Source organism: Zootermopsis nevadensis, unplaced genomic scaffold (genome assembly GCF_977971745.1).
Source record: "Zootermopsis nevadensis isolate Lab colony 2312 unplaced genomic scaffold, Znev_1.0 Znev_ptg000002l, whole genome shotgun sequence".
Lineage (NCBI taxonomy): Eukaryota > Metazoa > Arthropoda > Insecta > Blattodea > Termopsidae > Zootermopsis > Zootermopsis nevadensis.
In genome coordinates this window covers 10042479-10989438 of record NW_028259134.1, presented here as the reverse complement: position 1 = coordinate 10989438, position 946960 = coordinate 10042479, and the positions used below count along the sequence as shown (strand labels likewise).

Sequence of the window (946960 nt, the reverse complement as noted above, 5' to 3'; positions counted from 1 at the left end):
AGTTATTGTAATGAGTTAAGTACTACCAAATGCAGAGACATTCTGGAAGATTTGCTTGCTGTATTGCCTACAATGAAATAAAATTACTTCAGAATTTATTTTTTGTTTACTTTAAATGCTGAAATTCCCGTAGTGTTTACTGACGAAGTGGTTAGCCGGGTTAGTCAGTATAATGCCGAACCACGGACTGTACGACTGGGGCAGAAAATATTAGCTGAATGAATGGAATTCCGACTGCACTTGTCAATATCTCGGATGAAATGATGAGGATTGAACTCTGTAGTCGAACTAAATTTACGGACATTGAATCTGCCTTTCTCGGCATACGTATCAAAAGTCTGATTCTGCCATGTGAAGAATATGAGGATTCAAATTGGTTCTGTGATTTCTTCCGGCACTTTTGTGTTGTAAAATGTGTGTGTGTCACGCACAGGAATGCCTTTATGTTTACCGAAGCGTTGTTTTAAAGGCACAGTGCAGATTTACGAAGTTCAGAACACATCCTACATATGTGTACCTTGTTTACTGTAACAAAGCTAATTGTGTTGTGTTGCTTACTTTTGTTTTGTTTTGAAAAGCGTAATACGGGATCTCCCTGTTACTGTCACAACGAAAGCTGCTCTCTCTCGGACGTCTGTGAATTTTATTTGCGTGAACGATGTGTTGTATCAAAGGAGCATTCTTCTTTATTCAATTTATTTTAATCTCCTCTTCATATTTTCCTCGTGTAAGAAGGTCACATTGCATCTAAATTACTGTACAGAAATATGAAAAAGGGCACAACTCTCGCTGGAATACATAACACTTGTATTGATCGCCAGGACGCTTGAGCCAATCAGCGGGAAGTCCTTGCTTCTTCTCCGTTCATATAGACTGATCCATAGTTTGGTTCTCCATGCGCGTACTCAAGTTTTCCCTTGAAAATATCAATATCAGTTTAAATAATGATTAATCCGTAATTAAGTTCTTTATTCGTATACGGAAGTTGTAGCTAGAAAATATGCTTTAGTCCACATAAAACCCATTTTTATGTTGGTTTGTTTTCATGCGTGTTAAGTCACACTTATAGAGTCCTAACGATTCTCAATAATGACTTACGTGGGAATAAAGTTTTGTTTTAGAAGTGAATCTAATATGCATGACGAGAACATATGCTATAAATTGTTTTCCGTAGAATTTCAATGTACAGTTTCCATTAGTGCTGTAAAGGGTCATTGACGACCATAATTGCGTTTTATATGCTTGCATGCAAAGTGGTCTTGAAACCATTAGTAACTAATCTGTAATCAGCCTACTTTCTGTGTGCATCACAAATTGTTCAACATCTGATTACTGTATTTCCTCGATTTTAAGAGGCACATTTTCACATTTTAAATTTTCTGAAATCGGTTTGCGTCTTACAGTTGATGGCGTCTTAAAATTCAGGAAATACGGAATATACTAATACACAATTGCATTACACATTTTTAAAATCGTAAATGTGTGCTTTTTTTCTTTAGAGAGGCATCCAGATTTTCATTCCAGTTGTGAAAGGCTATAAATACTAATTACGTCTTATACTTGTGTAATCGAGATGAGAGTTTTGGACGTGGGACCAACCTATAATGCTTCTCGCTCAGATCAGTGTCCCCACCATTCTCTACATGCGAGACAAAACCATAAGATTAAAATATCGCTTTCTGCAGCATCTGATACGAATGGTTTCATGTATCAACATTAATCTTTACTTGTGATACTGGCCTGATTTAAACCTTTATGTTTCGAGCAGGTTTAGCTCAGATTGTAGGTACTCCAAAGTTATAAGGGTCGAATATCGGCTAGAAGTTACGTGAAATTTGCCTCAGTTACTCAATTCGAGATTTCTTCCTACTCACCTTTTCTGGTCACCATTTTCCTTTTGACATCACATAACGGCCACGGTTAATAAAGCCTCGTTACATAGCTTATGAGAGCCTCAGTTAGTGAGATAATGAAAAAACTAATCAATCAGTAGGTTATATACATCGTATAGGACTCATAACAATTTTACAGGGTGTCACAATTTCTTCAGTTTGGAGGCTATCCGTTTTGAATCTGCAAGTTTGCAGACGTTTGTGGCTTTCTTCAGTCTCTCTTTCTAGAATATGAGATAGTGTCTTGAAATATGTGATGACAGTCCTCTTTTAAACAAATTCGAACTCATGGATCAGCGTAATTTAGCACATCACGTAGTCCTATACTGGCTTCATGTCTGAAATTAAACAGCATTAATTTGCCTAAGAATTAATTGGCCAGTAATTCCGGAACTGACTATCCACACAAGTTTCTGAGGTCTTCTCTGCCCTCTCGCACGAGTGTCAATGCACTTTGAGTCTGGAAAATACGTCCTTATTTTTACTTTAATACAACACTTGAAAGAAATCTAAGAAAAGCACTGCTGCTTACTAATTGTAATTTCAGCACTTTACTTTTATTTATAAGAGAGCGATGGCTAATTTCTCCTCGATCCCATCCTCAAACTTATTATGGTGAGGGCGGGGGGGGGGGGGGGGGGTTGTGAGTACCGAAGACCTCAAGGGTTATGTCGCCGGTAGCGTAGTAACGGTTAAGATTGACCTAGTCGGACTGGCGAAGAATTGGACGCAAAATGACTGCGAGCTTCAGCGACGTCACTGAAAGAGGTGAATGGAAGATGGAAAGGTCGGGGGGGGGGGGGGAACAAGACGTCAGAGAGACTGCCTGAGCATGTTTAGTGTAACTGAAAACATTTTTCCCCTTTTAATTTCGACACAGTCGGTGGCATTTTCATACGCTGGCTTTAACACTGCATTTTATTTTTTTGAACTGAAGGAACTACATAGTCTTTCACTCAGTCTACTTAATATTTATTTTGGCGGCCTCCTGAGGTGCTGGGAAAAGTCTGAATTGGTCCAGAAATTAGAACGAGAGACAAGGACAGCACTTAAATACGTTACTCTTCGCGAATAATCAGATTTTAATAAAGCAAAGTTACCTGTTCAGTTTATATTTTAGGTAGTACTGGTAGAATGTGTATTTTGATAATTTCAACTCAGTAAGGAAATGTTAAAATGCAGTTTACGGCCAGAAGTAAAGACGCTGTTGTTAGTAGCATGGAGTTAGTTTACTTCGTAATTAGTGCAGATGCTCCATTTCATTTATCTGGGAAGTAACATAACATAATTTTGTTATGCTAAGAATAACCTTCAAGACTGAAATAAGAAAAGGAAAGAAAAGCAGATAGGTGTAATTTTATATAGTGGTAGCACTGCTGTGTTTGTTGTACGGAAGTGTTGGACTTATATCAAGGAACGTGAATAAAATTATCTATGATAACAGGTGATGCACTTTAAAACAATTAAAGGCTCTACTGTACTGAACCATATTAAGAATAACAATATTAGGAAAACTATAAAATAAAATCAGTACGAAATAAAATATATTGACATATACAGTGTTGGATAATGTTGAACAAAATGACATGACAGAATGCTCAAATTCTGCGGTATGAAGCGAAAGGACGCTGAAATCAAGGAAAACCTTGGAACATGTAATGATTGGGCTGTGGGAAGTCGAAACGGTCTTGTGCGGTGCCTATACCATGAAGTGAATATGAAAGAGAAGGAAAATAAGAATATCTATCCCTGTCAGTATTCAGAAACATGCGCAATTTCCAGCTCGATACGAAATGCGTCATTCTGTTATCGAAGTTAAAAATAGTGGCGAGTTTCTGATGGAAGACCTTCAATAACTTGACTTCAGAACAATTGAAAATTGTCGTGAGAAATTGACTACAAAATAGTCGAAGACAAGAATAAGAGACTCCTTCAACATCACCGATAGACGGCAGTGTTATATCTGAAGATTTCCGTCTTCTGGGTTGTTGCGCTGTGTAGCGATCGCCCTGATGACGGAGGCAGTATGACCTCAGAAACGTTGGTTAACATCGACCAGACTACACAGCGCAACAACCCAGGAGACAGAAATCTGAGTTTGTTGATCATCGCCCTGATGATGGAGGCAGTATGACCTCTGAAACGTTGGTAAACATCGACCAGACTACACAGCGCAACAAGCCAGAAGACGGAAATCTTCATACTCACCGCTGTGAGAACCTCAAGTCTTACACAGTGTTATATCTGTTCGGTGCATGTCAAGAGACATTGAAACGTCGCCTTGCACAGTCCATCGGTCTATATTGTGCTGAAAAACGAATTTCACCGCCGTCCATTCAAACATCGCATCCAGCAGTTGTATACAGAAGACTGCGTCAGACAGTGAAGTTACTGGAGATGTGCTATTATGAAAGGTTGGTAACCATAATCTGTTCAACATCATTCTTTAGTCAGACGATCTGACTTTCATGTTGGAATAACACACCTTAACAAAGTCTAAGAATAGTTCTTTCCAAATCAGCTCCTTCACATTTTTATGACCCCCCTGTGAACTGTTGCTATCCTCCCTTTGAACCTTATAAAACTTCTGCAACTGACATAATGTGACTGCTATTGAAAGTCGATTCTGTAAGACATTCTGCTTCTAGCTTTTACGAAGTAGGGCATATGATGGCCTCTTCCAGTTCAATATGGCGTCTGAAGTTGCGAATCCTTCTAGACACTTATTAGGACTCCCTGGACGGAGGATCAGCCTGTTGTAACAAACACTCTGCAAGAGATTCTTTTGGTTCATCGAACAGAAAGAAAATATTTTGTAGAAAATACAGATTTATACAGACGTATATACTGCTATAAACATGTATTATCTACATGATTTGTAATCGAATATCAGGCAGTATTTATTCGGTCAATAAATCTATATAGATTTACGTTCTTATAAATGCACACAAAAGTTTTAAAACTGTTTTTCCTTTCGCATGGCATCTGTTCTCGTTTTGGTTGGCCTTCATTAAACTTAAGTGTTCTACATTAGAACGGTAAATTCTGAGACATACTCACTTCTGTGCCGTATACAGAGATGTAATCATAAACTGAAATCTGTATTGAAAACAACACATACCTGTCTTCTAATGTAAATTTCTCTGGAAGAATCAAGGTGTTTGTGTGCGTTGCAGAATATATTCCCATAAATCACGTGAGACTCGCCTGCGGGATCTTTTTACCTTTGTGAATCAAGGTGTAGCCGGACAAATATAGTTAATAAATGTATTTATAGTAACTGATTCTAATAGAAATTGTATTGGAATTTATTAATGCGTGCCATGCGCATTAACAAATGCAAAACTGCTGCCCCTTACACAGCCCTGATTAATTAGCACTCACGACGGGGCGCGAAAGTCGCTGTATATACCCCACATAATTACTTGCTGTACTTTTGACTGCTAAGTAGACTTGGTGTAAAATATGGAGGCCATTTGGTGTGGATACTGCAATTGGAGGAGGCCACGCCTCACTGACAAATTGAATCTCGATAAATCGTTATTTTATGGAGCTTGAGAAAACTGTCAGAATGTAAAACAAATCGTTGTTTTCCCTTCTTGCGTAATTGGGTATTTTTTATACATAGAGGTGATCGTTTCAATTCCATTTATTTGAATCTTTGCGTTAGTTGAGTTTAAGTCGGTGATTTAACAGCAAAAGTTTTGAAGGAAATACATTCAATTCAGCCCTTTGGGTGCATGACAAACAAGGTGTTTACTGAAGATTTCTGTCTTCTGGGTTGTTGCGCTGTGTAGTATGGTCGATGTTAACCAACGTTTCAGAGGTCATACTGCCTCCGTCATCAGGGCGATGAGTATGAAGATTTCTGTCTTCTGGGTTGTTGCGCTGTGTACTCTGGTCGATGTTAACCAACGTTTCAGAGGTCATACTGCCTCCTACATCAGGGCGATGAGTATGAAGATTTCTGTCTTCTGGGTTGTTGCGCTGTGTAGTCTGGTCGATGTTTACCAACGTTTCAGAGGTCATACTGCCTCCTACATCAGGGCGATGAGTATGAAGATTTCTGTCTTCTGGGTTGTTGCGCTGTGTAGTATGGGCGATGTTAACCAACGTTTCTGAGGTCTTACTGCCTCCGTCATCAGGGCGATTCATTCCGTATCGCAAGTTAACAGCAACTTGTGTCAGAAGTCTTAGGTCTCTGATGAAAGGGTATTTTTTGTTTCTCAGATATCGCTAGCGGATAATGGAATTACTTTATTCATTTTCTTCTCTTGGAAAATTAAATTGCAAACCGACAGTGAAATTGCATTTAGTAGAAGAAGAGTTATTAATTCAATTAGTTAATATCTGATGTTGAGCCAGGAAGTTGATATATTCGTGGATCCGGGTTTTGGGTGTTGTGGGATTCTGCGAAACATGTTCTGTCGCTGGGGTCAGGGTATGTAGAGTACAGTATACAAGTCTGTAGGGGCCAGTGTGTGTGTGTGGATTGTGGTAGTAGCGACGTGTAGACAGGCCTGGATTCGTTCCATTCACACGGAGTCGCTGCCGAGGCTCGTTATGGGAGGGGGGGGGGGGGAGAGGGAGAGAGAGAGGCGTCGGTCGAGCTTGTGAATGGACTGTGTATCCTTTAGGAATCGCATTAGCGTACAGCGCCGCCAGGCATTCTGCAACATTGACACGGCGTTTTCAACATATCTGTATCTCACGTTAGACCATTGCTCGTTCTGATATCTTTTCCAAAGAAATATTAGTGACACGCTTTTGTCACATCTAATACCGACAAAATTTGAAATAATGTCCTCCGTAATTGTGTAGGTAAATGAATTCTGCGAAACGTTTGATTTTAACTCGATATTTCACTGCCAGTCACTCCATAATACTTAATTCCATAAAACACAAAAGGACCAAACGAATCTGATGACAATCTTGGTGAAAATGTGATAGAATGTGAATGAAGCGATGCCCTGATCATCATGTGTTTCCACCTTTGTACCTTCTTTATTCACTGTTTAAAGGAGAAAGGGGAATTATTTTAATTCAGTAAGAAAATTTCCTCTATACGTGGAAAAGAGGTACATGTAGCGACTCTGAATATATGTGAAGTGTAGACTAGTATAAGGGGAATATCAGTTTGGTTTGATAAAATGATATGCAACTTGTGTGTGAAACATCCCGTAAAAACTAATCGTCACTCAGTTAGTCAAATATTTCATCTTTTATTAAACCAAAAGTTTCAGTACCATGCTCACAAGAGGTCGCCACTAGACAGTATCCCAAACCAGATTAATCGAACTCACTCTTTCTAACCTAATTTCCTTAAGTTTCATTTTAATATTATCTCCCTTCTACGCTTAAGTCTTAGACTTAGAATCAATATTTTTGTTGAAGCTGGGTTTCCCTAGATCGGTACAAACTAGTTTTGTCTGCTAATGGTGTCACGTCCTGGCTTATGTAAAATACTATCTTTCTTGAATCTGCCCTCCAGGTAACGATATATTAGCGTCACACATTCATCCGGTGGTTTCATCCGGTTGTATTGTGTGTCTGTGAGATTGTGTGAGACGTGTGGAACATGGTAGGTAGGCGAATAGGAGGTAGTACTTTTATAGAAGTTTAGGCGTGTATGTACCTTAAAGATGTCGACTGAATGGATCTAGACTCGTGTCGAACTGGTAATCCCTATCTACAGTTTATATCGAAAGCGGCACGAGGTACTGTGACGTCTACATTAAATTATAAAATAAAAATATGCGTTTGGGTCATTAATTACAAAACGCTTCCTTCCTGTCATGCAAGCGTCTGATAATGTGTTGGCTTAAACAGTGTGCTAGCAGAAACCGAAGTGTGAATCGCTTTTATTTCTCGGAGTTAATAGCAGGGCCATTCCGGCCTAGACATCTTTCAAGATAAAATAGTGCAAAAAAGCGCAGTTAAACTGGACCACGAACTTTCCAGACGTTATGACATGTTTTCGTGCGGTAGAGGACGGTCAGACGTAATCAATATTGCCTGGCCATACGACGCTTTTAAATTATTACTGGTTCAAGTGAAAGTTGATTTTCAGTGCATGGCATCACAACTACATAGACCTAGTAGCTATGCTCGAAATCAATTCCTTATCGCAAGGCCAAATCAAAAAGGATAGCGTAGTGGAAAACCTCATATAACTTACGTATGAGAATCAATATATTGTGTTCAGTACGTATTTAATTGGCTGAACCGTTTTAAATCGTGTTCTGCTTAAGTTTTTCATACGCTGGATGTTGTATTATAATGCCACCTGAAATAAAGCGAAAACTTACATTAGCACGGAATGGCTTATCGTAATATATTATTATTATTAGTGTTCTGTCTGACGACAGGTCCATATGAACAGGATCCTTCCATCCTTTTCTCTTCTCGGACTGGGACCTGTTCATATACGTTCTTGGCAGATGATCCAGAAGTGGTTTGCCATTGCCTTCTTCTGTGTGTGAATGGAGTAATTGTTGGGATGCCACGGAGAAACCGGGGAAGCCCACGGAGGAAAACTCAGTGATGCCTAGACCACGGCCTTGCCCAACACAAGTTATAAATCTGAGCACCACCGGGAATTGAACCCGGGACCCCAGGCTAGCGTTCTGACCGCTAGACCACCGTGGCGGCCATCGTAGTATATAGATTAGAGTTTTGAATTTAATTAGTACATCAAGATGTTTCTTTTTTCTCTCTCTCTTTAGTTCTTCTTTGTTTTATTTGTTTCGTAAATCCTATTTGTTGACGCTCCGATTAAGCTAGCCTCAAACCAGGCCTCCATGCTTTGGCCTCTTTGCCTAAAAGATAGGCTTCTCTCTCTCTCTCTCTCTCTCTCTCTCTCTCTCCCCTTATTTTACCAGAAGACTGAAGCAGAATTCAACTTATAAAACTTTGTAGTTTTATAATTCTATATTTAGATGATGGGCAAGTCCAAAGGAACAATGTTATATGTTATAACGCACCATCGCAAGAGACGGATTTCGACCATACTTCTGTTTGAATGATCTATTGTAGTTTCTCGATTACTCTGAAGCCAAAACCGAAGTCACTTTCTGTGCTGGTTGGTATATTTAGCAGAGAGTAAATAAAAGATGAGGCATAGTCTTCCCGTTTGGTGTGCTGTTCATTGTATCGTCTGAAATGCCCTTTCGTTAAGAATAATAGATCCAAGTTTACCTGTCATGTCATCTGAAATTTTAGATTCACTTAAATACGGGTCGTTGGACGAACCCGTTCCGGAATTACACTGCCATCTGAAAATTTTTGTTTGCGCGTTTTGTGAATAGTGAAACGAGGGCGGAAGAGGTAAACAGACGCGTTCTCTGGAACAGAACAGAGTTCGTGTCTGTATTAGGCTCTGTAACACGCGATTCATATTCTAGGCAAGAAGGAAGAAGGGAGTTACAGGTAACATCGTTATACTGCGGTATTAGGTAGCTGGAGGCTGTCACTGTGTTGTGACACTATCGGGTGGAGGGTTTGGACTGAATGTGAGATTAGTTCAGTAAGATTTTCCGAGCGAGAGGGCAGTAACCGCATGAGGAAGTTCATTTGCGGAGGAAAGTACGACGGTTGCACTGACTGTAACTGTGTATAGTGTCCCAGTAGGCATTTAATAAAGTGGCTGCTTTTCATGAAACTATAGAATTGTGAGAATTAGTGGATATTTTCTTAAACCAGATCACATGGTTTTGTAAATATGTATTTATAATCGCTTAACCATGCCTTTGATTGCTTTTGCATGTGAAATGTCCAATATAATCAGGAAATGATGAAATTTAATGCACTGAAAATAACTCATGGTTTATTTTGAATAGTAGCAAATTATTTTAGAAATAGTCAAAGCATAGATAAACCGAGTTACAGGAGCATGTTACAAAAACCTCGAAAAATCTTCTAATATAATAAATGTAATAGGCAGTTATCTGGGTTTCGGACTGCGTAGAATGGTCGATGCGAAAACACAGCAAAATGTCGTCACCGCCGTGAAAACCTCAGCTCTTATTTGAGACAGTTGAAAGTGTGAAATATAAACATCTGTTAACAGTCATTTTCCAAACGTGTTCTGAGAAAATCGACAAATTTCTGTTCGAGCTTCTTATAAAGTAGGTTTTAGTTACCACTGATAACAGCCAAAATTAAATTTGACAACATTTTATGTAAGCCCCACCCCCCACCCACACTCAACCAGTAATACCGTATAAATTCTTTCGATAGTTCTTTATAGAAAATACGCGAACAGGTAGTTGCGCACTCATTTTATGAACTTAATTCAGAGAACTACCAAATTGTAAAACTGGTGTTTCAATGTTTTGGAGAGTGGGGCGTGCAAAACGTGAACGAACACGGGCGTTGCATGTCCCGTCCATACATCTACTAGTCAGTGCAACAGCGAATGGCGCTGTACTTTCGACGTCTCTTCCTAGAATGCTGATGTAATGAATATCCTACAGGCGCTACGTGATGCTAATTTCGCTAATCTCTTTCCAGGAATATCAACATATTACTCGCTTACACCGTATATTATTTGTTGTGTTTTCTGTCTGCCCTTCAGCACGTCACAAGCCAACGTAGAATATATTAGAAACATACGGAGGCACAGTATTAATTATGAATTGTGGCTATGTGAGACAAATATTATCAGTGGCCTGTTATAAGTACTATACATGACTATGACATTTCCCTACCGAATTTTATTGTCGAGTGGTTTGTACTGCTTAGTATTTGGGAGGCCACGTGTTCGAATTTCGGCCTGGATATACGATACCCTGAATGAGGGTTTTCTCGTCATTCAGGAAAAAGATATGCAGGGGTGTTAAATTAAATTAGTCTATGACCAGTTCCCTCAACGTTCTTTCCAATTCATCTTTCATTAATCGTCTCACTTGTGGCTAAAATGTTTGATATACTGGTGGCGTCGTTAAATAATACAATGTATTCAGTTTGTAAAATACAGTTTACTGTGTAAGATTCAAAATGAGTAGGAAATTCATGCGTGTACCCACTCAGTTGATGTGCCTGTAACACGTTTACGTTATCCATGAATTGAATAAGTGTGATCCCCTGGCACACTGATAAAAGTAGATGTGGGGAACTGCGAAACGTTAGCACGCAGGGTTTTTAGACTAATACGTAGATCACCGAAAAGCTACTACAACTCGGCGAAATTATCTGCGTGGCCGACAGAAATAAACAGAGATATGGCACAATCAGCAGAATACAGCGTCCTTGGCCTAAAGGGATTCTAGTGGGAACGATGTCTCAGACCTTTCAGCATAAACTCTCCGTCAAATTTAAAGCTTAATCTCCACCAAACAACCAATCAAGTAAAATGAACAGCGTTTTTGCGCCACAAAATGCTCTTGTTCTAACATAAATCGCAGCGGCGTATTAAATAAACGTGATGGTTACAGATTTAGGTTTGTTATCTGTATGGAAATTAATGGTGATTACGGCATGGGATGAACTAACTATTGACGAGAACAGCGATCCGTGAAATTTTATTTTGAGATGATTCGGTTCCCTAAATATTTTAAATAATTAACTGAAGGAAACGTGCAGAATTCTTTTTCTCATCATTGTTGAAAGAAAAAATTACAAGGAAATGATGTTAGTAGCTCTACTTTTTTGTGATTTATACAAGCGCCTCCTGTTTGCGTCATGTAACGCCGGTTTGAAGATATACAGAATAAATTAAAGCTTTAGTACACCAATTAAGGAGTTTAATGGGAACATCATTTGGAGCAAAAAATGTAAAGTTTTTTTTGAGATTCGCCACCGTTTCCGAGTGACATGTTTTTGCTTTTATGTCACTATTATTCTGATAATTTGACGGACGATTTAAAATGCTGCAGAGGGTAGAATTTTCTTACTTTCTTTCATCGAAAATAAGAAAATCAGTGAAAATTTTATATGAAAACGATTTGTTTTTCACTTTGTAAAAATAATTAATAATAATAAAAGCGACAACAACGTGAGTATGTCGTAACTCCGAAGCTTTGGCGGATCTGAAAAATAAAAACTTTATATATTTTTTCTGCTCCGAACGATCTCCTTGACAACTTCCTTAAGTTCTGCACTAAAGCTTATATCCATTCTGTATATAACCACAACATGATACAGCACCGTTGAGTAAACTGGCATCCAACGAAGTGTTTAAACCTGTATAAACATGTATTTTACATGAAAAGTGAAAGCAAACGACGTACGGGGACCCATTAATAAGAATAACTGCTGTTTAAAATCTACGATAGGGCTGGTTTATGTACCATGAAGGCCTAGGAGAGGTTGGAGTGACGGCAGGGTAGGTTTACATCTGGTTACGTGTATCAGAACTTGCGTCTGATATATGCTTATTTACAAATCCTGTACCTTGGTTGGATGATCTGAGAAAAACCACGATATTACATCTGTATAATTAAGATAGCTGAGGTCATACGTTGATACTCCCGGATATGGAGCAGGTAATTGTTCGTTTAAGAAACGACACTGTTAGTATCTCAGCGAAACAGGTGTTCTTAAACACTGTGACTCTTTCCTGATGCTAGAGGAAGCGAAGTATTCTGTGTCGTTGCAGAAGATGCTAAACAGACGATACAGGAAAATCAATAGAAACTGGAATCATTAAACTTACCGAAGCTTGCAAACGAGAGAACTTTCGTATCTAAAATAACAAAATATGCCTTGACAGAAGAAAAAGAATATATTGTGTTAAACAAGATGTGAGCCAAGGGGAAGAAAGTACAGTAACACAAATTTGAGGATGTCTGTGCTCACGATAATTCCATTTGCATACCTGGAAATCTGGTTAGGAAAAAAAATGTTATTGTTGTTTCGTCGTTCGTGACGCATATGCAGCGGTTGTTCGCAGTTGTTAATGCAGTGAATTTTAGTTTGGCTTGAATTTCTGATAGTCGCATGTTTTCTGCTTTGTATGTAATAGTTAAGCCATCAGGACTTGTTTACTTGAATTGAAATACTGTCTGCCTGAGAGGAGAATTGACTCAACCATGAAACCAAACATATTGATAATGTTCCCAGTGTTGGAGCAGTCTGCATATTTGTTATTATGTATGTGCTGCTCTCGCGAAACAATATTCTGGGCATCGTGCCATATATTGTAATCCCACAATTGATAGGGGCAGTCGTGTGTCTGTGTTTCAAGTATCCATCTCGTATTATGATCACAATTTCACATAACCAGTCGTCTGTATTTATTGTGGTCGCATGAATCTGCAACGCGTCGAATCTGCTTTATAGACCTATTTGCCACTGTTCACAAAGTCTACCACCCATTCACCATTTGATCAATAACCCAGTTTAATGCGTATAAAGGCACGTGTCATTTTCCTCCATGTGAAACCTTTTAATATTTTTGCTTTTAATGAATTTGAGAATGAATGACATAAGTAATGAAAATACCTGCGTATTTATGTTCCTTCGTATTGTTTGAACATAGATGAAGGATCGCTCTCGAAAGACTGTGCGTTCGAACTCTGTACATGTGACTTAGGGTCGTTGCTTCAGTCCATTGTACTATGCAGAACCATGGTTACTTTGTCCAGGAAGTAGTTAATTTAAACTCGCTGCGAAATTTTGACACCAACGACACTGATTAAGATTTTATTAGCACTTCGTGCCTATTAGGAGGGACGGAGAGAGAGAGAAGGGTAGGCGGAGCAGTGTTTGATGTGACGTCATAGGCGTTACAAAGGACGCGAGCTTGGGGGGTAAAAGATGGAAATTAAGTTCAAGTTGATACAGTTCGCCCCAAGACTCTCTCGTTAAATTAATGACTGCTACTTGTATTGTCTGCTGTAAAAGTGTTCTGCTGCTTATCATAGACTTGAAGTTGTTTTATTTCGTATTATAAAATCTCTTTTAAAAATAATACTAAACACTTTAAATGGTAATTTGTAGTTAACTTTCATATAGATTTCTTTTCAAATGTAACAGTCCTGTTAACAATTTTAATTTTAGGTAATACGAAATGTTCCTGCTCCAATTTAAGCTTGTCATCTCTTTCTTGTGCGGTCAGCGTGTCTTCTTGATATGAAATTGAAGATTTGTTTTGTCATTATTGCATCATCCATTCGTTATAGATGTTCTAACCACTGGGTCCTTGTTAATGTTATATTTATAAATTTTAAAATGTTGTAAAGAATAACATAACTGTGAAACTACAGAAACCGCCGCCCGTAAGTATAAAACGGGCCCCACCTGAAAGCGAAGTAAAGCTTGGAGCTTGAGCCTACGTGTTACAGGCAGGAGTTTCCGTATACAGTGGCCTATATTCTTTGCCCCTTGAAACAGGTGTTAGAAACTAAATTTTCTTATCAGCTAACAAAATCCCTCCTGCACGGGTGTACTGAGATTCACCACACAATTTCCGCAATGGGATTTGTGCAGGCCTGTTCCTCTAACCGAACGTGACACTATCCTACATATTATCAAAATTAAAATGAAATAGCGTCTTTAAAAACACTAAGGTTTACCACTGAAGTATGTTTTGGCAACACGCCAGTCTTAAAGTTCATGTGTGGAATGGCGACTGCATGTGTCTTCATGCTTCCGTAGTTTGACTAAATCACTTAAGAAGAATAAGGAAACACCAAACTGGGTGTGTGCGTTAGAAGTAGTAGCTTACGACCCTGTGCTATCAGTTTGATTCGTCTGACGTTTGTGGTCACATCATTGCAACCAAAGCGAAAAAAATGCTGCAGTTCTTCAGTACAAGCGATGATTTTACTTGTGCCTTAAATTTGAAAAGCAGTTCCATTCCACTATTTTCAGGAGAGGTCCCCTTTTGTGGCAGGTTTTATTTTTAAAGTCTTATAATGGACTTCCTTCACGAACTAAACTAAGTTTTTCGTTGTCAGTATCGTGGACTAGGTTATAATTTTCAATAATAACTTCAAATACGGTTAATAAACAATGAGAGGCTCGTCGGGAGACCCACTGCTGTAGCTTGCGGATTTCACTGGACAAAAGAAGATTATTTGTGTGTTTCCGTGCTCGTCTGTGTTCGGCAGAACGAGACGACGGATGTAGGGTGACCGCTTCTGTTTAATCTCCGTGGTGTTGTCTTTAACTCGTTGTGCGCTGACGTCCATGGCAGAACGCTAATTCTTCCTTACGTAGTCTAACTACAGCCTATGTTATCGGCATTGAGCAAGTCGGCTCAAGAGAAGTTCTCCTGATGTGTATTTGGGAGGCACCTGATTGGAACACAGAACATCCTGAGGCATTGAAGTTAACTAAATCCCTTTAGACAAAGTCCATAAAACTACAAAGGCATACGCTATGATTATTTCGCCTGCAGTCGTTAATAATCGTCGAATTTGATCATAGTCTCGCAATTTTTGACACTAAATGGCGTATATTGTTAACGCACATCGTTAAATAACCTACACCCATCTATCAGAGTTAGCGAGATAATAAGGAATTACAAACAAACAGGTTTAACCTACATAACATCCTGCTATGACATTATACGTGCGATATGACGGAAAGCAGCCTTTTATACGTAATATATTACTTGTTTCTGTACTGACTGGTGAACACAGTAAATACCTTCAGATTATCAAGTCTCACGGCCTAAATCCAAAGCGGATACCGCAGTGTCAAGGTACTCATCCTGCTAGACCGTTAATAGGTGTATGCCTTCAACTTGTTAAAAAGAAGAGAAACATTTAATAAAAGGAGGAACAACAAACACAGGATCGATTGAAATGAGTAGAAGGCAGGTAAGAAGATAATGAAAACACTGTTCCATTTGAATGGGCCGTCCTAAAATACCGTGGTCTAAGATCGCGTCGTGCTTGATGTGTTCAAACAGTTATGTGCTGGATTCGTAGAACCTACAGAAGATGAAAACAGGCAATGTAACAAGATACTTAGGCAGGACTTAAGAAGAGATCCCTCATCACAGCTAAAACCTGCCGGCTTTCACCCCTAATTAGGTTAGACCTTCTTGTAATAGAAGATTACAGAGTCTGACTGCAAAGCAAATAGTGGCTGCAGCGCTCGGGTATGCCGAGGTTTTGATCACTGGGCCTTTATAATTTGAAATCAGTTTATTAAGATTTTAAATTTTGATAAAAATTAGAGATAAAATGTTTGTATTGAAACATAAATGAATGATTTCGTATTCAGAACAACTAATTGTTTAAAATAACGAGCCTTGTTTCCCAGAGATTATTTGAAATCAGCCATCTTGACCATAAATTTTAATTTATAAATATGTATTTGACAATTGACATTGAATAACTGTCTGTTCATTTAGTAAAGGAACTGGATACAGACTGCATGGTAGTTCACATATGGTTATCTTCTGCGTTGCTTTCATGTTTTCTCCTATTGAAATGATGTGGAAGTACCTTAGACTAGGCCACAACTGCTTCCTTGCATATCTTTTCCAGTTTCCTATCAATCATCCTCTTATCGCTACGAACAGCGTCATTAAAAAACCTCAAACAGTATCAACTGATAAAAAAACAAAGGAACGCTATATTCACTGAATAAACAAACGAAGTAATTTAATCCAAATTAGGCAAAACATGAAGGTTATGTGAGTTTGTGGTTCTCGTGGAAGTGAAGTTGTTGATGTGGTACTTCCGAGTTGTAATGCCTTATGAATCCCTGAAGATAGAGGCGGAAAGGTTCTCCGAAACTATGGTATATGCCTGCTAGTTCACGCGGAATTACAGCTCGGAAAACCAACATCGAAAACAAGGGTGGTGTTAGTTATTAAATTCAGTTCATTTATTTAAGTGCTTGACAACAGCCAAATAAGGCCAATAACAGCCAAGAACTGACAACAATACAGGAATGTCACTGAACATAAGAACAAACGTACAAAATTTATTCCAACGCCACACTTAAATTCTTATGAGGCTTGTGTATTCAGATGGACCAAGCTTTTCCACATTAAAACAGTAACACTATCCTAATCAATTATCTTTACCGGTAAATATTTTCCCTTGCTGAAAGTAGTTACAGCTACGAAAAGTAAGTAATATTGGGACTGCTGTAAAAAATTCTCATAGTCTAATGAAAATTTTCTGTTCCTTTTATTGAACTGTGTTACGAAGTATTGAGAATAAATTTTAAACATTTATCGCATTTTCCCCCATGTTTTGGGGTACGTAGAAGACAATTAAATAAAGTGTGGCGATATGTATTGGTGATTGTATTATAACTAAATTATTCTGAAACATTTTTATATCCACATTCGAAGTTAGCGAACCATTTCTCAGAGAAATGTATGCACATAAATATTTCTCCTATTCACTGAAGACTATTTTACAAAGAATCCGTTCAGCATGGTAGCTGTGTCATAAATTTTAGGTGCTTAAATGTTCACTACAAGAAAAGAGAAGTGTTTTTTCTTGTCCACGTGTGTGGAATGCGGTTGAATTTCTGGGTACTAGTGAAACTTGAAAAGACTCTCTATTATTAAATTGCATTTCATGACCTTGGTTGGGGTGGCGTAATGGCCCGGGGATTAAAAGGTTAGGGGATGGATCTACGCTAAGAAATCAATATTGACGTAATGGTGCCAGCTGCCTCTTTCGCACTGTACATAAATGTCAGTCGTAGACTCACTTCTATAAACGTTCTAGACTAAGTAGGTTCTTGCCGCACGCTCCTTAAACACACAGGAAGGTCAAACTAGCCCACAGAACTGGAAAAGATGCGGTTTCTATCTCAGAAGTGTCAAGATTCCGACTATCGTCAAGAGAACGATTCGTTTTCGTAATTATTTTCCTTATTTTGTATACATTACGTCTCACTCTTCTTATCTTCACGAATTCTGACACTTCATACCTGTATGGGCTCTGATATACTTTATACAGCGCTTCTTATTCTTCCTCTTCCTTTTCCCCTCTGGGTTCATAATTACTGTCTTCGGTTACGTTTTTCCAGAATCATGCTTCTCACTTTTACTAAACTATCTTTTCTTGTCTAATCAGGTACATCAATTTAATAATCTTAAACATTCTAATTTTTGTAGCGTTTTTCAAAATAACATTTTTTGTATAATTAAGGTGCAGTATTCAGAAAATGTGTACTCGATATGTAGATAACTCGAGTATTATTTGCATCATCTCTCATTACAGAAAGTATTTGAGTCAGATGCCAGACTGGAACTGCACCCTTATTCCAACGGTTTATAAAACGAAAGGAAATGAGACACATGTATATCCTTGAACTATTTTATTAACTTCTTTCCTATTTCTGTTATGCTCTACATTCCATGAAACATAACTTTGGCTGGCTTGGGTATCATATTAAATTTCAGTGTACAGACTACCAAAAAGTGTGCTGCAATGCATTTGCATTGGAGATATGTCTTCTTTCGATTGTAACAGCAGTACCTTCAGCGTACTTGTCGCCGGTCCAAGTCGGCAACTTCTCTGGCACGTCTGTGTAACGGGTTGTTCTGGAAGACTAGAATGTGTTAATCGTCGAATTACGTGTCACGAGGGCTCAGATGCAGAGAGATAGCCTTCATGTTTGAAATAACACAACGGTAGTGATTTCAGACGATTAATTAGAGGTTCTGAAACCTGGCGAAATCCACACTTTGGAGAAAACAGGCCTATGTCCTAAAGAAGAGGGGAGAACAACCACTCAGTTGTTCAATATGTGGTTGATATGTCTGCTTATTTAAAAAACAAGCGACAAGCGCTTAACTTAAGGTCTATGATGTTATTCTGTATGATCCGCGTAAAGTTACAAACAAAACGTGTAAGGTGTTATCTCATTGGGATAAATTTAGGAAGAATAGAAATAATTGTAAAAGTTTGAATATGTTTTCAACATAGACAATATATTCTTGTTATTACCCCGCCCGTCATTCACAAACGTCTCTCTAAAATAGCTCAAAATAACGACGATTGTGACGATAACAATAATGAAGTTTTTTCCATTAATAAGTTTGTTAACGGTTGAGCAATTTTAACAAGTCAGCAAGCTAGAACTAGTTACGTATCATAAAATCGCCGAAATCGACCAATAGCAACACATTATGGTTTCATACTTTTTAATGTGTTTTATTCCTGAACTTAATTTCGAAAAGAGAGTTAAATGGAGTTATTCAGTTATGAACACTAGTGAATTCTATGCTACCAATAATGTGTCAAAATAAAAGAAACAAGGAAGGGGATTATATTTATGAAAGTTCTGGCTGATATTTCATGTAGTTTTATCAGAACCCTGCGTTTCATATAATATGTATTGCCTGTTACAACGATGGAAAAAGATTGATATTTCTAACAGGCAATGGATGCAGTATGGAATATAAAAGTTGTTAAAATGGAACCTCTATCCGTGACTATGCATGATATAAATCTCCTTTCTGCGCTACTCATGTGGCAGGGGAGATGAATACGCCGATTTGAGATGGAAGCTCTGAACACCTCTGTGGACCAGCGTATTCTGTGCATGCACAGTCTGGATGGAGCGTGTTTCCTGTCTCCGTGAGAAGAAAATGTGGTCTCCAGAACCAATCACTCCATATATGAGCATTTTTTCTTTCGATGTTTAAATGGGACCAGTAGAAAAGAGTGCTATCAACACGAACTGATCGATAATTTTACAAACGGCATAAATCGAGGATCGCAGATCTTCCAATAGTCGAAAAAATTATTTTTGAGTGATTTGCTGTCGTTATCAAAACTTCTTATTACATTAATATACAGAATATATTTTCATAAATTGCGAGCAGTGCCAGTAATTTCCCTTTGAATTGTTAATAATATAGTTTTAATTTGGCATATGTTGTTTTTTGCACTAATTGACTTACTGTGCGAGTTCTAATTCTTATTTATATCTTAGTTAGTGTATTTTATATGCGTTTCTAGTACTGTAGGTTTCATTAACACACAAATTCTGTGTTAAACACATAATTTACAATGGCATTTTAATGAGAGACTTCTTACAGAGTGTGGAAACAAGAAGAATGTGCATACAAAACATGAGATTAAAATCTGAAATGAAAGGAAAAACAATGACGAGTTAACAAATTGTTTACCCCTCTCGCATTGGGCCATCTTAAGTTGACCACTGTGATAAGGAGCCTATTAAAAAGTTAAGAAGTCGGTAGAAATGTACCCTTTCAACTTCTTTATGCATTTCCGTTTTCAAAATTAATTAGGGACTCTCCCCTGAGGATTTACGATGTCCGCAGAAAAACTCGTAGGCTTACACTAATCAAAAGATACGTTTTGACAAATGTTTGTTTTCATGTCGAACTTAAAAAGAAACTTGAACATGACCTCCTGCTTGCCAGGTCGCCAACCCACATTGAATGCAAAGTCAATGACTTTCATATAAAACAATGGGACTTGTATGATTTTTGCATACAAAGCGTTTCAGTAAATAACCTGATTTTCAGAAAAATGTGACGTGTTGTTATTAAAGTTATCTGTTGTTACGGCAGTCGTGTTGGTATTGTTGATGTAGTAAGTAAATAATTTTGGTTACTTTGTGACTTCTAATGTATTTACATAATACTTAGTCCATGAAAACACGTTATTTTGTTCAAAACTATTTGGGACCTGAAACACGTATATTCGAACACAGAAAGTAAGTTAACTGCGCTCAAAATTAAAGTAGATTGTTACTTTTTTGCATAAATCTAAACTTCCGTAACGTGACATAACTTTTCCAACCCTAAAGTCGGCGGCACTAGCTGGGTGGATGATAAACCGTGCCACATTCAACTGATGCCTGACTGACTTCGAACCGAATGAGGTTCGAATGGGTCGATATTCGACAAGGTCTTTTCTGAAGAAAGAAGGCGGCAGTTGGCCTTGGACCTACGAGTTCCACTTGAGCGAGAGTGAGTGTCTATCCAGGGGTGATTAGAACGGCGACTGCGATGTTGTCGATATGCGAAATTGGAAATTGTTTTGTCCACTTGCTTCTTTCATATTTTGAATTTCGTAAATTGACGTAAATTTCTCTAGGCTTATATTCCTTGTGATAATCTACTCACGTTCCTGATAATGCCAACAAGATCGAAAACCTTGAATTAATTCTCCCGTGGTGGAACGTTTAAAAACTTCCACATTTAATCATAACGTGTTACGAAATCGGTTTTTTAAACCAAGACTCGAGACTAAACTGGTAGTAGCGATATTATGTTATAAATCCGTTCTTTTTTTTCATTTTATATCCCACCAAGTGCAGTTTATTTGGATTTCAGATCGTTGTTTTGTCGAAATCCGACGTTGGCAGGATTGGATATGATTTCGGTGGATGTCGGAGTGAATCCCGAGGATCCAAAATTGCTGAAATTACATTTCGTTGGTGTAGAATATTCTACGGTTTCGAACAATTATGTTTTAAGAGTATACAGTTTATTGTTCTGTTAATTTTTCTTTTATTACGAATAGCTGTGCGACGGCTCCCCCAAAATCGAATCTGTACCGGTTATTTATGTTAATGTTTGTGCAGGAACTGCATGGGACACAAGTTAATTTGCTAACACAGTGTTCCTTAGCATTTTTTCATTCGCGTTTCTCCATTATTTGTCAAAGACATATGGCGACTCGCCACAAAATTTCACCACACGGACAGGGGTACGAAACTTTACATAGCCATAAATGTGTATCTACGTATAAATCCTTGCTCTATAAGTGGGCAGGTTAGTTAATATACATCATGTAGTTAAATGTATAAAATTAAACATGTTTATCATAATAAGACATTTGATATAATGATCCAGTGTGATGCAAAACGAGTCCTATTTTAAGAAATGTGTAACATCAGATTTAAGTTTTTTGTAGTGTAGCGTGTATTTTAAACCGATATGGACGAAAGTTAAATTTGTTCTACAAATTTAAATGCAAACCTACAGTACTAAATTACCTTGAAATCGTAGGGCGTATGACAGACACATCTGAAAGTAACACGTAATAAGAGGGGAAAAGAAAGTATTACGAATAGCCGGTCTCCGCCAGACCTAAGAGATCGGTCACGGCAGTTCAGTATGAGAACTGGCCATTTAAATAACCTTCGTGTTATAGTCTTAGCTTGTAAGTGGACATTATTGAAGTTTGTATGACGATGTATTGGGTGTCTACGTTCAAGACAACACATTACATCTCCATTACAATTATCGGTCGCCCAGAAACCACAGGGGATATAGTGGTAAAACATAATTATAGTTTTGAAAAATGTGTACCTTTTTTTTAAATTTTAGACACGAGTTTTGAATACTGGATCTCTCTCTGTTATCAGACAACAGGTTGAATAAAATATTACTACTCCGTCGGACTCCTTTGAACTCTACTTCCCTGCGTTTGACCTGGATTTTATTTTTTATCTTATATATTATACCATTTTTATTATTTTATCATTGTTTTAAGTTAATTTCGGACAATCTGAAATGTTGTCTTATTTATTATATTCAGTTACATAGTGTGATTTTTTCTTGTAGTTTAAAACTGGCACAATATTATTCTTTTGGTGAGAGAAACGCCTCGTGGTTACAGGTTTTTGCTGGTAACTTTTACATTTTAGGCATGGTCTAACGTGAGCACTGTGGTAAACATTCTGGTTCCATAAAGGCCTGCCACCATCATCAGGACGATAAATATTGATTGTCAGGCTGCACCGTTAAACGTGCCAGAAGACGTCCATTTTCACACTCGTCGCCGTGAAAGCCTAAAATGTCAAAAAGTATGTCACGTGTTTTCTGTCATTGCTTCTGTTCTCTATTGAGCTATAAGCCCGACAGCAAACAAATACGAATGACGAGTGTCCTCATCCTCTGCCTCAGAGTATGGCGTCTTTCAGGAAATCGAAAGTAGGTAGACGATCTTCGGCTTCTTTCATTTCTCTTTTCTTTCAGTTAAGTGGCAACTTGTGTTGGCTGCGTGCTGGAAAGGTCAAAGGATCTAATCCTGTGGTGACTGGTCGTCACACATCTTTGTGGCAGTGGGTGTGGTGTAACATTTCAAAATCATATCCTATTAAAGTTTGTTTAATTTAACTTTTGTCAGGTTCAAGGAGACAGCGATTATACAGTGTGTACCATGTAAAACGCAACACAGAAACAATCACGTAGTACGTCACAAAGAATTAGGAGCAGTTCCTCCCCTGTGTAATGTACTCTCCCAATGTCCCACGTGACATTGTTTGCTAGGCCACTGATCACGCCAATTGTTCGAGGACTGTCGATGAGAACACTAGCAGAATATGTGTCCATTCTCTCAAACTAATTTGTTTACTGCTGTCTGTAATGAATTTAGCAATGCATATTCTGGTAACGAAGCACCCAATAAGACTACAATGCACAGACAGTCTTATATAATTTTGGGATACAGGAAATGTTTGCAACAGAGAAAATGTCGAGCGTCGGACAGTTTTTGACAGGTGATATTGCTGGTTCCAACATGTTGGCTCGAAGGCCCACACTATGAACACAACAGCTTTACAGCAAAAATTAATTTATGAGCGTATTGTTGGGTGTGGCCTTTAGCTACCGCAATCTCCAGGTCATACCCCGCCAGACTTCTTTCTATAAAGATAACGTTTATTCCAATAAGATTAAAGGAACTGGAACAACGCTGAACAGACTTGTCAACACTGACCCAGAAACGCAATGTCACACTAGAAAGGGCTGATGCTTGTCTTCGAGTAGGTAATGGACATTTTCAGAATCTGCTATAAAGCAGTTCTGTACGTTCTTTATAATTAATATAAACTAAAAACAACTCGTTTGTCTTGTTGTATTGAAGTACCAAAGCTTACAAAATTTCTTGTATTTAGGGCTCTGTTCTGATGGAACATCTGTATTGTGTTGAATTAAAAATAAGCAAACAATGGCAAGTTCGTACTTTAAAGCACTTCCGGATAATAGACATGGAAAAACCATGAAAGTGTCAGTCTTGGTATCAATGTTTTGGATTCAACTCCTGAACCTTCCAATTACAATCATGATGAATATCCACTATAATTTATCGTATGATAAATATATATTTATTAAGAGTGGGAATATGCATCATTAATTTCCTGTTCTTGATATCTGTATGTATTAACAAAACCATTTTATGTACAAAACGCTAATGTAATTCGGATCAATTTTGCTCTGTGAGCTTTTATTTTAACTACGGAGACTCAAACGAGTATGTAATCATTACACTTACATTCAGCGAACCGGTTTTGGCTTAGACGTAACGCGTTTAATGCTCTTTGCAGCTCAGAGTACCAGTTTACAGATACTAAGATATTAATTATAAGCTCTTATCCTGGTTGGAACAAGCTCTTTATCGATTTGTGGAAATAACTGAGGAAAACCACAACTAACATCAGATAGCCAGATACGGGCTCAGATTCATTACGGAAACTAGATCAGCCTGGTTACCACTGCGTTGAAACTTCGTGGTATATTTGTTCTGGTTGCCAAGTGCTGCCGCTATGTTTTTCGATATCACACGCAAATACGTTGTAATTAATTATGAGCATTATCATGTTCTCCAATTTGAAATATTGGTACAGACTACACTGGGTGTCCGATGGCTTGACGTCAGTACTTCAGAATCTTATTTCTGAGGTCAATCCCAGCCAAAACGTCGCATGAACACAAGTCCGATTTCCAACGGTTATGGCGCTACGGATATTTGAAATGTAAGGTAATTTGAACCATAACGTAATACATCAGGGTCATTCGCCTTGTAGCATCGAAAATTTTGTTCTGTGTACGTTTTGTTTATGCATCCTGTTTCTCATGTATCCATAGGAAATCTACCGGAGTAAGGTCCAGAGACCGTAGTGGCTAATTCTTCGGACCTCCACGAGAGATGCTCATTGAGTTGCCATGTCATGTGAAGTATTGCGCTGTCTGTCATGTTCAAAGTACATCTGTGCCGTATTTCGTGTCGTTCAGATTTTCTTTAATTTCTGTCCGTGGTTCCATTCTTGTTGAGAATCGAACCTGTATTTGTATAACATTTATGACTTTGTTTCACGTAAGGTATAAGATACTGAAGTATTAACATAAACAAAGTCCCCAGAAATTTTGTACAAATATAAGATATAAATATTTACGTTCTTATATTGAAACGAGGTAGCTCAGTCAATTAAATTACTTAGTATCACCAGAATTTGATTTTCTACAGGTTCTTTGATTTTTCTACAAGCCACGAGGCCCATACCCTCTCTCCGACATGTACAGGAGGTTTAAAGCGCCTGAATAGTCAAGTGGACAGCTTATTTTCGTGTTGTGCGAAGGTTAAACCAACTGAGCTGCAACTCCATTCACCTATTCGCCTTTATGGCATGATGTTAGACATAGAGGTAGCTTTGACATTGCATTTGTACCTCCTAGCAATTCTTAGGAACTCTTTAATCGGTTATGTAGAGGAGTTAATGGTTTTCCATTTTGTATTCAGCATTTCATTCATCCATTTTTAGGAAGTCGCATTTGTTTTCCTGAACAGATAGTTGATTGAAGTTTGGAAGCCCATGCTGTTTGCACTGGCACTGGAAAGCGTGTATTATGTTATGGCAGAACTATTCATCCATCTCTATACACATGCTACGGGTTTGCCTTCCGATTCATTTGCATATTCACATCGTTCTTGATACATATTTCAACTGCGTTCTTTTTCTGATTGTTCCATGCGAAGAGAGACTTGGGTTAGAATTGCAAGACCACCGCGGCGTGTGGGAGCATCTGGTACTAGCTGTTGTTAATGGCGCTGCAAGTCCGGAGAGAAGACTAAACCTATCAGTCTTTGGTTCCCAGCGGGGATCTTGCCAGGGCTGCTACATCATCATCTTCAGGTTGCTTGTCCTCTTCAACGGTTCATAGAAAATTAAGAATAGGCCTACAGTAGCAGTTGAAACAGCACTTCCGCAATATGGCTACTGTACTGGTTGTTATTTAGACTGCTACAAATGTTTGGTAAGATTAAAGAATTTTAAGTTCTCGGGGCGGGTAAGATGTCGATGTTGGTCTTCTGGGTTGTTGCGCCGTGTAGTCTGGTAGAAGTTTACCGACGTTTCAGAGGTACATGATGCCTCCATTATAAGAGTGATGAGTTAGCAAGGACTTCTGAAACGTCGGTAAAATTCTGCCAGACTACACGGCGCAACAACCCAGAAGACAGCCATCTTCAGACTTTTCGCTGTGAAAACCTCAAATCCTACTTGACATAACGGACTGTTTATTACAGATAAACCTGTTTCTTTTCTCGCAGAAATCGGTGCGGACTGAACGACCGTGTAGTTGCCGTCACTCTAATCGAATAGAATGCCACAGCTGTAAGCTAATTAAGGGATGACGAATTCCAGCGCGTTGTTCGAACCGCCAGGCTTCTGTGCCTTTTATTGAAGTGTGATGTTTTATGGTATTGACGCTACTGTACTGTCTGAAATTTTAGGTTACCTATAAGCAACAGGGCATTAGTGGGCGAATGTAAGAAGCCTTATATTTTCCCGCTTTGCTCCTTAATGCTGAATCTGTCCTCGAGAAAATTACGTTAACATTTCCCGGTCTTTCTTCGCTCGTATTTATTGGATTTGCTCGGTTGGTTCTTTCAGTATTGAGAATAATTTTTTAAATTATAAATTGTTGTTTTAACATCACAATTAATTGCCTGTTGTTAACATGTTTTTCTCTCGACATGTTTCGGTTCAAATTTATCATCATCAGGTGGTTAACACGCATTATGTTTAAATAATTGCTTACTATCTGCATGTTTTATAAACGGCAATATTATGTTAAATTATACACGTATAAAACTAAATTGTAATTCAGTAAGCAGTAATTTTTACATTATGTGAGTTATCACCCTATGATGGTGAACTTCGATTGAAACATTTTGTTAAAGTAATATTCTTTATAATTGAAAAGTAAATGCTTCTGTGGCTGCTAAAATAAATATAGCCTATTTTGCACATAAGCAAAAAAAGTATGGTGTATCGTTGTAAGATTGTGAAATTATTTAGTGTCGAGTCATATATAAAACTTCCTCGAATTATTTCGCAATGTTCTTATGTATAATGTGTAAGACATGTTTCGTAAAGAGTTCGTATGTCGAGGACGTTCCAAAACGCAGCCAGAAAGCGTCTGCTTACGTCGGGCGGCCGGGAGAATGACCCTGTAAATTCAACTCCATTCGGAGCAGACGTCTTGGAAGTTACTTCCACGATCCATGTACGAGGTGCGATCGGAAAGTTTCAAGACTGTGTCAATAGAGGGCGAACCGGATGTAGTACGAGCTTCTGCCGCTAGGGGGGGCGGCCTACATTCATAGTGAATCAGTGTACCAGCCGGCATTATCGAATTAGCATTTGTTTCTTAGTTACGGGCGTTTTGGTAGTGCATTACGCCGACCCTCCTGCGATTTCGGAATGGCGTGTGCATCAAATTTTGCCAAAGACTCGCAAAAACGGTTACAGAAACCTATGAAATGCTAAAGCAAGCATTTGGGGGAGTCCGCAATGGGTCGTGCACAAACTTTTGTGTGGCATTCACGTTTTAAAAATGGCCGAACCTCTGTCGATGATGACGAGCGTTCTGGACGACCATCTTCGAGCACAACGCCCGAAAATGTTACGAAGATTCGGCAGGCCATTCACGAAGATCGACGTCGTACCATCAACGACTTGTGCGACATTGTTGGGATAGGCTATGGGACCTGTCAGCTGATTCTAAAGGAAGAACTCCACATGCGACGCATCCTGTCTGAGGACCAGAAGCAGAATCGACTTCTCGTTTGTCAGGAGCTCAAAGATCTTGCAAGAACCGACCCCAACTTCCTTTCTAAGCTCCGTGTGACTTCTTCCTCTTCCCAAAGATGAAAATTCAGCTAAAGGGAAGGAGATTTGAGACGATAGAAGAGATTCAGGCAGAATCGCAGATGGTGCTTGACAGGCTGACAAAGAAGGTTTCCAGGGATGCTTCCAGGCTTGGCAGCGGCGCTGGGATCGTTGTGTTCACTCCCAGGGGAACTACTTCGAGGGTGATGGATGAATTTAATACCTGAGATAAGTGTACGGGTTTTTATACGCGCAGTCTTGAAACCTTTCGATCGCACCTCGTACGCCTTCATGGCGTGGTGCCCAGCACAAAACTTGTTATACGTTTAATAAGAGCTTTGTAATGGATCGAAGACAAACACCTGAATGTAATATTTAACCATCAGACAGGAGTAAGTTCGTCGAGCCGTACACGAAAAACACAGGAACCGGGAAATTCAACATTTGTTAATTACCATCATTTCCTTACATCTGACTGAACTATCCAAATTCAAAACCTTCGTATTGTTAATTTGATGACCTTCCATTATTAGTTGTCTAATTCTCTGAACAACAATATCGTCGATAATATTAACATTAGCGCTGTTCCAAATGCGATCATGGAACAACGCGCATTATATAAATATTTAAAAATTTAAAGGCTATGTCAACTCCATGTTTTTATAAAGTAAAAAACAGCTCGTGTGTAATTCGAAATATAGATTGCTGGTCCATTTCATGACAAAATTGTAATCAAATTATGTATTTCATTGTGTAGTTTGAAAATATGTTTCTGTAGTAAAAATTACGAACATGATGAAATGACATTTTTGTTATGTCGGATTTAGACATCAGTGAAAGTTGGCGTCATTAGTTCAGTTTAATTAGATACTGTTGCGTATAATTGACATTGCAGTTTCGTACTCAAGTTTCCACCTAATTCGACATCTGGAAAGGGAAGTCTGACATCCCGTAATAAACTGTCGTCAGACTGGATATCTCCAGTTGTTTTCAAGGCTGGTGGTTCTGAAAGCCATATTCCTAGCATTTTGTATAATTCACTCGACATCGCCCCAGCTGTGACATTCGAGATGGGTTTTAATTATCAGAGCCAAGCTGGGTCTGTATAGTCCGACTAATTTAGAACTACGTGACGATGACGTAAATTGACATCACATTTGTCTGGAGTCATGTTGTCTGTGTTTAATTGCAAATAACAGAAACTCGATGTTTTAATAGAATTTGAATGTTTATGTGAGCCGTATGATTACGCATGTATCATTACATTGCCACTCATTCTGTTTCAAATCATATTGGGGATCTGTGACTTAGACCAAAGATGACTATACTTAATGAATATGGCAGTCGTTGAGGACAGCACGCGTATTATATGAGAGATAATTTTGTCTAAAGTAGATGCGGTAAAACTGTGCTAAATGCCAAGCAAATCTTGACCACCAATCAGTTACCTTCACTATTCACTTTTTCTAGGTCGGTATTAAAGTTCCTTTAAATAAGTCATAAAATCCTCCTTCTAAACCTTTTCTTACACACCACTCATAATCATTTAACATTGAGTAACCTCTGAAGGTAAAACAATGTCGTTAAACAAAGTTAGGAACAGCCAGCCAAGAATGTGTTTTCGAATCTTCACACTTCATATGATTTATGAGTACATTAATGAGACAAAGCTTTGAAGTGCTTTAATTCGTTAATATGTTGTTTTGCATAAAGAGACCGATGGAGGTGGTTACTGTAGCGGTAATAATTGTATTCCGGAGATACCCAGGTCAAATCTTTGCGTTAATACTAAATGTCGAAACTAAAGTTTCTCTTGTTTTCGTAAGGTCTCCAGGTGAATGCCGGGTTACTAGTTTAAAATATCGCTTACTTTCAAGTCCTTACCTCGTCGCCTATCATGACCATTTTTCCATCTCATTAGTGCCTTATAAACATTGCATTTGAAACATTGTCGTTAAGTAAAACAAGAATCAGTAAAGACCATTGATAACTGGAAGTTGTGTTATTTTTGTGCTAAGCTTTAGAATTTTCCGCAACTAAGGCAGATACTACGTGGTCATCACGTAGACACCGTGCATTTATTATGAACGTGAAGAAGGACTGAAGTTCGTTCGCAAGTATATCCTTATTTGTTAGCAAATCGTTGTGACAAGATCTGATGTGGCTGATTTCCATTCGTTTAAACTTCTACATGATATGTTCGCTCCTTTGCCGCATTGGTATGTTTTAACGTACAAAGGAGTTTCACGAATGTTTGCAACCACACATTAAATTGTGCGTCTCATTGTACATATGGGATCTTGTTGGTTATTAACTCGTTATCGTTGTTGCTTTCAAATAATGTTTGAATTTTTTAAGCAGCCGACATTGGCCTCACCTTGAAATAATTAGTAACTGTTTTAATTATTTTCTGAGTCGCGTTTCATACCAAGCTGAACGCGCATTTGATGGAAAGTTCGTAGTTCCGGTTCATCAGACAAATGCGACTGGTGTTTTCGTGATTTTTGTCATATACCGAAACAGGACAACGCTTGCATGTAAGACGCAGTAACTCCATAATACTCATTCATAAGAAACAACTAATTTTATGGTTGTTTCTGTTACGTTGTTATTTAAACAGTATCATTCAATGGCCTATTTGTGTGTTGTACGAGGTCTTACCAGAAGTTACTATGCGTGCAAGGGGTTTAATCTTTTCTGGAATGTGTAGTGTTTTCTTAGGCCTGCTCTAGTTTGGTCGCTGATGACAATGCGATGCACTGATGATAATCTTACCTGCTGTTCAGTGACTAAAGGTGGGGGTGGGGTGGGGGGGGGGGGGGGAACAACGCTTGCGCCGTCTATCTCGTTGAGGCACCGAGGGCGCGGCGCAGCGCGAGTGACAGGGCGGTTTCAGTTGGTTATCAGCTGGTCGAACGGACGTGGCAACGGTGTGTACGACTAACCACCCAGACCTCGTAGGGTCTGTCAGCCTGTGATGGCGACTTTCCACTTGGCACAACTTCAACCGTGGCGACTACAACCACCATTTCGATAGCCAACAAACAAGCCGTCGGTCTCCATTCATTCCACATAAAACAACGCTACAACTCCAATACATGAATGAGAAGTCTTTCTTTTGTTTCTTCAAACCATATACGAGTAGTGGATTACCATGGTGATTTGTTGCCAGTCGTCTTTTATATGCACAGAGAAGTTTTGTAGTTTCGTAAAATATGTTCATTCTGTTTCAACTCTAGGTTACAGGCTTGTATATAACAGGATTTTCGTCAATAATAGCATACATTAATTGTTTTTGAAGTCCAAAATATACAAATGGAACATTTTGCAGGAGTTTTGTAGACACTACACAACAACAGCAGATGGTTTGTAATAGGAACAAAACTGTTCTTTTGTTTTAAACACGACTAATTGGATAGATTTTCAGTCAAAAAATTGTGTGAATTTGATGCAAAGTGTTTTGTTTTGAACCTACACTGTGAGGTAAAGTATCTCATGTGTGGAAATGACATTACCTTGCGAATCGAGTGACGTACATGCTACCGGAAATGCCTTTTTCGTTGGGGTGTGTGGTAACTTCCTGTCGTTGATTCATCAGTCAGCATTATTACCTATCTTATGTTGGTTTTATTTTGGCATATTTTGAGGTATATGTCTTATTTCATAGGCGTGGTTCTATCCTAGCCTCTGATCTGATTCTTGTAGCAAAGTTTGAACACATCAAGAATCATTTTGTTTCTTTAGAAAGTATTTCGTTTCGGTCTCAGCTGAACATCATCAATTTTAGAACTAAATATGGAAGAAAAAAAATAGTTTTACGGCCTTGTCATCAGTAATGCTCATTAGTTTATGCATCTGTGCCTTATTTCATCAGTCATAAGATATACAGTGCATGCTGACTACTATTACTTTGCTTCATTCTGTTCAGATAATTGAATGTCGTCTTAGGCCCACATCCGAACAGTCACATCATACATAGGTCAAAGCTTCTACTAATATCGTCATAGTTTTCCATTAACAGCAACTGTGATATCCTCTGCATTGCTTCTTCATTTCACAGGCCGAGGTGGAAATTATTCCGCCATTGTCTCCAAAGATATCCATTCTCATGTGAAACAAATTGTAGATTATTATTTGGAAGTGATTTGTCAGTCTTCAGTTCGATGACAACATTTAATATTTGCTAGACGCCGGTGCGAAGTGTTAGTTTGTTTCTGAAAGTTGCCCATACAATCGGGTCAGTTATGAACTGCGTTTCGTTTGACGTGGTACCGGAGACACTTTGACTCAGACAGACGTGAAGGTCCTTGCAGCAGAAGCGTGTCTTCCGGTTGGATTTGACCATGAGGAGCAGTAGCTCGGAGCTGCTCCTGGACCAACAACAGGAAATCAGGAAGAGGAAACTGCTGGAACTGGCTCAACCGAAGAAGAAGAAGGCACCGAAAAGGACATGTCGGGAAAGGGTGTGGTTCTACACAACATCCTTCCTAGCCATGACTGCAGTGGGAGGAGGATCTGCACTGCTCTTCCTTGTGCCGTTGTATGTGGACCCTGCCATATCCACTCTGGCGGCAGACTTTGTTTCCGAACCTGTAAAGTGCGTGACCACAAGGAGGGAAGATCTGTGTGGCATTTTCAATTGTACTTGGAGTTCCTGTCGGGAAGGTTGCACCAGCGATATGTACAGTTGCACTCACATATATGTCATGTATTCCACCGCGCCCTACTATACGAAAAACGCAACATTGATACCACAGAGTGACGACGACGACGACGACGGCAACTCCTCTTCAACCGTCTCGCCTTCCTCCGTACCGACCTCAACGACGCAATCTGGAGAGAACTTCACTGAAGAAGCAGTTCTGCTTGTGAACATCAAGGGGTGCGGTTATCCTCCTGAGGTTGACTGCGAGAATTTTACCACGATATACGGCAGAGAAAACGCTGAGTTTCCCTGTTTTTACTCCCGTGGGAACAGAACCGTGGTTCTTATCCATTACAACCGGGAGGAACACGTGCAGGTGATAATCCACTATTTTGCTGTGCCGTTCATCGTGACCTTGGTAACGTCGGTAGTGCTCTGCGTCATGTATTGCGACTGTCGGTGTGGCACCGAGCGATCTCACAGGAGAAGACGCACGAGGCGGTGTGCAGTCGAAGACGCCAGGTAAGTTGTTAAACGGTTCTCTGCTTCATGTTCATACTGCAATCTTCATGTGCGACAAATAATCTATCTTTTGCTGCTAGAATAAAGGATTTATTTAGTTTGTTTAACGATATTTTTCAACAGAAAAAATTGCTTAGCACCAAACAGCAGATGAACCAAGAAGGGCGTAGAATGAGCTGGTAGCGAACAATAACACGGTACTATCCCAGGATTTTCCTGGAGAGTCTGAGGAAAGTGAAACCTCAGAATATCCGACTTCCGGGCCGAGAATAGAATCCGACACCAGCAGTGGTAAACTCACGTCAAGTTGCGACGTTTCGTAATTAAAAAGTTAGTCGGAAAGAACATGGGGTGTTTACTTTGAAATAGAATCTTCAAATTGACCTCTTCGAACTATTAAAAAAAATGCATCTTTTTAAGGCCTCGGGAGGATTTTACCTCTCTTACCGCGCGGATCCAAGTCATCAGCACAGTATTGCTTGCTTGCTACCTCCTAAGCTCTGATTATTTAGCTGTCTTCACGCGCCAGGGCTCCGCTGTTCGTGTTGCAACGATTTACGAGTGTACGCTGACCTTGAAGCATGCAATTTAGTGAAAGCTAATGTGCAGGACGTAAATTGTTCACAGTAAAGTGTCGGTTCAGAGACAATCAGAATGGAATTCGATATCATTTACGAAAGAAACACAATATTTATGCAAGAGCATTATCGGACGATACAGGCCTACTACTTCTGTGGAATCAATTGTGGTGTGTAAACTTATGTTAAAACCTAGAAGATTTCGACATATTCACCGCTGTGACAACCTGAAATGTTTTCTTTCAATTAAACAGATATGAGGTTGTAACCCTTGATTTGCTGTTATAAATAACCGGATTTGTAGCCATAGTCTCATAATGGAAATAAGCAAGTCCTCTGCTAGAGTATCCCTCTAAAACCTTATTGTAAGTGCACATTCCAATTGATTTAACAGTCAGTAAATCTGTATTTTGTATTTATGGGTTTCATACTATTGTCACTCTAACAGCGATCATATTTTCCAAACAGTATTAACAAGTTTATTGTGTAGCGGAAAATTACTGTTTTACATGAGGTAGGGGTTGAATTCTTCGGCGTCAAGCGTTTGAACCTCTCGTCAAAATTTACGGACGTAGGAGTGAGATTTTTGTGAGCGACCTGTGTTTATTGCCAACGTCTCTTGATTAATGCAACAAACACAGTTCAGTCGATTTTAAACCCATTGACACTCAATTTAAAACTCCTGATGTTGGTGTTACAGTGTTAATTTAGTTTAAATTGAATCGTTTTTAAAGACAGCTCCCAGTTATAAAACACATTCGGCTGTGAATGCGGTTTTTTAGTGTCACTTCAGATTTAGGTATACTCTAATTTGCGTCGTAGTTGCTTTGCTGACACACAGAATACTACCATACACTCATTAAAGTGAGGGTTGTGTTCCCGAGTGGATATTTAACATTAAACTTCGATAATTGTGTCGAAGTCTAAAGGTTTTTGACAGTGGTGCGTTAAAACATGTAAAAAAAATTCTCTCGGAGTTTGTCCATCATCTTAAATTAAAACGAAGTGTTGGAAGCAGAATGCAGTTTCCAAGACGCTGTTTTATTGTTTTATAACTTAAGATAATGGTCATAGTCCAAAAGAACAACTTTACACATTGGTGATTATGATCTTTATTCTTAATCCGAAATGGAAATAAAATTGTAATAATAAAAACAGTTTTCTGATGAGCGATAAATCGATCCTCGAGTCTAATTGGTTTAGTAGAACCGAATGGTACAGTGATTGATAATGATGAGTTTGAAAAGATGTGGAAGAGATATTTCGTGATTTATTTCAAGGTAGCCTTTTATCTTAGCACTCGTATGTCTCATGAAAGCCATGATGAATTTCATCAGTATATCTGGTCTGCGAACCGTGATTGAACCCAGTGAGTCCTGAGCAGGAGTTATAACATCACAGATACGGCGTTCAGTCTGTGGTGGTTGATTTGTCATTAGTGTAGTTTTCTCTAGTCACTTCGGAAGAAATTAACTATATATCTTTAGTTAGATGTGCAGTTATTCCTTGGTTCATATGATGGACCAGTGAAGTCGTGTTGGGTAGGAGAAACAAGACCATTTTTCTGGGAAGTCACTCAGTTTCTTAGGGTGACTGGCATCATTATCGAGAAGCAGCGTATCCACCGAAACAGTCACGTGCGGGCAACCTCGAAACTGAATGCTTGTGTGCTGATACCCGTCGCTTAAAAAGGATGTGTCGCTAAGAACGAATGTAGCTCAGACCGAAGACTTGTGAACTGGAGTTTATCTTTATTAAAGAATCACATTGATTTTAATTAAACTTCATATTTGTGGCAATATTACAAATTGTAAACAAATCATTTTGTGCAAAGTCATAACTGTATGTACCACCTTATTTAAATTTAGTAAATCTGCATTTTTTTCAGAGTGTGATTATAATTTTCATGTGATTCTCAGTATAAACAGCTATTATATTCTTATGCACCATCCATATAAAGTAAGTAAAGTAAAGTTTGTCCCACTATACGCCATGTAGGCGTTTGGGGTAAGTGGAGGTATAGCTCCTCTCTTCCTTGACCTCGGCACTAGATGGGAGGTGAGTGGTCAGCATCACGCCCCGGCCGGCTTTACCCCCGGGGAAAGGATCCCGGTACCCATTGTAGAGGAGGCTGGGTGGGCCCCAGAGCCGGTCTGGACGCAGAGGCTAGAGGAAAAATTCTCTGCCTCCGTCGGGGTATCCATATATTTATCCTTATAATGGAAATGCATTATTTCCTTTAAGCTACAAACTGAATTTACATATATTATTTAGATTAACTTTGTACCTCAAAGAGTTACTAAATCTACAGAAGCTTCCGGTTGAGTTAGCGTGTGTTCCAGACACTTCATTCTGCAAATAGTCTTTCGTTCTACACAGGTTTTGTGGTTGGAGGCTCGGCGTCCTGCATCCTTTACTTACACGAATTCCTTCAGCATTCCGCACTTTTTACGCGAAAGTTAAATTGTTCGGAGCATCGTTGTACAGTTAGACCGCAGTGACGTCATCTTGTATTATTCGCACCGACAGAGGGCACCGTGTCTGACAGCGGCCATTAACAAACAAATTGAATTGTGTGTGGCAGAACATCAGAATGCTGTCTAAATTTACTGGCATAGGGAAACGGACGTAATTACCATCTGGCTTCTATTAAACATATGAGAGAAAAAATTCGTCTAGGGAGATAAGGGCATGGGCAGAATATGTTCCCAAAATTATTGAAAGAAGCAAGTTCCTACGTCGAAATAGGTGTTCTTCACCGGGCCATGAGTTGAATTGTAACAGTTTTTTTATAACTTTGTTTTTAGTACGAAGGATACTTTAGAGCAGGGTGCTGCTGGATGTATAACGTGGGTGAGACTGGAAATGCATGCAGAATTTTAGCCGGAAAACCTGAAGGGAAGTGACAACATTAAAGATGAATATGAAAATATTCGACAATTTCCCAAGAAGAGCTTCGTCGCGTATTTCGAAACATGTTAACGAGATGTGAAACTTGCTTGCAAGCACAAGGAAGTCACTTTGAACATCTTTTGTGATTTAAGGTAAGAACATTTAATGTAATAACATGTATTAGTGACGAGAAATATTCGTAGTTCTCTGTTACTAGCGGCACCGAAACTGACTCGCCCGTGACTCACGCGTACAAGTCCCGCCCACGTCAACAGCGCCGTCCGACAACGCAATGCAAGCACGACCGCAGGCTCATAAATTGTAGACCCAGTAGTTTCCGAATATGACTGAGAATGACCGAATCTGACAATGTAGAACCACTGCTTTTTCCGACTGATTCCCGTATCTCAAACAAATTCCTCGCTTCTTATTGCCCTGATGACTATTTTTGAAATGTGGTGTTTCTCTGAAACAAAATTCTGATTTAGCACAATCCCACAATTCTAAATGAGATACGTTTCACAAAAGAATGAGTGCTATTTGTAGTATACAGAGAGGAGCTGGTGACGATATCTTTTAGGGTTTTGACTGTGATGCTTGAACTCGCGAAAAGTTTAATTGCTGAAGTCCGACTGTCTTCTTAGAAGCAAATGCTAATGACTGGATTTTAACTGTTCGTTAATTCTACAGAAACTTGATAAACCCACGCAATAGATTTTATAAGCTAACCTTTGGAATCCCAGAAGTTTATCTAAATATTATTTAAACATTCAGTTCTTGCATCAAAGAAAACACAGCACCTATGGGTGAGATCAGAGGTTCTCACGGCTACGAGTATGATTATAACCAGAGTGATGACCACTCTGAAGACGAATATATTATGTTTTTCAGAAATTGCGGTCAATATCTGCTAGGATACACTACATTCAAAGGGCAGACATCTTCACAACACCTGCCCATTACAAGGTTCGGTCGGTTAATGTTGTTCGTACTGAGAACAATTTTAAACCCACAAATACACTCTGTGGACAAAATGCATAGTTAGATTGTATTAAAGCGCGTGTAGAAGGTGGGTGGTGGAGCGTCGTTCATTCTGCTACGTGGCGAGTTTACAGTTGATAAAATGGAGCGTTCCGGCACGGCACGTCGGATGAAACGGTATGTCGTACAAACGAAGGTCGGATAATCGGGACTGTGCTGTACCTACAATAAATGATGCAAGTAGGTATGTTTATCTTGGCTTACCTAGTACCTCCCTATGCTGGAGATGCGGCTTCGAGGCATGATCTTTGTTTGAGCTTTATGAAGGACTGTCGTTTCGTTCCGAAGTTAATGGGTGACACTTGCAGAATTGGTTGTGACGGAGAAGTGACATGATAAAGTGAGGAAACAAGTTACAAGGTTGTGAGGAGTGAGAAAACAAAAGGTAATATGCAACGAGAAAGTTTCATTCACTTATGTAATCGTTTTTCCCTTTTTGTTACACGTGTCAAGTGCCACTTCATTAACCCAGTACTGAAGAAGGGCATATTTCCGGGGAGACGAGTAGATTTAATATTCAGCACATGTTATGACCTAGACGTAGTAAAAACAAATGGTCGTGATTTGTAGGAGACAGGAAAGAGAAAATTGTTTAGAAACGTGATTGTGGCATGATTAAGGTTTGACCCAGTTCGTATTATTTATCCAAAATTATCAACACACTTTCCTCATCGCGTGTCTATAGAGTGCATGTCGTCATCTGTCAACAGTTTACGTGTTTTGTTTCTCTGAGCTTGTAAATTTTAGTACCTTCTCTTTATAAATCTAGTTTTAAAAATCATATTTTCAGCTGTTCTTAGACTTTTTAAGAAAGATGCTGCCCCGTGGAGTCAGTGAGTTAGCTTTTGTTGTTACAGGGTTTCGTGTCTTTTTGCAATTTTTGTATATCAACACACGCAGAATTTTATAATTTCTGTTTTCAGGAATGGGCATTATCGAATGTTATAGGTTTATTAAACTTTCTGCAAATATTTTTAATTGCCATCTTGAAAGTGAATGTTAATGCGCGAAGTAGCATATGTTTCATCCCAATCAAAATTTTATTTTAAGCTATGAAGTTTAAATACAATCATTAACTAAATATTTATGTCGATTTTGGTCTTCTGGGAATTAATGGAACCCTGAAGAAGGAAATAGCGTATTTCTCCTAAACATCAGTATCACCTACAAGTCCACATGGCGTTACTACCCAGAAGACCAACATCGAAATCTTTACCAGCATGAGAACCTGACGGCTCAGTCAGTCCCATCTATTCAAAACTATTTCTGTAGTTTTCCTCCGGTTAGCGTGTGTCTAGGATAATTTGCCATTTCAAATTACATTATTTAAACAATATTTGTAAGCATCTTTTTTCTGTGTCTGCTGTGTTTTCGGTTTATCCAGGCTTCCTGATTCTAACTATATCAGTTTTAGATGAAGACATATGAGTCTCAGTTTAACAATTTTCATCTGGATTTGTTCCCGAAAGTGTCCGCACAGTATCAGAGACCTGGGGGCATTTGCTGTAGCCGTAAAGGCAGTACGCAGCATACAGCTGGACAAGATCAACTGACCTTTCGCATGCGGGGATGTCATACGCCACCCACAAAAGAAGCAAGCAGTTTAATTGTCTCTTCCTGTAGAAACACGATGTGGGCATATATTGAGGTCACAGAATTCAATGGCGCACCAGCTGGTTGCTTAGAAACGCAACGAACGTGACCCGAGGGAGAAATACTCACATTTCATGTTCTAATGCGAATTCGTGTAATGGTGGTATCCCGTGGGTTACGTAGGTTTCATAAAGTACTCATTTCTTGCACTTGAAATTTTTATGTTTTGATCTTTTAATGTATCTGATGTTACATATAAGACAGTTAAGTCAAGACAAGACATGGTTGCATCCTGTAAACCGGTCTGTGAACAGATCTGTAATAGCTCGGTCCACCGGTGTGAGGTGATTGTTTTAGTACAATTTTCGTCTAGAATAAAATAAATTGATTTGAAATGCTTTCCCATTCGTCTTGCCACATGCCATGTGGACAGCAGTTTTCCATAGGGGTGAACGTGCTCCTGTGGCCTAAAATGTCGCCAAATTTGAAAGCTAAGACATACCAAATTTCAAATGACCATTGATTCATTAATTGTGGCCAACAAACCAGAAGCAAAACACATGCTTCGTCTTGCTGCCGTTCTGCAAAAATATAAGTTCCTCATCGTCACGTCATTCGACATTAAGTGGCGCTAGTGTCGCTTTCACTTAAAAAAGTCACATTTTTACCATATTGGTGTAAAAACATACTACGTTTGCACTTTCTGTAATAGCATGAAGTACATACGACACTTTATGAAACTCCATCTGATGGTTCCACGTTATGATGAATACGTAAGCGGAAACGTTGATACCACAAAATTCGGTAAGAATACAAATAAATTATTTACAGGGAATTTAATGCTCGTACGTTATCGATTTAAATGACGTCATAGCTCAATGCATCATCGTCAGTTAAGTTATTACTCGAGCAACGAATGTTGTAAAAAGTTGTTGACAGATTTAACACAATTTATGAAATCTTCTTACTTTATAGGCAATAAATAAATGTAATTCTGACGATGACCGTCGTCTGGTTTGTTGCGCCGTTTATTCTGATAAAGTTTACCGACGGATCAGATTTGCTTGCTGCCTCCATCACCAGGGCGATGATGGAAGCAAGAATAATATCTGAGACGTCGTTAAACATCTACCTGAAAGCACTACGCAACATCCCAGAAGATAGTCATTTTAATAATCAACGCCGTCAGAACCTGAAATCTCACCAGTTCTATCGGATATGCTGTGTATATTAGGCGTCGTAGTTCATAACGTTGACAGGGTGACATTCTGATGGAAAAGAGTTTTTAACGATGTTAGCCTCAAGAAGGTTGAGTTTCCTGCAACTAAACGACGTGGACCTCCACAATCCAAATTTTATCACGTGATTAAACCGTGTTCATGGAGTAGAATCAGACGTCCGTCGCATGATCGGGGAGAAGACGGAATGCTTTTGTAACTGCAACTGTTAGCGCTTGACAATTGTTTGTTTAGGCCATTCAGCTGTCAGACATGCTTGCTTTGTCAGTTCCTCGTTTCGGTTTTGTTGACATCACAGAACTGGGAGAAGGTACACAATTTGCATGTCATGGAAGCTGTCCAGAATATACCGTGCTTAACCCTAGATAAAGAGAGTTACGCTGTTTTAATGACGTTATTTCTGTGTTAGCACGATTTCGGTAATGAAAAAGTTCCTTTTTGCGTTTCTCAGTTAATTTCGGTAATCACTCGTACTTGTACTTTGATTTTCTTTGTTTATCGTCAGTCAGTATCAGGTGTGTTAAAATTGTGCTCAGCTAAAATATAATATATGTCGTGCTCGGTACTGTGTTCAGACATCGTAATAACTCGTTCCTGGGCCAATATTTTATTTTGTAAGACAAATGTAGATTAGTACTATATTTTGAATAAATAAACAATCAAATATACAAAATTCTGAGAAAATGGCTGATTAAGGTGATTTTTAAGGTTCTTACGGTGCCGAGTATAAAAATGGTGGTATTCTGGAATGTTGAGCTGTGTAGCACGTTAGAAATTTACCGACGTTTCAGAATCTTTGCCCTAATGAAGCAGACATCAAGCATCTCTAAAAGTCAGTAAAGGTCTACGATACCACACGGCGCAAAATGATAGAGGACAGTCATTTTCAAAAACATGAAAGTTTTATGTACCCAAATGCACATATTTGTTACTCTTATATTAATTTACTTTACCTACAGGGTGTAAGGATATGGATTGGGCACAGACTGGTTGTTTATACGTATATTAAAACGTACATTATATCGATCAGTGTAGAGAATTCTGAGGTTCCTAGGTTATTTATTGATATTGTTCATCAGCAGATGTTGCGAGGATATTAGTCGCGAATAAGATAATGCAGATAAGTTAAAGGCGGCTCGTTGTGTGTTGTTCCTTGGCTCTACAACTGATTTGTGGGTCTTCGCCGCCTCCTATTTGGAGGTTTTTTAGACTTGGTTCTTATGTATTTCAGGGCAAATCTTACGTTCTCCTTGGAGGTAATGGGAAAATCCACGGAGGTGTCCCTGCCGAGATTCTCACAAACTCCCTCCCAAATGCCGAGAGCGTTATTACTACAGCAACGTGCTTAGTAATTATTACTGATGTGTTTGTCTACACATTTCCAAGCTAGGAGCTGTGCACGCATTACTCAGGAACAGTGTATGCCCATGATCCTGTTTCGACCAGGAAATTGTGCTTCCGGAACTCAGATAAGCCGACGCCTTGGCAGATCTATCCGTGATCATGTCGGCCCTTTCAAGGGAGGGATTAAATTTTCAAGTTTCTACTAAACCACTGTAATTGTTTAGACGCTGTTGTACGTTTAGAATGTGTGAACTGGTAAAGTCATTCTCGTTACAAAGAGATCTTGGCAGGGCATAACGGCTCGGACGGGTTCCGTTATGAAGATCACGAGTAGGGAAAAATGCTGTCATAATGATAAATTTTGGTGTGTCATAAGAGTCCATTCTCGATTATCTACATGAGCAGCAGAAAAATGTTGATTATGCAAGTAAAATATCGGTTAAAACGGCAAACTGAGAAGTACGACATGCTGTACGACCTACGTAAATTATTCAGCTTTGAACCAAATGATACATATCAGTTGGTTTGTAAACATTTTCAACGTACTTTTATAGACTTATTTCGAAATTAAACGAATAATGTCTTCCAAGTGCCGGTCATAGTGGTCGCGCGGGCTTTGTGAGCTTTGACACTGGAACTGCGGGTTCGAATCTCACTCAATGCATGGATATTTGTCCACGTCTTTCTGTGTCGTGTTGTCCTGTATAGGTACAGGCCTAGAAAATGCCTACATAGATTAAGAAGGCCAAGGTCCTTCAAGGACTGTAAAGCCAGGAAAAGAAATAAATAAAAGTTTATTTATTACACATCAGTTGTGTTGGACATGTCTGAGGGAAACTTGATGTACACGACGTTTCGGAAATGGGCTTTACTGTCGTCTTTAAATGACTGGATTTTATAACATTGGCAGCTGTTTCTTGTATGTATCTTTATTTCAGAGCTTAGTGGTAGCTCTCTGGATAGAACTCGACACTATGCTTAGTAACCTTCGTGTTTGCTGTTTAAATTTTATTGGGTCATTATAGTGCTTCATGCAAATTTGTCATTTGAGTAGCTTCTTCATCAGATTTTAACGTCGAGGCTTGAAATGCATTTCAGGAATCCTTCCTCAACGTACCGAGCCTAGCGCATTTACACTTCCTTTGTGTTGCTGTAATTATTTTACTCTGGGATCTGCATTTATTAAACACACGGTAAAACTAGGAGATGTCAGATAATTTTTCTCCAGCCGCGTAATCTGTCAAATGTTTATGCAGCTCTGAGTTTAAAATCTTGCTCGTTACCTTCAAAAGTGCCTATAAAGAGAGAGAGAGAAAGACATGCACAAACTCAGGTTAACTAAAATTAGTTCTCAAAAGTAGAGGGCGGGTTCATTAAATCCTTGCGCTTAGAAACGAAATGAAGGGCGGCAACAGTGGAGATGGTACGAGTAGGAGGGGGTGTAAAACGAGGAGTACAAAAGGAAGTTTTACGGAGGGAATTAAAGAGGCAAAATGTAGACCGAAAACTGAAATTACACTCTTCATATTAAACACAAAATGCGGCCTTTAATATTTGTTTTACTTGAAGTCTTCCTGCAATAAACCGCGAGGTGTAAACTGTGAAATGCTGTCATAAATAGTGAAAACAGTCTGAGAGAAGAAGTGAATGCTGACATACTTTATATAAAATAAAAAAGCATCGTTTCTCATCACGTGAGCGTCGTCTCTTTAAACTTCTGGGCGTTGTCTCCTTAAACTTTCGGAAACTGTTCGTGTTGAGAAGTTATTTCGCCAAATGTCTTCTTCAGCTTTCACGGATTAGGCTGTATGACCACTTTCAATTCTAAGTTAACTTCTGAAACTATAAAAAAAAGTAAAGGTAAAGTTTGTCCCACTATACGCCATGTAGGCGTTTGGGGTGAGTGGAGGTATAGCTCCTACTCATTCTTGACCTCGGCACTAGATGGGGGTGAGTGGTCAGCATCACGCCCCGGCCGGCTTTTCCCCCGGGAAAGGACCCCGGTACCCATTGTAGAGGAGGCTGGGTGGGCCCCAGAGCCGGTCTGGACGCAGAGGCCAGAGGAAAAATCCTCTGGCCCCGTCGGGGTTCGAACCCCGGTCGTCCAGCCCGTAGCCAGTCACTATACTGACTGAGCTATCCCGGCTCAGCTTCTGAAACTGTATAACACTGAATAAAGGGGACAAGAGACGGATTCGAACTTACAATCGAGCGGTTCGAGACTGGGCGATGCCAGTGATCGATACTCAGATTGTTTCTGATTTAATTTATTTGGCACGCATTTAATTGTTATTCAGTAATTCTCGCATGGGTTTGCACTATTAATCCACTTCAAGACATAATTAATGCGTTTAACTCCACTGAGTAGACAACATTTTTCCAAGTCGATTAAATTTTTGTCAAAGTGGGAATTAAACAGCAGAATTGGCTGATACGTAACTTGACATTTTGTTTCCAGGTTCATGAACCACGGAACTGTTGTGTCCTAATCCTATTTTTATACTTCCTCAGCATTTACATTGAGACTTCTGGGAAGAGTGATATACAGTATGATCCAAAATTCTTCGAACAGAATAAATTTGTATTTAAATATAAACAGCAAACGCTCCCCATGCTTCGCCTAACGGTAATCTAGCGGCAGTGGCAAAATTCATCACACTCTTTTGCCATGCATTATTATTTTTAATTACATCATTAATTTTCTGAAAGGCTTTTGTGTGTGTGTGAGTCGGGATCATTAATTCTTGGACTATGTCCATTGTCTGTATTTTTAAAATGAACACAACGTTTCTGAAGCTAGATCTACTTTCGTCCTCAGGTTAAAAACGGGGAGAGTGGCGCATACTCAGATGGGTCTCGTAGAAAGAGCTAACCTCAATCGAAACATAGTGTTCATTTTAAAAGCACAGACGATGGACATAGTCCAAGAATTTATTTATCCCGATTGTAACACACCATCGTCACTACCCTTTAATGTGTTTGTGTGGCTTGGTAACGCTGATAAATAAAGAACGAAAGGAAATAAGGCGTAATTTCCTCTGTTTAACCCATTTTATGAGCGGAGTCCTTCTTGAAAAACCGATAATCTCCCAAGTGGTCAAATTACCATCGTGTGTGTGGGCGTGGGCATAGTGGACAAGTAAATTGAGATCTGTGGGGATTACAGTTTCAGCTTCATTAGAATTGTGTTGATTTTCAAAAATAAACAACTGTCAGAAAGTAAATTAATGTAATAACATACTTCTTTTTCCTGTCTTTTATACTTTGTTGGTCTGAATTAATGCAAATTTCCGGGTAGATAGATTTATATGCTTGAATGAAGACGCTGTAATTAAATCTGCAGCGTTTAATTAAAACCTGATTTCACAGAGACTACTTACAGGAAGTATGGATGATCGGGCGAATGATTAGTTTTCGGGCAAGACAGATTAATAAGAAGAAACGTTTCTCGATTATCTCCGAAGAGTACTGAGGGAACTCTGTTGTTACTTTAATAATTCAGTCCGTACCGCAAAGAAAACGTAACATTGCACCAGTACGAAGGGTAGTCTTTTGAATCTGTTAAGGAAAATAATCGTTTTTTACCCTGAGAATTATACGAAACAAAAAATGCAGACTTATAGATTGTCATGAACGTGGGACAGCGCTGTTGTTTAAAGGGTTAGTGAACAAGTTCAGCTTAAAACCTTTAAAAAGAAGCTGAGGATGAGGGAAGAAAAATTGTCCTCGCCGGTCTACTTAATACTTGGAGATACACGTCGTTTGGGTTGAGCTCCATGTAGGCTGTTTAAAATTTACCGGCGTTTCAGGGATCCTTGCTGCCTTCATACTTATGATGGAGGCAACAAGGATCTCTTGAATGTTTGTAAAATCTTACCATACTACACGGCGCTACAACCCAGAGGACAGCGATCTTCATACTCACCGCTCTTAGAACCTCACACATCTTACTCCTTAATATTTACTATTATCACGTAATGATGTGAGAATCTTGCAGGTTTCTGGTTATGCCATCTGGATTTCGACTATCTCCTTATTTTGTTTCACTTTCTTCTGTCTATTCTGTTTTCTTTCTTTCTTTCCTGTTGTCTCTGTCTTATAATATTCCATTTCCCTCCAGTCTCTGTTTTTTCTCCTGTGCCTTGTACGCCTGAGTTCAGTTGAGCGGAATTGTTGGGACCACTCCACGCCACTGTTTACCATCCTGTGTATTCCCGAAGGGAAGCCTGCATTGCCGACTGGTGTTTGTGCTTGAGAAAATCCTGCTTGTCTGATTGTCCTGATTGTGCCGACCCGGGCCTTCGATCACAGACAGTCGACCTCAATATTTTGTTCAGATAGCTACGACCTAGATTAACATGGAACCTGAACCACGGCAGAGGGCTAGTTTGTCTTTATCAGAAGTGATACAAAGCCGTACGAAAAAATTCTGAAGCACAAAGTTTTGAATTAGGTATTTTCAGCCTGTTTCAGCAAGTCTTAAAATACCATGCTGTGTATTCAACTAAGTCGCTAACATTTATAAAATTTTATATTTATTTTAATTATTAACTGAAACTGATAAATAAATACATTTATTCAATTTAATGGACTTATTTTATTTTTTTAGTGTTGCTTATATGCCGAGCTATTAGTGTTCTGAAGAATCTTTAAGGGTTGAACCTCATGTGATCTCCCTGCCCTTTCAGGGATCTCTCGATCAAGAGTATACAAATCGTTGTGTTTCGGGAATTGATCACTTGGTACGGACCGCAGTGAAAACACTAAATATAGTAGTTACAGTATACCGTAGGACTCCGTAGATTACGTATTGTTTGATACTCAAGCATGTGTAATCTTGCTGCCAGCCCTTCTCAGTGCATGATTCATAACGCGAGCAATTCAGTATCCAAATGATTCTCGATTACTGTGGTTTATTAATGTCGTTTGAACTTAAATTTACACATAATGACAGAGAATTAATAGTTTAGTCAGTTAATGGGTTTGATATATGATCAGCTGTACTGGTTGATCCCAGTTGTTAACGTGTTAAAAATCAATCAAAACTACAGGTAGTTTTAAAGTAACGTAAATAGTCAATGTTATAGGTGTCAATTCTTCTCATCAGGAGTAGAGCCCAGTATTTATGCCGCAGTTATTATGTCATCAGAGCCTTATCCATGAAAACGTCTTTCATTACGACAAGGACACAATTATCATTGGGTAGGACAGGTTTTGCGTTAGCCACCCAACGAATGGCGTTCTAACTGGTTCGTTACAACACTTTTAGAGAGTCATGCCATTCATAACTTGGGTTAGGCAAGCGACACTTTTCATTAACGTTTCTCTTATTTTTTCTCAGTCTCACAATGTGGATATAGGTTCTTGTTCTAGGCTACAATCGCCCCGTTTAAAATAATTTTTCACTAAAAATCAATGATCACAGGTGACTCGAAGATATGGAATAACATTATCTTAAACAGGAACAGTTTACGAAATGTACGCACAGTGCAACTATTCTGGCGCGCTCGCATACAGGTCGTCTTATGAACTGCCGGATGCTGTTCTCCGCTTTGAAATCAAATTGGAAATTGTCCCTTCCGCCAGGAGACCAGATTCCGAAACCATTTCCCTAACTTTCACATTATCAATGCTGTGCATCTTCCTGGCACTTTCGTATGCCCTACTATTACTATTATTATATGTTCTTTAAGCTTTAGCGTAAGCGGAAAACATCTCATGGGCAACTCCATGTCTTGTCTTTCGGCACACTCTTACAACTGCATGAATTACATTATTGTAAAAATGGTCTTGGATTCCACTATTGTCTTTGATATTGTTGTATTTGTATTTCCCTCGATATAAATTTCATGTGAATTTTATTTTATTTGTAGTGTTCTGTCTAACGACAGGTCCATATATTATGAACAGGATCCTTCCATCCTCTTCAGGTTGTCAGGGACCTGTTCATATATATACGTTCTTGGCAGATGATCCAGAAGTGGTTTGCCATTGCCTTCTTCTGCGTGAGTGTGAGTGGAGTAATTGTTGGGATGTCACGGAGAAACCGGGAAGCCCCCGGAGGAAAACTCCGTGTTGCCTAGACCACGGCCTTGCCCAACACAAGTTATAAATTCGGGCACCGCCGGGAATAGAACCCGGGACCCCAGGATTACAAGGCTAGTGTTCTGACCGCTAGACCACCGTGGCGGCTCGTGAATTTTATACAGTTCTTTTAATGTGTAATATCTTGAAACCTTACTTAACTATACGTTTAATATCCGTGTCTCCATTATGCTTCTTCAAACGTGAATCTCAACAGAATATCAGCACGTTTGGATTTCAAGACGCCATTGAAGCCCGTCTGATGTCAATAGACACCGGTGACAACAGAAGTTCCTCCTCTCCGCTCCCCAAAGTCATATTCTTCCTTAGGGGCAACATCTAGGATATGGCATATACTGCGCGTGCGTGGATGCAGAAAGAAGATTAAACTCTTTAAATCCGAGTGTGATCAGCAGCCAGAAGCGATTCGAGAAGACTAACGGCTCCCCAGCTGAGAAGCTGTGTTGCATAGACTCTGTCCGATTTAATAATGGCAAAGACGCTGTTCTCATGAAGCGGAACCTCTTGAACTCATTGGTAATGCATCGAATTCTGCAAAGGAACGGAACGGAACGGAACATGTTTCTGTAGTAAGGTCTAAAACGGAAATCGATAGGACACGACACTTATTAACTTATTAATGTAAAGGCACAAAAGTGATCGTGTGGGTCAGAGTAGCACGAAGGGGATCACCTTACCAATTTATGGATATAGTTTTTTTTGGAAGCTAATCTGTCACTAGGCTTATATGATATGAACACCATTATAAAACACCACTGTTTTCTGGAATGCCTGTAGGAATTTGTTCTCTGTGCAAATTTGCGTATTATTTAAAATATTCTAAAGCTGCGGTCCGAGGCAATTGTTCTTCTGAGTTTGTGCTATCGGATATGCAAAGTAGAAAACTCTTGATCTTATTTCCCAAACAGCGTGCAAACCCATAGTTAACAGCAAGCATGAACTTAAATCTGTAAGTTTCTACCAACATTTTAAGTATTACGCATCCTAAGATTCAACTTACGATGCTAGTTGTAACATTTCATTTATAATTAAAACACACTTGACGTTTAGCTATGTGTGATGTAGGTAATATTATCACGTGGTCAAAACTATGCAGACGGTAGGTATTTAGGCACATACATGGCCCATGTTAATAACGGAAATCATAATTTTTAAGTATTTTGTTGTCAGAAGTGGGTATTTCTGATACTTTTATAATTGTCGGGCGAATTAATTTCCTTGTTTCTAATTTAATTATAGAACTATGAAGACCGAGATGGAATTGGGAGGATAATATGTAAATAGCTTTTGGAAAGGTGGGTTATGAAGATGGGACTGGATTGAACTGGCTTGAGACAAAATTCCATGACTGTCTTCAATATAAGCGCACTTGCACATTCTTGTTTCCATAGCAGACAATTAATTGTATAGCCTTAATAATATGTCACTGTAGTGCGGAAAACTTATTGACAGTTTTTCTGTCTTTTTTTTCCGGACAGACGTTTGATTCATCTTTCACACAATGATTCCACGCCATTTCCTGGCATTTATACGAATGCTTTTGCTGTAATGGCTTCAGGAGTACAAGCTCGCTAGCTTTACAGGTTGTCTGTTTTCGCTTGCGCCCTGCCACTCAAGCAGAGTAGAACAAACAAGCAAACCTTATATAGGTCGGCGTGTGGAACACCAACGCGGAAGTACGGCGTTTCCTTCTGCAGGTTGATTACCTCTTGACCTATTGCACGGAGACGATTTGAACAATATGGCCACTGCATGAGCGCACGCTCTTTTCTATTTTCTTCCGTAACTTCCGGCACAAATTTTTACATGAAATACATTTTCACAAGATAAATTGTATTATATTTTTAGAATAATCTGCAGTTTCATAATCTTTCGGATGGACATTAAGAACGCATGTTTTGTTTTCTTCAGATGATAGATAGTATCACACTTAATATAAACGAAGTCTAGAAAAACTAGATATTGCACTGTACCGTAATGAGTATAGTTTTTATTTGTAGAGATTTATGTTTACTTTACGTTATCAGCTTCAATACATTACGTGTAATTATAAACAATTTCACATCACTACATTTAAGGAATATGAGATGGGCTGGGCTTATAGTATATAAGGGAGAAATGAGAAAGTCACGTTATATTTTATTTGAACAAAAGTGGAGGAACGAAACAGCTTTGGAGACAGGCTTCGATGAGGGCTTAATATTAAGATGGATCTTAAAGAAATTGGGTTTGGTGGTTGGAAGTGGATTGAGAGGGCTCTGGAAAGAGGCTAGTGGTGGAATTTCGTGAACATGACAGTAAACCTTCGAAATTTCTTGACTAGCTGGGCGACTAATAGCTTCATGAAAGCTCCGCTGAGTAGGTACCCCTGTTCCCCACAACTAAGGACGTGAATAGATCCAGTTTTCGAAACGTCGTTTTTCTTTTATTTATCAGATGATGGACAGTCACAGAGTCCGAAAACTCATTAATCCAGATTGTAATAAACCATCGCTGGAACCCACTAGAATCCACTAATACCTCTAACATTAACTTTGTTGGTACTTCAACGCCTAAAATAAACTATATATAAAATTTGTATGTACGGCTCTCACCACTCTGCGAGAAACCAAAATGGCCTTGCAAGTGTTAACAGCAGTTTTCTTAATATCTGTAACATATAAATGATTTGCGTGGCGATCACCTCTTTTTAGTTTATATGAAACTGATCTTTAAAAGTAAAGTTTGTCCCACTATACGCCATGTAGGCGTTTGGGGTGAGTGGAGGTATAGCTCCTCTCTTCCTTGACCTCGGCACTAGATGGGGGTGAGTGGTCAGCATCACGCCCCGGCCGGCTTTACCCCCGGGAAAGGACCCCGGTACCCATTGTAGAGGAGGCTGGGTGGGCCCCAGAGCCGGTCTGGACGCAGAGACCAGAGGAAAAATCCTCTGCCCCCGTCGGGGAGCGAACCCCGGTCGTCCAGCCCGTAGCCAGTCACTATACCGACTGAGCTATACCGGCTCATAATAACAACCTTTAGAACAGTAAATTAAATAAGACCAGTTTCCCCCATTTCATCCCGTTGCAAGTCCACAATGTTGTTAAATATTGTAATAATGGGTAGGTTATATGTCAGTGTGAGAAATATGGTACAAGTTCCACAAGCACATCGGAAGGCTCACACACACGTACAGTGATTATGATTAGTGATGTATGTTGGGTGTGAGGAAAATAGATCCTGGCTCATTTGCTTGATTACCCCGGAATTGGTTTGGATGTAAACCACAAAATCTCAATTTTGTATCTTGGCAATACGGTATTCGGCTGATGACACAAAGAGGAGATCTCTCAGTTACGAAAATATTTTGTTCAGTACCACTGTGTTTGTCGATTGCCATTATCTGAGTAGTCTATTCGTATGATGATATATGTATGGTGCACAAGTATTAAAAGAACCTGTCGTCTGCAGGTTCAAACGATGTAGGTTTCACAACTGTTCGTACTACTGGAAAATGCGTTTGTAACATTCATAATTAAAATGTCAAAATTCAAGCTCCGGTTTTGGACCTCTGCCAGCCAGTCGGTTATTCTGAGAAGTTTAGTGGCTTTATTAAATGTTTCCTGCCGAGTGACGGCAGCCTACCTTAAAGAAAAGCACTACCATCTCCTCTAAAACATCTTCCATAATCATCTTTCTAATATCATTCTATGTTACATTAATTCTGCATTTGAAATAGTGTCGTTGAATAACCTAACACCTGGCGAGATAAGGACCAAGGAAACCTCAGTGTAAGGCAGAGTAGTGTCGGGACCAATATTCTAACGAGATTTCTCTCGATTATGAGTCGGAGTGGTTACAGCTGATGAGTGTTTGAGGGATGCGACACGTTCTGCTTCACGCAGTTTCTCTAACGCCACCTACGGCGATATTTACCATGCTGTCGCGCACAAAGGAGCCGTCCCTTAGAGCTTACAAGGAATCGATTTCCACATTCTCCTACAGAACTTTAGCTTTGACCCAATTTGCTCCCTTGGTTTATAAACTTGTATGTTTGCCTTAGCTTAGCGTCTTGTTCTCGTCGTCAGGAATCAGAAATTATTGGCCTGGGATCTTCTCACTTCTGATTTCCATATAATCTCTTCTACTCCACCTGAAACAGAACGACCTAAGTGCGTAACATGTAGCCTTATTTCTTCCACAGTTAGTCTGTTTAATGGACGCACTGGCCACAGATCCTTCTAAAAACCTACCTCGTCATATGTCTGCATCCCGTATGTAATTTCTCACAATCTTTGGCTACCTGTCTGCGCCTAAACTGTCTGAAATGGTCTTTATGTGTATTGTTTTTTCTCTTGAACATTATTATGAATTCTAACTACATTGAATATATTTTTATTCTTTCTTCTTTATCTTCATCTATGTCTTCTGTTTCATCTATTTGAGTTTAAGAATATGAGGGTTTCAGTTTTCTCATTTCTCCTGCTTCTATTTTACGTTTGCCCCTGTAACATTTTGTACTTTTTGTTTATATTACTATGATTTTATCGAAGTAATATTCAATGATTCTCCAAAGGTTTGTGAGTGATTGATCATCCCACTAGCATTAGATGAACTTGTGGATTGTAGCTTCCTAGGTTATGGCACAGTGCTGTCTTGTAGCCACATACCGACGTTTCGGAAGAACGTATAACTTCTATCTCCAGGTTCTTGTCCAATATCTGAAGACCATTTTATGTAAACTGCACTTGATCTAAGAAGACGGAGGCGGTATGTTTCTCCGAAACGTCGGTGTCTACCTACGGGTCATCACGGAGTTACAACTCAGAAACCATTATCGACAGAAACATCGGTATTAGACCCACGAACCTTGTGAATGTAAGCAGACTCAGTGCATTTTGTCATCCTTATGGCACTGCACTGTAGTTTATTGCATCATTGATTATTCTGCTTCGAGAAGCACTGGGATAAGGTGGGACCTAAGGACATGCTGTACGGAGTCTCCACTATCCCACCAATTGGACGTGTGGGTGTAATATATTATCTCCCCCCTCCAATTAATGGAGACAGCCCTGGCCTTATCAATACTGTAAACAAAATAGCGCCATAGACGGACTTAAAAATAACCTCGTGTTATTGAGTTGGCTGTCGCTTTAGTTTCTAAGCGCGCTTAAATTATTTGTGAATAAACAATTCCAGAATTGGTGTCTTAATAGTCCATTTTATTTGCTAACCTTTCGCTTGTGCGTACATGACAGCGTCTTTCCAAATCGGCCATTAATTGCATTGCTTGTGATGCGGATCTTTCCCGTGCACGATTTATGGAGGCGTACCCGATTAAATTTACTGCTGTTTAACTAATGGTGATTATATGTACCACCCGCATGTTTGTAACTACGAAGTTTCTATTTATGGGTTTTGCTTGAATCTCTATATAGAAAGGGATTATTTCCATAAACAGCATAAACTAAATGGTCTTTATAATGGTGGTGGCTTTTTTGCGCTATAAACTAAATTCTAACGAACTTCAGCTTCAAAGAGTTTATTTAATCTTCTTTTCGACGGAAAATGCTTGCTACCAAATTTGTATCTTTTCTTATTCTGCCTAAAACCTACAATAAAAAACTTATTTTTTGTGAGTGATAAATTTGATAAAAGCTATCCCGTTACATGCCAATGTTGGCATTTAGAGGAGGGGAGGTATAGCTCCTACGTATTCTCAGCCTCGACATTAAAAGGGGTGAGTGGTCAGCTTTACCCCCGGGAAAGGACCGCGGTACCCATTGTAAAAAAGGTTTGGTGGGTTCCAGAACCTGGTCTGGCGTAGAGATCAGAAGGTAATCCTCTGCCTGTGTCGGGGATCGGACTCCTATCACCCAGCCCCTAGCCAGTCACTACACTGACTAAGGTATCCAGCTGACGTTAAATTTGGTATTTTACCATAAAGGAAGAATACCTATAGATAATAACTAGCAATATGGTACTGAGGCAAATATGTAAATTCAAGAGAGAGAAATCAGACCTAACAAGAAGATGTTGGAAAATGGCATGATGTTGAAAATCAAGGATAATTAGATGGGCAGGCAAATAACATGCATGGATGAGATGAAAAATGCGTAAGATTGAACTACTTTAGACAGAAGTCATGGGACGTAATATTTAAATTAATTTTAAAAGAAGTAGGAAGTGGGAGTGTAGATTGGATTAAAGTGGATCAGGATAGAGTCCAGTATCACATGGTAATGACCGTTTGAGTTTCATACAGTTCGGGAAACATTTCGACAGCTGAGATATTTTAAGCATGTCAAGTGGGATTCTTTTTTAGTTTAGTTACTGCTCTTCACTTAATATTGTTAAGAATATTAATTAGTTAATTTATAATGGATTAATTATGTAGAATGTTACGTATGCGTAAAGATGGTAAAGGTGAAATTGATCCAGTCATACCGATATTAAAGTCAAACACCCATCTCCATAAAAATGCTTTGAATGATGTCGGACCAGATATAAGGATGGGCGGACAAGCAATATGATTCCCATTACTCATTCATTCTTTACGCATTGTGTATAAACTCGTAAAAAACAATTATGAACCCCCTTCTGAAAGATATAAATTTAATATTAGCTACGGAAATAAACGCACGCAATGGAAAGAATGCTTTTGTAATTAAATTCACGAATGTACATTCGTTTCAACAACGTCGGTGTGCCTTCAGCTACAAAAATTAGAACCCAATGGATGCCGCCTCAACTGCCAATCTTATCAGAGGCGATTAATATTGCAGCTCTGACTCAGTTCTCTTTGCGGAGGATTCGAGTTTCCTCCGAGATCGATACGAATATTATGACGAGACTCGCGTTCAGCAAGGACAGCTTTTGCATTGCCTGCAGACATTTTGACTGAATCATGTCAACTTTAATAAAACACTTCATACAACTTCAGAGTACTTCAAAGTGACAAATTTTGCGGTATTCAGAAAATCGTATACCAGAACGATTACTTTACAAAATGTAATGTAGAAGGCCAAACATTTTTAAAATATGTTTTTAAAGATACGAGGTGCGATCGGAAAGTTTCTAGACTGCGCCTATAAAAACCCGTACACTTATCTCAGGTATTAAATTTATCCATCACCCTCGAAGTAGTTTCCCTGGGAGTGAACACAACGATCCCAGCGCCGCTGCCAAGCCTGGAAGCATCCCTGGAAATCTTTCTTTGTCAGCCTGTCAAGCATCATCTGCGATTCTGCCTGAATCTCTTCTATCGTCTCAAATCTCCTTCCCTTTAGCTGAATTTTCATCTTTGGGAAGAGGAAGAAGTCACACGGAGCTTAGAAAGGAAGTTGGGGTCGGTTCTTGCAAGATCTTTGAGCTCCTGACAAACGAGAAGTCGATTCTGCTTCTGGTCCTCAGACAGGATGCGTCGCATGTGGAGTTCTTCCTTTAGAATCAGCTGACAGGTCCCATAGCCTATCCCAACAATGTCGCACAAGTCGTTGATGGTACGACGTCGATCTTCGTGAATGGCCTGCCGAATCTTCGTAACATTTTCGGGCGTTGTGCTCGAAGATGGTCGTCCAGAACGCTCGTCATCATCGGCAGAGGTTCGGCCATTTTTAAAACGTGAATGCCACACAAAAGTTTGTGCACGACCTATTGCGGACTCCCCAAATGCTTGCTTTAGCATTTCATAGGTTTCCGTAGCCGTTTTGTCGAGTCTTTGGCAAAATTTGATGCACACGCCATTCCGAAATCGCAGGAGGGTCGGTGTAATGCACTACCAAAACGCCCGTAACTAAGAAACAAATGCTAATTCGATGATGCCGGCTGGCACACTGATTTACTATGAATGTAGGCCGCACCCCCTAAAGGCAGAAGCTCGTACTACATCCGGTTCGCCCGCTATTGACACAGTCTGGAAACGTTCCGATCGCACCTCGTATGATGTTTGTTTCTGCTGTTACCACAATTTTAAAAATTCCAGGTTATCTGTCAACTAGAAGTGTTTCTGCTGCCAATGCTATTTTCAACGACATTGATATTTTTAACGACAATTATATTTTGTTTTTTTTGCTATCGGGCGTTTTTAACATTGCTTGTACTTCGATTTTCCTTACTTTACTTTGTTCATATTCTGTTTGGTTCAGATAGTATAGATTTTACCATAATTCTTTTATCTTAGTGTCATTTCTTTGTATTTTACGAAATATTTGTATAGATCTGTTATAATATTGTTTCTAGTGCTGTTCTAATTCTTGGTTAAATTGGTCGTTGCGCCCTTGTTAAGCACAAAATTAATCAATTAATTGCTTTTATTAGTATTATTGACTTCATGGGTTAGTAATTAATGCATTTCCCCGCCCCAAAAGTTAGTTCACATCTTTGCCGTTCTCCCATGGTTTATTTCTTCTTTCGTTCCCTGACGTAAGACAATATTTTGCGCTGAGTGCATAGTGTTATAGCGTGTCGGTTAATTGCTACAGCGAAGTACGTGGGAAGTGTACCACGTGCGCAGAACTGTGAAGATTTCTCTGAAGAGTCGCGTAGAAGATGTGTTAATTTTGTTTTATAAATATATTCTGAAGTTCAGGCTTTTAACGTTACGTGTCAAAGAAGGCTGTCTTCTGAATGTTGCGACGTGTAGTGTGGTAGAAGTTTTCCGACGTTTCAGACGTACTTGCAGAGTCATACTTCATACTTACCACCTCAAATTGTTATATACAGAGTGAGTCAAAAGTATGTTTACAAACTTTGTGTGCATGTTCCTGGATCAAAAATAAGAAAAAATGTTCCTATGAGCATATGGTCGCAAATGCTTCTTTTTTAAAAATAATAGCAGTACAGGTGTGAACTCTGTGAGTAAAGAATTCGGAAAACTTTCGAGATGTAAAATATTCTTCGACACTTTACTGCCAGTTTTTATGTTTCCGTGAATGAGGTTCTTCTTAGCGTGGACTGCTTTCTCTCGTTGAACAATTAAACCAGTGGTATTCCACCTTTTTTGTTCGCGTACCCCTAGATATAATTTCTCTTCAAATTTGTACCCCAAAAGTTGTTGGTGTATAATTCAAGTTATACATAGTATATAATCTACATCTAAAATAAATTAAATAAATTACATCCAAAATAATGTATTAAATCTGGCCCTGATTATTCAGTGCTTATCATAAAATAATACTTTTTTTTTTAAATTTCACGTATCCCAGGTTGAATACCATTGGGACGATAGCGGAATCCCACATGTTTGGTCTTCGGTATTGGATACATTTAGGGCAGATATAAATGAATTGTATGCAGTTTACCATCCTGCACAGAGGACAAATCTTATTTCTGTTACAAATTCAGGCGTTGAGACAGTTTTGTTTTGCTATAGTCTGGATACAGACAGTTAATCTCGCTTCTTATTCTTTTGTGAAAAATATATAGTGGTCGAAAAGTCACCTAATCCATATTAAAATATTTATTGATGGTTGTAATTCAGGGACGCTGAAAGCGTGCAGGACAGGGACCGTTCTGGCCGAACTTCAGTGTTAAGCGACGATGGTTTGGGCTATATCAGTCAACTTTGTTAAGCACCGAACATTTCCAGCACTTAATAAAACATTGTTATTTGTTTTCTGATTTTAATTCTTTTAGCGAATAAAAGTGTCAGGAATGGGATACGTGACGTTTCGATCATCCTGTATAATGCGTCTTGGAGTAATTTATCAAAACGTGTATGTGGGCAGATTATGAAATTATGACGTCATCGTAACATAACATACCGCAAAGTAATATTAACATAATGCAAAGGTATGTTTGCGTGGACCTTGATCTCAATGTCTGTTGTGTGTACGTGGTTGGTTCAAAAATAAGACTCAAGTTTCCTTCAAACCACTGCTCTCCACTCTGCCAGTGCCCGTACATTCCTGGAAGTTAGACCTCCGCTGTTTCCTCGAAGGGACAGTCCTTCTGCCGATGCTTCACAAACGGAACGGAAGGAGGTGCAAGTAGTTAACGGGCAACACACCAGCGTGATGCTTCGAGATCTGTTTCTCCACAAGGAGCGTGGCAATGTCGCCAGGAGCACCAAGGCTGGCCACCCACATTTCGGGACGTTCAAAGCAAAGTGCAGAACGAAGACAGGCGACCATCTCCTTGTATCTCTGATGTGCCACCCTAAGAAATGTTCTTGTGGCTAACGATGCCCTGAAAACCAAAAAGAGTTTTTGCATCACTTTCAGTTTTGAAAGATCGCGCTGAAAGTTGTCGTTATCGGGGCCGATGGAGGATTGGTGTTCACTATTATTATTGTGCATTAAATATCGTCCTTATTTTGGTGCATCTTCTGACATTTTAATAATCAGCCGTGTATCAAAGAATAACAATATCGATTTTGAGTGTAGGTAGATTTCATCCGAGTTGTTCCTCCAGCTTCATATTAACGACTGCGTTCGTAGTTATTTATGCCTTGATGGTTTTTTAGTGATTTATGAAGATGCTCTTGTAACCGAAGAGATTATGCAGCATAATATAAGAAAATAATCGGTTTTATTTGCATATTCTGCACGTCGTACTTATTGAAGGTCTAGGGAGAATTACGCGTTATGGTTAAAATACGAGTTGGAGAGAATGGAATGCATTAAGCAACACTGTCTTCTTTTTCTCCAGGGATACAAGGGAGAGGGGATAAAAAAAACAGTCCCGTGTGTATCAACGTGTAATATGCAGACTAGTGAAGGACCAATCCGACGACTTCAGAAAGTTTCGTCTTCAGTTTTATGTGGCAGGTGTGCTGGTGCCGAGAAAGTTTGCTCACGAGTGACGCTAGGGCTGGACTCGAGAATTATCTGGAGCCATCTGTCGTGACAGATATTAGTACTTTGTCTGAGCCCTGGTCTGACCGAATTGTTGGAAATTGTCTTACAAATAGAGGATAGGGTTCACTGCAAACGAATTCTTTTTTGTAATCATTCCTAAACTTGTTTATGCCGGTCTGATATTTGTGGTCTATGAAATACTCGTGGAGACCGTCCTCATATTTAAATTGTTCACCTGTTCAGCTTCAGTATTCTGACACCAAAGATTAATACTTATGATTTGTACACGAGAGGGGCCCAGATCGAGTCCGGTCAAGGAATTTGCATTCCTGACTCATTTCCTTAGAAATTTTAGAGGAATTCTGGCTTAGTAAGTTCCCTTGGAATACGTCACAAACTATTTTTACAATTAACTGACCTTAATAACCCAGTAATTTATCACAAAATTTTGTAGAGAGCCTAATCATAAAATTGGTAGCATACGAATCGTCGCGTTCTGCGCAAAAATTCATTACCACCTTATTGCGTACCAGATACATCTGTGTAATATAGAGCTAATATAAATTACTTTTGCCGAATTTTCCGTGCGTTTAACGACTACCTTTATATTTCGTTTCAAATATAGGTTTCAGTTGAGACGGGGTGTTCTGGACAAATATTCTGTTAGGTCAGAGTGTGGTGAATGAACATTTTTGAGCCACTGCTGTTACTAAATTATCAGTATATCTTTCAAAGACGAAACTCGCCCTTTTTGAATATCAATAGATTATTCTATGGCTCAAATTTGGAGAATTGTAAACCTGATCATCCAATGTGACGTACAAGCACAAAGAAGAGCGATTAACATGAAGAGAAAATATAGCTCTACCGTTTGAGGAACGGAAATATTTATGAGATCTGGACTGTACTAACTTCAGCTTATTCCAGCTGCAGCATAGAGGTCAACTTTTTTATTTATTGTTTTCGTGTATGTTTCTAGGGCAAAACCAGCGACAGATAAAATAATTCGGATCTTTTGTGGTAATAATTAAGCCAGTGATAACAGCTACTGTCGTATATTAGCTTATTTTCTGTTTAATAGAGATAAATAAAATATGTAGAATTTACAGTGGAGATCACTGCTGTGTGAAAGAGTCAGCAGCATCTCCAGAGTTTCCAGATCTGATACGGAAATCCACTCCATTTATTCAGTAGCAGATAATGTCAAGAGAGTAGTGAACACTTGCTCCTGGGTCATGTGGTTCCCCCAGGCTTGCTTGTGGCAGGGATATCTGGGAAATTTATGGAGGCTGTTGGTTCGTTTAGACCGCCTGAGAGTATCTGCTGGTTACCGACCCAGCTTCCCAGCTTCTTGTCATAAACTCTCTTGAGTCCAAATATTCTCTCTAGTACTCTGTACTTGAACACTCACAGAATTTGTTCTTCCCTTAATGTGACAGTCCAAGTTTCACACAAATACAAAACAGCAGGTAAATTTAATTCCAGGTTAAATTGAACTTTGTAATTATTTTCAAACGTAATTTTGGTTAGGCCAGAAAAAATAGTATTGATATATCTATTTCATATGCACAACCTTTAATGGAACATTTTTTCGTTATGACGAATATTTAACGAATTGAAGGAAACATTTCTCCGGAGTGCAGCTTTGCAAAAGCAGTAGACGAATATGTAGGACATACCATATACAAGTTCGTAAAGAACGCCTCTGGGAAATATGTGTATTGCAATTTGGCATAAACCTTTTCTCTCTTTTAACATCAGAATGTATTCACCTTATTGTAGATTTTAGATCAGTTTGCGGTGCCTCCTAAATTTACATCACAATGTACTAAATTACGATGGCAGTCAAAATTTGGTTCTTGATGGTCCAACTAGTGTTCATATTACAAATCGCAGTACTTGTTCCTGGTTCCTGTCTATATTGTCCGTGCTTACATAAAACAGCTGAGTTTTATGTTTTGAATTCACCGTCCGCATGACAGTGTAATTTTGTAGAAGAGAAAGTAATTTATTGTAATATATCCTCTTTTCTAAACGAATTTATATGCAAAATATTCCAACGGTAAAACAATAACTCTATACAAACCACAGGCTTGGTTGCTATCTTGTAAGAAATTTTATAGCAGGTTTTATTAAGTTTTAGAAATTTTATTCAGCCTAAGAAACATTGTTCCTTTCTTAAATGAATCTTCCTTCACCTCACACTGTTCTTTCTGTTACTACAGTAATAACATTAAAATAGTAATATAGTTTTATATGACGTCACTGTGATGGCGATGATGATGGAGTCAGCAAGAACCTCTGAAACGTTGGTAAAGTTATACCAAGCTTTACGGCGCACTTTTTCAGAAGATAGTCATATTTTATAATGGTGTTTATATCATATAGGCCTAGTGACAGATTAGCTTCTAAAAGAAACAAAGCTATATCCATAAATTGGTAAGGTGTAAACCGTGGTATCCAGTAAATTGATTACTTGTTTCTTGACTGTCCGGGGTTCGACTACCGGTAGGGGCAGAATCTCTTGTTCTTGGTCACTGCGTCCGGTGCGGCTATTGATACACCCAACCCCTATCCAAAAGATACCCGAGGGGTCTGCCCGCAGCACGTGATCTCCTTCGTGCTACTCTGACCCACACGATCACTTTTGTGCCTTTACATTAATAAGTTAATAAGTGTCGTGTCCTATCGATTTCCGTTTTAGACCTTACTACAGAAACATGTTCCGTTCCGTTCCGTTCCGTTCCTTTGCAGAATTCGATGCATTACCAATGAGTTCAAGAGGTTCCGCTTCATGAGAACAGCGTCTTTGCCATTATTAAATCGGACAGAGTCTATGCAACACAGCTTCTCAGCTGGGGAGCCGTTAGTCTTCTCGAATCGCTTCTGGCTGCTGATCACACTCGGATTTAAAGAGTTTAATCTTCTTTCTGCATCCACGCACGCGCAGTATATGCCATATCCTAGATGTTGCCCCTAAGGAAGAATATGACTTTGGGGAGCGGAGAGGAGGAACTTCTGTTGTCACCGGTGTCTATTGACATCAGACGGGCTTCAATGGCGTCTTGAAATCCAAACGTGCTGATATTCTGTTGAGATTCACGTTTGAAGAAGCATAATGGAGACACGGATATTAAACGTATAGTTAAGTGAGGTTTCAAGATATTACACATTAAATAAAATGCACATGAAATTTATATCCAGGGAAGTATTATAATCTTCATGAAATCCACTGATCCCGCAGGTGCTTTGAGCTGCCTCCTCTTTGCTTGTATGCCTGAAATACAGCAACCCGTCGCCCTGTTTGGCAAAACCGCGGTTAGCAAGCCTGCGGTTTTATGGGAAGCTCAGTGTTGATGTTGTCGCAGGCGCTGTTAACACGTGTCGAAACGTAATTTTCCTGTGTTTCAAAGAACATGAACATTATGTAACAGACATGATGAAAGACTCTCGGGTTACAAGCCGCGTCAGGTTGCTGAATGGTGAAAGTTCCAACACGGCACATTGCATAAACGAAATGTTAGATTACAGTAGGATGGAGAATTGGGAGTCTACTGTACCAATATGTTTCAAAACAATCCACGCTGAATGAAATTATATGATATTATTATCTCAGGAGTAATCTTACTAATACTGATTTTTATTTGTTCGTGGGGAACTCATTGCCCCGTTTCCATAGGAAATTATAGGCCACAAAGGTTTCGTAAACTTTATCCATTGGAATAGGGTTTGAGAACAAGTACCTAATATAATCAATATGGCTGTACTCAGTCCAGAATTACCCATTTCGAAACCCGGCTTTCTCTCAAGCTTTATTGATAGACAATCTTCGTGATTGTTCTGAAAATATCTGAGAAAAGTCTGTCACAGCATCTTAAAATGTTACAACTGGTTCTTCGTTTATTTTCATTTTAAAATCTTATACAAAAATCCTATAGAGTGATCTAGTGTATTTTAATAACCAACAACTCACTAGCCACCTTTACGTCTAGACCAACCGGCCTTGTGTTTATGGTGCTGTGTTCCGGTTATGGTTCTCCAGAGGTTATCTGTAATCTAAAATCTGAAGGAGCATTGGTTTGAGCAACCATCCGAAATGTAATTGCTTTTTCTCTCCTTTATTCTACCTTGGTAATTGCAAACTCTTTTCCACTTAGGTTCTTAGCTTTCTTATTTTTTGCAGTCTGTAATTTGTTGTGTTCTGTGTCAGCATGGTTTAAATCTTTTTCTGTGTTACGAAATAAAAATCAGTGGGTTCGTAATAAATTTAACTTCAGTTATGCTGCACTTGCTGGTAATTCTTTTATAAATTATAAATATTCCAGAAGAGTGCATCTTAATGTGAACATACACTGTTATTTCCATTTACGTCGACATTTGAAAGTGACACAAATTAACTGCGAGTTCGTTTTTTCTGGATTTTATCAGGAAACTAGAAAATACGCCAGACTTTATTTTTTACTGAAATACTAGCCGAAACCAGGACGATGAACCCTGATACTGGTTTACGTCAGCAGGACAGAACCGTCACATTTACAGTTTATTTATAAATAAACTCTAGTTTGGTATGTAGTCTAAGTGGTTCCAAATATGTGGTTGATGAAAGTTATGCTACAGTTGAGATCTGAGGTTCTCACGGCAGCAAGTATGAAGATGGCTGTCGTGTGTGTTGTTGAGGCTGCAGTTGCCTCTGAAACTTCGGTAAACTTCTACCAGACTACTCAGCACAACAGTCCATACGACATCTGTATTATGCCATACTTTCTTCTAAAACAACATAACAATAATAGTTTTACAAATGCAGTGTGAAATGATTTCCAAAATTAGTGTATTTTTCTGTGTAAATTTGGTTACTGTCAACAGAACAGAAATTTTAATCGCTTATCAAATGTACGTTCTTCTTGCCTGTCTCTACGTATTGTGTACCAACTTTATAAACAGTTTAGGAAGTCCGTGGTCGTGCTTTTTTCTCTCCGTTGGTTTATTACTGTTCTCAGCGCAGTTCTTAGTTTATTGATAGTTTTCTCCTCTAAGTGAATATTTCATCTCTGGGAACAGACAAGTTAGACGTTTCTGTTACAGGTGCGTCGTGCGGGTCGGAAATACTTTAATGACGATCTGAATGAAGAATTTCGTCAAGAATAGAGTTAGTAACAAAGATATATCAGTTTTACATACTTTTAACTGACTGACGGTTTAGATGACTTGATCTTTGCATTGGGAACAGTGAAATCGCAGAGGAAGCATGTGGCTGACTTGGCAGATTCTAACAGCAAAACGCAAAAATTAACTTCTAGAATGCAGATCGTAATTAAATCCTCGTCCTTTTAAATGACTCCTTTGCTATGACTCAGATAACGATTAGTTATTGTGTTGTAATTGATTCAATTTAAAAATGAGTTTTAACTTTTTATGTGGAAATTTCTGAAGGGGAGAGGTCATTAGTGAGATCTACGCGTATATTGTAGAGTGATACTGAAAGACTCATTAAATACGTGTAGTGTGAAGACGGAAACTAGATTCATCTGGCTCAGGATAGAGTCCAGAGACATGATCTTGTAAACACGGTAATAAATCTAATGCGAGAAATGTATTGACTAAGCGACCGACTGTCAGCATCTCGTGAAAGAGAGCTTTTTCGAATGTTAACTTGATTTTAATATTTAATTAGATGAAATTGAAAATGCGATATGGTAGTCTTGAATCAATATTGAATATTTACACCACTCGACATTCATGAACATCTTTTCGTCCCATTCTATGCTTTACATTTAAAAGATCATAGTTAATCTCTAAGAATAATCTGTAAACCTCACAGGATTCATCTCAAGATTAGTGTTGAGCATTCTGGTGAAATGTAAAGGTTGGTTGCTGGCAAACAGTGACGAAATTGAATTTCCAGTGATCATGAACTCCTGATTCTAAGTGAATTGTATCTTCCTTCTTTGTTTCATCCTACGTTTCCATGATTTCCACATATCTTTGATGAGAGGTTGGAACTGATTCTTCTACGCCCACAAAAATTATTTTACACGATATCAGTTTTGGTGTAGCTCTTTACCACGTGGCTTTCCCTCCCAGACATTCCTCTCTGCTATTTCGTTTGTGGCTCAAGGGAGCGGTAACACTTCTCTTTATCTTACGTCACAATTTATTTATTTTAATTCGTGTCTTTTCTGCCGCTAATCTGTTTAATATTTCTCATTACTCTCTTTTATATCTCCTTTGTAGAATGGCTGGAAACTTCCATCTCGTACACATATAACTTAACCAATATTTCCTTTAAAATTATATAATGTAGTTATTAAACATACTGTTCATCACGAAATAAGTTTATTAGGATAGAATTTAAGTATTGCTGTGTATACATGAAGACGGAGCCACGATAAACTAATGCTGTATGCAAATCTCATAAACATCTTGTATCTTTTACAAACACTGGCTTATTTGACAAATGAAATTTTATGTGAAGTAGAGTTCTGCCATATAAAATTTCCTATAGAATTTAATCAGCAAATAAAATCGGTTTGGAAAGCAAAATTGTAAAGAAACAATGGATCTAAGAGGATAAAGACAATTACCTAATAAAGACAACATATCTGATGAGGAGCTTCTTAATGCATAATTTTTAGTTAGAACATTGCTAGGACATTTTCAATCGAAGTTGGTATAAGTCGGCTATTTAACACCAACAGAGGTTTAAAATTTCATGCAAATTACTAATTGTCACACCTCAGGAACAAACGCGGCTTGGCAAATAAAGGCATTACTGTGAGGATCATGGCAAGATAGATCTCTAAGAAATTTATTGTGATATAAGTGGCTTTATCTTAGGTACTCACAGTTTCTAAATCTATGATTTACTAAACGTATTTGCACTTGGGTCCGATCCTGCTTCTGTCGTGTCGTTAAATGTAAGGGAATCAAAACGATCTCACAGCCGATTGCTGAAGATGTGTTTGGTCCAGTTATACAGTCAATCACCGAAAGTACTGAGTTATTCCATGCGCTGGATGCCTTTCTCGTAAAATTCCGTAGTCTATTTACGTATCCAATCCAACTCGTTCAACTTCAGCGCCCGTCTGAAATCTACGTCTCTCGAGTGCCTTCTTGGGAGTTTCGGTAACACGGAAATTGGACGTGAAGCGTTCTGAGCTGCACGGGGGCTGTTACGACGAAACTCCGATGTTTAAACGACGCTGTAAGGCCTGTATTATGTGCATATAATGTAAATAAAGTAGTCTTCTTACATTTGTTTGACTGAAAGCCCCTTTCTCAGTTATTCTGCAAGAACTACTTAACAGTATAAGTTCATTCTCCTTCGCACTTTCCCTTTTGTAAAGTAAATTGTTTATTTGAATTAATTTAATATGAATTCGTTTCACTCTTTACCTCTTATTAATTGCAAATTATTTAGTATCCGTCGTATTTTCCACTGAATTTCACACAGTTAAGTAGCAATCCAAAATATTTAGTTGAGTTACACTGTACCTAAACATGTTAGATTATTGATTCCAGCTTTTTCTTTCAGATTATACACTTATCCTCTGTTCGCCTTACCCGGAAATGTTATTTTGAGTTTTATATTGATTCTGAAAGTAGTCTGAAAATAATTCCCTTGGAATACAAAAATGTAAGGGGATAATAGAAAAGTTTTATAAAATATTGCTAGCTATTAATCTAAATTTGTCTTTATAAGTTAATAGCAGAAGTTGCGCAAATAAAATTTTATGAGGTGACCACTTTCAAGTGTTTGTAGAATGTGACGCCTAATGCTTTTCGGCTTATTACACTTTTATCCTTGCCCTCTTCACAAGAGTTATACTACATGTATTGTGGGTGTTCTGTCTCTCTGAATCTTTTCACCAGGGAGAACGGTGTTCTCCGCAGGCTCGATAGTGATAGCTCTGTCGAAACTGGTAGATATTAAAAGGCATGTTGTAACGCGTAGTTCTAGGGAACTTTTATTACGGCAAACTTCTACTTACATTTACTGAAAAGTGTAACTTGAAGATTTGCTGGAAAGACTGCATCTGAGCATAGATTAACGATGTTGTTTAACGTGAGATGAAGTGTGTAAAAAATATGTGAGATGTCTTACTGAATGTCTTTTGGGAAATTATTTGAATGGTGCCGTATCTTGGAGTGGTCTTTTCCAGGGGTGTGATGTAGATGTATTTTGTAATGATATGTATGAAACAGAAGTAGCCTAATATAAGATACTCCGTAATTTTCATTGATGGGCTTCGTAAAATCATGAAAACTTTGTCAAGATGGCCGATCTCCGGGTCAAACTTGTAGAGGAAAGAATAAATAAGACAAATTACTGTAGTAAAGTTATATAGACGGATTCATATTTATTTTATACCAAGAGGCAGATTTAAATTTTCTACGAAATTTGTAGGAGCAAAGAACATTTTCATTACATTCCTTTTTAATTTGGCCTTCTAATGGAAGATAGAATAAATCATTTTTACAATTACCTTTTTTGGTATTCCAGCGTAGACATATTCGAAAAGCTTTACGAGCATTTTAACAGATGTGGACCTCACTGAGTCTCTTAATGCAGTGAAGGTTAAGCCGAATTGGACATCTCTCAGACTTTCATCTGATTAGCGACTCGATTAAAAGTCAGGACCAATGTTGTTTCCAGCTCAGACGCCAGCACATGTCAAGCCACAGTTGTACTATTGATTTTAAGGCAGAGCTCAGGAATTTTGCCTAAAATTAGATTATATTTGAAATCGATGGCATAGGCTTTCCTCGCACATAATGAGATCCAACACGGGAATACGAAACGTTTTTCTCGCTAGGGAAATGACAGCCAGTTCCGTTTGTGCATCCATTTCTTTTCTTAATTGTAGATTTGAGAACATTCCGAAATTATATTGCAGTTTTGGCGCATGCGTATTTTAATGCGTTCCTTACGTTCCTGAATATCTCATTGCCATCAGTGTCCATTTATTGTATATAGGCTACCCATTGCAGAGTTTAGCAGTGTAAATGTGCCGCCGAATAATATGAGTAAGATCAACATTTAAAGTTCACTGGTATCTATATGAAACATCTGCTATAAGATTTGATAACTCAGCATTTGACCCAAAATATATTATGGACTCATGATTATCTGAATAAACAACTATTGCAATATTAAAAACTTTTAACCTACTTATCTTGTTTTGAGACTCGTAGCCTTTTTTTTGCCATAGGAGCTGGAATTTAAAATTTCGATAATGAGCTTTGGCTTCGAACGTCTAACCTGGCTACTTCATTTCCCCTGTTTATTAGGTCACATTAATGAATAATAATTATTATTATTGTATTTGTTTAGCCTGTAGGGATTATACTTTCTGGTCTGTTCCAGTTCATAATTAACTTAAGAAACAGTGACTTTCATGCACTGCACTTTTTGTGGACTCCTTTAACCGGAAGGGGGGGGGGTGTTGCCAGTCTTCCTTAAGGCCCCTAACTACGCAGAACTGTAGAAAACAGAAAAAAATATGACGAACGTCTATGCCTCGAGTGGGATTCCACTCACAATTTCATTTTTTTTCCAGATATTTGACAACTGTTCGTGTAAAGATTTCAGTTACTATACGCCGGGAGGCTTCCTCGGAGGTAATCTCCGCGAAGTAGGACTCTGGTCACTGAGCCAGTCCTGTGCTGTTTGAGTGAAATCGTCGAAGATTTACATCGGCCTGCTCGCAGTTCTGGTTCTTCTAATGGTCATGTTTCTTACTTTTAAATTACAGTTTTCCGAATTCCTTTTAACCGTTTTAGGCAATGATTCTGAACAGTGTTTGCTTCCGTCTCAGCTTTACGATTGGTTGAATTCCAGAAGATGAGAACTTTTACTCTGCGCGAACTAAAACATTCTTTTCGAGAAAAGTTTTGCTTCTGTTTCCAAATCACTGCAATATGCAGTGAACTGTGAAGGACAGCAGTTTTTGGTACCTTCTACTAGGTTATGACTAAAGATGCTTTGGTCAATTGGTTAGATTTATAATTTTGATTTCACACTTCTTTACAGTTTTGAAATATTAGGAAAAATAAATGCTAGCCTCTTTTTATGTAAATGTAAACATTTAACGCTCTTAATTTCTGTCCACATCTACTTGATTATTTGTAGGAGTTGATCTACACTCATCGTTCATCACATCTTGTTACTTTAAATTAAATGAAAAGCATTTATTTTGTTGGAATAAACGTCTTTGTTTCTTCTTCATTTTAAAACTATATTACCGCATGAAAAACATTTAAAATCTTACGTAACGTCTCTTCTTTCACCGGCGCCCGCCAGCCTGGGATCGTCAGTAGAACATTTTACTACAGCGATATCACAAAATTTGTGACGCTGGAGTCCAGTGTATTAGTGATAATATCAAGTGTATTAGAGCCCATCTGACAAGAGCCGAGTGTGCTTGGTTCTTCTGCTAATCCTTGTTATGAGAACCAATGGCTGTAATGAAATTATAAAAATGAAAACTCTGAAGCCTTGGAATTTAAATAACACGAAAATAATATAGTATATTGCAGAGAGAAAAGTTCAGTTGCAAGTGGAATAGAAATGACATAGTTAATGTGCGGTTTCTTTTGTTTCAGTGATGGCTCTATCAGCACGAGAGTGGACATGCTGGCCTCGCAAGCTGAGGTCACGAAACCTCTCTGACAGAGGGAGGAAACAGTTGAAAGTCAACTGATGACCACGTCTCAGTCCAGTGATATTTAAGTATCAATACATTTACTAAACCGTGTTGAGTGGAATCAACACTGCCGAATGACTACATAAGCGTCTCTTCCCACGTGTTTCAAATACTACGTGCTGATATATTAAATTATGCGAACTTATTATAAACATTGTAATCTTTCTTAAATGAACATTATTTTGGTTTCTTTGGTGACTGCTGGGAACTTTTCAATCTTCCACTTTTATAATTTTAGGCCCGATTGTTAATTGTTTTCATGTTTAGGTAGAGATGGCATTGGATAATATAGATGATTTTCGAATCTAATATTTGAAAGGTAGACTGGCATTTACAGTGCATGATATCGTTTATTGCATGACACAAACTAGACAAAGATGTGAAAAAATGTTCTGTGTTGTTATAACACTGATAATAATTTTACCAGTACAGATTTGTATATCATTTCTAAGCAGTGGGGTGCATTACATCACTCAATATTTCTTGGAAATATTCAAATGGCAGGAAACATAAATTTATCAGGAAGGGGCGATTTATTATGGCCCTTTACTGTGTCATATTGTCATAATCTACTTTTACGGCGTACATTATTTGAGCTTTATTTGGTTCTCAGAATAAAGAAAAAAATATTCGTACAGGTGTTAAAATGCTTTCATTTGTAATCATACAGCTGTTTGTTTTATTTGAGGTAAGGACCACATATTTAATTGAGTTTGGGCCTTTAAAACGAGTTAAATTCGCTGATTAGTTTCGCTATCTGACAAGTTAGCTGCTGCAAATGTTCTTCATACCCTCCGTTTTAGTACGTTAGACGCGACAGCTTGCACAGTTTTAATGCTTTGGGTACTGCAGAGGAAGAGGGCAAATTTTGTTTTAACTGCGTAATAGTAACAATTACCACAATCTCTGATATTATTTCTGTAAGTACGAATTCTTAAAGAGTGCTTAACAGTGCATTTTAATGATCAGTTTTTTTGTGTACTTTTTAAACATAAATTATGCAATTTCTTATACTCACTACTGACAGTATTGGAAGGGCATCATGCTCTAAGTAGGCAAGAATGTGATTTTCATGACTGATTAAGTTGAAAATTAATGAGCTTTCAGCAAGCAAACTTTGTGTCTTATAAACAAATTATGAAGACATGCAGCTTCTTCCAGTGTCGTTATTTAAGTATATCGACGTACAAGAAACAAAACTGACACTAATAATTTTTCAGACCTTATTTGTAGAACACCATATGATGCCGATAATACCACGGTATGAGCAGCCATGGTTCAATAAATCTATCGGGTGACGGCTTATCCGGATTTTCATATCCCATCACCCACACCGTTACAAGCCTAGTTCAGTGCCTTGAACCAGCTTGCAGGCGCTCAAAGTGAGAATCAAAACTTCATTACGTAATAGGTCACCATAAAATCCGCCCTTTTATCTTTTAGAGTGACTCAGTGTGATAAAAAATTTAAGCTGGTTGTTTTAAAACTTTTTGGCTCATTCCTTTTTTCTTGGTGGTAATTTGGTTTCGTATTTTTTGCACCACAGATGTGACGTAATATAGTGCTTCATATTATGGAAGATAATTCCATTACTATGCCACGTTCAGCCGATAGAGACGGGGCATATTAAGAAATTCACACAACATTCTGGCTAATATATGAAGGGAATATATTTATCTTACCAGTTCCGTTTCCGGTCTGCTATAGAGGAAAAGTACTCTCAATTTCAGAGAACAAGGAATCTTAAATAATACAATTAGTTAATGAAGTAAAGTAAGGTTTTTGAAAGATGTCTCTGACCTCCATTGACAATTACAAATATACAAGTTTTCCGGCCAGCCAACTGCGGTACGGGGAGGGAGGGGAAGAGATAACACAAAGGCAACAAAATGAACAGACTTGAAGGACTTCCTTTAAAGTTAATTGTACACATTGTCATTGCCTAAGATTGGTCTACCGTATTGTATTGGCGCTTCCTTAACCATCTCTCATTGGGCCTAAATTACCGTAAATGCACGTGTGATGCGTCTGAAATATGTAGAGTTAGCAAGTGGAAAGTTGGAGGACTGGACTCTTAAAACCCACCGATGGTATCTCACGTGCGAAAAAATTCAGAACCACAAGCACTTTTGTATACGACTAAGTAATCGGCCTCTGTTGACAATTAACAAATCAGTAAACTGGTGACACAAGCGCTTATGCTTTCAGTTTATGTATTGTTTACAAACCAAAATCTGATTATTCTAACGATCAGAAATTGACTCCTTAAGAAGCGGCCTAATTCAGCATTGTTTATTGCTTCATCTTAATGCTTGAGCAGCATAGGTTATGTCCGTGTAGCTTCGATTGTAAGGTTGGTTGTGAATGCGAATTTCAAATTTGTGTGGGAGGAAGTAATGGTGACAAGCATGAAGATAATATCGTATAATTAATCGTATGAAGCCGAAAAATAGAGAGGGAGAGAAGAGAAAGTGGTGGGAGTAGCGACGGGCATTATTATTTTAAAGGGCAGGGGGACATTAATTTTGATATGCGGCTAAAAATGCCCCCAGGTACTGCCCGCTCGTTCTTCTGGTAGAGATAGGTAAGGATTTTGGAAGTAGAAAATTCGAAACATTTTAGCTTTACGTTTTAGAAGATATGTTAGAATCGTTCTTGAAGTACTCCTAATAGGTGGGAGTTATTGTTCAGAACATTCCAGAATTCGAATAAAAACTTGCACACATCTCACTGCTGAGGACACCATCATAAATACAAACCGCAGAATCGTGTGTAGGAGGAAATTGGATGGTGGTATTATTTAAACCCGCAACAAGTAACCTACTGCTGCCAAATTGAAATGGACGTTACTAGTTTCAAAGTAGTTATGTTCCATTCTCCAGCAGCACTTAACTTACTCAGGCGTACTGATATTTAGAGGGAGAACGTAGATGAAGTGGATATATCCATCTCCTTCACATAGCTTATTCATTTAGCAGTAATTAATGCTGATTTAAGTGCTTGAACATATGCTCTAGAACAAAGGCTCATACAGCGTTTATCCAGCTCCAGTGTTTTGTAGTTCTACGTAACTCGAAACCCACTTACTACATGCGTCGGCGATGTTCTGTGTTGTGACCCAGCTCATTTCCTTCTAGTTCGCTCGCTTCTATTGCCTCATGCTGACGTAGCTGGTTGCACCTTGCGTGGGACACTGTATAAGAAACTATACGGTAATATTATGATTTTGATTCGTTGTAGGGAAAGATAAACTGGAGCAGATGCTAGCAGTCATTCGGATAATAAAGAAATTTCCCGCCTTAGATGAAACTCTAAGTTTTATTACCCTATTCACAAGGACATTCCACGAGGATACTATCGTGGAACAGATTATTCTAGTCCATATCCTAAGACGTTACTTTGTAAAAATCCATTTTTTACTCCCATCTAACATAAGTTTCTTAGAAAGATACACAGAAATTTCTAACTTGTACAGTAGATTCATGAAGTTTGTGAATATGATCAAATTTATCATACGGTAAACCTGACTAGAACCAACAAAAATTATTTATTTAGCGGTAGTGCAGTTTAATATGTTTGAGAATATTTGTTTACGGATCATATACGAGCACGTATAGAAAATAAACCAACAGAACAAGTCTCAACATTCAAATACCTGTGATACACTCTTAGCTACATATTAGATTATGATATAGAAGAAAAAGTGTCACTATTTCAAAGAATGTGCAGTACTATCAGACGAACAATAAACAATAAAATATACCCAAATGAAATTATACAAAATTATAGCAGTCCCAATACTCCTGTGTGGATCAGGAACTTGGGCCATGAAAAGAGCAGATTTTCAAAAACATTCCGTCAGAAATTAATTTTTTGAGATCAGTAGGAGGCTATAAATTACTAGACAAAAAAAATTGAAGAAACAAGGAAAGAACTTTTGGTGAACCAATCCAATAGCATAGACTACAGTGGGCACAGCACGTTCTTAGAATGAGTGCTAACAGACTACAAAAGATTACTGTACAATATAAACCGGAAGGCAAAAGGCAGCTAGGATGACCGAAGAAAAGATGGACATACCAATTACACATTTAATTGAAGTCGGAACGGATTCCTATAGAACCAATAGTTGATTATGTTGATGATGTTGAGAATATTTGACACAAACGTTGGAGTTTAAGTAAATTGTGTCGACAGAGGAAGAAGTGTTTTCGGCCAAGAAGCGATTTTCGACTCGTATCTTTAGGAAATTCTTGTTTTATGTGACATTTCCGATCGCGCAGTCCGGTTTATACCGTACGTTTTATGAACATTTTCGTACACTTTACGATAATCACCACACTGGATATTGCAGAAATATGGTGTACGGATTCATTTACCTCAGGTTAGTGTCCAGTAACGGCCTTTATGAAAACGGTAGTTACAAAATACAATTAAACTGAGGTTTCATAAATACGAGGCATTTCTTGACTATTGCACTTGATATTAGCTTCTCAAAACGTAATCAGGCGTTAACTACACACATCACTTCCCATGTCTTGAGTGCCGTATATTTAATTGTCCCCATATTTAGAAAAATATACACAAATTGATAGCAACAAGACATGATTTTGGGTCAGAAATTTATAAATTAAAATCCAATATGATTCAATACATAGGCCATTTAACAAACAGAGTGATACCACTTGAACCGCGTTATCAGCTACCGTTAATATTAAATATAATATTAAATAAGACTCAATATTAATTTTTTACAAAAGTATTGTGTTTTCAGTTTGTGTTCAATAAGTGTGAGACATCAGAACAGCGATGGATAATTATAAGTGGTATGTAGAATAATCGAAACAACTCGCACACACCGCCTTCGGCTCTGACGTCCTAGAAACACGTTTCAGATACCTTCCATAACATCGTCTATGTTTTTGTGGGCATTACTTCAAGAAACCTGGCGTCATGTAGAATAATTTCCCCCAAGGAGCCACCTTTCTTATCACGCTCGTTCCAGCGAAACGCGAGAGATGCCGAAATTAATGTCTGAACAATCGTTCAGACGCTTCATTGTTACCGCACTGAGGCAGTCGCTTCCAGCTTCAGAACCACAGAAGCATTCCACATAAATTTGAAGGCACACAGACCCCAATACATTAAATAAATCCACCTCAACTCCCTGCCCACTGCTTTCCCGCCTTTTGCTAAAATTCACTGACACGGAGAAAACAGAAAAATGCGTAGATACTCCATATAAATTGGACTAGCTCTAACTTTCACTGTAAGAGAAAATTTTTACTTCAACGAGACTCGAAACCGAGACAGATTTAAGTTTGCGAGCTTCGTTCCTGTAATATTCTCACCGGCACAAACAGCTTTGTTCTTGGCATCGTTCTTGTGCTTTTCTTGAGTTTCGAACTACAGAAACCATCTTTACCGGGACTCGAATCCAGGATAGTTTTTCCCGGTTGTGGCCTTTGTTCTATAATGCCCGTTTAGAAACAAACAACTTTGGTCTTGGCGCCGTTCTTATATCATGTTTAGTTTCTGAACTCAGGAATTACCCCCTTGGGACTCGAACTCAAGAACATTTTTAGGAGTGTTGACCTTTCTAAACTAACGTCCTGGTCACAAGAAATAAGTATGCCACTCTTGGTGCAAATTTATTTATCCATTGTCGAGCTACGAGTGAACACAGACCCACCCATAGTTTCAGTTTTGTATATGAGATTATAGGCCTATCGTGTCTTAATATTATAGGCAATTTACAATTTACGTAGGCCTGTCGCATATAAGCAACAAATAATAGGCATACACTCGAGTTCCATACAGGCCTATCAAGTATTAAATTTGAGAATAAAGTGATGTAAAGAATATTGGAAGATAAATTACACACCAACGTTCATTTCATATTTAGCCTACAAGCATGATACAATTTTTTTTTCGGAAATCTCCTTAGAAGAAAATCTTGGACAATGAAGACGCTAATGAGAGAATAACAAATGAGGTACAGCGTACAAAGGCGGCATTGAAATGCCTCAGAGCGGGATCTGATGCCCAGCTTTGGATCTCGTAACAACACTAAAGTTCTTGAACAATTGAGTAATTATCAGTTGGTCAGTGAAGATTGTACCTGGAGTTACTTATTTAAAGTTATTGGAATTAGAATGTGAGCAAGAGGTAAATAGAATTTTGAAGTCCAAGAGGAAGTAGGAGAAATCTATTTTATGTGTAATTTGTACTGGATTAGGGACAGAATAGCGCGGTTGTCCGTTCTGTCATAATTTATCCGAGTATTGTGAAGAGATAACAACTTACAATCTAGATATAAAATGTAATATAACCTAGCCCAATGACATTTACCTTGCGACAGTATACTACTATTAATATTAAAGCGATTTCAGATTACAGGGTTATTTCAAAAGTGTAGTCTGATATTTTAATTTTAGAAAAGCTGTACTATTCGTCATTTTCTCTTCCATTACAAAAGACACTGTACCCTGAATGCTTGTAACTCTGCGTCTTTGTTTAGTGAAGAGTTTTAAAATGACTATAAATAATTTTCTCAGCGTTTTCATATAAGATTCTTGGTATGTTATTATAAAGTGGATTAAATTGACTAAATTTTTGTTTCTCGTGTTTGTCTTCAGCCGTGTCGTCCTCACAGACGATAGCTAAGTGTACATGTCTACTGCAGTTATATTTCAGTGTTGCAGAACATTAATCTCCTGTGTCTTAGAAGAAGCTTGCTAGAAAATGTAACCGACGCCCCACCGTTTCTGAGGTGAAGACGTGTTTCACTATGTCCATAGATAAACGTGTGCCGTGTAACTGTGCCAAGTACAGGGGAATTCTGAACGAAAAAGAACAGCTGTCTGGAGCTGCCAGCCTTGAACTGAGCTTTGCTGGAATATTTTAAGGCCAGACGGCGACTCCGTTGTTTGTGACTCTCTAATAAAGATTGGCGTTTAGAGTTTAAACGAGACACATTGCTTTGAAAGTAAAAGGGACGAGCTTTGAATTGCATTAAAGTGAACGAAACTACGCTTTTTCTATGTTTCTGTGTGAAAACGAAGAAAATTACTTGTTTCGTGGTTTTAAAAAGTAATATCGTCCTGGCTCGGCCTGGCAAGAAAGAGAATTTGTAGCCAAAGTGTTACTCATATGTCGAAAAATAAGTGGATCGTGACTGAAATTGAAACAAAAATCAAAACGGATATAGGCCCATAGAAACTTCTTCGTTTTAAATCGTGATCCTTGTACAATGTTTCGAATGACTGCAGAGGAGATTTTTTTGCAAATATCTTTTTCATGAACCCACTGCCTATTATGAAAAGAATACAAATCAGTGCCAACATTATCATTAAATATGGTGCAGGTTTTGTATGAATCAGTTCTTGAGTCCCAGGAGTATTATGCATCTTTTTGCAAATATTTCAACAAGAAACAGGCTGATCTCAATGGCAATAAAAATGTTATTTCTGTGTGATACAGGAATATGCAGTAAGTCAATTGTGACGTTGATTAATTCTATATTCTACTATAGATGGACTGCTGTCTATGTGCTTTATGATAGATTTCGAATAAAGGTACGTTAAGGTTTTCTGCAACAGATTATATCCAGACATTACATGTGCTGAGGTCGTGAAAATTAATCACACAGCCGTGTAATATAATCCGACCATTACTTAGAACCCTTGTCAACCACAGATTTTTATTTATTTTGTTTTATTTTTGTATATAAAAATCCTAAGTACAACTATACTTTCGGACAAAGCAATGTGCTTCAAATCGTTTTGTAATCTGGTAACAGAAGAACACACAAGTATGCCATAATTTCTTGAGCTCAAGTTATTAGTTTAAGTATAGGCCTGTAACATGTACATATTTACTTAATTAAAATAAAGAAATTGGTTTTAAATTTAAATGATGTTCCAGGAGCTACAAAATCAAAAGGCTTTCGTTATTATGTATTTTTGTCTTGCTAACATACAAAAAAACGTAGTTTTGTGAACTAATGAAGTCCTCATGATGGCATCACAAGTTACATACTATCTTCTTGTAACCATTCATAATATCAGTCTTCATTGACATAATTAGAATTTGAGGTTTTCAAGAAGATGGCTGTCTTCTTGGTTGTAGCACCGTGCAGTCTGGTAGACGTTTACCAAAGTTTCAGACCTCATCTTCTTCATCAGGGCGATGACTCATCAGCAAGGACCTCTGAATCGTTGGTAAACTTCTTCTAGACTGCACGGTGCTACAACCAAGAAGACAGCCTCGTTCATTGACACAGTGTCTTAGTTAATGTCCACTGGCTTTGCAAGTTTGAACCCATTCAGGAAAGGCATTGTAGAAAGACACGTAAACGCCTCTGCTTGTCATAAATAATTTTAAATTGCTCACAGAAATAAAATGTATTTTGGGTAAAAATAAAATAACGCTAATGAAATTTGATATTTTCACGGTGCTGAAAATTCAGATTGTGTGTTTCTGGGTTGAAACACCGTGTAATCTTGTAAGTGACGATTCACTTTATTTAAAAAGGGGGGCAGGAGTTTCCCTCGAAACGACAGTAGCTATACGCAATTCCACATGTGTCGAAACCTAGAAGATCAACGTCCAAAGAAAGTGAGTTTCAGTGCCTCATTTGTAAATGATCTTGATCAAACTCTACTGGCCAGCTAGTAATAACAAATTGTGCGACTGACTGAACCTTTGTTTATATCTCCAGAGGTATCTTTGTCATTAAATTAGGCCTCTGTATGCTGCTTACTGTAATTTTGCCCTTACCGACGAAATATATGCAGCTCAGATATGTGTTATTCTAAATATGCGTATTTGTATTCTGAGGCACTACTATAGTTTCTCGGTAAAGTTTCGAATATTTTTTAATTCATGTTTTGTAGTATTTATTTGTATATATAAACTGGTATTGGTGACAAGTTGGGCTGACAAAATCATCTAAAGTAAAAAAATTGGAATTAATTAAATTTTACCTTATTAGAGAAACATTATCGTCGTCATTCATACTTGATCCATATTTATTAACTAAGATTACAAATCTTCAGAATTTTAGTTGTGTCAAGACTTTTAAAAGACAACGTGTGGATTTTGAAAATGTTGATATAAAGAAAATGTTTAATGTTTCACATATCTTAGAATATGTTCTTCCGTTATTTGTAACTTTGTTACAAAATTATTATTTGAAAACTGCCTTTGTAATGTCCAGGGAATACACAATTCCGATTCTCTAAAGATATATATAAGTGATTTCTTATCGTTTACAGATCTTTTACATCGTGTTCAGAATTACCTACCACCGACTTTGAACACAGAATAACGTGTTATAGCAGTATGTCTGACATCTGAAGCCTGTATTGTAACCACACTTTCATTGCATGACTTCGGCTTAAATTACTAAAAACTTAAAGTCCTACTATTAGCGTCACACACAGTGTTCTGAACTTAGGACAATACTACTACACATTGTCTAAACAAATTACACACAGGCCTTTCGAAAACCAATTAAATAAAATTTTAGAACGTAATCTCATTCTTCGAATTAGACTAATTCTAGTGTCCTCACTAGGTTTACTAGTCCATTTGAAGCGAACACATTTGTATTTATGCGTATATTTTGTAATCATTTGTTGTTATAAATCTCCTTATTTCCATGTTTCATAATATTGTAGATGATTTTAAAAAGTGCAGATATCTGTCTGGTATAAACTGAGTTACTCACTGTGAATGTTAGTGCTTATATCAAAGTTTTCATTGGCGATGAACAAATATTATGATACGAAGTTCAGTATAACTTACATCTTTGGGCAATTCATACGTCACTGTGCCATTCTTGATAGTGGGATTTATATTGAATGAATTGTTGTTTGAAAATTATATTTAGGTTTCGCGGTATTGTTTTAAAATCACAAAGAATGATGTACTTAATTTAATTTTATTTCTAAAACTAATTAAACATTAGAGTGAACACAGACTCATATACTTTATGTTTATCATATATCCGAAGACAAATGATACATTTTCAGCATCAGATTTAAACATTAATAAGAGATAATTGACTTAAAAATGTAATGTTTATAAAGCGATAATACACGTGAAATATTGCATGTAAAACCAGTCGTAGTCAAGTCAGCTGGTACGGTATTTTCTTTTATAGCATGTACCACATGAATATCTTTCAGATATCTCAGTTTGCTAGTTCTATACTGCGATAGGTTGTAAAATATATATAGTTTGTCATAAAGTGTTACAAATATTGATGTCCAGTTACATCAGTATTTTATTCTCAGATGTATTCAATGCAAGAATCTGATCATGACAACATAATGTTCTTGTAGATTTATAGATATTGCTGGCTGGCCCTGCAAGTGTATAATCTTACATGTTAGAACAGTTGAATTTTAGGGCGAGTGATGGTTGCATCTTACAAATCTGCTCTTGTCCATCAGTTTTGCTTGACAAATTTGTATATCGTTTCCTGTAAGGTGTTTTTCTCTCCTCGCGTAACGAATAGAGTAAAATTATTTCATTATATATATTAACATAAAAATTATGTCAAGAGTTTTGATTAAATCTGTGGCGTTGTCAGTTGAATAATAACCAGGAAATTATTTTAATCCTTCAAGTTCAAGATAGTCTATAAAGGTGCATTGAAATACTTATTTCATGCTTTTCAATGAATCATGGCAAATTGAGTACGTTAGAAGAATTTTTCAAATGCTTAATATGAGATTAATGGTTTCATTTACATGGGAATCTGTTGTTATAAGACTTCGGCTAATTTTTACATTCTAAAAAGGTTTAACTTGTATATTTACAAATTCATCAACTATCATTACTTTATTTTAACACAAGCAGGTTGTTTCTTACTCTCATTTCTTACAAATAAATGCTCATGCGCGTTATTTAATGTTTATTTGGATTTGATTTTTTTTAATATTCTGTTATCAATTACAATCACATCTGCATCGTGAATGGTGTAACATACTTCCAAATACCTTGCACTATATTAACTAATTCTAGATCACTTAAACCGGAATAAATGGTTAGCTGTGTCTATTGCGACTGTAAAACAATTTTTAAATACCCATTGATACGTTTTCACAGTTGAATATATTTTTGAAACTGGAGAAGGAACGAAGTGAAAGAAATCTCGCAATTATAATATAGCAGATGTCGATTATTATCTGCATTTGAGATATATTAATATTTACACTGTTAATTTACACGTGTTCATATTATTTGTTGAAAGATACGTTGAATTATTGCAGAAAATTCGTAAATATTTACCTAATCTCTGTGTAATATGTAAATTCTCTTCAGTTTTTATCTAACTAGTTGCCTGTGAATTCATATTACATCATATATCACGGTTGTTACAAGATAAGACATCGTTTATGTTGATTACCGATATTCCCAATACAACAATGTTCTCGTAAAATGTGCCTGACTATTCCAACTTTAGATATGGCACACATTTCAACCTCCGATATTTGTAACAAATTTACTCATCTTGACTTTAACAAACGTAAATTAACAGTAAACCACAATTTTAGAAATCGAATTCCTGCAATAATTTTTGGCATTACGTGCAACGTAATACTTCAGACTGTGTAATGTGCTGTCTCTGATATTGTTACATATTCTTAATATTTATACGACACCGAATTATGATTTATTGAAGCTGTATTTCAGAACTTAATCAGGACTCTTGTGTATGTGTTTCAAAATAACCTACTTAGTATTTTAAAGCTGGTTTGAATGGGAAATATTTAAGCTTCTGTGATAGAGCAATAGTCTGCATGATGTGGATGACTTTTTATCAGCTTAGTTTAGAGTTTAAAGCATTCGTTATTTTGTACGTTATATATAAGAAATAAATGAATTTGTATTACTTTAAGTATTAGTAAACGAGCATAAAACAGTAAAACGATCTTGTCGTATTCAAATGAACTAAGAATATAGTGCACATGACAATATTTAATAGTCGATACATATGTACCCATATAGTCACCGCAAATTGAAACATTTTTATATATGCTGTTTGCTTGTCTAAAACATGCCTAGTGCATTAGTTGCACAGATATTTAGCGTATTTGTTGTAATACAGGATATTAGTAAGTGTGTGAATATAGCGTAATTCTGTAGTTTTTGCATAGTAAAATTAGCTGTACATGCTATTGGATTGTGAGATATAATTGATATAGTAAGTAAGCATGTAAAGCTATTACAAACCATTGAATATTATGAATGTGAGGGAATATATAAGTTATTTATGAATAATGAATGCGAAAGTGGTGGAATGTCAACAATATTTTAAAAGAGGATAATATGAAACTATCTAAGAAGGTTAAAATATGTTCTTCTTTAAAACGACAGTCTGATTATGTACCTGTGAAAATCAAAACCAGCGGGCTGGAATGATTCACATTTTGAAGTTATTGTTGTTAATATGGAGTAATTGAAAAGTGCCAAAATGTGAATTAGTAGGTTATATTTCATCTGTTTTGAAACTTTTATCTATAATTTTTAATATCAGAGAATAATTTAATAGCATTAGTACGCCTTGTTTTGCCTTTTAATGACCATAAATCAAAATTACTAACGCACAATTTAATCACAGAACATTTCCTGGAACAAAAACAATAATTATTTTACAATTTTTCGTTATTTTTGTGGACTCTAAAAGAAACGAACTTTGCATAGGGTTTCTTTCAGCATAGGTTAATTATTCAACATGTGCAATTTTTAAAAAAAAAATCGGTGTTATTTGTTAGTTGTATTATGTGAGTTGTTTGTTTCTCGAAAATATTGTTCTATTAAAATGTCTATAAGTTCAATTATCCTCTTTCAAGGTAACAGCAATTTGTATAATTATCAGGTGACTCCACTTTAGTGTAATCATGACTGTTCTTCCTTTTCTTAGCTCAGTTGTTAGTTGAGAAGGCATAATTCGGGGGTAAATACTTTAAATTTCACCTCAAAATATTTTACATGCTTCAACACAGTTTCTGTATTATTATACGGAAATCGACCGTGCTGATTGTTCACGTCTCCATACAATCATTGGCCACAAAAAATTTTATTCCCTGCCCACATTTTAGGTTGATTATGAATAATTTTCTTTGTATGTATCACTACATAAAAAAATTAATTGTAATTCTGAACAAAATATCGCATACATTCGGAGAAGAGTTAAACCGTGTTTCAGTGTACTTGTACTTCATTTGGTAAATTATCATAATGCTTCAGAGTACAGATATCCCCCGCGAAACTCCGCATGTCTCAGTTTCATAGCAGTAGTGGTAATTGTTCACTTGAATGGTCAGAAATTTATGCAGCTTCCAGAACTGAAATAGATTGAAGGAAACATATTTATGCAAGAATAAAAGTGAGATTGTGATATATGTAAAGAGCACCAAATTTATTACAAGGAAACGCACAGTAATTACATGATCTATCAGATGAAAACTTTTTTAAACTTTGGCACTATTACATAAAATGTAATTATCAATAATTAATTTCACTGCGTTACCTTTTGTTACTACGTATCAGCATAACATGACATTATTAAGACATATATTTATGGAAATTTTGAATTAAATATGAAGCTTTTGGTGTAGAATGATTTTGAGTTTTATTGACAAACTTGATCATATCGGGAAAAGGCTTTCTACTAATTAGTACATACCATAGTAATTTGCGTTTCTGTAAATTGTAGTAGCGCCTCGAACATATGACTTATTTCCTATTCTTAAGTATTTTGAACAACTGTGGTCGTGTTTTGACAAGTGGAATCATCTACACCATTGTACTTCATGTTATTTGACTCTGTGGTATAAGATGTTTTAGTGGTTAGAAGACAGTTGAAGAAGAAATGAGCTTTTAAGTGGCACTGGATACATTCTAATGTTGTATAAATTTATTTGGTCTGTACTAGTAGTTATTTTGTGAAATATGTACCTAAATACTTCACTTGGCATTGGACACTTGCTTAAAATGTTTGCGAGCGTAATGTGCTAACCCTGTTTCAGAGGTGTAACACTGCCAGAGAACTGAAACATCTTGTATGTTCCACTGTACGGGTCGTAAGAACCTAGAGTGTTATACTTGTAAATGTGTTGTTAAATGATGGGTTATTGCTGGATGAATGTATGTTGAAAAATTCAATGAATTTTTCTTTATTTTATAAACAAGGATATAATAAAGATATGTCCTAACGCACAACGAACATTTTTTAATATAAATATTAATACTGATACGTATAGCGGACGTTCAGAATGTAATGAGAAATTGTATTCGCATGCATTTCTTTATTAAAATATGTAGCAAATTTGCTCGTGAGCTTTGTTTCCTGTAAGAATATATTAATTTATCCCTGCATGGTCTGTTATATTTGTAGTAAGTTAGTTTTGTACAAGTTTACATCCTTTAAACTTATTTTCCTTCTTTATATTAGTATCTAGGAAGTTATTTGTGCCAAAAATTGATCCCTTTTCCCTGTCTTTGCAGATGGCGATGCTCATACCACGTCTTCGGTAACAGTTTCGGTTTTCATAGTCAATTCCAGACTACAGTTTTAGAAAGTCTGCAAAAAGTAACAATTTTTTCCAAAAATTACAACCGAATATGATTACTGTCTTACGGCTTATATTTCATATTGCCTGTAATGTAGCAAAATCATAATTTAAGCGTTAATATCTTGAAAAAAAATTGTTATACATCTGTATACATTTCGTTAATATCAGTAACCCTGATTTATAGGTACTGCCTTTCTTTCGTATTTGGAAATTTGGAAACCTTCATCCAGGCACCGATGTATTGTCGATTTTGCATATCTATTTATCGTTAACAGTAGCGATTGGTTTCATGACGTCTGCAGCTGCATTATGGTGCGGGCATAAACGAAGGCCTGTTACCTGTAACAGAAATCCTAATTTGATCCCTGGAGTGACCATCCTCAGTGCAGAGCTAACCTCCAGACGCCGTGACGTTGCTTAGGTAAGCCTGCAGGTCACGCACTGTTCTACGTATCCCTGCTATACCTTTTATCTTACTCCATGAAGCTTACTCCGTCTTTACAAGCTCAAGCTCATAGCAGCTCATCTGGTCAAGATATTTTTGTACTTTCTGGAACCCGAAGTTTTGCTACTGTGTTCACAAGAACCCAGAATTTACTGCCTGAAACATAATTAAATAAACACTTAACATGTAGGTATTATTGACGTTAGCATCATAATGACTCACAGCCTGTGTAAGTAGTCTGCAGATAAAATTTGAAAATATCTTGAATGTCAAGGTTCCAGCTTACAGCTACATAATAACAGACTTACTAAGGTTCAAGAAATAAGGACTGTATATTGCAGTATGATTGGAGAATATTGCAATAAATTAATTGTCTAGAAAGTTCTCTGTAGAAATTGTAGGAAACGCCTTTCGGTTTTAAATCTGCTACGCACCGAGTTTTTATTTCCTGATCCATTTAGTCGAATTCATTTTGTCTCCATACTGTTTTTATACCAACGTTTCAAAAATGAAGAAGATGTTTTAAGGTTTATATATATATATATATATATATAATGTTCGAATATTACTTTATACGAGTTCTATGTAACAAGATTTTGCACCGACTTTCAAGGACTATAAGATTAATTGGATATTTAACACGCATGGGAGAAATGAGAAGTGCATAGTTAAAATTTTAGTTAGATGGGAGGTTGGCATTAAAAAGGATCTTGGATGGAAATAAATAAAGCTTTGAAGATATGGATTGGATTTAAATAACTCAGGAATTATCTTGTTTAGTGGTGGGTTGTGGCAATGGACTTTCGGGTTCCCATGAAAGGCGATTTCTTTCTGCCAGCTGTGCGACTATCACGTTTCAAGGACCCAGCTCCCTGGAGTTTGTAAAAATCAGCTACGAGAAGGAAGGAATTCATGGTCCAGTGTCATCTTGAGTCTGCGTAAAAGCCCCTCTGCACTGTAACTGTTTACTTCAAAGTAAAGCCCTTCTCTATAAATTGGGTTTCAAGTCTGTCTTCGACTTGTAAGACTATGCTGCAAGCATACTCCATGTTTTCTGGTTTGAAACATGTTTTAGCCAGTTTGAATTGATTTAGTCATGTAACGATTTTAATTTTAAAGAAGTCGTTGTTTCCTGACGGTTGATTTGAACGTTTTTAAGAAGGGCCCGTGCGACGCTGGCGACCTCTAGGGAGCATTGGGTGTAGGAGATCGATCAGTTGGTTCCAAGGCCAGTCAAGCCACCCACACGACCGACAAGTTAATGCCTTGCTGCTGTCAGCAATACGAACTCTGTCTTTTTAATAAGTTACGAAGGAAGGCTGGACTGCTTGTCTGCCAGATGAAGACAGTTAGCTCTATAATTTCAGTGTGGAACAAAGCGAAGTCAGTGTGCCGTTAATGAACACAATCAGAAGACAAAAAGGTATATAAATAAAACCACCACCGTTTAAATTATTTTACGTTTTTAACCTGTTTTCATTATTCAAATATGAAAATGCCCCCTGGTTTACCTACAGTACATCTGATTCTGTTTATTTATAACAATACTGTACTCAGCTGCCTTTAATAAAACCAATTCTGAAAACAAAATGGTGACCATGAGTAAATATGTGACAGAGATCACATTTTGGAATTCCATGTGATGTCCCAAATATTTTATGACAAATGTTCTTTGAACATTAACTGTTGTAAAACACTCTCTTGACGGGGCTGAAAATATTGAAACAATAGAGATGCAATGGGAAATGTATTATACGTGCTGGTTTGACAGATTTACCGATAAACTATTGTATACCGATATTTTGGATAGGAAGCTGTGTGATCTCAAGTGTGGGTTTGGACGCGATGGCAAACTTAAAAGTCACTTTCTTCTGTTAGATATCACCCCCCCCCCCCCCCCCCCGTAGTTATTCATTTCATTGATTTATTTATGTTGCTGTTTACATAATGCTGCTGTAAACTAATTTCACCACGAAGAAATGAAGAAGTCTCTCAGGATATCACACCATAGTTGGTAAATTGAAGTGTAATTTATTAACTGTTTCTTTTTTTCGGAGCCATGGCAGACGAGAAATTGCTGCAGCGGCCTACGGTCTATTGGTGTGTGTTATACCACTGGTTCTGCCGTGATGATGTTATCAGACAAACTGCTAACGTTGTCAGTTATAAAATCACCGCTGTAATTGGCCCATCACTCGAACATCTGACGCGAACTTTTGGCCAAGAAACTTCCCGTCTTGTCCTTACTGAAACGGAAGTTGAAACGGAGTGCGGAAACTCAAGCAAGTTGCGGGAGCAGTAATGCAGTTTACCGATAACTGAGAAACTACTCCACAATCCACTTAAACAGACGGGCCACCGGAGAGTTGAGAACTTTTTCTTACTGCTCAGCGCGTGGAGTGTTAATTACTGTCTGAAAAGCCACAAGCCGGTAATTATTGGCAGCAATCACGGGTCGATAGGACACACCGTGTTACACGATGCCTTCGGAACGACCAGAACCGGTTGGCAAGTGGCTTATTTAACAGCGTTGTATCAAATAAATAGATAATTTATCATCAAGTAAAATGAGAGGGAGAAGTGGATTAAGGGAAGAGGAGCCAATTGTGGTCGGTGTCAAGGAATCAATCAGAATTCGACTGAGAGTAGGAACTGAGGAAAATAAAGACGCAATCCAGTAAGTATAGTCTGTGTGAGAATTAAAGTTTTCGTGGCGGTGATGATGATAATAATGTTGTTCTGGGTTTCGGCGCCGAGTAGATTCGTCTGTAGATACCTTGGCATCAACCGACGAGTCTCCTAGGCGCCAAAACCCAGAAGAACATCAGCAGTCTCTTTTTTCTGTGTCCCTGTCGAAATTCGAGACGGATGCCCCATAAATACAGTTCAGACGCCTTCAGCTTTTCCTCTGCATAACGTGTCTGATCTTTATTGGAAATAAACCCAGATCATGTTTCTGTCTGGGAAAAAGCTGGGGAAGGATTTGATTATAGACTACCTGAAATCGATTGTACACTACAGCTTAAATATTTATTTCTATTAACATGAACATGACAGTCGACAGTATTTCTAATCAGAAAGTTACCATTCATATTTAAAAATAGTTATATTCCACTGTGTAAATCCAGTGTGTTTATTTTTCACACCATTCTTTGTGAAACAAACAGAAAAATTTAAGATGTCTTGTCTGTTTTTGTGTTAGTCTGTCACCCTTGTATCTTTAGAAGGATTTCCATTAAATTTGGTATGAATGTAGGAATATCGTGATAGCCCGAATTAATCTGTAGTCCGAAATATCGGTGACAGAAATATTTAAGGCGACACATGTAATTGCAGGACAATAAATATTATATTCGTAAACTCGTGTGATTTGATCTTAACGTGGATCTAATTTAAATATTCATTTCAATATGAAACCAAATCAATCTGGAAGACTGAAGATTTTGTAAGAATGTCAGCCATATGAACCACGAGAAGCGTAACAGAAGTGCACGCGAAAATATAGGAAGGAAGGAATTTCGAATCTGTCAGACAAAAGACCGAGAATATTTTAAGAGTAACATGATATATTCCAATAAATTGTATAAAACAACAACAGAAAGACAATTTTACTCGAAATATGTAATATTAAATTGAAACGAAGAATAATATGTGAAAAAAGTGAAGTAGAATGGAAGAATTAATAGTATAACGAAACCGACATTGCATTTATAGAAATTCACCAGAACGAGATAGTGAGGTGGGAGGATGCATTTTGTGCAGAAGATGAAAGCACGGGGTTGTGAGTTTTAATGTGAGGATGTAGGAAAATCGATGGGAGATCGGTGCAAGGAATGGATAACACGATACGATGCGAGGAATATGAAGAAATGTTTACAAAGCTGGAAAGGAAATCTGCTATACGTTTTAGAATATGCATTATCTCAAATGACACAGTCATTACTGTGGAGATTTGAACACCAGTATGAACGTTTATCAATTCCGAGCGACTGTTAATCTCACATGTGCTGATGAATTCCTATACTAGACCAGCGACTTTGCAATTCGTCAGTGTAATATCATAAATGCTGTACTGATTAGCTTCGTGAGAAAGAATTACGAGACAGTAAAAGCATTTGCCGGTCGAAGATACACACATAGAATCTTTATAGTGAGCAATGCAATGGCTTCTCCCGCATTGTTTTTGTCATAATGGAGACGTAAACAGTAAAATTCATAGGCCAGAACAAGAATCAGTATGAAGAAATATAAAAGAAAATTTACGGGGTAAAACATGAAAGGATGCCTGAACTCAATATTAAGTGTTGTTTTAAATTGCTACGGAAATTTACAAAAGTCAAAGTTGAGTTTTTAACAAAGGAAGACAAAAGCTGAAGTGAAGTATCTCTGGAGTGTCAAATTATAGAATCGTTTGTACTGTACAGGATGAAGAATGAAGATATATGGTAACCTGCACACAGGCTGTTTGTCACGAGAGACAAAGTAAATTCGTACAGAGAGACGTGAGAAGAAAATCAACATGAGATAGCGGAAGAAAAATTATCAGACTACATTCTCAGTTCCCATAGGCCTACACAAAGAACAGATTATAATAAGCGGACCGCTTGAAGTTGCGACTGGAGCCACAATAGACTTGAAGCCTGCCCTTGAAAGGAAGAAGAAGAGTGAAATCTCCTCAATTAACCAACTAAGTAACTCTTTAGTAGTGAACCCCGAGCCTTGATACATCTAATAAGAACTGATATTGGGCTCGATCCTGAGCCACTGCCATCCTTATCTCATCTTCACAACCTATTCCCACGAAATTCATCTTCATGTTAACCTTCATCTTCCCTCCGTTTTCAGAGTGACTACTTTATAAGGGCTTTCCCAGCCAAATTTCTGTATCCATTTCTTTTTTTCCCATTCTTGCTTCACTCCCAGCTCATTGTATCTTGAATTTTTCATCTACATTAAACAAGAAAATACTCGTTATATTATTAAAAAGTTTCGCTTCATCTGTCTGAGGACTGCGTATTGTCATAAGGACTCTTTATCAACTGTATTTCATATTCTCCGCTCATAGTAGATCATGACCCACAACCTTACACAACATCTGACAACATTATTTTATTACATACCCATATCATGATATCCATTGACACGTAGGCCGGGCGATAACAGTTTCTAGCTGACTAATGACATTTCCGAAATGTATTGCTGTCCTAATTGACTGTGAGGTTATTTTATGACGTTACATGAACTACTAAGTTCAAGAATTGGATGCGTGATGGATGGGGAAGAATATAAGAAGTAATTATCTGTTTAGAACTAAACTGGTGGACTTCCCTTGGAGACACGGAAAAATCATGAAAAAAACCATACGTTTGCGGTATTTGACTACGATTCAAACCGAGTAGTTGCTGTGTATCAGGAGTATTGTCGATTTCCTAACCCTCTTGAAACTCTGTTCAGTTTGTTTTGTATCTTAGCTAAATAATTTTCTACTAACTATACGTGTTATTTTGGGCTACCGTGTAGTTCTCTTACACCAGAAGCGCACAAGCCCATTTCTGCCACAGGAAGAGAGAGTGAAATGTCATTTTCTGTTTCTTCGCAGCTTGAAGGAAATGTCAGAAGTACTACACGTACCGAACGTCAAGCCTGCCAGACAATCTTACAGAAAATTGTTCATCTAGGAGAAATCAAAATTTGTAAAGAATGCATGCATGTTTTCCGATACCGGTTACAATTTTCCAGTTTCTTAAAGTATTTAGAGTGGTCATAACTTGAATTTGGGCCTACTTATCTTATATTGCATTATGATGTTAAAGCCACAATAAGAACAGAAAGTATCGGACTGGTTTTGTGCTCTGTTACATAAAGTATGTTATTTAGTATAAACTACGTAAACGATCGTTAGTGTAATCTTTGTTAAAGCAGGAAATAGGCAACGAAGGAAAGCGTTCTTGTGTGCCACAAGTCCCTCACTTCAGTGGAAGGACAAGTTGAAGATGACGACGATAATAACAATAGCCTAATTATTAATAGTAAGTAAGTAATGATATTAATAAAGTTGGTAGTTGCCTTTGTTGCTGATGATAGTGAGTAGTACTAATAGTGGTAGTGGCGGTGGGAATAGCAGTACGTGAAAAAGCTGGACACAATGTTAAGAAATTTCATGAAGCAGATGTTACAGTTTATGTAGGACGATTCATTTATAGAAAGGTAAGTCTAATTTAACTGTCAGTTGCTTCCTCAGAACTTGATAAATACTATGTTGATTTATTTTATGTGTCAGGCGCTACAATTTCAATTTTGTTAACTGAGTCATCAATTTTTATTGTAATATGTATCGCATAGAGACCACAACCTCTTTTGTGTAAAATAATTAAAAAGAACTCGGTTCCGTAAAAGCAATGAAAATATTTCTTACAAAGGGATGGATGCTATATAATGCATCCATTTCGGATTTTGTTAAGTGTGTTTCATTAGGCAGTTAGATCGGAAATCGACCCTTAGCAATTGGGTCCTTTCCAAAACCCTTACAATTAGTGAGCCAAAAGACAAATTACAGTCAAACCTCGGTTTACGAACTTAATTCGTTCCTGAAGGTCGTTCGTAAACCGAAATGTTCATAAATCGAAACTATTTTCTCCATAGGAATTAATGTAAAATGGATTAATCCGTTCCTGGACCCCAGATGATTGCTTATTTAAAATTTTACAACAGTACTTTGTGCACAAGTTCTTAACACAAAATCAATGGAAACCATTAAATCTATCACAAAAAAGGTAAACACAACACTAAGCAGATTAAATATAAACGAAAACTTTTTTAATTTTACCTTACCTGTATGGAGGAGAGTTGACGGCGTAAGTGGAAGGTGGTGAGGAAGTGAAATGTTATTGTTTGGAAGGGGATTCTTTTTCTTTTTTCTGTCTCTTGGCACCACTCGACTCTGCATCCGACTCACTGGGCCTCTGTCTCACTAAAACGTTGTCCAGTGTGATTTGTTTTTGTCTAAGTTTTAAAATGTTTCTAAAGTGACACCTGGCATTATCATTGAAAATGTTTATGCTGCGGCTTGCTACTGCTTTATCGGGGTGATATCGTTCCACGAAATTTTGCACCTCACCCCATTTTGCACAAATTTCACGGATCAAAGAAGTAGGAACATCCTCCTTCCTTTGTAGCTGCTTCTGTAGTTGTTCCAGTTCTTCCGTGCTGAGTTCATCTTTGTGGTCCTCTAGTAACTCCTCCACATCTTCATTGTTAACTTCCAAGCCCATGTTTTTGCCTAGAGACACAATATCATCGATAACAGCAGAATCTTCATTGTCAAAGCCCACAAAGTCTCTGCCTGCAACACATTCTGGCCACAGTTTCCTCCAGGCTGAATTCATGGTCCTGTAAGTCACTTGCTGCCAGACTTTGTCAACGAGAGTTAAGCAATGAAGAATATTAAAATGGTGTTTCCAAAAGTCTCTGAGTGTTAATTCTGTGACTCGGGTATTTTCTTCTTCTTCTTCTTCTACGAATACTGACGACGCTGATACTCCCAGCTTATCGCTCCACGATGTTGACGGCTTGCGTGTTCGTAACTCGAGACACGGTACGTAATCCGAGACGCTTTGTGTTCGGAAAATTTGTTCGTAAACTAAATTGTTCGTGATCCGGGGCGTTCGTGAACCGAGGTTTGACTGTATTGTCATAGACCACAATGGGAGGACGGATATTTACTTGCGTTGCAAAAGAAGCTGTCTTGAAATTTGCGCTAGCGTTTGGTGGCTCACTGAAATCTCCGAGAAGATAGCTTCATTCTGATATATAACTTACGAGATTTTTACTGACCAGCCATCGCCACCTTCGTGTTAGAATCAGCGTCTCCCAAACTTCACCTCACAACATCCTCAATTCTTATCTGTCGCCATCCATGATAATTTTGCTATCTCACATGACATTATGTAACGTTTACGCCTGAAATGTCGCCGTTAAATAATTCTGGGTAATATTCTGTCAAGAAACCTTGTTTCATAAACGTACAAAAATTAGACAATTGAAGTGCTTCAGAAGTAATGCCAGCTTTACGTCACACTGTATGATGCCATTTATGTTTATGCTTTGGAATATTTATAAACTCCAAAAACAAAAATTTCTCAGCATTAAAATACTTATTTAATATAAATTTAACAAAAACATGCATTACACGTTTCTCACACGTGTTTAAATGGATTGCAATCATTGTTTACTAAGTCTCGAACATTTCTCCATTCTTAGACGTGAAAGTACGTATAAAATGTACAGGAGCTGTGAGCGAGACTTTCTTTATTTACAGTACGTCACTGATCTGGGTATCACTGTTGTTTTCAGAAGTAACGCAACCTCCAGTACTCCTGCGTAACCTGGCGGCCATGACTAAATAATCGGACTGTGACATTCTGTTTCGTTTAATCAAACGTATTTTTTGCGATATCGTCGTACCTACTGTAAGTAGGACACGTACTGCAGCAATCTGTCAACTTGTTGCGTGTCTGCCCTACTGGCACATTGTACCCGTGTGTTATTTAGAAACGCGCTGCAAGATTTAATCGCCAATGTACGTTTACGTTCCGCAGTAACTTATATCTTGATTTTCTTAAATAAAGATTGCGCTTGAAGTAAAAACGCAAGAACGCTATTTCAGTTGAGATTCTTAATATAGCAACACCACATGACACGTCAGGTTCATGACGATATGACGTTAAACTCTAAATTCGCATGCACTTGAATTTACTTTTTATGCACGGCTGGGTCATAATCTTGATCTTTACAAACCTCTAACAAAATAATAATGAGGTTAAAGTGAGTTGTAAGATTTGAGGTTTTCACAGCCGTGAGTATGAAGATTTCTGTATTCTGGGTTGTTGCGCTGTGTAGTGAATCGCCCTGATGACGGAGGCAGTATGACCTCTGAAACGTTGGATAACATCGACCAGAGTACACAGCGCAACAACCCAGAAGACAGAAATCTTCAAACTCATCGCCCTGATGACGGAGGCAGCATGACCTCCGAAACGTTGGTTAACATCGACCAGACTACACGGCGCAACAACCCAGAAGACAGAAATCTTCATACTAAGAATCGCCCTGATGACGGAGGCAGTATGACCTCTGAAACGTTGGATAACATCGACCAGAGTACACAGCGCAACAACCCAGAAGACAGAAATCTTCAAACTCATCGCCATGATGACGGAGGCAGTATGACCTCTGAAACGTTGGTTAACATCGACCAGAGTACACAGCGCAACAACCCAGAAGACAGAAATCTTCATACTCATCGCCCTGATGACGGAGGCAGCATGACCTCCGAAACGTTGGTTAACATCGACCAGACTACAAATCGCAACAACACAGAAGACAGAAATCTGAGTTTGTTGATCATCGCCCTGATGACGGAGGCAGTATGACCTCTGAAACGTTGGTTGACATCGACCAGACTACACAGCGCAACAACCCAGAAGACAGAAATCTTCATACTCATCGCCCTGATGACGGAGGCAGTATGACCTCTGAAACGTTGGTTAACATCGACCAGACTACACGGCGCAACAACCCAGAAGACAGAAATCTTCATACTAAGAATCGCCCTGATGACGGAGGCAGTATGACCTCTGAAACGTTGGTTAACATCGACCAGAGTACACAGCGCAACAACCCAGAAGACAGAAATCTTCATACTCATCGCCCTGATGACGGAGGCAGTATGACCTCTGAAACGTTGGTTAACATCGACCAGACTACACGGCGCAACAACCCAGAAGACAGAAATCTTCATACTAAGAATCGCCCTGATGACGGAGGCAGCATGACCTCCGAAACGTTGGTTGACATCGACCAGACTACACAGCGCAACAACCCAGAAGACAGAAATCTTCAGACTCATCGCCCTGATGATGGAGGCAGTATGACCTCTGAAACGTTGGTTAACATCGACCAGACTACACAGCGCAACAACCCAGAAGACAGAAATCTTCTTAAAGTGAGTGGTTTGGATTATTTTGTGACACAGTGTACTGTTTCTGTTTAAAACACAGTGTGGATTTAAACTTAACATCTGAGCATATATAACTCGAAATGTCAAAATCTTAGACTACCTCTCTCGTATTCGACAAATTCTAATAATTACATTTATCGGGCTTTCGAAGTCGTCCCTGAAATTCGCGTAGCCACATGTCAAAAGTCTAGTAAATGAGCTCTGTGATAAGAGTATTTGACTAAAATAAGGAAGATTGTATTTTCCTCACCTCATCTGTACGTTTTTTTCTCATTCCCTCCAGGGAAGTGTGATGGCTACAACTGGTGCAGGCTTTATACTGTCCGGTGATTAACCGAGGTTTGGAATAAGTGATCATGGCCCACACGTCAGACAACGCGGTCACTGTACCGGCCAATTTTTAAATGCCAGTTAGGTATATTAATTAATCTGGGATTAACCTGTCATTTGGCCAGCAATAATGTAATGAACGCTGCCACAAGACAGTCTTCAATGGCCACTGCCACATCGCGTTGAATGCAACAAGTTGAGTGTATCAGACATGCAGTCAGCAGTTGCTCGGCAACAGTTGCTATGGAAATCACGCCTCCACACATACTCTGTGCGCGGTGCACAGGATCGGAAGCTTTAATAATGTTTAGCAGTTACATAGCTCGGTTAATAGAGATGGCTGATGTGGATGGAAACGTCTTTTATAAAATTTTATCGGCCTTTGTTCCATACGCCTATTCATACCTACAAATTTGTTTTTTGAAATGTTATTACTTTAGATCAAAGAGAAATTAAGGGTTTGATGTATTAACAAATACTGTGGCGTTATAGTATTTTTATGTATTTAAATTAATTTGAGTACGAAGTGTCTGGAGAAGGTACGTTTGATGCATTCTTACAGATGTGTTAAACGTTGGTAAGTCGTGTTATCATCATCATTATCTGCGTAATAAATGATATTAACGGTTTAATAGTATCTCTATGTCTGAACTAATCAACTATAATATTTACAGTTGGAACGGAAAGCGAAGTCTATACATTATTAATCTCAACACCAGATGGAGGAGAATTGTTAGCTACACAGTTTTGCCGCCTTACCGCTGAAAAAAGTAACTTAGTTATCCATTAGATATAAGAATGTATGGGATTCAGAACCGGTCTGGATGCAGTGACAAAGAGAAAATGCCCTTTCTCTCTTTAAAATTAAAATACTGGTTTCGTGTTGACGTCGATTAACACATGCCCTATTCTTATTTAGCTTTACTAGTTGGCATTGATCCATAGATGCAAATAACGCTGTTAGAGCAACGAGAAAAGGGAAATAGGCAGGTCGTGTGACGGGGTACCATGTCCCTGTCAGACTGGTTAATGAAATGGCTTTCGATATTTGGACAGCACCACGGTCTGTAATATTAATGCAATCCGCTCCGTGTTGCACGGCGATTTGCCCCACGAAAGCTGCAGCTGTCTACAGCCTTTCATCATTCTGAATCTCAGGTGAGTCAGTTTTCTGACAGCAATACCCCAAACGTCGTCGTCTCTGATTTCCTCCACAATTACGCATTAAGCAATAACAAATGGTATGAGTTAAAATATATAAATTGCCCTTTACCTTACTAATTAATGCCCTACTCCATCAGTATCTGTTTGTGGTTTTATTATTTTATTATTATATAATAGTAACAGATACAAATGATAACAGCATTTTTACACATGAGATAAATATTAGTTTTCCGAAGGATTACAACTAATAGATTTGAAATAACTTTGTATTGTGTTGATTTCTTTTGTGTGGGTAGCTAAATTAACAAATGGCCTGACCATCTTGAATAGAATATATTTATCTTATTTTTGCAAGGGTTTTAACGGTTAATAATACTGATAAAAACAACGTTTAAGAGACTTGATCCATTTTGTTCGCTGAGACCAATAATATAATAGGCCCTACACGTTACAGCTAAATCACTGTATCATGTTAAATTTTAAGTAAAAATTCTGAAAATCATGTATCAGTGTTACAGTCAGTGGACTTCAAATATAGAAGCAGGTTTTTCCGCATTAATATAAAGATCGAATTGCAAGAACCGCTTACTACTTTAATTTCTTTTAATTTTAAATATGTTTTATAACTTAAGAATATGAACGCTAAAGGAATTCCAATCAGTCTTGGGCACATAGCTTCGTGCTAAACTCGAGATCAGATTAAAGGACCCCTGCTCAAATATGATAAACGTAGAATACAGAATAAAATTACCACTCGGTTTCTTTTGTTGCACGACTGCAAAGTAAAAGAAACGCCTTACACTAAATAATTAAAATCTAAGACCCTTAGCCGATTGATCGGTTCATAGTGGGTTTAACGATGTTTCTTCAGCTACAAGGATAATAATGGCGATTGAGATGAGGTAAAAATAAATGGAAATTTGATAAGAATTTTCATGAAGGTGGTTGAATTCTACATACAGTCTTTAGATCAGAAGTTACCTGAAGAGACTCAGGAACAATCCAGAAGCCCTTAATCAAGATGATTATTGCCTGGCTCATTCTATAACCTTGAGTCTCCCGAAAGCGTTTTTAGATCTTTGCCCCTACACGAAACCTGTTTCTTTAGGCCAGAATTCCTATTGACTTGCACACATTTAAGGCTTCAAACTTCATTACCATTTTACAAATTCATTCTATGGGAATAACAGATATTGAATGTTAATATTTTTTATTTTAAACAGACTTAGGTTAGAATTAAATATCTAAGTCATAGTCGGATACTATTTATTACGTTACAGGGATTAAAGACGGTACAAGACAGCTTTAACATTGTTTTTATTTGAAAATCTCATATATATATATATATATATATATATATATATATATATGTGTAAATGTAACGTAATGTTGCATATATTGGATTGCCCAAGGGACGATGTGTTGACAAAAGCTTTTTACGCGAAATGATCAAAGGCAAAATGAACTGACGTTCCTCTCTGTAGGCTGCATAGTTATCTACTTTGGTGTGCTCGGTGCAATATGGTTGCGAGTTTTAGGGAGTTTGTGATGGAAGGGATGGCGCGGCGGAACTGCAGCTTATGGCTTTCAAGAACATACGATAATGGAAATACGACGGAGAGGGGTTTAAACACTGGTTTACTGACAATTTTGCATTTTATGAATCTGTTAATTTAAGTGCCCTAAGTGAGGTTTCAGGCTCTCACGTCGTCTAGAAAGTTGATGAATGTCTTTTAGGATGATGGGCCGTGTAGTATGGTAGAAGCGGTACTTACTCCATCATCAGGGCGCGAAACTTGCATTAAACAAAATGTGTGTGTGTGTTTTTTTAAGTCTTTTCTCTTGCTCCTGTTCCAAACATGTTTTCTTTCCGAAAAATATTTAGTGATTTACACTCGAGATGCACGCAATAAGATCTTAGTGTTAAATATTGCTTTGCAATTTTATGGAAACCGACACCAAATTTAATTAAAATCTGCTCTGCCATTCTTCGATTGTTGCACGTGGACAGACGACTGGCACTTTAAAACATTTCCAGATTAGGGGAAGATTGCGGGGTTTGGAGAACAGACTAATGAACGATCACACTCCATAAACGATGAAGAATTCCTTGACTGGCTAAGCGTGCTGTTAGCTTCTGAAGACGGACTCCGTTCCGTAGAGTTAGTTTCGTTGTTAGCTGCAGTGTTTCCATTGCGAACGCGTCAAAACCCCTTAAAATTACCTGCTAATGAAACAGCACAAATCGCACGTGGTAGGTCTCTTTACTTCTTTTCTTCTGTTGTTCCCGTTTCTCACAAAAACATGTTCTTCATCCACCTTTAACACACTTGAATAAGTGAGTTTTAGAGGCGCGAATATGATTTGACTTAGCCAGGTGTCAGTGGCTACTTCGGTTCTATCAAGTGTATTCATGTCGGCTGATAGTACCAGCTACAGCATCGTCTTTTCGCGATAATAAACTCCAATGTGCACTGACAGTTTCTAATTCCCACAAAGCAAATCTAACTAATGTCTTGTCAGAGTTTGACCACCTTGCTGCATTCAGGCGGTACTTAACTTGCTAAAGGATTTGCATAAAATCAATTTCACTATGACAACTTTGTATAGAATTACTGAAGTAAAGCGTCACAAAACGGACACATCATTCTCTCTCTCTGTCCGTCTTCACTCACTTTCTACATAGAAGATACCCTACTGACACAGTTATAATATCATCAAAATCAGTATCTGTAGAAGCCACAGTCTACCGGCTTGATCTTAGATTTTACAGCGTCGAATTGGAGAATGACAGTGAGATGTGGACTGGGAAGGAAGCCGCTGAGGCTTGTGTGAATTTACTGTCTCAACAATCGTCTGGATGTACTGAGGAACTTCCTTCAAGTCAGCTGGTCAAGAAATTCTCTTCTGCTAAGGAACACGAAGGTTATGTACCATGTTCACTACATGCCCACATTCAGGCCCTTTTTCGAGCTAATTTAATTTTGTTCCTACCTTCACACCCCATTTGTTTGATCCCTCTTCTGTTATTTAGGCCGTCCTGAAGAATCCAATTTGGGTATCTTTGCAGTGATCAGCTGATTGACGATTGGCTCTTCAAAGATAACCCTGTGCCGTGAATTTAGTTTGGGGAACTAGCAGACAAGAGACAATTGTGTGTATAAATATTTCAATGCTATTGTTTTTGTTAAAATTGTGCACGTTGTCAAAGAAACGATTTTAAAAGCAGCTTAGTTTCCGCAGTGAAGTAACTCATTTAATCCTTCTATATTTTGCGAATGACAATCATAATTAATAGCAGCAACTAATACATCATAATTACTGATTACCTGTCTATATACCAGATTGGCGTTCACACATTTGTCCTTATAAGTTCTGCATCAGTAAAATATTTTAAACGAAACTGGTTACTAATCCTTTAAGGCCGAAGCTCATTTAAGTAATGTTTAAACATTTATTTTCCTATTGTAAGTAAAACACAATGGGTCTCCATTCTAAAGATCAGTTAGAAAATGTTGGCTAAGGAAATAATCGATGTTAATCCGCGAAACAGACTAAATCCATAAATACAAAGTGGACAAATGCAGATTCATTGAATATTAGATTGGATAATACATATAGTTACTACCAGGCTTTAAATTGCTAATTAAGTCTTTAAATGTTGACATGCTTACAGATTACTCATTCTTTATCTTTCAACTTTCAGCCTGAAAGTTAGGGAAACAACGCAGTTTACCTCAAAATTTTGTATAAGTTTTGTGTGTAAATGTTCCTCCTACTAATTATTTTTGTAGGTCTCGAGATGAAACACAAACGTATTTGTCAACTGTGTTGAGATGTGTAAAACGGTTTTCTGTTTGTCTCTAGTTATTAAAGCAAGATGAATGTTTTCTGAGTTCGTATATTGTAATGTAGACTCAAGCGTTTGGCCTTTGGGCATGTTTCCTGTGCAGAAAACAAATATTCCAGTTTTAAAGTGACAGTTACTGGAAGGTTTCAGCACAACGTATGAATGATTAACGAGACGAGAGATCGAGTGACGACAGCAGATTTATATGTCCGTGTTCCATCTATTGAATTCAGCTCAATTTCCTAGCAAGTTCAGATAGCTTGTCAGGTGCCATGTGTGTCACAGAAGCAAAAATGATAAAGTTAGTTGCGTCCATTTTATATCTTGATGTCATTTATTTCAAAAGTGAGCCCATTTTGTTACAAATTCACAGGATATATTAATCCCTCTAGAATTATTAATTAGCACGGAGGTCGCATGGGAAGATAAAAAATGTGTACAAAATTATAGTCGTAAAATCTGAATGAAAGAAATCTCGTCGGAAACAGAAGCTTGGGTGGATAAAAGCATTACAATATGTCGCCAGGAAACAATGTGAGGATGTGGGCTGGATCATAGATGGGCTGAACTTATCTGTCTCCGGATAGGGTCCAGAAGCCGGCTATAGTTGGCTATTGTGAATACGATAATAGACCTGTGGGTCGGGGTACCGGCATCATGGACTGACTTTGTTTAACGGGCCCGGCTAGTAGCTGCCTTATCTCTCACGTTCTTGCTAGAAGACGGTAGACTAAACTAGGCCCCGAAATGGTTTAGATGTATTCCCGACAAAGGACAATGTCCAGGGAAAGTTCTCACAGCGTGATTCAGAAACCTTTCGAATTACAAGAGGAAGTTCTTGTGAAAGATAGATTCCAGTACCAGTACTAGAAGCAGAATTATCTGACAATCTTAATCCATGAATATGATGAATCTGAACGGTTTATACACAGTTGCATATAGACTTATTACCTGAAATCGAACTATAAATGTGCCACGACAGGCACTGAGTTGAGGCACTTAGTGCAATTTCCATATGACGAGCCGTTAGCGACTTGCATGTACTGGAGTACCAATGGGAATCATATCTGTTATCACAACCGAGTTAACGGTGGTAACAGAATGAGGAGAAGATACTGGCGGGCTGAAACAGCAGCTAGTCACGCCATCACTGCAGATTTCCAGCAGCAATCGGACATGCATAGCAGCTCATTCAACGCTGTTTCAAATCCCTTTGTGCACCAGCAATATTAACAATTTACAGTGTCCAACGAAATGCGCTATTGATGCGGAGTAACGAGATATTAACAACTGAAACCCTACATTCGAAGGAAGGCAGAAAAAAAAGTCTAGGGATCGATAGCGAGCCTCATTTCTAATCCCTTATAACAGACATTCTTTGTTTTATTTATCTTCCTGTCCATGTTAATTCACTTTGTAATTCCCAGTTCTATAAGCTTTTAAGTGGATGAACCATTTGATTCGGTAGATAATTTTGCTTGCTTCTTAGAATCCTGCAATCTATACAGAATTTCATTTCACAGAGAGTGTACTGTATTTTGAAAATGCCAAAATAAACTGTGGCCTACTTTATAACGTATAATCTCAGACTAACTTCACTGCTGCTATAAATTTGGTTGCATCAATGCCAAATCTATTTTTTCTGCTTACAATTGTCTAAATACTTGCTTATTCATAGTTTTTAGTCGTATTCACAAATACGTCGACGTTACATAACTTCTGCATTTAAATCAGGATTCTTAAATAACGTAAGAATCATTCATAAAACCACTTTGTTACAGAATCTTTCTAAAGTAACTAAATTTTCAGAAAATAATATTTCGTCTTGTAGTTCCAAATGTTTGAAACAGATATTGAATTCAAAAACGCCGTTCTGATCTGTTTATGAACTAGAGACGTATTTACAACACAGTCATCCATAATGGTGCTTTAATAATGGAGGAATCGGGGAAGTTAAAAGTATTAGAATTCGTAGCTTTTTGCCTTTGCGATTTTATATTTTGTAGTATGAAAATATTTTCCTTTGATTCAGTTTATTTTGACGGACAATGAAAGGTTATAGACTACATTCACATGTTTTTTCAAGTATTGTTACATTACGCACAACATTAGAAGTGTTTTACCGTCTCTTATGCTAGGATGTTTCAGTTTATGGTAATAACAGTAAAAATGTCATATAAGGTTCATAACAGTATATTGCTTAGTATTTTGTGACGTTGGAGCTTTTATAGCAGCAAAGCCTCAAAACAAGTAGGCCTAATATTCCTTCACGTATTTTTACACGACTTTTCAAGGGAAGATACCGTGTTAAAAATATTTCTAGAAAAAATGTCACGATCAATTTACCAAACATTTTAATTTATTGGCAGTGCTGCTTTTATTATAGTAGTGGATTAACGTTATCATATATTTCAGTCCAAGGATGTAGAAACAACGTATTTGCATATCGGGCGATCTGTATGAGTGTAAGCGGGTAAGAAACGAGTAAGTAGATGTTCGCTGTATAAAAACGCTGATAATGTAACGGCTCGTCCTGGAGGTAAAATTCGTCTACTTGAAGTTGTAACACTTTATTTGCAACATCTCCCACTTCACATATTTCCTATTTTGCGAAGTAACCGGTTACTCCTGCGGTTCTGGAGTTACGGGAATCGAGTACATGAAAACGGACAATTTGTAGATATATTTGTTTCTTCACATTTCTGAAGGTTTGACATAAAGTACGGAAGCTAAATCCTTGATTATTTGTGTGTGACATGTGAGAGGCTTTGGAAGCAGCTCGTACTTCTTCATCAGGTACTTTGTGTCTCATTCGAGACATTTTAAATTCTTATCATGATCTGACAAAGCCCCGTCGTAAAGCATAAGAGTCCCTTTGGGGTGCGTCGCCCTTGCCCTAAAAGCAAATTGCAGGAGTAAATAAGCTATGAATATTTACAGGTTCTGTATGACCTGCATTGCAACATGCACGGTAATTGAATTTTCTGCCGAACTACGTTTACCGTCACTTTTTCTGGCATATATTTTGTCTTCACATATTGGCTAAGAAAATTTCTTACGAAGATTTCTGTCTCTTGGGCTGTTGCGCCGTATATTATGGTAGATGTTTACCAACATTTCAGAGGTCATACTGTCTCCGTCATCAGGGCGATCAAGTTGGATTATCGTCTCGATATCTGCCATGTCAGTCGCGGAACACATCGACTCTCTGTGAGGTGTGTACAAAACTTTTACAGTTTTTCTATTGACTAGTGAGTGTTAGAAGTCCTAAGTACGCCGTATTCGTTTCTTGTGTCATTGAAAGTGTAAAGATTTTTATACTCACTCTGTATACTGAAACTTGGTCTCTCACAATGAGAATATAATTGTGAACAGGATGCTGAGTAGAATATTGAACTTAAAAGTAGCTGGAATCGGAGAAAATTGCGTAATGAGGAACTTAATAATTTGTATTGTTCACTTGATAATTAAAGGGTGATGAACTCAAGGATGATGAGATATGAAATGCGTGTAGCACGAATGGAAGTGATAAAAATACATTTAGTCCTGAAGGAAACAAATTCTTGGCGAAGCAATCCTCGGGAGGGGATTAATATTAAAATGGATAATAAATAAATGTGGTGTGAGGTTATTTTTAGGAGTAGTTTAATACTATATTCTTGCGAACATCATGCTGAATTTCGAGATATAATAAAAGATGAACTTCTTGTATAGCTGAGCAACTATAAACATTTGAAGAAGGGTCTCTATTATTCAAGGAGATGGTTATTAAATAGTAATTAGTTAATGGATCTAACTTAGCTGAACTTGTAATTTGTGACTCTCAACCCATTAATCAAAATGATTATGAACTAAACTAATTTTCATAATGGCATTTTCTCCGCAATAGAAGAGTACGTATATCGGCATGACTTGGTTCTGTTAAAATTAGACGGGGACATTTCCTGTCTTGGCAACGTCCATTCAGTGAAGAAAACAAAGAGACATGTTGACCTGTGAAGTATATATCTGACAGCTATATTCCAACAGATGAGTCAGTCGATAAAGAAGAAGGCCAGTGTCGGAAAGACTTTTATTCTCTGAGACAAATAGCTGTTAACACAAAATTTCCATGCCTGGGAAAGCTGAATTATACAGAAGCTCACATATGATATTAACACAATGAATTAAAAGTCTCGAGTTGTATCTTTTTCTGAATCTGAAAGGAATGTTAGTATCTGGAATAGGTTCTTGCGATTAATAAATAGATTGGATTTTCACGGTAGAATTTCTTTTTGCAGTGCATTTCTTCTATCTGTAAGTGGCGAAGCATTGTTACGTCTCTGTCCACTGGTGGATAAACAGTTAATTACAGTATTCAGAGAGCTCCAAATTACGCATTCCTTCCGAAGATCATTGGTTGTTGCTAAAAACCTTGAACATTTGACCAAATTCAGAGATACAGTTGCAGCTATAAAAAATAACCAAAACAATCGATTCCCTAATTTGAAATAATTTTCAAAACGAGGATACTGACGTTTGTCCACTGCTCGGTCAATAATCGTTCCTTTTCATAACGTCATCGAAACGTCACGGTTTCACATATGCACGACATAAGACATAACGCAATTATAATGTGATTTCTGTACAGGAGCTGTGATAGATCAATGAATATTATGAAAATTATCACTGTGAATTTTTTTCTAGATTCATATTACTTTTAAAACTAATTTGTAGTCCGCTGCTATTAATTACAGTTCGTCATTTACGGAATACAGTTTAATAGTCCAACAAAGAGGATAATTCAGGAAATAAAGGCCAAAAATACACTGTAAATTGTGTCTTACTGTGAATTATAGGTTCAATTAGGTGACATAAATAAAAACTGTATTTCTTCTTCCCAAATTAAGGATAAAAGGGCCATATGCCACAAATGGAAGAGATGAGGAAAGCTTGCGTGCTTTTAGTCGGTAAACGTAAAAGCGTTACTTTACTTTAATAATTGGGAGACCAAGTTGCATATGGGAAGATAATATTAAAGTCGCGCTTGCAGAAATACGTTGTGATAATGTGAGTTGGACTAATCTCGTTCAGTAATGGTTCAGTGATGGAATTTTGTGAGAACGGCAATGAGCGTTTGCGTTCCTTAAAAGGTGGGGATATTTTTGCCTTTCGGAGCGACTGCACTGTGCCGAAAACGAAGCTTCTAGTATGAAACTGGTATTTGTGCAGCTCGCTGGAATTAATGTGGGATGTTTGTGCACAGCAAAGACATTACAAGCTTCCAGTACTCATTAATCACGCTGCCATCACCATTTGGTCTGTTCCGAGGAAGATGAATTTCGCATTGGACTACCTAATTACACGGTGTAGGAGCTGGAAAAAAATATAAACGAAAGATATTACGTCGTGCACAAAATTCAGAATGATTTTTTATTGACACATCATTATGTTTCAAGTACTAATATTTTTTGCATAAGTGAAACCGTGATCAAGCGATATTAAAGGTTCTAAAATAGATTCAAAATGGGCACGTAGTTACCACTAGGCTTTAAAGTGTTTAGAAAAGCACGCATGTTCTTGTCATTGCAAAGTGGAAATATCAGTAAAACTGAATACGGAATAGGGTTTTAAGTTTTGTTGTAAAGGACATTGGTTATGAGCAGACTTAAATATGAATATAAGTTCATGATTGTTTGTGGATACCTCGTCTTACATTTTGTTGAAGGTAACTGTCGTTTTAAGGAAGTATATTTTACTAAGACAAAATAATATTAGCCTTTTCTTCAAATTTCGGTAGCAGCAGATCGTGGAGAATCATTGTCTTATTCTAGTGTGAGGTTTTGAAACCGATTTACACAGTCGGTAAGGAAAGGAAACCACCGAAAGACGAGGATATACGAGGTGCGATCGAAAGGTTTCCAGACTGCGCGTATAAAAACCCGTACACTTATCTCAGGTATTAAATTCATCTATCACCCTCGAAGTAGTTCCCCTGAGAGTGAACACAACGATCCCAGCGCCGCTGCCAAGCCTGGAAGCATCCCTGGAAATCTTTCTTTGTCAGCCTGTCAAGCACCATCTGCGATTCTGCCTGAATCTCTTCTATCGTCTCAAATCTCCTTCCCTTTAGCTGAATTTTCATCTTTGGGAAGAGGAAGAAGTCACACGGAGCTTAGAAAGGAAGTTGGGGTCGGTTCTTGCAAGATCTTTGAGCTCCTGACAAACGAGAAGTCGATTCTGCTTCTGGTCCTCAGACAGGATGCGTCGCATGTGGAGTTCTTCCTTTAGAATCAGCTGACAGGTCCCATAGTCTATCCCAACAATGTCGCACAAGTCGTTGATGGTACGACGTCGATCTTCGTGAATGGCCTGCCGAATCTTCGTAACATTTTCGGGCGTTGTGCTCGAAGATGGTCGTCCAGAACGCTCGTCATCATCGACAGAGGTTCGGCCATTTTTAAAACGTGAATGCCACACAAAAGTTTGTGCACGACCCATTGCGGACTCCCCCAAATGCTTGCTTTAGCATTTCATAGGTTTCTGTAGCCGTTTTTGCGAGTCTTTGGCAAAATTTGATGCACACGCCATTCCGAAATCGCAGGAGGGTCGGTGTAATGCACTACCAAAACGCCCGTAACTAAGAAACAAATGCTAATTCGATGATGCCGGCTGGCACATTGATTCACTATGAATGTAGGCCGCACCCCCTAGCGGCAGAAGCTCGTACTACATCCGGTTCGCCCTCTATTGACACAGTCTTGAAACTTTCCGATCGCACCTCGTATAGCTGTCCGTGTCATGATTGTCTCTAACAGAACCCTTCTTCTGGATCTATTGCAATTTTCAAAAACTGAAATGTATGGTTTGCTAGTTGGTGAAAATAATGTGCATACACAAAATTTTTCAGAAAATGTTTTTAATATGTAAAGTAATTTCCCAAAATTATTGTCCTTTCGCTCATACACATATATGAATATCATTGCAAATTTGTTAGTTTCAGTATTTCACTCCTACATTGAACACGTAGTATACTTACTGATCCTGTTCAGCATTGCCACCTGACATAATCTGGCTGTCGTGTTGTTACTGCATATTTAATTAACGTGTATGTTCGATATTGAAACAGGTAAATGTCAAGTGTTGTGGATGCGTTTACATCGTATGAATGCACATGATCACCATATTGAACTAACAAGAGATTGCCACATTGGCTTCCAGCCCTTTCTAAAACAAATGCAGCAGAATTATTTAGTTGATTGGAGGCGAAGATAACATTCAAATCAATTTTTGCCATTCAAATTAAAACATTCAATTAGATAATAAAACTGCTATAGTAACGTTTTATACTGATATTCGAGAGATTCTAAATTCGAATACCAACCAGAGTAAGTCGAATTAACTATTATTACTGTTATTATATATGACTTTAAATCATTACGTGCCATTTTGTATATTTTCTTATTCAGTTACATAGTAACTTAATGCTAATGATATCAGGGTTGGATCTTATTTGCAGTGATTCTTACCAAGAGGAACTGAAGAAAACAACTAACAAAGTTTTTAATTTCACAGCTCGCAATTCTGAAGGGCGAAATGTAAACCAAGGCCATGAAACCCTTCAGCCGATGTCTTCCTGAACATAGTACAGAAACAAACTTTGCAGTTCAACAGCTCTTCCTAAAATGAGATGTATAAATATTATACGCCATTTCAAAGACATTTTAATTGGTGCGTATAGTAATCTACGTCTCATGATGTCTGCTTTGGGCCTTGGTAAACAAGATTTTCGTCTGGGTATATTGGGAGATTCATTGGAGAAACTCTGTGAATTTAGCAAGCCGAGATTTTGAACAGACAAATCCCAGAAATGGGCCAAATTCCAACAACCATATTATACTCTAATCGCGAAGGTATACATACGGAAACAAAGATGTTAGTAAACATGGCAGGCATCAGACTAGATTTAAACAAATTTGTACCCTAAAGTGAACCAGTGAGGAGAAAGCTGCGCGTTTTAGAATATCGAATGCACAGAGGAATTAACTGTGCGTCCGTTCTGCAAAAAATCGTAAAAGTGCAACCTTAACATTTTCATAGTTATTTTTTCAAGTAATCGGAGCTGGAATTCCGTATTTCTAACATATGAAAGACTAATTAATTATTTTAAAGAAGCCGCGAAAACACTTGTTTTTATACTAGAATAAACTCGGTTTGGTTAGAATAAATGTGCATCAATTTCCGCTTCGAATGGTTCAGTAACAGTACTCATCAACACCAAAAAATCTAACTTCATCGTTTTCATGGCTACTAATATACTCTCCCCCCCCCCCCCCTCACTCCTACGCGCCGGGGCCTTGATCTCTTTGTACTACTTCCGACAGTCCAATACTTACCTAACCACTATGTGCAACATGTAGCTGATGTCATGGAGAGTAAAAAATCAAGTGTTGTTTATGACATTTCATCATTCATAAACACAATGCTGTTGGAAGTTATTTAATACGTATATACTGGGGATACTGGGAACGACCTGAGCACTGCGGTCCCAACATTGTTGGCTTGATCTATGGACATTCGGTAGGACTCCTTGGATGAGGGATCGGCCCGTCGCAAGGTTTCTACCTGTACACAGGACAGCACAACACAGAAAAACGCGGACAAACATCCATGAACTGAGTGGGATTCGAGCCCACGGTCCCAACGACCAAGCGGCACAAGGCCCACACCTCAGACCGCGCGGACACTGCGGGCCCCTATTTAATATATCCAGAAGAAACAAACAGAAAACAGCAAGTCGAATTTTGTCCAGTGGTGGGCTTAGATGCTGTATTGAACAGAATCTTCAAGAAGCAGGATACGAGAATGCAAGGTTACGACAAGGATCTTAGAGACCAGTTGCAGGCTTTAGCAAGTGTGACTAACCACCGTGCTTTCCTCGATCAGCACGCGGTCCGGCTGAACAGGGATATTCTTCTATGCTCTCAGGGTTCAGTGGAGGGATTGGTCAAGGAGATCACGCGATTTAACAAGGGAACCTTTTCGGTAGAGTGGCGAATACACAGTGACAGAATATCACTACAAGCAGGACGCTCGATATATTTTAAGCCGTCTTCTTTTATTCTTGTTTGTACGCATTTCTTCAGACCACTCTCTTCCCTGGCCATCGGCCGACTTGTGTTTGATCGGCCCTTAACAGTCGAATTTTAAACTACTTACGTGCTCATAACGTACTCCGACAACATTGCATTGAGGATGTACCAGTTTAACAACGGTAATAAATTGCGGGGAAATTCGTGACAGTGACAAAACTCTGCCTGTCCGCGGAGTTAGTTATTTGCGTGAGCCTTGATGTCAACAACGTCGAATTTCTGGTGTTACAACCAAATCGGCATTATTTTTAAGATACGGCATATGCAGTATTTTTTTATCACAGAAAAGCGAATTAACTGTCAAATTAACAGACGATCGAGTTGAGTTTAGTGGCAAGCGTCATGGGTTATCGATCATGTCGATAATGTAAAATTGCAAATGTCTTCTGCCGCTACTTGTTCTGTCGATCTTTCTCCTCCTATCAGCGTCTGTCTCGTTCTGCTAAGTAACAGAATTTTTGAACATTTCATATGTCTCATGAAACAATTGCATGGATAATAACTTCAGTAGCAGAACAGTGTGATAGATTGAAATTATTGCAGATAGTTTTGTATTGTTTCCCAAACTGAGGTACCTACTGCCCTCTCGCGTTAAACTCACTTTTATTCGTAATGGGAAGATAACACCTGTCTGTCTGTCTGTCCTACCGCGCCTTTTATTTATGATACTACAAAGTATCCGGATCGAATCTGATATTACGTTCTGCACTGAAATTTTTTTGCCGATCCAATGTAACTTCTAGTTCATATAAGACGCACCAAACCTCATAATTTAGCACCAGAAATGATTTTTCGTTAAAATATTTATACTTGACATAAAATAAGTTCCTCTTAAGATCTGTATATTTTATATTTTTAAAGTATTTTTGTGGTAGTAAAGTGATTAATGGCAGCAAGTTTATACAGCAGACGGACATCGTTTCTTTATATGAGCTTTCCTAATTTTGGAAAAGTCGACTAAACCAACAAAATGCAATTTTCTTCCATAAATACAAGACATCATAGTTCGGGTCTTATTGGTGCTTCGCGGTTTTAGTGTTGGTAGGTTGGCAGTTAGTAAGGAGCGTAATAGCATTGTTCATTCTTTTTCCAAGGGTTGGTGAAGATTTCGGAGTCTTGTGCTTCTTTTTCAGGAGGTCTCGAGTTCAGATCTCGGCGTTTTTGAAGAGGTTAACCGTGCTTTTCGTCAGTCTCTTCTGGCAGATGCCGGGATAGTACCTGAAGTTAGGCCACGACGGCTTCCTTTCATATTATTTTCAACTCAGTTATTAATCATCGTATCATTCGACGCTGTGTAGTTTGAAATACTGACAGCGTCGTTAAATAACCACAAATAAGTAATACGGACCTTATAACCGTGCGATTACAACAGAACGCGATAGCGACTTCGCAAATTCAAAACTGACGGATTGACGACTCTAAAACAAATGTTTATCACGGTCCTAAATTTCCATAGATGTTTTCAGAACCACAGAAAGAAAATAAAAACGAGTTTATAACTAGAAGATATAGGGTTGGTGTAATTCAGCATCCAGCAGTTAACCTTCTTTTTCCGGTGCAAAACTTTTCTAAGAGCATCACTTGGAGTGAAAGACATAAATTTAAATCTCATTGAGGACATTAACACTTTTACACAGAAGTGAGTATGAGGTTTTGAAGGAAAAAAGTACTACCTGGCACTGAATGTTTCTATTGTATGCGACTTCCAGGAAGAAGAAGCGCTCCAGGAATTGGATTTTCAGTGTCCTCAGGGAGAAAGGCGAAAGGAAGAAAATAAAATACGAAAACTAGAGGACAAGAAACGCATTACAGTTCTTGTGACAAAACTTCGCGGATCAGTGACTCTTTGCTCGATAACTTTTGTGAAGGGAAAATATTACATATTTGTTTAAAAGAAAAGAATTCGTTTGATCTCAGAATATGTCCTTTATGAGGAAAGTTTATGCCTTGTTTTATCATCGTAATACATTCATCTGTCCCGTAATAATCTCTGAACTAATAGAAATTTTTAATTCATGCCATTGTAGGTAACTCCAACTTTTTTTCATTTCCTGTCATCAATAATACCATAATTTAAGACATTTTAACTTTTAAAGTGGGAGCCACAATAGCCCTGGTACGAATTCATCCTGACATTTCTGTGATTATGGAGTATACATATTTAAAAAAATATGTAGGATGTAAACCAACAGGGCCACTACATGAAATCTTGTGTATCTTTCGGTTTGATGGTGGTATCTAATGAGTGCTTTGTGGTATGGTATGTAATATCCCTTACACAACATTAACCGTTGAATAAAATTAAATCTTGAATAACGTTGCATGTTCCGATCGTTACATCACCACGTGATGCAATTGAACTAGATGGAAGAATAAAACTTTTATATATATATTCTGCTCGTACAATTAATAAGGACTATTTGTTAATTGAAAGTTGTAAGCAAAATATATTCTCAGGCAAAAGAGAGGTTACAGCTGTATCTATTAAAGCGTAGAAGTACAGAATGACTTAAAAGTCACGCAGCCTATTCCTAGCACATGTTCTATTTGACAAATAAAAAAAATAACTCCGAAATCAGAAAACATCGCTGTTACATAAAGCAATGTAAATGTCCACCGCGTTCAGCGATGCATGCATTTGCTTTTTCCTCTTGTCTGGTGAAACCTGGTGAAGAATTCCTGGCATGGACACTGTTCACCAGACGAGATATTATCGATTTCTTTGGCACAAGAATATCGAGAAATGGATCCGGAAACTCTTTCTGGCGAGTTAACTAAGAACGAGACGCCAGGTAGTTTTCGACAATTAACACTCGCTGCACTTGTAAAAAAAAGACATCCCTGCACTTCGAATGTTTGAAGACAACTGACGGACTGACTATCGCACGTTACAACACGACGTGACTGCGTGGACTATTGTATGGCCACGACGATATTCTATGTGGTGTGGGTTCCGTGACTTTTCGATTATCCTCTAGAAGAGTGTTAAATTTTGACAGGATACGCTTTGAATCTTAAAGTTTGTGAATGTACAGTATTTGGGTACGAATATAGATGGCTGGGTTTGAGTTATGAAAGTTGCAACATTTGGTGTCGAGCGCTATTCTTCATTTAAAATATGCTTCAAACAGTTGGTTGTGTTATGGTGGAGGTATATTGTGCACATTTTGAAATCAATATTAGTTTGGGGCGAAATTAAATATAATTTGATTTAAATATACAATTTTTAATGAAAGTAAATGAATATAAAATAAAATTTGTCTCACAGCGTTTAATGATCGTCTTCCCCCAGTACTAAATTGTATCTGTCTCCTTTAATGAGTTTCGCAGTAACATGTTGATGGATGTACAGACAAAATATTGCCTTCTCATTAGGCAAAATTTATGTGTATTTTGTTAAAAGAATTAACACAAATGTTGGATTGTAATATATACCGTTTCTTAGTGTTGCACTTCATCTGAAAGTAAAACTTACAGTTATTTAAAATGTATATAGCAATTAAGTGGTCGAATATTTACATTTCTATGACAACTCTATAATCGGAAAAGCGAGATAACGCAAAATAAAGATTAACGCAACTAGAATGTTGTTATGTGTACCATAGAGTTACGTACTTAATCAGTTATTCAATCATTAGTGAGTAAATATCGGTTTTAGCACTAGTACTGTAGAAAGCAAAATTATATATTGTTTTCTTTGTATAAAATTTATTTACTTTTACCAGGTGGTTAGACTTCCAGACTTTAAATGTTATATACTAATGCGTAACATTTTTCACGATATTTTTCTGACTTTGAAGTTAAAAAAATTCCGATAAATTCTCGTAAAGCACTTCATAGAAGCAACGCAGAATGAATGTATAGCTGTCGCTAGGTAAAAGTGACAGGCACTTCATGGTATCCGTACCTTAAGAATAACGAACACAAATGTCTAGTATGTATCCCTGTCCCCAGACATGTGACATTTTTATAAATGCTTCCTACACCTTTGCTACACAAAAGTGACACGGATCTCTGACTTCTGACTCCTGATAAGTTGCTCTTGACAGAATTCCATGGTAACACGTTTTAACGAAGTAGTGTAGAGGTCACGCACACACGAGTTTCCTGGAATATCGTAACAGAGAACTTTACGCAGAAAGCCTCTGGTAAATACATTCTAAATAATCTATAAAACGGTATTCTTGGACTTTGTCCGTCGTCTAAATCATAAATAAAGTTCTGGAAGCTGGATTCTGGTTCTGTCTTCAGGTAAAAAGGAAGGGGATAAAAATCCTATTTGAAACGCATCATCGTCATAAACCTTCTGACTTTGTCTATATTTTTTTTTTGAGTCTTCAGGGCAGTATATTCCTCCGAAACGTTGGTATATAAAAATCAGATTGCGCAACAATCCAAGAAACTCGCTACTTCGCAAAAACCTCACCCCCTACATGTAACTAGTAGAATAATGAACTTGTATTCTGAGAAGAGGAAGAATTAGAGAAGTAATGTCGAAAAAATTCTGAAAGAGACGAACAGTTCTCAGAACTCATTACAAAAGTTTCTCTTTGCTTCTTTGTGACACTCTTCTCTTCTCAAAACAGGGCTAATCTTAAATATGATTTTGCTTTGCATGGGTTTTGTAACCAAAATTCGCCCAAACTAAGCTGCATGTTAATAAAATGTCGTCTCATTTTGTCTTATTATCGTCATAAACGTATTTTGTCTTTGTCTTTCTATAACTGATTGAAATTTCTTTGCTTCCACTGCTCAAAGCTGTATGAATTACAAAGTAACATTACCATAACCATAGTGATATACTATTTTATCCCAAATGTACTAACAAAGACTGATAATTTCATTGAAATAACTAAACAGTATAATATAAAGAATGGTGATGTCACAAAATAGCCCCAGGTTAAACAGGCAAACAGTGTAGGAATAATTGGTAACGAAAAGTAATATACAATTTTGAGAGTTATATTTAATTATGTTCTTAGTCGACCTCCCCTTAATACTGAATTATAGATTTTCATGAAACTCAATTTACTACACAGGCTGTATCATCGGACATTAGACTTTGCATCTCTGCTGTTAAAAGTATCAGCTGTGGGCCGGCTCAAGCGGGTGCCGCCTCTCACTAGTATTCTGGAGGTGGTCGTTTCGAATCCTCACTTCTAGGCGAATGCCGGGATAGTAGGCTACAACTACTTTCCTGTCCTTTCAAGTTTGCTAAAGGTAATCATTCGATTCTGAATAACCACTGCAGTTGATACAGCGTCATAAGTTACCTTCGCTCAAAACCTCCATCCAAAATTTTCAACGAAGTGGGCTTGCGAAGTTCTTTGATGGGAACAACTCAGCGCTGCTCAAAGTCCTGAGATAGTGTACTCCGTCTGGGTTTTACACAATATTAGTGGAGTTTTAGTTGTAAGTGAAAATCTGTACGTCTTTTCTCAAATATCTGGTGGCTATAAACCTTGCAGGTGATTTGGTAAGCGAAGTTAGTTAAGATGATTGTTACAACAATGTCAGTAATGAAGATGGCTGTCTTCTGGGCTGTTGCGCCGTGTAATCTGGTAGATGTTTACCGACGTTTCAGATGTCCTTGCTGCCTCTATCATCAGTGCGTTCACTCATCCCTGAGCGTAACAACCCAAAAGACAGCCATCTTCAAACTTATCGCCGTGCAAACCTCAAATCCTACCTTGTCAATAATGTTTATGTCGAACGACGACATGACACACCTTTCAGATCATTTCTTGAAACTCCGAATATTTTCATTGTCTGTGCCAGAATCTCGCCAGTCCGTACCAGATACTGTTAAATAGTCACATTTCATGCGAGGCATATTTTAAATGTAGTGGTGTCTTGTGAAAACTGAGGCATAATTAATGTTCCCTGCTTATAAATAATGTTACCTGATGGCAGCTGAACCATTTTTCATGCGTACAGAAAGCAGGCGGATCTGTGGAAATAATGTTCTAAATTACCTGTCAGTTCATGCCACATGATATGTGTCAGATACAAAAGTTTCTGTAACAATATTAATTCTCGTCTGAATCGATTACAGTGTTTCACATCTCCTTGACACCCGACACCCCCACACACACCCCGGCCCCAAGGCTGTGTCCGACAGTTGTCTTGCAACATTAAGAAATTGCCGATGATCGTTCGAGCCTGTGAGAGTTTATAGCGGTTAGCTAAAAATTTATGATTCTTCCAAACGTTAAGGATGAGAAAATAGTGTATGGAGAAAATTTTGTAACTAAATTTCACCCTGAATACATGCTATGTAAACACATGCATATCATTATGCTGTTCTTGGAGCAGAGTTCTTCCTGAAATGCTGGCGGTCTCGTGGCTGCTCGAGAAATCCTCCCTTCCCCCATGGAACCTACGATTTATTAGCGTGTTTAAAAGAACCAACTCTTATACCTGCTATGGACAAGATGAATCTAATTCACATTCTCATACATGCTATTAATTAAGATAATTTTAATATAATTCTGTCATATAAGCGTATGCCTTGTACTGACTGATGACGTTTTAGATGTCACTTCTCATGTCTTTCTTTTATTACTTTTGTTGTTGCCATGTTTGTTATTATTGTTATTTATTTTGTGGTTTGAAAAAAATTGCACTAATTGTATATGTACAAAACTGTTTGATTTTATTATCTAATAGCATTTGGTGAAGAGCGCAAATTAGAAAGTTCCTCATATCATGCACTTTTCTTCAGCCTCCGGTTCTTCAAACCCCAAATGTCCAAATATTCTCATAAGCACCCTGTTCTCAAAAGCCCCCAATCTGTGTTTTCTTTTTGACGTGAGAGACTAGGTTTCACGCCCATACAGAAAGCAGATGTAACTATAATTTTATATTATGTGATTAGCAGAGATGATGAAGTGATACAGAAACATCCATTAAATGGATAGAATTTGAACTCTTGTACAGTCGAGGATTTACCGAAACCACTGGGTTCAACCGTCATTCTAGCGTAAACTTTGTTTAATGCCAGTAAAGGATACGAAGTATCAGCCATCCATTCTTTAGAGCAGGGCAGTGCCGTGGCCAGAGAGCGGGGAGAGTACGCAACGCAGAGATCTGCTGGTTGATGCTCAGAAACTCGAACCGTAGCCAAGAGTTTAGTCACGTTCGAGTTTTCAGACCCAAAAGTTGCAAAGGGGTCAGTGCCCCTCTTTTTCTTCCTATGTCGGTACAGTAATAAACGGGAACGTCAAATGCTTCTGGAGGTTTCATATAAATGATGTCTAGAAGATTCTTTCTGGGACTGAGGGCTATTGGTTAATACGCGAAATTAAATGCTGACTTTTTAAGTCGATTTGTATGTAATAAAATAATCAGGCGGAATGCGTCTGTAGAAGGGTGTGGCATGTTGTATCCTACGCCGGATTTATCAGGAAGAATTCTCTAGTCGGGAAAACGTTAATACAATTTTGAAAGTTGTGGATAATATGATCAGTGGTAAGTGTATTTATGCGGATCCTTTTTCCATATTTCAGTGTAAAGAAAATTCATATCTGCACGAAAAAATCCACTATCTGGGTACTGGATTTACACATTGTTTTGTTAATTTCATAATGATAAAATGTTTCGCTCTACATAGACTATCTTTCAGTACACTTCATTCCTATTTTGTTTGTGGTCTAGCTGGATGAGTAGTAGCAAAACTATTATAGCAGTACTAAAATTACTAAAATATTTCTGTAATTGAGGAAGTGTGATATGGGACAAATTACAATTATTTTGGGGTATCAGAAACGTTGAGAAGCACTGTTGTAAAGTACTAATACGGTAACAAAATGAAATTTTGTTTTGTGTTTAAAATAACAAAAAGCGTCATATTTTTATTGTCTCACTCCTAATCTGCCTCTTTTCAAAACTAATTTTATTTTGCGTCCATTTAAGAATATCAGTTTTATTTCTCGATGCTGTCCCTGTGTCATCTCATATAAATGCAAACCATGGCTGACGCATGCTACTCGTATATCTACACGTTCTTGAAATTCTGTCCCCTGGTTCCTTTCGCAGAATCAAAGTTTCCTACTACATGTACGTTAGTCTAATCTTGTATGAATTCAGATGTGGATTTAGATTGGACTCTGTTACATGCATTAAACATAGAAATCGATGCTGTACTAAAATTTTCAGCATACAAAAACGGAGTCCCAAGCAATGAGGTACAGCAGGATAAGATATATAAAATGCATCATAAACCGCCACAATAAGATTAATTCGTTTATTTGAAATTTATTATTGGATATGGATTTTACTTCTTAGCAAACTCTTAAGTGATTTTTTGTAGTGTCGGAGCCGATTAGTTAAATACTTCAAGGCTTTTGAGATTTTGAAATGCGTGCAACCGAACTGAAACTTAGGGATATCTTCAGCAACTCCGAGAACTGTGCTTAAACTCTCAACGACTAAGCAGGTCGCTAAAACGTATTTCCTGGTTTATGTTTTATGAGTAACTGTGTATTAAGTACTAATAGGGCGGTGAATTAAACTGCATAATAAAGAATGTCGTACAGTCTTCACCAGATATTATTACACTGACCAAAACAGGAAGAACGATCCTGGAAGGATGCATACCACATATAGGTAAGATGAAAAATACATTCAAAATTTGTTATCTGGATACTTAAAGGGAAGAAACGACGTCGATTACCTAGTCGTAGACACTAGGGTAATATAAAAATGCATGTTAAATGATACGTAAGATGCATTAATTTGTCTCATATTATGATCCAGTAGCGGGCTATAATGGACAGTATAATGAAACTACGGTTCCATAAATGACAGGGAATTTTTTAGTGTCTTAAAGGCTGTGAGCTTTTACATAAGAAGCAGAATATCGAATTTTCAACTTATGTATTGTGTAACTGGTTTCGGAATTGGAGGAAATTAAAGTTGGATTCTTGACGATGGAAGCTGCAAAGACTGTGAAAGTATTATAAACAAAGTTTCTTGGTTTATCTTGCTGCAAAACGTCCTGAAGAACCGCATATAATTGGTGAAAACTCCAACCAAGGGGTGTAGAAAAGTCGCGGCTGTTAGTTGTCGGCTTCTTACCACAGAGGTTTAGGTTAGCTCTCCTTTCAGTCCGTGTGGGATTAGCGGTGAACAAAGTGGCACTATAACAGGTTTTTCTCCGAGTCCCTCGGTTATAATCTCTCAGTATATTCACTAATCACCTAATAGATAGACAAAGGACTCATTAGGGACCTAAATCCAAAAATGTATAGTCTCACCCCATAACAGCAATAGGCCTGACAGTAAAGCTAGGTCGTCATGGAAGGGATCTACTGAGCGTGTGGTGAAGCGGATGTTATTTTGACTTTGTTTTCAAATCGCTGTCGAAGACTGAAGTGTTTTGTAATTTTCTTCACATTCTTCTCAAACCAAATTTACAGGACTACAGTAAATTGAATCTTAAATAGGCTGAAGTATGCAGATTGAATTAATCCGGTTCAGATAGGGACTAAATATGGGCACCTTGTAAATATTATGGTTTTATAAAAGGCACAGAATTTATTGAGGCTAAGAGACTGTAAATTCTACGTTGTTTCAAATCAGGTTCAAATAATCAACGGTAGCGTTCTGCCCCTCTAGCTACCCAGCAACTCCTCTCTCATAAACCGGTTAACGTAAGTTGCTACATTTGACGTTCATGTTTTGAGTAATTAGATTATAGAAGTTTGCCTAAAATAATTGTGGCTTCTTACAGTCTACGACTGTAATCTTGAGACTTGTGGGGAAAGGAGGTGGGGTGAAGGAGGAAGGAGGAAAGATAGCGTCTGCCTTTAACTCTACGGACTTACTGCATTCCTTGCAAGTCTCAAGATTACAGTTGTGGACTGTACTTTGTCTTGCTTGTAATAATCTGATACATTTGTTCGGTAGTTCACACAATGTCGTTTGTGTAGCACGCATTGATTAAAGCAAGTCGGGCTTCAAACGGCTATGTATCTCCTAATATATTAACGTATAGAGCGCCTAACACAGAACCGCAGATAGACGACATGACCTGCCTCTCTACTGAATCTTCAGTTTCCGTTGTAAGCGTGGCCAGAAGTGATGTACATAGTTCGCTTCTAGCGTCAAACCTTGTATGGCCTGACAGTAACAGAACTTAGCACTGCTTCAAACCGGTGTGAACCAACCCACGACCTCGACCTCAGCCTGGAATGACTTGATATAATGCGGTAGTTCGTGATGTACTGCACGTAAATGAAAAGGGAATTTAACTGCTGTCAGGTTCAATATCGAATAGAATCTAAGTAAGGCAATTAAACCATCCCTGAAAGTGCCAATGAGGAAATTATTGTAAAAGTCTGTTAGATTATTTCTAGTCAAGAAAGTGGCATCTAAGTACTAAATAATAATACTATCCCTTGCAATCGGGATGTCCCTGCATCGAATACCATACCCATTTCGTCTCCTACTAACTACAGTAGCCGTCATTAAACTGCATGCTTCAAGGTCGCATAAACATAAAACGGTTCATCACGAACATCGGAGTAGGGGCAAGTTGAACGTTTCGAGGAACTTTCTGCTCAAAATGCTGTGACATTTTAATTTGTTAATATAGCAATACATTTGTATGCCATGGCATTGAACTATGCAATTTGGTGACGGCTGTTACAGGTATATATAGCTTACATGGAGCAGATTCCCATTTGAGAACCTACTAGTCTTTATCTGTCCAAGAAATTACCCCCATGCTAAGAAACAGAAATGTTCGCAAGAGCCCGTAACTGAGTCAGACGAATCCAGTCCACCCCATACCCTATTTATTTTTTCGTACCAGTACCACCAACAGTTAGTTACTGGACTGGACATAACTATCCGAGCCATCGACCGGTAACATACAGCGTGTTTTCTCAGGGGCGGGTTCCCTGATAGTTTTATATTGTGCACGAGAAATAACATTCTGTATATCCAGGCTAATTATTGCTGCGGTGTGTAAACATACCGATTTACAGTACAAAGATTAGCTTCCTTCTTCTTCCTCTTCTTTTATTCTTTTCTTCTTCTTCTTCTTCTTCTGTTTTAGCTTTCATTGATTGCATCTTCTGGCCTGTTCAGATTAAAATTAATTTCTCATCTTCTTTCATTGATTATTTCCTATGGACTGTTATGATTTAGAATTAAATCTTAACATGTGAATGTTTTATATTTTCGGTAGCATTCCGTATGAGAGATCGACCTATCGCAAGGACTCTACATACAAAGGACAACCCTTGTTGATGAAGGCAGTAAGCTGTTACGAAACGTCGGTTAATATTAGCCTGAGTCCTCCATGATACATCTCAGAAGACAGCCATCTTGGGAACATGTAATTGAATTTATGTCACTCAGAATGCGGACAGATAGATGCCATTTTGTAGACACGGTATTTGAACATCCCATATAGGACAGGAATTTCGTGACCACCTTAACGACTGTCATCTTCTAAAGGACACTACTCCGTGAAGTTTGGTAATCTCATTCAAGAGCTACTTTAGACTGCAAGGCCAATAAACAGACATCTGCCAGACTACACGGCGCAACAACCCAGAAGAGAGCAATCTCCATCTAGAAAGAAATCTTAGTTGTTACAGTGCATCGAAAAAGAGGATCTGGAAGTCCAGCAGTAGGTCGTGCATTGTTTTCGACCATCTCTTCTAAGAACCTTGATCCCCAGAATAATATATTGATCCTACATGCACCGTCAGCAGAGGCGTTGTGTAGAATTTAAATAAAGCCTGCTGCCAGCAGAGGGCATGCAGGCTCTGTTGCTGTGTGAACCCTTGCTTCCTTCAGTACTGAAGAACGTAGGACGTATTGGAAGCTTAATTACAGCCTCCGACAACAAAATACGACCAGGGTCAACGATGGGATTAAACGTAATGGAACACAAATTAATGGGATCATTATCTACGATTCGATATGAAGAAGAGTGTAGGTGTTTTCCAATGAAGGACATTTTTCCCAAACAAATTGAGACACTTCCGCGACCTGGCGGGCAGCCTGTTTAATCGCATCGTCCACCTGTTTATATGTATGCAACAACTCCAGAACTGTTGGTTAGATTTTAATGAAATTGTTTGTTGAGAAATTATACGAATAATTGTCGAGGCATTTCAGTTTTCTAGAGATCGGACAGTTTTTGTTCGTTATTTCGAGTAGACTATCTGGTTGTCGCTGGCGTTTATTCTTCCGCTCACACATATACATTAGCACTATTAGCAAATGTCCTACACTGCATGGAATCAAACGTCATGGAACCAGAAAGCTCACCGCCAATTCTGGACTGAATGATTTTCTTTCGAGTCTCCATAATCTAGTTCTTCCATCTCCACTTAATTATGATCTCACATACGTCTATTTCTTTAAAATTGTCTCCAACAGAATATGTATTTGTATGTATGTATATATATATATATATATATATATATATATATATATACGCATTTCTTATTTTCTCCTCATTCTTAATGTTTCCAGATCTTTCCAAGGCGAAGAGTAACAATTACAAGCGCCTATGGCCTGGAGCTGCCGGAACGCTGAGGTCGCGGTTTCGAATCCCGCGCACATATTTATGGGCTGTACAATAGGGGCAGAGCTCTTACGATGTGCCTATCCTCCGTCAAACTGCCAAACGGCAGAGAACGTTTCTCCGAAACGTTGACATCTGCTGATCAGCCTACACGGCACCAGAACTCAGAAATCGTCATTAATATTTCTGTCGTGAAAACCTCAGTTCTCACATACCGAAGGATTGCCTCAAAATTCTGAACCGGAATACGCCAGAGATCTTCATCTGTAATAGGTGAAGAGGATATAAAACAAATATTACACGTTGCGAAGCTTCTCATTATGTAATTTTCGCTAATATTTTCCCACTTTACCTCAAATACAGATGTTTTCAGTACTTTATTGACGGATATCCTCAATCTTTTTCGAACGTCATGTAGTAATCATACGAACGTCCAGCTTTTCATTACAGACGTCGTCGTCCGCAAAACCTATAGTAATTACAACCGTAATAACGCATGTCGACGCGTCGAAAACAGAATTACGTCACGCGGACAGGGAACATTGCGCATTCCATTCCTTAACACGATTAAGGTAGATCTCTCCAACTACAATAGTGTCTGTGGACAGAGTCGCTACTGTAATTAAGCAAGTGTATAGAACTGTAGAGTTGTGTGGTGCATGAGGTGTTGAGCTTGCACCACCCTGGCGGGTGAGGCGCTGAAGCGAGTCTTCACTGGGGTAATCAATCATGATTTCTCATGACGTATTGTGCACAACAACCAAAACATCTGCTCAGCTGACTACCACCACACTTGTTAAACGAAAATAAAAAAGCTAAAGCCAACGAATTTAAAGGCAAATAAATACTCGTTCGTTTGTGTGAAGCGTAGTGCTTCAAACGCTGGGCAGAATGTGTTTATGCTCGCGTGAAGATGAAAGTATGCATACGATCTGAGCGTACACTAGAATTCATATTCCTTGTGAAGTACGTCTGGCTTTTTGCACAATCTGTTAATCTTTGTTTATTTTGTCCGTTTATTCTTTATAATTTTCTTTCCTGTTACTCCTGGATGGAAATTGGAGCAGGTCCTCGATAATTATAAGCAATACCTCGGTGCCTTGAAATTGTTGGTAATGAAAATCATGCAGTTAGAGACCTTTGGTACTTTCCGTTTTCATCAACAACATCTTGGCCGTTCAAGTAAACTTGGGTGTGTGATATTATGTAAGTAATTAGAGCTCTTAAAAGGATGCAAGTATTAGGAAGGCGTTCTTTAGAAACATTTTATAATAAGTATGATTTGAGGTTTTCACAGCCGTGAGTATGACCTCTGAAACGTTGGTAAACATCGACCAGACTACACAGCGCAACAACCCAGAAGACAGAAATCTTCATTTTATAATAACGCTGTGTCATGAAGTGTTCAGGTGTTGTGGTGATACATGATATACTTCACACGTGACATACATATTATTATAAAATCACCCAATAACGGATCTAATTATTGGTTGTTATTAATTGGTATGAAATTGCAAAAGGCAGACGACGTAGGCCTGAGAAAATGATTTATTCGGTGTCTGAAGTCAAATGACTGTTTATCAAATAAGTATTTTCTGCCTTGGCAAAGGAATAGGCAAAAGTGGTCTTTGAAAGTGTTATTAATACAAAGAAAGTGGAGGGAGACAACGTGGAAGACTCCATAAAAGATGGAAATTCTAATTTCGAACATAGTAGTTCCAGCTGAAACAGTGTTTATTAGCCGCTGTTGCGAGTCTTAAGAATGTCATTCACTTTGACTACGACGTGTCTTATTTCTCATCAACGGTCCAGATATTCACGAATCACCCGGAAATGCTGGCTGACTCATTCATTATGTGCTGTTAAAGTACGCACAACTGCATACATGTGATATATACAATTTATATTTACAGAAGTTGTACAAATTCTGTGTCAGTACGTGCTAAGCGTAATGCTGTATTGTTTTCATTTGCATTTTCAGTCACGAAATTCTTGACAGAGCTCTGTTAGGAATTATTCATGAAGCAATGACCGGAGATACGTGCTATGATTTAGGGCCTATTTTATATTCTTATTATATCGGTGCCTTATTTTGTGGATATGTAAATAAATTGTGGCATGATAAGACATGCATGTATTGAGTCTTAATAAATTCTTTATGAAGCTATGAAAAATTACATTTAATGGAAATGCAATTACGCCTTGTACGCTGAAGATTCATAGGCCGAACTCCGGAAACATGAAATACAGGAAATGTGCATTCGTATAAATTACTCATAGTAACGTGTCGAATAGTGTTTGAACAAAAATGCTCTAGACCTGCATTTCGAAAGGTAAATCATATCAGAGCCAAAGAAGAGGGAAAATAGAAATAATCACAAATGGAATGTTAGAAATTTTACAGGATACCCCGGAAAAACTTCGTGTAGCCTCTGCAGTTAATAGCTTATTTGAATAAACTAGTAGTCAAATCAGGCGAGATACTGGCGATAAGCTCAAAAAAATACCATATTTTAAGTTCTCGCGGCGGTGAAGATGTCGATGTTGGTCTTCTGGGTTATCACGTGTACTTGTAAGTAGATACCAGCATTTCCGAGGAACATACATGTTCCATTCTGGAAACTGAAATGCAGCTCTGAAGCAAAAGTCAGTATATTCTTATAAAATGTTGGTAACTAACTACAAGTCCATGTGGTGTTACAGCCACGAAGACGAGCATCGACAGGTAGCCTACCGTGACTGTTTCTCCATTGTCCTTTCTGTTTCACCTTACGTAATATCATTCTTACCGCTGTAGTTTTATCAGCATCCTCAAATAACCTACGAACCAACAATCCAATTATATCTCTATTAAACACCCAGATTTATAGGTTTCGAAGTCGATGCCTTTTACACTGTTTGCTAACGACGAGATTCTGTAATAGTCGTCAACATATTGCGTAATTAAATGTCACGGTAAAATCGCACAACGCTGTAACACAGACAGAGGAAGCCAGAAGAGTAACTAATTCAGAAATCGAAGTCGATTAAACGACACATTGTCCATTCGGCACATCGCTTTATCATAACTGAGACTGGCGGTAGGAGCGCAGATTTGGCAGCAGTTCAAGTGAATCTCGTCGAGTGCGGTGCATGTAAACTGCTGAATTGTCCGACAGCGCTGCGTGCGTTGTGTTTGAACAGGCTTCTCGTCGCTTTGAGCACGCACAGGACGGTCTGCCGACAGACATGCCCCACCCCACGTATGTTTATTTACTAATTATGGCTCGCTTTGCTCGACCTATGACACTGTACATAGAGCAACATGTAACTTGCACATTACATTGAATTATAGAATACCACAACTGAACCCACTGACTGGCCTTCTGACATCAATGTAAGTCTACTCCTTGGCCGCATTTTAATTACTTTTGTCGGTATCTTTCTGGTTTAGAGTCTTATATTTTAATAAGGCTCAGAGGGAAATAGCCGTAACAAAAAATATCCGCATTAGTAATAAATGTTGGCATTGGGCACAATAATTTAGTACACTTCGTATTTTCATAAGTATTTTTTCCGCATTTTAATTTCATATCTCTTATCTCCTTTTAGATCTTCTAAATGGCCGCTTCCCAAAAGGTTTGCTCCAACAAAATTCTGTTTGTATTTATTTTCTCCATCCTAACTATATGTCTTGACAGTCGTCACATCTTGATTATCTGTGCTTTACTAACAGTGCTATGTGACTTTATTTAAGGAAAGAAGTTCCTTGTCACATAATTTACTGCACTCCACAAGCCTAGCTCTCTTATACATCAGATATTTTCCTAAAGACTTCGTTTCCAAAATAGCATACACAGTAGCTAACTAGGATTCAGTTTTGAAGGATGTTTCGAAAAGAAATTTAACAAAAAAATGAACCTTTTACATAGACTCTCATACAAACCAGTATTGACAAATGTTCGTAACATTTCTTCTTAGTTTTTTCTTTATTACCTTTTGTAATAGCTTTGTGTCAATAACGGATAAATAATTTGGCAAGGAAGTGGGAAGAAATGCGCGTGGGAAACCACCATTTCTGTGATTTCATCATGCTGATACCAGATGAAGAACAATATAGTGGAATTTGCTATTGTGTAATTTACTCCATTGCCCCCTTACCTTCTGTGCCTACCTCTTTCTCTTACATCCACATTTTTCAGCAATTCATATTAAAAATCTACATATTAAAAAGCCGCGATTCGCCACGTGATGTAACAAGTATTTAATATTATCCACCAGGTATATTTAATGGTTCCTACTAGTGGTGACTTTAAGAAAACCGTCTGACCCTTTGAAGAGAAGCGATCATCTGGGTAATACTTACAATCTGTCTATGGACTGTTCATGCAGGCGAATTCAACGGACATGTCACTCAGAAACGGGAACCACTTGTAACATTTATTCGATTCCAACCTCAAGGAAACACGCTGTATCTGTATAACAAAGATCTCTCTTCCAATGATGTTTATGGAAATAATAGTTATTTATTATGAGTGGAAGGAACGCATAGGAACCTGAAAATAGTCCAGTTGCTAGACGTGTAAACACTCATTTTTGATAGGATTAGTTACCACCACGGTTAGTTAATTCGAGAGTAATGGAGCATTAATTGAATAGAACTGGAATAGTTCAGTCAATAAAGTGAATGACATCAGCTGGACGAGTGGAATTCGATCTCCGATAACTGCAGAGATATTTGTCTTTGCAACCACATCCAGAAGAGCTTACGGGTTCACCAAACCTCATGTTTAATGGTTACTGAGGGTTCTCACGCCTGTGATAAAACGGCTGGAGCGTAAAATTGTTTGATCACCTATGCCAAGTGCCAAAGTTTACCTCAGCTCAGCAGTCGCTCTGTCTGTCCGTCTATCAATCCGCCTATGCGTTCAACAACTCGATATAATATGAAGATCTGTTTTAATGTTGGCTTTCCCTTAATATCTCTTAAAAGTCTTAAAAGTCATTCTCTTGAAGGGATGCCATGGGCTTTTGAATTCTTCACACAAATATTGACCGGTGGGTAATCTTCTCAAAAGTTCAACACAGCTGTCTGAGTGGATGCAATGGGTGTGGCTTCCTTAGTCGGTTTTCAGCAGTGATTTTGTTTGCCTCCATCTCAGTCGCTTCCGTCGATGTGGCAGCAAACCTAAGATCTTTATTACCTCTGAGTGGTTATTTCAGTCCAACTTCTAATAGGTAATTAGTTAATGCCTCCAATTGAGTATGCTAAGAGTCGGAGTAGAATTCATGTTCTGTATTAGGAAGGTCCGGAATTCTAATCTCGTCCAAAAGGCTATCTTGATAGAATTTCCATGATTTCCCTCATTGCCCCATAACCGCGAGCGAGCAAGAATATTGTTCAAGTCTTAATGATGATGGTGATCATAATGATGATGACAGTAAAAATGTGTTGGGAGAAGTAAACGTGCTAGGAAGGGCAATATCAAAACTCATTTTTAAAAGGCAGGGCGTGAATATGTAAACTGGATTTGCGTGGAATGTATTTACTCAGGAGGGAATCAGTGGTAGCAGATGGCTGTCTTCTGGATTGTAGTTCCGAGTAGTCTGTTAGGAGTGTAACGTCGTTTCAGAGGTCCTTACCCTAATGATGGAGACAGCAAGGACCTCTGAAAGTATGATTTGAGGTTTTCACAACGGTGAGTATGAAGATTTCTGTCTTCTGGGTTGTTGCGCTGTGTAGTATGGTAGATGTTTACCAACATTTCAGAGGTCATACTGCCTAACTCACTCACTCTCTCTCTCTCCGATTTCAAATAGTTAATACTTCAGGACATTGTACAGAATGGCCTAGTATCAGTTTCTAACATGTAAAATTATTGAAGGTGTGTATATTTAAGTACGCAGTCAGGGTGACCTCCATTTATGTGTTTATACCAATGTTTACAAAATAATTTAATCTAGTTCACATATTATTACTAGAAGACACACGTAGGAGCCTTCGTAAACAGACATAATTTACCAGAAAGTTTATTTTATTTTGGAGACAGATCTGTATAGGAAGAATTATGGCAGAAGCAGATGTGTAATATAATAACACTGACTCATTCAACACGAGGTCCTTGAATACAATAATTTTAACATTGTGCACGTTGATTTCGCATGTGAAACGCATTCCATCTCGAGTGAGCTTATTCTGAGCGGCGTAGTGATACAATTGGATTTCTCGTTGTAGAGCTTAATGGACCGTGTTAATCCAGTGTATCCTTATCAACATGAACGCTATTCACTTGACTCTCGACGCGCAGATTCTGATATATGTATATATCACGGTTCATAGAGTGTGACGCAGTTGATGGGGTTAGCGACTTCAAAATGCGGAGTACACAGAGCTCAATTTCAATATTTTATAAACCAAAATGTAATGTCTCTGCATGATGGGAAGAGGCCTTAAACCTTGGACCTCTTCCGTTGGTGCACGTCCGTAACGAGACTGTCTATGGTCGTTGACAAAATGCTGCATGTGTTTTAGTTTGTTTTCTTAATTAAAAGGAAGGACAAGCTTATAGTATTATCATGTGATATGTCTGTCCCACCGTGTATTTTGTAGACCCAGTATATAGATTCTCATGAAATCTAATATAAACAGAATGCTATTGCTGGCCCTACTTTACAAATGGCGTTCGTAAAGACGTCAGAGATGGGAGTGACACTCGCAATTATTTTATTATTATTATTATTATTATTACCATCACAATCATCAAGTGTTGTATGGGCCTATTTGTAAAATTTCGAAAATTATGTAACTGTTGGTTAGTCATTTTTGTGGTATTTGTGAAATAATAACATGTCGATCACTCGCGATTTCTTTGAATGACAATAGTTAGCCTTGTCATTGAAAGAATCATGTAACCTCCGCCGGACGCGTCCTCTGGGCGAATCCCATCAGAATGTTGAGATGGTGGAACGGTTGGTGGATCAAGATGGAACCAAATTCCCGGGGTTTTGAATACTGGGATACCTTTCAGGAGTATGTAAATATAGAGGCACGCCAGGGATAACAGAGGCTAAGATCTCAAGGAACTTTTACAAGACATAATAGACAGTCCTTTCTGTTAGGTTAATGCATTGGAGAATTTATCTGGATGTTCAGAGGAGGCGGACCCTAAACTCGGCTACTCACCACTAGAATGGATTCATGGCTTGGGGACTTTCAGATTAACTTGACAAGCAGACTCGTGGTAAAATGTTCAAAATTATGAGAAGATAGGAAGTTCTACAATGCAGCTACTACACCAGTAGCGTGCTGTTAAATGGTAATAAATACTGGACACTGAGTAAAGCAGATGAAAGACGAATTTAAGTGGCACAAATTAGATTTTACTGTTATGTGGAATAGTAATAACAGATCATATTCTGAATGAAACTTGTATTTTTGCAATCTTTGGTAGCAATCGCATATAATTCAGTGCTACATTCTTTTTGTTGCTCTTTTTTCTCCTCAGCTCATCTTAGTGGATTCAGAATATTGTCTGCCAACAGCCATGTTCATTATATATTCACTCCAAGTGACTGTATCGATTCCTTACATGTTATAAAATGTTTCCATACGTGACTTTATGTGAGTTCCGATCTCATGTTAGCTACTGCAGATGTCAATGTACACACACACACACACACACACACATAAACATAAACGTACACACATGCATATTCGTCTGTTTTCAAAAGCAAATTACATAGAAATCTAATTGAATTGCTAATTTAAATAGGTGCTCACTGTACGTTAAATTTACGTTGCCCCACATCATTCCTTCCAATCAGTTATAATTATTTTAATCTATACTTTGTTAATTGGCAACGTAGTTAATTTTAAATTAAATAGTCAATTACATAAACTCTGTATTGAAGTGGAATAAAGTGCTCTGTGCAACTTTCAATGTGGTCGTCAGGTATTAGTAATTGTCACTAATAGATATTCGTCATAAATGCATGATGGCAATACAAATATAGATTAACAGCGTGTTTAGGGGACGGTAATTTTATGAGATGGGTGGTAAAATGACTGTCGTCATTGATGCATTAAACATAGTAACGTCCTACATCATCTTTGTCAGGGTATGCAGGAATTACAAAATTATCAGCTCGGAAGTGTGAGTAATTTTAATCGCATTTGCAAAATTAACACCTGATTATTTATGTTCTTCTAACTTCAATCGTAAGTTAATAATAATTACATCTGCAAAATATTGAATTTGCAAAAAATGATCTCAGATATGTGCACCCATTTAATAATATTATATAGTTAACTCAGTCCCTGGTGTAACAAACCCTAAGACGTTTGTTGGTACAAAAGTGTTCTGTATAATTCCACATTTTTCCTAAATCCCTTTTTCTTCACATTTCTTCTTCAATCACATTGAGCTTTGTGTTTTTAAGTTTTTGTTTGTTTGTACAAATTTAAGTTGAAAGCCTATATTCGTGTATTTTTTATGTAATTTGTCTATTATGTTCGCGTTACTAACTAGTGCCTGCAATGCAAAACACATTACACACCCCTCATTGCACAGCAGTGGGCAGGCTAAACACGGACGGTGTGCTGATCTAGTTTGAAATCCGAATCAATAGCCCATGAGGGCATTCGTGTTTACATGCTGATATTCTGGGAATCTGGTTAGCAGCAGCTCACTCCACACCGGACTCCGATGTGTAGTGGTAACTGCCCCTCACCTCGCTCCAAGTTTCGGGAGTCCTCTGCACCACAAATTATCATACAAACCATGATTTGTAGAAAGCTACATTTACTGTTTACTTCATAAACGTGGACTTACAAATGTTCTTTCTTGATTTAATGTTAGTGCTGCTTTCTGAAAGAAAGAAATACGTAGCATTAATCTTTTATGTTTTATCCGACATATTTAAACCCCTTGTGCAACTAAAATTGAATTTATTATATGAATAATTATATTCTAAATAACCATTTGAGCTCTCTCTCTCTCTCTCTCTCTCTCTCCTTGCTTCTTTTCCCCATTGCATTTTTCTTCACTCCCAATCGCATTAATTTTCTCGTGTCTATCAACCTATTTCCTATTGAAAGTATTTCCCTCCTGTCGCGGCAGTGATAATGAGAGAAGTGTTCGGCTCGACCCGAGGCTGTTCTGCCTAATATTTTGCAGTTTTTCTCAGCCTCTTCAAGCGAATTTCGGAATATTATTCTGCGTTTCAACAGGCCGGGACAACATCCTTTAAAATTCTCACGGACTCACAATTTTTGTTAACTTCCCATCTCATTTTTATGTTATACAGAGTGATTAAAAATGTAAGGGCCAAACTGAAGGAGCGTATAGAGGGACTCAGAGAGAACAACTTTCGAATAGGAATCCATGTCCTCCGAAGTTATCCTGAGTCTGTCGAGGTTGTTGAAGCTAGGGAAGTCCCTCTGAGTCTATAAGCTCCTTCAGTTTGGCCCTAACCTTTTGAATCACTCTGTATAATTTGCATAGTGGAAAGAACGTCGTTAAATAATCGAGATCATTCAGGATTCTGACAGTGCTTGTATTTAAATTTCACTCGTGGAACACTGTCACTAATATGATATCCACTGTTACGAAGTACAGAGGTTAAAGTCACAAAGATAATTAATCCGTCTTTCCTGCCTGCTTGATTGTTACATGCTATAGGATTGTTTTGTGTTGTGGTAAGTAATGCGAAAATAGGAATATGCTTGAAAGATGGATCACTGATTACTTTAGAATATCGAGATGTTACACAACCCATTCCTGTCATATGTTCTGTTTGTCACAAATTTAAATAAATCAGAAAAAATGGTGTTCGGTGTTGAAAATGTCCGCCTCTTTCACTCTTTTCCTTGTGTTTGATTAAGCCCGGCGAAGATTTGCTGCAGTGACGTTTGAAATACACAGCTCAGTATCTTGTTTCAGTTCTTCTGATTTGTGCGGGTTGCTTTGTTCTCCTGTAAAAACCTCCAAAGATCTGGTGGCGATAAATCCTAGGATCGAGGAGGCTACAATTTTCGAGAAATAATGCGACCACCATAGAACTCTCTTCAACTTATACATTGTTAAATTTGCTGTACGCGCCGTAGCCCCGTCTTGTTTCAAGCAGCAGTATTATTGTTCAACTTTCAAAACGGAAATAAAATTCATAATCAGTCCCTGGTAAAACTTAGCTGTTATCGTTTCACTGAAGAAAATGGCACCCATTATCATCGTCGAGAGACAGTAGGCCATGCCCCCGAACTGTCAGTAGTATAGCGGTCTTTTGTGGAAGGTACGCGGTCTTTTAGCACTCCATATTCCGTTCTTTTGGCTATTAACGTATGCAGTTAGGTGTAATCATGTTTTATCACTTATCTAAAATGTCTGTCTCTCGTATGAAGTGTGTAAATTATCTGCATTACTGAACGCTTCCTGTGTTACGGAAACGGTTTACCAGACGAGATAATGCCTATTTACTGCCGAAGGAGGCCTCGAAAATGCATCGCTAAACTCAATGTGGCAAGTTAAGTAAAAGCAGGACAAACGTCGTGGTCGAGTGGTTCTCACTCCTGTTTCGTATTCAGGAGGTCCCGGGTTCACCTCTCGGTCCTGAGACCGGCTTTCTTGACTGGGTTTTTGGTGATTTTCCTCAGTCCCTCCAGAAAATTCCGGTATAGCACTTTAAATTATACCACGACCGCTTCCTTCCACGTGTTTTCCAATTCATTATTCACTATCACTATATAGTCTGAGCTACTGAAAAAGCGTCGTTAAATAAACAGTGAATAAATAAGTAAAAGCGAGATGCCAGGTAGAATTCGACAACAAACTCTCGTTGCTGCTGATAGACAACTGACGGACCAGCGCCAGCAGGTTATAACATGACGTGATCTGCTTGGGCTCTTGTACAGTCATGGCGTTGTTGTGTCTATTAATCCGTTCGAAATTTACTGAATTTCAGCCATCATTAATTATTTTAATACGGGTTGCGTAACTTTTCGATCGCTTAACTACTGCCCTGCAATAGACCAGGTACTTAGACACTGACTTCTTACTCGTGGAGATTCGGGTTAAATCCACTGGCATTGAGTGAGATTCGTGGTTAACAAAGTGGCACTGGGTCATACCTTCTCCGAGTTCTTGGCTTATCGCCTGCTAATTGCCACTCCACCCTTGCCTCTTACTGCCCATGAGGTGTGTGTTAGGTTGTCCAAATATCACATTGTCATGTTCTCTAAGTCTTGGGCTAATCGGGAGTTTGCTGTACAGTATTAAAAAATACGAGAGCTGCCCAACTAAATGTGAGTACTTTGTAATGATCATCAGCTTTTAAAAAGTTAAATATTCACTTGTGTGCAGAGACACCAACACAGGTTATTGTCTTTAAGGTTGTCAATGACTGTTAGCGCCTGCCAGATGAGTTTAGACAACCCATTCACATGAGAGGCGGAGAAGATGCCTGTACAGCAAGGCGCTGCTGTACCAGGTTCCTGCGACTAACAATATGATGCCGTGCAGTGAACTTGCTCCTGATAAAAGTTCTTTCAACAATGAATAAAAAGTGTCCTATAATGAATTAGAATCATTTTTATTATTGCTACAACAGACCTCGACGTAAGTTCCGCTTTCAACGTCAATATACAACGATTCCTGGTCAGATATTCTTGTGATATCTAGAGTAAAACCCATTCAAAAGCTGTTGGCCATTGAATGTATAAATGAAATAATTGAAATGTAGTGGCAACCGTTTGGAAATGTAATTGAATACCTCTATCGTGTTTGCGTGATGAGCCACGCTACCATCGCTAAAAGAGCGTGACCGATCCTTTGCTCTTGGGATCTGACCCTACAACCTGCTTAAGGGAAGACTCAGTTATATGATATCTGAACCCGTTGTAATGTATATTGATCCCACCAGGGAACCAAAATATTGCATCAGCATTTGCCATGGTGATATTCTGTGTTGTTACGCTGTGTGAAATTTTAGATGGTTACTAACGTTTCGGAAGAACATATTGCTTCCATCTTCATGGCTGAAGGTAAAGGAACTGCGTTCTCCAAAACATATGGACCCACCTACAAATCCACACGCCATCAAAACCCAGAATACCGTGGTCCACATCTTTATCGCCATATGAAACTCGAATCTCACGTTTGTTATGTACTTGCTGCCTCCATCTACCCTGATGATGGATGCAGCAAGCTGCATCCCAGAAGACAGTCATCTTTATGCTTTCCACCGTGAGACACCGAATTCTCAACCACGTTCAGACTCCTACGTATCTCATACGTGTATAGTGTTCCGAAAGATTAATCTGTGAAAGACAAAGGTAATGTTTTCCCTATGTTTCGTTAATCACCCAGCCGTGAAGCATATGTCGGAGTGCAGATAGTTTTTCGACACATTGTGAACCTCGTCATTGGATGGAGGTGAATGATAAGCTTTACCCCGCGGCCAGTTTACCCCCGGTAAACAGCAGCCAGTACCCTGGGGAGGAGGCAGGGTGGAACCCAGAGCTGGCAAAAACAGACTTTTGCTTATGCCAGCGGCCAAGCCCAGAATCCCAGTCATTTTAGCCCGTAGACAGTCATCATAATGGCCAAGATATTCCGGTCGATAAGTCGTTGTATGCATTTTCTAATTAATATTTGTATTTAAACAAATTTGTGTGCGCAATAATATTATTTAAACACAGACAATTTTAAGATGGCTGTCTTCTGGGTTGTAGGCCTGATGATGGAGGCAGCAAGGACCTCTGAAACATCGGTAAACTTCTAACAGACTGCAAGGTGCAATATCCCAGAAGACCACCCAGAAAGGGGCTGTTGGGTCTTGTGAAAGGCCAGCAGTATTTAATTATTTGATGCTACAACTCTGAAGACAGCCATCTTCATACTCAGCGCCATGAGAACCACATCCTACACATAAAGTAAATATTTGCTTTGCCATTTTATACTTTTGTTTTGGACCATTTGTGCTTGCATCGCAATACGAATAGTGGAGTGAGAGCTCCGCCTTGGTACCTGTTAGAGATAAGCCAGTTTGATCGAGTCTGCATTCCCACACCACATCAGAGTTACATTCTGCTAACTATGTCCTGATGTCCCTTGACATTTTCCAAGCAACATCCCTACATACTTGTCATTTATTCCATGCATGATATATTATCCTCCTGCCTAATCCTCCTTTATTAGTTTAATCATTGTAACAATATTAGGTTATGCGAAAAAATTATGAAATTTCACGCTATCTAATTTTCTCATGTAGTTTGTTACATCACCCTTCTTAGTTCGAAATTTCTTCCATAGCATTTTGTCCCCAGCTACACTCAAACCAAATTCTGCCCCCAGAGTGTGTTATATAGCAGTGAATAGTGCCACATGTGATGTTACTTAATATGTCATTTTGCAATAGTAATGGGGATGATGAATGTGAAATAATGATCGTGACTATCAAATTAGCACAATGTTAAAGTATGAAAGGCTTTATTGCTGGTTGGTAGATGGTCTAAGAAACATTACGATTCCAGTTACTATGTTTGAGAAGTTTATTGTAGCTTATTCATGCTAAATACCAACATCACATGTGGTATCTCTCTACACAGAGATGTTATCAGAAAAGCACAGCCTGTATTTGGCCCATGCAATATCTTCTTATTCTTATTCTTTAGCATTTGTCCCACTTTGGCAGGATCTGCTTTCTTTCCTCTCTTTTTGGAGGTTGCATAATCTATTTAGATATTTGGTAGGACTCCTTGGATGAGTGATCAGCCAGTCGCAAGGCCTCTACCTGTACACAGGACAGCACAACACAGAAAGACGCGGACAAACATCCATGGCGTGAGTGGGATTCGAACCCACGGTCCCAATGCCCAAACAAAGGTTTCACCTAAGGTAGTAATAAGTTACAAATAAATCTACACATTACATATAGATGATAAATTATCACTGACTTGCAAACAATAGAAATTCATCGACAGAGTAAAAGGAGTGTGTAATTAAGTATCTTTTCAATGCTGGTTTAAATTGTGCCTTTTTATTTACAAGACTTGTGAGATTTGATGGTTGACTTTTGAAAAGTTTTGATCCCTGCATAATATGCACTCTTCTGAAAACATGAGAGGTTGGCAATTGGTCTATGAAGCTGATTTTTATTCCTTGTGTTGACTGGGTGTATAGCAGAATTAGTTTGAAAGAGTTCTTGGTTATTTACAATAAAGTTCATTAATGAGAATATATATTGACGAGGAAGAGTTAAGATTTCTAATCTCTTAAACAGACTTCTACATGAATTCCTAGGTTTTACACCAGCCATTAATCTAACAATTTTATTTTGTAAAGTGAATATCTTTTTGATGTTTGATGAATTACCCCCCAAAATTATTCCATATTTCATTAAAGAGTGAAAATAAGCAAAATATACTGATCTGAGTGTGTCAGTGTTGCTGACATGCAACATAGATCAAATTGCATAACCACTTAACTTAGGTATCAGTTTATCAATATGATTTGTCCAATTCAGGTGCTCATCAATTTGCAAACCCAGGAATTTTGTATTTATTGGCTCTTGTATATACTTCCATTATAACCAATACTTAAAGCATATTTGTTATAAATTGTGTTATATTTGTTTTATCTACATTTAGGACCAGCTGAGCCATTTACTTATATGAAACAGAACTATGTTTGATGTTGAACAGAAATCATCAAAATTTTTATTATAAATTATGACACTTGTGTCATCAGCAAATATTATGGGTTCTGTTAAAGTATTTATTGTTTTATTGTTGGAGGAAGGTCATTTATGTATATTATAAAAAGCAAGGGCACTAAAATTGGCCCTTGGGGAACTCCATGTTTTATTGTTCCCCAGTTTGAGAAAATATTCTGTTTGTTTTTGGTGCTTTTACTTCGACCTTTTGTTAAGTAGGATCTGAACCATTGTGCTGCTATTCTGTAAATGCCATAAAAATGTAATTTATCCAACATAATTTCATGATTTACACATATAACTTTACGAATTTTTTATTAATAATTATTCACATCTGAGGTGTATTCTTTTCAAGATCTTCGTCTAGTTTTATATTCAATATTTATTGTATTTTACCTTTAGCCATGACATTTCCAACATTGGTGTATGTTGTTTTACTAGAAAAATAAATGAATGAGTAACATTTGTCCACGGAGTCGTTGAGATGGTGGCATGGATAAGGATAAAACTATTTCATTTAACCATTGTGTGTTCCGCGCATGATATCAGCATCTGTTAGCAAAGTACGGAACTATAAATTCGCTTGGTTCAAATTATTCTCTTTGCCGGAACTGGTTATGGTTTCGTTTCGTTGTCCAGTCGGAACACGTGATTTGAACATTCAATGACAATGTAGATTTAACTGAATTTTTTTTTTATTATTTTTATGTACCTATATCTGCACTTTATATACATTTGTAATTGATTCACAGCTGAGGTATATTAATCTTTTCAAGGTTTTCGTCATTATTTTTAATTCAATATTTATTGTATTTTACGTTTATTCATGACATGTCCAATATCAGTGTATATTGATATACTGGACAAATAAATAAATGGACGTATGAGTAAAATTTTCACTTAACCATTGTGCGTTCCACACTTGGTATCAACATCTGTCGCCAGGGTTCGAACTATGAATCAGCACGTAACAATTTATTCTTTTGCCGAAGTTGGCCATGGTTTCGTTTCATTGCCTAGTCGGAACTCGTGATTCGAACATCCAATGACAATATAGAGTCTAAATATTGACCAATAGGAGCCGAGATATGGCTAGAGACGAACGTTCTACCCACAAATCCGCGCACCCAAGCGTTCTCTTGAAGAGGAAACGCCATTTTGTGAAGTTGAGTGGTGCGTTGTCTTGTCCTGAAGTTGTAGATACATACATTTCTGGAGCAATAAGTATTAAATACGGGACTACAGCTCGATATGTCAGTTGTTAAAGTAGAAATGAACGCAGAAAATGTTGATGGGCAACAAGAAAATCAAAGTGGACATAATCATTCGATGGGTGGTAGGGGCGGAGGACGTGGCGGAGGGCGGCAAAGATTTGGTGGGCCAGGAGGTCGACAGAGAGATGACATGAGAGGCGGAATGCGTCAAGATGTAAGTAAAAATAATTTGCTGCATGTGTTTTGCAGAAATGTGCGGATTATTAAAATATTTTGCCTTCCCCATCCACTTCATAAAATTTGCATTGTCTAGTAAGTGATGATCAGCATGGCTGTTCCACACAGTTAATATACCTTGTATTTTTAAAGGAACGTGTCCTTCAAGGGCATAAGAATGTAGTTACACGGTATGTTTTTATTTCCTTCGTGTAAAGTCGAAGTGATGTACAAAATGGTCCCAGAACATGTTCTTTGTGTGCCTGTAGCATTAAATATGTACAGAAACTTAGTATGGTGGAAATAGTTCCATGCATGTTAATGTTGAACGCAAGGAAGTTGGAAAACCAGAAGTGTAGGCTATGTGAAAGACCAGTGGTTCTGCTGCAGCATGCTTTTTTCAAAGCTAATGTGTTACAGCTAATACTCTGTAAACTCAGACCAGTTTAATCTTATTCTATAGTGTTCCAAAGACAAGAGTAAAGCACTTCTGGCTGCAGCATTGCAATATTTGTTAAACATGCACAGTGTTCGTTGGGCAAAAGGAAAATTATCCAATCTGTTGAAAAACACAAACTTGAAGAAATCACAGTTAAAACACTGACACCTGTTAACTTTTCTTTGGATGGCACAGTACTGCACTGCATATCATGTGCACAAGCCATGCAACTGTGATAGTGGCTGTTCCTTCTACCATACACTATCCTGCTAATTATAAATAAAAATACATTATGTTGGATGAATGTAAACATTTAAATAAACTGTTCCCACTAGTAATGTACTACAAATTGCTTAGTACATTCTTATGAAACAGTCGTACTGCATCTCTCAGTTTTGTAAATGAAAACATATCAATAGAGGGTGACAGAAATGGAAGTAAAAGCTTGTAAGGTCCTATGCTTCACTCTTATATCTGGATTATTTATAGTAATTGAATGAGAAAATTCCTTTGCAATTTCCCCACCTTTTGTAGAATTTGAAGCTTCATTACCATGTAAGATTTGAGGTTTTCACAGCGGTGAGTATGAAGATTTCTGGGTTGTTGCGCCCTGATGACGGAGGCAGTATGACCTCTGAAACGTTGGTTAACATCGACCAGACTACACAGCACAACAACCCAGAAGACAGAAATCTTCATTACCGTGTTTTCAATTGCTTGCCACTGGTCCCTGTCCTCAGCCCTCGGACTAGTGGTTAGCATGCTTGCCACTGGACCCAAGGTCCGCGGGTTCAATCCCAGCCGAGGTCAATGGACTTTTAAGGGGGATAAAAATCGGTAGCACAGCTTCCTTCGGAGGGGAAGCAAAGCCAGAGGTCCCATGTCGTAGATGTATGGCATGTGAAAGAATCTTACGAGCATGATACGAGATGTTTTGTAAGCAAAATTCAGTGGCCATCTTTCTCACCCAAGTCTCCAGATTAACTGCTAGATGATTCTGGCAGTCAAATCTGGTTTGAGTAGAAATTGTGCAGTCAGTGGGCTGGTCACTCACTACTTCACAACCAAGACCAAGAAGCCACCAAAAAGGAGGCAGCGAAAACCCACAACGGGGTTGTAGAGCCGAGAAACAACAACAGTACAGCTGCTTCAATCCATAACTTTTCCTATTCCGTTATTGAATATTTATAATCTGAATTACTGTCAGCTATAAGTAGGATTTAAGGTTTTAACACCATACTACACGGTGCAACAAACCAGAAGACCGAAATCTCCAGCTTTAAGTAAGCCGTAAAGTCATAAAATAAATATTAATTCTCTAGTGTGTTGCTTATAGTTGCCACTGTCAGTTTTTTTTACCACATACCAGTTTCCACAGTTTTATGGATGTTAGTTTTACTGTCAACTGTATGGTTATCAGGTTCATGTGTGCTATAGCTACCTGGTGTTTTTATAGTAAGTAACTCTCTGTTTTCATAGTGTTTTTGAACTTAGCCATTATGAACTTCAATACTGCTACAAAAACCAAGGACAAAATATTTATATGGTAGTTCTTCTACATTTTATTGTTATTTAATGTCACTGTTTCTACAGCATAGGTTATCTTACATCAAATATGGTGTGAAGGTGATAAATGGTAAGTAGGTAAGAATTTGGAAATATATGGGTTATTTAAAATGGCCATACGGGCAGTCATCGAACATGTGCAACAAAACATCAACATTTGAATATTGGTGATATCTCTACTGTGTCTCAGGAAACAAAATAAGAGTGAATGTGAATGAATAAATGAGTCTGCTTCAGCAGATAATAATAGTCCTGTCTGGTGAGTTAAAATCACAACTTGTGGGTAGTGCAACTTTCGGGCCAATCTTTATATACTGCAATCATTTCAGTTTTTCTGGTTTATGTATTTTCCAAAAACATGATCCCAGTAAGGGAAAACATGTAAGCATGTTCTTTATGAAGATGTATGGGAGTGAACCTTTTTTTTTTGGCTTTGCAGAAACTCCCATAAAACAATTTTTTGTGCTTATGCTGAATGATTAGATGACAACATATAAGTATAGACCATGTGATGTTTCCAAAAATATTTTGTTACATACACTATCTAAATTTGACCTCAGAATGTCAAATCATTTTTTGTTCTTATTTGTATCTCTTCTGTGACATGTCATGAGGAGTTCTTTTTGTGTTGGAAATAGTTCATTGCATTTTAGGTGAATGCAGAAAAAAATGTCGAGGGTGAGGATGCAGATGGTCAGGGTGGTGTAGGCCGAGGGGCAGCTGGTAGTGGCCGAGGCAGAGGGAACCGCTTTCGTGGTGGAGCTGGGGCACGTGAAGACTGGGGCATGCGCAACCAGGATGTAAGCACCCAAATTTCGTGTCTTGTGTGTGTAGTGTAGCATTTTTTAAGCTGTTATCCAATGGTTTGTTGAAATTGGCAGTATTTAAGAAATTACCATTCATTAAGAAATGAAAATTTTATGATTCTGAAACATTATGGGCCTTGTTCTGTTTTCAAATTGTTGACATAGCATGCTTTCAAGCTGCTGTGTATTTTATCCTTATTGACTATGCATCAAGACTTGCAGTTCGGCTGGCTGTGTCTCGCACTACCTTACCACTAAACCGTAACCTCATAGTTGTATTGCGGCCAGGTAGTACAGCAGGATTTAATTCCCTGCTGTTCCCATAAGATTAAAGATTAGCATTTTGTTGGAGAGATTTAATGATGCATGTAATTTCTGCAGTCTTGTACCCTTTCAAGATACTTTATTCTTGTCTGCTTCAAGTAATCCCAGCTAATGAAAGTATCAAGGTAACGAATAATTAAGATTGCAACGATAGGTGTGTGTGTGTGTGTGTGCATGTTTGAGGGTGTTTTGGGTGGGGGCAATAGAGAGGTAGGTCATATTAGATATCTACCCATTATTGAGATGAGATTTCTGGGTAGTGTAATTAGTATAAATAGGAGTGAGAAGAAGGAATGAGACAGTGACATGAATGGAGTAATATGTTTTGACCAAAACTGCAGTTGTCGAGTAGATTGGATTAAACATGCTTTGTACACAGAATGGGAATTGTATGTCTTGAAATTATGAAAATAGCATGTTACAAAATTATGATGAACTGTGGTTCTAGCCAAGCACTTGATTTGTGCTGAATGGTGTCCGAAGGACAGTGCGCTTTACTAAAGGGAGTTTCTGCTGTCGAAGCAATGTGTGTGTTACCAGTCATTCAACGAGTGTATTTAGTTCTGTATAAACTACAGAATACTAAAAATACAAGAATCAGACAAAACACTGAAAACTTAGGAAATTGATGGAGAACTGAGGATCAGCTGGTGTTTCTGTGCCATGTATTGGAATGGCTCTGCACCTGCTCAGATGGGTACTTGTGTTTGAAGGTTGAGTCATTTCTCCACTCTGACATGCAGTACTGGAGTAAAGGGAACATGAAAGAAAAAATTAATGTTGAAGCATTTGAAGCAGGGGTGTAGAGTCAGAAGCAATTTTAGGTGGAGTCAGTAAAAATGTACTGACTCTGACCTCGATATACCGTGTGAGCCCCTGGCAGTCTAACACTTGGGAAGAATCGACGGCGCGTTGAGCCACATTGTGTGGGAATAATGCTTTGTAACTTTTGCTCCGGTATCTTAAGAATACAGACTGTCTACAAATCATCCGATTTCTGCAATAACCATTAGACGTATGTTTAAATATAGGTTATAAGTCTAAAAGGTAGCCTGATGATTCACGTGGTGGTGATGAAATCTCTTATGGTGCCATTTACCATTTTAGTAGGTTTACCCCTATTAATACATATTGGAACGAATGTCTGAAGACAGACTTCCTAAGGCTGGGCTCAGCTACAAACCTACTCGGAAATGAGATCGAGGTCGGCCAAGAAGAAGATGGGAAGATCAATTTGAAGCTGGAACAGGCATTAGTGCCTGATGATGATGAATACATATTGAGCTTTTATGAATGCGTTGGAGATTTTAGTACCGACTCCACAGCCCTGATTTGAAGGATGTGGAAATGGATTTTAAGTGTCCATTGATGATTGATCTTGGTTTTAATCCCCGAAACTAAAAGTAATATAAGGTATTTAAGCCTAAAAGATCTTTTATGGCCTACCTTGAACCTAAAATGCTCTGCTGGAGGTTTCTCAGCCGGTATTCACTAATATTTCACATGCAGTAACATTAATATGGACTCAACAGCCTCAGTTCTGTTGCATTTGTATGTTTGTGAAGTTATTATGTGCCCTGACATTGTGTCAAATTTTTGTTCATCCATAACCAATAACAAAGTTGTCATATACTGCTTGTAATATCCTCCACTGCCCATGTGTTGTGCCCTCCGATGTTTACTCCCTCCTCAAGCACTACTTCTGTGATGCCATCATGTCCATAGATCTAGGCCAGGACCTTCCATTAACCTTCCTAAGGCCCAGTGGTGGAAATATGTATCACTTGTTTTAACTGTCATAATTTTGCATTTTTACCTACAGAGCATATGAATTTGTTTCATATGATTCTTGGAGCAAACTTGATTTTCTTAATCAGCAGAAAACAAGTTGATCTTTATCTTAGAGATTGGTTTTTCTTTCAGGTAAAAACTTATTTTTTAATATTTGTATGAGCTTGTTCTTCAAAATATGTGATGAATAGACATCTGAGTCTAGGGTCTGTATCCTGAGCAGTTGAGTGCTGATTGTTATAATTCATATTTCTTCAGCAAATGACCAAATGTGGGTACCTGTAGGGTGGTAAAGGCAAAGAGGTAACTAATATTGGGACTGTGGTTCCAAGCATTAAGTGGACAGCATTTTGTTCTGATATGGTATGACATCTGATTGTAAGCTGTGTATTTACTTTTAAAAAAAGAGTAATAGTTTTTGCTGGTGGTTGTATGTTTTGAGTCTGCTTTGGCAGAGAAGACCTTTTTCTTTAGTAGTATACAACAGTATGAAGAGTTTAGTGGTTTTCAAGCTCTAGGTACATAGAAATGACACTATTAAGAATTTAGGAGAGAGCTACCATTCAAGGTCAGTCTATCTGGTTCATTAAAATAATTCAGATGGAAAATAAAATTGTTTTATTGTTGATTCATACAGAAGTGTTCTCTTTGTATCCATTTACTATTATTAAAATTACTCTCCCAAAAAACAAACATTCTCTGAAATCATTTTTATCCCCATAACTTGAAGTTGTGAAGTGAATATGGATGTGGCAGTGTGTACGCATGTCACATGTCACTACTATGTGTTGAATTTATTCATTCAAAAATTTATTTGATTGTGTCGTGAACAGTGTTCCTGTGTTTGTGATTTGGTTTTGTATACTGCATACCTGTTTCATTTAACAGGATCGTTTGAACGAGAGATTGGCAGGCCTTTCAGCACCAACACATGACCTTGCACCTCAAGATATTCGTGAGAAGAAGTTTACTGGTCGATGTCGCTTATATATTGGTAATCTGACTAGTGATGTAACAGAAGATGAGATAACACAACTATTCCAGCCTTTTGGAGAAACTGCTGAACTTTTTGTCAATAAAGAGAAGAATTTTGCTTTTATTAGATTGGTAAGTGATAATAACATGAATTCATTGTTTATTTTACTGGTATTTGCTGTTTTACTAAACCAGTTCTTATCTTTTCTCTCACATTCTCTTGAGTACAAGCTGTGAAGAAAAAAATTGGAATTACCGTATGATATTTGTGATTAAACCATGCGGCTATATATATCTGAGCTTGTTTCAAGAAAAGTGGTTAATACATTTCTGAGTGTATTTTATCATTTCATGGTATTTTTAAAGAAACTGGGAACTTTTGGGGGGCACATTAGGCATTGGGTAAACTGCTATATATCAGACTTACTACCATTCTCCATCTACATAGCAGCTTCTGTTGCTGGTATGTGATACCATCCTTTTGACCATTTTAGGATTACCGGGCTAATGCAGAAAAAGCAAAGAGAGAGTTGGATGGTCAAATGAGAAAAGGCAGAGCACTGAAAGTTCGCTTTGCTCCTCACAGTGCAGCAGTGAAAGTGAAGAATTTGACTCCATGGGTGAGCAATGAGCTCCTTGAGAAGGCTTTCTCAGTGTTTGGGGAGGTGAGTTCAATTGCAGTTAAGAGCTTTTTGTTCCTAATCCTGTAGCAGCATCTCTGAAACATTATATTGTTCCTCTTTACACTTTTAAGTGGCTTTAGTTATGTATTGGCCTCAGGAATACTGTTTCCTGTATGCCATGGAGTTTCTAGTCACCTTGGTTTACCTCTATTAATGAATTTAAAATTATCATAATATGCAGTCTTTTACAATGAAGAATTCTGCATACCAAGAGTGTCTTGCTTCCAGATGGTCTCACATTGTCATTAGATAGCAAAGTTTTGTAGAATCATATTTTCATCAAGTCCCATATTTTTGAATGAAAGTAGATGCAGTAATGTTGCAGATGTAACCTGATCTAGAAGTGTGGAATGCAAGGAAGTTCTATTAAGTATAAGTTGATTCTCAACTGGGGTACTAAATATCATGGCCAAGTTGTTGGCTTTATATTTAAGTGGGCTTCAGTGAGAGAGCTGCAATCCTATCAGTTTTTTTTTGTAATTTTCTCTGTCTCCAAACAGTTAACGGGTTGTTACCTTAAATTAGGCCACAATGTCTTTCTTGTACGATTTATCAGTGCTGTATAGTTCATGTTGATGGCATCTTTAAATTAACTGTGAAGAACATATTTTAAATTGCAGTGGCTCTGTAGTATGTTTTAAAAGTAAAATTTAATGCTTAAACTGTCTGTACTTCCAGATTGAACGAGCCGTTATTATTGTTGATGAACGTGGAAAGTCGATGGGGGAAGGCATTATTGAATTTGCTAGAAAACCAGGAGCACAAATGGCATTGCGACGATGTACTGAAGGATGCTTTTTCCTTACTGCGTAAGTATGTGTATAAAGTTTGTATTCTGGTACAATATATGGAACTGAGAATACCAGAAATCCCTGTCACTATGTAGCATTTTCCATCTAAGGTGAGTATCAAGGGTTTGTAGAGCCATGTAGCCTGGTAGACGTTTACCATTGTTTCATCAGGTCGATGAGTAAGCTGTGTAGGTGGTATATGAATTGATTTTATGATTGGTGTCCATACACAATTTTGTCACCTACCTGAACTGTTTGTATCTGGTCCCATGTACACTTGATCTATTTATTCAGTTTTGACTTTGGGTCATAATTACACTTGTATAGGATTGAGTGGATAGTTCCCATGTGTCATCTATCCTTTGTTCAGTATATTATCTTTAGTACAGCTTTAAATAGGCAATTAATAGATGTCAATAACATCGTGATCTGGTTAATTTAGTCCCTCTTACTGTTTATTAACTTGCTTTTAACGGCTTTAGCTTATATGGTTGCAAAAACTGTCGGTTAAGGCTGGAGCCACACGACTGTACAAAGTATGTCTGTTGTAACGCACATCGTGACGTCCGTCATAGAATTATGATTTGTAAGTACAGACAGTACTTCCCCCCCCCCCCAATCCTTTCAAGCTGCCGCGGTAAATGGCGCTCGTGTGGTGTCCTTACCTACGTCCATACAAAAGTGTCTGTTGCAACGGATGTACTTTGTACGGTCGTGTGGCCCCAGCCTAACATGCTATGGGTTCAAAGGGGTTCCATGTCAGCTCAACCTTCAGAGTATTGTTATGAGCTAAACTTCAAGATGTGCATTTGGTTTCCAGGCATATTATAGAATGACTATTCTGGACATAAATTCTGGAGTATTTAATTTTGTGTTACAATTTTCAGTTCCCTTCGTCCAGTTGTGTTGGAACCATTTGAACAATTAGATGATGTAGATGGTTACGCCGAAAAGAACTTGCCAAAGAAGAATCCTGAATACTACAAGGCACGAGAGGTAAATATTAAACTAGTAAGCATAGTGTTTGACTTAAAATGTCTGATTATTTCTTGTTATATTACTTAAATTTATAATACATGTTTCTTATAGGTTGGTCCTCGGTTTGCATCCCCTGGGAGTTTTGAATATGAGTATGGAACTCGCTGGAAACAGCTTCATGAATTATACAAACAAAAGGAAGAAGCATTAGCACGTGAAATGAAGATGGAGGAAGAGAAACTTGAGGCTCAAATGGAATATGCTCGCTATGAACATGAAACAGAGATTCTCAGGGAACGTAAGTTTTGTCGAATTGTGTGCACATGTAGGTCAATGTTTTATTATTATTGAGGTTTAGTTTAGAGTTTTCAAAGTCCAAAAGAAGAAAAATTTCTTAATCTGCTTTGGAATATTGTGTTATATACATGAAGTATGGTGCAGTGAATGTAATATTTTATTTGGACCATATAAATTCTATACTTATAAAATGATCATAGGAAGAGAAGTTTACATCAGCTGCAAATTCCTCATACTGGATGACTGCACTATGCTGACCAAAAGGAATGCATTTGTTTTCTTAGAAGGTAAAGTCATATGTTGCAGAGAAAAGATATTTTTCTTTGAAGTAGACTAAAGTTGAATTTTACTACCTTGTACTTTTAAAGAGGTTATTACTGTTTTAATATACATTTATCTGTATACACACATATTAATTTTAAATTTTCCCAGCTTGTAATTAGTTGCATATTTATTAATGTATTTGCATCAGTGCATTGTTTGGCAATTTGTTGTGTGACCATATTATATTGTGAAATGGTGCATTGTGCAAATAAGTTACAAGTTTTAATAAGAGATCTTCACTAAAATGTTTTATTGATACATATACACACACATGCCTTTTGTTTTGTATGTGTGCACACGCGCAGTGTGACAGTTAAATCCCCAGACTGCTTACTGTTGCATTGAGTTGTGAGTGAGTAATAACTAAACAGGGCATTGTTCTCCTTGAGCTTGTTGAACGAGGTTAAACAATGAACCAGAATTGTTGTTTGGAAATATTGGTAGTTACGTGAGGCTGTTCATCAGAGAAGACCTGAACTTCAGCCCGATGCTTGGATCGTGCATCATGACAACGTGGTGTTGAACTGTTAGTACAACACCTGTTGTGTGGGGTACCAGTATAATTTTGAAATATGTGTCTTCAACGTCATTGTCAAAGTGAACTTGATTGGGGGGTTTGTTTCTGTAGTGGCAACCATGATGATCTAATGTAGGAATTACCGTATGATAATGCTGATTTGAATTTTGCGGCTGATTTAATCTGAGCTTGCCACTTTTACTGTGCCATAAACTGCAGCAACTTGTAATTTTTTGCCTTGTTTTTCCTTTAAAATGTCGTCTTATTGTAGAACTGCGTCAGCGTGAACTTGATCGGGAGCGTCAGAAACGGGAATGGGAAATGAAGGAACGTCAGGCTGAAGAACAGCGGTTGGCTGATGAAGAACGTATGCGTCGGCAGCAGGAGGAAATGCAACTGAGAATGCACCACCAGGAGGAAGAAATGCGTCGGCGTCAGCAAGAAAACACACTTTTTATGCAGGTAGGTCCTACATTTTTGTCACTGTGTATTTATGGTTCTGTGGGTTGCTGATTGCACCAGAACTTTGGTTGAAATTCTGTATGGTGTAGTGTAGTGAAAGTCATTCATGAAATGGTTTAAGAAATGTTGAATGGTGCATGCTGCATAAAGTGAGATTTTTTCCACCGCCTTTGCCATTGTGTGAATTTTCTGACAAGCTATCCCCCCAACTTTTTTCCCTGCTTGCAATTTTGCTTCTGAAGCTATATGTAGCTGATGATCTGTAAACATGCCATTAACCACCCCTCTGTGCCTCTCTTTGGTTAAAGTGAAGAAACTTAGATTGTTACCATCTGGATGGAAAGTGCATCTCTTCCAATAATAATGCCAGACACTGTTACAACCTGCCATCTGGTGCTTTGCCTTTTAGCACACTAGGAGAATATATGTGGAAGTGTTTGCTCCATTTATTGTTTTCTGTGTTGAAATGTTTGCTCCTTTCATTATGTACTTTGCTTCTTGACTAGTAGACAGTAGTTGAAGGTATATGTGTTCTTTGTACTGTTCAAGTGAAAAGTGTTGGTTTCTAATTATGACAATGAAACAAAAGTGGTTAGATTTAATTTAATATGTCTTAGCAATTAGCTAAAGAGCTGTCAGATTGACCTTTTCAACATTGTTCAGCATTATTGCTAGCCGTGCTAGGAGATTGTTAATTTTGAAGGATGAAGACAAAATATGTGATGGCATATAAGCATTTACACATGTACGTGAATGTTGGTGGGACTTGAACTGTAGTGCAGAAGATCGTGGGTAAAATATGGGTATTATTCCATGCTTACAGCAAATTGTTGGGACTTTACTTATAAGTGACAGTTCCTAATTTTCAGTCACAGTGCAAGATGTTTCATTACTGTGAGAAAGTCTCGGATAGAGTTAAATGTTTAATTCTGCGTTGTTTTCTTACCTGCCTGATTACTACTGTATAGAAGAATAAACTTCAACTAAGTACCTGTTGCAATGAGTATATACAGTGAAACCTCGATGCATCGTTTTTGGCGGGGGTGGGAAATAACGATGAATACGGGAAAATGATAGTTGCGGGAAAGCATTAGAAATTTAAAAAAACTGAATGTTTCAGTACCTTCACAATGTTTGGTTTTCTGTATATTTCTATTTCAGGATCATCTTTTTATTTCCTTTTCTAATTAATTTTGCAAACTATTGTTTTAAAAGTTGAATGCTTTATGTGTTAATTTAAATTTAAGGTACACATTTCCTCTTTAACCTGCTTTCATGAATCCACAATCTTGTGCAATACAGGATGTCATGCAGACTGCTTGACATTCACAAAGAGATAAGTCGAGCAACCATATCGATTGATATTCTGAATTTTGTTTGTTGCCTTTTTCTTTTTCAAAGGCTCATCAGTTAAGCAGTTTGTTGGATCAGCAAGAGCAGGCATTACGACAGACTCCGGCTGGTTATGACTCACCTGGTGCTGACCCAGTCATTCGAGATTATGATGCTGTTGGAGGTTAGTCAGTATACCATTCTTTACAGCACTTTTGATGGTGGAGATTGGGTTGTTTAGTCAAATTTGTAGAAACTATAGTGCCTGTAGCAATTTGTTAAGCATTAGAAAGTTGATTTTCTACGGTTTGAGGATTTCAGTGGAAATACCTTGTTCAATCACATTTACGATAAAATTGATATTATAATTACCCATTGATTCTTAGCAATAATGTGGCTGAACTAATGAGCAGAATTTGATGCGATATAAATATATTGTTAAGACTGGTTTTCTGTTTGACAAAGGCATGTTTCTCTTCTGCAGGTGCTGGACCTGGAGCCATTCCACCGGTAATGTACTAAATATTTCTTTATTTTAAAATTAAGGCTTTTCTTTCCAGATCTTTTACCTTAGCATTTATGGCTTGGCTTCATTTTTATTATCCTTCAAGGCACGTGAATCTTGCCTTCAGTTTGAGAAACAAAGTGACTAGAAATGTTTCCAAGGATCAATATTTGGATCAATTGCCTTGTATTCAGAAAGGGTATAGATTTGTAGAGACTTTCCATGTGCCTGGGTATTTGAAAGGGCCTTCATCTGTTTGTACTTGAGGTGGTTAGTGTTTCATTGTCAAAAAATGGCAAATTAAAAATTCTTAGCAGTTATATAAAAGTTACCAAAGCTTTATGATCCATACAAAATATTAATATAATAGTCTCAATGCTTCCATGTCTCATTCCTTATTCTTCTGGACATTCACATTTCTTTTTTAAAATAAAAATTTCTGTATTCCAAAATTAGGACACGTGATGTAGTAGCATCTGTGACAGAGCAGAACTGTGTATCCAAGTCTTTGGCTGCAGTTTTTCCAACTCTTAATGCATGCTATTTGGTACTTCATAACCAGAACTGGAAAAATTGTTTGGAGATATGTGTGATCTCTTGATCATGGATTTACAAGTCTGCTCTTCATGTACCTCCTTATGACATTTTTCCAGGTGTGGTTGTAATCTTAAGTAAATGGAAGAATGCATTGAAGTCTTTATGGTATAACTGAATGAATTGCTAGTTGCTGGAGGAGCAGTTGATGGGTAGTTTTACAAATGTCATCATCTAAGTTATTCCATGCCATTTGATACTTTCTGAAGGTACATTACCACTCACAATTTTTAAGTGCTTTGATGTTTTTGTGTGACACGGTCAAGTAAATTGTACAGTTTAGTATCATTTGGTGTTGTATTGTACTTTGACTTTCAGAGATCTTTCATCAGTGCCAAATGATCATACAAAATGCATGTGATGGAGATGTACATGCATGATACATATTTGGACAACATTATGCTGAATCATTTGTTTCAGCCCAGTCCATTTTTAATTTGATTGCAATAACATCTAAAAATCTATATGCATACAAATTGCATTTGTTCTTATCTCATTAAGTTATTTCTGATATGTTTTTGGCATGTTCATAAATATGGGCCTTGGTAACTGGTTGCTGAGACATTCTGTTAGTTACATTAAGTATTACCTCCTCAGTCATCTGCTCCGACCTCTTTGCATTGTTAGGAAATTTGAGTTAATCGTGTTAAAAATCAGTTCCATATTCTTTCAGTCTTGTTATTGTTGGATCCAGGTTGTCACATTGTGGGGGTGACTGCTGTTGGTTACTGTGAACTGGCGACATTACATGATACTTTGATGTTTTCATATTGAAAATATATAGCTTCTTACTGGTGGGTGGGAGGTTCTGTTCAGTATTATGCAACCATATTTATAGTACCTGTTCACATATACATGAGATAAGCAAAAAGAATGTAGAGGATTTTGTGCTTCGACGAGCCATTCCACCTTGTGTTTTGCTTTCGGGGGGTTTATATATTAGGCTACTTGTTGTATTAAATAGGAAAGATATGTTGATGGTTTCTGTCAACCAATAGTATTTGTTTTATACACATACACTGGTTAAGATTATCTGTGCAGTTTTTGTATAATGTGCCCCAGTCGGTTGTGCAGATGTTTTTGCTAAGAGCACTGGACACAACTCAAAATGTGGAACATTAGCTGCTGCTTGTTTTTCTAGTCTTCCTTTGCAGAGGGAGGTCATAATTTTTAGTTTCCTTAATTTATGACAAGGTTTGAAAATGTTTTGATTTCTGGGAGAAATAGTTCTTTGATTTGTATGCTGAAACTTCAACTCATATTCTACAATACCAAATTCTTCATAAATTTTTGTGAGTTTGTTATTAATTCTCTGACATTTGTTATATTGATATATCTGATGATGACCTGTTAAATGAAAAATGTTTTTACATTTATGATTGGCTGTGAATTGCTTGAAGGGATAGCTAGCTACATTGTCTGTCTTGTGTGTGTGTGCAATCACAAAGCCCAGCTTCAACTTCTGTTGATACTGGTATAGTTTCTCTTTCTACATTGCACATACAGGTCTTTGGGGTCCAGTTGAAACTTTTCTTGAGCTCGGTGCTTCTCCCATGCGTTTCTTTGCTAATACCTCCATCAAAGTAAGCCTGCGAACGCTAACTAATTTCTTTTCTTTTCAAGGAAACATTGTAATTGCTTTCTCAGCTACCATAAAAATATGTAGCTGTCATGTATATTTAATTCTAAAGGCCATCTTATTTTTCAACCAATATCCTATCCTAAATTCTGTAATAATAATGATTAATGGAATTCCTTAACATGTGATTATATTAAAGTTATTTGGGTGGGTTAGGTAAAGTGTGTTATGGTAATATAATACTTGGATATAAAGTTTGATAGCATATCCAAGTTGTAAAATGAGTTGCTAGTGTTTCAGGTATATATAAAGCACTGTGGTGCATTTTGCAAACAACTTACACAGTGGTTAGGAAAGTGTGTGAGTCTTATTTTCTTGAGTGTTTTATTTTAATTTATTGTGGAATTTTTGTAAGGTTTATAAAACCACACATTGTAACATACAGGTATTTCTGAATCAAGCTTTTATGTTTCTCACACATTTTTATATGCATCTTGACCTGTCTGTTTTATGGCATTTGTTTTAAAAACTGTTGTCAGGAAATGTTGCAGATTAGAAAGTAATGACGTGTTTCTCAGCCATTGCATTTTGCTGTGCTACTATTGTGGTCATTGTACTGTGATGAGTAACACATGATTTGTCAAGTGTGTGTGAGTTAAAATTGGATGATGTTGAATTATCCCAGATTTTACGTGACAGTTTATAAATGCAGAAAGTCTAGTTTTCTACGTGCACATGTTGTCTCATAACTTTTCTCCAAATCCTCATGTGGGGAACACCACACATGCATGACATGGTTGCTTAGCCTGGATTTGGAGTTTTGCGCAGTGTATCTCCATATTCTATACACATTAAATGGAATATAGTGTAACCTCAATATAATAGGAATATAAAGGTAATGAAAGTGCTTATAATGGATATTCATATATGAAAATTATTGAAACGCAAGCCTGTCTTCTAAGTATTAATTATGACTTAATATTGTACCGAGTTTAAAACATACTGTGGGCAGGGCAGTGTTTATTCTTTTTTAAAGTGGTTTTAACACTTGATTGCTTATTAGAGCCATCTTTTGCAAGCAAAAGTCTGGCCTACTAAGTCTCTTCCATAATTTACTGTGCTTGAATGCATTACCATTGCATTTGTACAGCCATGGCTCTTGGAGGAAGGGTAGGGATTATTATTTGAATCAGCTCTCAGCTATTCGAGGTCAAGCTGTTGGAACTGGAATGTTTAGTTTAGGGGAGGAACAGAAGGTTGCAACCTTCCAGCCATAAGTGGCTATGAAAGCAAAATTGCTAATACAGTTCAGTAGCAGAAAATGCCATCAATGTTCTGAATACTAGGATACCAGGCCAAAAATGGTAAATGTAAATTCAGTAAATGTGTTTGTATGTCTTTTTAGTATAGAAATCAGAACATGTAAAACAAATTAATTATTGGACTGTGTAGAAACACAGGATACATGTTTTAACATCTTATGTGTTCCTCAAGGGAATGTTAAGAGTTCAGATGTTCCTTACCCTGTGAATCATTTTCCACGTGTGCAATGTTAATGGTGGTGGTAATGAATGTGGTTGATGTAATGTAGTCATCATTGTAAGCTGTACTCATTGTGATTACACTATGAAATTTATTCAGAAGGATTACAGAATCGGTTGTGTCATTTTGTAGCAAAACAAATCAAGTTTTACCTCAAACAGTCATTTTGGTTCGATGTGATTGCCATTGGTGATACTGCAGACATCCCACCTGAAATCAATGTCTTGCCAAACACGATCAAGCATATCCGGTGTCACTTCTGCAACTGCGGCGGTGATTCAAGCTTTGAGCTCAGTGAGATTGGCAGGTAAGGGTGGAACATGCACACGATCTTTAATGAAACCCAGTAAGAAAAAATCGAGAGGTGGCCATGCTATCGACCCTGTTTGACCAATCCACCGACCTGGGAAACGGTTATTGAGGAAATCCCGGACTTCTGTGAGGTGGTGCGCCATCTTGCTGGAAGTGAATGCATCCTTTTTGGTCATCTTCGTCTAACTGTGGTATGAGAAAATTTTCAAGCATATCCAGATACACGATACCGTTGATGGTTCTCTCGTGGAAAAAGAACGGGCTGTACACTTTAACTTTGCTAAGGGCACAAAACATTCACCTTTGGGCTGTCACGAAAGTGTTCCAGAAATGCACGTGGATTTTCGCTGCCCCAAATCCTGCAGTTCCAGGTGTTCACCTTACCAGTGACATGAAATGTCGATTCATCACTAAAGATTATGTAGTCCAGTAATGTTTCGTCTTCCCCTATCCGATGCAACATTTCTGCGCAGAATTCCTGACGAGCCACTTTATCTTCGTCAGTAATTTTTTGCACAATGGTAAATCTGTATGGTTTTAAGTGCAAACATTTTCGTAACACGCGCCAAACGGTCGGTTGTGGAATGCCAGTCTCACGAGACGCACTTCGCGTTGATTTCGCTGGACTACGGACAAAGCACTCCCTCACTCGTTCCACAACAGCACTAGAAACATGTGGGCGACCTGGAGATTTGTCATGGCGAACAGAACAACCAGTCTCAACAAAATTCTTGTGTCAAGAGTAAATTGTAGGTCTACTGGGAGGATTCTTGCCATATTGGGTGTGAAAATTTCGTTAAACCATTGTCGCAGATTTTATTTCTTCAAACCACAGCACACAGCGAGCGTGCTCCGCATCTGTAAAAGTAGCCATTTTCAAATGCACTTGTGCTTGCGGTGACGGAAATCGATACTACAGCACAATGTGAGTCAAACTTGATTTGTTTTGCTACAAAATGACACCTAACCGATTCTGTAAGCTTTCTGTTTAAATTTCTATACACCTTCAAAGTTGTAAAGTCCTTTTTGAATCACCTGGTATATAGTAGAACTTGGTTGTAGTGACCTCAGTATAGTGGCATCTTGGCTATAGTGTCTAATACTGAGTGGTACTAATTGAATCTCCATACAACATGCTTTTCTGCCTCTCTTACAAGGACATACATGGAATAACCAATTTGTTTATAATGGCATCTGGCAATCTGTTCTCACCCCAATTCTTTGCATGGATACACCTCTGGACAGCGAAAAGTTTAATGGGACTTTCTTCTACCCTGTGTCAACAACCATTTTTAACAATGACCTTAAGTGCTTAACTTCTCAGTGGCCTCAGAAAATGTATGAAAAAACTACAGTAGCTTGAGTAATAAATAGGCTTAAAAATGCAGAATGGCTGAAGTTGAAAAGGAAAGGGATAAAGGTGATGTGAAAAACAAATTGACAGTAGAAAGAAGGCTGTTTGCCAGGAATTTGGTTTACATAATTCAAACCATATGGAAAATAAGATCTAGTTTACATTTAAAGTGAATTTTAGTGCTGTACAAAATGATCCTATATATTTCTTCTTGAAATATGATTTTATTTTCATCGGTTAATGTGACTCATATGTAACATAATTTCTCCAGTCCCTTGGATGACATAACCGATTGTGATTGTAAATGAACATACAAGGAAGCTAAATATTGATAGTAACTGTATAGTTACACTCATATTTTACGTTCCAAAAGTAGTCACTGGTCTAAGGTTAAAACATTTTGAGGTATGTTGTATCTACACATATCTGATGTAGTTGTAAATATTATGTTAAGGATGAAGCAGTTTGCCTTGTAATAAAAGAGCTGAAGTACATACAGTCTTGTTAAATAACTAGACTGGTGTTTTTGTGAAGCAGCTGTCAGTGCTGATTAGCGTTGGTGTGTGTTACATCCTATGACTCCGCTATTTATCGGTTGTGTCAGAATCATTGATATGAGGTTGCAGTAGGCATTTATTGGTGTGGTGTTTGCTAAGAGTGGGCAATAAATTTTTAGAACAGAGAATTGTGCATTAAATTTGTTGTGAGATTGCAGAAGAATGGCATTGTCATTACAGAAAGTTTATGGCCACAAAACAGTTCATTGATCTGGGGGAGGGGTAATGATACCAACATGGACAGGACAGTGTTTCAGATGATAATTCAGCTGCAAACTTAGAATTGATCCAGATTCATGAAAAGTTATCTCATTTGGTGAGGAGTGGTCTTTGAAGTTGTGACGGGTACTGTGAATAACAGGTTCAACGTTCAGAAAGTGTATTAAAATGGTGCCAAAAAAATCTAAACAGTAAACAAAAGACATGAGAAAATAAATATACTTATATCTTTAAGCATGGCTATTAGAACAGCCTGACCATTGCAAGATGTAATGAATGGCTGGTGGTGATAGATTGGAATTTCTGGTAATATCCAGAAACAAAGCACCTCCAGTGGGAAAATACATTCAAAGTCTGATACTGTTGAAGTATTACTTTTAAAACTATTTGATCTAATGTTTCACATTAATACAATTATTCTCTCGTGTTCCTTTAAAGCCACTTATTCATTTAGCATTCTACCTTTTGGAATGCAACATGAAAGTAAGTCTGATAGCTACCCTAATAGTTGTCCCGTGTTAAGTCTATTGGCAAAACAGTTATTTTAATCTATTATTCATTTGTTGATAAATATGTTTCTTGAAATATGAAAGTAACAATGTTTTGATGTTATATGCGTAATGTTATAACAAGGTATTGGCAATTTTCTCATTTCATTTGGAAGTATAGAACAGCTGTGGAAGATTAATGGAAAATAGGTTGGATTTTTAACCAATGGTGTTCATGTTACGTAACTTGTGCCAAATTTGGATATTTTCCAGATTTTTAGTCCTCCATTATAATGAATGATACACTTTTGGTCTGGTCATTTGAAGTCTTTGTTCCTCATAGTGTAGTAGATGTAAAATTAAATGGGGTGTTTCCCATTTGTCATGGAGCAAGTTCTTGCTTGAAATTAAATGTCTAGGAAAGAACAAGCGTCGCAGCATCATATACTAGTGTTTGAACTGAAGTGTTCATGATGTTAAACTTTAACCTGTTGTGAAGGGTTTTTACTTTTCAAATATTTGTGTAGGGGTTTTACTGCATTTCAGCAGCAGTCTGTACAGCTTACCTCTTGAATAATGTGTGGCCTTGCATCAACATATTTTGCATTTTTGTGACAGATTTACATTTTATCGGCCATGTTTAGACTAATTTACGTGCAATGGGTGCTGATGAATTATCAAAACAACTTCCATGAAGAATTATTTGTTTTACTTCTCACAGCTGACTTCCGAGGGAAGAACTGCCGGCATATTCTTGGTGGAAGATAAATCTTTATTCCTTTGATGTGGGTTTGGTGGTAATGGCTCCTCGATAGCAGTGGTTGCATAGCTGACAGCTACTTATTGCTTGAATTAGAAGTACAAAGAACGAGGTTATGTGTTGGAAGTTTTAGAGTTTGGGTTTACAGGGCTTATGAGGAGAATACATTGTGCATATTGTTGGATTGTCTAGGTTTTGATGTAGGTGGCGTAAAACTAATGTTCACAGATGTCACCCTCTCAGACTTTTTGAACAATACACATAACATTTGTACTCGTAGTAATTTTTGGAGACTGGTGTGTACTGTATTGAGGGTTAATGACAGGATTATTTTTTCAGTGAAAGAGACATCTGTATTTCTTCTTGTATTATATTAAACTGTTTTAGTTTTATACATGCTATAAAAAAGATAATTGAAGTGTTACTGATACACATCACATCATTACCTGCTATATTTTGTTTCTTTCATTGAAGGTGTTCGTTATGCTGCTTTGTTTTTGATGAATATCTTTTGATGTGCCACTCCTATCTGTGGTGCGTTATGTTATGGACCATGAAATGCCAAACTAGAGAATGTCACATGTTAATATGACAGTATGCTATACCTAATTTCTTATCCAAAGCAATAATTGTGTGTGTTTTCTATTACACTTTCAATTTCTCAATATATAGTTGCAATCTAATACTGAAATTTCTAAATATTGTTAGGGGGGATTTTGTGTTTTGGGGGGGGGGGGTTGATACATGAATGTGCAGGAATCAGCTTTTTATATATATAACATATTGTGATTATCCTTTGTATTTGTTTTGGGAAGAGTAACAGCTAATCCATAACAGTTGATTTCTAACTGCAAAACTTCTGTATTTATATGTTCATATTCAGCCTACTAAGGTATAATATAGTGTGGGCTTTAAAGTTGTTTTTGTATTTATGTATTTTATTATAGTAACTTCACTCTTCCGAAGCTATATTTGTATCCTGAAATACTACAACATGGATGTTAGTAAGAGAATGTGAGCTGCGTTGTAACAAGCAGTCTTGTTATTTTAACATGAAGATAGGCTTGTTAAAGACAAGTACAAGATATTTCTCAATTTTGCCTTGCCGTCTAAGTTTCCTCTGAGGTACACCGTGGATTTAATTGGTAACTCAGTTTACAATGCCTTGTCCTGCATGTTATTCTCTTTGGAAGATGATTTGAAGATTGTGCAACAGTTGCATGCCAATTACAGGATGCCAACGGGTTACTGCCATTTATGGTGTGTGATGAAATAGCATAGAAGAGTAATGCAGTGGACATGTGAACAGATTGCAACAGAATTAACTAACAAGATGTTGATTAAACAACATTAATTGTTATCCTTTACAGTGCACTTCCCTTTCATGAAAGTGGTGAACAGAATTACACAATAAGGATCAGCATGGTGCCTAGTAACACATTTCACATTTTCTGATTTTGTGACCATGCATAGCTCCAGTTACATGAATATATGTTCAGTTCTGGTGTAAACTATTTAATGGGTGTCAACATTAAAATATTCTTGTCATCTTGGTGGAAGTCTGGGATTCAGTCTGACATGATTTGCATCTTGAGTAAAGGAGGGTTTGCAGTTGTTATTCCACAGCAAGTGGTTTATGAGGTGTTTCTTGCATTGAGGTAACTTTGTTTTTATGTAAAGTTGGGGATTTTCATGTTAATGATTTGTGGATGAGATAGGTCCTTCATTCATGCAATGAGAATATGAAGGAGAGGGAAATAGAAATAGTTTGTTTTGAAGTTTTTTTCCTGTTTTTCTAGGACTTGGGAACATGTTTGGTGCATTCTCTTCTGAACAAAAGTATGGTAGAAAAGTTCTGTAACACATCAGTCAGTTTATTTGCCATTACCTAGAGGAATGGAGAATATTACTCAGTTATATTGTCATACGTTTCATAATAAATATTTAGTAACCAAAAGCCGTGAATGTGAACATAACATTTGATGAACTGACTTGGTTCTGATAGTGATCTTGGGCATGTCTTTTACTAACATAGTTTGCTAATATCTTGATGACTTTTACATCCGTGTAAATCCCAGATGAAAAGTAAATGGCTGTGTATGGAAATTCTATAATGTATGTATAATGTGCTGATTGTCAGTGTAATAGTTGTATCTGAGTAGATTTGCATTAAGACGAAGAAACAAGGCTTTGCATCTATCTGATATAAAATGTTAGTTTTCTAAGGGCGGGGGCTTGTGTCAGAATTGTCTTTTCTGTGTTATTAAAAATAAAATGACTGCCTTTTAGTTTTACTATTGTTTGGGTGTTTAGAGCCAATAAATTATGCACCTTAATTTGTTTTTAAACTACATTATATGTTTCACTATGTGACTGGTTTTCCCCACTGTTACTTGCTATGTTGGCTTGTAAATCTGCTTACAGTTTTTAACAATTTTCCTTTTTATTGAAAAACTATAAAACATTGCAGCCTCTATTGCAAACAGTAATAGTAGGCCTGGATATAGTTTCTGGGTGGGTACGTGGGTAGTAAAACTTATCTTTTACAAGGTGCTTGCAAATAAGCGTGAAAGGTGCATATGGTATAGGCTGTTTGCTGGGACATGAGCTATGGCCTTGAGATGTGCAGTGCATTTCCACCCCGAACAGTGGATGGGGTGAACTCAGAGCTCAGTTACAAGGCAGACTCGACCGAATTCACTTCGTGTGGTAAATTCCATTTCAAAAACATTGACCCATTTTTAATAGGCATTTCATATTCATCGCTCTTTCTACTCAGCACGAACAGAATGCAAAGCGTGGGCAGAGGTGTAAAGAAAATAGGGGGACGTAAAGTAATACACAGCCAAAGTAGAGAAATGGTGATAAGTGTTTACAGTTTTATGAAGAAAGAAGCGGACAGCTGCAATGTGATTAACGTTAATCAAATACAAAATCGTGTTTCTGAAGCTACTGGTGTGTCCATAAGTACTCTGAAATGCATTCTGAAAGAGTACGAACATAATAAACGAGTGGGGAAAGAATTCAGCACACCTCACAAGAAACGGCCAAGAAGGAAAATTAAAACAGATGTAGAGGATTTTGACAAGTGTGTAATTCGAAGAACGATTAACGAATTTCACACTACACAAGGCGAGCGTCCTACTTTAAAATCGTTGTTGGCAGTAATTAAGAAAAAGATTAACTTCAGTGGCGGGAAGTGGGCTCTTTGGAAAATAATTAGAAATTTAGGCTTCAGGTGGAGGAAATCGGAAAGCAATAGGTAAGTTCTCATCGAAAAGGATGATATTCGTGCAGCAAGACTGTCTTATTTGAGAAATATAAGTCGTTACAGAAATGAGGGGCGACCTATTATCTACATGGACGAAACGTACATTCACTCCTCACACACGAAAGGACATGCCTGGGGTGATGGTACAAATGCAGGTCTACTTGCACCTGTCTCCAAAGGACAGCGAGTCATCATCGTACACGCTGGCAATGAAAATGGCTTCATTCCAAATGCTTTGTTAATGTTTAAATCGGGGACAAAATCTGGAGATTATTATCATGATATGAATTTTGACAACTATGAAAGATGGCTCAAAACGAAGTTAATTTCAAACCTTCCACCAAATTCGGTATTAGTAGTGGACAATGCAGCTTACCATAACGTACAACTTAATCCGGCTCCAACTTCTTCGTCTCGAAAAAGTGCTATGATCGACTGGCTATGATCGTAGCATTCCTTTCAGTGACGGAATGTGTAAGCCCGAATTGTATTCTCTAATTAAACTGCGTAAGCCACGATTCAAAACTTTCAAAATTGACGCTCTACTGTCTGAACATGGCCACTCTGTCCTTCGCTTGCCGCCATATCATCCAGATCTGAATTCGATTGAACTGATATGGGGATTTGTCAAAGAATATGTCGCCAGAAAGAATGTCAGTTTCCGTCTAGATGATGCTATGAAACTAGCTGAGGAAAAGTTTAGTAGCATCACAAAGGAAGAATGGACCTCGAGGTGCAACAAATCCCGTCAGTGCGAACAGAATTACTTGCGGTTGGAACCTGTTCTTGACGACATTTCGGAACAAATTACAGTTAATTAACAAGATGGCAGTGTTACCAACAGTTGTAGCAGTAGTGAGGAAAACGAGAGGGAGGAAGAAGATGCAGAAGAAGATGATGGGGAATTAAGTGGAATAGAAGCTTTGTAAAATATCTTCAGCCGCTGTAAGTAATTCAGTCTGCATTGATGTTTTTGTGTTCAGTAGTACAGAGAAAGCTGTTCTCCGTTCCCCACTATCACTAGGAGACAGCATCAGTACCCTCCCTCCAGTACCCTCCCTCACGCGCATTTCCACAGCTCATGTCTGAGCGAACGACTAATATTTATCGAAGAGTGTTCCAATATTTTTGCAATACCAGTTCTGTAGGAGATAGTGAACCAAGAGAGGCAGATATCAGTCTTTAAACTTGATGCCTAAAACTTTGATTCTGAACCCATGCCTTTTTCACAAGCTCTCCATATATAAAAGTTTTCTTCTTAATTTATCAAGTTATGTTAAGTGTGTTTATTTTTATCACTGACATGATTTCATTATAATCATGACAGTTTCTCAATGTCTCAGAGAGTGGTATATCAGTACTGAATATACCAGTGGTTACATTTCAACTAAACAAGGGCCCCTTTACCCACTTTCTCACCTATGGTCAGAAAGCTTTCTTTGCCTAAACTGAGAGAAACTATTCATCTAACATAGCTTTGATTGATGCTTGTCTGCCTGTGATAATTGCAGGTAAGAAAGGATTTAGAAGCAAAAATTGCCCCCTGCAAAGGCAAGGAGTCAAAATACGTTTTTGACTCGAGCAAAGTTTTTTTATACATAACCTCATAATGCTTGTGTGTCATTGGAAAAATACAAGTGTTCTTTCATGCTTGATTAATTAAATATACGTCATGGAAAATTAGATGTACAGGTAGCCCTCGATTTACGTCGGGGATGCATTCCTGGACGAATCGGTGCAAATTGAAACTCTTTGTAAATAAATGGGAAGTCAATGACATGCGTTCCTGGCACCCAAACATTGACGAGTAATATAATGGCATTACATTTAAAGTTCTGAAATAACGTAAATATAATAAAGAGAATTTAAAAAATATATTTAATGCATTTACAATCGGCAATTCGTTGGTCCCCGCGATTGACTGCGATTCTTTCATGTGATTGATGTGTACAGTCATCTCTGCTGCTATGTGATAGTTGCATTCATGTAAGATGCCGGCCTATAGAAAATCGCATAGTAAAAGTAACCCTGGTACCCCCGCAGAGATTAAATTAGTTGTAAGACTTGAGGTTCTCACAGCGGTGAGTATGAAGATTTCTGTCTTCTGGGTTATTGCGCTGTGTAGTCTGGTCGATGTTAACCAACGTTTCATCGCCCTGATGACGGAGGCAGTATGACCTCTGAAACGTTGGTTAACATTGACCAGACTACACAGCGCAATAACCCAGAAGACAGAAATCTTCATTAAATTAGTCCTTTGAAAGTTTAAAGCGCCAGGAATGAAATTGCATAAGAGCAAACTCGCATATGCAAAAGTTTGCATTTCACATACAGCTTTTACAGATTCATCGATCTCATTGGAGTAAATTCACGTTAATGAAACATACATAATTGCAGAGATGACTGTATTTGTAATTTTTATTAAAAATCAGTGATGTAAGAATTACGATTTAGTATAAGAATCAGTACGAGATACAATGTAAAACGTTATAAATAATAGTAAAATGCATTTATTTCACTTTTTGACTTCGTTTCAAAATTGGCGTTTTTCTGAATCGGCGCAAATCGAGGGCTACCTGTAGATTTTGTAGCCATTGTTTTATTTGACATTTACAAGAAAAGTTATGTTAAAATAGTTGCATCATCATCAGGAAAATTCACAAAATTTAAGAAAATTCTAACAAAACCATTATTTTAAGGTAGCCCTGGTCAGTCTAGTTTCAAGAGTTTTTCATCCCTGTTACATGTTCGCATTGGTAATCTTAACAACCAGTATAGGAAGGGGAACTTGAAAAGTTAATGTGCTGTTCAAGATAAGCTGTAGTTTCTCCAGAATACATTTTTATAATTTAAGCCTGGTTCACATATGTCCACATTATGTAAAACATTGCCCATAGGTAATCCACATGAAAGTAATTAAGAGGTTACTGTACTTTATACAATGGAAATGGTCACTCATATAGCATCACATATTTCAAGATGTGATTATCAGATGTTAAATGTGTATAATATGAACTCCCAAAAACAATTCCATACATTGTGCTGTCTGGTAACATGAGTTTTGAGTTAGTCTCACAGTCTTTGGTATCATCTTCTAAATATGATGTAATTTCTATGAAAATTTGTGTTGTTAAATTATTCATATTTTCAAACCTTCCTCCCCTAATCACATGCACCCTAGTTTCATTTAGGAGCATTCTTGTAGTATTTGATAATGAAGATTGTCAAGAAATATCTTTAAGGAGATTAATGTTGTGGGATGTTGGGGTAAAAATAGTGTGGTAGTTTATGTACTGTGTTAATTTGATTTATAGTGTGAGTGAATAGAGCTAGGCTAGAAGGAAATTTAATTTTCCTTGAGAAATGACTTGTCTGTAGATGTAATTCCTGTGAAGAATTTCTGATTTTTCTGAAATCACACAATTTTAATGGATTGTAATTTGTAAAGCCTTATTTGAATATAAAAGTAGTTTCATCATAAACTGTGAGTCAAACTATGTTTATAGTGATATTGCAACTGAAATATACAAAGGCTTTCATCATACAGATGTCAGGAATCATTCCATAGTCCTACCATCATCGTTAATATTTGAATTATATTTTTGTTGATGTTAAGGCATTCAGAATTTTTTACAGCATTCTGAAGAGTCTTGCTGAAGTTTTGTGGAGGTATATTTGGTTTGAAGTCCATATATGTTTTAATTGTAGTCTTTTGAAGGTGGAGGAAGCATGCTCTGAAATGTCATGATGACCATGAGTCACTGCACAGAAGACAATCTGGACTTTCACCACAAATTGATTTCTATTTTAGAATGTCAACCAATGAAATTAGTAAATTGCGTTGATGGCCATGACTGTGTTTGATATAAAGTTTAGTAGACCTGGGTAATCTTGAATTACATAATTATTACTTCCACAAGGTTGGAGATTATATTTATTTGGAAGAATTGCACAATGTTAATGGCCTTTTCAACACTTCTAGTTTATGCATTCTGTGTGTGAAAGTGGTGATGGTATTTAGGTGATTATATTACGTGTGGCATTCAAGTGTTTGGATATTTCTTGGTCCTTATTTGTTGGAGGAGCTAAAGGCTCGTGTTTTAGCTATAGATGTGAGTGCGTAGTCTATGGCTGTAACATGAGCCTACATTTCCACTTTTTATATGAAATGGGCAATTACAGCTGGAAAGTTAATCTGAGGATTGTTGGTGGTGATGGAAACATCTAACAGTATTTTTTTCCCATTTCTTTCTATGTGATAATGATGATGCTGCTGGACTCGCCACTGTTGCAATTCCTTATTGCACAAACTGTTCTGTGGGACATTGTACACTATGTGCTTGGTTGGTAAATGTTAGGATCCAAAATCATTCTTGGATGCTTACGACCGTGGCACAGGGCGATATGAAGCTGCCGGACGTGGCGACATGCGGGAAGATCTGGGGGGACCTAATAGTGGTGGGCCCCGGGGCTCACTAGGTGGAAATCCTCGTGGGCGTTGGGGCCAAGCTGACCGCAGAGGTGCTGATGATTACCCCTCCAAGAGAAGGCGTTATTAAGTACATTGAATGAACTGCTTTCTGTGAGGGTTGGATATCTTGGGAAAATACATTGTAAAGTGTTTACAGTCATCTTTTGAAGTATGTCATTCTACGTGTTACAATGGGATATGACCCATATATCAAGAAACAAACCCTCTTTTGGGTTCCTTGATTAATTTGTGCTGAAAGTTACTGAGAAGAAGAAATGTAGTTTTGCAATGATGAGCTGTAGTATATTTGATGTTTCCCCGAATATGACACATTTGTACTTTTATTTAACTGAGGATGGATTATCACATTGTGAGGGAAATTACAGGTGATAAAACTGCTTTATGGATTTCATACATCTGCAGATTGTGAGATGCAGATGATTTAAGATTTACATTTATGAATTTGTATGTCATCTGATTGTAGCAAAATTCGCATTGAAGAGATGTGTACAAGTTTTGTGGAACATTTGACTAAGTAGAATATTCAATTCTTTGTATGATGTAAGGACAATATAACTTTTTGTTTGTCCTGTGTGAGTAATTAGGCTTATGTATTAGCGTACGTGTTGTATGTTTTATTCCTTATAACCACTGAGAATATAATTTTGTTTAAGTAAATACTTGTGCATCAGTAGATTTACCTACACAATGTTTCTGTACCACAAATTTGTCCAATTATTTTTTAATCAATAAATGTAATATGAAATATTAGTCATGGAAAAAATTGCCCGCCCGCCCCAACTTCCATTACCATTTCTGAAAATGGTTATGCATTGCCTTTCCCCATGCATAAATCCTGCAAGAAGGTACATTTATTTTAGAATCCCTAAAAATATTAGCATTGGCTACATTCAGAAGTTGCAGTTCCTCAGTATTCCCTGTAACTGTTTTGATTCTCCAAAACAATTGTTAACTCATCTTCTGTTTTCTTAATGTTTCCTGTTGTTGCTAATAAAATATCTTAGGATATTTCTGTATTGTAGGATGGGTTGTTTCTTTTTAATGTTGAAGGCATTTGAATTGCTATAAGAAAATTTAATACTTGTAATAACATTTTATTGTGTAACAGAAGGGGAACTTTTCAGACCTGTATGGAGTATGGTTTGAAATGTCAAGAGTGTAGTTCCTGATTTACTGATTTACAAAGTTTTTGTGTTTGTTTGCAGAACAGGCCCATTAATTAGGTAGATGCTTACCAAGCCATTGTTTAAAAGGGGTCCATAATTTGGTAACGTGGCCAGAACATGAACCTGTCCATTTAATCTATAAAATTAAAATTAAATCCGTGGCGTAACGGCTCCAGAGAGCCAAAGCTGACTAGCTTGACTGCTGGTCTCACGTTCACGTGCCTAAGCAGAGGTGAACAATCATTCAACCAGATATAGGGTGATGTGTGGTCAGCACGACGAACCCCCAGCCATTGCTAGCTTTCCTGACCTGATTACGCTACTCATTTCCTCACAATGCTGGGTTGGCACCTGTCCCATACACTGGTCGAAAGCTCATGAGAAAATTTCTTCTCCCCCGAGACTTGAACCAGCGCGCATTCCATATCACCGGTCCGAAGCATGATGCCTCAGACCGCGCGGCTACGGCGTGGGACCCATTTAATCTATATGGATCTGAAATTAAGAATGTTCGAGCTTTACCTCCACTCAATATGTTATCATGCCATGGTGTATGGCATAAGGACAATTCTACTTTTCATGGAGAAAACCACCATGTTTTTATGCTTTAGTGATGATTGTGTCAGTTATATAACCATAATTTTACTTTACTTAGAAACATATTTCTGAGAGTATTTCTAGTGATATATCATCAGAATAGCTAGTGGGAAATAAGATGTTGATGATTCGAGGCGGGAGAAAGGAGGAAATGGGGACGGTTTTGGTTAGTTCACTAACTACCAGCCTTTTATAATCGGAATGAAATTAAGAGGTTTCATGTTCACTAAAAACAAACAAGATAACAAAACTACAATTTTTGTACTGAAAGTTGTAAGTCTTGCAAGGAATAAGTTATTCTTACATAGTGACTACCGTGAATTGCTTTGTGATGCATAGCCATTCAAAATTGTATAGGAAAGTGGTGGAATATTTAGTGTTTTGCTGTCAACCAATGATTTTTCTGAGGCAGGCCCAATATTCTGGAAGTAAAAAAATCATTCATGGTAGTTTTATGTTAAATTCAAAACTCTTCATTTGTTCTGGATTGTGAATGTTTAGCCTTGTCAGTGTTTTATTTTGAATTTTACATTTTTGTAATGAACAATTTATACATTAATACAGGTTATTTGCACAGTAAATTTTTTTATTTTGCTTCTCCATTTCCTTTCTAGTGGACATAATTGTAATATTGTAACCCTTCGTAATGTTGGTTTTGTGAAAGAGGCCTGATGAAATTCAACATGGAATTATTTATTTTATAATGTATTGCCATACTGCATATTATGGCATTTCACGTTTTTGTTTTCCATGTTACAAGCACATTTAATAGCTCTCTAATAGTAGCAGCACTTATAAAATTAACTTTTTGCCATTTAGTGTAAAACAGAACTTTTGGCCTTTGAATGCAATCAAAGATGCATCAAACTGTTATCATTTGCAGCTAAATTAATTTTTGGAACTGACCTTTTTTTACTTGAATTTGCTAGCTGCCATTCCATTGAAGTCTTAACATTTTGTTCAGAACTTAAAAACTAAACTGCATAATGATGGCAAATCTGTACTGGTCCTTTTAAATTTATGACATCTAAATTGTTCACCTGAATTATTGCTTATTAAAGAACCTCTTCATATGGGTTCTCAGTTACTTCTTGTAACAAGGTGTGCAGTACAAAAAGTTCTTAATTAACATTTTTGACGAAAATTGCTACAGTTTTCAAGTTATTCCAGGACCTTCTTTTCCAAATATTTAAAAATCGTAAAACAACTTTATCTGTGAAACACAGTTCCTTTCCAGCATCTGGAAGTTGTAAATGCTGTTGCCATTGTGTTGTAAGGGAATTGTTAGAAAGTATTTTGTGGACCAGAGGGAACAGAATGAATAGAAATGCAAATATACTGACACATTGTACACTTCGTTAATTATTTGTCTCTTGTTAAAAACAGTTTTCTAGTATAAGAGCAGTCTTTGAAGGTAGATACGGGGTAGAATTTATCCTGTTTGACCCTTAAACTGTGGTTACTAGCCCAGCCTTGCCCTGCCACATCTATGCAGCAGTAGCAGTTAGTGATAACACACTACAGCTATGAATCATAGCATTTTTCTGCTGCTGGTGATGTTTTTCTCGGTCAACCATTCAGTAATGTACCCCCTGGTTGGAATGAGAGTTTGCCAAAAAATGTTGCAGAAAATGTCAGCACATTTTTCCAAGAGAACAGTGTATACTACCTGTTTTCTAAGCTGAAAGCAACAGTATCTTTGCTAGACACAGGGCTGGATAGGAAACGAGCTGTGCTGACAGAAGGGATATTAGATAACATTAGTACTAAACTTGAAGCTTTGATGAATTCTTTTAAAAAAACCTAGTGCAGGCAACTGGTGTTTCCAGAACATCTGCATGAATGGCGGCTTAAGTGTTGAACTGCAATCTTGCAACGGTAGTTCTTGCTTTGATGAAATGTGAAGGGGCTGTGAGAATATATTTGGTGTCTTTAGTCTACATGATGGAGAAGTTGATCTATAATTAATTGTCCCACTAATTAGGCCTGGTTTACCTTTGGAGAGATGAATTCTCAGAACAGCCAGTAATGAGGTGCAGAAAATCCTAGACTTAGTAGGATTTGAGTTTCTCACAGCAGTGAGAGCAAAGATGGCTGTTGCGAGGTTTGTAGGACCATGTAGTTAGGTAGAAGTTTACCTACAGGTTGGGTGGGAAGTAAGTAGACATTAAATAATCGCTATACATTGGAAATATAGAGGTTATAACCATTTCTCAATGCCTACTTACTTCCCACCCACCATGTATATTTTGGAGGTGCTTCCTGCCTCCCATTATCAGGGCAATGAGTAAGCCCCACACATGGGATTAGTTTGAGATATAGGAACCAGTCATTCAAGGCAAGACCTTTATTTCACCAGTAGTGAGTAGGTTCAGTATTGGGTGAAGACCTGGGAGTCAATATCACAGCCTAACTATCAGGAGGGGGAAGGACATGCAAAGAGAGGTTAAAGGAAAACAGTCCTTATGGGGGTCCAGTGAGTGGATCACTGGACATAAGGAAGTTTAGGTGTACATAATGAGGACAGGGAAGGAAATGGATATAATAACATGAGGGATCAGAGAGGGGAAAGAAGGAATGGGCTGGGGTCGGGTGGCCTGATGGCAATTTTAAGACTAGCAATGCTGTACTGAATGCTTCCTACATCCTTTAAGAGAGTGGATGAGAGGTTTCCATCACCACCTCGGGCAAAGGCAGTCCTCCATTGTCAGATGTAGCTTCATTTCAGTGGCCTCCCTGATCATCCAGTCCATGTATCTAGACTTGATGGAGAGGATAGTGGTATCCTGGAATAACCACCCATGCAGGACATGCTGTACACACCTGGAGTCTAGTCACAGGCCAAAGGAAGGAGACAGGATCTTATTCATAGGTAGGCCCACAGACTTGATATGCCTGGACAGCAGCCTGCTAATTTGGTTCAATGTGATGCTCATGTAGAGCAAGGTGACCAAGTCAGTTTCCTAGCCAGAAAGGGGCCTGTCCTTGTGTACCAGTAGAGAGTACAGCCTGTTGGAAGGATGGTGGTTAGTGGAGTTGAAGTAGATATTGGTGTGCATGGGTTTATGATGAACCTTATGGCCCAGTGAGCTATCAGGTTTATGGTAGATGTTGGTATCAAGGAAAGGAAGATGACTGTCCCTTTGTGTCCATAGTGAACTGAATGTTCCCATGGTCAGGGAACTCCTGACAGCTTCTGGACCATGGTGTCTGATGACGAATGTGTCATCTACATAGCAAAACCAGCAGAGGTGCCAGCTCAGAAGGCACAGGGCTTGTCCAATGATCACCATGGTCAATAGCAAGATGACATGAAAGCTGGAGATGTTTTCAGGACCGGCACAGAGGAACTTAATGGTGTTGAACTCCAAGAAGTTTTTCACATGGCATTCCCCATATATTCTCTGAGCTGCCTAGCCAAGTACTGGGCCAGGCAGTAGATAAGGACACTGATGGAACTGAGGTGCCCTCCTTGTGGATCTCTGGGAGTCTGTACAATCTAGGTCAGTGGTCTGCAGGGCCTGGGAACCTCCTGTCTCTGCTCTGCACTACTTTGAGACTGGCTGGTTCCTTTACCTCAACCTATTCCACATGTGCAGCTTACTCATCGCTCTGATGATGGAGGCAGCAAGAACATCTGAAACATTGGTAAACTTCTACCAGACTACATGGCACTGCATCCAAGAAGATAGCCAGCTTTGTAATGCAAGTTTCTCTTCATTACAAAAAATAGGTGTTTTGTGTGTGATAAGTTCACACAGGAGAATTGGACCTATCTTACAACGATACAGTTACTGGCGGATGGTATGTGAATAACATCCTCCCCTCCTCCCTTTATTATTAACTGAACTGGCAGAAGAAATGCTGTGCAGTGTTTTCCATCAAGATTCTGCAACAGTTATACAGCACTGCAGGAGGTCTTTGGTGACCACATATCTTCCCCTGATTTAACACCTTGTGGCTTTTAGATCTGAAGAAGTTCAAAAGATAAAGGGTATAAAATAAATCCCCAAGCACTGGAAGAACTCAGAAACATCATTTGATCCCTTTTCAGGGAAGAACTCCAGAAAGTTTACAGCAAGAATTTCAGCATCTACTGTAGCTCTGGTGAGTTTTGTTTTCAAAGGTCGTTCAAACCACAGGAGCATGTGGTCAAGATTTACAGTATCTGGATGAAGGTAGCATCATGTACCTACACATACTGCTACTCCTTCAGGCACAGCCTTGGGTAGCCACTGTTCCACACAAACTGGAAGAAATCTGTCTTGTGCTTTAATGCCATTTGTTGTTACATTACTGTGTTTAGGAGATATCTAATGACTGCCTGTTCTTAGCTCAATAGTCTACTGTTTATCCCTTACTGCATTTCTGGAAGTTGTCTGTTATGTAGTTCAGAATTGCCTCATTCTGATTTTTTTACTTGGTATATTTGCACAGCTGATTCATGTTGCATTCCTGACTGCATAATTTATGCGGCATTTCAGAATAAATTAAAGGGTATTATATAGTTTTGTGCATCCTAAAGTCATAAATTTTCTTCAGAATTCAAGAATGTAGATAGCTATTCTTTATTTAAGTGAGGGAAACAGACTATAATCTTTGGTTTTTGCTCTTTCATTAAGTGTGCTGTTACTATATATATAACTCTAAATGGTAGTGTGGCTTTGAATTATACAAGCCACTTCAAAGAATATGTATTTATACAAAATTGTAAACAATTGTAAGATTAGGTGTTTCAAGCCCCTACCTCAGTATTGCCCAGTTATATGCCTGTTTGGACTTTTCAAGGGGCATGTTTATGCAACTCCAGATGAAGCCTTGTACTTGTGATGGTTTATGCCTGATAGTAATTTACATGCAACAGTGTAATAATGAAGAAGCTGAAGTAAAAGAATGATAACGTTGTCTTTGGAGATGCTGTTGGGAGTGGTAGTCAAGACAGTGCTACAAAATTATCAACTGTGATTTTTTCAACGCAACTACGGCTATTATTCTGGATGATGCTAAGGCAGCAGCTTCTGTTTTGTGACTGTTGGCTTATGAAACATGCAGGATTTCTTGTAATAGAATTTGGACAAGCTGGACTGGAGCAGGCAGTATTGCGCTCTCAGGATCAAGAGTTGGATCATACAGTGCAGGAAGGCACTTTGAATGATGATAACTGACTTCCTCCATTCAGGGAAGGTATAGAATTTGGTAAGACTAAAGTTTTCATGTAAGTTACTGTTTTATTTCATATTTCATCTGATGCACGCTGCCAGTAATCTGCATTTAAAAGATGAATGTAAAAACAATATTTGCTTTATAAAGTGCACAGAATTTACATATATATATATTGTATATTTTTTAACATTTATTGCCTTGGTTATAATTGCCCAATATTAAATATTTGTGATTCTGTTTTATGTATTGGTTTATAATCAGATTAGTCAACAGTGATCTCATTATTGGTTCATGTGAATTGAGATCTACAAGCATTGGGATAGAGTGAGAAAACTGTTCTGTTACTTTTGCTTGTAAAAGGTAAATTTGCCAGGTTTTCACCAGTTATTATGGTGAGTGGAGCAACGATTTGCTACAGAGGGAATTTTAGATATAAAATTATACCATAATTTGGATTCCATCTTCAGAGTAATCTGTAATTGTAAAGATTAACAACTGGGTTTTGAAGTTTTGGTTGGTAGCGTTGATTGTTAAAATCACGCAATGTGGCTTAATTTTGTTATTCCATTAAAGTAATTTAAATCATCGTAGTTCTTCTATCTTTAGTGTGTTGTATTATTGGGGTGATTGTTTTGTTTAATTATGCAGCAGTTTATTATTCAATTTTCTTAAACTCTGAATTGTTATGCAGATGGAAATAAAAACTTCACTTTTGCAGTACTGGATAGGTAATGTAATGGGATGTTATATACTTGGTTAACGTGTTTGCATGTACAGCGCACATGCATAATTTTATAGAACAAATTCTGAGAGATTAACCTCTAAAATACTGATTCTGGTATTCTTTATGGAGGCTTGTACTAATCATGTAAAATAATATTTATATCAATTACCATTTACTAGCATGAGAGCAGTGTTCCATGTGTTGATGTTTATATTAAAAAATCACAATCATTGCTTTTACCAGTACTTATGACAGTGGTTCTTAATGTTTTTAACCACAGCCCAGAGTTTGGTTTTGGTGATACAAGCACCAAATAAAAATAAGTATAATTTATTATGAAAAAGAGAACACTGATTAAATGTAAAATAGTAAATGTTTTAAAAGTAAGCAGTTGCTTAACCATGACTGACAGCTTTGATGAACCTGCTGAATAAGTAAATAGGTCTTAAAATCCTAAAAAAATTAAAAATATAAAGTTGTTTAAATAGGCAACAAACTTTATGTGAACCTAGCTTTATATTTGATTTTAAAGGTCTTCAAAGCATGGCTTCATTAAAGTCAAGATGCATTGTAGGTCATGTTTTTGTGGAAACCAATTTCGGAATTTCTACTGTGGAACACTAAAAGTCCAGCTTTGCACAGGTAGGTGGCTGCATATGGAATACTTTGATGGTTTAATTTCTCAGTTCATAGTGTTTGTAGTATCTTCCAGCAGGTCTTCTTTGTCTACATTAATGCTTTTCTCTCATCTTTACATGGACACATTCTCAGGAACATGCTGTGTGATGAACTATGAGGTGGACATTTTCTTTTGTTGCATGTTGATGACCCGTATTGTTAGGCGGTAGAATGGTCATCTCCTAAATGATTAGTGTTGGAAAGAATCAGTTTTTTGTTGTTTCGGCTTCTGAGTCCACAGCTTTAGCTTTCCTACATCGATGTATTCAGATCATTGATTTTATAGAACATATTGCAAGGTTACCAACTTCTAACACCTGCTTGGAATCAGAAAATTTTGAAGTAAGATTATTCTTTTCCTGCAGTAAATGTACTCCACTTTGTTACTCAGTTCTGCTAATCTTTAAGTACCTTTCATTGTGAAAACCTCCAAGTGGTATGGCAAATGAATGCACACTTTCAGTCCAGAATCAGAACAGCTTGAGAATTCTGCAATTAAGGGAAAATACTGCCTGGATTAATTTCTTTATCATCACATCCAACTCAGGTGACAGCCTTTTAGCAGTTGCATTCTTCCTGTGAAGGAGGCAGAAGTTAAAGTGTACTGATGACTTCCTATGGTTTGGCATCATTTAATGTCATTCGACATATTGTAGAAGTACACATTATCATATGATAATGGAATCTGTGCTGTCTTCTTAATGACATCTCCACTCATAGTTCACACAGCTGCTCATTTCACTGGTTTGTGTATGTGGTTTTCTAGTAATTTACCAAGCTACATAGTATGAAACTAAAGGTATGCTGTTACGGAGAATACATTGTTTTATTTGAAGTGGCTAATTGCTGCTACTTTATCTATTCCTGAAAATATTTTCTGTGGTTGCCCTTGAAATGTTGCTTGAGTTTATTTGTCTTTGGCTCATTATAACTTTTTTGCAAGTTACAAGTTGCTTGCCCTCTTCATTCTTGTGATACATGTGAATCCTAAATCAAGGAGTATATGTTGCTGTTCAGTCATGTTATTTGGGGTTCTACACAATCTACACCTCAGCTTGCAAAAAAATTATTGATACAAGTAACAGAGGTCTTGAATATTCCCTGGCTGTCACTCATTAGTGAATATTATAGACTGAAATGGCAGGATTAATTGGTCAGGCAAAACTTTGCACTGTACCACATTCACAGCAAGCATAGACAGTACTCACACTCCAAATGAGGGGGGCAATTGGACAGACATGTGAAAATGTGTTTCACTCACTAATAGGCCTGCTGGCTATAAGTAAACAATCCCACAGGCCAAGAACCACTATGCTTCCTGTAAATGTTATTTTGAGCTCATTTTGGAGTGGCCATCATCACTCTGGTTGTAAGAGTTGTAATTTTAATTTTGGAGGTAGGAGTTGAAAAGTGTTTTCTGATTACTGCAACTCTACAAATGAGGATTACAGATGCATTATTAAAAATGTACTCATTACTCAAGTATTAATATTGTTGCCTAAAAATAACATATACTGAATCTGTTTCAGTATATTTTTTTTTCTTTTAAGTCTTCCCATTTGTAAAGTTTTTCATGCCCTAATTAATAGTATGCTAAAGATGCACAAAGTAGTTCTTCAGTGGTTTCCACCTCTTTATGAAACATTCTAATCCTGTTTACTTGTAATTGCATGTGCAGGGGTAATTACTTTTCATTGTTATCCAACATTGTTAATTTGTGGGTGTTCTGCATTCAGTTCTTTCATATCACATTTCATGTAACTTGTTGACCTTGAGGGTTGAAATCTGGCCATTGGAACTTGCGTTTTGTAATACTTTATTATAAAGTAAATAAAGCAGTTGTGTTATGCCAGTTTCGCATATTCACATTCAAAATATTGAATATTCATATTATGGAAGCAATGCAATGAAACGAGTTTGTTCATACAATATGCTAAAACAGTTTTATGTATTAGCAGCTAATAATCCAAAATAGTGTAATTTTGCAGTATTCATAGATCAGATCGCAATACTTTTATTTTTATAAACATCAGTGGGATATTAATATATGGAAGTTTATCTTGAACTTAGAACTTGTGTTTATTTTGAGGCCATCCTAGAGTATTGTTAATTATCTGCATTTGGTTTTTTTTATTATTATTGTTTTCTTCTGGGGTGCATATTTCAGTTCATACAGGTAGTGTCAGTTGGCTATGATTTATGCTATATTTGTATATATTAGTTTTGCAGGAGACGTGCTATTTATTATGTTACGGATGATGCAGATTTTAACACGGAAGAAGTGCAGAATGCGTTCACCACCATGTTCATCACCAGGCTTCAAGACTTCCACGTAATTGTCATTATGTTTCTTTTTCTTTCAATATCCACAGTGGAAAGATGTTATATGTGCTGGGACTTCCTGTGATGCACAGCATGTTGGGGAAGTTTCTGCATCTGGTTTGGTTTTTTGGCTTGACATGCCCCAGTTGTAAGCTTAATAGGTTCTCTGTTTGGGACCTGGGCATTTATAATCTGAGAAGTCATATAAAGTCAGTGATGTGTTAACTAGTTTATTTTGGTAAGGTCTGCTGAAAATTCTGCATAAGCTTTAATCTTTGGCATTCAGGGTTTCAAGTATATAGGCTTACATTTCTTTTCATTGATGTGCAAGTTAAATTTTGGTCAACATAATTTACTTGCACATTTTCAATAAAACAAGGTATGTAGATACTGAAGATGGCTTTTAAAATAGGAAACCATCTTGAGTAAGTGAATCAAAAATCTGTTTACCACTCAACATATTGTGTTTTTCTGCACTGCCATTTGTGGCTGAAGTATGAAGCAATCTACACTTCTGGTTTAATGTGTATTAAACCTGTCTTCTTCAGTGGTTCCAAAAGGAAGAAATTTGCTTTCATTTTTTAAAACCAGTTATATCTTTAATTTGTGGTGTAACAGTTTCTTCACAGGTGCTGCTTAGATTGTCATTAGGGTTTTCATTATGCATATGGCATAGTGCAGACCAACGTTTTTTGCTGGATCTGAGCAGAATGCTGACCAATCTGGTGACATAATTTCATATGAAGTCTGTACTAAATGAATGTATAAGGGCTGCAGGTTGGGCATTCCTGATCTAAATGTTCTGCAGACCTTTTGATTACTCCCCTTCACTTACTCCATTTACCACTTTTTATTTATACTTGGGATAAAATAATGAATCCATATTTCCCTATATTTTGCCTTTTGTATGGCATGTGCAGGTTGAAGCACTTTCAGACTCAAGGATACTTGTATGATTTGTCACATTTTCATTCTCTTTCCTGTAATAACAACTACTTGGGTTAACTGTCCTTTTTGTACCAAGTGTCTAAGGAAATGGTCATGTAGCAAAACTAGGTGGTGGAAGGGGTATATTAACATCGGAAACTTTTTAGTATTATCAGTGTCGACTTGCCTGTAAGATGCCCTTTACTCTCAGGATTTTCATTTCTTAAGCACCTGTGAAAGGAATTTCACATTGTGTGTTTCTTCTAAACCCTCCTGTCTTCCCAATTCTGATTTCTTCTGTCTTGATAAAGGTACCTCTCTGTGTCTCATCTGTACTTGGTCTTTCAGAGCTGTACTCCTCTATTATTCTTATCGCTTTCACTAGGTACATTAGCAGTAACCATTAAAGTTATACATTTCTAGAGCATTTTAAGGAATTTTTGCAACTTATTGTGTTTCAGTATAGTCTCATGGTGTTTTTCTGTCATTTGGAATGGACCCCGACATTTCTTGTTGGTGGTGTCTGTTGCAAATTGCCTGGTAGTATGCTGACATTAGTTTCCTGTATCCTGTTGGACCCTGTGTACGCAAACATTTTTATGAGACTTGAAAGTCTCTGAGTTTGTGCAGAAACTTTTGTTAGCATCCCTCTTCAGGCCATTGTATAGCAACTGGCATATTTGTTTGCCTGGAAAGGTTTGCAAGAACTTCGGGTGTAGCCGTCAATAGGAGACTGGCTTAGCCTGAGCAAAGTCTCCATGAAAGGTTCTTACTATCTCAGCTTTAAAACAAATAAAACTGTCATCAAATCGGTTGATGCTGTTTTAAGGAGTTTGTTAATGCAGAGGACATGGTTTAAGACACATTCTTAGACTCATGTAAAGTAGGACATAAATGTACATTAACACAAGTTGATTGATACTTTCGAGCCAGTGTTTGTGTTAACCATTCAGTCAGTATTGGTACCGTTATACCTAGATGTGAATTTGATTTTATCTTGGTGTCTGTTGGAATTTTAAATATTGTACTTAGTTGGGTGAACAGATTGAATGATGGACACATTTTAGTTTTTATTTGTTAATATTAATGTTCTTATGATCATTCAGAATTTTGCATCTTGTGATTTTTAAGACACTCCAAATATTTGGGTGGTTGGTGCGTATTATAAGTTCGGATGAAGTTATAAGGAACCAAAGTCATCATTAAGTAAGTAAACTTACTTCTGCCAGAGTTTTATTTTAGGGAAGAATATCTTTGGAATTTGTGAAATGCACTAGTATCTAATCAATACCATATTCAAACATCCACCTTTGTATGTGTATGCATGTTAGCATTCATACAGGGTTGCCCAAACGTGTACACAAATTTGACGAATTAAATAAGTACATTTTAACGAACTAAATCATTACATATATCAGTATTGACATTTATTGAAGTAGTGAATATAGTGTTGGTGTTCAAAGTTACCACAACTAATTTTTGTGGGACAGTTGATAGCAGTCAGCAACTGGCTTACAAGCAGCCACCAAAGTTGCTGCTGGGTTTAGTACTGTATATGTCTTTTTGGGACATCTGCATTATTACATTAAGTAAACCCCCCCCCCCAGCATATTAAAATTATTTTTATAATTTATGGAGTACGTATTGGTAAAACCAGAGAAGTGTATAGGATTTGAGGTTTTCATGGCAGTGAGTCTGAAGATTGCTGTCTTCTCGGATGTTGCACCATGTAGTCTGGTACATGTCCACCAATGTTTCACAGGTCCGTCATTGCCCTGATGATGGAGGCAGCATGGACCTCTGAAGTGTTGGTGGACATCTACCAGACTACATGGCACAACAGCCCAGAAGACAGCAATCTTCAGAAAAGTGTAGCTTGCAAATGTTATACATGTGTTTAGGAATGCAAGAGATGTTACTTACTGGTATCTTAAATTGGAATTTAATTAGTTGGTGGGCAGAAGAAAAAACATGAGCAGAGTATTGAATATTTTTGGGCATATAAAACCCTGTTTATTTCATTAGTGAATGTCAACATTGGAAAACTGAGTTGCAGACAGTAATAAGGATGTTCTGCAGCAGTGGATCTGTATCTTGGGGTGTGCCATAGCTCAGGCAGCTAGCTGTCAGCTTCTGACTGAGGAGGCTAGGTTCATGCCCATGCAGTCCATGTGGGATTTGTGGTAGAAAAAGGTGGCATTGTAACAGGTTTTTGTCAGAGTTTTCCATGGTCATCACATTGTAAGTGGCATGTTGGCTGCATTTTAATTTGATTGTGTATTGTGCTGCATATCATTGATTACAGGCATCACTTAGAACTCTTTTTAATTTGTCAAAAGGAAGACGATAAAACTTCAAGCTCCATAAAGAAGAAATCTTGTTCTTTATTCAAACAAGAATGGTATTCCAAAATCAATCCCATCATTAGAGCATAGGCGGAAGGAAACTAAGGTGCCATTTGAAGCAAAAAGTGCACATAGGTCCCATCCATTAAGTTACAAAACGTAGAAACTGATGGAATTTGTATGAAATCTTTCAGTGGGTTGAAGTTTACAATTGTTAGTTCCGCAGAACTGGGAAAACATGTTCTTTTAATGTGCTACTTAAGAATCTAATTCTAAACTCTTGTCAGCAGCCAGATGGACAAAGATCTTTGGGGATATGAAATAGAAGCATGAAAGTATAAAAGCAGACCGCACAACCAGGAAACAAAAGGCACTTACCACTGAACATGAAGCAAGAGGAGTGTGAAGCCTGAAATATGTTTCGTGGCTTGCACTGACTGACAAAGTAGCAAGTGTATGTTGTATCAATGTCATGGGCCGACACAGGTCTCACAGCTTTGATACTAACATTAACAGTGAAAGGGAGGTGTGGAGTTCAGAGGTGTGTACAGTCCCGGTAACACAACTTTCGGATTTGGTCTGGGGCGAAATGATAGCAATCGTTGTAGAATATTTCATGCCATTTGTCTTTTGTAAAGAAAAAGTTATTCATAGTTGCGCCCATCTTATGCTTGTGACATCATTAGGCATTTTAAATTATTGCTCTGTGCTAATAAAATTTTCCTCTTTCCCACCTCTCCCCCTTCCACCTAATAAGATATGAGTTCCAGTTGAAAGCCTTGGATGTTTTTCTTCTGCACAGAATAAGGAAATTATTGTTGACAGTGTTCCCTTAATGCATTTTGTTCTCTGTAAGGCTCTTCTATTTCCATTGCCGCCCATTCCTGTGTCACTCATCACTGATTAGTTTTTATGTTAATAGGCCTCAAAAGTATTAGTAACATTTGAAATAAGATAAAATAAATTTCTTCATTCGATAAATTCTTTCTGAGAACATAACCCATGTTGCAGTGGAAACAGTTTCCGTCTTCTTTGCCTGGTTAAAGAAGTGATTTCATAAACTCCAGCTCTTTTTACAGAAACCTGACATGGTTTATCACCAGCAAAGAATTTGTTGAATTGTGATCTTTGAAATGATTGCAAAATTTCTTAGATAGGTATTGTGGGAACATTCTTTAGTTAATGTTGGATATTAAATATATTTTTGCTGTGGATAATATTGGCCCACTTGGCTGATAACTATCTAAGAGTCTACTGTTATCTAGATTACATCTCACACAGAACTGAGTATGGGATTCTAGTTTGTAATCCCTGGTGTTATGATGGAGGAAACTCGGTTGTAGGAAAAATTGTTTTGCTTATTTCGTTGATTGGCTGTTTAATTTCAGTGCCAGCTTCATTTCATGTTTGATTGAAAGATAAGTTTCAACAAGTGTGTGTGTGCACATGTTCATCTATACTTCAGTTGGTTTATCTAAACAGATCTGGGACATTTAGATAGTGTTCTCAGATCAGGAGACTGATTTACAGCGAGAGCCATGGGGTGTTACGTAGAGATAGCATGTTCCACCAGAATTTTTCTGTATAACCATAAGATTACATGGCAAAAGAACCCAAATGACTTCTATCTAAACCAGGAGTTCTCAGATTTTGGGGCATGGCCACATCCAACCTTATTTATTTGTGGGCTGCAAGGTTATAAATGGAAACAGTTTATAGATACAAATTCAACTGAAATGGTCTTACTATGCAGTAACTTTGTTTAACAGAAGTAATTATTTGTCAGTTATCAGATTGCTTTTACTTGAGTATTAAGTTCAGTTTATATTGCAATGTGCATATGAATTTAAGACAGGTAACAGATGGTTGGGGGGGGGGGTTGATTGATGTTGCGTTGAATTTGCAAAGAGCAGTAATTATACATAATTGACTCATCCTTGCATTTATTTACTTTCAGTTCTTGACATGATTGTGCTTCATTTCTAAAGTTATGTATAATTTTCCAGATGTTGGTTACTGCTGGAGTCACCTAAATAGGAATCTTCTACCTGCCATTTTCGTAAGTTTTTAGAAGATAAATGTAACATTTCATTATACATAGTGGAGTGGAAATATTATGATTCATTTCAATTCTTTCTTTCAGTAACACGTTTTGTTACATTTTATATTTTTCTCTTTGTTTACCTTCCCTCACACTGAGGATTTGAGAAGGATTTGCATGTTTCTAAATGATTGGTTCCTTGAGCCACAGTGATATTTCAGCCTTATTTTCTTCAAATGGAGATAATTTGAAGTTGAATTGATTTCTAACTCGAGCCATTTTATCCTTTGGAGAGGAAACCTGATTGTTTACGAAATGTAAAATGTGACATACAGTACTTTGAAATGGGAAGATGTGGATAATTCAGAAGTGGATTAATTTCTGACTGAAAGTAGTACATTCTTGTTAATTACAAATTGTATACAGAAAGCTACACACATGTAAAGAGAATGAAATTAACCTTTATTAAAGCTTTAAAGTGTGTTTTTGCACGCATGTTACTGCAGAGGCTGTAAATTGTAAAGGTATCTTTTGATTACTGTTGTGTTACTATGGATTATTTTTGTCATACTATAAATGTCAACTCTCTATAGCAGTAGTATTCAACATTTTTTGTTTGCGTACCCCCAGATATAATTTCTCTTCAACTTTGTACCCCCAAAGTTAGTGTATAATTCAAGTTATACTTAGTATTAAAAAAAAATCCGTGGCGTAACAGCTCCAGAGAGCCAAAGCCGACTAGCTTGACTGCTGGCCTCACGTTCACATGCCTAAGCAGAGGTGAACGATCATCCAACCAGATATAGGGTGACGTGTGATCAGCACGACAAACCCCCAGCCATTGGTAGCTTTCCTAACCGGATTACGCTACTCATTGTAGCTCCCCAATTTCCTCACGATGCTGGGTTGGCACCGGTCCCATACACTGGTCGAAAGCTCATGAGAAAATTTCTTCTCCCCCGAGACTAGAACCAGCGTGCATTTTGTATCGCTGGTCCGAAGCATGATGCCTCAGACCGCACGGCTACGGGGCGGGGACATAGTATATAATCTACATCTAAAATAAATTTAATAAATTATATTACTGATTATTCAGTGTTTATCATAAAATAATATTTTTTTTAAAATTTCACATACCCCCTAAGATGTCTTCGCGTACCCGAGGTTGAATACCACTGCTCTATAGCACATTACTTATCATCAGAGGGTGAGAATTTTGGATAGAGGTTTCTCTTTGTTACAAGCATCCAAAGTTGAAGGGTGGAAGCATCAGAGTCAGTTTTATGTTACAAGAGGCAACAGATGAGTATATATCATCAAGGGCTTAAGCATGGGTTTTATCATGCCCATCTGAGTTAGAAACCAGTAAACTAGATTGTTTTCATCTGAGTTTCATTGTCACAGGAAGCTGGTAATCTGGCTGCATGTACTGGGTGTCTTCACCTGTAGCCATACATCAGAGGAAGCTGCCTGGACGAAGTGTGCCTGCATGCCAGGTGTGGGTGATACCACCCATCTGATCCTGTACAGGAGTAAGTGAATAAAGAAATAAAATAATGAATACTTTGACTGGTAAGTATGATCATATTTGAAGGAGGGGGGGGGCATAAGTATGTTTGTCACTAGGAGTAAATGAGGATGTTATGCTGTATGTTTTTGTGAAGTGTTACCTCAGTTCAAAAGCCACTGATTCCAAGCACAGAGAACCTGAGTTGTGTGTCGTGTTCCATCAGCACATATACTACTTTGTTGATAAGTCATGTTGGCATGCAACCCTCTTTTCCTTGCACACACATTGTTCATCACCTGGCTTCCTTCTAGGGACATGTAAGTCACACACAGTACATAAGTAGGATTAGTCATTATTCACATGCAATAAGGTTTCTGTCTAGTAATGCATCAGTTCATGGAGTATTTGTAGTATTGGTTCCTGTCAATGAGTGTTTTTTTCCTTTTACTGGATTTAATTTGGTTCTTGGCCACACTCACTGATACCTGCCAGGAATGGTATCGTATGCAATATTAGATACATATGAAAGCATTCATAAGCACTATTTCTAAAACTACAAAGTGTGCTCCTGTTTTACCACTTTGATTTCTTACTACAGTTGTACTGTGACAGATTTGGCTGTCAACAATTTGATAGTTGCAATCCTTGATAATGGTGGGTACCTGCACTTCCAACTTTCTGAGTTCATATGAAAGTAAGGCCTCTTACAGGTGTTACACTTCTTTCTTCACATTGTCATTCTACTACTCATGAGATACTGTGGTTTAAATAGAAGCTGTCAGAGAGTGCACTGCCAGTTAAAGCAACATCGAGCAACACAAAAACCTCTCGCACTGCCTGATTGAGCTTGAGACATCATCATATGAATGACTGGTGGTTGTTGTTTTGTTTTTGTCCGCCCCCCAATTGACTATAATTACACATTATTTTCTTTGTATTGAAACTTGTTAGCACTATAATAATTCACATAATTTTATTAAAATCAAATTATTATTGTTGTATTTATTGGTAACATTACTTTTAAATTACACATGCCAACTTAAAATCTGATACAAAGCATTTTCATTAGTTTATCTCACTCCAGCACATTAGAAATAGTCTGTAAGTGTATCACAGATGGCATTAGGTTTATTTGCATTGTTGTGTTGCATTGTAGATCTTCTAACCCTTCAATACTCGGTATCCTGAAATTAGAAATAATCCCACTCACACAAAATTATGCACTATTACACATGGCCGTGTCAGTGGCCGCACAGTCTGAGGCGTGGACCTTGTGCCACTTGGTCACTGGGACCGTGGGTTCAAATCCCACTCAAGGCATGGATGTTTGTCTGCATTTTTATGTGTTGTGCTGTCCTGTGTACAAAGTAGAGGCCATGCAACGGGCCAATCCTTCCTCCAAGGAGTCCTACCAAATGTCTAGATCAAAACCAACAAAAAAGTTGGAACCCGCAGTGCTCAGGCACTTGAAGAACGGGTCGTCAAAGTATCAAAGTAAAGTATTGCGTATGACTCCACAGTATATTCTGCAAATTCCAAAGACATGTAATGGTCATTGGAAAACTTTCCATTTGTACATTAGTATTCTGAATGAACATTCAGGATTGCATCAAGCCCTCCAAATAAAATTAATATTGTTTGCCTCATTAGGTTTTTTGCTCTGCATGGCTGCATTATGTGGTGTGTTGGACTAGATGTTTTATCAGCAATGATAACGTCATATAACTTGGGTGCTGTGTCAGGTAACTGTACTGAGTCATGAATGTAAAGCTTGTTTGAGGTAGCGTTGCCCACAAGGTTGAATTTCTTGACATTGATGAATTGAAACTTTTTCTGACTGTGCCAGTGTTGACTGCAGTTAAGTGGTAATTAGCATTTGATAGTGCTAACACCACAGCAAAGAAACGTTTGTAATGTAGTGATCCACTGTTCCTCCATAATTAGCATGTTTCCTGCCTAATGCTTTGTGCAGTTGGAAAAATTTGCATGCTTGTTCAATTCATCTGCAATATATCATTTTCTTTGCTTGGTGTGGGAATTCAGCCCTCTTTCAGGAGGTTTCAGACTTTTGTGTGCATCTTGAATAATTTCACATAAAGTGGAAACTCCTTTTCTATAATTATATTCCAATTCTGATGATGAACAACCCAAAGCAAGGTACCTGGGAAAAAATTGAAGTTCATTTGTTGGTCATTTAACAATAATAATTTCAGGGTTTAAGTTTCAGTGAAGGTGGAAGGGAATCAGGAGTTCTTTTTCTAAAGAACTACAAAAGAGGAAATCTGTTTGGTCGAGATTAACAACAAGGAAAATATATGTGTACATGATCAGCCTTTCTTCTTATTAACTGTTGTTACTACTGAAAGGTAAGCCTGTAATAAATACTATTACTGCTACATGTGCGTGTGCACATGTGTGTAATATAGGGCCTGTGTATTTATATATTTCTATGTTCGTGACTTTTTCTTAAAAAAAGCTATTCCAGTACAACCCTCAATATAAAGGAGGATCAAGATGCAGCACCAGAAGTTTATGATGCATTGACAACTTTTGAAGGACAGAACAATGCACACTTTCCCACCGGTGATGCCCATTAGTCCTCAGTATCAAAATGACAGACCAAAAATGTGCAGTCCTCTTTGAGATGGTGTTATGTCCTTACCCAGAGCATCCAACAAAGAACAACCTTGGCTGATGAAGATGGTGAAGTTAGTACCCACAGAATACAAGTTGGATGCCAAAATGAAGACAATTTCTGCCTTGAAAGAATATTATTATAGGCCTCTACACTCCAGCCCTTTCCATATCCTGCTTCTGCTAACTACCTTCCATTCCATAGACATCCCAAATTTGAACTTACTCATTCTATACACCATAGAGATGCAAAATATATAAATCATTCAGATGATGGAGTGTATACTCTATACATATGGTCCACAGTGATCGTTCTGATTATTGTCAGTTCAAAAATACAAATCCAGCATTTGCGTGGTTTAAATATACTCATTCGTAATTTTATTTCTATGTTTTTCTTCATCGCTTATTGGTATTTGCCTAAAAATTTTGTGAAATGTGTATGTTTTGTATGATAATTCACGTTCAGTTGTGTAAATTGTGTATTCCAGCTCGTGCCTACATCCAAAAAGAGGTTTTGCTCATTTTGTGATTTTCTCAGGTGTAACTGATATATGTTTATTCATTTTATGATTTCCATGTTGGTGAAGATGATTTTCTAACTTGCTGTTTAATTTGTTTAATGACCTAGATGGAATTCTGCAATAATTGAAGAATTAACCTCTTCTAAGAAATCATCAAAGTGTTCTCAAGTACTGAGCATCAGGTGCACCCACATGCTTCGGTTTTGTTTTCTTATTTTATCTTTTGCAAATAGGCCACCAAACAGCAAATAGTTCCTCTGGTTCCAGCTTTGCAGTTACAATGCACTTCCTGCAAGTGAAAACTCCTGTCCATAAAATAGAGTGGCCAGTGGATGGGTCCAAGGTGCACATGTCTATTATTGTGTCCCAGGTTGTAAGAGTTGAGCTGTCCTTGGTGGAGTAGTGGCTACTAGAAGAATAAGCTTGAACAGTGAGTCACAGAATGTTACAAAATATATGGCATAAGATAGCTTGAAATTTTATGAACTAATCATAAGATTGATAACACCTAATGGTAATGATCCTTTGTAATAAATTGTATCAACCACAACCCTGATTCTAGTGACATAAGAAAACCACATACAACATATGATACAGATCTTTGGTAAAAAAGGGGTCTGTTTAAATTTTAATTAGTAAGGTTATGTATTATAAATTGAAAATAAAATTCTAATTTGTATATGCCTTTGTAGAGTGTAGAACAATGTACATTCAACACCATATTCATTTCTGAAAATTTGTAGGTATTGGGGCATAAAACTGAAGGTCACCTAGGGCACCAAATGCTCTTATGTGTGCTTAGTCTTACATTCAAAACTATGCAATCTCCAGCCAGTGTACGTGATATTGTAATATAAGTCCAATTTTTAATTTATTTTAAAGAGATTGTATTGATGTTTGAGTGGAGCGGGTGGTAATGTAAAATGTAGAGAATACAATAAAGCTTTTAATTAAGTAATTATAATATATTTCAGGTTTGTTATAGAAGCATAACCCATTTGTTACAAAAGTGGTGTGTGGCCGGCCTTGAATTTAATATCCGTTTGACCTGCCTGTGAATGTGTTTTTGGTTCATGCTGTAGACGAAAAATTGGTTGGATGTTGTGGGTAGATGGCAGCGCTGACAGCAATCTTATGGTCATGATGTCACCCCAGGAAAAGTTTTTATTTGTTGCTGTTTTACATGGAATTTTTCCGGATAGTTCCAAGGGACGACAAGTACATGCAAAGGATTATCCATTTGACATTGGTACCAACAGTTCCAAAAAGCTTGCATTATTCAACAGGATGGTCAGAAGTGTTTCGGTTCATTATCTAAACCAGTGGTATTCAACCTGCGGTACATGAAATTTAAAAAAAAAAAAATTTATGATAAACACTGAATAATCAGTGATGTAATTTATTTCAGATGTAGATTATATACTATGTATAACTTGAATTATACACCAACAACTTTGGGGTACGCGAACAAAAAATGGTTGAATACCACTGATCTAAACCAAAGATAAACTACAACCCACACATCAACTAGGTTAACGATAAGTCAAATGGGTAAATTTAGTGACCGGTTAAGTCGATGTAGACAAACATGGTCGACGAGGTTACTGCACAAGTGATGAAAGCCGTCAAATCTGCAGACTTAAGGGTATTGAACCCACATGACAGCATGTTAGCGGCAGCACTAGGGTAAACCGAATGTTATAGAATGGCTATTCATCGGTTTTTTGTGCCACGGTATGCACTGTTGTAGGTCAATTGGTAGGATCGCTCACGTGGCTTCCACAGAGTCCTGATTTTACACCCATTGAATTCTTTTTATTTCTGGGGACTTTTGAAAGACGTCTAGTCAGGTAACGTGCAGTTTCTTGCCCACTTACGATAACGGATTTCAGGGCCTATTGCTCTTGTACCTCTGATTATGCTGGAGTGGAATAGCATTATGCCGTTTTTGCAGGTCAGTCAGCGGTGCTACATACATACATCTTTATTACATTCCAAGGATCCATAAGTTAGTCAGATGACAATAGGATGTAGAATAAGTCATAATAATACAATACATGTTATACAAATACAAGTCATACTAGGTTCCATGACAAAACCGCACAGAAAGAAGCTCACTGTCATGAATGCTCACACGAAAATTACTCACACAGACAAATGCTCACATGGACGAATGTCCATATTCACAATATTATAAGTAATCGGAAGCGTTAACTGGTTACCGTAGTAAACCGACGTTTATGAAGCTGATTTTTATTCCTTGTGTTGACTGGGTGTATAGCAGAATTAGTTTGAAAGAGTTCTTGGTTATTTACAATAAAGTTCATTAATGAGAATATGTATTCACATGGAAGAGGTAAGATTTCTAATCTCTTAAATAGACTTCTACATGAATTCCTAGGTTTTACACCAGCCAATAGTCTAACAATTTTCTTTTGTAAAGTGAATATCTTTTTGATGTTTGATGAATTTCCCCCAAAAATTATTCCATATTTCATTAAAGAGTGAAAATAGGCAAAATATACTGATCTGAGTGTGTCAGTGTTGCTGACATGCAACAGAGATCTAACTGCGTAACATGCGCCACTTAACTTAGGTATCAGTTTATCAATATGATTAGTCCAATTTAGGTGATTATCAATTTGCAAACCCAAGAATTTTGTGTTTATTGACTCTTGTATATACTTCCCATCATAACCAATACTTAAAGCACATTGTGGAGAGTTATTTGTTATAAATTTTATTATATTCGTTTTATCTAGATTTAGGGCCAGCTTGTTAGCAGTAAACCATTTACTCATATGAGACAGAACTATGTTTGATGTTGAACAGAAATCATCAAAAATTTTATTTGAAATTATGACGCTTGTGTCATCAGCAAATATTATGGGTTCTATTAAAGTACGAGGCTCGTCCTTAAAGTAAGTTTCCCTGGGGCCGTTTACAGAAACAAAACAATTTCATGGAAATATTTATTGCAACAGATACAGCAAGTGTCCAGCTATTTTTCAACATATTCGCCACCGGAATTGAGACATTTGTCATACCGTGGGACCAACTTTTGAATACCTGTGTCGTAGAAGTCTGCCGCCTGGGATTGGAACCACTGTGTGACAACCATCTCCGCCTCTCTGTCATTCTCAAAACGCTGACGCTGACCGGACAGGAATTTCTTGAGGTGTAGGAAAAGATGGAAATCACTGGGAGCGAGGTCCGGGCTGTAGGGTGGATGATTAAACACCTCCCAGCTGAACTCCTGCAGGAGACTTGCTGTCCGTCGAGCCGTGTGCGGCCTAGCGTTATCGTGCAGGAAGACAATACCGGCACTAAGCATCCCGCGCCGCTTGTTCTGAATGGCCCGTCGCAATTTCTGCAGTGTTTCGCAGTAACGCTCAGCATTCACCGTGCACATCACTTTCCGCGCCGACAACGTCTGCTTGAATTTCGTCTTACAGGGAGATCCACTGTGACGCCAATGCATTGACTGCTGCTTGGTTTCTGGGGTAATGTGTGCAATCCACGTTTCATCACCTGTGATGATCCGGTCCAGAAACTCGTCGCCGCCATCATGGTACCGCTGCAGAAATGTCAATGCTGACTCCATGCGCTTTGTTTTGTGTTCTGGTGTCAGTTGCTTCGGCACCCACCTGGCGCACAATTTCTTGAACAACAGGTGCTCCGTGACAATTTTGTGCAACAAGGAGCGGGAAATGACTGCTGAGTTCCGTAATTGTGAAGCGACGATTATCCATAATGCGTTCCCGCACAAGCTCCACAAGGTCGTCTGTAATGATGGATGGCCTCCCACTGCGCTTCTCATCATGCACACTTTGTCGACCTGCTGAAAATTGTCTGCACCAGCGACGCACCATCTGCTTGCTCATGACGTTAGGCCCATAGACCCGGCACAGCTGACGATGAATTTCGATCGGCGCTATGCTCTGTGCATTCAAAAACTTTATCACTGACCGCACTTCACAGTCGGCGGGAGCTGGAATAAGAACCCCCATCTTCAACAGCTGCAACGATGCTACTGTGAGAACGCGGGAAATACCGTTAGTGCATGCGCCATGCTACGTCATTGCTCTATCACGTACGCACAGTCGCTTCGCTCAATATAAGGTTTGCTAGCTGTGGGACGAGTGGGAAACTTACTTTTGGGACGCGCCTCGTATTTATTGTTGGAGGAAGGTCATTTACATATATTATAAAAAGCAAAGGCCCTAAAATTGACCCTTGGGGAACTCCATGTTTTATTGTTCCCCAGTTTGAGAAAAAAATTCGTTTGTTTTTAGGTGCTTTTACTTCGACCTTTTGCTTTCTATCTGTTAAATAGGATCTGAACCATTGCGCTGCTATTCCTTGAATGCCATAAAAATGCAATTTATCCAACAAAATTTCATGAATTACACAGTCAAAAGCTTTTGCTAAATCACAGAAAATTCCTCCAACGTGCATTTTTTGGTTAATAGATTTAAGCACATTGTCTGTTAGCTTGAAGGCTGCATCTTCAGTGGATACACCTTTCCTGAAGCCAAATTGTTCCTGGACTAATATGTTGTTAGCATGCATATGATGACTTAATCTATTGTACATAATCTTCTCAAGCACTTTAGAAAAGGTAGTTAAAAGTGAAATTGGTCTGTAATTTGTCATATTGGTTTTGTCCCCTTTCTTCTACAGTGGTCGTACTACTGATATTTTAAGGCGGTCCGGGAAAATGCCTGTGTATAATGAGTGATTACAAATGTGGGTTAATGGACGACTAATTAAAGCTGAACAAGCTTTCAAAATTTTACTTGTTATTTCATCATAACCTGATGAGTTTTTTGATTTGAGGGAATTTATTACACTTTTCACCTCAGTTTCAGTGGTTGGAATGATATTAAGGCCAGAAAATTTTACAGGAAATGCAGCTTTTAAAATGGAAACAGCATCTTCTGTCCCTGTTTGATTTAAATTTAAGCTTTCAGTAATTGTTAGAAAAAACTTATTGAAGGCATTAGCCACTGTTCCAGGATCATTTACTTTTTCATTGTTTATTAGAAGAGATGGCATCTGTTCTGATAAATATATTTTTCCTGTCTCCCTTTTTATTATGTTCCATGTTGTTTTTATTTTATTGTCTGATTTTGCAATAAGTCTACTGTAATGCTGCTTTTTAGCATCTTTTATAACATTATTCAGAATTTTACAATACTTAACATAAAATGCTCTTCCATTTGGGTCTTTACTGTTCCTACTGTAGATAACCAGATTCCTTTTATTCTTGCAAGATACTTTTATTCCTTGCGTAATCCAGTCATTCTTTATTTTGCCTATAGTTTCATATGTAATAGGGAAACTAGCTTCAAAAATATTTATAAAAGTACACAAAAATGAGTTAAACTTTTTGTTGGTATCATTGACTTCATACACAGATTGCCATGTTTCATTCTTCAGAAGAAGCTGAAACTGCATGATGGTTTCATTATTTTTTTTTCTTCTGCTTCAAAGGTATTAAGTTGGTATCTGCAGCAATATTATTAATCATAAGGTACTGGGCATCATGGTCTGATTGTCCATTTATTATGGGAGAAGTAGAAGTTGAGCTAAGTCTTATACTATCCACAAAAATGTTATCAATTGCTGTTCTTGAGTCATTTTGAATTCTTGTTGCAAATTTTACAGTATGTATTAAATTATATGTTGCTAGTAGTGAGTGTAAATGTTTTTTCCGGCAGTTTTCATTTAGATAGTCTACATTCATGTTGCCACAGATTAAAAATTCAGTTTTTGGATTATACAGATACTTTAGAGTAACATCTAGTCCCCTTAGAAATTGTTGAAAATTACCTGATGGAGCTCTATACAGGCTTAATATAACTAAGTTAGCTGTTTTTGTCTCTAGCCGAATTGCACAAATTTCTAAATCCTGTTATTTACAGTGTTGTGAAATATCAATTTTGTTGAAACATTGGTCTTTCTTAACAAAAATACATACTCCTCCCCTCTGCAGGTTTTGTCTACAGAAACTGGAACCTAATGAATAACCATCTAATGTGAGGTGCAGCAAATCCTGTTCAACCATGTGATGTTCGCTTAGGCACAATATATGGGGATTTATGCTGTCTATTTCCAAAGAATGTTTCAACTCATCACTTTTATTTTTTAGTCCTCTGATGTTCTGATGAAAGATATTTAATGAATTTATTGGGTTAACATTTTTACTGCGAACTTTATGACCAAGGAAATTGCAATCAATATATGTCAAGCACCTCTGTGCTCTTGACTTTAAGCTAAAAAAGGCTCACATAGAATTGCACGGTATGGCGCTAAAACATTGGATTTCCCTGGTATTTTTCTTCACGTGCAACAATCTGTCTGAACGCAGTTAGTATAATGTTTTCAATTGAATCCCGGAGTTCTTACGCTCTTGTGAATCAGTTGTGAGTTGTTCTAGTGTGCTCTGGTGCTGTCAGATGGCAGCAGTTACAAACGGGTTTCTAGCTGATTGTTTTGTAATCTGTGTTAATGATATCCACAGAGATGTAGTAACTGTTTCTGTGGTGTGTGAGAAGCAAAAGTCGGAAATAATATTTTAATCAAAATAATATAATTCCATGTAAATGCGTTAATATATGACTTTTAATAAATAGTTCATACTATCGTAATTATTTATTTTTAGTTTTATTTCTGATAATAATAAAATGTTGCAGAAATTCGGATCAATCAAATTGTATTATTGGTTAGCAGGAATTGTGTGCAGAAGGGATATTAATACGTATCAAATTTAGCTTTGTCACTAGTTAGGTCTAAATGATGAACAATGCAGTGCAATAGGATATAATGCAATGTTACATTGTTTAATTTATACGTAATGATTTTTTTATAGATTGTCTTGCACTTGAATTTACCGGCAGCCGGTCGCCCATCCAGTCAATTTTGTTCTCAAGTCAGCTGATTTAAACACGTTTGGTGCACTTTGCTGTTCAACTTCGACGATCACTGACAACTGCAAATCTTTCCGTTTGAGCGTTTTATTTGTATTATGAGACATTCATTTTTTTATTTGCACAAGGCTTTGCATGGTAAGGAGCTGCCATAAATATACAATAGAAACATTTTAGTTGTGGACGTGTAACTAGACTATTTAGGTCGAAGTAATGAACAGTGCAATGCATTTAGGATATAGCGCAATGTTACATTATTTAAAATTATACGTAGTGCTTTTTGTAGATCGGCATGCTCTAAAATTTACCGACAGCTAGTCGCCGATCCAACCAGTTTTGTTCTTGTCACATGTTAGCTGCACTTTGCTGTTCAAGTTGCTTAGAGTACAAGCACCCATCACTTTTGCCGTTTGAGCGTTGTATTTATATTATGAGACATTCACTTCTTTATTTTCACAAAGCATTGCATGGTAAGGAGCTACCACAAATGTTTATGTACAATAAAAACATTTTAGCTGTGGATGTGTACCTAGAATGGAAGGGCTTGTTACAATGCAGTGAGCATTTTTTATGGCCATAAGAATATTGTACATACTATGATTTAAAGAATTGAAGCGTACTTGCACTAATTGTAATGAAAAGATGCCAGTGTTGACATCATGGTCTCTGGTTCTTTAAAAAATAAGAATTTAGTATCTTGCTTCAAAACCTCAATGATTTATAATTCTAATTTTTACAATTATTGAATGGGAGCATTTTAAATTAATGCACAAAAATCAAAGTAGACTAAGATTGTTATAAAACTTTACCAACAGGCACTGATTGTGAACATGTTGAAAGTGCATGTACCTGTATGAAGAAATCTTACAAGTATTCTCATGGCATCTGTGTACATAATCCACAAAGAGTTCAGTCAAATAAGAAAGTGTGTTTGTGCAGTGGCTGTGCAGGTTAAGGATTTGAATGAAATTGATATTTTCTTGTTTACTGTTTTGGTTGACTTATCTGTTTGAAGGATAATGCCTCTTGATTGGCCCAGTAATTACCTTACTAGAGAATCTCTGCAGAAGTCACACTGTTATGCCCATAACAATGATCCATTATCCAGGCGGTGCATCTGCTTGTAATGTCTAAGCAATGAGAAATCTTTGAGTTCATGATATAAATTTGTAGCTTAAGTGCATCATGTTTGTGTTGAAACCAAATATATATTTATTATCACAGTCTATACACAAACGTATTTAAAATGTTGTTGTTAAAATTTATATAACACTATAACATCTGTAGTATAAAATATTACAATAAGTTATATTATGGCGCTTTTATCGTAGTATGGTGTTACATTTATTAATAATAAGCGCCATAATAAATGTAACACCATACTACGATAAAAGCGCCATAATATAACATAATATAACTTATTGTAATATTTTATACTACAGATGTTATAGTGTTATATAAATTTTAACAACATTTTAAATACGTTTGTGTGTAGACTGTGATAATAAATATATATCATGATATAAAGTTCATACAACACTGGCTATGAAAGTATGTGACTTTACTCATTAAATTATTTTCATATTGTTTTGTTTCTTGGTTCATTGTGTAATAATGTTTTATCAGCTGCATGGGAAATGTAGTGTCAGATAGGATGATTGCTTTTCTTCTTGTTTTGTTTGTGCTGAACAGATAAGTGGCATTTGTTGGCTTTGCATAAAAGTGAATTGGTCATTGCAGTAAGGTCAAAAGTCATGGAAAGTGAACTTTTTGGAAGTTAAAAACATGTATATTATTCATGCTAGTGCATTTCATGTAGCTTCATTGACTATTATAAAAAAAATTGAATATTCAGACTCATTACCTTTCTCCAATGAGTGAGTTTGAAACTATATATTATGTATTGAAATGCAGCTGATACACTTGTGCTTCATTACATTGCTTATAGTTTCATTGGAAACACTCTTTATGTTCAGACATATCAACATACAGCATTCACAAATTTTACAAGTAACACATCACAGAACAGCACACTTGCACTGAAATAAAGCTCTAATAAGTATGTTTTGTTTGCTTCTGTTCTTGCCAGTGACATTGTATAATGGAACTTTATGTTGACACTAGGTTGTTCCAGTGTAGACATCTCCCTTGAGTAACAAGTTTTGTTGCAAGTATACAAGGATTGTTAAAAGTTGAAATCTTTTATTATTAATTAGCTTGCAGTTCTGCACAAAATATTGAAATTGTATTAGTGGTTTACTTTTATATATAGTAATTATAAATATTAAGTAACAAACTTTTAAGTTAAGTACAGAAACTAAGGCATTTATTATGAGATAAGGTCTTCAGGCAAGTTACTTCTGTTATTTTACTTAAAAACATAATGTATGGCAGCTTTGTTACAAGTTAATTCCAACTGGAATAATGTAATGCACTTTTTTTTTTTCCCCCCCCCAGAGAAATCACTTTGATTTTTGCCACCACTGTGCAATGTTCGAGTGGGCATACAGCGGAGTGAATGCATCAATGCCTAACAATGGTGGTCCAGAATGTACTGCTTTTCTCTCTCCATCAAGAAGATTAATTGAAACAGGCATAACATTGGCCTTTGCTGTGATATGTATTCTGTGGGGCTACAGGAATCTGTCTCTCATACCACAAATCTGCATTTGTAGCCAGAAAGCTGATACTGGCAAAAGGGTGCTATTGGTTATCATATCCCTGATGTGGGGAATGGAAATAGGTTTTAAATGTGCATCAAGAACTGTGATATATTTACTCAATCCATGTCATATTACAACAGCTTTGCAGGCAAGTATCAGCAATATTTTCCATCTTACCATGTACTTGCCTTCCAGCAGCATGTAGCAGTACAGAAGGAAGAACAAATATTTTATTTTCTTCTTGACACATCTTCATCAGATTAAAAATGATGTGTTACATCTGTTTTGATAAAATGAGAAATATGCTGTGTAGGATTTGAGGTTTTCACAGCGGTGAGTCTGAAGATTACTGTCTTGTGGGTTATTGCGCTGTGTAGTCTGGTGAAAATCTACCAGACTACAAGGCACAATTACCCAGAAAACAGCAATCTTGAGAAATATTCTGTTTACAGGAAGGAGACTAGCTGTTTTATTAAAAATTTCATGTACCAACAAATTTAAAGCCACCAGTTTTAAATGTTCTTAACCATCAAGTGTAATAACTGTTATTAAGCAAACAAATTTTTCTTCATACACTTAGACTAATAAATGCATATACAGTTGCATTAAACATTTTCCTTTAATAGCTATGATTTTTCTTTGTACAGATAGATTTGTTTGAAAACATATCTTATTTTTTGTTTATTACATAATTTGCTTTATGTAAATGTTCTACATGATTAGGTCTCCCATAAAGGAACAGAGCTTGAATAATTCATATATAAACAATGTGAAATGAGTGCATGTAGTATTAAAATCCATACAGACTATTCTGTAAAATAATAGATAGAGGGTTGTAACTGTTTTGACAAATAGCGCTTGAAAGTGAAATTTTTCATCCTCTTTTTGCCTTTTCCTGACAGTTGGTAGGAAAGACCAAGATGATATAGTTTTATTCTATGGTGTTGCAAGTTTAGATCGTGGTCTCCTGGGGTGCTGCACCAGATAGTCTTCTAGACTGAGTTCAAATAGCTCATTCTTCTACAACATTGATATACAATCAGAAGACTACATGGTGCAGTCCTCTATAATACTACTATTTAATGTGTCAAAAGTCTATTCTGTATGTAACATTTATTATGATTATCATAATTTCCAAAAACATTTATGTAATGATGGTCATCATGTACTGAAAGAGGATTTTAATAGGTACACATTAATTATTATTTAAATAATATGAGGAGAATGTGAGAGAAATGTGACATTAGCATGCTGGAGTTCACATCACACATATGTGCATCCCAACATCAAATAGTACTGATGTTTACACAGTTATCCTCATAAACAACTTTCATTCACAAATGAATATGAGTTGGTCATATGTCAAAGTCAAAGTCAAAGTCAAAGACTCTGACTGCACGCTCTTTACGCAGCAATGACATCATCTCCTTACACTGCACCATTTTAATGTCTGTAATTCAGAGACCTCTGGAGGCAGAACTGTCAAATTTTTCATATAAATGTAGTAAAGTGTAACTGAATGAGTGCAATTTAGTTTACACTGCTGCTTGGGTCTGTTTCTAAGAAAATATTGGAGGCATTTCTTTTCAGCATGTCCTTATAATAAAGATGAATCCATGTAGGTAGTAACCTACATGGATTCATCTTTGCTTTAGCATATTCCCCCTCATAATATCTGTGGCATAACAGCCCTCTGAGAGCCAAAGCCGACTAGCTGGCTGCTGGCCTCACGTTCACATTCCTAAGCAGAGGTGAATGATCATCCAACCAGATAAAGGGTGATGTGTGGTCAGCACAATGAACCCCCAGCCATTGCTAGCTTTCATGACCGGATTATGCTACCCATTGTAGCTCCCCAATTTCCTCACGATGCTGGGTTGGCACCGGTCGAAAAATCTCATGAGAAATTTCTTTCTTCCCCTCATAGTGTTCATAATTTAAAGGAAAGTTCATAGACTTATACATGTATGTGTTTTAATGACACAGTGATATGAAACTTCAGTAGTCGTACAATTTTGACCCACAGTCTCTCATCAAACCACATAAATTTGTTTTTCTTGCAGCAGTGATATTTATTTATTGTGAACACATTTGCCAAGTGTGTATTTTTATTACAGATATATTTATTGGCTGCACAACCAAGCAGACTAGTTACAATAATATATAGACTTCAGTTGAACTTCTTGAATGGTGCAGTCTTGGCATGCGCCTTTCCTTGGACAGAAACTCGACTGGTAAATGCAACTGTTTGAGTATAAAGAATCTGACCATATTTATGGTAGTAGTAGTAATAGTAGTCAAAAGCAGCAAGGGGGAAACATAATGGATGTGCCTTATAAATTTGACTTGTTAATACCTACTTGCATATTTAGACTCATTTATGTGTCTAATTTCTTTTGAGAACTGTCGGTGATCTTTTATGTTTTTGATAAACAAAATATTTTGCTCAATATCGTTGAACATATGCTTTTCTTCTTCATAAAGTTGCAGTTGTCATGCTGTCCTATCAGTATTTGTAATGGCTGCATTAACAAAAGTTACATCAAAGAAGTATCATGTAATATACAAATTTGATGCTAGGGACTAATGATATAACCTAGTGTGCAACATATCTTATACACAGCTGTGACTAAGTGTGTTACAAGTATCTCTGTTGAGCTATTCTTATGGTTGTGAAATCCTGAAAAGAACTTCAGGTGAGCCTATCTGTTTTCCATACAAACTTTGCACAGAATGTTTTTTTAAAAATTACTATTTTTAAATTTGACTGTCAGTAGTATGAGTCATTTTGAGTATGCTGAAGTATGTTATCAGCCCTTAGAGCCATAGTATGTATTTTGACAACTTCCCATTAGCTAAGATATTTTGCGTTATCTCAAGAGATTTAGGATACAAAGTAACTGATACTGTGAGGGAAGGCTGCTAAGTTATATTATACTGAAGAATTAATATTGTTTCTGGATGGATAACATCTGATATATAAGAGTGTAGACAGTCTGTTATGGATCCAAATTTAAAACCCTTTCCTGCAATGTTAAATAGGATGTATAGTTACTGAGAAATGACAGGTGTCATCAGGTAATGATGAATGTGGTCATGTTTAACAATGTCCTTTCATAGTACCTGATTTTGTTTAAATTTCCACATCAGAATTATTACATTACAGATGTTGAAAATATCTTGGTCCACAATGCATCATACTTCCAGAAACTTTCTATTTCAGTGTTATGAATTTTATTATTATCCCTGTTGGTTATATTGAGTAATTTGATTTAGACTTGACATAACTCAAATGTTGTAGGGGAACATAGCCAATATTGTACTGGCATCCAGATCGTACCGTTAGTAATTTAAGAAAACTATTATTTGAATCTTCCATCTGGCAAGTGTAAGTTGAGCTAGAACATACTCGCCTGATTTGTAATTGTTTTAGTGAAGGTGAATGTAATAAAAAGAGCTCTATGGAAAGAAAACATACTCATTGTATGTCAGCTTGTTGACTGCTTGGGTAATCATGAGACTCTAGTTTCTTTTAGTATTTTAACGAAGTGTATATCTTAATGCATACAATAGGTATGTTCAGTTCCATCCTGAGGTTAGAAGTATAGTATTTCCTGCAAAGATCAAGTTGCCCAATTGTACTAATAAGAGGCTGTATAAATGATACCAGTACATGTTACATAACTTCAATAACTGAGGTTAGGTTTCTTTGTTTATTTGCAGTATTAGGGTAAATATGGCAAAAGAGAGTGTGGAAAGGGAGATCAAGCTCGTGTGGCGAACACTCTGGATAAAAATGAAGTTTAGTAGTTAGGCATAGTACTGTTTTATTCTTGAAACAGGTGTATGTAAGCAGTAGTGAGAATTAAAATAAAATCAAGGTAACCTATGAAAATAACTGTCTCCAAAATGTATTTCTTCATTACTTTATGAGTATGACTAAAGCAGCCAATGATACAATTTTGAAAACTTGTTATGGAAATCATACCACCTGCTAAGGTTCTGAAAAATGCATAAAACCAAATAATTTGTGGATGAAAATGTGAAAGGAACATATTTCTTGCCCAAGATGTCTAACCGTATGGCATGACATTCACATTGGCAAAAATTCAGAACATTTTATTATAACAAAATAAAAACTGAAAAGTGGTACAATATAGGCTGTGTTCCCTTAAATACCCCTAGAACTTTGAATTCTGATTCTTATGAACTTTTTTATACAATTTCAGTTTCCATTTGAAAAATCAATATATTGGATTCAACACAGTATGATGGTGATCGTGCCTTACTATTTACTACAATTGGGAGGTAAGAAAACTCGATATCACCTCCATGTTTTTCCATGACATGTCCATCCATGCAGTACAAAGTTTATTTGAAATGTCAGTGAACTTATTTTGTAAGGACTATATCAATATTACCACCATGATAGTGGCCATGTAAATTTGACATAAGAGCAGTACTAATATGGGGTCATGAAATATTTGTGTGGTAACAAGTAAAAAAAATATGCAACTTTTTAATGTAAAATAACTAGAGATCTTGCAAAATCTTTATTTAGCTGTCTGTATGATGGCAATAACTAGTGATCTGTTAGGGTGAAGCTTGTGAAATGTTGTATGCATATGGGTCATGCACTGTCAGTCTGTTTTTTTTTCCTGTAACATGATAGACTGAGTTTCATACCCACACAAAACAACTAGTAAAATTATAGCTCTATATATTTTTATTTTCACGTTTTGAGATAGCATACAGGAAGACTGGTTTCATAACTACATGATAGGAGGCATTCATCTAATTTAATGTGCTTTAATTTCTTTATGAATGCAATTTGGATTTCATACCAATGTTCCCAACTATTTAAACTTGTATATTTTTGTGGGGCTATATTAACTGTGTTTATATTATGATTCTGTCCTGCAGTCTGGTCTTGAACATGAACATCAGGACTAGCCTTAGGGGTGGGCAGTCACCCAGACAGTGGGCTGAATGGGGCATCAAACCAATTTTGGCATTTTGCAAGAAGTTATTAGTAGTTTTTTCAAGCAATGAAAAATGTTAAAGTGATGCTGTGTGTTTAATTTTATGGTCATCTTTGCTATGTCTGTTCCTGACATTTAGCACAGACTGTGCTTTGAGAATTGTTTGTTAAGCATGACATTTTAATTTGCTCTTCCATGCATGTGGAGTTGTGAGATTACATTGTTGACATATTACTGACTCATTCTTAACTGTGTGATAGAAAATGTTGCAGTGGTTAGCAATTGGCAGGAGAGTTTCAGCTGACTCATGATGCAGTGAAACTCTGCACTTGTCAACATTTTAAAGAAATTTTATGTTGAGGTGAAATGTAATTGCTAAAGAAGAAAGGAAATGGTCAACAGCCAAGACCAGAAGCATGTAGAGTGAGGTCAAGTAGTGTTACAGCTCAAGAACATTTCTAAGGGACAATATATTTGGTAAAGACAATGAGAGCTGTAATCTTCAGGTGGTGAAACAAACTTGTATAGTACATTTGAAACACATCATATTCACTTTTATTTTTAACCATTTATTTTAGTGTACAACATGGCCACCAACCATCACTTACATGTAGGCGCCTGTATCAAATTGATTTTTATCATGATGCAATCCAATTTCAACAAGTATGTATGGTCTGAAACTTTCATGGTAACATAAAAAATCTCACTCTGCAGGGGCATATAATGTGGAAAAGTATTCAGACTTCAGCTGGTGCCTGGTGGCCTATGGGATGAATCTTGTTTACCACTTTGCTTTTCTACAAGCTGTTGCCATTGTAAGTACATGTATTGTTCACTGCCCTATCTTCTTGCTTGAGTGCTACAGTTTGTTACTAATGAAAAAGATAATTAGTTTTTTTTTATTTTTCCTTTGTTGTTCAGTGAATATTGTATGAGGGCTGTTCAATAATGACAGAATGATTTTTTTGTACAATATTCGAAAGTCTGGAGGGAACTTTCATTGATGATGGTTGGTAGCACTGACAGGTGAGAGTCAGCATCTGCAATTACAGGTTACTGTGTGTTTAGTTGTGCTTTGCTATGACCTTGATAACAAACTTGCCTGTCTCACCTCAGAAGTCACATCTGACGTGATTCACGTTCCTTTAAAAGGTCAGAATGAATGATTTACATGCACACAGTACCACCTGAAACAACTGTCACTGGACCACATCACAAGAAAATGACTGGAATGTGTTGGACACTGGATACTTCATCATGATAATGCCAGACAAAGTGTTGCAAACAATGTTATTCAGTTTTTGACAAGTGAAGGTGTTCCAGTTTATTACCCACCCACCCTCCCTACAACCCAGAACTAGTGCCTTGTAACTTTTTTTGTTCCCTACACTAAAAAGGCAGCACTACCATACTACAGATGCTGCAGTCAGAGCTACAGAAGTGATTTTAAAGATGTCCAAAAAGGGTTTCAGCCATATCTATGATGAGTGGCAAAAACGCCGGGACAAGTGTATTGATTTCAGGGAAGCCTATTTTGAAAAGGAATGCACTTGTAATGATTCATAATAAAGGAGGTATGTTTCTAAAAATCATTCTCTCTCTTTATTTAACAGCCATTTTTTTTATTTTTAATGTTGATACAGCATTGTTTCCATTGAACTTCAGTAATTAGGACGGTTTAAAATCTGTTGAATTATGTATGTTCATACAGTATAACTTACCTAAAATGGAATCTGAATTAAACTGTACCTGTTTAACCTGAAAATGGAAAGGAAGAACAGAAATTAATGGAATAGAATTCGCATAAACATTGTTCTTCATTTGATGTAGTTTTATTTAGAACTACACTTCCTGGAATTTATCACGGGAACATTGTCATAAACTGAAAATAGTTCAGCCCACTCAGTTACAAATAATGCATTAAATATTTTAGTAGGCTGCTGGAAAAGAAAATATGAAGAGAGAAGGAATGAAGAAGGAAAAAGTGGGAAAGGAAAGAAGAAATCAGAGGTATATAAGGATATATGAAAAAGTTGACAGTTGTGAATTAGCATTTGATAGGACATTCATAAAGTTGTGAGCAGTACCATTCACAGCATTTCATGACTAAGAAAATTAATGTTATCTGACTTTCATGAGAATCATTGGTCAGAGTTTGGCTACAATACTCTTAGCCCTTAGTACCACCACCATCATCACCATTACTGTAATATATTAATGGATAACTCTTTTTTATCTACAATATTCGTAAAATTATTTTTTGTTATGTGCTCTTTACCACTTGTTTTGTTCTTCATCACCAAGCAGTGAGAATGTCAATGGTTCATTGCCAGTACTCTATAATGAAATCCAGATGCTTGCAGTACAGATGACATCTGGGCAGTTGTTCATTGTAAGTTCATTTACATTAAAAACATTCATATTGGATTGTCTGAATTTTAAGGATGTAGTCCTTGATTCAAATAGGGTTTCTGTGTCTAACACAATTTGCTGTGCATCATTTGCTTTAGCTTCACTAATTAAATTTCCAGCTTAATTTGTAACTCCACAGATATGTATGATTTTAATTTTAAATGAATGAATTCATTGGTACCCAAGTTAGGCATAAAACCTTCAACTTCCAGTTTCATAATCCAATACACAACCAAACAGTTCTTTCCAGCACAGACATACATTTTTTATGTATTGTCCTTGTTTGGCCATGAGCCTCCTGCATGGTAGCCTAAAACAAAAGTAAGTTCCATTATACATACAAAATCCACTAGTTCATAGTTGTGTACTGGCAATATATATTTATATAATCTAAGGGAAACATGTCAGGAGTTACGGTTAAGAAATATTTGCCCATTGCACCAGTTATCAGTTAAATTTCTGACCTGAGTGATAATTTTTCAATCATTTAAAATGAAAAGTGTGTGTTTATTTGAAGTGAGAAGGTTCTGTGATGTAAGGAACTGAACCCTGTCTCATAATTTATATTGCAACATCTTGCATGGTGCATTTTCTGATGTCTTTGTTTGCATAAAACTGTGTTTGGTTTACAGTTTAAGTACAAGCAGTTGTACAGAGCAGAGAAGTGTGCATTAGTGCATGTGTGTTCAGTATACTTTTCAGGCGCTTGTCGTCGACATAGTCTTACATAAATAGTAGTACATGTTATATTGGGCCTCAAGTGGTATTTTTGCTTTAAGAAAGCATTTACCAGGTTTCCATTATATCAGAATGCAATATTGTATGTTGATAATTCATGGAGTTATTATCTTCTGTCCTGTGTATTCCTTAAAGGTCTGTTCCTGTAACAGTCAAGTCAGAATATTAATACATTCCAACTCAAGTAGCAAGATTGGTGTGACATCTTTTTGTAAGTTGCCATACTTTCTCCCCTCAATTGTAAATTGTCACAGCCATATACCATTCGTGACACAAGCAAATACCAACCCCTGTGCAACATCAGGAATTTTCAGTAGCAAACATTTAACAGAGGAAAGTTGCATTGCTCCAGCTATGGGTGTGTGTCTACAGAAAACTCAGAAATGAAGTGCAGATCATAATCACATAGAGCCAGGTAACATTTGGATGGGTGCTGAAATGGGATAGACACTCCAATAATAACTTCCCCACTTGTATGGTTTTTCTGTTCCCACATGTTACTTCTGATGGGAGCTGCAGTGTAATTTACAAGAACTCTGAAATCATGTATGTCTGTGTGCACCTGCACGGTGCAGAGTGGGTATTTATTCCCATGTTAGGCTTACACAGCTCTGCAGACTCTGTTAGGCTTCTAATTGTCAGTGGTGTCTTGAAGAGTAACTCCTCTTCAAGGCAAAGGAGTAGGATCTTCAAAACATTGGCAGTACTGCCATAATTGAGAAACATCAAGAATACTGTCCATCCATAGAAATGATGTTTGTGAAACATGCAAACAGGAAGTACTCCTAGCATGGTTAAGAATAAGTCATTACGATCTCACCCATGGATATTTATTATGTGGCAGACTCCTGCCATTTTGTGATGCTTGCAAAACAGCTGTGTCAATAAAACACATTTTAGTTCATTGTCTGAAGTACACAACCAAACAGTGACATAGTGGCATGCATTATTCAGAACCATGTCTGTAGTATTAGGGGATGGTTTCAAGTGCACATGTGCTCTTCTGTTTTGAATATTCTAACAGTTCTCCTAAAGTACTTTTAACTGGTGCTTTACCAATAGCATTTTCTGATCAACATATTGTCAGTGAAGGCCTTAGTTATGACCTAAAAATACAATTAAAAATTAAACTTACATTCATATAATCCAACCTATCAATGTTATTTTTCACTAGCATTCACAGTTATGCAAGGGTAAGAAGGCTAATTGTGTTAAATTTCTTAACACTAGAGCAGAACGCGCCTTTCGGAGCTCCTCGGGGGGGGGGGGGGGGGTCAATTTTTTAAAACGCAACCAACCTTGTGTAAGAAACTAAACAAACCCACCCACCGAATGGTGGCTTAAAACAATTGACCAACCCCCCTTCGGTGGGGTTAGTTTAGTGTCTCATTAAGTGTTTTAAACCTTGAGTAAGAAACTAAACTACCCCCCAAATTGGGGTTAAAACAACTGACTAACCCCCCAAAGGGGGGTTGGTCAAGTGTTTGAAACGCCAACAGTTCTTGTTCAGTCAACTTTTTATGTCCGGCCCCACCCTTGCAAATCTTCGTCTTAAAATCGATCATAAAGTCAGTTTTCATAATAGTAATCGTAATATATCGAATGATTATCAGTTTACCTTGTTGGAGTTGGTACGTCAAATACTTGATAACGTCTTCTTTCACTTTTATTCATTTCTTAAATAGTTTTATGTCGCTGTTTGGAGGCAATGTGCTGCTTCTGGAGCAGTGATAATGCGACTGGCTTGGTAGTGAAGCGTTATTTGTTGACATTGTTGATGACGTCATTTCTTGGCTATGACGACGACTAATAAGGTGATATTGTTGATGACGTCATTTCTTGGCTACGACGACGGGGAATCAGAAATTTTTATAGTAGATTATAAAATAACATGTATTCTTGTATGATCTGAAGCTTTCTCAGCGGCTAAGTATGTATATTGAATTCTTCTTGGGCTGCCAGCCATGTCAGATGGTTTTATGAAGAAAACACCAACATTTAGAGAATCATCTTTGTCCTCAGGGTACTAAAGAATTCATTAAACACATATTCTTTTATGTGTAAGCTACAGTGAAATTTGGTGTAGCTATTTATTATTTAATGGGGATACTGCTGATAAGACATTCATAAAAACTCTACCACCATGTATTTGACTATAAAACATACTGAGTTGAGAAAGTGACATTGCATAAAGTAAGAAACAATTTCTCCAGCCATTCTACTTGTTGCTGCTTATGGTAACATTACTGTGCTTTGTTGCATTCTAAATGAAGTCTATTTGTCAGATTTCCGTATGGTTACAGAAGACACATGCTGCTCTTTTATTCTTGTACCAAAAACCATCAAGCCATCAACCAAATATCAGATTAAAGCAGTTCACAGATACATGTAAAATAACATTGTTTTAGAAATGCTAAATATTTCATGTTTCAGCTGGTTACAAATGATTGGAAAACAGAAAACGCTTTAGATATATCAATTAAACTGTAAATAATATTTAAATTTGCTGCTAGATAAGTTGAAATAGTTAATGTCTAGTATCCCTGGGAATCACTTCCAAAAGCTGAGGTTTTGGGAATTGCTGTTTTAATCCTTTGTGGTTGGGTATTGATGAATTTCTAGAATAACAAATCATCCACTGTGAATGTCATTCAGACATGCAAATAAATGTTATCTAGAGACTGTTACTGAAATTTGATCTGTTATGTTCTTTTCCAGCCTTTACAGGTAAATCTGAACCTCATGTTATGTCCAATGGAACTAGATCCATTTTATGGTCCATATTATCGCATTATTGCTGTGGCACATCAGGCCATACTTTGCCCCTTAACATGCAAAGTCTTCTGTGCCATCTCTTCTCTCTTCACAACTCCAAAGCAACATCTGTGTGACTCCTCATGTGAATGCAACTTGGTACAGTGCAGCTGTCAGAATAGACATCTGCACAAGGACTAGGGTTATGTTGTGTTACCCAAGGGTTTCCAGCTTTGAACTTTGTTTATTCACATAATAAAAATTACAAAGGATGCAGTAGGACAACTTTGGTAGCTGTGTGGTAAATGATCCCCCATGTGAAATTAAATATAAAGTAATATACCAGTATTTGTATTGAATGATGCAGCCAAGTGGGTAGCTCTCCTGCCTCATGTTCAGGAAATCTTACATTCAAATCTCAGCCAAGAGGTTGGATGTTATGACTGAGCTTTTCTGTCACTTTCCTTAGCCCTTCCAGGCAATTGCTGGGATAGTACCCTAAATTAGGTCATTATAATTTCCTTTCATATCCTTTGCAATCCATCATTTATGAATCATTCCATCTGATGCTACAGTCTGAGCTACGGATAGTGTTATTAAATGAACCATAAATAAAAATGCATTAATAAAATAGTATTCCATTAAAATAATTGGCATGCTGTATCATTCTTTGTTACTGGTGAGATTTGATGTTCTCATGGCAACAAATGTGAAGGTGACAGTCATCTGGGATGATACACTCTGTAGTCTGATAGGTATTGGCCATTTCAAAAAAAAAAAAAATTAAAACCATGAACATAACTATATGATATATTACAGAATGCTATATAGATAGCTTTCAGCCATAATCAGGCATTTCTTTAAATATACAGAAATGTCAGACTATATACTAAATGCAATTTAAAGGACACTGAATTATAGATCCATACTTGTGATCTGTTTAGCTTGTCAATAAAATAGTTGAAATGTTGTGGTTAGCCCAGTTAAAATGAGAGCAAGAGATAAACAGTTATTATCTGACTTTGTATTAATTTAAAATAGAGGTATAAAATTCTGAACAGATCTTTATCTGAGCATTTAGTAAATTCCTTGTGGCAAATTGGTCTTGCAGATGGAATCCTTGTGTATGTGATGCTGTTTTGTTCATTGGGGGCTTGCTGCAGTGTTACTGTTATTATATTGGTATATTCTTTCCTCTCATTTATACTAAAACGTATGTATGTTTTAGTATCAAAAGTGTTATAAAATGGATGTATGTGATTTATATTAATAATTACTTACTGGTATATATCCTGTATCCTTTTATACTACTTGTGGACTTGGATCTTGAAATGGGATACATTTGTTTGTATCTGTATAGAACAGGGTATATTTCTGAGTAATTGTATGCATTTAGTGGTTGTGATAGTTTGTATGGAGGAGTGTGGCTCTGACTTGTTTGTTCAGATGCACATGCTTCTTGCCAGTTCACTAACATAAGATAGTCATATTGTTACCAACTTGAATTGAGTCATATTTGTGTATTTATTCTTATTCTTTTTTTCACATAATGAAATTGACTATCTTAGGCTTTGTCTTACATGCTTCTGGAATTTGTCAGATACACCATGGATAATTCAAATTACTATAAATTCTTCTATTTTATTGTGGTATTAATTCTATTTTATTATGATTATGGTGTTGCTGATTTTGTTGTAATCAATTAATTCTATTAGCTGTTACATTATACATATAATTTTGTTTGTTTATATTGAGCATACTGATTCTAGGGCTAATCTGTTGATCCAGGTTTTAACTGAATACAAGAAGTTAGATAATAGCCTGTAATATTGTTTACTTTCATTATAACTGGGCTAAACACAATTTTAACTATTTTATTGACTACCTAAACAAATCACAAGTGTGGATCCATACCTGTGTCATTAAATTACATATAGTCTGAAATTTCAATATACTCAAAGAAACAGCTTAAGATGCCTGAAAGCCAGAACAGGTATGTTTTTTAATATATAATATAGTTGTGTTGACAGTTCTGCTGTCTGTTTTTTAGTTGCCTATATACCAGGATGCAAGTGTCTAGTTATTAACATTCGTAATGAGAACTGGGGAAAACTTATAATTCTTTATTTAAGTACAGTTATTTTGCTAAAAGTTATAACTGCAGTTTATCTTCTTGTAATATGATACCCATAATTAATAGCTGGAAACCCTGTACAACTACAAATGTAAGCCTCTCACTGGCAGGATAATGTGATGAAAATATTATGTGAAAGGATTTTTCAGTATATCAGAGAACATTGTTTTAATTTATTGTTGCATAATGTAATTGCACAGTACTATATTGCAAATAATAAATATATGCTAATAATTATATAGTTGCTATTGAATATTAAATAGCCCCATTAAATTAAAAATAAGTAAAAGTAAATTCTAATCTGTAAAATATTTCTGAAATTTAATTCTATGATTCTAAGATGCAAGTTATAACCAAACAGTAACAGTACTTTCTAAGTCATACTAAGTTTTATAAGCTAGTCAGTCATTTTAAAATACAGTAGTACTGATCTCAGAAATTATGATGAAGTGATCAACTATTAAATAGTATTAAGAGTTAGGTTTGTAGATGAGGCTGTGACTTGGACAGGACCAACTGAAAACAGTTGGCAGACTGTTTCAACCAGAACTATGTGTTTAAATGTCCTATGTTTAAAGTGTGTCAGTATGTAGAAGATTGATGTAATCATTTTGTACCTTAAACATGGGTCATGGCACCATAAGTGTGTATGTTGAAATACGGTATATGTTCAGTTTGATACTATATTTATTTATGCTTCTTTGTTGTGTTTTGTGTAATAACAGACAGGTTCTTTTATACACATTACGTGTATCTTAAACATTCACAGATGATTTTCACTCATATAATTGTCTAGTTTGTAATAAGGAAGTGCATCATAATTAAAAAGGTGAAGAAATATGTGTGATTATAGGTTCAACAGAATTAGATGAAAATTAATATTTCATTGTAAGGATCTCACAGATGATGCTCAGAATAATTTTTCAGGGATGTGATGCAACAACAAAAACTGATTCATTTGTTCAGATCTAACTTGAGTTGGTATGACCTATGCTCCTTTTAAATGTGGCCTGACTATTAAGTTTCAAAAAATTAATAAAATCTCATCTCAGTGATGAAACAAAGAGCAAGCTGATTTACAGCAGTTCATTCATAGTGTGAGATGGGTATGGAGTTACAACTGATTGCCTGGATGCAGGGCTGTAGAAATATGCTTGCCCACTCACAACATGTAAGTTAATAAATGCCAGTGGGAAGTACATTTTAACCTCAGTATATATATATATATGTATGTGGGAGAGTGAATTTTGCTGAATGACTAGTAAATGCAAGTAGTATTTCTGGAGCCCTGTCTCTATACTGTGGCACTTTATCTTTTTTAAGTGGCCCTCATTGTTATAGCCATTGCTCTTCCTCAAAAGAACATTGTCTCTGAATAAAGAAATTTCGTTTGATTTCTGTAGCATCTCACATTTAATTTCACTGAAATAACTATATGTTTCATGAGCATATAATTGCACAGGATATTTCTCAAATTTCAGACACTTGTAAAGCTTAGAGCATCTTCAACTTTACAGAATTAAAGTGTGGTTGACCTCGTCTATATATAGGATTTGAGGTTGTTATGGTGGTGAGTACAAAGACTGCTGTCTTTTGAGTTGTAGCACCATATAGTTTGGTAGACATTTACTAACATTTCAGAGATCCTTACTGATGGAGGCAGCAAATACATCTGAAATGTTGGTAAACTTCTACTAGACCTCACGACACTACAACTCAGAAGACAGCCATCTTCAACTGTGTCTATGTTGAATACCATGATTAAAAATTGTGACTCATAAATGAAAAAAGGATCATGTGGAATGTGAGTCATTACTTTATGGTCCTGTTTTTGCTTACAGCAAACATAGTTCCACAATTTTTTTAGGTAGTGGAGTTGTAACAACCGACTGTACAATGAAAGTCAACTAAAAGATATTCTTTTACAGCCAGAACTCTATATTCTCTAGGTCCAAAAGGCGTCACTTTTCTATCTTACTTGATGCTGCAAGTAGGTGTTTTTAAAACTGCTGTGTGCTAGGTAATGTAAATGTCGCATCAAAAGCCGTTATGCTGGGGACAAAGGTGCTTTGTCAATACCAAATTCAGGCACAGGATTCTTGTAGGTAGTTCACAACAGTTTTATCACCGTGCAAATAGTATTTTTCACTGACAGTCTTGCATTATCCCAGTGGTTATATAGGTGCTTTTGATTGTAGTCTGTTTAGTACTCATATAAAAAGTAGCATTTCACAAATGAAAATGTAAATGTACACACTTCATTGTCTCTTGTTAAAAATGACTTGTCTTTTCCTTAGCATGATGTCAAGAAGGGCAGACCCAAATTTTGTCAAAATCATGGGAGTTTACAAATTGTTCCTAATGTTGTATGGTACTTTAGAATGTAAAATGAAGGTAAAGAGCAACATGCAGAGAAAGGCATTTTTCATCCTGTGTACATTTGAGTGTATTGATTTGTTAGAAAATTATATGATCCTCCTACGAGAATACCTGGTAAGATTCATTAAGTATGTTTTACTAAGACAATGCTGATCCAGGTTCATTAATGAAATGTATCATATTCCTGTTGGTATGTATGTGTTTTCCTTATTCAGTGCTTGTATTACTCTTATTACCACTAACTTTTGAACAGTTATTTCCTAATATCCTTAAGCAGGAAACCATTGTTGTATCTGATAATCTTTTTGTAAATAATTTTTTCATGAAAATCTTAAATGGATGCATCCTGTTGTGTAGGTTGTAAAACAACAAAAGTTTGAGTACCATCAACAGAGCTAAAATATTATGTTTCACATATGAAAAACATGTGTTGGCATGTTATTATCAGGTGTGCTGAAGATATATTAAGCATCAAACACTGTTTACTAAAATACATAATTAATAGAAGAGTATGGATCCATACTTACAACTTGTAGAATTTAAAATGCTAAACTATGGTAACAGTTTAAATGACTTTATAAAATATTCAAGGTGATTAAAATGAAGATGAAAACAATGATAAATATGGTGTGGTGAACTTGGCTTAGATATTGTGTTAGAAATCTGTCAACTCAAATATAGAAGTGGATATTATTCATTGTGAGATTCCCAAGTTTGTAAATACCTTGTCTGAAGGTAGCAATGAAGGCTTCTATGATGAACATAGGGGAATTATTATGGGAGACTTAGGATCAGGGATGTTGTCATCCAAAGCTTACTGAAAATATGAATGAATTAGAACCAAAAGTTAAAGAAGGGGAAGGGATTATGTGGTAAGAAATTTCGGTACTTGTTGATTATCGGGACACAAAACGGGAGAGTCGAATATCTGGACTTGGATTGGACGTAAAACTGTGCATGCGTATCAGTATACCTGTATACTCGGTAATAACTTTCAAGTATGTCATTTATCCACACACATTAACCTAACCTAACCTAACCTCTTTTTAAAGCGATGTGCCCCGATAACCCACAAGTACCGAAATTTCTTACTGCTGTGTAACTGTAGAAGGTACTGGTGGAGCAGCCTAGAAATAGAGAGTAATATTGAGTAAAATTGGGTAGGTGAATTGTACAGCTTCATGTGGATTAAATTACATTTCTATACTTCACTGAACAGGTGTATGTTGAATGTAGAAACACATTGTAGAGGGTAAGTGACATTCAGTTGTAGACCTTGTTTGGTGATTTTATGGATGTAGAATTTTTCAAGTGTTTTTTTAACCTCCTATCTTTGTGACTTGTAGTTTTGTGTAGCTGACCATATGAGTGGTGTTCAGTATATGTTGGACATTTAATTGCTTTTATTGTTTTATGGCCTGTATATGTTCTTTTAATTGGTTTTTGAAGGGTCACTCTGTTTGTCCAGTATATTTTAGTTGGCAAATTTGGTACTTCAGTTGATACACTATTACTATATTTGTCAGTGGATGGTTTTAATTGATGCTGAATGGTATTAACAGCCTTAGAGCTAGTTTTTAAATATGTGTGTTTGAATAATTTACTTACAGTCATGGTTTAATTCCCTGTAAGGTAAAAATGGCCCATCTTTGTTTATTTGGTATGTCTTGTTGGGTTCAGTTCTATTGTTTGTTTCTTTGAAAAAAGGTTTGAGAATGTGGGTATGGTACTTATTATTTGTGATCATTTTAAGATCTTTTTGTTTTCCTTGATCTGATATTGAAAACCTAATCATTTTTTATTTATTATTTATCATTTTGATTTATTCTCATATTTTTCTTGAAAGCGCATATTCGTGCTTCACTGTAGCCCGTCTGGCTGTTCTTTCAGAGTTCTAGTCAGTCCTTATCAGCTCTTCCTTGTCTAACCGAAGAACAGTCCTGAAGTAAACAAAGAGGAAAGACAGTGGCCTTCCACCCACCGCACAATTGGATGGAGACCAGTGTGCATCTATCGACCTGGTGCACATTGAGAAGAAGTAATACTATTATTTAATAATTGCTTCTGTCATGTATTGATCAGGGACTTACACAGACCATTGTATTGTTTGATGTACTTTTTATGAATTTATTGATCTCTCCCATGAATTGATTTTAAGTGTGTTGGACAACACACACATCAGTTGACAATGAGCATTCCAGTGGGTACTGTCTGTATATCATTTTAGTCATATTTCAACTGCAGAAATGGTCTTGGTTTTATCCATTGATAAGAGTGCAAAACTCATAAGACCTTTGTTTTGTATTGATGAGCTCATGGAGATATTGCATGTAGTTGCAAAACACTTCACAGTGATTTTTCTCTACTTCCATAGCTTTGTTGGAAGACCAGGTTGGTAAATTTGCCAAAGCATAAAAGAGGGAAACTGTTGAAAAATAGTAAGAAACAGATAATACTGCACAGTTTTAATTCATATTATCATAAGACTAGTAAAATAGGCTGATGTTATTAGGGTTTAAATTTGTGGATTTTGACAAGTCTCCAGAAACAGAGCTGTCTCAATAGATGTGTGATAACTCTATGACAGTGAACATTCTGTTGGCTGTTGACCAATATTATTAATCAATTCTGTTCTGACTTTTCATTACAGAAAAAATTAACATTATTGTTGTGTAGGCCAGACCATAAATGGAGGGATTTACCCATTTCCTGAATGTGAATTGTTCTTTGTCAGTGGGTTAAAACTGAGATGCCATAAAGAGTGATGTGATCAGTAAAGAAGTCTGTTTAATAGTAGGTCATATTTATGGGCATAATGGAGATTTTAATTGGTAGCTCTGTATGTGTGCTGCATTACACTGCAATAGAGTTCATGTAAAATTGTGACATCTGGTTTGCCTGCTTTCCTCCTGTCTTTCAATTTGCAGAGTATTGTATTCACTGGGCAATCCAATATATTGTTCATATAATGAATCAACCATTGTAACAAACCTTTAGAAAATCATTATTCAACTAAGATATAATAGATTATGGCTGTCTCTGACCATTCTTTATTCAGAGAATAATGGGTAATGCCACATACAGCAAAGGTAAATTTGAGTTCTTTGACAGACCCCCTGGTAAAACCTAGTGACCACCTAATTTGAGAACTTTACAAGAGAAGTGCATCACCCACCCACAATAATACTTCAAGGTTTGTTCCCAACATTGTGGAAGAACACATCACCTCCATTTTCAAAGTAGAAGTGTGGCTGGTTATACTGAAGATGGAAGTGGTATGTTCTTTAAAAATACTGGCAGCTACATACAAGACTGCATGATGTCACAACTTAGATCACAATCTACAATTTTACCACTCTGAAAAATCTTAAATCTCTACATAATGTATCAATGGTATCAGTGAAAGCTATCTCTGGGAGAGAGGAATCATTCTAAAATGTTTGCTGCTTTTTATAACTGCAAGCCTGGAAACAAACTACAGGCAAGAAAAACAATCATTGCTTGTTCTTATGAAAATCACTTTAAAGATACATACATACACACTTTAAAATGCTGTGATGTTAGTATAAGGCAATTGTTTTGTATAGTTATGCCGTAGTGATTCTTAATTTTAAATGTTACCACTAGGGCAAAATGAGGTATTGCTTCATAATGTCAAGTATATCTTTTCTGGGTTATTAATCAAATTATTTATATTTTAGATGGTGTGAATGGTAAAGAACTGCCAGCTGGTTGGCAGTCTTGGTCCCCTGAGTCAATGAATAGTACAGTTGAGGCTGTCTTCAGTTTCTTATGACTTTTAAGCAGTTTTGAGTGCCACAAACAACAATGGAGCATCCATCCATGGAACCACCCTACTAGCACAATATCAAACCAGATGAGCAGTTGTAAGCATGTTTTCACTCATGAAGACAAAGTAGATATGGTGAGTCACATTAAAAATATGCAGCAATGATATTTTGTGATATCTGGGGTTCTCATGGTGGTGAGTATGAAGATGGCTGTCTACTGGATTGTTGTGCCATGTAGTCTGGTAGAAGTTTACTAATGTTTCAGAGGTACTTACTGCAACCATCATGAGGTTGATGAGAAGTCATTGTCCCCTGACCTTTCAAAGGTACTGATATGGCAGTTACTAATTGGCTTTAAAGCTTTTTAAGCTGATATCCAACTATTTCTTTAAGAAATCCAGGTTGTTAAATTTAATCAGTAAAATAATTTGTTTTTTCTAGCATTTTGTTGATGCATATTTTGTGACCACATAGTCCTTCCACTTCTTAAATAGTGGAATGTCTGTCTGTGTCAATAAAAGAAAAACGTGTGGCCAGATAGTTTCTTAATACAGTTATTGAAAATGAGGAAGGCCATGGGAAAAAGTTTCTATGCCAGTTAAGAGGGAATCGGTTATGGGAGACTACACTATACATACTTTATGTTTTGCCTTTTGGTTTAGCTTGCAATAGTACAAAACTGCTGCAAGGTGCACCAATTATTAAAAATGTCACAGCTTACAGTTGGCCATCCTTACTTTCAATGTCGCACTTTATCATGAAACAAATATAATGTAAATGTTGTTTGAAAGTGATGCCATATTTACTGCTTTCATTGTAAGATAGCTTTTCTGCATATTCAATGTGGAAATGAACAAAAGCATAATTTAAAGGTGATGCCTGTGCACCATTTGCTTCTGCTCAGTACCATTATTAGAATAGCAGTAATATTCCTTGCACATTCTGCAATATTAAAAAGCAGGAAATAAATGTGTAATGACCACATCTGGAAACTATTAACCTCTGTACTGAAAATTCTGAATACACAGCTTCATCAAAGCATCTCAAGTTATGTTAACTGCAGATAAAATATGGCATTCATATCCAACACAAAATTGGTCTCAAAGTTAAAATGCCTACTTCAGGATGTACTGGACATGAGTTTATCAATTTCATATTCCAGAATCCTACTGTAGGAGTAGCAGAACTACCAGCAGGCCCAATGGGTAGTTAATTCTCTCTTTCAGAACCTGAACACAATTGTGGCCAGGAAATAAACACATGTATTTTTCAGTATCATAAAAAACAGGCATTTGTATCTCATAATGCAGAAACATGCAGGTCTTGTTGGGTTTTTTTTCTCCTGTTACAATAATGCATCATATATTTTTATGACATCTCCAAATTATTATTATTATTATTATTACTCTGTAAAAATGTACTTCCTTCATTAACTTGATTTGAACATGAGGGAAGAGAGACATATCTGTAGGAACAGAAGAAGTACTCCATCTGGACTTATAGATTTTTAATGTATTTAAGCTTACTACAATTTAGAGACTTTAACCATATGGTTGTTTAATGCACATAATTTAAAAAGGCGTATTTTTTATGTAATCGTGTATTTCGTAGTAGGTACATAGTAGTAGTAGTAATCAAAGTACACAATTATTTTAAATACCATATTGTTTGAGAATACTGATCCATGGTAAAAATATAAATATATATTATGCTTCTGTTATGATGTACAGAATGTTTGTCAGTTCATTCAGTGTGATTACCATAATATATGTATTTTAAAATTGACAACATGCAGGAAGATACCCATAACAACAAGTAAAGAACATTCTTTGATGGAGTTTGTAGTATTTAAGTTTCACAATTTTACTAATACTCTTTTTGTTTGAGCTGGAGATTAGCCACCACTACTCTACACTATATGAAGACATTTCAGTTCTGACAACTTTGAATGGTAGACCAAAGTGAAGCCATTTTAACAAACTAGTTGCACCAGCAAGTAAGATCTCTAATGTTTCTTCCATATCCCCATACATGATTACACAGTTCACTAGCAATAATTTTAATTCACCTTGGATTTGCATTTCTGCAGTATGCAGTGGAATGTTAAATACAAGTTTCATAACAAAATAAATGGAAAGTTCACAGTCTCATAACTAATTCCATGAAGCAAAGTCCTTCTTGAGAAGCTAATAGGATGCTCAATTAGTCAAGAAATTCACACCCTCGAGCCCCATTTCTATAAGAACCATTTTAACATTATCCTCCCATCTATGCCTAGGTGTTCGGAGTGTTCTCTACATTTCCGGCTTACCATCCAAAATTGTGTATGTATTGCTTATCTCCCCCATGTACCCTGCATGCTTTCCCCATCTCATCCTTGTGATTTTATCCTCCTAGTACTATTTGGGGAAAATTAGGCCTACGAATTATGGTTCTCATTGTACAGTTTTCTCGTCTCCTGTCATTTCAGCTGTCTTAGTTCAAAATATTTTCCTATTCTCAGACACCATCAGCATTCTCTCTGTTTCACACCCATACAAAATGATAGGCTAAAATTACAGTTTCGTTTATTTCAATCTTTATATTTTTAATTAGCAAACTGGAAGACAGATGACTCTGAACTCCATGACAGCAAACAATCCCCAAATTTGTAGTCAAATAATGCAACATAAAAAGTGCAAAATGCTCTAAATTCTCCTGTGTTTATAAAATGCTGATATTTTGCATTTCCAATTACTGGAATAAAAAGATGTCAGCTCCTTATCTCTTGAGGACTGCATCCATTCAAACATCCCATATGTAGTGTGGAAATGCAGTCATCCTTAAATTCTTCTAAAATATTATGTAATAAGCAGTGGTGAAGCATGACTTTTTCAAAAGTGTTAGCCAAATCCCAAGGTGGGGGGGGAAAGAGATGGTCATGAAAATCTTCACAATTGAGTATAGGTCTATAACTCATACAAGATAACTGTGCAAATATGAACCAAAAATTAGTGAAGTAATAAAAGAGGAAGTACATGTAAAAAATGGTTAGCAACTGCTGAGCTTACCTTATTTATTGCATCTTATATATTAGTTCCATTAAATGATTTTTATCAGTGAAAATATCAATTGTGGAGTCACAGAAGTTCAAACTGTCTTCAGAGACTTCAGTTTTGTACCAAGAATCAGAAAAATGGCATAACCTATTCTTTGATTTGTCACCATCTTTGTGTGAAAAGGGGGTGGTCTGCCTATTTCCATTATTTTCTTCTCACAAAACAAAGTCCCTACAAGAAAATTACCATTTTGAAAGGTCCTATGCAACAATCACAAACCTTATTTTCCATGATGCACAATCACAGCACAGAAACATACAACAAAGGTTACACAGTTGAAATCAAGATAAATGTGATGCAGTGCAGTATGTCAAAAGCCAGCATGCAAGCATGTAGTATGTTAGCAGTCGAGGTTTGGGTTAACATCTTAGCTTGAAAAGTCATGCAGTACCCTGCAACTCTACACTATATTGTCTCCCCTTTAAATGTAAACAGTAGGCCCACATTGAGCCAGGTCTAGGTGGCTAATAGCAACTTACTGGTTGGAGCTGTTAAAGATGCATTTTACTTGATTGATTCTTTATGTTCCAGTGTATGGAGTACCATTGTACTACGAAAGTAAGACTTTTTGTTTTCTGTTTTTCAAAGTGTTGGCTCGGCTAACACAGCTAACATAAATGCTCCATCCCTGGTAGGAAGATTCAGAGTTGTTTTATTTTATATGCATACTAATTGCCTTTCCTGAATACTGTGTTATTGATCTGAAGACTGAAACAACTCATTGCAAGATTGTTGTAATTTCTGTCCACACCCTGTAGCCACTAGCAGATTCTGGCTGGCACCTTATACTCACTGCAGCTTGTATGCATGGTTATATATTTCTGTAGGTATATGCACCTGTACTTCAAGAAGATGGTGTCTCCTTGCTACCTGACTTGTTAATTAATAGGTCAAAATCAGGCATGTGCCACTATTACATCAGTCTCAGCAGAAACCACCATTTCTTCCGTATGGATTCAGGTGCTCAATTTCAAAAAACTGCTTCAGAACTGTTTGCCAGTTTAGACAATTTTAGACAGTGGACTCAGAAAACAAAAATAGTATTAATATTATGAGGATATAAAACGTAATACCAGAAACATTTTAAGCTTTAAAGACCTTGACTACACTCACTTGATGAATATACAGGTGATCTCTGCTTAAAGTAAAGTTCACATCAAATTAAAAATAAGTATGTCGCGCCAACCCCAGAATTCTCCTTGAGTAGTTGGCAGAAATTTTAGCTGGCAGATTTGGTGTATGGTGAATGCTCTGGTCTGGCTACTAGTCCACTGCCAGACTACTAAAATTAGAGGAATTTAACACACATTTTTCACTACAGAACACAACAGCGGAATAATAACAACAAACCTTGTTATTTTGGTGTGATTGGGAGATTTAGCAATATTCCATTTCCACATAACCTAACTTCTACACCAGCATTTGCCACAGAATTCTACTATGGAACATGAATCTTAATCATAATTGGACCTAGTAATTTTTTTCTTGTGTGTTGCAGGGTTTTTTATAGATAAGAAAGTGGCAGACCAAAATAATGAATACACAGTTTAAGGAAGAATGAGAATGCAGGTTCATGAAAGATACACAGGGAAGACTGTGCCTGAAATTTATCATAACTGTCTAGCAAGGTTTATAAGATGCTCTTCCCAAGGACATGGTATTGAGGTTGGAATGCAGGTTGTTTGAATGTCAAAGATAAGCCAAGAAGTGTGAGGCTGTCAATAAGTTGAGCAGGTGCAGAAATTGCTGCATCTATCCTGAGGTTACAGCATCTGAATGCAGAATTCTAGAAACAACAATGCAAAAAGCATGTGAAAATGACCTTGGACTGAAAGCATGTTTGTCAGTGAAGTGGGTGATGGAGATGTGTAACACAGCTCACACGTCAGATATGGGTCATGAAATTTCTTGAGTGCACAGTGCAGATTATTTTAATTGGAAAGTTTTTTCCTTAGACAAAAAAATTCTGAATAAGTCTTGGGAAAACAATAGACCAGTGAAGTTTTAATCTGTCATGTAATTCGTGGCCTTTTCAACTACCTGTTTGCATGATCTTTGCAGTGTAGGTTCTCAGACAGCTGTTTTTTTGAAATGTATGCTTTTGTAGATGTGATTGGTGCCACCTACTATAAAAGGGGCATGATATCACCTTATAGGTAGCTACACATCTGTTGCTTATTAAGTCATTCTGTGATGCTGGTGACCACTGAATTTAGTGAGGAAATGTTCAGTTAGTGGCACTGCAGGACTGCACTATCCACATCATTCCATAATGTCTTTTGAAATTAATCAATATGGAGGAGGAGGAAAGTGAACAGCTGAAAATCAGTGGGTGGATAAGTACTTGTAGTACTGTGTCTGCCAAAATGTATTTTCAGACAAAGCATGTGAATGTGCTGGGAAGCATAGGTCTGGTGAGATAAAGACTGGAGTTAAAAAAGAGCCTTTCAGTAGAACAAAGTGTATTCAAGAAATTCAAATACTGCTAACAAGGCTGCTGCAAGAGCATATTTCTGCATAGACAGGAGAATGTGCCTTTTTAATGTTTGAAAAGAAATGTGTTTAGAAAAATGTCTGTGTATGAGAACATACAGAATACTAAAGATGACTGTTGAACATAGAATGAGTGATATATCTAACTCCATTCAGAAGATACCTTCTGGGTAAGGTAATTCACTCAGTCAATCCTGCCTCTCACCAAGCCCGAAGGTTCATTACTTTGTTCACAAGGGCCTGCCGCTGATCCTTGTCCAATGCCCTTAATGATACATCATTAAATTTACTGACCAAGTCAGAAGTTTAGTCTTACTCCACTGTAGTATGTGAGTTGTGACATAAGGCCACTGCTTAGTTACTGTTGTTTATGCAATTAAAGACAGGGAAGTTATGGAAGACTTAGATATGTGATCTGTACATGGAAAATCTACATGCAAAAAAGTTATTGTTTTGGAAGATCCACAGCTGGACAGGAAATGATTAGCTGGCTTTTGTCAATGCACCACATAGAAGGATGCAGCAAGTCTGCTGAGTGAAAAGAGGATTTTATATCACTGTATTATACATCATAAACCACTGAGTAGCAATGTAATTAAATTTAATGTCATGACTGTTTTGCCTATGAATTTAGTTTGTAGTAGAGACTGGAAAGTTTCAGGAATACATATGCAAGAGACTGGTTCTAAATATTGTGATATTGTGTAATACATAGCAGTGCACTGGCTAAGCTGTATTAGTGTCTTGTAGCATTTTATGGAAATTACATCTGAAATTAAAGAATTTTTGGAGGGTAAAAGAAAAAAACACAAATAGAGAATGAATGATTGATGAAGAACTTCATGGTGAAGACAGTTTAATTACCGTCTTTCCTGATGTGAATGGTATTAGAAGTAAAATGTAACTGTTTACTACACAACTGAACAAAAACATGTCACATTTCTGAACATATGCTGCATTGTTTCCCTTCAGCAATTCTCAGAGTCTGTGTTCCCATATAGAAAAATTGTAGATAGAATTCAGTTACATATTTACAGGCAACTGAGTGTATGTTTGAGCTATTTATGGGCCCCTTTTCAGTTTCAAGTGAAAACTACAAGCCTGATATTCAGCTTGAATTAATGGCATGCAGAACTTTACAATTCTGAAAACCAAACACTGAGAATGTCCTATGGTTTTTTTTGACAACTTATAATTCAAAGGAATTAGAAAAGAAGCCTGAAAATGTCACTGTTTTGCATAAACATTTTCATTACAGTCTATACCAATGTATCAACATTTGCAGGACATTCTCAAAATGGCAACAACGTAGTTTGACCCAGGCATCAATAAAATGGCAAGTGAAGAAAGATACAATATCTCATACTGATTAAGTACAGTAACAGGCATGCATGATCAGTGCTTTTTATTGAATGTTTGCTGATAAATTCATGCGAGGGGAGAAAAGTGAATGTTTATAATGTGCTTCACCACAAAGAATACATATTTTGTTGATATATAAATTTATTTTTCTGTGCATTGTCCACTAGTTGATTTTTTTAATAACGATGATGGTCTGTTATAATCTTCTAAACTCTTGTTCATTAATAACAAACATTTCAATTACCAACTTACATGTCCAAACTGTAATATTCCATTTTAAGTCTAATTTAGTATGTTAAATATCTGGCGCTACTAGGAGTTCACTACCATTTTGTATGTATAATGTTCACTAACAAATGCATTACTGCATATACACAAAAATTTAATAAAAAATGTTGCAATGTATATGGTTTAAGTTTCCTCAAAAATTAAAAATAGTAGTGTAGTGGGCTCAACACTGATTCAACCACTAACCTACCTGTACTTAGGGAAAAACAAGCTATTATGCTGAAGACCCAAGGAGACATGATACTTATTAGCTACAACTAATGTAGAACTATAATGAATGTAAAAACTGGTCATCCACTGCATTAATCACATTTTTGTTTCAAATATATTTTGTCAGACCAAGAAAGTTTTCCAGTAAACACAGATTCAGAAAACATATTGAAATAGACAGAAAGGAATATAATTAAAACTGCAGTCCACTACTTTGATAAATACAAAGTCTATGGAAAACAAATACCATGTATTTTTAACTTTGTCCAATTATGACCACTGCATGTATCAACAATGTGCATCTGCACATCTGTATAAACAAATCCATGTGAAGACCAAAATAAGGATTCTGGAAATTATGTACTGTGACCTCAAGCTTTACACCACAAAATAGTGGTAATATAAAAGAAAAACACTTCAATGATGTGATGGCTGTTCAAATGAAACCCATTCATGGCACTGCTAGTGAATACCCCAGTCACATTTGACCACGTGGCTGTGTGCATGACACATATGCAGCTGATTACAAGGTGTACAATAGAATGGTCAAATCAGAACAAGTGGGAACATTATGACAGTTAAATGCCAATGTTCCAGGTGCACATCCATCCAAACAGGATCAACATGCTGTCATTCAGTTCTTTGGTGCTGAGGGTTGTCAAGTAGGTGACATTCATGGAAGAATGTGTACTGTGTATGGAAATATGTATCACCATCAACAGAGAGCATCCTGGCATGCTCATGAGGGGTGTCATGTTGCAAGACAGTGCCCATCCCCCATGTGGCCTGCACTGTTCAAGACAAGCTGTACTCCATGAGTTGGAAGGTAGGACAATCCCTCACATCGCTCATACCTGTCACCATCCGACTTCCATGGGTTTGGCTCCCTTAAGAAAGCAATAAGGGGCCACAGATTTTGGTCATATAGAGCTGTCTAGGCCATGGTGGTACATCAGTGGGATGATTGCCTCAATGCCCTTGGTGTCTATTCTTAGCCTCTACTCCTTCACCCATAACACTTACTGAACAGGTCTCATTTGAATTTGCCTCGTGCAATCATGACATGTCATTTTAATTTCATTAAACCTCCATTTTATTCTACATGACACACTGTTAGCATTGGTTTCACTCTGCATATAAAAAAGAATCTGTACAGATAAAAACATAACAACATAAAAATAACACATTATCACAGTAAAAATATTCATGGTAAAAAAAGGTGGAACTGCTGTTATCTCCAGTATACCCTAAAGTAAATAAATTAAAAATATGTGTTCATACAACATGTGATAGCAGTGAACAAAAGCCACTTTCAGAATAATAAATAAACAACGAAACTTGCACGGCTCTGACATCAACAATGTTGTTACAAGGACTGGTTAAAAATGAAGACTAATGAAACTTGAAAATGGTACAGTAACAAGAAATCCTGGCATTGCTATAAAAAATGTTGAGTCTGCAATGCCACATAGTTACATTCTTTCATCTATACAGATAAATATACATTTTATTACAAAAAACGTTATGCCAACGATACAAGGCATTAGCGGCATTATGACGATCCACACCAGTGGGGATTTTTTGCTATAAATATGTGGTCTCTCCCTCTCGAAGAATTTAAGAAAGAGAACACCCAGTCACAATAAGATTATGAATGATACAAATGCATCCGTTGGCACCCAATGAGATGAGAATGATTCAAGCTGTCTCTACATCATTATTAACCATGTAAAAATTAGTTGATTTACAAATATCAAGAAAATTGTCTCTCACTACACGAGCCTGGTTTGCACTTTAACTTTATACCCCATCATGACCTTCATTGCACACTAGAATAATATGTCATATTAAAATTCTCTATTCCATGTGCAAGAGTAAAACCGTAAACATTTTTCTAAACTTTGTGACAATAATATACACAATAAAATATCACTTTAAGACATGATCATTCCCTTGCTGAATGTGATAAACAGTGGACAATGTCCAACAGTTCATAAACAAAACTGCAGGGATATTATTCAGTGTGCAATGAAAATACAGAACAGTGTCATGGAATAGGGAACCCAAGACTGGTTGATGCACAATTAGTATGGAGCACCCACAGCCTTCAATTGGAGGCAGTATAATTTTAATATTAATAATCAGAGAAGTCTCACATTGGCATCCCAACAAATTCTGAAGCAGTGCAGTAAGTCATCACATCCAGGAGTTGTACTCACTTCACTGCTGTCCAGAAACGTAACTGTCATTATCTTCTAACCAACTTTGTTGTTACCCATCAAGTGGGGGTCCGAGATACACCATGGAGACTTCTGTGTTACCATACACTGCTGACACAGACGGATACAGTCTCTTGTCTGGCAGGCCTGATGATAGCATCAATAACACATTTAGAAAAACTGTTCAGGATCCTTGTAAACTTTACTAACAATATCGCTGACAGCACTGCAGTGTTATGAATGTTTAATGCCACTTAAATGTCTGAACACGTTCAATAATTTAGAAAATAATAGCAGACTCTCTATAAACTACCAATATAAATAAGAACAAAAGTATTTATTTTCCTTAACTGTTTGAATATAGTGAGGCTATTAGGAACTGGAAATTAATTAATAATTATGAAATCTAATAAACCATTTCTATGCACACTTTCCACTAGGAACAGATTTTTACTGTGTTACATAAAATTAAATTTGCTGGAAATTGGTGAACCTGATCAATTTCCGTAAAAAAAAATTATAATAAACCGAACATGTAATCGGGTGCAGTAAGAGAAACATCAGGTGAATACTGAAGTGATTGGATGTAACTACAGCTACAAATGTACTTGCAAAGACAAAGGCTTTCTTACCTCTAAATGCAACACCAAGGAACTCATAGTTTTTCTCAAAGGATAGTGTATTATCATCACAATCCAGGATAACTCGTATTCTTTCACCAACCTATAACATTTGAAGTTTTAACTTAAAAACAACCAACTACTAAGCTCATAACATAATCCAACACACACACACACACACAGATAAGGTCTTAACTTTTACCATCCATTCTCTGCAGCTTATGTGCAGTTAGCTGACTGCATCACAATAGCATACTGCTAAAAGGTTAACCAATGAGTTGAAACTCTGCCCTGCTACCCTGTAGTATAGGCATTTAGATCCCCTATTCCCATATGATAAACATTACAGAACATCAATAACTGGAAGTCATTAGGGCTTTTGGAATAACTTGATGATGTAGTAATAATGTATACCTGTTACAGAATGTGAGATTTATTAATTACTAGAACATCAACTTAACCTTTCCAATCCTCCTAACTTACTCAACACTACTAACCCTAACATAAACCATCCTAATGTAACTGGTTGCACATTGTAAATATTGTGTATCTTGTACATTTTCCCTCATCAATTAAATTTAAAAAAAAAATTAAAAACGCATGCATATACAATCAGGTGAAATCATACAACTTATAAAATTGTGTTTTTAAAGTTGGTAAACTTATAGGAGGAAAATGCCCAAGTACATGCCAGTTAATGACACCTATATCAAAAACCTTTCTTTTGTTTATTCTTTGCCTCATTACACTGCCTGAATGTTCTTGGACCTCCTTCCCATTCTGTCACTAAGATTACATTAGCTCAGCATACTTTAGATGGTGGAGAGATGCAAAATCTCCAAAATGGCCATTTTTCACTAGTATTACTCATTTATATGTACATATAAGCTATAGTACTAGCATACAACTTAAACACACCGTTACTCTTATATCATGATAGTATTAATGTAATGCACTCACTTTGAAATAATGTGATAAACAGTAGTCAATAAGAGGTTATGTAGTTAAGTTATTTTCAACTGATGATTAAAATTCAAGTTTACTTCCTTCTGAAATATATGTCCCTCTGGAAACGCTGTGATTTATAAACAATGCGGAACACAATGTACAAACCTGGTACTTCGGTGCATTATTAAGAAGTGGATAATTTCCCTGGGAATCTCCATTATGGAGAAGATGGTTATCAACCAAATTCCAACCCCAACTTTGATCGTCGGAACCTAACAAAGCAACATAACCATGACACTGTAAAGGTGCTTCTTTTGTTGCTATACCAATAACAGCAACTGTTCCAAGTGGTCCTTCCCATATCACTTCCCATGCATGCCTACCATGCCGAAACCCAATTTTCCCTCGCGAAGCGTCTGTACTTTGGGCCACAGGATTACGATGCAACGTGAAGCCATTGGGCTTTATATAAACGTTCCTTGAGCAGTCATTCGGATTCCACGCATGATAGAAGGCTCGTAATTTCGCTTTATACGTTGGCACAGATGACAGCAGGTCTGACTTGAGGGCTTCTTCTGCCAGCTTACGGATACAGTGTAACCTCCACACATCATTATTTTCATCATTTAAAAACCTGTACCAGTTTTTACACACGAGAGAACAGTTCCTGAGATCATGAAGGTCAAGATACGAAAATATGACTTCTAAAACATTATCAGGTAGCGTCGCTGCTATTTCTTCTACCATTTTGCCGGTTTCAACTGAAATAAGGAACAAAATAAGGAACGTCAGAAGGAACCAGTTTGTGATTGGTTTATTGGCGATGTGATTTCCGGTTCACAGTCAATCTTTCCTTAGTCAAGTTTTGAGTGGAAACCACGTGACAATACCTAACCAATCAGCTGTTTGGCTTTGTGCCTGCCGCCAAGCTCATCTCAGGTGTATTTGCACGAAACAGCTATATTTTCTAGATAGATTTTCGCGTCACTATAAAGGTTATTTTGCTTTTATATGAACTGTGTAAAAGAATAGATATTGATTTACCCTTTAACATTGTCCAGTATCGTTTCATTAGCGAATCTGAGGCTGAAATCGTTAGAAGAAATGTTGTGGTATTGCAGTCGCCATTTTGGTCTTTCGTCGATGTTTGCCCAGATCGTTGGTTCTATGAACTGTTGATTTAAAATATATTCAACGAAAAGTATTAAAAACGTTAGTACAGTCAAGACTGGGAGGATTAAAAATGACACAGCAAAGTAACACAGTAAATTTCTTGATTCAAGATGTCAATGGTGAGTAGTAGAATTTTTTGCATGCAATCAGTGCACTGGGGCGAAAACGTTGAAGAAGAATTAGATTCAGTTTTTCATTGTTACTTATTTCATTCTTAATCAGATGCATTGCATTCAGTTCTGTGAATGTTGAAGCAATATAACATTGATTCTTGTAACAGATGAGATGTTTGTTAATCAAGAGTTATCCAAATTAATAGTAGTAACACTATTTAAACGACCTGGTAATGCCAAAAGAATATGACCTACATTTTGAATTCTTTCAAGAAGTTACTTACCTCATAGTCTTCAAGTATATGTTTAGGATTTCTGTTATAGAAATTGGTATCTGCTAATTTTGACACTGCTATAATATTGTAGTAGTAGTAGTAGTGTCAAGTTCAAACGTGTCCTCATGTGTTGTCACCCGATTTTCAAGGATTGATCCTTGCAGTTCTGTGTCAGATTACTATCTTTAATTACAATTAAAGTATGTTGTAAATAAGCCTTAGGTTTAAAAGTTTTATGGTGATACAGCTTTCTTGATATAGGATTAAGCATAAAGATACCACCAGCATAAGTTTCTTCATATATATTTTGTTGATGCACTTTAAGGCATATGTTTTCTTTCAAGGAAATGGAGTGATCCTCGTGCTAGAGGCTCCAGATGTTCAGCAATAAATCCATTAGTTATTCACCAAGGGTGATCAGATGTTGGAGGTACATGCCTCACATTTTTCAAAACTACATCCCACTACATAAAGTATTGGCAGTATCCATACACAACTGCAGATGATGCTGCAAACTGGCAAATGCACATAACATGACTGCACAAATGAATACTATCCTTTGGAAAATGATTTATTTGAGGTCATCATTGGTATGAGGCTTGTTCATGTAGACCTTTTCCTTCAGTAGGCCTAAGTCAAGTCTTGGCCAGAGATCTTTTTAGAATACCCATTCTCCAAAAAATATAGGAGCTTCACATCTAGTTGTACATGGATCCTGGGAATGACCACTTTTAGCACCATACATGACAAGATGCAGTTTCACAAGGACTGATGTAAGGATATTGTACAACATTTGATCACCATCTATGCATAAATAGTGGTTTTACTGCTGAAAATCTGGGTTTCTTGCAGGATCACACATGACCTATATTTTTTTGTGAATTGAGGATGATTAGTGTCATGTTTTGTATTTTAGAATTTGTAACAAATGTATTGTTTCCAGTACATGATTTATTTGTTTTATAAAAACTAAAGCTTAGAAAAATGTGTGATAGTAAGAATTTTGAACAACATCTAAGGTTCATAATAAATATTTTTTATAAATGGGTGGCTAAAAACTAAAACTTCTGAGATAATTAGAAGTTTTCTCTGCTTTATTATCTGTGATGGTCACTGCTTAAGTATAATTGTAGTTTTTCTTTGAGAAATGTCTTGAATCCAATAATAATGTACAGACAGGAAGTAGTTCATTATTGGCTATATCAACTAGATGATTTTTTTTCTTTCATGATGATATAACTGCACTACTTCTGAATTGGCAGAAATGTGTAAAACAATGCAGACGACTATAAAAAGTGTTCAGCTCTTTTTAATGTGATTTAACTTAATACTGTATTCTTACTTTTAACTGCAATACTGCAAGACATTGTTCTCATTAGCATCCTTTACTCATCAGATTAATACATAGCAATGTGTGGATTATGCATAGAATTATGAAGGATAGCCTGTCCCATCATTGCAATGGCTTCCAGTGTTTGATTATTTTCAATATATGTGTGTGTGTAATCTCTTTGGAGTGTTTCTTTGCTATTCAGAGTGACTATAACAGGTGAATATTCTGCTTACAATTTGAGGGGTTTAAGCTCACATCTTGATCCAGAGACCAGCAAATAATCAAGTATTGAACCTTGAGAATCTCCATGTTTTATAATGCCCGAATTTGAATAGGTGTAATTATTTGAATCTGGAGATTTCATTTCTACATGTTTCCTTCTGTTAAGAAGGTACAGTTTAAACCACTAACCAGCTATATTTCAAATTCATAAAAATGTTGTTTTTACAGTAATAATTCATGATTTATACAATGAAATGCTTTAGAAAGATTACAAGATAATCCACTAACATGCATTTTATTCTTAAGAGCACTTAAGATTTCATATATAAAACTGAAAAGGGCTGTATCAGTTGAGAGACTTTTCCTAAATGCAGATTGTTCGGTTGCTTTAACATTGAATTTAAAGAGTTACTCTTTTATATATGTCAAAAACTGACTTTGCATTGTCTGGTTGAGTAATATTTTTCTTCTTGCATTCAGTCATAGCTAGTCATTATGAGGAGACAGCATCACTTTCGAACCTTTTAACTTCCTTCACAGTCCAAAATTCAATTATAGCTCCCTGCCATAAAACATCAGTGACTTATCTGCAATTTTGAAATGTTGCTTATAGCTGCCTCTTTATGGTAGAAACAAGAAAGCTATACAAGTGGTGAGGAGAAATATAAACATTTCATACCTCAAAGTTAGAAAACACTTTCAAGATTAAGTACAGTTACATCAGGACTGAGAAAAAAGTTACAGTGGAACCACGGTTCCGGAGAATTTGACGTAAATACGTCTATACGGTAAGGAGTTTATATAGTAGCTATTTTATGACTCAAAATAAATCTCTTACAATCATCAATAGGTGTGTGATTACAAATATACAGGGTTACAATTAAAACTTTTTCGCCATTGACCATACACTCTGGAGTTCATTATTTAATACTTCTATTTTTCAACGTTTTCTGTACACTCTCATATATTCTGCGTTATGGAGTCTTTTAGCTTCATGTCATCCATCTTGTACATAGTATGACGCAACAATAGATTTCTTAATAATTCTTATATAAAATAAGTACCTGTGATATTGTAAAACGTTTTTACCAGCACAAAATTATTTAGTGTACGACGCACTTCTTCTACAAGCGTTTCACAGCTCAGCTCTATCCGCAATAACGAAAGCGGAAAGCGAAAGTTTCCTAGGTAACATAACAATGCATACAAGCTGACCATTGTTGTCAGTCCATATTACAAATTGTTGATATTTCCTAGGTAACCATGTTACACATTTTCCTGTCACTTTTTCGTAACACTTTTTTGCGGAATGACCCTTCAATATAGACGTATTTACGTCAAAAGTGTTTATCTCATCTGTAGGTCTTCACCATGTCCTAGATTGACTTGTCAGTTTTTCAGCTAGTTTGACCATTGTGACCTTTCTTTCATTGTGAGTTTCAAACATGTAAAATGTGTAGATCAACTGTTTGTGACTAGTCAAATAAAAATTACCATTGCTCTATCATTATAACTGGTAAATTAACTTAGTAAGTTTGGAGGGGGGGGGCAGTCAAAGGAGCCCTAGCACGGCAATTATATGATCTGTTGTGTGCCTCCATACTATTTATTCTCCTAGTAGTCCCATACCATTTACAAAGTATAGTTCTCAGCAGAATATCCTCATAGTCACTTGTTTCCTTAAAGTATTTACCTAAGTGATAAAATTTCTATAAATTAACTTAATATTGTAATTGGTGACACATCACAGAAACATCACATTTCATGTTAGTGGGTAGTGCCTGGTCACAAGAATCTCTATCAATTAGCATCAGATCACAGAAAGTTCCACTGTTTATTAATGTTTAGTAGAAGCAGGAATATCCATTAGTTGGTGTTATATATCAGTGAAACTTTATGTTGTGTCATTTATGAATGGTGTCAAAACATTAATTCCCATTAATTGGTGTCAGATCACTGAAACACAATTTTTGTTAACTGATGTCAGATCACTTAACTTCCATGATATATTGTATTAGTTCACATGAATTTCTGTTAATTGATGATTGACACATTGTGATGTGCCATGTGAGTGGATGGTTTCAGGTTGCTGAAACTTCCATTAAATTGTGTGAGATCACAGAAATTTTTATTTTGGATGGTTGCATATTGCTGAAATTTCCATTTTCCATGTATTTTGGAGCTTTGTGCTATGTAGGTCATCTTTGTTATTATGAAGAGTAGAGTCTTATTTGCTTTTATCACCATATTCACTGGCCATGTCAAACTCACAAATAAATTAGTGCACAGCTTGAATACTTAAGTTTTATTTGTTCATATTGTATTTCTGTTGCTTTATTGTTGCAAAAGGATATATATCTTCTTTTTCTTTTTTCATACTTTCATTATTAGGAAGTCCATGGTAGCAAGAGGATCAAGAATTGAATTGAGTTGTGTATTAGTGTCAGTTAGGCAAAAGAAAACTTCTGTTGTTGATTAGTAGTACAAAATATCATTATCATTACTTTGTATTTTATAAACGTTTTTAGTCTTCCTCTTCATCTTTGTGTGTTGCTATAGCAGAAGTAAGTGGTGTAAATTGGTAAGTCTGTTATTCAAGGTTGCATAATGTTTCAATTTCAATCTGTTATATATCCACCAACTAACTAACTAGATGGCTTACCAAACCCAAAGGTTCATCACCGGACCCTGTCCTGGGCCAACAAAATCCAATTTCCTTCAACTCCTATTTCCCATAGATCCCGCCTGAGATTATCCTCCCATCTACGTCTAGGTCTCCCCAGCGGTCTCTTCCCTTCAGATTTCCCAACTAGTACCCGGTGCACACCTCTTGTCCCATCCACGCGCGCTACATGCCCAGCCCATCTCATTCTTCTCGACTTAATCACCCTGACAATACTGGGGGAGGAGTACAGATTTTTAAGCTCATCATTATGCAGTTTTCTCCACGCCCCATCGTCTTCCCTCTTAGGCCCAAATATCCTTCTCAACACCTGATTCTCAAACACCTACAATCTGTGTTCCTCCCTCTGAGTGAGAGACCATGTTTCGCACCCATACAAAACAACAGGTAAGATTATTGTTTTGTATACTTTAATTTTCAAGTTCTTAGAAATCAGACGGGAAGACAATATTTTGAACTGAGAAGTAGCAAGCATTTCCAGAATTTAATCTCCTCCTAACTTCCTCATGAGTGTCATTTTCATTTGTTATTGTTGTTCCCAGATATTTGAACTTTGTAACCCTTTCAAAGGACTTATTAGCTACCCTAAGATAATTTTGCCCGCCTGTCTTCTGATGACGAGATCCTAACATGTACTTAGTTTTTTCTGAATTTACTTCTAGCCCCACCTGTCTACTAGCCTCTAGTAAAACTTCTGCGTTCCTCTTTATTGTATTCATATCGTCCCCCAATAAATTAACATCATTAGCATATGCCAATAGCTGATGTGTCCCGTTCAATTGCAAACCCTCCTGCCTATCTTGGACTTTCCTGATAGCATATTCTAGCGCAAAGTTAAAGAGCAAGGGAGACAAAGCATCTCCTTGTTTTAGACCGTTCTTGATGAAGAATGTCTCAGATACATATTTACCTACTCGGATTTTGCTACAGGTTTCATTTAAGCACATTTTTATTAGACTCACTAGCTTCTTTGGTATACCAAATTCAATAAGAATATTATATAACACTTCTCTCTTCACAGAGTCATAGGCTTTTTTAAATCTATAAATAATTGAAGTACGGTCCCACCGAACTCCCATTTTTTCTCTAGTATCTGACGAATGCAAAAGATCTGATCAATCGTTGATCTGTTTCGTCTGAACCCACACTGATGATCCCCAATAATTTCATTCGCATATGGGGTTAATCTTGCCAAAAGAATGTTTGATAGAATTTTGTATGAGGTTGACAGCAGCGAAATTCCTCGGTAATTACCACACTCAGTCTTGTCCCCCTTCTTATGAATAGGAATAATTATGGATTCCTTCCATTGCTGTGGCATCTCTTCCTTATCCCAAATTAACTGAATAAGCTTATGGATCCTCATATGCAACCCTTTGCCACCTGCTTTAATTAATTCGGCTGGAATCTGATCAATTCCTGGAGATTTATAACTTTTCAACTTCCCAATGGCTAGTTCAACTCCATCTAAGCTAGGTTTTGGCACCAACACATCAGCTGTATGCATTTTAATCTGTCTAATATCACCAGTCTCATGAACATTTAAGAGCTCGCTAAAGAAATTTTTCCACCTATTCACAATTTTTATTGGATCTGCAAGCAAATTGCCATTATCATCCTTTACCAAATTGGTCTGGGGTTGATATCCATTCTTAAAGTTATTAATGCCTCTGTACAGGTCTCTGATATTTTTTCCTTATTATTTGTCTCAAGTTCAGCAATTTTGCCCTTCAGGTATTCCCTTTTCTTATTCCTAAAGGTTCTACTAGCCTCACGCCTCACCTTACATAGATTATCTGCATTTGTTTTGTTTGGGTCCTGCAACCATTGAAATTTTGTTTGCTTCCTTCGATCTATTAGCTTGGAACATTCTTCATCAAACCACGGTTTATTTTGCTTTCTCCTGTAGTATCCTAGTTTCTCTTTCGCTGAAATTTTGATGCAGTTTCTGACATTTTCCCACTCCCTGTTGATGTCCACACTTTCATTATCCTCATTTGTCTCTAAAATTTGAAACCTATTCGAAATTTCAACTTGATATTGTTCCTTTGCCTCTCCCTCACTTAATTTTTTCAAATCAAATCTTTCTGTGTCAAAATTTTGTTTAGTTCGTCTACTTACTGAAAGCCGCTCCCTCACCAGATAATGATCAGTGTCACAATCTGCTCCTCTGAATGATCTCACATCAATTACATTTGTCTGCCTTCTCTTATCTACTAAAACATGATCTATTTGATTGTGTGTTCTGCCATCTGGGGAAGTCCAAGAGTATTTATGAACATCACGGTGTGGAAATTTTGTACTTTTTACAATTAAATCTTTTGACGTAGCAAAGGTTACTGCTCTAACACCGTTATCATTACTAAGTGCATGGAGACTCTCCCTGCCTATTGTGGGTTTGAAGATATCCTCCCTCCCAATTTTTGCATTGAAATCTCCTAGCAGAATTTTCATGTGATACTTGCCAAATATATCAAATACTGATTCCAATTCTTCATAAAAGCTATCCTTGATATCATCGCTTTTGTCCTCAGTTGGGGCATGAACATTAAGGATAATGATGTCGCACCAGCGTCCTTCCAAAATTACGTAAAACAACCGGTCACTAACAAATTCTACTCTCTTAACTGCAGCCCTAATTCTGCTATGAACAAAAAAACCCGTCCCTAGCTGATGATTGTCATTCCCCTTTCCATAGAAAAATGTAAAATTGTCCACTGGGATCGTGCCCTCCCCCTCCCATCGCACTTCCTGTACTGCCACTAAGTCTAACTTATAATTCTCTAATTCCCTACACACTGATTTCAGTGCCCCAGCCCTATAGAGGCTCCTAATGTTCCAAGTACCAAATCTCATGTTCTTTTTCAATTGCCGTATATATCCACCATACCAAGAGAATTTTCAAATGAACACTGTAGATGTCAGTGAGATTTATGTTTATGTTGCCATCTGTATTTTTTTGAAGTGATGTATTTTTGAGGAAATTAGTAGCGAGTTTGATATGGTCTAAAATCAAATTTACCTCACAACCTTTATTGCAGCCCCATAACATCATATTTAATTGAAACTGGTGAAGTAGTTTTGAAGCTGAAACATGTAGTTGGATATACACGGCCTCTTTCCTCGTGCATCTTTTAAAATACTTTAAAACATTTGCATTGATTTTGAATCTGAATGATAATACAAAAAAACTTTAACTTGTTTTTAGGACAAGTCCTCAAAGTTGTTCAGACAACACCAACAAAGCCACAGCTGGTTACCTCAGCTATCAACAACCAAGGAGCAGTAAAAGCTATATTTAAAGCTCCATCCCAAGATGGAAGCCAGGTACGTTGTTTTCTATGCTATGAATTGTGGCGATGGCTGTCTTCTGGGTTGTAGCACTGTGGTCTGGTAGAAGTTTACCAATGTTTAAGAGGTTCTTGCTGCTCTGATGATGGAGGCAGCAGGGACCTCTGAAATGGTGGTAAACTTCTACCAGACTACATGTTGCTACAACCCAGAAAACAGACATCTTCTTACTTACTACCAAGCGAACCTCAAATACTACTTAGTTACGAACTTTGTTTGTAGTAAACATAGGGATCAGTATTTTATCCAAAGGGGTGGAGCAGTCTGTGTGAAGTTTAACACTGATTTCCCAAAGTTGAGAATTATAATGAATGGAGCTTCATCTCTGATCTCTAAGACACCCTCCCAAGAATCTGGGCAGTTATACCATTAAACTAATATTCTTTAATGGTTATGTGTGTACACATTTTGTTGATGTTTGTCTGAAGATCAGATCAACATCTCGTTTTGGAGATATGTTTCCATTTTTAAAGATGATACATTTCATAGAAATTAATTTTAATCTTACACTTATTTTAGCCATTCTGTATTGAATAAGGTTATTTGTAGGCAGGTGATGAAATGTTTTGATATCGACCTTAACAGCATGTTTACATTCAGAAAGAGGGAACTCAGTCCTTCATACTTGTGCTTCATCATTATAAATATTTTTATAAACCTAATACATAGTAAAATTCACTCACATGCCCAGCAAACTATCCTGAATTTGTAATTGAAGAGTTAATAAACTCAGTTAGAAGGACCTTTGTTGAAATGCCCTCATATTGAGTGATATGAAAAGTTATCATTTGACTCAGATATTTCTAGGGATCAGACAGCATCATCTTGTATTTCTGGTACATTCCAAATGTGTACTTACAGAAAACATCATCTCATTCAGAATTACGTATAGATCTTGAAGCAATTTGTTGTGCATTGACTGTAAGTCTCAATTAATTGGAATTTACTTAACAGGTAACTGTTAAAACCTCATTACTTTCTTGTGCATTGTAATGGATAGCTATAAAATTAAGTTTCTCAAATAGCATGCTGTTTAATCTCATGGGGTCTTAATATGCTGGTCAGTCACTTTTCTCTTGTTTGTCTTGTAAGCATTGATTCCAAAACTGTGGCTACATTTTGAGAACTGGATGCATTGAACGAGTGATATTCACATGTCTGAGGATTGCTGGCATTGAAAAAGCATTTTTTATAGCCTTTGTACTACATTCTGCCCCTCAAGCATCTAGAGGATGGGACCTTTCGTTCTTTCTTTCTTTTTCCAAATTTTATATAATTGAGTGTTCACATAGTGTGTGTGCTGTAATATATGCTATGTAACCACTGAAGGTTCACTGAAGATGGATTTATTTGGCACTGATACTGTTGCAACAACAAATACAATAACAGCCATTTATCCTTGTTGCTTTGCTGAGAAATGCAGATACTATGTCTTGTAATATTTGTCCTTGTGACCCTTCCTGTCTATCTTGGAGGCTCACGCAATCACTTCATAGGTGTCGAATTCTGTGCCTGCTAAGTGCGCTAAAAACTAGATACAGTCAATGGAGAACTGTTACAAAGGTTCATCAGTACCATCAATCACCATACCTTCTGACAAAGTCAGGCTTCACTCAAGCATGCAGATGACTGTATACATGAACTAGGGTCTTCAATTTATGCGGCAGCGGTCGTGACTTGCATTGCGTAGTCGGCCGACGCACTGTTGATGTCGGCGGGAGTTGTGCCCGTTCTTCCGGTGGGTGACCGGCGAATCAGTTTCAGTGCCTCTAGTAACAGCGAACTACAAATATTTCTCGTCACTGATACATGTTATTACATTAATTGTTTTACCTTAAACCACAAAAGATGTTCAAAGTGACTTCCTTGTGCTTGCAGGCAACTTCACATCTCGTTAACATGTTTCGAAATACTCAACGAAGCTCTTCTTGGGAAATTGTCGAATATTTTCTTTAATTGCTTCTGCAGTGTGCGGATTGTTTACATACACTTTTTTCTTCAGCATGCCCCACAGGTAAAACTCGCATGCAGACAATTTCCCAAGAAGAGCTTCGTCGAGTATTTTGAAACATGTTAACGAGATGTGAAGTTGTCTGCAAGCACAAGGAAGTCACTTTGAACATCTTTTGTGGTTTAAGGTAAAACAATTAATGTAATAACATGTATCAGTGACGAGAAATATTTGTAGTTCGCAGTTACTAGCAGCACTGAAACTGATTCGCCGTTCACCCACCGAAAGAACGGGCACGACTCCCGCTGACATCAACAGTGCATCGGCCGACTACGCAATGCAAGTCACGACCGCTGCCGCATAAATTGGAGACCCGGTACCTTGGTTTCACTGTCATGGAGCACCCACCATGCAGGCCCAGAATTGTTTCTGACTTCTTCTCTTCTTAAAGCTGCAGTAACATCTGAGAGGACATTACTTCAAGTGAGATGATGAAATTGAAACAGTGCTGAAGAAGTGGCTCTTTACCCAAGATGCAAAGACTCATATAACTACCTAAACATTTATGGAAGTGTGTGGATGACAGAGGTGTTGGAAAATATTTTTGTAAATTTACAGAATAATTTTGAAGTAAAGTACCTGTTTTTGTTTCAGTGAAGTATATATTCCTGGTGTCAGAAAAGAAAATCAGGAGACATTGCTTTTCAGCACACTTTTGTGGGTGTTGTGCATACACACACTTTCTGCAATGTAGTGAACTATTTCTTCTTATATAGGGCTTAACATTTTACCTGTTTCTTTACAGGGTGCCACAGTTCTTACTTCTGGTGCTCAAGTTCTTCGAACACTTAGCCTCCAGAGCCCGAAAACAACAGCACAGAGTATGTTCTTAAGTGATATTTTTTTAAACTAATTTAGTAACTGCATGGGTGCACTTTTGTGCATGTTAATTTACACTTTTTATTCTTTACATTATGAAACTTAGTTTTTTATCATGCAGTATTGAAGTAAAGTTGGCATGACAGTGCTGTTGCCAAAATAAATAAGTTTCACAATAGCTAAGGAATAAAAAATAAACTTTTTATAATTTTGCTTAATATTCACATCATTTCAGACTATATTCTGAATACATTGCTTATTATTACGTACTAATTTATTAAAGTACAAGAGTACAGATTCTGAAATGCAGCATCCCAGTGTGAATTCTTTATTTCATTATCAGGGCGATAAATGCCTTATGGTGGATGCATCAAACACTTGATGTTTGCTCACTTATCTCTTTTTACACATTCTTTCTAAGTGTTTATTGTTTCATACACTTGTCCTTCTTCAGGTTACATGTGTCTATGTAGTCATTGCATTCATGTTTTAAACCAAGTATTCTGATCATTCATGTTAGTCAGTTGATATAAAATATTTGTTCATTCTGAGATATTTACTTCTCTTTTACGTTATACTTTCAATCTAGGAGTTTTTCCTCATTATGGAAACAGGCAATAGCACTATTCAATCTTTGAGAATAATTTCTCTCTTATTAATTATTATTATTATTAAAAAAGTGTATTATACATGTTAAATCACACCAATTTTACATAGGGATCTTTTAGTTTACTTTCATGCCACATTCAAATTCTATTATGTGGTTTCAAAAGTAAGGAGGGATAACTTTTCAAAGCAAATATTTCGGAATGAAATCATGCTTCAAATTAGTAACATTCCTAGGGTTGAAGTTTTGTCACATCAGGAACTCAAAAAAAAGTATCGGGGTATATTTCCCATACCGAAATGTATGTAAATACAAATGGACTTCACCTGAAGAGATGAGACAGAACCAAATTCATCACAATTTAATGTATAGAAAAAGACACTTGGGTAAATGTCTTATCTTTTGGAGGAGTAACTATTTTGAACTGTGTCAAGGATGTCGTTCTGTATCATCTTTCTATTTGATAGGCTGCTGTCTTCAGAAAGCATATTAGTTAATTGTTGTATACAGGTCTAAGCTCCCATGTTGTTGACATGCTTTGGGCTAAACACTTCATGTAACACTGAACACAGTCTCAGAAACTTTTGACTTATGATAACAAGAATGCTTGGTCAAATTGCAAAATGGTGCTGTATTTGTGTTTAGTGAACATCACATCTCATTGGCAGCTAGAAAATTTACAGTACTCCACACACAACGTGAGATGCTAATTGCTTACCTGCAGGTTTGCAAGTTTGGAGGCTTAGCAGGGATTTTTTTCAGGCTGGGTTAAAATGTAGCTGCTGGAAGTGAAACACAAGTACAGTTTATGGAAGATATTTAAAAAAAATTAGAAGTGTTTGGAAGTGTTGTTGTGAAGTTAATAAAACCTGTTTTATGCATTACTTTCTGTCTATATGACATTAAGAAATTCAGCGGCTTTGTGTTTATGTATTTTACTAAGGTTTCTGTAAATGCTTTAATCTTCTGTTTCAGCTTTACTGTAATTGACTTTGCAGTTGAAGAGTTCATAAATACGAGGCAAGGAAAAATTAATGAAGTTGTGGATGTGTGTGAGGATTGGGTAGGGTAGGTGGGGCTTGCAAATGAACATAGAAAGATACATTGGTGAGGGAATAATTGATCAACTATGGACATTATATAATATGTGGATGGCAGAGGAAATGGTTATGGCCTGTTTTAAATATTATATCCTGATATTTACTTGGGAGAACTGAAATGGCAGTCCTAAGATAGGAACAAGGTATCATGCAAGGGTTCAGATGGAGTTTTTAAGACCCCACATTATCATGAAAGGTTGGGAATTTTATGTATGTGGTTATTAATCTCTTGAACAGGGGCTCCACATGTTGTGACAATACCAATTCAGTCGGCTAGTCCCATGAAGGTATCAACACTGAAGGGGTCAGAGCCAACATTGTTACCAAAGACAATACACTTAGCATCCAATCCAATGGTAAGTGTAATAAGCTGCTTCATATTTCTTAAACCATTGACATAGGATTATTTCTGGTCCATGAGCACCCACTGTTGGCATATATTTTGATCATTTTTTGTGCTTATAAACTTGAATCTATTACAGCTATTAAATGCTTAAAGTTTTGAGGTCAGTTGGCTGTGTCAGTATTGAAATTCGTTCCATACTGAGATTGTGGATCACTGGAGAAAACATAATTATGTTCCATGTCATTAATAATGATGGTACAATTGTCAGGTGTTAAGTGCATCACAGAGGCTAGCAGCTCAACATATTCTGCCATCGAATCCACCAAAGAATTATATTTCTCCTATCTTGGATCACAGTGGGTCACGTAAAAGACAGGAAATGGAGAATGACTTCATGCCTGAGTAGTAAGTAATTTAATCAACATTTTTATGTACCTTTAGATAATAAAATGTTGATAACACAGTGTATACTTGTATGAGGTATACAAGTAGGTTGCACATATGAAAGAACGTCATTTCTGTTTGTGTTGTCCATAGCAAAAGAAGAAAAACTGAAAAAGTTGGGAAAGGTCTCCGGCATTTTTCAATGAAAGTATGTGAGAAGGTCCGCAAGAAGGGCACAACATCTTACAATGAAGTTGCTGATGAGTTGGTTGCAGAGTTTACAAACCCTTCACTTATGACAACGCCAACAGATCAGGTAAATATTACAAATGTAATCATTGCTCTGAATTGATAAGATTAGGAAATAATTGTATGTCAAGTTAAGATTTCAACATAAATATCAGCAAAGTATTTCTCACATTGACTCATTTTACATATACTTTGCATGCAGTTATGTTTATCTAGTTATGTATACTTGCCTACTGTATCACAAATGACAAATCATCAAAATGCCTTGTGATACATATGTCTTCATTCATTAAGAATTTTTATTTTATGTCCATTGGCTTCTGGACAGTTCCCTGGTGGTAGAATTTGCATGGCGTAAGATTTTGGGAGTAGGCAGGCCAGGAAAGTTTATGCTGATTAACAATACATCCATAAATTTTCTGTGTGATGAATGCAATGGAGATTATAGTTTCAAACCACCATTCTTCTGTATTGTCAAGGATTGAGCCTGCAGGATCTGTTCAGAGACTGGACATCTTGCTGTGCCCTTTCAGAATTCTTCTCCTTTAGGTCTATAATAATGCTATCTTGGGAAATCATCTGTTATCCATACTCATTGAACTTTCTCTCCATTGTAGTTTGTATCTTTCATGATGCTGCTTTCCCCAAGTGTGCTTCATAATGTTTGTATTGGCTCAATAATTTACCATATGTTACAATCTTTGATCATAATAACTTATTCCCGTTTCGTTGCCATGGATTTCATCATAGCAATTGAGGTGGTCGTACTGTATTTTGAGCTAATTTTAAAAATGCTGAGTTGCCTGTCTGAAAGACTCTGGGTAACCATTCTTCATAGTGTATAATATTGGCTTTCATGTTTGAGCCACGTTTGTTTAAGTCTGTCCAGTTTCTATAAATGTTGCATTTGCCATCTTTAGGGTGAATATCTTGCATAAGAAAAGAGGCGACAGTATACATAGGTCTGGGGAAGGAAAGTAGTAAAAGGAGAATGTACGTGAGAGGATAATATGCTCTTTCTGCCCTGCTTTAATGTAAACTTTGTAGCCATGTCTGTCAAGTGAAGCTGATTAATTTATTACCCATGCAATTCCTGAATGAAAAGACACTATATTTATTATATGCATAGTATTCATTCTCTATAAAGTAGCAAAAGAATTTGAAAATTGCATAAAAGTGTGTATGCCTATATTATAAGTATGCCAGCTGTGTGAAGGAAGAAGGCATGGTTTTGTTTTGGTTAAAATTATTTCAGCCATAACAAAACCATGCTTTTGATTTATATAAAGCCTACAGAGTCAGTATGATTGTATTGAAATTGTTCTTCCATGTTACTGACTTTGTTATTTTGAGTTATTCTAACTTGAAATATATGAATTCTGTTACAACTGTTCATAGAAGGATTGCTTACTTGAAAATTGTTTAACTTGATAAATTATTATTCTGATCTGGAATATATTACTTTTCTTGCAAATCTTTAGAGAAAGAGCATATACATGTAGATTTTTACCATTTTTGTTCAGAGGAAAAACAACAATAATTGTCTTGTGTTTTCAACGTGTTTGTAACTCACAGAAGGTCTACTGGTACTTCTACATTACAGACACAATCATTGTAATCAGAATACTTGTACCAACCAAGAATCATTGGTTTGCTTGGTGGATCCCTCTTAAATGTGCCCTGAGTACTAAAAGATTGGAATTGTAAAGACAATTTGCAGACACTTTGTGTATGCATGCATGGTCATGTGAATGTATGTGTGTGTACACACAAAATATTTAAGTTGCTGTGAGTTTTAATTGTAGTTCAAAGCACTAGACATTTTAATATGGAATAAGATACATATTTACTCTGAAGACATTTTTTCTTTACATTATGAACATATTCTGTTTTCAGCAATATGATCAGAAGAACATCCGGAGACGTGTGTATGATGCACTTAATGTTCTCATGGCAATGAACATTATCTCTAAAGAAAAGAAAGAAATTCGGTGGTTGGGTCTACCAACCAACTCTCTGCAGGAATGCATCAACCTAGACAAAGATAAACAGCATAGAATTGAACGCATAAAACTAAAAACACAGCAACTTCATGACCTCATATTACAGGTTGGTTACATATTCTATGAGGTAGTTGGGAAGCTAAATGCTTAATTTAGTTAAAGTTCATATAGTTGTATATAAACTTGATGTGAAATTTTGTGGAGTACAGTGAAATTACTGAGAAGAAATGTGGAGGAAAATATTTTAGTTCAAGAGAGGTGAAGTACCGAGTGAAGGAAAGAAAGTATGTAACAAGGAGCTTGACAGTTTTTACTTCTCCTAATGGAGCCACGAATGTTGACTTTGACAGGACATAATATGTTACATGCAACATTTTGGTAGGGAAATGTCAGTGATGAGACTGCATAGAACGCTCCGATATTAATGTGTGTATTACCATGTTTTCTTAACCCTTTTAACCCTGAAGCCTATTTGCAAAATCCTGTTGAAAACACCCAGGCTAATTTTCACGTATTTACAGCTTTAAATTTAAAAATTCACCAAGATGAGAATTTTGCACGCATGCATATGAAAAAAATCACACTTATACACTAAATACTGTAGATTAGGAAAACAGATATATCATATATCCTAATGTTATAGTTAGCATACAAAAAATTTTTGAAATATTGAAAAATAATATTTACAAAAAAAAATCATTTTCAGGAGGTAATATCATAAATTGTGTTTTATCTTGTTTCTTCATCACTCATCCTGCAAGAAAGAATACTTCGTTCTGCATAATTTGATATGAGTTTGGTGTCTGTACTGTTATCTGTTCCTGAACTACAATGCTTTTTGTAAAACAATGCACACAGAAATTCAATGCCGGTGTGCCTTTTGTTTCTGCAGCACAGTCATCATCACTTTCAGTACATTCAGACACAGTTTTAGAAATAATGTCACTATCACTATCTATAGTATCCAAATAATCCAAAATATCGGCTCCATCCATTCTTGAACTTGCATCAGCCATTGCCGAAGTGAGAAATCTAAAAAAACTAAACCTATATACAATAAACTAAGGAAAATAACGAAACGATATCATAAGCACTATATAAACGTCAACTAAAAACACAATTACAAGGCTAAACACTTATCTTAGCAAACATTACAGTGAAATCCACAAGCAATCATTGTAAGCACGCCATGAGGTCCACTTCCGAGCTCAACGAATTTCGTTTGTTCAAAGAAAATATTTTTTGTTGGCCTAGAGCAGGGGTCGTCAACCTGGTCCCTACTGCACACTAGTGGGCGATTCAAGCTTTCATGGTGGGCAGTGGGGGGTTTTGTCCATCGTTACAAATTTTGTTCTACCTGCATATATCGAATACATTGCTAACAACTTCGCGAGTTTGACTTTTTAAAATATGCTTTTGCAATTTACTTTTGAATTCCATCCCTAAACTTTGAATATAGATAATAATTCACCAGACAATTCTTGTAGTATACTCGTAGACGAGGGAGCAATGAATGAGCTCCGTATCAAAGGCACGAATTTAGTGGGCATAACGAGGGCGGGGCTTACCACTGGCCATCACTCAGTCTTCGAGCTGTACCTCTTTCATGGTGGTGGGCAGTACGTGCGGCACCAGTGGGTGGTAAGGAAATTTTACCATCAACAAAGATACAAAAGTGGGCGGTAGGTATAAAAAGGTTGACGACCCCTGGCCTAGAGGATCGATCTGTACAGTAAAACATGAACTAAGGTATAAGCTATTTGTTGCAGCCTTGTGTTGCCATCTGGGAGCATTGTATGAAATCGAAACATCAGATACGAGGTGCGATCGGAAATTTTCAAGACTGTGTCAATAGAGGGCGAACCGGATGTAGTACGAGCTTCTGCCGCTAGGGGGTGCGGCCTACATTCATAGTGAATCAGTGTGCCAGCCGGCATCATCGAATTAGCATTTGTTTCTTAGTTACGGGCGTTTTGGTAGTGCATTACACCGACCCTCCTGCGATTTCGGAATGGCGGATTTTCATGAAGAAATCAAATTTTGCCAAAGACTCGCCAAAACGGCTACGGAAACCTATGAAATGCTAAAGCAAGCATTTGGGGAGTCCGCAATGGGTCTTGCACAAACTTTTGTGTGGCATTCATGTTTTAAAAATGGCCGAACCTCTGTCGATGATGACGAGTGTTCTGGACGACCATCTTCGAGCACAACGCCCGAAAATGTTACGAAGATTCGGCATGCCATTCACAAAGATCAATGTTGTACCATCAACAACTTGTGCGACATTGTTGGGATAGGCTATGGGACCTGTCAGCTGATTCTAAAGGAAGAACTCCACATGCGACACATCATGACAACGTGCCAGCGCACACCGCCCTCAAAGTTCGACAGTTTTTGGCCTCAAACACCATGGCCGTCATCCCGCACCCTCCTTATTCGTCGGATTTAGCTCCATGTGACTTCTTCCTCTTCCCAAAGATGAAAATTCAGCTAAAGGGAAGGAGATTTGAGACGATAGAAGAGATTCAGGCAGAATCGCAGATGGTGCTTGACAGGCTGACAAAGTAAGATTTCCAGGGATGCTTCCAGGCTTGGCAGCGGCGCTGGGATCGTTGTGTTCACTCCCAGGGGAACTACTTCGAGGGTGATAGATGAATTTAACCTGTTGACGCGGAAAGTTTAAATACCCAGCATATACCGCTGTTGTGCTGTTCCGGCGGTAGTATTTTTTAAATGCCCGTTTAAATTTTGCTGTAAAATACGTTTTTTTCCATAACTTTTGAAGTATATGAGATATAATTATGAATTTTTCACTGAAATCCTCTTAAACGATGGTTGTGTAATCTTACCTTATAAGATGAGCACTCTGTGTGTGACCAATGGGAGCAAGTGGATCAGAAGTTGAGTTTTGTGTGGTAGTCCTTGAAACAGCCATCCATACATAACCCTGCCTCACACTTACTACAATGCCCATCAACATAAATAGAGCCAAAACCACGTAAATTTCGTCTACTGTGACATCTTGCCACTTCCTAATCCTAGATCGAAATGTGAGAGGATGGGCACTTTTAGAAAATTCTTGCATAGCATATCTGTTGGTTCCATCTGTATCGAAAATGTTTTCGAATGAACTCACGACATCTAATCTAGCCGTGTCGAACCGAGGGCCATATACATTACAAAATGCTTCTCTTGAAGCAGTAAATGATTCTATATTTTCCCACATATACTTGCCGGAAACAATACCTGAATCTGCTTCTACAATTTCTACCTGGCTTTCGCCACCACCATTGTCACTCTCAATATCACTAATCGCTAACGTTCCCGGTGTCACCAACTGTGTATAGTCAAAGTCTACACTCTCAGTGTCCGAGCTACTATAATTGTCACTTCCAATAATTCGTCTAGAAGTGCCCTTTGTTCAGCATCAAATAACACGCCTGCTTGAAGGGGTCTCCATTGCAACACTGAGGCCAGTCGTTTATTTTTAGACTCCCAGGTAGTCGCTGAAGGGATATTCAACAGGGTTGCTGGATCTTCACACACAGAAAACTTTCCACAACAGAGTACTACAAACCTCATTGCGCTGGCATTATTCGTTACAAAGTTATGAGCGGAAGAAATTAGGCTTAAAGCCGGACGTAATATTACGCCCGGCCGCAACCTGGAGAATTTAAATGCCGAACGTAATACTACGCCACTCCCCGGTGAGGAGTTAATACCTGAGATAAGTGTACGGGTTTTTATAGGCGCAGTCTTGAAACTTTCCGATCGCACCTCGTATAGTAGTTAACGACGGATCGGCCGAATTCGTGGCTTAACAGCTACTAAGTTCTAAAATGTACATATTAATATAAGTATATGTAATATCTAAAGTTTTTAAATTCAAACATGACATTTTTCCCTTAATTCCAGTGTGGCCATGTACTATCTCAGATCTGATTTCCTGCGATATGAAAATGGTGCATGTTAATATCCCAACTATTACTCTTTTCTTTCAATTGAGATACTTCCTCAGATAAAAATTATAACTATGTAAAATTTTATAATTACACACACTTATCCACTGCTTTTCATCATTTGAAATTGCATGGCCAGGATCACTGTCCCATAAGTAATCCTCCATATTAGCAAAGGTTTTATACACACAAAGTTGCTCAGTTTCTGGTTGTTTTATTTTCTCTCTTGGTGTGGACTTCCACACCTGTATAGCCATCTGTTGCAGCTCTTCTTTCTGTAGTCTCATAAAGAACATTCACTGATGTTGTGATTACCATTCACCAAATTTCATGTTCCTTCTGTGAATTGAATTATTTTCACTAATTTGAAAGATGGTAAACGCATGCCTTTAGTATGTTTATTAGCAAAACATGCACACAATATCTCACAGATTACTTCTGAATTTTCCCCCCTTCTTTTTAATCTGTTTTATATTGTAACACTATATTATTGTTAATTTCTTCTTTGTTTAATGTTTCAGCAAATATCATTCAAAAACCTTGTTGAAAGAAATCGATGTATGGAAAATAAGTGTGGTCCACCAACTGCAAATTCTGCAATCCAACTGCCATTCATCATTGTTAATACAAGTAGTAAAACTGTCATCGATTGTAGTATTTCCAATGACAAGTAAGCAAATAATATAATATAATTGTGGAGGTTTTTTCTCTGGATTCCATTAATTACAATTGTTTTAGCCATACATTTGTTGAGCAAAGATACCACCTAATTTGGTAACTCATAAAGACAGAGTTATGTTAATATTACTTGCTGTAGTGGAGGATTGGAAAATACCAGGTCTTCAATTTATGCGATAACGGCCATGCTTGCATTGCGTGCTCGGCCGGGTGCACTGTTGGTGTGGGAGAGAGATAGCGTGTTCTTCCCGTGAGTCACAGGCAAATCAGTTTCAGTGCCGCTAGTAACAGCGAACTACGAATATTTCTCTTTATTACATTAATTGTTCTTACCTTAAATCACAAAAGATGTTCAAAGTGACTTCCTTGTGCTTGCAGGCAAACTTCACATCTCGTTAACATATTTCTAAATGCTCAACGAAGCTCTTCTTGGGATATTACCGAAATGAATTGTCGTTTCCTGTTCTCCTTTTTATCCAAAACTGATCCCGTACTACTCTCTATCATGGGCTTGCTAGGAACACTTTCACCAGGAAAATGTCTGCAATATTTACAGCGGCATCTTCCGTAGGATGAATATTTGGGATATGTTTCGACTAAGAACACACGTTGCTTAATACTATACACCATATTATCAACGTCAATCCGTGACGAGAGACGCAATGAAACTGATTTGCCTGTCACTCACGGGAAGAACACGCTATCTCTCTCCCGCACCAACAGTGCACCCGGCCGAGCACGCAATGCAAGCATGGCCGTTACAGCATAAATTGAAGACCCGGTAGATCCTGATATACTGTGACATGAACAAAGGTGCTTATATGTAGTAAATCAGGCAATGTTATGGAAGTCTGTCATAATTTTGAGTAGAGGAATTCATACCAGTTTGTTTTGTTTCAGAATGGAATACCTATTCAATTTTGATGACAAATTTGAAATTCATGATGATATTGAGGTTCTCAAGAGAATGGGTATGGTACTGGGTGAGTAATAACCATAAAATACAATCTAAGATCGCATCTGAAACGTAGAAAGTACATATAACTTATGTAGCACTTGTTTGTGTTCAAACTTTTTCTCTCAATGCTAAAATCTCTTGACTCCTTCATAAAAGCTCAATATGTATTAATAATGGTAAACCCACCACGTGGTCTGAGGCGTGGGCCTTGTGCCGCTCGTTCACTGGAACCATGGGTTCGAATCCCACTCATGGCATGGATATTAGTCTGCGTCTTTCTGTGTTGTGATGTCCTGTGTACAGGTAGAGGCCTTGCGACGAGCTGGTCACTCAACCAAGAAGTCCTACCAACTGTCTGATAGATCAAGCAAACCTCCAAAGAGAGGCAAAAAGCAGACCCTGCTAAAGCGGGACAAATGCTAAAGAGGAAAAAAATGGTAAACCTACTAAATGGTACCATAAGAGATTTTATCACCACCATGTGAATCATCAGGCTACTTTTTAGACTTATAACCTATATTTAAACATACGTCCAATGGTTACCGCAAAAATCTGTTGATTTGTAGACAGTTTGTATTCTTAAGGTACCAGAACCAAAGTTACAAAGCATTATTCCCACACCATGTGGCTCAATCCATCAATGAATCTCTCTAAGTGTGAGGCCACCGGCAGCTCGCACGGTAGTGAAAATGTTAAAATAGTATTCTCTTAAGATTTTATATCGGAGTCGGTACATTTTTACCGACTCCACAGCCCTACAGAAAACATCAGTGCACTGTCTTCGTTGCAAGTACATATTTGTATTTGAGCACTACACAGTGAAGATGTATGGTGGAGTGGAGGCATAACTCCACATATTCTAAACCTCAGCACTAAATGGAGGTGAGAGTGATCAGCTTCACACCCTCCCAGAGAAGGGGCCTTGGGTGCTCACTAGATATGTGGCTGGGTTGGACAAAGAGCAAAATCTATGCCCCTGCCCAGCATCAAACCTTGTTGTCTAGTATGTAGGTAGTCATAGTGTGTACTCGGCTACCCTGGCTCATACACAGAAATAATCTATTGTGAAATGGTATAAATTTATACATTTATATTCAGTGGAATTATTATATCTTCATATTAGTTGTCCCAATGGTATGTTGTTTTGTCATTTGCTGTTAACAGGCCTAGACAAAGGTGAATGTTCTGAAGCTGATCTACAAAAAGCAAAAGGAATGGTGCCGAAATCTTTGGAAAGCTATGTTGTGCGTAAGTATGCATAATAGCATAATAATAACTACCTTTAAAATTGTATGGTTCAAGTTATATGACATGCATTTAACCTGCCTCTACCATCTACTTTTATTATATGTATATATCACTCAACTGCATTAGTATGATTATTGCTCCTCAGTCAGTGTGAAACAAGAATACAGGTAGCCCTCAATTTGCGCCGATTCAGAATAATGCTGATTTTGAAACCAGCAAGTCATAAAATGAAAAAAATATATTTTACTATTATTTATAACGTTTTACAATGTATCTCGTACTGATTCTGATTACATTGTAATTCTTACATCACTGATTTTTAATAAAAATTATAAATACAGTCATCTCTGCAATTATGTATGTTTCATTAACGTGAATTTACTCCAATGAGATCGATGAATCTGTAAAAGCTGTATGTGAAATGCAAACTTTTGCATATGCGAGTTTGCTCTTATGCAATTTCATTCCTGGCACTTTAAACTTTCAAAGGACTAATTTAATCTCTGCTGAGGTACCGGGGTTATTTTTACTATGCGGTTTTCTATAGGTCAGCATCTTACATGAATGCAACTATCACATAGCAGCAGAGATGACTGTACACATCAATCACATGAGAGAATCGCAGTAAATCACGGGGACCAACGAATTGCCGATTGTAAGCATATAAAATATATTTTTTAAATTCCCTTTATTTTATTTACGTTATTTCAGAGCTTTAAATGTAAATGCCATTATATTACTCGTCAGTGTTTGGGTGCTGGTAACGCATGTCATTGACTTCCCATTGATTTACATTATAAAAGAGTTTCAATTTACGCCGGTTTGTCCAGGAAGGCATCCCCGGTGTAAATCGAGGGCTACCTGTATGCTCAAAATTGGAGTACATATATTTTCCAAATTTATTCTTTGCAGTTTTGCATATCTTATTGCTACAGACATAATTCTGAGCTGGCACAACACACGCTACACTGCATAGCTGTAATAATGTTTTCATACATTTCATTGATTATACATGCCAAAAAGTATTTGAAATTTGTGTAGAATGGTGGCACATTTTATTCCAAGTTTTTAGTACAAAATTAGGGATGCTACCTATCCATGCATCAGATTGTTCTTGTTCATGAAATGGTGTAAACTGTGGCATGAAAATTTTGAGAGTGTAATTGGATTAATATATAACCCATTATTGTGTTTTCCCATTACAATATTATAAGTATTAACATATGGAGTGTATAAATATAAATTTAATTTCAAGGCTGCTTTCTTGAAACACCAGATTAATTCAACTAAAACAAATTCATTGTAATTGCTTATTACTTGTTCATGCTGTAGTTGTTTGTATACATGCTGTGTTTATAAAACTTTGATTTGCAAACAGTAGGGCTAAAAATGAAGATTTAACCTGTATATTTATCTTCAGGTGCTATCACTTGCTCCATTGAGTGATAACCACCATCTCAGGATAGCCACAAACAATAATAGGATGATGGAAACTATAAAAGTCCTACCAAAAGTAGCAATTTGGATTTGAACAGGTGCATGTGGGTGGATATTGGGACACATGCTTATCAAACAGCTGTTTAGCTCTTCTCCCTGTGCCAGAGTAGTGATAAACATAACAGTAATACTGTATTCAACCAAATACCATGTCTCCCACCATATCAATAAGATGAGCCCCTGTTTCTTTGTTTGTTGTTTGTTTCCCCCCCCCCCCCCCCCCCCATTTAAGGAAAAATTATTACTTGAAGGTAACCACTGCTAAAGAGTGAGAATTATTAAATTCTTTTATTGTTATACTCTAGAAATTTACACATGCGTGCGCACACACAGAAGGTTTGAAACTTATATAGTTAAATAATAAAACGAGTGCACAATTCTAATGCGTAGGTCTATTTGTGCGATTGAAACACACACATTAAAAACGTATATTTAGACATTGGGATTTGAACTTGAAAATGTGATCTTCGCATCAACACGAGTCCCCTACTGGTCCACAAGAGAACTTGGCCGAACCAGCCCAAGTATAGCTTTCACTTCTGTTTTGCTTTTGAACTCAGAAATGTTATTAAGTGATGTTTTTCTTCAAATTAGGCAATCATATTGGTGTCTTTGTTTAACAGACATCTGGCATAAGTCATATGTGATTAATAGAAGGTACAGAAAAGCCAAATGCAGACAAATACAAGAAGATTGTGACTGACTGGAGTTACGATGCCAGCTATACACTTCCAGTTTGGAACTTAGAAACTTTCAAGTGCTTAGTTTTTGTTATACAACTGATAATTTTTGAGATTCAACTTTTGATTTCTGCTCTCTAGTTAGTATAGACACATGGACCAGGTCAGTTGCTTGTCATCTTAAATTTGTTGGCTTTGTCAGTATCTTTGAACCGACTTGATTGACCTGGTTTGTACAAGGTGACATAACATTTTTGTTCTAGAATTGGCGAGTGGTCAGGTTGATCCATTGCTACCTGAACTAGGAGCAGGGCCAAGCTCATCATCTTCCCTGTCTGTGGAGGAACTGGAAGCAAATTTGGGTGTTGGTGAGCTGTCCCGTCAGTCATCTCACACCTCCCTGTCTGATCCGTTATCACCCTCCATACATGACTTCTCTGATGAAGAGTCTGATATTTCCAGTGACCTGGAAGTGAACTAGCCATTCATTGAAATTAAGACCATGGTTGAAGAAGAAAGTGAAATCATCATTAGAAGGTTAAGGAGCTTAACTGAGCACCAAATTGTCAGTTTGATCTATTCTTCCTGAAGAACAGGAAAGCTTGCAGGAGGCTGTAGGAGAAGGTTTCACATTACATTTGCTATAATGCTTTAGCATTGAATGATGAACTTCCTCAGCAGATAGGTTGAATGTAAGTACAGAAAGAGAAAGTTTGGGAGGTGCTTGTTCACTCAGCAGTCATGTTTTTACAGTTACAAATCAAAGAGTACAACTCATCTCTTATCCTTCAGTTGGTATGGCTTTAAAGGGACTTATAAATTATGGAAACAGTGTTCAGAATTGTGTTTTGTGCCCAGTTGTGTTACGATGTTTGAATCATTGCTCAGTTTATGGATATCCTCAGCAATGTTGTGGTTCACTAATGTCTGTAGAGTACTTGTATGTGGATGGACTACAGTGGCCATTCTCCTGAACCAAATTTCAGCAAGTTGAGGCCGTCCTAATCCAATTACCAATTGAGCTAAGGCATGTGTGCAGTACCTTTTCTTCACCGAATTACTTTTACTTGAAGCCATAGTGTTGTCACAAAGCAAGTGAGCCCATGCCGCGGAGATAGGGACCACTGTCTAGTGTATAAGAAACTATGTGGTAGAAAACCACAGTTGTGATTGGAGAATATTAGTACAACCGTCATTAAGAATTCACTGGGATCTGGTGGAACATTTGTTAAAAAATTTATCTTTCTGTAATATCTGTCATACCCTTCTTTAAAGGGCAACATTACATTTCAGTCCAGAGTAACAGCACAGAAGAACTTAAGAGATATTTTTTTTAATTAATGTTTTTAAAAGGAGTAATGTAGAAAATAGAATTTTCCTATAACCTGTCATGTGTAAAGTTACTGTTTTGCACCAAGCAATTTTACATTGCTTAGATATTTGTCTTATAGACATTATGGAGAATCCACACCCATACTTAATTCGTCACCATGCACAGAGTTGTCATTGGATGGGAGAGTTGAATTTCTGTGGTAGCATTGGGGTATAGTTTCACATGCTCTGGTACATCTTTATTAATACTTCCTTCAGAATGAAAACAAAGTATATGCCATTTCATGCACTCTACATGAAGTCTGGTTAGAAAACAGTTTAACACAGATCTCTTTATTTCATAAATAATATTTCACTTTTTTAAATTAAGCTAAATATTAGGATTCATATCCAAAGAAATATTTGTCTTTGGTTTTGTTGGTTCATCCAGTTTAAAATAGAATAATTCCAGTGTAACTACAGTCACTGAAAGCAATTATCAAGGTGTACAAATAACACTGTTTTATACTACATTATCTTAGTACACTTCATAATGCACATAATTGATCATGTACAAATGTAGGGAGAGATGCTACCGACCATAAATGTTAATATAAATACAATTTTGAAAATTGTATGCTTAAACCTTACAAAATCTATGTGTAGGAGTTATTGGACCAAACACTGCATGGCAAATATACAAATCCAAACAGTATGAAATATGTGGGGTCTGTGATTTCGTTTGAGACAAAGATGTCGCAGAAAGTGGACAGGTTAGTGTAGAAATGTATATATTCTGTTTCTTTGAGTGAGGGATGCCTCTGTTAGTTTTCACTCTGAGGCTGTCATGTTGGAACTCAGGATATCATGTGCCCAATGATTTGGATAAAACATCTTTTAGATTGCACACCTGTGTAGTAGAGGATCTCATTGCCTTTGCCTAGTTTTTTCTGAATGAAGCGAATGTAAAGAAGTTTATTTGGTAGATGGCAATGCCTTGTTTGTATTTTTTTAAATTTTCCAAAGTATTGCAACTTCATCAGTGGAAAAATACAACTTTTGTATTGTATAATACAGGATAAAGAATGTACAGCAAGTGTTTTACAAAAATTTCATTTTGTTATATAAAGGATTGTTTCCTTTTGTATTTGGAATGGAAAGACAGTGTCTGATTTGTGTTAACAAGTCCTTTTCCTGATTACAGTAAACGGTTTTAGTATGAGGTAGACTAATCATTGTTAACTATGATTTGCAAGTATTGAAAATTATAAACCATGTGTATATTTTTACTGGCACTGTAGTGTTAACAGTGGTGATTATTGGTTGCCTACAGTGAGTAATGAACAGTCAACACAAGTGAAGTGGTCTTTCTGAAAGCTATCAGTATAGTAATGTCAGGACTGAGATGATTTCATAGTTTTTGTAGTAACATCATAAAGAAATAAACAGAAAAATAAAAATTCTTTGACCTGTAAATGGCAACAGGGCATTTCTAATCATAGTTTACATTTGCTAGATTATTTTGGAGTCACAAGGTCCTTTTCTGAAGTTGAAATTAATCTTCTTCTTTTTTATTCTTTAATTACAACAAAAGTGGTAATAGAAAAACTTTTTAATCGTAACTTTTCCTTGCATGCTTATTTTTATCCTTTGAGCTTTAGAAAATGTACTGTCATGGCAAAGCACAAATCATTTGTTTCATATTTTTGCCACTAAAGGAATGTGGAAATTCGTATAAGGAAGTTCGTATTAAATTAATCATAAATGAAACACTGCGTAACAGTGAATCTGAAAAGAGTTTTCAAACTAAAATACCCTGTCTTGATTTATCTTATGATGTAGTTGTGCTTCTAAGAGAAATTCATTTTTGTACTCTTAAGACTTCATTTTAGCTGAGTTCCTTTGTACTTTTCTTCCAAGTCCAGGGTTAATTCTCACCTCCAATGTTCATTTGGGTTTGGGGTTAGGTATTTTTGCTGATTGTAAAGTTTTGTAAGTGCTGCCAATACTAAATTTCATGGATTATTTTAGTCAGGGTAGATGTTTTATATAGACAGGACAACAATTTGGTGCTTTTGTTCAGACCTGAAGCCTAGAATTGAACAACCACATGGACATGAAATTCGTAAACAGCTAAAAAATTTACTGATTTCATCTGTAACTGAAGACTGATATATTACCAAAATTGGAAGCAAACTTGTAGGAAGGTATGGGTTATTAATATGGTATATCTGGCATTTATAAGATTATTGCAGTCAAATTTTGGGATAGTATTTTTCACCAGAGTACAACTCTTTCATACAGTAACTAATGAACAAACTAACTAGATGGCTTAGGGAACCCGAAGGTTCATCACCGAACTAACCAAAGTCCTCTACCAGTCCCTGTCCTGGGCCAGCAAAATCCTAGTGCCCTTCCATACAGGTCCCCTTCAAAATCATGATAGTCTGAACACATCATACATCACATCACTGTTGGAAAGAACATTTTATAAATCAAATTGATTAATAAAATATATTTATTCTTCTGCCAAGATGTCACTATATTTTGGTTAACTTGACTATTCCACATTTTCTGCTAACTCTATTTATGCTGGCTAGGGATGAATTATTAAGGGTTTGGGAGGAAGGTTCTGAGGCCCATTTTATACACCTTGTATGTGTCAGCACTTGGTTGCAGGGACTATGGAAAACCCATGATAAAAATTTGTTAACTGCTTCATTATGCTTTTGTTGTGTCAGTGAACTTCATTCTTTAAGAAATCCCTGGATCCTGGTGTTTTTTACATAGGCTATTCACTTCTGTAAAGACCTCACCTTAGAGAGTACCTTAAATTGGGCCGTGTCATCATTTATCATTAATCACTTGACAGTATATATAATCTGTGGTACTGAGAGCATTGTCAAAAAAGAATGCACACAATAATAATTTAGCACAGGTAACTGTTTAATCAGAACTCCTGTGTAGTGAATGACCCCTACCACAAAATATAACCCCTCCTTATGCACTGTTTGCATGATGTGCACAAAATTAATTAAAACAGGGCTGACCATGTCTGTCTGCATGATTCAGCTCAAGAACTGCTGGCTATATTTGGATTAAATTTGTTGTGGAATTTATACCAATATTTCTTAATTTCCTACTCTCTGTAATACCAACATGGCAGATGAACAAACTCAAAGTCCTCTATACTGATCTCTCAACAGCAAGTTTCTGATAAAGAATCAGTAGAGAAGAAAGGGAAAGAGCATTTTAAATGTGATGTTTGTGCATTTTCATAAATATTGTGTAAAGTATATACATTACCTACAACTTGCTCATTTTGTTTGTTTATAAGATGTAGGTAAGTCGGTGAAAAATCTTGTTTTAAGAGGCAAACTTATGTTTTCATATTGCCTTAAATCTGTTGCAATGGTTATGTGGACAATACTGGTGGTAATGCTTCCCAAGTACATATATTTAAGCAAGGTGCATTCAGAAATTTGCAAAGAACACATGTAAACTATTCAAGTCTTGTTTGAAATGCTACCAGTTTGGCAGGTATATTCTGAAGATGAAGTTCTCTGGCAATGTTAATGCCATTTTTGACCATGTTTTGTGATTATTTAATTTTATTAACCCATTTATCCAGCTGCTTTAGGAAATACCATAAATACAGTAAGACTCCTCACTTGTGAGTTGAAATTCCATAGATGGGTGAATTTCTTAGTCAGACAAGGAATCATGAATGCCACAAAATATATACTGTTTCAGAATATTCTACATACATACTGAAAGATAGCATTTACTAAAAGGCAACAATCAGAAATAAAATTTATTTCAGCAAAATACTGGAACATACATATTACCCTCATCTAAGCTGCATTATGATATACATGTAAACTTGTCAAAATCATGTCATAAACCATACCTTCAATTACTGCACCATGCATATTGCCAGTGCTCACTTAATGCAGGATAGCTGTTACTTTCATGATACTGTACATGATTCTTCTGAGAACCCTTATCTTTAAAAGAAGAATGCCAGCTTCAGTGCCTACTTTATATGCTTTCATCTGTACTCCTTAAATAATTCTTAGATTACTTAACAGTTCTCTTCCTCAACTTTGTAGGTTCTGTAAAATTGGAAGAGATGGATCTTGAATGGTAAATAGGTAAGCATGTGCAATGTAGTGATCATATATTTGAGGATACACCGAGGGAAATGATGGCTGCACCAAGATTTTAATCTACTACTTCCTTAAGTATGAGTATAATCGGTAAGCACTGCAATAAAAACCTGCTTCATAGAATCATGCAAAATATTTAATCTTGGCCTGCAGTTCATTCCAATTATATCTTTACATCTGCTGCTACTTGATTTTGTTTAAGTATATTAAACTACTGGGAATGCAAAAACAAACTTAACAGAAAAGATGTTTATTCATTACAGAAAATCTCATAAAATTGTGGCCACTTATTCATGTGCTTCCAGAAGATGTAATATACAAATCCTGAACTTCGTGTTATAATTGTGATTCACAGACAGTATAAGGGCATCAGTTCTGGTAGGTAATAAAAATTCTGGAACTGATTATTTTTGTACTGTTGTAAAACCTATACATTCTGCACAGCATGTACTTGGCATCCAATGGTTTCCTACCAACAGGTACATTAACTGTTACTTGTACCTATTTAAGAAATCAAATTCAATCAGCTCTCTCAAAGAGAAAATAAGCACAGTGCAGGGAATAAAATATTAGGAATATGTGATTTCAATATAATATGGAACTATATAATAGAACTTCAATATAAAGTCTTTATTTCTGATGTCAAGTCCTGTTCAAGAAATATGTAGATGCATAGTTCTGCAATAACAGGTACCATGGTATGTGTACAAATGATACTGTATCATTGCAGGTCGTCGTCATCATAAAGATCATCAAAATCTGAAAATAACAAATTTAATTAGCATATGGGAAAAAATGCTGGCCTTGTGCCCACTATACCAACTGTCACTGTATTTGTGACAGTTCTGCTTTTCTTCTAATAAAAAGAGCCCTTCCATTGCCTTGAGAAATGTAACACATATTGTGTACCTTATTTAATATCAATGTTCTGCAAATTACAACAAAACTATTTTAGTAATAAGCTGTTTATCAAACCTAAACCATATACATTTGATGGGCAATTAGAAAACTGACATCTTCTAAAGCAGTCAGTTGATGAAATTAGCTACAATGTATTATAACAACAAATTCAATTGGTTTACCATTGAAGAATTCGGCATGGACTGCCTTTTCATTAGCTGCCAAATCCATCAACAATCCACTGGATCCACCCACCTATAAAAGTAGTGAGGTTCAATGGAAAATATAAATGCTAAATGTGACTGGTACAAGCTGTGTGCATAACTGTTTCATAATTAACACCTCACATTAACTGTAAGTACATAAGAGGTGACAACTGTAAAGGAATCTTCATAATGGTAAACATACCATTTGCGGAGAACACAATTTTTGATCCGCAGAAACGTGTTTCAAGTTGAAAATGATAGGGAAATCAATAAATAACAATGTTGATTAATATTATCCCAAAACCAGATGGAATAATGTTGTTTAACAACCCTGTCTTAATGCAACTATTAGCTCTTCCAGTGTTCTCTCACAGCTTCTGCGTAAACCCACTATTGTCATTTCCAGATATCTAAACATGTTACCTCTTCTAAATCCATGTACGGGCCGGCACCTTCTGGAAACATTTCATCAGCAACTACTGTGGGTTTCATAATTACAACTTATTGGTATTTACAGTATATTTCCTCAACAGTTTCGAAACCTTATTGCCACTATTGGACAAACTACAGTACATATTTTCTCAATTGTAAACAAATAATTTATAATCTATGAGCCTTGGTATTACGAACTAAACACAGTACACCACATAAAAAAACAATCCACAGAACAAAAGCAACGACAGCCATATCTGTATTTCTGTGGCAGCAGCAATCAGGTTACCTATGATAGCAGTAGCCTACCTTTTGCTACAGTGAGGCATTAGTTGTTATGAAGACCGATAATACCAATACTTTTACATCTGGCATTAATTTAATATCTGTGCAAATTTCTGATATGGTTCCTGCATAAACATGAATTACATGAGATATGTTGTCTCCGATGGAAACCCAAACAAGCACAAGTAGGATTTAAGGTTTTCACGGCGAAATCTGAAGATTGCTGTTTTCTGGGTTGCTATACCGTGCAAAAATCTACCAGACTACACGGCGCTAGAACCCAGAAAACATTCATCTTCTGATAAACAGTGATATGAATTGGGGAAGGAAAAAAATTGACAGTGGAACCACGGTTCCGGAGAATCTGACGTAAATACGTCTTTGTATTTAAATTATATTTAGACAATAAATACAATGAAAGGAAGTTTATATATTAGCTTTATTCTAAATTTCGTTTGTTGCCATCATGAATGTTGCTACCTTGTGGTCTTCTTTAAATTGCCTCGATCTTCCCAAGTAGATGATATGACAACTCTTCTGCATGTTCATCGTATATGATGGACAAGGGTGTGTTCTTTTGAGCAGGAGCAATTTCCAAGTACTTATCTTCATTCCACAGGAGAGTTTGCTGTTGAGCTAGCAGCAATTCTACATCACTTGACAATTCTGTCTTCTACCCATTTTATATTTTCTTCCTCGGCAGTTTGTTGTTTTTTGGAAAAATCCATCGTTAACTGTAATGTTGTAATGTTTGTACAATGGAGTATTAATGAAATAAGTAGCCAACGTTTTATTGTATCTTTCTTCACAATTCCTATCAGATAAGTAGATTTGTGAATCAAGTTTCTCTTTATATGGACGTTGAAACTGTAATCATCGTCAAATTCTCTAGGTAATAGCGTTACCACATTATTAACATCTACTGGAACATTGATTACTTATCCCGCTATCCCAAATCCACCCATTTGATGTCTTAACATCCTAATTTGCATAAATGGAAGTCTAGGGGATATTAATCTTTCGCTTACGCAATTTAGAGTAGGCAAATCAGTGGGGTATAGTGGATACACAAATCCATTACTCCTAGACAATATAGGTATTTGCTGCTTATTTAAAGATAGCCAGCATGTTGTGCATACCTTATATTGAGATACAGTTTCATTTACAAACTCCGTACCCAATATATCTAAATGGCTATCAGTAACTTGTTTCAATTCTTTTAAAACCATAACCGATCACATACATTGCAAGCGTATCCAAATCTATTTTCATTAAAATGCTTATGAAAATATTCGGTTGCTTTGTCATACCTTGGTTGTGCGATTGTTGTAAAAACGCTTGTACTTGCTAATGATGTGGAAGCATTAACTTGCAATAATTGCTTCTTGCGATTTCTATATTCCCTCATACGCTCAGCATTAGTGTTTGGTATTTTTTTGGAAACTTCAGGTTCATTATTCAATACTTATATTTTTTTACGTTTTCTGTACTGTCTCATATATTCTGCATTACGGACTCTTTTATCTTCAATGTCATCCATCTTGTTATCTCTACATAGTATGACGCAACGCACAAACGCAGCAGTAGCGTGAAGTGCGATGCGCCTTTATCCCTTACCCCAAACTTTGTTCAATTGTAAGAGACCACGATGTCCACCCACAATGACCAATTTAATCAAAACTAAAATGGAGAGGGTGAAGGGCAGTATCACAGATTTCTTAAAAATTCTTATATAAGATAAGCACAATATTATCTACTCTACGACGCACTTCTTCTACAAGCGATTCATAGCTCAGTTCTTTCCGCAATAACGATTGTTGACTGCAGTAATGAAACACAACAATGCCGAATAAACAGATGACATAATTAGTTTCTTAGGTAAAGGAGTGGATTGCAATACGGTTTATTCAGGCAATTATACAGCATGCATAATAAATGAGAAAAGAGCCTTATGGCATGCTCAGCCAATATTGTTGTAGGCGTGTGTTAGAAATTCGAATTCTTTTTCTTGCATTGTTATGCACGCAGGAGTTCATATAAAAGCTGACCATTGTCGGTCCATATTTACACATTCTTGGTATGGATCTTACACATCTTCGTAACGATGTTTTTTGCAGAATGACCCTTCCGTATAGACGTATTTACGTCAAAAGATATCAATTAATATTTTCGTATTCATAAGACAGTTCCATTTTAAATCTGCGTCATATGTACATGAATACATCAACAGCCATGTACGAATGTCTCTGGTGGTAAGGGAAGGAACTAAATGATAAGCATGGATAAACCCATGTTGGTTATTTGTGTTTTATATGAACCGTGATGTGTACCACAAGTGACTCAAACGCATTAATTGTCGACGGTCTCGCATACTCATTGAGATATTGGGCCTTGCGTACGTATGGGGGTTTGAAGATGCAACGGAAATTATCTCGACATTTTGGTGTTGAAGTTTTTCTTTGTAGTTTTTAAATTTTTAAAATGGATACAGTAGATGACTATTCTGAAGTACAAATGTCGCCAGTAGTAAAATTAACTGATGGCATTGACATGAGGTAAAACTGACATGATTTGAGTTTTGTTTCTTTGAAGGTGGAGGCGATCTCCATTGTGTCATCATTGGCGCCATAATAGTGTCCTGTGTTTACTGTGTGATGTGCATATCCTGTTGTGTCTTTATTGTTTCTCACACAAATTCCTTATGTCTTTCATGAGATGTTCTTCTGGTCGGACCTATATAAAATTTCACATGCTTATTATTACAAACGTGTGAAAGAAATTAAATGTTCTTGATTTTATCCATTTTTGGCTTTGACATGAATTAGAAGATAAATTTCCATCATGTGTTTATTAATTTATTTCTTCTGTAACATGTTGGTAGATACAAATATATTTGTTTTTTGCATTTTTTCTGCAGCTTACTATTCAGGATTTATGTAACGCAGAGCAATATGTAAAGGATTATTGTGAGATTTTCAGTGCTTCTTGGTCCAAACACTCTATCTTCTGTGTATGTACTGAGTTTTATGTTATAATTCCATTTACAGATATGGGAAAAGATGAGTTATGGATGTGTATACATTTGTAAATTTGATCATTATTGAACTATTGATACACTAATTTTTCACCCTTAAAAAGTGAAGTTAATATTTGTTATGTTCATTGTTGCAGGAAATTAATAGATGATTCTTTTACAACATTTAAAGTGGATGTCAGTGACAATGTTGAAAACAATGTCTCCTACTTTGATAAAGATGAGTTACTGCAGTGTGTTAATTTTGATTGTATTAATGCTGACTCAGATGAAGACAGTAGTAGTGTAGAGCCAGAAGAAACTCCTTTTCAAAAAATTGCTTCAAAAATGACAAATTTAACACAGGATGGAAAGGTTAAGAAACGGGTATGTTGCTTAAAGTTGTTATATCAGTTTGTTTTTTGTTGAAAGCGTTCTTATCTTCCTCAAACATTTCCTCTTTTAGTTTGCCTGCTGACACCAGGACCTCTGTGTCTTCCCATAACTTTTTGTCCTAAGTTTATTCCATGTCTTTCTTTCCTTCTGTCTTGCATATTTTGCAAACTATTCCTATAATTGATTTCAGTCTCCATATTGGGTATTTTGCTTTTGTTTTCATGTTTAGAGCCTGCTTTGGAATTGTCATTACTAATTCTTAAAATTCATCCATACCATCTCATCCACCAGAATAACTTCCTCCATGTTCCAAAAAAGGTCACCATGATGTTACTTGCTGAAGGTGCAGCATTGAACCTTTTTCCACAGAGAATTTGCCTGATACCACTTCACTGACTGTCTTTGTTTCTGGTTCAGAGTGGTGCAACTATGTTTCACTCCCATCACAATGTGTGCCCACTATTTCTCCATGTTATCAAACCACTCCAAACGTTATGCAAGGCTGGTCTTCTTTTTCCTGTGTGATGTCTGTCAATTGTTGCAGGACCCACATATTGAAGATCTTTGAAAAGTACAACTTGTTCAGTATTCTTCATACAGCTGCTTTCCCTATATCTAGTAGAAGCAACAGTTTTTTTTAACAATTACATATCTGTATGTCAAAATGATGCTGTTCACCTTCTTAGTAATGGCTTCTGTCTGTGCTGACTGTGGCCTGCCACTGTGATGGTGACAATTGATATGTGCAGTTTCTGAAAATATTCTCTTGGCCCAGCTACCAACTTTGCTGTGATTGACAGCATGATTCCCTTACATCTTTTGTAGTCACTTATGGATATTTCAAGTAGTTTTCTCACATACCAAGAAATCAGTTATAGCACATTGCTTTTGACAGATATCACTGAGAGCCTCCTTGTTTCAGAATTGCTACAGTAGCATCACTTATAGGCAGAAGATGTATGAAGGATAAAAATAGGCTGGAGGAATGTGTCCATACCCAGTAGAAGTGACAATGCTGCAGAATAAATTTTGATCTGTAAAAGGAAATGTGACACTGCTTTTGGAGAGAGACTTGCACAAAGTAAATTTGCATAGCAGCTTTATGAATAAAATCACGAGTAACACACATTTATATGTGATTCCTTCAGTCTGATTGTGATTAATTGGGTTAAAATTATTCAAAGACAATTTTGCCATTTTTCTATCTTGTAGGAAATTCAACCAGGTTCTGGGTGTATAGTCCCTGAGAGAGCTCTTGTAACAGTCCACTACAATGCTTATGTCGAATATGGTGATGAACCATATGACTCAACTTGGTTGCGTGGATACCCCAAAATGGGTCACCTTGGGCAGAGTTTCATCATAGGGCTTGATATTGGCATTGCTTCCATGAAGAAGGGAGAGACTTCAAGGTTTCTTTTGCATCCTGATGTTGCTTATGGAAAATTGGGCTGTCCACCAAGAATTCCACAAAGTATGTTACAATTGACTGATTGATTTTAGGTATACAGTATTGCCTTTAGGTTTATATAGCAATGAATGTGTTGTTGATTATAAATGGTGAAATGGTTATTATGACATGATTAATGGTTTCTCACTCATTATCTGGAGTGGTACCAAAATAGCCAGTTACTGAATTTGATACAGAATCTTGTGAATATATCTAACACTAAAGCAGTGATACTTAGATTTTTATTACCTTTACATTTTGAGGTGTAGTGTGACTCCTTGTATCCAGCATATTTGTTTCTATTCTCCCATAGAGAATGGTGTTTGAAATGGAATGTTGGCTTTGGAACTATTCAGATATTGGTAGCCTGTGTTTACATGAGTGTCAAGGTAGGTCGATTAGTTTGTTAATGCATTGAACAGTTGCCAGTGAATGACTCAGTCTCAGTGAGTCTCTCTCTCTGAACTGTAAAATTTAATACAGCTATATTACATCACTGGAAAAACTGTTGTACATATTAACAAGATGTAATTGAAGTTGAATGAAAACCGCTCTTCCATACAGATGCTGAATTGCTGTTTGAAGTGGAGTTAGTGAACTTTACAGATGATACTGCAGCTAAAGCTCTTGAAGGTCTCAGATTGGACGATTGTGAAATAGTAACCTTTGATACAATTTTTAAGGCTGCACAAGTAGAACACTTAATAGGCAATGAATTGTTTAAGAAAGATCAGTTCAGTCAGGCCATAAACAAGTAAGTATTCTTTGCTTTGGGGAAATCCATGAAAAATTTATTAACGAGTCTTGTAAGGTCGCATCTTGATGTGTGTTTGATTAAATAATGAGTAGGTCCATCATGGATATCTTGCTAATTTGTATAAAATTGGTGGCAAAAATGCAAGTGTAATTCATTATTGTAGATACAGGAAAGCTGTCAAACTCCTTGAGAAATGCAATCTTAAAGATGAAAAAGATGAAGCCCAACAGCGGCATATGCTGCTTAAGTTGTACATCAATTTGGCAGTGTGTTACAACAAGCAGAAGGCGTCTAGAAGGGCATGTGTTATGTGCAAGAGTGCACTTGACATCCAGCCAAGAAATGCCAAGGCCTTATTCAAGTAAGTTTTGTAGTCCTTTTGAAACTGACATGGAATTAAATATCATTGGAACATACTCCAAGAGATCACAAAAGTGTATTTCTTGAGATTACATTGTGTTCGATTAAAAGTTTATGCATATTATAGTATTAACAAGCACTTATTTCATGTGAACTGAAAATAAAATGTTTACATGTTTTGGTTCTTAGAAATAAGTTAGTGTAAAGTTGACACCTGAAACTGTTCTTGACTGTATAGAAATATAATATCTTTCATCAAGTCCACTTGGTTTGAACAAATAGAGTGGAAGAGGGGTAAATATTTCCTTGTTTTTAGGATATTTTGACCGGAAATGACATTGTAGGAAAAACAGTACTAGAAAAAATCAGAACAATACTTGACTTTGATGAGTGATTAGATTTAAGTGAAAGTGATTAAGGATAGTATGCTGTGCATGTATAGCCAAACTTTGCATTGGCTAGTTTATGGATTCACTCACTTGAATGTAGGATATTTGATGTGCTGCCAACTGCTAAGTTATGGTTCAGGAAGGGAAGATGTTCACACCCTCTTTGCCTTTTAGGTATACCACCAGTTTGATATCACTGTCTTTGAAAGATGTGCCCCAGCACTCACAAGAAAACTAGAACACCACCCTGGCTTGACCAAATTTCCCAGCCTCATCATATGTTTACTCAATATTGAAGTATCTTTATTAGGATATTGATAGGGTCATAAAATAGTTTCAGTATCTGAAAAACATTCTGGAATGCAGTGCACTGCACTACAATGAATATGATTGGTATTTTTTTTTATTCTGCAGCTTTGGAAGAGCTCTTCTGATGTTAAGTGACTTTGATCAAGCTAAGTGTCGCCTGATAGCTGCTCAGAGGATTGAACCAGAAAATATTGAAATTTCCAGTGAGCTGAAGAAGGTTTGTAAGCATAAAATATCTTAACCAGATATATTTCAATGTGTCATGCTGTTTTTCTCTTAGTGTGTATGATGTGTCATGCCTTATGTACAACTCCACCATGTTTGCTATGATGATTTTCAGCAGTGTAACAAATGTGGTGTCTTTATTAGCTCTTGTAGTTCTGAGTGGAAGTACTTAATGCTTTAAAACTGTATTGGGTTCAAGTGTTTGTTAGTCAACATTACGACGGTCCAGCAAAAATGTCAATGACAAAGTAATATGTGAACTGCTGCAAGATAATTAATGTAGTGATGTTTCTGGTTGCAAATACAATTGATATTGACTGGAAAATATTAATTTTGTTAAATAGCCAACAAAGCATCAATTCTGATAATGATGTCAGTGATAATAGTGGCTTGCATTGTGGTACATGGACATAGGTAATTACTTAGAGACAACATTTACTGTTTTGTTGTCAAGCCCAGCCTAAATGTTAATTTAGAAGATCATAATCTAACTGCCTTTACTTAGAGACTAGCTATATTCCAGGTCACAGATGCATCCCATGACTTAGGAACAGGGATTTGATAGTGCACTGTTTGGTCAGAGCTGCTGCCCAATTCATGGTGGAGCTGTGTTATATGGCTTTATGCTACATAAATTGAATCCTTGGATATGACATACATCTGTTTTTTTATGCAAAATGTTTCAAGAGAAATGTGAGTGTGGTATTTGGATGAATGCAGTATTTTATAGGAAAGTTTGTGGTATTGTGAGTTTTCAAAATTGTGTAATACCACATGAAGACAGTTCATTGAAGGTTATTCATCATTCTTGTGGCCTAGGAGACGAGTGTGTTAATGAAAATATGTGAATGTTGTATATTTTGGTGCCATGCATACATCATTACCTTGCAGGTATTAGGATAAAACAGTTACTGTGATTTCCGTGTAATAGTATCTTCAAATTTGGAGCATTTATATTTCCTGCTACTTTTGACATAGTTACCACTTCTGCTGCCAGCAGGCTGAATTTGTGGATATGTCAGAGGCATACTGCTGGCATTTTTTGCATTATTTTTGTATTTCATATAATTGATTTTGCCACTTCTGCATTTTAAACGTGCCAGATGTAAGTAGTTTTAAAAAGGTTGTAAAGATTAATTGTGCCAGATTTAATTGGTAATTTATTATTCCATAACTGCTCTTAAATTCAGTTATGCATGTGATGTGTGTGAGCATTGTGCATTCAGTGCACAGCTGCTCGCTCTTCTTGTGCTTAGACTGCAGTCCTCATCCAGTTGCTATTGTAACTGAGGTTTCAGGCAAGAGCCATATCATTATATACTGTAAATGATGTCTGAAGTTGGTTCAGCATTGTTAAATAACTTATGAATTCAGAGTGTAATTGTATTTGTTGTTCTTTCAGTTGTGAGTATGAAGGTGGCTGGCATCTGGGTTGTAACTCCATGTCTGGTAGAAGCCTTCCAGCATTTCAGAAGTACTTGCTGCTTCCTTCACCTTGATGATGGAGGCAGCAAGTACCTCTGAAATGTTGGTAAACTTTTGTCAGACTACATGGCATTACAGCCTAAAAGCCATCTTCAAAGTGAAGTCCTTATTGCAAATTTTTACCTTTATAATTTGTTCCTGTTCATTGATGTAGTCTCAGTCTACATGTACTGAAGACTCCATGCCTTAACCATTGTAATATTAAGTTTCATTTGCAGCTGGATAAAAAACAGAAAATGTATGAGGTTGGTGTCAAAACGTTTTCCCAACGCATGTTTAATAGTGCTTCAGAAAAAGGAGATACTGAGCCTAAATCAAAGGTGAGAGAACATTTCTGTATAAACATAATTTTTTTCCTGTGTGATAATTAGTTTATTAGAAAATTGAACGTTGCTCTACTATTAAAGAGTACAGATGGAATAATTTTAAAATGTATGTTACAGAAATAGTGTGTTATGACTAGATTCATACGGCTCAGGTTGGGAATCAGGGGCAGGCCTTTGTGAATATAGTATTGATCTTTTGGGTTCTGTGAAGGTGGTGAATTTCTTGACCAGCTGAGTCAGTATTAGTTTCTCAAGGATTCTGCTTCATGGAGCTTGATTTTGTGTGTTTTTAGTAATAATTAATGTATTTTTCTGCAGAAATGTGTAGTGTCAGCAGATTTCGAAGATTCTGCAAGGACATACCTGACAGAGTTTCGTAATGATGGTGAAAAAAGTCAGATGCCACTACCCACAGGATTGACAACACAAGAAGAGTTTTGTATCAGACAGATTTCCCAGCAGCTAGGATTAATTGTTTTTGTACAGGATTGTAGGGGAGAAAAGATTACTTATGTATCAAAACCTGAACCTGAATGAGGTAGTGTTACATCTTATTTTCATAAATTATCATCATATACATTAAGGAGTTGCCGAGTAGGTCTATTTTCTCATTGGTACTCGTCCTGTTGCAGCCATCTTGTTGGATGACAAATGTCTCCTCTTTCACATATTCTGTAATCCATTGTTTGTTTAACTGTATTACTGATTGGCATTTCAAGATGCTCTTTTCTGTGTGATAACCTTAAAATATTCTGAGACAGAACTTTATACGGTAGCATTAAGAGGTCTTTAGAATATTGTATTTATCATTTAGTGTTCATACACTTGCAGCCAGTTGAACCACTTCTGCATTTTTCAAGGTGACAAGCCAGTTCTTCATCTTCTCTCATCTGTGGGGAAAAGGTTAAAATCCCATGGTGCAAACTTGGGACAGTGCCTCCATGCCATGAGTTGCTGATGCATGTGCCAATGAAAAATGTTGGTGTTTCATCAGATTCAGAGGGTGGAACAGCAACTGAGAACCAAAATTACATTCTCTGGATGTCTCAGCTGTCTTATGATTAGAGAATGCAACTTCCTGCACTTCTATCACATTTCCGTTATTCCACTGGATGGTGGATGTTGTCTGCTGCAGAGGTTGTATTCTGAATCCTAACCATCCTTGAATCTGTGATGCCAGTCATGTCTTGGACTGGGATATTGTTGTTTTGCCATACACTTTCCAAAAAACATTTGCAGCTTTAATTTTCCCAATGCTTGGCAAACTTTTAAAAAAATTCCAAGTGTTTTTACTCGAAATGCACAAACAAGCAGTATGTTGCAGCGATAATTTTGCTATATTTGCTCTTGCCCCAGAGTTTTCTGAAGCTACCATGTATATTTATCCTTCCTCATATGGGAATGGGGTATTTAAACCCCTGTACTACAAGGCTGCCTGCCAGACTTTAACTTTGGGATTAATGGTGTAGCCATGTGGTACTGCAACACTAGGCCACCTGGACCACATAAGCTATGATGCAGGACAGTGTCAGAATGGAATAGAATTTATTTACATTCCATTCCATAGATCTAAGCCAAGGATGTATAATGTCACAATAAAATAGATTAAATACATATTTTTAACAACTCTTTACAGACATCCGATATAATACAATGTTACAATAAGAAGAAGTGCTGGCTTAAATACTTTTATGTCATGATTTAAGCTTTTTATAATGGGAGAAAGGTTATTGAGTAAGTTAATTCCCTCATAGTAAACACCTTTTTATATTTGCTGAGGTTTGCATTTGGCTCATGAAGGTTATGTCTGCAGCTTGTATTTGTATTGTGTACATCTGAATTTGTTTGGAATTTCTTCCATGTTGTCCACAACAAATGATTATGAAAATAAGAATGTGCTGGCTAGTGGGAGAATATTAAACTTCTTGAATAATTCCTTACAAGGGACTCTCCCTGTAATGCCTGCCATTCTAATTGCATTCTTTTTGACATAAAATACTTTTTTGTGTTTGTTGAGTTTTCCCAGAATATTATTCTGTATAATAGAATGGAGGTAAACAAAATAGACTAATTTAAAGTTTCTATATTCATGATTGGTGCTAATGTTCTCATAGCAAAGTATCCAGAACATCCTCCTCTGTCCTTAACCCTTACCAGGGCATGGTGGTGCCACCACGCCCTGTATCCAGAACATAGTTTATTGATAATAAATACATGTTTTCCAATTTAAGTTACTGTCAGTATGCCAAGAAATTTAGTTGTTTCTACTTTTTTCAGTTGTTTTTTTAATACTTACAATGTTCAAAGTAATACATGTTTTGTTGTTATATAGTGCAAAATGAGAGTTTATTAGCTTTAAACCATGTGTTCAAATTAGCAAAGTTACCATTCATGCAATTTTGAAAGTAGTTAGCTTCTGAATGTGAAGTAATTATACAAGCATTATCAGTGAAGAGTATAGGTTTAGACTGTGTGTTGATGGTTGCAAGCAGGTTATTGACATACACGAGGAAGAGCAAAGGACCGAGTACTGAACCTTGAACTTCCTGTTTTGTAACATCCCAGTTTGAGTAGGTGCTATGGTATGAATCTCTTGATTTTTTTCTACTTGCTGTTTCTTGTCCATGAAGGTATGATTTAAACCACTATTGTCAGTGAGTTTGTAGATGTCAGAACTTATTGCATTATCTCCAGCAAGGATTATTTCTGCCAAAATTTCATCAGTACCTAGTGATGTATATTTTTAACTTTTAAAAAACAGTCTCAAACTCCAGATAATACTACCTCATCTGTAAGTATTTCAGTTTTGCTTTTCTGTTACGTCTAATTGTTGGTTACTTCCACACTTGTGCATTAAAATTTCTGAAACAAATATTTTTATGAAGTACTTTTGGAATTGATTATGTATACTCTGAGCAGGATTTGAGGTTTTCACGGCAGAGTCCGATGATGGCTGTCTGTGGTATAGCGCCGTGTAGTCTGGTGAATTTTACCAACGTTTCAGAAATCAAGCAAAGCGACGTAAAATTTTGCGCAGTAAGACGAAATACAGATGTTTTTGACATGGAGTCCAAAGCACGGCGCACATCAAACCCATGCCCTAAATAGAACGAGACCAGCCATACTTATTTTTCTTCTGGCACGATTTGACCAAAGTTTACCTAATTTCCTTTACAATTATATGAAGGTTTTAGAGGGCATGTGGCACATTCTATGGATCCTGATCCTGAAGACTGGAACAGGTAAATGGGAATGATGCATCATATTTAACAAAAAGAAAAGAGAGTCACAAATCCGTGCAACACACCGTCTCTTCTTCTGAGCAGATTTATGCAGCTATGCTGGTAATATCTATTATCTGTGCATGCAGTATTTGCACTTGTAAAAACGAGCACGAAAAAGTCCACCGGCCACAACCGATCCAGTTACGTTTTTGCATTGCATTCAATTCATGAGGTCATTTGGTAAAGTGCTATTGGGAACATTGTGAGCCGCAAAACAGCTGATATAAGTTTTGTAAATGATAGTTTCGAAATGGGTGTCGGTTAGAATGTAAATACGTGTTGACTTGATGCATTTTTAAATTTGTATTGGTTATGATACGCTGTTTTAATGCCATATTATCTCTTGCATGTTTGACATTGAAGAAAGGTTGATCAGTACGTTGAAATGTTTTCTAGCGTTTTGCGCAGTTTTAAATTAATTTGTTGTGTTAAAGACAGAACGAGTATGTAGTTGTAACTAGAAGTCGTGTTCGGTGCTTCCCAGTTTTATTATAGACTTGCACACTAAGACAGCTTTATTTTGAATAATCGTAATGGTTCATGTTCTTCATCTGTTAAATTGTCATCAACGGTAGTTTCTCTCAACTGGGGGTCAACAGGTTGTGCCTGAGGCGATCGCAAGTTGAGTAGATGCTGGTATTTTAATTTTTGATGCTTTGTAAGTTTTAATCGAATTTCTTACTTCCATATTGGAGTAAAAAGATCGCAAAAACTATAACATATGTATATTTTCTAGTTTGTATTGTCTTTAATCAAAATGTATGAGATAAGTGGCGGAGGGGGGGGGGAGAAGAGTACATGGTACCTAAAAATTGAGGGGTAATGCAGCACAAGAAAAGTTGACAAACTGATCTTCAGTGTAATGTGGGAGTCATGGTACAGCCATGCCCATGGCAGTGAGTACCCATGATGAACATTCATTTCTTAATAACGTTATTGATGGAATAGTGTAGGATCTATGATATGATGATAACTAACAGTAGAGAAGAAATTGTAAATACTGAAGAATACAGAATGTTGATATTTAATCCATGCACATGGTACACATAACCTTAAGATGCCTGCTTTAAGTAGTGAATGAGAGTGCTTTTTATCATCCTACATTCTTTCAGTAGGGGTTCAGCTGCCAGTTTGGTTTTTTATCAGCATATACATATATCATATTTAAGAACTTGGCTGCTATTTAGAATTGGATTCATTTCACTTTTTTATAACTCTATGATGTTACTCAGTAGCAGTTCTTTATCATTTTAGAACTAGAATCACCAGTGGCCGATGGCTTTCTGTTATTAGCATATTTTGAAGGTTTCAAAGAGGAATAGCTAGACCTCATCCAAACGAATTCATTTTGTTACTGAGTTTTATTAAGTTTTTTTCACAGGTGAACAGGTTTGTTTAGTCCTGAGAATCACTTTCCAGAATTCTTGAACTAGTGTTTTATGTGCACGAGTGGGCAGCTTATGGGAGAACCTCCATATTGATAAGGAGGACGACTGGCAGTGATGAAAGCACAGAATTTAATATCTTAAGTAATTTTCTGTTCTAAACTGTATTGGTTACTGGTGATGCCAGTTATAAATTGTATTCAAAATATTTAATGTTATCTTTCCATGTATTAAATTTTCAAAGCAGTAACAGCAAGCTCTGCAAGCCTTTGATGTACATACACTTTTTTGTTTTTTGTTTAATGCTGCAGTATCAACTACAAAGTTGCATAACATTGAATTGTGTGAGAAGATAATTATGAGATCTGATTGAAAAGTATTGAGATTGAATTTACATCTTAGATAAATTTCATTAAGCAGGGATGCAACTGTGACGTACATATTTTTACATGATGATGCATGTGTGGACATGTCTACAGTTCATTCTATTGTTTCAGTCATTCATGACCAGTGTGTAAAAAAGGGTGATCACCCTGATGGCAGAGGCAGTTAATTCCTCTGAAATGTCAGACAATATATAGCAGAGTACATGGTGCTACATCCAAGAAGATGGCTATCTTCAAATTGATGTTCATTATTTTCTTTGATTGTGAGGGCTATGTGTAGTCAGAGTATGCTCCTCAAGATCAGACTATTTGTCGACATTCCTGTTTAGAAGTGTAGATAAATGATTATAAAAGTGGGAATTCAGCCAGTATATAATTTACCAATGACATTGTACTCTACCACTCAGCATATCTTATGAGGCAGTTTTTAGCTGAAAGTTTTCCACAAGAGAGAGAGAAAAAATTTAATTCACTGCTGATAATGTGTGCATATAATTTTATTTATCTTCATGTAGTCTCTTTCATTTTCTGTTAACAACAAATGCATAACTTACACATCCATTTATATTATGAGTGACCTTTTGGTAAAGCAAAGTGTAGAAGGGAGGATACTATTGAAATGGATTTTAAAGAAATGAGATATGAGGGTGCAGACTAGGTTTGTTTGACTTAGGTTAAGAATTAGTTGTAGACTTGAAAATGTGATATTAACCTTTGGGCACTCTCAAAGTAAAATGTTTGAATTTGTTTGACCAGCTGAGCAACTAGTAGCTTTTAAATAATCAATTTTGTTTGTTAGAGATCATAGATATGTATTAAGGAAATGAAGTCAAATTAATTTTGTCCTCTATCCCATAGTTATATAAGCATGAAGTGTTGTTATATTCAACATATTTTTAGTTTTTCTTCAGGAGTTGCATTTTATGTCAAGTACTTACAATAAATCCTACTAACTTCTGATCAGTAGTTCTGGGATATAGTACTAATTTTAGTTCACTTTCAGCCTGCTTTACCTGCCTATTTTTGAATTGTGTACAGACATTAACAGAGTTTTATGTTTCTATTTTTAGATTAGAAACAAAGCCAACCTTTAGAGAGGAATTAGCTGTCACCAAGAGAAGTCATTTCCTGGCTTTACCAGTAGAGAAAATCTCAATGAATGCCTTGCATCACTAATTAAAGTTGTGTTACTTTGTTCCATTTGTTATATATTCAAGGACACAAAATGGCTGTTCCAAGGTAGCATTTTCTTTTTATTATAAAATTATAATAGGAAGCAACAAATTAAAAGTTGCTGAGAAAGATGAAGGCAAAATAACTGTAAATGACCCAGTAGTTGAATTTATAAATATACAAATCAAATGTTGTTATGTGTGGACATTCTCCATTTCATCTGTTATTTGACAAACATCATAAGTAAGACATATAGCAGTTTTATTTTCACTGTCAGTATAAAATTCTTACAATGTTTTTAATTGTTTTTTTCTGTTGTTTACTTTTGTTATGGTTGGGTTTGCTTCAGAATAACTCCTAGTTTATTTGCCTGTAATTGAAGTAATAAGAGATTATACTCTTTGTTGCAGGAGTGGACATTGAACAGTACCGTGAGGTACAGAAAAAATCTTCAAGAAAAAATACGTCTTCTATATGTGTGTCATTTCAGTACAGAGTTATTCTGAATTAAAATAATTTCTCAGAAAGTTTAATGTCTAATTTTACAGTTCTTTCTTAATTTCCAGAACATTACGCCATGGCAGCTTGTGTCAAATTGAGATAGACATGAACTTGAAACTGTCAAATTATGAGGACACAGTGCGACAACTTGACATTTACTACGGACTGGGTAAGCTGTATTATATGTTAGTTACTTAGTGTCAAAACAGTGTCTTTGCTGTGTAGGACAGGATTATTATAAAATTAATCCTTTCATTAGTAAGGATTCTTACCATGTGACATGTTCTTAGGAACAAACCTTTTTTTCAGGGATGATAGCATGTGCATCAGTTCTGTTGTGTAGGTAAATGAAAATTTATATGCACTATATTCAGTCCACATGTTAGTACTCATACTGCATACTTATCTAAGGTTTAACCAACAGAATTGTTTTTCGGAAGAATCTTCTGAACTGTACTTATATCCTAAAGTAGCACAATTTTGTTCTGTAAATCACTTATTATCATTCTGTGCCCTGTAACCGTTTCATGTTTACAGGTTTGTGTTACATAATAAATGTGTGCTGAAATGCTATTGTGATGATTGGCTAGCTGACCATGTGTGAACTGTGACACACAGCCAGTAAAGGTTAAGAATCTGTGCTCTGAATTCTTCTTGTAACATATTTTGTGAACCAAACAGTTAGATAGTAAGGTAACAATGTACAAATATTTTTCTTCCAAAAGATTGCAGTTTAACATCATTGTTACTGTCAAGCATCATGTATCATTTTTCATACACTGTCATTTGTTTTGTTGTCACACTATAATGGTGTGAAAGGACAGTCTTATTTTAAGCAGAGAAAAAGTGTATGTGCCAGTATGTATATTTGTATGTGGTGTGGGTGATGTGAATGTATGTTGTAGGGCTAGCACTCCCATATTTGAAGGTCCAGTGTTTGATTCTTGGCATAGCAACCAGCTACAGTATACTTAAAGGTGTTCTTAATGGTTTTCTCTAGCCCATAAGGCAAATACTCTGATAATACAGTGTTCATGTTAACATATAACCCTAACTTCACAGTCCCTACTTGGTGCATGTACAGGATGGAATTGGTCACCAGGTGGGTGTCCAACAGCTTTAAATTTTATTAGTGGGCAAAATGTTGACATAGAAACCCAAAACAAACATACAGCCATTGTTTGTTCAATGTGTCACAACTCATATCAGTGTGCTGGCTTGATTAAGTGAAATGGGTCTTTTTATTGCCAATTAACCAAGCAATGTAAGGGTTTTGGCACAATGTTTTGTCTGTTAGGAATGCAGATTATATATATTTTTAAAACAAAATCAACATTAAGTCATATGTGAAACTGCAGAAAAATGCTGGTGCAATTTATCTATAGCACAAGTAAGATATCTTAGTAGTAAGAAATTACCATTGGTTTCTGCAGGTTTATGCCATGGTACTTAGATAATCCAGAATTATTAATATTGAAAAACTCTTTTTATTTCCTAGTTAAGCGACAGCTTTTGAGGTACCAGAGTTCTATCACAGGTTTGTTTCCTGTGTTGTCAACTGACAAAGAAGTGGCAAGTGTTCGGGAAAGTGTGTACTGTGCAGCTGCAATCTGGAGCCTGTATCAAGCTTACAGGTACAGTACATCTTCATTCAGATTAAAACTCTTATGTTAGCCATTAGATTGAGTGAAGAGAGTGTATAGTATGGTTTAGAATAAATTAGCCATACACCCTTCATTACCTCATTATGCCACTTTTACAGCATGAAATGAAACAGGCAATGAACAAAGTGAGAGCAGTCACACTGGAGGAACAGTTCATTTTGCTGGTTAAGGTTGTCATGCTTCCTTTGAATATTGTCATGTGGTATGCTGCACAGTATATAGGCATCAGGCATGTAGGCATCAGGCATGGTAAATTCTGGTGGTCTAGCGGTTAGAACGCTGGCCTTGTAATCCTGGGGTCTCGGGTTCGATTCCCGGCGGTGCCCGAATTTATAACTTGTGTTGGGCAAGGCCGTGGTCTAGGTAACACGGAGTTTTCCTCCGGGGGCTTCCCCGGTTTCTCCGTAGCATCCCAACAATTACTTCATTCACACACAGAAGAAGGCAATGGCAAACCACTTCTGGATCATCTGCCAAGAATGTATATGAACAGGTCCCAGGCCGAGAAAAGGATGGAAGGATCCTGTTCATATGGACCTGTCGTCAGACAGAACACTAAATAAAAATATGATTGGGAGATTTGGTTCCTATGAAAGAGCTGCAGCATGTCCCTTTATAAACCTTTTCCATATGAATGTACATTTTTTTTCAATATAACAGTTTTTTCAGATGCAGTTATTGCACATTATATAACAGACTCAAGGAAACTAAGAAGTATCATGACACACCATAAAAGCTCGTCCTCTGCATGTGCTTTCAGCATATGCTGCACATTTGGTTCTATATTCGTAGCCCATGTTTATTGGCTTAAGAGGAGCATGGGGAAGGTGTACAAAACATGAAATGTTTTTATTAACCTTTGGAGCCCTTCATAATCACATGCTAGTCTTTTAAGTTGCAGGTATACAAATACAATTACATTTAAAATAACTTCTCTAAAAGGTTGAAGACAACAGTTCTTTATCATTGTAAAGTTTAATGACTGATGAATTATGATTATGATTCTTATTTGGACATATCAGTTGTCTGATGAGTTATAACAGTTATGAATATGCTAAAAAGTTGCTATGTTATAGCCTTGGTAATTCATAAAAATCCTATTCAAAATGTAATAGATAGTTTGAAAAGAATTTCTTTGACTTATAGTCATTGAAGTCCAATAAATGTTGTTGTAATGGCATTTTACTGTATTTTGATATTCTTTATCTGGGTTCTTAAAATAAATTATAAAATCACAAAATTGTTTCACATAACACAGTAAGTATTTATTCAACATTTTTGTAAACATAAGCTGTTCTGAAATCATGGTTTTATGTGTATAAACAATAGGTCACTTTAACCTTTTAAGTGACATGAAAATTAATGCGTGCAAGAAGGAAACACTAAATTGTTCTTGCTTTCATTAAATTAAAATTCTGGAAATGAAAGGACATGACATGTCATACTTCTCTATTATTTACTGCCATTGTGATGCCTGGTGATATCTCATAAATGGCAAATATATTTATTTATGTATTTATTAAACCTTTAAATGACGGTGATTTAAATGGCAAAGTGGTAGCAGCCGTATGGAGTTTTTTGCAGGTTTTTAAACTTTTGTGCACGCTCTACGGAAAACTTTAATATTATCTAAAGTAAACATGATAAATTGACGAAATAAAAGCCATATTTATTCGAATAGAACAGAGAATACATAGAGTTTTTTAAAAATGCAGTTAATATCTTAATTGCCTAAATAGGCCTTAGTAACTTTACGTTCTTCTTTGGAAGCTCATTCGACATGGTAGAAGCCATGGTTATGAACTATTTACCACACAGAAATATTTGTTTCCCCTACTTCAGTGGATACACATTCTTTTCACAGATCATGCTGAGGAATGTGAGTAGCTTTGAATAGGGGGTCTGAAAACGAAGCCGAAACCCACTTGACAATAACAATGATTATTGCTGTTTATGTTTATAATTCCCGGGTCGACAGCTCATGTTGAACTTGTCAGAACCCTAGAGAAAGTGATTCAATATTTGCAGCCCTTAAAAGAGGCCAAAAGACGTAGCCAAATCTACTTACAATGTTGCAAGTTTTGAGTTCCGCACTGGGAACGTGTGTAGGGCTGAGTACACAACTTACATCCCGGACTGGGAACGCTAGTAAGATAAAGGTTAAACTGCAAATTGTTATAAAGCAGTGTGCATAGATCACTTCATGCACTATATCCCAAGACCAGTGTGTGTTTGAAGAAAGGAAACTAGAGTGTAAGAACTATTTTTTATTATACATGCACTATTACTCTTTTTTGTTATTAGAGCCTTAAACTTGTTCCTTTAAAATTTACTATATGATTGCTTTCAGGACTAGTGAAGAACAATTTGACAAACAGGACAAGGAGAATGTAATCTACAAGAATCTAGATAAGACCATGCAATCATAACTGTGTTGAATATAAACTGAATAATAGGTTATATAAACTAAAATGGCAGGCTTTGTGAACCCATTAAAGAATTTTAGGATTCCTTCAAGACAGCAGTTTCTGGACTAGCTGAGTGACTGTCAGCTACTCAAGGTCATGGATCCATGCAGTTTTTTAGTTGTAATTTCAAAAGGAAGATGGAACACACATATACTAAAGTCACTAATAAATTTATAGTTATAAATAAAATTAATAGTAAAGCTTTCTGTATGTCTTATGTTACCTGTTTTTTTATTGAATTTATATTCTTACAGGTACATTGCATTATAATGTAATTTTATTTATATTGCCTTTGCATTGCTACACTTTACAGCAGAAACAACAAATTCTCTGCTTCAGAATGTCTGTGTCTGCAGAATGCAGTGGTAATTACAGACCTTTAGTTTGAGTTTATATGCTGTTTTGTGCCTGGTATTTCAATGAGAAGAGTGCCTGCATAGAATGAAGTAGACTCAGATTTTTTAAAAAAAGACAATATATCTTCCATAAATATATATTTACTGCATATAATTTCAGCATAAAATAAAGGCATAATAAAGTCAGTTATTTAATGTAATCCACAGTTGTATGTCAGAAAAAAGAAATTGACAGTTTGAAATTTTGTTTTGTTAGGCGAATAGACGATGACCGAGGGAAGTCATATGAACTTGGTCAGTCTGCAGTGAAGTGTATGAGAGGAATTCTTGAGTGTTGGATAAAACAAGCACCAAGAATAGAATTGTTCAAGAAAAATCAGTGCAATAAACATGCATTGCATTGCAAATTCCACCTAATCACAGGTGCTGAAGTGTATAATGATGAAGAATACCATCACTTACAGGTACATTTCGTCATACTGTATAATTCAGAGGCATGTGAAACCATGTTGAAAATTTTAAACTAGTATTTATTGACATTGGTCATTTGGACTGTAACACTGTGGACTGTTGGGTGGATATCACTGTTCCTCCAAAATGTTCGTGTCTACCTATAAGTTTATACAGCATCACATCCTAGAAGACTAACATTGACACATCAATCCCTGAGTTTCAACCATGGATATGATTTGTCTTGATGTGGCCTCAAAGTTTCTAGACATCTTGCTGAAAATGCCAGGTCTTGAAAACAGCCCTTTTAAGAGCTAACATACTAATACCTATTTTATATAAATGACTAATGTAACTTAAGAAACAAAACACTTCTGAAGTATGTGTTTTTGCAAACAAAATTGTTTGTCTGCAAACGTGTGAACATGGAACCTTGAAATCAGAATGCTAATGAACAACAAATCACAGAAAAATGAAAGAAATACCTACTATCCTTACACTTCTAGCCTTGCCAGTGCTACACAGTTAATACAGTAAACCCTTGATTTAATGGATTTTGGATTTAACGGACACCATCTGGTATTGCCAAATTTTTTCTGGATGCAAGTCATTAGTGGTCATTTTCGGTTTTGACTTACAAAGTTGTTTGATTTCTTTTATGAGCAATTTTGTCTTTAGAGTGTAGTGTTTTAATGAACATTTTCTCATTGTAGGTGTCCATTTCACAATATTAAAATGTTTAATTGTGTTTCTAATGGAAATGTTGGTCTAAAGATGCACTAGTGGTGCCATAAAAACAAATGTGCAGTTTAATGGACAGTCAGAATTACCAGACACACTTTTCCCTATTAGTCCATTAAATTCAGGGTTTACTGTGCAGTGATAATATGACTGTTAATATTGATGGTTACTTTTACTTATCAACAGGAAGTTACTGGACTGTGCTTTACAGACAGACAACAATTACACATTCTGTTTTGAATATAAATTACATATTTAAGTATCCATTTCCACTTACTCTTGGTATACTTACTCAAGGCAAATGTGATATATTAAGTCTGATTAACTTTCAGATAGATGTTGTGTCTCTGTACTTGATCTTCTTAGTGCAGATGATTACTTCAGGCTTGCAGATCATCTATACACAGGTTGAAGTTGCATTCATTCAAAACTTGGTATACTATGTGGAACGTGCTTATCGTACGCCAGATTATGGCATGTGGGAGCGAGGCAGCAAATACAACGATGGAACTCCTGAGATACATGCAAGGCAAGGACCTACATAGTCATGGTAAATTTTGGAAATGTAAAAAAATATGCAAAATGAGTAAAGCTGAAAGAAAGAAGCAGGTTGGGATCAGTGGCACATGTATCTATTTCATTTTGCAAACTATCCCAGTGTAAACTTGGTAGAGATTTGTCATGAACCTTAGGCCTGTAGTGTACCATTGTAAGTACATATATTCAGTTGGACCAAAGAAAGAATGTGCTTAAAGAATGAAAGTTAGATGAGTGAAGCATCAATAATGAACTTATTTTGCAATGCAACCTGTTCGAATCATTCTGTAAGGTCATAGATCCAAAGGGTACTGTAAAGTAGATGGACATTGGTTTACATATTAGCATGGGGTGGTGTTACTGGAACTGAGTTTGATATATTGTGAAGAAACAAAGTAAGTGATATAAATTACATTGAATGCTTTTGCATCAAATATTTGGATCTTTTTCCATCTGAATAGCCATCCCTCTCAATTTGAAAATACCATAGTTAAGCCATGCTGACTCGTTTCTTTCATGTCTTGCACAGCAGACTGTGTATTCTTCCTTACATCAGCCCAGTTTTATTTCACAATAAATAATTAATAACTTCTCTTATATTTGCAAACAAATTCTATTTGAATAGTGCATTTGGTTGAGTTTTATTCCTGTCAAATGTACTGTATCAAATTGGAAATAGCATAGGTGTTATTAATTTCAGTTGAATTTAGAAAGTTAAATTGTTTTATAATTTAAATGTCCATACTGCATATAAAAATGGTCAATCAAATATCAGTCTTTTGCCATTACCTCTGTGAAAATAAATTTACTTTGGGGGTGAAATGTTTGGTACTTTATTTAGCTCTGTTCCAGTGCACATTGCACATTGCACAAGAGTGTTTATATATTTTCTATTTTACATTGTCTAAAGTTAATACCCCGTGAAGATCACTGTCTTCTAGTTTGTTGCATAGTGTAATCTGTTTGAAGTTCATTGATGTTTCAGAGGTGCTTGCTACCTCTGTCAGTTGTCCTGATGATGGAGGTAACATGCACTTCTTAAACACTGGTAAACATATACCAGACTACATGGTGCAGCAACCCAAAAGACAGCCATCTTCATACTCACTGCAGTGAGAACTTGAAATTTCACTTAATACCCCACATTTTGAAAAGAAGGGCATAAATTAGATAATGTAGCAGAGGGGACAGTTTATGTGAAAAGAAGTTTTGGAGATATTGACAAATTTTTATGCCCTTGAATTAGTTTGATGGCTGCTATGTTGAGGTCTCCTGTTTGAACAATATACTTTTTGGCTAGTGATTTTTTAATTAATTTGATTTCATTCAGAGCTTTCCTGTTTTAGCATCATGCAGCTGTTAATTGTGTTTTTTTAACCCAAAAATAATAAACTGTTCATAAAAGGGAGGGATAATGGAAGTTGAGATGAGTGTAATTGTTTAATCTTGATTTAATTTATTGTTTAAGTTTTGTCAGTAGTTTTACTTACATAAATGTTTTATGGGCAACAGGTCTCTATCTTTAATTGGAACATACATAGAGGTAACAGCACAGAAATAAAACCAAGATTAAAGCACATTGCAAAATTAAGTTGAAGTGGTTTCTGGCTTTCAGTTGGCACTCAGGTTAGCTTGGAAGCTGTTTGACACTAAAAGTTGTTTTTATTTCAGTTCTATTGGTATAGCCAAAAGTGCTCTGGAAGCAATAAATGGATGTAATTTGTTTGGTGAGAAGGGAGCATCATGGTCAGTTATTTATGTTGACATTGATGCACATAATCGCAATCGAAGCATCTTTGAAACAATGTTACCAAGGGAATCGAGCTCAAAGGTACAGTGATGTTTGTTTACTTGCAGCAGTCTTGTGTGATAAATACTGTAATATGAATCATTCATATTTTTTCATTTAAAATATGAAACCTTTGTGATATTTCTTTGGTGGGTTTAGTGTTATAAATCTTACATGTAATTATATAAATAATTTTTAATACTGGTTCTAAAGTTGTTTGCCTGTGATTCAAATGCATTGGGTACCATTTTAAGTGACCTTTACTTTATATTGTGGACATTACTGGAACATGGCTTTTCTATTTTCTATTAAAACATCTCTTTATTTGCCATTGTCTTCATTGAAAATGTCTTTATGTATTTCACAACTTTTACTTTGTTTCAGGGTGTGGATTCCTCTTTGATCCCAACAATATCATTCCCTGCATTTGCAACACATGAGGATGTATTATGTGTAGAAACAAAGGCAAACGTTGTCCGTCGACTGAAAGGTCGTTATGGTTTTAAACGTTTCTGTCGTGATGGTTACAAGTGTGTGCTGGAGGATTCTAATAGGAGATACTATAGGAATGGTGAAACCAAGGTGACTGGAATGAATTTTTTGTATTTATCTGTGAGTCCAGTAACTTTGTCCATTGCTTGGTCAGCACATGTTTAAATAATTTCATTAATTTATTAAAGGAGACCACCCATGTAGCAAAAAATATTGCTGTTTATGGCAAGATAAAATCTATTTGTATAAGCTGTTTTGTTCCTATTTGGAATTCCCTACTGAATGGGTTGGGACAACAATAATGTTTATGCCTTAAATGTATGAAGTACATACTTTGAATCTGGGCTGAAATGGTGGGTATCCTGTTTTAAAGTTTTTAAGGCTTTTGGTTCATTATTCCATGTAAAATCTATGGGGTAATGTAGGCAGTAACTGCTTCATTTTCATTTCTCTGTACATAATCATCCATTCAGCTCATTTCTTGCTGTATGACCCACATACCATTTGATCAAAAGTCTTACATTATGTGTGAAACAGATGTGTGTCCCATAAAAGTTGTTAAGTGGAGTTATGTTTTGTACTTTGAAGCTATTCATATTTATAATTACATTTTTATTTTCAGGAATTTGAAGGCGTTGAGTGTGAATGGCCACTATTTTATATATTTATGATAATAGATGGTGTATTTAAGTCGCAACCTGAACAGATTGAGGAGTACCAGAATCTTCTTAAATCTAAAATCAAGAGAGATATGAATGGAGGTATAGTAAATAATTGTTCAAGTTGTGGGAAGACTATTTCATTTGCATTAAGAATGTTATAGATCTAATTGTTTGCATGTTGTGATCATATTAAATAAATTCCTTTTTGGGTAGATATTCTAATTGAACATTCCACAGCACTTCTTGAAGAATAAATCTTAAATGAACATTTATTGTAATGAAAATTGTGTTTTTTATGTTTATTTCCATGAAACAGAGTTGTTCTTGAGAAGTTAATATTTGCTCAACTGGTCAATAAATTCTTCACCTTTTTGTGCAGCCTGTGGGTTTATTATTGTTTACAAGAGCTGTAAGCTGATTGTAATGATCATGAATATTGGACAAACACCTAGCCATATTCATCATGAAGCATGCAGCTGTTCATTATGTTTTCAGTATTATTTTGTATGAGTTGATAATAATTATTATCAGAGATCTGTTTGATGCACACAACATTTTTGGATTTGTCTCTGCTCCCATATACAAGTGATTTGTTGTCATTATACTGACAGGTTTTTATTACTTTTTGTTTTGATATTAGTGACAGTGGGATCAAACCCAAGACCTTTTGAGTGTAATATACTGACCACTATGCCATCTGTTCAGTAGGCAGCAATAGTTAAACAGGACAGAGGGTTCATTTTATCTGGGCTCAGTTGCTGAACAAATATGAATTATTTTCTGCATGTGTTTTGATTAGGAGCTAAGATGCTTCAAATACATGTTTGTAATTACAGCCACTTGTTGAAGAAAATTCACAGTGAATAATATTTGGATTGGTGCTGTTATTCAGGCATGATAATTACTACTAATCAACACGTACTGTCATAGAAATCTCACTTTTAGAGCCCTTCCATGTAGTTTGGTTACTTAGACTCGGAAGTATTCAGTAAGACTAGATCAAACCAATGCTGCAAAAATGTTGCTGATGAGTTATTTGTTATTTGGATGTACTAATAGTTTGTGATATATTTCAGATCCAGTAATTCCAATGTACTTCTTTGTGCATGAAGATAATATAGAATTCGAGAAGCAGGAGCCTGGCAGCCAGATAAGGCAATCCAGTAGTGAAGGTAGTGGTGTAAAGGGGATGTTCCTGTGGAATCAGGCCATGTTTGTTATTGCCCAGCTGCTGACAGCTGGGTTGTTGCATATCAATGAACTGGATCCTATACGACGATATTTGCCCTCTTACAACAGACCGCGTAAAGGAGGAAGATATTCGGCATTTCAGGTGAGCATGGTCATTTTTGGTGGTGTTCTTATGGACATAAAAGTTCACCAATTTGTTCTTGTATACAAACGTTTCAATTTAAGTAATTACATTTTGGAGGAAAGTTCTGTGATTTAACAAAAGCATTTGTGTAAAAAATGAAATTTTGTTAGATAAATTACACTTATGGCATTAAAGTAACAGTTTTAAACAGATTTCAGTTACTCATGATGGTCAGTATGAAGGTAACTGTCATCTTTGATGTTGCACAATATAGTCTTACAGATAGAAAACAAAAGACTGAAATAAAACATCAAATGCAGCTCACAGTTCTTCTTAAACAGGGAACAATAAAACATTTAGTTCCCACAGATCAATTCTAGGGCCTTAGCATTTCTTAATGCATATAATGACCTTCCATTATATTTAGTGATGACACTAGTGTAATAATTTATAGTAAAAATGTTGTTTTCTGCAGTGTCAAACTTAGTAAATGGTTTACTGCTAACAAATTTACCCTAACTCTAGTTAAATATGAGAAAATTTATAATGACTACTTTACCATAATATGCATCAAGTATTGGTTATAATGGAAAGTGCATAGAAGAGTCAAAGTACAAAATTTCTTGGTTTACAGATTACCACTTATACTGGGAGAATCATATTTATTAGATGATTCCTCAGTTAAGTGAACCATGTTATGCACTTAGATCAATGTTTCATATCACCAACACTGACATTTTCAAATCAGTTTATTTTCTTTATTTCCACTCTTCAATGAAATAATGGCATATTTTTTGTGGTAATCAATCTATCAGTACAATGATGTTTACAAACGAAAAGCTGTTGGAAATATGGCTGGTGCTAAACTAAGAAATCCATCTAGAAGTCTATTTAAGAAATTAGAGATGTTATCTCTTCCATGTGAATACATATTTTCTTTAATAAAATTCATTTAAATAACCAAAACATCCTCAGACAGATTTAACAGTTCACATTGTTAACACAAAGAATGAGGACCATCTTAGGTGAGTTGCCAGCCTTTAATAATTTCAGATCAGTGCATATTATTCTGGCTTTAAGATTTTCAACTGTCTACCTTGAAGTCTCAAAAGTTTTAAGAATAAAAAGGCACATTTTAAAGCATTATTAAAAGGATAGTAAAATACACAGTCCCTTTACTTGATTGTTGAATTTATAGTGTTTAAAATTGACTCATAATTTTTCTAAAGTTTTTTTATGTAATATAACTTACCTACTGTATGTTTATGAATTTAGTGTAACATTTGAATATTTTATGTGAAACCTGTATTTCGCATAAAATTTTTATGATTTTGAATTGTATTTGTACTGTATGCTTTGTATTTTTGTGACTTATTCCACATTCTAACTTTTGGGTCTGTGAATGTATATTCATATGAAGGGTATTTATGCCATATGGGCACATGAGCAAAATGACTGATTTACAGGAGACTAAATTCTTACCCCTGTTTGGTTTTGCAGGTGTTTATTTTAGTGTTCATATGCCCAAATGCAACTGTTTATATATTTGTGTAGTGCAGCATCAGCTTTATGCACTTCTGGCATGACATACATGCCACAATTTTATGTTATTAAACCATATATCTTAAATTATACAGATGTGTTGTTATGCCCTTCTGGCATGATGCCATCAACTTTTAACTTAGATTTCATTTCCCATTCCCTTTTTGTGCTTCCCAAGTAACCACTTTAAAAGAGGTTTCCACCAAAATTCTAAATGTACTTCTTGTCTTCTTTATCTGAGCTACGCATATGCCCATCACTAACCTTCTTCAGTTCGTAAGACTTGAGGTTCTCACAGCGGTGAATATGAAGATTTCTGTCTTCTGGGTTATTGCGCTGTGTAGTCTGGTCGATGTTAACCAACGTTTCAGAGGTCATACTGCCTCCGTCATCATCGCCCTGATGACGGAGGCAGTATGACCTCTGAAACGTTGGTTAACATCGACCAGACTACACAGCGCAATAACCCAGAAGACAGAAATCTTCCTTCTTCAGTTCACTTGCACTGACATTAAAATATTTATTTTATGAAATTTAAATTAAAATTGTTTTCTCAAGCTGTTTGTACTCCACATAATCCTTAAAACCGGAACACAGCACATGTAAGCCAATATGTTTCATTTCAGGATTTCTGAGAACTGTTCTTTAGATTTAATAAGTATGTCATTTAAGTATTAAATGTGTTTATTTTGTTGTTGTTGTTATATACTCATTGTTTATTTTTGTTTTCAATTCTGGTGGTGCAATAGGCCAAACCTTCACTTGTAAGTACTCATTTATTATTTACAAATGTGCACCCTTTTTATTTAAGACTTATTTAAACATTTTAAAGCATGTTTTAGCACATATTAGTGCTATCCTGTATTTCTTAATGTTCTGAAATTGGTATGACATACTTTCTGCTAGTATTTGTTTTCTAGTTTTACTTTTAGTACTTTCTTTATATTTCTGTTTCCTATTATTTTATTTTGTCTTTTTCTTACGCGACTAAACGTTAAAATTCTCATTTTGTATTCATCAGTGAAACTATAATTCAACATTTTTCAAAGCAAATTGTTGTAAATGGAGGCATATCAAATTAGCAGTTGTACAAACTTGGCTTGTTGCATCTCCTTCAGAATTGCTAATGAATAAAACTGTGCGATTTCAACATGAGTAATAACATGAAAATTTTAATAATTACTAACCAATCGAGATGTCAAGTTTTGAGGTGCTAGACTTCTACCCTAAAGCTCAGGTTTGAGACCAACTAGATCCATTGCAGATTTCTTTGCATATTTCTTCTCATGTCTGACATGGTAATTTGCAAATCTCTTGCCAGCCAGCATCCTAACATCAGGAGTAAGCAGTGTCTGGCTCATCAGTTCTTCCATCTAAGAAATGGACTTCTTTGCCATTTCTGAGGCAGACAGAAGCCAGGAAGGTAAAATAAATGCTAACTTGAGGTATTAACAGATTCATATCTTGATATTATGAGTGTATTGAAAATAAAATTTATTTTTCAGCACTAAATGTTTCTGTTGAAAATAATGTTGCATTCAAATACATTTTCTTCCACAACCTTCATATGTTTGGATGCCAATATCAGCATTTTAAATTAATATTAAATGTTTATGTTTTAAAGTTGTAAAGAGGTTCACTACATCCTGATTTCTTTATCTTTGGTCATGGTTTTGGCTAGGGTAGTGGAAGCTCATTCTATCTTTTTTTCTGTTGGCAGAAGGATGAAGCTGCTGTAGCTACCACATCAAACTCATTTATTTTATATAATTACTGTATGATTGCTTTTAGTTTCTTCTTATATTTGTAAATGTCCTTTCTGTGGTATAATTATTTTATATATTGCATGTACAATTTACTTATTAAGTGTGTGCTGTGTAGTATTTATATTAGTGTTTGTAGTGTAGCATTTCTAATGTTTAATGTGGTATCAATTGTGAATGTGATAATGTGAAAGGAACAAAGAATGCTGGGTCATGGTAAAGATATAGTCAAACCAAGGAAATAATAGGTTTAATGATGATGTGGCAATAATTAATCTAGTACTCTTGATCATCTGCAGTAATGGAGAGGAGAATACTGAATGGTCTGCTGTTCCATTCATATTTACCCTGTGAAACAGTTTTTAATGTAAAAATAATAAAGAATACATTTATTTGTACTAATTATTGTAAGTTTGCAACAGATTTTTTCTCACAGTAAACTGAAAATTACTATAACATTTATTGACAGCTTGCTGATCACCACCCATAGTATGGCCATCTCCCAAATACCATGCCACTCTTTGAATCTCGTTAACCAACATGAAGATGCAGTGAATTTATTTTGTAATTACATCACTTTGAAGAAAAATTACGGCACATATCATGCCAAGTTCTTCAGTTCTTTCTGCTGTTTTATGGCTGAACCATTCATCACAATCAATTCTATAAACAAATGAAATAAGTCATGAGCTTTGAGGTCAATCTACAAAGCAGATATTCTGACCTTGTGTAATTGGGACTGTGCTATACAGAAAGTTTCTGTTAAATTATTTTGTCCTGGTGTTGGGATTAGAGAGAAGAGAATCCTTATATTCTATGACTCTACAAGGTAGAGAGATGAGATAATGACTACGGTTGAATGAGTCTCATCAGCTATTGGCATATGGTGATGATATAAATACAATAAACAGGAACACAGAAGTGTTACTAGAAACTAGTAGAAAGGTGGGGATAGAAGTAAATTCAGAAAAAAACTAAGTACATGTTAGTATCCTGTCAGCAGACAAGCAGGCAAAGTCATATTAGGGTGGCTAATAAATTCTTTGAAAGTTCAAATATTTGGGAACAACAATAACAAATCAAAATGATATTCATGAGGAAGTTAGGAGGAGACTAAATTCTGGAAATGCTTGCTACTTCTCAGTTCAAAATATTTTGTCTTCCCATCTGATTTCTAAGAACCTAAAGATTAAAATATACAAAACAATAATTTTGCCTGTTGTTTTGTGTGGGTGCAAGACATGGTCTCTCATTCTGAGGGAGGAACATAGATTGCAGGTGTTTGAGAATAGGGTGTGGAGGAGATGTTTGGGCCTAGGAGAGAAGATGATGGGGCATGGAGAAAACTGCATAATGATGAGCTTAAAAATTTGAACTATTACTCCAATATTGTCAGGGTGATTAAGTCAAGAAGAATGAGATGGGTGGGGCATGTGGTGTGCATGGATGGGGCAAGAGGTGTGCACCAGGAATTGGTCAGAAATCCTGGGGGAAGAGTCTGCTGAGGAGACCTAGACATAGATGGGAGGATAATATCAGGTGGGATCTATGGGAGATAGAAGTTGAAGGTGACTGGATTTTGTTGGCCGGGACAGGAACTGGTGGAGGGCTTTGGTTAATTCAGTGATGAACCTTCGGGTTCTGTAGTTGGTACAGTGGAGGTTGTCCACATCACATCAGCTGTGAATGAACTGGCCTTATTTTTCCCACTTTGTATTTGACCTATAGTGTACTTTATAAGTGCTGCTGCATATAAAATATTGTAATATATTGGTGATAACACAGCAGGTTATTTGTTTAAAAACACAAGATTGATCTATTTCACACTTTTACGATTGATTACTTCCTGGATTAATGACTTCATCTTTATGAATTACAGTCCTAGTTATCGAGATGTAAATATTCTCTTCTATGTCATACTGTTCTTCCAGTCTCCTGGTACTACTGGCTTTCACTCCTGTTATTCAGTTGGCACATACATGTAGAGCACGTCACAGTCCACAAGTGTTTGCTTCCACTTGACATTCAACTCCTTGGTTGCGGTCTCATTCATTATTTTGACACTTGTTGGCCCATTGCAGGAGCTTGTATTTATAGATCTGATAATTGTTGGCCACAGTTCTCTCAACCATGAGGCCCTTCCAGTCACTTCTTGTCCTCCCTACACCCATCCATAATTCACTAGGTGGTTTATTGAATCAAATTATAAGAATAGAACACTGCCATGGTGTACAGAGAATCAAATTAACTTATAATATGTTCATAGTATTGTATTCCTCTCCTAGTTCCCTGTAACGAGTCATTCCATTACAGAGTGAGATGTGAGGGCTATTCATGAAGGAATGGTTTGCTCCAGATATTTCTGTCATGTTAAGCTGTTTAATATATGGGACCAGAGAAGTATTTAAGTATGTTTTTATGCATCATTATTGGTATTGTTTATAATTTCTTCTAGCAAGGAACTGCCACAGATCTTGTGGTACAAATAGTTCTGATTGCTGAGTCAATGCGTCTCCAAGCAATGATGGCAACTTATGGCATCCAAACTCAAACCCCTCACGAGGTGGAACCAGTGCAAATATGGTCTTCAAGAGAGTTGGTTAAAGTTTACAAACAACTTGGTGTTAACTCCAAGCTATGTTTGAATGGAAGACCTGTTCGACCTATAGGGGCACTTGGTACAAGCAAGGTATGTTGAGACAGTATCGAATAAACAAGGCTTTATTATTTAATTCATTCATTCATTTCCACAACAAGGAATGGGCCATTGACCCATTCTGGACAGTTGCTCAAGGCAACTTGTCCTTATTAGTCTTGAAGTGAACTTTTGAGTAGTGAGTGACACTCCCACTGCCTCTGCACAATTTATACTCAATCTTGATTTGCTATAGCCATCTAGTAGAGAATCAATAGAGATATGGGTGAGAAATGGCCGCTGAATTTTGCTTATGAAACATCTCATTCATGCTCATAAGGTTCTTTTACATGCCATAAATCTGCGATGTGGGACCGCCAGCTTTACTTCCTCTCTGAAGGAAGTTGTGCTACAGATTTTTTTATCACCCTTAAAAATCCATCGACCTTAGCCGGGTTTGAACCCATGAACCTTGGATCCAGTGATGAGCACACTTACCACTAGTCCACTGAGGGTCACGTTTGAATGATTATGTGGTTTTTAATTTTTCCATCCAGTTGACATTTTGGGTCTTGATGTATAAAGTGAAGCTTTCGCGGCGATTGAAGTTGATGAAAAACTCTGGGGCTACAGCCGTGTCAGGTGGCTTGTAGCCCAAGAGTCTTTAATCAATTTTGGGTCTTATTTAGGTGCCCATTTTTGTTGTATGGAAGTTGCAATGCTAGACTCATCTAAGGATGAAGAAATTGCACCATGATCAGTATGGATGTTCATGTCTGTTATGTAGCTGAGAAATATTGTCTTTGACCTCCTATTGAGTCTGGAGTAGGTGATGAAAGAGCTAAAGAGTGCATACTGCAAAAATAAAAGAACACTTTCTTTGGCCAGTTTATTATCTTTTATATTACAGGAGATATATTTCCATTTCTTTAATTGTTACGGGTTGCCATTGTTCTGTACATTGATGATTTGTGCCTGGTTGTGGTAACTGCTGTGGTATGCTGTTATGCATACAAAATGGTTTGGTCAGTCATTATCTGCATGAAGTCTGGAGGTATGAAATGTTACAGGTACTCGGTCATGTTGCATCTCTGTTAGAATGTGAATTGCACTGCAGGATTCACAATGAAGGATGAAATGTTGGGATGATTACAGAGCACTGGCTGATGATTACTAAATGTCATCTTCGGATGATGATTCTTATGGACATATTTTGGGAATAACATTGATGTCAAAATCAGCCATTCAGAGTTTTTGCACTTTTTTCTTTTGTTGGTGTTACAATATGACTATTGGAGTCTGTGCTGTTGCAGGTGTATCGAGTTTGTGGAATGACGGTTTTGTGTTATCCTTTGATATTTGAGGTGTCCGAGTTCTACTTGTACAGAGATATGGCATTACTTATCGATGACATCAAAACTGAACTGCAGTTTGTTGGACGGTACTGGAGACTTTCAGGCCGACCAACTGTTTGCCTCCTCATCCGAGAGGAACATATGAGGTATTTCGTAGAATGTATGCCCATATATGTAATATAATGCCGTTAACTTTCCATTTACATATAGTATTTAAATTTAATTTTCTGAAAAATTGTACAATAATTGATCCATAATGCACAAATATGTGGATATTATGTAGAATCAGAAGACATGAAGAACACAAAACTATGTAATTAACAATTAAATCAAATCATTTATGATATTATGCAGAGATTTTTAACATTACCTTCACAGCCTTTGTCTTTATTTAGGAAGGTAATGGTGTCTTGCTCAAGTACATCACTATTTTTTGTAATAACATGTGTGTGATTAATTTCAGTGATTTATGTGTGCTGCCTTCATGGTTTTTGTTTAGCTAGTTTGATTTGTAATTAATGACGTTTGTGGATGTGTATAGAATACTGCAATAGATTCTGTAAAACTTTTTGAAGAACAGATGCAATGAATTTTGGCATTTTTGTTTGCTTTGATAAATGTTATATGAATATTCTCTTTTTATTCCCATATAATTTTAACTTATTTCAGAGATCCACAATTCAAGGAGATGCTGGATCTTTTAGCAATGTTGAAAAAAGGCTATTGTGATGGAATGAAAGTCCGAATTGGGCGACTACAAAATCTCATTTCTTCATCATGCATCGGTAAGGAGAGCTGTGGTGGAATCTGGTGTTTTATTTCTTGAACAGAAATTTTTTTAATGATCATATGCAATTTCCGTTTATGTAGAACATTTGGACTTCATGAACACAGTGGATACATCTGAGATGACATTTCAGCAGTTTCGCCAAATGGAACATGAATACATTGGTTATCAGAGTCTTACAGATGTCCCCAGAGCATTACAATATACTGAAGATCCCAAGACATACCAAGTATGTGCAACATTGTATTATGACTATTTCAATCTGCTAAAACAGGATGCTGCTAATTTATAATACATCCCAACAACTGAGAATAAAGCATTACATTAATTAATTTACTGTACTTAGACTAAATTTGTATTTAACTAATAAGTGGGCCATATGGTATAAGCTGTGCAGTTTTGAACTGAATACCAAGTCGGAATATAAAGGTTAACTTTACATTTCAGTGTACATAACTATTTGACTAAATTCAAACCCAAGAATACCTTTACGTATTATCTGGGCTTTATTTGGAATTGGAATTTTAACTTTATTTCCATAATTTTTATGATATTATGCCTGTGTCCATTTGTTAATATCTGCCCTCCTGATAATTTCTTCTGGATCAATGGACAGAGTTTCATTAAACTTGGTATGAACATCATGCCGCTGGAGGACATTCCACCTTGGTAGTTTGAAATTTCCTTTTATCAGTAATACCGAAATGAAGGCAGTTCAAACCTTTGATGTTGGAGCACCACTAGTGCCACTTCAGAATGCAAAGCAAGATGGCCAGTTGATGATAACCATTGAACCGTTAGAGCTAGATATGTGCAAATTTTTATGGAGATAAATCATGAACATGCCTACATATATTATTGTTCCATATACCAAAAATTGGAAGCATGGTAACTTTGCAAAACTTCAAGTATATATATATATATATATATATATAACTTCAGCTTTTGACTGATAGCTGTGTCATGTGTTGGGTGTTAACCAGTGTTTTGTCAGACATTGCAGTTACCATTCTCGATGTGAGTATGAGGTGGGTCCATTTCTGAAGGCTTTCAATGTTGCTCTCACCCAAAAGCAAGAGTTATACATTGAACTCCAGCCACAGAAATCTACAGACAAGAATTTGAGGTTATGTCTGACCAAAGTAACATAATGGGAACCTGTACTTATGGATATTTATACAAATATTTCATTTAATTGTATAATTATTAGATTGTAGTTGTTGGTAGTCTCATATAAATTGAAATATTTGAAGAAAAGTATCATCATTCTTTCCAGAACTTGTTGTTTTGTATTGAATTCGCTAAGCATTACATATACATATCTTGGACTCATACAAACTGATACAAATCTATTGGCCTATTGACCCAAAGTTAGGGACTCTGTGGTAATAGGTGATATAATTATTTTAGCATTGATGTTTAACTGAACTTGTCATTACATACCAAAAAAAATTGTGTTAAGTTAGGTATAGGGTATGAGGATGAAACATTTGAAGAAGTAGAAACAATTTCTTGGCCTACAAATTGACAGCAACTTAAACTGGAAAACACATATTCAATACATTATCCCTAAACTAAGCTCAGCATGCTTTACTATGAGGACTGTTACATTAGTCATGTAAACAGAAACTTTAAAATTAGTCTACTTTGCTTACTTCCATTCAATCGTGTTTTATGGAATTATTTTTTGCAGAAACTTAACAGACATCAAGAAAGTATTTTACATTCAAAAGAAAATCATTAGAATAATGGCAGGCTCTAAAATAAGAGTCTTATGTAAAGGAATTTTTAAGAAATTCAATATTCTTCCACCAGCCACCGAATTCTTGCTCTTACTGTCACCATTTGTAGTAGACAACATAGGAAATTTTCAAACAAACTCATCCATAATATAAGTACAAGAGACACGTGCAACCTTCATATGCCATACACTAAACTTAGTGAATATCAAAAAGTAGTTTACCGTATTGGAATTAAGCTATTAAGTAATATTCCCCCATTATAAAAAAATCTGAATCATGTTACAAAGAAGTTTAAGCCAGCACTAGAAGAATATCTCCTGTCTCATTCTCTTTACTCCATAGAAGAATTAACTGCAACCAAAAATTCTCAGCTATGTTATAAATACTTATACTTATAATTAATTTGGGGTAATACTGTAGTTGACTGTAAATTACTGTATTTGTGCTATGACATGTTCTACATCCTTGGCTTGGGCCTATGAAGGATCTGTGGAATGTAAATAAATGTTATGCTGTTCTGTAAACTGAAAAAATAAAAATGGTTTGTAATGGTTTTTGGAGACTAAATATCATTAAATGAGACAGGAAGATGGTCATTGTGGTTAGAAGAGGCAGTTGTGGCTTATTTAAATGTATTATCTTGCATAAATGTTAAGGGGGGAGATTTAGGATAGCTGGATTGCATTGAGTTCATTTCATACAGATTACATAAGCAAGTTGATAGGACATGCAGTATAAATAGCTCATTCCAAACTAGTAATAAACAACAGTAGAAAGGTGTTCTCCAATTTTATGTATGCACATGTTCCAAATGCATGCTTTACAATTTTGAAACCTTCACATGTTGTTATGTTCATTAATTGCAACTACAAACCAAATATACCCAGCAGCATTTAGTGTACACCATCCATACCAGAGTAAATAGATAGAAATGTGCTGGGAGTGTTTGAAGATGAAACATATGAAAGAACAGAAAAACATGGCCTTTACTTCAAATGTATATTTCATACATGTGTAAAGATTACCAATACTACATAAAAATGCAAGAACATCATATGCATTTTAAAACTGAAAACCATAAAGAATGATTACTGAACACAAAGAACAAACATTTCTGCACACCAACATATTTGGAAGAGAGATTGCTTTTTATGTATGAATATTATTGTACAGGCTCTGGAAAATAAACCAATACATGAATTATTGGATACACTACGGAACACTGAAGGGGTGTATGCCAGGTGCCAGTTATATGGAATGCTTCTGAAGCGAGAAGGTCTCAAGTACGAATTCAATGGCCTCACAGGTGAAGCTGAATAGTGTCTGTTACTATATATATTTTAGCTTTGAGACTTGCTGTGTTTATTTCACTCTGCTAGTACCACATGTATCTCTGAAAGTTGGTCTTACACTCTTAGGGAAGAGAATAGGTTCTGGGTTCTGTATTGCTGTTTTTCTGGACTTCATCCATTATGTTTTGGAAGCTGGCTCTGCTCTCGTCTTCATGTGAAAATCCTATTTTGGTGGTTCTGATAGAAGGGGCTGATCAAAATTCTTGGACCCTGGTCCCTGAGGACAGAAATAGAGCCAGCTACCAAAATGTATTATAGTCTTGTTTTAGAATATTAAACTATGGATTAAGTCCAGAAGAGCAGCAATATTGAATATAATGCACCATTGTGAGAACCCTGATATGTTATTGGTGTTCAAAAACTTAAACTTAGAGAAAGATATTTGGGCCAAAGAAGGGCAAGTAACAAATAAAAGGAGAATATTACATAATGAGAGCTCCATATACAGATGAGCAGTGTATGTAGCATTCATGCAGTAAATGATAAACAAAGTGTTTGTTAGCAAACTTTGTGGGAAAAGACAGCTTGGGGAACCCAGATATGAATATAAAAACATTAAACTGCATATTGATCTTAAGGTTCTATAAATCAGTAAATTTATTGATCAGATGAGATACAATTGGCTGCTCAAAAACCTGTTATGTCATGGAATAGAATGTCATCAATAATCTCCATATGGAATTTATTATCCCCTTTTTGACACAGAGGTTTTCTTTTGCAAATACTTGCAGTATGTGTGCATATGATATTACCAATGATACAGCAGCAAGGCTCACCCTTCTGTGACAATGAGCAGTGTTATCTTTGGATAAACATATTCAACTAGGAAGAAAAATGATGTACTTTATTGTTTAAGTAGGTGGTATTTTTAAGACATTGATTTCACTAGAAAAGTTCTTCCACTAGGTTCTCATGCAGTTGTTCTCATTTATGCTTGCAGTTGAGGATCACTTGAAGAACTTATACCACCATGCAGGCTGCTTACGATACTGGGTAGCTGTGCGGTATTGCAGCAGCCTCCTTCATCACACTGTGGACAGCATTAGCCCTTTCATCACAACAGTGTTAGTGAATGGAAAGCAGGTATATTGAGTATTGTTGATATTCCAGTCATGTAAGAATACATTCAAACGATCCTGTATCAAATCAATGATCATCATCATCATCATCCATTGCTGTTTCCAGCCTGGGGCCGGGTCCATTTGGTAAAGCCTCTCCATCTCTTCCTTTCCCTCCACCAACTGCCACTGGGCACCTCTCTCCATCACTCCTCATTTTATCTGCTCCTCCCACCTTCTTCGTGGTCTTCCCTTTGGTATTGTGCCAGTCACTCTCATATCCAACATTTATTGTGCTATCCACTTCACATGTCCATACCACTTCATTCTTGCTTCTTCTACTCTCTCTACCAGACCCCTCACATCCATTTGTTTCCTAAGTTCCTCATTCCGTAATCTCTCCTTGTTATACCCAATGCACTCCTCAAAAACATCATACCCATTGCTTCCACCTTCTGTATCTCCTTCCTTCCTTCCTTCATGTAATATGGTAGATGTTTACCAACGTTTCAGAGGTCATACTGCCTCCGTCATCACGGCGATTCATCGCAGCATGACCTCTGAAACGTTGGTAAACAAATACCATACTACACAGCGCAACAACCCAGAAGACAGAAATCTTCATACTCACCGCTGTGAAAACCCCAAATCATACACATAAAATAAAGTTAATTTATTAATTACGTATTGTAATAAAGTATTGCTTTTTTGCATACAGCCTTTGCTTGTCCTCTTGTCTTACAGCTTACTGTAGGTGTGACTGGACACCAAGAAACAGTTTTTGACAAACCCATGACTCCTGCTGAGATCCAGTCTGTAATGTATTCTACCATTCAGCCATATGATATCATACAAGCTGTGTTACAACAGGAGGTTGTACTATATTGTGGTCGTCTCATTGCCACAAATCCTGAAATGTTTAAAGGAATTCTCAAGATAAGAGTAGGGTAGGTCACATCACGTGTGCATCACCATATATTGGAAATTAAATAAGAACTAAAGTGAAATTTGTTTAAGTTACCACTTACGAAGGTAAGGGCTGACTTCAATTTTTAAATTTACATTAGTTTTTAGACATTGGTGAACCTTTTGCAGATAATGCTTGCTTGAATGTCATTATTTGGACAGTGGTGCAGTGTTTCACCTCTTCATGTGCATGTGTTGTTTTAAAACGTAATTTGGAGACTATCTTAAAGATGCAGGCATTCTGTAATATTAAAATGTATCATAGAGTTTTAGTGAACTGCCAAATGTCCTGGTCTATAAGACAGATTTTTCCCTAAAATTACCATAAAAATCACAGTGTGTGTTGTACATTGAAGACGTTTTGAGGTATAAAACTAAAAATCAAAGAATTTATATATCTGACCTTTTAAAAAACAGATTATACAATTGTCATAATACTGAAATTATGTTGGTTGTTGAACATTGCATCTTGAGGGGGAGAATTAGAGAAATGTATGTGAAACAAAATTAAGTGACTGTGATTGATTCAGAGAGCACACCTGCATTGGCAAGGATGTCATACTTTCCTGTGTGAGGTGCACAGTGATTTTGAGGCATATTTTGAAGGTAAAAAGTGTGTCTTATACGCCAAAGAGCACGGTATATTTATCGTTTGGTTGACAGTCCATCTGCACATATACATAAAACATTTGCGTGGATCCATGCGATTGCTTTACGATTATTTGTAATAGGTATGTACCTGGAAGTGTAGGAAGTTTGACAGAGTAGAAGCATATTTTTTCCTTGGGTTTAAAAACATGCTAAAATGGAAGGGGGAAGATTATATATTGAATGACTATTTCATAAGGGTTGGTTAAAATATTAAATTATTAGAATGTTTAAGCTGTTTGTGAGTTAAAATCCCTTTGGTTATTAATCTTGGAGGTAGAATGAAGCTTTCTTGTTGCAATTTTTATTGAATTTGTTGTTGTGGTGAAGGTGGTGAAGTCAGTTGGCAGAGGCTGTTATGAAGATGAGTGTATCACATCGTTATAGGTTTCTAGGGTATTTTGAAAGTTCAAGTTCTTATTGATTGGTGTTTCATCTTACTCTTACATTATCATGTTGAATGGATATGTGTTTTGGAGTTAACGGTCAGTTTCTGGGCCAGTGGAATGGAATCTTTGTTTTCATGTACTGCCTCTGAGGCTCATTACACTTGGACCTCCACAGAAAGTGTTGGCGCAGCTAACATTCTGAGGGTCTTTGGTGCTGTGGTCATGCCATAATGGCATTGTGTGTTGTTCTTTCGTTTACAGTGGTTTGTTTTACTTTAAAGCTGGGTTCTGGAAGCCATGAAGCTTTATCTTCAAATGATGTCAGATTCCAAACCATTAGAGAGTCACAGTCCATATCAAGTGCGACAGCTGCTTCATAAAGTACTCTCAGTTAGGGAGTGGGCTACACAGGAAAAGTAAGTGTCAAGTCTTTCGAGCATTACTGTCATTTTGTTTTTAATCTGTATTCTGTACAGTAGCTGGTATGTTGCAGCTTGACCCCATTACAGCGACGACGGCTTGAGGGCTGTTTGTGTCGTGTTCCAACTCACTTCTATGTCCAGGTGTGGGATGTCATGTCTCGCACACCACAAGGTATAACAGTTCAGGGGAGCCACCTACCACAGCATCCGACCCTGTCCAACATGACGCAGTCAGAACTCAATTTTGCATTACTTGTTGAAGAGATGCTGAACCACATCCAGAAGCCAGAATACAGGCAAATTGTTGTAGAAGTAAGTACATTTTTTAAGTTTCTCCCAGAAGTTTTTATTATAGGTTTTATTTTAAGACAACAGATAAGAACAGTAAGATGCAGATCTTGGGGATGCAGGATGTGATTCAAATGGAGTTAGCTTAGCAGTCTGTGATATTAGCAGTATTGAACATTGGATTCTTTAACTCCATGGAGTAGAATCTTTCTTGAGAAACTGATAATCATTAAAGTAATCAGGAAATATTCACCTTTTATGGAACATGAAGGTTTATTACATGTCTGTAAGAGCCTGCCATTGGACTCTCTCCTGAACAAGATGATTTCAGTCCACATACTTATACAACAGCTAAAAATAGCAGGATGTTGGATATAGCAAGAAATGTGTGACATGGAAGGGGTCATTAAAAGCTGAGGCAAAGAAAATAAAGTGTTACTGTAGGAGTAGAAGTAAATGAATGAAATTTTGTAACTGGTGCCAAAAGATCAGTACTTGATTGTACACTTTAAATGAGTACAAGTGTGATATGAAAAGTACGTTGATTAGAGTGTGCAAATACAAGAATGCTTGCTAGCTTTGCTTCGGCTTTTATGGGCATATTTTTAATTTACTTGCTTAGGTGACAATCACCACGTTCTGCTGGTATCTTTATTAGTTAAATAAAGCAAGACCAACGATCCATATTAGTGAAACTAGAGTTTGTTCGTAATAGGATGTTTTATATATATGTCATTGTTGTGATTTCATCTTCCTTGATTGATTAGTAGGGCTCTTGATTGAGGATAAAAAGATTTTAGCCACTTGAGACTTTTATAATTGGTTATTTCTGTAACAGAGTAAGCCCTGTCTACTACCAAAACTTGGGGCAGATTCCCAAGCAGTGACAAGACTTCATGATATGTATGTTCAGTAATTGGTTCCCATTGTGAACATATTAAATCTCTTTCGCCGTAATTTAGTAAAATATTGACAAGGTGATATCCCTGCTCATTCCCTTTGCTAAAGTAATCTTTTGAAATTGTCCAGGAACCAGCCTGTAATGGCATATGGTTAGTTTCTTCCTTTGGGAACACAGATACTGAACTTCCATCTGAGTTATAATATACTTAAAAAATAATGGAGGATGCTTGATTATAGTAGTCTTGGGACTGTTGGTAACATGAGCTTTTGCAGTGTTATGAAGAGTGATTATTTCTCAAACAAACCGTCCCTATAATGGTCTTCATTGGTTTTTGTTGAATCTTGATCCCATTGATTATCTTAAAATGGATCTCCATTGACATGCCTTGAATCTGCCAAATTGTGATCCTAAATTTAAGTTTTCAGTAATAAAACAAATGCTCAATTTAAAGTGAGTGTCAAAAGAGGAAAGACAGATGTCATTGAATGTTTTCTTTTCAGTTATTGTGTATTGTTTCCACAATACTGACCAGGAATCCTGAGCTAACTTTCCAGAGTCAACTGGATCTTGATCATTTGGTGAAAGAAGCCTATTTCATGTATTGTAAGGTAAGACTTCTTCCCGCCACAGAATCATCTGATACCCTTCCCACGGTCCGGTGGAGCTTATTTTTAGTGGCCATTTTTTAATGTGTATAAATTGTACATGTGTTACAGGATTGCACTATCATGCATATCAACAATTTGTAACTTGCCTGTGGCTCAGATGTCTCTTTTCATGTAATTTAATTTTATATATTTTTTTGTGAAGGGAACAAAAGTAAGGTATAATGAGGAGAAGTATTTTCAATTGTATCTAGAGCTTCTGAATGAAACTCATTAAGTTTGGTACTGTTCATTTACACAAAAATTCATCAGAAAATTAAATTTTTGTTTGTCAGTCCAATAGAACATTATGAGGGGCTCAAAACAAACACTTTCCCCCAAAATATCTCATCAGATGAATTAAATGAATATCTACAACATTGGTTTGAAATATTTTTCAGTATTATGAATACTTAATGTGATTAAAGAAAAAATCAAATTTTGACCTTGTATTGAATGGGAGGTTTTTGCTAAGGAATAAAATGTTGGGTCTGATTGACATAATGATGAAAATTTAATTTAATTACTGGCATCTGTTTTACGTTATTATTCTCTGAGCATTAGGAAGAAGATGTGTTTCAGATTGTGACACAAAAACCTTGATGAGAATAGCTTGTTGATGTGTAGAAAAACATAGGAATTTATGAGTTACAGTCATAATATAAAGCTGTAATTTACAGGATAACAAGACTGAGAAACTGGATGACCTGACCCCATTCTTCTCCACTCACTATTCCATTACAACTGGTTATTTGGCACGAGCAGTTGTCAACAATGTCTTGCAGGGTGGTCAGTTGGCAACAGGTTCTGAAAATGACAATGACATTGGTCAGGAAGAGCCTTGCAGAATTTCATAGCTGAGAGTTGACACACAAATAAATACTAGTCCAATGTGTACATTATAATTGACAATGAATCTGTACACTTGTAATTGTTAAGAGATTTTTAATGGGATAAAGTAAATTATTATAATGGCAATGAGTGAGATACGGATTTTCTTTTACTCTTAGGCAGGATTCACATCGAGACATCTGGCAACGAGTGACAGGAAATTTGTGATATATCACTTGTACATTTACACCAAAGCAATCCTATTGTCAGTTTGTGGAAATGTCACTGAATAAAATGATTATTCAGTAATTTTCATGACCTTAATATTTCATTGTTTTTCACAAACATTTACTATCTACTCTGATGCACCGCATGTAAGGTGGTTCATTGCATGACGCAGCCTCTACATAGCAATAGGTGATATCTATCATTTCTGATATAGCAGAAAGATATTGATGTGTATTGCCTGTCAATGAGTGATAATTTAAAACTGATATCTTTGTTGGTTTTATATGAATGCTTCACATTGCTATGCACGCTGTTTCAATAAGTGGCATGTATCACGTATTGCCTGTTGCTTTCATCCTGCCATAAACGTGTAACATGGCAGTAAGAAATACGGTAGATTGCGGTTAATTGGGGCAGCCGTTTATTTCAGACAAATCTTAAATAACAAACCATGTTAACTCTTCACGTGGAACTTCACATAATTGGGCCAGAGTGTTCTCGTCCCTATGTGTCCCAATTAACCAGAATCCACTGTATATTATTATTTGCCTTTCTTATGCTTTCTTTACATGAAATGAATAAATGAATCCATGATGGGAAGGTTATATATGCATTTAGCTTTATACATTACTCTTCCAGAAGTAATTAACTATTTTCAGTGAAATTTGGTGTCAGGTACCCACACTAAAAGTTGTTAGTACATGTGACATTTTGAGCACAAGACGAAATTGGGACGTGAGCACTTCTGCAGTAGGGAGAGCCACAAGGTGCATGGTCCACCTCATGAAAGAAGCCACATTAAAACTATCATGTTTGCAGTAATTGGAATGAAGGTAAGGCAGCCGCTGTATGGGGAGCGCGGCCAGAAGATTGGTGTCTCCACGCGCTTTACTGCACCTACATTCGCTCCACCTGGCTCGCTCCTAACTAGGAGAAACCAGGCTTGGGCTGGAACCACATTGGCTCAGGCAGCTCCTATCCATATCTCAAACCAACTCTCTCCCAACAGGGAAAACTAGTCCTGGAGTTGTCCCAAAAACGTAATTCTCTTCATAGCCGATAATAGAAGCGCGGCCTTGGAGAATAAATGGGGGAAAACTATTTGGCTGGCCAGATGACTGGATCCGCGACTGGACCAGTTTCTCAGTGAGCACGGCGTTGGTGTCTGCCTCCTAAACGAGACGCATCCTTGAATTAGATCAGGCCCTACAGTTCGCAAACGTTTCCCCGAAGGAACGGCCTGACTCGGGGAGGAGGCACAGTGATTCTTGTCCGCAGGGGCATAGATAATTACGCTTTGTCAGTCACGGGTCTACACCTCCCGGATGCCTTCCGCTCACCCACGCGACACCTGATCGAATCGGATTTGACCGAATGCATGAGTGGAAGATTCCCCAGCTTGATGGTGGGTGATCTCGATGTGAAACATCCGGACTAGAATTCAAGGCTGACCACAGTTAGGTTTTGTTCCTGCTTAATTATGCCAAAAGGAATTGTTTCATCTATGGCCGGACTCCCGGTCATGACTCATCTCCAACCTAGTGCGACATTCGATATCCTTGATGTCGTGGTGAACTCAACCTTTTCGGGTTCATCTCCCAGGCATCGTTCAACCATAATTTTCTTTTCAAAGTGAAAGTTATCAGATGTGAACCTCGCTCCAACAGTAGGATCATTGAACAGTTTGGACGTGTCAGAACTTGAACCAAGAGAACAAACCCGTCAGCAGAAGCCCGTCTCAAGGATTCCGCATTTTGGTTGGTCGGTCGGTTATCCAGTCACATCAGAACCCGATGATGGGGATGGAGACGTCCTGAAACGTTGGTTTCTTTGACTGCTTGATGCAGCTGGTGGCCCGAGAGGACTTTGTTCTGCTTAGTTGTTGCGAAAGCTTCAAATAATAATGAAAATTAAGTTTATCGCGTCAAATAATGTTAATTTTCACATAAATTTGTGTTTTGTGTAAGTACATTAAGTGACGCATTGCAACAAACTTTAATCTGAACAGAAAATCCGAAATTGTTTGTCCCTTTTTTAGGCTTCGTTGTTATTTCTTCTTCACTTCAGGGATTAGGCTAAAGCCTGTTCGGCGGGCAGCTGGTCAAGTCAACTTGTCATATTAGCCTTTTTAACCTTACGTGTTTGTAATTTTGTCGGACGATGCGTTGGACATCCATGGTTCGTGTCGTCGACACGAGTGAAATGCTCAGGGCCACCGTTGTCTCCAGCGAGCGATGTGTACACAGAAAACAGGAATGTTGCAAATGATCGTTTTTATTTTATTTTGTATGCCTGTTGAGCCAATATAAACGAACCGAGTGTTTCATCTTGTCACTTGCCTTCGGTAGGCTTGGGTTCAACAACATCTTAGGTCAGCTGCATAATTTCAAAGTTCGCAATTAAAGTCATGCTTTGTAAATGCAGTGATGTACTGAACGGATTTGGTCGAAAGGTACCAAAATATTCAAGTCATTAAAGAAGTGATCTAGAAGCAAGCCCGCCCTCAAGTCAGACTCGACAGTGACGTCATATACACACGCCATTCTCCGCCGTAGAAATTAAACAAAAAATTGGCAATCAACAACGTACGAACCGGCAGTTAAAACATTGACAGCACTCTCCTTCCATACAAACTTGCAGATCAGCGTATCATTGACATTTAGACTGGTAGCTAAGTTCGTCGTGTCAGTCTGAATTATCAAACAGTACGATGCACATCGCCGATCGCTCTGCAAGATTGTAGTTAAATTGTCAAAAAATAAAAATGTTTAGTCGTTTCACTGCTAGTGGAAACTACTTTCCAAAATTTGGCACTGCTGATGGTAGGTGATGAAATACAAATTGCGCTGAGTCACCAGTTAGAATCAGTTGAAGGAAAAATCTATTGAGCTTTTCAGATTTCCCATTAAAATTTCAACGGGATGTTGCGCTAGTTTATTATGTGGTTACCATACGAATTAACTGAAGCATTCGAAGAAAACTGGGTGCCATAAACCAGCGCTCCAGTCTACCGAGACAGGCCTCCAGATTACCGACGAGAAGCGATGGACTGCGATGCCTGGCGACGAGAGCCATGTTGTCCGTTTTCTGCGCTGCCGGACGATCTTGAAACGAACCGTCCACGAAGTTCTGAATTCTACTTAACCAGTCGAGGGGGATAGGGAAAGTTCGTCTACTAAAGTAAATTTTCAGAAAGTACGAGGGTCTGGTGATGCAACTCGGAAGTTGGTTGAAGATTCCAGCATCCTGCGCACGCAGTCGACTGAAGTCACTGGTTTGATGGCCAAGAGCGGGGGTGGTAGTAACGATGAAGACCTTGGGTGACGTCGCAGCCAGGCGCACGGCAATATTGTCAAAATTAGACGTCAAATAGTTCTGGAGCTCATATTGTGCAAAGGGCCGGATTTAAGGGAGAGCGACAGGGGCAGTCGCCCCGGGACCTCTTGAAAAGTTGTCAATATGAAATCCATTTTTTTACGGCGAGAAGCGCCCAGGCAATCAACGCCGGAAACTGATTACGTGTTGCTTATTGAAACATTTTTGTTATTTATTTATAAGTAATTACAATATGACCTAAATTTGTTGTAACTGTTTGGGACCTCCACATTTAGATTTCTCCGGGGCCCCCGAAACTCTAAATCTGGCCCTGATCAGTCATTTAATATCGTGAAGAAGTTCTGACAGTTCTGTGTGATGTAATACCATGTTCCTCATTTGGATGAGAAGTGCAAATGCACGGGGATTTTTGTCGGTTAGACAATGCACGGGGATTTTTGTCGGTTAGACAATAGGCACCAGAATTCCAGCCAGTAAATCCTGTCATCGGCAGATGATCGTGCGATTTTATAATGAACGGAACTCACATGACGCCCAAGTGAATACCGTAGATAAACATCGGTTTTATTTTAGTCTTACTTTGGAAACAACTTGTTATGTATTGGTGCATTCATCTGATTACACTGATTACGAGGTTTGTGACCTGTACATTGTGAATGGTGTAATGAACAGTACACATATTAATTATTTCTCGCGATTTGACTATAGGTTGGTAACAGTTGCGGTCATCACGAAGGCTGTGGGTTTAAACTTCTGCTAGTGCGGCGACAGCTGCAGCTGCAGTGTTACAAGGTTCTAGCTGCGTGCTGGCAGAACATTGCCCTGCAGTAAATGAGCTCGTATTGTGATTTCCGGAAAACGATACATTTTTAAAACGTCAAATAATTATGAGAAATTCAGTGTTTCTAGTAATTAATGCGCTACTGATGGAACTGACATGCGGAGAACTGGTGCCGCTGCTTCCTTCAGGATATTCGGCTTTAAGAAGTGATGTGCCGTAAGTAACATAAGATGTATTACTTTTTGATACAAAGTGGGCACCATTGGAGAGATTGCGTTAAATTGGGTCTTGCAGAGGTTACAGATATTGTTGAAGCTGGCTTACCTGTCGTCCTAGATTAAGCTGATAGCCTTTGAAGAACGTAAAATATTGCACTAATGAAACTAAGTATAAACATTTCAGTCAACGTTCAATAGAAACTTGTCCGAAGTTGTTAAACTTACTTCTATACTGAATGTTGTCAATGAGAACATTTCTTTACCGTATTCTAACCAACCATAATTCTGCCACTGAGATGTTATTCGCATTTTTAAGTGTGATAGCTTTACCTGATAACTACAATATTATGTGCAGTTAGTATTTAAGCCATCACGTTCCATTTTTAGGACGAAGGTTCACATTATAAAGAATATATAAACACAACTAACAAAGAGCACATGGAAGCGTAAGCATTACGTTTACACGTATTTCTAATTTTGAATTTGAAGCCTTTTACGTGCTTATATGTAACAGGAAGACGGGTTTATGGTAGGGACATTTCCTACACAGATAGCTTTTAAGATTTTTATCTTAGCCTCTGCGTCCAGACCGGCTCTGGGGCTCGCATGACGTCTTATCCAATGCCGGGGCGTGAAGCTATCAACTCACCTTATTCTAGTGCCGATGTTAAGAAATATTACAGCTATACCTTTACCGCCCCCACGTCATCATGGCGTGGTGCTTAATAAGCACCAGGGAGAACATTACCTTTACCTTTATTTTTATAGTGCATGCGTGGACATGAAAAATGATCTTTATTGTAGAGCTTTCTTAAACAGATTGGATTTGGTAGCTGCATTTAAGCAAAACTTATCAATGTTTTAACTCGTTCAGAATGTCAAGAGGACATACGTGGGTGGACACAACAATCCAAAAGCGGTCGCCTGCCTGTCAGCCACGCACTCCACAACAGATTTCGAAGTTTTATCGTGAATGAGTACTACCCCCATCAAAAAACAGCGCATTAATTAAATCTGGCATGAATTCGTTTTAAGAAGTAGCTGTTTCTACGGCCGTCTTGTAGGATGTTGTGCCTTGTGGTCTGGTGAAATCTCACCGTTGTTTTGACGTTTTCTTTCCCTAGTGCATCCCAAGGGCAGGAGTCGAAGTAGAAAAATAAAAGGACAAATGTGTTAAGGGGCTAGATTTTATCAGTCTGTTCAGAAACACTTCAGATGCCCCATTGGCATTGATGTCATTCGTTGAAACAACTGCTGCAAAGCTTGTCGCACTACAGATACTACGCTGCATAGGGCAGAAAATATTTTGAGTATTTTCTAAAATTTCACAATAGAGAAGAACAGCTCAGATAAAATATGTAGTTCATAGTGTGATCTACATTATATATCATCATTTTTATGTAGGCTGTATAAATTTCTTGTACAGTGAGAACTTTTTTAAAAGCTAAGTTTGGTTTTTATATGAAGTACGGTTGTAAAAGACCAGTACACACAGTACACGACGAGCCGTTCTTGAAATATCAGATTCAGTTCAGTTCGATTTTCATGAAAACCCTGGGTTACTATAGTCCATCGTATCAAAATTAAACCCATGTCACAAATTAAAGTGTGGATTCGAAATGCAAAATGTAATGGGAATCAGTCAAGTAGAAATCGGTTATGAAATATGTGGACATATAGACAAACTTTTCTTTTGCGCGTTCTTATTATTCTCCGTGTAGAACGGGACACTTTGTTTACAAAATGTCTATGAGGGAACTGTATTTTGCTTCCTACGTCGTAGGACACATGCGAGCCATTCACAGTATCTAAAAATAAAAAAATAATAACCCCTTGTCAAATAGGCCTGTAGGTCTGTTTCCTTTGGTCGTAACAGTCACAGGAAAACTTGTGAAAGCCATTGTGGACTACCTGCGCCAGCTTTGGAGGTTACTTATTTCGGAATTTTTATTTTTTATTTTTTTAGTGTTCTGTCTGACGACAGGTCCATATGAACAGGATCCTTCCATCCTTTTCTCGGACTGGGACCTGTTCATATACGTTCTTGGCAGATGATCCAGAAGTGGTTTGCCATTGCCTTCTTCTGTGTGTGAATGGAGTAATTGTTGGGATGCCACGGAGAAACCGGGGAAGCCCCCGGAGGAAAACTCCGTGTTGCCTAGACCACGGCCTTGCACAACACAAGTTATAAATTCGGGCACCGCCGGGAATCGAACCCGAGACCCCCAGGATTACAAGGCCAGCGTTGTAACCGCTAGACCACCGTGGCTACTCATACTGCGGTAACAAACAGTAATGCAGCATGTTTGACCGTGTTTTGTATTTATTTAAAATTCTCATAACACAGATTTCTGCGACGTGGTAACATTATTCTGGGTCATTTATAGTATACTGACACTCAGCACTCATAAGACTGAACACTGCTACAGCTGTATTTTGGGATGTTGTACCGTGTAGTCTGGTAGAAGTTTACAGACGTTTCAGAGGTGTTTGCTGCATCCATCATCAGGACGACGTGTGTAAGAAGGGTTTGAATCTCGGGACGTAGAGAAGATTAGCCTACCCATAGAGGTTTCCTGGGTGAGGTTTCAGGTTATTGCCTTAATGATGGAGGCAACAGTAACCTCCGAAATTTCGATAAACTTCTACAGTCGTGTACTCTGTAACAGAGGTTCTATATCCTCCTACCCTTTAGACTGGGTACAGCAGTAACGATAAAAAGCGCATACAAACGCCAATGCCCGGAGCGGAATTAGAACCCGCGATCGCAGTGTTGTGGCGGATAATACCGACCTGTCATCCCGAGCGGCAGGGCACATCTGCAGCATTTAAATGTCTGAATGAGATGATGATAGAAGCGGTGATGATCTCAGAGAACGTGTTGCCGTCATTTGACCGCTTGCGACCTCTTATTGTATGCAGTGCACACTTCACTGGCAAGCACGTACTAAAAAGTTCTCAGTTATTATCAGAGCATTTTCGACCATTTGACCTTTCAAATGACGAAGAACGGGAAAAATTCATACCATTTAACAGTCGATTTTCTTTTTCAGTCATCTTTGCCTGTTTTGTACAGGTACATGGATAATTTTAGCCAATGCTTACGGTTTAATGTGCCTTTGTGCAACTCTTTCGCGCTCCTTGTTGCTTTGTACTTTCAACGCATAATTTTAAATGTCGTCATCTAATCTTTTACACATAATCAAGGTCCTTTATCAATTTGTAAGCCGAAAGGGATTTTGCATGTGACAGGTTGATATGTCCAAAATGATGGTTGTTATTGTTAACCATTATCTACTTTACTGACATTAGAACAGTGACCACCAATGGAAATTGTCTTGCAACAACAGCCCAGTAGTATAACACCTCTGGTAAGGACCTGCTCTCAATCATACGTTTGCATACGTAGCCAGTTGGATTTCTACGTAGTTCACAATAAAACAAACTTTAAGAACAGTTCTAAATTACCCGTTCGTGAGCACTTCATCCTTGACAGCATTTAATTGTAGAATTCATGAAAATAACTCTATAGCTTTTCAGATAGTTGTAATTACGAGTGGGATTTTAATTGCGTAGCTCACTTCCTCATTGTTAGTTTAATGCCGTCTTCACGTCACAGAAATGTTAGTTTCATTATGATCACAATAAGATGCTGTGTTTCTTTGGATGCATTGCATTGTCCCCTTTTCTTGCATTTTGCTTGACAGTAATTAACTTATTTGTTGACAAGAGCCGCGGGGATATATTATCAGTTTTACAATATAAGAGAGTAATTTACTGACATTAATTAAATTTATAGATCATGCCTATATATCCGTCTGGATATTCCATCTGCAGCTATACTCAGTGGAATTCGGTTAATGATTGAGGTGTTCATGTGAAGTGGTTAGGGCTGCGTTTTAAATGGAGCATACTGTATCTACCGTCTCCGTCCACCTCCTTACCTACTCATCATTAGACTAATGGATGGACCCGCTCGACGCAATATCATCTCTGCAGTTAAACAATCATGAAAAGACCTAAGAACCAGTCACGTATACGAGGTGCGATCGGAAAGTTTCAAGACTGTGTCAATAGCGGGCGAACCGGATGTAGTACGAGCTTCTGCCTTTAGGGGGTGCGGCCTACATTCATAGTGAATCAGTGTGCCAGCCGGCATCATCGAATTAGCATTTGTTTCTTAGTTACGGGCGTTTTGGTAGTGCATTACACCGACCCTCCTGCGATTTCGGAATGGCGGATTTTCATGAACAAATCAAATTTTGCCAAAGACTCGCCAAAACGGCTACGGAAACCTATGAAATGCTAAAGCAAGCATTTGGGGAGTCCGCAATGGGTCGTGCACAAACTTTTGTGTGGCATTCACGTTTTCAAAATGGCCGAACCTCTGTCGATGATGACGAGCGTTCTGGACGACCATCTTCGAGCACAACGCCCGAAAATGTTACGAAGATTTGGCAGGCCATTCACGAAGATCGACGCCGTACCATCAACGACTTGTGCGACATTGTTGGATAGGCTATGGGACCTGTCAGCTGATTCTAAAGGAATAACTCCACATGCGACGCATCATGACAACGCGCCAGCGCACACCGCCCTCAAAGTTCGGCAGTTTTTGGCCTCAAACACCATGACCGTCATCCCGCACCCTCCTTATTCGCCGGATTTAGCTCCGTGTGACTTCTTCCTCTTCCCAAAGATGAAAATTCAGCTAAAGGGAAGGAGATTTGAGACGATAGAAGAGATTTAGGCAGAATCGCAGATGGTGCTTGACAGGCTGACAAAGAAAGATTTGCAGGGATGCTTCCAGGCTTGGCAGCGGCGCTGGGATCGTTGTGTTCACTCCCAGGGGAACTACTTCGAGGGTGATGGATGAATTTAATACCTGAGATAAGTTTACGGGTTTTTATAGGCGCAGTCTAGAAACTTTCCGATCGCACCTCGTATGATTAGCTGTAACTCGTCTTCTACTAAGGAGATTGTTGGTTCGATTCTCAACAGGGGTATGCGTTTACGTTTGACACGAGGACATTTAAGAACCAACAAACCAACCATGCAGCTGCAATCCTCCTGTTCCAGGAAAGGAGACTTCAATTAAGACATGGTAAATTATACCATAACGCGAGAAGGTTGTAGTGCCGTGTAGTCTGACAGAAGTTTACCAATGTTTCAGAGGTCCTTGCTGCTTCTATTACCAGATCCCTGTGATGATGGAGGCATGAAGGACCTTTGAAACGTTGGTAAACATCTACCAAACTACACGGCGCTACAATCCAGAAGACAGCCATCTTTGATCTCACCGCCGTAAAAACGTCAAATCCTACATTCCATAACATGTACGAACATTCATTACTGTAAAACATCCAAGCATTGTTTAATTTCGCTGAAGAACTGTAATAGATTAATGTTTGATAGTTCTTAATAGGGCTGTGGAGTCGGGACTAAAATCTCCGACTCCGACTCCTTCATAAAAGCTTAATATGTGTTATTAAGGGTAAACGTACTAAAATGGTAAATGGCGCCATAAGAGATTTTCTCACCACCACGTGAATCATCAGCCTACTTTTTAGACTTATAACATATATTTAAACGTACGTCTAATGTTTATTGCAGAAAAGATTAGTAGACAGTCTGTATTCTTAAGGTACCGGAGCAAAAGTTACAAAGAATTATTCCCACACCACGTGGCTCAACGCGTCGTTGAATCTCCCTAAGTGTTAGGCCGCCGGCAGCTCACACGGTATAGAAATTGTTCTTAAGATTTTATATCGAGGTCGGAGTCGGAGAAGGTACATTTCTACCGACTCCGACTCCACAGTCCTGGTTCTTAACATTTCATCTTACCCATTGTGCATCTGGCTGCACCATGTGTTGTACCAATTTCTCCCCCTAGCAGGATTCTTGGTGTTAAATTTACGTAGAACAAAGAGACCGTGATTTTGTACAAAACTGTAGTGTCCTTCAGATTGGTCAGGAAGCCACAATAAAAGAGTCTTCTAATGATGCCCTCTTTGTCTTTAGGCTCCAACAGAGCGGTGTTCAATGTTTTCATTCAACTGCTTTTACGCTCATGTAATTGTTTAATGACGCGTGAGACAGAAGAATAGGTTGCACAATATCTAAACAGGGAAAGGCAAAATGACAGACCTTGAAAAAGAAAAAGAAATACCAGATTTACTCATAACTATGAATGCCTGTATGTTTAAGTAAGAAGCAATTCTGAAGTCGCTAGCAGAATTTGAATTAGCGGTATCAGGTATATTCGAAATAGAAGTTCATGACAACCACATTTAAGGGGGTTAATAATACTTACTTCTGTACACGGATTTTGCACTGATGTTAATGTTGAATGTAGTATAGTTCAATCTATTTAGAGTCCTTAGTAGTGTAAAACTTCAGAATTTCACGTTTGACGCCAAAATATGAACAAGAATAAAATAAGGAAGGAGACTCATAGGAGCCCTCAACCCAATATTATGGGACAAAAACACCACAAAAAGAACGAAAGTGAGAATATATAAATCGATGATACAAAGCGTGGCTCTATATGGAGCAGAAATTTGGCAACTTTCGGAACAACAAAAAAAGATTTCCTAAGAAGAGCGGCTGGAATATCCAGGAGAGAGAGAGTGAGAAATCATGAGGGCGGACAGAGATATAATTGAAGAGATAGAGAAAAGACAACTGATTTGATATGGACACGTGCAAAGGATGGAGGAGGAAAGGTTACCAAAAAAGACTATGGAATGACAACCAAAAGAGAGAAGGAAGGCCGAGACCAGGATGAAACGACGGAATTACAAGAACCATGATAGAGTGGAAACTACCTCCGGAAGGATGGGAAAATAGAGAAGAATGGAAGAAATTATTGGGCACCGGAAGACCGAAGTAACGGTCAAGAAACGGAAGAAGAAGAATAAGAAGCGTAGGAAAACGAAAGATTGTGACAGTCAGTGGCTGGGATCTAAACGGAGTCGAAATGGAATGTCGATGGTTACGTTGACGTCTAATGCCTCGAAAATGTATACTAAAATCTTGAGTACATGAAGATACTCAATCTTGGGAACCCTACTTAATGCTACTCTTGGTTATCACAATGCCCCAATTCATTCTGAGTGACTTTTCAGTGTAATCTACCAGGATGTCACTAGAATTTTGTCTAGAGAATGTTTTAGTCTGTTGTAGTAAGCAAGTCATTTATTTCTGCGAGTCATGTTGCTTTTGGCGAATCAGGAAACCACGACCCACGTGTAATTGACTTTCTAGCTTCAGATGATTAGTTGCTTACATGACCATTTTACTTCATAAACGTACAAATTTCTACCTGCGTTAAAATATTTAACGTTCCTTTCTTCCACAAAAGGAAAGAGGAAAAAACAAAATTAATACATTTAAAAATTACATAAACAGATTCTTTAGCCCTGAAAGGGATATTGCACTCTTCTGCGATTATTTTCTCGGCGAAATTCCACGGCAAGTCGTTCTCAACTGTTTTTCAGTGTTACTTCCCCACTCCATTTCGTAGCTGCGTGCCATTGGTGGTTTCGGGGAATGCTGTCTTAATACAGGTGTCCCAAAAAGATGTATACACCATTCAACAAACGAAATATAGACATTTTAATAAACTAAACCATTACATACAGCAGCATTGTCATTTGGTGAATCAGCGAATCTAGTGTAGGTGTTCGAAATGATCACCGTTAGGTTCCTTCGTAAACACAACACATGGAGATTGATAACAAGGTCAAGATTACGTATTATGTGTTTATACCTTTTTTGGAACATTCTGTAGATATTCTGGATGGCGTTGATTAATTGTAAGTGTTCATTTACGTCATTGAATGCAAATGATCTTTTTATATGTTTAGAAGTGGAGTAAAAATTTAATTCCATTTTTATTTTATTATTTAAATTGTAATTGCATCTCGGTATAATGAGGATTTTTGTGTGCCCTGTAAGATTTGTATTTGTCACTGGTCTTGATAATTTTTTATAAGTACGAATTTACTGTTACCATATACTATACTCCATAGTTATTACATATTGTTCTATCGTTAACCAAGTTAATGAAACGAACGTAGTGGCCGAGTGGTTAGCTCTCCTGCTCGATATTCGGGTGGTACCGTGTTCAATATTAGCCAGCAGATAGGACATCTTAAGACTGGTTGTGGTTTTCCTCAGATCATCCAGGAAAATGCTGGGATTATATCTTAAATAAGAAGACGACCTATTCATTTATACGCTTTCCAGTTCACTACTCATTAAAAAGGCTGTTATTCGACGCTTATAGCGTGGGCTACTGACAGCGTCACTAAAAAGCCACACGCAAAATAAAGAGCAGCAGGAATATTGCACTGTGTATGTAATCAATCCGTTCCAGCCTGTTTCTCCCAAACGACGCGTCATAAAGATGACAAAAACTAGAAATGTTCGTCTAGGAGAGAGCTCCAGGAAAAATTCGACGTTTTTCCTATTTCGAAAATTTGGCACGTGGATGACTAAGAACCTTGTAGCCTAGAGCGGCACGTCATAGAAGAACGATCCTTTTTGGGAGATAACTAGGGAGAAGTTTATACTGTATCATTTTCGAGAATAAGGCATAAGGTTGCCCAAGACTTATACAACAGCGCGTAGTAGAAAAACGGTGACAAACTAAAAAAAACATCTTGCTCTTAACCGGCAAGTCGTAGAAAAATACGGGAAATTTTAGACAGTGGAGGGAGAGAGAGAAAAAAGAAAAAGAAAGAAAGAAAAGAAAGAGGAAAACCTCATGTCGTCGGAGAAACGGCAAAAATAATAATGTTCCACTTCCAGAGACAACCTCTGGAAAACTATTAATTTTTTCTATTTTTGAACATTTATTCACAGGAGTGTCCAAACTTTGTACAGCGGCACGTCACACACAAACGGTGAATACAAAAATGTTCCTCTTAGAAAAACAAACCGAGGAAAATTATTTCTTATTTTCTGTTCGTAAATACAATTTCGCACGTTATGAAGATTGGTAGGCGTTCTTCACGCTTCACGCCTATGAGCTTGTCCATGTCTGTCTGTCCCTTTCTTCCTAGGAACTAGGAAAACCTCATGACCCGGGATCATTGTTGGAATACAGTGTCCCAACAGTGGTAACCGAGGTCATTGTTGGCTCACAGTTATGCTCTTTGATTACGCTGTGATGTAAGTCGACAGTTCTTTGAGCAGTGGTTATCAACGGAGCAACCTCCTGATGTCACTGTGCGTGTTATTGCGTGAAGAATGCCCTTTGAATTTCACTGTACTCTAAAAAGTAAGTTATTAATAATGCAAGCATGAGCGCTTATGGTGTTTTTGTTAGTTATGATGTGGGAGTGAGATGTACTCACGTAAGGGGGCCCATTCTTACATTGCATCGGAACACCCAGAAACATTGCTACTGTAGATTATTTAGTTAAAATATACACCACAGAAAAATATGCTTCAAATAAATGTAATGTATTTAATGTTGCACAAAATTCTTTAATAATGAGTCCTTCTAAGAAATATGATAAATGTTTGACCTGAGAATAAATTGCGTTGTACTGCTACGACAATATCTCCCTTGACAGGCAGAGGAGAATGGATGCTAAAATGCTATTTAAGACAGGGTTTATTGGTTTAATTTATCTAAAATTAATTTGCATTAACTGTTTCAGATGCTATGTGATTGTTGCGCCTAATGTAATTCGTCCTGCAACTCTGTATGGAGTCACAGTAACTATATTGGACAACTTGGGAATGGACCATCCATTCATTTCTGTGAGGATAGAGTTAAAAAAAGACAAGGTGGAAATTACTTCAGCTACACAAAATATCCCTGTTTCAAGCACTCAGACTCTATTTATGCAGGTGATTATGTATCAAAGATATTCTTTGCAAGGAATGCGTTTAAGTTGACTAAACACAAGAATCTTGTAGCCTTGTTTATCAGTTATGATGAATTGTGAATAGGCAACACACTAACACACATGCTATAGTTGATCACACACAATTCATAATCCATATTCATTACTCTCAGATGTTGGGAAAGGCGATGTTTAAAATTGTTCATATAGTCTGTGTTTTTAAGTTTTCCACATTCTGACACTATATCTGTATCATCATCATCATCATCATCAAATTTGTTTCGAATGATTTCAGATACCTCCATCGAGTACAGCAGGTCACTACACACTGAAGGTAGAAGGAAACTACCCACACACCCATGGAGGAACTGTGTTCATGAATGAAACGGAGGTCGTTTTCTCTCCTCAGTTTCTCTCGATAGTTATACAGACTAGTCGTCCAGTTTATAAAGCAGGACAAGTTGGTGAGTAAATCTGAAAGCACTTCATAAAACATTTGGGGGCATTCTGCAGCATAAACAGTTTAAAATATTAATTTAATTTTTATTAGAGAACTATGAGATCAATTCATCACAGTTACAGAATACAATACACTTATTTTCTGTACTGTTATTGAGTTGTTTTCTTTCTTCAGATTTTGAAGACATAGGTAATGGCAGTGTATTTGATGAGTGTTAGGTAACTTATCAAGAAATAAGAAAGATTCTCTATCAGTGAGGATGAGATAGGTGGGACATGCACTGTGCATGTGGGAGATGGGAAATTTGTAGAGAAATTTTGGTTTGAAAGGGACGTGAACACAGTGACGAACCTCCAGGTACCACAAAAGGCAGGGAACTTCTTATATAGTTGAGTGTACTAATGACGTCTCAGGAATCTCTCTGCTCCATGGAGTTTATTTGTTAGTTATATTTTCTGTTTACTGTATGGTAAAGTTCTCTTGCCTGTTTTAGTTCACTTCCGAGTGCTGCTTCTTACAACTGAGTTGAAACCATTTGAAGACTCAGCAAATGTTTATATCTTGGTAAGTTGAAAAATATAGTGATGGTTTTTGTAAAATGTATGTATGTAATTTGAGATTTTAGTGTTAGCTTTGTTTATTGTTTGGAAATACCAAGTGAGATGGGTTTTATCAACTTGGCATGACATGTCCTTAGTTGGTACATAAAATTCTGGTTATGGATGGTTGCTCCAAACATGTTGAACAGGCTGTCACAACCCTTCTACAAGGAGTGGTCCTCCAGCTTTGGGGTTGGGCAGGGGGCTAACAGCCCCTTGTTGTAAGAATTTAGCGTGTTATAAAATGCTACGCAGCTTCAGATTTGAAGAGACCGCTTGGAAGACCTAGGCTTAGATGCATGGATAGTATTAAAATGGATCATAAAGTACAAGGATATGAGGGTGTGGACTGGATTTGAAATAAGTCTTGTTTTGTGGGAATAATATGAGTTATAAATGCTTGAAAATAAAGTGCTCAAGGAAATATCTGGAACTATAATAGATGAAGTAAGTATTTCAGATTTATATTTTGTATAATGGGGAACTTTGTGAATTCTACACAACACCCAATATTGTTAGTGTATGAACTGTAGGTCACAGTTTGCTTTGGACATAGGCCGGATGAGGGAGACTAAATAAATATGTATACAAAATTAGCAAATTTGAATTGGGCAGGTAAGAGGTTTGGCCAGTTTGAATATAAATATTACACTCCTCAGTCTTGGTTATAATGTTGCAGCTGTCAGAAACTAGTCATATTATGGGAATACAGTTTTATACCAATATTGCTATAAAAGAATTAATGAAAATGCAAGAATTTGAATATGCTGGAAAGAGCATGAAAATAGGTTTTTCATGTCCGATATTTGTTTGTTTCAGAATTCTGATGGTTTAATCATGAGAAGATGGGTTTCAATTCAGATAAACAATGGTAAGTTCTTATTTCTCATTGCCTTCATACAAGTGGGAGTATCAGAATACATTATGTGCAATAGAAGTAGATTCCTTCATGTCACTGGTTTGACTGAGGTCAGGTAATTCTCTTAGACCGTAGTTAGGGACGTTTGCAATAAAGAAGCACCCGCTTGCCTAAAGTCCTGTTAATATTTAATGCATCCTGTAGTACATACCATTGAATGATTTTAAAATGTCAGTGTATAATCGGTGATACAAAGCCCTTTTTATTCTCTCAGATCCTTTTGTTTATTGTACATGAAACTGTTCACACATCTGGATTAAAAGTCAGAGTCACTGTAATACATAAAATTTCTTTATTTCTATTATGCCATTAATAATTACACAGAATCTTTATTTTAGGTGTCATAAGTCACAAATTTACTTTGCCGCAGCTTATAAATGATGGCTTTTGGAAGATTCGTGTTGAAGCTTTGGGTCAGATAGAAGATCAGAATATTAGAGTAGAAAACTATTTCAGTCCTTTGTTCGAGGTATGAGGTACAGTATTGGCTTTCTTATACTATTTTGGAGTGTTATAATAAAGATTTCAGTAAAGAACTTAGCCTGATATGAGTAAATAAAATGTTTATAGGTACATGTCTCCTTGCCAGCATACACCTTGGACACAGAGAAGTATGTTAGTGCTAGCATTTCTGCTCGCTCAGCAATGGAAAGAATAGCTAGAGGCAATGCAACATTTAGGATGTATGGCAAATATTTAAAGCAAAATGACAGTCAGAAGCTGATTTGGGAAGATAAAACATCTATGGTGAGTTGGAAATAATCAGTACACCAGTGCATGAGTCTGCACAAAGAGAAGGTGCAAAATGAAACTTCACTGCAATAGCACATCTTAAACAAATTAACATCTGTCAGGTGGTTACTGTCATTATTTTCACAATTTAGATACTTATACTGAAAAGAATTGGTAGAATAATTTCTTGGTAGCAAGTAGGAAAATAGTAATTATTTAACATTGAAGTCACGTGTGAAACAGTAATTTCAACTCCAGTGGAATTCACTTATGTACATGCAATCTCTTGCATGCATGGGTCACCTGTCTCCTAGTATTGTGGCATTCAATGTTTCTGGTTTGATCTCTGAGTAAATAAATTAATTTATAAAGACATAAAAGACTGTCAGAAAAAATTCTGTAATATTATTCATGTCTTCAGCTCAGAGGAGGTGAGGTATTATATTCATTGCAACTAATTAGTTAAGCAGGTGAAGGAGACAGGTTTTCACATCTCAGTCAAAAATAAGACATTATCAGAACAGAAGAAAAGAAAAAAATTGACATATAATATACAGACTCCTGTGACAATATGTTTTGAGAACCATAACTACCAAAATGTCTTTAAAGTTGTAATAGACATATTTTTCGGTCATTTTATGCATTAACATTGAATAGTGAACAACAAGGACTGTGTCTTAAAGGAGTTTTTCACAGGTCTCTTTGCTTACAGATATTTGTGTTATAAGGGCTTCATTGTATTTCAGAATGAACCTTTGTCCTCCCTGCTGGTTTGTCTCAATTTGCTGACCATTTGTAACTTCATCTATCATGTTCATAAATGCATAGGATTCATACAGACCTTTGGGTTTATGTAATTTCAAATTAAAATATTTTATTTTTTTGTTTTTCATCACAACTTGACCGAATAACATTTGTGCTGTTGCAGAAAAATGGAAAACATGATGTGCTGATACCTATGGATCTTGTGGAAAGTATTTTGGGTTCTCTGAAAGGCATAGTGTTACGTTTGGAAGCAGAAGTCACAGAATACCTGTATGGGGAGACAATGATGGGCTTCAGCCACACACGCATCATCAGTGGTTTAATTAACTTGTATTTCCTTGGAGCATCACCAATGATCTTCAAACCAGGAATGTTGTTTGAAGGGCATGTATGTCAGTTTATAAGGATAGGCAACTTTATTTATTATTATAAAGAAACAAAAATAAATATTTCATTAGCGTATATCCATTTAGTGAGGATAACTTATTCCTGTATTGTAGCACAGAACAGGTTTGTATATGTGGTGCTTATGGAAGGGTTTTGGAACTCACGTGTGGACAGTAAATAATGATATTGTCTGTACAGGCAGGCAGAAACTATTGCTTAGTTTGAACAATAGTGAAGGAAGGAGAATATAGTAAGAAAAAAAATTAGTTCATAAGTAAACAAATGAACATGTCCATATGTGATCATGACACCTTGAGTATCTGAGCATCTCATACACTTATCAAAATTTCATCTCTCTTTTACAGTGGAGACCAAATTTTCCAATCCAAAAGTTTGGTTGTTTATAAGTGACTTATATAAGGTTACCTACTTCATTAAAATGAAACATATTCTGTTCGGGAATGTCCTAAGATCAGGAATGTCTTAATGTTTTAGACAGAGATTATTGTTTGTTCCACTTCCAGCTTACAAGAAAATATCACTCAAACACGAGCTGATACTGATGTAAATACAAGATGGTTACATTAAAATAAGAATCCCTGCAAATGACTATTAATGATACATTTTAGCAAGGATCCATAGTGTATTGCATAGTGCATAGTCCATAGCAACATTTCATAAGAATTTATTCAGCTATTCTAGTATTATTGCATGTGAATGGATGGCCATGATGAAGTAAATGGCCACTTGTGAGTTTTTAAGTATGTCTCAAGATAATAGAAATTAATAGAAATTCTCCACGCTGATTGGTAACATATACACTATTTGCTATTCTGTGCTTGCTTGATTTGTGCAAGAATTTGGATTAATTTAAAGAAGTACAGTTATACTGTGATTTACACAGTGACTGCATTCTTGGAAAATGGAGTATAAAGTAAAAATACATGATTGTAGGATTGAAAGACTTTTTTCCAACCGTCTGTCATCAACAGAGGTTATGTTTCAATTGTAAATTTGGCAGTTATGATATTTTTGTCTATTTAAAAAAGAGTAACATTGTAATAACAGAACATATATTCAGGTATATAAATATGTTATATAATGAATTTATAATGACGAACTTAAAAATTTATACTCCTCCCCAGTATTGTCAGGGTGATTAAGTCAAAAAGAATGAGATGGGCGGGGCATGTAGCGCCCTTGGATGGGACGAGGTGTGCACCAGGTATTGGTTAGGAAGCCTGAGGGGAAGAGAACGCTGGGGAGACCTAGACGTAGATGGGAGGATAATGTCAGGCGGGATCTATGGGAGATAGAAGCTGAAGGAGGCTGGATTTTCATGGCCCAGGACAGTGTCCGGTGGAGGGCTTTGGTTAATTCGGTGATGAACCTTCGGGTTCGGTAAGTCATCTAGTTAGTTGGTTAGTTATATAATGAATCTGCATTGGAGTATATTATTAATATAATATAATACTGGTTTTTACCAAAAATGCTTTTGAAAATCATGTAAGGGTTTATAGACCCATGTTATATTAAGGGTGTCAAGGGACAGCTTTAACACTTGCATTTTAAGTTTGGCATGTTAAAAGGTAATCAAATTATAAGTGAAAACAACAAATAAGACATAATTGTCTTGAGCAGGATGATTATTCCCACAGTATATCTGATTCTGCAGTACCACAAAGGACTACAGTTCACTTATACAGAGTTCCATTGCACACATCTGTTACTTATGGCTAAACTGAATTATATTTATGTTTCAGGTATTCAAGAAACATAATCTGAGAATATTTTATTGACATTTCTGTATAATTTCTGTATGTTCAGGTGATTGTTGCATACAGTGATGGTGAGCGTCTCTCTGGTGAGACATTGGCTCAGTCAACATTAAGAATTGAGATTCTTGCTCAGTTTGAGAGTGGCAGTACTGTCAGTCTTCCTGATATAGTGGCTCTGCCAGTGCAAAAACAGTTTATATCAACTGATTTAGAAGATAATGAATGGAACGGTGGCAGGAGTTATGGAACCGAATATGCTGATGTTCTTTCAATGGAACGATACTGGGAGGAAGGAATTTTGTACTTCAAATTTGATGTTCCACCCAAAGTATCAGAGTTAACTCTGAGAGCTTTCTATGAAGATGCAGAGGGAGGTAATGTGCAGGCTAAAATGAAAGCCACTCAACATTACTCTCCAAACAAGAAATATATGAGTGTACGATCAAGCTCCACTAATGCAGAAGTAGGGGAATTTGCTGTGTTCCATGTGAAGACAAATTTTATTCTTCAGTCTTTTCAGTATGTGGTAAGATGATGTTAAATATTGTGTTTTTAAAAGATTTGGCATTCATGAAAAATGTTTTTCCTATTTTTTATCCTTCCAACTTGATGAGATTGACAGATCCTCAAATTGAGCTATGCACTGATAAAAAATCAGTTATGTACATTATCTATCAGAGATTATTTCTAGTTATTGTTTATATTCTGGGAACCATGATAGCTCAAGTCAGTGAAATGACAGTTTTGACAGATTTCAGCTTGATTCCCAGTTGGTGTACTAGTATTGGGATTTTTGTCTTTTCCATATCTGTTCAAAATGGCTCTGAGGGTTTCTTTCCTGGATTAAAAGTGATAGGAACATAGAAGTGGACACTATCCTCTAGCTAGTGCTTCATATAAAATTGTATGGAGCTTATCACCACACTCCCTTATTGCCTTTATGGAACTGGTGCTACAGCACAAGGATGGCTTTACAATATTTACATTCCATAATGTAATATTTAGTACAAGAATTAAAAAATAAAGCATCATATCTGCTATTTGCATTAAAAACTTGAAATACATAAGTAATTTAAAATTATTTTTAGAGTGTCTCAAGAAATTTAATTTAAATGATGTGATTATTATTTATAGGTACTTACTAAAGGTCTTCTCTTGTTTGCTGACAAGCAGACTGTGGAAAGTCCTGGTTCTACAACTACTTTTGCTCTGCCCATAGACCAAAATATGGCCCCAGGCTTCACACTTCTTGTTTACCATGTGACACTGCATGCAGAACTTATTGCAGACAGTATGTTTATTCCAGTCATAGGTTTTAATGGGTATGAGGTAAGATAGAGAGATTTCTTGCATTGAAGTATACACAACTATAATTTTACACAGAGGGAATGTGTTTGGGAACAGAACGCTGAAGACATTATTTGAATCTACATAGTTACAGTACTCACATCATAATTAATTAGATCACAAATAAATAAAACAAGAAAGAAAGAGAATGTATCAGGAAGCTACAGAAAATTACATAATATGTATTCTTCACGTAATACTATTATTATAAAGGTGCTTAATTAAAAAAGGGTGAGATGGTCAAGATGTTTAGCATACATGGAGGAAATAAGAATGCAAACAAAATTTTGGCCAGGAAATATTGAGAGAAGATACTGCTTGGTGTTTTCATGAGTCCAAAGATGGCTTGTCTTCTGGGTTGTGGTGCTGTGTAGCCTGGTAGAAGTTCACTAACATTTCATAAGTCCTTGCTGCTTCCATCATCAAGATGATGAGCTTAGACTACATAATTAAATACAATTTAGCTGGTATATTTTTTTCTGTAGATAACTCTTGAAGTGAATCAGGGCAAAGACCATACGAAAAAGACAGCACAAGCTATAATGACTGCCAATGCTGGAGCTTTTATGGGAATAAATTCAATGAGAAGCACTTTGTATTTCATGCAAGCGGGGAATGATATTAGCAGATCTCGTATCACAGAGAGCTTCTTTGCATTTGAAAACTTCACAAGGTATGTTTTTTAATACAGTAATTTCGAATCATTACAAACTAATGTTTCTTATCGTGAGTTTACTTTTCATGTTTCTTTTTTATTTTTGTTTTCAGATCAGAACCAAAAGTAAAGTGGAGATCAAGGCAAGGCTTAATTCCTGATGAGGTCTCATATTTTCCAAGCATGAGCTATGGACTGAATAGCTATGAGACATTAAGATTTTCTGGTGTAGTTGTTTTAACAGATGCATACTTACCAATTAGAGAATTAGCTGGTAAGCAATAATATTTGTTTTAACTAAACAAGCAGATTTAATAGCTGAATATCTGTGTCATAGTTCAGGTTTCAATTCCTTCTTGGTAACAGATCCTTAACCCTTTAAAGTCCACTACTATTATTACTCTATTTGCCTTTCCTAGTATTTGACAGAAGTAACTGAGGAAAACCTTAGTTTTGATTGCTGGATTGTGGGCTGAGAATCAGAAACTAGAACCTCCTGCATACAAAGTAGGAGTGCTGATCTCTTAACTACAGTGATCAGTAAAAGACTTAATGTTTACCATTTGGAATGAAGTCATAAACTCTTGTAAACTAGAATAAATGTGTAATGAAAGGAAGTACCCTTTATGATAACCTCTGCTTCCACTTACTAACTACTCTATGGTGCAGGAAATTCTTTGAAAAGTAGAATGTGTGCTCAGATTATCAAAGAATAGCCCACTTTCTTTATGGAGCACGAAGGTTCATCACTGTTCACAAAAGCCTGCCACTGTACCCTATCCTGAGCTATATGCATCGAGTTCATTCCATCAATTCCTATCTCCCTAAGGTCCATCTTAATGTTATCCTCCCACATATGATTAGGCCTTCCCAGCTCTGATTTTCTTGGACTTTAATGATGGAATATTCTAAGGTGGAACTGAAAAGTAGTGGTGATAGAACATCTCTCTGTTTCAGGGCATTTTGTGTTTGCTATGTTGGAAACTATTTACTCTTGAGTCAGAGTTAGTTGTACTAGTAGATAAGTTCTGTTCATTCACTGTCAATCCACATATATATGAATTATGCTTCTTACAAGAATGGATGACAAATCTCAATCATGTTTTTGGAAGTTGATCATGATGTGAATATTTTCTGGCCAACATGTTTCGATTAAAATGTAATTGAACAAAACTAGTGTTCATGAGCAAACCAAGATGCTGTAACACATAGTTGGTTGTAGATATTACATTGACTTTAATGGAATATTTTTCAGTATGTACTGTTGATATTGTTTTACACTTCATTATTATATGTTCATAACCATACACAATTTATTTGCAGATACTTGTAGAGGAAAGGAAGGTTATAAACCATGTTTTAGTGAAGGATGCTTCTTGACAATTAAGATGTGTGATGGCTATAATGACTGTGAAGATTGGTCTGATGAAAGTGACTGTAAGTGTACATTACAGCATATGAAATTTGTGGTTTGTATGGTGGTGAAAATGACAGTATTGGTCTTCTGGATTGTAGAAAAATTCACCTCTATACACAAATAACAGCATTACAACCCAGAAGACAAACATGGACCCTTACATTACAGCACTTTTTACTGTCAGTTCCTGTTAACTTTTGTCCCTGATCAGTCAGTAGTTATTCAGCTGTTCAGACACCTATCTGCTGTTATGGAACCTAAATATTTATTACTGTTACCATTAAACATAACTTTTATATACACTGGGAAACCAAAAAATTTGTGCGACTCGCTGTATTGCGATATTCGCTTTATTGCGGTGGTCTGGAACTGAACCTGCAATATCTCTTAGGTATGCCTTTATTGGACTTTGTCTTAAACCAGATCCTGACAACTTATTGCCACAATTTCCAATTTAATACTACTTTCATTCTGCATATTGGTATAAATAGTGTTCACTTTCCATCAAATAAAAAGTGTGTGTGCACGCATGCACACACAATCTGGTATACTATCTGTACCAGTTGTATTGGTGATCAAGAAGTGTTAATTAAGGTTAGCAAATTAAGCTTTATATCAAACACTGAAATGTTAGTGGTTTGTTCTGTATTAGCCAAAATATTAACACATTTAATTTTAAATAATGTATTTTATGTGAATGTAAAAATGTACTGTTCATGCTCATGGTGTGTTGCAGGTTCTTTGCAAGATGATGACCAATATAAATACAGGATTTTGAGAATGAGTCGATCTGATGTAAGCAGAGTTTACATTTTTGGTTTTATGTTACATGCAGAGTGCAGACTCATATTTGTACTTGTTCATCTTTCCATAGTTGTGCTTTGAGCTGAGTGACTTATCCATGGGTGTCATAGTCTGCAGTCTTCAGATGGGGTGGCCAATATTTTAACATTTTAATCATAAATGAAAGTGTATTTTGGTGATCCACACAGAATTTAATTATTAATTACAATATTCTGATTAAAATTTAAGAACAGTTGCTTATAGTTGGTCTTACTGTACACATTTTTAATTGTTTTTATGTCATATTTTTATGCTCAGTCAAGTGGTGCAAGATACAGTTTAAAAGACTTTTAACATCTGGTCAAGGTAATTAGCATTTATAGTGTCCATTGAGAATGTAGTAATGCTAGAAAGGAAATTACCTAAGTATGGGTTCCTAGACCCAAAACATGTTTTATGTATATTAAATATTATGATGTTAAGTGATAAGCTGTCATTTATATAATTTTATAGTTTTTTTAATGATGCTTTCAATATCTGGACTATATAGCATCAGATAATAGGATTAAAGTGAGAAATGAATTGGAAAGGAGATTAAAGGAAGCGATTATGGCAGAATTTTCCTGAAGGGACTGAGGAAAATCACTAGAAACGTCAATCAGGATAACTCATCTCTGAGCTGGGATTTTAACCTAGGAAGCTAGATAATATGTTGTGTAAGATGGACAATAACAAATTCATTCATGACTCTTACATGTGGCCTAGGAGATGTATGATACTGCAGGTAATGACTGGGGTTGGAAGGAGATGAATGGAGAGTTTGGAGGGGAGGAGTTTTTCACAATGGACATGCCAGCTGTCACAGATGAATGGTACTTCACTGGTTTCACTCTTGGCAGAGTTCGAGGCTTCACCACAATTGACACGCCAATTGCAGCAAGTATTTAATTTTGCTAAGTGATGTAACTTGTTCCTGTGTAATTTTTTAACATGTAGGAAACTGTAAAAGAAATTTGTTTTCAGTTTTCCAGTACTCGGCCATTTATGATGCACATTGAAGGCCCAACTGTGTGTCATCATGGTGAACAGATTGGCTTGAGGCTGTTGCTTTTGAACAATGAGCCATATGAGATGTTTGTTGTTTTGACTCTTCATGCCTCCCCACAGTATAAATTTGTTCACGTGGAAGAAGGAGGCATTGTCACAAGTTATGGGGCAAGGCTTTCAGGAGGAGATCACCAGCATCTTGTTTACGTAAGGGGTTATGTTTAAGGAACTTACACAATGAACTGGCATAGATTAGTCAATAAATTGAATGGCTACAAATTGGATGACCAGAGTTTAGTTTGTTATGGGAACATTAAGATTATTTTCTTCATTATCACCTCATAATGGATCTGGGATCTAATAGTATCACATCTAATAAGTACCAGAGGCTCTATCACCAGGAGTAATGAGGCTGGTGTGTGGTGTTGACTACATTTATTCAGCTGTAATGATGTGAAGCTGTAAATTACTAATAACCTTGGTTTTTCATGACCACTGTGGTGAAATGACTGTTGTACATCTAAGTGTAAAAACTCTTAAAGTAGATAATTATTTATAGTGTTTATAGTTTTGTATGCTTTATTAATTCTTGATGGATTATAGAACTTATCTGTAAAGAAGTGATTTGATTACCTTTTAATTTTACATGCTTGGGAGTCTTGGTTAAGTTGAACATTTTATTTTAAAACTACCTACAATGAAATCTGTATGTATTTTTTTTAAAAAGCAAGACATTGAAGCAGTGTCATGCTTTTATAATATGATGATGAACTTTTGGATTTCTTTCTCTTGAACCGATGAGTATTTAGAGTTTTAAGAAGATTTTGCAATGGACCTAGTATTAATATGGATATAGAAGGTTAATTAATTTAGCATTAGTATAATTAAAATCAATACATTGAGTTTAAATTTTGAGAGAATCCAGAGAATTACTTCAACACTTCAAAAATGTTTTATTTATTTCGCATAAAACTGCACAATGATTAGTTTTAAAATGCCATTTAAGTAACTAAAATTCATGATTTTTTTATAATGCAAAAATTTAAAACTGAATCGTCATAATTTGTCCAATAACTTTTTAAAAATACATGTATACACTGAAATATGCAGCTGTGATGGCTGAGATTCACAGTGTGGAGTGTTTCTGCTTTTTATGTGCTGCTCATAAGGTAAAGCATTTAGAAGTCTGTCTAAGGGATGTTATGGCTTAACACAGTTTGTAACTTCACTGACCTTTCTTCTGAGAGGACAATATTTTGGTTTTTACTCTCAAACTCTTTGTGTTAATCTGATTTGAATATGGACATGATGTACATGGTTTAGATGTGAAATACAAAAAAATTATCACCTTTCAACATTTGTGATTTTGATTTCAGCATCAGATGAGCCTAATCCAGTTAAATCAGTGACATTTAGTCTTCTATTGGTATGCATGCATTCAAATAAGAGAAATTAGTCCTCTTTGGAAACTCCAAAAATATAACAGCACCTACAGAAATTTATAAAATAGCCAGTGAATCATATGTGGTGCCATTTTTGTAACATACCTTTTGCTTTTAATATCGGTATAACATATTGATATTAAAAGATATGAAAACTAGGTATTTCTCTTCTACAGTTACCTGCTGGAGAACAGTTACATGTCGATATGCCTGTGGCTCCTGTGGTGAAGCAAGGAGACGTTGCAGTAACTATTTCAGCCATGACTCAAGTTGGCGGAAGTAAACTTGTCCACAATATTACTGTACTTGTAAGTAAACATTGAAATTTGTGGCCAGTATAATCCAGATTTATGAGCCGGGATAGCTCAGTCAATATAGTGACTAGCTATGGGCTGGGTGATCAGGGTTCGATCCCCGACGGGGGCAGAGGATTTTTCCTCTAGCCTCTGCATCGAGACCGGCTCTGGGGCCCACCCAGCCTCCTGTCCAGTGGGTATCGGGGTCTTTTCCCGGGGGTAAAGCTGACCACTCACCCACATCTGGTGCTGAGGTCAAGAAAGAGTAAGAGCTATACCTCTGCTCCCCCCAAGTGCCTGCATAGGCATGTAGTGGGATGCTTTACGCTTTACTATAATCCAGATTTAATCTAAAACAGTATACAGTGTTTTCAGACCTTCCAATTATGGAATTCTTTTGATGTTGATAGTACTAAAAAAATACTACCACTTTGTAGTTTTTAAAGAGCATGCAAACATATGTTGAAAATAATATTATGACTCTGAAGCTCACTTGGAATTGCTATTCCTTTATCTTGTTTCAGTATTTTCAGATATTGGGGATGATTCAGAATCAGAGATCAGTACTTGCTATTTATTTATAGAATGTTACAAATAATTACAAATTGACAAATATAATCTGTTTAGGCTGACTAATGAGTGTTGTATTTAGAAAATGATTTTATGTTTCAAGGGTGAAGGTGCAATGATAAATAAACACACTGCAGTGTATTTGGATTTAAAAAATAAAGCACTTGTTCTGCAGTATCTGGATATATATGTGGAGGAATCCCCCATAATTCCATACCAGTCATGGAGACGCTATGTTTATGGAAGCACTAGTGGTTACATTACAGTTACTGGTAAGTGGTCAAAAATTCTTGTCTAAAATTTAAATAGGATGCATAGAAATATTATTTAATAAAGACCGAAAGTAACAATAATTCATTGCCATATATATTTTTTATATGTATAACCATCTGTTAACCCGTATTATTCTGTTATCTAATAGTGTTTATAAAATATAATGAAATCACAAATTTATATTATTTGAAAAATTTTAACTGTAATTTATGCAGTTTTTGTTGGTTCTATTGATTTTACTGATATTATAATGTATTCCTGCTAAAAATCATCTTAAGAAACAGGACTTCATGCAATATATTTCCTTAGTTGGTTGCATGTTTCTGTACTGGATAATCTCATGTTTCTAAACAATTTCCTCTCACCATGAAAATCCTTGGAAAATCAAAAAGTACTTGCTCATAATGGCTGGTTAGTATCTTTAACCTTTATCATCCATGTAATGCACTTTATGTGTGATCCAGCTATCTGTGCAGCACACCACTAAACTGTTAACCCTGAAGCTAAAGTCTGGCCAACAGCCCTGTAACATGTGGATTTAAATTCTGTATGACAAATGTTAACTAGGCTACAACTCTTCAAGTTTCTCCTAACTCATCACTTACAATTGTTGTATCACTTTTCGTTTAACTCTGTATGGTCTCCATAGCTGATACAACATTATTATATTATGCATAGGTGACATAATAGGACCAGCTTTTCCTGCAGTGCCTCTCACAGCTGGAGTTGTGTTAAGGAGAGAACTTAAGGGTACAGATGGAAGAATATTTGAACTTGCAGTTAATATATGGACCCTTCACTATCTCCGCCTCACGAATCAGTTGAAATGGGATATTTCAAAACAGGTGCTTGAAGAGGTGAATGTGATATTTGCTCAAGTAATGAAACGATTTGATAAGAAAGGCTGGTTTAAGAATTGGGACACTTCGCAACCAAGTGTCTGGTAAGCTTATTAACTTTCTAGATAAATAAATGAAATGCTATATTGTTTACTGTGTTGGCTTTTGTACCTCCTTGTATGAATAGATAATGCAGAATAATGTCTCTCTGTATCTGTCTGACTGCCTGCTATCTGCACATTTAACCTCCAAAAGTACTTAATATATTTTGATGAAGTTTTATAATGGGGAATGTTTCGAGGCAGATTTGTGATCCATAACAAGGCCCTACTTGATATGAAACTTACGATGAATTTGATTAAATTTATAAAAATGGCTCATTGTACAAAATAATCATTTGTGAAATAAAACTGTTTATCTCATTTTAGATCTGTAATTTAATTCTAAAACTATTTTGATATTGGTGTATATTTAATGAAACACATTGATAAATATTTATGCTTTTGGGGGTATTGTCTTTAATGTACTTCTTTATCCTCTGCACTTGAGAATTCTTAGTTCCTGGACTACAAGAAACCATCACAGTTGGTGCTGTACACTGTGTTATGATTGAATGTTGTTTTGTATTCCTAATTTATATTGTATTTTAGATTTCTTTTATTTCTATTCATAAATATTTTCAGTCACTATTTGTGGATATAAATAAATTATTAAAAGTAGCAGAAAGGAACCAGCTGGTCCCAGTATGAATTCTGTGTGAATGAATATTATAAACTTCTGCAGTTATAACTGTACACAAGGCTTAGAAAGGAAAATATTTTTTTCTCAGTGGCCAGTTACAGAATACTCATGGCTTGAGCATCATAAATCTTTATGGGAAGTTTGTAAACAAGTAAATTATTGAAGTGATGTTCTCAGATTTCATGAATGATGAAGAGAAATTCTGATATGCATACAATTTGAATTTCAGTAATTTTTAAAATGGAATAACAGAGATGTTCCAACAGTAGTCTTCCAAACAGTGTTAGACAATAGGGGACACAATGTTGCTCTTCTTGTTCCTTTAGGTTTCTGACTTGTTTCTGCCAAGTTGTCATAGGAATGAGTCTGTGGACTTTTTGATTTGAGAGTTAAAAATAAACTCTGTGAAATGGTTATCCCTAAATTAATCTGTGTTAAGTGGGTCCTGTGTGACCACAGCTTGACATGCCCATGCCCTCAGATTGCAAATGAAGGAGATGGAGCCTACATGTGGAGGGTACCAGAAAATCTATTAAATATGCAGTGCAGACAGCCGACAAAAGACTGTCCTCCAGTATAGTGGTTGTACAGGGAACTAACAACTTCAACTGTAAAAAGACCAGCATGTAAACAAAATGTTACACTGGACTTCAGACTTTGGAAGAAACCACTTGAGGGACTTAGGCTTATATGGGAGGATAATATTAAAATGGGTCTTAATAAAACAGGCATGAGGAAGTGGACTATTTTAATTTGGCTTAGGATAGGGACCAGTGATTAGCTCTTGTGAACACTGTAATGTATCTTTGAGTCCCACAAAGGGCTAAGTAGCTTAGTTTTTGAAGAAGAGCTCTGCTTCATGGAGTTAGTTATGACATGAATGGTGAAGATTCTTTGCTAGTACCCCAAACAATCTAATAAATTGCATTTAATTTGTTGCACGTTCCATCAACAAAAATTAGTTGTCTTTTAGTGATACTGTTAGACCAAATGGGTTGTTGTGGCAGTAGTATATCTAATTCACATTCAGGAGATAACCATTTAAAATCATAGTTAGAGACTAAATATCCTGATTTAGGTTTCTCATGGTTCTTCTCAATTCCTCCACATGAATATGAGGCTACCTCCATATGAACAGTCAACAGTCACTCTCTCCCATGGCATGTCATTCTTGATTAATGTTACAGTGGTGTCTGTATTTTATTATTTTCCTTATTTACCACAGTAAGACAATACTGCTAGTACCACCATCACCACATTCCTCCTACCCCTCATCAGTTCATCCTCTGTTCAAATAAAGTGGAAATGATATGTGAGCCTGTTTGTTTATGTAAGTATTCTCTTTTACAGAAAATTAATTTTTATTGCAGGCTCACATCATGGGTTATCCGAATTTTTAAACATGCTTCCTTTCAAGACTGGGAAAATTTATTTTATGTTGAACCACAGATTTTTACAAGAAGTATTGAATGGATTCTGCAGTTCCAAACAGAGTTGGGAAGCTTTGCAGAAACAGCATGGTATCAGAATCCATTAGATACAAAGATGCAGCACAAGGTATGTTGCTTTGCTGCATGGTATTTTAGCTGATGTGGGAACCCAGTGCTATAATGTTGTGTATACAGGTGTAAGATGTAAAGCTCCACACATTATTAACATCAGTGCTGGATTGACATGAATGGTTAACGTGATACTTGGCTGCCTTGACACCAAGAAAAAGATTACCTTTAAACATTAATAATTTAAAGTGATAAGCATAACTATACTGTGAGAAATTAAACATGATTTATTTTGAGGGATTTGAGCTCACAGTGGTGAGTATGTAGATTGCTGTCTTCTGAGCTGTAGCTCTGTGTAGTCTGGTAGAAGTTTACGAATGTTTCAGAGGTTATGGATAAATTTCTACCAGACTGCATGGTGCTATGACCCAGAAAATGGCTGTTTTGATGATTTATTTTATGTATATATAATTTCTTCTTTTGCATGATATTATGTAGCATAATATTTTCCTTGTAATTTTCAGCTAGCCTTTATATTTTTCCATTCTCATTAACTGCCCTTCTATTTAATTTAAACTTGCTTCTTATCAACCATACCTTTCCCCCCCCCCCCCCCCCCCACCCCTGTTTTGTTGTTGTAAATACTCATTTTATTACTGAGATGGCTGTCTTCTGGGCTGTAGTACTATGTAGTCTGGTTGAAGTATACCAATGTTTCAGAGGTCCTTGCTGCCTCCATCATCACTGCAATGAGTCCTGAATCGTCAGTAAACTTCTACCAGACTTCATGATGCTACAACCCTGAGGACAGCTATCTTCATGCTCACTACTGTAAGAACCTCAAATCCTACTTATGTTACCTAGTTCCTCTATTTTTAATTTTATATATTATTTTTGCTGCATTCTCTTTGTATATCCTTGTCACTTTCTTTAATCCCAGTTCATAAGGTACTTAATATTGAATTTGTTTTTTGGTTGTGAAATATATCTTTACATACTGACTGAACAATTACTTTCAGAAATCTAATTTTACTTTTGTTTTTAAACTATTGAATTGAACGGTTTCTTTATCCTACTATACCAGGTAATGTACAATGAAGAAAATCAAGAGAGAGATAATATATTTATACATGTTTTTTTATCTTTATTCTCTTTAGTTATGAAAATGTAGAGATGTTTCTTTAATTGGAAACTTGAGTTTGATGAAAGTTGAGTTCACATGTCTCTGTTCTACTATGTTATATTTCATGCCTTACAGTTTCAGTGGACCCACATGTCACATTTTTAATTTGAAACTGTTGGTGCTGTTAAACCTATGCATTTGAAATATAACTTGCTTAAATAAAGTGAGCTAAAAATGTGGGAGACCAGTATGTAAGCACTAAATGAGACCAAGAAGGAATCAGATTATGCCCTAAATCTACTCTGAAATACAGTAAACTCTATGAACTGAATCTGTATCAGATCTGTTCTTAACATTTTAGAATGATACTCCTTATCCAGACAATAAGAGAGAGTACATTGATGAGCACGTGAATCAAATCTTTCATCTGTGATAAAAGGATGTATTTCTTTATTTGTGTAACATTTCAGTCAGTAACATATCTGCCCAAGGCAGATGCTATCCAGATTAAGATTTCATGGCTTTTCTGAGTTCCTCAAGGCAAATTCTAAAACAGTAGCCTACCTTGGAACAGGACAAGACAGCTAGGTTAATTTCAAGTTCAACATACATAATCAGTATGTCATCCTGTCTGATACTTTAGCAGTTGAAATAGCATTTTAAAACGCTGAAGACCTGCAACAAGAATTCATTCAATGGAAAGTAATGATTCCAATATCCATTGCCATGGTTTTCACTATTTTATAAAGTTTTTATCATCCATTGGTGCAGCTGGCATTGAAAATACAGTTTTGGAGAGAGATAATGGTATATACATTTTCTTTAAAATTAGTTATCAGTTTTTTGTGAAACATTTCTGGCACACATTATTTTATATAACTTTCAAATCTTCATGGAACATTATTACAACATTCCATTGTTTCAGTTTGCCACCAGGTTTAATAATTCAGTACAATATCACAACATTACATTGACTGCTCATATTCTAATTACAATACATGAAGTGACACAGATGTTGCAGGGAAGCATTCGAACTGAGGCTGCCAAAGCAAGTATTAAGGCTGTCAGGTTGGTACCATAACTTCGTTTAAATTAAGTCGCTTGGTTATAAAACAAAATTAGTTGTTAAGTGAGGCATGTGTTCTGTGTTCTAGGTACCTGGAACACCAATTGTCTTCATTGACTGATCCATATGAAATTGCTATCACAACTTATGCACTTACATTATGTGACAGTACTGAAAAGGAATTTGCCTTTAATCTTCTGCACTCTAAAAAGCTGGAAGTTGCAGGTATGATGGAGTGTAGTTGTAACCAAAACATGAATCAGGTCTCTCCAGCATTCAGCTAGATTTTTACCATTTTTGGTAACTTTATGTTCCTATAAGGTTAACTAATCTTCCACATAAAGAAGAAAATGTAAAAAAAAAATAATGAATACAAAGTCAAGCCACACATAAACTTTTAAAATAAATATATAATATAACAGAAAATCAGTACAAATTTAAACCCAAAGCATGCACATGCAGTATGAACAAGAAGTCTAAACAGTATTATAACAACTAATTTGTACCAATTAATCACCTTTGGAGATTGATGTAATCATTAATAACAGTATGATGATTGAATCTCTGGTTATGGGCTGCTTGAATATCAGTCCAAAAAAACAATTTATGATGAATAGCCTACATAAGTTCTACAGCATCCATATAATATTACCAGGCTTTAAAATTAGAGTAGAACAAAGGCTGATTTCTCTGTAGGGCCTTAGATATCATACCACCTGCCATGTTGGAGGGATGAGGAAATGAATTACAGTGAATCAGATTTCCTGTGATATCATTTGTGTTGCATGTGGGGTTATGTTTGATTTGATAATTGCACTGAAGTACTGGAATTTCAAAGTAAAATAGGAAGATCACAAACTTTTGTAGTTACACAGCATAATTTATTTACTTACAGTAATGAACCATTCCATACATTTTCTTAGTTTTGTACTCTATAAATTCTTGCAATATTGTGTTATATCTAATTCTTTACTTCTGGTAATGTGAACTTAGAGTCCACATAGATGGCTGTCAATTTTTACCATACCAAACAGTTTTTACAATTCACCTTTTAGTAGATTGGAGGTATTAATAGTGGTAAGTCTGAAGATGTCTGTGTTTTAGGTTGTTAGGCCATGGAGTTTGGTAGAAGTTTGCTGACATTTCAGAGGTCCTTGCTGCCTCCATCATCAGGACATTGAGTAAGCTGTGTGTATGTGGGAACAGTGTGAGGTTTAGAAGACTTGTGGTCAATCTAACCATTTCCACATGTGCTGCTTACTCATTGCCCTGATGATGGAGGTGGCAAGGACCAATGAAACGTCAGTAAACTTCTACTGGACTACATGGCACAACATCCCAGAAGACAGCCAGCTTCAATTCACCTTTCCTTTATATTCTTCTTCTTCGTCCTCCTCAGTGCTAAAGCAACAACTAATTTGTACCAATTAATCACCTTTGGAGATTGATGTAATCATTAATAACAGTATGATGATTGAATCTCTGGTTATGGGCTGCTTGAATATCAGTCCAAAAAAACAATTTATGATGAATAGCCTACATAAGTTCTACAGCATCCATATAATATTACCAGGCTTTAAAATTAGAGTAGAACAAAGGCTGATTTCTCTGTAGGGCCTTAGATATCATACCACCTGCCATGTTGGAGGGATGAGGAAATGAATTACAGTGAATCAGATTTCCTGTGATATCATTTGTGTTGCATGTGGGGTTATGTTTGATTTGATAATTGCACTGAAGTACTGGAATTTCAAAGTAAAATAGGAAGATCACAAACTTTTGTAGTTACACAGCATAATTTATTTACTTACAGTAATGAACCATTCCATACATTTTCTTAGTTTTGTACTCTATAAATTCTTGCAATATTGTGTTATATCTAATTCTTTACTTCTGGTAATGTGAACTTAGAGTCCACATAGATGGCTGTCAATTTTTACCATACCAAACAGTTTTTACAATTCACCTTTTAGTAGATTGGAGGTATTAATAGTGGTAAGTCTGAAGATGTCTGTGTTTTAGGTTGTTAGGCCATGGAGTTTGGTAGAAGTTTGCTGACATTTCAGAGGTCCTTGCTGCCTCCATCATCAGGACATTGAGTAAGCTGTGTGTATGTGGGAACAGTGTGAGGTTTAGAAGACTTGTGGTCAATCTAACCATTTCCACATGTGCTGCTTACTCATTGCCCTGATGATGGAGGTGGCAAGGACCAATGAAACGTCAGTAAACTTCTACTGGACTACATGGCACAACATCCCAGAAGACAGCCAGCTTCAATTCACCTTTCCTTTATATTCTTCTTCTTCGTCCTCCTCAGTGCTAAAGCCCGAGGTGGGCTTTTGCCTCCCTATCTTTCCTTTATATAGAATATTAAATTCAGCTGATAAATGAAATATTTAGCTCCTTATTTCATTACTGTATTTTTAAGAATATGTGAGAATAAAGAACAAGTAATCATATTTTCAACACACTCATTGATGATGCATATATTAGAAATCAATGCATACTACTGAATTTGTGAGTTATGTGTGTGCTTTGATCAGCAGAATTTACATCACTGTAATTTTGATATGTCACCAGTTACATGCTTTATGGTTATAAAATTCCATCATACAAGGGAATAATGAAGTGGAATTATAAATTAAAGAAGACTAGCAACAAGCTAATTAACTCTCTTACAAAGATACCACCCATACCACACACTGTCAATTGGACATGATCCAGAACAAGTTTCACCCAATGTGACTTTTCATTACCTACTTTTAGAAGACCCAGTCATTTTGATGCTATAATCTGATATTTTCTGGATGTTTTCCAACTAAAGCCCTGTACACATTTCTTGTTTACCCATTGAGCTGTATGTCAGAACCTTGATCTAACTGTCCTAAAGATTCCTGTAAGTAAGTTTCTTGTTATGCAATTGTCCATTCCCCATACAATGAAACTCCTTTATACAAATTATTTTTTCAGCCCTGTATTTTTAACTGTTTTTGCATTCTGCCCTGTAAGAGATCACAAACAAAATTACTGATAAAATGGTTGTTTTATGTGCATCTTAATCTTCAATGTTTTGAAAAATTAATGGAGACTGCAAGAATATAAAAACCAGAAATACTAATTTTATTCTGTTAATTCTTTAATGTGAAACATATTTTTCCCCTCAGGGACCCATCAGTGGGTATGGGGACTGGCACCCCTGAGGTACAAGCTACTCAGTGCCTGGGGGTATAGCTGGGCCACCCTACCTCTGGGGGCTGTAAATACAGAGGTCTGGTCCTCTAGGTTGGGGTTTGGGCGTGGGGCTGACAATTCTACCCTGTAAAAAGCAACTTGTTATGAAATCAGATGAAGCAAGTGATGGATGGACTCATTCACAGCAGACTGGCAAACAGATTGTCTGTGAATGAGAAAGAATGGAAGAAGATTTGAAGAAGGCCAAGGCCCACACAGGGCTGTAGAGCCAATGATGATGATGATGATGATGATGATGATGATGAAACATATTTTTATTGGTTGCTGTTGTTAGAAAGTTGGTATTTAAATCTGTTGTGTCCTACTCTAAAAACCATGATTTGCCCACATCTGTGTAGTAAAAGAGTATGAAATAATTAGTTCATTGTAACTGGCCTCCAGCAAATTCTAGTCATGAACATTATCAATTACAGATTAGTTAAGTAACTTGGAAGTATGAATGTGTAGATTGGCCAATAATAATGTTACAGATGGTCTGCCATATTGGTCTAGAGTGCCAGTGCCCGCAAACAGAATTCGATATGAGAATCAGAGGCCTTTCATTTCTCCTCGAGACTATGAGACAGATGTCTCCTTGGCAGTGGAAGCCACATCATATGCTCTTATGGTGTACGTTATAAGGGACACAGACACTTTTGTTCCTGAAAAGATTGTGAAATGGCTGACTTCAGTTAGAATGGGTAGCAGCGCCTTCATCTCAACAACGGTTAGTACTGTGGAAAGCTGGGCATATTGGCTGATTTTGAAGACATAGAAATGTTAAAGAGTATAAGATTTTGTGATATGAATTTTTGGATTGTAGCTTTAAATGTCATGAATTCAGTTTTCTTAAATTTTCCCTAAATACTTACCATTAAATGAAGCCTCATAGAAAAATATGCCTCATTCTAGATTGAAAATTTGATGAAAGGTAAATAAATAGAGAGCTTGGGGAAGTACAATGTAAGAGTTGCTTTGTGAAGTGAACTGTATACTTAACTGGTTTATTTTGTCAACTTAAAAATAGTCTAATTTACAAAAAAATATATGTAAGTATAATTTTGTTATTGTTGTGGTTATTTATTATATGATTACTTATTGTTGTTATTTTGTATGGGTGTGAAACTTGGAAACATTACTTTGCCATTTGCAAGTTAGGTCAGAGATACTTTACTGCAAAACAGTTTTTCTAACTGCTCCGATGTATAAAAATGTATCTGTATGGCACACCTATATTAAAATATGGTGGCTATGTTGATCATCAGAAATTGTCACTGTGATGAAACTGTCAATTGTGGTTTTCTGAGTTGTGGCACCCTTTAATCTTGTGGATTGTTACCAGCATTTTTCTGAAACATTGATAACCACCTGTAAAACTTCTCTGCATTACAACCCAGAAGATTGGAGTCAACATTTTTGCTGCTATGAGAACCTGAAATCACAGATGGAAATAATTTGCTAAGATACAACTTGAGTTCAAGTATTTGGAAAGTTTTAAGTAATTTTAATCCATACATTTTTCCATTATATACACGAGTTTAAAGTTTATCCTTGATTTTGTAAAGATATTATAATATTACTGCTAATTCCGTCTTACAGATTCTTCCTTAAAATCTCAGATAGATAAGAAATTCCTTGCTTTTAAGGAACCCAAAAGGTGCAACGCTTTTCACAAAAGCCTGCTGTTGACCGCATTCTTGAGCATCCTCCCATCTATGCCTAGTTTTCCCAAGTGTAATCTTCCCATTAGGCAATTTAAGGTAAAACCGATTATGGCCTACCAGTACTTAAATATATGGACTAAGAATGCCTAATATATTAAATGTTTTCAGAGAAAAATAATTTTTATCTCATGAGAGATTGATTCTTTCAGGATACAGTGATTGCATTACAAGCTCTGACTGAGTATGCCTTCCGAGGTCGTCTGAAGGACATTACAGACATGTCCATCACACTGGAACTCCCAAGTACTGCAGGTTTCAGGAAAACTGTACATATAGACAATACAAGCTTCACCGCTATTCATATATTTGACGTAAGTCATACTGATATATCATATTGTTACTTTACTGCCATTTATTCCAGATGGTGGACCATCTTTGTCATATATGTTATTTCTTGGTTTATTTAATGAAGCTGTGTAACTACATAGGTTAAGTGGTGCCAAATGAAAAATTTAAAGATTGATAATGAATGAATCATACTCACATACAGCTGGATGAAACAAAAATCATGCACAAGCTCGCAATAGTATATTTTCGATATATTTTTTTAACAAGAAATTACACTATGGAGAGGTTGTGTACAAATTTCATTTCACTCTGTATAAGTTGTAGGGCACCTTTATGTGAAAGGAAACGTTTACCACATAAGTATTACTGATGTATTTTGGAAACTGATTTAAAGTGAATAATTTGACATTACTTATTGAATTCTTCAGGTTCCAAATGTGTGGGGTCATTTAAATGTAATCGCTAAAGGCAGCGGACAGGCAGTTGTACAGATGGACATCAGTTTTGGTGTTGATTATGAAGGATTCAAGGAGTTTGCAAAAACTGAGACATTTAACTTAGAAATAAAAGAATTTTATTCCACATTCAGAAATAAATCTTACATTACTATTCAAAGCTGTTTTCGGTAAGTTTGATTTCATTAACCATGTTTAATATAAGAGAACAAAATGTAAGCCAATAATTACATTTAACTCTCTCTGTGCTTATGTTTGAACATACATTGCACATAGTGCATGGTAGTGCTACTGATATAGTTTTATTCAGTGACAGTGGTTTCTCTAATGTAAAGCTCAGTGTAAGGCCATCAGCCATCATGCAGCTCTCTGCTTGCTGCATAAGAGATGACAACACATGTTCCAATGTCCCTGGATGTAGTACACGTCATATGTGGGACATATGACGTGTACTACATCTGGAGGACTTCCTTATGTGGAGACACTACAAGAGTCTTGTGTACACCACACAGATGAGTACCAGGATGCCCCTTGTCACCAAGTGCAAGATGCAGCACAAGTCGTAGGAACAACACCAGGGATATTGGAATAGGTGCAGGCATCCCTTATGCATCATATAGTGTTAAGTAATCACTGATAGCCATTTTGAGCACTTACTCTGTGAAAGGTTTTATTTTAATCCAACAGAATCTAAGTAACACAGAACAGTTGTTTGTTTTGCATCTCAAGTCCATCAAATGTGACAAACTTTACAACCTCACATCTGCGCAATGAAAAATTATTAGCAAAACTGGAAAGGACTTTTGATTCCAGAAAATGCCTACAATACCTTAGGAGGAATGTACTCATTTTTGGAACATGCTTTATATGACATTTCTATCCTACGCTATAAGCATAATAAGTTAGAGACAAGGAGCTATGAGATACCACGTATTTGCCTAAAGTATCATTGAAGCTATGAACTGAGAGCTGTGCAAGAGGTGCAGAAATATTTCAAGGTCAGGAGCCATGAGCTATCACTGAAACCATGAACTGAAAGAGGTAAATTCCCACAAAGATATACCATAGGAAGGGTGATGAATTTGGGAATGATGACAATAAATGTGAAAAGAAGACATTGAAGCTGATAATAGTGAAGAGAGTGGGACTGATCAGTAACACTGGATAAAAACTAGTGACTTCAAGATTATTACAAAGAAGAGACCTGACTCATAAATGTACTGTTTAACATGTTTTCAAATATTTGAAATGTCTTCTGAGATGTACCATATAGTCTGGTAGATATTGACTGATGTTTGAGAGGAGCTTACTGTTTCCATTATCAGGGTGATGGGTGCTCATCTAACTACCAAACTATATGCCTCATCATCCTAGAAGACAGCTATCTTCACACTCGTCACCATGAAAACATGAAATCTGACACATTTGTTTGTGGTAACTGTATGGAATTAACTTACAAAATAAGTTTTTCTGTCCAGATATGTTTCTTAGTGGGGGTTATTTTAGATTTGTAATAATCTTCCGTCCCTGCCACAGTGGTCTAGTGGTCAGAACGCTAGCCTTGTAAGCCTGGGGTCCCGGGTTCAATTCCCGGTGGTGCTCAAATTTATAACTTGTGTTGGGCAAGGCCGTGGTCTAGGCATCACGGAGTTTTCCTCCGGGGGCTTCCCCGGTTTCTCCGTGGCATCCCAACAATTACTCCACTCACACACAGAAGAAGGCAATGGCAAACCACTTCTGATCATCTTTGCCACGAATGTATATATGTATGAGCAGGTCCCTGACAACCTGAAGAGGTTGGAAGGATCCTGTTCATAATATATGGACCTGTCATCAGACAGAACACTACAAAAAAATAAAATAATCTTCCATTCAGATAAATATTGTATATTTGCATGGAGTTCAACTCAGTAAAATTACAATGCCCAAGAACCTGTATATATTTCCCAGGAACAAATATCTCCTTAAAGTGTCAGTTTTTATTCAGATATTGAAGACCTTTTATTTCTCCATAAGATTTGTAACAGAAGCTACCCAGTTCACGCACATACTTCTTGGTTCATAGTATCATCCTTCCTTGCTATGCTCATTTCACTGTGTATCCAGGGAAATTCAAAAGCCATGGCCCATATTTGTGGTTTAGTTGAGATCTGTACTGTATTTGATTTAGTCTTAGTATTTTAATTCACTGTCACTTTCAAATACCTTTCTTAAAAGACTGTTACACTTTAAAAAGTATGGAAAGTATGTGCTCTGTTGTTTAATATATACTGGATTAACTGCCAATTAAGTCTAGGGAAGGATGATACCTACCGATACTTGCACCAGAGTTCATGTAATTTCTATTATTTCTTAACTATATCAACTTTACCAATAACGAAAAATAACTGCATATGTCAGTGTGAATTAGATTGATCCCCTGTATGTGGATGTGTCTGCCATTTTGTAGTGCTACATTCAAGTGTCTTCTGGTGACCAGGGGTGGTGGGAAATATGTTTTACACATGAATATTAAATAGTAATTACAGTAATTGTTATAACTTAATGTTTGAAAACTTTAAGGACGGTTGCATTGTATACCTTGCATGCATAGCGTGCTTCAGGTATGGCAATGAAGGGGTTGATATTTTTCTCTATCTTATGTTTTGATTTTCAATTTTCTAATGCAGTTGGCTCCTGGAGGATCCTCCTATGAGTGGTCTGTCAGTACTTGAAGTTGAACTTCCAACAGGCTACAATATTCTTGAATCAGAAGCAGAAAGGCTTGTACAGTCTAGGCTGCATCCAAAGCTAAGAGATGCAAAAACAAAAGAAGGCAAAATATTTTGGTTTTTCGAGCAAGTAAGTTTTCCTCTTTAATTGTATGGTGATATGTATTAAATAATACACTAAGGATGTGATGACACTACTTTTGAGAAATACTTTTCAAGCTCGTATCAGATTAATACATAAATTTCAAGGCCATATTTATAATTAAAATGTAACCATGACAGAATGGTTAGGGCTTATAACAAAGAATGTCATTGTAAAAAGCAAAACCACAATGACCATCAGTTTCTTAACATTACACAGCTATACAAACTAACATGTTTTTTCAGACAGCTGTACTTCAGTGAGTGATTCCTAAAATTCACCAGGTTCTCTTCTAATTTTTTGGAGGTGGATGTGGTTGATGTACCAGTTGTATATTATGTCTCACACTGGTTCATTGGAACTCTTACCAAATGTTGTAGATCAAACATATATACGTGCATGCACACAATCATATTTTGTGCATTGAACAAATTTTTCACCTACTTTCCTTTCTTAAGGAAAGAGAGTATTTACCTGATCACCCTGTTGGCTGTGTGTACACTGTTCCAATTTTCTTATACACTTGACTGGGTTTAAAGAAATTTTGTGTAACTCTTATGCTATTGGAGGCCATCGCAAACTCATACTTTTTAAATTCTGACACTTTATAGTTATAACATGGCAGGCACACAAATCTGTTGGGTGGCAGCTACACTAACGCAATGGCCACAGCAACTGCAGCTTGGACTGATTCTACATTATTGCCAAATCTACACAACTGAAGGTATATTCATAAGATAGTGTAGTTGCGTCATATTGTGACTTATTAAATTAAAATTAAATTATTTGGTTATTCCGTCAAATCACAATGTATTTAAAATAAGATAATTAAAATAATGGTATGTTTATTTTACTTTCCTTATAATATTATTTATTTAATTAATTGTTTTCTATATTCATCCATATTCATTAATGTTTCTTTGAATCATTTACTTCACAGACCGATGTAAACATCAAAAGCATCACTTCAAACAATAAAGTTGATCCATTATATGAAAATATCTGGACACAACCTCCAAAAAACTACACTACGAAAAATTGTGAATAATTGTAATTGAGTTTTAAATTTAATATAATTTTACACCTGATGATGGTTTAATAAAACCGAAACATGTTGTAACTGTTCCAATTGTAAATCGATTATTCGATATGGAACACAGAATGATATTTTAATTATCTTATTTTAAATACATTGTGATTTGACGGAATAACCAAATAATTTAATTTTAATGAAGGTATATTCTACAAACTAAGGTAGCATTAAACAGTAAAGGACATAACTTAAAGAAACTACACTACCTCAAAGTATGATATGTCCTGGTAATTGGAATTAAGTTTTGTTAATGAGACTGACTTTTGTCCAACAGATCACACAGGACTGGACATGTTTTAATCACACAGTGAGGAGATGGTATCCTGTGGCAAACCTGTCTTTATATCGACAAGTTCAGCTGTACGAGTCACATGCAAAAGGTAGAAAAGAATATTTATGTAGCATTATGGATAGGATTTGAGATTTTCACAGTGATCTGAATGTAGATGGTGGTCTTCTGCGTTGTTACGCTATGTAGCTACACAATTCAACAACTCAGAAGACCATCATCCATATCTGGGACAGAGCTATCATAAACATGACATAACAATGTATTTTGCATTATGCAATCAGAAGCTCTAGATCCTGAGAAATTATTGCTCTATAAAGTGTTCGATGTTCTAAAATTTATTAATGTCTTTGTTTTCATAAAGTGTTATTAACAGGATGTGTGTACACTTAAAATTATTCATTATCGGGACTTTTTCCATCGTCTGTTCTTTAACACCACGACATTTCGAAGGCTGGTTCTGCACGATTTATATTGTCCAGTGACAAAGACTAGCACTATCTAAGGGACACAACAGAGTAGGTACCTCTTACCTGAAGATGGAGACAGAACCAGCCTCCGAAACGTCATGGTTTTAAAGAACATACGATGGGAAAAGTCCTGATAATGAATAATTTTAAGTGCAAACTACTGTCGTCAAAACCCTTTAAAATTGAGGATGTATGTACTTCACTATTTGATACAGGGAAGGCAGCCACTATGCACTCAGTTTCTACACAACTAAGATAATTTCTTGTGGGCTAATTTAACCATTTTTCCACCTGCTGAAAAATCTTGTCTTAAGGGGGGGGGGGGGAATTAGTGACTTTTTTTTTTGTTTCATACAACTGTGAGAACACAAAATTATACTTATATTTTTGATTGCAGTTGCAAGAATGTAATTGCAGTTTTTCTTCTTCTTCTTCTCCCCAGCAGAGCATGAATTAACTTTTCAAGAAAGAGTTACTTAGTTAAAGAATAATTTTCTTTGAATATATTTCATTCTTGTTACAGCTAGAAAGAGTTTGATCACAGATTATCCTCATTTCTTCTCTTCCCAGGTTCTTTGCCACTACTACTACCACCTTCAGTTTTCAAATTCAGGGCATCCCTTCTGTCACTCATTTCTCTTTCCTTAGTGAAGGTCCATTCCATTTCCGTGATCATCTTTTTATTTCAGTTATGTGTCTTTTAGTATGCTGTTTGTAAAACCAAGAAAGTGTGAAGTACTGACTTTAATTTATTGGCTCTTTTACATATTTTGTGTCAAATTTAAGTGTGTACGTATTTTGATGCTGTTTATCATTTCATGCTGTCTTACATCTTCTAGACCTAGAAAGTGAGCATATAAACAGTACAAGTAAAGTATGAAAAGTTTATATTCTCCATGGTTTATCAATTTGATCATCAAAAGTCCTGTTTCAAATTTCATATTGTATGGAGAAAAGAAATCATTAATTTGCAGTGATGGAATGTGATTTTCATTGTGCATTGCAAGTGCAGATTTTTGTAAAAGTCAGAAATATCCTAAAGAATAATGTAACTTCATAGTGAGATACTTTCTCTTTTGTACAAATTCCTTTAATATAAACAAATCATTATATTGGAATTTTCAACATAAATGTGGATATAGAATGAAATTAGTTGCCTGTATTTCATGCTGCAGAATTTCAAATTGCAGAAGACTTTTATGTACTGGTCTTTTATGAATGCCAAGAGAATTTGGCTTCTAATCATTACTTCTACACTCATAAAACAGTAGTTCATAATAATGAAGTTATTACAAAAATATTTCATAGAAAGTTCAAACTGGAATGCAAAATTCTTTCTTGTAATATATAATACTATTTTGACATTCATGGAATCAACTTTCACTGTAGTTTGGTGACATTTTATTTCTGTGGAGTTAATTTGTTTAAGAAAGCACATAATTGCTGCTATTATAATTATGTTGAATTGAAGTAAAAATTCCATACTGACTCTTTTTCCCCAGAGAACTTCGTAATGATTCTAGTCAACTCTACACCGCTGTATATTCTGAACATATGTGAAGTGTGTGGTTCATACCAGTGCCCATACTGCCCTTACTACAGCCGGATTGCTCCATCTGCTGCCAGCAAACTTATTACAATACTCTCTGTGATCACCTTGGAACTAATGAAGAAATTAAGGCATTTTACATGACAATGAAAGTGTGAGCTGATATTAATCACAACAGTGCCACACTCCATGTGAACAATGAGTGTCTATAAAACTGTCAAATTATTTTTCTTCATATATTACTTAAAACTGCTATATTCAAACTGACAAGGACCATGCAATAATGGGTATTTAGTTGCTGTAAATTGAAGGGAAGAAAAGAGGGAAGCAAAATGTCTTGTATCAGAGCATCAGTTTTACAAAATGCATTTCTATCATATAAATACAATAATACATTTTTCTCAGTAACATACAGTGTCAGATTTATTTGGTGAAGAAATTTAATATTAAAAGTTTTCTGTCCCTGTACCATGCTAGCAAGGCTATGCCATAGAAAGGTAACTGAATATAGCTGGAACTGCAATTTATGATATCATCTCCGAGCAAAGTTCTTATTCATCTCTCTTCCAGAGCGTTGAATGTTATTTATATTTGCCTTTATTCGACCTTCAATGGAGCCCTGAGAAGCTGCATATGAGAGTTGTTTCCTGAAATAATAAAAATAATTATTTTATATAATATTTATATGGTATTCCTTCCCACAGTTATAACCTATGTATAATATAAAATCAAAGACCATAAAACTGATTGTACCTGAGAAAGTCTCCTTTATATTCTTTGTTTTGTTTCTTTTCTTTTTCATCTTGAGCTTTGTAGCTTGCAATATTCTTTTCCCTTTCTTTTTCTCGCCATCTAGCATTGTCCATCATTTCTTGTCTTCTCTGTTCTATTTCGTTGTTGCCGAGCTTCTGCCTCTCATGTTTAACCCATACCTTCTTGGGTGGTGCAGACTGTGCCTGAGATGAAACTCCTGTTTGCTGAATTCCTAGTATTTGATGATGATGATGATGATGATTTATTCTGTCAGAATGACCTCTAGATCCAGTTCTCTGTAATAGAGAGGCATCATTCATAATATGTGACCGAGTTGCTTATCACACAAACTTCCCAAATTAAAATACAAGAGTTCATAATAACACTCGGATTGATTTTATTTTACATAACACAAATGAAAGGAACAATACATCACAGATGTTACTGACAACACTTCCTATTTCATTTCAGCTGTTGGGAAGTCACCGCTTTGTATAAGTTATGAGTAAGCAGCTGAACTGGTGATAACCATAAAGGAATTTTTTATTAAGCATAATATGCTACATGTTCTCCAGCCATCATCAGATTTACCATAGTCATTTTTTATGTTCCTTAAATTGAATAATAAATAGAAAGAAAAGTCATTCTAGAAAGGGAAAGTGTAGCAGTCAGGATTACTAGAATCATTGTGTTCAGTCAGAAGGAGACTTAAATGAAGGGGACAAATGTGATTGACAGGTATGATAGGAATATTATGACTTGCCCCTGGACACTAAAAATACTTTACCTTCACACAACTTGTAATCCTTAGTTCAAATGTTGTAAGAGCTATCACTCTGCTTGAAGGCTAGTTTTAATTACAATTTAATCTGCCATGTTTGTATTTTAGAGTAGGTAGTCAGGCATTCCTCTTGTCATGAAACAAGACAGAGTGAAGGAAAATCATATGGCATCAGGTAATATGACTACTAAGAGAACTATTATAAAACTGAAATGTAATTTATAATGAAACACATAATAATGATATTTAAATCAAGATGAATAGTCATAAACCTTTTAGAAGTAACTGTTTTCATTACACTGACATCTCTTTAACTAATGCTTTATTTAGTACTCTTTAAGAAAGCTTCACGTTACATACCTGTAAACCATACATTCTGGTAGGTTGGCAGTCATTCTTGTCTTCCTCCGAAGAACCTGATTCATGTTTCCTTTTTCTGTAAGACACTGCTTTCTGCTTGTTACCTGCTTTGTTTCTGTAACGGGCATCAGTGTCTGCACTTTCATTCAGACTCCTTTTGAGCTTTGCAATATCATTATCAGACAGCTTCTCTTTGAGTTTCATGTATTTGGCTGCCAGAAGTGCATCAAGATCTTTCCCAGCATCTTCATGTGAATCACTGTCATGTCTGTTCTTCTTTCTTTCACTCTTTTTCCTGTTATCTTTTTTATGTTTTTTTGTCTTCTTGGACTTCTCTTCTTTAACCTATGTAAGAGAAAAATTCTTTCATAAATGCAATGCACTAGACAGAGACTTCAAAAGTGCAGGTATTTTTTATTTTTCAAAATTAACCACAGGTACAGACAAAGAATTCATTTTAGGATGAAACACATTTAACCAGGGATTTTGACCCATTTAAATTCAACTTATCGCAGACTGCTTTAGTCAATTCCAAACTTCAACACAATGCATGGAAAACAGAATCTTATATATTATTTCTTCACTCCAGTAATTATTATTCTTACTTTCATACAGTTGTACAACATAATAATTAAGGTAACAGCTATCTTAAAAATTTGGATAAAATGCTATGTGCTCTTGTTTTAGACTTAAAATGAATTTTACAACAGTAACCTGACACATAAAATGTGCATAAACATCAAGCAGTGTGGTTGGTGGTGGTAGCAAGTACAATGTGTGTGGGAGTAAATGTAAAGATCCACCTACAAAATGCTGGGACATTCCTAACATAAATGCAGTAGGTACACCAAGACTTATACTCACCAATTCTTGCAACTGTTTCATTTTTACAGGATTCTTCAAAATCTGACTTTGACTCTCAATTTCTATCTTTTTGATAATATACAATGGATCCTCTTGCAATTTTCTTGCCATATCCACTTGTTCACCAACAGAGAATATAGAACTTGGAAGACAATCTAAAACAAGAAAATTGTATTAATACAAAAAAATATATACACAAAACATTAATAACCTAAATAAGCCAATAATGTACTGCTGTCACAAGTGTGATGCCTTAGTGCATAAAGGTAAATCCATGTGCAGTCAGTATTTATTCAGACTGTTATGTGGATGGTTGTCCAGTGCGGAGTTCATGTTGCACTGATTCATATTTCTTTTATGCTGCAGAAATGTACATCTTATTGCCTTTTTAACACGAACACATAAGTGCCAGGTAACTTCGTGCAAAGCAATGTCTGGATGACAGATCTATCCCTCCTTTATGAGGCTAGGAAAATCTACTTCTGGATGCTGTGTCAATCCTCAAAGATGTTAACACAAATAGCTTCCTACACCATCAACACAAGCTTCTCATTTAAATGGTTGTGCTATGACTGCATTACAGCCATTTTTATGTACAAACATATGCTCAGAAATAGGAGAAGAGGATAGAGTAGTTTAACCTGTTATATATCATTACCGATTCTACTGTTCTACTTGTTACATACCAAGTTCAATAGTGTTTCTTGATGTAGATGCCTTTTCTGCATGTTGCATCTGCTCAAAAGATTTGTCAATGGCACGCCCCAGAAGATACTCTTCCCTATCCACCATACCGCCTGGACCTTTATACATCCAGTCCAGTTTCATATTATCCTTTTTCCTGTAATAATACAAAATATTGTGCTAAGTTGTGGTTTTAAATTTTCTGTACATACTTAAGAATTATATGAAATGACAACTCTGAACTGGGACATCCTACTTTGAAGAGCATTAGAGGAAAGTTCATTTACTAACAACCCCACATACTACACAAACTGTGATATCCAAAGCCTGCACTCACTACAGACTTCAAGAACAAAGGCTTAGTTCATCAGACAACATTACATGGTTCCTGCCACTATGAATATTATATAGCAATAAAAAATAATAAAAGCTTAGTAGTTTGTCCATAGTATAGTTGGGCCAACACTAGTGTCATTTCATCACCCATAAAATTATGGCAATGAATCTGAATGATTTAAAAAATCATTCAGATTCATTGACAATTCTGAGGAAAGCAGACATAGCTACTTAAAAATCTGCTGTATAATTTACATATTTATTAGATGGTCTTGCAACATTTTTATTTCCTGACTACACTCTCCTAAGGAATACACTTGTTCCAAAATGTCTTGTACAGACTACAACTTACTCTACAACACCCTTATCTTGTGCATATTTCTGAATATCTTCTCTTGCTTTCTCTTCTCTGATTTCACGCTGCAGTTCAGCTATTCTCTTCTTCTCTTGGTCATGTTTTTGTTCTGCCTTCCATACTTTCTCCATATTCCTCATTGTTGATGGATGCCATGATTTCTTTAGGTTCTAAAAACAGCAGATGTTTTTGGTATTAATTGCCTGTAGGGGAACTTACATCTCTAACTACAAACTGAATGGTCAGGTTGCAAAGTAACACTCTTGAATGAATTGTTTCAGTTCTCACCACATATCCATTTGCCTTAGTTGGGATATAACATATCTCTGAAAAATAAGCTTAAGATATTGAAGCTAGAACTATATGAAGTTTGATTATAAACATTCATATATATTGCATGTAAAATTGGAAAGTACTGTGACAGATTGACTTAAGAAGTAACACCATCACCACCACCACCACTACTACTACTACTACTACTAAGAACAAATTGACAGTGGAACCACGGTTCTGGAGAATCTGAAGTAAATACGTCTATACGGAAAGGAAGTTTATATATTAGCTTTAATTACAACAATATTAACAACAATGCCGAGTAAACAGATGACGTTTTCTAGGTAACATAACAATGCACGCAAGCTGACCATTGTTGTCGATCCATATTAACACATTGTTGATATGGATCTTACACGTTTTCCTTTCACTTGTTTGCCGAATGACCCTTCCGTATAGACGTATTTACGTCAATAATAAGCTGTAAAATATTGAAACAACTGCAAGTAATAAAGATATCTGGGTCAAGCAGGATAAAAATATTGCAGCATCACACGAAGAAGTGAGAGTTCGAAAATATGCTATTCGACTTCTGACCGGAACTTTTAATGATCTAGGTATACGCCGTGTTATGTGGTACTTAATAAACCCTCATTTTAATAGATACCTGGACTCCATTCCATATTACTTGCATACAGAAGCTGGTGTAATACCCACTTGCAAATGAATGTGGAGCGATTAATTGGAGACATTTTAAACAGGGAAAAAATCTAATAGTCTAATAAATATCTAACAACTGCTGTATGTCACATATCAAGGAATTCAAGTAAATGTGAGGAAATAAGTTAGGTTAAACTCACCAAATTTCCTCCACCCATTATTTTCTTGCTGATTTATAGCCAGTAACGGTGACACCAACCGAAAAATTACTTGTTCAATACAATTATATAACGTGTGTCATGAGAACAGGTCTTTGTATTAAGCGCACTTTAGATTTTCTTCTACACATTACATTCCTCTTCTACAACTCAAAACTCAAGATGACATAATTCAAACATGAACATGCTCATCTGTGGCTAGGGCACAGTGACGTCACATCCGCTTACATAATCTTCTTTTGTAATCAATCCTAGGATTGGTTGGCAGCAGCTCTGTATTTAGCTACTGATACTTGGGAAATCCTGAGGATCTTTAATGCGGTGGATTCCCCTTGCCTTCCGCATCCTACGCCGATGACCCATCTGGTTCATTCGCCTTTAGGGGTGATTTCTCACCCTAAGGGCATGAGGGAGCCCTGAACCTCCACCCTCCAAAGAGGCTGTTGGCACTTGGTAGAGGGGGGCCACTTACATATTATGTTATTAATAATCTGTGCTCGAGTTTGTGATCAGTTCTAGAATCGATACGTCATCAATTTGGTAAGACTGAACTGTAGATAATCGCTGACTCTATACATTTATTGCAAATATTAGTACACTAACTCAGTCAGTATAGTGACTGCCTACAAACTGGATGACTTGGGTTCGATCCTCGGCTAGGGCAGAGGATTTATCCTCTAGCCTCTGCGTCTACACCGGTCCTGGGGCTCAACCCAGCCTCCTATCCAATGGGTACCTGAGTCCTTCCCCGGGGGTAAAGCGCGGCCAAGACGTGATGCTGACCACTCACCCCCTTCTGGTGCCGAGATCTTGAATGAGTAGGAGCTATACCGTCTCTCCCCCCAAGCGCGTATATGGCGTATAGTGGGACGGCTTTGCTTTACGTATTAGTACATCTTGTTCTAGTAGTAGTGTTGGTATTAGCTGTGGTTTGTGACGACGATACAAAGATGTCACTACATTTATTTTCTGCTTACTGTGTTCAGTTTCGAATGGCGATTATGGAAGCGTGAATTTGTATTTGTTGCTATTGTGATGTTTGTTCGGAGACAATGTTAGAAAGCAGACATATAACAGCATCACTTAAGAAACACTTGTAAAGCGTGGAAATTATTTAAGTTCATATTTATTTTGAATATATTAATAACATTCATAGACGTCAAGCAATGGCGACGAGATGGAGTAGTGAATTTGTAGTTGCTGAACACAGAGACTTGCAGGTATGAATCAATTAAGACTTTTCGTTCCGTTATCACATTACTGTTCGATACGTACATTAGGATTCTAGTTAGCTGGACCTGAGACAGCTGGTAAGAACGTCGACAACTTATATTTTTAAACTTCGGTCGTTAATGTCTTGGGCAATTGATTTGGTACTATTTACGTACTCGTAATTCACCTTTTACATGTGTGATGTAGTTACAGATGAAATTGTGTTGTTGAAAGTTAAGGATGATTCTACTGAGCGTAGCGGCCGAATAATTATCAATTCTGCTTCGTGTATTGGAGGTCCCAGGTTGAAATCTGAAATCTCAACCTGGAGACCGGCTGTTCTGACTGAAGTTATTCGTTGTTTTACTCAATTTCTCCAGGAACATGCATGGACAGTGTCATAAATTAGGCCGCGGTTGCATTCTATCATGTCTTTAATTAATTTATAAATCTTATCATTCAGTGCTATATAGTTTGAGCTAATGACAGTGCATACATACATCCATCTTTATTACATTCTGTGGATCGGTAAGTTAACCAGATCATCGTAGAACGTGGAATAAGTCATAATAATGCAATACATATTCATGTATATATGTTGTTAAATATGCCACAAATAAATACATTAAGTTCTTTGTGATTAGATCGAATGTAAACAAATTCTAAGTAGGATTTAGGTATTCACAGTGGTGAGTTCGAAGATGCTCAGGGTGATGATGGAAGCATCTCGTCGACCTGATGATGGAGGCAGCAAGGACTTTGTAAACGTTGGTAAACTCCTACCAGACTACATGGTGCAACAACCCAGAAGGCAGCTATCTTCTAAATAAATTCTATTCAATACTGTTCTGAAACCATTTAAAACCTTTTTTAGTGTTCTGGACCCTGCTGTTTATGCTTTTCTTTTTTAATAAATTGTGTAGTACTGCGTTTGAAGTCTCAGTAGCCTGCATAAAATTATTTAAGTGGTTAGTCATTCCACATAATGTTATGCTACATCCACCACTCACATAACCTTCCTCGAAGTTATTTTATAAAACCAAAAGGTGTAAAAACCTCATTGTGAACTGCAAGTGCTTCAGACATACGACCTTTAGAGTAGGTTCTATTCAAATATATTTAATTTACAAAAGTATCTTGTTTTATATTGTATAAGAATCACATCCACTATTTCTCCTTAACTAGATATTCATTTAAGTTTGCAAACACATGATGATCAGTATAATATTTTCATCTCCCACCCTTTCCAGTTCACTGTCCATAAACATCTTCTTATATCATATGTAAATAAGTAGGCTTTATGGTATTAATAAATGACAAACAGTAAGCAGTTTGTCATTTACTGGATCCTCCAATTATAATTTTGTGCATGTTAGTTTCAGAGAAAGAAATTTGTTTTTGTGTCTTTGGATAACTACCTTAAAGATGATTTATATGCTGCCAGTTTACTTTCTTTTCAGGCCAGCACTATGGCTGTAGATTCAAGTGGAGTTTATGCACTGTTAGCAGGGTAAGTGGGTATGGTGGTTTAAATGTAATGAGTAAGATTGGTTGTGAAGGAGAATATTTGGACCTGGAACAGATGAACTGGCTGCAGAATGAAGGACCCAGTACCTAGAAGTTTTGAGGCCTGTATGTTCAGGATTTTATGACAGGCTAGGAATGTAGTGTCCATAAGGGAAACACATACAGGGCAATAAGTAAATCATTGCCCTGATGATGGAAGGACTAAACATTTCTGAAATGGTAATCTCCTACCAGGCTACATGGTACAACATCCTAGAAAACAGTAATATTAATAATTTACAAAACATCAAAAATTTATATATTTTACAGAACATTAATTACTGACCTGTCTGTTGGCTTTGTCATATCTTTACGGTAGCTCAATCAGTATAGTGACTGGCTACGGACTGGATGACCAGGGTTCAATCCCTGATGGGGCGGAGGATTTTTCTTCTAGCCTCTGTGTCCAGATGGGCTCTGGGGCCCATCCATCCTCCTATCCAATGAGTACTGGGGTCCTTTCCCAGGGGTAAGCTATGGCTGGGGCATGATGCTAACCATTCACCCCATCTAGTGCCAAGATTAAGAATGAGTAGGAGCTACACCTCCTCTCCTCCAAGCGCCTTCATGATGTATAGTGGGACAACTTTACTTTTTCCTTTATGTTGGATTTATTATCATGACTGAAACTGCTCAAGGAATATGTGCCAAAATTGTTATACCACATGTTCTTTAGACTGGAAAATTAGATTCATGTGTATGTATTTGAACATTATACTTTATAAAGTGCTCAGGTTTATAATAGAGCCGGAATAGCTCAGTCAGTATAGTGACTAGCTACGGACTGGGGTTTGATCCCCGACGGGGGCAGAGAATTTTTCCTCTAGCCTCTGTATCCAGACTGGCTCTGGGGCCCACCAAGCCTCCTAAACAATGGGTACTGGGGTCCTTTCCCAATGGTAAAGTGCAGCCGGGGCGTGATGCTTACCACTCACCCCCATCTAATGCTGAGGTGAAGAAAGAGTAGGAGCTATACCTCCACTCCCCCCAAACGAACTACATGGCATGTAGTAGGACGGCTTTAGTCAGGCTTATAATAACTGAGACCAATGGTGAGTGTAAAACATTTGTATGAAATGTACTGTGAGACTATCATGTGTAAAATTTATAAGATTCTAAAGTGAGCATGAGATTTAAATTGTATTTCTGAAATATTGATAATAGTAATTATTTCCATTGCAGTCGTAGGTACTTGGCAATTAAGAATCTTGATGATTCTTCAGATACCCTTCACAAAATTCCCCGTCATAGTAAATATGAAGTTGGTGCTGCCGAATGGAATCCCAGTTCAATCAATAAGGACCTCTGTGCCATTTCTGTGAGTACTTAAGGATTTTAGAGCCAGTGTTTTAATTCTTTGTTGATTAATGGAAGCATGTTCAGTATGTTTTCTTTACTGATTTCAGAGCAATCAACGAGTGGAGATACTGTCCTGGCAGTCGGGTGGAAATTTGGTTCATACACAGACACTTCGTTCTCATACTCGAGCAGTTAGCGATCTCAATTGGCATCGGTTTGACCCAAATTTACTGGCTAGCTGTTCAATAGATACTTATATTCATGTATGGGACATACGAGACCAGAGGAGGCCTTCATTGTCTTTGTCTGCTGTTGGTAAGGGGATTACAGTTACAGATTGGTGGGAAGCATGAGTATTTGTTACCCTTTCTTACCCCATTTTTAAGTCTGTATTATTGATCTCTGGTGTGTAGGAAAAATTTCCATTCCTTGGTAGGCATTGCAGTGGTTTGATTAAGCACAGTGGCATCTTAAAATCTCTACAAGTTCATTTCCTGAATCGTTTTCATTTCCTATTTTGAAATTTATATTTTTACTGTTTTATGGTGGGTCATAGGATTTATATAGGATTATAGTAGTTGATCATATGGTCATATTGCCTCAAAAGACTTTGACACACAAAATTGTTTTGCCTTGGATTGTAAAGCGGTATTTGTGTTTGAAATGAACTTTTCATTGACAGAATTGTTTTGTTTGAATGTATGCATTATCTTTTTTTATGACATGCATTGAAGCAAAAGAAATAATTTTTTTTCCAACTATATTAGTACATATAGTATTACTTCATTGAAATCTGGGGAATAGGACATTATAACACCATTGAAGAAAAGCAAAATTTTTCTTCCCTCAACCCCTGTTTTTTTTTAATTCCAGCTGGTGCAACTCAAGTTCGGTGGAATCGCTTGTCTAGGTACCTATTAGCTACTGCACATGATGGAGATATCAAACTTTGGGACCAAAGAAAAGGAACTGCTCCAGTACAGTACATAGCTGCTCATTTGTCAAAAGTAAGTCCAGAGATTTCTAATGTTGTTTCATACAAGAAGTTTTGCTTGCTTTCATTTCTGTTGGTACGTTTTACAATCATAAAATCATGGAGTCACCCTTGGTGGTCTAGTAATAGTGTACCACTGGACCCAAGGTTTGCAGGTTCAAACCTGGCCAAGGTTGGTGGATTTTTAAGGATGATAAAAATTCGTAGTATGAATTCCTTTGGAGGGGAAGTAAAGCTGGCGGTCCCACATCATAGATTTATGGCATTTAAAAGAACCTTATGAGCGTGAAAGAGATGTTTCATAAGGAAAATTCAGTGGACATTCGTCACTCATGTCTCTTCTGATTCGCTACTGAGCCATGCCTCATGGCTCGAAGTGGCCTATCTCCCCTCACGACATTCTTTGGAGTCGCTGGCTTCAAGGCCCTGATGGGACAGCAGGGCAGATAGTCTGTGTGTGTCCGCCGGGCAGAGAATGAGTCGAAGAGGGAGAGCTTGGAGACAGACAGGTCTGATTTTTTGGGTTGTTTGACGTAGCTAGTCGTAACCCCGACCGGAGCCTGAGCCTTGGGAGTTTGTTTTCCTTTGAATTTATATATATATTTTTGAAATACATGTTGGTAATTTTGGAGTGCTTTTATTTGTATTTGGGTTAACCCTCCCGGCCTCTGGGATAATTTGGTTATAGTCATGAGAGCCGGTAGGGCTCACTACTCTAGCAGACAAGTCAGGAACGAGTAGAAATTGTACAGAGGCAGCAGGTTTGTCACCTGCTACTCCGAGGCACTAAAAGACTAATATGGCAGGTTGCCTTGAGAAACCGTCCTGAATGGCCCCAGATCCCAATCCTTGGCAGGACGATGATAAATATCTCGGAAGTATAAATATCAGATATTCTTAACCATAATTTGACATAAATGTAATGATACAAAGTTATGTTAATTGGGAATCCTGTTGCTAGTGCGAAGGTGTTCTTCCATTGAACTTCAGATATGTGAAAAATTAATGTATTTGTTGTCATAGTTGTTGGTGAGCAGTAATGCTCTATCCTTGTATTCAGAAGGTACCCAGTTCTGATTTTAACCAAGGTACCAACTACCCTAACAGAGGTAAAGGAAAATTATTAATTCCTTGAAACTGCTACATCTTTCCAAGTCAGTACCTACTTACTTTGTTACTGTTATGTGACAGGTTTTTAGGAACGTTCAAGACTGAAAGTTGAACAACTGCACCTTTGTTTTGCTATACCTGTCTGTCTGTATGTGAGAATCAGAGAATTACTGAATGGTTTTAATTAAATTTGATGTTTGGAGTTTTAAAAACAATTCTTAACACAATTTTGGTTACAATTAATAACAATAATGGGACTCTTTACATGACCTATGTGTGTTTTTGTATGTAGTTTTGACTTGGTAGGGAATCCAAGCCAGCTGTCAAACCAGGTGGGGATGTTGTCATCCAGCCAGACATTTGGCAGATGCCTTGTCTGCACAATGGTTGTTTACTCCAGATGGCTCTGACATTGCTGATGTCAGAAGACAGATTCTAGCAACGATGCTGGCATTGTTACACTGCATACATTTTATAACTTGGTTTTTCTCTCATAGATTCATGGTTTGGACTGGAGCCCTACCCATGAGAACCAACTAGCTACTTCCAGTCAAGACTGCACTGTTAAGTTCTTTGATATCACAAATCCTCGCCGTGCTGAAAGCATCCTTACAACATCATCACCTGTATGGAGAGCCCGTTACACAGTCAGTATAGCATATTTTTATTTTTGTTCAATCTGACTTGAAAGTTTAAATTAGATTTCAGGTTTCATATAGATTGCCCTAGTTGTTCTGTGCTTGAGTGTCATATTGATACCTGATAAATTTATTATATTATATTTATATGTCTCACACTTTTGTTACTGCCAGAATTGAACTTATAATGACATTTCAAATAAATCTTATTGCAACTGTTGAAGGAAGATAAGATAAATAAGTTTTAAAATATAAAATGCTTTCATCTTACTATTTAATTGATTAGGTATAATTCTGCAATAATATAAAAATGAGTGTTACATCAATGAATGATTTATATAGTCAGATGATTAGAACCATGCATCATTTCAGTGTGTTAGTGTTCTAAGGACTGAAAGGCACTGATTTGAAAGGAAGGATACCCAGTTTAATGTCAGCTCAGGTCATAATGCTGTGACTGGTTTGTTCCTGTATCCCCCAATCAGATTCCAAGGTAATGACAATGCTAAAATTGTCTCCTTCCAGGCATTTTCTATTACACATTTATCTTACATCTCATTCAAATATTAAATGCCACCAGCAATTGATATAGCATGACTTATGTAATCTCTGAATCTGGGATTGTAAGGTTCAGTCTTATACGAGGTGCGATCGGAAAGTTTCCAGACTGTGTCAATAGAGGGCGAACCAGATGTAGTACGAGCTTCTGCCGCTAGGGGGTGCGGCCTACATTCATAGTGAATCAGTGTGCCAGCCGGCATCATCGAATTAGCATTTGTTTCTTAGTTACGGGCGTTTTGGTAGTGCATTACACCGACCCTCCTGCGATTTCGGAATGGCGTGTGCATCAAATTTTGCCAAAGACTCGCCAAAACGGCTACGGAAACCTATGAAATGCTAAAGCAAGCATTTGGGGAGTCCGCAATGGGTCGTGCACAAACTTTTGTGTGGCATTCACGTTTTAAAAATGGCCGAACCTCTGTCGATGATGACGAGCGTTCTGGACGACCATCTTCGAGCACAACGCCCGAAAATGTTACGAAGATTCGGCAGGCCATTCACGAAGATCGACGTCATACCTTCAACGACTTGTGCGACATTGTTGGGATAGGCTATGGGACCTGTCAGCTGATTCTAAAGGAAGAACTCCACATGCGACGCATCGCAGCCAAGTTTGTGACAAGGCTCCTGTCTGAGGACCAGAAGCAGAATCGACTTCTCGTTTGTCAGGAGCTCAAAGATCTTGCAAGAACCGACCCCAACTTCCTTTCTAAGCTCGTGTGACTTCTTCCTCTTCCCAAAGATGAAAATTCAGCTAAAGGGAAGGAGATTTGAGACGATAGAAGAGATTCAGGCAGAATCGCAGATGGTGCTTGACAGGCTGACAAAGAAAGATTTCCAGGGATGCTTCCAGGCTTGGCAGCGGCGCTGGGATCGTTGTGTTCACTCCCAGGGGAACTACTTCGAGGGTGATGGATGAATTTAATACCTGAGATAAGTGTATGGGTTTTTATAGGCGCAGTCTGGAAACTTTCCGATCGCACCTCGTATAACTGGAACCATTGTTTAAAAAAATAGTAGGAGATTTTTTTTTTTATTTGTAGTGTTCTGTCTGACGACAGGTCCATATATTATGAACAGGATCCTTCCAACCTCTTCAGGTTGTCAGGGACCTGCTCATACATATATACATTCTTGGCAGAGATGATCAGAAGTGGTTTGCCATTGCCTTCTTCTGTGTGTGAGTGGAGTAATTGTTGGGATGCCACGGAGAAACCGGGGAAGCCCCCGGAGGAAAACTCCGTGATGCCTAGACCACGGCCTTGCCTCTGGTTTTCAGATGATAAAATGAGTGCAACCTTTACTGACCCAAATCAGTGTCTGCTGAACTCAATCATTAAAAGAAAGTGAGAACATCAGTATTTAAACATAGGTACAGTACACTGTTGGAAATTGAATCATACATATGGAGGAGATGACATAGTAAAGTTTTAAAATTATATTCACATTAAAATATTTAAAAATAACCGTCAATCACAATAAAATTAAAAGATTAAAATATATATATTTTAATATTTTAATCTTTTAATCTTTTAATTTTATTGTGATTGACGGTTATTTTTAAATATTTTAATACTATTAATTCACAATATGACGCATGTACAATACCTTATATTCACATTACTTATTATGTTATTGCATCACTGTGTTTGTGTGTGTGTGTTGTCTGTCTTTACAGCCATTTGGTGAAGGTTTGATTACAGTGGTTGTGCCACAGTTGCGAAGAGGGGAAAATAGCCTCCTGCTGTGGAATATTGCCAATCAGACAGCTCCAGTTCACACGTTTGTAGGACATACAGATGTTGTACTGGAGTTTGAATGGAGAAAACGCAAGGAAGGTCAGTATTTTTCACAATGTAAGATTTTTTGTTAATGCCAGTAATATTAGTGACATCCAAAGATTAAGAATATCACAATACATTACTAAGTAAACAATAATGTGGGTGTTGCAAAGTTTATTATTTTTAAGTGGGTATTATGAAGGTGTGAAAATATTTAAACATCCTCAACACTTTCAGTATTATCTGAACTGAAAAGTTACACAATATTTTGTACTCAGAACTTATTGCTTATTACAGCCACCCTTTACAAGCAAAAAGTCTGAATCACTATTTCTTGCATACTTGCAAATCCCCACATTTGACCCATGCATGTGCATATATTACATTTATGGAAATAAATGTTTCAGCATGTATGGAACATGTATAACAGATATAGTGCATGAAGATAAGTATAACATACATCCATATGCTATAATAAGGGCTTGTTCTAGACCCTGTGATTGGGATGCACAGGTCTTCCATCACATAGAACAGCTGATGGTATTTTGTCTTTGTTATTGAAAATGGTGAACTGTGTTGAATAAAATCCATACCATCTTCCTGTGTTGCATTATGACAAGTTGACTACTTAATGTAGATATATTAGTTCAAGCTTTATGTCTAAGCACTTCTGTTTTTTGTCATAATTATTGTTGAAGAACCTTTAGCATAAAGAACTGAAAGCATGACCACAGAATAATTTTCAATACTTATTTGCTAGGCTAGTGACATTAATGAAACAAGTAGATGTTTTAATACATCTTTAGCATGACCTGAAGGTGGAGTGTCAACATCAGTTTTTTTAAGTTTGTCTATGGACACATGCAGATCATTTAAACGTGTGTTAGCAGAGCCACATTATGTTTCCTTTTGGGACACACAAGATTGTTATTTCGGAACTAACCACCCCACCACTCGCCTACCAGTTAGTTCACTGTTTTTTAGTAAGACAGACTTCTATAACTTAAGTCACTGTGACTGTTCCCTGTCTAGCTTGCTTAGCATGAGACTGTCTCCCCTATTCATGTGTGATAATTCCCATGATAATGTTGTTCCTATTCTTATGGTTTGATACCAAGAAATTGAGATTAGAATGTTAAGATATGTATGACATTGGAGATTGAAAATGTGTTTTTTTAAACATTGAAATGGTGTTAAATGGCAAAGAATTGTTTGGTTATTTGATTATGTGTCATATGCTATGGTTATGTATTATTTTGTGAGAAATTATAGGATAATTGTGAATGATAAAAAATGGAAGCATTGGTGACCAGGTACTGGTACATGGCACTATCTCAGATTTTTCTGGATGGACTTTGGAGAACCACAAAAATCTTTTTCTGGATAGCTGAGATTTGAACCAGATGCCTCCAAGATGTGGGTCAGATGTGTTGTTGCTGCACTAACCTTGTTCAGTAATAGCATAGGGGTGATATGTGGCTGTGGCAAGTCAGGGTGATTGCCTTGTGTCTGGCACATGGTAAGGAAATTTGTTTAATTTGCTGTTTGTGTTTGGTTGACACATGTGTAATTCAGTTTAAAGTTAAAATATTAATATATACTCAATTGTCATTTTGTTGAAATGCACTTTTTAGTTTTTCTTTCAACCTTCTGAGTGCTTCAAAAATATATTTGTTATTATTGAATTAAATTGAATTGAATTACAGAGAAAGTACTTGTGAATGTTGTTAATGGTGAGTTTTGTGTTTACATCTGTTTATTTCTGTTAGGCCTGTGTGTGTGTTGAATATTTTTAATTTAATCAAGATAAAAATCTTGATACAAACCCTTTGTTTTCATTCTCGAACTATGAGAATATTCAAATAACTGCTCTTGCTTTGTTCAGGAGCACACAAACTACCTGATTCAGCTGAATCATAACTGTTGGCGTGAATCAACTTGTCAGCAAAAATCTGACTTCTCTCTTTCTTCATCTTTATGTATTTCTGTATGCAGTGTTGGGACTTTATGTTTCTAATCACCTACTCATTATCATCATTGCCAGCATACAAGTAGTACAAGTTCTTACTCTCATCCCTTCTCATTGTAATATAATGAAACTCTGGTAAATGCAAGCATAAGAAGCTGAATACAAACAATTTTCTACCTCATTGTTAACTGTCAGATTTTCATAGACATATGAAATTAATTCTCATGTGTTCACAACCCTTTAGTGTGCTCATGGTATAATACCCATTATATAGCATAATATTTCAAATGGTATATTTAGTTTCCAAAGTTAATAGGTAACTCATGGATTTATCAGAACATTTTTTCTGCTACAGACAAATTGTGCATGTGAGACAAAAAATGTAATTCTGTAAGTGTACAGTCAACTTTTGTAACATCTGTGAGATTTGATGTTCCCATGATGATGAATATGAAGTTGGCTGTCTTCTGGAATGTAGCACTATGTAGTCTGGTAGACATTGACTGAAATTTCAGAGACACTTACTACCTCCTTCATCAGCCTGATCGTAGTGCTACATCCCAGAAGACGGCCATTTTCATGTTGAAACATTGATATGTTATGTCCATAATGCCAGTAGCATATTAGACCATATACTAGTTTTGTGTTAAGTATTCCACTAAATTGGCTAGTCAGAGGGGGAGAGGATGGAGTTTAAGGGTCCAAATATTCAGTTTGCAGCCAGAAACAATCGCTCAGCACTTGTCGCTTCTTCTCGCTGGTTCTAATTAGGGGACATTAACAGGCTAAAAACAAAATAGGCATCTGCGGAACACCCATAAACTGGGAAATAAAATAGAAGTGTATTACCTTCAAGCAAAATTCTTCATTCTAGATGAAGATTGTGGGGAATGAAGATATAGCTCCATTCATGTATGTATATATCTTAAATTAAAGAGCAGTGTTGACAAAAGTCATGAGTTTTATTATTCCATCAGAATAAAATATTTCTGGTTATTTCTATGACTTGCTAATGCTCCTAAACTTTATTATATGTTACATTCAATGTCCATCTTGAACATGTATCACCAGCAATGCTTGTATGCCTTCCTTTGTAAAATTTCCTCTAGCTCATGTAATTCCATAAATTTGACAACTTTTCATGCCATCTAACCACAAGAACTTGATCATAGATCTATGTTTATCTTTGATGTATTTTGTCAGTAGAGCAGCAATATTATAAATGTGTCACAGTATTATCACTGCTCAAATAACAATAAAAAGCAGGTAAGTACAAACGGGAAAAGGTTCATGTTGTTAGAAGTGGCCATTATTATCAGTGCTGCCAGCATTATTTTTGAGGTAAAATAAAGTGTATTTTATTGTTTTACTTTACCTTGTTGTGTGTGTATGCAAATTGTAACTAGTTCACCTTGTTAAAGTGGGGTTAATGCACTAATAAGAACTGGGTGCATATATAAAGAGAAGAAATGATAGAATATTGTTTGTTTTGCCTTTCAGTACAGGTGTATAAGGTTGAAGTTAACATCTTTGTTCCCTACCACTTACACTTGTATTATGCTTTAGCATAATATCTGTTTTAGTTTGTATATGTCAAATAAAACTTTTAGTTGTTTTACTATTTACAGCATTATATTATTAGTGAAATTGTACTATCATTACCATGTGACTTGAACAGCCAAAGATTTTTTGTTTCAGATACTTCGGACTATGAATTAATAACATGGTCAAAGGATCAGACTCTACGAATTTGGAGAATAGAGCCATTTTTACAGAAGGTATTTATTTGTGGTGATTTGTATGAATATTATTGATAAGTTGGTTTCTTTATTACAGCAGTTATGTTTTAATGAATGTGAATTAACTTTTTATATAGCTGTGTGGACATGAACGAGATGCCAGTCGTTCTATGGATATACAAGAAACCGAAGATGCCACTGCAGTTAGAACAACCATAGGTAAGTATAGTCCACTACTGTAATCTTGATACTTGCAAGGAATGCAGGAAGTCCATAGCGTTAAAGGCAGACGCTATCTTTCCTCCTTCACCCCACGTCCTCACCCTGCAAGTCTCATGAATACAGTCGTGGACTGTAGACAGTATGGCATGGGAATATTACAGAAACTGAGCATTGTCTGTAAAAATTAAATAATTTCTTCACATAATTTTAGCTTTGATGTACTTATTGAATATTTTTCTGAGCAAGCATTTTTGAAAAAAAATATGCTATTGCACCATTTATATGTTACACATGGTTTTATTAATTGATTACTTGAAGCATCTCATATAATGCTTTTTAATTGTTATTTGTACTTGCTCCCTAATTATACTTGTCACTCTGTGGTGACCATATCCATGAGTGTTATTTATTGGAACTTACTTCATATCAACATGGATTGATCCTCAAATTATTGTTAAGGACATAATTTGGTCTTTAACCCTTTTTTGGTAAGCAGCATACGTGAAAGCATGATTTTGATACAAGAGCAGCATTACAGTAAAATTGGTGTTATAGTAGAGAAAGAGCCAATTTTGTCAAGCTTTACACTTTCAGCAAATGAGGTCCCTTTTTAACATTTTTCCTAGAAGCATTGTATTTAAATATTATACCAGCAGAAATGGAGACAATTTTAAGACTTGCCTGATGTGGAACCAAACACATTGAACAGCAAATGAAAAAACCTTTGCATTAATACAGATGTTTATGCAATGAAATTTCAGCAAAAGAAAGATTTTATGTGCAAGAAAATTACATTACACAAAAATAAATATGTATGAATTTTTCATGGATTTCACAACCTTAGATATTATACATCTCCTTGTTGAAAGTCTCTGGGTCTTCCACTAGTGAAAGCAACATTTACAGTGCTGTTTCAATACAAGGTTTTTATTTTCTGGTTTTTGTTCTGTGAGAGAAAACAGGGTTTGCAAATCTCTTTCATCTATCTGTGAACTAACCACATTGGCTATGACTGTCAGTGTGGTAGAAGAACCCAAAGACTATTCAACACCAAAATTACTGGAACCTGCTGTGGGACAGTCATGTCCATTGTATAATTGGAAAAATTTGGATAATAATTAGTAGTATTCCTCCATCAGAATTTTAATTGTTTAACTGTCGTCACTCAGTAATTTTACATTAAGTAACTGTATGCCCTTTGACACATTCCTTATTTAATGTAATATTAATGTGCCAAAGGCCTAAAGTTATTTAATCTAACATTGTTGTAGAGGTGGTTAATAATTTTAAATGTTAATAAATGATGCTAAAATACCATCTGTACTCCACTATTATTTTATTCTTTGATTTTTTTTGTAAGTTTTCGTGAATGGAAAGAAAGACATGGATGTTTTAATTGTCTTTTAAATGCATCTTTATTTTGTTAAGAAGTATGCTTTTACCTCTTATGAATATATCCACAGAAATGTTATATCTTTCTGGAGACTTTGTAATAGTTTCACTTACTGCAGATGTCTCTTACCTCCATGATTTATGCTATTGCATTATGAAGAGCTGACTTGTGATCATGTAGAATAACTGCCTTAATGGCAACTCTGGCAGAATAATTGCTGTGGAAATGAATTAATTGATACATATAATTATCAGAATAGGTTTCACTTGTGTCAAGTGACATGTGAGAGGCAAAGGGCACAAGTATTGTGTCTTTATGTCCCAGATCATGTAGTTTGTTTCAAATCCGTGTAGGTACTGAAATGACAGAAGTGCACTCTAAATGTTCTTTCATTGTTGGCTATGTGTGAGTGCTTTTTAGTTCAGTAACATTTATTTCTTAGGTTAGAGTATATAAAACACCCTTCCGTTCTAAAATTATGTTTTCCCTCAGAACATCTCCCTTATCTGTTAATTTGTGTTCTCCTAGGCAGCTACTTGACCTGGTTCACTACTCCTTAGTAGTATAACTATACATGCCAGTGGGATAAATTACATACAGATATCTTTGTAAGCTAAATAACAGTGTGTGTGTGTGTATTGCTGTGTTTTATTGATTTGTCTTAAAATTATGTAAAACACAAAGAGTTTGACATTTTTACCTGCAAACTTATTTAATCATTTCAAATACTCCCAGAATTTCGGTATGTAACATTTGATGCAAGAAATCAATATATGTTCTCAGTAGTCTGTATTTTACTTTATTACAGTTATGCATAAACACTTCGAAATTTCTTTTAACCGTCCACCACATTTTTAAGTATCTGCGTTCAAATAATTTCAGTTGTGGAACAAGCATTGACACACCCCCTTCAAGATTTGAGTCTAGAAAATGAATCAGGAATGTCAGACATGTCAAACAGCCTGATACTGGATGAGGGCACTGATGTAAGCCTTGGAAACCCACCAGACAGGGAAGTGAATCCTTCTCCCACTCAGCCAAAGACACTCCAGCAGGAGTTCTCACTTATCAATGTGAACATGCCAAATGTTCAGATGGATGTGGTAAGATTATCCTTGGTGTGTTGCTACTTTGTGCTACGTGTCAGGGATCAGATTCTTCTAGAAACTAAAGATATACCCATAATGAATAAAATCCGGAATCCCAGCTTGTTGTATTTATATATTGAAAGTGATGTCAGTATCTTTTTGGGTGCTGTGAATAAAATTATAGAAACAGTTGTTGGTTTTATGAGTGAGGTCCTAGGTTTTTTCATTCTAGTCTCATGATGCATTGTAGATCAAGCAGGATGCACTACATATAACAGTATTATTAATGTTGCCAGCATAACTTCGAATAGGATATTACATTTTCACATGATATTTGTAATTATTTTTCACAGAGACAGTCACTGACCTTCTGTAATATCATTGAACTTTCTGATTGTGTCATAATAGGTGTAATGGATTAGCTGTTTGTAATCACTGGAAATTTGCACTTACTTTGTATGAAGTATATGATGCTCATCAAACAGCAAAATAGGAGTGAGCTTCCACTGGTAAATATCAGGCTTAATATCTGTTGCAATTAGCGTGCGTCGCTTCAAGTGTTCATCAGTAAGATCCATCCTGGTTCTTGATTTGATATTCTTCATTAAGCTGTACAGTTGCTCACAGCAAAAGGTACTGACAAGTAGTGATGACATTATCAAGGCATGTTTTCCAATATCAGGTAAACTATTCTTCATTGTAGAGGGTGACACAAATTACAAAAAATGTTTGTGGGCTACACAAAACACATTGGCAGACCATGCCTGGCTTGTGGGCCACAGGTTGACAGCCCATCCTTTTTAAGAACTGTGTTAAAACAGCATTTTATGAAGAAGTATTGAGCTGTCCAACAATATTTCAATGGTGTAAAAGTTTAGGAAATTCAAATGTCAGTTGAGGATGACAAGTGTTCAAGAATTACATAGTATTTGCTTAGAATGATAGCCTCAGCATAGAATGATAGCCCGAATGTGCACCCTTTTCAAAGCATACACGGGGGGCCAGGCTTGGAAAACGATAGAGGATAGATTACTAAAGCCATGCTATCTGGGCAGGGACGATCATAGTCGAAAAATTAGGACTAGGAAACAAAGAACGGATGTTGGCAAATATTCCTTTATAAATAGGACCATAAGAAGCTGGAACCAATTACCTCCAGGCATGCTAGAGTCTTTCCCCTGTAAATTAAGCACCTTTAGAAAGAGGGTCAGAAAAGTAGTTACAAGCAAGGGGTTATTAAGTGGGGATTAGATGGTGATGAGGGAAGTGAAGTGTCTTTGTCTTGAAGTGATGAAGTGCTTTAGTTCTTTGGGATAAATGTTTCATGTACTGAGGTTTGACTTTATATTCTACTCTAAAGTATTGTGATTAATTAATGGATGTGTGTTTATGTATGTGTGTCCATGTAAGGTGCAATGTTTTTGTAGGGGTGGATGTCTAGTTATGTGTGTAGGGTGTTCTATGGAGTGTACTTGTTTATATTATATGTATTTTGTTGTAATTGTGTAGTGTAAGGACCACTGCTACCGGGTGCAGTAAATAAATAATAATAATAATATAGGTTCATGCTGTCAGCTTATTAATAAAGTTAGCATTTCATATGATACATGTCAAGCTTTCATCAGTAATGACTTGGTTATGTGCTGTATGTCTGAAAGATTTGTACTGGGATTACAGTTTGATAAAAAGCAGCATTACATGGCTGTCTTCATTCTTGTGCCACGGCAGATCCAACTTCCTTACCAACATGATATCTTGTTATGAATCTGGGACTTGTGCCTCAGATCCAAAAGTGAAGCAACAATCCTCATTGAAGAATTATAGTTCACTGTATCTGTAAAAAGCACAGCAGGTCCATTTAAATATTTGTGTTATTTGATCACAGGGCCTATCTAAACTTGAGTACTTTCCTGTAGATCATTCTGTGAGTCAGACATTTTATTGAGGGCTTATAGCATGTTTGCTTGATTTAGTTAAAAGGAAACAGAGAAAACATAGAAAAACTGTGCCATTCCCTTGCAGCCTGTTTGTACAATCAGTTCTGCTTTAATGTGGTACTTTTGTTCATGAAAAATCTTGCTTCACAGAAAAATCATATTATAAAAGTAATTGATCTGGTAGGAATAAAGAAAAGAAAGATGCTGAAGCACTTTTCTTACACTGCATCTCTTACTTTGTGCCTAATTACTATGTGCTTTGTCACAGTATATATTCAGATACACCTGCAATATGAAAATAGTGTTTAGTGGTACCTCCATTGTGTTAATCCAAAATGCATAATGAAAACTTATCATAACAGAACAAATTGTATTTGAATATCTGGTGATAAAACATCCAGTCCACTTCCCTGATGTGGCTTCTTGTGAATTCATTCACTTTCCTAAATTGAAAGCTAAATTTAATGGATGATTTAACAGTAATGGCATAATTGAAAACTTGATGAAGGAAGCAGGAGTCATTCCAAAAGAAGCATTCAGACATGCTTCAGGAAGTGACAGGATTGCTGGAATTCAACTTTCAGTCACAAGGAAACTATTTGAAGGTTCTGGTAATATGCAAGAGCTTAATAAAATAAAAAGGTATAAAGTGTAGTTGTTTTCATCTCCCAGCAGATGGATGCAGTCAGGCGGAGCTGTACAGTTACTGCCACAAGAAATGCACATGTTGTTATCCTGCAAGTTAGTTTTCCTCCAAGTTACCCTTACAGTGCTGCTCCCACATTCCAGTTTGCACAGGGAACATCTGTTGATAACAACACTATGGCAAAATTGCTTAAGGTAATTCTCTTTCTTAAATGTAATGCTTTGCAACTTTATAAACTGAAGTGGAAAGGTGTGTAATGTGTTCTTTACAGTTGTGCGTTTGTTATTGAGAGCATGTCAATTTATTGCAGGTACCAACCTACTGTTGACAGGCTCAGAAACAGTAGAGGTACTCCACATAAATGTATTGTTTGTTATTCTTCATTAAGTGTGTATATACATATGTATGCATTTTAATTATCTAACCTTTTAAATGTTTGCATTGAGTGCAAAGGAGTTGAAAAAAGAATGTTGTAGAAATTTCCACTCTTTGAAATATGTGGAGCAGAGTTTGGAAACTTGTGTTGTTGTAAATGCAAGTTACGTTTGTCTGAAAAGATATTCAGGGTTAGAGCTGCTTCTTAACATTTATTAAGTTGGAGTTGTGATTGTTGGTGGTTGAGTATTAGTAGGTACTGGTAAGAGCTAAATGTCCTTTAATCTCTTGCAGAGAACACAGCGGGGAAGTCGTGGATTTTACAAAACAGCAAGATGAATTTTAATTAATTTTGTATGGGAGAAGTACAGATTGAGTTACAAGATCAGTTTAATTTGGGCTCACAGTGATTCTTCAGAACTCTTGCATTACATGAAGACATAAATGTCTTCATGTCACATGTCACTTATGTTTTTGTGTGTTTTTATTACCAGTACAGGAAATCAAAAACTTTCAGAGGTCGCTAAACATGATGTAGCTTCAGTTGGAATCTAAGAAGATAACATTGGTAGCTTAAAAACTGCAGAAAAGCAGTTTTCTTACATAATACTACATCTAGACTAAGGATAAAGAATATGTGTAGCTGAGATTCATAAAGGAATAATTGGAAATATTTTGGGAATACTTAAACTAATTAAAGGCATTTTAAAAGTGAGTTTCAATCTTAAATGAACAGTTTGTTGAACTGTTCCTGTAATACTGAGTAACATTAAATTAATTTCTAAGTAAAGATACCCTTGCTTCTTACAGCCTAGTGGTAGCTATATGTTGTATGTGCTTCAGCAGTCAGTAACTCTTCATTTTGTATTTATGGGTTTTGTGTGATTCTCAGTGTAGACAGGGGTTATTTCCATTGTAATGGTGAAGTGTTGTATTTTCTTTGCAGTATGGACTGAATTCTTAAATATTTTTTCAGTGAGCTTCAGCTTTAAATGGTTAACCAGTGGAATATTGATGAAAAAATGACAAGAAAATCCTGAGCTACTGGCTCATCACTGTATGACCATTAATTCTATTGAACCGAAATAGTTTAATACAGTACGTCAAAAGCACCAGTGTCCCCTTACATTATTGAATATTTTATGTGTTTATTACAGTTTTAGAATAACTTTTCAGAATATATTGTACAGTGTTGGAAAATACATCATTTGTTCTCTGTTTATAATTAAAATAATATTTATTATAATATCAAATAATGATTGATTCAAAGCTATGAAATATTTGATTTAATCACTTTGGTTTAGTCCGTTGTTCTTACTGTCTCAGCCTACATTGTTAAGACCAGCAGTTGATTATGGGATGTAAGAATATTTTTTCACCTAGGCTTGAACTTGTTTGTTTATGGTTGTTATAATACTGTCTTATTTGTATGCCACAGTATCATAAGTTTTTGTTTTGTTGTTTGAAGGTACTGAAACAAACAGCACAACAAAGAGTGAGAAAAAATAAATCCTGTCTTGAGCCATGTTTACGTCAACTTGTGTCAACTTTAGACCAGGTAAGTAAGAATATTAATGCATGTATTGTCACGAATCATTCTTATCTTCAAATTATTTTGTCATGTACTATTTCCTTGCAGATTGCTTTAAGTGATGAATTAGATAACAAACCATTCTTACGGTTACACCATTCTCAGCCTTCTTCATATCTTGAGTCTTCAAATATATATGGCAGTTTCCAAGATGCATACATACCATTTCCACGAACATCTGGAGCTAAATTCTGCAGTGTCGGTCAGTATAATTTTTAAGTAGCATTTACTGACCTGGTCTTACTACTGACTGAATTACATCACATAGGTAACTATAGAAGTTTTGGGAACCATATCTAGCAGTGATATATCTCTTTAAACAACTTACATTTTTATCAGTGCTTCCTTGCCTCATTTTATGCAAAGTTACAGTCCCTTGTCAGGGTGTGATGCTGATCACTCACCCCTATCTAGTGCCGAGATCAAGAATGAGTAGGAGCTATACCTCCTCTTCCCCCAAGTGCCCACATTGCTTATAGGACAATTTGCAGGGCTCGATACTTGAACATTCATGTTCATCAGCTTTAACAGGTCATAGACTGCTAGTTTGTCTATAATTATTTAACTTCCATTGCCTCTATTTGCCCATTGTCTTTAACTTAAGTACTACAGCTACTTGATGCATTCTTTTTACAGTTTACCTTGTTTTTGCATTTATTAGCTATAAACTATATCAGAACTGAAGATTATTTTTCTTAGCTTGGTTACTAGCTTACAGTATGTACTGTAATAAGGTTTTAATTAATTTCTGCTGCTGCCACCATTTTTTTCCCTGGTGCATGCTTAAATTATTCCTGTGTTAGGAATATTGGTGTGTTTTGGACGACCACCCTTTGCAAGGCGATTGTCAACACGCTTGGAAAGTCCAACACCCCGATCATTGTCAGCATTGGGTGGAAACTTAAACAGCTTTAACCTTGGTGGATCATCTTCTGCCAGTACTAGTCAGTATTCTCTCATATATCCACCTGTAACACAGAGTCCAACTGGGGATCCAAATGTGTCCATCACATCATTCTACTTTCAAGATAGGGTAAGTAGTCAGATGTTCTTAACCTCTAATGATTGAGTCTGCATGTTTTTGTCTGAGTAGTTCTCCTTTATTGTGACCTGGAAGGCTTTGTACTTTTATTGTGTTATATTATGTAGTTTCTTAAATTTTTTAAAATTGTCCATTAGCTTCTGCTATCTTTAGGTAATACTTTTCCTCTGTTACTTGAGTTTTTTTATCGTGAAATATAAGCTGTCCCTCTGCATTGGAAACATTTTTGATTCCCGTGAGGAAATTTATTCAGATGTTAATTTCAGTGACAGAGTAAATTTTTAGTATATAATTGATTCTTTGGGCACTAATAAGAAGAATTTGAAGACAGTTCTGGAAAGTCAGAGAGAGGGAGATGAATGGACTAAAACCTGAAAGCACATAGACCAATGATAAACTTCAATCAGAAGTTTACATATTTCTTCCAGAATCTTGGATATTTTTACCCTACATACAATTTGAATTATTCAGGGAAAAAATCACAAATAAAATATCCTGTGAAAACTGATAAGTTTTATTCTGATATTGTCACTGTCATTCAAATTTCTAAGTCTTCTAGACTGATAAGATGAATAGACGCCACATTTTAGAAAAAAGTAAAATTGTAATAATGGTGATGAACAGTCATCAGCATTTAATTTTGGTATCTCAGATGCAGTCACAACACTAGTAGAAGATGTAATGAAGGTCAAAATCTGTATGTGGACAGCTGTTGCAGACTACATGTTGTATGCTCAAAGTAACATGTAGGGAATGCCACTTTTGGGGAAGAAATTGAAATGTTGTCAGAATGGTTCATGATGGTTCTAAATTGGCATAACGGGAAATGTACTCACATATATATGTTCTGAGGTGTATGTATATATACATTTCAGAACATTAGAAACTGAAACCCAAAAAATATCAGGTCCAGTAAAGTGTTCTCTGGTGATCTGCCCAGTAGGTATGGAATTACATTCCACCATTTCAATGACTTACTGCCTTTGTCATCAGGGTAAATGTAAATAATGTCACAACTGCCCATTGTATTTATACCCACGATTGTCATATTGACATTTTTCTATGATAAGAATGTAGGAGTTGTGAAGAAGTCTGACAGGCTACTAAATTTGTTAGCTTTTATACAGAAACTGTTAAGTTACACAATTCTTATGTTTTTTTAATATATAAATACATCTATCACTGATAGATATAGTTATTTATTTATAGTTTATTTAAAGCTGCTTTCAGTATCTGGACTATATAGTGATGGATGAGAGGATGACTGCGAGTAATGGATTGGAAAATATGAAGGAAGCAGTTGTGGCATAATTTCAGGCACTATCCTGACAGTTGCCTACAGATACTGAGGAAAACCATGAGAAACCTCAGTCTGGGTAGCTGGTCTCTAGGCCAAGATTTGAACCCAGGACTTCCTGAATATGAAACAGGGGAGCTAACCATGAAGCTAATATGTTCGGTATTACTGATAAGAGTTTTGATGAGAGATAATGAAGTAGTTATGAAGGAAATATCATTCACTCAGAAAATCTATACCAGGAAGAAAGAACATTAGGCTAATATTTGCCTAACACTTTTAATAAATCGCACAAAATTTAAGTAAATTGTTCACAGTAGCCCGTGAGTCACTAAGGGTGAGTGTCTTGAAATGTTGAACTCCTATTATGTAGATGGTAATAATATTTCTATTCCAGAATGACATGTAGACATTGCCTTGCTAAGAGAAAGTCAGAAGTAAACCTGTTTGTAATTTATTTTGTACATTACTTTGATAAAGAAATTTGTCAGCAAAATAATGATGTTCATCATGTCAATGAAGATGTTCTTAACTGTATGAGATGTTAAAACTTAGGCCTACTTAATTACATAAAGTGCAAACCAAACAATTTCAAAAATAAAGAAATATATAATTTCAAAGTTGGATTTTAAGTTTGTATTTTTGTATGTTATGTTGCAAAAATGCTCAGCAGGAGGCATGCATGAATAGAGTTTACTCAGGTGTACTTTACAATAGTCATGAAGGTATTGTGAATTCAGGTTGTCTTAATGGAATTGCCATTGTAATATGAATACATATGCACTTACCAACTGAATTATGTTAATTGTACAAAATCTACAGGTGTTTTGATGCACCATGTGTTACTTCATTAATGTATAATAGGCCTACATGGCATCATTTCAGATTAGAGCACTTGGGCACAGTATTACTGTACTGGTTTGTGTGGACTTCTAGGTTCTTATTTTTAAGCAGTTCTTCCAATTCTTCGTAAGCAAATTTGCATTTGATGATAAATATGAACTACATTTCACATATTCAAATAAATCAGCTATCGTATTATCAGAATATTAGGTTACATGAGAATAGCATGTTGAAATCAACAGGAAAAGAGAAAATATTAACATAGGATTCATATTTGATAAATGTAATTCAAGAGAAAATCTTATCTTACTCTGATATATGAATACAACTCATAATCAGGATAAAATTAGAACAAAGAATATCAAATTTATAGATATCTTTTATCAGTGGTAATTTATTTTATATGTATTTATGTAATAATTCCATTGTTATTTCAGAACAGCTTATAAGCACTACCTTAGAGAAACATCTGGAGAATGTCTGTAGTTGGTTTGAAAACTTACATACCATATTACATTAATAATGTATTTTATGCCCATGAAATAATGATGTTCATGTCATTGTAGATGTTCTTAACAGTTTTATCAAAACACTAACCTCATATATTCACATCTAAATATTTCCAACAAAGTTATGTAACCTTAATCGTTGGATTTATAGATACATTTATTTGTCAGTAAAGAGTTTATTTAGGTTTAAAAGAATTACTAGACTCTATCAGAACGTGGAATGGCTCTGGCTTCAGTTCACTGTTACTTAAATTTTTGTATCTGTTTGAAGGATGGAGAAATGTTGGTGCCTCCAACTTCTTTCGTTCTTTCTCCCTCTCCATAACCTGTGATGTTATAATTTGGATAGCTTGTTTTTGGGGCAACTTTCTCATTTCATTTCGGTTTTTAATAAATGACACTGTTTGTCAGAAGCAGCCACCCCGAACCAGGTCAAGAGGTGTCCATGGCAATTCAAGGGGGCCTCAGAATGCATCCAAAACTCCATCAAAGAAAGGTTCTCGAGCAATCGTTACAATATATGATGCATCATCACTGTTCCTTATACACAGAGAACTTGGGGAGAAATATGTGTGAGTATAAGATATTGTTGGTAATTACGTGTTAATTTGTATTTTTGTGTACATGCACGAAAGCGGAGAACTTTACAAGAGTAATTTTTTTTTGTTTCCCATTTGTGCCATGCCCAATACATGTAATACCAATATCTTTTTCTGTATTTATCTATTCATCTGCTTACACATTCTGTTTCAGTATCACATATTTCTTCTGATACAAGAAGTATACAATAATTTCAGGATTTACTGCAGAAAAATCAAAAGTATTTGAATTTAAGAAATTCACTGTCTGTTGTAGAATACAAAATTTGTCGTGAACAATGGTAAAATCAAACAGAAAATATGTGTATTCTTATGAGGACATTCTTAATACATAGTATTGTGTTAGGGGATGGTGTAATTGGAATTATCTGTTTTAGGATATGGTCCAAGGGTGTGATTTGTGAACATCAGTTATGAATTTTGAGGTTCCATAAAATGTGGAGAATTTCTTGACTAGCTGTTCATGCTGTTAGCTTCTCAAGAAGAACTCTGCTGCATGGAGATAGCTTACGTGTTCTAATGCTTTTTGTAATTATTCCTTTCTGTGTCTTATAAGCAGCACATTAAAATAATTTAACATTCTGGTTTTCCAGAACTGTCTTTGAGAGAAAATGGTAGAGAATGTTTTTAAAATTATCTCAATATTATTTTGGTTTCAAATGTTACAGGAAATGTTTTGAAGCTTGGCTTTGTTATTTCTCAGGCGATGGTGGATCACAATGCTCCAGGTATCTGAGAAACTGCATTGGCTTTTTGCAGGTTTGACTGCCATGATCTTCCAGGCATGTGTCACCGCAATTCTGCCATAGCAGCACTAGTTGGTCGTCGTGATTTAGTGCAGGCCTGGACTCTGGCAGCTTTAGCAGCTACTCCTTCTACAAAGCCTATCCCAGACCAGGATGATGACATACCATGGCCACATCATCCCTTTGGCAAGGCCATGGTTGAGTCATTGTAAGCCACTATAAAATATTATGGCCATAGATTATACTGTATTTTACAGTAAGTAATTGGAACATGAAAATAAATATTTCTGTATAATAAAATTGTGTTGAATGAAAACTAATTCTGAGTTGGTTTGTTCACTAGTGGTGTAAAATTTATTCTGCAGTAAGAATACGAAGTAGGATATGGGGGTAAGAACTGGCTTGGGATGAAGGATCAGGGCTTTTGTGAATACAATAATGAACTTTCAGGTTCTGTAAGAGGTGAGAAATTTTTAAACTAGTTTAATGCCTGTTATAATCTGAAGGACTTTGTGCCATGGATTTAGTAGAGATCCCAGTATAGATGGTGTAATGTGAGATACTTGTGGCAGTAGAGATGTTGATATTGGTCTACTGGGTTATAATGCTGTGTGGACTTGTAGTTGACTTCTGAAGGTGGAGGTACTATATTCTTCCAAAATATTGATATCTACCTACAAGTCCATATGACATTACAACTGAGAAGACCAACATCTACATGTTATAATCTATAGTCTTCCTCCTGACAAGTAAGTATTCGTCTCTTTCTCTAGTCTTGTAAATTTTCATAATTTTATTTCACTTTCAGAATTGCTTATTATGCCAAGCAGTCTGATATTCAGATGGCAGCTATGCTCTGTTGTACTTTTGGATGTCGGTCTGAGAATCAGGACACACTCAAGAACAAGCAGCTCAGCAAGTCAGTTAATGTCAGTGTAAGTATTAAAATTATGTTGCACTTTAACAGAGTTGAAGTTTTGTGACAAACAGTCACTTCTGCACTGCTTCTTAACTTTCTTGGAGAATTTTAAACCTTGACAGTTTAATAGGATGTTGTTACTTTGTAATTGTAATGATTGCCTTGGTTTGGAATAAATTCCTGATTCTTCCCGGAATAGAATGAGAAGCTGTAACATAATATTCCTTAGTCGCCAATTTTATACTGTCCTATTTATATCATTCCATGTCATTGATTGTTATAAGAAACTGAATTCCTTATTCCATCTACCTAGATATAGATCTACCTTTTGCTTATGTTGTATATTCTCCAGATATTTTTTGCAGTGATCTTTGAAAACATTCTTGATAAGAGGATTATTATATTTGAATGAATCTTTTCTCTAGAGCTCATATAGTTCCAGTCCAGGAGAATATAAACTGTATCTTCCATATAAAGGCTTGTTCTTGATTTGACTCTATCACTGAAATCTTTAACAGAATATTTATGCAGTATCTATGCTTGAAAATTGGTATATGTTATGATTTTTCATAAATTCTTTCTTTCACATCATTATTTATATTTTCCATAGAGGCATGCACATTTGTAGTAGTAATATTGCATCATTGGTTTTGATTATTAGCTGTGATATCCTGCCATTAATAAACCCTAATGTTTTTGTGTTTCTATTTAATGACAAGCAGCTCTTTAGTTGCTGTTGTTCCATTGTTCATTGAAACATATTTTCCATCTTTTCCAATCAACCTATATTTCTGTATTTGTTGTCATGCAAACAGTGACTGTAAAGGACCATTCTTATGTACCTTCTAAGTAAGGAGAGACAGAATGTTGGTTATTTAATTATGTTTGAGTGCTATAAATTACTGAGGTTATGCAGCATAAAATGAGATGTGGTAGAATGCTATTAAATAATGAAATAGGTAAACATAGTTTATGCCTGTAGCTATCAGCACATTGTATGGAAAAACTAAGGAATACCACTAACACCCCAGTAAATGTAGTCAGTTTTTCATCAGGGTTTAAAGTGAGTGCTTTCTGATTTAAGTCCATATGTGTTGTGCCTGTTAGTCCACACACTGGATAATAGAGGAAGATGAATATAAATTGAAAGGGTAAAAGAGTAAATTCAGACACAACAGGACCAAAAATGAAAACATAAGATTTAAGGATAACCTTTAAAAATCCGTCATGAATAACCACAGTTACAGTGGTGCTTCACTTGAATACCAACAGATAGAAGATATTAAATTTCTGTTAGTAAGAGTTTAATGCCTGTAGAAAATATATCTTCATTTGTTCTAAGAATATGAAAAATTGGCATCGTTTTTCTTTATGGTCATCAGCTGCAGTGGCCAATGTGGTTCTTACTCACATTTTATTTTCTGTGGTTTTTAAATGTAGCAATTTTGCATGTTTAGCAGACATGGTAGTGTTGTGAAGAAAATTAGAGTTTTGTCCTCATGTCCTCTCTGACCAAGCAGGTAATTGTGTGATAACATGCCACTGGAAGGCATTGAGCTGTTCAATTGTTACATAAAGTAACGACACCAGCCAATATGTTCTTTGAACTTCTGTCATGATATCTGTATCAGGCTGTAAATTTTTAGTGCATTAAATTGAAACATTCCACAACTTATAGGCACAAAAGAAAGCACTTTTTTGACAACTTTTGAATGCCTGCCACATTTTAGCCCTTTAAAAACTTTACATGAGCTTTGAGTATAATGGTACCACATATCTCACTTTTGAACAGTGTATAACCAAACTTTGTATATCATTAAATTATTCGGTCAGATAGGGTTGGCTTTCATACTTTGAAAAGTTTCTTCAAACAGATTTTTTATGTAGCTAATATAACCTTAAATACTCGATAATGCCCAGAACATACAATATTCTTTAACAAATTCAGTGTTAGTCTTTTAAATGCCATTTAAAGCCCTCAGTCAAATACTTAGTTCACTTAGGCCACTCTTACCTAAAATGGGCTTGGAGATAGGGGTCTGTGTTAGTGTTCTCTCACTCATTTTCTTTTTCTGGTTTAAAATTAACACATGCTTGCCATGTACTACTAAACTGGCATTTTTAGTTTCAGTGTTTTCTGTTTTTGGTTGCCTGCCACTGACAATACTTTGCCACTTTCCGTGTTGTTTTCATTGGAATATTTGATTTCCAGATCATAATTAGTGGAAATCTTGGCCACAATTTCATAGTTTTTTGGGTAAGAATGTCAGTGATTATATAAGCCAGACATAAAAAAAATTCCAGTATTTATTACAACACTGTCAATAAGAGTTTTTTCAATTGAGTGATAGTAATTGAAATTCATGAAAAGTGTTCAAAATTAATAGATCGAAGGAAGCAAACAAAACTTCAATGGTAGCAGGACCCAAACAAAATGAATATAGATAATCTATGTAATATGAGACGTGAAGTTAGTAGAATCTTTAGGAATAAGAAAAGGGAATACCTGAAGGGCAAAATTATTGAACTCGAGACAGTGGAGGGCATTGAATTCGGTGATGAACCTTCGGGTTCTGTAAGCCATCTAGTTAATTAGCGACATTAATTGATATATAAGTAGATGAGCTGAGTTCTACAATCTGTGCATGTTTGTATTTGATTGACATCTCTTGGATTTACAAAGAATTGTTTGGAACACAGCAACAATTTGGCATGAGCTTAGCATATGAATGAGTTTAGAAGTTGCCATATATGGCACTGAATGTGTTAAGAAGCCAATTACCACAACCCTCAAAATTTTAAATTATTTCACAAGATGTTTTGATGTGTTCATGTTTTTACATAATTACCTGCAATTACATTTCCTGTCACTTTATGTACCCAAATGAATAGAAGTTTTCAAATCCATGACAGTAAATGGCAGACATGCTGCTATATATGATTGCTGTATTCAAGCATGTCCATGGACACTGCAGAGTCAGTGAATTTCAGCACTGGGAACTTTCTCATTGTTAAGAAACTCAGTTACACAGTTAATCTACTGATCATTTGCCTGGTCCATTGTTATGTGGTGTAGCAGTAAAAACAGCTGAATGCTAAAATTCATACTTCTTCTGCCAAGTATTAAGTGCTTGCAGCATCGGATGTCATCATTTAATTTAAGGTGCACAAGTACAAGTAATTTGTTCCTGGAATTTGTTGTGTAGTCTTCATATAGTTCGAAACTTATACAAGTGCCCATTTTCTAACATAGCAAATTAATGGACTGTGATGTCTGCTGTGAAGAAACCAAAATAATGATATATTTACTTGTTGCATATAAGGAGGGGTGTAGACATCAGTGAACTTCTCTTTTGTATGTAAATGGAGTGCATGTCTTGTTCAGGGGTTGTATGATATTGGAATAAATATGGTATTTTGAACATTTTCTTTCCTTTACTTGATGCATTTTCCTAGCATGCTGTTTTCATTTGTCATGTATATTACCTGTATGTGTGTTGTATTGAAATAATGGGATATGTAAGAACTTGTGAAAATTTTACCTTAAGAAATGTATAACTGTTAAACAGTCATTAAGGTAAAATTAGTATGGTGTTTAGTGTGTGTAAATTGTATGAAACTAGTAATAAGTTATATTATAAGCATGTGCAGAAGCAAGACATGATGAGTGGAATGCCAGTAACAGGTAAAGTACTATTAATTTCTGTTTTATTGTATATGGTCTGGAACAACTCAGATGGACTTCTAACCTGGTGAGCATTTGTTACATGGTGTCTGGAAGCATTTCTTGTGTCTGACGTAATGTCTGTGTTTTGGCAGAAAACTTTTGTGTTATTGTTTCTGCACTTCGGAGTATATATTTTTGTTAACTGTTTACTTGCATGTATTCTTATGTTCCTAGGGACAAAATTACATTCATCTGAAAATGAGTTGTACAGTCATGGACAGTCTAGAAATTTAACTTTCATGTGGTTACAGTATTTTGGTGTAAAGAAATCATTAGTGAAGGTACATATTATGTGACAGTTTTGTCAATGACTGTACCATTAATGCAGTTTGTTTTATTTTTCAGTTGACCAGATATGGTAGATAGGCTCATGGAGGTTCCATTTAAAACAGTTGGAGTTTTTGAATTGATTACTTGTGCTGTTTACTGCATGCAGTGAATTTATTGTATCACAATTAATTTCTTCATTTGTGTAATGGTGCACCCCTTCCAGTTGTCAATGATGAGTGTTTTATCATACTAACAAAATTTTTAATTGTTTTGTTATCAATTTAATTCTTTAACTATAAACAGTTTTGCCATTGTACTACTCAGGAATATGAATATATAGTTACTTATTAGGTTTTATAGTTTCTACATTACTGTCATATTTATTCCAATCAATATATTATTTAATTTTCTGTCTCCCTTCCAACCCATTCTCTTTTGATCCAGCTCAGAATGCCACAAAGTGATTTCCTTTTGATGATGTGGCATGTCAAGTGTTTTTATTTTTGACTTAATTCCAAAGTAATTGATTCTAGCTGTACAATCTGCAATACTCGATTAGGACTGATATGTTTGTTTTATTATTATAGCGACTTGCAACTGGGAAGTGGTGGCTCAAGGTAAAGTATGGGTGCTTTATCACTAACACAAATGGAGGGTTTTTTGATATGTTTAACAACCACAATTCAGATGATATTTCTAGATATCCTTCTGGGCATGAGAACATTTTTCTGTGGCTGCCTAGTTATGTAAACAGTACTTGTTTTCTGTACCACGTTTTCTTGCACTGCTTTGTTTGTGTTAAAAAAGGCATCCACTCCAGATGTCATTCAACTATTCAGTAATAATAGCTATATGTAAATTGTTATTTACTATACAGTACGTGTTTTGTGTGTTTCTTTAGAGATCTCTGCACTTCATTCCTTACTGCAAAATCTTAAAACCTTGTATACTGTGCATTGTATTGATATATAAAATCATGCATATAAACAAGAACTGTTTACATTTTGAAAAGACACTTAGTACCAAATGCGTTTCGACCTCAAGAGGTCATCATCAGTGGTAAACAAATTAATTCATACTATATCATATCATTTAATATGAATTAATTTTTTTGCCACTGATGATGACCTCTTGAGGTCAAAATGCGTTTGGTACTAAGTGTCTTCTCAAAGTGTAAAGTTTTTGTATGTATGCATGATTTCACATATTCCTTACTGCATATTAATGTTTTGTCTTACGCTAGAGTTAAAACAAGCTTTTTACACTTTTCTCAGAGAGTAGTTTTTCTTACAATGCACATTTTTCAGATGGAACTTCATATTTGATAGTGAGTTAGTGAATTGTAAGAAATGAAGAATAATTTGGTCTGCATGTTTCCAAAGTTCCATTAGTCAAATGTGTAACATTGCATTCAGTAAATATACGGAAAATATTTTATACATACAGTTTTTAGCTTCATGTGCTTCCAATTGGTAAGTTTATTAGAGTGATGAATGAATCTCTTATTAATGGAAAGTGATTCAGTTTCTGTAGTTATCTAAGTAATCTTGTATTGTAGTTGGAATTAATTTGTGTTAATGAGTTGGTTACACCACTATGAGTGATGCAAATTTTAATGACAGGTGGGAAGGAAGGTGTTGAACAGAGCTACATAATTTGTTAGGCTTTATTTGTATTTGTCAGTTGATTATTTGTTAGTGTATAGATCTAGGGAAATTAGGGGAAAATATGGCTGCATTTATACAGTGTTCCATTTAAATGCAACCCTAACTACAACAGAATTTGTCAGCTTTGGTGACATTAGCGTAACAGTTGGTGTATTGTCTCATTTGGTACTTGTTAGGATGCGCTTTGCTAAATGCTTCATGAGCAGCAGCAAACAATTTTGATGCAAAATAATGTTCATGAATGAGCATGTGCTATGCTCATGAATACACTGTCTTTGCACCTGCACAGCTTTTGCTCAATTGGCATGTGCAGTGGCCTAGCAACCTGGGTGACCTTGACTTAGGTGTTATGGGGGAAGTTTGTAGAGAGTATTACGTAGGTGTTGACCTCTTTCCGATTTAATTTTTGTAGGGTTGTACATTATTGTTGTTGGTTTGCATTTTAAATGGTACACCTTATAAAAATTCTTCCTTGTAGTTGTGTATTTGTAGACTGTCTGTAAATAATATAATACAGGACATCTCTTACCATTATCAGTAGTATTGGGTCAGGCTGCTGTTACCTGTTATGCCCATAAGCTTCAATATATGTTATCCTGTGCCTACCATTTCCTTTAAGGTATTTTCTTTTATTTCTGTATGAAGACTGAGGAGCAGTGTTTCTTGCTTAACAAAATTATGCCTTGCCTAATCTTTACATTTATTTCTGTAGCATGTACCATGAATGTCATCACAAAATTGTGCTCAGTTGGAAACACATTATAAAACAACTGAAACCTGTTGAAACTTAGAGAAACAACAGTTGAACATGTGTGCCCTGAGACATGCATAGAGGCATTGGGCTTATTCCTAATCTGTTTAATGTATGCTGCACTTGAGTGTGTTAAAATTAGATATACGTATAAATCACAGTTAAGAGTGTGCATTAAACATATATAGATTCATATATCAGGTTTGTTTAATGGTAGAACTCTCTATTCTATTTGTATTTATTAATCTCTCAATGTAAAGGGTTGGCAAATGTTGGTGCAGCAGCTCTTGTGCTTGGTTGGGTAGTGAAACAGCAAGAAGAGTCATCTGCGCATTCCAGCTGATAATGTTGACATTTTATATGGGGAAAGGAATGATACAATGACTCAGTTATCCTATCACAAGAAGAGTGTAGGAAATCACAAAGAAGTCCTGTCATTATTGGTCTTCTGGTTGTAATGCTGTGTGGACTAGTTGGCAGATACTGATGTTTCAAAGAAACATACTGTCTCCATCTTCAGGGCCAGATGAAGATGGAGATGGTGTGAATATGGCTGTCTTCTGGGTTGCTGCGCTGTATAGTCTGGTAGAAGTTTACTCATATTTTAGAGGTGCTTGCTGTCTCCATCACCAGGGCAGACAGTTGCCCTTGCACCAGACTACATGGCATAACAATCCAGGACACAGCCATCTTCATACTTACTGTTGTGAGAACCTGAAATCTTTAATGGAGACAGTATATTTCTCTGAAACGTTAGTATCTTTGCAAAGGTTCAAATTCATTACAACAGAGAAGATTTACGCTGACATCTTCACCATTGTGAGAATCTGAAATCTTACAAGAATTCCAGCCAAAATTTGTATTAAGTCCCTCTTGAATGCAAGCCCAGTGCTCTATCATTGAGCAATAAATGCATAGAAAATATATTTTAGAAAGTATTGATACATATAACAGACATAGATGGATATTTAAAATATAAACACAAAATAGAAAACATTTTAAGTAGAAATTTAGAGAATTTTACTATATGTGTGTGGCATTAGGTTATTCTTAATGTCATTGTATCATTATAAGATATTTTAAAGGTGTATCATTAGAAGTTATTTTAAAGACGACACATTCACTCATACTTGCAATGTTTAGGTTTTTTCCATTATGCTGTGTAGCATGCACCCATACTTTCTGGTATTGCTTGTTTCTATTTGCATTCTTAATATTATTTTGATATGGAGTAAGTGAACATGATTCATATTGAAATTATCTGTTCCAGCCTGGAGGTTCTCCATACCATACAATCCATCAAGTTGATTTGAGTCTCGAGGGCTGGAACTACCCTATGCTCAAACAGAATCGCTCCAATTCATGGTCTGATTCATTAGATGATTTCAAATTTATATCAACAATTGTTGAACATGCAGAAGTATATGATTCAGAGAGTGAGAAAAGTGTAAAGTAAGTCCAAGATCCGCACATACACTCAGATATAGTGGAGTGGCATGCCAAACTTTTGATGGTGACATTTGCATGACACTTTCTTCAAGTGAGTTCAGTTCTTTTTGTAACTAAACTATTCATTTTAGGATACTTGAAGAAAAAAATTCACACTTATATGATACATACAAGAAAGCATATTCAGAAATTCTTCACAGGTGGAACCTTTTGGATGCACGTGCACAGGTATGGGCTTAATATTGACTTGGAAATCTTGTATATTAAGTTGAATGATTTTTATTGTTATCAGCATTAGTGGTATTTAACATTACAGGTACTGAAGTACATGACAACACCCCCAGAAATACACAGGGGTGTGGAGTTTTATTCAGAGTGTCAGTATTGCAACAGTAAAGTCAGAGGGGCAGGCTGTTTGGTCTGCAAGAGACTTATTTTTCAGTGCTCCATCTGCAACCTCTCAGTTCGAGGTGAGATCATGTGCTTATATTCAGGAAATTATCAATTTAAATTTCAATCACAGGTGGCTGTCTTGTCAGGTTTTGTGGATTTTTTCTCAATCATTCCATGGGGATCTTGCAAGAAGTGAAGACTTCTAGCGAGTCAACCATTGTTGTGCATTGATAGTGTTCAAGCTATGTAGGTTCTTATCTTAGTCTTTGTAAAACTGTGTCTCATCATAGAAGTTACTGAAAGTTCATGTAGAACTTTCTCTTTATTAGGTAGACTCCACAATAATTCTGGAATTACTTGCAACTCTATCACATAAATGTGAATTGATTTATATTTTCATAAATAATGACATTGCAGTAACTGGTTAAGTTGTGACAGTTGTACATATATTGACATATAAGCACAGTATTGAATATTTTAATTTTATAAAATTTGTAATAAAAAGTATTTCAGAACCAGTGTTCCCAGCCAGGTACAGTGCTGACATTGAGCTTCAATTACAGCACAACCTGTATTGTCCAAAGTGAACAGTAGATAATTTGAACTTCCTTTGTTGAAATTTGTATTTTTTAATCTTGATCAGTTGGAGATAATGAGGTTTTACTGTAAGAAGTGTTAAGGTGTGTTGGCTTCCATTGTTATGTCACATTAAGTATCATGACAATTGCCTGAGAAGATACTTCAAATGGGGATACACAAGATGTAATATTATATGACTACCTCTTTCTTAAATAAGGATAATAAGCATAACAATAACTGACCCAGTCCAACGCTGGAATAGCAAGTGAGCTAAAGAGTTATGCTATTATGTATCAATATGTGGTTATTCCTTTAGTTTTGTCTATACAGGACAATAATAATTAGCTTGAAGTGGACATGTCTGCTGACCACAGAGATTTTTTGTTTAATATTCTCTGTACCCATGATATTTTGTAGGATTGCTTGTCTAAATAACAAACTAGCATTTATTGTTTTTGCTGAAGTGCCTTATCACTTCACAGTTTTATTCTCCATAGGTCTGTCCAAATTCTGCATGGTGTGTGGTCATGGAGGACATTCAGATCACATGATTTCATGGTTTGAGACTGAGTCAGAGTGTCCAACAGGCTGTGGCTGTAGTTGTACGGTAGAGATGGCTAGTATGCTGGAATCATAAGGTGAGCAGTGTCTATTTTGGGAGATTAAAAAATCAGTTATGTTTTCCTTCTGGTAAAGACGTAGAAACTCGACTTGCTTACACACACTCACGCACGCGCGGTCTTTGCATAACTAATCTTGTAAATTTGACTTGTTCAGAAGCATTTAATAATATATATTTCTTCCACAATATGACATTCCAAGACAATCTTTTTTAAGCTCATCTGTTTTAAGTGTTTATTTGTAAGTGTTCTTTACAAAAAGTACATCAAATGAACACATAATGGGCCGATATGTCACTCCATATGTTTTATCTCAGAAACTACTTAGCAGATTTTAATTTAGTGTTGTTGTCTACATTGAGAGTTAACTGGAAAATTTTATGTTGGTTATCAGTCAAAAATGAACTATACAAAGCTTGTAGTGAACAAATGAATTTTCTCACAAATGGCTTGGAGGCAGTATGACCTCTGAAACGTTGGTGGAAATCTACCAGACTACACGGCGCAAAAACCCAGAAGACAGCTATCTTCAACCACAATTCACTTTATTTTTGTGGGTAGACAAACAAGTAAAACCTGAAGCTGTCATTGTTATGATGAAAGATGAGTAGTAACTTTATTTTATTATTTCTAGGATGTGTACGTTCCTTTCTTGGAAAGTGAAATCCACTGAGAATTTGTAGATGTGAATTTCGGTTGGATCGTCTACTGTTTGAACAGGCTATCACGTGTCTGACGGAAGTGTGAAGACAGTGATGAATCCTTAACTAAACTAGAACCTGGTGCAGTAATGCAGTTTTTGTGCCTGGAAGGTGCATGTTCATTTTTAATGATTAGACACCTTTCTTTACATACGTATAAAAATGGAAAGTAAATTGTTCTTATTTGCATGTCTTTGGTGTTTAGTGCTCACACATTAGTTTCCATTCAGTTATAGTAAGTAAGGTTGTACAGTGTACAAGCAAATTTTGTGCTCATACAGGGTTAATTCATAGCTAAAGTAACTGATATGAACAATGGCAGCTGATTTTTGGACACTTGTGCACATGTACTGTCACATGTTGTCATGAGCCAATCAGCTTCAGAGACTTGGTATAAAAAGTATTCAGCTACTTCAAGTGTGAAGCAGATGTCATATGTATCTCTCTCTCCCTCCATGCCACCTACCTTCGTCTGTGTTGATCACTTTATGTGTGGTATTGAATATTATACCCACTATGTTATAGGCCTGTTAAAATACAATGTTGTTTTATATTTTAATACCAAATTATATAAAAATATGATTTGATGTTCATGGTAAAAAAAGTAGTATTTTAGTTATAGATGCGGTGTATTTAGTAAGTATGGCATTGAAGTACTTTCCTGCTTTGTTTAGAACAGAATGGGAGGTTACATAAGTACCTATATAGTATATTTAATAAATATAACATTTAGAATAATAGTCTGGATTAATCAAAGAACTCTTTATACCATTGATTATTGTTAATTCTTGCGTTATGTACATGAAATGAACATGTGTGTGGTTAACCGTGTTTGTTATGTCTGCGAGATTCAACTTGAGAATCACTAGACAGATTCTGATGAAATTTTGTATGGAAATTATGCCATTGGGGCCTACCCTAAACTTATACTTCTTAGTTTCCTACAGTCAATAATATCAACAGTGTGAATGGTTGAATGAATGTTTGAGGTATGATTGGCACTCTTGCCACATAAGGGTCGTGTAATAGGTATGGTAATAGATCTTTGAAAAAATAAGTAACTTTGGTACAGTAATTCTTTTCGCATTGTAAAACAACGTGGTGGTAGCATGAAGAAATAAAAAGAATTTTGACAAACAGGATTTGATCCAGTGACTATCTTCATGCAAGTCCAGTACACTACCACAGAAGTAAGTCACATTGGGTTTTATAGTTATGGATTTACATTACATAAGGAATACATTATGATTTCATGGTATTTAAAGTTAAAAAAAGTTGTTTAATTAAGATGATCAAGTGTAAGTAAGGCATTTTCTTATGTAGGTACATTTTCTTTAAAATTAATAGGTTCAGACACATTTTAACTTATTATAGGCCATATATTGCATTATTAGTTTGTAGTACTTATAGAAACAAAGTAAAGGTCCTGCAATTTAAACATGCTGTTCTCTGAACAATCAGTTTTTGATAAACAAATTAATCAGTAGAGAAGAAAGAAAGCAATGTTCAAAATAAATACTCACATTTTAGTGATGATGTAGAAAGTAAGTAAATTGGTTTGCAGTTTGCTCCTCTTTCATCTTTATTGCTGTCTTTTTTTTAATAATAAGATAAATACATAATAGTTAATAATTAAATTTTACACTGGAAACATACAATTACATTTTTACACTGTACAGTCTATTGCTACACTTATGTGGATAATACTTAAGGTAATGCTTGTGCAGTATATGTATGTTATGGTACATTTCTTGTCAGTTAGGGGCATTCAGTATGTGAAGGTACAAAGAACATGTGGAAACTCTGTTTTCTCGTACAGATTACACCTTTCCCGTCTTGTTAATTCTGGTGCTTGACTTTACACCACTAATTTTAGAACCACAAAAATATTGGAGCTAAATACCCTTGCTAATATTTTTGCGTTCTTGATTAAATTTTTTAAATCCTTTATTGCACATCCACCATGTTTGAACATTCTGTCTGGTACCTAAACTATTATCTAGCTTCTGACTTCATGTTTATTATTATTTTTTATATTTAATTTATACATTGCATGATAAAGTATTCTGAAATGAATATATTGTGATTATTAATCATTAGTCAGTGTGTTTAAAGGAAATAATCACAATATATTATTTAGGGAACACACTGGAATGTTTTATTTTAAGACTGCTGCTATAAGCTGGTTAAGTGGCTGAAGCCTTGTTTTAGAATAGCTGTACTTGTTTGATGAAGACAGAGTAGAGAGTCTTGCCACATTAGCAACTGACATTTACACTACATTGAACATGTTGTTTTCAGGTCATTTTTATGAGGGAACACTCAGTAAAAGCCTGATGTAACAAGTGCAGCCTATAATGATAAATTTTTATGAGTTTATATGCACAGTTAATGTAGTAATATTAAACATAGGAATATTTTTCAGTTGTAACAAAAACACTATTCTCGATATAACATTATTCTGTTCCCTTTCTCCATTTGTGTAAATATACATTTTCCATTGCGGCCCGGTCATTATGTCAGTATTTTCACAAAACATATCTGACCATTTTTTGTAATCATGTAACATTACATCTGTAAGCATGGCTTAGTTGCTCATGCTGTTCTAGGTCACCTGCCTCTCACTGCCAGTGGTAATGGTCACATTGCTATTACTGATGCTCACTCTTGAATGAATAGTATTCAGTTATTTTATAGCTGCTAACTACCATTTTATTTGATTGTTTAGTATTATGTTGCATTCAGTTTCTGATATGACTGAACAGTTCAAAGGAAAGTGAATTCAAAAGTTTGCACATTTTTACACAGGCCAGACCAAGTAGGAGTGACAGTGTAACATAGCAATTTGACTGTGGAGAATCAGAATATTTATACACTTTTGCAGTGATCAGATGTGAAAAAATGAGGTTAGTAATGTGGCAGTTTGTATACCAGTTGAGTGTTATGTTCAAATTGAAACATAGACTGTTGGTTGACAGATACAGTAGAGATACTGTGTTACTGCTATGCTATGTAGACACCATATTTGTTTCATTCTTCCACCCTGTTTAGACATCATCCTTCACACTGACTTTCATATTGTGAATCAAGTGTAAATTGCTGGCAAGATGGATACACTTTTTCAGTTTTTGGAATATCTACAAATTTAATTAAAATTCTTGTGATGTAAATGGCTACATGAAATAAACCTAGTTATATGCCTTTTGATTCTGGAGGTAGATATAAAAATTGAAAATGCTGCTTGCCTGTAATTAGTATTGATTACAACGGTGTCTTTTCTGTATATATTGTGAAGTCTCATAGTAACAGACTTTTGCTGTATTCTGAACTTTACCTCACTTTTGTAAACATTGGTACTATGTAAGGTTAGAATGTTGATATATATATTTTCTTCCTAAAAACAGTATTATAGATCACATCTCTAGATTTCAGTGTTTTTTCTTTCTTATATTGCAACTTGTATGTTTGATATATTTCAAATAATTTTTCAGGATATATCTGCAAGTTATGTTATACGTACAAGAAAAGGTGCTGGTAATATAAAAGATTACAGTGCCATTTCTAATTAGTTTATTGCAGTAGATGAGAAGAAAATATTTAAGATGGTGGGTCCTTCCCCCCCCCCCCCCCTTTTGTGTGACATGTTAATATCAGCCTGTCTCACCAAGTGTTCCACAATTATAGTGACAGTTGCTGCTATTTTGCATAATTTTAGTGATTTTTTCCTTTCCTGGTGTTAAAGGCTGGTGCATTTGCAGACTATGCAGTTTGTCTTTATTTGCTCAGTTCAGTAGATGTTAAATGCTGCTTCAGAAATCCACAATGAAAGCATTGGTTTGGCTTTAGTTGAATATCCATGTGTTACTATATACTGTGGCATTCATCTTTACTTCACATCAAATGGCTGTCATGCTGTTGCAAGTTTCATGTTTTAATGTGATTGTTACACTTTTGTTTATGTGTGTATAACAGTGAGTATTAGATTCATGTGATAATAAGATCAGTGATTTTTATTTATATGCACACATAACCTAACCCTCATAATGAGTTCTAAAAAGGATTTGAGGCTTTCACAGCAGTGACTCTGAAATGCTGTCTTCTGGCTTGTACTGTAAAGTCTGGTAGAAGTTTACTGACATTTTTGCGGGCCATGCTGCCTCCATCATCAGGGGCGATGATGGAGGCAAACACAAACAAACCACGTACTTCTGCACGCTATGTCCAGAACAACCAGCTGTGTGTAATTCCATGTTTTGAAAAATATCACACAAAAAGTATATATATATATATATATATATATATATATATATATATATATATATATATGTGTGTGTGTGTGTGTGTGAATGTGGCATGTAAAATATATTTTTCCTCATGTATATGTACCAATTTCTTCAGGGACATTTTTGTGTCATTGTTTTAACAAATACAACATTAGAACTAAACGTGTTAACATGTGTAAGTGTGAATAATGTACAGAAAGTATGAAAGAGAACAGCATTTGTTTGTAACCAAATAATGCTGGAAAATCTGTAATATCATGTGACATCTTGTTTGTAATTGCAACAGTACAGATTTGGTAATTGAACATTATTCAGTTATCTTATTCTAAATTTGTTTTTAAAATTTGTCATTTATGTATTGTTTGTTGTTTGTCAGCAGTCTGGTTTGATGTGGTCCTCCATTTTCGCCTATCTTGCACCAATCTCTTCATTTCCACATATTTTTTGCAGCCCACATCCTCAAAAATCTGTTTCACATATTCCAGTCTTTGTCTCCCCCTACAATTCTTCCCTTCAACTGTTCCTTCCATTACGAAATTAACCAATCCTGGGTGCCTCAGAATGTGTCCCACCATCTTATCTCTTCTCGTAAGATTTTTCCATAGACTTCTTCCTTCGCCTATCCTGTATAAGACCAGCTCATTTCATACTTTATCAGTCCACTTAATTTTCAGCATCCTTCTATAGCACCACATTTCAAATGCTTCTATCCTTCTTCTTTCTGGCTTTCCCACTGACCATGTTTTGCTTCCATATAGCACTGTGCTCCAAACATATAACTTCAGAAAAATCTTTCTTAATTCCAGGTAAATGTTTTACACTAGTAGACTTCTCGTTTTGAAGAAGGCTTTTTTTGCTTGTGCTAATCTGCTTTTAATGTCTTCCTTGCTTCGGCCATCTTTTGTGATTTTGCTTCCTAAATAACAATTCCTTCACTTCTTGTACTGTGTCTTTCCCAATTTTGATATTTAATGGATCATTATTCTCATTTCTGCTGCTGCTCATAACTTTTGTCTTGCTTTTGTTCATCCATATGCCGAATTGCTCACTGAGTAATCTATTCATATCATTCAATAATTTCTCTTCATCTTCCTTCCTTTCAGCCAAAAGGGCAATATCATCAGCGAACCTTAACATTGCTATCCTTTCCCCTTGAACCTTTGTTCCTATCCTGAACTTTTCTTTCACTTCCTTCATTGCTTCCTCAACATACAAGTTAAACAGCAGGGGCAATAGGCTGCATCCTTGTCTTACTCCCTTTTTAATAAATGCTTGTCTTCCTTGATTCTCCACTTTTATGGCCACTTGATGCTTATAAATACTGTAAATAACTCGTCTATCTTTATACTTCAGCCCTACCGTCTTGAAGATTTCAAACATCTTATTCCATTTTTTTTTTATAGTTTAGATGCGTCATGTTTGTGTTTTCAATTCATACATATATTTTTTATTCTTCAAGTCTATACACAAACTATATTAATATTGATGTTAAAAATTATTAAAATTGATATAAATATTTCGCGCTATTCATCGTTTCCTCGATGTTACAATTTGCGCTATATATTACAACATGTTTCGATGTCTCAGCATCATCTTCAGGTTTTATTTTTAAAACTATTCTATATTTTTTAATGCACACTTTTCAGTATTTGTAGATTGTAGGTTGTAGTTGTGGATGTTCCTTTTTTCTTCTGATTCTTTTGCATATTATGTGGCGTATTATGTTATTTGTTCATTATTTCAGGAGTTTGATGTGTCGTGTGTCCTCGGCTGGTCAGGTCTGATCAGGTGAATGTCAGTTCACCTGTACATCCACAACTACAACCTACAATCTACAAATACTGAAAAGCGTGCATTAAAAAATATAGAATAGTTTTAAAAATAAAACCTGAAGATGATGCTGAGACATCGAAACATGTTGTAATATATAGCGCAAATTGTAACATCGAGGAAACGATGAATAGCGCGAAATATTTATATCAATTTTAATAATTTTTAACATCAATATTAATATAGTTTGTGTATAGACTTGAAGAATAAAAAATATATGTATGAATCTTATTCCACTTTACGTTGTCAAAAGCCTTCTCCAAGCTATTATAAAATCTCAGTGTACATAAACTAACTTTTATGAAACATGCAACAAAATTTGATGTCTCAAAATCAAACCTCAACAAATGATAGGGCAATAATACTCAATGTTTCATGATCCATTAATTCTCATAAATTGCTTATTTTCTCTGTCTGAAGCATTTAAGGAAATTGTTTCTAAATTTGATTTATTCGTAATGGTAACATTTGATGAGAACCATATCAAAGGTCACATTGGGTATTTTCAGTATATTACTAGAATTCCACTAATCACCCAGAGAGCACTGCAGTTTAGTGCTATGACATTTGTAGGTTTCTGTGGTTTGTGGGTGATGGTTAAAATGTTTATTGTGGCTGTGGTGTGTTGGATTATAGTTCCTGGATCTTAATTGTATGGCTGGGAAAAGTAATTTTAATTTTAATAGGATTTCAGGTTCTCACAGCAGTGCGAAGATGGCTGTCTTCTGGGTTGTAGCCCTGTGTAGTCTATATAGACTGCAGCATCAGAATGGAGGCAGCAAGTACCTCTGAAATGTCAATAAACTTCTACCATGCTATGTGGTGCTACAACCCAGAAGACAACCATCTTCAATTTTTATTTTGTGTAACAAATTACAACCTATAAGGAAGTAAGTTTGAAAGTAATCCAAGTCCTTATGTTTGCAAGATATTTGCCTTCTTTAAACATTTGTCATGCAACATCTGTTTTAGCTTCTTGTAGCCCTCTGTTCATGCCCCAAATGGTTTAATGTGTCATTGTATTTGACATTGGATCACAAATAGCTAAAGATAAGTTGATTTTATAACATTGTATATTTGTGAGTTCCATAGTGTATAATAGTCTGCTAAGTAAGTTTTTGTCAGTGTAAAAGACCTTAATGTGGATGGTGTTTTTGAAATATGAGTTGTTAACCTGAGAGCAGTGTGAGTATAAACCAGTTCAGAAGCATTGCATCAGACATTATTTTGGAAGTCTTCTTTATGACATTCAATCTGCAGTACAGATTTTCCTGTGCTAACAAAGTGTTCACACACATGGTTTTATCTGTCCTGGATATTTTGCCACATTTTTGTTTGACTGCCACTTCCTTGATGTAAACACTAGCTTTTAGATAGCTTTGTAAATTAAAAGCCAGGCTTTCGTGGTGGCCATACGAGTGGCTCACTTTCACCGAACCACTGTTAGACGGTATGATCCAATATAATAAAATCCTGCTCTGTTGGTTGACTGGCAGATTGATTGGTTGTTTTCCAATTTTTAATTTAGATTACTTAACAGTGCTGTTTGAACTCAGCTTGGAAGTCCTTTGTTGCTCCTTGGTTTGTGATACATATTTTAAAAATAACTGTTTCTGCTTGTATATACAGTAAGGCATAGCCAAAGTTGTTCTAGGTTGTACAGTATTGCCTCATTGTGAGGAAATCTATTTATTTGAAGTTTTAATGATGGTGTAAATAGTGTTGGACATTGTAATATGATAAGACTGACATTTTATGAGCTGTGCAGGTTGAACACAAATGATATGATCATCAAATATGTTTCAACAAAAACTAAATAGCATGCAGAAATGAAACACCACTGGAAGAAAACATTCAAAAAATGTTTTCTAGCATGTGGGAGAAGCATTGTAGCTACAGTGGTGACCATTAAGATTGCAGCTGTCAGTAAAATGGCTACTCAGCCCAAGAAAGTTTATTGTGTGCTCCAGTTCCATTCAAGAAGATCTGTGAACACTGTTCAACAGGTTTTTCAGAGAGATCCCTAAAAATCTTCCATGTGTGAATTAAATTTGCTGTCTCAGATTGAATTGCTATTTTACTGCCATGTCAAAAGTTGCACTGTTTGTAGCCTTAATTAGAGTTCCTAATGACCCATGCTACAACAAATTGTTTTGAAGTTTTCCTTCCAATAGTGAAAATTTTATTTCTCTATGCTTTTTAGTGTGTGTTCAATATTTTCAGTGGCTGAAATCATTTTTGTTCACTCTGTATAATAATATACAGAATAATCACTTAACAACTCAAAATATTTTAGCTGGAAGTCAATCTGTGATTTTTAGAAGCTATAATATTATTTTCCAGTGCTGTAAAACATTTTCAATAAATTATAAAACTGCTGTGATGCTCTTTCCTCATCAGTTTTGAACCCTGGTAAATATATACTATTTTGAGGAACTTCCTCTCTCCATTATTTCCCTGTTTTCCGTTTGGTTAATATGCTGCTTTGTGTTCTGAGTTTTGTCATAGAAATCCCCATGCAATAAAAGTTATTGAATTTGAATGTTTGAATTTGTGTGAAACACCATTGTTTTTTAATTATCTTATATCATCTGTAGTTATACTTCAGTTGTATTTAATATTTATCTGCTGTTTGAGAAGTACAAAAATCTTGGTTTACTCAAGCATTAAGCTTCACCAGCAACAATTTGTCCAATTGTACATCCTGTTTCTTCAAGCAGCTATTTACTGTAAGTGGCCCCTTCTGTCTTATAAGAAGTTGATTTGGTGAGACCCAATCCAGTATATGCCATTTCATTCCTTTTTAAATATAATTTTAAAGGTAGTATCATCCTATACCTTTCATAACACAAAATGTATAGATGTTCATAATCTCTCGCGATATGAAACTACAGTGGTTCATTATCATCACAAACAACAGAATCTGAATTTTGCATATGCACCGTATTTAAAATGTTATTAAAATATTGCTTTTAGTATTTTTCAGAGATTTCTCATTGTACATGAGTTCAGAACACTGGATCAAGTGGTACTGGAGTTACCACCTGCCCCCAAAGATTTGTAGTCATCATGTTACTGTTGATTAAGGTAGGTATAAATTTAGTGTCATGATTGTTATAAAAGGCAAGACATTCTTAGCAACTTTAATAGAAACTGGCCCCTTGATTCAAAAGTTATTAGGATTGACACTGTTTACACAGCATGCACTCTCATAGATGGAGACATGAAAGTGTTTCTGCTCAGAAACCAGCCTTAATGTCCTCTACTTTATTTGCTGAATATCATGTATCTGAGTTAATTTGTAGGCTTGATATTATAAGTAGGATTTGAGGTTTTTATGGTGGTGAGTACTAAGATGGCTGTCTTCTGGGTTTTAGCACTGTATAATCTGGTAGAAGTTTACCAACGCTTCAGAGGTCTTTGCTGCCTCCATTATCAGGATGGAGACAGCAAAGACTTTTCAAACATTGGTAAACTTCTACCAGACTACACAGCACTACAATCCAGAAGAGAGCATTCTTAATAAACTAGTTATGTATGAGAAATTCCAATAGCATATTTTAACTGTAATTAATGTTACACACAGGAGTAGAATTCTGTACTTGATAATTAAATATTTTGGATTTCAGTGTAAAGGAGATGACATGGGGACATGCACTGTGCACCATTCAGTGTTAGGCTCAAGGAATATGCACATTTTAGTACAGACCAAATTTTATAGTTTCCAAAGAAACTTTTTCTGCTAGGTCAGTCAAAGAACCATCCAGTGAAGATTTACAGAATTGATTTTTTATAATTTTCAGCCCAGGATCTTCATTTGCAGTATAGAAGATTGACAGATGTGAAGCAAATTAAGGTCAGCCCACCTCAACTTGGCCATTTGTATCCTTGTGTCGTGGATATTGAAGCAACAGAGACGAGAGATGTCAGATGATCATAGGTGAAATTTAATTTGTATTGCAATGATTCTCTTGTGCTCAAGTTTATATTTTCCTTGTGTTTGTACACACATTCAGGAAAAATGTATAAAAACATTATCATCACATGTTTGTACATTTTAAATAGAAATGTATGTCTAAATTATAATTCATGCATTGTTCACTTTGTCACAAGTAATATTATATTTTTACTACCTAATAAAATCCATGCCTGAGAAAACTGCATGAAGAAATATGGTGCGTACAACATGAAATAAATTGTTTCATACCAGTTACAATTCATTGCTTCAGTGTATTTAACATACTTTCACACAAATTACATTCTGAATATTAGCCAGTCAGTTAACTTGTACATAATTTCCATGTCAGAATATTCAAATAGTACAACATGGTTGTATGTGATTTGACACGCTTGTCATATTTGGTCCCAGTACATATGAAGGATCATTAGTATTATAATACATGACATTACACAAGAAGAAAGCTTTGTCATTTCAGACAATTTAGTTTGACCTGACAATGAGCATTCAGTGTGAATGTGAACAGAATTTACCACTTTTGCAGTTTAGAATTTATGAAGCAGTACCACATGATAATGGTTCCTTAATATCAAATGAATATCACACTTAACAAAATAGTGTTAAAGATATACAAACAAGGGTATTTATTATTAGTAAAATTTGTTCTCCTGTGAAATTTATGTTAACACCGTTAAATAGCATGCAACATGGCTAATTGATGTTAAATGTAAGAGAGAAATTCTGACTAATTTATATTCTTCCTACTTCAGAATCCGTTAATATGACATAAATTTGATGTTAAAACACCTAATAATCAAATCCATGTTAGAAAATCTTGGAATTCATATAAATGTACAAAATGTATAGCTAAGGAGTTTTACAATATAGTTTGTGCCATGAATTTTTTTTAACTCTGTGCATTGTCAATGTTGTAGAACAAGTTCCTGGCAAGGATCATATCTGTCCATGGAATTTAGGAATGTCTGTTGTCTGGCCATTTTTACTTTCTACCTTATAATTTTAAAAGTACGTAATAGGGCATTATTTTATATGTCAAGTTTGCAGGAAGCATGCCAGTATAATGCATATACTATTTGCTGGATGATTTTAGCAGTTACTGATTTATTAAAAATTTGTGTTTGCTATTTTTTACTATGCCAGGTAGTTAATGGAGGAGTCATGCCATTGATAAACTATTATCTCTTTTAACATCACGTCTTGTCAGATTGAGCTGAAATTTTCCACACAAAATGGAAAACTGAGTTTTGTCTCTTTGTGACTTCAGTTACAATATTAATACAGTTCTTCTTTAATCAGTAATTATAATGCAACTTACAGTTATTACTGAATGTTGGTAGTGATACATGTGCACACATGCATGCACGCACAATGTGTGTGTGGAATATATTTTGTACCAATTGGAAGCTATGAGCCGGCGTAGCTCAGTCAGTATAGTGACTTGCTACGGAATGGACGGCCGGAGTTTGATCCCCGACAGGGGCAGAGGACTTTTTCTCTAGCCTCTGTGACCAGACTGGTTCTGGGGCCCACCCAGCCTCCTATCTAATGATTACTGGTGTCCTTCCTCCATGGGTAAAGCACTGCCAGGGCATGATGCTGACCACTCACCCCCTTCTAGTGCCATGGTCAAGAATGAGTAGGAGCTATACCTCCTCTCCCCCCAAGCACTTACATGGCATATAATGGGACAGCTTTACTTTACTTTTACCAGGTGGATGCTTGTTTATGTAATTGTTTCTTTTATGTAATTTGTAACCAAGTTCTGTAGTGTGGAAGCTATAGCCAGTTCAAGTATCAACTTGAATATTCCTCACAATATATATATATAAAAAAAATACATGCATCCAGAAGCACTCCCCTGTCATACTTACCTTAATTTACTTAATGAAACACTTGTAGCATGTTGTCAGTCCAAACCTACTGTAGGCAAACTATTTCACTATCATCACAAAAATATTCAACTTAGTTCAAGGTCTTAGAGTAACCTTGGAGTAGTTCTTGGCATAGCTTCATAAGCTTCACCACTGCTTCTCAGTATTCTTAAAATGTCTGATTTAATATGGCATTCATATTATTTGTTATGCTGATATTTAGGTGCTGTTGAAAATTAGAATTGGTATGCTATTTCATTATCTTTCATAGTACCAAGCCAATTACGGATGTTGCAAAACAGACAGGCCCTTCCTATCATATATTTGTGTTTAAGTTAAGGTTCAGTTAAAAGTGTAGCCAATTATTATAACCAAAATGGAATTCAGTTAAATTATATGAAGTAATGATATGAAAATGTAGGCAGAGCCTTAAGTGGTTTAGTCAACAATGCTGTTCCATGCTTATCATTCATTAATCAAATATAGAAGTGTTTGTTTTGTTTCAGGCTAAGGAGAAGTTTCACATACTTCTTTTTTATTTCAAACCTGTGTATTTTGATTTTCTTTCAAATATGAAAGATTGAGGAATCCATTTTTTTAGTTTTGTCCAGTTTACCTGACAAGTAGGTGAAGATTTCCAAGTGAGTAGGTTATTACTGGAGACACCAAAGAGAAGAGGTCTGCAAAAGACAACAATGTGCTTGTGTGACAACACTTTCCCACAAGGCTCAGGTTTTTACTTTGAAGTGCAGGATATAACAATGCAGTATAAGGTGCTTGCTCTTTTGTGGTTTCTGTGTTGATAATTTACTTATTTTATTATTTAAAATTTCCCTTTTGAACAATAATGCAAGTATGAGTTAAGAAGGTTGTATTTAATGCATTTCGCAGTAATTTAGATTGTGCATGAAAAACTTCTAAATCACACTATCTTGTCTCTTTATAGAATGAGGAAAGTAGACTAGAAATGTAGTTATCATAATGGGCAGTAGAGAGCCAATGAAAATGAAACTAGTTTTCCACTATCACTGTTTCTCTGGACTTGATTGACAGTTAAGTATTCTGCAAATGAGGTGGCTCTGCTCCCATTTTCACGTGTCATTGCCTATTCTGTTACGTCTGATAGAAGGTCCTTCCATTATATTGTCCTTACAAACTTAAAGATTATATCATATTTAACTAAAAGTTTACCTCTTGTTTTGTGTGGATGGGAAACTAGTCTCTGTGTATCAGCTTCTATGAGGGAATAACATTTATTGGTGGTGTTGTAATAACAAAAAGACTGAGGAGCTGGCATAACAAATGATGAGAAAATTACATAATGAGAATCTTCAGAATTTTTATTATGTTGTTGTCAAGTAAAGAAAAATAAGATGGGTGGGATATTTGAAATATGATTATGAATCTTAGAAAAAAAATTTCAGGTGTGAACTGGATTCATCTACCAGAATAGGGTTCAGTTGAATGCTTTTGAGAACAAGGTGATGAGCTTTTCGGTTTCATGGAAGCAAGGAATTTCTTGACCAGCTGAAAAACCTTTTAAGAAGACCCTCTGCCATATATTTAAAATATTGATCCTGCTAGTGGGAGTCTCTTCATTTTAAGAGAAGTGAGGGAACAAGTGTGGCCACTTGGATGAAATCATTAAAATAATTTTTATTCAAACTCTGAAATTTCATGGGTATCTAAATATTACTGGAGGTTCACACATCTGCTGGTTATGAACAGAATTTACAGAACAATTTACCACTTCTAGAAATACTTTTACTCACTCTTTATTGCATTCCAGGAACATAGAAATTTGTCATTTAGTTAATTAAGACTTGTAATGATTTTAAGTGAATAAGAATATCTAGTATCATATCTCAGAAACATCTTGACATATGAATTTAAAATGTAAATTGGCATGTACACATACAGCCAAGGGTTGGCAGATACAGTTGATAAAATGATGCTACTGTTCTTTGTCATAAAGAGCAGGAAACTGCAGTGACCAGTTACCCACATTGTAACTCATTTATTATAGTATATTAAATTCTATTTTTTCAAATATGTTTATTAAAGGTTAATAACATTATTTTCAGAAATTATTCAGAATAAGGTTTTCAGAATAGTAACTTCATAAAATTGCACAATTCCTAATGAAGTAATTTTGCAGTTCAACCTATGAGAATGAGCTTTGAATCTCTAATGAAGTGCAATAGGGTGTACATATGAACCTGATTAATATAATATATTTTATAATTTTGCAGTAAGCAAATGTCTTGGTATATTCATATAATACTATAATGAGATTTCCTTATTCATTGTATGTCTTACATTTCACTCCAGGCATAACTGGGTACACAACTGTAGCTTAATCTAATACAGGCTGTGTATTGTCTAATATTGTTTTGTTTTCATTACAAATGAAGTATTTCTTTCTTCATGCAACTACACTTTACAAACATTTCTACAGTAATTGTTATTGCTGTTAGTGTCCATGGCTTGTGCAAGACATCAGATGCTCACTTGCATATTGCTTGAACTTTAAAACAGCAAGCACTAATGATTGTGAAGATGGCCGTCTTCTGGGACCAGAGTACACAGCTCAGCATCCCAGAAGACAGCCATCTTCATACTTGTAACTGCTAGAACCTGAAATCTCAACTAGTGTTTGTATTCATTTTGACTTTATTAACCTGTCAGGTGTATTTCACATCTTATGCATGGTCCAGCCTGCCATGGATTTCAGTAGCAGACTGCTAAATTGTTATTCCTATAATTGAAGTCCAGCTGGCAACTCTCATTCTATTCTCATATATTTTAAGGTTAAAGTATCTTGAAAGGAAGAAAATTTATAAACACACACACTTAATTACAATCTTTTAGCTTTGCAATCTTACTAGATATACTACTGTCATTTAATAAGAATATGCTATGTAAGTCTACTTCAGAAAATTCATGTATTAACATGCTACAAGAAGCAAATAAGGACATGTCTGCTGAATATTAATCTTAAGAGACTTTTGTTTCATGCAGTAGAACTTTGTGAATATCCTATTCTGTGAAGATTTAAGAATGATACATACCAAATACTTAAAATTAAATTCATCTAAAATTGTTTTGATTGAATAGCTAAAGCTCTTACCAATCTTCATAAGTCATCATTACAAGATACTTTGGACGCTATTAAGAACGTTACACGTAAGAATGTGCAGTTTTGTTTCCTTTTCTTTCATATAAATATGGAGACTGCTGACAGAAAGAAAACACTTTTCCAAACAAAATAATATAGAGGCATCACATCTGTGTGTCCAGTTTTTAACATTTACAGAGCAAAAATTTCTGTTTGAAAGTAAATTATCAGGAAGTATGTGTAGATGTTAAACTTGTACTTGGCTTAAATATTTTTGTACTTCAGTATTGAACATTCTAGTCTCACCACTGCTTCATATTAAAGTTTTTTGTAGCTGTGTTTCACACAAAATACCCGTAATATTCTTGAAGCTGTATTACACAGTTAAGAAAACCTCAGTATTTATAAATGGGTTTTTATGCCAGAACTGTAAGTAGTCCAGATTTATTTTATTTCTCTTTTGGAGGGGATGACATGTTCTTCCAACACTGAAAAGTTTCTAAAAAGCTTCTAATTTCTTAAATATGTATACCATGAGATAAAGTACAGTCCTTGCTAAAAATATAAGACACAGAAAAGCAACTCAGTTTGCAGTTTTCAGTTATCTGTGGTGTATTTTAGTCCTCATTAGCATGTTCATATCCATTCACACACACACACACACACATGCTTGTTCAAAGTAAACAGCAGACCCAATCTGTGAACATACTTTGAAGACTGCCTATATAGAGAGTGCATAAAGAATAATAATTAAAATTTATGGTGGCTTCAAACTTAATGTTAACCGTAAATTCTCACTGACTTTCCTTTTGTGTGATTGTTTTGAAAGTTCACAAGTACACTTAAATTCCCAAACTTTTTCTTTGTTTATGTTGCCACCATTTATTAAGGACAAGTATTGGGCAACATGGCAGACATTTAGTTTGTAAATGTTGTCCCAAGTAAGGACAGAAAAGAGTATCATATAGAAAGAAATAATTATAAAGTTTTAATGCCACAGTTAGTAGTACTGTGGGTCAGCATTTATGCATTAACAGTAGGTGTCAAAACAATCCATATTAATTTTGATGCCATCAGTAATGCACTACATGCTTGCATATGGTATGAGATTATCAACAGTGCAAACAAGATTGCTGCAAGTTCCTCAGAGGAAAAATCCGTATTGATGCAGCTAGTTGCGTGAGAATATGTCATCGCATTTAGTCACTGCAAAAACTTCAAGTCAAATTTTGAAGTCATTTTAACAAAACATAGATGCTTAAACTTCTTGTTTTGTAAAATTATGACAGCCTATTTATGAATATTAATATGGGTCTGAGTAGCGAAACACTGCCTCCAAATTGATGTAAAAATGTTAAACGAATATTTACCTGAATGGTTCAATGTTATTTAATTAGTGTGGCTTAATCACTTTTCTGTTAACAAAGGCAGGGTCCCATAAAGTGTGTTCTGCCTTGCAAGCATTCTCTCTTGTTATCTTTTCTTTGCCTACCACCCCCCTGCACCAGCAACCTACTTCCTCAACCCAAACACTTCTTCATTGACAGGATAGCATAATGTCAAGGCTGCAACTGAAAGCAACTTTTTTTCTACATTTTGGGATAACATATGTTTTGAACTAGAAACATATTCTGTTATCTGTAAATTATATTTGCTTGCCTACATGACAGTGATATTTGAGTTAATATTTTAAATGTGGCAGTGCCCCAAGTAGCCTAATTGGTGAGCTACTACTGATGATAATGTGGTTCTTTCACATTTTACATCTGTTTTAATTCACAAGGAATCAACTAATTAGATACATGTGCAGTTCCAGGTTTAAATACAATAAATATTCTTGTAAGATTAGAACTGTGGCAGTAAATTCTGAACAGTAGCACTGCTTGATTGCTTGAACAGAATTTTTTTAAGGTGGAACAAGTAATTATTTTGGTTTAGATCAGCTCAGTTTGAAGTATTTGTAAGTATAGAAAAAGCAAGATTGGAAAGGTGTACTTTCTGGAGTATACTGAAATTTCATATGTTTTTTGCACCATAACATGGGCAGTGACACCAACAGGTTGCTTCACTGATAACCATTGCTCAAAGAAACTGAAATTAGATCATTCTTACTCTAAAGGAATAACAGTGGCATTTACAGTCATTTTTGCAATAATGTGATCGGAGGTCATTATTGGTGAGCCTGTCACAATCTCCTGGGAATTAGGCAACATGCATGACCTTGGTTCCCATTGTAACAGTGTGCCCTCTTCTTGCATTGTTGCAACAAGGTATTCAAACAGTGTCTTGTTGCAACATTTTATTTCAACAATGGCCCCAGGTCATGCAGGTTGCCTTGTTTGAAAGGAAATATGAAGGACAGACATGGATGAATCTGTATAGTGTTCTTTTCTCATGCTAGACCATGAAGGACCCCTACAGGTATGTTTCCATGATTGATATCATATTCCCTTGAAAATTTTTTAAGTGAGAAAAATTAATCTTTGGTACCATTTTTACGGATATTGCTTAATTAAGCACCATGCCATGCAGACATGTCTGGAAGTGGCAGTATAAGCTTCATGCATTCTTAACTTCAGCATTAGATGGAGGTGAGTGGTTAACCTGCTTTAACTGTAAGGAAATAACTCTTTTCCCCACAGGATACAAGGCTGGGTGAGTGAGCCCCAAAACCAGTCTAGACAACATTATTGGAAAAAGACAATTCCTCTACTGTACCGGGACTTGAACTCCAGTTGTCCTTTATATAACAATGTTACTAATCCTTATAGAAGAACTACAATGAAGAAAGTAGCAAGTGGTGTGCTGCACGTGTATATGTGTGTATGTATGTATGCATTTAAGAGTGACTAAATGTACTGTGAAGATTATCATGCACAGTTGCCAATGTCTAGTATAAAAGAAAGGTTTCAAGTAGAAGTGAGATATAAAACCTTTAAGCAGTGATGAACATTAGAAAAAGTGAGAAGAAACTTGTATCACCTTCTTGCCTATCACTTCCTCAGACTCGTTGCACACGTCTGTCACAGCCGTGTGGTTCGGTTGTAGCAGCTAGGGAAATGAAACATTCAGGAGTCAATCTCAGCAGCTTACAACTAATCAGATGCTGGGGGAAAACAAACACTGTACATCTGAATGCAAGTTCTAGAAAGCTATGCTAAGAACTGACACTTCTAATTGTTGCATTCTATATCCCTGAGAAAACAAGATGCAGATTACTTTACTAATCACACCATTTAAATATAATGCCAAAGTGATAAAGTGGAAAGGAAATAAATACTGGTTAAGTTGGAGGTAAAGGAGTAAAATTTCTTTTTTTTTTTTTTTTTTGAGTAGCTGAGAAATAAATACTGGTTAAGTTGGAGGTAAAGGAGTAAAATTTCATAATTTTTTTTTGAGTAGCTGAGACAGCCATGATGTACCTAGTAATATACTCGGTTTTTGTCTAATCTTTCAGACAAGTTGGAATCTGCATAAACATCTGTTAATATTGTAACAGTAACAAATCTTGACTGCTTATTTTGAATGTAAATCTTTCCTTGGTTGCATTTTGCATAATAATCAATTCAGACCACAAGTCATGTACAAAAAAAAAACAAAAAACAAACAAACAGGAAGTGTATGTAGTATACAGTTCTGGTAAGCTTACATTATTATTGCCTATGGAGTTTCCATTTCTGAATCCTCTCTTATAAATAATTCTGTTATGTTGGCTTGAGAATCCCCTATATGATTTAAAGGCAACTTCTGCATGCAGAAATGCAAGTAGCCTTTTGTGTAAAGGGTTCATTATTATTGTTAGATTTTAACTAAAAATGGAATTTTTCAACAAATTCTAGTTAAACCCCCAGATATAAAATCTAATAAAAATCCATTGACCATTTCTCATATTGTTAGATGTCGACAGACACATGGCAAATCTAATAGGCCTATTATTGCAAATTTGTTGTGAAAGCACCTAAAAATTGAATTTTAATAAATTTACTTGTATACAAATTTTTATGTTACACATGGAAGTTTGACATCATTAATTTTTAAATGTAAAACTTCTAACATGGTTCACACAGTGAATTGTTTAGAAGTGGAAAGAAGAAGAATACAGTAATACTAAGCTTTGCACTATAATTAGCATGGTTATACTGTGAATTTACCAGGATTGTGTGTGATGTATTTGTACTTCAGGGATGTCTCAAGTGGGATCAGAGACCTCTAAGAATGAGGATAATGAAAATTTTTAATATTTTAATGTTCTTTCTAAACCTGAATCTGCTACTTCCTAATTTTCATACTCTTCTGATAACTTCATATGTGCCCAGACATTTTATGTCTGTTACTAATTTTCTTTTCATACAGATACAAAAACATGGCATATGACATGATATTTTAAGTTTCTTTCAGTTTGAATCTCATTTCTACCCAGTTGGCATTTTAACCTTTAACATATGAAATTTACATTGTATGTGTGACGAAAACATTCTTATTAAAGTCTTATGGCAAATGATGCCAGTAGCATTAGAGTTGTCTGGCATACATATTGTTTGTGTGAGTGGAGTATCTGGCACTTGTCTCATTTGATGATATTATCACAAGGTTCCCCTACATTATTCCATGGGCAGGGTTCCTTTATGCTGATTTGCACAGGTAGAAATGTGCATACATATTGCTGCAAATTGCCCATTATTTTTGTCCAATTTTAACTGAATTTTAGTAAAACTTTCCATTATAAAATTTCATGAAAATTCTGAAGGTGGAATATGCAGACAGACATAGAGACATGACTAAGCTAATAGGCACATTTTTGAAAGTTTGTTGTAAACATTCCTAAAAATTAACTCAGCTGGTATTCCTTTATTGGAAGATATTTCCCCAAACCATGCAGTGTTATTTGACATATAGCAGTAATTGCTTCAACCCATATACACTATTGTCAAGAAGAAAGCCAAGACTTTTGTAAAAGTGTTATAACACTTTTATGTGGTAAAAATGTGTTAGTCCCAAGCTGGAAAAAGACCTCTTGTTTGTATTCATTCAGTATATTTCCATATATTCTATGTCTTCAGCCTGAATGCACAAAATGTAAGCTATTTATCATTGCTGAAGAAGGGAAATCCAGGTAAAGGGAACTGGACAATCGGATATATCATAATGTCTAGTAATGCTGCTTCATCCTGTGTCAGTTATATTGGAATGATAATACTGTAAAATTATTACAACTTTAGCATATCTACGGAAATTAACTTTGGCTATGAATATTGTTACAGAAAATCTCTGTCACAAATTTTGGTAAATGTACCAGTTAGGATTTATGAACGAACAAAAATTGTTTTACTATCTTGATGAAACTAAGACAAGCATTTACTCAACTTGGTTTAGAGTGGCAATGAAGTATTTTGTTCTCAGAGAAAGAATTTGACCTAATCAGAAACATGTACATTCTAGTAAACTACATCTTTTGTAATACAATGTGCATTGAAAGAAACTGTCATTTCCTAAAATATTACTCTTGTTAAAAATTAGGACACACATTTATCCCAGTAATGTAATTATACTATGAAGGTACATTAAAAGAATGCAGTTCAAATGTATATCATGCTTTAAACTACGTCAGTCTATTCTAGCCAAGATTCAAGGAGAGCTTTCAATACTAAATTCACAGACATTTCTTCAATTCAGTCACTACATACTAACATTCTTACTTTGCTGTCAAAATCAAATCCTGCTGCTAACACATTTGTTATCTTTATTGCTAATGAGTTACATATATAAATTTTATATCTACAGTATTTGGTTTGACAATTAAATAACCAGATTCTGTGAAATAAAAAAAATAATTTTACTGACCTTTTAGTGAGTATGGCCACCCCAAGGTACTTGCCTTCTGAACACACATAACTTTCAATGTATCTATCATACTGGGAATTGCTTCTTCCAAAAGTCCATTCAGTATTTTCTTCACATTGCTCTGAATGTGAGTCAAAATGAGACTCTCTCAGGAGATTTTTAATGTCAGGAACATGAAAAGTCACATTGGACCAAGTCCAGTAAGTATAGTGAATGATCCAGTTTGCTTAACTAATAGTATTGTGCAGGAAGGTGCATTGTCATGAGGTATAAAATCCACTTCTCCAGCCAAGAATTTTATTCTTTAATGAATATTCTGCCATAATCTTTCCAAACTTGAAGATAGAATGACTTGTTGGCAGTTTTGGAGCAACAGTTTTGTAACAGATGATTCCTTTGATGTAAAAGAAGCATGTAATCATGTCATGATTTTGACCTTTGATTTAAACATCCCTTTTTTATAAATAAAACACTGCATCAGAAAAACACTTACTGGAGCCTCAAAATAAATTGATTTCTAGTGACTGATAACAAAGAAATGCTAAATGATGTAATGTGATTCAACATGCACCAACTCATTGCTGGTTACTACATAAGAAGAACAGACCATTTATTTGCTTGACCTCCTAACCACTTTTGATACTAAAATAGTAATTAGAATAACTTTGCTCAAATGGTGTTTACCAAACCTGGACAATTGCCGTGAAAACAAAACTAAAAAATATTATGGTGGTTAATCTTTGACATTTTATAATTTTTATCATATCAATCAGATAATTGCATGAAATTATACTTATTACGTCATAAGTAGTACTGCATTTGTTCAGGAATAAAGTCATGAAATGTGTTATAAACGTACAGGCCTACTGAATGTGACTATATTAATAATTCAGGGTTACAGTTCTTCTCTTGATGTTTCATTAAGCAATATATAGCACAGATTACCCACTGCTTGTTTTATTAAAAATGTTATTTGAACTACATAGGTTATATTTCTGATGCTGCTTTTTCACCGTCCGCATTGACCACCCTTGTCACATGTAAAGATCTAAAATCTCCATCTTGACTTAAGTTTATTCTGTTCATGGAGTCTTTATTATGCTGCTAAATGTTTCTTATGATGCTTAATTTCCTTCAAATGTTTTAATCTGTATGGTGAGGCTAACAAGAACTGTTCACTGTTTAGTGATCCATTTCTTTACTGGTATGTAATTTCTATTTGTATAAATTCCCACTATATTAAATTTGTAATTTATGGTCTTAAAGATTTACACGATATTTACATTTTGTATACATATAGGCACTTCCTAAAGAATTTATAGACATCTTTATGATTTATTCCCATACATTATTCCACATGTCTACCTCTGGTGTTGAAAGGAGGAGATGCTTTATCAGTATTGCTTTTCAGTGGTTCAATAAAATCAGAAGGGATTGGAATCGAATGGGACACACCACCTTCTGGTATATGTGTATAACACTAATTTTTAGAAAAAGGAAAAAGTGTATGTGTGTAAAGAAAAAATCACAAAAGCTGTATTAGACTCTATTAAAGAGGTTGGTATAGAGTGCAGAGAAACCTTGTGTTCATGTCTTGTCACCAAAATGCAGAACACAATTATAATATAAACAAACTTAATGAATTATTAAAAATTATGAAGTTAAAATATTTGGGAATGATTAACAAATAAAATTTGAATTTGTGGAAAATTAAAGAGGATTTTAAATTCATGAAATTCTTTGTATTATGAAATTCAGAATCATTTGCCTTCCCAGCTTCTATTTAAAATGTAAAGATTATGATACATGAAACTATAATCTTACCTGCTGTTATGTGGACGTGAAACTTGGTCTCATACATTAATGGAGGAACACAGATTCAGGGTGTTCAATAACAGGCTCCTGAGAACACATTTGAGCCTAAGAGGGATTAAGTGACAAGGCTGGAGAAAATTGCATAATGAGGACTTATTTGTTCTCACCAAATATTATTAGGATGATCAAATCAAGGAAGATGGGAGAGGTGAGAAATGTTTATGGGGTTTTCATCAGAAAGCCTGAAAGGAAGTCATGACTGATGATTGAGGCATTGATCAGAGGGTAGTATTAAAATATATCTTACAAAAATAGGATGTGAGGGTGTTGACTGTATTTATCAAGTCTGTGATGGGGACCATTAATATTCTTTTGTGTACATTGTAATTAACCTTTGGTTTCCATAAAAAACAGTGAATTTCTTGACTAGGTGACCAAGTGTTAGTTTGTCAGGAAGGTCTGTGTTGCTTGGAGGTATTTAGTTCCAGTGGTTATTAGTTACTGGCCTCAAACATTTTATGTGACCACCATGTTGTTGTTTAACAGTTAGAAAATTAGTGTAACAATAACTGCATATTCTTCAAAGATCTGTTACCATAAAAATTTAAGACCCTACATTACATCATGCTAGTATTTCTCCCACCTCAGAAGTTAATATGGCCATCATGTTAGTATTAATTATGAAAGGAAATTAAAAAGTGCAAGGATGGGGTGGTCGCAACTGGCATGATGTTCATACCAAATTTCTTTGGAATCTGTTTGTTGGTTCAGAACTTAATAGGAGAGCAGACTGACAGACAAGATACATGCACATTATGATACTATGTACCTACTTCATGTTATTTTCATTACTTACAACATTCTCCATAATGAAAGTATGGCCTATCATGAAGATAGGGGATTCCAGAGGGAGGTTAATCTGATGCAAGGAAAGCTTGTGTTAGCTGCTATTTTATATGTTATCCACCTGATAATGGCTCATTGTATAAGGAGTTGACTTTATCACATTGACAATAAAAAACAGTTGCCCTAGTTCTCTAAGAGCCAAAATTATCTTGCATATATCTGACAGCCAACATATCTGATAGTTAAAAGTTAACCCATCCACTTGTAATTAATATAATCTGAATGTGCCCAGAAACAATGCAAAATAATATCAGACACATACCTTTCCAGCAGTCTTCTTTTAAGCTCTGGTGGATATGTCACATAAATATAATGCTCATTCTGCCCCATGTCATTGAGATCTGGCACTGTGTAAAATTCTTCAGAATAACAGGGGCCACTGTTGGTGGAGTTTACATGGTGAACTGGAGATGATGTGGCAGTGGCAGTAGTACTTGTACTAGCAACACTCATATCATCTGAGCTGAAACAATCAATTTATTTATTTTCTTGTGTTACAGTCTTACATCACAGAAATATAATAAGTATGTAGGAGTCATCAAAATGAAAACTAAAAAGCTGGGTTATATATGTACTTCACCAAAAATTGGCTCTTAGAGCTTGTACAATATATACATTAATGTATATGGATCTGCATGCAAACAGCTGTCATTAGAATACATATAGTAATATATAACTTATAAAAATTTAGTATAGCTGATGAGATAAGCATTTGAAAGAGTTGTTATCATATGTTTGTATAGTCAATGATGGTGTACAAAACTACCTGTTTTCTACCATTTTCTGTTCAAATATGTTTTTCATCCTTCAGTAATTTTAATTAATTCACACTATTTGTTTTAGAAATACTGATTTGTTGGTTATTTATGCTTCACTATCTTACTGCCTAATTATATAATTAAGGAACTAACTATATCTTCCTTGAGCACTTAATAGTTATTCTTTTGATCAAAACATTCTCTGTTACCACAGAGCCTACCATGTTAACCCTAGCCCAGGGCAGTCCATTCAGTGTCACATCTGAACAGTCTATTTCTCTAAGATCCACCCAAAAGTAGGTCATCCAAGTAGTCTCATCTCTCAATGTTTTCCAGCGAGAATGTTGAATGTGTTACCTGTTTCCTCCATATCTCTCTTTTAATCTTTTGTAGTTTAATAACTGTCTAACACGAGTGATGAATACAGATTTTCCCATGTCACTTATGTTTATTGATTGACTGGGTGACTGATTATAAGGCAGTGTCATATGTTAGTTCACAGCATCAATGGGCTTACTGCACTGCTGATAAAGTAGCCCATTCCTCTCAAATCTTCTTGTTAAATTCTTTTATGTTAATCTGTTTTCAGAACTGGCTGTTAAAAATAGGTTGCATCACCTGTGTGCTAAAGTTATATAAGAAACACAATGTAAGAGGCCATTTCTTTATTTGTGCCTTATTTGATACATATTAGACTTTTGAATTTCATAGATCACAGGTCTGCAACTTTGCATAGCTTGTCGCTATGTAATGATCATCATTCCCTCTTCTCTAGAGAATGTATACATTATAAATGTCCACTGATTTCAGTTATCTTCCCCTTTGGAAACTCCTGACATGAACTTTCAGCCTACGTGTAATTTCATAACATGCTGGTTTCTATGTGAGTGGTTCTTAACCTCATGCCTGTTCCTCAAGTTGGAGGAACAGATTTTCCTGTGCTGTTTGTAATTTTGTTTTATTTCAGTTAGAAACTGGAAGTCTGTGAATCTTTGATTGTGTTGGCATCACTTGGGTTAATTTAAACTTTATCAAAACTTAATTCTCTGACTAGTAATTTAGTTGTATATGTTTAAGTCTGTCTGAATTAATTCACTCCATGAATATGTAGGAGCTTGGACAGTTTTTACACTCTTCAAAATATCATAATGGTCTGTAATACTGTTTAACTGCATTCTAGGCTGGTAGTTCTTCAGTTCATTTCTTCTTCTGTACAAATCTCTGATATTTCAGTATTTCATGTCTGTTTACATGCCATTTACTTCATATTTTTTATATTACAGCCTTTTGTTGACTAGAAACCTAAAAACACTGCAATATACCTTTATTTTACTAATTTATGTCATTGTTTCTCAAACTATGGTTTATTTTATAAAAATTCATTATAGTATAGACTCTCTTCAGCAGAAATATGTGTCATTATACACGATTCCCCACACATGGTAAGGTATATACCATAATTTTCTTTAAATTCTGCAAATTTGTAAACTCCTGTGAGATCTTATTCTGATACTCAGTTTTATGCTCATCTCCATTCCATCAAATATAAATTGTGCTCTTATCAAATAAACATGATCAGTCTGATTTGTAATAGCATCAGGATAAGTGCTTCACATTTTAGATGTGATTTCTCTTGGATTACTGACTTTTATGTGGTCTATCATAATGAAGTTAAGTAATGTAATACTGTATGTTTTCATTTCAGTCCTCTTTATTAATAAACAGTTTCTTTGAAGTTTCTACATCAATATATTCTTTGTATCTGTTGGCCCTTTTGTTACAGTGTTACACCTTTTTTATATAAAAAAGCTAAGAAGTCATTTATGACTTACTCAAAAAGCACCCAGATGATATAGTAGCATAAACATATGCCAAGAGACAGCACCATGACAAGAACAAAAACCAGACCCCAAGGAAAGTGTCTGGTTTCCCCTGGTGTGTCTTCCCAGTACCGATCACATGTTAGGTACCAACAAACTGCTCGGTTCAGGTCCTCTGAGGGGGGAAAACAGATAACAGAGTTTCAACATGTAGATATTGTTATTTATGTGTAACATCAAAGTACCAACTTAGAACTTTGTTTCAAGTTTTGTTTTCTTGCATTCATGCAAACATCAATCAGCAATTGTACAACACCTTCAACCTCCTTAAAATCCTGAACTGATAGGTTAACCAACAAACCAGCTATGCAGTCTCGAACTAGAATCTGAAATAGAAGAAGTTACAAGTATATTAACTTTGAAGTTTGATACAATTTCATTACATGAAACCAAGTAAGTCAAAGAAGTTTACCTCACATCGCAGTTTAAGTTTCTGAAGGTCTTCAGGCTTGCAGTTAGCCTTGAGCTTTTGTAATTCACTGAGACGTTGCTGCTTATTATCAGCTGGAGGCAGAGCTGAATCTACTAGATTGTTATTGTCACACATATCTGCTGTTGCATTGTTGTCATCACCAGGTTGTTGTGTGGGCTGATTGGACACAGTTGGCTTGTCAGGAGTAGCTGCCCTTGGGCAGTGGTGGTGTTGAGGTTGAGCCGGGGGTGGTTGAGATTGTCTGTCAGGAGGGAACAGTCCTCCTCGTAATAGGACACGTGCCAGATCTCTTGGCCCTGATGGTGATAGTGCTGTTCGATATGCTGTTGCTTCACTCCAGATTTCTATATCTGTATTGATGTGAGTTGGGTCTCCCATGATTGGACTCCCCATTTCTTGAGTCATCAACACCTCACACCTCATGATATCACAATAATCAGCTAAGCAAACAGCATCCTCAGCCTGAATGTAACAAGTGAAATGATTGTAGGAACCATTATGTTATGTTTGGGATACACAATCATCATAAATAATGACATTGCTTATGAAAATCACAATAGTCTGCGCAGGTTTGGCAAAGAAAAATTCTCTTTAACAGGATTTCCAGTAATGAATTTCACGTTGTCACAGTAAACATTTTTACAGATAAGTCATTGATTACAAACAAGTCTAAGAATTTTGAAAAGATTTAGATATTACTTCATTACACGAAAATTATTATAAAACTTATTTTAATTAAATTAACCCCTGAGAGGCAGTATGCAACCAGAAACCTTTGGTGTATATGTCTATTATTATTTCATAGTATGAAAGGATATAATACCCTGAGAGGTACTTGAAATAAGTTCTGCCTGCTACCATCTATATAGAGACTGAAATTATAAATGCATTTTTGTGGAATAATGCATAACTCACTAATATGGGTTACATTGCCTGAAAATTATCAAGCAGCCCCAAATGTGTTCACTGTCCCTGTGTTTATAGCCTTTAAATACACATAATTCTTCATACAAAATTTTGAGGTTTGTGTGTGATTCATCTCCATGGTTTATCAGTTATTGCTGTAAAATAGAACAACAAAGTGAATTTACCATGTTTGGTTTGTTACTTTATATTCTATTCAAAATAACCTTGAAAAGGGTAGATGTTTTTTTAACTGTTTCACATGAGAAATGTGCTAAAAAAATCAGAACAGTAAAAATATAATTACTTCATTCTCTGTAACTATGTATTACCTACCATGTTTATTTGGTTCTTGTGCCTGTTGTCAAAGTGCATGTCCAGGAATCTCTCCTCATAGAAAGACTTTCCACAGATACCACACGTCCACTGTGACGGTCGATGCTGCTGCTTGGCAGACTGTTGTGGCCAATATATATCGCGAATGGGATGAAAAGGACATTCCAGAGGAATCTGTACCTGGTACTTCTCCAACACAGGAATCCATTTCTAGTCAGAGAAGCATACATGGCTTCAAGAGTGCTTATATCTGTGCATTCTTTCAAATTTGTAGTGTCCATTTATTATTGTCTTGTGTTTGGAATTTAACACATTTAATTACAAATCCAAACAGCCCATTAGTCCTATAATTATTCTGGTGATTACCAAGTAATTCATACTGAATTTTTGTGGCTAAACCTCTTGAAAAATGGACACTTGTAAGGCCAAGACACAGATGGGAGGATTACATGAACTTGTGATGCAAATGAAATTTGTTGTATCTATACCAGACTAATATCACCGTTAATTTAAAATAAAATTACATTTTATATGCTAAACAAAATGGTTGTATAGCATCCAGAAAGTTTCATTTTTCTCGCTATCTTTAACAAATATTATAAGTTTGTGCAATCTATTTGGTAACATTTCTGCATTGTTGTCAACTACAGTTTTATAAAGTTGTAAAGTTCTTTATAGCCCTTTATAAATTACTGAAAAACATTACTGAAAATGTTTACAAGTGTTTCAGTCTATCATATCATTTACTAATTCATCAGTAAAATACTTTCTGTTCACTGAATAATGAAACTGATTTTGTACTGCATATTCAGAATTTTAAATATCAAACAGTGCTCACCTTTTGTACCAGCTTCCTGACAACAGATGTGTGATCTCTTGGACAGGATATCTTGAAAATTGTTGGACCTGGCCACGGTATCAGTGATAACACAACAAGTGCAAGCACCTAGTCAAGCAGAATATAATGAATTCTAGGAAAATAAAATTTTGAGTGAAATGCATTTATGTATTATCTTCTCATATATGCTGATGATATTAATTTGTTTTAAAATCTTTTAATAATTAAAAAATGGGAGCAAAAATAAACAACATTTTTGTTCACAGTGAAATAAAGAGCAAATTACATGTTAGCTTTGTAAAAGTTGGCATTGTTGTGAATGCACCAGAATTGTTGTTGTGTGTACATATCCTATGTTCAAATATATATTTATTATTCAAGTCTATAAACAAACTTTTAAATTGTTGATGTTAAAATTTAAAATCACCATTAATATTCTGCGCCATTCATCGTTATCTCGATGTTACAATATTGCGCTATATATTACTACATGTTTCAATGTCATAGCATCATCTTCAGGTTTTTATCTTTAAAACTATTCTATATTTATTAATGCACGCTTTTCATTGATTGTAGATTGTAGATTACTGTTGTGAATGTTCCTTTGATCTTATTATTATTTTGCATATTATGTTGCGTATTATGTTATTTGTTCATTATTCAAGAGTTGATGTGCAGTGTGTCCCCGTCTGATCAAGTGAATGTCAAGGAACACCCACAACAGTAATTTACAATCTACAATCTACAATCAATGAAAAGCGTGCATTAATAAATATAGAATAGTTTTAAAGATAAAAACCTGAAGATGATGCTATGACATTGAAACATGTAGTAATATATAGCGCAATATTGTAACATCGAGATAATGATGAATGGCGCAGAATATTAATGGTGATTTTAAATTTTAACATCAACAATTTAAAAGTTTGTGTATACACTTGAATAATAAATATGTATTTGAATTTTGAACACAAACATGACGCATCTAAACTATATCCTATGTTGTTAAAGGCCATGTTGTAGATTTTAAAAGTCTTATTTGTTTTTAAAACATGCTCATGAATGTTACCATTTGTGTTTGTTCCTTTTTCCCCCTCTGACGAGTGACAGATTTTTAAAAACATCATTTGGCTAATTTGACATAATTAATAATTTCAGCCTTTTTAGGTGCATTTGCCTGTCATACGTGTAACAACTTGAAAATGACTGAATGTCATTCATGAAATATGATGTTGGGAAGCTGTAATGAAATTTATTGCCACATTACAGTTTTGGTTCAGATTAGACAAAAATAACCGACACAGTGCACGAAAACTTATATGTGTTTCTGTGTGTGTAAGCTACTGAATGGGGAATCTCCTGACCACTTCGGTTGCCAGGGTAAACTGGGGGATCCCCAGCTAGCAGCGTAATCACGTGGGGACAGCCTCGATGACGCTATCAACGAGTCAGTCGCTAGACCCCCCCCCCCCCTCGCGAAAGTTATGCCTCCTCAAACGACTCTGACGTCACAGGCACTGTATTTTATGTTATTACAGTCTGTGGTTTGATTAACAAAATTATAGAGTCCTGTAAATGTTTAGAACTTGTGCGCAGTGAGTGAAATGGTTTTTTTGTTATTTTTTATAATCTACTAGAAAGAGTCCGGATAGTAAGCGAGATATCTCACAGACTTTTTGGCCTTTCCGCTTCAAAGTTTCAACTTCTTACTCTGGCTGTAGACTTTGCCGTCCACACAGTGTTGAAGCAAGGGATCGATGTTTTGAATATTTTAAGATCAAGAAAGTTCAAATTCAGACTATTTCAAGTTTTCTGAGAGAGTATGTGTAGTATTTATTTCCTTTAGAAAGTCACGCAGACGTTCGAAATATGAATGTTATATGCGTGTTTCTACGACAGCACAGTTTGACCCACTGAATATGTATGGTATTGTCATTCCAATGTGTATATGCCTACCCCCTAAAATGGCTGATTTCCATTATATTAAGATTGTAAAAACTGTTGCTGTCTTTAATTCTCCATCCTCGACAGTATGCAAGTAGAGACTAAATAAGATTTTTTAGAAATGAATAGTTTTTGTTATTTAGTTGTTGAAATTATCAATGTTTGCCTGTTATTGGCTTCTTACTGTTGGCAAACACTTAAATAAATGAATTGAATTAAAATTATAAATGCTCTCGTGAAAGACACACATAGACACTTTTAGGTTTAATGACGCTAACTGATGAACTACGTGAAATATAATGCAATGACAGATTTACAGCAAACTTTACATGCAAGTTTTGTATTGGAAACACTTAGTATGACAAAGAGGTTAGTCTTTGAGATTATGGGTAGTTCTTGGCAGTGTCAGTTTTTAGAAGTCCATATTAGCAATATGTGATATGAAAAATAGATGTGCATATACTGTGAAATCTAATGTTTAATTCAGACTTTTGGTGTTTTCTTTAGGCCACTTGTTGGGAAGAACGTAGGTTATTTCCATTTCATAGATTTGTCCCAAGATGTCTTGATTTGTGAAGTGAGAAAAGCGTGAGAAAGGTAGCTTGTATAAAGTGAAGCTTTCGCGGCAACTGAAGTTGATGAAAGATTGTAACTCGGGAATCTTTCATCAAAAGTAGCTACTGCTTAAAACAAAATAAAAAAAAATGTCTATATTTTATGCATACTTTTTCACAAATGACTGTCATCAGTACATAACTCATATTGATACTTCATTGCAGTTAAACACTACATTTCTTTTAGTCTACTATTAGTGCACCAGAAGACAACTTTTTGAAAAATAATTAAATACGGATTTTATAATGATATTTTTCTCAGTTTACATGGCCCAAATTAAAATGCAGAGACTGAAATTCACTACGCTTCTCTGTAGTATACTGTTAATGGTATTTCCCAGACACCAGGTTCTTTGCAAGACTCGAGGATAATCTTCGTACGTAAAAAGTTGTCGTGAAACAAGCAATTATAGCTTGAGCAGTTACCACCACTACTAAATTTAAAATAACACGTCCATTATTCCAATGTTTACTCCACATTCATCAGTTTTTGTGAACTCTCGTTGATGATATACCGCTAGGCAGAATCACGTGTCTTTTGAAAAGTTTAGACGCCTTGTGTTTCACACTTTCATTTTGAGTGATGTCCAGTTGTACTGAGAAGGTACTGAAAATATATTGCTTCTTAATCTGTTTGTTATTTTATATATTTCTAGTTTGAGTATGTCTGTTCTCTGTTGAGTCAGATTTACAAGTTGCTCCGGCTTCAGAACTCGGCAGACACAACAAAAACATTATAGATTCCGGTAACCATTGAGTTTAAAGGCCCGCCCATGCGATGGAATTATTTGCTGTAATACCAACGAATCTAGACTACTTATTTACATTAATGGTAGTCCCAGAAAAAATAATTCAAAGAGTAAACGCACTCCTTTTATAAATTAATTGTTAAGAAGGCAATCTTATATGGCTGCAATAGATGTTAAAGTAGGCCTTTGAATAAAAATTTAAAGATCACTGATATATGTAACCGTAAGGTTCACAAGAGCCCACCACCTGATTAATCCAGTTCACACCCTCCCACTCCATTTCTTTAATAGCCTATCCATTTTAATACTCTCCTGGCATCTGTTGCCTACATTTTACCATCAGCAAAATGGTAATTTAAAATTACTAGAAATTTGATTGAAATATTAATATACAATCAACTTAAAGTTTTAAATTTGATATCATATAATTATTGACAAGTTATATGATATTAATATCTTGGTATATTAAATATTATGTTATAATGTTCAGCTGAAACTCTCTCCCATTTGTACCGGTCACATGCCCCGACCTTTTTATTCTCCTTGATTTGGCCATCCTCATAATGTTTGATAGAAATGTACAAATTAGTAAGTTCCTCGTTATAAAACTTTCTCTAGCCTCCTGTCACGTTCTCCTTCTTGGATCAAAACTTTCTCTTCAACACACTATTCTCAAACCCTGAAACTATGTGGAAGACCATTGCACTCACACTACCGTGACAACTTTAAACATAAGCTATATTCTATGTTCGTATTATTAATATTAGAGAAATTTTACACCCATACAAAACAAGACATAGAATTAGTTTTGATTGATCTTTCATCTTTACGATTTTCCATTAGCCCTACATGAGACATAGGTTTAAATATACTCATAAAAATTCATCTTCCATAGTGCATGAGGAAAAAGAGAATAAAACTGGTTTGCGTGAACTTCAATAAACACACTGCTGTTAGTAATAATTTTAGTACTAGTAATAGCGGTTAAACACAACTTATATAGCCCGGTAGGTACTTCTACAATGGAGGTTAGTTAATTTTGTTTTATGTTGCTGTACTTGATTCGTAACGGGAAAACTTTGTAGAGCTTGGCAGTGAGTCATGCAGTCACAACCGGAAGCCGGGAAGTGACAGTTGCGTTCAACTTTATCAGTGAACACACTGAAGGTTCATCGTGTTTTGTTATACCAAAATTGAAATCAGTACTGGTTTTATTTGTAGGAAACTGCTACTTGGCACATAAACTTTGACGGGGTTATTGTAGTAGCGTAATTGAGGCAATTTTTGATGTGTGTTTTAACCCAGCGCATGAAATATTAGTCTCTTTTCAAAATTTCGGATAAACATGTGTTATGCGTAAGCACACAAACAATTATTATGAAAATACAGAAGACTTAACTTATTTTCATGTTTGAACTAGTGTTCTTATACAACTAGAATAAATGACGTTGTTTGATCTAATTGTTTTTAATTGTACATATACTTAAGATAATTTTGTACATTCGATTAAAAAGCAAGATTGGACGTGAATTTAATTTCGTGTCAGTTATATATTTTAATGCGATAAATATAAGGTTAAATAGGAGATAGCTTTATAACTTATGTATTTTAATTCGAAAATTTGTTCTATGAAAACTATTGCTTGTGCATGTTTTACTCAATAATTGTGACAGTGAGTTACTGTTGTGTGGTGGAAAATATCGATTATGATTACCTGTCCTAAATACTAGATTTCTGTTATCAATAGATGTCCTATATGACATGAATTAATATGTAATTTGGTTTGAGAAATTTACTAAGGTTTTTAGAAAATATTCAATTGCCATGAATAATCTCGAAATAGCAGGAATGTTTAATGTCAAAGGGAGTAACTCGCCTAGCTGCCAGAGACAGAAACAAAATATGGAATAATTTATTAAATCTGACTTACTTCCAAGTTAAATGATATGGTCCTCATTCATATTCTTCTGATATGAGCAGCTTTTAACACTATACTTTTTACCCGTTGTTCATTTTCATGTAACAAAAATTTTACATAGCAGAATTCGATGCAATGCGTTTTGCCGTCCACAGGCGCAACCAACGTAAACTGGGAACCACGAAAGAATTAATCAAAATACATATGGATAGTATCAACATTCAATTTTAAGGACATTCAAAACTTATATGAACATATTATTTTCTGTAATAGTGTGTCGTTGTATGTATATAATAAAACACTTAGTATAATGATCCGCCCCTTAAACATTGTTTTGATCATATAGTACTCTGCAGGTGATTACGTCATGCAGGTATACATGATGGCTGATGGATAGAAGTTTGGTTAGCAATGAACGTGTGTTGAAGTTAATAAAAACTAACACTTGCAACGTTAGTATATCAGAGTGTGTGAACAGACGTTAAAACGCATGCTGTTGTATATGTAGTGACTGTTTTAGTCAGAATAGTGTGTGCTTATTTTAGCATTGAATGTCAAATTAGCCTACTAAACATGGTCCCTCCCTTTCGTAGATTGAATTCATGTATATTTCCAACATTTCTGCTGTTATTATCATTAAATATTTTATAACATTTATGGGACGAATCTAGTGTAGGCCCCAGGCGTAACTAACTGCTGTACATTGAAGATAGAACTTGTTTTTGCTACATTAACATATTTTGTCCTGGCCATATGTGATTTGTAAAGGGAAGAATGGTGAGAAGTACATGGGCGCTAGACATTTAGTAATAGTATATAATGACTGAAGTAGGCAATTCCTGCAAGACTAAACCGAAAACTGATAACTATATTTGTGTTGCAAAGGACAACATTGTAGCAGAAAGGCTAGATTTTGATATAAATAAAAATGTAAAGAATAAAGAAGTTGATAGGGTAATTCGACTTGGGTCACTTGTAGAAGTTATATCCAAAAAACACGGTAGTGAGAAAGTGGCAGTACGACTTATTGATGAAAGGTCTTTGGATGAAGGGTCAGAAGATGTATGGTTATGTTCCAAGTTTCATTTGCTGCCTGTGGATCCTGTTATGTTGACTTCAATCATAGCTGTGTTTGAGCCCTCTCTTCGAATTACACTATTGCAAAACGAACACATTTTTCGTGAACTGGCAGCAATAGAAGTTGGGAGAAAAGTGATGCTTCTCTCTGAAACTCAGGATTCAAGTTGGGAGCCAGAGCTGGCTGTGGTCCGGTACAAGGGTCCAGTTCCAGAGATGGGACATGGTACCTATTATGGTCTTGAAATTTTGGTAATTTTCTTTTGTTCTGGATTTTATTTTGAATCTCTGAATAATACAGATTTATGATATAGGAACATTTTTGTTGTACTTTACATTTATTTTCTTTAAAATAGTTATATTGTAGTGGATGCCCATGTTCTATGAATTGTGGCCCCTGGACGTTTATGGTAAAGTTTTCTCTAACACGTTCTAGGAGAACCATACTTCACATATACCTAAAAATGTATGTTGTTTGACAGTATATCATACCATATCCATTTAAACTGACAACCAGTACTTATACCCACTCACAGCGATAACTGCTGCTTTACACACTGTTGAATGTGGTTGCAGAGGTATTCATTAGAGGGCAAACCCAAACTGAACATGTACTCTTTTGAGGATGAATTATTTGAGCAATATTTACTGATAGCACTTGACTTTAGTCATTCTAGGCTGATAGAATGAGCTGATAGTTTTCATTTAAAGGTGGGCTGTTGATAGTCAGAGGTCACCAAATTATTCAAGTTTGTATACTTGTAGGAAGACATACTTTACTTCCAAGGTAACTTCTACTGCTGTCCCTTTATGTAATAGAAGTTAACACTTTGCTTTGTTATAGCATCTGCTTCACTCTTAGATGTTTAAATTTTGTCTTCATATTCTTTTAGCTCTCTGCCCAATGCATGCCCCTTCTTCTGTTTTCTTTGTTTCATAAAACACTGTCTGAAGCTGTAATTGGCGATAATAGACTTCCTTTCATATCTCCTGAGTTGACATTAGAAAGCTTGGATGAAAATAAATTATCACTTGAATTTACAATGCATAAGATAACTTTCCAGTATTTATAGTAAGTTGTCAGCTTTATCACCAGGTGTAGTCTGTGATAAGCAATCATGTAGCTGTTTTGATGCATGACTGGATGATCACATGAAATTCTGTACTTTTAATGGAAGTGGTGTATTTGAATCAAGTGTGCAGGTGTGCCTGTTTTAATTTGTTGTCATGTATAATCACTTTAATATTTTTTGTATTCTGTTTGTAGAGCAATAGTTGTGTGAACTTTTAGGCTTATCTGACAGCTTTACCTTCAGTGTGGATGTGATTCATTATTAACAGAAAGACTACTAATTTTTCGTGGGTCAAGAAGTTATGGAAAGTAGATAAAACCTTTTTAGAATTTACTGTTTCCAGAAGTTGGAATGAATGGCCAATGTGATCTTTCATGTTATTAATTGTAATGTGCTAATTTCTGCAGTGTGGTGCTTTAAATTATTTTGGAATGTAGAAATATGTCTCCTTACATATTATATTACATTCCAATTACAGTCATAACTATGTAATTTATATTTTTATTATGGAAAGTAGATAAAACCTTTTTAGAATTTACTGTTTCCAGAAGTTGGAATGAATGGCCAATGTGATCTTTCATGTTATTAATTGTAATGTGCTAATTTCTGCAGTGTGGTGCTTTAAATTATTTTGGAATGTAGAAATATGTCTCCTTACATATTATATTACATTCCAATTACAGTCATAACTATGTAATTTATATTTTTATTAGAAAAAGTTTGTATTTGTGCTATGACATGTTCTACATCCTAGGATTGGGCCTATGAAGGATCTGTAGAGTGTAAATAAATTCTATTCTGTTACATTAATGAAGAACCAGCTTCTATGTGAGGTATGAAATCATCTGTAGTCAGAATTTCAGCCTGCTGTGTATGGATTACATTATGTTCCAAATTAAGAGGAATAGAAAGTCACCCAGCCTCCTATCTAATGGGTACTGGGGTCCTTTCCTGGGCGTAAAGTGCTGCTGGGGCGTGACACTGATGCTGAATGAGTAGGAGCTATACCGCCTCTCCCCCCAAGCACCTACATGGCGTATAGTGGGGCAGCTTTAATTTCATCTTCATATCTTTTAGTTACTAATCTAATGTTCATATCTTTCCCAAATTAGGTTCACAGCACTCAAGGTAAAAATGATGGATGCATTTTTGGCAAGCGATTCTTTTATTGCCCCAACAATGCTGGTGTTTTTGTTGCCTTGAACAGGCTTGTGCCATACAAGAATCCAAAAGTTCTGAACCTTGGCAAGTCCTTAGAGAACAGTGAAATTTGTTCTGAAGCTACAGCCATTCCATCCAAATTATCCATGCCATCCAATGAGCGAAGGTTGCATCAGAATGGAGGGAGCCATGATGTGGGTAACTTCAAAACAACCCTTGTACTTCATCTGAAGGAGAAGGAATGCATTCCTAGGAACAATAAATCACTCAAGCTTGAGAAAACTGAAAAATTGATTGGTAAGAATTTTACAATGAATATAATGAAAATGGAAATTCATAGTCTGATATACCAAACATTGCATCTGAGTGGTTGGCATTCCTTCAGATTTAGGAGGTCTTTAGTTCAAATTTTGGTCCAAAGACTGGCTGTTCTGGTTGAGGTTTTTTGTGGTTTTCATTAGGATAGTATGTTAAATTAGGCTGGAGCCACTTTCTTCCACATTCTTTCCATTTTATTATTCATTAATTCTATCATTAAATGCTGTATAGTCTGGGCTACTGCATCATGAATTAAACAGTAAATAATTAAACATGCAACATAATATGAGGGGAATTGAAAAAATGAAAATTTATTTTGTTCTTCAGCAGGCATTCGAACAAGTGTACTATCATTTTTTGACATAATCCCCTAGCTTCTTACATTTTTTTCTTTTGTCCATGAGCTTATTGATGCCATCTGTGAAGAATATTTTTGGTTGTACTTAAAGTCATGTATGCACCTCAATCTCTTCATTGTTTTAAATTCTTGTATATGTAATACATCTGTTAGTGGTCTGAAAATGTGGGAATTAGATTGTGAGAGATGTGGAGTGTATGCTGGCTGAGGAAGAAGCTCTAATTTCAGTTTTGAATTGTTTTACAGTCACTGCTGTTGTATGAGGTCAAGCAGTGTCTTGATACAGAACAATTTTTGTCAGCATTCTCCTGTGTTTACTGTGAATAGTTGGTTTTAGTTTGTCAAGTGTGGCACAGTTCTGTGCACTATTGACTGACTGGTCACAGTGCTGGTAGTGTATGGGGATGGGCCCATCAATTCTCAAAACAGCATAAACATTGCTATTGTGGCAGAGGGCACACTTTTGACTTTATTGGCCCTGAGTAGTGATGTGTATTTCTATTCCATACTTTGATATTTCCTTGCAAGTTCTTCATAGTGGTGCACCCACGTTTCATTACCTGTGACAGTCTGTTGTAGGAAAGTCTCTCCTTTACAGTATCACTGAAAAATTGCATGGATGTTTCCATGCTTACCCATTTTTGCTTATCAGTAAAGATGCTTTACCACCTACCATGCAATAATTTTATGAAAAGTAAGGTCGTTGTAGGTGATGGAATATGCAGATTCACAACTGATGTCCAACTTGTCAGCTGTATGAGTTACAGTGATTTGTGTCTGTCATCTTGAACCAGAGCATTAACTCATTCAATGTCTGCTGTTCATGAAGTGGCAGGATGATCCAAGCAGGTTTTATCAGCAGTGGGTGTTTCTGTGTGTCATATAACCACATTTTATTAATTAGGATATTGGAAACTAGTTCCATACTCTCATAGTTGGTTCCCCATGAAGGCTTCATTGTGTTCACTTGCTGTGAAAACATAATATCATATATGTGCTTGTAATTTCTGCTTTTCTGTTTGAGTGTTCTTGCAATTCACTTAGTTTAATCTTTTGGGGTCCAATCTATTTCTAACTTTGGTACCTACAGGTCGGTATTATTTTTTTTAAAATTTCATAGTGTGTGGTTTTTGTTTTCATTTCAAAATTGGTAATACAAATATTGTTTTACTTTTTTGCATTGTAAACAATAAATCTTAAAATTGTTTTTAGAACTTAAAATGAACTAGCTAGATTGCTAAGGGTCAATCTAAAATGTGGTGGATTATGTTCTTTATCAGCATTAAAATCACTGTTGATTTCAGAACTTTGCCTTAAATTATTCTTGTGCACATGATTCACAACCAGTGGCTCTCTACACAAGTTATGCCTGTGTAAGTTATACTCCAGTATGCATGAAAATTTCTGTAAAACCCAAGTACGGGTAGTGGCATCAGAACACTTAAAGGCACAAACATCTGTGTATGAGGTCTTTTTTACATCTAAGTCTCTGTGTCTGAAGATGACCTGGTTAGGTTGAAATGTGTATTAGACAAGACAGTAAAAGTTGTGTATATATTCATATACTTTTTATTAATCTTGTGATTATGTTCTAGATCTGGATGTTACTGGAGAAAGTGTTGACCCTGGTAATGTGCCACTTAAAGTGGGTGATCAGGTTGTGTGGATCTTAGATACCCAACCTGAACAAGGTGTTGTTCGTTGGCTTGGCCATCTCGATGGTCATACATTGAAGAGTGACTTGATGGCTGGAGTTGAATTTGTAAGTGCTCACAAACTTCACACACTGTGAGAACAATATTTTGAAATATTAATGTAATATGTGTTCCTTATTCAGTTACCCGCTGTTAAGCTGTATTTACACTACCGTGTAAAACCCAAAATGACATCTTAATGATGTGTACAGTTTTGGTATGTTGCATTTTACATCTTAAGTCTTCTATTTTCTTCTAAATGTGTGTTGACTATAAGTAACTTTTTTGTCAGAGGTAACTGGTAATGTTTACAATTATGAGAACAAGTCAGCCAGTGAGCAGCAGTAGTTAAAAGATAACAAGGTAAGATTTTACAGTGTAAACAGATATATTTGATGCCACAATTTTATATTTCTGGCAAAAAGTATTTGGAATTATAAACTCGGCTTAAATGGTATATGTTTCATAATCTTTTGCTTGAAAGATGAATTATAATGACACACACATTTTCTCTGTGGTAATGAATGCATGTGACGCTTATTCAGCGGGTACTTAGTGCAAATCCCATCTTGAAGATTGTCTCTTATGAAGGACAATTGTATAGAAATGAATGTGAGAAGATAACATATTAGTAGAAGAAGAAATTTACTCCTCACATTTTTCATGTAATAATGAATGGCTAAACAGACATGCTTAAAAAATTAGACATGTTAACAGTAAATGGTCTTTGCAGAGAGTTCTAGTGGGTGAACAGATGATGTGCTGGAAAATGACCAAAAAGTGAAGTTTTGTATGTGTTCTTTTGGAAGGTTTATAGTAAAACTTAAATAACTTTGTACTTCATAATTATCTGTATACCATTATGGTGTTCACCTTTCCACTTTGTTAAGTATAAGTAGATACTGAAATTTGGTATAATTCCATAAATCCTCACCCACATGGAAGAATCTTCATTTAGGGGGTTAACTGATTGACTGTTACAACAAAATATTGCCTTATTATTCACAGGAAAAACCTATTGGAAATAGTTCTGGTACATATAAGAAACAGCAATTCTTTCACACGAAGAAGAATCATGGGCAATTCATACCTCTGATGAGTCTTGTGAAAGCAGAAGATTTCTTTGGATCACCTTCTGCAGGTACTCCTCCACTCAGCAAGTACTTTTGCAAGTGAAATGAGCAGACAAATTTCCAATTCCTGTACTTTGTTTGTTCATTAGATATGTTCTTAGGAAATTATATAGCATGTCAATGTCTTCACATGAAACATTTTGACTTTGTCTGCATATTCTAACAAACTTTGGTACAGGATATCTGCATTAAAATTAATGAAATTCTAATTTGAGTCACATTTTTCTGTCATTATCACTACAGACAAAGATAAAACTTTATCTGATGTCTATTCCAAGATCTAAACATTGAGTCTGATATGATGATTCTGATTACACAAATATGAATATAATTGAATTAAACTTTTATACCGTCTCTTAGTGGTCCCCTTTATGATCTAGAGCTTGTTATCTAAAGGTCATGTTTATAAGGAAATGCTTTATTAACTTGTTTTCTGTCTTGACATTGATCAGAGTTTTAAACTTGTTTTACAATACTTATCATTTCTAATATAGGGAAAACTTTGTTGAAAGCTGGCAGATATATTGGTGTAGAAATACATTCAGAGAAAGACAAACTGTGTGTGTTTCATGTTATCAAAATATTGGAGAAAGTCGTGATAAAAGAATTGCTAATTCTTCTGTAGGCTGTATGCATTACATTGATCCCAGTCATTAGGGTATTTGACATTGATAACACTAGACAACAAATTTTAATGAGTTGTATATATCAGAAATGAAACTAATCAATTCTTATGTATTTCCGTCCGCTAAATTCGAAAATGACAATAAGGAAGCTTAGTTAATTCGTGTTTTGAAGATATTTTGTACTTTGTAAAATATCACCAATAAATTCGTCCATATGATATGTAAATGTTTAAAAATTTTCACCTACCTTATAGACATTGTCTTTTGGCCTGTCTTCAGTATTTTACCTCAGGGGCATCTTTTACCACCGACCAGCAGTAATCAGCTATCATTGATGCGCTCCATTTCCCCTGATAACGCCTTTCAAGAGTAGAAATATCTTGGTGAAATCATTCGCCATGTTTATCACTAACCGATCCAAGATTATCAGGGAAAAAGTCCAAGTGAGAGTGGAGGAAATGCATTTTAAGAGAATTATTGCACCCCATTTTACTGTATGCTTTCAATAATTTGTCTACTAATTCCCTATAGATTGGCACCCCATTGTTTCCAAGAAAATTCCTAACAACAGACTTGAAGGATTCCCATGCAATTTTCTCCTCTCCCATCAAAATGTCAACAAAATGTTCATCAACAATCAGGTTTCTTATTTGGGGACCTAAGAAAACTCCTTCTTTGATTTCACCTTCACTTAGTCGGTCCATTCCTTTTACAAAATTTTTCATCAGACCCAATTTAATGTGCAATGCTGGCAGTATTATTTTGCTTTGATCTACCAGTGGTTCACGGACAATATTTTTAGTACCTGGTTCCAAGTTCTGTCGAAGGTGCCACTGTTTAGTTTCATAATGTATATTCCTTGCATGACTCCCACTCACACAGGAAGCAGCAATATTTTGTGTAACCCTGCTGAAGGCCTAGTATGATAGGCACCACTTTTAAATCTGCACATATACACCTCTTATATTTGTCATAATCAACCCTGTTAATTAATTGTTTAATGTTATCGTATGTCTCTTTCATATGTACCGCATGAGCTATAGGAATGCTGGGTAATTTATTGCCATTGTGCAATAATACTGCTTTCAAGCTGACTTTTGAGGAATCTATAAAAAGCCGCCACTCATTTGGGTTATGTTCTATATGCAGGGCATCCATAAGACCATCTACGTCATCACAAAATACGAGATCATCTTGCATGGAAAACAGTTTTTGTAAAGGAATCTAACGAACACGATAACAGGTTATTTTAACATATTCTTCAAGTACATTCCATTGCCTAAGTTGTGATCCTAGCAAATCTGCCTTATACTTAAGCAAGTCTAAATCTCTCACTAGATCATTCAGTTTACTTTGAGTTACTCTGTGAGATGTAGAAAGTAACGTTTCTGGCACAAACTCTTTATCTTGAGATGTCGATGATCTTGGAATGGCGTCATCTGCTGGTGGTGATGGTGAGCATTCTTCGCCGCATTCAGCTGTGTAGGAGGTAGGAGGGACAGGTACAGGTAGTTCATGATTGTGGGGTATAGGACGAATGGCTGAGGGGATGTTTGGATAGATCAAAGCATGTTTTTTATTATTGTTTATGCCGATGACAAGAGGAATCATACAGAAGTAGCAGTCGTTTACATGGTTATGCGGTTCCCACCACACCATGGGCACAGCTTATTTTTGTTTCTTTGTTAATGTACAGGGATTACATTAGCAATCTTACAAACACAACCCAGGAGCCTCTGGGCTCACAAATAACCAACACGAGATTACAAAAGCAGCAATACACCAGTCACTATCAACTCACAAACACAATGTAAATAGCCCAGGAGCCTCTGTAGAATCTGACGGGATACATGTGATTCAAAATTAAGATAGTAGGAGAATACCAAAGTACGATTATTTCAGCTGTATGCTATCAGACTTCCCTAGCTTCAACGGCCTCGACAGACTCAGGATAACTTCGGAGGACATGGATTCCTAATCGAAAGTTGTTCTCTCATAAGCTCCTTCAGTTTGGCCCTAACCTTTTGAATCACCCTGTATTAAGATGCCAGTGGAAAGTTATCTCTGATTTGGGATCAGTGATGTAACACACTATTGCTAGGTAATTATGTGCAGGGAAAATCTTAGATTCTAATGTGATAATAGGATTTTAGTTCACTCTTTAGTTTCTCAAAGAATGTTAGCATTATAATACTGAGAAAAAAATTGAATGGCTGCTTTAATGTCTAATATATATATATATATAAAATTAATTATATGTGTTTGATTTTATTTCAGATCTTGTAAAAAAGAAAGTGAAAAATATCAAGTTGATTGAAAACTGTAATAATTTGAAACCCAGTCACAGCAACCCGCCCACAAGTTCATGGAAATCAGATGCCCTTCGAAGGGCTCAGTGCTCAGAATCATTTCTGTGGAGCCCTCATTTAGTGGAACTAACAGATAATGCTACAAAGAACTCTCAGTCCAGGGAGGATTTGACACTTGAAGATGGTTATGACAACATCTGTAAGTCAGAATATGTTTTTTCAGAATCAAACTTTAACCACAGTCCAGTGACTTCAAAGGCTAATAATGTCAATAAAAATAACATCAAAGATTCCAAAAATAATAATGTTGGGAAGAGAACTACATACAGTCTTAGTAATTACCCGATAGGTGAGGCTAACCCAAGAGATTATTTACTAAGTGAAAACATTCCTAGCAGCAGACATACATGTGAGGACAGGATAGCCAAACCGACGGAAGGAAAGATACGGCATTCCTACTCACAGGACCTGCAGTCACATCACAGCCCAGATGACTTTCTTAGTGAATTATGGCCTCCAGTTAGTGAGAACAACCAGCACAAGAGTAGAATTAAGGAGGAGAAAAAACCCAAAACTTCTTCAGGGAAACCAGTCAAATTGAACAACACTGCAGATGCTCATTTGGAAGTGGGTGGCGAGGGCATCAAGAAGTTACTGACAGTACCAGACCAAGGTATGTATAAAAGTAGAGTATCTGTGTGTGTGTGTGTGTCAGAGAGAGAGACAGTAGGAGCAGTCAGAGATATGTATCCATTTAATCTGTATAGACTGTGTGTTACTGCTGTGCAGTCCAGCTGATTGTGCTTTGCTTTAGCGTACTGCTAAAGTGTTATACCCTCAGTAAACCATATTGGCTCTTTGCACATTGTATGCCACTGACTTCAGTAAGAGATATTGATGCATGCAGTATATGTGTTAAACTGTTTGTGTTTATATGCCACTGCTGTTTCTCAGATTGCAGTCTTGTAGCTCTTGTGTTTATATGCCACTGCTGTTTCTCAGATTGCAGTCTTGTAGCTCTTGCCCTAGTGTACTTACATGCTTATTTCAAGCTTTTTTTTTTCTTTATTAGTATTTAAGTAATCGTCATGAGTGAATGTGAGTTTACCATTGTCCTGCTTTTGAGTATGTTATGTATAAACATTTATTCCAGAATTATAGTCAAAAGAAGGAACTTAAGTTTGGTATATGAATGGTGGTCTGTGCTTGGCTATGACCCTAGATTTTATACTTGTAAAACATTTCACTTCATGAGCTGGCATAGCTCAGTCAGTATAGTGACTGGCTGCGGACTGGACGACTGGGGTTCGATCCCCGACGGGGTCAGAGGATTTTTCCTCTAGACTCTGCGTCCAGACCGGCTCTGGGGCCCACCCAGCCTCATATCCAATGTGTACCGGGGTCCTATCCCGGGGGTAAAGCGCGGCCGGGGCGTGATGCTGACCACTCACCTTCATTTAATGCCGAGGTCAAGAATGAGTAGGAGCTTTACCTCCTCTCCCCCCAAGTGCCTACATGGCTCATAGTGGGACAGCTTTTTTTTTAAAAACATTTCACTTCACTACTTAGAGTGAAAGCTTATTCATCTTTTGTGTGTCAAAGCGTTTCATGTTGCCACCTAAGGCTTTCCATAATATCATTATAATATATGAAATTCTGATACCTGGAGAGCCGTATTAGACTGTGAAATTCTGTATTAATTTGGTTTTACAACAGTTTTTTAAAATATTACATTTAAATAATATAATATATAAATGTCTCCTAGCTGCACAGTGAGGTTTCTTTTAAATATTCTGAGGTATCGGAGGATTAAAGTCTGACCAGCACAGGAAGTGTTTGTCTGTTACAAGTGCTCATCAAGAGACAAAGCAGTTGAAGTTATGTTTACAATCTGAAGCAGTGCATCAGCTGCTGCAATGAGATATGGCTTCAAGAATCCAATATTACCATTTATTTTGTTGTTTTGTGCATGAAGGGTTTCATGTATAGTAGTAAGGGTTGCATTTTATATGGAGACATTATATAACCACAAAAGTGAATGCAACATTGTACAGTAATGGAATATCCAACTAAGACATTGTAATCTATGACTGCATACTTTTCTCTTATGAAATCAAGTTAGAGTCAGTGACATCATTTTAGGAACTGCTTTTAGTCATATAGAAGAGTTGTGTAATGTCGGAACTTTATTAAATTTGTGTTTATGTCTTTATTTGTGTGTGATTTTACAGAAATGATAATTTTGAAATGACATTTGAAACCATAAAATCCTGCAGTAAGAACAGTTTCTGCTCTCTATTGTTCTCATTCTATTCATTCAGCAGACTTTCTCTTACACTTCCACAATATATGTCTCTGGATTAAGTGATGTCCTGGGAATACATTTATGTAGTCTCCAGAATACTGCATTTTCTTGTCCCCTTTGTTTGCATTTTATTTATTTATTTATTTATTTATTAGGCATAACAAAGATAATCATTAACTGTTTTGATGCCAAATTTCTAAATTTGTGTATTGATACAACTTTTCTAACCAAATTCGAATTTGAAATTTAGGAAGATGATTAAAGCAATACCATGAAACCATGATGATGATGAATACTTGAAAAAAGATTCTATTAGCATGTTTACTGAATTCATCTGGATCTTGATAGTGACATGGTAATGAACCTTCAAGTTCCGTAAAATGTTGCTAATTTCTTGACTAGCTGATCAGGTATAATGTTCTCAAGGAAGATTCTACTCTATTGAGCTACTTGGCGTTTCACAGGCTTAACATTTTTAAGAAAGAGACTTTACTTTGTTGGATGAAAATAAATGTTCATCCTATTCTCTTTATATGTTCTTGACAAATAACTGAATAGCATTGAAAGCCACTAAAATAAGTCCAGATGGGTGCAATTAAGTGCATCAAATTCGAAGTGGCACATTTTACATGAACATTATTATTTTAAAAACATGTTATCCATTCTTTTCCATATCAAATCCCAAAACTTTTTCTATAAATTTTAGAATAGTCTTTTTTTATGCATTTTTCCTTTATATTCTTACCACTGTTGGTTGTTAATGTGCTTCACTTTTAAATGTTTGCTTATTGTAGTCTTGAAGGAAGATGCATCATTTCACACATCTGGCAGACTGCCCAACACATGGGGAGAAATGCTGTTGTAAGTTAGGGCCAATTAAAATATTACACTTTCTGACACTCCATTTAATTCTTTCTGTGAACATTTATACATGGTATCATGAAAAATTATGGGCATTAGGTATAATAGTTTTCAAAATTTATATGAAATCAAAACTGTCTTTGAAGTGAGTTTTTTGTACCTATATTTAGCAAGCGGAGTTTAAAATAGCCAGCCTGGGGACAGTGTGAAACAAGCAAGGGACATGAATTGCTCCACATGAGAGCTGCAAATACTCTTTGCCATGTGGATTCTGTAAGTTCTTCAAAGTTTGTTGTTGTTGGCCATATAAATGTGATCAGATTTTCAGATACCATGTGCTTCATTATTTTACAGAAGTCTTTAATTGAATGTAAGTGGTCTTTTTGTGGTACAGAGACAGTGAGTGTAGGTAGTTAAGTATTTAAATGTGTGTGATTGGTTGTTGTTTGAGTTTAGCAATAAAAAGAAATTGATGTATTACAGGAGTTCATATTCATTCTCACCTGTTTAACTAAACAGATTTAAGTGAGGGAGTACAATTTTTTGTAAAACTTTGTTATGTTGCCATGCATTTTATGCATTCAAAATCAGATTGTGTTATGCTGTAAAATATGATCAGCCAGTGACATGGTACAGTGCTGTGTGGTGTATGGTTAGCATGCCTGATTTGTTGAATCTTGTGGAGGTCCATGTTTCAAATATGGGCTGGGAGAGTAAGGTATTTTTGTCGTTTTCCTAGTTGTCACTCCAAGCACATGTTGAAATAGTGCCTTAAAATACACAGTTGCTTTCCATTCTTCCATGATTCTTATCGTTCATAATTATCTTTTAATTTATTTTATGCTGTTGATACCTTGTCATAATATGATTTTGAAAAATCTCCGAACTTCTGAAAAGAAATTGAAATTGATTATTGCTTCTGTTTGTTATGCAACTTAATTGAGATAATTTTCAGTTATGATGCACAGTACATGTTGATATGCCATGTCTCATTCAATAAGCATTAAGCAAAATGTGAACTGTGTGTTCTTATGTTGTTACTTTCTCTACTGCAATAATTCTTAGAACTAAATTATGACATTCTCTCAAGACGATATTACAGTAGCTGTGAGGTGAACCGTAATCATAAATAATATGGGAATGCTAATATTAGCAGGAATGTATTGCAGATTTGGTGTAAGGACAAAAGTAAAGATTAAGATTACTGTTTTCTGGGATGTTGTGCCATGTAGTCTGGTAGCAGTATGATTGTTGCCTCCATCACCAGGGCAAATGCCTCTGAAACATCAGTAAACTTCTACCAGACTACGCACTGCAATAACCCACTTGACACTGAAAACCTCAAGTCTCACAGGAGTAAAGATGTTATGAAATATTATTTCAAAACTTCTCATATAAATAGAGAAGATGGTTTGTTATCAAGTGCAGTGTAGGATATTATAAAGGGACTGAAATGGATTATCTTTCTTTATATAAATTACAGGTCATCATAAGTACCAGTATAAAAATGTATGTGTACTCTCAGTTACAGCAGAAGAATGTAGATCAGTAGGTATGTTTAGGAGACTTTTTTCTCAACAGTGATAATGTTAGGAATGTCATTCTTCAATTTTAAGTTATTTTATTTAATCCATCACGTCTGTTTTAGTGTATTAATTTTATTTGTGATCATAGCAAACTGTAATTGAAATTACCCTCAACGTTTGAAGACAGAAACATTGCTCTCACTGATCACAGTGGTTGCGCTGTCTAAGCTTGTACTTGGGCTGCTTGAACACAATTTTTATGAATTCCACTTGGGTGATGGATGTTTGTTCATGTCTTCCTGTCTTGTGTAGGTAGATTCTTGCAGTGTGCTGACCTCCTCACCAAGGTGTCTACCAAATATCTAAAAAGGATTAATAATTTCAGAAGAAATTCTGTTGGACCAGACCAAAAGGGTTAATCCATAAAAGCCTGGAAAAAGAAACTTTTCTTTTATTACACTAGCAGAGTATTTGTTAATTTTAACGTTCCTGAGTTGTATAGTGTGCAGAAATTTCCCTGTTGTGGCCTTTTAGCTGCAGTTTACAGTTTGATATAGGGGTCTGGCAGTACTTTGTGAGGTTTTGAGAGCACTAATGCCTTTCAGGATAGCATTGTAAGCTTTTCATTTAAAGTTTGCAGACAGTATCAAACAACAGCAAGTATAACATTATTTCTGGTCTCTTACTGATATGTTACAGAAGTTGGAGATCATCTGGTGTTAACAAGTCCAACTGGAAGCAGTGACTACCTTGAAATACCTGATTCTCCTGAACCTGAACGGTCACATGATTTGGGAGTGGGATCTGTGGTAGAGGTTACCGTAAGTGGAGAACCACGTTATGGAGTGATTCGTTGGATTGGAATTGTACCTGAAGACAAGAAAGCACGGAAAGTTGCTGGAATAGAGATGGTTGGTCGAAAATATTTTCTTTAAATGCACGTAGAATTTTTAACCACTATTTACAGGTTTAAAATGTGCCATATGATGTTGAATGTGATTTACAGAGAAACCTGTGTTTTCTGAGTAAGTAGATTAGCTTGGTGGTAACTTACATTGCTGGCAGTCTATTAGTATCTTGTTAATATTCTAGTGATTTTACTCATTTCCTTCAAGTAAGTGATAGGACAATACATTAAATATGCCACACAAACTTTCTCCATCTCATCGTACATTATTATCTGAGATCATTTTCAGAGATTTAGTACCATGTAGGTCTTATTAAATTATCTTGAAATTTTATTATATTGTGCATTGCTTCATATTTTTATACAACATTTTTAGGCATGCTTATGACCTGTTTCCCACCAAAATTGGACTGGCCTGGCTCCAACTGATCATTAAAGGGACAGTAAAAAGTAAATCCGTCCCATGACATCAAATGTTGGCACTTATGGGAGGGGTGGTATAGCTCCTACTCATTCTCATCCTTGGCACTAGAAGGGGGTGAGTGGTCAGCAGCACACCCTGGCCACGCTTTACCCCAGGAAAGGACCCCAGTGCCCATTGGACAGGAGGTTGGGTGGGCCCCAGAACTTGTCTGGATGTAGAGGCTACAATAAACTCCTCTGCCTCTGTCAGGGATTGAAACCTGATTGCCCAGCCTGTTCCCATTCACTATACTGACTGAGCTTCTAGGTTACATTAAAATGAAAGTAGGTGCCATAAATTCTTTTCAAACTATCTTGTAGCAGGTGTAGTTGTATATTGACTTGCATGCAGTCTTTAAGTTTTATGTTTGAATGTAACATTCTTATTTGTTTCATTCTCTTGCATCGTGAACAAAATATGACTTTGACTATTGTTCCAGGAGGAAGAACACTTTGGCTACAATGATGGCACTTTTAATGGGCGCAGATATTTCCAGTGTAGTCCAAGGAAGGCCATGTTTGTCAGCCTTAATATGTGTCAAAAGGATGGCAGGTTTCAAGATGTCCATCCTGTACTGAATGACACAAAAATAAAAAGTAACTGAAAATATTTTATAATTTAAGATTGTGCTTCCATATTGGTGTTTGGGGCATATATCAGTTGTATCATTATCTGCTGACTGTAGATGAGGGCTACTGTTGTGTCTGAAATTTCAGTTCATACATGAGTGTTACAATGCAGTTATTCATAATATATGCAACAATAGTTGCTACATTGCCTTGTGTTACATTCTTTACATTTATATTGTTTCAGTTAGTTTGGCATAACAGTCCTTATTATCTGTCTGGATTTGTTCTTTTCTGCCTTGTTTCTTCATTTTTGATGTTTATTCTTAGTAATATTTAAATAAAATAACTTTGATATTTATAATTTTTGCGTTCTCTGTGGCAGCATGTGTGCGCGTGCATGTGCCCCCCCCCCCCCCCCCCCCCAAATTCCATGTTGGAATTCAGGTGCAGATATTCATGAACTTGTAAGGTATATTTTGTGCCATCAAAGTCTAGTAGGTAAAAACTTTGATTTGTGTTCACTGCAGCGTTTGGGCAGGTGCAGTGTCCAGTGATCCCTGGTGCAGTTGGACCTATAAGCAGGAAAGGAAATCTTGAAAGTTTGTGTGGAAAGTATCGAGGCATTCAGGGTCACCATAATTCATGTTACCTAGATGCTACACTCTTCAGCATGTTTACATTTACAAGGTAAGAAGAACAATATAATTTAACCATGTGTGTAATATATTATGTTTAAGTCATCCATAATCGATATATATATGAGAGGAAAATGTCTGCTTACATCGAAGTTGACAAATTTTATTTTTGATTATGGTCGGTAAATGTGATTTTAATTTTTACAAACAGGCCACAGAAATAATTTTCTAAATTTGGGAAAAAGACTGTAAACTCTTGCATCTCCCTTCTAGTATGGTGTTTCTAAATTATTTTGTTTTATTGTTACTGTTTACTTAATTTGATGGTCCTTTGGTTTTCAGAAATTACATTTCTGGGGTAATTTAATTTGATACTATCCAGAGTCTGAAAGTACCCTCTTTGACAAGGAAACAAGAACAAACTCTGAATGGACTATTGTATGACACAAATCACGAGAGAAATACCTGGCCCAACTGCTTCATTGTTTAATTAATTATTCTCGGGCTACCAGCCGAGTAGGGTAGTTTAATGGAGAAAACACCATTTTGAGAACCATCTTTGTCCTCATCCTCAGGATACTGAAATTCACCTCGCTCAGCTGGTAGCCTGAGAAGAATTCATTATACTTGGTTACCAGGAAGGCTTCAGATCATGCTTCATTGTTTGAGGATGAGCCTTGTCACTAGTGCGTTTTCAGAGCAAGGTTATTGCGATATAGTAATTTTACTGTTTTAGTACTTTTCATTGTCTGACCATAGTTTTTCTTGATTCTTGAAAGATGTACAAATAAAGTTCCACTGTATTTAAACTTTATGCCGTTATGTACGTCGGTTTTTCAGTGTGTTTGACAGTTTACTTTTCCGGCCACAAACTGAAAATGATGTGCCCCAGTATCAAGAAGTGCAGAGGGTTCTGCGGGAAGAGATAGTAAATCCTTTACGCCAGAATTTGTATGTCAGGGCAGACAGAGTGATGAAGTTAAGGACATTGCTTGAAAATCTGAGTTCTGTCACGGGATTAACAAGCGAAGAGAAAGGTAACTAACTATTAGAAACTAATTTGCTTTAACAAGTGGCAAGGGACCTGATGTTTCTATTTGGTAGATCATGATACATTTGCACCAGGGAATTAATTTCACTTGTGTAGAGTTTATACTTAACCAACCCACATACCACTAATCCTTAATCTTGGTAATTGACTTAACCAAATTAATGACACTTTCATTTGGTACTAGCTATTCTGTACAATTAAATTATACCAGAAATTTTGTCTACATTAAGATTGAAAGGTAATGCTTCCTTCATTATGTTTTATTACGAATGTTACAGATCCAGAAGAATTCCTTACATCATTAATAGCTCAGATACTTCGGGCTGAGCCTTTCCTGAAACTGAGTTCAGGGCAAGAAGCTTATCATTACCAGCTGTTTGTGGAGAAAGATGAGCACCTCATCCTTCCATCAGTTCAGCAGCTATTTGAGCAGAGTTTTCTAGCTAGTGACATCAAGCTGAAGGAGGTAGGCCAGAAGAGCACTTGATTCAGTGAAGTTATATTTTTTGTATTGTTGCTGGAATTCTGGCAGTCATATGAGTATTTTTCTTCACTAACGGTGAGTGATGTAAAAAATATGCAGCTTCTGTTATGGTAGTTTTCAATCATATTTAAAGAATATCAATCACAAAGCCAATTACTCATTCCTGTTCTGTGTCAGTGGATTTCATTTATAATGAAAATTGCCGTGATGGGCATTATTGTTTTTATTTTCTAGAAATACACAACTGCAAAATTTAAAACTGTGTTTGAAACATGTTTATAGCTCTTATGTATGCATTTTAGTATTGCCAATAGGAGAGATTTGAAAATTTATGAGAGATGCTTGGGAGAATGAGATCCATGAAATTTGCTTCGAATCTGATATATACACATGCTTGTACATGCATTTCATTCCTCTTCTTCTTTCTTCTTCTTTTTCCGGTTTAACAATGTTTATACATTTTCCGGTACCCTTTATGGGTCCCCAACTTTTCAGTTGGCTTGATCTATGGACATTCGGTAGGACTCCTTGGACGAGGGATCGGCCCGTCGCAAGGCCTCTCTACCTGTACATAGAACAACACAACACAGAAAAACATCCATGACTTGAGTGGGATTCGAACCCACGGTCCCTGCGACCAAGCAGCACAAGACCCACGCCTCAGACCTCGCGGCCACTGCAGACCCCGCATTTCATTCCTTATAACTTAAATAAACATGTTATGAAAACTGTTCAAAGTGTCTGCCTCTGATACATTTGTGCATTGCATATTACTGTACACTACACTGCTGTGTTTTGTTGAGGTTTGCAACGTTGTGTTTGGTGGCAGCATGCTGTCAATTATTCAAAATAGTTTTTGTAGCCTATTTAACTATTGAAATGCATTTTATTTTAGTTTAATACTGAAGTTGTGAAGTTTTTCATTAAAGTCTTATATTTCTAGTATATCTGTATCTTACTTTTAAACTACTGTAATGTACTAACCTTTCAGAATTAGAACCATGTTAATAGGACTTTTTATTCTGTATCATGTGATTAATCCACCCATGTAGTTTGATAGAGTTGTCCTGAATCACCCTGTGTAACAAGGACTTTCTGAATAACTTAACATTAATCACTATTTGATAATGGACCACTCGGACCAGTAAGTAGTTTGTTGAATAAGTATTTCTTTTTCAGGTGCCTGCCTGTTTAATTATTCAGATGCCCAGGTTTGGAAAGTCCTTCAAGATGTACCCACGCATACTGCCTTCACAGCTTCTAGATGTTACAGACATCATTGAAGACTGTGAGTACATTTACAGAAAGACATTTTTTTCAGATTGCTTAATGATGTGTTGCATGAACAGTTCTGTTTTCTTGTTTTCAGCTCCTCGACAGTGCACAGTCTGTGGGAAGTTGGCTGAATTTGAATGTAAGGATTGCTTTGGTGAATTTGGAGTTGGACTGGAGAGTATCGCATTCTGCGCGAAGTGCCTAGAAACAGTACGTTAAGTTGATATTGTAGCACTCTAAGTTGACAGCTAGAAATCAACCACAGTTATCTGTTGTAGTTTGCACATTTATCTTCTTCATGTCATTTTTAACATGTGTTACTTGATGTTTCAGAAATGCCTACAATGCAAACCATATGCAAAACAAAACATCTCTGTACATGTGTATGCTGAGATGCGGTTCATGCATATATTGGTTTGGTTATTGTATGTTATGAAAACTTTGTTCATCTGTCAGGGAACAAATGTTAAGTTTTTTCTATGTCTTTACATACAAAATGGATTTTTTTCAGCATAAATTAATTTTACCTAGAATTTTCTTTTATTTGTGTATTTACAGTGAAACCTCTATCCATCGTTCCCGGAACTATCGTTTTCCCGGATGCATCGTCCGTTTTGTTCGGTCCCGAATACATCCCATATAAAATAATGTTACATTTTCCCGCTTCTATCGTTCCTCGAACTATCGTTTTATCGCATCGATCGTTCAAAAATCTTAGTCCCGGCCCACAATTTTCCCGCAATGATCGTTTCTGAGAATTTAAAATGCTGGGTTTTGAGATAAATTAATACCGAAAGACGCACAATGTTTTTGGAATACACAGTAGTGGTAACCTGTTATGTCGCCCAACCAGCACATTCTTTTGGAATGAGGGTCAGCGGTGCAGGGGTGATAGTTGGAGAGAATGGCGGCGCGCATTGTCAGAAATTTTACGATTTTAATTAGGGTGCACTCATATTTCGTTCCAGCGATGCCAGATGGCATGTGCAGTGTGAATTTCTTCACAAATGCTTTTATTACAAGTACAAAGGAAAGGCTGGCGGCACTTTTCATTCTTCTGGTTCATCTCGTTTCCAGCGGTTCAGGGTCTTCTACAGCTACGTTTCGTTGAGTTCGGCAGTAATAGTATTTCCATTCTTCCTGTTATTGTCCGCAAAGGGGGTTGGAGTGGTGAGGAAGAGGAAGACGACGAATGCGAGCCCTAAGCATTGCCGAGTTTTGCCGAAGCACACGCTGCATTGGCGAAAGTGAAGTCGTTCTTTTACGCGCTTAATATTAGTGAATGTGACGAGGAAAACATTTTGAACGTGGAAAGTGTTCTGTTTGGTCTAAAACGTAAAGTTTCGACAAACCAGTTGCCCATTTAAGACTTTTTTGGTAAAAAGAAGTAACTTTGAAAGAGAAACATTGTTTTTTTTAAAAAATTTAATGCTTTCCCGCATCTATCGGTTTCCCGCATTCATCGTTTTTATTTCCCACCCCCGCCGAAAACGATGCATCGAGGTTTCACTGTAATTTGTAAATCAGTGATGGATTTGTAAAGCATTTTTCACTTAAAGAGCCTTATGGGCAAACTGATGGAATGATAGACAGCTATTGAACTGAACAGATGATGATTTTCAGAAAGTAATACCTGATCTACTTTGTTATCAATTGTATTTATGAAACATTATTTTGAAAATGTGTTTGACAAAGTGGGAATTTTCAGGTTTTCCATTTTAAAAATCACTTTAGTAAGAAACTGAAATTTATAAGCCAGAAGTAAATTGTCAGTTTGGCCAAGTAATTATCACTGAAGTAAAATGAAGGACGTCTTCTCTGTTTAATTAAATTTCAGGTTGTGATTTGTGATGTGCAGTGCTCTTCAGTAATGAATGCCATGCTCATATACACAGCTTTATCAGATTCTACCTTAATATTGAAACCAGTATGACTTTTCTTTGTTCTTTACATTTTTTGGTATTATTATTATTATTGAAAATGCCAAATGTTATGAATGACATTACATAAACCAGTTCTTCCAGGATTGGTAAATGTATGGAATGATATTTGTCTTATGTTGCAGGTTCATAGCCATCAGCGGCGTAGTAGTCATGGATGGCGTCCTCTCTCTGTACCCATTGAATTCTCCATACTGCAGGACCACTGTCCAGTTCCTCGGTTGTTCATGGAATTGTTTGCTGTTGTGTGCATTGAAACCTCACATTATGTGGCCTTTGTCAAATGTGGCAGTGGCTCTGATGCACCTTGGTGTTTTTTTGATTCTATGGCTGATAGAAAAGGTATGGAAAATGTGTTTCAATCCATACAAAAAGAAGTGTGAGGAATTCACCATCATATTAAAATCACTTGAATAAGTTTAAATAGAAGGTAGCTTACTTTTTCCTTCTATATCTGTTCAGTTTAAGGTATATTGTGCATGAAGGTAGGATGTGTGAATAGTTTTAAGTTGAATGAATTGTTATTGTTTGGACTGGATTTGAGTTTAATGTTCAAAGTAAAGCATCTATTTTAATACCTGTGTCTATACAGAGAAAGACTTCTGCTTGATCAAACAGACTTAATTAAAATTTCATATTGGTGGACAGCATTAAAATGTATTTATTGAACTTATTTGAAATCTGTTATGGACAATGTGATAAGTAAACCTGTGTAACTACAGATATGTAAAATAATCATAGTAAGGAAAAGTTGAAGCCAAATTGAGAAGCTTTAATTTCTAAATTAATTAACATTCTTTTTCATAAGACATTTATTTTTTACAGGTCATGTGACAACTAAGCTTTCTATGTATCTTTGTCCTCCTACATCTATTTCTCAGTTTCTAGCCCTTTTTTTTCACATCTTGGTTTTGGTCTCTCTCATTGGCATTTTATTTTTTTCTTTCATGTTCAAAACTGTCTTTGAATTTTCTTTGTTCATTCTTTAAATGTGTTCAGACCATGTCATTATATTATTGTTAGTTTAACTGCCAAGGTGTCTAACTTCAGATTCTATCTTTTTTATATCTTATCTCTTTTGGTTTTCCTTCTGTTTTTAAAAATCTTTTTGCAAATATCTGTTTTTGTCCACATTCAGGTTTCTGTTTATATTTATGTGGGTATGTAATAACTTTCAAATAGACATATTTTCTCTTTCTAAGTCATTTCCAATTGAAGAATTAAATCTTTGAGTCTAGAATTATGAAAATGCTTGCACTGCTTAACCACACATATGAACTGTTTTCAGTATTGGTATAATTGTAATGTTAGAGAGCAGAGTGAAGAGAGAATTTTTGAACATAAGAAAAAGGAAATAATTGGAGGATGGAGAATATTATGTAAAAGGGAGCTTCATAATTTGTGTTCATCACTTAATTTTTAAACCCATCAGTTGGGTAAGCTAAGCATTACTCTTAATCAGCTGTCAGTATTTATACCATGAAAGATATGTGGTCTTGTTTTTGCTTGCAGTTCACATGATACATGTATTCTGTTGCCTACCCATGTTACATTCTTTATTCTTATGTCAGTTTTATGTTTTTGGGTTGTCTGTGATGCTGAATCTTCATAATCTGATTGCATAATTCAAATATTTCAGGTGAGCAGAATGGCTACAATATTCCTGAAATGGTATCATGTCCAAACCTTCCATATTGGTTGTCTGATGATGGGGCCCAATCTCTCCGTGAGATGAAAGATGATCGTCAGCTGCCAGAACATGCCAAGCGTTTACTGTGTGACGCATATATGTGCATGTACCAGAGTCCTGATGTCATGATGTACAGATAGGAAGGTAATATGTAGCATTTAAAATCCACCTGAGTTTGTGATTTGTATGATATTTTGTATTTTAAATGAAAAATGGCTGTACATGAAGTGTTACTGTATATTTTGTGAAGGAAAGAGACTTGCAGTTTGATGTAGAAATAAAGTTCTTTATTGACAGCAGCAAGAAGGATATCCAGATTTCTCAACTTCAGTGGCCAGTATGGAGCATTATGACTTCCAGTTCATTTCTGATATCAAAATGTACAGTACTGCCAATACTTACCCTTTAATGTATGGCACTTCACTGTTGAACACAACATTTTAATATTGTACAAGTGTTACTCTGTGCTATTACATTTTATTTAAAATGAACAGTGTGTTAAAATAACATAAAAATTTATAAAACCATTGTAGCAGCATATGATTCGAAGATAATTACATTTTCTAACAATGCAGCATGTTGTGAACCACTGTATTCATCAATCTATTGCTTTTACCAGCAGTATAGTTTTTATGACTGGACTTATTCTGGATGTTAGTTAATTTACATAAATTTGATAAGAATGGCCAGTTCACTATATACATGTATGCCCTTTGTATGTGTTGTGTACATGTGCGTGCACACGCACGTGCACACACACTAAATAGAAATCTTCATCAAGTAGAAATGCTGAGTGACTCCACACTGTCATGTCCAGTTGTTGCAGGTAATTTATGAACAGGAAGAAGTATTCTCCTGCAATATGTTGTGTGGACAACTTGTGTAGGTTCTGAAGGGACAATTTGTTCAGGTGTGCATTAATTGACTCAGTCCTTAGTAAAGAGAGGCTGTTGATTTGTGAGATTTGAGGTTCTTATGGCAGTTAAGATGTTGATTTTGGTCTTCTGAGTAATAATGCCATGTAGACTTGCAGGTAGATACCAACAACATTTCTGATGTGAAGATGAAGACGGTATGTTCCTCCAAAATGTTGGTGTTTACCTTCATCCCCACATAGCTTTACTGCCCAAAGAAACAACATTTGTGTTCACTGATGAAAGAAATAGGCATGGATGAATTATTTAAGGGAGGGTGAATGGGATTGGCAGTCCTCAGTGTGAGTGTTGGAAGTAACATGATTTTCATCAGGAAAATAAAACAATTATGTTATGTCTGTGGAGTCCCTGGTGAAAACGTTATTTATTGGTCTTTGTTAGTTATCTGATTTGTTAAGCTAAGTTAGGATATTTATATATCAGGTCAATATTTTAATTAAATTTAAAAACATTCCATGCATAATACCATGGGGATAAAAGTCATACCCTCATTTTAAAGTCATGTTTCCAAGTAAGTATTGCAAAATGTACCTGTTAGCTTCACCAGGCCAGAGTTGAATAAATTTTCATGAAATTTTATAGTAGTTTAACTAAAATTTGTTTACACATTTAAATTTTCATCAGGTCAGACAAAAGCAATGGGTTATTTGCATAAAGACCTGCATGTGTTTCTTCATGCAGAATTGACTGGGTGAGGAGTTCCCAGCTGTTAAAGTGTACATACAAACTACTACTACTACTACTCTGTGGCACTACAGCCCTTTTGTAGGGCCTTGGCCTTCCCAACAAGTTTTATCCATTTTGATATATCCTCTAAATTCCATCTTCCTGATATCTTCCTCCACATCCAGTCACCTTATGCTCGATCTCCCAATTTATATCTTAAAGCTGTCGGACATTCTCAGCATTTCACTGCATTGCCATAACACAGTTAAAAAGTTTTATACAGAATGTAGAATGGAGGTATCTCCTTATTTCCCTACCAGATTTCACAGGCAGCTACTACTGAATTTAGTTTGGCTGCCACATTCTTTTACAGCAAAAAGAAGAACGCTGTATGAACCTATTATCATAAGCCTAATCATCATCTATTGTTTCTACAATCCTGTCTCTCCTTATAACTATGGAAAACTAAATTTAATCTGATTACTGTTTATAAACTTTAATATAATGAAATGTATACGTTCAACTCTCAAATCCGACATCTTTTAACAGGGTTCAGTATGTCCTATGACATGTATGAAATATTTTTGTGGGATATATACTCATAGTATTAGTGTATCCACTGTGTGTAAGACATTTGAGCATTCTGTTTTCTGTTAGTCATTCTTTAATTTTAGAGAAACCAAAGATTATTTACTTGATGCTCTACAGTGTTTCACCATGTGTTCATTTGTGTGCTATTCTAAATACTGTGTGTGAGTTTATTCCTCACCATAAACTTGGATTCATCAATTTTTACAATATTAGTTGGAATGATGGTTTTTCAGAAGTATGTAAAATTCTTGAACATACATCTCAGTAGGGCCAATGAGTTAATAATGGTGCAATTGGGGATTTCCAGAACCATATATGCTCTTTCTACTTGGAAACTCTCAGATCAAGATGTATGTAAATATAAGTGCTTTTTTAAGGACTGAATTTGTGTTCAAACAACTTGTCCTTCCTAAAAGAACAACAAACATTATGCCTGCTTCTGCTTCATGAGTCTATACACCTCCATTTATAATCATTGCTTTTATTGCAGTGTTGGACTAATTTCATATTGTTGTGAAGGGTAGGACACCAATAATGTTGGTGAAAGTTGTGAGTTGCAAAACGATTTCCTGATGATTTCACTAGTGCTGCTGTTTGGTACTGTTTGTGTTTGACCTTGCAATGTGATGAAGTAGGTGGACTTAAAAAGTGTACAAATGTTTTCAGTGAATTCTATACATTGTATAATGTGAAAAATGATGAAAAGCTAATTGTGTTATCTCACCACTTCCAGTCACTGAAAGTTATTCATGTGTTCAGTGTAAGAGTGGTTGCTTTGTCTTACAACTCTGTGAAGGAAATGTGGTAGTCTTATAGAGCTCTGTGGGAATATTTCAGCTGAGCTTGATATGATGCTTCAAGACCTAATGCAGAAATAACAAACATCGAGATACAGAAGAAATCTTTCGAAGGTATGATCTTTCATTACAAATTTGAATTTGTTACTGGCCACTCTGCAGGTACTGCAAAATATAATGAATTTTTGCTTGTTTCATATGAGTAAAATAATGTCTAGAATACAGTTTAACTAATTTATTTTGGAAGGTTTTGTAATACTTCAGTGAAATGATTTGAGTGAATCCAATTTACACATTCATAAAATAAAAGAACTTTGGGACCCAAATGTATTTTGGTAAACAAGAAACAGCTTGAATGCACATATGTTAAAGATATGAGTATCCTTTAATGATTATCACATAATAAGAAAAGGGAATTATTTATTACTTACACCCATTTGCATTTGTAACATAGGTTGTCCATTATTTGTTATAATATTCAGTCATGTAATGCAACACCACACAAGACAAAGAATTTGTATGTGTTATGTATTCTTTGCACAATATGCATAGGCTGATCATGTCTATCCATGATGTTTCAACTCAAAAATCACTGAATGGATTCTGATATGGACATTATGCTAATGGAAGCAACCCCAAACTCATACCATTTATGTGGGATTTGACGTTTTTATGGTGGTGAGCATGATCTGAGTTTTGGCATCATGTAGACTCATAACCTTCAGCCCTGAAGATGAAAATAGTGTTTGTTCAAAATGTTTGCAACTGCCGAAAAGCCTATATGGTGTCAAAACCTAGATCACCAACTGATTTTTTGTTTTAAAAATGTAGGCAAAAGGTTGTTCAAAACTTAAAAATGGCCCTGTTGGAGAGAGAACCCTTGAGAAATTTTATTTGGAAAATTTGGCACGAGGGTACCCAAAAAATATGCAGTGGTTCATATTAGAAACTTTTTTTAAGAAAATGTTACCTTTCAAGAGCCAAACTTGGGAGAATGATTTTTATTTTAAAAATTAGGCAAAAGTGACCAAAACGCTTACACAACATGTAAAAAATATATATACTGGTAATAGCTGAACAAGCACTGCTAGCAAACTAACACTAATGCTTTTAATGCTCCATTTCAGTGCATATTTTAACTAGTACAGATTCCAAGCATGATAAATTTGTCAGATATAACTTCAGAGTTTTGCACCATCACCATACTTATAATTCTTGTTGTGAAGGTACATTTGTATTTATCATTGTCAAAGCAAAAAATAAAATGTAGGTTTTGTAAGTCTGCCATGTTATTTTGTACTGTGCAGAAAATCACTTTAACAAAAGCTGCACATTTTTTAAGACCTGTAATCAGACAAAATTTTAGGATCCTCATTAATTGCTGTATTAATGTAACCTCGTAACTTTGTGTGGCTGCAATTTTGGTATTATGTATGGCGAAAATTTTTAAAAAGTACAAAGATCTGGCGTACTGGCATTATGTACATACATTTTTATGAAAATAATTCAGTTGGTTCAAAAGTGATAGTTTAATAAATGTGGACATGATACCACAGTCCTCTTTGTGGAAAGAAGAAACCATCCAATTAGCCTTAGGGTGTCCCTAAATTATTTTTAGAAGCACTAAACTGCAAGTTGGAAAGTGGAAGAGAAGAGTGTGTTGAAAGGAAGGAATGTTTATGAATTTAAATACTCTCTCTCGAAAGTGTATGTGTTAAGAAACTGAGCAAAGGTTCTCTAAATTGGATAACTCAGATTTGTGATTGTCATGTTAAACATTATTTAGAGAAGCAGAAAATTACAAGAAATGTCATGGTCCTGTAATCCTTTTAATAGCCGTGCAGGGTGCTCAAAAGTTTATAAGAGAAATTTATCTGTCAAGTTATGAGTCGCAGAAAAAGGGGAAAAAATATTCTCACGTTTTCCATAAAGAATGAAATTTGAGTTGATAATATTGGCACACAATGTTAATAAATATGTTGAAATGCATTTTACCTTCTTACACAATAAAGTAAAACTAATAACATGTTTATCCCAAAAGAAGATTATTATGTTTCCAGTATCATTATCTATAGGGTGCTTACATTTGTTGCATGCAAACTTCGTTTTTTATAATGAATGGGAAACAAATACTTAAATTCATATTCCTTTCATTTCCTGCTGCATTACAGTGTTTACTGCCATCCTTTCTGTAGCATTGTATAGTGCTTCACACCCAATTTTTCTTGTGATTAGACATGTAAAATCCCAGTAGAGATAAACATTTCATTTGGTGCTGTTTAAGGAAAGTAGATACAATAAATATAACTTCTTTATTAGTTGAAAATTAAACATCACAAATTAATGAACTGTCAAAGATAGAACAGGTTTAATACTAGAATCTTAAATAATATTGAAATGCAAGCATGAAAATAACACATTTCAGGAAATAAAAGCTTTATACATTGTATTTATAAAAGACTATTTTGAAAGCACAGTTAATTTTTGAAAATACAAGTCAAATGCAAAATGAAATCCTCTCATTACTAATATTTAATCACTTTGACACACATTATAAGAACAGAAAATATATGTAAATAATGCCCTTCTAAACAATGTGACATCGTCAGAGTGTGCACAAACATGAAAAATTAATGTTAGGTAGTATTAAAATGCCACATGCCTGAACTGAATCCTGGCTGTGTGATGACTACTTTTTACAGACTTGGACTTAAAGTTATATATATATATATAAGGTAATTTTTACTTATAAATCCTAACTTTCATATGAAAAAAAAAGTATTGATATTTTGACATACAGTAATATGCATCTACTATAAACAATGTTAATAGTTATACTTGCACAATCAGTGAGATCTAATTTTCATATAGTAGTGTATAATAAAAGAAAATATTATAGAGGATTGTTATTAATATTTACAACTCTAAGAGACTACCACTAAGATTATCATTTTGTTAATATTAAAATACTAACTGCAGCTAAGTGTACATATATTGCAATATTGTTGGGTACAAGATAAAACCTCAGAATTAAATTTTACAATACAGGCCTCATTTTGGATGGTTTAATTATATATAGAAACATCAGAGTTTTGTGATGTTATCTCAAATAAGTATTAAATAAACACAAAATATGTTGTAACTGTTATGCATGCTTCATGGAAATGATGACATACCACTGTAAACACTCTGGGTAGAATAGTGTTAAATATATATCATTTGAAGCACAGTTCCATGATACTAAAATACAGATAAGCTTTAGAGTTGCCCAGTGTTGGGGCTTGAGGCTGGTTTGTGTGCCTAGATTCAGTCAACTGTGATCAACCTCTGACACTATTTTATGACATTACATTTAGTGGTTTGTGACAAATGTCGGGGTGTTCAGTGATTGTTCTGGGTGAAGGAGTAGAGGCCGTTAAAACAGTCCCCATGGATGGTCAGGCAGGAACCCCACTGAAACCAGCAGATGGGTTCCCTCTTCACGCTGAAACTACTGCAGCCTTGACATATTTGTCAAACCTGAATCTATGACCCTTTAGCACTTTCTTGAGGGTACTTAACATCACCATCAATGCACAATGCTACTATCAAACAGAGACCTTACTGCTATTGAGAAAGTGTCCCGGCATGGTAACAAGGGGTGTCATGATAGATGACACTGCCTAGTGGCCTGCACTGTCCAGAATACAACGTGCTTCATGTGTTGGAAGGTACTGGACCTATTACTACATAGCTTCCAGCACTCAAGGGCTGTTGATTTTGGCCAGGCAAAGACATCAAGGCTACAGTGGTTCTAGCAACAGCCTAGGGTGTTCATAGAGGGGATCCACTGGCTGGTGCATCAATATCAATGCCTGTGTGTATGGGGACAGTTTCTAACAGCCTACACTCCTTTGCCCAGAATAATCATTGAACAAATTTCATTTAAACGACTATCATATCTTCAGCAAAATAATATGACAGTTAACTTTAAAAAGTTGCTCATTTATGTAATTCAATCTGTAAACCATACACTCATGTTCAGTTTATTTGAACATTAAGTTTTCATTCAAATGTTTTGAATGATCCTTTACATTAAACTGAATTATGTACATATTCTTAAGCTACTTTTTATTTCAAACTATATTTCAATGACAATTTGTATCATGGAACTGTCTTACAGTAAGATAAAATAAACAAAGTAGTCATTATATGAGCTTATTGCAGTTTCCTGTAATTGTGAATGGAAAGCTCAGCAAAATTTATGGATGTCTTGAAATTTCCCCCCCCCCCCCCCCCCCCCCAAATAACAGATATGTTATTCTAGAATTTTAAAAAAATTAACATCCTTCATGAGCCATATGGAGATAAAATTAGTCACATTAAATTTTTAAAAACATCTGATATATATATATATATATGTTGAAATTATACAAAAATCTATATATTTAACGATGAAACTGTACAACTGAAATGTTGGCTATAGACGTGATGGAGCAAAATGTAAGGTAGTAATAACTAACCACGAGTCTTCAGCAATGTGCAAAATGGCAAAAAACACCTTTTTTCAGACTATAAGACACTCCAAACTACAGTGTACCCCGGAAGTCACACAAGTTGAATGCTATGATTATACATATTAAATTATAATTACAACATATGTTAAAAAGTGTCCCCCCACCCTGTTGTAGGCATAATCTGTTGATCATTAGAAGATCCAGTTTCATGAACATGACTTAACAAGTTGAAAAATGTTGACTTATGTGGTAGAGTAGCATCAGGAAAGTGAACCTGATATGCCTGTTTAACTGCTTCATATGACTGTCTGAAATTAATTTTAAATAAACATGCTACACTGTTGAAAATGGCATGCCTGTTACACAAGCAACTGGCTAAAGCTCAACAGATATGAAGAAACAGCAACAAACCAGCTTATCAGAATGACAAGCATCCAATGTTGTCACTGGGCATGGAAAATTTAAATTTCCATCATACTAATAAAATTTGAACCTTTAAAATTCAGGTTACATGACTTTCAGGGCACAATGGATAAAATTTAAGACAAATATGTTTTAATTGTCAGTACATAATATGGCTTTATCTAGTCTTAAATCACTGATGGTACCACATTCTAAAATGTACAATACTGCCATGTAAAACATCTCTGACTATAAATTTTATGCGTTCTTTGCACAAATTGCATGAAATGAACACATGATCAGAAGTGTGTGTCTGTAGATTTAACCTTTTAAAGTGCAGTAGTAACTGTGTGTCCCACTTGCTTTAACAATCAGTAACTCTTCTTTTGTATTTATGGGTTTTGTTTCTCAAAACTGCTTACAGCTCAAAACATTGGTGTATGTTGAAAACATAAAGGGCATAACTCATTAAGGTCTACAAATTCTGAATTTTTAATGAAATATAAGGAAAAATACTTTCAGAAATGTGATTAGCTTTCCAACAACAGGTGTTGAACATTAATATGAATGAGGTTTGTAAGACTAAAAAATACATTTTGAACATATAATGCAGAGCAGCTTTGCACTTTTGTATAGGAAAACTAGTTGTAACATCAAAAGTAGAGCTGCTTTTCTAGCTTCAGTAACATTGTTTTTTATTCCCTTCTTCCCAGGTTCAAATATTAATGTTTCACACATTATAGCTACAGCTGTTTTCTGATGTTCCTGAAAAGAAAAGAAAAGAAAAAGCCTCCTGCTTATCACCAAATCACATTCTTAGTTGTATGAAGATCAAATGGTCTTTCAGCTACTTTGTTTCAATGTTCTTTTATATCACCTCAAGCTGTGTCTTGCAGTCCAAAAACATTCTACTGTAACATGATCAATATTTTGCAGTGATTGCTGGTCTACTTACAGATGTGTTTTAATAGGTCTCATCTTCATCTTCATCCATAGCAAAGTCACTACTGAATCCAGATTCCAGTGGATAGATAGGGCTGGTTAATATATAAAAAAACCCATTATATATTATCTGTCAGCAATTTATTATATTATCTGTACAAATAAACAAACATGAAATTAAATAATGTTACTACCCCAACTGGATAATCATCTGGGATGCTCCCAAAATTCTTGAGCTACTCCAAATGGCAGTAATTTTGAAATGAAATCATATAATTGTATATGATTTGCAATTTATACATGTCAAACATTTGAGGTCGTCGATGTGGTGAAGATATCAATTGTGGTCTTCTGAGTTGTGACATGTAGTTTTGTAGTGCTTCATAGAAACTTATCACCTCCATCTTCAGGACTGAAATGTGTCAGGATGAGGATGTGAGGCATTTAAATTGGAAGAAGAGTCAATAGGAATGGGGTGAAAAGATAGGTGGCCTTGAGAGTCTTGCATGTGCGACGACTCTCTCATATGGAGGCCATAATGAGAGCTGAGGAACAGTGGTAACTAGTAAAAAGAAAAGAATAAATCTACAGCAGTAAAGCTAAGAATGGTAAAAGGAGAGTGTGTGACAAAGGAAAAAGGGTCAGCAGACATGGTCAATGGGAAAGACAATATAAATGAAGAGGCAGCAGCCAATGCAGATGGAGACCATTAAAAGGGGAGTTTTCTAAGAAGGTTCTACAGGGGACATTTCATGTAAGACCCTTATCAAGACTGTGGGCAGAGGAAGTGAGCGGAAGCATGTGTTGTGCGTTTTGTGACAGCCTGCCTTTAATCCTCCTTTTACACCACTCTTTATCACTGGTTTCCCTCAGGCCATTCATTGTTCACCATAGTGCACTTGCTTATTAGGGCCCCTGTGCAAGATACATTTCTCTGTGGAAGGTACAGAATGTGCCATGGTGGTTAAATATAGATTTAAATGGCATATATGAGCCATCTGAATAAGATGAAGGAAAATGTTAGGTATTCTTCACACTAATGGGGTTTGAACTGAAAAGGTTTTTCCTGTAAAGTATATGACTCAAATCTGTTTAATATATAAATAGGGGTTATGTTTAAAAAAGATTGTAACTCCATGCTTCTTATATTATTTCATACTTACTTAATAGCTCTGCAAGTGAAAAATACTATACGTTTCATCTTCTTATTATAAAAGAAATAATTAAAGGACCAAAGGCACCCATCTTCACCAAATGGATCTGATGCAAGATCAGGATTGTAACTGAAAACAAGGATTCACCATTAGTTACAAGTTTCAACACATTCTACAGATATATTGTTTTCTGTGATTTTGCTTCACACTAGTTTTGGATATTCATTTATTAAAGATACTACTGTAAAGTAAAGTAAGTAAAGTTTGTCCCACTATACGCCATGTAGGCGTTTGGGGGGAGTGGAGGTATAGCTCCTCTCTTCCTTGACCTCGGCACTAGATGGGGGTGAGTGGTCAGCATCACGCCCCGGCCGGCTTTACCCCCGGGAAAGGACCCCGGTACCCATTGGATAGGAGGCTGGGTGGGCCCCAGAGCCGGTCTGGACGCAGAGGCTAGAGGAAAAATCCTATGCCCCCGTCGGGGATCGTCCAGCCCGTAGCTAGTCACTATACTGACTGAGCTATCCCGGCTCATAAAGATACTACTGTTGACAGAGTTAATAAATAGTACAGACAGTAAACTCCGTATAGGTTTCTCTTTGTTTTTTGTTAAAAATAAACCAAAATGAAAACAGTGTTTCAAATGAGTTACAGGTATTAAACAGATGTATATTTTGTCAAGTACCTATCTTTTTAATGTAATTTCTGAGAAAGTGGAACATGAGACTCATACTTAATTTAAACTTGTCAACTTTAGTACTCCAACACAACATTTCATCAAAGTCTATTAAATAGTTCTAGAGATGAAACCTGACTAGACAGGCATGACCTTCAGTTTTCTTGTTGTGCAGACTGTCATATGACCCACAACAATATACTCACCTATAGATGTCACAATCATTCATAGAGATTTCATCATCAACAGCAGCCCAGAGTTGGGCTCGCATTGCACGATACTGTTCACCAGCTGTGGCACTCAAGTTGCTGTCCACAGTGTTCATCACCCACTGTTGAACATCATCAACTTTCAATGTCTCCACTTTAAAAATTCTAAGAATGATGAATTTTGGTTAAGTATTATTCTATGATTTTTCTGGAGCCAATGTGATTACCCAGTTAATTTAAAAATGCTTCTCTAATACTGGAATTGATACACAACATAACAAAAGTAGCTTTATTTCTTTTACCTCTTTTTTTATCCAGTCTCTTCTAAACCAGATTTACAAAAGTAACTGACATAAACATGGTAATTCTGTGTATTGTCCATTGTCTAACCGAGTAGGAATCTTCCTTCCGTTACGTAACGGAAACATCCAGTTTCCAAAATAGTGTTTGAAAAAAGCTTATGATTTAACAACATTTATATTTAGTAGTAAATGGATTTATAAAGGGTCAAGCAATTCCTTTAGACCTTCAGGAATAAGGCTTTTATTTTCATTATGTAGCATTGTAGCTTTAAGTTATTGGTATTAATTCATACAAAGATATGTCCTTTGAACAAGACTTTTTCAGCACTGCTAGGTAAAAACTGTACTACCATTTCTTCAATCAGCATTGTGATTCCTCAAACCACTATGTAACTGTATGCCAATAGATCAATACATGGTACAGTCAAAATCATGAACTTTTGCAATACCACCAAATGACAGCTATTTTGTCTTCACATCTGGGCATATTCAGATACGTAGGGAAGGCATAGGCAAAGATATGTTACGATGCCTACACTCAGTATACAGACAGTGAGAAAGACACCAAGGCATACTTGGTCTGGTGAATTTTATTTTCAGATCTTGGAATACCAGCATGTCAATATGAAAAGTGAGTGAACATTGAATTTTGTGTATGACTGGACAAGACATTTTCATAATCATCAGGGAAGCCTAAAGGAAGAAAGTAAGGAGCCACGCTACAGTGTTCAAATGATATGTGTTTCAAAGATGACTGACAATAACTGAATGAAGACCCAAAATGAGACAATTGTTACTGTTCCAGATATCATTCAACAGGTACACCAAATCTGCCTTGTTATAAAGAACTTTCAAATACACTGTTATGAATGTAAAATACTTATCTGCCATCTTTAAGAATCAAGTACTTTTAATGCAAAAAAAAAAAATTCTCATTAAATTGAAGTAAACTACTTCAATTTCTTTTGTGCACTGTAAAAATATCGCATATGCTCTACTCTCTTTTATGTATGTGGATTTTAGTTCTGAGTTCAAGTTCTACTAGTACGCATACTTTCCGAGGCCAAAAGTGATTCATGGATAAAATGGTACGGGAAACACCATACTAGGGTATACTCATTGACACAAATATAATTGCAAATGCATGCACTATATTTTCAATCTTGCATATAATTAATATAGTGGTTGTGTACATGTTTACAATTCAGCATTATGCTGCAAAATTACACTAACCTGTGGTAAATCCTTGTTTAGAAGTCAGGTTGTGTGGAAATACAATGTTATTAAATCCCTCCCAACCATCACACCAAAATGCTAAAGTATGTTAATAACAACAGTATGCTTCTGTTATGTTATATATTTAATATTTAGTTTCCAGTTTTAGTGATCTAGTGGTGCACTACAAATCAGAATGGAGCATTCACCACTGATAACCTCCTCTGGTGATAATGGCAGCTGTTTGAGCTGAAGGATTTTTTTTGACAGTCGTATGAATAACATATACCTACATATATAGAAGGATGGAAAAAGTAATAACATTATTTTAAGACAGAGTTATTTTAACCAAAGCTTCTCATACCTGCAGACTGGGCTCTTTACTGAACTCATGACTTTTTGCATCAGAAAAGTCATAGTCAGGGTGAAATGCTGCATTAAGTGTGGCAATGAGGTAGAATAATGTCTTGCGGCTGATGGTGTCACACAGCGGGCCATCCTCATCACCAGAAATACTCCTACTATAAGCAAATGAAACTACATAAACTGGATACAAGGGAAAGGTTGACAGAACATACATATGTGACTGCCAGGACACTTGCAATGAACTCTCAGTGCAAACCAGACTGATGTAAGGTGTTAGTCATTATAATGACACCAACTACAGGGATAAGCAAAGTTCTTTTATATCTCTCTGTAACATAAACAAAAATGAAAGATGAATTCTGTACCCCTCGTCATGACTTTGTCTAAAGAAGAGTTCACTCATCACTCTCACTGTATAGTGTACGAGTAGTTCACTTACATAGAACATTATACTTAAGGCCAATGCTTTCCAAATGTTTTCAGTTTGTGAAGCACCTGGACATCAAGATGCTCTTGGCATAACACCAAGAAAATTAGATATCTTATGCCACCATACTAAGCCAGAACAATTTTACTTGAAGAAAACATGACTTCATATTATATTATAGTCTGTACATCTCAGATGATGATAACCAATTACCGGTAATAATAATTAATTAAATTCTTTATTATTAGTGCCAATGACAGATACAGATATTTCATGAAACCAGGTGACTATCATGAGGTCTTGCTAGGTAAGATACTGTACTTTGATGTAGTTACAGGCTAATAGCAGATTAAAAGAACGGGTGCACAAAAGGTCAGTGTACAATTGTAGTGCAAGGGTCGGTTTGGCATCCACCCCATTTACATTTTTTCATTCACGTGGTAATTACTGAACTACAATGAAATGTACTGAACAGTTTGTTACAGAAGTTTCTGTTTCAATGACAACTGCCACTTAGGTGAAAAACAGTTGGACAGATGGCTTTTATGTATGAGATAAGAAAAATGTAAAACAGACAATTCAGTTCATTAACTATGTTTTTCTGTGAAGTGGGGAAAAGACCAACAACTTCAATGGTGGAACACTCCATCCAGCTTGTGAATTGTGGAAACAGTGTGTAAAGGCACAGAAATTCTGTGTACTCAGTTTAAAAAATTTACATCACAATCCAAGACTGTGATACGCAAACTGAAGTGGGAATTTTCTTTCTTCTGGCTTTAGAAGGCATCCAAAATACAGTCTTTATAACTAATACTGATGATTTAAATAAGATTTATATATAAATTCCATGGGTGAAGAAAGGAGACTGACTGTGAAGAGGATGTGTAAGGCAGCACAGACTTAAGAAAGTTTCAGTAACCAGCTAACAAGTTAGCTGGTGTGTGCAATATAACAAATTCCTTGGGTTCACCAGAATTTGACCTCTGTGAATAGTATCTGTGATGTTAAGAGTTGTGTGAAGTCATTAGCCTTTGCAAGGCAAGTTTGCCTGGTTGGATATTGATTTCATCACTAATGATTCCCCACACTGTGCAGCTGACTGCGATTCCTCAATGTCCACAGAAATGTGTGTAAGCCTTCATTTTAATTTCCCATTCTTGTTGCCCAATTTTAACCAATATAGTGTGTAGGCTATGGGCCTGGATGACCAAGATTTTTGTCTTTACCACAGTATCCAGACTGGCTCTGAGGTGACCTCATATCGAACAGGCACCAGGGTTCTTTCCTCATGAGGTATAACAGCCAGGGTGCAAAACTATCCACTCACCTCCATCTAGTACCAAGGTTAATGATATGTGGAGATATACATCCACTCCCCTATACATCTGCATGATGTGGTGCTTAGTTAAGCACCAGGAACAACTTTTCCTTTCTTAATGACAAATTTCAGTACAACTTCAATGTACTGTGTCATGGCACATGCGGTTAGTCACTGGCTTCTCACCACAGACACCTGCGGTCATTCCCTGGACAGTCCAAGAGGGATTTGTGGTGGACAAAGTGACACTGGAACAGGTTTCTCTCTGAGTACTTCGGTTTTCCATCAATATCATTCCACCAATACTCCATATTCACCAATGAATCATGTGGGGGATGGATAATGAGGCTGTTAGTTGTTGCAGTTCTATAGGAACAGTCTCTCACCATAATGAAAGAAAAATAAAATTTCATACAAATCGGCCACCTTTTCTTGAGTTGTTGGAGGTAATCAGACAGAGAAAGAACTGGTAAGCAAATGACAATTAATAAATATGGGCAAGAAGGGGGTCATTTATGCAGATGAGATATACATCCATACTGTCTCACAACTGAAGTCATGAGAATGGAAGCATTTATTGTCCAAATAGCAAAATAACAGAAAACATAACTGTTCATACAGTACAGCATGTCTTTTAATGAAACTGTAGCAACTACCTGTGTTAGACAGATATAAATGAAGCATGAAAGGACAACAACTTGTTGCCAACCATCCACTGAATCAATAATCTATTTTCACATCAAGACTGTCACTATTGACTCAAGTCAGCATGGTGTTTTAGTCCACATATAATTAAAAACATTCTACCTACAAGTTATGTAAGTTGATACCCAAGAAAGTTTATACATTTTCTTAGTATTTGTATGCCTACTTGTTTAGTTAAGCTTGAGACACACTTTAATTTATACCATCTGTAAATATGATGGTATTTTTTAATACTTCATAGCATGCCATTTTCATAGGAGAGAGGGGTGCATTTTCCAGTTCAATCAAGCAGTACTATGCAGCATTCAAGAAAGATAGGAAGGAAATCTACAAAGAAACATTCTGGTCTAGTTTTCAAATGACTGCTTCTTTTCTGTGCTTCACATGAGCTACAGAATCAGAAATCTTGTTTTTATCAAGTGTCAGTAACTGAAAATGTGACATAATCTTACACACACGAATACCGGGTTTTCTTCAAGTATATACCTGTACTGACACCTTCCAGGTGAAAGCCCCAAGGCTGTTTGTGGTGGTGATAATGCTTGAAGATCATGTGGTGTTACCCCTTGTTCAGAATTAAACCGTTTATAAAGCTGTTTATCATTACCAGCCATTTTACAGGAGTAGCTTTCAATTCTGAAATGATATTTCAGAGAAAAATTAAAGAAAAATGTCCATTCACTGTTGACCAGACCAGTTTAAAATTGCAAATTAAAACACCCTACCTTCCAAATATTTTACTGTCGCCTGTTTTTATAGAGAGTGCACTGTTAATAGCTTCAAAGCGTGTACTTTCCAAGAGCTTCATTCTCAAATATCGTATTTTTAATAAAGTAGTCAAATAATCAACGCTGTTTCTAGCTTTCACAGGACCACCAACTAATATTAATGGTCAATCAGCATAAGAATTAAAGCTTGTGTTAAGCCAAAAGTTGTTAACTTTGTCGAAAAACGTCGTGTCAAAATTAATAACTTATACTGCGTAAACGTGTTTGATAATTTATGGCTGAAAAGTTTCTGAACATTCTATTTGGATGTCGAAAAACCCCTTTTCGCCTTGAATGTACGAGGTTAAAAGAAGGAATCATTAGCGATATTTCTCTATACACTTCTCCTTCAATGGTGTCGATAGTGCACATTACAAACTAAGCCCGATATGCAAAAGTTCTTCCAACAATAACAAACAAGCGCTTAGGAGTTGGTGTTTATAAACACTGCGATCAGGCAAATAGCGTCCTAAACAAAATAGACCTTTCGACTTGAAGGTCGCTTACGAATCACTCTTCACAGTTCAGAAATATCGAACTTTCACAAGATACTTCAAGTGTAAATCAAAGATCACAATACTGCATAATAGCACACATAATTACACGTATTTATGGCAATTTACAAAGACTATAACAAAATTAAATATTTTGACAATGACAGAACTCCAATGGCTTCTTTTCGATGCAACTGTCTTTTTTTAGACATCGAGCTAATCGGCAGTATCACCAACTGCAATGTAAGATAACTGTTTACCTTCATCCAAGCTGCATGTTATTATAGTCGTAAAATTTTATGTGTGTCATTTATTTGAGCGAAAAATACATATGTTTAAGCATTTGTAACTTATTAAATGATTCTTAACTTCAGCTAAATACTTTCAGTGTAGGTTCATATATTTTAATATTTGTAGGGCACCTCCTGCCTGATCTTGCTGTTGGTAGTGTTTCTGACACCCATGTACGATGGAGCGTGGAAGGGGAGGGTCTACGGTTTTAGCGACATTTGCATAAAGGATTACTACATCTACCTAGCATGTAGGGCATGAAGTATAAGGGCTGCAAGGTGTGTGTGTGTGGGCAGGTTGCCAAGCTGAGAATAAAGTAAGTGAGCTGAGGTATTGTTATGAGTTGAAACTAAATGGGTTTTACAAAATGTGTTATAGGAAAAATACTAATTAATACCAGATTTAAAATTTGAAATTGCGTTATCTTAGCGTGTGTATTGTTTAAATTGACAATAATAGATTAGACTTTACTTGGAATCAGATATGCATATATTCAGGTACTTAGGTGGGCCGTAAGATATGGCCCTGAGTGTTCCACCAATCGAGTGAATACTGCTCAATAGTCTCACCGAACTAGCTGTAATTTGCAAATTGTCTGGTTACATTCTCAGTAACATAAAATGCATGTTTCTGGGGCATGAGAGTGTATCGTTAAAACAGTGGAAACAAGGGTTGAAATATCTGTCTGTTCTTATTTCCCAGAAATATCACTGGATAATTTAAAACACTGACCAAATAAATTTAAAATTTAATATATCTGTCTTCTGGGTTGTTGCGCAGTGTAGTCTGGTCGATGTTTACCAACGTTTCTGAGGTCATACTGCCTCCGTCATCAGGGTGGCAGTATGACCTCAGAAACATTGGTAAACATCGACCAGACTACACAGCGCAACAACCCAGAAGACAGAAATTTTCATACTCACCGCTGTGAAAACTATGTAATATTTACAGGCAGGATGGGTATTGGGAATTGGACTCTGCCTTGTAATTGAAAACTTTAAGCTGTAAAAGAAAATTGGCAACAAAGTAGCAGTATAACATTTCGATATTCTTTCATTTGCATTAGCTTCATGCTAATTTACCTGTCTTCTTTTCCAGGGATTTTAGTTCAACAATAACACCATAACAGACTACATGCAAGAATGGATTCGTGGCTGTTTCGGCCTCCGGTTCTGGTTGGGGAAAGAATTGTGTGGCTAGGTAGTGGAAGTGGTTTGCCACAGTGTGGCATGGTCCGCTGGATAGGCAAATTGCCAGAGATGGGTTCTGACTGGACCGTTGGTATTGAGTTGGTTGGTATAATGTACACTTATAATTCATTCATATTGTTGAGGCAGCTACAGGACCAGATAATACACACACATTTTCTCCTATGGATGTCTACCAAGCTTTGAATAGTTTTTCATTGGCTTATTTTTAATGAAAAAAATTCTAATCATTGGTTGAGATCTTATCTGTTATGTAAATTATCTGTTAAATTTATTCTCATTATACTTTTATCCTTGTGTCCCCCAACTGCTAGTTAAATGTATAGCTGCAACATGATGTTGTTTCACCTCATTTTGGTCCACAAGTCACACAGTACTTGAATTAATGCTATGGAAATTATTGGCTTAGTCATAGAGGTCTGCTTGCCTGACTACCCAGATCACCAGACTTGACACCTCTTGATTTCTGTTTGTGAAAATACATGAAGGGCTTATTGTTTCTGGAGAGATCATTGATATGAGATGAACTCATACAATGGATGGTTCTGCTGTCATAATCTGCGAAGCATTGTGTATTTGTACGAGATATCAAGCTTTTTACAGTATGGCAGAGAAAAATGTTTTCACCGTGAAGAAGACAACCTTCTGGGACATTGTGCCATATAGTCTTCTAGAAGTACGCTGATATTTCAGAAGTGCTTTATTCCTCCATCAGAGTGATGAATAACTATCTTTGTACTTGCCACTGTGAGAAGCTGAAATCTCTCAATTCTCTGGCCAGGTCCAGTTTCTGAATAGATTAGTCAGTTATTTTTAAATTTTATAATGTTCACAGTTTTGAGTCTCGGAGCTTCGGAATCAGATTTCCCTTCATAAAAATGCACAGGGTTTTGTGAAATTGTTCTCCTTCCCCCCCCCCCCCAACCAGTCACTGCTTTCTTTATTGCCTTCCACAGGCCTAAGACCATGTGAACCCTAAACTGCTTGATTACTGAGATTTTATTATTTTCATTTTACCTTCAGCTTGTTAAATATTATAAGCAATCACATGATTTTTTAGCACTGCATGATGTCAATTGAGGAATAAAGAAATTTACTCAGGTGGACAGTGAATTACATTCAGTTGCATGCTTCTTAATTCCATTGTATGTACATTGGACTAAAATGCATTGCCTGTGGTTTTCTTCTCAGGATAATCCTTTGCCATATGGAGGTGTAGATGGTACTTGGGGGAGCAGACATCTCTTCACATGTGAACCTAAACATGGCCTTCTTGTTCCAATCAAAAAAACCATCAAGGAGTGTGACTTGTACCAGTGGTCAAAAGAGAACATAGGTAAGATGGCCATTCAGCTTTGGCTAATTATTCTTAGTTATGTGTTCTATATTATATATATGTATGACTACACTTAGCATGTGAAATTGTTTGGTAGGTCTGCTAATTTGCAGCAGTCCCTGCTGCATTATACTGGAATATTTGTTACTTGTACGAGGTGTGATTGGAAAGTTTCAAGACTGTGTCAATAGAGGGCGAACCGGATGTAGTACGAGCTTCTGCCGCTAGGGGGTGCAGCCTACATTCATAGTGAATCAGTGTGCCAGCCGGCATCATCGAATTAGCATTTGTTTCTTAGTTACGGGCGTTTTGGTAGTGCATTACACCGACCCTCCTGCGATTTCGGAATGGCGTGTGCATTAAATTTTGCCAAAGACTCGCCAAAACGGCTACGGAAACCTATGAAATGCTAAAGCAAGCATTTGGGGAGTCCGCAATGGGTCGTGCACAAACTTTTGTGTGGCATTCACGTTTTAAAAATGGCCGAACCTCTGTCGATGATGACGAGCGTTCTGGACGACCATCTTCGAGCACAACGCCCGAAAATGTTACGAAGATTCGGCAGGCCATTCACGAAGATCGACGTCATACCTTCAACGACTTGTGCGACATTGTTGGGATAGGCTATGGGACCTGTCAGCTGATTCTAAAGGAAGAACTCCACATGCGACGCATCATGACAACGCGCCAGCGCACACCGCCCTCAAAGTTCGGCAGTTTTTGGCCTCAAACACCATGGCCGTCATCCCGCACCCCCCTTAGCTCCGTGTGATTTCTTCCTCTTCCCAAAGATGAAAATTCAGCTAAAGGGAAGGAGATTTGAGACGATAGAAGAGATTCAGGCAGAATCGCAGATGGTGCTTGACAGGCTGACAAAGAAAGATTTGCAGGGATGCTTCCAGGCTTGGCAGCGGCGCTGGGATCGTTGTGTTCACTCCCAGGGGAACTACTTCGAGGGTGATGGATGAATTTAATACCTGAGATAAGTGTATGGGTTTTTATAGGCGCAGTCTTGAAACTTTCCGATCGCACCTCGTAGTATTTCTATGTCACCAAAGAAGTTTATTTCAAGTAAGCACCACAATATGCCAGCTTTAGCTCCTGTCAAGTTACTACCAGGTGCAGCCTGGAATAGGTGAATCTAAGTGAAGAACATATTAGCAAAATCCATGTTGAGAATTCAGTCCCAGCTTTCCATTCTGTAGTCTGTTGTTTTACTGACTGAGCTATCATTTCTTCCAAACAAATATGATATTATGGAATGTTTCAAATAAGAACAATATGATTTAATATCATCTTGATTTGAATTTAATTGTATAAAATATATGTCTCTTTCGAAATGTTTGTTGTAACATCTATTTATTATCGGATGAATAATTTAGTTGTTTCTGACAACTTAAGGCTTCTGAACTTCTTATGAAATTAATATTTTGCATACAGATCATAGTACAGGTAGTCCTCGATTTACACCAGTTTAATTTGCACCGGTTCAGAATAACGCCAATTTTGAAACCAGCAAGTCAAAAAGTGAAAAAAAAATTTTACTATAATTTGTAATGTTTTACAATGCTTCTCGTACTGATTCTTATATTAAATCGTAATTCTTACTTCGCTGATTTTGAATAAAAATTATAAATACAGTCATCTCTGCAATTAAGTATGTTTCGTTTATGCGAATTTGCTCCAATGAGATCGATGAATCGGTAAAAGCTGTTTGTGAAATGCAAACTTTTTCATATTCGAGTTTGCTCTTATGTAATTTCATTCCTGGCGCTTTAAACTTTCAAAGAACTAATTTAATCTCTGCGGAGTTACCAGGGTTATTTTTAGTACGCGATTTTCTATAGGTCGGCGTCTTACATGAATGCAACTGTCGCATAACAGCAGAGATGACTGTACACATCAGTCACATGAAAGAATCGCAGTAAATCACGGGGACCAATGAATTGCCGATTGTAAGTGTATAAAATATATATTTTTAAATTCCCTTTATCTTATTTACGTTATTTCAGAGCTTTAAATGTAAATGCCATTATATTACTCGTCAATGTTTGGGTGCTGGGAACGCGTGTCATTGACTTCCCATTGATTTACATTATAAAAGAGTTTCAATTTATGCTGATTCCGTTTATGCCGGTTCGTCCAGGAAAGCATCCCCTGCGTAAATGAAGGGCTACCTGTAATCATAGTGACTTTCAGCCTGGTCGCAGCTTATGAGCGTGAATGAAACACCCTTTTATGCGTATCCATTGTGTGATGTCTGCAGGTCCACACCTGTACACTGCAATCATTCAGTCAGTTTGTTACAACGTATGACCACAAATACTGTTTTTGTTTTGAACAGTGACTTTAATTTATAAGCATAAAGACTAAACATGAATTTATATCTCCTTTAGCCTACTGGAAAAATTGTGACAGGACTTGCTAACCTATTTGACAGTATGGTATTATGAAAGAGGCCCTCTGAAATTGTGAGATGAAATTGCAGATAAATTTATGCTGGTATATTGTCAGACATTTCAGATGGTGAAACTGATGAGTTCATAATTTAGTAGTGCAGTTAGTGATGAAGAGGGCCTAAGTGCAAGTAGTGATAAACACCACTGAAATGCTTTAAGTGATTCTGATTTTGAATAATTTTATCAGGTCACTTTCCTGATAACACAGACTGTACATGTACCATAGTGGACTGCACACTGACAGGTGGGCCATTTATTGGACAGGTGGTAGTAAATACAATGTGGGAAAAACTAGACACTTTCTGTGGTTGTGGGGTCTATACGTAAGTGCTGATGTTGTTGCAGTTTTTACAGAAATAGTCAAATGTGTGAGGATTCTGCAAAATTGCTTAAGTAGTCAGATGTAATGGAATTTGTAATGATTTTTTTTTGGGGGGCGGGGGGCTGTTGATGAGTCAGGTAGGGGAAACAATAACAAGACATTGGCTGGCAGATCCAACAATAACCACATCTGTATTTCTATAAACCATAACTGTTCTGAGGCAAAGTGGAAGGCTCGGCACTTCAGCAAGAACTTGGAAAATACACAGTAATCCAGCAGTCTTTAAAATTTATCCTATTTATAAGGAGTGGAAGGGAGGTCATAGTGGAATGGTTAGGCCATCCAAGTTTAGCTGCTACATTCAAGGAAGAAGAAAAAAATAACAAATACAGCCATGTATTTTTCCACTTCGCCTAATAGCATGGAGCAAAACTACAATATAAATATGAAGAATATGTGCTTTTCCTGAAATTTATATTGTTTTTATTTTGCTCAAACAAAAGGAAAGTATTAAAAGTAGTCTAACAAGTCAACCTATATCTTTACATATACAAATCAACCATTTTTACAGAAGTCACACTTGTAACTGTCACCAAGTCCTGAATTATCTGTAGAAGCCTTGTGAATCCATTCCTGACACATACCACAATCAGTACAGTCCTCTGTGGGAGGGTGCATGCACTTCTCTCCACAAGACAGACAAAATATTTCTCTTCCATCAGGTCCTTGTACACCTGTCTTTCTTGATCACATTGATTCGGTGTTATTAAAATACTACCTGAATTCCAGATTTATCTTGCCAACATAGAGAAGGACATGTTCTAGTTTTGTATTCAGTAACCATTTAAAATTACCTATGAATAGCACAAGTAATTTTAGAGTTGTCTTAAGTTAGTGGTATTTAAAGAGGTAGAGAATATGGTGCCTGACTAGTTGCTTAGACTAAAACGTAAGGGATGCCCGACAAAAAGGAATTACTTGGGGATAGATCCAGGGAATAATATTGTGCTAGAATGTTTCAGCTTGAGACCTGCAGCAAGCTTTGCAAGTCATGGTAGTGACAGCTGCATTTCACACCTTTCCATGTAAGAATGCCACATCGTTAATAATGGCATGTGATAGTCAAGCATAAGAGCATCCTGACCGCATTGTTTGATCTTCCATGTTGGTTGGCAGACTGCCAGTTGGGATTAAGTGTCATTAAAGAATGTGCGTCCCTCTCCCTTTGCTAATATTGGAAATGGTTAGTGGACAGCAACACATGCTTGTTCATCACATGAGGAATTCAGTTCTTTCAGATTATTCTTCCCCAGGTGTTTGCTGAGGATACAAAACACACTTGATGATAAGGTTCCTACTTCTGCTGCATTTGCATTTGAGCAGTGCACAATGTGCTGATATACATAGCATCAGTCACAGTTTGCGCATGACTGGAGAGAGAGTACACTGTCTTCCCATCATGTATTATGGCATTCATCTACCATCTTAACAGTTTAATATGACTGATGTGGGTCCAAGTCTTCCTTTAATGGACATTTTTCCCAACTTCCCTACAACTTAAGTTAGCTTCCTCACTTTTTCTCAGTTACTAGTTTACCACTTCGTGAGCACACAACCTGCTGTATTCAGTACACATTGAAGGGAAATTTTCTTGCACGGATCATTTTGGGCCGATGAATATGGAATTTATGAAATGCCCTGCACACAATCTGAATAAAGTATACAATGACGTACTGGCATAAAATATACAAATAATTCCATGAAGTGTATTTCTTTTTCAAAAGCTGATAATTGCTCAGCTAGTTTTTTATGTTTTATTTCAGTGTTATTTTTGTAAGCCTTCCAAATGGTCTCTTCTCTTTGAGTTTTCTGGAAAAAAAAAGTATTTTTCATCTTTTCCATTTTCACTACATAACTGTACATCACATCCTTCTTGATTTGATCATCCTGATAATATTTGGTGAAGAGTATAGATATATGAAAACTACTTGGTGGCTTATAATGGTCATGGCGGAAGTCTTGCCTACACACCATACTGAAAACATCTCAATTTTCAGTTCTAGATAACTGTTTGAGTTATGCTGTATAATCTGTAGCATGAGTTATGTAAACATTATATTTCTGTTTTAAATTGTCATTTTGTTGTCAAAGATTATACTTTTAATCATGTAGTTCACAACTTGAAGTTTAATGTGTTTTGTGTGAGCAATAGAATTACTATCAATTTTGTAGGATTGTGATGTCACCCAGATTCCAAGTTATTTGCACATGTCTGTGCAAATTGTGAAGGTTCTCATTGTGTAGTTTTCTTCTTCCCTCTTAGCTGCTAGTGTTCTTTTCAGCACCCTGAATTCTTAGGAGAATATTTGTATCAAAGCCAAATTTGAAAACTTTAAAAAAATGTTCTCTTTTAACTATGTCCAGACTGCTTTCAGACTCGTGCAACGTTGTGTCATATCCAGTGTTTACCAGGGGATTCTCTGTTTAGAAATAAAATTACCAGAGTGTATAGATGTCTGATCACCCCTGTTTAATGCGTAAGTGTGGGACACACAACACTTTAACTTCACAGCCTCTACATTTTCGTGTGTTGGTGTTAAGCAGAGGGAACAACTTTTTTATCTTTATTTTCTCTTGAAAGTCACTCTAAGTAGGTAACAGTTGTCAAGCAATAAAAGTTGTTAAGTTGTATAAAATTACTAATTTTTGTGTTTATATGGCAAATTAATTTTGAAATAATTTATATTATGAATCACAATTGCAAAAAAGTTATGGTGTATTTATATTCAAGAAAAGCTAAACAGATAAAAAATATATCAGTTTGTTGTCCACTACTCATTTAATTTTCAGAATTTTGTCAGACATTCAGCATTTTATCCCTGAATATTCACATATGGTTGCCTCTAAATTGTATACTGCAAATAATAAGGGAGTTTGAGGTGTTTGGATTGTGTAGAAAAGCTAGGGTAAATGTTGGTCCAGAGTTTTTTTATTTGCAGATGATTAATACCAGTTTGCATATTTCCACCTCTAAAACAATTTAAGAGATTTTGATAAAACTCACGTTTGGGAGACTATACTAAAATATGTGAATTGATTAATTTAATTTTGGTTTGTATTTATCCAATACATTCTTCGCTTTAAATGCCATTCATATATGATCAGCTATTTTTAGATTCCAGTCTGAGTTCCATGTAAAAGTAAGTTTGTTTTGGAACAAGTCAGACCAAAATTAAATTCACCAGACAGCATTAATGTATACTGTGAATATCAAGTTCAGTCAGAATCTGAGTGTTTTGGAGATGAAACAGATGGAACTGACAAAAGATTTCATGGATGCATTTTAGGACTGAATGTTGCTTGGACCTTTGTGATACAGTGAGATGCCCAGAAGTTCCCCTGTAATTTATTGCATACCATTCAGAAATACCCATTGTATTTGTGTGTGTACTTAGATATATACATAGGTATGTATGTGTGTATATATATATATTTTTTTTTTGTACCGTCTAAGACGTTGGTTATTTTTTACTGTGCAATTTCTTAACATGAAATGTTGATGTTACAGCACTGTAGAACAGATATGACTTTGAAGATTCCTGTCTTCTGGGTTGTTGCGCTTTGTAGTCTGGTCGATGTTAACTAACGTTTCAGTGGCCATACTGCCACCGTCATCAGGGTGATCGCAATAACCCAGAAGACAGAAATATTCATACTCACCGCTGTGAAAACCTCAAGTCTTACAGATATGACTTTAACACTGAGTTTGCTGTTCTGCAGAGTTTAAATAACCATGGCATGGTACTTTGCCAGTGGTAGAACTTGTGTTCTTATTCCTCTAACAATTTTCTTATTATCCCACTTTGTGAAGGTTGAAACGGCACTGTGGCATTGACACCTTAATGAATGTGGGTACTTAACATCAGTTGGACGTTTTTGAAATATAGAAAGTAGAATCTGGCAGCCTTGCATGCAGGGATGGGCATATGTCCAGCTAGTGACATTCCTGCCTCACTGGTGCTACTGTGACTGGTATTAGGATTGATATTCAGTGAGCTGTGGGAATTACTGAAACAACTGGTTTGGATGATACACTCTTGTTTGTAATAACTACCAACAAATATGAAACCCAACGAATGTTTCGTCACTCAACAACAAAATTTGAACCATGGGTATAATCCTAATTTCTCTTCACATACTTGTAGGTATTAGTAATACACAGTGAAATGTCATTTAATTTAATCATCATCATCATCGACTCTATGGCCCTGTGTGGGCCGTGGCCTTCTTCAAAAGCTTCTTCCATTCTTCCTCATCCACAGATGATCTGTTTGCCAGTCCGCCGTGAATGAGTCCATCATAATTGAAATAATTTGAATACCATCATCAGTAAAAACTGTGAAAAGTAATGGATTCTAGGATAATGCTATTCCAAGCAGAATGTTTGTTGTTTTCTGTCTCTGTCAAGGTTTTTTATGTGCTAGTTATTTTTGTTGCTTGTTGTGCCGACTCTTACAGAGTAGACCTGGACAGGTGGACGAAGAAACTGATTCCACAATTCATGTGCATGCTCACAGGTTTGTCAGATTCCAGGTTCATGTCCAAGCATTTCTGATTCTATAGGTCAGTGATTCCTAAATTGTCGTTCTCGGAGGTGCTGCAGATAGGTTTATTTAATGGTTAATTTGAGTGATAATGATGGTCCTGGGTCTCTCTTAAAGTTAACAGATCTTGAATGTGTTATCTGAAAGAAATTCTTCACATGCACGGCCCTGGAAAGCAAGAATTTGGAATGATTTCGGGTGTAGATTTTTTTAGCAAAACAGTTTGAGCCCAAAAAGGCTTTTAATTCTGTAATATGACACTTTACTGATATTTTAAGATTTTATACTCTCCTCTTCAAGAAAACCTTATCAGGGGGACAAAAAACTATTGGGTGTTGGGTTCAAGGTTACTGAAGTACTAGAATTTCTTCTAATTGTTTACTAAAGCTATGATTTCAGGAATGTTCGTATCAAGTTGAAATGCATGGTTCAGAAATGTATTCCTTTTGTGAAATGGCAGTGGCATTAGAATTTCATGAATATTGACAGTAAACAATGCATTTCAGCACTGGATTTTCTATGTACCACGACCATCCTAGTTTCTGTGATCGTAATATTGGTGATTTTGCAGTAAGTAATCCTATATCCGAAACATTTTTCTCGGAAGTCGAAAGTGCGCTAGAGAAATTTATTTTAATTTCCATTATTTTCATATTTTGTACAATTAAAATAAATGATTCAAATTTTTGTGTCGGACTTTTGTTGTATCATCCCGGCAACCCGTTTTGAAACTAAGAGTTTCGCGAGAAAAAATGCTTAGAAACATTGTTGTAGGGGACAGGACGACATTCCTTACAAAAAGCGGCTTGTAAGGTTCGATGCAGGCATGTGATTGGACGCGTTACTGTGTGAGAAATTGCCCAAAATAAACACCCGCTGTCGGGGTGATGAGACAAACTGTCGCTGACAGTGAATTTGTGCCGTTTATTACTGACGTGTGTACGAGCCGAGCCCTTTTGTACACTTTCAGTTTGTTAACAACCTTGCCTGTTTATTTTCATATATCCTGTCCCCGTTTTTAAAATAAATTTTTAGCCGTAGAATAGCTCGTCGATTTAAATTTGCACCGATAATATTCAGAACATATGTTGATAGGATTAACTGAAGACGATGTTATTCTAAAGCGTGTATTTATAGTGAGAAAATAAACGTGAATTTTCAGCAAAATTTTAGGTCGATGAGGTTCACCATCGTCATTCAGTCGGTCAACGATCTTTGATTAGTTATTCATTAATTGTGGATTGTGTTTGTTGTTTCTTAGTCCTTTTAACAACTTGAGATTTACGAGTTGCAACTGTGCTGTCATTCTACAGACCTGTGATTTCTCATACCGGAACGTGGAGCTTAGTCGCTCATAACGTAGTGGCAGATTCGCGCTAGACGTTTTGGTGAAAGGTACAAAAAGGTTGGAAGTTAACAATTTTGTGTTACCAAATGTCGCTCCTACCTTGGGATTTATTTTATTTCGCATATCGCTAACACATTCTGTGACTCATCGAATCCATGGAGTAGAGACATTCTAGAGAAGCTATTAGTCACTTAGCTTGTCAAATCCCTACCCTTTATGGAAAAGGTCCAATACAGTGTTCACAAATGACCGCCACTGGCCCCTATTATAAGGGTTATGAATCCAGTCCATACCTTTACGCTCTGTTTGTACTTTAATATTATTCTTCCATCTACTACTAGGTCGTTCACATGATTTCTTCCCTGTATTTTTGTACAAAAATTTTATAATTTCTCAAAAGTTCCTAACTATTGCATACCATCTGGAGACTTAACTGAGCGTGTGTTGTTTTAATTGAAGATTAACAATTAAAGATATCTCCATTTTTCCCGTGTTGAATTTTGAAGTCCACATGCGTTACACAGTTTTGGGCATCCGTTTCAGAATGTTATTTGAAACTGAATGTTGTCTGCCACTGCAAGTGCTTGCTTCTTTCCTGCTCTGTTTTTTAAGGCGCCGTGGGTTGAATTGTGTGCCGAAGTTATTGTCGCACGTCGTCATCCCATGCAGAGTTGCTGTACGAAAATAGATGCGACATTATCATTCCTTCCTTCAAGAACTGTCTTGACGAAAGCTTTCAGAGTCGCTCTCATGTGATGTCCCTTCAGTCACGTGCTGAAAATGACCACGACCGAATTCGAATAAAATTTGAAGTATCAAACACGCAAAACAGACCATCCTACATACGTTTTAACAAGACACTTTGGAAGAAGTAGGAGGCTTCTTTTCCTGTCGTCGGTCTGTATGGGCAGCCCTGCATGAGCTGTACATTAATAACAGTGTAAATTTAGTGATCCGTTTCTGCATAATTTACGCTTACACAGTACATATTTCCATTACTGCTATGAAATTAGAAGCTAAATATAGAATTTTCGTTGCTGCTATATTGTTTTAGGTTCCACAAATCTATGACCGTAGGCTAAATATAGTACATTTTTTTTCGAAATGGTCTTACCACCAATTTTAGGGCCATACATTTAAGTAGCGGTGGTGGGTGTATCTCCCACATGAAAAGTTAATTCATGATAATGTGGAAAATTGAAAAAGTACAGACCTGTGGTATGACGTTCACATCAAGTGTCACGAAAATTTCGTCAGTTGGTTCTAGAGATATTAGGGAGAGGCAGACACGTGCAGTGTGTGTGATGATATCATAAGCCTGAGGGTTGTGACACCGTCTAGTCTTGTAGATGGTTATCAGAGTTTCAGAGAAACATGTAGCCTTCATCGTGGTAAGTGTAGGCTGTACGTTTTTCCGAAACGTTTGTAGCCGCTTACGAGACCACACACCGCCTTGAAACATCAAATATCATACTATAAATCCGTTTCCTTATTCTTTCAGAGAGTTAGCCGCGAAATGAAGTGTAATAATTTGGCAAGTAAGTTTTTCATCGAGATAATGTAGGCCTATGCTTAATTTATGTTACGAACAGAAATTTATTATTGACTTTAAAACCATGTTAATCTTAAACGATTCTCCAGATCTCACAATTTATATGACATAAATGTTTTCATATTGTCCTGTTATTAGTTTTGTAAGTGTGAAGTGTTTTACAATTTGTTCATGTTTAACTTCAAAACCAGTAGTCTAGATTATTTGTTTATCTGGAGTAGATTATTCATTTATTTTTATTTAGATTATCTTTATTTATAACTATTATTTTATTAAGTGTTAGTATAATGCTTGTTTTATGTTTTTGTGAAGCCCTTTTTTGCCTTAGATTTGTTCAGAGGTGCTAGATTTCCCAGAAGGCAGCCATGTAAATTATTTTTGTAACATACTGTCCACTTCTTTAAATTCTGTTAATTTTGTAAATATAAGAGTTGTTGTGATGGTGTGAGACTGTGTCTGTGGAACTAGGCCGCTAACGGACCCTTTATCAAACCCCTAGATAATATATGAATGAATATACAGAAACGTTTGAATGATGTTGATAGGCGAAAACCGAAGAACTTGGAACAAAGTCTGCCCCAGTACCTCTTACCACAAATTCCACATGGAATGATCGGGGCACGGACCCGGGTCTCCGCGATGTGAAACCGGCTGCTACCCGCTTTGAGCATTGGCACACCTGAATAGAAGTGTTCAATTTGACCTCAAGTCGAATATTGGTCCGAAAGGATAATTCTGTGCCTCCATTTTATTTTCGAATTACCGACGTAACGTTTCGTAAATATTCATTTACCGAGAGCTCCAATTATAGGTCACACAGACGACCAGTACATAAAAAGTTTTATCCCATTTATTTCGCTCCACAAAGAACACCCGGCGAAGTTTTAAAATATGTTCAAAACCCACGTGCGTTGTTGCCGTGACTATGAAAGGTGTTTAGTCGAATTGAATGATGGATGAATGTAGAATGAGCGCACGAATGGGAAGAGTTATTTGAGAATTTTTTGTATAATTATAATTTTAATATGATTGTGTTTCTGCCTCGTGTTTAACGTTATATTTCTGTCAGAGTAGAGTGAGTAGCACGGAGTTGTTGCTGGGTTAATATTCGTGATATTTTACGATATCCTGCTTCATGAAGTATTGTCCAATCCTTCGTCAAAAATAATAAATCTTTTATCAACTTTGTTTTCTTTATTTCAGGCTAAATCTAGTGGCCGCGCGGTTAAAGGCATTTCAGTCCTGTTTAGGGTATGGGCATTTGCAATTTTGCAATTGTTTTTCGTTGCCGACAGTCATAGTACATAGCATTCCTTTATTGGACATAAAACTTTGTGAGGATTTTTCTTTCGTAGCATATTATGTTTAGTATGTATGAGAACAGGGGTAGTCTGCTTTTTAAATTCTGGCCGGCCGCTCGTTTAATAATTCATGGGTGCTCGCCCTTACTTGAAACTCTCATTCTTTTGTGGACAGTCGTATGTAAAAGTAAAGTAAAGCTGTCCCACTATACGCCATGTAGGCGCTTGGGGGGGGGGGAGTGGAGGTATAGCTCCTACTCATTCTTGACCTCGGCTCTAGATGGGGGTGAGTGGTTAGCATCACGCCCCGGCCGGCTTTACCCACGGGAAAGGACCCCGGTACCCATTGGATAGGAGGCTGGGTGGGCCCCAGAGCCGGTCTGGACGCAGAGGCTAGAGGAAAAATCCTCCGCCCCCGTCGGGGATCGAACCCCGGTCGCGCAGTCCGTAGCCAGTCACTATACTGACTGAGCTACGCCGGCTCCAGACGGTCCTATGTAATGTAATCAAAGTAGTGCTCCCAAGAAGCAATGTTAAAAGTGAAGCGGATAACACACACACACTTCCGGAAAAACAGCAAACTTTTGACGTACGTTTCTAGTACTTCTTTCACGAAGATCAGACGTATTCAATAACAAACAATACTAGTGTTTGGACTTCTTTTCAACAAACAAAATGGATGTGAAACTTCCGCAAATAGAAGTCCATTGCTTGCTATTGACTGCTGACGGATTAATTTACAAATTTGAAGCGTCTGACGAGGTATAATAGGATGATTGTGAATGGTAATTCGGTAGATATTTACCTGAGAGAAAAATCATTAAACGCGTTAGTCAGGAAAACGGCTGTAGCATATCCGCAATTCGTGTCGCAGATTCCCTGTTGACTATTTACATTTCTGACAACGGGCTGTTGCGTGAAACATCTGCCGTGTTGTAAATGTTTGCTTTATCGCCGGTTTGTTGTCTTTCTCATAGTCCAACTGAGATATTCGGCATAACGCGCTGCACACGAGTGTATGGCTTAGATAAATGGAAATGGTGGCATATCGTTTCTTGAGTTTTGACACGTGACACACTGTAAATGAGAAATAGTGGCCGGTAAGTAGACCCGTTTGTGTGGCGGTGTCTGTAGTAAAATTCAGACATGCTGGCGGGTGTTGGGGGCCTTGTAGCACGGACTCAACTTGCTAAGAACTTCGTTATCGGTAGCCATACTGTACGCCGTCGTTCGCTAGTGCACTACGTTGCTGCTGTTGAGGGATGTCGTGGTGTCCGTAACTCCAGTGAAACAACGCATTGCTAGACGTGAGAAATCTAACTGTAATTAATAGTGTGATAACATCAGTACAAATGTCTGCTAATCATAATCGGTTGTACAAAGTTCTAAGGATTGTAATGCGTGAGAAGATCGAGTTGAAGTAATATAGTAGCGTCGTAAACTTGCACTTGTCTGCGCTGTAAATTGTCACAAGCCGTGTTATAAAGGCAGTTCCTGTGATTATAAACACGAGACAATGAAGATGTTGCTGGGACGTGGAGGTGCCTCAACGCGTTCTGAACATTGGCAGTAAAAAAAAAGGTGAGCGTTTGCTTCGCACTCCGATCGACTGAAACTAGCTTCAGATAAGTCGGGTTCCCCGTCACCTCCTGGATAAGAAACTATATTGGCCCCAAAATGTGATGAACAAGAGAAAAGTACCAACGCATGTTCTCGCTTTACTGACAGAGCTTCAGAACAGCTAACCGATCGTCTCTTGGTTTTCATGAGAGGGAAACAGACCTTCACACCGCGACGTGTCATTTGCTTTGCGTGTGGCAGCAGCGACTTGGCAGATATCAGGAATTGTGGTGGGGATGGAGTACATCAGGAAGAAAGGACGTCACTTGGACTCTGAGGGAAGGGAAGACGGCGAACTAAATTTAGACTGACGGGGCGCCGAACTCCACCTCTGAGTGGTGTAACGTTCCCGCTAGGCAATGATGAAGTGATTTGCCTTGTTCCTGGATTTTAATTCTGGAATTGATTGATACTGCTTTCATATGCTTGGTAGAGCAACCTGTTACAGAATCCTCGATTGCGGGAAGCGTTAGTGATGTGTAGGGTGATTGTGTTAATTTACAAAATTACATTAAAATGTGAGTACATAGGCTTTTCAGATGTGATCTTTGCTGTTGTGCACACCTGGTAGTTCGTAATAATGTAATTTGATTGAATATATAAAGTTGGCAGAGCTAATCAACATTACGGACACCACGTTTGTTTGTTCAGAGTCCGAAGTTTATTTTGTTGACACAATATTACACCGCTTAGAGATATAAATTGATTTTCATTGCATTTTGTTAGGTATAAAGTAGTCTGTACCTTGAAATGTTTCATATACAGCCTGTAGTAATTGTAGACTCTGGCTTTGATTTTTTTGTGTGATGTTGTTGAAAAATAGCGCACTTTGTCTTGAGTTTCATGTAAAGTAGTGGTTCTTATGGAGCGATAGAACCAAAATAGAGTTCTTCCAACAACTGCTATTGCAGATACTCAAATACTGAATTTAATTGAAATCTATTGGTTTTGGAGTTTAAGCATGCAGACGGATGAGCACAGTCTTTCCATTAGGGTGTCGTTTTACGTTTTTCTTTCGAGTAACGCGCAAGACAAAACGTGCTCTGCTCGGGACTCGAACTTGTGACCGAAGAATCACCTGCCGCTTTTATATTTCTGTAATGAGGTACGGGTCGTTTAAAAGTGGTGTAATGAAGTTACGTAGCTGTTCCTACAGGTCAGAATGTTTCATCCTAAACAAGGCTTTCTAGAGGAAACTTGATGCTTTGATATGTCCATGTTTTGGATGAGTGTACTTTTTGTTTTCGGGCCCCATGGGCATATTTACCGCTGTGATAACCTCAGCTTCCACATTATTAGTTGAGCTGTCGGCTAGTCCGTGCATTGTCACCCTTTCACTTGCCGATTCGATTGATGATAGTTGTGATTAGCCATGCGGCAAGTTTTATCCACAACATATTTAAGAACGCGAAACAATATTGCCCAGAATATACGTCATGAAGAAATCGGGATGAATTGACAGCCGCCGTTAGGATCGACTTACTCGAGGATGCGGCTGTTACCTGCGGTAGTTGAGTCTCGCTATAGCCTGTGTAGGAGTGTGTTATTTTCAATGGCTGAACCTACCAGCCGGCCTAGCGGAGACGGAAGGAACTTTGTGTTCGCGGAGACCGCGCCCTGGTTTCAGTGTGTGCCATGCCGCAGTAGAGAGTGGCAATATTTTTATTGCAGGGGAATACAGAACACTACGCTGTCTGTCTGCTGAGGGTTGCTGCATTGTGGGGAGGTATTCCGGTCCTTTCATTTCGACTGTGTTTTGTGTTTTCATTACCAGTGAATGCTAGCAACAAAACGTCTGTGTTTGCTTGAAATCGAGTACCCAAAATCTGCCGGGCCGACATGTGAGAGTAAAAGGGCTCACTCGTTTCGCAGGCCATCAAGTGGTTTCAGAATCCACGCGAACGAGATCACGATACATTCGGTGACTTTAATGCTTTTAGTAACCAACTGTAAGTATAGAACGCTCAAAAATGTAGTTTTGTTTCTTTCCATTTGCAGTAAATCGTTTTCCGAATTTTCCGCTAGTGTATACCACCGCTCTTTTGTTAACGTCGTTACTGTTCTTGTCATTATGTTCGACCTCTTTCTTTGCTACCAGTCTAAATTTTATAGACATCGTTTCACCATGTTTTGTAACAATCTTAAAACGGGCGTGTTAAGTGACTTAGTTTCACTCAGTAAAATTAAGAAACAGTAAACTGCACTGCGTTCTGTCGTAACATTTTGAAATTGCAGTTGGTGGTTAGTATGTACTTTCTGTTTTAGTTTTTTTTCCCGCCAAAGGCTGACGACTTGCGGAACAATTCCATATTTTTACCGCTCTCAGCGCCCATCTCTCCTGATCCGTTAATCGCAGTAAGAAAGTGTCGCGCTTTCTGAGATTGCCTTTTATGCAGTGAACTTAATTTTTTTACGGAAATAGAATAGGAGTTGAGGTGTTGCCGCACGCTCCTTACTCGATTTAGAGACCCGTTTAACATCCAGATATTCCAGTGAATGATTCATTTCGGGGTGCTCGGTATCAGTTAAGAACTACGCGGAGGGCAGCGGTTTACCTCTGAAAAAGCCGTTAAAATTAGTTCTGAAATGTTTCCAGATATGGATAAACAGTTGACAAATATAGCGAAAAGAGGAGCGAGTATTGAAAAGCTAAGAAGGTTTGCCTGCTATGTTTTCAGTAACTTTTTTTTTTCAATATGCGCCTTACTTTGTTAATACTGTACGTGGAATGCATTTCTGATATTAAATCCACGGTTATAATGTAGGCGCCCATGGATTATGAAATCTTAAAAATGCTGTCATGACATATGTTTAGTATTCGTTGGAAGCAATTTTTTTTTTCGTTTGTGTTAGTTTTACATTAATGCCCCAAAGTTACTAACGTGACATGATTGTGTTTGCAGCAAATAGCGTAGTGGGACTTGTCATGCCGAGTGTATAACTTCGTGATATTCGGGCTTCGATGTAAAGTTCGTGGTTACAATGAGAGCCTCTTCTTGTATTTAGTGAACTTCCTCGTTGACGCCATGTTGAGCGCACAGAAATTTATTCTGAACGTCTCTGCGTCGTTTCTATAGCGGCCCTTGAAAATTACATTTGACCTTTATGGAACATCTTTAAATGCAGTTTGAAAATGTGACTTGTACTGGCACCTTATGTCAGGTGTACAGCAGTTTCATACAGGATCTCAAAGGAAATGTTTGATTCTCGATAAGTGAAAGCTACCCTGTTTAACCAGAAGTAGAAGTCTTTCATAGCATAGGATATTTAAGATAATTCTAAAGGATGTTGGCGATGGGATGGTGTATTGTAGTAGTTTTGGCTAAAATTTTGGACATTATCCATCGTCTGTTGTTCCTCATAACACGCCGTTACGGAGACTGGATGTGTTTCTGTCATCAGGTAAAATAAGACAGACCAAGGGTTCCTACTCTGTGGGGTCCCTTAGAAGGAGCTGGTCTCCATTAATGGACCATGATGGAGACTATCTCCTTCTGAAGGGCCCCACAGTTATATTTTGGTGCTAATTTAAATTGGTAGTGATTGTGAGTTGTTTTGAAAGCAGTATAAGACATTTGTCTGTACGTACTGCAAAACAACAAATAAAGTAAAAAATCTTTCCAATTCCCGAACATTCGGAATGGGAACTGGTCATTACTAGGCGTCACAGCTGTGAACGAGCAGGTGTGTGTCGCGTCAGAGCTCTAGACTTATAGTTTGACAAGTGCCCTGTTCAGTTAACGGATATTCTTCTGACAGAGGTATTTCGTGGGTTTATTCAGTTTCTGCAAGTGTCAGGATAGCGCAATGGAAGAAACCGCGGTTGCACTGCTCAGTTCCACACGTTGCTACTCATGGTTCATGGTCTTCATCTCATTCGACGCTAGCAATAGTAGTCGTTAAATAACCTAAGAATCATTGGCTTCGAAACTTTCGATTGACGTTTCTTGGTTTAAATATGTGCTACTGATCATGATTGGGAAGCCAGATGACAGTCATTTGTGGCTTGGTGGCGTTTTACCGTGCACTGTCACGAAAGAGGGAGATAGAAGCACAATGAATCGTTTCTAGGGGATTTTCCTCTTGGTCACAGCGTAGCATAAGAATGCTTGGTTTTGCGGGGCTAATACGGTAGCGATCCTTCGATAATGTGTCTGGTCTGCCCGTTTCGTTATCTTTCACAAGATATTCTGAGTTAATTCCAAAATATGCGTGCCCTCTGGATGCTTTTCAGGTACAAGTTTTCTTGTATAACCCGAATTCTTGTCCGGGAATGTTATCACTGAAGAAGAAGTATCCATTAGTCGCTGTTTTTAAATTTTGAATGTCTGTTTTCTTTCTGGTTGTTATAAAATTTGCATAAAGAAGAGCTACTTATTCTGTACTCTTGTAATTATTAGCTGCCACGTTAAATTTCAGCAAGACTGCATTCGTTATGTGTGCTTGTGTTTGTCAGCCTCCCTCCTCTTTTTGTAGGGGGTTGAAGTCACTTGTTTGGTGTGCCACCAAGTTACATCTCGGGTTTTCTTTCGAGGTCGAGAAGTGACTTGCTTTCGCTACGGTTTTCAAGCAGTGGTAACGTAACCCCCCCCCCCCCCCCCCCCCACACACACACAGAGAGTGAGTGTTTCTGTTTGTCTTTTTAGTTTAACGCCTCACAGTTTCACATATGTAATTGAAATCGTGTCCCAGCAAACGAAAGCGTACTCTTTCTTTGAACTGATGTGCTAGACACTTCAGCATGGGTAGAGGGTTCATATTAACCATGTCCGCCCGGCTAACGCTTGGAAAAACGAAAAAAAAAATAGTTTAGTTTTATTTTCGTGGTTCAGTAGTGCTCCATACACTGGAACACAGCAGAACCGATCACACGAAATCCATCGTTAGCTATTCCCAGCCAGATCTGCATTGTTAGCCAGTTAGTTGAAGCTGACGCTCGCTGCAAGCTTAACAACGGTAACAAAGCGTGGCTAACTATGCATTTTATCTGATCGGTTCTGCTGTGTTCTATTGTATGGAGTACCAGTTAACCACGAAATAAGACAATAGCGTGAATGCTGTGCTCCTGAAGTTTCAGTTTTCAGTGTTATATGGGTATTCAAGCAATTATTTGAAAGCAAGAACTGTGGTGTCATGTATTCTGAGTTCAAAAAAGAGTTTACAGTTAGGATCCTTTGCGAATAAATAATTATGTAGGAGGGACCCATAGGAGGAGCATTTTGTCAGATCCCTTTAACTGTTTGGAAATGTGGGTTAGTTATCAACAACTTAAAACAGTGGTTTAAACGTTCAGTTGATTGATATTTCATGGATTTTCTGGCAAGTAATCACATGAACAATGTTTTCATGTTACAGAATGTGGACTGTATAAAGCAGATGCTATAACTAGCTACCTCTATGGAATAGCTCTCCCAGAGAAATTAATAGCTGCACACCTAGTCGCCAGTTTTTGTAACAGTTTTAAACGTTATTGATAACATAAATACTTACATAAATGACCACAAGAAACTTAGATATCAAAATATACTTATTGGGCAAACATTGAAGGCATTGTGTCACCCAGTTTCAGAAAATTGTATAAAATTCTGCATGTAAATGCACAATGTAGTGCATGTGTAGTACAGTGTTTTGCACTCTTTTTGTAGTCCATGGAACATTAAATTTGTCAGACATTTGTTGGCGCTTTGTGGGAAATACTGTGAAGTGGACGGGGGAGTTACTGCCATGCCAATAGTTGCATGATTCTAATAATTTTAATGAAAGAGTCAGTTCTGGTCTTCTCAGCTCTGTTCTGTGCCATGTAGTCTTGCAAGTGGTTGTGGTGGAACACAAAGTTATGTAGGAATGTGTATAAATGAAATAACAGTATTGTTAAGTACTCAAATGTATGGAGGCATTTTATCTTACCTGGAACCTCAAGCAGCAAATTTATGGCTGCTGTATGTAGGGCTACCTGAAACCCCCAATACACATTCATCCTGAAAATGGCAATTGCAATGTTTTCAGAAAAACTTATAATATTCAATGTGGTTCATCAGTGAAAGTCAGAGTTTTACATTTATCTCCAGTCATGAAAACCAAAGGACAAGAACTGTTTTATAATCTACCTGGCTGATGGTAATCAACTACTCAATATAATTACTCTTGCACACTTTCAGAGAACAATTTGGAGTATGGCAGAAGGGATAATGAACTTTTTCCAAAAGTTCCTCCTGGGCCTCCAGCTAGTTTACCTAAGCTGCAAGTATTTCCCACACCTGTATTATCTATCAGTGAGGTGAGTGAACGACATGCTGTTGTTGTTTAGTGTTTGCATGCTGTAAGGATGTGTCATTACTCTACAATATTCAGAAGATTGTTCAGGGAAACTAATTTTTATGTCATGAATTAAAAGGACTAATTTTAATTCCTTGCTTAACTTATCTGTTGGTAGAGCCTTGTGTAAGTAATGGGAATGAAGTAGCATTTGTTGCTCAGATTAACTTTTGTGATTTGAAAACAACCTATGTGGCTAACTATTGTTAAGTAAAATGTACAAACATAGCCAGCATTACAGTTCTGATTGAAATCTGATGCTGTAATTACATAGGGACATTTTTACTTTGTGGAGGTATAGTACTTATGGTGCCAGTATTCAAAACAATGCAGTTAAGGAAATTTGATGAATATATTCCTTCATATGTAAGCAGATTCCAAAGATAAAGCCCATGTCTTTATTGAATTTAGAAAATGAAATATGCATGGTCATACATGGTACAGTTTAAAATGAAGGATTCATTTCTCCACCATTGGCATTTTTAGGTAAGGCTCTTTACAGTCAATATATTCTTTTAAGTTAAATAAGATGTGTTTTCCTGTTCATCAGCTTTTAAAACTCCAGATGTTCACGGTGCATTTGTATTTACTTTCGAGTTCTTATAGAATGCACAGTTTTAGACAAAGGCTTTTCCTTTACAAGTTACTATAACTTCTTATCACCTTATAATGGGAGCCCCAGAATATTATGCATTTGTTCCAACATGGTTATCTAAGTCGCTGTAGATCTGCAGTACAGTACTATTGTAGAGTGGTTTGCTTTTATTGAGTTTTAGTTTTGGTTTGCCTGACTTGGAACCAAGGTGTATGTGAGCAGATGGAAGTCCGAGATTGATCTTTGCAAGATACAGATGGATTAAAAGACTGCAAAATGAAAGAGAGGTACTATTCATGTTCATATACCTTCATAAATTTCTTCTACACCATGTTTTCAACATACCAGGTTACACTTTGGCATGCACTTTGTAGTGCAAGAAACACTGAACCATCATTTGTAATGTGAGTTACAGTAGAATACATGGCATTGTCTGTACATTTGTAGTAATTTTTCATTTGAAGCAGTGGTTCCAACTCTAGTTTACTAACCCCTTAGATGCATGATCTTGTGTGCTGTTTTTAATTTGTGGAAAATTTGCAAAATTAATATGTATTATGCGAGGGCAGGGAATAGAGATGAAGACTACAACTCTGGTCTAAATCTATTATGTTGACAGTTGCTGGCAATTCTGTTGATTGTTTATTTTATATTTTATTATGTTTGTTTCTTTCTGTAAGAATTTGTAGTTGTTTGTAATTTACATTCTTCTGTACTCCGTTCCTACAGATAACTGTATCCCTAGTGCACTTTTAGGTATAGACATGGGACATTTCGTCATAGTATAATGTAATGGTGAACTTGTGGGAATAGATATATACTCGCTGTCAGGGAGAGGCTTTTTTCTCCCTTATTTTGGTAAATATGTTTTGAAACTGCTGTACTGAAATACATTTTCTGGCAACATCCAGTCAAGTATTTTTAAGATCCTTTGTTCAAGGATATCATTGGCGAGTGAGTTATAGTCTTAAGCTTGAGACTCCAAGGCATGCCCCTATATTATTAGAAGATATTTCTTGTGTTTATAATATGAAGGGAGTTGGTTTTAATCTTTTTATAGTGTCAGATGCATCCTTAATTTGTAAAGTACCATGTACATGTTTAGTTGTGTTAACTGAACGGTCTGATTAGGTGGGAGGCAATAATGATGAGAAAATTCAAGTCAGAGAGATTCTTGAGAAAAGTTTTATTTTAGATAATTGGTATATCCTGATTTTTTGAGAAAATTATTTTTTTGGTGATGGAGTTTGAGAACCACCGACTTTAACGCTAATAACAGTTGCTGGTAATTAGTTTCTTTGTTGGAGTTTATTTTTAGGGAAGAATTGTTTGTGTCATTAAAAATGCTATCAGTAATCTTTCGGTACAGATAAATGTTGTAAACCTAGGGTTCATAGCTATATGTTTAACTGGCTAACTTCATGGAGTAGCTAAGAGTATTTTCAGCAAGTAAATAAGTAGCTCCTTCCTTTGTGGAACCTGAAGGATCATTACCATGTTCACAAGACCCTGTTGTCAATCCCTGTCTTGAACTAGATGAATCTGATCCACACCTTCTAAATCTGTTTCCCTGAGATCCATTTTAATGTTAACCTCTCATCTATGCGTAGGTCTTCTGAGTGGTCTCTTACCTACAGACTTTCTAACCAAAGTTTTGTATATTTTTGTAATCCCCCCGTGCATGCCACATGTCCCACCCATCTCATCCTCCTTGATTCAGTCATCCTAGTAATATGTGGAGAATAGTAGAAATTATACAGAAAGCCATCGTATTTTTGGTAAAGAGTAGAAATTTTCAAAACAGTAGATAAAATTGTAGTTTTATGTGTCTTAATCCTATGTTTCTAGGTAGCAGGTGGGAAGACAAAAGTTTTGAACTACATGGTAACAAGGGTTCTTTGAATTTAATCCACTCTTAATTTCCGCAGGAATGCAAATTTGTTATCATTGCCCTCAAGTATTTGAGCTTTGCATATTTTTAAACAGTCCCACGCCATAGCCACATGGTCTGAGGCATCATGCTTCGGACCGGTGATACGGAATGCGCTCTGGTTCGAGTCTCGGGGAAAGAAACTTCTCATGAGATTTTCGACTGGTGTATGTGACCAGTGCCAACCCAGCATCGTGAGGAAATTGGGGAGCTACACTGGGTAGCGTAATCCAGTCATGAAAACTAGCAATGGCTGGGGGATTCGTCGTGCTGACCACACGTCACCCTATATCTGGTTGGATGTTCATTCATGTGCATGTGAACGTGAGGCCAGCCAGTCGGCTTTGGTTCTCAGAGGGCTGTTAGACCACAGATTATTATTATTATTATTATTATTATTATATTTTTAAACAATTTATGAGCTTCCTTTTTTAAATGATTTTGTCCATTTCAGTTAACCATGTATTTGCACATAAGTAATTTAAGATGTTACATGACTAACAATGGTAAGTGTAGGAATCATTCTGGTACTATAAAGGAAATGGTTTGGCTTATGCTCAGTTCTATAGTACTGTGTAAGAAGGAACTGGGATAACTAGAAAATCAGAAAAATTCTAGGTTTTAGTTTGATATGTAAGTACATTGACAGAAAATGTGAAGAGTGCGCATAAACAAATTTTTAATTGACGATAAAAGAAAATTTTTAATTATGGAAGATACCAAAAGCAGAATAACTCCATCATTCATTACATTTATAAGTACAACTGATAACAGTAGTAAAACTTATAAACAAACTGTAAATTAACATGAAAGTAATCATTGACAAATACAGAAGGAAAAAACCAGTGTAAAATTGTATTGCACATCACCACTCCCTGTTGTTTTGTGAGGTGGCAGGTGGCATTGGTACTGATATTTGATTTGTTACAGCAATTTCAATGTAGTTATGTGAAAGAAATAGGATGATTCTTAGTTTGCTGAGAAGCAAGATCATTATGATCAGATTATAGTGACTGAACTCCAAACTAACAGTTACTTCCTAACTAGTTTGGTTAAATAATGTGTTAATAATCTATAAAGAATAGTAGCACTGGAAAAGAAAATTGCATGTACATTATTATTCCTAGAAAATATATGTGTGTGATATAATCAGGTCAGAATTTTTATTTGTAATCACTTCTACAACATAAAGTGGGATACATGCATCTGACATGAAACTGTATTACACACACACAGGTTATTATTTTATGTGGTGTGAAAATTAAAATTACGTATGACCAAATGGCCACGGTAGTCTAGCAGTCAGAACACTAGCCTTGTAATCATGGGGTCCCAGGTTCAATTCCCGGTGGTGCTCAGATTTATAACTTGTGTTGGGCAAGGCCGTGGTCTAGGCATCACGGAGTTTTCCTCCGGGGGCTTCCCCAGTTTCTCTGTGGCATCCCAACAATTACTCCACTCACACACAGAAGAATGTATATACGTAAGTATGAGTAGGTCCCTGACAACCTGAAGAGGATGGAAGGATCCTGTTCATAATATATGACCTGTCGTCAGACAGAACACTAATAATAATAAAAAAAATAATAATGACCAAATGGAAATACAGTTTTGTCTGTAGGCAATTTTGTGTATGAATAATAAGAATGAATACTTATAAATATTTAATTTGCAGATCATCACTTGTATGAAAGGAGCATTTGAATGCAACAAATTTTGACCATGTTTACTAAATTAAATTATTGTCTCAATATATATTTTCTGTTATAAAAATATAGAAGATAGAAGTTTTAAATTGTCAAATTACGTTCTGCATCTGATGTCCCTTATCATAGGCTGTCAGATGGTGTCAGCTCTAATGGATTCATGGCTGATATTACAAACACTTTGTAACCTGGATTATATTGTTACATGTTGTTCATGTTGGTCTTCAGGGTTGTGATGCTGTGAGGACTTGTATGTTGTTGCCAACATTTTGAAGAAACATTGTTATTGTTGCAATGGGTGGGACAATGTCTCTGTATAACTGAGCCACTGACAGGCCTATCGGCCATCCCACAGATGATACATGGGTAAAAAAAAGAGAAACAGTGGAGTGATATTGGCTGGGAAAACTCAAGGATTGTGAGAAAAGCTTGTTTCTGGCCTAGAATATTACAGTACATGCAGATTCTAACAAATTTTATTACTGAAACATTTTGAAAATGGTGTATTGCTACAGGTTTTACTTTTCCCCAAGAGCTTGTTAAATATTGTGTATTGATGTTTTTAAAGTTGCAGGCTATTCCAGGGAATCATACTTTTGCAGAAAATATTTGATTCAATACATTTGATTAATGAGAAGAAAAATTCCTGCAAACTTTGAACCTGATGTCTTGATCCTTTGTCTCTTTTCCCAAAGCGTGTGTGCTGTTTATATGTTGCTTCCAAAGAGATTAATACATTATGTTGTTAATGGAGTAGAAGTAGGTAACTATCCTTGTACTTTGTAGTAAGCTCATAATCATCTTTAATAGTAACCCTTTGCATTGTTATTCTGTACCTTTCAATAAGAGAAGACATGGACTGGATTTATATTCAGATGTAACACATTAAGGAAGAAGACATTGCAAAATTTACCATCTGGATGAAACTGAAGCCAAGTTGGGCTGAGCATTGAGTGAATGTCTGCATCTGATGGAGGATAGTTTAATATCTACTTGTGTTCCCTGCTTGGGGATTGTTGATATTAATCTTTACTGTGTTGTTTCACTCACCATGGCCACAACGTGTTTACGTGTGGTGTGGTCTCATTTCAGCTTGTGACTAGTGAAGGGCCACGACCTGCTGTCAGAAGAAGGAAGCATCAGCATCAAGTCCATGCTCATGACACTCGTCTGCCATCACAACAGCCAAAGGCACCAAAGCGAAAAGTGAAAAGTGAAGTGATCAATCTTTTACCAAAAATTAATGAGTCGAACAGGGAAAACTTAAAATCACTAGTAACATCTTTGAATGATATCAGCACTATCATATCCTCTTCAGGTGATTTTCATACTCTTAGATCTTCCTCAAATGGTATTGGTACGCTTAGATATTCACATGATTTTCCTAGTCTTAAATCTTACAACAATTTCGGTACTCTGAAATCATTATCGAATGATTTTAACACTCTTGAAAGCTGTAGATCAGGAGACTACAGTGATTATCAATGGTTTGATGCCAAAGATGAAAAAACTGATTTAATAGGTTGTGAAAATAAATTAAATGTACCAGTTGATGTCGGTGTTAATGAGCAGTGCCATGTGCTAGAAAGTCATCAGATCAGAATAATTCAAGAAAACTCATGTAAGCGCATAGAAGTTACAACACCTAATCATGGTGATGTGCAGATTGAAAGCATGAATGAGTTTAGTGTACAGACAAGATGTGATATGCAGGATGATGATTCTTCTTATGAAGATGCAGCAGCTAGTATAGACAATATACATTCTAATCAGTTTGTGCAAAATTTCACTGAGAATCCTAGTTTAGCATCAAATACTGATTCTGGATCTCGTCAAGAAAAGACTGCTAGTGGCTTCTTTTCATTCTTGCGTTGGTTCCGGAAAGGAAAGGATGATAATGATAACTGTGAGGCAGATGAAAATGGAGAATTTATTAAAGGACTGGCTGACCCAACAGTTCCATCATCGCCTCAACTAATCCGTACCACAAGCTCCAGTTGTGGTAGCATAGATACACTTTTTAGCACTGCCACTGTTAACAGTTTTGCTTTTGTAGCACCCACATCATACAGACCTTTTGGTACTGCCAGTCAGCCAGAGAAACAAATAGCAGTTGGCCCTGATACTGATACTTACAGGCATAGACTACATCAGAGAGACCAGATAAGAGAACTTGACAGGAATCTCACCTTGAGGAAGAAGTACCATCTATTTGGGAGTGGAACATTAGTGAAGAGTGGTGTGAATACCCCTAACCCTAGTCCTGTGATAGAGAGGAAGAATAAGGATACAACAGATCAGGAGATACAAATTCACAATTTGACTCCAGGAAGCCAAAATTCAACATTCGGGAAAAAGAAACGCAAAGCCCCAGATCCACCTAGAGCTGAGTTTAGTGATAGTCTCCCAAATTCATTAGATAAATGTAGGTCTAAGAGTAAGAGTATGGACAATGGGGATCCAGTAGCAGTGAGAAAGCCACGGCACAGGAGAACTGTTAGTGATTCATCAAAGGATAGGAAAGCTGGTGCTTACTGTCACGTCAAGGGAAAGCGTAGAGCTCCACAACCACCGTTGCCAGTCAGTAATTTAGAGCAGCAAGGTGGCAGCACCTTAGATAGGTTCCGCAGTCAGTTTGGAAGTTTTGGAAGAAAGAAGAGACCTGCACCACAACCTCCAGAAGAAAGTTTTAAGAAGAGAGATAACAAGGAACATCAGGCCTCTCACTCATATCAAGAACGAAGCAAATCAACTGTTGGACAACTCTCTCCTGAAGAAAAAGAGCGCCTTATTGCAAATATAGCTAAGTTGAAGGCTCATGCTGATAAGAAGACCAAGAGCTGTATAGACATGGATTCAGATTCAAGATTCTCTAGTGAACAAGTTGTATGTAATGACTCACTCAAGTTGGAGAGAGGAGTTCTGAAACAAAACAAAGAGTTGCCAAAGTTGGATACTGTCACTTCAGAAAGTAAAGTAGTGCCAGTGTCACCTAGGCCCTGGTATAAAAGAAGCCTTACAAACAAGGATGGGTTAAGTGGACTCAAGAGAGATATTTTCAAGAGTCTAGAAAAGAAGAAGGACAGAGAAAAGGAAAAGCATGAAGAGTGGATGCCTGAAGTGGGCATTCCCAGAGTTATAGGAAATGGTCTGTCTAATGATGGTAGCAGTTGCAGCAGTACTAACAGCAGGTTTAACATTTTTGCTAGACTTGAAAGGAGTGATGACAAGAAAAAGGAGGTTGAGAAGCGTAAGTCACAGGTTTCGATGCTGGCCAACATCAGTGAGTTAGATAGGGAAGCTGCAGAAATTGTTCAAAAAGAGCAAGCACGGGAGCAAGCACTCTTGGCTGCTCATGATGCAAAGTTCTACTCCTATCCTGATGTACCAGTAATGGATGGTTTGAGTGACGAAGTGGAAGTACCAAAGCGTAGCTCTGCTCGTGAACTTATATCTCTCTTTAATGCAATTGGTAATGTTACCAAAGTCACTGTCAACTCCACTTTCTTTTCAAAAGAAGGCTCTAGCTTCTTCTCAAGAGAAGGTATTGAAAAGAGGTTTTCTTTTATGGGAGAAAGTGTACGTACTAATGAACAAAGAGTTGTGATTGGTGAAAAAACATTTCAACAGCAGCAAGAAAACCAGTCATTTGTCATACAATCTAACAGCTCATCAAGGATTTTCCCTGATGAAGATAAATGCAGAAACTTGGCTGATTCAACCAGAATGACTGTAACTTCAGATTTAGCATCAGACATTACTATAGAAGAAATTAAGGATGATCTTGATAAATCGTCTCGATCTAGAGTGATGTATGAAGCTAACAAATCTCATCGACACCATTCTCCCAGTCCAAGTATTCCCACTATTGCTGAACAGTCAGAATCTGCAAGTTCCGTAGCCACAACACCAGCTTCTACTCTGGATGCACACCCAGGTAGTAATAATCATGGCAGTGACAACATTCCTGTGACTAACACTTCAGATGATTTGCAACATGCAAAACAGGTGACAGTATGGAGCTGTACTAGATGCACCCTGGAGAATCCACGTTGGAAAATCACTTGTGATGCCTGTGGTAGGTGGAGGCCCTCTGTTCCAGATGAGAAGCCAGATGTATCAAAATGTGATGAGCCATTTCAACGACCCACATCACCATTGCATGACACTAAGATACCAGCAAACAAAGTTCAACTTATAAAAATGGAATTATCAAAGAAAGGGAAGGGAATTAATTGGGAAGAAGAGTTGAAGCGATATTTACCCAACAATGAATTGAAAGCTGTTAGAAATAATAAACATGTTTCCAAGCAGCCCATTGAAGATAAAGATCATCTTGGAACAGAGAACATTGCAAGAGTTTCTGTCGATGGTGTACAGATAAATTCAAGCACTATTAACCAGAATGGAGCAGTACTTGAAAATTATACTGGAAAGACAAAATGTGAAGAGTTGCTCACAAGCAAAAATAAAACCATAACTTCGCCGTCTTTATTTTCAGGAGACTTAAAACAGGGTAAAGAGAACTTCAACAAAGATGCAGAAGTAATTTCTTGTACTGTAACAGTGAATGGTGCAGGACCAGTAATTGAAAGACCTGATGTGGATGAAGTGAGGAAAGCTAGACTTGCATTTTTTAATCGAACAACTGAAACAAATGATGACTTGATTTTCAGTGATGAAAATTCTGTGTTAACTACTGTACCAAACATAGAACAAAAAGTATGTGATGAAGTCAGTAGTGAATTGGTGACTATGAAAAATCAGGTAGATGGAAATGAACAATTTAAACTTAGGGAAATGCTAAAAGAAATGAAAAATTCCCTTCCTAAGAGACCCGTTAGATCCACAAATAGTATTGGTATGAGTAAAAATTTAGATGTTGGGAATAGTTTAACATCAAGTGAACATGATAATATTGAATCAAAACTTGTAAATGATGCACATAAACTTGGTGCAATTAAGAAAGATCCACAGAAGATATCAAAATATGAATCTAAAATTATTAATAATACATCAGGTACTAGATTTAAGCAAGAAGGTAAACTGAAACTTCCAAATGGCATTAAGGAAGAAAACAGTAAAGCAGAGGCCATTCTCATTACAAGCAAGACAGTATATGAGGATATTAAAGTGAAGAAGGCTGTTAAACCTATGAAGGTATCAACGTCTGTACAAACAAGTTCCATCATGGAAAAGGCTGAAGCAGAAAAAGGAGAAAGGTCAAAGAATTCAGACTTGGTGCCTGTGACAGTGGAGGAATTTTCAACTACTGGGATAAAAGATGGTGTTCTTTATACATCCTTAAACAAGGAGTCACGGCGCATCGGCAAAGGAACATTTGAATTAATCCATGCAAGGGATTTTGCGAATATTGAGGCAACAAAAATTTGTGGTGAATCGAGTGCTGTCCATGTCTATGCCAATGTTCCTCCATCTTCCCTCCCAGAACAGAACTCTCACTTTGTCTCTGGATGTGTTACTCAGCCTGTTTTCCCTTCTCAGCAGCCAGTACCAGCTTTGGTCCAGCAGTGTAGTGGAAACAAAAGGAATGTTAGTGAAACTGAAGAAATCACACAGAATGAAAAGAAGAACAATCAAGAGAATCAAGGTGTTGCATTGTTTGATGCCACATCTAGTGTTATTTCTGCAAATTCAGATTCCAACCAAGGAGGACCTATTCACATGAATCAAGCAGCATCTGAAATGAGCAATTTCTCAGTGACAAGTGTCAGCAGTAGTGATTGCAGTGAGGTTGAAAGGCTAACTGCACAGCTCACACTCCCCAAGGGAATAGCAGACTTCAAAGGTTGGTACAACTCTGTATTCATGTGTCATTTGTGATTTATAAATAAGAGATTTAATTATTTTGTTGCTGGTGGTATAATGTGAGGATGATGATGATGATAAAGGTGAAACTAGTTGCAGGCCTTAATCATTTACAGAAATGTTTAATCTCATCATTTCATCAAGACTGAGATAAATTCCTCTCAGTATGGCTTTCCTAACATAGATCTACCACAACATATTAATGTGATAACTTGCTTTGTCTGTGTTACTCAGTTACTCGATGTGTTTGACTCATGGTCAAATAATGTCTGTTTATTTCAGTTTTAGAATAACTCTGACGTCGTTATTTATACTTTCCTTTCTTGAACTCATTAGGTATAGCTTGCCCTTTAGGTACATAAATTTATTTTGTAATAAGCAGTAGCAGTGATATTAATAATTACTTTTAACACTAAATATATAGCAGAGATTGTCTGTACAAATATGCAAGGATTACTGTGGTAAAAATTCAGGTTTGTTCCTCCAGTCTCTATAGCTATAAACATTGACATGTAGTCATGATATTCTTTCTGCAGCGGATCTGCAAGCAGCACTTCCACAGCAGAACATGAATACCCTTGCTATTAATCGTTTACTGCGTCGTCTTGAGGCAGCTATTGCTGGTGGACAGCATAACCAGGCAGCAGTGTTAGCTAAGGACCTTGCTCGGCTGAAGATAAACTGCTCTGTGACTCGACAGCGTCGTAGCTTGGATGCTGGTCCAGCTTCTATTTTGTGAGTCTCACACACTTGCTACATTTGGGCAATTTTTCACTGAAACTGATCTTCAAAAAGCATTTTTTTCTGTTAACTGTGTTTATCCAGACTTATTTCCCATCTATCAGAGACACCATAAACCTTTGATAGTCAGCTACGTGTATGTATTTGCAGTACTAAGGTCACTATCAGACGTAAAGCAGCAAATTTTCACCAATTGGGTTAATGAATTCTTCACTACTTTGTAGCCTGGAATTCAAATGTCAGTACAAATTCATTACTTTAAAGATGATGACAACCATATTCTTAAAAATGGGGACAAACCAGCTCACCAAAATACTGTGTCATTAACCAACAATGGTATTGGCAATATTGACACATTGTTTACATGCAGCATTTTTTATCTTTTGGAAATGAAAGAATAACCAGATTTAAGATGTATAATTTTAGTTTTCAGGGATTGGCTGCATCTTATGTTATAGGTGTTTCAACAAGCATAGTAATCGTCATGTAGGATTTTAGGTTCTCACAGCATTGAGTATGAAAATGGCTGTCTTCTGGGACACCGATCTTCATAGAAATTGCCCTTTTTAAGGTGAATATGTGTAGAAGAGAAAGGGAGCCCTTACATGGATCTGGCAATAGGAGTTGAGTGGGAGATGAGTGACATGATTTGGCAAATACAAGATGAGCGAGGTTCTGTCCAGTTTGTAGGTTCCGTAATTCAGAGGAAATATAATAAATGAAGAAGCAGAAGATGTGAAACCTACCTTCCTCAGACTATGTTTATCTACACATTTGGCATTCAGCGGATATTAATTGGGAATGGTCCTTCAGTTAACTAGAATGTCTATAGGAAAAGCTTTGCATAGACTTCATCTGTGTTCACAGTTTAAGTTCTGGGGGTGTTTTATTATATCAGTGGCTTCACCTCATTTTCTCTAGTCCTTTTACTTACATACAGGATTTTTCCCATTGAGCACTAACTGAACATCAACCCTTTAGATGGATATAGAGCAAACTGAGTTCATGTCCTTCCTCTTTTACCTGTTATTCAAATTTTCCTAAATTATTAGATAGCAGCCCATTGTTCAGCCAGAGGTGTAACTCATTCACCATGAAGATGGTAATTGCAATTGGAATTGCTTCAATTTGTGACATAACTGATCCCTGAAAGCCAGAGTTATGCATTCAACTCTGGCAGAAAAATTCTTAAAGACAAGAATTGTTGATTTAAGATATAGTCATGATCCTTTTAGTCACTAGAATTTATTGTATTCCAATACTCAGACTGCATCTACAGATCATATTTTTTTAAACGATTCATATTGTTTCAATCATCAAACTTGATTTGTTCTAACTTATCATATTGATATGTCATTGTCATTTCAACAGGGTTGATATGTATGTGGAGGATAAAGTGTCACACCAAGGACCCATCTCTCTGCAAGTGATTCCCACCATGACAGTTGCTCAGTTGAAAGAAAAAGTTGAAGAGGAATTTGAGATTCCAGTTGGAGTTCAGCGCTGGATTCTTGGAAAGCTGCTGGCTTCAGATGACACTAAAATGCTGCAGGATCACAATGTAAATTCCAATGGCTGTCCAATGTTCCTTTATTTGGTTGCACCTGGTGAGCAGTATTTCTTCCATCTTATGTTTTGTGCACACTGTGAACTTACATAATTCAGCAGCCTAAATTAAATATTTTAGTGTGTCAGGCATTTTCCTTGTATTATGCGATAGTAAGCGAATGAGGAATGGAAATTTACTTGATCTCTCTTGAAATTAATTGATCTACGTAAAATACAAGGCAAATTATAATTGTCTGTTGATTCTTTGTGAAGATGGTGAGCAGGAAGGAGATGCCATAGGCACAGCTGGTAGCATAGAGAAGCACAATGCATGTGAAGTTGTTGCTAAAGTTCCTGGTCCACCACCACTGCCTGAGCAGCCTGGAGGCTGGTATTACAACAATGAAGAAGATCGGTACAGTTTTTGTGAGGATACTGAGTCAGAAATGACAGATGATGAAGAAAGTGAATTCAAGTAAGAGAGAATTTTGTATATATGTTTAATTACTTTATATTACTTCTTTGTGGGCTTCCTCAGAATGTTGAGCTATGCCTTCATCTTTACTTAATTGACATAATTGTTGGTTTATTTAACTACACTTTCAATTTCTTAGATTATGTAGTTCTGAATGATAGGATAATTTACACATTATGAATTGGAAAGGATGTGGAAAGAAGCAGTCATGGCATTTGCCTGGAGGATCTGAATACAACCCTGAAAACTTCAATCATAACTGTTTTGTGGGCTGACATTTAAATCTAGGACTTCAAAAATATGAAGCAGGAGTGAGGATTTATAATGCACAAATAATGTCTTTATAGTCTTCAGTAATGAAGTTATTGAAATGAGAATTAAATGTTATGTTTGGGGAGAAGAAGTCTGTGATTATTAAACATACTTTTTATTGCATTTCACAGAAAAGAAAATCCAGTAAAGGAAGCTAATAAACCAGATAAAATTGTTCTTGAAGACAGCAGAAAAGAAACAGAGGAGGAAGAAGAAGAAGATTATGATGATGATGGTGGTGGTGGTGGTGATGGAATAGTTGGTGCAGCAGCTGTAGTGATACATGAAAAACCAGTAGTGCTACAAGCACCAGTCATTGGCAGACCATTCATGACACAGGCTCCGTATTTCCTGAAAACAGTAGTGGGTCAGCATCCAAACAAACCATCTTCAAGCCAAACATCACAGCTTCAGAGACCACAGAAAAATTCTAATCCTTGCAAAAATCAAGTTTATCAGTCTCTAGAAGTAACACCGACAGAGAAAGAGATTGCTGATCAGAAATCAGGGACTCTCCGGCTTGGTGAGTTCTGTTTTAGTAACATGCAGTTAAATTGTACATGTGCTGAGGAGTATGCGTATGTATGTTGTCACTTTGCTTTGGGTAGGATGAACGATTTTTAAATTTGTTTCAATTGTATGACATCTGTTATTTGATGTTATGTTTGCATATTTGGTGAGAGTGTTTTGAGATTTTATATTCTTCCATTTTTCTGCTTATGCAGTAGACAAGCAAAATAGCAACGTGTTGTTAACAGAATTTGAGTATAATTATTAAAATGGTACAAATGTGAAAACATGACATTATGCATAGTCTCTGGCAGAAAACTATTCACTTATGAATCAAAGTTAGGTGTGTGTGTTTTACAGCAACACAGTTAAAGAATTACTTTGTGCAAAGTGCATATTCAGTGTAAAAATGTTTATGGCCCTTTTGTAGTTAGCCATCTTTCTTAATATGATCAGTCTGGTTGAAGAGCATATGTGAATGCCACATTTTAAAACAGCTATAGAATTCACTGAGAGACTTTGCTCAATTGACAAAATCATGACTAAATTACAGTAATTATGATCCTGATATCCTGGTTTAATAATTCTCCGCATATATGCTCAGTCCTATCAGATTCACTATTTGCACCATTGTTAGTACAGGAACTTGCAAAATTATTACTGTCTTTATCCAAATACCAAGACCCCTGAGTAAGATGTTCATTCCAACTTTTCTTTGAAGTAACATGGAGATCCCCTACTCTGCCCACATGTGTAATCATCAGCCAAACAGGTGACAAACTCCCTGCCCATGTAAAGGTAATTGACTCCACACAACTCCAACACCAGTGGTGCTATTCACGTGTTATGTGTCATGTTTTGCATCAAAACATACATTCACTACAAATGAGAAAACATTCTCAAATTGAAAATCTAGAAGCAATGACAGCATAAATGCATGAGAATTGTTACACTATGTATACCTCCCCTACTTTGTTAAATATTTGTTTAAGTTGTACTGAAGTTTAACCAAGGTAATCACAAGAAACTTTTGGTCTTCAAGTGAAGTGACAGTCCTGGTTCAAAACCATGATTAAGAAGTCTCACTTTAGAGTTGAATTTTGTTAAGAAATACTAATTAAGTGAAAACGTGGAAAGTAAGACATGAAACTTTTTCATATTCCACATTTAGGCCTGCTAATGAAGTGACAGTATTGTGCAACATAGATCAAGATTTAATCACATCAGTGAAATCTAGGATGGATTTCCAAGATTAAATTTCATATACATCTGTTCAATAGAGCTGGATAATTGTCATGTACTGTTGGTAATAATTTTCTTGAAAGATGACTGTCTTTTGGGTTCTAGCAACATGTAGTCTGGTAGATATTTACCATCATTTCAGAGGTCTTTGCTGCCTCCATCATCAGGTCATCACCTTGATGATGGAATGCAGCAAGGACCTCTGAAATGTTGGTAAATTTCTACCATACTACATGTGCTACAACCCAGAAGACAGCCATCTTCATACTTACTGCTCTGAAAACCTCAGATCCTGTTTAATTTTCTTGGGATTGTGAATCCACAGTAAGTAGTTATCTCATGTGGTGATATGTGTAGGTTGGAAATGCCCTGTCTGCACACTTGTCAACTCACCAACACGGCCTGGATGTGCAGCTTGTACAACTGAAAGGCCCTTACGATACATTGTGCCAGTGGAGTACCGTGCAAATAAACAGGAATTGCAGCGTATGAAACAGGAGCAAAAGGTGGACAATGAATTGCAACAGGTTTGTTCCCTTCTTCACTTACCAATTTTAATTTTCTAAGAAATTAGTAAACATCTGAAAATAAGTGTCTTGAGTATAGATTTCATAGTAGGTACCAGAATGGAATTTTTACTAAACCAAATTAGAAAAAGAATGTAAAACAGGAATCATAAAGCATTCAATTTCTTATCCAGTCTGTAGATCATGCAGTGTGCTTTATTAGAGTCTGACATAGATGGACTGAATACTGACATTCATCTTTGTAGCATTTATATGCATGTTGCAGATTACTGCAGAAGAGAGACAACGGGATGCCGAGAAGCAGCATCAGCATTACTTACAGCTGGTGGATCTAGATAACACAGACTTGGTCCCTAATGTAGAGCCATTCGAATGTTCAGTCTGCATTGTTCAGTATGAGGCTGGTGAGGGAGTTGTACTGCGGGAATGTCTTCATGTGTTCTGCAGGTAACAGATTGACCCTTACATCAGTAAAAGTTATTAGAATTTTTGTACTTCCTTTATCATAGTGTATTACAGAAAGACTCAGTATCATCCTTCTTTGCGATATTAGGCCTGGGTAGCCTGTTACTAGTATTACAGAACAGAACTCCTGTGTTTCTGAAGGTCTTCTTTAGCATGTTTTGGGTTCTGTCTTACAGTTTATTTAGAATCCTGTCAGACCATTCTTTCAGTGTATTATTTGGAAGTGAGTATATTTTGAGGATCTTAAGTAAGAAAATAACTTTATAGGGGTGATATACTCTGTTGATAAGATAAATTTAAGTTTAATTGTGTGGAATGCAAGCTGTTATTTTGTAGAAAAGAATTATTTTGCTACTGAGTAAGGATGAAATTATGATGTGGCACAGAGAACAGAAATTGAACAAGAGGAAGAAAATATTATGATATAAATACATATGAGAGATTATACATACAGTCTGTTGACGAGAGACTTGTGCAAGTCGAATGATGATAATGAAGAGACAGCGAGATAGAATGTAGGATTCAGCTGTGAACATGGTTTTGTGAAACAAGTCTGCAGTCAACTAAAATAACTGAAGGATTTGTGTTGCAACACATTATCATATTAAACATGATGATTTAATGTTGGTATTTTTCCATTATGAAAAATGTTTGTACAGAATTGTATATATGTTAATGACCTCTTTTCATTCCATATTTCACATTTTTGCTACATAGCATCTATTTCTCCAATGAAATTTGAAAGTAGGCAACATGTTACATGATTTGTATATTTCCTTTCTGTCAAAAGTTACCACACTGAAGATTCCAAAACAAATTAAAATTTTCAAATACTTGTTCAGAATGCCAGGATCTTATATTAGATGGTGTATTGTTGCTTCACCTCAGAGATTGTATGGCCACCATACCAGAATTTTTGAAGGTATTCAAAAATGTGTTGCTTCCAGTAGCACATTCTTCATACCAAGTTTCATAACACGCACACATGAGGCAGTCATCAAACAACACAGGCTCTCTAATTGAATGCTACAGCAAGAAACCAATACAATCCCTATTTCTTAATTTTCAGGACTTGTCTTGCAAATACTGTCCAGTTTAATGAGGAAGCTGAAGTGAAATGCCCTTATAGAGATGCAGATTATGCATGTAATAGTGTACTTCAAGAGAGGGAAATAAAAGCCGTAAGTGACATTGTGACCACTATGTGTCTTATATTTTTGTGAATGTAATTCCTATAAGGTTAAATTAAAAGTGAAAGGACAAAGATGTAGGCCATTTTGATTCAGTCTTATCCCTTAAGTTACTTTTATATGCTATGCTTAGTATATTAAGTGCAGCTTGAAACATTTGATTCTGTTACATTTTATGGTGTTAGGTGTGGAAAAGGGATGAAGTAGAACTTGCATGATAAGTATTACTAAAACTGACTGGCAGATGAAGGATACAGCCCAGACGTTCCACTGGCTATTGTTGACAAAATTTCTCTCCAAGAACTATGACCGGTTACAAGAAGATTTGTTGCATTATTACAAATAATTTGTGAGGCTAACAATCCAATTATTTGCTTCACAGTTAGTTCCTGCAGATATATATGAACAACATTTAGCAAAATCTGTAGCCCAAGCTGAAAACAAGATAGGGAATGCATTCCATTGCAAAACTCCTGACTGCAGAGGATGGTGCATTTTTGAAGATAATGTCAATGAATTCAAATGCCCTGTTTGCAGAAGAATAAATTGTCTCACTTGCCAGGTAAGTCATATTATTTGTTTTATTTTTATCTTTATATCATAATGATATATTTAGTCCAACTCTTGGAATGTATCTACTTGTGAGAAGCTGGTAATTGCCTAGCTAATCCATACTTTTTATGAAACTTGTAACTTCATTACAAGTGACATGCAGAACTAATACAAATTTTACATATACACTACATTTTTCATTTTCTATCCATCTGCTATATAAATACTTGATAACTGAAATAAACAGAACAGTTGTGGTGAGTTACCTTGGGGCACGTTAGTAATCAGTTGAGTGAAAGTGCAATTTTCAGGTTGAACAAAATTAACATTTCACACTCTCAACATTACTGTAAGCTTCATACATGTAGATTCACTGAAACATACTGAGAGTACTGCCTTAAGCTGGCCAGTATTATTTAGAGAAATTCTGAATTATCATTTGGCCATGCTGGTACTGCTATTCTTTGTGGGAGCTTTACAGACAACATTTTGCCAGCTGAAAACTAAGCCTGCAAGGGTAGTTGGAGATATATGTTTTTAAAATCCCATATTGTTAAAACAAGTATTATGTAACACTGTTGGTAATGACCCACAGAAACAAAATTAATTAAAGGTGGTATTGCATGCATATTACAGAAATGCATGAAGAGCAGAGACATACATGTGCATTAGCTATCGATGGAAGGATTCAGACAGAATAATTTACAGCATATGTGAATGACATAAGTTACTGTTTACATATTTAAGATGTTGTAACTATTGTTCAATTTTAATGGAACAATCTGAACTAAAATTAAATAACATAATCACAGGCACTCTGTTTGTTATGCTGTCAGTGTAGAATTACGTAACATTTTCACGCAGGTATAATGTATTTTATGTAATGGTGTATTTTTAAAGACTTGTTAGCAATTTTTATACTGACAAATGTCACATAATTGTTTAGGTTAATTTTAGTGGCTTTTTACTGCATTGCATAATACGTATGTCAAGATACAATTTTATTATTGTATCATATAACATGTTAAGCCAAAAGAACATATATTAATCATTTTAAATATTTTGAATTGTAGATTCACAATACCATAGGCTGTATGTTACGTTTTTTGCTTTGCCATATGACATAGTACCCTGCCTCTCTCTCCTACAACATACCACTCATTGAGATTCAGTGCATGTTAAGTAGTAAAGTTGCCCCAGTACTGATTAATTACATATGTTTATAATATAGTTAGTTACACATACTGCCAACTGAATGTAACCATTTATTTATATTTAACACAAAATATACAGTTCTGTATATTTTTCTCTTGCAATAATGTTATAAAAAATACTTTAGAAAATTTGAATAAATATCTTAAACCTGCAATGTTAAATCCTTTATCATGGCCATTTGACCATTTAGACAGTATCTTTAATGTCAGCTGTTTTGAATGTTCATAATAATGGTGAAAAGTAAGCTCTGCAGTTGAGATTGCATAACAGCAAGAAAGACTTTGTGATACTTGGTGATAAGTGCACAACTAACTGTTACTGGGCTGGAAAGTATTTTAGAATCATATGTTTTATTTATATTAGTGAAATGGACAAATATTTGTGCTCCAGTTCACTTGATTTCAATGTAATGTATAATGATGTTGATGATAAAGATAAACATCATGTAATACAAATTATTTTGTACGTGCATGTGGTTACATGATCTTGTCAAATTAAGCAAATGAAAATATACCTTGTATATTTAATTTTATAACATTGCAGGCAATCCATGATGGTGTGAACTGCAAACAATATCAGGAGCAAGTAAAGCAGGAATCTGAAACTAATGCTGAAGCTCGCCGAACAAAAGAGATGTTGGAGGTAAGGAGATGTATGCTTGTATCTGGTTCCAATTCTTTGTTCAGTTTCCATTACTTAAAATTGTTTACAAGCGATCAAACTTTCTGAATGTTGTGTGTTTAGGAAATGGTTGAACGAGGAGAAGCAATGAATTGCCCTACATGCCAAGTAGTACTGATGAAGAAGTGGGGTTGTGACTGGCTGCGCTGTTCTATGTGCAAGACTGAGATTTGTTGGGTGACACGAGGACCCAGATGGGGCCCAGCGGTGAGTAGAAGTGTTATTCTTTCATTATGTTCAATGTAGGGAAATAACCTCTTTATCTTCAGAATTTAATTCTGAATAATCGTGACAGTGATCATCAATTCTAACAATTTATGTAACCTTTTACAAATGTCATATATGCATGAAACCAAAATACTTTATCAATCATTTTGATCTCTCTAGAAATGAAGTGTCTTTACATGTTGGTGAACTTATGTGTATTCATGCATATGCAGAGAAATGCAAATAACCGTAACATCTGGTCTCAAATCAGTTTTGGAAGTTCAACATTCTTAAGTTATCAGAATTTTCTCAATGTTCATTAATGAGTAGTCTGAATAATTACTGAACAAGACTAAATTTAAGTGACCTTCAGCAATTAGTATTCTCATAGTTAAATCCAAGGTAGCAAGTTATGTATGAATAGACGGTTTCAGAACCATATCAGTAACCTTCCGAACAATTAAACATCTATTTAAATGTGGTTACAATTTCTTGTATTAAGGGTGCAATTGTTGCAGATTTTGTGCTTGTCACAATGAAGCAATGTGTTGGTCACTGCCTTACTGTGAGACTGTTTTAATGTGTTGTTATATTTGTGTGCAGGGCAAGGGGGACACCACAGGAGGATGTCAGTGTGGAGTCAATGGTGTGAAGTGCCATCCCCGCTGTAATTACTGCCACTAAGAAGTCTTCTCTCCATGTGTGATAATACATTAATGTGATTTGAATTTGCAGTGCCTCAATTTTTTGTATTTTAAATGGTGAATTTTAATATTTTTCATGTTCTAGTCATATACAATGAATCCATTGTTTTTTCTAATTTCGTAATTATAATAATGTCATCCTATAATTATACAGACAAACTGCCTTCAGTGTGACAATAAAGTTAAAAGCATGTTCTTGTTAATTTTCTGTACTTCAAGTAAGTGATGAGGAAAACTGGGTGGTGAATGGGTTTGAAGAAGAATATTTTACAAGTATATGTGTTTTATTCTTATTTCACCTTATCTCTTCAGAAATAACATATTTCAAATCAGGTAACTCAGTATGAATGTTAAATGTGTTAGGTGAATTTGGGAGATTTTGTGTTCACAATTGATAGCAAAGCAGTTATGATGGTAGTTCTAAATGCATTTATCTTGTTTATGTGACATTTAGTACAGTTGTACACTGACATTTTAAGCTACAGATGTACACTTTTGCATTTGATACTGTTTAAGCATTGAGTTTGTTTAGTAGTGGAGATGGCTGTCTTCTGGATTGTAGTGCCATGTGGTCTGGTAGAAGTTCCTCTTGTGTGGCTTGTTTATCACCATGATGGAAGCAGTAGGCATCTCTAAACATCGGTAAACTTCTGCCAGACTACACGGTGCTATAACCCAGACAGCCATCTCCATACTTGCCATCATGAGAACCTCAAATGCTACTTGTCCAATGATATTTTAGGTCTTCAAATGCAGCTAGCTCATTCAATTTTCAATGTCAATTTTCATTACTCACTACTACTCTTATCAAGCTCAGCAGAAATGCAGATCACAAAGTGAATACACATGACAGGAGGAAGCTGAAATGTATGTAGCATAATATACCATCTTACAGTTTTGACCTCCTATACAAATTGTGCAGCTCCAGTACTTTCATTAACATTTATATTATACAAAATCAAGCTAGTGCATAAAAATAAACAAAAGTAGTCAATAAACTAGGTACCCAAAATACTGGGAAACCCATAATGTTCAATGCAGCTCATCCCTGAAAACCAGAGTTATGCAGTGAAATCCACGTTTAAAAACCTAAGGATAAGGACTCGCACGTGCCCTTAATATCCTCAACATAGGTGGATGAGATTAATTCTTTGAAGTGAATGTAAAATTGTCCTTGTTCATTATTTTCCAATTCAATTTAGTTATCACATCTTGAAGAATGTGTGAGAGCTGAATATATTCTGGCAATACTCCTAGTCACTATACTATGATTATCAACAAATTACAGTATATAATAATCATACGATGCATTTATTCTTTGGTATATTGGAATTGTAACGCCACAGTGGTCTAGCAGTTAGAACGCTGGCCTTGTAATCCTGGGGTCTCGGGTTCGATTCCCGGCGGTGCCCGGATTTATAACTTGTGTTGGGCAAGGCCGTGGTGGGCTTCCCTGGTCTCTCCGTGGCATCCCAACAATTACTCTATTCACACACAGAAGAAGGCAATGGCAAACCACTTCCGTATCATCTGCCAAGAACGTATATGAATAGGTCCCAGTCCGAGAAAAGGATGGAAGGATTCTGTTCATATGGACCTGTCGTCAGACAGAACACTAAATAATAATAATATTGGAATTAAGGTTTCAGGACAATATAATACCGACTAAGCTATCGGTACTGGACATTGTTCTCAGTAAACGTAAGAAGGCAGCAGTGTACACGGAAAGGGGGGGGGGTCTGGTTAGTGTAATTTGTTGTTCGGGGAGACCACGTTATACATAATAAACAGGTATGCCAATATTATAACGTTTCGTAACAAGAAAAAGAAACACTAATTGTCCGTGCTTGATATTACATATATAATTAAATAATAGGATAACGAATATTTTTTTACGTATTCTGTTGCCGAATAGCTGTATAAATGAATATTCAGTTGTCAGTTTATTTCCTACCTTGCCTAAGGTGATGACTAGTGGTAAGAACCAGATCAACTGAACGAGTGACAGAGGCCATCTAACCACGTTTGATATTGTGTTCTCGCCACCGGTAAAAGGATGAGGTGGGTAGGGTAAGTGATTTAATAGAGTATTTTTAACCTTTTGTTAAGATTAATACCATAATTTATCAGGATACGAAGCAAGTTTCTTCTACCTGCTTCCCATTTTAATGCTGTGGAGGTTGCAAAATGTATTTCAGTTCCACACTTGTGTGATCGAGTAGAGATGCTCAATTTTATTTATTTGTGGATTATTTATCGACGCTCTTATTAGCCCAGACTGTATACAGACACCTGGGTGACGTTTACATAGCACATTCGTTGACTCTTGCTTTCCGATATAATTATGAGTACGGATTTGTTAGTATAATCTCCTGTATTCATGAAGGACAACCGAATTGCCTGTTGGAAGTTGCATGTTTGTTTTTCGTGAACTGATGGGTAATTTGTATGTCTGAGGATGACTGCCTTTGAAAGTCTGAGGCAGAAGACTGAAACAGTTTGCCAACTGGCTTAAGTTCTGATGTAATGTGTGTGAAGTATATAGAAATATTGGTTTCATACTTCTTTGGCATGAAAAGTTAAATGTATTGACACAACTACTGCATTCTCTCAGAATCTAACCTGTTAGTAGAGAATATATTTATGTGGTGATACTGTTTTGAGTAAGTCTCACTTGACCCTTACTTCAGCTAACATTTAATGTTTGAAACTTTCGTGACAACTGAATTCAGAGAAGTATTTTTGGACAATCAGCCATGTGAATTAGTTTAAATTCAATATTTTGGGACTGTCTGTACCTCCATCATCACACTACTCATCATTGACATAATGCGTAAGACCATGTAGATGATAGGAGACCCAGAAACACAACAGTAGTTCAGATATTACATCAACCTCTTTACATAGGCTTAAAAAATATGTGATATTGAATATGTAATGCAAGACAAACCATAGAGTCCAGAAGCAAAACATTGTATAAAATAAAAGTCTATTCAGTTAAAGCCTTATAAAAATTATGTTTGCTGTAAAATAGGTTTTAAATTTATTAGTATGAAATTTATTTTAAGTAAATAACTGTATGAGTGTTGTAATATTATATTTTTAAAACCTGCACAAATAATTGTTATGGTAATACTATTATGAACTTCAATGGATCTCGTAGTTGCTCTAACATAATGCTAGATTTCACATTTGAAATATGTCACTTCTAAGTCTGATATTCAGAATGGTGGTAACCTTTAAACTATAAATTTTTCTCAGAAGATCAGCTCTGATAAATCCTGGGTGCAAAAGCTATAGACATCAGATATGAAGATCACTCATTCTGATTTAAGCTTTCTCTGCGACTAAGTATAAGGAATTATTCTCGAGCTACAAGCCATGTAAGTTGATTTAATGGAGAAAACACTGTTTGGAGAACCATCTTCATTCTCGACCTCAGGTACTGTAGTTGTGGGAGATCCTGTCCTTGCTGTGTATATACCTGACCTAGTTCTGTGTTACTGGCTGCACATTAGCCATTAGGACTTGATATGCAGAGTGATGTGTTATCCAGTTGGAAAGCTGGGCCAAAAATAGCAAGCATGTCACTCTGAACACCAAGCCCTATTGGCTAATGTGCAGCCAATTATATGGAACTGGGTCAGGTATACACAGAGCACGGATGGGATCTACAACTACAGTACCCTGAGGTCGCTCATTCTGTTTGTTGTCTTTTTTTAACACTGGACTGCATACTGTTTCCTGTTCCAGGTTTACAGTTTGGTTCCTGTCAGCTGTCGATATTGCCCTCATTTGCTATGTAGATGCTGTCGATAGAATGAATTTCAAGTCCTGTCAACAAAGCAGTTTTTGCCGGTATGTGTGAGTTACTTATGTTTAAGCCCCCCCAAAAAATAGAAGATGCAATCTCATCCACATTCTTCTGTAAAACCACAGAAGTCTATAAGTCCTTCTAAATGTTTATTTTTTGTTAGTGTTGGTCTTCTTGGCTGATGAAGATGGAGACAGTATGTTTGTCTGGAATGTTGGTATCTTACAACCACACATGACATTACAACACAGAAGTCAAACATTGAAGTCTTCAGTACTTTGAGAACCTATCTCACATTTTTATGCTGTTGATGAATCATTAGTTTGTTAGCTACTTCATATACTTGGTAATAATTTCTAATTTCTCCTATCAGCATTCATATGATAATATGAACATAAGTGGGTCTCACTAAATTGTCTTATTAAATTGTAGAATATGGCAACATTTTATAACAGGCCAGCCTTCTGGGAAAAAGTCCACTGTATAGGCAGGTACCAAAAAACTGACAGGGATTTGTGATGGTTTCACAGAGTGTATTACCAAGAGCTAAAGGAAATTCTGTTTTAAAAGAATGTATCATCTGTAAGTACCAGGGAATGTGTTTAAATTGTGTGTTGTGCCTATTGTTGCTGCCTGGAATTGGTATATTAAGGCATTTTTATTAGAAAATCTTACATTTACATGTAGTGAAAATAAACTTTGCAGCATGTTCACGAGACGAAAGTTATGTCTGTTAAAGGGAAGGAAATTTTAGCAGCAGTACAGAGAATCATCCTATTCTGTTTCCATTTAGTGTCACATAAATGACCAGTGTTTACTCCTGTATTAGTAAAATATGAAACCGATTTGCTCTTTACTGTTTGTTTAATGTGTCACTTTTGTTAATCTTTTTAGCGAATTGCTGATGTCTCTTTTGCTGTTACAGTAGGTTCATTAAGAAGTCATATTTTTATTCGGTTTTAGGAGGTGCCGAGGTGTTCAACCTGGAAAATCAAGTTATGAACTTCATCTAAATACATTGAAAGTTGAACCATCAAGCATTGAAGCTGAAATGGTTAATACTGAGAATGGTGCTAGATTTCGTTTTCAGCTCTTTGCACTTCAAGATGGAACATTTAGGATGAAGATAAATGAATGGGCTCCTCTTAAACCTCGATATGAAGTACAGTATGCTCTTCAGGGTGAACCATTGTTGAATAAGTGAGTGCAGTAAGATATTTGTAGGATTTGTGGCATAATAATTGTGTGTAATGCAGATAATATAAGATTTGGCTAACAGAAGTCATAATTGAATTTTACTGAAATGTGTGGAGGCTGTATTAGATGACCTCATTGTATCTAGTTACAATTACCTATTGCTAAACTTATAAATTGAATGCAGTAAACCTTTGTATTTGCATTCCAGGATGAATTTTTTCCTGTAATTTACATGATACTTTTTTCAATTCCAGTAATTGTCCTGCCATGTGTGTCATTTTACTCTAATTTCTTTTTCCCTTATGAACTTTTATTAACTGTTGGCTGCTTTGATGAGTTAGTTGCTGTATTGGAAGCATCATTAAGCATTATTTTAGCTTTCAATACATGAACACTTTCAAGTTAACCTATTATGCATTATTTGCATAAAGTGCATGAAGTGAATGCAATATAGGGCTGGTGATGTCTGTCTGCATGATTAAACTTGAGAACTGCTGGATAGATTCATGTGAAATTTGGTGTGGTTATTATGTCATTGGGCATTACCATAAAATTGTGCTTCTCAATTTCCTGTAATCGGTAATACCAACATGGCAGATGAACAAACTTATGAGATGGGATGAGCACTAGTGCCACTTACAGTGGGGTCTTACAATTATGTATGGTAATAGATTTTTGGAAAAAAACAAGACTTTGGTGTAGTAATTCTTTGTTTTATTTAAAATATCAACAAAGAGAAAATGTTTACTTGTCCATTATTAAATCCTGTGACCCCATGCACATGAGTCCATTATGCTACCATAGAGCTAATGCAACTTGTAACATGTCTGTAGTGATTTACATTACTTAAAGAAGACATTTTGATTTGTACAGTTGGAAACTGAAGTTGTCTAAATAAGGTAACTGATGTGATCGTTTATGAACAATTTAGAATTGGCAAAGAATATGTGTGTATTCCAGTATTGATTACACCTTTCCAGTTTTGTTATTTAATCTGTTATCTGAGTCTGCTGCATATACTGCAGTTCTTTTATTTAAATTTGCATGTTTGATATAGCATGGTGACAACACAAAAGGAAAGAAAAGGCATTTTCTTAGAATAAACACTCAACATACACCAGGACTTTAATAAACATATGGATGCCTTGTGTTTATTTGGTGAAACAACTTGGAATGTCAGTATAAACTCTGAATAGGATAGTCAGAAACCATCGTGTCATTAAAGAAATATTTATGAATTAAAGATGGAACAGTGGATAATGTCCAACAAGTATATTATTGCAACCTTGATAATGTTAACAAATGTTTTTAACTTGCATCTTGGTGGTTAAATAACAACTTCGTACTTACTTTATAGAAGGAAGAGGATTAACAGAAGGCTTTGTTTTCAGTGTTTAGTGTTATTGAGTGATTACAAAGTGATGGTTGTGCTGTAATATCTTTTCATGCTTGCAATAACTACATTATTCAGTGTGATTTTATACCATCAAGCTGTTTGTTACATTTTACAGTGCAAGTTCATCTGTAAAGACTCTGTGCATATGCATAGAATCCTAATGTGATATTTTGGAGTTCTTTGCACTTAATTCCAGGGCACACAGGCACTGTTTTAAATGGTTGGTGAAATGAACAAGTTTCTCTGTTTGCATTTATTTCATTCCAGGACCTCTTTTTATAACAAAGTCCTCTTACAGTGATTTAGTAATGTGATGTCTTTGTCTTTCTGACCAATGATTTTTGTATTCTGTGACAGGTTGAAAGTCATAGAGAGGACAGCTGAACTTGTTTCCGTTGAAGCTGGAGCAAATAAAGTTACTGTTCATGCTATTCCATTTCATGTAGATTTATTCTCTGGAGATGAACTTGTGATTTCTGTGAATGCCAGGGGACTTATGAGATTTGAACATATGCGCCTGAAACCAGAACAGTGAGTATACAGTATTTTATTTTCAGGGTTAATTTATGTAGCAATCTAATTCAGTAAATTTGTAAGTTCTATCAACTTTAATTTTAAGCTCAGCCTTTTAAGGTCATAATCAAATTTTTTTGTATATTAATTCCTTAACAGATTTTTGTGAGATTCCATATATTTTTCCTTTAATGTAAGAGTATTACTAATGTGTTTTGCACTCTCATTGATTTTAAGGGGCACTTACATGCAGGCCTAATTAAATTTTTATGTTTTTTGATCAGTTTGTAATACAAATTCGAAGCCTTCTGAATCTGTGCTGTTCTGTCACCAATCCATTTATGATTAGTAATTCATTTGTTTGTTTTGTTGATAAGATTAATAATAAAATACATGCATATGTTTATACATTGTCTGCAGTCTAACGGTGATTGTGATCTATTGGAAGTGTTGTCAAATTATACATTGCATATACCTGTATAGCAGGTTAACCAATATCATGATGTATTAACAATACCACCCCAAGGTTTCATTTGTCAGTTCTTACATTTTTATATTTGACTTGTGAAAATTCAAACTGTACTGTGAATTTCAGCCTGCAGTGTTACAAATACACCGATTTTACTGATAGTTGAATCTGTTCCTATAAATTCTATATGTAAGGTAGTATTTCCTGTCAGAATGTCTAATCTAGGATCCTCAGATATATCAAGTTCTGTAGTTACTTGTTCTTTAAAACTAAATTTCTTTATCTAGAAATTTCTTCATATATATGATTTATTTACTTATCAACATTCAGTTGTTCAGTCTATATCGTATTGAATAGTAGCATGATTAATTAATAATGTATTGGAAAAATGTGGTCATGGCCTAATTTAGGGCACTATTGTAGCATGTTCCTAGAGGAACTGAGGAAAACCACAAAAATCATTGGTTAGAATAGCTGGTCTGCTGGCCAAGATTTGAACTTGGGACCTCTTGATATGGAGCGGGAGTACAACCACTGAGCCACGAAGTTCAATAATGTATCTAACTTAGGTGATATCTTAATTGTAGGTTTGCAGTTAGTACAGTGATATGCCATTGATATTTTTTTGCTTCTTACTGTAATATTAGTATTACCATTCAGATTAGAAGTGCTTTTTTTGTTAACAATAAAAATTAAGTAAGCCTGTCGGTAGCATTGTTGTAATTTTGTTTATAGAAGTGAAGGTGGAGAAAAGACTGAGGGTGAAGATGGTCCACACCATGATGACACTGTTTCTGATCCTGGAGCATGGGAAGAAAATTTTAAGTCTCACCATGACACAAAACCAAATGGTCCCACAGCTGTGGCATTAGATTTCTCATTTATTGGTGCTCATTATGCATATGGCATACCAGAACATGCAGATTCCTTTGCTCTTAAATCAACAAAGTAAGTCATCTTTTACATTTGGTTATTGTTTCTCATCCCTTTTTACTGCAGAATCTCAACAAAATCTGGATTTCAATGGATGCAGCAATAGAAGTATCTTTCTATAAAGAATGAAATTCTGAAACTGCAGTCCTGAATCAGTTCCAATCATGTTATTTCTCTCAGATCCCTTTTAATTTTAACCCATCTCAATCCTATATTCCCAAGTGGCTACCTTCCAAGAGTTTGTCACCAGGATTTTATATAGATTTGTTTCCTCGTAACAGCTACATGTTCAGTCCATTTATTAGCTTATTTATTTAATATGTAACCATATATTGTCCATCAGCATACACTCTGTAGTCTTTATTATTAATGTTTGGATATTTATGCATGTCTTCATGGTCAAGAGAAAATTCATTGAATAGATTTTTTAAAATTTATAATATTTTATGTAACTATATTAAATTGCTATAAAAACTTGCATATAACTTTCTGTAGGATTATGCATGTTATGAAATCATTCCAACAGTTGTCACTCACTGCTTTTGAAGATGCGATCTTATTGTCTAGTTATGAAAGCGCGTTCTAGATATTAATTTGCAGTGTGCTATATGTCTTCACTAGTTTTGGTTTAGCATCCTAAAGAAACTGAAGAAGGTTTTGAACTCCATGTTATCTTGGTTTCAGGAATATGGATCCATATCGACTGTACAACCTGGACGTGTTTGAGTATGAGCTAAATAATGCAATGGCTTTGTATGGTTCAGTACCTGTTCTTATAGCACATGGGTGAGTACATATGCAGTTTCTAGTAGAAATAGTTGTATGATTACTGTTCATGCTTGCTTCATGGGTGCTGATCATGTTGACCCATTTTCCTATGCACATGCTTTTGAGTCCTTTAATGCAAATAAACAATAAAAAACGTCCCAACAGGTTTCATTCTGTGGGAAGGTGAATGAACATGCTTATAAGAATACCCACTATATATAATTTTGACCCAAATGCATATCTTGTAAGTATAATGAACATTAACATTGGCCAATTGTGCAGGATTCGTTGCAGCCATCACTAAATATACTGTCAGTACAGTGATCTGTTTGCAACATGTGACTAATAAAGGAGATAAAGAAATGCACATTTACAAATTCAGTATTTACTAGTCTTTGTAATTGTTTTAGTGTTTTAATTTTATTTTTTGCTCATGAACTCTAAGCAGGCCATTAATTTATACTGATTTTAATAAAGAACTGCAAGGGATTGTAGGTATCTTCTGAAACCAGCTATCCTCCTGGTCTCTGTTCCAGGAGTACCCACACCGTTGGTATGTTTTGGTTGAATGCAGCTGAAACCTGGGTAGATATTTTGGGTACAGCTGACCAAAATGTTGTTTCTTCAATAGTGAACTTTGTGTCAGGATCAGCCACTCCACCACAGGTTGATTCTCACTTTATGTCTGAGAGTGGCATCATAGATACATTCTTCATGCTTGGTCCAAAACCAAAGGATGTGTTCCGACAATACACAAAGCTGACTGGAACTGCTCCGTTACCTCAGGTATATAAAACAAATGTATTAAATTTATAACAAATAGCTCACCACATATGCTTTAAGTATTGGTTATAATAGAAAGTATATGCATGAATCAGTAAATACAAAATTCATGGGTTTGCAAATTGATGAGCACCTGCCTGAATTGGAGAAATCATATTACCGAAGATAAGTCACATGTCAGCAACACTGACACAATCAAACATGTTTTCAGGGAAGTGCATATTATGCAGACAACAAAATTTTGAAGTCTCAAGTTTCACACGTCTTTTACTTATTGTCTTACTGTTTCAGTATTTTGCTTTGGCACATCACCAGTGTCGCTGGAATTACAATGACCAGGATGATGTGAGAAATGTTGATAACAAAATGGATGAATATGATATTCCTAATGATGTTATGTGGCTGGATATTGAGCATACAGACAGTAAGAAGTATGTATTAAATGTGACAGTAGTATAATGAGCTGTAATTTCTACTGCAAGTTCCTAGGTTCTCATCTGTTCACATTGAAATTGTATTTCTTAGCAACCATTTTTTTATAATATTCCTTTCTAATTTTATAAATATGATGAATTTTGATCATAGCCTACCTGGTTTTTATTGATAACAGTTAATTGTAATTCAACAGTCTACCATCAAATCTCACAAGTCTTGTAAATAAAAAGGCACAATTTAAACCAGCATTGAAAAGATACTTAATTACACACTCCTTTTACTCTGTTGATGAATTTCTAATGTTTACAAGTAAGTCGTAATTTATCTATTGTATATAATGGGTGGATTTAGTTGTAACTTATCTCTACTTCATGTGAACCCTTTGTTTGTATTTTTGTGACATTTATATAATAGTATGGCTTGTATTTGTATAACATGTATTGTATTATTATGACTTATTCTACATCCTGTTGTCATCTGACTAACTTATGGATCCATGGAATGTAATAAAGATGTATGTATGTATGTATCCTTTCTCACATCTTTGTATTCAAGTCTCTTTATCATAGCATAATTTGTATGAAAAGCACTTTGTATGGAGTATAATTAATAATGTGTTTGTTTTATTTGTCAGGTACTTCACGTGGGATCCAATTAAATTTTCTCAGGCCACAGAAATGATTAATAATTTAACAGCTAAGGGTAGAAAATTGGTGACTATAGTTGATCCCCATATTAAAAGAGACAGTAATTATTTCCTCCATAATGATGCAGAAAACAATGACTACTATGTGAAAACAAAAGATGGAAAAGTTTTTGAAGGTGAGCAACTTTTAAAGTTTTCTTCTTCCCATACGAATATAAAACAATGTTTATTCAAATACTATACTTTTTTTTAAAAGCCTTCATAAATAATGTGCTGGTTATACATGCATGGATAGTTAAGGCCTGCATGATGGGGAGTGTGCATATATGCATGCTTCAAAAAAGAATACTGTTTCTCAGTGTGCACTCTATTTCTGTCATGCCTCAATGGAACGTACTGCCATCTAGCAAAAAAAAAATTAACACTGTGATGCAGCTCTAAGTCGTAGTATGTGCACTTACCCCAAGATTTGGATGGCAGGGGAGAAACAGGCAACCACGCAAGACAGAACAGTAGGTTTTTGGCATAATGATTTTCTCCTAACTACCTTGATGGAATTGCAAATTAGTTCTTGAAATGTGTGAACAGTAAGTCCCGCAAGATATTAAAAAGAATTTTTCATGAATTACTGAACTAAATCCAATGGAAATAGCTGGAGAAATCAAATGATAAATGTTTAAAAAATGTGAAATTGTTAGTAAAGTAGCTAAAAATTTAAACAACTTGGAAAATTTGATTTCTATGCCTAATAAATATGTATTGTTCATAATATATAAAAAATTGACTATTATTTTTAATAAAATAAAAAAGCCCCGCCTGGTGATGCAATGGCTTACTTATTGGTATTTTAATATTGCCATTCAGATAATAATTCTTGTCAATAAAATCCTCTTAGGCAATCAGCCACATCAGTTGGTTAAAAGAAGAGACTGGCATATTGAACACCATCTTTGTCCCTCTGTCCATCCGTCATTAGGGTTCAGATGTGACCAAATGCCTCAAACATCTCCTATATATACCTGCCCAAGATTGATGCTCATGGCTGGACCCGAGCCAGTCACAACTCGGGCAAAGTCAAGTGCTTGCAATGTTTGGGCTTACTTTCTTATTTGAGTTACGCTGGACTACCAAAACATATTTGTCCCAGGGTACTGTATTTGGCTCATAGTGAAACTTACACTCCTATTAAAGTTGTGATGCAGGCAGATCTCTAGTGCTTGTTTTACAAGGTGGTCCGTGTATCCTGTTACTTTTCTAGTATCATGGTGTTGTTTAAATCATACATCAGTAATTATTTTCTTTAAAATGCTGTAAAAATCGGTGTGCATGTCTTATTCAGCAGCACGTGATAGTTGGATAAATACAATCTCTGTGTATTTATGCAGTGAATATGAGTGTAGTGAATGGAGCTGTCATTTTTTCAATCACTTTGAGCTTGGACCTGAAGAAATTACTGTTTAGGAAATATGTTCAACACTTTTTGCTGTAAAAGTTTCTTTTTCTTTTTGGGACACTTCTGGTGCAGAAATCGTTTTGTAATAAGTTTCCTAATTTTCTTTACATAACCATTTTCTAAATCTGAATATTTTTAACATTATGTTCTGAACTGAAAAGAAATATATCTTTCTTGTCTTCCCATCTCTGTTTATTATTTGTGATTGCTTCAGGTTGGTGCTGGCCAGGGTCATCAAGTTACTTGGATCTTTTGAACCCAGAAGTTCGCAGTTACCTTTCTTCACAATATTTGTTGCAAAATTACCATGGTTCAACATTAGACTTGTACATATGGAATGACATGAATGAACCATCAGTTTTTAATGGACCAGAGGTTACAATGCATAAAGACTGTCTGCATTATGGAGGCTGGGAACATCGTGATATTCACAATATTTATGGTTTGCTTCATGTATGTTTTTTTTAAAAAATTACTACAGTTTTTGGAAATAGTGGTATGAGAGAAATCTTTTTATCAGAATATTATGCAATTAAATGTAACAGAAAGTAGGGGTATTCCCCCACTCATATGCCTAAGCAATAATTATGTATACAGATATGAAATAAGGTAAAGCTCCATGTATTCTTAAAGTAAGAACTGGAAAGAGATAGGTGGACAGCTTTACACTCACCCTAATTAGCTTCAAATGCTATTGGTTGGCAGACTGGGTCGGCCTTGTGAGCTGTCATTTTATTTAATCTTGTACATTGTGTCCCATTGGTCATAACCTGAAGTTGAAAGGTAGTCAGTGGTTTGACACAATTTTTTCATATTCATTGCTGTTTAGTATTGTTTTTCTAACATGCATAATGCCATTTTCAACAGCATTGCATTTGTTTGTTCTTGTAATATTCAAGCACAGTCATGTCAAGCAGTTAGATTCACTTTCCTGATGCTGCTATACAAAATAGTTATGAAAAGCAACAATACCACTGTTCACAGACTTTCTGCGAATATGTTGAAACTTCATGTAACTCGTCTGATATGGCTAATAAACATGGTATTCAACTTGAGGTTATGCGACTTGGGACACACACTGTTATTGTATAATGTGCCCAGCAATATTTTGGCCTCAGGTTTTGCTTAAATAACCACTCTGCCCCTTTTTTCCCCCCTCTCTTGAATTATATTGTCCTTTATTATGAAGTAATTCCAGGGAATTTTGTGTGTTTGGTTGATGTAACACTAGTAGCACTAACCATGTGAAAGGGTGGATAGTTTGCTTATATTTGTGATAATTTTTTATATAGTTATGCTGCTAGTGTTGTCTCTGTTTGAAGCTTGAAATAGCTTGTATGATGAGCTATGCTATTTATTTATTACACTATAATTATTATAATTTAAATTTTAATGACAGTGTAAATTATAATAAAATGTTTCAGATGGTCCATTCCACATATTTCTAATTAGTGAAGGTTAATTTAGATTCTTAGTTAAATGTTAAGAATTTTGGTTGATTTGCTCACTTGTTCTGATCATTGCCCTCACATCCGTGCATTCAAAGTTCACAGTCTTTCTCTATCCATAGTTCCACACCATTCTACTTATGTTCTGTACACACATGCAAATAATTCAGTGCTTTTACCACCATTCAGGAAACTGCCAAAATGCCCATCATAGCTTATCGGTGTCATTAGTATTGTGATATTAAAATTTTTCTGTAATAAAACTGATGATGCTTCAATAGTAAAGCAGAACAGTTGAAAATACATTTTGTGTGTGTATGTTTCAGAAGATATGTTTGATATTTGTATGTTTTAGATATCATCATATGAAAGTTTACTGTAGCAGTGATAGAACTGTTCTGTGAAAATTTATAAGGCTTCAGTGAGAAGATCAGTAGCAAATATCATATGTGTGTGTTTGTATATTTCAGACGATATCAACATATGAAGGCTTACTGCAGCGGTCAGGTGGTAAACTCCGACCTTTTATTCTGACACGATCTCATTATGCAGGCTCGCAGCGTTACACTTCTGTGTGGACTGGAGATAACACAGCAGAATGGGGTCATCTCCAGATCACTATTCCCATGTGCCTGTCACTGTCTGTGGCAGGCATCTCATTTTGTGGAGCAGATGTGGGTGGATTTTTTAAAAGTCCAGATGCTGAACTGTTTGTCAGATGGTACCAGGTAAACACATAAGAATGTTCTAGTACTAACTCTCTCACTGCCTTATCAGGAAGTTCTCTTTTCATCCCTATTAGACAGACTATATTTATGTACATGTAACTTACATGCATGCTAGTCCATGTTTCTTCATGAAACACAACAAATAAGTGGTATATGTTTTTTATGCATTTGACAGTGTATATATCTTGTTATTTCATATAAATATGTTATGCCTTCAAACAAAGTGGTCTGTTGTAAAATGCTTTGATTTAAATATTAAAAAAATGGTATGAGAGATTTATCATAAAACACAAAACTTATTTGCAGATGAATACATTTTCATGGCATTTTGTGCCTGTATGACATGCCAGAATTTTAGGATGTCTACAAAGTCAGATATATCACAAACTATGTGCAGGAATTGCTAAATGAGGAGCAAGAATGTGAGCTACAAACATACAATGCAAATAACTTGATCTGTCAGATCAGTAAGCCTAATTGTATGCCAGCCTCTTTGAATTTAAATATTTGGACTGAAAAATATGAACTTTTAATTAATTAAATTCAAGTTATGTCATTTTTACTGCAGACTTACATGCTGAGCATAGGAATTGATACTAGTGACATCAGCATTGTGCTGAACTGGTAATAAACACTGGACACCAATTTCAAAACTAGGAAAAATGTAGTTTTGATTATAAATACTTCAGTTTCTCAAAAATAGAATCATATTTTATTTGAACATGAATGTGAAACTGTCACAATTTAATATATAGAATTTTTATCTTATGTACACTGTTGTCTCTCATAGATAATCACCTTGAACATATTTTTTTAGGCTGCAGCTTTTCAACCATTCTTCAGAACACATTCCCATATCGATACCAAGAGGCGTGAACCATGGCTGTTTGATGAGCATACATTATCATTTATAAGAGATGCTATACGCAAACGGTATTCATTCCTACCTTTGTGGTACACATTATTTTTTGAACATGAACAAGGTGGTGCTCCTGTGATGCGTCCTTTGTGGGCTGAATATCCTTCAGAAGTGCCTACATTTGCCTTGGATGATGAATACTTGTTGGGTGAGTTATTACATTTCTATATTAAATTTGTAATTTTATATTTGATGTGTAAGATTTGAGGTTTTCACAGCCGTGATTATGAATATTTCTGTCTTCTGGGTTGTTGCGCTGTGTAGTCTGGTCGATGTTTACCAATGTTTCAGAGGTGATACTGCCTCCTTCATCAGGGCGATGACAGAGGCAGCATGACCTCTGAAATGTTGGTAAACATCACCAGACTACACAGCGCAACAACCCAGAAGACAGAAATCTTTATATTTGTTGTCTTAATGAGATCATATCAGATGTAGAGGTTTTGTAGTTTGCTTTGGATGATAAACATTGGATTAATTATGAAATTTCTGTGTCAGAACATTAATTTTGTATATATTAGCATATTTCATTGTATTATATCAGATGTAGAAGTTAAGTAATATTGAATTGTTCAGGGATAGTGCATTATAGTTAATGTGCTTCAAAGGAAATGTGAAGAAATTTGTCCACAGCAGTAGTTGTGTTTTCTACGCTTCATATTGTGTACAGAAAATGGTGGACACAGTTCTTATAAATGACTTCTAATTTATATGTGAGTAGTCTGTTATGCATTTTATGATATGGTTCTGATTAATAAAACTTTTTATAATTTTTTAGTAAGAGTTTATAATTTGAAATTGTTTGATGATGTAAGTGAGGAATGACAGATATTGAGAAACTTTCCAAATGTAAACAGCACTGATGAAGTAAGAAATGCATCCAGAAATTTGGCATGGAAACCTCTTGAATAACTACCTAATTTGAATTGCAGTAATGGTTATTAATCTAGTTTCATTCTTCCTTTATTATCCTTTTAATTGGATGCCACTTGATGTATACATCGTACTTATGTATTCCAAATAATTTAAAATTCACCAAATGTTTCATTGGTGTGAATTCTGAATTTAATCTGAATATTTTACTTTATTGTATGTCTTCTAAACAGCATGCTTATACATGAAAAAAGAATGCTTCAAAGAATCGTTTTTACTGTTTCAGGATGTTTGTGTACTAAAGAGTAAATGATCCTGTTACAGGTGACAAGTTGCTTGTACATCCTGTGGTGCATCCAGGAGTGTCGGATGTAAGCATTTACTTCCCTGGACCTCAGGATGTTTGGTATGACATAGACACCCACAGGAAAATTCAAGGAGGGGGCACAGTTAAAATACCTGTAACAATTAGCAAGGTACCACAACATAATGTGTGAATTGTCTTTTTACCCCTACTCACTCACTCTATGGTGCAGGAAATTCTTTGAAAAGCCAGTTGTATACTCAGCTTTTCAAAGAGTAGCCCGCTTTCTTTATGGCACCCAAAGTTTCATCACTGTGTTCACAAAATCCCACCATCAGACTCTGTCCTGAGCTAGCTGCATCTGATTCACTCCATTGATTCCTATCTCCATCTTAACATTATCATCGCACATACACCTAGGTCTTCTCAGTGGTCTGCTCCCCTCAGGCCTCCTAACCAGTACCTTGTAAACACCCGTCCCCTCTCCCATGCGTGCCACATGTCCCACCTACCTCATCCTCCTCGATTTAATCACTTTAACAATATCAGATGAGGAGTACAGACTGTGAAGCTCATCATTATGCAGTTTTCTCTATGATCTGTCTCCCTGCCTTTTAGGTCCAAATATCTTCCTCAACACTGTTTTCAAAGACCCTCATCTATGTTCCTCACTCAAAGTGAGAACCAAGTTTTGCACCCATACAGCACAATTGGCAAAATTACATTTTTGTATGTATTAATCTTTAGATCTTTTATATATATTAGATGAGAGGACAAAAGATTTTGGACTGAATGATAGCATTCCCTGAATTTAATCTGGTCTTCATTTTGTCATGAATGTCATTATGACTTGTTAGTGTCATCCCTAAGTACTGAAATTTTGTCACATTTTCAAACAATTCATTAGGTGTCCTTATATTCTGGTTCTGTCCTGGATTCTGATGGTGAAACATAATCATATACCTTGTCTTTCCTGCATTTATTTCTAGGCCATCATCCCTACTAGCCCTCAAGAGTGTTTCTCTGTTCGCTTTTATAGTATTTATATTATCGCCCTGCAGATTAATATCATCAGCATAGACCAAAGGCTTATGTGTCCTGTTCAATTCCAAACTACCCTGTTTTTCTTGGACTTCTTGGCCATTCTGAATTCTAAATGTATCAGGCAAATGTTTACCTACAATGATATAAATTGGCACTGGTACAAGTTTTTGAAGAGAATTACCAATAACAAAACATACCAGTGTTCCTTTCACTAATTCCATGTACTATGTAAAATAAGCCCTTAAATGTCCATGTACAGTGTCTTTCTTCCCATATCATATCCTGTTACACAGTCTTTAATGTCTGCAGGTTTTAGTTTTGGCTTGGGGTGCCACCAGTTTGGGGCACTATAGTTAAATAAAAAGTAATAGTAATGAAACATTCACTTTTTAAGCTATTGTGAATTACAAATTAATCAGACGGTAATTTTAATGAATGAACCTTGCTGTATGTTCTTTTCAGTACAGTAAATTAACCTAAATAAATTTTCTGAGTGTTTTAAATTATATTAGATAGGCATAGAACTTTTTTCTTGTGAGTCATATGTAGACTTTGCTAAAGACTGTACGTAGCTGATGTACTGTAGCATTATAATTTAATTTTATCAGCCCTTTTTAGGTATTCTTCAAGCTCTAGTATGAGTGTAGTACACCATATGGGCTCATCCATGTCTTTCTGTCACCTTTTTAGGACTCATATGGCAGTGAAGTTCTGTTGCAGCTAATGATTTCATGTTTTGTATTTCTTTTTATAGATTCCAGTATTCCAAAAAGGTGGAACCATTATTTCAAAGAAAGAAAGGATTCGGAGATCATCTTCACTCACACATCATGATCCTTATACTCTCTTTGTGGCAGTAGACAGAAATGTAAGTCCTTTGTGTAGAGTAATACAATGAGAAAGGTAAAATAAGATCTAATGCAAAATTCAAGATTATATTAGTTATTGAATGAATACAGAACACATCTTTTCTGTTTGTGTTTTTAATTCTGGACTGCATTAATTATATCTTGTCTTTGCTCCATGTTCATAGTTTGTACTTAAGGTCCATAGATATTTAAATTCTCTTCTTGATGCCACTTCACATACTCAGGAAAGTTTGTGTTCACCTTAATTATTGGAATGAAAATCTGACAAACTTGGTTCACTCCATAATTTTCTTGGGAGTTTTGTATTACATTTCTGGAGTGTGCTATGTATTCTGGGAATACTTATAATATATTTTATTTTTATTTATCATTTGGTATGATAGTGTCACTGCAATTTATGATCTTGGTATGTAAATTTTCAAATATAACAGAAGGGAAGAAATCCATACAGTTTATGCTTCAAATTTTCAGTCTTTGTAGTAAGTCCTGGTTGCCCTTGGTGGATTGGTTGTTAGCGTGCTTGCCACTTTACCCAAGGTTTGTGGGTTCAAACTCGGCCGAGGTCGATGGATTTTTAAGGGTGATAAAAATCTGTAGCACAACTTCCTTCGGAGGGGGAGTAAAGCCAGCATTCCCATGTTGTTGATTTACTACATGTAAAAGAATCTTATGAGTAGGGTTCGGATGTTCTTGACCTAAAAAACCGAGAAATATGCCCCAAAAATAGCGAAATATGACCCAAAACAGGCAAAATATGACCTAATTTGTTATGAAAAAGTATTCGCTAAACTTTAAAAAAAACCGTTTTGTATTTTAATCATGCTATTTGTTTACATATGCATGTACAACTATTACTTTACTCGATTTCCTAGTCGCTTTAAGTTGTAAATGCCTCGTTTTGGATCAGCATCAGATGTTGAGAATACGTGCTCCTATAACAATAAGATAAATTTGAAGAAGGAGCCTTTCGTTAATTACAAATAAATAAATAAACAAAATTCAAAATATTAAGTACTTCTCCTTTCTTGGTAGCATTACAATATATAACGATGTGCATTTTCATTGTCTCAAATGAAAATCTTCTTGGATTGTTGCACAGTATGGTCTTGTAACTTGAGACATCATAAACATTTCATGGCGTTATCGAAAATTACAGTGATAGAGGAGTGGTTTACTGTATCAAGAAGGTATAAGTCACCAGGGTGGTCAGCAAAGACTGTGCCAATAACGAAATTTGCTACATACCTACCGCAGACATCCGTTGTTTCATCAATTGAAACCCAAATCTTATTGTCGCCCACAGTACATGCAAATTCTTTTCAGAGCATCTTCATAACAGGCAGGTACATATTTTTTTCGTAGTGTTGATTCATCTGGAATTAACTGAGTCATGTACTTCTCGAAGAAAAATTTGAACTGCTCATTGTTCAGTCTGTTCAATGGTATAATGCAAGACGCCATTATTTCACACAGGTCCTTTGAAAATTCCAATGCCTTGTTTGATGGTGAAGGTGTTCCAGTTTTATTGAACAGAAGTCGTTGCTCGCTTTGAGGACTATTTTTTCAGCTCAAATTATTTTTATGTTTTGCCATATCACAATGTTGTTGCACATTAAATCCCTTACCAGCTGTAACTTTAGCTTCACAAAGTTTACAGAACAGAATTGTTACATCAGAACTAAAATATTCCTCGCTGAAATCTTTGATGAAACCTCTTAACTTGGCACTTTCAGAACACTTTATTTTTGGCATCTTAACTAACCTGAAGGATTCACAAGTAAATATTTTATACCCAAAATATAACCAAAATATGAATTTTATCCTCAAAATATAACCAAAATATGCATTTAACTACAAATATGACCAAAAACATAAAAATGACTTAAATATGCATTTATATGCAAAATAAAAACAGCATAATTGTGATTAGGATAACCCAGTAAGTGTTTAATTTCAGTTTTGAATGAATATAGAAGCCCCAATAAAAATATGACATGTCATGAACATCCGAACCCTAGTTATGAACATGATACGAGATGTTCCGTAAGCAAAATTCAGTGGTCATTTTTTACCCAAATCTCTTCTGATTCACTACTAGATGTCTCTAGCAGACAAATCAGGATTGAGTAGAAATTGTGCAAAGGCAGTGGGCTTGTCACTCACTACTCAAATGCACTCTACAAGACTAATAAGGACAGGTTACCTTGAGCAGCTGTCCCGGAACAGGTTAATAGGCCCAATCCTTGTAGTAGTAGTAAGTCCTGTCAATTTTTCATCAGTTGTGATCATTATGACTGTCATATATTTCCTGTCTTACCTAAATACACTCATGTTGTATGTTGTATGTCTGTTCCTTCAAATCACATAGCTTTTGGAATTGTACTGGAAGAGTTTTGGGCTTATTTGAGTTCTCATGAAATATTTTATAAGTATGACTTGTTATTTTCAAAATTTGGAAGAATTGGTTGGAAGCAGCCACTAGATTCTTTTCGTGAGCTTTGTGGTTTATGTTGTTACAGTAAATAAAACAATATCATTGTTTGTGTATTGTCAAACACTAGTATAGGCATCTTCTCAGTCAATGAGAAATTTGTGTGTTTTTGTTTCAGGGGTCTGCATCAGGTACATTATACATTGATGATGGCCAGAGTTTTGACTACAGAAAACAGAAGTATTTATATTTATCCCTGGAATTTAATGGGAACAAATTAAGCTCAAGGTATACAGTTTTACTTTATTTTATTAAGTGCTCAGATCAGACCACAATAGCATACTCCTTCAAAGCGCATGATCTCCTAGCATAATCTTGTGATTAGGTTTACTAAGCTAAGTATCTATGCACCATAGTTCAGCAAATGTCTGAACAGGTGAAGAATATACCAGTATATTCAGGATTTATTGGCCTATATACGGAAAGAGATATCCGATCATATAAATCTATACAAATATTAGATACTGAGCCCAATTTTGATACTGTCTACTTCTGGAAATCATAAAATACTTTTTCTCATGTAATGTAAAGTTACCCATAGTACTGAACATGAGTACTGAAAATACAAACTGTCAGCATCATGAACAAATCTACTGAGATAGCAGTAGTTTAAGTTTGTATACAGAATCTCTATTAAATGTTTAAAACCTAAATGTTTTGATATAGTTAATGTAAGAATTATGAGATGTTTTTATGTAAAAGTGGGTTGTTTACATTAGTCTTCTTTTAATTTTCTTCTTTTCTTAAAATATCAATAAAAATGCAGAATTTAGCTTGTTAATACAATTTATGTGTCTGTACACCAAGAAGGCATTTGATACTGTTGATAAAAATGTGTGGGGAAAGGGGAGGGGGTAGTGTGAGCAGGCATATGGTGCTTCTTTGGGAATTGAAATAACATCCCAGTTTCCTTCAGGAAAACGTTGATGGCCCCTGTCTTTAATTAGATAGCCACCAGTAAAGGCAATATATAACATTAATGACAGTAAATGTATATATAATATTTACAAAGCACTTCTGGTGGCAGTAAAAGTTTGTACAGAGTTTTCACATTGATGACCAATGAGTCAGAATATTCCAGAAGGTTGCTTTCTCTCAGCTGTTATTTTATAATATTGGGAAGGAAGTAGCTGTATATGACCTTATGACACACAGAAATATCAGCTTAAACTGATGAAATGAGAGAAAATATCTTACTAAACAATAATGTTGATCATTCAGGTAATGGAGGAGAAACAACACAAATAATAACAAGAGCATGGATGATAAATTCTGTATTTTCATCATGAATAATTCATGATCAGAGATCCCACTGAGGTATTAGTGCTACCTGCTGTTGGTGTTTCTGATGGCCACTATATAAATGCATGGATAAACACACCCATCATATTCCAGATAATCTGTGTTAGATTATTTTGTTAGTATGATTTATGTGCTCTTTTCTTACACGTTATTTTAACTTCATGTTAAATACACTGAAGGTTTGTACAACAGGAGCTTGTGAACCAAGCTTCCTCCTCTCTCCCACACTTCCCCATTCTTTTTCATTAGATTCCATGAACTGTTGTCATAGATCATGATCATCATTTTAGTGGTAATAATAGCACAGTGTAAAGTTGTGTTGGCCAGGTTCCTCCCCCTTGTAACGTGTGTTTTTCAACAACAGCACTTTATTTTAGCAGGTTATTTGCTTTTCAATATGTTAATTTAAGCACTTTGAGTGAAACTCATTCCTATTTCTGTGATGGCTCTTATGTCTAGCAGTGTTCAGATAAATACTAATACATGTGCTATTTGATTCATTATGATGCAGTATATATTAGTTTCTCTCTTTTTTTATGTCTTTCGTTTGTAATGCAGATACCTCGATGCTGCATGGTATCCTTCTAGATCCTGGCTGGAAAGAGTTGTGATTTTGGGTTTGCCACCAGGAGTGACCAATGCACAAGTGGAGAGTAAAAGTAAGAACTTAAATTTGCCATTTTTTTTCTTACATTAATAATCAGATGATTAATGATTAATGAATTAGATACACACAGGAAACATTAATGTCTTGGTTGATTGAAGTTGTTTTATGATACTGTATCAAAGAGCTCTGGATGAGGTCCAAGATTTGTACTGAAGTCACTGGAACGGTGTGCCAAGTGTGCCCGGTTATTTTTAAAGATACTGTGCCAACATTTTCTTACTTATCGAGGAAAACTACAACTCAAAAACATATCTCAGGATAACTGTTTGAAATGTTGACATGCCATTTGCACAGACTTTCAGGCTGTTAAATGGAATTATTATATAATATGTAAAACTTTTGCATGTTATTATTCAAACTCTAAAAACCATCCTGCTTCTTGCTTCAGGTGGGGGCAGAGTGACTGTGGAAACAATGTATAATAGTGAAACACAAAGTCTTACTGTGAGGAAACCTGCTGTGAGTATTGCTGAGGAATGGACAATAGTTCTCCAGTAGAGTAGTAAGTAGTTTACTGTGAACTGTAATAAAGACAGGATTAAGAGCAAACATTTTATTGTGACACATTTCTTTGTTTTGGAATAAATCCATTACATCCATTTTGGAAGATTTTTTACATTAGCTTTTGATCTCATTTGCATAAACAGGAATACTTCACAAAGCACTGGCACTTCTCATACCTGTAATCGCAACTGCATACCTGATCTGGATTGTGCATTTTTGCTCTACATGTTGGAATGAATGAACAAACTGAAGTGTGCATATCAGAAGACAGATTCTTCTTTATATAGCAAAGGCAATGTAATTAAAATTTATAGGTATGGAAGGTCACATACAATTCTCCATTTATTTTCTTATTTTTAGATGTTAATTTGTTTTGGTTCTTGTATCATAATATAATAAATCAGGGGTTGTCAAACTTTTCAGATGTGTGGCCATATTTACCCTTTCTTGCTACCTTGCAGGCCTTAAGATTATACATGAGGACAATTTATTGAAACACCATGGTAATTTTTTAAAATGCTACTGAATTAGGTCTGTTAGTACTATAGCAAAGAGGCTAACATATTACTCAGTAAAATCAGTCGTCAGTGAGATACTTTACACTGCTTATGCTGGAGTATTCTGTCAGTATCAGGTTTACTTTCTGTTGTTGCAATTTACAGTGCATCCCTCCAAGTGTTCATAAGTAAGATGCATCCTAGTTCTTGTCATGGCATTCTTTACTAAGCTGAACAGTTGCTTATTGATGTAGGTACTGCAAAATTCTTATGATATTATCTAATGTCAAGTCACAGTTTTTCAAAGCTTTTTGTATGGAACATCGTGAAACCTAGACATCAAATTCTGACTAATTTTTACTGGATTATGTTTTGGATAACAAGGTGGAAAATGGAAGACAGAATATCGATGTTGTTCAAGGTGTGAATCTACCTTGTTATCTTTAGGTTTAGGCTTTTTGTTTTTTATAATCTTGTACAGCTCATATTTGGAAATGGTAGAACTATGGGGTATATTTCTGTCATTGAGTCAGTCATGAATATCCTGTGTGTGTGTGTGTGTGTGAGAGAGAGAGAGATTGAACTAGGATCAATGATGATCTATACATTTGGCATGGTGCATTATAAAGTACCAAGGCATAGCATGATCTAAGTTCAGTTTTTCCTGTACCCAGTCATAACACTGTCACTTGATTTTCTACGATAACTACCTGCCTACCTACTGTCCACAGATGACGATGAAAACCCTGCTGGGGGAAGTCGTTTTTGGTGCGGGGGTAATGTTACTTATCTGGACTAGAGGGCTGCTATTGGTGGGAAGTGTGATACGTTAGAGTTTTACTCTACTGCACACAGACTGAAAACATCAAGCAGTTAAGAGTAGCGTGTAGTGAGCGCACTTGTAATGTGTTCTGTGGGTGTTGCGATAATATTCTAGATTAAATCACTGTGCCACTGTGAGGTAAACTTAAAGCTGTACCCATTTGAACACATGAAAGCCTGTCGTCTGTTGTTCGTTCAGTGGTTGTGGAACGAATGCTTTTAGGATGGGTTGTCACTCACCGCGAAATCTTGCGCATGCGTGTATATCGAATTCCTAGCAGGGATTTTCTCCTGATTTGTGAACTGTACCTACCTGTTCACTGGATTTGAATATCAGTGAGGCATTTGGAATAAATCCTCATTTACTACAAGGATGTACTATAATAGTAAGGATATTGGTGTCTGTATTGCTAGTACTAGGAGTCACAGCAGAGTTCCTTGCTGCCTCCATCATCAGGGTGATGAGTAAGACTTCTACCATACTACACAGCACAACAACCCAGAAGACGGCCATCATCTGAAATTGTCGTGGTTTTATATAATTCATATTCAATATAATACACACATTTTTGGAATACTGTAAGATCAGCAGTCTGTGGAAGGGGAATACTTTATTACCATTAGTTTAATTTGTCAAGTTATGCCACATATTGAGGACACTGCCCTTTAATGCTTATATGTAGACCCCTTCAATTCCATTTCTCTAAGAATAATGGTACATGCATATATTATATTTATTTGTTACAGAAGTATGATTTTAATGTGTATAATTACAGGTATTTCTTACACATGTAGAACTTGGTATTTTTGCTTTCTTCTTCTCAGTCCTTTAGTTGTTTTGCAGTAAAAAGTTACATATATTTATAGCTTGTGCAGTTTTACAGATTGAAAAAGCTTTCCAAAGTATATTTTCTTCCCATCGGAAATCCATGGCATGTTAGATATCTCTATAAGATGTATGAGGCTTGCAGGAATATATCGTGAAGAGTTTTGTTAATGATGTGATGCACTCTGTCCTTCGGTGTTTACTAAATTGAAGGGTTAAGTTGCACAATGCTTGATGTGCAGAAAATATGGGCTCAGCCTCTGCCGGAGAGTGTGTCTGAATAGAGCTGAATCTGTGGTGAGTTTGAAGCAGTTTAAGCTTCCTAACATTTAAATTTGGCAGGAACACGTGGGTGGGGGAGAAAAATGATGAGGGAGCAGTTTTGCTGCTCTGGTTGGAGCAGTGTTCTCACAAATATTTATTTAGTTTCTCAGCAGTGATGCACATTGTGGGAATTTGAAACCTTCCCTATGTTCTTATTCTTTATCAGAAAATTGCAAGTCTGGACTGATGGAATGAAATGAAAGCTTTAAAAATTGAATGCATTTTGTCCACAGAATGTATCAGTTTCATATGATTATTGAACAGTGATAACTTCCTTATATAGGATTGGCCAACTCGTGTTTTTAGTGAGAAGCGTTTTCTTTGCGGTACGGACTGAATTTTTAAATACGGTTTATATGAGCTTAGGTTGAAAGGGTTAATTTTACTTTGAAATCGTTATTGAACATGATCATGAATCAAAATGAGAAGTGTTTATATTTATAAAATAGCCAAAAAAATAAAAATAAAAAAAGTTTTGCTTAAAGGAGGGGCACTGTGCAGTAGTAGAGGTAGAGTTTATTTACATTCCATAGATCCTTCATACAATATACATAAACTTCAGAACTTTCAACACAAGTACAAGAACGTATTTCACATATCAATGTACATAAACCTCAGAATTTTAAATAGAAATACAATACTTGCTTTACATACAGATTATAGATATACATAAAGCTTAAAAATTTTCAGCAGAGATGAAATCATCAACAGAATAGAAAGAGTGAGTGAAGAGGTAATCTTTCAATGCAGGCTTGAATACCTTTATATCATAATTCAGACTTTTAATTCTTGGTGGAAGATTATTAAATAACTTGATACCTGTATAGTACGAGGCGCGTCCCAAAAGTAAGTTTCCCATAGCTAGCAAACCTTATATTGCGCGAAGCGACTGTGCGTACGTGATAGAGCAATGACGTAGCATGGCTCATGCACTAACGGCACTTCCCGCGTTCTCACAGTAGCATCGTTGCAGCTGTTGAAGATGGAGGTTCTTATTCCAGCTCCCGCCGATTGTGAAGTGCGGTCAGTGATAACGCTAGGCCGCACACGGCTCGACGGACAGCGAGTCTCCTGCAGGAGTTCAGCTGGGAGGTGTTTAATCATCCACCCTACAGCCCGGACCTCGCTCCCAGTGATTTCCATCTTTTCCTACACCTCAAGAAATTCCTGTCCGGTCAGCGTCAGCGTTTTGAGAATGACAGAGAGGCGGAGATGGTTGTCACACAGTGGTTCCAATCCCAGGCGGCAGACTTCTACGACACAGGTATTCAAAAGTTGGTCCCACGGTATGACAGATGTCTCAATTCCGGTGGCGAATATGTTGAAAAATAGCTGGACACTTCTGTATCTGTTGCAATAAATATTTCCATGAAATTGTGTTTTGTTTCTGTAAACGGCCCCAGGGAAACTTACTTTGTAGACCAGCCTCGTACACTCCTTTTTGATATTTAGTAAGGTTAGCATTTGGCACATAGAGATCATGTTTACATCTTGTATTTAAATTATGTACATCTGTATTTCTTTTAAATTTATCCAAGTTTTCCACCACAAATGATAGCAAGCAGAGTATAAATTCACTTGCAAGTGGAAGTATATTAAATTTACGAAATATTTTCTACAAGGTACCGTACTTTTGACACCTGCCATTATTCTAATTATTTTCTTTTGCATGTAAAAAACTTTATTACTGTCTGTTGAATTTCCCAAAAAGATTAATCCATATGACACTACAGAGTGGAAGTAAGCAAAGTAAACTAGCTTTAAAGAATCTATTGTCATGAGTGGTACAACTGTTCTCATGGCAAAGCATGCAAAGCTTACTTTGGGAATAATATACTCAATGTGTTTCTTCCAATTTAAGGTATTGTCAACTTGTACGCCAAGGAATTTGTTTATTTCAACTTCCACAATTAATTTTTCTTCAAAAACTATATTTAACCTAGGATATGTCTTGTGCTTCGTAACAAATTTTATGAAGTTTGTTTTTTCAAAATTAAGTGCCAGTTTGTTAGCTCTAATCCATTTGTTTATGTTGGCAAAGACATCATTCATGATACTTTCAAGGTAGATCAATTCTGGGTGTGTAATAATGATACTTATATCATCAGCAAAAAGAATAGGTTTGGACATAGAGTTTATAGTTGCCGGCAGGTCATTGATATATATGAGGAAAAGAAAGGGTCCAAGAACTGAACCTTGTGGCACTCCGTGATTTACGATACCCCATTCTGAATGGGTATTATGATTGGTATGGGGGCTTTTAATTTCTACTTGCTGCCTTCTATTATTTAGGTAGGATTTAAACCATTGTCCTGCTATACCTCGAATACCATAAAATTTCAGTTTCGTTTGTAATATTTCATGTATTACACAATCAAATGCCTTGGCTAGGTCACAAGATATTCCACCCACATGCATTTTATTGTTAAGGGCACATACAATTTCATTAGTGGAACTAAATAGAGCCTTTTCTGTGGAGAGATTTTTTTTAAATCCAAATTGTTCCTCTACAAGGATGTTTGAGTTTAAGAAATTATTTACTCTCTTGCACATAACTTTCTCAAAAATTTTAGAAAATGTTGTCAGCAGTGAAATAGGTCTGTAGTTAGAGATGCAGGATTTTTCACCCTTTTTATACAGAGTGATTCAGAAGTATGTTTACAAACTTTGTATGCGTGTTCCAGGATCAAAAATAAGAAAAAATGTTCCTATGAACATGGGGCCGCAAATGTCTGCTGGCAATTTATTCTATAAGCACAAGTGTTTTTTTATTAGTTACTAAAATATGTATATATATGTGATACCAAAACCAGCATCTGATTATCTCTTCAATATTTAAGGTTATTTCAAAAATATAAATATCAATTTTCATCTGTACAAACCTTTGCCTGCCATGACTGTGAAAAACTGGATTGGACACCACAGTCTTGTAGATAGTCACTAATGTTTTGATGAAACCTGTTGCCTACATCTTTAGGGTAAAATACAGGGGCAATAAGTTCAGCAGAAACATTGGTAAAGCAGTGTCTCAAGCCAGACCACAATCCCTGTTCTGTGTTGTAAACAGTGTTAAACTCTTACTATTTTCTGGTTTGATTGAAGTATTGGGGTCAGCATCTCACTTCTCTGATTCTTGGATGATTTCAACTGTTTCTGTACCATAAATGTGGTTCAATATACTGTCACGTTTTTCCAGGACCTTCACCCTCAAACCACCCACTTCAAGAACTGCATCTATGCCCCCATTTACACCGGAACTGTTGCAAACTATTTATACAACCTTTGCTGATGTCAAACCTAAAACAGTAAATGTAAGTTTGTTGGTTTTAATTAATATGAGAATGATGTGCTTATGTAACTCAAAAGGTATGGAGAATTGAAGTTGTGGGAATTTTCACCTGCTGTTAATAAAGTTAGAGAAGTAAGACAAATACTCATATACATTTGAGATCACTTATATAAAATTTCTGTGCTTTATTCGGATAGCCATAGAATTCTGCATCTTTCACATATCTGTAAAAGTTTGTTCATGTTATTCACTGCTGTGTAGGTATCTTTCAACAACACAAAAATCTGCCCACACCTGAATATGGCACTCACTAGATCGAAACATGAAGTGAACAAAATGAAAGCATGCATTTGGAAACAAAGATTACTGATGTGTGGGCGGATATTGTATCATTGGTTCAAACAACAAAATTTGTCATTTGTGACTAACAGAGTACCTGGTCACAACTTTGAAAGGCACAATCAATAAATGGTTTATTGTTTAACATACAGAGTATGAAAAGTAATATGTATAATGGAAATGCATGTTACTCCTACTTAATCTGCGTTATAATGAAGTGCGCATTTGCACTTCAACTGTGGCATGTAGAGATTATGACATGACCTCCACAATATGATGACGCGTTTCATTTCCCCCTCCGATCCTTAAACGGCGATAGGCCATTCCGGCATCTTACCCCACCCCAAATACCGTATTTTATGTAGGCAACAGTGTAAAGCCGTTTAAAATTAAACAAATATTTTGCTTGATATTTCGGTTTAAAATGAATTGTTTCATAACAGATTATGTCTTTATTAATACTATACTTTAATCGTTTATAGATTAAATTGCTGTACAAATTATTCCTGTTTAAATTCGCCAATAAGGTGGCGTGTCGTGGATAACCGCACCCGTATGACATCACATACCCATCGGAGAACCAATGAGGTGTCTGCATTCTATGATGCCACAGTTCTATATACATACAAGGGCTAGCGTCACTTGGCCTGATTGTCGGTTTGGAGAATCGTCGTTGCTTGGTTCTCTCAAACAACGTCGAATAATTAAGACGGTTTTTGTTATAGGTCGTCAAATTATCTACCACAATGGTGAGTACTATATTTCGCTCATTTCAGATATTTTAAGGAAGTAATTTTCGCTGTGTTCTTTGATACAATGTTTTTCACGAATTGAATGTGCTACCTCTGCAAAATACGTTATTACTTGTGATTAATAAAATGTAAGTTCTGGCTTCGAATTAATGCGAAAGTAATATGAATCTTTAATTTTGTGTGATACTTAATCATATAACCTAAATTTAATTAATTTTGCTTCCTCGTGGCAGTTGCTGCATGTCGGCAATGCAGGAACTATTGCCACTGAATATTCAAAAATTTTTATTAAGGGTTGAATAAATGATGGAATTTCCTTGTAAGAGAAAGTTGAGTCTGGAATTAATTTGTTATAAACTTGGAACGATCAGTGAGGTTCTGTATGAAATGAGTTTCCATGTTGCTAAGAAGGGATTTGTGTGACCGATGATGCATCGGTTGTATATATTTCTACATGCATTGATGTGGCATTGTCTGAAGAATCACTGCTTCCATATGTGTGGGTTTTGAACTGTGGCTCTAAAACATTTTTGAAATTCATAAGGTACTGTAATTTCATGTTTCACTTAATAGCATATGAAAGGTCATGGTTTTTCAATATCTTGTAATGTGACAGGGTAGTCTGAAGTAGTGTTGTGTTTCAGCGTGAGTGTATTTCAATTCATGTTGGGCAAGCCGGCGTGCAGATCGGAAATGCGTGTTGGGAATTGTACTGCCTGGAACATGGTATTCAGCCTGATGGTCAAATGCCATCTGACAAGACTCTTGGAGGTGGTGATGACAGCTTCAACACATTCTTCTGTGAAACTGGGGCAGGAAAGCATGTACCAAGGGCAGTTTTTGTGGACCTGGAGCCCACAGTAGTAGGTATGTACATTTGAAATCTTATAAGTGAAGCAAAGGAGCATCCTGTTCAATAGTATTGGGAAATGCATGTTGAAATGTAGTAAAGTATAATGTTGATGATATTGGACGTTGACTGGTGTGTCCACAGATGAAGTTCGCACTGGAACCTATAGACAGCTATTCCACCCTGAGCAGCTGATTACCGGAAAGGAAGATGCTGCTAACAACTATGCTCGAGGTCACTACACCATCGGCAAGGAGATTGTGGACATCGTACTGGACCGCATCCGAAAGCTGTCCGACCAGTGCACTGGTCTTCAGGGTTTCCTGATTTTCCATTCATTTGGTGGTGGCACTGGCTCCGGCTTTACATCTCTGCTTATGGAAAGGCTGTCGGTTGACTACGGAAAGAAGAGCAAGCTGGAGTTTGCGATCTACCCCGCCCCTCAGGTTTCAACAGCTGTTGTTGAGCCCTACAACTCCATCCTCACCACCCACACCACTCTTGAACATTCTGACTGTGCTTTCATGGTTGACAATGAAGCCATTTATGACATCTGCCGACGTAACCTGGACATTGAACGCCCCACCTACACCAACCTGAACAGGCTGATTGGCCAAATTGTATCCTCAATTACCGCTTCTCTCCGGTTTGATGGCGCTCTGAATGTTGACCTGACCGAATTCCAGACTAACTTGGTGCCCTACCCCCGCATCCACTTTCCTCTGGTTACCTATGCCCCTGTCATCTCAGCTGAGAAGGCATATCATGAGCAGCTGTCTGTAGCTGAAATCACAAATGCTTGTTTCGAGCCTGCCAACCAGATGGTAAAATGTGACCCAAGACATGGCAAGTACATGGCGTGCTGCATGCTGTATAGAGGGGACGTTGTTCCCAAGGATGTCAATGCTGCCATAGCGACCATCAAGACGAAGCGCACGATCCAGTTCGTGGACTGGTGTCCAACTGGCTTCAAGGTTGGCATCAACTACCAACCACCAACTGTGGTTCCTGGAGGGGACCTGGCAAAGGTACAGCGTGCGGTGTGCATGTTGTCGAACACAACCGCCATTGCCGAGGCCTGGGCTCGCCTGGACCACAAATTTGACCTCATGTACGCTAAGCGTGCCTTTGTTCACTGGTATGTGGGTGAAGGTATGGAAGAAGGCGAGTTCTCTGAAGCTCGCGAGGATCTTGCAGCCCTGGAGAAGGATTATGAGGAAGTAGGCATGGATTCTGTTGAAGGCGAAGGAGAGGGGGCAGAGGAGTACTAAGTTTCTACTCCTGTTTCAATTTGGGTTACCAGTATTGTAAGAATTTTGTTCCATAATGTTGCGACCTGTCCGTTAGCGCTTGCTGATGTATTAAAATGAGTTCATTTTGAAAGCAAATTTTTTTGTGCAATTTCTTACCTCCCATCCTTTCTCTGTCATCTAAATATGCATATTTGTGCCAAGCGTTATTGAACATGATCATGAATCAAAATGAGAAGTTTTTATTTATAAAATTAAAAAAGTTTTGCTTGAAGGAGGGGCACTGCGTATGTCGTGTGTTTAGTTTGCAAAACACCGTAACACAAAAAGCTCATTAAAATTCTGATCTGTTCGAATTACCACAGGAACTAGCTTTCATACCACAGATTAAAGCAAGTCTAGAAAAATAGTCGGCCATGCACAGATCACGTTATGAATATGGCGGATGGTGCTAAAGAATGTGAACCGGCATCAAAAAAGATAAAAATTCAAAGTGATATACAAGAGAATGATGAAAATATACATACAGTATTGAAAGACTTTTCAGAATTCCAACAGAAACGAATTTTAAGTATTAACAGTCAGAGGAAAACCATATGCATTGAGGGCTCATTTAATAACAAAAGCGGAACGGCAATTGTGTTGTTAGAAAAGAAGCCGTTTAATGAAGAAAGCCTGAAGAACACATTGGATTATTCTTGCACATTACATAAGGAATTCAGCAATGACATATATGGATTTTACGAATGTTTTCCTAGTGTAAAATACAATGGTGAGTGACAGTATTTTCATATTCCTCGAATGTGTGCCATAATTTAGTGTAGAATTTGCCGTTCTTGTGCATGCTGTGGAACAAAGGTGTTAGTTGTTTAGCTGAAAAAGTTAATAAATTAACTGATTCCATGATGTTTTGATATCTGAGTTTTGAAGAAGCCACAGGCCTCACAATGCTGTCGATTTTGTCGTTTTCGTGACGCTTCCTATAAAGGAAAAAAGTAATGCTGTAGTAAGCACTCCTGAAGAACTGGAATATGTTATAGTGTGTGTAAGTAAAGGATAAATTGGGAAGGCATTAAAAATGTTGTAAGGTTATGGAACTGTGTTTAAATTCCCATGTAGCTCTGAATGCACCTACTGGCATGCAACAGCAATGTTCTTGTGGCTTTCCAAGTAATTTGTTCACTACTATTGGGGCATGCTATCATGTGTTTCATATTAAATAATACACATTGCTTATATGCATGAAAGTGAGTGTTGATAAGATTCCATTGTGCACATAACTGACTCATTTCACCAGGTTGTGTTTGTGGCTAATGACCTGTTATGGAAAAATACACATCATATTGGATAATTTAAAATATTTAAAGTGCACCTTTGGGCCATGTGAACTCAGTGGGAATCAGTCTTGTGAAAATATGAAGTAATTATGGTAGGTTTGGTAACTAAAGACAGGAGTAACCAGGTGTAAATACAAGTAAGTTAAAAGAAAATCAGCTGAACAGCTCTTGCCTGATAAATAAACATTACTAATGTTGTCATTATTGGCTTTTATTATTAGGTATTAAAACCACAGTGATACATCCAGCAACAGAGAAGCACATAAAAAAATATCAGTCACAAGACGTTCATCTGATTGAGGAGACACCAGAACTCTATAATTCAGTTACACTGCCACATCTGCAGAAAGAAAAATTTAGTTTGCAGGTAAATATTGTAGTGGAGATGTTACATTGAAAATCTTTAAACAGGTGCATTAATTCTTGTCAATGCACTAATATAAGTTAACCTGTGTCCTAACATGGAAAGTTCTTTGTATAATGTGCATGAAATGAATGCATATAGGGCTGAGCCCGTCTGTCTGAATGACTCTGCCTGCCTGCATGATTTACCTCGAGAATTGCTGGACAGATTTATTTCATATTTTGTATGAACATTGTACCACTGGAGGATTTTTAATTCCCAAAGTGGACTCTAACAACATGGTGGATGGAACGAATGAACTTGTGAGGTGGGGTCTAATAGCACCACATAGTATTTTATCATACAGTGTGTTTTTATAGGTTTTTGAAAAATACACAGCTGTGGTAAAGTAGTTCTTTGTATAATCTAAAACTATGATGGTGGTTTTAAATAAACTCTAATGGTAAATCAGTAGAGTAATGAAATATTAACATGTATGGCCATTCATTTTAATGACAATATTTAAAAGTATGTACATTGCATATGTAATTGCTGTGTAGCAGTTTGCTCATTTTGTTTGTGAATAAGATTAGGTGATAGAAGTTAATGAGTAAATCATAATGTTGAAGTTATACACATATGTTTACTTCACCAGTGAGCTTTTGCTGTGCTTATGCAGATGATACTTGCGACAAAGCTTGCATAGCATATGTGTCATGTAAGAGCATTCAGAATTTAATTCCAGTACAGATTATGCTTGTTTTAGGCTATTATATAATTTTGTGAAGTTACTGGTTCTATGTGTTTGGCTGCTGGTTATTTCTTGTTGTTAGGCCCATAATTCATGAAAATAATTCATCCATAATGTCTGTCTTACAGAATTTAATTTTACTTATATTTCACTTATATTACTTTTAATTTTTATTACTAATATTTTTATTAACTGTCATTACATGATACTGTAATAATTTTGTATATCTCTGTTTATGTTTTTCATATATTTTGGGAAGAAATATTTTATGTATTATTTTGCTGTTTTCCTTGGTCATTTAGCCCCATCATGGGTTCAAGATTGTTAATGAATACAGTATCTTTTTTGTTATTTTATCCAACATGTTTTCTAATCACCTGATAAATAAATAGTTTTTCTTTTCTTTCAATTGCTTTATAAATACGACTGTGTACTGTCAACTAACTGCATAAAATTTTATCATATCTGAATAATCCTACGGCATAATTTTATCTTATATGAAAGATTTATGTTGTATTGGTAATTGTGCATTTACTTGTCAGTCTCAGGATATTTTCAAGAACAGTCTCTGTTTACTTGTGGTTGGCAATTAATCGCTTGCCAGGAAGTGGCAAGTTTGATAGTTGGTTTGTTGTGTTTCGTGTGCCAGAACTTTGAGCAAGTCTTTAGTCATCACAGCATCTGCCTGTCAAACAGGATATGCTACACGAGTGAAAGTGGCATTTGAGAATTAACTGCAATTGGAGATACTTCACTACTGTATTATACCCCTTATGAATTCTAAATGGTTCTGCTAGTAGTCTGGAGACACTAGTGGAATTCTAAACAGATTTTGTTGGTACATTAGAAACATCCATTTTAACTTCTGTTCATTGCTTACAGTGGGTCATCAACATACTTGAACATAAATCAGAAACTGACAGAGTTGTGTTTGAGGATTCCAATCCTGAGATTGGTTTCATTTTACTGCCAGATTTAAAGTGGGATGCAAAGCAAATTGAAGATCTATATCTGATAGCTATAGTTCATCAAACTGGAATCAAGTCTCTCCGTGATCTGAACAGCTGTCATTTGCCACTTTTAAAGAACATTAAGGAGAAGGGAATAGTAAGTATATAAATAGTCATCTTGCTGACTTAACTTTTGTGTTTCTTTCATTGTGTGAAATAAATTTAAATTGTTTGTATTTTGCAGAAAGCTATAAAGGAAAAATACAACATTCCATCCTCTCAGTTACGGATTTATGTCCACTATCAGCCTTCATTTTATCACCTACATGTGCATTTCACATATCTGAAATATGTTGCCCCAGGTATAGTATATTTGAGAAGAGAATATGTACCATATGTCTCTAGATACTGTCCACCCTTGAATGAGACCTGTACTCCACTTTCTATAGTATTTTAAGAAAAGACATATTTTGAATGACACTAATACTTTAAGATCAAAACTAGTAAAATTGTAAGTGTGGGTAGTACCACTCCAGAAATCTGCACAAGCACACATGGCTGTTAAAGTAACAGTAACTTGGAAAACTGATAGAAACGTGATAATGAAATGCAATTACTAGCATGTTTCACTGGTGCTATCACTGCCATCTGAATTGTTTTTTATCATTGTCCCATGCTGTGATGAAAGTGCTTTTTAAACACAATCTTTTTATGCACATTAGGGACCCTTTGTTTGCAGTGCTTGTCTGCCAACTTGCATAGAAATAGTTTCATTTTAAAAAATTCTGCAAACAATCTTGGCTTACATGGAAAGCCTGTTGGTGACTGCTGCTGTGCTTTGCAAAAAAAGTATCTTTCATCTCCATACTCAGATGTACTTTTCACTCATGTTAAATATCTTTAAGCAGCCTTACCCTATTTGTTCTGCTACCATTAAAATCTTCAGTTTCTCCCAATAAATGATTGTATCTATGTAAGACTTGAGGTTCTGACAGCGGTGAGTATGAAGATATCCGTCTTCTGGGTTGTTGCGCTGTGTAGTCTGGTTGATGTTAACCAACGTTTCTGAGGTCATACTGCCTCCGTCATCAGGGCGATGAATATGCCAATAGGGTGTGAGGTGCTAGGTTTATAGGCCGGAAAGTGAAAGGTGTAGCCTGCCCCAAGCCAATGGGAGCAGGCATGGGAGTGGACCAATGGTAGCACGTGGGCGAGAGTGGGAGAGGGAGAGAAAGTAGAGAGAGAAAGGTTGAGTTTGGTTGTATGGATCAGGGCCCTGAAAAGGGCCATGTTAGTGGTCTGGTTGGTTCTGGCGGCGCACTCTTGCTCGCTCTCGGAGTCCTCGAAGTGTGTGAATAAGAGGCTTCCAGGACCGGCTCAGGTGAAGTCCATCTTCCCTGTTAAAGTTATCGGGATGTAGTTCGATCTCGATGGCTTCCCTGATTATCCGATCCATGTAGCCGGTTTTTGAGGAGAGGATAGAAGTGTCCTCGAGCTGTATACGGTGTTCCATGTTGAAGCGGTGTTCAGCAACCGCAGATTTCTCGGACTGCCCGAGCCGGATGTGGCGTTCGTGCTCCTTGATCCTGGCCTCAACGGAATGGCCTGTCTGGCCGATGTAGACTTTACCGCACTCGCAGGGAACACTGTATACGCCAGGCGTCTTCAGTCCTAGGTCGTCCTTTACCGGCCGGAGAAAACTGGGAATTTTCTTTGGCGGAAGACCAACAGACTTGATGTCGTGCCTGGCCAGCAACCTGCTTATGCGGTTGAAGGTCGTCCCGACGTAGGGCAGGAAGGCAACCGAGGCTGGTTTTTCAGTAGGCGGATTGAGAGCTTTCTGAATCTGACGGTTGCTGTATCCGTTTTTCCTGAAGGTGGTGGTGAGTGTTTCCAGTTCACTCTGTAGGCTCTCGTGGTCGCAAAGGGCTTTAGCCCTGTGTACCAGGGTCGAAAGCACGGCCTGTTTGTTGGATGGGTGGTGATGGGAATTGGAATTTGCGACCACGAGAGCCTACAGAGTGAACTGGAGACACTCACCACCACCTTCAGGAAAAACGGATACAGCAACCGTCAGATTCAGAAAGCTCTCAATCCGCCTACTGAAAAACCAGCCTCGGTTGCCTTCCTGCCCTACGTCGGGACGACCTTCAACCGCATAAGCAGGTTGCTGGCCAGGCACGACATCAAGTCTGTTGGTCTTCCGCCAAAGAAAATTCCCAGTTTTCTCCGGCCGGTAAAGGACGACCTAGGACTGAAGACGCCTGGCGTATACAGTGTTCCCTGCGAGTGCGGTAAAGTCTACATCGGCCAGACGGGCCGTTCCGTTGAGGCCAGGATCAAGGAGCACGAACGCCACATCCGGCTCGGGCAGTCCGAGAAATCTGCGGTTGCTGAACACCGCTTCAACATGGAACACCGTATACAGCTCGAGGACACTTCTATCCTCTCCTCAAAAACCGGCTACATGGATCGGATAATCAGGGAAGCCATCGAGATCGAACTACATCCCGATAACTTTAACAGGGAAGATGGACTTCACCTGAGCCGGTCCTGGAAGCCTCTTATTCACACACTTCGAGGACTCCGAGAGCGAGCAAGAGTGCGCCGCCAGAACCAACCAGACCACTAACATGGCCCTTTTCAGGGCCCTGATCCATACAACCAAACTCAACCTTTCTCTCTCTACTTTCTCTCCCTCTCCCACTCTCGCCCACGTGCTACCATTGGTCCACTCCCATGCCTGCTCCCATTGGCTTGGGGCAGGCTACACCTTTCACTTTCCGGCCTATAAACCTAGCACCTCACACCCTATTGGCATATTCATCGCCCTGATGACGGAGGCAGTATGACCTCAGAAACGTTGGTTAACATCAACCAGACTACACAGCGCAACAACCCAGAAGACGGATATCTTCAATGATTGTATCACTTTGTAAGATTTGATGTTTTCACAGCGGTGAGAATGAAGATTTCTGTCTTCATTGTATCACTTTGTTTAATTAAAATATCCAATAACCATATTGTCCACATTGTTTTATCTTAGCATCTTGTAGAAGGGGGTGGTGGGGAAGGTTAGTATGACATACTGTGTTTAGTGCTGCCAACCAAAATAAGTTGTTTGTTGTGTGCACAATATGTGTACAGCAAACACCACATCATATACTGTTTTTTGTGGTGAATACTTTCTTTGCTCTCCATTGAGTTAACCATGCATGGTGAAATTCTATCCAGCCATGTACTGAGAATTAGTCACAGTGAAAGGTATCCACCAGTGTTCATGGCATAACTCCAACAATAAACCTCATGCTGTCCAGTGAAATCACATAGTGGTATCAGCTTGATAGACAACTTTACCAGATATCATTGACCCCAGACAATTCTGATATTGCTGCTACCAATTGCAAAAGGTCACTGCTACATTTTACTATGACTAGATGGGCAAAAGATTAAAAATCTAGCATTGCTACAGACCATGTGCAGTTCATTATTTATAATCATAGGTTTATTAGCCTTTGTAATAGAATTACAAGTTATTCATAAATGAATCATTTATAGCTTAAATATTAATCTCCCAATAAAATAAATGAAGATGAGCAAGTGCATTACATTGATTGTAATTTCTAAGTAAAATCATTCTTGTGTGTGTGATATGTGCTGTTATTTTGAAAAGGAGATTTAATAACCAGAAGATGTGTCTTACAGAAATAGATTTTGAGGTTGGAAAATTGATTTAGCTGGCTCAGGAGTGTGTCAGATTGTGAGCTTTGGTATTAGCAATCTTGTTATAGTGGCATGAATTCTTATGTTTTAAGATACCTTTACAAATGCTACTAATCTGTGCCTAAAGCTCAGGCTTTGCTGATAATTAAAACTGTTATATTGATTTTGTAACTTGTAACAGTATTGTATCCCATACAGGCAATTTTTATTATTATTATGACTTAGATTCCATTTCTAACTAATATAAGATCGGTTCCCTTATATACTAACTGCTCATAGTTTATTTTGTTTCAGGTATACATGCAGAAAGATCACACATTCTGTCAAGCGTTATAGATAATATTGAATTAATGCATGATTACTATCAGAAGGCAACACTTTCATTTGTAGTGAAAGAAACAGAAACTCTTTTCCTTGAGTATGAAAAGAGGGGAATAGTGAAAAAACGCTGAAGAACGGTTTTCTTGTATTTGTCATCATGATGCATTCAGTTATTGTGGAAATGAGACCTCGTCTTCAAGTATGCAATGTTTTTATTGTTGCAAAGGAATGCCTAGATCAAAAAGAATCTGTCAAAATTAATATTAAGACTTCAGGAGTGGAAGTGAAATGGTTGTCTGGAACTTGTGAAATGGTACAGGTGATAAATCTGCATGACTATAAATTGAAGCCCCTTAGTTTGTCAACATTGCAAGTTCAGAAGAATTCAGTTTCTTTTCGCATTCACACTGAGCCTGTAGTTAATATTTTGGGATCATTTGCTAGTGAAATCTTACTATTTGACCAAAGTTCAAGCATGACTGAAAGTCGTAGTACTGAAAAATTAACTCCATACATTTGTACTGACAGACCATGTCAGTTGGCATGTAAATGTTGTGGGGAGGTTATGTCAAAACAAGATATCTTATTTACGAGAGTTCTTCCTCTGCCATCTTCAGTGTCAGTGGAGGTTAATGATTGGTTTTGTCATCAACATTCAGATTCCTCTAACATGCAACACTCAATACTTGCACCAAAGGAAACTGATTGCTTTTATGATATATGTCTTATATTATTAAGTGCATCATTATTGAATACTAGAAATGGACAAGTTGTGAGATGTAAACGGTGCATGGCTTGGTTAGGTACATGTGTGAGTTCGTCAGCAGTTAAGTTATGGAACTGCACAATCTCGTATGAAGGGAAAATTAATTCATCTGCTCTTGAAGATTTCATGCATACAGTTAAAGAAGCATTTAAGAACTCATTTGGTATGATGTGTCGACTTGTTTTAGAGACAAGGTTTTCAGAAAAAGACTCTCAATATCTTTTGCTTTGGGCCATGGATAAAAATCTTGACTTACTTGTGAGTATAAATGAAGATGACTTTTCATGTGTGAAAGATGGTGTTGGGAAAGTAATCGTGGAGTGTAAACTAAAAGTAAAGAAAACTATGAAGCTCTTATACATGTATCACAAAGATTGTGATAGTGTGGTTAAAACATGGCAAAATGATTATAATGTTCAGTGTATTGAAATAGCAAAACAGATGTTCACTGAAGGACTTGAATACCTTGTGAGAGGAACACAGTTCATACCTGCACCATATAAATTAACAAACAGCTTCTTTGTTACATATTTAGGATTATGACATAAGATTTATAAAACTGTGGCCCATGTTCAGGCATGAGACTTGATAATAACTGTTAGTAAGATTCTATTGAAGAAGGTTAATGGGTACAACTGTTTGGTTAGTTGGTTGAATTGAATGCAGTAGATTCACACACACACATGTTAGAGAATACATATGTCTTGTTTACCATCTTTCCTTGATGTGAAGGTTATACCTTACCTCTCAGCCAGGCAGGCATTCAACTCTGGTTGTTGTTGGTAGGCAACAGTTGTATCTGTTTGCAGGGATGACCTCTTTCATGGGCATTTACAAGTGGATGAGATTCATGAATCATGAGGAAATAAGTTGGAGAATACAGCAAGCATAACTTGTTACATGCACTATTGGAATGAGGTAGTTTCAGGGGATGGGAATGTTCTCTGATACTCTGATATAAATCTCTCATATTCAGTATTCATCAGTAACGCTGTGTCAGTTAGTGGTAAGCAAAGCACAAAATTCTGTACTTCATCTGGTGATCATAACACTCTTAAATGGTCTTGTACTGAAACAACAGAAATTAATCCTTGCGTGTTTACACTAGGTTACACTCTTCTCTTCTGAAGTGATTAACACAGTAATTACTTTTCATACTGATCTGCTCATATTTATTTTTATTCCACCTTTTTTAAAAAAGAATGGGTACCTGTTGTATTGAATAAAACTGATATGATTAAAACAAAACAAGGCATTGTGATGTTAAGCAATGCATGACAGATTTTTCTTTGGACTAAGGAACCAGACAATTTCTAGCCCTCAGGGATCCATATATCAATGGTTAACAAAAATAATAGACAGGGATATGAAGCATGCACATTTTTGTCATACAGAATGCCTTTCTGGGCCATGCACATGCCTTGTAATTTTGGAAGCAGAGCACCACTGGTCTGTGTCATTTGCAGGATTGAATTCCATGTATTACATGGTGGAGTTAGATTTGGAGATGAAATTTAATATGCACATCTATTAACTCATCAGAGTTATAAAATAAAACAAACCATTAATTCCTCTGATGTGTGTTGTGAACAGAAGAGTAACAGCTTGAACGTGGTGTAGCAGAATATGGTTTTGTAATTAATTAGAACTAATTAACTCCATGGATCAGAGTCCTTGAGAAGCTAATAATCACTTAGCTAATGAAGAAATTCCCTGGCTTTTATGGAATCTGAAGGTTCATTACATAAATAATTTGAATCTTTCAGAGTGACTAGATTCATTTGGCCCATCATTTGTGTCAAGTGATCAAAAGACACTAGTATTTAGGAACCATCATCATTCCAATCATTAGGGATCTTATGTGACTGGATACCTCAAACATAGATGGTTCCTGTGTACATAACAGCATTATATATAACAACAAAATAGGATACAAGGAATGTTATTGAAAGACAGTTCTATTTAAAATGTTTTTTGCCTGTATCAGAAGTTGGCATACCACAAATGTATGGCCTGATGACACATGCCACAAAACATCCAGTTTGTTGTTAGTAACAACAATTAATTTGTTGAGTAAATGGTTATAATAAATAATATAATACGAATATGAAGTTTCTTATACATCTTCCTCCTGCTGTCTCTTCTCCCTTTGGCTCAGATGCGCTTCTCAGCCCTGTCTTCAGACATTCTCAGTCTACTAGGATTTGGGGATTTCAGAGTGATGTGAGTTTAGATTATTGTCTTCAGAGTTGTTTTGGTTGTATATTTTTTTTAGGAACAAACTACTGCATTGATCTTCAGTGTTGAGGTTGGGAGCTTTTCTAAGTCTTTTCTGTGGGGAGGGGAGGGGGAAGCTTGGTGGGTGGTGGATTATGCCATGTACTCTTGATGTACACCAATTAGAAGGAACACACTACCTCAATTTGTAGGTTTGAGGTGAGATTCCGTGTTTAAACCTGTATAGCCTATTATCATCTCAATCATCACTAAAGCCCTGAAGGTGGAGGCAGGCAGCATGTTTGTGTGCAAAGTGACACCAAAACTCTTGGAAAACAAAAGATTAAGGATTTCCAGAATATATTCTGATTTTATTTGTGAATGCAATTTTGATTTGCTGCTGACATTTGTGCTTCAGCACTCAATGAATGTTAGAAGACTTATATGTATGATCTTGTTTACATTTCATGGAATTGTGGATTACAAATTATTTACTATTTTGCCAAGCTTTTTTCCCTCGGAGGATATACGCCGAAGCAACATGATATGCGATAATGCCGCTTATAGAAGTAGCATGCATTATACTGGAATAAAAAAGAGAACGCGTTTGAAACTGTCGGTGATTGACGTCTGATAGGTGTTAAAAAGCCATATCGCCGAAGCTAATGAAGGGGGTGTTTCTTCTGGCTTATTGCATCAAGCAATGAACCATCTTCTGTGTATCGCATTTAGTACTGAAGAACGAAATATTAATTTCGTTCAAATTACAGAATATGCTGTATTTTTTTCATTGGCCAACTTTTTACAGAATAGAATTTAATTGCTTGGTGTGACAGTACATGTGATATTACGTATCATCGCTTGTTGATAACTGTTAATGTAGGATCCTGCCTTAACACCGCGAAAGTATTTTATCTGTGTGTACTAGAGACCCTATAAGATGGCAGCACAGTCTGTCGTTTCTGACCAATAGCATTAAGTTTGTTATCTTCATGTTGCAATCTGTGGACCAAAGTAACATGGCTTCCTCAAGAAAGAAGCTGGATGAAAAGCACCTTAGGATTCTACGTGAATTGGTATCGTTACCTTCAAATAAACAATGCTTTGACTGTCACCAGCGGGGCCCAACATATATTAATATGACTATAGGTTCTTTCGTCTGTACTTCATGTTCCGGTATGCTGTAAGTATAATACAAAAAGTTACACTGAATTATATATACGTAAATAATTTGGGGGAAGGGGGGGAACAAAAATACCCAAAATTGATACTAAGAAAATCATAGACCGTGAATATTTTACTAGCATTACTTGATGCAGAAAGTAATATCTAAATTGTATTTCTGAAATTCGTGTTTACTTTAAAACACGAATTGACATTGAATGAAATGTGTAATTTCTAAATGTAAAGTGCAAGGCATTGGAAGTTCTGGTATATTTGCATCAGAGGGTGCATGATTTTACCATTCATTCGTTACGATGGTGTTGATAATGCAATAGGTCAGTAAGTCATTTGTGTCATGTGAAGGAAAGTGTGTTTTAAGCACCATATGATTTGTTTTTGTGACAGGTTTGTGAATGAAAATTACCAGTTATATAACTTTACAGTAAGGTGACTATGTACCTTCGCAAGGTTGGATTTAATTCTAACCCCAAATACAGTTTGAGCCTGTGTGCTTTTTGTTTATATGAGATGTCTGAAATTGATGCTAATTTTGTTTCAGGCGTGGTTTAACACCTCCACACAGAGTGAAGTCTATATCCATGGCTAGTTTCAGTCCAGAAGAAGTTGAATTAATAAAATCTCGAGGAAATGATGTATGTAGCCCTCATCTTATTGTTTCCTAAGATTGTGACACAACGTTAAATGTTAGTGCTTTAGCATAGAGGGAGTCATAAAATAAAATCAAGTTGATATAGCATCATAACGGATTTTGTATTGAAGTAGATATCTCAGGTACAAACCATCAATAGCAGAAGTTAACTTACATCAGACTCACTATATTTTATCTTGACATGTCAGCTGTATCATACAGAATAAAATCGAAAATAAAAGTACAGAATGGCAGACATGGTGATATAACTTTAGCATGTTCTGTGGGTAACCTACCAGTGAATCATTCTGTATGCAGAGTGACTTGCTGGTGAGTCTTTGTTTTGGGTTTGGTGTTTGTTTTTAATGAAACCTCACTGAAAGAAAAGGTTGAGGGTTTGAGATCTGGTGACCTCAGTGGCCAGTAAAGTAGGTTGATATGTTGCTGATTTGTCATATTTTTCTGTGCCAGTTCTTAGTTGACTGATGCTGTGCTGTAGTAGTGTTGTGAAAGTTGTGTGGAAAGTTCATTTTTGTTTGCATAGTCTGGAACAACAGATGGAAACTAAGAATAATTTATGCTAAGCATTTGTTACTGAAAATAAGAATTTGCTAAAAAGAAGCCTTCATCATAGCCTTGGAAGTAGCAGAATTTACATCATTGTTGCTGGATAGGCAGAAGCCAGGACATTTTATAGGGTGTTTACCACAAATAATAATCTTTGAATTATTTCATGCTGGAATTAGAGATATAAAACTTATTAATTAGAGAAATTTGATGAAATAATTTCATTATTAGTAGTAGTGCAATACCTCAGAGAGATTATTAAAACATGTTAACACATTGCAGACTCTCCATAATTTAAGTTTTAAGAATGACAGTTTGTTATAAAATGTATAATTTGTATTGGCTGTTCTATTTTTAGTTCTGTGATAAAAGAGCTAATATATTTTATTTTAAGATATTGTAATAGGTTCAGCGAGTTTAATGCTTGAAGACAAATGTTATCACTATCATCACCCTGGCCAGCAGCCAGCTAGTCGGCTTTGGCTTTCAAAGGGCTGTTATTATTATTATCATCATTATCATCATCACTGTTCCATCACATCATCATCCTCTTACTTGTATTTGTCCTGCTGAAGAGGGTTGCAATTTATTTAGACATTTTATACAACTTTTAAATGAAATGTGTAATTGTATGTTTCTAATAATTTAGTATTGCAGACAAATTTGGTTGGGGTTGTATGATGCCAATGATGCACATGACACTAAAGATGAGCAACAGATAAAAGACTTCATGATAGCAAAGTATGAAAAGAAGAGGTAAGTATGTTTTGATAGATTCTTGGATTATATATTTACATTTTTTCAGTTGCATAAGTTATGTGGCACTGAATAGTAGTATGACTGCAAAAGATGGATTGAAAAAGTTTTGTCCTATCACTTGTCTTGGAAGGACTGAAAGAAAGACAAATTAACTGTCAGGATAGTTGTTCTTGTGGCCAAGATTTAAACCTGGCAGCTCTTAGATATGAAGTACAAATATTAAACCTCAGTTATATTTTTCTCTGAAAATTTATGCATAGAAATGTATTCAAGAAATGTAATATTTAAAGAGCATCTGGCATCAAATTGGGCCAGTTGTTTTGTTGAATGGATCGCTTGTCAACATGTCATTGTATATCCTTTGGTTTAAGGTGGAGGAGGTGCTTTTGGTATAAAAGTTAATGCAGTATATTAAATAAATGAACAAATATTTTTGAACAATCAAAGAGAGGATATCTGGCTTGGGGGTTGGACATGGGCTATCAGTCATTAACTGTAAAAAACTTGTGTGGTATGAAATTTATGACAGTGCCTCAAAACTAGACAGGTTTCTTGGAGCAATGGAATTTAAGAAAACGTAAATTTGAAGTTGAACCCCTATATGCCTGATTGGAAAATTAATTTGTTTGGTTTAGTGTCTGTTGTCTCAGTGTGGATGATTTTCAGGTTGAATGTTGTAGAATAAACTGCAATGATGGCAAGAAAAGATTGTAGTAGTTATGATTAATTGTAGAGATATGCAAGAAGTGCATTGTGATTGTATTGTGTGAAAACAGTAATTACAACTTTTCTTTAATGTTTTTCTCTCCGCATTGAAGCATAATTTAAGTGTATTGATTTTTTTAAGTTTCTCCTATTGTTTTATCATGTACTTAATGTGCTGTGCCAAATTACTTCACTGTTTGAACACTTGAACCATTTGTGGGAATCTTTACATGTGGTGTATATAATTGCCTAAGGTCACAGCAGAAGTTTTTGGTTAGGTATATAGTTGCCTTTCCCAAATTGCAATTGAACGCTTGAACATTCGCACAAAATACTGCCATTATGTATTTAATTACATTGCTATCATTAGTATTACCTATTGCTGTGATTTATTGCAGGTACTATATGGAGCCATCAGTCGTTAAGAACGATGGTTCTGCTGGGTTTTCACCATCAGGAACTCAAACCAACTCCCATACTGGCACACCTACACATGTTGCTTCTGTTACTACTAGTACTGCTGTTACTACTCCAACTTCAGATATTAAGCCCTTGTCCAGTCTGCTTGGCTCACAAGTAAAGCCTCTCAACCTGAATGTGCAGGTAAGTTCTTGTCAAGATCAGCTGCTTCTTTGACTGAATTTAGTATGTTTGTTATATTACCTTTAAATGTATTACCACATGGATCTTGGTTTTTGTTTTAACACCGTATAGTCTTATAGATATTCATTGACATTTCAGAGGAACCTTCAACTGTAGGGTAGAAGATGGAAGTAAGTATGTTCTTCCAAAATGTTGGTTACCTCCTACAAGACTACATAGCAGCACAATACAGCAGACCATGATCCACACTTTCACCATCCTGAAAACCTCATATCTCACCACACACATGAGCTTGTTGTCATGGAATTTATACCTTTTAACTTCATGCTTACATAAATTTGTTTTGACATATAAAATACATTTCAATAAATTGTGGGTTTTGTATGTGATTCAAACTTGTGGCATGACTAAGCTATGGGCAATAATTAATATAGTGTCTTGACTATGGACTGGGTGACTGGGGTTTAATCTCTGGCAGGGACAAAGTATTTTTCTTCTAGCCTTTGTGTCCAAACCTGTTCTGGGCCCACCCAGCCTCCTATCCAGTAAATACTGTAGATTCCTTTCCTGGGGATAAAGCACAGCCAGAGCATGATGCTGATTACTCACCTCCCCCCACCCCATTGCCTACATGGCATGTAGCAGGACAGCTTTACATTTTGCTGCTGTATTTTCGTGACTTTTATATTACTCTGTGAAAGCTAAGAATGTCTGCCACTATTTTTAATGTAATAAATGTATTGGCCCTTTCCATTTCTATCTTTCAGCTAATTTAAAATGATCTACCTTTTATGTAAAATATGTAAGTAATTCTGTTAGGAACTGACTTTCAAATGGTAACATACACATTTTTTTTGCCGTACAAAAATGTATTCTAGGTGACAAATGAATAGTCTTGTTTTTATTTATTGTTTTCTGTTTTTGAGTGTTTTAGCCATGTGAAGTGTAGTTGGTATCTTGTATGGAATTCTAAAAGTATATAGTAAGCTGTGAGTGAATTAACCATCTTTTGCTTCATGAGCCTGTTTAGTATAGGCTTCCAATACCATATTTCATTAAAAACCATTGACTAGTTTTGAAGATGAAACGTGTAGATGAATGAATGTACAGATACATACTTCTTGCATAAATGCATTCATTTTATATATAAAAGTTCATGAAGGTCATTACATGTGTGCTCGTTTCATTTGGGAGAATTACCCTACCTGTATCATGAATGTGTTAATTGTTTTACCATGTTTACTCAAATGGAAGATTGCTTAAGTCAGAAACTTGAAGATAAAAAATAAAATAGTGACTTAATTAAAAAGGAATAATAATCTTGTACATTTGCTACAATTATAATTGGGTTCAGTTCATCCTATGCTAAACCAGTTCTTTGAGTGTGCTGATCTTTTCAGTGGATTATGTTTTTTTTTCTTATTGAAAACTTTCGATTTATTTATTTGTTTGTTTTAAAGTGACCTATCAGGAAAGACCCTGATACATCACAGCAGCCACAACAATTTTACATTTATTGTTTTATTGGTTTACTGCTATTAGCATGTTTATACTGATTTCTTATGAAAGCTGTATGCAGACTTATTACCATGTCTTACCCCTGAAATGTTTGTATAACTTTTAAGGTCTGTAATTTTTAAATAAGCCTGTAATTCAGTTAGAGATCATGTTTCTTGTTATTGAAGATGAAGACATTAAGTGCTCAGTGTTTCTTGGAATTGTGTGATTTCATATCAGTGTCATACAGTGCACCTCTAGAACAGTTCAGAAGAATTGTTTATTTATTATCATTTAGTGAATCAGGAAATATGGCCTTTGTATTCATGAAATCTGCCATGTTCAATAATTTTTGTGGTCATGTAAGTATATTTTTTTCTTCTTTTGCAGACTTCAGTCACAAATTCAAGTGAAAACATGTTTACACCTGACCGGCTCTCAAATGAATTCCTGGCAGATTTTGGATCACCAGATCCTTTTAATTCTTCTACTCAATCAACATCTCTAGCCTCACAACCTTCATTTGCCAACTTTGAAAACAACCCCATCTTTAATTCATCTAGTAAGTATTATTCATCGTGCATACAGTTTTAGTAGGATTTGAGATTTTCATGGCAGTGAGTATGAAAATGGATGTCTTCTGGTTGTCACTCCATGTAGTCTGGTAAACTTCTGCCAGACTAAACAGCACAACAACGTAGAAGACAGCGATCTGCATATAATTTTGTTGACACAGTGTCCTGCATTTGCAAATTTTATGAAAGACAGGACAGATAGTATCTTTTTGTTAGTGCTTATGTATGTAGTGATGTTACTTTGTAATGCGTTGGCAGACTATTCGACAAATAATTTCCACAGTACATAGCATAGTTACGAGGTGCGATCGGAAAGTTTCCAGACTGTGTCAATAGAGGGCGAACCGGATGTAGTACAAGCTTCTGCCGCTAGGGGGTGCGGCCTACATTCATAGTGAATTAGTGTGCCAGCCTGCATCATCGAATTAGCATTTGTTTCTTAGTTACGGGTGTTTTGGTAGTGCATTACACTGACCCTCCTGCGATTTCGGAATGGCGGATTTTCATGAACAAAGAGTGTGCATCAAATTTTGCCAAAGACTCGCCAAAACGGCTACGGAAACCTATGAAATGCTAAAGCAAGCATTTGGGGAGTCCGCAATGGGTCGTGCACAAACTATTGTGTGGCATTCACGTTTTAAAAATGGCCGAACCTCTGTCGATGATGACGAGCGTTCTGGACGACCATCTTCGAGCACAACGCCCGAAAATGTTACGAAGATTTGGCAGGCCATTCACGAAGATCCACGTCGTACCATCAACGACTTGTGCGACATTGTTGGGATAGGCTATGGGACCTGTCAGCTGATTCTAAAGGAAGAACTCCACATGCGACGCATCGCAGCCAAGTTTGTGACAAGGCTCCTGTCTGAGGACCAGAAGCAGAATGGACTTCTCGTTTGTGAGGAGCTCAAAGATCTTGCACGAACCGACCCCAACTTCCTTTCTAAGGTTATCACAGGTGATGAAAGCTGGGTTTATGGGTACGATCCGGAAACGAAGTAGCAATCTTCACAATGGAAGAGCCCATCGTCACCACGACCGAAGAAGGCAAGACAGGTCAAGAGCAATGTGAAGTCAATGCTGATCTGTTTTTTTGACCAGGAGGGGATCGTCCATAGGGAGTTTCTTCCTGCAGGTCAGACGGTCAATGCTGAATTTTACTGTGGGGTCCTGAGGCGGTTGCGTGAAGATGTGAGACGGAAGCGGCCGGCAAAGTGGCGCAACCACAACTGGCTGCTGCATCATGACAACGCGCCAGCGCACACCGCCCTCAAAGTTTGGCAGTTTTTGGCCTCAAACACCATGGCCGTCATCCCGCACCCTCCTTATTCGCCGGATTTAGGTCCATGTAACTTCTTCCTCTTCCCAAAGATGAAAATTCAGCTAAAGGGAAGGAGATTTGAGACGATAGAAGAGATTAAGGCAGAATCGCAGATGGTGCTTGACAGGCTGACAAAGAAAGATTTCCAGGGATGCTTCCAGGCTTGGCAGCGGCGCTGGGATCGTTGTGTTCACTCCCAGGGGAACTACTTTGAGGGTGATGGATGAATTTAATACCTGAGATAAGTGTACGGGTTTTTATAGGCGCAGTCTTGAAACTTTCCGATCGCACCTCGTACAATATTTCGTTTGATAAGTTCATGTGGAATCCTCTGCTGTGCACATTGTGATAAAATTTGTTATTACACATCATTTTATAGCGTTTGTATTTTCATTTAGATATATATATATATATATATTCTATTGTCTAAATCCAACAATGTTGATTCAGCCCCAGGAGAAAAAACAAATTTATGTGTGTGCAAAGTGCTCCAACTGTTATAAAGTAATGAGTTATCAGGATGCATGCCCTTGTGACACTGATACTGTAGAGTACAGTAATCAATTTATATCATTATACTACTACTACTTGGCACTGTAGCTCTTTTGTAGGGCCTCCCCCTATAACATGATAAGATATTTCAGATTTCATGTGGTAGTTTATTTCCTGATGTTTGAATCATAATGGTCTGAATAAAAAACATTGCATTAACTGTCTTGGGTTGAAATCTACAGGATGGGGAATATTTAAGAGCTTCATAATTTGTACTGTTCACCAAATATTATTAGTATGGTCTGATCAGAGGTGAGATGGTTAGGCCATGTAGCACATATAGAGTAGACAAGGAATGCATACAAAACATCAGTTGGGAAGTGTGAGGGGAAGAGATTACTCAGAAGACCAAAACATGGGCAGAAGGATAGTTTTGGTGGGTGTGGGTGCCAGTGGTGGACTGTTGTGAACACAGTAATGAAACTTCAGGCAGGGAATTTCATGACTAGTTCAGTATATTTTTAGCTTCTGAAGAAGGATTCTGTGTAGTGTTTGCTTTGTAGCTCTATCTTGTGCTGAGTTTTAACTTTTTCAGTGAAGACTTGATGTCAAATGACAGTCAGAGGTTTTCTGTTTTCATTGTGTGCGTATGCCCTTTGTATTTATTTACATAATTATAAGACCTCCAAAGTTTTGAACTGCATAATTTGTATGTATGTTTGTGGCTTCTTCATCTTGCTCTTTTTTGGCAGATAGACAATATGGATTGACATTGACATGTGAATTATTTCTAAAAGTTTGTATTGTAACATTTGTTAATGTTTTGTATTTCTCCTTCATTGCAGTGTATAGAGGTGAAAGATTAATCATGTTTAGTTACAGCTTTGTGAAAATCCCATTCATGAAGCAACGTACATTTAAATGCATAGTTCTGGAAGAGTTTATAGAAATTAGATATGGGCTTTTCTGTCAGATACAGTTCTTGTAAAAAATATAATATTATGTAGCTGTTTCCTTTCTTGCTGGCATGGCCTTGTTGCCATATGGGTTGGTGGCTGCTGTTGCATGTTGAGAAGCAAACTGAAATGTGATGTGTTTATGTAGGAAGCTAGACGAACAACAAATATATTATAAACTTTATCATTTTATTACTTTATGTTCATTGTGTCTACATTTCACTTTAAGAGTAAAAGTAAATCATTATTTTTCTATGTAGACATCAGGGTGTTAATATATATAACTAATTATTGTGTTTGATGTGATAGTGTAACAGTTATTCATAACTTAGTAAGATCTTTTTTCTCCTCTTCATACATGATGCACTTTTTCCTGATCTGCAATTATCTTTATTCAATAATTGTTAACATAGTTTTACTGTGAATTGTTAAATGAATAATCTTATTTCTACTGATGAGAATTGTTATGATACACTCATGAACATGTTCAGATGTTTTTTTCTTTATTCCTTCCTGACCTAATGAAACCTGAACATGTTGCTTACAGACAATCATATGTTTGGCATTGTGATGAACAGTGATAATGTTCCGCCCAGATATAACAGCAATCGATGGAGTGAGTTTATTATGTTCTTGATGTATTGTTTCCTTGCACACTTGGTGTGGCATGCTTTCACTTTAAAATAGATCTGCTACTTTGCAATACAAAGTGGAACTTTGTCAGAATGATTCTAATTTTATATTTTTAGTATGTTAAGTGATTAAGTGGTGTATTAATTAATAGCTTAGCATGCTTACCTGCTTATAATAATGCCATTCCTTCTGCTTACTTTTTATGCTTCAGAATACATGTTTCTTATGTTGTACCAGGGCATACAGTATGTTGAAGTAGTAGTAGAAGAATGTAAATGAGTGGCCACCTATCCAACGCTTGCACTGCGACCATTACTTTTCTTGATCTTTTGTGCATTCCTTTTCACTTAATCCACTAGCAGCCCCATACTTCACATGAAATACAGTATTCTACATAGCAGGATCTTGTAATCTCTTCTCAGCTTCTTGGGATGGTTGATACTGTCAGCTCCCAAGGTGGTATACCAGAACTACTGGCTCCCTTCTGAGACAAATAAACTTTCAGATGGAAACTCTGTGTTAGCTGTTTTATTGGGGTCATAATCAAGGTCTACCTGTAGTATGTCCTGAGTCTTGTAGAGTAATCGGGTCCTTAGAAGATTGAACCTCTTTAATTAGGATATTGCCCTCAGACTAGGGCCTCCTTGGACTTGGATAGTACCATGTATCCTGATTACCATAAGCCTCTGGTACTACCTTAGCTCTCCCTGGCTTCTTTAAGCTTCCTCTTCGCATTTCCAGACACTTGATCTGTGCCAGATGAAGTCTTGTCTACGTTGGCTGCATATTGTAAACTGATTAACTAAATGGAGCAGAGTCCTTGAGAAATTTAGTTTAATAATAAATTCTTCTCAGGCTACCAGCCATGTAAGGTGGCTTCCTTGTCCTCAGGGTCAAAACTTATAGTTACTTAATCAAGAAATTGTCTGGCATCATGAAACCTGAAGGTTTATTGCCATGTTCACAAAAGCTGTCAAAGTCTTGGGTTCTGCATAACTTTTTGCAACATGCTGGTTTTTACATTGTTGTGATATTAGACCCCTGCCCAACATCTGGCCTGGAAGACCACCCATTTTAGGCTGTCTACAACTGGTTATTCAATATATTTTTGAGTACCCTCCTTTGCTGGAGGTCATTGTCGTTGTTCGACATTTATTCTGTGGCAACAAGGGATGCATTTTACATTACGTGGCAGGTGAAGTCATACTGTTTTAGAGGTGCTATTAAACTACACTTGTGTTTGTGTACCTACACTTTGAAAGACCAGAATCTGGTTATGTAAACCGGTAAATGTTAAGTTCCTAGAGTGACAGGATACTTTCTCCAACTTGATAACCCATTGTGTTCTGTCTGTCCAAATGACTGTAAAAGTTAGCAAGATATAATTGGTATTTTGGGAATTGTCTCTGCGTATTTGTGTAGTATGTCTCCTGAATATATGAAGCATGCATCAGGTTTGAGTTGCAAAATGTTCATTTACACAGGGTAGATTTACAGTTTTATACAGTTTATGCTTGCATGTAAGATAAGCATGTGACAGAGTGTAGATTTTCTATTTTTTGTAAAGAAATTTAGTTTGTAAATATATAAAATATATGATGAGCCATAAGTCATTTAACCATTGTTGTAACTTCTCACTAATCTACCAGTATATTGCTAACTCGCCAGTATATTATGTGGGCCTACCAATTTACTGAAGATGTGTAAATTCACAGAAGACATTGGATGTAATTTTTCCCTTCTATTTAACACAAATTCTGTCTCATGTTTGTAGATGTATAACAAAGCACTGCCTTGGATATGGTTGCTTTTCATCTTGGGGGATGTTGGGTCTGGTGATCATGGTGGTTTAAATTCTTTGAAGTCACATGGTTACAAAACAACTCTGCCAGCATTGCCATAGTGGAATTCAGAGTGTGTGCAGTTGCACCATCTTGCCACAACCAGCAATCTAATTCAGTTTCATCCCATAGAAGAGTGAAACGCATAGTTAGATCCTGGTAGCTTCCAGCAGCCATAATTTCCCTGAAGAAAAGGGGGCCATCAACCCAGTGACATGAAACTGTACACCACATGCCTGTTTTTTCACTGTGCAGTGTGTGGGGTTATGTTGCTCCATATCCTGCTGTTATGACTATTAAAATGTGCACTTTGGTGGAACCATGCTTCATCTGTAAAGAATATTTGCAATATTTCAAAATAATTTCAAATAAGTTGTCAAAAACACACAAATAGTGTACTTTTTTTTTGTTTGTTCAAGCACCATGTGAATTGGGTACAGCAAAAGTTTCAGACACTTTGTACACCTTTACAGACTTTCATAATTTAAACCATTCTGCTGAGACAGTCATCTAATGAATTTTTTAGGTGTCTGTGTGAAACACAGATGAACATTGTTCAGTGTTTCATCAGTGAGAAGTGGTGGCAGACCATATTCCTCATTGTTGTCCACACTGCCTCTATCATGAAAACAATCAACAAGTTCACAATGTTAATTTATTTTGATTGCACAACTTGGGAAACACATCTTTAAATGGCACTCAGCATGTGACTTTGACATGCAGTAATGTTTGGTAATGAATTTCCTTTGCACTCATGAAAAGTTTATGTTTGTGTTTAGGGTGACCCAACTTCACTGACTGGCCATGCATAGACACATGTACATATTTTGTGTTTGTCTGAAAGAAACCTCTTGTCTTTTGAAGGGATTGTGTCACTTTTGGCTCACCTGTGTAAGGAATTAGAAAGGGCGATAAAAATCCGTAGCACAACTTCCTTCGGAGGGGAAGTAAAGCCAGTGGTCCCATGTCGTATATTTACAGCTTGTAAAAGAACCTTACAAGCATGATATGAGATGTTTCATAAGCAAAACTCAGTGGCCATTTCTCACCCATGTCTCTCCTGATTCTCAGGATTGAGCAGAAATTGTGCAGGGGCAGTGGGCTTGTCACTCACTACTCAAATGCATCCTTCAAGACTAATAAGGACAAGTTGCCATGAGCAATAGGCTCAATTCTTGTAGTAGTTGATGATGGTGATGATGAGTTGGAACATTAAGAAGGGAGGGGCTATGCCAGTGCTTTACTGAGTCATATTTTGATGTTACAAATCTCTGTTTCTATCCTTTAATACTTCATGTATGGCTTTGGGCTTCACTCTATATGCTGATCTTATTTCTGGGTTGTTGACAGAAGTTGCTATGGGACAAGATGCAGTTGTATTTTAGGGATGTTTACAGAAGTCATGCAGCATGTTTATTAACACCTTGTATCCTAATTTAAATGGCTCATTGCACTGGTCTGGCATCCTGTTTTGTTAAAATATGGCTGAGACTACTTTAAAGACCAACAACTCAGAATTGTACCATTGAATGAGAGTCAGTATTAAGACACAAGGTGGAAATGTGAACATTGCAACACCAACTGCAACATTTTTAATATATTTATTTGCAGGTATGCCAACATCAGCAATGCTTTCAACTATGAGCAACTCATTTTCAAGTCCAGCAAGGACAATGAGTGGTTTGCAGCAGTCATCACCATTTTTGAGCACTCACCCTCCAGCCGAAGACCGTTATGCAGCACTCAAGGATTTGGACAGTTTGATGAAGACACAACAGGCTTCTTCAGAACCACAATTCAGTGATTGGTCCACAGGTATGGTTCATGTCCTTGAACGAGTGCTTTGTTTTCTTGTGGTGGAATAGTTAACCCTCCTGCTGACTTGTATTTGGGAGGTTCCAGGTTTAAATATTGACCTGGAGACCAGCTATCCTGACTTGGGGGGGGGGGGGGGGGGGCAGAGACTAGCTGTCCTGACCAAATTTTTTTTATGGTTTCCTCAGTTCCTCCAGGCAAATGCTGGTATAGTACTTTAAATTAGGCCATGACCACTTCTTTCCAAATCCTTTCCAGTTCATTAATACTGCCATCCTCTCATTCTATGCTATACAGTCTGAGCTACTGAAAATGCATTATTAAATAAAGTATAAGTACATAAATATTGATTGTTTTCAGTTGTCTAAATTGTGTTTATGTTGTGTATATTACACTTATTACATGCATATGAGAACTCTGTAATGTTTGGTGCCAGACTTTTATTTTGTGAAAAGATTCCAATTTATGGATAAACTTCTTTTAAATTTATAGAACATATGTGTTACTACCTGAACTATACAAGCATTTCAGATCTTACAGTATGTGTGTGAATATAAACTGAAGTTCTTTTTAACTCTATTCTGTCAGCTTCTGATAATAATTCACAGAGAGAAAGTTGCATCTTCTTTTGGGACAATAAAATAGTTTTGGTGATTGACACCACAGTAATCCCTAACCACACATTCTGTATAGCCTAGAATATAAATGGATAATTGTAATATGTTTGTCTTTAAAATGGGGACTAGGTGAGAGACAATTGAGGGAAAATAAATTTGAGGGTACGGAAGGAATGGACATAGACAACAGGGCCACTTATGGAATGACAGATAAATGGGAAAGGATTTGTTGTACGGTGACTAACCCTCATATGACCTTTACTACTTTAAGACCCTATTAAAAGCACATCTTTTCACCTTCTCATGTTGAGACTAGCTGTCCTGACCAAATTTTTTTTATGGTTTCCTCAGTTCCTCCAGGCAAATGCTGGTATAGTACTTTAAATTAGGCCATGACCACTTCTTTCCAAATCCTTTCCAGTTCATTAATACTGCCATCCTCTCATTCTATGCTATACAGTCTGAGCTACTGAAAATGCATTATTAAATAAAGTATAAGTACATAAATATTGATTGTTTTCAGTTGTCTAAATTGTGTTTATGTTGTGTATATTACACTTATTACATGCATATGAGAACTCTGTAATGTTTGGTGCCAGACTTTTATTTTGTGAAAAGATTCCAATTTATGGATAAACTTCTTTTAAATTTATAGAACATATGTGTTACTACCTGAACTATACAAGCATTTCAGATCTTACAGTATGTGTGTGAATATAAACTGAAGTTCTTTTTAACTCTATTCTGTCAGCTTCTGATAATAATTCACAGAGAGAAAGTTGCATCTTCTTTTGGGACAATAAAATAGTTTTGGTGATTGACACCACAGTAATCCCTAACCACACATTCTGTATAGCCTAGAATATAAATGGATAATTGTAATATGTTTGTCTTTAAAATGGGGACTAGGTGAGAGACAATTGAGGGAAAATAAATTTGAGGGTACGGAAGGAATGGACATAGACAACAGGGCCACTTATGGAATGACAGATAAATGGGAAAGGATTTGTTGTACGGTGACTAACCCTCATATGACCTTTACTACTTTAAGACCCTATTAAAAGCACATCTTTTCACCTTCTCATGTTGTTGTGCAACATGTAAACACTAAATTTAATGCTGGGCAAATTGAAGAGGTAGGTATTGTTCTGGTGGCTGGCATCATATGTTGTCATACAGACTGTTTGAAAGTGTTTGTTTTGACTAATTGAATTCTTTTACTTTATTTGTAATATTTAGTATAGTTCTTTCAGTTTTATCTTCTTAACATTCCAAGCGTAAGAAATTATATTATGCCCCTCAACATTAAGTGTGTTAAATTGAAGAATTGATTTGTCACCTATTTTGGCTATTTTAACATTTTATTGTTTTATTTTAAACAGTTTTGATATATAACTATCCGTACCCTAATTATTTAAGTGCTAGCCATTGCTCTCATTATTCTTCATGTTTCTCAGCTACTTCAACTGCTGCCACGTGGTCTGTTAATGGTCCAACTACATCCCAGGCTGGTTTTCTTAATGTTCATGCTGGAGGATTTTCAGATACTGCAATTGGCAGTACAGTCAACCCATTTACAGGTATGTGAAAAATGTTCATGTGTAATTTAAATGAATGTGACATGAACTTTGTATGTAGAGATTAGCTGTACAAACATTTAATTATTCTTGTGTTCTGTCATTTCTTAGGCACAATTGCTAACTCTTGGGTTTCTTCTGGGTCCAATGGTATACCTAATAGTTCAAATCCACCATCTGGATTTGGTGCAAATCCATTCAGGACAAGACCAGGTCAGCCTGGTTTTGGAATGAATTCTGGTAAGAAAGTTCCCTCACTGCTGTCTGCAGTCCCTCGTTTCACACACTCCGAAAAAGACTGGTCCCTGCTGTACTTCTTCATTATGTTAAATTGTATTTTCCTTAACTTACTAGTAGTGTTCCTTCTACATTTAGTTGTGTAGTGAAACCTCGTCTTTATTCTGACTGGACCTGCCACTATTTGGTATTCAATCAGGATAGAATATATAGTTTCTGTGAAATTTTCACTGTATGATTTGATTTGTAACAGTAAGAATTATTAAATTCATATAGCAGCAAGCTTTTGTTGACTTCCTGCATCATAAGAGCTCAAAAATTCTCTTCTTAGAAGTGTTATTCCCAGCCTTTGTGTTCAAAAGGATTCAGGTTTTATTTGTCTCCTAAGGACATGTTTCAGAGTTAGGCCTAACATCTTAATGCTTTAATAGCTCGTATGATGTATTGCACATATTGGTTCCATTTCTCAGCATCTGTTTATGAATGTGAAATAATATAAAATATAGGATTTGAGATTTTCACAGTGGTCAGTCTGAAGAATGCTGTCTTCTGTGCTATTGCGCCGTGTAGTCGGGTAGATTTCCACCAACGTTTCGGAGATCATACTGCCTCCATCATCAGGGCGATGAAACATTCATCTTCATGTCAACTTCATATACCCAGTCCACTTCGTTTATTGCCATAGGAAATTGTTCCCTGTGTGGTGCCTGAAATAATCATGCTTCTGTCCAGTAGAATGAAATCAATATGAGATCATGATGTCTTGAGGCTTAAAGAATGAGAAACTTTTCTCATGCTGATTCAAGATAATTTGTTGAACTTGATATGAGGCTGATAATTTGAAATTAATATTTTGGAAAACTTTTGGAATGTGTTAACATTTTATATCCAGTGATGCGAACAAGTTCAGGAGGTGGAAATATGTGCTCTTGAAAGTGACTGAATGTGTTGTAAGTGATTGAAGTTCTGATTTTGTGTTTCATGTGTGTGTTTGAAAACTGATGGTGTTTAAGATAATTTTTGCCAAGAATTTGTAAACGTTTTTATTTTTCTTCTTCTTTTCTTAAGGATGTCTAAACGTGGGGTCTCTGTTTAGCCCCATCCCTATTTTTAACTGTGAACATGTGATGCACTGTAACAAGAAATATATGTGCATCTGAACTGATGAAAGAAGTCTTGAATACAGTGTGTAAGTCCCCAAAGAATGAGGGTCATAACTAGAGCCATTAAATTTATGCTCAGATAATTTGTATTTGCACTCTGTGGTATGTTATTTGATCTCTAATATGTGGTTCTTATAGTATTCCATTATATTTGCAGATGCAGGTGCTTTTGGATGGGGCAATGTGGGAGTCAGTGGAATGCCCAATGGACAGGTTCTGAATGGAGGCCTTCCACCATTTCACCCAACTGCAGCAGCTTTCCCAACTAGTCACTCCATGAACTTCTCAACCAAGACATGGCATAATAATGCAGTAGGGAATCCATTTGTGGTGAGTGTAGACCACCTCAGAAAGATACTCCCTTGACCATACACCCTGAAAATTCAGGGCTGCTTTGGATGGTAGTACAATAATTTGCTCATGATTTATTGGTCTGAAATGTATCAGCCATAACAGATTGTACTTACTTTGCCATCTCTTGACAAACATTATGAAACATTTATGAGATTTTTTCAAACACAGTGTATTTGAAGGGTCTTTGTAATCAAGAGGATGCATCTTCTTGTTATTTGTCAGGGTGACAGTAGAAGAAATAGAACTCTAAAATCAGTGCATGTTGATATTCCATGCTTAATAATGAAGTAATGTCAGAGTTAGTCCTGTGTGCTGAATCTGTTGAGAAAACAAACTTTTTGTGTGTTCAAGTGAAAGTGAGAAATTGAGATACTTGTAATTTAGATCATGGAATTTATAGTTTTAGTTCCAGTTATGAAGAAGCTATGCTTCCCCTGTTAAAGGAAAATAAACAGTGGGTGGTTTGAAACATCTCTTCCAAGTCCAAACCAAAAACCTGGATTTTTTCAGCACCAACTCACACAAATATGGATTTTTATAAAAAAAAATTCTTTAAGAAGAACTAGCACAGTTCAACACAGTGACCATTCAAAAGCATGTTAATATGAATAAAGAACTGTCACCACATGTTACACTTAAAAAGTGGACGATTTGCTAATGTAATTAAAATGAATATGTTTTGGGCTGTGTGCACCATAATGTCAAGATATGGCAGAATCTGTGTTGAAGAGCACAGATCAGCTGGTGGAATTTTAATTTTCACCAATTTATAGTGAAACCATGTCATTGGATAAGATTTTCTTTCTTGTCTATGTTACACATGAGTAACTATGAGCAGGCTGAAGGAGACTTTATAAAAGAAACTATTTTGTTGAGCTGATGAATGAATCTTTCAGAATACTCCTTAGACTGGTGCAATACTTCTGCATTGATGAGTCCCTTGTTATATTGAAAGGAATGGTGGCATTGAAGCATAGATATCCTGTCAAAACATTACATGTTTGGAGTGAAACTTTTTGTTATGTGATGTCAAGACAGGATTTGTGCTTGACCTTATTTAATGTAGAGGTGCTGAAACCAGCTTTCAGTTCTGAGATTGGTGTTTCAGGCAGTGTAGTCACTAAATTATTGCAGCTGTATCTCATCTGTGGTCATAAGTTGTTTGTTGATAACTGGTACATGAGCCAAAGTATTGTCAGGCATTGTAGTAGTAAGAAGCTAAATGTGTGTGCTGTGTGTGAGAGTTAAGTAAGTCCCTGTGATGTTTGTGACCTGGGAAGGCACGTGCTGCGCTACTAGCAGACCGAAAAATATGATGCATGTTCAAATTGTATGTAAACTTAATTGGTAACACTTTAAAACACTGGAAGTTATAAAATAGTCAGTAGTCAGTAATAATAAAACGAATGATATTACAGACAGCGGAGCAGTGGGGGAAAAAAAGATGTGAAATATCCTTATATTAAAGACCAGTGTTCTCCACTTAGGAATAGGGGGTTTACACATGCACACTACATCACTTACCTACCAAGCCACCTACGTCATAGGGACTTTCTTAACTCTCGTGTACAACAGCACTGTCTGTAGAAACAGGAAGCGAATGCCAATGCTAGATCTTGGGAAATTTTTTCTTGAAGTAATTTGAGGATTACTTTTCACACACCATGGACCAAGTATGCAGAAATCATACTTCTGATGTGAAATTTTGAATGGTGTTTTAAAGGTAGTGATTGTGATGATGTCCTTTGGCCAAATGCAATTAAGTGTATGGAATTGTGAGAATGTAAAAGACTTTTCTCCAGAGGATCCAACAGATGGTAAGAAATTGAACAAATCAGTGAATTAATTGTGTATGTTCATGATGTTTCAGCTTGGTGCTAGTCCTGCTTCAACTGGGCATTCCAGTAATCCTTTTTTATGAAAGTGAAGTTTTATCTGGTGAGTGCATTGAGCAATATGCTGGTGAATATTCAAGTCTGAGGGATCATATTATTTTAACATATGCCCAGAATAACACGCTTTCTTAAGTAATTTGTAATTTGTAATTTAATATATAAATATAAGTATATATATAGACTTCCAATCCACTTGAAAGTTGAAGGCATATAATGTATTTTATAAACAGATTAAATCTCATGATGAAAAAGATGAAATCTCAGTCAAATACAAGCCGAAGCTGGAACAAATTTAATGTAGTAAATACATATATATATTAGTTTCATGGCAAAGTTTTTTTTGATATTTAGCATTCTTGTACAAACACTATATATCAACTTAGTTGATAGTAAATGGTGGGGAAACCATAACTATTTATTTCTAACATTTCAGTTTACATCATATGTATGTATGTTTATATATATATATATATATTTGTAAAACTAAATTTTCATGTGGCATGTGCAAACTTAGTTTTTATGTAGATACTGTGAAACGTTGCCGTTGTTTTCCACTTGTAGATGGAAATGCTGATGAATGTGTTTGCCGTGATAACTGAAGGATGATGGTACATAGGAACTGTATGCTAATGTTACAGATCAAACTACTTTAGATTCATGCTATAGAGCCAAATGTAAAGTGTGAGGAAAGTAACATAAAAGTCTAGTTCACAATGATCTTTTGTGCAGAACAGAATTATTTTAATTTTAGCTAATTTAATCCTACCTTAACTAGACTAATCAGACTAAGATTTTTATAATTGTTCTCATTTATTTTAGGTTAATGTCAGTGTAGTACCTTAAAACAGTTTGCAAACATTTATTCTCTGTAGCTCCCAATTTCATAATTTATAATCAGCTTTGTATCCCGTTTGATGCTGAATGCCTTCTGCAACAAATCCAAGTAACTTATAACTGTCACTTGTTATATTAATTATAAATTAATATTTCTTTTACCCTCTGAAGCCAAAGCTGCACATATAATATTTAATAATTTAGTCCATACCACAAAGCAAACACAACACTTCACCATTACAAAGATCAACTGGTTAATACTGTTTAAGGAAATAATCACTTTTTACACTGAGAATCTTACAAAACACAATAAAAATGGAGACTCACTAATTGTTAAAACAGATAAAAGACAGTTACCATTAGGCTTTAAAGAGTTAATAAAATTTGGACAGAAGGGATGCTTAAGTGTGGTCTTGTGCCATATTTCATTCAAATCACACTGTTTCATACATACTGTATTGTGTCCCTGCATATTTCAGTTGTAAAGGAAATGAATGAGCAGAAATGTCTATAACAGTTACCATATTAGTCAGCATGGATATGTACTAGAGATATATAAGCTGATTATAGACACTAGAGTCTGCGTTTCTGAAGCAGTAATGCAAATGGGGCATTAGAGAAGATCTGAAGATATAAATTAAAAGCTTGTGAGACTGAGGATACAGCTGGATATGTGTTATGTATGAACACCAATAGGTTTGCATTGGGAGTATCTTCCCCGTGTGTAATAAATATTCTGCCCATTTCACTTACCATCATTACTCATTGTATTAGTATGTGGAGAAGCACGTAAATTATGATGTTTCTCATTCTTCTATGTCATCTCTCTAGGTCCAATTATTATTTTCAGCATTTCATTCTCACACACCCTCTTTGTTCTTTCCCTAGGCTGAGAGATGAAGTAATGGGTAACATTATAGTTTTGTTTTAATCTTTAGATTTTGAAGTGGGAGATGAGAACATTAACAGATTCTGAACTGAATGATAGAAAAAAATTCCTTAAGGTGAAGATGTCTGTCTTTTGGGTTGTGCCATGTAGTCTGGTAGAAGTTTACCATTGTTTCAGATTGTTTCCTCCAAATATTAAAACTTAGACAACAAATAGAAACATCTTTGTATGAACAAAAATCGCAGATGTGTCAGAATTATTCTTGTGTTTTCCAGCACATGGCTCGTGCAACCACTTTTCGTAGTGCCAACAGCACACCATATCTTCAGCCACTTCCGTCACAATTCTGTTTTCAACTTCCTTTGTAGTAGGTGTGCCTCTTTTCCTCAGCTTTCCTTTCATCTTCTTTCCCTGTTTAAATTCTGTGATGTTTTGCTTTTGTCTGTCCAAGCTTGAGGTGATCCTTATATGGCTTAACAGTAAGAAAAATAGCTCTCTGAGTTCCCTTGTTTTTCCATTATTCATAATGTGCTGTAGGTTTTGGAAGGGACAATATTATTTTTTTCTTTGCTGGTGGAAAGCAGCTGTCTATTGTGACATTTGTGGTATGACTTAGATTTTTAAAGCTGGATGCACTACTTTGAACTTCCTATTCTTGTTCTGCTAAATGCATCTCCATTAAAAATGTCATTAGGTATGTTAAGATTTCCACTGGAAATAGTCATTTTCAGAAAATGGACTTCAGTCAGCAGGCCATAGCCCAGTTACCTGTAACTGAGTGACATACGATTTTCTGGGATTTGAATGAAACCATTTGTTGATTGTCTACACTTAGAACGTTTCAGAAGGTTTGAATGTGGGTTATAAGGCCCAATAACTGCAATAAATAGTATGAATCCATTTATACAAGCTGTTTCTACAGCTTCCATTTTCTGTGTATGCATAATGTGTCAATGTAGAACAGGCAACACTTTGTTCTCAGTTGGTTTCACATGATTGGTGAAATGATTTAACCACTTCACTGACTTACAGAGAGGGGTTATTTCTTTGTCTCTTGACAATTGTCCCAAATACTCTCTTTTTTAAAACCTTTTTTTCTCTTGCATTGAAATGCATTCTGGTTCACAAACGCTCATAGTGAGATGTCTCTTCAGGAATGAATAGAACCATTTCTTCCCAGCCATTTTCTTTATTTTGGTTGAATCATTGTTTCAGTTGTTTTGGTTTTTTCAGCAGTTTCAAAGGAAAGTTTTCTTGTGTCAAAACAAAATCATATTTTAAGATGTGTTGAACAAGTTCTTCTTGATTTTATGAGGTTAATTATTGTCCTGGTTGTAGATTGATCTCTTTCAGCAGTCACACATGGCTGTATGTGCACTGCCTTGTGAGTGTTCCTTTAACAGGCATTTGGGGATACCATTCCATCCGAAACATTTATTCAAATCTGTCTTCCCCTCCTTAAACTCAACAACAGCTGTTTGCTTGTCCTCAGGCTGCCACATGCCATATTTTCTCATAGTCATAGGACATTTTAGGAAACTTGTAATGATTCTAATGAACATTAAATAATACCTTAAAATTGGCATAAAGATTTCAATATTTACCTAAAGTGCTGGATTTAAGAACATTTGTTTCAAATATGTTCACAGAAGGGGAGAATTATTACCTTGATTGTCACAATCGTAATGTAGGTGTCCAAAAAGTTACAAGCTACAAGCCAAATATTTTATTTTCACATCACTCAATTCCTAGCTTGGTAACAATAATGCTGTTTCTGAGGGATCTGGGTAATCATTGCAGTTTACGATAAAACTTTTAACTAACAGAAATAACCATGCATTTCCTTCAAAACAGCAGCGGGGCAATTCAAGCACTGTTGCCTTATATGCTACTTTCCCTTCTGCTGTTTACTCTGATACTTCCTTTTTTCTTCTAGATTTTGTTTAATCTTTTCTTAAATTCCTTGGAACTGTGTTTATGAAATGTCTTGTCTTCATCATGTTATGTAAACTAAATTACTTCTGACCTTCAAGTCAGTAGTCAGCAAATGGCATTGTGACTGTACAAAAGATCTCTTAGTTATGTAAATGTACGTTGATTTCTATTTTGAGACATTTATACATGTTCTATTAGAATTAAAAATTGTGGCAACCTCATTATACTATTAAGAATGCAAGTGGAAAACAACATTTGGCCAAAATGTCACATTTATAGCCATGTCTAATTTGATTGATTTTGTTTACTCTGATGTCTCCTCTCCATATCCCAAGAACTTGGTCTGTTTAGATTGCATTGTAAGTTTTTACATTCATTATTTATAATGTAGGAAACCAGTTATATTAATTTATCACAGTGACATCCATCAACACTTGGCCATGATCAGTGTTGTTGGATGTTATTGTGGAAAAATAATTATTAACAAGACACCATATAAATGAATTTGGTTATAATTATTCATTGATCTTCTCACTGTTTCTGAACTGTAAATAGCCTTACACATGAAAATCTCAACCATCATTTACTGTTGATGGTCACTGCACACAGATCTCTTGATCTTTATTGGTCTTCCTTGCCTGTGCTTTCTTATACAGTGGAACCTCAGTATAACTTGGGTACCAGGGGTCAGCTTCACTACCCGTGTTACAAGGGTACAAAGCAGAAACCTTGAGGCTTGCTTTCAGCTCCTGAACTAATGTCGCAACAGCAGTTATTCATGTCCTAAATGGGGTGATGCATGTATAGAGTATGCTCCAGAAATAGGCTGAAGTATCCAACCACAGGCCATCAAGGTACATAAAATTGGCAAGACTTTGGGCCACAACAGTGTGCCAGACAGGGTTCTGAGTTACCTTCCAACACCCACAATAATGTTTCTCACAAAAACGTTTAATGCAGTCATCCACAGGCAGTATGACGTAAAAAATATGTAATGATCAAAGCCAAGGTATAACTGGTCATGTTATATCAAGGTTCCACTGTATTTATCTTGGCCCTTTGATTTGATCTTTAAATTTGCTATATTGGAGCAGTTGGTCAGATGCCATTTCTTTCACTATACTTCCAGTATGTTAAGCACAGGAGGGGATATTTTAATTTCATTGTATTCTACGACAGGATACATGGCAAATGGTTAAGTGATATGAATTGGTGAAGTATTTCAGTCATTCTATGACAGGAGACATGGCGAATGGTTAAGTGATATGAATTGGTGAAGTATTTCAGTCAAGTGTAATGTAATCATTGGATTATTGTTACAAATATCAAAACTGCAATCATGAATGTGTTGAGTCTGTTTGTGGACCTATTTCATTGTTATGTGTAGTGACTTTTATTTTTAAAAGTTTCCTTTTATATGAGCTGCATGAGGCAAACAGGAATTTTTGGTCAGAAACAAATACTGTGTTTCCATCTCGGAATGTCACACAAAAGTTCCAACTCTGCAGAATCTAATCTGGCTTTTAAGTTTATCCTGCTGAGAACTGGTACCAAATGTCAATGTTAATATATAAGCAATAGGTCATGTATGCATGTTTTCATCTCTGAAACTATTAATTGGATTCCAGTGAAATTAAGTACAGGTAACCCTCGATTTACGCCAGGGATGCGTTCCTGGATGAACCGGCGTAAATGGAATCAGCATAAATTGAAACTCTTTTTATAATGTAAATCAATGGGAAGTCAATGACATGTGTTCCTGGCACCCAAACATTGACGAGTAATATAATGGCATTGTATTTAAGTTCTAAAATAATGTAAATAAATTAAAGAGTGTTTAAAAAATATATTTTATACACTTATAATTGGCAGTTAGTTGGTCCCCGCGATTGACTGCGATTCTTTCATGTGATTAATGTGTACAGTCATGTCTGCTGTTATGCGATAGTTGCATTCATGTAAGACGCCGACCTATAGAAAATCGCGTAGTAAAAATAACCCCGGTACCTCCGCAGAGATTAAATTAGCCCTTTGAAAGTTTAATGCGCCAGGAATGAAACTGCATAAGAGAAAACTCACATATGTAAAAGTTTGCATTTCACAAACAGCTCTTACCGATTCATCGATCTCATTGAAGCAAATTCGCATTAATGAAACATACGTAATTGCAGAGGTGACTGTATTTATAATTTTTATTCAAAATCAGCGATGTAAGAATTACGATTTATTATAAGAATCAGTATGAGAACACTGTAAAACGTTATAAATAATAGTACAATTTTTTTTCTTCAATTTTTGACTTTCAGGTTTCAAAAGCGGCGTTATTCTGAAACGGCACAATCGAGGGTTACCTGTATTTCGTTTCTACACCAAAAATTATCAGGCAAATTTATTTTTTGTCTACAGGCCTATTGGTCCAATATAACCCCTGCTTTACATGAAGACCAGATAAAAGTTATCATTTTTATCAAAAGTGGTCTGTTGTACAAAACATTTGTTTCATAACTTAAAACATAGACCTCATGAAAGACTTTAACTTTTATGTGAAACATTTTTTATATATTAATGAAGTACAAGGAAAAAATATTTTCTGGCTATGTAGTATGATATCTACAGTGTGATTAGCTTTACAATGGTCAGTTTTTCTTCTTCTTCCTATTAATGTTTGTGCTAGTGATCCATTCTGAGGCTAAATTGTTAAAGTCCATGTTTCTTTTCTGTGGGTGATCAAGGTATCATTTTGTCACGTTCATAAAATAAAGTTTTACATAACTGTTGACAAGGGGGCATCAAGATTTGTATCCAAAATAAATTAGCATAAAGGTCAGAGAGGTATTCAGTACCACATATTTAATTTTTAAGCTGTGTGTAAATTTGAGTGTTTCTTTCCACTCTTGTTTTAAAAATTGGGATTTTTATACGCATTCTTGTTTCTGAAAGTATTGATATTCATTAATAGAACTGTTTGGAGGCATACATATTGAGAAACAAACTTTGGAGTGGAGATTTTGTTGCCATTATTGCTACTCATGTTTGTTTTTAGTATGTTATTTAGCCAAATATGATTTAACTTACTTCAGTCACTTTAAAATTGGAAAATAACTGGGGAAGTGAGTGTTAGTAGTTTTGTGTCGTATGCTTAAGTAATGAGTGTGGATGAACTTTGGAACAGACGTGTGTGAAGCAGTTTGATTGGTTTTGATCTTATGTTGAAATGTATATGAAGCTTCATGAGATTCAAAATACATGGATTAAAAATGTGGTATATCTGGAAGTAGAAAATATTATAAATTATAAATATGAGGTTGCATTTCATTGGTGTGCACATGTTGAAGGGAGATTTAAAAATACAAATTTTATTTTATTTATAAGCTAGACTTTAGACTGAAATGCAAAGGTACCGTTTGTTTAGAATTACCTGAATACAAATTAAAGAATAAATGATCAACTTTGTGTTATAGCCATGTGTAGGAACATTACACTAGCCTTCATGTGTGCAGTATTGGCTCTCAGCAAGTTTAAAAAATATTTCTTTGTACAGTTTATTTTTACTCTTTTCTTTGATTTGTAGTCATTGTGATAGATGATGTGACAGTGTGTTCACCCTTTAAATATATGCTTATTATATATGAAGTAAGTAAATTGAGTGTATTTACAAAATATTTTAAGCAAGAAAATTTGTGATACATTTAACATTGAGGATTATTTTAGTTATTATTGTTTAGGCCATATAGAATTGTAGGACTAGTCAAGTATCTCTGGTTAGTTTACAGTTCATTTATTGACTTTTAATTAAAAATAACTTGTTCCTAGTGCCAGGATCATAAATGAGATGCACTGTATCTTATTGTTATGAAGTATTTTGTTTTTCAAACATTTGGACAAATTCTTGTCTCCATATATGTGGTCATTGGCACACCCAGTGATTTTATGTTACATCATGTCCCCATGTCATGTCATGTTGAAAAGATTGGTCCAAATTATAATATACATTGTCTGTTTCATTTTTGTGAATGGCAATTGGCTTGCCAACCAAAATTATTTTTGATAAGTATTGTTATATGTTCAGAACTACATTAATTTTAACTCAAAAAACAGTTTGTTACAAATTACTGTTGTATGAATTTGATTAAAATAACAGTTGGTAACTGGTAGCAGACTAAAATGTTGCCACATATGATAAGGAAGTCACATGCATATATTTACATTATGTGAAGCAGTGGAGTTGTTATTTTAAACTCAAGTGTTATGTATTTTATTTAGTATTTTTATAAAGAATTTATTATCCAGATTATTGGATGGAAAAGAGAGCATGGATAATCCAAAATTATTACAACCATGAGAACCTTAAATCCTACAAAATAATCTTATCTTTTACTTACACAAATGTTGCTTAGTGAACTACTTACGCTAGTGTCATGATTATAACTGCAGCAGTAGCACAGCACAGATTCATGGCATGTACTTCACGTCCCTACCAGAGAAAGGATGCCATAAAGACCAGTAATAGAGAGATGAAAGCATGGTACTTATTCAGCTACTTTCAGTAAATTTAATAATTAATGAAAATTAAAGAAAGACTTATCAGGATAGTGAATGGATTAGGCACAGGTCCCCCACAGATATTTTTAAATAAAAGTCACTTTCATATTTAGTTGTTGCAAATATTGTTTCATAATTGACAGTATATGCAAGGAGTAGTTGTGAACTTTGTGAATACAGTGCTTTTAAAGTTACAAAGCATTTTCTAATGTTAAGAATATGTTATTACGTGCAATCATAATAGTAAAGTCTACTGTATGTAAATGACACAAAACACAGTGACATTGTTTGATCATTTATTCTAGCAGTTTTAAAAATGCTTGTGGAAATAAACACCAATGAATGTGCTGCAGATATATTTGTGGCCTTGAAATAATGGAAGAAAAATACACCATACTGTGATAGCTTATTCCTACTTGTTTTGGTCCATCCATGCATATTTAAACTATTGTGTAATGTGAATAAAGTTATGTGTATCAGCTGTTCAGAAAATAACAAGCAACTTATAGCAGTTACAGCTTATGCATATGACATGCTGTTTCAAAATTAAATATTTTGTGTAATAATTACTTTTAATGATGGTAAGTTATGTAGATTAAATGACAGTAGGGTGTGTGGAAGGCAGGCAGTAGCAAAAGACTGACAAGCTCGTTTCTGCATAATTATTTTTTGATGCAGTTCCATAAGAACAACATATATGGTTTAAAATCATGTATGACTTCCATTGTTAATATAAATTACATGGTGAATCCTCTCTTAGCAGTTAATTACTGTTTGCATTTGTGTCTGTAAGGAAGTTGGTTCACTGTGTAATAAAATTCATTATGATAATGGAAAAAGTTAATGATGTATCTAGTAGATCTATATTTAATTTCCATTATTCAACATAAAACTTCAGGGATACATTTATATCTTTCATTTGTGTTGTAACCAGCAGATCTGTCCATGGAAAGTAAGCTCACAATATTTGAATCAGCTGCCCCAACTAAAGGAACAGTGTTATTTGTATGGACTATCCAAAATTTTAAGAAATTTAATCCTTTTATATGTGATGAATTTTGATGTTTTACAATATAAAAACATGTTCTCATCTGTGCTCTTGTCTATCCAAACCCCTAGCTTCTGCAGCATTTTAAATAGAAAGGGAAAGTAGTCTGTAACAGTAACCTGGTTCATTGCACCTGGATTATAGTCATTACCCTAATAAACAGTGAAACTTGTCAAAATCGGCACCTACTGAGTGAACAGCTATGCAGACTTTGAATACACCTTTTGTTATTCAAGTATGTGCTGAACCTATCCACATAGAAATCATTCATTGTTAAAGTTTATAATCGTAGGAAGTATAAAGCTTCATAAATATGTTTAATGGAAGGAAAATACTGGTAAGAAGTTTGTGGTTTCATTAGTATTTATTTGATGTAGACTTTACATTTTTAAATAATTATACATTTCTTGATTTAGAGGTAGCCACAAAGAAAGAACAGCCGCCATGACTACATATTTATATATATTTTATTAAATATTTTTATGTGGACCCTTGTGCTGGGTTCCGTGATATGCCTTGAAAAGCTTTTGATATAACTTCCATTTATGTTCCACTTTTAAAAATACCACGTGGCTTCAGTTCATCAATGACTGTATAGTGGACTCTCCTTTAACCATCATTATTTTTATCCCAACTGTCTTATATCTGGTAAACCCTGAATTCCCAAAATGATGAAATAGTTCTTCATAAATATATTTAGTCTTGTTTCTGATGGCCTCCAGTATGTCATTTTGCTTTTTAGTTTGTTTAATATTGTATGTATGCTCTTGTTTTTTAAAAATGAGTTTTTTTATAATTCATAAATCATTGTTCTGATTAGTAAATGCCATTGATGACTTTTCAATATTTGCTGCAATTTATTATTTTTTTTTGTTTTTTTACTGTTTGTCCAATGGAAGAACATAACTCCAGACTGACCAGCACTTTGATAACCACCCTAGCAGTCCCATTTCTGCCACTTAAGTGGGAGTCCATTTTACTTTCATATACTTGCAATAAAACATTTTATACATTCATTCTGCAAATGTATTGTCAAGGAGAGTGATAATGTGATGGATCGGCTAGGTTTTGATTATTATATATAAATGAGAAGTTGGGTTGCAAACTGTTATGGAAACGATTTTTATTCGTTCAGAAAATTGTTACTATTAACATTTCTGGAACTACAATATAGTTCTCCCATAGATACTAGTTTTAGTTGTGCAAGGCACTGAGTTTCTGTTTATATAGAATAAGTTTTGAATCTTTCTTGTCTAATGGTACAGTACAGTTAAAAACAGAATTGACAGTGAAAGAAATGTTATTATATAAAACAATGATAAATTATTTCTTCTGTAGGGAATGTTATGGATTCCACACTTGACTATTTGTTTTGTAGGGAGCACAACATCTATATCAATAGCAGAGATTAAACTTTGTAGAGTTTGTGGCATAAATGACCATACTTCAAGTAGGCTTAGTTTGATGAGACCTAGGAACATAATTAGGATGGTTGGTCTCACCTAAGATTTGAACCTACTAACTTCTAAGTATAGACTAGAAACTTCATAATTTTACAGTCAACTCATACAGGTATTGGTATGACCAACACATGCCTTGATTGACACTAAAATTGTTTCAGGCATTGGCCTGTGGGTATAAAATGAGATGAGATGCAGTTTCCTGCATATGAGGTTATAATTACTGATCATACTTTTCTCATTCCACACTTTGTAATCCAATATACCATCATTAAGTAAACCAATAAACAAATAGTAACCTCATTATAAAGATTCTTCAATTCTGTATTTCTAAATAAATGAGAAAGTGGAAATATGAGTAACTACAAGTATGTTTAAACAATCAGTATGTATTTCAAATGTTGAACAATATTATACTACAAACATTGTGATGTATTTGCCATCAGTCCGTGATGTATTTTCTCTTGAAGTCCTAATGAGATCTTGCATTGCTAAAACTATTTGTGATTTTCTCAGTGCTAATTGAATGCCAGGTAGAATATGAATTACCTGTAAATAATACCTGATAATATTTTTATACTCCAACATGTAATTTGCAATTTCTTCTGTTCATTCAAAGCTACTGATGCTTTGCCATTTTCACAGGTTGTGTAATATTGATCAAAGTTAACTAAGCTTTAAATGTTTGGCACATATGAAAGCCAGTGCTGTGTTGTAAATTCAGAAGGTACCCACTGTTTATATGTCTTGTTTTGTTGTATGGTGTACAATACCATGACCACAGTTTCTCTGCCATACACTTATAAGATATCAGCAACAAGCTCATGTGTATAAAGAGTCGTAACAGAGTGCTGTGTCCCGCGCCCGTAGCCGCTTGGTCTGAGGCATCATGCTTTGGACCGGTGATACAGAATGTGCGCTGGTTCAAGTCTTGGGGAAAGAAATTTCTCATGAGATTTTCGACCGGTGCCAACCCAGCATCGTGAGGAAATTGGGGAGCTACAATGGGTAGCGTAATCCGGTCATGAAAACTAGCAATGGCTGGGGGTTCGTCGTGCTGACCACACGTCACCCTATATCTGGTTGGATGATCATTCACTTCTGCTTAGGCATGTGAACGTGAGGCCAGCAGCCAGCTAGTCGGCTTTGGCTCTCAGAGGGCTGTTACGCCACGGATTATTTAACGGCGCTGTGGTTGTTGGAACAGGTTAACTTCTTAGCGACATAAATCACAGACTTTATAGTTCACATTCAAAATATAAACATTTACATTGCATGTGGCAAATGTTAATTTTGCCACTTTTCATAATTTCACATTTGTCACCCCAAGTAATTTGTCATATTTTTAAATATATAATTTTATAATTATGAAGTATACCAGTTCCTGTTCTATAAAGGCATTTTCTCTAAAATTATTTTCTTGGAATGGAATAAACTTTAGATTTTGTACAGTAAATTTCCACAGATGAAAATTCTTAACAGGTCAGATGTTCATGTGTAAAGCCAGAAAATCTCAATGGACTTTTCAGTGAAAGTGTAAGGCAACTAAGACTTTTTAATATCTCAAAAATTTGAAGATCTTACATTGAATTAAAAAAAAATTATATTGTCCCATGGAACAGAACACTAACACACACACAGTACATGATATTGTTTAAAGCTGGCCAATTGAGATTTCATAGTCAGATGTTTTGACCTCTGTTGAAAATTAAGAATAAGAATTTGACAGAAAATAGTCTTTTCGTTGTTTGTTTTATTTCATTTTCTTTTTATATATTGTGCTTCGTACAATTGTTTGAGAAGGAGCATTCATTTCTCAAAATGGTAAAGAATTATATGTATTGTAAGTGGTTATTAACTTTGCTCTAAAACTTGTTAACTGCCTACAAGACTATGCTATGTCACAACTCAGAAGACCACAATTGTTCTGGCATGAAGGATATCAACACTGCTACTTGTAACAATCATGACATTTTTTTCTTTAAATTCAGCATTATAAGATATCTGGAATGGTCCAAATTGAGTTTTTCTTATCAAACATTCAAAGAACTGTATCTTTTTGTTATTCAAAATACAGATTTTATTTATGTATGTATTTTTGTGATACTACATTTAACTGCAGATACCAAAGAAAAGAAAACTTTTAATGTGTTCTCATTTATGATGGTGTTAAACAGATCATAATCAAATATGTGACCTTTGTGTGTGGTGATCTAAACTTTATATTGGTATGTTACATGCTTTCATTTCAGTAATGATATAATCAGAGGCAAAACCTTTCCACTTTGTGTGAATATTTGATTGCCACCTTTTCTAGTCAGTCAGCTGTGGCAGTAGTGAAATTACAGGTAGCCCTCAATGTACGCCAGGGATGCGTTGAAATTTTTTTATAATGTTAATCAATGGGAAGTCAATGACATGCGTTCCCAACACCCAAACATTGACGAGTAATATAATGGCATTACATTTAAATCTCTGAAATAACGTACATAAAATAAAGGGAATTTAAAAAATATATTTTATACTCTTACAATCGGCAATTCGTTGGTCCCCGTGATTTACTGCGATTCTTTCATGTGATTGGTGCGTAGTCATCTCTGCTGCTATGCGATAGTTGCATTCATGTCAGACGCTGACCTATAGAAAATTGCGTAGTAAAAATAACCCCGGTATCTCCGCAGAGATTAAATTAGTCCTTTGAAAGTTTAAAGCGCCTGGAATGAAATTGCATAAGAGCAAATTCGCATATGCAAAAGTTTGCATTTCACAAACAGATTTTACCGATTCATCGATCTCATTGGAGCAAATTCGCGTTAACGAAACATACGTAATTGCAGAGGTGACTGTATTTACAATTTTTATTCAAAATCAGCGATCTAAGAATTACGATTTAGTGTAAGAATCAGTACGAGAAACACTGTAAAACGTTATAAATAATAGTAAAATACATTTTTTTACTTTTTGACTTGCTGGTTTCAAAATCGGCATAAATCGAGGGCTACCTGTACAGCAGTATCATAGAGTAAAGTTTACTTAACTGCATTACAGGAGATGCTGCAGATGTTTTAAATTGGCTTGGATACATTCCCTACACCAGATTCTTGCTACATATAGAGTTATATACACACACACAGAGTGTCCCAGGAGGAAAGGTTAATATTCTGGGAGGTCATTCTAAGCAAAAAAGTGTGTGTGTGTACATGTGTCCTATTCCGAAGGGGTTCCAAATACAGCTATTTCACTGTACAGTACTTTGGATTTGGCGCCCAATATTGTTCTTCCCTATTGGATGCTATCACCCGCATAAACGAACGTCAAGATGCACTCAAACGAGTTGCAAAGTGGAATTTTCGAAAATGTATTATACTAGCAAAACTGTACAAATTTTGTCACTTGAACAATAAATACCGGTATTAGAAACAGTACGTAATATCTCTTTCTTATCAACAATTTTGCAACTGTACAGTGAAACCTTTCAGTCAATTCATAATTGCAGTATCCGATCTAGGTCCAACTCAATGGGTTTACGTGCAACGTACATTTGTGACATCTATCCGCAGCGCTGTTGAGTTACTTGAACAGAGTACATGATAATAACGAAAGATGTTGCTAGAGACATTGTCATCTGTGGGTCTATCCCTGCGCTATTGAGGGAGTGTGAGCATAGATTTCGTTGTGCTTCGATATATATCGATCCGTTTCGTTACTCAAATGTCGTAGTATTGCTTAAAATAGCTGATTTAACTTCTATTACGTTTATCACGTAGCGTTGTTATACTTATAGTTGTAGGTGTTAATCCATGCAGTGGGTGGTCTTGTTCGTGTTTTAAGTTGGTTGTAACAAAGCACTCCGTGTTCGTGGTGGTGGCCGTCAAATATACAATCTTGTGAAGGATGACAATGGGAGATGAGACACCAGTAACATCACTTGTTCTTCCTGTATTAATACGCCCTATTTTATCCCAGGTAATGGCGAAAATGTTTGTTGTGAGTCTTATGTTTGTAGAACAAGACAGGATTTTAAATACTTTGCATATTTATTTTGTATATTTGAGACATGTCAAAGATTATTTTCTTGTAATATAGTTGTTAGAAATTCAGAATATAGGTCTTTCGAAATTGGAGTTGTATTCCACACACCATCACCTAAACGAATTTGTACCCTGCGTAGCATATTATATAATGTACGTTTTTCATTAAGAACCCCAACCATGATAATTGTAATTAATAACTAAAACTGCTTTTGCATGGGTAGGAGTTTGGGATAGCTCAGGGTGTCACATGGGGCATGGGCAATTGATGGATTTAAATGTGGCAGTAAGCAATTATTTCTAGACCAACTTCCTTGCTAGCATGTAATAGAGATTCTGTGTTCTCTTATAATATTTATATTTTCTACCAATAAATTAACATCTTCATAATAGACCAGAAGCTGATGTCTCCAGTTCTATTCCAGTCCATTTGTTTTGTAGGACCCTCCTGATTTGTCCTTCTAAAGATAAGTTTCAGACCATTCTGAATAGGAAATGCATCAAACAGTTGTTTACCTATACAAAATTTACTATACGTTTAATTTAAATACATTTTGCAGTACTTGCCTAACCAGTGTCATCAGTGTACCAAATTCAGTGATAATGTTATACAGTGCTTCGCTCCTAACTAAACCATAGGCTTTCTTGAGTATAGAAGTAGCTAATATAGTCTTACTATACTCTCATATTTCTCCAGTATCTGATAAATGCTGGCTATCTGATCAGTAGTTGATTGATTAGATCAAAATCCACGCTGTTGATTCCCAATAATTTCTTCTTTGTTTAGTTAACTTTCACTTAAGAATTCTGGATAAAATTTTAAATGTAGTTAATTACCGTGATTATTGGTAATTACAGTAATAGATTCCTTCCAACTTTGATTTTGCAGCCACTGTGCATACACATTACAGAAACCATAAAGATAAGGAAATGTAATATTTGTTGACAGTTGTGGAAAACTTAGATGATGATGATGTGGATATCAATAGAGCTTGAGAAACCGTTAGAAAGAATATCAAAATTTCAGCCAAAGAGAGTCTAGGTTATTATAAATTGAAGCAACATAAGGCATGGTTTGACGAAGGATGTTTAAAACTATTAGAACAAAGAAAGTAGACCAAATTGCAGTGGTTACAGGATCCAAGCCAAATAAATGAATATAATCTGAACATTGTATGATGAGAAGCTAGTAAACTATACAAAACTATAATTTTGCCTGTAGTTTTGTATGGGTGTGAAACTTGGTCTCTGACATTAAGAGAGGAACATAGACTGAGGGTGTTTGAGAACAGGTTGCTGAGGTGACTGTATGGACCGAAGGGGGATTCATTACTAGGAGGCTGGAGAAAGTTGCATAATGAGGAGTATCATAAGTTTTACTCTTCACCAAATGTAATTATACTGATCAAGTCAAGGAGGATAAGATAGGTAAGGCATGTAGCCTGCATGGGAGAGAAGAAGAATGCATACAGGGTTCTGGTAGGTAAACCAAAAGGAAGGAGGCCTAGACATAGGTTGGAGGATAATATTAAAATGTATCTTAGAGAAAAAGGATGGGTTGGTATGGACTGGATTCATCTGGCTCAGGATAGGGACCAGTGGTGGGCTCTTATGAACATGGTAATGAACCTTCAGGTTCCATAAAATGTGGGGAGTTTCTTGAGTGGCTGAGTGACTGTTGGCTTCTTAGGAAGGACTTGGCTCCATGGAGTAAGGAAGTAATGTTTGTTCACATGGTTATATCTAGAAACTAGTTGTATTAGTTGTTATAGTGAAATTGACAATGTTGCAGCTGGAAAGACGTGATGTTGCTGCTTCACAAACCCTTCGAGCTGCTCTTTCAAAAGTTGAAGCTGCACATCCTGGTTTTACTTATGATTTGGTGGTTGGAATCATGAGGCGTGGAGACCTCAGTGTCAATATGAATGAAAGTGTCCTAAGGCTACAGGGCACTACATCTGAATCAGATGGTGAGTTACACATAGCTTATTTTGACTTCCTCTTTCTTATTCTGTATATTCTACTATTTCCTTTTCTTTATTTTACTTTTGGATTTTACCAGGCCAGAAGAAGGGGGATGTAAGAAGTGACAATTTGGAATTAGTGTGTGCCTACAGCAAAGAACATATAATCAGTCTAGACACTTTTCTGAAAAGATAAAGGTTCCTCAAAGGAGACGGTGTTTTACTAAATATATTCAAAAATCTACATATGTCATTTGCAGCACTGGTGCACCTAGCTGAAGGTCTATGTTATAGCGCACTATGCATGGTCCTGAATCTTATTTGTTAGGAGTTCTGCCTTCTTTTGTGGAAACTGTAATTACAGACTGGTGTTTGTAAATCCATATAATTCACACAGAATGCATCATAACTCTGAACAAAGTTTAGCGTCAGACTTGGCATGAGATTGATGCTGCCGTTAGACATGTTGCTGCCACTTTCATACTGAGGTTATAACTTATTGAACAATCTTTGTAGATGTCCAGTAAATGCTTATTGCTGAATGACTTTATCTGAAATTTAATTTTCTTCTGTGAAGTGTTAATGCTAAAAATCCCGGTTCTAATTATATGTTACTTAGTATTTTGTGTAGTGTCTGAAATGAGTACATGCATATTGATAACCATAGCTGATTTTTTTGTGTTTTCAGTCGTGGAATACCGTTTGAGTAGGTCAGAAGATGCATTTCAGGAGTTAAACAGAAAATCATCTGCATTGAAGAGGATTCTGAGCAGGATTCCAGATGAAATAATAGATAGAAAAACATTTCTAGAAACAATCAAGTATGTCTTCTTTTGTGTTACTTTATCACATATTTTATTTTTGGATTTACAGTTATAAAATAAAGTTTGTTCTCTTTAGGGAGATAGCAAGTGCAATTAAGAAATTGCTAGATGCTGTGAATGAGGTGGCAGGCTTCATTCCCGGAACCACTGGTAAACAGGCTTTGGAGCAGCGGAAGCGCGAGTTTGTCAAGTTCTCAAAACGTTTCAGCAACACTTTGAAGGAGTACTTCAAAGAGGGACAGTAAGACCAAATTATGAATCTATTATTTATTGGAAGGCAAATGGGAGATTTGGGATTGATAAAGATTAAGGCATTCTAAGCAAATAATTTCTATAATTTTGTGTGGCAAGAACGTGGATTGTTTCAAAGCTGGACTTCATAGTGTTGTTTTCACACACACACACCCTCTGACACTTACTGCAACAGACACAATTTCTTTCACTATGGTCCTTTCATTCCACGTAACCTTGACATCAGTCACTGTACCTTTCACTCACTTGCTCTATGTAGCAGTTCTTGAGAAGCAGTCATTAAGCTGGTGAGTTTATCATATTCATGAGATTGCAGCCCTGGAACCTGCCCTTTAAATTTTGAATCCAGCCCACACCTTTTTAATAGTATCCTCCCATGTATACCTAGGTCTCCTGGGTGATCTCTTCCCTTCTGGGTTTATGGCTAAAATCTTGTAAGTATTTCTCTTCTGGTATTTGGTGAAGAGTATAAATTATGGAAATAATTTTGCATAACATTTAACCTGTACTGTTCTATGCTTTTGTTTCTGTCCAGCTCTTCCAGCCAAATGTAGAATAATACTTTAAAACAGGCCTTAAACACTACCTTCCACATCTTTCTCTGCATTTCATTGTATAAGCAAGTGTTATTAGGTAAACCATGAACCAAGCAATGTAGGAACTCCATGTTTGGCTATGTAGTATTTTACATTAAATAAATTTCTTTCTGTAGATGGCGTGCCTGAATTAAGGAAAAACTCTCCTATAATTGTTTGGTATAGTTAGTACAGTTTCAGTATAATGTTCTTCTCAAGTATGATACGAGCAGTGATCCATTATATTTCACTATAACTAGTTGCAGTCTTTATTAAAATATGCTGTAGTTAATAGTGTAGTTTCAGTTTTAATTTTCAAAAACTTCATTTGAAGAAATTTTAGGAATACTTTTTAAAATTGTACTTCATGATGTGAGTAAATATACAGTATTACAGACAGTATGTCTCAGTCAGTGTATGTAAGGTGCAGTACTTGTTTGCTTGTCTTTCAGAGCGAATGCAGTGTTTGTAAGTGCCCTTTATCTCATTCATCAGACCAACATGATAATGGTTACAGTGAAGAGCAAATGTGAGTGATGAGGACTGCACGGTGGGAGTGGGACTAGATTATATATTGTACATGAATAAATATTTTATTGAACTGATCATATAAATTTTCATGTGTTATATCTCAATCATTCTTATTATGGAAATGTTCTGTAAAGATTAACATTTATATCACAGTTGAATCATGCCACAAAGTAGCATACTTCCAGAAGCACAGTAGAACCTGCTGTTTCTCATGTAATGTACAAAAGTATAATTTATTTGCATTAGTCCTTAGGTCATAGGGTTGCAAAATCTCAGGTTGACAATATCCAAACAGTATATATATAGAGAGTGGACATAAGCCAGTGGATCTGGTGTTACATAATAAAGAGAAACCATGTTAAAGAAACTTAGCAATCAAAGCAAGGAGAACAAATCACTTACCAGGATAAAAGTATGAAATGGATCGAAAGAAATTTATTATTCTGGTAAATAATATTTTCTTTATGTTACTCTGTAAAATGCATAAATAAAAATGTATTTTGCTTCAGAAGTTTCCTTAATTTCCTGAAAAATCCATAAAACATATATGTAATGTATCAGAGGACACAATTTTTTAGGTACTTGTTCGTATTGCCTTGAAAATAGACCCAATTAACAATGTACAGTAGGTAGAATGTCCGTTTCTTCTTAAACTCGGATGCTATTAACATGAAAATCAGCTTCATAATGGCACTAAATAATTTGAATCTGTGTAGTGCTGTTGTAGCTCTGAGAAATTCTTTAAAATAGACTTTGTATCCTAGACAGCTACTTCGGTTTCTTTTTGTTTCAACATATACTTTGTCACCAGAATGCAGCCCTTAAAGCTGACATTTGATTTAATATTGTTATATTGATTTCGTAGTTCTCCTCCATCCTTTCATGAATGGGGTTTGAGCACAGAAGAATTATGTAGATCTTGTCTAAGCAACAGTATTACATCATGAAAGTAAGCTTTAAAACACTGTTTAAATACATCTATTGATTTTCTAATAGCAGAACGTATAAAAAGTAAATTTTAGCCCAGAAAAACAAATTGCCAATGAATCAACTCTACATAAATAATAACTAAAGTCTATCATATGTAAAATATAATTAAATGCATCTATTAATTCAGTACAGACACTTTAAAATATAAGTATCTGAATTCAGGAGAAGTGAAATTACTGCTTTTATTTTGATATGAAAAGACATTCCTTCGTACATTATATTTAAAACTGCACCTTAGTAATTTAAAGTGATTCTTACTGGGAGCAATAAGGGCCCAATTAATCATTGGCAAGTGCAGAAATTGTGTATAATTATGCTGAACGTTAAGAGGTGACATATTACTGAGGCAGTGCTTTTAGTGTTATGATACAGTACACTCAGCTGTGTTGATTTTCATTTGATCTTTACCTTGAAGGAATTGATGTAGGATACTTCATGATCAATAGGAATGAGAGATTACTTTTAAAGCACTTATAACTATACTTGTCGTTAAGATCTATTCAGAAATTAAAGCAAAGCTGTGTCCTGCTCCAGTTCCCACAATCAGTGCTGTCTGCTTGATGTCCATTCCAACTGAAGTAGGAACTTGCACATTTTCATCTGTTCCAGTACCACAGTTACCATGTTCATTCCATCCCCAGCTAACTATTCTTCCTGTATCTGAAAGATGTGGGGAAATGTTAATGTACATTTTAATAAGACACCTATAAACTGTTGTTATATTTATGAAGAAAATAAATCTCAGCATTTTTGTGAAAGCACCTACTTCCTCGCAGGTGTTGCGTTGCCTCTGAGGACGAGCAAAAGCCAAAACATGTAGGACATATAAAATAATAATGTAACCACTGTAACAGTGATAGCTGTGTTTGATGGTTATTAAAATTAACATTACATACTATTGCCCTCTTTAAAAATATTAAACCTTCTTAGAAGACCTGATAATATTAAAAATATGATATACTGTTTTATCTAAAGCATACTGCCTGTTCTGGGTAAATTTGACCATTACATTAATTACAGTTCAGCAATTTATAAACATCCTGCAATTCAGCATAATGAAGTTTAGTACCCAGACAAGAAAAACTAACAATGAACTACACAATATTTCTTGTGATATGTTATTAAATTTTAATGTTTCTGTTATTAACATACTGTACATCAAAATAGAACAAGTTCAAACATACCAAGTACTGCAATGTTATGTTCTGAACCAACTGCCAACTGTTTCACATTTTTTACATTATCCATTACTTGAGGTTTCCAAAAAAGTGGTCGCTGATATTCATGAGACCCAAGCTGTCCATATGTGTTTCTTCCCCAGTTAATTATTTTGCCATCAACTACAAATAAACAGACATTCAGTGTAATTTTGGAAAGGAAGTGGGCAAGCAAGGTAAATGTGAACTATGCAAAGCAGATACTGTTCATCTTCACATCTGTGTATGTCTTGGTTCCTTCTTTGATAAACAGTCTTATCTACTTTACAGATTTCAGTTTTAAAATATATGTATTAATATGAATTGCCTCAAACCTCGTGTTATATACAACTTAAACGAATCCAACCTAACCAACCTGCATAGGATCAAACCCACCACTGCTTAAGGACTCCTCCAGCATTTCTGCATGAGTAAAGAACTTCCATATAACCTCTCCAGGTCTTATCCACGACCACTCGATGAACATGCTAGAAATTCTCCAGCACACAAACCAACATATTGTCAAACAACACAACCTTCTCTAACCGAACCTAAAGAACCTATCCTAACCTAACCAAGGAGTCCTACCAACTGTCTATAGATCAGAGCCAATGAAAAGTTTGGACCCAGCAGATGCTCAAGGCACTGAAGAATGGGTCGTCCAAGTATCCAAGTAAGTTAAAAGAAGTATCTGTTATGAAAGGGAAGGAACTTAGAACTTTTGAGTACAGACTAACTCAGAGCAGGCACCTGTTAGAATAGCAGTGTGTGTCCAGCCAGAGAGGAGTATGCATCCTGCATCAGGTCTCTGTGGGATAAAAATTTCTTTGGGTGTGAAGATGGCTGCATGGAGGCTAGGATCAACACCTAACTGACCATGTTTGTTATTTCCCCATACAAAAATTCTCCTGCTGCATGTCATCACCACTGTGTGTTGCTGACCACAGGCTATACTACAGACATCTGTAACTCCAGGAACTGAAAAAAAATGTGAACTGTTATGCAAACAATTTGAATTGTTACTCCTCAGTTTACTTATAATGTATTGTCCTTCCTCCATTAAACAAAAGTGGCTTATATTATACATGTACATTTTACTTACATTAATGAAAAACTTTGCTTTACATATTAGTATCATGTGAGGCAGTAGATAGGTTCTGTGGGATGGGTTTTAGTCATTTAATCATATTGACTTAGAGAAGAATATAAAGTCTGATTAAGAAATGTTGAGACTGAATTGATATCTTAGATAAATCATACTGTGCAGGGAAGTGGCTGTGATATGTGTTCTATATTTTACTGCATGTCCAAGCACATTAACAGGTCATTTATGACATTAAAAGAAGTTTCATACAAAATTTGTAATCATGATCATAACGATTCACAATACCAAATTCTCTTTGCCCAGCTATAATGATTCATCAGTTATCATTATAAATGTGAAAATGTACTTGATCGCTGGGTGAATATTTTCTATTAGTGACAAAAATGACCATGGAAATTACTTATAAGATAAAAAGGTAAAGCTATCCCACTACACACCATGTAGGTGCTTGAGGGAGAGGAGGTGTAGCTCCTACTCATTCTTAACCTTCGGCACTAGATAGGCGTGAGTGGTCAATGTCAGGCCCTGGCCATGCATTACCCACTGGATAAAATGCTGTGTGGGCCCCAGAGTCAGTCTGGATGCAGAGGCTAGAGGAAAAGTCCTATGACCCTTACTTGTATTTCTATTCATAATTTTGTGCTAGACAGTAAGGGTGCTGCTGTAACTTCAAATACTTGGTGATGTGTTTGGAGTTGCTGAAAGTAAGAATTAAAAGAGTAAAGGATCAGAGTGATCACCATTGGTATGATCATTTTCTTGACTATGACATCTTTGAAAGTTATTAATGGTGTTCACAGAGATATGCATTGTCCTGCACATATTTCTTCCTTTCTAAAAACATGTTAAAAATGAACAATGAGAACGTTAACTGTATGGAGCTAGACTGCATTCAGATAGCAGATAATCAAATGCAGGCATGGTGATGAACCTTCAAACTTCTTCAACAGCAATTATAATTATATAGTATAAAGACTAAATTTCTTGGCTGGAAAATAGTAGTAGGGTGCTCTCATGCTTACTGCTTTCATATCCAAAAGATTTACATCCAGTTGCGGTCGTCTCAGATGCGACTTTGTGCGGTCTTGTAAGTGGTCATCAGCGTTTCAGAGGAATTTGGTGTGACACTCATAAGACCCTCAAATTTTAATGTTCTTATTAATGTGTTACATACTTTCCTGAGGTTGTTCTACTTCAGCAACTGATATTCCATTATTATCTGTCAATCCTAATTGTCCATTCTTCCCATTACCGCACACCATGACCAGGCCATCTGTTGTAAGTATAGCTGAATGCCGCAAGCCTGATGCCACAGTCTTCACATACGGTACTTCTATTTTTAATGGAATACTGGTGAAAGGGGTCTGAAAATGCACTGATTTGTTATACTACATGAAAAATTCTTGAATAGAGAAAACTCAGATATTTACACAACAGTTATACCTTGTAACAGGACAGAAACAAGTATTCTTTTATGTATTCCACAATACAATGCCAATATTTTACATGCTTAAGTACAAGGATTTTTCTTCAATTTGAAACTACAGGTTCTGGCAAAGAGGATTTCTGAAGTTTTCATATGGTTGGAAAAGTTATAAGTTATAGAAATATGAGAGAGATCATTTTCATTATTTATAGCATCAAAATCAGTACAAACTCCAAAAACCCAGATAAAATGTGAAAAGTTCTGTATTAAGATGGTAAAAATATGTTGCTAGAATACTGCTTAAGCCAGAGACCTACATTAAGCAATACTGTATTAAGAGAGGTTCTGTTTAATGAGCAGTGGATTCTAAAATGGGAAATGGCACTTCTTCAGTAGTTTGAGTGGTGTCATATAAATACTAAAAGAGGTTGATTTTGTGGTTTATTGTATGATACTGCCAGTAGCTCAGAGTCAGAGTATATAGCATTGAATTACAGGTCCACTGGCCTGATTGCTGTTGTTAGTCTACAGTGAGCTGAGGTTGCATTGACTGTGCCTGTGAACTTCAATGATGCGTGGGTGTTACAGATTGTAGACCAACAACATCAATCAGGCCAGTGGACATAAAAGCTAAGTACTCAATTGAATACACCAACTCTTGTACAGTTAAAGTCCAGCGAGGTGTTACATAAGTATGTTTTTTTAAAATACATACCTTCTATGCTCTGCAGAAAACCATAGTCTTCTGAATTGATTTATATGAATTAATTTGTTTTGCCATTGATGACGACCTCTTGAAGTCAAAACGTGTTTGGCATTACTTTCCTTTCAAGTGTAAACAGTTTTGTTTGTATGCATGATTTTATACTTCATTGAATAAGATTTAATCCAGGATCTATCAATAACTGATCATGTATTTTATATGATGACAACTTTAAATTTTCCAGCATCTAACACATTAGAATATAGCAAAATTAAATAATCTCTACCACACCTTACATACTAACATGATAATATATAAGCACACTTAAATTAACTGGTGTGATGCATCATACAGCAAAGTAAAGAATAGGATGTTGAAAGTAGTTCTGCTTTTATGATATCTGTGAAATTAAAATTACATATGAAGTTCACCTGCACCAAAAATTTATAATGAATACATTATAACAAAATAATTACCTTTTTCTTTGGTAGTCCCAATTGACAATATGCATTAGACCCCCAAACAAGTAGTTCTCCATTCTTCGTAACTGCTAAGCTAGAATTCCAACCACAAGCAACTTGAATAATGTGGTAGGTATCAAGTAATTTTATTCTCTCAAATACTAAATTTTCTGTGTTCATTTCAAGTCCCAATTGTCCCATAGTGTTTGACCCACAAGCAAACACTTGTCCATACTTATTAACAATCAATGTATGACCACCTCCACCTACAATACTTGTAATGCAACTAAGGTCCAGAGAATCTTCTTTCTCTAGCTCTCCTGGAAGGACACATTGCTCTGACTTGAAGCCTTGTCCCAGTTGACTGTATGTATTAGCCCCCTGAAGAGAAGAACATCCTTTTAGGAATACATGATTCCATAATATTACAGGCACTAATAACATTTAAAAACAATGTCATTTGTTTTGCAGCATATTATTTGTTCCAGTGAAACAGATGCTGCTGCAGAACACAGTACCCTGTTATGAGAAATATTTCTTTTCATTAACATGTTTATCATGGTAAAATGAACAAAAAAGAGTTGTATGCAATGAAAGTGCTCTATTTCAAAACTCATATTTCATATAACTGAAATGGGAAAGGAAATATCTTGGGTCATGGAACTGGGGTGTCAGAATCAGCTCCATGTATCCTCAATGTCTGTCTGCAATTATCATGCTCCACACCCTCTACGTACACACTGACCAGTTATACTACTATTATTATTTATCAACCTGATTAGTAGACTATGATGAGAACTCCATTAATGATGTCTTTGCTAGCCTAAACAAATGGTTCACAGCTAATAAACTCACATTAAATTTTGACAAAACAAGCTTTGTGAAATTTGCTACTAACAGGTTATGATAATAAAACAACTGAAGAAGTATTAACAATTAAATTCATTGGCTTAAAACTTGATAATAACTGAAACTGGAAGAAGCACAAAACTAAATTCAGGATGCCTTGCTATGGGACAGCCACCCACCAATCCTGCATATAAATTCTTTAAAATTAGTTTATCTTCATCATTTCCATTCTGTCATGTCCAATGGAGTTATCTTCTGGGGAAATTCAACAAACACCAAAAGTATTTAAGCCAACATTAAAACATTATCTTTTTACATTATAATAATTTACTTCAATTGAAAATTATTGTAAACGGTCATGACAACCGTGTTGTTATATTTGTGTATTTTATTTGTAATAAGTGTTGGAATTCATATTGTGATGTGCTCCACATATTTGACCTGTGCTATGAAGGTTCTATGAAATGTAAATATTGTTGTTTTGTAACAGAGGCTGGAAACTTCATAATGAGGAGCTTCATAATTTGTACTCCACTTAATATGATTGTGTTGATCAAATCAAGGATGAGATGGGTAGAGGATGTAGCATATATAAAACATTAGAAAATATGGAGAAGAACCATCTTTACATGTTACATGTTTATTCCTGGGGCATGGATTAAAACGGTATAAGTTCGTGTGAATTTGGACCGATATGGATCAGTCACTAGTCACGGTTCATGACAAGGTTCAAGTAAATCTTCGGGACAAGTAAAGCGAAGCATTTATTAGATTCTCAAGAATTCTGATTCAGAGCTGAGATCATTTTCGTCGTATTTCCCAACGCTGCATGAATATTTACAAGTTTGCAACCCTGAGCAATAAAAGTGGACGTCACACTTATTGCGTTTTCTACATTAGTTATTCATTGCTACTTTGTAAAAAGGAATCGGTTATTTTGTATGTTATTTTTAAGGCTTATATTTATATACAATTAAAAATCAGGGGCCACAGATTATTATCACTGGCGCCCTTCCGCTTGGCACGTGAATAGACAAATCTGCTTTAAAATCACTGCATTTCTATAAAACCCACATCACTCAAATTTAGCAAATTATATATTTTCTGCATTTATTGGTACGCTTCAAGATAACGATGATTTCACGGACAATGGCTTTCGAGATGTAAGTCATACATATAAAAACTATACATACCCAGGAAAGCAATTTCATATTCGAACAAAAACCCCTACGTAATTTCCATATGTTTCCTAGCGTTTCTGTGGCCGCATGGTTACCAGAGATACTGTTTTCACAGTATTGCCATTTTCTTAATTTTCTATTTTTTCTCTTCCACTTGGTCCTATATAACATGAAAGAAAACCATCTGTTGGTTTGTTGCCGCCGTGCAGTCTGGTAGAAGTTATCGACGTTTCAGATGTGCTTGTTGCCTCCATAATCAGAACGGATAGTGACAGCAAGCACCTGTGAAACGTCGGTAATCTTATACGAGATTACTTGGCGCAACAACCCAGAAGACAGCCATCTTCATACGTGCTACCATAAGAACCTGAAATTTCATATATATTACATGCTTTACATTTGTGATTTAAAGCCTTTATTTTGGACTAGGCCAGATATCAAGTGATAAACAGAGCACGGGCTTGTCGGTAGTACCTGTGGGCATAGATTAATACCAACTTAATATTTACTCTGCCAGAAAAAAAAAGGACGAACATCGAATCTTACGCATTACCAACATCAAAGAATGAATGAGTAAATTATTCTTTACCGTCAATGATGATAGAAAACACTACTTGGTTTTTGTGATAGATGTCGGATGGTATGAGATTGAGATATCGTCAGGACACGTGACTTAAACATACAGAAAATGACAATTTTTAGCTTACTTGCAAGGAAGTCTGGAGTTCTAAAGAGGAATCCTGTACAACTACATATATTAGAGGTAATGGAGTGTACGATTGCCTGAAAGAACGTGAAAAGTGAGGTTAGATTGTCCTGAGTTATTAATTTTCGGGTTTATAGAGGTCTCGCGTGTAAGAATTACATGTAGCAGAAAGACGACGGTTAAGTTAGATCTGTTGTCAACTGCTAAATTTCTGAATATTTTGTGTCATTAGTTTAGGAATGTGACGATGTTGATAATGTACATAAATTCTCACTAACAAGGGGACCGGTCTATTGCTACTCTCCGATTCGGCTGTCGTTTTTCTGTATAGCAGTGGACCATCCTCAGACTTTCTGGCCAAAATATTAAACGTTGACACTCCACTGCTTCTTCATATTATGCAATTTCATTTGAGACTTTCTTCTCTAATTAACTGACCTTAAACTTCCCTCTGTAGCTCAGTTGGTGGCATATTTGCTTATGGTGCATGTGACTCAAGTTTCATTGCCAAATAGGTTTTCTTAATCACAATGTGTGTAATGGCTTTTATGGCCATGAAGTGTCATTTATTTTTGTCTTTGCATGTATTTATTTCTTACTTTGTTCACGTTTGAGAATGAGAGGAGCACAGTTGATTTCTCAGCATGTTGTGACTAAAATTAAATTATTACTATATAACACCTTTTCAGAATGTCTCATTGTCAATGTAACAACTATCTTTTATATTCTTATGCAAAGGTGGCTCTGTGTTTGATTTATTCTTCCATGGCAATAGAGTCCTTCTCGAAGGTATCACCACCTTGTCGAAGGCAATCTGCCGGGTGAGGAGGCTTGCGTGTTCAAATGACCCTTAGGGCTGTGCTGGCCGGAGCTTTGGCTTATGGTAGGGTCACCCAAGCCGGAGAGGTCTAAGGAGATGCGCTGGACTAAGAGTGATACCCTGGTCCTCCAGGTTGGGGGTTGGGTGTAAGGCTAACAACCTTTCACCTGGAAAAAAAGAAGCTATGTTACGAACACATTAACGATGGACTCTTTGGCATGACCACGGCAATTGAAAAAGGACATGAGATTTGGTACTTGGGACATTAGGAGCCTCTATAGGGCAATTTTACAATTTTCTATGGAAAGGGGAATGACAATCATCAGTTAGGGATGGGTTTTTTTGTTCATAGCAGAATTAGGGCTGCAGTTAAGAGAGTAGAATTTGTTAGTGACCGGTTGTCTTACGTAATTTTGGAAGGACGTTAGTGGGACATCATTATCCTTAATGTTCATGCCCCAACTGAGGACAAAAGCGATGATATCAAGGATAGCTTTTATGAAGAATTGGAATCAGTATTTGATACATTTGGCAAGTATCACATGAAAATTCTGCTAGGAGATTTCAATGCAAAAATTGGGAGGGAGGATATCGTCAAACCCACAATAGGCAGGGAGAGTCTCCATGCACTTAGTAATGATAACGGTGTTAGAGCAGTAACCTTCGCTATGTCAAAAGATTTAATTGTAAAAAGTACAAAATTTCCACACCATGATGTTCATAAATACACTTGGACTTCTCCAGATGGGAGCACACACAATCAAATAGATTAGTAAATAACAGAAGGCACACAAATATAATTGATGTGAGGTCTTTCAGAGGAGCAGATTGTGACACTGATCATTATCTGGTGGTAGCAAAAGTGAGGGAGCTTTCGGTAAGTAGACGAACTGAACAAAATTTTGACACAGAAAGATTTGATTTGAAAAAAATAAGTGAGGGAGAGGCGAAGGAACAATATCAAGTTGAAATTTTGAATAGGTTTCAAATTTTAGAGACGGATGAAGATAATGAAAGTGTGGACATCAACAGGGAGTGGGAAAATGTCAGAAACTGCATCAAAATTTCAGCGAAAGAGAAACTAGGATACCACAGGAGAAAAGCAAAATAAACCGTGGTTTGATGAAGAATGTTCCAAATTAATAGATCGAAGGAAGCAAACAAAATTTCAATGGTTGCAGGACCCAAACAAAACAAATGCGGATAATCTATGTAACGTGAGACGTGAGGCTAGTAGAACCTTTAGGAATAAGAAAAGGGAATACCTGAAGGGCAAAATTGCTGAACTTGAGACAAATAATAAGGAAAAAAATATCAGAGACCTGTACAGAGGCATTCATAACTTTAAGAAAGGATATCAACCCCAAACCAATTCGGTAAAGGATGATAATGGCAATTTGCTTGCAGATCCAATAAAAATTGTGAATAGGTGGAAAAATTTCTTTAGCGAGCTCTTAAATGATCATGAGACTGGTGATATTAGACAGATTAAAATACATACAGCTGAAATGTTGGTGCCAGAACCTAGTTTAGATGAAGTTGAACTAGCCATTGGGAAGTTGAAAAGTTATAAATCTCCAGGTATTGATCAGATTCCAGCAGAATTAATTAAAGCAGGTGGCAAAGGGTTACATATGAGGATCCATAAGCTTATTCAGTTAATTTGGGATAAGGAAGAGATGCCACAACAATGGAAGGAATCCATAATTATTCCTATTCATAAGAAGGGGGACAAGACTGAGTGTGGTAATTACCGAGGAATTTCGCTGCTATCAACCTCATACAAAATTCTATCCAACATTCTTTTGGCAAGATTAACCCCATATGCGAATGAAATTATTGGGGATCATCAGTGTGGGTTCAGACGAAACAGATCAACGATTGATCAGATCTTTTGCATTCGTCAGATACTAGAGAAAAAATGGGAGTTCGGTGGGACCATACATCAATTATTTATAAATTTTAAAAAAGCCTATGACTCTGTGAAGAGAGAAGTGTTATATAATATTCTTATTGAATTTGGTATACCAAAGAAGCTAGTGAGTCTAATAAAAATGTGCTTAAATGAAACCTGTAGCAAAATTCGAGTAGGTCAATATGTATCTGAGACATTTTTCATCAAGAACGGTCTAAAACAAGGAGATGCTTTGTCTCCCTTGCTCTTTAACTTTGCGCTAGAATATGCTATCAGGAAAGTCCAAGATAGGCAGGAGGGTTTGCAATTGAACGGGACACATCAGCCATTGGCATATGCTGATGATGTTAATTTGTTGGGGGACGATATGAATACAATAAAGAGGAACACAGAAGTTTTACTAGAGGCTAGTAGACAGGTGGGTAAAGTAAATTCAGAAAAAACTAAGTACATGTTGGTATCTCGTCATCAGAAGACAGGCGGGCAAAATTATCTTGGTAGCTAATAAATCCTTTGAAAGGGTTACAAAGTTCAAATATCCGGGAACAACAATAACAAATGAAAATGACACTCATGAGGAAGTTAGGAGGAGATTCAATTCTGGAAATGCTTGCTACTTCTCAGTTCAAAATATTTTGTCTTCCCGTCTGATTTCTAAGAACCTGAAAATTAAAGTATACAAAACAATAATCTTACCTGTTGTTTTGTATGGGTGCGAAACATGGTCTCTCACTCAGAGGGAGGAACACAGATTGCAGGTGTTTGAGAACAGGTTGTTGAGGAGGATATTTGGGCCTAAGAGGGAAGATGATGGGGCGTGGAGAAAACTGCATAATGATGAGCTTAAAAATCTGTACTGCTCCCCCAGTATTGTGAGGGTGATTAAGTCGAGAAGAATGAGATGGGTTGGGCATGTAGCGCGCATGGATGGGACAAGAGGTGTGCACCGGGTACTGGTTGGGAAACCTGAAGGGAAGATAATGATAACGATGGTAACAATTACCTGTCAGTCTTCACAGTTCAGAGTATAAATCTGAATACGGTAGAAGATGATATTTGAACTTTGAAATGCCAAGAACTATCTGTATTTGATAATGACAATCCTGAGAACAGATGTTCTCTTCCCTTTCTTGAATATTAATAAAAAAAAATGCAGAGACTTAAAAAGTAAATGTCATTTTATGGCCTCCACAGCCATTTTTAACATGGTGGTTGAAGAAAAGAAGAGCATACTTGGGGAACTGAACCCAGGATGTTTACACTGTAGGTACACATATTACTAATTGAGCCACATCAGAGAACTTGACCGTAGTTTCGTATGATATTTGTGAAGAAAGTGGAAAATAGAGTAGTATTTTATGAAAAAATTGTAGAGTTTTGACATTAATATTTGTGATTTTATGGTTGCAGGAAAATGTAGCATGTATGGCATCATATGCTAAATATGCAGAGCACAAAACTTTAGAATGCATCCGCAACATAGGAATCTCAGCACATATTGATTCTGGAAAAACAACACTCACAGAACGAATCTTATTTTATACTGGGAGAATTGCTGAAATGCATGAGGTATGATATGAAACTTAAAAGTTTTATGTAGTTTGTGATTTAAAAGATTCAGAGAAAGACTGTTACTTTAATTATTCATGTTTGTGAATTCCACAGGTGAAAGGAAAGGATAATATTGGGGCTACTATGGATTCAATGGAACTTGAAAGGCAACGGGGCATAACAATTCAGTCTGCTGCTACCTACACGCTTTGGAAGGATCATAATATCAATATAATAGATACACCTGGTTAGTGCACATTTTCTTGTTAGATTAATGAAGTACAAATTATTTTATAAAGAGGACAGCAAGTGGTAGGATTTGAGGTTTGCATGGCAGTGAGTCTGAAGATGGCTGTCTTCTGGGTTTTCACCTCTATCAGGGCTGATGATGGAGGCAGCAAGGACCTCTGAAGTGTTGGGAAACTTCTAAGCAGTACAACCCAGAAGACAGCTATCTTAGGATAGTAAGTGGTTTCTGTGAATGTATAAGGAGTAGACTTTGTAAAATGTGTGTCATAAATTGTTGTGAGAATTTATAATTTCAAACTAAAGAAAGAAATTCCAAACAACATTAGATGACAAATTCTAAGTCATTCACTTCTTGTTGTAACAGGTTTATTTCTAAAATGTGCCTTCTAAAATCTAATTGCATCCAATACTCTGGTATGTCTTAGTCTGAAAAATATGGTATTCATGCCACTGTAGTTGATGTACTTTTGCTTTTTTATCATATGATAATTTATAATGAATAGAAGGTAGGCATTTTCACCCGTTAATGACATGGAAATTTTGTGTGTGTACCATTTACACAAACTGCTGTATCAGTGTTTTAATATCAAAAACAGAAGTCTAGGCTGTTTGGGACCTGTGTGGTCATTCACTGATCTTTAGTCAGTGGCGGATGGGACTGTGGAAGTACAGTCAAACCTCGGTTCACAAACTTAATTCGTTCCTGAAGGTCATTCGTAAACCGAAACTATTTTCCCCATAGGAATTAATGTAAAATGGATTAATCCATTCCTGGACCCCAGATGATTGCTTATTTAAAATTTTACAACAGTACTTTGTTCTTAAACAAAATCAACGGAAACCGTTATATCTATCACAAAAAATATAAACACAACACTAAGCAGATCAAATATAGACGAAAACTTAATTTAGTTTTACCGTACCTGTATGGAGGAGAGTTGGCGGCGTAAGTGGAAGGTGGTGAGGAAGTGAAATGTTATTGTTTGGAAGGGGATTCTTTTTCCTCTGCTAGCTTTGAAAACATCAGTATCACCACTCATACCAGGATTTTTTTTTACCAGGTCATCATGCAATCGCCTTGCTTTTTCACAAATCATACCCTCAGAAACACTGTTGCCAGCTAACATATTGTCGTTTATCCAAATTAGCAGCAATTTCTCCACTTCTTCAATCGTCTGTGATCTTTGTTTAGTAATAACTGTCATTCCTCTTGCAACATCGACTTTCTTGATTGTCTCTCTATTTTTAAGAATAGTACAGATCGTTGATTTTGCCATCCCAAACTGAGTAGCAAGATCAGAGACACGAACACGATTTTCATGTTTGGCTATGGTTTCTTTCTTAACATCTATCATGATATTAGTATTTTTTCTTTTCACTTTGCTGCTATCATTGTCTATGTTTGGCCCCATGCTGGATCATTCTTCTACGAATACTGCGGACGCTGATACTCCCAGCTTATCGCTCCACGATGTTGACGGCCTGCGTGTTCGTAACTCGAGACACAGTACGTCATCCGAGACGCTTTGTGTTCGGAAAATTTGTTCATAAACTGAGCTGTTCGTGATCCGAGGCGTTCGTGAACCGAGGTTTGACTGTATCTGGTAATTTGTCTTATTGACACTGTAGATACTAAGTAATTAATGAATGAAAAAGTTCAGTCTTCAGTTTCTTGTTCTTATCCTAAAGTGATTTGTGTTTAACACTTAGAAGAATGAAGATTCCTCAGTTTGTTGACATGGAATGTCTGGAGGCCTCTGTTTGTAATAGTTAAGACTGGTAAACAATGTATGGTGATTTCTCCATTCAACCACCTGACATAGCTGGTAGCCTGAGAAGAAATCACTTTTTATGGTGCTTGTTTCACTCATGACATGATAAACTTAATTGCCTGGTGTATATGCTCCCATATTTTGATAAATTGTGTATGTCTTGTTGCTGTGTCATTTTAGAATATTCTTCAAAGGTAATGCACCTTTCTGCATCAGGGATTATGAAACTTTTCTAGTTTTGAACTTATGTGTTTATGAACCATAGAAGTAATGAAAATGTAAATAAAAGAGCATGTTTTTGTGTGTTGCTTAACAGCAGGAAAATAAAAAATGTTGAACTGTGGAACCTATTTGTAGCATATACATCATACCATATTAAAACTTTCAAATAAGATGATGGTCTTCCAAGTGTGTGTGTGTGTGTGTGTGTGTGTGTGTGTGTGTGTGTGTGTATATATATGTGTGTCCCATAGTATGAAAGCTGGCTCTGATATAGCAGGCAACTGCTATTTAACTGTTCGGTAATTAGCACTCTTTTAATGTTTTAATATATATTTCTCTTAGCAGCAATGAATCTAAATACTTTAAGTATCCTTCTGATACTTAAGGGTGGTTGTTGATTTCTTGAGTAAAAATATATCTTCCAGCTTCTCATGTATTAAAATGTGAGAGTTAATTTGATACTCGTGTTTTGTTACAAAATATAGTTCTATTAATATCAGTAATGCTTCTTTATTTTTTCTAGGTCATGTTGATTTCACAGTGGAAGTAGAACGCGCATTAAGAGTGTTGGATGGAGCCATTCTCGTTCTCTGTGCTGTGGGTGGAGTTCAAAGTCAGACCTTGACAGTCAACAGACAAATGAAGCGCTATAATGTTCCATGCCTGGCATTTATTAATAAACTGGATCGAATGGGAGCCAACCCTAATAGAGTATTATCTCAGATGAGGTCCAAACTTGGTCATAATGCTGCATTTTTACAACTTCCTATTGGTCTTGAAAATGAAACAAAAGGTTTAGTTGATCTGATAAAGCAGAAAGCTGTGTATTTTGATGGACAATTTGGGTTAGTATGAATAAATAATGTATTTCAAAGTCTATAATAAATGTTGTAAATTTTAGAGTTCCTTTGCAAAGTTACACCTTTTAAAATTTAAAGGAGAATGGAAAGGAAAATACAAGCTCCTGTCAAGAAGTTCTAGACTGATGTATTTATTCAATTATCATGAATTGCTGAGAAGCACAGATAAGGTAGCAGCACTGTTGTGTGTTAACATTCTTGCATGTGCGATGTCATTGTGGTATCTGCACTTGGTTGTTTGTTTTGTGTGTTAGTTGAAGGGTGGATTTAAGCAGTATTGTGTACATTCTGAAATAGCTGATGATAAACAATGTGTATGTGTCAGTGTCAGTGTCATATTTCTAACACACTCACATTGTTGGAACTTATATTTGGTGATAAAGCGTTAAGCTATGCAGACATTCTGATGGTTTTGTGAGTTTAAAAATGGCCAAATATCAGTTGAAGATGATTAACAAGTTGGCTTTCTATGAGTATTCATAAATGTTGCAATAATCACTTATATAACATTTGTTCATACTAATTATGCTTTATCATTTTCTGAACTTGTTAGTGAAGTTGGAAAGTCATATGGCTCTTTTCATTCAGTTTTCTGAATACAGTCTGCATTCTTGTGCCACAGTTCCAGACTTTCTTTCCAATATCATAACTGTTGGTGAATCTTAGATTTGTGACAAAATAATATGTGAAATTAGTCAATAATGACTTCCTTCTATATCGTTCTCAACTAAGTACTTGTTAATCCTATAATTTGATACTGTACAGTCTGAGCAACTGACAGCAATGTTAAATAAACCATAAATAAATAAAAAATGAGCTTGAAGTAGGTTTGACAAGAAGTAGGTTATTATAAAAGTGAGTGAATTGAGGCCCATTTTAAAAGAGGAGTTCCTTGCATATTTCCGAAGTAGCAGGGCCACTGGAGTCCGATTATTCAATCTTGACTGTTTTGAAGGGAGTAAATTTCAATAATGTTTAAGAACTTGTATTGTGTGTGTTATTGGATCAGTCTCAGAACTTTCTGACATGCCTCCATACAAAGTTATTGTTTTGTATTCTTATATTCTTTGCTTTTGAATGGTTCTTAAATTTTCCCAATAAGTTTATAATATTCTTGCAATTACATACTTATCAAGTTGCATATGTACAGCACACACATATTTTGTGTTCTGTATTGAAGAGTTGTTACTTGTTCTTTATGTGTGTTATAAGCCACGTATCATTACAGTCTGTATATGATAATGTTTAGATGTTCCCTGGAATGATGCATAGTGCTTAACAGTGATGAGCTTCCACAGTGTTCTGATTATATGCCATTGGCTAATATCACTTTTTTCACTGTACACTGTATGTTGTAGCTGGTAATTTTGTTCATGTTTTAGTGTCAAAAATGTGTTAACACTGTATATTATATTTATATTAGTTCAGCATCAGCATTACTTATGCCTATCACAGTGACAGTATGACTCATTGTGAGAACATGTATGTTATCTGGAAGGCACCTGCTTCAACTTTCAACCACCAAAAGTCAATCTGGACAGAATTAAAATGTAATTAAATTTGTAATTTGGGTACACAGTGAGCCCGGCCTATCACAGACTTCGAAAAACCTACAGACTCTTCTGATTACCAGACGTTTATCAGTTTGGGATATTAAGTATTATTCTCTGTTGTTTGTGCAGAGAAGTTGTTCGTGAAGATGAAATTCCACGTGATATGAGATCTGAATCTGAAGACAAAAGGCAGGAGCTGATAGAACATGTATCTAATGTGGATGAAATATTGGGAGAAATGTTCTTAGGTATGTACTAAGGTGTTTTGTATTTTTTTTTTTGGAATTGTTTTCTGTAGCAGATTAAGTACTTAATCCTATGATGGACTTTACCCTCTATACCCTCATACTACAGCAAAGAATGTTGCAGTACAGTCTTATAATGTAACCGAAACGTTTTATAGAAATTTGTATGATGTAAAACATATGTAATCGTATTGGGGGACATGATCACAGCGGCTGTATATCCGAGTCCGTGGTATAACAAGGTAACAGTGTATCGAGGTTCCACTGTATGTTAAACAACTAAAATATAATATTGTACTGTAATTTCAGACCATATTTAATTAATTGTACTGGTATTTATTATTTTATAAACATTCCGTCTTTCTAACTCTAAAAATGTTAATGGATACTTGTAATGTAAGCAGTATGTTCGTGATGGTTTTTTCATATTATACATGTCATTCTTATTTCAGCAATGCAGATCAAAGACAGATCAGGGTGGATCATTGTATAACAGAATCCTCTGTTCCATATCTTCCCATAACTGCTCATTTTGGGTGTGGCTAGGTTTGCCCTGGTCCTTTCAATACATCTTCTCTTACTTGTCTGAAGTGCTGAAATTTTATATTTTTTTCTGTAGTCTTTTCTTATATAATGTTTATATTTTTGGATCTCAGGAGAAACTGGTGTAGAAGTTTGCTGTATATTCATTGTTAATGTGTTATATGTTTAGGAATTATATATCAGAATTCTAACAGAACATTAAATTTTTGTAGAAGAAAAGATTCCAAATGAAGGAGATATTATGGCTGCTATTCGCCGTGCTTGCCTGCATCGAACTTTCACGCCGGTGTTGGTGGGCAGTGCACTAAAGAATAAAGGAGTGCAACCTCTGCTAAATGCAGTAATCAGTTATTTGCCCAATCCAGGAGAAGTGGAAAATATTGCTCTGTGTGAGAATGAAGGGTTAGTTTTGTTGCTTGTTGTTATTTATTCCTCCTCTCCAAATGTCATATTTGTAGAAACATTCATGTTGCTTCTTAGTAGTGATTTGTCAGCATCAGGAACTTGAAATTGATTAATATGCAAACTCTCAATTTCAAGACATAATTTCCTCCTTTTTGTTTTCTAAGCAGTGGATTGAAATGATAGACATGGTGATAAAATTACTGTGTTTTGTGACAGTTTTCAATCATTTTGAGTTTTCCACTTTTGTACATACTCTCTCAATTAATTTAACACTTAAGGCCAAGAGATGACCTATGTTTGAATATAAAGCTGTTTACAGTATCGTGAGACTATTTGTTTTGAAAATTTCCTTGTCATTTTCACCCGCATGGTCATGGCTCCATCCAAAACTTCCACATTCATGCTGTTACTCAAATTAGATGTTCAAAGAACAGTTGTATTAAAAAGGGAGGGATCTCTGATAAAATAGGTTGCTGTGTATATACTTCTGTATATTTACTTGAAATATATGATATTGTAGTGCAAAAACATTTTAAACAATTTCAGCTGCAAACAATATATAGCAGTATGTGTATATATGCTGCACATTTGGCACAGGTCATTATTTCTGGTATTTTATTTGTGGTTCCATTGAAATGCTTTTAAAACCTTTAAAACTACCTTCAGTGGATGTTACAAAATCAAGTGTGTTGAAATGAAAACAGTTTAAAATAAATATCAGCCTTTGAAAAATACTTTGTTACGTATGGAATACTGCATTTAGATTAAGCTTTGAAGATTACACAAACAAAGAAATTACTCTGTTAGATTAGTATTAGTGAAAAACTTACTTATTAATCCTCTACAGTACTGTCCTATCACCATCTGTCAGTATCAACTTGTGAGTTTGATGTAACCATGTAAATATGTGCACATTAACATTTATTGATTCTGTTTCAGGCAAGAGACAGAGAAACTGGTCTTAAGACCAGAACGGAGCAAAGCCCATCCTTTTGTTGGCCTTGCGTTCAAGCTTGAAGGAGGAAAATTTGGGCAACTTACATACCTTAGATGTTATCAAGGAATGCTTTTGAAAGGAGACCATTTGTATAATGTCAGAACAAGGAAAAAGGTTTTAATATATAGATTTTATAGCGTTGGTTACCGAAATAAACACAAATTATTTTCATTAGAACTGAGCATGTTTAGTGTATTGATTGATTAATATTTTATTTTAGGTCCGTGTTCCTCGTTTAGTACGTTTACATTCCACTGAAATGGAAGATGTAAGTGAAATATATGCAGGAGATATCTTTGCACTATTTGGTATTGATTGTGCAAGTGGTGATACTTTTGTAACTGATGCTAAGGTGAACCTGACAATGGTAATTATTTTTACTGCTTTATAGTGTGATAATTTCTGACTCTGAGAGAGCATGAAATGTTATGTGAAATATATCCATAATGCAACCATTCTTTCTTTCACAGGAATCAATGTATATTCCTGATCCAGTTGTATCGATGTCAATCATGCCTGCTAATTCAAAGGATCGTGATAACTTCAGCAAGGCTGTAGCTCGGTTCACGAAGGAGGATCCCACATTTCAGTTCAGTTATGATAGTGACAATAAAGAAACTATTGTGTCGGGAATGGGAGAACTTCATTTGGAAATATATGCTCAGGTGAGATTTCCTTTATTACAGTAATTTCTATGTTCTGTATTATAGTACAATACAATATAATTTTTGCAATGATGTGCACAGGACGGATGTTACATGCTGATTTCTGACCACTGAGTCCCACACTCAATCCCAGAGCAGTATATGTCAAGTATATGGTGGATTGCTTGGCTGTGACACAGATATTCTTTGAGCTTGAGTTTCACCCCTGGCATGACAATTGGCAGGACCCAGAGTAAACATGCTAATTTTACTGAGGCTGAAGGTTCATGTCTAGTATGTCCATTCATGTATAGGAATACCAGCTTCATTGCAGTGTGAAGGAAATTAGGCTTCTTTATGATTTTCATATGCAAATATGCTGCTGAAGAAGTAAATACAAAATATTGGAAATGTGTTCTTCTGTTGTGTTACCTAAGTAAAGAGGGATGTGTTTGGTCTGAAGCAAACTTTTGGTATTTATTCATGAGGACTGAACTTGGGTTTTAGGGAGGGTGTAATTATATTTTCAGTGGTAGTAAAACAGAGAATGTGTAAGTGTATACTGGCAAAGTTCATCTGTTCCTAGGTCATCTTTTTCTATCTGATCCCTTGTTTATGGTAGAAAATGTAATTTCTTTAGATGGTTTTTGGCATGTTTTCATCTTTAACTTATGAAGCACTGTTTCATTAAAAAAAGTACTTTAGTTATATTTTTATTCAACAAAGTACATAATTTGCATGTTTGTGGTATCTTATTTTTGGAAGGTGCCTCTCTTTGAATTTTCACTTCCATATAAAATGCAATCATTTGTCTGGACTTCTGCCATGATCCTTTTCTGTGTACCATTTTCAGACTTCTATCCATGGTAGTTAAAATGTTTTCATGTCATTGTGTCTTAAGGTCTGAAATTTGTATAAAAATGATTTGAGTTTAAGTATCAGTTCTTTTCAACTTTTAATTTTTTACTATTTTCCATTGTATTTCAGCGCATGGAGAGGGAATATGGATGTCCTGTTCATCTTGGGAAACCAAAAGTAGCATTTCGTGAAACACTTGCAGCTCCCTGTCAATTTGATTATCTCCATAAGAAGCAGTCTGGAGGGGCAGGACAGTATGCTCGAGTCACAGGAATTATGGAAGTGAGCAACCAGCGCCTTGCACTTTAATTTTAATAGCCTATCAGTCAGTAATTAATTTATTCAAAAGGATATCATGATAAGATAAAAGTACATTAATCATGGAAGTGGCATTGCAGGTTCCTGAAGTGGTGGGTAAAAGAACGTATTCTTAGAAAACATGATTGAAGTATGAAGTATCGACAGCTGCAGATCTGTTTTAGCTGTCAAAAAGATTCAGTATTTTTTAATCAGAGCATAAGCAGGTTTAGTCACCTGGTGAACAATTTTATATGTTAAAAATCATCACCTGCCACTTTTAGGATTAAGTGGCTGAGAGAGGAAGAATACTTATGAAAGGGCCCCTGTATACACAGGAGATGGAAAAATAAATTGAAGATTTCCGTCTTCTGGGTTGTTGCGCTGTGTGGTCAACAACCCAGAAGACGGAAATCTTCATACTCACCGCTGTGAGAACCTCAAGTCTTACGAAAAATAAATTGTTCACATGTTGATTAAAATATTTAATGTTCTCTCTTTATACTGTATGTATAGACTCATGCAAATGAAGTGCTTTGCTCTCTCATGTATATTGTAGGTAAAGTAGATCCTACTCTTCGTTAAATTTTTCTTGTATTTTACTGAAGCAACAGTGTCAGTCTAGGATTGTTCTGCATTATAATCTAATAAAAGTGAACTCCTCATTTAATCAGAAGAATAATACTGTTGGATTACTTCTGAATAGATAGAATTCAAAACAAATATTGAATTATATTCATGTAATTTCAGTGGTGTTACAGAAAATAGGGTTAAGTCACAAAAAATAATGTTTAAGAGAATATTACATTTTTAAATGTCTATATAGTAATGTACTGAACTTAGTATTTCATTATGTCACTGGATTGGAATGTATTGTGCCCTAATGTGCAATGTTTCCATATCTTGCTAAGGAAGCAGTTATGACCAAATGCTTATAGGAACATGTTGGCTTGGTTTGTTGCAGCCTTTACCACCACATCAGAATACAGTACTAGAATTTGTTGATGAAACTATAGGAACAAATGTGCCAAAACAATTTGTACCAGGAGTAGAAAGAGGATTCCGTTTAATGGCACAAAGAGGTTTGTATCCAAAAGTTTTGAAGTATGTTTTATTGTAATTACTATGGTTGGGTTTTTTCTCATTTGCGAGGCCCTGGTTAAATCTGAAGTTGATTCATTGGAATGTTTTGTGTACAAAGTGTCCTGGGACAGGTTTCTTTCTGAATGTTTTAGTTTTCCTCATCCTACTAATGTTTTATATTAAAATGTTCCACCGTGGGGTTTTCCTGAGGCCTGCCTAGCCTACATGAAATGCAAACAGTCTTCATTTTGAACTTTGTCTGTGACCTGATACTTTATATTCCAAAATAAGTATGAACTGTACTTTGCATACATAGATATTCTTAACATTCATATCACAGGAACAATCCATGCAAATGATAGACTGTTTGTGTGTTGTGACCTTCTGTATAGGCTTGTCAGCAGAGTTATTACAAACTGGCAAAACTGGTTGGTCTATGTTAACACTTGAAAATCGTATACAGTGATTACCCACCCACCCACAAACAAACATACTCAGATATTTTATGTTAAAATATATTGTTTTGGTAATGAATTAAAACTTTATGTGTATTATTACAGGTTTGTTGTCAGGTAATAAACTGTCGGGCATCAGGTTTCGGCTACAGGATGGTGCTCACCATATTGTGGATTCCAGTGAATTAGCATTCATGCTTGCAGCTCAGGGTGCTGTGAAAGAAGGTAGGTTTTGTAGATGGCTAGGGTCATTTTAGGACCTCTAGCTTTGAAATGAATTACAATTCAACAGTATCAAAACTGGATATGACAGGGTCCATGATGACAATCAGAAATGGTACATACTGAAACATTACACTGAAATACTACTCCTTCATGGAGTGTCATACTTGAGAAGCTAACAGACACATATATGGTGAAAACATTCATTACATGGGACCTGAAAGTTCATTAATGTATTCACAAGAGCTGACCACTGGTCCCTATCCTGTACTGCATGAATACTGTCCACATACACCCTTTTTTAGATCCATTGTAATATTACATTGACGTGTTTCAATATCTTTGACTATTCACAAACATTAGTTATAAATTATATATACATATCTTGCAGTGTGATGCAGTAGTTCCATCAATGGCTGCATTATGGCACTATTAGAGTGTTATTTTAACGTTTTGTTATGGCAGTGTAAAATTATTAAAGACTATAAAATTACAAAAGTTCTCTTCTAGTTAAAAGAAGACTTACTACTCTTGTGAAATACATAATTTTAAACAACAGTAAGTTATAAGTAACAAATTCAGCTGTAATTGAATTAATGTGTGAATGTCATATAATTATATAGTATATTCCATTCAAATATTTAGACTGAATCATATAAATGTAAAGTTGGAGAAGAGAATCTCAACTGAATAATTTCAAATTATTATGCATTTTTCCAGTATTTGAATCAGGTATTTGGCAAATCCTTGAGCCGATCATGGCTGTAGAGGTAACAGCACCAGAAGAGTTCCAGGGAACTGTGATAGGTCAGTTGAACAAGCGTCATGGCATCATCACTGGCACTGATGGTCTTGCAGCGTGGTTCACATTGCATGCTGAGGTAAGTTAACCACTCGTTTAACTATCACAAATTAACTGGGATGAAAATTTAGCTGTAAATATGTTATTGTGAGTCAGAATATTGTCACTATGAATTATCTCAGTTTATTTTGTTTAAAGCAATATTCAAACTTCTCATTAGATGGATTAGATGTTCAGTAGTTTACTGACAGGTACTATCTCTGGTGTTGCCCTCAATGGACTAGTGGTTAGCGTGCTTGCCACTGGACCCAAGGTTTGCAAGTTCAAACCCGACTGAAGTCGATGGATTTTTAAGGTTGGTAAAAATCTGTAGCACAACTTCCATTGGAGTGGAAGTAAAGCCAGCGGTCCCATGTAATAGATTTATGGCATGCAAAAGAACCTTACGAGCATGAACGAGATGATTAACTAGATGGCTTACCGAACCCGAAGGTTCATCACCGAATTAACCAAAGCCCTCCACCGGACCCTGTCCTGGGCCAACAAAATCCAGTTTCCTTCAACTCCTATCTCCCATAGATCCCGCCTGAGATTATCCTCCCATCTACGTCTAGGTCTCCCCAGCGGTCTCTTCCCTTCAGGTTTCCCAACCAGTACCCGGTGCACACCTCTTGTCCCATCCATGCGCGCTACATGTCCCGCCCATCTCACTCTTCTCGACTTAATCACCCTCACAATACTGGGGGAGCAGTACAGATTTTTAAGCTCGTCATTGTGCAGTTTTCTCCACGCCCCATCGTCTTCCCTCTTAGGCCCAAATATCCTCCTCAACACCCGATTCTCAAACACCTGCAATCTGTGTTCCTCCCTCTGAGTGAGAGACCATGTTTCGCACCCATACAAAACAACAGGCAAGATTATTGTTTTGTATACTTTAATTTTCAGGTTCTTAGAAATCAGACGGGAAGACAAAATATTTTGGACTGAGAAGTAGCAAGCATTTCCGGAATTTAGTCTCCTCCTAACTTCCTCACAAGTATCATTTTGATTTGTTATTGTTGTTCCCAAATATTTGAACTTTGTAACCCTTTCAAAGGATTTATTAGCTACCCTAAGATAATTTTGCCCGCCTGTCTTCTGATGACGAGATACTAACATGTACTTAGTTTTTTCTGAATTTACTTCCAGCCCCACTTGTCTACCAGCCTCTAGTAAAACTTCTGCGTTCCTCTTTATTGTATTTATATCGTCCCCCAATAAATTAACATCATCAGCATATGCCAATAGCTGATGTGTCCCGTTCAATTGCAAACCCTCCTGCCTACCTTGGACCTTCCTGATGGCGTATTCTAGCGCAAAGTTAAAGAGCAGAACGAGATGATTTGTAGGCAAAATTCAGTGGCCATTTCTCACCCAAGTCTCTTGATTCACTGCTAGATGGTGGGGCAGCAAAGACCCACAAATGGGTTGTAGAGCCAAGGAACAGCAACAACTACCTCTGGTAGAATTCTCTTATATTTCTTTGAATTTATTAATCACAGTGCTTATATTGATATTTCTGTGTCAGAAGAAGAAAATAAAGACTCAGATTCATTCAGCTCTGTTGGCATACATTAAGCTCAGCAATGGGTGAAGTGTAAACTTCACGGCTACCACAAACATCTAAAAACAACCTGAGATAATTTAAGATAATAATGAAGCTGTTTATATGCAGAAGAGTTTTTGTGTTGTAGTGTTCTGAAAAAATGGCTCGCCAACATTATGTTACTTATGCTCAAAGATGACAAAACTGAACTAAAATAGTATGCTTGGGGGGGGGGGGGCCTTCGAAAAAAATGAGTAAGGAAAATGGTTAATGAACAAGAGTATAGCACTAATATCAGTTGAATTTGAGAATTCGTATTTCTTAGATGTGTATTACAAATTATGATTTGACTGTATTGTTGCTTGTTGGATGTCCAAATTGTCATTATAGTTCACTGTTATGGATCACCTTGTTACTTATCCATTGCTTGATAATTTTTCCACTTCATCTTTGTAATTCTTTTATTTCCTCCTTACCAGATGTGATGATTATACTGCCATGACTCAGTCACCAGGGCTTTAGAGTTCCTGTATACTTGTAACTGCAGATCTGTGATATGTATTATCAAGGATTCTTTAACAGAATGCCTTTATGTTCTTTATGAATTGAATTTCTTTTTCAGGGTGTATCCAAGTCTGAATTGTTAACAAATCATATAGTAATTTTTTGCTGGGTTTACATAATTATTTTAAATTTTCCATCATGAGGTATTTATTTGCTGCCTTAAACATTTTCATATATGTATTTCAGGTACCACTGAATGACATGTTTGGTTACGCTTCTGAGTTAAGATCTTCCACGCAAGGAAAAGGTGAATTCAGTATGGAATACAGCAGGTACTCACCAGTTATGCCAGAATTACAGGATGCATTAATTCAGCATTATCAGGAGAGTCAAGGCATTACACAGCAACAAAAGAAGAAAAAGAATTAATGTATTTATTTTACATTTGTAATGTAGGACATTTTATTTGCCAAAGACCATCATTTTGTTATAATTGAACAATAGCATTATATAACCTTGGGTCAACACACTATAAGAATCTTCAATATACCAGCAGTACAGCCCACATCTATATGGTATCATCACCCACAGCATGATCCATGTTCTTGGGATTTTAATGACACTCTCTTAACTGCATACTTATAAATAAGTGTGTAATGTAGACAATGTGCATATTTCTGAAATATTTACTGTATGCAGTCAAGGACAGAGTTCCTTTTATCAGAGTCTAATGTGTAGTAACTTCAGCAGATTTAATCAATTAATATAAAGGCGGTTCCCAGGTGAGAGTACATAACTTGGGGATCTGATAGGAAATTGAATGTTGAATAAAGGAGCTTCTGTAAATATGGTTCCAGTAATGCTTCATAAAAAAAGTTACAGTGGATAAAGGAAGGGAAAAATCATGATTTTATTTTGTTATTTATTAGTAAAAACAATAAGCATAAATTAACTTCTAAAATTGGAATTTAATGTTAAATTACTAAATTAAAAAGTCATGTAAGTGCATGTAATTGTATTTGTTAAATACAAAGAAATTTTGTCTGCCTGCTTGGATACTTGTATCTGATTAACATGGAGGTAGAAAATTGTAATTCTTCCCTGTGTTGTTTAATTTGATTGCAGTCATATTCAGTCCTGTTGGTGAGTTTTTGTCTTGTTCTAACCATTCTTGCATTCACTTCATTTTTGAACTTTCCCTAAACATAGAAATCTAATGGAGTTAGATCATGGCATCTTTTAGGCCACTACTGGCCCTAATCGTCCATGCATTCAGCCATTACTGTATGTTTCCCCTACAGTCTGGAACACCGTTAAATGTTCACTTTCCATGTCATGATCTATTTTAAGCTATTGCTTTAAGACTAAGTAAAATGCCAAAGAAGCCATGTGGTTGCCACTTCTGATCCCTGGACCTCCCAGTGTTTGTTCACCAGATCAAATGAAATTATTGTTCAGTCCCTCATTTGTTTTACGCCTTTGTGGACAGCACAGAAGATGTCTCAGGTGACATGAATTTAAGTCTTCCTGCCTATTCGATTATTTGCCCTATTCCGTACCCAACCGACTTTTCAGTGTAACTGAGAAAGCACGTGCAACTGTTTATGTGTACTAGCAGACGACACTATTAAGGTGTGCCCTCCGTACAATGACGTCAGATGTACCCACAAATCTTTGCTGTAGAAGGATGAGAACTATAACATGGCGATGGTTGCTGCGAAGATGAGCGGTCACTTACAAAATCAGCTTACACGGTCTTTGGAACGGTTAATAGAAGAAGCTTATTTAAGCGGTGAATTAAAGTTAACAGGAAGAAAACTGAAAGATTTTCCAAACACAGGAGGAAAGTATAACCTCAGCGATACGGTCATTGCAGGTACGTGCACAAGTTTCAATGTTTCGCCTGCCAGGCTGCTTTGTTATTAGACAGGGCAGGGTCGATGGGAAGGGATGTCAATTCATGGGCTTGATGAAAAGTATTCGATTTAATATTTTGATAGTCCGGCACGTGCCTTACTTTGTTCTTGCCGTAGCGTAAATTATTTGTTCTTATGTATGAGGTGAATTGAAATACGACTAGGATTCTTCGCATCTGCAGGTAAACTATTGGATGTAGTGCAATAAACTGTTTCCAGGGCTAACAAAACGTCTGATTTAGATGTTTGAAGGATATCCAAGTATATTTTTCAGTATTTTCATGTGGAACGTAATCATATTGAAACATGGTCATAATTCAATGGAGAAGTTAGTAAATATTTTTGAGGGTGTTATAATGGTTTTTTGTGTGGTCAAGGAAAGGGAAGTGTTCCAGCCACTTAATAGGATATCATCACGTAGCAGTAATTTATAGTTCAGAAAGGGTGGCCTTGACCCTTAACACTTCACTATCAATGGTATATATGCTATATTTAGACTAAAGAGGTAATCTGCTGTAGACAGCTACCCACTTATTGCAGGACTCCCCAGAAGCATAAGAATAGAAACTTGCAGCAGTGGGATACCATAAAATAAGAGGTACCATTGATATTATTAAGAACTTAACAATTTCCTTATTATTTATGTAACATGGGTAAACATAAGTTTTCGGTTGCTGATGATATAGATGTTAAGTCTTTAAAAAATAGTTTATTATGAGACCAACAGCTTTGCTATCTGAGTTTGGCAAGCAATCTGGTTCTTCCAGGAAAATTAACCATAACTGCCTCCCTGGCTTATGCGTGGTTTACATTAAGCACGTATGTAAACAGATCAATCTGTACTGGGCCATTGAAAATTCTCTAGTGTTTATGAAGTGCCCACACATGATTTGAAAATTGGAGTGTGGTGAGCAATCAGTGCTCAGAGAATAATGGGTTTATTTTTTTTAAATTCTGAACATTACATAAGACCAATTATTTTTTGATCATTTGGTTGAAGGTGAAGAAAACATATCAGTATTTCATGCAGAACAGTGCTACGGCTGACACAGCTGTTCTATGAACATTGAAGCTTTTGGTGATTGTCACCCGATTTAAACTCATGACTTTATTTTTGGGGCACACTAAAAGATAAAGTGTACCTTAATAATTTTTATTCACTATAAGAGCAGAAAGAAAAATATGTGGTAGTAAATTTACCTTATTCCCAGACAGCAACTTTGTCATGTGCTTAGAAACATTTTCTCAAGATGTGAGGCCTGCATAGAAATTTGCTGAATGATTGCTACCATTTAGTTCACCATATTTTATATTTTCATCTCTTGTCTGAAAGCTAAACTGTTATGTCCCCTGTTGTTTTATATGGGTATGGAACTTGGTCACGGGGAAAGAACATGGATTAACTAACAGCATTAGTTCTGAGAAAATCATTAGAGCCAAAGAGAGTAGAAGTGATGGGAATATTGGTAAAACCATGTAGTGTGGAACTTCATAATTTATATTTCCCCCCAAATATTATTAGGGTGATTAAGGAGGATGTTGACAGGACATGTAGCATGCAAGTGATGGAGTTACGTGTGTATAAAATATTAATCTGTGAGTCTGAAATTAAGAGACCACTTTGGAAACCAATGCATAGATTGGAGTATAATTCAAAGATTTTTTAAGGGATATGTTGTGAGATTTGAATTTAACTTATCTGGCCCTGGATAGGATCGAGTAGCAGGTTTTTTTGAGCATGGTAATGAACCTTAGGTTCCATCAAAGGTGAGAAATTTGTTGAGAATGTGAGTAACTTTCATTGATCCAAGAGAAACGTCTGTATGGAGTTAGTTAACAGTAAATAAGTGTAAAAATAATGGGGAGGGTGTGTCTGCCCTACATGTTTTTATCTCTCAGTGTACTGAATGCACTTTGATGAAATTTGGTAATGTGGAGTAAATTTAATTTTTGTTTACATCTGTCAGATATGAACAGTACTTCACATTGAAGTTCAGATAAGTCAGAAACAGTTTATCATACTAACAATTTGCATGTAAAAAATTATGGAGCTCATTAAGATTCACAGTTTGTATTTGAAACATTTTTGTGGTTTTAAATAGCGAAAAATACAATTCTTTCGAAGTGATTGCCAAGGGGTTGATCAAGTATGTGACGAAAGTGATTCTGACATAACCATCGTTGTTTTACTCTGGAAACTAGTAATTACTACTACAGCCGATAGTGGTGCTGCTGAACGAAGACAGATGGGGAACGCAGAATGATGTCAACGCAAACGCGGCGTATGTGCTGCAGTATTGGGAGATTAAATTTGTGATACAAGTGCAGAGACATTCCCACGTGGAGTATGGAACACAAGCGGCCGGCCATGAGGATATGACGCAATAGTTGGAACTGTTCATGGAGGCAGGTAGAACCTGCAGTAGACGCAAATGTTTTTTAGCGCATCGTGCCCCTCCTGCGAGCTACAGAAGGTGCTTTTGTTGTTCATTACAACTCTTTGCACTATTCTTTGAAGCAGTGCAGTTGCTTAGTATCTTTTACACTTTGTATCTATGTTTGAAATGTGCTGAATAATTTTTGGCCGTTCTGTATATTCGATTAAGTAATATTAACTTACGGATTTTTTGATTACATATTCCGTGTTTATATTGCATCTACATTGACTGATAACACTGCGGTTTGTGTGCACAAGACGGGTTTCTACGTCAGAGCTCTTCCAAGAGTGACAATTCATGCGGTTTTATTTTTCGATAACCTTTCCCCATTTTACAATGTCAGTTAACTTTAATTAGAGTATACAGATAGCATGTGACATCCGCGAAGTATCTTCAAATTCGAATTTGCGGAGGGTACTTACACGGTCACTGAAACACAGCAACATAATGCTGCCGGACAACATGAGCATGATATTTCGTTTGTCATTGTCCTCTCCATCACTTCACCCATTTCCTCCTGGCTGCTGCCTGATTTCGTTGCTGGTTGCTTTCAGTTATTCTAAGACGTGAATAGGGTTTTTCTGTTATCCTGCGTGTTTGGTACACTGGCTCCATTTCCCTTAAAACACTGGCTGAGATGATGGGAGTATGTGGATAAATAGAAAATTATGCTGTTGGCAGGAAAATTAGTGTTGCGGGAAAGACTGCGGTTCTATTATTGTAATTGCAGTAACATTAGAATGTTTGCAGTGGTAATGTTTCTCTTTGTATACTCACTGTAATTCTTAGTTGACTTCTTGTTCAGATATAAAAATGTCTGGTTTTGATGAAGAATGATCGTGCACACGCTTTCAGCAGAATGTGCTAAAAGTAATGACGGGTAGATTATGAATTCAGAACACAGAATAGAGTTCTTCCTCAATAGAATATATTATTATTATTATGAGGGAAGTTTTGCAATGAAGGAAATCTTGTGAATAATTAGCCTGTCGTGACAACCATATCGGCCTGTATTATGGTCTTCTGGGTTGTAACACCATATAATCTTGTCGGTGGTTACCAGCGTTTCGGAAGAACTTGCTACCCTGAAATGTTGCAGATAGCATATTATTTGTTTTTACAGACATTTTGATATTTAGAAATGACTGCAGACCGGGTAGCCTGCAGAGAAGTTTGTGATATTTGATGTTTCCGGCGGAGGATTGAATGTTTTTTTGCTGCCCGCTCTTTTATTTACCCACTTTTATAGCAAACAGTTATTGACGGTAGAGGAACTGCGTTAGGCATACATTATTTCGCTTGGCGTGTTAAATATCTGCAGGTTTTTTTTAACACGGTAGCGTCTTTAGCAGTAGTAGTATAACATTTGTCATTATAATCGGCTTCTGGTTTTGCCAATTTCTCTCACAAATGGAATCACTTCACCACCACATCATCACCACGAGTTTGGTCTCATTTCGTAATATGAACTTCACTGGGGCAGGGCTTCTGGTAGATTAAGGCAAGGGGTGAATGCTTGGACGTTCTTCTCAGGCTTCTGTTGAATTGGCATCTACAGTTTGCCTTCCTTGCTTCGTGCATCCGTCAGACTCGTGTGTGATCTTTTTTTTTTGACTTCCGTTCTGAAAGTAATAATTAAGTTTCTTTTGCTAAATGAAAGAAATCTTACCATGCTCATAAGTAGGGTTTCTGTATATCTATCGAGGTCTTAATTCATTGTTTCAATGTAGTATAGCTCCGTACTTTATGAGATTTTATTTCTGTTAAACGCCAGCAAGCATGTGTTTAAAAATTGCTGTGTGATTCAGAATACAGTTTTTGTGGACACGATTATGGGCTACGCAGTCAGCTCTAAATTGTTTTGATCTTGACCTCATATCTGAGCATCAAAATGGCAGAAATGTAGTGTGGAATGTAATTGCCCACTTGTGCTTGCATTATCCTTGTACGAAATTACTGAATCAGACGCTCCCTAATGGCGTATACATTTTTAATTGTCCCGAAACGTATTCTATTTAACGTGCACAAGAAGTCGGTCCTCAGGAGAGTCGCGAGTTGTATACAGGATGAGTATTTCGAAAATGAAACATTTGCGACCCCATGTTCATAGGAACATTTTTTCTTATTTTTGATCCTGGAACACGCACACGAAGTTTGTAAACATATTTCTGACTCGCCCTGTAGTGTTGTATCTTCGACTTATCGTATTTCTGTCACAGGAGTGCAGCGCAAGGCAAAGAAGACGAAAATAAACTACAAAACCGTCTCTCCCTAAAGAAATGTTTGTTTCTGATGTCGCGGGTTCCGAATTGTTTCATAAAATAATCGGAAAAGATAATGTGTCCACGTATTTTGTATTAGCTTCTTCAGAAATGTACTTATGTTGCTAAACTACACTAAACTGTAGCACTTATTGCAAGAAGGGCAAGATGAAAGCAACAAACGAATTGTTTAGTATCTTTAAGAAATAACTTTAAAACCCATTGGTAACTGATTTAACAATTAGTAATTCACATGTTTCGTGTGAGTCTCTGAGTAAACCAATTATTTTTCTAAACGGCATTAACCAGTTGAGCTTGTTTTCTTGAGATAGAGACTAAATGTTTAAGTATTATTTTGATGAGCTTCGGCGCTGAAGGGTTTGGAAGAATGCAGAGTACCAAAGAAAGCGTTGGATACTACGTGTGCTCTACCACAGTAGTCTACACCATTACACTTCTATTGAGTTCAAGAAAACTATTCATTTGCACTTGAACTAGATAAAGGGTCCGATGACTTACAAAGGCACAGCACTGTAAAGTTTAATAGCAGTCGTCTAAGCTGCGCGTACTGTCTCGGATCTCAGGAACACTTAGATTGAGACTTCTAACCCCGCTCGAGGCACAAATATAGTTGTAGGGCCACATTTCTTTGTGTGTTTTATGTGGGTATAGGCCATGCGGCAGTCGCTTGTTGAAGGAACTGAAGGATTCGTTATTTGAGAATGAATTCTGAATCGAAACAGGCCAGAGAAAACTATTGAAAGAAGTAGAAGAAACGATGTCAGAATTGCTTTGTATGATGCAAATGTCCTAAAAACTAGACGAATCCCCGTATTGTAGGCTATATAAGAAGTACGGATAAATTTACCATTCGGGGTACCATTAAAAAGTTGAGTTTTGTTTACGCACGACGCCTATCAGCTGGTGGGTAAATGCAGTTAATGGACATTCGTAAATTTCTTTAAAACTTGTTAAGATTATAGGCGACGCACAGTCATGAAGGTACAGTAGGGCTTTAGGCGTTGAAACTCGGCCTCTTTCCCGTCTGAGTGTTTGCAGTAATATAAAACACATTTTCTGAATAAAGTATTTCTAAGAGAAAAGCCTAAAAAAGAAGGATATACTAAAATTTAATTATTTTCTGACGTGTGTTCCTAATTGTGATGCACTTTGTAGTGAAGTATGGCCCTGTTCGGAATATTACTAAATTCATAAGCGTAATCGTATGTGCAGATATTTTGATGGAATTGTTTTTTGTCTGAACAAACGGCCAAGGGTAGCGTGATACTCATTGCGGGATTTTGACGCCACGTTTTATTCCCTGACTTCAACTAATTAGCGTAATTTTTTTAATGGATACCTCAAGAGGATGTAAACTGAAACTGTAAAATCTCTGGATGCAGCGAAGCAAGAACCTCGCCCAGTTGGAATCTTATTCTCAATTATTAAAATTGGCTACCAATTGGGATTGGGAAGTTAATTCCAGCCACTACAGCGCAGCATTTAGTGAATCGAAATGGTTTTACCTGAGACACTGCTTTCGTTAAGAAGAGTTTTGCAATCGGTTCAGAAGAAACGCATTATTCCAGTAAATATTGAATTTATACACACATACTGTTACAAATATTACGTATCTTCATGGAGCAATAATAACCGAAGGGTCACAAGTTCACAAAAACCCGCCGTTGGTCCCTATCCTGAGCCAGACGAAACCAAACCACATCGTCGCACACCATTTCTATTGACATTATTTTAACATTATCCTCCCATTTATGTCACCGGTCCCAAGTGGTCTCCTATCTTCAGGTTTTCCGACTAAGGGAGTAGACTGCTTTTGAGTTCTGTGGTAAGTAGAGCTGTGTGTAATTTCCCTAAATTTCTACCTCCAAAACAGACAATGGCCATGGAATTCAATACTGACTCGAGAAGACTTCGTTGCATTCCGTTGCCGTGAAAGCTTCAAATCGTAGAAGGCTATTATCGCTTTCCCTCTGTCACCAGTCACCATTCAGACGCGTCCTTTATTGAACGTTAGACATGAACACGAGAAGAATGAAACTGTCGGACCTCCCAAGAACTTTCTCTTGCCTTGTTCTTTGGTTGTCGTCGTAATTATAGAGGCTAGAGTGCCATGGGCGGATTAAACGTCCAGTGAAATAATCTGGGTATTATTTTGTGACGTAAAGTGAAAGGTTTCAAGATCTGCAATAATACAGTTCGAGCAGGCCGAAGAAATTGACAGCACCCAAAAATTATATGTTCATTGTCATCGACAGAACTACTCCCTGGACCGGTCAAAATCCTGTCGAGGGCCCGTGTCCGCGTCCCCACCTTTGTTGCTTGCTGGACATTTTGCTTGGACACTAGGTCCTGGTCTAGTTCTGCTTAAACGCGCACTGGCTTTGTTGGAGTCACCGGGGAAACTCGAGTCTTCGGATTGGCTCATGTTTCAGTTAGGGAAACATCTTCACCACCGCGAGGACCTCGGATCTCATAAAGAGAAACGATGCATAAAAATCTCAAAGTACTTTCAAGTAAAACCTAAAGCCTCTGCATTCCTCATGAAGATTGATTCGTTTGTCTTTTAGTGACACTCATTCACGTTCTATAGCATTAAATGAAATGAGAATATGATTTTGAGGCCGTCGTGGTCTGAAAACAGTGCCTACGTACGTCTCAAGAGGAATCTGTCATAATTATGTTACTTACAGTAATTAAATAAGACGTGTTCATTCTGAAGCCGTGATCGAAATAAAATAATGCCCGTATGGATGTAATTACTTCAAGAGCTGTAGGGCTGGAAAGTTAATGAGTCACGGCCAGCAAAAGAGTCGTAAACCGTTCGCCACGCTCCAGTAGTGCTGGCAAAGTCAAACAGAATTGTGGAGTACACAAAAACATGCGTTCACCATGAACACTAATGAACGCAGAGAGTCCTCCAACAGCGAAATAAACATCATGAGTCACGCAAGAACGCTCAAAATGGCATATATAAGAAAGAAGTCGCCCCACCACGAAGGTTCTTATACTGTGTATCTGGGGAATTTAATCTTTTAGAGCAAGGTGGTCCAACTCTTTTTCTGCCCTCGGGCCAAGAATAGTTTTCCTGTTGGACCCAACTAACTAACTAACTAACTAACTAGATGGCTTACCGAACCCGAAGGTTCATCACCGAATTAACCAAAGCCCTCCACCGGACCCTGTCCTGGGCCAACAAAATCCAGTTTTCTTCAACTCCTATCTCCCATAGATCCCGCCTGAGATTATCCTCCCACCTACGTCTAGGTCTCCCCAGCGGTCTCTTCCCTTCAGGTTTCCCAACCAGTAACCGGTGCACACCTCTTGTCCCATCCATGCGCGCTACATGTCCCGCCCATCTCACTCTTCTCGACTTAATCACCCTCACAATACTGGGGGAGCAGTACAGATTTTTAAGCTCGTCATTGTGCAGTTTTCTCCACGCCCCATCGTCTTCCCTCTTAGGCCCAAATATCCTCCTCAACACCCGATTCTCAAACACCTGCAACCTGTGTTCCTCCCTCTGAGTGAGAGACCATGTTTCGCACCCATACAAAACAACAGGCAAGATTATTGTTTTGTATACTTTAATTTTCAGGTTCTTAGAAATCAGACGGGAAGACAAAATATTTTGGACTGAGAAGTAGCAAGCATTTCCGGAATTTAGTCTCCTCCTAACTTCCTCACAAGTATCATTTTGATTTGTTATTGTTGTTCCCAAATATTTGAACTTTGTAACCCTTTCAAAGGATTTATTAGCCACCCTAAGATAATTTTGCCCGCCTGTCTTCTGATGACGAGATACTAACATGTACTTAGTTTTTTCTGAATTTACTTCCAGCCCCACTTGTCTACCAGCCTCTAGTAAAACTTCTGCGTTCCTCTTTATTGTATTTATATCGTCTCCCAATAAATTAACATCATCAGCATATGCCAATAGCTGATGTGTCCCATTCAATTGCAAACCCTACTGCCTACCTTGGACCTTCCTGATGGCGTATTCTAGCGCAAAGTTAAAGAGCAAGGGAGACAGAGCATCTCCTTGTTTTAGACCGTTCTTGATGAGGAATGTCTCAGATACATATTTACCTACTCGAATTTTGCTACAGGTTTCATTTAAGCACATTTTTATTAGACCCACTAGCTTCTTTGGTATACCAAATTCAATAAGAATATTATATAGCACTTCTCTCTTCACAGAGTCATAGGCTTTTTTAAAATCTATAAATAACTGATGTACGGTCCCACCGAACTCCCATTTTTTCTCTAGTATCTGACGAATGCAAAAGATCTGATCAATCGTTGATCTGTTTCGTCTGAACCCACACTGATGATCCCCAATAATTTCATTCGCATATGGGGTTAATCTTGCCAAAAGAATGTTGGATAGAATTTTGTATGAGGTTGATAGCAGCGATATTCCTCGGTAATTACCACACTCAGTCTTGTCCCCCTTCTTATGAATAGGAATAATTATGGATTCCTTCCATTGTTGTGGCATCTCTTCCTTATCCCAAATTAACTGAATAAGCTTATGGATCCTCATATGCAACCCTTTGCCACCTGCTTTAAGTAATTCGGCCGGAATCTGATCAATTCCTGGAGATTTATAACTTTTCAACTTCCCAATGGCTAGTTCCACTTCATCTAAGCTAGGTTCTGGCACCAACAGTTCAGCTGTATGCATTTTAATCTGTCTAATATCACCAGTATCATGAACATTTAAGAGCTCGCTAAAGAAATTTTTCCACCTATTCACAATTTTTATTGGATCTGCAAGCAAATTGCCACTATCATCCTTTACCAAATTGGTCTGGGGTTGATATCCTTTCTTAAAGTTATTAATGCCTCTGTACAGGTCTCTGATGTCTTTTTCCTTATTATTTGTCTCAAGTTCAGCAATTTTGCCCTTCAGGTATTCCCTTTTCTTAGTCCTAAAGGTTCTACTAGCCTCACGTCTCACGTTACCTAGATTATCCGCATTTGTTTTGTTTGGGTTCTGCAACTATTGAAACTTTGTTTGCTTCCTTCGATCTATTAATTTTGAACATTCTTCATCAAACCACGGTTTATTTTGCTTTCTCCTGTAGTATCCTAGTTTCTCTTTTGCTGAAATTTTGATGCAGTTTTTGACATTTTCCCACTCCCTGTTGATGTCCACACTTTCATTATCCTCATTTGTCTCTAAAATTTGAAACCTATTCGAAATTTCAACTTGATATTGTTCCTTTACCTCTCCCTCACTTAATTTTTTCAAATCAAATCTTTCTGTGTCAAAATTTTGTTTAGTTCGTCTACTTACTGAAAGCCGCTCCCTCACTTTTGCTACCACCAGATAATGATCAGTGTCGCGATCTGCTCCTCTGAATGATCTCACATCAATTACATTTGTCTGCCTTCTCTTATCTACTAAAACATGATCTATTTGATTGTGTGTTCTGCCATCTTGGGAAGTCCAAGTGTATTTATGAACATCACCGTGTGGAAATTTTGTACTTTTTACAATTAAATCTTTTGACGTAGCAAAGGTTACTGCTCTAACACCGTTATCATTACTAAGTGCATGGAGACTCTCGCTGCCTATTGTGGGTTTGAAGATATCCTCCCTCCCAATTTTTGCATTGAAATCTCCTAGCAGAATTTTCATGTGATACTTGCCAAATGTATCAAATACTGATTCCAATTCTTCATAAAAGCTATCCTTGATATCATCGCTTTTGTCTTCCGTTGGGGCATGAACATTAAGGACAATGATGTCGCACCAACGTCCTTCCAAAATTACGTAAGACAACCTGTCACTAACAAATTCTACTCTCTTAACTGCTGCCCTAATTCTGCTATGAACAAAAAAACCCGTCCCTAGCTGATGATTGTCATTCCCCTTTCCATAGAAAAATGTAAAATTGTCCACTGGGATCGTGCCCTCCCCCTCCCATCGCACTTCCTGTACTGCCACTAAGTCTAACTTATAATTCCCTAATTCCCTACACACTGATTTCAGTGCCCCAGCCCTATAGAGGCTCCTAATGTTCCAAGTACCAAATCTCATGTCCTTTTTCAATTGCCGTGGTCGTGCCAAAGAGTCCGTCCTGATCCGAGGCTTGGTTGATTTTTTCGTAACACATATTTTTTTAAAGGTGAAAGGTTGTTAGCCCTACACCCAACCCCCAACCTGGAGGACCAGGGTATCACTCTTAGTCTAGCGCATCTCCTTAGACCTGTCCGGCTTGGGTGACCCTACCATGAGCCGAAGCTCAGGCCGGCATAGCCCTAAGGGTCATGTTGGACCCAACTGCTATGAAAACCCTCCTGATACGATTTCTTAAAAGTAATGGCCAATTTTCTTCATATTTATCAGTGCTTGTTCAGAAATTATAAATTACCATAATTTCTGCATAAATATATTTTTTTTTATACCTTTCATTGAAATGTGCACAGATTACCGTAAATTCTTTCTTTTCTTTCTCTCATCCTCTTTTACCCGTAGGTTTCGAGGGTTTTTATTTATTCGATTGATCTGTTTGGGCAATGGTAGGACTCCTTGGATGAGTGATCAGCCCGACGCAAGGCCTCTACCTATACAAACACAGAAAGACGCGGACAAACATCCATGCCTTGAGTGGGACTCGAACCCACGGTCCCAGCGGCCGGGCGCACGAGGGCCATGCCTCAGACAGCGTGGCCACTGCGGCCGGCATTTACCGTATATTTTTTTGAATTTTCTCTTGTAACAGTTTTTATCTGAAAAACTTTTTTCGATAGAGTTTTAAAGTCCATAGCATTTGTGGCCTTTGTACGCAAAACAGCAGTCATAGAGGCTTAATGTGTCAACAGTGAAAGTTTCTTCAATACGAAGAATCTTCATAAATATCTGTGTTCTATCTGCTTATTCTGCATAATTGCACTGTTAAATACAAGCGTCCGTATTTAAAACGCGCTGTTGACGTTTGAGGATCCTGCATATGCTTCAGCTTGGAGACGGAGGTTTTGGAATGAAAGCCTTGGCTTCGGAAGGAAACTAGGGCTGGCAATTGATGGAAGGGGTTTCCGGGTTATAGCATCAGGAAATGCGCATAAAAAGTTTCAACTTCCTGTTCGTGGTCAGATTCATTGGAGCTAAGACTTGGTTTCGTTTTATGCTCTCCATTAAACTGTAAAGTACGTGTCGTTACGGTGTTTTGTACCCCGTAACTCAGACTGTGAAATTGATTTCTTGACTTCTGTGTTTTACTGTTAAATATATTACCGCGTATATAAAATACAGCGTTGTTTTTATTTAATTTTAGAATTATTTTGTTCTATATTTTGAAATATTCGTTTCATGTCTGACACAAAACAGCAGATAAAACTATGTTCTAGCTGTGCTCATTGTAATCTTTAGGGTTATAGACAGCACACTGGAAGGCGAAAGGTTGTGGACTGCACACAGTAAAAACCAATGTAGATTTTGTTTATTGTTTTGAAAATATCTTCGTTATAAGACTTCCGTTACGGAGTACAATTCTTCTTTAAGTCGGGGTCGGTTCTGTCTCTTGGGTACATTTTGTATAGACAGAATGCAGCAGACGGTGAAATGCACATAATATCTCAGACGAAGGATTAGACTATGCAGGGTTCTAATATTCCTCGCATTATTACTAAATATATTTGTAATACTTCTTCGTACAAATTTAGGAAGTAGAATTATATTGCTTCATCTCTTGTTGCTATCACTACATGCTGTTTCGAGCGATCGCTGTGATCTGTTTCCCGGAACGTACCATAATGAAAGTTGAGAAGTTTCTAAAGATCAGTCAGCATACAAAACAGCATGATCGTATATTGAATGCTGACCTCACACATTCACATAGTTTTAATGTTGGTATAATTAATGAAGAACGTTGTGAGTAAGAGCCGGGGTAGCCCAGTCAGTTCGATTCCCGACAGGGACAGGAAACGCTTCTCTTAGTCTCTGCGTGCAGACCAGTACTGGGGCACACCCAGTCTCCTGTCTAGTGGATACCGGGAGTACATTCCCCGGGGTTAAAGCGGCCGGGACGTGAAACTAACCTTGTACCCAGGTCAAGAAGGAGTGTCGCTTTTTCTCCAATTCCCCATCGTCTTTATGGCATGTTGTTTGGTGAGTACCAGGGAACCTTAAGAGGAATATAGTGAGGATTTTGCCATGACATTTTGTACATACGAAAATCAGTCTGCCTATGGTATTGAGTCAAGGAACAGACACTCACATACCCACACATGCACACTTGTAGTAGTTGTTTTTATAACTTGTCTTACAAGTTTCACAGCATATAAGTTGTCACATAATAGTTTATCGCGCTGTCATGGTATTTTCGTAAAAGTTCGCGCTTTCCAAAGATACGAACTTCAGGGTTGTACGATGAATACCGCCAGTATTGCTGGTGTTGTGGGGTCATCGTGTTACATACTCACTCCTGCTTTAGAAGACAGCAGTGGCTTTGCCGGTCAAGACTTCTCCGCTTTTATGGAACCCGAGCATTCCTCGCGTGGTCACAGGAGCCGCCACTGGTCCCTGTGCTGAGCCAGTTGAAACCATTCTAGTCCCCCACAATATCTATTTTAAGATGCATTTTGATATTATCCTTCCATCTACCCCCAATTCTCGCCAAGTCGTCTCTTCCCTTCAGGTTTTCCGGTTAAAATTTACTGTGTTCGCAGAAAACCAGGTCTGAAGAGCGGGATGATTATACACATGAAAACAAAAGTATACAAGGACCCCTCACGCATTGCAAAATAAAAAATGGGCTGATTTTTTAACTACAGGGTGATAAATGGATCCACTGACAAAGAAAGTGCGTTGTTGATTTTATATGCAACGAAGTGAGAAAAGTGTTTATTGTCAGTCGTACCTCCCATTATGCACCTGCAGATGGCTTTTTGGATGCCACTGAAAAAGAATTGGGAAAGTATGGGCTTCTGGACTGGCTGCCTTTCAGTCAGCTGATTGGTGTCGATGGTGATGCCGGTGTGAATGAAGCAGAAAACTAGGCAGAACATGAGCCATGTAATTGTTCATTGCCTGGCACATCCGTGTACTAAATTCAGTAAAAAGTATTAAATGTATTGTACTTACTCAGGTTTGAAGAAGTTGAACAAGTTCTGTCATAGGAAAATGTATCAACTGAAGCAAGTATTCCAAAGTCTTTAGAGCATTTTGCAGGAGTTACGGTTCTTTATGTGATGTAAGATGCACTTTTGAACAATTGGAAGTGTCACACTGCACCTTTAAAGTATTGTTGCAGAAAAAGATAGTGTTTCTTCTGTTACCAAGAGTTTGCTGCGAACCCCGCTGATTTTAAATTTGTCTGTCGGAATGCTTAAGAACCTGTTATCTTTGTTTCCGGGGTAAGAGCTTTTTTCTGATTACTATTGAATTGAATATGAAGAACACATTGACGTCACTGGAATTACTTAAACATTTTCAGAGGCAACATGAAGAATGAGGTTTCTAAGATAACATCCCTGAAAGGAATACATGAAAATGTATCTCTGCGTGGACTGAATAGTACTGAAAGGCCGTATGTCGAACTCGAGAAAGAAAGAAACTTGATTCTACATGCAGACAAATACTTGGAACATCGATTTTTAATCGCAGAATAAGTGGGAGTTCTACCGAATTTTCTTGACCAAGAGGAATCACTCTTAAGATTACCTGTCATTGGCCCAACTTTTCAAGAAGCAACTTTTGCCACCAACCAAGAATGACGACTGCTTGAGCTGCTGGAATAGCATTGGCTAATAATGAAAGATTTCCAGCTTTTTGGACACTTGTTCAGTGTTCTGCTGCCTGTCTCCACCTTGTGCTCTGTAAGAGCATTCCGTTTAATGGATTTTGTTAGCAATAAATTCGCATAATCATTACAAGAGGGACGTTTAAGTGACATGCTGATGTGTAACATGAATGGACCGTCAGTGATGGAATTTGATCCTACAAAGGCTTTGGACCGTTCATACTTTAGTTCAAACCTGAAAGGCAAGAATCCAAATGAGAGATTTGTTACTGAATGTAAGTGTATAGCTTATTCGTCGTTTCACACCAGAATGTTTATTTTGTATGAAATATGCGTGTGTGAATATGAGCCTGTCTTGGGGCGGGGGGACTGCCTTCTAAATTTTTGGGCTGGCTCCTAACCAAATTAGAATTGACTTGCCGTGGTCTGTCCTGTTGTATGCACGGTGGAGTTGAATCAGCTCGCTAATAGGATTTCGAAGAAGGAAATAAGCTGGATTCTAAAGACAACAGAAATCGTTATCAATGCTGTCAAGCGAATATTTTCCCATTAATTGATTCGTGATACGTACACAGAAGCATGCGAACAGAGGGACACAAATACATACAGGTAGCCCTCGATTTACGCCCGGGATTCGTTCCTGGACGAACCGGCGTAAATTGAAACTCTTTTTATAATGCGAATCAATGGGAAGTCAATGACATGCGTTCCCAGCACCCAAACATTGACGAGTAATATAATGACATTACATTTAAATCTCTGAAATAACGTAAATAAAATAAAGGGAATTTAAAAAAATATATTTTATGCTCTTACAATAGGCAATTCGTTGGTCCCCGTGATTGATGTGTACAGTCATCTCTGCTGTTATGCGATAGTTGCATTCATGTAAGACGCCGACTTATAGAAAATCGCGTAGTAAAAATAACCCCGGTAACTCCGCTGAGATTAAATTAGTCCTTTGAAAGTTTAAAGCGCCTGGAATGAAATTGCATAAGAGCAAACTCGCATATGCAAAAGGTTGCATTTCACAAACAGATTTTACCGATTCATCGATCTCATTGGAGCAAATTCGCGTTAACGAAACATACGCAATTGCAGAGATGACTGTATTTGTAATTTTTAATACAAAATTAGTGATGTTAGAATTATGTTTTAGTATAAGAATCAGTAAGAGATACATTGTAAAACGTTATAAATAATAGTAAAATATATTTTTTTACACTTTTTGACTTGCTGGTTTCAAAATCGGCTTTATTCTGAATCGGCGTAAATCGAGGGTTACCTGTATTACAAATGACGTGATGAAATGGTCCGTCGCTCAACAGCAGTACATCCCCATATTCATTTATATCCTTCCGTCATCGTAACACGCTTTGTGCTCAGAAATAATGTTACATGCATTTTTGTGACACCTGTTCTTATCTTAGTTAAATAACTTCTCTAAACGGCAATTAAAAGTGTGTAATGCGTCAGAACTACCCTCTTGCTAACGGATCACTCGTTGCATGTGGGTAAGTTATCGTCTGTTGGTCCCTTTCCCACTGTGGTTGAAAAGATAAGAGCATGGATCAATAAGGGGCCCAGTGCTAGAGTGTAAGCTCCTCGAATAGTGAGGGAGGTCAGGGAACAAGGGGAGAACTTGAACTATTTTTACTTTGTACCAACAAACCACCGGGTGTTCTGTTATTTAGACTCTTTAATAGTGTTCTCATTTCGTTGATGTGTATGTTTCTTGAAGAAAGTTTGAATTTCCCGATTTAAGACACCTGGTCTTCTCAACACAAATCTTTCAAACGTTTACATACTTTTGGCTGCTTATCTTTTTTAGGAGCAGATGCTGTTTACCGACTGCATAATACTTCCTTTTGTACTAAACGTCTCTCTCTACTGTAAGCTTTTGGGAACTATTTACGACTGTGAACATGGTTAACTTCTGGGTTGTTTCGCCGTGTAGTCTGATAGAATTTTGCCGACGTTTCAGAAATTCTTGATGCCCGTATCATCAGGGCGTTCATGTACATTTTGCTGCCTTCAGAGTTGCCGTGGTAAGAAGACTGTGAATGTCCGTTCCTTACGGCTAAAAGTGGCTGGAGCGTGAAGCTAAAAGTATTTGTCACTAACATTTGAACCAGTTGACTGGTGGCGAGAATTACACACGTAAATGGGCCATATGTTCTTTCTAGAACGTGTTTATTATATAAACTGCGTTTATTATCCGAGATTTGAGGTTTTCACGGCGGCGAGGATCGTAATTATGATCTGGGCTTTGGCGCCTTTTAGACTCGTCGGCAGATGTCAGCCTTTAGGAGAAACATACTGTGTCCATCTTCTTCGTCAACTGTATTTACTGTTTTTCCTTCTGGCAACATTGTAAATGCAGAATATGGCTGCTACAGACTCAGGTTCGCCGATAAACTGACCGTTTGCTCTCATTAATTTCGAGTACCCTTATGTTAAATTATTTTGTCAGTTCCCTGACGCGAAGGTTGTGTGGAAATCCTAACGTGTTTGACATCAGTTACAGAAAGTCGGATTTTATGACCTCTTTGAAGACATAGGAACAAACAGTTTCTCTACAAAAACTTGTGTTCATTTTTAGACATCAGTTTTGCCAGTGATGATAAAAATGAACAGCGACTATTATTAGTTCTCTATTTTTGTCCATTCAGGTGTAGAGGGGCGTCTTCTGTTGGTCACGATCGATAGTCATTTGTCAGTCTAAAGGTTGCTAGGCTACAAGAAACGTAGAATGTGAAAACCATCCCTCTGTTATTTAAATGGGGGACGAGGAAACACGCCTCTGATGGCACCCATGCAACTTTACGTCTGTTGGAGCAGATTGCTACAACGTTTCTCGAGATAGGAACACTGTTCTTTCACAGAACGACGTTGACCACATTGAAATCTCGAAAAGCGCTTTGCCATCTGGACTCCTTTCTTTCTTAGCAGGGTACGTGGTTTTGACGGCGGAGAGTCCGAAGATGGCTGTCTTCTGGGTGATCGCCCTGATGATGGAGGTAGGTAGGACCTCTGAAACGTTGATGAACTTCTACCCGATTACACGGCGCAGCAGGCCAGAAGACAGCCATCCTTCTTTTCTGTCCATTCCGTGTCTTTCTTTTCCTCTTATTATTTTCCATTTTTATTTATTTTCACCAAACGCGTTATTTGATTTTATTTATCTGCGGTTTGTAGTGTGATTGTACGTGGAAGAAGTCCTCATTTTATGGGGTCAGGGCATCCCGGTTTCCTGTTAGGTCTTGGGGTCTTGAATGTAGGGAAATCATGTGTGCTTTGTGTGGCACGTGTGACATTATAGATACTTTCAGGTGGTTACGTCGAAACAGTTTACACGAATGTAGCAAAATGTTGTGATGCTATTTGTATTGGTTGTCATTTACCTTCCATTACTTTATAAGTGGTTATATAACCCCGTGGAACAAAGTTGTTCAGAATCTGTGGCGGAGGTAGTCAAGAAATTCCCCATATTCCGCGAAGTCTACAGGGAGGAAAGGCTGGTATTAAAGATAAAACAGCAAAGATAAGATAAAAAGCTCTTCCACTCCCTTTTGACTGTCGTTGTTCCTTTGAATGGGATCGCATAGGAATCGATCGTTTAATGGTTTGAAATTACTTTAGCTTTGAATTGTAATGTTTCATGCCTTTTTACGCTTACATTAAATATATAAACCATCATCGTATTTCTCGTTGCACTCATTTCGTGACTCAAAAGATTGTATACGGAACGTGTCACAGATTTTACGTCCATGTTGTGGGTCCCTAAAGAGAGTGTCGCAGGACGCATTGTGTTCAGACTGGAAGGTGTAAACGGCCCTTGTGGCAGCAGTGATGGATGACAACAACCTGGTGGTGGGGGGTGGGGTGGGGTTCAAGCCAGCGTCTCATCATGCGCTTTTGGCATACGGTACCATATTCTTAACTAAAGATCAATAGTCCGCAAGTACACAACGGAATGTAGGATGCATGACATATGTGTCGTAATTTATTTTTTATGTTAAAATGTCCTTTTTATTTGTACAGTGAACGAAAATTAACTCTGAGTTTGGATGACCGCATCACAAATACACGCAGGAGGGAGGGGAAGATCGCGAAGTTATACCACACCGGAGAGATAACCCAACCTTCCTTATACTATCGTACGAGGTGCGATCGGAAAGTTTATAGACTGCGCCTATAAAAACCCGTACACTTATCTCAGGTATTAAATTCATCCATCACCCTCGAAGTAGTTTCCCTGGGAGTGAACACAACGATCCCAGCGCCGCTGCCAAGCCTGGAAGCATCCCTGGAAATCTTTCTTTGTCAGCCTGTCAAGCACCATCTGCGATTCTGCCTGAATCTCTTCTATCGTCTCAAATCTACTTCCTTTAGCTGAATTTTCATCTTTGGGAAGAGGAAGAAGTCACACGGAGCTAAATCCGGCGAATAAGGAGGGTACGGGATGACGGCCATGGTGTTTGAGGCCAAAAACTGCCGAACTTTGAGGGCGGTGTGCGCTGGCGCGTTGTCATGATGCGTCGCATGTGGAGTTCTTCCTTTAGAATCAGCTGACAGGTCCCATAGCCTATCCCAACAATGTCGCACAAGTCGTTGATGGTACGACGTCGATCTTCGTGAATGGCCTGCCGAATCTGCGTAACATTTTCGGGCGTTGTGCTCGAAGATCGTCGTCCAGAACGCTCGTCATCATCGACAGAGGTTCGGCCAGTTTTAAAACGTGAATGCCACACAAAAGTTTGTGCACGACCCATTGCGGACTCCCCAAATGCTTGCTTTAGCATTTCATAGGTTTCCGTAGCCGTTTTGGCGAGTCTTTGGCAAAATTTGATGCACACGCCATTCCGAAATCGCAGGAGGGTCGGTGTAATGCACTACCAAAACGCCCGTAACTAAGAAACAAATGCTAATTCGATGATGCCGGATAGCACACTGATTCACTATGAATGTAGGCCGCACCCCCTAGCGGCAGAAGCTCGTACTACATCCGGTTCGCCCTCTATTGACACAGTCTTGAAACTTTCCGATCGCACCTCGTATGTGATATTTTTCGATCAGGCTGTAACTCGTGCGGATTGAGGCGTGTGCCTTCAGTACACAGAATACAGTGAGTTGTGTATCAAAATGCCACCAGCCGTGTCGAAATTAAGAGGAAAGGAAAAATGTTTCCAGTCTCTGTGCGTTCTCAGACAAACACTTTGCCGAACTGCTCTCCATTTTTCTTCTCTCACTTAATGCGACGTAGCTCGAGCCCAAAGTTGTTTTGCGTCCACTGTATCCTAAGACTCGGGGCAGATCACAGTACTTTGTTCGTTATGATGCAGTTGTCGTGTCGCTTTAGACTCTGTGAACCCGTGCTTAAGAACTCGAATTTGGAATCGCGGTTGTAATAGCACCGCATGAAGTTGTCTCTTGATGTTTCTAAAGGCATTCTCATTTTCCGCCTATCACAACGCAACATAAGCTCTCCTTTTCATAAATTTTCGCCATTTACTTACTTTCTTTCTTTCTGTCGGTAATGTAAGGCGAATGACCCGAACACCTCCCAACGCATTTTACATAACGTATCGGTGCGCCGCGGGCGGATTTCTACTGAAATTCAGCAGTATCCGTTAATCGCTGAGGGGCGGGTAGGTTGTTGAATTTCTCTTGCAGTAGAATTGCCGGTTTCTCTGGTAACTGGGTGTATGAACTCTGTGGCTACGGAATTCTCTCTTGTGAAGAATTTGGTCTCTCCAGCTTCCTGTCACAATCCCTACTGCACTTCATATGTTTTAGTTCGAACGACATATGCGTTACTGTCACTTTAATTACTTTGTTTATGTGTCACATAAACCCGACTCCGCTTCTGCAATTACCACTAGTCGTGTAATGAAGGAGAATAATTAAAATATCTGTCACTGTAATGCCAACCGACCACTTGAAGACGGGAACAGAACCTCAATACTCAGATAAGAGCCTACTAGTGTAAAGAATCAAATCTTGCGAGACACCTTTAGAAAATTAAGAGGTCATTTAAGTAGACGTAATTTGGCAAGAGAAGGATTGAAATTCCAAATGAAAAGCTTGTAAATGCACCGCTGGATTGATTCATATCTCAGGAAATAGTCTGCTGCTGCACTCGTATTAACTTCGTGTATAATCGAGACTAGGCCAAGAACTGCTATTGTTTTAGAAGTGTAAAGGTACAATTTGGCTGCACGCGACAGAGCCAAGCGACCGAGGCAGGTGACAGAGTTACGAGACCGAGACTGGTCGCTTCCTGTCTGCTCTCTGTACAATCGTATGAAGTACAATCACGAGCGCGAGACAAAGACAGGCGACAGAGACAAAGCACAGGAGACCGCTCTCGGACCAGTAGTGTCTCGCGACGGGCTCAGGCAGCACGTGTGTTGTTGAGTAAAATAATGGCAGAAATTAAATTTACTGGTGACCAAGATGAGCAATTGGTAGAATTAGTAGCAGAAAACCGACCACTGACCACCGACAGAAAGAACCTTCTTCGCGTCTGGTTTTGAATATTGAACTCATAGGTTTTCTTTGTTTCTTTCGCAACAAATAACACAGCAACACATCATCTTCTTCTTATTCTTCGAGTAACCTTTTTAGAAGCATTTGTGTACTCATTTTTCACAGAATATGTGCACGTATGTCTCAACAAAACAAAGAAAACAAACACTTTGCCGCATGTCTCGGTCGTCACCTCAGAAGTGTGTGGCGACAAGCTGCGATGTGTCCGTCTCCCGTCTCTGTCGCCTGCCTCGGTCGCTTGTCTCTGTCGCGTGCAGCCAAATTGTACCTTAATGCTACAGTCACGCTATCTGAAATGTTATCGGTTGAAGACGTTAAGACTATCATCCACTTCAGTTTTAGTTTCAAGGAAAAAGTAATAATGTTGCAATATGTCGGATGTATCCAGAAATGGCATTGTGAATGCCGACCACGGGAAAGATAACACGCGTCAGGATGTTGGAAAGTAGAAGACTGGAATATTAAATGTCACTTCGGCTGTTTAGGCGTATCTCTGTTCCGCACTGGCCATATCGCCGGAACCGGAAATGACAAGATAATGTCTTCGAATATCAATAAACTGGTTGGCCATAATTTAGCTTGGTCGTTCGAGTAACTACATAAGAAAACTGTTACGACATTTCTTGCTCTTTGCTTTGGATATTTGGGCCATATGCTTTGTCTCGGCTGCGGAGGGCCTGCCAGTTGCCGTGCTGTATTTATTACTCGCCTTAAAATCTTTATCGACGGATGTTAAGAGTTAACCAAAACCACTTTGATACTTCAAGAGGAAAATAGGTTGTTTTAATTGACAGGATTAAAATTTCGTGTGTCTGTAATGTAATACGTTACATGCGGAAGCATGAATGGCTTGGTTAGCTAACGATGCTAACCATATGCCGGTCTTAAGATTTCTGGTTCCGCTGACCATGTTGATGATTAACATGTTGGTTCAACTGACATTGCATCTGGTGTACCGAAGTACAAGCTCCATATCACTAGCAGGAATTTGGCCACAGACCTGAGGATAATTTAATACTATCCGGCACCACCCAATTTAACTTGTAGGTAAACTTTTACCAGATTACACGGTGCAACTAGTCAGAAGACAGCCATCTTGTAACTTGTAGTTGCTACTAGTTGTATATACCCTTGGTTGGATGTGACACCAGTAGATCCAAGGTACTTACCAGTTGTAGTCATGGGTAGTTCGTCTGTTAAAAATAGATCTGGTATTTTGATGACGTGGTTTTCTGAGCCTTCTGAGAATTTACGTTGTGTCATTTGAGGAATTCTGACGTGGGGGGCGGAAGGTTGCCGAAGATTGTAATTTTCTCCCGGAAATCAGACGTTGGCCTGTGGCAGTATCAGAAGAGGCCGCGTCCTTAGATCATTTTGCATTTGAATTTAGTTTCATATATCTTATCAGATTGATGCAACTGGTTCACTGCTCCTGCCTGAATGTTTATTCAGTCAGCTATTAATTTACATACATACAACCCAAAAATCTAACAAAGAATCCTCTTAATGCGAACTGCAGAAACTATCTGCGTCTTAATAAATACCACAGATAAGATTTTGGTTTCACGTGATATGACCGCGTGATAAATGTAAGCTGGCCATTTCTCAGAGAGTATTTCTTGATGTTAAATTTGGTATAATTGAAATTCTTTCGTCTTATTCAACAAGCTAAACTTCCATATATCTTATTAGACCATGTAAACCATACTTACCTGCAGAAGTCTCATTGGCCCAACAGCTTTAACTTATCACTTTCATATTCACTATCAAATTAGACTGAGTGAACAGATTGTTAGCAAGATATAGCTAAGACTCATGAATCAGCTTCAGTGCTTCCAACTGGTGGTGGTTACCGAAGAGTATCTCTGTCTATGATCTCTGGTACTCTGTTGTATTTTCTACTCTAATGAGCGTTATTACACATTCTTTTATAGGCAAGCGTGATCATTCATTACACTAACCATACATTGATCTCTGATTTTTTTCCACAGTTGGAATTCGTAACAATGCGCTGATTATGTACTGAGATTTGCTGTATTCGTTAGAAATAAATTTGTTCACATTTTCTGTCTAAAACGTTTCTAGGGGATTCTAAGGTTGCTAAACATTTATTTCATTTAGACCTATACTTGTACAGCATGTAACATTTGTGTAATGTATATATGTTTGCATGTTCACCACCCTGCAGTCTCGCTTTTCAAGGCATGATCTGCCCTTGGCCTGAACAAGCGACAGCAGACGAGGCCACCGAAGGGTCATTCTTGTGATAAGCTTGATGCTATTGGGAGGAATGACGTTCTAATTTGTTGTGTATGACCCTCACAAAGAGAATTTGTAGATCAGAAATAAATTTTCCAATCCCAATTTATTGATTCGTGGGTTATTTAACGACTTTATGCTGAACACGTGCTTAGCCTGTAATGAGGTGAATCATAAGTAGTTGAGGATTTGGAAGTACTCATGGGCCGTTTCAAGGTACTAGTCCCGGCTTTCTCCACACGAGAGGCCGAGGAAATTTGCGAGAATCCTCAGTCAGAATGGTCGATGACACTGCCGAATTTCAAACCTGAATAATGCCTCCCAAATGCAAGTGAAGAGCATTATCGCTCGATTTGAGGTCATGCAGATTTATTTAAGTCTGTGCATTAAACAGTGCTGATGGCACGTGTTTGCGAGTTGCCGTTGTACCATTCATAATCAGAATTTGAGCTCTGCTGCGTTTATGAACCTGGAATTTCTTTAACCTGATCTCATATCGGCTGTCACAGCATTTCCATTCTGATCGGTTACAGATTTTAAAATTTGATAAATTGCTAAGCTTACTGTCGTACATTTTGTAATTTAATTCTGCTACCCATATCTTGTAAATCTCTATCCATTTTGTCACGAACGTCCACCATATGAATTCCTCAGAGTTAACGTTATTTGTTAACGCTGTGTGTAGTAAAGACATTTTTGTATGCTTGTTGCAGTTTTTATCGCAAGTCGGTGTCCTCTGCTACTTTTCCTCTCTTCCACATCTTAATCTGTTCGATATTTTTTCACGATGTTTGAGCTGTATTTATATAGTTCAGAATATATTGTATCATCTGCTTGTGCCTTTCTTCTCTTCAGCTTTGATAAGTGCTCTTTTAGTTATCCTCCGAATCGTGTTGCTAGTCTCCGAAGTATTCATTTCATTCCTTCGGTGATGGACAGTGTCTATGTCCGTGTGCTCCACTTACTAACACTAAGCGTTTCCTTTTACCCCCCTCCCCCCCGGTCTTAAAGCTTCTTGCGAACGCTGCCTTATATTTATTTTATATTTTCGCTTTACTTCCGAATAACATAATTTTCTTCAGTAACATTTTTATACTTTCTTTCTTAAAATGTCTGTGTTGAAACGTTTGCCCGCTTTGTTTCTTAATGTATTCCAGTAGCATCGCTTGTAATATGGCCGCTTTAAGCCTGCACAGACAAAATCATTGTCTGAATTCAGAGAACGTGCCTGTAAGGCTTGGCCTTTAATACAAATTTCAGTTGTTCACTCATCATATCTTTTTGTTGTAGCTGGAAACTGGGGATTTATTTGTTGTGTAGTGAAAAAGAACATATCAGCTCTTTCCTGTAATTGGTAAGTGTTCTTTTTCTGCGGATGTATATTAAATTGCCGAGTTGGTCATGATGATAATCCCTTTGGTGGTCAATTATTATTATTTTGTTTACTTTGCGAGTATGGGTAATCCGTTCGGAAATACACGTTTCTGCTCTTGTTTGTCTCGCAAAAAACTGATGTTTTGAATTCATGTTTCGAAGGGTTTGCAGTAACGGACGTGTGTGGAAGTCTCGTATGTAGTTTCCGTATGCTTCTGTTCTTAGTTACTGTAAAGGCTGTGCACTCTTTATTTTCGGCTTAATGCTGTTTTTCTTGGCTTCTGTGTCATTTATGCTGGTGTTTTTTGTGTCGATTGTGTATTTGATCACTTGAGACGGATGTAGGTCTATTTCATGTTTGAAGAATTCCGTCTTCTGGGTTGTTGCGCTGTGTAGTCTGGTCGATGTTTACCAACGTTTCAGAGGTCATACTGCCTCCGTCATCAGGGCGATGAACAGACTACACAGCGCAACAACCCAGAAGACAGAAAACTTCATACTCACCGCTGTGAAAACCTCAAATCCTACTTCATGTTTGTTTATGGACTGCGTTTACACTTTGCTGTATTATCAGAACCTTTTACTCTGGAATGGATTCCAGCTCTTCATAGGCATTTAACATTTTGCATGACTTTACGTTTTAGTTTAAACATTTTCAAATATGAAGTAACCCATAGCGTATTGCTTTGCGAAATACTGAAAGTGAAATAAACCTCTTCAAATTTTGTTACTCAGAGCTGTTACGCTTAATCCTTTGAAGTACGAATTGTTTCTTGTGGGTCGCATGTTCCTCGCCCTTGCTGCAGGATGATCGCCCCTGTTTTGTGTGCTCATCGGCGAATGACTTGGCGCTTCGTCCCACGGGCGCTGTCCTTGCAGCACGTGGCGAAGGGTGCGTGTGTGTTTTGGATGAATGAAAGCAGAAGAGTCGCAGGAGACAGGCTGGTTGTAGTATTGATTTTATGTACGCCGTCGTAGAGCGAATAATTCCCATTCTCTTTTCAGAAGTAACACTTTACAAGACAGCTATAAAAATTAACTTTTATGGCTGTTTTAAAATTAGGCGTACATATAAATGAAACTGTGCATGATGATAAGTTTCGGCTAAAACACTCCGTCTTTATTACAAATGTTTCTGTGTAGAAACTACAGATTACGAATTATTAATTATACAAATCTAAATCTAACAACAAATTTATGCAGTCATTGGTAGTACGTATTTAACTGAAACTGCGATGTGGATGACGTCATCGAATTATGAGCGCACATTTTAAAATTTTTCACACAGAAGAACACAACATGTGTAAAGAACGCCCCAGAAAATATTGAGCGACACTGAGCATTCCAGGTACCATGACGATCTGTGGCATGGGATTTCTTGAGCCCTGGTGATTGTGATTTCGTGGTATTTGGCGTCCAAATATTGTTTCCCCTCATACGTTTCTTAGCTGCAGCTGTCGTCGGTTCTTCCGTGTTGTATTTTCAGGTGGATGTTTCTGAAGACTGAACTAGTAACGTACGTTTCACAATAAACAGAGACCTGTCCATAAATCAAAACCATCGTCAGTCCGTCGATGTTTAACACCTCAAACATTATACAGCCTCCAGTCGTAGGATGAATCTGGGTGGTGGATTGAAAGGGATTCGAACGTTATTTGAATGAAGTTAGCGTTTTGTAGTGTTAAGTGTATAATGTCATGTAATTCAGTTGTGTGTGTATATAAAGAAGTTGTTCTGTGTGGGCGCAGTATCAGAAGAACCTTTCCTTTTTTATTTATTCTAAAGTAATCAGAGCATGCCGTTCTTGTGGAACAGTACTCTCCTTGTTATTAGTTTGCGCGTACAGTTCCCGGATACCATGCAGGTCTTGTGCGTTGGTGTTTTAGAGTTGCGAGTTCCGTTTAAGCTGTTGGCAGACTCTTTGAAAAACAGTTTGGGAAAGGGCACAAATATCGATGCAGTGCTTTGTAGAGTATGCCGCTTGATACACTTTGGAATAAAAAGTCCAAAACCAGAAGTGACGTAAGCTTCTGGTGCCATAATTCTAATCGTTAATCATTTCCTAGTATTTGTCTGTATGTGACTTTTCGCTGTTTTCAATTAATTTCACTTATGCGCCCATTTAAATATTATGTCTTTTCTGCGAGTGCAAGAAAAACACTCAAATATCAAACGCTTTTATATTGTGCGATTGATTAATTTGTTTGTTACAGATTTATCAAAGAACCGATTTGGTGAATTGCCAGTAGAAGTGACTGAGTTCTACTTCTTAGAAAGGCTTCAGCTCTATCACAACACCATTAGGTCTATTCCTGACTCTGTGGTGTATCTCCAGTCTCTTATATACTTGGATCTCAGGTGGGTCAATTTGTTTGTCTGAGTGAAATTGTAACGTGTTTATAAATATGAGAATAACTGGTGTCATTTCTCATTGTCCCTCCTCTTCCTTCATATTTGAACCAGTTTTCAAGAAACATGAGGTATTGCTACATAGAGGAACATTAAAGGGATTTTTAATTTTTTCTTTGTAACATTTAAGCTTTCAAATGCTTATTGCTTAGTATTACAAAGAAAAATGTGTGCCTGCTTTTTATGCATACTTAGAATATTTGCTGTTACTGTATCTAATTGTGTTATGATATCGACATACGGTCGTTGTTGAACTAGCCGGAACCAGTTGAGTGTGCTTCCCAGTACACTCTGCCAGCTACCTCTTGAAGTGTTGCTAGTAGCAAATAATAAGTTGGTCGCGCTTCCGGAGGAATTGGGCCGTATGAAGACGTTGGCTGAGTTAGATGCTAGCTGCAATGAAATCTCCCATCTTCCTCCACAACTTGGTGAACTTCCAGTGCTCAAGTCTCTCGGTGTGCGCCGAAATCACCTCGTTGAGCTGCCGATAGGTAACGAACTACTTTTATTCTGGTTTGTTAAATTTAAATTTGTTTCCTTAGTAGTCACTGTCTTTCAGAGTAGTTTAGAGTTATGAAATTGTAATATTATTCCTAATGGATTGTTCTTGACTTAATAATGAAGAATGATATCAGTAAACAGTGCTGATAATGATACAGGAATAGTAAATGTTTGTTATTGCTTAAATACCGGACTTTCAATTCAACACAGTAACTTTCAGTGTTTTCAGATATTACCAGTAAAGTTTACATCAAATTAGAATATGCACAACGTTTTCCAGTCTGCTAGTAGTGCAGCATGTGACTTCTCAGGCTGCATACATTGCAGGGATTTACTTAACTCTTGCATACAGTATTTTGTATGATTTAAGTAATTGTTTTTTGACAGTTTAGTGATAGTAATGGTCGTGTAAATAATACTTGTACTTAATTCAGCTTCTCAGAAGTAACCAGACATTTGATTGAAGTTCCTAAACTTCTAGGGCAACTTATGTACTAGCTTCTAATAGAGCTTCCATGCTATCTTTATGATGTAAGATTTGAGGTTTTCACAGCGGTGAGTATGAAGATTTCTGTCTTCTGGGTTGTTGCGCTGTGTAGTCAGGTCGATGAATCGCCTTGATGACGGAGGCAGTATGACCTCTGAAACATTGGTTAACATCGACCAGACTACACAATATTCATCGCCCTGATGACGGAGGGAGTATGACCTCGGAAACGTTGGTTAACATTGACTAGACTACACAGCGCAACAACCCAGAAGACAGAATTCTTCTTATCTTTATGATATTTATATTTTCATCCAATCAATTAACATTATCAGAATATGTCGGAAGCTGATTTGTCTCATGCAATTCCAGCCCCTCTTTCTGCTCTTGGTTCTTCCAAATGGTGTATTTAAGGGCAAAGCCAAATAACAATAGTGATAAAGCATCGTCTTGGTTTGACCATTCTGAATATGAAATGCATGAGACAAATGTTTACCTATATGACGTTACTTTAGGTTTTATTTAAACATTTTAATTAGCCTAACTGGTTTCATGCTGTATGCTACTTTAAATCATAATGTCCTTCATTGTGTACCTATTTAAATTTAAATCAGCACTTATATCAGACATGTCAAACTCTGTGTCCAGGAAGGGCTGCTTAAAAATGAGATGACTTTTCCAGTGGCTATTACAAGATGTATTTTTTTCCTTTGCTTTTCCACAGGCACACAGATGTGGATTTAATTTAAATTCATTTCCACTTCATTTAAATGAAGTGTAATACAGAAAATTGTGGTACGGAAGTGGCTATTTGACATGTGTTTGAAACTGAAACATTGAGGATTTGTTAAAATATATACTAATTTCTTGCTTTATGGGAAGAATTTGTTCCTTGAAAATTGTTCAGTAAACAAAATTTATTTTAAAATATGAATTTCCTATTAAGTTAAAGACAGTAGTTGCAGATCGTGTGACCTGATATAATAAATACATTTCTGAATAATAATAATAAATTTCAGGTGGTTAGTATTAATAAATATAATAATACTCTTCAAAGTCACTGATGCTGTTAGGGGATTATGCATCGAATGTCATAGTATGAAAATAGCAACTGGTGTTTAATACTGGACAGATAGTGGACAAACCTGGAAACATACACATTTTTAGCTTGATTTTGTTGTAGCAAAAGTTAATTGGACACGTTAGAAGAGAGATATTAATATATTCAATGTGTAATGTAAACTTTTTTAATTTAACATATGTAAAACAAGAAGTTAATGCACTCTGAATCATTTTCTCTTTTGGCTTTTAATACTGCTGCTGTATTTGCTATTCTTTGTAGTGGATGATGGTGAAATTCTTGGAGACCAAGTAAAGTTAGTAGATATCATGCTGTATCCTCTACATTTCTTTCTTCCAATGAAATCAGTAAATGTGTATGTATTATTTTGCTCTATTTAGAAATCACATATCTCAGGCTGGTGAAACTAGACATCAGTGGGAATAGGATTTCGACATTGCCAGTGGAGCTACGTACCATGACCACATTGGTTGACCTAAATCTAAGTCATAATCCTCTCACATCCCCACCATCTTATGTAAGTGGATCTTGTCTTTTGTAATTAAGTTATTAAATTTTCCAGTGTTGTGCATAGAGCTTGTTTTTTTATATAGTTGAGTAGTTTGATAAAGTTCTTATTATGCTGAGTATCAGATTTTCTTGGAATTTTCTTTGCATTATGTAAGGGATTTAATTGAATATGACAAATATTTTACTTTATCATGCATGGTAGCATTCAGCTGTTTGTGGCAATACTTGTGTCTTATGGCTTATATAATTTTGATTTCTTCAGACTTCTTAAATCCATGAACAGTGATGGTGATCACATAATGAATCTTGTTTGTTTTCTTTCATATTGTATTTTGGCACAACACAGTTCTGATTTAGGAAGAACAGTCATAAAATGGTGCAATATAATTTTGAGAACTCATGTTTTCCACTTGTGTACTCTTATAGTTTGCATCCTACAGTGTACCTCATAATGAAGGGTGAAAATAAATGGAAGTTGGTTTTCTGTCAAGCTAAATTCTTACAATTATGACATGAATAATTACATGAAATATGACCCAACATGAATGCATTGAGATGTGAAATAGATTAGAGTTCAAAACAAATATTATGTTCATTTAATATTCTAAATTTCATTGAATTTGTTTGCTATGTCCAGAAGTATGGTCCTTGTGCCTTCTCTTAATAATTTTATATTCTTTTACGTTGTTTCTTAGTGTGGTATTTTTTCAAGATTATGTATGAGTAATTACAACAATTACTTTGTTCTTATTTGTCTTCTCTTCTAGAATAGTGTGGAAAGTGATAAAATTTCCATTCTTGAGTAACTGCTTATATGATAAAATGCAATTATCATTTAATACTACAAAAGTTTAGAATCACAGCTTTGCATTTCTTCAGAACAATTAAGTATAACATTCCATGAATATATATAGTTCTTTGCTGTAGCATACTTGGCATATTGCTTCTTAAAAAGAAGTAATGGTGAGAGTAATGAAGGAAGTTTGTGGCCATTTTCAACGTTTAATTTTGTCAGCATGACTCTTCATCTGTTTCAGCCTTAATTCTCTGAATTTTCTGGTACAACAGCTAATTTACCCAAATAGGTTCTTGTAATATATTTAAAAACTGTACCTTGAAATGTTGATGGAATTGTGTAATTCCTGCATGTAAATCAGTTGCTAATTCACACAAAATTGTTATTTTGTGCATTGATGTCCTTGTAATTTTTGAGCATGTGGTATACCTGGAAACTAGGTATAGTACATGCCACAGTCTTATGGCTTCATATTGTGAAGCTTTTCTTATTAAAGTAGATGCTATCTGTTAATTGGAAACTATGAAGTGTAGGAAAATTTTGCATCTGCTACTGTAATTATGTCTTCAAATGCTGAAGCATGGGAAGATTTGATTCTCAGTTGACACACTGCATTATGAAGTGACAGATATATGCATGATGACAATGGTGAAGTTACACTTGATTTTCATTTCTGTCTATAAGTTTTGATTATTTTGTCTTAAAATTTGTCTTACAGATGGATGCAAGAATAATTCAGGGGATAATATTTTTAGTTGTATGCATTGTAAAGTAGATTAATGAGATTTATGCCATTAAATATTCCTGTGTTGTTAGTTATGCACGAGGGGTCGTGTCCACGTCTTTAAATATTTGGAGATTCAAGCCGTGAAAGAGGACAAGAAGAGAGGCATTTTGAGTGAAGAGCTCAGGAGGGCTCATAGAAAAGCTGGACACTTATCAGATTTGCGGTTTGCAAATGGTATTTCTGCAGAGTTACGACAGAAAAGGTACACAGTGGACAGCGGCTATAGCACAAGTGATGGAATGGATAAAAGATGGTCGCAAGAAATTGGAAAGGTTAGAGATGAACCTTGTATTACATATTATTATTTGTAAAATGCTCTCAGTTTTTCTTCTGCATTATCCATGTTGTTATTGCGTTAATGGGGAAGGATAGGGGAATATTGAATTCATTGTTGTGACAGCATAAGTAGTAGAATAGCATAAGGTTTTCACATACTACCAGTTCAGTTCTTTACTGACTTGCCAGTAACATGTAGAATAGAATAGAATGCACTTCCACTCTCATTGGACATGTGTAATGGGTGAAGGTTGCTTATCTCTAAAGCTAATGGAAAAAAATGTATTTTAGTAAAATATATATTTTAAAAATGTATGAAAGGAAAATAAAAATTATTCTAGTTGAACTTCAGAGAGGATAAATTGTGCAATAGGTAAGTAACTGTTCTAAATTGATTACTGTTTAGGGTGCTGGAGGGATCATTGGAATAAAATTACATTTTAATGTAATATTATGTAAAACATCTGGCTCACTTAACTGTTCTTGAAATAATATATCTTCCATGTGTGACTTGATTTGATGTAAATTATTACTTAATAATTTAGTGTGTATGTGGTTTTGGGTTGTGGATGTATAAATTTTAACCTCATTTCCCTCTTAAAGCCCTGTGTTACACTTGTGTAGGTGTATCAACTAGTTTTTATCATTCATGGCATAGTACTTTGTATTAATGTTTAATGCAATGTTGTCTTTAAAACTGGATTTATAAACAGTGGTATATACTTGGAGGGTAAGTAGGATATACTTCAAGCATTGACTTCCTTAAAAGCTAAAATCATATTGTTTCCTTAACATTTCATAATATGTATTAACATCTGCTGCTTGCTGATGGGTATGTATGTGGTAGGTAGAAGATGATGAAATTGGTAGAGTGAAAGGGCAGTGGACCCATCAAGAAAGTGCCCCTATTCCAGTGAAACATCCTCCAGATATACACACCAATGGTAACTGTAGTGGTGCTTCTACACCTTCTACTATTAGTCCGGGAGAAAATACCAATCTTGAAGATGAACTGAGTAAAGTAAGTTTTTTTACCATTTGCTGTGGTGTAAAGGAACATGGTTCAGTACCAGAGATGTTTGTCCATTTTTTAAGATGGATCTGTTCTGTCTGAGATTTGGGGTTCTTATAGCAGTGAAGATGTCAGTGTGGTCTTCTCGGTGTCAGTGCCATGTAGCGTTGTTTGTGGTTGTATTGGTGATTTGGAGGAACTTTGGTAACCATCTATGAAACTATGTGGCATCAAATGCTAGAAGATTACAGCTACAATTGTATCTCTTCTATTTTATTTTATGAAATTTGGTGTTGGAAGTTGTCAGGAAAATTTAATTTTGGTTCATATCTGTCAAATGTGAACTCTGCATTACAAGAAACTCAGATTGAACTTTCGTGGTTTCCTTAAAAGTGCCTCATCATGTGCGAAATTTATACGTAGTGGTGTGATATATAATATTTTTGTAAGATAATAAATAGTGATTAATATTAATAAATGAAAGTTTTTTGTTTTTTTTTGAAAATGTATTGTAAGGTAATTTGAATCAGTACAGACATAACATTCATTCAAGACATAAATGTTGTGTTACACTGATGGTAATGTGATATGAAAACAAAAGGTGTATGTAAAGGAGACCGTTAAAGTAAAGGAGTTCAATTTCCTATCAGAGAAATATCTTATACATGATATAAATCAGGATTTAAGGTTAAGAAGAAGAAACACATTTTAATTGTCCCATTGTCATAATAAATACATACCAAGATCAATGAGGTGTGTAAAATCACAACATGCACATTTGGAAAAATACATGTTCTTAGATTTGGAATTCACATTTTCATTTTTGTATTATATTTACTTGTAGTGATTTTAGCACTAGCTATTAATAGTATGCTAACTAGAGCATGGATTCATTCTTCTGTTAGCAGTTGGATCATTGACTGTAAAATTATGCACAAAACATTTATCAAGTGCTCTTTTCACTCTTGCTTATCACACTTGTTGTTGACTTATACATTGAAAAACAATTTCAGGCTATTATTCTCCATGAGCACTTGGAACGGAAGCATTTGGAAAGAAAAAATTCTGATAAAGAAGACTACATAAAGCTCTCTAATGCAATAGATGGTATAAGACCTACTCATGGGAGGTAAGATTTAGATCAGAATGGTGGATAATCTATAGTAACACTCGCCTAACTAACTAACAGCAATGGTATGGATTGAAAACTCAGACTTGGTGCATAGTTATGGTAAACCTCATTAACTGGTCTGTATGCTTTGTATAACTCTTTAATATACTTGTGATAGTGCTTGTTTGTATCTGTCAGTTTGTATTAACTTAGTAGTTGAAAAAGATGTAGAGAATGTTATTCTGTTGTGTGGATAAAATGACAAGCATTTTACAGATTTGTTATTTGGATAATCTGTGTTGGCACTTTCATACTTTACCTTTACCAACAACTTAATTATGGATGGGCAGGTGGGGGATGTTATGTCTTTGGCGTCTGCTTCTTGTTATAGTGGCATTAAGTATACCAGTCTCAACCCCTGTACTTAAGTGGCTGTACTTATTTGTCATTAAATTTCACATGAAAAGTAAACAAACAATTGTAATTATAATTATGAAAGTGAAGGGTGTAGAATTTCATGAATTATCTGAAATGGAATCAGCCAGTCTTAAATGTGATGGATGGCGTTCTTTATTATTGCAGTTGTGTGTGTAAGGGAGTGTGAGAGCTGAAGTAATAATTTTGTCTTGAGCATTATCATATTAAATTTGGTTCTGAAACTCATTAGAAGCAACAAAATTTTGGTAGTCTACTCTTTAAGCAAATTATGAATTTTATTTCGTTAATAATAGTTTGTTTTTATATTAACCTTAGATTAAAGTTTTAATGTCAGAATAACAAACATTGTAGTTTTTCTGTTTTAAAAATATTTTTCATCACACATCCCTCTTCTCATGTAATATGTGGAAACTTAGCTTATTCTAATACATTTAAATTCAGTTTTTAAATTTGTGCTGAACCTTCATGGCATAGGAGGATTGAGAAAATTACTTAATGAAGAGCTTTATAATTTGAATATTTTACCTGATGTCAGGATGATTATTTCAAGGATGATAAGAAGATTGATATGTGACACATGGGGTAAATGAGAACTAAGACAAAATTTTGGTTAGGAAATGTCAGTGGAAGAGGCCACATAAGAAACCAATTGTAGATGGGGCAATAATATTGATGAGGATCTTAGAGAAATGGGGTTTGGAACCTGAGACTGGATTATACTAGATCAGAATGGTATACAGTGGCAGATTTTGTCATTTTGGTAATGAACCTTAAGGTTACAGAAAATGTGGGGAATGTTTTTAGCACCTTTGTAACTGTCAAATTTTCAAGGAAAATCAACGACTGTGTACTTGGATGAAAATATATATCATCACTTTTCCCATTCCCAGTTGTACATTAAGACATATTCTGTGAATCATCAAATGGTTTTCTGCAACAAAATTGTTTATGCTTCTGTTTTTGGTATGGGTAATATGCATGTACTGTCTGTAAACTTCTTATGTAGGCATGTTGCTTGTGGCTTCAGCAGGAACTGCATGACTCACTGCTAGATAAGTGAAGATGAGGGTGGCGAGGTATGCATATGACACAGGCATGTAGTTCCACTCAAACTGAAGATAGGACATGGAATTCTGTCCTGGGTTGGAGATGATTAAATGCCAAAACTAAATATCTCACCATATCCAGTCTGGGGCAGAATTCCATGTCATATCTTAAGTTATGAGTGGAACCAGTGTGTTTGGGACATCCATGTGTTTATTGCCAGTCTCATCTACAAATATCTGATATGCATGGCAATACTACACTGCTGGACCAATTTAAAGCATTTGCCAATACTTTGGCACCATTCTGTCACTAGAATGGTGGTAAGTTGTATCATTCATTACCACTGTTGCTGCATTGCACGTACACAACAAAATGTGGCGTCACCTGATAACAGATGGAAAGTGGGAGCTCATTTTTCTGATAGTAAGACTGACATATCACTATTGTAGTTAATTTTAACATATGCATTATTACATTGTGTTTCACACTTCCCTGGGAAGTAATTGTACATGATCATATGAATAGTGTAAATTTCTTCAACCTGATCAACAATTTAGTTGCTGGTTAAGTAGTGTAAACTGGTATGTTTGTGTGTGTTAACTGGCATACAAAATCATTCCTTTTCAAAGAATAGGAGGTTTTATGTCAGCTGCACAGTATTTTATTATTTTTGAAGGTATGCCATTTATAAATCTCATTGTACTTGAATATGAATACAGTGAATGCTTGTAGCTAACTGAATTAAATTGCAGACTAAATATCAACTAAATAGGATATTGAGGTTCTCATGGCAGTGAGTATGAAGATGGCTGTCTTCTGGGTTTTACTTCTGTGTGCTTGCTGCCTCCATCATGAGGACCCTGATTATGGAGACAGTAAGCTCCTCTGAAATGTCGGTATACTTCTACTAGACTATGTGACAGTGCAACCCAGAAGACAGCCATCTAACAGTGGCACAGCCTTATCAGTTGTACTGTTAACAGGACTACCGCTAGTGTAATAAGCAACCAGGTTATTGGCTTTTTTTACCCTTTAGGCTGGGCGCAGACCAATGTAGCAAAGCGCTTTTGCTGCAACGTGCTGAAACATGCTTTCGTATTGTTAAAGATAGGACTGGCGCACACCGATCGAGCAAAAAGCAAAAGCGCTTTTTAGCACGATGGAGCAGAATGAAGCAGAAAGCATTTTGCTCGTCTCACTTTCTCAGACCATTGCTCGCTCGTGAAGCAAGATGTAGCATTTTTTTGTGCGCATGCGCCAGCTGCTGTTCGTCATTTGTTTTCTGCAGTGTTGTGTTGTGATCCGTTCTCCAGCTGTAATTTGTCCAGGTCCGTGGTTCAATTCCCGAACGGGCTGAATCTTGAGATGAAGGGTAAACCAGGATTTGGCATATTAATCTGGTTTATTTAAACGAAAAAGGTGTGATTAGATGATATTTTAGTGCGCCTTCATCCAAATTTAAGTCATTTTATTAATTTTGGCAATTTTAAATGTATTAAATTGGGAAAGAGTGGCGACGCTCAGTCGTGTGAAAGTATCTCCTACCGACATTCCGTCTAACGGGAACGAGACGTAAACAAAGCTTTTGCGCTCGCAAAGGTCGTTACGCGGGGAAAACCTAAGCCCATTTATAATTTCTCCCAACAATACCACAATAGCATAGCAACATCCTCATCATCTTCAGCCATGACGACGACTGAGGTACAATGAGCAAAAATGCTTTTGCTTTGATTAGAAGCAAGATGTAGCAAATTGCTTTCAGTGGAAACAAGAACACTTCTGCATAGAGCACATGCGCTTTTGCCAAAAGCAGCTTTGCTACATTGATCTGCACCCAGCCTTAAGCTACAGGTGGGTTTCTGTATATTAAAATGTATTGCATCTATTATGACTTAAAAATGGATTTGGTTGGTATGCTGTACACTTGTATTTTGGAGTACCCTGTTCAAATCTGAGCCAAATTACTGGCTATTTTAATGTGAGTTTAAATCATTTCTCACATTCTTTTGCCAAGTGCAAGGATAATATCTTCAGATACATCATAGTTGCCTCCTTTCAAGTTCTTGCCATTCATTATCATTCCTCATCATTTAACACTATATAATCTGTGAAGTTCAAACTGTATCCTTTCATAACATGTGTAAGAATCAGTCTGTGAGTCATTATTTTAGTGCCACTGTGCACAGTCTGTATTTGTATTTTGTCAGGATAAGGTAAGATTTAAAGGAATACATGCCACATGGCAACAACATAAAAACAGGAAATATGAAAAGGAATTGAATGTATGGCACACAGCAGGAATTTGCATTTGAGTAATTTACTTTGTTCATAGATTTAAATTTTTCCCTTCACTTTTGAACATTTTTTTACCAAACATTTCATGAGGCTGAATTTGAATTTCATAAACTGATAATGTTTAGTGTGAAGAAGTTTGATTGTGTGATAAACTGAATGTGTGTAGGAAACTAATTTGTATTGGATGGTGCAGCGGCCTTCTTAAATAATAATAATAATAATAATAAAATTGTTGTGTTGGTGGATATGTTATGGGCATGAGTGACAAATAGTTATTTTATAAAGTTTTAGATTTCCTTTACCAGAAATCTTTTTTGCTATTTGTACTGTGCATGCAGTTTAAAGTGGAATTAGAGTGGCTGCAATTAATTGTCGTGCTTTGTATTGGTGTGTGTCAGTACTGATGTTTCCATTTACAGCCCAAGGTTTCCTTCCAACAGTGTTAACAAAGTTATGGCAAATGGAACTGGGTTGTCTCCTACAGCAGAACTTGCTATGAATGGGAATGGTTTGGTTCCAAACCAAGAGGATAAGAGACCTCTGGAACACATACAAACATATAGGTTCGTACTGTGTGTCACACATCCTTGTAGATATTGAGCATATGTTAAGAGGAATAGAGACATATTTGGTGTTATTGATGAGGAGGTTCAGAATGGTTGAAATAAAAAATAGAGACTTGAGTATGTGTTATTTCGATAAAACAAATTTTAAATGTATTTGTTGTGGATGCAGTAGAACATTGCAGTAGACATTCAGAAAATAAATTCGTATCATCTATAATAAGTTATGTTATTTTGGAAAAGTACCTGTGTGTTGTCAGATAATTCTTTCCTCATAATCTAGTTTTGCTGAAGATGTCCTGCTGTGTATGCTTTGTGTCATAGTGTTAATTTTTTGTTCAGTTCTTATTTGCTCATGTTTTCGTTACTTGTGTAGTTACTTGCATTTCCTGAATAATAGTTGGCCAGAAAAGTACATGCGATACCAGTATTGTAAGTAAAATGTCTTTCTTCGTTTCTTTTAAAAGTAAATACTTTTATTCAGATTAAGGTTTTGGTGTATTTGTAATTTTGTCTTACTGTGAAATTCTGCCAAAAGCAGTAAGGCACTGTATGTTTATTTGTATGTTGAGTTTAGAGTTTTAAGTTTGGTAGTTTTATAATTCTGTTCATGTTTCTGATTTAAATCTCTTCTCTGCGAGTATGATTTGTCAACACAGCAACATCATAATCCTGCCATGTGTTAACTATGAATATTGAAATATCTCGGACACTTTTACTTTTCTCCATTTTCAGCACACTTCAGCACATCAAGTTTTCTATTTTGGACATTTCTGCTATGAATACCAGTTTATTGTAACTACTTTTGATGTGTATAATAAGAGTTCATTTTATTTTTCAGGACACACACAGTCTTTTCTAGTAGCAAACAAAGATGGTTTCTTGTAATGGACATTTCTTTTTACATAATTTTTGTTTTATATATAATGCTCATTAAGTGATACAAGTAATAGAACTCCACTGTAACACCAGAAAATTATTATTTTCAAACAACCTGTGCTTTTTTCTTCTGTTTTTACCAAGTACATGGAATGAAAGTACTTCATATGTTATACCAACATTGAGTGGGTTAATTATTTCCTTCTTAATTTATTTATAGTTACAATTAAACATTTAGTCAAGTACAGTGTTAAATTGTAAATGTTTTTTCATGTGATTTATAATTGTAGTCCTGTTTTACATCTGGAATTATGTAATGGTAGGTTTCAGTAGCAAAAGATATTTTGTGATTGAACATACTTTAATATGCATGGCTGTTATGTCAGTAATGAATGTTATGTACCTACCCTGCAGAGAGTACAAGGAAGCTTTAAGGCAACAGAGAGCTCATGATGGTGTGTATAGGCCTCGAATGTCTGGAGATGGCGCTCAGCAGACCATGTCAGTTAGCAGTGAACTGTTGAAACAAGATGGAAGTTCAGGAAGTTCATACACGAACCAACCGCAAGCTTTAATAAACCACACAAACCATGTATGTTGTTTTATAAATAATTTTTACTTTGTGGAATTTTATGGGAATTAAGTTGGTAAATAATATATAAAGCTCATGACATGTCATGTTTTTGTGACTAGGACATTCTCCAAAACAGCTCTGAATCTCCTGTGCTTCAGAACAGAATAGAAACACAGACTAATTCAAAACAAATATTTGATGATGGTGTTCACAAAAGGCCAGTTCAGAAAGTGATTCCTTCAAGAAATTGCTCAGCTGTTACTTTCCAAGCTTCAGCTTCTTCCTTAGTTAATGGAAGCAGACTGGATTATGGAGAGAAAAATGGTGCAGTTACAAGTGGACTTCATGATGGAGGTTGTTATATCAAACCAAGTTCTCCTATCAAAACGCCTACAAGCTTAGCCCATCTTCCTGGCTCTACTGGCATTCTCAGCCCTAAACTAGTCACTGCTTCTGTGGGTTATGTACATTCACCAGTTCCTGTTACTGCCAATGGCAGTCAACATCGACCCTCAACCTTGGGCCAGCCAGGTACTAGATCGCCTAAAATAGGAACAAGCCGTGGAATTACATGGAACAGAGATGTTCCACCTGAGAAGCTCAGCTTTACCATGAGAAGAGAGTTTGACAAAGCTCGTGAGGAGGCAGAGCTCATAGAACAATTACGAAGTGTAAGTTTAATCATCACACACCAGCATCATTTATTTATAATATAGCAAAACATCTTTCATGTAATGAGTTTTGTTTGTTAGTCTTTAATGTTTCCTTCAAGAGAAGATTTTGCCTATTAAACAGATTTCAGTGTCTGTAGTTTATTCAAAATTATAATTAAGAAGGTGGTTCCTATTATAATGTGAATCTATTTGTGTCTTTCATTGCTGAAAACATATTGCGTGTGTTAATTTTCTGTATCTGTCATGCAATATAAATGCAGGGTTATATGAATTTTTGGCTATAAGTATACAGTAGAACATAATTGAACATCTTTTTTTAAGCTTAATTTCTGTCATGGTCATAATTCAAAACAAAGCTTAATCTTTTAAATAATTTGTATGTACTAAACTTGTGAACTTGTGTGCTAAGCAACACAAACCAACTTTATATACTTAGATCTCTATTATCCAATTTTGATTTTTGCTATGTGATATATCACATAATCTGCAACATGGTTTGATTAATTGAACATATACTAAAATGCTGTTCTAAATTTATTCTGATCATCTTTACCTGCAGTGTAGACTTTGATGTGACTTAATCTCTGGTACATCCTTTAAATTACAACTTTTCAACCAATTCTTTATGTGTGGAGAGGTAAGAAGTATACAGTGCATGACTGTGAGTGTGCAGTGACTAGGGAAGCGCTGTAGTATTGTTCTTAGTAAATTGATTCTGCACAAGCAACTGCTACTGTGCTGGGGCATTGTCATGCAGGGACATGAGTTTTGACTTCCTTTATTTTGGGAAACTTGGGTGAATGGTCTTAATGTACCTCTGCTTGTCACCTGTACATCTCTCGGGAAGAAACATCTTCTTGTTTGTGTGATGCTCAGTGTTAGTTACTTGCATGCAGCAAATATAATTTTTTGTCACCTGTGGCAGTCTTTTGACAGTCCTGAATTGTTATGTGATCTATTGATGAGCAAACCATTGATCCTTATGCATTCATCACATTGTTCCTGCATTAGCATTCTTAATCTTCTTATCTTTACTGATGGTAGTGTAGTAGCTGCCATCATAAATCTGAACTTTCTTTGCAGCTGCCTGCGTTATCTGAAAAGGATCAGATCACATAATCTCCTGCACATGTCTCACATTGTCCATGTTCTTTGATGTTGCAGTCTTGTCTGCTGCACTGGTCATCTTACAACAATTCATGTTGATCCTTGAACCTGTGATACCATGCTTGTACCTTGGCGTGGGACCTTGCCATACTCTGTTCACGCATTTGTACCTTTTCCATTTCTGACTTTTCTAATCTCCGACAAAATTTGATTTACTCTGTCGCTTGAGGTTTTACTTTTACTGCATCATTGAAACCTTCCACACATGGACTTTCCTTTGTGTAATAGCTGCTGAAAAATTCTAAAGTATATGTCTGTGTATGTTTGTATGAGTGGGTCTTTTTGATGTGAACAAGCAGCCTCGAGTTTAAATGGTACAGTGTCGCTGTATGTACTTCTAGCCCAGATTTTTTTGAAGTACCATGTGAAACAGTACAGAACTGCCAACTGCATGAACAGATTTTAACCACTTGCATATCTGTAGTTAATGGGATTATATCTACACAGTATGCAGGATAAACACAAAATTATAGTGAAATAAACTTTATTTATTAAACAGCTTCTCTGGGTTTATACTAATAATGTGTGGTCATTTTATATACATTTAATATATTTCAAATTTTAAGAGCTTGGTTTCAGCTCTGGTTGTGCTTTATTTCCAGCATATTGAGACACGACTGAAAATGTCATTACCAGATGACATGGCTCCTGCATTGACAGACGGTGTAGTCTTATGTCACTTGGCAAATCATGTACGACCACGATCTGTTGCCAGCATTCATGTTCCTTCTCCAGCAGTGGTAAGTTGAATCATTTAATTGGTTGTTTTACTTTAGGCTTTTTAGATCTGAGTAGATTGCTAGTTGGTGCTTCTGCATTGTGTCCGTAGTTGGTGCAGAAATGTTGGTATGCATTTCTTCTCTTTGCCTATCTGCAGCATAATAGTTATTACAACACATTTAATTTGAAATTTGGCCTTAGTGAAGATGGCATGTAAATTGTCCTTCAGCTGTACCTTATACAGTACATCATAATGTCAATCTTAGAAACTAATGTGATACTGAATGATACATCAGAGCAAGACAATAAACAACTCAAAGTTAATGTCAAATAAATATACTGTAATGCAGTTCATGTTGAAATAAGAACATTGATTTTAAAAGAAGTTAGGATGGCATGAGAGTTCAGAGCTCTATAATATGTCAAGACATGTAAAGTAGAATAGTAATACAGCGTGAAAAGACAAGTATAATAAGCACTTTGCATGAAATAAAAGTAATAAGATAGGAAATATATCTAACACAGCATAAACATTTCTTTTGCTTAATTATTTAAAAGACTAAGGTTTATGGATAGAGAGAGAGGGTATTGAGCATAAAATTTGTTTTATTTTTTCTTATATTTTTTAAAATGTTTTTGCTATGATAAAATATTCAGTAAGTTATGCATAAGACTTGCTCAGAATGCATGTAGTCTTCATGTAAAATGTTGACTTTGAATCAAAACTGGAATGTGATAACAAATTTTAGTGAAACTGCATCATCAGATTTCATGAAAATCTTCAGTTTTCAAGTTGTTACATGGAGGTAGGTATATGGATGGACAGGCAGACATAGTGAAGCTAATAGACTTACTTTTGCAGCTGTTTGTTGTGAACATGGCACAAACCCATTTCAGTTAATCTTATGGTATTAGAAGTTTAGACTTCATTACATAAAGGTTATGCTATTTAGAAAATGGTAATTTTCTGTAAAGTATGTTTGCCATTTCATCATTCTATGTACAGTATGTAAGACTGAACATAAAGTGCCAATTTACAATATCGGTTGTAATGTTTGTTGTCGTAATATAGCTTTCAAAACTAAAGGTGAACTGCTTTTTCAGTTAATTTTTATTAATAGTTTCTAAGAATTTTACAATTTCTTATAAAACTTAGTTTTACAGGAAGAGAGTAGTGTGTAGATTGCTTTTCAAGCTTAAGTTCCTTCTATAGTTACAATGTTTCAAACCAAAATATGATCATCTGGTAGCATTTACTGTTTAATTTTCTGTTGTTGAATACATAAATTTCCTTTTTTTTATGTTGGTTTGAATGTAGTGTTATTCTAAAAGACTTTAATGTAGAATAAAATGACCTTTTAATATTAGATTTAAAACAACAGTAACATAGAGGAAGACTTATTACAGTCAGCAGATTATAAAATGGCAAGAATGGCCAGAATGGGAGATAATAGACATATTAGCCTATAGTTACTGAAAGTGAATTTCTTTGAAACATTGTGCTTGAAAAACTGAATATAAGAGTTTCTTTGGTGAAGAATTGTATTTATATATTTTATACAAACACGCTTTGTGTTTCTTGTGCCTTCATATTGTAATATCTCTGTTTATACTTCAGCCCAAACTAACAATGGCAAGGTGTCGAAGAAATGTGGACAATTTTCTAGAAGCATGTAGGAAGATTGGAGTAGAAGAGGTAGGTGCATTTGGGCATTATTATTTTGTTCTGAGCATGTTACTTGTTGCTTAGCCCCCTTTACTGTCTAATTTCAAGGAACTTTCTGAAGTCACTGCAGTCAAGTTTAAATTTTAAAGTTACCTAACTAAGTATCCTAATTTTAATGCATACATTTTTAACCATGTTTCATGCTTACACTTGAAGCTTTTCTTTGTGTTGTTTCTATAAATATTTTAGGCATGCATTCCGACATACAACTTAATGTATTGTTTTAAAGTGCTCTGTTTGTGATTATCTTGGTGAAACAACAAAGCAGCAGGAACTTACAAAGTGTAATCATATCTGCTGAAATAACATTGCTTCTCAAACAGACAGTCAAAACTTGAGCCCTATAGCATTGAAGTTCTTTCACATATTTCAATTGGTATTGTCTGACTCGTCAAAGGTACAGATTATGATTTATTATAAGCACAGTGTATTAAAATTATAATATTCAACCTTCATGTAGTCAGTATAGTGACTAGGCTGTGGGCAGGGTTTTATACCCAGAAAGGCAGAATTTTACTCTTTGCCCTATTATACAGACTGGCTTTGGAGTCCATTCAGCTTCCTATCCAGTGGATCCTGGGGTTCTTTCATTGGGGGTAAAGTAGTCGGCACTTGAAGCTTCTCCATGTAGTGCTGAAGTTAAGAAGTTAAGAAACCTTCTTTCCCCCATATCCATAAGTCTGCATAGTGTGGTGCTTAGTTAAGCACTGGGGGACAACTTCACATTTTTGACTTACATTTGTTGATCTTTATTGTCATCATAAGGGATTCATTAGAAACTGAATGTAGTGATGTCTCATATATAGATGTAATTATACATCATACTATATTTAAATATTGCTGATTAGAAGACTGTTGTAAAACTTGTTACCCTTAACTTGTTCATTATATATTATTTCTGTTCTGCTTTGTTATAATTGTAGTTATTTTGGATACATACTTTCACTTGCATTCTTTCTTTGCATTTTTCTTTACAACATTCACAGAAATCTTTGTGCGGTAAGGAACAAAGTTTGCTGCAGGAATTGTATAAGAATTTGATCATTATATTTTGATTTTATTAGCTGTAATTTTTTGTTGTTGACAACTTCAAAATCCACAATGGTGCAAGAGGTTTGCAAATGCTGGAATATTACTTACTGTGGCTGACAATGATTTAACACACCGTTCTCCTGATTTGGTTCTCAGATTTCCTTCTGTTTTGTTGTATTTTTAGCATAGATATAACATTTTGTATTTGTGGTCTGTTTTGTAGTGTTTGGTGTAGAACTGTATGTTTGTTTGAAAGAAAAGTGTTTACGAAAGAACTTGCCAGTTGTGGATTTGTCTAGTCATGGCCTAGGTGCTTTATCATGTGCAGTCAGATGCTGACTTCAACTTTAAGAAGTTTTGTTGTATGCACCATAGAAGTTAATGTGCACTGTTTTATTCAGTATATGTTACATAGTGCATTGTTGCTTTATTTTGCTCTTCAGTATGTATAACTTTGCCAGCTGTGTCATATTACAGCTGTTCTGCACCAAGGTCTGAACTATGGTTATGTAGGAAATTCCACAATGAATTGACATTCAACTAGCTGATTAATTACTGAAACCTTAAAAGAAGCTGTTTATGTCTGTGGAAATGACAGGACACATGCAAATGCTTGGGAAAAGATTTATGTTAAAATATCTTTATTTACTGTTGTAGTTCAGCATTGGATAATGTAAAAAAGTGGGGAGGGATTGTCTTCTTATGAGAAAAGAACACAATCTTTGTGATCTGTGAGGTTTGACTATAATGTTTTATAAATATATTTTGTGTTGTGTCTTTACTTATGTATAACTTCCATGTTTTTGCGTAAGGTTACATAAATAAGTAACTATTTATTCTTGAATAACATGTCATCTAATATACTACAGTATAGGTGCTGTATCAGAATGTAAAGTGAATGCCATTTCTAGGCCCTCATTAGGTAAGATGTCAGATATTTCATGCCTCAAAACAGATTCACTTATAGTGTAACAATTCCCATGCAGTATGTTTTCCTTATTAAGCTGGTTATCCTTATGCTTTCCAGTACATAAACCAAATTGGATGATTTACAAAGTATTGGGTGATATATTTACATTATTCCAGATAAATAGCCTTATTTAAAACCAGATAATTATTATTATTTAGTCTTACAGTTATTAGTGTATGATGTGTTACAATACAATGCATGATGTATAGTGATCTACTTAAAAATCATAGAATGCTAGTGAGACTAGACTCCGCTGTATGGGTATCACTGCCAAGATACTTGCTATGATTTCAGACATGTTTTTCATTCCTAAAAGAAATTCAGTGGTTACACTTTACAGTTGTCTTCTGCAGTACATGAATACATTTGTTATGAACTTGACACTGTTCTTGTTGACTACTGTTTATATTTATACTTTGTAAGTTACCTACAGTTGCATAGTTAGGTCGTACTACACCAAGATATGAATTTTACTGGGAAGAAATATAGGACAAATAGTCCAAGCAAGGAAGGCATTCTTTCTCCATTAATTTATTCAGGATAATTAGTAAATGCTTCTCTATACAATTGGAAAGTTGATTCTACATTTATTATCAGCTTCATTCTGAGCTGGTTACATTTTGAGTAGTACCCATATGATTATTTTAAATATGAACTAATTGTTATTCACTCACAAATTTACTTCTTCAAATAGTTGATATCCTGGCATTTTTTAATTGGGAGCAGACTATTAGCATAGCTTTTTATTCTTTGCAGTTTGTCAATAGGTATTTCTGGTCTGTAGCTGTGGTCCTTTATTTTCTTCTTTTTATTTTAAGTTTCAGTTCTTAATTTGCATGTGCTGGCCATAAAGCTTCTCTGTTTCCTACCACATTATAAGAAGGCTTGTGTTTGTTTGGGATCAGCTATTGATACATGAACTTATTTACATTTTGGTTTTTGCTGTTGTTTGTTAACTGTTTAATTAAGTCATGTTGTGGTGGAGGATGTAATTATATGTTTACATGGTTTGACCAGGTGGTTTTATAGTAACATGATTTATATGCTGTCACACTTGTAGTATTCTATCAAGGGACACAGATACTGGTGGGACATGGAATGCCCCAACTGTACTTGTTGAATGCAAATATGATTTAAAAAACAAAAACATGCCATCTTTGCCAAGAATTGAGATTCTTGTTGCTCTTCAGTGTTTATGACAGTTGATGAAATTGATGTGTTTGTTCCAGATACCTTATGTGTCTTCTAAAATTTCACGTCTTACATTATATAATAATGTAAACATTTAAGGCTTATTTATTTCAGATTTTGTTTTATTTTCTATTTGTCCCAGAGAAGTCAGCATTTTTCATACCGTGCTACTCTGTGCCCAAAATACAATTTTGAACAGGAAATATATGTCTTAATTTAAGATTCATTATGTAATTTTCTTCCCTTTCTAAAGCAGACTTTTATTTAACCTCAAAGTTTTAATTCCAAAATTCTGATGACACAATTTGTAGATTATGTTAGACATGACTATTCATTCATATGTACAACAGGAAGAAATAAAACTTCAACACAGTAACCAAATGTTTTCGTTGAGAGGTTAACACTCCTGCTTAATATTCAGGAGGTCCTGGGCTCTAATCTTGGTCCAGAGACCAGCTATCCTGGCTGGGGTTTTCATGGTGTTCTCATTCCCTCCAGTAAAATTCTAGGTTAGTACCTTAAATTAGACCATGGCTGCTTCCTTGCACATCCTTTCAAATTTGTTATTCACTATCCTCTCATTTGATGCTGTATACTTGGAGCTACTGAAAAATCATCATTAAATAAACTATAAATAAATAAATTAAACACAATAAACATATCAAGAGTCCAGTAAGTAAATGTAAAATTTCTTACTATATGAAGTGGGGTCCAAGTTCGAGTTCAGAAGTACACAACCTCATTAAAATGATAAATCCTAGTTTTTACAAGAATACATTAAATCTGTCATGTATATCTGTATTAAAATGTATAAAACTCAACTGAATATATGGATTGGAAGTTCACATGTGTTTTAGTTAATTTTTCTTTTAATTGAGATTTTTTGCATTGGATTTAAATATGACTAGACCCTGTTTACTTGGATATGGCAGAAATAGTTTGATCTCTATTATCTCCTTGAAATACAAAATAAGTTGGTAGTTTTTACTAAACATATAGAAATAATCAAATATTTTACTATGAGCAACTAACCTGACTCCGTCATTTCACCTGTAATCCCAACCAGAATTTTAATTCAGCCTAAATAACATGAATTTGTTCAGATTGCAAGGTGGTAGTCTGTCCAACATTACCAGACAGCATAGAGCCTTGTCAGCTCAGTGTGATTGAAATACGTCTTCATATTCACCATTCAGCAACTTGACTGGCTCCTCTGGTTGTTAATTAAGAACTCAATTGAGATTTGAGGTTCTCACATGGTTGAAAAAAATGTATATTTCTGAGAGTATGTGTGTGTATGTGTTTATTTATATATATAATATGAGATATGCAAGAGTTACTTCTGTTGATGAAAAACAAACAACGAAAATGAGAACCATGCTATATAATCAGAATTTTGTGATTTGGTTATTGTGTTGAGGGGCATTTCCTGGTAAAAAAGAGAACTTTTGTGAATAAGGAGAATGTTTCATGGAGTAAGATTAGTAGAATAGTACATCCAAATACAGAACTAAACCATATCATTGTGAATAATGTTGTTGACTTACATTATACACATGGGTTAGACAGAACATTCAGATGTCAGATTTTTGCTTCTCTATTCTTGTCAGTCATTCCATGTTTGATGATAATGTGTTCAGTTCTTAAATCTGGTCAACCTAAGTATACATATTTAATTGTTTTAAAATTTAGTAGAAAATGAAAATTATTTGTTAATGGTTTGCATTTATTATTATATAAGATTAAAGTTACAGCCATAATTTATTTGAAATAATATATTTGTGGTTTGGGATATAAGTTTGTGTAGCCTGTCTTGCCTACTGCAGGTCAGATCAGAAGTAACTTTGGGCTGGCTAATGATCCCCTGCACATATGTTGCAGGAGGACGTGTGTACTTGCGATGATATAGTCGGGGAATTCAGGGTGGGTGCGGTTTTGCGCACCATAGAGAGGCTTATCACATTTGAAGCTGCTGTGTCCACTATGCCTCACACTGCGCAGCCTGACAGCTTAGTATCCTTGCTCTGCCTCACCTTCTTTGTTACGACTGTAGTGCTTCTGTATTTCTTCCCTCCTCCTGACTGAGTCAATGGGAGTTAATTAGGAACTGTTGTGCAGACTGTTAAAATTATTAGTTTCTTTCCAGAAAGATACCTTCTTAACATACTGCTGATTAAGTAGGATTTGAGGTTCTCATGGCAGTGAGCATGAAGATGGCTGTCTTCTGGGTTGTAGCGCCATGTAGACCTTTGAAACGTTGGTAAAATTGTATCAGATTACATGGCTTTACAAGCCAGAAGACAGCCATCTTCATTCTGCTGATTCGTAGTTGGTCTTTGTATCTGGCAAGTAACTAATAGTTTAAAAAATTCCATAATGATGCAACTGATAGAAAATGGTAGCATGTCATCTGTATAACTAAGGCAATCTTTCATATCTCTAGCTTAGTGTGATAGTGTTACTTTGTTGTGAAATACACATTAGAAGAATTTTTAAGATCAGTGATAATTACTGAGTGAGTATGGTATCATTCATTATATTTGTTTGCATTTTTAGCAGTCTTCAATTCCACTTCACAGGCAAGTGAAAAATCTGTAAGGACAATATAGTGTTATGATTTGAGATAGTAATATGAATGGAGCAAAGTACCAGTTCTTTCCATGTGTCTTAGATGTAGTGTTACATGTTTTCAATGTCTTCCAGAAACTATAGGTGTTTATTTAATGTGTGATATTTTTCTATTGCATGTTAAATAAGTTACACCTGTAGATGAAGGATAGTGCTATAATTATTTAGTGTTTGTGAACAGACTTCTTATATCATTTTTGAAGTACCAAATTACAGTAAAGAACATACAGATTAGCGTCAGTATATTTTCAGTAGTGACTTAAAAATATAACTATTGTGTATTTCATTGTGGAAAATTGTTAACAAATTGAAGCAGCTTTTCATTTATAAATTACATAATTAACTGCCACAACATTGCAGTTCTCATTCTATATTTAATTCATATTGAGGAGTATTGATATAAGTTTCCATTTCACAGTTGCAGTGGAGCAAGGGGAGTGTTTTTGCACTGTACAAAACATGCCATATTCAATACAGTGAAAGCTCATTAATGTGTGTTATTTATGTCTCCCACAGCCAGCACATTAATGGGTGTCTCATTCTCTATCCTATTGGTTATGGAAACACTTTTATAACACATATTAACACATCATGAATTGGATTTTGTTGAGATGTTTGGAACTGGTAATGCTGAACATATAAAGTTATACATTGTAAGAGAATTTAGATTTCTGTGACCACCTCTTCAGTGTTTGGGTTCTAGTGGAAAGGTGAAAGAAATTTAGTACTTTGTCAGGGTAAACACAGCATGCTCCTTCTGATGTGTACCTGTGAACTCAAATTATGGGGAAACTTATTTTAATTGTCCATGTGGTAGGCTTTTAATGGAGCAGTTTTTTGTGTAAGTTGGAAGTTTTGGTTGTGCAATGCTTTCCGACATATTTTTACTGTACTGAAATGTTTATCTCTGAACCATTCCTGAAGTATTATTCCCATTCCATTACATGATGTTGCAGCAGGGTACTTGAGAGAGAGCTTTGGAAACACTTATCTTTAATAAGGAGAATGTAGAACTGCAGTGCAAATTTTTTTGCTGTGTTTCCTGTGTGGAGGAACCTCAGTTCAAGTATGAAAAATAGATACATGTGATAATGAAATGTCTGTGCCTAAACTGATTACATCTTCATTTATGTGTTGTAATTATGCTGTCAGTTTTTCTTCTGTGAACTGCATTGAGACATACTTACACTCCTTTGTGTAATGTTTTGTATTTCCTTTTTATTATTATTGCTATTATTATAATTAGCCATTTGCTTTTGTAATGCATGCAAGCCTCTGATGACTGGAAATAGCATTATGTGATTAACGTTTAATTATGTTTAATATCTCCAGTTGTTTTTCATAATCATATTTTAAAAATTTATGTACTGCAACATGTGTATTAAAGCTTTTTCTCGCTTGCAGTAGAATCAGATTGTAACCCACATTAAATCATGAATTTACAGACTAAAATATTGACATTAACGACTAGTCATGAGTGCCTGTCTTATTAATTTGAGAATACCTTTGTGAAATTAATTTCTGAACTGGCACATGGCTGGATAGAGTAGAGAATTTAGTTTTTATGTAGGCTCAATGTTTAATGTTTGAAATAGTTATTTTTGTTCTAGTCAGTCTGGAAGGGACAGTATTGTATATTAATTCTTCAGTACAAATTTATTACACAGTGGTTAACTAAACAATATGAGACTTGATGAACCTGTAGTTTTCAGATCATGAGTTATGTATGCATTACATGGCCCAGTAGATTACTTATGAGGTGATGAATAGTATTATTTTTTGTATAGATCTTTCAATGATTCAGTTGGTTGATACATAGGGACTTCATAGTACAATGGTTGAATATTTTAGTTTACATTTAATTTTGCATATGTAAACTTTAATTCTGCATATTATGTATTAATATAAATCCATCTGAACCACTTATTTAATTTGGTATAAATTTAAAAACTGAACATGTGAATTTCTTGTTTGTAAATTTTTTTGTTATAGATTTTATAATTGAAAAATATATTACTCTTTGCATTAAAGAATAATGGATGTGGCACATTGTTAGTATCTAATGTTTACTTGTACAGGATGATAAAAAAGTGATGCAACCCATTCATGACATATGTTCTATTTGTAAAAAATTAAATTACACTGAAATCGGAAAACAAAAAAAAACAGTATTGTATTAAGCGTTGGAAATTTACACCACATTCACTGATGCATACAATTATTCTTTTCTTCATGTTTGATGCAACCCTTTGTAGATTTTATGTGTCACAGAATCATTTCACCAGACTAGATATTGTCATTGTTTTTGGAATAGGAGTTCATTCTGGCAAGTTGAGTAAGAATGAGCTGCCAGGTACTGTTTGACAGTGAAAACTTGATCCTTGAACTTTGACTGTTTGAAGGCAACTGATGGACTGTTGTGAGCAGGTTACTTCCTGCATGGGCTCTTATATAGTCACAGTGATATTATGTTGTTTATTAATCCATTTGTATTGTACTGAATAGTAATTGTCAAATATTTTAATATGGGTTGTATTCTTTCTGATCACTCTGTATTATTAAATCAGGTGTTTATAGTCAGCTCTTGATTATATGTTTAGATTTTGTGTCATCTTTACAGTGAGTAACAGGAAAATGATTTTTATCATTTTCATTGGCAGATTAAGTTTTGATGAAAATATCTACACTTTCATTTTATTGTAGCTTTTCTAGGTCACTCACACCAGTGTCCAAAGTAGTGCCTGGAGTTCTTGCAACATCTTACAGCATAAACTGACAAATGAAATTGTATTATCTTATAATACTTCCATGGACCTGGGAATTAACTTTCTGCTTGGGTTACATGAAAGGCGTATGTATAATGAGAAATTTGATACTTGTGATTAAAATGTAGTGCAATTAAAGGATATGGGATAACTGTGTTTTGTTCCCACAATTAATGCGTATAATCAAGAGTTGACACTACAGTCATTCAATTTGTCTGTGGTCCTTATGCAGATCTTTTCGTAGTACTGTTAAAACACTGTATCAAGAGTTTTGAGGAGTAAATTTGCCTAATCACTAATACTTTTCTTTTGCTCAAAATTAAGTAATTTGTGACTTAAAAGTTGTGGCATCAAAAGACAAAGACTGTTAACTATATTCATCAGTATTACGCGTGTATTTACATGAAACCTACTTCTGGAAATTACTTTCCTGAAGTATTTTGAATCATTATTCCTCCATGAAGATGGGACATGCAGGCATGTATCTCATTTAAAATGATTTACCGACAGCTGGAAACATTAGAATTAAAAGCACCAATCAGCATTCATGGTCACTTCCTACCTACATTGTGATCTCATAAAAGTTATGTGGGATGAATCATATAAGTTATAACAAATAGCCTGATTGATTTTGTAAACAGGCATTTTTATTATCACTGACCCTTCATGACTGGTGACCTTCTGACTTTAGGCATGCATTCCATCAGCTCTGCCTAGAAGTATTGTTGGAAATTATTGAAAGTTGTTTGAGTTCTGTATTCATATATGTTTTCAAGTGATATAAAATGAGACCTGGGATCATAAAAGGGTTACATGGAGCTAATTTATGTGAGTATGATGGATGTTTCAACTTTTTTCATTATTGAGAGTACTGTTTTGAAAACTACATGTGTTAATGCAAAATCCACTTTTTCTGCAAACAATTTTGTCTTTGTCATTAGACCCACCAGAATAATTGGTTGAGTGTTTGTTTTATGGGGACATACTCATATTGAATAATTTATTTTGTATTAAAAATCAGATAAGCATGGTTTTTACCTTTAGCTTTAATATTTATGCTTTTTTTTAAAAAAATTATGACAGCATATGACAAACAAAATATGTGAAGTCTTAATACAATCATAACTAATAAAGTACATGTGGGATTTGATAAAGTAATTCCTAGGAACAACAGCAGCTAATAAAATTAAATTTGAGTTGTGACACCATGTAGTCTTTTGGGTGTTTGCCAATATTTCAGAAAAAAAAATGCCTTGGTGATGAGGATTGATATGTTTTTCCGAAATGATGATAACCACCCGCAGGACTACATGGCATCATAACTCAGAAGACCACACGCCACAATAAAAGTTAAGTATAATTACATTAAAAAAGAATAAATTTAGGAGGTGTTTGTTATTATTTAGTTCAAAATGTTTTAATGTCTTATCTTAACATGAAATGTGCTTTTTCCTATGTTTTGTATGGCTGTAAAAACATAAATAATTGGGTTTTTTTCTTTTCTCATTTGAGTTATTAAATTTCTTACAGCATATAATTCCCTTTGTATTGTTACTAAATGATTCTCCTCATCTCTGGGTTGATTTTTTAGTGAGAATGGGCATATGTGAACTGCAATGTTCTCTTATTCAGTGTAGGAGCACAGGGGGTTAAACATAGTATGAACATTGTATTTATTGCTTTTGAACTTTAGTTTCTCTGAATCGCTGAATTTTGAAGTCATGAGGAATGTGCCTGTATGTTGCATCTTATACACATTTTTGTTGTTGATGTTACAAAAAGTTGCAAAAACACTTTGATATGTTTATATTGAAGTACAATTTTCTTCAAAATAGTTTTACTACATTTAAGATTTCAATAATGTTGAAGACCAAGTATTATATATGAAGTAAAGAAGACTGCATTTTATAAGAAAAGCCTTGGGGAAAATAGTTGGGTATATGTTCAATGTTTTTACACTTCTTGACATTTTTAATTTACTTTTAAGTTATTTTTCTTTGTATTGGTTGTAATGAAGTGAGAGATTTGCTGATTTTTAGAATCGTTACTTTTACCATCTTTTTAAGTTAATTGGTAAATGTGAATTTTATGGGATAAACAAAGTATTGTGTAATCTATTTAATTTCTGCCAATCAGAATTGTGTGTGTAATATTGTAAAATTCTAACACTACGTATTGGAAAGAAATGCTTTGTGTTAATAAGAGAGCACAAGATGTTCAGATACACAGTACATAGTACAGTACAATTACATCGTTCAAAATTTAAGACATGAAACTGTGCATGATATTTGACATGTATGGGTCTGTATTATTGAACCTTGGGAACTTATGAGTTTATTTTAACTTACTTGGGTGATACAGTTCATGCACACAATAACTACATGTGATTCTCCATTGTCATATGTTTTTATTAGTCAGCATGATATTTCAGACATTAAGACAACTGGATAAAATTGAACACAAGTTATTTCTATCTCTCTGTGTACAGTTCAGTTGCACGTAGATTGTTGATATTGAATGTGGCAGAAGTAAAGGAAATATTGGCTGGGATCTTGGTTCTAATTCTTGTTTTCAGATTCAGGTTTGCAATACTAAGATTTACTCAAAATAACCCATTTTTGAAAATGAATGTGTGGGGTCCGCAGTGGCCACGCGGTCTGAGGCTTGGGTCTTGTGCTGCTTGGTTGCAGGGACCGTGGGTTTGAATTCCACTCAAGCCATGGATGTTTTTCTGTGTTGTGTTGTCCTGTATACAGATAGTCCTTGCGACACTCCGATCCCTCGTCCAAGGAGTCCTACCGAATGTCCATAGATCAAGCCAACTGAAAAGTTGGGGACCCGTAAAGGGTACCAGAAAATGTACAAACATTGTTAAACCAGAAAAAGAAGAAGAAAATGAATGTGTTATAACATACATTTATATTTCCATGGTAATTGCATTGATAGGAATTTCATTAAGATTGTGTGTTATGTTCCGTATCATCTTAATTTTAGATTAATTGCACATAAAATTACTTGAAATTATTTCACTTTGAAATGTTAGGTAGTATTTGTAATATGATATACTAATTTATGGCTGCATTTAACTATGTATAAGATTATTCTGAGAAGTAATGAGATAAAATTTTCTTTTTTGGCTTCCTAATATGCAGGATACTGAGATTTGGTATTACTCATTTGGAATATCTTATATTGAATTTAATTTTATTTTTGTTAGATATTTTGACAAGGATAAATTGTTACATTGTTGCATATGAGAACAAGCATTGTATTGGCATGGTGCTGAAATATTAGCATATGTAGGTTATAGATATTTTCAGTAGTATTTATAACAGTATTTTTGCATCTGGTGATTAATATGTTAATTCTAACCATTTTGTTAAAAATATTGTAAGGAAATTATGGTGTTCACCACAGTATTGTTTAAGATAAGTCAATTGTATCAGCATTTTATGATGATTGAATTATTAGACATAAACAGTGCTCAGAAGAGGAAAGAGAAGAAAATATTGGTGTGTCCCTTCATTAAAAGTACAACAGGGATAGTGTTCATTACAAATATCATATTACCACTACTTATCAAGGTTATAGGATACAGGTTTTTGAACATCATTGATAATTGCAAATATAAAACAGTAATCACTGAACACACCATTGAGTAAGTAACCATCAACAGATTAATGATGAACTTACAAAATATTATGGAATAAGACATTCTTAATATTGCTTAAGAGTTGTATTTTGAGCATGAGATCCAAGTCTTGAAGTAAGATGTTCATGTATCATGTTTTTAAAATTACATGTGACAGAATTGCTACACTTTGCATCCTGTCTCATCAGGTAGTCCAGTATGGCTCTCAAAATGTCGGGTTTTTTACGGCCACATGACGCAGCCGATTTGCTCATGAGGACTTCATCGAATTTAGTAATTGCAAAAGTTGTAGATCATACATCCTGCCACAGTAATATCTGTAAACAATGAAGGTAGGTTTGGCATATTTAGCTTCAGAGGGTATAGTGGTCAGTATTATAAAAAGATATGTAAAACTCCAATTCACATACTTTATCATCTTTTATGCACCATAATTTACTTAAATTCTGTGCTGATGCTGTAGTTCAGCGAAACCTACTTTAACAGCCACTTTTTTGGTCCATTTACAACCCTGCAGAATGCCTATTGAAGGCCATAGCAGAAACACATCTTGGATGGTAAACTTCAAACTGTTCCACCTTAAAGTTGGATCCACTGGGCAAGTATTTTTAGTTTTTCTTTCTTTCCCTTCTTCTCCTCTCAGCCCCACCCCTCCACATGCAAACATACGCTTTATAACTGAATTTTTAACATGATACCTACAGATTTGTAATACGTACTAGTAGCAGTCACTGCCCCTTATAGACAGGTTTTACTGCATCTGTTCTCTTTCTTTAAAGGTACGTGCGCTTTGAATATTTCTTCAGTGTTGAGAAGTAGGCCTACATTCAATAAACAGAAAAAGTTAATTGCTTTTGAAATCTTTGCAAATGTTTTACCATAAAAGCTCATGATGATAATTATGGAAAAGTGTCTTAAATTTTAAGGTTGGAAAACGGTATAATGTATATAAACATGGTAGTTTCAATGCATGTCTTTGAATATGGTGTAAATTGTACTGAATATTACTTCACAACAAAGTTTATGTTCATTGATAACTGGAAACAGACTACAGTTTCTTATTACACAGAACTTCTTCACTTTGAGCAACGATGCTAGTGTATATTTGGTGACATGTCACAATCATGTAATGAGTATGTAAACTGATGACTGTAATGACTTAGTGTTTTCATGGGAAGGCAGGAAGAATGTGTTTATTAAACCCTTGTGTGATCTCAGGACTGTAACATACATTGCACTGTGTAAGCTAGAAGTATGAATTGATGAAACTTCATTGATTACCTACAAGGATGGATATATTGTACTGGATTGCAGGGGTAGTTATGAGAAGTTTTAAATTGTTACTGACTGATATTTTTGTATCCAGTCTGTGCAGAATTGCTACTGAGAGGTGCACAATATAAACTGGTGAGGAAATCATTGGTTTACCTTCTGCTTAATTGGAATCCCTTTCTGTGTTTCTTTTGCATGTTTTGTGCCTTCATGGAACAATTTTAGTGGGTTAAGTATCACAAGATAAACCAAAGTCTGTGGCAAAACATGCAAATGTCAGCAGAATCCAGTGTGGTTTGTGAAGCATGCTTGGAAGGAGTGTCTGGATGCCTTGTGACTATTGTGACAGTAATTTTGTTCAGTAATGTTGAAATAGTAATATAATTCAGTAGTTTATTAATGCCTTATCCAATAACTTAGTAAAATCAATGGTTGGTGCAGTTTATCCCTATACTGATACTATACTATACTGATGCTTTGTGCTGGGTGTTTCAAAAATTGTGCCAATGAGGGCATTTCTGATGTCAGGAAACCTGCTGATGAAAGGCATTAACTCATTAGCTACCATTAACTTTTTTTTGTTATGTGCTATGACTGAAATTGCTTTTCAGTCATGTGTATTTAAATAAATCTACATATTGGATACAATCATATTTGATTATTTAGTGAAATGTAACAGAACTTTCCGATTAAATTCCTTAAATTAGCACTACAGTTTTAGGGATATCTTACCATTGCTTATGAAAAGTTATAATCATATTTTTATGATGTGCCATTCAAATCATCTATACCTTCTCCTTGATCCCTGGGCTAGTATTTCTGGTTTTCCCTCTTGCCCGTCCCAGCATTCCTTCGGCCCCACAGAGGGCTCTGGGCTCTCCCATTTGCCAGGACACAGCTGTGTCTCCTTGTCTTATCCTTGACTCTGAATGGCCAATTCCCATGACCTGATTCTGATATAATGCAGCTGAGTCAGTAGGGTCCTCTGAAAGATCATCAGTAAACCAACTTCTATATGGTTTGAGCACCCAAAAGCAAATTCAACATCAATATATCTTTGTAGAAATGTATGTGCCAGTATGAATTTCTAAAGTAAGTCTTATTCATTGACCTAAGAACACAGTTTTTTACCCTGAAATTATTAGATTCAGTGTAGCAGAAATGCTCACAGTATCGTGAATTTTAAAAAAAAAGTTTCATCATTGGGATAAAAGAAGTTTGCAAATGTATTACTGTATGAAGATATTCTTGACATTAGGCATCCAGACATCCAATCTGTAAACAACACTTTATTGAAATATACCAGTTATGTTAAATGTGGAATTTCAGTTTCACATAGCAGTGCTACTTGATATTATTAATTTTATGTTGAGATTTAGGAGGAAAATTAAACTACCATATTTTCACAATTTTAAGACACTTTTTTTGCATTTTAAAATTTCTGAAATCAAGATATCTTATTTGATGGTGTTTAAGATCAATCAAAATAGTATATTTTCTCCTAAAAACCTGTTACTGAATCAAGGGTGTGTTTTACAAACATTGGCATCTTGATGTAGAGGAAATACTGTAATTTTTCAGGGCTTGAATTAATTATGGCTTGCAGAATGTCCAGTTTACACAGAACTCATCCAGTTTGTGTTGTACTGAACTAGTAATTGGGCAATTTATTCCAGCATATGTTGCCATGTTTCCAATTGTATTTATTTAGCTTATTTGTTGATTTTATTTATGTATTTATATTGTGCTTCTTATTTTTTGTGTGTTAAGATTTGGTATTTGTGCTTGTTTACAACACTTCCAAAACTGTAATACACATGAATTGTAATAAAATAACTTAAGGAAGAATGTGTTTCAAAGAAATTCCTTAATACACAGAGTTTTCCTTGAATGAACAGTGAAAACTAAAGTACAGGCATTGTCAAACATTATAGACATTAGGTTAATATGTTTAAAGTCTCCAGATGTTAATAAAAATATTGATTATTTGTTGTGGCATATTATTTTGTTTCATAAGTTGGGGAATGTTATATTGTTACATTGACTTTGTTGAAGTAATTTGATTTATTGTTTATTCCAATTAATTGTGTATTACCATGGGATGAGACATTCAGACCAATCAGTTTTTCTGCTGTCACACCTCCAGCCTTCTTTTCTTCTTGTGACATTACTTTAACATAAATTTTGTGTTTTTTGATATGCACCATTTGAAATAGACTGATTTTAGTTGTGTTGAATAAAGACTGTATGAAAGTGCAGGAATTGTGGCATTGCACACAGAATTATGATGCTGTAGGCATGACTCTAACTTCCTCATGATTGTGTAATAAATGACGTCTTATTCTACTTTTTTCTCTGTATAGAAACACTTGTTATAGTGATGGAGTTTTGATGTTCATGTCATCTCCGTGTCTTGGAAAACTGATTTGTGGTATATATTAGATTTGGTTATTAATAAAGTGCAATGTTCTAGTTTGATCTAGTTTGTTTCCTCCTGTTTTAGGGTTTGATATGTTGTGCATCTGATGTCCTTGAAGGCAGAGGTTTAGTCCAAGTAGCCATTACAGTAGCCGAACTGTTGAAGTTTCACCAGCCAAGATCTCCAGCCCATATTATTCCATGAGAAATTCTATATAGGTGAGAATTTGCTTTGTTAATTTATTTTACCCTGGTCTGCTAATTCTAGTTAGAATTATCTATGCTGCTTGTATATGTTTCTCCAGCAGACTTGTCTGCATCAATGCTAAATGCCCACTGCTGTTTTTGTTGTTTGACAACTATTTGATACATCAAGCTATCACACTGTAACAACTAACTAACTAACTAACTAGATGGCTTACCGAACCTGAAGGTTCATCACCGAATTAACCAAAGCCCTCCACCGGACCCTGTCCTGGGCCAACAAAATCCAGTCTCTGTCAACTCCTATCTCCCATAGATCCCGCCTGAGATTATCCTCCCATCTACGTCTAGGTCTCCCCAGCGGTCTCTTCCCTTCAGGTTTCCCAACCAGTACCCGGTGCACACCTCTTGTCCTATCCATGCACGCTACATGTCCCACCCATCTCACTCTTCTCGACTTAATCACCCTCACAATACTGGGGGAGCAGTACATATTTTTAAGCTCGTCATTGTGCAGTTTTCTCCACGCCCCATCGTCTTCCCTCTTAGGACCAAATATCCTCCTCAACACCCGATTCTCAAACACCTGCAATCTGTGTTCCTCCCTCTGAGTGAGAGACCATGTTTCGCACCCATACAAAACAACAGGCAAGATTATTGTTTTGTATACTTTAATTTTCAGGTTCTTAGAAATCAGACGGGAAGACAAAATATTTTGGACTGAGAAGTAGCAAGCATTTCTGGAATTTAGTCTCCTCCTAACTTCCTCACAAGTATCATTTTGATTTGTTATTGTTGTTCCCAAATATTTGAACTTTGTAACCCTTTCAAAGGATTTATTAGCCACCCTAAGATAATTTTGCCCGCCTGTCTTCTGATGACGAGATACTAACATGTACTTAGTTTTTTCTGAATTTACTTCCAGCCCCACTTGTCTACCAGCCTCTAGTAAAACTTCTGCGTTCCTCTTTATTGTATTTATATCGTCCCCCAATAAATTAACATCATCAGCATATGCCAATAGCTGATGTGTCCCATTCAATTGCAAACCCTCCTGCCTACCTTGGACCTTCCTGATGGCGTATTCTAGCGCAAAGTTAAAGAGCAAGGGAGACAAAGCATCTCCTTGTTTTAGACCGTTCTTGATGAGGAATGTCTCAGATACATATTTACCTACTCGAATTTTGCTACAGGTTTCATTTAAGCACATTTTTATTAGACCCACTAGCTTCTTTGGTATACCAAATTCAATAAGAATATTATATAGCACTTCTCTCTTCACAGAGTCATAGGCTTTTTTGAAATCTATAAATAACTGATGTACGGTCCCACCGAACTCCCATTTTTTCTCTAGTATCTGACGAATGCAAAAGATCTGATCAATCGTTGATCTGTTTCGTCTGAACCCACACTGATGATCCCCAATAATTTCATTCGCATGTGGGGTTAACCTTGCCAAAAGAATGTTGGATAGAATTTTGTATGAGGTTGATAGCAGCGATATTCCTCGGTAATTACCACACTCAGTCTTGTCCCCCTTCTTATGAATAGGAATAATTATGGATTCCTTCCATTGTTGTGGCATCTCTTCCTTATCCCAAATTAACTGAATAAGCTTATGGATCCTCATATGCAACCCTTTGCCACCTGCTTTAATTAATTCGGCCGGAATCTGATCAATTCCTGGAGATTTATAACTTTTCAACTTCCCAATGGCTAGTTCCACTTCATCTAAGCTAGGTTCTGGCACCAACAGTTCAGCTGTATGCATTTTAATCTGTCTAATATCACCAGTATCATGAACATTTAAGAGCTCGCTAAAGAAATTTTTCCACCTATTCACAATTTTTATTGGATCTGCAAGCAAATTGCCACTATCATCCTTTACCAGATTGGTCTGGGGTTGATATCCTTTCTTAAAGTTATTAATGCCTCTGTACAGGTCTCTGATGTTTTTTTCCTTATTATTTGTCTCAAGTTCAGCAATTTTGCCCTTCAGGTATTCCCTTTTCTTAGTCCTAAAGGTTCTACTAGCCTCACGTCTCACGTTACCTAGATTATCCGCATTTGTTTTGTTTGGGTTCTGCAACTATTGAAACTTTGTTTGCTTCCTTCGATCTATTAATTTTGAACATTCTTCATCAAACCACGGTTTATTTTGCTTTCTCCTGTAGTATCCTAGTTTCTCTTTTGCTGAAATTTTGATGCAGTTTTTGACATTTTCCCACTCCCTGTTGATGTCCACACTTTCATTATCCTCATTTGTCTCTAAAATTTGAAACCTATTCGAAATTTCAACTTGATATTGTTCCTTTACCTCTCCCTCACTTAATTTTTTCAAATCAAATCTTTCTGTGTCAAAATTTTGTTTAGTTCGTCTACTTACTGAAAGCCGCTCCCTCACTTTTGCTACCACCAGATAATGATCAGTGTCGCAATCTGCTCCTCTGAATGATCTCACATCAATTACATTTGTCTGCCTTCTCTTATCTACTAAAACATGATCTATTTGATTGTGTGTTCTGCCATCTGGGGAAGTCCAAGTGTATTTATGAACATCACGGTGTGGAAATTTTGTACTTTTTACAATTACAGTGAAACCTCTATCCATCGTTCCCGGAACTATCGTTTTCCCGGATGCATCGTCCGTTTTGTTCGGTCCCGAATACATCCCATATAAAATAATGTTACATTTTCCCGCTTCTATCGTTCCTCGAACTATCGTTTTATCGCATCGATCGTTCAAAAATCTTAGTCCCGGCCCACAATTTTCCCGCAATGATCGTTTCTGAGAATTTAAAATGCTGGGTTTTGAGATAAATTAATACCGAAAGACGCACAATGTTTTTGGAATACACAGTAGTGGTAATCTGTTATGTCGCCCAACCAGCACATTCTTTTGGAATGAGGGTCAGCGGTGCAGGGGTGATAGTTGGAGTGAATGGCGGTGCTCATTGTCAGAAATTTTACGATTTTAATTAGGGTGCACTCATATTTCGTTCCAGCGATGCCAGATGGCATGTGCAGTGTGAATTTCTTCACAAATGCTTTTATTACAGTACAAAGGAAAGGCTGGCGGCACTTTTCATTCTTCTGGTTCATCTTGTTTCCAGCGGTTCAGGGTCTTCTACAGCTACGTTTCGTTGAGTTCGGCAGTAATAGTATTTCCATTCTTCCTGTTATTGTCCGCAAAGGTGGTTGGAGTGGTGAGGAAAAGGAAGACGACGAATGCGAGCCCGAAGCTTTGCCGAGTTTTGCCGAAGCACACGCTGCATTGGCGAAAGTGAAGTCGTTCTTTTATGCGCTTAATATTAGTGAACGTGACGAGGAAAACATTTTGAACGTGGAAAGTGCTCTGTTTGGTCTAAAACGTAAAGTTTCGCCAAACCAGTTGTCCATTAAAGACTTTTTTGGTAAAAAGAAGTAACTTTGAAAGAGAAACATTGTTTTTTTTAAAATTTTTAATGCTTTCCCGCATCTATCGTTTTCCCGCATTCATCGTTTTCATTTCCCACCCCCGCCGAAAACGATGCATCGAGGTTTCACTGTAAATCTTTTGACGTAGCAAAGGTTACTGCTCTAACACCGTTATCATTACTAAGTGCATGGAGACTCTCGCTGCCTATTGTGGGTTTGAAGATATCCTCCCTCCCAATTTTTGCATTGAAATCTCCTAGCAGAATTTTCATGTGATACTCGCCAAATGTATCAAATACTGATTCCAATTCTTCATAAAAGCTATCCTTGATATCATCGCTTTTGTCTTCAGTTGGGGCATGAACATTAAGGACAATGATGTCGCACCAACGTCCTTCCAAAATTACGTAAGACAACCTGTCACTAACAAATTCTACTCTCTTAACTGCTGCCCTAATTCTGCTATGAACAAAAAAACCCGTCCCTAGCTGATGATTGTCATTCCCCTTTCCATAGAAAAATGTAAAATTGTCCACTGGGATCGTGCCCTCCCCCTCCCATCGCACTTCCTGCACTGCCACTAAGTCTAACTTATAATTCCCTAATTCCCTACACACTGATTTCAGTGCCCCAGCCCTATAGAGGCTCCTAATGTTCCAAGTACCAAATCTCATGTCCTTTTTCAATTGCCGTGGTCGTGCCAAAGAGTCCGTCCTGATCCGAGGCTTGGTTGATTTTTTCGTAACACATATTTTTTTAAAGGTGAAAGGTTGTTAGCCCTACACCCAACCCCCAACCTGGAGGACCAGGGTATCACTCTTAGTCTAGCGCATCTCCTTAGACCTGTCCGGCTTGGGTGACCCTACCATGAGCCGAAGCTCAGGCCGGCATAGCCCTAAGGGTCATTTGAGCACGCAAGCCTCCTCACCCGGCAGATTGCCTTCGACAAGGTGGTGATACCTTCGAGAAGGATCACACTGTAACAACAGTGTTAAATAATTTACACGATGTGTGATATCACATCCTTTGATTTTAGAGCCCAGATTTAATGATAAGTGATAATAGTTCACTGTTTATGACTTGCAGTGCATCAACTTTGTGTTGCATTTACAGAGTTGTAAGTACAAAGACGTGTTACAGAAGTAGTTTGCAGTGTTATTTATGTTGAGTAATATTACATTCTTGTGGTCCCATATGGAGAGATTTGTCACCCTTTAAACTTTAAAAAACAAATCTTAGATTCTTCATATCTTACATATGTGGTATCTAGGAGGACTGCATCCAGAAATTTGGGATGAAACACTGGATAAATCAAACTTAGTCTTTTATTTGTGTCTTGTGTTGGCAGACTCATCAGAACTTTGCCCTGCAGTGGGTTTGGACCTGACACATTTGTTTGAAAGGTAAATGAGGGCCTTGGCCAATACTAAGGAGTGGTTTAGAGCACATGTATGTAGTATTATGTAAATGCACAAATTTCTGTCACCAGTTTCTTATCTATAGTCCAATTTAAATTATTTAAATGTTTGTAAGCAACAAAGAGGATGTGCCAAAGAGCTTAACTGCACAAGCATGGTAACACATACACCTTTCACTTAATACGTTTAGCTTTGTTTTGTATGCATAATTTTATATATTGTATTTTAAGTAACATTATTTTAATTATTTGTAAGAATGACACTGTTTTACAGTACATGACTAGGTTAAAGAATACTCTTAGATAAATGTGTTACTGATTGGGTTTTGTAATTGATTGTGGCAATTCAGTGTAGAGGTATAACGCTTGTTCGAATGGAAGCCATTCAGGGACTGTTCTGGGTGAAGTTGTAAAGATCATTACAAATAATCACCATGGGTGTTAAGGAAGGTATCCCATTGATGCACCGGCCATTGGATTTCCTCTATAAAGAATTTAAGGCTGATGATGGAATCACGGCTGTGTCTGACCCAAATCTACAGCCCTTTAGCGCTATTTTAAGGGTGCTGAACACGTGGAATATGCACACTGATAGGTCTGGGCTGTTTGGAGGATGGCGTAACACCTTCCAGCACATGGAGTGTAGCATGTCTTGGACAGTGTGGACAGTGTCACATGGGGATGCCAGAGTGCAGTATGAAGGTCTCGGAGGGTTTCATAGTAGCACCGTTCATTGATGGTGATGTCAGGGTTCTTGAATGTCAACATCAGCAGTCATGTTTGGAACACTGGCACTTAAGTGTGTCACTGTGTCCATTTGCTGTAACACACCTGTTTTGTTGCACAGCTTGTTGACTGCTGGCATGTCTTGCACACGGCCACATGATAATTTGGAACCAGCCATATTCACTAGCAGCACCGTAAGTGGGTATCAATTGAACGAACCAAATAATTTACTCCTTATTTGTCGAATAATCTCTGTATGTCCCCAGCTGCAGTCAGTGCTATAATATTGGTCTTCCAGGCAGAACTGTGCCTCTTTATCTTAAGGGAAGGACTTCTCACAAAATGAAACAACTTCCATTTCTTTATGCCATCAGTACATCCAGATTTGTATGTTGCCTTCTCTTTCTGAAGCGTATGTGATCAGTGTATTTTTTTCTTGGAATAACAGTTGCTAATTATTATTCTGCCTGTGTTCAAATTTATGAGATGCAATGGAAGTCTGATTAATGTGGTTTACTGTGGTATGATGTTAATACTTGATTCATTCAGGTACAAATTTTTAAGATGCATATCTGCATGTTGCAGGTATACAGTACTGATTTTCATCAGCCTTTAACAGACAGATAGCTATTAATTAATATTTTGGAAGACCTGATATGCAAGTAAGCTGTGATAACTTTTGGTTCTGGAATACATTTAATCACTGTAATGTCTCTCTGTAGGATTGTTGCACACAATGTCCTTTAGATGTATTTAAGTTAACAGATAGTCATATTACTCAAAATCAGAATCTTTTCTGCTATATTAAGTTACTGATGAAACTCAGGGTAATTGTCAGAATGCTGTCTTTATGCAGATTCAAAGGGTTTTTTTCCAGTTCTAAAACATTTTTAATTGATTAATTTCCATATAAGATTGATTATATCTGATGAAGTTAGTTATCCAGATGTGTTCCCATTGTTTATCTTTGGAAGAACTATTTTTAGACGGTAGAACAGACAGTTTGTGGCCTCATTCAAATTTTACCTGCCTGGAAAGGCCTATAAAATAATTGCCTGCCTTCAAGAATTTGTAAACAACAATTTTGTAATGTTATCTTGAAGAAGTGTATCGTGCACATGGACATTGTTCCAGGAATGTATGCAGCATACAAATACTCATTTAGTTAAGTAGGTATTTGGTTGCGTTGACTACATTTAACCCTTCAAGTGTCTTTGAGTGCCGTTGTGGTGCCTTCTTGTAGCAATGGCAGTGTACTATGTTTTTAATAGGAATAGGGATAAGTCACACTGGGTGCCTAAGAGTCCGTGTGCAACTCGTGTTTGAGGGGTTTATGATACTATACAGTATATCATTTAAAAAAATGTATGATTACGTCATTATCGCTTTTACGCTTCTTACTTCTGTCATGAGAAGGCATTACAAAGTATTCATTTATGTTCTCTATTACAGTACTTTAATGGTGAGAATTGTTCGGTTCTTAATTACTTTTTTCCCTGTTATGTGGATACAGAATGTTTTATTACTTGACTCTTTGACTGATGTAGACTTTTCTGTGTGGTCTGGGTCCTGACTGTTAGAACTTGGCAAGTTTTAGTAAAAGTAAGTTACCGTGTGTTTCCTAATTTAAGATATTTTAAATTTATAATGGCCAACCTTTTAAAACATGAGCCTCTTAAATTGTAGACATATCACATAAATTAAGATGTTAATACATTTTACATTTGTGTTGTATTTTAACTGGTTTTCATGTCGCATTCACTGCCAGAATTCACGTAAGTCGATTTATCTGATAGCCTTTAATACTGCCAGTGTTGATGTAAGTCAGTTTAATGCATCTCTGCATATAACTTGATGAGGGATTGAAGATTCCATCACAAGTGAATGAGTTGCTTGAAGGGTCATTTGCATATTATTTATTGTCCATTGCATTTTCCTTCTCTTGCCTCGTATTTTGATTCAGCATTTCTGCTTCATCTGTGCAGTAACAAACCAGCTGACATCTGACGTATGGCAGTTGTGTGTTACTTTTGTATGAATTCACAGCTGATCTGTGGCCTTCAGTATTGCCTTTGTTTGTTTGTTTGCTTCTGTGCGTATGGAAATACAGTCATGAAAATGAAAAAATTGAGAGAACTAACACGAGAGGAAACTGCAAATTGTAGCAATTCTGATAATGATTTTATATCCAGATCAAGTCCATCAGAATCATTATCAGAAAACAATGAAGAGTACTTTTGAAATCATCAGATGCCATGAGTAATGCAGGATTTTCTAAAAGGGAAAAAGAATGTTTGAGCCTTCTTTATTTTAAAATGTGTCGTACCTACTGTTTATGTATTTTGTTGATACTAAAGTTATTTCCTGGAAGTGTATAGCTATTTCTTGCATATTTTATATTGGATTTTGAAATGCCTTTTGCATACAGTGTTGATCTTAAGTTAATTGCATTGAAATTAAAGTTGCAGTTTATTTAGGACCACATACCAACATGCTTCTTTAGTAAGAGAAGAAATTGCTCACACACACAGGGTATTGTGCTATATCTTCTATCTCTCATGCATATTCTGTACCATGTGGGCTACTCAAGGGGGATGACATGATTTTCAACTCCACTTATAATTTAGTTAACTCTGCTCCTAGACTGTGTGGATTTCAGAACTGTGTTTCGGTGACACATTTTTCAGTCACATAAGGAAAATAGTAGCAATATGTCTCAACTGGATTTTTGAGTCCTATATGTTTATTATTCAAAACATTCAAATTTATGCTGTTTAAAGCTTTGACCAGCCACATCCACGTGTTCTGCCTGCTCATCAAGATCCATCAGAATTACGTCTAATCATTAAGTCTGAAACAGTTGATAGTTCAAATGCTTCTGTAAATTGATACTGAAGATTGCACATCTTGCATAATTTATTTTTAGTAAAGATTTAGAAGATTTGATGAATATTTTTTATTGGAAAATTTTGATTCACTTGAAGTGTAAATAATGTAACAGTTTCTGTACAACGAAAATGTGTGTAGTGTTTAGAGGTATTTGAAATTAGTTAATGCAAAAGAATCAACTATAGCTGGGAACAGAAATTGATCATAATATTTATTATCTTCAGCTGCTTTTTCGTTTTTGACAGTATGGCCTAAAATTTTGTAGAATCCTGAACATATGTTCTTCATGCATTGAATTTTACATCATAAGTTTGCTTATTGTAAGAATGTTGCAATGAACAGATTTGTGTAACTCGTGCATATGCATTTGATTGTTATTAAGATTCTGTGGTGTACTTTGGTATATTCACTAAGCTCCCCAGACTTTCTGACACATTTACATATTGAGTAATAAGATTACTTTTTCATTGGTTGTATGTGATGGGGACATTGTTACGAAGCAATTAAAAATGGTAGAAATCAAATGTCGTACTATTAACGCTAATAACTCGTGTATTGAAAGGTGATATATTATGAGTATATTATTTTAAGAATTATTTAAATTGAACAGTGGTCTGAACATAAAATGTGTTAAGTGATAAATACCTGTAAAAGTATAGCAGTTTAAATTATTTTTCAGATGTTATTTCATTCCTGGATTTTCAGTTTTGTAAATACAAGATTCAAAATTGTAATTGCTCATGAAATGAAATGTCATAAATGTACCGCTTTGCAATTTATGCATAATTATTATTTATTTTAGTTATTATATGTTATAATTTAGTTAATATATAAATTAATGATTGAACTGTGCTAAAGTTTGTAGGCATTAATTTCAAGCGCTGTAAGTGAACAAGAATAATTTTCTACACCTTTCAGTTGGATCTCATTCAATGACTGTTGGCAGTGATGAGTATGTTAATGACTAATGACAAACCTGTACCAATAATAAGATGGACGTGTTTGGTAGATGCATGATTTCAATACGAGTTTTGACTATCTGTTTAAAAAAGCAGTTGTATTATCTAGTCACACTTTGTAATTGCTTACTAATACTGATGAACATATAAAATTGGTCTCTTTTTTAATACCTGTGACTGGTGCGTTGTTCTTCTGATTGACTTTGATCGAGGCAACTGGCAATATAGTCAAAAAACAAAAGCAACATATCGGTCTGTGTATGCCATCAAATAGACAGTAAGTAACGTCAATAATAACTTCCTTATTAAAATGTATTTATCTTACCCAGACACGATCATAATTTGCACAAAATTTCATATTAACCCTTTGAAGCTGAAGGTTGTCTGAATATTATTTAAGAATTCAGTCCGTACCTTAAAGAAAACACGACACTACACCATTACAAGAATCAACTTGTTAATGTAGTTTAAGGAAATAATTGCTGTTTATTATGAAGGTTATATGAAACCTGTAAATACAAAATGTAGAGTTTCATCATTGTTAAGATCAATCAGTCAACCTGAAAGCAAGACATCTAAGAATTGAAAATATTTTAATATTAACATTTCCTCATTCTGCATTGAAGACTTATCAAACTTGTCACTTCACAGGAAAGTTTGCGAGTTTTGCTTTGATGAAAGTCAGTTGGGTTTATGTATAGTCTTTTACCGTCTTACCTTTCGTATCCTTTGGGGGGGGGGGGGGGCATGAAACATGAAAGTCGTTTAAATTATGGCTCCAAATTGAATGTAATGATTGGTTGCTCAGATTTGCCTTACCATCAGTTCAGTTTCACAATTTATCCTTGCTCTTCAAGTCAGTGTGTTTATATTGTAAAATTAAATATTCAGATTTATACGAGACTAGCAAAATACATGTATTTTACCTGGATTGTTCTCAAAATAAACTGTACTGAAATTACTTCATGAGATTTGGGTTCCTCACAGCAGCAGATGTGAAGTCTGGGTACGTTTGCCTTGTAGTTTGTAGAAGCTTTGATGATGGAGGCACAAAAATGAAAGTCCTTTGTACTTAACTGTCACGTGAAACTAAGAGCACCGCAAGAATAATAATTAAATTTATGTTAAAATAATGAAAGGATGTGACATCTTCACTGTTATTTATTGCTATGGTGTTACATGGTGATTGCTTTATGCATTATAACACCACGTGGTATTACAGCAACCAGAGGATGACAGGAAGAAAATTAGTCTGACAAAGGTTTGGTATAATAATTGGTGGTATTATTGATTTTCTTCAGTTTTGCAGGAAAGTGAATATCTTAATTTTGTCATTTGACAATAGAATATTCAAATTGAGACACGACAATGACAAATGTTCTCAACTTTACCCTTTTTGATTTTGTTATTTTAACTCCAAACTGTACCAGTCAGTGCTGGAGGTCTGCATGGGCCAAAATGTTGTAATTTTACCCAGCCGGAGCCCGAAGTTAACTTTCAGATATGTTAACCTATACCCCACCTAAGCCCGATTTCCTTTTATTCCAAACCGAATGAAGCCCGGCCTATTTACAATCTGCCTTGACTATCGTAACATTAATAATACATGTTCACCTTAATGTATAAATGCCAGTAATCCATGAATGAATTATTTAACGACTCTGTAAACCATCTCAGGTTATTTTTGGCGTTTAGGGAACGGTTCAAAAATAGCGGATGCCAAATTTGTAAGATGTTATCTCCAATTATTTCTGGGAAGGGGCGTCTACGAAAATCGCCGAGAAAATAAAGTCAATGGGATTTGTTTGCAAAGCCCAAATATGTCATGGGCATAAGACGAAACTATGAATAACTTTTGTTTTGCGAAAAAAATAATATCCCAAGAAATTGCGAAACGTTATATGTAACGTTAGTTAGCTGTCATTTGAACCAAGCCCGGACCCGTGCAGACCTGTAGTAGGATATGCAGAGAATTTTCACGTACAGAAGTCGTAGAGAGGTGAGTACAAACAAAGCAAGACATTGGTGTTGTAATTTGTACTTATTATTTGTTATTTCTACCAGTAGTTTTAGTATGATGTTGATAGTTATATAATTGTTGCATTCTTTTCATGAGTGCGAACACTAACTGTCCGATTGATGGCAATTGCAAACAAGGACACGCTTAAAACTGACCTTTGCCTCACGTCCTTTTTTTAAGGTAAATCCTATTAAAGCGGGTGAGACGAAGTTGGCAAGAAACTGTCGTTTAGAATGAGGGGAACAGTTTTAGCATACCTTGAAGATTTAATCAGTGGAGGATTCTCAGTGTGCGGTATTTCGCAGTGGCATAAACTTTTACCAGTCCGAAGATGACACAAAACCGATTTTGGATATGGTGTTCAAGGTTTAAGGTTCTGTGGCGTCGAAATCCATCCATGAAAGATGTTTGCTATCCAGGAGCCAGACAGGAAAGTTACCACACGCGTATGTTCTTGCACAGGCAACTATGTAGCCCATGTTACACGGTAAGTTGAAATATAGTAGGCCTAAAAGAAATCGAAATCATTCTGAAGTAGGTAATTGCGTAGGCGTAAATGTTTGACAGTGAAGACCCTCGTGGAATTTTGAGGAATAACGTCGGTTATGATTTAAGCAAATAGAATCATAACGAAGCCGCTGTCTGAAACATGGCCTACTTGGGCAGTTTGATGGGCCCCACATTGTTAAGGGACGGAAAAAATTACTGAGCGCTCACCCTGAGAAAACTTCATTAATTCGTATTTCCATACGTATACTTAAGTTACCTCACAGAGCAAACAGCAGTTTTACTATGGTACATAGTTTTAATACTTTAAAATGGCTATTAACGTATACAATACGTATCGTAAAAGCTCAGGAATTCAAGACACAGAACGAACAACGTCTTGGAACGGAACTCGTTCTTAAACCGTGAGTTGCCTGTATTGGGGAGGACATGAACTAATGTAAAGATAAGTGAATTGGGAATTGAAGTAATGGGCCCGCGAACATTTTATGACCCGGTTACCTCCTTGGGTATCCTATAATCCGGATAGAAACCTCGACAACTCAAAGTTACGTGACCTGCTTCGCCCTCTATTGGCAAAGACATGAACTAATGTAAAGATAAGTGAACTGCCCCGCCATATATTGGCGAGGGCATGAACTAATGTAAAGATAAATCAACTGCCGCGTCATATACAGGCAACTCGGTTTACGAACGAATTCCGTTCCAAGACGTTGTTCGTTATGTGTGTCTTGCATTCCCGAGCTTTTGCGATACGTATCTTATACGTTAGTAGCCATTTTAAAACATTAAAACCATGTACTAAACATCGAATGGTCTATATACAATACGTTTTATTATAATGTATGTATCCGTAATGGTTTATCAGTACCAGCACTACTATTTCGCTTTAGACCCATTATCGCTTACATTTTAAAAAATAAATTTCTAAGTCACCAAATGCAGAACTACACTTGGCCGTCTAAGATAAACTAAGCAAAGCAAGTGATGATCCTATTATATTATAATTGGGGGAATTACCGATTTCTTTCCCACGAGACAACATTCTACGCGGCGTGGCACGTAAACCAACGTTTTTTTGCTGGCTAGATTAGTTTTAATATTCAAGAACAGTTCAGTATAATTATCATGTAATAATTTTCTGATAATTATTGTAATAAATACATTTTTTAAAAGTTTGTTTATTTAAGTCTTACAATTATGTTCACTATACGTTTGACATTCTGTTTTATAAGGAACTCTATCTATTGGCGAATTTAAGAAATTTTGAATGAATTGTGACGTTCGTTGTAGCGAATGTTCGTAAACCGAGAGTTTCCTGTAATTTGTAACCCGTCTACTGTCAGTGCGCCAAGAGAAGTTGGCAGGGGAGTGAAGTGAGGTGGGCATGAACGACTGCACTATAGTCTTTCACAAAACATTCATCGACGCCTGCGTACACCATTTGCGCGCACAACGAACTATTCTTCTGCAGAACGTCAGTTCGTCTTTCGCTCGTATTCCCAGGGACTCCTCTTGGCGCGAAACGGTTGCACCTGTGTTCTGCATTGCGATTAAGTCATTTCCTGGCAGTTCGCTGGCTGCTGCGGCGTGCTGTTGTGACCGGTTTCACGTTAAGTGGGACACCTGTAGGTCTAGTGTAGGAGAGGACCGACTTATCCAAACAACGTCGCGGACCGGACTGAGCTTTTCCACAACACTCTTATCGGAACACAAGGTTAGTGTGTTGTATCCACAGCAGCTGGTTGTAAATGCGATAGTATAATTGGACAGCTGGACTGTGTCAAGATGATGGAAACACATTCGTATTTCAGAACACTTGAACACAAGAAAATACTTATCTGCGGGGGATGGTATGCTCATTCTTGGCACGATACTAGATGGAAATGAATGTGAGTCAGTTTCACTTTCCTACCGTCTTATCCCCCGAGAATGAACTAGGATTTTCTGTTAACTGCCCAAAAATGCAGACATAACTCTTTCGAATTTTTGTGCTTTTATTTATTTTCGAGAAAAGGGAGATTTTTTGTTTGGTGCCACAATTATATCTGGCCCCCTGTTTTGACTATTGAACCATCTGCCAATTTATTCCGATGTTTGGGAGACATGGACGTCACACCATTTGAGGCTTCGATCTTACCAGCCTCTTAAATAGTTTTTAAAGGGTCCTGAAATGACGTAGGTCTATGGTAGTAAGATAGAGCTTCGTAAAATATAAAACTTTTATCAACAACATTTTTTCAGAATATTAAACAATCGAAGAGCCAGTGAGACTGGAAGACAGGGGGACAAAGGGTCTTTCTTCTAGCTCTGGGGTCCTGCCAAATGGGTACTGGGGGTTATTTCCCTGGGAGTAAAGCACTGACCATCCACCCTCATCTGTTGCCAAGATAAAGAACGGCTAGCAGCTACATCCCCTCTCTCCCCAAGTGGACCAGCTTTATTTTATGAAGAAGACTGCGCCGTGTAATCTGGTAGAAATTTCGGAGATGCGTTCTGCCTTCGTCATCAGGGTGACGAGTCTCTGCATTGGGGATTAAGTTCTGCCAGGAAGTCCTTATTTGTTGTTTTTATAATATTGTAGGCCTGGATATTTATGGGTTTGGTTTTCTGGCTTATGGAGCCGACGCAGCGTAATTTTACAGCCGAGATGGTTACCACTGCTTATGAAGAAGGTTAGGTTAGGTTAGGTTAGAGATGGCCTACCTGTCGCGTTCAACGTTGCTGTCTGTCCATCTTCAGGGCAAACATTTCATTTGGTTCACGCGGTTCTTTGCTCAGTTTTTAAATGTGTTTGGGACTTAGATTAGAGTCAAATTTGAAGCTCATCTGTTGTCTGTCATATTTCAATTAATAATCCGATGAAGAAAGTAAGCACCTATGAAACGTCGGTTAGTTTATGTCAGATTACACGGCATAACATCATAGTTACCATGAAGTCAGACCTTTATTAGCGTATGTAACAGGCTGATACCAATAGTCCTTTTGCGGCCTTTTGTAAACACGACAATGAGCCGAGCGAGTATTAGCATTTGCCCCCTCACACGATCTTTCTCCGCTCTTTACTTATTTATTTAACAACGCTTTGTCAGACTATCGTCTAATGGGAGGATGACAATAAATAATGAATTCGAAAGGATATGGAAGAAAGCGGTCGTGGCCTAATTTAAGGTACTGTATCGGCATTTGACTGGAGGGGTTGAGGAAAACCACGAAAACCCTCAGTCAGGATAACCGGTCTTTGGGCCGAGATTCGGAGATCTCCCTAATACGAAGCAGGAGTTCGATCATGCGTGAAGTGCGAAAGTCCTACATGCCACTGTGTGTGTAGGACCCTGTTCCCCCTTGCAGGTGGTTCAACCGGTCACACCCACTGATAACAGGAATCAGTACATGTTAGACCTATTACAATTTTACTGGACTGAAAGAAGCCTAAAACAATGAATGGGTTAGCAATTATTGCATGCAAAGGCGCAAGAGAGCTGTGTGTCACGTAATTGCGTTTGAAGTCCACCACTGACTCCTACTGTGTTGTTTAAAAAAATTGAAGTAAAATATTACGGAGCAATGCTATTGTTATTACTTAATTCATTTATTGGACAGTAAACGTATTTTTCTGCAATTAGCGCCTCTGTAATTAGGTGCAGCGGTTAGCCATTTTGTAAGTTTACCGCACAGACCTGTGGCCACATGTCAGAGTAGGTGGGGCGAACGGATCTTTGGGTGGGGGATCTTCAGTCACATGGGCGTTGCTTGTTTGTGATTGGTGAGCCTGCAGTGCTTTCAATTTTTATAGAGGACGCCTGCCGTCTTTGTCATCTTAAGATTGCCTAAGGAGAGGGAGAATGGGCGTGGCTAATAAGGTAAACAGCTTTATGACAGCGGGTGTTTCCACTGCGTTGTTTACGCGATCAGGACGAGGCAGGGCTTGCACAACATACCAAGGCTTCAAATCAAATGTGGGCACAATTGGAAGTTCGTGTATGTGTTATTAGTGGTCGACAGTAAACATGCACTGCAGTTTTACTGATACCCTACGTTGAAACATACGGAACGTAGCCTGCCTGCAGTGAAATAAACAATGTGCTCTTTATTAACACGACATTCCGAGCGATCTGTAGTCGACAGGGAACATTCTGCCATCTAGCGGACAGGTTCCGCAACGAGTACTCTGTGTTTTGTTTTCTCGCGATGAGGTTTGTTTAGATTTGTTGCAGTTAAATGGACCTTGCGAGTTGTGATTTCTTCGTGCAAGAGGACATTTCAAGACAACTGAAAACATTAGGTTCATATTTAAAAGTAAAAATGGCTCGGTTTTAAAGGTACAAATGATAAGTAAAGCAGACTGTTTGTCGTTTATGTGTTATTATATGAAATAAATATTAGACGTCGAACTAAAGTTCAGTGATTGTGATGAGTGGCATGATTTAAGTGTGTTTTGTGCACTTCTGGAATCTGCACCCACTGACGTCAACACATACGATCGAGTCGGTCTGAGGGCAAGTGAGATAGTAGCATGGACCTTACCACACGGTCGCGGCTCGCGCCTTGCGACGGGAATACCAACAACAAGCCACGTGTAGCGAAGTCCGTGTTCTCTATAAGGAGCATCGTGGATGTGAAGGAGGACACCTGCTGCACCCGACCAGTCGGTGAGCTCGTAGGTTAGGTTAGGTTAGAGATGGCCTACCTGTCGCGTTCAACGTTACATGACTTACTGGTGGATTTTTGTTTGGATTAAATATTGCATTGCCGTCAATAACGTGACAGATCTTACCGGTTATAGATAACGTGACCTGTAGTCAGAAGCCTGTTTAAAGATGCAGGAAGTTGTAGCTTGTAGACTAAATATCGAATATTGTAACTTCTTTTGAATATTATCCTGGAAGATTAATGGAAGCCATAGGTAAAGTACTTAACTTACTATGGACGTTCTATACCTTCACAGAGCAGAAATTACAATGTTCCACCGCATACGTTCTGTTCTGAAGCTACGTAACTGATATTTTCCAGAGGTTGAAATCTAAGTGAGAAACCTGTGTTATCTACCTTAACAACGCAACTTACAGGGCCTGTAGCGATACTCGTAGCTGTAAGTCCCGTAGTTGTTGTCCTTCCTTTTAGAACTTGCCTTTATCATCATCTGTGGCTCTACAACCCAGTGTGGGTCTTGGCCGACTCTTGTGGAGGTTACACTATTTAGGCATTTGATAGGACTCCTTGGATAAGTGACCGGCCCGTCGCAAGGCCTTTACCTGTAAGCAGGACAGCACAAAACTTGCCTTAGTGAAGTATTTTGTCATGCTTACAATTTCCAACATAAAATCCCCCTTTTTTCAACGTCTCTTAGCAGAACACCTTTTATCCTAATTACTTTTTGTCCCTGTTGATGAAAATTAATTTTACTGAGCAATATACAGTGGGATTCTAAATTTAGGCCTACATACGACATTATAGATAATCAGGCATTAATATTTCTAACATACTGTTTTGTCCTGTTAGACCAAAGTCTATTCCCATTAGACGTTCGAGAACTAGATCACGAAACATGAATAGCATTCTCCGTATTAATTATTGTATTAGGTTTTTCGTATCTCAAATTCCAGAGATGCCCTACCTGGGCCTATAACAACCAACAATTTTTATTCCTTAGGCCTATGACTTTTTGTATGGCTCGCTGTTTACAAAATAAGTTACGATGCAGACTTATGTGCGAGACGTAAGACTACATTTACATACATTTATTTTCACCATTGTAGGCCTGTGTAAAACATAAAGCTCACTTTTCAATCGTCCCGTGTCAAATTTCAGAACCCTTGTAGGGCCTATTCCTGCCCGTTTTAGTTTTTTAAATTTCCTGTCTCAGATCCAGTTTCTAAGGCAGTCAAAATTAACTGTGAATAGTAAGTTCAGGAACTTCTGTAGGTCTGTATCTTGTGGAAAAGGAAAGTCGAATTTAACACTTTAGCATTTTTTATGAAACTTTGGCTTTCGGTGAGAGCGTCAAATGTTTGGTGTCAGCCTACGTTAAAAATGACAAATGAAATGTTTCCCGAGACGTTGGTTAATCATCAACATTCGACGCTCTCACCGAAAGCCAAAGTTTCACATTGAACTCCAGCCGCGAAAGCCTATGAACAAGGCCGCCAGCCTTTTCATTTCTGTTTTGTACTCGATCTACGATCTTGAGGTAGGCACTCCGGTGCTTTTGAGGCAGTTTGCACCAAGAAGGTCAACACCAACATAACCATAAATATTTCCGCTTTTTTGTTTCTTCTTCCCGATCTAATTATGGAAATTAGGTTTCTTGTGAACATGTTTTGCAAGTTTCTGAGGGGGGCCAGAGGCTTAATTATAAGCACTTTTCATCTGCTTATGTCTTGCAGTGTAAGCCAATGAAATGAAGTCTCTTGCGTGTATTTATTTGAAACTTCCATTGGATAGGGCCTATTCAACAGTTTAGGCTACTTTTCTTTGAAGTAAATAGACAGGTAAAACTGACTTTTTGTTTGCTCAATGGCTTATAGGCCTAGCAACAATTTACAAGACGAAAATAAACAAATAAAATAATAAACAACTCAGAAATTCTAACATAGGTTTTGGTTACTTAAACGGCAGTTTATATCCCTTGGCATCTACTAATGCATTTTTATGTAAATTTTGTTGGTTTTCGAAATTAAATTCCATCTACAAGTTCTGAAACCTCATGACGAAGAGACAGATGTATAATATAGTCTACTTATTGGGTTTAGATAAAAATTTCATTATCAGAGACTTCATAAATGAATGTATATTAGTTTTAAAACGGTGGTGTTATTTTAGATGGGACTAGTGGCTGCCTGGAATTTAGGGCTGTGCTGTCTTCTGGTTGCAGACCTTACTTACCAAATTTTCGGAGGAACGTTTTACAGACCCAGAAGTCAGACTACAAGGCGCAACAGCCCAGAAAATTTCTAAAATCATGTTTCTGTGAAAACCTCTGAACCTATGATGTGCTTCTACGAGGTTTCCTACTCTCAGATAACATCCAGTGAAGGATGGACGACACGAGACGAACATGAGTGTCCTTGACGGGGACAGCGAGATATTTTTTACGTCGCATGTGTTATCATGACAGCCAATCGCAGTTGCAAAGAATAAAAAAATTAGTCTACTTTTAAGGCTTATTAGTAACTGAAGAATAATCCTCGTAGATTACTGTATCGTCGCTGTCAGGCAATTGCTTTCTGGCGGTGGTTTCTAGTAAGTTATTCAAAATACAAAGAATACTTTATTTTTGGAACAATATACTACAACTAGAATGTCTCCAAATAACTGCATTATTTAGAGCTTCAGTCCGACAGGATCATGTCTGTTCCGTACATTCGAGAGCTGCCGGGTTCGAATCTCGGTTTTATTACCGGTTATTCTGACTGGATTTTTCGTTATTGTTTTCATTTACTCCGGCGAAGGCTGAAATAAAACTTGAAGTAATGCACGTTCGTCTGTTTCGAATCTTCCCAACTCATTGCATTAGCTAAACGCAGACTAAGAACTCTTACCTGGGCGTGCGATAGGATTCCTTGGGCTGGGGATCTCATCACCCCAGTCACCGAGTTCATCCGTCACAGAAAGTCACTAACGGGGTTTGAGGCCCGCGATATGCGTGTCTGAGCAGCCCAGGATCTCGCAGTGCACCGGGGCGGAACTCATCCCTGCCCCAAACTAATAGACCCGGTGTTGTGTACGAGACAAAGGGACGTTCCGCACGGGCATTTGTGGTCAGCGCGTGACCTCGCAACCCCGTACAGCTTGTTAACAGCTGCGGTTTTCCTGTCTAATAATCTGGATCACTGCAGCGTCTCAAGGTAAGCAATTCTTCAATCGCTTTTTGGTAATTCGTTTTACAGAGAGACCCACCGTGATAGCAATTGTCAGGGCACCAAAACGCAGACAATTTAAATTTAAGATTTGGCACTGACACCGCCGTATAAATCCCACGAACACAGGAAACTAGTGTAGACTTTTCCAAGCTCCAAGGAAAGGCTGCTGACACAAGTACCCCTATTTATTTATGTTTTGCCTACCTTACTGCATTTGGCTTTCATTTGTTGCAGATACAAATGTATTCTTTCGAAGTTAAACACACTGCATAAGCCATAGAAATAGAGCAGTTTGTTTTTATTTAGCCTGTATTTCTCCTTGAATAGCTGTAGTCCTACATTGTATCAACAAATTTTTCATTCAAGTGTTAATCATGGAATCTATTGTTTTACGTTAGTCTACGTGTCAGTTTCTCGTACGTACGTCGAAACATTTATGAAAAAAGTGAAAGGACAAAATTCTCTTGAGCGTCTTCAACAGTTGACGTAAGGGCTATAATGGACAGGTACGGGCAAAATTCAATTCGCCAATCAATTTTTGCTGTCCCCATTCGATAATGGAGCTCATTACGAGTTAAAGGAGCATAAAACAGTTTGACGGAGAATGATGAAAATTAATAGATCAAATACTGCAGGCTAAATTGTAACGGTTGCAGAATGTAGTTGTGTGATCTGGAAATGCAAGACGTGACGAGACTCTTAGCTTAGAAGAACTTTTCTCCCCGAAGTTAGTTGACAGGTAATTGGAGGATTGTTGTGAACGATGAATTGCGAAATAAGAACAAGGAATAGGTTGTGACCATCCTTACAATTATCGGCCTATCATTTGCCTTGCACGATTAACACAACAAAGCCATTTTAGAGACTCCGGGCCACGAAGCGGGTTACTACGATAAACGCAATTGGGCTCCGAAGTTTGAAAAAGTGTCACAAATTCAGAAATTAATCTCAAAGGTTGATTTTTATATAATTACATTAAACTACGTTCTTTCGGCTAAAATTAAATACTGTTTAAATTATAGCTCTTGAGTAAGTTCAAGATGATCCCATTATTATTGTGTTCAAGGAGAAATCGGATTGTTGTATAGCTTATGTGTTGTTTCTTTACAAGGAATTGGTGCACTCAGTACACAGAATGTGCTCAAAGTCACGTGCTGCGTAGGAACACCTTGGTGTCACGTGTTTACACTTATTCATTATGCCCCCCACTACCTTGTTAAGGCCTGTATAATACATTCGCTTCTTCATGTCTCATATAGACCTTTCACCTGAAGTAGGGTGTAAGAATGTGGACTAAATTTGTCTGACTTACAACAGGGACAAGAGACAGGGTCTTGTGGACACAGTAATTAGCATCAGGGTTCTATGAAATGATTGGGCATTTTTTTCCTAGTTGGCGACATTTTGCTTCTCATGAAGGACATTTTTTCATGGAGTTAATTAATGAATATTTGGACAGAACATTTGATGAATGCAGAGAGCAACCGATACATCAGCGTGCCATATTAGTCTTGCGCGTCAGATGTTATCCACCTTTGGGCTGAGATAATCTTAAAGGCGCCACAATTAAGTCCCGCAGACTACCGGTATACATTGTGCGATTAAACCATTCTTCTTGTTTGAAAATCGATAGGTTATAACATAAGCCATCATTATATGCCCATTAAAGTATAATAGGTACAAACACGATTAGCTTCCAACACACGTTTAGGCCATTGACCATACTAAATTGCAATGATTACCAGGGTAAATTACCAGAAATTGACAACTAGGATCAAGTATACGTCTGTGTTAGGTAAAGTCTGCTATTAAATAGGAAATACTTAGGTTGTAGAAGACAGGTAGACTACACACAACTTATGTTTAGTTAAAACACATTAAGGTTAGTCCTATATTATTTTTAATATTAAAAAATATTTTTGTTAGTACCATCGGGTGAATATGTTCCTTGTGTTTGTCAATTAACTCTTTGAATCTCACGCTCGACTAAATAATGTGTAAGAATTTTGTCCGTACTGCAAAGAAAACACAACACTTCACCATTACAAAGATCAGTTTGTTAATGTTGTTTAAGGAAATAATCCCTTTGTAAAACGGTTGATTGTTCAAGCAGGTGAAACATGCAATTACCATTGGGATTTAAAAAGTTGACGAGACCAGGGTACATAGAACGAACGTTAGTTTCTTCAACAGGTGTCTATTAAGTTTTAATCGTATTGGCTCGAATCTCGGTCGAAAAATATTACCCTCACGTAGGCTATGACCAGTGGTTTTCCAGTGCCTCAGCAGATAAATTCTAGTCTCTTTATGATTATAAAATACAAAAGTTCGCCGCTGTCATCGCAAACGCCTGATCTGAATTCATTCCTAATCCAACTCAGAAGGCTGCGTAATGCAAAATTTTCTTTGTGTTCATTTTAATATTATCCGCGAAACTATAAACATTTGTCTCGTGGATAACTTTATTGTGTAAGATTTTCCTGTGATTTTTGTTAGGTTTTTTGTTTCCTCGTGCGTTTTACGTGTCCAACTCAAATTTACCATATGCATTTAATCACCCTAACTGCAACAGTAGACGATATTAAGACCTCGGTGTTCCTCGTTATGTAACATTTTACTAGGCACCTAATTTTTCTTACCCCATTAGGGCAGCGTTTTACAAAGTGGGAGCCACTGCTCCCCACGGGGCCATGAAGCTATTTTTGGGGACGGGATGGGGGGACAGCGATTAATAGTGCTTAATTTGCTTTAGTTCCCTTCATTTGAAGACACAGTTTAATATAAAAATAGTTATTTCGATGAAACTCGAGATATTACAACTAATTGCACTAATTAATTTCCTTGTCAGAATTATGTATTACCGTCATAATTTAATCCCCCAAAATATGCAGTCAATAATTACGTTATACCTATCAGAATATTCATAAATGTTTTAACACGTCGAGGTCTTTTGAATTTCCAAGTTACTGATTCGAACGTTGTTAAGGGGGAAATGTATAGAGAAACGATCACCTATTGCCCCCTGTTATCCTGAACATTACGAAATATCAGACTATTTTTTCTTGTGTAGTTTGGCTCTAGAAAATAATAATTTTAATTTTAATGCTTTCCTAACTTCATGGAGAAGAGTCCTTGAGAAAAGACTCCTTCGTCATCTATCAAGAAATTCCAGGTGTCCAAATTAGGCAGTGTAGGGCAATTAATAAAATTTTCATTTGTATTAAACTGTGTAACCAATTCCAAATATGACATTTAACAAGCTCAAAAGAACTTAATTCCAGCGCTGTTGAGGCTGTAGGGTAAACATGAGACTAACTGCTAATTAATAATTTTAATTTGCTACGGGCCTAGCCTGAAACCTCAGTAAGTATTGAAGACTAACTAAGACACGGTTCACATTACGCGGTTTGCGCCGCGCGGTTGTTTTTACCATAGATGGCCGCGCGGTTGAATGTGAACACTTAATGAGCCATCTATGGTAAAAACAACCGCGCGGTTGGAACCGCGCCGCGCAAACCGCGTAATGTGAACCGTGCCTTATAGCACCATAAACTTTAGATAATACCCATAAATTAATCCTGTAAAGCCTGATGGTAACTATTTTACCACGTGCTTTAACAGTCGGTAACGCTGTATTTTGTATTTCCGGGTTAAATATGATTCTCAGTGTAATAGGAAAACGTGCTTTCTTTGCGGTAGGGTCTGTATCCTTAATTTTTTGACGAACTTCGGCTTCAAATGTTTAAGTAACTAACGTATTTTGTTGTTACTTGATTTAGTACTAATGTTTATCTGGATTCACACTGTATAACATTTGAATTTCCCACGGCGGTGAACATGTCGATACTGGTATCCACCTGCAAGTCCACATGGCGTCACAACTCAGAAGGCCAACATCGACGCTTAACTCACATTGAACCTCATTGCCGTGCTCAGATAAATCGGTCGTTTCGATCCTTTGTTAGGGGAGACGGATTCTGAAGAAAGTCGTTGAGCGGGAGGATACGTTCCTTGTGTTAAGGACAAGGTAGAACACGGAAAAGTGTTTACTCATCGTAAAGTCCCATTTTCGCGCATGGATTACAATTAAAATAAATATTGCATATAGGCTTAGGCCCATGTCTACTTGAGCGACAGTAATACAAAGTAGGCCTAAGCGTCATTACAATCAGCTTTGTAAATAACTTTAATGAATTTAAAGAACAGAATATTAAGGACAGTTTAAAAGAGATAGATCCATGTTATAATTAAAGGTTGTTTGTGAGCATGGATCAGCCAAGCAAAATAAATAAATGTAAGTTATAATAATAATGTGCATTGTACAAGTTGCATCTGTCGTGGAAAACATTGAAATGAAGGATATTGTAAGGAAGTTGGGGAATTCAGAGTGTTTCTTTGTCCTGAAACAATGTAGAGTCGTCTATAGAACACGTACGAAACCAGGGCTGGATTTACAATGCTTGCAAGATAACTAAACTACAGCTTAAAGCCTCGTCATTTGATTGGTCTACTGCGATTTCTTTTCAAGTACCTATAGAATGTTTGAGGAGACCCGTAAATTCAGTAATTTCGTTTATGCTGGAAGGAAATTAAGATGAAACTAACAGTTTTGAATTTTTATTAACGAAAGATGAATGTAAGTTGAAAGGGAGTTGTCTTTTCTTGTTACGAGAAAGTGAGCTCGAATAATTATTCATGTATAAATCTTTAATGTTTATGTTTCAGAAGTTCTTGCTGGCTCCATCATCAGGGTCTTTATCAGCGCCCTGATGATGGAGCCAGCAAACCTAACCTAACCCTAAACAGCGCAATATCCCAGAAAACATTCAACTTCGTACTCGCTCCTGTGAGGACCTGATATACCTCAATTGAGATCTAAATTTTTAAACTCTAATTCGAACGCTTCTGTTCTATGCTCTTTCCACTCGAGTTTCATGAAAGTACCTTCAAACATGATGAAAGCCTCCTAATTATTCACCTATTTGCAGACAGTAACCTAACCTTCCCTTCTCAGCCGACGTTACGTAACCTTTAGAGTTGATACGACTACCGAACGTCACAACCGTGTGTTCGCACTCAGGCTTCGTATTCGGGCCATCCAGGTTTTAAATATTGGCCCGGAGATCGACTATCCTGTAATTCCATAAGTCCCTCCATGTACATGCTGGATGTACCTTTAATTCTACCACGACCACTTCTCTTCATGTCTTTCCAGTTCATTACTCATTAATCATCCTCGACACTATGTCAGACAGAGTTACAGCGTCGTTGTATAAACCACAATTAAATAGAAACACCGTCGTTAAACTGTCTAATAGTAGTAATAGTCACAATAGCATCCGATCAGGGCTCTACACTTACAGTCAGTGCAGTTGTAATTGTCGAATGCATGGAAATATTGAATGCAATGTCACGTGTGTGTCCGCAATAAACAGGATCCTGAAGGCAATTCGCTGGCGCAGTTTCATTACAAAGGCTGAAGTGAATGAGAATATAGATTGGCTCGTAGGTTATTTAACGATGTTGCATTACCTGCAGAAGTTATGTACCAGGTTTATTATAACAGACTATTGTAATATGAAACAGGATTCTGTATTTAGTGCTTAGTCATATTATTAGAAATTAATAGTGCCATTTACTAATTTCTTCTGCTCTCGCTAATATTAATTACTTGTTTGTCAAGGTTATATTTTTCAGTCCGAGTACCCGTATCGTATTCAAGTGAATTAATTGTATTAATTTACGTCACCACCACTCATTTATCTTTAATATTCCTCGGGTCTAATCGGCAACACCTTTTGATGCATTTTTTTTTATCATATAGGCCGTAAATAGCATTTTTCCTTTCGCTTAATTTATGCGTTTCGTCTTATACATAAAATGCTGCACCTAGCTTTCCGAATGATGGTTTTGTAACATCTGGACCATTCACTTGTATTACATATTTTCTTTCTAATCATGCGTTTGTTATCATTCAGTATCGTGTATACGAGGTGCGATCGAAAGGTTTCCAGACTGCGCGTATAAAAACCCGTACACTTATCTCAGGTATTAAATTCATCCATAACCCTCGAAGTAGTTCCCCTGGGAGTGAACACAACGATCCCAGCGCCGCTGCCAAGCCTGGAAGCATCCCTGGAAATCTTTCTTTGTCAGCCTGTCAAGCACCATCTGCGATTCTGCCTGAATCTCTTCTATCGTCTCAAATCTCCTTCCCTTTAGCTGAATTTTTATCTTTGGGAAGAGGAAGAAGTCACACGGAGCTTAGAAAGGAAGTTGGGGTCGGTTCTTGCAAGATCTTTGAGCTCCTGACAAACGAGAAGTCGATTCTGCTTCTGGTCCTCAGACAGGATGCGTCGCATGTGGAGTTCTTCCTTTAGAATCAGCTGACAGGTCCCATAGCCTATCCCAACAATGTCGCACAAGTCGTTGATGGTACGACGTCGATCTTCGTGAATGGCCTGCCGAATCTTCGTAACATTTTCGGGCGTTGTGCTCGAAGATGGTCGTCCAGAACGCTCGTCATCATCGACAGAGGTTCGGCCATTTTTAAAACGTGAATGCCACACAAACGTTTGTGCACGACCCATTGCGGACTCCCCAAATGCTTGCTTTAGCATTTCATAGGTTTCCGTAGCCGTTTTGGCGAGTCTTTGGCAAAATTTGATGCACACGCCATTCCGAAATCGCAGGAGGGTCGGTGTAATGCACTACCAAAACGCCCGTAACTAAGAAACAAATGCTAATTCGATGATGCCGGCTGGCACACTGATTCACTATGAATGTAGGCCGCACCCCCTAGTGGCAGAAGCTCGTACTACATCCGGTTCGCCCGCTATTGACACAGTCTAGAAACTTTCCGATCGCACCTCGTATAGTATCTGGTTATTTGTAATTACCAGTTTTATTATTATTATTATTTTATATTAATGGCATGCATTACATTTAGTTTATTTCAGGCCTAAAATTTTGTCCCTGAACAATAAATTAAAAATATCCAAAATTGTAATAACACTTATTTTAAGTTTTGAGACGGATCTTGGATAATGACTTCAGAAGAAATAAAGGCCCTTAGAACATTTGAAAGAAATATTATTACAAGAATCCACGGTAACAAAAATGAAGAAGCCTGGAGAATAAGAACTAATGAGCTAGAAGATCAAGTAGAAAGGGCGGATATCGTAACATTTATAATAACTTTGAGGTTGAGATAGTGCGCACATTTTGAGAGGATGAATAAGGAAAGTGAATGCCTAAAACATTGACAACTGAAACTGAAGGAACAAGGAAAAGCGGTAGACCGCGTAAAAGAGGGATAGATTAGGTTGAAGAGGATATGACGATTGTGGGAATGCGCAATTGGCAAACAGTGGCTATGGACTATCGAGAATGGAGGAAAATTGTTCTGGAAGCCAAGGTCCATAACGGACTGTAGTGCCTTTGACGAAGAAGTGTTACATTTAGTCTCTTTCTATAGATTCTATAAATCATTGCTTCTTAAATCATTATTAATTTCGTACATTATTTAATTGTTAGTGACATTTTATTGTTATTTTATCCATATTTTATTTGGATTGCCGTATCTTTACCTTGCATTTCTTCCTGAAAATCTTCTTTATATAGCATTTTATTTATTTCCTTTTATTGTCTCGTTTTCGTATTGCCGTCTGTTTCTTACAAAAATTATTTCTTCAAAGAACTTTTGCCGCTGTATTTTCAAGTATCAGTCCCGAACTAATGGATATTGTGGTCCAATATCTGTTCTTTGAAGTAACAAGATATTTGCATAAATAAACCAATGATGAATAGACGAACTGGAGAACAGACTCTACGTGTGCATATCCGTCCTCCCTCAGTCTGCATCCGCCGCGGTCACCCACAGGCGCTATACAACGAGAGATAAGGCGAACTCATAAATTCTAATCAAGGAGAGTAATAACATAATCCCTCCTTCCTCGGGCTGCGTTATAATTTGGTTGGTCGCGACGCAGGAAACAAAGACTCCTCGGTTCGTTTGCCATGATGGCGTGCTCAAAGCAGCATAACAGATGCTGTGTTCAGGATGGGTGAAAATTCTTCTAATTTTCTAGACGTTATAATCATTTTGTTGAGGGGGAATACAATAAAGCGTTGTGATTGGTTACCTTGTTATAATATGTAGCACATAACGCCACGGCTCAGGCTGTTTGTATGTGCTGCAATTTATATCAGCCCTACTGGTAGTAAAACAGCAGTTATAGCTGTCTCTGTGCAGACACTGGACTTTCCAACACATTATGTTGTCCCTACTTTTAATTACTTACTATTATTATTTCAGACGTAGGATTGTAATTTCCGAGTCATAAAAAGCGATTTACAGCCAAAACGTCGTATGTATTGCAAATTGATAGTTGTATGTGTTTTTAGTTCGATAAGAAGAATTTAATAAGGATTACATTTCTAATGTTATCAATAATGCAGTTTGTTGTAAAAGTCTCATATTTGTTTTAAATCAACTTTGTACGATAAAAAATTAAAGAACTAACATAAGTGAGAGATGAGAAATGCGAATACAATTTTGGTAGTGCAACCTTTCGTTATTTAGCAAATAGACTAAATAGACATTCGTATTCGTGACGATTTGTATGTAGCCAAGGGCGTACCTTTATTACAGCAGCCCAAAACTGATGAGTGCCATAGACATTCTCATTGTAATTCTTATTATATGTGTTTATTTGCCCGCCTCAAAGAAATTCAGAGATTTGTTGGGGGAGGGGGGGGGACAAAACGAAATGAAATGCATCTAAAATTATTCTTTGTCAGGACTTTTTCCATCGTCTGTTCTTTAAAATCACGACGTTTCGGAATCTGGTTCTGTCTCCGTCTTCAGGTTAGAGGTACCTACTCTGTCCAGTGACAGAGACTAGCTCTATATAAGGGACCCAACAGAGGTACCTCTCACCTGAAGACGTAGACAGAACCAGACTCCGAAACGTCCTGATTTTAAAGAACAGACGATGGGAAAAGTCCTCACAAAGAATAATTTTAGATGTGAACTACCGTCGTCAAAACCCTTTAGAATTGAACTGAAATGCATTTGGAAAGGATTCTATTTTAACTGCATGGTCAGTGTATTTTGAGACGGTAGCTTATTTATCATGAGCGTATTACATGATTGTCAGACCTTATAGTAAATTCCAGTGACGGCAGTAAAAATTCTGTTAGTCCAATAATGAAATTTCAATTTTATTCTTCTGTGTTTTAAAACAATTGCGAACTGTAGGTCTTTAGCCATAATAGTGAACTTGATTATAACAACAGTAAAGCAGATTCACGGAGCAGGTTGTAGCCTACACCACCACTTTGAAATCTTGCTCGTAGGTTATTGTAATTCGCACCCATTAACTAAAATGCATTTCCTTCAAAATAATGTACCGTCTTTAATAAGCAATTAGATGGAACCGAGTTCTTCATGAGAAGCTAATTGTCACTTAACTGGTCAAAAATCCTCCCCTTTTTGTAGAACGGTATTCACGAGAGACAGACACTATTTCCTGCCATTTATTAGATGAATCACAATCCATTTGTTGTCTTTAATTCAATATGTTTAACATTTAAAGTGGAATTGCATGGTATATTTAGGGTCGTTATAAACAAATAAAAATAAAAACTGTATCTCAGAATGAAGATGTCTGTCTTCTGGGTTGTTGCGCCATGTCGTCTGGTAGAAGTTTACCAACGTTTCAGATGTCCTTGCTGCCTCCATCATCAGGGCGATCAGGCTACACGGCGCTACAACCCAGAAGACAGCCATCTTCGGGGTCACCGCCGTTAAAACCTCCTCAAATCCTACTATATCTCAGTTTGCTCAATGCTTGCACATGATATAAGAGGCTTTGTCTAATAATTACTTTAAGTCAGAATTATTGTGTCGTTATTTTACAGAAACATCATAGTCGTAACCAATTTTATAACCATCTAACACTGTGCAATGCAACATAGTAGGCTACATTTAATGGGATGTACTGTTGATTTACAGTTAAAAACTTGTGTACGTCTGATGAACGGAAATGAGCTATAAAACTTAGATATTCTAGGCCTATAATCTACAATCACTATAACGCGCACAATTAGACAGTTATTGTGCCTTCATACACGCAGACAGAAGATGGAGAATCTTTTATGGCCCCAACTTCCAGGTAAAACATTGTAAAACAATCAACACACGCTTAGGAGCGGTCTGTAAATAACGCCATAAGCAAATCCGTTATTTAATGAGCTCCTTATAAAAACGCGGGCCCCTCTTACAACAAAGCAATCAATCCTTACGTTATGCAGAAACCCACTTAGAATCTATGTGAGATATGAGTGAGCTAGTTTCATAACCAAATTTGGATTATCGGTACTACGTAGGCTCATATGTTAGTTTTCTCTGTACAAGAATTTATTTTTAAAATAATTATACTAGCTACAAATTTTTATTAAATTTTGTATGCCGGTTCTTTTGAAAAGAGGAGACATTTGCATATTTTATGTCAGAAGGTAATATAACAAATTTAGTTGTCAGGTTGTTCACTGGATGATAGCCTATAAAATACTTTTCCAACGAATGTCATAGGTCAGAACATGTGCGGGTCTGCTACACTCTGTGATGGTTCAGTAAGTATGTAATAACAAGTCAAGAATTAAGTAAATGTTTTAATACTAGAAGCAGGAAATTAATTTCCTTGTTTTGTTGTTAATGTTCTTATATGATAATTAAGTTTGTAAAACTAAAAAGAACATTATATTTGCTGTTTAAAAGGCAATCTAAGCTTTTTTGTACAACGAATGTGTTTAATGAAAGTACAAGATTTCTTCCGATGATGTAAGTAAACACAATGCCATGAAACTGAAGTAGGTAATTGTGTGTTTTGCTATTCTATTAAATGTTCTGCATGTCAGAGTAAACTATTACTGATAGCACATGAATTCAAGATTCTCTGCCTTTTATTTTGAGGAGTTACAAAAATTGAAATAGGTACAATTTCTTGAACGTATTTAGGAATGAGGATTGCTTGTTTTTGGAAAAATATTTCCACAACGAAATAAGTAGCTTGCAGTTAGATCGAATTGCAACAGGCTGATGTGTAGGGCTACAGGTAAATCACAATTTAAAGCCACAGGCAATTTCTTATTTACGAGCTGAAATAAACGTGTTTCTGTTTAATTATCTGCTAATTCAGTAAATCCTGGGAAAAAATTCCAAAATTTTCTTTTCACGAAGTTTTTATGTAATGTTTCAAAGACAATGTTTGAAATTCATGTCTGTCCGTCTGCCCGACTGGTTTAAATTAAAGTAGATATGACATATAAAATTACGTAAATCGATTTTAATTTTTGTTGAGTTCAGTTCATTTTAAGGGCTTTTTAATGAGCGTGAGTGTGTTAATGGCTTTAATTGAACATGCGTTGGCTACTTCTATTATATAACATTACATTTTTATATTCGTAGCCAGAATACAAAAACGTGACTTAATACCATTAGTTAGGTGCAGTTTTAACAATCAAGATGTTGGCTTATTTGCTACGGGGCCTCTGGTTGTACCTACAGCTGATTGCCATATCCGATAATTTTATAAACATGTGGACAACAACAAAAACAACTTAGCCTCTGAGATTCCTCGTAAGATTTTATTTATATTGCCCTGTCCCCATGTGTATTTTATATGGGTATACGTGATACTTCGAGTTATTTCTGCTCCTGTCGTCGGGTGCGTAATTGCTATTTTTACAAGTGTAACACTGACGGAAGGCAGGAATAGAACCAGTTCCAAAGACCTCGTATAGGCGGCATTGTTCAATTTTCGGATTTTTAATGACACTTTATTAACTACGCATACTGTAGGCTACAGCATTGAATATAGAGTTATTACAGGTGATAGATTGTGAAGGTGTGGAAAGAAGCAGTTGTGACCTACTTGAATTTATAACAATATTTAATTGGAGTAATCGAGGAAAACTGATAAGAATCAATGGCTAGTCGGTTTCTGAGACGAGGTTAAAACCAGTAATATCCAAATTATGAAATGGAAATGACATACTATTACACTGTGACTTTCTGTGTTCAAGTTCTTATTGAATAAATGATATTTATTGTGTGCCAGGCAAAGATCTGCTTATTACTTTTAATTACGCTGTTTCCATCTCAAGGGCTTCATGAAACCCCGTTCTTCTTCTTAGTGAAATGTTAGGCCTCTTTTGAGTTTGGTCAAAGAAAATCCAAACACATTTATCTCGGTCAGAAAAGTATGCATATATTGCAATGGCATGTAAGTGGTAACGCCTTGCGATATAAGCCTACTAGGGCTACATATTTAGAAAGTCGTTTGGAAGGAGAAAGACTTTATTCCAGATTGCTTGTAAGGTTCACTATTCAGTCGTACACGATCTACACATAATTTTTTTTTACAGAACAAGGCTAAGGTTGAGAATAATTTAGACTCTGCACCACGAATCATGGATTCTTACTGGCAACATAATGGGTTGAATGATGCCTTGTAGCTTACGTCACTTCGGAGGTATTTTCCTCGTCTGATTCTGCTTCAAGATTCGTGAGGGAATAATTTGAAAACCATTCCCGGGCATTATTTCCTTTCACCTCAGTTCAAATAAGAGAACAAAGATAATAAAGTATTCAAAGAAAGAGACAAAATGCATTACAACAGAACGAATCTACTAAGTAATCGGTCACGTGTTTTTCGGCGGTCGGAAATAAAATGGCGGATAAATGTGACCGCGTACATGCGCAGTGCCTAAGGCGCATACGAAGGCTGATAATGGTTCCAGCCCAGTGAAACCTGCGGTAGGCCTACTGCATACACAGGAAACAAGAGCTGTTGTGTTTACTGACGCCCATGGTAATCGGAAGATCCTGAGTTTAATTTATGAGGATGTATCCGATTTATTCTTTATTTTCCGCTTGAAAAGTTGCGTTGCAAAAACTACCTGGTACTTAACTACATTTTATCCTGTTATAGGTTGTGTCTATCCTCAATTTTATCAAGGAAAAGACCTAATAGTTATGAACTGAATTGTTGTTTCCAATGCAGTCCAAAACTTAACAGCAGCAGGCATATCAATAAATAAAAGAAATCTCCTACATTTTATGGAACTGGAATGTTCATTACCGCATTTATTTGAGGCCGCCACTGGTAGCCAATGTGTCCTGACCCAGTCGAATCCTATCGATATCCTCACACACTAACTACATGGAGCAGAACCCTTCAAAAGCTAATAGTCGCTCGCCTACTAGATGTGTTCCCTGTGTTTTAAAGAGCTATAAGGTTCATTACCGTGATCATAAAATCTCGATACCAGTCCCAACCTGAGTCAAATAAATCCAAGTCACAATTTCCCACCATTTTTTTCAAACAATCACTTTAATATTATTCTCCCATCACGCCTAGGTCTTCTGAGCGATCTCTTCCCAAAAAGCTTTCCAATGAGAATATAAAAACTTCTCATCTCACCCATGCGCTTTACATGCCCAGTCCATCTCCTCCTCCTTAATTGGATAAGTATTTAGTGTGGACTATAAATTATAGACTCTATCCTCCAGTCACGTTATTGTACTTGGGTTGAAATATTCGCCTCTGGCCTGTTTGCGACTGTCATTGCTAAGGCCTATGGCTTTTCCAACTTCGCAGCTAAATGAACATCAGGCCCAGTGCCCTAGGCCTGCCGACGAACTGCACCTGTGACCTGCAGCGCGTCGTTCAGTGTCCACCGCGTGTGTCGTACTGAGCGGGATCACGTTCGCTCGCTCCCAGAGCGTGTCCGTCCTGAGCCTGTAATCCGAAAAATCAACAAGAAAATGAGCTAGGTAATTAGACTCCTCTGGTCCATCTTTTGTTGCTCGTGTCCCTAAGGTGTTCTGTTTCACATCTCCGCTGTAATGCGTCACCTCGCCATTGTTTTGGTTTCGTTTCTCTGGGGTCACTGGTCCGTAACATGGTTGGCTGGTCTTTCCATGTCTCTGCCCTTGGAGCGTTCCAATTCATTTGCCACCAAACGTACAGTGTTTAGAATCTGAGTATGACCAATGCTTTCTTGGCTTTTAAATACGTAGCTCCGTGTTAGAATAAGTCCAGGGCTGAATTCGGCGAATACCGAAACACGCCAATGGACACGATATTGAACCATTTCTATACATCAGATTAGCCCAGCCAACGATAGAAATTGCTACTCTATGTAATATAATGTTACAAGTAATTAAAATTTAAATTACTGAGATTTGAAAAATTCCAAAAAACGCTTTTGGAATTTTATGCCCTTCATATTAGAATGCACCTCTTTATATAAAGAACTTCTTGTAAGGCAGTGGAATGTCTAAAATATACGCCAAATTATGATTAAACGTTACGTAATTATTTCAGTCCTCTTTAATAACCAGCTTCGTAGATTTCAAAGAATAATTCTCGGTGTTTCTATAAATGAAGGAGCTTGAGATATGGGGGGGAGGCGTATAGGCCTATGTCGCATATCGAAGGTGAGGAATGTGTAAAAGCCTTTTTTGTTTCAAAGCTTGAAAGGAAGAGGCGTCTAAGGAGTATATGGTAGAAAAACAAATATTAAAATAGATTTTATGTAGGAGAACTGAATTCGCTTGGCACAAGATAGAGGCCAATGACGGGCTTTCGAGACAGAGGCTTCAGAACCTCCGGGATTCGGAGCATTTATTGGCAAGTTGATCAACTGTCAGTTTCTCAAGAAGGATTCTACTTCATGCGGAAAGAGGAACTCACGGACAGTTTGTCGATAATACTGATGCACGTTTAGTGTCCACACACTGTAGAATAATAGCGCTTTTTCACTTAAGGATGATGTCCATTCACCAAGTTTCTTTGCAGTTCTCTGTACTTTCGGCACGTCGCAAGTCGCACGTAATAACAATATTCTGTCCTCGAGCTGAACGAAGGAGGCTCCCCAAAGAGTGCTTTAAAAGAATACAAAATAAAAAGAAACTTACGTTATCTAAGTCTCCTTTCTTACACTGTAAGGAATGTACATTAATTCCAGATTTCAACATTGTAACATTCCTCTTGTTGATTTAGACGTGAAGTGACCGAATTGAGGATTTAAAGATAAGACTTTGAGTATTGCGAAGACTTTTGTGTGTCGTATTTTATAACAAATTGTGCGTCTTGAATCGTGTAGAAACCAGAATATTATGACTGTGAATAACTTTTTTATTCGAACTGATGTCTTTATATTCTGAAGATTACAGTAAATTTGTTTAATATTTATTAATAAATAAGATTTGTATTTCTAATTAAATATTGTATACAGGGTGATTCAAAAAGGACTTTACAACTTTGAAAGTGTATAGAAATTTATTCAGAAAGCTTACAGAATCGATTCAGGTGTCATTTTGTAGCAAAACAAATCAAGGTTTACCTCAAACAGTTATTTTGGTTCGATGTGATTGCCATTGGTGATACTGCAGACATCCCACCTGAAATCAATTTCTTGCCAAACACGATCCAGCATATCCGGTGTAACTTCTGCAACTGCGGCGGTGATTCGAGCTTTGAGCTCAGTGAGATTGGCAGGTAAGGGTGGAACATACACACGATCTTTAATGAAACCCCATAAGAAAAAATCGAGAGGTGTCAAATCTGGAGAACGAGGTGGCCATGCTATCGACCCTGGTCGATCAATCCACCGACCTGGGAAACGGTTATTGAGGAAATCCCGGACTTCTGTGAGGTAGTGAGGTGGTGCTCCGTCTTGCTGGAAGTGAATGCGTCCTTTTTGGTCATCTTCGTCTAACTGTGGTATGAGAAAATTTTCGAGCATATCCAGATACACGATACCGTTGATGGTTCTCTCATGGAAAAATAATGGCCCGTACACTTTAACTTTGCTAAGGGCACAAAACACATTCACCTTTGTTCTGTCACGAACGTGTTCCACAACAGCACTAGAAACACGCGGGCGACCTGGAGATTTGTCATGGCGAACAGAACAACCAGTCTCAACAAAATTCTTGTGCCAAGAGTAAATTGTAGGTCTACTGGGAGGATCCTTGCCATACAGGGTGCGAAAATTTCGTTGAACCATTGTCGCAGATTTCGTTTCTTCAAACCACAGCACACAGCGAGCGCGCTCCGCACCTGTGAAAGTAGCCATTTTCAAATGCACTGCCGCTTGCGCTCGCGGTGACGGAATTCGGTACTACAGAACAACGTGAGTCAAACTCGATTTGTTTTGCTACAAAATGACATCTCAACCGATTCTGTAAGCTTTCGTATTGAATTTCTATACACTTTCAAAGTTGTAAAGTCCTTTTTGAATCACCTGGTATTTCTATAAAAGAAATTTTGTAGCCTATAGACCTATAAATTTAGTAATAAGTGAAAGGTGAGTTTCGTCTTAGACTTCTACCTGTGTCTTCCCAAATTTTGTACGTACTGGTTGTACCTTTGAGCCGATCTGGGTGTGGTGGCGAAGAGAAAAATCCTTGAAGTTTTCGGGAATCGAACTGCGCTTGTTGAGCTCGTAATCACTCACTCCTCTGACAGAGATTCCTGCTCAGAATTGTTTTCACTACCTTCACTAGAAAAATCCAGTTATATTGATTGCGACCTTCTGAGTTGCGACTTCATATAGACTTGTAGGTCGTTATCAGCGTTTCGTAGGAACGTTTGGCCTTCATCTTCAGATATCCTGCACAGCGTCACAACCCAGAAGACAACAATCGACATTTTCATCGTCGTAAGAACCTCAGAACTTAGTTACGTTATTAGATTATCAATCAAGTTATCATATAAATCTTTCTCGACAAACTTTCGCGTTGCTAAAGAACAATTTCGTACATCAGATAAGGGCCCGAACAAATGTCAGAATGGGGCCGCGTATTAATTACCGATACCTTAATCGAATGTAGACAATGCTTTATAAGTAGGTTACGTCATCTTATTTTCTCTTTATTTTACACACGCAACTGGAAATTTCATTAATAAAACTTCTTCGTTGAATAACAAAATGTTGTGTCCTGTTAATATTCGAAAGGCCAGCACTCCCCCACCCAGTGCATCATTTGTGTCGGTAACAAAGGCGTATTCTTTTAGACATAATTTTGTTTGAGAATAAAGAGTTTTGGAAGCCAATAAGCCAAAGTTTAGGTAACCAACTTAGCTAATTTTTTTTAAAAATTTCTGTAATAAAATACTCCATTCTTTGACAAGCCGAGTATGCAATCGACTTGTCAACGAATTTCCTGCATAGTGAGTGAGTGAATAAAGTATACTTCGTCAGATTTTCAGATTATCCTCCTTCATACTCCTGGGGTATTAAAATATTTAAACACAAGCTTATGCCATTTAAATGTTGTATTTTATAGTCCAATAAAGTTTCTATAGGCCTACGTCTGATATGGGAATACTCCTCTGCAGTTTAATATAGACCTAATTTATGTGTATGAAACGTGTAATATGATATAAACATATTTATTTTGTACAGTCTATACACAAACGTTTGAAGTTTATTGGTGTTGTAAAAATTATATAATATTAAAACATTTTGTTGTGTAAAATATTATATTAGCGCTCTTAATCGTAAATACGATTTTACATTATATTTTTTAGCGCTTTTATTAAAACGACATGTTTCGACGGGTAATACCGTCGTCTTCAGGTTTTTATAAATTTAAAATATTTTAAAAACTATTAAATATTTGATGCAATATATTATAATGATCCGCAGTTCTGTTTGTAGCTTTCCAAAATGTTTTAATATTATATAATTTTTACAACACCAATAAACTTCAAACGTTTGTGTATAGACTGTACAAAATAAATATATTTAATCAAACACAAACATGACGCATATAAGATACAAAATGATATAAACAGTTTTATCACTCAGCAGAGAAGAAAGGAAACAATGCTTAAAACGTGCGTCTTTGCATTTCTGTGAGCTTTATGGAAAGTACAGTCTATAAGGCCTGCATTAGGTTGCACATAAAATGCAATAAGTTAGAAACAAAACATGCATGAGAAAGATTAGAAACACGTACAAGATTTTAATCGGAAAACACGAAGAGACGAAACAACTGATTGGGAGTATATTCTAGAATGAATGATGAAGGAGGAGGGTCTAGACTCTATTAAACTGTCTCAGAACAGTGACCAGTGGCGGGCTCTGATGAACACGGTAATGAATGTTCAAGGTCAGGTTAGTTCTCAATATTAGGATTTTGAAAACTCAATATTCTTATTTATTTGTTTCTAAAATTAACTTAAAGACTGTGTCATCCATTGCTTGTCACTGATAGAAGATAGTCAAATAGGAACGAGGTTAATCAGAAATTGTGAAACATTACATATGGCGAGACAAATATTCAGTTTAGTATCGCATAGTACACCACACCATCTATTAGTACAAAGGCGTGTGTGTAGTGGGAATATGTCTTACTAATGGCATATATGTACAGAAACGTATCAGAAAATTACAGGAATAATGATTAATTTGTAACATCTTCCATCGTTACTTTGTGTCGCAGAAGTTTAAGGAAAATATATCCCATAAATTCTTCCTAGAACTACCTTGACTACGTTTTCTCGGGGTACTCCAATTTCCCCAGTTCGCTGACTTCTCTTGATCCTAATATGAAAAGTCGTATCAAAGCCAAGCGTTGTGTCTTTCCTCGTATTACCCTACGTGACTTGCTCTGACACAGATCAAACATCAGTATACAAGGTAATTAATAGGCAAATACGAATTTCGTTTTTATAAATTCATTCGTCAGACTTCGTCTTCAGATTATTAAGAAATTACCCCACAACTTTGTAAGGAATGCGAAGAGCCCGCCACTGATCCTTACTTTAAGTTACATTAATCCAGTCCACATTCTCACAGTTTTCTCCTTTAAGAACAATTTTAATATTATCTAACAATTTACAACTCCCATTCTTACTACATGTCTCGTCCATCCCATTCTCTTTGTCTTGGTCACACTAATAATATTTGGTGACGATTATAATTATGAAGCTCCTCTATATGTAATTTTCTCCGGTCTCATGTTACTTCTCTCTCTTAGGTTCTCAAACAGCCTCAATATGAGTTACTTCTTTAGGGCAATAGACTAAGTTTCACACTTATAAGAGAAGAGATAAATTTATAGTGTTTAAGTGTATATTAACAGGCGTGTTTACGTTTTTATGTTAGACACGGTTAAGCAAAAAAAGATTCTTAACTGAAAATAAACTAAGAAACTTCGCTTACGCGGCCCTTTTGAGAAATCTTATCGTGTCACAAGATGGTTTCAGCCCACCGCTTCAGATACACCGCAGTTTTTCAGTTGACAAAGAGTACTGTGTCATGTCACGTTTAATCGTGGCTGAAGTGAGCCCCGGGGACATGTAGTCTGTCAAATTTCGTTTGCTCTCTGATTAGAGATAGTTCCCGAATATTGATCTGAGTAGGAAGTACGCCTCTCTGGCAAGTCAACTACTGCGATTCGCTCTGGTTCCAATTCGTTTAGTGCCGGCACTTCACTTGGTCTGCTTCTCCTCTCTGTTTGTTTGTTTGTTATTCCCACCACTCAACTAACAAAGATTTACGGCACCGACTGAATTCAGCGACATGGTCTCCGATGAAATAATTGTATTCGAACAACCGTGAAATTTAATGCTTCTTCTGCTTCTGTTGACAATGATCCATGCAAAGCCATTGTCGCTGAAATTGTTTCCATGGGCGGTTTTCTAGAGAGGAGAAAACAATTTCAAAACTGGTCAACGGAATTGAAATAGTGCAATCACTAGAAACTTAATTGCAAGTTTTGTGAACTAATCCGAATGGAATGGCAACAGCTAGTTCCTCACGTTTACGAAAAAGAATTTGTTACCTCATTTCATCATCTCTTCTAATTTGTTGTCAGGAGATTTCTTTGACATCATCGTGAATAAGAATTCAATATAAATATTTAAGCAGCGAGAGGTAAATTCTATTACTTCCCCGTCGAGACCCAATGATGTAAAATTTACACCAAAAATTCGTCATCTGCATTCCTTATATTAAGGCCCAGAAGATTTGGGACGATAATTTTAGAAAATATTAAACAATGTTGAACTTAAACTTTGTGGTTAGAAAAGTGCATTAATGCAATCCCAAATTCCTGTGATTCTTAATATTGTACCGTATCTATTATTTCTGTCTTTTAACTCATCCTAAACGTCTTCACTCTGCGATGAATGTTTAGCTTCACGATCCAGCCGCTTTGCCTCCGGCATGCACTGTGGCCGACTGGCCGTGCTGCAGACTCGCTCCGAACATGCCACCTAAGTGTCCAATATACAGCACACAGGAATTCGACAGTATAAACCTCTGGTAACTCTGCATCTCCATGAAGAGTTACTGGCTAGTCTATTCAACTGTTTATAGCGTGATGGTCTTAAGCTTTCCAGACTAGTCATCGGGATGTCCGGTGTTCTGGTCAACTTTTGACGACGAAATAGAAGCAGTTACTTTCTGTTCTCTTTTCTTCTGCCATTTCTTCTCACGTTCCTTCTCTTCCTCTGTGTTATTGTTCTTCTTACCCTTGTCTTTTTATTATTATTCGTTTTATCGGTTTCTTCTTCGCCTCGTCATCCTCCATTACAATTTTATCTTTATAACTTATTTTTCGTTCAGGTTCTGAAAATGTTAGTTTAATCCTGGTTCAGTTTCTGTGAGGTATTAAATTGGTAGCCTACTTAAGCGAGCAATGAGCATCTAGCTGTAATCGTGCTCGCACCAGAATTACTCCGTAATAATGGAATTCCAGCTGAACTCTTGTTCGATAAAAGTAGTTATTACCACGCGTACAAAAATTTGATCGGAAAATCTGACCACTAGGAAGACCTGGGCGTAGATGGTATATTATTCTAATATTTAAATGAATCTTAAGAAAATACAGTCGAAGGGTGTTGATTATATTTGTCTGGATCAGGACAGGGACCGGTGACGGGCTTATGTGAACACGGTAATGAACCACTAAGGACGTGGAATTTCATAACAACCGGAATGTGCGATTAGTTTCTAAAGAATTGTTTTGCTCCGTGTAGTTAGCAGCCGTCGCCATGCAAAGATTAGGCATATCTCTAGACAGGATCTTTGTGGGAATCTGGCGACTGTCGAAATCTCGCCCTCTCTTTTATGTAATATATAAGTAGCGTGATTATGTAACAATGGCGTAGGTGTGACGTGACAGTTTTTGATGACACGTTTTAATCACTCACGACTGTTCTCATTCCGCTCCGTTGCCTTTCTTTCAGCAGCACCGCCCGGTTCTCTCCAACATCCCCAACATTCTGCCAAGTCGTGACTGCACCCCTGAATTACCCCCGCAGTCGGAACTGCGTTGTCACGTCCATCAGCCGTCAGACCCTCTGCTTCCAGTCGTTCTGCGTTGGCGCTCATGATCCTGAAGCAATCTAAATTTAATAATGACTGAAACGAAACGCCAAGGTTTTTTTTTCAAGAAACTGCGTCGATTGAGGGTACTTTTTCATGAAAACATTGGACTTGCTGATTTGTTAAAAAGGCACAAGTCAGGTTACTTCATTTTTAAGTTTCCTGCGACTAAATATGTAATATTTAGGAAATGCTGCACTTCATTTAACCCACCACAGAATTTCTAACTTCCATTAACAGACCTGCAGTTACAAGCTTCTGGAAACTAACCTTGACTGAGATGAACTTCGGAGGTCTACTTACCCCACTCTTACACAACATCTGAAGACGACAGTGGCTTAAGTATAGGCTTGAACATTAATTTGTGTGACGAGGGTGGCTTTAGATAGGACCATAATGCTTAATTTATTTGCTTATTTATGGTTTGTTTAATGACATCAGTAGCTCAGTCTATCTAACGTCGAATGAGTAATGAAATGTAAAAATGCGGAAAGAAGCTTTAGTGGCATAATATTTTAATATTTTTCGTCAAATCACAATTTTAATAAGATAATAAAATATAAAATATTTAAAATATCATTTTACGTTCCGCATCGAATGATCGATTTACAAATTGGAACGTCTCTTACGACATGTTTCGGTTATATTTAACCGTCCTCAGGTATAAATTAGATTGGTAAATTTAAAACTCGAATTACAATCATTTACAATGTTATGCAGTTTATTGAAATGTTCTTATCAGATTACTCTTATATATTAGAACGAAGGTATTGTTTTTTATATGGCGTGGTTCATCTGATGTTCAATATTAGTCGGTGATGAGTTGATAGAGATATGACGTGTCTAGCGGAAGACATCTAGAAGTATTACTGTGTCGGGTCGAGGATCATTCGATGCGGAACGTGAAATTATATTTTAAATATTTTATATTTTATTATCTTATTAAAATTGTGATTTGACGGAAAATATTAAAATATTAACCTAATTCACAATATGACGCAAATATACTACCTTTAGTGGCATAGTTTAAGGCAGCCTAACTTAACGGCGTTTGAGTGTAGGCTCTGATAAGAACCGTGAAATATCTACCAGGATATTCGAGACTTGAACCTGGTCAACTTTATTCCTGCGGCCCTGTACCCATTGGATAGAGGGCTAGATTGACTCCAAATCCGGTCAGAACACTGTGTTACGGCGATAATCAAACACCGACTGTTTTCTTAAAATAGACATAAGAACCTTGCACCGAACTTTAAAATTCTTCAAGTCTACGCTTTAAATACTCATTCTCTTCATTCGACTAAGACAAACACACCAGTTCCAAAGAGTTTAGACTATGGTATTAGTCTGAAAACAACACAACGTTTCGAAACTGGATGTTTGCTTCCTCATGTGAAAGTGACTTACTCGCTACTTTTCACCTGAGGGCGGAAACAAATCCGGTTCCCGAAACGTCTTGTTATTCTTATAATACCAGACGATAGTCAAAGTCAAGAAAAGGATTATAATGTTAATAGAAAAGAAAGATATACATTTTATTCACTTCGCCCATCATCATCATATCATAATCATCAAAATACGATACACTGATGTAAAAAGGTAGATTTTGACCAGAGTTAATATGGACCTTTATTTACAATACACGCACTAGAGTACCCTTCATCGTTCTGTGTATTTCTACAGAATGGGCAAAGTCTGTAAATTCTCCTTGAAAGATACAGAAACGTCATTTGGAGGAGGGCACGTGGTGTGCCGCCTGTCTGTCTCCAGAGGAGCGAGGTACGACGTAGTGGCGGCCTGCCTTATCGGCAGCAAGTAAGCTCCATTAGACACAAGACGCTAGAGACGGTAGGCAACTAACTGGAAGTGCCATGAGTCCCGTTGACTCCAGGGCTCTTATCAACTGCAACATTCCACTGATAACGGGTCTGAGTGGTGGAAAATGATGCACGTTGACACACAGTAACGTCGGATTGGAGTGGCACAGAACGCAAATTCCTGAAGGGCATACCTGTTCTCTGCTAGACGCGTTAGTGGTTCGTAAGCATAATTTTAGATTTTGAAAGTAATGTAATTATCTTCGAAAAGTTCGGTCAGTTCCAAAGTAAAAAATTGTGATTTGTATCACAGTTAGAATTCATATTACGAAGATAGTGTTAAAATTATTTTCTCTTTCTCCTGATTTAAACTTGGTTGGTCCTGAACTGGACTGAACACACTGTTGTAGTGGTAACCCTTAGGAGATAATAAATCCCCAGGAAACGCCACAATTTGTTATATCTTATATAGGACGTACAGAACTTTAGTGTCACTCTATGTTCGGGGTAAAAGAATGACGGTGTTCTATTAAGTTTTGTGAAAATCGCTCAGTTGGTTTAAATGATAGCAAGAGGACACACACACATACGTGATCCTTTGATTGTCTTCTTCTTTACTCCATGGTATAGACGTTCGAACCTGTTTCGTCTTTACACAAATCATTCCATCTTTTACAAGGTCTACCTCGGACTCGTTATCCTCTTGATTTTTTATGTATTATTTCGGCTGTCATTCTTTCCAAACTGTTTATCAAACGTTGTCTGTGTTTATCTGCTTTATCTATCTTCTGTTACGAAACAAGTAAATCAGGTTACAAATAAAGACGTCGAAATTCTACTTTCATTTCAAAATATGTGAAACATCCAGCTCTCTTTAGAGAGCAATGGATTAAGCTGTGACATAGCACGTCACATTTTAAATAACTTCAATGGATGTAGCCTGTTATTGCAGGGCGCAATGTTAAAGCTCTCTCCTCGGTCAAGCCCTTCACTGGGCCCCGCATTCGGCTATCGGCTGCAATGGATTTCTGAATGCGTCTTTCTGTCGTACTAATGCTTCAATTTGAGGTCTATCACAAGTTCACATGCAGATGAAACCTTCGAAGTTTAATCTTTGGAAATGGCATCGTGGAATGAGAGAAGTTGGAAAATTGGAAAAAGAAAACTGGAAAACAGTTGTGCTTATAAAAATATAGACAAAGCAGAGTCCACCTACACCGATATGGGTACAGTACTTCTTCAAAATGCATTCCTTCGTATTTTGCGCGCCTAATTAGCCTTAATATTTATTCAGATCCATTACAAATTTAGTTATACATTGCGGATATAATACAACACATAAAACAGTTTTCTTGTATTTGTTTCAATATATTACATATCGTAAAGTGATTCATATGTAAGTTACGTATCCTAGTTATAGACTTATATCTAAGTTTGGGCCCTATATATCAATTTCTTACTCATTATTCTTTGTACGATGGGGCTCTTTAACAAAGCGTCTACAAAATCAGAAGTTAAGTTGAAATAGTATGAATTAAAATTTCGTTCGCCCTAAATATTTAGTGTAAACTATCAACAATAAAGAGATTTAAAAAAAATCTGTTGAATAATTTTGTAGATTAACGGACGTGCAAATAGACGATAACACATTCACTGCCTGTTTACTATGCTTTTATTTTATTTACATTTTGGAAAGAACGCACAAAGAATTAACAAATTTGTAATTGATTCCCTAAATTCGCTGTCTTACTCTCTTATTCTCGGGAGCAAAAGTGTCGCAGTTGTTAAAGACACAACCAACTCTTACGCGACTTTCACAGCAGTTGGCTTCGATATATATTACCTGTGATGAAAGGTGGTCCTCGTGTAAACCCTACTTTACTTCCATTAGCAACAGAATGCTTCTATTATGATCCTTCTTAATGTTCTTAACCTCCTAGGCGTTGACACTTATCCTGTGTCACTTTAAACCTATAAATGTATAAGCGTACAGAGATTAAAGCGGAGAGCTGGTGGCTTTTAAAAATACACAGGAATCGTGGACGGTCTAAATTAACAAAGCTTGTTCATATCTTCACTGAACATTAGTGAAATCTCATACGAATTGCAGACGCTGCACGCACGCTACGAACCAAAACCATTAAAATCCTCTTTCATTTGCTATTGAATATGTTTTAGCTAAGCAACTTATAACTTAAGTGGTTTATATATATGGCGTGATATAGCAACTGAAATGGTTATTCGTCAACATTTATTGTGTAAAGCCTACAGTCACCAAGAAGAGGAAGTTTATATTGTTTTACCTCGCAAGTTCAGAATGTTAATGGACTTCCAACATAAATAGGTACTCAGAATTTTAAGACATTCAATTAATGGGCCACTATCTTACTGGTTACAGCTATCCATATGTCAACACGTTAAGTTTAGAAGAACACTTAGAAAATTCTTGTGTTGACAGAATTCCCTGTTATTAGTGGACAGAAGCCCAAAGTTTCGGAGACTTTCCCCGCCTCCATCAACATGGGATTTTATAATTTCAGTCGTCATGAAAGCTTAATGTCAGATTCTTGTGATCTTTAATAAGTAGAAACGTAATATTGTTAATTAATTATTTTTTTTGCTTGCCTAAATGATCCAACACGCTGGTAGCAGTGTCATCCAGAATAGACGGTCTGTCCATATTGGTTGGATGAAATTACTGTCTTTGATTTTGTTAGTCGGAGGAATATTCTAGATCTCCGAACATGAGTCTCACACTCTGCAGACCAGAACAGATTTAGATTCGCTGCAAGAAAATGATCCGTGGAAGGTTATAAGGTGTAATGGTGACCGCGAGGGAAGGTTCAAGCTTTTGTTGTCTCCTAACCGTCATTTATAGATATGCGTCCTTTCGTTTCAGGATCTTTCGCCATTGCAGTTAAATTTATTTTCTCTTGGTCCTAGTGGTTTGTAAAATTTGTAAAATATTTGACGTGTATGAAAGGAACCCGCAACAGCCATGCTTCTAGAAGTCTGGAGGCCACTGTTGATAAAATGAGGGAGAAAAGTGATAAGATCCTCCCTTTAGTTCCCTCTAATTTATTATTTACAAAATGCCTCACACAAGTCCCTCCTCTTACATGCTTACTGCTACTTCTGAATTAATGTAAGCCTGCAATGCCTAACCTAAATCATCGTCAAGCCGCATGCACTTGGCTTTCCCGAGGGGATTTTCAAAATAAATCGTTCATATTTCGTGACGCACGCAAGTCAAATAGATTTTCTCCCTGCCTCAGGGTCTGTTTCCGTGGTGTGGACCTATTAGACATTAAAATATTAACAACGAAATCTTATTCCGCGTTATGCAGATTAAGATTAGCACACGAGATGCGGTGGCGTACTGCACGATATATACGTATATTCTTGTTGAGCGTGTCTTAATATCACTACAAGTTCACAGATCGAAGTTTGTCCGTAGTGCAATGAAGAACAAGGCTGCCCAATATCTTTACCTGCACATTTTGTCGAAAGCTTCAACTTGTTCTATATATATCGACAGTATTATGCCAAAAGGGCATGTACTGAGAGACTGAAATGCTGAAAAACTTTAACGATGGAAACTTGGAATGCTGGAAACACTGAACGCAGATAACATGGGAAGCTGGAATACGGAATATACAAAACCTGGAACGCTGTGTCCATGAAGCGATTAAACCTAGAAATATTGGAAACTGGCAACATGGAAAATCGAGAAAGCAACCTCACCACACCTGATCTCCCATGACTTCAACTAACCTAAACAAACTTAACCTAACCTAACCTAATCTAACCTAACCTAACCTAATGTAACGTACACTAAACTAAGATAACCTGAGGTGGAATGCTTCGATACTGGAAGCACGGAATGCGGGAAACATCGAAAGCAGTAAACCTGGAAACGTGATGACCTTGAACGCTGACAAGCTGGTACCCTGGAAATATTGGTACGGAAGCGAGCGAGATGCATTCGGAAAAGCGGAGACGCTAAAAGGTTAATTTGATGAGCCTGTTCATTTCTTTGTTAATTCTCTGTCTTTTAAACTAAAGAATATCTTGCTAAAGAATGTGCTCTTTGTAGCCTGCAGCATAAGTAACTCTATGGACCAGCGTCCTTGAGAAGTTGACAGTTGCTCTGTTGGTCAATAATGGAACCCGAAGGTTTCTGAGCGATATGAATCATTCTCATTACCTATTTGTTTAAGAAGAGTTTTGATATTGTTTTCAAATCTTCTCTTCCTTTCATATTCGCCACTAAAAGTCTGCACGCATTTTTTTATCTGAGTCATGCTTGCTACATGTCGCTCCCATCTAATACTAATTGACTGGTCATCCTTGTAATGTCCGGTGAAAAGTAGTAATTATGAAGTTCCTCACCGCGAAATTTTCTTGAACTTCCTGTCACTTCGTTGCTCTTAAGTCCTCAGCAGCCTGTTCTGAGCAGTCTCAATCTGCGTTCTAATGTGAAAGATGAAGTATTATACCCGTTTAAAGCAACAGGTGAAATTACGGGGTTGTACCTTTTAATCTTTACGAAGACAAAGGATTCTGAAATGACTGGAACTGAAGACTTGTCACCGCGTAGATCCGGGTTCGCTCCGAAGTCAGCCCGTGTGATATTTGTTGTCGACAAAGTGCTACTGGCACGTTTTATCTCAGAATCCTTCTGATTTTCCTGTCAATATCATTCAGTCGTTATAACACGTTTAGCTGTCTGTCATCTGGCGGACGGACAGTGGAATCGGTAGCGGCCTCAGACCTAGAGGAAATCAGCCTCGCCCCATGTCAGCAAATTAAAGCGTGCGTCTGCATGTTAACGGTGTGGGAATGTTTGATACATAGGCTTAAGTGTTGATGTTTTGTTAATACGGATTATTCAAGCACCTTGAAACCATTAAAATGTTCTAAATTGTTATTTAAACTTACGGAAAATTGCGTTATCTCAAACCACGTATTATAACTTTATAGTTCAGCGACAATGATTTCGTCTACATTATTCTCCTTTAGTTACTATTTTTTCTTGTTGTTTTATGAATAATTTACGTAAATATCAAAGGTAATGTAAATAACAGTTTAGGAGTATTATATATTAAGAAGTTTGTCAGATATAGGATAGTCGTAACTCCGTATTGGGACACGGCACTTATAATTTTAATGTACTTCACAGCAGATCTACATTTTACAGTAATGATTAGACTTTTTATTTTTACTGCTCTTTATGTGCCTATAAAATACTTTGTAGGCAAACTGAACTCTGGTTTGAACTATGACAGGGTGGCCGATTCTGACAACAATAATTTTTATTTATTACTTATTTCTGTCTTTGTTTTGTGATTCTGTTTGCCGTTCAAGGTCTTAGGCAAGATGTAATCATGTAAACGAAGGACATAAAAGTAAAATTATCACGCCTGCCTATTTACTCAGGTAATGCCATTACTACATCTCTCACGACAGAAAAAGAAACTTATTATAATTTGACCACATTAGAATACAGGGTGTACACAAATGAACGATGGTGTTTCGTGACCTTGCTATTAAGTCGTTACTATAACAACCAGCTTTAGATACATGTTGACTTAATTAGAAACACATGTAGTTTATGTATAGATAGATTGTGTTGTGGAAAGAATTCAATTATCGATGTTATATGTCCCGTGCTCTTTATGACTCACATATTGGAGTTGTGAAATATCACTACAAAGTCCTTTTGAGATAAATAAAATCAACAGTGTGATATATGTATAAAATCTTGAGTTGACGAATTAAATAAAAGTTAAAAGTTCAGTTAGAATCTGTTATTACCAGTCTCCTTACAAAACTTCGCCATTCATTTCTGTAAACGCAATACCTACATAAAAATAATACGTGAGAACTTTTAACCTGTTCAGAAGAGGCTGCCCACACCTACTAATCTTATGCTGTCAAGTCTTGATGAAACGTCGGAGGGAAATACGTGGTCTGGACCACAACTTGACTTCTTTGTGGCAATTTTGAATCAAGACAAGGACAGCAGTAACAATCTGTACACTTGAACGTATGTAATTACTTTATTGCATTTCGAGGAAGTCTGTGATTATGAACTCGAAACAGCGTACATATTCTTGTAGGTCGTATATTTCTGTTACTTGCTTCTTTTTCATTACGCCCGTTTTGCTGTTTTCTGTAAGACATGGAGTGTTTCTTTCTTATTCCGCCAACAGTAAATGAGAGAGGAGGGTGAAACACGCAGGGCCTAACTTTAAAATCGCTACTAAATTATTTCAGTAGAGCGAAAAAATGGGTAGCATGGAGGAATTGCTGGATAATAAACCATCAGAAATGAATGAGTAAGCTACAAGTTTTCAAATGATATTTCAGGTTTTCATGTAGACAAATTCTTTGTTGTTGCGCCGTGTAGTCTGGTAGAAGTATACCAACGTTTCAGAGGTCCTTGCTGCCTCCATCATCAGGGCTACCGGAGCAAGGACCCTTGAAACGCTGGTAAACTTCTACCAGACTAAACAGTGCTACAACCCAGAAGAGATCTTAATTATTCACTTGGTTTACTAATGGAGGGTTATAAGCCGATTTCACGCTTGTTGTACAGACCAATTCTGAAGGGCTTCGGCTGTGGTATGTTACAGTAACAATTAGTATTGCTGGGTTTCTGAACTCCTGTAATGAATGGAAGCTGTATTGTGGATTTGGGCCAAATACTACTGTGGAGTTAACCAGACTTTTGTAAGTTCTTTGTTTTTTATGCTTTGCTTGAATTGTACAGGCACTGTTTGGAATGTCAAGGCATTGTACTAAATGCTTGCTCGTTTAATGAAAATCCGTGCATCCATCCAGAGGTCATGAAGGGTCAGAAATCGCACATGATGGTACCACACACATTCATTATCTTTCAAAATAAAAAAAGAGACTGAAAAATCAGGAAAACGTTGGATCTCTGAGTAGGCCTGTCAGTGTTACGAAAGTGAGAAGCTATGTGAACTGAGGGAGCGACATCAGAGACTTCGCTGGCAACAAAAAAGGTGATTGGCTCGCACTGTATACAAACACACGTTGGGGGGACACGAACTAATGATGACCGACCCATCATGCCGCATTAGGGTTGCTGCACAATCATAGCAATTCAGACTTCACGGCTCACTAGATCCAAATTGGTATAAAAAGTGTAATTGGAGACAAAGCGCATAGCCATACACCGTAGCATTCTCTGCTTGACAACCGGTATTGTGTTCGGTTGTTGGTGTCTTATACCTATAATAAGACACGTGTTTTTTAATCTGTGTGTTCGGGACTCGAGAACGATGGTGCAGCCAGTCCGAGGTCCTAATTCTGGTGTAGTGACCTTTGTTTCTTTACCTTCTGCTTCTTTTGTTCTTATCTGACTTAGGACTGTAGGCCCTGCATAAACTGAAGAGAAGTTGTAAGTTTTCTTATTAATGTCTGTTACATCGTTTGTAAGCAGTTATTTTTTCCGAAGTCGACTCCGTAGGAGCCTTAAGCCAGGTGATAATAGAATTTATAATTTACTGGTACGACTTCTTCCGCGTTTTTTTAAAGGACTGTACCAAATGAACTGCTTTAAGAAAAGATTGCTTAGACCTATGAGGAATGGAGTTACGTAAGGCGGGAGAAAACTGCGTAATGAGGGGCTTCATAGTTTGTACTTCTCGCCAAATTGTCGTGTCTAGTGGGACATCTCTTATACATGAGAGAGATGTGGAAATGAATACAAAATTTTGCATGGGAAGCCTGAAAGGAAGACACCGCTTCGAAGACCTAGACGTAGATGGAAGGATAATATTAAACGGATCGGGAGGATGTGACTGGATTCATCTGACTTAGGACAGCTACAGGGCTGTTGTAAACACGAACATAAACCAGCGTGTTCCATAAAAGTCTCGGAACTCATAGTTTATTTAACGAGGCTGACAGTAGCTCAAATTGTACAGTGTCGGAGAAAATTTCTTAAATAAATGATCGACTACTGGCTTCTCAAGAAGAACGTTGCCAATGGACATTTAGTAGTGAACGTATTTTAGGGAGGCGATGATTTTGTCACCCGACTCTCTACATGTTTAGTGTTCAACACGACGGATTTCAGTAAAACTTGAAACTGAATTTCTGCACACAAACTCATCTTAAGATTTGAGATTCTCACTGCAGTAAATTTGACATTGTTTTTTTTTCTGGTTGTGGCGCTGTGTGGACTCGTAGGCACCAACGTTTCCGGGAAACATGCTGCATTCTTCTTCTTCAGCCCTGAAGATGGAGACAATGTGGTTCTCCGAAACGGAGATAGTAGATATGTTTCACCATCGGTGTCTGCGTACGGGACCACATGGCGTCACAAACCAGAAGAACAACATCCTTATCAGGACAATTTAATTTCTACTCCAATCGGTCAAGTACGAACACTGCATGAAGACAGAAATATACGAAGTGGAGATAAAGCTTTTGAACTAGGCAGTAAGTAGTTGTGAGTGATCAGTTTCACACTTCGGCCGTCTTACCTTCGGAAAGAATCACTGTTACGCATTTGACATGAGATTGAATGGACCTCAGACGCGGTCCGTTCGTAGTCGCCAAGCGACGTCTTTGATCTGGCGTGTAAGACAACCTCTGTTCGCTGTTGTATGGCGCACAACTATACACTTCACTGAGCTGCGCCCTTCTCTGAGTGGTCGCGTCGTTGAACAGACTTTGCCAAGGCAGCGAAAGAAATCACTAAACCGTTTCTGTGAAGACGTGTTGACACTCTGACGAGGATTGCTGTACTTCATCTGGAACGTGAACTTTTGTTATGAAGTTCATTCTTTTTAGTAATTATAATAATATTTTTTTAAAATTTTTTACTGGTAGGTCACATTTATTTCAGAAGTGTTGTAGTCATTTCTAATTTATTCTGAATCGTTCAAGAAATATCACGTAAATTTACACGAAAATATAATTTAACTTGTGAAGAAAAGAAAAAGTGATTCTATCTATATTAGGTCTTCTCCAAAACGAATACCAAAATATTTATTTTCGCGGTGTTCACTGTTTTGTTCTTACCTTTGATCCTTTATTTGTTTTCACTGCCTGCTTTAATGTGATTTAGATATTTCTGTAATATGTTTAGTATCAGCACCCTAAACACGTCTGATAGAACTTGGTTCGAATTCAGACCCTAGAACGACTACATTGAATGAAAGTAATTGTTACATTTTCGAGGTATCGAGTGTTAAGATAGCTGCCTTCTGGGTTGTTACATCGTGTAGCCTGGTAGAAGTTTACCGACGTTTCAGGGGTCCTTGCTGCCTCCATCATCAGGGGTGTTATCTACCAAATTTTACAGTATCGTGTTCACTTAGTTTCCAGCTCCGTACCTGCTACGGCCACTTGCTCTGTCGCCCAAGGTGCAAGGAGACCACCTCTTGGGCACCCAGCAGAGACCTTGCCTCTGTTTTTGTGCCGCTCACCAACATGCTTGGTCACTTCTCAAAGAAGCGCTTTTTTTGTTCCCAGGTAACAAGTCTCATTAAGCGTTCTTGTGAGCGTGCTGGTGTCTTCATGAAGAAATGTTATTATTTCTTCCTTGTATAAATAAGAAAGCAACTACCATCTCATTATCTACCTGATTGCGTTTGTTTAGACGAAAATGGAGCGTTAAATTGCTTAGCAAATTGAAAACAAGCAAAATGCAAAACGAGTATCATCAGGAGTTCTGCTGTGTGCTTCGAATTTGGTTTCTTGTAGTTAACCCTATATTTTATTTAATTTATGCTTCATTTAGTTCCATCTTGTTCGTTGCTCTGTGTAAGATATGCAGAATATTTTCCATTCCTTTGCTTTTTTTAATTTTGCTTCAGAATTAAAGAATCTAGTTGCGAGTTTTTTTATGTGGGTACATTTATTTAGGTTAGCCATAAACAAGACCGAGGATTGCAATAAGATCCGACCTACAGAGCAATTTCTTTACTATGTATTATTATAGGCATATCATCACTAGCCTGCTTATAGGAGAAACCGACGGTACAGCACCGGAAATACCAAAGCCTGACATTGGACAACAACCTGGACCAGATACGTCCGTGTCCCAAACCTATCTTCACGAAAGCCACCTTGATGTTATCCTGTCATATACTTGGTGATATTCCAAGCGGCCATCTTGTTAGAACCTGCCCAAGTAAAATTCTGTATATATTTATTGTGTGCCCATTCCAAGTTACCCGTAGTAACCATCCTGCTCTCACTATGTCAAGGAGTATGCCTGATTACTAGGTGGTTATTTTTATCATAAATTACCCACTTAATTCATCTTAGGGTCAAATAAGATATTTTTCTGAATATCTCGTTTTCAAGCACTTGTAATTTATGCCATTCGCTCACAGTAAGAGGCCATATTTGAAAAAAATACAGAAAAATCCTAAACAATGTTTATTATAAAAAAAGTCGTCTTGAACTTTGTTTCTGTCAGATGAAGTGAGAAGATGACAATATCTCTATGTAGGCCTGTACTTTTTAACGACACTGTTTATTTGCCAGTTTACTTCATTTCGTCATGCGCATAAGTTAGGCTATATATGGCACCGCTCTGGGTCATGTACTTAATCAACTTGTACTGCGCTCTTGTAGGCTGACACCGCCAGAACAGTAAACGATGTGGTCCCCTTTGAGCGTTAGCTCTTCTGGAGGCTTTTTCGGCATATTTCCTAATTTTTTATACATTTGGTAGCACTGCCTGGATGGCGGATTGGCCCGTCAATGGATACAAAATAGCACAGCACGGAGACACACATCCACACATCATGCTTTGAGTGGGATTTGAACCCACGATCCCATTGTTTGAACGATCACTGTTCACCGTTGTAATAATAATAATAATAATGGTGGTGAGAGGTAGTACCTTTCACCACCATAGTCTGACTATGCTGGACACTGGTCCTCACCCACCCAGGAGTAAGTGAAGCGCATTACAGATGCTAGGCATCCAAGAGCCTCTCCTTGCTCAAGACCGTCCGTGCGTGGTGAAGAGCCACATCCGACTAGAGGTGACCCTGTTATATAACAGAACACGGCGGATCTAGAGGAGTAAACCTCGATAAATAATCCCTTAGTTCAAAGTGTGGACAACCGTGCAGCTACTACCGAATAATGGAAAGACAAAGATCTGGAGTACAGGTCGCCTAGGTACTCCAAGGGCTGAGGTTGGTTACGGCAACGAGGCGACTCAACGCAGACCAACTATGGACTCGCACAGCCAACAAGCCCAAGACTCACAAGAAAATCAATCAAGAAAAACAAGAGTGGCTTGGACAAGAGAAGAAATGAATGAAGTAGTTTGGTGTCACATGTATTGTAAAACATTTTATAATACATGTGGCACTTGCTAAAAACAATATGGATCCCGGAAATAGCTGCTGCCCTATGTACCTTAGGGACAAGGTCTGTCTCGGGTACATGGAAGTACATACCCCATAAAGTGGTGAAGAGATGGGATGATGATGATAATAATAATAATTCAGATTTATTATTTTGGTATGCTGCATCAACAGCTAATGACCAATTATAGGTAGGCTTGCAGCACAAGAACAAATTTAGAAGTTAACTAATGAATAAAACCAAAAAGAGATTATGTTAGAAATGACGTAGTTATGCTAAACAAAAGAAAACTAATACACATAAGGCAACTAACACCAAAATCTAGTTATGGTTTACTGAGCACCAGCCACGTATAAAATCAACGCCGATATGGAGTACAGAACAATCTCAGCAAAAAATGATAATTATCAAACGTGAAAAGATTAAATATAAAGACCCTAACAGATCATTGCCGTTCAACGGTTACTACTTAAAAAGGCGACGAGAGAACTTCAGAATAACTGACCGGATACATTCTGTTGGTTAAGTAACTATGGAACTAATTTATGTAGTCAGCAGATAATTAATAGCCAGTAAGTTTATGAAGAAACAAGGCACGCGGAACAAGGTCAAAGACACTGTTGAGATCTTAAGAAATTGCGAAACCTGGATGTTAATAATAAACTAAGAGAGTAATAAAATTGAGATTTTAACTAAACTGGTGACAGTAAATATGAATTTAGTAAAACCACGTCAATAAAAATTCAAATAATTAGAAAAATGATCTTGTGTAATAAATAAAGATACTTCTGAAATTTTATTAAAAATCGATGTAGACATATAGCTGTCAACAAAGATACTGTTGCCGTTTTTGAAAACAGGAAAAATATTTGTGTGTTAAATAATTTCAGGCAATTGTTGCTGAGACAAACTAAGATTAATAGTAAATTAAAGAACAGGTAAAGAAATATGTGAACAACCTCTTACAGCGAAAGTAAGAATATTATTAAAGGCAACAGATTTCGGTGGTCGTAGGATTTTTAAGGCCTTGCTTTTACATCCGAATCGGAAATAGGTGTTAAAGGTAAACATTTTCAGTTCTGTAGGAAAAAGGGAAAATCGTCTAAGCGGAAATTGTTATTTTTATTTCTTAAACTCTTATTTCTCGAATGATGTGAATTTGGACTTCCACAAGGATCAACTTTAGGATCCTAAGTTTCTAATATATTCATTAAAGACACACTTGATTATGTTTTAAATACTAAGTAGGTCTATTTCTCTTTTGATGATGATTTACTATGCCGTAGCATTAATACTACTGATGACTAACCTTATGCATTGTTACATTGTCTCTGCAAAATTTGTGTTTTGAAAAATGTATATAACCACCATCCGTCTGGCAGACGAGACAAGGAAGTTAAATATTTAAGAATCAACGAATTTATTATACAAAAACACTTGAACAATTTGAGTTCTTGTCAAACGAATCATTTTCCAGTCAGTAAATTTCATTTTCTTCTTCAGGAATCCGTGAAGCTCTGAGTGCTACCAGGGCAAGAAACTATTATTTTTCACTGCATCAAACAATGCGGTTTCTGGTTCAGCAGACTGTTGTTATACCCAATCAGTGCTTGATAGGTGACCATTTCCCACTTCCGGTCCTTCGTTATACCACGGTTCTTTCTTTTATTCCTGTCGTGCGAAGCAAAGAAAAGCCCCGAGGCTCCGAGGATGGCGTCGACCAGACAACCGCCTGAAGTAATACCTGTGACAGGGCTATCAGAACTTCTGTTCCGGTCAATCTCAGCAACGATGATTGCCGCCATTAAATTGTACATGATATCCGTCACCTCTTCTGCTCATTGGCTGCACAAGGATTCCTTGTTCAGCTGCCTTTATTTACAGAGAGCTGTGTTACCGGCGTCACTCTAAGACATTAGATGTACATGAGCTATTTTTCGGTCTAAGGATGACGTTTGAGATAAATAGCATCAGGTTGTTAGTAATTATAACAAATATAAACAGGGACGATGTTTATAACCGATTAAGGGGTACTCTAAATTTTTATTTTAAATATTTTAAGTAAATATTAATACTGTGTTAATTTATGATATACTGTCCGCGAGGGTTTAGTAAATAAATACTTGTAACGTAGACGACTCTGTAGCAAGTGATGTGCGCATGCGTAACCCTCCTATTCCTGAATGGTAAACATTAGTCTTCAGTACAAAGACGATCTCACCCGTGTTGCTATCCTCTGCCCTTAGTATCGTTGTTTACGTATTTATTTTGTTATTATTGCTATAATTTTTGTAATAGTTCCGGTGTTAAAAGGATTTCCCATTAAGTTTACATCAAATCAGAACAAGCACGACGTTTTTTGAATTGCTAGTAGTGCAGCGTCTGACTTCCCAGGACACTTCTGTTCCGTCTCTAGGCAACCGTAAACGTTTTAATAAATAAATCGACCTGATTGTTGTTTATGAAACTAACCATACGGCGGTAATAGGCCCAAAATAAAAATGTCTATTGTCACTTGTTTTCTTTTTAAAACTAAACATTTTTAATTGAAAGCGGTGCAGTGTTTACTTATTGTGGTCCTGTTGTTGTTTATGGAATTTGTAAGCGATGCGTGAAGAATATTAAGAAATGTAAAGTAAGAGTTTAAATCTTTAAAACCCATTGACCCTTTAAATGGTAGCTATATGTACCAGCTGATTTAACAATAAATAACACTGAATTTTGTAATTCCGGGTTTTGTATAATGTTTATTGTAAATAGGAATTATTAACCTTTATCAGCCACTTGGTCTTTGTACTGGAGCTGTGTTGTGCTTTCTTTGTGGTACGAACTGAATTTTTTAAATTTTACTTAGACTAGCTTCGGCTACAAAGGGTTAATAAAGATTGTGTCTTTACGAAATATTGCTTTAATATTAACAGGTACAGTTTTATGAAAACACGGGTGAGAAACAAGTGTTGTAAATCGTTAAACTGTGGGGAAACAGAGTTCTGCGTAATTTTCAGAGGTGGTCTTGCTGCTCTAAACGAATTCATAGGTCGTAGACCTTTTCTGTCCAGATGAGCACCGCGGTCAGTCGCGTCTGCTGGTTCGGTTCTTACATCGTCCAGCCGAACTGCGGCGTGTCCGCTGGCCTTGCTTGATTGGCTATTGGAACTGGTGGCTGCTGCCTCCCTCTCTCTCGCTCTCTCTCTCACTCTTTATGTACAGTATGTTTCTAATATAATAAAAAGAAGGGCAAAAACTATATTATGAGAGCTAAAGTTTTGTTAGTAAAAGTTTTGGTGCACGTTCTACCTCTGTATATAATGGTGCAAAGAAGTTGACCGGCGATATGGAATATCAATGATGCATGTCGGCCGTTGCTGCCAACAAAAACAGAAGAGACCCAGGTAATTGGATTGTTGGATCAATGTTATGGGTAATGGACAAACACATTCGAATTATTCTCTAGCGTTGTGGTTTCTGGGCTAGCAAATCACCGGTCATGCATGTTAGGTTAGGTTAGAACAACCAGCCCGTGTAGTACGTACGCAGTTAATACACGTCGTTGACTGAGTTACGAATTTGTGTGCTTTTTGGTTTCATTTTCGTTTCACTGCACTTTCAGAATAACTTATGGTCTGAGTTATAATTCTAAGTGCGTGCTTGCCCCTAAGGAGAGATTTTTCCATTTGCTGGCACCATGAATTGCAGTGATACTAACAAGCTGCTGGCGTACGTACTTCTTCTGCCTTTACGACACGTATCAGAGGAGGTCTTTATTTGCCAATGTTGCATGAGCAAGTTTACACAGCTTGCAATCGGATCTAAAACCGCACATTCCATGTCAGCTGCTCTTAGGCTATAAAAATTTATCTTCACTGGGCATTGGTAAGTCATAAAGTTACTATGTAATAGAACAGGTGGCAGATTTTCAATATATTCTGCGTCTGATGTAAAGCACGAAACAAAATAAGATATTTAATATACGAGTAATAAACAGAACAGTTACAACCCAGGAGACAGTCATCGTTGTACTCACCGCCGTGATAACCTCAAAACCTATTAAACATGAAAATGTCTCTTTTTGTTGAGTGGACATTGAAGTTGGCCTTCAAAACGATAACACAGACCAATCAGAAATTATCATTTTAAGACTACTATTGAGAATTAAATGAGGGTGTACTGAATTCACATGGCGTAGTACAGGGAGATTGGCGGGCCCTCGTGAACATGTTCATAATGAACGTTCAGATTCCGGGTTGAGCGACTGTTAGCTTTTCAAGTAACACCGTGCTCCGTGGAATTAGTTAACAAGAGATACAAAAATTATCGAATGTAGGCCTACGGAGAAATGTAGACAGACAGGAAGTATTACGTACAATGGTAAACTTTTAAGAAGTCGTCGTAATTCCGAAATAAATGTCAAACTGGGGACTACAAGAAAAAACACAAAGGAAATCCTTACGGAAAAAGTCACAATAATATAAGTCGGAAATATAGACCTGCACAGTGCATGAAAATGATGAAGTTTAGCGACTCTGTATCAAACACAGATGTTGCTCAACGTCCATAACGGTAATGCTAATGGATTCCCCTATGTGGTTGAGTGGGCGCTTGTCTGGCTAACGATTTCCCACCCAGTGACTTCCGCGAACAGAAAAAAACACGTATACATCTTCATGCAAAGTGCTCGTTATTGTCTTGTTTTAATTAAAATGTAAATGTGTCGACAGATCTTAGTAAATCACTCAAGTCCTTTCAGCGGTTCTCGAGTTGTTGCAGACAGACGCGGCAAAGCAATTTGGCTCGTTTTTTCCAACGTCTAGTTGCGAATGTGTTAACACAAGCTTAAACTATTGAGAACGGAATCGCCAAAAAGCGGATATAACTTGTCTTGCCTGCCTCAATTATGGCATAAAGACAAAGTAGCTACTAGCTCTTACATTTTGGAATGGAACGGACGAAAGCTAACATGTATGTATACTGCGGTATAAAAAAACCAAAACATAATGAAAGGAAATGTTAAGGCCCTTTCTGCTCTGTCACATGACAAAGCTTCCAGTTTGTTCCAAAGACGAGCATTAAGCTTTAATTAATAGTCTTATATTTGTAGGCCTATTAGTCTCGTGTGTTCCATGTTGGAAACTGCGCATTCCTTCATTTCAGGTAGGCTTATAGGTATGATGATAACAATTCAGAATAATACTACTACTTTTTTTTTAGTGTTCTGTCTGACGACAGGTCCATATGAACAGGATCCTTCCATCCTTTTCTCGGACTAGGACCTGTTCATATACGTTCTTGGCAGATGATCCAGAAGTGGTTTGCCATTGCCTTCTTCTGTGTGAATGGAGTAATTGTTGGGATGCCACGGAGAAACCGGGGAAGCCCCCGGAGGAACACTCCGTGTTACCTAGACCACGGCCTTGCCCAACGCGAGTTATAAATTCGGGCACCGCCGGGAATCGAACCCGAAATCCCAGGATTACAAGGCCAGCGTTCTAACCGCTAGACCACCGTGGCTCTAATAATACTACTACTAGGAAAGGTTAAAAAAATCTACACAGTCTATGCCACATGCAGTACTAGAACATGCAGCTGAAAAAGAAGTCGGAGACTGTTTGCCTTACTGAAACACTAATGCCAGAAGCGGTCATAATGGACTGGCAATATTCCGCTTAAAATATTTATGAGAAATAAAGTATCAAAATGTTGCCTGGAATTCTTTGCTCTGAAGTTCAAACAATCCTAAGTCAAGTCAGTATTACTTGAGAGAAAAAAACTGTTTTTTACTGAAAGTGTCCAAAAATCTGCATATGTCATTTGCAGCAATGACACACCTAAAAGACTATATTTCAGCTTACTGCTTACTCTGAAAGTTAAGTTTTTGTATTTTCTTTGTAAGCACACGAATACCATTAGTGACCATGATCGAATGACAATTTATTTTTCTCTTGGAAACATTAATAATGAAGCATCGAGATGAAATCGAAATGAAAAATTCAAAATTAAATCATAGTTATGTAAAATAGAAACCGCTGATTATAATAGTAATAATATGAGACAGCACAGGCTTGTCGGCTGCGCACATCTGATGAAAACCGAGAATTGTAAACAGAATTTCGCTTGGGAAACCTCGTGGAAAGGGAGTCGTGGGGAAAGAGCAGAAATGACAGGATATTTTTAGGGATAACTGTTAAGTGTTTAGGGTAAAAGACAAATTTAAATCTTATATGTTGTTTATATTGTCATTCTGTTAAGAGAAATGCAGTCTGAAGAAACTGTATTGTTCCCCATTAGGCCTTACTTGGGTCGGAGAAAGATGCTTTATAAATGCACTTTGCAATTGCAGCCTATGTAGGCTGTATCAGATTAATATTTGCCTATACTGAGAATAAACTTTAAATACTAACACGACATTGATGGATAGTCACGACTCTTAACGCGGGAGGTAACGAGTTGGAATCTCAGCCGAACGCAATTACCCTGATTGAGGGATTTGGCTTTTGTCGTTTCGTTCAGCCGGACAGACACCAGGAAATAGACACGCACGTTCACTTCCTCGCGGTTCTATTCAAAGTCGTTTAACATTTTATTTTTCGACGTTCAGCGATTCTTAAGTTGAAGATTTCTGTCTTCTGGTTTGTTGCGCTGTGTAGTCTGGTCGATGTATATAAACGTTTCAGAGGTCATACTGCCTCCGTCATCAGCGCAACAACCCAGAAGACAGAAATCTTCATACTCATCGCTGTGAAAACCTCAAATCATACGATTCTTAAGTTATTTGACTATTCCTACGCCTTTTCACCAGCGGAGGATTTATACTGTCGAAGGAGATGAGAAAATGGTCATGAATTGTGAGTGGGTATACGTATTTGGAAAGCAATGTTAATTGTCTATACAAAGATACTAGTATATCGATATTATCCCTAAGAGACTGAGGAAAACTACAAAAATTTCACTCAGAGATTCGATCACATTATATCTCAAATTCAAAGTAATGTCGTCGCCTCTACATCAACCTTTTTTTATCGACGTTAAATAAATCAGGATTTAAAAAATGCCTCTCTTCTGTGTTGTAGCGCCGTGTAGTTTGGTATAAGTTTACCGACGTTTTATATGTGCTTGTTGCCTCCATCATCAGAAAGGAATTTTGTATGGTATCATTTGGTAATCTCTGAAAGTGCACTGATTAGTTAAGCTATCAGTTTATCTTAATTTATTTCGCTGCATGTTGTTATTTTTCACATTTTCGCGTGGTGATGTGTGTGTATGTCGTATATTTAACGACGTAACGCCGAGTACGGAAGTCATGCAGTGTAAAATGAGACATGAGAGGATCATAAATAATGGTGACACTTTTTAAAGTCTCGTCCGGCTTTGGCCTGAGGGACCAAGACCGAAAGGCTGAGTCACGTACCTGAATACTGTCTCTTCAGACAGCGCCTAAGGACAGACTAATATTGGGTCTCAGTGTAAGGATGGGGCTTCATTACTTAGATGACGGGTCATCTGGCTTAGTGCCGGGTTGTTGACTCATGTAAAGCGTGTTTGAATTAGTATCTACAACAAGGAGCAGTTGATGACTCTAATGTGTCTGTTTGTCGACGGATATTTTATGTGCACAAATCATAAAGTCAATAAAAACTTCCGACACTTTATCAAAAGCAAGGGTATAATAAGTTATATTTTTTGCTATAATGTTATAGGCTTACACTATATTTTTCTCTAAGAGATGAAAGAAAAAAGTAATTTCGTAACGCATGCGCCAACTAGAAAATGACTATTTTACGTGTCACCATGAGCTGAGTGGAAGTGGCAGTTATAATGATGACAAGACAGACAGACTCGGTGTTTGACGCTTCAGTGCAAATTAGTCTACGTGGTGAAATTTGTAAAGTTCTAGAATATCTGGTAATTGAGTCACTTTCATTTTTGCAAGGAAAACGCGATGTTAAAACAAATTTCATGTTGGCCTATGAAAGACATTTCGACATAAAGTAAATAAGTATAATGCTTATATTTTTTATGTTTTATGTTTGTTGGTTAAATTCAATCTCACTTTTGATATTCATTATTATGGAATAGTTAATGACGGTATTGGCCTGAAGTTCGAGTTATATGGATCAAATCATGTCGCCCAGTAAAATAAACGTCAATTAAGGTAGACGTTCACAGTGCATAAATATACAAAATATTTTTGTGTGGAGACTGTTACTTAATAATAATGTATACCTTATTCCGGGTAAGATGATAGACGGTCAAAACAAATTCTCCTCTCCTCCCACTCATTTTGAAAGATGTTATTGCCTGTCCTGCAAACATTTGCTTCTTCATTCTAGTATGTACTTTATGCAAAACTGAAATGCTCTCTGCGTATTACACTCTGTAAATGTACAGACAATTCTCTCAATAATCACGAACAGACTCAAAACTGATGTTACCCTTTAAGATGGTGTGAAATAATGATGATGATGATTATTACAACAATAAATTTCATTTTAATAAGCAGCTATTAATTTCAAAACATTAAGAGTTCTGTTTCCCCCTCGAGTGGCTGCCATACAGATAGGCCTGTTTGCAGATGAAAGGTGTGTTACACAAATAAAAGGTGACTGTAGACGTCATGTAGATTATTTCTTTCTGAAAAAAATTGTATGTGAATAGTGTAAGCAGATTAGCTACTATCTAATTTTCTACACAATATTAGAACATTAAAATACCCTTGAAGACAACTGTAAATGCAGATATTATTATCAGCACGTGAAAACCTGTTCTTGCAGACTGTTCGTATTTGCTTAATGGCTCAGTGTAGCGTAGGGTGTGGACTGGAGGCATCTCAGGATAGTGCCCAATGGTGTGCTGTTTTGAAAACGGTAATGAATTTTCGTTTTTCATAATAGTCGAGAAATTCCTTGGCAAGATCAGATCACTGTTATGTTTATATTGATCTTTTGGTTAGTAACGCCGCTGCTACCCTAGAGATGGAGGCAGTACGTTCTTCCAAATCTACTCATAGGTCTACACGTTATTACTACCCAGAAGATCAAGTTCGACATCTTCACCGCCGTGACAATCTCGAATTTGATGAGTGAATATTATGTCCTCAAAGCGTGTACTCCATGGAGTTATTTAGCTCAGCGCATTTATTTAAGTTTTATTGGCAAGGCCGTATATTTTATTCTCAGACAAATGTTTAAAATAATGAGAAATTTTCGTTATGAACAAATTGTGCAACAAAATTCATCTTACTTAGACCTACTTAGGCCTACTACGAAGAAACTACGTTTTAGAACGGTGAAAATACATACAAGTTTACTGATCACAAGCAAGACAAAATGATAACATTCTCTCGATTACTGCATGAGTTAGGTTATTTGCTACTTTTATCTGAATACAAACTCCGGTTGGTTTATCCGAATCTCTCATTACCACGATATGTTTCCGATTCGTTGTGATATGGCCTGTCTGTCAGCATAATGTAGATCCTTCCAGAAATAATTTCTGTTACACCGTTATGATTGATGTATTGTCAATATGTAATGTAGCCCAGTGCATACGGTCGATACAATAAGATGTTATCATGCGTTAGTATACTGTGCCCTGCGGAGGCGTTCCTTTGCGGGCCCAAAGAAGGTTGCTCCAGAACCATTATCATCCTTTATAATAACATTATCATGACGAAATGCTTTCTATTCAACGACGAGAAACAAAACAAAAGCCATGAAAATCTCTCATAATAGCGAAGAAAATGGAACGCCGAGAGAAAAGAACGCTAAAAAAGAACAGGCTACCTTGCTTCCAATTGGAATGGAGCTGGACTAAGGGGGGGAGGGGGTCATATTGTTAACGACAACACTTTTGAATTGTGTTCCGCGTATCAATAGTCATTTGTCATGGCGGCTGTATTAATCACTATACATAGGTTTCATAATATTTTCTCAATATAAAGGCCACAAAGCTTCAATTTGTTCTACCAATGTACCCATTGTCCGCTTCAATAGGACGCCTCTAAGTTAATAAATTAAAGTGTGCTACCGTTAGTTTGGAACTGGTAGTTCAGTGGTGGTAAACTTAGTCCATGGGCCGTACAGGGCCTCGAATCTGATAAACTACAATTATGAATTAAAGTATTTAACTCCTTGAAGCATGGTTCTCTCTCAGGAGCTAACAGTCGCTGAGATGTTTATGAAATTCGCCGCCATTTATGGAACCAGAAACTTCATTGTCATGTTCACAAGAGTTGGTCCATGTCCTTAGTCACATGAATCAGTTCGAATTCTCATATCATACTTTTTTAAGAGTCCTTCCTTATAGCCCACGCCTTGGTCTTCCTATTGGTGTCTGCGTTCAGGTCTCACGATCAACATTGTAATCCTACATGTAAGCATTTAGTCCATGCGTGCTACGTGCCTCACGCATCTCTTCCTCCTAGATCACCGTAACAAAGGCAACTGCGTATTTTTGGGCGCTGTAGCCCAGGAAGTGTAAAACCTTTTCAAAATGGAACTCTGCTCTTGTTGGAAAAGGTTTCTCTTCCTGAGCATTCCCGCATGAAGTGAAAATTAATATGAAAATTCCTGTGTTCAATGTGGAAGGGAATATTGAAAATAACACTTTTACAGAAAGTGAGGTGCTTGGATGCTTTTTTTCATTTTGTACTGCATGCACTCCCAACTTTTCAACCTGGGGCATATCTAAGAAAAAGCATTAGTGTTATAAACGTGAAAGGATTCATCCATCGATAAAATACGTTATGCACAATTAAACTGCCCGCATGCGCACTGGAAACAATCATGAAAATCTACTCTCAGAGTCTAATGCACGATTAAATATGTGGATATAACAGCGTGTAATTGTGTGACAAAAGGAATCTTATTTGAAACGGAAAATGTTCTTAACCCTAAAGATTCACATCCTATAACCAGTGCTTGTCAGGTGTTTACTAGACTCTATTTATGATTTATTAACGACGCTGTCAGTACCTGTACTGTATAGCGTCGAATGTTTGGAAGAATAATGAATGATGGATGAATTGGAATGACTGTGGAAGGAAGCAAAGATTTGAACCCGGGAGCTCCCAAATACGAAGCAGGATTGTTAGCTACTAGGCCGGTGCATTCAGGGGCATTATCAATAACACTGTTTTGTGCAGAGAGCAAGCTAGAAGTGACTGAGAAAAATTCTGAAGCTCATAATCTCTTAAGATTTATACATGATGTGCCCTGACTACAGATAGGCCACGTGATCGACAGATGAAACCTAATACATGACTATAAAATACAGTTCGTAATAATTAATTAAAATGTTTTATCCTGCGTTATGATTGGAATTGTTATGGCTCTTAGACACGTTGCAGGCCCTTGAATGCAAATTAAATGAAGACCGCAAATTCACAAAGTTGTAGAAAACCAAGTAGCCCAATAATTATAGCATTTCCATTAAAATATGTGGTTCCGTTTATTTATTTTGAAATTGTAATAACATTTAATTGTAGGCCGACTTGTTGATAAGCTTATTGTTGCTGTGTGGTTAATCTGTCTCAATGGAAGTGTGTCACTGACAGGTGGAAGCTGATAAACTGGGATATCGTATCAATGTCCGAACTCCGGACCGTCCACTACAAATCTCAGTTCACTGGCCAGAGCTTGAACACGGCCTGCCGCGGCGAGAATTTCCATCTAATCGCCTGAGGTATTGCACGGCATTTCGGGAGCTGATGGTTAATAAATTCCTCTCCTTCTGTTGAAAACGAAGTCATTATCGTGTTCACAAAATGTAGCCACTGGAAACTATCCGGCTGGAATATCGTTAAATAACTTAAGAAACAGTAACTAAGGTGTACGTTTACTCACCCCTGTAGACTCTTCTCTCTTTGACTGCAGTGTTTCAGTGAATCGCCCGTAACTTGTACTAAGTTGATTCCATGTGAATGAAAGTTCTTTTTTCACACAGACGCGTAGGAAACTTTTGAGCATTAATGACAAAGTAATTTTAACCAATATCTTTACTGACTTTAAATTAATTTTAATGAATTGAACCTATGTAGGCCTAAATGTGAATAGGTCCGCCTGTTATTGGATGTAGGCGGCCATTAATTTAGTACAACCCGAACTGTGCATCTCCAGCTAGCATGATCGTTCCATGAGATAGCAACTTTGTGGCCCCACGTGGCTTCAGGCAAACAGTAAGGAGAACCGCCATTACAACTGTGTTAGACGAATCTGCTGCCAATGCAATCCACTGCGAACTGAAGGGACGAGATTGCTGAGAAATTCACAGACAGAGATACGAAGTGTGTGTAAACACACACGGATAATTTACGAAACTATTAGCCTTTCTGGATTTTGATCAAGTTTGACATGGGGGGGGGGGGGGGGGGGTCAACAGTGAACATTGTAGGGACATTTTTTTGATTCTGTCAGGGTAGTATAATTACTACTTCAAGTGAAGCTCAACTCGAAATTTATAATTATTCTCAAAATCTGTCGCCGTATAAAGCAGGTAGGCCCTACATACTAGCCTAATATGTTTTAGTATTATCAGATCATCTACGCCTTGATCTCCCGAGTAGACGTCTTCTCTTCAGATTCTCTGAGTAAAATGTTCTCATTTCTGCCATGGGCTTCATAATCTGCATGTCTCTTCCATCTAACCCTCCTTGTTTTGGTTACCATAATATCTCAGCCTAAAAGTTACGAAGCACCTCGTTATACGGTTTCCGCCACCGTTCTCGTGGACGTGTCTCTACCCACAGCCCTGACGTCCGTCTACTAGCGCACACGGCGTCACATTCCAGAAGACCGCTTGGAATGGTGGTCTATTTTTGACCTGGTCTCTTTTCCCGTTCTGTCGTTTAGATGCTGAATAAATCATTTCAAAAGTGTAATTTAAGTGGTCGAGACATATTTATAATCAGATGTAATTACAAGTGGGCCTACTGTAAGACTGCTTTACATATAGTTACTTAAGCAAGATGGCTGTCTTCTGGCTTGCAGCGTTGTATAGTCTGGTAGACGTTTACCAACGTTTCAGAGATCCTTGCTGCCTCCATTATCAGGGTAAAGAAGGGTAGATTTCTACATGACTACACGACGCTACAACCCAACATTTTCATACTCACCGCCATGAGAATCTCAAATCCTACACAGTTAATTAACCGTTTTAAAACATAATATTTGGTACAAAATCTTTTTGATATTTTATACAATCTGATTTCGATCCAATTGTGTCTAAAATTTGCACTGGGTAACCTGTTTAACGTTATGTGTTAGATCCCCCCCCCCCCCCCGAATAAAATTTCTTATATCTGATATTTTTAAGTAGTGTATTAAAAATCTTTCATATATGTCAATTATTCTGACTCTTTGACTGTCATGTGTTCGTACAGCACTATTATAACATTTTTTTGTAATTAGAATTAACAGCCCACATGCTTATTATGATATTGTGTCGTTGTGCTGATAATTGTGTAATAAATTCCTGTATAATTAATTTGTGTATCTTACTTGCCACATAGAGAAAACACTTTATATTGAATGCAATGAAAACAAGATAATTTGAATTTTAAGATATAATTGCCTATTAATTTACCGGCTCTACTAATAGATTTAATCTTATAATTTCAACCAATGCATGACTACACAGTTTTTAAGCATAAATCAAACTAAGTCTAGGTCTGAAAGGATAAATTATGCAAATTGTGTTAATTTTATATACTAAATATGTAGTCCATGTAATCTGACCTAACCTAATATAACATGACATTGCGTGACTTAACATTTTATTTTCTGCATTATTCATAGAAACTCATAGCGGCTAATAAATCAGAAACTATAGAATTAGCTGGAAGGTTCGTGTGGTCAGAGATTGTTAATTAGTCGCTGCACAGCAAAAGTTAGAGGAAATTCTCCAAAAACACTGTCACATATCGGAGGATGGTCTGTGTGTCAGGCAAGGACAAAATCCTTGGAGCGCTGGTGTTCTAATGAATATGCAAAAGAAGACAGGTCTGTCACCTGGCAGATAAACCAATAGAGTGTGTAACTTCTTAAATATTTGTTGGCTACTTCTAATGCTTTTGTGCATTTTGACCTGTTTTGCCATACTACATGACTTTTCACAGAATATATTTAAGTCCAAAACACGAATTTTTAAGAAAATGTTGTTTTAGAACACAGAAACTCGACAAAAATGTCGATAAGACATTTTAAATAATAAATTGGAGCAAATTTGTAGGCCGAGTGAGTTGCATGAAAATATCTTGCTTGTAGATTAAAACATGATCCTTTTGTAAAACATTTTTATTCAGAAATGATATGTGTAGCCTATAAAATCATGCAATATATAGAATAATAAGTGTTGCATTTCGAAGCATGTCCTCTCCCCCTTAAAAGAATTGGGGCTCCATTTATTTTAATAAATTTGTCCAACTGAATTATTTTTTTTACTAAAGTCACAACACTTTTCCACAAACAAAAAAATTCATTTTTTCTCTTTGGATCTGAAATTCGAGGACGAATTAAAATAAAACATGGTGGTGGTCAAGTGATTTTCCGAGGTTGAAATGACCCTTATGGAGGTTCCAGAAGTTCGGATTGATAATTTACCTTAAAAAATAATACGCAGTTCGCATTTGGACAATCGTTTTATATTGTACAACAACATTACGACCTCGTGAAATCAAAATTAAACTTCACGTTTGATACCAGAGACTAGTACACAATGGATTGCATACGTGAAATGTGGAATTTTATGCAGAGACAGATCGTAATCACAACAACTAATCCTGAGTCAAACATTTGTCATATGTTAGCAATTACAAACCTGTCCACATAGAGACACTTTAAGGTTATGTAAGGCTGTCTGTCGGACATTGTAGCAGTGTAATGGATATTAGGGTATGGTTTACTGCATTATAGGGCTAGTGACCGGATTACTACACGTAAGTAGTAGGCAGCATAAATTGTTACCGGAAGAAAAAATAAAGAGAGGAATGATAGCAAGATGTTGGAGTGATAATTAGTGACAGCTTGATAACAGACACAGCTGACCTCTCTGTTCAACCCTTTGAAACCGAAGCACGCCTAATGACATTTAGTAAAAATTAGACCGTACCGCAAAGAAACCAGAACTTTTTACCATTACAAAGATGAATTTGTTAATTCTATATAAGGAAATAATTGCTGCTTCCAGTGAGAATCATACGAAACCCATAAATAAAAAATTGTCAGTGGAACCACGGTTCCGGAGAATTTGACGTAAATACGTCTATACGGAAAGGAAGTTTATATATTGGCTTTATTCTAAATATTTCCTTTATACATGCTTTACAATTGAGATAAGTTTGATTAAGACATTGCTTAATCAACTTGAATTAGTTATGCTTAAGATGGGTCTGTGGTAGCTGAATTTAATGTAAAGTAATGTAATGTAATGAAATGTAATGTTTTATAGGTAACAACAATGCTGAGTAAACAGATGACGTTTCCTAGGTAACATAACAATGAAGTTACACTTTTTCGTTTCCATTTTTCGTAACACATTTTTGCCGAATGACCCTTCCTCATAGACGTATTTACGTCAAAAATGATAAGTTGTTAAATTTTGAAGCAGGTAGAATATTCAGTTATCATAAGGCTTTAAAGGGTCATTTGAGTTTAGAATATACCTGTAAGTTACAACGTGACACTTATTAACTGCCGAAAAAATAACAGGCCTACCAGACTTCATATAAGCATTCAACCGTAACTTCCACCGACTGAAAACTAAGTTTAAAACGCAGTCCGTAAAATGTATTTAGCAATCTTATCGTCTTTGAGGTCGTTTTTACACAGTGCTGCTTACTTCAGACTTACCGACGTTGCTTTGTGGGCGTTGCAAGAAGCATGCACGAGTTAAAATACTTCCATCTAGGATGCCGAATCACAAGAGTCTGTAAAAAAACCTTAGCTGGCACTGTTTCGCCTTAGAATTTAAAATAAGGCAAGTTAGAAATTACAAGTACTTCACAAAGGAAATTGCACCTGGCAGACCACCGACACTTTAGCACCGCTGATCCTCTTAGCTAAGAGAGATCGAATCTGCGGTTACATAGGTAATGGCCCAGAACAACAAAGATCCCGAACTGTTTGAATCTAAAAGTATAAATAAAGTCGCTGGTTCCACGAGTAAGTGGAAACAGAGAGCTGATTTTATCTTGTTAAAACCTGAGCTCTTTATTACTGGCCTTTTATATGCAGTATGTATGTTGAATGCTGTATTTATTTTTATTTATCTACTCTTAGCACTTTCATGCGTTATTTGAACAAAGTTTTAACAGTGAACACACAATTATCAGGCAATATATGTCTGTCCGCATTTTATATTTAAAAGCTACTGAATAAATTTCAGTTAAATGTTATTTGATATGTGAATTAGTTACTGAATATTGCCCTACTAGTTTACTTTCGGCCTGTAGTTTAAATTACATGAGAGGTCATACCATAGGTAACTCGACTTCTCACCCCAGAAACCCAAATGACTTCTAGTGGACGAGTAGATTTCTCCCATTTCTTTTTCGTTCTTCCCCTGCTAAATATCATTCCGCTATTGTTACTCGTGTGCGACAGCTCTGATCAAATAGCACATTTTCATACTCTTAATTCCGTCAGCCTCCCCCCCCCCCCCCATTAGTTTAAATTATGAGAATGACCTTTAAATTGTGAGGTAGTTAACCTCGTTTCAGCCTGTCTGAATCTGTCTAACGATGCATTTTATCTGATCGGTTCTGCTGTATTTCAATGTATGAAGTATACCACTGAACCACGAAAATAATACAGAAGGCTTTATTCTTCATTCTTTCGGGCTAAACCGGTTAACCCCTCCAGTATATATCACAGATGAAAATAAAATTCGCGTAAATTTATTCGCCAACGCTGAAGCTGGTATCTAGACACGTACATGGCGCAAATTTAAAAAGGTTACATAACAATATGCAAAGATAGAAAATAATTTGAAAAAATAATTCAGAAAATTTTCGTGCTCTATATAGACGACCAGAAAACAAAACAACAGAACTAGCCAAGAATTTAGGCGCTTTCGTGAAAATCTTTGTGCGCCATAATGACCTGCTTCCAGGGATCCTTGTGGGAAGGACCTGCCCTAGCTTAAGCTGTTTGTCTTGGTACCTTCGCTCCTTTAATTTGATTTAATTAGATGTTTTGTGTAAGCCTATGCATCCATGTTTGAAACGTCATCATCGATTCCTTCCATCTTTTCGCCTCCGCATTTCTAAGTTTCATAGGCCTATTAGTGAGTTATATCGTAAAATAGCAGGAGCAAAAGTGGGGCTATATAAAACATTTCAGATACACCTCGTCAACTTTACTGAAAGGTTTCAGTGGGCCTATTTGTGTGAATATTTTCTACTTAATGAGAGTTACAAAGATACGCGTCTGCAGCGTCCCGAGAATCACAGGTGTAACTTACGCGTTCTCTACAGTACGTGAATCTGGACCCGCAATAAGAAGTGCCAAAGACTGACTGCAAGTCTGTTATCAAAGTGAGACTCGTAATAGCCTATTATTGATAAATGTCGTATACTAACTTGCGCTTTGCTTGTGGCATGTACATGACTAATGTTAATTATTTCAAATGAATGTAATTTTATACAGACCTACCTTAACTGTGATGCTTAATAACCGATTGGTCCCAGTAATTGTAACTTAACTTCGATTATTGTATGTTATTTGCACGCAGATCTAATACAGAGAACGAACGTCTTGTGCGATTGTCGTGTCTCTTAAGCTACGTGTGCTGATTTGAACAAAATTTAGTATTTGGGGTTTTAATTAAAATGTTATCACTGTCGGTTGAGTGTTAGGTAGCCCTAGTTATATGAATATCAGTAAAAGTTCAACAAGATTGGAAGAAATATTTCGTAGAAAAATGGTAGGTGTATTTAGCATAAAGTATTATATTACTGAGCTATTTAAATTTTGTTTGAAAAATACTTTAAAGTCATATAGGCCTACACTTCGGCTATATTCAACGGAATGCCATGTAAAGAATACTGTCTCTATATAGTCTTACGCATGCTTTGTTCAGTATCGTTATCAACCCAAGAGATTATGGCTGACAAGTTAGTGACGTTTCCATGTTTCTGTTTAATTTTTCTAAAAAGTGTAGCCTAGTTTTAGCTTCAGTAAATTTACACCTCAAGGTCAATATGGAATTTAAAAACAAGGAATTCGTTTTACCTTCGTGAAATGCAGGTTTTCACACGTGTTTACAAGTATCACGTGATTATCGTAAGCCCTATCTGTTGCTTGACACCAATTGCAGGCGTACTATCATGTTTTATATAAAATATTCCAATTTATAGCACTTTTCAGCAATGTTGGGCTTACTAATAAATAGGCCATATCGACGTTTGCCTATATCTAATCCAAATCTAATATGCATGTCTGTGTTATGCGTGCCTTAGAAACAAGAAGTTCTGGGAAGAATTATGACGCTTGTAAGTAAGCCTTCAGTGGCGTAATGTTTATACCACGTTTAACGAAAATCTATCGACTTTCTTAAAATTTATTAAAGGACTTATGCGTTCAGACACGTGTGCGTTGACATGATACGGTATGCGTATCAAAAACAAGAAAAGTGGCTTGTCATTCACACACACAGATTTTTATTTGAGAATTGGTTCTTCGTAATTGAACGAAAGAACATCCCTCAAAGTAATGGCCATGCACTCTCATAATCCCTCTTATTTCCTTTTGTCAATCCCGAGACAGAGACCTACAATTTTTTACTACGTGGAAGTGGCTCTCATCGCATGTAATAGCTCCTAATTGAGTTTATATTACTGGGTCTGCGTCTATCCCTGATGGTGTAATCGCCGTTGTCGCCGCCACGAAGTCGGTCCTCATGGCAGAGGTGGGTGGCCGCAGTGGCGGCATGTTACTGTCGCTTCTCAGTTCAAGACGTTGAGTCATTTCTTCTTCTGAATACACTCATAGAAATAACAAAGACGACAGCATTCGGATGCAAAATGTACAAGTAAATTCAGCCGAAAAAAATAGGAACAGGTTTTTGTGGGTTTTACTGTAGAGGAAAGGTGCCATAGGCCTATATGGAATACTCTCCTAATAAGGAGTACCGTTACATTGGGGAAACAAAATGTGATAACACTCTAATGAACCGTTATGTATATTCTTGGATTAATTGACGTGAAGTTCACTGCTCGTGCTTGTTCAGGTAAATTTTGTTCTTTGGTGGTACTGTTTGTCGACGGTGTCTGCTGTCACAAAGAAGATATTTTGTGCTGTAGCGTTGTGGTCCATGCAGAATGTTGAGTTGGCGCAAAAGGGGAATATTTGTATGTGAATTTTACAATTAGGTGGTTGAAAACGTTTGTACAGCGCGTTTATCAATTTTAAGTGGCACTGAGTTCCATAGACAAATAGCACAATTTTGTCTATATTGTATTTTTAAATAATGTATATTTTTAAAACAAGGATCGAAAATTCGTATCACATTCAAACACACTGCTATGATATATCGTAGCATACACATTTTGTAGAATATTAGGCAAAACTATATTTAAAATTAAAATTTTACTCAAACAGTGGCTTATTTTATATATTATATTGTGACGTGTTGCCGTGAGAGCAGCACAACAATGTCAATAAACAGTTTAGTTGTCTGTTTATAGTCGGATGTAGCAGAAGTGTGTTGTAGAGTAGATCATTTTGTGCTGTAAAAGAAGTTTTAGTTTTATTAAATTGATTATTGCTGGAGGACATCGTGGTCTGCTACCTCGAATCCGATCCGACTGTAAACTTGGTTGGATTGTAAGATGTTAAGAATTGCGTAGAAGGCAAGGATGCGGAGCTTTGAGATTTAGCCTACACCTAAGCTTCTTTTGATTGTATGATCCAAAACTGAAGAAACAGCGGTAAAATAAAACCGACTTCTTGTCTAGAGAACCTCACAATGACAATGACCACTTTTCGTTCTCAGACAAAAGGGATAAATCCCGGCTCACGTACGTCACTACGCCTACAAAAACATTGCTTTTGAATGTAACAAACTTAGCTACCAATTGCCTGTCTTCAAAGGATTGTGAGAAGATTTTCAACGTGGGACATTCTTAGCATCCCACACCCGTCTTTAAAGATGAGGATGCCACCTTAATTCATTGGAGTTTGAAGATGGTTGTCTTCTGGGATGTTACGTCTTGAAGTCTGATAAAAACTGATCTACGATTCAGACGTGCTTACTGCCTCTATCATCATATGTAATTTATATTATCATTTTACTTGCGTCACAGACGGGATTCTGAGTTCCTTAAATTGGTCCTCACACTTATTCACCAGTGACCAAGTCGAATGAGAGCCAGACTGCTGTCGGTTTCTTTAAGTACGAAAAATTCATTCACTAATTAGTTTAATTGCTGTCATATGTTCCTCCATTGCTGTATGTTTTATCTGTGACCAAACCTGCTCGTTTATACAATGGACATTCTCTTATAGTAGGAACTACTCTTTGTTTTCCGGAAGTCTGAGTTTCGATCAACGTTTGTTATTTGATATTTTCTCAGCTTTTCCAGGTCATGTTCGATACAAATGCGTTATAATCATCACCTAGGTCTACTGGCCTAGCTGGTAGTAAAGGAAATGTTTTATGGCAGCCAGTCTTTGTGTGGAGAGAGTTCTTAATCTTACCTGTTCGAAAGTACTGGCGGTATAATAAAAATAACTTTAAATCTGAGATAATCAGAAGTCTGAATCATTTGGTTATAACCTATTGCTGCTGTTGGTATCCAATAATGAAAAGTCATGTTGCAGTTGTTATCGGTTCTATTGGTCAAGATTTGAGGGAGGCGGAGTACCTGAGGGCCCCAACGGGTGACCAACTAACTTATTTTATTGTCAGCGGGGGGCAGATTGGTCGACGGCTGCTACTGTAAGACTGGCGACCCGCCTTCCCTAGAGCCACAATCAGCACACAAAGCAAATACACATTACCATCTATAAAAATTGACCGGTCTTAATTGTGAGGAGGTTCATCAACATGTCAAACAAGCGAAGCTTCGCTTTTATGGCAGCCCGTAATAATGAACAATGCCCCCAGGGGCTGCTACGCCGTCGCTCAACACCTAAGCTCTGCGCGAAGGCGGAAAGACTTCCATGTAGTTTGCATTATTTGCTGTGAGGCCATTAGTGTGATTATACCAAATCAGGTAAAATGTTTGTTATTTCGAAATGTTTCATTTGTAATGCCCGAAGGTGAAGAAACTCGTCCATTAAAATACTTTGAAAACAGTTAAATTAATGATGTTTCTTTGGTGCCGACCGCTGCGCTATCTTCCAAGAACACTGGAAACCAGCAACTGGTTTGATTCCGGGAAAGAACTTCTGTCTCTTTCGCTCTTCCATGTATGACGTCACGTTACTGTGTGATGAGGTGGGGTCGGCAGGCGTCGGTAGAGCCATTGGTGTTTTGTGCGAGTGTTTGTGTCCCCTGATTGGCTCACCACCGGTACAATGGTGGTGGAACCAAGAACCAGTAGTGGGGGAAGTTGTCGGTGTTCCTGTCCCAGACTGCAGTGGTGAGGGCCGAGTGTTAGAGTTGCGTCGCTGGCAGGCCGGCCTTCCGAAGTAAACCGGGGTGAGTTACGGCCCAGGCAGGCCAATTTGTCTCTCAGTTCGATAAGTGTTTTTTTTTTGGTGCGTCTCTCGCCATTGCCCTCACATCCCTCCCCTCGAGTCTATTTTGTGACACTGACGTCATTATTCGTTTGTCAACAGTCGTGATTATTTAGCATTTAGTATGAAATGGTCTTTTAGCAGAACCTTGTTTTTCTCTGTATTTAGGCGGTTTCAACGTGTTTTGTGACTCATTTCACGAAAACCTACCGTAAGTAAACAGAACTTCCATAACTTTCTTAAACTGCAACTAATTGCCTAATGCTTTCTGAGGACAGCGCATTTTTATTAACAGAATAACTCGAACTGTTAAGCGATCACGCTATTAAGGTTTATTAAAACTTTGGTTGACCTAAAGTTGCTTTTCGGATGACTGTGTGCTATTCTGAATATCTTCTATCAGAGACAGATGAACATGACTTGGAAGCAGGTGTATGCTTATAATGCAAAAATGTGCATTCATGTTACACAGTCGACATAACAATCGTGGACTAAACATTGCAATTTAGAAGCGAAACGAATACTAAAGCTAAGTAATAAAATTAAATACAGGCAGTAAAGCTGACTTAATTTTTTTTTTTAAATTTTACCAGATAAACAGGGATAGGCTTATAGGCCTAGTAGACTACATGAAGTGTTCCTTCAGTCAGTTGTTTCGATACGTAGCTTACCACTAAACATTCTTAAGACATGACTGCTTTTTGGCCCACGAAAAGATGAGTTTTATTAGAATGCCCGCATATCTTTTGGACAAGTAGACTATTAAAAATGAATGGATTATTGTAGCGCTGTGCCCACAACAATTTAAGTCAATAATAATACGTTTCTGTTCCCGCCCACTACTTGAGACACGTGCAACACAATTCTACTTTAAGTTTAAGTCTGTCAAATCGGGCACATTTGAAGAAGCACACTTTTCGCTCCTGAACTGTGTATAAAACGCTTACTTTGTATTCATAGAAATTTCTAGAAAATATATCGTAATTATGATATTAAACTGTTTGTGTTCCATCAGTATCGATTTGACTGTGCTTCCCTGTTTCACTGATCCACGGGAATTGTGGAAGTATAACTTTTGTTGTTAAATGGTGAAAGACTGCCTCAAGCTGGGCCCTTTGTCTATTATCCAGAGGTTAGGCTTGTGAGTTGAAACGGAGCGGCGGTAGACTGATTGATTGAGGAAACCCGAAAGGACTTGAAACGTGCTATCGCAGTGCCAATTTGTTCACGACAGAATGTCACATTGACTGACCTGGGTGCGAAGCCGCCGTGAGACAGGCGACTAACCGCCTGAGCTATTGCACAGCCCGTATAACTGTAGACGTACAAATTTCCTTCCTGTGATCTTGTTACTTGGCATGGGGGTTGCCGATAACGGAAGGTTAATAATAATATCCGTCCCTGCGAGGTGAATGTGCCGGGTGCAGCCTTGAACGTGCGCAAATTGCCCGTTTTGTTGCACTTTTGTTAAGATGGGGGATTGGATTCAGTTCGTTTAAGTTAGGTTCCAATTGTGGGGTTTCGTGAACACGAGTACATAAAAGAGAGAAATTTCCTTGACAGCTGAATAAGTATCAAATCTTTAAGAAGAACTGTGCAGTATGGAATTAGGTATTAGTGTTGTTCTGAGACTAATGGATCAGTGTTTCAAACACGGAACTAAACTAATAAACTTTGATGACAACCTCGCGCATTGTACACAAGTAAGCCTAATTGTTTCTGTACCCTGAGTGGTTCCTTCTTGGGCTTCCTTTGTCCTTTCAAGGAATTTCTGAAGTAGATGTTTTTATGACCCCAAAAGTTGTAATCTTATCAGCGACACTCTAATTAATGGAGTAGGCCAAATCAGGACCTATGTCGCTACCTAAGTGTTAGCAAATCTACTTCGTATTGTGGAGGTTTCCGACCTGAAGACCGGTCTGTCGTGGTTTAGACATCAGTTCAGGCAAATGCCTTAAATTAGTCTAGACCACAGCCACTTCCATCCGTATTAATTCTAAATCATTATTAATCTTTGACGCTATCTAGTCTGATGTAATTTACTTATGTATTTATTTATAATTTATTTAACGATGATGTTTCAGTAGCGCAGACTATATAGCATTTGATGAGATAGCGACTGCATAGATATAAATAAATCATTAACAAATAAATAAATTCATATGGGTTAGGTACACAAAGCTAACATAATGTTGAATACTAATATTCAGATAATTATGACTGTGTTAGCTGTATGATAATGATGGAAAAAGACGAAATCTTAGCAATTTGAGGCTGCTGACTACATAGAGTAAGGCTGCGTGGAGCGAATCGGCGGCTGGTCGGCACTCGACAAAGCAGTCACCCGCGACACGGCTGTACCCGGCATCCGAGTCGGTTGTGCTCACGTGCATTATGTCCCCCAGCAACCAGGGGCTAGAAAACGAGTGGATTAAAACCCTACTTTTAGTGACCACCTCTTTCAGAGGAGAGTTGTGCAAATATAATGTTGCCATTGTAAGAATACGCTGTTTAATTTTGAAATTATTTATGTAGGAACTTTTTGAAGCCGAAGTTTGTCTCAATAATAATAGGCTATTTCAATTCATTCCGTACGTCAAAGAGAACATAACACTTTGCCTTAATAAAGACAATATGGACTCGAGTTTTATACTGTGTCGAAATTATAGAGAAGGGTCATTTTGAGAAGCTAACAATAGCTTAGCTAGTCCGGAATCTCCCCACCTTCTATAGAAAACGAAGGTTCTAACGTGTTTATAAGCTCCATCCACAGTCCCTGCCTCGCGCCAGATGAAGCCAGTAAACATCCTACATCACTGTTTGTCTAACGATCATCTCTATATAATCCCCCCCATAATGGATTTAATCATAATAATATTTGGAAAAAGTTACCGATAATGGAGTGCTTCGATATGCATTTCCTTTCCAACCTGTTGTCACTTCTTCCCTCTCAGTTTCGTATATTCTCATCAACAGATTTATTAAGTTCTCAGATATGTTTCCAACGTCCAAGTCGGAGGCCTTATGTAGAGGCCGTAATAGGGCTGTTTTGTAACAAACTATTTTGTTGCGATGACAATTTGTTAGTACCTCGCCCAGCACCCACGCTAGAGGACCACCCCTTGTCGACTGTCGGTTCAATATATCCTCCATATTTGGAGTCCGTCTCCTCCATCTGTAACCTGAGGGCGCGCCATGTCATGGTGACAAGAGACCCAGGTAACATAGATGCGGATTATTTTGCCATCAGTGCCTAATATAAAGAGACTTGACTTTTGCATAGACCACTAATTAGTAAGGGCTACGTTTAATAGTTTACAAGAACAGTGATCTTATGCAGTTTCAGTCGAAGCCTCCTGGGGGCAGGTCAGTGGTATCTGTGATGAAAATTAACGGCACAAACCCCAATTACTTTAAAAGGGGTCCAGAGATGAATCAACAGAAAACCATGCAACTAGTACAAAAAATTCTGTAAACTGAAATCATCCCGTGATATGTCCAGTGCTGCCGTATGTGACCCTAGTGGGCTAAAAGTACCGGGAAAGAGCTTTGCCACAAGAATTTCTCATGCAGGTACAGACCTATATAATCTTTTTACCGTTACTGCAGAGCAGGCAACTCGTTACTTAGATACAGTAACTGTCGCCCCAGAGCTCGCATTAGAGTGCAAGCCTAATAAAATGTTCCCTTCAACGCCATATTTACAGAACATCAAGCCACGGAAAGTAGACCAAAAGAATTTTTCGTGCAAATATCGACAAACTTACTCCATAAGAAACACTTAAAGTTTTAATGTTATAAAAAAAATTCATTCAGACAGATAACAGCCTGATTTAAAAGACTGTTAGGTACTTTAACATTTGTCAGTGAAAGTTGAATAATTTATTAATTACTGACACGTCGTATGCAAATGCTGGTATAGTATCTCATCATGAACCACGGCCACTTCCTTCTAAATATCCAAATCATCATCCACAATGATCCCATCATTTGACGCCATTATGCTATATGCCGTTGGAAAAACATATTTAAATAATATGATTTGAGGTTTTCACGACAGAGGTAAACTTCAATCAGACAACACTGCACCACGACCCACAAGACAGCCATCTTCACATGAAAAAACAGAAGGTTCTATAAGCCTGTCAGTTTGAAACTTCTGCATCTGTTTAGTGTTTCTATTCACTTAGGAGTTCTCCTATCCAGTGAGAATCAGCCGGATGACAGGCTCATCACTGTATGAAGTTATGCGTCAAACGTCCAGTTAGAACACAGAACCGACTTCCTCTGCCGACTGCACTGGCCATCGGTTGCAAATACGCGTCATCGTTAGTGCCTACAGTAACCAGTAGGGCCATCCGAGTTTAACTTCTATTTTAATATCCTGCAGTAAAAGAGAAGAGCCCGTTTAGCGTATTTTGAAATTGCATTGTCTCTCCCCAGAAGACTTAACTTTCAGTTCTAAGTAACTGAAAACGTATAGAGTGTCGTCTATAGAACGCGGATATAATAAAAGTATGAATTATTTAATTGAGTGGGATTTGAGGTTCTCAGGGAGGTGAAACTGTCGGTGTTGTCTTCTAAATTGTAAAGCCATGTCGAATTGCAGGCAAAAACAAACGTTTCCGAGAAACATACTGTCTTTATCTTAAGAACATCAGAGTTACAACCCAGAAGATCAACACTGACAACTTAATTGAGTATTTCTTTAGACAATTAAGAGGTTAAATTGCCCGATGAGTTATTGTTTATTAACTTTGTCAAAGGTACTCGTCGGCCTAAGCCTAGGACAGAAGATTAACATAGGCCTATGTTGAAATGTAGGCTACTTACCCTTTGTTTTTTTACCTTATTTTATTAGGGTACTTTCAAATATTATGCAAACTAAAAGAGGAAATTTCGTTATTTCACTATATTTTATTTGAAGCACTTTAAGTATTCTGCATAGGCGATGTGAACTAGCTTGACTAACTGTCAAAATCCTACATTCCAAAGGGGAAATACTTGTATTTCTTGCTGTTTATAAATGCTATTTTAAGCCTGCTACGTCGCTGTTTGCTATTGTGATTGTCGACTGTGTTTATTATTCATGTCCATGTTAATGCCTTTCTACGAAATTACATAATTCTGTTACTTTTGTTTGCTTACTTGTGGCGCAGGCCTGGGTCTTCTTCTGTCTGAGTCAGAACGAGTGTGGGTTAGAGGCAGGTGTTTATTGTGGTAAAATGTGCCTTCGTCATACACATGCGATTTAAATGTCGTACTGCTGAGGTGTGGTTTCAGGAGTCAACTGCTCTGGCGCAGAACACTGGCCTATACGTAATTTGTTTTAGTTATGGCTTCTTTAAAGTGAGCTTTTCTAATTTTATACGGAAAGTGAGAATAGATTATGGTCTTCTTCGTTGTTCGTGCTTTTTGATTATCTGCCACCCATAATCTGAATATAGCCACCACGCAAAAATGGGATTGGAAGCCACATAGTGGCATTTTGTCATGACATTTTGTTTGTAGCGATAAATGTTAAACGAAAGCGTAGACGTGAGTTTCTTAGGTAACGTTTGTACATTTCAAACTAAAGTCGTAACAGCCGCTTGAAGTCAGTAGGCAGGCTCAAGAACCCAACTCATTTACTCGTCTGTGATAAGTGAAAAACGAAGGCCAACGAATACAGAAATTTTAAATAACTTGCGTTTCGTTAATATTCTCTTCCGTTCTCCTTTTATTTTTATTTTCCCTCAGATATGAAGCAGTAAATATGTAACGATAGTGGGCATTAGGAATTTGTTAACGTTTTTGGTTGTGGGGATGCTGGATAAACCTTAGAATAGAATATGATTCTTTGATTGTTTGTAATCATCATCATGTGGATAATTCTTCACTCGTTTTTATTTAAATTTTTTTACACGTGTAAGATAACAAGAGCTGCTGATAATAGTGACTCACCTGTCGACTGTGAAGGTTAGTTATAATCAGTTGTTTGCCGTAAATAATTGTACAAAGTATTTTTGTCTTATAAGTTAATAGACCTACAATACTTGGCTTAGGTTTATCAAGATATCAAGAAACATGGAATACAGATAGTAGACGGAATTTGAAAATTGTGTGAATTATGCTTTAGGTCTATAGATCCATGCTATGGCGACGGTGCGAAAATATTTAGGTTTTATCTGGAAAATGTAAATTGTAGTTTGTGCTAGCATCACCGTGCAGGAGAAAAGACATCGCTTTCTTCCCAGCACTGCTTGTATCCTTCTGGGTTATTAAAATTTGGCCTATACCACGGATCTACAGGTTTTTTTAAAAACGATTCACGTATTACTTAAACTATTGCGTAGGAAGTACTTCCTTTGTAACACAGGCTTAAAGAGCCTGGCGGAAGGTAAAGACAACTATTATTTACACTCTGCTAACAACCTTTTGTTCAGAATCTTTACATCTGATTCACACATAAGAACAAAAAGTGAGATGTTAATCATTATTTCTAAAGGCTAACTCTTTCTGTATGCATGGCAACAGATCCGTGTCAGAACACGTAAATGGGGAAATCTTATTTTGGGCGCGATTAGAACCATTGACCGAAAGCATCGTGGACCAATAATAATAATAATGATAATAATAATTCAAATTATTTATTGTTTTTAATTAAGCCACATGGTGAGAGAGCAGCCTTGAAGCCAGTCACGGAAACAGCATGAAGAAGAAAAAGTTAAAGAGAAAATAAAGAACGCAGAATAAGCAGGCAAAACAAAATATCAGCATATTTATACACGCGGAAGTACCACGAAACTGGCAGGGTAACATAAAGAATTATTACAGTAAATGTCACCTCAAATAAAAGAATTGCCACTTAAACTATGGATGTTCTTACAGCGTAAGTGCCGTTGGCCACGGGATATCAGGTTGAAGGGGAGTTCCTACGAGAGTTAGGTTAGGCTAGGTTATGGTAAGTTAGATTAGGTGAGGTAAAGAACGAAGAAAAGTGTCTTCCAGCGCAGGTAGGGAGTAAGTATACACGAAAGTCAGGGATTTCCAACGACATGGCGCAATTTGCAAATCTCTCAAAATGACTCTAAAATAATTAAGATTTTTTCTGAAATTTCGTGTTCAGAGATTCAAAACGTCTAAAGATTGTAATTATAGTTATCCACGAATGATCTATTAACAAAACTGATATAATACAGAACTGAAAACATTTTTCCAATTTCATTTTAAAAAAGTTGCTGAAAATTATACAATTCTAAATCACAGAATCGTGTTCTATCTTCCATCGGTCCTTGGTGTTCTGTTATCATGGTGAAAATAAGAAAATTTAATGAGCAAACTATGTCCAGCAGCATGGTGGCTTGAGAACGTACATGAGGAACGTTTTTAGAAAAGGTCAGCAGAGCCTGTAAGTCCACGCCATTTTATAACCAGATCATATAGCGGTACGTTAGGCCTATTTCACCTAGGCCTACTCTTCTTCTTTTGTAAGTGAAATAGGCTTAGACCTTTGATATTGTGGTCTCCAGTGATGGGATTTAAGGGACACACCTTATATTTGTAAATAAGGTTATAGACTTTTAAGCTCAAAACAGTTAATTTCTTCACCAGATGAACTTTCTACTGCACAACAAGAGACAGGTACCTTTGAAGCCGACCCTTCACAGGGCCCTTGTCATCTTCCGAATCCTTTTATCTCTGCTCCGAACAATGAGCCATGTGCCAAAGCAATCCCCACCACTTCTGGGTTCAAATCCCATCCAACCAAAATCATTCTTACAAAGGACAAGTTGCCTGATGGCGTAATATCCCACCAGTAGCAATAGACTCTAGTTTGGAGAGTCCAGGCCTTTCGCCACCACAAAATTCCCGCTAGCATAAGCAAACTAAGTTTTAGTTCTGAGGTACCTTTTGCCATTTTCAGCTTCGCGTTTCGTAAGCAGGAAATTGTGTGATTTAGCTTGTGCAGTAGCTTTCTTCGGTTGGTTGGACTGACATCTCCATCCTGACCGACTTTAACCATGAAGATAAAAGCAATATGTTCTTCTGTAACGTTGGTAACAATCTACTAACTACACGGCGTGAAAACCCCGAAGACAGAATTTGCACACTAAAGAATAATTTATCGTGGAGTTCTTCAGTCGACTGACAAACAAAAGTCGGGATGATGTGCAATACCGTTTCTGTTGAATGTACTGTACATTTAAACCTGTCGGATGGCTTCGAAGCCCCGTTACTATCGACCCTAATGTAAAACGATTTATCAGCCTCGGGTTCTTGCGTGTTGAGAGATCTGCAGGCTGTAGGATGCAACTCTGTGTTCGTTTTATAGATTTGTTTGCGTGCCATCAATTCAATTGCCCCTCTGCGGGGTAATGTTCGGTAGACGACCTATTATGTTCCTTATCGTAGCATCTCTGTACAACCCTAATCACTTGAAAGCACTGCGCAATGGCCTTAATTACACTGAATGGTAATGCTATTCCGCTTTGTAAAACGAAATGAGGCTTCAAATGTAAACATGCATTACCGGTCTAGTTGCACGCCAATATAAGCGCTTCATTCAGTAATAATGGATACAGGAAACTACTCAGTGTATTCATGTGCACTAATTTGAAGTTTTGAACTGGGGAAATTCAACTTTACACGCGAGCAGAAAACACGCTTTAATATATGTTTATTTTTTCACTAATAGTGGTTTAACAGTGTTATATTTTGTTCTTTTGCCCAAAAGGAACATGGACTGAGGGCGTTAGAGAACGAGGTGTTGAGATGAATGACATTAAGTGACAGGAAGTGACGAAGGACGGAGAAAATTGTGTAGGTTAATGATCAGTTTCATAATATGTACCTCACATTTAATAAGCTTATTGCTAGGATGATCAATGATGTTATGAGAAGTAGACGGAACATTTTAGTAAAGCTGCCTAAAGGAAGGAGGTAACGTGGGAGTCCAAAGCCTAAATAATGTAATATTAAAATTTATTTAAAATGAACAGGATATAAAAGACTTCGCTAGGTTCAACAAGCTGATTATACAGTTCAGTGCGAAGCTCTTGTGAACATGGTAATTACAGCTTCTGGTTCAAAAAAAAATTCATGGAATGCTTTGAACTATTGATGTTGTGTTAGCTTCCCAAAGACTTTGCTGAAGGAGTAACGGTGTCAGAACTTCTCAAAACGTCCATCTCCCTATTATGTAATACTGTAATTTATCATCAAGGCAGAGATAGAAAATTACTGCTGTCACTCAGACTCTAAAGTACAGTGGATTCCGATTGATTGGGACACATCGGGATTAGAACACTTTGGCCAAATTAAGCGGATGCGAAATTTCACGTAGAGAGTTAAAAAGTTTTGTTCTTTAAGATTTGTCCCAAATAAACGGCTACCCCGATTAACCGATGGCCCAATTAACCGGAATCTACTGTATACCCTGAAACTGTTAAGGTCCTAGATTAAACAACGCCTAGAACTTTAAACTTTGGGCTGTACAACATCAATTTTCTGGTCACAGTGATCATAAAATTGGGGGGATGGCATACATTCAGCCGTACTCCTTATTTTAAAGTACGATTGGTGATCTGACAATACTTGGCTCCGTATACGAGGTGCGATCGGAAAGTTTCAAGACTGTGTCAATAGCGGGCGAACCGGATGTAGTACGAGCTTCTGCCATTAGGGGGTGCGGCCTACATTCATAGTGAATCAGTGTGCCAGCCGGCATCATCGAATTAGCATTTGTTTCTTAGTTACGGGCGTTTTGGTAGTGCATTACACCGACCATCCTGCGATTTCGGAATGGCGTGTGCATCAAATTTTTCCAAAGACTCGCCAAAACGGCTACGGAAACCTATGAAATGCTAAAGCAAGCATTTGGGGAGTCCGCAATGGGTCGTGCACAATCTTTTGTGTGGCATTCACGTTTTAAAAATGGCCGAACCTCTGTCGATGATGACGAGCGTTCTGGACGACCATCTTCGAGCACAACGCCCGAAAATGTTACGAAGATTCGGCAGGCCATTCACGAAGATCGACGTCGTACCATCAACGACTTGTGCGACATTGTTGGGATAGGCTATGGGACCTGTCAGCTGATTCTAAAGGAAGAACTCCACATGCGACGCATCATGACAACGCGCCAGCGCACACCGCCCTCAAAGTTCGGCAGTTTTTGGCCTCAAACACCATGACCGTCATCCCGCACCCCCCTTATTCGCCGGATTTAGCTCCGTGTGACTTCTTCCTCTTCCCAAAGATGAAAATTCAGCTAAAGGGAAGGAGATTTGAGACGATAGAAGAGATTCAGGCAGAATCGCAGATGGTGCTTGACAGGCTGACAAAGAAAGATTTCCAGGGATGCTCCCAGGCTTGGCAGCGGCGCTGGGATCGTTGTGTTCACTCCCAGGGGAACTACTTCGAGGGTGATGGATGAATTTAATACCTGAGATAAGTGTACGGGTTTTTATAGGCGCAGTCTTAAAACTTTCCGATCGCACCTTGTATTATACAGACTTACATGAAGATTGATGGTGTCTAATAAATTTTATGAATAGGAATCGCCTTTGCATACAGTCTTCTCCGACACCAATTATACGTATAAAATACCATCTAGTAGATAAAACAACGATACTGGTCAGCTATTATCGTACGTGATACAAATAAAACAATAAAACATTTACATGTTCTTGTTACATCAGCCTCTGTGTTATTTCTGTCACTTTTATATGGAGCTTTTCTGAAGTCATGTTCAGGAGTTTGCTCTGGTTTCGTGTGGCTGTAACTTTAAAAGCTTATCATAGGCCGATAATAATGAAACAAACGAACTTTGCAGCTGTAACATTGTTAATTGCAATCTTTAATTTTTTTGGCACCTTGTATCCTGTATAGAGTAAGCAAACCAACAACTATTAACATTATAAAAAGACACTATTGCCATACGCGTTTCGACCTCAAGAGGTCATCATCAGTGGCATAAGGGAAATTAATACATTTAGTCAAATGGTTCAAACTGGATTCAGAATTAAAAATGAAAAAATATTCGAAGTGACACTGCACTAGATGCTGTTATTCACAGGAGTAGAACTTGCATTTACCTATTGATCCCGTGTTCGGTGGCCGTAGCTGGTCTCGGCGAGCTATAGTTGCGTCGTCCGTTCCTGTGAACTCCAGAACCGTGGGTGAGAGTCTCACCCACGGTTCTGCAAGTTCTACTCCTATGAATAACAACATCTAGTGCAGTATCACTTCGAATATTTTGTCTAATACCCTTTTCATTTTTAATACTGAATCCAGTTTGAACCATTTGACTAAATGTATTAATTTCCCTTATGCCACTGATGATGACCTCTTCAGGTCGAAACGCGTATGGAAATAGTGTCTTATTATAGTGTTAATAGTTGTTGGTTTGCTTACTCTATATTCTAATACACTACACGGTATGCAAAGTTTTAAGATTCTTGTATCCTGTGTTTAAAACCAGTACGAAAATTAAGAAGGGTGGAACGGTGCATACCATTGAACCAGTTACACATATTTCTTCAAAACGTTCTTTAAATTTTGTATATTTTATTGGCCTTGACGTATCTTACATTTGTTGCAGACAAGTACAAATTTATTATTATAAAGTTGAACCCTTTGGAGTCAGAAATTATTGCTCCCTTCTAAACATGTTTCGTTGAATCAAACAACTGGGAAAGATTTCAAATGAAAGTTGAGGTACTGATGCTAAAGGCTTGCCTGGGCTCGCAAGATGGCCCACGAATTGAATTCAGCAGTAAGTGTAAAAATAAACGGACATGCCTAACTCGTGTTGATACCTACTCGCTATCCAGCACATGGAAGCAAGTGCAGGGGATAAAGTGTGGCCTTGTCGGTAGACGCAGATGTCAGAAGGGCTGATGGCGAAGAAAGCTTACCATATTTAGCAGCCTCTAACACTCATTATCACACACATAAAAGAAAATTCAGTTAATGCACTTTTATAATTTGTTAATAGTTGGGGCATTTTTTATTATGAAGCCGAATAAAACGGTAATGTGTTTTAACGCGAAGTATTTTCAACGTGTGCGAGGCTATTAAATTTGTCATTTTTCTGTATCTTTGAACAAATGAACGTTAGCTATTTGAATGCCACTGTCAGTGCTAACAGTGTTTCACATTTTTAGTCGTATTTTCTTTTATAAATTACTGAGCTGTAATTAAATACAACTGTTTCGGTGAATTTAGTAAATATCTTTGCAGAACCTTTCCAGTTTGCTGATTTTAAAGTGCCTTTTTTAATCTTGTACTTAAAAATTAATGTTGTAATAAATGCATGTTCCCTAAACATATTTTTGTAATTCGTTAATAATTCTATTGGTGGGCCACCGTTAGACTTTTAGGTCTTCATCATCTAACCCAATTTTAATTTAAATTGTCATTTTGACAGAAAAGACGTTTAATAAAGGTGTCGCTTCTCGGGTTTCTAGAATGTGGCTTGTTGCATTAACAGCGTGATATAATATGTACTATAGACCTGGCCCTTTGTCTAATTGTACAAAAAATCAACCTATTCTTTCTGCGAATTAAAAGACTACAGTAGAAATATGTAGTATTTAATAACTGACGAATATGCGTATGAAGACATTTCAAAGAACCGTAATTGGCCGTACATTTATTATAATGTTCAATGGAAGGAACTTTTCTTACTACAATCCTATATAGCAGCAATGTCTTGCTTTAACGCACTGTATTATACCACTTGCCGACAGCAATGGCTTCTCGGTCGTATTTGTCAAATGTTGTTTTACGATGAACGGAGCGCAGGCAGGCTTCCTGCTGGCATGCAGAGCTTATAGCGTAGATGGCAACAGTGACGGTGGAATGCGAATAAATCCATCGTGTGGTTAGCACTGATTACTGTCAGAATTTAATGAATCAGAGGAGAGCTGGGGAGGACCTTTAATGATCTGGGTGAAATTTATTTGAGTGAAAGATTTTAATAATAACAATGTTATGCACTGCATACGCAAATGCGTTACTGTATTTTTTTCTTTGTCGAGGATGTTGATTCAGAAACGGGCAGAGTTCTGGGTGTGACAAGTAAAAGGTTACGCGCCCCTTAGGCTTAAAGGGAAGAGGTGTTTTGGCTGTGTTTGTCGTCCTTTTTAAGACACCATTTTGCAGTATGACGCAGAATGAAATTTTGGAGGCTTAACTTAACGTACATATATTTAAATTATGTGTTTTGCTGAAAATCTCGTCGCGTACGCGGTTTTTTTATCTCGGGCATAATTTTATGGACGTAAATTTTACGGAAAATTGAACTGGAGAGGAACCGATAATAATAGCAATTTCAAAAATACAAATGCTGCATGGATTATAGGATAATTATCTTGCGAGCCTGTCTTGACGATTCATGTAGGTATTTTGGGGCGTGGTGTCTTTCTTTTCTGCAGCTCGTAGTGAGCGCGTGTTTCTGTTGACAACCTTCAAATTCTGTTATTGTTCTCGTTATCAGTCCACTTTAAGACAAATCAGTCGCTATTAAATTTCCTGTCATTTTACAAGGCCTTTACACCAATAATGCATTGCATGGCCCTATGGCATTAAATCGCGAGTGTGTTGTTACCAAATGCACTGTACTGCTAGCTCTGTTACCTCAAAGTCAGGCAAGTGGCTGAAAGTAAGCAAACCAAATAATAGCTTTGGTTACTCTCCAATTCTTGTACTTGAATCGCTGTAGTTTTACACTCACGACATATTTTATAGTCTGCATTGTGTATTTTTTTTGGGTTACCAGGTCGAACAGATTTTTTGTGGTTATTAATGTTTCATAGAACTTACCACTTCAATCTTCAGAATATAGAGGAAAAAGGTCTCCAAATCGTTCGTCACTACCGAAGCCACTGCACGGCGCCATAACGCACAACTCAATCCATATTATCATTACTTTGAAAACCTCAAATCTCACACAAAACGGAAAACCTAGGTCGTCCACAAATTGGTATCTAGAGTTCGGGACACAGACGTCTGCCATCTTCCGTTGTCTTTTAACGGTAATGACAACGAGGTCTTGCCATTGGCTCATTTAGCAGCTTGTATAAGTTATTCATCGTAACAAAATTTATTTGGAGTCGAATTGGGTTAAACTGCATATTCCATGTTAAAATATAATAAAAGCAACATGAAGTTTCCACATATGACTTTTTGGAAGAGCTAACTGCTGGACGCTTAATGTGATTATTTATGAGTAGCCACATGTACGGGTTTTTCTCTAAATATATGTCATAAATCAAAGATTTACATCGAACATCAGAAATCTGCCCTATCTCTTGGTGTTGTCGGTGTCATGGGGTAGCGTGACGTTTAGAATGTCGTATTAGTCCGCCATCGTCCTGAAGTAGCCTGTTTACCGGTGTGGATTCAGGCCGCTTTGTCAGAATATGAATTTACATGAATTATTATAGAGCAAAGTGTATTTTTGACTTGATTTGGATTCCCGTTTTGAATTCTCGTTAATTTTATACGTTTGGAAACACCTGCCGAAAATTCCGAGGTTCGCTCGACTCATGGGTTGACTAAGAGAATGTGGTCTGCATAAATTGGCGCTAACAATCCCCTTACACACTCACTGGGAGTTGTTTTAAAACAACAACGTAATGATTACAAAGCAATTGGCGGTATGCAAAGAGGGCGACCAGTTTTATAATTACATTGACCTCGCCTCAAGTATTACAGCAGGATTTGATTTCAATACTTAGGACCTACATGAAGTATGAACTGTCACTAGACCTACTTACACTCAATACTCAGTTTTACGTCGCTATCGGTAAGGACTGTTCTTTGTGAAACAAAAAAGACAAGAGGAAAGGCATATGTTGATGTTGATTGGATGATGGCACACACTGTTTAACATTATATACACAGGTGTTTTTACCTGTTCATGTAATACTAACTTAAACTTTAAGCATTTTATTTCTGATATTTCTTATAATTCTTACTGCTCGCCAGATATTATTAACGATCAAATCAAGAAAGCGACGGGATGCATATCGCGACTGGAAGAAGAGGGTCCTATTTTCAATATTTCAGCCGAAAATTTTGGAGGGACTCTTCCCTCCAATAAATAAGATGTTTGAATAGCCTAGATTCATTTGGCTTAGAACAGGTTCCAGTGGTGATCTCGTGTGAAAGCGGTAATGATTTTTGTTTCCATAAAAGAAAAAATTGCTTGGTTAGACAAAAGTCTGTTTGACAAGAAGAAATTTGCTTTATGGAGTTAGTTTCTAAGTGCCTCTAGTCGAATTAATTATGTATACATTTAACCCTCACAGTTGTCCCATGGTCCGAAAACATTCAACGGTTGTGGGACTAAGAAAATGTTAGATATTTCAGCGCTTTTCAGCCGAGAATACGTGAAGACAGAGCGTGTTCCAGGCAAGTTCATTGTATCATTTATAACCGCATATGAATCAGTAATGTAGCTGCAATTTATCAATATAAACACAGATTAATTAAACCACAAGAACACAAATTTTCAAGAGTTAATGACCATGTAAATACGCTGATTGTTAGTAGTTGGTATAAAAATAAATATAACTGTAATACATTCACGTGATAATGTGCAAGTGTGATATTTATTATATCACTCATGCTACATGCTCATAATCTGCTGCTGTCTTTATAAAAAATGGGTCCACGAGAAAACCTAGGGGTATGTGTTAAGCGTGCGAATTGGAACGCTTGACAAATTAAGGGGCGTCCTGCTGATTTTGCAAATCAGTGGGCACCGAATTAAATGGCCAAGATTCATTTTAAGATTGATTGCGTGTGTTGGTAATGTCGAAGGTTCAATGTACACCATTCATTCCGTATTCAATAATTGGCTTTGTAAATTGTTATTCTTTAAAGATTAATTGCTGCTGTCTCATGTTCTTAATTTTCTTTTTGTTACGAACAGACATCAGACGTCTTTGAAACGTGTGTTCCTGGCTGAAAGAATATATGAGTTCAGGAAAGCTGATTTGTTCACTGTTCTGGAAGGCAGCTTGTAATGTTATTTTCATGAAATATGATTGGACCGTAATTAACTTACGTAATGCGACCGCCGTACAAAGGAAAGTAATAGGGTCTAACATTTAGCATTAACTTAAACATATTTATTTGGGAACGAAATTCAAAAAACTAACCAACTGATGAAATGAAAAATTTCCAGCTGTCGTAAAATATACGTTCCTAAATAAAACAATAGGATTTGTGGACCGTTATAAATTCATCTTCTAGTGTGATATAAATTTTAAAGAGAAGTTTAAGCTATTTTTAGTCTTGTTATATTTTTAAAAACACAGTAATTTTAGCAACATTTCTTGCTTTGTTTTTGATTTTCTACGGCGATTTGGTGAAGATAAAATATTATAAAAATTAAATATTTGCAAACGGGGTGATTTAAGATACTGTTTCCTCATATTACACCACGGGGCTTCTTAAACCGCTCCGCCCATTTTAGATAATCTTAAAATATTGTTACAAGTGAGGAAGCAACAAATCCTCTATGCAACAATACAAAAAAAAGTATGTGTTTCAATCAAACCAAAAAACGTTTTGTGTTTTCTCCAAAGTTTAGGACTTAGACAAAGAGGGAAACGACTTAGAATGAATAAATATCTTAAATAAGTCAGAATTATTTTTGCGCAATCCAGCACATGACTCACGTGCCCAGTTTTCAGCGTTGACAGCACACAGCATCTCCAACCATTGCTTCTTGACACAGCGGTCTTCATGATTCACTTCAGTCACAACTGAACTTCCAGATTTCTTTGTGGCACGTGTGTCTCTCTTCTTCGACTTTCCTTTCATCTGATTTTCACTTTGTTATAATTTCTTGGTATCTTTATTTTCTTTTGTAAGCTTAATATGGACCTTATATGGGCTGAAAGAGAGAAAAACAACTTTTTTAGTGCATTTCTTCATTCGCTTCTCATAACGTGCTGTATTTTTTCGACAGAGACTCGTTTCTTTTCGGAAGGAAAGTTGTCTATTGTGACATTCTTAGTGTTTTGCAGGTTTTAAAAGCTGGGTGCATTCCTTTGTACTTCCTCCTGTTGATCTTCCCCAACCTGTGGCGCGTCACTGCAATATACGTCTCCATTAAAATGTCATCAGGCGTGTTGAGATGTCCACTGGGCACAAAGTTATTTTCAGAAAATCATCTTCTGTCAACAGGCCACAGACCAGTTCCCCGAAACCCATTTGCTGCATTGAATATTGATGCTGTCTTGCCGTTCGCTTCTGAAATTAGATAAGGCAACTGGAACTGAGTGGTATATTGACCGGGATTGGGACGTAGGCAGTTATTTGGTTTGTCTCTACAGCCTCCAGATTCTTTGTTTTCGTGTTGTGTTCATGTAGGACAAGAACACTTTGTTCTCAGTTATTTTTTTCACGTGATTGATAAAATGATTCAATCACTTCCCAGACAACTCCGAATTCGTTTAAACACTTTCGAAAACTTCAACTAGACTTCCGGGTTGTGCAACAACTTAGAGGGAGGGATTATTTATTTTTATCTTAAAAATTAAATGCTTCTTAATTGGCGTTTGAGGATACCATATCGTTTGCAACACTCATTTAGACCTCTCTTTTCCTCCTTGATTGCAGCAAGGGCGGTTTGCATGGCCTCGGGCTGCCACATACCGCATTTTTTCTGAAAATTATCTGAAACAAAAAGCTTCTTAAATTGCATCAGTGCTATTTACGAAATATCGGAATGAGGCGTTTCTGGATCCTTGTACTGATTGCGATGATCATAGAATATAACCTTAAAAACCCGGAAGAGAAACAACACTGCGAAATATCACAAATAATTTTGCGTTTCCTTTAAAAGAGTGGTAGGGCGCTTTAAGCACTGTATTTTGCATCACTTAGAAGAACTAATTAACCATGTTTGCACCATAAATAGTTTTAAAATAAGCTTAAAAGAAAAAATTACAATATAAGCTATACAAATTAAGATTGTATGAATTACTAAGGAACTACGCAATCAAACATCTGCTTCCTTATTCTGTTGACGATGAACCAATTATTACAAATCTATGTTGTAGGTCATTTAAAATATGTTTATAGATGCTGATATATAGATGCATTGTCTAATACGTACAATGAGATGAGAATGCGTCCTACGGTCGCTAAGATTCTCTAAGTCATTAGCTATCGATTTCGTTTATCTGTAGAGGAATAGGACAAGGTGTCCAGGTGACTAAAACTTCCTACATGATAGACGCTTAATTCCACTGATGGATTGCACAGGGTTGTGATGACACCCTCAGAATCCACGATTCACATTAGGACACACCGCAGCTGCTCATATAAATCAGATAATGAACAACAATGCTTTTTGTCTCTCGCATCAAAAAAACTACGAAGAACCTTAATGTCTTTAGTCTCTCTTCCTTCATGTTAAAGGATGAAATTATGTATCACTTATTGGTCGTATAAAAAGGACAAAGATTTTGTTGTTTCGTATTTGGATATATAACCAGGTATCGTTTTATTTCATAACATTATTATGGATCCCTTTATTTTTACGAGACAAAAGGGCGGGCTAATGATATCACCTTCCTGCCTATGTGTCTCTTCTCATTTTTTGAAACAGTTGACCAATTTTAACTAAATATGGTATGAACAACCTAACACACAAATGGTTAGGCCAACAATATTTTCAATTTCTAAACTTCTCCCTCTTCGTTTCATTTGTTTCTATCGCCTTCTATTCCTGTGCCTAAATGCTCCGTACCTATTATTGCATTATCAGGGGCACTTCGTAAATCGAAATGTTTTTATAAACAATTATTATCTTAGATCTTCCTAAAACTCGATGGTTTGGAAACCGGATCATGTTTTCGTAACTCGGTGTCCGGAGGTGGGAGTTCTAAGTTTGGAGTTCGAGACTGCGAAGTCCAATAAAGTACGAAATACAATGAACAGAAACAAAGAAAAAAGTGAAAAGATAATTTAACTGAAAAATCATACGTATTATCAGTCTGAAATTTTTGAGTTATTTTAATCTGGCTATCATTTTTACCTGATGTGACAACTTGTTATTGGCTGTGATAAACAATATGGTTCAGAATACCACCACCACTTCAATATTTCTTCTTTACTCCTTTCTTTCTATCTTTCCTCCTTTTTGATTTCCTTCTGTGTTTCTCTCCTGGCACCTTCTTCCTGATGTCTATTTCTCGGATGCGATATATATTTGTATCTGTTCCTTAAGTTGCCAATAACAGATCGTTCCTTTTAACACAGATTTTCTTTAGTATTAGGTGGCGCCATCTGTGCGCCAAGTCCGCAAACTACACACATTTTTCTCATTTCTGTCTCTGTCGTACGTTACACAATGTCAGTGCCTGCACAGCGATGATCAATTTCACCCGTACCGAACTGTAATTATTCATTGTGTCCCTACTCCTGTTATTAGTAAGGTTCCACACGTGCTTACCATGTAATTAATTTGGTAAAGTTTAAAAATGACAGACGCTCATTAATAATTATGTCAGTCAAGCTTGGCCACATAACTTTTCCAGTCAAATGCTTCAAACGATATAGCTCATTACATTGCAGTTAGAAAAGACATATGGCATTATAGGCTTTGTTAAAACACTGTCTGTACGTCAATTTTAAATACTAATAAGATAGAGCAGCAATGCAAATTATGGCTTAAATGTTACTGTTGGGCCTATGTGTTTTAATTTGGATGTCTGTGTATTATTTTTATATGAGTATAGTTTGTGACTTGAGACACATCCAGCTTGTAATTCATCTGTTGTCATGTGTGATGCGAAGCATTTTTTCTCTCAGGAAAAAAAAAAGACGTGTTAGGCGCAGGGAAGAAGTTACATTTTCCCTGTTTCGTTAGTGACAAAGAATAACATTGATCCCATTTACTTCACACTTCTAGTTACTCGCTTACTGAGTATACTTTGTGATATTATAACTTTTACTGTCATAACATAATGAAATTTAAATACTAAAAAGATTTCTTTGCCTGTAAAATCCTATATACATACGTCTGTCCAGTCTCAGGTATTTGCATCTAAGTCTTCATGAATCTCTGAAATAACCTCTTAAGGTACCATAGTTTCGTACATTTTATCTGCAAGGAGGTCGAGAGAGACCCTAAAACATGAAACTTTTTATCAACTCGAAACGTTGCCTTGAACGACTTGTAATATTTTAATGGGAACGGTGTCAGCTTAAAACAAACGCCACAATATCAGTGTTTATTCTTCGCTGGAAACGTATTTTAGACGCCAAATATACATGGTTATGCAGCCTATAGTAAATTACACAGCCCTGCGTAGCGTATTTTGAAAATTTATTGTATTGGAAGCTGTATCATGACATTAGGAAGCCAAATGCTACTCAATTTTCACCCTCTATTTCGAATTCTGTGTTGAAAGGTGAAACATGACTCATGAACCAGCTATTAGCTAAATAATAACTGGTTTGGTTAACACCTTTCCTCTGGCAAGCGTGAACTGCCGAAAAATTACATTGAACAATTTTATTGAACGGCTTATACTTCCCTCGGATGTAATTTGTGGTATAATTACAATAGCGCGTACTCCGTAGACTCTGATCGCTGCCTTGTTTCCGTAACGTCACATAGGTCAAGCGATTTGATGGTATCAGCATTGGCTGGAATCTAAGGTTCAAATTCAGTTTAATAATAATAGGGCGCATATAACAGATGAGGACATAATTACTTCTTTTCTTCTAGACCATTAAGTACTATGAAAAACTTCTCGGCATGGGGTAAGGAAGTTACAGGCTTTGGGAGACCCATTTTTCCAAGAGGGCTTCATTTTGTGATCAGTTAGACTAAAGCCTACATTTGAACTCAATTACCAGACTAAGCCGTTATCTATTTTTGTATCAGTAATTATGTTCACTTCTGAAGGTGGGGAAAAATTCTCCTAAATTAACACCGGGTAAGTGTATGTAACTAATACAAAATATAAGGTTTTAATACTAGGGCCTCTATAAGAAGTTGGCATTGAAGTTGTGTTGTGTGGAAGGGTCAGACTGTACTACCAATTCTCCATCTGCCTCTCCGACAATCTTCCTTCTTCTGTTGTCAGGAGGTTTTCATTCTGCTGTCATGACCTGACCTCGCACGGCCGAATGCAGACCTGTGGACAGGACAGCATCTGAATCAAAATGCTTTCGCCGCCTGACCACCGAAATTAAAGGAACACAAAAAAAAAGTTCTGCTAGCTTATATAACATAGCAGAGGCGTTTCAGTGTAATTCTTGGGGGGGGGGGGGGGGGGGTAATAATAATGAATTTCCGTGCGACCTGAATTTTGGACCTGGATTCCTCCCTCACTGATCACCACTTAAAATGGCTTAATACTGTGACAAAATGCACTGTAGACCAGGGAGATCGGCAGTTACTTCTATTCAGGGGGACCCAAGTGATCGCGGACTGGGAACTTCCTGGGAAAAAACTACAATTCAGCAATTGTCGAAATGTATGGACCATTTGCACTGACTGAACGTACTATACACTCATACACATCTAGGCTATATGCTAAACACATAAAATAATTTGACCTAATAATTACGTGGGACACGATATCTTAAAGTTATTGATGTTATCAAGGTGTTAAGGATACGCATTAAACCGAGATTTTGTTGACCCCATTCGGATTTTATTGCGTAATAACTTGTTGATAATAGTAAATCAGAATGGTAAAATGTAAAGTGGAAGAATGGCTTTCAGAATCTGTATATACTGATTACATCCAATGGGCTTACAATATATTATGTACGTATGTACGAGGAGGTAATTGTTAATAAAGGGTTGTAGAATGAATAACAATATTTTGCTATCGCCTGTGGCTCTCAGGACCTTTTTTAATCTTTTTATAACGCTGACATAGATGCTTCTTATTGTCGGAGGGATTTTGTAGGTTGTTCAACGACACTCCAGTTAAATCGGACAATGATTACGTAAAGTCAAGTGGAACTTGTTAGAGAGGAAGTTCTTATGTATTTTTGCAAGTTTTTATTGTTTTATTCTAGGTTTATTTAACAACGCCTTTCAACTTTATATGGTAGGATAAATATATGAGCGATGAATCGGGAAGGACTTGGAAGGAAGCGATTGTGGTCAACTTTCTCAGCATTTGTCTGCAAGGACCAATAAACACAAAGAAACATGTCAGTCAAGATAACCAGTGACCACGGCGAGATTCGAACCCGACCCTCCACAAAACGAAGCAAAAATTCTGAACACTGTGAACACTGGAATTAAATCCTATAATTTGGACATTTATAAGTAGATTGTATGTATTAGGCTACTTTTGTAAAACGTTGTGGCTGACAATATAGTTCCTCAACCAACATCATCTCTTATGTTTTCGAAGAATAAATTGACAAAATCAACACGGACAGGAAGTTTATATTTTGTACCCAATTCCAGTCCCCTTGATTACTTTAGACCTTTCTAAAGGCATATTTTGGTGCGAAGTTGAAAAGCAGTGACGATAAGTAATCTCCATTTTTCAAACTACTCTGAACAGGAAGTGTATCAGACAGTGTTGAATCATTGCTTTAAATAACCTGAGATAAGTCGGCGTCCAAAAATGTATGAAACTAATTTTAAAACGAACAGTCTTTATAAACAAGGAACTTATTCATTATAGAAGACATTGACGATAGTGTATTGTAATAGTTTTTGCTTAAATTTTGTACGTTATCCATCGTCTGTTTCTCTTAATACGACGTTTCGGGAACTGGATATATCACCGTCATCAGGTCTCTGGTCAACGGATGAGGACTCGCCCCTTGTAGGGGGCCCGCAGAGTAGGAACCCCTTGTACCCCTTATTTTACCTGATGACGGAGACAGATTATAATTTTCGTCGATTTATGCTTGTGGGAATGGGAAATAATGATGAGGACAAGTTCGTGAAGATAATTCCAGACATCCTATATAATTTAATGCAGTAAGTAAGCAATGCACTTTTAGCGACGAAAGATAATGGGCTCATTTTTCAATACGACATCTTGTGATATAGATATTGAGTTTTGTGATACGAATAGAAACACTGTCTGGGGTAGCAATTTTCGTGATATTTTAACAGAAGTAGACTGGAACTGAGAAAGTAAATCTGAAATCCATTGCACATCTAAAACCAGTTCAAGTTTTGATGATGTACATAGTAAACTCACTATTTCCTGGTATTTAATTAGAAAACGAGGAATGTCCAAACTGTTTACAACACGTGACTTTTGTGCATGTAATATTACGTAACTTCAGTTGTACTATGTTTTTAGTGTCGCAGTTAATTACCGTTTTACCTACTTTTATAGTTTTTCCCCGTAAAACAACGTTCACCATAGGAAATTATATATGGACATGTGCCCATTACTTTCACTACTTATATATTTGCTTATCCTCATTGTCACCCCTCTCCCCCTTAACGATGATTACCTCCTGGAAACTGAAAAACACAGTTTCCTACTTAAGCTATAATTGAAGAGGAAATGTCTTTTTCTTGCTTAGACCTGTGTGCTGATAATGAAGTGTAGCCTTGTACCTAGTAAAATTGGCATGTGACTGTTGGTCAAGTTTACTGTAAAGAACATTTTTGAAGGAGAATGACTAACCGTGTATCCACGTGCAAGCGTATTTCGTTCCCCTAATCGTAAAACTTAGCAGATAAGTCTATCAAAGAAATGTAAACATATGGAATATGCAGACTACCAAGTCAATATTAACAAGCTAGCCGCGTTATCTTGTGGCGAAGAAATTAGTTTCACGCAGATGCAGTAAACAGATATTACATTTTACAGAGAACTTTGGGTTTCCATGGAAGTATTCATAAGTTGCTGATTAATGTTGTTAATGAAGAATAAAGTAGTTGAAAATGAACTTCTTCAAACATCTAAAATAAAAGAAATACTGAAGACTTGTACGTCGGAACAGCGCAGTTAGGAATGTGAACAGCTACCGGCTGGATTATCGAAGTCCGATTCCTGGGAGAGGAAAGAATTTTTCTTTTTGTCATCACGTCAAAACCGGCTTCCATGAAGTAAGTTGTTAGGATAGTTTACCAGGGGTAAAGTGGCCGGAACGGAGCTTGTATTTCATGTGACGAAGTACAAAATTCGTGAATCTGTTTTCAACGTAACAGCTGCACGCCTAAAACTTGATACTCCAACCGCTTACCATGATTAAGGTGTTTCTAATCCCTACCGATAAGCTGATAGAATCTTATAACGTGAAGTTCTGTGCGGTACATTTTGCACATTAATTTCAGACACTCCGGAACAAACCATTTCTTCAAATGGATGTCTCAAATTTGCATTCGTACCATTTATCTTAATTTGAGCCATTAGTAATGAGCTTTATTCTTGAAAGCAGAGTTTCATTCATAGGCTGTAGCAGTTCCTATTCGATTATTCTAACACAGATCATAAGCAAGGGGATCAGAGGGGCGGGAGAGGCTGCAGATAAGGAAACACGTCGATCTACTGCTCGTGCCATGCACATTTTCCAACTACAGTATTTCGTATATCGCTTTCTCATTTCTTGCGTCGATAATGTCTTTGGTTTGCATAGTATGTCCATTTGTTTTCCTTTTACTAGCAAGCTAGTGACGTAGGCGAGACTCACAGTTTGGTCCTGGTTACGGAGGAACATACTGCCTGCCTCCACAAGGCTCTAACACCCAGGGGATGAACATAGTCGTGTCCATTGCCGTCAGAACTTATTTCGTAATTTTGTTTGGTTTGTAGGTGTATGGACCGTGGTCTCTTATTCTTAAGACGGCAGGGAAAAATGTGCTCCGTAAGGGCCTATTTAGACGTAGTGTGATGAAGTATGGGCGAAATTTATGTAATTTCCACGACGAGGCATTTTGTGCATTTATACGTGGTCCATTGTATTGAATTCAGGGAGGATTGGAAATGTGGAAATATGACTATAGTAGTCGTCACCAAATCGCATGCTTAAGGTCACGGAACGACCTGCCCTCTCCTCTCCTTGTCATACGGACCTGACTCTCAAATACAGCGTTGCTTTTCTCCAGGCACTGTGTAATCTTCACTTGTATAGGCTCTGCTGTTTGACTTTACGTCTGTTTGGAACACTAAGAACGAAATTAGAGGATAACATTAAGACGTATCTTGAACTGGCTCAGGATCGTAACCTGTGGTGTAGTTTGGTTGTTACAGGTGGTGTAACTTTTACGTTCTGTTGCCTTAAACAAGGTTATTTGGTCGAGGTTTAACAACTAACGAAGCAGTTACAAACAACTGACTCCGTTTTGAAAAGTTTATTGAGGGCAAAGACAACAACAATTAAGGCTTATATCGGACAAAACCACAATCTTAACGGTTACATAACCACCAAAACTGCCGATTGATGATTAAGTGCGGAACACGAATTATGCACATAATTAGTCTACTCCGCCTCGGCATTTCCTGTGTTATCATTGATTTACAGTAGGTACAAGCAGGTGGCAAGTCCTGACCTTGGGAATTTCTTAACATCAACTGTCGTTATCTGACGCCCAGTGTAGGGAGCATGCGGTCTTGGGCCTTTTAAATACAGCCCAAGGTTTCGAAATTCTTATGATGAAAGCATGTTCGCACTTTATGTGTGCTTGTTAGCCTGTACAAGTAATGACTACTCTCTGATCTTGTATCCAAGGAAGTGAAATTATCGCATCTAAATTTAGAGTAGATAACACATTTACAACGACAGTTGTTAAATTATTTTGATACTGCACTCCATTACGAAAACCAGGAGGAAACACACGTGTTGAAGAAAGCCCTGACTTGTGGAGAAAATCTTATAATGTTGACAATTCTTTATTCTGAATTTTAGTGAAAATTTCATCAGTGGCGTTCGTTTTGTCAACATATGGCACATAAGGAGAAGTGATGACGAAAAGGGGGGGGGGTCTCCGCTGTCTTATATTTTCCTGCTCAACGTTTCTGAAGGTCCAACTATGTTACGGATAGACTAAATCAATTATTTCAACAGTTGTTTGATTTACTTAGTAATATTCTTGTTGTTGCAATGTCAGGTGACGCAGAAATCCGTTTTATCTTGAATCCACTCTGAGTATATGATGGAATTATAATATGCGGAACACAACGTAAGAAAAGGCATAGATAAACATTCTGAAACACTAGCTAAATTTTAACGATATAAAGAAAACGTCTCCATGATTACTTTACTAACCACAAGGAATTTGTAAGCCCCATAATCCAGTATTAATCTCCACTCTGATTGAGTCATGGCGGACGGACACTTGCTTGTGCGAAAAGAGAAATAACTTAGATAAGGCGAACGTCAGGTAGAATGAAACCGTTGCCAAGACGAAGATGAAGAAATGTATAAAAAGGTTCCTATTCAAATTGAGAGCTTTTAAGCTTCCCCGTGAAACCTTAAGAGTAATTTATATCTTGTGTGTGAGTTTTTTGTATCTTACCTAAAAAGGTTCACATTTAGTGCATCTCTTGCTGTTATCGGAAGCCATATTGGCAGACATGGTCTAGCTTTTTAATCCCAAGTGCCTTGATAACACTGGAGCCTTGTAGGTTGTTGTGACGGATACGATCAGTCGCTGGAATTCTGGACGCTACAGAACGCAAAGGGGAGCTGACGAAGAGGTCAATTGAAACAGCAGAAAGACATACGCGGACTAGGCTTACAATACGAGTCAACTGCCGTGTGCTTTTATAAATCCAGTGCTCTACACAAATTCGGCTTCACTATTTTTATGTTTTCTTAATTAATGAGCGCTTAATGGCGATGTTATGTATGTATATGTGCGTGTTTCACCTGTCAAACTACTGCGATAAGGCTTGTTAGCTAGGCCCATATTTATTTGTGGTTTATATAACGACACTCGTAGTAGCTCAAACTATATAGCTTCGGGGTAAAGTTAGTGTGAGTCAGACGATTTATATGTTTCTGTGTGCAACATTTGAACTTGCGGTCCAGCGCGGAGCAGGAAGTCACTTGGTAAATAAATCCGTGGGTACGGTAAAGATAAATGTTAAAGTAAAGTTGTCCCTGTACATATTAATCACCGAGTCAAGGAAACGTATGGGGGGGGGGGGGTGAAGGTATGTTTCCACCCTCTTATGATCTCTGCAAGCTTTCTGCTTCGAAATGGAATGCACTCATCCGTTCTTGCTTATCATAATCGAAGTTTGATTCTCTCGATATGCAACCTGCTCAAACAGTTCGAAGTTCATTGGGCCTTGATTTAGAATCCTGGACAACTGCCGCACGGCCAATAAAAAGGTGTTTCAAAAGTTAGTAACATTGTGGGAATTAATTCTTTTTTTAATAGGTTAGGTCTGTGTATTTCAAGAATTAAGAGTCTTCATCTTAACCTGAAGGTCAGATATTACTTGGGAGTATATCAGATGGAAAACTCCAAGCATCGTAAGCAGATTGGGTGTAAGGATATGAACAGGATTCTTGTGACTCAAGATAGGGACCCGTGGCGGGCTCTTGCGAGTACCACAAAAAGCCAATTTCATGAACATGAGGACTTCCTTAGTCAGATGTGTGGCTGTCAGCTTCTATAGAAGGCCTCTGCTGCTCGGATTTGTATTATTTTCCCTATAACTTAGCGAACTAAGAACATTTAGATTATAACCCTTCGAATCGAAGACTGGGCCTGTCTGCATAAATTGTGACGTCATAGGTCTGTCAAGTTTATATTCAAATTGTTCTGTTTTCTCAACATATGTACTTCTTGCATAACCTTTAATTTTTAATGAGTAGGCAGATGCCCTCAATAATTAATATAGTTATTTATTAACGTTCTAAATAACTTGATACAAAATATAGACCTGTATAATTTGAAACAGATTTATTTTAAACAAACGTTAAGTTATTTGCCCACATATATTTTCCTACTCCAACCTAACGTAACAAAGTAAATTACAAGAGTAAATATTCATCTAAACTTAGGACGCTGTGACGAATTGTAGTGAGAACACAATAAATTATTTCAGCAGTAAATTGTATTCAGTAAAACTCAAAGAAAACATTAAACGTAGATAAGAGGGCATTATTATTATTAGGGTGTGAAATTATGGGCTGGATTCAAGTGGCTCACAGTAGAATGCGCTGCCTGGATCAAAATATTTCGACAGCATAAAAAAAGGGAATTTCCTTACCTACTTGTTTTCAATTCAAATTGCGTTATAAATTTATTCAGCTGATGTTACGCTGTTTAGTGTGGTACAAGTTTACCGGTGCTTTAGAGGAGCTTACTGCCTCCATCAACAGGACGAAATTGGGATTATTGGCGATCCGGAAACGCGGCAGTGGAAAGTCAAATAAATAAACAATAAAATCCTAAATGTTCAGTAATGCCATTTATTTACGAAAGAATTGTTTTATAATAGCATACTGTCGGAAAGTAAATATTAAAGTCAATTAGTGGAAAGTTAGACTTAATATAAACTGAATATTAGGTGATACAATGGAATATCAACACAAAATTAGGCATCACACTCATTATATCGGACCCTTTAAAATCTTTTAATACTAATAGTATTTTTATTATGTTACTATAGCGTGTTAGCTGACCGCGTATAATCGAATTTTCCTGCTTTTGGAAAATAATTGTTCGTATTTATTTTTATGCATACAGTCGAATCCGCATTATAAGAGGGTTTGCTGCATCAAATTGATGAAGTGTACTGTAAGAATAGTATGTGGCATGTGAAGAATTTAATGGCACTGTACCATGTCCTGCTTCATTCTGCATCTGTGTTCCACGAAACTAATTAGTAAGGAATGTTGTTAACAGTTTTCTCTATACATGTATGAACAGTAATTATTCTGCAGTGTTCTGATTCATGTCACGGAGGTTGTAGAAGTTCTCTCATTCAGAAGGAAAAGGTATCGGGAGTGAACCAGCCAAAGAAGTTTTGCGTGAATGACATAGTAATGCTCCGACTTCCAGCTGATTCTGCATTGTAGAAAGATTTCAGCTTCTCAGCACACTCAGTGTACACATTAATCATTTCTTGTGGTTACTATTGAAAATGATTTATTCTAATATTCTAATTCCATGCAGGAGAGTCCTTTTTGAGTACAGTCGCTTAGCTGAACCCCAAGGTTCTACTAGGAATCAGATGAATCCAGTCCACATCAAATTTTTTTACGATTCATTTTAATATTATCCCCTTGTAGGCTTAGGAATTCAATGGCCGATTACCTGTACATTTTTAAAATACAACTTTGTATTTTTCGTCACTGCAATGAGTTACTTCTGTTCTGCCTTTGTTATTCTCTCTTATTTAAAAAACCATAATATGATATGTTGAAGAAGACAATTTTTTGAGCTCCCCACCGTGCAACTTTCTCCGGTCCGTTACTTTCTTTCCTCTTAGTTATAGGTCTAAGTATTCTTCTGAGCTCGCTGTTATCAACCACTCTCAACAGAGCGCCCTGCTCTTCCATTTAGTGTCATTATTTTGTTCACTGTCACCAAATAGCCAACGAGTCACTCACAAAGCATAAATTTACTTTACTGAAATTCTTAAAAAATAATCGGTCAAGTAATGATACACCTTACATTACCTAATTATTACAGTCAATCGAACTGATTGAAATTTCAAACAATTTATTCATATATGCAACTTTATAATGACTGATAACATCAGTTATTTCTTCTTCCACATTTCCGTCTTCTAAATTATTCTTTCCTTCTTACCTCGTATTTTTTCAAATTCTTCTATTTCTATATCTTTTGTATCCTCATAAACACTTAGGCAGTTTTTGTGTGTTCTTTGCCCTCTGGCGGTCCATGTGTGTTTGTCGCTGTTTTTGCAATAGTGGGGCCTCAGATCACTTCAGTGCAACAGCGACGCGAGGTCATTGTTGGGTGTCTTTGTTTAACAACGATGACCTTGGATCATATTAGGGCGACAACGACGTACGTGTTGTGACGTAAAAAAACAGCTTTAGAATGTCAGCGTCTTCCAAAGAGTACACTTTTAAAATTTTATTTACTATTCGTAAGTTGCAAGTAACCAAATTACGTTATGTGCTTCTAATTTATTCCCTCCAACATTTCTGCTTTCTCTGCGACTTCCATTTTACGTTGTTGCATCACACTGTCAACAGGCAGGCATGACCTGAAGAAGTGCGTTTCATCTGAACTCAGTCTCTTTACTAATATGAATGGTATTTGAAATACGTCCTAGCAATTAATCATGCTAACTGATTTTTAAATACTTGGTTTTCCTGTGGCTGATAATTTATATGTAACGACAATAACGACTATGAGATTAATTTCATTTGTTATTTTAACAGACATGGCTTTAACCCAGTTATAGTGTCTTAAGTGTAATCTAAATTATAACTCTCGCTTAGTGCTGATGCACATGTTCAGGCAACAGAATTATTGACTGTTCCCAAATACTGCACACTTTTTTTAATTTAAGTGAAACATGTTCAATTTTAAAAAACTTTATAGCTTATTAACGCCCATTTTATCTTTAGAGGAATAATTCCTGTGGCAAATGCACCAAATGACCTTGGCCTTACAAAGCAGAAAGAGTCAAAAGGGTAGAATAAAATAACCTCATTTAACCTAATTTCCGTTACAACTCACCGAAGTGATGGATGCGGGCTGGCGGTCGAGGTGTGATTGCCAGCAGCTGCGGCAGCGTTGGTGGCGGTAGTGGTGGCAGAAGTATTTTGCCTTCTTCTTCTTCTTCTTCTTCTTCTTCTTCTTCTCCTCCTCCTCCTCCTCCTTTCTCAGCAACGGTATAATAGTGTAAAAACCCTTTTATCATTGTCTCCACCTACAATATGCTATAAACCTAACCTAGAAAAATACGTAGGTCTAGAATACTTAATATTCAACCATTAATCACTTAATATCGACTATCGCCATGCATAATTGCCGTTAGATAAGTGAATAAAGCAAATAATAGGATGTCAAGCTTCGACGAGATGATAAAATATGGTAGGGTGGCATAAACTGAACTCATCTGTCTCAGGATAGAGACCAGTGGTGGGCCCGTCTGACCCGGTATTGAACCTCCGGGTTTCATGAACTTCTTCTCCCTTTATGTCTCATTGTACACTTGCAAACTTTGACAAATAAACTCGCCTCAGATGCTGATACTGGCCCAAATTGAGACAGATTCTCCTTAACACCAGCGCATTTACTACCTGTAGTTATTTCACAAATTTTATAAACTTCCTTTAACCAGAATCAGGGGCGTTCCTGATGAAGGCAATCTATTATACAGTACCACCGATAATTACCTTTGAAGTAATGACAAATGGCAATTACGTATCTACGCTAACACTACTGAGTTCTTATCTCAACCGCATGACATTCCCACAGAGCGTAACATTGTTTATCTAATTATTTTATTGCACCAAACTATTAGGACTTACGTTACGTCTAAACTGAAATATCCGTGTTCTTCGCGCTCTGGCGTGAGCGAAGGACACCTTTAGGGCCCGACCATGTCTGTCTGTCTCTCTATCGAGCTTTTCATAGTTGTAGGCAACACGCATGACTAAGGGTCAATGTTGCATAACAGTGGGGGCAGAGGTACGATTGGGGTAACACAATGTTGCACATCTGTGGGAAGCAAGTTTTCATTATTGTAACACATTGTTGGACAACAATGGGAACCGAGATAATTCAAACGAATTTCGTCGCACCAGTGACCTCGGATTACAGACCGACAATGACCTACATGAAATTCGTGGAGAATTTTAATCAGAAATACTAATAGGAAGAGAGCACTTGGAAGACGTGGCAGGATATATTAAATTGAATCTTAAGGAAATAAGATGAGAATGTAGGCCGCATTTATACGGCTCAGGATATGGACCAGTGATGTGCTCTTGTGGACACGATAACGAGCTGTCGAGTTTAAAAAGTGAATGTTTTACTACCTGCTCGACTATCAGCTTCTCAAACAGTATGTTCCATGCTGTTTGTCCAGACGATTTTAAATTAGGCACAGCCTATAAAAATTGTTGCCTGAACAGGTGGTAGTGAGATGCAGATAGTCTGTTAAGTAACAAACAAACATAAAAGTTAAGAAACGTCAGAATTGCGAGCTTTGAAGTCTCTCAACCGAATGTACATGGCATGAATAGAGATAAAGAGACACCAAAAATTAAAAACAGATAGAAGTTTAAGATATTCACTGGCAGATGTTTAAATTTCGTTGTTTGCAGCATTACAGGCCTTTTGAAATAACCTAATCCATGATCTCTCTCTCTCTCTCTCTCTCTCTCTCTCTGTCCCTTAAGCCACAGTCGGGATAGGATTTAGAAAAGTTAGCTGTACGATTAGTTAAATCAGGGCACGAATCAGACTGTTGCATCAGTGGCGTAAACTTTGTAGTCGATGTTCAAAATCACGCAAAGAACCCGCTCCAGTTAACGTAATAAGGGAGACACAGCGCTACAAGAAATTCCCTGGGAGGAATGCCTTTAGAACATTAATAGCTGCCCATTAATTAACAACTTTATAAGTACATTTACAAATGAATACCGACGTAAGATTGTCATCAGTTTCTATTTGCTCATAGTAAGAAAGAGAAGAACTTATGTACATTATATGTTTTTATAGCTTGAATATGCGTCAAATTGTTTATCTTGGTGATGATTACTGCAGCAAATAAAACAAAACTCTTACCAACCACGATAATTAGTCTCATTAGACACGACTGGAAGGGAAAGGGAAAATAAAAATTACGTGTAATTAGTGACGCACCTGAGCGGAACTTAAGATAATTATTAAAGTAAATTTTCCTTGTAGGTTGAAGTTGTCTGTCTAAGTAGATAGTTTGTCTGTCACTGCGATGCGACATACTGTCATAACTATGATAAGCAGACATGAAAACAGAGCTTCCCATAGCAAACTTTAAGGCTATTTATTGGTTAATAAATTGAGAAAGAAAATTTTGGTAATATGACTCAAGCGTTTACCAAATTTTCAGTACGACATGAAGTTTTCACGGCGATAAAAATGTTCTTTAACACAATACAAACTACTTATAACCTACTTCTGAAACTAGTTTTGTTAAAAATAAATGAGACATTTAAGACTTGCAATCGAGTTGCTTTGACATTGAGCCACTCACCTGTGAATTCTGCTAATAATTTTGTAAGGTAAATTAATTTACATACCAGTCTTGTTTGTGGGTTTTGATAAAATTAATAATATGCTACCTGAAGTAGTATTTGTTTGCGTTGCGTATACGGACCAAGCTTAAGTGGTCCTTTCCTCCATATGTACACGAGAGAGAACTTCAGACAGACCTTTCAAGGAAATGCCCATCAAAAATACATTACGGCATGTAGTTTCACCACCTTTGGTTAAACTTGATGAAGGTAATTTTTTCTAAGCGTAAGTTTAGATAAGTCTTGTCTCCTTTGTTGAGTTGTAATCTTAATTATGATCTTCCATTAGCTGATTTTTTCCCCATTCAACATTCACACTTAGCTGCGGTCTCAACAGTAGTTAATTTGCTGAAATAACTAATAGACGTCTTGAAACACGAGGACAATAAACTGAAAGCAATGGCAATTAAAATTATTAATGATGGTCGAGAGATGTTGTACTTATATCTTTTAAAACTGCGCGTATTCTATTGTAAACTGAAAATCCGTACAGGTTCTTTCCTTATCTTGCAGTGACGTGTCGACAGTAAAGGAAGAAAATTATGTTAATGATAATTTGTGACAAAAAATAAAGGAAATGAAAACAAATTAAACTTTCTTCTGTAATAAAATGCTAATGCAACTGTGACAGCCTGTGAGTAACTGCCGCTGAACGAGCGTTTGCAATGACAAGCGCATTAGAGTCACTCGTCACTCGCTCTGACTGTGAGAAGAGGTTCCGTGACGTCAGAGTGACGTAATCAATTACCCAGAACACTATTTCGGAGTAAATTACGGAAATATTAAGTACGTATTCAGCCATCTGTTATTGACATTCGCGTTAAAATAAAAAAAAAAAACAGGAGTCAAAATTAAACAATGGTGGGGAGTGGAGTGGGGGAGATAGTGACCCGCGGAGAAGAAATTTGTGAGAACACAAAGTAAACTTAGATGGACATAAGTAACCGAAGATAAACTAAAAGCAGAACCTATACCAAACAACATTTTAAATTTTGGAACAAACTCATTTTAGCGCGCTGGCAAAGCAAGAGTATTAAAAAGTTTGCGAAAAACATAAAATAAAGAACGGGTGGCTCTTTTGGAGAGATTTTTTGACGATTGACAGCGGAGCAGATCAACAGGTGACATAAATGCTTCACTGATATATGATAATTATAATGATGACATTAAAACGTTTAGACATATTTAACTGACAAAGTACACTGTTCAGTGGCAGTGCTTTTGTGAACACGGCGATGAACTTTGAGGTTACATAAAAGCAAGGTCTTTTTGACCTGCTAAGATTAAGTATCGTTCAGGTTTCAATGAAGACCCTAGATTTACCTAATGCGCCTGTTTTATAGGCTTAGGTATTGTTTTAATGTTCAATGAAATTGCACTGTAAGATATTATAGGCTAAAGAGTTTTTATATTGACAATGGCAAACCAGAAATTCAGGATTCGTTTGCCTGTACCTATATTACGTTTAGAAAGAAATTACTTTCCTTGTAGTATTATGGAAACCACAAGTTTCTAAAGAAGTTAGTATATGTTTTCCAGAAGAATGATTTCGCATAAACTGAATCTGGTACTTGATTCAGTTATCAAACTAGCCTATTTTCCGGGGCTATTATGCACTATGGCTGAGTTACGAAATGTTATCTTAGACCTATAAATTTGCTAAGTCGAGGTTTTAGGTTATGTTTATAGGAGAAAATAGAAGGAAATTTTATTTATGATTGTTGGGTTTAACAAATAGGCAGAGCTAGTCTGAATGCAGAGGCTGAAAGAAAATTCTCTACCTGTGTCGGGGATCGAATGGTAGCCAATCACCATATTGACTGAGCTACCCGGCTCACAGAATTTGTAAGAAGATACTTAAACATGAAGATTTCTGTCTTCTGGGTTGTTGCGCTGTGTAGTCTGGTCGATGTTTACCAACGTTTCAGAGGTCGTACTGCCTCCATCATCAGGGCGATGAACATTCTGAAACATTCTGAACATTCATCGCCCTGATGACGGAGGCAGTATGACCTCTGAAATGTTGGTTAACATCGACCAGACTACACAGCGCAACAAACCAGAAGACAGAAATCTTCATACTCATCGCCCTGATGACGGAGGCAGTATGACCTCTGAAACGTTGGTAAACATCGACCAGACTACACAGCGCAACAACCCAGAAGACAGAAATCTTCATACTCTGATGACGGAGGCAGTATGACCTCTGAAACGTTGGTAAACATCGACCAGACTACACAGCGCAACAAACCAGAAGACAGAAATCTTCATACTCATCGCTGTGAAAACCTCAAATCTTACATATTTAAACATTTCGGAGAAACATACTGTCACTTCCCACAGGGACTCAGCACCAAAACATTGAAGATGGAGACAGTATGATACCCCAGTATATTCGTGAAGAAATGAAATACCGGGATAACATGCAGATATTATGTTTTCTACGCTCAACGTTTTCATATTGTTTTAAGCAAGAGTCTCGTGCTTGTCCTTAAAGTGCTTGTGTTGGACTTTTTGTTAATAGGTTTACTCGTAATGTATAAGCCATGTACCTGGTCAGCTCCGATTAATTATCATACTTTTTACTTGACTTTTGAAACAAAAAGATATCACCTAGCCATCTGAGCTTGTGCTAACTTACTTCGGTGTAATGCTAGTACACACACACACACACATACAAACACACACACACAAAAACACTCAGTTCCTGTCTGTCTGTCTGTCAGTCAATTGGCCTTATTTGCATGCTTAAAAACTTGTTTTCTTCGACATAGCTTACACGTGGATGTGAAGAATGGTGTGTGGAAAAGAGAGAAAGAGAGAGAGAGAGAGATGGGAAGTCGAAATAAAGTAGAACAATTTATCAAGCATACAATCTTGAAGTGCTATAGGTAGAACGCAGGACAAATGCCATTCATAAATTTGTTGATGTGTTCATATTGTAAGTAGGAATACGAGCGGTTGTGCTAATTAGATCAAAGCCGACATGCGTGTAACAAATGTGTGTTTTACCATGACCTGAAGCAGAGTCAGTGAGGACTTGAGTTCACGGACACACCAGGATTACGGAGCGCTTATTAGGGGCTTGCGCTGTGTACTGCATTCTGTTGGGCCTTTTCCAAATAATCGTATATAATATCGAAATAAATTATTGATGATTATTCTCAGTCACTTTTACACACACTCACTGTTCACTGGTTTCTCTTTGTTAAATTATGTGTTTCTGTTGAATATGACCATAAACAGTTTCGAATGTAAATGTATTATTTTTTATATTTTAATTTTGTCTAACGCAATATTAATAATAATATAAATCATATGAAGTTAGTGGTTTTGAATGTTGTTCAGATGTTTTAAACTTCAAAACTAGTTAAAACTTATTAAAATTGGTGAAACACCTTGGCGAGTCGTGGTGTGTCTGGATCTCAGATGTGTGTCTTGCAGTGTACCTTTGATGGCCATGTTGAAATGATACATGTAGTTCATCAAAAATAAACTAATGAACAGTGGGTGTGTGTGAAACTGACTGAGAATAATCATCAAGAGTCAACACAACAAACTGGGATGATACACTGCAGAATCAAAAGCATTTGTGATTGCTGATTGTAGAATCAATTATGCATCTGAAGAGGCCAGACTGCTTGGTTTAAGACAGCTTAAAAACAAGAACAGCGACTTACATCGTGTATTATTTAACTATCCCGTTTAAAATATGTAGTTTATTTGACAGCGGTTTCTCAACTGGGTTTGTAGCTGCATCGGTTGGCAGGATGATTATGAAATGTAAAAGAAGTGCTCGGACGTTGTAATGGCTTGTTTTAAGGTACGCATACCATCTCAATAGTTTGCTTGAAAGGACTGAAAAAAAATCATGAAAAACCTGAATCAGGATCAGGCCTAGGGCAGATGTTCGAACCCAGGACCTACCAAGATTAAAACGTGACGGCGAATGACTCGACGCTGATGTAAGATGTCAAACCGTTGAGAAGGTGTTCATGAACGATGAGTATGTAATCCATTTCAAGACAGGTTTCCTATCTTGGCAGTCACACGAAGAGATAGGCAATGGAAAAATTATTTTCCTCATTTGATATGTGAAAGTTATGGACACAAACGTTAATTTATTTCTACACGTGTTTTACGATATTTAGGCCTACCACAGTTGCTTAAGTCCAATTTATTGAAACTTATTCATCATCCTGATTTTCTCAAAACACAGCTTTTCAGTCACTGATTTAGCTGATTCTTTTTCCGTCTTCAGGAGTGGGAGGAAGCTATTCAGAAGGGCGTGTTTGAATGAGTTAACTTCAATCACTCTTTTAAAGCACCAAGCACTGTAAATGTAATGTTCAAAATTATCTCCCCTTGGACCAAGAATAAAAACCTTCCTGGCACAAAATTTAATAACTAATACCCAATTTCCTTTACCTTTATTTAACAAGACTTTTCAGAAATGATGAATTATCGTGTACCATGCTGAAGTATAAATGTTGTTAAAATGTTTACATATTATTATAGAGTTACATATGATTTTAATTTGTTCCTGCAGCAGCTTGTATCTGACCATTTTCACCTTAAAAGCTCACATTTACGGAAGGGTTTTTGTTTCAGCAGCATGTTGTACTTGTACGTAAAACAGGAGACGAGAATTTAGATTCCTTTGGAACAAAACAAATAAACGACTTTTAACTGTAATAAATTAGCAAACAGTTTCACGATCCTGGTGGTCTTGGGCCGGATGTGGCTCGCGGACCGCCAGTACAACAACGCTGATGTGGGCTAACGTATAAATTTATATCATTAACGCCACGTACACCCACGCACTTTCCTGTGCGTTTTGCTGACATAAAATAAATATTACGAAACTCATTTTGATCAGTTTCATTGCTAACACCCTACTGGTGAACAGCTTTTTTATCATCTGGAAAGAAGCCTGAAGTATAACAACAGCTCTGTGAGTCAAAATGAAGTTGCCTGTGCAGCAAAACGCGATGAGATCCTGAAATTCCTTCCAAGAAGCGGTAACGTTCTAGACGTCTCTGTCCTTGTCTCCATGAGTTTTATAATTCAACTCTAGTATCGACTCGTCAGGAGATCCAATGGGACAATACTCTAATTTAATCTCTTTCGGAGCATTGTCTATGCACTTTATAACTCAAGGTAGTTTTCACGACCTTCCAGTTAACAAATTTCTTAGTTATTACAGTTCAGATATAAACAAACATTTTCGGTGTACTTTATTAAGTTTAGCTACAGCGAAATTTTTCCAGGTCAAACCCTTGGAATATTGCCATCAACTTCTGAGTGAAATCGTCGATAATAAACCAAACAGCTTAGTTTAAATTAAAAATATATGCAATATATAAATAAGCTCTGTGCATGTTTTGCCATTTTAACCCTTTAAAACGCATTAGAAGCTATACGAGCCATCTGCATTAAACATTTAATAACTCTACATTTTGTAAACAGATTGTATTTACGCCCCCAGCTCACAATTGTAGGGTGAAAACATTGTTTGCTTTGGTATACGAAATAAAATTATAAATATTTAGATAATATTCCTCCTTCGAAAGCAGCTACACCATACTAACAGATTTCTTCTCATCTTGGCACACTTTTAAATTTCATAAAATAAATTTGATCAGTAGTATTAACATAAATGTCTAGGGAAATTCTGATATAGAAATAACATTGTATATAGATCTGAACTTGTATGGCGATAGATCGTTGAAAGATACGAGTTTTTCTACATTTTAAGAAAGTGGGAAGCAAAAGCATGGTGATTCTGCAAACTATTCTGATACGAGAAGCCGGTGTTCCTTTCAGTTTAAAATCTTTTACTGATTATTTTCTTGGACTTTTCTAGTGGTAAATTCCAAAACAACATTAAAAACTGTCGGTAATAAAGCACCTTCGTGTTTCAGACTATCTGAATAGGACATTTATTACACAAAGCAACAAATTAGTTCATTGCATGAAGTGTAGATAAGCTATCTTTAAAAATTACAAACCGTTATTTGAACTTTTCTTTTTTTCGATATTGTCACTGGTTGTGGAAAAACCGAGACACGTAATTCCCGATTCTGTTCTGTAACAGGCCTGTGTTTAGTGGAATTTATGTCTGAAAATGAATGTATGTCAAGGTATACAAGTTTCGCATGAAACCCATTTGTAAAATACATTTATATCTACTACATTGAAGTGACACCTTTCTGTTCCTCTTCCGTAGGGCCTTCGGGTAAATTCATCTGAGAGGCCTACCAAGAGGAAAAGAGCTGCCTCATACTTTTTCTCGCCACTAAATTACCTATGTTCATCCTCACATCTCACGGCGGAAGCAATGTAAATAGACTCAGGAAATATGGTGAATTTTCAGATTTAGTTACGTTAAGAGTCATTGTAAGCAGCCACGGGGAAGGAGACATGTCAGGCAATGTCAAAATTCTGTCGTTTAACAAACCCTGTGCACTAGCTACCGCTTTTAGCTCGCTGTCGATTTCTTCCAAGGGCCCACGTCACTCCTCCACGGTGGTCACAGGCAAGATCTTCGTCTCCTTGACGTCTGCAACTTATCTCGTCTTGTTTGTTATCCCTCACCTGCTAAGTGGTTTAAGTTTATATACCTCCTTGATGCATTGGAGAAGTCCATTCTATCTGACATCGTCTTCATCCTCCCGTTTGCCGTGACATTACTCTCCTCGCCACCGATTGACCTAGAGCGCGACTGGAGCCTTTCTAGACGCTTTTATCGTTGTTCTAAATGGGCTGGCAGACATTTAATCCCCCGGCGTCTATTAACGAAAGAAGCCACACGCTGTACCATGTTTCTGGGAAGTTATAACCTGGACTATTTGCGAAGTTACATGAAAACATTGCGTCGCCTGCAAAAAAATTCGTCTGTTGATGTAGTTTGGGATAACGAGCGGCTAATGGATAAATCACTGATATTATTTTAAAAATTGATTTATAGAATTGTTTGGACGTCTGTCCCAATACTTTGGTTTATAAATTCAGTCTGGTTTAACCAGTATTCGAAAACAAAATTATTATTTCTCTTGCGTGATACATGGACTGTTACTTCAACTTCATTAATTGAATGATCCGTAACGATCCTAGAAGAGTAGTATTTACTATTTAGTTTCTTGATATATATTACTTCCCTGCTGTGTTCCATGTTCATCGGATAAATATTCCTAGGGATATTAGACGTTTGATAATTAAACCATAAGACATAGAAAATTGAGAAAATTTGATGCCGAAGTCTTGAGTCACCACAAAGTAATACAACGAAATTCGACATTCAGTGTATTTGAATACAACAACAAATGAGCTTTATTTAGCTGTGATGGGGCAGTAAGCACCTCTGAAACGTGGACAAATTTCTACGAGACTACACGGCGCAACATCCCAGGAGAATCATATTCTCTTACATTTTATTTCGTATATGTGTGGCTCCTCGTAATTGTTTGGAATGAGGTTGTTGGTACGATACAGCACTGAAACACTTGAAAACCAACGAACGCTGATTCCAGCTGCTTCAGAAGTAATGATCATTCCAACATCGCTGCAGTTTGAAAAGTTAATGTTCTCACTGCAGAGATTTGTACGTCATCGTTCTAACGTAATAAAATATTTTCAAAATTTTCTCTTTGCTATTCTGCACATTTTGTTGGCATTGATGTCTATTTATCACAGACACAAAGTCGTTGTTTAAAAACTGAACACATTGGACAGAAACATAAATTATGCTTAGTTCTGTTTCATTACATATTCAAAATATCAAAAAACTTTCAACAATAACTGCAAATCTTCATCAGTCTATAGTTAATTTTGTTTAGGTCTACGCACATTTATGTTGCTATTTGCATTTTATAATATCGGCGAGCACCTTCTGTGAAGCAGATGTTATAAAGCGGCAATGCGAGTCAGAATAAAACTAGCCGGACAGCTTTTAGCATAGCATCTAATATCAAAACCTAATCGAAATATTTTCAGGGATTAAACGTTCATAAAGGAAAGAAAGTTTAACATAAACATAGTTTTTTTTTCATTTTAGTCCTTAATTAAATACATTTTGCGAGAGCGGCTTACAGTCGTCTTAGTATTTCTAACTTGAAACAGCAGGGAATAGGAAGAATTTTTTTTCTCCAGATTTTATGGAATTCCGCTGTCGTGACAGTGCCTACTGCTTTGCGTGGTTCAAATTCCGCAGATGTTTGGACAGAACACGAAAGAAAGATCTTCCGTTATGTAGACTTTACTTATGTAATCTACAGAATGTGTCGTTTAAAACGTAACCCAGCTACAATCATGAAGGAAATCAGATGCCGGTCTACTCCACTGTAATAGACTCTCCCAGCCTCCCCCGTAATACCCGAGTCGAGGTCACTCTTTTTGTTAGGCCGCTGCTCACGCCAGTTGCGCAGAATACGTTCAAGGTGCGAAGATGGTATACTTACGAGCACTTATTTCTGTGGGGGGTTCTCAAAGAATTTATTCGATTAACCCACGAAGTTTGGAGGAACTAAAACACAATATTGAATAGACTGTTGTCAACATTGACCTAGAAACACTTCTGAAAGTTGCACGAAAGATAGTTTTTTTGGTTGACGCTTGTCTTCAACAGCGCTGGTGGACATTATGTCCATTTGCTGTACAGCTGTTCTGCGAGTTCTTCCTAACAGATAAAAATCATAAAAACAACCTTTTATTGTTATATTGATGTCTTCAAAGTAGTTAGGGTTGAGTTTTAAATGGGGCACTGTCTATAAATTATTTTGCAGATGTTAACTAAAACATGTCTCTTTTTATTAGCACGTTTTTCTCGTACCCGTAATAGTTTTTCATTCTTTAAACATGACTTGATGTAACAGCCTTTTTTCTCAATCTGGTTAGAAGCAGAAGGGCCCAAAGTGCAAAATATCAGACTGAATCTCTCATCTGCAGCCAATCTTGTAGCAATTTCGATAACATATTAACAGCTAACAATTTTGGTGTCCACGGTTTAGTACTCATAAACATGTAACTAAGGAAGAAAGTACTTATAACTGAATTTAAATAAAATTGCACTTGGCATCTCATGTTTTCCTTTGTTTTGTGACTGAAGAGAAGGTGGATCATTATACCTTCACGAAACAAAGTGACCAGATTTTTTATTTTCTCTGTTGTTCTTTTGTGAGAAATATCAAGTGTATGGGATGATTACCTGACGTAAGCCACTGAGAAACTTACTGTCACAAGTACCATTCCGTTCCGCATCAGTTATACCATGACAAACACAATCTTCCCTAATTATTAATTGTGGTTTATTTAACAACGCTGTCAGTTAACTCACGCCTATATTATCCTGGCGACAACTCTCTGCTTCAATACTGAAAACAACACAGAAGAGAGTTGTATAGCTCCTACTCATTCTTGACCTCGGCACTAGATGGGGGTGAGCGGTCAGCATTACGCTCCGGCCGCACTTTATCCCCGGGGAAAGGATCCCGGTACCCATTGGATAGGAGGCTGGGTGGGCCTCAGCACCGGTCTGGACACAGAGGCTAGAGGAAAAATCCTCTTCTCTTGCCGGGAATCAAACCTTGGTCGTCCAGTCCGTAGTCAATTACAACACTGTACATCACAAATAAACTATAACGTCTCCATTACAAAGATAATTCAGCCCATGTTGCTTAGGAAGATAATAGCTGTTTATTGTGAGGATCATACACTCTGTGTGCAGAATAAATAGTTACTTTACGTTAAATTAAGTGGTACATAAGCTCAAACTGAGTTTTTAAGTGTTAAATTAATTATAGAAATGCATCCTGCCTTGTTTAACAATTAAAGCTAACAATTTACTGCGCTCAGATAGCAGTCAATATGTTAAAGTAAATACACTAAGATACTGAAGAGGACTAACGCGATAAAAATTACGGGCTTATGGGTGGGCTGTAGTTATAGGTAGCGATGTCTTAAACCGCTTCTTGAAATCATTGAAGACCAACGAAGCAGTGTGACCGTTTGCTGTAAAACAGTCCATGTCTCTTCCCTACTGTTCCAGTCATGCGATCTTATTATTCCGGAAGACGGTTTCAAATTGTGGAAAGGCTGTTCTACGTATCATGAAGCAGGAAACACTAATTTCCTGTCTGTTGATTAGTGTCTGAACTGTTAAGCCCCTGCTTGCATCACCGGAGCGAGTTAATTGGCAGGGGTGATTCAAGTTCGATCACCACTGACAGGAAGGGGTGCAGTCAAAAGTGTGAGAGGGGGGAGGGCATGGACCTTAACTGGAACGTTAAGTTGTTCTGCAATTGAGTAACAATCTGGCAAGCAAGAGTGCAAGATTTTTCATGGGGAAGGGACTTTGAAAAAGAACAGCACACTAACTAGTGTAGTGTATTTTAAAGTGTAAATTATTCTTTACAATAAAGCGGAGACATAGAATATCCAGAAATTGCACTGACTGAATAACTTTCATGTGCCTAGATGAACCAAATAGATGGAAAATCAATATTTGTGTTAGGCAAATCCTTTTCCATAGTATTTTTTTTTATAATAACGAGTTTCACCACTTATTTTGTGTGGTTTAAAAGTTGTGGTGAATTTTCAAAAGGTTACTGGCTATTCGAAAGGTAATCTTGTGATGGGATAGCTGTCTCCAAGCCGCTGGGCAATGCAAAGAGACGACTCTCCGAATTAATTACAAAGTACAGACCGGCTGGAACAAGAAATCTAGAATGGCAGTTTAAAATACCGCGAAGACAACTGACGTTGCAAGGTTCAACAAACGACCCAGTTGCTTGACAGCTTGGTGATGGTGATGATGATATTCTGGGTTTGTAGACTCACACATTGTATGCCATTAGAAGCGACATATTTGGTCTTTATGCCAGCACACAGAGAGGTCGTTCACGAACTAGTTTTGCATTTATGTGCACTGCAGAAGCACTGATGAACATGCTATTTATGTATTATTAAGATAACTGATGGACCGTTCATGTAGCTCGAATTGGGACATAAGGAAAATATAGGTCTCAGATATTTTGTGGGGAAAATTACAATGAAAAATGACCTCTTGGAAGACCAAGAAACAGGTTGAAGGTTAGCATTAAGATGGATCTCAGAGAAATGCGCAATAGCCACCTTATAATACTGTCCAGTCAAATACAGTTTCGCTTACTGTTCACTGCATTATTTATATATTTCTGCGGCCCTCAACAAAGATATAAATAGCCAATGCGACCAGCGGTAATAAAAAGTTTCCCGACCCCTGGCATGTGACGACGTCTTCCTTCATGTGACATCAGACTTGTTTGTAAATGGTTCATGCTGTGCTCCTAATGCTCAAGTGGTTATCGGCATTCACTTGTTAGATAAGCGCTCCATTAAAGTTCTGTGTGACTTCCACCTTCTAATGGATGATTTCAAGGAGCGTGCAGTATACAGAATTGATCGTATGCTCTGTAAACTGCGCCCAGCCTAGCTGTACATGTCGGTTACGTCACATCGTGGAAGGGGGAGGGGGGAAGTAAGGTGAACACGGTAGCAGCTAATTTCCGTGCTGTAAACTACCATATCAAAACATTACTGTTTTGCATACGAACCAAAGACACGCTTTCAATGTTGCAACGCATCAGAAGTCTCTGTTACACTGTTAGTATACCCACTGCACATTTACAACATGGATTAATCATGGACAGTTTTTTATAACCTTGCAATTTTTGCGGGAGTCACAGCTGCAGTGAACGTAGCATGCAGGGGTCCGCTCTTTTGTGGCATGCCAAGGTATTTTCAGTGTTTTTTATTTTCTTTATACAAGTTCAAACGCCTTATGTCCTAACTGTTAGTAAGAAAGGAAAATGAAATTGTTCCGTTTGTGGAGCTAACTTTACTGCACACGAAACGTGTCAGATTTTATTTATACTGTCATCGATTAATCTTATCTCTTCTATATATTTAATGAGTCGGCGTAATTGCGAGGTTGGCTCTACTTAGTCTGCCTGTCAGTCTATCTAACTTTCAAACGCAGTTGGAAACAATGAATTTCGGCACGGTAATAAAAATTGTCTGATGGATTTAACAATTTAATTTCCTTCTTATCGGTATATTTGTAACGCTCAATTTACCGAACCGTGTTTTAAGGCTTTTCTCCCTATTCTGAATGTACTGTCTTCGATTTTAGACTAGGAGGCTGATTATTCTTTGAAGTAAATGCTTGGATAATGCCTTGAAATAAACCGTAATTGTTTCATATCATATCATTCTCAATTCATCATTTACTGTCATTATCCTATTTCCTGTGTGCAGCCGAGAAAGTGCGGTCAAAATAAAAACATATTCTACGATTATCCCATCAAAATCACATTCCGTATAGTCATAATTAACGCATCGGAACAGAGCCCTTGATGAGAACCTAATTTTCGCCCATCATTTTATAAATTCTGCACCTTTATAAAACCCAAAGTTTTATTACTGTGTTCACAAGTACCCACAAATTGTTCCTGACCTGAGCCAGATGAATCCAATTCACATCCTTTTTATTTAACGTAAGCGAAGAACTCCTTATAGATACGTACTGTAAATTTCCCTGTATTATTTTGTTTTTCAGCCGAGATTCTTCTGAAATCTATCAGAGACCATACTGGAAGTTAATTCAAACTTGCACGTTTGTCACTGGCATGTTTGTTGTTATCTCTGCGAAAAGGAGATTTAAGTGCAGAAAGTTCTCTTTTGATTCAGCTGTAAGCAGTAAAATACATTTACTGCTTATGAAGTTTAATGGCACATTACTTGTGTTCTGAAAGTTGGATGCACGTTGTTTAATTAGTCTCCTGACGTCTAAATGGCGTCTGACAACACGCAGCGTCGCTCCGCGCTGTTGACGATTGTTTGACTAAACAAAACATGGCCGATATTCATGACCTGACGGCGTTGTTTTCCGTTGACACTGAAAATGTCTGTGTGTGTGCATTCACTTCAAGTACCTTGTTAGTATCAGAGGAAGAGACATGTTGCCCAAGACTGCACTGCCTCGTTATAGGCTCGCTTGTAGTATTATTTTGTCTTATACAGTGCAGGAAGGAATTATGTTCTCAGTCGACGGATTATAGCACTGCACGGTGAACCTACATATTGAGTGAATTATGATCACTGTGTCTCCATTGGTTTTCCATTACATAAAGCATGTAGGTGTTAATTGCATCGGCTCCCGTTAAACCTAATGTGGGGAAAATCTTTCAGGTTGACAGTTCCTTCGTATCTTTTGTTAAAAGCTGTAACACTGACCAGCTTTTCTGTTATCTTTGCAGATTACTCTTCAAATATCACCGGTGTGGAGTCTAGTGACGCTTCCCCTGTACCAGCAGTTCAAGAACAAGAATTTGCCACTAGTGTGCTAGTGCAATCCCAACAGGAAATTCTGAGTAACGGAATTGGGGGGAACTGTAGTTCTAGTTCTGGTACGGCAGTTGTTATAATGGGTGTGTCTGAAGAAAGTGAAAAGGCTGAAGAGGAACTGTCTGCTGTAGACTCACCCCCATCGGTGCTGATGGGGGAATGTGATGGTGAGAAGGGGCCGGGTGGTAAAACAGCTCTTCTTATGGAGCACGGAAGTACGAGCAGCGGCTCTGTCCTCGACCCTGTCGGAAGTAGTAATGCGTCGGAGAATAACAGCGAAGGAGAACTGGATGACTTTGCACCGAAGAGGAAACAGAGACGATACCGCACCACGTTCACCAGCTTCCAGTTGGAGGAATTGGAAAAGGCATTTGCTCGGACCCATTATCCCGATGTCTTCACGAGGTAAGCTACGTGTCCCGATGCACTTCGGGACAGCAGCTTTTTTTTACGCGTATTTACCAAAATATGTATCTGTATGCTACTATAAAACTTATTATTACTGTCTTTAAAATTGTAATTTGCTGCAGTGGATTCATTGTACTTCCCATTTGTCCATATTGCACATCGTTCATATTGAAAACCAAGTAAATTAGATTAGTTACGTTAATATTTCTTACAATAAAATATGTCAGTTACAGAAGGATAATAAATCACAACCGTGAACTTTATACTCAGATTCTTCCATATGACAAAATGCAATTGTACAGAAGCGATTAATAATAGTGTAACATTTAGGTGTACGGGTTAAATGTAATTTTTGTTGTTGTTAGAGTAGCTTGTGCAATTAATACGATTTTTTGAGTTAAATTTGGTCGACTTATTTTGAACTTAATGGTAAATAGGTAAGATTTCAGGTTCTCACGACGGCGAATATGAAAATGTCTGTCTTATGGATGTTGACCGGTGTAGTCTGGTGGAAGTTGACCGACGTTATATAGGTCCGTTGATTATGATGACAGTAAACACCTCTGAAACGTCGGTCAGTTTCTACCAGAATCCCAAAAGGCAATCATCTTCTTGACGATAATTAGCTCACTGAAGATGATCTTCAAAAGTTTTGTGTAGGCCTGTAAAGTAAAGCTGTCCCACTATACGCCATGTAGGCGCTTGGGGGAGTGGAGGTATAGCTCCTACTCATTCTTGACCTCGGCACTAGATGTCCTGCACAAATAGAAAAGTCAATTTTTAATTAGAACGGCAAAGTTACACGGCTTTATGACATGCTGTACAACGCAAGTACAGTTATGACCATTGCATTATTTACTCGTAGTTTAAGGGCGGCCACATACCAACTGCGTCAAGACAAGCATCAAGACATGAGACAAAAGACGCAGTCTTGCTTCATTCGTGATTCAGACTCGAGTCCGCACACCGAAGTGGCACGTGTCTGCGTCTTAGCACATCTCCTCTAGTTGATGACATGACGTCGTCCAGTGAGGAAGATATTTTAATGTACATGTGGCTTAAATTACGTAAAAAAAGGAAAGGGAAGTGGATTCATGACTTTAATGAGTCGTGTGCGTACGTTTTAGCTCTCGACTTGTTAAACGATCCAGTGAAATTCCAGTCTTATTATCGAATGTCCCCAGAATCCTATAAGGAACTTCTTCAGAGAGTTTCGCCACTATTGAGGAAGCAGGATACAAACTATAGGAAAGCTATTAGTGCTGATGAACGGCTACTTATAACATTAACTTACCATCTATGTTTACTTCTTTTGAAACTGCATGCCAAGCTTTATCAACCTCCTCCTTGTTTGAGAGGCCCGGGGACGAATAATCGTATATTACCGGGAATTTCTCAACCGTCTGCACTAATTTAATATTTGTTTACTCTTCACTCATGTCGATAACGTACACTGGTGCTGTTCCTTGAGTACTGATGTCTCAGTCCTGGCGCACGGAAAAGGAACATGCCGAGTCTTGCTGCACGTGTCTGCAGCATGAAGCTGACGTCAGCATCATGACTCAGACCGATGTGCGGCGGTTTTCATAATCTCATTCGTTTCAACTGTGCTCCTTTCTTTGCGTCATGTCGCAGACATCGTGTCTTGACTGTTACATGTCTTGACGCATGCCGGTGTGCGGCCTACCTAAGCGAAAGTTGAAAACTGATTGATTCGTAGGCTATTAATAAGGCTCGTTCGTGATGAACCCTAGGTTTTTCCAAAAGATGATAATATCTTTACTACTTGATGATGAACTTTTAAAGAAATATTGTCTATAATACTTGCACTATATTTCGAAAACATTTAGTGTTTTTCCAACTACGGTAGTTATTGAAACAACTTTCTCTAACTTGTATGTTGAGACATGTAACGACACATTTAGATGTTCTATATGCGTGCAGATATTTGCTGGAAGCAGAAAGAAGTTAAACTTGTCTTTGCCAATATTCCACATTAAATGAGTACGAGAACTGCATGATGAATGACAGTAGAGAACTCAAGCCAATTCTCTGTAATAAGCATTTACTAATTATGTGCAATATAAAAAGATCATTACGCGCTTTGTGGCATTTATGTTTTTTTACATCCTTCCAATGTTGATCTGGATCCATGTGATTGATTCGTAGATTATTTATCGACGTTGCTGTAACTGCAAAGTTATATAGCGTTGAATGGAATGCGATGATGATCATGAAGCAGGAAAGAATTTGGATGTAGGATGTCATAGCCAATTTAAACGTTTTATATAGGGGCCTGTAGAGACTAAGAAAAATCACGAAAAACGTGAGTCGAGGTACAAAAGTAATACCATTTTAACACAATTTATCAGTGTGCAATTTCTGTAGTTTTCAGCTAAGTTTGTAAATTATAGGCTACGGACAAAAGGCAAAAACGTCGTCACACATAAAATTAGTACCATTGCGTGTGAAAATTATTATAGTGAATTTAAAATCATTCTAAAAGTGAACTACAAAATTCGTATTAAAATTTTATTGGGCGATCAGCCGTATAAATACTTAGTCAAATATTAACGTTTCGAACACTGGCTCTTTTTTCATCTTCTGGGTAAGTTTCAGGAATAAAAATGTCTTTTATATGTACATCAGCCGGCCTTAGCAGCATATTTGTTATTCCGCAAACTTACCGTGAAGATGAATACAATATTAATCTTTTATACGTTGGCATTTGTGATGCTGATCGCCCGAGAAATTTTTGTAACATTCGTGCCCCGTTGACGTAATCTTACATTGTTGATACCCTCTTAATAGTGCCACCAAAACGGCTGGAAGCGTTGTCGAATATCACTGCAGCAGAATCGTTCTCAGTGTCGAATAATAACAAATTGCGACCTGATAAATATCTGTTTTATTCTGGGCGCCCTATTAACCTTTAACTTCCCTAAACTAATTTAGAATCAGGAAGAAATATATTCGGGCCGTCGTAAGGAAAGAGAAAACAAAGTAAGTTAAAGAAAATGAACAGGAGGAAGATGGTCGGAAGCAAAGAAGGAAGAAGACGACTGTGTTTTGGGTTGTAGCGCCGTGGGCAATAAACCATTATGATAGAGGCAAACAATCCCTGTAAAATGTTGATAAACTTCTACCAGACTAAACGGCGCTACAAATCGGAATACAGCCATCTTCCGACTCACCCAAAATCCTACCTAAAGACAGGAAGAATGACAGAAAACGGAGACAGAAAATGTTAGAAGGAAGTAAATTAGTTGCTGAAGTTTACAACGAAAGTTTCTTAGCCTTAACGCCAAAAGCCAGATTTGGAAAGTGGCTAATATAACTTTAGAACCGCGAAACTGCTTAAGAAAATGCAGAACAGAACAGAACATGATTTCTTGTTGAGTTTCAAATCGAGGCCTAAAGAATGGAATTGCAGAGACAAGACTTAAAATGACAACTGCTTTTTGCTTCTCCTGAACAATAAGTGATCTACTTAACATGCGTCTTTGTGATACATGTCGCGAAACGAGGCCATCTTTTTACGTGCTCTTCCGCTATCTTTATGGAAAATAAAGGTAGAAATAATGTTAAAATACAAGGTTCTATGTGTTGTAAAGCTGGAATTACTTAACTCTCGAATAAAGTACCTTGTACGGCCCGAAGCTTGTTGACGAGACTAATAGAAGCAGTCAAGTACAGAAAAACAAGAAGGATAAGATCGTCAGAGGTGAAACGACGTGATTGATGCATACACAAAGAGTATCAGTAGTGAACGTGTATTAGCTTTAAAAGCACGGCAAAGGCAGCTAATCTATCAAGAAACTTTTCCTAGAGGCAGCCATGATATCAGTTGTAACGCGTAGCAGGAGGACTCAACACTCACTTAAGTTATTCTTTCTTTTATTTTCCTTTCGTCAAAAAGAAAAATACGTGTTTCTCCGTCACTTGTTTCTTCTTCCTAACTCACTGTTCCTCCTGTGGATCTTCGGTATCCTTCTCTTGTCAACAGCCCTCGACATCTTTGCTTGCAGATATTTTTCTTCTTCTTACCTGTATGGAGCCTACAAAATATCTGTACACAAGGTCATATATGAATTCTTGGAAAACGTAGGAATAGATAGAAAGATAATTTTAAAACTGACATCCAACAATTACGGATTGATAATGTGGTCTGGGGGGTTAAACTGATTCCATTGTTACGTCATTGGGAGGACGCAGTGCGCCGTAAAATATGGAGAATTTCTTGACTTTCAGAATGACAGTTTGCTTTTCAAGAAGAGACGTTTAACAAACGTTTCGATAAGTAGGTAAAGTGGATTTTCGGAACACCCCACGCCTGTTTAAAATAATTTGAAAAGGAAATTTCATCATCAACAGTATTATCGCAGTTGCCTCAAATACAATTAGATAAGAAGGAAAAAATAAGAAGTCTTTATTAACATGAAAGTCTACACGTTCCAAGTGGCAAGGAATACACGCGACTCAATAGAATCATCTACACTATCGCAGAATTAAATCGTTTTCCTTACGTTATCCGTTTAATTTTAACAGACTTACATTCTAATTAACAGTGAAATGTACCCAGAATGTTTGTTACTTGTTGTAATAAAAAACAAAAACCCATCGGCAGCATAGGAACAACTTTCTCACTTTATTAATTTAATGTGCTCTCATGCATACTGATGAAACTTGTAAATTCCTTTTTAGGGAGAACTTCAGTTTGTTGAATGACGGGTATTGTGTAATTACGAGAAACTGCTAATTTACTGCAGTCAGCCGGAAGCCATGTCTACATAGCAACCGGTAATTTGATTGGAAGTTTTGGTCTAGCCTAGAGCGCACCTGAGAAACAACCAGTAAGTTTTGAACTGAAGTTGTGTTATCTTCACTTGCATGTCGACACTCAAACATGAAAACATCAGATAGTTAATTACAAAATTACTGATTTGTCTTTATTTATGTGTTACTTTAGCAGCGATTATCACACTACAATGAGCTTTGACTTTGAACTGAAATCAACTGTAATAATAAATAATGGCTGTTTTAAAGTTTTGTGCAGTAAACAGATGCGTCAATATAGAACAGAAATCTTATCTTTTGGATTACAAAGCTTCGAAATGCTTTCTTTACTTACATAAACCATTCATTGTTTATGACGTGGTCACAGCTGCCCAGTAGAAGTTGTTCCCCACTGTGCGTTATACATTTTACTGTTGACATGCCAATTTGTAGTAAAATGCACTATTGCATTGAGTAAACATTTGTGGTACGTACAGTAGGTAGTTCTTAAACAATTGTAGCCTTCATATATATTGGGTGAAATTATTAACAGAAATTAATTTTAACCTTGCATAATTATGAATGTGTCTGTCCTTCGTCACATAAAATGAATCATTTTCCCGAAAGTAAGTTCCTTGTTGTCGAAAGGGACGGGAAGTTTATGATTGTTGGAGAGTGGGTAGGGATTTGGAAGGAAGCGGTTTTAGATCATATCAAGTTCTATCCTCAGATTTATCCGGATCAATGAAATAAAACCCGGAGAAAGCTCAGTTTTGAAATGCCGGTAATACACCTGAGTTATGTACCGGCCATCTCCGCGACAGAAACCCAGAGCGTTAAAATGAGAGTAATTAATTTCGAAATATCTATCTCAGAATACTGTCAAACTGAAATTACAATTATGATATAACGCATAGCGATGAACTTATTTAAATTGTATACCTCAGCTGCAATTTTAGAAGAAAAAATCAGCTCATGATTACTCTGTTCTGAGTACATTTCGTTTCGCTGTAAACAAGTTACTGATTCATTTCCTGTTGACAGCTCTTAGATCCGACTGGCAGACCACGCGACCTTGTGTTTGGGGGCTAACAGGTATTTAATTACTAGAGGAAAGGTTTAATCTGCTTCCGTCCTTCATTCTCCTTCCCACAACAAACAAAAGCAAACAAAACCCGCTTCACTTCTTCTCACTTACTAGCCTTCTAGGCTTGGGAATGTTTCCGAAATTTCATTCACTACAATTCAAACTTTTCCGTACAGAATGTAGTTTATAAAATAAATATTTTCATTTATTTGTAGGCCTATGTTTTCATAGACATTTATGAGTTTTATTTACGAAAGATGTACCTAAATAACTTGAATTAGTAATAGATAACAGAAGACTTTTAATGAAATAATATGTACGTGTATAAAGCAATGTTACTTAGTACAGTATTTGTATTTTTAAATGAAAACAATAGCGAAGTGATCGAATAAATTTGTCAGATCGAAACTAAAATATTAAGAATGTCTTCAAAGAAGCTGCTACGCCCGCTTACCTTTAACGTTGAGAATGGCAACCGCTATTAATAAATAATTACGAATTTCAGTGGACCATTTCTATGTGCAGTTTCCAACGTACAGATTCTGATTACTGAACTTTGTAAGATGCAATTTTACAGTTTCGCTTTGTGTACATATTTGTGACTGTTAACACACTTTTTGTAGAAAATATTACACAACATATCACTGGATTAATTATAATTTTTCCTTACGTATTAATTTGAGCTTCACATGATTATTTTCAGACTTATTATCAGCTTGAAGTGATAGATTTACTCGTGAAGTAGGTGTGGTTACAAGTATCACAAATTATATGACACAGGTCTGTGGAAAAATCGCGAAACATCAGCCAATGCAGATGATCATACATTTTGAATGAGATGCCTCCCGCTTTGACATTGATATTTACGTTTTGTACATGTTTGTTTGACCATTTATTTGATAAGTTGTGGTTCTGACGCGTAAACACTTTCTACATAAAACCAGGTCTTCTAGAACCGTACACACTTTCCCGGTGCTGTTGACGATATTAACTGCTTGTGTTTTAAAATTGTAATACAGAAGTATATACCATTAATTATTATCGTATTACTCTCTTGTGTTAGAATAACGGTATGGACGTAAAATCGCTATTGTTAATCGAGCAAATGAGAAAATCATTGTGAGATTTAAGGTTCTCAGGGCGACGAGTATGAAGATAGCTGTCATCTGGGATGTTGCGCCATGTAATCCGGTAGAAGTTTATCGACGTTTTACAGGTTTTTCTGCCTCTGAAACGTCCGTAAACTTCTACCAGACTACACGGCGTAATAACTTAGGAGACAACCATCTTCATACGCACAGCCCTGAGAATATGAAATGTCACAGAAAATATTATTTTTCTGGTCACAATCATTTTGAATCGCCAAGAGAACATAGAGGAACTGAAAGTATATACAATCTTTGGAGTGTACTGGAATGACCTTTTTAGGGGAAAAAAATCAGTGCATAAGTTGGTTTGCGTGGTATTTAGCCTGGCAGAAGATACGATTCACGTATAAAAATCCAGTCCAATGTCCCTAAAAACAGAGGGGAATAAGCATTTCTTTTCTGTGACCTATCCAGCTGTAAGAATGCGGAATCGAAAGAGCGACGTAAAAGTTTCTACTTCTTTCTTATATCGGACTGTCTGGCACAAGATGGCGATGAAAGCAGCCCACAGTTCACTCGGTTATATTTGCTTTAATAATAAGTTACTAATATAATCTTTTCAGAATACCAAACGGCAAGCAAAGTCAAGCCATCCAGTAATAGTTATAACATTATGGTAAAGATGGCTTCTTCTGAGTTATAGCTCCTTGGTCTGGTAGAAGTTTGCCGACATTTTCGACGTGCTTCGTATCACCATCACCACACTGATGATTCCTTATATGATTTCGGCAGCAGGCACCTCTGAAACGTCGGTAAACTTCAACCAGACTACACGGCGCTAGAACTCATATCGTCGAAGTGAAAACCGCAGATTTTATTGAAAGACACTACGATGGTCTGGTGAAATAGTGTAAGCACTTTTAATTTTGATGCTAGTAATAATAAATAGACTGATCGATTTTATGCGGAGATAGCCCACAAATGAACATTCGAATATTTTTTGAAATCCTTGTATGTTAAATGTTACAAACATGTCGACAGCATGAAACTATGGGGCAATATTTATAAAATTTTCTACGCTTGATAATAAGAGATCGGGAAGGAAGTAGTCGTGGCTTATAATAGCAAGCTTTCGCCTAGCAAAACTCAGGTAATAGGCCTAAGAGAAGAATTCATTTGTCACAATTGTTTTCCCTGCCGAAATTCGAACTGAGTATGGGGCAGAATCCACGTCACAGGAAGGCGATGTGACCATATATGGAATGGGGTATAACTGTATTCAACTCCATCAAATGAGCTTGTTCCTTTCCGTGAAACATCAACAGCATTGTTACTAGACTTAGCTTAATTACTTTTCTTAAATGCTTTTAGTGTAATGGTAATTGTAGCATTGTTCGTAATTCCTGTTGTTCTTAGTAGTGCCGGTTGTGTGATAATTACACAAGTTCTCTATTAATGACAAATTACAGCACGCAAACAAGAAATTATATAATTTAGGGTTTTAACACGCTTGTCGTGATCTGCAAGTACCAATTCTTTCTGCCGAGCCTCTCAGCGTGATAGTTGCTGTGAAGTTCAGCAATCTTTATGGTAGGCCTCTTCCTAATGACGTAATTTAAACATCTTAAACAGAGAATGTCGAGGTTGTGTACTCTACTGGTTACAGTGTTAAAATTTGGAAACACTAATGATATTTTCTGAGAAGTGGAAGTTAATTTATTTACAAGACTATACAACAAGTCATAAATTAAGGAATCATGATCCTACAAAACTTATTTAGGACTAACGAGCTTGAAATAGACGATTGTAGAGTAAAGTAAGGAGATATGTAATGGTGTCATAGGTAAAATCCAAGAATATATTCAGTCATTATTACTTCGTTAACGACTGCTTGCACTACAAAATTTGTGAAACATCTGCCTTATATGAGCAATAGATGTCTCAGGCCTATTTGATAGGCACTGATGTAATTTATAAAACAAAACTTGATCTCAGGAATTCAGAGATCACGTAGTTTGTCACTGCATTTTATACACCCATAAACAAGCCACAGAGAGCATTTGATAATCAATTTCGTATGTAGAACAGCAGTAAAACTCTCAGATTTAATCGAATTACTTAGCCTTTTCGCTTTCGGCCTAAAAAGTCTTCAGTGTTTTTATTTGAACAGTGCAAATCCGGAAGGTCTGAAGTGACAGTCATTCAACGTTTCCTCACACCACTGACTGTCAGTTGACGATGACTCAGCAACTCGGAACTGCTTTTGTGAAGACTCGAATTGTTTTATGATTTATCGTTTTACAGTCTTATGCCATTTTTGTAACGCTCTCAACTGATTTACCTCTGTGGTACAAGAGTTCATTGAAAGATCATTCATCTTACATCCATCGGGGTGTCTCCTTGAAAACAGTTAAGAGACATTTATTGACTACTTCTGGTTAACTTACACGCAGAAACTAAACCAAGTTTTGTTACTGAAATGATAATACATCAGTCGAAACCAGCTGTAAAATACATTCAGTCATTTGATAGTGTTGCTATAAAGCCTTGTATGTCCGAAATATCTTTTTAGGGTGAATAAATGAAATTAGGTGAGATTGTAACACGTTTAAGACATATCAATTTTAGTCGGATAAACTCGAAAGAATAACATTTGACAGGTACAGTTTTAAAGTGGGTAATAACGTCAAAACGTATTTCAAAGAAATATTTTATGAAGGTGTAGCTTGGATTGATCTGATTCAAGGTAGGGGGCCATGGATGATTGTTTTGAATATGGTCGTGCACTTTCGTTTTCAATAATTTTTTCTATGAGATGGCCTGGTCCAAGCCGCACACAATCATAACCTTGGTCCTGAATTAGGGGCTTTATCTCTGCCGCGACACTTGACTTTTTCCCCATTTCGCTCCTATGCGGAGCATAGGGTCTCCTTTCGGAGGTTTCATTGATATATTTGAACACTTTGGTACGACTTCTCGGACGAGTGATCATCCCATCACGAGGCCTCTACCTGAACATAGGACAGCACAACACAGAAAGACGCTGAATTTGTGCTGCTTTCTGTCTTTCTGTGTCCACTTGCTTATAATTTTACAATCACTGCTGTTACCCCCTCCCCCCACAAAGATAAATAATTGCAGGACCTTGTAAAAGTGAGAGCAGGCTAATGTAATGCGAGAATTGCTTCCGTCTTTTTGGCTGAGAGAACCACAGCTGATAGAAATGAAAGCCATGTTTGATCTCAGATAATACACACAGAACTCTTCTTATGACATATGGAGGGACTAATAAGAATGATTAATTAATATTGCCATAAAATCAATAGGCATATATAATAAATGCGAGCAGAAACATGGTTCCCAAGATAAATATCTATGATAGCTTAAAGATAGTTCTATATGACTGATACATGTTTTTTTCTGAAATACACTGTTAATAAATTATAAGACATTTTTGTATGTGATGAAATATTTGCTCTATATATTTGTAACAGAACCACAACAAAATGCAGTGTATGGAAACTGATGTTTCAGTATTTTCTGAGACTTAAAATACAACCAGTAGTCAATCCAAAATATTTCAATTCAGTGAATGTTAACAAAGTTAAAACCTGACCTTAAAGTGATACCATTGCACAAACCATTATAAAAACTACTACGTAAATAATTTTACACTTGAAATTACATTTTGGGAAGTGGACAAATAATTTTAAAACATCGCTTTAACATTGACACGCATAAATAAGTTAATACTTCTTGAAACGGACTATACAATGTTTACTTTTTAATAAAGAAGTTTAACTTGTTTCAAAGAGGCGGACAGGGATTACAGCGCTACAACGCATATGGCGCGGTCCGGCATACAAATTAATTGTCTGTGAGTGAGACAACGCATGGTGATGCATCAACTGATAAACTTGCATGACGACACGCTACGATTACCACATTATACTTTGTTATTACCAATAGAGTAATAAAAAATCTTTTCTAATGTCAAAATAGGAATTTTGAAACGTCTATCAAGGTTTTATTTGCAATACTTATATATATATATGTTACAACTTTAGTGGTAAGTTCTTGTTTCTTTGTTCACGTTATTGTTTTCTTTAGTTGATTAATTCACAGAATCATTCAGTCATTGAAACAATAATAATTCAAGTCACGTAGAGCACGTAATGTGAGCAGATCAGAACAAAATTACCATTTGTGTCTATAGAGCACCGCCATCCAACTTGCAGCTCGAGTGCTTAATGTTGCCCGCCATGTTTTCCACGGTAGATATAAACTAATTACATCCAGATTCAATTTTAAAACCTTGCATACCGTGCAGTGTATTGATATATAAAATCATGCATAAAAACAAAACTGTTTGCACTTTGAAAAGACACTTAGTGTCAAACGCGTTTCGACCTCAAGAGGCAAATATCATCATCAGTGGCAAATAAATTAATTAATATTGAATCATACAATTCATAAGACGATGGTTTATTATAAAGCATACTTAATGTAATACCACACTGTAATAACATACGAAATATGCTACTAGTGATTGAGAAGCGAAAGAAGTACGATGTGATGGAATCTGAAGCCAAATTTTGTGTTAACATTGTATTTTAATACCTAACAGTTCGATGAGCATCCATTTTATTTTAAAGTCTAATTTTTCGTTGATATTTGACTTTACTACTTACATTTTGGTAATAATTTACTATATTACATAGTCTGTTCATAACTAAATGTAATTACACTACACTTATGATGTTATTGTTTATTTGGTCTCGTCTCGTATCCTTATTAATCCCATATAGCATTGAGTTGCTCTGATGCGAATTCATCCATATTTCCCTTTTGTAGGACGTATCCCCCGAATTGAACGACAACTTACTGTAGATTAAGACAACCTTACATGAAACCCCTATTTTCAGTTCATTACCATCCTCTCTTTTCATTCAACGCTATATAAGTTATGCATTTATAACAGCACCATTAAATAACCTAAGAAAAGTAAATATTTCTTCAAAATTGCACAATTACACGTGCATATTAAAAGTAGCCTGTGTTTCTTTGCTAGCTTGAAAATTATCTCTGCAGGCGCAATTGTTCCAGTAAAGTGAACGGAGATTAAAACGTATAAAACACATATTTGTACCAGTAATGGTGAGCCTTTGTGGTAATTAAAGTGGTTACTCATTATTATTCCCAACAGTTAATATAATGTAAAGTCGAGGCACGCCTAATTATACCAAACAAGAGCTGTAGTCACCGTACCCATTCACCTGTAATTAAATCAATTAAAAAGCCCATAAACATATATCATAAACATGTAAGTGTCCTCGTTCGGATAGAGAGGTACCGGTCTCCTCCAGAGACTTGTCAGCAACTTTTCAGCTCATGTAATTAATCTCTGTTCAGTCCAGCGCGAGATCATTCATCGAGTTTATGAACCTAGCTGTCCCCATGATATTTTGCAGACATATCAGTGGTGTTACCTTAGGTAGCACGCTTGTGATCACAAGTAGCTTCATTGTATAGGATCTTTGAGAAAAATTGGAAGTTACTTAGCCGTCTTTATTGAAAGCGAAGCGTCATTACAATGATCACAAGACTCCAGTGCTGGAACCAAAAGTATACAGTTCACTTTAATCAGTACTTTTGAATCCTGTTTGTCAAAGATCAGTTAACATGATGTTCCGGCAATATTTCTGTATCCTAACATGATGTTGTGTCTATTATATATTTCCACTCTTGAGTGTTATGTGTCCAGTCCATCTCATCCTTCTTAATTTAATCGAGCTAACAATGATAAGTCATGAGATTATGACGCTACTCGTTAAGTAACCTTATGTTACGTTGGTAATTTATCGGCTAGATAAAATTACCTTTCTCAACACTTTGACCTCTGACTACAAATGACATAAATTATTTGTAAATATTTTCTCTAAAATGTAGCGAATGTGTGAAAGTTCAATTACAATTTTAGGGAGACTATTAAAAAAACAAAAACTATTTTCATAAATCATACTCTTGCTACTATGCAGTGTAAATACAACATTCCATACAGAATTTAATCTTAAATGTATATATTTAAATCTACTTAATTAAACAAAATGCTGTCCTGGAGAGTAAAACCTATTTATTTCTCAACAAGTTATTTGAAATGATATCAACTGCATGTAAGTGTTTAAATTAATTATAGTGGATCATTTTGACTGTTCAGAATATTGCCATTTTAGTTTATAAATTCACATTAACGATAATTATTATTCACTCAAATTATAAGCGTAATGTTATCGTTCTAAATTTAGAATTATGTTAATTAATTTGAGTGGAGTGTGTCCATCTTCTGTGTAGCACCGGTATAAAATAAAATTTCTTCTCCAATTCATTAAAAAAACTGCTCCCGTCTTCTAGAAATTATTACCAAAAGTGTATAAAACGTAGTTTTTCCAACAGGCAGCTTTCTTGAAAAATCAAATTATATGTTATTTTCTGTTTCACGCTATTGATAGTTCATTTTCTATTATTCACGAATGAAGTTCGAAATGTTTTTGTTCTACCCCAATACAATGTCGAATCTTCCGAAGGGAGTGAGTGGGTGAGTTGGAGGTGTTCCTGAAGCTTTGCGTGTTCGTGAGAAGACCGGAACAAGCTGTAGGCGGTTCTCATTATTTGCCTCTATTGATTTCGATAGCCAGTGTTACTACTACGAAACAAACAGTGCTCAGTGCAGTATGCAAGTCTCAGTTATCAGAGAGCTCTTTGGTCTGTTTCCATAAAACGTTTTCCTGTGTTGCAATTTACGCTTATGGTCAATAAAAGCACACATGTTCCTGGGAACGTAAACATTTTTGTATGCATACAATAAGAGGTTGATTATTCGTAAATAAACTTTCCAAAGCGTCACTTTTCCGAACACGGTTTTGCGTTTAGACCAGTGTTCCGCGAAATTTGTCCACCTGCAGCGCACCATAATTTGTCGAAGACACGTGACGGTACACCAAAAAATTCCCCTCACGAAAATGGGGTAAAAAACTATACATGACCATTAATATTTATGTATACATAAAAACTTGCCATATAAGAATGAAATCGAACGTCGTAGTTAAGTGGTAAACACTCTTGCTTCGTATTCTGGAAGTCCCGGGTTAACATCTCGGCCCGGAGACCAGCTATCCTCAGTCACTCCCGGAAAATTCCGTGATAGTACCTTAAATTAGGCCACAAACGCTTTCTTTCACATCCTTTCCAATTCATTATTCACTACCACCCTGTCATTCGACGATATATAGTCTGAGCTACTGAAAAAAACGTCGTTAAATAGACTATAAATAAATAAATAAATACATAAGAATGAGTGCATATATAAAGGAAACATACCATATTTTTAAGCGGATTCCTACAGTTGTTATTCTCTAATTTTAATATAAATAGGAAATAACTACAGAACAAAAATATACAAGGTTACTAACACATCGGTTTGTAAGGTTGGAGAACACATAAGTTGTATTAAAGGTATGTGAGTGGAGTGTAGGCACACTTAATTGTACTAATAATGCGGAATAAAATTCACACGAATGTCTCCAAAGGCTCCTTAACACTTATTTAAATTAACTGCGAACACGCTGTAAAAAGCAGACAACACCGAGCTCTTGGGCTGCCACTTGCTTTCATATCCTCCGGGCAGGAGTGCTTTAAAACATGTTTTGTAGTAGACATTCTTTCTTCTTTCGGTTTCTGCTGATGAAAAATAAATTTACTTTCGTAATACTCTAGGTACGCGTACTCCCGGAGGTACGTGAACACATCTTAGGGGATACGTGAAATTTAAAAAAAAGTTTTTTGATAAACACTGAATAATCAGTAATGTAATTTATTTCATTTATTTTAGATGTAGATTAAATACTATGTATAACTTGCATTATACACCAACAATTTTGGGGGTTCAAAGTTGAAGAGAAATTATATCTGGGGGTACGCGAACCAAAAAAGGTTGAATACAATTGGTCTATGTTCCTCCCTTAGTGTCAGAGAACAAGTTTCACACCCATGCAAAATTGCAGGCAAAATTATAGTTTTGTATATTTTAATCTTCACGTTTATATAATGGTTCTTGAAGTTCCATAAAAGGCGGGAATAGTTGGACAGCTGAGTGACTCTTAAGGTATCAAGAAGGACTTTACTCCACACAGTTGTTAACAAATTTACGCAAGACTATTGCTTGTTAAATGATCAACACATTAATTGAATACAAGATTAATTTGTTTAAATTAAGAGCAGCAATAACGGTCCGTGAGCATGTTCAAATTTCAACACCACGATTATTCCGTGTGCATCAACATTGTGTCAACATTCCATGCTGAATGTATGTATTTATGAAAGTTCTGAATATGAAATGAGGTGGGCCTGCTTGCTGTTGATGATCTGCTTCATCACCTTTGTTTGCACAATACATTTGTAAAGGATGGCTTATGATAGTGATGCCTATCGCTTAATGATGATGAGGCTTGTATAGCTCGAGGTGATGCTCTGCACGGCCCCAATGAGTCACAGCACGCCACGTCAGTCCGTCGACTATTTGCTAAAGAACTCGCCCTTATGTAATAACAATGATTTTAAAAAGGCTGCATTATTTGCACAAAGAGCTTACAGTGAACGCATAATGGAATTTTGGAACGTACCACGCCAAATAATCGTCAGAGAGAAAAAAGAGTTCAGTTAAAGTTTTAGGGGTTACCTATATGACATGTGTATGTTATATCATATGAAATATTTTAAAAGTCATATGGGACTAACAATAATGCTAAGAAAATGTGTGTTGTCGAAAGCGTTGCACAAACTCCTGCTATTTAATCGCCATTTAGACAAGTATTTTTGGAAAAGTTTAAATCCATATAATAAGCGTAAGTCACGTATATTCAGGGTCGTCCTCATTAATAAAGAAGCATGTTATTTTGCTTTGCTGATCTCAGCGCGGAAATCGAAACTATTCTAAAACTGAGATGACTTCACAAACAAATCTGAAAGGAGTCGTGCAGCAGAAACGCAGTTTTTAAATTCTACTCTCTCTTGTTAACAGCAACTAAAACGCAGCTCCTGGCTTACAGGAACATTGTAGCTACTCCTCTAGTAATATAGACATTCTTCGTTGATTTTCAGGACAATAATAAACCCAAGTGCATAGAACGTGTCCGTTCTTCTCAAAGAGCGCCCTGAGAAATTTGCATTGAATAGTCAGATCTTCAGATATTCTTATCGCATTTCTGGTCTACGAAGTCATGCAAGTGCCTTTACTCCGAGACCAGCCAAATGCCGGGTCAGAAATGAAGCCCCTAACTTAGGACCGAAGGTACGATAATGTGCTGTTTGGACAGGGTTATGCACACCTCATACGACGGTGATGAATGAGTATAGGACAATGATTTAATGGTGATTAGTAGGGTAAAAAGAAGAACTTGGGGGAAAATACCACTTCCAGTATCATTTCGTCGACCACGAATTTTACTTGAATTCAAGAATGATTGCACCCAGGTCCACGTGGAGAGAAACAAATGTCTAACATTCGAATTTAGTGCATGTAGTAACATAATCCAATCTTCTAAAATATTTTTTTTTAGTTTTCTTATTTCATGTCAGATGCATTTTATTTTCGTTTCAGGGAGGAGCTAGCCATGAAAATCGGATTGACAGAAGCTCGTATTCAGGTGAGTTGAATGCGTAACACTTGCTGCAGCTTCCTCGTGGACTTTATGGTTCGTAAAGAGGATATTAGACGTTGTTGTTGTTGTTCTAGGTTGTTGCATCGTTTCAACTTGTAGATATATACCAACGTTTCGGAAAAACATATTGTTTTCATCTTCAGATCTGCAGGTCTTGGGTTTGTTTCTCTGAAACATTGGCATCTCGATGTCACAACCAAAAATAAGAAGACATTTAAATTCTTTGTTACATCCTTTTAATATTGTCCTTCCATCTACGCCTAGGTCTCCCAACTCGTGTCGCCCGTTGAAGGTTTCTGTAACGCGCATCACATGCATCTATAATCATTGTTGTCACCGCCCATGAGAGCCCGGAGAACAAAACATGGCCTCCCCCCACTCGCGTGTCATGCAACGACCCCACAGTGCAGCAGTACTGGCACGGCACCATCAAATTAACGATTTATAAGTAAATATAGCCCTAATTTGCTTCCACAATAAGAAGTTTCTGTTACAAGTTCTCGGTCAGTAATAGCCTACCTGGAAGTTTTGTTTCCAGAATTTGGAACAGGTAGCGTAGACGTAATTTCTAAGATGATCTTACTGGTATCTGACTTCTCTGCCTCTTTCATTTTCCTGTTTGTTTTTCTAGAACATTTAAGGTAATTTTGTTGTTATGGTAAGTGAATTATAAATAGATGAGAGTTGTAAAGGAAATTATATAAATTCCTCGCACTCTTGACGTAAGGATATATACATGTATTTAAAAAATAATAATTTTTGGACATTGACAGTATATTGCGTCAATATGTTCATAACACAGAATATTAGTCTCCACAGATTTAGGATTGGTTTGATTGTTATAACTAATTAAAACGACTATCACTGATAACTATCAGTAAAAACAGCAATTAAATTAAACACCAGAATTATCAACTAAAGTAACCTGATGAAATTCTGGTTAGTAGAATTTCCTCTGATTTAATCTTACTGGATTCATACGACGCAAGATAGGACCCTTTTATAAGATCTTTCGTGATCATGATGATAAACTTTCTTGTTCTTTAAATATCAAGGCGGGGGGGGGGGGGGGGGTCCTTCACTAGCTGAAGGAAAATGACCTTCTCAAGGTGGACTGTTTTCCATAGAAATGAACCAACGACTGTACAGCCATGATTCGGACTGAAGACCCTCGTTGGTGAACACAGGGTGCACTATGTGAAGATGAAGTTGGTATTAAGAGGATTCTACCTCTTGCCCCTCAGGGCTACAAAACGTTATGACAGATACATCGTTAACTTCACTCTGAAACCCTAGATAAGCGATCAGCGCAGCATGAATTTGTGCCCCCAGCCTCAAACTGAAGGCTACAGGTAACGTTAATAACAAGGAGACGGCCTTTAATTTAGAAGAGCCTCCATAAGGATGTTCGTGTTGTAATGAATAATTAACCCGAGTGGCAGTTGATTTGCCATCGGTGCGTTTCGTACGCAGTTCCACTCAGTCATTGCCATCACTCGTGACAGATGGGCGGGACTCCCTAACCTCCGCAACAGCTCTGCGCCAGCTCGCATGTGTTCGCTGACACCGGGTCCGAGGAGAACCGTTTGAGCCGTTGCACAGATCGCTCTGCGCATTTCCACAGATAAGTACGCGTTTTGCACAGACAAGGCTACTATTTGGCTCGTGTAGGCTGAGATGTGCGCTTTTCCACAAATAGGTATGAGTTTTTTCCACATAAAAAATATACTTTACAAATTTGGCACTAGTAAGTATACAAATGGTTTTGTTACTTTTTTTATTTAGTTTTAGAATAAAAATAACCTAATGTGATATGTAGGTTCTTCTGGTGTGTATGATGATATTGTTATTTTATTGTCATAATATAAACATAGTAACTATATTTCTACATCTCGCGTCATTAAACAACTTAGTTTTTCAGCAGAAAAGAGGTATTGTAAAACGGGGTTAATACAATAGGGCCTGGAATCGATTGAATAAATGCAGTCGAATATAGACAAGTGAACTGGTAAAAATGTCTATAATAAAATGTTGATTTCAAGTTAATAATAACCATATTTATGAGGCTACTTCAACATCGCCGTTGAGGGGTATTCGGCAAGTTGCAAATTCGATTATCGACGATTTTCTCAGTTAGGAAAATGTTGGGAGAATAAGATAAGACAGCATCCTTCGACAACCTTTTCACTTCTTGTTTCTTAATAATTCTATTATACAATGCTGTACAGTATATAAAACTGTCACCAAATGAAGACCGGAGAGCCTGGCTAGAAACATCTAATGTACAAAAACGATGGAATTTACACATTTATAAAACTGGCAGTTGGATCGCTCTTGCACCGGACTGTTGTTTCATCTGCAATACTGAAACCGGCTGCTTCCTCAGGATTTAGCCGACATCACACGTTGCCTGACGTGGCTATCTCGATAGCGATAATCACTGAATGACACGGATTTTAAAACAAGCCGCTTTCTCATTATCCAATTATCTGATCGATCCCTCTTTCAGTTATTTGTTCTGAGGGAGGTGTTGTGAGACATGAACTGTAAGCCTAATATACATAACTCAGGATCGCTGCCTGCCTTTAAGAGTAGAATTATCCTGCTGTAGGTCCTAGGTTTATAACTGAAGCACAGCTGTTGTGGAAGATATGATCGTACATACAGAACTACTCTGAATTTTGAAGATATAATTGTGCGCCTTGGAACTATACCCAGAAGACGTAATGAGGAACGGAGGCAAGTCTCTATACATTCCTAACCTTGGCACAATACAGAGTCAGTGACCAGTTTCACGCTCTGGCCGTATTATCTCCAACGTAAGGACCTCTGTTCTCCACCTCAGTCATAAATCGAATATCGGCTCACTTCAGTGACTGACTTGTCCTGATTGTGCAGTTTTAATGAAGTTCGTTCGGCCGATCATAAAATAAATTTTTACTAAATTTTGCGATAAGATTTACAGACGGCCTGGAACGTATTGGGTTCTTACGGTGAGGATTTGATGGCACTTGGCGTAGCTCCCGAGCTGCATAACCAACCCTTGTCGGCTGTCCGCTATTGCTTTTTCAATGTATTGGCACCTAACATCCAGTATATCTGGAAGTCTCCTCCGTCAGTAACCTCTGGACACGCCACGCCGTGGAACTTTCTATGTCGCGTTTCTGTGAGGACGGCTGTGAACTTTGCGTACAGGGGCGAGTTTCTTAGCCGTCTGAGCGAGTGTCAGCTCCATGGACTTTATTAATAAACAATGACATTGTAAAAACCTCAGACAGAATGTGTGATTTTGAAGAGTAACATGAGAATTGACGATGTACTGAGGCTGTTTTAATGTGTTTGGCGAAGTCTTTGTAAATACATAGGTCATATTAAATAGTTATTTTTACTAATGAATTGGGGAAATATCTGGCTGGACCTGTTTTAAGCTACTAACCCAACATTTGTGGATAGAGAGCGATAAACACGAAACACTTAAACCAATATAACGTACCTCCGGTACAAGAGCCAAACCTAGGACGTTTCGAATTGAAAACATGAGTCCCGCGTGACCGATTGAATTATTTGTGAGCCACGTTTCGATTACCGCTGCCTTATATTTTGCTGTGCGTTATTATTATTACAATTCCGTACATTAACTGAGGAATACCGCCATTACGTCATTCTATATACGAAGAAGTTTTTTAAGCTGACGTCTGCAGCTTGCCTTGTTACTGCGAAACAAACTGCATTGTCACAGGAGGCTAACGCAGGATGTGACTGCATAACATCATGGCTGAATGTTTTCTCGTACGGTTTTCGGAGCGGAAAGTTCTGAAGAAAGTTTTAATTAAATAATAGCACATAATTTGTTTTTATGTTTCGCCACGAACACCGCGTGTTCAGTATTCACCGCTTCATATTCTGAGAATTAGAAAAGTTCTGTGTAAAAGTAGTCTAAGGCGAATTGGGGTTTTCCAAAAAATCAGTGAAGAGATAAAAATTCTTCCTAGTTCAAGCCTGAACATTTCTGTTAATGGTAACAGTTTGCGACTTCCTGTTCTGGAGTCACCATGATGAATCCTGTCCAGGACCTGTTCCCTCAACGGATATTTCTTTCGCAGTTCAGGCTGCAGGAAGCTTGTTCTAGCTCCAACAATCAAAATCTGTATTCTGGAGGCGTAGGATTGAATTTCTGTCGAATTTTGCCTGCCTTTTTATTTTATGCTTTTCTTAGTTCCTCGAAATTATTGTAGGTATCCTACAATAAGCCACGGCCGCTTCCTTCCACATCCTTTTAATTTTAAAACTTGCCGTCAGTACTATGAAACCGTCTCCAATCGGAAACCCTAAAAGTTAAAAAGTGTACAGAACTGTAATTTAACCTACGAGAGAAAGAAAACAATTAGAATATATTTGAAAACGAGACGCCGAGAAGAATATGTAGAATGAAAATAGAAAATTACAGTAGTTCAGTTGGGCCAAAAAATATTCGGTCTTTTAAAAAAGTCAGCAAGTCAGTAAGATTTGAGGTTTTCACGGTGGTGAAGATGTCGATGTTTATGTGAGTTATAAAGCCATGTGGACAAGTATGTAAATACTAAAGTTTCGGAGGAAAATGCTGTCTCAAACTTCAGGGCTGAAGCTGAATTTGGAAACAGCATGAGTGAAAGAATGTTATATATCTACAAATTCATAAAACGTTACAATCCAGAATAACAACAAATGCTCATTTCGTGTTTACTGAAGTAGGCCACTACACACTATAATAAGCCATTTGAATCCAACAAAACCCTTACAATTTATTAATTTTAATTTTTTTAATTTTATACTCCAATCTATGCCTAGGCCTCCCAAATGGTCGTTTCCTTTCATGCTTTCTAACTAGGATGATGTAAACGGGTGCATGTTTTCTTTGTCCAGGCAACATGTTCTCCCATCTCATTCTCATTGATTTCATCAACATAGTAACATTTGGTGAAGAGTACAAAATTTTAAGGTACTTGTAGAATTTCCCTGCCCTTCTGGTACTTTTCTGAAGAAGGACTCTACTCCATGGAGTTAACTCTTATGTATAAAATACAGAAAGAGTCGTTAAATTAACTAAGGAAAGAAAGAATATTTTACAAGATTAAAATCTAAAATAAACTTAATTAAACAAATGATTAGACTGGTTCGTGCTCTGTACAGTGAAGTGCGTCGTTGTCTTATTTCCTACCAGTGACGATGTTTGGCGGCTGTGCTGGTGGTAAGAAAAGATCTTCCCGCTGTATGCGGTCACTGAGTCTGTTGCCGCGTTCTTTGTCCTATCGGCACAGTCGCCGAGTATCCTCACTTTATAATTGTAATTAAGCACTGATTAACCACATAATTTTGTCTTGCTGTTTATTACCCTGGAAAAATTTAACTTGCGACATAACATTTTGTGTTTCTGATTTTTGTTTAAATTAACTTACTTATTTCAATAAAGATTAATTAAATATCATTATAGAGCGATGTCAAATTTAGACCTAGTTGATAGGTCTATTTATATAATTATGCTTGTTATTTGACTTTCGAAATTGATCTTTCTTATCGTTTAATTATTTTGTATCTTTAGACTGAAGGAATAATGACAGTAATTATTATTCATTACCAGCATTCAATAAGAAGTTCCTAAGTTTTAATAGGAAATTAAGACATGTTGGTTTGTACAGACCTACTTGGTAACTGTTAAGGTACTTACTAATTTATTACTTGGAATATTCCATTAAGTCGGATCAGTTAGACACACGCCCGTTAATTTGCCAGCACAGATAATAAGTGCTCATTAATTTCATAGAATTGTGGATGGTCGTTTCTCAATGTCATCAATTTATATTAGTTTAATTGCTAGCTGATGTGGGGCCGCTAAGTTCGTGTCGCCATAGTGGGTCCTCGCAGGCACAACACTTCGCGGAAACCATTTTCCCTTTGCGTGTACCATGACAGGGACAGGAAAAGAAACAAAGAAAGGTTACATACATACATTCCTTTCGGTTCTAAGATATCTCGAAGCTATAGTGGTTTGACATTGCGTCATGTTTTCTGCCGAGAGACGGTTCGAAATGGAAGGGGTTAGGAGAACTTTGAGGATTTTTTTTACTATTATTTTCCTTCATCTGTAATAGATTACACATTCTGGCCTTTTGAGGTTCAAAATTAATTCCGAAAGAAAAATACTTTAGACATTTGACGGCAGGACTACTTGGACGATGACAGTGCAAACAAGCGTGGATATATATGTCTGCTATTTGTTTCAAGATTGGCTATAGACCTCTAGTTTCCAATGAAATGACACAATGATTATAGACAATGTAATGAATTGGATTTGAGAGGAAGTGTTCGTGGCATATTCTAATGGAGTCACTTTACGAAACCACGAGATATTTAATCAAGGTAGTTGGTGCCTAGTCTGAGATTCGAACTGTGTACTGTCCGAATACAAACCAGTTACTATACCACCACAACAATGTCACCAGGTTCAGCCGATATTGTCAGATGTTTCATGAAGAGACATAGAGATGAGAAGAATACAACTAAGTAAGAAGGAACGACAAACTTACATAAAACTAATTAAAAATGTTTACGGAAATCTTGCTATTTAGAGACGAATATTTTAGCAAGAAATGTTTTTAAATTGGATGTGGGTAAATTGATTGACCTTGCTATGGACAGATTTCAATTTTAGTCTACTGATAACTTTTAGCTTTCATATCAATGAATTTCTTAAAAGGCCGAATAAGTATGGATGACTGTAGGCTATTGTACAAAATTAACACCACCATGTAATGAGAAACTCAATTTATAAGAGTATTCGTAATTTATACATTATCATCACTTTTTGAATAGCCTTAGTAGTTATGTATTTAAATGCCAATCAAATTCGATAATTTAAGAAATGTTTATTGAGAATATATTCAAGGAAATACGATTCCATGCACATAGGATCTATAGACTGTAATGTTTTATTCGGGATTTAAATATTAGTTGACATATAATGAAAGGTGAGTGGATAATCTAAGTGTTTAGTCTGTTTCAAAATAGCATTCTCTGCAAGATGCTTATTAATGAGATACATTGGTCTATTTAGTATCCACGAAGACAAAATAAATTTTAATTAACTTGGTAAAACATTTGTATCTGGAAAAATAAAACATCAAGTCTGTCAATGAGGCAAGGAAAATAATAAATACAACATTTATAAAATATTTGTATATCCGTTCTACTCTTGCTTTCAGCTGTGTGGACTCAAAATTTAACAATTCAGTACCAGTCCGGGCCACTTAATATTCCAAGCACTATAGGCGATCCACACGCAGCCTGTTCGACGTCAAAGCCAATTAATCCAAAACGGATCCGATACGTAGGTTTCGTGGTAACGAAGCAACGTGTCATTGGGTTAGGTTAAGTTGCAGTTCTTCTGTGGTTTCCACAGAAATTTCTAAAAGTTTTGTGTCTTGTTTACTTTACAAATACTTGCACCACTTCGTGTATCTGTCACGGGTGTATCATAGTGATTTTAACAAAGAGAAGTCCAGGGAAGAAACGTTGCTTATCGCACTTACAAAAGCATTGGTTGCTAGATGAATTTAGTAGGATCTATAAATTAATAACTTTTAATTTTCTGTTTCATTTCCGTGCATATAACGCCAAAGGTTAGCACTATAGCTAATAATTGGTAACATGTAAATTGTATCACATTCAGAATGTGTATTTATGTTTATGAGCCTTTATTGCCTTATCACTTTACTCATGTAGCTTCATTGATTATCAGTTATCATCAATCATCACATCGAAGGCAAAATATGTTAGTTTATAAATATAAATCTAAAGTGTCGTTTAAAAATACGTGCAATCTGATTGAATAACTTGAAATTGTATTGACATTTTCGAAAGTGCAAACTTTAAGATTGTAAGAGGAAAAAAAGACTGTCTACAAGTTTTAGAATTACAGGACAGACTTTTTCGATACAGGTATATCTCATAGGATTTTAAGTTTTCACGGCGGTGAGTCTGAAGATGGCTGTCTTCTGGGTTGTTAACGCCGTGTAGTCTGGTACAAGTTTACCAACGTTTCAGAGATTCTTGCTGCCTCCATCTTCAGGGCGATGAGTTATCGCCTTGATGAACACAAAATTTAATAGGTGGATACAAAATCTCAAAGAACACGTCACCAAATGTTGCCGTAAATGAGTAAATGTTTCCTTTCTTGCTACCTTAATTCTGACATTTTGTCCTCATTCTTTTAAACAACTGTATTCATGATTTCGTGGGAGATGAATGTGCATCCAGTTTCATTACAACACATATTAAGCACACAGCGCGGGGAATTTGAGGCAATTTACCCAGCACAAACTTCCGCTGTGGATTTACTCGGCGTTTAAACGTTATGCTGTCAGTGGACACAGCCTTTCTACGAAACGCAAACCAAGAGATAATTACGCGTTTGTAACAAAAGCGTTCTGTGGCTACGCCACTAACTTTTAACTAAAACTGCAGTAACTTGGTACTTCAGTGCGATTGTCTTAGAATAGTCGAGGTTTACTATGAAACAAACGTCTGAGGATAGGTTTAATTCTAAAAGTATATTAAAGTGAAGTAATGATTCAGGAAGAATCTCTGAAATGTCGATAAACTTCTACCATAGTTTACGGCGCAACACATCCAGAAGAGAGTCATCTTTATACTAGCTGCTATGAGAATCTGAATATCGAGTAGACCGCTTGGAAAAGACGTACAGTGTAGAAAATGTGTACGAGGGTTCTGACCGGATAAAACTGTCTCTTTATTTCCAACTACGGACGTTTGTTAACATTTCGACGATGATCTTAGGAATTTTCCCAAAACTTAAAAAGTGTATATTGGCCACCTGCTTAAGATCATCTTACAACGTGAAATTACTTCCCCTATTTCCGATGACCTGGGACAGAATTGAAATCAATCAGTGTTTTGAGTCCACTAATACCGAAGAGCAGGTAGATTCTGAGCTACGTGACCATTAGCCCTCGGAGTTGCAACAGTTCATTCACAGCCAATCTGCAGAACGACGGGGGGTGGGGGGTGGGGGCTTTGTGAGCGAACCGTGCCGACAGTAACCCCAGGCGAGGTCGGACGTTCCAAACAATAAAGTACAACAGCTAATAAAGCTCTTTCAGTATGTTGCAGGGACAGTGAGAGGTTTCTAAGTTGTTAGCAAGCAATTTCAGACTTCCGCTGACAGAAGTAGCATTACTTATGTTATGTCTTTTCTTTTGTTTTATGATGGGACTTTATTTACTGTACTAATTTTTTCAACACTACTTTACACATATGTGTCGTTTATGCATGTGTGTGTTTGCAGTTGAAAGGCAAGAAACTTGATTTGCGGTGATATACTGTCCTCGCGTCATGAGAAGTCCGCTGGGATTGTGGTGGTTGTAAATGGCTACGCTATATTCTTTCACGAAACATTCGTCCACCCCTGCGTGCACTGTTTTTATACGTAATGCACTGCATTATCCTGAGACCTCGGTCTTCCAAGTAAGAGGTGGGGGCCGATCTGATAGATTTTTTTACCTGATGAGACGAAAGCAGAGTCCAGGTGCTGGAACGGTGCGATTGATCGATTTTATATTTCGACGATGGGAAACGTCCAAATCAAAATGTTACACATTTATTTTATTTTCACTGGTCGTAGCGATAAGGGATAGCGTTATCTAGAGGGATCCATTTTTTGTACCTGAATATCAAGAAATAGTCATCTTCAAAAACGTCTAGACTGTTAACTAAAACCTTTAGAACTACACTAAAACAATATCAACCAAACTCGATTGGCATTGGTTTACATAATGTCTACATAGTATGTCCAAAAAATATTACTTGATCAAAACTTTGTTTAATTAATTTCAATACAAATTTTATACAGTTTTACGTTCTTTGGTGCATCCAACCGCTCTATATATAGATTCTCAATTCTAAAATTTAACTTAATCCAACGAAAACTTAGTATCATTTAAGGGCCCTATAAACGATCAATTATAACGTACAGAACAAGGCTCTGATGAAGAGTGCGAAATTTTCGCAGCTTACACAGAAAAAGGGCTGAGTATCAGAAATTAATAAAACTGCCGTAAAATCCACAATAAAACGCTTAATAGGACTGTAGCGGGGGAGGAGTTACCACCTTCTATTTCTTGATGTAAGCACACCTAAGCCAAACGTCAAATAAGTAAGCCCGTTTGTTTTTCTCGTCATCAATTAGGTACGAAGGCCAGATCATCAATCAAGTCGCTTATTAAGCTGTGACTGAAGAATGCACAGTTTATTTATTACGTTTGTGCACAACAGAGACTCATTGCTCAGTTCAATTAATATCTGCATTTATTTAGCACAGTTTAACTGCGCATTTTATCTGATTTAATGGGGAACGTATACTCAACAGAAGAGCTGACGTGCGGTCTTCAACACGCTGAGCCACGTGAAATGGGAACAAGTACTGAGTTTTGTTTTCTAAGAATTGAGATAAACCAAGAAAAGTAATCTATAAAAACACTTTGCTGCAGGATGGCTATAATGACCTTAAGCGAACATGCGCGTTGTTGTGCAGACAGTAGACGTAGTAATGCCTTCTGGACAACATGCACAGCCACGTGTCCCCAACAAACATTTCAATATGCCATGTTGCCTAGAGGGACAGGGAACTTTACATTTCGCCTATAACCCCTATTTTCTCTGAGAATTATTATGTGGGTAGAAGAAAAACTCGATCTGTCATGTTTTCAAATTAGTTATTTGACTTCTTCCATAATTATTTACATTTTAATTGGCTTGGGAGCTTTCAGAAAAGTGTTTGGTGACGTAGAATCTCCGCGTGTCACTACTCCGAATAGTATTATTGGCGAACAATTAATTGCTTTGTTAATTAATAAATGTTTCCACTTTAGCTAGTTACAGTCGCAAGTCCTAGTACAGCGGTTGGCAGGCTTGTAAGCGGAAAGAAATGTTTTAATACTCTTATAGCACAACGTTTTGGTGAGCCAAATAGTTTCCTTCAATTTATGCCAGAGATATTTAAATCATTTTCCAATATACTCGTTTATATGTTATTAATTTTATGAGTTAGTACACTGCAGTAGGTCTGTGATCTCACGGATAGCCTAAGTGCAAATGCAAATTATTTACATTTTTCATGGCAATAGAAACAGTTCTAAGTAATTTGTAACATAAATAATTGAGGCAACCATCGCAATAAATTAGTGCTGAACAGTGGCAAAATAATTATTATCATTATTTATTTTATATGCAAGGAAAAATAATATAATTCAATATGCAATTAGATATTATTTATGAATTAATTAAAAGACTGCTCTCAGTACGACGTGCACTTACTTGTTGGTAGGACGGCCTCATTCGTTGTTACTGTTAAAGTGCCGCATGCAGCTCGCGAGCCAAAGGCTGCCAACTACCTTTGTTTGTAGAAAAAACCATTTGTTCCAATTACATAGCTCCGAGTCAATAATAAAGTAAAATTTTCTCTTTGCTACAAGACCTTCTTTTATTTGTATACAAAACTAGTTTTTAACCTGTGGAGCGCATCCCCGTGGGATGGCATATGAAGCGGATTCCAGACGAGATAACGGCTTACATAAAATTCTGGACAGAAATGTTTTGGCGTGCAGAACTGCTTACTGTGTGCCAGACGTTGTATTCAAGTTCTCGGACTGTCTGTTTCCAGGCGCTGTTTTTAAAAATGCATTACTTTAGTGGATAACATATGTAGCCAATACGAGGTAGGAATTTATTCCTTCGCTGCTTTCAAAACTAAGGAAAAAAAACAGTCCAAATACATTGAGCTTCTTTTCTGTGTTTCGTGAAACCAAGACTTCACCTGTCGGTAGCAAAAACAGTAGTGGTAGCCTTCACATCAACAATTAATATAATAATGTAAACACTTTACAAATCATTTTATACTTCTTATAATTATTTATAATTATTATGTTACTCCAGTATTTTTGTAACTAAAATATAATTTATTAATATAAACTTAGGGATTAAGTTCATTTAAACACTAAATAAATACATAATTCCATAAATAAGCCATTATGAGAACAAAATTAATTTTCATAACATTCTTACAAAAGGTAAAGGCATTCTGGCGAACGTGTGGGCGTGATCATTTTACAAGACATGAAGGTGGTCGTGATATCAAAGCTAAGAACCACTGTCATTACGTACGTTCTATAATAAATTTTGTTGTAGACGGATTTTGAACTCGGTTCGACCACTAGGTTCTGTGACTGACATACAGACATACCCAGCATAACTGCGGGCAATAAATTAATCAATGTCATGATTATTAGATAAAATTTTATTTTAAATCTTAATTTCTTTATGATAGCTTTTCTCGCTGAAGCCGTTAAAGACAAAATAATCTTTTGGTTCCCATATTACATTACTATTAGTCTAAAGCACGACTGCCGGGTGTTGGTTTTAATGACAGAACTCCTTTAATGCTCTACCGTGCTGTATGACCGAATTTATATCTGATTAAGTGAAACTATATTCCACGTGTAAAAAAATGCTTTAATTAAGCATAAAGATCTTATCTTCTGGCATGAGAATATAAAGGCGTAGGCAAGGGTTGTACAGTCTCTGCCTTTCTTGCCTTGTAATTGTGTACTGTCGTCTATTGATTGGGCTTGCGTTATACCGAGTGTCCCACAAATTTTTACCCATAGAAAAACTCGATTATTTGACAAAATACGGTGAAAATTAAAGAGAGAAATTTTGTTGCGAATCATGTGTTACGATTCCAAAGTGTTAAACATTTTACCTAAGCCGAGCAGTTACGGTGATACAATTTTTTGGTTATCAGTAGTAAACATTATGGCGATGTTTCCAGAGTTTTCGTGTATACCCGTGCCTGATTCACTGCCGCTTCCCCCTTCACAGCGATCGTTTTCTGATATTCGCAGACAATATGTCTTTTGTTGACCTCGGTTAAGGTGACGACAGTGCTCAGATTTTGTTATTTATTCCACTCAGAATCTTGATTTAGGTTCATTAATCCTGCTTTGTATTCGGCATATACTGGGTTTGAATCTCAGTAGACTGCTTGTGTACGGTAACCAAACTTCCAGAAATTTCCTTCAAAATAATTTCTCAATGCACACCACTGTCGTTTGCTGCCCCAATCCGTCCTAATTCGCCAGTTACGATATATTCATGTTGTCATTTCACGTGAAGTGCTATATCAAGAATGCTTTTACCAGGGTTGCGTCTCAGGATCATCCACATAACTCAATAAAATAAAAGACAAAGAATGCAGTTGTCAAGGGTCTCGTTTCACACACCAGACTATGTAGAATTCATTGCCAACAGTAAATGTCGATTAGTCTGCAATAATTTGTCACTGCGTAAGGAAATTCCCGTAATCTGTCAGGCAAAGAAATTCTATCCAGTATATTTCACTGGCCTTACCCCATGGCTCTAGATGACCTCATTAAAGTTCAGTAATCGATGAAGCTTAGTTAATAAATTAACACCTTTCACCCACCTACTATTGAACCTGCATCTCTATTGTCATTATTTACAGTCAGTATAATAATTGGCCATTGTTATAAGCCAGGTAGTTCTGCCTATTAATTTACCTTATTGTATTGCTTGTATGGTTTATGTATATAACACTTATATTATTGTGCACTTGGACTACATTGGATGTTTATCGAACATTACCTCCTTCAAGTACTGTTAATTACGAAACATTACTTAGATTGCTACTTTTCATATAACCTAATTAATGTATGCACGACTGGAGTCGTCATAGGCTCTGAAAGCTGAATTTTAATACAGGTGAGGTTATGAATGCTTTTATTTCATGTATTGTCACTTTATCTTCGCTAACGAACGAAAATGCAGAGAAGTTCAAAGACAACATCTGAATGTTTGTAAATATTGATTTAATATTATTTTTAGTTTGATTTTTAGAGAAATGTTCTGATGGCTTCAGTTTGCGAAGTACTGAGTTAAATTATTTAAATAAGTAGTTTTTCAACCACATGCCCCGAAAACATTCTCTGTGACAGGCACTACGGAATGCCTTGAAATAGGACAAGACTGACTCCTTTCAAATCTTTATCTACTTATTACTTGTTCGTTATCGTCGTCCCATATCATTTTATGTTAGTCTCTGTAACAGCGTCGTTAGATTATCTTTAATGGACTGGCGATACGATTAGCGCCTAAAATGGCGCAATGCTACACAGCCCTGTCGGAATGTCACGTAAGAGCGTGCAACCAATTTATTTCAACTTTTATTGGGCAATTGTCTCCGATGCAGAAGGAAAGGGCCTTCTCGACTTTGCAGTAATAAGGCACAGGGTCCTAGCACTGTCTGTCACGACACTTTTTCAAGAGACAACTATTTATTAAGTTGCTCACTTCTCCTCATTGCCTTATGCTTTTAGAACATTAATTAACATACCAGACTGATAGCACCTGAAGTCCATGGATTGCTTTTATACCCACAGTAGATAAAAACTAACCTTGTGTATTTGTTACATCCTGTTATCTCTGCAGGAAAATGCTAATATTATATGTTCTAATAGTTGATAATGGGTTTGTTCCACAACATTCACATTCTTTGTCATATTCCACACTTTATAGAATTAGTAGTTGAGAAGGCGACGAAAAACAAACTAAGAACGTAACCGAAGGTAAAACTATATGGTATCTTCAAAGACAAAACTTCTCAAAAACCATGTACGATGAATGGAAACCATTCTAGTAAAAAACTAAATCCTCCTATAGTAAACGGATACCAAGTCCTAAAACTATGTGGCTCGTATCCATAAAAATTGAACACGAAACCAGGAATTGTATTGTTAATATTGTCGTTAAAGTATCTGACAGTGACCTTACGCAAAAGAATTGAGCAGTTAATTTTTCTTTTTACAAGTTTGTTTTAGTCTGTCTTTTTGATGATGCTATTAATGGTTGGCTCATACTTATGTGGAAATTGTATTCAAATGCAGAGGTTCTTGCAACGTTGAATGGAATTATACAACGAATTGGAACTATGAAATGTGAAGAGTCTCATGGCCAGTTCTAGGGTTTAATCACTGCATTTCTTTCGAGATATTAGGTCACAACAAACGAGTCTACATCTGACGACGCCGTGAAATAACTTCCTTAATCATTATTTTCCAATTCATAATCAACTTAACTATTTTATGCAACATAATATATTCAGTTGAAGACGCTTTATTCAGTTTTGAAGGATCAACAATCCTTTACAAGTTAGAAGCTGCAGCTAAGCTGCTAGATGTTACCACTAACGCAGATCTTAACTGTATTAAACGAAACATGTTTCTGCCACTTATGTTATGAGACAAATTAGTCTGTTTGTAAGTTAGACTAATTGGATTCAAATGGAACAACATTTTTATCAGATCACCGCTGCCCACCGACATTCAGAATGGCATGGGATTCTGCCAAATTCATTCCCTGTCAATTCTTACATGAGTAATTTCCCGGGTACCAGCAACTACTTTAGCCTTCGCGTTTTTGGTTAGAAGACGGGATGTTAAAATATTCTGAACTGATTGTTAGCAGATATTTACAAAGTTTAATCTGCCCTTTAATTTATTCATGAATATAAATAGTTTATATTTTTACTATTTAAAAAAGCGAATACTAACAAATGCAGGCCTAAATTTGCTTCTATTTTATAGAAGAATCTTTCTTGTGTAAAGAACACCTTAAATTTATTTTGAAGTCATTAGAAGCCAGAATTCCCAATATACAGAAAGTTTTCCTAATTTGCAGACACTGATTTGACTCGGTTTAAGCGTAACCTTGAAGAGTCAGTTAATCTGAAGTCGAACGAATGTAATGAACCGGAAGATGCAACTATATCGATCCAGCGAGCACGGAAAGGAAATGCTTGCGGTCAAATCATTAGCGTGAAGTCGGATGTGATATTCTCACACGGACAGTTCCCATTGACGGAATGTTCCGGTCGCACGAATGCCCTTTTGTAGCGTAATTTACTGGTGTTGTTTATTCGAAGTTTTCAGTTTGCGGTACAAGAGACGTTACAGTTTTCCTTATACAGCCCTGTCACTTTATTGTGGCCTCTGGTCAGCGAGAGAGGGGTGGTAAAGCTGAGCTCGGTATTGGGGATTAACACAGTTCACTCCGATGTCGGTAGCGGAAGGACGGGTTTTGCAAAAGCACGAGCCATTAACTCGCGGCCCGCCGATATTTGTGCGGCCAAGTTACAGTTTTTGTAACACTGTGAAAACCTGTTGACCTTTGATGAACGATAGTAGCCATATATTAGAAAACATGCTCCGTTAGTGTCGACGCAAATTGGCGGGGTGTTTTCGCTGTGAGCAGATGTTCAGCTTAATGAAAATGGCGGAAAGAAGTAGGATAGTTCGTCCTGATGAATGCGAATCGGAACTACAGAAATTAAAACCTGATACTGAAATATTAATCAAGCAGAAGCTGCCTACAAATATTTCACTAATCACTGATTCTGTCAAGGGAATTACTGAGTAGTACGTGATTCTGTTTGTCTGTTTGTAGTGCTTAGTTAGGAGCAAAGATTCGAAAAATTGTTCTCATGTATAAAAGTGCGGTCCGCGAGTCTGTAAGTAGGGATAAATGTGACTTCAGGCAAGGCTAAGGTTGAGACCCCACGAGCTACAGATCTCCCTGAGAAGCATAAATCATTAATTAACATGTCTTGATTGTATTATCACGTAGAGTTGTTGCTGACTGACAATTTCTCTTGTTTGGCTATACACAGATTTGCCTTGTAGTTTACGTAGTACAGGTGGAATATCGCATTGTACAAAAGTCTGAAGTCTTTACACTAGAGCTTTCTCGTACACATTTATCAACAAATTGACGATTAAACCCTCTGACAGATATGCTTTAGGTAGTTGGCTTTGACCAACTATCTTACGCTGTCGAAAATCAGTTGCTTCTGATAAATAACAGGACAGCAACTTTATTTTTCTGTTCCTGCTGTCTTATCCCACCGAGACAATGCAATAGCAGTGCGCAGGAGCAATGACAGGGTGAGGGCATTCGGCTATACGCCTCTAACGACGCAAAAGCTTCTGAAACAAATGTTTTGTTGAATGCTCTTCCGCTGCGGCTATACCCCTGCTCACTTCTCTTGCCAACTCTGAAGGGGGAGGGGTCTCCCACCTTTTCTCCCATTTTTCCCCCTTCATTCAATTTATTTTAGGGATTTAGGGAAGTGGAATTTTTCAGTTTTAAATGCTGATGCGCCACAGTGTTTACACATTCCACTTGGTACACCGATTCATATAATCTCAGTTTCGTCGGACACATTTTCTCCAGAATATTAAAAAAAATGCTCTCGTTGTTAAGTAGCTTCCTTCAGCATACCGTAGTTCTAACAAAGCCTCATAATTTCGTTCTTGGTACCATCACTGATATTCACGACAAGGGGGCCACTTCATAATTAAGGCGCAATCGCTCGTACCATAACCTGACGCAGCAAAATTTCTTTTTGGCAATGCAACCTATCGGCAGAAATAGGTGCTACTGTTTAGTTGTCAGCGCCATCTATGGATAGGTGCTTTGTGTTACCGAAACCTCACACAGCATGATTACATTTTCATTGTGTAGAGAAAAGCGCACTTTTCAAAATAAAATTAACTTCAGTTCTACTTACAGGCTTCAACCGACTCGCGTAGAAGATGGACTCCGACGATAACAATGAAATAAGTTATGAGAGTGATGATCGGAATATACTGGCAGAAATAGAGCTTCCACGACACGTGGAAACTAAAAGAATCAAATTAAATTTACAGTTATAGTAATTTATGTGGTATATTGCGCGAAGCAATAGAAAGGCGACCAACTTTCATTACGTTGAAGATATTCATTTGCATACCCGACATTCTTCTGAAAGTAAGTTAACTACCTAGTACGTTACATGGTACGCACGAACTCTGGCCCTTATGACTTGGATTTGGTACATGAGTGAAGTTTACTAAAAAGAATTAATACCGCCATCTTTTAGGATCTAATTTTGGATTTTAGTATTAGAAACTCCGTGCTAGCACGGGACAGAAAACAACATTTATTCTCTAAGTGACCGCCACTGTGGTCTAGGGGTTAGAACGCTGGCCTTGTAATCCTGGGGTCCCGGGTTCGATTCCCGGTGGTGCCCAAATTTATAACTTGCGTTGGGCAAGGCCGTGGTCCAGGTATCACGGAGTTTTCCTTAGGGGCTTCCCCGGTTTCTCCGTGGCATGCCAACAATTACTTCACATTCATCATCATTTACATACAAAAGAAGACGATGGCAAACCACTTCTGAATCATCTGCCGAGTAAACGGACCTGTCGTCAGACAGAACACTAATAATAATAAAAAAATAATTCTCTAAGTAGAGAGACCATTGAGGAAGGAATTAATATTAACTTTTCGACCTCGCTTCGTCTCTGTCCAGCCTCTTTGAACATTTCAAAAGAGAGATCATTATTAAAACATTTCTTTCAACACGTACATATCTGTATCTTATAAGCCTTAGGCTGTTTTGTCTTCGCTTTAATTACCTTACAATGATTGGCGATTTTATTGATACCTGCGCGATACAAATCTTTTATGGATCCTAAAAAGATTAAAACTGCTGAAAATTAATGTCCAATCACGTATCTTTAAGCCTGCATTGTTCAGTTCTGAATTATGGGCTATAGGCTTTCCTTTGAGGGCGTGTCAGTACACTTTACTGGATCTTGACACATCACATATAATTAATTTAAGTAAAAGGATGAAATGTTTACAGTTATTATTAATCCACATAGCACAGCAATAAGTTCGAAAACATACCTACTTGAGATAATTAAATGTTGTGTGTGTAGACCAGTTAAATTCGGTTTATTTATTAATGTGCAACTCCTGGAAATGTGTTAATAACTTTAAAAACATGGTTTAAATTTTTATTTTAACCCTTTGCGGTCCTATGTCGGACTTAGTCTGCTATGTATTTTACGCATTTTTTACGTGATCTGGAGTCAAACTGAGGCTGGCAAACAGTGTCGTCCTTAAAAAATGATTGTTAATACTCATTTCAAGAACTTTTATTATCCCATGAGCTTTCCTAACCACCGACGACAGAGAAAGTGAAAATAGTGTTTTCCACTTGTTTTGGATGGTTGTGACAAACGAGTGATCTTACTGTCTTAGGAAATAACATACATTAGGCCTGTAAATGTATTGAAGAATGCACAAGAAACTAGTTGGACATAAGAGATTAAGTATTAAAAGTGGAGAACGAAGAATAAGAAGAAGACAGCCATCTTATAACATTAATATGATAGCAAGTGGATTTAACTGGCTGAAGATCATATTAAGTATCTGGCTTTATTTGCTAATCGTATTGTTACCACCTGTTTCTTAAATAAAGATGTCTGACTTATAGGATGTTGCGCCCTGTAGGCTGTCTTGTTAACCTTACTATTTTATAACTGTAGGCAGTTGGCTCATCTGAAACGTTGATCAACACCAGACTGCATGGCACAACATCCTATAAACAACAGCCACATTAATATTCCCCGCCTCAAGAACCAAAAATCTCACCTAGTTACTTAAAAGTGATATTTGAGGTTCTCACTGCGAAGAGGATGATGACATTCTGTGTTTTGGCGCCGTTTGGACTAGACGGTTTACGAGTCGTTCAACGACGGCGTCAGAACCCAGAACGTCATCATCACTAGATTCTTTAACGTTTTTGTGTGGTTTCCTGAACATATAATTTGTCAGCGGAAGTTAAAGACATTAATTGAAGAAGTTTATATGTTTAAACAACTCAACTTTTTTTCATTAACGTAATTTCTAATAGTTAAATTTTGTTCCTTGCACCAAGGATGATATTAAGCTTGCAACTACAGGACCGAAATCAAAATTTAAATAGGCGCACATTCAATATTATTAAGCAAGAACCCACGTTTCGAAAATAATAATGCATTGTCTGTTGTCTGGCTGCAGTGAGTGGGAGTTGATGTACCGACTTATGAACATGGCTGCTAGCTGCTGGTCGGGCTCCTTCCTATTAAGATGCCATCACGATCAGGCTAATAGCTCGGAGCGACCCAATAGAGAGAGAGAGAAGGAAGGTACTGCGGCATTAAAGTTAGAGCGACTTGCGCCCAGAGAAGTAATAGGATCTGATACAGCAAGAGAGTATGATGAAAGAAGGAGGTACGCTAATGGACAGTAGCAACGAATACCAATTTCCGACAATGATATGCACGACTCGTGTTTTCGCTTGGCATGAGCCGTCTCCGGTGCTTGGACAGACATTGGGGTCTCCACGGGAGTTATTCCGCTATACTTGACCCGGAGATCGGAAATTTTTACAGAGGCTAATCGCCGTTTTCCTCAGTTCTTACAGGCAAATTCCGGGACAGTACCATGAATTATGTCACGACCGCTTGATTACAAATAATTTCTAATTCATTTTTCACTAACGATCCAACAAATCAATGTTAATGTTGTTGTTCTGAGAAGTAAACCAGTATCGACTTGTAGGTAGACACCGATGTTTCTTCCACGAAGTTGTTCCTCCAAAACGGAATATACCTACAAGGCCACACGTCATGACAGACCAGAAGACCAGCATCAACGTGTTCACCGCCCTGAGAACCTCAAGTCTCATCTTGTCGTTCACTGTTCGCCTAATGGCCTGCTGTCTTAGCTGTTAACAGTGTCATAAGGGAAACCACAAATAAACCATTTTGCTTATCAGCTTACGAACCATCATTTTCTGACAAAACAGGTAGCACGTTCTCTCCAGGAACGCAGACCTGTCACTGGCAAACACAAATATCCCTACGAGCATTGGAGGTCACTGACTGTCTTCTGGGTTATGCTGTGTACTCTGGTACAAGTTTATCGATGTTTCAGAGGTATTTAGAAATGCATCTTCGGGTTTCTTTAGAGGCCAGAAATTCCTTTACTATGTGAGCATGTGTTAGCGTCTTAGGAAGTGCTCTGCTCCGTGGATTTAGTCCGAGAAGACAGCTGTTTAACTTATAAGTGAATGTAAATGTAATAATGAAGCAGTTTGTTAATGCCATAATATGCAGCTTACGTCATCTTAGATAGCAGTTAGGATAGTGAGTGTCACTCAACTTACAATTATAAATCTTTTAACTAGTATTTCATTTACATGTTATTTGTTAGAATCACGAATCGGCTAAGCTGCTTACGTAAATGTTGTTCCCTACTTCATGAACTTTCCTCCGTAGATAAATTAGCGTCTCATGTCGTTCCTGGCATCGGAGGAACAGGAAGTCTTAAATTCTTGAGGCCACGTACAAATAAACGGGAAGAAAACTTCCACGTAATTATTAGTCCAGAAACTATCGAAAATTCAATGGTAAGAACCAATCCTGACTTCATCATTTTAAAGTGTATAGGAGTGCGTACCTACGTATCTGACTACGTGACTCCACGAAGCAGAGTCCTTCATGAGATGCTAGTAGTACACTCAGCTGGACAAGAAATCCCTCCGCCTTGTATGAAACCGGACGGTTCATTACCACGTTCAATAAAACCCACCGCCAGTCCTTATATCGAGCCAGTTCGCGTGCTCACTTCTTAAGGCCCAATTTAATATTATCCTCCACCTGCTCTACAATACCAGCAAAATCAGCTCTTCTTTATTATACACTTATTTTCTGCTGTCGGTTTGTATACCCCTTGAGGGAAACCCGCGGAATTATCCCAGACGCTTACCCATGAGTTTTAAACCACCGCCAACTTTGAAGCTTCTTAGGAGGAAAAAAAATATTAGGGGGCTAAGTTAATTTACTTTAATTAAATAAATTACATGGTTTGCATCGTAGAGGTACGATCCCCTTGTACTATTATCGGATTGCTGTGGTCTGGCCAGATCCATCAAATGACATTGCATTGTGACACCCACTGGCACGTTGGCCAGCCTTAACCTCACTCATATCGTGTCCCAACAAATGGATTCGTGTAATTGACGTTTTACTCTCCGCAAGCCATTCGTATTTTATGCCTTTTTTTTCCCTTTCTTCCCTCTCTGCTTGTGTTTCTGTCTCTCATCACATATAATCATTATGGGCGTCGCCTGCAGAATGAGAACGAAGTCACGATTACTGGTACAACTCCACAACAAAGCTTATCTCAGAATTGCAGAGTTTCCATTGCATTACCCACAACTTTATCAATGGTAATTTGCTGTGGGTTCGTTGGTATATACACACACACACACACACACACACACACCTCGCCAACATTTCTGGCAAGGTAATGCATAAAGTTACTTTTGTAGGAATAAGCCTATAGTTTGTCGGGCATTATATTTGCATAAACAAAATGTCCGCTGTATTTTGTTGATTAGTTTGGGTGGCGGGCAGTGCCTGATGCCATCGGATTGAAGGGCTGCGCCAAAGCTGCTGTTGACATCCACCTTGAACCACCTGCCACAACTTCCAGACTTATATCATTTTACAAACTGTGTTTCGATAACTATTCACGTATGGGTTTAATACACAGTGCCATATAGGTAGTATTAGTTCCTGGACCTAAATGTTTTGGTCATAATCTTAAAAAAAACTTGCGAAACTACATTTTTTGTGTATTATCCGACTGTTTTGTACATCTATTTACTTGAGTACGTGGCTAATTACATTTATGACTAACTACATTAAAATTTACACTAGTTGAAGTGAGCCGAAGTAATATTCTGATTATATAATCATGTAGCCAGTAAGTATCGCTCGGGTTTTGTTCGCGTCTTCTTGCGATTGCACTAACTTGTAACTTACCAAGTCATTCTGCTGGACTTTCGACACTGAAACTTATTGTTCGCGAGGAAAATATGTTTTGAATAAATAAATGGAAGGCCTATTAATAATGTGGTAATAAGTGTTATGAATTAATAAATATGTAGTCGGTCGTACGATATTCTTGCCATTGCAATGAGGTATAAGGTCGAGTGGAATCAATGTCGCAACATCACAATCGTATAGCTCTGTCTCTTTCTGACAACAAACCATTATTGATCATCTGTCAACTGTGACAGTACAAGGTTCTTCACCGAAAATATTAAAGCGTGCAATTAGACACGATCCTGAACCACTTCTAGTCATCTCCCACTTCTCGGTCTATTACATTAAACTCAATTTTTGACTAAAAATTGATAGGCAGTGTCGGACACTGCCGCATTTATTTTCGTGAAAACGTACGTAATTGGTACACATTCATACTTGACCCAGGCTCGTCAGGTGCCGCCTGAGTTGTCCGAGCGCGCTTACGTTGCCTATATTCGCGGCAGTACTGCGCGTTGGTTTTGGATCCGGGCTCGGCGTTTTCGGTGTCATTCTCTTTGGAATTTTGTACTCTACGCATTCGTGCTCGATTTTTGTAATTCTGGTTTTACTTTGCCCTCACATACCGCGACAATTTAAGAAAATCGGGAAATTTTCAAACTTTTTCAAATTCACAGCCTCGTATCTTTCTGAGTTTTTGAGATACACACTTGGAGGTCAGGATGAGTTGTAACATATACACTCCTCTTCAAAACAACACTTGGTTCACTCGGATCGGATAATTAGTCTCTGAGATATGATCCCGTTTATGGACACGTGTCGAATCCGGAAAGTCGAAAATCGTGGGTTCACTATTGCGCGTGCGCAGTTAGCGACGTTCGGCCGCCACGAATGTCGGAGTGATACTGGCACAAACGTTCGTCCTTCCTCTTTAAAATGAGACTAAGATGGCGGCGCTATGTCTATTTTTAGCAGAGTTATTGAAGTTTGAAATTACTTCGACAGAAACTGTCGCTCATTTGGGCGCGATTGCCTCCCCACACCCGGAATCGATTTTAAAGACGTTTTTACGTCAAAAGAACGAGGAATCTTGAATAATATAACTGGATGTACACATACATAGGTATCCTACCAAACTAATCTCATAAACATTTTGCGAATTCTTGAAGTGACTGACTTCTTTGATCCTTTCCTTCTTCTGCAAATCGTATTTCAAAGTTTGTTTTGTGCACTGCAGCAAAAAGCGAATAATTCCTGTGTGGTACAAAGGGAAAGTTGGATCTCATGGAAATAGTGTGGACTGGATTCATCTGGCATAGGATTGGGACCGGTGGCTGGTTGTTGTTATGAACAATGTAGTAAATCTTCCGTAAATTGCGTGTAATTTACTGATTAGCTGGGACACTATCTACTCAAGAAAATCCTGCTCTATGGTGTTAGTTACAGAGTAAAGTGTTACCTAGCTGAGTTTCTTTATAAAGAAAGATCTTAAATCTAAATTCTTATTTATAGTCTTGGCGTACAAGGCTACCAATCTGATAACTTAGTTTAATTTTAAATCTGTTAGTTAGACGTGTACATCTTTGAGTCCAGAAATCCAATTTAAAAATGCTAATACGGTTACATTTTAACCCGTGTTTATAGTTATTAGTAATGCTAATTAGAACTCCGTGATTCTAATAAATTTATTACTTGCGCCTGCCAGGCCGAATTTTGATAAAGCGAGCGTGACCTGTTCGCACCGACTGTTTCTTGACATGAACTTGTTGTGTTCCAGGTGTGGTTCCAGAACAGGAGAGCGAAATGGCGGAAACAGGAAAAAGTCGGTCCCCAGGGACACCCATATAACCCGTACATGAGTTCAGGGGCGGCTGCGCCACCGTCTGCAGTTGTGGCACCATCTCTGCCGAATCCGTTCTCACACCTCGGGTTCAGCCTCCGGAAGCCGTTTGATGGAGCAGGTTCCGCAGGGCTGGCTGCTGCTTTTCGTGTGGGCAGCGCGTACCCTCCGCTACCTCCGGGCCACGTGTTACCGGGTACTTACCTCAGCCATCACCCGGCACCGCATCATTTCCCGGGCCACCAGCATCGCGGGGCGCCGCCCCCACTCCTTCCTCCCAGTCTCAGTCACCTCACATACAACTCTGCGGCGGCGGCGGCCAGCTCGTTCCAGACCCTCCTCGCCAACATCTCGGCGGCACAGCGTCCCAAGCTGCCGGGTTCGAGCCCCGTCGGCGACGAATACCAGCACGCCGCTGCCCTGCTGGCCGCGGCGACTGCCTCAGCTATTGCGCCACCGGGCAGCTCGGTGCCCCCTTCGGAAGGCCCGGTGCCGGGGCAGGCGCCAGACCTCGACAGGAGGAGTTCCAGCATCGCGGCTCTGCGCCTCAAGGCGAGAGAACACGAACTGCGGTTGGAGCTACTGCGCAAGAACGGCGACCTGATCAGCTGAAGACAGCGCGCTGCCGTAGTCAAGTACTGTTTAGTGCCTTCACAGCAGAACGTTGTGTCATGTACATATCTGAACATGTCATTTTTATTAGCGCAATATAACAGCAATAATGTTACAAGGAGTGATTGAAATGTTAAGAAAATCGGTATTAATAATTATTATATTGTCTAAAATATTCTGTGAATATTTTGTGAATGTCTGCCTCAAACCGTTTCAAACCATGCTCATACAAGTCGCTATTGATCTTCTGGGATCTTCGGGTCTGAAGATGGAAGCAACATGTTCCTCCGAAACGTTAATCTCTATCTATATGTCTACACGGTGTTAAAACCAGAAGACCAACATCGGCTTCTACACTCACATCTTGCACGCTCCTACTTTCCAACTAACTCCACGGAGCAGAGGGTGATAGTAGCTTTGCTTATAAAAATACTCTCCTTTTATGCATCCTAAATCTTTATCACAATGTCCATACGAGCCCACCACTTAACTCTATCTTCAGCCAGTTGAATCCATCAACATCATTAACCATTTAAGATAGATTTTCATTGTAGATCTCCTAAGTGGAATTTTTCCTTCAGTGTTCCCGATTAAAATTTTGAGTGCACATTGCCGCCATGCCTCTTTATAGACGAAGCGTCCCCACATTTCATCCTCCTTAATTTGTTTGTAATAATATCTGTCAAGTACAAATTATGAATATTCTGGTTGTGTAATTTTACCCATTCTCTCCCTTTGCTCCAAATGTCTATCTCGCAACTTTAAATATATTCTGTGACACTTAAACTCCCGAATGGTGAGAGAAAAAGCTTCTAACCCATTGAAGCCAGGAGGCGAAGTTTTATTTTAATCTTTAGTTTCTTACAAGGAGAGTTTTTTACCCTTGTTGTCAAAACATCGCTTGGCTTCCGAATATCCCTCCACAAGAAATTAATTAATCTAAGTCTGTCTGATTGGTTATGAACTACACTGATGTCACAAAATACGTCATCCTTACTGGTTAACTCTGAGGATTTGTCGCTGAATCTCACAAGATCTTTGTGCAAGAATCTCACAGCAGGGTCGCGCAGTTTCGATCTTGGCTACTTCCTGCTACTGTCGGCGCAAGCACAAACTTTTTTATGCGAGAATTAAGGATATCCTTGCGACGTATGCAACCTGGGAAGTCTTGTGCTCCACTACTAGCAGACCGTAAACGTCGTGCTTTTTTCTAATTTGATACAAACTTTACTGGCAATACTTTATAACACTGGAAGTTATTTTATAGTATGACAAAATAAATAAATTAATAACGATACTATGAACAGCGAAGCAGCGGAAAGTAACAAGTATCTTTGTTCAAAAGACGAATATTCTCCACTCAGGAAAATTTTACGCATGCGCAGATCACTTGCCTACCATGCCGCCTACGTCACAAGTATTTGCCAAACTTTCGAGTACAGTGGAGTCTTCTACGCGGGGTTTAAACCCGAACGTTCCCATTCTATCTTACTAAGGCAACTGAAGTTTATAAGGTTGTTATTTAGGCTCTAGAAATAGCACAAAGAACATTCTCAGCCTTGATGATTGGTATTAGCTTTCAGACTGTAGTCAAACATTGATTCACATTCAGTTATTTGGTTTGCGGTAGACAAGCAAGCCGGTATCTGAACGGTTGAAAGAGGCACTTGAACAAATAGAACACCGGTCACATGAAACACAATCAAGACACTGGATTATAAGAGAGGTAAGTACATTGTGGTTTAATGTGTGGACACAGCTATTATGTTGCAAATATATTTGGCTGTATGGAATAAAATGGTGAACACTTTGAACTCCAAAGCCTGATTAGCCACTATACATTACACGCTAATACTGGATGATTGCCACATTTAATTTATTTACTCATCTGTCTGTTTTCGATAATATGCACACGTACAACAGTTAACTTCGTAGCCTCGTAGGCTTACCATTTTCTCATTTCACGAGTTGGGAAAAATACAACTTCACAACCTCAATATTAAGTACTGTCCATAGATCACGAGAAAAATCCTGCTGAGGGAAATCGTTTCTGGTGCGGTGCGTGGGAAATGTTACTTATCAGCTGGACTAGAGGGCTGCTATTGGTGGGAAGTGAGATACGTCAGAGTTTTACGCTACTACACACAGACTCAAAACATCAAGCAGTTAAGAGTAGCGTGTAGTGAGTGCACCTCTAATGTGTTCTGCGGGTGTTGCGATAATATTCTAGATTAAATCACTGTGCCACTGTGAGGTAAACTTAAAGCTGTACCCATTTGAACACATGAAAGCCTGTCGTCTGTTGTTCGTTCAGTGGTTGTGGAACGAATGCTTTTAGGATGGTTCGTCACTCACCGCGAAATCTTGCGCATGCGTGTATATCGAATTGCCAGCAGGGATTTTCTCCTGATCTGTGGACTGTAGGTTTATTTTAGTTCTGATATAGGTAAAATTAAAATTATTAACAGTTACACAGTTTTCGAGTGCAGTACCTAATAAAGATGAATTGCCGAAGGATTGTATGCATTTTCACAGAGTTGACTGTAAATGTCCTTTTCTCATCTGGTCTCTTATTAAAGAAATTAAACGACAATATGAAAGGAAGATTCGTGTAATGCCTTAGTAGGAAATTGGAAAGGATTATAACATTTTAGTCTGATAACTATAAGGGGAAGTCTAGTTTGTAGACCTTGTCGTAACTGGTAAAATCATATTAGAAAAACTTTGACAGGCCAAATGCAATACAACATAGTAAAATTAGATGTATCCTGTCGCGTTAATCATTGTCTAGTATAGACTACACTTAACGTAAGGCAGGGGTATTCAACCCGTGGTCTGCCGATGCACTTTGCGTGGCCCTCGTAAATTTCTGATATATTGTGCAAATAGTGTATAATGAATAAATAATTGTCACTGAAATGTAAATATTCTACTTTATCTTCAGTGCATAAATTATAAAAATAAAAAATAAAACTGAAAGAATAGTTTCAAGAAAATGCCCTCATTTATATAACCCGGCAGTCTGAACGTCAACAAAAATGATTAATGTGTTCCCAGGTCTTAGAAGTCCTGACGTAGTATATAAAGGGCATTTAAATGGTAAATGGTATTTAAATTAGCTTGACAGACAGCGCCGGAATACAGTTAATTAAACTGCGTGGCAGAAGATTAAAGTGAACTCTAAGAAACGATGTCAAAATGTGAGCTGAATTTAACTGCATCGCGATAGTACGTCATGAATGGATATGTGGGAACACGGTGATGAAGCTCTCGATTCCGTAAAAACAAGGAACTTCTTAAAAACGAAAAATAAAAATTATTCTGTCTTCCTTTCGTGGTTCAGTGGTACTCCATACACTGGCACACTGCAGAACTGATCAGATAAAACGCATCATTAGCCAATTTGAGCCAGTCAGGCGCTTACATCAACTAGCAGGCTTACCTGGAGTTGTCTAACTATGAATTTTATGTTATTGGTTCTGCCGTGTTCCACTGAATCATCAAAAGATGTAGAAGGCTTTTTATTTTTAACTTCACTATTACTACGTCTAATATGAAAGTTTCGCCACTGCTTATTCATTATTTTTAAATTCGTATTGACGTGGATCATTTATATTGTTCTACTACTGAGCCACTTCTATTCTCAAACTTGTGTTGAATTTCAAACAAGCCTATAAAAGAGTAACCGAGTGTCAGCCTGATTAAAATAACTCATGTTCGTAAAAAAGACTGTGATCTGTTGCCAGTGAACATGATTTATCTACGAATTTTTTAGAAGTGTCTCGCTCTCTGTGAACTGCAGTAGCCTACGATGTTTATAGCCTGTGAAACCACACATTCTATCCACGCGCGCACACACAATGATTGAAATTCCACCACTTAAAACTGTAAAATAAAATAGAAATCCTGACGTCTTGCACTTGTTAAATTCACTTGTCTGAATGATGATAAACTTTTCATCTTTTGAAATTGAAACAAATGATATATTATTGTTATTAAAATACTATTAATTAATTATCAACTATTCATTTCAATTGAATAAGCAACATTGTTCCCTGCTGTCCATTATGCGATTATTTGTCTTAATATTTTATAGCCATCATTCAACGGTTCTGCGAGATGTTATATCACACACGTCCTGTCTATTTGTGGCTTTAAAATTCCTACTTATTTAACCAGCATAAATTTTCAGAAACTGTAACACTTCAATTTGTAAATAACATGTATATTTATTGCATTTTTATGAATAAATACGTGTCAATCTGTTATGAGCTCTAAATTATATTTGATATTCTTGAATAGTTTAGTCACTTTTCAAATTTTACTCTTAAAGTACTAAGTGAAATTTTACATTGCTCTCTTTTCTTAGTCTTTTTCCAGAATAAGTCGTGGAACCACATTAGGTTTCATGGCTCTAAGACTCGTTATTTCGGAAAATGATTTTAAAAACTCAAACGTTGGCAACCGTGTACCACGACACCAATAGCTGTGTAACCAGTAGTACAACCCCAGCATCACTTGAAGGTTATCCCCAACAGCTGAACAACAACAAGACGTCGCCATTCTTATTTTATGCTTGACAGTTTTAAGTAGTGAAAGTCATAAAAATCAGCGTGTGTAAATAGAATGTGCAGCTCAGTAACCACTCCAGGCTGTATGTGGTCAACGGGGGTGCATCAGTAGCTGAGAAAACACAGTCAGCATATTGAAGGTAGGTCATGGTGACACGTTCTATTTCGAATGGGGTTAGGAGTCGTTTTAATTTGTAACCTGTACAGCATAATGCTTTCATCTTATGTGAATTTTCTGTCTTGTATACTCAGAATTTAAAATAAAATGAAAAGTTTATATGGACATTTTAGTGACGGAGTAGTAGGGAAATATAATAACCGACACAAATAAATTGTAAATAACAGAATATTGAATAAGGATGTCTGCCACAGAGGAAGAACCATCATTCCACAAAAGGTAATTTGCAAGTTATTGGACAAATAAGAATGTGAAGGTATTATAGATAACAAATTTTATGCATTATGACAAGCTAACAGCTGTAATTGGTATTAAATCTCATGTTAGGTCATTAACTGATCATAGTACAATAAAACTGAAATTGACTTGCTACATAATCTGAAAACATTTGGTGTAGTACTGATAGAGTGATACTACACAGGCCTCATACGTACTTTGTTCAGTGAAGTTACATATGACGTCATACACGAGTCATGGACGGTTTTGGAACAAAGCACAAAATAGACAATTCTTCTGTGCATTGCTTCCACAATGAAACTATTTATAGCTAACTGTGAAGAGAATACGGTGAAGAAACTGAAAAAGATCCCTTGACAAAATGTATGTTACATTACTGGAAATGTGTAAATAAAAATTAGAAAATTCCCGTGAAGGCTTGTAGGCCTATTTTATCTGCTTTCACTGTTTGGACAGTGCCAGTTTCGGGGCTCTTTAAGGTGCACTTTTCTTGTGCCTCTTATTAGCGTCTGTCTCTTAGGTCCAAGTATATTCCTAATCGTCTTGTTTCTAAACGTCCTCAATTGACCTCTTGCCTTAGGGCGAAAAGCCGAGTTACTTCCTTCCTCTCTCTCTTTCTCTCTCTAAAAGAATGAGTACTCAGAATCGCTATCTTGAGTCTGACGAATCGTCACCGCACAATATTTATTTTACTCTTGTCCTTTCATCACGCATAGGTCTTCTAAGTGGTCCCTTCCTTTCATGTTTATTATCAAAAGTTAATATAGACCTCCTAATTTTTCTTCTAGCCCACGCGTGCTACATATCCCATTTGAGTCATCTTCCTTAATTTCGTAATATTTATTAAAGAGAATAAATAGTACTATTACACTGCAATTAAAAGACGATGATTAAAATACTTGTGTGGCGATATGTGACAATTATATTAATGTAAATATTTTCCTATTGGATTGTTCACATGCGCGGTGAAATTATGGAGGACGTTTGCCGTCGTTCGGAAGTTGCACGACAGAACGGCTGTCATATTGAGCGTGTAATTCATAAAAGACAAATCTCCATAATTTATTCTTTGTGTATGTACCATTATAAGAAATCTAAAGCTTTTATTTAAACTTACAGTCGTTCATCCCATCGTCCTCCACTCTATACACACCGAGCGTCGAAGCTGAGTGGTACGCACTTCTGCCTCGTATTAGGGAGATCTCCGAATCTCGGCCCGGAGACCGGTTATCCTGACTGAGGGTTTTCCAAAGTCCCTGTGGACAAATACCAAGATAGTATCTTAAATTAGGCCATGACCACTTCTTTTCACATTTGTCTCTTTCCATTTCACTACTTACTGCCACTCTCACCCGATGCTATTTGACCTAGAATAATAAATAAATGTAGTTTACTGGTCCCATGTAGTTTTTTTCAAATTAAGTATTTTATTGTAGTTAAATATGAGCCGGGATAGCTCAGTCAGTATAGTGACTAGCTACGGGCTGGACGACCGGGGTTCGATCCCCGACGGGGGCAGAGGATTTTTCCTCTAGCCTCTTCGTCCAGACCGGCTCTGGGGCCCACCCAGCCTCCTCTACAATGGGTACCGGGGTCCTTTCCCGGGGGTAAAGCCGGCCGGGGCGTGATGCTGACCACTCACCCCCATCTAGTGCCGAGGTCAAGGAAGAGAGGAGCTATACCTCCTCTCACCCCAAACGCCTACATGGCGTATAGTGGGACAAACTTTACTTTACTTTACATTGTAGTTAAATAAATTAAGTCTGACTTAACTAAACGATCTAGCTATTTTAACTAACTCCATGGAGTGAGTCCTTCTTTAGACGCTAACAGTAAGCTTAGCTAGGCAATGTCCCCGCCTTTTATGTAATCTGAACGCACATTATCGTGTTCACAAGAGCCCACCATAGGTCCCTATTCTATGTCAGATCCTCACTCTGTTTCCCGAAGATTCATATTAATATTATCTTTCCATTTACGTCTAGGTCTTCCGAGCGGTATCTCCCCCTGAGGTTTTCCATCTAATATTTATCATATTTCTATGCGTGCTACATTCCCACACATCGCATCCTCCTTGATTTGACGACCCAAATAATATTTGGACAATAATACAAATTATCATTATTACGTAACCTTTTCCAGCCTTTTGTCACTTCATCTGTCTTAGGTTCAAATATTCTTTTCAGTACACTGTTCCTAGATACACTTAAGTCTGTCTTTTCTACCTTAACATAACACACCAACTTTTATTCCATACCGAAGAAAAGGCAAAATTATAGTTAAAGGTATTTTAGTTTTCGCAATTTTCACATATGAAGACAAAATATGCTCAGCTGCATGGTAGCAAGCACTTCTCGAACTTAATTCGCTCTAAATTTCTTCGAGGATTAAAATTTGATTTGTTACAGTCGTTTCCAAATATTTAAACTTTTCCATATTTTTTATGTCCGGCCGATGTCGATGGATTTTTAAGGTTGATAAAAATCCGTAGCACGACTTCCTTCGGAGGGGAAGTAAAGCGGGCTGTCCGAAGTCGTAGATTTACGGCATGTAAAAGAACCTTACGAGCATGAATTAGATGGTTTGTAGGCAAAATTGAACGGCCATTTCTCACGATGTCTTTGGTACAGGCCTTGCGATGGTCCTGATCACTCGTCGAAGTCCCTACGAAATGTCTACTTCCGAATGGAGGCTCCTATGCTCCACGTTGGAGATAAAAGGGTATGTGATATTTTTAACGTGAAATTTGATTTGGGTTGAACCAACTCAGTAAAGGCTTCACTGACATGCTGCTATTATGATGGTAATGACCACTCGGGTCCTGTAACAGCAAGGAATTCGGAGTTTAACGTTTAACAATTTCCCTCTGAAGAAAGACTTCAGTGGAGTTAGAGCGAAGCATCTAAACGAAATTCGCTGTGGAGTTCAAACTCTAATCAATCTGATTACAGATAGGAAGCTAGGATATGGTTGTGTCTGTTGTTAACACGAGATTAATTTGCATACGAGCTCCGGGACGCGGGTAGGGACAATTAGGTTCAAAACCTTTGGATGAAGTAATAAGATAAGAATAAGTAGGGCTAATAGCGGTCAGTATTGATCATGCCCGCATAAACAGCAGGTCGCTAGCCCTAAGACAGCGCCAATTAACGCGCCCTGTGAGAGCGACTCAGACTGGCTCCTAAACGCTGTGACCGTCTAGGGCAATAAAGCGAGTAAGATGTGTGCAAGTAGAGATACGAGGAACCTGACATCGCAATATATCCTGTGTCTGATTGCCATTAGTCTAAAGCAGCGGTTCTCAAACTTGTAAGATTCGATGCCACATTCGTCTTTCTTATCATCTCGTGGACGACCTGTGTATAAATGATGGCAATTTATTGAAACTTTATGGCAATTTAATGAAAATGCTACTAAATCAGATTACTATCGCAAACGGGTTTACTTATTGTAATGTTTTCTGCATTATTACACCGTATAATATGTTAGAAGCAAGCACCCCTGAAATGTCGGTAAACTTTTACCAGGCTACACAAGTGGTTAAAAGTCCTTCTTTGTATTCGGGAGTTCCTGGGTTCAAATCTCGACTCAGAGACCGGCTATCCTAACTACGGAGATTGTGGTTTTCCTCAGTCCTTCCAGGCAAATGCCGGGATAGTACCTTGCATTAGGCCACGACCGCTTCCTTCCACATCCGTTAAATTCATTATTCACTGTCATTCTCTCGTAGACGCTATGTAGTCTCAGCTACTGAAAAACGTCGTTAAATAAGTTATAAATATATAAAATACTGGAATTTATTTACATTTTACTTTTATTAGAATTAGATTACAAGCAAGCCTGTAATCTGTCTACGTAATAGGCAAGTGTTAATAAGTGATCATTTAGCCATGGCTTACTACACGCATATATTTCTATATGATGCAACACAGCTATTATAATTTTGATATAAGAGCTTATTTGAGATTTTACCATTGCAGTGTACGAAATCCTATTACATTCTTTAATTAAACAAAGGGAAGTATTAATTTTATTTGTATGTACATTACTTAATCATATAATTGTATGCTACTTTGTGGAAATAATACTCATCCATGTACGTTCACTTCCATATAGTGCAGCAAAACTGATGTTTACCTTTAAACGCCTTCCGATGGTAAAATTGCACGGATTCTAGGTTAATGAAATACGTTGTGTCAATGCGCGGTGAATGAAAGTGGCTCAAAATCGTGTACAACGGTAAAATTTGATATCGGCGGTCTTGATCCTTCAGTTTACAGTATCAGAATTAGTTATTTCATTTGTTGGTCAGTTACCTAAAGTAATGAATTACTTCCCTGAAATTTAGAAGGAATAAATTCGCCGATGCAAAAGAATTGTAGAATAAATGCAAAACGCCCCCCTAATCTGTTTGGCCATTCAGCACTGCTTATGGATGACACCGAGGGACTGTCACGCCAGAAGATGTCGTACAGTCCCCGGAGCGGCGCTAACTTCACGGAATGTCACGTACTTTGCATTGTGTTTGCGACAATGCCACAGAATATTTGTTACGGCCCATCACAGAGTTCAAGTGTGAAAGGTAGATACACATTCTTTATCCTCTCATACACCTTTAATCATTCCACTCCTATTCCACTCTCTTCCTCATATCTGGCCAACACCCTGGTTAATGGTTTCACTTGTCAAAACTTTCCTTTTATTGTCGCCTCTCAAAGTGAATGCAGTAATAACATCATGAGAGCATACCATATCATTTATACAGTACTCACACTCTGTTATTATCGTTTCAATGAATACGTACGATTCAAGTAATTTTGAATTATTGTTATTAAATTCTGGTCGGAAATGTTCCCTTTTGAAAAGATTGACCCAGAGAAATTAATTACATTCTATTTGTGGGATTGACGCTCTGGAATAAGCGATTCAATAATTATAGGACGAACCGGGAACAATGGATGAAGTTTCATGCAAAAAGAATTTCATATAACGTCACGAGTGTTCATTGATTCTTCAGTCATACACATTCAAGGTTAAGACGGAATAAATTAAATACCTCTGAACTTACATTTCAGTAATAAATAAACAATCTGGGTACAGTTTTTGGTAATCGGCTTTATTTTTTCTTCATTTAGAAATTACCCACCTCGGCATGTCTCAACTCAGAATTTATCAGACTGATTCTTTTTTGACACAAGTCAGAAATTGTTAGGTTCTTAAAATGTACACCCGAGGGACAAGAAGAAATGACGGGTGGAAGTTGTGCAATGACCAGGATTCAAACCCGCAACCTTAACGTTTACGCGATCAGAGATCTTGAGCGTATTGTACATCTCAATCATTGAAATCTAATTTCCTGTTTAATCAAGTTTGTTTTATGAATCGGCAATTCATTCGAGACTTTAAATTTATTCAAAATTCATTTAGTTATAATATCGATATACGTCTAATAAACTGGATTTGAGAAATATTGTAATGCAAAAGATATGCTATAGTTCCTATAAGAAATACATTATGTAATTATTAAGTCTATATTGAATAACACATTTATTAAGCGGCACAGACTTGAGAATTATATTTTATTTAAATGAGAATAAATATGCCCAAATTTGAAGTATGGTTTATTATAATGCAAATGGGTGATTAACAGAAGGAAAATTTACAATTAACAATTTATGATATTGAATATTACGTATTTAAATATTTTATTCAGTACTATTTCTCAGATACGCTCAGTAAATGTAAAATTTAAGGTTAATGTTGACTTCTGACCTGATGATGGAAGCAGTATGATCCTCCGAATGTTTGTATCTACCTATACGTCCGTACCGCGTTACAACCCAGAAGACCAAAATCAAATCTCAATAAATAATCTTTCTCAAGGTGAGAAGCCTAGTTTCACAGAATGCGCAAAATAAAATTATAGTTTTGTATAAGCTTATTTTATTTGTAAAAATTTGTGTAGGAGAAGGGAGGGTAAAGACGTATATTTTTTTAGCCTTCAGTATAACAGGAGTTCAATGTCAATTCGGTATTATAAAAGCCGACTAAATTTTAAGTCTGTCTTTATCACTATCTAATGCTTGATCAGTATTAGGATCCGCGTATTTAATCAACTTCATTTGAATAATATTGACTAATAACACTTTCAAACATACTTGTCAGTTTCTAGTCATCGATATTCAATAAGAAACGTCGTGACATGCTGAAGGTAGCAGGGCAGGGGAATGTTCTAAATGCTCGATACGTAGGCCTATAACATGAAACGTCAAGAAGAGAGATGGAAGGTCAGTTTGAGAGGTCAAGGGCGGCGACTTGTTACCAGGCAACCCCCATCTCGGTCTGTTAACAATACAAGTACTAATTAGCTCCATAATTGAGCGAAAGATTACTCTCAACAGTGTAGGAGCGCTTTCTTAAGCCTACTCATCAAGGCGGCCTGACAACAGCTTCTGGATATTATTATAATATACGTATGGGTGCATATAATACGTGGTTTGATTTCCTCGTTAGAAGAGAAGCGGCAAGAGAAAAAATATATCATGCATTTTGGTTGATTAGTTGAGGGTCTGTGTCTATCCCAAAGTCATCCAGCGTCATTAATCTGTAAAGAACACGTTACACTAGCCAAATGGTACACTTGGATGCCAGTACAAAAATTCTTTCGGAAAAAGAAATTCATTATAACTGACAGAATAACAGAAGTCAGTTGTCTGTTGAGGACATGGGATTTCAGGTTCACATGGCGGGTATTACGAATATGGCTGCCTTGCGTGCAGCGCCGTAAGCCGCTGGTAGACGTTTACCGACCTTTCAGAGGTAATTTCAGGTATCTTCTGTTGAGAACGTTTGCTTGCTTTAAACTTTATGTGCATTTTCCAGTATGCTATCAATTTCAACTGCCTAAATCAATGGCACAGAGTCTTCTGAAATCGTTAGTAATTACGGTACTGTGACGCCTAAGAAAATATTGGGTTTCATCGAACTCGAAGATTCTTCGCCATGTTCTGAAAAACCCGCCACTCCATTCTATCCTGTGTCAGGTGAATGTAAGCCATACCTTCGATACCTATTTGTAAGTAATTTTCTTTAATTTTTCTATTTCATTACCTTCGTGTTTACTATCTGGTTTTCCGCTCAAGTCTTTTACTGGTAGCCTATTTGCCCTTGATGTTTTCACACCAATTTTATGTTTTGATTTTCTTCATGCATGCTACATGTACCTCCTCATTTTATCTATCTTCATTTAGTCGCCTTCAAATTATCACGTAAATATAAAAATTACGAGGTTCGTCCACAAAGTAAGTTTCCCTGGGGCCGTTTACAGAAACAAAACACAATTTCATAGAAATATTTATTGCAACAGATACAGCAAGTGTACAGCTATTTTTAAACATATTCGCCACCGGAATTGAGACATTTGTCATACCGTGGGACCAACTTTTGAATACCTGTGTCGTAGAAGTCTGCCGCCTGGGATTGGAACCACTGTGTGACAACCATCTCCGCCTCTCTGTCATTCTCAAAACGCTGACGCTGACCGGACAGGAATTTCTTGAGGTGTAGGAAAAGATGGAAATCACTGGGAGCGAGGTCCGGGCTGTAGGGTGAATGATTAAACACCTCCCAGCTGAACTCCTGCAGGAGACTTGCTGTCCGTCGAGCCGTGTGCGGCCTAGCGTTATCACTGATCGCACTTCACAGTCGGCGGGAGCTGGAATAAGAAGCTCCATCTTCAACAGCTGCAACGATGCTACTGTGAGAACGCGGGAAGTGCCGTTAGTGCATGCGCCATGCTACGTCATTGCTCTATCACGTACGCACAGTCGCTTCGCGCAATATAAGGTTTGCTAGCTGTGGGACGAGTGGGGAAACTTACTTTGTGGACGCGCCTCGTATAAGCCTTGTTGTTATGTAATTTTCTTCAGTTATTAATTATTTAATACGCCTTAGCTCTTAACATCATCTTCAGGACTTTGTTGCCTTTTATTTATTTATGGTTTATTCAACGACACGGTTTAGCTCAGGCTATAAGGCAATAAACGATTAATGAACTGCTAAAGATAGGCTTTTGATGGAAGAGGTCGTAGCCTAATGTAAAGTATAAATCCAGAATTTGCCTGGAGGAACATGTAAAACCACGAAACACCTCAGTCAGGATAGCCGGTCTCTGGACCAAAACTAGAAACTAAGATCCCCTTAATACGAAGCAGGATTTACAAAAATTGTGTCTATACTGACTCAGACTGAGATATCATTAATTTATTAAATTTTATGTACTGTTCACAGTTTGTTTAGTGATGTGTTTAGTTATCCTCGCTCGTTTATTTCTGTAAGGCGTTCTGTTACAAGGAACAATAATGTTGACCCACAAGCGTGTAACAAATTATTGTTGATGCCAAAAAAATAAAACTTTAGGATTGGAGTTGCATTCTGTGCTGTAAATGTGGATCACGATTTTTATGTCTATTTTAATTTATGTAAACATCAACTACAGTGATTTAGAGAAAGAAATTTATTAAATTATGTGTACGTATTAATATGGATAAAAGAATCGTGGACTGGAGTAAGAAAATGTGTTTAAAAGACATAATTATATAGCCTCTGCAACCATAACAAAAGTATTCAGTGTTGATGCTACCCGATGCGAAGACCAAATAAGTCTGTCTTCTTCTACAGGTCTACTTAAGCCTCTGATCTCTTCTATTCTTCTTATAATTTATTTTACTTTTAAGTTTTTTCCTAGTTCATCTGTCTGAGATACGTAGGCAAATACTTATTGATTCCCAGCTTATTTAACGACTCTATTTCAAGAGCAAATGTTTCATAACGTCAAGTGAGCTGGAAACATGTGGAGTGGGTAAAGATATGGAAGGAGGCTATGTAGTCTACACAAAAGTTGGCCGACTGTCCAAGTGTTCTGTTAGAGAGAATCTGGAAACTGCTGCCAGCAACGGAGTTTTTGACTTGCATTTTCCTGATATCCGATTCGAATCTCGGCCGGAACCCCGACCATATTGACTAAGGTATTTAATGGATTTTCCCAGTCAGCTTACTTAAATGCCAGGATAGAATCATGAGCAGAGCCACGATTGCTTCCCGCTAGATCTTTTCCAGTTTACTATACGCGATCAGCCTCTCATAACATCCGATACCAAGTAACAGCTGCATTTGATAGAGGGTTGTTACCTATATTACTCGCTATTCATCTATCTTCAGTGAGGAGAATCAGTTATCCGGTCAATACTCGACCCGGGACCCTCCCAAATGTGAGTTCTAGGGCAATAACGCTTCTTCGATCACCTCGTTTTCTCGTGATCTAGAGCTGGCCTTCATTTTGCTTGCGGCCATGTTACAAGTTGTGTTTTATCAATGTCGAATGGGACTGAGAAAAGTAACAAATTTCAAGTCAGAAAGCTATTCCTCAAAATAAAGTTGTTATGCTGGTAGGATAATAAATGTCAGCTGTGAGTTTTAAGGTGGCTGTCTTCTGGGTTGTTGCACCGTGTAGTCTTGTATAAGCTAAACTTACCAGACTACACGGCTCATCGACCCATAAGAGAGCCATATTCAGTATGGTGTTTTAGAAGATTCTTCGACCACACTGGTCTATACCCTGATCCAGAATAATCTATAAAATCTTCTCGGGTAATCAGCCGCGTCAACTGATTACCGTAGTAAGTCGCGATTTCCGATATATCCAGTCACATCAGAACCCTGATGATGGAGACAGAGTTGGTTCCCGAAACGTCGGTTTACTGCGGTAACCAGTTGACGCGGCTGATTGCCCGAAAAGATATTATTGATTGTACTCGCCGCGAAAGTCTCAAACCCTATATCAGAATAATCTAATTCAGCTCTGCACATTCCAGTTCTTTACGTTCCATTCCATTATCATCAAAAGGTTTCCAACTAAATGTTTATACACATTTCTCTTCTAAAACCGAAAACATTAGTTTAGGGAGTTTTTCTGCCTCGTCAGGCGTTTTTATTTCTGCTGTTCTGTGTGAGCAACCTCCTTAATTTAATTTTGTATCAATGATTCGATTGATTGAAACCCGACATAAAGTTTATGACATTTGATGGATACAGGATGTCGTATTTTGAATTTATTTATCTAATACGTTGAAATTGATAACAGTGTGAAATTTTAAAATGTTTAGGCCTATGTTAAATTTGCACAGTTGTAAGACCACGATTGTAACCAATGTAAGTTAAGTTTCATAAAAATATTAAGGAACATAGTGACCACATTTCAATCCCGTAAAGACGATGGAAATTTGTATCTAGTCATGAAAACCTTTATTGAGACATAATATGAATAGCATACATCCTTCTACATTCTCACCCATACTGAGAACTTTTCTATGAATTAGGAGCAACAGAAGCCGATGATCTTATTGCGTACGCGTCACAGTACCACCGGTTAGTGTAAGTTATGTCTGGCAGCACTAGTTAACGTGAGGTGCTGTATTTTCGTCTAGGGTAACCTGGCCCTGAGGGGCCGTGCAGAAAAAGACTAATGTTGCGAAGAGTGAAGCCCCTCCCCCTCACGTCTCGCGTCAGCAACACCCACAACCTCTGTTAATTACGAAAGCAATTTTTTCTGTTGGCTCAACTTGAAAAATGTAATAATAATGATAATAATAATCATATATAATGAGTACTAAACTAATTAAAAGTATATGCAAGGTAGAATTCACTAATACTTGCGCGCTTGAACGTTTCGATCCCTTGACACCCAAAAGGTCGTTTTTTATTCTTGTCAACAACTGGATCAGATGGTGTTTATACGAATGACCTTGATAGGTCTCACCGACGAGACACTAAAAACATAAATGAAATTCATAGCTGTAGGTGGTTCAGGTTTCATAAATCACTAGCACATAAGAAAACAAAAGAATCTGAATCTGTCTTCAAGTTTCTTCAGAAGAACCAGCTTTAGTATCCAGAAACCAACACGCACGACAATGTCATATCGTACAAGATGCTACTCCTAAATGCTAATAAGCAAATCTCAAGTCAGACAAGTAAAAACTTACTTCCTGCTACGTTTTACTAATTATCTGTGTCAATATATTTTGTGCCTATTAGTTTCAATATCGTTAAACTAATTCCATCGATTAGTGTCCTTAGTGAAAATATGTTAGTCATTATTTATGTCATATATATTCCATTTATTGAGATTTCAGGTAACCGACGACTATGAAAATATCTTCTGGGATTTTACAACGTGAGATTTTCCCTGATAATGGAAAGTCGGTAAATTTTTACGAGTCTACACTACGCAACAACAAAAAATAGAGTTATCTTTATTTACTGTTAATTTAAAAACTGTTACAATAATACCATGTATCAGAGACTTTATCACTAGTCCCTGTCTTGAGCCACATGGTTTACGCAGTCACTCCGAACGATGACACTGACTAATTAAAATATCGGCTTAGACCGTTCTTGCCGCTTTGTATTATGCCAACTCAATCCATTCTACTCGGAGGCTGTGTATGCTTTATTTCCTGATCATCAGTTGGTCGTGCTGACTCGTGTAGTGAGGTAGTAATGGGGCCTGGGGACCGTAAATCTAATCAGCGCACCCGAGCATTATCTCGTCACTTACTGTCCGATGGACTCCGCCCTCCAAATGCTGGGGCATCCTCCGTTGTGCGCACAATAATTGCCTGCAGGCTTGGACAGTTTTACGATGAGCCTTACCCCCCACGCCCAGTCCTCGCGAACAAAACACTTTCAGTTCACTACAAAATTGGCCTTTCACTAAAGAATTTCTTGTTATAAATAATATTCGAAGAAGCTTTAACTTGTTCTTTCCTTTCGCTACTAAAATGTATGTGAACATATATAGTTGCCAAAACATAATTTACTTGTTTACAGCAACTAAACCATAATACCCTTAAAACGATAAACAAAATGTTCTTGAAGCGTAGAAAGAATAAATGAGAAAAAAGGTAGGCGTGGACATAACTCTAGATATGAATTCTGCTGTTTACGGTTTGAATCTCAGTGGGATTACCGGATATTCTGACCGAGATATTTTCTTTGTGTCCGTCTGTTTTTGCAGAGGAATATCATTCTATACAATTTACTTCACAACGCATGGTGATTCATAAAACTTTTACAGTTATTCATACAGCCAAAAATTTCCTTCTTTTATAAGGCCCGAATTTGCATTACCGTATTCACAAAAACTTATCACTAGGCTCAGTTTTAAGCCTGTTCATTCCAATCTGTCATTCAGCACAATAATTCTGTATCATTCACTTTAATATTGTCCTTCCACCTGTTGCCACTTCTTCCAAATTAACTATTACACCAAAAGTTTTTGTGCTTTCAGCATGGCAGTCTATCTCATAGGTCATGACTCAATAACCAGTTTCGATAACCGATAATCAATAACCTACCTGGTTTTCTGTCCAGTTTAATCTTTTATCCAGTCAGCCCAGTTAGATTGTCCACGACGTCAATCTGACCACCTCTCATTCAGTATTTTCACTTGGTCTATTAACCCAGTCAATTTCAGCCCTGCGATTGTAATTCAGACCGTCGAGACAGCCCTTCAAGTCAATCAGTCTGTAGGTCAGTCTACCGGTCAATCAACCAGCGTGTCTCTCAGCCGTCGCGTCAGTTATTCAATCATTCTTATAAGTCAGTTAATTAGTCAGACCATCCAGTTGATTAATCCATTCACACAGAACGTCCAGTTGGTTAAGCTGACAGGAATTTTTTATTCCTCTCGGCCAGTTCAGTCAATCAGGTCAGACCGTTCTGTACATCTGTTCAGAGACTCACACGGCCCAGTCAGGCCGATCAATCCCTCTGTCTTGTGAGTCAGTATGAAGCCAGTCTACCAGAACATTCAATCATTTTATAAGTCGGTCAGTCCAGTCAATAAGTGCAGACAGCAGGGTTTTTTGTCATTAGGCATTTGCCCCATTCGACTTGCCTTACTTTGTGGCTTTACTCACACGACTTGTTCCTGGTAGATTTGCCCCCAACACAAGCCTCGCCCTCGAGATGGAAATCTGTAGGATTATATAACCCCAGGTTAGGTCATCCAGGCCTCGAGAAGATCGGGAATGCCCCTACGTCCACTGGTCTGGGTCAAGTCCAGGGACCACGACCACCGAGGTCATCTAAAGGTATTGACCACAACGTCTCTTCTAGACCGAGCCCTTAATCCCTGGGGCTTTCAACACTCAAGCCGTTTCCCAGCATTCCTGCTCCCTGGGGCCTATTCCCATCGCTTGCTGCTCCGTGGCGTCTGCCCTCGACATTTCCTCTCCCATGCCTAGCGCACTCTGGTTTACAAGCTCCATTGTTTTGTCGACGCTGGGCTTAGACACCGCACGGCTTCCATTTTGCGGGTGTTAGACCGCAACCGGAACAGCCCACCAGCCCATACTTACGCCAATTGTAAACCTGAGTTTCACAAGTAAACTTCCAGTTATCATTTATCTGCAACTCATTATAGATGTAGAGTAAAGAATGGCCTTGTAGTGAAAAGATAGAAACAAGAAAGAAAAATAACTGGAGAAAGCCATCTGCTGCCTGACGTCGACAAGTATCACTACCATACGCACTGAGCGATATATTAAGTTGAGATTCATGTTCTTGTTGCCACTTCACGCGTTGTACGCGAAGATACCGCCCGTATATAGCCCCCGTAATATACAGATCTAATTATTGGGCTGGTTGAAATGATTACTATCTCATGGTTCAGGACCATTTATGGGCTAATGAACCTATTATTTAAATTGTTCTTTGTGAGTAAGTAAGTCAGTCAGACCGGCACATGTTGATTACAAAAGTAAGCCTATAAGTTTTAAGTTTAAAATTTATTTTGTTTTTTAAGAAGTGACGTGGTTGTTGGATGGTGAATGATTTTGTGGCTTATATCTTTGGTGGTCGGTAAAATGAAATTACGCGTGATTTAAGTCCTTCTTACCAAGCACAAAATACTTAATACAACATAAATTAAGAGATTAAAAATTAAGGAACATGGATGATGAGTGTCTAGTCGTGGTCTGGTGGATTTCATAAATGAATAAAATACAGAATGTTTCTAAAGCTACAGCAGCATATTCAAACAAATAAACCTACTTTAAAGTAGGAAAGTTGTAGTAGGCTTGTTCATAGGCCGTGACTTTCTGTAGGCCCACAAATTCGTCTTTATATATTCATTGCACATACAAATTCATTGTTGTAAAGCTGATCACGTTGCATAGAATTATAAACTTCTCTTCTTTGTACTTTATTAAATATTCGCCATATTGACAACTGTTTCATATACGAGTCATAGATCTTGGTGAAGAAATCTTTTGTATTATGAACGATTTTCGTAACATAGATTGAGTTACAATTGACAGTGTAAAGAAGTAAAACAGGGTAATTTAAGGTCCTATGGCAAAACTGTAGGACAATATGGCTGTCTTCTGGGATGTTGCACTATGTAGTCTGGTAGAAGTTCAATGGTGTTTCAGAAGAGCTTTGTACATTATGTTTCAGAAGAGCTTTGTACATTGAAGTACAAACTTTGGTCCATTTGTTATACCAACAAAAACACTTGAATATTTTATGTGGTACATTAGTAAAGAAATCGGAACTTGAGTTAATGCGTTCCTCAGCAGTTTTGCTGCAGAATGGTCAGATCTAGAAATACCGAAACTTATGGCAGAAAGTTCCGTTTGCTTGATCATTCCCTTTATTCTGCCATTAACGTTCTTCGTATTGTAATTTAAAAATCACGATCTAGGCCACAAAATTTATTGGTCTGTGATTTCTATTTATTCTATGTTTCAGCACTAAAGTCATCATCTTTGTTTGCATTTATGCACGTCATGACCATGCATTCTATTTTTAAGTTAACGGGGTAAAATTGGCTCCTGACAGTAGCATTGTCAACGGATCACGCAACAGAATCTAAAGGAAAGTGGTAACTGATGAAGACATGAAAATCATTTCCCTTTCAATTCCTTTGTGAATTTTCAGTGTGTCACAAAAAATAGGCTTGCCCATGAAAGAGGAGTTTATTCTAACAAATGCGAGGACTTCTCACTGAAGTTTCAATACGCAATACACTACTTGTTTGAAATAACAGAGCAATCAATGAGTATTTAAGCCTGTTTGCCTTTTGAGTTCCGAAAGATCATTTGTCGTAATCCTACTAAAGACCAAGTTATTTTATCTCTGTGTTCACTCTGTCAATTTTAGTATGAACATCAAAGCCATAGCAGATCTTTCCGTCCTCGTACTTGTTAATAAAAGCCTTGAAAATTGAATTTGATTCTCATTTGAGCTAGAACGACATATTCAGGTGGCACGTTCTGATTTTAATAAGTTCTCAATAAAGGAAGTCACTTGCGATATCAAGGCGTAGACTGGAGGATAACAATCTAACATGAAGAAATATGCGTGTATGAGGTTTTAGACTGGATTCTTATGTCAGTGTAGAAACCCGTGAATATTGTAATAAACCTTTAGTTTCACTAGATGCAAAGAATTGTTTTAACAGCTGAACAATCATTTCTCAAGATGGACTCTGCTCCACTACAGTAATTAAATTTGTCTATAGAGAATTTCTAGCTTTTTATATTAATTTTTTTGTTCTCTAAAATCATAAAACGCGGCGCATAAGACTAAGTGATTTTAACATTTTTATTATAAAATCTATGGGCATAAAATCAACGCATGGAAAGCCAATAAACCATTACAGTTTGCAGATTATACTAAAGTTTAAGGTTAATATACCATGAAGAAACGTGAGCCACAATGAATTATACGTACACAGCTCGTTTCAAGATAGCTACACTGTTCCAGCTAATGTTAGCAAAATATCATTTAATAACCTTACAACATAGTCTGATTACTGTTGTGATCGCTGTGAGAATTTTCTTAAAGTAAACCTATCTAATCAGGACACAACCTTGTCTGATACGGAAACCAATCCATTGTACGTCACAAATAATATAGCTCTCTCTCTCTCTCTCTCTCTCTCTCTCTCTCTCTATATATATATATATATATATATATATATATATATATATCGTGTATTGCAGCATCAAAACACGAAATTGTGTTCTTGAGCGTGTTAAGTCACTTTGTAATCAAGTACGAAGATCTAAGTCACACATTTTGAATGGTTTCTTGGAGGCGTTACTTTACGCCACGTGATGACCAGAAGCTGTAGATAATTGTTCCAATTGGGCGCTGCGCACAAACACACACTCACACAAAGTCATTAACTGAAGGTGCGGTCCAACACCAGTTATAAATCGTAATGTGTCTGAGTCCAGTTCAACAAAACTGGGACTACCTCTGATAGCCGCCACATCACATCAATAAACGTTGACGAGAAGGCCCTGAAATTGGTGTGCCTGAATCTCCGGCGGTAGAATCACCATCAGTACCGGGCCAGAGATTGCATCTGAGACCGAGGATGTCTGGGAGCAAAGTGTTGACAACTCGGTACAAAACAGACATGAAGTAATCGAATCCCGACAGCGGATGACTTTTTCCTTCCCAACACATTTTTTTAAATCCATCTAAGAAGAAAATGGCTTGCTCAATATTGAATTAGCTAATAATTCTCCCGATGGCCTAGAATGTATGATCTGATATAACGGTTCACAAATTTACGGCAGCCGTTTAGAGAATCAGATAGCGTCTCTCCAATCATGACGAGAATTAATCAAGGCAGTGTATCTTTAGATGAGAAGTAGGATGTTTCACGTTTCCCGTGGATTTTTTATTTTTTACTGCACGTGGACCACATACCAATAAGCCGGAGGCGCATGAGACTCACAAATAACCTGTGTCTTTGCCATTTTATTGTGTCCCGACGTGGCAACTCTGGTCTGTAGTTTGTTAATTACTTCGAACGCCTGAGTTGAATTATAGTGGCATACACATTAACTTCCGTTAGCTTAACAAAGTTATCCACTGAGAACTGCACAATGGTCTTCCCGTGGAATGGAAGGTTTTTTACTGAATATATAACACGCAACAGTACAGATTGTTTCAAAATTATATGCAACCTAATGAAGTTAATATAAAAATATGGCGATGTCACTTATTTTCATGTGTTCAGTCATGTATATAACAAATGAACAAAAGAGAAAGTGATACGGAACATCATGGCTGTTCACATATTAACACCAAGAGCCAGTTGCTGGTTTGATTGTATTCGGCCTTCGAAATAAAATAAAAGGAATTTAACGCAAAGCAGTGACGTTCATAAATAAAATCACACGGAATAAGGTATGTTAAGAATGGAAAAATAATGTCGGCATTTACTGGCATGTATATCCCAAGAAGGTTACTAGTTTGAACACCTGCTGTACCACGAAATACAAACATGTTTTCAAGTAGAGTGTATAAACAGTTGTTATACGGGATAGCATAACAGAGGAATTTAATGGTTTTGAACATTCACTCTGTATAAACCCCTGTCCTTGTAAAAGATTTGCTTCCGCAGTAAATTAGCATCTAGGTCAGTGAGGTCTGTAAAGTCGCAAAGAACGTATTTAGAAATTAGAGAAACTATGTGTACTCCAAATTGAAGTGCATGTGTCCAAACTTTGAAAAAATAAAAAAAAAACATTTTTTCGTCTTATACAACATTTATTCGCTATTTGCTTTTTAGGTTTGCAGAGTACGCGATATATGAGAACTGATGAGTGTAAATTATACCAGTTATAATAAACAACTCCATTAAACGTTCCTCAGAAAATGTTTGTTCGTCTCAATATTTGATAAAATAGAAACAAAATATGTGAGATTTATACGGAGATTAATATTTCTAAATCACGTTAGCTTATATTTATCATTATAATAGTTTTTGTTACGATGGGATAAAAATTGGCACCTAGGTAGCAACGAAGTGCCTAAGGTAATTCTTAAGTCCGAGGTCACAGGAAACTATTAATCGGTTGAATTCACCTTTACTGAACAGATTATTATGCAATCACGTTTGTATCTGTATGTATGTGTGTACATCAATAATGGCGCATTACGTGGAAACCGTTCTCACTTAACGGCTAGGCAAGACGTTGTGAGCCTCAACCACTGTGCTGACCGTAATTAGGAATGTTATAGCTTTAAGGCTAGTAGGAAACAACTAACCTAAATAAGGATTTGAACTGATGTAATTTAGACGTGTTCATAATTAACACTTTCATCTCTTCTCGCTGAACTATGACGGTTTCATGATTCCCGTAATACATTATGTTGCTGCTGCTACTTTGAAAGTCATGCATAAAATTATCTTAATATATCATTTAATTTTTATTTGTCTCTTTCAAAAGAGATTCTAATTTGACCACTTACTAATTGTTAAACCCTTAAATAGTATGCTTGAAGAATCCAATCGCCTTATCTAGCCATGAAAGTCATTAAAACTGCATAATTTGCTACATGTAACATTATCTAGATGAAAGTTATCCTTTATGCCACACAGACAATAGTGCTTCACAATATATATTTTTTTAAATAAGAATTGAACAGGAATTATACTTCACTTCCAGTAAAAGCTCTGGGTGTTGTTTATCAGAGTTACACGTAACGTCAGATTCCGAGCCAATTATAGTGACGTCAGGACGCAGAGGCATCAAAACAACTTGGCGTATTTCCTCCTTGGCCATTTACTAATTCAAGACTGTTCAGTATGGAGGAGGGTTATTCAAATGGGGTCTGAAGAAAGCACTTTTGTACTATGTATAGAATTAATAGAACATTTTATGTAAGAGAACTTTAAAAAACGTATAAATATCTGCTGGTTCAAGTTCTTTGTATTCTGGAAGGTCCGGTTTCAGATTTTGATAAGAGGCTGGCGATCCTGACTGATGTTTGTCATAGCTTCCTCATTCTTTGAAGACAAACTCTTGAAGAGTACCATAAAAAAATAATACAACCGTTTTCTTCCACATGCCTTCTTAATTCATCATTAACAACATTCCTGAACATTATAAACTTGCTCATTCTCTTCAGAACGCGTCGTTAGATAGATTACGAATCAAATAATAAACAAAACAGGACATCGTTTTATTATTCTGCTTGAATTTAAAATTAGTTGATTCCACACTCAGAGTAACTAACTATTTATCTTATAGCTGAGGTTCAACTGCCAGCAAGACCAGGGACATTTCATTTTCACTCCCGGGTCTTACAAAATGGATGCAGTGATAAACCGGCCACAGCGCGTAGCTGACTGCTTCCTCATCAACGAGGCCTACACTGGTCGCCACTTTATCTCCGCAGCCCCCTCTCCTACGTATCGTCATAAATTAAAGTTAGACATGGCGGTATATTTACATTTTTTAATTGCATCCTCTTCAAATAATAGTCGACCAATATGATACAATCAAATTACCCCTAAAACTGAGTGATATATCAGCACAGGCTGGAAGACAGTCAACGAGCAGAAGTAAGTTAGCAGACGCTCCACTCCATTGTACTATTTACACAACACGCCTCCTTGTAATGCCTATCGTCTCCATTATGATGTTATCTGGTAAAACTTTAGCTATTCTGAACGTGTTAAATATTATTTTATTTGCAGCACATTTCACCAAATTTTTTGTCAAATATTCTGACGTTAAAACAAAGTATGGGCGTGTCCGCCTTCACAAGCGAGGCGCTATCAGTTGTGAGGGGTTATGTTTAGTCATATTTATATGTTTGTGTATAATATGCTCTGTGTCTGGTTTAGTCGGTATAATAATCTAATGACGGGTTTCACCAACAGAAGTTAAATTCTAATGTCAGGTCTGGGATTAATTCTATCGTGTGTTATGAGCGTATGGAATATTCAGGTTAAACAAAGCCGTAGCTTCCATTTACAGACATTATAACATCTAACTCACAAAGCTTATGGAGTAGAGTAAGCTAATAGCCGAACACCTGATCAAGAAATCCTTCATATTTTGGAAACTGTAAGGTCCATTACATTTATTCATAATTGCCCACTTAAATCAGTCCACGCCCCATGTTTTAAGATAGATACTTCTATTGTTGTGTCTTTTCACTTTAAGTTTGGTTTTGTGTTGTAATCTGTTTACAATTTTTTTTGGAATTTTCGAAATATGAAATTGAATATTTGTCTTGTAACGGCTTCACCCCAACATCGAATGTCTTCACATTGATCTCTGAATCTGAAGTTCATTGTCGAAATTTGTTTATGAATTAGTCTACATGACTTGCCAATATTCTTATTTAAATGTCCCAACATCATTAAAGAGTAAAGATTATGAAGCTCTTCACTGTGTAATTATTTCCATTCTATTAATACTTCGTCTTTCCAAAGTCCAAATACCTTCACAGCTCTTTGTCCTAAAATAATTTGGCTCTGTTCGCCCGTCAGACTGACCACGTTTCACATCTACATAAAAAAACACAATCGTTTTTTATTCTAATAAATTAATATTTCCATTGTGTTTGTACTGATATTACACTATCTCAGTGATTTAAAAGCACCCCCTGCCCTTTCCTGTTTTCGCAGAAAACTGTCGACAAAATAATAAAAAGCTGGAAGTGTGAAAGGAACTTTATTCTCTTCATGTCTGGTTTTGAGAAGATGAAAATTAACACGTTTTTCTTTGCTTGTACGAATAGTTCAACGGAGACCTATGTTGGCGGTAATGTGCAGGTGTATACGTGACGGGCAGGTGGCAGTATCAGATGAAGTGTTTCCCAGGAAACTTTCAATGTCCTTACTGCAACAGATGCACACACAAACTAGGCTGTCGAAGAATGGTATTGTCCGAACTTATTTACTTTTAAACCTCAAAAAGCAGATATCCAGAAGCGTTTTATGAAGACTTATATCAGTTAATGTTAGGCTATAATTAATTTTACACGACTGCACTAAATGGAAATGAAGGGAAGCGGTGATTGCCTACTGAACTTACTTTCGAGGTATAATCATGCAACATTTTGAAAGCCGGCTTCTGAATTAAACAGGTCAGTGGGCCTTGGAAACTCGAAACGAAGACGACAGGCGTAAACGCTGAACAGTCTTATGAAGCCGAAACGAAAATTGTGTCAATCGAATTTATTTTAAAATCACACTATAAAATAGGTAGAAGTTAAACAGTCGTTCACATTTAACTGGAATTGCCACCGGTCGGTGTGTGCGGTGCTGTGCTTGCAGCGTGTGCAAACACGAGCGGAGATTTCAACTGTGGAACAAGACACTAACAGTCTCATAAAGTTAAAGAAAGTCGCGGGGGCTAATAGAGTTTACTTTCTATTATTTCTTCCCGTGTGCCTGACAGTGCATCTTGTTGCTACAGACCCATAGCGCCGCTTATGTTGGTATGGTGGGAGCAGTGTTGTTTCCGTAATAAGCTACACGCTGAAGAGGCCCGGGCGGAGTGGATAGAAGCCTTTTAGTCTCCCGCTGGGCTCCAAACGGCTCCTCCAGCCCTTTTCTTTTATAAATTGCTACAAGTTGGACAGTCACTGCACAAACAACGAAGTTACAACACGTGATGAATAGATACATGCACAAATTGGCTTACAGAATACAATAATTAACTGGCGAATAAATAATTATCGCGCTCAACACCGAAATAATTACACAATGACGACAAAATACAAAAAATAAAACTACCTATGTGCTTAAATATCATGCCATAAACATTTACAAGGGCAGTGGAGGTTAAATTCTTCTCATTATTGATCCTAGCGATAGACAAGGCGAATTAGCTTGAAGTTCTAGCTACTCTAACCCTGATGAAAGAACTTCAATTGGCCATAGATAAGAAACTGGGTGAACCCAGACCCGGTATGGAAGATGTGATCCGAAGAATTGGGCCCCTTCCCGTTCGCTGCGAGGACTGAAAAATAGTTTTAATCAAGCTAAATAGTGAATTACATTGGTCAGCAGCCAGCCATAGTCTTAAATTACATTTTAAGAAAGGTCTATTTTCACCCTAACTTCTTCTCAGTCTTTGAAAACATTGCTTTTTATCAATATTACGTGTACACTAAACACACCTTTGGTTTTCTTGCTGGGATACAGAAAAAATCCTGATGTTACCGCCCTTAACAGTACTAAATTGTCCACAACTTCGATATAATATTGCGACAGAATTTTGTGAATTAGTGTTAATTGTATAGACTGTGTTACATAGATTTTTGATTATATTTTACTTAATCATGCTTGCCAGTCTTTTTAACATTTCTGTCGATTATTTACCATAGGCTACAAAACACTGTTTTCAATCCATATTTCATGTCATAAAACATATTTGAGCCGCTATAAAAAAATTGATAAAATTTAACAAGAATTTCAAGTATAAGTTATAAACTAAATGACCGATGTGTACTAAAACATAATTTCTAGACACTTCTTAGTGTAGCCCTCAATACCAAATTTCATCGAATACTTTAGAAGTTTAAACGTACGAAGGACAGACACGACCTTTCGGCTTAAGTTATTATTCCTTTGTTGTATGCACTTAATGTGAATAACGCGTAGTTATTATATCAGCAGTACATACGGCCATGATATCCTAATCGTACGAATCACATTTAGGAGCGAATCTTAATAAAGGATATATTACAATAAAGTCCAGTTATAGGTTTAATTTTAAATTGTGTGAAGGCAAAATTTCTTTTTCAGCAAGCCTGATATAGTCTTAACAATTTCAAGTAATAAAATACTATTTCCATCGAAATTTATATAAAAAAAGAGTTATAAATTTGGGCGCCGGCCATAATAACATTAAATACTTCATTATGAAATACCACGGTACATAAAGACATGGATATTATTCGAGTTTGTCCTTTTTCATTTCGGAAATTGTTTAGCATACCTTACTTGTTCACTGTCCTTGATTTTCAGTTCTCTGATAATTGGAACTTTCTGTTTATGAGGCCTTCACAAAACAACCAAAATTACTGGACAACTTGTTGCAATGACATGACGACAATATTATTTGGAACAGTGGAATATATTTTAACCAAATTCGAAGTGTGAGTTAGAAAATTATTTCTCATTATTTCTGAACACGATAACATGATAACATTTACATGCCCTAATATCCATACACAAATTGGAATATATGGGTTCATTCCAGAAGTTTTAAATGCTAATTTGGCACTCTTACTTATAAATTGAATTAAGTGGCACAGATGTAACAGTAACTTCATATGTGTATCAGTGTTTTTGAGTCATGCAGGAATAACTTAGTTTGAGTGAGAGGCCACATTTCTTGGCGTAGTGTATTAAAGACTAGTAACGCCTTGTTGTTTCATTTTATATGCATTATTTATGTTGGCTGGTATAAAATCTCCTGTACCAATTCATTGTAGGTCTAAATAATCTATAATACGACGCGTTGAGCCTGTTGTGGTTCGCGCCCTCTCCACCAGAACCTCTATAAAGTTGTGGTCAAGTCACCGTTCAGACTGATTCTTTATGTATTCCTGTTGCAACATACTGAACATCACTTTAAAAGATGAGCGATCTATATACCAAAACCGAAAAATTTTATTATGTAAGAATCTGACGTTTTTGATATAATTACTTAGGCGTATTGTGTATCTGCTAGCATTATATTAACACTAAAATGTTTATTTAGGAAAGGCTCTAAAAATATGTATCCGTAGTGTAAAGTGTTCAGAAATTCGGACTAAACACAGTTTTCACATGCGTTCTTTGCGATTTTGAATGCTGTCTCTTTATTCGTCATTTTTATTCATCGCAGATACACTGTTAGAAAACTTTGCCGGTTGCAAGTAACAAGTCCATAAAATATTTATAAATATTTTTACTTGCATTTCGTCATATGTACAGATTATCAAAGGCATTTTACTTCTTTCTCTAACAAACAAGTAAGTTTAATATAATAGTCTATGCCTACGATGGCCTGCGATGAGCCGTTTTTAGTAGAAATAGAAAGACTGATTTGAGAATCACGTTAAACGTGGGTTATATATATATACGGGTATATATGGGCCAAAGTTATTTTCTCCGATCCTTTAAATTACAAGTTAAACCTTCATTGATTCATCCGACTATTCTATCATTATCTAAGAAGAAAACTGTATGCACTACTGTAGTCCGGAAAATATTTTATCACACCTTGCACTTTTCCTTTCTGAGGTTCTAATATTTTATTTATTTTTTCTATGTACTGGATGTAATAAGGCATTATGATGATACAGGATATGAGAATGAACAGACTCTCTTCCTATACCGTTCTTGCGTTAAAGATTGCAAGAGCAATGCTGTCAACTCAGATCGAGAGATTTCCTCTTACATTTTCACCGCAGGAGATTTTCAGGCAGTGTCTGAAAGAATAGTAGTGACGTTTAGTGAAAATGGAGATAGAACCATATATTGTTAAACAAATGGTTTAGCCTTTACTAAAACAAAAACTTATCACCATTCCAAAGCCTCCATATTTGTTTAGGCTCACATGCGGATATGATATTTGAATACAAAGTAGGCCTAATATCCTGGAACAGTTTTACTTGTGTTAACGGATACAGTTTTTAATTCGAAAGAGCATATGATAATTGATTGTATATTATAAGCTATAAAGTAATTTATGCAGGACTTTCCACAAGCCTATTACCGATTGGTCGGTCATGAGTTCTCTTGCTCCAAGACTTAGTTGTATCTATTAGAGATAACTATAACGCCCAGTATATTAAGCCAAACGGTAATTTATCTTGTGTCATGATTTTCTTTTGTACGCTCAACACGTCATTTTTATGCTTTCGTTTAACATATACAACTCGTAGAAAAGTTATTTCTTTTTGATAAGGTCTTAATAAGTCCACATTAGTGGTACGAAAATTTAATTGTTCCTTTCAGGCAAATACATATTAATTGGCATACAATTTCGTGTGCGTATGATTTTAAATAGAAGTTTCAATAATCATTAATGAAAATAAGTGTAGATAACCGTGAATCAACGTATCTCATCTGTTCTGTAGCATTTAACAGGTTTTTTAGTCTAAACTACGGGAAAAATGTCAAATCATATTACAGTCTACGCAGACACAGCATATTTGAAGTTCCAATACGATATTTAACGATTTATCCACGTTATTATGGAAAATGCATAACGTCATTATACAGTCTAACACGTACAATTCTCACTAACTTCTGTCACTACGTGATAGGAGGATAATATTAAAATAAATTTTAAAGAAATACTGTGTGACGGCGATGAAATCAATGATGGATTGTTGTAAACATGGTAACGAACTTCCAGATTACACAGCAAGTGGTAAATTTCTTGGCTAAGTGAGGTTATATTATTTTCAAGAATAACGTTAATTAATTACGTCGTTACGTCTTTCCATATGTGGCCGTCAACTTGAAGTAACATGAAATTTTATTTCTATGGACTAGTGATTTAATATTCAGTTTCTAATATATGTAGAAACATAGAATAACAGTGGACCCTATACATAAAAAGAAAGATGATTCGCGCGTTGCACAGTTAAATTAAACTAAACTAATAGAAGTGCTATAGTAACAACAGTTAAGAACTCAAATTCCAAGTGTTTATAACATGATGATAAACACAACACTAACATTTATATCTGTCTAAGAGTATGGCACACCAGAAACGTTCAATGTTTGCAGTAGGAGCCTATAATGAGAGGTACCAATCGAAACAGAAGTAAACTTAAAGGCTATCCTCGACAAAGTGTTCATAATTCTCCTCAGATGAATGCCTTCAAATAGGCCGCAATCGTATTCTGACATTACCTTAGATAATCTTCAGTCACAATCTTCCCGTCTCATTCTACGTAACATAAACCAAGCAGCCGAAAGAAATTAGTTAAATAATTCGAGAATCAGTGAATGATACTTGCAGCTTGATTTGTATAGACCTAAGAACTGAGGTCTAGCCTTAAAATGAAGTATATGCCTAAGCTCTCTCTAATAGAACGACACAAAGTGCAGTGCGATATTTTATTGTTGTATAATAAGCACTGTAAAATACAATACTACAATAGTTTGCACTATGTTCGTTCACTTCTTTTAAAGTAAAGCTCCATTTTTTAGTTCCATATTGAGAAGAACTTTCCTTATTTTAATGTATACTCGAAACACTGTTACCTAACAAATTAATGTATGAAATTATTCATAAATGTAGTCTAGGAAGACAGTATTCTTAACTTCTGAAGAGGACACAAAATATTGGTATGCCATGGACCAACTTTTAATTACGTAACCATATAATCAAATTGTTTTTGTGTCGTAAATGTATGTTAAATTGGGTTATAGTAATTTTGCTTCTTGAATTTTAATTGAGTTGTCACGCCTGCAGCACGGCTTCTGACTGTTTAAATTCTGATGGTAGAAGAAACAGTCTCATGACTGGAATCGTTACGACTCACACCACAAGAAAGGAACAGTCTTCGCTAATCACACTTCAGCTAACTCTCCTCACTAAATTTTTCATTGTCTCGAAAATCAAAAACTTCTGCGTGATGGCACACTAAATTTTGATTTCCTTCACACCACGCATCGCCATTTTAGTGCTCAGAACGAGATACTTAAAAATATGATCACTTTCGAGTAGTATTATGTTTGTTTTGTATAGATTAATTGAAGTAGTGACACATCAAGAATGAAGGCGTTTCTTTTTAAAATCTCTACAATTCGAAAACGAAAGCCAAGGTTGGTATTCATGTTTCGAAGTCCTGGGGTCAAATCTCGGCCCAGAACCGGATTTTTTGAAAGGGTTGGCGTGGTCTTCCTCAAGCTCCCCAGGAAAATTCCTGAATAATACCTTAAATTAAGAGACAACCGTTTCCTTCCGCATCCTTTCTGTTTCGCTTCTTAATAATCATCCTGTTATTCGACGCTGTATAGACCGAGCTCTGGCGTACTGACAGCGTCGTTAAAAACCGTAAATAAATAAGATAAGTCCATGTCATTCAGTACGGAAACAGTTTATATTTCTGACCCTCAACGCTGTTCACTTTTCCATCGTCTAACACCAGGTCTACGTTCTTTGGATCTGTCCTTATGTGTTGTATCAAGGAACACAATCTTTCAATGCATTAAAATTAACGAAGACAATATGAACATTAGTTCAGTCGGTAACTATCAGAGTTATATAAAATATAGTTTGTCATTTATAGACATGTTTAACTTGTATGGGACAGGATTGAAAATAACAGTGACACGTGTTCTGTTGGTATGAACACTTAGGTATGTCTAATTTAAAAATTTGGTTGCAACGCGAAGAAAAACTCGACGGTTTTCGTAAGTAAATGCAGCTGTGTGGCAACCGAGAAATAGGCTCATAGAACGGAGAAGTTATGTGCGGACTGCCTCTTGATTGGAAAGCAGTTTAACATTATAAACAAAAATTCCAATGTGTAGACAGAGCTGAACGTAAACTGACGGCAGGAAAAAGAGCCTTGAGTCGACAAATATTAAGAGTTATTTGCGCAAAATGAATGGATAACGGCGAGGGTCGCCTTTCCGCACATTTCATTTGCGAAAGAAGTGAATGAATTTCGATTACATTTTATAATCGGGAACTAAGTGCTGAAAGGATGATTTGGTTTCTGCTTGCTCAGTACAGACCACACATTCGTGAAGCTCAAATTAAATTTATTCGTGTAAATTTTCTCAAAAACGATCCACATTAAAAATAAAACTTATGACAGCCATAATTCATGTGTGGACGTTTAATTTCATGATATTATTAGAGCACCATATTGGAGAATGCGAGAAAAATTAAATATTTTTAAATGTTATTTTCTTCATAGAAATATATTGTAAATCCGTGTAGTCACACACTCATTGACTACATATATTAATGTTTATTTTTAGCAGGTTGTTAAAAATACAAAATAAGTATTAAGACTTGTAATAAATTAACGTGTGAGTACACGAATTTAGGATATATTTTTGTATACAGATTGGCATTTAACGATACTTAATTCTAATTTTGTGTTCTTCTGGAATGTTTTTTTTTTTTCACAGTTTAAATCGTAGCTACTGTATGTGTTTGTGTACGGATACGTGCATACACACAGTAAAACTACGATAGTCAGAACTATCGTAATGGTAGAAGAGGAAACCGAATTTGGTGAAAAACTGGATTGGAAAGATCAAAGCACACATGATAACTAAGCCAATTAAATAAATTTTAGTTATTATTAAAGACTGAGTTTGAGTACCTACATATTAGCCAGTTTGAAGTACTACCTGTTGTTTGTAAAAGTGGCATCTGGGTAATGCCTTTCAAAAGTGAGGACAGATGGATTGACATAAAAATACGGGTCTGTGGATGTCTTTTCATACACACAGAGCGTGAATAAGTGGTTATAGTCCATAGTTTGAATACTTTACAGCCACACTGATTGAAAGTTTTGAGGGAATATTTACTATTGATAATGACTAATTGGAGTTAATCGGATTAAGCTATAATTGGAAATACAAGATCCGGATTAGCGAGGATTTACTGCGCTACCACTCACTCGTGTATGTATGACAACACTTGTAATACGCCACAAACCTCACAAAGTCTCTTACTAAGTGCAACTGAAATACGACCAACGAATATATTTCACGGAATTGAATTATAATCTGGATAGTTAGTAAAATGTAAAAACATTCCTATAGCAAATATGTCACATTCTGTACCTGATACATTTCACATATGCTACTTGTTCCCCCCCCCCCCCCCCCCCCCGAGATTTGTGCTTTTCCTTAAAAGGCGAGTGACTAACAAACGTGAAGAGAATTCAGAATTAGTTAAGCCATGCTCCGGACTATTAAACAACTCTTTTTTTGTCCGTGCTCTTGTACTTTCTCATCTAGATAATTGCGACGGCTATTTAGAGTTCACGTGATAACCCCTCATAACAATTATATCGCCTGTTCAGGAATTATATAAAGATTGGCTTTCAACTCCATAGGCAGCGATGAAAATTCGTAACTACTGTAGCAAATTTGTTAGGCTGTAGCCGGCAATCAAATTGCCACAAGAAAATAAAACAGAATTTTAAAGAACACAAGGTAAAAAAATTAATGGGATTATTAAAATAATTACTCCTTCCCATTCTTCTGAACTACGTACGAGGATAACATAATTTTGCTATCGACAATTACACGTTTAATGTAATTTATAAATGCTGGTTCCTGTTACTTTGTGTTGAGAACTATTATTGCACCATGATGCTGAGATTGTTGCTGCTACTCCTGTTGCAATTGTTGATGTTCCTACTTTGTTGGAGATTGATTTTGTTCCTGCTGCTGAAGCTGTGATTATGGCAACGGCTTTGCTGTTAATGTTCACGGTGGTCTCAACCATGACGACATCGGGTCTACTGCTGTATGTAAAGGTCAAATTTAAACTTCTTTATGCTAAATTTTTATTCTTCATTGTCGTTAATATAGGACTATTACCGAATTTCACGTTAGAGAAACAACTGTAACCATAAAATAACAAAGCACATACGACAAAGACCTATTGTTTTTCAACCAAAGGACTACTATGCCTGTATAATTTTGTTCATCGAAGTTAATTACAAATGTTTCGATATGCGAAAGTGTGTAGACTGAAAATATTATTCAATTAATTTTATAAATTCCATTATACTTCTTGCTTACTTTATAAAAAAATACATATCGGAATGTGCATCCAGTTCTATATTTTAAATTAATAACTTTACAATTGTAGGCTAATATGTTAGGGCAATAATATAGCAATAACCACAAGATTCAATCAGCAAGAAAATATTACAAACAGGAAACAGGCTGCAGTGATAGCAAATTGTCATAATCCCAAGAATTTATCAGGCATGGTTTTAATTCTATTTGTTTTGTTAAAATTCGTAATAATTATTTTACACTCTGCAGCTCTTTTATTGATAGACACGTCGAAACAGGCATTTCTTGATTAATTATCAGGTCTTACTTCGAAAAAGTAATGTTATATGAATCCCTTTCATCTGTATGTTATGAATTACTGGGATAATGAAGCAAACCACACATGATTTCAACTGGTAATTAACTCTAATTTGTTTTCGTGTATTCCTTCGCCCGGAGTCATGGTAACACAGTTACCTTGTACATAGGCCTGAAGCTTGCGCTCGTCCGCTTTAAATAGAATGCAGACAAGATCTTCTCATCTGGGCGAACCTACATTGTGCTTGATGGCTTGTCTTTTCTCTACCAGCACCGCGACTGTATGAGATAAATGTTTTTCCTGAAGCTCCAAATTAACCTTTTTGTCTAAATTCTAACCCGACCATGATAAACTCTCGTTTTTAGGCTCCCTTTCAGCCGGGGAGGTCTGACCTCCTGATCATAATGTTAATTGAATGTGCCAATCAAGTTAATGAAATGAGAGGGAACAGGCGTGGTCAAGGGAATTTGAGTCTTTTGTGATCGTGATGTTAAGGGCGAGATTAGCATCCACGACGAGTGGCTAGCTGAGGGAATCCTCATTCATCAGAAACAAATGACTGGCTGTCATGCAAGGGCTGAGATGCGTCCGACCCCCCTGACCCGCCATCTAACACAAATCGGAATCAATTGTACACATTATTATCCGGGGACGGTAATTTATCTACTGTGCGCTCCAGTGGCTGCAGACAGCTTCCTTGAGTGAATTCCACTCCTCATGTTTTATCGCTCAGCGATTTGCAAGTGTGTGCTTTTAGAAGTGGTAATAAATCTGATTTAACAAGGGATGCTGGAGTCCAAACAGGAAGCAACAGAAATCTAGACACACATAATTTCTTATCAAATTTTAAATCTTAACGATAGAGAAATATATTACTAATTTGTTTCATAACATGCATGTCACTCTATACGTAAGTAAAGTAAGCATTTAAACAAGTTATTTATGTGGCCTACACTGCTCATATCAATGTCCTTTTTAGTGATAGTGTAACTTAATGTCCACATGCATTTAGTGCTCCAATGTAAAATTCAGGCACAATTTCCTCTTATTCATTCAAGAAATCTTACTTCCGCCTAAAAATCTTCTAAAAGAATGAAAGAATTGTGTTAATTGTAGATTGACTTTCTGATAATTAATCAAGGATGATTTCATTTTAATATTATCAATGCTTAAAACAAGAGACAATGATAAGACTTAAAGAAATCAATGCACCTTAATACATCTTATATTAAATTGTCATGGCACGTTTCAAGAATATTTGATTATCTCTTTTCTTTTTGAAGGGGGTGAGAAACGTGATAATTTCTTTGAGGGGTGAAAACATTTGTAAAAATGACGGATAAAGGAAGAAGGAAACAGGATAATAATTGAAGACAAAGTGCATGATTTGTATAGGTTACATTGTATTGGTAGGCTAGTGAAATCAAAGGAGTAGGACTAGTGAATTCTTGCGATCGGGACAAGAACTAGGTACATAATATTTTGGTAGGGATGTCTTTAAAAGCAGCCACATCTAATTGTAAGATTAAGATTGATATTAGGGCTATAGGCTATGAGAATGGGAGGCAAATTAAATTAGATCCGGATCGTGTCAAATAGCGGACTTTGGTATCAATGGCAGACCGTTCGATCCTCGATTCCTGATGGCAGAATCTTGTTAAACTATTTACATCAAACATTAGGTACGTAAAAAGTGCTTTAACCTTATTATTGTATGCTCCAAGATACGAATTCGAAAGTCATGGTTGACTGGCCAGTAGTAGGATCCGTGACTTCGAGCAATCGATTCTCTCACCTGAGGCCGGCTACACTGACCGTGGTTTCTCATGTTTTTTATCAATTTCTCGAAGGGTACGCTGGGGTAGTTCTTTAAATTATAACAGGATAATAATCTTTCCGTTTACAGTTATATAACTATTTTTGCTGAGAAAGTATCTTAAAATGAAGTAAGAGACATTATATAGAAGAGCTTGTAGAGTTCATTTTGTTACAATGATACGTGACATAGTGAGTTTTATTATAAAATCGGTTTTATAACGGTCTAGAGAGAGATGGTATTGACACATATGAACTTCGGACTTGGCCGTCACAAAGAAGAATGGTTACTATATCTGCTGTCTGATAATTTTCCGGATACTTCGTTATGGTCTCGTGACTTCCACTGTTCGTCTAAAAACACAACTCCACAGTCATTGTATAAGTTCTCCAGTAGCCGTGATCGTCTAGTGGTTAGGACATTGCGTTGTGGCCGCAATAACCCAGGTTCGAATCCTGGTCACGGCATGGGGTTCAATTTTTTTTAAAATGAAGATCTTATGTTTATTTTTATTTTATGACAATGGTGGCCCTGTGAGATAAGAAGAAAAATATGCTGGCACCAGATAAGGATTTTTGGCAACAGTTGGCAAGAAAATGACGGGAAGGCAAAATTAAGAACCATGTAATTGGAGAATAATTGCTTTACAATCTTCTATTTTGGATAAAAACAAATCAATAAATGATTAAACTATGTTTGCTTCTAAGAGCATGTGCTGAACGAATATATAAGGTAAAAAGCTAATTCTTTCTGTTGCGTTACAATCTAAAGTTGTCCAATTAATGTAACTACGGCAACTGTTCAGAATCCTTTTTCTTTAAAATTTACAGATTAAGACATTTTAATTTATACCACATGCTTTGTATTTTTTGATTAATTTATAATACAAAATAAAGGCCCTCTTAATTATGCCTTTTTCTCGAGGAACAGTTGCTGACAAACAATTTAATCGATAACGAAGAAAGAAGACAAACTTTTAGAAGCATGTTGATGCATTTTGGTGAAAACTGTGTTAAGTATATATATATATTAAATTGTAATTCATTCTTTTCTGGTTAGTGAGAATGAAAGCAAGCAAGGCTCAATAAATATTATGTTGAAGAGATGGGCCTATAGTCTGTAACTACGCTTATGTGGATGAAACCGAAACAATAAAATTAACAATAACACATTTCTGTAAATGACTCTTTTGAGAGTTTTGCCTTCTATCGAGGTGGACATGGCGAGTCTGTCTTTCGCTGTAACCCTTAAGCGAATTCATAATAAAAAACGGTGTAACTGATGGATTGGTTACCTTCGCTTGCTCTTACAGAACGAGGCCAAGCCCCAGCAAGGTCATGCATCAGCAGGTTATTATATGATATGATATTATTATAGGCGGTGCGTATAATTTTCTAAATGATAGACTAGGTGCCCGGCGGTAACAGTAATGCAGGGACTGGCGATGGTGGTACAGTGGGCCTATCAATGCAGAAGCTCATTACTACTAACTGATGAAGAACTACTGACGGCAGACAGAGACGGACGGAAGGACACATCACGTTGGTCCGAGAGAGAAGTTTATCCTCCGCTATCCCATTACCACTCTCTCTTTCTTATCCTTCAGCTAACTTGCTTGGTTGTGTGGAGGGATGGATGGATGGATTCTAAGTAGTTATTATTCTGATTAATAATTCCCATAACACGAGGAGTGTCCAAATGTACAACCACAGATTCTGAAAATAGAACACAACAAACTGAGGTTTTTATAGCGATGTGAGTTAAGAACGTTATCTCTTTGGTTATTTTCCTGTTTATTCTTCTTGTTATTTCCTAACGTTTCTGAGGAATATGTTGGATTTATATTTCATGTTGAGGCCTGAAGATTGAGGCAGTACGTCCCTCCGTAGTGCTGATATATAGACCTAACCAAAAGATAACATGGCGCAACAACCTAGAACAGGGGTTCTCAACCTTCTTCTCAACCACTAATTCTAATTTAACACATTAAATGCACCACTAACCAAATGCGTTCAAGGAAAACTTACTTATGTTAATATTATATTTTGATTTTCTTACTTAGTTCGCGTACCATTTAACATTGGCTCGCGTACCACCAGTGGTACTCACACCATAGGTTGATTAACGCTGATCTAGAAGACCACTGTAGGCCCAAAGAGTTATTTATAAATGCTGAATGCAAGACTTATTTGTCACAGATCAAGATAAAATCTTTTGCACGAAGAAAGTTGTAAGACAGTTGCCATATATGGATTTACATTCAGTTGAGTAGCAAAACAAATTGGTGGAATATGGTTCCTGATGGAATTTTGTGCTCTTTTTCTTAGCTCAGTCAAGAGAATACATAAAATAAGCTACTATTTCCTTCTCTTAAAACGTCCGAAGGAACAATTTGTATGACAGCTGACATCTACCTTAAGAAAAAAGGGCGACATTTTTTCAGTCGTACCTTATCCATAATTCATGGACATTTTTATCACAACAACAAAGATGTGTTCACGCAAAGCTAAAGAACAATATAAATGTGAAGTTTGAAGATTTCTGATGATTGATATTTACGTTATGTTAAATTGTTCTTTTAATATCAAGATGGATCTTAGGGAGGTGGGCTGTGAGGATGGTTAATGGATGTAGTTGGCTCAGGCTCGTGTCCGGTGGCTGACTTTGGTGCTATCGGCGTTGAACCTGCGGGTTCTACTACCAGGGACTTAAATTGTACTTTTGGACTTATCCATCGACCAAATATTACAAATTATAACGTTTCGAGAGTTATATTATAAGAACCTTTTTGTTTGGCCCCGTGTTCCAGGTTCCAGACTAACTCAACCTAGACCAGGTCGGAAGTTACATCAGCCAGGGGGTCCAACAGATTTCTTTTGTCTTCCCTTTCCACCCGATGACGTAAGTAGGATTCAACTTCCGAAACGTTGTAATTTTGTAAAATTTGGACTTCCGACAAAGTTCAAAAGAACAATTTAACACAAAGAGGAATGTGAATTTGTCATCATATACTACTTCGGTGATGACTGTAGTAAGGAGTAGTCTAAAGGGGTCCTTTGGAGGTCCAGGTCCGCAGAAAGATAGTTTCATCAATAAGAATGACGGAGTAGTCTAATTTTCCCCTTCTCCCCCTCCACGCTCGTACGTGAGATCCGTGTTCAATGAACGCAGCAAAAAGGTTTAGAGAAAAATTATGTTTAGATCTTATTGGTCCAGTGGGATTCACAAATATGAAGCCAAATAGATGGTTGGAGAAATACAGAAAATAGTGTCCTTGATCTGAAAACAGTTGCTGCTAATAAAAGATCCCAAATTTTAATTTGTTGAAGAAGCTGGATTCTGAACACATCAAGTCGTGCACAGCAACATTTTAGGTAATCTATGAAGCTCTGCTCAGGTCATATAAGATATAAGTTGAATATGATTGGTTATTGACCCTGCATTTACCGATTACAGTGCTTCACTTTATCACAAAAGAGAACATTCTGTTTATAAAGGCAATATTATCCATGATAAAAGGTAATCAGTCCATTGTAAAAGATTGAAAAGGTACGCTCTTGGGAGTATACTAAAATTCCAAAGGGATTCTTTAAGCCACATCACGGATGATGACGTCAGTGGAGCAAGGAAGCGAATAACAAATACAACAATGGTATCGAGGGCAACAGTGCTGTAGTAGGTCACTGTTGCGGTAGTGTAATCCGTGCTCTTTAGCAAAGCGATAGAATATTTTAGGAATTGACCTCAGTTCCATAGAACAACATGCTATGACCATGAATTACTACATTACATTCTATTAGATTTTTTAATTATGCAAAGATAAATAATTACGAGGGTTACTTCAAAAGTCATGGTAACTAATTTTTGGGGGGCAAACACGTTATATTGAAGAAAGTTCAAAATATACATGTTAAAGGGCACGATACACTCCTCCGATTGACGTAGTCAGATCAGGTAGGTATGAAAGGGTGTAGGTATAGTTGGCAAGAAAAAAGGCACATTACGGAATGACCGTTTTTTCATTCTTTAATCCTCGAAAAATTCAATTGTGATTTAAAAACTTCAAAAATTCAATGTGAGTTAAATCATAAAATCATAAAAGAGCAACCTTCAAAATACTCGCTGCCAACGACGGGGAAGACGGTGAATACCATCAGCTTCACCATCTCCAAATCTTTCCATCCTCCGCCGAACTGCGTTGGAAATGTCCTCTCGAGTACGAAAGCGTTTCCCTCGCAATGGCTGTTTCAATTTGGGTATTAAGTCATAGTCACATGGCGAAAGGTCGGGTGAATATGGAGGATGGTGTAGTACTTCTCATCTCCAACGTCGTAAAAGTTTCTTAAAATGGTCATTCCATAATGTGCCTTTCTTCTTGTCTACTATACCTACACCCATTCACACCTACCTGATCTGACTACGCCAATCGGAGGAGTGTATCGTGCCCTTTAATACGTATATTTTGAACTTTCTTCAATTAAACGTGTTTGCCCACAAAAAATTAGTTACCATGACTTTTGAAGTAACTCTAGTATTTTTAATTTTTATTCTTCTTCTTTTGCTTATCCATAAAAAAGTGTATCTCAAGTACCGCTTTAGATTTTTCTGTCATACATGATGATAATTTACTAGTGCAATTATAATCCTGCAGGGTGAAGACTAGTGAAAGGCCAAGAAGAAGCTAAACAGGGGATAATGAAACTGGCAGAAGCACTAAGACACCTAATTTGTGGAAGGAAAGAAAAATAGTCGCTAGATTAAATTAATTCTTTTATATTTCTTTCAATTTATGGCATCTGTCTTGACCAGCCCTACTGTCACTGCATTACACACCCAAGTTTTATTGTAGACCTGCTGAGAAAAGAAGCTCTGACATCACCAACATAATGTATTATTGAGTACGTGTACGTGTACAAAATTGTCATATATCATTTGATTTCTGCAATTCATTCAATATGCACCGGACACAAATCTTAGCAAATTTAATAACTCTTTCACCGACCAAAACACACCCAGGTGCTGGCAGGTTCCAAATATAACCATAAAGTATCTGATTGTAGTACACTATGTCTCATACAAGAAACATTCTAAAATTGCTAAAAAACTACGTTTTTTAAACAAATTTCTCTGACGTGAAAATAAATACGTAAGGATACGAGAGATCCGTATTTTTAATGTAAATGTATAGCCTTCTTATCACTATAAACGACCAATATACTACTGGTATTTCATCATAAAAGAACAACATAAACCTAAATGATGTACTTTACTATTATACAGTGCATTTATTGATTTACTAGTTGTTGAAATCTATGGACTTAATAAATAACATTATGTCCAGTGTTTAACTGTTAATTAATCCTGGTCTGAACTTGATTATGTGTTACGGCGTACCACTCAGATTTAATAGATTAACTTTCATTGGTTTCTTGTATAATGATTTTCTTCAACACCTTCGACATGAAACTGAGTTATGCACAGCTTTTTATCACATGCAATTAAGGAATTAATCTGTAGAAGAAATAAAACGTTTTGCATTGCACCAGGTTAAGCAGTCTACTGTGAAGTGGACTCTGACTGTAGGGGCGAAGTCTGGCAGTGGGAAGACCAACAGGTGGGAACACATGCAAATTGAATGATTACTATTAAATATGGGACATAAATGTAAAAAAAATGTCTAATAGCTTCAAAGTTCAGGTGACCATGAGGCGATATTAATAAAATGCTTCGAATGTGCAAACAGAAAACTTCTTTAAAAATTATCCCACGGTTCGTCCTATGTAAAGGCATCAATAAAACGGGTAGAATGCATTTAGTAATAATGTGTAGGAGACATACGTACAGCACAGTAAAGCTGTTTAACAGGAAATATAAATTGAAGTTCGTAAGTAATTATTTAAGACCTACTGACACGGTAATTATTTTAACAGTCGGTAACAAAAGTGATCATAACGGGACTTTTTTTTAACATGTTTCTATACAGGCTTTGAGGAAGTGCAGTTAACGCTTTGTGTACAGTATAAGAATTGAATAAAGTTATTACATCCTTATCTGACTTAATAGGCTTGTAAAAATAAAAAAATTAGGACATATGGTGTTGTTAGTACTTCTGTTTTTTATTCCAAATGTCTCGAGTTCAAAATTCGACCAAGTAATCGGCTACACTAGTTGAGGATATTTATAGTTTATTAATACCGTAACATAAGCCACAAACGCTTCCTTCCACATCCTTTCCAATACATGATTCAAAATTTACTGTAATGTATTACCGTTACGAAACCTCTGAAGTCGACAAAGCGTCCTTAAACAAACGATCAATTAATCAATCAATCAGCCATTGTTCGGTTTAAGGTACCATACTGGAATCTTCCTGGAGGGACTGAGATAAAAAGCTAAACGACCTCCATCAGTTCAGTCGATCTCTAAATCGAGATTTGAACCTGAAACCTGAACCGAAAAGTCCGATTCTAAAAAATGCAGTAACTCAAAGAAAGATAAGTATAAGAAACACAACATAATTGAAAATTTCTGATTATGTTACTCCTGTGAACGCATACAATAAGATTTAAGAATCCGCCTCACAAATTAAATGAGCGTCGTTTTTGCCAATCTCAAAACAACCGCGTACTATCAAAGAAGAATAAGAACTGTGCAGAAGTGTGCAGCAGCACACATCTCATTAAGCACACCAGGTGGTGCTGCAGCATCGAATATGGCTTGCATCAATTCTTACGCCTAACTTCTTACATAAATTAGGCACTAGTCAATTCTTATAGGAGTAAGATGTACATTTTTCGGACTACTGCTGCACTATAGCCTAATAAGAGCTTTCCGCATAGATCACCTGGACATCGCACTCATAATTCTATAATTCAATTGAATTTCTCGACTCTGTCCATCATCCTACTGGATGGAAAGAATGAAAGACAGGCCCCAGGTTCCAAGCTCTAAGTTATTACCAGTTCCCTGTCATTATATGTTAAGACGCATTTTAAAAACCCTTTTCAATTTCTGCTTAATGAATTCTGATCTAAATAGACTTAATTTTCATATTAGACTATACGCATAAAAGAAAAACACCCTTTAATTTAAGAGTCACAACTAATAATACGCAGCTTCCATCAGCAGGTGTTAATAATCCGGTCAGCGATCCAAATATGGGCTGTAGATAAAATGGCCTAAAGTAATATTTGAAGTGGTTATGTCATATTTCATTTTTATTTTATAATACTGAATAAAACTCCAACTAGCTCATTTGATTGTACACCTCTATGAAGAACTTATTAGAAATGCGTATAATGTATGAATAATATGCAGAGTTTGTCATTCTGTATTTGTGCGTTCATAGACTTAATCTTTCGATGCACTATCAAATTTCAATTAGAATTGTTAATGAAATCTATATTTAAAATTCCGTCACATTTTGGATGTTGCTACCTACGTAAAAATAATTCTAATCAGCTCATGGGAGCTACACGCTCCATTTCAGACATTCCAGGATGTTTACTGAGGCTTGGGGTGGTCTTGTCAAACATTTATTGTAAATTCAGTGGTAAAAACTTTATTCAAATACGTGTTCGTTTATTCTTTTAACATTCATGTATATTCGTAACTGTTCAGAACCTGACCTATGTGTATATGGCATATCTGAGAGAATGACCTTAGAAATACGCTTCTAAAATTACGGTAATAAAACCATGAATCACTCTGAATAAGATCACCTTTTAATTGAAACTACATAAAACCAGTTACATGTATAATGCTGAAGTAAATATTATTTGTGATATGGAAATGTGCCAGTTTTAATAGATTACTTTTACTGTTCTGGTCAGGTTTGATTATACTATTAATAATGACAGGATTACATGATCTATACTTTGCCTCCAAACCCAAATAAGTTCTAAAGAATCCTGCGTGTCGAGAAGAGAATTGGCACTGTTCAGGACCTACACAAACGCTAGAACTTATTTTTAAATCGTATGATGGCCATTTCATAACGAAAAGAATGCTCGAGGAGACTTATCTCTCTAAAATGGGATTGATTTTTAAGTGTTGTATTAGTTTTCATTCCACTTTTCTTATTATAAAAGGAGTGATAGACTTCATTTTATCCTATCCGCGTTTAAACTCCCTCACTCCCAAATACTATTAACCAATTAATGACTTTTCACAGAACTTAACAGTCATCATTAAATGTGACCCCACCTTTGTACTTTTCATGACAATGACACTGATATTACCACGGAGTAGGACATCGAGTTATATAGCATATTATATGATAATTTGATAACGATGTAAATATTATTAAGGGAAACACAGACACACATTAATATTATGTTATCATATGACCCAGTTCATTTATGAATTAAGGAAAGATGTTTAAATAATTTGTTCCATAAAGTTAGTTCTGCATGGAGAAATGATTAGTTTTAATATGAACGGTTAAGGCTGGAATAAATTTGTGATGGAATCGTTGTGGATGTTTTAAAAATAATTAGAAATATGTTCGTGTTTCTTGTTAGGTTATCTTTCGGTGTCTCTCTAAAGTGTGCCTGGTCGGTGCGAATAATTTATATTTAACTATTTTAACTATAGAAATTTACTCGCCAATCTCTACGGTACTCGTGTGGTCTCTCTGAAGTAGTCTACAGTCGGAAAGGAAGAATCGACAATTTTACCGTTGGCTGGTGATCAGACAAGTATCCTAGTATCAGACAGCGACAAGGCAAGGTCGGTCACTGACTGGTAGACATCTGCATTGCGTGCTTGAATGACCAAAGTCTTTATGACGTTTAAATTCAGAAACCGGCTTTCATGCATTCCTCTACAGCATTTATTGTTTTGTGAGAAAAACGAATTATTTTTAAATCTGATAGAGCCAACTAACGAACTACTGGATCCAGGGTTGTGGAAACATTGTATGGGTGTAGAACAAAATATAAATATCTAAAATATTGTTTGTAAGTCAGTAATTACAAATATGCCGATGGTGCAATATTTTGTGTTAATGTGACAAATTTAATAAAGGATATATATATATATATATATATATATATATATATATATATAAGCGATAAGTTATGCTAAAAATATAATCATTTCAAATATTAAAAACCAATGATAATAACGTTTTGAAACATGTTTACAATTCTAAGCACTAATAAGTAAAATGTGACTTAAGTAGGTTTCGATAGTATGACTCTGCGTTCTTGTCTAGAGCACTAACTCATGAGCTAAATTGAATTTCATTGTCGGATTATAAACTTATGTTATCTAAACGTAACATTAACAGCAAAGATTTGTGTGTTTTCGAAACCAAAGTATTGAATTCCCCAGCTTCGTATTCGGGAGGTCCAGGGTTCAAATCTCCACACAGATGTTTTTTGCTTTTTCTCTTACCTTTAGGCACATTCTGGAACAGTATTTTATATTAAGCCACGACCACTTCTTTCAATATTCTTTCAGTTCATTATTCATTAATCACCCCATTATCCGACACTATATTATCTGAGCTTCTGACAGCGTCGTTAAATATAACTCAAATAAATAGTTGACTAGATTTATTTAATGGCTATCTGCTGTCATAAATCTTGTTTATTTATGATCATTATCACGATGGGGTAATGAGATAAATCATAAGTGTCTCGGTATTCCTAAACGCATTCTGTTTCTCTTTGTCAATCCCACTTGATGGTTCACGCTGAATTAACAGCAGAAACACGTAAAACATTCTCTGAGACTGCAGGTCTGTCGTGTCGTTGACGCAAGATGTGAATAAATCAATCTTAATACACGAAAGGAAATGTTGTCGTGTCTTTGCCGTTACACGTCATGTCGTTAGTGTGAATCAACCCTAACAGAATTCCTGTTCCCTTCTCTTGAGCAGAACTGAGCAGAATTTTGAATGACAATTGTTACTTCTAAATTCTCTGAATTTTCCAGAATTCCGCAGCTGACTTGCTTAATTCAGTATAGGTTTTCTTTGTGAATAATAACGCGTTAGAACACATTTCATATTTTAAGTGCAAACTGAAGCTCAGATACTAATCTTTATTTCAGGAATTGTAGATAATATAAAATTGTACTCATGTAAAAATCTAAGAACAGAAACATATTTTGAATTATATTTTATAAATACCAATGTGAAACTATATGAAACAATTAATTGTAATTAATAAGATAAATAATAACTCTGAATCCAGTAAACTAATTCAGAGAATTTTGGTTTGAAACTGATAACTGCTAGCCTTAAACTCCAAACCAAGTTGTGATGGTGTGAGGCACGAGTGATAATTTTATCTGATGTTGCTCATGTTCAAGAAGACACATTTACATAGATACGCAAACTAACGAAGAATGTTAAGTATTGGGCCAAGAATTAACCACTAACTCGAGGTGGCAGTATTAAGGATTATACCCTGTAAGTTTACATAAGTTATGAGTAACAAAAATGTTAATAATCTCCTATGTATTATCGATTTACCTAAAATTGGTTCGCTTTCCACTGGGGGGCAACGATCGACGTTTTGCTCAACCTCGCTCTAGGCCGTTAATTAAAACAATACAGCAGAAATTACTAAGAATGAAGAAAATGTCATGAGCGCATGTGCAAAGAAACTGATGACTTCCTCTGCCGATAGTTTCATCACAGGTAAATAGTAAAGACAACGCTGGTTCATCACAGAAACTGATTTAAAATTGTAAAAACAAGGCCACTGGTTCAGCCAGTGATGAAAAACATGAGCATAGGGTTACAGAGCCGAAATATGAACAGATGCGTCAGTAATTACAATTTTGTGACTTTTAGCTCGATATTCATTAGACAAAAAATAAATAAATACTGAAACATCTGAGATTCGGAGTCTATTAATGTAATTGACGATATTACAACAGACAGAAATATATGTAAAGTCATGTTAAAGGAATGACTGAAGACAGGAAGTTGTTATTAGCGTGGGATTTGAAACATAAGTGGCGAAGATAAGAGAATCACAGGATATAAGAAGACGGTAGAAAGATTTTGAGACCGGTAGACACTGATTTGCCTAACACAAGAAGAGAAGCAGAAGACTGGTAAAAAGTATAAAACTAATAAATCTTAGATTCTCACATCGGTGAAAAGTCAATGACTCCATGTGGACTTGTATGTAGCTACGTGGTTAGAAGGAACATACTGTCTCCATCTTAAGGATTTCATTCCTGAAAATTGAGGCACTGTGTTCCTCCGAAACGTTAGTCCCCACCTACAAGTACACGCAACGTCATACAAAAAAACCACTAATGATAAAGCGCATGCTAATAGCAACATTTGGTTATGTAGATTATAAAGAAATACTTGACTCATTTTCTTAGTAGCTGAGGAAATGACAGTTGTTAGAGACCAAGTATATTGTGACAAGTGTATCAAACTGCATGATATACATATGTAACTACTTTCTTCATGTTATAGAAGCCACTGTTCCTACAAAACTTATTGTAATTTAGAAAACTCGAAGAAACATCAGACATTTACACTAACAAATATGGACAGCATAAAACTGCCACTTTATTAGATTATTATTAACTGCGTTACTTGTAAATTATACACTTTTTTGTTTTGTTATCCTTTCATCTTGATGAAAGTCTATTATAAAACGGAGCACTTATCTGAAATTAGAATTCCTTCATGTCTGCACCAGACTACTCAGTGTTCTTGTAATGTCGATGAATATTCATGGGGCATTCGGCAGGGTGGGGTTCACTAAACAGAGATCTGATCATGATCAGGCACAACCTTAATTAAATCGTTCCACCTTTAGCCTTGGTAGGTCCGACCCAACTGGACTTTCTTAGACCCATACAACTAACCTGGTTTAGGTTATAGCACAAGTGTGTTTACGTGTTGCCGAAATTTGTATTATACAAATTGTTAGAAAGTTTGGCATGTCACGGAGGTTCTATAAGCAATCATGCTGTGGGTAGAAATATGCTACAGACCGCTTGTTTCTTTAAAATGAATAGCCATATCATGGCTGTGTCAGGTAAACGTGGGAGTGCGTCGCAGAGATAAAAGTTTGAAACAAGTGAGATTTAAGAAAACGTATTTCTTAAATCAGTTATCTAAAAGAGCACTAATAACCACTGTTCTCTGTAACCACTAGAATGTTGAATAAAACACAGCGAGCGAAGCAACTCAAGGCAACGCAATGCAAAACAACACAACTCGACCCAATTAACACAACATAACCTAACTAAACCCGACAAAGCCAGATCTAACCAAACTTAACCTAGTCTATACTAATCGGAACCAAACTTAAACAAACTGAACGAACCCAAAGCAAGCGAACTTCAGAACGCCTGTCTTCTTCTCGACGTCACAGGATTCAGTTTTTCGCGAAGGTCATCGCGTCGATAAGGATACAGCACCCAACTCAGTGTTCATGAAAATCGAAACATGTCAAGACGTGAACTCATTTGTCGTACTAACGTAAAACAGTTTTGACAGCAAATATTTAATAATTCAATGAAACGCCGCTAGGATTGTTAACGATAATCTTTTACGTTGAGGAGGGATCACTCTGTATGGACAGTTCATCAAATTATTTGTTTACACTGGTCTAGACGTGTAGTAAAACATTCCCCGGGTTTCGCGGAATTAACCAAGTTCTCCCTACTACTTGCAATCGATAAGTTAGGTTTGATTGACGCTTTGCGCCGTACATACTCTCAGGACGATTCACACAGTACGAATTTGTTTGTCAAACTGTAAACGGGTGTGTTCCGTGACTTGTTTTTTCGAATTTGTGAATCCTCAACTGGAACTACTTTTGTTTTTTTACTACTTCTTGGTTCAGTTAATGTCAATTCAGTTTTAGCTTTCAGCTACGTGTTATTTTAAAACAAAAAAAACACGGATAAGTACAGTCCTATTTTAATGGAGTTCCATAATGCGAGGAATTAAATTGTTGATTCTTTAAAGTCATTATAAATTATCTGTGAAAAGAGAACATTGCAACACTGCAATATACTGTCCTTTCCATTGACACAAAAAACTACTATGAGAGAAAAGTATTTGGTAAAATAAAACGAGTTAACTTGTTGAGTAAACTGAATTAATAGCCTTAAAGCCATCAGCGTTAAGTAAGAAAAAATGGCTTTCAATTAAACAATTGAACATTCCACCCCAATTCGTTTATATATTTTAGGCGACGTTTACTACCTTCTTATGATAATAAGAAAAAAAAACCAAAGTGTAACAGGAGCGTGGAACAGTTTACATGCTGTTCAAATTGTTTACAAACGCGCCATATTTTATGTTTTTGTAGAGCTATTGGGTTGCTTCAAGCTGTATAATGAAGCCGAATTTCTTAACTAGACAAATGAATTTATCGCGGTGTCAAGATAACAAAAACAATGGAGCAGCGTCTCGTTAGGATTGGGCAGTTCTCGTGTGTGCAAGCAAGCCCACTGCCCAGCCATCTTTACGCCTGCAGACCGGCAACCATACATTTATTCCACTATAGTCAGAATAAGAAATTATTTCTTAAATGTTTTGTTGTAATCGAAAGCCTTGCTTGAATGAATAGCATTCCTGTTTAACGTTCGAGATGTCTTATGTTCGATTCTCGAAAACCTGTGATCCGGAGTGAAATTTTTTGCTGTTTTATTCAGTCCCTATAATCAACTATTATAGTAGGCTTATTCAAAAACAGGTCAAACCACTTCCACATTCTTTAAAATTTATAATTCAAAATAATAATCAAAATCGATGTTATAACTTGTGGTACATGATGTTGGTAATGCGTAATTAAATATAATAAACATGAAGTAGAAGGATAATTCGGTAAATGAACAATTTTATGATAATTTAATTTTGAAATGAGACGATAAAACGATAAAACGCGTCGAATTGTAATGGACGGGAGTACGTAGTCGTGATCTATCGCAAAAACATTGCCCCAGCAATCGCGTGGAACTGAGAAGGATCATGAAAATTCTTAGCCATTATAGTCTAACTTGGCCTTGTAGAAATAGATAATAGTCTAGAAACTGGTTCCCACAAATGAGGAGTCAGTCATCCGCAACAAAATTCTCTCAGAAGACGGATAATTAGGTAGCCTATGAAATATGAAAGCCGATACGACGAAGAGAATCTACAACTCGGCTAACGTGTGATTAATATTCAGAACTCTTGACATAATGTTTAGTAAGTATCGCCAACGTCCTGAGAAGCCAGCAGTACACTCAGCTAGTCAAAACATGACTCGTCTTCTACGGAACCCGAAGGTTCAATGCAGGGCCTGTCATCGGTCCCTATACGGAGCCCGATAAACACAATCCACAACCTCAAGATCTATTTCCTTAAGATCCATTTTAATATTATCCCAATCTACACCCTAGTCTCTTCTCTTCAGGTTTTAAAACAAAACTTTTACATTCCTCACTTCCCCACGTGTGCTCCATGCTCCACCAATCGCATCCACCTTGATTTAGTCATCCTAACAGTGGTTGATAAATGGCAGTTTTCTCCATCCTTTCGTTACTTCGTTCCTTTATGAAAAACGACATGCATACTAACATTTAGTTCACCGTACAAAGTATTTAGGGACTAAATTCGACACTGTCAAATTGGTATTTACTTAAACCTCTCCATAATGAAGTCTGTGTAAATTGGCCTCTAGTAGGATTTGTGGTTCTCAAGGCGGCGAGAATGAAGATGCCTGTCATCAGGGCGATGACGGAGGCAGCAAGGACATCTGAAACGTCGGTAAACTTCTGCCAGACTACACGGTGTCACATCCCAGAAGTTCCCAACATTTTATGGAATCTGAAGGTTCATTACCATGTTCACAGTAGGCCGCCACTATTTCATGTAAAGTTCTTACAGAAATTACGAGGCGAACATATATATTTTTTAAAAAAGGCTAGCAAAGTTAATTATCCTGGTACACCATCAGCAGGGTTCTAGTACAATACAAGCTGCTAGATCAGCGTGTCCACCATATAAAACATTAATTTCTCTTCGAACATAAAAAGCAGCATTATAGATAAAAAATATATCTAGAACGATTTTTAAAAGAATATAAATGACAACAGGGCGATATAAAAGCATAGAGGATTTCTTTAAATTAAAAAGTTATAAATGCAATTATCACAAATATTTATGCACGAATATATTCCGAAAATCAATAAAACATCACTTAAATAAACTTGATTTTGTTGACCGATTTTGATGTTTTGATTCCCCATAAACTACACCATTACTTGAGTTTATATCTTCGTCAGTGTGACGTCACAAATGAGACTGTCATGGACTACGAAACGCTGCACTGAATTGTGGATCCTTTTACTGTGGAATGTAGCATGTTCATGATCTGCTGTCAGCTATAACATGAAAGAAAGGAGAGGTTGGTAGAAGCGCGAATTTCCCGGTCTATAGATAATACTAAATTGTTAACTTCATTAGTAAAACATGCAATTACCAACATAAATTTTAATTAGAATCTTAACAAGCAATTAAAGGAAGGGCGGATCTCAGTCTATCTTTCGTTAAGTGCCCAAGGCATTGTAATTGTATTAGATCCAGCGGGCCTATGAGAATATTTTGATAAGTTACCGTGCCAGCCTCATAACTTTGCCGCTTGATTGCGTGCCAGAGGAATTGCATTAATGCCATGCGCTTTAAAAGGATAACGCATGACTCTTGCTTGACGTCCATCTTGCGAGTGAGGAAACTGGGGGATACCTACTGACGAGGGGTGGGGGTGGTATATACCATGTTCTGGACTTAATATTTCTCTTTTATAAGTTTTGTCCAATGCCATAGTTCATTTGTAGGATACATATTTCTTCATATGCTTTCATGGCCTGTTCCGATTCACAGCTATTTTGTGTGTTCAAACGAAATCTATAGTAAAGTCCGTATAGTTAAAAATTTGTCTGACACATTTACTATTCAAAATAGGATGGGGTGGTATGGACTGGAGTCATCTGACTCAGGATAGGGAATAGTGCTGGGCTGTTGTGAACAAGGTATTGAATCTTCTGGTTCAATAAAATTTCTTGAGTGACTGAGCGACTGTTGGCCTCTTAGGTAGGACTCGGCTCCGTGGAGTAAACTACTTCGTAACGCAAGACACTGGCGTATTCGGCGCCTTTGAGTACGAGCTGAGCTCAAAATTCCTGTACAATTTCGAGAGGTTAAAAACCCTACATCTCACCGAATGATCGTTTCATTAAAAGATAATTATCTGTGCGCCACAAGAGAAAATATCTTCCTCTTGAACTAACTGGCTTTTAGGGCTTAAAAAGTCCGTTCTTCGATTCTCTCATCTAAAAACTGGCCTTTCCATTTCTTTCTCTCTCTATTCATATTTTAATTTCCCTCTTTTTTATTTCCAGTGTGTTTATACACAGTACAGCGATAACACTGCTAATCTGTTTATATGTATTCTTCCTTCATGCTTTTTTTTCCAATTGTCTTAATAATCTCGTATGTCTTTCACTTGATTTTGAACTTGCAGTCTTTTCTCTATATCTTGTAATGATGTACACCATGGAACACTAGGTTATAATAGACTGGAGTCTTTAAGTAAATCTGACCATTAAAAAAATTTGGGGGGAAAATGTCTTGTCCTTTTAGACTTAGGTAAAAGCCCAGAAATTACTCCTTTTGGTGACCTTGGTCTTTTCGTTACTTTTCGCACAGTAACTAAGTTTGCCTAACTGATCTTTAAAACCTACTTATCCCATCTTTGGCATGTATATACTTTCACCTATATATAGATCTAACTTTGCGTTCTATAGTCGCCCCCCCCCCTTCCCCGAGCAAGACTTTTCTCAGGATAGCAGCTAACAGCCCGGTGCTGTTACAAGGCTTTACTTAAGACTTATTCGGGAATTACCTAATTTCTAACCTTGCCCGGGTTAGACGAAATGACAGGAGGACAGAAACTGTTGCATCAATAATTTTCTTCATATATCCTTTAAATTAAGTTAGAGTTGTAACGATTTGCTTATCTTTTAACTATACCTGAGTGGAGCACGAGGATGGACATATAATAGGATAGAATATGTTGCTTATGGTATCTAAATAGCCTACTATTAATATAACCGTATGTTATAAAATACATTTGTCTGATGCGTGAGTTGGAACAATAATAAATGTCCCTATGTTCAATTATGAAGCACTACACCATTAAGATGTGGGGGGGGGGCTATTGGTGTAGATACTCGTGTTCTTACCTAACTCAGTATTATACTAAGGTGTGATTGGATAGCTTCAAGCCGGTTTATTAATGGGGAAAGGGCAAGTGTAATAGGAAGCTGGGAGGATCCCAGAGAGTATCTGACCGTTTCGGCAAAGAGAAACAGTGATTATTGATAGTAATAGAAACTGACATGACCCTGACAATTTTTTTATAGAACTCACAAATAATTTTTTTTAATAAAATTCATAGTCATTCTAAAAATGTTACATGAGGACAAACAAACGGGCAGAACAACAAAAGCGATTTTGTAGACGCTCCGCAAAGATGCGCATAAAAATCAGTTACTGAATAAAATGACATTTAATATTTGACAGTATGCTTATATCTTACCAAAAGTAGCATTTTACACAATTAGACAGTATCCTGATGAAATAATTAATGTTACACCCCCATAATATCCCACCAATACCTCACCAATATTTCATATTCTAGTAAAGGTTGTTAGAAGTCATCTAAATGCAAAGGGCCGGTGATTCCTAGAAATTATGGGCATATTTTTTAGATATGTACGTAGGAGATCTCGTAGGCCTATTTGTAAATTTGATGCTCTAAAATTTCCTTTGTGTAATATATACCAAGTTAAAAAAAACCTTTGCTTGTCGTAGGCTATTGGACCTGATCTGTTGGTACTTACACGTCACGTTATTTATATATCTAGGTATTAGAATAGTTCCTATACATGTAAGCTAGTGTTGTTAAGTTTCTCCCCCAGAACGTTGTCGGCATGTCACAAAACTTCATTAAGAGGAAACACTTGAACATAAACATTCTGGTGATTTCTCACTTTTCCAGTAGATATACCAGAACACGACATAATTCTAATATGGGATGCCTTTGTTTTAATAAATGATGTTGCTGCAGTCTCAAGTTTTTCCGAAAAGAGGGGAAGAGGAACAGCAGGTTGAAGGCGGCAATTACAACGATGAGTTGTGCGGGGAGGCCGCTCCATGGGGGGTTAACAGGGGGTGAATGAGCCAGCACAGTGCCTTGCTTTCCCCACTAAAGGAAGTTCACAACAGAAGGCAGTGTTCACGGCTTTGGAACTACAAAACTTTTTCTCTTCAACACAGTGAAGTGTCTAGTACTTGAATACTGCCGATCCTGAAGATGGCAGTATTCTATATTATTGTGCCATGTAGTCTGGTAGAAATTTACCAAGTTCAGGGGTCCCTGTTGCCTCCACCATCCATCTTCCTTTTGAAGGAGGCAACAAGGACCTCCGAAACTTTAGTGAATGTCTACGAGGCGCTACAATCTAGAAGGTAGCCACCATCAAACTCGCCGTTGTGAGAATCTCTAATACTGCCGATCCTGTTCGTGGCAGTTTGATGATTCATCATATCATCGCTCAGTGCCGTACGCCTCGAAATAGAATTGATTGCTATTCACGATGCCAGTTGCTCAGCTTCTCAAATCGAATCACCTGATGATTCTTTCCACCACTAGTCATATTGGGATGAACTCTGACCGGTACAGGCCTTTGACTGTACAATTCAACGGTTGGAGTTCAAATGAAGATCGTAATCTTCCACCACATCTGAGGCTTATTCTGACACAGACAAGCGGCGAAGGGGTCTTTAAATTGTGCCACTGCTGTAGAATCTCAATAGGCGGGTTGCATAACTGAACTTCCTGATTTATTCGATTGGTTGATAATTTTATTCTCTGTAATTCAGACCTATAAATTTGTAGGTGTTCTTAATGCTCTGTCTAAGAGGACACCACACAGGCTTGTTGTCTGTGTCTTTCTGTCTCATATTCCTGCACATGGTCTCACAAATACGCAATAAGGGTTTCCACGAATTGTAAGAAATACTGTACTAATTGTTTCGCTCTAATCATCGTGTTCCCTACACCCCCTTATCTTTTCTTTCTTGTCTTATGAACGCGTTGCTTAAATTATGTGATTTATATTTTCATGCCTAAGAATATGATATATCCACAGGCAAAAGTAGTTGAAATCTTAGTGCATGCAGGAATTTAAGTACGAAATATATTCCACTTCGTAAAGTTGTAATGAGAATGTATATTTGACGTTATAATTCCTAAAATTGCCTTCCATTTTTAACTTTATACTTCTATAATATTTATGTACACTTTCATAGTATAATAATACTTATGGTGTGATTAAATGCTCTAGTTGTTTGGATAACAACATATTTAAATAATTTATCAGTTGCGACTACGATTAAAAGGGGATGAATGATTTGAGATTTTCACAGCGGTGAGTAGGAATATTTCTGTCTTCTGGGTTGTTGCGCTGTGTAGTATGATGACGGAGGCAGTATGACCTCTGAAACATTGGTAAACATCTACCAGACTACACAGCGCAATAACCCAGAAGACAGAAATCTTCAAAAGGGGGTGAGTCATTACGTCGCACAAGGAAACCATCCACACTCTTTGCTCAGCCTATCTTTAAAATCTTGATACTGTCTTCTTCACTTCAAGCAGTGCCTCCATCCCTCTTAAAAGTGCTAGACGAACTTCATTTGCAATTTACTGAAAAGTTGCTATTGGATATGTTGTGAACTGGGCTTTGTATTTTTTTTCGCTATTATTAACTTACAAATACACAAAAGTCAAAAGAAAAATTAGCTTCCTCCCTGCTGGGAATGCTCTAAAATTCTTAAAACCTCCTCCTAACAATATACGTTGTGTCGTTGCTGATATTAACAAATTGGTACTTCTAGGGCACAACCTTTGTATATTGGCTAATGAGCGTGAAACAATCTTCTGTTACAACCTCGCCGACAAAAGGTTTCCTAACTATTTGATTCTGAAGGTTAAGAGTCAACATTGATTGTAAAAAGAAAGCTTTATAAAACTGATTTAAGATAATAAATTATATACTCGATAATATCTGAATTCTCTTTATACAGCATAGACATTAATAGTATATTGTTCCTTTTGTAATTGGCGACAAAGAAAATATTTTAATTTAGAATTAAAATTACTCACTGTATTCTTATTAATAAATTATAAATATTCACTAATATCTTGTCTAATTGCTTACTTAATCACTGTAACTTATTTAACTTGCCGATTAGAATTGCTGATGAGTGAATATAACTAAGGTAAAATACACACCGCGTTCCCGCATATACGTGGTTTTTGAAGTAAAGCCCACAGAGAAAGAACGTAAAGACTATAAACTACAATAACAAAGTAGGTCTCCCTGAACACCAGAAATTACATGCGTTGACCAAAAATTATAGACAGTTTGTTAATAGTTCAACACCCCACAAATCATAAAACTGTTTCCATCGATTTAAGACTTTAAAGTCCAAATAATATTTAAAAATTTTATTTATACCTCAAAGGAACAATAACACCTATCCATTACAATGAACAACTGGTTGCTGTTTACTGAAATCAGTAAACAATCACTGCTTATTGTGAGAATCATAAAAACACTCTGTAGGTAAAAATTCTGAGATGATAAATGTTTAGATAAGCAGTAGATCTACATAGAGATTCTAGGTACTAATGAGCTTTAAAGCGTAAGTCGTCTTACGAAGAATTTTTGTTGAGTACTAATATAGTATAAATAAACAGGTTTACAATACAACATTTAAAAAAATTATGTTCAAAATCTTAATGCTCTCCTTATAAGTTTGATTTGCGTTTTGTGTACTTGAATCGATATTTCGCTTTAATTTTCAAATTTTCGTTATTAATAATGATTTTACTTTGAAAAATATTTTATGAAAAACGTAACACATAATTCGTAAACATCTTCGATTGATAGATTTTTTCGATTTTAAAGAATAAAACCACAGTCTATTTGGAGGTCCCATTCCGTCAATATTTGTGGATTAACTGAAGAAAGTCAGGGAATATCACAGAAAGAGTAGCTGATAACCAAACCGAGACGTGAACCGTGTACCTACAGAGTTAAAGTCTGGAATCTTATTACCAAGCCAAACTGCTCCCCACATGCAGATACGTCCTTGAAATTTCAGTCCATTTTATGATCTGTTGTTCCATTTCTCCTTCGATGAACACTTAATAAAACGAACTACTGCACTCGATCACGTGGCCCGCATACAGCCAGCTGCTTACAACTGTCATTTGGTGTGGGGCTCACGGTTTATAGCTTCTTTCGTATTACGTGCTTGTAACATTCTTTGGAATACTGATACAACTAATTGTCTTCAAACATCTATTTGAAGACAAACAACGTCGACAAAAGAAAAATAAATTAATACCAAATAAGAAATGGGGTAATTCACAGTCACATTAACATGTTAGACATTGATGTTTCTGCCCATCATGAAGCTCTTTCAAGCGAGCCTTGTGTTTGATATGGAGTTCGTTAGCGCTGTGGAGGACTAGCTCATAAATCAGTTATGGTATTACACTGCCTGTAGCCAGGTACAGTATACACTTTATCGAAATGGAGTGCTTCCTCATAAGGATCCAATGGTAGTGGGGCAACGGTGGGTGAATTGTGTGCAAGAAAATGGACATTAAACAGCTGATTTTAATTAAGAATAGACTGCTAGAATCTTGAATTTTGAAATCCGATTGGCGTGCATTCATTTATAAAGACGTCGAATTCTTGTGAGACCATTAGCTCAAAAACCACTCGTACATAAAAACGAGGTATGAATTAAAAAGTTATCCCCGAAGATGGCTGTCTTCTGGGTTGTTACACCGTGTAGTCTGGTAGAAGTTTGCCGTCATTTGCAGTGGTTCTTGTTGGTAAACTCACCGCCGTGACAACTTCAAATTCTATGTGGGTTCTTTTTAATTTTTTGTTTTGTTTATTTTTACTTTTGTTCAGTACCTCTAAACGGGTTGAAGCAAGCACATGAAAGTACAGGTCTCTCTTCAAAGCTTTTAAGTTGTTACAAAAAGAGAAGCAATTGAAACTGATCCATTCACTGGTCTTGTCGTATTCAGTTTTCTGTGATTTAATCTAACATAATTTATAGTTTAGATTATGCCGGGAGAAATTTATTGCTTGCAATTAATTCTCCTCAGATGTGGCCAATTAATGAAGGTGAAACCAAATATAAATAATCAAGTGAAAGTGATTCACAAATTAATACAGTTGGAAGAAAGGAATACTGCTTTCACTAGCTGTGCGCGCCAAACATAATCGAAAAAAATAATTTCTTCTCAGTAATGTTTATAGAACATAATTACAGTAATTTTCTGTATCTAGTTTCACGTTCTCAGTAGAAGTGTGCAACAAAACTAAACAAATACAGCCAAACTAAAAACGTTACTCGTATGAAATAACCCCACAAACTTCGTCACATGTAGTGAGTAAATAAAACGTCTAGTCTTTATTACGTGGACAAAAGGAAAACAGTAACAAAGATACTGATTTCCTTTCCCTTATTGGTCTAATGCATTTTTCATTTTATTTAAAATGCTTACAGTATGGCAAAGGAATATTGAAAATCACCTATAGGCCTGTGAACAGATAGCTATTTTGAAGTGTTTCTGCTCGCTTCATCCAAATACTGACTTCTACATGCCCTAAATAGGAGGCCTACGTCTGCTTTGTCCATGTACATATGAAAAAAAAACTCTTCTCCATTTTCCATACTTCACGCGCATGAAGTGACATCTATTCCCTTTCTACTTAAAATTTTTCATGCTGATCGCGTTGTTTTAATGCATAGTTAATTTTGGTTATATTAATCATGTGCATCGACTTTGTTTATTTATCATTCGTCAAGGAGTTTACAATGTAGTCCGTCCTCTACAACAAAATAACCAATGAACCAAAAGCGAGCGCAGTTTCTAACCAGTCAAACATACTCGTTCTCTTTCACATAATAAGAAAGACCAGAATCTTTCATTTACGAGGATGGTGAAACAGTTGACTGGACTGTCGGCTCCTTATAGTGTAGGGCACCGCAAATATTCACTGCTTTTTAGATGAAAGGAAATAGGGGCTGGGGTGGTAGAGGATGCCTGAACAGAGCGTCCTAGGCTGCAGGGTTAGTGTAAATCTATCAGCAAAGGGTGGACATTTTGAGTCCGCACAAGCTAGCTCCTGTCCTGCGCGCGCAGGGCTGTAAATCACACCAAATGTCCGTTTCTTTACTTTGCACCGATTCTTATTTTTGTTTTACGACCATTTGGATTGTAAATCTCTTTATTCTGTAGACACATTTTAATTCCTAAAGGATATTTACTACAGTTCTGCGTATAGACACTACTTGTAACCTGTCATAAACATGTACATGACTGACGATTAGTACTAGCACGTCTGAAGCCACAAATTCATTCCAGAATGCGATGTGAGTGTTTTATTTACTACGCTACAAAATTGGAATTTACTGCAATGCAGTCATATAATAAGGAAGGAAATAGAACGGCAAATTTCAAGGCAGATATTTGGAAATTGAGGGGAATTAGGAGAGAGAGTGTGAGAAGGGAATATGTCCCTTATATCTAAAGATGATGTTGAACACATATCATCAGGTTGCAAAGAAAGTAGAGTGAAAGGAAATATATTAAAGCTACAAATGGCGTATTATAAATGAAGATTTAGCTGTTAAGAAATTAAATTATATAAAGGCTTCTGATCTGAAAATATTGAAGTATATATGCCTATAGATGTAAATGAGAAAGTATTAAGTAAGATATGATTAAAAGTTAAATGAATTGTAGAAAAGAATTACAAATGTAAAACTGAATTTTATAGTATCAGCTTAACACTAAAGAAAATTAATACAGAAAATCTGTTGATCACAAGAATCGTGACGAAGTTGCAGAGAGTGTGGTTTTTCGAGAAGTTCTGGAACCTCCTGCGACCACAAAATTGAAAATTAAAAATAACTTATTCAATATATGAAATGAAAACAAATTTTCTTCTTGTCAAGGTTAAAGAAAATAGCCTAGTGAAAATGCGAGGAGGAATGCGCCCACCAGTGTACAGGTTTCCGCAAATGCAGTGATTTGTTAGCGGTGACCACACGGAAGTTGAGTTTAACCACTGGGGCCTATTTAGTCTCTAACCTTGTTTTCTGGACTGAAGATGCCAGAATCTTCCGGATAAGAAGCTTGCAGACCGCAGCAAGAGGTAGTCACTGGTTCAAGGATCCAAATCCTTTCACAACCATCAGGGAAGCATGAGCGCTTTGGTTCGCATTAACGATTGTTTGGTACTTCGCACCAAGTGGTGAGCACAATGATTAAGATATAGAAAGTTGAATTGGGTAAGATAACATTAATAGGGATAGCTGTTGGGAATCCGGTGGGTGCATGTTAAAGAAACACTATGACATGGTGTGCAGTATTCCTTGTTTACTTTAAACTTATATATTATATGCCTCTTTGTGTACAAACTGTAATGTTTGGGAGTGTTGTGACGTTACTAATTTAACGTATGTACCCCGAAACCATATCACTGAATCCACGGCCTTGTCTTGGAAAAAGTTACATATGCCAATTAGTAATAATGACATCAGAATCATTTACGGGAGTTGCCAGGAGGAAGAGTTGAAAAGGTCAAACTGAACGCGCTTTTCGTTTATTTACGTGTCAGCCTGGGGTTATTGAAGCGTTCCACCACCATCTCTGCCATAACAGTTGGTAGTAGCGCTTGGTCCAAACTCCTTTACTACCGCCCCTGGTATAACAAGTACCACCCACGGACATTATTTTGATGCAGAAGTAATATATAATGCACGTTGGTTGTAATAGAGCCAAGTGGTGTTTGACGACGAAGGGAGGTGAAAGGCCGTGCCTAACTTGGGCGTTTAAATGTGGCTTCTTACCTCAGCCGTCAGAATTAACACCCAAACACCCAAAGTAATTATGGAATTTGTAGTGTCAATGGTGACGCAGAGGCACAGCGATAAATTATTTTCCGAGTCCTTCGGATTTTCCCTGTCATTATAATTCCGCCGAGTCTCCACATTCACTCTGTGGTATGACAAGTGGGTCCACAGACACAGAGTCTCACCCATCGCAACAGTGAAAGTAAGATAATTAAGGTAGCAACAGAAAATCGGCTTCAGAGAGAGGATGATTTTATAGAAAAACTAACCAGATGAACAGAACATTAAATGTAAGATTTGAGGTTTTCACAGCGATGAGTATGAAGATTAAAAGATTACGGAGGCAGTATGACCTCTGAAACGTTGGTAAACATCTACCAGACTACACAGCGCGACAACCCAGAAGACAGAAATCTTCAGAACATTAAATGTTGATAATACAAACAAAATAGGGTAATCGAATTGTTTCGAAACTTTGGTATTTAAATCATTCTGAGAGAAACTTATTATTTCACTATTGGAGTTAATAGATGAATAGTTATTAATCCCACTTAAATTGAGGAATTATTTATGAGCTCCACGTAAACCGTAGCACTGACTTATGACGTGAACACAATCTACAAGACAAACTGAGAGTTGTACAGATGCACGTTTAACATAAAACGGCCTACAAAGATAGATTGATGGGATAGTTACACATTAATGTCATCGGATCATGGCACTTTGCTAATGAATTTGCATAATGTAATAATACATAACTTCAAACAAATTTTCGTTTCATGAGTTATAGCTGTAAATTACCGATAATTTTGTATAACACTGGTAAAATATGTGGATCTATCCTGTTGCTTTCCCATAATAACTGAAGACCCCAAGGGCATCCCCACAGTTGTTATAAATTTTCTGCTTAATTTGCGGTATCAGACATTCGTAATTATTTTTTCTCGTGAAAAAACGTTAATGGCTTTCAATTTATAGCTCATTAGTAACAGTGATAGGAACTACGACATAATTATTATTGAAGAAAGTCCCGTGTGTGTGTTTCGTAATAACAACATTACGATAACAATACAGAACTGCTTTGTTCGTGACACCCATGTTTCCAATAAGCAATTTCTGTTATTTTCGTTTTACATTCCTGAAACGCATGCAAAGTTGATTAAAGAACGGCTAACCTGTACGATGGTTAAAAGTCGTTTATATTATAGACAAAGATTATACATAGGATGATCGAAGCCATATAAAACAACGCAGGTCTTTGCGCATAAATTAAAGAGTGTAGTGCAAAATTCTTTCTGGTCGATGTGCATTAATCAAACTGTAATTACAACACGATTGGAATCATCAGAGCACTGCGGAGGCTATCATAAAATCAACCACACAAGATGAAAAGAAGTCCAAGTTATTTTATATTTTATTTTACCTGAATATAAATTTATAAATATGCATTTGCAAACAAGGTTAAAACCTATGCAGGAATAACTCTATCCCTTGCACACACCCCGAGAAGAGTCGTACACAGTAAAAGCTTTCGACTTCTACCTTTTTCTTCTGTCTATCCAACATTCACAATTACAAGAATTCACTGCATTATGTCTTAGACTCAAAAATTACAAAATAACACAAGTAGAATCCAGACTGGGCCGAGTGAGTTCTGTTAAACAGAAAGCTGCATATCGAGACTGTTTCGCTTCAAATAAAACTATTATTCTGTTTCTTCTAGTATATCAGACGTTTTCGTGCCATCATGAAACAGTAAAGAATGGGAAAATGATTATGAAGATGAATGATAACAATTTAATTAATCTGAGAGACAGCAAAAAGTACACTTAAATGACAAACCAAATTATGCCGAAGTCCAGTTCTAATCTATATACGTGAAATACGAATAAAATTAACTTCCGACTCATAATTATCCCATCTAATAGGCCTACTACTCACTTCCATAGTTGATACAGCATTGTTAAGTCACGTATAGGTACTAGTCAAGTATCATGTGGCAATAAATTCGCAATTCTTCTTGCACGTAAATCAGTTCGGTTTCTTCGCCCACTCAGAGGCAGTTAAATGCATTCTTCCCTGTAATTTCTTCTGGGAATTCACTTGAAACATGATTTGAAGTGAGAGCAAAACGAATTTTTAATCTTGTAAACGCAAAGCGGTAAATTGCTTCAGTTTCAGCTACTCAAATTCTAAACTATCTTACATTTAGGCATAACAGCAGGCTACTTTAATCGCGTTAGTAGCTTAGTTAACTACTGGGTGCTGGGAAATAAGCTATTTCACACAACTAGCAGCTAAATTAACCAGTTCTAAAGGATTCTGACAGTCGTGTATATTAAAAATAAAGTGACCTAAACGAACCACGGCGGCTGAGTTTTAGATGCTTCTGCGCATCTACTGCGCATGTTCTGGTATGTCCCCAATCTGCTTCAGAGAGTTGGTGTATAAAGTATTTCGTTGCTTCGAGCGTGAAGCAGACGTCTTCGTTAGTATCGGTCATTTTAGGTCTATGGGCTCTGTGCATCGTGTGATGTTAAGAACAGAACACAATGTTTCGAAAACTAGACCCATTTCTGGTTGGTAGTATGTACTCAGTTGGGGCCGTCAAAAAGAGCTAATATTGCCAATCACCGGATATTTTTACTTGAGGTCGTAAAAAAGATCCATGTTCCGAAACACTGTGTTTTGTTCGGTATAACAGACGACAAATTTCAGAAACCCAGCAGGCCTAATACTAGATGAATTTAAGTGTTTACTTCCAATTCAATTGCACCATAACTAGGAGTCAGTTGCTAACCACATAAAACACATTACCTGAGAAATTCATATTCGGTCAACTGACCAAGAGTTACGCAGCCTTTAAAGAAACACTAGGGTTTATTACTATAAAAACAAGAGCCAGGCGTTGGCCTCTATCCTAATTTATATGGATCTCGTTCTGATTTGCTTCCTATTTAAGGTTTATTCTAATATTATCCTCCTATGAGAGCATAAGCCGTCTAAGTGCCATCTTCACTTTAGACATCCCATCTATAATTTTGCAAATATATTTGTCGTCTCCCTTGCGTGCTATATTCCAGCCTATTCCATATTTTTTTCATTTCATCACTCTAATGTTTTGTGAAACGTACGAATTATAAAAATCCTAATTCTGCAAATTTCTCTCCCCTCCTGTTACTTCGTCCGCCTTAGGTCAAAATACTCTCTTCAGTATCCTGTTGTTAAAGATGTGTTGTGTCTTATTACGCTTTTAAATTTGTGCAAGAGACCAAGTTTCACGTCTAAGCAAAACAATAGGTAAAACTATATTATATTTATAAACGTGTTATATAAATATGTTTAGATAAGATACTAAAAGACAAAGGGTTCTGGACTGGATGGCAAAACGAAGGAAGAGTCCAGCGTCAAATGCAGTCACAATTACAGACTATAGTAAGAATCGTCTTGTTTGGTTGCTTTCAAATTGAGGTACTGAATACCAGCATGGTAATTAATGTTGTAAATAGGTGGGTTGTAATTACCTCCATTATAACTAGTCTACAAGATACGACGATGAACTTTCGAAAGTATAATAACTTGCTAATGTATCATTATGAACTGATAGTGACTTAAAGTCCGGAGTGCTTTAAGTTCTCCAGAATACGCCGCCGAGAATGTGCTTTGTCACTCCAGAGTAATCAGCATCCAGTCGAGACAGAAGTGAACGAAACTCCTGGGTTACGTCAAGTGCACCATGGCACAAGCAGCAGACAATGCCCACCGCATCTACCATTTTGTACTGGTACAATAACTTTGCGATAGTTAAAGAAACAATATAATGTCGGCATCTAAAATGTGTCAGACTTAAACAACGTGTATATTAACATCCGAAGACTCTTATCACCCATCCTGCTTTTCAAAAGCACTATGAATAAAGATTACGATGATAAAATCAGGAAGGCTGAGATAGGCGGGACATTTAGCACGTATGGGATAGATAAATATTATACAAAGTTTTGATAGAAAATAGGGCGTGTCGATTTGAATTAATTTGACTCAGGGTAAGGACCAGTGGTAGGCTCTTATAAACAAAGTAATGAAAAGTCGTGTTTCTAAATTACCTGAGCGACTTTTCGTCTCTCAAAGAAGACAGCGATTGTCAATTACAACCGCTAAGCTTTGTATAGTAGCTATATTTGCAATTTTTAACAGATAAAACATTCTTCACTCTTCGTTTATTGGTATGTTTGTGTTCTCTCTCTCTTCAAGTTTACAATTGTTCATTAGTGATTGCTATGAAACGACAAGTTAAATATAGATTTGACGTGAAAGGGGTGTTATTTTGTTTTCAAAACAAAAGTTTTCCGAAGATCTGCTACCATACATAAGTTCAGATTCTTGCACTTAATACAGCTAGTTTCGTCCAAAGTCATTAATTCTCTTAGGCGCCATAATGATATTACCGGCGGTAGAAAATGTAATTTTGTATAGCATGTTGACAAAATTATGCATATTAATTTATCCTGCTTTTTATTTACCAAAAGATGTGGATCGTTTTACATTAAGTAATTCAGATTCGGGAAAATCTCTCACGAACTTCTCAAAGCATTTTAGAACATTTCTTAGAGTATTTAGTTTATTAACTTAACTCGGAAGAAAGATTAACAACAAAATTCATTTGAAATTTTTCTCATATACCTATCTACACATAGAATAATTGATCTCTTCAATATTACCACTCTGCAGGAGACAACTTTCTTTGCACTGAATTCGCCTGGCGATTCAATACACTGAGGGTCAACAAGACGTAGTCAAAGAGCACTGCCGCCAGTGATGCATGCTGCTAAAGAATTAGTGAAGTCGCTGATAATGGTGCTGCCCTCCAGGGTATTAATTTTAAAGAGTTGTCAGCCCTTTCCCCACTGTCTCAAACCTTACGTTTCTCCGCCTTGAGGCAGACAATCCCGCCCGATTTTTTATATTTCTTATTAACCCTTTACCATTTTTATACTGAAGCGATCCAATATTCATTATTAATGGTATGTTACCGGACAGTTTAATAAATTACCATAATTCGTCTCCCAATTAACTGTTTAGTCTCCCCCTTACATTATATATTTAATTTTGATTGAACTCGCTCGTAGATGCGTCAGTCAAGTCTGGGTCTTAATACAGACTGAACCTATAGGCTATAATGGTCGGTAACCTTACAAGCATTCTCTGTTATGTATAATCTCCCTCTAAAATTATCAAAATTTGTAACACAGCATGTATGAGTAGGCTATAACTAACCAGTGAAATTCTAATCGTTGTGACGGGTGTTAAACATTATTATCTGTAATGAAAATTCAGCTTTAATATGTTTATAGAAAATTATTCAGTTATGCGAGAAAAGTTTCTGCTTTATACATTTAAATCAGGCTACTATCTACGAATATAAAAACCCATGGACTTGTTATGTAACACGTGTGATAAAAACGCAATTAAGTAAGTCAGAAATTAATATTGTATGCAAGGATACTAACATTCAGCAAAATAGCATCTTGTGGTACGTTTTCTGGTTCCCTAAACCTTGCATGTATAGGCTGTACATTTGTTGTCATAATTTTTTTTTGAACATTTAAACTGTTAAGAATATTTACTGCTTATTACACAGATATTTTTTAATGTTTTATTAAGCTGTTTCACATACAATGAGAAATATAGTTTTCAAAAGACTTGTAACAATGGTTGACTCATTATGCAGTAAGAGCATTATGTTGCCTTTGTCCACTATTTCAGTTATATTTTATATAGTCTAAAACATATCTCGATATTTGGCCCTAATCCCTTCCTCAGGCTTTTCGTTGTCATTATGGACCTACTAACAAATTATTTAGTATTACTACAGACAGCTAGAGTCGAAATGGGGATATTTTAAATAAGAGGCTGGTACATCCTAGTGGTCTAGTGGTTAGCGTAGGCAACGAGATAAATATTCGAAAGGTCCAGTTTTCGATCAAAATTGTCGCCACTAGTACAACCTATCAGAATAAAAATTAGTTACAAATAATGCGTCAGTGTAATTAAAAATAGTTACGCAGAGATAGAAGCAGAAATGACGTCCGAAACGTCATGTGTGATACAGGACAATGTACTATGTAATATTTATGTATGATAAATGTTTAAATATACATTTGAAGGCAGAAAATCCGCGTTCGAAAGGTTATAGATTACTTTAAAATCATGAAGAACTTATGCTGGTAAAATTTTTCCCCTGATATAGAGAACTGAGTTAATTTTAGAGTAACAATTTCAATAACATTTATTCGTGATACATTTAACAATTCTCTATAAACTGAAGAAGTTACAATTCATAGCGTCAAATGAGTAAAGAAGGATAAGGAAAGAAGTGTCCGTGAGTTATTTCAAGGTTCCATCTTAGAAATTGCTTCGAGAGACAGAAAAAAAGGTAAAATCTCAGTTAGTACAGCTATTCGGTATTGCCATGTTAAGCTGGTCATGATTTCTAAAGAGACTGGAAAATAGCTTGTCACCTCTTTCAGGATACTGTATGCTCTATCACATTTAGGTTGCAGAAACTGAGGAAAATGACGAAACCAATTACGTTAGAGCAGGCTGCACTCTGATCTTATTAATTATTGTAATGGAAATCAGAATAATACACCATCTCATATTCCGTCGTATGTTGGCATATGAACGACTCATGTGTGACACAACTTATTAAAGCACTTACCCCGTAATTGCTGGCTTACCCGCAGGAGGGCAGATGATTAGTACCAAAAGTGTCTATCACCCCCTCTCCTACTGTTCCGCTCTTCAGTAATTAAATTTATGAGCAGTCTTTCTGTTTCTTGCTGCTTATGATCTGGCAATGAAGTGATACTGCGCATGCCTAAATCAGTGTTTTCCCAACTGAGAGACGAAAAGATTGCTGTCTTATCTTTCATTTTGTTTCTAATGCTTCTGGTTCAACTAAACACAATGTTCAAAAAATAAGGAATAGTATTTCACTTCCATAATAACCAACTGGTAATCTATAAATATGAATGTAGATTACATGAGAACACATCACGTACTGAGGAGTGAGTAGTATTTTTTAAACGTAATTACTATTTTTTATTAATGTTTTCAGATTTACACACCGTGAAAGGTTTCTAAATAAGATTAGATTGCCGCTTTTATTAAGACTAATGGTTATTTTTGTTTGTACTCCTAACCAAATATGATCAAATTATGGTGGATGAGATGGGTGAGACATACAGTACATATGGGAGAGATGTTACATTTATACGGAATATTAATCAAAAAACTTACAGGAAGAGACTATTTGAAAATGGAATAAATCTTACAGACATAAAAGCTGTCCCACTATACGCCATGTAGGCGCTTGGGGGGAGTGGAGGTATAGCTCCTACTCATTCTTGACCTCGGCACTAGATGGGGGTGAGTGGTCAGCATCACACCCGGCCGGCTTTTCCCCCGGGAAAGGACCCCGGTACCCATTGGATAGGAGGCTGGGTGGGCCCCAGAGTCGGTCTGGACGCAGAGGCTAGAGGAAAAATCGTCTGCCCCCGTCGGGGATCGAACCCCGGTCGCCCAGTCCGTAGCCAGTCACTATACCGACTGAGCTACGCCGACGTCCATAGACATAGGACGTGATAATACGGACCGGATTAATCTGGCTTAGGAAAAGATCTAGTGGCTTCTTAAAAAAAACAGGAAAGGGCCTTTGGGTCCATACAAGTCTGGGACCTTCTTGACTAGCTTTGACTACATTAACCTCGAACGTGCCATACTACAGGGACACAAACTTTTTGTTTTAAGATGGCTACGTTCGGATTTTACCTACCAGTACTCACTTATGGCGACGAATAACTAAAAAGTTAAATTCTGAAGCTGTTGAAGCTGTTTAATGAGGTCGATTCAGACGGTGGATATGACGTTACTTTCGTGGAAAACTTTGTTAATGATATGTTGTAGTTTACTGCTTTGGCTTCCGTACAAAAAATAAATGTCATCTACACTGATGATAATTGTGATCGTGTGTGTCTGTGGAGAGGAAATGTAAGTACTTAATGCTAATTAGTGTGTTTTTTTCACAAGATATAGGCCTAATAGACGCGTTTCCTATGCACGTGGATTGTTATCTGACCTACTCGTTGCATTTATACGTCGCCTATATCGGAAATTCTTATATAATAACCGTAAGATGGCCTCATGAACTCGTTAACTTTTAAGTAAACCAGTATTAATGAGCTTATATGCGTTGGTTCCAGATGCTTCAAATGTAGGCCGAACATGCAGAGAAATATTATTAATATAAAACAAGGTTTCTCACAACTGTTCTACTCCAATGTGGGGGTTCAGGATGTAATTTCAAATAAAAAATGTAAATATAACAATGGTTATATTTGCAACCTTTGAAGAGCTAGGGGAGTTTTAAAATGTGCAAACAACAAACGCCTACTTGTATGTACTTCGACAGGTGGCAAAACTGGCGACGGTTTTGACTGAAATTATTGCCACTATTGATTCCCAGGTAAGCAGTTCTCAGATGCGAATTGCCACTTTAAATGAAGGACCTGTTTGTGGACTTCTTTCAGCTCGATTTGACGCCTCCACATTTTAGTCAAGTTACGGTTTACTTGAATCATCTTCATGAAAATCATTGAATTGGTCGTCGTGATTCAGTACCTTGACCACCGAGATCTCCGGACCTAACTCAGCTTGTTTTTGTGGAATATAATGGAGGAGACGACCCATATGATCAAAGCCGACACGAGTGAGAAAATCTTGCATCATATTTTATGATTCAACGGACAGTAGATGCTTGGTTAAAACGAGCAAGGTTGTGAGTTTAAAACCGCAGCTGACATTTTTAACATATATAAGACGCAGACCAATCTCATAAAATGTAGTAATAAATTTATCTGAAACGGTTGAAAATAAAACCAATGCTGTGCTAACATTTTTTACTCTAAATTTGCTTCCGAATCACCTTCCGATGCATGGCAAACCTCTATGTAGTTCATGGAGATTGTTATCGTTAAAATGAAAGTAAAACGAGGGGCAAAAATATTGCTGCTAACTATTAAAATATCCACACTATTCGTTCCTTGCATGACGAGCAGTGAATGAGAACATAATTGTGGTCGTTGCAGCCCATCCTAACCCATAGTAGAGACTATTCAAAGGATTTCTATTCAATTTGTATTCTACTAGATGAGGTGTATAAGAACAGTCCGGTTCTAACCAGTCCAATGCCTGAAGTTCAAATCTAAGGGCTCGTCGTACAGTGAAATGGCATGTATGCCAGTCGGCATCTGTTGATAAAGTTAATTTATTACACAAAGGTGTAAATTCTTTTTAGGAAGATATAGAAAACTATATATAAACAACAGAAATAATTTCGAAAAGTGTCGATTAACAGAATGTAAAAGAAACTAAGATAACACAGTTCTCGAGAACTAATGGTCCCTTAGCTAATCAAGAAATTCCCTGCCGTTTATGAATCTCGCTCGTTAATATACTTGATCGAAGAAAGTTTCTCGCCATAGGCCCTCATAATAATGCGACTAAACACAAAAATTAGAGCCCTTGATACGTGTTATAATAAGAGAAGGTTACTTAATAAGAAAACTAAGAACATCTCGGGCCATTAGACGTATACTACTCATCAGTGGCCATTTCTCTAACTCACAGTTGCAGAATGTCTTCTTGGCGAGTTACAAGTTCGTCACCTAGAGAAGAATTTTTTTTTTTGGCAACCGGTCTCTACCCTGATCCAAACAAATAGTATTTTAAGCACATTCGCATTTTCACAGAACGAATATTAAGACAGCTTCGTCCCCGCGTCTTTCTATCTGCATGCAACAACCTGAGAAATGCTGAACGGATTTTCATAAAATTTGATTCTAAACAGTGTACTAAAATAAGTCGACATATCCTGATTTTGTTCGAAATCAGGCAGCAACAACAGGCTCATTATTTACGAAAACTTATATTTTAATATTATCTTTCCTAGTCTTCGGTTTTCAATATAGTTTATTCCGTTCACATGTAGAAGAAAAACTTCATATTTATATCTCCAGTGCTTAATACATGCCCCGTCCATCTCTTTTTCGACAAGCTAGACCCACTGAATAATTTTTTCCACAGACAGGTTATGGTACTTATTTGGTGTTTATTTCACGACGCTGAAAGTAACTCAGACTAGGTCTATACAGCTTCGAATAAAAATTAATGGAAATGATCTGGAAGCAACTGTGGATAATTTAAGATACCGTCAAATGCCTGGAGGGACTGAATTAATTACAAAGAAAGCAGGTGAGTCGTTGTCCGTTTCGAGATTCGATCGTAGGATCTCCCGAATAGGAATCAGGAGTGGTAATCCCTCGGCTACGATTTTCGATAAGTGTTGTAGTATTACTGCAACTGCAATTACTTCCACTCTTCTTGTTTAAAACTGTTCATATCGGTTCTGCACAAGGAAACATTCTTGTCTGGATCTGGAAAAGGCGAGGGGAAGAATTGAATTTTCTCCAAACTCATCCGTATGATAAAACATTTACAGTGTTTATTGTTGGAGAACTAGTACATTCTTTGCATCACTCCCTTCTTTTTAACTTCCATCAACTGAAAGAGATGAACAAATCAGCTTCTTTCTACGAAATCTTATTTAGAAATTAGGTGATTTTCATTTAACTTGAATGCAGTCTTTGTACGCTCTATTGTACTTGTAAGCAAAGTTTCGTTTTACTTTTTGCCCAGCCCTTCCGATGAATAGCTCATTTGATTAACCTATGCTATACAGTAAGGCCTCTCACATTAAACCGTGAATACTTAACCATGCATCCTATCAATTCCTACTCCTATTCATGATATTGTTACCGTATCTTGGCTTACAAAGACCCAGAGAACCACGGCTAACTCAGTGGAGAAAATTCGTCTCATGGCGCGAGAGAGACAGACCAGAGTAGGATCACCACGTGAAGGTGACAAGAGGGTTTTCGTGATCTCTTTATTCAGGGCTGAAGAGAATTTCAGTGTTCAGGAGATTGTTTCACGCTGAATTGCTGGAATCGGGTGTTACTGCGCAGTTCTTGGTATCCGCGAGATAACACAAAAACATCGGTTTTAAACGCCAATTGCGATCCATATCCAAGAATGAAATTAAGGAATGCGACATGAACAATGCAGAATTTATGAGAATAATCACGAGAGTACGACAATAAGAACATAACATAGTCCTTTATATGTCCATAAACTATATTTAAGAATACTGTGTTGGATTTATTGTAACTGTAATGTATTAAACGACAGTTTCAGTGTCTCAGACAATAGAGCATGGAATTATGGGAAGATTAATACATAATAAATTCATAAGGATACGAAAGGAGATGGTTGCGCCATAAGTTCCCTGAGGATTAGGACGAAGATGGTTTTCGAAACTGTGTTTTCTTCATTCAACTACCAAACACGGCTAGTAGCCCCAATATAATTCATTATACATTGTCGCCGTGAAAGCTTTAGATCATACGCACAATTTGTAGTTGAAGATAAGCGTATGCAAATATGATATCTTGATAATTATGTTAAATTCGTAATTTTTAATTGCGTTCAATGTACTTAGACCTGTATTATCAATTTTACTGTAGGATTTTGTTATTAATTGTTGAAATCAAGAGACGTCTTCGAACAAAACGTTTGAGTAAAGTTGATGAAATTAATACTTTTACAACAACATGAGATTTGACGTTCTCACGGAGATTAAGATGCCAATGTTAGACTTCTGGATAGCAAAGCCGACTGAACTTGTACGAATAGGTAAATACTAACTTTTCGGTAAAATACAGAATTATGCCTAGGCTTTAAAATGTTATTCCAGGTCCTACTCGGCAACCCAAAAATTCCTTCGACGCCCAAAAAATCTTTAAATTTATTTGTAACTGCCGTTTTGTTTTATAGGATATTGGCAACTATTATGTACCATTTGCTTTACGTTTAGTAGACGACATGTAGCCCACATGCTCCAATTACGGATTTCATTTAGTTTCCAAAATAAACAAAACAGCGTCTCTTAACAGCATGAAACACTGAACTCTGTAACGCTAGGCCGGTGTTTGCTTAGAGGTAGGAACCGAACGATGAAATAAGATTTTACTGTAATTAGGAGTTTTAAAGCATCATAAGTTATTTAAGATTTTCGATTCGTCAGTGCTTGATAAAAGTTTTCGATCTTCATTTTATATTAATTTTCATAAAATAAAATTTAATTTACAATAGGAATTACAGGGTACAAAACTGAAGCTGATATAATTATTAGATAATAACAAATGTCTGGAAAAATATTCTTTGCAAAACTGTGTGAAAATGATGGAAGCTTTTGATTTCTACTGAATTGTATAAACCAAAATGTAAGAAGTTAATCTTTAAAAGAAAGTAAGCCTATATACATTTATCAAGTTTTATTTATTTATTTACCTTGTTTTGTTTGCCAAAGACTGCCTCGTTGCCTACAGAAATGGCGCTGTTGATCAGTTAATATACATAAATATTGTAAATTTCTTTTCGCCATTTGGAAAAATAAACTGGCCACGGGCCAGCTGGCAACGTCATCAGATCACTTAATAACAATAAAACAGAAGATGGGGGGTTATATTAGCCTACGGTTTGTGAATTCCGCTACCAGCTCCACAAGCTGCAGTGCGTTTTGTGTGGGAATTAAAAGCAGTAGGAACAGACCCACAGCCTGTTTGGTGTGTAGCTCGCAAGAATAATGTCCTACAAGTTTTAACCGTGACGCCGAAACAAAGAAAGAGAGTAGGTGTGGATGAAGTGAACGCCATGCACGTGGGGACTGTGTTAATCGCTGGTTCCGGCGTTTTGCTGTTTCCTGGAAGTGTCTTTCTGAAGTGAGAACAATGATGAGTCTATCATCTCTACGCCGTTTCCAATTGGCTGTAAGATAAAAAAAAATCTTGAGGCTGGGAAAGTGATTGAGACGCCGCTCTAAGTTCGTTAACATACCTCCAGCTGAGAAATTCGAAATTTTACACCAAGAATGAAATGAAGTTGTAAATTACAGTCATTCGTTGTTCAGTAACACAAATAACATCCACAAAATAACATTCCAATTGTGTTTAATTCAACCGAGATTTCTCACAGGGTGTGTGTGTGTATGTGTTATGTATAATTCAACACAACCGCAAGGAGCGGTCGATACAAAATAATTTTACTTATAGTTTTGTGTGATTATGAAGCGTGGTCTCTTACTTTGGGGGATTTGTTTGAAAACAAATGCCCGTTAAACCATTTGGACCTAAGACGTAAACGAGTAATTCAGGCAGTTATGTTTCTCATGTGTAGTCTGGCAGAAGTTTACCGACATTTCTTATGTGCTTACTGCTTCCATCATCAGGGCGATGATAGTAGTAGGTTACTCTTAGGATAGTAAAACATACCTGTAAAAGGCTTAAATGGTCTGGGCATTGACTAAGATGGGGGTCATACAGAAATTATTTTGATTGGAATACTAGAAGGAGAAGGGAGAATAATATTAGGTTACAATTTGTCTTTGGAAAGTACGTTGTAAAACCGGGAGCTATGAAAACTATTCTGTTACTTATTTTATACCATCCACACAACAGCAGATATTTTTAGTTATTAATTAGTTCATGACATTCCTGGCGACATATTTCGACAGTAAATATGTTATCTTCGGGGGATACTTGCATTACTGAACTAATATAAAACATCAATTTTTAATATGTATAAAATATTACAAATGGAACTATTTATATTTGATTTCTGTACAACTGTACTGATGAAGTTGTTATTCATATTAATTTTATTCTAATATTTATTTTCTATACGATAATGTTATTTATTTTAATTTTTCCTGAAAATGCCTATTTTTATAACAGTGTATGCTTAATATAACAAATGGACTTATTTAGGTAATATTACGAGAAAATAGAACGAAAGAACAAGATATATTTCCAGTAATAACATAACCCCTTCTCGAAGGTATCACCACCTTGTCGAAGGCAATCTGCCGGGTGAGGAGGCTTGCGTGCTCAAATGACCCTTAGGGCTATGCCGGCCTGAGCTTCGGCTCATGGTAGGGTCACCCAAGCCGGACAGGTCTAAGGAGATGCGCTAGACTAAGAGTGATACCCTGGTCCTCCAGGTTGGGGGTTGGGTGTAGGGCTAACAACCTTTCACCTTTAAAAAAAAATATGTGTTACGAAAAAATCAACCAAGCCTCGGATCAGGACGGACTCTTTGGCACGACCACGGCAATTGAAAAAGGACATGAGATTTGGTACCTGGAACATTAGGAGCCTCTATAGGGCTGGGGCACTGAAATCAGTGTGTAGGGAATTAGGGAATTATAAGTTAGACTTAGTGGCAGTGCAGGAAGTGCGATGGGAGGGGGAGGGCACGATCCCAGTGGACAATTTTACATTTTTCTATGGAAAGGGGAATGACAATCATCAGCTAGGGACGGGTTTTTTTGTTCATAGCAGAATTAGGGCAGCAGTTAAGAGAGTAGAATTTGTTAGTGACAGGTTGTCTTACGTAATTTTGGAAGGACGTTGGTGCGACATCATTGTCCTTAATGTTCATGCCCCAACTGAAGACAAAAGCGATGATATCAAGGATAGCTTTTATGAAGAATTGGAATCAGTATTTGATACATTTGGCAAGTATCACATGAAAATTCTGCTAGGAGATTTCAATGCAAAAATTGGGAGGGAGGATGTCTTCAAACCCACAATAGGCAGCGAGAGTCTCCATGCACTTAGTAATGATAATGGCGTCAGAGCAGTGACCTTCGCTACGTCAAAAGATTTAATTGTAAAAAGTACAAAATTTCCACACCGTGATGTTCATAAATACACTTGGACTTCCCCAGATGGCAGAACACACAATCAAATAGATCATGTTTTAGTAGATAAGAGAAGGCAGACAAATGTAATTGATGTGAGATCATTCAGAGGAGCAGATTGCGACACTGATCATTATCTGGTGGTAGCAAAAGTGAGGGAGCGGCTTTCAGTAAGTAGACGAACTAAACAAAATTTTGACACAGAAAGATTTGATTTGAAAAAATTAAGTGAGGGAGAGGCAAAGGAACAATATCAAGTTGAAATTTCGAATAGGTTTCAAATTTTAGAGACAAATGAGGATAATGAAAGTGTGGACATCAACAGGGAGTGGGAAAATGTCAGAAACTGCATCAAAATTTCAGCAAAAGAGAAACTAGGATACTACAGGAGAAAGCAAAATAAACCGTGGTTTGATGAAGAATGTTCAAAATTAATAGATCGAAGGAAGCAAACAAAATTTCAATGGTTGCAGAACCCAAACAAAACAAATGCGGATAATCTATGTAACGTGAGACGTGAGGCTAGTAGAACCTTTAGGACTAAGAAAAGGGAATACCTGAAGGGCAAAATTGCTGAACTTGAGACAAATAATAAGGAAAAAAACATCAGAGACCTGTACAGAGGCATTAATAACTTTAAGAAAGGATATCAACCCCAGACTAATTTGGTAAAGGATGATAGTGGCAATTTGCTTGCAGATCCAATAAAAATTGTGAATAGGTGGAAAAATTTCTTTAGCGAGCTCTTAAATGTTCATAATACTGGTGATATTAGACAGATTAAAATGCATACAGCTGAACTGTTGGTGCCAGAACCTAGCTTAGATGAAGTGGAACTAGCCATTGGGAAGTTGAAAAGTTATAAATCTCCAGGAATTGATCAGATTCCGGCCGAATTAATTAAAGCAGGTGGCAAAGGGTTGCATATGAGGATCCATAAGCTTATTCAGTTAATTTGGGATAAGGAAGAGATGCCACATCAATGGAAGGAATCCATAATTATTCCTATTTATAAGAAGGGGGACAAGACTGAGTGTGGTAATTACCGAGGAATATCGCTGCTATCAACCTCATACAAAATTCTATCCAACATTCTTTTGGCAAGATTAACCCCATATGCGAATGAAACTATTGGGGATCATCAGTGTGGGTTCAGACGAAACAGATCAACGATTGATCAGATCTTTTGCATTCGTCAGATACTAGAGAAAAAATGGGAGTTCGGTGGGACTGTACATCAGTTATTTATAGATTTCAAAAAAGCCTATGACTCTGTGAAGAGAGAAGTGCTATATAATATTCTTATTGAATTTGGTATACCAAAGAAGCTAGTGGGTCTAATAAAAATGTGCTTAAATGAAACCTGCAGCAAAATTCGAGTAGGTAAATATGTATCTGAGACATTCCTCATCAAGAACGGTCTAAAACAAGGAGATGCTTTGTCTCCCTTGCTCTTTAACTTTGCGCTAGAATACGCCATCAGGAAGGTCCAAGGTAGGCAGGAGGGTTTGCAATTGAACGGGACACATCAGCTATTGGCATATGCTGATGATGTTAATTTATTGGGGGACGATATAAATACAATAAAGAGGAACGCAGAAGTTTTACTAGAGGCTGGTAGACAAGTGGGGCTGGAAGTAAATTCAGAAAAAACTAAGTACATGTTAGTATCTCGTCATCAGAAGACAGGCGGGCAAAATTATCTTAGGGTAGCTAATAAATCCTTTGAAAGGGTTACAAAGTTCAAATATTTGGGAACAACAATAACAAATCAAAATGATACTTGTGAGGAAGTTAGGAGGAGACTAAATTCCGGAAATGCTTGCTACTTCTCAGTCCAAAATATTTTGTCTTCCCGTCTGATTTCTAAGAACCTGAAAATTAAAGTATACAAAACAATAATCTTGCCTGTTGTTTTGTATGGGTGCGAAACATGGTCTCTCACTCAGAGGGAGGAACACAGATTGCAGGTGTTTGAGAATCGGGTGTTGAGGAGGATATTTGGGCCTAGGAGGGAAGACGATGGGGCGTGGAGAAAACTGCACAATGACGAGCTTAAAAATCTGTACTGCTCCCCCAGTATTGTGAGGGTGATTAAGTCGAGAAGGGTGAGATGGGCGGGACATGTAGCGCGCATGGATGGGACAAGAGGTGTGCACCGGGTACTGGTTGGGAAACCTGAAGGGAAGAGACCGCTGGGGAGACCTAGACGTAGATGGGAGGATAATCTCAGGCGGGATCTATGGGAGATAGGAGTTGAAGGAAACTGGATTTTGTTGGCCCAGGACAGGGTCCGGTGGAGGGCTTTGGTTAATTCGGTGATGAACCTTCGGGTTCGGTAAGCCATCTAGTTAGTTAGTTAGTTTAGTAATAACATAACCAGAACAAGTATATGTAAATAGTCCCATTTAAAATGCAATATATTAGTTCGGTTTGGCCCGAAGATTACACAATTAATATCCAAACATGTCGCCAGAAATACCAGGAACTAATTAATGTTTTAAAATGTACACTGTTATGTAGCTGATACAAAGTGAAAAAGAGATCTGACAGAGAATGGTACAGTATATAAAATAAAATAAGTAGCCCAGGATCGTATCCAATGGCGACATTTAGTATTAGAAATGTCGTATTTTCGAATTCTGCTGCCGTCGTATTTGTGAGTTAGAATTAAACAATTGTAATTAAATATACTTGCAGGCGAGAGATTTCATTCACTTGTGTGATGTTTACGCAATTTCATTTAGGGTTTCATTACACGACCGCCTCCTTCCACGTCCTTTCCAATTCATTATTCACTATCATCCTCTAATTCGATGCTATACAGTCTGAGCTACTGAGAAAGCGTCGTTAAATATACTATAAATAAATAAGACATTACTGTACGTATTTGATAAGCACCTTCCTCAGCACAGATTTTTTTACCAATGTTGCAAAAACCGTGGTATTCTTCTGATACATTCAACTTGCAGATATTTCAAGGAACGTCATACAAAATGTCAATTCTAGTTCTCACTGTTAAATTAAATGCGATATCTCGGCTCTGTCTGAATAATAAGTCTTGCCAAATTAAGAAGGCTCCGACTAGCATATGTTCAAACAAACAAATATAAAACGCCCATCAAACACAGAAGGGCGTCGTCTCTTTCAGACACATGCCTAGGCGTCAGCTAAACGCCTAGAAAGCTTTATAATAGAGGTTATCAGCCAGCGGCCTGCGGGCCGCAAACGACCCTCTGAAGTGTTTTGTGCGGTCCGTGTATATTTCTGTGGTCCTGCATTACGCTATATGATGAAAAACTGTTTTATCCAGAGCGAAATGTTTAATTTTAAGTGAATTCTTAAGAACATTTGTTAAACGTTTGTTAAAGAAAACTATTGGATAATACGTGATTTTGTTTGCAACACTAAGTTAATAGCATTCTTAATGAATTCCCAGGAAGTTTCAACAACTTGTAACATTTGGGACTATAACCTGGTGGACCATGAGTCCATAAGGAATTCTGCATCACTTTTTAAAAAGAATGAGAACATTTACTTTGCACACGAAACGAAAAACAAATAAAATGTAACTGTACTTTTGTTGCGACCATAAGCAATTTCATGCTATTCTCAGGCATTGACCTATATTTTTTTCTCCTAATATTGCGTCAGCTGGTGTTACGGTCTCCTGAAAGGCACAAGGCCTAAAATTCCAGTATTTTCTTTCGTGACAGAGTATCACAAATACTCAACAGGTCCAAAGTTTAAGTTTATGTGAGAAGCGTAGACAAGGGTAAATTAACCGATACACAGGCACAAATGTTTATAAGTGTCGAACGTATGTATTGTTCCTAATCCTAGTCATGACATCTTTCTTTATAACAGAAACACAAAGCCGTTTAAACCGAACTGGCAATGTCGAACACTTTCTGCATAATATTATGATCCAAATCTTTGTTCTTTATTTGCCAGATTTACTACTGGCACAGCTTTCCTCCTCACGATCTCAGTGTATGGAAGGCACACGCAGAGAATGACAGTGTTCCTGGCATAATTCAATTCCGCCCAACCTCGCACTGTACATCGACGTGGCACAGCCCCAGGTACACTCCCGACCAAGAAAATTGCCACTGTGTACTTAATCTTCCGAAGAACATCCCTAACAAAGTAATTTTAACATGGATAAGATCACAGAACAGAAGGAAAAGGCCTATCTACAAAATTCTTGATTCCGAAAGAACAGAATATCTTTTTTTAAACCGTATTAGCAAGCTAAGCTGTTAGCTCGTCATTTCGCTGAATCAATTACAGAAATAAATAATTTGTAGACACTAACTGTGTGAATTCTATGAAATTAGTCACGAACATTTTGCTATTAAAGGACACAAATTCTTGATATTTATCTACGACACTGTGGACAGACCCACAGCAACAGGGATTTCGGTGTAGAACCTTGAAATCTTACCAAAATCGATCATACTTGGCTTAGGCCTTAGTAGATCGCTGATAAGATTTGTCGACTCATTTATTTTTGGCTTAGTCTGCATCATTTTAAGGGAGATTTTATTTGAAAACTTAGAGCAAATGAATTCTTAAAGCAACATAATATTTTCTGAGATATTTTTTTAGGTTTTATAATATTTATTTCAGTTCGGTTTCTATAGCTGAGTTTTCTGACGGATTTTTTTTATAAAACTGCATCTTATTTGCTGTAAAGAACTTGTTATTTATAGACCCTTTAACAGTTTTGTCGTATCTTACTAATTTAAACACGAGATAAAATGTCTTGAACAAATGCTCTACGTACGCATAACATAAAATATTTTAACGTGTGTCCTATGAGCAATTTTCACCAAAGTCACCCGATTTAAAAGTAACTAACAGATTAGAAAAAAAGAACTTATTAAAATTGTAAGCTGTCGAAAAATGTATCTAACATTCTGCCAACGCTCTGCCATGTAACGCATGTTCGCCATATTTACAACGTAGTACCTACAGTTAGGCTACCTATACAACAGACAGATTTCACAAGAAACTTAACACACGTTCATAATTCCGTTTTCTTCTTAATGTTAGCCCCTAAAGGCACACATTTGAAACAGCCCGGTCGCCAGTTCAAGGAGTCCAATCACCTGTCTGAGTAGGATTTAAAAATAGAAATACGTTTATATGAACAGAATGTAGTGACAAGAACATGTTTGAATTCATTCAGAAAGGAAAACATCTTTGAAATATTTTTAAATTGGCGCCATGTTTAATTTCACTCTGTCACATGGTCGCTACAGAAATGTTTCACAGTGCAGAGAATTGGGGTAGCAGCTTGATTCCTCGAAAGCTAAACCTGTTTTTCATCAGTTCTACTTTCATCTTCATAAATCCCACTGATCTAACGCAAAGGTTTCCAGCTTCAGCAGAGCCACAAAACAGCGTCTCGCGTTTAATCAGCAGAGCTGTGAAGGATTAACCATTTAAGTCCGGTGGTAACTATATATATATTAGTAACTCTACATTATTCCCACATAGTGCGAGTTTCGTTTGGTTCTCACAGTAAACACAACTTATTTCCCTAAGCAACGTTACTTTTGAATATAAATAAGTATTATTTAGACGAATTTTATTTTCCGATAATTAAAATAGGAATTTTCTTTCTTCCTTTAATTGCTTGAGAAATCGAGTCTGACAGTCGAACCGTCTACTAGTTGTCAATTTAGAGTTTAAGTATAAATAGATTAAGAACCATTTTACAAAGGTAACAAAAAAAGGACAATATAAGACATCAACGATCATACACAGAACTGGCACAGATAATTTGACAGCAGGGTCTTGAGTGTAAAGATAAAACAAAAGATAGATCAGAAATCTACCGGTGTCGACTTTAGAAGTTCGACGTAATTTTTATGTTCGGTGAACTGCTTACCACTCTGGCATTTACTAGCTCTCCAGCAGTAGAACTCTGAGATTCAACACAGCCAACTCTAAAATCTGTATCGAACACAGAGGCTCGGAGGTTATAAAAATTGTTTTATGTTTGGGAGTCAGGGTTCTAGTGTGGATATCATGAAGCTTCTCGAGGTTTTCTTCAGCGTTTCATGTGAATATTGGGTTTTATTACACCAGAACCCACTGCTTTAAAAGTCAGATTACACAGATTCCCCAGAATAATATTGACAGGTAGGGTTCATATTATGTTTTGTAAAGTCTCCCCTCCCAGATAATCGCATAATCTGAAAAATTACCATGCACCAATCATTGAAGACGTGTTCAAAGCAACTAAAATGGAAGAAAATAACCAAGAAAAGTTTGGTTTTGCACTTGCTTTTAAATTTTCATTTTCCTACGGATGGCAGTATAGTCGGAATATTTAGGACTGCTAGTGGAAATTATAGAAATTGGTAAATAAATATAGACCTATAACAGATTGTACTTACATTTGAGCTGTAATTATTACTAATGTCGTCATAAAGATTGAAGCGTTTGAAGGAAACCAGGCGCCGTAAGACATCAGATTGATATGCAAATAAAATTCCTTAGATTTATGTAGCCACGTGCAGGCCCATACGTGACACACAAAACCTGAGCATGAAAATCGTTATATTTGAAGAACAGCATGTCCTGTCTTTTGGAATAATTCCCATTTTATGTTTAGGTCTACAACGTCTAATTCAATTCTTGTGCTTGACAGTTGGATATAAAATTCTCAACGGAATTATGATACTGTTTCCACCTCATACTGCGCGGCTGACACAAAATATGGAGCTGGGTTGCATTAAGAACATTTATGTGAAAGTGTGCCGTACAGAAGAACGGAACAGTATCTACCAGGGCAGAATTACGATACTGCGAGCCTCCCAGGTTTCACATCCAACCGACACGGACTGTACACTCTTGTCCTTAATTTTTACGACCAAACAGAAACGCTTTATAGCGAGCGTGACTCTACCAAGACGAACATCACACAGTTAAAATTTCTTATAAGGAGAATTTCCATTCACTTTAAACTTTATTTTCGTATGAAAAAATAAAGACCTAAATTATTATCTTGGCTAAAAATCTACAAAGAAGACTTTTATTTCGCTCCATTACTTACATAATATTAGGATTTTTTGTGTAACAGAATGAAATATTCCCGGATAAGATCCCGTAAAAGAGATTGCTCTTTCACGCCTTTACCTACCTGACACTAGGCCTTTCTCGCAGAAGAGCGCAAAGTCGTCTTACAGGAAGAAAGTATCAGTACTTGGATGAAGTTTTATATTGCTTAATCTTCGTTAAAAGGTTAGAACTAGGGCGGTATCTGATCGCCTTCGAACCTCTAACTTTCGTTCTTGATCAGAGACTGTCTTCTTGATTGTAGCTCTTTGTAGTCTGGCAGAAGTAAACTTCTACCGGATATCCATCTTCGTATTCTCCGCCGTGAAAACCCCAAATGCTACTTAGCTAAAATAAATTTCAGACCACACTTTTGAAAAATTTAAGCTAAACAATACCCCGACTTTACTTTGAGGTGCAAGCTGTTTTATCCAGGTTACCATGACAGCTAGTGTAATCAAAGTAACCATGGAAACTAAGGAAGAGCGGGGATTCCCCACACAGTTACGTCCATGTACAGAAACGGATGTAGGTCTTCATGTAAAGTGCCCATTATTGTTGTCCGAATTCTTCCACAACTGGAATATTTCAGCATATTTTGGCAAAGTCGTCATTAAATTAACTATGAATAAATGAAGCCAACATAACATTTCTTAGAAACCCGTTCAGGTTGTTAATATGCAGACAGACAGAGAACGCACTTCTGAAACTTTAAGTTTCGAATAAGCTTAAATATCAGAATGGTTTGGAATTGTATCAAACATGTCAGCTTCTAGTCTATGTCTGTTTGGCTTATTGAGATGATCTGCCGAGCAAGATATCTGGGTACATATTCTTACTGCAAGTTCTGTTCCTAGGTGGAAATATATGCTAGTTTAAACGTTAGGTAAGTGAAATTGGACACCCCATATCGGATTTATGGTTATTGTAGTGTGTCATGAAGGCAGTACACCGCACAGTTTGGCTCTGTTGTGGGTTATATGTTTATCCCTTGAATTTAACAAGACACAAAAGAAATATCACACGTCGTGCATAAAAGCGTAGGCAGTGTACATGCACGAGATCATCCAAGTGGCTGTAATATAGAATAAACTGTTTTTATTTTAGCAGATGTCGAGTGCAGCTGTCCGGAAGAAACCATCAAGTAGTGTATCTACACCTAAGTTATAACCATGTTAATTAGACATGCCAAAATTGGTGTTTCGTAATTAGGGTAGAAATTTGACAACACGGGTTACAGGAAGTAACTTGTACTCGCATGAATAGTATAAACATTAAATTTATATATACAGGATAATTGTTAATTATATGTAATAAATATTAAGTATTATTGGACTCCTAAAATCAAGCCATAAACATTGGTCCCAACCTCCTTGTTACCAAGACATGATAACATTGCATAGCATAAGGCGCGCTTTTACCATCAGTTTATAATAACTATATTTAATCGGGAATAACCGATGATCTCGTATGACATTACGAGCTAACGCACCGACTCTCAGAAGCCTAATCTTTACACTTTTAAAAAGAGGAATCACCTCAACTACCGGAGGATATGCCATGGGTAATGCGACAGACGTGTTTTATGCGCCATGGAGCCCCTACTCATTCTACCCGAGACGTAATGCAGTTGGTCTTTCGCCATCCAGATCAATGGGTAGGACGAAACGGACCGGTTTTTCGGCCTCCACGATCTCCCGATCTCTCACCTGCCGACTTCTACCGGAAGGGCTGACTCAACACGTGCGGGACCAGCTATGGCGTTTTATCCAAACGGCTGCTGCAACAATACGACATATACCTCGAATGTTTCGGCGAAAAGGACTTCGTGGTGTCACCGAGATAAAATATACATTAGAACGAACAGAAATCTTTTTAGGCAACTTTTGTAAACTTTTTGTAAATATTAATACTCTTTAAGTTGAAATTTAATAAATAAATTGTATCCTAAAATGCGTCACTTGTCTCATTTCCTAACGCTTCACGTATTCGCTTACAAAGCAGTTACGACCATAAATTCCTAGGAACTTTTTGGCTTGATTTTAGGAGTATGTCACGAGGTTTATATTTATTCATTGTAAGATAGGATTATTCTATATGTATCGGTGGTATACACTACGAATAACTTCAGATTTCGTGTCACTTAAAGTAGCATATACGAGGTGCGATCGGAAAGTTTCTAGACTGCGCCTATAAATATCCGTACACTTATCTCAGGTATTAAATTCATCCATCACCCTCGAAGTAGTTCCCCTGGGAGTGAACACAACGATCCCAGCGCCGCTGCCAAGCCTGGAAGCATCCCTGTAAATCGTTCTTTGTCAGCCTGTCAAGCACCATGTGCGATTCTGCCTGAATCTCTTCTATCGTCTCAAATCTCCTTCCCTTTAGCTGAATTTTCATCTTTGGGAAGAGGAAGAAGTCACACGGAGCTAAATCCGGCGAATAAGGAGGGTGCGGGATGACGGCCGTGGTGTTTGAGGCCAAAAACTGCCGAACTTTCAGGGCGGTGTGCGCTGGCGCGTTGTCATGATGCGTCGCATGTGGAGTTCTTCCTTTAGAATCAGCTGACAGGTCCCATAGCCTATCCCAACAATGTCGCACAAGTAGTTGATGGTACGACGTCGATCTTCGTGAATGGCCTGCCGAATCTTCGTAACATTTTCGGGCGTTGTGCTCGAAGATGGTCGTCCAGAACGCTCGTCATCATCGACAGAGGTTCGGCCATTTTTAAACGTAAATGCCACACAAAAGTTTGTGCACGACCCATTGCGGACTCCCCAAATGCTTGCTTTAGCATTTCATAGGTTTCCGTAGCCGTTTTGGCGAGTCTTTGGCAAAATTTGATACACACGCCATTCCGAAATCGCAGGAGGGTCGGTGTAATGCACTACCAAAACGCCCGTAACTAAGAAACAAATGCTAATTCGATGATGCCGGCTGGCACACTGATTCACTATGAATGTAGGCCGCACCCCCTAGCGGCAGAAGCTCGTACTACATCCGGTTCGCCCTCTATTGACACAGTCTTTAAACTTTCCGATCGCACCTCGTACGCCATGTTCTTAACGTACACCCCGTTTAAACCTTTCCTTTATTTTGCTTGTTTGTTTTTAAGTGCCACTATATTGCTTTAAAGAAGTAGCATATTTTTTAAATCCCAAGCTAGTTAACAAATTGTGAAGGCCTTAATTTTGTAATTATCTCCATTAGCCTTCTGTTTTATCGCTAGTACTTCTGTGCGTCCTGACACTTTGATAAACAGTTTGGTCTGAGACACGCACTGTAGGCATATCCCAGAGACCGAATTGCACACTCATACAAAACAAGCAGAAATGTCATCGCCTTACAGGCCTATATTACATTCTTCAGGTTTTACAGACGATAAACTGGCACACGAAATAATCTAAACTGAACAATATCTATCACTTCTAATTTAATTTTTCTTTAATTTCAAGACGAATAGCCTTCGAATTTATTATAATTCTCCGCACATCGGTAAGCCTATTAATTTCACAGTTTATCAATCATTGTCTCCTGCAGAGTAGAAACTGCCCTGTTTTGGATATCTGCCTGTGCTGTGTAAATATTCTATGTCCAGCTTCATACCTTTCTTCGTTTACACATCAATATCAATTATATTGTATATTTTTATAATTTCTAATATAACACATCAATACCAATTACATATTTGTAGAAACTTGAAGGAACAGCATTAACGAAAGACATGTAATGTTTGTTGACTTCTTTTACTTGCTGAAAGCAAGTTTTGAAGGAAGTAACAGCTGTTGGAGAGCAAACGCGAAGGAGACCCCTGCCTCGGTCTTTATGGTCCGACTTCTCTGCAGGGGTCCTCGACCCCGGGCAAGGTTAAGAAAGTCTGTTGTAAACAATTAATAATTACGTCACCGGACTGTCTTGGAAGAGCTTTCTAACTCTGCCACCTGGGAGCAGCACCGTATAGAGGACGACTCTCATGCACTGGACTTTGGTACAAGCAGCCCATCTGTAATGAGTTTAAACAAAACGTAAAGCCAAGTCTGCACAATAAATCATTTATCTGATTCCTGTTCAGAACGGGCTAAACCAAGCAGACGCACACCCGTGGAAACATCAAATCCTGCTCGCTTTATCGCTAAATTATTTTAGACAATGCTTTGGAATGTGAGATTAGGAATTCAAATTGAATGGGACAGATCGGCCTCTGCTGATGCTGATAACTCTAATTTCAACGATGTATTTACCTAATTGCAAGCATGAAGTATCAGGAGAAGCCTGAAGGATTTTATCCTTGTCTGTGCAGACGTGTCACAAAAATGGTACATCATTTTTGAATGCTCATATTTTCCACATATTTTTTTCTCATGTTAACTTACCGGTGTATCACTGGATTTGATAATTATAAAATATTAGTGCCTGAACAAATAGCCCACTGACGACCGAGGTTCAAATCCCTGTTGGAGAACTGAGGAGGATTTTGTTACACCGATTTTTTTTCAATTCGAAATTTCAAAATTGATTCTGAATCGAAACAGACTAGACGGACTGCTCTGTGGAAGCTGAAGAACAATAAGAACTTCGTGTAAAATTTATCTTTTGGACATTGTCTATCGTCTAAATTATAAAATCACAAAGTTTCAAAAGCGGAATTCTGCTTCCATCTTCGGGTAAAGAAAGTGGGAAGAAGGTAGAAAACCCATATTTTGGGTCCATTGTTGAGCTAGTCTCCATGGCTAAAGCTAGCTCAAACAGTGGGCCCTTATCCAGCCTACGATGAACACGCAAAAGCAAAATTTTATACGTAAGGCACAATGGTCAGAAACCTTCAAATGTCGACAAGAAAAATGTCTTTATTTTCTAATATTATCATTATTTCGAAACATTAAGTGAAAAGCTAGATTTAAAAATTCAACACTTCTCAGCGCATGTTTGGTCATAGTTTTCACCTCCCTGCAATTGAGCAGAGACTGCTTCAGCTTTTAGACGGCGTACTTCATGGAAGCGGCCTGTTCGGCGATCCATTATGAAGCCAGGCGGACTCTAATAGGCCCCCTGTAGACCATGAAACCCTTAAGGGTTATGAGAGGTAACGACGCAATAATCATAACAAACTCCGAAGCTACCGATTACAAAATTTGCTGTAGGCTTGCGTGATCAAAAATAAATTCCCTATTGTTCAGCCACGAATTACATTTCATTTGGATGGAAACACAGGAAGGATTGAAGGAAAATAAGAAATTTATAAACATGGAAGTACTATTTCTACACCAAATCTTGGTCATTGCTTACTGAGATGTGTGGTATTGCAACAAACTTTGTTACGGGCTTAGTAACATTTCTTGCAGTGTAGGCCTCTGTTGGAGATATCAAATCAGAATCCTGCTTCCACGGAGAACAGCAAAATTTTATCTTTAGCTATTCAAATACAGACTTATATGAAATATTTTCGTTGTTTCGTAATTAAGTAGGTGGCTTTTTATAGCGATTAGGCCAACATCTTCTGACTCTGATTCCGTGTAAACTACATTTACCCGTAGCTGTTTTCCAGTACGCAGCAATTTTCCAAATATAAAATTAATTTGAAAAATCTGCTCTGTACAATAGCTTAAAGGTAATTGTAGACGTTAATCTGACCGAATATAAAGGACTAAGAATGAAATGGACTCAGAGGTCCTTCCAAGTGATAATTATCACTTGGAAGGACCTCTGCGTCCATTTCATTCTAATCATAATCATAATCAAAGAGTATTTTGAGTATTCCTAAAATTAACATTTTACTTGTACACCTTTAGGAGAGTATACAAGAACAGTAATCTGCCGACGCTCTGGTAATAGCAGCAGTGAACATCAGTAAACTTTAATCAGACTGCAGCACGGCGCAAAATCCCAGAAGACAGTCATCATTTTTTTATATATGTTTTTTCTAACAACTAAGTTTAGTAAAGCAGCCAGATTCATACAATATTCGGAAGTGCAATAGCCTAGCTTATAAGGAACATAATATGTGGACTGAATATGTTGCAAATTATCAATTAGTAAGGCTTCAGATATAACGAGTGATTTACATAATAATTATGATGGTAAAGCAGCTAATAAATATATTACAATTTAGTATATATGGACCCATTATGAATTTAAATAAACTACAAAACGAAATTCTGTAAAGAAATTTGCGTAGTACTTACGTTCCATGTCTTCTGCAAGGAACAAGAGAGAAGGTGACTTGGATAGAACGCCCTTGAACGTCATGGAGCATGGCATGTGAGTAGGCTTAACTTGTGAGGGATCCTCAGTGCCGTGGAAAGTCCAAAAATTGTGGCGGTAAAAATGAGGAAGTCCGGGAGTCCCCCGCCGAGTTAACAAATAGAACCCCTGCTTTCCGCCACGGGGTTCCAATCCTCGGCAGCACATAAATTATCAGCTAGCAAACAATCCCTGAGAGCTGTAGTACAGTTAATTATCATATACTCACTTTAATTGTCCCGGAATCGATATCGCGTTGATCTACATCTGGCAGTAGGTGTCTATGCTAAACTAACGCTGATTTAAATCAATGCTTCCATCTACCAGTCCTCAACATTTGGATATTACAAAGGAATCCACATTCAGCCACGTTGTGCCGTGCTGAGCCACACACATGTTCTACAGTAACATTTATTACTGAACAAGCTATACTTTGATGAACAATGTACCCAAACTACCCCATACATGTGGCACATAGAATCCGCACTTCGTGTAGTACTCGTATCTTTATAATTACATCTGGATATGAGAAATTCGAATGGTGTCCATTCCAAATACGGTTTAATGCTTCTCTTACATCTTTATAACACCAATCACAATTTAGAATATTCATGGAATTAACTGTTAATATTAGTTTTGTTCTTTGGTAAAGGCATAACCTGACTATAAAGTATGTTCTGTCAATGCGAATAAATATTATTGTCATTTAACGTTCTTTTAACGATAGAATATTTTTCTCTCCACGCTTTGGTTTTCGCTGTCACGAGAAAAGTAGTCTCACCGGATTCCACAGCAAAATGCAATAATTCCCCACTCCTTTGCTGCGTACATAAGAGTAATATAGGTCTACTTTTAATCATCTCATTTCTGAAGCCGTTGTTTCTCAACAAATGTTACTTTTCAACGCGTCAATGCTGTGAAAGCGATAACTCATAGAAAGATTGGTCATTTATTAGAATAACTCCGGTAGTTTGTAATATAAATAAAAATGGGCTCTTTTGCCATCTCTTGAGTCAAGCCGTCATAATAGGAAATTATAAGTTACTTTGTAATGACCAAAATAAAAAATAATATAACATAATTTATAGACCTATAAGTTGTTTCTTACTGCTTGATAAATACGACGTTACAAGACGTTTGGTTAATGAAGATGTTTCATTGGACTTAACTTACTAAAGTTTAGACTTACATTAGAAACGTTATAAATGACATTTAGAATAAGATTATATAAAATGTTAACCTTTAACCGCAGATGGCTGTCTTCTGGGTTGTTGTGCAGTGTACTTTGGTAGAAATTTACCGACGTTTCAGAGATTCTTGCTGCCTCCACCATCAGGGGGATCTAACCACAGTCGTCCAGCCCTTAGTCAATCACCAGACATGTGCTGACTTTCAACATTACTGCTTTTCTGGACTCATCGTTCAGTATTCTGAAATGATATCACTACGTTTACTGAGCTGACTCTGCTCACATCTTCAAGTGAACATTTTTGTTCTTTTAGATCCGATAGAAGGGTCTATTTCCAATCCCTAGACCAGAAATTGGGAAGAAACCCTCCTGTCGGACCATACAGAATACATATTTTCACCTGAAGACAGGAGCTGAGTCTGGTCCCGAAACGTAGTGACCTTGTTTTACAATACTGAACGATGGATGAAGTCCAGACAAATAGCTATGTTGAATATGACGCACCATCGCTAGAACCCTTTAGAGTTAAATATGTTACCATAATAGCTGAATGAACACAATATCTTTCCGCTATTGTTAGTATTGAAATGCAAATATGCTACAATAAATTTGGAGTGAAAACAAGATAATATAACGTAAAATAAAGAACATTGTAGCCGGACGAAATTAAAACGGGAATTTAACACGCCAGGTATCAATAAATTTACCCAGCATACATAAAGTGAAGAAATGTTGTAGTTTCTTAAACAACATTTAAGAATTATATCTGTATGTTTTGTCAGTTGCATGTTTACTGTTGCTTGCAACTCCAGCAATAAATTGCAAGTTTATGTGCCCAGTTCGGCCGTTACCAATCACAGTTAAAGACTCAGGGAACAAAATTATTATAATAATGCGGGCCTACAACAAAATGTAAACGAGCCCCATATTTTTTCTCATCTCCGCAGCTGCAAATTGATTCTTAAATGGGTTAAAATAAGCGGTGCGAGAACTGAGACCAGATTATCGTTCACTGGGGCACTCTGTTATTTTCTTACAGACATAGTTTAATGTATTTATGTAAGGACCATCCTGCCCCCAGAGCCATATGAATACAAATAACCACTTTACTCAAGAAAACAAATAAAACCTAATTAAGAATTAGGTAACGGGTAATGGGAGGACGTGGGTTAGAGGGGAGAAGAATGAACCTCATTTGGATGAGGTTACCTCTCCCTCTTGAACTGTACCCCAATATATAATGTGTATGACGTTCAGTGGTGGCTTATACAGGAATTCTGCTCGCTGAAATCGTGAGCCACTTAACTCCTCCAAGTGGATGCCCAATTTTTTTTAAAATTTTATTATCTTCTGGGGCCTAGAATCTGCTATATTAGACTCCATTCCGTTGTATTATATAGGTAGACTTTACATGTAGGCCCAATAACCATCAAGATAGCCTTTGCACTTTTACACTTATAGCCTATAAGCATATTCTATTGTAGGATTTGAGGTTATCACAGCGGTGAGTCTGAAGATTGTTGTCTTCGGGGTTCTGAAACGTTTGTGGAAATCTACCAGACTACAGGGCGCAATAGCCCAGAAGACAGAAATCTTCTATTTTCTATTACTTAATCAATTCATGTTCAACCAATTTATTTCACTTTCTTGGTTTGTAGAATTTGAGGTTTTCACGGCTGTGAGTTTGAAGATGGTTGTCTTCTGGGTTGTTACGCCATGTAGTCTGATAGAATTTTACCGATGTTTCAGAGGTCCATGCTGCCTCAATAATCAGGGTGAAACAAAGCTTGAATTAGCGGCACAGTGGTTTACATATGAACCACCTTCAGTGGACGCCTGTATTGGTCAAACATTTATTTAAAGCCACAGGCTGTAATAATCATTCAAAGTGAATCTACGAGGTGCGATCGGAAAGTTTCAAGACTGTGTCAATAGCGGGCGAACCGGATGTAGTACGAGCTTCTGCCGCTAGGGGGCGCGGCCTACATTCATAGTGAATCAGTGTGCAAGCCGGCATCATCGAATTAGCATTTGTTTCTTAGTTACGGGCGTTTTGGTAGTGCATTACACCGACCCTCCTGCGATTTCGGAATGGCGTGTGCATCAAATTTTGCTAAAGACTCGCCAAAACGGCTACGGAAACCTATGAAATGCTAAAGCAAGCATTTGGGGAGTCCGCAATGGGTCGTGCACAAACTTTTGTGTGGCATTTACGTTTTAAAAATGGCCGAACCTCTATCGATGATGACGAGCGTTCTGGACGACCATCTTCGAGCACAACGCCCGAAAATGTTACGAAGATTCGGCAGGCCATTCACGAAGATCGACGTCGTACCATCAACGACTTGTGCGACATTGTTGGGATAGACTATGGGACCTGTCAGCTGATTCTAAAGGAAGAACTCCACATGCAACGCATCATGACAACGCGCCAGCGCACACCGCCCTCAAAGTTCGGCAGTTTTTGGCCTCAAACACCATGGCCGTCATCCCGCACCCTCCTTATTCGCCGTGTGACTTCTTCCTCTTCCCAAAGATGAAAATTCAGCTAAAGGGAAGGAGATTTGAGACGATAGAAGAGATTCAGGCAGAATCGCAGATGGTGCTTGACAGGCTGACAAAGAAAGATTTCCAGGGATGCTTCCAGGCTTGGCAGCGGCGCTGGGATCGTTGTGTTCACTCCCAGGGGAACTACTTCGAGGGTGATGGATGAATTTAATACCTGAGATAAGTGTACGGGTTTTTATAGGCGCAGTCTAGAAACGTTCCGATCGCACCTCGTATATAAAATATTGTAAGTAGACTTATAAAAAAATAATAAATTTAACGTCTATGCGCATGTACACGCGGTAAAATACAGTCACCGTCGACTTAGAAACTAATTGTTGTGTACCAAAATATATCACCTGCTTTAACATCCAATAACTCAGAATTTGCCCACAGTATTTATTGACGGGTTTCATACGATTTTCGGAGTAAATAGCGTTTATTTCCCTATAAAGCATCAATCAAGTCGTCTTTGTAATGGAAGCTTGTTGTGTTTTTCTTTGAGGCACTGACTGGATAGAGTGGAACCTCTTTTAACCGACCTATACGGGGTGGGGGCACCATAGGTCGGATAAGCTGATAAGTCGGATGAGCGAGGGATATAGGGACGTGGTCATGGATATGAAAAAATAAATATAACACAAATATATAATTAGCAAAGTTGAAACAAAAACATTGTTGTTAACACTGAAATATACAGAGATTTAATACAGATTTTCGTCGGCAGATGATGCGGGCGTTTCGCACGCACAAGCCGACGGCAAAAGAATCACTCGTGAGCGCTGTTCGAGGAACTCTCTGTATTATACTTAATTTATCAGTAATTCTGAGTCGCTGTCCATCACATGAAGTTGAGGTTCTGGTGTGATTCTGCTGATGTCAGCTGATTTGCTTGCTATGTTGTCCTCAACAAGAGGGAGTAGGGTTTCAGCTTCTACGTGAACCAGCAGTTTTGAAGGATCTATGTATTATCAGCTGATTTGTATTTTGTCTTTGCCTGCGAATAACCAATTCTCTAAATGTCCTGAAGTGTTCATAATAATCAGGAAAACTTTGGTCTGAGGTCAGATCAATGAACTGTATGATCCCATCAACATATTCCCTCACAGTTGACAGTTTTGCAGTCTTTTGATATTCTTCTTTATCATCAGCTTCAGTAGCAAAAATATTCTCAGCAATTTGCTCTTCACCTAAATTCTTACAATCGATCGCAAATGATTTTGTTGAAACTCGGTTGGTTAATATGGGAATCGGATAATCGAGGGTTGGTTAACAGGGGTTTTACTGTATTTAAATATTATTTTAGTAAACTTCGGAAAAAGTTTGTATCGTTTGCCTTGTACGATATTTTATTGTATGTAGGATGACAATGACGATATTTGTAATCAGCAGGTGGACAGTTGCCGAAAGCTGTGGCATACATGCACATAAATACAAAATGGATTGATAACTGATTGGTGTACGGTGATGAGGGTCGAATGTGGGCGGGGTTCCCTATAGAATGTACCAAGTGGGCGGAGTCGCCTCTAGCTAGATGGTCCATGGCATCCCCCTCGGTCACCACGGTAATGAAACTTGTAGGCGGCTAGATGTTTATTACTCATTCGTTAGCAACTTTAAGACATGCAATGGCGGAATGTTGGTTCCGTGTCAGAAAACACTCTTGTCAGTTTTCGTAAATCCTGGACTGGCTTTCAAAAATACATTATTTTTTATATTTAATGAACACATGATGCGTTGTTAAACTGGGCTGGAAACGATAAATCAATGAAGTAACTGAAAATTGTTAAGTATACAGTACTATAACATATCACAAGAACTTCATTTATGAAATTATTTTATCTTCTGCGTCATACACAATTGTTAATGCAAGCTTAAGAAATAAATTAAGTGGATTTTAGTGGTCATAAACACAGGGGTTATATAAGTTGGGTGTCGCCTGAATTACATGGTGTAGTTGTCCTCTTCTTTGAACCTATTCAGATGTATACAATAGTCTGAAAACATATAATGATACTTCATATCGTTACAAGAGCTCATAACAGTGGTGTGGTTCAAACTGCATCAAGTGACATCAGCAAATGTCTGCGTAAATGTATTACGTAGACTTCTCCGACAGCTTATGGTTGATGGAACTGTAGCCTGTTTGGTATTGTAGAACTCAGATAAACATGGGCAGGGTCTATAAATACGAGTTTTAACTACCAGCAAGCCCTTCAATCGCCCAATAATAACGTACGCAGCCCCTGTATGTGGATACGCGGCTGAAACACGCGTTAACAAGCCCCAAGTTTTTCAGAACAAGGTACTAAGAATTATCACGAAACTCCCAAGGGTAACGTGAATCGAAATTTTACATGAGCAAACTGGCATGGAGGCGTTCCGAAACCATGTCAGGAAGCTAGTAAATAAATTTTACTTTAAAAGCCAATTAAGTGACAACTCCCAAATCAGGCAGTTAGGTCAATATGACCCCATTTATGACAAACACAAGCGACCGCGGGCCCTACTGGGGGACTGATCCTGCACATACCCTACTAATTACACGTATTTAAACAAACTAAAGCCCTTTTTGGGCGAAACTATATACTCATTTTAACCAGCCGTTCATCGGAGGACGCTCCAGCAGAACCCCTGCCATGGACAAAACCACGAAGCCAACAGCTGAAGAAGATCATGGAAACACGGATGATCTGCACTCCATCATATTGTTTTGTATTGTTGCACCAGATGTACCTGGCTTTAATAAAGCCTATGGCACAAGTTAGGGAAACCTAGGGGTCGTATAAATTCCTCTTTTGTCTGTCGGACCGCTGGCTAGTAGTCAGTGCGCATCCGGAAGGTCCTGCGTCCGGCCATCTCGACATCTTGGTTTTCCTCTGTCTTCAAGCAAATGCTGAGATGGTTCCCAAGTTCCAAATTGCCACTGCATGCTTCTCATGCAGCCCTCCCGATTTAAATTCATCAAAACTTACCACCCCTTAAAGACGCCAAAATGTACCCCCCCACCAGCCGAAACCTCTAAAGTATGCCCTAAACTTCGAAATGAATAACTTCAGCATTTTCTAATACACAATTCAAAATTCCGTCGTTTCTGTCCATTATCGCACTAACGTCTTCACTCTTACTTCACTTTATCCTTACCAGAAGGACGAGCGGGCATTACCTGGGGACCTTCTAACTATCCCCCTCCTCTGAAATCGAAGTGTCTCATGCTTCTCTCCCTACCAATTTCCTCTTTGCAAATTCTTCGGCAAGCCCAGTCATGTAGCAGTCAGCAAACCAACTTTACTATGGAACGATACAGGAGCAGTTTATCATGTGCGCATTCTGGCATGAAGAAAACCAGTTATAAGCAGCAGGGCCTCGTAAGGGCGAGGGGGGGGGGGGAAGTACGCCGGAGGCGGTACCTCTGGGCCCCACAACTGAATTAGTTATCAAACATATTAAAAGGTGCCCCGAATCCAGCTTTCCCCCGAGGCCCCTAGATACCCTAATAACCTGATGATCCGTAATCCAGACTGATTTGAACTAACAGAACATTCAGCAACACAGTAATGAATTAAAACTGTTAACAGAAGAAATCCATATTCCAGTTTTGAGGACAGTTTAATTACTGATTCCATTCTTTCATTAAGTTTTGTTGGGAGATGTTTGAGTTTCTTGGCAATGCAGCCTTATGCAGGGCTGCTGCTCCAGTTAGTATGGAATGGTGAGTGGGGAAGGATGTGGAAGGAGGTAGAATACCAGGTTTTACCACAAGGAACATACTAAAATTAATGCTTAACAAAAAATTCTAACTGTTTACCCCAAATGCAAATTATAATATTACTATTATTAAATTATTTTACAATTAAAACAGGTGTACAAGAAAACAAAACATGGAGTCATGTTTGTTTCACAGACAGAGGTTCAAATGAATAAAACGCAGTAGACAAAATGAATTCCTGTGGGAATAAGAAAGAGATGAAGAGACTAATGGAGCAGATGACGTACACAGACCGTACGTGAGGGAGATTCAGTACTTGTTCCTTTTTAAAAAAAGTATAGATTTATAACATAAGTTAGGGAAAGAAATTATTGTAGTGTAATATAAATGGGAGCATGGCATGTTATTCTCTCCAAGAATGATTTTGGATATATATAATTTAATTTCAGAGACAAGGTTAAAGATAGTGATCAACAGCTAAATGTTAAAACTCAAACTTAGACCCATAAGTTGTTTCATAATTAACAAGCCATGCACGACTTCGGAACTGTGATGAAACAGCTCTCACATATATCAACAAAAATGAAGAAAATCGTCAGACAAGTAAGGAGAGAGTACGTTTATTAGAAAGGTTCTGGCTAAACCAGAACCATTACTATTGTGTTGTTTCACATATGCATCAGAAACGAACATCACATCTATGGTCATATTCTCGGGATAAGTAGAATACTATCTTAACTCAGAGCCGACACTTGTCACAAAAGGATGCATCACCACTAAATAATTTATAAGGTGATCACAGCACTTAATTGAATGACAGTTTAAAACAAACATGCAATCAATTGCATGGACACTAATGCTATCACATGAACAAACAAATAAAGTCACTAACGACACACAACGACATACAGCTTGTAATCTTCCTACCACATAACACGCGTCATCGCCAGAAACCGGATACAGTTGCTTACAAAGCATTAAGAGAGAACTTGTCCGCCAGAGACCGGGACTTACTGAGCCCCGGTCCGTTAGAAACCGGGTCCGACAGAGAAAAGGTCCGGAAGAGACAGTGTCAGGCAGAGACTGGTACCGATTCAGCCGGAGACCGACGGAGAGAGAGTGTACGGCAGAGGCAGGTTCTGGCAGGGTTGGGTGCGGAGAAATTTTGAAAAATTTTCAAATGCTTCAAAATTTTCGAAAAATCAAAATGCTGGAAATTGTCCAAAAAGCGCACAAAACTAATTTTTTTTTAAAATTTCAGCTTCAAAAAATATTTCAATTATTTCAAAAATTTCTGGTTTTGTAGGCTTCTTAGACAATTTCAAGAATTTTTTTATTTTTCCAAAACTCTCTAAAATATGAACATTTTTTCAAAAACCTCCCCACCCGAACACTGCCAGACTCGGTCATTGAATCACCCTGGCTCAGCCGGACTTGGCCTCTACCTCTCCCGGTTATTGCCTGACTCGGTGTCTACACCATTCGGCCTCTGCAGGACTCGGTTTCTGACTCACCGTGTCTCTAACAGTCGCGGTCTTCGAAACACCATATCTCTGCTGGTCTCGGACTCCGCCTTACCTGGCGTCTGACGCAACTGGTGTTTGCAGAGACGGCACGTCAGAGGCCGTGTCATATAGAGACCGTTTCGTGCCTAGACCGAGTCACGTGCAGGCTGCGTCCATCGGAGACAGGGTTCTTCAGAGACGGTCGGACAGAGACCGGTTCAAAATATGTTAATATTTTTTAAACATTTCCAAAAAATCAAAAAATAATTTACATTGTTCTAGAAGCGCACAAAACAGAAAAATATGAACACTACATCTTCAAAAAAATTCTATTTTTTTTAAACATTTTGGTTTTCTGCGTTTTTTAAACAATTTCCAGCAATTTTTGGTTTTTCGAAAATTTTCAAAAATTTGAACATTTCTTCAAAATTCGCCCCACCCGATCACTGCGATACTCGGTGAATGCCTCAATTGGTCTCTGCCGGAAACGTCCTCGACCGAAAGCGGTTACTGCCTGACTCGCTGTCTGCTTCTCTCGACCTCTGCTGGACAGCCTCTTGTATCTCTGCGGATCTCGTTTGACAAAGTCTGTCTCTGCCGGTCTCGGTCTCTGCTTTACTTGGTGTCTGCCTCACCCGGTGCTTGCAGGACGGCGCGTCAGAGACAGTCTGTTAAAGAGACCTGTTCGTGCAGAATCCGAGTCACGTAGAGTCTGCATCTATCGGAGACACGGTTCTTCAGAAACGGTCCGACAGAGACCGATTCTCTCAGGCACCTAATGGGGAAAATTTTGAAAAAAAATCAAATATTTTAAAATTCTCGAAAATAAAAAATGCCGGATATTGTCCAAAAAAGCGCGCAAAACAAATTTTTTTGAAAAATTTCATCTTAAAAATTATTTTCAAAATTTTCCAATAAATGTTGTTTTCTGAGCTTTTTACAACATTTCCAGCAATTTTTGATTTTTCGAAAATATTAAAAAATGTCAATTTTTTTCAAAAATCTCCCCACCTGATCATTGCGATACTCGGCGAATGCCTCAACAGGTCTCTGCCGGAAACGGCCTCAAGCACACGCGGTTGATGCTTGACTCGCGATCTCACTCTCGTTCTCTCTGTGACGCGATCTCTGACACGACTAGGGTTTGTCGGTTTTAAAAACCGGTTTTTTAGATAAATTTGTAATTTGTTATTGTAACGGCTCATCAATCCCCTTTGCCGGGGGAATGCTATTTTTTTTTTTTTTTGTACTTGAAAGAAACCCAACTTTTATCTGCTAGGTAATAAGGTTTTGTATTGCCCACTTATTGTCCTGCTCCTCTTTTCTTAGTCTATGATTCCTGTGTATTTCATTTACATTCAGAACTACTGTAAGCTTGGGATGGACTATGGACAGCCGATACTCAGTGATGTAGCAGTACTTGAAATACGTGGGAAGGTAGAGGTCTTAGGAGTTCCCGACTTGGAAATTCCCTTGCATCTGAATTCCCTGCTCAGCCTAAGTGGGTTTTATCGCTTGTTAGCGAGGCCCTTTTGGAAGTAAAAGTGCGGGGAGGCGAATCCCTGAGAGTTGGGTGAAAGGGGAGGTCTGTTGAGCCGAACCTGGACCCACACCAAGAGGAGTTGAGGTTACAATCTGAGTATTCAATACGGCTGTACGAACTGGCCGTGACACCGAATGAGAGCGAGGCGATGCAGACCGACCAGCTAAGCCGAGCGACGAATCCTGAGAGATCGCAACATTATCGTAATAGAGCTTCTTGCGGTCAGCGAGGAAGGAGGAGAACGGTCACATTATTATTCTTGTTTTAGTTAGTAAAAACAAAAACAACGTAAGTAAATTTATTAATGTCTATTCTAATAATATAATATTCTTTCATTATTAAATATTAATGTCGTTGATAAAAATATTTAAAACATTTCTTTTGATTTATAGACCAAAATGAATGTTGCAAATAAGTCGGAGGTTTGGGATAATTTCAAAAAGGTTGGAAACGACAAGGCATGCTGCAATCACTGTCATAAACTGTTGAGCTGCAAAGGATCATCTACGAGCAATCTCCATAATCATCTGAAAGCAGTTCATAAAATAATAATCGACAAGAAAACAGAAACGATCGACAAGCAAGAAACACCTGGACCCTCTTCTTGCCCACAAAAACAAGCCAGTATTTTTAATTTCGTGAAATAGAGCAGTTTAGAAGAAATTATAGCAAAACTTGCTGCAATGGATGGTTTGTCCATTAATAGCATTACAACCGGCTCGTTCATACGAGAGTCTTTGCAACAACGGGGATATTCGTTACCAAAAAACAACTCTCGAGTAATGGATCTCATTCATACGTTTTATGACAATGCCAAACGTGAAACTATAAATGAATTGGATTGTATGAAGAAGAATGGGAAAACATTTTCTATAACTTTAGATGAGTGGACTAGTAAAAGAAATCGCAGAGCTTCTTAAAGTGTTGGGACCAGTACGTCTAGCAGCTGAGGCCTTAGGGCGGCGAAATGCCAATTTATTAACAAGTGAAGGCATATTTGAATTTCTGTTAAATGAACAAAAAAATTTAAAGACTGAAATTAGTTCCAAATTATTAAATGCTTTAGAAGTTCGAATTCAAGAAAGAAGACAAGTTGGATTGGTAACCCTTTTGTTGTATTTGCAAAATCCACAAAACATTTCAACAAAGAAATCTAGTGTATTTCCACTAGCTTCAAAACTCGATATTATTAAGTTATCTGGAAAAATATTGTCTAGAATATATCCAAATTCTTGTATGGAAACAGATTCCGATGATGAATATATCGGAGACGGAAAAACTATTAATCGGGGCAATGCTCTAAAAGAAGCCATGGAAAAATCAATTCGTAGGTTTCTTGAGGAACCTGAAGAAATAATATCAAATCCGAAGACACTGAAGGCCGAATTTTCAGTATTTGAGGCAACCAATAAAAGAACAAAGAATTTGGATTTATTATTTGATGCCCTGAAAACGATAAAACCAAGTTCAGTAGCCAGTGAGAGAGTATTTTCTATTTCAGGCAATTTTGTATCTAGAATAAGAACAAGATTAAGTAATAGTTCAGTGGATATTTTATGTTTTTTGAAATCATATTTCCTGAAGAAAAATACTAAATGAAATAAAAATTTATAATTTATATTTTGTACGGATTTTAGTTATTTTAGTTTTCTTTTATTTGGTTTTGTATGGAGTATATTTTATTTTGTTATATTTTTGTAGTTCCATAAATATTAAATAAACTGAATAATTTTAAAATAACAAAACCAAACTTTTTTGAAAATTTTGTAAAATATTTGAAGGTAATTTTTTTCAATTTGTTTTGGTTTTGTGCGCTTTTTGGACAATTTCCAGAATTTCTTGATTTTTTGAAAATTTTGATATTTTTCAAAATTTCACCACCTGATGCCTTGCAGAACCGAACACTCTCGGACTCTTTCTGATGTACTTTGTCTCTGACGAATGCGGTCTGTGCCTGACTCGGGCTCTGCACGGACCGGTGTCTCTATGCCACGAATCTCACGTGCCGTCTATGAGAAGCGCAGGGGCCGCAGTTACCACCTCAGGCACTGACCTGCAGAGCCCAAGTCCTGCAGAGACCGATTGGTACAGACACCGAGGCGACCAGCAACCGAGTGACATAGTAGCCGAGTGCAGCAGAGCCTGTATCAGGTATTCACCGACTATCGAAGGCATTTCTTGGGGAAAGATTAGAAAAAATATTCAACTTTTTCAAAATTTTCGAAAAATGAAAACATGCTGAAAATTGTCTGAAAAGCGCACAAAGCAAAAAAATTTGAAATAATTATAAGGTGGAATTTTTTTAGTTTTGTGCGCTTTTTTGAGAATTTCCAGAATTTTCCTATTTTTTTTTAAAATTTTCAAAATTCCACCTCCTGATGCCTTGCTGAACCTCTCTCTCTCGAACTGTTTCTGATGTACTGTGTCTCTGGCGAATGCGGCCTGTACCTGACTCGGGATCTGTAACGGACCGATCTATGTATGACAGCTCTGAGAAGCGCTGGTGCGGCAGACAACACGTAAGGCAGAGACCCTTTACCAGCAGAGATCAAGTACTGCTGTGGCAGGTTATTACAGACCTCAAGGCAGGCAGCAACCGGGTGACATATTAGCCGAGTCCGGCAGAGACAGTATGAGGCATTCACAGAGATTTGCAGGCATCTCTTGGGGAAAAATAGGAAAAAAATTTCAAAATTTTCGAAAAATCAAAAAAGCTGAAAATTGTCCGAAAAGCGCACAAAGCCAAAAAAATTGAAAAATTTAACGTTATAGTTTTTTCAATTTTTAGGCTTTGTGCGCTTTTTAGGCAATTTCCAGCATTTTTGTATTTTTTGAAAATTTTGAAATTTTTCAAAATTCCAGCTCCTGATGCCTTGCAGAAGCGGTCTCCCTCGGACTGCTTCTGATGTACTGCCTCTCTGACGAATGAGGTCTGTGCCTGACTCGGGCTCTGCACGGACCGGTCTCTGTATTACATGACTGACGTGCCGTCTCTGAGAAGCCCAGGTGCGGCCGACAACACGTGAATCAGACACGTACCTGCAGAGAGCAGAGTCCTACAGAGGCAGGTTGGTGGAGACAGCGAGGCGGCCAGCAAATGGTTGAGATAGAGGACGAGTCTGGCAGAGACAGAATGTGGCATTCACCGAGACTGGCATGCATCTCTTCAGGAGACCTTTGAAAAAAATTGAAAATTTTCGAAAAATCAAAAAATGCTGCAAATCGTCTGAAAAGCGCACAAAACCAGATATTTTTGAAAATTCTTAAAAAAATTTGATATTGAAATTTTTCATTTTGTTTTGTTTTGTGCGGTTTTTTGACAATTTCCAGCATTTTTGAGTGTTTTGAAAATGTTGAAATTTTACAAAATTCCAGCAACTGATGCCTTGCAGAACCGGTCTCGCTTGGACTGTTTCTGATTTACTTAATCTCTGACGAATGAGGTCTGTGTCCGACTCGGTCTCTGCACGGACCGGTCTCTGTATTACATGATTGACGTGCAGTCTCTGAGAAGCCAAGGTGCGGCCGATTACACGTGAGGCAGACACGGACCTGCAGAGAGCAGAGACCTACAGAGGCAGGTTGGTGGAGACAGCGAGGCGGCCTGCAAATGGTTGAGATAGAGGCCGAGTCCGTCAGAGACAGAATGTGGCATTCACCGAGACTGGGGTGCATCTCTTCAGGAAAGCTTTGAAAAAAATTGAAAATTATAAAAATTTTCGAAAAATCAAAAAAGCTGCAAATTTAATAAAATTTGACACTGAAGTTTTTCAAATAATTTTGGTTTTGTGCGCTTTTTGAACAATTTCGAGCATATTTGAGTTTTTTGAGACAGGGAGGCGGCCTGCAAATGGTTGAGATAGAGGACGAGTCCGGCAGAGACAGAATGTGGCATTCACCGAGATTGGCATGCATCTCTGCAGGAGACCTTTGAAAAAAATTGAAAATTTTCAAACTTTTCGAAAAATCAAAAAATGCTGGATATTGTCTTAAATGCGCACAAAACTAATTTTTTTTACAATTTTGAAAAAATTTTGACAGTGAAATTTTTCAAATTTTTTTGGTTTTGTGCGCTTTTTAGACAATTTCCAGCATATTTTTAATTTTCTGAAAATTTTTCAAAATTCCAGCTACTGATGCCTTGCAAAACCGGTCTCGCTCGGACTGTTTCTGATGTACTTCCTCTCTGACGAATGAGGTCTGTGCCCGACTCGAGCTCTGCACGGACAGGTCTCTGTATTAGAGGACTGACGTGACGTCTCTGAGAAGCCCATGTGCGGCCGACAACACGTGAATCAGACACGTACCTGCAGAGAGCAGAGTCCTACAGAGGCCGGTTGGTGGAAACAGCGAGGCTGCCAGCAACTGGTTGAGATAGAGGACGAGACCGGCAGAGACAGAATGTGGCATTCACCGAGACTGGCATGCATCTCTTCAAGAGTCCTTTGCAAAAAATTGAAAATTTTCATAATTTTCGAAAAATAAAAAAATGCAGGAAATTGTCTGAAAAGCGCACAAAACCAAAAGTTTTGTAAATTTTAAAAAATTTTGACAATGAAGTTTTTTAAATTTTTTTGGTTTTGTGCGCTTCTTGGACAATTTCCAGCATTTTTGGATTTTTTGAAAATTTTCAAAATTCCAGCTCCTGGTGCCTTGCCGAAACGGTCTCGGTCGGACTGTTTCTGATGTTCTTCCTCTCTGACGAATGAGGTCTGTGTCCCACTCGGTCTCTGCACGGACCGGTCTCTGAATTACATGTCTGACGTGCCGTCTCTGAGAAGCCCAGGTGCGGCCGATAACACGTGAGGCAGACACGGACCTGCAGAGAGCAGAGACCTACAGAGGCAGGTTGGTGGAGACAGCGAGGCGGCCAGCAAATGGTTGAGATAGAGGCCGAGTCCGTCAGAGACAGAATGTGGCATTCACCGAGACTGGCGTGCATCTCTTCAGAAAACCTTTGAAAATTTTCAAAATTTTCGAAAAATCAAAAAATGTTGGAAATCATCTGAAAAGCACACAAAACCGAACTTTTTTGAAAATTTTGAAAAAATTGACATTGGAATTTTTCATTTTTTTTGGTTTTGTGCGCTTTTTGGACAATTTCCAGCATTTTTGAGTTTTTTGAAAATGTTGAAATTTTTCAAAATTCCAGCAACTGATGCCTTGCAGAACCGGTCCTCGCTCGGACTGTTTCTGATGTACTACCTCTCTGACGAATGAGGTCTGTGTCCGACTCGGTCTCTGCACGGACCGGTCTCTGTATTACATGACTGACGTGCCGTCTCTGAGAAGCCCAGGTGCGACCGACAACACGTGAGGCAGACACGGACCTTAAGAGAGCAGAGACCTACACAGGCAGGTTGGTGGAGACAGCGAGGCGGCCTGCAAATGGTTGAGATAGAGGCCGAGTCCGTCAGAGACAGAATGTGGCATTCACCGAGAGTGGCATGCATCTCTTCAGGCGACCTTTGAAAAAATTTGAGAATTTTCGAAAAATCAAAAAATGCTGGAAAGTTTCTGAAAAACGCACAAAACCAAAAAAAATTGAATTTTTTTTCAAATTTTATTTTTTGTGCGATTTTTGGACAATTTCCAGCATTTTTGGATTTTTTGAAATTTTTCAAATTTCCCGGTGATGCCTTGGAGAACCGGTCTCGCTCGGACTGTTTCTGATGTACTGCCTCTCTGACGAATGAGGTTTGTGCCTGACTCGGTCTCTGTACGACAGGGCTGACGTGCCGTCTCTGAGAAGCCCAGGTGCGGCCGACAACACGTGAGGTAGACATGGACCTGCAGAGAGCAGAGTCCTGCAGTGGCCAGTTGTTTCAGACCCCGAGGCAGGCAGCAACCGGGTGACATAGTAGCCGAGTCCGGCAGAGACCGTATGAGGCATTCACAGAGTTTCGCAGGTATCCTTTGGAGAAGAATAAGGGATTTTTTCAAATTTTTCGAAAAATTAAAAATTGCTGGAAATTGTCTGAAAAGCGCACAAAGAAATTTTTTTTAAAATTTTGAAAAAATATTTAAGGTGAATTTTTTCAATTTTTTTTTTTTGGTTTTGTGCGCTTTTTGAAAATTTCCAGCATTTTTCGATTTTTTGAAAATTTTCAAAATTTCACCTCCTGATGCCTTGCAGAACCCGTCTCACTCGCACTGTTTCTGATGTACTGTGTCTCTAACGAATGCGGTCTCCGCCTGACTCGTGCTCTGCACGGACCGGTCTCTGTATTACAGGACTGACGTGCCGTCTCTGAGAAGTCCATGTGCGGCCGACAACACGTGAGGCAGACACGGACCTGCAGAGAGCAGAGTCTTGCTGAGGCCGGTTGTTGGAGACATAGAGGAAGGCAGCAACTGGTTGAGGCATTCATAGAGTTTCGCATGTATCTCTTGGGGAAAAATAAGAATTTTTTAAAAAATTTCGAAGAAACCAAAAAATACTTAAATTGTCTAAAAAGCGCACAAAACAGAATTTTTTTGAAAAATTCAACTTTAATTTTTTTAAAAAAAATACTCATTTTTTTGGTTTTGTGCGCTTTTGAGACAATTTTCAGCATTTATTTATTTTTCAAAAATTTTGAAAAATCTTTCTAAACTCTCGCCAAGAGATGCATGCCATTCTCGGTGAATGTCTCAGACTGTCTCTGCCGCACTCGGCCTCTCTCCCACCCGGTGTGCAGCAACCGGCCTCTGCAGGACTCGGTGTGTGAACAATCGTGTCTCTGACCGTCTCGGTTTCTGCCACAACTGGGCTCTTAGGAGACGTTACGTCACAGACCGTGTGAGGCACAGATTCCGTTCGTCAGAGTCACAGTTCTGCAAGGCATCAGGTGGAGAGAATTTTGAAAATTTTTGTAAAAATCAAAAAATGACGGAAATGGTCCAGAAAAGCGCACAAAACAATTGTTTTTAAAATTTCCACCCTCAAAATTTTTTCAAATATTTTTATTTGTGCGCTTTTCAGACAATTTGCAGCATTTTTTTATTTTTTTTCAAAATTCTCCCCAAGAGATGCATGCCAGGCTCGTTGAATGCCTCTCCCTGTCTGCCGGACTCGGCCTCTCTCTCACTCGATTGCTGGGTCCCTCGATGTCTGCAGCAACTGGCCTCTCCAGGACTCGGTGTGTGAACAACCGTGTCTCTGCCCACTCGGTCTCTGCCTTACGTGGTGGTGTCTGCCGCAACTGGGCTTTTCAGAGACGGCATGTCAGAGACCGTGTGAGGCACAGACCGCGTTCGTCAGAGACACAGTACATCAGATACAGTCCGACAGCGACCGGTTCTGCAAAGCATCAGGTGGGGAGAAATTTGAAAGACATTTTTAAAATTTTCGAAAAATCCAAAAATTGCTGGAAATGGTCCAAAAAGCGCACAAAACAAAAAAAATTGAAAAATTCCACCTTAAAATTTTTTCAAAATGTTTTCGTTTTGTGCGCTTTTCAGACAATTTTCAGCATTTTTTTAGTTTTCGAAAATTTTCATTTTTTTTTTCAAAACTCTCCCCAAGAGACGCATCCCAGCCTCGTTCAATGCCTCACCCTGTCTGCCGGACTCGGCCTCTCTCTCACCCGGTTGCTGTCTCCCTCGGTGTCTGCAGCAACAGGCCTCTGCAGAGACCGGGTCATGCAAAGACCGGGTCTGGGTGAGGCTGGGTATGACGGAGATGGAGTCGGGCAGAGACTGGATCCGGCAGAGAACGGGTCAGGCAGGGACCGGGTCCGGCAGAGAACCGGTCTAGGCGAAACCGGGTACAGCAGAGACCATGTCAGCCACAGACATGGTCTGGCAGATATGGAGTTAACAAAATTTTCAAAAAAAATTTAAAAATTTTCAAAATTTTCAAAAAAATACAATTTCGGAATTTGTTAGAAAAGTGCAGAAA

The 946960-nt window shown here is 36.8% G+C and overlaps 25 protein-coding genes, 7 long non-coding RNA genes and 1 other non-coding gene across 99 annotated transcripts; 24 read left to right on the top strand and 9 right to left on the bottom strand.

Annotated features, from left to right (window-relative positions):
- The first annotated feature begins 30558 nt into the window (after positions 1 to 30558).
- Positions 30559 to 83478, top strand: Teh1 (tipE homolog 1 phospholipid transfer protein). Of its 2 annotated transcripts, XM_022072037.2 has the most exons (3): positions 30559 to 31057; positions 31753 to 32859; positions 69031 to 83478. In XM_022072037.2, exons 2-3 carry the CDS (start codon positions 32036 to 32038, stop codon positions 69095 to 69097), a joined length of 891 nt encoding a protein of 296 aa, XP_021927729.2. In that variant the 5' UTR covers positions 30559 to 31057; positions 31753 to 32035; the 3' UTR covers positions 69098 to 83478. The 2 variants fall into 2 exon arrangements, with proteins under 2 accessions (XP_021927729.2, XP_021927730.2); XM_022072038.2 differs by lacking the exon at positions 69031 to 83478 and adding an exon at positions 32983 to 35307 and having other exon boundaries at positions 30559 to 32859.
- A 53526-nt stretch (positions 83479 to 137004) lies between these two features.
- Positions 137005 to 185878, top strand: LOC110833668 (protein no-on-transient A). 3 transcript variants are annotated; one of them, XM_022071994.2, is made up of 12 exons: positions 137005 to 137323; positions 139984 to 140130; positions 143140 to 143358; positions 143721 to 143891; positions 144588 to 144718; positions 145588 to 145696; positions 145790 to 145976; positions 147088 to 147278; positions 148680 to 148794; positions 149095 to 149120; positions 180212 to 180264; positions 181651 to 185878. In XM_022071994.2, exons 1-11 carry the CDS (start codon positions 137147 to 137149, stop codon positions 180236 to 180238), a joined length of 1500 nt encoding a protein of 499 aa, XP_021927686.1. In that variant the 5' UTR covers positions 137005 to 137146; the 3' UTR covers positions 180239 to 180264; positions 181651 to 185878. The 3 variants fall into 3 exon arrangements, with proteins under 3 accessions (XP_021927686.1, XP_021927683.1, XP_021927684.1); XM_022071991.2 differs by lacking the exons at positions 180212 to 180264; positions 181651 to 185878 and adding an exon at positions 164150 to 165033; XM_022071992.2 differs by lacking the exons at positions 139984 to 140130; positions 180212 to 180264; positions 181651 to 185878 and adding an exon at positions 164150 to 165033 and having other exon boundaries at positions 137008 to 137323.
- Positions 185879 to 186024: 146 nt separating this feature from the next.
- LOC110833696 (transmembrane protein 164) lies at positions 186025 to 210016 on the top strand. Of its 3 annotated transcripts, none has more exons than XM_087355467.1 (7): positions 186025 to 186132; positions 191789 to 191984; positions 194304 to 194657; positions 196627 to 196743; positions 198739 to 198817; positions 200206 to 200306; positions 205360 to 210016. In XM_087355467.1, the coding sequence occupies exons 2-7, from the start codon at positions 191982 to 191984 to the stop codon at positions 205594 to 205596; spliced, it is 891 nt and encodes a 296-aa protein (XP_087211593.1). In that variant the 5' UTR covers positions 186025 to 186132; positions 191789 to 191981; the 3' UTR covers positions 205597 to 210016. The 3 variants fall into 3 exon arrangements, with proteins under 3 accessions (XP_087211593.1, XP_021927761.1, XP_021927764.1); XM_022072069.2 differs by lacking the exon at positions 186025 to 186132 and adding an exon at positions 188937 to 191518; XM_022072072.2 differs by lacking the exons at positions 186025 to 186132; positions 191789 to 191984 and adding an exon at positions 191991 to 192316.
- A 3823-nt stretch (positions 210017 to 213839) lies between these two features.
- Positions 213840 to 221057, top strand: LOC147875065 (uncharacterized). Its single transcript, XR_015536991.1, has 2 exons — positions 213840 to 215695; positions 218296 to 221057. It is a non-coding gene; the product is annotated as an uncharacterized LOC147875065 (long non-coding RNA).
- Positions 215192 to 226101, bottom strand: Fsn (F-box synaptic protein). Its single transcript, XM_022072081.2, has 4 exons — positions 225982 to 226101; positions 225103 to 225698; positions 224002 to 224092; positions 215192 to 223516 (listed from the first exon to the last, which is right to left on the bottom strand). The coding sequence occupies exons 1-4, from the start codon at positions 226007 to 226009 to the stop codon at positions 223422 to 223424; spliced, it is 810 nt and encodes a 269-aa protein (XP_021927773.1). The 5' UTR covers positions 226010 to 226101; the 3' UTR covers positions 215192 to 223421.
- Positions 226090 to 253433, top strand: Dp (transcription factor Dp). 2 transcript variants are annotated; one of them, XR_015536947.1, is made up of 12 exons: positions 226090 to 226229; positions 233945 to 234063; positions 236844 to 236919; positions 238862 to 238980; positions 239239 to 239375; positions 239508 to 239670; positions 241500 to 241712; positions 246087 to 246235; positions 247144 to 247226; positions 248366 to 248449; positions 248997 to 249104; positions 250890 to 251022. XR_015536947.1 is itself a non-coding variant. In XM_022072068.2 (11 exons), exons 1-11 carry the CDS (start codon positions 226181 to 226183, stop codon positions 251105 to 251107), a joined length of 1410 nt encoding a protein of 469 aa, XP_021927760.2. In that variant the 5' UTR covers positions 226090 to 226180; the 3' UTR covers positions 251108 to 253433. The 2 variants fall into 2 exon arrangements, 1 of the variants encoding a protein (XP_021927760.2); XM_022072068.2 differs by lacking the exon at positions 248997 to 249104 and having other exon boundaries at positions 250890 to 253433.
- Positions 253434 to 256715: 3282 nt separating this feature from the next.
- Positions 256716 to 258605, bottom strand: LOC110833690 (COP9 signalosome complex subunit 9). 2 transcript variants are annotated; one of them, XM_022072061.2, is made up of 3 exons: positions 258410 to 258605; positions 257189 to 257261; positions 256716 to 256865 (listed from the first exon to the last, which is right to left on the bottom strand). In XM_022072061.2, the coding sequence occupies exons 1-3, from the start codon at positions 258539 to 258541 to the stop codon at positions 256828 to 256830; spliced, it is 243 nt and encodes an 80-aa protein (XP_021927753.1). In that variant the 5' UTR covers positions 258542 to 258605; the 3' UTR covers positions 256716 to 256827. The 2 variants fall into 2 exon arrangements, with proteins under 2 accessions (XP_021927753.1, XP_021927754.1); XM_022072062.2 differs by lacking the exon at positions 258410 to 258605 and adding an exon at positions 257636 to 257890.
- Positions 258606 to 260247: 1642 nt separating this feature from the next.
- shu (inactive peptidyl-prolyl cis-trans isomerase shutdown) lies at positions 260248 to 268725 on the top strand. Of its 2 annotated transcripts, XM_087355427.1 has the most exons (9): positions 260250 to 260484; positions 260847 to 260939; positions 261101 to 261329; positions 262551 to 262812; positions 263353 to 263542; positions 263709 to 263906; positions 264709 to 264820; positions 266532 to 266633; positions 266958 to 268725. In XM_087355427.1, exons 3-9 carry the CDS (start codon positions 261291 to 261293, stop codon positions 267174 to 267176), a joined length of 1122 nt encoding a protein of 373 aa, XP_087211553.1. In that variant the 5' UTR covers positions 260250 to 260484; positions 260847 to 260939; positions 261101 to 261290; the 3' UTR covers positions 267177 to 268725. The 2 variants fall into 2 exon arrangements, with proteins under 2 accessions (XP_087211549.1, XP_087211553.1); XM_087355423.1 differs by lacking the exon at positions 260847 to 260939 and having other exon boundaries at positions 260248 to 260484.
- A 569-nt stretch (positions 268726 to 269294) lies between these two features.
- LOC110833688 (putative phosphorylase b kinase regulatory subunit beta) lies at positions 269295 to 301322 on the top strand. 14 transcript variants are annotated; one of them, XM_022072043.2, is made up of 22 exons: positions 269295 to 269430; positions 272765 to 273110; positions 273434 to 273537; positions 274867 to 275002; positions 278113 to 278320; positions 279380 to 279576; positions 281256 to 281415; positions 281758 to 281955; positions 282488 to 282626; positions 283604 to 283860; positions 286134 to 286148; positions 289603 to 289836; positions 291096 to 291283; positions 291807 to 291922; positions 292008 to 292153; positions 294840 to 294972; positions 295959 to 296101; positions 296821 to 297023; positions 298361 to 298495; positions 298573 to 298813; positions 300194 to 300301; positions 301018 to 301322. In XM_022072043.2, exons 2-22 carry the CDS (start codon positions 273064 to 273066, stop codon positions 301192 to 301194), a joined length of 3285 nt encoding a protein of 1094 aa, XP_021927735.1. In that variant the 5' UTR covers positions 269295 to 269430; positions 272765 to 273063; the 3' UTR covers positions 301195 to 301322. The 14 variants fall into 14 exon arrangements, with proteins under 14 accessions (XP_021927735.1, XP_021927734.1, XP_021927742.1 ...); XM_022072042.2 differs by lacking the exon at positions 269295 to 269430 and adding an exon at positions 269682 to 269881; XM_087355271.1 differs by lacking the exon at positions 269295 to 269430 and adding an exon at positions 270306 to 270581.
- A 4125-nt stretch (positions 301323 to 305447) lies between these two features.
- Positions 305448 to 346689, top strand: LOC110833691 (CD109 antigen). 5 transcript variants are annotated; one of them, XR_002544281.2, is made up of 28 exons: positions 305448 to 305729; positions 315403 to 315595; positions 315887 to 316055; positions 316545 to 316615; positions 317470 to 317521; positions 317908 to 318038; positions 318140 to 318316; positions 319230 to 319454; positions 321281 to 321757; positions 322366 to 322560; positions 323064 to 323251; positions 323347 to 323507; positions 324557 to 324670; positions 325387 to 325445; positions 326199 to 326369; positions 326457 to 326687; positions 328099 to 328230; positions 328892 to 329060; positions 329740 to 330004; positions 332012 to 332198; positions 334189 to 334331; positions 334418 to 334554; positions 338052 to 338287; positions 339434 to 339595; positions 340001 to 340197; positions 342697 to 342868; positions 343492 to 343604; positions 344248 to 344353. XR_002544281.2 is itself a non-coding variant. In XM_087355218.1 (28 exons), exons 1-28 carry the CDS (start codon positions 305620 to 305622, stop codon positions 346423 to 346425), a joined length of 4749 nt encoding a protein of 1582 aa, XP_087211344.1. In that variant the 5' UTR covers positions 305450 to 305619; the 3' UTR covers positions 346426 to 346689. The 5 variants fall into 5 exon arrangements, 4 of the variants coding, with proteins under 4 accessions (XP_087211344.1, XP_021927755.1, XP_087211347.1 ...); XM_087355218.1 differs by lacking the exon at positions 343492 to 343604 and adding an exon at positions 346235 to 346689 and having other exon boundaries at positions 305450 to 305729; positions 328964 to 329060; XM_022072063.2 differs by lacking the exon at positions 343492 to 343604 and adding an exon at positions 346235 to 346689 and having other exon boundaries at positions 305451 to 305729.
- On the bottom strand, positions 346632 to 352010 carry LOC110833692 (pre-mRNA-splicing factor CWC25 homolog). Of its 2 annotated transcripts, none has more exons than XM_022072065.2 (7): positions 351548 to 352010; positions 350412 to 350584; positions 349726 to 349880; positions 349040 to 349194; positions 348176 to 348520; positions 347035 to 347330; positions 346632 to 346928 (listed from the first exon to the last, which is right to left on the bottom strand). In XM_022072065.2, exons 1-7 carry the CDS (start codon positions 351563 to 351565, stop codon positions 346814 to 346816), a joined length of 1257 nt encoding a protein of 418 aa, XP_021927757.2. In that variant the 5' UTR covers positions 351566 to 352010; the 3' UTR covers positions 346632 to 346813. The 2 variants fall into 2 exon arrangements, with proteins under 2 accessions (XP_021927757.2, XP_021927759.2); XM_022072067.2 differs by lacking the exon at positions 351548 to 352010 and adding an exon at positions 350703 to 350896.
- A 307-nt stretch (positions 352011 to 352317) lies between these two features.
- On the top strand, positions 352318 to 396289 carry Wdr59 (WD repeat domain 59). Of its 6 annotated transcripts, none has more exons than XM_087355336.1 (23): positions 352318 to 352785; positions 354238 to 354287; positions 355526 to 355661; positions 355750 to 355957; positions 356516 to 356649; positions 358244 to 358393; positions 360624 to 360783; positions 364394 to 364473; positions 364572 to 364653; positions 366932 to 367152; positions 369747 to 369914; positions 371564 to 371653; positions 371735 to 371888; positions 372490 to 372719; positions 375795 to 375949; positions 376736 to 376930; positions 377531 to 377657; positions 382226 to 382255; positions 385327 to 385508; positions 385637 to 385733; positions 385822 to 385975; positions 386975 to 387115; positions 387732 to 396289. In XM_087355336.1, exons 1-22 carry the CDS (start codon positions 352732 to 352734, stop codon positions 387112 to 387114), a joined length of 2997 nt encoding a protein of 998 aa, XP_087211462.1. In that variant the 5' UTR covers positions 352318 to 352731; the 3' UTR covers position 387115; positions 387732 to 396289. The 6 variants fall into 6 exon arrangements, with proteins under 6 accessions (XP_087211462.1, XP_021927701.1, XP_021927703.1 ...); XM_022072009.2 differs by having other exon boundaries at positions 375789 to 375949; XM_022072011.2 differs by having other exon boundaries at positions 352320 to 352785; positions 375792 to 375949.
- Positions 396290 to 396579: 290 nt separating this feature from the next.
- On the top strand, positions 396580 to 398127 carry LOC110833683 (uncharacterized). Its single transcript, XR_002544278.2, has 2 exons — positions 396580 to 396998; positions 397715 to 398127. It is a non-coding gene; the product is annotated as an uncharacterized LOC110833683 (long non-coding RNA).
- On the bottom strand, positions 398122 to 422102 carry LOC110833678 (uncharacterized). Of its 7 annotated transcripts, none has more exons than XR_015536954.1 (10): positions 421827 to 422102; positions 416590 to 416697; positions 415752 to 415961; positions 414492 to 414974; positions 414336 to 414405; positions 414032 to 414194; positions 411704 to 411904; positions 410545 to 410622; positions 405862 to 409114; positions 400363 to 400441 (listed from the first exon to the last, which is right to left on the bottom strand). XR_015536954.1 is itself a non-coding variant. In XM_087355418.1 (9 exons), exons 1-8 carry the CDS (start codon positions 421851 to 421853, stop codon positions 405903 to 405905), a joined length of 1290 nt encoding a protein of 429 aa, XP_087211544.1. In that variant the 5' UTR covers positions 421854 to 422102; the 3' UTR covers positions 400307 to 400441; positions 405862 to 405902. The 7 variants fall into 7 exon arrangements, 5 of the variants coding, with proteins under 5 accessions (XP_021927710.1, XP_087211544.1, XP_021927713.1 ...); XR_015536950.1 differs by lacking the exon at positions 400363 to 400441 and having other exon boundaries at positions 401521 to 405930; positions 408721 to 409114; XM_087355418.1 differs by lacking the exon at positions 410545 to 410622 and having other exon boundaries at positions 400307 to 400441; positions 405862 to 405930.
- LOC147875064 (uncharacterized) lies at positions 405197 to 405732 on the top strand. Its single transcript, XR_015536983.1, has 2 exons — positions 405197 to 405300; positions 405522 to 405732. It is a non-coding gene; the product is annotated as an uncharacterized LOC147875064 (long non-coding RNA).
- Positions 422103 to 422175: 73 nt separating the features above from the next.
- Positions 422176 to 454297, top strand: CYLD (ubiquitin carboxyl-terminal hydrolase CYLD). 6 transcript variants are annotated; one of them, XM_087355232.1, is made up of 15 exons: positions 422188 to 423143; positions 425077 to 425422; positions 427397 to 427563; positions 428504 to 428636; positions 431532 to 432236; positions 436955 to 437166; positions 438065 to 438221; positions 438722 to 438881; positions 439670 to 439866; positions 440159 to 440346; positions 441544 to 441652; positions 441734 to 441849; positions 443705 to 443921; positions 445219 to 445413; positions 448299 to 454297. In XM_087355232.1, the coding sequence occupies exons 1-14, from the start codon at positions 422634 to 422636 to the stop codon at positions 445407 to 445409; spliced, it is 3408 nt and encodes a 1135-aa protein (XP_087211358.1). In that variant the 5' UTR covers positions 422188 to 422633; the 3' UTR covers positions 445410 to 445413; positions 448299 to 454297. The 6 variants fall into 6 exon arrangements, with proteins under 6 accessions (XP_087211369.1, XP_087211358.1, XP_021927699.2 ...); XM_087355238.1 differs by having other exon boundaries at positions 422189 to 422266; positions 423051 to 423143; positions 445219 to 454297; XM_087355243.1 differs by having other exon boundaries at positions 422176 to 422266; positions 445219 to 454297.
- Positions 450556 to 461948, bottom strand: Maf1 (repressor of RNA polymerase III transcription Maf1). Of its 6 annotated transcripts, none has more exons than XR_002544277.2 (7): positions 461196 to 461948; positions 460957 to 461106; positions 458019 to 458175; positions 456135 to 456259; positions 455262 to 455381; positions 454112 to 454660; positions 450556 to 453921 (listed from the first exon to the last, which is right to left on the bottom strand). XR_002544277.2 is itself a non-coding variant. In XM_022072026.2 (7 exons), the coding sequence occupies exons 1-6, from the start codon at positions 461276 to 461278 to the stop codon at positions 454121 to 454123; spliced, it is 708 nt and encodes a 235-aa protein (XP_021927718.1). In that variant the 5' UTR covers positions 461279 to 461948; the 3' UTR covers positions 450556 to 453921; positions 454112 to 454120. The 6 variants fall into 6 exon arrangements, 5 of the variants coding, with proteins under 5 accessions (XP_021927718.1, XP_021927722.1, XP_021927720.1 ...); XM_022072026.2 differs by having other exon boundaries at positions 454112 to 454193; XM_022072030.2 differs by lacking the exon at positions 450556 to 453921 and having other exon boundaries at positions 453947 to 455032.
- Positions 461949 to 462178: 230 nt separating this feature from the next.
- On the top strand, positions 462179 to 504719 carry LOC110833674 (uncharacterized). Its single transcript, XM_087355208.1, has 16 exons — positions 462179 to 462338; positions 463121 to 463314; positions 464422 to 464566; positions 483931 to 484049; positions 489411 to 494127; positions 494684 to 494882; positions 496260 to 496495; positions 496710 to 496911; positions 497355 to 497746; positions 499333 to 499502; positions 499768 to 499949; positions 501037 to 501148; positions 501540 to 501719; positions 503468 to 503566; positions 503669 to 503812; positions 504416 to 504719. The coding sequence occupies exons 2-16, from the start codon at positions 463165 to 463167 to the stop codon at positions 504494 to 504496; spliced, it is 7128 nt and encodes a 2375-aa protein (XP_087211334.1). The 5' UTR covers positions 462179 to 462338; positions 463121 to 463164; the 3' UTR covers positions 504497 to 504719.
- Positions 504720 to 506246: 1527 nt separating this feature from the next.
- On the top strand, positions 506247 to 533878 carry GCS2alpha (glucosidase 2 subunit alpha). Of its 5 annotated transcripts, XM_022071981.2 has the most exons (19): positions 506247 to 506307; positions 506481 to 506586; positions 508270 to 508374; positions 509294 to 509530; positions 511281 to 511454; positions 512641 to 512853; positions 513523 to 513624; positions 514143 to 514392; positions 514681 to 514820; positions 515459 to 515646; positions 517138 to 517376; positions 518842 to 519099; positions 519917 to 520166; positions 521216 to 521367; positions 522994 to 523107; positions 525718 to 525827; positions 527460 to 527560; positions 527957 to 528027; positions 533738 to 533873. In XM_022071981.2, the coding sequence occupies exons 2-19, from the start codon at positions 506573 to 506575 to the stop codon at positions 533828 to 533830; spliced, it is 2811 nt and encodes a 936-aa protein (XP_021927673.1). In that variant the 5' UTR covers positions 506247 to 506307; positions 506481 to 506572; the 3' UTR covers positions 533831 to 533873. The 5 variants fall into 5 exon arrangements, with proteins under 5 accessions (XP_021927673.1, XP_021927674.1, XP_021927676.1 ...); XM_022071982.2 differs by lacking the exon at positions 506247 to 506307 and having other exon boundaries at positions 506314 to 506577; positions 533738 to 533878; XM_022071984.1 differs by lacking the exons at positions 506247 to 506307; positions 533738 to 533873 and adding an exon at positions 528216 to 528494 and having other exon boundaries at positions 506314 to 506586.
- LOC147875063 (uncharacterized) lies at positions 528107 to 533738 on the bottom strand. Of its 2 annotated transcripts, none has more exons than XR_015536985.1 (2): positions 533424 to 533738; positions 528107 to 530509 (listed from the first exon to the last, which is right to left on the bottom strand). It is a non-coding gene; the product is annotated as an uncharacterized LOC147875063 (long non-coding RNA). The 2 variants fall into 2 exon arrangements; XR_015536984.1 differs by having other exon boundaries at positions 528107 to 529908.
- An 879-nt stretch (positions 533879 to 534757) lies between the features above and the next one.
- Positions 534758 to 537159, top strand: LOC110833665 (tubulin alpha-1 chain). Its single transcript, XM_022071988.2, has 3 exons — positions 534758 to 534918; positions 535566 to 535788; positions 535916 to 537159. Exons 1-3 carry the CDS (start codon positions 534916 to 534918, stop codon positions 537040 to 537042), a joined length of 1353 nt encoding a protein of 450 aa, XP_021927680.1. The 5' UTR covers positions 534758 to 534915; the 3' UTR covers positions 537043 to 537159.
- Positions 537160 to 537293: 134 nt separating this feature from the next.
- Dcps (Decapping enzyme, scavenger) lies at positions 537294 to 544577 on the top strand. 2 transcript variants are annotated; one of them, XM_022071990.2, is made up of 5 exons: positions 537294 to 537793; positions 538580 to 538725; positions 540335 to 540559; positions 540647 to 540764; positions 544420 to 544577. In XM_022071990.2, exons 1-5 carry the CDS (start codon positions 537454 to 537456, stop codon positions 544575 to 544577), a joined length of 987 nt encoding a protein of 328 aa, XP_021927682.1. In that variant the 5' UTR covers positions 537294 to 537453. The 2 variants fall into 2 exon arrangements, with proteins under 2 accessions (XP_021927682.1, XP_087211580.1); XM_087355454.1 differs by lacking the exon at positions 540647 to 540764 and having other exon boundaries at positions 537351 to 537793; positions 544420 to 544559.
- A 26-nt stretch (positions 544578 to 544603) lies between these two features.
- LOC110833666 (E3 ubiquitin-protein ligase E3D) lies at positions 544604 to 547317 on the top strand. Its single transcript, XM_022071989.2, has one exon. The coding sequence runs from the start codon at positions 544604 to 544606 to the stop codon at positions 545753 to 545755; it is 1152 nt and encodes a 383-aa protein (XP_021927681.1). The 3' UTR covers positions 545756 to 547317.
- Positions 547318 to 548416: 1099 nt separating this feature from the next.
- On the top strand, positions 548417 to 580985 carry drongo (Arf GTPase activating protein drongo). Of its 3 annotated transcripts, XM_022071985.2 has the most exons (11): positions 548417 to 548612; positions 549153 to 549246; positions 550459 to 550565; positions 551672 to 551876; positions 553764 to 553935; positions 557268 to 557336; positions 560806 to 561009; positions 563084 to 563206; positions 563315 to 563443; positions 564761 to 564933; positions 566828 to 580985. In XM_022071985.2, exons 1-11 carry the CDS (start codon positions 548422 to 548424, stop codon positions 566876 to 566878), a joined length of 1518 nt encoding a protein of 505 aa, XP_021927677.1. In that variant the 5' UTR covers positions 548417 to 548421; the 3' UTR covers positions 566879 to 580985. The 3 variants fall into 3 exon arrangements, with proteins under 3 accessions (XP_021927677.1, XP_021927679.1, XP_021927678.1); XM_022071987.2 differs by lacking the exon at positions 563315 to 563443 and having other exon boundaries at positions 548418 to 548612; XM_022071986.2 differs by lacking the exon at positions 557268 to 557336 and having other exon boundaries at positions 548419 to 548612.
- A 237-nt stretch (positions 580986 to 581222) lies between these two features.
- On the top strand, positions 581223 to 586248 carry Ccm3 (programmed cell death protein 10 Ccm3). The gene is made up of 5 exons (XM_022072095.2): positions 581223 to 581526; positions 583384 to 583561; positions 584244 to 584376; positions 584456 to 584620; positions 585659 to 586248. Exons 1-5 carry the CDS (start codon positions 581455 to 581457, stop codon positions 585741 to 585743), a joined length of 633 nt encoding a protein of 210 aa, XP_021927787.1. The 5' UTR covers positions 581223 to 581454; the 3' UTR covers positions 585744 to 586248.
- On the bottom strand, positions 585817 to 593937 carry LOC110833702 (secretion-regulating guanine nucleotide exchange factor). Of its 2 annotated transcripts, XM_022072093.2 has the most exons (6): positions 593661 to 593927; positions 591634 to 591999; positions 590203 to 590392; positions 588674 to 588901; positions 587912 to 588067; positions 585817 to 587387 (listed from the first exon to the last, which is right to left on the bottom strand). In XM_022072093.2, the coding sequence occupies exons 1-6, from the start codon at positions 593817 to 593819 to the stop codon at positions 587224 to 587226; spliced, it is 1263 nt and encodes a 420-aa protein (XP_021927785.1). In that variant the 5' UTR covers positions 593820 to 593927; the 3' UTR covers positions 585817 to 587223. The 2 variants fall into 2 exon arrangements, with proteins under 2 accessions (XP_021927785.1, XP_021927786.1); XM_022072094.2 differs by lacking the exon at positions 588674 to 588901 and having other exon boundaries at positions 593661 to 593937.
- On the top strand, positions 593373 to 612992 carry mEFG1 (mitochondrial translation elongation factor G 1). Of its 3 annotated transcripts, none has more exons than XM_022072092.2 (14): positions 593373 to 593630; positions 598500 to 598658; positions 598755 to 598887; positions 601407 to 601728; positions 603426 to 603544; positions 604297 to 604486; positions 605429 to 605600; positions 605707 to 605853; positions 605957 to 606151; positions 607118 to 607270; positions 608250 to 608367; positions 608929 to 609048; positions 609766 to 609926; positions 612183 to 612992. In XM_022072092.2, exons 2-14 carry the CDS (start codon positions 598515 to 598517, stop codon positions 612363 to 612365), a joined length of 2157 nt encoding a protein of 718 aa, XP_021927784.1. In that variant the 5' UTR covers positions 593373 to 593630; positions 598500 to 598514; the 3' UTR covers positions 612366 to 612992. The 3 variants fall into 3 exon arrangements, with proteins under 3 accessions (XP_021927784.1, XP_021927782.1, XP_021927783.1); XM_022072090.2 differs by lacking the exon at positions 593373 to 593630 and adding an exon at positions 594228 to 594411; XM_022072091.2 differs by lacking the exon at positions 593373 to 593630 and adding an exon at positions 594434 to 594453.
- On the bottom strand, positions 594816 to 636664 carry LOC147875062 (uncharacterized). Its single transcript, XR_015535280.1, has 2 exons — positions 636586 to 636664; positions 594816 to 595341 (listed from the first exon to the last, which is right to left on the bottom strand). It is a non-coding gene; the product is annotated as an uncharacterized LOC147875062 (long non-coding RNA).
- Lrch (Leucine-rich-repeats and calponin homology domain protein) lies at positions 613593 to 683269 on the top strand. Of its 7 annotated transcripts, XM_022072084.2 has the most exons (14): positions 613595 to 613812; positions 640720 to 640864; positions 641174 to 641406; positions 643365 to 643501; positions 645107 to 645349; positions 646201 to 646374; positions 647379 to 647494; positions 651676 to 651819; positions 653113 to 653290; positions 653392 to 653943; positions 655716 to 655853; positions 657452 to 657529; positions 673573 to 673706; positions 678457 to 683269. In XM_022072084.2, the coding sequence occupies exons 1-13, from the start codon at positions 613638 to 613640 to the stop codon at positions 673690 to 673692; spliced, it is 2433 nt and encodes an 810-aa protein (XP_021927776.1). In that variant the 5' UTR covers positions 613595 to 613637; the 3' UTR covers positions 673693 to 673706; positions 678457 to 683269. The 7 variants fall into 7 exon arrangements, with proteins under 7 accessions (XP_021927775.1, XP_021927779.1, XP_021927778.1 ...); XM_022072083.2 differs by lacking the exons at positions 673573 to 673706; positions 678457 to 683269 and adding an exon at positions 662634 to 673057 and having other exon boundaries at positions 613593 to 613812; positions 651697 to 651819; XM_022072082.2 differs by lacking the exons at positions 673573 to 673706; positions 678457 to 683269 and adding an exon at positions 662634 to 673057 and having other exon boundaries at positions 613594 to 613812.
- A 6240-nt stretch (positions 683270 to 689509) lies between these two features.
- On the top strand, positions 689510 to 838857 carry al (aristaless related homeobox). 3 transcript variants are annotated; one of them, XM_022072039.2, is made up of 4 exons: positions 689510 to 690278; positions 796239 to 796731; positions 813341 to 813386; positions 838008 to 838857. In XM_022072039.2, the coding sequence occupies exons 1-4, from the start codon at positions 690143 to 690145 to the stop codon at positions 838680 to 838682; spliced, it is 1350 nt and encodes a 449-aa protein (XP_021927731.1). In that variant the 5' UTR covers positions 689510 to 690142; the 3' UTR covers positions 838683 to 838857. The 3 variants fall into 3 exon arrangements, with proteins under 3 accessions (XP_021927731.1, XP_021927732.1, XP_021927733.1); XM_022072040.2 differs by lacking the exon at positions 689510 to 690278 and adding an exon at positions 749624 to 749728; XM_022072041.2 differs by lacking the exon at positions 689510 to 690278 and adding an exon at positions 749759 to 749977.
- Positions 838858 to 843175: 4318 nt separating this feature from the next.
- LOC110833693 (uncharacterized) lies at positions 843176 to 880739 on the top strand. Its single transcript, XR_002544282.2, has 3 exons — positions 843176 to 843393; positions 878206 to 878297; positions 880048 to 880739. It is a non-coding gene; the product is annotated as an uncharacterized LOC110833693 (long non-coding RNA).
- TRNAH-GUG (transfer RNA histidin (anticodon GUG)) lies at positions 875792 to 875863 on the top strand. Its single transcript has one exon. It is a non-coding gene; the product is annotated as a tRNA-His (tRNA).
- Positions 880740 to 910552: 29813 nt separating the features above from the next.
- LOC110833694 (uncharacterized) lies at positions 910553 to 922769 on the bottom strand. Its single transcript, XR_002544283.2, has 3 exons — positions 922428 to 922769; positions 912862 to 913338; positions 910553 to 910886 (listed from the first exon to the last, which is right to left on the bottom strand). It is a non-coding gene; the product is annotated as an uncharacterized LOC110833694 (long non-coding RNA).
- Positions 922770 to 946960: the final 24191 nt, after the last annotated feature.

What these genes read in the sequence shown, in the direction of transcription:
- Teh1 (XM_022072037.2), top strand. Translation starts at nt 32,036, where the DNA reads ATGAGGAGCAGTAGCTCGGAGCTGCTCCTGGACCAACAACAGGAAATC. An exon ending in TGTGCAGTCGAAGACGCCAG is followed by an intron (nt 32,860 to 69,030) that starts GTAAGTTGTTAA and finishes CTTTTGTTTCAG; the next exon opens with TGATGGCTCTATCAGCACGA.
- LOC110833668 (XM_022071991.2), top strand. Translation starts at nt 137,147, where the DNA reads ATGTCAGTTGTTAAAGTAGAAATGAACGCAGAAAATGTTGATGGGCAA. An exon ending in AATACTACAAGGCACGAGAG is followed by an intron (nt 145,697 to 145,789) that starts GTAAATATTAAA and finishes TGTTTCTTATAG; the next exon opens with GTTGGTCCTCGGTTTGCATC. An exon ending in AGATTATGATGCTGTTGGAG is followed by an intron (nt 148,795 to 149,094) that starts GTTAGTCAGTAT and finishes TCTCTTCTGCAG; the next exon opens with GTGCTGGACCTGGAGCCATT.
- LOC110833696 (XM_087355467.1), top strand. An exon ending in ATATTACAACAGCTTTGCAG is followed by an intron (nt 194,658 to 196,626) that starts GCAAGTATCAGC and finishes TTTTTATTACAG; the next exon opens with ATATATTTATTGGCTGCACA. An exon ending in TTCTACAAGCTGTTGCCATT is followed by an intron (nt 200,307 to 205,359) that starts GTAAGTACATGT and finishes GTTCTTTTCCAG; the next exon opens with CCTTTACAGGTAAATCTGAA.
- Fsn (XM_022072081.2), bottom strand. Translation starts at nt 226,009, where the DNA reads ATGAAACGATACTGGACAATGTTAAAGG. An exon ending in ATACTGGACAATGTTAAAGG is followed by an intron (nt 225,699 to 225,981) that starts GTAAATCAATAT and finishes TCCTTATTTCAG; the next exon opens with TTGAAACCGGCAAAATGGTA. An exon ending in ATAATGCACCGAAGTACCAG is followed by an intron (nt 224,093 to 225,102) that starts GTTTGTACATTG and finishes CAAATGTTATAG; the next exon opens with GTTGGTGAAAGAATACGAGT.
- Dp (XM_022072068.2), top strand. Translation starts at nt 226,181, where the DNA reads ATGACACAGCAAAGTAACACAGTAAATTTCTTGATTCAAGATGTCAAT. An exon ending in TTCATGACCTCATATTACAG is followed by an intron (nt 241,713 to 246,086) that starts GTTGGTTACATA and finishes TTAATGTTTCAG; the next exon opens with CAAATATCATTCAAAAACCT. An exon ending in TTTGGAAAGCTATGTTGTGC is followed by an intron (nt 248,450 to 250,889) that starts GTAAGTATGCAT and finishes TTTTTGTTCTAG; the next exon opens with AATTGGCGAGTGGTCAGGTT.
- LOC110833690 (XM_022072061.2), bottom strand. Translation starts at nt 258,541, where the DNA reads ATGAAGATAAGTACTTGGAAATTGCTCCTGCTCAAAAGAACACACCCT. An exon ending in AATTTAAAGAAGACCACAAG is followed by an intron (nt 257,262 to 258,409) that starts GTAGCAACATTC and finishes CTACTTTTATAG; the next exon opens with GTGGGTGGATCCAGTGGATT. An exon ending in CCATGCCGAATTCTTCAATG is followed by an intron (nt 256,866 to 257,188) that starts GTAAACCAATTG and finishes TGTTATTTTCAG; the next exon opens with ATTTTGATGATCTTTATGAT.
- shu (XM_087355423.1), top strand. Translation starts at nt 260,411, where the DNA reads ATGGATACAGTAGATGACTATTCTGAAGTACAAATGTCGCCAGTAGTA. An exon ending in AATGCCAAGGCCTTATTCAA is followed by an intron (nt 263,907 to 264,708) that starts GTAAGTTTTGTA and finishes TTTATTCTGCAG; the next exon opens with CTTTGGAAGAGCTCTTCTGA. An exon ending in ATACTGAGCCTAAATCAAAG is followed by an intron (nt 266,634 to 266,957) that starts GTGAGAGAACAT and finishes ATTTTTCTGCAG; the next exon opens with AAATGTGTAGTGTCAGCAGA.
- LOC110833688 (XM_022072043.2), top strand. Translation starts at nt 273,064, where the DNA reads ATGTGTGGACATTCTCCATTTCATCTGTTATTTGACAAACATCATAA. An exon ending in CAAGGGAATCGAGCTCAAAG is followed by an intron (nt 281,416 to 281,757) that starts GTACAGTGATGT and finishes ACTTTGTTTCAG; the next exon opens with GGTGTGGATTCCTCTTTGAT. An exon ending in GGGCACTTGGTACAAGCAAG is followed by an intron (nt 289,837 to 291,095) that starts GTATGTTGAGAC and finishes GTGCTGTTGCAG; the next exon opens with GTGTATCGAGTTTGTGGAAT.
- LOC110833691 (XM_022072063.2), top strand. Translation starts at nt 305,620, where the DNA reads ATGAGAAATTCAGTGTTTCTAGTAATTAATGCGCTACTGATGGAACTG. An exon ending in GGGAAGATAAAACATCTATG is followed by an intron (nt 318,317 to 319,229) that starts GTGAGTTGGAAA and finishes GTGCTGTTGCAG; the next exon opens with AAAAATGGAAAACATGATGT. An exon ending in ACTTCGCAACCAAGTGTCTG is followed by an intron (nt 330,005 to 332,011) that starts GTAAGCTTATTA and finishes TTTTTATTGCAG; the next exon opens with GCTCACATCATGGGTTATCC.
- LOC110833692 (XM_022072065.2), bottom strand. An exon ending in CAAGATAAGGGTGTTGTAGA is followed by an intron (nt 349,881 to 350,411) that starts GTAAGTTGTAGT and finishes GTATTATTACAG; the next exon opens with GAAAAAGGATAATATGAAAC. An exon ending in TATAAAGGAGACTTTCTCAG is followed by an intron (nt 346,929 to 347,034) that starts GTACAATCAGTT and finishes TTATTATTTCAG; the next exon opens with GAAACAACTCTCATATGCAG.
- Wdr59 (XM_022072009.2), top strand. Translation starts at nt 352,732, where the DNA reads ATGGCGACGAGATGGAGTAGTGAATTTGTAGTTGCTGAACACAGAGAC. An exon ending in GTTTATGCACTGTTAGCAGG is followed by an intron (nt 354,288 to 355,525) that starts GTAAGTGGGTAT and finishes TTTCCATTGCAG; the next exon opens with TCGTAGGTACTTGGCAATTA. An exon ending in TAGCTGCTCATTTGTCAAAA is followed by an intron (nt 356,650 to 358,243) that starts GTAAGTCCAGAG and finishes TTTCTCTCATAG; the next exon opens with ATTCATGGTTTGGACTGGAG.
- LOC110833678 (XM_022072018.2), bottom strand. Translation starts at nt 421,853, where the DNA reads ATGAGGACCATATCATTTAACTTGGAA. An exon ending in CCATATCATTTAACTTGGAA is followed by an intron (nt 416,698 to 421,826) that starts GTAAGTCAGATT and finishes CTGCTTGACTAG; the next exon opens with GTGCTTGCACTTGTTGTGTT. An exon ending in AAAAGAAGACTGCTGGAAAG is followed by an intron (nt 400,442 to 411,703) that starts GTATGTGTCTGA and finishes TGTCTTTTGCAG; the next exon opens with ACCTCTTCTCTTTGGTGTCT.
- CYLD (XM_087355232.1), top strand. Translation starts at nt 422,634, where the DNA reads ATGACTGAAGTAGGCAATTCCTGCAAGACTAAACCGAAAACTGATAAC. An exon ending in TACAGACATCATTGAAGACT is followed by an intron (nt 441,653 to 441,733) that starts GTGAGTACATTT and finishes TCTTGTTTTCAG; the next exon opens with CTCCTCGACAGTGCACAGTC. An exon ending in GCGCGAAGTGCCTAGAAACA is followed by an intron (nt 441,850 to 443,704) that starts GTACGTTAAGTT and finishes CTTATGTTGCAG; the next exon opens with GTTCATAGCCATCAGCGGCG.
- Maf1 (XM_022072026.2), bottom strand. Translation starts at nt 461,278, where the DNA reads ATGAAGCTCTTGGAAAGTACACGCTTTGAAGCTATTAACAGTGCACTC. An exon ending in GTAAAGAGCCCAGTCTGCAG is followed by an intron (nt 456,260 to 458,018) that starts GTATGAGAAGCT and finishes GATGTTCAACAG; the next exon opens with TGGGTGATGAACACTGTGGA. An exon ending in AATGATTGTGACATCTATAG is followed by an intron (nt 455,382 to 456,134) that starts GTGAGTATATTG and finishes CCTTGTTTTCAG; the next exon opens with TTACAATCCTGATCTTGCAT.
- LOC110833674 (XM_087355208.1), top strand. Translation starts at nt 463,165, where the DNA reads ATGGATTCGTGGCTGTTTCGGCCTCCGGTTCTGGTTGGGGAAAGAATT. An exon ending in GGACCGTTGGTATTGAGTTG is followed by an intron (nt 463,315 to 464,421) that starts GTTGGTATAATG and finishes TTTTCTTCTCAG; the next exon opens with GATAATCCTTTGCCATATGG. An exon ending in GGGAATAGCAGACTTCAAAG is followed by an intron (nt 494,128 to 494,683) that starts GTTGGTACAACT and finishes TTCTTTCTGCAG; the next exon opens with CGGATCTGCAAGCAGCACTT.
- GCS2alpha (XM_022071981.2), top strand. An exon ending in GGATGATGAATACTTGTTGG is followed by an intron (nt 520,167 to 521,215) that starts GTGAGTTATTAC and finishes ATCCTGTTACAG; the next exon opens with GTGACAAGTTGCTTGTACAT. An exon ending in TACCTGTAACAATTAGCAAG is followed by an intron (nt 521,368 to 522,993) that starts GTACCACAACAT and finishes TTCTTTTTATAG; the next exon opens with ATTCCAGTATTCCAAAAAGG.
- LOC110833665 (XM_022071988.2), top strand. An exon ending in CCTGGAGCCCACAGTAGTAG is followed by an intron (nt 535,789 to 535,915) that starts GTATGTACATTT and finishes GTGTGTCCACAG; the next exon opens with ATGAAGTTCGCACTGGAACC.
- Dcps (XM_022071990.2), top strand. Translation starts at nt 537,454, where the DNA reads ATGAATATGGCGGATGGTGCTAAAGAATGTGAACCGGCATCAAAAAAG. An exon ending in TCCTAGTGTAAAATACAATG is followed by an intron (nt 537,794 to 538,579) that starts GTGAGTGACAGT and finishes TTTTATTATTAG; the next exon opens with GTATTAAAACCACAGTGATA. An exon ending in TCTGAAATATGTTGCCCCAG is followed by an intron (nt 540,765 to 544,419) that starts GTATAGTATATT and finishes ATTTTGTTTCAG; the next exon opens with GTATACATGCAGAAAGATCA.
- LOC110833666 (XM_022071989.2), top strand. Translation starts at nt 544,604, where the DNA reads ATGATGCATTCAGTTATTGTGGAAATGAGACCTCGTCTTCAAGTATGC.
- drongo (XM_022071985.2), top strand. Translation starts at nt 548,422, where the DNA reads ATGTTGCAATCTGTGGACCAAAGTAACATGGCTTCCTCAAGAAAGAAG. An exon ending in ACTTCATGTTCCGGTATGCT is followed by an intron (nt 548,613 to 549,152) that starts GTAAGTATAATA and finishes ATTTTGTTTCAG; the next exon opens with GCGTGGTTTAACACCTCCAC. An exon ending in TACAGTCAACCCATTTACAG is followed by an intron (nt 563,207 to 563,314) that starts GTATGTGAAAAA and finishes GTCATTTCTTAG; the next exon opens with GCACAATTGCTAACTCTTGG.
- Ccm3 (XM_022072095.2), top strand. Translation starts at nt 581,455, where the DNA reads ATGACAATGGGAGATGAGACACCAGTAACATCACTTGTTCTTCCTGTA. An exon ending in CACTACATCTGAATCAGATG is followed by an intron (nt 583,562 to 584,243) that starts GTGAGTTACACA and finishes TTGTGTTTTCAG; the next exon opens with TCGTGGAATACCGTTTGAGT. An exon ending in GAGTACTTCAAAGAGGGACA is followed by an intron (nt 584,621 to 585,658) that starts GTAAGACCAAAT and finishes CTTGTCTTTCAG; the next exon opens with AGCGAATGCAGTGTTTGTAA.
- LOC110833702 (XM_022072093.2), bottom strand. Translation starts at nt 593,819, where the DNA reads ATGTTATATAGGACCAAGTGGAAGAGAAAAAATAGAAAATTAAGAAAA. An exon ending in AGTAGAACAACCTCAGGAAA is followed by an intron (nt 588,902 to 590,202) that starts GTATGTAACACA and finishes ATTTTTTTTCAG; the next exon opens with TTCCTGGAGTTACAGATGTC. An exon ending in ACACACTGCTATTCTAACAG is followed by an intron (nt 588,068 to 588,673) that starts GTGCCTGCTCTG and finishes GTTTATTTGTAG; the next exon opens with TTGATGGCAAAATAATTAAC.
- mEFG1 (XM_022072090.2), top strand. Translation starts at nt 594,337, where the DNA reads ATGACAATTTTTAGCTTACTTGCAAGGAAGTCTGGAGTTCTAAAGAGG. An exon ending in GCTCTGTGTGAGAATGAAGG is followed by an intron (nt 604,487 to 605,428) that starts GTTAGTTTTGTT and finishes ATTCTGTTTCAG; the next exon opens with GCAAGAGACAGAGAAACTGG. An exon ending in CCGTTTAATGGCACAAAGAG is followed by an intron (nt 608,368 to 608,928) that starts GTTTGTATCCAA and finishes GTATTATTACAG; the next exon opens with GTTTGTTGTCAGGTAATAAA.
- Lrch (XM_022072082.2), top strand. Translation starts at nt 613,638, where the DNA reads ATGGCGATGGTTGCTGCGAAGATGAGCGGTCACTTACAAAATCAGCTT. An exon ending in TCACATCCCCACCATCTTAT is followed by an intron (nt 643,502 to 645,106) that starts GTAAGTGGATCT and finishes CTGTGTTGTTAG; the next exon opens with TTATGCACGAGGGGTCGTGT. An exon ending in ATAAGACCTACTCATGGGAG is followed by an intron (nt 647,495 to 651,675) that starts GTAAGATTTAGA and finishes TTCCATTTACAG; the next exon opens with CCCAAGGTTTCCTTCCAACA.
- al (XM_022072039.2), top strand. Translation starts at nt 690,143, where the DNA reads ATGGACCTTACCACACGGTCGCGGCTCGCGCCTTGCGACGGGAATACC. An exon ending in CTGCTGCACCCGACCAGTCG is followed by an intron (nt 690,279 to 796,238) that starts GTGAGCTCGTAG and finishes TTATCTTTGCAG; the next exon opens with ATTACTCTTCAAATATCACC. An exon ending in TGACAGAAGCTCGTATTCAG is followed by an intron (nt 813,387 to 838,007) that starts GTGAGTTGAATG and finishes GTTGTGTTCCAG; the next exon opens with GTGTGGTTCCAGAACAGGAG.